The sequence below is a fragment of the Papio anubis genome, chromosome 3 (assembly GCF_008728515.1).
Source record: "Papio anubis isolate 15944 chromosome 3, Panubis1.0, whole genome shotgun sequence".
In the NCBI taxonomy this organism is placed as follows: Eukaryota; Metazoa; Chordata; class Mammalia; order Primates; family Cercopithecidae; genus Papio; species Papio anubis.
The window spans coordinates 22,233,154-23,386,586 of NC_044978.1; the positions used below are offsets into that span (position 1 = coordinate 22,233,154).

The window sequence follows — 1,153,433 nt, forward strand, 5'->3', positions numbered from 1 at the left end:
TTTTTCTTTTTCTTTTCTTTTTTTTTTTTTTTTTTTTGAGACGGAGTCTGGCACTGTTGCCCAGGCTGGCGTTCTGTGATGAGATCTCGGCTCACTGCAATCTCTTCTCCCAGGTTCAAGCAATCCTCTTGCCTCAGCCTCCTGAGCTGGAATTACAGGTGTGCACCACCACACCCGGCTACTTTTTGGATTTTTAGTAGAGATGAGGTTTTACCGTGTTAGTCGTAATGGTCTCGATCTCCTGACCTCGTGATCAGCCCTCTTCGGCCTACCAAAGTGCTGGGATTACAGGCATGAGCCACCGTGCCCAGCCGAACATTAGCATTTTTAACAAAAACTATTTTTAAATTAAAAAAAAAATGTGGCTGAAGTCCTCTAAGAACCCATCCGGTCCTGGTATTTTCTCACCATTCAATACTCCCTAATATCTCACCTCCATTGTTAAAATATTGATAATTTATAAGTTATCTATGAAAATTATTATCTTTGATCATTCTCTTTCTACTGTAATCAATTTTGGTAAACATTATTTTCTTAGAGATTTATTAATTTCACCTAGGTTTTGAATGTATATGTCTACAGTTGTAGAATATACTTTCTTGTGATTTTTTTCAAGTAATATATTTTCTTTACTACAAAAACAATTCACTTTCATTGTAGAACATTTAGAAAACACAGATAATTTAAAAAAAAAAAAAAACCCACTCATCATTTCCCCCACTCCTCTGAACAGCTAAATATTGGCTTCTTCTGGTGTTAATTCTTCTGGACTTCTTCTCCAGGCGTAAATACACTTTAAAATATATGCTTAACAAACCTGGGATCTTACCTGATTATTGCTTTTCAACATTCTTCTTTATCTGATTGTGGTAAATATTGTACAGTATCAATCAATATAAATATTTATAATTTACAATTATAATTTTTAGTAGCTTCTGATATTCTATTCTAAGACCATGCTGTACACTTTTAATTACATATTTATATATATTATATCTACATTTATTTTTTATTTCAATAGTTTTTTTGGGAACAGGTGGTGGTTGGCTACATGAATAAGTTCTTAGTCGTGATTTCTGAGACTTTGGTGCACCCATCACCTGTATCTACCCAGAGGAAAATAAGTCACTATATTGAAAAGATACTTTACTGTGATTTTTGTAAAGTTTCCCTGTTGCATCTTGAAGAACACATTAGATTTATAAAAGCCAAAATGATAAGTGAAATCAGTGTAGAAACAGAAACTACAAATTATTTCTTACCGTATCTGTATTTTTTCTCTTTCTTTTAATTCAATGAGTTAGTCAATATGGTCTTTTTAGTTTTAAGATTTTTGTCTTTATTTGAACTTGAGACAAACCTTTTTAAGATTATGATTATGACGATAATTATTTTATCTATTAAATGGGTAGATTTCTGTTCTAAGCATTTTTCTCTTTTCTGTAATATTTACATCAATTTTCTTTTTGTACTGTTATCTTGCACCTTGCATTTCTTTAATCCGTCAATTATTAAATCAGATACATAGTAGTTTTCTTTTATCCATAGGTCAAAAGATCCAAGTCCCCCAGTGGATGCTTGAAAGTTCAGATAGGCTGAACCCTATAAATTCTATGTCTTTTTGATCTGATAATGAAATGGCTATGAAGTGACTAACTGGCAGGAAGTGTATACAGGGTGGATACACCGGGCAAAGAAAGGCTCCACCACTTGTACAGGACAGACTGGGATGGCCACAAGAACTTTATCATCTGACTCAGAACAGCATGCAATTTAAAACGTATAAACTATAATGTTTCACTTACTGGTTTTGGATGTCCATTGACCACGAGTAACTGAAATCACAGCAAGTGAAACTACAGATGATGTAGGCAACTATACTACTATGTCTTTACAATATCCCATTTAAGACAATTTAACTTCTTAATTTATAGGAATTTTTTTCCTTCATATCAAGTGTCACAACTTATGGATGTAGGAATGTCTAGAGCAGTAATTTTATTTATGTTAAAATCTTCTTTTTGTCAATTTGTTTTCATAAATTCTGTTTCTACAATGTTACTTCTTCAGTTTAGCATGTTTTGTTGCCTCTCACTTATGGTGCTGTTATTCTAGAAAATATTCAATCATTCTGATTGCATTTTCATATTTGTGTGTGTTAACTTCTGTTTACCTTTGCATTCTTTTATTCTGCATATTTATGGCTGTTATTTGTATTAGTTATTTCTTTCTCTGAGTTGTCAATTAGATTTTTGCTTGTTTTTTTTTAAGAATTATTTAAAATGTAAGTGGCACACCATCTTATTTTTTTCCTCTTTCAAGGGGTTTTAGAAGATATATGTGTCTTCAGTCTAACTTCTTGTTTTAGTCTTCCACATTAAATATTAGTTCTTTCTTTTGTCATGAATTATAAATTTTTCTTAAGATGGTTGACATTTTTTAGCTTCCATTTATTTTTAAATGGGAACAAAATATGGCATAAATATTAATTAGGTTTTTTAAACTTTTTCATTATCTCAAGAGTATCATAAAAATCAAAGATTGGCCTACCACAGTGGTTCACGCCTATAATCCCAGCACTTTGGGAGGCCAAGGTGTGTCGATCACCTGAGGTTAGGAGTTCAAAATCAGCCAGGCCAACATGGTAAAACCCTGTCTCTACAAAAATACAAAAATTAGCCGGATGTGGTGGCAGGCACCTGTAATCCTATCTACTCAGGAAGCTGAGGTGGGAGAATGGCTTGAACTTGGGAGATGGAGGTTGCATTGAGCCAAGATCACACCATTGCACTCTAGCTGGGGTGACAGAGTGAGACTCTGTCTCAAAAAATTTAAAAAAAATGAAAAATTAAAAAAAAATCAAAGATTGTAATAGTAAGTTCTTTTCAGTGTTTTTGTCCACAGTTAGTTTACCTGCTATATAATTTTTATAATATTTAATTGTAAATAAAGGTAAAAAATACACAAATGCAATGAAAATATTTGAATTTAGCCTACATTGATGAAGCTTTGAAAAGTAATTAATAGATTTAGAAATAGATTAGAAAAAACATAAAAATTATCCTTTAGTTTACTTTATTAAAGGAGTCTGTTTTCATTAAGTTTAATGAATGAGAAAAGTATATAATAAGGTGCAACATATGAAAATGTTTAAAGAAAGTGATAGTGTTACAACAATATTTGCAAAGTACTACCTGAATTCTCTTTTCTAATTGTAGTCTGTACAAGTAAACTATAACAAATGTTCACTTACATTGTTAGTAATTGTTTTTTCATTACTCTGCATTTTGAAAAATTGCTCTATGAATTAGAGAACAAATATGCAAATTAAATATTTCAGGAAATAAAAACAACATAAAGGCTAATGATAGCAATATAATTTTGAAAATGGCTATATAATTTCAAAACACTCTCTCATTTTTTATTCATGAGGCACTTACACTTTGAGGTTATTGTCAATATCAATAGTAAACTAAAATTACTAAGTAATTGATATTGCTAAATACCTGCAGTATATCAGAGATTAAGTTTCCTTCCATATTGTTGTTCAAGAATGTCTTCTTCAAAATTTAAAAGTTTATACACCAATAATGTTCAAGCTGAGAGCCAAATCAAGAATCCAATCCCATTTACATTGGCCAGGAAAAAAAAAAAAAAAGAAAAAGGAAAAAGGAAAAAATAGTCCTAGGAATGCAGCCAACCAAGAAGGTGAAAAAAACCCTACAAGGAAAACTACAAAACACTGCTGCAAAAAATCAAAGATGACACAAACAAATGGAAAAGCATCCCACACTCACGGATTCAAAGAACCAATATTTTCAAGGTGCCCACCCTGCCCAAAGCAATCCGTAGATTGAGTGCTATTCCTATCAAACTACTAATGTAATTTTTCACAGAATTAGTGAAAAGAAAAACTATGCTAAAATTTACTTGAGATCCAAAAAAGAGCCCAACTAAAAAAAGAACTCAACTAGCCAAAGCAATCCTAAGCAAAAAGAACAAAGCTGGAGGCATCAAATTACCTGACTTCAAATTGTACTACAAGACTATAGTAACCAAAACAGTGTGGTGCTGATACAAAAACAGATACACAGACAACTGAAACAGAATAGAGAACCTAGAAATAAAACCGCATGCTTACAGTCATCTGATATTTGACAAAGTCAACTAAAATAAGCAATGGAGAAAGGACTCTCTATTCAATAAATAGTGCTGAGTACCTGGCTATCCATAGGCAGAAGAATTATAGTGAACCCTTACCTTTCAACATATACAAAAATTAATTCAAGTTGCGTTAAAAAATTAAATGTAAGACTTCAAACTATCAAACTCCCAGAAGGAAACCTAAGAAACACTATTCTGGACATTGGTCTTGGGAAAGAATTTATGACTAAATCCTCAAAAGCAATTGCAACAAAAGTAAAAATTGGCAAGTGGGCCTAATTAAACTAAAGAGTTTCCTTACAGCAAAAAATAAAACCCACAAAACTAAAAACTATCAACAGAATAAACAACCTACTGAATGGGAAAAAACATTCACAAATTATAGATATGGCAAAGGTCTAATATTAAGAATCTATCAGGAACTTAAACAATTCAACAAGCAAAACACAAATATCCCTATTAAAAAGTGGGCAAAAGACATTATAACAGACACTTATCAAAAGACAACATACAAGTGACCAGCAATCACATGAAAAAAATGCTCAACATCACTCATCATCACAGAAATGCAAATCAAAACCACAATGAGATGTTATGTCACACCAGCTAAAATGGCTTTTGGTAAAAAGTCAAAACATAACAGATGTTGGTGAGGTTGCAGAGAAAAGGGAATGCTGACACCCTGTTGGTAGGAATGTCAATTAGCTCAGCCACTGTGAAAAGCAGTTTGGAAAGTTATCAAATAACTTAAAACAGAACTACCATTCAACCTAGAAATCCCATTACTGGTTATATATCCAAAAATAATAAATCATTCTATGAAAAAGACACTTAAGGCTAGTATGTTCATTGCAACACTATTCACCATGGATACATATTCAACCCAGGTACCAAACAACATTAGACTGAATAAAGAAAATGTGGTACATACACACCATGGAATACTATGCAGTCTTAAAAAAGAATAAAATCATGTCATTTGCAGCAAAACGAATGGAGCTATAGGCCATTGTCCTAAGCAAATTAACACAAGAAAGGTAAACAAAACACTGCATGTCCTCACTTTTAAGTAAGAGCTCAATATTGTATACTCATGAACATAAAAATGGCAACAGTAGACACCGGAGACTCCTAGGAGAGGAAAGAAGGCAGGAGATAAGTGTTGAAAACGTAACTCGGGTACTACACTCACTACCTAGATGATAAGACAATTCAGCATACAGTATATTCATTCCACATGCAAAATTCTCATGCAACAAACCTACATATGTACCCTCTGAATCTAAAATAAAAGCTGAAATCCTTTTTTTCAAAAAGTTTGAATTACCACTTGAAAAATATATTAAATTTAGACAAGATAAAATGATAAATTGATAAATGGAGTCAGTATGGAAGCTGACTCGATTTGGTTCCGTGTCCCCACCCAAATCTCATGTTGAATTTTAATTTCTAATTAAATTCTGCTGGGGGAGACATCTAGAGGGAGATAATTGGATCAAGGGGGCAGATTTTCCCCTTGCTATTCTCATAATAGTAAGTGAGTTCTCTTGAGATCTGATGATTTAAAAGTGCATGGCACTTCCCCTTCACTCTCTCTCTCTTCTGTGCCACATGGAGATGTGCTTGCTTCCCCTTCCCGCTTCCGCCACGATTGGAAGTTCCCCGAGGCCTCCCCAGCCATGCCCCCTGTATAGCCTGTGGAACTGTGAGTTAATTAAACCTCTATTCTCTATAAATTACCCAGTTTCAGGTATTTCTTTATAGCAGTGTGAGGACATACTAATACAAAGCAGAAAATACAAGTCACGTTCAGAAAATCACTGGTACATCATTTAGGTGGAGATGAGAGGGTTAATGCAAGAATCATCAGACACTGAAAGCCCTCCTTGGTTCTTCCGGTATCACTTCTTTCTCCCTCTTTTGTTTATTTCTTATTTACTCGTGCATCTCTTGTCTTCTACATCATTTTGAAGGTTGACCCCATGCTCCTAGTCAGTTATTTATACACTGCCTTATACTCTCAAGGCAAACAAAAAGTTGTCTGAATATTTGGAAAGGAGATAGATTAGTGACTGTGTGTGTTATCTGCCCAAAATACTGATAGTTTCTTGTAGATGCTGAGATTCACATTGACAAAATGTGTATTCTGTAGTTATAACATGTTCTTTAAATGTCAAGTAGGTCAGCCAGGCTCGGTGGCTCATGCCAATAATCCCAACACATTGGGAGGCTGAGGTGGGAGGATCACTGGAGCCACGAAGTTTGAAAGCAGCCTGGGAAACATTGAGAAACACCATCTTTAATAATAATAATAATAAATTAAACTAGGTCGGTCAAGTATGATGATGGGTTTTCATAGGGCTCAAAATTCTCAAACGATTTAATTGCAGATTTTTCTATTCCTCCTTTGCATTTTGAAGCCCTCATAGTATGTGAACACGCATTTAGAATCATTAGGTGTTCATAAATTAACTCCTTTATTACTATGTAATACCCCTTTTACAAACGTTTGTAATTTTTCTTGTTCTGAAATGTACTCTCTGATATTAATATAGTGGTGTTTTTTCATCCGTTTAACTTAAATTTATGTCATTATATTTAAAGAATGCATCTTATAGAAACTACATATTTGGAAATGTCCTCTTATCCAGCATGAGAGTCTGCAACTTCAATGTTAAAAAAATTCATATTCACAGTGAATTTTTTTTTTTTTTTTTTTTTTGCTGAGTTTAAAGATACTGTATTGTTGTTTTCTATATGTATTTTTTCTTCCTTCCTTCTTTTGGGTTGATTCTTGTTTATAACTCTATCTCTACTGATGACTTACTAGATATTGCTTTTATGATTGTAGATGTTATATTTCTATTTAAAATACACATATTTTATCATATGTTGTCATCACATAATGTTACAGAGCTTCATGCATAGTGTACAGATGATTCTCAATTTACAATGGGGTTGCATTCAGATAAACTCATCGTAAGTTAAAAATTTATTTAAGACATGCCACCTATTGCACATCCTGGCTTAGACTGGCCTATTTAAAACATACTCAGAACACTTACATTCGCCTGCAGTTGGACCGAATCATCCGGCAACACAGTGCACTCTAAGGCATGGTTGTTTACTCTCGTCATCGTGTGGCTGACTGGGAGCTGCGCCTCACTGCCCTTGCCTAGCATCATAAGAGAATATCAGATTTCAAATTGCTAGCCTGAGAAAAAAATTTGAAGTACAATTTCTACTGAATGCATATCACTTTTACACCATCATAAAATAAAAATACTGTCAATCAAACTAGTCAGGACTATTTGTATCGTTCTTTATTTTAGACAGGGTCTCACTCTGTCACCCAGGCTAGAGTACAGCAGCCCATTCATAGCTCACTGCAGCCTCGACCTCCTGTGTTCAAGGGATCCTGTCACCTCAGCCTTCTGAATAGCTGGGATTACAGGCACATGCCACCGTGTCCTGCCTGTCTGCAGTTCTAATATACCCCTCTTACACTTTGTGCTATTATTGTTACTATATATTCTCCTCTTTTTGTTAGAAAGCCCACAATACATTATTACTTTAGCTTACAGAGAAGCAATTATCATTTACGGTGATTAAAATAAGAAAATGTCTTCCACATTTACCTCATGTACACCATTTTTAATGTAGTTCATTTCTTTCTGTAGATCCTAATTTTCCTCAGGTGTCACTTCCCTTGTGCATGACAAACCTCCTTTAACATTTCATATAGTGCAGATTTTCTAATCTCGCTCTTTATTCAGTACGACTTTTCTGAAAAAGTCTCTTTTATGCTATTAAAATCTGGGATAACAGTTATGATTTCCCTCATACTTTAAAGAGATCCCTTCATTGTCTTCAGGCTTGCACAGCTTCTGATGAGAATCTTTGTGGAATTCTTACATTTGTGTTTATATATTGGATGTTTCTTTAACCTTTGCCCGACTATCAGTAGTTCTTTTTATTTTTGTTCTTCAGGAGTCTGTAATGTGTATAGGTGTGGCTTTCGTGTGTAAGTATGTGAGCATGTATGTGTGTTTCCTGCTTAGGGTCTCTGGGCTTCCTGCATGGGTGGCACGTTGTCTTTCAAAAAATTCAGCAAGTTCTAAGCCAGTAACACTTCTAATAATTCTTCTGCCCAAGTCTCTCTCTTTTCTTCTTCTGGAACACATGTTTCTTTTCTGTAGCATTACTTGATACTGTCTCACGATTACTGGAGGCTGTATTCTGATTTGTGTTTTTTTTTCCTTATGTTTTAATTTGTGCAATCTCTATTGACATATTTGTTTGCTTGTTCTTTCTTCAGCTGTATCTAGCTGCTTCCAATATGAGTCTGCTAGTCAGTAGATCTTTTTTCTTTCTTTCCTTTTTTTTTTTTTTTTTGAGACGGAGCCTTGCTTTGTCGCCAGGCTGCTGGAGTGCAGTGGCATAATCTTGGCTCGCTGCAACCCCCAACTACCTGGTTCAAGCGATTGTCCTTCCTCAGCCTCTCAAGTAGCTGGGATTACAGGCACGTGCCAACATGCCCAGCTAATTTTTCTATTTTTAGTAGAGACGAAGTTTCACCATGTTGGCCAGTCTGGTCTCGATCTCCTGACCTCGTGATCCACCCACCACAGCCTCCTAAAGTGCTGGGATTACAGGCATGAGCCACTGCGCCTGGCCTAATCAGCGGATAGTAAAATAAAATAATATCTTAAATTAGTCAAGTGAGTCTGATATAATCACAACAGTCCTCAACAGTCAAATAAGGAGGCAGGAAAAGGGTCAGGTAACACAGATAAAAACAAAACAAAACGAAACTAAAAAAAACTTAATCAACAATTGAAAGGGGAACATGCGCCAAGAAAAGCAGGCGTTTTAGAAGCTGGAGAAGGAAAGGAAATGGGTTCTCCTCTAGAGCTATGGAAACAATGAAACTTCTGATGCCTTAGTTTTAGTATGGTGAGATCCATTTTGTACTTCTGAGATCCAGATCGTACAGGTAAGGTCATATATGTGTGTTGTTTTAGACCACCACGTGTGTGGTAATTTGTTGCAGGAGCAACAAGAAATTATACATTGGTTTTCTTAACAGTCACAGGGTACTTGCTTGTACTTCTCCTCCAGAAGTAAAGTATCAATTGTCTGTATCCTAAAGCCAGAAATGTTTGCTACTCTTTTCTCAGAGGTGGACAGATTTTGTTTCTGTGTCTTCCCTGGAAGCAATAAATTTTTACCTCAACCCCATTGCCAAGAAGGCTTAATGGCCTCTCCTAGTGGTCTAAGGCTTTGGATTCTTATGAAAGAAGAGTGAGTTGCAATAGGGCAGATCTTTGCTCCTGTCAACAAGCTGCAACCAATCATCTCTTAGACACCTGCTCCGCCAATGGGGCTTCTAGTCTTGTGCCCTGCCACCAACATGTTGCATAAGTATCTGTTGGAAGCCTGGGAAAGGAGCCTGAAAGTCAGTCTCATTTCTTTTTCCATCATATGCTATAAGAATTTTTCAAACACCTTTTTTGCTTTGCAATAAATGTTCACAGGATGGCTCCATGAATTGAAAGGCTTTTGTGAAATATGAGCTATAAGGGAAACACTCTAAAATTTTTATTTTGCACTGTATTTACCACAAACATGTTTTCAGGCAGATCTTCGTATCAACTCAAGTCATGACTGCCTATAAAATTTTCTTTAAACATTTCCCTTCCATTATGCTCAGTCTGCATGTTCTTCTGCCATTTTAACACTAAGATATTATTTAAAAGCACATTGGGGTTACAATTAGCGCTTCATACAGTTGCTTCATAGCCACCCACTTGTACATCACTAACTTAACCTTTTTAAATAGAAGTTAGTTCAATTTGGAGAAAGCCAGATTAAAGTTGGAACAGGGTAGGATGAGAAAAGAGAGAAGGCAAGCCAGGAGTGAGGACAGAAGAGTCAGTGGCTCACGTTGCATAAAGCATACTGGTTGGAAAGCTCATGTGATTTTAACCTGTATCCCAGCAGAGAGAATTTCAACGCTGTCATATCAAACACAGAAGTTCAAGGTAAAAGCCAAGATTATCAAAGGCAACAGCAGATAAATTTTTATGAGGAGACAAAAGGTGTTTGAAAAACACTTGGGATTATTGCCATCTTCTTAGAAGATTCATAATTCTTTACCCATGGTTGGATCATGACCAAGGAGAAAAAGGAAAAGATTTCTTCTAAGTAGAAACCTATGAGTTTCTTCCTTCTAAACAGGAGAGAGACTCTCATAGGTTTCAATCCTTTATTTTTCAATTGTAATGATAGATAAAATTTGTGTTTTACTCTCACATTTTACGGAAAGTGCTGAAGTTACCAATAATCTTTCTTTCAGTTTGCCATTCCCTAAACATCACACCAGTTTTCATTCTTTGACTACTTCATGGCCTTCCCTACTCTTTAAGCCATAATTTTCAGCACAGAACAAAAATTAAGCTATCATTTTACTTCTCTGATTATTTCTCATCAACATCATCATTAATTAATATTAACTTCTGTAATATCAGAATGCAGACTTTGCCCTCATTGTCTTCATAAAAATTTTTAATCATCAGTAACTTGTAGGGGTCCGCATGTTTCCTAAACAAAGGAATGAACACACAAGACAATACAAGACAAGACAAACATGGCGCCGCCTCGAATGGCGCGCTCTGCTTTATTTTATACAGTCGTTTGTGGAATGTTGCCAAGTCACAAGACACATTGTTGTTTTTCTGACCTTTCCCTGACTTTCTGCATTTTCAAGATGTTTACACATAAACAAGACTTTCTGCATTTTCAAGATGTTTACACATAAACAAGCCCCCAACGCCCTGCTTCCTTTGCAAGAGCAGGACTTATCGGGGGACGTCTCCTTTGCGAGCACGTAGTCCTCTACAGTAACTTTAATTGCTTATCTTACTGATACCAACTCCTTTATCTGTCTGTCAAGATTTACCATGCTCTTACACCAATATACATTTTCATTTTTCTTTTTAGTACACATTTACAGTCAAGCAGGAACAGTCTCTTCCCATACTTCACAGTTCTCAATATCTCTAACTTTTAAACTCTTTGCAGGCAAGGAAAGTACATCTTTTCTTGCTTGCACTATATATTTAAGTGCACATTAAATACGTAAAGTGAGAGTTTTGGAGGCAAGGGTGCTGCTGTAGAATAAAGTAGAGTTACTTTTGTATTAGAGAGTTTAGAAAACAATGTCTGAGTGGTTATTTCTAGTTATAGCACAATAAACAAGAAAAATAACATTATCCCCCAAACCCTGGCTTGTTTCTGTTATGGGCCTGGAAAAGGATCCCAGTTCATACCATAGGAATTTATAACCCACCCAGGTAAGGTTATAGATATAGAGTCATGTAAGACTGAGGGAATAAATGTTTAAGCCAAATAAAGTTAAGAACTGAGATTGGATGACCCCTCACTCTGGCTGCAGCACCTGCAGTCCATAAACGGAAAGAGTTTTGTGATTGTGAGAGAGAAAAACCATCCAGGCTAAAATTCAGCCAGTCTGTGTCAAGGCTGGGAGTGGGCATGGAGGTGGGAAAGCATTGCTAAGTGTTTTAAATGAAATTTTAGAAGTAGCTTGATGCAAGTTTTCCTCTAGGGCATCAGTCATCATATAAGAACTTAATATGAATCATTCTGCGATTTTTCATAATCCATATTCCTGATGTCCGAGTCTCCACACCTCACCTCTGGCTCATTCTTGTAAACATTTATCAGAAGACTAAATATCTATATTTAGAGGTTAAAATGTTGAGAACTTTAATACAATTAAATTATCTTTTCAAATTAACAAATGATTTGTGTGTTGACCACAAAGTACTTCACGCTTTGCTAAATGCCTAAAATATAAAGAGGAATGCATGAGGAATCCTCCCCCACGATATTGGAAATAGTGTTTTTTAATAATTAGAATCTAATTATTTGTAATAATTCTTCTAGTTGATATGTAAAAATATTGGGAATGTGTAACAAAGAAGGCAATTAACATTTCATAAGGCAATTCAGGAATGCTTCAGAAAGGTAGTACAATTTGGTCTCAATCACAAAGTATAGATAGAAGTTAATAAAGGAGATAAAAAAGAGAAAGCATAAGAAGCATTCTGGGCATGGCATATTTGGAAAATTCAGCAAACCTGAAACCTTGAATTATAGGTGCATGGTAGAAAGTGCTAGGTGAGAAAGTAAAAATGAACTAGTTTTAAGGGTTTTGTTGAAAATATCATAATTAGGATTTCTGACTTTATATTATAGACAATTGAAATTGTTTTGTCAGGTAGTTGCATAATAAGACACGTGATTTAGAAAGATAATTTTGAATACAATGTAACAATTAAATAGCAGGATACAGAGAGAGAGAGGGAGACCAGTGAGTAGAAGGTTTTGAAACAGAACAGGTAAGAAATGATGTGGGCCTGAATTAGGTCAATAGAAGTGATGATTAAGAAAAGGGGATTGCTTTTCCTAAAATGAACTTGGTCAGATGGTGGGTCCATAGTAAGAGAAGGACAATAGAAAGGAGTGCAGGGGTAAGAGGAGATGTCAGGATAAAGTAGAATGGATAGGAATTATAGAGTTAACAGGTAGCAAGTCGGGTGTGAGCAGGGCAGGAGAGGGCTCCCATTCACACACACAAGGAGTGTCAGGTGAACATCCAGTGATGGTCAGGCAGTTGTTAACTGTCACTCTAAAGTAAAGATTGGTCATAGCCACTGCCAGGGAAAGGCAGTCTCCCAATAGATAGAAGAAAAACCTGAAACTGATGATCAGTAGCTTCCCAATAAGATCTCAGGAGTGGGCTCAAACATGCATATTAGGAGGCAAAATGGTGGAGTTTAACTAGTATGCTAGACTGGTGAGGGAAGAATGCCTCAAGAGAGCATGCGTGCAACTTCTGTAAACACACTGTGCATGCCCCCTCCCATGTGCTAGCAGGCCACTGCACATGCAGACAGTCCACCCCAAGGGAAGAATCAGGGTAAAAGAAATGCAAGACCCTGGAAATATGCCAATGTATAAAACTCCAAGTCAAAAGGCCAAACCACAAACCTGATCTCTCAAGTTACCTGCTTGGCCCTCTTCCAAGTATATTTTACTTCCTTTCACTCCTGCTCTAAAACTTGCTTCAGTCTCTCCTTCTGCTTTATGCCCCTCAGTCAAATTCTTTCTTCTGAGGTGGCAAGAATGAAGGTTGCTGCAGACTTGTACATATTCATTGCCGGTAACAAAACTTGACCTTGGAAAGTTAAAGAGTCTCCAAACATGAATTAGGAATAGGGAAGACAGGCTGGTAGAGCATTGGTTTCAAAAGATACGGTAACAGCCCAATAGATTCATTTTGCCCACTGCCCAGATAGAGCTAATTTATCAAGACAGGGGAATTGCAATAGAGAAAGAGTTCAATTCATGCACAGGGGACTGAACAGGAGACCAGACTTTTATTATTACTCAAATCAGCCACTCTGAAAATTCTGAGGCTAGGGTTTTTCCAGGATAGTTTGGGGTAAGGGGATGACTATAAAATAGGTGTTACTGATTGGCTGGGGGCACAATTATAGGAATGTGGAAAATGGTCTTTGTAAATGTTGAGTCTACTTATGAGTGGGGACACAGGACAAGTTGGCAGGTCCAGGTGGAGTCATCATCTTCAGAAATGCAAAAACCTGAAAATAAATCTCAAAAAGCCAATCTTTGGTTCTACAACAGTGAGGTAGTCTGCAGGAATAATGGGGGATATTCCAAATTTTGTGACCTCTGGAATAATAGCTGGCAATCTTTAGGTCTATGCCTTAGCAGAATTCAGACTCCTCTATCCTCCTAGTATCCTCATTAGCTTCACAGGACAGTGGTGTTTTGGGAAGGGCTATGATCATTTAAACTATAAACTAACATTCTTCCAAAGTTAACTGGGCCCAAGCTCAGGAATGACACAAGAAGGTGTGAAAGTTAAAGGTAAGATGGAGGTTAATTAGATCAGGTCTCTTTCTTATAAAATGCTCACTGTTATAATTTTTGCAAAGGTAGTTCCAATTCTAGGGCCTTGGAGAGTCAAGTGATTTTGGGACATCTGTCCATATATAGGAAATTCAAATTTCAGGCTGGCATCAAGTAAAAAGTTTCTTTCTCAGAAAAATGAAATATGTGTGTTACAGTGAACCTAATTGTACTTGTCCAAAAAAAAAAAAAAAAAAAAAAAAAAGAAGGAAGCTGTATTGTTACAGGGCCTTTCTCTGAGGTGAAGAAAAACAAGGCCCAATAACGAGTTATGAGCCTGGAGGCAATGTTCTAATGAGAGGACAGGATACCAAAAGATGGTAAAAAAATATATATATATAAAATACAATCTTATCTGTCAATTAAAATAAATAAATAAATAAAATAACTTAGTATACAAAACTGTTCACAAAACCAACAGCTACATGACATTTTTAATTTGTATCTGCAATGCTATAATTCCTTTGGGCAAAACTGTATTAAACCAAAAAATTTAATGTTAGTTTTGTATGAGCTGTAACTAGACAATAATGAATGGGATTTGTGACAGTGTTTGGGGAAGAATGGATCAGGGAGCACTTGGGAGTTTGCTATAATAAAAGACACTTTCCAAAAGTGATTGGAGTGAAGCTGAAGTCTACTGGTTAAAACAAGAAGTAATGTAAGCCACAAGGAGATTATGAAAAGACTATAAATAATCTTACTTCTAGAGAATCTTCTGAAATAGTTGGGAACTAAATGTCTCATAATGAATTAGCAGTTGTCAACCCTATAGTCAATGAGGCAATGTGCCTCCAAAAGAGAGCTAATCTCAGAAGGTTCTAATATTTAAGAATATGTTGGAAGTTAAAGTACTTCCAAGTTATAATAACATTGACAGTAAGATAGCTCCAGTGTCTGATTACGTGGTTAGTAAAATCAATCCATAATACCTCCAGGATTTAAACAATTTTGAGTAGTCTTAATCACTCCCTGATCTTCAGAGGGACACATGTACTCTATTGAGGAGATAAGGCACCATTTTTTATAACTGCCTAAATATCTAAATTATTATTTAGGCATTTCTCTAGAAATAAACATATATGGATTTATTATCAAAATGTCTTACTTAATTTGGAAAGAGTGCTATAATTATCCCAAAACTGATCAAATGTTTGAGTTATGAAAATTATTTAATATTATTTATGTTGATGAAGAAAAAATCTGATTTTCTCTCTCTTTCTCTCAACTCTAAACCTAAAAGGCAACATAAGCATTATGCAATCTATTCTACTTTAAGCAGGTTATTGATTAAACTTTTATAATAGTGGCTTATGACTTTGTTTTATGTTTTATGAATCCTAGTTCAACATTATTTTACTTAAACGTATCATATCTCTCTTTTGCACTGTTCATTCTGTCATTGAGGTTTCTCCATTTGAGCTGAGTTGCTGTCTCAGAAACATGAAATAAGTGTGCTTCACCAAACCTAATTGTACTTGTCAAAAAAAATACTGTATTGCCATTACAAAAATTGTCAGGACAAATTAAGTCACAGGGAATGTGATAATTCATTTGGGAAATCATGTTTTACAATTTGTTTCATTTTGTGTGACTTAACACAGTTCTAAAAGAAAGAAATTTTAAAAAAGCACTCTCTTTAGAAAATGTATGAACACCATACAGAAAGACAGTTCTGTGAAAAGCTATCTCTAGCCAAATGATAGATCTACTTCCAGACTTGAAAACAAACAAATGGTGTATTAAAGATTGATATAAAATGTATCCTTGACTGCTATGTAAACATTTTGGTGATGTGATTTCTTTAGAAGGTATGCTTAATCTCTCTGCCAAGAAAGTTTATGAGAAAATATGGTTAAATATCTGACCTCACCTCTCAGTCACAAATTCTACATTCATATTTATTACTATATAGACAATAAAGATAAGGAAAGATGAAAAAGTGACTACTCAGTTTTAATGATTAAATCATGTTTCAATTTCAGTGCTCCAAATCATGCATTAAGAACTGACTGTAATAGCATGGATACCTGACACACACACACACACACACACACACACACACACAAACACACACACAAGAAAAAACCTGCCAGGCTGCGCTTGGTGGCTCACACCTGTAATCCCAGCATTTAGGAGGCTGAGGCGGGCAGATCACCTGAGGTCAGGAGTTTGAGACCAGCCTGACCAACATGGTGAAACCCTGTCTCTATTAAAAATGCGAAAATCAGCCAGGCGTGGAGGCGCCCAGGCTACTCGGGGGGCTGAGGCAGGAGACTTGCTTGAACCCGGGAGGTGGAGGTTGCAGTGAGCTGAGATTGTACCACTGCACTCCAGCCTGGGTGACAGAGCAAGACTCCATCTCAAAAAAAAAAAAAAAAAAAAAAAGGAAAGTTTTTAAGGGTGAAATAAATTACATATTAATACAATTCTTAGTTAATATTATTATTAATAGAAAACATTAGACAAAAACAGCATTAAAAGCTTTCTTTCAAATATTCTACTTTCATGCTGTTCCCAATTGGAATAAGTAGGAAAAGGAGAGTTTAAGGTGGGAGCATAAAAGTGTGATAGAACATAGATTTAAGGATCACAAAAGTTGGATTTGGATTCTGCCTTTACTACTTTCTAAATATACATTAATGCATAGTACGGTATATTGCATATACTACTATATATTAATGCATTAATGGTAACTATCTATTAATGTATCTTACTGTTATGCATTTCAACTTAAACTACTTAAACTACAAGTATCAATATCTTTCTTTGAGTATCTCGGCATGCATGTCAGTATCTAGCCATCCATATTTGTTTACAATGTTCTCCTTTTGCTGCAAAACTCAGAGGCAATTAAATGCACATATCTTAACTGCACACTCATTGAGCTTCTGACAAATAGTCAACAGTCTATCCCAAACCCTACAAAATAGACCATTACTATCTCCCAGAAAGTATAACATTGTTTCTTAATACAAAACACTCCAGTCATCTTATGACTTAAAGTTGAGGAGTTAGGCATTGATTAAAAATCACATTGGTAATATATGAAAAATAAATGAACAAGGCAATTTTGCTATTCTTACCATGACAACTGGAGATGATAGCAAATCGAGACTACTACAAAAAAGGAGAAATGTCCAATGATGAGAGTAGATTAAAAAAAATAATCATTCACTCAAGATCAAAAGAGCAGGACCAAAATGGTACCATAAAGGATATTGTAAGCTTAGGAGTCAGAATTCAAAGAACATGAAGTCTTTGTATGTGTTTGTGTACCAAACGACAAAACGTATATACGTTCAACTGTATTACTCAATAGCTATTTGTTTGATTTTTAAAATGAACATTTTGATAAAATGTATCAAGTAAAAGTAATACTAACATCAGAGATAAATTACACAGCTTCTGTAGTAAATGACAGAACATTACTAAAAAGGAAAAAGTAAATGATTAATTGGAGATGTTGAGCTAAAAAACAATCCGAAAAATAAAAACAAGAGATTTGAGTTTGGTAAACTTTTCTTTTTATCTTTCCCATTTCAGAGTCCTCCGTATCTAACCAATCTTCAAGAAGCATGTGACTATATCTAAATAGCTTTCTAATTCTAAAAACTGCTCATTTTCCAAGTTACTCTGTTGACTTCCTTCTTCCTACTCTTCTATACCTATGACTGTGTCATCCTGAAGTAAACTACAATGTTTAATGTTAGGAAATTCAAAGGCTTGAAAGTTTGATCTTAGTAGGCTAAAATATGTGAAAAGCATAGAAATAATAGTATGCAGAATAGACAAACTAGTTGGAGTACTACTCCTCACTCAACTGCAGATAGGCACTGCTGGAATATTTACCAGGGACAACTGGCTGTAATGAAGCCATGTGGAATTCCAGCATATATCCTTCATAAGATAAATTAGGTCACAACTTGTATAGTTTAGCATAATGGAAGAGAGCCATTCTCCTTTCACCATATACATGATTATCTCTAAATATAGCAAGACCAACAATTTTAAGTGCATAAGTTGATGATAAAAAGTAATCATTACAATAAATGAAATAAGATATCAACTTTTGTTGGAGTAATACATTAAAGTCTTGAGACTCATTAACAAGCTTCAATATAGTCACAGGAATTAAGTCCTGAAGAATAATCCTCCTTCACTCATGAAACATGACCTATGAACACATATTTACACACTTGTATACATACACACACACACACACACACACATATATATATATAATTTTGACTTCGTTGGTTTGAATTATCTATTTTAAATTCATTTATTGGTTTGGCAAAATTTCATCGTTAGCCTACTTAATTTCTACACCTTCCACAGTACTTTGGAAATCAATCTCTTTTTATCGCACTCCAGTTCCTAAGAGGATAACATTCCCCTACCTGTGCCCAAAAGTTCTGTCTATAGTCTGCAGGGAAACTCACTTTTTCCTGCATTCAGAAAATATTGACTTAATTTGCTTCCTACGTGTACTGTATCTATTATTCCCTGAGACCCTCCAAACTAAGTACAGCACCACTATTTTTCATTTTTCCAGCAAGTGAGAAAAAAATATGGACCTTCTCTGAACCCCACACCTAAGGGCTCCATTTTCCCAGACAAAATAATTAATACTTCTGGGAGGGCTCAACTGGAGAGCGTGCAGTTTTGGATGCCGCTGCCTTTAAGCCCAGTTGTTGTTACCTCCTTTTGTGCTCATTGCAGTGTCATTCATTCATGGAAACTTTGATGATTCATACCAGAAAACTGGACTGCAAATCTGGAAGCACTATTCTTAAAAATTTGCAGGCTTTAGGCACCAAAACGTTTGAAATGTCTCTCCACATCAAGTCAAATATATTAAATCATAGGAATATCTTGCTTTAAACAGTTTTCTGGAAGTCTTTAATAAGTTTATATATTAAAATTTTGTTAAATAAATTATTTTGTTCTGTGATATAAATTTATTTTTGCAACATATTGATTTACAGTTTATTGGTGCATGCATTTATTACATTTTCATGAATTTAAATCTTTTAACTTCATAATTTAAAGTAGTATATTTTGTACTTATTTCTGTTTATATGTATGCATATGCATATGTATGTATTTTAAGTCTCAAAAAATGTTCTATGTTTTTGTAAATTGTATAGATCTTGGATGCTAGCTGTTTTTGTTTGTTTGTTTGTTTGTTTTTAGAAAGGATCTCAATCTGTCACCCAGGCTGGAGTGCAGTGGCACAGTCTCGGCTCACTACAACCTCCTCCTCCCGGGTTCAAGAGATTCTCCCACCTCGATCTCCAGATTAGCTAGAACTACAGGCATGTGCCACCGCGCCCAGCTAATTTTTGTATTTTTTGGTAGAGATGGGGTTTCACCATGTTGGTCAGGCTGGTCTCAAACTCCTGAACCTCAAATGATCCACCCACCTCGGCCTCTCAAAGTGCTGGGATTGCAGACATAAGCCACTGTGCCCTGTGTATTCTGGCCTTTCAATGATCACTTTTTAAAAATGCCTTCCCCAAGACCAATACTGACAATACATTATCCTAAACTTGTCTGTAATAACCGCAAACACAAAGACAATCCAGGAAATTGACCCAACTCAACCCATTTACTCCCATTAAATTTATCTATGCCAATATGAATACAAGAAGAAGACTCTTAATGTGTTTCCTCAGCTACCTTTAGTGGTCTCAAAGATATTTCGCAAAACAATCCATTCCTACTTTCCACAACCTCACCTTTCTTACTTTTTTCTACCTGCAAATTCCTCTTTGTCTAAATATAACAAACTATCATACCATTCTGTCCATCTGAAATCCTCTCACTTACCTAATCACTTTATATAAAATTCCTACATGTTTCTTTTTAAAGATACATTTTTTATTATGAAGGAAATATCAAATCATACTAGACATTGCAGAATGTTAGAAGCAAAATTATCTGTAGGTCTTTAATTCATGTTTCAAATTGTTAATATTTGGTGTATTTGCTTTACATATTTTTACATTTCCTTATAGTGTACAAACAATTCTGTATTACTACTTTATAAGTAGTTGCTGCTGATTATAAAATTAACAATTGATCATCACAAACATTTTGAAAAATTTCAATGCAATAATTTTTAATGAAAACACCCAGAATCCCCTTACACACAACTATTGTTAACCTTTTTCTGCATGTCTTTATAATTTTTCTGTGCATATTATTTTATTGATATCATACACTATATGTACCTTTATAAGCACAATTTATTGAAAGAAACAGGCATGGGTGCAAGATAAAGCATGATTAAAGGAAAGAGGTATATTAAAAGCAGCTTCAGGTAACTGTTTCATAGTATTTCTAAATTTAAAAGACATATTGATGTGAATTTTAATGCTGGAGAAAATAATTTCTTAGGTTTTTTAATAGCAGTGCAAACACTTAAACAAAAGATAGCATCTAACATTTAATGAAGACATACTCCAGTCTGGACATTGACAGTTCTTGTGTGTGTGTGTCTCAGTTTAGTAATAACTTATATATAAAATAATATAGATATATAATATTTCATTTTTTGTCTTCGAGTGAAGATAGAGAGGCATAAAGTAGTTACATAATCTCCATTTTTTCATGCATTAACTTTTGAATGCCTATTATACTAGGTCCTGCATTAGTTTATAAAGATAGAACATGAGAAACATCACAAAATCTAGGGTACCCTGACAGTAAGTGTCAGGCCAGAATGTGAAACCAGAGTTGGAATTGCTCCTACTCTAGAGCATAGTTACTTACCTTTACTTCATGGTGTCATTCTGCTGCTTTCTGGTTTTGTCAGAGATACTTTGTTATTTTTCCCAGCAGGGTGTTCTAAATGTATAACTATTTTAGCAATGTTTGCGAGTAATAAGTAGAACAGAACGTGAAACTATTTTATGACCAGTAAATCTGGCAAAGATTCCCTATGAAATGTGAAATGAAGTTAATGCAGCTGATGTCATGATACCATGAAATGAAGAAACAGGGTTACAGAATGGCTTGGCCAAGACGTCTGGCCACAGATCATGCCATTAGGTTTTTTTTTTTTTTTATGATGTCAGACTCTGTAGCCCAGGCAGAAGTGCAGTGGTGCGATCTTGGCTCACTGCAACCTTCATCTCCCAGACTTGAGTGATTCTCCTGCCTCAATCTCCTGAGTAGCTGGGATTATAGGCATGAGCCACCACAACCAGATCATTTTTTGTATTTTGAGTAGAGACGGGGTTTCACTATGTTGGCCAGGCTGGTCTTGAACTCCTAACCTCAGGTAATCTGCCTGCCTCGGCCTCTCAAAGTGCCAAGATTACAGCTGTGGGCCTCCGTGCCCAGTTTACATTTTTTTTTTTTAAGACAGAGTTTCGCTCTTGTCCCCCAGGCTGGAGTGCAATGGCGCGATCTCGGCTCACTGCAACCTCTGCCTCCCCGGTTCAAGCGATTCTTGTACCTCAGCATCCCAAGTTCCCAAGTAACTGGGTTTACAGGTACTTACCACCATGCCTGGCTAATTTTTTTTTTCCTTTTTTTTTTCTTTCTTTTTTTTTCCTTTTTTTTCCTTTCTTTCTTTTCTTTCTTTTGTGTGTGTGTGTGTGTGTGTGTGTGTGTGTATGTGTGTATTTTTAGTAGAGATAGTGTTTCACCATGTTGGCCAGGCTGGTCTGGAACTGTTGACCTCAGGTGATCCGCCCACTTCAGCTTCCCAAAGTGCTGTTTTTACATAACTTTCTTAATTTGAGGCTTGAGTATAAGAAGCTTCACAAAACGGTTGTTCAATAATATCCCTATCTTAAATTTCTTATCCTTTATTCAGTTTTAAGTTGGCTGAAGATTATCTTCAAAATTTACTTAGTGTAATTCTACAGAAAGCTTATCATCTGAATTTTTACATATTATATAATGTATTTTAGTTGACTTCATGTAGTAACATAAATTTAATAATAATATGACATCAGATTTATTTATGTTTGAGGAATTTCACATTACACAGTGGCGTGTTATCATCCAGCATATTTTTTAGATCTCAGTAGATAATATCTGTTCTTTCAGTGCTTTCAACATCTGCATACATTTAGAATTTTTTAAAATCTACGTCATTCCCAATTTTGCTAAAAAATGTCCAAGTTTGTACCTGTAAACTAGAAAGCAATAGTCATATGTGAGCTAAATAATGCCAAATTAAAGATAGGAAGAGTATTTACACATTATATTCTGGATGTGAAATCATCAAAGTTTCCTTCTTCTAGTTCACTCTCCAGAGGAAATTGCATGGGCCTTCCTGAGGAATCTGACTAGTTAGGAAAAAAAAAAAGAAAAAGAAAAAAAAATCAATGCCCAGATAGAATACCCTGCAAAGAAGGCAGCAGTTTACCATTTCTATCCTCATGTTTAGGGTTTGCAGTCAGACTTAATCCCCATAAACAGATAACGAGGTGGTAACTTCAGGTTATTGCAACGTGTAGAAACGTATGAAGAGACTGAGAATTCTGTCTCCAAATACCAAGCATGACACTGAATAAACGGAAGAAAATTCTCAAAAACAACATTTCCTCAGGGTTCTAGAAATTGATGAAAGACGAAGTAAGTCACGGAGTAGCATTTATTCATGAAAAATTGATAAAAGTTTTGGGGATAAAGAGAAGAAGGCAGCAGGCCTTTTTGCTCGTGGCTGCCACCAGTTTAGTCATTACAGCTCATTCACAGTGGGTGTTGTGTTAGGGCAGGACTTAGGAGGAAAACCAGCATCTTCTGAGCTGCAATGCAGACTTGATTCTGGAGACAGGGCAAAATGAATGACTGATGTAATTTTGTAATTTTTAAGCAAGAAGCACATGCAATAGGAAAGGAATGTGGCAAACACACCACCCTGCTGGTGTGAAGAGGCAAACAGTAGTCCAGTCAAAATTTTCACAGAGATCCTGGAAATCAGTGAACCATAGAAGGACTAAGATAAGAGAGCCATAGAAGGGCTAAGATAAGCTGCCCAATAGCTCTTTCTCACTAGAAAACTTAATGAGTCCAGAGAGAGGAACTGTGAAGGCCTGGATGAAAGTGTAAGTCGAGGCAGACTTAAAAACTGGCTGAACTTTGAATGCACTCTCCAAACTATGCATAAATATACCAGCAAAGTGTATATGCTTTATAGAATTGAGGTATCTGAGTATAACTTCTTCCCAAAATATTAGCTGACCACTAAGCTATGCAGTGACACAGGAGATTTCAGTCAGGCTAGAAAATAAAAATAAGATTCAGCAAAACTGTGGAGAATCACAGTGACTGCTCACACTAAGATTCAGCTAAGTCGTGGGGTGAAATCATCAGGATCAAGTATTACTAAAATATGTACTATAAAACATAAAAATGTGCATTTTTCAAAAACAAAAAATCCTAGAGACATTCAAAAAACTGCGACCAATAATCAGGATTAAATACTGTCAGTACAAACTGATGCAAATTGGGCTAAGTTAGGTCTAACAGGAAACATTTTATTCAACTATTATATATACATTCATAGAATTGAAGTATGTTTGATAACAGAAATAAATGATCACAATGACTTAACAAACAAGGAATGTAAATAGATTAATAGCACCTATTTACAAAGTCTGAAATAAAAACTGTAAAGTTGAAAATTAAAATAACCAACATGAAAAATTTACAATATGGATGCAACCACATTTGCAAAGGCAAAAAGTAAAGAGTGCCCAAATGTGAGTCAGTACCCTTGGATTGGGGCCAGCATTTAAACAGCTTTGAAGTCATCACTCTTGTTCTTGCAATAAGGAAAACCTTAGCCAATGAAAAATCAATGGTGTGGATCAATCAGAGAACGGAGTTTGTAGCGCAAACAACCAATCTGAAATCTGGAGACAGGCAAACCCGTCGTCACATCTGAGACCTGCTTACCTGGTGCAGATGCTGCCAGAGCAGTAAACAGGGAGAAACACCCACATTGATAGAAGCTGAGTGTGGACTGGTATGAGAATGAGAAATTACTGGGATCTGCAGTGTTGGAGAACCCAATTTTATAGGTTTTACCTCCAGAAACCGTGCCAGGTTCTTATAGTGAAAAGCAGGAAAGATCCCCGTGTGGCTCTGACAAAGGCAGGGAAAGAAGAACCCCTGTGAGACACTCCTGAACATTCTTTACAACAAAGACTTACTCCGCAGGCAAAGATGTTCTACCACAGCCTTAGTCCACCTGAGGAAAGAACATTTCTCTGACTCCAAGACCCTGCAGCCTTCCAGTCTCGCATAACGGGGAACTGGAAAGCTGTACCGCTGGAGAAACTTGTGAAGGACGCAGGCAAGAGAGATGCATTTGGTGGGCGCTCTGGAGAAACAGCTCATTCTAGAACTGGGCAAGAAATGTAGAAGATAATGCATGTGAAACATCTTGGAGTGTCAGAAAGCAAGGAAGTGCTCAAACACACAGTGACGGGAGTATGTCAGAGGCATAGAGGAGTCAACTGAAAGAACTGCCACTGGCCAAAGCAGGAATAACCTGAGCAATAAAATAAAGTAGTATTAGATTATAAAGCAAAATATAAAATAAATAATCAAGAATCTCTTACTCTTTACTGATGAAAGTGAATGATTGAATAAAGGAAGACATGAAACATCTGTGCATTCCGGGTAACTTATGTAGATGATCGTCTGTCAGGAAGGTGGAATATAACTCCCAACTCTTTAAGTGTGGATTGTTTACATTAAATTGTCACCTAAAAGTACAATTTGGAAAGGCAGGTGAAGGAAGAGTGACTTTAGCATGGGGAAATCAGACAAACACAATCAGCCAAGTGATCAAGGTTAACATCAACAATGAAAAGTCACATTGATAGTTGGTACCCTTGATATGGTAAGATGGCACTTTACCTCTGTGGTCTTCCTCCCAAAACTTCTAAACACAGTCTTAATCATGAAAAAAAAAAAAATCATACAGGTTCCAAAAAAGGGACATTAAAAAAAATCTGACCAGGACTCCTTAAAACAGGATCACAGTCACCAGGGGCCTAAGGAGACATACCTACTAAATATAACGCATTCCTCTCAGTAGGACTCTGGGGCAGACAAAGGACATTAAGCAAAACCTTAACACAGTATATACTTAGTTAATAATAAAATGTATCAATATTGATTCATTAATTATAACACATTTACCCACAGTTAAGTAAGAGGTTAATAATGGGGAAGAAATATTCTGCCTACATAATTTTCCTACAAATTAAAAATTGTACTAAAATTATAAGTTTATTTTTAAAAAGTGTGAGTCATGTTAAAAGACTGAGGGTGCTAATCTGAAGGATTCCCTAATGCCCAAAACTGGAACAATTTGAGCAATAAGATAAATAATACCATAATACATTAAAAGAACTCATATTCATATTAATACAAATAATTAGTGGAAAAAATATATATATATGGGAGAAGAGATAGCTTTCTTTACAGAAGAATTCAAACTAATAAATGCAGAAAGTGCAAGAAATCGGAAAATCTTGGCAACGCAACAATTATTACTGTGACTTTAAAATAGCACAGTAATAATTCTGCATTGTCAAGATTTGATAATGGATGCTAAAATTAGTGAATAAACACTGAAGAGAAAATAAGATATTTGCATAATCTTTTAGTACCTCAACAAAGATATTTATTAGTTACTAAAGGAAAATGTTTATGGTGGGAAACTTTACCAAACACCACCTTCTACAAATGGTTTAGTTTAATATAAACAACAAGATAAATCAACATTACATGTGCTCTCAGATATTATGAATTTAGATAATTCTTACTTTTGTAACATTCATGCCAAAAATAATAATCTCAATCAAATCCTAAGAAAGCATCAAGCAAACCTGAACTGAAAGACTGTTAAAATAACTGGCCAGTCCTATTCAGCAAAGGACATGAACAGACACTCTTCAAAAGAAGATATTTATGTAGTCAACAAACATGAAAAAGAGCTCAACATCACTGATCATTAGAGAAATGCAAATCAAAATGACAAAGAGACACCATTACATACTAGTCAGAATGGCGATTATTAAAAAGTCAAGAAACAAAAAATGCTGGTGAGGTTGTGGAGAAATAGAAATGGTTTTCACTGTTGGTGGGAATGTAAATAAGTTCAACCATTGTGGAAGATAGCATGGTGATTCCTCTAGGATCTAGAACCAGAAATATCATTTGACCCAGCAATCCCATTACTGGGTATATATAACAAAAGTATTATAAATCATTCTATTATAAAGACACATGCACACATATGTTTATTGCAGCACTATTCACAATAGCAAAGACATGGAATCAACCCAAATGCCCATCAGTGATAGACTGGATTAAAAAAATGTGGTACATATACACCATGGAATACCATACAGTCATAAACAGGAATGAGATAATGTCTTCTGCAGGGACATGGATGAAGCTGGAAGCCATCATCCTCAGCAAACACAGGAAAAGAAAACCAAACACCACATGTTCTCATTCATAAGTGGAAGCTGAATAATAATAACACATGGACACAGGGAGGGGAACAACAAACACTGGGGCCTGTCATGGGGGCAGGGCAGGGGAAGGGAGAGCATAGGGATAAATAGCTAATGCATGCAGTGGGGCTGAATACCTAGGTGATGGGTTGATAGTTGCAGCAAACCACCATGGTACAAGTTTACCTATGTAACAAACCTGCACATTCTGCACATGTATCTCGGAACTTAAAATAAAATAATTTTTGTTTAAAAAAAGTGTCAAGACCATCAGACTGGGGAATGCAACTACGGGCCCTAGTGGGAAAATGACAGCTTTCCTCCTAGGACACTAATCCATCAGCGTCATGTTCACAGACCTGCATTCTAACCGTCAGGTGAGCTCAGAATACTTATCATTGCTTGAATGTAAATGCTATATCCTCAAGGATAGTGCACCCTGACAGGGCATTATCTCAACATTAGCTTCTTAGCTGAATTTTACATAATCTATTTCAGTGGTCTATTTCATTGCATCAGGGTAATACGTTAGCTAGGAAGATCAGTGGAGGTCACAAAATTGCCTCGAACAAATCCCTTGTGAAATATCTTGCAATAAATTGGTCATTTGGTAAGATCACTTGGGTAGTGATGAGAAAAGTGGCATTGCAGTAAGGAAAGACAAATCCACATCCAGCATAGGTGTTAATTCCAGCAAAGACTATCAACTCCTCCACAACATCACAGGTTGTGTGATGTCATCAAACAACCAAGTGGCTGACTTGTCTTAAAAGACGGCACCATAGCAAGATCACATCTCCAGTCTCTGCTCCTGATGATTGAATAAGAAGCAGCATGAAAAGCCATGTTAACCTTGCTGATAAGGAAATGTTGAGTCCATTTATAACTTTCATCTCTGACTCTTTTCATACATCTATTGTGCATATACTATGGTATAGATACTCTAAAAATAGTTTTGTGTACATTTTTACATTTCTTAACAAACTTGTTATCAAAATTATTAATAATGTTTCTTAATTATCTTAATATAAAAATCTCTCAAAATAAAAAAATTATTTGTATGATTTAACATCAGAAATGTATTAATATCAGGAATATTTCCTGATGTTTAGAAATTTTTCTTGGGGGGCACATGTACGGTGGCTCACCCCTGTAATCCCAGTGCTTTTGGAGGCCACAGAGGGAGGATAACTTGAAGCCAGGAGTTTGAGACCAGCCTGGGCAATATAGAGAGTCCACCTCTATGATAGATATTTGTTTTTAACTGCCTATTTTAGATAATAAAAAAGACATGATACATTATATTGCACTGATTCATTTCAGAGAGCTCCGAGCTGAATTTAGAAGGCAAATATAGTACCCAAGCCACTTAGGGTTTCTATGTCATCCTCCAATATATTACATGACTGTGGTCACTAACCAACCTTTTAAAATTTCATATACAGAAGAACAGTGTTATATAGAGTAAGCAGCATTGGACTGAGTGGGAATAATAAAACCCAAGAAAAGCTTTACTATGTGATAATTAGTCATAGGTTCTCCTACCTTTGTGAAACCTACAACAGTAAGATATACATGAGGCTTTTGGGAGAATAAAGTAATATATTTCGTTTAAAGCATTTATAAATTAAAAGGAACTGTAATAAATCGAGAGTTCTGTCTAAAAGGCATTAGCAAATGTTTTAAAACTATGTGTACTTGTTTGCATAATTACATACAAATTTATGAAAAAAAATGCTTGTCCAAACCCGAAATAGCCTACTTTTTAAATTGCCAGTAAAATACGTTGACATGTCAAATATATGTTTCAAAATGTTAAATAGTTTTTAAACAAAAATTGTAATATGAAATTTATACAAAGCTATACAAATGAAAACAAAAAACGTATTAATCACTCTCACTTTCCAAAAACAGTGTAACACTTTATATACACTATGACAACTGTGGCTTTTACAAATTTGCTATTTCTAGTTTACATTGTGATTTATATTTTGTAATTTATACTTTAATAACACTATCATAACAGTAGGTGATTGGAAATCATTACATTAGTAAATCAATCAATAGGAGAAACAAAACAAAACTAAAAACCCTTCAATGAAATACTAAATGTGATTTTACCAGGAAAAAAAAAAAAAAGTTTAAAACTTAGTAACTTCTGATGACAAATATTTCTTCAGTAAGATTGTGGAAGTTTCTGAGGCTAATCTAAGGAATATAAAAGATCTCCAATGTTTTATAAATGTGCTTACAGTACTTTATAAGGACTTAATAAATACAAAACATAAAAATTGAAAACTATTAACAAAGGATCAATACAAACTAGTTTTATTCTGTTTTATGAAAATTAGCAAGGAAGCACTGGGTTTAATATTTTAAGTGTAAATGTGGTAATAACTCAGTTTATAAACTATAATAGGAATTATTGTCCACAAACTATTTAGTCTGAGCTTCTGAACATGATCATATCACCATGTTTACAAAAGGACTTCAGTTTTGAAGATAAAGTAATTAATGAACTAAACTATCCAGTTGAAAATTAAATTAATTCTTCAGAAGAAGTGTATTTTAACAAATAGGATCTTAAAACTATTAGAGCAATAAATTGCCTCAGATAATTTTAATCAAATTTTAATAATATTTCAATAAAAATCAAATCATTCTGATTACATTTATGTTAAAGGATGCATGACATGTGCGTGCTTGCATAATTTCCTAATTTGGAAAGCTTTATGTGCTGCAAAAGCACCTGAAAAATAAAAGCCTATACTCAGTCATTTGAGAATATTTTATTCTGCCTGATCTCTATTAATTTCTATATCTCAGTTTACAGAAGTCTCCCAAGAAGAGCAAACGGATTCAAAACTATTAATAAGTAACTCATCAATATCTACCACTTATGTGAATAAAACAATAGGTATAAGTTATTTAATACTTCAACGCATGTTGTTATACAAATATTTATTCATGTTATAAATAATGTTCCCATAGTTGACTCAAAACTATCTGCAGTTAATATTTTCTCTCTTAATTATGTTTACCTTTGCTATTCTTTTGAATTCATATATAATTAAATTACCTTTGAGGCATCCCAGAGAACTAAACTTCTTAGCAACATTTCTATGAAAATTTGTTTGGTGATGCATGATTTAAGTGGCATGGGAATTTTATTCAACTGGATCTAAATATGAGCAAATGGCTCTAAAAAACTCCCTTTACTTGAATTATAATATTATTTGGAAAGCTAGTTATTTTTATATTTAATTAAAACATATGTCATTTGATTAGTAGTCCAGAACATACATTGAAATACACTGCATAAAATAATAATTGATCAATATCAATAAATTGCTTGGTTGTGAAGGATGCTTCTCTGTTAAATTCTAAAGAAATAAGTTAATACTAAAACACTCTACTCTATGAAACCTTCATCGTATGGTTGCCTTAGGGCATCTAAATCTAAGTTGCACGAGAGCAGGGACTTATCTGTCATGTTCTTTGATATATTCCAATTACTTGGAAAAGAGGCTGTAAGGAATTAAATAAATCTCTTCCTCAGAAAACATTCAATGTACAGGCCATCCATGTCTTCCAATCCCCGGGTGTCACACAAGGTCATAAACTTGATTCTGATCATATTTCTTTAGTCTGTAACGATAAATTTGATCATTGAAGTAAATATTAAAAAATGAAATTTCAAAATGTCAAGAATATTTAATGTTTACACATTTCTTTAAAGGAAGTGTGTTCAATAAAAAAGTTGTAGAACAATAAAGCGTCTAAATTTTGAATAAACAAAATCACAATGAAAAATATGTGTGTGTGAGTGTGTGTATTTAAAGAAAGTAGTTGGGTTGTTTGATGAACGTATATACTTTGAAAGAACAAAGTACAATGGAGACACTATAAATAAGATAAAATACAAAATATTAAAATAAAATTATTTTTTCAGAATTATTAAGTTTAGAATATGAAACGTTAAGAACTAAGCACAACATTTTTTTCCGAGTTCTGCTTGAAACATAAAAAAAATCTAAGAAATGGATAGGTCTAGTGGATAATCTATAAGTTAACAGACGGTAGAGAAGGAAAAAAATGTGCTTTTCTATTTCGCTTCTATATTTTTCTAATTATGAAGATAATCTTCAGCCTGAAAGAATAAAACAATAGTTTTGTATGTACAACTCATGGTTAAGCAGGAGTTGGTAAGAGTTCACCACAAGTCTTCAAATAGATCAGGTCCCTAGCCGAGATGAGTTAGACTGAGGTGCAAAGGTTTGCAGAAGTGACTTCAGGTCTAGATACCATTAGCATTTGAAGAATCATGGAAATGAGAGCTTTGACAGAAAAGTTAAGATAGACAAGTATCATGCTTTTTCAAAGAAAAAAGTTGTAAAGGCCAGACATAATTGCTAAGATTTATATCAGTCACATATTTATGTTGTTTTAATTTTTATTAAATTATTTAGATAGTTTGTAAGGTTAGCTAGTGAAGAAAGTCTAACTAGATTCTAAATATCATTCATTCAAGCTATAAAGAAAATTATTTTTCCTTTTCTTTAGGGTTTTTGGATAAAAACATAGAGAAATTTAGTATAAACATACTATATTAAATTTGCTGGTAAGTTTTTGCCTAAAAACAAACAGTTATTATGAATATTTGAAGGTCGGTAGTCACAGATTTATTAAAAGGACATTACCTAGTGACAATAAAAATACTGAAATCAAGGACTCTGTATTTGGCCCTATCTTAATCTATAGTTTAATCAATTACTTAGATCAAGATATAAAATGCAAGTGTACCACAATATTAAATTTGAAATAATAGCTAATATGTTGGATAATGGAACCAGTGGAAGTAAGGTTGAACATGACAGCTAGACTAGACATTAGCTCAATGAATAGAGACACCGTTTATCTTTGTACAGGTCTCTTTTTTAAGATTAGACAAAAATCTATTTAACAAGGAAAGAGATAATATATGTCTATTATCTTCACATGGATGAAGAACTATCTTGTAATTATTACTTAGGGATCAAAATAGCCTATTTATAAAATGATAAAGTTAACAATTTTATTAATAGTAAGGTTCACATGACAAAGGTAGCATTTCTGCAGTTATTTTTTATTTTATTTTTCTTTTTTTAAGACAGAGTTTCGCTCTTGTTGCCCAAGCTGGAGTGCAATGGCACGATCTTGGCTCACTGCAACCTCTACCTCCTGGGTTCAAGTGATTCTCCTGCCTCAACCTCCTGAGTAGCTGGGATTACAGGTGCCTGCCACTACACCCAGTCGATTTTTTTGTATTTTTAGCAGAGACAGGTGTTTCATCATTTTGGCCAGACTGGTCTCGAACTCCTGATCTCAGGTGATCCACCCACCTTGGCCTCCCAAAGTGTTGGAATTACAGGTGTGAGTGATTGTGCCCAGCCCAGCAGATCTTAATGCAATTCAACATAAAGTCAAAGTATGGCATTCAGTTGGAAACATTTATTGTAAACAAAATAACACACTGAGAAGATCAAAAAATTGTTGAGGAACAAGAAGGCAAGTAACAAGTGAAAATATTAAACAGAAAGAAATTACACAGCCAACAAGCATATTTAAAAGTGCTCAACATCACCAATCATTAGAGAAATGCAAATCAAAACTACGATGAGATACCATCTCACGTCAATCAAAATGGCTATTATTAAAAAGTCAAAAAATAGCAGATGCAGGTGAGGTTGTGAAGAAAAGGGAATGCTTACACACTGCTGATAGGAGTGTAAATTAATTCAGCCATCATGGAAGGCAGTTCGGTGGTCTCTCAAAGAGCTTGCGACTACTATTTGACCCAGCAATCCTATTATTAGGTGTATACCCAAAGGAATATAAATCATTCTACAATAAAGATACATGCATGTATATGTTAATTGCAGCACTATTCACAACAGCAAAGACAGGGAATCAACTTAAATGCCCATCAACAGTGGACTGGATAAAGAAAATGTGTTACATATACACCATGGAATACTATGCAGCCATGAAAAGGAACAAGATCACATTATTTGCAACAGCAGCAATATGGATGGAGCTGGAGGCTATTGACCCAAGTGAACTAACACAGGAACATACTGCATGTTTTCACTTGTAAGTGGGAACTAAACATTGAGTATGTGTGTACATAAATAAGGAAACAACAGACACCAGGGCCTACTTGCGGGTTTAGGTGGGAAGGAGGCTGAGGATCAGAAAACTACCTATCAGGTACCATGCTTATCATCTGTGTGACAAAATTATCTGTGCACCCAACACCCATGAGACACAATTTACCTTATAACAAACCTGCACATGTATCCCTGAACCTAATTTTTTTAAAAAAAGAAAAAAAAATGAACTTGAAATATCTAGTCCAGAGAATCAGAGATATCTGGTGAAGTATGAGTTCAAACAAGGGAAATCTAGATTTACATCTTAAAAATAGGAAATCCTTTCTTATCTTTTAATATATGTAAGTCTAGAGGAAGAGTAGGGATAAATATGTAAGTAGCAGAAAAAGGCAGAATGAATTGTAAGTCATAACGAAGAAAATTGCTACAAAATGAGTGGAAAGAACATGAAGTTGTGATAGTGATCCTGGTTGATAAATACAAATCATGAAGTAATAGAAATTAAGTCAAATGGTTATTAGTAAATATGAATAAGTTATGCTATGAATAATCTCCTAGATGAAAAAACAAGCACAGAGAAAACAGAGATGGGAAAGTAAGAAGCTTGCTTAGGATACAGAAAATGGTTCAAATTGATTACAGTTTTGCTAATAAAAGGTAATAATCAAAAATATCTATTTTATTTAGAAAGGTGATATGATTTAATCTATGCTTCATAAGACATAATCTGGTAGTAGTGTTCAAGACAAAATAAGAGCCTATTACAAAGATAGTGTGCAGCAAGACAATAGTACTAGGAATGGTGGTAGTGGTATAATGGTAGTTAAAGACATCACAAGGTAGAGTTAACAGAACTCAGCAACTAAATGACTAAAAATGAAGGCAGTTCAATAATGTACTATTATATTCAAAAAGAGAAGGTCAGCGATGCTGGACGGAGAAGTGGTGATATCATTAATAGAAATATTGTAGAGGAAAGGGCTAACAGGTGAAACAGGAAGCATGACACTTTTGCACACACCAAGTCTGCAGCACCTCTCACATATTAGAGAAGTATCTGTATATCCCAAGGAATATTTCAATTCATACAGACTTCTGTCACCACTTAGTGTACTTCATGTAGCTATGTTTCACTTTATACAATATGCATTTTTCTAAATCAACATAGGTAGTTTTAAAATTACATGTTAATAAGCTTTAGGAAAATTTTCCCAATATTTATTTTAGTGTCATTACCTTTCATTGTATTTTATTTTTAATTTGTTTCTGTCGGTTTAGGGAATACAAGTGCAGTTTTGATACTTGGATATTTCCTGTAGGGGTAAAGTCTGGGTTTTTAGTGTATCCGTCATCCAAATAGTATACGTTGTACCAATTCAGTAAATTCTCATTCCTCACCCCTCCCCCAACTTCCTACCTTTTCAAGATTCCGTTGTTTATTATTCCACTCTCCATGTTTTTATGTACCTTTAGTTTCCACCTATAAGTGCTAACATGCAATATTTCATATTATATTATATATTATATTATTCTATATAATGCTATATATTATATATGTTATATATTATATATGATGTTATATAATATATGTATAATGTTATATGTAATATGTAATGTTATATATTGTATTACATATAATGTTATATATAATAATGTGTTTTATGTATATATAAAACATTGTATTTATTCAATCATCTGTTGATGGGGACTTAGGTTGATTTCATATGTTTGTTACTGCAAATAGTGCTGCAATAAATATATACATGAAAGTATCTTTTTGATACAATTATTTCTTTTGGGTAGACACTCAGTAGTGGGATTGCTGCATTGAACTGTAGTTCTACATTTAACTCCTTTAGAAATCTCCATGCTGTTTTCCATACATGTTGTACCAATTTATGTTCCCAGCAGTGTGTAAGTGTACCTTTTCCGCCACATTTTTGGCAATCTGTATTATTTTTAGCTTTTTAGTAATAGCTCTTCTAACTGGTCTAAGATGCTATATTCCTGTGGTTTTATTTTGTATTTCTCTAGTGATAAGCGATGTTGAACATTTTTCAAACGCTCGTTGGCCACTTGTATGCCTTCTTTTGGAAAGTGTGCATTCATATCCCTTGCCCACTTTTTAATGGGATTATTTGTTTTTCTCTTGTTGAGTTTTGTGAGATCCTTGTAGATTCTGGATATTAGTCCTTTGTCAGATGCATATTTTACAAATATTTTCTTCCATTCTGTAGGTTGTCTGTTCACTCTGTTGATTATTTCTTTTGCCGTGCAGAAGATTTTTAGTTTGAGTCCCCTTTGTCCATTTTTGGTTTTGGGCATTGTTTTGTTTTGTTTTTGAGATGGAGTCTCACTGTGTTGCCCAGACTGGAGTGCGGTGACAACATCTTGGCCCACTGCAACCTCTGCCTCCCTGGTTCAAGCAATTCTCCTGCCTCAGCCTCCCAAGTAGCTGGGATTACAGGTGCAGACCACCACGCCTGGCTAATTTTGTATTTTTTTAGTGGAGACAGAGTTTTGCCGTGTTGGCCAGGCTGGTCTTAGTATCCTGACCTCAAGTGATCTGCCTACTTCAGCCTCCCAAAGTGTTGGGATTATAGGCCTGAGCCACCATGCCAGGACTGATTTGTTCATTTTTTTAATTGTTGCATTTACATTTGAAGTTTTAGTTATCAATGTTTTGTCTAGGCCAATGTAAAGAAGCGTTTTTCCTATAAATAATTTTTATAGATTTTTCTATGAAAGATTTTATAATCTCAGGTCTTATATTTGTCTTTAACCCATCTTGAGTTAATTTTGTATATGGTAGGCGATATTGGCCCAGTTTCATTCTTCTGCATATGGCTATCCAGTTCTTCGAGCATCATTTATAGAACAGTTTGTCCTTTCCAAAGTGTATGTTTTTGTCAACTTTTTCAACAGTCAATTGGTCATAGATATGTGGCTTTATTTCTGGATTCTCTCTTCTGTTCCATTGATCTGTATGTGTATTTTTATACCAGTGAGATACTGCTTTGCTTACCATTGCCTTGTAATATCATTTGAAGTCTGATAATGTAGCATTTCCAGCTTTGTTCCTTTTTCTTAGTATTGCTTTGGTTATTTGAACTTTTTTGGTTTCATATAAATGTTGGGATTGTTTTCTCTAAATCTGTGAAAATTGACATTGGTATTTTGATAGGATTTGCATTAAATGTCTAGATTGCTTTGAACAGTGTGTTCATTTTAATGATATTGTTTCTTTCAATCCATGAGCTTGGGATGTTTTTTCATTTGTTTGTGTCATCTATAATTTGTTTCATCAGTATTTTGTAGTTTTCCTTGTAGAAATCATTCACCTCCTTGATTAAATGTATTTCTGGGTATTTCATTTTGTGTAGTGAATGTGATAAATAGTGGTTACTTCTTGATTTGGTTCTCAGCTTGATTATTATTGGTCTATAAAAATGCTACTGATTTTGTACATGTATTTTGTATTCTAAAACATTGTTGAATTCATTCATCAAATTTAGGAGTCTTTCAGAGCAGTCTTGAGATTTTTTAGGTATAAGTTCATATTATCAGCCACCAGAAATAACTTGACTTCTCATTTCCAATGTGGCTGTATCTTCTTCTTTTTACCTTGCCTATTGCGCTGGCTAAGATTTCCAATACTATGTTACATAGGACTGATGAGAGAGGGCATCCTTGTCTTGTTCCAGTTCTTAGGGGAAATGCTTTTAGCTTTTCCCTCTTCGGTATGACATTAGTTGTGTTTCTTACTTATGTCTCTTATTATTTTGAGGTATGATTTTTTCTATGCCTAACTTGTTGAGAGTTTTTTTTATCATGAAGGGGTGTTGAATGGCAGTAAATGCCTTTTCCACATGTATTGAGATGATTATATTTTTCTTTTAATTTTAATTCTGTTTATGTGGTGAAATGCATTTGTTGATTGCATATGTTGAACACTTCTGGAATTGCATTCTTGGAGTAAAGCACAATTGATTATGGTATATTATCTCTGTTATGAGCTGTTGGATTTAGTTTGCTAGTACTTTATTGAATATTGATCTATAGTTTTCTTTTTTCTGTTGTTGCATTCTTGCCTGGCTTTGTTATCAGCATGACACTGGCTTCATATGATGAGTTATGAAAATTCCCTCATCCTAGATGTTTGGAAATAGTTTTTATAGATCTGGTACAAGTTCTTCTTTATATTTGGCAGAATTTGGCCCTAAATCCATCTCATCTTGGATTTTGTTTTTGTTGAGAGATTTTCTTATTGCTGATTCAATTTCACCAGTCATTATTGGACTTTTCATAATTCTATTTCTTCCTGGTTCAATCTTGGAAGGCTGTATGTTTCCAGGAATGTATCCACTTTCCCTAAGTTTTCTAGTTTGTGAGCATAGAGATGTTCACAGTAGTCTCTGATAATCTTCTGTATTTCTGTGGTATCAATTGTAATGTCTCCTTTTTCATTTGGAATTGTGCTTATTTGAATTTTCTCTCTTCTTTTCTCGGGTGCCTAGCAAGTGGTCTATCCTTTTTTATCTTTTCAAAGAATGAATTTTTCATTTCATTGATTCTTCGGGGATTTTTTGTTTCAATTTAACTTAGCCCTACCTGAACTTTATTATTTCTTTTCTCTGCTATTTTTGGGTTTGGTTTGTTCTTGTTTTTCTAGTTCCTCAAGGTGTGATATTGGGTTTAATTTGTGATTTTTTTGATGTAGGTATTAAACACTATAAAATTCCCTCTTAGCACTATTTTTACTGCATCCCAGAGGTTTTGTTATGTTGTGTCTCCATTTTCATTTGTTTCAAAACCTTTTTAAATTTCTGTACTAATTTTGTCATTGACACAAAGATTGTTCAGAAGCAAGTTGTTTAATTTCCATGTATTTGCAGTCATTTAAGAGTTTGTCTTGGAATTGATTTCTACTTTTATTCAATAATAGCCTGAGAAGACAGTTGATAAGATTTTGTTGGTTGTACATTTAATGACACTTGTTTTGGAACAAAACCTATGGCCTATCTTAGAAAATGTTATATGTGCTTATAAGAATATATATTCCACAGTTGTTTGGTAGAATGTTCTTTAAATGTCAGTTATATTAATTTGGTTTAATGTTCATTTTATTTGCAGTGTTTCTATGTTGATTTTCTCTTCTGATGATCTGTTTTGTGCTTTCAATGGGTGTTGAAGTCCTCCACAGTATTGTATAACTATCTGTCCATTTTCTGAGGTCTAATAGCATTTATTTTATGAAGCTGGGTGCTCTAGTGTTGGGTTCATATATATTTAGGATTATGTCTTCTTGTTGAAATAATCTTTTTATTATTATTAAAAAATGACCTTCATTGCCTTTTTTTAACTGTTGTTGATTTAAAGTTTGTTTTATTTGATATAACTATAGCTATTCCTGCTCACTTTTGTTTCCATTTAGGTGAAATATCTTTCTCTACCTCTTTATTCTGAGTCTACAAGGGTCTTTACCAGTTGGGCTGGTGTTTTGGTTTGCTTTTTTGGTTTGTTTTTGTTTTTGTTTTTCTGTAACCACTGCCTCCAGGGTTCAAGTAATTCTCCTGCCTCAGCCTCCCAAGTAGCTGGGATTACATCCAGCCACTACATCCAGCTAATTTTTGTATTTTTAGTAGAAATGGGGTTTCTCCATGTTGGCAACGCTTGTCTCAGGTGACCTGACCTCAGGTGATCCACCTGCCTTCGGCCTCTCATACTGCTGAGATTGCAGGCATGAGCCCTGTGCCTAGCCAGGGCAATATGTTGTTTTCTGTAAACAACATATTGTTGAGTTGTGTGTGTGTGTGTGTGTGTGTGTGTATGTGTTTTTAATTTATTTCACCAGTCTATATCTTTAAGTAGAGCATTTAATCCATTTACGTTCAAGATTGATATGTGAGGCTTTTGTCCTGTCATAGTATTAATTTTTATCCAGTTGCTTTGCAATCTCATTTGAGAATTATAACACCCATGACTTGTATACTTTTGTGTGTTTTCATGATGGAGAATATCAATCTTTCCTTTCTATGTTTAGTACTCCCTTGAGCATTTCTGGTATGGCAGGTCTAGTAGTGAAAAATTCTCCCAGTGTCTGCCTATCTGGGAAATACTTTATTTCTCCTTTCTTTATGAAGCTTGTTCTGGTAAGATACAAAGTTTAGGACTGAACAGTTTTTGTCCTTAAATACCTTTCAATTCTGTATTGAAAATGTAATTCCAATTTCTTCTGGCTTGTAAGGTTTCTGTTGAGCAGTCTGCTGTTAATTGGATTATAGGTCTCTGTTGAGAAGTCTGCTGGTCCTTTATAGATCACCAGATGTCATGCTTTTGCTTATTTTAGGATTTTCTTCTTCATGTTGATGTTAGTGTGATGACTGTGTGTCACAGTGAGCTCCTTCTTGCAATGTATTTCTCTGGAGTTTGTTGAGATGCTAGTATCTGGATGTTTAGTTCTCTTGCTAAACTAGAGAGGTTTCTCTAAATTATTTTCTCAAAAAAAATTTAAACTTTTTGGATTTTCTTCTCTTTGGGAATACCTATAATTCATAGACTCAGACATTTCACACAGTCCCCTGTTTCTTGTAGACTTTGCTCATTTTTCAATTATTTTTTAAAATTATTTTAAAATTCACTTTCTGTCTGATTAATTCAAAAGTTCTGTCTTACAGTTCTCAGATTCTTTCTTTTTAGTCTACTATATTGTTTAAGTTTTAACTATATTTGGTAATTCCTTTAACATTTTTTTATTTCCAGAAATTCTGTTTGCTTTTTCTTTAAAGTATCTATCTCTTTGACAAATTTCACATTCATATTTTGAATTTCTTTTCTTTCTTTTATTTTTTTTTTTGTATTGGTTTTTGGATTTTCCTTGGATCTCTTTGAACTTCATTACAATGTATATTTTGAATTATTTATCTGGCATTTCCAAATTTTCATTTTGGTTAGGATCCATTGCTAGAGAGCTAGTGTGATCCTTTGAGAGTGTCATTACACCCTGTTTTTTAATACTGCCAGAATTGTTATGGTGGTTCCTTCTCATCTGAAGAAATTTTCACTTCTGATTTTTGAATTTACTTTTGTTTATATGAGACATTTTTTCCTCCTTAAGGGTATGACTGCATTGTATGTTGAGTAGTGTCATTCGACTTTGCTTCTGGGTCCTTTCAAGGGGCCAGGGCTCTGTATGAACTCCTTGCTTATAGACAGCCCTCCTGTGGTGGTCTTGTCAACTGATGGTTGTAGTACCAGTGTAATCAGTGTGTGAGTAGACTCTCAGCTTCCTGCAGAGATGGGGAGGTGGAAGTCTCAAGAAGCTTATCTCATTCCCAGCTCTGTGCACTTATGTCAGCATATTTTTTACTGGGTTACTCGGTTCAACCTCTAGGCCAATAGATGATGCTTGTATGTAAGAGTTGGCTGCAGCCATAGCCATAGGATATATGTTTGATTTTTATTTGCAGAAACTTTCCCATACCTCAGTTCATGAACTGTTCTCTGGAAGGCATAGTGGCCTGGCCTTCTCTCTCATCCTCAGAGAGGGGTGAAATTAGGAAGAGCTGTACTAGGCTGGTCCACTCTCAGATCCCTCAATGACAGGCAGAAGCATCATCCCTGACGAAGGTGGCAGGGGAGTAGCGTAGACTGTGTGAGATTTCCTTGGATTAAATAGCGTTAGTGTCATGGCTGTTTCATATGCCAGCCATAGTAGTAATGAACTAAGTGGGTGAACATGGTTAAGCCTCCTGACTAGCTGGGATGGCGTGGCCAATGGTGGTAGCTGAGGTCGCACAAAACTTTTCACCTTCCTGAACACTGCATAATTGTGTCATCTGATGTTCTAATGGTCTGTACAGGTTGTTCTCCTGGCCAGTAGGTGACACTTGCAGGAGCCAGATGCAATGGTGGCAGTGGGATTTATGCTTGGCCCTTGTTAAACAGGGACTCAAATGTCTCAGGCAATGAGCAGGATAATGAAACTCCCCAGGGTCCCTCTTCAGTGTTCTGCCACCAAGGTAGGTTTCCTGGAAGCCAGTGATGACTGGGTTAGGTAAGCCTAAGTTCAGTCTTCCTAAGAGTAGGCACAAGCAGCAGTCTCAGTGGGGGTCAGAAGGTAGTCAACTTAGGCAGCAGATTTCTGTGAGGTCCCCTTTGAAAACTAGGAATAGCTGTCTTGTCCGAGGACTAGGGACTGGAAGTGCACACAAAGCACTTCCAATGCTGCTTCTTCTCACAGACTCCCCACCATGCACCAAGTCAGATCCAGAACTGGGTAGTGTCCAGGAGACTCCCTGAGGCCTGGATTGCCCAGCTTCTCAGTGGAAAGGTACACCACAGAGAAAGTCTCTCTTCTTTTCCACATGCTGAAGACTAACAGTTTTTTGGCAGGGCCGCAGCCTAGGCTGTTGCCTTCAGCTCCTTTAAAAGTATATAAAGTTTCTACCACATTTTTTTTTAAATCAAGCTCCTGGGTTCCTTCTTGGATAAAAGTTCCATACTTGGATAAAAGTATGAATCTCTACTCACTATTTTGCTCTTTCTAAGTGGGTGAGGCATGAAAACAAAGCCTTTGATCTGCCATCTTGGGGAAAAAACAAAAACAAAAAATTTTGATGTGTAACATACATACATGAAAAGAGTATAAATTCATGCATATATAGTTTGATGAATTCATAATGAATAAACTAATATGTGTAACCAGCACCAAGATTCAGAAATCAAATATCTTCATAACCACATAAGACTCCCTTGAATTGGTTTAAAAACTCCTCTCCTGAGGTGATAATTGATCTGTTCCCATTTCTAATAGCCTGCTTTTGCATGTTATATACATGAACTAATACAGTATTTATTCTTTAATGTCTTCCTCTTGCTCAGATTTATAATATTTATATATTTTGTATAGTTGAAGCATCTTTATTCTTATTACATATAATAGTTTACTTTCTGAGTATACCAAAATTTGTGTATCCAATCTACTCTTGATGGACATTTGATAGACATTTGGAAAGCTTCTATACTTTGTGTTACTAATTATGGTACTGTTAATATTCTTATACATGGCATTTAGTGAGTGGTGTGTGTGTGGGGGGTGTTTGTGTGTACACAATGCACATCTATTGAGTATGTACTTTCTAACTTGAGGAGTTATTTGGTCGAAATTATGCATATGCTTGGTTTTAGCAGATAGTGGCAACTTTCCAAAGTGGTTGTACCATTTATATTCCCACTAGCATTATTAGAGAGTTCCAGTTGCTCCATATTCTCACCAACACCTGAAATTGTCAGAGGCTCATATTTTAGTTATTTCTGGTGGTGATTTTAATTTATGGATCCCTGATGACAAATAAATGTGAGTATTTTATTCAGAATTGGCATTTCTGAGAAAAAAATAAAAAACAAAAAAAAATTAGTATTTTAAATATATTTACTTAACAGTTACATATTCCATTTTATAAAGTGTCTATATAAATCATTGGCCTATTTTTCTACAGGTTTTTCTTTTTACCTAAGATTTGTGTTACTTCTTTATATATTCTGAGTATGAGTCTGTTACCAGATATATGTATTGCAAGTATCTTCACCCATTCTGTGGTTTTCATTTCATTTATTTTTTGTGTCTTTTGAACAGACATTCTTCACAATAATGTACGTTAATTAAAACATTTTTCTTTCTTTATGGTTTGCATTGTTTTATATTCTGTTAAAAAATATACTCCAGGTCATGAAATTGTCTTCCCATAATGTCTTCTATGGACTTTATCATTTACCTTTTATGTTTAGACCAGCAATTAATGCATAACTTGTTTTCTGAATGGTGTGTGGAAACAGTCAATATTGTTTTTAAAAATATGAATACCTCAAAAAAATAGTCATTTGTGAAAAGAGTATATTTTATATATTGTGCTGTGGTGTCACCTTTATCAATCATCTGGTGTCTGTATATACGTAGAACTCCTTTTCAAATCTGTTTTGTTTTACTGATCTATTTTTTATCTTTGTGCCAAGACCATGTTGTTTAATTATTATTGCTTTGATAGATGGCAATATTAATCTTTCAATTTTATTCTTCAAGAATGCCTTGATGTTTCCTGGACATTTGCATTTTTGTATAAATGTTAGAACTAGCTTATCAATTTTCATATACATAAACAAACACACTCACATTCCCACTGATATTCTGATCGAAATTACATTGACTCTATAGAATTGATATTTTTACAATACTGAACCTTTCTATCTATTAACATGGTACTACATTTCTTAAGATATTATTTAATTTCTTTAAATAAATAGTAAAGTTTAAATTTATTTCAATAAACTATCTTATATATTACATTGTGTTAGCTTTATTCCTAGATATTTTCCTGATTTTTTAAAAAAAACTGCTTGGTACAGTAAATATAAAAAATATGTTGTCATTCAATTATTTTATAGTTTTAGATTTTGTATTTTGTTTTTACTCAAGGTAGTGCTCAGTGAGCTGCTACTGTAGATTTTTCTTTAGTTTTCATTTCTTATTTTTAGAAGCTCTTCTTCCTTTGTGGATGTTTTTGGTTCCTTGATATTCTTTTTAGGATTACAAAAGGTTATGAATGCTACTATTCTCATTATACAGTTGGAGTGCAGAATTCTCTAAATGCCATGATGTTAGAAAATCCCTTAGGTAAGCAGTTTCTGTCACAGTAGTCACCCTCAGGAGTGACAATGATGAAGTAAACCACCTGTATGTGTATAGCAAGGTCATGATAGATAACCTTTGTATTTTCTTTCCCCATCAAGCTGTAGCAGCTGTTTGCATAGATAACAGTGACTAGCAGTAATAATACATCCTAGCAAATTCCTTTTTAAATATTAATGCCAGGAAGTAAATAACTTAATAACATATAAACAAAAAATGATGAATGCTATGAGTAATGCAAAAAGTTTCATAGCAATGAATGTTATCTGTTTGATATCTAGCTCTCCCTGAATCATCCATCATGAAAACAAGGGGTATGAACACAGAGTAAGACAACATAGGAGAGTAGAAAAGAGAAAATCAAATAAGGAATCTCAAATGCAGCCTCTACCTTGCCTCCCAACCATTGTGAACACAAATCTCAATGAACATTTTGGTGAATAAGGCAAGTACATTTAATTAATTTTAGTCAAGCAGGCAAGCACAGCTTTTGTTTTGTTTTTGTTTTAGATACTGAAGGCTCGCTATACAGAAAGCAATTGTTCAAGGGATAACTGATTTATAATAATCCCTCAGTGTGCGCATGAAGAATATACAGTGATATAAGTATAGCTAGAAGGTTGTGAATTTCTCACTACTATAACAAGGATTGGTTTAAACTAGGAACACTTACAATCAAACTGTTTGGGCTTAGGTAAGATCAAACGTTATGGAACAGAATTCACTTATTCATTCTTTGATTTATTTTTTCTTGGTTTCCAATATTAATCCAGTACCTAGTCTATGTGAACAGAAAGGGAAAGGAAAAAAGGAAAGAAAGAAAAAAAGGAAATATGTTTCTTGTCCTCAAGGAATTTCCATTTAGTGGGCATTAAACATTCTGATTTATAAATAGTGAGTTGACACTGAGTACAAATACTATCTTCCTAAAATAAGCTATTGGTTAATAACAGTGAGTATATGAGAGCCTGATGTGTCAATTACAGTGGTTAAGATTTGAAAGGATATACTTAGTTGGCATGAAAAAATCTGGGACCTTTTCAATGTAATTGAAGATTCACTGAAAGTGCTCATTTCTGGTATTCTGGAGGCAGTGTTATTGAACATTGGCTTTACAACATTTTAAACGGTAAAATGTAATTTCAAAAAACACGGAGTGCCGGGTTAATAGAGGCATGCACCCTTTTTATACAATTGTTTAACTGCAATGATCCAGAGGCTGAGTAAGGCAGATTATGTTCCTGGATCTATTCAGGGGTCCCCAGGGAGGCCCATCTATGAAAATATATATTTGCTGTTATTTTTGTTAAATATAATTGGGAAGCTAGGGTTCAAAAGAAAATATACAATTGTTTTTTGAGAAAGGATAATATTATAATATCAGATAGATAGAAAGCATTCTGAATTGTAAACTTCAGGTATTCTTTCTTGTATTTCTGCTTTGAAACCAAGGGGAGAAAAGTATAGTTAAGGGCACATGTATTCCTTTGTGTCCTTTCTACATATTGCTGCTTATCTGTAGCTTTACTTCATAAGCTCATGAAGCTGTTGCTTTATGACATGTTATTGAGCTCTTTCTATACTTTGAGTAACTTACTTTCTAAGTTATAACCTAGCCAAACTATATATATATTTTATATTTTATATAAATTCATATATATTTTTAATATATATAATATATGTTTTTATATATTTTAACAGTATTATTCTGATTGAATTTTATTGAATATAATAAAATTCAATAAAATGGAAATGATTTTCATATTTCAATTTAAAATATGTGAAGCTAGAAGAAGAAAATATTCATAGTTCAGAAAGCAAAATCCAATGCTTTTTAAGTAATTGTTCTAAAATTCCTCTCAACTGATCAGTTCTTCATAATCAGAGAGAAGATGCTTTTATTCCTTCTTTTTTTCAAGAACATCACCTTAAAAATATTTATGAAAATCTTTATGAAAAGAAGAACAGAAAGTCCAAGAGAAGAAAATGGAAACCAGCAGAAGGCTCTACACAGTACACTTCCACTACAAAATTATAGGCAGCTTCCGAAGGAAATAAGAAAAGACAATTAAATATTTACCCTTAACCATGTGCCCTTTATTCTGCTTGACAAATGTTTATTTTGAGCAGAAAGTACACTGAACAATTAGTAATGAAGCCTTATGGTATGAAAACAATAACACAAGATTCAGGACAATATATATACCTGAAATCAAACAATTTCTAATTGTAGCATTCACATCAATATATTTGCATTTTAAATATTATGATCTACTAAATAAGTTCTAGCTGCTAATTGTGAGATACGTGATAAAAATTATCACATTGATTGACTTTTCTTAAATTAATATATAAAGCACTTTATATTATTGAAGTAAGTAGACTTTCCTTTTCCTAAAGCATCTCATCCTAGACAAACTATATATATGTTTTAGAAAACTTTTGCAAAAAGAGAAGAGCTTATATAAAAATTTATTTCAACAGTTTGTAATTTTTAACTGAGTAAAATATATTTTAATATAATCTTTGTCAGTTTACAGTTTAAGATATTCTCTAGAATTTCACTGCATATTTAACATAGTAAAACATGTGGGCCATTCATTCCTGTATTTATTTTATAATCAATGATGTCATGAAGAATCTATTCTTAAGGAACTATTGCTTTCCTATTGCTCTGTGGATAGTAAACTTCTCTTCCTAGTGGCTTAAAAATCTTTGAATAAGTTGAGCTAATGTTCTGGTAACTCTTAACCATAGTTTTCTACCCCCATAGGCTTTTGTATAACCAGACTATTAGAGAAATGACCTACTATTAAGCAGAGGTTCTGAGTGTTTGTCTCATTTGTTTTTTATGAGAACAGAAGGTAAATGTGAAGCAAAAGTAAGTATTTCTTTGGATAAGATGGGTATAAGCTACATTTGCTTTTATAGAGAGAAAGAGACAGAGAGCAAGAGAGAGAATAAATAATAAACAAATAAGTAAATAAGTAAATAAATAAATAAATAAACTGGCTTGATGTAATGTTAACCTCTAAGCCATTAGTAATCTATAACCCACATAAATCATCCTCAATATCCAAATATATATGGAAAAAATCGAGTAAGTCTTTTCATGCCAACATCGCTCTTCAGTGCACACTTTAGCGATTACTTTTTCATTTTCCTCTTTACACTCTTCTAGCATATAAATACAAAGAACTTAAAAAATAATATTAACCTGACATTATAAATTTTTTGTGTTTTTTTTTTACTGTTATGCTTAATAGCTTCATTAACCTTTACTCCCAAACACTGTTATTTATATGAAGTTTATACTTTCATTCTGCAAAAAGAATAACATAAAACTAAATTTCATAAGAAAATGAGACAAAATATCTATTTTAAACAAAATGTTCCTTTCATATAAAAAAGCTGGGTAGATGATGTATGTGACACAAAGAGACAGCAAAAGCTTTGCTGGCTGTAGTGGGAGGAATGAGAGGAATGATGGTGTTACCAATGAGTGTTCACTGGGGTGATACTGACCTGTGTCCGTCCTCCTCTTTCTTCCATTCAATACAAAATATGTTTGATCAAAGGATTTTTCTAAGGTAGGCCTTAATAGTTACTTCATTAATGGTCCCCGTTTCAACCAGTGACCCAGAAATGAAACACTACATTTCACAAAACTGCTGGAGAACACTATAAACAAGACTTAAAAAATGTCGTGTCCTTGAAAACATGAAATCCAATATGCTGGTATATGTCTTTTACTCAAAATAGAATTCAAAAATAAAATGTTCCACGGGCCACAGAAGAAGGCTAAGTCTGTGTTTAAAAAGAAATACAAATCTCTTCTCTGTAAGTCAAACATCAGAAAAGCTGAAATGTGAAGCTACTGTGGTACAAGATCAACCCTACAGTTTCTTTCATATACCAGTTGTACCATTTCAATCTCTGAGGAGACTACATAAGTTATTTCACGATTTTTGGAAAGTATTGATTTCAGAAGAGAATGGAGATTTTTCCACACACAAAAAAACTATTAAACCTATTTTGGCACTAACTGATAGCCTAAATTACATCTTTAATTCAAACAATAATTATGCTGACCCAATTCTTAAGAAAAAAAACTTGCTTAGCAATTTATATGTTCAAATAAAATATTAAGGCTTCTTTGAATCTCACAAAATGAAGCACAAATGTAAATCTAACAGATAATCAGTTTAAATATAGTATTTATATATGAAAAATGATTTTCATATCAACCTGCATAGACATTTTCTTGACTATTTATATATAAAACAATTTTAGATCATAATAAGGTTATACTTGTTTATGCAAACATCAAAAGATCTCTCTCTCTCTACCTACCTACCTACCTGCCTACCTACCTACCTACCTTACTATCTATCCTGATATAATAGTAGGGATGTAAAAGACTTAATTCTGTGATTACTGATGATTTAGCACCAGTGACTGCTAAGTAACTTCCATTGAAGTGTTCTCCAAAATGCCCACAACTTTGCATTCACACCAGCAAAACGTGTTCCAGTCATACTGCATTCTCACTAGCATTTGGTATTGTCAGATTTTAATGTTTAAGCATTCTAAATGGCATATAAAGTAAACTTATTTGGTTTCATTTTGTATTTCCCGAATGACTAATGATGTTGAGCTTTTTTATGTTTGGACTAATGTCTCATGTGCACTTGCTCTTTGATAAACTACCTGTTCAATCTATTGTCCATTTATTTCTAGTTAGTTGCTATTATAATTTACTTTTGATCATTTTTAAGGTATTCAATAGATACGTCTTTTATCAGATATATGATTTGCGAATATTTTCTCCCATGTTGCGTTTGGCCTCCCTAATCTCTAAACAATGTCTTTCAATATCCAATTTGTCATTTTTTTCTTGTGAATTATTTTTTTGATATTTTATCAAGGTAATACTTAAACTAAGATAACAATAATTTTTTAATATATTTTATTTTTTAAATTTTATAGTTTGGGGGTTTAAATTTCAGTCTATAATGTATCTGTTGTGTAGTGTTGATTGAGGTTCATGTTTTTGCACGTGGATAGTCAGCTGATCCAGCAGGATTTGCAGAAAAATAGCAAAAACAAAAACAAAAAAATATGCTTAATGCATTGAATTGGCTTTGCACCATTGTTTGCAAACAATTAATGACATACATATCTATTCCAGGATCCTCTTTTTTATTTCCAGTGATCTATATATCTATTCTTATGCCTATACCACGAGTCACCAGATTTTTTTTTTTTCAGTAAAGGGCCGAATAGTACATGTTTTAGGCTTTCCAAGTCTCGTATTTTTCTTTGTATTTTTACTTTCCCAATCTTTAAAAAATACTTGTAAAAGGCCGGATACGGGTGGCTCATGCCTGTAATCCCAGCACTTTGGGAGGCCAAGGCAGGCGGATCACGAAGTCAGGAGGTGGAGACCATCCTGGCCAACAGGGTGAAACCCCATCTCTACTAAAAATACAAAATAATTAGCCGGGCGTGGTGGCGGGCGTCTGTAGTCCCAGCTACTCAAGAGGCTGAGGCAGGAGAATGGTGTAAACCCAGGAGGTGGAGCTTGCAGTGAGCTGAGATCGCACCACTGCACACCAGCCTGGGCGACAGAGCGAGACTCCACCTCAAAAAGCAACAACAACAACAACAACAACAATAAATGTGTAAAAAATAGGCTCACAGTTCATACAAATAGAGACTATGAGCAGAACTTGACCTGTGGGACATATGCTGCATTCCCTTAGCATATACCACACTGTCTTGATTAGTATAGATTTTCAAACATTACTGAAATTAAATAGTGTGAGTTTTTCAATTTTGTTGTCTTATGTCGACTTTTTTTGGCTATAATAGTTTTTTTAATTTTTTTTGCTTTTCTATATACATTTTAGAATTAGCCTGTTAATTTCTATAAAATTTCCTTAGGAGATTTTGAGATTTCAATTGAATTGCATTAATCTTTGATTAGTCTGGGGAAAATTAAAATCTTAATAATATTGATTTTTTCAATTTGTGACTACAAATTACGCCTGATTTATTAGACTCTTTTGTTTTCCTTCATCAATGGATTGTACAATTTTCAATATACAGATGTTGAACATACTTATTAGATTTATATGTATTTTATGGCTTTTATAGTATTATGAATTATAAGATTTTTTAAAATTCAAATTTCCAATTGTTCATTGTCAATAAAGAAAAACCACAACAATATTTTTCTGATTTTTCACATAATATCCTATGAACTTTCTAAACTCACTCAGTTCTAGAAGTTTTATAGTAGTTCTTCTGGACTTTCTATGTAGATAGTGTCATCTGTAAAAAAACTAATTTTATTTATTTATTTCTTTTTTTTTTTTTTTTTTTTCTCTTTTGTGTAGTCTTGCACTGGCTAGGACTTCAAGTACAATATTCTGTAAGAGTGGTGGGAGTGAGGGCTGTTAATGTTTCTGATCTTAGGAGAGAACTTACTCTGAATTTAATCATTAAGTATAATGTTGGTTGTAGTAGTGGTAGTTTCTGCTGCTGTCACTGATCTTTTATCAGATTGAGGATTTTTTCTTCTTTTTGTATATAGCTGACATTTTATCATGACTATTTGTTGAGGTTTATCAAATATTTTTTCTTCGAGTATTTTTCTTCTTCAGTCTGTTGAATTATATTGATAGATCTTCAACTGCTGAACCAGGTTGAAATAAATACCACTCAGAAAATGGCTGACTAGAGATGTCAGATACCAGTTCTCAGAAAGAAGAACCAAAGTTGATTCTTTCACATGGGTAATCCTAACTTGAGCAGAGCATGAAGGGGAAAGTGCTGGAGCCTAGCAGAGCTTCATGGGATGAACTTGGGGCACAGAAAAAGCACAAGCAAGAGGCCCTTAGAGTCTGTTTAGGATCCACGAGGAACTTGTCACTTGGCAGAAAGAGCAGGTGAGAGTGCTTCGGCTCCCCTCACCCTTGCAGCTGACCTCAGATATCCAAACTGTTGGAAAGCTCCTCTGCTCTCATGAACCAAAACAGTGGTGTGGGTAGCGATTTGGGAACTTCTTAAGAACATTTACACCACACCACCAACTCCCGCAGAATCTCTGGCCCTTCCTCCAGACCCAGGAGGCGGTGGTGGGCACCAAACTGGGGGCACAGCCAAGGGGGGACTGCATCCTGCACAGAGAACCTGAACCCTTGCGTCTCCACATCACTGGAGCCCCTGCAGACATTCCCTAGCTTCTTCCACACAGGGCTGGGGGATCCAGGACAACTGAGGGATACCCACAGGTCCAGGTCTCCTCTTGGTACTACTGCTCCTAAGGGAAGGGAGAGTGCAGAGCACCAAGGAAACACCACTTGGGACAAAGGGCACAGGGTATCCAGCTTCATGTCTCCAAGTCTTTCCAAAGTTCTTTATTGTCACAGAGACACTGTCTGTAGCTTTCAAGTGTATCAAGCAAAGATCCTTGCAGTAACCTTGCCTCCCAAGGCCTAGACTCTTAAAAAATACAAAAAAAAATCCATGGCAAATTGTCTCTCAACAATTTTGATTGTTTTTGTTTTTATTTTCCTTAGAGGGAAGACAAAAGACAAAATCATAAGCATTCTGTATCCTAATGTAAGCAACTAATTGTGTACATTTTCTCTTGTCTTGCTTTATGCATCTGCTTCCATTTTTATAATGTCCTTTCCATTAAAATATTTTCTTATTTCCCTTATGATTTTCTCTTGGATGCAACTATGAGTAATATATTGTTTAGTTTCTAATTATTTTAAGATTTTCCATATTTTTTCTGTTATTAATTTTTGACACTTGGTTGCATTATAATAAAGAAATATACATTATTTAATTTCAGTTCTTTAAATTTGTAAAGTTTTTTTCTGGCCCCAAATATCCTCTATCTTGGTGATTACTTCCATGTGCATTTAACAAGAACGTGAGTCCTTCTGAGTATTCCATAAATGCATGTGAGGGTTCCATAAATGTCAATTAGGTCGAGTTGGTTGATAGTGTTGTTCAGGTCTTCTTATACTTCTTAGTTTTCTATTTATTTTTTCAGTTTTTGAGAAAGGATTGTTGAAGTCTCCAATTGTAATCGTGATGTATCCATTGTCCTATCAGCCTTAACTGATTTTGCTTCACATTTTGAAGCTCTATTCTTAAGAGCACATTCTTTTAACATCATTGTAGTTTTAAACATTATGTGATATCTCTACCCCTAACAATTTTGTATTAGGTAATAGCTCTGCTCTTGGAAATTGTTAAATCTGCTTTGACTGATATTAATATTCCATTGCAGTAAAATTTACTTTATCTGCATAATTGGATTATTATTTATGGCTTTTTTCTTCTTTTTAAGCAGCTGTCCTTATTTTACAATACAATATACATCTTCAGTTATAACCGACTACCTTTAATACTATTATGCTGTTATATGTGTAGTATTAGTAACTTACAAAAATATAGCCCCAATACCTCTCTTCCATTTTCTGTGCCGTTATTTTTATGAAATTCATTGCTACTATTTTCTTTCAGACAGCCAGTTCTCTTTTAGACTATTTACAGAAAGAAAAATTACTTTATCTGTGTTTATTCAATTCCATGTTCTCTTTTGTGTATGTGCAGATCTATGTCCTTGCCTAGTGACATATTTGTTCTCTCTGTGGAATTTTCGTTACTATTTCTTCTGGTGGAAATCTACTAGCAAATAATTCTCTCAGTCTGTCTAAAAGATATCTTCACGTTTTCTTTATTGTCAAAAAATATTTTCACTGACTAATTGATTTAGAGATGACTTAAATTTAAATTTTATCAGATCGATGATGGCTGCCCATTTTCTTGTCTACATACTTTCTGACAAGAACTATTCTGTAACTCTTGTTCTTTGTGTGCTGCATTTTTCCCTCCTCGGGCTGCTTTCAAGAGTTTCTCTTTTTATGTTTGTTTTCAGCATTTTTACTACAATCTGTCCATCTTTTTTGTTGTGTTTTGTTTTTCTAGTTTATCCTGCTTTGTTTTCTCTGAACTTGTTGAAATGTCAGTATAATGATTGTCATTTGTTTTGAAAATTAGTCCTTTCTTTTCTTATTTATTTGTTTTGAGATGGAGTCTCACTCCACCTCCCAGCCTGGAGTACAGTGGCACAATCTCTGCTTACTGCAACCTCGGCCCACCAAGTTCAAGCAATTCTCCTGTCTCAGCCTCCGGAGTAGCTGGGATTACAGGAATGTGCCACCACACCCAGCTAATTTTGGTATTTTTTAACAGAGATGGGATTTCACCACGTTGACCAGGCTGGTCTTGAACTCCTAAGCTCACGTCATCCACACCCCTTGGCCTCCCAAAGTGCTGGTATTACAGGTGTAAACCACCGCATCTGACCTAATTAGTCCTTTTCTTGTCAAAATATTTCTTTGATCACTGTCACTCTGTTGTCTCCTTCTTAAATCCCAATTATATGTATGTTAGGTCATTTGATATTTCCCTACAACTCTTGGATACTTTGTTCCTTTTCTTCATTCTGTCCTTCTTCCTTCCATTATTCTGTATGTCTTTCAGTTTGGGTGGTCTGCATAGATGTGTCTTCGAAGTTCACTGATTCTTTTCTCAGCTATGCACTAATGAATGTACAGAAGGGATTCCTTATCTCTGTTACTTATTTTTTTTCTTTTTTAGAATTTCTGTTTGGTTCTTATAGTTCTTATCTATCTGCCAAAACTTCCTATTATTCGTGCTTGTTGCCCACTTTTACCATTAAAACACTTAAGAGGTTCATTATATGGACTGGTTTGCAGTTAAACTTTTTTCTCACTGTGTTCTCTACTTTCCATTTTTGGTCTTCCCTTTGTTGCTGTGTCTCAAAGAATCTCTTTCTATCCAGGCTCAAACTTCTTCTCCAGCAGTCGTCTACCATTATTTGTTAGCCTAGTGGTGGGAGAGATGGTGGGGAAAGAAGTATTCTCTGCTTTCTGGGTCCCCAATCCTAGCTATGTGGTGTTTCCCTGTTTTCAGGAGATGACCCTTCTCAATGATCCTGATATTACCTTGCCTTTGCTTTCTTTTCAATGTTCTGGACCAAGGACGGTTTCCTTCCCCTTCCCCAGAAGTAGAAGATGTTTGTTTGTTTGTCTGTTTTTGATTTTCTTCTCCCAGCAGCAGATCTTCCCTTGTGCCCTGAGAGCGAAAAGTTTTGCTCTTCTAATTCCAAAACTTTTAAGGTTTTGTTCTAGAAGGTAGGAAGATCCAGCTGAAGATCTAGAAGACAGGAAGATCCAGCTGAAGTTTCATGCTTTTCCAGAATGGCTGTTGCTCCTGTGGTCCATGTACTATCAGGGACACTTTGTTTGTTGGTTAGTTTGTTTGTTTTATCTCTTACCCTGACTGCAATCTTTATTTTGAGCACCCAAAGATTTCTATGGGTAAGAGTGCACCAGTGGGTATAATACGTCCTCTTTGTGTCTGCATTTTACAGAGTTTCTATGTTCTCAGACTCACCTACACTCGGCTTTTAACAGTTTGCTAAGAATTTTCAGATGAAAATGCTATTCTTCTTAATAGCATTTATGGTACCCAACACCTACCCTATGCTATGTTCCTTGGAGGCACTTGTCTTTCTTTAGCATATAGACTTGTGAGTTATTCTTCATCCAGCTCTTTCACTGATTCAAAATAATATTGCTTTTATAAATTATATAGCTTTTTCTTGTGATAAGTGCAGAAGCAATGTGTTTTCCAGCATTTTATTTTCTAAGTCAGATACCTGATACATTTGAAAAGCTTGGATGATATTTGAATTGAATTTTATGTGATTTTCATATAGAAAGCAAGAAATCTTAAAAAGCATCATTTTATATACAAACTTTATTGCAAAAATCTAAAGCAATATATTATATATACACATATTTGAAATTATTATTACTTAATGAGATGGGGTCTTACTATGTTGCCCAGGCTAGTCTTGAACTCCTGGGGTCAAACAATTCTCCCACATCAGCCTCCTGGGTAACTAGGATTATAGGTGTGCAACATTACACCTAACATTTTATATACTATATATTATATCTATATAATATATTATGCATTTTATAATACTTTATATCTATAAATGATTCTAAGAACCAGAGTATATTATTTCACCTGTGTCCCAAAGATTATTTGCATATATGATATCACAAATACTGGTTGTATCTAGATTCTGTTGAGTCTCCAAATGGAATATTGCAATTTCTGCAGTATAGTAAATCACTGCACCAGGTAAGCAGCTGCCAGAATGAATGTTCAAAGGGAACTTTGTATCAAATTACTGAGTATATATACTTTTACTTGTTTCAGGTTTAAAATATGGAGAAGTTAAAACCCATAAATAAAATCCCATATAGGTCAGGATGGCAGAAGTGGAATTCAAGTGGTTAAGGTCTTGCATTGTCTAAAACAGCGCTGTCCGATAGAAAATTATACAAAGATGAAAATGAAATAATCATATAATGAAATAATCAAAGTGATAGCAAATTTCCATGAAATATATGTGTGTGTAAATATGTTTGTGTGTTTTAACAAAGATAGATATTCATTCTGTAAAAAGACTAACCAACATAGTTACCAAGAAAAAAGGAAGCATAAATAATAATAATAATGTAGCTAACAAAAAAGTGACATTTATATACATCTTACAGATAAAAAGATATAAGTAGCTTGATGCTAATGAAGTTGATGATTTAGATGAAATAGTCAAAATCTGAGAAATATTTAAGCTTTGGGAATAAGATAAAATAGAGAATCTGAATAGCCTATACCTATTAAAGCAATTGTATCTGTAATTAAAAACAAAAATTAAATACCTTAACACAAAGAAAAATTCCATGCCATAATAGATTCAGCAATGAATTCTACGTAACAACAAAGGAGGAAATATAACTTTTTCAGAAACTAGCAAAAGAGAGACTTCCTCAGCCTTGTCTCTTGCAAGTCATTAAACCTCATATTTAAAAAAGGAGGCCATTAAGAGAAGAGAAAACTAGTTATTCTCATGAACATAAAAGCAAAAATCTGAAATAGTATTTGCACACCAAATCAAGTGAGATGAAAATGAGTAATATTTTATAATTAAGTTGTATTTAACTCAGGAATGCAGAGTTAACCTCTAAAAAAATCAAGTAATGTATTTCCACTAAATAAAACAGAAAAATCATATCATCTCTATAGATGCAGTAGTAAATAAAAATTAATTAATGATAGGCCCGGCACGGTGGCTCACATCTATAATCACAGCACTTTGGGAGGCCGAGGGGGGTGGATCACCTGTGGTCAGAGTTTGAGACCAGCCTGACCAACATGGAGAAACCCCATCTGACCAACGTGGAGAAACCCCATCTGAGGCTGAGGCAAGAGAATTGCTTGAACCCAGGAGGCAGAGGTTTCAGTGAGCCGAGAGCCTGCCATTGTACTCCAGCCTGGGGAACAAGAGTGAAACTCCATCACAAAAATAATAATAGTAATAATTAATGATAAAACCCCATATAAACTAGATATAGGTGAAACAAACTTCCTTAATCTGTCAAAGAGTAACTATAGGCCGAGCATGGTGGCTCACCCCTGTAATCCCAGCACTTTGGGAGGCCAAGGTGGGAGGATCACCTGAGGGCAGGAGTTTGAGACCAGCCTGGTCAACATGGTGAAATCCCATCTCTACTAAAAATACAAAAATTAGCCAAGCATGATGGCTCACAAGCACCTGTAATCCCAGCTACTAGGGAGGCTGAGGCAGGAGAATCACTTGAACAGGGAGGTGGAGGCTGCTGTGAGCCCAGATTATGCCATTGCTCTCCAGCCTGGGTGATAGAACAAGACTCCATCTCAAAAAAAAAAAAAAAAGAAAAAAAAAGTATCTGCAAAATATTTGCAGCAAATGGTGGTAAACAGTGAAATATTGAAAGAATCATCTGAGATTCGGTGGAAGTAAGATGTCTAATATCGTTTCTTCTTTTCCATATTGTACTTGTTCTAGCCAGTGAATTAGACAAGGAAATGAAATAAAAGTTACGAAGACTGAAAAGAATTTCTACTAGGGAGAAAAAGCACAAAATCAGGTATGGCCAAGAACTCAAGCAGGCGTATCATAAGATACGCAAATAGTCAAAACATATGTAAAAAGTGGGCTATTTGATCTGACATCAGTGAAATGGAAATTAAAAGTAATGCAAATTAAAAATAGGATACAACACATACTTTCACCAGTGTCTAAATGAATGACATAACAAATGTAACTGAGAAAATGGAAAAACTGATCTTTTATATACGGGTGATAAAGAGTTTAAATTTCTACAAAATTACTGGAATTACCTAATAATGTTGAATATGGATATATCTTACTAACCAGAAAATCTACTTGTATGTTTGTATTCAATATAAATGTGTCTGTGTCTATGTATGTGTGTGTATGTATTGTTTACCTGTTAAGCTTGATTCAACTGAGTAAACACTCAAGGTACATTTACACATACACATACACACATAAACAGGCACAGACACATTTACATTGAGTAGACACATACACACACACATAGATATATAATTTGCAGTAGCCAATACCTAATAAAAATCTAAATGCTTATCAACAATCCAATGGTGAATAAATAAATCTTCGTTTATTTATGCAATTTAATACTAGAGCAATGAAATGAGTAATAGTACCTTAAACACACAAACATGGATGACTGTCACAATGATAGAAGCGAGAGGCAGCTAAATGCCTAGGCAGATAGGGAAGGGTCCCCAGAGAACCCCTGACCCACCAAGATCATTGTTTACAGGGGGCTTACCTAAACATGCCCATGGTGAAAAATTTCATCACTTAACCCATGCCCAGTAAGGGAAATAAATCATGGCTCGAACTAAGGGCCTGCATGCACCCTGGAAGCATGGGGTGGGCCCACCAAGAATTCATGGCTTATAGTAGGAAGGAGCCTGGCCTCTGCAGCTCCTGTGTGGGAGCCCTGGTATTCAATTGTGAGGTTCAAACCTGTTTGCAGGACCCCTCTTTGCTGAGTGCCTCCCATTTGCTTATCAAATTCTATCCTCACCCTTCAATGTGTCCGCATGACTAATTTTTCCAGCTCGTGAGACCAGAACAGGATTTAGCTGAACTAAGGAGCAAAAATCCTGCATCAACAACATATGGCTGGATGAATAAAGACAGACCTAAAAGTATAAATATATGTATATTTGCATTTATATAAAGTTTTAGAAGAAAACTAAACTCTAGTGTTACTCTAGTGTTGGAAACCAGAAATTTTTTGAGGGAGAGTAAGGGAAGAGTTGATGGATAAAGATAGGATTCTTCTCATACATTAAAAATATTTAAATTCTTGTATTGGGTAGTGGTTACACAAATAATTCTCTTTGAGATAATTCAATGGGTTTCACATGTATTTATATTTGCCTACTTTCCTTCTATATGTGTTTTATTTCAGTATTTTTAAAGCAAAAAGACAAAACAAAAATGACAAAAATCTATTATTTTTAGACAGCATAATTTTTTTTTAAATTCACATCTCCTTGTATTAGTCAAACTTCTTCAAAGAAACGAAACCAGTTGGACATGCATATATAGAGAAAGGGATTATTTTAAGAAATCAGCCCACATAATTATGGTAAATGGGACATCCAAAATTTACTGGTCGGGCCTGTAGGGTGGAGACACAGGGAAAGGCCGATGTTGCAGTTGGAATCCCAAAGACATCCGCTGGCAGAATTCCCTCTTGCTTGGTGTGGGGAATGGGATGGGAGAAGTTAGTGTTTTGTTCTCTTTCGGCCCTCAACTGACAGGATGAGGCTCATCCACATTGCAGTGGGCAATCTGCTTTATTCACAATCTGTTTTATTCAAAGTCTACTGATTTCAATGTTAATCTCATCCAAATTTGTGGTGTTTTGTGGTGCCCACTGAAACACCACAAATAATGTATGGCCACATATCTGGGCCACATATCTGGACACCGTGGCCCAGCCAAGTTAACATAAAATTAATCATTATACTTCTTTTCTGAATCATATTTATAGAAAACTTTTCAAATATTAAACGAAATAAAATTATTCAACAGGCCGGGCACGGTGGCTCAAGCCTGTAATCCCAGCACTTTGGGAGGCCGAGACGGGCGGATCACGAGGTCAGGAGATCGAGACCATCCTGGCGAACACGGTGAAACCCCGTCTCTACTAAAAAATACAAAAAACTAGCCGGGCGAGGCGGCGGGCGCCTGTAGTCCCAGCTACTCGGGAGGCTGAGGCAGGAGAATGGCGTAAACCCGGGAGGCGGAGCTTGCAGTGAGCTGAGATCCGGCCACTGCACTCCAGCCCGGGCGACAGAGCCAGACTCCGTCTCAAAAAAAAAAAAAAAAAAAAAAAAAAATTATTCAACAATATACAAATTGATTAAATGCAAGCCAGAAAGTGAAATACAAAGGACTGAAAGCTATTACTTTCATATTTTAAAGCTCAATCCTCTGTCACATTTTCCCCATATTCCTTATAATGAATTTACACAGACCAATTAAAGTTTAGTATTTAGGCATGACTAACAGAGAGCTGTTAAGTATTAGTAGACTGTAATTTGGGGAAGCATATATAGAAAAAATAATATTTAAGATTGTGTTTTCAATTGTATGTTTCACTTATACATAGAAAAGTTTGTTCTTAGCCAGTATATAATAATTGAATAATGGTTTGATGACTCTATGTTCTAGAATGCTAAAGCTAGATTGTCCAAATTTCTGCTTACAAAGAATTTATTATTTATTTAATGATGACTGATCTCTCTAAGAATATAAAATTTAGAGGCTTTTAAAATATATATATATAATTCTATTAGCAAAATGGGTAGACTTAATAGTAATTTTCCTCCAAGTTGATTATAATTCTAGGGATTTGCATTTTGGTTCAGTTTAATACATTTTTCAGATGGAATCTTAAATTATATAGTAAGCTCTGAAGGCTAAATTCCTTTATAATGGCATTGTTTCAAGATTTATCATGCTGATTAATGCAAATCTCTAAATGCATTCTTATTTGGTTAACTGTAAAGCTTGATTCAATTGAGCAAACACTCGAGGTAAATTGTTTGCATCATTTAGGTAGTCACTTTGCCCTCAAAGATGAACACAGCTCTGTTAGTGTTGTTTGTTTTTAAATTATTGTTGTTGTATTTATGATGTCTAAATTGTATGCTTTTAGATTGAATGAATGACATTAGTATTTCATAGATATGTTACTGGTCATTTTGATAGCATACCCTGTGAAATAACAAAAATGTGACTTATTCATTAGAGATTTGCAAGTAAATTCTATAATTTCATTTTTAATGATTGAGTATAGGGATTAGGTGGGTTTGTCTTGTTTTGTTTTATGCTAGAAAACTAAAAATAGGAATAATTAATGGCTAATTTAAAAATACATTAAAATTTTCTCTAACACTTAGAAGGTACTCAAAGTCACCACGTGGTCTATGATTTCCAACGTTCTCTTGTACTCTGTTCTAAACGTTCATAATCTTTGATCATTAAAAATACACAACAAAAACAAAGTATTCTATTTCTTCACATGCAATCAGATACTTAGTTTTTAAATCTCCTTTTATCTCCCTGCCTTCTCTCCCTCCATGCTTCTCTACTTAAGGTAAAGCTGGTTCATAGAGTTTGCTCTGCCAGGGAGAGAAACAAGAAAATGAGTTTAAGTATACCCCATATTGAGCACTGGAATTTGTAAAATAATTTTGTGTAAAGATAAAGGAATATTTTACTGATGAGAATCTTCAGGGGAATCTGATTAGCATTTTTCCAAATGTAGTCTATAAACACCTGTGTGATAATCACCTGGGTATATTATTTAAATGTAGATTTCTGGACCCTATCCCCAATATCTGAACGTAAGGGTGGATGATTGGGATGGAGTACCAAGAGAGTGATAAACCTTGGATGCTACATCTGTATTAATAATTTTCCTTTACACACTTTTTTAAGAAAAATATCTGTTGTAGGATATTTTACACATTGGTAGAAATGTTTTTAAGTAAAAAAGGAATGGTAATATTTGTAAGCCAAGTTTTTCCTATCACAAACTTCCACTGTCAGCCTGATTTCAAGTGAAGAATTATACAAAGGAGCATACAAAATCTAGCAAGGTAAGGTCTTATAGGTTATTAAAATCTAAAATTCTAAGTCTACCTATTTGGACCAGAAAATTCTTTGTTATTGGGAACTATTCTGTGCATTCTAGGAGGGTTAGCAGCATTTATGGCCTCTACTCATTAGACGCCAGTAACACTTCCACCTTATTGTGACAATCAAAAATGTCTTCAGACAATGCCAAATGTCCCAGGAGGTAAAACTGCTCCACCCCTGTTGAGAAACTCAGGTCTAGGTAAATGTTAACAGGAAACGGATTTCTTTTTCTTTTACTTTCATCTACAAATATTATATTTTTTGAAGACTGTGAAATTTGAATAATCTGAAAAATATCTACCATTGATATAGTTGCCTATATTTTCAACTTTTATTACAAGTAGCCTTAAAAAGTTGGTTTACCTTTGACAAATTGGCTTTAACTGGAAAGGCTAATATTCTTTTTTGCCTCTCTGATCTATCAGTCACCCTTTTATTCTACCAAAACATTATCTTGTCTTTCAATATTATTTTTTGACTAACTAAATTGAGACATATTTTTTTCATGGTTAGAAATGGAGAGTCAAAGGTTATTTCAAACTAAACTATTTTATTACATTTTTTTTTGTCCTTCCAGAGAAGTATGATATTCTGCAGCCTTAATTAGCTACATTGCTAATAAATTATTGACTGAGTGTAAACAGTGGTAAAATTAGCCTAGTAATTTTATATTAAATCCCCAGTCTACCATTAACTTAATTTCACAATTTCTCATTGGTACTGCATGCAGTTTAATGGTACATCGAATGTTCTCCAGTGTTTCAGATATTCATGAGCCACAACTCCCAAAGTCATGACACGTCCAGTCTCAATGTGAGCTTTGCTGTTTCTTCATCTACACAACTCCCTGTTGGTATCCCTGGGAGTTCCATTGAGGACTCAGAGGAACATATGGCCCTATGTATTGTGTCCTAGGTTCATAATGAAGAATAAGCATAAAACATGTCAGAGTTATGCTGCACTGTCAGGAAAATTCCAGTCAATGTAAGCTCCGCAGCTTTATTCTCTAGAAACAGTGCTCTGTCTCTAGAGAGCCACCTACGTGGGCATAAAAATGGAAAACAGCAGCAGTATATGCACTCTGTGAGCTGGCGTCCTAGAATGTTTAGTGGTTTTCTTAAAATTACTTTCTGATAAATCTCCATGAAACACTTTTTTTCTACTTCCAGTAAAATAAATTTAAACTTAAAATAGTTTCATGTGCAAAAATAAAGTGTTGGTTGTATTTTAAAGATGAGAGGAGACTTTTTTTCTTAATTAAAAATTTTTTCCCAAGATTAGTAGACCTCGCTGTTGTATAAGTATTCAGAAATCACAAGGGGGCACTCTTTTACTAAATACATCAGGAAAAAAAGGTAAGATTTCAGTATATGAGTTTTTTAAGTAGTTTTTTTCATAATAGTAGTTCTATTGATATATACAAAATACTATTTTTAATGATAAATTTAGAATATTCTTCACATGTTACTGTGTCTATATAAAATCACAATTCACTAACAATTGCAGCAAAAAGGTTAAATAGTTGAACTCCTTTTAAAATTGTACTACAAAAATAATTTTCTCTTAAGAATGATTAGATATTTCCATTAAGAATAAAAGTTTTGGAATGTATGGAATGACATTTTTTTCTGCTTATACTTAGAAATATATTAATGAATTTTCCATTTGCAATACTTTTTTGGTCAGCTAGTAAACATTTAACATTCCATGAATTTTATATGATTTAAACATTTTAGCAGAAATGCATAATATATTTTGCATTAAAATGAAATTGTATTATTCTCTTTATATGGTGCTAATGTTACTTGGAGTATTTCAAAGTTGCTAATGATATTAGAGGATGAACCAGATAGAGTTTTTACCGTTATGACAATATTAGGACTAGAAATATGAGGTAGTAGGAGTAGTAATAAACTAAGTGTTTGACAAGAGTATAAAGCCAACATTATGCTAAGTCAGAATATAATCTATTCCTCTTATTAATAATCATAAATAAAAATGAAAAATAGATAATAGCTCTTACAATTTTAATTTTAACACTTTTTATGTGAAGAGGCTAAGGGTATTCCAAGATGAACAATATATGACAAGTTTATTGATGTGGTATTACCATTTTAATTTAAGACGATTTGGTTAGATTTCAATTGTTTCAAATGAATGATTTAAATGAAAGTTAAGCCAATCAATGAAATAATTACGAATAATAAATATAATCATGTTTCCAAGGAAGCTACCCATAATATCTAGAGAAGAGCTCAGAGTAGTTAAAAAGTTCTAGGAGTAGTAAAAAGAACCCACAGTAGTTAGAAAAGTTAGGGGGGGCAAGATGGCAGACTAGAAGCGGTGGCAATCGGAGATTTCCCTCCAAAAGAACCATAAAAGTGTGTGAATCTTGCCCCAACAACCAAGGTATCCAGGTTTTCCCATCAGAATTGACTAGGCAGCTGGTATGATCCATGGAAAGGAAGGAAGAGCTATGTGGTACCTTGGCCCATCTGAGAGTCACAGAGGGCAGAAGAGCTCCCACCCCCCAGCCAAGGGAGGCACCTTCTTGAGTGACATCTCCGGGCGTGGGAGCAAACAAGATGAACAGGTCCTGAAGAGACCACCCAGCAAACAACAGCAGCTCTACAGAAGAGGGACCTGATCATTGAAAGATAAATAAACATACAGAAAGCAACAACAACAGTATCAACAACAACAAAAATTCCCCGCAAAAGCCCCATCCAAGGGTCAGCAGCCTCAAAGATAAAAACTAAACTCATGAAGATGAGAAAGAATCAACAACAACAATAAAAAATGCCAAAAATCCAAAAGGCCGGAATGCCTCTTCTCCTCCAAATAATAGCCATGCCCCTCCAGCAAGGGTGCAGAACTGGACAGAGGATGAGATGGAGGACAAATCGATGGAAGTAGGCTTCAGAAGATGGGTAAGAAAAAACTCTGCTGAGCTAAAGGAGTATGTTCTAACATAATGCAAAGAAGCTAAGAACCTTGATAAAAGGGTAGAGGAGCTGCTAACTAGAATAACCAGTTTAGAGAGGAACATAAATGACCTGGTGCAGCTGAAAAACACAGCATGAGAGAGAACTCTGTGAAGCTTTCACAACTATCTATAGCTGAATCGACCAAACAGAAGAAAGGATATAAGAGTATGAAGACCACCTTGCTGAAATAAGACCTAACGACAATATTAGAGAAAAAATAATGAAAAGGAATGAACAAAGCCTTCAAGAAATATGGATCTATGTAAAAAGACCAAACCTAAAATTGATTGGAGTACCTGAAGGAAATGAGGAGAACAGAAACAAGCTGGAAAACACACTTAAGAATGTTATCCAGGAGAACTTCCCCAACCTAGCAAGACAGAGCAACATGCAAATTCAGGAAATACAGAGAACATCACTAAGATGCTCCATAAGAAGATCAACCCCAACACACGTAATCGTCAGATTCTCCAAGGTTGAAGTGAAGGAAAAAAATGCTAAGGGCAGCCAGAGAGAAAAACCAGGTCACCTACAAAGGGAAACCCTTCAGACTAACAGTGGATTTCTCAGCAGAAACCCTATAAACCAGAAGAGATTAGGGGGCCAATATTCAACATTCTTAAAGGAAAGAATTTTCAACCCAGAATTTCATATCCAGCCAAACTAAACTTCATAAGCGGAGGAGAAATAAAACCCTTTCCAGACAAGCAAATGCTGAGGGATTTTATCACCACCAGGCCTGCCTTGCAAGAGCTCCTAAATGGAGCTCCTAAAGGAAGCATTAATTATGAAAAGGAAAAAACGGTACCAGCCACTGCAAAAACACACCAAATATAAAGACCACTGACACTATGAAGAAATTGCATCAAGTAGTGTGCAAAACAACCAGATGGCATCCATGATGACAGGATCAGATTCACCCATAACAATATTCATCTTAAATGTAAATGGGTTAAATGTCCCAATTAAAAGACGCAGACTGGCAAATTGGATAAAGAGTCAAGATCCATTGGTGTTCTGTATTCAGGAGACTCATCTCACGTGCAAAGACACACATAGACTCAAAATAAAGGAATGGAGGAAAATTTACCAAGCAAATGGAAAGAAAAAAAAAAGCAGGGGTTGAATTAGAAAAGCAGGTAGAATTAGAAAAAAACTACTTTAAATTTTATATGGAATCAAAAAGGACCCCGTATAGCCAAGACAATCCTAAGCAAAAAGAACAAAGCTGGGAGCATCATGCTACCTGACTCCAAACTATACTACAAGGCTACAGTAATCAAAACATCATGGTGCTGGTGCCAAAACAGACATATAGACCAATGGAACAGAATAGAGGCCTCAGAAATAACACCACACATCTACAGCCATCTAATCTTCAACAAACATGACAAAAACAAGCTACGGGAAAAGGATCTCCTATTCAATAAATGCTGCTGGGACAACATAGTATACACATGCAGAAAACAATGGACTATACCTTACACACCTTATACAAAGTTAACTCCACAAGATGGATTAAAATTTAAATATAAAACCCAAAACCACAAAACCCGGGAAAACCTAAACAATACCATTTCAGGACATAGGCATGGGCAAAGAACTTTATATATTCTAAAAATGCTCAAAGCAATAGCAACAAAGTCAAAATTCAAGCCAAATGGGATATATAATTAAACTAAAAGGGAGCTTCTATACAATAAAAGAAACTAGCATCAACGTGAACAGGCAACTTACCCACAGAATGGGAGAAAATTTTACAAATCTATCAATCGGCCTGAATCTAATATCCAGAATTTACAAGAGGGCAGACAAATTTACAAGAATAGTAGGCAACCCCATCAAAAACTGGGCAAAGAAAGGATTTGAACAGACACTTCTTCTTCTTTTTAATGAGTAATAACTGCCATTCCGGTTTGGAATGGACAACAAGCTTACTCAGGAGACACAATTTATTTGAGATAATAGGGGCTGCTTCTTTTTAATTTATTTATTATTATTATACTTTGGGATTGTGGGGTACATGTGCATGCAGGTTTGTTACATATGTATACTTATTTTGCCATGTTAGTCTACTTACCACCCCATCTTTCGTCATTTTACATCAGGTATAACTCCCAATGCAATCCTCCCCTCCCCCTCCCCGCTGATGGGCCCGGTGTGGCAGTGTTTCCCCTTCACCTGAGTCCAAGTAGTCTAGATTGATTGGTTCCTCCACCTGGGTGAACATCGGTGTTTGGTTTTCAAACAGACACTTCTTAAAAGAAGATATATATGCAGCCGACAGACATATTAGAAAAAGCTTAACATCACTGATCATTGAAAAATGCAAACCAAAACCACAGTGAGAAACCACCTCCTGCCAGTTAGAACAGTGATTATTAAAAAGTCAAGAAACTATAGATGCTGTTGAGGCTGTGGAGAAATAGAAATGCTTTTGCATCGTTGGTGGAAATGCAAATTAGTTCAACCATTGTGGAAGACAGTATGGCAATTCCTTAAGGATCTAGAACCAGAAACACCATTTGTCCCAGCAATTTTGTTACTGTGTATATACCCAAATGATCATAAATCATTCTATTATAAAGACACATGCACACATATGTTTATTGCAGCACTATTCTCAATAGCAAAGACATTGAATTAACCCAAATGTCCATCTATGATAGACTGGATAAAGAAAACATGGTACATATACAGCATGGAATACTATGTAGCTATAAAAAGGAATGAGATCATGTCCTTTGTAGGGTCATGGATGAAGCTGGAAGCGCTCATCCTCAGCAAACCAACACAGGAACAGAAAACCAAGCACCACATGTTGTCACTCATAAGTGGAAGTTAAACAATGAGAACACATGGACATAGGGAGGGGAACAACACACATCAGGATATGTTGGGGGGTGGGGAGCCAGAGGAGGGAACTTAGAGGATGGGTCAATAGGTGCAGCAAACCACCATGGCACACGTATACCTATATAACAAACATGCACATTCTACACTTGTATCTGGGGACATAAAATTTTTTTAAAGAAAGTTAGATATTCTTCTGGCTCTGCCATTTCATTAGTTGTACACTGTGAGTAGATCAATTAACTCCTGAGGTTCCAATTTCTTCATTTCAAAATGAGAAAAACTATATTAACTTTTAAGTCCCTTCTATTTCTAATATCTATGGTTCTAATAATGATCTTTAATAATAGTTATGCCTCATATAATAAGCAATCATTTGCTGGTCCTTCAAATAATTAAGAATCAGAACAGTTAGTAGAGAAAGACAAACTACTTATTCATGGAGTTCTTAAATGTCAAGTTACATGATGACATGTTCTAAGATTGCAATAACCCTATGTGAAATTTTACAAAGCAATATATAATAATCATTTATATTAAAATATATTTAAGAAATCTATATGGCCTAAATTAACATCCCAGAAAAGTTATGTGACTTTTGAAAATAAATACTGTTGAACCAATGCTAGAGAAATGACCGTCATCATCATAAGTCATCAGGGTGGGGCTTTTAGAATTTCTTCTCATCATACTAAGATTTGCCTTTCAGGATTTATATTTATGCCACATATAATCATATGTTGGTTGCGTCTAGGTATGAATTTTTATTATATTAATTTTTAGAATGACCTGTGTAATTTAAGACAATGCTACTATTAGCAATTACACTGGGCACTCATTTTTACATTGGGTTTAATCATTCAATTTCAACAATACTTGATTAGCTTCTTGTTCACAGAAGCCAAACCATATTTCAAAATCTCACAGCTGGTCTTAGTCACAAGCTTTGAATTGGAACTTAGGTTTCTAACTCAAATCCCAGTGATTTTCTTTCCCACAATGTAAGAACTACCAGAAAATATGTTTTCTGTGTAGTTGACAATTAGTCTGAAGCTTTAGAAACATCTTAAATTTTAAAGTAGTAGATACTTGAAAAAAAAAAAAAACTATGTTTATCATGATTTGCTTGTATTAAAATATAATTGACTTTAATTACATGGATGTTTTAAATAAAACTGCACCCCTGAAAAAGAAAGTCCAAGTTCTCTGTCAACATATTTTCTTAATATTGTCATGCTATATATATCCATATCATGGTCAAAACTGTCGTGAGTTTTGAAAAAATACGATAATATCCCTTAAGGAGAGATGGTAAAAAAGAAAATAGACATGACTGGAGAAGTGTTTAAATGCTACAGGCATGAAAAATCTCTTTTTCATTCAAAAACAAGTTTCATTCGTTTCATTGAAAAACACCTATTGTTTTACAAGATATACTCTATTGACTCAGACCTGAAATTCTGAGTAATGCACATGAACCAGAAATGACAAATCACATTGAGACAAGACAAGTGCATGACTGCATAGTCTTTCTATAATATATCAAGATGTGAGTCTGAGGTATCATTTTCTCTTTTTCTTCCTTTGTTCCCCCTTCTTTTCTTCCTTCCTCCTTCTTTCAGTTTTTCCTTTACTAATTCTTCCTACAAACTATCCTTGACTTTATCCTTCTCTACTTTCTTTTAATAGCATATAATTCCCTAACAATTTTTTTACATCAGTTATCTGCAATATTTCCAAGAATACTTTTTAGACATGCTAGTAGGAAAATGCTGTGTTTCTATTTCCTGTGTTTGTTTTTTACCTAATGATTCACCCAGAAATTAGTGATGGGTTGAGTCAGGCTAGATTTGTATGCCAATAAATGTAATCATCAGCTGAATACTTGCTTTTCCAATATCTTTTATAAAACTAAATGACTCATCATCTTCCTGTAAATTAAAATATGTAGCTAGTTTTCCCCTTCACTCACAATATGCATTATAAAAATACTAAACCATAGAAAATCAGAACAAATACTATTATATTATTATCATCATGCTTACACAATATTATCTTTTTGTTCTATTAGTTTTATCTTCATCTTAATTTTGATCAATTTTGGATCACACTAAAAACAATTTTGTGTTGTTGCTGTTGTTTTTTATGTTTTTTTTTTTTTTTTTCATTTCTCCACATATAATGCCTCATATTCTTTTAAGATCTTTGGCAACACGTTTAATTGCTGTATAATATCCCATTCGTATATAATATCCCATTGGTTAATTATATGATAAAATCATGTTTCCATTGTTTGTTATTATTGTACAGTGAGAAAAAGTCCCTGTACTTTACGTAAAACATAAGTATTGCTTATTGTGTTGACTATATAAGTTTATTTCATTTTGTGGCAGCAATAAATTATACTGTAATAAATACTTTTGAGTGTCATATTTTGTTATTTTTGTTGCTTCTTTATTTACTTTTGGTAGACTCCCACAAATGAAATTATTGACACAAAGGATAATTATAATGTAAAATTTGTAAAAATAAATACCAGTATTGTCCCAAAGATTGTATTACTTTCTTACTAGTTGTATATAAAACAACCCATTTTACCACACTTCTGTTAAACCCTCAGTAATTTTGAATCTTATGATTGAATCTTATGTTAATCCACTATAAGGAACATGAATTTCAAAACTTATCCCAGTGGTCCATTTGATATTTTCCACATAATCTCACATGACATCATGGGAAGCATCCTTTTGTAAACCAAAGTTGACCAGAAGAGATCTCTGTTTTAATTAATTAAGAATCTCTTGGTATTAACATAGGAATCAAGAAATTGTACCCCTAATTTTACTGCTATGTTTTGATGATCTTTACTAGTTAAATGCCTTTTTAAGGTTTGTCTTTTTGATTTAATTATCATGTAACATTTCTAATGTCATCAGAAGATAATTCTAAGAGTATTTTTCTTAGTAATATTGCATCTATTTGTACAAAGTAGAAAGACTTACACAAGGCTGACTTGGTGAGCTGTCTGCATTAAGATTTTCCGATTATGCTGTACCTCATCCTTTAGATATTTTGGCCTTCATACTGTACACTGCAGGCTGACATCCCATATTAAATGGGGGTCCCGAGTAACCTATATCTTTAACTGCGGGTTTGTAAATGTTTTTAAGAAACTGTTTGAGGATGCCCATTCTTTCATGAGGCATCATCATGTTTTTATTTATTGAAGAGATGCACATTTAGCTCCTCAATTAAGAACCAAACACTAATCATAAAAGATATACAAATAATAAAGAATGTCCCTGCCTTCAAGAAGTTTAGATTCCAGAGAGTAATGAGACAGGGAAACAATTAATAAGAAAAACTATTCTTTTATGGATAATGAGCAATTGGAGCATAAGAAAAATAATAACAAAAATTGCCCAGAGAAATTTGGGGCTTTCAGAGGCATTTTAAAGAAGAATTGAGGTTTGAAAGTATGCCGGTGTCATGAAACTGTCTAGGAAGATAAAATGGCATGTGTTGAGGCATGGAAACTTTTCACATGTATTATAAAAATCCAAAGGAGGATAGTGTTGTAAAGAAAAGTGTAGTAAACTGTGAAAACTGCCAGAGAAATGTCAGGAGGAAGACACAACGTTATTTGGACCTTGGGAAATAGTTGCAGCACTGTGGTATGGGCAAAAGCCAGATTGTTTGGAATAGAGTGGTGAATGGGGAGTGAGAGAGTAGAGACAATAAAATGAAAGATACAGACTCATATCTAGGTGGTGGAATAAGATTAAGGGAGGTTGGCTTCATTTCTGTTTTCAGCAGTAACTCATACTTATAGACCGCTTACTCTGCATTGTAAATTGTAAAAATATAGCAGAGGACAAAAGAGAATCTCTGCTATCTGTTACCCATTTTCCATTTGGGGTAAATGTGGGTATAATATGAATATATTATACAAAGTAAATAAAATAATCTTAGGTATGTAGAATCCTTAAAGAAGCCCAACAAGGTACTATGGCACTTAGCCATGGGGCAGACCTGCTTGGACTAGAGGTCACGGAAGATTCTATGTTGAAATCATAGTTCAGCTACAAAATTTATGTGGTAATGAAGACAGTCATGAAAACATCTGGTGGAAGGGGATACTAAAAAAAATAAGTGGAAAGGCATTGAGACTGTTAGGAGCATCACATATTGGAAGGAGGGAACCTCGTGTGTAGCTAATGAAAAAGAAGAGACAACAGATTGGGAGGGGAAGTTGGCAGGCACATTACAGAGGGCCATGTAGGAAAGAAGTAGGCATCCCAGTTTGTATTCCAGTTGTAATGGCGATCTGTCAGAGTCTTAAAGAAGGAAGCAACATAATATATATTTTAGGAAAATTGTTTTGCCTGCTCTATGGACTTTAAAATAGAGGAAAGAGCAGAACAGTAAGAGGAAGCAATGGGAGTTGAGCTTGCTGCTAATTTAAGCTGTTGCATTGGGAGAAAGTTATATTCTTTTGATAATTACCATATTTTCTTGAATATACTATATTTTGTAAATTTCTACAAGCTACTGGAGCCTTGTAAGCCTCAATTTTCTAAGCTACGAAATGGTTTAGTAAAAATAACTTTCCTACTCCTCACTGGTTTGTTGTTTGGATTAAGTAGAGTCATCTCTACGAAAGCTTTAAATAAGCTGTAAAGCATTTAACTTGTGCTATTATGGTCTGCTCTGTTAAATCGGCATTGGCAAGAACATCTGCTTCCTCAGAGTTACTTCTGACATTGAAAGGACTAAAAGGAAATATAACATATAACACTTTTCTTTATGAAACTCAACAAAAAGTAGATACATTTTTGTGAAATATGACTTAATGGTATTGGTTTTGATGCTTAGTGACTGTTGCAAATTCCCACAGTTATTTATTAGTAAACTTGACCTTAGTCAATTTATCATGCTCAGATGTCTAGTCTTCCTTTCAGTATTCAGAGATCAAAGATTAAAATTCCAGCCCAAATAATTTAAAAGAAACAGATTAAGGGGTTATGCTTAATCAAGATTAAAATTATGCTTATTAAGTCAAGAAATATGGTATTTTATTTGTGTATATATAAATATATATATATTTTAATTTTTTAGGTGGTGGTTATCCTGATTGGTTGCAAAAAGACTCAGTGTGACTGAATCACAAACTACAGATGCATTTAGGGGAAAAGGCAAGGCTTTTTATTTTCCCACTAATGTGGTCTCCATGCATTTCTGTCAAATTTCACTTTTAAGTTACATAAGACTCTGAGCTATATGGCCACTATTGGTAAGTATTGGTTTGGTTTCTGATGTGTTGTAGGTACACACTCCTTTCTGGTTACTCCACTCATGGAAACAATGAGTAATCTAACATCAAAATTACACTGCAATTTTGTTTTTTACTTGATATTTTTTATTTGTTTTGTCAATTATGAGCAAATTTGAATATCTGAACCTAGAATTTAGTTGGTTTCTTGACCTGTACATTTTAAATAAATTCTAAATTCTTCAGATTGCTCCATTTCATTTCTAATCAGAATTATTTCCTGTATTGAAATTCCTTAGACCAAAATACTTTTGGATTTGTTGGAGTATCTAAAAATTGAACAACAAACTTATAGCAAAATTACATATTCCATGGCATAAATCTATTATTTTAAAATGAGTCCAACTTGAAACTAATAGTGATTCATTTGTTTGAAAATTATTTATTGAATACCTTCTTTTTAACAGAAGGGCTAAGGCACTGTTCTTAGCACTTGGTACTCATGGATAGGAAAAAAAATCCTGACAAACATAGAAATAAGTTTCTAGCTGTAGGAGACAAATAATAAGCCGTAAACATAATGTTGAATAAAGTATATGATATTAGAAGTAAATGAGCACTAGGAGAAGATTAGAGCAGGGTAAGGATTTGTATATCTATTTCATGTGTTCTTTTTTTGATGACCTACTTTTACAGAATTGGCATCCTCGGCATCAAACTCTGCATTTATAGTTTCATTTTGGTGTTCAGCCCAGACTGGCAGGAATTCTTCAATGCCATTTCCTAATTTCTGTGGGAGAGAATCTGACTGTTCCAGCTTGAGTCAGGGTTATAGTCAATTATGAACCAGGGCCAAAACATGTCTTATGGATCTCCAGTTAGGGGCTTATTTCTGCGTATAGAAGAGAAGTTCTCACAGATGAGGGTGGTGAGCTAGACACCCACAGTGCACTGGCTTTTTGTCTTCCAGTTCATAATTGTAAAATGGCTCATAGAGGATACATTCTTAGAGCACCCACTCAGTGTCCCAATTTGGGGGCAGATTGGTGAGATAGTTTGATGAGAGTTGTATTCATACATCTCTTTTTTTTTTCCCAGGGAAGAATGTCTTCTCCAGACAATCTTCTTCAGACTCTCATATCTCGTTGGTCAAGACCAGGCCACTAGATCAAAAGTTAATATCTGGCAGTTTGATAGGCAGGCCATGCCGGTAAGGAAAAGGTGGTAGGAGAGTCAGGCAACCCATGGAATCAGCTCGTATTGAATTATCAGGTTTTTTGACACTCCATCAATGTATTGATTTAAGTGCATTTTATTTGTCCTTTACTCATTAACCTTTATGGAAGTTAAAAATAAATAAATTTTCTATGACATTTTATTAGAAAAATTAGCCTGGTTAAAATTTTCAAGAAACACTAGGAAGTTTGTTAGTTAAATGTTGTAAATTCCCTTAAACCAATACTTACACAAATAACTTACTGAACATAAGTAATATATGAAAAAGCCAAAGATCTTAAAGATATAATTTAATATATGATTACCAATTCTTTTACTCAGGTGGCTCAATTAAAATATCTAAAGTCATGTTTTCATTAATAAATTTTGGTTTAAAGCAACCAGTGTGTATTTTAAACTAAATTTGTGGCAAACACATAGAATTTAATTATAAGTTAGGATATTTTTGGAGAATGGACTTTGGGGGACATTAAACATAGAGCAAAAACTCAAAAATCATTCCTTTAAGGAAAATGTTTTGTTCTCCCTTCTCTGTGAAACACAGGGACATTCTTCCCATACTGAAGACTAAAGAAGATGGCAAACATGTTATTCTTTCTTTTAATAAATAGGTCTTGACTGATAGTTACTATTCTGAAGCTTAGGGCACAATGTTAAACTATTCATATACTCTTGTTACAGGGAAGGCATTCCAAATGAGACCCCAAGAAAGGGTTCCTGGATCTCACGCAAGAAAGAATTCAGGGTGATTCCATAGAGTAAAGTGAAAGTAAGCTTATTAAGAAAGTAGAGGAATAAAAGAATGTCTACTCCGTAGACAGAGCATCCCCAAAGGCTGCTGGTTGCACATTTTTATGGTTATTTCTTGATGATATGCTAAACAAGGGGTGGATTATTCATGCCACCCCTTTTTAGACTATATAGGGTAACTTCTTGACGTTGCCATGACATTTGTAAACTATCGGAGCCCTAGTAGGAGTGTAGCATCAAGGATGACCAGAGGTCACTTTCATGGCCATCTTGGTTTGGGTGGGTTTTAGGCAGCTTCTTTACTGCAGCCCGTTTTATCAGCAAGGTCTTTATGACCTGTACTTTGTGCTGACCTCCTACGTCATCCTGTGACCCAGAATGGCTAATTGTCTGGGAATGACGCCCAGTAGGTTTCAGCCTCATTTTACCCAGCTCCTATTCAAGATGGAGTTGCTCTGGTTCACGTGCCTCTGACACTCTGGTTTTAGGGGCATTGCTGTCATCTGGTGAAGATACTGACATGAAAAATTTATTAAAATAAAGTATAAAGGCTAAAATAGAAACATGGGAACATGATACAATATTTTCCTGGGAACATGGAGAGGAGTATCTACTAGCATTGCACAGAGAGATAGAAGTTTCCAGAGAAAGGGGACTTCTGAGCTGGTTGAATAAAAATTATTTTGTATCGAAAACAAGTGCCTCCAATGGGGAGGAATCAGCATACACAAAAGCACAGAATTAGGAGAAGGCACCGAGTATTCAAGGAATGCTTAATCCTTGCATCGAGAACAGAAGAGTCAGAGTAAGAAAACAGACAAAGATGGGAATGGAAATATGATCCCATGACACAGTATGTTCTGGGAGCACCGCGAAAGACCCTTTTGTGATGTTGAGGAGAGGGACTTTCTTTTATAAAGCAGCAGGAAGCTACCAAGTCACCAGAGGTCTTGCAAGAAGAGACGGTATGAATTCGTTTAATTTTTAAATTGTCATTCTGACAGCAACAACGAAATACCATTAAACACCCACCGGATGTCAAAAACTAAAAGGACTAATGACATGAAAAGTTGACAAGAATATGGGAGTCGTTGGTGCACTCAAACACTTGTGGGAGTGTAAAATGCACATCACATTAGGAAAGTATTCAGCCCCTTTTTATAATGTTAAACACAAACTTCCCCTATGACCCAGGAATTCTATTCCTACTTATTAACCCAACAGAAATGTAAATAAATATATATACACACACACATTAAATATATATATATTTAAAATATATATATAAATGGCACAAGAATTTTACAGTAGTATTATTTATAATAGACAAAAATTGTATTCAATCCAAATGTCCATTAATAGCAAAGTAGGCAAACATATTGTGATATATGCACACAGTGGAATACTACTTAGTAATAAAAATGAGCAACCTACTTTAAAATGGGACAGCATGAATAAATTTCAGAAACATTATGCTGAGCAAAAAAGCTAGCCACAAAAGAGTATATACTGTGTGAATTCACTTATATGAAGTTAAAGAATAGCCACATTAATCTATTAACATATATATATATATAAAACATAATAATGGATTGTTAAGAGAGATGAAGATTGACCGAAAGTGCCCTTTGGGGGATTTTCTGGAGAGGTTAACATTTTCTAAATATTCACTGGGATCATGACTAGAGGAAGTATGTATTTATTAAAACTCAATAAATATTTCATATGATCTGAATTTAATTTTGCCAATTGAGGCAAGAATTACCACAATTTGTAAACATATGATATCTTTGAAAATAACATAGAGGTAAACTACAAAGCAAAGAGACTGATACCAAGAATAGCTCGAAGGATGACTTATTACAGGTAAAAGGTACGGGTTTGAATGAAGACAGTGCGATGACACATAAGAGAGCAGATTTTATACAATTTCAGAAGAGATGATTGGGTTCACAAGAGTGTGATGTCAATGTTGGTGGGTGAAGATAAAGAGAAGAAAATTAAGAATGGATGTGTTTTGATGTCATTGTTAGAAAAAAATATTGAAGGGCAACAGTCCAAGAATAGCCAAAGTAATAGCCAAAAATAATGAAGGCTGACATTATCAGACTTCAAAACTTACTCTAAAGCTTCAGTAATAATTACAGTGTGGTATTGGTGAAATAATAGGCAAATAGATCAATGGTACAAATAGATAACTAAGAAATTGACCACACAAATATAGTTAACTGGTCTTTTACAAAGGAGCAAGGGCAATCGAATGCAGAAGAGATAGACTTTGCAGTCAATGATGTTGGAACAACTGGACATCCATATGTAAAAAGGTGATAGATTTTATACTTTTCACAACAAATGAACTGAAAATGAATTGTAGACCTAAAGGTAAAATGCAAAACTCTAAAAATCCTATGTTAAAAGGAAAATTTTTGACTAATTAAACAGGGTTTAACTGAGCAAAGAATGATCGGAAAATTGGGGAGCCTCCAAACCAAAATGGGATAAGGTAGACTAGCACGGCCATGTTGTCGAAGAAGATTTACAGACAGAAAAAGGAAAAGAAGGCACAGCAAATGGAAGTGAGGTACACAAATAGCCAGATTAGTTATAGCACAGATTTGCCTTGTTTGAACATGGTCTGAACAGTTGACTGCCATTGACTGACTGAAGCTTGGTGGTTGGTACAAGGGAAGGTTTCAGTCTGTTTACACATTCAGTTAGGTTATTCTTTCTATGTACAGAGAGACCTTCAGGCTGCACTTAAAATATGTAAGAAGGTAGCTTTCAACTAAACTTAATTTAACACCTAAAAGGGTCTTGGGTTTGGCAATGACTTCTTACATATGACATTGAAAGTATGGTCCATGAAAAAAAAATGATAAGTTGAACTTCACTAAAATTTTAAAACTGCTGCCTTGCCAAGAACACTGTTAAGAGAGTAAAAAAACAAGCCAGAGACTGGAAGAAAATATTGACCAAACGCATATCTGATAACAGAGAACTGTCTAAAATATACACAAAATCCTTAAAATCTAACAATAAAAAGAGAAACAGCCTAAAAAATGGTCAAAAGAGATCTGAATAGATACTTCACCAAGAATATATATGGATTGCATATAAGTATATGAAGTGATGGTCTATGTCATATGTCATTAAGGAATTGCAAATTAAAAGAACAATGGAATACCACTACACATCTATCAGAATGACTAAAATATAAAACACCAATGACAGCGAATGCTGGTGAGGATGTGTAGCAACAGCAACTCTCATTTATGGCTTGCGGTAGTGTAAACCGGTATAGCCACTTTGGAAGATAGTTTGGCAGTTCCTTACAAAACCAAACATATTTTACTATATGATGAAGCAATCACACTCTGGTATTTACCCAAATGAGTTGAAAACTAATGTCCACATTAAAAGCCTGCACTGAAATATTTATAGCAGCTTTATTCATAACTGCTAAAACCTGGAAGCAACCAAGAGGTCCTTGAATAGGTGAATGGATATATAAATTGTGGTATATGAAAACAATTGAATATTATTCTGCAAGACAGGAAAATGAATTATTAAGCTATGAAAAACTTGAAAGAATCTTAAATGCATATTGCTATGAAAGAAGCCAACCTGAAAAAACGGCAGACTATATGGTATCACTTACGTGATGTTCTGAAAAGGCAAAACTATGACAACAGTAAAAAAGATCAGTGGTTGCCAGGGTTTTTAGAGTTGGGAAGGAGGGATGAATAGGTATACCTCAGGGCAGTTTGAGGGTGTGAAATTATCTTATATGATACTGTAATGGCAGATACATGTTATTACACATTTTTCAAAACCCACAAAATGTACAACACAAAGAATGAATCCTAATGTAAACTAGGGACTTTAGTTAATAGTAATACATCAATATCAGCTCATCAATTGTAACAAATGTACCACACTGATGAAAAATGTCAATAGGGGAAATTGGGGAGTATTGGGGAGGGAATATATGAAAACTTTCTGTACTTTCTGCTCAGTTTTTCTATAACTTTAAAGCTCTTCAAAGATATTTATTCAGGAAAAATACTGAAGAAAAGATTCAAAATAAAACAACGATTTCAGTTTGATATAGACTATGTAGGCATGTTTGTTATTCAAGTGAAGAAACATAAAAGCAGTGAATATATCTAAGATCCAATAAGAAATGAATGTAAAGATATGTAGAGCAAAAAAAAAAAAAAAAAAAAAATAGTCTACCTTAGAAATCTGAGAAACATCAGCATTTAACATTAAGTTGAAGGCTGGGCATGTGGCTCACACCTGTACTCCTACACTTTGGGAGGCCCAGTCACACAGATCACTTAAGGCCAGGAGTTCAAGACCAGCCTGGCCAAAATGGTGAAACCCCATCTCTACTAAAAATACAAAAATTAGCCAGGCATGGTGGTGCATGTCTGTAATCCAAGAATCGCTTGAACCTGGGAGGCAGAAGTTGTAGTGAGCCAAGATCGCAACACTGCACCCCAGCCTGGGCGGCAGAGGAAGACTCTGTCTCAAAGGAAAAAAAAGAGAGAGAACAAGTTGACAAGCCAGAAAAAGAGAGAGTGAAGGATTCAGTAGGTGCTGAGAAGGAACAGAATGGATTGGTTTTATGTAAGCCAAGAATGAGTAGGTTTTGTTGTGTGAAGTGCTGCAGAAAGATAAAGTAGTTTATAGATAGTGGGAAACAATGTGAAACCTAGGCTACTATTTTTAGTAAAGTGGTAAGGATTTAAGCCAGTCTGTAATGAGTTGAATTTTAAAAAAGGGTTTGAAAATTTAAATTGCAAGAGCAGAGTCGTAATTGAAAAAGTATGATGAAGAGAAAGAAGAAAGGGCAACCACCACTGAGTCATGATTTTTTTTTTTTTTTTTTTTTTTGTGAAATTTCAAGGCAACTTTACTTCACTGGACTTAAAATGGAAAATTCAGGTCGTTGATGAAATTTTGCTGTTGTTGCTATTGTTGACATAGCATATAGCCAGTTAGTGATATTCTAGTGAATTTTGAACTATAACTACAAAATGTGGTAAGTTCATGAAATATTCAATGTGTAAAGGAAATTTCTCCAGAATAAACTTAGCAACAAATGATTAAAGCTTTTTTTCTTTCTTTCTTTCTTTTTTTTTTTTTTTTTGAGACAAGAGCTCCCAGGTACAAGTAATTCTCTGCCTCAGCCTCCCGAGTAGCTGGGATTACATGGGTGCCCGCCACCACGCCTGGCTAATTTTTTTAAATTTTTTATTTTTAGTAGAGATGGGGTTTCACCATGTTGGCCAGACTGGTCTTCAACTCTTGACCTCGTTATGCACCCACCTCACCCTCCCAAAGTGTTGGGATTCCAAGCATGAGTCACAGCGCCCGGCCATGATAGAAGCTTTTAAGAGACACGTGAATGTTTCTACTGGCAATGTTAAAACAGAATCCCCTGGAAAGCTAAAGATATTTTTACATAATTTATCTTTACGTCTAATTTGTATTTTATTATTAAGTTTAACATGAGGTGTCAGACTGAAAAACATAGCTTTTATTTTTAAATGATGTATTGTTACAAGAAAGTATTTGTCTTATGAACCCATTTTCTGTTTAGAAAAAAAAAAAAAGTGGAGCTCACTGCCAGTGCTTATTTAATTTTACATAAACATGCTCTTTGAGGCTAAAGCAAATATGACTGATTTTCAATGTGAAAATAAGACATAAAAACTGTTCCTGGAGTTCTTTAAAAACAAAACTGGTCTCTAATCCTAATGTAACAGAAATGTATATGATATAGGATTAGAGACAGAGTATTATCGGGATAAATGGGAAATGGGTAAATAGTTAATTTCCTAAGATAATCAGGTTGACCATAAAATAATTCAGCAATTAGACAAATTGAATGGTCAATCACATTTGCTTTTGTCAAGTATATTTGTGTTACTCTTAAAAAATGTTTATCAAAATAGTGAGAATAATCATAAAATCACAAAAGTGGTTTTGTTTGTTTGTTTGTTTGTTTTTTGAGACAGAGTCTCGCTCTGTCGCCCAGACAGGAGTGCCGTGGCGCGATCTCGGCTCACTGCAAGCTCTGCCTCCTGGGTTCAAGCCATTCTCCTACCTCAGCCTCCCGAGTAGCTGAGACTACAGGCGCCCACCACCACGCCCAGCTAATTTTTTGTAGAAACGGGGTTTCACCTGTTAGCCAGGAGGTCTCGATCTCCTGACCTTGTGATCCGCCTGCCTCAGCCTCCCAAAGTCACAAAGGTGATTTACTGAATAAATGAGATATAGTGTTTTATAAAGACTCAGAACAACAAACATTTTAATTTTTTTGTTTGTTTGTTTTCTGATGTGCTTTTGGTTGTTAAAACGTAATTCATAGGGCTGGGCCCATGTTCCCAACTTTTATTAGGTTTTTTTTGGCAATACTTTCTTTTAGTCTAAGTAGGTATTTTCTTCATTTTTTTGCTAAACATTTAAAATCTTGGAATATATTGTATGCGGTTTTAAAATAAATCTAAGTTCTGAAATATTCATAGTCTTTAGTTGTCACTGTACATAAACAGTACAGTATGCCAAAAATAGTCTATTTATGTTGATTTCATGTCTTTTGAAGATCAATTACTAAACTTCATCATGTTTCTAGCAACAAACACACACGAGAAGGCCATGACATGGATGAAGCTTTCTACTTGCAGCAATTAAATCAGTCCCATAAGACAATTTTAAGAATTACTAAACATTCTATGATAATCGTGTTTCTATCAATGAAGTGCTTATTAGGTTGCTCTAGTCAATGTAATTAAATTAAGAGCAACAGCTGGCATAAAAAGAGATTGCTACAGGATAATTACTAATAATTGTAGAAAATTCAGAACCTTTTTAGTTTTACCTGGGATAAATAACCATGAAAGTTCAATTTAGTTGTTGATGTAGAAAATACTTGCAACAATGCAAAGATATAATAATGGGAATTAATTTCAAGATAGTACAGTCATATAAAGTAATACTATGAAATCATTTAAAATTATATGTTCAAGACTGTAATGGTATGAAAAATATTAATAGGCCGGGCGCGGTGGCTCAAGCCTGTAATCCCAGCACTTTGGGAGGCCGAGGCGGGTGGATCACGAGGTCAGAAGATCGAGACCATCCTGGCCCGAACACGGTGGAAGCAGTCTCTACTAAAATACAAAAACTAGCCGGGCAGATGGCGGGCGCCTGTAGTCCAGTGCTTGGGAGGCTGAGGCGGGAGGCCGTAAGCCGAGGCCGGAGCTTGCAGTGAGCTGAGATCCGGCCACTGCACTCCAGCCCGGGCGACAGGGCTTGAGACTCCGTCTCAAAAAAAAAAAAAAAAAAAAGAGAAAAATATTAATAATATACTGATAGGGTGAAAAATTCAATTCCAGTGTCTTTTGGCGAAGACTAATTCTTACTCTAACGGGTGATACATCTCATGCAGTTTCTGGAGAACAGTCTCACAGAGAGAGGATGCCAATTCTACAAACTTTCCTTCCAGGCTTGTATTTAAGTTCAGTTCAGATGGGAAAGGAGTTTCCTCACCACGAGGACCAATACTTTGATCCTTAGGTCTCATGCGTTTCCTTAATTTTTATGGTAATAGAGAAAAAACTTATTGTGAAAAAATGGTTCTCAAAGGTGCCTTAAAATAAAATTTGTTACAAATTAAGTCAAAGAATGACAGGTTTGGCAGGACCCTTAGAACTCATCTGGTTTCACCTGTTGTTTTACTGCTAAGGGACATTGAGGAGGTAAACTCTTGACTTAGTTTTGAATTAAAAAGTTGATGGCACATTTGGGGCTAGAATTTGAAACATAAGTATTATGCAAAACTCATCATCGATTTTACGTGTGGAACAAACCTGATGGAAATTTAATAAGAAATTGACAAAAATCACAATTTCTCAGTATCATAACTCTCAGAAAACAACAGATGGCTTAGTAAAATACAAATAAGGATGCAAGGTTTTGGAAAATAAAATTTTCAAACATGATCGTATATAATATATCTATAGAGATATACACATATAACTCTAATTAACAGAAAAAGAAATCTATTATTTTCAAATGAACATTGAACATTCACAGAACATGATCATGTAGTAGGCCACAAAGAAAATCCCATCCAAAATTTGAAATAAGTTATTTCAAGCTACAATCTATGTAATATGAGTCAATACTTAAAGAATATACATGTTCAAGTAAATAATCTACTGGCATGTTTTTTAAAAATGCATACACCTAGATAACTCTTTGAAGAGTAAACAATAAAAATTAAAAATTATTGAGGATTAAATGACAATGTATCTTTATATATAAAAAAATTGTGTGATGTGCTCAAAGTAGTAAACAGAGGGAAAGTTTTTACCTTAAGAGAATGCACTAGAAATCAAAACAAAATAGAATAACTTTATTAGAAAACAAAAATGACTTTAAAAAACACAAAATTATTTCCAAAAAATCACAAGAATAAAATAAATAAAACTAAATATACAAGAAAAAGAAGAATGGATCAATAGACCTCTGGAACATATGATCACTTAGAAAAAGAACTAAAGAACAAAATGAGAAACATTAAAAAAAAAAGACTAAAATATATATTTAGAATACAAACATTCTAGAAGCATATTTTGTACAACTAGGGTTAGATAAATGCAAATGATTAGAAAAATACATAAATTTCTTGGGAAATGTAATTTCATGAATTAGAAACTTGAATCGATCAAAACTCATAAAAGGTATTCTGAAATCTACCATCTGAATAAAAACAAACCAAAATAATATTATGAATTACTTCTATTTAATCTGCCTCAACAATTGGCACTACCAGTTTTCTACCAGTTTACTTAAGAACATGGTACAAAGCAAAAATATTCCCATGTTCAGTCCGTAAGTGAAGAAGAATTCTTATTTAATTTTTTTAAATTTAAGTAGCTTTTGGGGTACCAGTGGTTTTAGGTTACACGGATTAATTATATAGTGGTAGCTCTGAGATTTTACCAATATGTAGCTTTTTGTCTCCAGCTGTTCTCCCACCATCCCCCTTATGAGTCTCTGGAGTTCACTACATCATTCTGTATGTCTTTGCAAGGTCATAGGTTAGCTCCCACTTAAAAGTGAGAACATACGGTTTTTGGTTTTTCATTCCTGAGTTTCTTCACTTAGAATAATGGCCTCCAACTCCATCCAAGTTACTGTAAAAAACATTATTTAATTCCTTCTTATGGCTGAGTAGTATTCCATGGTGTATATATACCACATTTTCTTTATCAACTTGTTGATCAATAACCACCTAATTCGCTTCCATATCTTGCAATTGTGACTTGGACTGCAGTACACATACATGTACATGTATCTTTTTCATATAATAATATTTTTTCCTGTAGGTAGGTACCCAGTAGTGTGATTGCTGGATCGAATGGTAGATTTAGTTTTAATTCTTTAAGGAACCTCCGTACTGTTTTTCACAGAAGTTGTGCTAATTTACATTCCCATCAGCTATGTACAAAGGTTCCTTCATCACCACATCCATGCCAACATCTTTTTTTTTTTTCTTTTTTTTCATAATGGCCATTCTTGCGGGTGTAAGGTAGTATCTCATTGTGGTTTTAATTTACATCTCCCTGATGATTAGTGATATTGAACTTTTTTTTATACATTTGTTGTCTATTTGTGTATCTTCTTTTGAGAAATGCCTATTCATGGAATTTGCCCACTTTTTTATGGGATTATTTGTTTTTTCCTTGTTGATTTGTTTGATACACGTGAAGGAGGATTCTGATTTGAATTCTAAACATGAAAATCCCGGAGAGAAATCTCCCTTGTAGAAATAAAATCTAAAACTAAAATATTAGAAAATAAAATTACATAATACATTAATAAATCATAATCGATCATGGTTTATCCCCATGTGATAAGAAGTCTGTTCATTTAATTTGCCACATGAAAACTTGAGAGAGAAGAGGGAGAATGATGTGAAGCTAAAAAGCTTTTGATAAAAATACGTGAAAATTGTTGTATTTAGATGGAAAACCATGTCAACATAAAAATCAGTTTTCTATAACCATCATTATATTTAATGAAGAAATAGTGAGTACTATATGTCCTCACTGACATATGAATACATCCTCTCCAAAATTTAGGTGTTGCTAATATCAAAATGTTTGTAGAAGTGAATAGACCCTGAGGGGTTTATCCCTCATGAGTGGGATTAAGACCCTATAAACGAGGCTTCATGCGGCATTCTGCTAGCTTGCTTTGTTGCCCTTCTAGCTTCCTCCATGAGGAACAGTGTTTCTTCCCTCAGGAGGATGCAACCCTCACCAGACAAGCAAACCTGCCAGCACCTTGATCTTGAACATTCCAGTCTCAAGAAATCGGAGAAAGGAATTTTCTGCCATGCTTAAACTCAGTCTCAGGTATTCTGTTACAGTAGCAAAAATGTAGTAAGACAACAGATAAATTATCATCACATAATAGAGGAAAAAACACCATAATCTCCTTTCACCAGTATTACTTAGCATTTTGTTAGAGATTCTATCGAAAATTTAAACACATAAAAGCCATGTGAAAGGCGGGCGGTGGCTCAAGCCTGTATCCCAGCACTGGGGAGGCGGGCTGGAGGATCACGAGGTCAGCAGATCAAGACCATCCTGGCTAACCTGATGAAACCCGTCTCTACTAAAGAATACAAAAAAAAACCAGCCGGGCGAGGTGGCGGGCGCCTGTAGTCTAGCTACTCGGGAGGCTGAGGCAAAAGAAGAATGCGTGAGAACCGGAGAAGTGAGGAGCTTCGCGGTGAGCTGAAATGAAGCCACTGCACTTCCAACCTAGGCGACAGAAGCGAGACTCGATCTAAAAAATCATGAAAAAAGTCGTAAAGCACAGCAGGAATAACTTATCAAATGTGAAGAAATAACTGTCATTATTTACAGTTAACTTGTTTGAGTTACTACAGCCATCAACAAGCAATTAGAAACAATATTTGAAACAGGATTAGCAATAACAGTAGCATCACCCTGGACAGCAATACCATACATTTCCAAAAAGTAAGAAAAAAGTACACATTTATAAGAAAATTCTAAAATGGTACAGAAACTTGGTAAAGAAGATTAGTTAGTTGAAAGACACACTAATATCTTCAATAGGTATGTAGATAAACTAATTTCCTCCCTCTCTTTTGAGTTACTGAGCAGTTTATATTATGTCGTATTATAAATGTTAAAGGAACTCTTTAAAAAGTACCCCCATCTTTTGTCTATAGATTTTGCTAACATTTATTGAATGCTTAAAGAGCGTTAATATTTATTTTCTGTTTAACATTTGATGCACTAAGTAAATTTTTTTAACTCACTCAAGTTAGATCTTTTCTATTCTGCACCTATCAATTTAATCTTTTTTTCCATTGAATTGTAAAACATTTTCTTATTTTTCTTGCATAATAAATTAATTGATCCTATGTTGTGTGTATCAAATATATTTTCTCTCAGTTTTTGCTATTATTTTGCCTTTGTTTTAGATGCTTATTTTAATTTGTTTTGTGTAAAATTATTTTCTTTCATTGCTATTGAATTTAACCGTTTTGATGTTTTTGCTTTCTGGGTTTTGGTTATGCTAAACAATGTGTTCCTCATTCTAAGATTACAAAGTCAATAAACATTTTTTAAAGATTCTGTCTCTATAATTTAAATGTTTGATATACCCAAGATGTATTCTGATATGATGAGTGAGGCATTAGATTTTTAAGTCAGTGTTATGCTGACCCCCACAAGATTCCATTCTTTAACTTTCAAATACTTACATAACTTTATAATTATCTGCTTCTAGGAGATTTGAGGAAAATTAATCTATGTAACCACCCCCACCAGGCCATTTTTTTTCAAATTCATTTGTGCCAGTTACCACTTTTAGTATAGATTATAATTTTTTAAATGTTTTTATGGTCAGTAATGGTGATTTATATTTTTATGGAAAATCATTAGTTTCTTCTAAATTATTTAAATTTATTTGCCTACAAAAGGACTAAAGATACTTGTATTACTAACATGTTTTCTTCAGAATATGCAGTTATTTGTATAGTCAGAGGCCAATTTTGGAGCATTATTCCTGTTTGTTTTACGAGATTAAGTTACTTAGATGTTTTCCATTTTTATCCAAACATTTCTAAAGTTTTTTTAATCAATTCTGTGTTTTTAAAATTAATATTTTTGTATTTGCTTTATAGTTTCAATAGGCTTTCCTGGGTTTCTTTTGTTCTTTTTGGGTTCTTTATAAGTTTTTATGAGATAATCACTTCATTCATTCATTATAAAAAATGTGTACTTTTCAAAGTTATATATTTAAGGTCAGTCATATCTTCATCTCTCTCTTTCTCTTTTACTTATACCCATGGAACAACTCCTAATTCTCCCCTCTCACAGCCCTTGTAAACCACTATTGTATTTTCTGCTTCTACTAGTTTGAGCATTATAGATACCTCATGTAAGTGGAAACATTCTATCTATTTTTCTTTCTGTGCCTGGTTTGTTTCTCATTCCATACTGTCCTCTAGGCTTATCCACATTGTAACAAATGACAAGATTTCCTTCTTTTTAAGACTGAATGTTTTTCCATTTTATGTATATGCCACATTTTCTTTATTTATCCATTCATAGAGTTGTACTGTTTCCATGTCTTGACTATTATGAATAATGCTGCTATGAACATGAGAGTGCAGATACCTCCTTAAAATCCTGATGTCAGTTCTTCTGGATGTATACCCAGAAGTGAGATTGCTGAATTATGTGGCTGAATTATGCGAGACTGCTGAATTATGTGGCTGAATTATGCGAGACTGCTGAATTCTGTGGTGAATTATGTGACTTACTATATTTTTAATTTTTTGAGGAAAGTACATTTTTTTTTTGGTAGATGATCCACCATTTTATGTTCCCATCAACAGTGCATAAACAGGGTTTCAATTTTCCACAAACTCCCGAAAACTTATCTTTGTTCTTTTACAATAGATATCCTAACAGGTGTGATGTGACATCTGATTGTAGTTTTGATTTGCATTTCTCTGAAAATTAATGATGTTGAGCACTTTTTCATATACATGTTGGCTATTTGATGTCTTCTTTGAAGAAATGTCTGCTCAAGTCCACTGGCTATTTTTTAATCATTTTTTGAAGATTTTGCTATTGACTTGTAGAAATTCTTTAAATATTTTAGAAATCAACTCCTTATCATATATACCGTTTGTGAATATTGTAGGTTGCCTTTTTATTTGCTGATTGTTCCCATTTTGGTGTGAAATTTTGATCAATAGAACAGAATAGAGAGCCCAGAAATAAACCCACATATATGTAGTCAACAGACCCTTGAAAAGAGATCCAAGAATACACAATGGCAAAAGAATAATCTATTCAACAAATGATATTGGGAAAACAAGATATCCACATATAAGAAAATGAAATTGAGACCCTATTTTATATCATAAACAAAAATCAACTCAAAATTAATTGAAGACTTAAGCACTTCTTGTCTGGGTAGCAAAAAGCAGCCTGTGGTGGTAAGCCCTTAAATTATTCTTCTGGTTCCCTGGCCTTTTCCAGTACGAATATCTGCCCTAGAGTTGTCTAGGGAGGATAAATGACAGTAAAAAACCTGTCAGAACCTTGCAAGAAAACAAGATATTTTCTCCCAGAGAGGAAATATAAATAGGTATATTGAATAATCAAATCAGTTAATCCTTTAGGAAAAAGCTCTAGTGCTGGCAGTTATTGACCAATAAGTTCTGTGCTTTCCTTTTACAGCTGGGAATTTTTATTTGGTTATTCTGTTACTCATCTGTCATTGCACATTGGATGTATGGAGGGAAGATAGTATGTCTATTATTTGATTGCTAGGATATGAGTAGCTATATCTTAGATTGATGGAGAGGATGGCATACTGCTCAGAAAACCCAAATTTAAGCTGATGGAAAAACGTTTGGCTCATTTACGAAGTACTGAGTATTTTGCAAGCATGGAAGAACACATGGACATATAGATACCCAAAGGATAGTTGATCATAGGTAGATAGATGAAACCCAATATCTATTCTCCCTGTCTTAATTAAAACCATCTGGCATTTTGCTAAGCATGTCGCCAAAGCTGAAAGACTACATTCCTCAGCTTTGCTTGCAGTTGGGTGTGGGCCCATGCTTAAGTTTTAACCAATGACCAATGACCATACATGTTCAATGTATACTGAAAAATATACCCTTATTATACCTTTCTTTGTTCCCTCTTCAATTCTATTGTTCGCATATGATGTCTGCACATCCAGCAGTCATCTTGGATAACATGAAGGCCACTACCTTGGGATGGATCAGACAGCTGGAAGAATTTCTAGTTTCCGATTAATGTGACACCGCCTTAAGAGACATGCTTACGTATGGGATTCTATTATGTGCTATTATACTAGCTAGATAAGGACACTGTTAATTTGGGTTTCTATAATATATTCGTTCAAACTTCATCCTAACTAATATATGTTTTGTCAGCTGTTAAATATTTTCTTATTTATCTCTTTCATAGCCTTATATCTTTCCTTCATGATTGGTCAGAGGCTAAGAAATATGAACTAATATTTTAGTATTATTAAAGTTCCACTAATTTCCCACATACTGCCTTTACTCTTTAGTTTACATATTCAATATGATTTGTTGTAATTATGTGCGTATTTCTAACAGTGACTTCGATAACATTAAATATTCCCATCAAGCTATATATAGCTATAGAGTCTTGTCAGGTTATAAAACTTAAAAAAACAATTCTCTATTGAATTTGATCTTATTTGATATTAACATATCAACCCATGCTTTCTTTTCCCTGTAGGTACCTGGTTTTATTCCCATTTTAATTTCAACCTTTTGAATCACTCTTTTTGAAAATGTATTGATATAGTCAATTTGAATCTTACTTATTGATCAAATCTGATAATCTTTTCTTACAAAGATGAATTAATCACACTTAACATGTATTTCATAATCAATTTAGTTGACCTTAAGCCTGTATTCTAATTTTAGTATTATATATTGTTTTATTTTCAAAACTTCCTTGCTTCTTCATTTAGTTTATCTTTTTAATTATGTAATCTTTGTTCATGATTTTGTAATTTGAAAAGAGTGGTTTCTTTAGTTCTTTTAGTTTTTACTATTTTAATATTGAGTAACATAGGTCAACCTTCAATTTGCAACCAGAGAGTTCAGTGGGTCGTGGCGGGGGACCCAGAGTTCAGTATGTTTCTTTTAGTCTTGATGTCATCAGGGAAATCCACAGGAAGCAGATTATGCATAAGAATGTAAATACAGCTTATGATAACTTAATTAATAATTTCAAAATGTTAGGCATATGATATATAGACCTCTATTTATATGTATTCTGGCCCCGGACTCCACAAATTTTAGGGGCAGACATATATTTTAAAAGCCACCATACTGAAATATAATTATTATTAAATATTTGAAGCAACACTAAGTATGTTCAAAAGCTTCTCCCATTCATAAGTCTTAAGATTAAATTAATACACTTAGCATAACTGTGAGCAGTAATACCATGCCTATGAAAGACCCGTTTTCTCTCTTCAGAAGCACAAACCCCGAAACTCCTATTATACTTGAACCTTTCCAGTCTGAATTTACCAGTGGATTCATTTTTACTCACCTACAACATCTGAGAGTGTGAAATATTCTGCACTGTATTGACATATTATGAATTTTTATATAGTAGATATGTATCACTTTGTGTTTGGAAATAATCATGCATACATGGCTTCTATAGTCCCTACTCATTGTTCTTCTATTTCTTTTATCCCTTGAAGCAAATGCAGTTTTCTTCTGATTTGTTTTAATTTAATGAACTATTATTTGTTGATCAAAATATGTGAACTAATTTGAGTTGATTGTCATCTATCTCAATATGTAAAAGAAGTGTGATGAGGCCAGTATGACAGAGCAAGAGAGTTATTTGTGAGGCTGATAAAAATACTGCAAAGCTTACCAGACAGCATGGCAGTGAATAACATCTGCCTGAAGAACTCACACAGTAGAACTTATCTATTTTCTAATCTTATAGTAGTATTGTGATGTCATTTTAATTGATTATTAATATTCAAATTCTCAATATGATTTCCTTTTCCCTATAGTAAGATAAAAGGCATTTTACAGTGGATTTCAAAGGGGGAAGATTCTCCCAATGGCAAAGGATGTTCTATTAAATGTTTCAAGAAGACTCGTTTTACCACTGAAATATTTAATATGAATATTTTGTCTTGTTTTAAGGTGATAAAAGTAAGCTTAACTCAGGGCTCATAATACTCACGTGGCTCTGATGGACAACACTGACCTTCTGCGTGGTTTATGTGAGTTTTTTAATTTGTAAAACTAAACTGAAATTTCATCTTCAGTGTTTCCATCTTGAAACATCAATAGTTTCATAATAATTTCGGAGAATTATATATCATTTTCTCCTCATAAACTAATGAATAGGTGGAACTAATCTAAAAATAGGGACATGATTCAATCTGAAACTCCCCAAGTATTTTATTTTATTAAAAATGATTTCATATTAAAAGAAGACTTCAGGAAATATGGAAAATAGAATACATTTATTAACTTTCACCCTCTCTTAAAAACCACACTAAAATGAAGATAAAGAGATTTTTAAAGGCGCATAAATGAACAAAGGAAGAATAGAACAGGTTACATCAGCTACAAAATGCCGATGATGAACATCAGATGTCGAGAGAAAATAATAAATGACCCCAAACACACAGAGTCCTTAGAAGGTAAACAGGAAAGCAAATTAAACCCTAACAACCCTGAACCATCCCCAGAATACTACAAAACAAACGGCACCCAGTTACTTCTTCATGTGTAAGTGAAGAGAGGGTTAAAATAAAGAGGATTGGCTGAAAATTCACTTAAGAAGCATATTACCAAATCAGATCCCCCTGGGTTAATACTCAGAATGTATAAGCCCCATTATACAGTCAAAATATTGTCAGTATATTAGTTAAAAGAAAGAGTTATCTGAAATATGAGGAAGCATCTGAAATAAAACATAGAAAGTAGATACACAGAAGAAAGTAACATGGAGGAAACAACGTTTGTGAGGATTTTAAATATAATTCAAAAACTATAATTAGCATCCTCGGAAAAACTGGAGAAAATATTGCAACCATCAATCAACAACAGAGTACAGTAAAATTGGGGACTGTCAGAGGAAACAAAGAACTCTTGAACATATATGTGTTCATATATATGTATGTATGTATGTATATCAGAAAGGCATATCTCAACATAATATTCAGGAATTGCCTTTGCAGAGAAAAGGGGAATTATTTTCTCTAAGAGTAGAGAAACTGCAAACAGACACATAAAAGTGGGCCAAAGACTTTTTTTTGAAAAGTTCAAGAGGTTAAAAACACAAATTAAAGGAATTCTAGGAAAGGGGAACCAAGAAAATTGGGATAAAAATCACTAATAAAATATTGCTAATGAAGATTTTAACCACCCTTGCGCACTCATAAGGGGACCTACTGGATGGTCTACTTCATTTGTATTCCCCCAAACAAAGGCAAATTCTGAGAAAGAGGATCGTGTCAGGTATGGGGACCGGAGGTCTGCGGCAGAAGAAAGGCATCAGAACTCAGCAAGGTGATGGTGAAGGTCGATCCCAGGAGGACAACTGTGTGCCAAACCTAGAGACAAAGACAAACCGTCCAGATGGGAGCAGTCCAGTGGCTCCGAATGAGATTTCCTCAGAAAGATAAAAGCTGGCAAAACAGTTTTCTCTGTACATTTTCGAAGAGGATTTAGAGAATTGGTAAAAAGCTAAAACATGTTAAAAATGGAAAAGATCTAAAAAGAAAGTTAACATCAACAGTAAAAAATTTGCAAGAAAGAAAAAGAAGTTACAACTTATTACACAGTTCAACTCTGAAAAGCATTTACTTCATGAGATAAAGGCAAAAGCCATATATATGTATTATCAAAGTGCTAATACACTGGTGCTGGGATGATGGGGGTGTGTGGGCCATTGGTAAGGAGTAGAGAAGAGAAGGAGGCAAGGAGAATCAATAAAGGAATACCGAACAATAGAAAAATAAAAAGTAGTAACAAATGTATAATGGAGAGATATGGAAGTGAAAGGTAAAATTAACAAAAAGCTCAAAAAGATAAAGAAGTGGGAGAAAAGGGAATGCTGTTATTTCAATGCTATGTATGTAGAATGATTTATCTTACATTGGGAGGCTGAGGTGGGCAGATCACTTCAGGTCAGGAATTTGAGACCAGCATATCCAACATGGTAAAACCCTGTCTCTACTCAAAATACAAAAATTAGCCTGGCCTGGTGGTGCGTACCTGTAATTCCAGCTACATCAAGTTGCATGTCAAGCTCATTAGTGAGCTCTGAAATGCATTTAGTTGCTTACACTCCCAACCACTTTAACCAAATGAGCACAATTGGAAGTAACAATATAGAAAATATCAAGGCAATAAGAATGTTGTTATCAATGTAGTAAGGGTGAGTTGTTTTGGTGAAACTTGTGTCTGGGTGTATATGAGTTTTTGTGCTTTGTGTTAGTGTGACTAAAATAAAATGTATTTATGCACTTCTAACTTGAAAATCCATTGTTTAGTTAGTCTAATTCTCTAGTTATAAAGAGGGAAAGAGTGCCAAGTTGGTGCTGACTTTTACACATAAGCAGACAACTGGGAAAAAAAGTCCTCTAACATGAGGGTTATTTACAGTAAAACATCTAATGCAATGGAGTGTTCATAGCCTGTAAAATCAAAAGGCCCTGGGTGATACTCCAGCCCTACCATTTAATTGATTTACAAATAATGTTGACCCCCACAGTTTTCTGTCATCTCTTCTCCTGCTCTTTTTGTCTATGGCATTTATAATATTTGTATTGTTTTATCATTTTAGAGGTTTCCTAAGGAGACAGAGATAAATGCCTATGTTTGATCCCCCAGGTTTAGCTACAGTCTGCTATCCTTCTTCTATTATGCCATGATTAGGAAAATGTGCTACCTGAGGAACTGTATTGCTTACTAACTTTATAGTTTGTGGTAACATTTATTCTCTGGCCTTCAACTTCTTTGTTCATAAAACAATGAGGCTGGACTTGTGTCCTGTCTCTACAAACTCCACTTCAAAAATTGAAGTAGTTCCTTTATGTTATGGCCTATTCCTTTCCAACTCCCATTTTTAGAATTTTTAAATAGAAATCTTCCAATTTGAATAGTTAACAGTAAGTCTCATAATTTCATGAGGAATTCTTTCTCCCTTTTTCAGAAAGGTTACACAAAATAGAAGGCAAAGCTTACCAAGTTACTAGGATCAAGTCACTATTGTTAATAATATGAAATGAGTTTTCACTTTGGTATTTAAAAATGTTCCCTGGACCAGATACCAAAATGAAATTTGTTTGACTAAGAAAATCAAGTGTTTATTTGACTTTATGTGTTTGTCTGTGTCTCTGTGCCCATGCGGATAGATACTTGGACATCGGTTTGTCTTTGGGGTTTGACACCATCACTAAAAGAAGTTCTAACAAAAAAAGTTAGTAGAGTTGGTGGATGAATTACTTCTTTGTGGCTGAGATATTCTAATAAGATGCCTAGGCAGATTAAAAACTATATAGATTCAGAAGTTCTAGTTTAGAAGATACTTTACATTTGTTGCTATCCATTCAACTGAGCCAGAAATTTCCTTACAGATATTTCTTACACCAAGTATTTCTCCAGCTTCTACCTAACGTTATGTAATGACTGAAAATTTGTCAAATCATCACTCTGAATGTAATCTCTAAGGCAGTATTTTTCGATTATTGTAACTGTGGTGGATATTTGCTATATTTTGTGGCATCTTTTGAAGAATCTTCTGTTTAAGGAGCTTTCTTACAGGCCCAGCCAATCCAAGACAGAAGTTAGAAGCTTGTTTATACAGTCTTGTTGAAGTCACGCTCTATGGATCAGACACTATTACATTCCAAAATGTCATGCAGCATGCATAACTCAGAACACATTTTTCTGGCAATGATGGTGGAAGTGACTAGAATGATAGAATCTTCACAGGAACAGTTCTGGGTAGGTCAGTGTTTTTCAAAGTTTAGTCTTCAAGAATGCTTTTCTGGCTCTCCTGGATACTTCATGAGTTTCCCCAATCTTTTTTATTAAGCATGTTCTATTTAACCTCAGCTGTCTGGATTCTGTAGAAAGAAAGTCACCATAAGACTGAGATTTTTTTTCATGTCTACTCATATTAGGTGAAGAACTAGGGTAGAGTCAAAAAGTATTAAAAAGGAAAACTACATATGATGTAATCAATAAGATAACCTTTTCAAAATTTAATTCAGTCTCTCTTATCTCTAGTCACAGATTTGCTCACTCATTATGTTGAACACCTATTTTGGGCCCAAGGCATGCAGAGCTCGTTAAACAAGCTCTCCTCGAACAGGAATATACAGCGTAGTGGGAATATAACAAATGGACAAAATTTTAGGGCACTCTTTTAATAAGTACTAGAACATAGATATGCACAGAGAAAAACAGAGAGAGCAGAGAGTAGCCAGTCAAGATCAAGGGAATCAAGGAAGGCTTCCTAGAGGAAGGGCTATTTAGGTTCAAGAGACACGTCTCTTTCTATGACTTACAAATCTCTTAATCCTTATCCTAAAGTTAGAAAAAAAATACATTGGCAAAGCATGGTGGTTCAAGCCTCTATTCCCAGCATTTTGGGAAGCCAAGGCGAGCAGATCACCTGAGGTCAGGAGTTCGAGACCAGCCTGACTAACATGGTAAAACCTTGTCTCTACTAAAAATACAAAAATTAGCCAGGCATAGTGGCAGAGGCCTGTAATCCCAACTACTTAGGGGGTGAGTCAGGAGAATAGCTTGAACGCAGAGGTGGTGGTTGTAGTGAGCCAATCACAGCATTGCACTCCAGCCTGGGTGACAGAGTGAGACTGTTACTCAAAAAAGAGAAAAAAGAAAAAGAAAAAAAGGTATGTTGTCTTGTGTAAGGGGGTAGTTCATGAAGAGGAATGAACCAAAAAAGCTTGCCTTAGGAAATCGTAAAACAGCATGTGTAAATGACTTAAATGGGACTGTGTGTCACACATTTCTCCATCTCCTTTTACAGGAAATGTCTAATCCCACCCTCCTCTGATACCTTTCTCCCCTAGCTGTTCAATTGGAATATGTAACCTATTTTCTTTTTAGCAGAAAAGACTTAGGCCCTCCCTGAGAATGGATATAGTACATGGGAGTATTGATGGCTCCATATCATATCATTCATTGATGTGGAGGATGTTGCCTATGGTTAAAGAAAATTAGGTTGATGTGTAGAGAGAAACTGAAAGATGTGGCATAGTCATGGTGGCTCGCAGCCTCAGATCATTACTTTTGAAGCCCAATTACATCCTAGTGCTCCTTGCAGTGTTTTCATCCCCTCCTTCAATTAAGTCCATCAGTCCCGATTGAGTTCAGAAGCCTATTACAACATGCAACACAAACACACACACACACACACACACACACACCACAAAATAAGTGACTTAACACGATAGACTTTGTATTACTCATCTATTGCTGCATAACAAATTATCTCCAAAACTTAGTGTTTTAAAACAATAAGTATTAGGCGGGGTGCAGCGGCTTGCACCTGTAATCCCGGCACTTTGGGAGGCCAAGGCGGGTGGATCACGAGGTCAGGAGTTTGAGACCAGCCTGGCCAACATGACAAAACCCCATCTCTACTAAAAATACAAAAATTAGCCGGGTGTAGGGGCGAACACCTGTAATCCCAGCTACTCAGGAGGCTGAGGCAGGGGAATCACTTGAACCTGGGAGGTGGAGGTTGCAGTGAGCTGAGATAGTGCCATCGCACTCCAGCCTGAGAGACAAGAGCAAGACTCTGTCTCAAACAAAACAAAACAAAAAAACCCACTAAGTATTTATCACTTCTCACAGTTTCTGTGGGTCAGGAATTCAGGAGGAGCAGTTGACTGGTCATTTCCAGTTCAGAGGCCCTCATAAGGTTGCAGTCAAAATTTTGACCAGAGCTACTGTCATTCAAAATCTTAACTGTGCACGGAAGATGTGCTTCTCAGGGGGGCTCACTCAGGTGTCTGGCTGGCTGGTAGCAGCTATTTGTGAATAGTCTCAGATCTTTTCTATTCATGTCTCTTGGGTGTTAGTACAACATGGTGGCTAGCTTTTCTAGAGCAAGCAGTATGATAAAGAGAGACACACACAGAACCAGGTGAAAATTATTATTTTTATTACCCAGCCTCGGAGGTCACATAGCATTATTCCTGCCATATTTGATTTGTAAGACATGAGTCACTAAATTTAAAGTATTTGCAGACATGTTTTAAAAACATCCCACATTTATGAGTTTCTTTCTTTCTTTCTTTTTTGAGATGGAGTTTTACTCTTGTCACTGAGGCTGGAGTGCAATGGCGCGATCTCGGCTCACTGCAACCTCTGCCTACCAGATTCAAGTGATTCTCCTGCCTCAGACTCCTGAGTAGCTGGGATTACAGGCACCTGCCACCACTCCTGGCTAATTTTTGTATTTTTAGTAGTGACGGGGTTTCACCACGTTGGCCAGGTTGGTCTCGAACTCCTGATTTCAGGTGTTCCAACGTCCTTGGCCTCCCCAAATGCTGGGATTACAGGTGTGAGCCACCGTACCCAGCTGAGTTTATTTCTTTCTATCTGAAATGGTTACCCAATATTATCAGGGACTCATGTCCCTATTATGCTGTTCTGACATCTTCAATAATTGGCTTGAATTATAGACATGACAAGATGGTTGGCAGAGTTCTAGCCATCTAGGCCTTTATCCCAGAAGTGGGAAGAAGAAAACTGATAGCACCCTTACCTTGTAAAGACATTTCAAGAAAGTATTAATGAATTCTATTTAAACTTAATTGGCTAGTACTATGTTGCTCCCTTAGCTACAAAGAAGGCTGAGAACTATTGTCTTTTATTATCAGCCAAACTCTGGGGTTCTGTTTCAAAGAGGGAAGGTGAAAGCAGATATCAGGGTAGAGTTGATGAATTAATTATTTAAAAGCAGTCAAGAACGTCCAGGTGCAGTGGCTAATGTCTGCAATCTCAGTACTTTGAGTGGATGAGTTAGAAGGATTGCCTGAGACCAAAAGCTCAAAACAGAGCGAGACCACCATCTCTACAGAAAATAACAACAGCAACAACACCAACAACAAACTTAGCCATGCATGGTGATGGGTACCTGTAGTCCCAGCTACTTGGGATGTTGAGGTAGAAGTATCACTTGAGCCCAGGCATTCAAGGTTGTACTGGGATATGGTTGCACCACTGCACTCCAGCCTGGGAAACAGAGTAAGACCCTGACTCTACAAAGCAAATCAAAACAAACAACAAACAAACAAACAAAAAACTGTCAAGAGATTGCTGGTTTTGGTGAAAATGACGGAGTAGCCCATTTTGCCCAGAACCTCCTTCTTACAACAGAAAAAGAGAAAAAAAAAACCTGAACACAATTCAAAAAATCAGTATAGAAAGACTCTGAAAGATTGGAAAGAAGGAAATGAACTGCTTAGGAACCTCACAACGTGAGAAACAACGGGAAGGTGAGTACCCTGGGCTCCTTATTCTTACCCATATATCCCAGACAAGGTAATGCAGAAGGCTCCAACCTGGAAGTGGCAAGGGGAACAGACAAAAATCCTCAGAGAAAAAGCTGGTTTTCTTTAGTAAAGGACTTGGAAAAGGGTGGCCTTACAATGAAACCTGTTTTTGGCAATAACCACTCTACTCCAGCCAAATGTCAATGAATAAACTGCAATTTCAATGTGGAGCTGAGCCTCCACCCTTACTAGTCATTGAGAGATTGAATAAGGCAGTGTGAGTCTCAGATAATCAGCACTCCACTTTTTCCCAGTTATTAGTGTTACTGGAGTCCAATGGGGAGTCAAACTCTCATACTCACCAGTTATTAACAAGGGTTACTGAGGTATTGAGAGTAAAAGCTAGTTGGCGTTTCTGCCTCCATCCCATTCTTTAATGTCAGGTGGCTCCAGAGTAGTTTAGGTTTTCCCCTCGTGCTAAGCAACAAAGATGTGTGGGTCACTCTTCTAATTCCCAGCTCCCAGATGCCATTATGGCTAAGTAGGGAGCTCCATTCCCTGCCTTGCACCCCAACTCAAAAGCAAGGAGGTATCCCACTTTTGCTGGGAAGATGTTGGCAGTAGCTGAAAGTCCATCTCAAGCATCTTCCAAAGGCAGTATGATGTTCCACTTTTGCCAGCAGTAGGGTTGGCAGGACCCAGTTGGAAAGCTGAACTTACCCACCCACCTCTGTTTGTATAATTCAATAAGGGGTACATACTAAAAAAAAGATTAAACATAATCCAGTCATAACCGAATATCCAAAACGAGAAAGGCAATTGACACACATCAATACTAAGGTGAAATCAGTTGTTTGAATTAGCTGACAAAAGTTATTGAAGCGTTAAAATGCTTCTTCAACAAACAGTTACAAATTCTCCTTAATAATGAAAAAGAGTAAGAAATATTAGCGAACAAATAGAAAAATATAAAAAGAACCAGGTGGAAATATGGAAATTATAGAACTGAAAAATATAATAACTGAAATAAAAACCTCACTAAATGGTAGGGTAAAGTTGACCGGGCATAGAATCTGTGAACTTGAAAATCAGTAAACACATCAACTGAATTTACTTAAAAAGTACAGAATCTCAGTGACCTGTGAACCAACAACAAAAGAACTAACATTCATTTATTGGTGTCAAAGAAGAGGACTCAGAAAAAAATGCTGACAAGGTACCTGGAAAAATATAATGGGTAAATACTCCCCAAATACTGTGAGACACAGAACTACTAATTCAGGAAATGAATTAACACCAAATGAATACACTACCCACATATTCTAAGCTTCTGAAAACTAAGAATAAAGCAAAACATCTTGAACTTGTCTGGAGAGAGAGATTGTGTTACACAGGGAATAACAATTCACATGACAGTGGATTTCACATTTGAAACAGAAACCATGGCGCATAAAAGAAAAGAGTGCATCATTTTCCAAGTGTTAAAATAAAAGTACTGTCACCCATGAATTATATATCTGGCGAAACTATCATTCAGGAATGAAGAAGAAATATAGACAGTCTCGGATGAAAGAAAACTAAAAGCAGGAATCACTGGCAAACTTACTTTTGAAGTATGGCTAAAGGAAGTTTTCTAAAGAAAAAGAAAATGATAACCAAAAAAAGTCTTAGACCCTTCCTAAAGGAAATAAGAACATTAACATGGGTACAAAGTTGGGTAAATAAAATAGTATTTTTCTTATAAGTTAAATGATATTTGATGGTTGAAGCAAAAATTATAACGCCATTTAAATTTGGTGCCTCATGTATGTAGAGAAAATATTCAAGGTAACGAATGAAGGTAAGGTCTTTTAAGCTTTGTTCAAAGAGGTAAAACCTCAATATGCGAAGTTAAGCACGTATATTTTCTTGTCTAAAATAACTAAGATCTTTGGTCATAAGATAAATCTCAACCAATTTAAAGGAATTGAATCATACTGAATATGTTCTCTGACCATTTGGAAAAAAACTAGAAAGTAATAATAAAAAAAATACAAATCTCCAAACATTTGGAAATTGAACAACACATTTCTAAACAGCCTATATGTCAAAGAAGAATTCTGAAAGAAAACCAAAAATACATTGAACTGAATAAAAATGAACACGAAATACATAAAAATATGTCAGGTGAAACTAAAGCAGTACAGAGGGAAAATTTATTCCATAAAATGCTTATAATTAGGAAAAAAAATTTCAAAATTAGTAATCTAATTTCCTACCTTAAGACATTAAGAAAAAGAGAGCAAAATAACCCCAGACAAGCAGAAGGAAGAAAATAATAAAGACTTTTTTAATCTAATAAAATTGAAACCAGGAATGTAGTAGGTTGATGCAAAAGAAATCAGGTTTTTGTCATTAAACGTCATTAAAGGCAATGGGAAAAACTGCAGTCACTTTTGCCCCAAGGTACTAATAGAGAAAATCAATAAAACAAAAAGTTAATTTTTCAAAAAAATTACAAAAATCATAAACCTCTAGCAAGACCAACAAAAGTGGAATGAAGAAACAAATCACCAATATTGGTAATAAAACAGGCGCTATTACTACAGATCCTGCAACCACAAGAAAGATATGAAGAGAATGGTACAAATAACTTTACACTCGTAAGTTCAAAGACTTGAAAGAAATGAATCAGTTCCTCTAAATCCACCCACTACCAAGTCAAGATGAAATATATAATCTGAATAGTTCCTATACCAAGTAAAAAATTAAATTTGTTATTAAAAACTCCTTTAAAAAGTCAAGAAAAATACCTCGATTCAGAGTACAACCTGAGCTAAATTGAGCTGTGTCATTCTTGATTGCAACCCAGAGCTTGATTAGAAGAGTAAATCTTTTAAATTATTGCTGCTTGTTTAAAAATTTTTGAGTAAAAATATTTTACTTATATATATAAAAAAAGAAGAGCTTGCATTATTGATCTGTGTTATCCCATGCGTATTTACTTCTAAAAAGTAAGAAGAATTTGCTTGATTCTCAGGGGAATTCTCTGAGCATCAATGAGCACTGGAAAGTTTTTCATGCAGCTAAGTGAGGCATATTAGATGGAAAAACACTGCAAAAAATATATTTTAAGAGAGATTTTCTTTTTGCCTCGAATTTTCACTTAGTGTTATACACTCTATATGTGTCTATATGTTAATGTTTTAGGTAAGGAAAAACAATATTATTGTGAACATCATGTTATTTCACATCTCTCTGATTTTACCTACTTTCCTCCCTCCACAACACATGTTATTTTTACCACTCTTTTCCTATTAAGTCTTATTTTTCAAGGTTCACGTCTTGTCTCTTAAATGACCCCTTTCTTTGCTCCCACAGTATCCCCTGCAGGTCTCTGGCAGAAATCTATTACATTTGCCATCTTTGATCCTACCACTGGTGAACCAATGCTCTAATCTTCTGTTCTTTGAAGAACTAGTCCCTCTCAGACTTACAAATCATATATTTGGTAGAGACTGCTTCCTATCACTGCTTGAGTGTTGGGTAATCACTGTCCACTTCTCATCGTCTTTGCCACCAGGGATTAGTTTAGGGTTGGACTTGTAACCAGATGAAAACCAATAGGATACAAGGTCAGAACTGTTAAAGCTTCCAAGGTGAAGGAACTCTTATTTTCTTACGAATGAATTTTGGAAAAATAATCTCTCCCTTTTCCATAATGTGAGATTTGTAAGTGCTGTGCCATTGTTTAAGGGACCTGAATTTGGAGGGTTGAAATTTCATGTTATAAAGTCCATTGATTGAACTGGCATATGATGGAGCAGCTCACTAGCTTTGTTTGAGCTGTTTGAGGTCAAGCCTACCTCTCAACTTTTTATTTATATATGACAGTACATTCAGATTTCAGTGCCCTCATTAATTCAGGAAGAAACCTGCTCCATATATTATCTATCTTCACTCATCATACGCCAATTAAATTATTAACTTATGTGTTTTTGCTCACAAGTGTGAGAGATCATGTAGCAACTTAGCCACATTTTTTATCCCTACTTTGAAGCTTATTGTGTAACATTTAGAGACAATCAATAGACATATTCAAAAATTGTTTCATATTTTAGTTTAATTTTTAAATTAAAATTAAACTAATGCCTGTTAAAGCCTGTTAACATCCTATTCCTTCTTTACTTTCACTTATCTTGTAGAAAACAGGATGCTTGGCATGTTACATATGGACAGTAATCATAATCTTATACTCCTTCACATTAAGGGAACTCTCCATTTACCCAAGAGGACAGAAATAAGTGGCATGAATTTGCAATAGCACTTGGGATAGTTTTTATCCTCTGAAAATAGTTAACCCATGATAATTTAACAGAGAATGATATATAATGCCCGTTTTGCACTAGTCAGCTAAAAATAAACAAACAACAACAACTTACAAAGATAAACATAATAGGTTCTTTGTAGATCTTGACTATAGAAACTCTATGGCCATTTTAGAACAATATACCTTACTCGACCAAGCAGAATTCTGAGTCAGAGAATAAACTGGCTCCACATATATTTTATATTAAGATCATTAAATTAATAAATATGCAGTTTTAACAAAATTTTAAGAACACATTGGTATAAATCTCAAGAACTGAGGTATTTTTAGAAATCTTTTCACCTGCAAATTTTTAAATTTAATAGCCTTAATATAAGAATGTGTGTCTTTCTGTGCATGGGCATACAGTGAAATTATTTTTAAAATATTCTTAAACATTTTATTTTATCCTTTTTTGTGTCAGTGCCTCATAGCCCTCATGAAAATTTAAGTATTTATAATTAATGCTCATTGAAATTTTCAACAAGTCTTTATTTTACAAAGTCAAAACATATATCTCAATTGAAAGAAAACACAAATTTTAATTGCCTTATTGGTCACTTTACTATCATCTCCTTAGTAATCAATTAATTCAATCAGATTCACCCTATGGTTTAAATGTTGAAAAATACCTTTTTAAGAATTATAGTAATTGAACTACTACAGCTGTTAAAGTCTGTTTATCTACGGAACGTTTTAGATAAAGTTAAATCACAAGAGGACCTGTTTATCAAATTAGGCACCTAATATCTTCCAAGTTTGCTTCAGTGGGTTCATCTCTAAAAACAAAGAAACAAACAAACAACAGCAAAAGTCTGTTAACATCCTATTCTAGAAATTTCTTTCTGGTTTTGTTTGTTTGTTTTTTATTTCCTCAATGCAAATATTAGTAATGCTGCTACTTTCTATTAAATTAAGAACACATGATTTTTAAGACTTACACAGCTTCAGTAAATACAATTCCAAAACGAAGACATAGAGTGTTCCTTCTTGACCTCATTTTATGATGTGTTTAATTTACTCCTGAGTTTTTAATACCCAGGGGTTTTGCTTCATTTTTTTTCCCTTTTTCTATGCTTAATTTAAGCTCATAGATGGATTTGGTATAAGGTGCCACTCTAGATGGTTGACTTTTACAAATCAGGTATTGTTTCCCTAGCCTTATAATGAAATGTTTCAGAAATGGCCAAATTTTGTTTTTAGGTTAACTTATATATATCATTAAACTACAGCTTTGGGTGAAGTCAGACACTTGGAATTCCCTTAATGCACATGTCTCCTTACCTTCCACCAGCTGGGAAGGTAATGGGAAGCATGTATTCCCCCAGGGAAGACAAACAACATTTGCTTGATTGGCAAACACTTTTGCAATAAGGAGAGAGAGGCAGTCTTGGTTAATTCCCTTCTCAGCCAACCAGTCGGATTGCCTGCTGGGCTACTGGCTTGATGCTGCTGAGATGAAAGATTCTAGTGGACAGGGTCATCATTTGAGTCAGGGACTAGGGTGTTCATTATACAAGTGGAGCTGCTTCTGCCTAGCTTAGCAAGCTCCCCGATGTTGCCATTCTCTCTTTTCCTGCCTTTAATTATAGATGAGTTCTAGCTCTTACTGAAATAGAGATAGATAAATAAATATGCAACAGGTGGAGAAGGAAAGATATGGGGGCAGAAGAATTAAAGAACATAAACAGAAGATGATTCAGAGATATTTCTACATAAAGAAAAAATACCTAGAAACAATGTAGCTTGATCATTTTCCAGAACTTTCCTTTGCACTTACTAGCTTTGGGATCTTAGGCAGGTAGTGAAGGCTAAAAGGTGTCATGCATGTAAATTGCCTGGCTCTGTGTCTGGCACATGGAAGATGTGCAATAAATTGGACCTTTCCTGCATATCCTTGTGTTGGTTACAGATAACGGAGTAGCATGCTTTTGTAATTGTTGGGAAAAAAATAACCTATGAAAGACAACTCTGTGTGTGTGTGCACGTTCGTGCACATGCTTGTATGTGCATGCATTTAAAAAAATGGAGTTATATGAAGGTCTTAATAGATCCAACCTCAAAGCCGGTTAGAAATGGACCAGCTGTCATTATATATGCTTAGCATTTTTCTTTCTAGAGCTGTGGCATGTCTAAAAATGAGGTTAAGGAAACCTACACAAGAAATAAATTTAATTAAAATAATAGCTATCAAAAACGTTGTTTACATCTTTGATGATAGATATTTGTGGATTGATTTACTGAATGTTTAGTAGAGAAAGAACTAAAGGGACAAGTACACAAATATGAAGGCAAAGTTCAATCCAGCAGTGGCCCCAGCATTGGCTCTTCATAATGTATCTAAACTATGATTCTGCATCGGGGGCAGAGTGACAACAAAAGGGAATGCTGGGAATCTGAAGACCTGTGTCTTGCTCTGAGTTCCAATTTGGTAAATCATGATCAGAAAAATAAAATCAAGTCCCAGTCCCTGGCACCAGTGTCTCACTTTACCCACCTCATATACTGCACCCCACTTTCTGCTGTTTTGGCTTCCCCAGTTTCTTAGACTGGCTCTCCATCAAACTGGGAAGCAGTCAGTGAAGTATTTCCTGTCTACTCACCTATCTTGACTTGCAAGGCTCCTGACTACTCTTCCAATATCTTACCTCCCTCCTAATCCTCTTCCCTGATGATTCTCTGCTGTGTTTTGCTCTCAGCAAGTTTTCAATGAATCCCCACTGAGGTGATAACTGATAACCAAGGTGTTAACTGAAGTGTGAATTCTCCTAGGATTATTTAAACCTTGAAAGCAGACTGTTTGACGACCAAAATGTTGATATATAGAGAAATTGACAGAAAGCTTTCCCTGTGATTAGTAACATCACAACATCACACCTACTAGACTTTGACTCTCACTACTAACATGCCCACTTAGCCTAGACAATGGCAATGGCTTGGAAAGAGAAGCTTAAGGAGCTCTAGGAGGAGTGAGGGTCACTGGACCACACCAGGTCAACACAAATACACCATAGACAGGCTCATTCTGCCTCTTTCGACTTTAGAATTTGAAACTTGCAATTTGCCAGTAAATCCTACTCTATCTTGAGATCTGGAGTTTAAAACCCTATCAAAGGCATTTCTCCCAAGATGCATTCAACTATCATTGTTTGTTTTTCAACAAATTTCACAACTTGGAGACACCCCTGTGGAGCTGCAGTATGGGAAGCTGCCAGTGAAAGCTAGATGTGAAAACATGCTATGAACATTGGTGAGTCAGCCACAAAATTTCCTGCAGGGGGGCGGGAAATGCGGTATAAACGTACTATATGTGCTTCCATAAATCTAAAGGTGACCATGTTGGCCTTACATGGTAGCAATTATTGAGCTAAAATGTACAGCAGATGCTAAAGGGTATGAGTGTTACAGCATCATTCCTCATCAAATATTTTGTAGCTAATAGCAACAATCTTTTTTAAAGGTAAGTTACAAAGGTTAGAAGGTCATGTTAACTCTTAAAATTACTGACTTCTGCCAAGTATCAGTTTCTTGTAAGAAACAATTTCTGTGCTTTCCCTATTAGACTTAAATTTAGAAATAATGAGGTTTTAAAACATGATGAGAAATTCTTATTAAGAAGAAAGTATTTCTTCAAATTTTGAGGTAGAGAGCTAAGGATGAGAGTGTGGGAGGTCTAAGGACCAGGGGTCAGGAAAAGGTGACAGTGGAGAAAGGACCACCTACTATTGTCTTAATAAATTTACCAAACAGGAATTTAAATATGTAAACTACATGGTAATAACCCTCTGAACAGGCGAAAATAAATATCTTTGAAGAATTAGCACACATCTATATTCTTAAAGTTTCCTGACATTTGTTTGTGTCAATTAGGGCTCCCATGAATTGCAGTAGTAAGTTCTGTGTTTTTTTCTCCACTAATTTCATTCATCACTGTAGAAATGGGGGGAATTGAGAAAAATATTTTTTTCTGAGTTAAAAATAGTAGTAGAAATTTCTTGCCTATATAAATATTACACATCTATTTCCTACCATACATATTATACCTTTATTTTGAAATATACATTAAAAAATAGCAATTAGTATTAATCGTTGAGTTTGGTTGTGTTTTAATATAGATTGCAAAATGTTAGACAAGATTGATATGGAATATGTGTACTGCTGCTATGTGAAAAGCTTCTGAAGTTTTGGAGGCTACAAGAAATTTTCAAAGGTCGTAGCTTTGGGAGATGTAGTTTTCGCTGAAATCTCTAATAATTCAAATAGAGATTCATAATGTTATTGCAGTCTATTGGCTTGCAGATATTTCTTGATTTATGTGTAATATTCACTTCACCTAAATTCTCTAAGTATGAGAGATTCTCTGTATCAGATTTTCTCTACAGGGGGCTAATTGCCGATTTCCTTCCAGTTTATTTAGAATATGTAGAAAAGACATGGAAAGCCAAGTATTTTGTCATAAATGGAAGTTCGGAATACAAAACTGGTAAATTGGTGTTCAGGCTTCAAAACTCTCTTCTTATTTTGCAGGAGGGAGACAGTAGGCTTTTGAAGTTTCTGATTCAGGTTCTACGTTCTAAAATACAGTTGCCAGGGAGTTTTTATAAAGGGAAAAATGCAGCTAGAGTATGTGGGAGATATAGGTGTTCTCAAACGCCCTACCTGGTTATGCTGCTTCTAAAAAAAAAAAAAAAAAAGAAGAAGAAAAAAAGAAAGAAACTGCAACCTTTAACATTAAAGTTTGTTTTCAGTAATAATCCGAAAGCTCACAGCAAACTTTAAATTTTCTGAAATTAAACAGATCTCCCAAGACCTTGTGGATAGATGGCCTTTCTTTAGGGAGGAGCTGAGTCCAGGAGCTTTACAGGGTAGGAAGTCCAGGTATTCTTATTTGTGGATGCATAAAGTTGTCCTCAGATCTCATTTCTCACGTCTGCCTGACAACCCTGGAAATTGTGGAGCAGAGGCAACTGCGAGAGATAGTACCCTTTGTGTTAAATCCAGGAGCAGAGAATGAGCAGGCTCTCTCGCGAACATGAGAACCTCTTCTGGAGGGGAGAGGTTACAAAGCAGATAAGGATTCCTAAGCTAGGAGCTAACTCGTCCTCTGGCTCCAGCCAAGCGTCGTATCCGGAGCCAACTGCAGCTGGAGGTGGAAGAGGAAAAAAAACGGAGGTCGAGGAGGGAGGGGGAACGGAGGGGAGTAAGCTGGAGATCCGCGCGCGAAGGGAGGGTGGAGATGGGGGGAGCGCGCCGGGCGCAGGGAGCTGAGTGGACGGCTCGAGACGGCGGCGCGTGCAGCAGCTCCAGAAAGCAGCGAGTTGGCAGAGCAGGGCTGCATTTCCAGCAGGAGCTGCGAGCACAGTGCTGGCTCACAACAAGGTGATGTGCCAGGAAGCGGTTTTTTTGCCCGCTCGGGCTGCTGCGGCTGGGGCTTGCTTCCTTATACCCACCTCTTCTCCTCTGGGTCTGCGTGTGTGTGAGTGCCCGGCTTTTGGGGGTAAAGCCTGCGGGGAGGGGACACGCTTGCCTCTGCTTGTCTCCTCCTCCCTCTACCCCCGTCGTTGCTAATGCATGTTTTCCAGGGTCGCCCCTGGCTTCGTACCCCTTATTTGACACTGACATCCCCCCCACCCCCGTTGTGTCTCCTCTCCCAGATGCTCAAGGTGTCAGCCGTACTGTGTGTGTGTGCAGCCGCTTGGTGCAGTCAGTCTCTCGCAGCTGCCGCGGCGGTGGCTGCAGCCGGGGGGCGGTCGGACGGCGGTAATTTTCTGGATGATAAACAATGGCTCACCACAATCTCTCAGTATGACAAGGAAGTCGGACAGTGGAACAAATTCCGAGACGTAAGTGCCGCGCACCCCCATCCCCGGGCACACGCGCGCGCTGCTCCGTGGCGGGGGCCGCGGTGGCCGGGTGTGGGTGGGGAGTGGGCTCCGTTTTCTGAGGAGAGGGATTTAGGGAAGTGCGGCGGCGCAGGGCTGCTGGAGAAGTTCACAGTTCCGCTGCCCCCTCCCAGCTGGTTCAAGGGCTTGCTTCTTGGATGCACAGGAGTTCAGGTCTCACAAGGTTCCCACTCTTCCTCCCCCACCCTGCTCTCCCCTGTGCCCCCTCCCGGCCCACAAAGGTTAGAAAGTGCTGGCTCTACCCTCTCAACTTTTGAATGGTGTTTCTGGCACGGGTAAACACAGCAGATGTGCCTTTGCGATGTATCGCTACTAAAGTAACTAGGATCGATCCCGTCGCTAATGGTCCATTAAGGAATTTGAGGGAGGAGGTAGGAAGATGTAAGATTTATAAATGCCCGCTCTCCAAGAGTGGGAGGATGTTTGGCGGCACCAGTAGGGACTCGTTGAACTGCTCCCGATTACATAAAATTGTCGATCAGATTTGTGCTTCAACATGACTTTAATCCAGAACATGTTTGCAATGTATTTGATTACGTTTTATTCCAAAATGAATCACTGCCTTGAAATCTGCGGGAAGGGGATGCGAGGGCGGGAGGGTTGCAGGTGACAGCGATGAAAGGGTTAAACCATAGACTCCCCTGGGGAGTTTTCAAAAGGGTTATTAAGAGGGAGCCAGGTTTAGACACTTGAAGCCAGTGGCCATGACTTGCCAGTCTTTTTTTCTCACCTGATCTGAATGGAGCCCAGTAAGAGCTGCTCACGTACAGAGCGCGATATGACTGGAAGCCTTGAACTCAGTTGTCCCAGTGAGGAGGCCGCCCAGATGGCTGAATAACCACCACCCCAGCCCACCCTTTAAAGCACGGAACGCATGAACTGGAGCAAGCGTGATTCCCAGACACATTGCCAATACTTACCGTGACATTTGAGAGAATTTCTCGTGGAGTACATCTGCACTGCACTACGTGGAGATGAGTTAACTTCTTTCATCAGCTCTGACTCGGTCACCATTTGGGAAAATAAATGGGAGCCTAGGCTAGATTTCATCCTGCCTCCTCTAACTCATTCTTTCAACCTCTCCATGAAGTAGCTGACAAGCCAAACCTAGCAGAGGGATTCCTGAAGGAACACAAATTTTTACTTTAAAATTAGGTTTAGTCATTTGATTGAGAATATTTAATGGAGAACTTTGCCTACATACTTTATGAACAAAGTTTAAGCATATAAGGGGTATGCCCTTATAAAAACATACCCCTTGCATTTACACTAATATTGAGTACAAGCAAAAACGATAGCAAGTGAGATATTCCTAAACCTAAAGAGAATTTGTTTATCACGCCCTCATTTGGCAAAAAAAAAAAAAAAAAAATTGAACATTTTATCAGTATTTGAACAGTGTTTGACATTATGACATTTCATTATTTAATGGCTGCTTTAAAATCTTTTAGAAATGAATTTTTGAAAGACCTCTCAACAATGGGATATGTTTAGTAGATAATACTGGTTGCATGCTGTTTTGTATTTGTTTTGGGGTGTGTTTTTTAGTTCTGCTGGATAGTGATAAAATCAACTACACAAGATTCCTTGCTGGCAGAATTGTAAGAGTATTACTATCTTCAACGAGAGCAGAGATAAAAGCTTTCTTCTCTAAAATGTATTTTAATTGTTGAATAACTTGGTCTTCTCTTTATTCAAATTACTTTATTGAATTATTGAGTGGCTTAGGCAGTTTGTGAATGTGTTTGATTTAAACTATTGAGACAAGCTGAGTTGCCTACTAGAGGCTGAGTTGCCTACTAAATATGCTAGAATTTATGGAGTCAATTTCTATAGAGACAGAATATTTTATTGCTATATCATTTTCAGGTATTGCTCTATGATCTCAAGGAAAAAGTTCATCAAAATTGTACATAAATTTTTCAAAGGATTTACTGATACATTTTACGCAAATATCTGTTTTGAAGTATATGCAATACCTAAAAATATAATACTGATTTATTGGAAAAACTTTCGTCAGGTTTTAGTGTTACCATTTTAGTAAGACAGTTACGGTTATGTAAAGATGACTTCTGTAGGGAATGGAGCAGATAAATGCTATCATTTTTTAATCCTTGAACCACCTGTTGCTTATTATTAACATGATAAAATGTATGCTGACAGTGTGGTTTCTCAAATAATAATTCCGAATGCATAATATAGAATCCTTATCTGCACCATCCACCCCACTGCTATTTATGCATATTCTTTCCCTTTTGGGGAATCATTAGCTTAATAATCTTTTCTGTAGCTCTCAGGATGTTATTTTTCAGTTGGTTTTCAGCTAGAAGCACGTGGCGATAAGACATTACTTGAAATAATACTACACTGCATGAATCTACCTTTAAATGTTCTGCAGGAGCATTCATATCGCAAATAATGATTTATGTACTCACTTTATATGAGGGCAAAGAAACATGGAATTCTGAACCTCTTATTTGAGAAACAATTTAACTGAAGTACTTTTGTTTTGTGCTTTTTTCCCATAAAATATAATTAATTTTATTTATAAAAAAGCCTTGGGAAGCACCAGCATAATTATTGCTTGGATTAATCCTTATGATTATTTTTTTCCTCCTGACTGTTTTACATAATCAGCACTGTTTTACAAGTAACTCCTTAATGAAAGTTTGAACTGTTCCTTCTTTTGAAATACATTTGAAAACTATCTTAAATAATATTTAAAAATACAATTTAACATTATATTTTAATTGAATAATTTTAAAAATAAATGCTACTCTTTATATATTTTATTTGTAATATAAATATGTAAATATAATTGATTTACAATAAAGCTTTAGGAACAAAGAGAGTGGATAGAGTTACGTGAGAGTAGGTGAGCATAAGAAGTACTGCCATTGAGGCTCATTATCTCAGTTTCCTCAATATAAATGCTAGAGAAGCAATGAAAGCAAAGACAAGCTTACAATGAATAGGTATTAACACAGGAGAAACAAGCTTATAATGAGTAGGTATTAACATAGGAGAAACCTCCAGTATTTTTGACTACCCTATGCTAGCAATGTCTGTTGAATAAAGTACCTTTGTTGTCCTTTTGAAGGACTCTTGGAGTGTAGGACCCTTAACGCTATAGGCATAAAGAGCTTTCACTGTTTTGAAAATTATTAATTTATGTGGTTATTAGTATACAAATTCTGATAAAGATTTTAATATCTATGTTTTAAGAAAGCATAAAAGTTTCACTTAATCTAAAGATATAGAAAACACATTTAAACATAAGTACAGTAGATAGAACCAGCATGCTTTACTTAGGTTATACTTATGGGATTTTAAAATAAAATAGAATAAAAACTCTCTCGACAATAGTATATATTTATATATTCAGTAGATATACTGGTTACATGCTTTTTTTTTTTTTTTTTGGTGGGGGGCTCTGTTGTTAGTGACAAAATTAAGTATACAAGATTCCTCGGTGGAAAAATTGTGGGGCTACCATTACTTTCTCCCAGAGCAGGAGTAAAGGATTCATACATCCCATTCTTGTGAATATATTAGGAGAATTGGAAATCAGGATCATTATGAGAAAACTGAATTATTAGCTCAAGTGGCTTATGTATTGCATATTTTAAATATTTGTATTTTATAGTTTAATTAAACCATACCCTTTATCATGTAATAAATGAGTATGGAATTTGGAACCAGTGAATTAATTAGTAATGCATGGTATAATAACATTATCAAAATTATTATTGATTTCATTGAAATACATGCAGTAATTAGGAATGATAGAAAAAGATAAAATATGAGAAGCCCTCAGATATTGTATTTAGGAATCAATATAATAAAAACTTAGAAAAAAGAGGAATGATGGCCATGCTAATTTTTAAGTAACTCATATAATAAAAACAGGATTATACCCTTTAATGGAAATTCAAATAGTTCTAGATTAAATTAAATTTGTTTTTCAATAAAAATACCTGGGGCTCATTTTGAACTTTTTGTTTTAAGGAATGGTTACCATTAGTGTTATAGAAACCATAATCAACTTCAGTTTACATTTATTCCTTAAGTGATGTTTAATATCCTTCAGATATATTTAATGCAATAAGAAAGTTCTACAATTTAACTTTACAAATTTAACCTTAATGTAAGCTAAAGGACATGTAGAATATTGAGAAAATATAAAATACAGGCTGACATGTCTCAGAGGCACTCAAATTATAAGTTAACTTTTAAAAAATACCTGATTTGCGGGTGTTGAATAGTAGGTAGAACATTCTTAATTTGTTTTTTCTTTTTATTTGCCTTTTTCATCAAAGGTGAGGTTCTTAAGTGCACAGATTATTTAAGAGATAATGGATGATGGTGAGGGATATTTCCTGGCACTTAGTGGGCTACAGAGGAGTAAAGATTTCCGAGGGTCTATCAACTTCTGCTGTTGTTAGAAAGTAAATACAACCATTTGTTTCTATGTCTACTCCAAATAAAGTATTCTATGGCTGTACAGGTCATTAAAATTCAAACAATGAGAATCTTTAAGGAATGCTCTCTCAGTACTTTGTTTAGGTTTATGATGTGCCCTGGTTATATTTCTTGAGTTACAGGCATACTCTTACCGTTGAGGGATCCTCCTTTCTGGCAACAAAGTTTAACCATTATACTTTTCAACAATATGTATCAAAAATAAAGTTAAAGATTTATTAATAATTTGGACATATTTAATAAAGTGAACTACTATTCTCTCTGTTTAAGAATGCTTTCTCTATAATGAATATCCAATTCTTATGAAAATGTACATTTTCAGTGTTTCTCACTATGAAGCAACATTTGTAACTGTGGTAATAATTACCTACATTTCACTATAGTTGAGAACATAGGCATTTCTTGAGAATTCTTCGCAGTTAATTGAGTGCATTATCATGAGTGTTTCTCTCTCTTTCTTTTGCTTTTTTTGGTGATTATGAACACTGTGTTTAGTTCTTAAAAGCTTGTGAATATAGTGTATATACATTTGCAGATCAGAGCTGGTGAAGACTGTAGCACGCGATAGTATTTTTGTTGGACTGTTGTTAATATTGTTTAAATCATGGGGAGATTTAATGGAGAGAGGCAATTGACCTCTTAAGAGAAGCAATAAGCAATCTTGGGCAATTCTGGGGCCAGTAACTACAGCAGCAAGAGGCTAGGCTCTGGCAGCATCCTGACTCTTGTTTTTGTCATCAGGATCCCTAGTTAAGCCATGATCATAGTACAAACTCCACACTCCTATTTTTTTTTAAACCTGCTACTACAACCACTACCCTGCTTGCGAGTCAGGATTTAAGTTTGGTTTTGTCATCAGGTATCACATGATGGAGGAAGGCAGGTCAGAGAATGTCCGCTGATCTGCTTGTTTCTGGAGGGAATCTTAGCTAGAGCTGGTATCACATTATCAGATTCTCTCAGGAGGTATGAACTGATCACAAAACTTTAGTCAATTTTCCATGGATTCATCCTAACAGAAATTATAGAGAAGCAAGCCATACTTTTAACTCTCTGGCTCTCAAAACTTCCAATCAATGACGAAAAGTGTAACTAAGTGTAAAAGTGAAAGTAAGAGAAACAAATGACTCTGTCTTTGTATGTTGTCTATGTTTATATGTATTTATGTGTGTAGATTCATGCATAAATGTATATCTACATATATGTGTTATATGTGTGCATGTCAAATTGATAACAGGTTAAATAATCTGAATACAGAGGCAATTATATATTGTGCTATAGGTTTTTTGTATGCACCATATATGTCTATAGTTATTACACATAACATGTTGAGTAGAAAGCCAACATCCATCTACCCACCCCCAAAATGTTAAGACATGTTAGGTTTCTTTATTTTTTTTTTCTTTTCCTGGTTAGGTTTTCTGCATCTTATAACTTGAGATGATTTCATTTACTGTTACATGTGTGGACACAGTGTGCTTTTCGGTTTCTTACAGCTTGTTTGGGATTATATATTTAAACTTTTTAGCTAGATATACAAAAGGAACATCGTGTACTGCTATAGAGCATTTATTTTGCTACTCTGACAGTAAGACTTTGGGGTTGGATGCTTTTAGATCTTATGATTGTGACTCAGAGTGACATTGTATGTTCTTATACAACTTTACTTTTCAGGATCTGGGTCATAATTTTATTTCATTTTATGTACTTATTTTTAAAGACTGATCTTTGACTTCTATAAATACTATCCAAGTTCTATAAGCTCCTGGAGTATTTATATGTCTTTTTTCATTTATGAAAATCATTTCATCTTTTCTACTCTTTCTACTTCTTCTAGTTTACAGATTTGGACACCCCATTACACTGTGAACTCCCTATAGCTACAGATTGTAGTCTCCCTTCCTCTCCACAATCCTACAATTCACCTAGCATTACCACAATAATTGTCTCAGAGTTATCACTAGAAAATACGTATTAAATGAGATGACATTATATTCAAAATACATTGCCAACTGAAAAATCCTTACCTAAAGGTTTTTTAGAGCTGTGTTGCCTTTTATTGGCCAGTTCAATTTCTGACCACTTCAAGCCCAGTTTTGTAATTTAAGTAAAAATTCAATTTTTATAAAATATAAAGTTGTAAGTATTAAACCACATTAGTCCTATAAGTTCCAAAACATGCCAAAATAGAAATGCCATGTCCAAGCTGTCGTGTCCAGTTTTAGAATGGTCAATAGCAGATGACAATGACATGCATCATGGTGCTCCCTCAGCCAGTTGGTTCAATTCTTTTTTCCATAGTTTCTCTTTGACAACATAATTGTGTTGCTCTAACATCTTTAAATATTTTTGCTGCCTAATAGTTAATATCAAGCACTAGTGTCTTCCCTTTCTTCTTCAACTACTGAACTTCAATTAATGGTTGTATAGGTAAATCCAGATACTTTACCGACAGTTCAGATTTATTTCTTTCTCTTCCACCTCACTTACAACTGCCAATGCATTGGTTAGAGAGAGGTTAAGTTCCTGCAGAAAGGAGACCCTGAATCAGAGTACTCGAGTAATGATAGAATTCTGTTTCGCAAGCATGAGACCGTCAAGAAGTGGGTGTCCAGGCCTGGGCTTTCAGGGTTACTCCCTCAAGCAAGCTTCTCTATTAATGGCCATTTCCTATCTAACAGGAGGCGTTTAAGAGAAAATCTAGGACAATCACCTTGTGCCAGAATCCACCTGAAAGTCATCACACATTACTTCTACTTGTATCTCACAGGCCTGAACTTAGTTACATGTCAACACCTAGCTACAAGGGATACTGGGAAATTTAGTCTTTAATAGGAATCATCAACACTAAAAGCAAGCAAACAATACTCAGTACTCAGAGAAAATTTTGGTAACTATGGTATCTGATTATGCTCTTTCAATCATCTAAACATCTCTTGAAAATATTCTCAGTCTCCACCCCTGTGTCCTCTGATGGGAATTTTGTTTTATCATTGCCTGTCTGTTGTTTTCCTCCCTAATCAATCTTTCTTCCAAATTCCATATTATCCCACTATCCTCTTAGCCGTGATGGACATGCTTGAGTCGTGCTTGCTTGGTCAAAACTACAACACCTAGTCCTACTGTTCTAGTTGTAGGAGTTTGGTGGTAAGTAGTAGTGTGCTAATTTCTAAAAGGAAATTTCGAAGGTCAAAACCAAAGCAGAGTATCCAAAAAGCTATCATGTTAAGGGGAGCCTGAATCTACATACCAAGACTGTTTTCCTTTAGTGAAATCATTTAGCATGACTTCTGCGAAATATTTTTTGAGCTGTAGATCTTTGGTCATGGGTCTGGAATTCCCTGTGTTAAGGCATTAATGGTGATTGGTGGGCAAGAATCAGAATTTACTTCTCACATCTCTTAAAGAACAGGATACTCTCTTGCTGTTACTGGTGTATTTCCTTGGATGCAGAAAAAGGAAAATACCACTAATACAAACAACGTTTTGCTGAAATAATACTAGCAGTGACACCCTTGCCAGGTTCATGCAGCTCTTAGGCTTGAAAGCAAAGAAAACAATCTTTTTGGTTCTACTATCTCTGAGACAGTTAGGAAACTAAAACTGCAGCAAATTGGATTTGCCAGAATTCCCATATAGGCTTTACTCTTTAGATTTTTTTTTTTTTTTTCTTGACATAGGAGATTACTGGCAATTAGAATGCCTGAGCTTCTTAACTGAATCATAAACAGAGATGGTGAATTGCACTTTCTATCAGGTTTTGTGTTTTGGAGAGATCCTTGATTTTTCCATCTTCATACTTGCTAAAGAAAAACGTTCATATTTATTTATCATTTTTCATATATATTCGTGGCATGATTATATTGTAAGGGATGATTATATAATTTTGCTTAATATGTTACCCACACATAATTAAATTAATAATAGTAATAATATGGTATACACATATGTAACGTAAAAGGGTAGGTAAAAAATCTTCATACAGTTATTTTCCCCTTATAGTCATGTCATTTCTCCCAAAGGATTGATGCTTTCCCTAATATTCTTCCACCAGAAGTCATCTGGCCTTCAATTTTCTGCTCGCAAGCTCTTTCCTTTATCGAGGAAATAATGGTCTGAATCAGAAATGTTGTCTCCGACCTCCAAATATATATTGCAGATTTTTCTATTTAGAATTTAAGAATAATGGCCTAATAAAAATTTTTATTCCCTCCTTCAGGAATAGCACCGTTATATTTCATTAGTTCATTTATTGGTTTTAAAAGCATCATGTTGAATAAGTAATAATAATCTTAAGAATCTGTATGAGGTAGATTCTTTCTGTTTTTATATGTGGCTTGTATGTTTTGGATACTGTTAAGCCATATTATCACTCTTATTGTAAAACAGAGATAATTAAATTCAGTATTCTGTTTTCATAGCTGTTTGATTAGAAAAGTTATTGATTATTTAAATTATGCTATTTCAATATAGAAAAGACAGTTTTGGACAGGTGTGGTGGCTCATGCCTCTAATCCCGGCACTTTAAGAGGCCGAGGCAGGTGGATCTTGAGGTCAGGAGATCGAGTCCATCCTAGCCAACAAGGTGAAACCCTGTCTCTTCTAAATACACAAAAATTAGCTGAGTGTGATGATACGTGCCTGTAATCCCAGCTACTCCAGAGTCTGAGGCAAGGGAATCGCTTGAACCAGGGAGTCAGAGGTTGCAGTGAGCTGAGATCATGCCCCTGCACTCCAGCCTAGCAATAGAGCAAGACTAGGTCTCAAAAAAAAAGAAAGGAAGTTTAAATACCATTTTTATTGCATCTATCTGTAAAATATGTGTGTGTGTGTATATATATATTTTGTTAGATTTGAACATTTGTTAGCTTGGTTTACTATTGACATAATTAGGAAAGGAACTTACATTTGGTATACATGGCTATTTGATACATCAAATAGCAAGTGGCGTATACAAAAATTGCTTCTTTTTCCACAACATTCTCTTAAGCTTTTTTTATGTGGATTTAGAATGAACTATATGCTAATGTTTCTATTTTCAGATTGTTATAGCATTTCATCAATAAAATCATCCCACATCTTTATCTACAGTTTTGAATACTCAAGGAAAAATAAACTCTATTTTAACTTTACATACTATTTTATGATGGATTCCTTTTTTTGTCTTATTTTATTATCTGAAAATTCCAACTAACCATGGTAATTAAGTTTAAACACAATGTCTTTAATAGTGCGCTAAACATGTATATGGTAAGCAAGATGGCAAAGATAATGAAAATAAAAAAATATGTGTTAGAAAACTATGGTGTCAGAATTTATAAAGTAAATACAACTTTACTAGATATTTGATGGCAATAATTTTAAAAGATTTTAATTTAATTAATGACTGTTTTTCTAACCAAATTACCTTTAAAAATAAGCTAAATCCACAAATAGTCTATATTATATGTGAATAGGATACTCAAAATTTGACTCGCTATGGCTATAGAGAATGATGATGGCAAAAATGCACTCACCCAAAATATCAAGTGAGGTTAAGTGCTAAAAATTTTATAATAAAAATATAATGACAGACTCTTCCTTGTCTAGAAACTGATAATAATGTAATAATAACAAGCACTTTAATATGGCATATCACATGCAAGGATTATTATAAGTTCACTTTTAATTTAATTTTTTAGGAATAGGGACTGGCTATATTGCCCAAGCTGGTCTCGAAATCCTAGGCTCAAGTGATCTTCCTACCTTGGCCTCCCAAAGTGCTGGGATTACAGGCATGATCCACTGTGCCTGACTAGTTTTAAAAAATGTATTAATTAGTAATATCCTCATATGAAATGTGCAACTGTTAATCCATTGTGTAGCTGAGGAAACTCAGGGCCAAGATCACACAGCTAGTAAGTATCAGTCAGGGCTGTCTCCAGTAGTAGAATTTTGGCTCCAAAGACTTTATCCTTAAACCTAGAAGAGTAATGCTTTCTCATCTGTTAATGCTGTTTTGGGTCTCTGTTATATGCTAGACACTTTAAATATATTATCCCACTTAATATATATCTCTCTCTATATATAATATAATATCTCTCTATATATAATATGATATCTCTCTATATATAAATATATATTTACATATAAACATAATATATATTTATATATAATACATATATGTTATATATTCATATATAAATATATCATATATTCATATATAGATATATCATATATTCATATGTAGATATATTCATATATAGATATGTTATATATTATATATTCATATATAAATGTATTATATATTCATATATGTAATATATGAATATACATTTATATATTTATATATCATATACAATATATGTTTATATAAAAATATATATGTTTATATATAAATATATATATAATTTTTAATTGTAGTAAGAAGCACATGACATAAAATTTACTATATTAGCCATTTTTAAGTGTACAATTCAGTGGTGTCAAGTATATTCACATTGTTTTGCAACCAACCTCCAGAAACTTTATACTGAAACTTTATACTCATTTAACCACATCGCATTTCACCCTTCCTCCAGCCCCTGGTAACAACCATTCTACTTTTCATTTCTACAAATTTGACTACTTTAGATATATAAGTGGAACAATAGTATTTGTTTGTTTGTGACTGGCTTTTGTTAGCATAACGTTCTCAAGTTTCATCCATGTTATGGCATGTGATAGGGTTTCCTTTTTCTTAAAGACTAAACAATATTCCATTGTATGTATATTTTACATTTATCCACTTATCTGTCAATATAAACCTTGGATTACTTCTACCTCTTTGCCATTGTAAATAATGCTGCTATGAACATAGGTATGCAAATATTTCTTGAAGATCCTGCTTTCAGTTCTTTGGATATATACTCAGAAGTGGAATTGCTGGATCATCTGATAATTCTATTTTTAATTTTTTTTAGGAACTGCCATACTATTTTCCATGGTGATTACACTGTTTTACAGTCCTACTCACAATGGATAAGCGTTCCAATTTTTTCGCACCCTTGCTAACACTTGTTAATTGACATTTTGTTGTTGTTGTTGTTAGTAGCCATCTGAATGGGTGTGAGTTGATATTGTGGTTTTGATTTACATTGCCCTAATGATTAGTAATGTTGAGCATGTTTTCATATACTTGTTAGCCACTTGTACATCATTTCTGAAGAAATGTCTGCTCAAGTCCTTTGCCCGTTTTTAATTGGGTTATGTGTTTTTCTTTTTGGTAAAATCTTTTAACAATCAAAAAAGTAGATTATTAATCTTCTTTCACAAATAAAGTGACTCAGTATCACCAAGCTTAATCAACCTGCTCAATATCAGTGAAGTTTGAAATGATTTTCTAACTCTAAAGACCATGTTTTTTAAAATTAACAGTTGACCACTTTAAATCAGTTACTACAGACAGCTCAAATTGCTTTTTTTGTTGTATTGTATTGTATCATATTATATTATTTATTTTTAAGAGACAGCAGTTTGCTCTGTTGCCCAGGCTTCAGTGCAGTGGTGCCATCATAGCCCACTGCAGCCTGAAACTCCTGGGCTCAAGAGATCTTCCCACTTTAGCTTCTCAAGTAGCTGGGACTACAGGCATATGCCACTATGTGTGACTAATTTTTTAAAAAAAATTTTTTTTTGTAGAGACTGGGGTTTCACTTTGTTGCCTAGGTTGGTCTCAAACTCCTAGACTCAAGCCATCCTCCCGCCTCAGCTTCCCAAAGTGTTGAGATTACGGGCGTGGCACATTGCACGTGGCTTGTTTTTCTATCTTTTGACATATAGTTTGGTCCTTCTAAATGGTCACATTGACTGTCTATTTTCTTACCTACTAGACCAAGAAATTGATTAAGGTTTGTAATTTGTATTAGAATTTATTGTCCTTTATGCAAAATCACCATGATCTTGCTATAATTTGATCAGCATATCTTGAGGCTGCAGTAGGAAACTTCTAGTTGCCTGTCCTTCATTAGTCTTACAAATGTCAGTAGTTTCAAATCACATACTGTTCAAATAGTAATGTTTATCCCTATAGAGGTACTATATTTGGCAACAGCATATTACTGGCATTTTTATTACTGACCTTTTTTTGATATCAAAGTACAGGTCTGAATATCTTATGTGGTCAGAAATAGCTGTTGAAAGAAATACTAGGCTGGGTGGGATGGCTCACACCTGTAATTCCAGAACTTCCAGAGGCCAAGGTGGGAGGATTACTTGTGGCCGGGAGTTTGAAACCAGCCTAAGTAACAGAGCTAGACCTCATCTCAGCAAAAATTCAAAAAAACAAAAAACAAATAGCTGGATGTGGTGGCACATGCCTATGGTCCCAGCTATTCGAGAAGCTGAGGTGGGAGGATTGCTTGATCCGGGAGGTAGAGGCTGCAGTGAGCCGTGATCACACCACTGCACTACAGCCTAGATGGCAGAGTGAGATCCTGTCTCAAAAAAAAAAAAAAAAAAAAAAAAAGTTCTTACAGTATCTGTTGGTTGGATTAGAAGTTTAACATCTTCGGAAGCTGTTTTTTAAGTGTTACTGTGCCTAATTTTTAATTTCTACAGTTGTGCCATCGCCCCCTCCTTTTCTTCGCTGAAGAGAATTTGACTTCTTCCTGTTATCAAATTAGGTAAATTGGAGAAAGGAATTATTTTCTTTAATTAAATTTCAGGATTCACAACTTATCATCATAGGTAATCAACACATACAACATAAGTATAACAATTGCTGAATGGGTTCTGAGAAAACGTAGCAATCTCTGTCCTAGTAGAAAATATAGTTTTCTGTTTGCCATGTTGAATATCAAAGAGAGATGTAATGTTATTGACTTACAAAAATGAAATCCTATCATATATAAGATAGGTTGGAATATATGTAAGTTTTAAAGCATATTTTGTTGTCTACATATATTTTGAAGTCCTCTACATCTAGAATTTCATTTAAGGTATTATGAACAATAACACTGAACATGGGTTCTGTTTTGAAGTTTTTTAGCAAAAAAGAAAAATTAATCTCCTGCTACACTGAAGAAAATATAGAGTACATTTGAGTAAATTAAAATTATATGATTTCTGTAATTTATTTTTAAGTTACAGAGAACTTAATGCTAAATTTTATACTAAGTATTTATGTGAAATAAATGGTTATATGGAATATTCTCTGATGAAAATTAAAATGAATCTTTCAGTCAACTTGAAATCTTTATGTTGAGTGGTCTAGATAATTTTGTGAGTTCTTCATTCTTAGCAAAAGTAGAAGCTCATTTAGCAGGAATGAGGGAGGTACCAAAAATGCCACAACTCAATCTAATTAATTGTCGTCTGATGTATAAAACATTGCATGGCATTGTGTGCCTGAATACTGGTAAAATATTAGATATACCTCCTAAAAGTAGTAATTTGATAGTCCCTTAATCACAGTTCACTTTTACTTTTCTATTACCAAGCTACTTTGTGACTTTCAAAATATTTACATAGGGTACTATAGGCAAGATACTCTGAAATACTAGCTTGCTAATTGCATTGGCACATGGTATTAGCATCTGCTGAGAATCAGTTTTAGAATATCAGGACAATATTTATAGCCTTTCATGGCATACAGTATAGTGTTAAATTATAGACAACCTCCTAGTCTTCCAGTAAGGCTGCCTAAGGTGCCCTTGGCAACATCTGATACTCTTCTCAGATGTCCCTAAGGCAGTCAGATTCATCTAAAATGAACAATTCCTGAGGCAAAACTTTTCTAGAACATTGTATCAACAGCATTAACCTAGTATTACCTGAGACATTTTTCCTTGACATAAAATATACTTTTTTGGAGTTGAGATGTTATACACTTTATAGTTTTAAAGAACCATTGTACTTACTGAAACTGTGAATTAAAGGCACACTCCAAACTGATAACTAGGGAAATGCTAGTTTGGAAGCTGTGAAATTTGACAGTAACACTAAGCAAAGGAGTATTTGTACACAGACCACACGTTTAGTACATTACCCTTGGTATTTCTTATTGATTAAGTATACTAACTTTCTTTGCTAATGTTATTGTCATTTAAAATTGTTTATTTCAGAATTAAGTTTTTTTGTCTTTAGTCTACATATTTTTCTGGATAAAAAAATTTTTAAATCGGAAGGTTGTCTATGGGAATGACATGTTTAATTCAGATAACAAATTAGTAGTCAATATAGGAAAAATATCCCACTTTTTTAGGGAATAAAATATATTAAAAATTTTTTAAATGTATACTGTGAACCAAGTTTTGAATATGTTTGAGAAGCATAGGCAGTTTTTAGGTCAGTGAAGGAGATCTGGACATCTAATTTCAGAACTGCTTTGTTTGCTTTGAGTAGTTGAAAGCTACCTGGCTTTGCTACAAGAAGTCTTATGTTTATTCTTGGAAGGAGTGCCTCTTTATTGAATATGCTGTTTGCTCTGATGTGTGGATTCTAGAGGAACCTTGGCGTCAGCCTCAGAGGTGACAAAAGCACCCCTGGTGCCATTTGCTACTCTTGGAACTAGGATCAGAAGTCAAGTAAAACGTCAAAACATCATCTGAGGCCAAGTTAATGTTTACTGGGGATCTCAGACACTTACTTTGCTATTATCACATGATTATTTTTGAGCTAAGGGCAGTTCCCTGATTTCTGATTGTTCAGCCTATGTGCCCCTGAATAGCTTGTAAGTGCTATTCAGAAATGTGCCGTGTTAGAAACATAAGAAAGCTCATGTTCTTGTAGTAGTAGTTCTTGTAAGTGGTAGGTAGTTGTATGATTTAGGAGTTGTAATTTTAAAAAGTTTGTTATTAGTTATTGGACTTTGATAACTTAGTTTTCACCTTTTTATTTTTGGACTATACTGTGATGTTTCTGATTTGGGTTTGTTGTTTGCTAAAATCCTTTTGGTTTGTGGGTTTAACTTTTTTTTTACTTTAATGAAACTGTATATTTAAATAACTTTCTCCTAGATGGTATGATAAAAAATCCATAGTTTAATTTTTATAGCAATGTTGCAATATCTATATCATGTATTACCATTCAGTATGTGAAAATATGTATTTCAGATTGATTTTTAAATTGGGCACAAGTTATATATCCGCCACCAAGTTTCTTTTTAAATAAATATTGGCTAAATCACCTAGTAATCAAAATAAGCTGTGTAAAGAACATATGAATAGAATTTCATATGTTATACAAATTTGCAGTAGCATATTTTTTAGGTTTTTGATATATTTTCATATAGAGTCTTCTGTCAGTATCCATGGGGAACTGGTTCCAGGACACCTCCACAATGAGAGATACCAAAATCCATGGATCTTCAAGTCCCTTGTATAACACAGTATAGTATTTGCATGTAACCTACATTCAGTCTCCCATATACTTTAAATTACCTCTAGATTACTTATAATACCTTATACAATATAAATGCTATGTAAATAATTGCTTTACTCTATTTTTAAGAAAAAATACCAAGAAGAAAAAAAATCTCTACATGTTCAATAGAGAGGCAAACATCCATTCTTTTTTTCCTGGGTATTTTCAGCCTGTTCAGTAGAGAGGCAAACATCCATTCTTTTTTTCCTGGGTATTTTCAGCCTGTGGTTGGTTAACTGCATGGATGTGATATTCCTGTATACAGAAAGTCAACTGTATTATAATTTTTAACTGAAAAAACCTTGTAAATAAAATTGTCCGACTTGTTAAGGATATTCAAATTATTATTTAACAAACTTTTGTTTTCTTTTTAAAGTTTACATTCATTAATAAAAGGCAAACAACGTAGCCATATAAATTTTTTTTCACAGTGTTTAACAAATTGTTTTTTGTTCTTTAACAAAGCCATTGGATAAGGCAATTTGTACATGTGTTTAGTTTGGCAAAGTCATTTATCTCTATTCTCTGATCTTATTTATATTTATTTTAGGATTTCCCTATACTATTGTTATTCAATTATGAGTGTTTACTTTTGCAACCTAATTAATAAAGTGTTTCTACATGTATTAAACTGATGCTTTTTCAAAGCTAATTTTCTGGGCCAAAAATCCTTAATTATTTTGGGGTACAGAAACTCAGAGTTTGAGGATATCTATGGTCACACTTTTTCAGAAAATACTTAGATATACAAAAAATTATGTATAATATTCAGAGAATTCACAGTTCTCAGCTGTGATTATTTAAAATGTAGGGAAAAGTGAGCTCTGCAATGCCATCATTTCTACAGAACAGATCCCTTAAAGTTATGCAAAAAAAAATTTAAATGATTTTGCAATTACAGGAAGTTTATTATTGGTGATATCTTGGACTCTTGTCTTCCTCCTCAGTGTTCCCTATCAAATCACTTACATATCCTGTCAGGGTCTTCTCTGCAGTATTTTTCAAATCCAAGACTGTTTACTCTTGTTTGGGCCAGATCCTCATTATCCATCCCTTAGGCTAGTGTTGTAGAACACCTTCATGTTTTCAGGCTTCTCCCTGCCTGCAAGCACCTATAATGCTTTTATGATCAATTATTTTTTCCCACATCATAGTTCAGATCTTGTTCTTCTGTTTGAAAACTTCCATTCATCCTTTAATTTATTATAGGATTGCATGTAGCTGCAACTATAAGTTGCCTTCCAAAAATCTGTGAACGGTATTGTTTTCGGTGGGATAAACTGCAAACTCCACATAATGGATCAGTTCATATATACATATAGTTATGTTAGAGGGAGATCATGTGATTCCTAAGTCTACTGGAGACTCTTCAAATATTGTAACATATACTTGGAGGGAGGCTGTTCACCAGAAGGAGGCTGAAGTGAGACAGAGAAAGATCATTTACTCAGGCAAGCTTTGCCAGGGCTAAGAAAAGAGAGTGGTCATTTCTAACGTTACTCTGATGCTCTACAACATGTACAGGTCAAAGTTTTTCCTTTCTTCAATTCCATGCTCACCCAGCAAATTTCTGATTTTAATGTAGTTCAGCCTCAGGGAGCAAATGTACCAGTCTTCCCGACACATGTTTTCTGCTGACAGAACAAGGTTTCTGAGGCTTTAGGGCTGAAGGCCAGATCATGGATGGTGGGAAATTCATCAAGGTAATACTGCAGTGTGAGCTCTTTCACAGGTAGCCAGGATGTTCCTGATGATAGACAGGTCTCACCAAGAGCTTTCTATTCAAACATCAACACCCAACAACATCCAACTTTCCCATTCCCAAATCCAAAACTCTTCACTACCTGCCTCCAAACCATATTCGCTTTCTTATCCTTACCCCTCTTTCATGCATTCTTTACACAAATCAGGTATCACCTATCTTCATGCCACATTTGCTGCTCTTTCTTTTTTTGTGTCTTCCTCACAGTGAGTTGTTCATCTAGAAAAGGCGGCCTTTACCCTCTTATTTATCTCATTCTCATTTTTCATGACTTATTTTTATGTTTTCCTTTTTCCATGACCTCTTCCATGATTACTATAGTCACATGCAACCTGTCTTTTCCATGAGTCCCTGAAGCACTTTTTGAAAGGCAGTGTCAGCAGTGGAAAGAGCCATGTTCCTTAAGAGTTCTGTACCTTGCACTCCAGAAGTGCAGAAGGAATAGTCATAAAACATTCAAATATGGGCAGGTGAAGCAAACTGTAACCCATTCTTTGCAGACCAAGTATAGGAGTTAGTAGTTAGTATAAATACCCCAACCCAGGTTAATATTATTAGTTGATAACACAACATTTTATCTTACTTCTGTAGAAATTTTTTATTGAACCTGGCAGTTATGGAGCACATGTTCATTTTTAATTTCTAGACAGTCTTTCCTAAATTTTGATTTTTGCATTTAAACTCTCATTTACTTTACAAGAACACTGTAACTTTTTACTATCGTGTTTGAACTATGGTAAATATATATAGTGAATAAATATATATATACAGTAAAATATATATATTTATAATATATAAACAAACCCTTGTTTGTTATATATATGTTATATATATTATATATTATATATGTTATATATATAACATATATAAAACACACATATATAATATATATTAACAAGGGTTTGCCATGTCATACGCAACATGTTTTTGCTCTTCCAAGCAGCCAACTCCTGATCTCTAATTACTATGAAAATGTCAACAGTAGGCTGCTGGATTTCTGCCATAAGTCATCACAGAAATGTGCTGCCCCAAGGTAAACTTTCAAACCTAGAGAAAGGATTTTCACTGCATCTTGTCTGAACTCAAACTTTCTAAAAATGAGAAACATTTTAGGTAAGAAGAAACACTGGTGAACTGCTATTAAGACTCAAGTGGTTCATTCTGAGATTCACCCTAAGATTCGTTCTCTGTGTGTAAAATTACAGAAAAGAATTTGTAGACTTTATTTTTTTTCTGGAAGAGCATGTATTTTAAGATAACTTTTAAACCTGATTTTATAATAAAAATATAATGTTAAGAACAATCACTTGGGAAAAACCAAATGATTGTTATTGAGAAGACAAATAATCTGATGTATATTAAGTAACTTGAAGTTTTATTCATGAATTTAAAAATGATAGTGTTTTTAGTACCCCAAACAAAATTGCAATCATAATTACTCACAAAACTTTTTTTTCTATTTTGCTAATCTTGTTATAGTGTTATGCATTCAACTCTGGAGAATCTAAAATACTAATAAGAGACAACTGGATTCATAATCTATGCTATAAAGTTACTTTAAAAAGATAACCACAAATGTTATTTATAGATATTTTATTCTTTAAACTACATAAAAACTGTAGTAACAGCAAATACAATACTGAAACCATTACAGCTACTACCTATTGGGTGGTTTCATGATGTTATGCTTTGCTATATTCTTAAAACCTTTTCTAAATTTACATCTTGGAAGACATCCTCAACCAATTCAATAAAGGTTGTAGCTACACTCATAAAATCAAAAGCAGAAATGAGGCCTTTGAGAACATAATTTGGTATCAAATCATGTACTCCAATTGCTTGAATATTACCATAGCATTTTGTAGTGTAGGATTATAGTGTTTCAATTTTCATCATAATAAAAAGAAAAATATTTAAATCAAGCAGTCTTGTGACAGTGCAATAGATTAACTCATCTGTGTGATGAAATGCCACCTTGACGTTTACAATTTTTTATGGTGACTGCTTATTGGTATTGTGATGTGATATATTATCTATTTTGTGCTGTTTTGTAAAATTTCTAAAGATTCGAGATTCACCATGTGTCATATTTTAGGATTTCATTAGCAAACACTGGTAATATAAGGTAGTTGAATGTTTTTATATGGAAGCCACGATGTTTTGATTTATAATTGGTGTTGAAATTGATCATGGGGGAAAAAGAGATTTCTATTTCCTCCATTATATTTAAGTGAATTTTTCTGGCAAGAGTGTTTAGTTTCAAACTCTAGCTCCATTTTATCTATAAAGTAGCAGATGATACTGGTGAAAAGACAAAATGAAAGACTACAATAAAAGAAAAATTTTCTTGTTAAATATTTAACTTTTCTCAGTTATGGGGAGAGTGAATTTTGTAATATCACATAACTTTTTTTATACTGTTATCATTAATGCAGTTTTTGCCCAGAAAAAAGCAAGAATATTTAATATCATCAAATAGCAGAAAAGATTTAAAAATAGTTACAATTTTTAATAAACTGTGACATATCTCTATGGCATTCTGACTCCATGTGATACAGAATTGCATCTGCTTTTGCACAAACACAGGAAGGAATTGCACATGTACACAGTTTTATTCCATGGACAAAAATAAAACATTAAGTTGATTTTCCCTAGCAAGGAACTGAGGCCTAGGAGAGCAACTTTGCCATTTACTTTGCCATCAATGAGCATAGGCTGACACCAGGCCATCTATGCTAAACTTAAACAATTCAATCACATGCTGCGGAGTGACAGTATTAACATTTTTGTAAGTAAACATCTGGAAAATGCATACGTGTAGATTGTGCTCTAACATCTTCATTACAGACAGGGGTAGTGGCCAAACGAAATGTTCTAAGGTAGTTCTTAAAGGCATGTGGATGAATGCTCTAGGTTTCATTTGTTTTGTATTTTGTGATGTAGCTTGAAAAAATTCAAAAATCACTCCAATTTTCTAAATACCTTGACCATATCACACTATTTCTGATACCCTAGAGTATAATTTTCTAGTGACATTACGTAAGCAAATTGGAAAAAAATGTACTTTATCAATTTTGGAATGACTCTAAATGTATTTTGAATTGAATTTGATTTCTGGTCTCTATTATGATGTAGTGGGTGGAGAAATGTGTCCCTTGGCTGTTGGTTCTCTGAATTACATTAAATAGTTTACGGAGACAGATACAACTTGTGGTATTATCAAAGCAATAGGAATAGAAAAAAATGTTTAGGTTAAAATCATCAAAATTTTCTTGAGTCCAGATTTCTGTCTATATTCAGAGGTATAAGAGTAAATCTTTGGCTGGGTGCAGTGGCTCCCACCTGTAATCCCAGCACTTTGGGAGGCCGAGGCAGGTGGATCATGAGGTCAGGAGTTCAAGATCAGTCCTGGCCAACATGGTAAAACCACGACTCTACAAAAAATACAAAAAGTAGTCAGGCATGGGGCTGGGTGCCTATAATCCCAGGTACTCAGGAGGCTGAGGCAGGAAAATCGCTTGAAACTGGAAGGCAGAGGTTGCAGTGAGCTGAGATCATGACATTGTACTCCAGCCTGGGCAACAAGAGCGAAACTCTGTCTCAAAAAAGAAAAAGTAAATCTTTTTAAAAAAGTCAAATAGACAAAACAAAAACTACTAAAATATCTAAAATGAACATTACCCAGAGTGTAGTGCCTTGGTTAGTAAAGGCATATATTAGAACTGGTTTTATCATTTATTATGTGTTTGTTTATATTAATAACAACCCTGTATTGGAGGTATTATTGTCGTTATTTTCCAGAAAGCCAGAATAAACAGATGAACAGATAATAGTGGTCAGAGATTTGCCTAATGATGCTGGAGTCAGTATGTTTACACTGCCCATAGTATAGCAATATGAACAATTTGGTAAATAGTAATGCAAATAGATCTTGAAGTTTCTGTTTTATATCTTCATAGCTCAGCAAAGGAAAATTGCTTCACTAAAACAATTGATTAAAAGTATGCCATTATCTGTTGTTAAAATGAAAAGTACCATATTTACTATATTCCAGTATGTACATATATTAGTCCTTTTTCATGCTGCCAATGAAGACATACTTAAGACTGGGCAATTAACAAAAGAAAGAGGTTTAATGAGCTTAGAGTTCCATGTACCTGGGAGGCCTCACAATCATGGCAGAAGGTGAAAGGCATGTCACATGGTGGCCAACAAGAGAAGAGAGCTTGTACAAGGAAACTCCCCTTTTTAAAACCATCAGATCTCATGAGACTTATACAATATCACGAGAATAGCACTGGAAAGGCCTGCCCCCATGATTCAATTACCTCCTAGAGGTAATGGAATTCACATATCACATGGGAATTCAAGATGAGATTTGGGTGGGGACACAGCCAAACCATGTCATTCCACCCCTGGCCCCTCCCAAATCTCATGTCCTTATGTTTCAAAACCAATCATACCTTCCCTACAGTTCCCCAAAGTGTTAACTTATATCAGCATTAACTCAAAAGTCTACAGTCCAAAATCTCATCCAAAATAAGCAAGTTCCCTTCCTCCTATGAGCCTGTAAAATCAAATGCAAGTTAGTTACTTCCTAGTTACAACAGGGGTACAGGGATTGGGTAAATACACACATTCCAAATAGGAGAAATTGGCCAAAACAAAGGGGCTACAGGCCCCATGCAAGTCCGAAATCCAGGGGGCAGTCAAAACTTAAAGCTCCAAAATGGTCTCCTTTAATCCTATATCTCACATCCAGGTCATGCTGATGCAACTATGTATATTAAGTACATAATACATGCTAATCATTATTTCTGTCATTATCAATTACATAATTTATAACTTAAGTTGAACTTAAAAAATCATTCATTGTTTAGCAATTAAACTTAGATTAAGCATGTTTTCCCAAATATGGAGGATCTATCATTTTCCAATAAATCAGAAGTGTCTATGCAATAACTGAAATATGTGGTCAGATATTAAATTAAAAATTTATATATATATATATATAGAGAGAGAGAGAGCCTTCTGTACTTACCTATTTTGCTCTCCAGTTAGTCATATATTTGTATGACTCAGCCTTTAAAAATGAGAATGATGTTTGTTTTTTCAGGAAATGAGAGGATTATTATGAATATCAGATAATCAAATGTATGAGAAAACACTTTGGAAAATAAATTGCTAAAATATGATATTTCAAAACCAAATATTATTCATCTATATAAAATTAGAGTCCTTCTTTGCTAAATACATATATTTATCTTTTAATATTTATAGAATTTATAATAAATAATCATTGAGATTGAAAACATATCAATCAAGAGGAAAAGACCTCTTTGTTTTTAAATAATCATGTATGCCACTTTTAGTCCACTACGCAAGACATACCATCTCCTCCCTGAAGAATCCTTGTAATAGTTGAAGAGATTGACATGTTGAATAATGATTCAATGCACTGTGACAACGGAAGTCAGATAAGTACATGCAAATTACATCTGTAGGGGAGGTGATTCAATGAAGGCCTCACGGAGTCCATGACACTTAATCTGTTTTTTGATGAATGAGCAGAGTTTGCTCTTTGGACAAGTGGAAGAAAGCATACCTGACAGGGATCTACATGTGCAAAGTTATAGAGGTATAAAAGACCGCGTGGCATGTTCCATAAGTATAAGAAATTAAGTGTGCATAAACAAATTGTGAATGATAGGGAGTCAAGATAGAGGAGACTGAAAATTATTAGGACTAGGATCTGAAGTTATTTCCAAAACCTGCTAAGCTGATGATTTTCATAAACAAAGGAGCGTTCCTACGGTTGCCTCCTTGACAGATTTTGATGGATATCCACAAGGTCAGAGAAAGACCTTTGCAGGTGCTGCTACCTGAATAGCTTGTGATGCCCCCCTTCACTGCCCATATGCAATTCAAAATAGAAAGCAGAGTGAGAAATTAATATAAGGAATTCCAATGAAGTTCTGCTTTTTTTCCCTATGATGTCTACTTTACATTATTTTAGAAAAGTTATAAATACAAAATTCACTAAAGTTTAAAATTTTTTTTTTTTTTTTTTTTTTTTTTTTTTTTTCGACGGAGTTTTTTTCTGTCGCCCAGGCTGGAGTGCAGTGGCCGGATCTCAGCTCACTGCAAGCTCCGCCTCCCGGGTTTATGCCATTCTCCTGCCTCAGCCTCCCGAGTAGCTGGGACTACAGGCGCCCACCACCTCGCCCAGCTAGTTTTTTGTATTTTTTAGTAGAGACGGGGTTTCACTGTGTTAGCCAGGATGGTCTCGATCTCCTGACCTCGTGATCCACCCGTCTCGGCCTCCCAAAGTGCTAGGATTACAGGCTTGAGCCACCGCGCCCGGCCAAAAATTTTTTTATATTGTAATTGTCTGAATGTCCCCAGTTGTCTGAGTGTCCCCAATTTGCTAGTGTTCTAAGCACATGCTCCTGCATTCTCAGGTAATGCAGTACAAAATTATTGATCTTCTATGTAATGGATGGCGAATCCATCCACATTTTATAACCTGACTATTTAAGTGAGAAAATGAGAACTGAGGAAAATTTGTATTCTAAATAGGGCAACAGGAACTCTTTAAAGTGGGGATTTTTTGAACATAGGATGTATAAAGACATGAAAGATTTTCTTCTAGCCTCCAAACACAGAAAACAGATTCATTTCCATACCATATCAAGTTGAAAAATTCTTCAGTGTTGGCATTGTGAAATATCTTCGAAATATCATTTTTATTTAAAATTCATAGGCCTTTTGCATTTTGTTCCATTCTAGTACTTAGTGAAAAATTCTACTTATCCATCAAAACCTAGGTTAAGAATCAAAAAACATATTTGCTTTAATTTAAAAATAATATTTTTAAATATTACTTAGAAAATTGGTATGTTGGAAGTTCAGGAAACTATGTTTCCAGTAACATGGAACATTCCATGTCATGTCACCCAATAAATGAACCCCAGTCTGAGAAGCACAATATTAACAAAAGCCATTTTACCTTTCCTTTGGCTTATTGAAACTAAATTGCAGATGCCCTTCTGTCTTTAGTGGTGACTCTAGTAGTTGTGATTGTTGTACAGCAAACAAGACAATAATTGAATTATAATATATTCATCCACTTCATTTGTAGATTAAAATGCCAAAGAAGAAATTATTAGTGATGTGCAAAATACAAATAAATAATTAGCTAGCATATGCAATTTTTGAAAAGAGTGATTGTGAGCAAATATAACTCGAAGCTGTTAACAAGATTTTAATGTTTTCTTTATCAAAATATTGTTTTAAGATTCTCACTAGTTGTAACCTTTATAGGAAAGTTTCCTTGCTAAATATTAATAAAATAATCACTATTCCTTTTCACAGATAAAATCATGCTAAATTTACAGAAATATTTTCTCATATTTTTAGCAGCTCTACATGTATAAACAAAAATCTAAATCAAATGTCATTCAGTTTACTATTCTCAAGTGGTTAAATATGTTATCAAAAATGTGCTTAGTTCAACAAGGAGTAATGAGATAAAAAAGAAAAAAAACGTAAAGACCAGTTAAATTTGGAATATTAGATTGAGAATTTAAGATGTTTGCCCAAGATAACATAGCTAGTAAGTCTTAGAGATGGCCTGTTTGACTCTGAAGCCAAAGATCTTTGTCAGTGTTCTCTACTGATTTCTTAAATTGCAAAGAATTTTCCTAAAAGTAAGTGACTTGAGTCTATAACTATTTGGAGAGAAATAATGCTCCAAAATAAAATAAACCAACTACATTTCCTATTACATCTCTGCTCCCAGAGGGAACAACTATGAATAAAATATCTAACTACAAATAATTGAAACAAATGTTACCTCTGTTGTTGTTGTGCTTAGCACCATTTTTTTTTTTTTTCCGAGATGGAGTCTTGCTCTGTCGCCCAGGCTTCCAGGTGCCCGGTGTGTGATCTCCACTCACTGCAAGCTCCGCCTCCCGGGTTCACGCCATTCTCTACCTCAGCCTCCTGAGTAGCTGGGACTACAGGTGCCCGCCACCACTCCCAGCTAATTTTTGTATTTTTCGTAGAGACGGGATTTCACCGTGTTAGCCAGGATGGTCTCAATCTCCTGACCTCGTGATCCACCCGTCTCGGCCTCCCAAAGTGTTGGGATTACAGGCGTGAGCCACCGCACTGGGCCTATACCATTTTAATTTTACTTATCATTAAATAAAACTCTTAGAAATTTCCCCCTGACCAGTTTATTTTTTTTCCACTTTTCGGCAATGGTGATTCAAAGACAAATGTTTTAAGGGACCTGTCTTCATCTTTTCAGTTGGAAAATTTCTCATAGAAGCGGTTTCATTGGCACAAGTATTGAGGAATGAAAACGTGTTTGCCAAATACTTAGGGATCTGGGACTAGGGGTGGTCTTCACATCAGACAGAGCATTGAGTAAAAGCATCAAGAACCTGGAAAACTCAGAAGGCCATTTACACATCAGGCTTCCTTGGCTTAGCATTAAAATGTGTTTCCATGAAATGAAAAACATTGTGGCTCAATTCTTGGTTAGCAGAGACAATCTGAAACTGAATGTTTTATATAGTTCAGAAAATCAGTGATCCAAAACTTGTAATTGCATATTAACTTATTGAAATAGGTTTACATTTATATTAACTATTACTCAAAAATTGTCTAACATGCTCCACAAGATTTAAAATGAGATATTAAAAGAAATATTTTAAATAGGGCCACAGACGGTGGGTTTGTAGGCAATAAATGAATAACCAACATTGTTTTACATTTTGCTATTTGTTGTTTAGAATAAAGATTCATATTTTAAAAATATACAACTATAGTGATTTTACACCAAATACGTGACATATGATGTAGTAATTGAAAATATTAATTTTATTTTCTACATTTATTTTTTAGTTTTTGTTATTAGAAAATAAGACAGTATTCTGTTAATACATAATTTTTTCTAAAATAAGTCTTTCTAAAGTCATAATGCTAGGACTCTGAGAGTGATAGTATTTGAATGTTCATTTACCTCTATAAGCAGGTCTTTATTTTGTCAAAGTAATAGTTTACTGTTAGAGAGTTTAAATAAATCACAATATTATATAAACAGTAAATCAACAAATCTGTTAATGCTTATTGCCTATGCATTCTCATGTAATTTTATTTCAAATAAAAACGACTTAAAGACAAAATCCATAGTTTATTTTTATAAAATTTAATTTAATTTTTATAGTTAACACATAATAATAGTACATGTTTATAGGGTACACAGTCTTGTTTAAATACATACAATACATAGTGATAAGATCAGAGTAATTAGCATATCCATCATCTCAAACATTTATCGTTTTTTTGTGTTGGGAACATTCCATATCCTTCTAGCTATACAGTCATCCTACAGCGCTGTAGAACACTAGAAGCTGTTCTCCTATCTAGTTGTAACTTTGTATCCTATAACAGATTTTTTTTTTCTATGGAGTATTTTCAAATTGGCAGGTGGCCTCTTAGTCATTTAGTTTTGATCATATTCAGCAACTTAAGTTTTTCATTACACTAAACATCTCCAAGTCCAGGACCATCACAAAACAAAAGATACTGTGACAAAACAGAAAAAAAACAAAAAGTTGGTATATGTTAACATATAGCAGATTTTTTTCTATGGAGTATTTTCAACTTGGCAGGTGGCCTCTTAGTCATTTAGTTTTGATAGTTTTCAGCAACATAAGTTTGTCATCACACTAAAAACCTCCAAGAAGTCCAGGACCATCACTAAAACAAAACAATAAAGAGAAAAAAATTGGTATCTGTTAACAGAATTACTTGAGTCTTAAGATGGAGTTTTATTGTGTTCAGTTGATATGTTTCATTTGAACTTAATATCTCACATTTCACTGGAAATATTTATTTTTCCTCAAGACTCATTAGCTACCAAAGCAAACATACATTTGTTGAGAAAAGTGACACAAGTCATTCTTGCTGATGAACTTTTTAAACAACATAGTAGTTTTATCTTTTTATGTAATGCTTATATATTTTGAATCAGCTGTTGTTTAATAAAAATAATTCATTAAATTTTGTTTGAAGATTATATATATTTATATATACACATACATATATGTATATATGTTATTTTCTCTTCAGGATTTAAGAGTTCAATTTGTATATGCAACATACGTAAACATGCTTCTTTTTTTTTTTTCGAGATGGAGTTCCACTTTAGTCGCCCAGGCTGTAGTGCAATGGCAAGATCTCAGCTCATTGCAACATCCCACTCCTGGGTTAGCGATTCTCCTGACTCAGCCTCCCAGGTAGCTGGGATTACAGGCACACGCCACCATGGCCAGCTAATTTTTGTATTTTTACTAGAGACAGAATTTCACCACATTGGCCAGGCTCATCTCAATCTCCTGACCTCAGGTGATCTGCCCACCTCGTGCCTCCCAAAGTTCATAAGCATACTTCTTTAAAAAATCTAAAATTATAGGAATGTAATAGGAATGTACAGGCAGTTACATTAAATAAGTTGAAAAATCAAAATTTTTTTCTAAGCTATTTCAACAAATTTAAACTGAAAATAAAAACCTAAACAGTTTTCCTATTGAAAAATTATTTTTGGGCTGGGTACGGTGGCTCATGCCTGTAATCCCAGCACTTTGAAAGGCCGAGGTGTGCAGATCATGAGGTCAGGAGTTTGAGACTAGGCTGGCCAACATGGTGAAACCCCATCTCTACTAAAAATGCATAAATTAGCAGGCATGGTGGCATGCCTGTAATCCCAGCTACTCTGGAGGCTGAGGCAGGAGAATTGCTTAAACAGAGGGGACAGAGGTTGCAGTGAGTTGAGATCATGCCACTGCACTCCAGCCTGGGTGACAGAGCAACTCCATCTCAGGGAAAAGGCATGGAGGTTCATGCCTGTAATCCCAGCCCATTGGGGCACAGAGGTGGGAAGATCACTTGGAGACAGGAGCTCAAGACCTGCTTGGGCAACATAGCAAGACCCCTTCTCTGCCAAAAAAGAAAAAAAAAATTAGCTGGGCATGGTTTTGTGCACGGCCCCCAACACCCATAGACCTAGCTACCTGGGAGGCTGATGCAGGAGGATTGCTTGATCCCAGGAGTTGAAAGGTGCAGTGAGCTGTGATAGTAACACTACACTTAAGTCTGGGGTGACAGAGCAAGACCCAATTTCTAATAAATAAATAATAAATAAATATTATTTTCATTAGGATAAAGGCTGTTACTATAACAAAGACCTGTCGCCCCACAAAAAAAACAAAAACAAAAAAAACAAAACAAAACAACAACAACAAAAAAACGGACTTTAAAAGGTTAGAAGATGATTTTTTTCTCATGTAGCAACTCAAACCTAATTAACCAAAGAGAGTTCTGATAGTGGCACAGTGTAGGAGTGACATGGTCGGGCTCTGTGTCTCCACCCAAATCTCATCTTGAATAGTAATTCGAATTGTAATCCCCACATGTTGGGTGAAGGATCTATGGAAGGTGATTAGATCATGGGGGTGGTCCCCGCACGGTGTTCTCTTGATAGTGGGTGAGGACTCATGAGATCTGATGGTTACATAAGTATCCAGCATTTCCCCTGGTGACACTCATTCTCTCTCCTGCCACCCTGTGAAAAGGTGCCTTCCTCCATGCCTGTAAGTTTCCTGAGACCTCCTCAGCTAAGTGGAACTGTGAGTCAATTAAACCTCTTTTCTTTATGAATTACTCAGTCTCAGTTATTTCTTCATAGCAGCGTGAGAACGGACTAGTACAGGGGGATGCAAGTTTTTTCTTTGTTGTTTTGTTCTACCCTTGTCTCCAGAGAGTTTCTATCCAGTGCCTTATGATAGCCACTCTCCTTGTGCCAGGACATCTATATTCCAGCTACGGGAAGGGGAGGGAAGGAGGAAGAGCAGGATTACTTTACAGGGCTCAACCTACGAAGTTGTATACAACAATTTCACTCATATCTGTTTTGCTAGGATTTAGTGACATGCGTTCACATAGTTACAGAGGGATCAGGAAGTCAAATCTTATAGCTGTGTGTACATCTAAAACTGGAGGTTCTATTACTGTCACAAGGAAAGAATGGATATTAGATGAAAACAAGCAGTTTCTGCTACAGAAATGTTAGAATATATTATTTTAGAAATTTTACAGAGAAACAGTCCTTGCCTTAAATAGTAGTGTATCATTTAGAATATTTCCAGCTGCAAGTATTAGGCAATGCTGCTAAAAGTGGTTTGAACTATAAGAATATTTTTTATCTCATATGGATAGAGCTGTGACAGGATTGGTTATTTCATTTCTCAGGGATTTTATCAAGAACTACACTCTTTTTCTTTATTTTTACTCCACATCTTCAGCAAGATTGTCATGCATAGTTTTTTCTACAAGGTCCTAATTGGCCGTTGTAGCTCCAAGGCATCGCATTCCCAGAAAGCCATATGCAAATGCAGGGAGGGCGGTTCCTCATTGCTTTACCTGTCTTTTCTGTCTTTTTTTTTTTTTTTTAATCAGACAGAAATATCTTTTCTGTAATCTAAGCAGTCTCATCTTAGGTTTCAGTGACAAATATTAGGTCATATAATCTTTGCCTTGGTTTCAGGGAGTATTAATACTTGATATTTTTAGCACTTTAACAGAAAAGAAGGTATTAGGGAAATCTTCTGTGATGGCATCGGAGAGTCTCTACCACAATTAAATAATGTAACTTAAAATATGTATATAGGTAAGATGTTTGCTTATTTACTAAGAAAACCCTAGAAAGTTTATGTGGAAGCTATTATACAAAATGGAAGTGGTTTGCTTCTTTAACATTGGATTTCTAATACATACAATTTTTCATGACCTTATATTACTGTAGTAATGCTATTCATAAACCTTACTAAAAAAATCAGTAAGTAATATTTTCACATTATAACAATAAACACAAAATACAGAAATTCATTAATAGCTGAAAAGAATTTTGGAGTTTCAAGTCATTACTTAATCTAATATTTTATAATTTACTCACACATTAGGAATAATCATATTTTAATTGTGTATGCATCAATACAAATATCAAAATGACATGATTATTATTTTATAATATTCACCTTTTAAAAAACCAAATAAAAGAAACATAAAAATGACAAAAGAATGTTTAAGAGGAGAGAAAAAGTACTATTAAACATCTTTAAATATAGGTCAAGTGGTTTAGTATTCCCCTTTATCTACATCTTAATATTGCTGACATCTGGTTTTGAGCTAAGAATGCTTGAATAGGGGGGGAAAAAAGCAATCTCCATGGTTTTTTTTCATTGAATACATGTAAGTTTATTTTGGGAACAGTTCGTTTATCAAAAGTATAAAGAGATCCTTATTTCGTGGGTGGAAGGTGATGCAGTCATATCTCTGCCCTTCACAGTTGAGATTGGCAATATGGTTTATAAGAGAAGTATTAAAAAATCAGAGGGAGAATTATAACAGTTAATTTCATTGCAAATAGTGACAATTGGGTTATTTAAAGTGGTTGTGGCACAAATGCTAGGATGCATGTGGTAATCCCAAATACCCCAATGCCATGTATAGCAAGTGTGTTTTAATGATACCTGCTAACTAGTTAAAATGGTGACTTTCACAAAGCTGACTATATTTTACACACTTTGCATAAACTGTCATATACACAATCTGTTTTTTTCTTTCTCTCACATCTATATAAACCTTTATAAAGACTATGAAGTGATTCTGTATATACTACTGTAATCAAACTTCCTATGTGATTTGCATAAATAATATATTGCAGTTGCTGTTATGAGACTGCTGACATAGAACTGCATAATTGGAACAAATTTGATGAAAAGTACATTGTTTCAAGTGTGCAGGCAGGACATGGCATCTAAAAGTAAAGTTTAACATTTAATGCAATGATATATTTGCATTAGGTGAAGAAGCTGGTTCTAATAGTGGTTGTAAAATTATAAAACAACATTTTCTACACTGTTATTGAATAAATTACATTTAATTTTTGAAGCCAAAATGTATTCAGTTGACCAAACAACCAATAAATTCTGGTCTATAAATTTCATGAAGGTGAACAAAGGTGAAGAAGAGTAATTATATTTTCATGAGTTTATAACAATATATAAAACTGAAAAATTGCTCCAAAAACATCATACATAAATCATACCATCAGTTTGGTTTATTCTGGAAAGGTCTGCAGGTACAACTCTAAATTTCTTTAGTTAGGATCCTTAGAAGATTTCACTAGTTTAAATTTCATTCTCCTACAATACTGCTAACTTTAGGTACATCACATAACTACCAAATGCAGTGTTTGGTTTAGAAATTATCCCACATTAGTAGTCATTAAAGAAGAAAAAAAAAAGGTGATTTCTTCTGCTATAATTCAGTAAATGTGTTTTTAATATGCATATTAAATATATTTAATATTTAATGGGAATATATTTTTGCATCTTGATAATTACATAACTTTATACAAGTATTTTATTAATTAGACAGTGTTACTCTTGCAAAAGCAGGCATGCATTTATTTTGAGATATTTATTTCCAATAGTAATAAATAGGATTTCAATTTAAGAAGTACATTAGATACATTAAGGATGATATGACAATTTCTGTGCTCATAGCCTTCATATTTTTGTCTTCCCAATTCTCATATATTTTGTAGAACTTTGGGATGTGGATTGTGTGTTCTACATTATTGCTTTTAATGACTGAGAAAAATGCCATCATCAATCATCATCATGATTTGAAATAACTTTTAACCCATTATAATTTTATAAGAATATACAGTAATCATATTTGTTACTACTGTTGAAAAGAGATAATAAATACAGTATAGTTTTGGTTTTCAAATTTTTTATGTTCTTACCTAATTCTTAAAGGAATGCATATTTATTTTTCTTCTCTTGAATTTTCTCTTCTTAGAACTTGAATTCTCTCTCTTCTCTTTCCATCTCTGTCCCTGTTTTTCTATCCATCACGCCACCAAAGAGAAATTGCCAGTATCTTAAGGAAGAAATTTTACTCAGCTCAATTGTTTTAAAGTGTGATAAGAAGCTTTAATAACCTATGTAGCAAGAGTTAAAATTAAGTCGTTTAATTATAGCTGGTGTGCCTGCACATACAACAGTGGGTGGCTTCTGCTGAACGGTTGTGTTTGGGATGAATTGCTATAAAGAATGCCATACCAAGAGGATACACTTTCTTTCTTTGCCAACCAAAATTTCCAGATACTTTTGTTTTTAATACAATAAATAGTGTTTTAATCTCCTACATTTACAATAAAGTGACGTAACTCAACAATTTCCAACTTGTTTTCTCAACTTCCAAGGTTAGAAATTGATAGTTAATCTTGTGCGAGCCCTGGTAATGGTGAAATCAGCAACTCTGGGGAGGCAGTTTACATCATTTGACCTTCTCCTGCTCCTTAGTATCTGCTCATTATCTGATGACTTTCCTATTCATAGCTGTTATCAGTTGTAACATTATATGTATGTTATTAGAGTAAAATGCTTAGGTATGAAATATATGAAAAAGTTGTTTGCTGAGAGCATTTTATGGTGTATCTAGTGACTGATGGAGCCAATTGCCTTTTCAATATAGTATTCATTGCCATACTTTGTAATTTCAACCTATAAATTTAGTTAATGAAATCTAACGTGGCATCCTTAAACAACATAAAGGGCATATTTCATAATAGTATTGTACCTGTGTCAGTGAAATAGACTAGATTTTCATTTCTACACTAGTCTTATGTGTTTAACAATAGATGCTATTGTGTTTCTTTGAATACATAGAAATATCTAAGGTGATCATCTGTTTAAGCAGGATTTCAATCCATCAAATAAATGAATCCCCTTCATATTTTATCTTTTGTATCCTGAATTTTCCTACAAGCAGTGATTATTGAAAAATACTTGATTTTATTTTTAGTAATATCTATGGAACAGATTTCATATGCTGCTACTGAGTTTCCCTTCTAGAGAAATCCAGAAATTTAAAAAAGTACTTTCTTGTCTATATAGTAATTATGCCAACTTTGAAAGCATCTATTATGTCTTCTGTTTTCTCAGTCAAACATTTACTGTTAAATAGATTACATATTATTCATGGGCTTTTGTCATTTTTAGTAATTACATTTTGTTTTCATTTATTTGTAGAATTTTTCTAAAGAAAGATTATTTTTTAAAAATTTGTCAAGATACTCAGAGTTTAGAATAGTACATATGATAAGTACAGAAAAGTGCAGAAAATTTTTTCTATGATTTCATTACCCAGAGATAATCACAGATATCTGTATTGTCTCTTAAAGTTATTATTATTTATTTCACACATTATAATTTGGGTTTCCCAGAAAACCGTCTTTCAGATTTGAATGCAAGAGGTTTCCTGGGGTCTGTTCTTTCAAACATCTGTGAGAGGACAAGGCGAGAGAACTGAGTAGAGGAAGAAGCTGACCTCGAATGAATTCACAGCAGCTGCTGTAACCAGTCACATGAAGAACTGCGGAGCTGAAATGACTCTTAAAAATTCAATCACTTGAGGCAAGGGGCCAGTCTTTGTTCTTGCACATTGATTAGTATTTGGGTATGGGTTACTCAGGGATGGAGTGTACCTTTGGGTTAGGCAGCTGCCATTGGCAGAAGGCAATACCTGGAGAATATCTCAACTATAAGCCATCAGCAGCCAATGCACCTCACAGCTGGGGAATCAGATACCTGAAGAGGTGTCTTGGGAACACTTCCTTGAAATTTTTTATGTGATTTCTGTGACTAACAATGATTTCTGTGACTTTATGTATTAGAAATTTCAGGCAACAATCAGTGCCATGCTGCTTTCTAGTAACTTGAATGCAGTTTAACTTTTCTGATTTGTTTTTCTGATGAGTCTATACAAATGGTGATCACTTTATTATGTACACAAAAATATACTTATGGCCAATACAATATGAATAATAGGATACTTTCCATAAAAATGATGGGCAGTTTTAGCTACTACCTAATATGTTTTCTAGAGCTTCTTAAATTAATAAATAAACTTTAGAATCATATATTATAGGTCTGATTAAATAGGATTTAAATCTATTACTTTTGCTCCAACCTATTACATTAGAGACAAATTTATTGAGTTTAATTTTGTAATCTAAGTAGGTTGCTGTAAAAGTCTGCCTTTGAGTGAACTGAAATCTATTATCAGATTTGAACTATCATTCTCAGAAACTGAGCTGGGCAAAGAGACGAGGTAGGATTCAAAGCATGGACACTAAGAGGTCTGAAACAGGGTTACAAAATAAATGAAAAACACAAAAACTAACAGAAAAGTATGTTCTTTCCTAATTTTTTTTTTAAATTATTATGAGCAGTATCCTAATTGTAGATTGTATATACTGGCCTTGTATCAACCAAATGCAGATTTTGTTACTTCTACATCTAATTGACATTTGGTCATTTTAGATGTATGTGTGGGCTTATTTGCATAGACATAGGATTCATTAATTCTTACTCTTTAGCGAAGCTATAGCCTCAACAAGGTGGGAGTTCTCTATTTTCCTCCAGAAAGCTCTGAGACATCTATAACCAAACTATCATATAGGGATGTCACCTAGCAGGGCCATAGCCATTCCAGATACTCTAGTCTGGCTTTGGGGGTTGTGACAGGAACCTCCACAGAAAGACTTTTTTGTTTTTTGTTTTGTTTTGTTTTTCTTTTTCTTTTTGTTTTTAATACTAAGCAACAAGAAGTTTATGATAGCATTAATAACACCAAATGGGTCTCATTCATCATAGCTCCATTTTGACCTTCTTATTTTCAAGAGGAAAATATATTTTCAAGACCCATGTTACTATGGTTGGCTAAAATTATGTGTAATCTGATTCCAGCTATATTCTGTTTTAGGGAATTAAATACAGCCATGGACATAGATTCTTTATATATCATAAAGATGGACCAAACACAAATAAATAGAAGGCACACTCTTTAGTGAGACAAGCTACATCAGCAACTTAGTGGAATTGTTGTCAAGAATGTTGCAAAGCCACACACTGGTTGGTCTTTTTGGAATCCGGGAGAATGAGGTGCCTTCTGTAGGCTTGCATTACACAGTTTGGATCTGCCCTTTATGAATGGTAATGAGGAAAATAATGTTTTTTGTAAGGATCAAGATACTTTTTTGCAAAGGCCATTTGGGGATTCACTTCATTTTTCATGCTTACTTTTTGAACACAAACTTAAAACATAACATCAGATGAGCGTGGAAGTGGAAATAGCTAATTGGGGCAACACCTTATTTTTGTCCTGTTTCTTAATTATTTTAACTTTATCTAAATTACTTTCACAGGTTTATTCCCACTTTTGTGTGATGTTTCTTTTTTTCTGATTGAAGGCAATAAAGGCATTAGAGTGCAATCTTAAAATAATATTAAAGAAACTTAACTTTTGAGCATTTATGTACAAATTTAGAATTAATGAACTGCAAATTTCTCACACTTAAATTTCCATTAGTTTATTTTCACTTTTGTTGTAATTTCATCTACCTTATAAGTAATAGCCTAAATTTCACACATCATAAAATAAAATGTGTAAATTTAAAATAATTTCTAATTTTTATAGATGCTTAACCCATCTGTTTTGCATTTGTATCATTTTTGAATAGCTCAGAATGTGTCCTTAATCTATATTATTGAAATTGGTAAATTTATATAACTGTGCACAGTTCTGCATTTCAGATAGATTTGAAACTTAATTTGACCTTGGATAAAGGCAAATTGATAGCACCCATGAAAGATTTAACAAAACTTTGTGTAATAATCCACCCCAAGGCTAGATTCAAGGTTGGATAAATTATCATGGCTACATAGAGTAGACCCAAGCCTGGTAGATGCACCCTAAGGTAGCCCTTAATGAGTCACACCCTCACACCCTTGTATTAACCTCTATCCCTAAGTGTAGGTGGAAACTGTTATATGCTTCTCAACAGTAAACCTTGATAAAGGTAATAGGATGTAATTCCCATGATTAGCATTTGTTATATGGCAAAAATAATGTTATATGGCAAAAATAAATCATGTAGACTATGATAATGCCATAGTATATAAAATTCCATTTTAGCAGACTGTGGGAAGAGATTCTCCTGCTGGCCTTGAGAAAGCAAGCTGCCAGTGTATGAGAGGGCCCATGCGAGGACCATCTGACAACTGTGAGTGGCTTCTAGGAGTCAAAAGTGGACCCTGATAATATGAAAAATGAGGTGTTCACTCCTACAATAGCAAAGACATGAATTTTTGTCAACAGTCATCAAAGCTCGGAAGAGGACCCTGAACTCTAGAAAAGAATGCAGCTGGTTGACACCTTGATTACAGCCATTTGAAACCCTGAGTTAAGGACCTAGTGAAGTTGTGTCCAGACTACTGACACATGGATAGTGTGAGATTCATGAATGAGTGTTATTTTAAGCTCTTATATTTGTGGATAATGTGTTACATGGCAATAGATAACTAATACAACAAACATGTTAATGCTCGCAGTTCTGTGTAGTTTAAAAATGAAAATAACACCCCAAAATACAAGCAAGTACAACAAAAAATAAGGAATATTTTGGTATATTTATATACCAGGGTGCTCAGGCATTACAAATGATATAGTAGCTTTTGGTATATTTTTAAACGATTAAAAATTGGTTGCAAACTATACTCTTTTCCAGCATTCTGAGTATACAGAGGGTATGCTCTGTATGATACAATTTTTTTCTTAAAAATTAGTAGATATAAATGCATTACAAAAGAACTGATAGAATATATACTAAATTAAATATGGAAAAGAGGATTATGATAATCTAAAATTTCTTTGAGAGTGACATCAGCAATACGGCAGAATGGGAGGCTCTCCACTGGGTATTTCCCTACAGCAATAGTAACTTGGCAGCCATTCACAAATAAAAGTACCTTTGTAAAAGTTTTGAGACTCAGGTATTCGGTTGTGACACCCCACTGTGTCTTGGAGGTCCATTTTGAGAAGGAAGGTCTGTACCCAGGTGGCAGACCTTCCTTGACCATGGTCTCTGCCACAGACACAGAACAATCCCATCCTCCTGTGGACACATCTGCAATGCTGTTTAGCCTTGGTCCTGCCACCAGAACCATCTACCAAGGGACCTGAAAAGAGTCATACCGACGCACACTTTGGGTAATAGGCCTGCTGATGTTGGTTTAGCAGTAAATACTAAAACAACTCTAAACTTGGCTCTAGCCTGTCTCAGTCCCAGTCTAGGAGAGGTCCTTCCCAGCTAGGGACTCACCCAGTGGCATGCCTGTCTGTGCCCTCAGATGCAGGCCCACTCACCCGATCCCACAGCAGATCCTGAAATGGCCTGTAACTTGGTTCTAGCCTCTCTCAACAGTTCTGTACTCCTAATTACCTTCTTGGAAACACATCCATGGTGACCCTGCAGGCAGGCATGCTTACTCTAGTCTGACTTTGGATCTTGAAATGGCCTTGTAACTCATCCTCAGTCCCTCTTAGTCATGGTCTGAACATAGGACAAGGGGTAACCCAAAGAGAGACTCACTTGAAGCAGGTCTGTACTTTGGCTCCAGCTCCTCTCAGCTACAGTCTGAGAACAATCTTGCCTGCCTAAGAACCCAATGAGTGAGACACCCATCTATGTCCCTTGGTCTGACTGCAGATCCTGAAGCAGCCATGTGACCTGTCTCCAACTCTGCTTACTCATGGTCTGGGGCAGTCCTGCCCACCCTGGGACCCAGCAGGAGGCATGCCCATCCATGTCACTAGAGGTAGGCCTGCAGACCTCAGTATCAGCTCTGGACCCTGAAGCAGGCCTGGCTCAGTTTTAGACCCCCTCAGTTGTGGTTTGGGGGCTAGTATCTTTCCAGGGACCCAGTGGGAGACCTCCCAGATACCCAGTGGTAACAGGCCCCATGTCTTTGGACCCTACTGTGGAACCTGAAGTGGTGTATCCTTGTCCCAGCACTAGCCCTACTGGCCAAGGTCCTGGAGACAATCCAGTCTTCTCAGGGAAACGACAGGATCCACAACTACCTAAGTCCCCGAAACAGGCCTGCCAGCCAGGGACCTGATGTTGGACCCTGCAGCAACACTGAGACCTGGTTTCAATACTAATAAGCTACAGTCTTAATGGCAATCGTATTAGCCAAGGCACTAAAACCGGAAAAGGTCTTTACCTGCCGACACTAGTCTGTACACTCGGAGAGGCATTAACTCCTTCAGATGCACAAACACCAATGAAAGGCTACATGAATCACAAGGAATTAGAAAACATGACACCACAAAAGTAAACTAATAAAGTTCTGGTAGCAAGCCTGAAGGAAATAGAGATCTATAAGCTGACTGATATAAATAAATTAATCTTTAAGATCTTTCATCTCAATGAGATGCAAGAGAATGCATGTAGACAACTAAACAAAATCAAGAACACAAAAATGAGAAGTTGAACAAAATAAGAAGTTTCATACAAAAATAGAAAGTGTAAGAAAGAACCAAACAGAAATTCTATAATTGAAAAATACAATGACAGAGTGAAATATTCATAGAGAATTTTAAAACCTGACTTAGTAATGCAAATAAAAGAATCAGTGAACTCAAAAACAGGGTGTTTAAAGTGAGACAAACAGAGGAACAAACTGAAAAGAAAATGAAAAACAGTGAAGAAAGCAGAGGAACAAACAATAGAGAATGAAAAACAGTGTAGAAAACATACTGGACCTATGGGATAACAAAAAGCAAATTAATATACGCATTATGTAATTTTCAGAAGGAGAAGACTGGGAGAAAGTGGTAGAAGGCATATTTAAATTAACAATGGCTGAAGCATCCCAAATCTTGAGATATGGACATCTAGATTTGTGAAACTCAAAGAACCCCAGGCAAAGTCAATCCAAAGAAGATAACCATGAGATATGTTATAATCAAATTATCAAAGGTCAGACAGAAAAAATTAAAAGCAGCATGAGGGAAGTGGTTTGTCACCTATAAGAGAACTCTCATAAGATTATCTTTTGGTTTCTCAGCAGAAACATTTCAGGACTGAAGGGAATGGATTAGTATATTTAAAATGTTGAAACAAAAATAACTTCCAATTAAGAATACTATATATGGTAAAACTAAACATTGAAAAACTCATTAATAAAGACAAATCTGTAGTGAAATTGGAATATTCTGATACTGTAATGGTGATGTGTAAATGGTGCTGCATCACTTTTAACTTTATTAAAAAGTTAAAAAACAAAAGTATTAAACTAACTATAGCTATAATAACTTATTGATGCATGATATAAAAATATGTAAAGTATAACCTCAATCATATAAAATGTATGAGAAGGAAACTAAATGTGTGGGGTTTTTATGCGATTGAAGTTAGTTATAATTTTAAAATATACTGTTATATTATAGCAAAGGTATTTTATGTAAACCTCATGGTGCTAACAAAGCACAAACCTCTAACAGATATATTAAATATAAAGAGAAGGAATAAAACCATACTACTACAAAGAAAATCAACAAGTTAAATAAGAGACAGCAAGAGAAAAAGAAAGAGACAAACGTGCTCTAGAGCAACCAGAAAACAACAAAATGGCAAAGTAAGTCCTTGCAAATTAATAATAACTTTAAATGTAAATGAATGGACCCAACAGGCACTTAATGAAGACTTCACCCAGCAGCAACAGAATACACATTCTTCTCAAGCTCACACAGAACATTTTCCAAGATAGATCATATGTTGGGTCAAAAAATGAGTGCTAATAAATTTAAGAAGATTGAGATTATTTCAAGTGTGTTATTCCACCACAATAGTATAAAACTAGAAATCAATAACAACAGAAAATTGGTAAATTCACAAATACAAGGAAATTAAACAAGACGTGCCTGAACAACCAATGGGTCAAAGAAGAAATCAAAAGAGAAATAAAAAAGTATCTTGAAACAAATGAAAATTGAAATGCAACATATCAAAAGTTGTGGGAGGCAGCAGAATAAGTTTGAAGAGGAAAGCTTATAGTGATAAATACCTACACTGAAAAAAAAAAATTCAAGCAAATAACTGTACATGTTGAGATGTTAGAAAAAACACACTAAGCTAAAAGCTAACAGAAGGAAAGAAACAATACAAATTATAACAGAAATAAATGAGACACAAACTAGGGAGACGACAGAAAATAATGCTAAAGGTAAGAATGTTTTTCTTAAAAGACAAACAAAATAGAAAAATTTTTAGAACATGCAACCTACCAACAATGAATCAAGAAGAAATAGAAAATTTAAACAAGTCAATAACAAGGGTGAAGACTGACACAGTAATAAAACAAGTCTCTTAACAAATAGAAACCTAGGAACAGATGGCTTCCTGAGGTGAATTACACTAAGCATTTAAAAAAGACTTCATTCCAATTCATATCAAACTCTGCCAAAAAATTGGACAGGAGAGAACACTTCCAAATTCATATTATGGGGTTGGAATATTATGAGGTCTAATACCAAAGCCAGAAGAGGAAATTACAAGAAAATAAAATTAAAAGCCAATATCCCTGAAGAATTTAAGTGTCAAAATATTCAAAAAAAACTATCAAACCAAATAAATTCAACAGTGAATTAAAAGGCCCATATACTATGAACAAATAAGGTTTATCTTTGGAATGCAAAAATTGTTCAACATAAAAAAATCAATAACTATGATATAGTAAGTTAACAGAATGAATGGCAGAAATCAAATGATCATCTCAATCAATGCAGAAAGACTATATGGAAAAAATTAATATAATTTTATAATAAAAACTCTCAAAAAATTAGGTAAAGAAGTAATGTACTTCAACTTAATGAAGATCATATATGAGAAGCTCGTGACCAACCTTATATTAAATGGTGAAAACTGAAGGCTTTTTTTCTAAGATCAAGAACAAGACAGGTTCACCATTCTTACCACTTCTATCAACATATTACTGAAAGGCTTAGCCAGAGCATTAGACAAAAAAAAAAAAAAAAAAAAAAGAAAAGAAAAGAAAAGAAATGTAAAACATTCAAACATGAACTGAAGAATTTAAATGGTCTTTGTTTGCAGATGACATGATCTTGTATATAGAAACATCTAAGGACTTCACAAAAAAACTGTCAGAACTAAGACATGAATTCAGTATAATTGTATCATACAAAGCAATATACAAAATTATTTGCATTTCAATCTACTACCAAGTATCTGAAAAAGAAAGTAAGCAATCCTATTTACATTAGCATCAAAAAGAATAAAATGCTTAGTAATAAATTTAACCAAGGAATTGAAAAATCCATACACTGAAAACTCTAAGATACTGATGAAAGAATTTGAAAAAGACAGAAATAAATGAAAAGACAACCCATGGGTATATTTATAGATTGGAAGATTTCATGTTGTTAAAATGTCTATACAATTGGCTCTTGAGGGACTTGCTTGAGCCCAGCCTCACTATATTGAGTGTACTTTCATTTCAATAAATCTGTGTTTTTTGCTTCATTCTTTTCTGGCTTTGTTTGTGCATTTTGTTCAATTTCTGTACAATAATAAAAAAATTTAAGATATCCATATAATCAATGTTAACTATAGATTTAATGCAATCCGTGTAAAATTTCCAATGGCATTTCCCACAGAAATAGAAAATAAAAAACAATCCTAAACTGTGTATGAAACCACAAAAGACCCTGAATAGTCAAAATAGCGATTAGAAAGAAGAACAAAGCTGGAAGCATTACACTTTCCGATTTCAAAATATACTACAAAGCTATAGTAATTGAAACAGCATGTTCTGGCATACAAACAGACACTTAGACAAATAGAGCAGACTAAAGAGATCAGAAGTCAATTAATGCACTTCATGGTAGACAAACCTTTGTCAAAGGGGTCAAGAATACACAATGAGAAAAGGATATTGGATATTCTCTACTATAAATGGTAGTAGTAAAACTGGATATACAAATGCAACAGAATGAAATTGGACTCTTATATCATATACAAAACTTAACTTAAAATGGATTAATGATATAAAAGTAAAATCTGAAACAAACCTCTAGGAAATAAACATAGGAACAACGCTCCTTGACATTTGTTTTGGCAATGATCTTTTGTATATGATACCAAAAGCACAGGCAACAAAAGCAAAAATAAACAAGTGAGACTGCATCAAAATAAAAAGCTTCTTCACAGCAAAGCAAATAATCAACACAATGAAAACACAACCTAGGTAATGGGAGAAACTATTTGTGAACCATAAATCAGATAAGGGCTTAATATCCAAAAATATGTAAGGAATGCATGCAACTCAATATGCCAAAACAAATAAAATACAATTCAAAAAGGATCAAAGGACATGAATAGACTTTTTTTTTCCAAAGAGGATATATGAATGTCCAATAGGTATGTGAAAAGATGCTCAGCATCACTAATAATCAGGAAAATGCAAATCAAAATCACAATGAGATATCACCTTACCTGGCTAAAAAGGGTATTACCAAAAAGATCAGAGATGAATGTTGGTGAGGGTGTCAAAAAGGGAAACCTTATACACTGTTGTTGGAACTGGAAATTAATACAGCCATCATGGCTGTGTAGTATAGACTTTCCACAAAAAATTAAAAATAGAGTTACAATACAACCTAGCAATCTTACTCTGCATATATTTCCAAAGGAAATAAAATCAACAATACAGAGATATCTGTATCTGCATATTTATTGCAGCATTATTCACAGTAGATGAAATATGAAGACAATCTAAGTGTCCATCGTGAATTAATAAAAAGTGATATATATGTACAATGGAATATTATTCAGCCAAAAAGATGAAATATTTTCATTGATGACAACATGAATGAAACTGGAGGACAGATTTCACCTATATTGAGTAAAGTAAGCCAAACTCAGAAAGACAAATATTGTAGGATATCACCTATATATGGAATCTTAAAAGGGTGAACTCGTAAAAGCAGAGAGTAGAACAGTGTTTAGCAGAGACTGGGTGGTGGAAGAAATGAGATGTTGGTCAAGGATACAAACTTTCAATTATGAGGTGAAAAAGTTCTGGGAATTTAATGTACAGTGTGTGATTGTGACTGTAGTTAATATTGTATTATATACTTCAGTGTTTTTAGAAAGTAGATCTTAAGTGTAATCATCACACACACACAATGGTAGCTATTTGAGGTGTGAGGGATGTGTTAATTAACTTGATTTTGGCATATCAGGTTTCACAATGTGTATGTAATCATCACATTGTATACCTTGAAATATATAATTTTTATTTATTATGCCTCAATAAAGCTGGAAAAAATGATAAAATTTCTGGACTGATTAATGTCTTTAAAAGTTTATAAAATCAGTTTGTTTCTTGGTTAAATACTTAGGAATGGCATTATTGGCTCATATGGTAAGTATATTATTAATTTTATTTGTAATGAGCTGACAAACTGTTTCTAAATATGTTATGGAATATTAATTGATTTCTAATGTAGAAGCAGTCTTAAACATTTTGCATATTAAGTGAACTTCAAATTTGACTTTGTCTAGTGTACTTTTCTTATTATATATTGTTGGATGTTATTTGCTAACATTTGTAAGGGTTTTTAATTTTTTCCCCTTTGTCTAGACTTATGAGAATACTCATCTGTAGTTTTCTTGTAATGTGTGTAGTTTTGATTTTGGGGTGAGGTTAACTTCATAAAATGAGTTGGAAAATGCTTCCTTCTTTTCTTTATTTGAGAATAATTTATGTAGGGTTGTTACTATGCATTCTGAAATGTTTGACAGACTTCAACAGTGAAGCCTGGAGTTTTCTCTATGAGAAGAATTTTAAATGCAAATTCAATTTCTTTAATATATCTAGGGCTATTCAGGTTACCTTTTTTCTTGTCTGAACTTTGGAAGTTGGTATCTTTTAATGATTTTGTCAATTTCATTTAAACTGTTGCATCTATTGGCAAATACTTCTAATATTCCCTTATCAATTAAATGTCATAAGATCTACAGTAATACTCCCTCTGGCTTTCTTTATATTAGCAACTGTGGCTTTTGAAAAATAAATCTGTTGGATGTTTAGCAAGTACAATGATATTTTCAAAGAACCAGGTTGTTTTGATTGATTTTTACTTTTTTCTGCTCTTCTCTTTATTATTTATTTTTTCTGCTTATTTGGGGCTCAAATTTATCTCCACTTTCCATGTTTATTGATTTTAGGCTTTTTATTTTGGCATTTTAATTATTTTAATCTTATTACTGTCAGTGTGCTCTTAAAGTTCCCCATCTTTCATATATTGTCCACTTTTTTCTGTTATATCATAACATATTAATGATAAATTTTAAAGACCTTTTTCTTATAGTTCCAATATTTGGGCTATTTCTAGTTCTGTTCACTATTTCATTTATCAATAGTGACGTCTTTTCCTCTTTTGTATTCCCTGTAATTTTTATAGAATGCCTGATTTTGTGATAAATGTATACATGAACAATAGAAAGTGAGTTAAATAATATTTACTCCCCAAAAGGGACCTCTGTCTTTCTCGTCAGGTCTTCAGTGTGGGAGTCATAATCAATACAGAGGGCTGTTGAGCTGAGTTCGGGTTTGATTGCTGCCACATATACCTTTCGTATATGAGTCTTCAAATTCTTTCAGTTGTGAACCTCCACTACTTTGTACTATCTGGATTATCGTGAGATTTTTCTCAATATTCTTTCTCTATCCTCAGCTTTTAGCAGCAGACTCTTTTATGAAACTCAGAACTGTAGATTTCTCAGTATTCCTATCACTCATCTGGTGACAAACAACCTCTGTCTCCCACTCAGGTCAGGGTATAGTGGGACGTCTTTTTTCTTCCCCTTACCTTTGCATGGCAGCCCAGATCCACTTCATATTTGTACATTATGTAAGGCACAATAAAGTGTCCTTCATGACTTTGCATAGCAAATGTCCTCTGTAATTAATGGTGTCAGAATTATGTTTACTAAAGTAGCACTGTACGTAACTCATACTCATTTTAATTGAAGAATCATTTGATAATAAAGGAGTTTTTCTAAATTGTTGATCATAAGATAATATATATATAAATGCAAGTTCCTAATCAAAAAATTTTAAGTGAAAATTTAATATAATAGTATTTATAGTGTCTTAGTGACCAAGAAACAAATTAAACAGCATAAGAGGATGAATCATAGCACTTTACAACAGGAAAAAAAGACTAGGGCAAAAAATACCTCTAATGCCCGGCAGTAGTTCATTTATTAAAGAACTTGTGGAATCAAAAGTGGATGGTTATAAATGAGTGAGAAAAAATTATAATGTGTAGGGTGTTATATTATGGAGAAAGTAGAGACCATGTTGGATTCATAATTAGGGAAGTGATAAAATGAGAAAAAAATGTAAGAAAGAGTAGTCTGAAAATTAATTATTGCTGATAAATAGGAAGAAAGAGTACAATGAGGGAGATCATCTGGCAAATTGTTATTGAGAGTGGGGAAAAAAAAAAAAGAACTGGAACCCTAAATTTGCTTCTAGAACAGGAGGCAAAGTTTTGTGCGAATGAAACATAAAAGATGAAGCAGAAATTACAGCATGACATCCTGAAAGAATGGTAAGCTCACCATGAAAAATGAGATGGTACATGACTGATGCTTTAGGGGAATATGATCCTTGCAACTCTATTAACTGTATATGTTTTTAAAATTAACCAATATAAAATTAATCTAAAATTATAATGTCTGACCTCTTAATGAGATATTTTATATCTAGCAAGTGGACTGCTGTCTTTTTTTTTTTTTTTTTTTTTTTTTTTGAGGGAGAGTCTTGCTCTGTCACCCAGGCTGGAGTGCAGTGGCGTGATCTTGGCTCACTGCAACCTCTGCCTCCTAGGTTCAAGCGATTCTCCTGCCTCAGCCTCCCAAGTAGGTAGGACTGCAGGCATATGCCACCGTACCCAGCTAATATTTGTATTTTTAGTAGAGATGGGGTCTTACCATATTGGCCAGGCTGGTCTTGAACTCCTGACCTCATATTATCCACCTGCCTCAGCCTCCCAAAGTACAGTGATTACAGGTGTGAGCTGCTACACCTGACTGGACTGCTGTCTTGAATACAGGTTTGTTTTTGTTTGTTTGTTGTTTTTGAGACAGAGTTTTGCTCTTTTGTCCAGGCTGGAGTGCAACGGTATGATCTCGGCTCACTGCAACATCTGCCTCCTGGGTTCAAACGATTCTCCTGCCTCAGCCTCCCAAGTAGCTGGGATTACAGGCACATGCCACCACACTGAGCTAATTTTTGTATTTTCAGTAGAGACGGAGTTTCACCATGTTGGCCAGGCTGGTCTCAATTTCCTGACTTTGTGATCTGCCCACCTCGGCCTCCCAAAGTGCTGGGATTAACAGGTGTGAACCACCACACTTGGCCTAGGGATTTGTTTTAAATGTGAACAAGTATTTATGAAATGAGAAAAATGTAAAGCTGGAATATGTATTTTTAAACATAAAATAAATTTTAGATTTTTATCTTTGCATTTCGAATCTTATTCTAATTTTGCACTTAAGGTTTCTAGTTGAGTTGTAATATCCAGGTATAACATTTTATAATTAATTGTTTAATTTGATTTTGTTTTTCTGAAAAACATTCATCCTAAAGACAAACTCTACATGCTATGGGAGTCTTCTAAATTATTCTTCCATCTCTGTCCTCTTTCCAATATCAGTATCATCTACTTTTATATCTTTAGAGCTCTATTGTAAAATAAATCTCAGCCAATGGTAGGAATATGGGGCATATGTTATATTTGAGGGTACATATGCAGTTTGGAAAGAGTACAAAGCATTTTACTATCCCCTTTCTGTAATACAGTAGTGTTTGTCAAAGTATGTAGGTTATCGGAATCTGGGATAAGGGTGAAGGAAAGAAATGAAATAATATTTGCATTTTTATTTTAGAAACTCGATGGTTAAAAAAAAAAAAAATCCTACCATTGTGTTGTCAGGATCTACCTTCTAATTTTTGTAAAAGGGCAGCTGTTACTAGAGAGGAATGCCCCGCCCACGCTCTTGGTTTACGCTAAAATATGGCGAAGTCCAATCTTTCTGGTTTTTCATGTTTCTTCTCATAGATACGACTTCACCAACGACTGTATTTTCCTAATCAGCTCAATTTTTTGTTGGAGAAGGACCCACACAGCAGATGGCATTTATACAGGGAACCCTGACTTGTGGCCATGGCAGAGCTTTGGATGATTTAGGGTTGGTTCTCTGGTGGAGAAAGGAAAAAGAAAGGGAAGAAGGCAGAGGAATGAGAAAAAAAAAAAGTTAAGATTAAAGAGCAGACAGAAAGCTTCACTGACTGTTAAGTGTTTAGGCACAGGATGAGGCACCTGCTCTTGGAAGTATGGATAACGTTGGAGGTCAGGATAAGATGGCTGCCGACTTATCAATGGTGGGAATATTACAGTAAAAGATAAATGTATGGCATGATGTCAACTGGGTTTAATCACTGTTTTAATATTTAGTTAAAAGTGATTCCAAATCCCCCCATATTCCATGCCCTGATGAGAGTCCAATACTTTAAAACATTTTAAAGATTTCTGTGAATTTTTAAGAACCTAAGATTGTTATGATTACTATCACATTTTATGTTTTGCTTTCACCCAGTTAATTTAATCTGTTAACCCAGAGGTAGAACCCAGACTCTTGATTTACAAACATCCACAACACATAATGCAAACAAAATATAATTCATATAAGGCAGATAAAACGTAACCAACTTGTCTGTTTGAAATAGGGAGGGGTAGGGGGTTTTATATTACATATTCAAACAACTTACAATTGAATATCAGACATCTCTGTTCTTAATAAGAGTTTCTACTTCCTTTTCTACTACATGAATGTCTGGACTTACCCCAGCTCACTCTTCAACACCGATTGCCTTCCATTTCATATTTAAAGGAAGCTAATGATAATTTTGTTTTCTTCCCTAGAATACTACAGATAGCTAATTCTCTCAGAGCCTCAGCTTCCAAACTAAGAAATCTTAAAGGTATTTTAAAATCAGACTGTTCTTATACTAAGAGGAAATCTGGTGATAAGTGTTTTATTTTCCAGTTTTTAAGAGTTGTGATATAATGGATAAGAGACTCAGTCAGCCTGAAATAGTACACTGGTTCCATCTCAGGTTAGCAAATCTATTCCTTACTTCTCTAATCTATGAAATGGAGATGACAATATAATCTATTTTATAGGTTAGTGATGAGACTTAAAGGAATTACTTCTGGTAAAGTGCCTGCAGTGGTGCCTGGCTCAGTGTGAATGCTCAGTAAAAGTTATCTCCTACTAAATCTTGCATAAATGAGTTTTTTGCTGGATATGACAGAGTACCAATTATCATCGAAAAGAATGATATATAGTAAATTAGGAGCATTTAAGACATACATAACCAAGTGTCCATGCTATTTGCCTTCTGGATTCCTATGAGTTGAAACAAGCCACCTAAAACTGAATTGGCTGTTTCTTGATTAAATTTAGTGATATATTCTCTTGTCAGACTAAAGGAATAGTTAATGCCAAGATACGTGTATGGTGATTCTTTTGGGAAAATAGGCATAAGAGTGAAAGGGGATTAATTTCAAAGTCCCTCAATATTGAAGCCTCACTTTTAAGAAATATGTTCAATGTGCACATAAAGAGAACAATTTCTTTCAGTGTATATACGTTTAACAAGAACAAATGGGAAGTTAAACAAATTACCTTCACAACCATTTTGATTTATTAGCATCTTGGTAACTCATGAACCATTTGGGCTTCAAATAAATGATCCTGGCATGATATTCAAAAAGGTTTTGCAATCAATGTTTTATGACCATCTCTAATAAAAGTTTCTATGTCTAGATATTTCTTCTACATCTTCCTTTAATGGGCCCTAAGGGTAATGTTAGGTTGATTCTGGTAAGCTCTCATGGCTGAAAACTATTTGCTGTCATTGTTCTCATAGGCTTTTAGACAATCTCTTATTTACAGTCTGATAAATTGTAGGCTTCTCTTCATTCTATTTTTCAAAGGGTAGCTTTTATTATTCTGGGAATTCATTTCTTTTAGGCAAACTATAATTTTATGTGGCTATTGTACATAAGATTCTTTTTGGAATAGTAAAATGCTAATATCAATGAATATCACAAGGCTTTTATTCTCTTTATTCCTATTTTGTTTTGTTCAGACTTTTTTTTTTATCATGAAAGCACTTCAGAATTACATTTTATTCATATGCCTTTAAGAAGATAATTCATTAGAAATTCCTTCTATGCATTTTGTTTTAAAGAAGTGTCATTTTTTTCATGCTGAATATTTCAACCTAAATTCTGATTAGAAGTCATTTTTTTATTTTTGTACTTGAACTTTTTTCTGACTTATGAAAAAAATACTTTAAGTAAGTGTAAAAGGTATTTTGGAAAGAAGATTATATTGGTTTTATGATGTGCATAATAAGCTACCTAAAAACTCAGTGGCTTAAAACAATGATCATTTATTATCCTTCAAATGTCTGTGGCTGGTCTGGGCTGGAGTGGGCTGGGCTGAATGCTTTCATCAGGGTTTTCTGGCTGGGAGTCTCTGCTTGTTACTGCAGTTCTGTGGGTTAGTTGGAGTTACTCTGTTCCATATTCTCTAATTGTTTTAGGACCAGGAGGGCCTGCTGTAATCATTGTAATGCTCAAGAAACAAGAACAATCAGGAACTTGCACAGCCTCCTCAACTCTGTGCTCAGAATGGGCACACTGCCATTTCTGCCTTCAAAGCAAATCACATGGCAGGATGCCAAGTTAAGGGATATGCTTTGTCAATAATGATGCCACAGACAGGATATGAGTACAAAGACATGTAAAAGATTGAGGTCAGTGTTACAATCTGTCAAAAGATAAGTAAGAAAGAAAATGGGCTGGGCACAGTGGCTCATGCCTGTAATCCCAGCACTTTAGGAGGCTGAGGTGGGCAGATCTTGAGGTGAGGAGTTCAAGACCAACCTGACCAATATGGTGAAACCCCATGTCTACTAATAATACAAAAATTGGCCAGGCATGGTGGCACACGCCTGTCATCCTAGCTACTCAGGAGGCTGAGGCAAGAGAATCGCTTGAACCAGGAGGCAGAGGTTGCAGAAAGCTAAGATCGCACCACTACACTCTAGCCTGGGCAATACAGCAAGACTCCATCTCAAAAAAAAAAAAAAAAAAGAAAAACGAAAGAAAGAAACAAAAAAGAAAATGAGAACTGCTTTGTGAATACTTGTCAGGTATGTTTTTATGATTGCATATATATTTTTTTTCCATTGACTTCTGACTTCTTCCAAATATCTTTCTTTGAGCATAAGACTCAGGAGTAGATCTTTTTCTTGTCTTTCTTTCGTTTTCAAGGAACTCCTTCTAGAATCCTTGTATTCATATATAAATGTGAAAGGGTTAGGTGGAATCAGATTGGGGAGGTCATGTTAGTTCTGGCTAAGTATGCATACTTTCTTTTCTGCTGGAAAACTAGACAGATATTGCAGTCTGTGGTTGTACTTTGAGGACTAGAAAACTAAGCATTGTTTAAATTTTGATAACCAAGGGGAAAAAAAAGTTGCCAGATTAGGCACCATGCATTCTCTAATATTTTGTTGTAAACAGAAAAATTGCTAGAATTTTACAAATTATAACTCTGTTCAATGAGTTATTTAGAAAGTCGTTAAAGGGTAGATTAAAAGACAATAGTTTAAAAATCATGAAATTCTAATTTTTCTGCTCTTATTTAATTTATCCAATAGCATCTTATTGGGTATCTTACTGAACATCTTATTGAGCATCTTATCACATGTGCTGGGTGGGGATATTACAGGGGACTTCATGGTACTTTTGTTTTTAGTGGTAGAAGACACATATGAACAAAAATGAGTGTTACTGGGGTGACTATTGAAATGAAGAAAAATATAGCAGATAAAATTAGTGAGAAGAAGCAAACATGTCTTAATGTACTGGGGGGTCAAAAAAGACCTCTGCAAATGCAACTACTGAGTATAGCTTGAAACAAAAGGAAGGTAGGAATCATATGATTATTTAATTAAAGAGCTTTCCAGTTAGAAGACAAAGGAAGTGAAAAGATCCTGGGTTGGGAGTATGGGAATTTGAGTTATACCAAGGAGGTCTTTATGACTGGAATGAAGGAAGTGGCGGGGAAATACAGAAGATAAAGTCAGAGTGCTAGTAAAAAGCAAGATCATAAAACAATGTTTTAGGCCAAGACTAACCATCATAATTTTAGACAGATAAACAGTTATCGGAAGGTTTTAAACAAGCAATAACTTGATCACATTATCTGGAGAATAAACCAAGGGTAGAAACACGGAACCAAGTTAGGAAATTCGTCCAACAGTCTTGCAGATGACCTGTGGCAACAGAGACAGTGAGAAGTGGCCAGACTGGAGATACATTTTGAAGGAGGAGACCACAGAATTTGCTAATGAATCCTTGGAAAGAGGAGTCAGGGATGACTCAAGGCTTTTTGTCCTATGCATTTTAAGATTAGAATTGCCTTTTAACAAGATGGGGAAGATTACTCAAGGAGGATGTTCACAGAGAAATTCAGGAGCTTTTTAGGGAGAATGTTAAGTTTAAGGTCAGTAGAGATATAGATTTCAGAGTCTGGAGGATTAAGGAAAAAATGGGAACAGAGGTATACATTTGGAAGTCATTAACCTGTAGTTTATATGTAAAGCAATGGAACCAGTTGAGGTCCTCTTTAATTAATGAAATAATTATGAATCAGTGCCATGGATTGGTCATGTTCAATATAGTCCAAGTTAATGTAAACATTTAAATAACACCCAAATAATTTTAATGTAAATGACTTCTATATTTATAAATTTTATGTAATGGTTCCATATCTACTTACTGTCACCTCATCAGGCTGAAAATTTGTCTGTAACATATGCTTTAAAAACAAAATATTTTCTCTTACATGGACGTTCTTATTCTAAAAATGTTAGGCCATGTCTTCCTGATTTAAATCTAGCCTTTCTTAAGTACCTGGATTATTGGACTCACAGTCATAATCTTAGTTGTTTTTCTGGTGCCTATAAAATATAAATAGGTCAGGCACAAAATGAACCACCAACCGGGTTATTGATTCTAAAATATAAATGCTACAATATCACTGTGATTCATCGTTGTGCGCATAAAAATGAGACCACCTTATAGGCCTCAATATTTCTTGCTTATTAGAACCTATTTACATATTTATAGAAACGTAACCTCTCTTTCAAGGTTCTCTTAATTTTATACTTTCTCCTCATGGGTAATGAAACTTGAGCCCGTGGTTGCAGCTTAACACTAACTCTCAGGCTGCTGCTCATATGGTAATGTCCCTGTTCGGGCCTGACCATGACAGCCTCTGCTTTGGGAGGCATTCCTCAATGTTCAGGTGTTCCTGCTGCTAAGTACAACTTTGTATGAGTGGAATCATTCTCGATTCTGCCTCTCAGCCTTCTGGGCATATGTCCTTCTCCTCTGATATCTGTGTCAGAAACATTCCAGAGCAGGGTTTTTTTTTTAAGACCTTGAGTGATTACTTTTTTTCCAAATTTTACTTGGCTCTTTTCTACCACAGTGCTCCCAAGGAAGGTTGAGTTCACTTGAAACAGCAGTGCCACAATTTTACTCAAAAGTACTGCTTCTGTCAGACCCTCAGGCTCTGTCATTGAGTCCAGCTTGTAAACTACAACCCTTTCACTGAAATGGAGTCCCTCCCTGGAAAGCCACATTCCCCTCTTGCAGTATACCTTCTTTGGGGCATTAACCTTGCTCTTCTGTCCATCCTGTACTAATCCTGGCATATTAGCCATTCTGTGAGTTATTTAATTCTCACCATTATAGTTTGAGTTTTATTCTAGAAAACGCACAAGCCTCCAAGTCAATCAATTGACACAAATAAATTTTAAGTGCAAGGTGAAAGATTTCTTCTTAGTTCTCCTAAGAGACATGCCTAAAATTCAGTTCTGACATAGTTGAGACCCCTGCCTCTTACACACTGTGAATGAATAGATCCCTATTAATATAATGCACTATCATTCTGACATGCATACAACAAAATGTGCAAAGTCTACTTCTTTAGAAGGTTAAAGTGTAGAAGGTAAAATCAATATAGATTGTCATGGCTGTTCATTAAATTTTTATATTAAGATTGTAAGAAACCCATACATAATAAATTAGATAGAGAAAATAGAACATCTATGAATGAATAAAAGTTACTTGATTATAAAAAATATTTCCTGTGGGAAATCATGTTAGCAACTTAAAGAGTTTTGTGGAACCGACACTGTTCAGGGAAAGAATGGGAAGTAGATTAATAAGTAGATTTATGTGTCTGTGCCTGCCATGGTACATTGGTAGGGATTGTCTATGGTATTTCTTGGTTTTGTTTTAAAGACTGTGAGCTGGACACAGGTTCTGCAGCAGAGCGTGTGGCTCATTGGCTGTGGCTAGCATGGACATGTAAAATGGAGACTTTCATCCTAGAAATTTTCTACTTTGGCCAATAAGGAAGAAACTAAGGAAAATGCAGTTTTATATCAATGGAATGAAACATTAGAATATCTAATCAAGGCCTATATCCAGTATAAACCTTACCCTCGCCACCTTGGGTTCCATTTTGCAGACTCTCCAGGACTCTGATAAAAATAAACTGTCTTGTGCAAATAGCAGTGTTACAAATCAGTCATCTTTACAAATTTGACTCAGGAAATCCCAAAAATAATTCTGGAAAAGAAGTAACTGCTTGCAAAATTTTTAAATTGACATTGAACGTTTTTCATCAAATTTAATTTGATAGGACATAATTTCAAACATACTATAAAAACTGGCATTTTAAAAACAAACAATTCTCTTTAAGTACCCAACAGGGTATAAAAATACAACATTTTGTAATACCATGTATTTTATTTTAATTGTGTGTGTATTTTATATTTACATCATCTTTTATTTTTATGAAATCATGGTTCTTATCCCCTTTCTTAAATTGTATGAATTTCCTAAATTACACTATAAATTTTTGAAAATCTTTTGCTCAATATGTTATTATCATATCTCTTTGAATAAAAGTAAAAAGTTATTGAAATTTTGTCTCACATCATGTGTCTTTAAATGTTAAAAATGTCTATAGGATCAAGTTATATAACAACTAATATTAATATATGTTGATCAAACAAAGGGCATATATTACAAACATATTCCAATAGTTAACATAAAATGTTAGGAAGGAGGTGAAATTGGGACTTTCAGTGAGAGAAATGGGGAAGTTTTGTGACTTGATTAAAGGTAATTTCATGGACAACAGTATTTTAAATTGCCTTAGTGATTTTCACTTAGGAGGTTTTCTCATCTTGGGGTAATGCTCAATGTATAGTAAGAGTCTGCCTAAGTGAAAATGGTTATTTATATGGAAGAATGTTAAATTATTTAAACAATGGCAAAAGATTGAATGTAAATGTTGAGATGTGAAACCCTCACCACTGGCACTCGTTCAGGCAGAGTAGTTTTAAAAATAGAAGTTTACAGTCACAGAAATTGAATCCTGTGAAAGCATTCACAGCCTCATACCTCTTAGAAGATCTTTGTGGTGAGCTCTGGGCTGGGAAATGTGGCATTATGTTTGTCACTACAGCTGCTGCTAGTTGCTGATAATATAGCACAATGGCCAAAGGCTTAGAATCTGGAACTCAATTACCTGGGTTCAATTCCTGCTTTGCACATAGCTGAGTGACCTTTGGTGAGTTACTGAAACTTCCTGAGCCTCTGCTTCTCTATAGATAAGACAGAGACAGAGAAAGAGGAAAGCAGCCCTGATGTTTGGAAAAAGAGCTTGAAATCTTACAGCTAGGTCTTAGTGTTGGTAGGAGCTGGCCTGGCAATCACAGCAAAGCCTTGGTGTTCTCCTATGAGGCATAAAGAAATCTCACAGAACATCAACATCAGACAAGACTATTCTGTGACCTGTAGAAAGATAAAGAGAGGCAAGCTGACAATTTTGACTAAGTGCAGATAAAAAGGTCACTGTAAAAACCACAAAATGTCTGCTGATATGAGTGACTGCTGCTTTGTTGCTTTCCTATAGTCTGCCCTCCATTTAGAAAATATTTATTAATATGCCTAATTATAGAATTATTCCTATCTCTTCACAGTACCCAGTCCAGTCTGCTTTCTGGAGTCCTCTTCCAAAATCACCTTGCCTAAGCCCGAATCCCATAATAAGTCCTTCCAATCACTCTCTGAGGTGCCCCATGATGCTCCATGTACATCCCTCACTGCCACAAATATTAAATCCAACTCATGGAACTCTAGGCATTCCCTTTGTGGTCCTTGCTTGGAAGGCGTGTCAGTGGTGATGATGATAATAGTGGCATCTTCCTTATAAGGTTTTCGTGATGATAGAATTAATTAGTGTGTGAAAAGTGCTCAGAACATGCCTGACTGAAAAAAAAAAAAAAAAGTGCTGTCAGTTGCCCCTCTGTCCCTGCTTCCTTGGCCTTTTGAGCTGTGCTCTTCTCGGTTCTTCTCCTGAAGACTTGCCATCCTCTACCATGCCCCTGCTCTCAGGTTACTCAGGCCACAGATCAATAACTCAGTTGTCTGCTCATGTCAGGGAGAGCCCATGATAACTAGTGCCTCACCAAATAATTGCCCTTCTAGTTTCTTGAACTTGGCAAACACTTTCACCTATTTGGTAGAGGTTAGTGGAATATTGCCTTGTTAATGATAAAATTGGGGCAATCTTGAAAAAATAACCCTGTCTCTCATCTTCATCAGCTGATTTACTTAGCAATCAACAATGCTGTGGATATAGGGTTGAACAAACATAGTCCTTGCACTTAGTACTGCTATGATCTCATGCTGCGCTTTTGTGCTGAGTAGCTATGTTTGCAATGTTTGACAGGTCTGTCTCTGCCCCCATGTACCATTTGACCTTATCTCCATATGGAGCAGTTCTTACTACATGCTTGTAAATGCTGAGGATTTCCCTGCCATGTTATGAACAGTTTTATTTCTACCCTATCCAGTTCCAATCCCTTTCTTTGTATCACACTCATTATCTAGGTTCTACATGTTTAGTAGACTAGACTGAATGGGATATAGCGATTTGATACTCAAGAATTGAAAGAGATGGAAGCACTTACCTTTACGCAAAAAATTAGTTAAATATACAGACTGTGAAGATATATTGACAACAAAAAATGGCATTTAATTATATAATTTAGAAAGGTTTAGACTAGAGCGCTTCATTAGAAAAACATACAATTTGAAATCCTCAGGTAAAATGAACATCCTTATAGAATGTACGTTATAAAGTGGTTGGGAAGATGAAGATGAAGTAGTTGGTAAGAAATTAAGGTAAAGTGCTTAGCTGGTTGCTTCTGTGTGCTAATCACTCAATATATCTGTGATAGGTAGAAAAATGGTTCCCCAAAGTTGGTCATGTCCTGATCCCTGTAATCTGCATATGTTACTTTATATAGCAGAAGGGATTTGGCAGATGTGATTAAGTATTTGAGATTGGAAGATTATCTTGAATTATCTTGTGGCCCAATGTAATCACAAGGGTCATGATAAAAGGGAGGCAAGAGGGTAAGAGTCAGATAAAGAGATTTAGTCATAGAAGCAAAGGTCAGAATGACTGGGCTATGAACCAAGGAATGCAGGCAACCTCTGGAAACTAAAAAAAGCAAGGATAGCATTCTATAGAACTTCTAGAAGGAATGCAGCCCTGATTACACCTTGATTTTAGTCCAGTGAAACTTCTGACTTCTGGAAATATAAGATATTAATTTGCATTGCTTAAATCATTGTGTGTGGTAAGTTGTTACAGCAGCAATAGGAAATTAATATGATACGCTAAATAGATTTTGTATTATTATTGATAGTATTGTATTAGTTTGCTAGGGCTAAAATAACACAGTACCAGAGTGGCATAAATAGCAGAAATCTATTTTCTCACAGTTCTGAAAGCTAGAAGTCTAAGAGCAAGGTGTGAACAGGGCTGGTGTTTTCTAAGGACTCTGAGGGAAAGATCTGTTCCAGGCCTCTGTTTAGCTCATAGATGACTGTTTTTGCCAAGCCTCCACAGCATTTCCCCCTCTGTGCATGTTTCTGTGTTCAAATTTCCCCATATTATAAGGACCCCAGTTATATTGTATATAGGCCCACTCTAATGAATTCACTTTAACTTGATTACATCCGTAAAGATCCTGGCTTCAAATAAGGTCACACTCTGAGGTACTGGGGCTTAGGCTTTCAATGTATAAATTTTGAAGGAAACAAAAAAATCCATAATCATCGTTTTGTGCCTCTAAAGCAAATCCTAAAATTTTAGAGCAATGACTATATTCTCAGAAACAAAAAGTATCTAAGAATTATTTTGGTCGTAACTTTGATTTGACAAAAGTGATTCTTTTAAAGGACACCATAATTGGGAATGTACTGTATTGCACAGGGACCATGATTTATTGGCTTAATAAGAAGTAGTATCATTGATTCTACCACTGGGATACAACCTCAATTACGGGAAATGGCAATTTAACAGTTCTAAAAACAATTCTCTTTTATAATTATAGAGAATTTCCTTTAGTGGCATTAGAAGTTCTTGAAGTCACTCGTGTTCTCCCATGAGGTCCCCATAAGTTTGCAGGTACTACATCATTTTGAGCATCTCTGATAATTCTGCAGGTAGTAGGTAAAAATAGCTTGTCTAATATAGAATGTGGCAGATGTATCCTACTACAGAAGAAGCAAGTCAAATCATAATTAACAAAAATCTGACTTTCATTAGATTTGTCCTGGATCAGTAGGGCTTAAAACTTCAAGGACTCCTTTGAGAATGCATATTACAAAAGAAAAAAAAAAAAAAGATTAGTTTCTCATTAGAAGAGTTTGTGTGCATGCCTATGTGTATACGTGTGTGTGTGCGCACGCGTGTGCACGTGCTTAAGTTTGCATTACTTTCAAACAATTTGAAGAACTTTTAAAGCTTATTTATGGAGCCCCCAAGGTCCCATAACCTTTTATCTGAAGCAGTTTTTCCTCAAGGTCTCTTGTTTGCGTTAGCCACCTCTCAAGATGTCCCATCTTTATTGGCTTCTAGAGCCTTCATTCTCATCCGATAGGCTCTGGGCTCATCTCTTGATTCCAAGCCAGTAACTGCTACCTAGTGTTTGACCTGACTGGTCCTTTAAAACTTCTCTGAATGCTGCACTTCATCAGCTGCCTCCTCCTTGTTTCAACCCCAGGAACTGTAAATCCGTATATATTTTTGGTCACCTCTGTTTACTTTAGTGGAGTGATTTTATCTTTTTCAAAATTTTAGAGTTTAATCTGTAGTTCATGTGTAACTAGTAGTCTTGGTTATATCTTCTTTCCCTGAAACATAAAATGCACCCTTAAGATGCATTTTTATAAGAAAGATCATATATTTCAAATTGCATAGATTTTATTATCCTTTAAAAATACAATATGATTTTAAAAATTTTTTAATAAAATTGCTATTTGCTTTATGAGTTCCAATATTTCTTGTATTGGAAAAGTCATACACTAATATAATATCATATGACTGCTGTTTACATCAATATTATATAGTTGTATGTTTTATTTGGATGGATATTCCATTGTGTTCTTGTATAAAGAAGTAAGGAATAAAATGTTATCATTTCATTTCTGAAGCCATTAAAAAACAACAATAGTAACCAAATATTGAAAATCATGAGGAAAATGTAGCAAAGAACTTAACTTGGAATGAATTATGTTGTATGTTACCTTTGCTCTAGCTATTCCTCTGCCTGGAATGTCTAGTTTATCTTTGCTTTCTTCAAGTTAAAACTCCATCAATGAAGCATTTCCTGAAACCCTCAGGCCTATGGGGCCCTATGAATCCAGAGATACTCTGTTTCAGCAATGACCACATAAGGCTAGACTCACTAATTTCTTCTTCGTCTACTCCTAGTCTTGATCGTCGTCCTCCTCGTTCTTTTTGTCAGTTTTTCTCACTAAACCCTGAGATTCTTGAAGTCAAATTTGGTTACTGTTTGAAACCCCAGCATTTAGCACAGTACCAGTTATTCACTAGGCATTCAAATATGCCTGTCCGATTAAGAAAAGGAAGCTCAAGTCAATAAAGAAATGATTGGGGAGGGGAGTTGGAATATTCTTTATAACAAATTTTTCTTGTCATTGTCACTATGAAATAATTTTAGAAGGCCATATGAAGAAATTTACTAGCAGGATGTAATAAACATCCTTCAGATTTAGAGCACTGGTTAAATAGATATAGTGGGGAAAAAGACAAACACTTCTTTCAGGAAATTTACGAAGTAGTTGGAAATACAGGCTCAAAGTATGAGAAAGGAAAGTTACAAAATTCAAAGGAACTTAAAAATATGTAAGGCAATATTGTGCAGGCAATTTACATATATATTGAGAACCTGTAATAAAGGTGATTGTATTCACTGTAATAGAAGGAGCAGAAAATAATGAAAAGTAAAAATACAGAGATATTTCACTTTGTGTTGCAACATCAAATAAAGTGCCACTTCTGCATAGATAAACAGAGTGCTTATGAGCATGTATTTCCCACCTTTCATCCTGACGAATGAAAGTGGGAAGTCATAAAAACATAACTCAAGGCAAGTGAAACGTAAATATGGACTACTGTCCTGGACTGCAAATGCCTCGTGCTAATGAATGATAGAGATGAAAGGAAAACATTTGATTGGCATATGGCTCTATACATGTCCAGCCTAATTAATATAGAGAGTATGAAAGAGAAATAAGACAAAGATTTATTTCTGTGATCAATTTTCTAAGATTTTGTAAATAATTTGTACCTGCAATATTATTTAAAGTAACATGCACCTGAAAAAGCATAAACTCTGAAGTCTTGCCAAATTCCCTGAAAACTTTGGTGAATTGTCAACCAGATGTGTCTTTCCAAAATGAAATACTTGCATATATACATAAACACATATGTTTATAAACACACGTATATATATACATACAGATGTATACATATATATGCACATATATGTAGATTTTTCTATGAAAAATGTTTATTATAAGTCATAAACAATTTATAAAAAATATGTCCCTAGATATACCTTGCCTATAATAAAACCTAACTGATTTAACTCATTTGGACAAATTAAGGAAAACTAGTTTGAAGTTGCTTATGTATTTTAGGAAATATGCTTTCATTTATATCTATATATACTAATGTTAACTATCAAAAGGAAGAAATAATTATTAGGAATCCCATTTCAATAAATAAATAAATATGAATGGTGGGTTGTCAGTTTATATATATAAACATTGGATTGGTCAGCTTTTGCCTTCATTATGTGCTGTTTTAGAAAATGAGTGACTTTCTGTTGGGTATGAAAAATGGTATTTGATTATTGACTTCCAAACTGCCAAACTAAAAATTGGTATAGTCCCAGTATAAAGAGAGATATTAAGTCAAAGAAGTTTATAACAATTGCCTTGTGAAGAAATTTGGATTATGAACTTTGGTTCTGATTTGTCATGAGCAATACTGGACTTGCAGGCACAGCAAATGTTGTACCCTGCCCCTTGCTATGTCTGGCTCTCTCTGTTAGTCTCTTGGTGCCTGTCTCTAGTGCCCACTGCTGAGAGATTCCAGGCTGGACTGCACAGACTGCTCTGCCTAGAGATTCGCCAGAAGCAGCTGACTTTTGCTGTCCTTCCCATTAGGTTCTTTTATTTCTTAAAACCCAGTTAAGTTCATCTCCTTCCATATCTTTTTACCTTTATGCAGTATCCTCTTTAGTTCTGTTTCTGTACTTCAGCCTTTTCTATTGCTTTTTTCATTATGTGGGGGAGTGGGGGATGGTAATCTTCTTCTTTTTCTTTTCTTTTTTTTTTTTTAAATTTACTTTTTATCTTCCTATTTATTCCTGTCTTGTCCCACGTACAAGAGAATATAAATAGATGAAATCATGGTAGTGATGCCTTTATTGACAGAAATGCCTTTATGTTAAGGAAAATTATGCCATAAAGTTTAATGCAAAGTTAGATATAATCAAAATATAGTGTCATTAACTTTTAAAATATTCTTATATCCCTAGGGTCTGTTTTTGGATTGTCCTACCTGCCTCATAATTTTCTTCTAATTAAGTTTATGTTGTTTTCTCAAACAAACATTTAAGAGGAAATATAAAATTTGGTCATTTGGTTAATAAGTACATTATCATATTATTATCTAATTTTTATAAATATTAATACTTCAGCTAAAATAAGGCATGATTAAGCAATTGATTAGCATGAGAACTTAAGTACCTTTTATATATTTTTCTGCATTGGAAAATGGGTTACATGCTTTAGACAAGTACTTAAACACATACTCTTGGAAGTTAACCTGCTTTGCATTTGGAGATGTCTGAATCATATTAAATTTCTGACAATGAACTGAATACCTCATACCTTTTAATAGATATAACCAAACAAAACTGCATAATTTCAGTTCATACCAACCTGTGCACATTCTATACCTTTAATGTGTAGCTGGTTAGTTTGAATAATCAAAATAAATCATTTGTCAAATAAATAAACCCCTCCTTCCCCTTTTATTGGTTTAATAAGTCAAATGTTTATTTGTCAAAAATGTGTTTTAACTGAAAAACTTGGGGAATTGGGTGCTTTAGTCTTTCAAGTCATCTGTTCTTTCTATAGGTAAGGTAAAATACTTGAAACTCACTCTCCTCTTGATAATTTCTGCTTCTTTGTTGCTTGCAAATTTCTCCCCATTTTTTCCATCCTCTTCTCCTTGCCCCATTTGCTTTTCTTTTGAAATCATGAACCTTTAGAACTGATTTGATTTTTTTCATCTATAACTCAGGGCCCCTGTACTGTCTGTAAATAGAATAATCCAAAGTTTGAATTTTGAAAAGTTGGAACACTTGAACTCTGACTCTTCTCCACCTTGGGGCTCTAACAACTCCACATTCTGAAACATAATGTTCTTTCTGAAGTATTTTCAGGTTTTCGATAATTGTTTATTTTTTTTAATCAAGTTTTCTTAAGAAAAGGTAAACTTAAAAACTTGATAGAGACTAACAGCTTAAATCTTGGGCTCAAAGATAAATTGCTGGATTCAAAGGTAAGTTCTCCCACTTTCCGGCTATGTGACTTTGGCAAAATATTATGACTCGTGTGTGCTTTGGTCTTCTCGTTAGTAAAACTGGAATGATTAGAGAATTGTCATGGGGATTTAATGAGTTAATACAAGTAAAGTATCTAGATTAGTGCCTTTTCCATTGAAATTGCTCAATACATGTTAGCTCTCATCATTATCTCTGCTTAGAAAAGTGTATAGTTGATGATGGCCATATAGCAAATATTATTGAATGAATGATGTATTGCCTTTATGTACTGTCAGCACCTGGTGCATTTTTAGGACTTTTAAGTTGAGTTGCTTAAAGGTATCAGACATTCAAAAACAGTCTTAAAGTAGATAAAGTTTAGGTTACTTTTTCTCCTAGCATTTTATATAGAACAAATCAAATAGACATCCCTTATTTGTATTTACAACAGTCAAACAGTAGCTTTCCTAAATGGTGACCCTGGGCATAAACATAAGAAATAACTAGTCTTTTGAATTGAATTTCAGCAATTTTAATACTATTCTACCATTATGAAATATACTATTTGTATTAGTCTATCCTCAGCTGCTAATAAAGAGATACCTGAGACTGTGTAATTTATAAAGGAAAGAGGTTTAATGAACTCACAGTCCCACGTGACTGAAGAGGACTCACAATCATGACAGAAGGAGAATGAAAAGCAAAGTCACATCTTACATGGTGGCAGGCAAGAGAGCTTGTGCAGGGGAACTCCCATTTATAAAACCATCAGATCTTGTGAGACTCATTCATTACCACGAGAATAGTATGGGGGGAAACCACCTCATGATCTGATTATTCCACCTGACTCCACCCTTGACACTTGGGGATTATTACAATTCAATGTTAGATTTGGGTGAGGACACAACTAAACCATATTATACCTTCCCTGGACCCTCCAAAAATCTCATGTCCTCACATTTCAAAATCAATTCTGCCTTCCAACAGTCCCCCAAATTCTTAACTAATTTCGGTATTAACTCAAAAGTCCACAGTCCAAATTTTCATCTGAGACAATGCAAGTCCCTTCCTCCTAAAATCCTGTAAAATCAAAAGCAAGTTAGTTACTTCCTAGATACAATGGAGGTACAGGCATAGGATACACCCACTCCAAATGGAAGAAATTGGCCAAAAGGAAGGGGCTACAGGCCCCATGCAAGTCCGAAATCCAACAGGGCAGTCAAATCTTAAAGTTCCAAAATGATCTCCTTTGACTTCATGTCACACATCCAGGTCACGCTGATGCAAAGGTAGCCACCCACAGACTAGGGCAGCTCCACCCCTGTGGCTTTACAGGGTACATCTCCCTCTTAGCTGCTTTCACAGTCTGGCATTGAATGCCCATGGCTTTTCCAAGCACACATTGCAAGCTGTCAGTGGATCTGCTATTCGGGGGTCTGGAGGATAGTGGCCGTCTTCTCACAGCTCCACTAGGCAGTGCCCCAGTGGGGCTTCAACCCCACCTTTCCCTTCTGCACTGCCCTAGTAGAGGTTCGCCATGAGGGTCCTGCCCTTGCAGCAAACTTCTTCGTGGGCACCCAGGCATTTCCACATATCCTCTGATATCTAGGCAGAGGTTTCCAAACCTCATTCTTGACTTTTGTGCATCTGCAGGCTCAACACCACATGGAAGCTGCCAAGGCTTGGGGCTTGCACTCTCTGAAGCCATGGCTTCAGAGTTGCACCTTGGATCCTTTTATCCATGGCTAGAGCAGCTGGGACTTAGGGCACCAAGTCCCTAGGCTACACATAGTGGGGGGGCTGTGCGCCTGGCCCACAAGACCATCTTTTCCTCCTATTCCTCTGGGCCTGTGATGGGAGGGGCTGCTGTGAAGGTCTGTGTCATGCCCTGCCAAGACATTTTTCCCATTGTCTTGGTGATTAACATTTGGCTCCTTGTTACTTATGCAAATTTCTGCAGCTGCTGGAATTTCTCTCCAGAAAAATGGGTTTTTCTTTTCTACTGCATTGTCAGGCTGCAAATTTTCCAAATTTTTATGCTCTGCTTCTTCTGTAACACTAAGTTCTGATTTCAGATTGTCTCTCTCAAGTTTAAAATTCCACAGATCTCTAGGGCAGGGGCAAAATGCTGCCAGTCTCTTTGCACAGATAGAGTAACATTTACTCTAGTTCCCAAAAAGTTCCTCATCTCCATCTGATACAATCTCAACCCGGACCTTATTGTCCATATCACTATCAGCATTTTGGCCAAAGCCATTCAACAAGTCTCTAAGAAGTTCCAAATTTTGCCACATCTTCCTGCCTTCTGACCCCTCCAAGTCTCTAGGAAGTTCCAAACTTTCCCACATTTTCCTATCTTCTTCTGAGACCTCCAAACAGTTCCAACCTCTGCCTGCTGCCCAGTTCCAAAGTTGCTTCCACATTTTTGGGTATCTTTACAGCAGCACCACACTCTACCAGTACCAATTTACTGTATTATCTCCTTTCTTCTGCTGCTAGTAAAGGCATACCCAAGACTGGATAATTTATAAAGGAAAGAGGTTTAATGGACTCACAGGTCCACATGACTGGGGAGGCCTCACAATCATGGCTGAAGATGAAGGAAGAGCAAAGTCACATCTTACATGGCAGCAGGCAAGAGAGCTTGTGCAGGGGAACTCCCATTTATAAAACCATCAGATCTCATGAGACTTATTCACTACCATGAGAACAGTACAAGGGGAAATCACCCCCATGGTTCAGTTTTCTCTACCTGGCCTCAACCTCAACACTTGGGAGTTATTGCAATTCAAGGTGAGAGATGGGTGGGGACACCGCCAAACCATATGATTACTATTCATACATATGTTAAAGGAACTGATATGAATAGTACCCTGAATTTTCAATGCCTGCAGTGGTATTTTTATTAATACATATACAGAATTATAAGTATATATTGATAAATTAAATAAGGTCTTCTCAACTACTTGATATTGGAGCAAACATTCCCTGTCTACCTTTGACTCAATTTAATCGTGGTGTACCTTCTCACTATACAGATCCTCTATCACGGAAAGTGTGGTTTTGTATTTCTTAGGATGAATTGTTTCACAAAAGATACTAATTAATTTTCCTTCATGCTCTCCTCTTCATATTAGTGAGAAATACCATACACTTTGATGATTTTTTTTTACAATTTTCCAAAAGTATTTTAATAGGCAGATGGAGTTTGACTCAAGTTAATTACATTGAATTTCAAGGCACTTGCAGAAAGAAATCCCAACTCTTAAATTGTGTCTCATAATTAGGAATTGCCAAAGGCAGTTGGTGAAAGAGGAATCTTGGTAAAAATAACCCCCATTCTCACCAAAAAAAGCTTTCACAATGGCAAAGGAATTACACTTCTTACATTCTCCTCCATTTGAAACTATTTTTTTAAAGTTCAAGTATCAATACTGTGAATATTATTTTTTGTATGCTTGTTCCTTGGATTATTGATGATCTCATTCTTTGTAATCAAAATGCATCATTTTTTTTTTTTTTTTGAGGCGGAGTCTCGCTCTGTCACCCAGGTTGGAGTGCAGTGCCGCCATCTCGGCTCACTGCACAAAATGCGTCATTCTTAAGAAAGATACAGAAAAGAGTACCAAATATCAAGGTGAAATTTGCATCTGGAAAGACAGGAAAGTTACTTAACGAGTTCAGCTTGCCCCAGCAAGAGTAAAAATAAAATAAAATGCAACATCATATGTGGGCATTTGAGTTGGAAGTGTCCTATAAACTCCTAGAAATATACAGAAACTTAATTTATTCCTGGTTCTTTAAAAATAGGGCATGGGACTCCACTATAAGTGTAATTCATTATGAAAAGACTCAGTTTCTTTCTTAAGACTAAAATCTTTGAGAAATACTCAGAATAGATTCACTTAATATTTTATTCCACTATAGAATCATGATACAAAAAGGCTCTTTGATATTTTAAAACCATTGCCATTTTCAAAATCCCATGCAAACATTTTTAACAGTTTTCAAAAGAAATATGTAAACTGCTATTCTTCCACTAAGGAGTGAAATTAATGATTGGTGGGCCACATTTCAACGGAACATTTACCTTCCATTGTCATAAATATTAGCTGTCTGACAGGACACTATTAACCAGTCCCCAGGAAACTAATTGCTGAAAAGCCTTACAGGTGCTATTATAACCAGAGTTATAAAAATGCAGAAAACTCTTAACAGCAAGAGCACGTGAACTCTTGACAGTCTAGTAAGAAATTCAACATTTTCCTGCTCTTGAGAGATGGATTGTAGTACCAGTGTCACTGACAGATCAGTTTACCTTTTAGTACAGTACAATGAGAGAGGGTTGTAGACTGTCAACTACTTCAGGAAGTAGGAAAAAAAAATGGTATGTAGCCTTGAGGGACAGTTGAAAAGAATTATGCCTACTGGATTCTGTCAAACACTCAGTTATGTTTTAATTTCTTGGAATAGTAGGTATTGACTTCTTATTTTTAAAAAGATTTATTTTTCTGCAATGTTCTAGTTTTGTCCAGGGAATATTAAAATAGTGTAAAATTTCTAGTTCTCTACAATATCAAAGCAAATAGCTATATTGTATTTGATAAAATACAAGCTTTATAACAGTAATAATTTTCCAAATTTTTGCTATAGAATTTCATTGAATGTGGGTTATGAGTTTCTCATTGTTGTCTATAATTGTCTGTTTTGAGCAGTAATTTGTCATCTTAGAGTTTATTGCCATTTCATTAAGATGTTGTTTAAACCATACAAAATTTCATAAGTCAGTTTCATGAATAAAGATTTTCTTTTTTTATGAATAAATATTTTCTTAATCCATCCCAAAGAGATCACATTTCTTTAGTTCACATATGTCCTCTCAGGGTGATGTCATATCTATCAATTTACATTTGGATTTTTCTTTAATCTCTGATAACTCCCTCTTGTGTGCAATTGCAATATTGTGTGATGTATAATACTTTGGTGTGCTCAACAGGCCTCTCTCACACCACATGCTCCGTTTGAAAGTCATTTCTTATGGCATTTATATATAGTTTTAACCATTATATTTTTGGTTTATGTATATTTTTCAGTACATATATGTTTTCAGGTATTGCTTCTAATTTCTAGGAATTAAACCAAATTTAACATCGGAAGAGGTTTTACCTTGTTTCTTGTTTAGAATTTGTGATCCTGACTTTTAATAATTACCATTCTGACTGGCGTGAGATGGTATCTCATTGTGGCTTTGATTTGCATTTTTCTAATGACCAGTGATGATGAGCTTTATTTTCATATATTTGTTGGCTGCATAAATGTCTTATTTTGAGAAGTGTCTGTTTATATCCTTTGCCCACTTTCTGATGGGGTTGTTTTTTTCTTGTATGTTTATTTAACTTTCTTGTAGATTCTGGATATTAGACCTTTGTCAGATGAGTAGATTTAAAAACTTTTCTCACATTCTTACGTTGCCTTTTCACTCTGATGTTAGTTTATTTTGCTGTGCAGAAACTCTCTAGTTTAATTAGAACCCATTTGTCAATTTTGGCTTTTGTTGCAACTGCTTTCAGTGTTTTAGTCATGAAGTCTTTGCCCATGCCTATGTCCTAAATGATATTGCTTAGGAAAACGTTAGAAAACAATAGATGCTGGCAAGGTTGTGGAGAAATATGAACAACTTTTACACTGTTGGTCAGAGTGTAAATTAGTTAAATCACTGAGGAAGATAGTGTGAAGATTCCTCACTGATCTAGAACCAGAAATATTATTTGACCCAGCAATCCCATTACTGGGTATATACCCAAAGGATTATAAATCATTCTACTATAAAGACACATGCACACTTATGTTTATTGCAGCACTATTTACACCAGCAAAGACTTGAAACCAATTCAAATGCCCATCAATGATAGACTGGATAAAGAAAATGTGGCACATACACACCATGGAATACTATGTAGCCATAAAAAAGGATGAGATCATGTCCTTTGCAAGAACATGGATGAAGCTGGAAGCCATCATTCTCAGCAAACTAACACAGGAACAGAAAACCAAACACTGAACATTCTTACTCATAAGTGGGAGTTTGACAATAAGAAGATATGGACACAAGGAGGGGAACATCACACACCAGGGTCTGTGTGGGGGTTGGGGGATAGAGGAGGGAGAGCATTAGAACAAATACCTAATGCATGTGGGGCTTAAAACCTAGATGACAGGTTGAAAGGTGCAGCAAACCACCATGGCACATGTATACCTATGTAACAAAGTGCATGTTCTGCACATGTATACTGAACTTAAAGTAAAATTTAAAAAAATAATTTGTGATCCCTATAAATCCCACTTAATATCATTTTTTTGATTCATGTTTTTATCAAATTCATATATACTGACTTAGAACAAATAGATAATTTTACATTTCAGAGCAATATAATCACATTAATTGTAAAACTTCATATGATTTTGGTATATATGTGAATATGCTGAAATATTTTCTTAGCTAGAATGTTACTTATTTTGAGTGATGCAAAAATGAATAGAGGGTGGTAGAATTAGTTTGTTATCAAAATACGTTGATCACGACTTCCTAGTCCAACTGAAGCTTGGTTAGTTCTTGTCTGGACAAGTCTAAATAGTCTTGTTTTTTCTGGGTTTAGTATTTTAAAGAAAATGAGATCTGGAAATTTTAACCTTAAATCCTAGGATTGTATTTTTTGTTCCATGTTCTCAAATAAAATTTCTAAGATTTCCTCATATGTCTAGATTTTATAGAGTAAATGACTTTTCTTCTAATAGACTATAATTGATAAGCTATAAAACCAATTATATCACATGAAAATATCATAACTCTTGTCTAAAGACATAATTTATCTTCACATTTAAGGTCAGGATTTTTTTCTGGATCATACTAACTTGAATCATATTCATTGTTCACTTGAGTGATTATCAGCTAATTTGCTGCTTAAGAAAATCTGGTATAAAGAACACATGTTCTGAATGAAACTGGAGGACATTATGTTAAGTGAAATAAGTCAGGCATGAAAAGATAAACTTCACGTGTTCTTACTTATTTGTAGGAGCTTAAAATTAAAACAATTGAACTCATGGAGATAAGCAGCAGAATGACGGTTACTAGAGGTTGGGAAGGGTGGTGGGGGTGGGGGGTGGGGAAAGTGGGGAGAGTTAATGGGTACCAAAATATAGTTAGATGAATAAAATCTAGTGTTTGATAGCACAACAGGCTGACTATAATCAATGATAATTTATTTTACATTTAGAAATAAAAGTCTAAGTGGAAGTTTTGTAACACAAAAAAATGATAAATACTTGAGGTGATGGGTGCCCCATTTCCCCAGATTAGATTATTACCTGCTGTGTGCCTAAGCCAAAATATCACATGTACTCCATAAACATATACAACTACTATGTACCCATAAAAATTAAAAATTAAATAAAATTTTCATGTAAAAAACAAATAAATGTTTTAAAAAAGGAACACATGTTCATGTAGTGGCATTTTCTCATATTTAACATGATTAAGGTTACCTAAAATTTAGGTTTGGCGAAAAAAAAATCCCCCCACAAAAAAACCCTGCGTTTTAATTGTTGCATTCAAGTAGTACAAAAATTGTATTTAAATAAAAATTATAATAAGAGCTAAGAAAAATTTTAAATAACACTTTACTGTAATTCAAACAGGTTTTAGTAACAAATATGTGTCATAAAACATGGATGATGTATAAATTAATATTTATATTGTATTTAATAATTATAAATAGAAAACTAACCACCCAGAGAATAAAAATAAGCTGTCATTGCCACTGCTGAATTCGCCTGTAGATCCCTTCTGATAGTTTAATTTTTCGACTATAATTTTGCATGCTAAACTTAATTTAGTATGATTATTGTATGAACACTGCATATCTTCATATTTGGTGGTAAAAATTACCCTCACATTTAAAATCATATAAGAAAAAGCTGGCATTTGCTGAACATTTGCCATGATAGGGGAGGCAGAATTATGCAATGGAGGCAGAGCGCCATAATTATATCTCAGCTGCAGCCCTTTCTGTAACTCTCTTTCCTCTTCTGTAGTATTAAAAGGTGATTGGTAAGTGTACCTTTGAACAGCACTGTCCAGTGGGCCTTTCTATGGTGATGGCATTGTCTGTGTTCTGTGCTGTCTAACACAGCAGTCATCAGGCACATGTGCCAGTTGAAGTGAAAAACTAAGTTTTACTTTTGATAATTTAAACTTAAGTAAGTACATGGGTCCAGTGTCAACTGTATTGGACAGCACAGATTTGGAAGAGTGTTGTTCAAGTGTTAAATGAGAAAATTCACAGATAGTGCTTAAAAGAATGCCCAGGGTAGGGAGAAGAATATTTCTTTTTCTCACCCATTGCTGGGTTTGGGACTAAAAAGGCAGATTAACAAAAGTAATGCATACAGATTTATTTAAGTGTAGTGTAACACAAAAGCCTTCCAAAATAAAGACCTCAAAGAAACATAAACTGGTGTATTTTTTGTGCTAGGTTTGGTGAAGAGGTAGATAGTCAGGGAGAGGTATGATTAGACAAAAGCGTATGATCTAATGTTCACAAACAGGTGGGGAGTGGTTTAGCAAGACCTGTTTGTCCAGAGTGTTCTCTGTGTCTTCTAAGAGAAGGATGTTCCTTTCCTTTGGTTATAGGGAGGCCATCTCAGGAATGAGGATATTATGACCTGCTTTATGAGAGAAGGGCAAATGGAAAGTGAGAGAGAAATTTCTGCTTCTGATATTTTCTTAAGTGCAAGATGCCATATTTTGGGCAGTTGTTCTGAACCCTATCACAAGCGTATATTAATTATTATAATAATCACGATGGTACATACTGGGATAAATGTTAAAAAGACCTTTTTTTTTCTTTTAATATTTAGTGTAGTTATGTGAGATTTTATTACTTTTTAGATGAGAAAATAAAAGCTTAATTAGGTTAAACAACATACCTCAGATTATAAAGGATTCACAACAAGGACAGATGGATAATTAAACATCTGTTCTTGCTAGTTCTCGTGCTTTGCTGATATATATCATTGTATATGTTTGAGGTTTGAGGTTTGAGCCCAAGCAAGATGTTTGCTTTTGAAATTTTTGTTCTAACTATGTATACATGAGCACTTTTCTGGTTAAATAGCTCTGCCTTCCTTCCAGTTTGCATGAGTAGATATTTTACTGTTACTGAGATCTTTCCATGGAAAAAAAAAAAAAAACAAAAAACAAAAAACAGACAATAAACAAAGTAAAAATATTTTGATGAACATTTACCTCAGTTACAGTTCTTTAAAGATGCCAGGTGATATCTATTGTAAAGATTTCAATTATAAATTCAGGTAAAAAGTTTAGATAATATGTGTGGATTTAATTTTATTACCCATTTTATTTCTCCTACACTATTTCAAGGAAATGGAGTTTATTTGAATTGAACTATGTGAAAACTGTAATAATCTTAGGCTTTTACTAATAACTATTACACATCACACTCCGAAAGAAAACCACTCGAGGGTTGGTTCATATCTTAGAAACTCTCAAAGGTTATTTACTTGGTTCTAGAGAGGATGGTGTTCTGGTAAGGAGAATGATCTTCTGTGTATAGTAACAAATCCTGACAAAACTCCACTATACTTCAGAATGAAAACAAGATGTGTGATAGATTGTTGCTGGCAAGCTGGTGATGACATCCACTGCATTTCATACACATGTGTATATGTATTCACATTTGGTGGCCAGGTGTGACATTTTAATATCTTTTTCAATTATTATTTAAAAAATTATGTTTAAAACCCCAACAGAGACCATTCTTGGGGATGATTCAAATGAGGGCTGCATTATCTCTGTGACTTATTACAAAAGACTATAGTGTATATCCTATTTCTATTTAAAAACACCTCATTTAAGGATAGAGATTAAAATTACTATGAACTACAACTGAATAGGCTTAGATTTGCTTTCTTTTATATGTATATTTATTTTCTCTATCCTCCTCGGACTATGAACATTCATCTTCAGCTTCAAATATCTATGTTACTATTAGTAAGTAAAATGCTGTAAAGATACAGTTATTTTTACACTTGATCTATAGAAGCACTCAAGCATATTTGCCATTTAAAAATAAAAATTGGAGGCTGGGCACGGTGGCTCACGCCTATAATCCCAGCACTTTAGAGGCCAAGGCAGGCAGATCACAAGGTCAGGAGATCGAGACCATCCTGGCTAACACCGTGAAATCCCGTCTCTACTAAAAATATAAAAAAATTGGCCGGGAGTGGTGGCGGGCGCCTGTAGTCCCAGCTACTCGGGAGGCTGAGGCAGGAGAATGGTGTGAACCCAGGAGGCGGAGCTTGCAGTGAACCGAGATCAGGCCACTGCACTCCAGCCTGGACGACAGAGCGAGACTCCGTCTCAAAAATAAATAAATAAATAAATAAATAAATAAATAAATAAAATTGAAAAGAATATAAAGAAGACCTTTGGATTATTATCTAAGCAAAAATCCACAATGACTTGCATATAGGGCTTATCACAAACCCTTTTACTTCCGTTACTTTCAGTGAAGTGGAATGGATGTGGCACAAAAGAAATACAAGCGTAATGGGTGGCAGATTTCCATAGATGGGGAGAAATATCTGAGAAACCAAAACTAGGTTTGGGTGTGTGTTTTCCTTTAAACAATAATAACAATTGCACTAGGGTAGCATTTCCAGAAGTGTGCTTTTCAGAGCTCTGGATTGGTAATATGTTCACTAATATTACATTAAAAAATTTTTTTAAAAAAGAGTTTTTAAACGATGATTTATTGTGGAATAATTTTTTAAAGAACCTTTCCTATCTGAAAATGCTTGGTAAATGTCTGAGAGAAGAAATATAATATGTGACATTTTTCCAGATGTTTTTAATGCCAGAAACTCCCACCCCAACTCCCGCCTCCCTCATTTTTTTCTGTTAATTTTGCTGTATATGTAAATCCACAAAGTCATTTTGCTGTATATGTAAATCCACAAGGTTATTCAAATTTAAAAATTTTATATATAGTCAAGAACATTTCTAATAATGTTATGCAAGCGTTGTTTTATTGCTTTGCATGAGTACAATTTAAACCAAAAAAATATAAATTGCTTTAAATTATTATATGCTTCAGCTTTTAATTTCTTATCTTCCCAAGTCATGATATAATATTATACTTAGACCGTGTCAGAGCTTGGGAGATCAACCTTACAACCTTTGTAGAGCTGGTTGTTCTCAAAAACATAACAGCTAACAAACTAAGCTTTATAATTTTGAATTTTCTCCCAGTTTCTCCCTCGATTATTTTTTTAATTCATAATATGTTTCATAAATTGTTAAAACAGAACTTGGGTAAAACCATAGGTTTTGAAGGAGTTATTCTGAATATTATATTTTCTGTACTTCCACTTCCTCTCCCAGAATAATGCAGTGACAGATTTTGTTGGCAAAACTTAATGCAAGGATCCAGCATTTACTGTCAGAATTTCAGATCAAGTTTCAGTGTCATGATATTTGTTAAAAATTACAGAATATTTTCAATGAGCCCTTTGGTAGAAATCCATTGTTTGGCCTAATTCCAGTTTGAGTAATTGTTTTTCTTTAAATCTTGTCCTGTAACTTCTATTCTTGAATTGTGGAGAAGTCTTAATAATTCCATTTTCAGCTCTTCAGATGTTTTGGATGGGAAGCTCTGGATGCTGTCAGTGCTTACAATGGGATTGGCATAGCTGATCATGCTTTAGGGCTCATTTTGAAGAGGCTATTTTACATGAAATGGGGAAATTATGCACACATCAGTAAATTACAGAATTTCTTTTTCTAATTATTTGCTTTATGTTTTTACTTTTAAGTAAATCCTGTAATTTACATCCTTTATAATGAAAAGAAAACTCATTTATGTCTTAGAGTTTTTGTCCATGGAGTAGCTGTTGTTTATCTTTTCACATGCCTGAACTACAAAAAGGAGACTAAAGTACTGAAAGATTAACACTCATACTCGAATCGTTGCTCATGGTGCAGATAGATTAAGTTATACTTGTGTACATACATGTGTGGACATTTCTTCAGTTGTTACAAGATAATTGGGAGGTTATTTGGAAGAGTTCTAAGTTATTGCATCCCTCGTGTTTTTATGGATTGAAGTTGAAAGAGTTATGAAACAGAATTATCATTGCACCCTTATTCCCATTAACTATATCTCTATATCTGCACTGGCCCTTATTCCCATTAACTATGTCTCTATATCTGCACTGGTCCATAGGGTCGCTATGAAGCGCTTGGAATATGTATAGTACAAGTTAAGATTTTGCTGTGTATGTAAAACAGAACACACAGTTGTGAAGACTTAGTGTTAAAAATAATGTAAAATATCTCAACTCATATTGACTAAATGTTGTGATACTATTTTGAATTGTATTAAGTCAAACATATTGTTAAAGTTTATTTTATCTGTTTTGTTTTACTTTTCTATGTGGCTACTAGAAAAACATTTTTTTTTTTTTTTTTACTTTAAGTTCTGGGATACATGTGCTGAACATGCAGGTTTGTTACATAGGTATGCATGTGCCATGGTGGTTTGCTGCACCTATCAACCTGTCATCTAGGTTTTAAGCTCTGCATGCATTAGGTATTTGTCCTAATGCTCTCCTTGCCCTTTGACTACTAGATTTTAAATTTCATATGTAGTTCAGGTAGTATTTCTATTAGATATAGCTGCATTATCTCTTTGCAGTTAATATTTTTCTCCCTGCTATTTTCATGTAACTTCTTTGACCTTTTCAAGCCTTTCTATATTTTCTTGTTAACAAAGTCTACATTTAATACCCTCTGCCCAGTGATTTCAGATTTATTCCATGAAAGTTTTAAAACTCAAATGAATTAAAACTGTATTCAATCTTTAATGAGTTGAAAAGTATTAGATTTTGAACTGCTATACACAGCAATTTTACTGTATCTCATGTGTTGTTTTCTTTCTTTCACGTGTTTGTCATAACTTTAGTTAAAACACTTGGGAATATTGTTTGGTTCCGTTTTCTGGATTTAAAAATATTAAATTAGATATTAGTAGATATTCCTGGCGTGGTGGCTTACACCTGTAATTCCAGCTCTTTGGGAAGCCGAGGTGGGTGGATCATTTGAGGTCAGGAGTTCAAGACCAGCCTGTCCAAGATGGTGAAACCCCATCTCTAACAAAAATACAAAATATTAGCTGGGCGTAGTGGTGGGGTGCCTGTAATCCCAGCTACTCAGGAGGCTGAGGCAAGAGAATCGCTTTAAACTGGGAGGTGGAGCTTGCAGTGAGCTGAGATAGCACTAGTCTTCGACAGAGAAGGACTCCAACAACAACAACAACAAAAAATCACGAAATTTTGGAATAAATTATAATACATTTCCGGATATACTATATAACTTCCTGTTATGAGGGCAATAAAAACTTACTTGGATGAATGATTTAACACAGGGATTAGGTTAAAATAATTTCAAGGCAAAACATTAGGATGAGTGAATACTGCTTTTCCTCTCATCATCACAATTACCAAGCACCAAGAAAGCAGGAGAGACTGGAAAGTGCAGCATTATTGTCACTGCTTTGCTAGATGCTGGCAATTTCATGTAAGGTTCCTGTGATCAGATTTTGGAGATGCTATTCTACAGGGCTTCTATTTCTCAACCATGGACTCCAATAAAGATGACATACTGTAATGATGCCCTGAAAATCTGTCATTCTGTAATGCAAAGATTCATTTATAACAAGATCACAGAAATGATAGAAATTTTCAATTTTTATTGAATTTCTAGTAATCATAGGCAGGGGGATTTCTGAACAGGTTATGGGAGGATCATACTGGAAATGAATGTTGAAGAAAGTTCTTTGCCCCCAACTTCTATTGAGGTAATTTATTTCTTTAGCTCAGTTGTTTAAATCTATGACAGCTGCATAGGAACTGAGAACTAAAATAATGTTTTAGCATGGAAGCCAGCTATTATTTTTCTTTCCCCTCACCTTCTCATATTGGAAAATTAACCTCATTTTTTCTTAGTGCTGACCCATACTTTCTACACATATGGTTTGTACTGGGGCCTCTGAGTGTCCCTAGGGCCATAATCCTGGTCCCAAAACAGGCACGGAAATTGAGATACTCCAACCCTTTTCTGGGAATTTTGGAGTTTAGGCTGGAGGGAATATAATCTTACTCTCTTCCTAGATGCAGTGTTCATAAACATTGTATGTGTGTGTGTGTGTGCACATGCACGTGTGTGTGTATGACAAGGATCACTTTGGTGAAGTCTATTGGAATTCCAGGAAATCGTTCTTGGAATAATGTTTTTATATGAATATAATAACATACTTAGGATTATAAAGGATACCATTTTTATTAAAATTTATCAAAATATAACAGAAAAACTAAATATGTGATCAATGTTGTATGTGATTCTAAACAGAGAGAACAAAAACTAGTATTGGGGGCTTGAGGCAGAAATGAAAATCAAACAGGTGTGTAGAGAAAGCAGAGAGGAGAATGGAAAGGAAGGCTCTGACAGTGATTAAAGCCCTGGCTCTAGATTTTCCCTGAAACCTACCTATGTCTCGTCATTTTTTCCCGGCTTAAACTAATTTGAAGTCAGTAACTGTCACTTGTAATCAGAATATCACTAAGTAATATAATTGTATTTGTTAGCTGATGACTTAAAAACTCCTTGTGTTTTGTTGCTTTGTGTCATTTGAATGCTAATGCTGTATTTACTGTGGTTTTTTTTTTTTTTTTTTGAGACGGAGTCTCGCTCTGTCCCCCAGGCTAGAGTGCAGTGGCACGATCTCAGCTCACTACAAGCTCCGCCTCCCAGGTTCACGCCATTCTCCTGCCTCAGCCTCCTGAGTAGCTGGGACTACAGGCGCCCGCCACCGAGCCCGGCTAATTTTTTTTTTTTTTTGTATTTTTAGTAGAGACGAGGTTTCACCATGGTCTCGATCTCCTGACCTTGTGATCCGCCCGCCTCGGTCTCCCAAAGTGCTGGGATTACAGGCGTGAGCCTCCGCGCCCGGCTCTACTGTGTTTTATAGACATCTAACATGCTAGGAAAAATCCTGCTAAAATTTAAAGCCACAAAGTGAAATATACAACTTTCTGTCTCTTAAGATTTTTAAGGTAATGGTATAGAGTGTTGTCCAGTAAAACTTTCTATGGTAATAAAAATGATCTATATTTGCGTTATACAATACCATAGCCACTAGTGCTGTGTGGTTATGGATCACTGGAAATGTGGCGCGACTTTCTGAGGAGGTGAATTTTTTAAATTTAATTTAATTTTAATGATTTTGATTTAGGTTCAAATAGTCACATATGGGACAGCAACCCTATAAAGCAATCTTCTTTGATTGATATAATCTAACAGTTTTCTAACAAAGAATGTCTAGAATTGATGCCAAAAGTTGCTCTGCTTTACTGTCCCATGGACACCCCATTTATTCCCATGGTTTTTTGCTTTGTTTTGTTTTTGTTGTTTGAGAGTGATCGCTAAGTGCATGGCAGGAAGATAGCCTCGTGGAGTGCAAAGAGCATTAGAAGACAGGCAGACGATGTGCAATTCAGTCAAACCCTGATCACGCACACTAACCATATGTGGTGGTAACCTTACGCAAGTTATCTTACCTTACTGAACCTCAGTTTTATCATCTGTAGAATGGCAAAAGTAATCTCTCTCTCATGCTGTTGTTAGAATAAAATTAAATACCTTTTAAGAGCTTAGCGTGCTATCTAACACTATTGTTAATCAATAAATGATAGATATGATTGGATTTCTTTACATTGGGTAATTGGTAAAATATCCAAATAGATAAGTTCACTTTCATGCACGATAAACAAATAAATAGATAGGCTAAGCAAATAAAACATTTCATCTTAGGAAAATAATTAATTTTTATCTCAATATATTTGGAGCAAATTTTTAAAAACATATTTTGATAAATACTCTGGTCAATATATTAAGGTAGATATTAGAGTGTATTACTACTTTGGAAGCAAGTGATGCTTCGTTTATTTGTTTTGCTGAACTTTTCCTACTTTTTAGAAGTATGATTTATCCTCTTGAAGTGGGAAATCTGCTCTCAGCCATCAACAACCACTCATAATTAAATTTTACTCATATTTAAGTGCACAGTGATTATTTAAAAAGTTGGAATTTCAGTTTCTATTTCTATTCTTAGTCATTTGGCTGCTCTCCTCATCCTTGTGTAGTTATTGGTGGATTATCTGATCTGTGTACACTGAAACTTTTAGTTAGGTAACAATTGTTCCACAGTTTCCTGGAACATTTGTGTTAACGATATATTTGAGCTTGGAATCTTAAGTTGTAAAATTATGTATGGATATTCCCATAACTAATGGCCGCTTTAGCACGCATGGTGTTATTTTTTACAACGATGTAAGCTACTTATATTTGTATCTCAAAATACCTTATCTCACTCTTTAGAACTGTTGTTGCTTCTCTTTATTAATTTGCCTTGGGGTTTCATTACATATTTTAAATTTTAAGTAAAAATTTCAGAGACTCATTATTGTGTATTCTATGAACAAAAAAGTTTTGTTAATAGGACTCATCTCTACTGTACAGTCTGACACTAAAAATGCAGTAGGTCATTAGCTGTGAGATGGCTTACTTAGCAGAGCATAGCAGTGAAACCATACAGCTGATGAATATGGCAATATTTTCACAGTTAGAGGAAATATATTTAAGGTCTTATTTCACACTCTTTAATTTCCTCCCTTCTTTTTCTCTTTATCCTTCTATGACATTGAAATCAAGAATGCGGAAAGTGAGAAAACACTAACAATAAAAAGTTAGCCTGAGCAGCCTTTGGGTGGGCAGGCTTGCACCCAGTGCTGCCACACCCTCTGTCTTTAGCTCTTGCTAGCCTATGTCATCCTTTCCAAAGTGAGGATGCTATGCAAAACCTTAGAGCCTCATTTCCTCAATTTAGAGTAAGGAATTGTAAACTTGACTACACATTGCAATGACCCCAAAAGCACTAAAAGTTGTTGATGCCTGAGGCCCACCCCAGAGACCCTAATTTAACTCATCTTGGGTGTAGTCTGGGCATGACATTTCTTAAAAACTGTCAACAGATTCTAATTTGCAGCACAGCTTCAGAACCAACGCAGTAAACATCAACATCCTTGTCATGCTTCACCAGATGATGGGCTCCGATGCAATGTTATCTTCAATTACCTCAATCAAAAAGGTAAATAAGGCAATCAATGCTCTTAAAGTTTATACTCTGATCATATATATTTTTAAATAAAGAACGTGCTTATCATTCACAGTAATTTGGTCATCCATATTGGTCACTCTCTGGATTACTTGGTTGTCTTGATACAATGAATTTCCCAATATTGACTGTGGGTATCAGCTGCCATCCTTAAGACTACCTAGGAAAACTCTACCTCTGCAAACACCAAGTCAGTATGTTCACACTGACACAATCAGATAAGCCCTTGCAGCCTTATTCTCTCACTTTGTGGATGAAAAATAATGTCCTTACTTCTTCAATAATATCAAATACTCATCTCCATTACACACATACCGCTATAGTGACTTATCACAACCATAAAAGTCTATGGGTTTTCCATTCCTACTGTATTTAGCCATTTATTTTTCAGTACTGTCTAAACTGGTTTGCACTCCCCAGACAGTTTAATATTTGGCTGTCTTCTTCCACTCATTCCACCCTCTTTCAGGATATCTCTTCCTCTGATCACTTCTGATTTCAACCTCGCCTTTCCCTACCTCTCCTGGATGTACACAAAATTTCCTTTGAAAATCTACATCTGTTCTTTCTTTTTCACTTAAATATATCTATTTCTTCAGTAACTTTTCTGCCAAATTCCTCTAGTATTTAAAGTGTATTCATTTTACATTTTAAAAAAATCAGTAGTCTTTATAGTCTACACACTGACCTTCAGACAAACCATGCTTCTAATAATTCTCTGTAAAAAAAATTTAATAGGGTCTTTATTGCCAAATTCAAGGATAGCATTTGAGGCCCTAAATGCTATAGGAAAACAGATTAAAAGCCCTTATTCCATTCATACATTACTTTGAACAGTTATAGAATATCTACCATGTAGGTGACCCTTGAAAAATAAAATTAGTTACACATCAAGAGAACAATTCAGCTGTTTATTGAGCTGTTATTGTCCATCAGATGCTTTCCCCCAAATCACCCCACTTCATCCTCATGACAGCCATTTAAATGAAATACCTGAAGCTTAGAGAAGTAACTTGCCCAATGTCACAAAGCAAGTAAATGGCTGAGTTCAAATTCAAACTCATATCTTTGCATTTATACTTTTAGTATATGTGTGTGTGTATATATATGTATGTGTGTGTATATATACACGCACTATATAAAGTGCACCCACTATATATAGTGCACCAAGTGCATGTATATATATATATATCTCAAATGTGGAAGGTTCTCTACAATTAAGGAACCCACACATTAGTAATAATAGTATTTAATATTTTGTTAGCAGCTTAAAGAAATCCTGATATACGGACCTTAAGACTCCAAAATGAGAGAAAGCAATGTCATGCAATAGTAATAGCCATGTGTTCATGTGCAAACACCAATAGGCCTAATCAACAGATTTTGACTTGATTTCAAAATTTAGTGTATAAATTAACAATGTAAAATTATGAAGTTGTGAGCAATATCAAGGAATAGAAGAATCTATATTTTCTTCGAGGCATAATTGTAGCCCCGGGTATATCAGTTTATAGTATCCCATTGACATACTTCTTTTGGCAGATATTTCCCTCATGAAGACTTCACAGGAATCTTTGTTTGCAAATGAACAGTTTTTAGCCAGAAGCACCCTTCTGTATAGCAAATAGGGATTGCTTAGGAAAAAAAATAAAATAAAATGAGTAAGTCAATCATGAGTAAGTAAATCAGCATGAGAACAAAGATTATGCCTAACTTTTTTTCTGTTGTTTTCTCAGTACATAGGAAATTTTTTTTATCATAGTAGACCATGTATATTTGCTGTGCAGAAGAAAGAATTGAGAACTACTGAAAGAACTGAATGATATACAATTGTAATTGTTTTCAAATATCCTTTAGACCAAAAGCAGTTATTGCTCTTGTGGTCACATGGCTTAGAGTTCTTTTTGATTTACTTTCGTATATGCATTATTAATGCTCAATGAATTTAGTTCAACAGACATGCCCAAATTTTCCTTTTTGATATGATAGATATTCAAAAGAATTACTCAAATTAATACATCCTTCAAAGTGAAACAAAATATTCAATCTATTATGTAGCACATCTTAATTTTGTTTAGATGTTGTTTGATTCTAAAATAATGTTCCAAATAATTTTTTAGCTTTTCAGAACAAATGTATTCACCTTGTTCACTTTGCCTTGCAATTTTTTTTTGATTTGTATGAACAGCTTTATGGAATTAATTTATTCAGTTTTGGTTTCAAGGAAGGCACTATATTCAAAGAAAAAAACAATTTGTTAAATAATTTCAAAATCTGAAATTAAATTTAAAAAATTGCATATGTTCCTAAGGGCTTTTGGTTTGTATATACACATGAATGTATATATGTGAGACTATACACGGTTGTATTTATAGGATGCTTAGAGAGAGATCAGTTTTAACAGAAATCTGTAGTTAGAGAATGACTTACTTTTATAGAAATAATTATATTGCCCTCATTTTAATGATGACAAAACAGTTAAGTGGTAGTAGAGTAAAAGTTTAACATGATTTGTTGAAGCCAATTAGTTATAGTATTTTATAATACTTAAGCCACTATGCCTCATTTGTGAACTCTGAGAGTCTTTGTTTCTCTGAAGGACCAGGTGATAAAAGAAAATTCTTTTATAGAAAGGTTTTTCATTCTTACCACCACTGACATATTTGTCCGAATATTTCTTTGTTGTGAAGTAGAGGCTCTCCTGTTTGTATTAGGACATTAGCAGCATCTCTGGTCTCTACCCACGAGATACCAGTAGCAACTCCCCAAACACCTAAGTTGTGATGATAAAAAATGTCTACTGATATTGACAAAGATCCCCTAGCAGACAAATTCACTGGTTCTCAAGAACACTGTTGAGCGTGATGAAATATGGAAATGAGGCCATATCTCCATTATTCCACTGGAACTCCTAATTTCAAAATCACCCGTGAACTGCTGGTTACAGAGGTCATTTTTTGGATCTCAACTTATTGCTTTATCTGCAGCATTTTTCAGTTGATCTTTCTTTCTTTTTATTATACCTTAAGTTCTGGGGTACATGTGCAGAATGTGCAGGTTTGTGACATAGGTGTACACGTGCCATGGAGGTTTGCTGCACCCATCCACCCGTCATACACATTAGATATTTCTCCTACTGCTATCCCTCCCCCAGTCCCAACACTATGACAGGCCCCAGTGTATGATGTTCCCCACACTGTGTCCATGTGTTCTCATTGTTCAACTCTCTCTTATGAGTGAGATCATGCGATGTTTGGTTTTCTGTTTTTGCGATAGTTTGCTGAGAATGATGGTTTCCAGCTTCATCCATGTCCCTGAAAAGGACGTGAACTCATCCATTTTATGGTTGCGTAGCATTCCATGGTGCGTATGTGCCACATTTTTTTTATCCAGTTTATCATTGATGGACATTTGGATTGGTTCCAAGTCTTCATTATTGCAAACTGTGCTGTAATAAACATACGTGTGCATGTGTCTTCATAGTAGAATGATTTATAATCCTGTGGGTATATACCCAGTAATGGGATTGCTGGGTCAAATGGTATTTCTAGTTCTATACCCTTGAGGAATCACCACACTGTCTTCCACAATGGCTGAACTACTTTACACTCCCACCAACATTGTAAAAGCGTTCCTATTTCTCCACATCCTCTCCAACATCTATTATTTCCTGACCTTTTAATGATCACCATTCTAACTGGCATGAGATGATATCTCAGTGTGGTTTTGATTTGCATTTCTCTAATGACCAGTGATGATGAGCTTTTTTTCATAGCTTTGTTTGCTGCATAAATGTCTTATTTTGAGAAGTGTCTGTTCATATCCTTTGCCCACTTTATGATTTTTTTTCTTGTAAATTTGTTTAAGTTCCTTGTGTATTCTGGATATTAGCCCTTTGTCAGATGGATAGATTGCAAAAATTTTCTCTCATTCTGCACATTGCCTGTTCACTCTGATGATAGTCTGCTGTGCAGAACTCTTTAGTTTAATTAGATCCCATTTGTTTATGTTGGCTTTTTTTTGCCGTTGCTTTTAGTGTTTTAGTCATGAAGTCTTTGCGCCTGCCTCTGTCCTGAATGGCATTGCCTAGGTTTTCTTCTAGGGTTTTTAAGGTTTTAGGTCTTATGTTTAAGTCTTTAATCCATCTTGAGTTATTTTTGGATAAGGTGTAAAGAAGGAATCCAGTTTCAGCTTTCTGCACATGGCTAGCCAGTTGTCCCAACACCATTTATTAAATAGGGAATCCTTTCCCCATTGCCTGTTTTTGTCAGCTTTGTCAAAGATAAGATGGTTGTAGATGTGTGGCATTATTTCTGAGGCCTCTGTTCTGTTCCATTGGTCTATATGTCTGCTTTTCTACCAGAACCATGCTATTTTTGTTACTATAGCCTTGCAGTATACTTTGAAGTAAGGTAGTGTGATGCCTCCAGCTTTGTTCTTTTTGCCTAGAATTGTCTTGGCTATGCGGGTTCTTTTTTTTTTTTTTTTTTTTGAGACGAAGTCTCGCTCTGTCGCCTAGGCTGGAGTGCAGTGGCCGGATCTCAGCTCACTGTAAGCCCCACCTCCCGGGTTTACGCCATTCTCCTGCCTCAGCCTCCCGAGTAGCTGGGACTACAGGCGCCCGCCACCTCGCCCGGCTAATTTTTTTTTTTTTTTTGTATTTTAGTAGAGACGGGGTTTCACCGTGTTAGCCAGGATGGTCTCGATCTCCTGACCTTGTGATCTGCCCGTCTCGGCCTCCCAAAGTGCTGGGATTACAGGCTTGAGCCACCATGCCCAGCCACGGGTTCTTTTTTGACTTCATATGAAATTTAAAGTAGTTTTTTTTCCAATTATGTAAAGAAAGTCAATGGTAGCTTGATGGTGATAGCATTGAATCTATAAATTACTTTGGGCAGTGTGGCCTCATGATATTGATTCTTTCTGTCCATGATCATGGAAAGTTTTCCCATTTGTTTGTGTCTTCTCTGATTTCCTTGAGAACTGGTTTGTAGTTCTCCTTGAAGAGGTCCTTCATATCCCGTGCAATTTGTATTCCTAGGTATTTTATTCTCTTTGTAGCAATTGTGAATGGGAGTTCACTCATGATTTGGCTCTCTGTCTGTTATTGGTGTATAGGAATGCTTGTGATTTTTGCACATTGATTTTGTATCCTGAGACTTTGCTGAAGTTGCTTATCAGCTTAAGGAGATTTTGGGCTGAGACGATGGGGTTTTCTAAATATACAATCATGTCATATGCAAACAGAGACAATTAGACTTCCTCTTTTCCTAATTGAATACCCTTTATTTCTTTCTCTTGCTGATTGCCCTGGCCAGAACTTCCAATACTACGCTGAATAGGAGTGGTGAGAGACTACATCCTTGTCTTGTGCCAGTTTTCAAAGGGACTGCTTCCAGTTTTTGCCCATTCAGTATAATATTGGCTGTGGGTTTGTCATAAATAGCTCATATTATTTTGAGATACATTCCATCAATAGCTAGTTTATTGAGAGTTTTTAGCATGAAAGGCTGTTGAATTTTGTCGAAGGCCTTTTCTGCATCTATTGAGATAATCATGTGGTTTTTGTCATTAGTTCTGTTTATATGATGGATTACGTTTATTGATTTGTGTATGTTGAATCAGCTTTGCATCCCAGGGATGAAGCTGACTTGATCGTGGTGGGTAAGCTTTTTGATGTCCTGCTGGATTCGGTTTGCCAGTATTTTACTGAGGATTTTTGCATCAATGTTCATCAGGGATATTCACCTGAAATTTTCTTTTTTTATTGTGTCTCTGCCAGGTTTTGGTATCAGGATGATGCTGGCCTCATAAAATGACTTAGGGAGGATTCCCCTCTTTTTCTGTTGTTTGGAATAGTTTCAGAAGGAATGGCACTAGCTCCTTTTTGTACCTCTAGTAGAATTTGGCTGTGAGTCCAACTGGTCCTGGACTTTCTTTGCTTGGTAGGCCATTAATTGCTGCCTCAATTTCAGAACTTGTTATTGGTCTGTTCAGGGATTCAACTTCCTCCTGGTTTAGTCTTAGGAGGGTGTATGTGTCCATGAACTTATGCATTTCTTACAGATTTTCTAGTTTATTTGCATAGATGTGTTATAATATTATCTGATGGTGGTTAGTATTTCTGTGGAATCAGTGGTCATCTCCCCTTTATCATTTTTTATTGCATCTATTTGATTCTTCTCTCTTTTCTTCTTCATTAGTCTGGCTAGTTGTCTATTTATTTTGTTGATCTTTTAAAAAAAACAACTCCTGTATTCACTGATTTTTTGAAGGGTTTTTCGTGTCTCTATCTCCTTTAGTTCTGTTCTGATCTTAGTTATTTCTTGTCTTCTGTTAGCTTTTAAATTTGCTTGCTCTTGCTTTTCTAGTTCTTTTAATTTTGATGTTAAGGTGTCAATTTTAGATCTTTCCTGCATTCTCTTGTGGACATTTAGTGCTATAAATTTCCCTCTACACACTGCTTTAAATGTGTCCCAGAAATTCTGGTACATTGTGTCTTTGTTCTCATTGGTTTCAAAGAACACCTTTATTTCTGCATTCATGTCATTATTTACCCAGTAGTCATTCAGGAGCAGTTTTTCAGTTTCCATGTAGTTGAGCGGTTTGAGGGAGTTTCTTAATCCTGAGTTCTAATTTGATTGCACTGTGGTCTGAGAGACAGTTTGTTATTATTTCCATTCTTTTGTATTTGCCGAGGAGTGTTTTACTTCCAATTATGTGGTCAATTTTAGAATAAGTGCGATGTGGTGCTGAGAAGAATGTATATTCTGTTGAGTTGGGGTGGAGAGTTCTGTAGATGTCTATTAGGTCCGCTTGGTCCAGAGCTGAGTTCAACTCCTGGATATCCTTGTTAATTTTCTGTCTCGTTAGCTGTCTAATATTGACAGTGAGGTGCTAAAGTCTCTCACTATTCTTGTGTGGGAGTCTAAGTGTCTTTGTAGGTCTCTAAGAACTTGCTTTATGAATCTGCTTTCTCCTGTATTGGGTGCATATATATTTACGATAATTAGCTCTTTTTGTTGCATTGATCCCTTTACCATTATGTAATGCCCTTCTTTGTCTCTTTTGATCTTTGTTGGTTTAAAGTCTGTTTTATCAGAGACTAGGATTGCAACCCCTGCTTTTTTTGCTTTCCATTTGCTTGGTGAATATTCCTCCATCCCTTTATTTTGAGCCTATCTGTGTGTTTGCACATGAGATGAGTCTCCTGAATACAGACCACTGATGGGTCTTGACTCTTTATCCAATTTGCCAGTCTGTGTCTTTAATTGGAGCATTTAGCCCATTTACATTTAAGGTCAATATTGTTATGTGTGAATTTGATCCTGCCATTATGATGCTAGCTGATTATTTTGCCCATTAGTTGATGCAGTTTCTCCGTAGCATCTATGGTCTTTATAATTTGGTATGTTTTTGCAGTGGCTGGTACCGGTTGTTCCTTTCTATGTTTAGTGCTTCCTTCAGGAGCTCTTGTAAGTCAGGCCTGCTGGAGCAAAAATATCTCAGCATTTGTTTGTCTGTAAAGGATTTTATTTCTCCTTCGCTTATGAAGCTTAGTTTGGCTGGATATGAAATTCTGGGTTGAAAATTCTTTTCTTTAAGAATGTTGAATATTGGCTCCCAGATCTTTCTTTTTACATTGAAATAGCCTCTTCATTTGGCTTCTGAGAAACCACACTCTTGATTTTTCTCATTCCTCACTGGGATCTCCATCTCAGCTGTTTTTCTTGGATCCTTTTCATTTCCTTGGCCTTTAAATTAGGGTGACACACAACTTTACTCATGACAACTTTTTTCATAAATTTCCTTGGTGACCCTGATCAGCTGACCCTATTCAGTCCTATGACTTAAAAAAATTGTATGCTTCCCATGTTTATATCTTCAGATATCACTACTAATATATCTAACAGCTTAATGATATTTCCACTTGATTATGTAATAGGTTTCTTTAAGTTCATATGTCCAAAGCAGAAAAACTGGTCTTCCCTCCTGCCCAGCTACTTCTTCCACAGCCTCCCATGTCAGTAAATGGCAATCCTGTTCTTTCACTTTATTCAAACAAAACAAACAAAACAAACAAAATAATCCTTGACTTCACTCTTAATAATGGTGCATGTTCAATCTATCAGTAAATCGTGATGACTGTATCTCAAATAAATCCAGAATCAGTTTCTCCCCAACTCCAGCATGACCACCCTAGATATATTATGATTTATCACTGGGATTAATTTAATATCTCCCAATTTACTGTGATGCAGTTTTTTTCTGAACAGCATTTCAGGTGGTCCTTTTGAAAATAAAATGAGCTTGTATCAACACTATTAATTTTGAGATGCCTATGACAAAGCTATGTTAAACCCTCCAGTGGTTCTCTGTCTCATTAGGGTCTTTGCTCAACATTTGTTTGCTCTCTGGCTTTCTGCTAACTCTGACCTCTTTTCCACTCTCTTCTCCAGCTTCCTGTTCTCCAACATGTGATATGTTGCTTCCACATCAGGATTAATTGCACTTGTGTTTCCTTTTCCCTAAAGTTTTTTTTTTTTAACCCCCCTAGATATCAGCATGGTTCTGTCCTTCACATTTCTTTCAGTGAGACCCGTCCTGTTTAAAATCACAACCTTCCACTTTTCTCTTATTTATCTTTCCTACTTTCTCCCTTCTCCATATCATTTATTACCTGTCACAATCTGACACTCTTCACTGATATTCTTTTTCCTCTGCTTTTATATTTTATGGAGTCCTTGTTAAGCCCAAAACCTAGGGCTATGACTGGCTAATAGTAGAAGCTTACTAAAATGCAAACTGAGCAAATGAATGTATGAAATGTAAACAGCATTGAGCAGCTACTTTTTTTTTTTCAAGTAGACATTAAGTACTTGAAATTATTTTAAGAAGTTAGTGTGTAATTTTACACAGCATATTTTCTTATGTTTGGGTAATTGACTGTACATTATAAATAAGGGATATTTTTAGTATAGTTGAGAAGTTATTTCTAATAAAGCACAAACATAATTGTTAGGGTGCTTTTCGCAACTTATTTATAGAAAAAAGTAAAGAAAGTAGACTGTCTATGATAGTTCCACAGACTTTTAGGTTGAGTTTATATCACCAAGAGAAGAGGAAAAGCATAAAATAGGAAAAGGGGAAGGCTAAAAACAGGAAAAATATGTGAAGCAAGTAATAGCAAATAATGTTCTGAAGAGCATGTACTCGTTTGACTCAGTTGTATTCTGGTGACTTCTTCCATGCCTGGAGCATAACATGTGCTGTGTAGTGTTAGTTGTGTGAAGGAATTGTGAATAATTATATCCAGTGACTTTTAAACCACCTGCTCTCTCACCCATCTGGCTGGCCCCATGTTAACTCCCATGCCACTTTCCAATCCTTGGTCTCATCTGTTATTTTGTTGGCTAAGTACCTCATTCATTAATAGAATTTTACGTATAAGCTAAATGTTTATTTAAAGTTATTTGGCCTGTTTCACATTGAAGTTTTGCCTTTTGGGGCAGTGAGGTGGTGAACAGTGCCTGAGCTCAGGATTTTCCATTTGGAAAATGAGTTCTTTTAGTTTTTTATTGTTTAAACTATATATATATATATATATATATATATATATGTTTGTATAAGATGCTATTATAAACCAGCACAATTTCAGGGATAAAAAATGTAAAAAAAATGGCAGCTGGCAATTTTAAGACACAGTTGGTTATCCTCAACTCAACAAAGTGAAAGGTATGTATCTTTGAGTCAATAAAATACAGTAGTTGGCTTTTCTACTGCCTGCATTATGTTATCAAGGATGAGAGGGAACTAAAAATAATGATCACTTACTGTTTGCTATGTATGTATTAAGAGCTTAACTTTTCTGTTATTTGATTTCTAATAAAAATATTATCACACTTGGAGATAGAAGACAAATCAGAAATTCAGGAAGTGTAATCCAAATCCATGTTTCTCTGAATCCATAACCCACAATCTTTCCACTTTACAAGTTACATGAAGATACCTGAAGGACAAAAGTATATTTGGCACCTCTTTCAGTTTGCCTCTGATTCTGTAAGAATGTGGGAAGGATGCATAGTCTATTGGACAGAACCGATGAATTTGTTGACTTTTATGCATTAATTGTTAAGTTATCTGAGTAGCATATGCACCTAGTTTTAAAGACTTGAATAGTGCTCCAAGGACATAATAATATAATATAAGTCTCTATCTCTATTTACTCTCTTTTGATGCAACCATGATCTGTTTTTAAACCATTATTCTGACTTTTGCACGTCTCTGTATTTCTAAATACATGGGAAAGTTGCTAACTATTACTTCTTCAGCTAGTGGCATAATATTGTGTATTGACTTCCTATTATCATCATGAAGCCCTGGTTGTTTTGCCACATCCACACCTTTGTTGCCTTGCTCCCTCCTCCAATTTATTTAGTTAATATTTTCACTAAATCAAAAATAATAAAAAATAATTTATATTAGTACAACTTTGTCCCTTTTGTTCATTTTTGAGCATTATTGTGTGCTCTGATCCATTTTCCATTCTTAACCTATTTCCTAAAATTAATAATTATGCAATTAGTTTTCATCTGCTTAATCACCTTTACATCTATTGCTTTTCCTCACACCTTCCAATAAAACTTTAGTTTAGTTTTCAATGAGATCAACAGAAGGTGTGATTTCTTTATTCACATTATTTTCTTCCATTGTTTGGTTCAAAGCATTCCTCCTAAAATAACTATATCCTTTCTATCTGTGTTGCTGTTATGTGACTCTCATTCTAAGACACTCTTTGTCATATTATAATTCATTTGCTTATTTATATTAATGGATTTTTTTTTTTTTTTCTCATAGCTGCCTCTTTTTGGATTTACTACTTTAATAGGAAAGAATAGCTTCCAGTAGTTTCATTAGCATGAAAGTATGGTGATAGCATGCCTGCTAATTAAGTCTTACTGCATCAACCTATTATGCCTTAGTGTGGTTGCCAGCCTGGGTTCTCATCTCACCACCATTTTGGAGACATCCTTGACTATTCTTTTGACTGGGTCTTCAGTTTTCTCTATTTTGTGGCTGCTATTTACTTGCTCATATTGCTTGGGGACCTTTTCCAGCAGCTCCCTGTAGAAGAGTCTATTAAACACAAAAGTTTTGAGACTTTTCTTATCTAAAAATGCTTTATTCTTCTCACATACTTAATTGATGTTTCAATAAAGTATATTCTAGATTTTGGCAGGGTAAAAAAAACTTTAAATTGGAAATAATTTTCCTTTAGAAGCCATTGACATCTTCCTCCCAGTGTTGCTGTTGAGAAAGCCAAAGCTATTTGATTTCTTTCTTTTGCAAATAAGCTCATTTGCTTTCTGAAAGAGAGTCAGATCTTTTCTTTGTTCTAATTACAATATTTTGCCTTATTATAGTTTTTAATCTGTTGTGCTGGGTTCTAGGTAGCCCTTTTCAATCTGGGAACTGATATACTTCCATTATGATTATTTAGTTTATAATTTGTTGCCTTCGTTATCTCAGTGGAATGTGTCCTGTACTTTTATTCAGAAGTTGGACTTCTGGATTTGCCCTCTAATTTGCCTATCTTTTCTTTCCTATTTTCCATTGCTATCTTTTTGCTCTACTTTCTGGAGGTGTAATAAAATTTATCTGCCACCTGTGTTGTGCAAGCAAAGACCGATGGACAAGCGCACACACAGCAGACCTATTGAATCAGCTGCCATTGGGGAAAATGCAGCGGCAGAATAAAAGCAAGTATGGAGATTCCCATTTATGACTGCATTCTAAGGCTGAATTGGACACCTGATTTTGGAGAGGGTCCCTGATTTTAGAGCTGCAATGCTTTTAAATGTAATGGTTGGAAAAGCACTAGGTCCTCCCCTATTGTGATTAGAGATTAGGATAAACTAGAAATGTGGTGTCATGGAACATTTGCTCTATTTATAACCTTTCAAGTCAACTCTGTTGGTGAGAGATGAGCACTAGGACATCTGGAAAAATTAGGAGGCTGAGGTCCAAGACTTTTTTTTATGACTATACAACATCTCATATGAGCTTCCAGATTTGCCACACCGGCATTTTGGTATGGGAAAATATAAAATATCCATTCTTTTCCTGGTATCATTAGGGCTGAGGTCCAAATCCGTGAGCTGATCAGGGCTTGCCACCTTAAGCAACGAGCTAAAACTGCTTTCCATAGAGCTCCTCAGGAGGCCAACTCCTCTGGGGTCAGCCTGATGGGATTGCAGGGGCCAAGAGAAGTTTTCCTCCCCCTCTGAAGGTTAGAATTTAGAAGTTCCACAGCTAAGTTAGAGTACTCATCTGAGAGATGAAAGATATAAGCTATAATGGAGACGTTCTTTAAATTTCTTTTTACCTTGAATGGAAATGGTTTTATAAAATGAAATTCAGGGAAATTACTGAAATTTCGACTAATAAAATTCTTGTGAAAATATGAGCCATTGCTGATTATGTTAACAAAACCTCAATCATTTTGTTTGGAAGATTCTTGTAGCCACATCCTCCAATTTTCCATTTGAAGAGAAATAAAAGCACTTTATATATTGAAAATATATCAAGAAATCAACTATTAATTATTACCCAACATGTCAGCTCTATTAGTTGATATGTTTCTATTTCATACTAGCATAACCTTCAGATTGGCAATAATTTTAAATCTAGTTTTTCTAGAATTACTTTCCATATTTTCTACCAGAAATTATTATTTCTCACAGAAATTTGGGCCATATTTATAAACACATCTAACATGGATATTTTTGAATATTTCTTTTTTTAGTGTAGTTCGTTAATTTATATGTATCAGCTGAGTAAATAACATTCAGTGATGGACACATAAATTATTTTCTAAATGTCTTCTGAAAAGTTGCTTGATGCAATTATATGTTCACATTTGCACGCTCAGCTTCTTATCTGCTTTCTTACATGATTTTAAATGGATCATCGACTAAATGAATCTATTATATGGGTTTACAGATGAAACATGGATGTAGAATTGAAGGGCTTCTGCTCGAGTCCCTTCATATTACAGAGAAAAGTAACCTAGTAATAAGGTCTTCTAAAATTGATCCTATTATGTGAAATTTTTCACTGCCCTTGTCTTCCAACAAATTTTTTGACACTGCAGTGTTTAACATTTTATTGCTGTTAAAATTTTAATGAATTAATTTAATTATAAATCATACTAACTGAAGATCATGGAACTGCATTAATTTATTCTAGTCTTATGATTTTTTTCCTTTTCAAATGATTCCTGTAAATGTTTAGAGGATAAAAATGTCTCAAATAAGAGCTTCCCTCTAATATATTTCCTTTTATCCACTTTTCCATTTGTTCTTTTCTTTTTTGAAAACACAGTGACATTTTTAATGGTATCTTTCCCAAAGCAAATTGGCTTTTTCTTAAGACAACTCTTCCTTATCAGTGAGAATGCAGCAAGGAGCAAGGTCTCACTTCTCCTTTCTCCCAATCTTATGTGTTCTTGATATGAGCTTATTTATATTTTTATTTACAGGATCCAAAAGATAGGTTTTCTCTTTAAACTCTTAAAGTAGATGGAAAATGAACAGAGTAATTCTAGGCTATGAAGTATAAGCAGCTCTTCCTTCTTCCAAGGCTGGAAGAAGACAGAAATGAAATCCTGTATCTAATTATTGTTTTTCATTCACCTCTAAAAGTCTCTGTATATATCTCTCTCAATGACAATATAAATATCCAATAAATGATACTATATGTGTATATAAACAATTATGAAATTATAAGAATAATCTTTTTCAGTGACAGAAATTCAGTAAATAGGACTAAACATTGAAGGAAAAATAGTGGAGATAATAGAGATGGTCTGAAGTTAATACGTAATGTTTTCATGGTTTTCATGATACCCTATTCCAGAACCTTCTTCCTTCATCATGTCTGATCCTATTAGGTCTGTACATACTATGAAAAATAAAGAAATGATCTGAAAGGTGCTTGTATTCTAGTTATTTAACATCACTGAATAAAAGTGACTTTTTAATAAAGTGGTGCTCGGGTAATTGGTCATTAAGGAAAATATAAATTTGAAATATTATTAGAGTTAAAACCAACACTAAAATAAAGATTATTTAAAATGTTAGATATTAAAATGGGGCATCATTAATATCTTAGTAGAAAAATATGGGTATTTGATTTTTAGATCTCCTAATAGAGAAGGACCACCTTAGCTTAAAACCAATAGAAGAGTCACATTAGAACAGCTGAATACATTTGAATACATACACAGGTATTAGATTTTTGGCATCAAAACTTAGGCATATTTTAAAATGCAATAGTTTGAAAAATAAACACACTTAAGCCCAAGTATTTTAGTAAATATTTTTGTGATTTTGGTGTTTTAAAAACTTTTATACCCTATCCTTTTTCTGTATTCTGACTATTACCCACAATGGGCAGGAGTTGGTTGTATAGTCAGAAAATAAATACAAAGTGGTACCCCTTTATGAAAGAATCAATGATATATAGAAATGAGGTCAGGCTAAAGTGTCATTAAGTTGATAACTGAGATAAATTAAAAATTTATTTTAGATTTTAAACAGCATGTATGCAAAAATCAAATTTCGTCCAAAGGATTAATCAGTAAAAGTAATAGGATTTTCAATTTTTAAATAATAATAATGGATTTTAAAATTTATTCTATCCTCCTTCATATTGAATTTTTTAAAAGATGCAAAACTAAGTTTGAAACGTAACCACACTTATTTTATATGATATTTGATTAACTCAGGTTCTTTGTTTTCCACTGGATCCCATGGATGAGAAACACTTAGGAAAAAATGACTGTATTTATGATTTTTGTTTTCACTGAGCATTTTTATTAGCAATTTATCTACTTATTTATGTATTGCCTCAAGATATTTCAGAGGAGATGCAATTTTTCTCCCTGCTCAGTCCATATTTGCTTTAGAGAAGTGCTCACATAAGGAGGAGAAAGGGAAATAAGAGGCTGCATTTATGACCAATACAGTATTTTACATAAAAATTGCCTATATTTAGTATTTGGCAAAGTGGTTTACCTATTACCAGAATTATAATGCTGGATTTTTCCATAATCAAATATGTTAATTTTATGGGTGAGTGAACTGAGATGCCACAGGATTAGATGACTTAATCAAGGTCTTTCATCAAACAACTACTAACCACTCCCTGAGCCATCTTCTCAGCAATGGAAATCCTAGAGATTTGCATTTTCATCAAGATTCCAAGTGATGCTGACACTGCTTGTCTTGGAGTTCACACTTTGAGAACCACTGCCTTAGAGGGGAAAAAAATGAAAATAAGCATATTTGGACATTAGCTAAAAGGTGGGATATTCTTTGTATCCCTTCATTGTTTGTTGCTTTGGGAGGGTTTTTATATGTACTTTTAAAAAATGGTCTATTCTTCGTAGGACATTGAAAGGATATGGTTGCCTTTTTAGCTCATTGACAGATCAAATCAGAAGTGGAATGACACTTATAGCAGCATTATGCACACTGGAGAATGGATGTGTTTTCATTCAATCATTCCATTGACAAGTGCTTTATTCAGCGGTCAATCATTAAAACTTTTGTTTTAGTTTCTGGTGGATTAAAACAGCCTAACAATTTTATACACACACACACACACACACACACACACATTTTATATAGGACAATAAATAATATATCTAGATTGAAAAAAATGGTGAAACATTGTGTATTTGCTGGGATTTTGATCTGCCGTGAATTTCCAGTACGTTTCCAATATGACTCATATAGTACCTTGGTGGTCAGAGTGTTCATAGGCTGCTAAGACAGGTGAACTCACTCCAGTGAGATGCTGAACAGTGAGAAAGATTACAACTACTTGTGATTGAATCTGGTTAAAACTATTATCTTCCACTGATGACAATCCCAAATTATTCTTTTAGATCTGTGCACTTTCTATTACAAATGGTAAGACTGGGAATTACTTTTTTCCTCCCATGTGTGCTACATTTTAAAATTGAACATTGTCATCTCTTAAAACTTTCCAAATCTTTTGTATATTTTGAATGCTAGTGGATATAAAGGCTTAAAACAGGACATTTTCTATGTGTGCATTTTTAGACTTTGAAGATAAATGACAAGACAAACGGTCTTTTTACTTTTCATCTAGACATAATATTATGTTCAGGAAAATTTAAATCAGTCACTAATTATGTATAAAAATATATAATTATTAATGTAATATTTAATATGTTAAACACATATTTTGTATATATTTATATGTAAGCCAACAACAGCATCTTAAAAGTATTTTCTTAAGTTGTACTTGAAGTAAAAAGTCAAGATCAGTGTTGGGATCAATCTTTTTCACTTCATGGATCTGGAAACTCTAAATAGAACTGGGAATAAGGTATTGAATAATGCTGACCAATGCACTAAGAAAAAGTCAATAAAATGAAACTGAGAAATAATCCAAGCTAGGAAGGTAAACTTGCTAAATAGTTATATCTTTTTACATGACTTTTAAGGAAATCTCCTATAATAGAGCAATGTGGGGAATATAATAACGACTGAAGAACTATATGCAACGATGTAATAGGATATTCTAAGTAATGGTAAATATGACTTTTGAAGGCCTTTGAATATTTTTGATAACCTTCAGAATATAACTTTAAAAAGAAAATTAAAGTTTGTGATGCCTCAATAAAACAGGCAGAAAACAATCATATTTGGTAAAGCCATAATCTGAATAACTACCCAGACAATTTTCATGCTATTAAAATGATACTGAAATGGAAAAATAATAGCAAATAAAAATTAAATTGAGAAACTAGTTTATTAATATCAGTACTCCTTGCCATTTGCCCCCCACTAACAATGCTTCTACCCCCAAATATCTAGCTTTTGCTTCAGGAAAATTTAAATAAAAGGTGTACGAGTTAGCAAACACTAGACAGGGTGGCTCATGCCTGTAATCCCAGCATTTTGGGATTCCGAGGCGGGCAGATCACCTGAAGTCAGGAGTTCAAGACCAGCCTGGCCAAAATGGCAAAACCCCATCTCTACAAAGATTACAAAAAAAAAAAAACTAGCCAGGCTTAGTGACGCATGCCTGTAGTTCCAGCTACTTGGGAGGCTGAGACAGAAGAATCACTTGAACCAAGGAAGTGGAGGTTGCAGTGAGCCAAAATCATGCCATTGCACTTCAGCCTGGGCAGCAGAGCAAGACTCTGTCTCAAAAAAAAAAAAAAAAAAAAAAAAAAAAGAAAAGGAAAGGAAAGGAAAAAAAGGTGTAAAAGTTATAAAAGTTATAAGGCAAAGCATAATAAATATAGCATGCCTACACCAACATATTAATTTTTATATTAGTCGACTGTGCTTATTTTGAAGAACAGCAGATTCTGTTTGAAATTTATTGACTGCCTAATACTCTCAAGTGATATTTATAGCAATTTATTTTATAGTTTTAAACAGAGATAGAAAATGTTGGACACAACCTTACTAATAGGGGAAAGACTTCTTAGAATGTCCCTTGAAATGCTGTGTCCATTCATTACCTGTCCTCTTGCCGCATGAATCACAGGCATCATTTAGAAGCCAAGGGAAAGCAAAACAAGTTTCTAATTACTCATTATGTTAGAATTAAACCTAAGTTAAGTAAGATAACTCGTGTGATTAAAAATAAAATAGATTTTCCTTCACTATTCTCTGTTAGGTAGCCCCAACTATCTATCTGACCACAATAATCAGGCTGTGTTCTTAAAGACATCTACTACTGGTTATCTGCTTTACAAAAGAATGCTGAACAGTGCATTGGCTTCCTATTACTCTGTAACATACTCAGATGTCATGGCTTAAAACGCATAAATTTATTATGTTACAGTTCTGGCAGCAGAAGTCTACAGCTGGTCTGATGAGTCTAAACTCAAGTGCTGTGTTACATCCAGGGACCTGCAGAAGAAACCCTTGCCTTGCCTTGTCCAGTTTCTAGGTGCTACTGGCATCCCTTGGATCCAAGTTCCACCACTCTGACCTCTGCTGCCATCCTTACATCTTTCATGCTGGCCCTCCGGCCTTCCTCCTAAAAGGATCCTCATGATTACATTGGACCCACCTGAATAACCCAAATACTCTTTCTATCTCAAGATCCTTATTTTAACCAGTTTGGCAAAATCCCATTTGCATTGTAATGTAACATATTCCTGGAATTAGGATATGGACATATGGGAGAGGTCATTATTTTGCCTACTATAGACAATAATGAAAATGTTTATATAATGATAATGTTTAGTCTCTTGAGTGGATTGAATGGTAGTCCCCAAAAAGATACGTCCATGTCAAATACCTCAAACCTGGGATGTTATCTTGATTGGAAGAAAGGATTTTAGCAGATGGCATTAAGGACCTTGAGAAGAGGAGGCCATCCTTGATTATCCAAATCCAGTGGCATATGTATATATAAGAGACACACAGAGGAGGAACACGGGAGAAGGAGAAAGCGTGAAGATGGAGGCAGAGATTGAAGTGAAGTGGTCACAAGCCAAGGAATGCCAGGGTTTACTGGCAGCTATCTGAAGCTAAGAGAGAGGTAAAGAATGGATCTCTTCCCCTAGCTTCTGCCAACACTTTGATTTCTGACTTCTGGCCTCCACTACTGAATAAGAATACATCTCTAGTTTCAAGCCACCTAGGGCCTTTGGTAATTTATTACAGTAGTCAAATGAAAGTAATATAGTCTCTAAATTTCAACGTTCAGAAATATCCTTCAAATGCTAAGGACTTTTTAAAGGAGATTAAAGTAAATAACTTTTGATAGTTATCTATTTCATAAACTGTAACTGTATAATCTTAAAGATCTTAACATGCTAAGACATGTCTTTAAAAAACTATACAGAACTGTCATCTCTAGAGACATGATTTGTCATTTATGATAATATTTGGCTTGTCTTCTGTGATAACAATTGAAAGATAAATGCTTGGTCTCTGATATGAAATGCTTTAGAGGTTGAATGATTTTCTACAGCATTAAAAAGAGTTGACTGTAGTTCTGCTATTGATGGTTTAAGCAAAGTAAATTTATAAATCTCTTGTGTTCATATTGGTTGAATTCAAATGATTTTTAAGAGAAGGGATAGAGTGGATATGCCATCATTTATCCTAGGTGAAAAATACAAAACTTACAAAAAAAATCACGGAAAATGTGTCTTTAAAAGAATACTTAATAAGGGAGTTAGGTAATTATTTATTGGTGTTGGTATTTGTCAGTTTTTACAAATTTTCTTGGAGAGATGCTAGATAAAAAAGTAATGTTCAGATGTAAATACCTGGGCTTCTCTAACACTTTCCAGGGAAACAATCATATACTTACAGATGTCCTAAAATATTATAGAACTACAAATATGGAACACATTTTTCTTAGGTTTTGAGATTCTTAGTACTTTTACTTTATGGGTTGGTTTGTTCTGTTTCTCATAATTTCTCTTGTGGCGTTAAAAAAATTCTATTCAAGCTTTTGAAAATGTTTAAATTGCTTTCAAATGAAGAGTGGCATGGTGAAAATGACCGAGAAAACCATACACAAAGACTTTAAAACAGGGTGGTTTAGTTATTAGAGAAGTGAAGGGATTAGGACTATTATCTGTATACTCCCAGGTTTTTGTTTCTTTGTTTGTTTTTGTTTGTGTGTGTGTGTGTGTGTTTTGTTTTTTTTTTTTTTTTTTTTTTTTTTGAGGGGGAAGGAGTCTTGCTCTGTTGCCCAGGCTGGAGTGCAATGGCACGATCTAGGCCCACTGCAATCTCCACCTCCCAGGTTCTAGCAATTCTCCTGCTTCAGCCTCCCAAGTAGCTGGGATTACAGGCGTGCACCACCACGCCCAGCTAATTTTTGTATTTTTAGTAGAGATGGGGTTTTACCATGTTGGCCAGGCTGGTCTCGAACTCCTGACTTCAGTTGATCCACCCACCTCAACCTCCCACAATGCTTGGATTCTAGGTGTCAGTCGCCACGCCCAGCCTTACTCCTAGTTTTTGATGTCATAGTGTAGCGCATTTTATCTTTGGTTGAGTTCATTTTTTAAAAGTTTATTTTTAATAATTTAATTATTAATGTAATGTAGAAAGTGGCAAAACTTTAGCTACGGGTAATTAAAATAAAGTAATCCTGGCTATGTCACTTACCATGAGATCTTGTTCATGTCTCAGTGTATTTGCACAATTAATTTTAGTAATATTTTAAAAACCCTGAACTTTAGATTTATTCAACTAACATACATTTAGAATAAGGTCTATTAAGGTTTGTTAATTTTTGATCACCATTAGATCTACAGTCTTGTACTCTACCTAACAATATAATTGCTTAACAGAGATATGAATGACATCTACAAGCTACTTATTAGTAATATTTCCCTCTGGATTTAAGACATCTTGTAAATAAAGATCATATTTTAGTATCTTGAAGCATATTTTAATCTAAATTTTTCTAGTGACATGTTTATAATACAGTATTTTATGATTCAGTCCTTTGCTTGTAATTCTTGTATTCTGATTGACTGTAAGACGAAACTGATTTTATGTAGCATTTTAGGTGGAGAAATTGTTAGACATACCTTGTAAATGTCTAACTGTCTTACTTGGACTGGTTTTTTTTTTTTTTTAACTGTCATTTTTTGATAATTATATTGATTTTGATAATTATATTGATAATTATATTGGTGTTTAGTTGCAAACTGCTGGTGGAAAGATGTTTACATTAAGTACAAAAACATCTAAATTAAATACTTTTTTTTTTTTAAAGTTTCACAAATTATACATTAGGTTAAAATACAGGTAATGAGTGTGAACCATCAGAAACTTTTAGGCATTATATCTAATGGCTTGACATCTTCGTTTTCTCTATATTGACTTTGCCTCTTATTCTAGTTATGTTACCCACTAGTTATGTAAAGTATGCTTTTTTCCAGTAAATAAAAAAAGCACCAAATTGTTATATCTAATTTAAATATATTTAACTTTGATAATTAAAAATTAAAACAATCTATTATTTTAGAATATTTAAATCTGGCTGGGTACAGTAGCTCAAGCCTGTCATCCCAGTGTTTTGGGAGGCTGAGGCAGGAGGATTGCTTGAGGCTGGGAGTTTGAGACCAGGTTGGGCAACATAATGAAACCCTCTCTCTGCAAAAACTAGGAAGCTGAGCGGGGAAGATGGCTTGAGCCCAGGAATTGAAGGCAGCAGTAATCTATGATTATGCCACTGCACTCCAGCCTGGATGACAGAGCAAGACCCTATCTCAAAAAAATTTTTTTAAAATTAAACTTATTTTTGGAAAGCATATTTGGAAATATGTTTTTGCCTTAGAGCGTTAAATATAGATGTCACTGAAACACCCTCTCATGACAAGACAGCTTCTAGATTTTCACTGTGGAAGCCCTGTGGAGATGAAATAAGAAACTGTGCAAGTTGAACATAAGAAATTTTAGTGCAACTTTAAATAATATATATCTCACCCTTTTATGCAGTTTCAAAACTGACAGTTTTTCTCCTTCCATTATGACAAATTTATATTTTATTTTTATCTAGATTCTTTCATACTGAAATACAAGCTTCTAAATTTATGTATTTTCAACTCTATAGGTTTAAGTGCATTTGCTGACTACATGTTTTATGATTCTACATAGCAGTCTGTGCTTTAATTATAATATTTTTAAAAATATCATTATATTTGGAGTGACAAGGAAATGAAGAAATATTGTATTGTAAATGAAGAAACAGAATGTCTGAAATTACAAGTGGAATAGACCAAAAGTATACAAGAAAGAGATTGTTCAAGCACTAAACAGAATGGGATAAAACAAATGAAATAGTGCATTAGCAAGGAGAAACTCCAGTGTCCTGTGCCTGCCTCAGTAAATAGATGATTCTGGAGACAGGGCACCAGATAAGAGTGTGTTTCCAGTAATATTCCCCAAGGCTGTTTTTAGTGAGTCCAGAGCTAGCACACTGGCACTTAAGCCAGGTATCTGATACTCTACAGCTGTATTTCTCAAACTTGGGCCTCCATCTGATTCATGTAATGGGATGCTTAAAATGCGGTTTGCTGAGCCCTATCTTCACAGCACTTATACGGTAGATATGGGGCGGGACTTGAGAATCGGCATTTGTGACATCTTTGTGGGTGATGCTGATGAATCTTTTACATGACTCAAAGACAGTACATTGAGAACCACTACTCTCTGTTGTACCTCTCCTGGTGTGTTTGTCTTAGGAGATGGTGACAGTGGCCAGCAGCCCCTGAATCATGGGTATGGAGCAGGGACACATTATGCTCTCGGGGTCATTTCTCATCAGTGCATTTCACCCCTTAGTCTGGCAGGGTTTGGAAATGGCCCAGGTGCCCACGAGGCGACAATAAAGCCCACCCATCACCCTGGAATCCTCCATTCAGGGTGGGTCAGGAGGAAGGCTGTTGGGAGTCCATGCTCTTGGTAAACCTAACAGAAAAGACAAACTGAGCAGGCAGAGTGGACTTTAAATTGCTTCATGTGGAGGGATTGTTAGGAAGAGGAGAACAAATGGTAATACGGGCTTCCAACCCTTTGAATGAGGACTTTTTTGCTTATCTGCGGCGGCAAGTATTACGAACATTTTGCACAGACCTTTTGTTTAGCTCATCAGCTCTCATTAGTGTTAGTGTATTTTACGTGTGGCCCAAGACAATTCTTCTTCTTCGGATGTGGCCTAGTTGAACACTGTTTGGCTTCCCTGGGCCACATCTGAAGAAGAAGAATTGTCTTGGGCCACACATAAAAAACAGTTGAATACTGTTTAGCTTCTCTGGGCCACAGCATATGAACACCTCCATATATTATATGGGAATGGGCAGTAGGCACAACAATTAAGAGATAGGGAGATAAATACTGAGAAGAAGATGAAGACCACTACTTTTTCTACACAAAGTAGTAAATGATGGTGTACCCAAAATTCATGTGGAGAAGACTAAGAAGAGAGGTAAGTGATCTACAGTGTTGGATGTTACAGAGAGGTCCAATAAGATGAAGGGTAAAAAACCCTTTGTTTGGCAATAAAAGAACTAACTTGGGTGTAATCCCAGCACTTTGGGAGGCCGAGGTGGACGGATCACAAGGTCAGGAGATCGAGACCATCCTGGCTAACATAGTGAAACCCTATTTCTACTAAAAAATATAAAAAATTAGTCAGGCGTGGTGGCAGGTGCCTGCAGTGCCAGCTACTCCGGAGGCTGAGGCAGGAGAATGGCGTGAACCTGGGAGGGGGAGCTTGCAGGGACCCGAGATCACACCACTGCACTCCAGCCTGGGCAACAGAGCGAAGACTCCTCTCAAACAAACGAACAATAAAACCTAACTTCGGGAGGAGTTTGGTGAAGTGGTCCTAGTAGAAGCAAGGTGGTTTTGGGCTTAGGAATGAATGAGAAGAGGTGTAAGGAAAGAGCTTTTCAATATGCTTCAGCATTCAGGGAAAAAGTTACAAGGTCTTTCTAAATAATTTTGCAATTTATGCATAGAAAAGAAGTTTGAACAATTTTATTTGCTGAAAGCAAAATCTAGTAAAGGGAGAGTTTGAAGAACAAGAAGGAAAGAGGTAATTAATTATTGGAGAAGTAGATGATAATTGATTCTGCAAGTTCTTTTGGGAAGTGGGAGGGGCCCAGTGTCTAGAGCACCAAGGGGGCCATTAAATGTCTAATACTGTTTCAAAGGTCTTCCTTGGACTATTGTCACAAATGTATGGTAATTTATTTTGATAAGTTTGAAGAAGTTTAGGAAAATTTATTTTCTTCTCAATTTTTTCAGGTCTTTGCTATTTATCATCACTCTATTTTTGTCCACTTCTATAAATGAATGATTGGTTATCAATTAAGAAATTTTCCAGGCTGTGCTAGGTGGCTCACTCCTGTAATCCCAGCACTTTGGGAGGCAGAGGTGAGTGGATCTCCTGAGGTCAGGAGTTCAAGACCAGCCTGGCCAACATGGTGAAACCCTGACTCTACTAAAAATACAAAAATTAGCTGGGCATGGTGGCAGGTGCCTGTAATCCCAGCTACTTGGGAGGCTGAGGCAGGAGAATCTCTTGAACCTGGGAGCCAGAGGTTGCAGTGAGCCAAGATCGCACCATTGCACTCCAGCCTGGGAGACAGAGTGAGACACCATCTCCAAAATAAAAAAAAGAAAAGAAAAGAAAGGAAAAAATAAAATTTCCACCAATCTTTTCCCCAACAAACTTCTAGGTGGCTTATTACTATTATTTTTTTGTAATTATAAAAAAGTAGTCTTGGCAATACAACTAAGTACAGAAGAAATCAGTTCGACTTGTTTGCGTATATGTGTGTATTTTTGGTGCATTTTGGCATCCTGTATTTGTCAAAGCAAATTAGTATCTGTTAACACATATGAGGCAAAGTAAAGTACTAATACTTGATTTTGAGTCAAATCTTGCTACTATCATTCAGAAATGCTTTATTGGAAACCTTTATAACTCATCTCCTTTTAAGCTTAGTTTTCCCTCCTAAAATATCAATCAATCAATCAATTCTCTTCACCCAATTGTCTACTCTATAGATGGTTCATAATAGTCCAAGCCATTCATCACCAGGATATATCCTGGCTGTACTTTGCAATATGATGGTAAAGTCGTCAGAAGAAGAGAGAGGGGAATATATAGGCCCAGGCACAGGGCAGGTTACTTTGTGTTTGTCTTCTACCAAAATCAGTATGAGATTTTTGTGAGTAAGGAAAAGTGAGGGGTGGAAGAGGAACCAGAGGCTGAAGCAGCCCGAAACGCCCAGCCACGTTCAAATTGGGCCAGATTTGCTGGCGCGGTGCCACGGGCGCAGTTCCCGTGCGGGATAAGTTACATGCTAATTAGGAGTTGATCAGGCAGCCATTAAATATCAAATGACGAGGTGAGCTCAGAGGTATAAAAGGGTCTTATAGCGAGAGCATCATTGTCTATCTTAGTTGACTTTTTTTTGTAGCATTGTAGGAGTTTGAAATCTTGTTAGGCATATAAGTCATCAACGCTGGCGTTTGAACTCTTTTTGATGAGTCACCTCGGTCACGAAGCTGTATGCAAATGGCATGACATTACTCACTCGCAACCTTTTGTCTCCTAAGCAACAATTGTCCTGCATCAGCCTCCCAAGTAGCTGGGATTTCAGGCACGCACCACCACGCCCAGCTTTTTTTTTTTTTTTTTTTTTTTTTTGTATTTTAGTACAGACAGGATTTTGCCAAGTTGGCCAGGCTGGTCTCGAACTCCTGACCTCAGGTGACCCGCCCACCTTGGCCTCCCAAAATGCTGGGATTACATGCGTGAGCCACAGTGCCTGGCCTACAATGAACTTATTGTGAGGTTTATTTACAGACTTGTCCAGTCAGATTGTGGACTGACTTACCTTACCTTAGGTGTCAACCATTGTGCTTGATGTAGGGTTAGGAGTTAAGAGTTTGGGCAGACTGTTGCCTCTTTTAATCCAATAACAATTTTCACCGTTTTCTTTTTTAAGCTGGGTATATAGTAACCTAGAATAAGTTTATATTTTCAAGCCTCTCTTGTGGTTAGGTGTATTTTGTGCCTGTTATTTCCAATAGGACATGAGTAAACATAAAGTGTGTAACTTCTGGATTGTGCTCTTGAAGAGAAAGGAGGTCATGCCCTCCATTTCCCTTTTCCTTTCTTCCCTGCAACTGTAAATCAGAAATAATAATTGTGAGAGTATCTTAGAACATGAAATGAAGCCAAGATGTTGAAGGTGATAGAGCAATCAGAAACAGCATCAGTCACCAACTGTCAAACTGAACTAGTATTTCTGTATCCTCTGAGTGATCTTCTACATGAAAGAAAGAAATGGACGTTTTTTTTTTTTTGTTTTTTGTTTTTTTTTTTTGAGAAGGAGTCTCGCTCTGTCGCCCAGGCTGGAGTGCAGTGGGGTGATCTTGGCTCAATGCAAGCTCCACCTCCTGGGTTCATGCGATTCTCCTGCCTCAGACTCCGGAGTAGCTGGGACTACAGGCGCCCGCCACCACACCAGACTAATTCTTCTGTATTTTTTTAGTAGAGATGGGGTTTCACCATGTTAGCCAGGATGGTCTTGATCTCCTGACCTCGTGATCCACCTGCCATGGCCTCCCAAAGTGCTGAGATTACAGGCATGAGCCACCGCGCCCGGCCGGAGGTGGTTTTTTTTTCTTTAAACACCATTTTATTTTTGTCTTTTGTTTCAGCAGTCTGTGTCCTAACTAATATACTTGTTAAGATCTCTCATCAATTTATTCAATAAATGTTTATAGAGTGCTATATGCCTGGCACTTTTCTAGATTCTAGTAATAGTGAACAGCAGTCCTCTACCCTAGCCAAATATATATATACACATATATTTGGTGTATATATATATATACACCCCCATACAAAGAACATTCTAATGGAGGAGCTACCCCATAAGAAGGATAAATACATGAAAATATATAACTTCTTAATTAGTGCTATGGATAAAATATAGTAAGGAAGGGAGGAAAATAAATTTTAAGTGATAAGTAAACTTTAAGATAGCATGACCACAAAAGACTTCACTGAGATAGTGACTTTAGAATTAAACAGTGAAATAAGCAAGGAAAGCAGCCGTGCAGATATTGGACTGAGGGAGGACATTCAAGCCGAGGCCCAATGAAAGCCAAGACCACAAGACCTTATTGTGCTGTAGCAAGGAGATAATACAATTGGAGGTAAGTGAAGGGGAAGAGAGTTTTAAAAGATGAGATCAGTGTGATAAAGGGACCATATATTGAGAGTCATGGTAACTATTATGGCTATTCCACAGATGAACTGTGAAGACAATTGACAGCTTCTATCTGATGACATAATTCAATTTACATTTCAAAAGAGGCATTCAGTTTAATTTGTAGAAAATCAACTGAAAGTCTCAAGGAAAAAAAAAAGAAAAGAGATGAAAAGAAAAGAAGGCAAACTTAGTAGGAAGCTATTGCATCATTTAGATGAGAGACGATGGTAAATGGGTTACGCTGTTGACAAGATATATTTTGAAGGTAGAGCTGACCAAATGGAAGGTGTGAGGGAGAGAGGGGCATCAAAGATTTCATCAAAGATGTGGCATGAGGAACTAGAAGAACAGACTTTCTGTTAACTGAGATGAAAATATCTGACCGCATGAAAACCTGATGCTGGCTGTGGGGAACAAGAAATAAGAGGGGTTTTAGACATTCTGAATTTGTGGTTCCTATTAGATATCTGAGTGGAGATATTGAATAGAGATGATATACATCTCTGAAGTGTAGGGGAGAATCTTAGTAGGAGAAATAATTTAAGAAGTCTTACCATCTAGACTATATTTTAATCATAAGCCCAGATGAAGTCCCTGGGGAATGACAGGTAAAAAAGACGACAAACTCAAGGACTAGTCTGTAACCTTGGGCCATTCAACATTTAGAAGTCAGGAATATTAGGAGGAAGCCACAAAAGATAATAGGTGGGAGGAAAACATGTGGGGGTGGTATCCAGAATTCTTAGTGAAGAAAACATACCATACAAATGTCTTTTGGGGGCAGAGTGTAGTGGCTCTCACCTGTAATCCCAGCACTTTGGGAGGCCGAGGCAGGCAGATCAGGAGGTCAGGAGTTCGAGACCAGCCTGGCCAACATGGTGAACCCTCATCTCTACTAAAAATACAAAAATTAGCCGGGCTTGGTTGCATGAGCCTATAATACCAGCTTCTTGGGAGGCTGAGGCAGGAGAATCTCTTGAACCCGGGAGGCGGGAGGTTGCAACGAGTGGAGATCCCGCTGTTGCACTCCAGCATGGGTGACAGAGCAAGACTCTGTTCCCCCCCCCCCCAAAAAAAAAAGTCTTGTTGGAGCTGTCTTTTCTGGGCTCTGGGAAGAGCAGAAAATATGACTGACTGCCTACTATAGTCTGTAGACACGCCATGTGTTAATTGGACTGTCAATCTGGCAGGGAGTGGCAGAGGTAGATGGAACAGTATACAATCAAACCTAGAACCATGGAACATCTTGGTACAGACAGATAATTGGCTACTGTAAACTATGACTGAATCCAGCCAGGAGTGTAGGTTATCTGAATCGCTGCAGATCTAGACGTTTTTACACTTAGCACAACTACCAATATATTTGACGCTTTTTAAAAGAAATTTGCAGTGCCTAGTCTGGATAGCTCATGAAATAGAAAGCCACAACACCATCTTCAGGAGACAAGCTGTGAAAGAGAATCTTAAGGTATAATACTTTTCCTTACAAAAGGATGCTGGACTTCTAATGATATATAGCTGCTGCTGATATCATTCATTTATTATTATTCATTAACTTGCAAATTCCTATATCATTCATATATAAAAATCATTTATAATAGGCTCCTTTGTATCATTATATTGAAATATACTTTATCACTTTAAACATTCAACTTTTCTACATTCTTGTAATTTTATTTGCCTCACTCAATGTTATGCTTCTTGAAGACTAAAATGACGCTTTTTAACTGTCTTTATTCTGCCCTCTCTACTTATTCTACCTTTTTTTTCCCCTTCCACAACACTAGTATTATTGAGGACATGATTTTTATTTTTTTTTAAATAATCTCTTTAGCTCTGAAAACTCTCCATATTTTTTTATTTATTTGATAACACAATGTTTAATGCTAGTTACCATTATTCTAAGGCTGGCACTACTATTAGTTTGAATAAAAGATAAAGATGTTTGGTAAAGATTGCAATGGTGGGTAAATTTTATTGAGTTGATTATTGTTCTTTAGCACCACTCATGCGAAAGTACCAAAAATTTATTTTATAATTTAGTGTTCTCCAGAAGGCGTAAATGAGTTTGCAGTAATTATACATTTTATTAATATTCATATATCTTTTTATTATATTTACTTCTGCCTTCAAATGCCAGCTCTAAGAAATGAAGGAAGAATAACGGATATGTATAAACATATGTTTGTGTTGTATTATATTCATCAGATTGGGTGATGACTTCACAAGTACAATGTGACAATGTTTTCACACTACATTCTAGTTGTATCATGTTCACTGAGGTATTGTATCCCTAAAGGAAGTAAAACGACTTTTCCTCCCTATCTATAGGAATGACAAAGGTAACTTATGACCCTTTACAATTTGTATTGCATAGTACAATATAATAGCAAAACAAATGCACAATTAAAAATTATTAATGGGAGGCTGAAGTGGGTGGATCACTTGAACTCAGGAGTTCTAGACCAGCTTGGGCAACATGGCAAAACCCTGTCTCCACAGATCAAAAATTAGCCAGGCATGGTGGCTCACGCCTGTCCCAGCTACTTGGGAGGCCGAGGTGGGAGGATTACTTGAGCCCAGGGAAGCTGAATCTGTAGGCTTTAGTGAGATGTGGTTGCACCACTATATTCTAGACCCTGTCTCAAGAAAGAGAGAGAGAGAGAGAGAGAGAGAGAGAGAGAGAGAGAGAGAGAGAATGAGAAAAGTAAAAGAAAAGAAAACAAAAGAGAAAAGAGTAAAGAAAGGAAAGAAAAGAAAAGAAAGGAGGGATGGAGGGAAGGAAGGAAGAAAGGGAGGGAGGGAGGGAAGGTTATTAATGAAAAACTTGAAATTATGGTTTGTCATGGGTAAATTGACAGGTTTTCAGGCCACTTTGCAGTTAATTCTAATATGAACATTGTACATTTTATTCATGATTTTTATGTCTAACATTTATAATAGTTATATTAAGTATAGTATTAATTAATATGTTAAAATTACCTGAATTATTATTTCACAGGGGATGGCTTCTTAGTGCCCCCAAACTGCGAGGAGTTTCAAAGCAATCATATTTTGACAAAAATGTTTGGAACATCAGGCTATCACTGCTATGTGGTTGTTCTCTAAGGGTGAGTGTTGTTTGGAGATGAACATGAAACCACGATGCAACATTTTTCCAAGATTAGAAATGTCTAAATAGTATGTACCTTGTTATGCAGTCACATAATAATATGATCTTTATCAGATAAAATTTTGCCCTCTACTATCCCTTTCAATATTTTCCTCTTATCTTCCCTGTTAAGCCCCAAATACTTCCATTTTACCTTTGTATATGCGGAAAATTAACTCGTCCACATTCACTTCTTTTTATTTGAAACCAGAAAAGAACTCTCTACATGAGGTGCTAATGGATTCTGACATCTCTCATCTAACACTATAACACAAAACTCAAGGGAAAATACAATCGGTTTGCTGACAGGAAGAGAGATGAGAACTGGCTAAGAGAAAAATCTTTATGAGGGATTTATTATTGTTATCCATCCTCTGATCTGGAAAAATATGAGCCATGTCCAAGAAAAGAATAAACTTCTTTAACCTGGAGAAGTCCTGTGTGCTAAATGTCAATATCCTAGAACTGCTCTGTCCATTTGCATATGAATTTATATAAATTGTATGTTAAAATATATATTAGATTTAGACATGGCTATCATTTTTTCATGATTAATTTTAAATTGATTTAAAAAACCCCCAGGTTAGATTTTTGAACTTTTCAGTGCCATTGAATGGTTTCCTCGGGCCCAGAATGACTATCAAACCCAATGAACATATGAGCAACAGAACCAAAGTGAGCTAGACATTTTAATATGTAGAAAATAGGATGTTTTGGCAATTATAAACATAAATACTCAATCTCATTCAAACCTACATGCCACCAATGTTGGAACTAATTTAAATGGTAACATTGGGAAGAACAGATCTTTACCCAGGCTATAGGATTTTAAAGTAACTCTTCAAAGCAAACTTTTTTATTCATGCAAAAATAACCATTTTTGATGTTTAAAACCTATTTTAAAATGCACTTGTGCGAAGCATTTAAATGTTTTCATAATCATGTAAAGTTGTATTTCCTATTATATTAAAGGGTAATATTTGTTAAAATGTGCAGTTAGCAAATTCAGCCACAAATCCTAAATTCAAGGACAAACAAAAAAAATCCTCTTCATTATTTCTTGATAACGTATGCTAACAGAAATTACTAACTATAATACTAAATACAAACACTGAGTGATTGAATTATTTATTTTGCCAAAGCATTTTTATAATCAATGCTAGATTGTCAAGTCGTTACTACTTTATCATGATAGCCAGAAGCATCAATATTGTTCTTGTTTACATGAATGTTCTTTGAACATAAGTATAATAATAACTATAATATCTAAAATTTATAATATCTAAAATTTTGACAACCTTACTATGTACCAGGTACTGTGGTAGGAAATTTATATATATTAGTCCATTTAATCCTCACATCAACCCTCTAGGAGAAAATACTGTCATTTCCACTTTATATATCAGAAAATTGAAAGCACAGTGTTTTTGAAATAACTTGTCCAAAGCTTCATAGCTAGAAAGTGATAGAGAAAGGATCTAAACTAAGGAACCTGGTTCAGTCTAACTTGTTAACCACATAGTTATTGTGCCTCTTGAAATGAGGTGTAATTTTGAAACTTGCATTTAATATACAAAGATATGTATGTGTACATTGTTTATGATCCTTATTTATAGAAACATAAAATCTACCATGTATATAATTTAAGAGACATACTGCTTTAACATAAAATATTTCAGTGGAAACAATTTACCCATTTTAAAATGTAGCTATTTTCATCAGAAAGGGGTTTATTCTTTTTTCTTTCTCTCGTTCTCTCTCTCTTTCTTTCTTTCTCCTTCCTTCCTTCCTTCCTTCCTTCCTTCCTTCCTTCCTTCCTTCCTTCCTTCCTTCCTTCCTTCCTTCCTTCCTTCCTTCTTTTTTTCTTTCTTTGTTGAAACCTTTGGGGCATTAGTAAGAAGAAAAACGATTATTTGACAGGACAATAGTCCTGATCGTACAAGATCACATCCACATGTCTTCTGAGCTCTGTCAGGTAATGAAAATTGTTAAATATAAGTTAATGTGAAATAGTGGGTAGCAGAGTACCCGTTATGTTATAGACATAATATTCTCTATTTAAATACTTCAAATTTGTTGTTTTTCTGATATGCATCAAAAAAACAAGTCTATGACTGATGTCATCCCTCAGCCCTTCACTTGTGGTTTATTTCTGCTGTATAATCAAGTATTTCTCATGATGCTTTAAATGATTTCAACAGATGTTACTTTGGAGATGAGTATTTTGTTAAGAGATGATATCAACCTTTGTTATTCATTCTGAAAACTTTAGTAACCTGTTATTTATTGGCAGAACTTATTTTTAAGGGATATTGTAATAAAAATCATCAAAAGACATTTCTTTATAAGGCTTGGGGATGTCAAATCCTAAAACGACTGCTCTCATATGTGTTTATTGGGAACTATTTCATATCCTCACTCCATCCTTTCACCAAAGTATATATGATTACTCTCTGATCACACCGTGTATGTGAGAGATTGTTGAAATGCTGCTCTTCACCTATCTTAGAGCCTACATTCCACCATAACCAATAGGAATTTTGTTCCTCTTTAATTCTAGAATTGCCGTTACAGATTATTTTTCTTGTTTTCCATGGTTGAAAAGAAATGGTGTTTCCCTCCAACCCTTCTAGTTCAGAATATAAAATTGCAGTGAGCTAGCTTTTGTATATTACAGCTATTTGTGCACCTCCATGTACCTGGGAGCATGATGAACTTCTTGATTCAGCCCTGATTTCTAGGCACGTAGATAAATTGGAAGGGCTGAGATTGGTCACTGAGAGAACAGTGAGAGTCTGAAATAATCAAAGTACAAGTAAGAACGGCTTAAACCAGCAGCAGATAATAGTAGAAGCAGGGATCACAATGGGAAAGTTGATATGGGTTACATAAAATCCCTTCTCATAGATTTGTTATTGACCCCTGAGTATTTAGGAAGAAAGTAACAAAATAGCCAAAAGAAACCAGCATTTGTGCTTCCTGATCAACAAATGCCAAGTTTTCCTTTTTTTTTCCTGTAGAAAAAATATAACATACTTGTAAAACAGGGCATAATGCCACTTTGATGAAGCTTCTTCAAGAATAACTGTACATGAAATATGAGCAATTTGTCTATTTAAGATTTAACTGAGATGGCAGCTGGTATTCAGAAGGATTCATTGACATGAATTTTAAAGTTGAAAATGCTACATAAGCAATCATAAAATATAGACACAGTCAAAATAAATGAGACCATCTCTAAAGATATGAACTATTCACAAGGACATTTTGACTCTATAACGTCACTGCCTTTTAAAAAGATTAATATGGGTATTTCTAGGTATTATTAGGATGAATTTATTTAATTAAGAGTGAACTTTAGAGATAGGCATTCTTTGAAATCTTATGGAGCAGCAACGAAAGAAAAGTAAGGAAATAATTACATTGAATTTATAAGTGATTATGGAGCTCCTCTAGTAAGAAAGCACTTAAATAAGATGTGTGATTCTCATTATGTTCTATAAGCTATAAAATCACTTTAGCTTCCGGATCTAGCTTGTTTACTTTTTGGATTAATTATAATCATACACACACAGAAAGAAACATCACATTCAATACATCATTGCTTAGCAAAACTCAAACAGTCTGGTAAGTAGGAGAGGGTGTTATAATATTGAAAGAACCTTTCAAGGAGGAGATCAGAATTCAAATGTTGGTTTGACCAAAAAGGTCTTGTGCTTCTAATTATGGATCACATAATCCTGCATACCAAACATTTTATGTAAAAGAATAGTAGAAACTGAGGTAGGTGCCATTTCCTCTCACTGTTTTTCTGCTGTGCTACCAAAGTGGAGTCAGAGTCATCCTGATTTGCATTTGTGCTGGGTTTCATGACACAGTCTGTTGAGTCTTATTAAGCTTTGTTGCATTTTAGTAAGACTCAGTTATCCTCTTTTTCAAAAATGCAGAATGAGACTAGGTCTTTCCCTGGAATGTTTGCATTGACTTCCAGAAATCTCTTTATTCCTTGCAGCCTAACCATCAGTTCTCAGGAAAACTGGAGATTGCACTTTGCTCCCCAGAGCCTCCCTGGGATTTTCACCTTCTGGGAGAGCCCTTCCCACACTGCTGCTCTGCCCCTAGACCTCAGTTGCTTGCTGTTTTGTACTTCCTGGAAGCCCAGGGCAAAAACTAAAATGTAGTTGTTAAGAAGTAGGGAAATATGAGACGGTTGCCTTCAAAGGGGCTGCAATGAATATTAACAGCTAACTATTCTCAGCTCAATTTATGAAAGCCAGAAGACACGTGAAAGATGTTAATAACAGAAGTTAATGAATTTAAACATCTTTAAAGTTCTGAAAGAAAATAGCTTCTAGAACAGAAGTCTGTATCCATACACTTCAAATTGCAGAAGAAAAATAAATATCTCCAAATCAACTAAAATAGAGAATTCATCAGCAGTCGGCTCACATCAGAAACGATTACTAAAAGTAGTTCTTCAGGTAGGAGGATATGATAACAGAGAAAAGCACTAACATTCAGTAAGGAATAAAGAGTAATGAAATGGAAAAATATGTAGCTAACCTAAATAAATATTAACTATTAAGGTATTAAGGCATTAATAACATTTCATGGAGTACAAAATATATGTAAATAAAATGCATGACTTTTGCATGCTCTATGTCCCAGAAATTTCACTCCTATAAAAATACCCAAGAGGTATGTGTATGTGTACAGACACATACACACATGCACACATGCATGCGCATACACACACACACACCCCGAAAGTCATGAGTAAGAAAATTCCTTGCAATATTAATTTTCATGGCAGGAAACTGGAAACTTAGTAAGTGTAGCTCCAATTATAGTTAAGATATAGAAAATTATAAAAGACTATTGCTTCCTCTTTGAAATGAAAACAAGTCAAATAAATTACAAAAGTATGTATATATTAAACCCATTATGTGTATATATATACACAATAATATATTTATATAATATATGTGTATGTATGCACACAATATATATATTGTTCTATAAGTTATAAAATCACTTTAGCTTCTGGATCTAGCTTGTTTACTTTTTGGATTAATTATAATCATACACACATAGAAAGAAACATCACATTCAATACTTTATTGCTTAGCAAAATTCAGTCTGGCAAGTAGGAGAGGGTGTTATAATACTGAAATAAATTTTCAAGCAGGAGATCAGAGCTCAAATGTTGGTTTGACCAAAAGGATCTCGTGCTTCTAATTATGGATATATGGAATCATATAATCCTTCATACCAAACATTTTATGTAAAAGAATAGTAGAAACTGAGGTAGGTGCCATTTCCTCTCACTGTTTTTCTGTTGTGCTAACAAAATGGAGTCAGAGTCATCCAATTTGTATTTGTTCTGGGTTTCATAGAGCATATACTATATATATATAGTATTGTATATACAATATACATAGTATTGTATATACAATATACATAGTATTGCATATACAATACACATAGCATTGCATATACTATATATAGTGTTGCATATACTATATATAGTATTGTATATACTATATATAATATGTATAATATATGTATATATACAATATACAATTATATAATATATTGTATAAGAAAATTAGAGGCACTAAATTCCAGATATAGACAAATGCTTCTTGGGACAGAATGACCAATGGTGGCCTTCAACACTGGGGCCGTGGTAAATGCAAGAGAAAAACCGGATTGCTCTCAACACAAAGAAATGATAAATGTTTGAGATGATGGATATTCCAATTATCCAAATTTGATTATTACACAATGTATGCTTGTATAAAAAAATCACATATACCCCATAAATATGTGAAACTATTACATATCCATAAAATTTTTAAAAAGAGGAAAAGGAACATTAGCAGAATATGTAACACAATTTAAACTGCCACTTGTGGACTGGTATGAGGGAGTAGAATTCTGAAGCGACTTAGTCACAAAATGTGTTCTGACCTGCCTACCAGTCTTTTTCCACAGGACCTTTACTTGAGAAAAAGATGCTGAAAATTACATTTAAAGGCTCACTTCTCCATACTGGATTCCTCATGATTTTTTCTGTGCCTGCACTGCTTATAAATGTGTCAGTATTAGAGGGGACACGTGCAGGCCTTCTTATCTTCCCTTTGTTGAGGGAGCTCGTATATTTAATCTTGGCTGTCTTAGGATCCCGGAGTTTCATCTACCAGTCCTAAGAAATGGGAAGAAACTCTGTTCAGATTCTCTGTCTCTTCACAGTCCTTCTACTTAGCTTATCAGCATCTTTTTCTCAACACAGAAAAAGGTATTTTTACCTGTTACTGAGAAGTGGCATAGCTATTAGGTTTTCTTCTGTGAGGCCCTCTTCTCCAGGATCTTGGCTTTTCAAGTACTGGCTCACTTGCTAGCTCTCCGATGCTTTCAAATGGATGTGTGTTTTCTCATTGTTTGTTTGTTGGATTGGCCTCTACCTTCTCTTGTTTGTTTTAGAGGAGAGTTTGGTCTGCTATAAGCTAGTCTGGTATTCCTGGAGCATGAACATTCACCTGTGACTTTTTAGTCTCTTGAATATAATTAAAAAGGGAAGTTTTCCCCTCTTTCTCTCACTTTGTTCTGGTTATTTTCAGCTGGCTATTTCAACTTCGTTCTCTGCATATTTCTTCTCTGCTCTGTGCCTCAGAAGGTCCTATAAACTCCTTTAGCCACACTCCTTTGCTGAATGGCTTCTTATTGGGTTTAGAGAGTGGGAAGCAGCAAATGAAGGAGCAAAGCCCTGCAGCTGAGAGAAACTGAGACATTCATTCCCTCTCTTCATGGAAAAAGATGCTCTTCACCTTTGTCCATAGCGCTTGTGGGGTGGGTGATCTCCCACAGATGCCGCTTCTGCTTGGTGTTGGTACCATGATGTCCTGCTTCTTTCTTGTACCGTAGGCCTGTGGGTAGGTAATGAGGTTTACTGCTGTTGCTTGAAACTTGGTGTGTATCCTGCCTTTGATTGTTCCCTTAATCCTGCCAACTATTCCCTTAATAGACCCTTAGGTAAAGTTTTTATCAGTTAAATCTTTGAATGTGCCATCTATCTGCTCAGACACTGACTGACACTCATTCTTATTCCTATTCTGATAATTAGATGGTGTCTTAAGTCTGAGTGGCTGGGATAGTTTTTTGCTGAAAACTATGGCCTTTTTACTTATGCAGACTTGTGTTTAATTGAGAGCAAAACCTAAAAGATAGCCGATGGTAAAAAAAAAAAAAAAATTCATAAGAAGAACCTTCCCACCATGCAAGTGCATACTCACATAAATTGTATAATCGTAAAGCACAGGATTAAAAAGCAAAATGTTAGGTTACTGTGTAGAAAAAGATTTATAGAGTTGTTCAATATGAATCTAAGTAGGAATGTACTTCAGAAATAACTCAGTAATTAAAATGCAGTGGTTTGGACTAAAGTGAGATTAAAAAAGCTCAGCTGGCTTTAGTTTGTCACTGTCATTGACTTTGAGTATTTTTCATTACTACAACAATTGGCCTAAGATTTGTACTTCTCCTCTTGACATGTTGACCTTTTCACATTGATTCTTCCTACCTGCTGCTAAGATACAAAATCAATATGATCAAGCAAGCAAATCACTTGATACTGAAATAGCCTGATAATAGGGGAGGAAATGTAGTTATCCAGTGTCCTTGGATGTGCTTACACAAGTATACAGACAAGCACACAGGCCTACTTTCATGTAGTTCTTGGTTTATACTTACACATCTAATATATATGATTTTATTTTTAAAAGAGCAGTTTCAAACAGAGTCCTTGGAGCATATATTTCAGGGAAATTTTTGATGGAGTCTCTCCTTGATGACACCCCATGGTATTTCTATGTTTTCATTCAGAGCAATTTTGTGAGGCTTCTTCCAAACCTCATTTCTTTCCTATTTCTGCGTTTCACCTGACATAAAGTTATTTGAAACCAGATCTGTAATGGAACAATTTTAAAGGAGTAATACAAAGGAATGGTGAAGGCTTTACGTTTTTGTACGCTTTCCCATCTTTTTCACCTCCTGTTGGAGACATGCCAATCATTTGAAGTATTAGCAACAGCCCCCTCAATCCCAATGTTTTGCTGCAAGAGTCCTGGATCTTGTTGAGGCAAAGCATGAACCCACTGTCTGTTTCATGTGGGAATAAAGTAGGTAGGCAGACCCTGACAAAATCCCTTAAACCATAGCAAGTCAGTACCTATCTAGTCATAAACATGCTTTAATACACTATTTAAGCAATTTATATTTAAAAAACTGACAGGAGTTGCATACTTGTAACATTTTAGAAAAGTCATTTTTAGAACACTTTGCTCTATTTTTAAAGTGTTTATGGTTACTTACTGTTCTGTCTTCTGTGGAAGACACTCCTCTAGGGGATTCATATGATTTAGATATTTTCAGGAAATTATATTATACTCAGGTGTTTTATGAGCTCATAGTTTTTAAGAGTGATGAAGCATATATACAGATTTAAGATGCCAGCATATTTCCTGTTGAAAGTTTCACCAAACTAAAGCTTCTCAAAAGTTACTTCTAGGCTGAGGGTGGTGGCTCTTCCCTGTAATCCCAGCATTTGAGAGGCCGGGGCGGGAGGACTACTTGAGCCCAGAAGTTCGAGACCAGCCTGGGAAACATAGTGACACCTTATCTTTACAAAAAATAGAAAAAATTAGCCAGGCATCGTGGCTTGCTCATGTAGCCCCAGCTACTTGGGAGGCTGAAGTGAGAGAATTACCTGAGCCTGAGAAATCAAGGCTGCAGTGAGTCGTGATTGTGCACTGCATTCCAGCCTGGGCAACAGTGCAAGATCTTGTCTCAAAAAAAAAAGTGCTACTTTTAAACTAGTGGCATTATCTTTTATAGTCAATTGTTATGAATTCAGTCATCAACTCTGGCAACAGGATGCTTTTCAAAACTTATAACCCACTTTGGCCTTTGTCAGCAGTCTTCCCGTAACTCAACTATGATAATGAAATAGCATATTCTCACGTTAGGATGAATTAATGTTAACTAGAGATAAGCTGAGATATTTACTTTTAGTATCTGATTAGAAACTAGTCTCAAACATTTTTAATTGTTATTTTAAAAATTAAGCAAGTGTTATGTAGAGTAATGACTTTTAATAGTTTATTTAGAGTGAATAGGTCAGATGGGGCTAATTGTGATCATCCTGTCAGTGAGGGCCTCATAATGTTTGGCTGGAATTAGGTCTCATGATTGTAATTTAAAAATACATTCTGACAGCCAGGCGCAGTGACTCATGCCTGTAATCCCAGCACTTTGGGAGGCCGAGGCAAGCAGATCACGACATCAGGAGATCGAGACCATCCTGGCTAATATGGTGAAACCCCATCTCTACTAAAAATACAAAAAATTAACCGGGCGTGGTGGCGGGTGCCTGTAGTCCCAGCTACTCGGGAGGCTGAGGCAGGAGAATGGTGTGAACCTGGGAGGCAGAGCTTGCAGTGAGCCGAGATCATGCCACTGCACTCCAGCCTGGACGACAGAGCAAGACTCCATCTCAAAATAAATAAATAAATAAATTAATTAATTAAAAATTCTTACTAAACACTAGTCATTTATCTCAACTTTCAATGAAAAAAAAAGTGATCGTTTTGAGTGTTCAAATTACAAAAATCTTTCTAGTATTGTGCTGCAATTGGAAAATATATTCTTGAGTCAGCGGGCTTTGTTATCTATCTTAATGACCTTATTTGCATGTTTGCATTTGATGTTTGCTTCAGTTAAGAAATTTCACCAATTTTTGGTTTTAAATTTTTTTCTGTATTTAATAATTATATATAGGGTGTATATATATAGACTATATATATATAAAGTGTATAGTCTGTACATCCACATTTGAAAATATGTCATTTATTTCAAAGAAGGGAAAACATCAATTACTTTATATTAAATTATATTTCCTTTTTTGGCCCTCTAAGTGTCCAGTAGCTTATTATCAAATAAAATATATTAGTATGTCTTTCCAAAATATTGTGATGATAAACATGTAGCAGATCCTTGATGATTATATTTTCAAAAAAATGAAAGAAAATAATAAAATCTCTCAACCAGTATAATAAATTATATGGTGACATTGTTAGCACTGACACACTCATCTTCATTTTAGGAACATTCACTAGTGGTTACTAATCTTATGTTGAAAGGGATTTTTTTTTAGAGTTATTTAACTATATTATTAAACATTTCCTGGAATTTGGGGCTCTATTTTGGAATTTTTCTCCCCCATAAGTGTATTTATTCATTCATCCATAAAATGTTTATTACTTCTTTACACATAATAGGGGTTCAATAGGTATTGTCTTATGGATAAATGATTAAATGGAACACAAATGAAGGTGATATGCATACTTTCTTTAATGAATTCTTCCCTATCACCTTTTTTGTTGTTTGGTTCATTGATCTTTCATTGATTAAGAGTCTGTAATTTATCAGCCCTGACACTGGATTTCACACTAAGAAGTTCTGAGACATGAATCATATAGGTAAGAGTGATAATTATTTCTGCAAATGTATATTTCTTAAATGAAGTAAGAGTTTAAAAGATGTTTTGTACCCAGACCCAATCATCACCTAAAAAGAAATGTACATATGGTGGTGAGAGTTTATTTCTTTTTCTTTCTTTCCTCTGAGAAATAGAGAAAAGGAGGCTATAACCTGAGGAAAGATGGGAGAGGAGATATTTCTGCTTCAAGAAAGAGATGTGGAATGCTCTTGAGGGAATGGAGGAAAGTGAATGCATTACAGGATGAAGGGTGTTGGGTACCATTAAGCTGCCACTTAAGATAAGAGATCACACATGATGTCAAAGCTTTCTTGGCTGAGTGCTTCCCTCCAACTGTATGCAGCTTTGTGATTTCAGACCCCAAGGAGGGTTAGATGTGGCTTACAGAAAAATTATGATTTACCCAAGTAAATGCCCTAGAGAGAGCAAGGCATCAAGGAGTTGTGTGTTTACATGTCTAAAAGAAATTAAAAGAATTTACCATGGAGTTCAGACTAGTAAAACTGGAAAGGAGGACATGAGGGTGGGGTGGTAAGGAACATTGAAAATGCAGTAGGAAAATATGATTTTATGATGGGGTGTACTATGCTGTTTATTTTCTTTTTTCTGAATGGACACTCTGATTGTTCCTTCACTTGGTACTTTGGTTTTTTCTCTCTGTTTTCTTTTTTCTTCTTTAAGGTCTTGTTTTTCATTCTATTTTATTTTTAGAGCAATTTTAGGTTCTTAGCATATACTTTTGTATGCTTCAGGGATTTCTCTTTGTAAAACAAGTAAGACCAAGAGGTATTAGAAGAGTTAAACTTTATTTTTAATTTTTGTGGGTACATAGTATATATACATACATATATATATACATATACATATATATATATATATTTGTGCGGTACATGAGATATTTTGATACAGAAATGCAAAGTACAATAATCACATCAGAGTAAATGGGGTATTCATCACCTCAAACATTTATCCTTTGTGTAACAAACAATCCAGTTATACTCTTTTCATTATTTTTAAAAGTGCAATTAAATTATTTTTTACTACAGTTACTGTGCTAGCAAATACTGTTTTCTAACTATCTTTCTAATTATTGTTCGTACCCATTAACCATCCCCACTGCTTCCCCCACCCCACTATGCTTCCCAGCATCTGGTAACTATCCTACTGTCTCTCTTTCCATAGTTCAATTATTTTAATTTTTATCTCCCACAAATAAGTGAGAACATGTGAAGCTTCATCTTTCTGTGCCTGGCTCATTGCACTTAACCTAATGACTTCCGGTTCCATCCATGCTGTTGCAAATGACAGAATCTCATCCTTTTCATGACTGAATAGTATGCCACTGTGTACATTTACCACATTTTCTTTATCCATTCATCTGTTGATGGACACTTAGATTGCTTCCAAATGTTGGCGATTGTGAATAGTGACACAATAAACATGAGAGTGGAGATATCTCTTCAATACACTGATTTCCTTTCTTTTGGGTTTGTATAGAATTGCTTGACCTCTTTATACATTCTGGTCGTTAATATCTTGTCAGATCGAATCTTTCACTTTTTTTGTTAAATTAATTCCTAGGTATTTAATTTTATCTGTGGCTATTTTAAATGGGGTTACTTTTTTATGTCTTTTTCACATTGCTCACTGTTGGTATATAGAAATGCTACTGATTTTTGTATGTTGATTTTGTATCCTGCAATTTTACTGAATCTGTCCTAATTACTTTTTTGTGATGTCTTTAAGTATTTCCAAATATGAGGTTATATCATCAGCAAACAAGGAATCTGACTTTTCCCCTTACAATCTGGATGTCCTTTATATCTCTCTGTTGTCTGGTGACAGTGGACATACTTACTGTTTTCCCAACGTTAGAGGAAAGGCTTTCAGTTTTTCTTTATTCAGTATGATACTAGCTGTGGGTCTGTCATACATGGCTTCTATTATGTTGAGATATTTTTCTTCTATCACCATGTTTTGCAGGTTTTTATCACCAAGGGATGTCAGATGTTATGAATTGCTTTTTTCTGGCAACAATTGAAATGATCATATGGGTTTTGTCCTTCATTCTCTTGATATAACACATTGATTGATTTGTGTATGTTGAACCATCCTTGCATTACTGGGATAAATCCCACTTGGTCATGACTAATGATCTTTTTAATGTGTTGTTGAATTCTGCTTGCTAATATTTTGTTGAGGATTTCTGCATTAAAATTCATCAGGGATATTGGCTTGTAGTTTTATTTTATTTATGTATCTTTGTCTGGCTTTGGTATCAAGATAAAACTGGCTTAGTAGAATGAATTTGGAAGTATTCCATCCCCCTTTATTTATTGGAATAGTTTGAGTAGGATTTATATTAGTTCTTTAAATCTTTGGCAGAATTCAGCCATGAAGCCAATAAGTCCTGGGCATATCTTTTTATTGGGGACTTTTTTTTATGACTTTGATTTTATTAGTTGTTATTGGTCTGTTCAGGATTTGGGTTCCTCCTTTTTCAATCTTGGTAGGTTGTATTGTCTAGGAATTTATCTATTTCTCCTAGATTTTCCAATTTGTTGGCATAAAGTTACTTGCTCATAGTAGCCACTAATGATCCTTTCAATTTCTGCGGTATCAATTGTAATGTCTCCCTGTTCATCTCTGATTTTATTTATTTGGGTCTTCTATCCCTTTTTTTATTCATTGGTCTGCCTAAAGGTTTATCAATTTCATCTTTTCAAAAAAACAAAAACAAAAACAAAAAAACACAACTTTTTGTTTCATTGATCCTTTGCATTTTTTTTGCATTTTTTCTGTATTTCAATTTTTTTTTCTGCTCTAATCTTTCTTATTTTTTTTTTCTTCTACCAATTTTGGGTTTAGTTTGCTCTTGCTTTTCTAAATAAATGATGCCTTCTTTAAGATGCATCATTACATTATTTATTTGACATTTTTCTTAGTTTTTGATGTAGGCACTTATATTTACAAACTTTCCTGTTAGTACTGCCTTTGCTATATCCCATAGATTTTGGCATATTTTGTTTTCATTATCATTTGCTTCAATAAAGTTTTAAAATTTCCTTCTTAACTTTTTAATTGGACCAATGGTCATTCAGGAGCATATTTGTTTAATTTTCATGTGTTTTCATAGTGTCCAAGATTCCTCTTGTTATTGATTTCTAGTTTTATTGCATTGTGATCAGAGAAGATGTTTGATATTGTTTCAGATTTTTTTTTTTTTTTTTGTGGAATATTTTAAAATTTTTTGTTACCTAACATGGTCTGTTCTTGAGAATGATCTATGTGTTGAAGAGAATAATGTGTATTTCCAAGCTGTTGGATGAAATGTTCTGTATATAACTATAAAGGTCATTGGTTATATAATTCAGATTAAGTCCTATGTTTCTCTGTTGATTTTCTATCTGGGAGATCTGTCCAATGCTGAAAGAGGGGTGTTAAACTCTCCAGCTATTATTGTATTGGGCCTCTTTCTTTAATCTAATAATATTTGCTTTATGTATCTGGGTGCTCCAGTAATGGTTGCATATATATTTACAACTGTTATATCCTCTTGCTGAATTGACCACTTTATCATAATATGATGTACTTCTTTGTTTCTTATAGTTTTTGTCTTACAATCTATTTTGTCTTATATAACTACTCCTGCTCTTTTTTTGGTTTCCATTGGCATGAAATATCTTTTTTCACCCCTTTATCTTCAATCTATGTGTGTCTTTACAGGTAAAATGTGTTCTTTGTAGGCCACAGATCATTGGGTCTTTTTAAAATTTTTTAAATCCATTCAGCCATTCTATATCTTTTAATTGAATAATTTAGTCCATTTACATTCAATGTTATTATTGTTAAATAAGGACTCACTCCTGCCATTTTGTGATTTTTTTTTTTTTTTTTTTTTTTTTTCCTGATTGCTTTGTGGTCTCTCTTCCTTGTTTTCTTCCTTCCTATCTTCCTTTTAGTGAAGGTGATTTTTTCTGGTGGTATGATTCAGTTTATTTTTTTAAATTATTGTGTATTTGTTGTAATTTTTTTAACTTGAGGTTATCACAAGGCTTGTAATTCCTATATTATAAACGATTATTTTAAACTGAAAACGACTTAACACTGATTGCATAAACAAACAACCAAACAGAAAACTAATAAAACCCTACACTTTTAACTTTGCTCCTTCACTATTTAAATTTTCTTGTTTCTATTTTTATCTCATTGTAATTTCTCTGTCTTGAAAAGTTGTTGTAGTTTCTTATTTTTGATTGGTTCTTTGGGTTCAATCCGCTTGGTGTTCTATAACCTTCTTTTACTTGAATATTGATATCTTTTCCTAAGTTTGGGAATTTTCTCTGTTATTATTCCTTTGAATAAACTTTCTACCCCTATCTTTTTCTTTACTTCTCCTTTAAGGGCAACAATTCTTAAATGTGTCCTTTTTAGTCTATTTTCTAGATCTTGTAAGTGTGCTTCATTCTTATTCTTTATTCTTTTGTTTTCTTTGACACCTTATTTTTAAACAGCCTGTCTTAAAGCTCATTGATTCTTTCTTTTACTTGCTCGGTTCTGTTATTGAGAGACTCTGATGCATTGTTCAGTATGCCAATTGCATTTTTTCAACTCCAGAGTTTCTGCTGATTCTTTTTAATTACTTCAATCTCTTTGTTAAATGTACCTGATAGAATTCTGAATTTCTTTTGTGTTCTCTTGTATTTACTTGAATTTCCTCAAAACAGCTATTTTGATTTTTCTGTCAGAACTATCATATATCTCTATTTCTCCAGGATGGGTTTTTGGTGCCTTATTTAGTTCATTTTGTAAGGTCATGTTTTTCTGGCTGATCTTGATGGCTGTTGAAAGGACTTGAATGTTGTGCTCTAAGCCTCATCTGCATCAGGGTACACCAAAAGGCGAGTAATGCCGTGATTCTTCCATATTTACTATGGTACTGCCTTGGTGGTCTTCGGTAAGATCCAAAAAACTTCTCTGGATTACTTGTCCTCTTCCATTATTTTCTCCCAATCAAATGGGGTCTCTGTGGTGACCTGCCTGGAGTTGGGCATGAGGAGACACAAGCAACCCTGTGGCCACAACCAGTGGGACAGCACTGGGTCAGAATTGAAGCTAGCACAGCACTGGGTCTCAACAAATGCCCATGGTAACCACTCCCTGGCTACTGCCTATGTTTGCTCAAGCCCCTAGGGCTCTATTATCTGCAGGTGGTGGAGCCAGCTAGGCTTGTGTCCTTCACTTCAGGGCAGTGAGTTTCCCCAGGCCTCAGGCGGATCCACAGATGCCGTCTGGGAGCCAGGAACTGAAGTCAGAAACCTTAGAAATCTACCTGGTGCTCTATTTTATTGAATGCAAGATGTCGCTGAAACTGCAAGACAAAGTCCTTCCCACTCTTCCCTGTGCTTTTCACAGACAGAGGGGCCTGTCATTTTGGCAGACACACAGGGAGTACTGCCAGGCTACTTCTGATGCTCCCATAGGCTAACAGGCTCATCAGCGAGCTTGTGGTAAATGCTGTCAGGCCTGGGATTCACCCCTCAGGGTAGTGCGCCACCCTCTGGTCCGCGGCAGACCTAGAAATACCATCCAAGAGCTAAGGCCTAGAATCTGAGACCCCAAGAGCCCACTTGGTGCTCTGTCCCACTGTGGCGAAGCTGGTCTCTGAAGCCAGCATTTCACAAAATCTTACTCAAGGTCCATGGTGTATTACATGGGTATTGCTGTTGGTTCTTCAGTGACCAAGGGCTCTTTAGTCAGTAGGTAATTAATTCTTCTAGGACTAGGTCCTTCCCTTTCAGGGAGTAGGTTCCCTTCTGGCCCAGGGTGTTTCCTGATATGTTGTCTGGGAGCTAGTACCTGGAATGGGCACCTCGTGTCCCTACCTTGTTGGTGAGCTTATATTCAAGATGTAAGACAAAGTCCTCTTTACTCTTCCCTCTTCTCTCCTCAAGCAGAAAGAAGGAGTGACTTTTGTTGTTATTATTATTATTATTATTTCTGTAAGCTATATTGCCTGGTGTTGGGGAGGGGCAGTACAAGCACTTCCTTAGTCATCCTGGCTGGTGTCCCACATCCACTGTCTCTGAGCCTAGGATTTGCCTAGCAATTATAGTCCTTATGGCCTAGAATGCCTTTCTAGTTTATTTGGTACCCCAGAGCACTTTAACCTATGGTGGCGAGGCTTGACATAACCCAAGTTTCAACTGCTGGGATGGACAATTCTCCTCTGTCTAGGAGTGGTTTAAATGCTCCCTTTGTGTGTGGGCATTGGCTGAGTTTAGACCAGTTCTGATTTTCACCATGACAGAGCAGTACTGAGTTCAATGCAATGAGTTCAGCAGCACTGGGTTCCACAATCACTGTACGTGTCTCTCCAGAGCACACATATTCTCCATGCCATGGAGGCCACTGCTGGAGTATAGGGGAGACGTAGTTTCAGCAATTCAATACTGTCTTTTTTACCATCTTCAGTGCTTCTTAGTGATATGAAGTAAAACCAGGTAATGTGATTGCTCACCTGATTTTTGGTTCTTATGAAGGTGCTTTTTTTGTGCAGATGTTAAATTGCTGTTCCTGCCGGAGAAGGGAGGAAACTGGTGAAGGCTTCTATTTAGCCATATTGTTCTGCCCCATCTGGAATGTTCTTCAGAATATTTAAAGTTTAGGTTGTTGTCTCCCAAGGCCTGATCTTTGTGCTTTATTTTGAGGTCATTACAAACAACAGCTGAATAAAGAGATGCTACCTATAGTCTGTGTTGTTACCTGTGGTTTCAATCTGATCTCCTCATAAAGCTTCCTCTTCCCAGTCTCCACTTGTCCTCGTTTCAGCTTAGGTATGCAAAATAAAGTGGTTATTTCAACCCACAAGGATACAAGTTATGACACTCTTGCTACTCTTGCTAATTTAGATTTTAGGCTACAAATAAACAAACAAACAAACAAAAGTAAGAGGGCCAGGTGCAGTGGCTCACACCTATAATCCCAGCACTTTGGGAGCCCAAGGTGGGCAGATCACGAGGTCAGGAGATCGAGACTATCCTGGTCAACATGGTGAAACTCCATCTCTACTTAAAAAAAAAAAAAAAATTAGCCAGGCACACCTGTAGTCCCAGCTACTTGGGAGGTTGAGGCAGGGGAATTACTTGAACCTGGGAGGTGGAGGTTACAGTGAGCTAAGATTGCACCACTGTACTCCAATCTGGCAGCCTGGCGACAGAGAAAGACACTGTCTCAAAAAAAAAAAAAAAAAAAAAAAAAAAGAGTAAGAATTATGAATTGAAGATACTGGTGAACCTTAGGCATTTAGAGAATTAGCATATTGAAGGAAACAACCTGGATAGACAAGACCAGTGGTTGGTGAGGAGGATGTTTCAATTGAGTTCTTAAATAAATAGCACTTATTGGTAATTAACAAGCATAGATCATAGCACTTGTTGGTAAATAGCAAGCATAATATGATCATGTGAGTTTCTGAGGTATGTAGAGAGCAATAATATTGAAGAAGAGGACAAATAGCTGAGAGGCCAGGACTGAAAGTCATCAGTGTGGATAATGAAATTACCAAGGATTTTGATGAGAGTGGTTGTGGAGAAATTATCATTAAGTCAGTCTCAGGGAATAAGTAGGGAGACTAATGAGTCTAAAAAAGGTTATAATTAGGGAGAAAGTTAGTGAGTTCAACAAGAAGGATTTAGAGAACCAAAGCCATAAAATTTTGGGGAAATGGGAGGGAGAGAGAGCTTAGAAATGACTAGCAGGCCCTGTCACAGTTCTTGAGAAGTCAAATGGACACCTATCCCATGTCCAGGCCTTTGCCGGAAGAATGTAAAAAAGAAAACAGCCACCACTTAAGAGAACATTAGGGAAAGCAGTATCCTTAGTACAGAGCCAGTTTCAATTAGTGAAAAATATTAATGAAAATGTTGAAACTAAAGACGTAGGAAGTTTCACCAAAACTGACCATGAGTTTCAAAGAATTACCCTGCATGGGTTCCAGGATATATATATATAGGGGTGTTATATAACTGAATGGAAATTTGAGAGTGATGGTAACACATTTGGGGTTTAAATCCTAGAAAGTCATTATGCAAAGATAAGAAGCTAGAAAGATTTATATAACATTCTCTGTTTCACAGAAATATATTCTAGAAGTAAATGCAAGTGATCACTTGTTTGGGAATAATTAGATTTGGGAATATAATGATCTGATGGATGGCATTTTGCTTAACTGAGATCATCTACTCATAAATTAACCAACATTTAAATAATTAGCATATGATAAAATAGAATCATCAAAACTCTTTTCAGAATATTTCAGTCTTTTTTATTCGATGTAAATCCATTGCTTTTCAGTTGGTATTTTATATCCTAATTATTTGTGCACATTTTTAATGCAGAAGGGATAAGATGGGAGGGTGAGGTTGACTCTACATTGATTAATATATCTGAGAAATAATTTTCTGAGAGAGAATGAGGGTTTTGTGTGTGTGTGTGTGTGTGAGAGAGAGAGAGAGAGACAGAGACAGAGACAGACCCAGAAAGGGAAGTGGAAGAGATACCTTCAGGATGTGTTTGATTACTGAGCTAAGCAAGCAGTGAGTCACTTTTAGTAACAGAAAAGAGAAAGCTGGCAGCTACTGAATAGAGTCAGCTGGTTAGAAGAGGTCAGTCAGTCAGAGAAAGAGAGGACATCTAACAATAGCTGCCTATGTTACATGGCATTTGAAATTACTGAGATAAGAGGCCTTGACAAATGACACCTTGGTTGCTTTATTTATTGATGGAAATAAAATATTTGGTAAGAAGTAATTTGATAGTGAGAGTTTGGTATTCATTACTTTTAAAAAGGATAGACATGTCTTAGTGATCCAAGCTTAAATTCATATAAAATGTGAGAATAAATACCTTCTGAACATAATATAAATAAAAAGTGAAGCTTAAGTGATATTAGGTTCTATTTATTGTGATAGCTCAGACCAAACTGTACATAATTGTCATGAAGAAAGAAATTAATGTGTCAAATTATACTTCAATTTTGAAAAGCTCTTCTACGCTTTACCAAGATGCTTTTGAATAGTCACATCAGTTTTTAATGTGAAGTAATAGGTTAATCATTCAAAAAGGGAAACTTCAGCAGAGGAAAAGAAAAATTACAGACAGTGACAGACGTGATTCAAACTGAAGTCCATTAAATGCCAACCCAGTGTTCTTTTAAAATTAAAAAAATATATATAAAAATACAACAAATTTTAAATACTGCTTATGCACCTGGTGGTTTCAGAAGGTAATGAAATGAAGAAATTATGATTAAGAGAAACTTTACATTTATTATGTAAATGTGGAAGATGAGCATAAAGTATAGCTTTGTGTATATGCCACCAATTTCTGAGCCTTTACATAACTTTCTATGTCAAATATGCTTGTTTTTCATTATCTCCAACTTTTGCAGGTATTAAGTTCCAGGTACCTCTGATCTAAGTCATTTCTCATATATACATCTAATTTTCAATAAGAAAAGATTATTTTGATATATCAAAATGATCATTATATGTTTCCTTGTATGTAACAGCCACTTCAGCAGGAAATCAGGAATTATATATGCTGTTAGATCTGCTATATTTAATTCCAATATTTTAAAATATATAGATAAAAATAACTTAAAATCATAAAACTACTAATAAATGAAGAAAATGTTAAAATCTTGCAGTTTTATGCTTTTGATACATTAACCAAGATTCACAAATATAATTGTGTATATTAACTATAAAAAGTATAATAAAAATGAATGGGAAAAATCTCCAGAAAGAATCAAAAGCAACTATTATATTTTTACTCATTTATAACATAACGATTCTACATATCCTGTGTGACAGGCTTACTGTACTTGGTGCCCTGGAGCTTATGAAGATGAATTAGACCCTGATCCCTTCCTTCTAGGTGCATACATTCCAATAAAGTAAATAATTCATAAGATAAACAAACATAAGCTTTTTTCGATAAGGAGCCATACATCAGAAAGTGATAGATCAAATGTTCTGAGCATTTTGAAAGGCATCGTTTCTTCTGGGGAATCTGGAGAGGCTTTCTGGAATATTTGACATGAAGGTGCTTGTCAAAGGTTAGATAGTTTTTGGAGCTGAAGACAGTATCAAAGAGTGAGAGTTAACGCACCAACAAAGAGATGATAAAATGAGTTAATTAAAATGCTGGGAACAGAAAAATAAGCTGAGTGGGAGAATCAGAGATGTGACACAGAGGGGAAAAAAAAAAGCAAGGTTGGAAAATCATTGGACTTTGTTCTGTAGGTGATGAGAAGCTTTGAAGATTTTAAACAAGGCTGTGAGACAATAAGAGTTGTACATCAAGATTAGTTCTGTAAATATGGAATACTTTCCTAAGTGGGGCATTATTTTTGAAAAGTTTAAAAGTAAAAAGAAGGAATTTAAATAAATAATAGATAGATAGATTAGATGGAGAGAGATAGTTTAGATCTCCTTACCTGGAGCAGAAGCCACTGAGTCACAAAGTACTAAGAATACTTAAATATTAATCAAGAAAAATTGTTGGATGGTGAGTGAAGACTAGGCAGAGATTGGGCAAGCCCTATAAATCTGCAGTCTTAGCAGGAAGAAACCACTTCATTCTGTGTTTTACTTCCAGAATTTCCAGCAGGTTCTCATAGTAAAGCTCTGAGAAAGATTTCTTCTTGGTTCTAGCAGCTGGAAGGGAAGAGTAATCATGGTTAAACATACCTAGAATATTCTCTCCAACAAGACTTAGTCTCCGTAGAAAAGACCTTATAAGAGTCACGTTCCAGGTCTGGGATAAAGACACTACTGCCGCTAATAGATACTCTAGTTTTTCTGTCACACCTAAGATAAGGTGTTGGGAAGGAAGCTGTAACACAGGGGACACATTTATGAAGGTCACAGGCTACAGACACAAGCATACTAAAAGATTAAGGTTAATTATGCAATATTTAGTTTGCTGTTTTTGTGTTAATTTGCTTAGAATAATGGGCCCCAGCTGCATCCATGTTGCTGCAAATGACAGGATTTGATTCTTTTTTATGGCCGCATGGTATTCCATGGTGTATATGTATCACATGTTCTTTTTCCATTCTATCATTGATAATCACCTATATTGACTCCATGGCTTTACTGTTGTGAATAGTGTTGTGAAGACATGAATGCATATGTCTTTTTGGTTAAATGATTTGTTTTCCTTTGGGTATATACCCAATAATGGGATTCCTGGGTCGGTAGGCTCACTACCTAGGTAACAGGAACAATTGTACCCCAAGCCTCAGCATCATGCAATATATCAATGTAAGAAATAACAATTCTGCACATGTACCCCTTGAATTAAAAATTAAAGTTGAAATTAAAAAAAAAACTATAAAGTGACAGATTGCTTCCACTCCACACATCTTACCACGACACCCATAAGACTCCAGTAGAATAATAGTAGTAGATTACAGTGAAAGGCAATGTAAGACACTGATTTTTGGAGGAACAGTATTACTGAAGCCTAATGTCAAGAAAAGAGACAAAAAATGAAGTTACTAGAGAAGATGTACTGATATACCAAGACAGGTAATAAAATGAATTGTATAAAATACTAAAAACTTGAGAATATAAGTTCTCAAATAAAACAGGGAAGGCAGAAAACAAGAGGCTTAAGAAAAATGATATACAACAAATAGAAAGCAGTTGTTAAAATGTTAGACTTATTAACCCATGGACCAACTATATGGTGGTTCTTAGAAACTCAAATATAAATATATAGATAGGTTACAAGTAAAGGAATAAAAAATACATGACATGATAACTCTATTGAAAATAAAATAAGAGTAACTATATATTAATTTTAGATAAAGTCACCTTCAGAATAAGTAAAATTATTAGGGATAGAGGGGGCATTACACAACGATAAAGAGATCAATTCTCTAAGAAGACATAACCATACTAAACGTGTTTGTACCACACAACAGTGTCAAAACATGTAAGGCAAAAACTGATGGAACTGAAAAGAAAACTGGATGCATTCATTATTATAGTTGAAGATTTCAACATTCCTCTTTCAGTAATTGATATATCAAGCAGGCAGAAAATCAATGAAAATACAAATGACTGTACAGTAGTATTAATCAATTTGATGTAATTTACGTATTTAGAATACTACATCAAGGAACAGCAAAAAAACACATTATTCTCAAGCTCATATGGAATACTCATGATTACAGACTATACTCTGGACTGAAAAACACAAGTTATACATTTAAAAAATAAAAATAATTGAAAATATGTTCTCAGATTATAACAAAATTTATTATAAATCAGTAACAGACAGATAGTTGGAAAAATCCTCAAATATTGAGAGACTAAAGAACACACTTCTAAATCACACGTGGGTCAAAGGAGAAGTATCAAGATGATCGAAAAATAATTACATCTAAATAAAAAATGAAGTTACAACTTATCCAAATTTGTAGGATGCAGCAAAAGAAATGCTTATAGGGAAAGTGATGATGCTGAATATTTACATCATCAAAGATAATTTTAAATTTAAGAATCTAAGTTTACACCTTAGGAAAATTAGAGAAAGTGTTGTATTCCATTCTCTGACTAATCCTAAAGTAAGCAGTAGAAAAAAATAACAACTGCTTTTAAAATAAAGTTTATTAAAATATAGTTTGCTGGGATTCTGATTTTGATTGCACTGAATCTACAGACAAAAATGAGAATAATTGGCATCTAAATCATATTGAAGCTTCCTATCTATGTACGTGCAATATCTCCCCATTTATTCAGGTCTTTTTATGGCTTTCTTCAGAGATTTATAGTTTTGCACATAGAAAGCCAATAACTATTTTGTTAGATTTACACCTAAGTATTCCATTGGTTGATAATATTGCAAATGGTTTTGTTTCTGTAAAATCAAATTCTTAGTTTTCCTTGAAAGTATGTAAGAAAGCCAGTAACATTTGTATATTATCCTTGTATGCTGTGTTTCCTTGTATTCTTGGTTATTCGTACCAGGAATTTTTATTTTGTTGCATTTACTAACAAAACAATCATGCTAGTTCTTTATTTTTAGAAGGTAATTAACTATTAAAATTAATTAATTATTAAAATAATTATACACACACACACCCAAACACACACACACAAACACACACACACATATATATATATGGTTTTGTAATTTCCCTCATGCAAAATGTTTGGGAGGTTTATGTCATTCACAGAACTGAATCATTTGAACTAAGTTATAAATTCTGTGAGTATAGAGTCCTTCATACTATTTGTTTATTATCCTTTTGATGTCCATGGGTGAGTGGTAATTGATTCCTCTTATATTTTGATATTGGTAACTTGTTCTCTCTCTCTTTAGTTACTGTGACTACAATTTTATTTTTCAAATAACACTTGGTGTGAATTTTATCCACTGTTTCCATTTTGAATTTCATTTTTGCTCTAATTTTTGTTATTTTTTTTCTACTGCTTGCCTTAGGATTAGTCAGAGAATAGAATACAATACTTTCTCTGGTTTTCCTAAGGTGTAAATTTAGATTATTGAATTTAGAATTATCTTTGATGACGTTACTATTATTCAACATCCTACTGGTATAATAAGATAAAATAATAGAATAAAAAAAGAAGTGAAAGTTATATAGATTCACAAGGAACAATTAAAACCATCTGTGATGGTTCATTTTCTGTGTCAACTTGACTGGGTCAGAGGGTTCCCAGATATTTGGTCAATCATTATTCTAGGTGTATCTGTTAGGCTGTTTCTAAATAAGATTAACATTTGCATGATAAACTGAGTAAAGCAGATTACCCTACTCAGTGTGGGTGGGCCTTATCTAGTTTGTTGAATATCTGAATAAAATAAGAATTCTTTCCTCTGCCTGACTGTCTTCGAGCTGACAGTGGTCTTACTCTGCCTTCAAACTTGGCTTCAGACTGGAACTTATACCATTGTCCTACTCAGACTCAAACTGGATCAATATCATTGGGTCTTCTGGGTCTGGACTTCTAAGGTCCATAATCATGTGAGCCAATTCCTTAGAATAATCTCTTTCTCTCTGTGTCTTTCTCTATGTACATTATTCTGGAGAACCCTGAATAATACATTATCTTTGTTCTTCTATGACAGTGTCTTGTATATAGAAAATTTATATTAATCTAATAACAGTAATGAGAGAAGACATAATTTACTTTGTTTCTGATCTTAAAAGGAAAGTGTTTAGTTTCACATCATTAAGTATAGTACCAACTCTAAGGTTTTTGTGGATATTATTTACCAAGTTAAAATATTGACCTCTATTCCTAGTTTGCTCATAGTTACATTATGAATATAATGGCTGGCTTTGTGAAATATGTATTCAGCATTAATTGATATGATTGTAAGATTTTTTTTCTCTTTACTTTTTGATATGGGTGGATTACATGGATTGGTGTATGAATTTTTAACAAGCTTGTATACCCAGAATAAATTTCATTTTGTCAGGGTATATACTTATTTTATATGTTGTTGATTTATACTTGGTAATATTTTGTTGAGTGATTTTACACATAAGTTTATTTGTGTGTGTGTGTGTAAACTTATTTATGCTCACAATGAAAAGAGCTCAACAGTGAGCAGGAATAAAATAATATGCATATATCATATTTTAAAAATATTGTTACATTTTTGCTCATGCAATACCTCAGCTGATAGTCATCCTCTGTTTTTTTATAACTTTCTGAATTATTGTATTTTCAATTTTAATAAATGGTCTCATTTCAAATGTATTGTCACATGTATCATCCTTGATATTAAATACAAAATATTTCCAGGGAGTTTAAATTTACCTCTATTTTATATTTACCAAAAATCTGTTACTGAAGGTTAAGTCACCGTGGCAGATGCAGTTTAAGAAAATTATAGATGTAGTCTAGCCCAAGAATTCTTAGTCTATTTACTCTGTACATGCATGCTATAATATGAGGTAAAGACACATAAGTACCATAAAAATATGGACACTAAATTATCTTGAAGTTTGGAAGAAATCAGCATGGGCTTAATAGAATAGTCACCATTTGACATAGACCAAAGATTGCATATTGAGATTCCTCAAAGATCTAGAACCAGAAATACCATTTGACCCAGCAATCCCATTACTGGGCATATACCCAAAGGATTATAAATCATTCTACTATAAAGACATATGCACACTTATGTTTATTGCAGCACTGTTCACAATAGCGAAGACTTGGAACCAACCCAAATGCCTATAAATGGTAGACTGGAAAAAAAAAAAATGTGGCACATACATACCATGGAATACTATGCAGCCATAAAAAGGCTGAGTTCATGTCCTTTGCAGGAACATGGATGATGCTGAAAACCATCATTCTCAGCAAACTAACACAGGAACAGAAAACCAAACACCATATGTTCTCACTCATAAGTGGGAGTTGAACAATGAGAACATATGAACACAAGGTGGGGGACATCATGCACCAGGGCCTGTCAGGGGATGGGGGAGTTAGGGGACAGAGAGCATTAGGAGACATACCTAATGGAGATGATCGGTTGATGAGTGCAGCAAGCCACCATGGCATATGTATACCTATGTAACAAACCTGCACGTTCTGCACATGTATCCCCAAACTAAAAGTATAATAAAAAAATAGAAAAAATAGTAGTTTTATGTTCACCGCAAAATTGAGTGGAAATTACAGAGAATTGCCATAACTCCCCGTTCCCACACACATGCACAACCTCCCCCACTCAACATCTGCACCAGCATTACATTTGTTACAATTGATGACCCTAGATTAACACATACTGTCACACAAGTCCATACTTTATATTAATGTTCAGTCTTGGTATTGTATGTTCTATGGATTTGGACAGTTGTATAATAACCTGTATCTACCATTATAGCACAATACAGAATAATTTTACTGTCCCAGATATCTCTGTACTCTGCTTATTTGTCTTTTCTCTCCTGCTAAACCCTGGCAAACCACTATCCTTTTACTATCTCCATAGTTTTATCTTTTCCAGAATGTCATTTAGTTGGCATAATACAGTATATAGCCTTTTCAGATTGGCTTCTTTCACTTCTTAATACACATTTATGTTTCATCCATGGCTTGATAGCTCATGTTGAGTAACATTCTATTGTCTAAATGTACATTTTTTAATCTATTCACCAACTGAAGGACATTTTGGATGCTTCTAAGTTTTTGCAGTTATGAATAAAGCTGCGCCTATGTGCGAGTTTTGATATGAACAATGTTTAACTAATTTTGGGTAAATACCAAGGAGAACAATTGCTGGATTATATAGAAAGAATACATTTAGCTTTATTAGAAACTCCCAAGGTATCTTCCAAAGCAGTTTTACCATTGTGCATTCTCACCAGCAGTGAATGGGAGTTCCTGTTGTTCCACATCCTTGTCAGCATTAGGTGTCAGTTTTTTAGATTTTGGTCATTCTAATAGATGTGTAGCAGTATCTTGGTGTTTTAATTTGCAATTTCCTAATGATCTATGATGTTGAGCATCTTTTCATAATGCTTATTTTCCATATTTATTTGTTTGTTGGTAATGCGTCTGTTCAGATCTTTTGCCCTCTGTTTAAATTAGGTTTTTTGTTTCTTTTTCCTTAAGACTTTTTGTAACAAACTTTTATTAGGTTTATTTTTTGCAACTATTTTCTCCCAGACTCTGGCTTATTTTCTCATTCTTTTGAACAAGATATTTTTTAAATACAGAAAAACTGATTCAAAACTTTAGTTTAAAACTTAGTATAGTCGACACAATACTGAAGAAGAAAAACAAAATTGCATAACTCAACCAGATTAGAGGTCTTACCCTATAACTATGGTATTCAAAACAGCATGATACGGGCAAAAGCAATAGACACATAGTCAATGGAACAGGGTAGAAAGCCCCAAAATGGACCAAAACAAATATTGTCAACTGGTCCCCAACAAAGGAGTAAAGTTAATTTAATGAAGAATGGAATAGTATTTTGAACAAATGGTGTTGGAACAACTTGATGTTCAATGGCAAAAGAAAAAATGAATTTAGATACAGACCTTTCATTTTTTACAAACATTGCTCAAACTGGAACACAGACCAACATGTAAAAGACAGAACTATAGTACTTCTTGAAGCATACATATCAGAAAATTTACCCGATCTTGGTTTGTTTGATAAGATTTTAGGTATGACACTAAAAGCATGCTCTGATAAAGAAAAAAGGATAAATTTGGCTTTATTAAAATTAAAAACTTCTGTCTTGTATAAATTACTTTCAAGAGAATGAGAATAATGTACCACAGATTGATAGAATATATTTGCAAAGCACATTTATACTAAGGACTTGTATCCATAATATACAACAGACATTTACAACTGAACCATAAGAAAACAAACACATTTGTAAATGGACACAAGATGTGAACAGACACCTCACCAAAGATGATATAGAGATTTCAAATAAGAATATAAAAAGAAGTTCAATAGCACTTGTCAACCGACAGTTGAAAATTAAATCACCAATGAAATACCATCTATATATCAGTAAGAATGGCACAAATCCAAAAAGCAGACACCACCAATTGCTGGCAACATTGCAGAGCAGTAGGAATTCTCATTCATTGCCATTGGAAATGTAAACTATTACAGCCACTGTGGAAGACAGTATGACATTTTCTTAGTCAGTTAAATGTACACTTATGATAGGCTCTATCGACCATACTCTAAAGTGTTTAGCCAACTGATGAGAAAACTTTCATCTGCATAAGACTTGCACACAAGTGTTTAGAGTAGCTTTATTTATAATCATCAAAAGCTGGAAACAATTAGGATGTCCTTTGACAGATAAATATATAAATGAAGAAGGTACAACATATAATCAAATATTATTCATCAATAGAAATAAATGAGCAATCAAGCTAATGAAAGGCATGAATGATTTTAAAGCCATATTGTTAAGGCAGTGTACAATGTCAGTAAAAGGGGAAAGTATATGTGAGGTGTATGAGAGCAATCTTTACTACCTTCATAATTTTCTGTAATTCTAAACCTGTTCTAAAATTTTGAATTTTTTAAAAAAAATTGTAAGATTTTAAAGACTATCTCAATCTATTTTAGGTGCAGAGTTAGAGCAAACTATCCAAATTCGATACAATAAGTTGTACTATGTTTTTGTCAAAATTGAAATGTAAAGAAGAATGTAAAAAAAATGGATTTAAAGTAATATCCAAATTTCTGTGCTCATTGTGTTATTAAAATTCCCACATTTCCCACCACCCCCAGGCTTATCTGCTAAGTGGCATAGATAAAAGCTCATATGTAGTTACTGATTTCATTTTTCAAAATTCTACATGGTGTCATGATAGCTTATCTTTCTAGCCAGAATTCTGAAAAGCAGAATCATCTTAACCATTGAGGGTTTTTTTATACATATATTTCATAAGATCCACAAAAATTCCCCATTTTCAAATATGTTAAATTGAATTACCCATATATTAATATTACACAGAAGCAATTTAAATACATACCCCGTATTTCTCCATTATGTGAAATAGTTTTATGTAATCTAATATAGACGTATGGATTGGTAGATTTTATTACTTTCATTTCGTGTAATCAAATGGTCCAATGATTTAAGGATGAAGTTAGTCTTAAAAGATTGCTAATTGTTGCTTTTACTCTGTACTCTGTGCTTGCTCACAAACAATAGCTTATCTTGATCCAGTTTGTATACAAGACTTAAATGAATTAAAATGACATAATATTTTGAGTCAGTCATTTAAACTAATTATGACATTACTGTTTACTTTTTAAAATGAATGTTCAAAATGAAGTACTTTAACTTATAAGTAACTGTAAAAATTATTTGTATTTTTTTCTTTTTATTTATTTGCACTAATCTTATAGCTATAGGCTATGGGAATTGACAGAATATTGGAATGGATTTTTTTTTATAATCATTGTGTAAATGTAACTGTTTTGGTTTTTTAAAATGTGTCTTATAAACATTGTCCCTCCAAAAAAGGTGTTCCTTCATGTTGAAAATATTTGAAGAAACATATATTTACAAATCATTTTGTTACTATAAGCCTGAGAGTTGAACTTTAGCCTCCTTGTGAGACATTCTTCACTAACTTCCAAATAATTTTTGTGGAAAGATTTGAAGAGTTATTGAAGAGTGATGATAGTCTTCTGATTAGTCTATCTATAATTACATTAGAACATACATTACAGCACAAGAAATTTATTATAGTTTTTTTTTTTTTTTTTTCCACAAAGGCCATAGATAAAACTGTTACTTATTTTAAGAATATGGTAAAGAGATGTAGGTCATTTTGCTCACGCAAGTGCTCACTTTAAAGTATAATTGATTATGATAATAGCAGGATTAAAGGGTTCCTCCTTTAGGGAAATGTTAATCTCTAGTCTAAGGGATTTCCCCATTAGTATCACAAATATAAACAAATCCTCTTTGATGTGTCTTCTGGTTGTCTCCTGATTTCCTTCTGTAACAAACAGTCCCAACCTGCTCCCTGATCACCTCACATGCTCCTGGCAAGCGTTCTCTTTTTATCTTAGTGCCTTTCTTTGAGTTCTCTCTCCTCTGAATGATTGCATTGATCTGATTTGATAAAATGTATTTGAAACTTGCAGTGATTTGCTTTTGATCTTCCTTTTATTTAGGTAACTCTAAATTCTTTGTAGACATTGAGAATAGTGATAACTTGGAGAATTGAAATTACCAGAATATCCGAAACATGAATTTCAGCCAGATCTTTCCATGTCTTGATCAGTAATTTGTAAACTTTTATTCTGTTCTGCACAGTGGCAAACTGTGTATCCTTTTAACTTAATTTCTCCAGATACTGAGGAAAAGGCTGAGAAGCTGTAAAATGCCCAACAGTGAAGAATAATAGAGAAAATTTTCCATTCAAAGGCTCGAATGAAAAATTAAACAAGCTCCTAAAATTATTACACTCACCAACTCTGAAAATTTCCCTGATGCAAAATGTCATCCACCTTTTTAATTTTTATACTTCCTATAATGTCAAATAAATAATAGCGAATATTTCATTTCATAAATAATAGCGAATGAAACATTCCATTTTTCTTTTTGCCAAATAGTGTGTAAGTTCTATAAAATATTATATAATGAAAATGATAGAGAAATTCTGAATAATTAATGATTAAGTGGTTAATATTAATTCTTTTCAGTCATTTTAATATTTTCTTACTATCAACATCAACCACTTTAATTCGTTAAGTCTTGCAACTTGGAGATGTTGCCTCGATTACAATGCACTACTGCTGTTATTTACTTTTAGTTATTGCACATGACATATTGCACCACAATTACATTACAAATCTTAGAATCCTTTTGTTTGCTTTGGTGAATTACTCAAATTTCCACTGCAAATAATCAATACATATTGATAACCAATTAATAGAATATATCCCTCAATTTTATGAGTCTTTTTTATTTTATGATCTTCCAAAGGCTAAGAAAATGAATATAGAATATAATTGCAGGTTTAAGTGCTATCTGGAAAAGAAAACCAGTCTAAATAAATGAAAAGTGATGGAAAATTTTAGTAAGGGTGAGAGAAAACGAATTTCTGGGGACATCACATTACAGTGTGGCCTAATAAAAGAGTATAAGTCTCTAGAGTAGGAACAATTATGATTTGTTCCTGGATGTCAAGACCTGTGTTGCCAGTGTAGAGGAAGAGAACAGTGAATAGAGATGCCTTCAGAAAGATAGGCAGACGCCAGGGCATTTAGGTCTGTGTACAAGAGACATGGCAAACTCATAGAAACCAATGGACCAATAACATTGGAACAAAAATTCCAGAAATGAGCTCCCAATTCTCACACTGTACCAAGGATAGTGGTTGGTGCATACAGAGAATTTTATAAATTACAAGTTTAGGACTTAACTATACATTAATAAAAGTGAAGAAAATAAGGATAAGTCTTGAGAATCATTTCATAAAATCCCCCACTCCATCAAACTACACATTTAAATTTTTTTATTTTTTTTTTATTTTTACAAGTGAGGAGAGTAAAGCTCCTGAGGTCGTCCTTAATTACTTGCAGGTTCCCAAATTCAGCACACTTTCCAATTATCAAGGACCACAAACTCAAATGGAAATTTATAGTTGGAAAATTAGTTTTAGGTCCTAAACTCATATAATTCTACTGTCCTAAAACCACTCCACGATTCTGTAGATAATCAAATCTTCCAGGAGCAATTTTTATATTCATTTGTATTCTTTTACTAATGTATTATACATATCTTCAGATTTTTCTCCTAACAATGCATTCCAGGCATTGAATTTTCATTGCCTGTTTTAAACATATTGAGTGGTTAGAATAGAATGAAAAAGTTGAATTTCAGATTTATATTGTGCTGTATATATAAAATATACTTATGCTTTTTATATTTTAGATCTCTGAGGACTTTGTCTTAACATATAACAGTGCAGAATTCAAGAACATAAAGAATTTGACTGAAAATTGAAAATAGGTTCTATATCAGTAATCCCAAATCTTATAAGAATGTTTAGATTTTTGTTGCCATTAGGAAAATGGAGTCCTCTCAGAATTCCTGATCCCCCTTGCTTGCTCTGTGTTTTTCACAGAACTCATTACATTCTAACCCCAGATACCCAACACAATACTGTAAATCTACTTAAAATGTGTACAGTCTGTCACATCCCTTAGATAATACAAAGTCTGCAAGGGTAAAATTGTTTTGTCTGTTTTATTCCATGATGTACACCCATTGACAAGAAGTCAGCCTGCCACAGAGTAGTTGCTTAGTAGTTATTTGGTAAACATTTAAAACAAATGCAAATATCCATCGAATTATTGCTTGAGTTTTCAAATAATAATGAAAACAAAGGCAAACTGACATTAAAATGTCAATTATAAATTACATAGATTTTGTTCTCTAACTGGGTAATTGGTAATGAATTCTACATTTTGGTAGAATTCAGACAAAACAAGGTATGTAATTTTAATTTATTGAAGTTGATATTTTTTAATTGTCTAAAACTGCTACATAGTTATTCTTTAATGAATGATTGATGCCAATCTTTTATAAAATATTTCATATAAGAGGGGTAAAATAATATGTAGATGATGTTCAGATAACAAAACAATACCAATGTAAGCAACATCACATTAAGAAATAAAATGTAGTTAAAACTTGTAAATTTCTTTTTGTGATTCAATTGTTCTGCCTCACACAAGGGTAATACCTGTTCTGAAGTTTGTTCTCAGTGCATACATATATTCCCATTATATATTTTTCTTTTTCTATAAATGTCATTGAGTTGGATGCATTGTTTCATATTTTCACATAGCATTGTTTCTGATATATACATGGATATATATGTGTGTGTGTGTATATATATGCATGTGTATACATGTATATGCATGTTGTATATACAATTGCATTTTTTACATTGATGTATAGTGTTTTAGTGAATGGATACTATACATTATTACACTATAGTATAGAATACTATACATCCTAATAATATATTTATTCACTGGAATTATATATTCCCATATGTAATTGGCAGTCCTTGTAAGTGTAAATATATTCTTCTCCCATTGGTGCACACATTTGGATAGGTTCTGTTTTCCTGCTACTACAAACAATGCTTCTGGGAACAACTTTCTTAGAGTCTTCCTCTAAGAGCAGAACTACTGTGTTGTGAAATATGTAAATCATCACATTTAGAAATGCATAGTCTCAGGTGGGCACAGTGGCCCACACCTGTAATCCCAGCACTTTGGGAGGCTGAGGTGGGTGGATGGTGAAGTCAGGAGATAGGGACCATCCTGGCCAACGTGGTGAAACCCTGTCTCTACTAAAAATACAAAAATTAGCTATGTGTGGTGGTGTGTGCCTGTAATCTTAGCTACTTGAGAGGCTGAGGCAGGAGAATCGCTTAAACCAGGGAGTCGGAGGTTGCAGTGAGTCGAGATTGCGCCACAGCACTTCAGCCTGGTGTCAGAGCGAGACTCTGTCTTAAAATAAAACAAAACAAAACAAAACAAAACAAAACAAAACAAATGTCTATCATGATGGGCATTTGGGTTGGTTCCAAATCTTTGCTATTGTGAATAGTGCTGCAATCAACATATGTGTGCATGTGTCTTTATAGTAGAATGATTTATAATCCTTGGGGTATATACCCAGTAATGGGATGGCTGGGTCAAATGGTATTTCTGGTTCTAGATACTTGAGGAATCGCCACACTGTCTTCCACAATGTTTGAACTAATTTACACTCCCATCAACAGTGTAAAAGTGTTCCTATTTCTCCACATCCTCTCCAGCATCTGTTGTTTCCTGACATTTTAATGATCGCCATTCTAACTGTCATGAGATGGTAGCTCATTGTGGTTTTGATTTGCATTTCTTTAATAACCAGTGATGGTGAGCTTGTTTGCATATGTTTGTTGGCCACATAGATGTCTTCTTTTGAGAAGTGTCTGTTCATATCCTTTACCCACTTTTTGATGGGGTTGTTTTTTTCCTGTAAATTTGTTTAAGTTCTTTGTAGATTCTAGATATTAGCCCTTTCTTAGATGGATAGATTGCAAAAAAATTTCTCCCATTCTGTAAGTTGCCTGTTCACTCTGATGATAGTTTCTTTTGCTGTGCAGAAGCTCATTCATTTAATTAGATCCCATTTGTCAATTTTGGCTTTTGTTGTCATTGCTTTTTGTGTTTGGTCTCTTCACATAGTCCCATATTTCCTGAAAGCTTCATTTGTTCCTTTTCATTCTTTTTTTCTTTAATTTTGTCTTCACACTTTGTTTCATTAAATTGATCTTCAATCTCTGATATCCTTTCTGCCACTTGATTGATTCAGCTATTGATACTTGTGTATGCTTCACAAAGTTCTCGTGCTGTTTTCAGCTCCATCAGGTCATTTATGTTTTTCTCTAAACTGGTTATTCTAGTTAGCAATTCCTCTAACCTTTTTTAAGGGTGTTAGCTTCCTTGCATTGGGTTAGAACATGTTCATTTAGCTTGCAGGAGTTTATTATTACCCACCTTCTGATGCCTACTTCTGTCAATTTGTCAAACTCATTCTTCATCCAGTTTTGTTTCCTTGCTGGCGAGGAGCTGTGATCCTTTGGAGGAGAAGAGGCGTTCTGGTTTTTGGAATTTTCAGCCTTTTTGCTTTCGTTTTTCCTTATCTTTGTGGATTTATCTACCTTTTGTCTTTGATGTTGGTGACCTTCGGATGGGGTTTTTGTGTGGACATCCTGTTTGTTGATGTTGATGCTATTTGTTTCTGTTTGTTAGTTTTCTTTCTAGCAGTCAGGTTCCTCTGCTACAGGTCTGCTGAAGGTCTATTCCAGACCCTGTTTGCCTAGGTATCTCCAGCGGAGTCTGCAAAACAGCCAAGATTGCTGCCTGTTCCTTCCTCTGGAAGCTTCATGCCAGAGGGGCACCCACCAGATGCCAGGTGGAGCTCTCCTGTATGAGGCCCGCATCAAGAGGCCCAGGTGTCAGGGACCCACTTGAGGAGGCAGTCTCTCCCTTGGCAGAGCTTGAGCACTGTGCTGGGAAATCTGCTGCTCTTTTCAGAGCCAGCAGGCAGGAACATTTAAGTCTGCTTAATCTATGCCCATAGCCACCCCTTCCCCAAGGTGCTCTGTCTCAGGGCGATGGGGGTTTTATCTATAAGCCCCTGACGGGAGCTGCTGCCTTTCTTTCAGAGATGCCCTGCCCAGAGAGGAGGAATCTAGAGAGGCAGTCTGGCTACAGCATCTTTGCCAAGCTGTGGTGGGTTCTGCCCAGTTCGAACTTCCTGGTAGCTTTGTTTACACTGTGAGGGGAAAACTGCCTACTCAAGCCTCAGTAATGGCAGACGCCCCTCCCCCTGCCAAGTTCGAGCATCCCATATTGACTTCATACTGCTGTGTTGGCAGTGAGAATTTCAAGTCAGTGGATCTTAGCTTGCTGGACTCCATGGGGGTTGGATCTGCTGAGCTAGACTACTTGACTCGATGGCTTCAGCCCCTATTTCCAGGGTAGTGAACGGTTCTGTCTCACTAGCATTCCAGGTGCCACTGGGGTATGAAAACAAAACAAAAACAAACAAACAAAAAAACTGTAGCTATCTCAGTGTCTGTTCAAAAGGCCACTCAGTTTTATGCTTGAAACCGAGGGCCCTGGTGGTGTAGGCACCTGAGGGAATCTCCTGGTCTGCAGGTCGCGAAGACTGGGAAAAGTGTAGTATCTGGGTCAGAATGCACTGTTCCCCATGGCATAGTCCCTCACGGCTTCCCTTGGCTAGGAGAGGGAGTTCCCCGACCCCTTGTGCTTCCTGGGTCAGGTGACACCCCGCCCTCTTCTGCTGGTCCTCTGTGTGCTGCACCCACTGTCTAACCAGTCCCAATGAGATGAGCCGGGTACCTCAGTTGGAAATGCAGAAATCACCCACCTTCTGCATTGATCTTTCTGGGAGCTGCAGACCAGAGCTGTTCCTATTCGGCCATCTTGCCAGCCACCCCCTGGTGGAAGGAGGAGCAGGCACTTTTTTTCACAAGGCAGCAGGAAAGACAGAGCTATTTTTTATTCTTAATGTCCATTTTTTTCACTTACTGCCTTGCAGGGAAAGAAAAACTTACATAACTTCATTTTGAATATTATTTGGCAAAAATATAGATTATAAATTATTGTTCATAGGACATAAGGATTTAGAAAGTGAGTAGAGGGAGAAATGATTCCTGGGGGCTTTGCACTTTCTTTATCCTTTAGGATTGCATTATTTGGCCAAAATATTACAAAAATTAAAGCTTTTCTATTATTTTCCAGGATTCATTAGAATGTACATTTGTTTCTGATGGTGACACGGCATATGACATGCAAAAAGTTGTGTCCACCACTATATTAAATAGATTATATACTAATGAGGGAGCAATGATTTTCACATTTTAAATTATATATGAAGAGATACAATATTAATATTTAAATATCAATATATAATCTACAGAGTGATTTTACATTTTTTTAAAAACCTGTAAAGTAGATATTATCACCATTTGCAAATGAGGAAATTAAGCTTTGAGAGTGAATATAGCCTTGTCACATAATTAGTAATTTATAGTGGCATAATTCCATGCTGATCTTCAAAATCTCTGATCATACATATATTGAATATTTCATTATGATATAATAATGAAGCATGTTATTAGTACTTGTAATCAGTTCATTGTTAATAATATGCTATTTTTGTTATACCATGTAGGTATTTACATATTTCAAAGTCCTTTAAAATAAGTGAAATATGATTTTTTATTTCGTGTCTAAGCCAAAAGATGGTCAGAGAGGCATCCAGGACTAGTTGTTAGGGGACAATTTGCAGCAGTTCAGTGTGAAATGCTTTAAACTATGATGTTTCTGTTGTACTTAGTTATCATTAAGTATTTGGCCAAGTCTGCACTAATAGGATGTAGCCATAGTAATAAAAGTACTTTTATTTGATTATAATGGATCATTTTGATTACTTGTTAAACTTTTAAAGACAGTATGTCCTGATTTCTACTTAGCCCTCTCAATTTGTTAGATCTGCATTATTTGTTGGAACAATGCAATATTAGTTAATGATGGTTAATTTTGTTCTTTAAGCCATTCAACTATACTTGGGGAAAAAAAAAAAAAAAAGATTAGTAAAATAGTTTTCAAAATATCCCTATCAGCCGAGGGCAGTGGCTCACACTTGTAATCTCAGCACTTTGGGAGGGTGAGGTGGGTGGATCACCTGAGGTCGGGAGTTCGAGACCAGTCTGACCAACACGGAGAAACTCCATCTCTACTAAAAATACAAAATTAGCTGGGAATGGTGGTTCATTCCTGTAATCCCATCTACTCGGTAGGCTAAGGCAGAAAAATTGCTTGAACCTGGGAGGCGGAGGTTGTGGTGAGCTGAGATCATGCCATTGCAATCCAGCCTAGGCAACAAGAGCAAAACTCTGTCTCTAAAAAAAAAAAAAAAAAAATCCATATGTACTACTGTTACTTCAGAAATCAAAAATATTACATGCTAAAAATATTTAGAGACTTCACCAAAGAGGGCATAAAAATGTCCAATCAGCATATGAAAAGTTGATCAACATCATTAGTCATTGTGTAAATGCAAATTAAAAACAAAATGAAATACCACTATACATTATTAGAATGACCCCCCCCAAAAAAGGCTGAAAAACAAACAAACAAAAAAGACAATGCCAAGTGCTGATGAGGATGCAGAGCAATTGTAATTTTACACATTGCCCTGGGAATGTAAAATGATACAACTAATTTGGAAAGCAACTTGGCAGTTTCTTACAGTTAAACCTACACATACTGTATGACTCAGCAGTCCTATTCATAAGTATTTATACATAAGAAATAAAAACATATGTCCACACAAAACTTGTTATAAATATGCATAGCACTTTTGTTCATAATTACCCCATACTGAAAGCTACCCAAATGTGCAGCTGCCGAAAGGATACCCAAATTGTTGTATATACAGACAATGGAATATTACTCAGCAATAAAAAACCCAGACTACTACTGAACATTACAACAATATGGCTTAATCCACACTTCGGGAAAGAGCAAGGATTGAAAAGCTATGTACTCCATTATTCCATTTGTATAACATTTGAAAAAGACAAATCTCTGGAGCCAGAAAGCAGATCAGTGTTCACAAACGCCTGAAGATAGAGGACGTACTATAAAGGGATATGAAAGAACTTTCTCAGGTGATGAAACTCTTCTATATCTTGTTTGTGGTGATATCTACAAGACTGTATATATTTGATACAACTCACTGATGTGTACATCTAAAGGAGGAAATATGACATACATAAATTAGACCTCCCATAAAATTGAAATAAATTTAAAACATATATCATTTTTTAAAAGTCTAATTTGTGGGGTTAAAAATTCCTGAATATACTGGATGCGTTTATTTTGGGCTGAAGCTTTCAAGGTCTCAACTTTAGGTTTTGTATAAAAGCCATATAAATTTTTAAAAGTAACCAATCACAGAATAAAGAGTGTATAACTGTCATAGCAGTATATGGGCTAAAAGAATTAGAAAACAGGCCAGGCTTGGTGGCTCACACCTGTAATCCCAGCACTTTAGGAGGCTGAGGAGGGTGGATCACGAGGTCAGGAGATCGAGACTATCCTGGTTAACACAGTGGAACCCTGTCTCTACTAAAAATATGAAAAATTAGCCAGGCGTGGTGGCGGGCACCTGTAGTCCCAGCTACTCGGGAGGCTGAGGCAGGAGAATGGTGTGAACCTGGGAGGCGGAGCTTACAGTGAGCCAAGATGACGCCACTGCATTCCAGTCTGGGAGACACAGCAAGACTCCGTCTCAAAAAAAAAAAAAAAAAAAAAAAGAATTAGAAAACAAACAAAGCAAAAACTGATCTTTTTAAAATTCAAGGAAAAAATTAGAAAATTAAATTTAAAGAGTAAGGTTAACCTAAATTAAAGAGTAACTAACCTAACTCATGCCACTTCCTCTGAGAAGCCATCTCTGGACATACTATGCGAAACTGCAACATCCTAGACATTCTTAGTCTTCTGTATTTTCTTGCAGTCTTTGTTAGTTTGGTCAGTTCTTTTTTTTTTTTTTTTTTTTTTTAACAGTTATATTATCTCAAATGGCATGTGTAAATGCATGTATTTATATATATATACACACACACATATATTTTTAAACTTATTTTTAATCTTTATTGTAACTTACATATCAGGTTTGTCTATTGTTTTTCATTATAGAACACCAGCACCTCGTAACTAAGTGCAATTTCAATATGTATATGCTGATCTCATGAATTGATGAATTATTGGACATAACAAATAAGCTTAGTTTTTGACATATGCAATAACTACGTCTACAAAGAAGAATGATTGATTAGTTCTTTACTGTATGGGAACATATGTGGATGACTAAAAATAAACCAAGTATTTATAACTTGTTTAGTACAATTACAACAATGTAGGATTCATCATCAAATGTAGATACTAGCTACTATAAAAAGGGATTTTTTAAAGTGTAAACAGATTTAATACTTGAATTGACCTTAAAAATGAGCAGCCGGGCACGGTGGCTCACGCCTGTAGTCCCAGTACTTTGGGAGGCCCAGGAGGGCAGATCACTAGGTCAAGGGATCCAGACCATCCTAGCCAATGAGATGAAACCTCATCTCTACTAAAAATAACAAAAATTAGCTGGGCGTGGTGGCTCACACCTGTAGTCTCAGCTACTCTGGAGGCTGAGGCAGGAGAATTGCTCTAACCTGGGAGGCAGTGGTTGTAGTGAACCAAGATCACGCCACAGCACTCCAGCCTGGTGAAAGAGTGAAACTCCATCTCAAAAACAAAAAACAAACAAAAAAAAAACATGATTCATTTTTCATAGGTGTTATTTGCAAGACAACCTATACTTCCTCCATGTTTGGAAACAGAAAGTAATTCAAGACTGGTGGTCTTGCAAACCAGGTTTCTGAGAAAAGATTAAAACCCTAATGCAGTGATTCTCAGTGTGGTACCGGACCACGACGGCATCAGCATCATCTGAAACCTTATTGGAAATGCAAATTCTGAGGTTTAACCCTAGACCAGCTTACTGCACTGCTGAAGGTTGAGCCCAGAAATTTATGTTATAACAAATTTCTAAGTAACCAGAAATCCATGTTATAGCAAGTCCTCCTGGTGATTCTGTTGTAAGCTAAAGTTTGCAAATGCCTTAAGGCATCTATTATATGTTAACTTTCCTCCTACGCATCTAGAATAGTACTTGTTATGTATCATCCTGAGAAAAAATTAAGCAAAGAGCCATCTTTACTTTTGCTTCTAAGATTTTTTTTGGGTGAAATGATTTCTCTTATTTCTGATAGACAAAGCTCATAAACTCTCTTAGTGTCAGTATATTGGTGGTATATGTTATCAGCATTTGCTTATCTACTACTGTCTTTTTCTGGTTCCATAAAAACAACAGCTAAAAAAAATCTATACCTACATCATTGATTTTATTAAGCACAATTCTGATACCTAAAGGCAGAAGGCTTTTATTTAGATTATAAATAAATGATATTTTGAAACAATGTGTACCAGAATTCTATCCTGATAGTCCATTTTAGCTCCCTAGTATGTGGGAAGTAAATGAAACATGAGGAAATGAAATATCTTCCATGTCAATAATGGTGTTTACTTTATATATGATAACTTGAAATAAATTCAATAACTTTAGGTGATTTACTGCAGGAGCAATCTCAGATAGCATGTACTCACCATCAAATAGTTCTAAATGATTCTGAAAGATTCCTAACATCTATCTTATGGTGAAATGTTGTAAGAATTGTTTAAGCACCTAGGAGGAAAAGGAACAGATATGTTCTGGGGATAAGATTTGTGGAAAAGTATGCTCTGTTGTCACTAGTATAAGTAGATTTTCTATCAGTGGTTCTTACTGTAACCTCAATATATTTATTACAAATGTCAGAATAATTGCATTCTGTATTTCAAGAGAGTAGTGATGACATATGTTTTGAAATTCTACTTCATAATATGATAGTTAGGAAAGCAGAAACTGAGGATCCTCTGCCTAGTTTCAAATTCTGACTCTGAAATGTATAAGCTCCATGGTCTCGGGCATGTTATTTATTGAAAAGCTCTTTTTCAATTTTCTCACTTATAGAAAAGAAGTTGTAGTAACACCTGTACCTTATAGATTTGTTATGATTATTAAATAAGTAAAAAAATTTAAGTTACTACAAACACTGCCTAGTACAGAGTAAGCATTATCTAAGAAATAAAATTATTTGCAGACAAATTATTTAGATTATTTTGTTCAAAGAAATATATCTTGTTTATATTCTTATAGATCCAGGTAGGCCAAGTACCGTAGTCTGCTATTTCTACATCGTGATTGCTATCTGGGCGGTCTACTCATTAATATTCATTGTTAAGCCCTAAACTATCTTTACTTATCAATTTCTGAGGTTAGTGAAAAAGTACTATATTTCAAAAGTTTAAGTTTGTAATCTCATTAATTCAGTGATCAAATGTTTCTCAGTCAACTGTTTTGTACATTGAGCTAAAGGTTGTAGAGGCTATATAAAGAATGAGCCTTGGTTGTTTTTAGGGAGCTTTTGGTTCTGTTGAGTAAATTAGATATTTATATAATATAACAGAAGTAGAAAGTGAATATTTTCATTTGAAACAAGGAAAAAAAGCAGTGACAGTTTAATGACACTTCCTCTGGGCTTGAAAGAATAAAAGTGTTGATTGTAGCAAAAATGCTGCAAAATAAACATTATCATTATTACCATTTAACAGTTGTAAACAGAACAAATCTGAAATTTCAAGGTAACAGTCCTCAAGCCACAGAGCCCGTCAGTTAGCAGAACCCAGAACCATGTTCAGGCTGATCTGATTCCAAAGCCAGATCCTTTTTTGTCTACTTCTTAGGTAAAGGGATGGCAGAAATAAGATCTATCTGAACTTCCACTATTGGAATCCTTTTGTTTTGACTTATCTTGTGTTTGAGCTATTGATTGTTGGTGATTGGACAGTATGTTAGTCTCACTTTAGTAAATGGATTTTATTATATGAAACTGTGATGTAATTAAAATATGGTTCATTTTGCAATAACAAAACAGGGGCTAAAATTAATGTCTTCTGATGAACTATTATAGTTAAGTATATTATTTCCCATAGATTTTCAGAAAAATTAAATTCAATAAGCTAAGTAAAATGTCACTATTTTATTATCAAATAATTTTATATTTATGATATTTAAAAAGCTTATTTGTTGAAAAATAGTTAAAACAGATAAAGAACATAAACCCATAAATACATTAGTGAAGAACTGTAAAAAGAAAGTTTCCACCGATAATTTACTTTCTCATAGCCTAATACGTCAAATATCTTATTCTGTTTTCCCTACATCACCATTGTAATCTGGTTAGTTTATTCCAACAATGAATGTTTATTATTAAGTATCCATAATATATAATGTGCTGTGTTTGGCATAAATACCTATATCATAATGAGTTGTCATTTCTGTTCAGGGAACTTAATACAAATATGTATTACTTCTACTTTGAGGTGGTATGGACTTACCATCTTGCCAAATAAGTTGCCATCTGTACAGAGCCTTATAAAAATGGACTGTATTTCCCCAAGTAAAAATGATGAAGGAAAGTTTTAAAGAAACCCAGTATAGCACAGCATGAAAATCCAGTCATTCCTGGAATGTATATTTAGAATGATTTCTTCCCTTTAGGCTATGACACATCCTCCATCATGACGCTAGATTCCTCTTTTCAAAGGATGAATTTCACCACATGGCTCTCCCTCATTAAAAGAAAAATTACCTCCCATTGAAAGGAAGGAAGCAGATATTTCAATTTAGCATTGTTTGATTCCAAAGTCACCAAACTCATGACCTCTTGAAAATGGTCATGGAAAGAACATTGAAACTGGGAATAGAGGTCCTGGAATAAATTTAACTTTCACTGTTTAACAACCAATATGACCTTCTGGGCACCTGCCAGAGTTTGCTCCAATTTGATAAGCAATTTAATTCAAAGGAAAAAAGTCTGTTTGGGCATTTTTTTCTCTCTCTTCATTTTTTCTCTGCTCTATAAAGTCTTTTCCCTTCCAAGATAAGCATCTCAAATTCCTGTAGTCATTCCTCAAAGCACACTTGTTTCATTTTTTTTTTTTTTTTTTCTAGATTCAACTCTCAGGAAAGGAGGAATGAACTAGTGTTATTACTTCCTTTGATCCCGACATTTTGCTTGCCTGCATTAGATGGCATTACAGTTTTTATCCAGATCACTGTTAACTGTGTCAAATGGTTTGCTCATATAAGCTTCCAGTCAAGTGAACCCATCACCCTGGATCCCTTTGGACAAAAGTAGAGGGAGGGAAACAAAAACAGATTCTTCAATTAATAAGCCTCCCACTGTCAAACTGAATTTCCAGGGTCTGTTTGTACCTACAAAACTTTTTATTACATAATGGGTTTCTATTTATGATTGCTCTCATTTTTGATATATGTATAACTTACGTTGTCATCTATTATAACATTTTAATGTGAAACTTAAAAATATTATTTCTTGACGATTATTAATAATCAATGTGTAGTTTATATTCACTTTCATTCTAACTTTCACCAAAGACATCAAGATGTAAATTGAACTCTTAGGAGTGCGGGTACCTTAGATACCTAAACTCCTTTAGTGTGGATCCCTCCAAGACTTCCTGTTTCCTATGAAAGGAAATTTAGAACAATTTCAAGACCGAAGGCAGTACTAGTCATCACTATGTCATTTTTGGCTACACTCCACATACGTAAGGGGTGTTGCAGAAGCAGTTGTCAAGATAATGTTTCTGAACTATGCAAATTCTATCTAGATTTCAATTGGCATCAGTGTATTTGCCTTGGGGCTGTGCAGTGATGTTTAGGATCAATAGTGGACTTATTCTCAGAGAAGAAAAAATACAAAGGAGAGAAACATCAAAAAGAGAAAAATATTGAAGAGAAACTGAACTTAAAAAAAAAAAAAACAGAAAAAATATGCAATAGTTTCTTGTGGTAGAACCAATGCTATTAGGTACATTTCCTGTTTGGAGTTTGACAGAGATTATGATTTCCAGCATATTCAGGCAATTATCAACTATATCATTTTTTTCTTTTTTTTCTGTTTCACACTCTCTCATGATATAACCTATATCTTTTAATAATTTTAATATATAATAACAAATTGAGAGACCTAATATTAGATGCTCTTGTACATGTGAATTAGCAACACATATTCTCATAAACCATGAAATATGAGACCAATTATTATACTGTGCTTATCCTCATAAGTTTCAAATATTGCAAACCAAGGATTATTCTCCATATTTTACATGACCTTGAAAAACATCTGACCTTTTCTGCTAAATAGTCACCCAGGTTACTGACATTTCATATCAATAAAAAGTTTTCAGTTAACCTACCCAGGCATTGTACCATTATTTAACATTTGGTGATCTTGGTAAAAAAAAGTAACATAACAATTTACGTTTAAAAACTCTGAAGCTAAAGAAACTAACTTCTAAGACTTCAGTGTTATAACTGATGTTCAGGAACTATGAACAAAGAAAATTAATGACTTGTATAAGTTTCTATAATCCTCTTTTGTTATCCCTATCCTTCTGAAATTAATGTAAATTTTATCAATGGGTTTCATATCATTCATGTAGATTCAATACTCTGCTGAATGATATAACCTAGTTTGACCACAGCATTTCAAGTAGACAATTATACTAGCTATCGGGGGAACCAGCCCCCAATATTTCAATGTAGGTTCTTTCTATTTTCCCTAAGTGTCAGCTGGTCTGAGAAATAAAGAGAAGGAGTACAAAGAGAGAAATTTTACAGCTGGGCCTCGGGGGGTGTCATCACATATTGCTAGGACCATGATGACAACTCTGAGCCACAAAACCAGCAAGTTTTTATTAGGGATTTTGAAATGGGAGGGGATGTATGAACAGGGAGTAGGTCACAAGGATCACATGCTTCAAAGGGCAATAAAGATCAGAAGGCAAGGCAAAATTAGAATTACTGATGATGGTCTGTGTCCCACTGTGCATGCATTGTCTTGATAAACATCTTAATGGGAAACAGGGTTCGAGAGCAGATAACTGGTCTGACTAGAATTTACCAGGCTGGAATTTCCCAATCCTAGTAAGCCTGAGGGTACTGCAGGTGACCAGGGCATATTTCAATCCTTATCTCAACCATATAAGACAGACACTCCCAGAGCAGCCATCTATAGACCTACCCCCAGGAGTGCATTCCTTCCCCAGGATTATTCCTTGCTGGGAAAATAATTCAGTGATATTTCTCCTACTCACACATCCATCTATAGACTTTCTAAGAGAAGAAAACTATGGCTGTATTCTGCCCGACCCCACAGGCAGTCAGACCTCATGGTTATCTTCCCTTGTTCCCTGAAAATCACCGTTATTCTGTTCTTTTTCAGGGTGCACTGATTTCATATTGTTCAAACACAAATGTTTTACAATCAATTTTTACAATAGTGGTCCTGAGGTGACGTACATTTTCAGCTTACAAAGATAACATGATTTTTTTTTTTTTTTTTTTTTTTTTTTTTTTTGAGATGGAGTCTCACTGTGTCTCCCAGGCTGGAGTGCAGTGGCGTGATCTGGGCTCACTGCAAGCTCCGCCTCCTGGGTTCACGCCATTCTCCCGCCTCAGCCTCCCAAGTAGCTGGGACTACAGGCGCCCGCCACCACGCCCAGCTAGTTTTTTTTTTTTTGTATTTTTAGTAGAGACGGGGTTTCACCATGTTAGCCAGGATAGTCTCGATCTCCTGACCTCGTGATCCACCCGCCTCGGCCTCCCAAAGTGCTGGGATTACCGGCTTGAGCCACCGCGCCTGGCCTAAAGATAACATGATTAAGAGATTAAAGTAAAGACAGCCATAAGAAATTTTAAGAGTATTGATTGAGGAAGTGATAAATGTCCATGAAATCTTCACGATTTATATTCAGAGATTGAAGTAAAGACAGGCATAAGAAATTATACAAGTATTAATTTGGGGAACTGATAAATGTCCTTGAAATCTTCACAATTTATATTCTTTTGCCTTGGCTCCAGCCGGTCCCTCCATTCGGGGTCCCTGACTTCCCACAACACTAGCAGAAGTCCTAAACTAAACCTGCCCCTGAATGTAAGTATAAAATGAACCTGAAATGAAAGGACATACTTAGATGTCTAAACAAAGTGGTAATACAGTCCTTCACACAGCTGAGCAGTCTGCATGCAGATACCAGGTTGTACACTCAGCTATATTGTAGATAGAAGCACTGGGAAAGGAAAGGCCACATTAGCAGACTTCATCCAGTCACAGGAACACTTAGAGTTGAGCAAGTTGAATTCGTTACTCACTGCAGCAAGAGAGAATGCACACAGTGGGGAACTGTGGGGCATCTCAGTAGGAGCAGGTGACAAAGAACCTCACATAGGATTTGGGCCTGGTTTGAGGAATCTTAGGGAAAGTCTGAGGAAGTAGAGGTTTGCTTTGGGTTGGGTGTTGACAGAAATTTTATGGCAATTCTATGACTAGCTATCTCAATACATCTTAGCTGTAGGAAGACCAGCCTAGGGCAACCATAAAGCTGTAATTAGTTAAAGTACTCCTCATTCATTTTGTGAGAGGGGGCTCTTTGGTATTTTGAAGTTTTTACAATGACCTTGTCTGAAGCGAATGTTCTTTAAGATTGTTAATATCCAACAGGAGAACATTATGGCTTATCTGTGAACCCAAGAAGTATCAAATCACATTGGGCCTGAGTTGTGAAGTCAGATCAGTTTCCAGTATCATGGTTGGCCATTCTCTCTCTCTTTTGTTCTCTCTCTCTCTCATACACACACTCTCTATCTTTATTATTCTCTCTCCCCTCCCTTCTTTCCTTCCTTCCGTCCCTCTGTCCCTGCTCTGTACTCCCTTCCTCCCTTCCTCCCTCCTTCAATTCCTCCCTTCCTGGAAGAAAAACCTCCAACATGGCACTCTTTTGGGATTTGTATTACTACTAAGAACTGACCAAAGATCAAGGAAGGCTATAGGTCCCTGCCCAACAACCTCACCAAGACTTGAGAATAAGAAAATCTTAGTCTAAATTCATCCAATTTCATTTTAGTAAACAAGCATAAAACTGTCATATTGCCTGCTCTTATGTGCTTGAATATCTTTCCATTGATATTCCTCATAACTCTTAAACTCTGTTGTGGAAGTCCCCAAAGCAGTCATGAACAATATGTAAACAATTATAATACAACTTTATTTACAGTCAATGGCCAGATTTGGCCTGCCAGCTGTAGTTTACAAAACTGCCATGTAAAGGCAAAACCAACTGATCTTGTGGTCATATTGGGCAACTTCTGTAAAAGATTTGGCATAAAACCAAACAGATCACACAAGGGGTTTGGGGCTCACACTTTTTCTATCCAACCATATGACTAACTTATACTAGTTAATTAACTACCTATCTTGTGCAGATTTCTATGACATGAATGTTGATTCTTGATTAGGGGATTTCAAATGCTAATTAATCAAGTGCTAAGCACCTTTTAAGCATAAGTTGCACACATGTGCTTCAAACTCTTCATACCAAAGTATTTAAAGTAAATTACCACTCAGATGATGTATTTGTGAGATTTGGGTTTGTCAGGACAGAGATTCACTTGGGTACCCTAAGTATTGGATATTGAGTCTGATGATGCAGGTGTTGATAAGAGAGATGCACTGAGAATTCATGGGAGGAGCAAAGCTATACTACACCTTGACATTAGGAAGGCTGGAATGAAATGCCATTCAGGAGATGAGACAGAAGCTAGACAGTTCTTTTGGTTTCCTCCTATATCTTAATAAAATTCAATTCTGCTTTCCCTACTCCTACTGCCTCATCAGTTCTGTATCTATCTATTTTCTCCTTCACAATTTCATATTAGCTGTAGATTTTACTTAGCCATCCTTTTGACTTTCTCCTGTTTTTGGCTCCCTCATTGCCTCTCTCTTTCCCAGGGTATTCCAGCTACTGATGTTGCTACTATATCTTTAGTCATTCACAGAGTTCCCATTTTAATTCTCCAGATGGAGATTTTAATGACAACTTAATCCTGTTGTAAAAGTATTTTTCCATCCTTGGTTTGGCTTTTCCTTTTTTTGTGGGGTTGTGGCAGAAATATCTAAATGGCCGGGCGCGGTGGCTCAAGCCTGTAATCCCAGCACTTTGGGAGGCTGAGACGGGCGGATCACAAGGTCAGGAGATCGAGACCATCCTGGCTAACACGTAAAACCCCCGCCTACTAAACCAGCTGCACAGGTGCGCACCGTGGTCCCAGCTACCCGAGGCTGGAGGCAGGAGAATGGCGAACCCGAGGCAGAGCTTGCAGTGAGCTGAGATCCGGCCACTGCACTCCAGCCTGGGCGACAGAGCCAGACTCAGTCTCAAAAAAAAAAAAAAAGAAATATCTAAATGATGTGTTAGTGTTGTCTTTATTTCATATTAACTACACATGAACATAAATAGTACACTGGAGGAAGGATGAATATATGAATGAGAGCTGACTCTCAGAAGGTTAGAGATTACTGACTTTTTTTTTTTTTCTTTTAACAGATTTTTTAATAGTAGCCAAAGAAAAAAAAAAAAAAAAGAAGACATCAATACTTTATTTACTGAAAGTTTGTTAAATGCCAGAAATTGTGTTTGGTGTATTTATGTGTTCCATGTAGTAATATCTTTAAAGCCCAGCAAAGGTGATACTATTCACAGTTTTTCAGTTGAAGAAATTGAAGCTGAAAGTATATAAGTTTTTCAGTGACCTTCACCAGTTAGTTGTTGAGCTAGAACTTTCACCTGTCTGTATTATTTCTAGATTTTCTGCTATGCCATGCTGCCTCAAAAGCCAGCATAAGAGCAAAAACAGGAATTTATTGGGTGAGCTTCAAAGAAGTATTCTTTGAAGAATATAGGATATCATCATCAAGAATATAGGACATCTGTAATCCCAGCTACTCGGGAGGCTGAGGTAGGAGAATTGCTTGAATCTGGGAGGCAAGCGGAGATTGCAGTGAGCCGAGATCGCACCATTGCACTCCAGCCTGGGCAACAAGAAGAATATAGGACATAATCATCAAGATAAGATAAGAAGTTGGCAGAGAAAACAATAATTTCAAGATCTCCTTTTGACTTCTGGTGGGTGTGCCTCCTTCCAGCCTCCTTGCAAGAGATAATCTAACATGTCATTTGTTTTTCTATCTCAGGTAGGTAGAGGTAGATAGTATGACTACCATCAAAATATGAGTCAAAATTGCATGGCAGCTGTTGTTTTTGTCATTCCGCTTACTCTTCTAAATTTCACTCTTAACCTAATCCCTCAAGCTGCCCTATAGATTTTTAAACATTCTGTTTAGATATCCCTCTTAGAGTTCTGCTTTCCTAAAATGCTATACGATCTTAAATGACTCTTTGTCCTTATATTTCCTTTGGGTGGAGATGAGAGAAAGGCTCATGCCCGTTAATAAGAGTGTAGTACTGCTGAAGATTGCTGTAATTACTTCTTAGGAATGACCGATTGCATGTTCTCAGGGAATGTTTGCAATATAAAAGGAAAGTTAATCAATCAAATAACTAATTGTTGGGACAATTGGAAACTTGTTTGCAAGTGGCATTCCTTAGTGTCAACTGACCTTCTTATGCCTTCTCACTTCCTCAGCCACTAGTGTAACAGAACATAAATCAGACAATACTGACGGCAAATTGTCTCTTCACCTGTAAGGTGAACTAACTTAGAGAGTAAGCAGTTGAATATTAGGGACATATATAGTTCTAAGGCCAAAACCCATGAAAAGTACTCAGGTTTGGAAAATGGTGGGAGTGGAGAACATCTGTTAAAGGCAAATTTGCCATCTATGCATTTTGCAAGAACTGTGCTTGGTGAGAAATTACCTGCTCCCCGCAGATAGCAGATTCTCTCAACTTCTTCATTGTAGGGATTTTAAACTCTACTCACTGCTTTTTCAACTGTCTAAATCCTTTTATCTTTATAGCACATATGGCCTCCCACCCTGAAACTGGTAGGCACAGTTTCTGATCTAATTTAATACCCATATTATAGTACGTTTTAAATATCATATCACCAAGTCCATAAACAACTATGCTAATGTATAAAGTAGCTCAGCACTGCTCAAAACACATTACAGTTGCCAACACCATAAAATCCCATTTACTTTTGCTTAAAAGTGTTTCATATTGAATTTGCTTTCCCCTGAACTGTAATTAACAACGTTCTGAACTGCTTACAAGATTCAATTGACTGCCATTATTAATCACACATTCACAGAGAAGTTGACTATTACATTTGATTTTTTTTCTTTCTTATGTGTTTTTGGCATCTAATCACTGATGAAAACTAAGGAAATGGCCCTTTTCACCATGTTCCATGGACATTTATTTTCTTGATGTATTTAGTCTATAAAGAGTTTTCCCCGTTTCTATTGGATGCTGATTCTAAATTTCTATAGACATGGAATTAAACCAAGAAACAGTATTTCTTGTCAAGAGGAACAGTTTATTACAGCTAATTAAATCCAGGAATGGTAAAAGGAAACACAGCAAGGAGCATAAATTAGAGTCTATCAAGGATATAGGTCGTTCCTCATGAATGAATACTGACAAAACAATTTTGTGGGAAGCTTTGAAAAGTCATTAATAGTTTTGAAAGTTGTGAAGACTAGCACATTTTGAAGAGGAAAGAGATAAGGTTTAGTTCTGTGTTTTCAAAATGTACCTCAGATATTCACAGGTGTTTCAATGTTTCCTTTTCTTATATTTGACAGTATCTTTGAGCCTGCATCTAAGATTTCTGTGCATATACTGTTGTAATCGCTAGAGAGTTCTTCTTTTTTTTTTTTTGATTTGCCCAGATCCCATTTGGAGATGCAAAGAATAAAATGTAAATGCCAAAATAGAATAAATTTAGAAAAACAGATATTCCCAGTGATTGTAGAACTGCTCTCTTATTTATAAAAATTATATAGAACTATATTGAGTACAAAGCCCTAGAGTCAGACTGTAAGCTCCAGGCACACAGGGGGCACTTTACCTTTTGCCTAGAGCTGCAATATAAGAGGACTGTAAGTATTTGCTGAGTAAATCAATAAGCAATAATAATTTAGGTTAGGATTCCTAAATTATTTTCCATAGCAGATTGCTACTTGCACTTGGAAATTAAATAATAAAATTAAACATTAGAAAATTGAAGCATAATAAAATTAACCTCTTATCTGTAAATTCAGGTAATGGATGATACCTGCATCATAGGGTGATTATGGGTTATTATTATTTTTATTCAATAAAAACGTAATACCTGAACTCTCTCTAGGTATTAAGGACTCATGAAAATATATTAATGTGTTGATTTTTCCAGAATGCATACATCAATCTTAAAATACTTAGGCTTGCTTTGAATCTGGAAATAAATAAGAAATATATATCTTGCAAAACCAACTCTGATTATGAGTTTGCCTATTTCACCTCAGACAACTTTATCTTTTGCTATACCTACACCCATCCCCATTCCTTCCCAATACTCCAGATCCCTCTGCACATACACACACACACAAACACACGCACACAGAGTTATGACCTGTGTGATTTTGATACACATAGTCACGTAATAAACATTATGACCTGATAATACAGAGTTTCTGATCTGATAGTGCCTGTAGTTTCTAGATTTCTCATACATTCTTGCATCTCTGCCTTTTTGTTAATACTTCTGCATGAAACATCATACCTAAGCCATGGCTCGCATAGCATGCATTCTGACCCTCATCATGTCAAACTAAGGAAGGTTTAACATTTTGTATTAACATGTAGCTACGTTATGTTGCTACCATGACTCTTTCTATAGAATGTAAATTACATGAGAGCAGAGACTATGTTTATGTATTTCATCTTCCAGTGGTTAGAGGCTACCATGGCATGGCATAAAGGTGTTAAAGGAATAATTTGTTAAACTAAAGTCACGTTTCCTCTTCCTGTTGCCTCCTTTTTTCTTTTCTTCCTTCTTTCCTTCCATCTTTCTTTCCTCTCTTGCATTTATGAATGGACTCACCTGCAAGTACTAAGTGCAATAAATAATGAAATTAAATGTATAAAATACCTTACAATGGTTACCAATAGTAATATTTTCTTCTATAACATTTAAAACTTACTTAACTTTGGGCCATATTAAGGTGCAAATGAGGAGGACAGAGCATCGATAAGACCAATTATTTGTTAAACTTTAGTATTGGGCCACATTAGAAAATCATTCTTTTCCTTTTATTCAAAAGAAGGAACAGGGAAGCAGCATTTTATGTCTTAGATGTTTAAAGCAACTTTCTTTTTTTCTAACTTAAAACATATGTAATATAGCTATTGTCTTTCTGTACACAGGATTATTCTAAAGGGAATCTTGTTCTCTTAAAAATGTTCTGGTAGTTTGAGCTAAGATGCAATTAGATAAGAACATCTTGTGCATTTCCTTGAGTTTCATTTCTACACTTTTCATTTGGGCTATAGCTTTTTTTTGTGTTATAGTTGAGATAACATGAGTGCAAAATAGTAGACAATGCAGGATTATTTGCCTGTAAAGAATTTTGGAGTGAGTGTGTGTGTGTATGTGTGTGTGTATGTAGAATGATTATCCTTTGAAAACTTATCTCTATATTTTATGAAAATTATTATCCTTTTAAAACTGACATTTTCAAATCATAAAATACATACTGAAGGAATCTCATTATTTTAGATGCATATATTATTTAAAGTCACTTAATATAAAATGAAATGAGAAACCTTCTGGTTTATTTCATCTGTACAATTTTTTACTTCTTATTTTGATCTCAATTGGCATATTTTAATGCAATGTCTAAAATATCAATTCAATTCCATGCATAGTTTTGCACATAAGTCTCAGATTGCCAGATATTCATTTTAATCTCATGTGCAGAGTTGACTTAATTATGGTAAATGTATATTTATTCATATGTTTCTAAAAGGATATAAAAATAGCAAACTAAGTTATCAAAAGAATATATAAAATTTAGAATGTTTCTAATTTTTAGTTTTTGATGTCTGAAATCACATCTTTTTGACTTTTTTGTTATACATTATTGTCTATTATATCAGCTAATGCAAAAAATAGTTTCACCTTGCGGCATAAGCCTAATCAATTAGCGGACACCTAAGAAAATAAGCAGTTTGTACAGTTTTAAAAAATTGTTTATTTTGTAGATTATTGTTATAGGGGATATTTGTGAACATACACGGTACAATTTTTATATTGTTTTCCATTGCATAGAGTGTAAGCATTATTTAAAATCTTCTACTGTGTGTAGTTCATTATAATTAGAGATGTAAAATGCAAACTATATAATATTAGCTATGTTATAAACTTTTTCTGAGGCTTATTTTTTAATATACTATACTTTTATTTTTTAGAACAGTTTTAGGTTCCCAGTAATACTGAGCAAGCAGAAGGTACAGAGTTTTCTCATATACTGTCTGCCTCCGGTACTCAGGTCTCCCATGATCACCATCCCTACCAGAGTGATCCCACTTTGTTACAATTAATAAACCTTCTGGACATATCATTAGCCTCCAAAATCTATAGTTTACATTATGGTTCACTGTTGATATTGTTCATTCCACTCGTTTGGACAAAAGTATAATGGCCTGTATCCACCATTATAGTATGGCACTAAATAGTTTCCCTGTTCCCTAAATCCTCTTGGCTCTGCCTCATTCTTCTCCCCACCCAAACCCTGGCAACCATTGATCTTTTCATGCCTCAATAGTTTTACCTTTTCCAGAATGCCATACTGTTGGAATAATACAGTATACAGCCATTGTAGACTGATTTCTTTCACTTAGTAATATGACATTTCCCTCAATGTCTTTCAATGGCTTGGCATCTCTTTTCTTGTTAATGCTGTGATTCATTTTAATGTAAGTTTTTAAATGTGCAAATATATTTATCTTCCATGGCTACATTTGTTGATAGCTGCTTGATGGGCATAGACTAATGCAAGAGAGAAGAACAGATATATGTCCTAAATCACATACAGAATAGAAGTAAAATATTGACCAGGTGTGGTGGTGTGCACTTATAGTCGTAGCTGCTTTCAAGGCTGAGGTAGGAAGATTTCTTGATCCCAGGAATTCAAGACTGCAGGGAGCTGTGGTCATGCTACTGAATTTCGGCCTGGGTACAGAGTAAGACTTCATCCCTAAAAAACAAAAAGAAAGAAGAAAAATATTGTTATTGTGTTTATCTCCCTTTATTATAAACAAAAATGATTTAATTGTACTTTTCCCAGTTATCAAATTAACTGAAATATTCACAGACTTTTGGAGATGTGACATTTTATTATTGGTTGAATTCGTAGATTTTTATCAGAAATTGCAAACTTTGAGGCAGCAAGTCTGGGAGACACATCTCTAACTACATTTCTCTATGTCACAGAGATCAATGTGGCTCAAAGAATCGTCTACAGAGTGATGCTGCTCTGTAACCTGAGTGGGATGGGTGCAGAAATTGAGTGTCAGCATTGGAAAAGCTTTCACAGCAACTTAACAGAAAAAAAAATTATATATTGATTCATTCTAATAGCAATGAATTTACTTTTGTATTTTTCATGTCTTTGTTTTTATTTCAATTTTTAAGTGGTTAATTTTCTTGTATTTTATAAAAGGTTTGTTCTGTAATCGATTGGGGGAAAAAAACTGGTTCTTCATGACAAATAGTTTTAGAAGTGCTGCCAAATAGTACAGGAACACACAGTAAAGTTTACTGAATTTGAAATTAAACAAAATGAGTGCACAATAGGGCAATTTTAGTTAACAATAACTTGTTGTATATTTCAAAGTAAGTAAGAATGGAATTGGAATGTTCCTAAACCAAAAATGATACATGCTTGAGGTGATGGATATTTCAATTTCCCTGATTTGATCATTACACATTGTAAACTTGTATCAAAACATTATAGGTACTCTATAAATATGTATAACTATTATGTATCCATAAAATTTTTTTAAAGGAAATGAGTGAGATTTGACCTCTCTTTCTTTGAAAATCCTGACATAAGAAAAAATGAATCACGATTTTGTCAAATGAGAAAAAGAGTTTCCAGAGATTTTCCAGCAACTTCTTGCCCTCCCTGTGTGGAAGAGAGCCTCTAAGATGGCCGCCATGATCCCGACATTCTGGTATTCATGCTTTTGTGCTCAGATTGGGGCTAGTGACTCACTTCTCCCAAACAGTGCTATAGCGATAGGATGTCATTTTGAAATCATCTTTAAAAAGATCGCATTCCATATTACCCACCCTCTCACGCTCTCTTGGAATTCCCACATTAAGGGAAACCAAGATGTGAGTTGCCCAGTGGAGAGGCCCATGTGGCAAGGAACTTGAACTAAGTCAATGAGAAACTGAAGCCCTCAGTTCAAAACTTAGCCAGGAACAAAATCCTGCCCCCAAATAGGTGAAGTGTTGGAAGACAATTGGTCAAGACTTCAGCGGAGCAGGCAGCCCTGGTTGACACCTTGGTTTCAGCCTCATGGAAGAATTGCAGGCAGCAGCATTCAACTAAATCATGCCCAGATTTCTGATACTCAGAAAGTGTAAGATAAATGTCTGTTGTTCTAAGCTGCTAAATTTTGGCATAATTTATTTTATACCTATAGACAAGTGATAAATCTTTGCTAAAAAAGGGGGACAATCACGTACTGCCACTGCAAACTCAAGTGGATTCCTGGGAACTGTTGTTAGCTGCTATCTTCCACATGATCCTCTGCTGATTATTATAATTCTGTTCTGACTTTCAGGTTGATTATTTGGCAGTATTATCTCAGTGTTTTAAAAAAGGTGAAATCTAAAACCAAATATTTGGACAAACCCCAATATATGCACATACTAAATTTTTGAATAGTACAAAGGGTGTTTTGAAAGTCTTTTGTTTATATAATGTTAAAGAGATAATAAAGAATATAATAGTCACAAAGCAAAGCTTTTAGATAAGAATGGATCATATTTTAGTTCACAGATTTTAGAAACCATAAACTATGAATGTAACACTATTACTACAAATAACAGCAACTATGCATCAGATTCTCAATTTATACATGTAGAAACCAAATGACAACAATGAAATAAATTAAAAATAGCATTTTAAAAACAAAAATAAAAACTCAGTGGGAACAAAACAGCTTTTAGTTTGTGTCTAAAAACAGATATGTTCAAAAAAGATATTCACAGGTATTAATCACAATAAAGAACTCAGAGGGAAATAATTAAAGTTCAGTGATAAACATATCCTCCTTAATCCCTAACCAGTATACAATACAAAATAGCTTATTTTTGCTATTAGAGGTGCTTGACGTTAATTTAGCCTTTGATTTTCACTTTAAATTGAGGATCATAAAAATGTAGAATAGATATTTGCAACCTGTGTCTAAAACTTTTTCTGTATAGTACATCATAAAGCTTTTTATAATCTTATTTTCCTTGGCTTCAGAATATACATCGTGATTTCTGATTCTAAAAATATGATAAATTCATCTGTAGATTGTATCCAAAGCTAGATGAGATACTGATGGTCAGAAAAGAAAAATAAAAGTATTTAGAAAATTTAGAGACATTAAGGTTTTAGAATAGAATTATGCAAATTCTATCAACATTGTTAAAATTAATAATGTTCTTTAAGAACAAGAAATATCTTCTCCATCTCCACAAAAGTTTTTTCTTGTTTCCTGTATGGAAATAGAGAAGTATTCCATTAAATATTGTTTTTTCACTTTTTTAAGCCTTCTTTTGGGGGTGAGGTATAAGATAGTATAAGATAGTTTAGTACAGTGGTCTTTTTCAGTAAAAGACCAGAGAGTGAATATTTTAAGCTTTTCAGGCCTTATGGCCTCAGTCTTAACTATTCATCTCTGCTGTGGTAAGCACTAAAGTAGATATAACCTGTAAAAGAAGGATTGTGGCTAATAAAACTTTATTTACAAAAACAAGTTGTGGGCCTGGCCATCATGGCTGCTGACCTGTGGTATGCTGGAATGGTTTCAAATGCAGGCTTTGGACTACACTTCCGGGATTCAGATTCCAAGAGTACTTCTAAATAGTTGTGTAACCTTTAGCAGATTATGTAATCTCTCTTTGCTTCACTTTCCCATCTGTACAATGGGAGTGATAGAATCACTTACCTCTTGCAGATATTGAGAGTAAAGTGTGCAGAACAGTTCCTGGTAGAGGGTGAGAGAGTAATAAATTCAAACCACTATTTTTCTTAAATGTTTTTGCATGTGTTAATGTCTGTATAGTTACAATGAAGATTCTTAATATTTAAAAGTTCTTACCACAATGAGATACCATCTCACACCGCTTAGAATGGCGATTATTAAAAAGTCAGGAAACAACAGATGCTGGAGAGGATGTGGAGAAATAGGAATGCTTTTATACTGTTGGGAGTGTAAATTAGTTCAACCATTGTGGAAGACAGTGTGGCAATTCCTCAGGGATCTAGAACTAGAAATACCATTTGACCCAGCGATTCCATTACTGGGTATATGCTCAAAGTAGTATAAATCATGCTACTATAAAGACACATGCACAGGTATGTTTATTGTGGCACTATTCACAATAGCAAAGACTTGAAACCCACTCAAATGTCCATCAGTGATAGACTGGATTAGCAAAATATGGCACATATATACCATGGAATACTATGCAGCCATAAAACAGGATGAGTTCATGTCCTTTGCAGGGACATGGATGAAGCTGGAAACCATCATTCTCAGCGAACTATCACAAGGACAGAAAATCAAACACCACATGTTCTCACTCATAGGTGGGAATTGAACAATGAGAACACATGGACACAGGGTAGGGAACATCTCATACCAGGGCCTGTCAGGAGGTGGGGGGCCAGGGGAGAGATAGCATTAGGAGAAATACCTAATGTAAATGACAAGTTGATGGGTGCAGCAAACCAACATAGCACATGTATACATATGTAACAAACCTGCACGTTGTGCACATGTACCCTGGAACTTAAAGTATAATAAAACAAACAAACAAAAAAAGTTCTTAATTTATTCATTGAGGCAAAGTATTTCTTTGTGCCTTTCTCTGAGATAAATGAATCATAAGTTTTGTATATCAATGTAAAATTAACCAGTACATATTCTCTATATATTCAGAGGGATTCTAACCTCAATTTTCAGAGGCTTTCAGAGACAAATGAGGAATTGTCCCAATGGCACTGTCCTTTTGACACAATTTATTTTATTTATGTTTTTAATCTGTGGTGAGTCAGAGAGCGTAAAATGCTCTGTAAAAAATAAAGGGCTCACCAAAGTGTTATAAATGAATTCTTTCAGGATTCTAGTACACAACATGGAAAAATGAGTGCTACCTGGGTAATAAATGTAACACTTGGGGGCTTGAAATAGATAGTTTGTCTCATATAGATAATTCCTCTATACCCAGACAAAGCTTTACCTAATCTATTTTGTGATCAAATCATGTGTTCAGTATTTCTACACAGGAAAGTTTCCTCTTTTGTGAAATGTATTGGCTTAACTATTATGCTAGCCATTCTTCCCATACTAAGATGAGATGTGTAAATGAGATCATATATATGCCATAATATATAACATATTTCCAAAAAGAACAGACTGCCATTGCTATTTTTTTAGCTTTAGAACTAGCAAAGCCTTATGATTTAGCTGATCTATCAAAATAGAGGAAGCAATAAAAGTTAATTATAATAGGAAAATTCTGAAGTTTGGTTTGACAGGGTTTGGGAGATTGTAATCACAAAAAGCAAAAATCATAGAAAATTTCCCTCCCAACTCCTTAGCATAGAGTTACAAAATCATTATATTATTTATATTTCTGTATAGATATATAAAAATTAACAAAGCATTTGTCAATAAGTGGAACAATAGCATATTAAACTTTGCTTTGATTATGGAGACTTTAATGAAAATAAAATGGTTGTAGAAAGGTTAAAAATCAGGGGTCTCCCTGTCATTTATACTTCCCCCAATTATGAATATTTGGCTGGTTGACCTTCTCCTTGGAAAAAAGTAGGACCTTTCAGCGTGGAACTTCTGGCCCAATTTTTTCTTTCCTGGAGAAGACTAGGAGTCCAAAACACTTTCTGTAATTTTTATTGTGTTTGTAATTATGTTCTGTTTGGGTGGAATTTGAGACTAGGACCCATTTTTCCACTTACTGGCTTGTGGACAAAATAATTCAACAGTGATGGTTGTTGCTTTCAAGCAAGACTTAGTAGAAACCAGTAGGTCAAGATTGGGAAGTTAGTCAGGAAAGTAAGTTTGGATTCAGAATAACTGATGGGTAGTAGGGGATTAATGAAAAATCCAGAAGGGAAAATAAACCAGTGGATAAGAAAGAAAATCTCAGAGAAATATGGATGGAATACAGATTAACATTCCTACGCAGAGCCAAGTTACTTCATGATTCCTCAGGATTTTCTCTAAGATTCTTCTACAGGCTTACATAACCATTTTCTAAGGCTAAAGCCAACATTTAGCATCAGATGCTCAGTAGGGGAAGGACACTGGAAGGATTTACATGATTAATTACAGCAAAATCCTGTGAACAAGGGATTGTTTGGAGGTTCTGTATCTGTGTATCTGAAGACGTGGTGTTATGAAAGACACACTTGACCTGACTCAAGATCTTGTATATTTTTTTCATCTTAACCATTGACTAATTGTATAACCTGGAGACCTTCCAGCTATTCATTGTTCTGCAGCAAACCAGTCCACTAAAAACCAGCCCAAAATGTAGTGGCTTAAAACCACAGTTTATTATTTTATCTTACAATATCATATTCTGACTTTACTAGCTGGCTGCTTCTCACTTTGAGTCTCTAAAGTGATGGCAGTAAAATGGATGCCTAGTTTTGAGTCACTTGGAAGTTCAAAACGGTTCTCTCACATGTTTGGTAGTTGATTTTGGATGTCATCTGGTAGCTCTGCAGGGGATATAGACAAATGGCTTCTCTGTGTGGCTTGGGTTTCTCTTATGGTGGTTGGAAGAAAGGTTTCTCATGAACTAGCACTAGAATGTCCTGAATGCCATTCTGCCACATATTATTAGTCACAGTCATAAAAACATATGCTATTCAAGGGGAGGAAGATGAAAACTCATCTTTTGTTATGAGTAAGTAGCAGGACGAATATGCAGTGAGGAAAGCCATTGATAAAAGCCATCTTTGGAGATCATCTATGCCTATACAACAGAAGCTTTGGATTCTTTATCTCTAAATTTAGGAAGAACTAGGTAATACTTCAGATACCTTGGGAAATTAAATTTTTGGGTTCCTATATCCTATATCAACCTGTTTATAAGTTAGGTTCCCCAAGAAGACTTATCACTAGCAACATTTGTGATTCATTGTTTTTCTCTTCTTGCTCCTATCATGCTTTGAATAGGTTTCTCTTTACATACTTAGTCCATTCTGAATGCATCTGGCTTTCACATTAGATTCTGAGCTCCTTGAAGTCACCAGCTATGTACCACTCAATTTTCTTTGTCCTTAGAATCTATTGGAGCACAATAATTATTTATTGGAACAGTTGAAAAAAGTAAAATCCTAAGTCTGATATGACACTGGCAGATTAATAAGGTCATAATTTATGTACATTTGGCATCAGAAGTCAAGGGTCAGGGGTCACAGTGGAATTATAAAAAATCTGCTTTCCAACCACCTATTCCATATCTTATAATCTTCCTAAAATATACCATATATTTTATTCAAAATTTTTATTTTTACATGATATAATTTAATAGATATATTTACTTATAGCATCATAATGATCGGTGACAAATACTAGAAGGTTTTCCTGGCTATAAAAATAATTAATGCCATTTTTTAAATACGTATTGTGAACTAGAACTATATTAATAGTTTATATGCATTAATTTAATATTTACGAAGCTTAACACATTATTAGTCTCAATTTTCAGAAAATAAAATGAAAAGAGTGTAAATATCGGAATAAATGGTAGATATAGGGTTCAAGCCTAGACTTTTCTTGTTCTAAAAGCTTGGTCTTTTCCCTGATGCTCTATTATTCCTTGCTGTTTGCATTCTTCGATATTTATTTTTCATTCTAATATATATTAATTGAAATTATTAAGCTAAAATTTGAAAATTTGTTCTAGGACAAATTCATCCTTAAATCTTCATAATTATTCTTTTTAGCATTTTATTAAATGTTTATTTTTTTCATCCTAATTTAACTGAAATTGGAGCCAATTGTTATGTGAACGAGATCACCCGTAAAACAGTGAGGTATTTATTTTTGGAACAAGAGGAAAAATGACATTTTAAACATTTTAAACAGTGATACATTAATGAAATACAATTAATAACTATTAACATAATAAAATGTAATCCTGAATGACTTAAGAATAAACAATGTCTCTACTAAAAATACAAAAAAACTAGCCAGGCGTAGTGGTGGGCGCCTGTAGTCCCAGCTACTCCGGAGTCTGAGGCAGGAGAATGGCGAGAACCCGGGAGGCGGAGCGTGCAGTGAGCTGAGATCGCGCCATCGCACTCCAGCCTGGGCGACTGAGCAAGACTCCGTCTCTAAAAAAAAAAAAAAAGAAAAAGAGAAAAACATAAAATAAACAATGTAACGTCAGTTGGGACTGTGAATTAAAAAGAAAAAAGTAAGACAGTACTATTGGAAAAGGCTGTCTGCTTTTTGGGTATAGTATAGCATTGATGCTATTACTTTAAGGGAGAATGTATTGCTAAGATGTTCATTTTAATAATAAAATGTTAATAAATATAGTTGGCAGTACCATAGCTGAATCTAACGTTCGTTTGTATGTATTTCAAATGGATGACTCTATACAGAGGTCTTATATGAAATCCTAGTGACATCAGACTTCAGGTAAGAAAGTGAAATACTATAGGAATATTATTAGCTAAACTCTTTTCATATAGATTCACCAGAATATTCTATACCTCACCCAGATCGAGACTGTCATATTTGCTTAGAATATGAGCATACTGTAACAAAAATAGTTACAATTGATAATCATCACTTTGACATTCATTTTATATTTGAAGTGTGCCTTCAAAAGTATTATCCTCTGTGTCTCAGTTTATAATGATGTGATCTTTTTTCTATGGTTTTAAAATACTTTAAAGCAGTTAATATAAATTGCCAAATAGTTGTGAAAATATGCAACAAAATTGTGTTCAGTAGACTTCAATAGTGTCTCTGTTTACTAATATTTAAAAGTGTGATGCTTTGTAAGCATTTTTTTTCAAACATAGATTTCAGAAAGACTTTATTGCCGAAACAGTTCTTCATGCCACTGGGATGGCTTAAATGGCTTAATAATGGCTAACATAATGGCTGAGTGTTACTCTTTTTATGTTCATCTATAGGCATTTATGGAGCTTTTGGGCATCAAGATCTCCTATTCCCAATTGATTCTGTATCAAAATCTATGAGGATGCTTAAGCAATCTCTGACCTAGTTCTGTGCCAATCCAAATTATTCCTTCAGACAATGGGAGAGTTTATGAGTACAGACGTAGCTGTGTGGACACAAATGAGCCAAACAGTTGACCTTTCCATGTAAGCTTATCCTTCCGACCCACTTCACCTGTACAAAGTCTAGTTGTAACCAGTTATTGGAACAGGAAATTAGCTTCTCCATACTGGGTGTGGTGTTTATTTTCACTAATCACCTTTCTGAACTTATAGTTATGTTTTGTATTTATAAGAAAATAGACATTTAGTCAGATATATTTGTATGTTATTTATTATAGCTAAATATGATAAGCAATATAAAGGCATAGGGCATAGACATATGAGAGCTTAGTTAAATAAATGACAGTAAGTCGATACCAAAGGGTATTATATAGCCATTAAATATTTTGGAGAAAAAACTCATACAGTTGTAAAATGTTCTTAATAAAATATTACACAAAAATCTGCATTTAAAATAGAATGTTTAATATGCTTTCAATATTATAAAATATGTGTGCAGAAAATCTGCTACTAGTAGCAGTACTTTGTTGTAAGGTAGTTTGATTCATTTGTCTTTATTTACCAACAACTCTACATCAGCTATCTTCACAAGAGTGATTTTTCTTCCAGAGGATATTTGGCAATAACTTGTTACATTTCCCTTTTGTCACACCTTGAGGGAGTGTCCCCACCAGTATCTCATGAGTAGAAGCAGAGGATGGTACTAAATAGTGATCAATGCACAGAATAGTCTCCCTACCCCTAACCCAACAAAGAATTATCTGGCTCAAACTATCAATAATGCTAAGGATGAGAAACTATGCTCTACAATACATAGATGTATTCAATAAAGTGCACATATATTTTTAATTTGAAATTAGAGAAAAGGACACAGCATTAAAACCACAAGGAAAAAGACAGTTTAAACAATAAAACACCTAAGCCCAATTTTTATGTAGACTTTATTTTGTGGACAACTTGCAATTATTATTTCTATAACTACAAGAAGTTGGCAATGCTTTAATATTAAATTCTAATGGTCTCTGTAATTCACTCCATAAGTTTTTGAACGTGTGTGACAAGAATCCAACTTTGCTTCTTGAAACACTCAGGATTGGTTTCAGTCATTTAAATCCAGAATTTCTCCAATTGAAAGCATCTCTTGTAGTTGTTTTCTAAATCCCTAATTGGCTTATTTTGGATATAAATTGAAGCCTGAGAACAACCAATATTCACACAAAGGTTTTGAAACAAAAGGAATTGTGCCTGAATGAACACTTACGTGAAAATACTTTTATTTCTCATCCTGACAAAAATTCCTAAGATTTAATGAGGTGGAACTGTTTTTTTTTTTTTTTTTTTTTTTTTTTTTTTTTTTTTTTGAGACGGAGTCTCGCTGTGTCTCCCAGGCTGGAGTGCGGTGGCGCGATCTCAGCTCACTGCAAGCTCCGCCTCCTGGGTTCACGCCATTCTCCCACCTCAGCCTCCGAGTAGCTGGGACTACAGGCGCCCGCCACCACGCCCGGCTAGTTTTTTGTATTTTTAGTAGAGACGGGGTTTCACCGTGTTAGCCAGGATGGTCTCGATCTCCTGACCTCGTGATCCGCCCGTCTCGGCCTCCCAAAGTGCTGGGATTACAGGCTTGAGCCACCGCGCCCGGCCTGTTTTTTTTTTTTTAATTAAAAAAAAATGTCTAATTATGTCAGAACACAAAGAATATATCTAAAAATGGCTTAGTAGTGGGGCTACCTTCCTTTTCCATCATATATATGTCTGATCCCCACCATGGTCAGACTTCAAGATTGCCCTTGACATAACCAAGAGAACCAAGTTCATGTTTCACAATTGTGATTATAGATTTTTATATAGCTGTGGTCCCAAACGCACCGAGCTTGACCATATTATTCTGAAGGAAGATCATTAAATGTGGTTGAGGTTAGATTTTAAAATTATATTCTTTTTAAATATACATCCCCCCTAATTCCTGCTCATCTAATCAGGTATTCAGTATTGCAAACACTATGTGTTGTGTGAAACATGCCGCTTTGACATTATGTGACTTCAGTGCTTACAATGTCAGTTCTACAGCTTTTCAAAGCCTTCTTGGACTCTGTGATGTTTATATGAATGGAGTCACTATTACAATAAAAACTTAGCCATGTCTTTTCGGGTGTTGCCACTGGTAGCTGTACCATGTCAGAATAATCTGAGATGACAGCAAAAACATTTTTCTTCTTGCATTTACTATAGCAATAAATGTAGGTATTTAAAAATTTGCTACATTTGACTTTTTTTTTTTTTGAGAGAGCATTGGATTTGAAAATAGGAGGAGGATGAGTTTATGGCTGCTTGTAAGAAATCAGAAAAACAAAGGATTTGGTGAGCAGTAATGACAGCTTGTCCATGGTGTTACCCAAAGACACTGACAGACATAAACTTGACCCTTATGAGTAACTATTAAGATATAGCACCTCCTTTATTCCAGATATGGTGCTGGCATTTTACACAGTTGATAACTAATCCCAATATCTCCCCCTCAAATAGGTAGAGATTATTTTTCCAGCTTTCATCACAGGAATCTGAGGATAGTCTAGGCCATCATCTTTTCTAAAGTGATGCAGCTAATGAGTGGTAGAGCCAGACTTAAAATTCTGGTTTGCCTGTCTCCAAATCCATCACTCACGTGTGCATGTCTAGCTTTCTGTTCTGCTTCAGGAGAGACGTAAAACCATAGCGGCCCAATTCCTCCCCACGCTTGGAATGAATAATAGTCATCATCCTCAAATAGTAAGATACATTTTTAAAAATAAAAGATACTAAATGAGTATGTTATGTTGCTCAGCTCAAGTTTTGAGACGTTTATTGGAGTAATTTAATTTGAAAGTCTAATTTTCTAAGAATTGTATCATGCTATAATTGTATTTAAAAATGTTTTAAAGACAATAAATAATCAGTGTTTGTTTAATTATCTAGTAGCATTATCCTTTCTTAATCTAATCCTAGATTATTTAGTGGAAAATCTATGGGTATAGATTGCTATAATTTGTCTTCCTCTTAATATAACCCTATCTGGACATAAATGTATCAACTACAATGATGTCATTTTTTTCTCTTTGTTTCATTTTTTAAGCAATTTGAAGTTAGTGAAGTGCAATTTCAGAAACTACTGATGAACTGTTTGTCATATTAAAAAAAAACTCCTGAAACTTAATTTAAAATTTTCATAAATAAATTAAAGGATTGTATTTATTTCTATGATTGAAGTCAATGCTGCATTTTCTTCCTTATACAGTGGAGACACTGAAAAAGAGGCTAGAAAGAAGATTCAAAAAAGGAAGATAAGTCATTATATAAAAAGGATAACTGCACTCATATGTTTATCACAGCACTGTTCAGAAGAGTAAATATATTAGATTCAATCGAACTGTCCATCAACATGTGATTGCAAAAAGAAAATGGAATACCATTCAGCCATAAAAAGGGAATGAAATGTCTTTTGCCTCAATATGGGTGGAACTGAAGGCCATTATTTTAAGTGAAACAACTCAGAAAGAGAAAGTCAAACACCTCATGTTCTCACTTATAAGTGGGAGCTAAATAATGTGTACACATTGACATAGAGTGTGAAATAATACACATGAGACACCTGGAAGGGTGGGAGGGTGTGAGGGGTGAGAGCTGAGAAATTTCTTAATGGGAACAATGTACACACTATTCAGGTGATGGTTACGCTAAAAGTTGAGATTTCACCACTATGTGATATTCATATAACAAAACTACATTTGTACCCCTTAAATTTATACAAAGAGAAAGAATCTCTGCTTACCCCTTTTGAATTCTGTAGCTTCTGTAGCTTTCCAATTAACTGACTTGAGTGGGTCTAACAGTTTAGAGCTTGGAAATGTTACAACTTCACCATGATGTGCTACTCTCTTCTGGCAGGTTACCATAGCGACAACAGTGTATTAATTTCAACAGTGACATCTTTTTAATTTATAATAAAATATGATATTAATGAGGAACTTTTATAAGGCTTTTATAGCGGTAAAAACAGTAAATAAATAGACAGTCTATTTGGCCTTACTTTTCAAAATTCTTTCCAGTATGCTTTGCCCTACATTTGTGCTGTACTGTCATATTTACTAAGTATATTGTAAATATATTGCATTGATTCTTTTCCATATTAAAGAATTAAACATTAGGCAGGACTTAATTAGGTGTGCATGTTTTTCAACTTCTAGGTTGCATTTTGATGAACTCCTTAGATATTCGATTAACAAGAGAATGATTTGAATAAAGCATATTTATACTCCATGAGCCATTGCAGAATCACTTGGTATTTTCCCTGCTATATTAATAGTTCCACTTACTGTTGTATTAGGGGACAATGAAGTTGTATAATTGGAAACTGGTAAGATACTTTATAGCTTATTAGCTTAGGGTAATTATCTGCATGTTATATTATGCACTGAATTGTCATTGAAAATATTGCATTGTAATATTTAGGAGAAGTGGCAACCAAAAATAGTTAAATTGTTATATTAACCATTGACTTGCAATGAAAATGAACACATTTATTGGAAGACATTTCTGTAACTTGTAAACAGTGTGTTCCTTTTTGATAACTATTCTTTTTCTCTTGTTTCTTTTTTATTTTTATTTATTTATTTTATAATTTGCTGCTTGCCATTGCAGGAAGTAGAGGTTTGTATACAGCTTCTGTGTTTCATATTTAATTTTAGATTTTATATGAATCCTTGCATTTTAATTACTCATATACACTCAATTCACATTATTTTCCCCCTTAGGATGATTATTTCCGCACTTGGAGTCCGGGAAAACCCTTCGATCAGGGTAAGAGTCTAACTATTTTAAAATAAAAATCTTTACATGTTCATAATCATTGTACTTTTAGAAATGATATTTATTGTGTGGTTAGGCTTGAAAATACTAAATACAAGAGCTTACATGAATGGAAAAATTTATGCAATGATTACTTATATTTCAGCATAATATTTTTAGAAGTAAGCAATTAGTTATCATGATTATGTCAGGATGTCTTTTATTTTTAGATACATGTTTTAGATGACTGATTTGGGCTTCTGAACGTTACCAGGTTTATTTTTATCAGTAGATACAAGTCGCTTCATCCAGTTTTCAAGTGCATTCACTGGGCAATAGATTTATTTGTGCAAACTTTTAAAACAAATGGCTTTTTTTGCCTCTTTTCCAATTAATAAAAGGTTTCCTTTAAGATGAGTAAATTCATAATTAGACTTAGCTGGGGTCTTAACAAGACCCAAAAGGAAAAATGTTACACAAAATTGGGGCTTCCCCACCTCTTTTCAAACAACTTGCAATTCTGATTAACTTACCTTTAAATGGAAAACAGGAAATATGGATGAAAATGGAAATACTTCTACATGTGCAATGAGAATGGACACATCAAACCCTAAGCAATCATAGTTACATAAATAACTAAAGAGATTTGTTTACTAAAGTTCACATTTAAAAAGTATCTTACTTTTAAAGTTTCTTTTTGTAACTTTCTATAGTGTGTGCAAAGTAGGAAAAAAAAATTCTTCTTTACATAGAGTGTATAGTAACTGTGCAAAAGATAATACTCTGTGAGGTAGTCATACTTAAAAATAGAAGTCTTTGTAAGAGTGTTTAGGTAAGTGATTAGATGATGAAGACATAATATGTTATTTAAAAGAGCTTAGAGTATTTTGCTATGTTACCAGATTTTTACTTAATATTTGGGGTGAATGCTACAACACCCATGCTGTATGAGTGAGAAACCACCTGTGTGGACCTAGACATAGACCATCATCAACATTGGTATTAACATGGAGTCTGAAACGGTCATTCAAATCGGGTATCTTCTTAAAATGACTTTTTTTTATTATATATTTCATTTGATTTCACTATCATCCAGTGTGTGTTTGTGGGATCAGCATTTTAAAATTATAAAAGAATTATTTTTGAATTTGTTGCTAATAAGTCAAGCCAATGCTCTAAAACACAGGCAATAAAAAAATAATGACATGCAGACAGAGATGTTATTTGCTGGCTTTCTTGGGAAATGAATTTTTATGATGGAATCATAAACCTTGTAAAATGGGTGTTAGCTATGGAATTTGTCATACTTGGTGCATCCAGTTATAATATAGATGCTTTTATTTTCCTTTATGTGTGCATGACATTGTGTTGAACTGCAATTTATCTCTCTTAAAAAAAGAATGCTATTTTAGAGTCTTCCGAACAATTAATGATACAAGACTGATTTGCTTTACTATTCAGAGAGGGTTTTAACCTACTAACTTAAAAATATTATGTTTATCAGGCAGGAATAAGCTTATGACATGATAATAGCTAATATTTATGAAGAATGTCCTATTTTGAGTGACTACTCCAAGTTTTTGATATATATTATAATTTAGTTGTTATAACCCTGCAAAGTAGATGAGAAAGTTAAAATATTGAAAGAAGTTAAGCTCCTGCCCAGGTTATATTCCCACAGTGTGGCAGAGTGGGGATTTAGATTCAGTCAGTCTGAACCCCCAAACCTATTTCCTAATTGCTACACAATATTACCACTAACTTGAACAAATGTTAGAAATAAAGTTAAAACAATATTTTCTGGACTATTATCAGGGGAACCAGCCCCCAATATTTCAACGTAGGTTCTTTTCTATTTTCCCTAAGTGTTGGCTGGTCTGAGAAATAAATGGAAAGTGTACCAAAGAGAGAAATTTTAAAGCTGGGTGTCTGGGGGAGACATCACATGTCAGCAGGTTCCACAATGCCCCTGAACCTCAAAACCAGCAAGTTTTTATTAGTGATTTTCAAAGGGGAGGGAGGGTACAAATAGGGTGTGGGTCACAGAGATCACATTTCAAAGGCAATAAAATATCACAAGGCAAATGGGCAGGGCAAGGTCACAAGGCCAGGGCGAAACTAGAATTGCTGATGAAGTTTCATGTCCCACTGTGCATGCATTGTCATTGATAAACATCTTAACAGGAAACAGGGTTCAAGAGCAGAGAACGGGTCTGACTAGAATTTGCCAGGCTGGAATTCCCTAATCCTAGCAAGCCTGGGGACACTGCAGGAGACTAGGGCGGGTTTCATCCCTATCTAAAGCTGCATAAGGCAGACACTCCCAGAGCAGCCTTTTTAGAGGCCTCCCCCTGGGAATGCATTCTTTTCCCAGGCTGTTAATTATTAATATTCCTTACTAGGGAAAGAATTCAGCAATATTTATCTTACCTGTTTTCAGCAATAAGAGAAATATGACTCTGTCCTGCCCGGCTCTCAGGCAGTCAGACCTAATGGTTATCTCCCTGGTTCCCTGAACATTGCTGTTATCCTGTTCTTTTTCCAAGGTGCCCAGATTTCATATTGTTCAAACACACATGCTTTATGAACAATTTGTGCAGTTAATGCAATCATCACAGGGTTCTTAGGCAACATACATCCTCAGCTTATGAAGATGACAGGATTAAGAGATTAAAGGCAGGCATAGGAAATCACAAGAGTATTGACTGAGGAAGTGATAAATGTCCATGAAATCGTCACAATTTATGTTCAGAGACTGCAGTAAAGACAGGTGCAAGAAATTATAAAAGTATTAATTTGGGGAACTAATAAATGTCCATGAAATCTCCACAGTTTGTGTTCTTCTGTCACAGCTTCAGCAGGTCCCTCCGTTCGGGGTCCCTGACTTCCCACAACAGACTGTCAGATCTCAAGTTTTGATTTCTTGAACATATATGGTTGATAAACATGTAATAAAGTTTTGTATCAAAAAATAAAAATAGAACAAAAATTAGATTGAGATATGTGTATTTGTTTGTGGCTTTGAGTCAAATTAACCAACCTAGTTGTAGACCACACTGAAGAGTGAGCAAAATAATCCTATTTCCATCTAAATAGTATGCATCATCTAGATAGAAAAGACATGAGATATGTTCATTTCTCATATGTTTCTCACTTTTTGATGACAGACTCTTCCTTCAAGTATTATTTTCAAAAGCTTATTGGTATGTTGAACATAAAGCCATTTAAAATACTTTTTATGAGTATTTTTAGTTTTTAATTTACCATGTTTTTCACTGAATTATGGACATCCATATTATATCAATATAAGTTGATTTTCCCCTATTTCATTTTTAAGAGGTTTGAATGTTTCCTAAAAAAAGTGAAGATAGCTGGGCGCTGTGGCAGGCGCCTGTAGTCCCAGCTATATGGGAGGCTGAGGCAGGAGAATGGCGTGAACCCGGGAAGCGGAGCTTGCAGTGAGTGGAGATCACGCCACTGCAGTCCAGCCTGGGTGACAGAGCAAGACTCCGTCTCAAAAAAAAAGTGAAGAAAAAGTTACCTTGTCATTATATTTTAATACTGGTATTTATACTATTTTAACAATTCATATATCCATTTAAAGTTATCCTTTCTTCAATTTCTATAGAATGCACCATAAAGCATGCAGAAATTAAAGTACCACCAATGAAAATGTTAATTAATATTTTATAATATGAATGGTGTAACTTCTCAGCACAAAACTCTTTTCTACATATGCATACATATGCAGACAAATACATACATACATAAACATATTGATTACATATTTACACATGGACAGACACATTTACACTTGCAAATTTGGTTCCAGGTAAAATCAACTGATTGTTCATATACACCTGATCTACCTTTTGGTTTAACCGTGACATATTTTTCATCTCATTTAAGTTTCTTTTAATCAATCATTTTTCCAGTTTCTTTATTTTTTACCACTAAAACAGTAAGAGTTTTGGGGAAATAAAATGTTTTCAAATAAGCTTAAGTAGAAACTATTTTGATGATGGTAAATCTGCTGCAAAATGAACTAAAGCATGCCAATACCAACAATAAATTGGTCTGGATATCTCCACACTGATTTTTCTGTGATATTATTTCTCTTCATTAGTGCAGTTAATCATGAGTTGACATGACAGAAATTACCTGAAAAATTGTTTTGATGAGGACATATATCTTGAATAAGGCATAAAATGAATATTCTTTGCTATATTTACTACGATAAATAAACTGAAGGGAAAATGCATGTGTGAACCTAGGTGGTAGCATGATGAAGATTTTGAACAATTTAATCAATGTTTAGATAAATATGCTGTAGCTTTCAAAAATAAATATTCACATTTTTCCATTCATTATGTTAAATCTGCCTTGTTTGTAGTCATGGATTAATATTGGTGTGTAAGAGATACATCAGTAAAGTTCCTAGCAGTGAATCCTGACAGTTGCTCAGAGAATCTGCTTGAACTGAGGTACCCCATTTACAAGGATCACCTTTTATTTAAACGTTATTTTCCCCGGCATATGATAAATATCATAAATCTCTAGGTGTCCTAAGGTGAAAGATTTAGAAGGAAAATATGCTTTCTAGGTTTTCCTAACTTTGCTATCCAAAGGAGCTTGGTGTGCCCCTACTTGGTCTCTACCATGGTAGTAAATTATTATGAATAGATTAAAAATGAAGAAGATCAATATAGAGAGATCCAGAGATATAAGAACGAACTCGTTTCATTGTTTGATGTGTTTCTCCTGCTCCTGCACATTTTTGGGGATCTTGAATTAGGGTCAAGAAGTGTAGCTGTGGCTCAGATCAACACCCTTCTGTCTTTTCTCAGCAGTTTCATTGTGTGCTTTCTTCTTAAATCAGAGCCTCTCAGGAAGGGCAGCCTAACTCCTACTGGTTTGTTAGATTGGAATTCTTATTTATTTATTTATTTATTATTGAGATGGAGTCTCACTCTTTCACCCAGGCTAGAGTGCAGTGGCCTGATTTCAGCTCACTGCAACCTCTGTCTCCTGGGTTCAAACAATTCTCCTGCCTCAGCCTCCTGAGTAGCTGGGATTACAGATGCCCTCCACCACGCCTGGCTAATTTTAGTATTTTTAGTAGAGACAGGGTTTCACCATGTTGGCCAGGCTGGTCTCAAACTCCTGAACTCAGGTGATCTGCCCCTCGGCTTCCCAAAGTGCTGGGATTACTTGCGTGAGTCACAGCATGTGGCCAAGATGGCAGATAATTCAATGAAAGTTCCCGAAGAGGAGGTATGTGAGGAAACCGTTCCTAAACTCCAGCAGCTCAGATAATCTAGCCATGAGAGACAGATACATGGCAGCTAAACTTACAACTAGAGGAAGCATTCTGGAAAGGATTAGAGGGTCGGGGGAGGGGGAGTTGTGAGAAAGAAATAACTAGCTCTTTGGAAGGGCAGTCATGTGTTTAGCTATATACTTATCCATTGTATTAATCTCTTCAGAATCATTTCTTAGAACTTTATCTGATTCCCATCATTTTTTCCATCTATTTGCAAAATGTCTCATATATAATAATAGTCACAGCCTGTTATGTCCTTTTGCAATCAGTATTTGGCTACAAAGGACAAGCTGTTGAGATTTCATCTGGAGCTTTTATTCCCTCCAATGAACAGAGCTGTTCATAGTATTATGGGTGTAATTATTTCTGAAACTGAAAAATACTAGTGTTTGAGGAAATGCACCCCTAACTTAGCTTCCTCTTCTTAAAATGCATTATCATGCTTCTTAAGGAATAGGTTATGTAGATTAGACAATGTTGATATTGGCTGTCTCCCAGATGCCTTTAATTTTTACTTGTTTACATGAGTATCATTCATTTTTTATGTTTTCGGATGGCATTTATTGATAGTATTCTGAAACAATAGAAAGGTCTGATCCATCCTTCACAATAGGGGCATGGTGGTATCATAATGCTGCTTTGTTTAAGAGCTTGGGGACTTTTGTCATTTTTCTAGTGGAAAAATTGGTGTTCCCAGTATTGAAATTCAGTGGAGGCAACATACAAGGATGATTACATGATTACAGTATTTTCTGAAAGTGATTTCAGTCATTTAGAAATGTAAATTCTGAGCCTTTATTTGATTGAACCAGTATTTGATTAATTCACATGAATTGATTTAGGAGTTTTGAATATGTTTGGACAAGTTCCCTGTTTAGACATTCAACTTCTAATCGTCTTATCAATGTATATACCCTACTTTGGTTGCATCATCCATATTGGCAACCTTAGATCGTAGAAGTCCTTTGTATCCCTGAGGAAAACCTGCTAAGAAATTATATTCAACCTAGAAACCAACAGTAATGCTCATTTACTCTATGTCAGATTTAGTACCTAAGAACTACATAGGGCTTCTAAATGAGAAATTTATTTCATTATCCAATTCTTACTTCTTTATACAATGATGGTGTTTTATTTGTTTTACACCATAACCCATAAAATGTAGCACCAAAAATCTTAGATTGTTTTGTTCTATGCCAAATGAAGGTACATGTTCCATAAAATAATAAATACTATGTAAAGGTCTGTGTTTTTAATTCGCAAGGTAAAATGAAAATTAGTATATAATACTTGATTTGCTTCATATCACATTAGCCTATATAGGTGTGCAAGAAGGCAAATTATATCTATTTTCCATTTCCTTATGTGTTATTAAGCTGTAATCAAATATAAAGAGCAGGAAATTAATCAAATTAATTTAGAAAGTATTTAGTAATTTAAGAAACAATGTTGTTCAGAAGCTGATCCTGGCTTTTAGAAAGTGAAATGACAATTGCAGAATTTAACTGAAGACCCACAATCTAGGAATGGAACCACTGCTCTTTTGACAGGTGCCACCTCAGTGGCATCACTGGAAAGTCCAGATTGCCTGACACACTGATAATCAATAATTAGGGGTCAGGTGAAAGTCAGGGTTGGCTTGTGAAAAGTTAAACACGCTAAGTGTGAAATGTCAACCCTCACTCTAATCTTTCCCTGTTCAGAGCATCAGATGAAGACTTCATTGGGTTTTACAGTGGTTTTCTGTCTTTTGCTAGTCCATTGAAGAAGGGAGTTTGAAAGTTGTTGTATACTGCTATAGATTGTCTGTCCATGTCCTTCCTGTGATAGCATAATTGTTTATGGAAAGTATCTTTAATAAAGCTGGATAAAAACAAAAGAAAGAAACAATATTATTATCTCAAGCCTTGTTAATCTAGCAGAGCAAGAACTATTGTAAAGATTGAAAAAATTCTGGACATACATAGAAAGTCATACTTTTACCAGGAAGCCTCTACTGGCTAGAGAAGTGATTCTCAGTCCTGGCTGTACAGGAGAATTACTTCACACTCATTTAAAAAGTATAGTTGCCTAGGCTTGATCCCTGAATGTTTTGATTCAATTGATCTCTTGATCCCTGAATGTTTTGATTTAATTAATCTGGGCATTTGGTGTGTGTGCTTAAGCTTTTTTTTTTTTTTTTTTTTTTTTTGTATTTTACTTTTTAAAAAATTGCAGCAAAATATATGTAAGATAAAATTTACCATTTTAACTATTTTAAGGACTATAGTTCTGGGGCATTAGGTACATTCATATCCTTTTGCAATCATTGTTATTATACATCTCCAGGACCCTTTTCATCTTCCCATTAATGACTACCTTCAATGTATTGGGTATGAACTGAAACTATTCATGCATTAGACAATAACTCTCCTTTCTCCCACCCCTTCAGCACTTGACAACCCCAATTTTGTTCTGTTTCTTTGAATTTGACTTTTCCAGACATCTCCTATAGGTGGAATCATACAATCTTTGTCCTTTTGTGATTCACTTATTTCACTTAGTGTAATGTCTTTGAGGCTCAGCCATGTTGTGGCATGTGTCAGAATTTCCCACTTTTTAAGAATCAGTAATATTTCGTTGTATGTCTATCCCACAGTTTGTTTCTCTATTCAACTCTCCATAGACACCTATGTTACATCCACCTTTTGGCTATTGTGAATAATGCTTCTACGAATGTGTGTGTCTAAATATGTTTGGGTCTCTGCTTTCAGTTCTCTTGGTTATATGCCTGGAAATGGAATTGCTGGATCATATGGTAATTGTATTTATTTGGGAAACAACCATATTGTTCTCAATAGCAACTGCATGATTTTATATTCCCACTGGCAATCCATAGTGTTCCAATTTTTCCTTATCCTTGTCAACATTATTTTTTAAAATTAAAATCTATCCTAATGGCTGTGAATGTGATTGTGTTTTAAACTCCAAAATTTGTTATTTTATGCAGGCATAGTAGAGAATCATAGGGTACTAGCAATAGCTTATCAAAATAATTCATTTCTGTCATTTCCTTCAGTAGTACTGAGATTTTTGTGTCAAAAGAGTTCTTCTTATGAAAACAGCCCAAAGTGTCAGAGAATTTTAACTGACCTATTCACTTTTTCAGATCTGGTGTCAGAAGCAGGTACCAAAGGGCTTTGAGAATAAATTGTGGAAAGCAAGGAAACCCCCAAAGAAAAATCATTGTCTCCGTTGAATAAACACCACCTGTATGTCAAGTATTTTATAGAAGACACTTACACTACCTCAAAAAGTAGATATAAAGCTAGTATGTGGTGTAGCGGAGGTTTGGAATTTTGTATTTGTGGTTTTGAAGGACATTTACTCTTTTGTTATGAAATACTGATTTATAATCAGCTTGCCTGGTTTATTTCTCAACTCAGACTGTACCCTTTTCATGAGAAGACATGGTGGGAATGGCACAGCTGAACACAGGCAGCTAAAGGGTCAATCATTTGGCATATGTTGTTGAATCATATTTAGAATTGTTCCACAAGAGAGGATATGAGGTGTTTGTAACTTGTATTCTAATTTTTAGAATCTAGAAATACAGTGTTTTAAACTGACTGCCCTAATGTCTGATTTTTATAAATGATCTTTGGATAAATTGAGCATTCATCTGATAATACATCACTTAATATCTAGATTTTAGAGCATCATTTTCCTGATTCTAATGTATTTTATATCAAATATTATTAAAAAATCATTTCTCAGGTCAAAATACATATATTTGCACTGCTTCTCAAACTGACTCGTGGTCTGTATAAAAAAGAGGTGAAATAATCTGGGTTTGTATTTCAAAATCCTCATTGAGACACCAACGAGTCTAGTGTGTTTGTTTGCTTTCACACAAACCGTCTAAAAGTTCCATGTGTGATCAACCTGCACTTCATTTCCATCCTTTAGACAGTATACTTTGTGTTGTGAAGAAGCTAATATCCTAAAGAATTTGAAATTTGCTAATATTGTACCCACTTTACTTATAAATATTTTCATTAGTAGGAAGGGAAATAACTCAAAGACAATAAAAATCTCAAAGATGTTTGAACTCAGGAGGCAGAGGGTTGCGATGAGGCGAATCACACCATTGTGCCTCAGACTGGGTGACAAGAACCAAAACTCACCAATCTCAAAAAAAAAAAAAAGAAAAAAAAAAAAAAAAAGAAAAAAAGAAAGAAAGAAAAGAAAAAGAAAATTAACTTTGCGTGAAATACTTCGGAGTATACTGTGTTCCTATCTTTGCATATCTGATGATCTCCACAGGTTTAGGATTTAACTTTCATACGGAAAAAAGCTAAGTGATTTTTCAGTTAACATTTCTTACTGGAGAACTAGATAAATTATATTTTTATGGTTCAACCACGAGTAATTCTTAAAAGTGAACAAGCACTTTTACATAAATACCTGTCTCCCACATATGTATCTATCATTATTTATCCATGATGTCAAGATGATTATTGTGTAATTAATTGTGCCAAAATTACAAAGATAAATAAAAATGAATGAAAGATAAATAAAAATACAATGACTACTCAATTCTTCAATCCCAGTTGTACTGGGATTGTATCTAACTGGAGCCTTCCACTTAATCAGAAATGACTTAATATGGCCTTAGATTTAGAAACCCATAAAATTATCTTCACTAAAACAAGTTTCTCTCTATTACATATTTTCCACCATGGAAATATTCTTTCATAATTTATGTGTTAGCTGAAAATATGTTTTTCTAAGGCATTTGTTATGGAAGGAAATACTATTTCTTAGCTGTTGAAGTTTCCAGGTATATTCAGTTTTATACAGTTGTCAGAATCTTCTAGTTTTCCTATCATCTGGATAACAAAATACTATGTAATAATATATATTAGGCATGTCTGGTTTCTTGTGACACTTACTTTAAAACAATATGAAATCATGTGTATAATACTTTCACTTTTGAAATATATCACACACTGCTTTTTTTTCTTTTGTATTTCTGTAAATTACCTAACAATCTAGTATGTAAACTCTAGACTAATGCTTGTTTACATAGTCTTAGATGTCTAAAAAGATGAAAAATTGAACATATTTACTTCTACTAGTGAATACTAGATCTTTCTAGACAGTATAATTAATATATAATTATTTCAGGAAATTGTCTCTTACATGCTTTAATTAAGATAATGTCTAGTATTTTTATACTCTTCTTATAACTTTCTAGGGGAAACCATATATATGGAGCTCAGGAATAGTTCTACTTAACATCTTCTCTTTCTTTTTTTTTCTTCTCGAGACAAAGTCTCACTCGGGAGCATAGTGACATGATCTTGGCTCACTGCAATCTCCACCTCCCTTGTTCAAGGGATTGATTCTCCTGGCTCAGCCTCCCAGGTAGCTGGGATTACAGGTGGACATTACCACACCTGACTAAATTCTGTATTATGTAGAGATGGACTTTTGCCATGTTGGCCAGGCTGGTTTCAAACTCCTGACCTCAAGTTATCTGCTGATCTGGGTCTCCTAAAGTGCTGGGATTACAGGCATGAGCCATAGCACTAGGGTTACTTAACATATTTTCAACCACCACTTAGTCTTCTCATTTAGTTTCAATTGTTATAGAATAGAGAGTAAACATAGTGGAATCCCCACTGAAAACAAATATTAAAATGCCTATAGAAAATCATTGTCTGACTGCCAAAGTTAGAATCTAAATTGCTTTGTAGTGTCTTAAGTTTAGGTCAATAGTGTTAAGTGAGTTGGCAAGCTCCATAAACCAACCAATCCAATACTTCTAACATAAACCATAAATTCATATTATGAATTTTTCTTGGTGCCTTATTTTGGGAAATTCATGCAATGATTTAAAAGTCATAATTTGGCCTTTGCAAAAAGATAGAAAAGTTTATGACTAGTTATCAATCAATATGAACTTATATGTCTTGCCTCATCAAGTTGTTAGAATACATCTTCAGTCAAAAGCGAAACAGTACTTTCTTAATTTTTAAATCTTTAACTTTCTACTTAGTATAACTTCTCTCTCCTCAAATTATTTTTATAGTTACCCTATTTTTAAAATATTCATTAGATGTTACAAGCAGTTACATTTATGACAAGATGTCATCTATCAAACTCAAGCTCTGCTTTCCCTATGAAGATGCCTCTTATGACTGTAAATGCATTCTCTTTTAAGTTCACTATACTTATCTTCAAGAATGCCTGCCTTAGAATTCACCTGGTCTTTGTTTTGTGAGAGTTAATGTGCCTTCTTGATTGAGATCATAAGCTTGTCAAAGCCCTAGCACATAGTTATATCCATATGGCCCCTACAAAGTCCTGCACCGTTACAGATAAATATCATAAACTCTTCACTAGAGTCAAATTTAGACATTTCTCTTTCTCCATTTTGTCTCTGTTTCTGAGTCTTTACTTCGGTCTCCCCCACAACTTCTTTGTTACTTCTAGTTTTAATAATCAGACTTTCTCTTAACACTAGTTTGTATTTCATGCTCATTGTGTACAATTATCTTACAATAAATCAAATTTCAAAATCAATACATAAGAATTTCAGAAAGATGACGGATGTGGTGGCTCATGCCTGTAATCCTAGCACTTTGGGAGGCCGAGGTAGGTGGGTTAAGAGGTAAGAGTTCAAGACCATCCCGGCCGACACAGTGAAACCTCATCTCTGCTAAAAACACAAAAAATTAGCCAGGCGTGGTGGTAGGCACCTGTAGTCCCAGCTACTCGGGAGGCTGAGGCAGGAGAGTCGCTTGAACCCGGGTGGCAGAGGTTGCTGTGAGCTGAGATTGTACCACTGCACTCCAGCTTGGATGACAGAGTGAGACTTTGTCAAAAAAAAAAAAGAATATCAGAAAGAGAAAAAAAAAAGATAATAAAGGAACAGAATAAATGTTTGAAACAATAATGACATAATTTTTCAAAATTTTTGTCGGACAACAAGCACTGATCCAGGAAGCTCAGAGAACACCAAGAGGAATAAATGCAAAAGAAAACCCCCCACATCTAGGCATATTTTCAAGCTGCAGAAAATAAAACAAAAACAAAAATAAAACAAAACTCAAGAGAAGTCGGGCAGGAAAAGGGGAAACACATTTCCTGTAGAGAATCAAACATAAGAATCACATTGATTTTGCCTCAGAAACCATGCAAGCAAAAAGAGTGAGTCAAAAAGTCAACATGCTGAAAGGGGAAAAAAAAACAAATTAGAAGAATATACTTTGATGTACCCTGTTAAATTTTATTGCGAAAGTAAAAGAAATAAAGAGTTGTCCAGACAAAGAAAATCGAGGGAATTTTTTTGCCGTTAGACATACATGCCTTGCAGGAAATAATAAAAGAAGTTCTTCAGAGACAAGGAAATGATATAATTCGGAAACTCAGATCTACATAAAATAGGAAGGCCACTGAGAAAAGAACAAAGAAGTGTAAAATCAATAATTATTTTTTACTTTTAGCTTATTTAATAGATTGTAGTTTGTTCAAAATTATAGTAGCAACAATGTATTCAACTAGTTGTGCTTATATATCCTATTTATGCTTATGTATAGGTGAAATGAATGAGAGCGAAGGTATGAAAAGAAGGAATTATAAATATTTTATTATTATAAGATACTTGCACTACCCATAAAGCGGTAGAGTATTATTTAAAAGTGGACATGGATTACTTACAAACACATGACACAAACTCTAGGGAAACTACTTAAAATAGTATATTTTAAGTAGTAGAAACTACTTAAAGCAGAAGTATACTAAATATTCTATGAAATGAGAAAAATAGAATCCTAAAAAATGCTCCATTAAAATCACAAAAGGCAAAAATATGAAAGAAGATAGAAACAAAGCACAAAGCTAACAAATAGAAAACATTAACACACATGGTAAATATTATTCCAACTATATCAATAATTACTTCAGATAACAATAGCCTAAATGCACCAACTGAAAGACAGAAACTCAGTGGGGCAAATACAAGACCCAACTATATGTTTAAAAGGAACCCACTTTAAATTTAAAGCTACATGTAGATTAAAAGTGAATGGATAGAGAAAGATATACCATGCTCACACTAATAAAAAATAAGCAGAAGTACCTGTATTAATTTCAGAAAACGTAGACATGAGAACAAAGAAAATTATCAGGGACAAAGAGGGACATTACATAACGATTCTCCAAAAAGGTGGTCTTTAACTTGCATGCGCCTAACAAGAGAACAACAAAATATGTGAGGCAAAACCTGAGAGAACTGCAAGGAAAAATAGTTGAATTCACTATTATACTGGAGACAACATCCCTCTAAAAATGCACAGATCTAACAGGCAGAAAATCAGTAAGAACATAGTTGAACTCACAGCACCATCAATCAAATGGATAAAATGGACATCTATAGACTGCTTCATTTAGCAACAGCAGAGTAAACATCCTTTTCAAGCTCACATGGAATATTCACCAATATAGGCCACACATACTGTGACATAAAACACAGCTGAACATATTAAAGTAATAAAAATCATACAATAGCTGCTGACTGCCCATAATAGAATTAAAGTTGAAATCAATAACGGAAAGATAACCAGAAAATTCCAAAATATGTGTTGATTAAGCAACATACTTGTAGATATCACGTGTCAAAGAAGAAATTCCAAGAGAAATTTTAAAATATTTTGAATTAAACAAAATGAAAACAAATTATCAAAATTTGTTTGTGGCATGCAGTGAAAGCAGTGCATACAAAGAAGTTTATACCATTGAATGCATACATGAGAAAATAAGAAAGATCTGAAATCAGTCTTACAGGCTCTTAGTAATCTTGAAAAGGAATTTAAGTCTGAAGTAAAAGGAGAACAAAATAATAATTAGAGCAAAAATCAATTAAGTTTAAAAAAGGAAATCAACAGACAATAAAACCAAAAACTGGTTCTTTGAAAAGGTCGTTAAAATTGACAAAACTCTAGCCAGGCTAAGAAAAAAGAAGGGTCACAAATTCCTATTATCAGAAGTGAAAGAGACAAAATAGCTACAGATTTCATGAACATTAAAAGGTTAATAAGTAAATGTTATGAACAACTCTCTGCCCACAAATTTGATAACTTAGATGAAATGGACCAATTATTTGAAAGACACAATCTGCCAAAACCTGCACAAGAAGAAACAGGCAATTTTAGTAGCCTGATAGCTATTAAAAATATTGAGTCAATAATTAATAACCTGTCAAAACAAAAAATATCAAACTCAGTTGGATTTACTGGTGAATTCAAATAAACCTTTAAAGAAGAAATTAAAACAATTCTCTGCATTTTGTTTTGAAGATAGAAGCAGCAAAGGAAATACTTCCTAATTCATCCTAAAAGACCACCATCACCCTAATACCAAAATCAGACAAACATACTACAAAGAAAAACAAGAACAAAAACAAAAACACTGCAGATTAGGATCTCTCATAACATGGGTGCAAAAATCTTCAAGAAAATATTGGCAAATCTAATCCAACAATGTATTATAAGATTAATGAACTCCAACAAAGTGAGATTTATCTCAAGAATGCAAGGCTGGCTCAATATAATGCAAAAGCAGTTATCCCAACAAATTAAGAGTATAGAAAAGAAAAAAAATGCATAGTCACATAAAGAGCTGGAGAAAAAGCATTTAACAAAATTCAACACCTATTCATGATAAAAACTATGTATAAAGTAGGAATAGATGTTGACTTCCTCAATCTGATAAAGCACATCTATAAAAAACCTATAGCTACCATCATACCTAATGATGAGAAACTCTAAGCTTCAGGAATAAGGCAAGGATGTTTCTTTTCACTACTGCTTTTCAACTTTGTAATTATGAAAAGTCCTAACTAATGCAATGAAACAGAAAAGGAAGCAGTGATATACAGATTGAAAAGGAATAAGTAAAACTGATTTTGTTCCTTGATGACATGATCATTTATGTAGAAAATCGTAAAACAAAACCTCCTGGAATTAACAAAGATTATAACAAGGTTGCAGAATACAAAGCTATCATACAAAAGTCAATTGCCTTCCTATACTTCAGAACAAATGGGATTTTACATTAATGCAATATCCTTTACATTAGTATCCTTTAAAATGAAATACTTAGGTGTAAATCTAACCAACTATGAACAAGATTTCTATTAGAAAAACAGAAAATACTGATGAAAGAATGAGCTATAAAGCCACAGAGGAATGAAAGATGCAGACTACTAAGTGAGAAAAGCCAATCTGAAAAGGCTCCAGACTATATAATGCCACCTAAATGACATTCTGCAAACGACAAAACCGTAGAGACAGAAAAAGTGATGGAGTTGCTAATGAAGAGAGAACCAGTAGTGTGTGCCTCACCAAAAGTCTTAAAAAACAGGATAATCTGCTACCAGTAATAAGTAAACATTAGTGAATAGCAATGACCAGGGGCACACAAATAACTACTCCTTACCCCGCTTATTTGCATGACTTACTTAACCCTTAGGTATCAACCTAAAGCCCTTATAAAGCATTTGGAGATAAACTTGGTTGATTATTCTATTTCATCAAAAAATTATGTGAACATGTTCAGAAGCACTTGATCATTTTTGAAGATATTCTAATGAAAGTCTTTTTAACCTTAAGAGGGATTTATTGTTTTTCCTTTATGTGGTGTGGTGTAAGTACAAAACTGTCCTAAATATGAATTCATATTCAGGTTTCTCTTTTCTTCCATACACTAATTTAAGACATATTTGGTAAATCAGAGTTTTCTGATCAGTCTACTCATGAAACTCAACTAGGTACGACTTTAACGTTCAAGTGTATGAACCCCAGGCCTGCCTACTATATCATTAACTCCATGCCCGGATCTCTGAACTTTATATTTTCACAAACTCCACAACATATATATTTGATCCAGACATGGTTTAAGTTAAAACAATTACATAACATATCCTATTTGTTGTTTCTGTTCCCCTAATGCAGTATTCTATAAGCAGCAATTAAAGTCAGCCCTGCTTATCCATAGGCTCCCCATCCAAGGATTCAACCACACATGGATAGAAAATACCTGCATATGGGTTGAATCCCCTATTCGAAACTCGTAGATAAGGAGGCCTGACTAAAGAACTTGGGCATCTGCAACTTTTGGTGTCTTCTGGAGATCCTGGAATCAATTCTCTGCTAATGCTAAGGGATGACTGTACCTTGTGTTATCTGTTATGTTTGGATAGCTATTGCTACACTTGATATATCTAATGAAAGGACTAAATAAAAGTCTAATAGGAGGGAAAATGGAATTTTGAATATATTTTATTTCATTCAAATCTAAACATGAATTTGTTTAATGCAATGCTTATTATTGAGGAAGTTATTTTAAACCATATTTAACTTATAATTTACATTTTACCATTTTTTCATTTAATTTTTATTTGCAATTAATACAATTGTATATATTTATGAAGTTCAGTGGGATGTTTTAATGCATGTATACATGGTATAATGATCAAATCAGAGTAAATACCATATCCATCACTTTAAGTGCTCACCATTTCTTTGTGGCGGCAGCATTCAAAATATTTACTTCCATCTATCTCAAAACATACAATACATTGTTATTTGCTATAGTCATCCTACAGTATAATAGAATACCAAAGCCGAGTTTCACTTCTTTCTTGTTAGTGATTTTGCTCCTTGTTAGAGCAATTTTCAGAGTATTTTTCACATACATTTTTTAATTTGTTCCTCACAAGGAAAATCTTTCAAAATTTGTAGGGGCGTAGGATTGTTGCTAATTCTAACACAAGAACAAACTGGGAATAATTTCGGGTTTGATTTGCACAGATTACACCAATATTAATAAATGCAGTTGAGATTAGATTTTAGATCTTCTAGATACTAGTTTTGTGGTTTTCAAGATATCATGTAGCGTTTGTTAATTTAATAGTTTAATAATAATGGTTTATTGTTAGAGAATAATTTTCATGAGTGCAAAATTTAATAATATTAGCTGTCATTTGTTGAACACATACTATACACCATTAGCATTTAGCCAATATCTCACTCAAGTCTCACACAAGCTCCCATTTTTGTTGCGTTTATTCTGCTGCCATGTTTATTATTTTATTGCTCCTATTACAAAGAGGAGAGACATTGATATTCAAAGAGGAAAAATAATTTGCCCATGATCCTACCACTATTTACATTAAGAACCAGAATTTTTATCTATTTTATTTTACTCCAGTTTCAGAGCTTCTCCAGTTATACATGCTGTCTGTGAATCATGAGTGAGGTGGGCATTCATGCCAGTGAGCCTGGCTCTATCCATGACCACTCGTTACACCTTCACGTGAGACCTCATGAGAAAGCTGCTGTTGCCACTAAAAAATGGAATGAATTCTTGCCACTCACTGTAACTTTATATAAATCATTTAATCAAACATATTGGGTTTTTAATTTCTGATTTTTTAAATGAGAAAATAATTGCAGAAAATAACTTACAAGGTCTCTTTTTATCCCCTAAGTTTTATCTTTCTAATCTTCTACAAATTCATTGAATAGCATCTTAATTATATCTTTGAATGTAAATATTGACGTTACAACGTTTCATTCTGCCAATAGTTTACACTTATATTTCTTTAAAAAAGAATAGTGATTTTTCACTATTCTCACTTTACAAAAGAATGAATTTTACTTTCAGGAGAAATTTACAAAAAATACGCTGGGGAAGCAAATATTTCATTAAATGTATTTTGAAGCACATTGTTACCATATATATGGCCAGCTAAGCATTAGTTAAGAAAGGCTTCTGTAATATTTTGCAGTTTCTTATACATTCTAATTTGAGGCTAATAGCCTGTTTATATGATTGGGAGAATGATTCTTGCTATTTCCAACTTCATAGTCACTTAATCAAAAAGGTAAGGGGCTTGCCTAAAGTTAAATGAAATAACTATAAAGCTAGTCATTTATATTAAGTGATACATCTAGGACCACAACTCATGTCATGTATCACTGGGTGCTGTGCCTTCCCACTGTCCTATATTCTGAAATAATGACACGCTACTTTTCACCATCATATTAAAGATGAACTAGTTATTGCATTACTGCAGTGGGGTTGCTTGTGTTTCCAGTTAAAATCAGAACTTTTAGAAATTAAAATATTTTTAATGCAAGATAGGAGGCAGTATATTTAAAATTTCTAAGTGACCTTTAATGCAAGACAGGCTGCATAACTTAAGAAAATTTTGTAGGCTTTGGAATCAGATAATACTAGACTTGAGTCTGGGCTTTACAACTTAGTAGCTCTGCAAAACTGGAAAAATTAATTAACTCAAGGCCAAAGGCAACATTTTCAGATTAACATTTAGCTTAAGCCCAAAAGAATTCCAAGAGATAGAAAATAAAAAGGTAGAGAAAGAGGAGAGGTGAGAATATTCAAGCTGTCATTTAGGCTCAAGGTGTCTTAATTGCTTATACAACTTTGTGTGGTATATATACATAACATACATATATTTTTAAAATTTTCCCATATACATTTAAAATATGAACACCTTTTATTCTAAAATATTAAGTATTACCAATTTTCACTTAATTTTGACACTGCAACTTTTCAGCTTTTTTTTTTTTTTTTTTTTTGTAAATGGGGGTGGGAGCCAATGCATACATTTCTATCCTCTACTCATTTGAAATCAAAATATTCTCTACTCATTTCTCTCCTTGACTCATTTTATTTCTTAGGAAGAAAACAGATGTTAGTGCTGTAAAAAATATATATGTATATACACACATATATATACACACACACACACATATATAATGTGCTAGTTGTTAATTATAGAAATAAATTTTTACATTTATTATACTTAATAATTGATTTTAAGTATTTATTGTCTCCTATGAAGTAAGGTAAGATCAGTGTTGCAGATGGAGTTATGTCCCCCCAAAAGATACACATAAATCCTAACCTCCTGTGCTTATGAATGTGACCTTAATTGAAAATAAAGTCATTGTAAGTATAATCAAGTTAAGATGAGGTCATTAAGTGCACCTTAACCAATATGACTAGCGTCTTTCTAAGAAAAGGAGAAAAGACGGATAGACATACAAGGACAAGGCCACACGATGACAGCAGCAGAGATTGGAGTTAAACTGAAGGAAGCAAGGAACACATGGATTGCTGACAAGCCCGGGAAGCTAGGAGGGAAGCATGGACTAGAGCTTCCCTCTGAGCGCTCAAGAAGGACCCAAGTCTGATTCCTTGATTTCAGACTTCTAGCTTCTATAAATGTGAGATAATAAATATCTTTTTGTTTAAGTTCCCTAGTTTGCTGTACTTTGCTACAGTAGTGCCAGGAAATGAACACAATTAATCTTATTAAAATAATTTTAAAATAATTTGTATAATGGCTAAACATATTCCATCACGCAAATGCTAGAGCTGATGTAGAATAAACCTAGACGAATGCCTAGTTTTGATTTTTAATATTAGCAACTGTATATATTAATTGTAACTTTTAATTTCTGAGCTAATTCTATAACTTTATATACAGTGTATGTATTTTAGATGAGTATTTTTGCTCAATTAGCAGCTGTTTTTCTGGCTTTAGCATTCTGACTTTTTTTTGGGTGAGGCTGGGGAATAAGAAAACATGCACCACGCTCTTACTCTTAGACCACAGATTCTCTATAGGTGGATGGCACCCTGGGAGTAGTCATGTGACCCAGATCTGACCAATTAGAGCCTCCCTGCCCCCTGTTCTCACTGAGTAGTTACCATAATCAGGCTGTTAGATTCTGGGACGTGCAGAGTGAATTACAGGAGTGAGAAGCTCTCTTTTTTTCAGGATTAGCTAGAAAATATAAATTTGGAGATAATCAGAGCCACCTTGGCAAGAACACAAAATATAGGAGTGCTGCGTTAAGAGATGAAGAAAGTATGCCATGTCTGAAGTGAGCTGTAAACATAAATTTCTTTACCCTTTCTTTTTTTTTCTTTCCTTAGTCAAACCAGTTTAAATTCTCTTATGTCCAACTGAAAGTGTCCAAATGACATAGACACTAATATCTGGACCTGAGTTGTAAGGAATGCTAAAAGTTTTGAAGTTGAGTGAGCTGAGATGGGGCAGAGGGGATTCCCCATATATAAGAATTGGTATATCATGCTGTATTATAGGAATGCAGTGACTGTTTTGTAGCCTGCTGTCTTTGGGGTCTCATCGCGTGTGCTGCTGAAACTGGTCGTTTTGGGGTCATGCTAGATAAGTGTCCTTCTCCCGAAAATTGCATATGATGATAGTGTATAGAATTGTACTTGTCCCAAAGCTTTCTATTTCTGTGACTGGTCTTGTCGTTATATCAGCAGCTTAAAAACAAAAACAAAAGTATCATCAACAACAACAAAAAAGTTTTTGACTTTCTTAAAAGCTAGACATGTACTTTATCTAATTAGGTGTGCAGACAAGTTCAGGAAAATCCTTCATATAACTATGTTATGTCAAAGTATATATTTGGTATGAACCAGATTTTCTTAAAAGGTTACAACCACCTCCACTTAAGTTAGTTGTTCTAGATGACACATTCATCTGTAGTGACTTCTTTGTTTCTCTTCCATTTGGCCCCAGTAGTGCAGAAGAGTTCAAGTGCCTTCTGGGCTCTCAGACTTTCACAGTGTGCCTGTGGAGCCTGAACTCTGAAAGCAGTGAGCTAATCCGGGCAGTCATGTTGGAGATGCTTTTAGATATTTCAAAAAATCCTTCGTGTGTGAACAGTGTTCCTGTGAAATATTTTTTTTTCTTTTTTTTTTTTTGAGATGAAGTCTGGCTCTGTCGCCCAGGCTGGAGTGCAGTGGCACAATCTCGGCTCACTGCAACCTCCGCCCCCAAGGTTCAAGTGATTTTCCTGCCTCAGCCTCCTGAGTAGCTGGGACTACAGGCGCACCCCACCACGCCCGGCTAATTTTTGTATTTTTAGTAGAGACAGTGTTTCACCATGTTGGCCAGGATGGCCTTGATCTCTTGACCTTGTGTTCTACCCGTCTCGGCCTCCCAACGTGCTGGTATTACAGACGTGAGCTGCCGTGCTTGGCCCCTGTAAAATCTTTTACCTGCATAGTTTATATAAAGCACAAGCAAATATCCTTAATTTCTCCCCTGCTTTTGAGGATGGCAACATTGCCTCAGTGAGTGAAGAGCTGAGCAGCAGTGGTCTCAAACCCTCAACTCCCCAATCTCTTTTGTAAAAAATACGTAATTTGTAAGTGTAAACCTTCAACCTACCTTATCACTTGATACTGGTCAAGATCTTTCAGGCAGTAAGAATAAGATAGGGGTCTAGATCCAAAATCTCACCCAGGGAGAAACACTGTATGTGATCTCGAGTGTAAAATTACAAAATTTTCAAACCATATGGATCTCCCAAAATTTTCTTTTGTTGTTGGTATAACAGCGTTAGAGGGCAGGCATCCATCTGAGCCATCTAAATATTAAAAAAAAAAAATAAGCCATAAAAATCTAGAGTCATATTTATTTTTATCAGAATATAGAATAATACAAAGAATATGTGATGCTATGACTTTGCTTAGCCAGTAGCTGTTTATTTTTGTTTTGATGGATTGTACTTCACAGAGAGGAGTAAAAAGAAAATAGAATTTATGAGTAGACTATTCCATTAAAAAATTTAAATTTAAAAATACACCATATCTTAAAGACATTAGCTGCTCTGATAGAGCAGAAGTCTTTTATTTCAGAGACCACTAAATAACAACCTAAAATGATCCTAAATAACTAAGTCAGCAAGAATATTTTAAAATAGTCTTTTGTGCATTTCTTCTACACCCGGCTTACAGTAGGACTAAAAGTTATTTTTGGTTGAAACTGTGACTGGGCACAAGACTGCAGTTGGGATATAAATAAAGAAATAAGGTCAAGGAAGACAAGAACATCCATGAAGGAGAAGAAACTTTCAAACTTTGGGTGTTTTTTACTTAATATAGAACAGAGAAAAAAAGCAGATAAGGGCACTGTGAAGTCAAATGATCAGTTCTAAATATCCAGGGAAATACATTTTGACACATCACAAAAGCATACCAAACAGAACTCAAAATAGTTGAGCCAATTTGGGTGTCTTGTTAGGAATATTGCCTTCTATCAATGGGTAACTACATGAGTAGGGAGATTCTGATTTAAATATATTTGGGCAAGATAGATTAAATGATTTTTCATAAAACTTTAAAATATGAAGTTAAAAAATGGATTATCTCATTGGGAGCTGCATTCAACAGAAGCTCAAATGTAATCTGTAATGATATTTAAGCTACAGTGAATAATTTAATTTTTCTAAAAGATAGGGGAAATGGTAGTTGTTCAGGTAGAAATAAATTGGAACAGAGTTGCTAATGCAGAATTACATGGAGTCTCAGAAATCAGGAAGAAGTAGTAATTGTGGAACTCGTGATAGTAGGCATGTGAGTTAGCAGGTTGTAGCTGGCTGTTGTATTAATGTTCAAAGACAGGGCATCTAATCCCTTAGGATGAGAATGAAGCTTTGACTAAATAAGGACAGATATAAGTTCAAGCTAGGGTTCTAGGAAATGTTTCCTAGCCAGGATTCAGGTGGGGAAAAAGATGGGGAACCAATTACCAGAACTGTGAAAATTGCAGATTGGGTTGCAGGGTTAGAGAGCAGCCTGGTATCATATGTGAGAGACATGATCAGGGTGGTTTTGCAACGAGTGTAGAACATGGTTAATCCATGGGGATGTGTTAAATTTGGAGCTGTTTAGCTTCCTTCTGTTTAAGGAAAGGTAGCTCCTGCAGGGACTTTTCCTGAGCTGGCCCGTAAGTATATTCAATTTCCTACCCTAGGATACTTTCTTTTATCATCACATCTTATATTACATTATCTGCTTATCTTAACATTTAAACCTGTTCCACTTTCTGTATTGTCCTTCACTGTAAATATGGGATCACACTGAGATGTTCTGGTAATCATATAGAAATAATGTAAGGCATACAGCAAAATTCACAGACAACAGCAACAATAACAACAAAAAAGTAGTGCTACATCAGGTCTCTGAGTCATTCAGTCTACAGAAGAAATAGCTTTTTTTGTCCTTCGACCTTTATCCCCAAACTTTACCCTTGTTTGTATTTTTCTTCTATTTGGAGTTGACCTAAGTATTTATGTTGGCAGAGTTACTCCCTTATTTGCTACTCACTCATCTAGTTTTTTGATTATTTTTGAAACCTACACTGAATAGGTTGCTATAACGGTTTAAACTGATTTATGAAGATGTATATTGTATCAATGGGTAGATGTTAATGTGGGAACTAATACATTACTCAGAATATACTTGAACACAAGTTATTTGTTGGCAAAATGTTTGCTTAACACAGGAAGAGTCTCAAAATGTGAAACTCTGTATGGAGATAAATTACTTTTATATTTATGGACTTTGCCTGGTTTTGTTTTCACCCTGAACAATACATTATTGTTGATTAGCTTAAAATAACTATGTCCTTTCAAATGAATTTAACATTGCTTTAAATGTAGATGTATTAGCCTCCAGAGATTTTTCTAGTTACAGCATTGTTGGCTTAAGTTAAATTGGAATTCTCTCCAGATATAGATCTTGGAAGCCATATTTTATCTGGATTAAGAAGTTTGCTAGTGACAGTACACATGTACAAGCTATAGTTTTAATCATAGAACATGACTTAAGTCTTGCTGAGCTGATAAAAATGAAATCATTCCCATGCTGCCAAGGTAGGTTTCATTTTGCGGTAGTGTTTTTAATTAGATGGTTAAGCTGGTATCAAACTGTGCTTTTAAATCTTATCTCTATCTTTCTATTAAACAAAAGACATTCAGTGTCTCATACTGAAAAATACCGGGATGACCTTGTGTCAGTTGAGTCTCTCCCATACCCAGGATAATTTGTTATTCAGCAGCTTCTTTTTGTTGTTGTTGTATTTTGTTGTTGTATTTTTTTGTTGTTGTATTTTGATACAGCTTGGGTGTATGGAGTCAAATTTTATCTCTAACTTCTAAGTCTAATATCTGGTTTCAGAATGCCTTTTTTGCACATGAAAAATTAGTAAATAGCTTCATAGAATTCACAAGAATTCTGAGGGTTTTAATAATCTGGAAATCTTTTAGTTCCAATAGTCAGATTCTTTCTGAAACTTACTTTTTATTATAAGACATTTCTACAATAAGATAGTGGCTATTTCTGTTAATATTTATTTTCTTATGTTAGATACAATTTCTGTGGGATAGAAGGGGACTCTGAAGTCCAGTAGTACATAAGACATTTGCTAATTTACTTCGTAAAACACTTTTAATGACGTAAGACGGCTTATGAATTTGACATGCAATCATTAGAAGAAAATAAAGAATTTTAATAATTTTATAGAGAACTGCTTTAATCTAGTAAATTCAAATGGAGAGTGCCTTCATCTAGTAAATTCAAATGGAGAAGTAAGACTATTTCCTAGTAACAGCAACCTTAAATTCATCTTAAATTTTTATAAATAGTTTTCGTAACACTAGGGCCCAGGTAGGCAAGGAAGATTCCCTTAGCATCCTAATTCATGTGTTTTGGGAATACTATAGTGTTGTGTTGAGAATCATTCTGCGGTTCACCATGGATTAGGGGTGTGAAGACCTGCATGCCACGTATCTACCAATTCGCCAGAGTGATTCAATTATTGCTTGTTTCTGCCTATTCAATTTAACCTTCACTTTCCTATCTTCAAATATAAAGAAAAATTCTTGTCTCATAAGACTGGTGTGAGAAGTAAACAAGATCAATGAAGCCTTGAGAACTTTACTTTGGCCATATCAAACCCTTAATAGTAATAATAATAATAGTAGATAATTGCATATATTATGGAAATATAACTTCTTGAATTATTATTTAAAGGACCAAATATAAATTGTTTTCTCCCCAGACTTATGCTACCTTTCTTTATTTAAAATATGTTTATAATATATTGATTTGATATATAAGCTCTTAAAGATGCTCAGTGGTGAATTACTTTGGCACTAGGGAAGAATTCTTCTTAGTTTAAAGAAGTCATATAATAATGCTCGGCACTGGTGATTTCCCACTCCTAATTTAGTAATAGTGTTTATGATAATCATGATGTCATGATACCGTGATATTATGGCTAATATGTCCTGCCAGTGGCTCTGAACTAAATTAAATCACAGTGGCAATAATGAGCAATCCTGCTGAGTATCTCTGCTAAGCATGAACAATTAAGAAAAAAAGCCATTCGTTGTAATTGAAGAATTCATGTTTATATGTGGCAGTTTTTCACAGGGAACTAAGAAGATGAATCCAAATCAGCCCCAAATAATAAAATAACCAGTCCTCATTGCCTCATTAGCATCTTAAGAGATAATGACAATTGAGCTCTTTAGTATGTGTTTCAGAACCTAATTAGAAATGTAGCTTATAATTTTTAGAATTGGATACAGAACATGTATTTGTCAAAATGTCATTTAAGTTGAGATCTTCCCTTCTATTCTTTTTATTCTATGATAATTAATGAAATCTAAATTATATCTTCGTAGAATGGAGTATTTTCTTTTTTTATAAAGCTCAGGTATTTTAGTCATAAACACACATGTATGTTCTGCATACTAAGGTCTCAGCAGTCAGTTAGCAAGCATTAACTGGGCATACAGTACCTGCCGAGAGTGACATAAGATACTTTTTATGATCTTAGGAATTGCACAAATCCATTATGTGATTTTACTGATGAAGAAACCAAAATTTGACAGTGTTGTAATCTGTGAAGCTGGTCAACTTCTAGCCCTATGTACCATTCTCTTCAACAGCAGAGTGGCACCAAGCTTCATTCCTTAGTTTATTTTATTTTCTTTGTGATACTCAGTTTGCTATGCCTAGAAATAATTACCACCTCAATTTTTGCCTCTGGAGCTCTAACTGACAACATCTTTCTATCAATGAGCATTGATATTAACTGAGCATCTTTATACTAATTAATTAAATCATATGTAAAAATTGGAAAACTTTGTCTTTGCTTCATATACTACCCCTCTCTGCAAAACAAAATTCTGCCCAAAATCTTGATTTTGTTTAATGATTGTTGCTATTTTGATTTCTCAGGCTTGTAAATTTGGATTTGTTTTTCAGCTTCATCTTCTAAATTCAGATTTTCTGTTTATTTGTTGAAGTAAGTGTACTTGCTGTAGCAAGTTTATGTGAATTTTGGTCTTTTAATGCAAGCAAAATAAACCAGCCCTGGCTAAGTTAAACAAACAGAAAATGACTAACAGAACTCTAGATACTCCAAATAAAGGAATACATAACATTGCTACCACTGTACATGGTCCAGATACAAAACCCTAAAGAACTGAATTTGAATGGCAGCATTTAATGTAATATTCCCTTTATAACTAAAGTTGTGTCATTTCTATCATTGTAACAAACCACATTGGCATGAAGAGGGGCAGATCCCTGAAAGAAAAGAAAGGAGCTGCAACAGAGAAAGGGAAAGATTGCTGGCAGATGCATAAACCCTATTTTTAACTATTTTCCCCCTCCATTCTTATATCATAATACTCTACTTCGTGCCCGGTCTTGTCTCTAGTTTTTCTTTGCTCAGGGTTTTAATCCACTGTAGGCGAGCAGACATCTTTAAACTTTTAGCTCTGTAATCCAAGTGTTTTTCTCTTTTCTGTCCTGTTCACTTAACCGTGTGCCTTTTTCTTGTAAGTGAGCCATTTATCATTATAATAATATTGGAATGTGTTCTTAAATAATTTGATCACGGTAACTGTGCTTTTTAACTCCTTATGTTGTTGTTAGGAAATAAAGTATTTTAGTAAAATGGGGTAATATTTGTGTTTGTAATAGACAATAATATCAAGTAGATTTGTTCTTTTTCCCGTCAGCAAATGTGAATATCCCTTTACTAAAGTAGCTCACATAATAAAACAATTGATAATATTTAGGCTATAACAAATATATGTATTCTATTTACTTTGTCTTATTTCATATCTCTAATAGAGACAGTACCTTTGGCACAGTAAGACTCAATAAGTATAAAACCCTCAATATTAGACCAGGTTTTTATTAATTGGAAGCTATTAATCTGAATATAAAAATATATGAATTTATCTAAACATTAAGCTGAAGATTAAATCCAAATTAACTTTTGGTTGTTTACTCATTAAATGTAATTTATCAATTATCCTTCAAAGATATGAGGCTATATATAAAATATGATGAGAGAAAAAATTTAAAACTCAGCACATGACAGCTATCTCATGGATGAGAAATGGAGCAATGTGCTGGTTCAGGCTGTGGGATTTTTGACTTTAGTCTGACGTCGTAAAGAGATGGCCAAGAGTTCATGCAGCTTGTTGGAGAAACAGGGATTAAAAGTGTCCTTGCTAGAAACTTTATTAAGGAACTAGGATTATTATTTGAAAACATGGGTAAGGTAGTCTTCCTACGTATTGGAGGTTAAGTGCAAGAATTTAGCAACAAAGTCCTATCAACTCCGGTGGCTTATGGTAGAGTCTCTTATTGGGGACATTCACACAGGCGTATTTAAATGACATGTCTATCCTGAACCATGAAATTGAGCCAGTCCTCAACAAAATGAGGTACAAATCATAAAACAATTTATTTTAACCAAACAATGTAAACAGGCTAATATATCATACCCTCCAAAACGCTGATAGGCCCTTTGCTACAGAACGTCATTTTCTTGCCTTTAATTAATACACTTCATTATTTTGGCCAACAGTCAATACCTTGAGGTAAACAAGAAGTCAATCCAGACTAGCTAAAATTAACCTGTGCTTTGCAGCCAAGAAACTAAATCAATTGCTAAGAAATAAATTCAGCACAAGCAACGTGAACAAAATATGGTAATCCGATCTTGATAAAAAATAATGTTTAGCTTGCTCAAAAGGACAATAAAAACAGGTATAAAAAACAAAAGATTAATCAAAAGCAAGTAAAAATGAAATGAGATTCAGTGTATATTAAAATAACTTAATAGAAAACCTAAAAATAAATCACTCTCTGCCTCTTTTCTCTCTCTCAGGCTCTCTTTTTTCTACATGGATGGATAGTTGAGGATTAATAGATGGATGAATATGGATGGATGGATAGATAGATAGGTAGATAGATAGAATGAGCCATTAAAATAACACTAAAAACAAAAATAGAAGCCTTTATGAATAGGTGAAACAATAGAAGAGCTAAGAAAATACTAACATACTATGTGATATTGAAGCACAGACATAGAAAAACAGAAACAGAAAAAAATAAAGTCCAATACAAATAATACGTTTTGAATAATAGAAGGATGATTAACTCAACGTTGGTCTATCATGAGTTCCAGAAGTTAATATTAAGTGAAAACGGAAATAACATGAAAACATTTAAAAATGTAATCATTGAGAATTTCCATATTGAAAGAGCAACATAAAATATATGTGCAACAAATGTCACAAGAGATTGAAAAAATTCATACCTACATCTTTATTGAAGAACAGCAAATATAAAGAAAAATCATAAACATGCCAGAGAGAAAAGACTGATTATCTAAAAGGAAAGCCAATTATGCCTGCAGCATGTATCTTACTGCTAACAATAGATATGGGAGGAAATTGACCCATATCTTTAAAATTGAAGGGAAGTAAATTACAATCTACAATTCTATATTTAGTTAAATTATCATCTGAAAGCAAATGTAAATAATGGTAATTACAGACACTCAGAAAGATAATTTTCACCCTTAGACCCCTTCTAAAAAAACATCTGAAACATATATTTTAAAAGAAGAATAAAATAAAACCTGGGAATAGAGCAAAATGAAAAAAATAATGGTACATTTAGTAAGGTTATCAGAAATTGGTAACACAAGAGGGTAAATTTAATTTTTTATGACTCTAAAAAGGCCAGAGACTAATTTTATAAGCCCAAAATGTTTCAGCCAAAATGTTAAAAATCAATAGTGAATTTGATGTGAGTAGTAGTTGGTGTGATTAATGATTGCTGGAAGTCGTTATCCTCAGCAAACTAACTCAGGAACAGAAAACCAAACACCAAATGTTCTCACTTATAAGTGGGAGCTGCATGATGAGAATACATGGATTCATGGCAGTTAACAACGCACACTGGGGCCTGTCTGTGGGGGCAGGAAGAGCATCAGGAAGAATAGCTAATGGCTGCTGGACTTAATCCTTAGGTGATGCAAACCATCTGTGCAGCAAACCACCATGGCACACGTTTACCTGTGTAACAAACCTGCACATCCTACACATGTACCCCAGAACTTAAAATAAGCATTGAATAAAAAAGATTGCTAAGATCCTAGCATTGTTTGAGAGAATAGGCAATGAAAACTTCAGGATTTGTTAGCAGAGACAAAGAGTTAAGTTAGTTTATGAAGTGTGATATGTTACCACTTAAAAACGGTATCTGTGATCTAGTATTCATGGCAGAAACTGTATGTTGTTCTTATCCTTTTTGAATAGTATTAGAATGTCAAATTTTTGTTGGGCACCTGGCTACCACAGATAAAGAGATTTTTCAATCTCCTTGGAAGCAAAGTGTGGCCAGATGACTAAGTCCAAGTAGAAAGCTTTTGGGAAAGTCATATGTAACTTTGGAAAATTATACATAACTGGAACTCAAGAGATCATGATAGACACAAACGGCAAACTTGGTGCCAAGAATGGTAGAACAACAATATAAGGGGCCCTCAAGTCTGTAGCTCCATACTTGGCCCAGACAGCATCAATTTTTATTAAATCATTATTATTTTTCATTTCAATAGTACACATATAGGATTATTCTTTTTGTCACGCCGGCTGGAGTGCAGTGTTGAGATCATAGCTCACTACAGCCTACAGCCTCAATCTCCTGGGCTCAGATCACCCTCTTGCCTCAGTCTCTCAAGTAGCTATGCATGCACCACCAAGCATGGAATTAAAAAAAAAAAAAAGTAAAGACAGGGTTTTACTCTGTTGCTCTGGCTGGTCTTGAACCTCTGGCCTCAAGTGATCCTCCTGCCTCAGCTTGCCCTTATTCTTAAGTGATACAAATTTTTACTCCATTGAAAAAAAATTAAAAATCAGAAGAACAAGGAACACTGCCAGTCCAACAGAAGATATCAAAGAGAAAAACAGAAGTATGGTAAATAAAACATAAAATAAGGGGACAGGAAGTTCAAACGTAGTGGTCACAATTAAATATAAATATGTGCAACCCATATTTGATTGAAGGAAACAAAAACCAAACTTTAGGTACAGTTGATTCTTCAACAACATGGGTTGAACTGTGTGTGTCCTCTACACATGTTTTCTGCCACCTCTGCCACCCCTGAGACAGCAAGGCCCCCTTCCTCCTCCTCCTCAGCCTACTCAACTTGAAGACAATGAGAATAAAGATTTTTATGATGATTCACGTCCACTTAATGAATAACAAATGTATTTTCTCTTCCTTATGATTTTCTTAAAAACATTTTTCTCTAGCATACTTTATGGTCAAAATATAGAAAATAATGCAAACTATGTGTAATGGGCTGTTAATGGTAAGGCTTCAATCAACAGTAAGCTGTTAATAGTTAAGTTTTGGTAGACTCCACAGTTACACATGGATTTTTGACTGCATGGGGGTTGATTTCCCCACCCCTATGTTTTAAATCAAAAGAACTAAAATAATATAAAAATTTTATAATAGAAGTCTTAATTATATATACTATTAAATAGTGCAAAGAAAATCCCAAAACAAAATGCAAGACAAGGGGCGTTACCTAGTGAGCAAAGGAATGATTCCTCAAGAAAATATGAGTTATGATGAGGATGTATGGACCAAACAACATAGTCTTTAACATGTAAACATTGACAAAATTAATGAGAAAATGGATGAAAAGTGCAAACATGAAACAGAAATTTGGCACAATTTAATCAGAAACATTTTAGAACAAGTAGATAATGTTCTAAATTGTGAAGACTGTATGAAGAAATTTTTCAGGGTGTTATGGTGTCATATTAGAAGAAACCCTGATCTTTTCTGTCTGAAGGAGTTGGAAAAGACTTCCCTGAAGAATGACATTTCAAAAAATGTCAAGGATAAATTAGGAATTAATCAAGGTGAGGGGGTGGTCAAATTCCAGGTAGAGAGAACATGAAAGAAAAGATTTGGGGATTTAATGATTTGATCACAGCTCAGGGAGAAAATTATATGATATGAGGGAAGGATAGAAAATTCTGCACAAACCGTATCATATAAGGTATTCTCTGATCCTCTTCAGTCACCTCAAAATGTCACATTTTAGAAAGGTAGATACATGAGTTCAAAAATGAAAGCCAGACACTTGAGGAGAAAAAAAAGGAAAAAAAAAAAAAAAAAAAAAAACTTCAAATGCCAGAACTTGCTTTGCAACCAATGTGATATATTTTCAAATTAAAATAATTTAACATACACCATGAATTATATTCAAAATGCATACAACATCTAGATGTAAAATAGTGTATTGACATAAGCTATTTTCACTTTATCAATTAATTTGTAGAAATTTTTATGTTTCAGTTCTTTATTATTTTGACTTCAAGCAATAGGAAAGAGCTGATTTAAAATTTAATAATTCAATTACTATTACACAGGGCTCTGCATGCCATGTATTCAACATTAATTGATTTATAGTCACGCACCACACGATATTTCAGTCAACAACAGACCACATAGAGGATGGTGGTTCCATAAGAAAACAATGGAGCTGAAAATTTCCTGTCACCTAGTGATGTCATAGCCATTGTAACATGGCAGCATGACATAATTGCCTTTTCTATGTTTAGATGCACACATTCTTTCCATTGCATTACAAGGGCCTATAGTGTTCAGTGCAGTACCATGCTGTACAGGTTTGTAGCCCAGGAGCAATAGGCTCTACCATGTAGCCTAGGTGAGTAGTAGGCTGTACCATGTAGGTTGTATACGTACACTCTATGATGTTTGCACAAGGATGAAATCACCTAACGGTGCATTCCTCAGAGGGGATCCCCATTGTTAAGCCAGGCATAACTATATTTATGTTATGTAGTGTTTTTAAAATGTAAGAATGATTAAAGAGATAACTATAATTAAAAAACACATGCTTTGGGGGTGATATCTGGTGCATTTTGTTTGTACTAATTTGGGATAACAGACTCTTGGTCTGAAGTTCTTGGTGATAATGACAGTTGCTAAAACTGTCTGTAATCCTGCTTTTGGTTCTCACAGCCCTAAATACCTGACCTGGAAGAGAAACCCGTGGATGATCAAACGGGTCTCTAATTGGGTTAATATTGTTATACATATTGTTTCTAAGTTAAATCCATATTAAAATGTAATTAAACTAAACTTCAGAAAGGCCTTGTACATGTGTTATTTTATTTAAGGCCATAGGTATAGGGTATTTTTATCCTTTCGACTTAAGACACTGCCTGTTTCATTCAGAGAGCCTCATGATGGCTGCTTTCATTGATGAATAGCTTTGGTAGGCTTGGCTTGCTGGTTAATGGGAGAACTTCAGGCTTGAAGTCAGGGTGAAACCATCTGGAGATGGGCAGTTTTTTCTAAGAAAAAAAAAACCTTCAGCGGCCAAAGAATTGTCCACAGCTGCCAAAGATCAGAGAGTGGCCAAGGAACATGAGCAGAAAAAGATAGAACTAGTTTGACAAGAAGGACAAAGATATTTTCAGATGTATTATCTACTCACACCACATCCATTTCTAGAGGACTAGCCATACAGCTCTCCTGCTGCATCTTATCCTCAATGATCCAGTCCAGCCAGATAGCTTTTTACGATACATGGTACAAATCTAAGAAAATGATAATTTACCTTTCTGCCATAGAAATATAAGCACAGTTTCAATAACTTAAGATGCACAAATAATAAAATAAGATATTAGTAGCTACAATACTTTTAAAGGACTCTTTTTACAAATTTTTATTTTTATTTTTCCATAGGTTATTGGGGTACAGGTAGTGTTTGGTTACATGAGTAAGTTCTTTAGTGGTGATGTGTGAGATTTTGGTGCACCCACCACCCGAGCAGTGAGCAGTGTACACTGCAGCCAATGTGTAGTCTTTTATCGCTTGCCCACCTCCCACCCTTTCCCCCAAGTCCCAAAGTCTATTGTATTATTCTTAGGTCTTTGGGACTGCATAATATCTTATTTGAGGGATTATTGACACATACCCTAATGTATTTGTTCAAATTGAAATTGAAGAATATTTTTGTTGATATATTTTGTTTACATCTTGCCCAATGATTATTTCAGGGTTGATTTCTAGAAATATAATTGTAGGGTTAAAATTAACTTTCAGGGCATCTCTTACATAATCTAATAGAATTTATTAGAAGAAATTTGTAAACCATTTAACTTCTAAGAAATTTATAAGTTGAATTTTGACCCTTTTATACTATTTGAGTTCCTGGTCTTACCTATAAGTAAAAAATAAATTTGAAAATAATTCTGACTATTGGAATTAATAATAATATATTTCTAAACTCATTTTCATTTCTTTTTGAGCAAATATTTCATTTCAGCTGGAAAATTTCAGGAAAAATATTGTACAAATCAGTAATTAAAGAGAGTTGAGTAGAAGTTATATGCAAAAGTGTGACCAGGTTAAGGGATCCAAGAAAGGATGACGAAGCACCCAGGATCTAACAACGGAGAAAATTATCATCACTCCTAGGCCTGACAGGATACAGGGAACCCAGGCAATTCTTCCAGGCAAATTGTAACCATGGGAGAGAGATTTGCCATTAATAGCATCTTCGTAGGTGAGGCATGCAGACATGGAGTAGCAGGGAGAGAAAAGGGAGTAATATACATTTTGACTTCTTTCTGCTTCTGTTCACCAATAACTTTGCAGAGGGCAAGGAGGCCAAGATGATAAATTTTAAAGAAGTCAGACTTATAGCACAGAGCAGGATAGAAAACAGTCTGCCTTTGCGTTCGGGGGATATTCAGCATGGCCTACTTTCTTTTCTCCCCGGCATGTGTAATCTTGTCCTTTCTCTAGCCCATTTCGACAAGTGGGAAACATACAAAGTCCTGGTAGTCTCACCATGTCACTGTAAGGGAGTTTCAGTTTTGTCATATTCTTTACAGAACCATGACTGGAGCATTACCAACCACCAGTGCTCTTTAAGTAATGAAGAAGAGAAAAAGGGGGAATAATAGCTCATCAAAGAACTACAGCTGCTAAAGTCACCACTGGTGTCATGAAGGCTAAGTTAGTAATTAATGGTAGTTTCCTACACTGGCATCCATCCCATACCTCTACCCCCTTACTCTTTGCCAATGACTTTTTGCTTGTTGAGTTTTTCTTTTTTTAACCCAGTGTGGTTATCCAAATCTTAATTCCCATAAGATTGATATAATTATGGCATCTTTATTTGATGGTTGCAATATCCAACAGACCAGTACTATTAGACATTTGAGTACTAGAATACACCCAGTTGGATCCTCTGGCTACCAGACATGATACCCATGACTATCAATAAGGCTTTTTTCTGAGTTCATAAAAGTTAATCCAGGGAGATACATTTTGGGTTCCAAGATGCAAAATGGTCCCCTTGAAGAACTGTGCCTTATTGGGACCTCAGCAATGACCTCTGCTCTTGGCAATTTTGGCAAATGTCAGTATCCAGGTAAACTCTGTGAGAGGAAGACCATTAGTTCTCATTGACTAAATGAAAAACCATTTAGCAAAAAAAAAAAAATTTCTGTGCATAGTCTCTATACATGTCACCATAGTCATCGTGTACATGAACTTCTTGAACAAAAACTGGGAAGACTGGAGGAAAGATCTTGGGGACTAGAAAAAGAACTGACTGTTATAAAAGATTTGAGAGCTCTCTCTGGGTGACATTTATATGGAACAAAAAAATCTGCTTCCTCTGAGTGTATTCCTAAAGGATCATCCACATATCTCTCTCACTGACTTCTTGTCCCAATCATTTAGTCTCGTTCTTCCCATGTCCCAACCAACTGACCAGAATGTCAATCCTGGCCATGACTCAGGGTATATTTGTAATTTGTCATGTTGCCTCCCACCTACAGCACATTATGGGATATGCTGCCCTACACTCTAATAGGATTTGCCCTTATCACTATATTTCAGGGTTACCTCTGAAGAGGTCCATAATGCAATGGAATTCATTTCTGACCTGTCCATAAACTTGGGCCATACTTTTGATTGTGTCTTTTTCACCATCTGAGGCCCTACTTGTGGATTGAGGGAAAAGTGGTACAACAATTAGCTCAGCACCGTTGGTATCTAAGTCATTCACTCAGTTTATTTGTCTTATCCAGAACTTCTTGGCCCTGCTCTTATATACACACGTTTTCTTTAATGATTGAATGTTCCTACATATTAGAAATCACTCAGTTTATAATGGGCAAATTGGGCTGCCTAGTTTCTTGGTTTACTCTGGTCAGGCTTTAGAGACAAGATGGATAATATTTTTCAATTGCAGAACAGTTGACGGCAAAAGAGGAATGTGTCTCATGTGAATATTTTAGAGATTTATATTATATTTATCCTACTGGGTCTTGGGTCATAAGGCTCGCATAGCCTGACTGCTTGCATCTCAATCTGGATCTGGTACAGGTCTTTTGCTTGCTCCACGCATAACCTAGGCACACAGTTTTGTGAGTTATTCAGTACTAGATGGGAGCAGCACATCCAAATGATGTGTGAGTATCACACTGTGCTCCAAACTAACAGAGCTCCTAGAAACTTTACCAATGTGACAAATCCCAGAACCTTTGCAGAGTTTATCTTCTGTTCTCTGGCAAGTAAAAGAATTACTAAGTTATAGAGGTAGTATTATGGTACTGCAATTATTATTATTATATAAGTTTAATACACACTGAAGGAGAATTTGGGTCCAAAAACCTTTACTTAAAACGTACATGTTCTATTATTGAGAGATTAAAAAACAACCTGGACATGTCTGTGTGTCTGGTTGAGAACTCCCTGAGTGCATTTGTGCCATCCAAAATTATCTTGATTTGGGTTGCTGTTTGGCGCCACCTGGTGGTGGCCGTTTTGACCTTTTTTTGTATTGATATGGGTCATTCTGGCTCCTGTTGAACCTACTAGGACAGTGACTGTAATTCTAGGAATTTCCTTAAGTTAGTTGGTGCCAGTTTTATCAATCTGATCTGGGGAAATCGACCGGAGAGGGGGGTAGGGATGTGAGAACTCTTCTGATCCCTGGCATTTCCCTGTTTAGCCTTCCTTGCCTAAGTTACAACAGTCTCTAGATAAGAACTTTTGACACCCACTTTTGAGAACGTGACTGGGAAGAAATAAGAACCAGTCACCCGTCACTGTTTATATATCTCCAGTGAGAGAACTGATGGGTGGGCTATCACCAGATTTTAATATATTTATTTTACCTAACAATTTTTTTCCATCAGGACTAACTGGCAAGAAATGACAGCAATAAACAAAATCATCCAAATTTCTGAAGTTTATAAGATTTATATGATTTACAAATTATATAAGATGAGTGAAATAGAAATTTAATGAACCATTTTGTGTTAATATTTTCTGTTTTTTCTATAGTAAATATCTTGGGAAGAAACATTTGATTTTAAACAGTCTGAGCATTTTATCTGACGATTAAGTTTTTTCAAGGTCCAGTATTCTTATAATTTTTATTTAATGAATGACACAGTATAATAATGTTTTATCAATCAGTTTCAATAGGTAACCCAACTTAACAAATGCTTCTTCAATTTCATTCTCAGGAAAAGTCAGTACTTTAATGAATCTAACAGTATATTTCCAATTAGAATTTGGAATTCACTTTTTCCACCTTTCAGTTCTGGCCCTAAGAAACTGATGCGTCTTAATTTACTCCACCCATCTTCTTCAACTTTATCCCAACAATTTTGAAACATGCTGCTTTGATTGTTGTTTTGCTTGTATTAGTGGTTATTAGAGGTGAGCTTTTTCTTTTTTTTTTGTAATGGGAAATAAGGATGTGGTTATTTTATGGAAAAAATGATGCTTCTTTCATGTGTCTTTGTGTTGCTATAACAAAATACCACAAACTGGGCAATTTATAAACAACACGTACATATTTCTCACAGATCTAGAGGCTGGGAAATACAAGATCAGGGCACTGGCATCTGATGAGTGCCCCAACATGGCAGAAGGTGGAAGAACAGAGGAGGTGTATGAACATTGTTCTCACATGGCAGAAGAGTGAGCGTGAACTCACACCCAAAAGCCCTTTACATAAGAGCCCTAGTTCATTCATAAGGGCAGCACCCCCATGATTTAATAACTGCACCAAAGACTCCATCTTTTTTTTTTTCTTTTTTGAGAGGGAGTCTCGCTCTGTCGCCAGGCTGCAGTGCAGTGGCCGGATCTCAGCTCACTGCAAGCTCCGCCTCCCGGGTTTACGACATTTTCCTGCCTCAGCCTCCCTAGTAGCTGGGACTACAGGTGCCCGCCACCTCGCCCGGCTAGTTTTTTGTATTTTTTTAGTAGAGACGGGGTTTCACCGTGTTAGCCAGGATGGTCTCGATCTGCTGACCTCGTGATCCGCCCGTCTCGGCCTCCCAAAGTGCTGGGATTACAGGCTTGAGCCACGCGCCCGCCAAGACTCCATCTTTTAATATGCCAAAATGCAGATTAAGTTTCAACATGAACTTTTAAGGGGATACATTCAATCTATAAGCAATAGAGAAACTTTGAAGAAAAGTTACCCTCTTTGAAAACTGCAAATGCTATTCTAAAAATTTCCCCTGGGGGCCAAATACGCACTTCATCTGCCTTAAAAGTTATATGACTATTTTACAAAATGTTTGATTACTGTATGACATGGGTTTCCATATTTCCAAACTGCTGTGTCTGTTTTCATACTACCTGCTACCTTACCAGTAAGGCAATGCACACATTTTAGCTTTCTTTTTTGTAGGCACTCTGCTGCAAGATAGCAATATCTGCCTCAGTGAGATTTATTAGGCTACAGCAACAAAAGGTCCCAAAGTTCTTTCATTTCAATTAAAGTTTCACTTCTGTAACATCCAATAGTATTTCCAAATTCAGGGGGGCCTGTGCTCCAGTCACTCATAGCAACCCATGCAAATGCAGCTTTTCCCTCTTCAGTACCTGACTTTCCAGTGCCTTGGAGAGCACCATCTCAGCTGAAGTGGAAATATATCCCAGAGGGTGGTGAAGGAGAGATAATTATGGGATGAGTCTAAAATTGGTACACATTGCTCTTATTTATGTTCTGTCAATTAGAATTCAGTCACATGGTTATAATTCTTTAGAAAAGAAGGTCAGAAAATGAAATGTTCAGGAGAAGAAAAAATGACATTTGGAGAATGCTCAGTATTCCCTAACACACATTTTAATTTTCCGTAAATAAATATCTTTAATGTGTACAGGTACAAAATTGAAGAATATATGATTTATTGCTTACTACTTTTATTTTTAAAAACTTAGGATAAAAAACTAAATGCAAATAATTTAAAATTTGCATTTTAACTTGTGTATGTTGTAGTATATATAAAACAAGTAACATGTAAAATATGAAATATATGTATATATTGTATACTATATACTTTTTGTATATTTAACATTATAAATGATATATGATTGTAACTCTAGGTGTCTCTCACATGTATTTAACTATATATATATTTATATATCATACATAAGTGGAAAAATACAGAAACAATAAGTTTGCATCATTTTACCACAACCCTAAAGCTTTTAAGAAAAATTTGGCCTTTTATTTTGAATTATAGGACAGACTAGGTTAAATTATTCTGTGGTTTAGAAGTCACAGTAGAAGCCTCAAAGCCCACAAACAATAAAATGGGTGCCAAAGACACAGAGATTTGAAAGCTTAACTCAAAATGCAAGACCACTTCGTTGAATAGTGCAAAGAGATTGTGAAGCTGGTTTTGTGAACCTCAGCTCTGAGCTTTAAAAGAGTAATTGAAGACTGATCAGAGGGAGGGTTGATATTCCCTTATAAAGAGTTGGTGATGTGCTGTGTGCATCCACTGCCTCTTGGGAAAGGGAAACAGCTGATTTTTTATTGTTTCAAATGGCTTCATCCTGCGCACTTGGAGAGACTTGTGTCCCATTGATCTTGAGGGACTTGAGAACTAGTGGTAATTCTGGTCTGGATATTTTAATGATCAAGATCAGTGGAAATTGCTACTTCTCTTTGCAGCAGAGCAAAACTGAGGTGGCTTCACTGAGAAGGAAAATATCTTCCTTCAAAGATAGGGTTATTGCTTCCATTTGCTTCATACTCTGCTGATAGAAGCCACCATGAAGTTATTCCAAAAGGACCAAACGGACCACCTGAAGGAAAGGTGGAATTCCAACTGAAGGATAGATAATAGAATACTGGATTCTCAAAAGCTGCTGGGTAGTGAAAATTGACTAGCCAGAGGGGAGAAATGATCTATCGAGAAGTTACAGTCAGACATCCTCTAAAGGAGAATCTCCAAAGAAACCAAAATAGCATGCCGGAAGAGGAAGAACCAACAATGACCAATGAGCACTGGTCATTGAGTGCACAAATGCAAGCGGGGCCTGTGTTCTTTTCCACTTTTATTTTGGCCTAATGGCTACAGAATCACAAGCCATATTTAGTGAGTGGAGGGTATGGGAAGAAGACAAGAATTTTATTCATCCCACTCCAGAATTCCAAAACTAAAGTAGGACCCCAGCTGGAGAGTAAATGTAATATGGAGACATTCTAAAATATATAATGATTAAACCAGGCTGGGCATTTCATTATGTAAAGGTGACTAAAAATATTGCCTGAGATTTTATTTGAGAAAAGGAAATATTAGGTGCAAGGAGAAATAGTAGGTGTAAGAAGCAAAACTCATCAGGAGAAGATTGAACACTGCAAATACTTTCTGAGAATTAGATTGTTTTTTATTAATACTTGTACTCAATCAAGATCATTTATTAGACAAGTATTAGACAAGTTATAACTATATATCAGCATAAAAAGCTGAACTTCAATATGTGAAAAAATAGAATATTTTTACTTAGTCTATAGTATTTGGTTTCTTCCCAAGTCCCTAAAAGAGAAAATTCTCTTAATAAGTCCCTTTGTGAGAAAAAAAAAAAAGTACAATATGATTTTTTATTTACCTTAATTTAACAATTAGATAATAATTGAATAAAATAATTCAATCTAATCAATACTGGATGTTTTTAATCAATATCATCCAATATTGGGTTGTAATCAATATCCTGTTTTTAATTTTTTTAAAGACTGAAACAAAGGTTTTAAGTACAGATATGTTTTCTCTGAAAGCTGTGTCAAACATTGCTATCAAAATAGCTAACAGACACATGCATACACACACTCACACACACACATACACACATACACAAATGGTCAGGGTGGGGCTGGGCTGGCAGTGAGGATGGAGATGGTAAGAGAAATGTTCTTAACTCAGGTATCTGAGTGTTAAGATGTTAAGTCTCTCAACTGTCCCCTCATTCACTTTTCCTCTTTCCAAGATAGTGTCTGTCTGGGTGTAAGGTGGGCATGGCTAGTGAAGGGGAGACTTAGCCCTGCTGAGTACAGACTGCAGATTATCTACCATGGCCTCTATCTATCCAGTGGCTCTACTCCACTCTGGAGACAAAGTCACTTCCCTCTGGAGAATGGGCCTCATGCCAAGCCCCAGGGGCTCTTGAATTAGTGACTATGCTGGGTAGGAACTGAGGTGGCCTAAAAAGTGCAAACGAAGATTTCCCTCTGACTGAGCAGTTCTCCTGCCAAGGTTATTAAGATATGTTCGTGTCTGAGATTGTCCCAGGACGGTTTGTGTGGTGGCCTCTGTGTTACTGTACAAACAGTGACAGTAACACAGGGGTGTCAAATGATCCCCTGCCCCACTGTTTGGAGTTTTACTCTCACTCTTCTGAGCCTTGCCCAAAAGTTGAGTTGAAGCCCAAGGAAAGGGAAATGGGAACTCGGGTTCAATTATTTTGTCATCTGCCCTTGTTCATTCTCCATTTTTCCCCTCATTTACTCCAAGATAGAAAATATGAGAAGGCTCTTACATTCTTCGCATGTTTCAAATCTTGTTTTTACTACACCCTAGCCTAATAGAGATCCATACCATTCCACAGGATAATCCTATGATCTTGGTCTTTCAGGCTTACTGTTGATAGCTTAAGTAGGGACAGTAATGGTGTAGTTAGAAATCCGGGAAATACTTTTCCAAAGCTTTGTTCCTCAAAGTAATTAAATTGCAAGTTCAGCGGTGGCTCACACCTGTAATCTCACATTTTGAGAGGCCAAGGCAGGTGGATCAGCTGAGGTCAGGAGTTCAATATCAGCCTGGCCAACGTGGTGAAACCCTGTCTCTAGTAAAAATGCAAAAAATTAGCCTGGCGTGGTAGTAGGTGCCTGTAATCCCAGCTACTCAGGAAACTGAGTCAGAAGAATCGCTCGAACCCAGGAGGCAAAGGTTGCAATGAGCTGAGATCGCGCCACTGCACTCCAGCCTGGCAACAGAGAAAGACCAATTAAAAAAAAAAAAAAGATTTTCTGGGTTCCTTTTGTATCTCTCAGTGACATATCCAGGTTTCTTCATGGGGAAATGATATGCAATAGAGTGAAGTTTCTACATTCTAAAAGTTAATTGTGCAATGCAGATTTACAATTTTCCAAACATTTTATCTAAGTTTTAAAGCTGAACAAAAATATATAGCAGCATTTTATCCTCTTTAACCTTTTTTACTATTGATCAGTCCTGAAATACTTTAGAATCTCATGTTTCAGATTCATTGTTTTCTATGTTGTTTAAAAATATGTTCTTTTTGTTTTCTAATAGCTTAGTCAGAAAAATAAATTTCTAATATTTAGTATCAAAAACTACCTAGACTTAACTGTTTCACCATTTGTGTTGCTTCCATTATTTTTCATATCATCAAGTCACATATTATAATTTCCCTGGCTTTCCTGTCAGTTTCAAAAATTGGATTCTGCTATAATGATTCAATCAGGCCTAATTGGATCCTGTTGAATTGTCGATTTACAACCCGAAGAAAGTGAATATAAATACTTTTTGATATTTCGAATATTTGGATAAATATTTTTTTTGACAAAAAATTCCCAGTGTCTAGATTTTTAAATTAGGCACTTTGGCGAATTAGCTCACCAGATATGGCAAACTATTAATCTGGTAGACCAATGTTAAAGATGCAATTCTTTAGTAAATAACAATTAGGAATTTTCATTTGCACCAGGATGAACTACAGATTAGCATGTCTAACAAAATAAGGTTACTGAAAGGTCTATGAGTGTCAGAAACCACTCTATCATTTGATGCAATTACTTGGATAACTTCTGGGTTTTAATCTAATCACACCTAAGGAGGTGGCAGTCAATGAAAGTTGCATTTAACAACAGTCAGATCATTACTTTACAATGGATTGTTTTTTGTAAGCAGTGATATTAATTGGAAATGACAAACTGAAGACTAAGAAAGATCCATACCCCTTACTTACCTGCCAGGTTGTTTGTTAACATTGCTTAGCTAAAATAGTTTATTATTGTTGCAATTGCAGTTCTATTTAAGCAACATCAATCTCCTGGAAGAAGAAATTATTTTTGAAAAACATTTGCAAAGCTTTAATTTGTAAACTAGGTTCTAAAAATTTCTATGCAAAATTAAAGATAATTCTTAGGTTTAAAGTCTATTAACTTGTTACTTTAGCCAGTATTATTATTGGTTTTACAAAATAGTCTCAGTTTTAAAAGTCTGTGCATATAGAGTATTTAGATTCCAGTAGTGAAATCCAAGTCTTTTATAAATATTGCCAACAGTATTTGAATTTTTGGGAAAATGAGATGCAGTTCTGTGTCTTCTTTCAAGTCATACTTGGTTTCTTAAAATTAGTTTTATCTATCTATAGGGAGCGGTATTTACCTTCTAGAGGAGCACCCTCCATGAATGGGGAAAAACTGAATTATAAATGTAAACTTTAATGTGGAGTTTTTGATGTTTTATTTCTGATTGCATGGTTTTGCTGCCCTGAAATAGTTGATTTAAAAGGCTTTTAATATTCTTATATTACAAAATATTTTTAAAAACAATAATATATTAGAAAAAAGAGTAATTTTCTTTTTCATTGAGGTATAATTTACTAAAATAAAATGAAGTAATTTTAAGTGTAGTTTGAGACATTTTTGTGAATGCAGATACCTGAGTTAAGAACATTTCTATCATCATCTCCATCGTCAGTGCCAGCTCAGCCCCACCCTGACCATTTGTATATGTGTGTATGTGTGTGTGTGTGTGTGAGTGTGTGTATGCATGTGTGTGTTAGCTATTTTGATGGCAATGTTTGACACAGCTTTCAGAGAAAACATATCTGTACTTAAAACCTTTGTTTCAGTCTTTAAAAAAATTAAAAACAGGGTATCTCTCTGTTACCCAGGCTGGAGTATAGTGGCATGATCATAGCTTACTGCACCCTCGAACTCCTGGGCTCAAGTAATCCTCCTGCCTTAACCTCGTGAGTAGCTGAGACTACAGGTGTATGTCACCATGATCAGCTAGATTTTTATTTTATTTCATTTTTTGATGATATGGAGTCTCACTTTGTTGCCCAGGCTAGTCTTGAACTCCAGGCCTCAAGCAATCCTCCTGCCTCTTCCCCCCAAAGTACTGGGATTGCAAGCATGAGCCATCCTTTGCCTGGTCTGTTTTAAGGCTTAGTTTCATTATTCTTTAAAAAGAGTTTACGTGAAAATTGTTATGTTTACTTTAAAATAGACCAGAAAAAAACAAAACAAATAAACAAACAAAAAACAAGAAAAAGTCGAATTTATTCAGGGAAGTGGTGAGTTTAGAGTCAAAAGGATTTTATCGCATGGAGGAAATTCTGTGTCCTAGTAGAGGACTGAGAAAGGCAGATTGTTACTCAAAGTGGGGCAGAGATCCTCCAGGAGGAGCTCAGTAGAAGTGCAGGGCATGTTACAAGAGATGTTATAGGGGTTTCATAACCAATCAACCAAAAGACAAATGCTAATAGCCAAATATAATGCTTTCTATGTGCCTGTAAATACTCTAGGCACCTAACACACATTCATTCAAAGTTACATACACATCTTTTCAACTCAATGTGAATTTTTAAATATATTTCTTATGTGTTTATGTACTACCTCCCAGGCCAGTTAAATCACACAATTATAGGATATTTTATTTTACATTTTAGAATTAATAGCCAATTTTTTCAATTTACAAATGAAAACATTAGGTTTAGGATGGTTAGGGGACATCATCAAGGAACTACAGGTAAACATTTTATCAAGCCAAAGCCAGAATTGCCAATTAGTAGGGGCTTTCTTTTATGATTCTATTTGAGACAGCCTTTTAGTGTTAAGCAAATCATAGATATATTCAGTTCTAACACCGGAAAGGCAATCCCAAATATAAATTCTTAGGATGGGAATTCAGTATCTTCATCTTCATTACATAGCATGTAATAGATTGCAAATGGAAACCAGTAAAAATAATACTTTATGATATTTTATAATATAATTTTATAAATATTATTTATACTCATATTCACTGTATTTAACACATACAGTGATCAATATTCTGAAAGGCACCAATTTTATAAAAGAAATCCTATTAACATTTATTTTATTAAGAAATTTGGAAGACAATATGATGTATTGACAACGAAAACAAATGGTAGAGAACCAAAGATAATGGTATTTTAAAATCTTCCTCAATCCTTTATCTAGAGTAGATCAATAGTAGAATAAATTTCTGCCTTGCAACAGCATTTAGATTTTTCACTAGCTTTGATTTGTCAATGTAGTAGCTATTGCTTTTAATAAACATGTATTAGGATATTATTGAAATAAATATTATCGTATTTTGGTATTTATTTATTATAAAATAAATTAAGCCTGCAATGCATCAAAATCTGCTAATAGGTAGCCTTCCGCATTTCATATTTGCAATGGGGAGAGCAGAGTTAGAGTAGATGGATTTTATACAATTGAAGTAATATTAAGATTGGAAACTAAGAAAGTCAATCCAAAGCCTCACTGTATTTAATCACTTTTAGTACCACAAAATTGGCTGTCAAAAGTCTAATTAACTGTCAAGTATCAGCTCTACTTTCTATGCTGCTCACTTGCAAAGCCTTTCATCATAGCATCTGGCAAGTTTAAAAAGTTCCCAAGAAAACCACTTCTTCCTATAGCTTTACAGCATAGAGTTACAGTGAAAGAAACCGCTATCAGACCAACAAAAACATGTTTAATGCTTTATTGTTAAACTATTGAAACCATTTTAAAATCATGTTAAAGTTACTGGTCACTTCATTTTTTGTGAAAGCACACAAGTAGACTTAAAGAAGCATTTTAGCAAATGGATAGTGGCTATGCACTGATTGCATTATTTTGTGATATGATTTTTCCAAAATTGCCACTAAACTCTGAGTTTTACTATTCATCTGCTTTTAAATCATGATAACTGTCCAACTTAGTCTTAGTTTTCTTGATTTTTTTCCCCAAGTGCTAAAGAGCTATCTCATCACCTAAATATACTTTAAGTTACAACTGAAATTCAAGAAAAGGGTATATTTGCTTATGTGTTTGCTATAATAGTGGCAGATATATGTGCCACAATACAAAATTTTGATGATAAAATATAATACCCAGGAAGTAAAGGCAAACTGAATCTTACATATACAACTTTTTTTTCATCTCATATGAGGAAAGTTACACATTTGCATATATAATAGTAGAAGCTATATAATGCCAATAAATTTTAATCCTTGACAACTTCATTCTAAATGAAGTACATAACTACTTCTACCTTTATTCACTGACATTTGTGTTTGTATACATCTTTCTTTTAGATTTTCATTTTAATTATTAAAACACAGTTCCAAAAAATTACTGGAAAAATCAATTTGAATAGAAGTTGCCTCATTTTTTCAGTTTTTTAAATCTGTTCATCCCAATCTTGAAAAATGTCACTGAATTAAATGTGAAATAAACTGTATTTTTAAAAGAATGAATGGAAAGAAGAAAACTATTTTTATTTAAATTTCACACAAAAATATTTAAAAAGATATAAAATAAAACAATGAGAGGATTATTATACAAAATGTATATCCTAAAATATTTTGTACATTTGTAAAAAGCATACCTCACATTTGGTTCTGAACTTCTTGATGGTTAAATGAAGAATGGAATCTAATTAATATTTACAAGATTAATGGTCTCCAAAAGAGACTGAATTCAATAAAAGCAAAAGGTCTTTTATGTATTTATTTGTTAGAAAGCCACATTTGCTGACGAGTTGATGCTTATATGGCCAACTAATGTATTCATCTCCTTTAAAGCTCAAGGCTTACTATTCTAAGACATACTCAAATTCTTAAGGAAAGGACATAGCATTTAAAGCCACATTTTAGCAACATTGATCCTGAAGGAAACTTTTTGTTTTCGGTATGGTTCTTGTTAATATTTTAAAATTGTTAAAATTATTTTAACATTTGCATATTGAAAAATGTGAAATTGTAATATATAACAAAGATTTGAATTTCGGTGGAGGAAAGTAACAATACAAAGCAGAGGTTTAGGAATATTGGGTCATGAAAACAATGATGACTATAGAATAGAAAAGGAGGCCGGGCGCGGTGGCTCAAGCCTGGAATCCCAGCACTTTGGGAAGCCGAGACGGGCAGATCACGAGGTCAGGAGATGGAGACCATCCTGGCTAACACGGTGAAACCCCGTCTCTACTAAACAATACAAAAAACTAGCCGGGCGAGGTGGCGGGCACCTGTAGTCCCAGCTACTCAGGAGGCTGAGGCAGGAGAATGGCGTGAACCCGGGAGGCGGAGCTTGCAGTGAGCTGAGATCCGGCCACTGCACTCCAGCCTGGGCGACAGAGCCAGACTCCGTCTCAAAATAAATAAATAAATAAATAATAATAGAAAAGGAAAGTACTACAGAGAGGTTGTTTGAATAGGTATGCTTAAGGCAACAACCCCTGAATCAACTGAATACATTTCCGGCTCTCTCCTTCCACGATTTGGGGATTTTTGTGTGATGTAAATATTGCCATAACTGCTTTCCTTTGGATCAGTATTTGCCAGATAAGCTTTTCCCACATTTTTTTTTTTTTTTTTAAATTTCTAACTCAATTTGTATTATATTTTAGGTGCAGCTCTCAAGAACCCTTAAGGGGCTTTTTTTTTTTTTTTTTTTTTTTTTTTTTTTAGTCCAATCTAAGATTCTCTCTCTCTCTCTCTCTTTTTTTTTTTTTTTTTTTTCCTGTTTCATCAATTGTGAGTTTTGATATAATTGAGTTCCTTTTTATCATTTTACTTTGTGCTAGTTTAAAAGTTATGAAAACTCTTGCTCTTCTTTGAGTGATTTATTTTAAATATTTACATGCACAACCAGCAAAATTGGATGAAAGCAACTATATAATAATCTGCTCTATTGTCCTTCTGAAGAGTGCTAGGATCTTAGACCACATTAGCTCCAAATCTTTGACATTCAACTTCCTCATTATTTTTAATGAGTTTCACCTCATTTTAACTCCCCCCTCCACTGCAAATTAGTCATTTTTCTATTAATATTTTTACTACATATCTAATTTTAAATTATCACGTTTTATCAGTTTCTTGCTCATCATCGCTTCTTGTAATTCACTATTCCTTCTGGATCCATTGGTATAATTTCTTTCTATTTGTAGAAGCATATCATTTTGTTCTTTCAACATGAACAAATTGTGCTATACATTTAATAATTTTTTAATTAATGTATCTTTATGAACATATTTTCATAAATGTATCTTTCTTAAAGAATAATTTGGGTGTGTCTGGATTTTTTTTTTTTTTTTTTTTTGAGACAGAGTCTCGCTCTGTTGCCCAGGCTGGAGTGAGTGAAGTGGCGCGATCTCTACTCTCTGCAAGCTCCGCCTCCCGGGTTCACGCCATTCTCCTGCCTCAGCCTCAGGAGTGGCTGGTACTACAGGCCCCCGCCACCACGCCCGGCTAATTTTGTTGTATATTTAGTAGAGACAGGGTTTCACTGTGTTCACTAGGATGGTCTCCATATCCTGACCTCGTAATCCGCCCGCCTCGGCCTCCCAAAGTGCTGGAATTACAGGCGTGAGCCATTTGAGACAGAGTCTCACTGTATCACCCAGACTGGAGTGCAGTGGCGTGACCTTGGCTTACTGCAGCCTCAGCCTCCTCAGCTCAAGTGATTCTCCACATCTCAGCCTTCTGAGTAGCTGGGACTACAGGCACGGGCACCACACCCAGCTAATTTTTGAACTTTTTGTAGAGATGAGTTTTTCCGTATTGCCCAGGGTAGTCTCAAACCCTTGAGCTCAAGCGATCTGCCCACTTCAGCCTCCCAAAGTACTGGGATTACAGGTATGAGCCATCGTGTCTGGCCCGGAATTCTTATTTGATAATTATTTGTTCCTCACCACAATATATGATTTCGCATGTTTTGCCGTGATTTGCCATTAACTCGTAAATTCGCTCTTAGTCTGTGGTTGTTCCCTGAAAACAAACTGCTTTTTCCTTTTGGTTGCTTTCAATTTACTCCCGCCCCCACCCGCTTATTGTTTATTTCTTTTCAGTTTCAACATAATGTGTTTTGGTAGTTAATTTAATTTTAATAATCGTACTCAGAACTCACTATTATTTCCTCTGACGGCTAGGGTTGTTAATCTGCAACTACTTTTTAAATTTTAATTCTTTTTAATTTCTAGAAGGTCTGTTTTAATTTTTTCATGCTATCATGTTGTTTATATATTTCTATATTTATTTTATATCTTTAATCAAATATTTTCTCTTATGCCATGAATTAATATAAACATGCTTAATATTTTGCCCCTTTTTGATTTTACAAGAATATTTTGATTTATTCATATGCTAGTTTTTGAGTGGATTGAATTTGGATTTTTGAATGGTTTGGATTATTTGTTTCCTGGTGTGGTTTGCAATTTTGTGTGTGTGATCCTCTTCATTATATTTATTTTATTATTTTTGTTGTTATTATTTTTGGCATTGTGAGGGTTCTGTATGCACTGGCTTGTGAAAAATTCTGATACTGCAGAAATTGCATTTGTTTCTCTCACAGACTTAGGATTTGTAACTGGTTTCCACCAACATTTTATTAAATTATGAGCTTGAATTTTTTTACACCATGAAAATAATATAAATTAAAACCTCACCACCAATGTGGAAAAGGCTTGGAGTTTTATATCCTTTCATAGTAATTATTTTTTAAACTAGTGTTTGGATACACTTGCAATTTTATGTTTATTTTGGTTAATTGCTTGGCTTTCTTATTTAATTAAAGAAGAAGCTCCTCAGGAATCCAGGCTTTAAAGGGTTCCCAAATCCAGTTCCCATTTTCTTTGCATCACCCAAGAGAACATGTAATGCCCTCGGATACATATTAAAATTGCCAGATCCTAGCCTATGGTTTAGCATTTTTTAAGGTATTTTGTTGTTGTTGGATGTTTATTAGTATTTTTTATCATTTTTATTCATATGGGACAGACTTTATTGAAGGATAACTAGATTATCATGTAAATATGAAGCATATTAGTTAGACAAAAGAAAAAGTAATTGAAGACCTTTTATTTTTAAAAACTTTTTAGGGATATAGTATTCTTTTTAATTGTTATGGATTCTAGGGGGTACACGTGCAGGTTGTTACATGGATGCACTGTGTAATGCTGGGGTTTAGGCATCTAGTGGACCCGTCACTCAAACAGTGACCATAGTACCAAATAGGTAGTTTTTCCAGTCCTTCCCCGCTTCCCTCCCTTCTTGCTTTTGAAGTCCCCACTGTCTATTGTTTCTGTCTTTAGGTCCATGTGTACTCTTTGTTTAGCTCCCACTTGTGAGAACATGTGGTATTTGATTTTCTGTTTCTGTGTTACTTCACTTAGAATAATGGCCTCCAGCTGTATCTATGTTGCGGCAAAGGACATGATTTCATTCTTTCTTATGACTGTATGGTCCTTCATGGTGTACGTGTACTACATTTTACAAAAGACATTTTAAAACAGTAGTCAGCATATAAGCACAAGTTTACTTGGTTAAAGAGAAAAATGTGACTATCTAAAATGAGAATTCATTTTTGAAGAAGGAATTTCTTAAAAAGACTGTGTAACATCATTGTATGGTCCCTAAATATGTAAGACTTACGTATTTAAATCCTCTACCATAGCCTTTTATGCTACAACTTTTATAGCTTCATGCTAATATTACCTCTAGTAATATAGTTTATAGTGTTGCTAAGAAGAATTATAAATGTCCTAATATGACTTAATCATTCTGTATTTGAAAATAAGAATTAAGTATATATTTATATTATAATAGGATCGACATGGAACAACAATCACATATAAAAAATTACAATAGAATATTAATCTTCCTGAAATTCTTTATGATTTAGTACATTTACAAAATTAGGCTTTTAAAAAATGCTGATTTTTAAACCTTCAACTCTGTATATAAAAGGTTATTTTTAGATGTCAAACAATCTTGCTATTATAATAATAATGGACTGCTACTACTGCTCAAGCTCAAAAAATAAATATATTTCTAGTTTTAAAACTTATTTTCATTAAGTGTCTTCTTAGCCTTCCCGATCTGCATGAACCTTGTGCATATTTTATTAGCACTGAATTATCTTGTATTCTTTTTCCTTTTGACACTTAGAAATATGTGAAAAATATATTTCTTTCATAAATCCTCTTGAAACAAAATAAAATTCTGAAATACACTGATATTTAGAAGGTATAATACCTTAGCGTCATTAGACTTTGGCCAATGGTAATATTCGTAATTAAGCACTGCCCTGTCACCTTCACTCACAAAAGGAGGAAAAGCTGTTGACAAAAGCATCATCGGTAAGCTCTTAGAGGTTCTACTGAACACAGGCAGGCTTGTCACAAATTTAAACTTTTTCATTTTAAAGTTATAAAGCCTAGTCAATACTTTTCTTGCCACAGAAGAAGTAAAGGATTTTCTACAGATAAAGGACATTTTAGATTTCCATAGGGTAATGACCTTGTTTTGTGAACAATGTGACTAACTTCTTTCAGCTAGATATTTAAGGTTTTACGGAGATTGCGGTAAGGACTGACTTGTTGCTTAAATCAGATTACAACTGGCCCTCAGAATAAGCAGACTCCACATCCGTGGATTCAAGCAGCCACAGACCAAAAAGATTTGAAAAAAATTAAAATAGCAATATAACAATAAAAATACTAATAAAATAAATACAGTATACCAACTATTTTATAGCATTTACATTGTATTAGGTATGAATAATCTAGAGATTACTTAAACTATACAAGAGGATGTGTGTAGATTATTTGGAAGTACTACACCATTTTATATAAGGGTCTCGAGCATCTGCAGATTTTGGTACCCTCCGGGGTCCTGGAACCAATACTCTACAGATACAAAAGGATGATTGTATATATATTGCATCAGTCATATAAGAATAGAGCCAGAAGCCAGGGTATTAATGTTTCCTTGAGCTCCATTAAATTCACACATTTCTGAGAACTGAAAAATAATGCTTCAAGGTGAATGCAGGGATATATGTACTCCTTGGAAGAAGGCTCTGGTGATGGAGAGCAGGCTTATGAATTCTAGAGATAACAACAACAAAAACTTCCCTTAAGTACATCTCCATGGAAATGAATCTCTATAGAAAAGAATGACAACAATATTTACCCAAAGAATCCTTGGACGTGGCCATGCTGTGATGAAAGAGCAAAGTGGCGCAAGAGAGTTCTGAGTTGAGAGGGATAAAGAGTATGTAAGAGAAGCAGTGCTGTAGAAGCAACAGGTATGAGGAAACAATACCCCTGCCTAGAAATATGCCTGGGAAAAGAGGCAGAGTTAAAATAGAACATATGATGAATATTTTAAAGTAGTGAAAAATCAATGAACAGATCAAATAGTTGAAGGGTTTCCCAAAAAAAGTCTGTATTTTGCATTAAAATGATAGTGCTTTAATGTGAAATGTAAAGATCAGATTAAATAGATGGCTTTAAGGCATTGTTGAATGATTTTCTGGGTAGGCAAATTATCAGAATACAGTATTAGGTTCCAAGCAATTGTATATGGAACTGATTTATTAGAGAGAAAGCAACAAATGTAACCATAAGAATGAACTCTCAGAATCAAAACTAGACAAATACTCTGGTGATAGTCAATCTTACAGTCTTTTCTGTTTGTCTTACTAGATATTATATGTGAATATTATTTCAGCAAAAGTTTTAACTTTTTATTCTGTTATAGAGAATATAAAGGTCAGCTGATCACAGGACATTGTTTCAGCTACTCTGAATCTCACTGCAAGCTCAGGAAACAGGATTCTTCTGTGGCAAATTATTCAGGTTTTATAATTCCAAGGGCTTGTGTTTGAAACTGGTTCTACTAGTTGCTAGTTATACATCCTAGGATAAACATTGTATTTGAGCTATAGTTTTCTGACATCTAAAACTGAGATGCTAACATGATTCAGAAAATGGATTTAAGGATATTTTACACATAAACAAAAAAGAACTGTACTGGCACATAGCAGATACTGAATAAATTGCAATAATTGAATGCTCATACAATATCCCATCCAAATCCTTAGAACAAATGTGTATAGAATTTTGAAATGTGCATACTGTAAAAAATCAATATGATTTGTGTATCATATAATGCATACGACTACATGTATATCCTGTAAAAAAATTATAATTCTGCAGCACACCACACTGCAATTAAAAATAGTAGTCCTTTTGAAGCTAAACACTAAATTGAGTTAAAATCATAAATTAATTTACATTAATTAACAGTATCATTTTATTTATCAAATTTTCACAAGTATTTCACAAGTATCAGATTTTCACAAGTATTTGCAAGTCCCTGGCAACAACAGCAAAAATAAAAAAACAAAGACCTTTCCATTTCCAGAAGTTTTTGGGTGTTTTGATTATAAGTCAGCATTTTAAAGGACATTGAAATTCTAAGGTCTAAGAACTTTCTAGTCATTTTTCGTCCAGAGTAGAAGGTTTGCACAAAGTACATAAAGGGATTCTGACTCCTGTTTTTTGTTTGTTTGCTTGTTTGTTTGTTTTTAATGGTTTCTGCATCCCTGTTCTCAAAATAGTAAGGCGATGGGCGAGAAGCTCATGATTCCAAGAAAATCATTGTCCATTATTCTGGTCTCAGTATGCATAAAACCTGGGAGATGGTGCCTGAGTTCTCAGTTCCAATGCAAAAATGTGCTGTGGAAAGAAGATAAGAGAGTCGGCCATAAAAATAGGTTTTCCATCTTTTTACTTTAAATATGTCATCAAGCTAAGCATCCTAAAAATCGAACTAGATTACAAGACTGATTATGTTTCTATCATACATTCTTTAAGGTGACTACTGGAGGGACATCTTTCCCCTAACTTTTCCTTGGAATACTAGATCCAAATATCTAGGTGACAGCTGAGTATTTGTCTCTGGATGTCACCACAGGCATTTCACTAATATGAAAGATAAGGTCATCACCTTAACTTCTCACAACTAACTCACTATATTTTTTTTCTTGCCACCAGATATCTTATTTATTGTTCAGTGGAGCCACCAAACACCATTTATTTTATTTCTGACCAATTTCTCCCTTCTATTAAATTAATAATTAGACCCTATTGAATCAGTGTCCTTTATGTCTTTGAAATGCATCTCCTCTTCTCCATCTTCACACCCATTTATCTTAGATCAGGTTCTTATTCGTTCTCTCTCATACAGCTGGTTAATATCCCTGTCTTAATCACATACACTTCAGACTATCTCCAAATTCTTGTGTGTGGTCTTTCTGTAATACATAATCATGCCACTCTTCTACTTAAAATCATGCCAGGCCATGACATTACCAAAATGATAAAACTCTGGAAGGCTAAGAAGCTTCCATCTCCCTGTTCAGTGTTTTCCACAATGCTCACAGGTGATACGAGCATTTTATAGGTCATTGGTCCTGAATTATTTGCCATTCCATGAGTAGGGCATCCTTTTTCTATGTTTTTGCTGTTTATTCTATCTACTTACACTGGGGTTTCCTTTCATTTTGTGCACTTGGTGGGCCCTATATATCTTTTAAAACTTACCCAAGGTGTCACTTATTCTAGTTTTCTTCCATTCACCGTCATGTGATCTCTCTGTCTCTCTCTCTCTGTGTATATTGTATATATTTTTGTAGGTTCCACTTAACAATGTATTCTAATTATTAATAACTATTTATACATCTCTGCTAATAAAAATGTTGAGTCTGTTGGAGACAAGATGCAATTCTTGTATGATATCTGGTGCCAAAACTGTATGCTAGAATGTAATCCACTTTTAGAGCAGAATATGATTTTAGAGATCATGTGGTTCAAATTCTTTGGTATGTAGATGACCTTAACAGATTCGAGATTATTTGTTTATACTAGTCTGGTCTTTCACAAATCTGAGTCAATATTAGTGGGGTTAAGTTCCTATTATATCTAAGAAATTTTTATCTGGAATTGGCCAAGCTGAGGTGTACTGTTTCTCCTTAAGTTTACCAAGCATTATATACAGCATGATTTAAGAGTAATTTTGCTTAGAATTATTAGGATTTAATCTAAAATACAGACTTGTGAACAAACTCAGCTAAGATCTGGAGAAGAATTTGTGCAGATTAAAAGTTTCAGCCTTCCATGTTAAAATTAATTTCAATTATTAATACTAACATTAATGTCATTTTTTTGCACCTTAATGATGTGACTGCCTTTTCCTACGCCACATGCACTAAATATGAATATCAATACGAATTTTTCTTCTCCTACCTGTAAATTATCACCCATGTTTGTTTTCCTGACCTGTTACCTGCATTGTGCATCTTTACTTTCTTGTTCCCTTCACATTAGGACTTCTCATGAATTACATTTCTTTTTTACTGACATGCAGGGCTTCATTCACATTTGTTTCTGGTATCACCTACCCTTGCTGCCTCAGGCATTCCCACCATTATGGGCTGGATAAGGCCTGATTCTTCCTAGTTTATGCTCGTCTGGAAGTAACTAAGAAAAATTCTGGACTAAAAAACAAGTATTCTGGCAAAAGATTGAGGGAAATACTACATTGCAAATGTAATGACGCTCAAAGGATACATTATGTGGCAGTTGTTTAAAATACAAATGCTATTTTCTGAAACACAACCAAAGAAAAACTTGTCAGGTACCCAGGTTAGTTTACACTGACCAGAAAGTTTATTAGAGATTAGGATGAAGAAAAGAACATAGCCAAGTGAAGTCAAATGCAGTTGCTGAAATCTTTGTAGAGGTAGTTTGACTGGTTGCTGGAGAGAAGACTAAATACAATCATGCAGAACAGAAGAGGAGATGTTAAATGGAAAACAAGACGGAAAGAAGAACACAACAGAGGGAGATGATGAATTTATGCCAGGTCTCTTTAAGGCACAGGATTGATTCTAATCCATGGACTTCAGCCAAGAGAAATTTGTTGTGTTATTGTTGTGATTTCAAGAATAAAATCTTAGGCATCTGTATTTACAGTGTGTAATGTTTTGTATTTTTTAAGCTGCCAACAATGTGAGTTCTACTAAAAAATACAGATGGTTAAAATCTCACGCACAGAAAGTGGTCTTTTTGTTATTGTACATGCTATGTATCTGATTCTTTATATTCACTTTCTCCTATATTTTCCACCTCCTGACAAATACTGCTCCTCTCTTATTTGGTCATATACATAGAATCTTATGTAAAACTAATTACATTATTTTTCATGTGTTAAATTTGTTCTGTTTTCACTGTATGCCAATTTTTGAGTTCTATTTTCTTGAGCATGTATGACAAAACTGTGTCATAGAACTTTTGGAAATCATCGAATGTATATTTTATAAGGTAAAGAAAAAATACCTATAATCATACCAGTCTGCATTCAAATAATAACTAGATTAATCATAATTTTATATATACTATAGTGTTTTATTTCAAAATGAAAACACTCCTTTTTCAGAACATAAGTCCAAGATTAAGTATACTCAAAAGGAGTATATGACATATGTACATGTAGTGCAGAGGCAGGTAACAATGACATTATTTAATTGTTAGGCAGAATTGTTTAATGAATTTTAAAAATGTTATTTTAATAATTAGAAATCAACATAGACTAAACATTAGAAATAGCTCAAAACACTTTTGATGCCTTCTAAGTTATTGTATGGTTTTTTCTTTTATGTTGTCCAACAAGAAGTCACACCCTTTTGTAGTGCAATACTTTGAAGACAATATTTTTTACCTAATGATGATTCAAACTGTGATAGTCTGAAAAGAATGTTGTAGCAATTTATATTTGCATAGTGAACAGAGTATATTTATCATTTTATAGACAATGAAAAAGTAATATAGTTTATTTTCATTATTAAAGCTACTGACCAAATAGGGAAAGCTATAATTAATCTATCATTACTCATTAAAAAATTCTCTTAGTATGAAGAAAATTGAAACATTTGTGTTCCAAATAGATGCATTTAATGTCTTGACCACTTTAGCATGGAATAATACAAAATGTCTGTTAGTTAATATTTCACCAATGATATGTGTTAACATTATTTTAAATCTCATGGTTATGTCAAATCTCTAACAAGAGTTTTGCAGAAATATACTTTATATATTGAAATCAGTAAGACATATGTGCATATGTATTACAGCTTATGTCTGTATTTTATTAAATTCATCGATTTTCAGGCCGAGAGCAGTGGCTCACCACTGTAATCCCAGCACTTTGGGATGCTAAGGTGGGTGGATCATTTGGGGTCAGGAGTTTGAGAGCAGCCTGGCCAACGTGGTGAAACCCCGTCTCTACTAAAAATACACAAATTAGCTGGGCGTGGTGGCACGTGCCTGTAGTCCCAGCTCCTTGAGAGGCTGAGGCAGGAGAATCACTTAAGCCTGTGAGGCAGAGGTTGCAGTGAGCCGAGATCGCGCCACTGAACTCTAGTCAGGGTGTCAAAGACAGACTGTCTCAAAAATAAAATAAAATATAATAAAATAAATAAAATGCATTGATTATCAAAATATATTCACTTTATTTAGGCTATTGACTAAATATGCTTAAGAATCAGCTTGAGTTACCCTCAAAGATTGTCTCAAATCCACATTTTATGTCCACTGGTCAGCCTGGAGCCTTTCCAAATACTTCTGCATATTCCAAATGCACCTTTTTCTGGTTTTATTTCTCTTTGTGCACTAGAACTTTTTGTTTACCTTATTTCGTTGTTTCTTTCTCTCAATTTTGGCATGTACCAAATCTGGACACTCAGTGCCTTTTGTTTATTTTTACCAACTCCTCCTCTGGTCTGCCTCCAACAATAAATTACAAAAAAAGTGTCACTGGGATTAATCATGAATGATCACTAATATCAGTATTATTTACAATAGCCAAAAAGTAGAAACAGTCAAAATGCATATCTACTAGTGAATAAATAAAATGTGGTATATCTGTAAAATGGCATAATATTCAGCAATATAAAGGAATGAAGTCGTGATTCATGGTACAACATGATTGAACTTCAGAAACATTATTCAAGTGAAAGAAGCTAGGCACGAAGCACCACAAATTTTATCATTCAATTTATATAAAATGTCCAGAATAGGAAAATCTCTAGAGATGGAAATTAAATGAGTGGTTGCCTAATACTAGTTGGAGGGGAGAGGGAAGGGGATGATAACAAGAGGATATGTTTGGGTATTTTTGGTGATTAAATTATTCTAATATTGATTGTGATGATAGTTTTACAATTGCAAACATACTGAAAAACATTGGTTGTAAACTTAACTGCCCGAATGGTGTAGTATGTGAATTACATATAAATAAAGCTGTTATAAAATGAAACCGTCAACATTTCACATAGTCTTTTTGTTGGTAGCCATCAAGACAGAGGTTTGTTTGAAGAAATGGTGGTCCAAATGTTATGCACAAATGATGTAAAAATGAAAATGCAGAATCTCAGTTCTTACTATGACACATTCATCCAGTCTCCAAATACAGCTCCAGACTATTTTTGGATAACAAAGATATCCACAAATATTCACTGACATTTTTGTTTGTTTGTTTCATCCCTTTTATTTACCCACCAGCATTTATCTAGGGAAAGCAAGGATATAGATTGTAGTTTTCCACTGTCATAAAATACTTCAGTAACATACTCTAACTTTATTTCACCACCTTTGCTGCTTAGAAGGCAGTAGCAACCACAGAAAGTTTGGGTCTTACAGTTTCTATTTTGATAACACATTGTTTGATCATAGGCGTATGTGCATCTTAGCTTCTGAATAGAGTGGATGAGACTAAACTACAGCTAGCTGTTAAGTCTGAGTTATGTGGGTAGAAGCAGAAGTATCTCTTAACAGAGGAAGAATGTGAAGAAAGTTTACAATTAAGCACTATGTAAATTACCTGATCAGGTTGTGTTTCATGGGATGTGATACCTCCATTTTACAGAAGCTTATTTTAATATTTTCTGTGCAATTTTTTTTTTTTTTTTTTTTTTTTTTTTTTTTTTTTTTTTTTTTTTTAGCTTTAGATCCGGCTAAGGATCCATGCTTAAAGATGAAATGTAGTCGCCATAAAGTATGCATTGCTCAAGATTCTCAGACTGCAGTCTGCATTAGTCACCGGAGGCTTACACACAGGTAAACATTGTTAAATTTAATCCCACTGATTGAACAGCGCTCCTTACCAGAAATAACTGCAGAGTATAAATATTTGGCAGCACCTGCTAATCTTTTATGCAGAGTTTTATTGAAGCAGTTGTATTGGTTAATACAATTATAATTCACTTGGGTTAAACATTGGTATCAATCACCATTACTACAGATTATAGAATTTGAGGCATATATTATTAAATAAAGAAGGTCGTATAAAGATGATATTTAAATGTTATATCTAGATGTTTGTGCTTTTTCAAGTTTAAGGAACAATTAGTTTTGTTCCCTCCGCATATTTTTGTTTGTGGCAATTCAAACATCTTTATTTCCCTCAGGAGAGAGTTAGAAAGTTACAGGAGAGAAACTGATTGATGTTCATAAAAAGAGATTAAAAGTCACGAAATAGGGAATTGGGACTCGAACCCCTCAGGACACCTTCTGTAGGAGTCACTCATATCAGTGGAGTCCTTACATCTATTCCCTGGATGCTGATTCACAATTTCTAAAGAGGAAGGGAGGATTTCAAGTATCTTATAACAACCATCACTGCTTCTGTTAGACGGGCTCTGTTTTGGGAAGGACCAGTAATTTAGAAATAGCCTGTGTAGTTTGGTGCTGTCTTAAACATTTGAACGCGTCAACAATCAAACAAGAATTCATTGGTTAGCTGACTAAAACAAGTGGTGTATTCATTTTCTTTATCATTTTTAAAGTTACTTTTTGAGAATATTCTTTCTTTGATAATAGACTTAATTTATGTATTGCTTTCAAATCAAATGAACAAAGAAAATTTTGCTATTTGTGTATGCTTAGAGAAAAATTGGATTTTTGGCTTTAGTGTACTTGCATATAAATTCTGTTACTCAAACACACCAAGAGTAAGAGGATAATAAGAATATTGGAAAATAAGAATATAAATAACATTTCTAGAAAACAAATATTTGTTACATTGATGTTTCTTATAATGTAAGAGCACATATACATAACACCCTCTTTTACATGCTAAAAGGATTAGAAGTCTTTATTTCACAATGTTAAGTCTATAGTGGCAGATTTCTAGAACCAAGGGAGGTTGATGTAACAAAGGTATGGGGGTTTGGAAATGTGTTCACTTGGGTTAGAATCATGGTATATCAATAACGTACTTGTGGAAGACACAGAGAGAGTAGGAGAAAGAAAACAACGGTTTGGTGATATAAAGAATAAAAGACTTCTTGAAAATCACAATTCTATAAAGTTAGCCTTCTAGGGGAAAGCACAAATGGGTGAAGCAGTTATCAGTAACATATCCCCTGTTAATCCTGACTTTGATGCTAAAAGGGATAACAAAGCTTTGGACCAGAAACTCATTTTTCTATTTATTTCCTTAGGATTCTAAATTTCTTGGCCTTTCTATTAATTAATCAAACAAATTTAAAAATATTAGTATGTGAATGTGTGTATATTGGGGGTGAAATAAAAAAAGAGAAGGGTTTCAAAAGGGATTCATATATGATCTCTCACCTAAGTTACAGAGACTACGTAAGTTCATCTCCCATAAAAGCAAAAGCTGTTTTATCACAAATTCTAGACACCCTGGGAAAGATTTCCATGTGCAGACATTTAACAGCTTTGAAAAGATTCACCTGCCACTTCACCCCTGGCCCCATGAACCCAAGTCAAAGAGCAACCAAAGACCTCCAAGTTAATATCATGTCTGTGGCAGAGACACACTCATTTTGACACTTGCTGGACACTGAAGCTAAGAGAGGTTAAAGTAACTGACTCAAGACTACGAAGCTAGAATTATTCAGAGCTTCAATTCCAATCGGTACTGATTGACCCCAGAGTCTAAGCTTTTTACAACTATGCTGTCTCATTACTTCTCTGACTTATTAAACGACTTAACTACAGGCAAAAATCTTCCTTAACATGATAAAGACTATCAGAAACCAATAGCCAAATATCCCTTAATATATAAAATTGAAAGATCCTTAATAGGGCACTACTGAAGCTTTGCCTTCGGTGTAGTGGTGCAGGGGGTTCAGAGCGGAGACTAATATGCTTTTAGTGGGTGAATTTCAAAATGTTTTATGTAAATAGTATTTAGTCTTGTTCCATTTCTGATAGAGACTATTTATAAATTTCCATTCAATCCACACTCTATTCAATAAATAAATCACTAGTTCCCAACAAATTGATTTTAAGATTAATATTTGATATGCTTTATTTGCTTTGAGGATGTCAGTACATAGTGAATGTTTATACAACACTTAGGGAAGAAGAGCTTTGCCAAGCACTTTATCAATAAAAATGGCTAATATAAATAATCTAGATCTTAGATTTGAGGATTGTGTGTATTTTGGGGATGGGGTAGAGAAAGCAGGGAAAGTAGGCTTAATTAATCAAGTTTTGGCCATTTGCATAGTTTAGAATATATATTGCTACTTTTTTTCCTTTTAAGGAACGACTTATTCTTTTTTCCCTTGATCTCATAAAAGAGAAAGGAAACCTGCCGTTTCTTTCTGCAAGGGGAACACAATTTTTCAAACACATTTTCCAGTCTCCTCTTCCCAATACAATATATCACACTCATTTCTCCATTGCCTTAGAATTTTAAACTTCTCATCTTATAATGCTCACAACATTTGTAATAGTCTGTCTGACATCGATCTCCTTTGACTGACTGAAAGCTCAGTGAAGGTGTCTTATTTACTACTGTGAACCCAGATCTTACATTACTGCTCAGTACATGTTTTCTTTGAGGAGTTTAGGGGCATAGCGGCCATTTGTAAAATATTTAGGAAGAAAATTTTGACGAATAGTTTGATCAATTGAAATGGCCAATCTAGATAATCTAGGTTTAAACATTATTTTCTTAGTGCTTTGTGTATATTTGTTGAAAATGAATTAAGGAGGGTATAGGCATCAATCAACAAATATGTTTTAATTGGAAGAATAAATGAATGCATGATTTATCAAATAAAAGGAAAAGAAGTATTTTTAAAATGTTTATTTTAGTTTAGTTTAAGTTCCGGGATACATGTGCAGAATGTGCAGATTTGTTTTATAGGTAAAGGTGTCCCATGGTGGTTTGCTGCACCTATCAGCCTATCACCTACGTATTAAGCCCCGCATGCATTAGCTATTTATCTTGATGCTCTCTCTCCCCCTTCCCCCCACTGTCAACACACACTGACAGGCCACGGTGTGCGTTGTTCCCCTCCCTGTGTCCACGTGTTCTCATTGTTCAGCTCTCACTTATAAGTGAGAACATGTGGTGTTTGGTTTTCTGTTCCTGTGTTAGTTTACTGGGATGATGGCTTCCAGCTCCATACATATCCCTGAAAGGCACATGATCTTGTTAAAGAAGGATATTTAAATATGAAATGAGGAATGTAAAAGTTAGTTTTAAGAAACTACTAGGTCCTTCACTTGGATTTGTAAATAATTGAAATAATTAGTAAATTTTTCCTTCCTTAGTGTTTTAAATAACAGTAATTGTCCTCTGAAATCAGAAAAATAACATGATTAGGTGAATCACAGTTTTACTCTAGCTTTGACCACCACTGCCAGTGTAGAGGATGGTGTAAACCATCTAAATATGTGATGTTGAAAGTCATATATTTGGATATTGTCTCCAAGTGGCTTTTTTCTGTGAAGAACTGGTCTCAAACCAAGTGATATCTTTGTTATTGCGCTTTCTGTTACCATTGTCATTACCAGTTAAAAGAAAATAGTGGTATGAATAATGAGAAAGAACTTTAGCTGTAGCACGTTTTTCCAATATGGTAACATAACCCATTATTTAGATGCTTTAATATGAAATACATGATGGGTTTCCCAAGCTTTGAATGTGATCCCCTTTTTCTATTGTTACCCTTGGGGAAAGAGCTGCAGATGCTGACAGCTGAGGGTGGTTGTTTCATTGTTTTTGTATATTGTGAGCAAGAAGCCCAGTGTTTTATGCTCCCTTGCTGTCTGTGCAGCTGCAGATAATTAGCACTGTTTCTAGATCAGTGTTGCTGGCACCAATCGATGCTGCTGATATTAAAAGAAAAAGGTTTGACATAATAAGACAGAGTAAGGTTGAAGAAGTTGTTGTAGGACAAAACTAGCCATGTTAATTTCTACTTCATTTACACCGAAGGATAAAAAAAAAAAAAAAAAGAAGAATCAATAAGGAAGTGCTTTTGACCTCCTAAGAAGGCATTACATAGAAAATGATGAAAGTAGTGTAAAATGCTACTTATCAAAAATAATTATCAAAGAAGTGAGTCCTAAAATGTATCTGTTTTAACTGTGCAATCTTGGAATTCATGGTTTATAATGACTATTTTTTTAAAGAAGATCTAAATGCATTTAATTTATCACTGATTGAATAGCTATGGTGTTTGTGTTTCCTTTGTTGAAACATTGAAGGGGCAGAAAGATTTAATCACAAAGCATAAGTTATATAGCATTCCACAAATGTTTGTTGAACTGAATTGAACTTATCATAATCATTTAAAAATAATGCTTCTCATACTTGTGAGACATTTAACTTCTATGGAATATGACTGTATTAATAATGTCTTCAGAGAGAATTAAATCCTGTATTTATTTCATACTTAATATATGCAATACTCTTTACTAAATGCCTTAAATTGATTTAGCTTTTACAATGATACTAATGCTTTATACTAAACACTATTATACCCATAACTGAGGCTCAGAGATTCTGGGTGTTCTGTCTGAGATTAGTTCTATAGAAGCAAAATTGATAGGTATAGTTAGATAGGTAGGTAGATAGATAGGTGATAGATATGAAGTATACATTTCAGATTTGAAATCATGCCTATCTTGTTTATATATACATATATACATTCTTTTTCCATAATTATCAATTTTATGTATATGAACAGATGTTTATAGATACTTAACTTTTCATAAATTTATTTTAGTTAAGATGATGAAGGTTTGCAAAACTTTTAAAAATTAATTACATTTACAAATGGTCATTGTACTTTGGATAGCAAATTAGTATAACATTGTTTGATTCCTCTTTTTAAAACACAGATCATAACTAAATTTCATAGTTTCCTTTATGTCTGGAACTTGATATCTGTATGCGCGCACACACACACACACACACATACATGCGTATATGTGTATAATTCATTTAATCTTACAATAGTTGAAAGTAAGGTGACTTGCAGTTGTTATCCCCATTTTACCTGTGATAAAAGCTGAGACAGATAATTCACTTAATTTGTTCAATTGGTAGACTTGAACACTAAACCTGGTCATTGTGATGCTAGAATTTGTGCTCTTACTATGTTTTATTGTCTTATGTTACTTATAAAGCATGTTATATAAATGAGACATTCTTCTAAACATTGTAGAATTGTTACTTATCTTACCACCACCCTATATGTTTAAAAAAGAAATTTCTCTATCCCTATTGCCTAATGTACTGTTTCTCAGCATGTTTTAGCCCATATTCTTTTTTTTGTTGAATATATACTTTTTAGGTTCTCCAGTTATTCTATTATCGCCCTGAAGGGAGTATAATCTCCCCTAGTTGAGAATTACTTGTAATCAGAAAATTCAACTACTTAGATTGTATACTAGTCAGTCAATATGATTTGGTCAGGCTTTGTGTTAGGTGTTATGCATCACAAAAACAGAAAGTATGTTTCTCATATATGAAAATAAGTCACAGGATTGACTTTATTTTTGGAATACACAACACACCTTATCATTGTTGCGATATATTTCTTCTCCAGTTGAAAATCAGGAACCTGTTGATTAAAGTCCAAAGTCCTCGTGGTCCTTCATAATCTGTCCCAGGTAGCTTTAGAGCCTCCTCTGTATTTTTCTCTCAATGGCACATTGTGGCTTTCTCACAGCAGGAAATTCATTCTGTAGAGAGCATAGGATGTCTGTCAGAGCACAAGGGGTCACAGCCAGAATGCCTGGCTTCACAGTCTAGCCCCACTGTTCTTAGCTTTGTGATCTTGGACGGGTTACTCAAGCTCTGACTGCTTCAGATTTTTCTGCTGTAAAGTAGGTATCATGCAAATGGTACTTTCTGTGATGTTGCTTTAAGGATTAATGACTTAATGTGCAAAAACAATTAGAACTACTTCATCCATGATAGGCATTATGATAGGGTTAGCTATTACTGTTTTTTCCTAAACACGTTGTATATTTTATGATCATGGGTGTTGGTTATGGCTGTGTTTTATTTTCTCGTGAGATGTCCTGCCCATTTGTTCTTTTGTTCTTCTGGCAGACTCCATTTCTGAGAAGGCTTTTAGCATAATGGTTAATGGTATGTAATTTGAAGCTGGACTGACTAGCTTTGAAGTCTGGCTCCATCTCCATTTCTTCAGAATGACTTTGAGCAAATTAAATTATCCCAGACTCAGTTTTCTTGTTTAAAAGATAGAGTTGATAATTATACTATGTATCTCCCTCTGTTTTTGTGAGAATTAATGACATAATTTGTGTAAAGCACTTTTCACAATGAAAGCACTCAATAAACATTAATTATTGAGAAAGGTCTATTCAGTCTCCCCTCCCAACCCAAGGTAGAATTAAATATGCTTGCATCTTTGTGCCCATAGCACATTAGAAATGCTTTTTAACCCACAAATATGATAGTGACTTGTTTGTATATTTAATAGCTAACAGGTGATTGTTGGGTTGCCATTGACAAAGTATTTGAAAATCGATTTACTCCTTGCATGATCATAGGATATGAAATTTAAGATTACCTTATACATTAAATAAAAGCAGGGACATGATTTTGGCAGTTGAGAAGGAAGAGAATGGAAACAATGAGCCCTCATTGTGTTATAAAAAATGTGAGATAGATGCTTAAAGAGAAATAGCATGGGGGTGGGCATACCTTTGGTGGGTTAAAGATTATTAGGGTACTTAATTTCAACAAATTTGCTGCCCTTAATGATTCTCTGCTTCACATCCTTTAGCATTGCCCATCTCCCCATGACCAGAGAATAGGAGCTTTAGACCAGAAATTCCAAAATACAGGAGAAGGATTTACATGTACTGGATGTCTCAAGGAATGCCAACTTTTATGAGTGAGCATAGCTAAATCCTTGCATGTCCTGTCAGAGAGATTTTGTTTCTCCACTGGGCCTAAAGACTCCTTCTGCTTAGCAGGAACTCTCCTTGCGTTTGAAGGATGGAAATTTTGGATCTGTGTAGAGATCTTTCACAGTTCTGTTTGCCGTATGTCCTGGCTTTGAAGTCTGTATAACAGATTTGTAATGAATGTGCCTCTGTGTATACTTCTGAATCTTGTATACCAAGATTTCAGCTGTGAGAACAGGGGTTTAAATTGATGATCAGTAGAAGAGGTCAAATGGAGCAGCTAGCCACAAAAAAGGTGCATTGTGACATAGGGAATAGATGAAGGCCAGTTGATGGTGTAAAGTGAACAGTGAACAGAAGGAATTCCTTCACACATAAGCCGTTACTCTGCCATCCAATTAGTGCTTCATGAATGTCCCCTATACAAGGAAAAGAGTATGAATTGGGGGAAAAAAAAGTACAGCAAAGGAAGATTCAAATATTTTTTGGTTTCTTCTTGTTCCCCAAATAGACAAGAATTTGGTATAAACCTTTGAAGAGAAAAAATTGGATATTCATGAAGGTTACTTTTAAAGACGTATTTTGGATGAACCTTAATCTCTTAATCAAATATCGTTAAGAGATGAAGATTAAAATGCTCAGGTTCAAAGTAAAGTTTAATCAACATTACTTAGGTTTCTGAAATGCAGGAAGGGATATATGTACACAAATATGTAGTAGGTGCTTTTTATATAAAAGAAAAACCCTATTCTTTTGTCTATGAGAAAGAGGAAACTAGCTGCCTGTTAAGAATAATGATTATTCTAGTTCTTCTAAATTGGTCTATTTCTATATTGCTTTATTATTTTGAAAGAATGAAGAAAAATTATGATTGTTTATCAGCTACACAGAAAAGGGTAGAAAATATTATACAAAGGTGGTATAAGTGATAGCAATTTTAAAGCTTCTTTGTTTTTAAAATTTAACACTTATGAAAAAAAGATGTGGATAATGTCTTTTCATATGATAGAAAAGACAGTACAGATTTGATTCCTTCCTCCCCAGACCACTCAGTTCCACTCCTACACTTCCAGGAATTATCTACACACACACCCACACACATTTACACAAACACACGTACTTCCAAATGGGAATATTTTATGCATATTTTTGTGCCTTTTTTAACATAACATGGTTTGAACATTTGCAATTCAGCAAATGGATTTTATCTCATTTCTTTAAATGGCTGTAAAGAAACCCATTACAAGACTATCCCATAATTTACTTAATACTTTATTGATGGACATTAGGGTTAGTTCTAGTTTTTCTTATTATCATGCTTTGTACAACACTCTTCAGCATGTATCTTTATAAACATGTGTGCGAATATTTTTGCCATAAATCCCTAGTAATTGGATTGCTATGTCAAAAAGAAAATATGTTTAAATATTGACATATATTGTCAAACACCCTCCAAAGGGGAGTGTGTCAATTTCTCTACTGTAAACAATATGCCGATGCCTGTTGTTTCACCCCTTTACCAGTAAAGAATACTGTTTAGATATTAGTGATTTTGAGTCTTCAACTGTCATGGTTTATTTTTTATTTAAAATTGGTATGGCCTGGGCACTGGTCGCTCATGCCTGTAATCCCAGCACTTTGGGAGGCTCAGGCAGGAAGGTCACTTGAGGCCACGGGTTTGAGATGAGCCTGGTCAACATGGTGAAACCCTGTGTCTACTAAAAATACAAAAATTATCAGTGTGTTGTCACTCATGCCTGTAATTCCAGCTGCTCAGGAGGTTGAGGCACGAGAAACTACTGAGCCAGGGAGGCACATGTTGCAGTGAGCCGAGATCATGCCATTGTACTCCAGCCTGGGTGACAGAGAGAAACTCTGTCTCAAAACATAAATAAATAAATAAATAAACAAAAAGTCACATTATCTTTTTTCAGTTTCAGGAATAAATGTATGTGTGTGTGCCTTTAATAATGGAAGGGCTATGTACACACTGTTGGTGGTTTGATATCAGCCATTATCCCTAAGTTGTAACATGGTGAATCATGGTAAAAAATAGTGGTGAATTAAAGGAAATTGACTGTACTGATAACATTTTTTGGAACTTAGGCAATTTTTTCAAAGAAGAGGATAGTTTTAGCACAAGATAAAGAAACTTAAAAAAAGAAGCTCAACAGTGGGAAAGAAGTACTGGATCTTCAAGCAGTAACAAAATGTGTGTAATTTATTTACTTTCACTAATATTTAGACCTATTACTTTAATGCAATTAGTGCTTGATGGACAGGTGCTATAATGAACTTAATTAGTGCTTTACATGTTTCTGTTTTTGCTAATCTCTTCATTAAATATTTCTTATTCTAAATATTTCTCTCTCCAGTTAATCAATTATATTTCTTAAAATTTTAGAGTATTTATTATCATTATTAATAATGTGATTTCCAGTGATCATTGGAATGATGATTGCTATGAATTCATTAATAAATTCATTTTATTTTAATCATGACATTTTAAATATTAAATCCAAACTTGCTGTTACTGAATTTTTATTAAATAATTCAACATTTTGGGTAAATTACAGCTAAACCTCCTCCTAGTCAACTGTTGGCAAAGAGACAATTGTATTTCTAGGTAATGGACATTAAGAACTGGAGCATATTGATTTTTAAACTTTGTATAAAATCTTTTTTGTTGTTGCTGACTAATGTAGATAAATAATGAGGAAATTAGTAGTCATTGCTACTATATTTCAGCGTGAATAATCTTTCTATTCCTAAATTCTTGCTTTATTTTACTACTTTCTTTAGATTTCTTTAAAATACATGTAAGAACATTTTTAAAGTTGGGCCTATCTAGTGTCAAAATATGGAGCTCAATTCACTTCTGATTTATTTCTGTCCTCACATTGTGATTTTGAATATGTAATTTGTACTCATTGATATTCAGTTTTGAGCAGAGAGACAGCTAGCCATAGAACAAAGGATGATGTTCCTCTTTCACAGGGTAGACTTGTTTCTGGGAAGTGCCTGACAGGCCAGGTACTAGTTTCCTGCAGCTCTTCCCACTAGCCCTGACATCCTTCTGAGATCATGGGACTACTTCTGGCTTGTCAAAACAGAACAAAAGTAATGCTTATCACTTCAGAGTTTAGATGGTTAAGATATGGGTGTGACTGCTTCCCCCCTCCCTTTCTACTTATAAGATGGAAGCAGATAATTCTGAGATCTAAGGGATGGTATAAACACAAGATATAATGAAATTTAATTCCAGAATCACCATAGGAATGATCATCCAAGAAATAGTCTCATTGGCCTATTATATGAAAGAAAAATAAACTTTTGTGTTAAGACCCTGAAATTTTTAGATGCATGAGAGTAGCTATCGTTATCCTGATTAATAAATCTCTTTGAAATTTACTACAAAAAAACTTAAGAAGTACATTGATGGTGGAAAAATAATAGAGGTGTGTGATGGGATCTTAGTAATTATCTCATCAAATTTTACATTGGTTAAAATCATAGGAGACTGTGTAAGTGTTTTGAAGAACTTGTCTACTGGGGACTATCTGTAGAAATGCCCTAACAATTGCACATAATTCATTTCCAAACATAAACACTTATTTACTCTTACAGACAAAGCTGTAGCACATAAGACACAAAAAATACTGGAATTTCCAGATGATCATAAAAAATTACTCTAGACTATGAGGCTTCACTAAACATAGAGGGATTTTGCCTGTTATAAAGGCTTATATAAAAACAGAATATAAATTATATTAATTTAAGCCTTAGGTCCCAGATACTTAACACATAATTATTTAAGTGAGGAGTAAAGTATATTCGTCTGTAGTGATATAAAGACATCCACACAGGTCTCAGTAATATTGTATGCGATAGAGAAACCTAGATTTTAGTCATAAATATATTAATAAATAGACAACTGTGTGACTCTGGACAAGTCAGTTAACAGGCAACTAACTGTGGTAACAAATAATGGGAGGCTTTCAAATCCAAGAGGTCTACTGGTTTAGTGACAAAATATAAACAGCTAATACATCTGTAGGGGCAGAATACATTCTTTATCATTTTCATAGGTTTCTTTCCTCCAGTTTTAACATGAGGTTGACTGATATGTATCTAGGATTTGCATGTATAGAATAAACTAATTTTGGATCTAGAAAATTCTTTAGAGACATTTAATTTCATTCTGCATTCTAAATACAAGGTAAGGATTATGATTATGAAAATGATAAGGAAGAGAATTAGTTTGAGAATCATAGAAATAACAATACCTGCTTATTGATAAGAGTTTATTAAGAAATTTATAGGTATTTTATATGTATTAATTTATTTTTTAGTTACTATCCTTTTCCTCCTTTTACAGATTAAGACAATGAAACTCAGCTGATGTGAATTGAAAAGGCTATACCAGTATTAACTGCCATAACAAGGAGTTGAATTTAGACCTGTTCAATTTCAAAGCCTCCCATTATCTGCTGCCTATTAACTCTGTTATTAGTTGCCTGTTAAGTGACTTGTCCAGAGTCACACAGCTGTTTATTTATTACTGTATTTAAGACTGAAATCCACATATTATCTTTGAGACCTATGTGGCTGTCTTGATATCACTACTGATGAATATGCTTTATTCCCAACTAGACCATTCACATTTTATTTTACTTGTTCTGTGTCCTGAATCAGTTTATATCTCTTTTTATAAAATGCTATTATAAAACTCTGTTTGCATTAAGCTGCATATATTGCTATCTTCCCTTCTGTTCTCAGTAGGCAAATTCAGCATTTTGTTCACAGATAAAATAGAAAGCATCCTGTGGGGTCTTCTCTGACATTTTGCTAACTTGTGCAGATATCAGTTTAATTAATACTCATGAAACACTCAGGACAGTGGCTTCTATTCTTATTGTTGCTTTTATTACTGTTACTATTATTGTTATCAACCATGACCTTCCTCATCCTCTTTTATATATCCCTAATCTATCAGTTTATGTTCTCGGCTCTAGAACCATCATTTCTTGTGTTTGTATTCCTTGCTCTAACAATTATTGCTTGTGCAATATTTTTAATCTTTCTCTATCTGTTAGCTTGTTGCTTAGGGTATATGAACAAATGCAAATTCTATAATTTTTTTAAAGCAAGCATACAAAAATTCCACTTCTTTTACAACATAGGAGGAGAAAAGAATTCCATATCCTCTCTTTACCTTTAGTTTCTTTCTATTTCATATTGAGCAATTATGCTGCTCTTTGCAGTTAAATCTTTTAGAATAATTTTGTTTTTATTCTCTTGCCTCCCATTTGCTTTTCCACCTACCATCCATTATAAAAATTTCCAACAAGTTATGTAGTCTTTCTGTAAATAGAGACTTTTACCTGATCCAACTTGTGATTACTTAATGTATTAATTTGCAGTGTCTAATCAGCTAAAGCGATGAAATTACTTTTCCACAGGGCATTAATAACTTCTATGTTGCCAAATTTATTGTCTAGTTTTTTGTTCTTACTTGAGATTTCTACTGCATTCATTTACTCAAAATGTGTTTATCATTGAACACACATATTGATCATCATTGTGAGCCAGTATTGCATATAGGCACCTGGGTTATGGTGTTAGAAGGACAAAGAAAGCCTCTAATCTCATTACTTTCACATTTTGGAGTGGAAGACAGACAATAAAGAAATCAAACAATACACAATATAATTTAAGATAGTGATCAATGACAAGGCAGATATAGAGGTGACTGAGGAAAGAGGCAGGGTGACAGAGCAGTTAAGCAAACTTTCTCATTATAGATAATGTTTGAAGAATTACTTGAGTGAAAAGAAAAGAGTCATTTTCAGATATCAGGCAAGAGTGAGCCAGACACAGGGAACAGAGATTGCAAAGATCTTGTAGCAGAACGGACTTGGCGTGTTCCCATAGAACAGTAAAATGGCCAGTGTGGTTATAAAAGAAGTAAGATATCTGGTCCAAAACTGTGCAGTACTCATATCTTATAGGGCTTTGAAGCTGTGTAAGGGAGGTTTTGAATTTTATCATAAATGTAACAGGCAAACAGTGGCAGGGCTTCAGTCAAGATACAAATAAGAAATGAGTTTCCTTTCCAAAGGATCACTGCGTATGCTGTGAGAAGCAACAGTGAAATTCTAGATCCGGTTAGTCAGAGGGCGAGGGCAGTAACTCCTGGGGGAAGATTCTGGTGGTGCAATGGGGTTGGTGAGGGTACAAGTGTACAGAATGCATTTGGACAGTCAAACCAAAGACTCGAGAATGAATTGGATATCTCATTTTGGTGTGTGTGCACGTGTGTGTGTTGTGGAAGAAAGTTGAGAATCTATAATAAATCATTACAAATAGCCTGGTATTTGTTGAAATGGCTATGTAAAATCACTAGAGTAAAGCTGTGTCACTGATAGATCATCCTAGATATATTATTTTACTTCTCTTCTGGGAGATTAGAGTCCCTTTTATTGCTGCCCTAGTTTTCCCACTTCACTTGCTAGTAGTGATCACAAATTGTGAGCCTGCTTTTGTGATGATATACATCACAAGATTCAGCAATTGTTCATTCGTGTGCTGTAAAATTATAAATGGTAAGATGGCTTGGAAACACTGGGGCCTAATCCTGAGAAGGTACAGATTTCCCAGCCAGTCACCTTGGACAGGCTATTGGAGCACTGTGACTAGGCAATCTGTGTGATATGTGTTTCTCTTTAACCAGAATGTTTGACATTATCATTGGAAGTACCATCACGATCATATGGAATTTAAGGACAGTTTCTCCAATTAAGGAAAGAGACTTTTTTTAAAGTGTCTGTGTGTTGGAGTTGGGTAGAATGGGTAACACTCTAGCATCCTTGCTATGAGCGAAAGCTCCTGTGGAAAACATGACAAAAAAAGGAATTTTTAATTATGATTTTAACTTACGATTGACATAATAATGACATACATAAAAAGAAGAAATTCTTCAACAAGTGAAACATGCTAAAATTTGACTTCGAAATGTTTTGTTTTCCAGTATTTTACTTTGTCTTTTAAACATGAAGATCTCTTAAAATAATAGTGTTGTAGATTTGGAGAATTTGGAAGAGTTAAGTTTGAAGTGAAATTATTTCATTTACAGTTTCTGTGATTCAAAATTTTATATATTTTGACATGCTAAAAAGGGGAAAGATATGTTAAACTTTTAGAGCCTAGAGACAGAAAATATAATAATGTCACCTTAACTTTATCTGTTCCTTTTGTTTGAATATACTAAACCAAATTGGAAATGTTGGTATCCTAATATTTGTACGACTGCAATTTTCTATTGAGATATAAGCAGTATCTGCTTATCTACTCTTCCCATTTAGCTTCATAGAATAAATAATCCTCTCTCCATAAATGGCTTTTGTATTTCTTTTAAGGTGAAAACAAAATTGCTTGCCTTCCCAACTAATTATATAATGCTGGTGTTAATCTGAGTGCAAGAAAATATGGTTCATTATTATCATTTTATAGTCACATCCCATATTGAAACTTTGTAGTATTGTAGAACAGGTTCCAAGGATTATGATTATTGGGATACTTTTCAATTTAAGAAATTCTAACATTGAGGACAACATTGAGTCCTGAATGTTTGCTAAAAACAGATAATGAGTACAAAGTGACATGTTTTCTGTGAACAGTTTTTCTTTTAAGGGAGATGTGCACTATAACTAAAAATTGCAAATCCATTTTAAGAAAGTTATCTGATGCAAATATTTCCATTGTAACCTCCATGTGTTCAAAATATTGGGCCTGGAAGATTTGAATTATTGCCTCTTCACTTGGCCGGATTAAGTCTAAACTATAGTCAGCTGATGATTTTTGCAGGCAATTTGAAAAGACCTTTCTATTATTATTTTTATTCCAATGTTGAATTTTCATTGTGGAGGATTTCTTAGGTTCTTGGTTTCAGACAATTCAAAGATACCCGTAAGAAAATAAGCCAGAGTTTCAGTCAATTTCTTCCCCAACTTCTGTAATGATTCAAAAATCTGATAAACATAAAGAATAATGAAATTATCAATGATAAAGAATATTACGCCTTGGGCTTCTCTTCTGGAAGCTAAAGTATCTCAGTGTTTAAATGTAGACACTTCTGGGACCATGTTCTGAATGGCCCTTTGCTAGCAATTTCCCCGTGTTCTTCCATGCCAAACTCACTTTGGTTATAAAGGCCATGTAATGAACTAAAATCATGATCATTAAAGATAAAAGTTAAAGAATTATTATTGCAAAACAAAACGATTAGAAAGGACAAATTGATTTTCAAATTAAACTTTAAAATGGGCACTATATATACATTTCATGGTCTGTAGTTAATTGTATAGAAAAACAACATTGCTGCTGACAGGCAAAAAGGAAGTTCAAAAAACCAAGAATTTTGAACTGTCTTAGAAGAGAGAAGGATTTTATTTTATGCATCATCCAGACCATGTATGCACCTTGAGAATGAACTCTTATCTTGTCCCTGTTTATTCAGTTTCTGCTGTTGTGATAATCTGCAATCTCTCCCTCATATATAGAGAAATCTAACTCTGCTAACACCCTTTATACCAAGAATTTTTTAAATGGTGGAGTGTATCAACAAACAAAAATACAACTTCCAGTATTTTTTTATAAATTTATTACAAATCATGATTCACTTAAAAGATCCAGTGTTAATGTTTGACTGATTCAAAAGCTGATTAAATTTTTCAGCTACAAGAGGAAGAAAAAGCCAACTTTTGTTGAGATAAAAAAGCTACACAGTTTATCAAATTACATATTTGATGTATTGTTTTTAATGTTTTATATCCTAATTCCTAATTCCCCTTGGATCTTAATAGATTCCGGAAAGCCATACAACCTTGCTCTTTAAGCTGATAAATTATCAGTATAAAGATAAATAAACTATTGAGGAAAATATAAAAAATATTGCATAATTTTAAAATAATTTAAGTGCATTCGTGGTGTTAAATTTATAAGAAGTACCCTTCTCTAGGTAGATGTAGAGTTGCTTCAAACAGTTTGTATTGTTCTTTTTAAACATAATGGTCTGAAGAATGATTAGCATATTGATGAAAGTGATATTATTTTTTAGATTTTCTGCAATTTTTCTAAAAGAAGCCACAACTACATTAAAAGTATTTCCGTGATGCATGGTCTTTTCTTTCTCTTGTTTTATTAAGCTGAAGTAAATAGGAAAAATATTTTCAACTCCATACATATTTATTAAGTACCTACTATATGTAAGACATGGTACTACCCATTGTAGAAAATTCAAATTAATAATGAAGGCTACTATAGTCTTGCTTTTCCATCAGCATTAATTCAATAGAGAGATAACTACATAATTCCACATAGGGACAATATACATTTTTCAGGGGCTCTATGATTTGAATCTTTTATTTTATATTTAATTAAGACATTATTATACATATTTCATATCATGGTAAGTAACATATTAATCACTTCAGATTTTATTATTTCTTTGTGTTGAGAGCATTCAAAATCCTCTCTTCTAGCTATTGACAAATATACACTGAATTATTAACTGCAGTCATGCTGTACAGTTATAGAACACTAGAATTTATTTCTCCTATCTAGAGGTAATTTTGTTTCTGTTAAACAACCTCTCCCTTTGAAGAGACAGGGATGAGTCAAGAGGACATTACATTAAGTGAAAAAAGCCAAAGAACAAGAAGGTAAATATGACACGTTATCATTCATATGCAGGAGCTAACAAAGTTGAGGTCATAGAAGAAGAGAGTAGAACTGTGACTATTAAAGGCTGAAAAGATTGGGAGGAGTGAAGATAATATTCATTTAAATATAAATATAAAATAATTGTAAACAAGTAAATAATAAGTTTCAGTTTTATGAAGTCCTATGCTATGCTATGTATCAGAAACAAGCTGAGAAGAAAAAAACAAAAACTGTCAAGATTAAAATTAGTAGGCATTAAAATTGTCTCTTTTCAACTACACCATGGTTCAGTTTTCCTCCTTTGGGTATAGACTCAATACTACTTGGAAAAAGTCTTGAAAGTTAATGATTGCATTATTAAAATGCAAATACATTTTATATAGTATATAGTTGTACATAGTTGTACAATATAGTTGTACAATTCTTCCTTACTAACAAGATCTCTTATATTCATTGAACAATTACCTCAGGAAAGAACTTGGGGAAGAGGGATTGATAAATCACAAATATTGCCCCTTACCCTTATCTATAATTGGCTACTGTCCTAGTTCCTGGGAATGCATTATTTGAGGGCAAGTATGGCCTCAAAATATAGGGCCACTGTGCTCTTAATAAATGGTCTAAAAATAAATATGGCTTGAGTTTTATATGTTATGTTTCTACTCATTTTAACTTTATTCATTCAGTGACTCAAAGGTATAGTTCTTTTCAACATGTATAGAAATATAATCATAATTTAAAAATCCAAAGTACATTTTCTCTGTTTAGTAAAAGTCATAATTTATTTGATTTTATTTATATGGATAACCCTAAAATGTTATTTTCACTTATAGAAGTTATTTATTTTTTATTTATTTCATTTATTTATTTTTGAAACAGAGTCTCGCTCTGTTGCCCAGGCTGGAGTGCAGTGGCATGATCTCAGCTCACTGCAAGCTCTACCTCCTGGGTTTATGCCATTCTCCCACCTCAGCCTCCCAAGTAGCTGGGACAATAGGCACCCATCATCATGTCTATAGGAGTGATTTTTAATGCATTTATTTTTATGTGACATTATAAAATATGTGTTCTGATTTTTCTATGTAAATGATGGATAAAAGGGATACAAAGTCATCAAAAGACAGTTTTGCATTATCAATAAACCCTGTATTGATGGTGTGGTATATCTTCCACTATACTGATGGCAGCAGCAGCCCATCTGAAGCAGCCACTGTGAAGATGCTGGCTGCAACAGGGGAGGCATGGCTGGGGTCACATGCTCCATGGAGCCAATGAGGAGTTAGGAACAGCAGGGTGGGAGCACTGTGCTCCTGGGCACAGCTGCAGCCAGCCAACTGCAGCTCCAGATCCAGGCATTGCTGCACTCTGAGGACCCAGAAGCCCCCCTGTCCCCACAGCCTCGGAAGTGCCTACTCCCACTTCCTGCCCTCTTCCTGCTCTGGCATCTGCTCTGTGGTGGGGCAAAGTTGCCAAGTGTGTGTGAGCTGAGGGCAGTGCTGACACACCGGCCCCCAGCCTCAGCCCCCACCAGAGTTTGGGTGCTGACAAGCATAGGATGGAGGCCGGGGTGCTGAGGTCAGCTCGTGCAGGGCAGCAGGCTCCCCTTGGTGTGGACAGCCAGTATGCCATGGATGACATGATTGATGGATGGCAGGAATCAGACAGGTTCCTGGTCAGAAAGGGGTAGGTCCCTGGTGAAACCCCTCTTTCAAGCCAGGAAAGACCTGAAGCCTGGTAGCCAGGCTGCTAGTTCTGAATGAAGTTGGTGGACAGGAGGGAGAATTATGGTGCTTTTTCCAGGCCTGCCCGTGGCCTCCCATGGACTAATCAGCATGCACTTCCTCCCTTCTGAGCCCATAAAAACCCTGGACTCAGCCAGACTCATACAAACATTGGGACTACCAGTTACAGAAGGAGCTACCCACTTTGGGTCTCTTTAACTTGTTGGGATGACCCACCCAGGTCTACCACTCCAGGTCTCTTACCCTCTGAGAGCTGGACACTCATTGGGATCTCCTGCCTGCAGAAAGGAGCTACTCACTCCAGTTCTCCTCTTGGCTGAGAGCTGGACACTTGTTGGGATGACCTGCCTGTGGATAGGAGCTTCCGTTCTCCTCTCTACTGAGGGCTGCACTCATCAGGACGATCTGCCTGCAGAAAGGAGCTACCCACTATGGGTATTCTATCTGATGAGAGCTGGACAATCACTGGGATGCCCTTCCTGTGGAAAAGAGCTACCCACTACGGGTCTCCTCTGGGCTGAGAGCTGGATACTTATTGGAATGACCTGCCTGCAGAAAGGAGCTACCCACTTCAGGTCTCCTGAGAGCAGTTCTGTTACTCAATAAAGCTCCTGTTTGCCTTGCTCACCCTCCAGTTGTCCATGTACCTCATTCTTCGTGGACCAGGGACAAGAACTTGGGAGCTGCCGAATGGTGGAACTGAAGGAGCTTTACCACAAACAGGGTTGAAACACATTCCTTCCTCCACTCACTATATTATGGGTGACAGGAAGGAGAAAAGACCTGTGGTCATTCTGGGAGCCCAGACATAGGGGCTTCCCAAGCAGGGCTGTGATACCCTTTTTGGAGCTTTGTGGTTTCTAGTGACTCCGAGCTTCTAGTCACCACCACATTCCCCTCAACGAGACACAGGTGCCTACAGCAGATGTTGCTTGTGATACATCTGATCCAGCCATTGGCTTGCATGGAGCCAGTGCCTGTGCCAGAGCCTGGAGCTGCCCACCTTGCTGCAGCTACTGGTCTGCCTAGCTGTTCACAGTGGCCGGACCCCATGCTTGCTTACTCATGCACCCTGCACCACTCTGCTCCTGCCTTGCCCTTGGCAAGTGTGGGATCTTGGCTGGTAGCATGAGCCAAGTGCAGCCTGCTGAGTGGGTGGAATGAGCCCAGTGGGCCTGAGCAAAACTTGGGCAAAGGCACCACCAGCCACAGAGGTTTCGTGCTGGAAAAGTGACACCCAAAGGATCCTGTGACACTTGTGAGCTCTCAGTTGATAGAATCAAGCAATTTTTTCGTAATGGTAATGGAGAAAGATTGAAGAAGATATTATTGTATCTCTTCATTCATTTATTCAACAATGATTTATTATCTGCAATATGCCAGATATTCTAGGCATGCCAGATACGTTAATGAATAAAAGAGATGTACATATTGCTCTCCTGCAGGCTAAAGTCTAATATGTTTTTCTTTTAGTGAAGAATAGATATATAAATACAGTATAAAATCACTGTTGTGAAGTTCCCCATGAAAATGAAGTTGGTATGATATCCAAACTGGCAGAGTTGTCAGGTTTCTGAAGGTATGCCACCAAAGCATGAACATGGAGAACTAAATGGAAGTCTTCAGGCAAAACACAGAAAGAAGAGTGAGTCAGAGAAAAGAGCTTGTGCAAAGGCCCTAAGGAAGGAAAGAATGTGACATGTTTGAGGAACTGAAGGGAAGGGGAGTAAGAATCCAGAGCTCCATTTTGAACATGTTAAATTTAAAAGGCTTATGTGGTAACCAGTAAAAATGTGAAGTAAGGTGGGTGGGAGTTTACAGTTATCACAAGATCTCAGCCTAGAGATAGATTTCAACACATCAATAACATTAAAACTCATGGAAATTGATGAGAACATTTAAGGAGAGATTGAAGACAAAAAAAGAGAATAGATCCCTGGGAAATTCAAACTCTTTAGAGGTAGGCATTGAGGAAGAGTCTACAAAAGAGACTGGGAAGGAACAACTAGTGAAGTGGAAGATGATAAGGAGTCCCTGGTGTAATAAGAGCCAAGTAAAATTTTAAGGCGAAGGAGGTTGTTGGCTGTTGCTGTTCTGCACAGAAGTAAAAAGAGATGATTACAGAAAAAAAATAACGATTGAATTTGGCAATCTGGAACTGGTATTCAAAGCAGAATAGATGGAGGAGTGAAGAGAAAATAAGAAATTAGAAATTAGGTTTTGGGGAAAAAACAATGGCAATGTCTCATTAAAAATCAAGGAGTTTTTGTAGTGTTTTACGTTCTTTTATTGTAGGATTGGAGTTTACCACCAGAGACTGTTTTTCATTGATGGGGAGTTCAGTAAAACAAGACAGGTTTACGGTTCAGGAGAAAGAGGGACAAAGTCTTTGAGACAATGAGAAGAGAGGCACCCTGAATATGGATATGTGCATGGGGGCTTACTCTGGGTGGAAAGAGGAGCTTTCTCAGTCTCAGAAGAAATAAAGAAGACATCTGCAGAGATGCATGTGAATGTGTGGCTCTTAAATTATGAAAGGCATTTTTTTCCAGGAAACTTCTATTCTCTAAAGGCAGTATAAATAGATCATCACAGTTCTTAGAACATAGGAAGTATTTGAAAAACAGAATTATTATGATTGTTCTTATTTTTATTTAAATAAGAATGCATTCACATGTTTCACAATTCAAAATATACTAAGGTATGTACAGAGAAATGTCTCCTTCCCAGACTCTTCCACACTCATATCCCTTTTTTGGAAGCAAAAATGTTTTTGATGTCTTTTGAATATTTTTAGAAATATTGTATTCACATACAAACAAATGCATTTTATTATTTTCTTTTTCCCTTAATTTTCTGTCATCTTCACTTTGTATATGTGTGTGTTGTATATTTATACTCAATAAGCTATTTTGAGATCACACTTAGTAAATAAAACCGTCTTCCTTCTTCTCTTTCTCCCCCTCCTCCTCCTCCCACTCCTCTTCCTCTTTCTCCTTCAGAGTTACATTGCATGCCTTATTACTGTTTTTAAACTGTTAATGCAAGTGGCAATTTATATAAAGTACATCACTCCAAGCTCAGCACATGGTGGGTATACAATAAATGTTCATTTCCTTCCTTTTCTCCATGTATTGGAGATTTTAAGGGACTCCAGACCAAAATAAGCAGCACAAAATAAATTCATCTATGTTTTTAATTCATCTCTGACGTTAAAATTTTATTCCAACAATAGAGATCTTGTACTGTTCCCAAAACCATCTTGTTTGAGTTATTTTATTACTCTCCCTATTTGACTTATAAGGCCTTGCTTTGATTGCTGTTCATTATCCTTTTTCCCTACTTGTACTCAGTCTCTGCTTGCCATTTCCCAGTTTGTCTTAATCAGGGCTCCTGAGTGCAGTAGTTCCCAGGAATTATTTCATGTAACACAGAAAATAAAATAAAATATGAATTGAAAAGAGAAGTAGGAATTATGGAGTATAAGTGCTCAACTGTCTTGTGAAATTGCCAATCCTAATAATACTAATGTGGGCTTGGCCCAACATTAGTGAAAACATGGTTATGATATACTTAATGGCAGACTAAATCAGAACCCATTAATCAGTATCTTCTTCCTCTGTAATAGAAGACTCACTCTTTGTTTTCAAAAAGTCAATGGAGACTCTTAAGCAGATTTGTAGCAATAACTTTGAATCATGGCTAGACTTGGGTCAAAAGCTTGTGTTACTAATAGGAATCTAAAATCTTTGTGTATATGCATTTGCAGTTTTATCAAGAGGGAGAAAATTGATCTAATGCTATACTGATTGAAATCTGATTTCCATCCTTCTTCTTAAAAGAGAAGAGCTTTGGCAACCTTCCCAACTCATGGAAGATTTCCAGAAAAAAGTTTGTGACTATCAGATTCTGGCTTCACTATCAATGGAACAATCATTTAAGAAGCATTAGGTTTAAATGACTTACTCTAGAATGCTCATTCTGACTTGTCTGATACTCGAATCCTCCAAATATCCTTGAAAATATATATTCTGAAATTGAAAACACAAATATTTGTTATCAATCCATATTACATATTACTGTGAAGGTAACACAGAGAAAAACATTTCTGGAATTTCTGCAATTCAAAATGACAGTCATTTTAAAAATTGGCAAGGAAAAGATACAATATTATCAGAGAATGCTATGATTATGAGCTTTTATAAATAGTTCTGTCTTGCCTACTTAATAATTATCATAATGAATATTTTAAAGTATTTGTGAGATTTACAATTCTTTATACGTTTTGGTCTTGATCATTGTGTCTACATTTTCATAACTGAGACTAAGTCTAAATAAGTCTGAATTAGTTGACTCTACAAAACAAAACCTTTAAAAATAATTTAATCAATCCCTAACTTGTACATCTGTATTAAATACAACATGATTATAAAGAAATTATGAACATCATAATGTAAAATAGACAGACTTAATAGAAGATATGTTTTGAATAAAATGTCTAAAAACAGCAAAAAGTAATCCACATTTAATTGCATTAAAGACATATAGAAGAATCACCAGATGCTCTGTTTTTTTGTGACAATAAAAGTTTCAAATACAAGTTTCAAAATAATAAGACTGGCTTACATTTTTGCTCTGCCTCTTATTAACCATGTGTGCTTATTATATAATCTTTCTCAATTTGTTTCTTTGCATATAAAAATTTAATTTTAAATGATAGTTTAATTATTAAAAAATTAAATGGTATAATAAAATAAATACAATTTGATTATATAATATCTGTGAGATTTTTATGGCAAATAAAAGGTGAGTAAAACAAGTGGTGAAAATATTTAGAATTTAATGACTATATTAAATTCTTGAAACTAGAAATAGGATCAGTTGCAATCACCACTTAAGTAAGTATTTATTGAGCAGTTCTTTGTGTCATGTACTTTTCTTTACGCTAGAAGTACAGAAACTTAATTTTAAGGAGAAAAATAAAGAAGGAGGAGAGAGAGTATTGGTAGGATGAAGGGAGAGGATGTTGCAAATCTAATTAGGGTGGCTGCATTGAGTATGAAAGAACCTAAATAAAGAAAGGCAGAAGGAGGTTGAGTCACTTGGATATCTAGGTTCAAATTCAAATATCAAGGGCTAAGTTTGAAAGGAAGAGTGAGTGTTGTTCCAGGAACAACAAAAGTCAAGCTCCTAGTTACATTTAAGCTCTACCTAAACTCTTGGTCTATACTGATATTGGGTTGCAATAAGCAAGGGTATGACCATGGAGATCAATTTCAGTCATTCAGGTGGGAGATGATGATGGCTTAGACTGGGATGATAGCAGTGAAGGAAGTAAAAAATAATTGAGCTTTTGAAATATTTACATTGAAGAGCCAGTAGGGTTTGATAACAAGTTAGAGAGGAGAAGTCAATGATGCCTCCAAAAGTTTGATCTGAGCAACACAAAGGATGAAATGTAAGATAGGAAGAAAGTGGTAGAAACAGATAATTTTTTTTGTTAGTTAATTGGCTGGTTATTATTTGTTTTTTTGTGGTGGGTGCAGAGTGTTGTATGTAGTGGTTGAATAGACCCTCAGTTCAGGGCATATTAAGATCAAGATTTCTATGAATCCCATGCTAGATATATACCCAAAAGAAAGGAAGTCTATTGAAAAGATATCTGCGCTCCCATGCTTATTGCAGCACTAATCACAATAGCCAAGATTTGAAAGCAACTTCAGGGTCCCTGAACAGATGAACAGATAAAGAAAATGTGGTACATATACACAATAGACTACTAGTCAGCCATAAAAAATATACTGAGATCCTGTCATTTCTAAAAACATGGATGGTATTGGAGGACATTATATTAAGTGAAATAAGCCAGGCACAGAACGACAAACTTCACATGTTCTCACTGATTTGAAAGAGCTGAAAAGTACAACAATTGAACTCATGTAGATAGAGAGTAGAAGGATGATTACCAGAGACTGAGAAGGATAGTGGGGAAGTAGGGGATGAGGGCAGTGGGAATGGTTAATGGGTACAAAAAATACAGTTAGATAGAATATATAAAATCTTAAATATTTGATAGCACAACTTGGTGACTACAGTCAACCGTAATTTACTGTATATTTTAAAATAACTAAAATTATAGCTGGAATGTTTGTAACAAAAATAAATGATAAATGCTTGAAGTGATAGATAACCTATTAACCCTGATGTGATTACTACACATGGTATGCCTGTATCAAATACTTCATGTACCCCCATTAATTTATACACCACCTATATACCCATAAAAATTAAACATTAAAAAAATTTTAAAAGATACCTATGTAGTTAGACACATGAATCTGGCATTTTGATAAAGGTATAGCATGATGACTTATATTCTGAATTATACATATTTTCTTAGTCTACTTTCTGTTGCTGTAACTGAATACACCTGAATACATGAGACTGGATAATTTATAATGAAAATATATGTTTTACAGTTACAAAGACCAGGAAGTCAAATGTTAAGCAGCTACATCTGTTCAGCTGCTGTGGAGGGCCTCATGCTGTACCCCGACATGGATAAAGGCATCACAGGACAAGGGGGCGGGGCGAAGGCCCAAACTGGCTGTTTATGACAGACCCACTCTCAGACCCACTCTCACGATAACTAACCCACTCCCATGACAAATTGTTAATTGATTAATCTATGAGAGAATTAATTTATTTATGAGAGCAGATTCCTCATGACCTAATAATTTCTTAAAAGCCCAACCTTTCAATAATGTTACATTCGAGATTAACGTTCAACATAAGTTTTGGAGAGGACAAACATACAAACCATAACACATAAAATATTTGTAACTGAATAATAATAACAAAACCATGTCTATAGACAAAAAAAAATTAGCAAGTACTGAATATTATCAAATGCTACTGAAAGATCAAATCAAGGACTGAGAATTTACCATTTGGCTTTTAGTAATGTGAAAATCATTTGTAAACTTGACAAAAATATTTTTGGTGTAGTGAGTGTTTAAGAAAATTTGGTAGGAGAGAAATTAGAGACAATGAGTATACACACATACAGAGAAATACAGAAAGAGAGAAATTCTGTTGTAAAGAAAAAGAGAGAAATGGTAGATACATATTAAGGATTATTATTTGGTATTAAAATATTTGTTATGAGGATTAATTTGTAAACATTATAATTATTACTAAAATAATATGCACATAGGCATGAATGACTTGACTGTAAATGAATTCAACATGTATTTGAAAATTATTTGAAGTATTATTATGTTATTTTAATATTAATAGATTTTAAAATCTGAAAACTGTTTTTTTGGTTTTTTTTTTTTGAGACGGAGTCTCACTCTGTCTCCCAGGCTGGAGTGCAGTGACCGGATCTCAGCTCACTGCAAGCTCCGCCTCCCGGATTTACGCCATTCTCCTGCCTCAGCCTCCCGAGTAGCTGGGACTACAGGCGCCCACCACCTACCGCTAGCGGTATTTTTAGTAGAGACGGGGTTTCACTGTGTTAGCCAGGATGGTCTCGGATCTCCTAACTCGGGTGGATCCGGGCCTGCCTCGCCTCCCAAAGTGCTGGGATTACAGGCTTGAGCCACCGCACCCGGCCAAAACTTTCAATGTCTACCCCCAGTTCCGAACTCCACAATTTTGATATTCTTAAAAAAAAAACCTTCATAACTAAAAGGTAGACATTGGTGGATACTTGATTATTATTGTCAGAGGATTTTGCATGATGATGTAAAAATAATATTCTATTCACAATATTCACAGTAATCTTACCTATTTAAAAATTTTATTAAAGGATTGCTAGATTTCCTTGAGAATATTAAAAATGACTTTTCAAATTTACCTCATGAAGATTACCTGGTGAACTTTGCCACTGATGTTATTTTTCAGTTTACTCTTTGACCTATGACTATTACTCAGGTAGTAGCTTCATATTTTAAAGAACTTTCAAATTTAGATATATGAATAGGCAATATTTGTTTATCAGATACGTATCTTAGCCATAGCCACCTGATTTCCATAAGTAAAGAGTTTTTAAAAAATGTATACATATATTTATGTATTCCAAAGTCTTGTATCATAACGTTTCTTGGTAAAAGTTGTTTTATTTTCCTTAAAAAATGAAAAGTAACTTGCATTTCCATTCAGGTTATCTTCTGTCAGTCTTGGATCTATCTTTTCTAGCGGCAATTAAATCGACTTGTATTCAGACCACTCACTTTGTCTAGTGGCAGTGTATTTAAGGCAAGTTTATTTTGCATGAAATTTAATCCGGGCATAGTAGACAAATATTTTTCATTTACATTGCATATGAATTATATTTCTTTGTTCTTATATTTCTTATATTTCATACTAATTATATTTCTTTTTATTAAATTAGTTGATAAAGTTTAAGAATTTAATTGGTAAACCTCCTCTGGTTTCAGTGACAATAACCTGTAATGAAGTCAGTACTTTCTATTTAGCTAAGAGGTGAGCCCTCCCCGATTAGCAAATTCTTTACTCTGCACTCTGCTATTATTGAGTATGTTTTGGAGACACTTCTTAACATGGATATTGTATCATGGAAATAACAACATGTATTAATTCACTTTCACACTACAGTAAAGATACTACCTGAGACTGAGTAATTTATAAACAGAAGAGGTTTAATTGACTCACAGCTTTGCATGGCTGGGGAGGCCTCAGAAAACTTACAATCATGGTGGAAGGTGAAGAGGAAGACGACATCTTCTTCCCAAGGCAGTAGGAGAGGTGGGGAGGAGAAACTGCCAAATGCTTTTAAAGCAACAGATCTCATAAGAGCTCACTCATTATCACAAGAACAGCATGAGAGAAACTGCTCCCATGATCCAATCACCTCCCACCAAGTCCCTTCCTCAACATTTGGGGATTACAATTCGGATTACAATTCAAGATGAGATTTGCGTGGGGAAACAGAGCCAAATGGTATCAACATGTACATCTGAATATGCCTAAGCTATTGTTTGTAGTTTAAAATGAGAAAGGCATACTTTATTCCAGCAGAGTTTACCCAAACTACTGAATTACTTTAGTGTGATGAAAATCAAGTGTAATTTGATTGAGTTTTCAACATGTCACACCTGTAGTTATTTTATGTATTGTTAGTCGTTATTTACTTATTGTTATATATTTTGTATTATTTTATATAGTTTAATATATTGCTAAGACTGTAGTATAACTGACTCCATAGTTGATCAACAATTAAGAAAAATAACTTACATGTGCTTGCTTTAAAATAAACATCTTTAAAACAATGTGGACTCACAACTAAGCAAATTTTAGTATTCATTAAATAGGTTTTGAAGTGTTTGACATAGGGTTATAGAGCTTTTCATTTTAATGTGTTTTAATAATCTTAAGAGCTATCGATGTGAAAATCATTGTTTTTGTTGTTTCTTTTTCTCTCTTCTCAGAGTTTTAAAAAGTGGGTGATGTTCTTTTGATTTGTCAGTTTTTCTTTTTGATGTGCTTGTCAAAACAGGGAGCTAACTTGAGACAGTCTGCTGAGGCTGCCAACACGGCTATTTAGAATGTCATCATTTTACATTGTAACACTGCTGAGTGATGAAGACCAGCTGGTGCATTTAAGTTTCTTATTGAAGATTTTCATCTGATTCATTATTGTGATTTGTGGTTTTGTACAGGAACACTTAATCATGCTTATGTAGCAAGTACTTCTGAAGCTGCTGAAGGCTTTCTCTTTCGCTGAGTAATTTGTGCTATCAATCTGCCAGTTTTGAAGAATTTCCAGCTTGTTGTATTATCAATGTTTGTTTGCACAGGAAGTGATGTGCCACAGAAGCTGAATTTATAGTAGTGGTTTGCAAAGGGATAATGAACAACACTGCTTCCTTCATAATGTTATTATTATATAACTTGAATTAGCACAATTATTGTGTATCTATCCAGTTATAATTCTCTCATACCAACTCATGAGCCAGCAGGAATCACTTGTGCTTTTGCAAATCAAAAGTACACTGTACCTTGTGCCTTAGCTGTGTTCCTTCATTCTAAACATACTGGCCCTTAATATTTTGGCATGTTTCCTCAGTAGTAGTAGGATTCTGACACAGATTAATTCTCCATTTGCCATTGCTGAAAATTGCCCTAATATTTGTGTTTAGTTGTAAGCTGAAGCTAATAATGTCTAGTATGTTTCAGGAAAATACATACATAAGAAATATATTACTTTAGTGCATTATTGAAGTATTAGTTGAATTAGAGGAGTTATATCTTAAGCAGTTAGTGTTTTGGTTTATAGCTTCTTTTAGATTCACATCTAATACTTAATATTGGGCAAATAAAATGTATTCACAGAAGATCAAGGTGAAAAATTATTTTTATTAAATACCTTAAATTATCTTTTATTATTAATAGGCAAAAAATACCCTTCTCGTCTTGTGAAAAGAGAAACGTGACTCCATATCAAGTACTCTTCGAATCCTGTTAAAGACTTTTTTCTCCCTTTTCTCATGTTTGCCTTCTAAAAGAGTAAAGCACTTTAAAAAAGAGAACATCTGTTTCGTATTGTAAACAATACGAAAATATATGTGACACATTGGAACGTGGGGGGCAAAATAAAAACACAAAATAGCAAAATTATTTACATGATGGAAAACCTAGGGATACTCTATGTACAAATATTTATGTGTCAGAAAAATTCATGAAGCTTTTACCATTCTCTGTGTCACATATTGCAAACACCTCTAGAACTTTCTTCCGAAGTATGTAAATTATACATTGAAGTTGGGCCAGAAAATATCTATGCCTATGCTTATGATGTGTTTCAACTTGTCTTTCCTAATTTAAAAAGGCAAAGCCAGGTGTGCAGGTATGTGACTATAATCCCAGGCACTCAGGAGGCTGAGGTGAGAGGATCCCTGGAGCACAGGGGTTTGAGGCCAGCCTAGGCAACATAACAAGACTCTGTCTCTTATAAAACAAAAGTAACAAAAATCAAATTTAATAAGTCATATGACTGTGATTGGAGTTGGCAATATACCAAATGGCCTTGATATAGTTCTATTTCATGGGTTTGTGGTTTTTCAATTGTAATTTTATGACACACTACAAGTGATCAAGTCCTGTATTACTCTGTTTTTTGTTTTTGTTTTTTTAATTTTAATTTTTATTTTTTGACAGTGTCTTGCTCTGTCACCCAGGCTGGAGTGTGGTGGTGTAGACTCAGCTCACTGCAGCCTCCACTTCCTGGGTTTAAGTGATTCTCCTGCCTTAACCTCCCAAGTACGTGGGATTACAGGCACCAGCTACCTTGCCTGGCTAATTTTTGTATTTTTAGTAGAGACAGGGATTCACCATGTTGGCCAGGCTGGTCTTGAACTATTGAATTCAGGTGATCCACCCGCCTCAGCCTCCCAAAGTGCTGGGATTACAGGCACAAGCCATCACTCACAGCCACTCTGTTTTTGAAATCTTGTTTTTGGATTTTATAGCTGTCTGTATGCGAAGAAACATAAGAGTGGTGGTACATCAATGTTAGAGTCACAAGGAATTCCAAAGAACTGTAGCCGTTCCATAATAAAGTCCCAAATCTGAACATTATAGGTAAGGAGCTAGTGAGTCAGCCTGGTGTGAAGATCTGTGTAACTAATAAATGACCAAAAAAGAAAACGTTTACATGTAGATGGAAAAGGTCAATGAACTCCTCAGACCAGAATCTAGTAAGATGATAAAGTGGGGGAGTCAGTATACTCAGACTACAGCTACTTTGTCTCTGATAATTGAAGTTATTTATAATTGCATTTTGGCAAAAGAAAGATTAGTGTGTTTCTAAGCCTTGAGATATAATTAGTTGAAGAAAAATGTTTGCATTTGATAGACTGAAATACTTCTAAATTCATGTGGTCATTATTGAAATAATTATTTGTGTGTATATTGACACAGAAAAATCAATAAAACATAATGCATTTTTATCAAGATCAATAATATTTTCATAAGACTACCCGTAAAGCTGCTATAAGACATAATAGGCAATGGCCATAGATATATCCAATTTTTGAATCACCTGAAAAAAAAGAAGGCTTTGATGGAATGACTTGTATTGGATTAGCCTTCTGAATTAGTCTGTTCTCACCCTGCTATAAATGACTACTTGAGACTGGGTAATATATGAAGAAAAGAGGTTTAATTGACTCATGGTTCCACAGGCTGTACAGGAGGCATGGCTGGGGGGCCTCAGGAAACTTACAGTTTTGGCAGAAGGGCAAAGAGGAAGCAAAGACATCTTTCATGGCAGCAGAAGAGAGCGAATGAAGGGAGAAGTGCTAAACACATTTCAACAACTATATCTCATGAGAATTCACTACCTTGAGAACAGCAAGGCTGGAATTCACTTCCATGATCCAGTCACCTCCCACCACGTCCCTCTCTCAACATTTGGAACTACAATTCGACATGAGACTTGGGTGGGGACACAGAACCAAAGTGTATCATTCCATCACTGGTCCCTCCCCAAATTCATGTCCTTCTCACATTTCAAAACACAAGCATGCCTTCCTAACAGTTCTCCAAAGTCTTAACTCATTCCAGCCTTTACTCAAATGTCCAAGTCCAAAGTCTCTTCTGAGACAATGCAAGGCCCTATGATCCTGAAAAATCAAAAACAAGTTAATTACTTCCAAGAGATAATGGAGGTACAGGCATTTGGTAAGTACTCCCATTCTAAAAGGGAGAAATGAGCCAAAAGAAAGGGGCTACAGGCCCCATGCAAGTTTGAAATGCAACAGGGCAGTCATTAAATCTTTAAGCTCTGAAATAATCTCCTTTTACTCCATGTCTCGCAACCTGATGCAAGGAGTGAGCTTTCATGACCTTGGGCAGCTCCACCCCTGCGGCTCTGCAGGGTACAACCTCCTTGGCTTCTTTAATGGGTTGACGTTGAGTGCTTGCAGCTTTTCTAGGTGTGTGGTGAAAGCTGTCAGTGGATCTACCATTGTGAAGTCTGGATAATTGTCCCAGTTCTCATAGATCCACCAGGCACTGCCCCAGTGGGAGCTCTTTGTGTGGGTTCCAACCCCACATTTCCCCTGTGCACTGCCCTAGTAGAGGTTCTCCATGAGGCCTCTGCTTGTGCAGCAGACTTCTGCCTTGACATCCAAGCCTTTTCATAAATCCTCTGAAATCTAGGCAGAGGCTCCCAAACTTTAATTCTTGCCTTCTGTGCACCTGCCTCTCCAACACCACATGGAAGCCACCAAAGCTTGTAGCTTGCAACTGCTGAAGCAACAGCCCGAGCTGTACCTTGGCCTGTTTAGTCATTGCTAGAGCTGGATCAGCTTGGATGTAGGGCATCCTGCTCTGAGGCCACACACGGCAGCAGGGTCCTGGGCCTGCCACCCAAAAAGCATTTTTTCCTCCTAGGCCTTCAGGCCTGTGATGGGAGGGGCTGCCACAAAGGTCTCTGCAATGCCCTGGAGACATTTTCTCCATTGTCTCAGCTATTAAAATTCAACTCTTATTTAATTATGCAAATTTCTGCAGCCTTGATTTGTGCCCCAGAAAATGAGTTTTTCTTTTCTACCACGTGGTCAGGCTGCAAATTTTCCAAATTTTTATGCTGTGCTTCCGTTTAAAATATAAGTTCTAGTTTGAGGTCATTTCTTTGTTTATGTGAATGAGCATAGGCATTTGGAAGTAGCTAGGCCACCTCTTGAACACTTTGCTTCCACCAGCTACCCTAAATCATTCCACCAGCTACCCTAAATCATTCCACCAGCTACCCTAAATTCTTCCGCCAGCTACCCTAAATCATCTTTCTCAAATTCAAAGTTCCACAGATCTCTAGAGGAGGGACACACTGCCATCAGTCTTTCTGCTAAAGCATAGCAAGAGTGATCTTTACTGTAGTTCCCAATAAGTCTCATATCCATCTGAGACCACCTCAGTCTAGAATTCACTGTCCATATCACTATCAGCATTTTGGTCATAACCATTCAATAAGTCTCTAGGAAGTTCCAAACCTTCCCTCAGCTTTCTATCTTTTTTTCTGAGCTCTTCAGATTGTGCCAACCTTTGCCTGTTACCCAGTTCCAAAGTTGCTTCCACATTTTCAGGTATCTTTATAGCAGTACCACATGCCTTTTGCCAATTTTCTGCATTAGTTAGTTCTCAAACTGCAATAAAGAATTATCCAAGAGTGGGTAATTTATGAAGAAAAGAGGTTTAGTTGGCTCACAGTTACATGGACTATACAGTGGGACTGACTAGGGAGGCCTCAGGAAACTTAAAATTGTGGTGGAAGGCTGAAGGAGAAGCAAGCATGTCTTCACATGGTGGCAGGATAGAGAGAACAAAGAAGGAAGTGCTATACACTTTTAAACAACCAGATCTTATGAGAATTCACTATCATGAGAACAACAAGCGTGAAATCTGTCCCCATGATCCAATCACCAGGTCCCTCCCCCAACAAGAGGAATTATAATTTGACATGAGTTTTGGGTTGGTGGACACAGAGCCAAACCATATCACCTTCCCTTCAAAAACCACTATATAAATGGGCACAATGTATGAGACAAACATAATCAGACACTGGATAACCAGCTGTACACTTCTTCAGTCTTTGAGTTAGAGGGAATCAGATTAGGCGGGTGCCAGACAACTATGCAGACAGGTAGAAAGCAGAACATGAACCCTGGTTTCCCAGTTTAGAATTCAGGGTTGCTGACGTGACCAAATTTGCAGATCGAGTTGATAAAGATCAGGGAACTAAGTACTTGGAGGAGGTACTTCATAAATTAACATGGGGTAGTTCTTACATCGTTGACCAAATAGACAAGATTCATACATTCAGGGCAAAATTTAGCTCCTAGGGAGCTGTGAATTCAGTAGCTATCTGGAGGTTGCATGATGCTGGTAGGTATAAGAGTTTCAATGAATCAGAACACAGAAACCTCTTTTTGGAATCTATGGGGCTCATGACACTCTAAATGAGTCAGTCTTTGGGAAATAGAGCTAATTTATCACTATAACAGTATCATCAAAGTGTGATCTATAAACTCCTTGGGATCCCTAAGACTCTTCTAGAGGGTCAGTAAGGTCAAATTTTTAAAATAATAATAATAATATTGTAATAATAATGTGTTTGCATTTTTTCCACTATGTTAAAGTTTGCAACGATGTTACCAAAACACAGTGAATAAACTTTCTAATACTTTAGAACAATTAGGGCAGTGGCAACAAATGATGGTTGTAGTTGTTTTATTCTTCACTGCTCAGAGACCACAGTATAAAATAACAGTTTCACTTCAGAATATCCTTGACAAAGTAGGAAAATGCATTAATTTTATTAGCCTCAACTCTTGAGTATGCTTTTTAATTATCTGTATAAAGAAATCAGAAGGATGCATAAAACATTCTGCTGCAAAATAGAGTAAAATGGTTGTCTGAAGGGAAAGCACTTGTATGATTGAGCTGAAGACAGAACTGACCACATTTTGTCACAGAATAACAATGTTATATAAAATAATGACTGAAAGAAAACTATGGTTACTCAGAATTGGGCTTTTGGAAGATATATTTTCAATAACGAACGAAGTAAATCTATCACTTCAAGGAAACACCTGACAGAAAAAAAAAAAAAAGAGGAAAGGATGGATGAATAAGTGGTGGTCCATCCAACAATGAAGTACTCATTAGCTCTAAAAAGAAATGAGCTGTCCAGCTCTGAAGAGACATGGAGGAAAGTGAAACCCATATTACTAAGTGAAAGAAGCTAAGCTACATACATATTATATGATTCTAACTATATGACATTCTGGAAAAGGCAAAACTATGGAGTCAGTAACAAGATCAGTGGCTGCTAGGGGCTGACAGGAGGAAGGAATGGAAAGGTGGAGCACAGAGGATTTTTAGAGAATTGACACTATTCTTTGTGATACTATAATGGTGAAGACATGTCATTATACATTTACCCAAAACCCATGAAATGTATACCAAGAGTGAACATTAATGTAAACTATAGACTTTGTGTGATTATGATGTGTCAATATAGCTTCACTGATTATGATAAATGTACCACTCTATGGGGATGTCAATAATAGGGGTGTTGATATCCATTTACTGAGGCAGTGAGTATATGAGAAACCTCTGCACCTGCTACTCAATATTGATATGAATCTAAAGCAGCTTTAAAAAATAAACCCAGAGACAAAATGTTTGATTAATGGCAAACATTTTTCAAATTTGATAAAGTAGACAAATTACAGATCCAAGAAGCCAGTGACTGTCCAGAGAAAAATTACACAGTCCGCAAAGGAGAACAATGGTATCAATAATGACTAAGTAGTCATCAGAAACAGTGGAGGCATGATGATAATAGAATGACACATTAAAAGTGCCAAAAGAAGAAAAGATACCAAAACAGAGTCTGCAAAATTAACTTTCAAAATTGAAGGTGGAACAAAGAGATTTTCAGAAAAAAAAAAAAAACAACAACAACAATAATAGAAAATTCTTTGCCAGCAGACCGTTCACTACAAAACCTCTAAAGGCAGAGAGAAAAGGTGAAGGTAAGGGAAAGAAAGAGAGAGATTACGAAAGCCAGCCATGAAAACCATAGTAAAAGGCTGAGTGTTGGCAAATGGAAATGCACTATTACCCAGTTCTAACATTTTACATGCATTGGTAGAATATTGACTCTAAGTAGTCTGCATGAATTTTGGGGTATTTCAAATAATTAATAATAAAAAGCATGTTCTTTCCATAAATAATTACCTTTCCATTTCTACTAAGTTTTCCAGATAAACAGATAATCGTTAGTCCACTAAAACACATTAGAGGCTTCTTCAAAAAAGTTTAAGAGCTCAAAATGGCTTCATTGCCAGGTGCCTAGACATTAGCCTTGTAAACACTGAAAAGTCCCAACACAAGAGAGATTGGTATTTTTGTCTTTACATCTTTACAATTTTTCACATTCCTGGGAATGGAGTCACAAAATAATAGCATTCAAATTATTTTTAGTTAATATATATGTATTAATGATGACAGCTTAAAAATATCCTAGAAAAAAGAAATGTATTCCCTTATTAAAGAGAGGTCCAGTTTATTAACTTCTTTAATTTTAGTTATTTTATTTTTCAAGCTGTTTATTTTATTTTCCTTTAATCTGTCCTGTTCTCTTTTAGAACTGGAATATTTTGGCAAGCCTAGTAGATTTGCATGCCTTCCCTCCATCTCCTCATAGAAATATTATTATATATAATATCAACTATATAGTTACATATGTATATTTAGATGTGAAATATTTGGGGAGTCAAACTCAGCCTGTTGTATACCATATGATGAAACAGAATAAAAATATGTGACAAGGATATTACTTGAGATCCTGTGTTCCCTAATTCTTTAAAATTATTAGTATTTTGTATGCATTTTGAGTTACCATTTTTCTAAGGACCTAGAAAATATTGCATATAAATCAACAATGATATGGTTGAGACTTAGGAGAATACTGTAATATATCTGATGTCTAAATACTTTTAAATCCCATAGCAACATCGGTTAATCTGCTCTTCTTTAGCTTTGTTCCTAATTTTACTTAGTTTTTTTTCTCCCTCCTCTGAACATATGCAGTAATGAATACTGATAGGAAGAAATGAAATGTTTATTCCCAAGTAACACTTCAGGAGAAATTACAGTTATTTTGAAAATAATATCTCTAAAATACAGGACTGTTTATCCTTTAATTAATTTTATGCATTCAAAATTTATTGATCATCCAGTATATATTCAACTCAACACAAGGCAGTAGGTTTGCTCTCAGAGTACGCAATCTTATATAGGATATAAAAAAGTACAAGATAATGGATAATTATTATGAGAAAGTAAGTGCAGATTTTATGAAAACAGATAGGAACAGTACCTGAGTTTAATCCTTGCATCCTGAGACTATAAGACTACAATTTATATTTTAAATAATATTACTAATCAAGGTGTTTGACCCAATGACTCATGATATCTAATATCTGATATAATAATTCTTTGTCTCTCATTTATGCTTTTGAAAGTCAGGAGAAAGTAAAATCTGACATTGGGATAAAAAACAAGTTGCAAATCATGCCAACACTGTATTCATATTCATGTCCTTCCATTGAAAAATAAATAATGTTAGCCAAAGGCTTTGCATAAAAAGGAAGTCAACAACATTTTGTGTGCAGAATATTTAATAGCACATTTTAATTTGTTTTTTTTTTTTTAATTGAATAAAAAAGGAAATAAAGTGTCAGTTTTACATGAATCTTGCCTATTCAGTATCATCCCCTGGGGCTTAAGTTAATGAATGTTAATACCAAAGACTTTTTGGCTGCTTGAAGGCCTCAAAAATCCTCTTAGTGTTATGGTGCTAACACTAAATCATTGAATATATTTCATTATCAACAATGATGATTCAAGAGCAAAATTCTAACTGATAGAAAATAATGTTACTTTCTTATAAAGAGTACAAAACAAGCATCTGTGTCATTCTGTGAGGTTAACATCTCAATAATGTAATGTGTAATGTGTTAACATAACACATTACATTAAATAAAATAAACATCATTGTTCACTCACATTTCCATTTCTCTTTTCAAATCACATGGATTTTTTGCTACCTGTCAAAAACATCAAAAAGATGCTCTTAACGAATTTTAGTAATGGTAGTAAAGTTCAGGACAAAAAGTTTTACAATCAGGGAGAAAGTTATGAGGCCTGATTTCAAGTGACAGAATTAGTAGAGCTGAGGCTTGAAAAAGTCAGGAATTAAGATTTGATGATGCAGGTTCCTAGGACATATACTTGGAGAAACTTGGATTGCAGCAAAGAGAAGGCAAATTGTTGTATATAGAACACAGTGTGTATGAATGACTGCATGACAAAAGGAATGACATTTATTCAATGATGGACCTAAATAAAATAACATACAGCAAATTTTGAACTGACCATGTTGTGGTCCTTGCATGTTGACATTCTCATGATCAAATGAGCTGAAGCTTCTTATTTTAAAATTATTCTGGGATTGTTAGAGTCTGATGAAGTTTCATCTGGTGAATCACCATGATATTTCTCATAGTTGGATTTTGAAAATAATTATTTCTTTGATTGAAAATAGAATAAGTCATTTTCAATAGCTACCTAGGCTTCTCTGTTCCTGAGACCTTGCAGGGTCTATGCAAGTCATGAAAATGGTGACATAAGTAGTTCTCTAATGTTGAAGTGTCATGCACTTAAAGATAATATTCTAGAATTTAGATACAAATTCAAAGAAAATAGGTTTCCGCTATAGCACCTTCTTCTTTCCCTTCCTTTCCTACGTCTGTCCTCCCTAAAATATTTATCATTGCAAATGGCATTCTTGTTAACTATAGAAGGTTCTCTAATGCTGCTGAATATCATGATACAGACACTGAAAATAGTTCTAGTTTAACACAGATGATGGTTTATTACTCACAACAATAGCAGTAGTCAGAGAAGTATCATTTCTACAAGTTCCCTGAGCCCCAGTATCCCCAGAGTGACATAAAAAGGGCCATGTGACACCTTAACACACTGTGGTTTCTATTACTGAGAGGACATCTAAATATCTTAGTAACAGTGTGGTAGACAGAACAATGGCCTCACGAAGATATCCAACATTACCAAACCTGTTGATATCTTACATATCAAAGAGCAATTAAGGTTGCTATTCAGCTGACCTTATGATATGTTAAATTTCATGGATTATTGGAGTAGGCTCATAGTAATCGTAAGTTTCCTTAAATGTGGAAAGGGAGGAAAAATACTCATATTCAGAGTGATGTGAGAAAGACTCTGCCTTCTTTGAAGAAGGAAAAGGGACAGCAGGGAACCCAAGCTAAGGAATGGAGACAGCCTATGGGAGCTAGAAAACACAAGGACTAATTCTTTCCTAGAGCTTCCAGAAGGAAAGCACTGCTATGATGTTTGAACTCCTGTAATGCTCACAGAAACTGGAATAGGAATGACAATGACTGCCATTTCTCTGATGAGGATGCTCAGGTTTAGAGGAGCTGGTAAATGAGGCAGATGACTTTGAACAATCGGTCTTCCTCCAGGGCTTATTGGTTTAACAACTAAAATAGTATTTTTGACTTTTTTGACTTTTTTGGTTTGTTTTAACTTTTGAATTGCAAGGAAAAATGTCCTGGAAACTATCTTTTGAAAGGTTTTGAGAAGACTTTCTTGTATAAGCATTAAGGAATATCTCATAGAACTCAAAGAGCAGAATTGATTCCAGCCTCAGGAATAAACTTGAGTCAGAAGCTTGAATCATATCTGAACACTTGATATGTTTTTTTTTTCTTTCTTTCAATTTTTCTTCTTAAAAGGAAATGACATCTTGGTTTCTTTGCCCATGACTACCAAATTTATATACATCCAAATTCAAGAGACAAGCTGAACAAGTCAAATGAAAAACACATATTTTATTTTTATCACCCCCAATAAATTATCCTCCAAAAGGTTTCTTCAATTAATACTTCAATCCTCAAATTTGAGAGTGCTCAATTATGCATATCCTCTGTTAGATTATATGCTTAAAATGTCTGTACATTTCTATGGGTGCAAATGTGCTCTATGCACTCATGTTTTAAAATTTTGCAGGTTTTTTTTTTTTTATTTCATGGGTGAGACTAGTGTGTTTAAAGGTTTGTCTTTTTTTTTTAATTGACATTTTAAAATGTTACGAATTTCATGGGTATAAATGTGATTAGATTATTTTGTGCTTCACCAAGGTTGACAGTTTTTTGAATGTTTTCTTCTTCTATTGTATGATTATATCATTTGCCTATCTTTCCATACTTATCCATTTTGTTAACATTATGAATACATGTAGTTCAATAAATGTAGAACTCTAAATCTACAACTGCCAGATTATTTAGCCTATTTATATTTATTATTTATAAATAACAGTCATCTCTAATCCAATCTACAAGCTTTGTTGGATTTACTTATCTAATATGTGATAAATTCTCCTCAGCCCTTGATTCTTCCTACAATATCGTATCCCACTTCATTCCAACTACTCAGTTCCCAGTCGCCTGAAAGACTGACCAGACAGGATTTCTTAAAACTTGATCCCTCCCGTGTATGTCCACTGCAAGTGTTTTTCTCCTGCTATTCTTTGCACATAAATATTCTCGTGCATCCTCCACTTATCAGTGTTCATCTTATTCTGGGTACAAGCACGATTTGTCACATTCTGATCCCAAGCATTGATTTAGCTTATCTTACTAAACTGGGTGGGACCTCTCTTGTTTTAACAATTCCAAACCCAATTGTCACACTCAGGGAGGAGGTTGAGATGCCTGAGAAATCCCTTTATTTGTATGGCATTGTTTGAGTAGCTGTCCTCCACTATCAGACTCACTGCCAAAGCTGCTAAGATTGATTATTTTATATTCTGGGGTAATGAATATTCTCAGGTAGCAGACACATATATCCATCCTTCAGAGTAAATTCCAAGTGCTTTATATTCAGTGAATTTTTATGGTGTTCCCCACCTAAAGTTATTTCTCCTTCTATATCTTACAGAAATTTATATCCCTCATTGTGGCCTTACACTATAATATGAGTGACACTTACCATCTGCTAGGGTCTATAAGCCTCCTTGTCTTTTTTTTTTATCTTTGCATTCTCCATATCAGCCTGCAAAAGGCCTTGCTTTGATGTTAAATAACATCAAAATAACAATTTCCAAATTAAGATAAATAAAATTGTTTAAAAAAGTATCTTTGAGTTATCAAGGGATTTTACTTTTCAAATCAAACATTTCCATATTGTCTAATGTTTTTACAATGAGTAATACCACTTTCATAATCAGAAAGATAAAAATATATATGGGAGTTATTAGGTTTATACTCTAGGGGTAACATTATGAAAAAGCTCCAAAAATCATTAAATCTAATTAGAGTAAATTGTTTCAATTATTAGTCTAATATGCTTTTATTGTGCTTCATTTTCAAAATAACCATAAAGAGGAAATGGAAAAATTTTAATTTTTTGTGCCTACTCCCTTAATTAAATTCTATGTTTACTTATTGTGAATATTTCCTTTATTCTTTTGTCATATATTATGTATGGTACACATAAAATAGTCTTAATGTAATTTTAATAGTATTACTGGTCTTTAGAAAGTACTATCTCAACTGTAGCTATACAAGGTTTAAAAATTGTGGTTATATTATTAAGTAAGGATAGTATTTCACATTTTTTCCAGTTATGTTTCTCTCTCTTACTTTTCTAGAGTCCTTGAGAATTCAATCTCTTTTTTTTTTTTTTTTTTTTTTTTTTTTTGAGACGGAGTCTTGCTCTGTTGACCAGGCTGGAGTGCAATGGTGCTATCTCGGCTCACTGCAACCTCCACCTCCTGGGTTCAAGCAATTCTCCTGCCTCAGCCTCCCGAGTAGCTGGAAATACAGGCATGTGCCACCATGCCTGGATAATTTTTGTACTTTTAGTAGAGACGGGGTTTCGCTATGCTGGCCAGGCTGGTCTCAAACTCCTGATGTCGTGATCCACCTGCCTCGGCCTCCCAAAGTGCTGGGATTACAAGCATGAGCCACCACGCCCAGCCGAGAATTCAGTCTTGTAGCCCACCTACCCAGTTAACCTAGTTTTCTCATTTTTCTCATAAGCATTAATTCCTTGAAAAAAGTCATAGGCTGTATTCTCTAACTTACATCTTTCTTGATCACTCCTTATTTCCCTTCCTATGTTTTTTTGCTTCACTAACTTAAGAGGAACCTGGTACGCAATATCAAATGAGCAACCCACATCTGCAATAACAACATTTCATGCATTCTAAAATCATTAACATGTAGTTAATGCTATGCTTATAGCATCAGTTGGATGCTTGTTATCCTTTATAAATAAAAAGTAATCTTTTTGTAACTAGTTTTCATTGAATGTAAAATGTTATCAAAGACATAACGTTTTTTAAACCTGTCACTCTCTTTCCTTCCCCAACACATCTACTGACTTTATGTTCAAAAAAGGAGAGAAGGCTTTCTGTCTTGCTTATCCCTTTCATTTGCCTATGGAGCGTTTGTGGAAGGAATGAAGTTTTCAGTTCTGGTGATACAGTAGTAAACAAAACACACCAAAATGCCTGCCATCACAGACCTTAGATTCTAGTAGAAGGAGACAGACACTAGCAAAATAAAGAAATTTCAACTTAAATAGTACATTCTCAATTTGGACTTTCATAATCACCTGAAGTTTCAACCCTTCCTTATATGTGATACACATTTTCCTCTTTCCTGATTATTCTGCCTATACCTTTATCACCGTCTGTACATTTTATGATGTAGTTAAGGTAATAGGAGAAAAGCATCACTCTAGTTGCTTTTTCTGAGAAAATACTGAGGGGTCAAGGACAAGATTCTAGTCAGGGAGACCTTTGAGGAAGCTGTTGAAATAACACAGATGAGAGATGGCAATGGCTTCATCCAGATTAGTAGCAAAGGGGGTGTATTAGTTTGTTCTCACATTGCTACAAAGAAATGCATGAGATTGCTTAATTATAAGAAAAAAGGTTTAATTGACTCACAGTTCTGCAGACTGTATGGAAGCACAGTGGGGTCTGCTTCTGGGGAGGCCTCAGGAAGCTTCCAATCATGGCAGAAAGCAGAGGGGGAGCAGGCTCGTCACACGGAGAAAGCAGGAGCAAGAGAGCAAAGGTGGAAGATGTCCTACCCTTTTAAACAGCCAGACCTCAAGCTCAAGTGATCCTCCCACCTCAGCCTCCCAGTAGCTGGAACTACATGCTCACTATTGTGAGGACGGCACCCAGGGGGATGGTGTTAAACAATTCATTAGAAATCCACCCCCATGGTCCAATCAACTCCCACCAGGCCCTACCCCCAGCATTGGGGATTACGTTTCAATACGAAATTTTGGCAGAGATATGGATTCAAAGTATATTATTCTGCCTCTGGCCCCCCCAAATCCCATGTCCTTCTCACATTTCTAAATACAATTGTGCCTTCCCAGTAATCCCCACATTCTTCTCCCGTTGCAGCATTAACTCAAATTCCAAAGTCTCATCTGAGACAAAGCTAGTCTCTTCCACCTATGAACCTGTAAAATCAAAAACAAATTGGTTACTTCCAAGACACAATGAGGTTATAGGCATTGGATAAATACTCCCATTCCAAAAGGGAGAAATTGGCCAAAAGAAAGATGCTGTAGGCCCCATGCAAGTCTGAAAACACTGCAGGTTACTCATTAAATCTTAAAGCTTCAAAATAATCTCCTTTGACTCCATGTCCAACATCCAGTGCACACTGATGCAAGAAGTGGGCTCCCAAGGGCTTGGTCACAGCCTATACTAAGTGATGGATTCACAAGATATTTTGAAGAAAGAGCCACCACTTCTGCCTTAGACTGTGAAAATAAAGAGGAGTCAAAGATGGTTCCAGGAGTTTTGCTTTAACAACTAGAATGATGGAGTTGCAGATAAGTGAGATGGAGAAGAATGAAGGAGAGACACATTCAGGGAATGAGGAAGTCGAGAGTTCAGACTGATGCATTATTACTAAAGGGAAGTGTACTTTGAGAGAATGAAGAGTCATCGTTGCAGGAAAATAATGCCTGAGTTCAGGGCCCACTTGAATTTAGTGGTTATTAGTTTAAAATGAGACAAAATAGTCACATCATGTGGGGGTTTTGTTTTTGTGTTTATTATTATTCTCTCTTTTGACATAGGATGTGACTCTGTCACCCATGCGGGGGGGGGGGGGGGGGGAGTACCGATCTTGGCTCACTGTCACTTCTGCCTCCTGAGCTCAAGTGATCCTCCCACCTCAGCCTCCCAGTAGCTGGAACTACATTCACCTGCCACCATGCCTAGCTAACTTTTTGTATTTTTCTTGGAGACAGGGTTTCACCATGTTGGCCATGCTGGTGTCGAAATCCTGGTCTCAAGGGATCTGCTTGTCTCTGCCTCCCCAGTTGTTCGGATTAGAGGTGTAAGCCACCACACCTAGCCAGGTTTTCTTTTAAACATGTACAACTGCATGAGTGCAAGGGAAGACTTGGGACATTGCTAACTGTGTATGATGAAATAAGCGAGAAGCAAGGAAGATGCGAATGTTTGCAGGAGAGTGAGTTTAGTAATAACTTATGGATTCTAAACTGGATAAGTGGAGAAGGGAGAAATAAGCATGGCGAGGGAGACTGAGAAGATTCTGGTAAAGTAGAAGAATTGTGGGAGTTGGGTATGAGAGGGAGTGGGCTTAGATGTGAGAATATGGAGATTCTACAGTTTTTGGTAATATGGTACTCTCTCCTTACCTATGGTTCTGCTTTCTGTGGTTTCAGTTACCCATTTTCAACTGCATTCTAAAAATATTAAATGGAAAATTTCAGAAACAATTTATAAGTGTTAACTGGCTTGCTGCTCTGGGTAGTGTGATGAAGTCTCATGCCTTCTTGCTCTGTGAATGCTCCCTTTGTCCAGGGTTCCTGCACTGTATGTGCTACTTACCCATTTGTTAGTCAGTAGCTGGTTTGGTTACTGGATTGCCTGTCAAGGTATTACAATGAGTGTGTTCAAGCAACCCTTATTATACTTCACAGTGGCCCCAAAGTGCAAGCACAGTGCTGCTGGCATATTGCTATAATTACTCCATTTTAATTATTGTTGTCTGTCTCTTACTGTGCCTAATTCATACATCAAATTTTTATCACACATATGGATCTATAGAAAAAGATCTGTGTGCGTGTGCATGTGTGGGTGTGTGTATGTGTGTGTGTGTGGTTTAATATTATTCATGGTTTCAGGCATCTACTGGGGGGCTTGGCACATAACCCTCAAAATAATGAGGGACTAATGTAACCTGAGCTAATGTATAACCATAGAAGTGAGTGGCTGAATTTGGGTGGAGGAAAAGATCATGGTTATTAAAAGTAATGAACGTATCTTCTGTATGGATACTAAACTCACCAAAGTATCTTCTAAACGGATACTAAACTCACCAACTAACACTGTTGGAGTTAGTGACCATGTACCAGGAACAAAAGCCATTGAGGAATAATGACAGTCTGGATTTTATAGAGGACTGTAAAGAGGAAAGATGGTGAAATTCGATGATGTGAGATTCAAAAGTGAGTGCTTTCCAGGAAAAGTGACAGAAGAGAGATAGAGACATCTATCCTGCTTCTCAGCTCATGATGTGAGTCACATAAGAGGGAAAAATAAAAGTCATTGCTTGAAAGGGCTGAAGAAACAGTGTGTCAAGGGACATACAAGTTGGGTTAGAGCAAAAAAATAAAAGTAATAAATATAGTTATAAATTATATATTTGTAAAATAAAACTTTTTACTAATTTATATTTCTTTGTTTTAGAAAATACTCAAAACTATGCTGATGAGCTACTGACGTGCTGAAACTCATAGAGCCTGTTTAATCTGTGGTAGTCATGGCTTTTGAGGCCTATAGGAATGGCAAATTAGTAACATAGGAGGCAGCTCAAGGGAGTGAGTGAGAATACTTGATTAAAATAAATATAGGTATTATGACAATACAATATTCTTTAAAAATATATTGATACTTTTTCCTAGACGTGGAAACTCATACATTTCTCTGTTTAACCCAGAAATATTAACAAAGGCTTTTGTATGTTTGTACACTATGTAATTTAAAAATAATTTGTGTGAATCATGAATTTACATATCAGTGATTTCACTTAATAGTTTCCTGGATTAATAAAAAATAACAACCTTGAACCAAGAGTTAACATTAGAAAGGATTTCAGTGAACATATAATAGATACTGTACATTTTTGCTGTGAATTAGTAGTAGAGTCAACAAGGATGAGTCTCAGAAAGTTATGCTACATGAAAGAAGACAGTTCCAAAAGATCACATATTGAATGATTTAATTGACATGGGATATACAGGAAGGGCATATCTACAGAGACAGAAAGTAGATGATTGACTGCCTGGACCTGGGGGTGGGGGATGGAGTGTGTTGCCAATAGGTGCTAAGAATCATTTGGGCTAACAGAGAAATTGAATTGAATTTAGATTGTGGTAGAAATTTATTTAAAACCATTGACTTGTAGAGTTAAAAATGAATCCTTTTTAAGGTCCATATTATTATGCCTCAATAGAAACATAGACTAACATAGAATAGAGAGCCCAGAAAAAAATTCACACATATACAGCCAACTGATTTTTGACAAAGGAGCCAAGAACACACAATGGGAAAAGGACAGTTGCTTCAATAAATGATGTTGAGAAAACTGGATATCCACATGCAGAATAATAAAAATAGATGCTTATCTCTCAACATATACAAAAATAAACTTAAATGGAATAAAGACTGAAATGTAAGACCAGAAACTATGAAACTACTAGAAAAAAAATCATGGGGGAAAAGCTCCATGATGTTGGTCTAGGCAAGAATTGTTTTGAATAAGACCTCAAAAGCATAGGCAACAAAGCAAGAATAGACAGATGGGATGCTATCAAACTATAAGCTTCTGTACAGCAAGGAAACAATTAACAAAGTGAATAGACAGCCCACAAAATGGGAGAATATATTTGCAAACTGTGTATCTGGTAAGGGGTTAACATACAAAAATATTAGTTGTGCACCAACCTGTTATAAAAGGAACTCAGATAACTCAATAGAACACAGCCTGATTTAAAAATGGGCAAAATACTTGAATAGATATTTCTCAAGAGAAGACACATTAATGGCCAACAGATATATGAAAAAAAAAAAAGAGCTCAACATACTAATCATCAGGAAATACAAATCAAAACCACAATGAGCTATCATCTTACCACTGTTATAATGGCTGTTGTCTAATAGTCAGAAGATAAAAAAATGTTGGTGAGGAGGGAAGAAAAGGGATCTCCTATATACCATTGCTAGGAATACAAATTAGTACTCCCATTATAGAAAAATAGTACAGAGATTCCTCAAAAAAATATAAAACTTGAATTACCATATGATCCAGCAATCCTACTACTGGGTTATATATTCGAAGGAAATGAAATCAGCAAGTAAAAGTAATATCTTCACTCTCATGTTTATTGCACCACTATTCACAATAGCCAAGATTGGAATCAATCTAGGAGTTCATCAACAGATAAATGGGTAAAGAAAATGTGGTATACATGCACAATGGAGTATTATTCTACCATTAAGAACATCCTGTCATTTGCAACAATAGGGATGAACCTAGAGGACATTTTGTTAAGTGAAATAAGCCAGGCACAGAAAGACAAATTAGTGTGTTCTCACTCGTATGTGGACTTTTAAAAAGTTGAGTCCATAGAAGGAGAGTAGAATAGAGGTTACCAAAGGCTGGGGAAAGTGGTAAGGAGGAAAGAATGGGGAGAGGTTAGACAATAGGTACAAAGTTACAGTTAGTTGGGAGAAATAAGTTCTGATGTTGTAATACCCAGTAGGCTGACTATAGTTAACAATAATGTATTGTATATTTCAGAAAGCTAGAAGAGAGTGATTTGAATGTTCTCACCACTAAAACAAAAAACTAATAAATATTTGGGGAGCTGGACATGCTAATTACCCTTATTTGATCATTAAACAATGTATACATTTATCAAAACATCTGACTGCACCTCATAAATCTGTGCAATTATGACATGTCAATTTAAAATAACATTTTTAGTGGAAATAAAAGAAGTAACATGGAGAATGTTTCAATAAAATATTTAAGCAACCAAACTAGGATCAAAAATTAAATGTAGTGCTGGTGAGTTTTAGCAGAAAAAACGATTATGTTTTTCTTTTTTTTTTTTTTTATTGCCAGTGATATTGTAATCAGAATAGCAACACATTACATTCTTTCTCATTTGTGAGAATGTTTCCTTAGGAAAACTATTTTCAAAGGTGGCAAAAGTTGCATGCAAAACTTTGCTACTATTGGGAAAAATGCTTTGGTAAACAAAGTTCTGTACAGTGTTATAATGAATGAACATTCGGGAAATCATGCGATATTTGTGCTATGGAATTTTTAGAACATGATAACACTCTAAAAGTTTAGAAAATCTGTGTGTAGTAATAAAAAAGGTGACATATTCAGTATGCTAAACTATAAATATATATTCATTGGCCCCAAAATTCAAAAGTTAGAACAAAACATGGGACTGTTGGTTGACTATATAATTACAATGTAATTTCTATGTTAGAGGTAATGCAAAGTAATAGGAGATGAAAAATTTGTGACTTGTTATTTCAGAAGCACAAATAAGTTAATTTTACATGGTAAAATAATGGGTACTTCTAATTTCTTAAAAAAATAGGGCCTGAAATTTGGTCATTATCGGAGGGTATCAGGTAAAATGCTCAGTGGTATTTTAAGATACATTTTAAGGAAACTTGGTGTAGTTAGCTTAGAGATGACAGATTGAGAAAATTATTGTCCATCTTAAATCAAAATATTTTGGGGTTTTTCATAGGTGATGTTGATTGTTTTGTATTTAACACCTTCATTTATTCGTTTTACAATTATGTATTGTTCATCCACAATGTGCCAGATACTGTTATAGGTGCTATCTATGAGAAAACGGAACCAGACACCATTCCTGCCCATGCTGTACTTACATTATAGTGTAAAGAGAAAAACTAAAAGCATTAACAAGTATTCACAAAGTAACTAGGATATTTTTTATGGTCCAAGTGCTATAAAAATGTAGAGTAGGGGAAGAGATTCTGACATGCCAAAGAGACAGGGCGAGGCCAGAATGCAGCGCTGAAGAGGATGATGGTCAGGAAAAGCTTCATTGTGAAGGTGATAGTTAAGCCAAGATCTGAAGTACTGAGGAAGCTAATCGCTTGGCTATCTGGGAAAGAGTATTTTGGGCAGAAAGAAAAGCTAGAGCAAAGGACTTGTGGCAGCACACATTAGCAGGAATATGCTAGCTTGCTCATGGAACAGCAAGGAGGCCAACACACAGGAGCAGACTGAACCTGGGGAAATGAATTAGATGTGCTCTGAAAAATAAGAGAGAGTCCGATTATGTAAGACATTGTATACTTTTGTAAGGCTGTTGGCTTTTACTCTGAATGGAAAGGGGAGCCATTGCAGGGTCTTAAACGAAGGAGTATACGGCCTGAGTTATGTTTTGAGACAATTACTCAGGCAACCGTATCAAGAACTGTAAGATGTGGGGGTTTGGAGAGTAAATTATTACTCTCCAAACTGGGACATTTTTATGAGCAAAACAGAGATAATCAAATAAATTAAGAATGTTCCAGATAAACAAGGCCTATGGTTATCATAGTTATTTGTGGTCGTAGCCAATCAATAATAAAGATATTTTTACAAAATGAAAAAAGTTGTGTAGAGTGGTTAGGGCAGACACCTTATTGAAATGGGGTTAAGAGAGAATAGGAGGTTCTTCCTCTTTTACTACTTCTGAAAAATTAATTCCTGAAGGCTTTAAGTGGAACAGAGTATGGGAGGTTGTCACCCCAGGTGGAGAAGGTGTGAAAGCTCAGAATGAAGTATCAATTCCCATCTAGGGTAAAGAAGGAATACTACACCCGTGTGATCTTGTGGGAGGTTTTGGAGCCTGACCAGTAGAAGCAGGATGTACTTACCCAGGAACACTATGTGAATACTATGAGACATCAACTATGCCCATTGAGTGATGGTCTTGTGCAGAGGATCAGAACCCAACTTGGGATGCCATCTAAGCATGAGATATCGGTGGTCAATTGGAGTGAGGAGGGTAACTGCACAGGACACAGACTGATTAGGAGAGGGTGAGAAAGTTAAGTGGTGATGGCTGTATGTTTATGGGTGGCAGAAACAAGAAGGAAATCAGTGTGAAGCTGTAGGCAGGATCTATATGGGAAACTGATTATGTCAGGAGAATCTGTCTAACAGATAACATATGAAAGAAAATCAGAGACTGGTTTCTTGTTTTAGAACAGAGTTACAAATATGAAAGGGAGGAAGTCATAATAAATCTTGAAGTGTTAGAATCATAATGATTTATAATTTGGAAAACATATAGTTATAAAAATGAATATAGATGTAAATATAGGTGTTTATATGTATATATGGATGTACATAATGAATGTATTTCCTATATCTATTTACTGAGGGTGCCAGGGAGTAATTATATCCCAACTGTAATGAGTACACCTGGCTCATAGCTCTTGGTTTCTAAATATCATCCTCCACCAAAAAAGGCCAAGGCTTCTTGCAGTAATGGTTGAATCCAAACTGAAACAAAGTTAACAACATGAGCCAAGAACATCGTATTGTTCCAGAAAGCAAAGAAGTACTCAAAGATTGATAGTGGTGTATCAAAAGGACATAGAAGTCAGTGTGAAGGGCCTGCAACAGGACATGTGGAAGAATTCAAACACCATAATAATGATGGTACCAAATTACAACCCACTGAATACAATTTGAAATCATATCAGTAATATAAATAAATGAGTGAATAAAATGAAAATTTGATGAGAAATGGGGTATTTACATAGTCTTAAAGTACTTCCACCACAAATACTTTTGAACTACAAAGGGAAATGAATAACTTTACAGTGAGGAATACTGGATGATGCCACCATAATCTAGTGATAGAAGTTATTGTCACTCTGAAAGGAAAAAACAAAATTATGAGCCACATGAAAAGATGTGACAGAAATAATATGTAATTTCTGTGATACTTCTGCCAAAGTTGTATAATCTCAATCTAATCTTTAAGGAACATCAGATAAACCCAAACTGAGAAACCTTCTACAACATAATTGACCTATAATGTTTAGAGGAATAAATGTTACGAAAGCCACTCCTCTCCAAGAAAAACAGAACACTGAAGAACTGTAACTGTTTCAGACTAAAGGGGACATTAAAAAAGCGTCAACTATATACAAAAAGTATGATTCTAAATTACATTCATTTGCTAAAAAGGACATTATCGGGACAATGAGTAGAACTCAAATGAGGGTTAGATGGGAGTAATGTATCAATCTTATGTCCTCATTCAGATGGTCGCCTTGTTGTTATAGAGGAGATATGCCATTGTAAGAAATACAGACATATTGGGGGAATGATAGAATATCATGTCAGCAATGGATATTCATATATCTGTACAATCCCCTCCCTTTGAGGTTAAAAAAAAAAGACACTTCTCTGTTTTGAAGAATATTTTCTGTACTTCTTAAAATTTTTTTATTTTTTCAAAAAAAAAATTTTGTTTTTGAGACAGCCTCACTCTGTCACCCAGGCTGGAGTGAAGTGGCACAATCCCGACTCACTGCAACCTCTGCCTCCCAGGTACAAGTGATTCTCCTGCCTCAGCCTCCTGAGTAACTGGGACTACAGGCATGGGCCACTATACTTGACTAATTTTTGTATTATTAGCAAAGATGGGTTTTCGCCATTGTTGGCCAGGCTGGTCTTGAACTCCTGACCTCAAGTGATCCGCCTGCCTCAGTGTCCCAAAGGGCTGGAATTACAGGCAGGAGTCACCGTGTCCGGCCTATTTTTTAATTAACATAAAATTTCATGTGTTTATCATGTATCACATAATGTTTTAAAGTATATATACATGTGGAAGAGTTACATCTAACTAAAGGACGTGGAGTTTACATGAAAAGCATATGAACACTTTAGTAATTGTCATGGCAAGCCACAAGAAATAAGAATATACTTTTGAGTAATACCCTGAAATATTCCAAAATGATATCTAATGTAAACAAAATAGAAATACATTATGTACTTTTCAGTTTTACTTAAACATTTTTCCCTTCCAATTCATTATGTTTTCACTGAACTGTAAAATATTGAACAACTCCTTGAGGTTTTTAACCTGATGTTTCTGTGTTTTCATGATGTGTCTTCTTTTTGTCAAATTTTAATGTAAACTTTCACTAAATAATGTCATTAAGTTCCAAAGCATTCTCACTTTTAACTATTATGTCTTTTTTTATGTTAAATATTATATCTCTTTTTAACTCACTTTATGCCTGCAGAAGATATGCATGGCTCATGTGTTTTCTCACTGCCTGGGGACTCCCAAAGAAATGCCTATGACCAGTGTCTATGAATATCTGGAAACCAGTGTTTTCCTATGGGTGGACATTAAACAGATATCTGTACTCCAAACACACTGAAATTTGTTTAGAAACTTTACAGAAGCAATTATCAGTTTTTTAAAAAATTTTTAAAATCAGAATTTTTAAAAATTCTCATCACTAGAATTTGAAGTGTGATATAAAATGTTTTCTAATTGGTGTGTTCTTGCACATGTTAAAATAATGCCATTGAAGAACAAGCTGTCAAGAAAATCAAATAGAATTTTTTGAAAATTTTGTTAAAATGACATAAAAACACACAAAAACTATTTACACGGGATGCAATGTTTTCTTCTTTCCTGGTATGGAAGAAACGAAGACAGAATATATGCACACATTTTCTCCCAAACTAACTAATATAAACAACTTCCACATGTCAAAGTTTTACATAATGATTCTAAAATGGCTTAAAATTGCAACAAGTCACTTTCATTAAGCCATGAATATTGAATAGTAATTATTGCTTAATAGACTTTTTATAAGACACTATTTACAGTACAGCTGCTAAGCTGCTATAAATTCTGCTTGAATGTATCATGCAAATATCAACACCTGTGATACTTTCTAAGTGTTATGCCAAATTCTATAGGGTATTCGTAGTCTAATCTTTTCTGCCCCATTGCTTTTGAGTTTTTGACTTATTTACATTCTTTTTTGCGTTTTCTCTCAATAGAATAGTATCCATTTATTGAAATATATATAGTGTTTTATGAAAATTGGAGGTTGTTTTGAGGGAAAGGATTTCTCAATATTTCCAGAGCTCATGTCTCCTTTGCTTTAACCTTTTGTTGTTGTTGTTGTTTTTAATCCACTTTAGGAGGCTGAGGCAGGTAGATCACAAGGTCAGGAGATTGAGACCATCCTGGCCAACATGGTGAAACCCTGTCCCTACTAAAAATACAAAATTTAGCCAGATGTGGTGGTGCGCACCTGCAGTCCCAGCTACTCGGAAGGCTGAGGCAGGAAAATCGCTTGAACCCAGGAGGCAGAAGTTGTAGTGAGCCAAGGTTGTGCTACCGCACTCTAGCCTGGCGACAGAGCAAGACTCCGTCTAAAAAATTAAAAAAATAAACAAATCAAGAAATGGAAACACCGACTGACCTACACTCAACACAGTGCATTTATTAACCATATTTTAATGTCTAGTTATATTTTGTTAGGATGTCTAAGGGAGATATGGTAACATTTAAGTGTTTATAAAATTATGTATTAAAATATCAAATGGCATTATAACAGGTTTTTTTTTTTTTTTCTATATAATAGATTATTGGAAAACTTAGTGGCTTCGAACAGCAAACACTCTTCTCAGTTTCTATGGGTGAGATGTCTGAGTGCAGCTTAGTTGGGTGCCTTTGGCTTAAGGTCTCTCATGAAGTTGTCTTCAAGCTTTGGCTAGGCCAGAGTCATTTCAAGACTCCCTGGGGCTGAGTGATTCACATCCAGGCTCACCACACAGTTCCCTAATGGCTCAATTCTTACTATGCCCCAGGAACTCACCATAGGACTACTCACAACTCTACAGCCTGCTCCTCAGCTCAAGTAATTCAAGAGAGAGCAAGAGAAAGTGAACACCCACTAAGGGAAGCCACAGTCTTCTTGTAACCTAATCATAGACATTTCAACACGATTGTCTTCTGTGTATTAGAAGAAAGTCAATGAGTTTAGCTCACACTCTAGAGGAAGAATCACACAAAGGTGGGAACCAGAGGCAGGGATCACTGAGGACCATCTTAGAGGCCAGCTACCCACAGATACTAAAATTTTGAAAGGACAACACTATATTACAAAAAAAAAAAAAAAAAAAAAAAATCCCCTCTTGCTAGATATTTTAGCTTTCAGACTGTAGCTGGAAGGAATAATACTACAATTGATAAAAAGGGAAACGGTTACAAGACATAGGAAATAAACTCTCTTCTAATGGTTCTCTGTTTCATCCCGGAGTTAATAACCAAGATGTCTTTCTTAAATTCACTTTTTCTAATCCCAAGGACAAAATCATGACGGAAAAGGATCCATTTTTTTTCTGTTTCTCTTGTCCACAGATTCTAATTTTACTTTCTTACGGTTTTAAATTCCCATAGAAATTGACCAGCTTTTTTCTACATTCTTGGGAGGTGTAAATTGACGGGCCTAGCTTCTGCCTGACAGCCCTCCTGAATCTCTTTTAACTGTGACCAAACGTGACTGTGTTGATGGCTAATGTGACACCTCGGTTCTTGACTTCTTGGTTTAAAAGAATGTAAACAAGAGACACACAGCAAAAGAAGTGCGGTATAGAGTAATTTACTGCAAAAGAAAAATAATATTTGGAAAATTAGGTGCAGAATAGACAGTTCACCCTGAAAGACAGGGAATTCAGGATGGGCTGCTCATAAGGATGAGACAGAAAAGATCAGCACTCAGGAGACTTCCTTAACGGGGTCTTACATTCTTCATAAGGAGGTGGGAAGAGGAGTTACTAGTAAGTAAGCACTAGTTGCTAGTAGTAAGCACTAGTAGTAGCAACTAGTGCTTACTTACTAGTAACTCCTCTTCCCACCTCCTTATGAAGAATGTAAGACTCCTGTAAAGGGAATCTCCCGAGTTCTGATCTTTGCTGTTTTATGTTCTGGGTGCTCATGCACAGTAGCTGTACATGTTTGCTCATATTTCACATATCTCATTAGCATCTTAAATCTCTTTCCGGGGGTTTGTTTTTTATTATTATAATGAGCTAAGGGTCAGTTTGAGGACAGGTAAAATCAAAATACACATGCTGACTAGAAGAGAAAGTCACTACTGAAGATAGCTTTGCTTGAATGAACTCAATTACAATGCAAAGGCTGAGGCCTATTGTGTTGATTGTACCATCACCATGGTGTCTGCCTCCCAAGAACATGGTCACTTCCTTGACTCCCTATCCTGCCTCAGCTGCAGAATCCACAGCTGTTTGTATAGAATGGTCAGTGTCTCTGCTGAAACTCAGACCAAATCACCTGGTAATTCTGAGAGAAGAGAGGATGTTGTAATCTAGGCTCACACTCAAAAGGTAATTTCTAGATATTATTATATCATCATAGTCAGAAGGATAACTGAATCACCAGAACAAATATTTCTTCTCTCCTGAGAATCATTCCTAGATTGTTTCAGCAATAGCAGAAAAGATGTCATTGACCAATCTGACTGCTCACCATGTGTGACATATACACTTGGTCATGGCATGTTCATGTCCATTTTCCTCATGTATTTTATTAATCCCATTTTAGATGTCTTTGCTTTAGTACTACAGAAAATGTTAATTTTTGGAATCATTAAATCAAGTTATCTGTTTATTGCCGAATAAAACCTGGAAAAAAAGTAACTCAACTAAAGGAATTTTACTTTATGTGTTTCTAGTTTCTCTTAATTTTATGTTTCTAGTAGCAATGGCCTTAAATAAGAGAAATAAATTCAATTATGTTTACCAATTTTGTTGGAAATATATTCATTGGAACGGCTTTTCCTCTATTAAACAAAAGGATACTGCGATTTATTATTCAGAATATTATGATCAAAAGTCTGGTTTTGAACTATTTTAACAAGACTGAGGTGATTAGATAAGATCAATTTAGAAACCAATTAGTATTCAATGAGCTCCTACTATGGGTTATATGTGATACAGCCTCTTCCTCCCAGGCCAGTCACAAACTTAGACGCATGTTATTTGCCAAATAACTTCTCTTCCTGCAGATCCCAGCTCAGGTATCATTTTCTGCATAGAATCCTGGATCTCCCTCCTTGCACTATGGTAGTCACAATTTTACATCTATTTGGTCTTCTTTAAAATTCACAATTCTTCCCACCCTACTGTTATCTTCATAAGAAGAAAGTTCTTGTGAGATTTGTTTTTATTGCTTTGTTGGCATTCTTTTATGTATGCTGAACTCTTTTATCCCCGTCATCTTGTATAGCTTATTTTGCAGAATAAATACTAAAGTAAATATGCATTGAAAGAATAAATGAAAAAAAGAATGAATCCATGTTATGGGTGTGACATTAACTCTCAACTGCATTCTCCAAGTAAATTTTTGCCATCTATTTTCATTCCCCTCAATTCCATCACCTAGTTTTTAATTATGTTACATTACTAAAATCCATCTTTTCTTTCTGAGGGTCACTTTGGAAAAAGAAAGAATCTATGTTCTACCAAATACTAGCTTCTGGTAGGGCAAGCATGCCATTTAACTGTATAGAGCCTCTATCTTTGCTTTGTAAACATGGATTATAATACATACAAACATATAAACATGTTTTATATGTTTCATAGGATTTAAAGAGAATCTCTGTGTGTGTGTGTGTGTGTGTGTGTGTGTGTGTGTCTTTATCTAATCAAACAATAGATACTCAAAAAAGGTTGGTGTTCTTATTTATAACCACTGATATATTTGTCTTTGCACATTAGCACCTCTTTTCTTGGAACTCTTTTCTTCTTTAGCATCTGTGGTATCACACTATATGACTACCCTTTTTGTTTAACTAGAGTGTGACTGGTGCTATGTTATGTTGTATTTATTTACTGACTAAATGTTGATTATGTTTTTTCTATTGTCTTCATTTTCTTCTCTTTTTTACCTGTCTCCTAAAAGGGTGTGCACAAAATAATATTTTTTATTCTTTTCTCCCACATCCTTTTTTTTCAGGGATTTCATTTGTATCTATAAATTAAAATAATGGCTTCACATTTTTTATCATGAATTCTAAAACTTTGTACTTATATTCTTTTCTGAGTTTGTTATAAACTTGCAATTACCTACTAAACATTTTTTACCAGATTAATCACCAGCATCTGAAATTCAAGATGTCTTTAATTCAAGTAATTATGAATATATACTTCCTGTATTCATATTCATTTTATAGAAATGTAAGTTTACAAATCAAAGCTCCAGAGGAAACTCACTCTTGCACATAATCAATGGTAAAATGACATCAATTTCTCTTCCCAAGCAGTTTTTATGCTTGCTCCTTCCATATCTACCAAAAATCTACCTTTTGTTGTGACCAGGACAAATACTTCGGGTTATAATGCAAATCTCAACTATTTTTTCATACTATGTTCTTACACATAGTGGAATTCAGCTAAAAGTAATCAATTAAAAAATAAATAAGTTCTCAAAGTGTGAATATCGAGGAATATTCTTGTAAATAACCCACTATCAAAGAAAAAGTTACAATTAAGGTTAGCAAATGTTTCAAACTGAATGAAAATAAGATTATCAAACATGAAAATGTGAAGACATTTGGAATATAGATAAATCCATGTTAGTGTGAATCATATAACCTTAAATTTGGTATATTAGAAAATTTTTAGAAAGTTGAGAATTACTTTAAGTATTTAACTCAAGACAGTAAAATAAGAATCAGTCAGTAAAACTAAGAGAATAGAAATAAGGAAATAATAAATGTAAGGTAAATCATTAATCAAATATAAATCAAATACATAGTAGAGAAAATCAGCTCACCTAAAGTTGGTTTTAGGGGGACTAACTAATAAAAAAGATTTACCCCTATCAAGAATTTTCTAGAAAAATAGACAAATCTCCAGTATCAAACATGGGGAAAGGTGTGCCACTGGATAACTAGAGATCCTACAGACATTAAAAAGATCCTAAGTGCTAATTATAGCAACTACTTTACTGTAATAAATTTGGCACTTTTGATTAAACGTACAAACTTCTAGAAAAATTTAACTTATCTCATTCAAAACAGAAATCTCTAGACATAGGTGTTTTCCTCATTAATTGTTTTAAATATTTAATGATGAAAAACAAATATACACACTTCTAATTAATAGATCTGAATTTTTAAAAATTACTTGTGATTAATAATATTAAAATCAGGCAAGAACTTTTAAAAAGTATATGTTAATATTGCTCATGAATACATATGTAAATTCTTTTTTAAAATTAGCATAGTCAAGCCTATGTAAAATGATAATACATCACAGCTCAGTATTGCTTATTCTAAGAAAATAAGCTAATTTGGTTTAAAATCCAAAAAATAGTCAATGTAATTAATATAATAAAAGAAATAAAACTTATCCTCTCATTAGATGCAGATATTTATTAAATTTCAATACCCCTCAATACTAGTTCATGATTAAACCTCTTAGGAAACCAAAAATGGTAGGAAAAATCTGAACTTTCCAAACCTGACCTTTTCATACAAATTCAGTTAATTCTAGCTCAAGCCTTTTAGTAATTCATCATGATCTTTTTTTTTATTGTACACCACATATAACCTTTAGGCAAATCTTGTTATCTCTATCTTCAAAATATATTAGAGTGCAGCCACTTCTCATCACCTCCACTGCTATCACTGTTGTTTATACCAGAATCATGTCTTGCCTGTGTTATTGGAATTACTTCCTAACTATGTGGCTTTCTGCATCATCCTTGTCTTATTGTAGTTTTGTTTCAGTCTACACAGCTGAGAGTGATCTTTTTCACTCCTCACATTAACCCTCATGCTCAAACTCTATAATGATCCTTCTTATCACTCAGGGTAAAAACCAAAATGGTTTTTACATTTACAGTGGTCAACATGACTTTGTCAAGAGCTGTGCAAGTTTTGGGATTTTACCCTACTTGCAAACTAAAAGTTAGCCTGTTACTGTTTCATGAACGCTGGCAGAAAGCATGAGATTCCTGGCTTTGTTAAACTAGAACTTTATTACAGCAAAAGCAGTAGCCAGAGCTTCCTATTTGTGTAGGTTCCCCATGTCCCAAAGTTCCATGGGCACAGTACTGATGCTGAAAGGGATACCATTTCACACACTGGACTGCAATTGAGAAGAAGAACATCAAGCTTGGAACTTTGCCGCTTTTATAGTAAGTGGGAGCAAGCCTGCCCTTTGCTGAGGGAGATATTATCTCAAACTCATGGTTGTTGGATGGAAATCCAACCCCAGGAAACAGTTTGGATAAGGAACAGTCGGGGCCTATTCTTGGCATACCCCACGAGGAAGTACAGGTAGCCAATCCTCATGGTGGACTGACTCCCTTGACAGCCCCATAAGTCTGAGCTTCCATTACATTTCTGACCTTTTCTTCTACCATTTATACTCCTTGCTTATCTGACTTTTCACTGCCCACTTGCTATTCCTCTAACAGGTCAAGCCAACTGTTTTGCTTCTCAGAGTGACTTTACTCACAGTTTCCTCTAATTGGAATTGTCATAGGTTCTTCCTTCACCTCCTTCAGTTTTGTGTTTTGTGTTTTTTTTTTTTCAAATGTTAACATTTCAGCTTTCAGTTTTCTATATAAAACTGCAACACAACCACTTTTGCTTCTTTGTTTGTCTTCAAAGTACTTATTACCATTTAAACTGCCTTTCCGGAAGGCAGTGAAATGGAGCAGGAAGCGTTTCATCTTTGATTTGAAAATTTGCTTCTAGAAATTTATGTGCTAGAAATAATCAGACCAGATCTCATAGAGGTATGGAGAAGGAGTGTTTATCACAACATTGTTTTAATAATCATAAATTATTATTATAAATAAACACATATCTAGATCGTATAGATTATTATAAGTGAACACATATATAGATCATATCTAAATATATATACCAAATATATATAGACAAATATATACCAAAAAACTGTCATGGGATATCTTTGAGTGGTGATATTATGTGTGACTTTTATTTTCTTATGTATGTGGTTGCATAATTTCTTGCTATTCTCTCCTGTTTGGAACTTATTTTTCTCCATCGTTTTCTTTATATTTTGTTATATGGCTCATATTTTTCCTCCTCTTTTTATGCATTATTAAGAACTATGAAGAGTTTGAAATTTTACCCTACCTGTAATCTAACAAAATCTGCCTGTTTTCATTCCATGGATGCTTGTAAAAGACTCCTGGGTCACAGATAAAGGACTTGATTACCTGTGAAACAGAAGGCAACATGGAACGTCAGCATATTTATTAAGTCCTCTTGTTCCTAGTCCGGTGGGGCAACATGGCTGGGCCCAGCCAGATACCAGCACACACCATAGATTGCATTGCAGAAGAAAGATCCTGAACTTAGATAATCAAGACTTTATAACGGTAGTAAGCCTTCCTCTGTTTTACTCTAGAGGGAAACATTATATTTATTATAAAGGACAGTGAAAAATTATGCCCTTTCTCTCAGAGGAAAGCATTATCTCTATGTTCTAAGTCTCTTTGCAATTTACTCTTCCTCAAAAAGATTTGTCTAGCAGAGCAGTTGGTGCCTTGCTTATAAGAGGAGCAGACATGAAAGATTCACATGAATTGTCTCCTAACATTAATAATACATGTTAAATACTAACAATGATGAAAAATTTCCAATTTGGAAAGAGAATTGAGATTTCCCGTGAGAGAGAGGTGAGGGAAAAGCATAACTTTCTGAAAGGAATGTAATCTGTCAGGGAGGGATTCGCTGTGGAACCAGCAGTTGAGCCGAAATTGTGGCTGGGCATTCAGAGCCAGGAGAGCAGAGTGAAGAGAGAGATGGGAAAGTCAGGCAATGCCATAGCCTCCAGGCAAGGTGAAGGTCTTCTTTGTTTATGTAAAGATCAAAAGGAAACCATTAAAATTTTAATTATAGTTCTTTTGTTGTTTGTTTTGTTTTATTATTTTTTAGCAAGATAGTGGCAAAATTAGATTATCATTTGAAAAAGCTCTTCTGATTTTAGCATAGAGTAAAATGGGATTCAGTGAGCCCTTTTAATGTTATTCAATAGTATCATCATTTTAATATTGTATTAATGAAATTTATTCACATTTGAAATTTGAGTAAATTTGGCAATCACATTAAAAAAAATTCCCCAAAATACCTTGTGAGCAAATTTATTAATGCATGGAGTTGTCACTGCTTTTATACTTACTAGGATTCTTATTACAAGTGTATGTGGCTACTTCCATTGATTGTTATATCAACAATCAACCTGTTCAATGAAAATCAGAGGGATACTAGACACACAAAAAATCTTTCTCCTATCAATTAGATAGTTCTTAAAATCAATTTAGTTTGCCAAAAAAGCACTTTACTTTGTAATATCCACAGATAAAGAAGGAGAGTGAATAAATTAAGCAAGTGAATGTTTTAACCTCTCTCTAATTATCTATCTACCTATCTGTGCATCCATCCATAGATCAAATAGATGGCATTCTCATGAAGTTGAATTAAGCAATTAATTTAAATTGTTTTCTTCTAGATTTTGTTTCATCAATTGACATTCACCAAATTGGCATTTTTAGCAACAAAAATCTCCCAACATTACACTTTATTATAAAACATAATACAACTTTCGAGGAATTCACTTGTGGCTGGATTTTCTTAAAGAAAGTTTGTTTAATAACAAGGTTCATATCAAAGATAAATTATCTGTATTGGATTAATTATCATATTGTTGCCTATAGTTTTGGTGTTACCAGGATAAATACTTGGTCTGCATTTGATGGAAAAACGTGATATTATGTGAAAGATATCTGACCACTTGTGTAGGAAAAAGGCTCTTGATAATAGGACTGAAAATTTATATCCAAGAGTACACACTTTAGGAAATTTCTTGATAAAATAAATATGATACTTTACCGTTATTTCCAGAATAAAATAATACTGATTAATAACTCATGTGACATTTTTGGCTGTCTCTTTTATACATTAATTGTGGTCTTACTGAACATTGATGAGTTAAATAATGCAATGAGTTAACATATTTTCAGGCTTATTACTATGGGTCAGGATGTATTATTAAAATATGCATGTTGAATGCATTATTTTGAAAGAAATAATGATAACAAATATGAAATTTGTGTTTCTGTCAATACTTAGAAAACATCACAATTCGTATTTTCTTCCTCTATATTTCTATATTCATGGACTTTAAATGTGTAGACTGTAGAATACAGAAGTATCATGAAAGGAAGAGAATAAAAGACCCAAAATACCAAGAGTAATAGAGAAGATCCAATAGTAATGGAGAGGGCACATCCAATTCCCCAACAATTTTCTTCCTAATGCCTATTGAGATCCTGATACTAGCTGCTCCTTCTCTCTAAAGAAATGTAAAACCTTTAACTATGTCCCTGTTCTAAAATCAGAATTAGAAAATATAACACAAATGATCAATACTTGGGAAATGAACTTTAGAGTGAAAATAAACACAAAATATAAATTGAATGCTCTAAACAATGAAATGGCGGTAGATGACGAATAGATACCAATTATTGTCTATTATTCATGGTTTTTAAAATAAATATTTTTGAGCACTTGTGTATTACAGAGTATTCTAGTCATAAGGCATAGAGCAAATTAAGATATGCATAAATCTCTGTTTAAAAGGAGCTTATATTCTGGGGGAATAAAATTATAAACAAAATTAATATGGAAAGAATATAATATTAAATATTAGGTAAACTAATGCAATGTAAGTTTTTTGTTTTTGTTTTTGTTTTTGTTTTATGTGCACCAGTGGATTGCTTTAAAGCAATATTCTAATGCAGGGCTAAAAGCAACTCAAAGGTTTTCTTGTCACCAACCCCCCCCCCCACACACACACACACACCCCTACAGTAGTGTGTTTGTATGCATATAGAAAATTGTCTCTGGGCCGGGAGAGGTGGCTCATGCTTGTAGTCCCAGAACTTTGAGAGGCTGAGGCGGGCGGATCACTTGAAGTCAAGAGTTGGAGACCAGCCCGGCCAAAATGGTGAAACCCCGTCTCTACTAAAAATGCAAAAATTAGCCAGACGCGGTGGCAGGCACCTGTAATCTCAGCTGCTTGGGAGGCTGAGACAGGAGAATTGCTTGAACCTGGTAAGTGGAGGTTGCAGTGAGCCAAGATTGCACCACTGCATTCTAGCTTGGCGAGAGAGTGAGACTCTGTCAAAAAAAAAAAAAAAAAAGAAAAAAAGGAAAATTGTTTCTGTGTGTAGGCAAATAACTACAAGACGTGTAGAATGAGACATTAATGGAAACCCTAAAATAGCCCATTTACCCATTTTGGCAAATGACAAATTGATACATTTATATGTTTAGTAACAAATCTAATAAGTGACTGTGTCTTATATTTAAAACTTAATTTTAAAAGGTGATATTAGGAATCTTATTAAAAATGTAATATTATGGGACAAAAATAAATTGATCTCATGGACATGTGCTTTATGCGATAATGCATGCTAACATTCCTGTCTATGCTTTGCCTTATGATCACTTGACAGGAAATGCAAATGTTTTCCGTAAGTACCTTCTATGGTAATCTAAGTGTCTGACCTTTTTATAATGTAGTAATTTATTTTTAGTCATTTCTCTTTGATTTATGGTCCTCATGAAAGGTTGTTTTTTTTTTTTTAATCATTTTTATGGTGCCAGCAGAATTATTAAAGAATTGTCTATCGAACTATGACTATCATTGTCTTTTTTTTTTTTTTTACAAGGATAGAATACTAAAAGGATTTATGTCAATTTCATAAGACTAGCTCCTTTCTCCATAAATACACTTGTCGCTTATAATGACAGAGGAAGCTACTATAATCAATGATTATTAAAATGACCTACACACATATAGCACAAATAGTAAAAGAGGTATGTTGACAGCTTTTATGTATGTAAACATTTATTGCTTTGTGTTTATGGCTCAATCTTTACTGCCTTTTTTCTTCCCTTTCATCTCCAATATTTTGAGGGAAAAATATATTTTCTTTGTAATTTTACTAAAACTAGAAAGAAATCTTTTTTTAATAAAGATTAGTCATGCTTCTAGCAAAACATTTTTTATAAACAAAGTCAGTCAATTACATCTAGCAGAAAAAAGGTTAAATTAAAAATAGTATATTGAATTAAGGAGTTAGAGAGTTAAAAGTTTATTAGAAAGTATTCCAAAACAAAACAACTCTACATCATGGTTCCTTTTCCTCATTTGAAACTTTAAGTACATCATTTTTTAAACATTATTTAGATGAATAGTTCTTAACAGACTAAGTAAAGACCACTATATTTTGCTACGATAGTTATTATCGCTCTTTTAATTGATGCAAACATTATATATAGAATCAAATATTTAAAAAATTTTTAATTATGTTCTCACATATATTGGACTAATAATTTGCGTATATTAGACTAATAATTCAAACTAAGTAGGGTGTGGGGAACAGCTAAGAGGAAAAATCATAAAGCTAATGGATATCTGATTTTCCAGTTTAGCAAGGTGGGTAGTATACGTCTTGATTTTGTACTTAAATGAAGCAACACCTCCCAAGAGCACTCAAGAACTAAACAGATAGTTGAGAAGAACGGGTTCTTGAATTTGTGAAGAATCTGCATAAAAATGGAAGATTTCTGATTAAAAAAATTACCAGGATTCACAAAATCACTATAAGGATATTTAAACTACTGAAATCTTGCTCTTTGGAGTTGATCCCCCTGAAATCTTCTAGGAAGAAGATACTGATCCCAAGTTTGAAAAAAAAAAAATAGTTTAATAACATTGATCTATAATCTATTTGCATCTACATTGTGAGCACAATAAAGAAGGAAAAATTCAAAACATTCAGTTTCTGAAGCACTTTGACATCTCTGGAAAGATTTAGAATATGCATTAAAATCTATCAAATTACTTCTGCGGTGGGAAGGAATAGAAAATTACCCCTGAATTGGTATTCTCAGAGCACTAAACCATCAATTCAAACCAGAACACCTCTGCTATGTGTTTTAAACATAAAGCTAACATTCTACCTTTCTTTTAAAATAATTTACTTTGTTAGAGCTGTTTTGTTTCACAGTAATACTGAACAGAGGATGCAAAGATTTCCCATGTACCTACTGCCTCTACACACTGCAGAACCTTCCCTATTATCAACATATTCCTCCAATGTGGTGCATTTGGTACAATCCATAAACCTATATCATTATATCATTATCACTCAAAAGCTTTTTTTCTTTTTTCTTTTTTTTTTTTTTTTTGAGACAGAGTCTCAGAGGTCGCCTTCAGGCTGGAGTGCAGTGGTGCGACCCCAGCTCACTGCAAGCCCGGCCTCCCCGGGTTCATGCCATTCTCCTGCCTCAGCCTCCCGAGTAACTGGGACTACAGGTGCCCGCACCACGCATGGCTATTTTTTTTTTTGTATTTTAGTAGTGATGGGCTTCACCTTAGCAGCCAGTATGGTCTCGATCTCTTGACCTCATGACTTTGCCTCGCCTTCCAAAGTGCTGGGATTACAGGCGCCAGCCACCGCTACTGGCCTTTTTTTTTTTTTTTGTCTGAGACAGAGTCTCACTTCATTCCCGGCTGGAGGTGTGCAGTGGCGTGATCTCAGCTCACTGTAACCCTGCCTCCTGAGTCTGCCGCATTCTCCTGCCTCAGCCTCGCCAAGTAGCTGGGATTACAGGTGCCCCGCCACCACACCTGGCTAATTTTTGTATTTTAGTAAAGACAGAGCTTCTCACCCATGTTGGTCAGACTAGTCTCAAACTGCTGACCTCATGATATGCCCGCCTAGGCCTCACAAAGTGCTGGGATTACAGGTGTGAACCACCGTCCCCGGCCTCAAAGTCCATAGTTTACATGAGAGTTGACTCTTGGTGTTGTACATTCTATGGGTTTGGACAAATTTAAAATGACATGTATCTACCATTATACTGTGATACAGAGTAGTTTCACTAAAAGTCATCTATGATCTGTCTATTCATCCTTTCCTCTCTAATAACCCCTAGCAACCACTGATCTGTTTTGTGTCTCGTAGTTTTGCCCTTTCCAGCATTTCTTGTAGTTAGAATCATACAGTAGGTAGCCTTTCCAGGTTGGCTTCTTCCAGTTAATGCATTAAGATTTCTTTTTAGTGCTGACAAATATTTCATTGTCTGGATATACCACAGTTTATTCAGTCACTTGCTGAAGGACGTGTTGCTTGCTTCCACGTTTTTGGAATTATGAATAAAGCTGCTATAAACATCTGTCTGCAAGCTTTTGTGTGGACATACCTTTTCAAACTTTTTGTGTACACACCAATGAGTACAATTGCTGGATCCTATGGTAAGAGTATGTTTAGTTTGAGAGGAAACTGTCGAACTGTTTCCTAAAGTTGCTTTATCATTTTGCATTCCCACCAGAAATGAGTCCGAGTCTCTAGTGTGCCACATTCTCCCCAGCTTTTGGTGTTGTCAGCGTTCTGAATTTTGGCCATTCTAATAAGTTTATAGTGCTATCCCATGATTTTAATTTGCAAGTCCTGAATAACATATGCTGTAGATCAACTTTCAATATGCGTATTTGCCATATTCATATCATCTTTGGTGAGGTGTCTATCAAGGCTCATTTTTAAATTGGGTTTTTTTTTTCTTATTGTTGAGTTTTTAAAATTATTTTCATATTTTGAATAACAGACTTTTATCAAATATATCTTTGGCAAATATTTTCCCCCAGTCTCTGGCTTGTCTCCTCCTCATTCTCTTGGCACTGTCTTTCACAAAACAAAAATTGTTAATTGTAATGAAATACAGCTTTTCAATTCTGCCTTTCATGGATCATACCCCTTGTGTTGTATCTAAAAAGAATTTCCAAAACCGAGGTGATGTAGATTTTCTTCTCTGTTAAATTCTAGGTTTGCCATAGTTTTGCATTGTACATTTAGGTCTGTGATCCGTTTTGAGTTACATTTTGTGAAGAGTGTGACAACTTTATGGGTGTATTCATCTGTTTTCATGCTTCTGATAAAGACATACCCAAGAGTGGGGAAAAAATAGGTTTAATGGACTCACAGTTCCACGTGGTTGAGGAAGCCTCACAATCATGGTGAAAGGTGGAAGGCACTTCTTACATGGTGGCAGAAAAAGGGAATGAGAGAGAAGCAAAAGTGGAAACCCCTTATAAAATCATCAGGGCTCGTGAGACATATTCCCTACCACAAGAACTGTAGGGAGAAACCACCCCCATGATTCAATTATCCCCCACTGGGTCCCTCCCACAAAACATGGGAATTATGGGAGCCACAATTCAAGAGGACATTTGGGTGGGGACACAGAGTGAAATAATATCAATGGGATACTTTTACTAGTCAGGTTGTAAAGTATTATTATTGAAGAAATTATTTGAAATTATTCTGCATTATATCTTCCAACAATTAAATCCATATTTTCTACCTTAACTTCATGTTAGTAGTTTTTCTGTCATAATTTGCAGCTATTAAATATATATATGTGGATTTTTTAAAGAATTTACAGTCCATTGCTATAAGTCACCTCTCACCTCTTTTTCAGAGATTTAAGCATTATAAAGCTTGAAATTAAATCATTCTGGATTTTTCTTCTTTCACACCTTATGGAAATGTTGAAATGAGAGAGAGAGACTCCTCTCTTGCTTTACTTTGTTCAATACGGCCATTGCCCCTCTAAGTGTATTTCAGAGGGTCCTTTTTGCAGAGTTTGAGGTAACAGGGTATTAGTTACTAACTTGCTGAAATAGAACTCGTGATGATTTTTGTCTAGAAATAATTATGGCATGCATACCTATTGCTAGTTTCTCCTGAGTCTCACATAGAGGAAAAGGAGGTCAGGTGTCATCCGAAAGAGGTAAAAGTTAAAGTATCTCTTACCAGCTCTTGGGTTGCTTGGACATAAAGGCAACATTTTAAAATTCTGTCAAGGAAGCTAAAAACTAAGTTCAAATACTCATCAGGAAAAAAAAAAAAGGCCAGGCACGGTGGCTCAAGCCTGTAATCCCAGCACTTTGGGAGGCCGAGACGAGCGGATCACGAGGTCAGGAGATCGAGACGATCCTGGCTAATACGGTGAAACCCTGTCTCTACTAAAAAATACAAAAAAAAAAAAAACAAAAAAAAACTAGCCGGGCGAGGTGGCAGGCGCCTGTAGTCCCAGCTACTCGGGAGGCTGAGGCAGGAGAATGGCGTAAACCCGGGAGGTGGAGCTTGCAGTGAGCTGAGATCCGGCCACTGCACTCCAGCCTGGGCGACAGAGCGAGACTCCATCTCAAAAAAAAAAGAAAAAACAAAAAACAAAAACACCCAGATATCAAACCTTCCCACAGAATTACTTCAAGTGGGATCTGAATAGCATAGCCTGAAGCAAATACCAAAGGCAGCCATTTTCTGTTAAAAAACATGTATACTGTTCCTCAAATATTTGAGAAAACTGAAGTTCTACAGTTTTGGCCATCCATGGTGCGTGACTATGAGTATGCTGACCCACTCCTAAGGGCCCATAGGATTCACATAATTATTGAATGTGAGACTCCATGAATAATTCATTAACTGCATGATCATTTCTTGTCAGGTTCTATATTTAGTAGAGCTTTACCATTTATTCAACATCTGTGTTTCACTCTGGTCTAAGGGCTTGTAAAATTTAGCTTCACCAAAGGGATTATTATGTCATAATTTATTTTCTCTTGATGACTATGCTATTCAAATAGTAATTTTCCTATAAAAAATTTCTCTAGGCTTTGAAAAAAATCTGTCTAATAATCATTCACTCAAGGGGTTGTGTAAATGTATGAGTGTAAATTTATGTGTGTAACTTAGAGAAGAAGTTTATTTGATTTTCTACTAGAACATAGATATGTTTGCATACTTGTTTAAAGTGAGTTGTTAAACAAAAACTGGAAAATAAGTTTAATGCCTTCATGTGGTTCCATGAGTTTTCTTAAAATTAATTGGATTTTGGAACTCTTTCACTTTGCACGTTGGGAAATTCACAAGCACAGCATTGACTCTGAGGTATATTTTGTTGTATTTTTGCTTTTAAAATTTATTCTCTCAAGTCCAATACCAAGATTCTATGCTTTGAAAGTTAGAATAGTTTGTAAATATTTTTTAAAAAATAAATTTTTATTTGAGTGGTTGAATTGATGTCTCACTAGAAACCAAGAAGGCTAGAAATCATTTTCTATTATTTCATTTTTGACTGTGTTAAAATAATTTGCATTTTAGATATTAATATGTCTAGATGGCTTCAAATATCTACATTATTTATCATAATGCTACAACAAATTTAACCCCAAATTTCAATGGTATCACACAATATAAATGTACTTTTTACATACACGTTAAACTAATAAGGGTATTCTCAGCGTCAGGAAAGGCAGTGAGGTCTCTTTTTTGTTGATTTGGGGAATAAGTTTTTTTTTCTATTTTGTAGCTCTACTATTTCTTAAAGCAGGGTGAAAAACTAGACCTATGTACAAAATCCTTTTGGTAGTCTTTTTATGTAGGACCTGAGAGCTGAGAATGTTTTTTGTATTTTCAAAGAGTTGGGGTAAATAATCAAAAATGTAATATTTAGTGAGATGTTAAGTTATATGAAATTCAATTTCATTGTTCATACAAATGTTGTATTAGAACACAGCTATGGGTACTTGTTTATGTATTGCCTGTTCTATAAACATGCTTGTAGAATTTCCTTCTCTAGCCATGCAATAGTAATATATAAGCATAGATATTTATCTCTCTATATAGCCACTGACACTTGTGGGACAAGATTACTATAAAGTTATGTTTAATCTGTTGCTGGGAAGTGATTAAAGTAACTTAGGGAACCCCAATCCTAAATAATGCAAATGTTACTTTTATCAAATCAATGTTAAAACAAACTTCTAACAAGAAAAACAAATGAAAGTAAAAAAAGCATTATTATTTTATCAAAAGTATATAACAAGTTGCACTAGATTAAGTCGCCTATTTCAGCTTCCCTTCAATATGGTGGGAAGACAGTGGCTAACTCCTTGGCAGCATTTTCCAGGTCAGTTTAATTTAACCGTGGGATCCACACCCTGAGACCCACTAACCTTTTTCTTCAGCCTAGCAATTCCACTTACCAGCCATGTGTTCATCAAACATGATAAGTCATTAGTCATCTTTCTACGCCTTTCAGGCATTGCTACTGAGGGAGTTGGGTAGTGTAGACAATTCTTAGCCTGCAGTATATTTTATGGCCTCCAGTTGGTCAGAAAAAACTCTCTTGTCAGGGGCAAGAGAGACTGTGGTGAGCATTTTTCAAGGGGAAATTAGCATGAGTTTGTAGATTAAATGGATTTTGTTATTCTAAAAAGTCATGTGACAAACCAAACAATGCAGTAAATTAACAATGTTCTGAAAGTTTAAAGTATTTTTTAAAAGCCTATATAAATTACTCTTCCACTTAGAGTTGTGAAGAGCCAAATTTTTAATTTCCTCAATGCTTGCTTCCTAAATGAGTAATGGAAAGCATCCTAAAAATTCTAAAACACAAGGCAGAAAAGAGTCTTTGATAGGCTGAATCTACAGAAAGAAAGAAATTATGTTAAATGCTTTGTCATATTCCTTTATATTATAGCATAAAATAACATTTAGGAAAAAAGACACTTGTTTGAATTCAGTGGCAAGTTTATTATTTTTATTGTGTTCTAACTGACTGACTTTTAACATGGCAAGCTAATGTCAACCTTGGATGTCACAAAGCCTATATCTTCCCCAATTCCGTGACACCTAGCCTCGTACCCACTACTTTCTTTCAGTTTTCCTCCGGTGACCACTACTGTTAAATGTGAAAGAACAAAAAGAAAACCCCATTGTCATTAGTCCCTGCTCTAATAAAGTTTAGGGTCAAATGAGGCATGTTGATATGCCCGACATTTTTAATTTTTAATGCAGAAAAATGGAGTCTATTGTTTTCTACTCTTTACAACTTTAACCCTTATGTAGTGTCTAAAAATCAGTAAAGTGTAAAAAGTAAAAATGATGCTGAAATTCACTGGGAAATTAGATGAATTTAAATATCTTTTGTTTGGGATCCTACAGTTGGTCTTTACTGGCAGAAGAATCAGTTAGAACTGGTTGTGGTTTGTGATTAAGACAAAGCATAGATGGGTACAGTCTTGTGGCTGCTAATGGGCAATGTGTGAGTCCCAAAATATCATCATAGACCATATATTTTTCCATTAGATGTAAAAGAATTGATTAGACAGGGCAGAATATACTGTCTATGTGAATTTATGCGTGGGATTAATTATGACATCTCTCCAAATTAGGGACTCCATTCCTGAAGCTTTTTTGTTATCAGAGAAATAGAATCTCTCTTTTCTGAGTACTCTCCCTGTTGCGAGCTAAATGATGGCCCAAAACATATGACCATATCTTAGTTCCCATAATCTGTGAATATCATGTTATAAAGCATAAGAGTGAATATTACTATATGTGCCAAAAGATATGGTTAAATTAAGGATCTTCAGAGGAAGGATTTATCCTAGATTATCAGGGTGAGACCTAAATGTAATCACATGTATCCTTATAAGAGAGAGACAGGGAGTTTTGACATGGACACAAAGAGCAGAAAGTGATGTGAAGATGGAGTAGAAAGTTGTAGCTGTAAGCCAATAAATGGCAATAGCTACCAGAAACTGGAAGAAGCAAGGCACAGATTATGACCTGAAAACCACCCCTCCCCCTGCCAGGGCGAGTGTGGTCCTGCCAGCACCTTGATTTCAGTCAAGAGATACTGATTTTAGACTTTTAGATTCCTAACTGTGAGAGATTAAATTTCTGTCCTTTAAATCAGCAAGTTTTCGGTAAGTTATTACAGCACACATAGGAAACGAACATCCCCCAATCTTAGAAACTCTATTTCTGAAAGTGTGATCTAACGAAAGGAAAAACAGGCATGAGACTGGGCAAACTGCACAGAGGTCCGAATGCTTGGTATGTTGACTCCAAAGTATGCTGAGATTAAATTCAACTTATATGCAATATCCTACTGTGATTAAAATGACATCTTTCACCGCCCTGCGGCTTCCCGCGTGCTTGTGAGTGGAGTTCAACAGAAGTTAGAAGTATCTGTAGGCTACAGAAAGTGGCCTTTGCTCTAAGTGGGTCCATAATCTCCCAGACTTCAGAGTTAGAGAAACAGCATAAGGAAGGAAAGAGTAGGTATTAGGCACAGATATGTCTCCTAATGTCATGAGAGATGTCATTAGAGCACGAAAGGGACTCAGAATTAGGGGAGTATGAGTATAAGTTGGGTTAAATGAGAAAGATATGGGTGATGATTAGAATTGGCAAGTCATATAAAAGCATACGGGGAGTCAGAAAATATTTACAAAGTAATGGCATCAAAGTCAGGACCCCAAAGAAGAACGTAACTTCATGAGATAGGCTCTATATTGTCCCTATAACTTCCTACTGTACTATGGAAAAATCCTACTCCAAGCTACTCCTATTTTTTTTTTTTTTGTCCAAAAATAAATTCTGATTTCCATGAATGTAATGACTCTGTCCCACTGGTGCCACTAGCGTGTGAAATGGTTCCTGAATATATTTGCAAGGCAGTGGTCTCCATCTTTTTGGCACCAAGGACCGGTTTACAGGGGAGTGGGGGATGGTTTGGGTATGAAACTGCTTCATCTCAGATGATCAGGCACTAGATTCTCATAAGGAGCACAACACCTAGACCCCTCGCGTCCGCTGTTCACAATAGGGTTTGCACTCCTATGAGAATCTAATGCCACCGCTGATCTGACAGGAGGCGTAGCTCTGGGGATAATGCTGGCTTGCTTACTGTTCCTAACAGGCGACAGGTACTGGGCCACTGCCTGGATGTTGGGGACCCTTGTTGTACATTTACGAGCAAATAAATAAACAGTATCTAGAAGGGTGCATAGGTACTATTTGTAGGTTAGAAGATGATAATTTATTGGAAGAGATGGTGATGGAAATTTTAATGGTACCTGATTCAGTTCATAGAATATTTATGTAGCTGTAACTATAAGTAATAATATATAAGTAACAATAATAAAACTGTTTTTGAAAGGCTTTTTTATAGTCTTTAATATATAGTATGAAGTATTGAGATACAATTCCAGGAGAACAGTTCCTTGTCTAGTGAGTCTGCCCCTACTCCTGGTTATACCATAAAGAGTCAACATGGGCCAGGCACAGTGGCTCAAGTCTGTAATCCTAGCATTTTGGGAGGCCAAGGCAGGTGGATCACAAGGTCAAGAGATCAAGACCATCCTGGCCAACATGGTGAAAACCCTGTCTCTACTAAAAATACAAAATTAGCTGGGAGTGGTGGCATGTGCCTGTAGTCCCAGCTACTCAGCAGGCTCAGTCAAGAGAGTTGCTTGAACCCGGGAGGTGGAAGTTGAGCTGAAATCGTGCCACTGCACTCCAGTCTGGCAACAGTGTGAGACTCAGTCTCGGAAAAAAAAAAGAATCAACTCATGCTTGAAAGTATACTTTTCCAGGACAGGAAACAAATACAATCTGATAGGAAAATGCTATAGAATAAAATATTAGGCTATCTTTTAAATTTTATTAATTACTTCTTAACTTGAAAAACTCAGACATGTGATTGGGCAAATTACTGTACTTGAAATATAGCTGTCAGAGCTAATGCAGAGTGGAGGTTTCACCCTCAATCGTTTGTTTTATCCTGTAAAAAAATCAGACTCAAGCAGTTTCTTTCTTCTTTCTTCTTTCTGCAACTTTTCTTTTCCAACAAAGCAGTAGGCTAGGAGAAAGGCAATGACAATGAATTTCACAAAGACCATGTATGAAGGAAAAACTGTGTTTTGTTTCCCTGAACTTTGGATAATCTTTAATGACTGTTTACTTAAATCAAATGCAGCATTTAATTGTTAAATGGCTCTGCTCAAGCTTTCAGATCTATTTTTAAAAGCAGCTAAAACTATTGGCTTCTGTTAATAATTTTTTTTTTAATTTTAATTTTATTATTATTTTTTTTTGAGACGGAGTCTCTCGCTCTATCACCCAGGCTGGAGTGCAGTGGCCGGATCTCAGCTCACTACAAGCTCCGCCTCCCGGGTTTACGCCATTCTCCTGCCTCAGCCTCCTGAGTAACTGGGACTACAGGGGCCCGCCACCTCGCCCGGCTAGTTTTTTGTATTTTTTTTAGTAGAGACGGGGTTTCACCGTGTTTGCCAGGATGGTCTCGATCTCCTGACCTCGTGATCCGCCCATTTCGGCCTCCCAAAGTGCTGGGATTACAGGCTTGAGCCACCGCGCCCTGCCTTTTTTTTTTTTTTAATTAAAAGAATTTTTCACAATCAAGACATTTATATATATATATAAAATGTGTTTTCAAGAGTCAAACAGAATATTTTTCCGTATCTTTTAGGAAATGTTGCACTGTTAGTCATTTTCTTTTGGTAAAATATTTTTCTCATTTTAAGCTGCATATCTGTCACTGTTATTTTTAAAATGTGAATACATTTTTCCAAATATAGAATCTCCTTGATATTTAAGAATCACATATTTTTATGAACTCAAATCTTAGTTCACACTGCTCAGTGCTGACACTATAAGCTAGTTCAGGTTAAAATAGTAGCACAGTTATTGTTTGAAAGCTTACTTTGCTTATGAACATTAATATCTTGAATGAAAATAAATATACCTGTCAACGCAAATTAAATAGAACCAATTCATATCTTAGTTAGTTAATCCTTTTACTAATTCAGAATCTAGATTATGATATTGTGTTACTTAGTTCACTATATATAAATTTCAGATTTAATTAGGCAGGAGGTATACTCTCCAGACACCACCTTGTACTTTGGTGGCGATGAAGATTCTAACTAAAATTTGAGGTAGTGATGCTGTCATTTTTAACCTATTATGTTAACGGGTCTAGAAATTTATGGAATATTGGAATGTGGTTTTCCATTACATTTAAAATTTTATATGTATACTTATAGTAGGAAACATGAATGGCCCAATGAAAAGAATAACCCTGGAAGTTCATATTTATGAATTGTATGCACCAGAGGCTTGATAATTAAGCTCTCTCAATTTACTTCTTCCTAGCCTCACAATTTAAAGGCTAATACACACTGTATAAGATTGTTAAAATGATAAACAATGTAACATATATGTGTGTCACATAAAGCTATCAGCATACGTGTAAATCTAACCTTAGATTTATTTAAATACTTAATTTATTTCCTAAAATACTGCATTTTAATATTTTATTGATTTAAAAGAAAAAATAACTTCCTAACACTTCTTTCAATGAAGATAACTATACATAGCTTTTAATTAGGTAATTAATTTGTCACACATGAGATTATGAATTCTTAATCTGTTGACCTGCATTTTACTGGAAATGGGTTTATAAAGATTTCTGGTCCATTATAACTCCTGGTAATGACTCTTTATATCTTATACAATGAAGATCATTTGCAGTTGAATATAGCTTTTTAAACGAAGAGGTCTTTAGTAATTGAAATAGTGTGGAATTACATCTGTGGAAAAAGTATGGACCTGGATCACTACAATCTGAATTTGACATCATCTACATTTTATACATTTCAAAGCTATTTTACTCATTCAATCTGTTGAGGGTCAGATTGAAAAGGAGATTACAAATATGCAGTCATGTCATTTGTTGTGATGCCTATTGAAATTTTGAAAGAGTTTATTGATGCCTTCAATAATTATGAATATGCTCACCACTTAAAAAATCATTTACTTGACAGCATATATTATTCAAATATGATAATAACTGGATCTGTTCAAAGAAATTGGTGCTCATTATAAATTATCCACTTCTCTTTAAACTCTAAATCCTGATGTTTACTTTAAAAGCTCGGTAAAGCATATACTTTAAATCACTGATTGCTTTGATTTCTTGGTATCTTTTCTGCATCATACTAGTTCGCCTCATAAGCACAGTTCATACTGAAAATTTATTATTACCATAATTCTTTAGATTGTGTCTTAGTTTGTGTTGCTAAATAGGAATACCCCGATACTGGCTTAATTATAAAGAAAAGAGGTTTATTTGTCTAATGGTTCTTCAAGCTGTACAAGAAATAAGGTGACAGCATCTGCTTCTGGTGAGAGCCCCAGAGTGGTTCTACTCATAGCAGAATTTGAAGGGGATCTGGGGTGTGCAGAGATCACATGGCCAGAAAGAAATCAAGACAGAGAGACCAGGCTCTTTATGTAATCAGATCTCACAAGAACTAATAGAGCAAGGACTCACTGATTACCATGAGGAGGGCACCAAACCACTCATGAGGGACCCACCCCTATGACCCAAACACCTTCCCCCAGGCCCCACCTCCAACAATAGGGATCAAAGTTCAACATGACATTTGGAGGGAAAAAACATGCAAACTATATCAGATTGTAGTTAATTTATCTTAGGAATAATTTTTAAAGTTATTTTTTATTAATTACTTCTACCACTGTATTTAAAATATGTCTAAAAATTGTTTTTTGTGTGTGTGAATTTCTGTCCTTCAAAAATATATAGAGCAAATCAGCTTGTTATTCATATTGCAGAATAAGTTATGTCAAATAATTTCTTCTATAACATCCATTTTTAATAGCAACTTTGTTAATAATATTTTCTTTTATAAAGTATTTTAGTCTACAGCCTGAACCTATACCACCCTGAACCTATCTGACCTCTTCTGATCTAGGAAGCTAAGCAGGACTGGGCCTGGTTAGTGTTTGGATAGGAGGCTGACATAATACTTTTTTGTATTCATAGAGTATATACCTTACTTAAAATTTATTTCTTATGTCATTTTCCTTTAATGCTCAAATTCCTGACATACAATATAGAAATCATTTAAAGTAAATAGAGTTCATTGTAAATTTTGTAAGTTCCATGTAGGCCTTTCCAGCTTTTATATAATTTTCTCGCACTGAAAGATAATTTACTGCAGCCAGCTAATAGCATCTGTCCTTTGCTAAGACCCATGGCAAAATGTAATAAAAGTAGCCTTCTTTCCTGAAAAGTTATGACCAATAGGGAAGAGATCATGACTTGTCAGTCATGTCTTAAGAAATAATCCTACCACAACTCTGGCAGAATTTTAAAAAGCAAATGATTTGGGACATGAAACAGGGTACTGAGTATACAGAAGAAATATATCAAGTTACCATCAGTTGAGATATTCCACAGAATATCTCTTCTCACTTGAATGTTGTTTTATCAGATTATAATCAAATCCTTCTGTTAATAATTAAATTAATATCGGTATGTATTAGTTAATTTTCACACTGATATACAGAAATGCCCAAGACTGGGTAATTTGTAAAAGAAAGAGGTTTAATTGACACACAGTCCCACATGGCTAGGGAGGCCTCAGGAAATTAAACAGTCATTGGGGAAGGGGAAGCAAGGCACCTCCTTCACGAGGCAGCAGGAAAGAGAAAAGTGAAGGAGGGACCTTCAAACACATAAAACCATGAGATTTCGTGAGAACTCACCCACTATCACAAGAAGAGCATGGCGGAAACCACCCCCGTAATCCAATCACATCCCTCCCTCAACACGTGGGAATTACAATTTAATATGAGATTTGGGTGAGGATACAGAGCCAAACCATAACTCTCCTAAGGTAAATATATAATGCGCAAGCTGGCATTTTATTCTGCTTGCATATTTAGGACCTTAAGAACTGTGACTTTCTACTATATGATATCAGATTCAAGAACTACAAGGTTTAAGAAAAATATTTATTTAGAGAATCAATATGTTATACCATTTATTTTTACGATTTCTTGTTTCTTGACATTGCAATGCAAATATTATTTGATTCATAGATATGCATTTGTAGAAATTCTGCCTCTTTTCACACAACCACGCTACATTTTATTTCCCTTCATTCATTGCTTATCATATGACAGGGCTCCCTCCATGTCTTTCATTTGCTACCTGAGAGAGCCCAGCATTGCAACTTCAGCATTTCTAGCTCTCTCTTTTAACACCCAACCTCATCCTTCACCCCAAAATGACATATTTTCTTCACTTGTTAACACTAAACCAAATCCTAAAATCATAACATATGGCCAATAAGCGCTATCTACGCTTCTAACTTTTGCTAAGGGTCTTCATATAAGCAATTTTATTAAAGATTTATAGACTCATGGATTACTCAAGATCAAATGATCCATAATAATGAAACCTGTCGTTGCACACGTGAAGAAATTAAGACCGAGGGAGGTAGGTGGCTTGCCAAGGCTGATTAATGAAATGGGCATATGTTAAATTTAAGTCAAGTTAGAATGAGGGGGTATTTTGTGGTTTTTGTTTTTTTGCTCACCATTTTGGTGACATCATTTACCCTCTTTCAGAAATCAATGTAAATCCTGAAACATGGAAGTTTTGTTCAAATTATTTTGTTAAAATGAACAACATGATTAACTTAAACAGAAAACTAAGTAGACCATAAATGAGTAAATGGATGTAACAGCAATTAACTTATAGTTATTAGGAAAATGAGACTATTGAGCTTTCATATGAGACTGATGCTAGAGACATACTGAAGGCTACAGTGAAAGTTAAATCATGAATACAAGATAATAGTTCAGGTGGTAAGAAGATGATATGATTCAAAGGCCTAGAAGTGAGTCATCTAAAAGAACACTAGCAATAGTATGAATTCCTCTTTAGTTATTATTAATTTAATTTTCCAGCTCATAAAAACATAATAATATTTATAATTATATGAAACTAACTTAGGGCCTTGAATCTGGAACCTTTAAAACGAATGATTCTGAGGAAAAAAAAAAAAGAAAACTTGAGTTTGTTTGTTATATGTTATTCAATTTCCTTCATTTCCTTGAGTTCCAAAATACAATTTTTTGCTTCTTAAGGGAAGGGGTGTGACCCTGTATAGGATGCAGTTAGAAACTAAATAAATTTTTAACTCAGATTTTTAGAATTGAATATTTATTTGAAAATATGAGTCTATGGAAGTCATATATTTATTCCAGTGGAGTTGCTGTTGGAAGACCAATTTCTGAAAATGTTCAGAGTTTTTCAGCCAGCTTAGGTTTTGTACTTTGTTAATGGAAACAGGTTGTATCACCCTATTTGTTAATAATTTAAAACAACTAACTGTAAATGACCTTCGGTGTATCAAAAAATTAGATGTAGGCTCAAAGGTTAATCTTTTCTGCACCTAGAATATTCAGAATAATGTGCCTAGTTGTGCTCTTCCCAGATCTAGTTTCTTACATGGGGCATTCCTCTTGCCACAGTTGCCAGACAGCCATTCTCATAGCCTGAGCCAAGTACACCTTTCCCTAACCATGTCGCTTCGCACATCTTCACTTGTACGATGACTACATGAGTTCACTTCTCTCTTAGAAACACGTTGCTCTCTCTTAAATGGGGCCTTCAAAATGTAATTAAAAACCAACCAACAACAGATGATTTCCATGTATATATAATTTATATAAGTTTACATATTATATATCATACATAGGTATTAAATTAAGTGTTAAGTTTTTAATGTTATATCTTCATCTACTTGGCTAATTTTTCTAGGAACAAAACAAAAATTTCAATAGGCTGTGAAGAACACTAATTCCGAGAACAATCTCCGATGTCAAACCAAACACATTCCGAATCATAGGAAACATTTTTATAATTATTATTTTAAGTCCTGGCATACATGTGCAGAATGTACAGGTTTGTTACAGAGGCATATATATACATGTGCTATGTTGCTTTGCTGCACCTATCAACTTGTCATCTAGGATACATTTTTATAAAAGGAGTCTGGAAATGCAAAAATCTCTTCCATGATGAATAGTGATATTACATGTATGTGGAAAGGTGATATCACATAGACTTGGACTTATATAAATTTGTAGAAGTACTTTTGTATTCCCATAAGACTAAGAAATGCATTTGTATATTGTTGGTGATTATATTTCACTCCAGCAAATCCTGACCAGCATCAAAACTAAATAAAAAGTACATTTTTTATTGATATACTTTAGGAATATGAACACATTTATTTAGTGTTCCATATGGTTAAAACTGGAAGGAGTAAGAACAACTAATCTTGTTTTGCTTCAAAATTTATTTTACAAGTACATTACAATGTTACTTTTTGAGCTCATTTCAATGTCACAAATTTCTAATAAATCTTCAATTTTTTTTTTTTTTTTTTTTTTTTTGAGACGAAGCTTCACTCAGGCTGGAGTGCAGTGGTGTGATTTTGACTCACAGCAACCTTTGCCTCCTGGATTCAAGCAATTCTCCTGCCTCAGCCTCCTGAGTCACGGGGATCACAGGCATGCACCACCATGCCTGGCTAATTTTGTATTTTTAGTAGAGACGGGGTTTCTCCGTGTTGGTCAGACTGGTCTCGAACTCCCAACCTCAGGTGATCCACCCACCTTGGCCTCCCAAAGCGCTGGGATTTCAGGCATGAGCCACCATGCCCAGCCAAATCTTCAAATTTTTAAAAAATTTACTTCTAGTTATATTTACTCTTAAAAAGAAATTAAAATATTTTCTAAGTTGTAAATGTTATATTTATAAGAGAAATTTATTAATACAACAATTTTTAGTTTCCAGATCTCATTAGGGTTTTTTAAGTTATATGTGTTAAAAAAGAAGAATGAGATGAAGTATAAAAGAGATACAGAGTTGGGATATAAACCTAAGCATAAAGAACATATACATCCTATTTTTTTTTACTATAATCCCCTTTTGCTCTAATAAAATACTTTTCACTTATTAGAAGCCCAAACTTGCTTATACTTTCTCCTAATGTATCTGAAGAGCAAATAACTTTGCATAATTTCATGTCTTGTTTGATTACACACAGTGAAAGTTCAGTGCAAGTAGAACGTTTTATTTTTTTTTTTAATTTCTCTCTGCTACATTTTTGTAATTTATAAATCTTGAAGTGTTACAGAATAGTCCAAGTTTTTCAATCATTGTTTTATTTCTCGCTAGGATATCGTGCCAATTGTTTTTCAGGAAAAATTTGCATATTAATTTTTTCTCATTGTATCTATTATAAGATGAACTTTGTAGCGAAGCAAGGTTTTAATGTGGTCTTTTGGCAGAATGTACAAAACTGAAATAAAGAGAACATATTTGGAACTATGATAGGCTTCATGAAAATCTTTTCTGAGAGAGAGAAAGAGAGATAAAATAATCAATGTGTAATGCCCAGCTCACCCAAACTCTGGCAAAATTTGAAATACATAGTTCAAACTTCTTTACTTATAGTGAAAGTCCTTAAAATGTGTCTTGATAGTCTTTTGGGACCACTATTTGTAGATTTGACATATTCATGAAAAGAAAACAAAAGGCACAAAGAAAAAATAGTTTCTAGTAAAACATCTATTCTCATCCTGACATAAGGCATCAAATTACTCTCTCCATAAGCAGTTGTAATAAACGAATATTGATTTACTACAGGACTTCTAAATATTAATTTTTTTATGAATTCTCAGTTACTTTTTTTTTCTAGCTTTTAAGCCATTTTCCTGACTCTGTGTAAATTGTTCACACAAATAGGCAAAGGAATAAAGCAATTTAACCAAAGTGGGGAAACAAACAATTGTAAGTGTAGGTAGCAGAAAACAATGGATTTTTTTCAAGTTATTCTATATCAAAGCCGCATAGATCTATTTTAAGACACTTTTACACAACAAAAGGAGATTTGCTGTCACTAACCCTAGTCATTTGGCTTTCTAAATACTGGTAAATGCTGGAAAATTGAAATTCTTTGTTTCTGTTTTCTCTAAAAGTAAGCCACTCTTACTTTTAGGCAACCAGTGAATTAGGTGTCATCTCTTATATATTGTTCCTAATGGAATGTGAGGACGGCTTTTAAGAAGGTGCCAGATGTGTGAGTCCTTTATTGCTGAGCAAGTGTTGCTTCTGTTTCTGAGGCTATGAAAAGGGTTCGCATGAAGAAATACAGCTATCATTTATATGTGACTAGCAGAATATATTTAAGGGACATATTCCTGTTTTATTAGAGGCAAGCCTTGAGAGAGAAATCAAAAGATTATAATGAAAAATATGGCATGAAATAATAAATTAAAAATGAGAATCGTTTGTTGATTCTAATGTATCTTCAGGAGTTGGAATGGCAGTGGAGGAGAGGAATGAGCTAATATAAATGCATGTTCTTAAATAAATATGCTCAATATGCTTGCTTTATTTTTTTAACAGGATGAAAGAAGCAGGAGTAGACCATAGGCAATGGAGGGGTCCCATATTATCCACCTGCAAGCAGTGCCCAATGGTCTATCCCAGCCCTGTTTGTGGTTCAGATGGTCATACCTACTCTTTTCAGGTAAAGACACCTATAGTTGTTTAGTATGAAATAAGTGATGCATACGTATTAGTAAATGATTAAAACTATTGGTTATCTAATGTGATAATTCAAATTACTCATTTACTTTATAAAATAATATGAATAATCTCATTGGTTTGGAATATGATCCAATATGTATTTGTTTTTTCCATATCAGAATTTTTAAGGTTTGAAATACTAAAGCTATGAACCCTCAAATATCAAAGCCAACCTTTCCTTTGCTGCTACTATGAAAGGTGCCAGAAATGTTAGCATGCTATACAATAGCTTTAGTGATCAATATTATTTTGGCAACAATAAATGTGCTACAATCTGTCACTACAATTACTTTTTTTAATCTCATATTTTATCTCCTATATTATCTCATTTAACCCACCAAAAAAAACCTCTTTACCAGATGAAAAAACCGGGATCAGAAAGGCAATTTGACAAGTTTCACATATTTAGTTGACACTGAAGCCAGGATTTGATATAATCTCTGATTCAATGCCTTTGCTCTCTTGTCTACATTATTCTTCCTCCCAATTAAGTGTCCCATATTGTTAAAATATTTTGGGATTTTTACAAACTTTGCCTAAATAAGACATTGATAAATTTCCTTAGCTTATGTAACAGAAAGGAAAGAGTTCAGACTCACTGTCTTTTATCTGAAACCCTAGGGACTGGATACATTTAACAATTTAGATTTAAGAAATATATATTTTAGACAGGGAGTGTAGCATATTATGCAGTGTCCCTAGAAGAAGCTTACCCTATAATTAAATTATTAAGCCAGATGCAGTGGCTTATACCTGTAATCCCAGCACTTGGGAGGCCAAGGGGGGCAAATCACCTGAGTCAGGAATTTGAGACCAGCCTGGCCAACATGGTGAAACCCCATCTCTACTAAAAATACAAAAATGCGTCAGGCATGGTGGTGGGCGTCTGTAATCCCAGCTACTTGGGAGGCTGAGGCAGGAGAATCACTTGAACCAGGGAGGCGGAGGTTGCAGTGAGCTGCGCCATTGCACTCCAGCCTGGACAACAAGAGCAAACCTGTTTCAAAAAACAAAAGCATGTTAATATCCTTTTAAGCAACAATTTGAATATTCTTATTAAAGAGTGTACGTGAGATCTATAAATAACCTTTTCTTAGTTCATATCTGATTGTGCTTACTGCAAAGTTATTTCCAGAATTTTTTTCCCTTTTATTAAAATGCTTTGGTTTTGTGGATACCTGCTTATGAATCACAATTTGACTGAGCAAATATTTCCCCAAAACTTCCACTTGCCTTTTACAATTACAAATCTGGGCAAGTGCACTACAATGCTCTTAATTAATTCAGTCACTGAATACATACATAGTACATACTAGGTGCCAAGTACTGTGTATCCTTAGTGAAGCTGTCTTATGTCTACCTGCTAAACTTTTATAGATGTATATAGAAGCGGAGTTATTGCTAGGAGAGGAGTGTGTCAGGGGTCCTTTCAACATGGTCTTGATCTTGGTGAATTTAACATGGTATAGGTAGGGCCTTGGCTTTGCAAGTTTAGTGAATTCATGTTGTCAGTACAAGGGAGAGTGAATCTATCTCATATTATAAAATCCCACGTGGAAACGATGTATAAATCATTTTACTGATTTGTTGACTTATAATGAAGGATGCAGATTGTAATATTCAAACTGATGGAAAGAGCTACAGAGGAAGCAAATTTTAATTCTAATTTTATCTGGTGATTGTAGATGATTGAACAAATGGAGTCAATGGTAGAGAGATTGGAAATTTTTATTGGCATCCACCTAAGTAGAACTGTGTCTTTCTCAACATTGGAAATATGTGCCAGAAGTTTGTGCCTAGGGTGTCATCATTCCCAAAGAGTGCTAACAGAAGTCTACTGGCTTCTGCTGACATTTTTGGGACTCTTTTTAGGTTGCTCTTAACAGGTGATCCTTCCTTTTCCAATTTAGTTTCATAGGACACCAAGTTACAATTAGAAGTGGAATTCTATTTGATGAGACTTGATGATGTTAGAGTTACTTAGCATGTAAGAAATAGCCCTCAGATTCTCATTCAAGACTAAAAGCACCTATTATACGTAGATTAATTCAGGTATATCTTCAATTTTATGGGGTTTCCTCATTGTTCGCCTTGGGCATGGGGCACACTGTGATACCTTGGCTTATAAATCATCTAATCTTATTAGTATTATCAACACAACCAATCTTATAGATAATTCATATTTGAATTATTATTTTAATATTTATTTGCATAAATGTCACTTTTAGCAAATGCTGTCTTTACATAGAAAGACATTACACAAAGCATGATTCAAGTGAATATAGGTCTCTAATAACCCTAAATCACCATTTTTATTTCTGTTAATTCTAATCTAACTTAGTGAGTTTTCCACTTTGGACCATCCATCCTAATCTTAAACTTTGGCATTGACAGCGATGAGACTGAGCTGTATAAAACAATGAAAACTAAGTAGAACTCTTAACCCAGTAAAAATTTAGGTGAAACTATCCTTACTAATCTTTTCTTAAGAGTTTATTTGATTTGAATCTCAAATTAATGACTTCAACATGTTTGTGATTTTTTGTTTCTCCCTCATAAGAAAGTATTGCCCTAGGCTATTTAGCTACTGGATCAAGAACAAAGACCACAGAGGCCAGTACTTTCTTGTAAATGTCATCTTATTATGTTCCCAACATCTGCTTATGAGAGTTGAAAATAGAATATAGGTAAGAGATCACAAGATCTTTCTTCTGGCTCTTGGATCACTAAATTTTGTCAATAAACTTGCAAATTATGACAGGGCAGATGTAAACACATTCCAACAATAATGATGAGCTCCAAATTCTAAGCTCAGTGGGGTCCATGAAGCTCCTTGCTTGAAGTTGTAAATCCTCCCCTGAGTAGTCCTGATATGTTAAGATAAACCAGAAGACAGATATGGTGAGTCTTGAATGTGGGGCCCTACATTCAGTGTGGAAGTGTGATCTTGCTGTGGAAGCCTTTCCTATTCATCTGCTGAATTGTCGACCCATGCATTGATACAAAGGGGTTTTTTAACACTACAAATAATATTCCTACAAGTTCTATTTTAGACTCACAATGTTTGTTCATTACTTTCAGCTCATTTTATAGAGAGGAGATTATAAATGATATTTCCATTGCACATCCTAACTGGAGGTGAGGTCATTACGAAGTACAATAGGTGCAGGAGCTGGGGGATGTGGTGGGAAAGAGGGCTATCAGAAGGTACACAAAGAAAGACTGTAGCCAAATGACATAACTAAGATATAATTTTGAAAGGTAAATTTCATTATGCAATGTGACCAATTTTGAATAATTATTTTATTTGAGTTCAAGCTTTTAAGTTAATTGGCATTTCTAGAAATCCTCAGCAGAGTATTTTAAAAATGCATACACAAAAAGAAAAATGAACAGATGAGGAACTATGGATAAATAGGCTTACTTGAAAAAATATTGGGACATTTGTGATTTTCATAAAAAGTATTTTTGGAACATTATCTTTTTTCCTATTAAGAAAAATGATTTACTTTCTTTAGAAGCCTATTTAATCTTTATTTTTAAAAGAACCAGTCTTCTCTGAATCCTTTCAAATTCAGCAATGCCAGAAAAATCAAAATATAAGTCTGTTCAAGGTTGTTTGAGAGGTAATCATTCTTGAAATTGACACAAAAGATGAAGGCCTTCATTTCTTTACTTCAGGCAAAGTCTATTTTGATTGTATTGTCAAGCTTCAGTAAGAACTAGGAATTGTTCTTCAATACCGCATTTATGTTAGATCATGGATATATTTCTCACTTTGTTATGTAAAATGTACATTACATTTGCCGTGAGCACAAGTCAATAAATAATACTAATGTTTCAGACTTGAGTAGAACATGTGTAATATAAATTCCCTGAGGACAACAGTGGATGATTTTAAATTCTTTTCTATCATATTTTTAGTGATGCGCTGCTTGACAATTGAACTAAACAATCGTGAATTCCTTAGAAATGAATATTGTTCATAAAATTGTGTGTGCGTGTGTGTGTGTGTGTGTGTGTGTGTGGTTTTGAAGGAAGGCAAATATAAAGCTTACCTATTTTAGACTGCAGTTTTCCAAATCCAGCTGTAAAGATGCTACTTAACTTCATTTGGAATGGGGTCCCATGAATTGGAATTTTTAAAACTTCTCATGTGACTTTTATGTGTAGCCATGGCTGAGAATCATGTGCATCCCTTCAAATTATTGCCTTTGAATACTTAAATAAAAGATAGGGGTGTGTGTGCGTGTGTGTGTGTGAACAATAACATTAGCCTTAAAGGAGAAGGCCTAATTTTTTTATTACTATTCAAAAAATTTCTATTTTCTTTTCTTTTTTTTTTTTTTTTGGAGACGGAGTCTCACTCTGTTGCCCAGGCTGGAGTACCATGGCGCAATCTAGCTCACTGCAAGCTCTGCCTCCCAGCTTCACGCCATTCTCCTACCTCAGCCTCCCAAGTAGCTGGGACCACAGGCGCCCGCTACCACGCCTGGCTAATTTTTTCTTTTTTTTTTTTGTATTTTTAGTAGAGATGGGGTTTCACTGTGTTCGCCAGGATGGTCTCAATCTCCTGACCTCATAATCCACCCACCTCAGCCTCCCAAAGTGCTGGGATTACAGCCGTGAGCCACTGCACCCGGCTCAAAACAATTTCTCTTTTAAGTTTCAACATGCTACTATAATGTTTTAACCTTTCTGTCATTTTTTTTTTTTTTCCCATATTTGAGGCATGTTCTTACTTTCTCTTAATAGTTACTAATTCTAGCAACCATATGCACATTTTGAAAGGTAGATAATTTCTGACTCCTAATCATGAGAAATTTGATATGTTATACTTTTTAGTGTTTAGTTGTTCTATCTTCTTTCCTCTGAATATTTAGAGCTGAGATCATTTGATTTTGGAAGATCCACTATCAAAAATGGATGTGCACTCTTTCCATGTGACTTGCTTTTGCACTTAGATTGGGTTTGACTTTTGGCCAACTCGATCAATATTACACCACCAGAACATTACCATGGTCATTTATGGGGATCAATTCTTATTACAGCACTAAACATTACAGGAAATAATATGAATGAACCTTATCATAAAATTTCAAATTCAAAAGGAACTTAAAAGAACATCTAGGAAAAACTTCTATGCAATAAAGTCCCTGGTATGAAATCATATTCTGCGAGGTAAACCTCTATATTTGAGGAGTGTTCTAATTGTTAAAAAAGTCTTCCTCCCCTTACATTGATTTTGTTTCCAACACTCCCTATCCTTACTCCCTGGAGCCATGTGTTGAAGTGCAAAATACATCTTCTCTGGTCTTCAGTTACTGGGAAAAATGTGAATTTTAAATTTGCCACTTGCAGTGAAGCAAACAGCCAAAAAACACTTGCAAAGCAGCTTCACATGTGGGAAAAGAACTCATTTTTTTTGTTTGTTTTTGCTTTTTCAAATCCCTGATTGGCCATTGACTTGATCAATGACTGGTGCCTTTGAATAGAAGCTTCTAAGAGAACACAGGGTACCTTGCTCCAGAATACCTTCACCCCAGTCCCTTTATTTTTACATACGTTTCTGGATACTAAGTTATTTTCCTAAGGCCCTGATCCGTGTTTCCCACAGCTTGGTGCCAGTGGCCTATCTGTGGGGAAGGTATAATGTAATGAGTCAGAGGCACAGGTGCTTGGTTTTTGTCTACCATTCACAGTAACTTGTGTTTGATCTTGCAATATGGTATCCCATGGCCTTTTCACTACATTAACTTTCATAACCTCATATATACACATGTGTGTGCATATGTATAATGTGCGTGTACATATATAAATGAAACATTTATATAGGCCATATTTTCTGGCAAATACTTCAAATATTTTAAATACGTTAACTGGTTATTATCCCTCCTTTATAGATGAGAACTGTGATGCACAGAGAATTTAAGTCATTTGACCAGTGTTACTCAGCTAAGTCCAGAGCCCATGTTCTTAACTGCCTTTCAATATTTTAATGTAAAATTGAAGCAAATTCATTTTTTAAATTAATTACACTTCATTATTTTTCTATATTGCTACACATAATGTGGTAACTACCTTTATTTGAATCACTAAAAAATAAAATAAAATATATGGCTTTTAAATTTATTGAGTTGTTTCTCACTGGCTTAAAGCCTGTGATATCAGAGTAATAATAAAATATATTTTTAGATATTATGTGCGATAAATAAGCCTAACTCATCAACTTTCTGTGATTATTACTTGTTGCAGAAAACAATCTTCTGTGTCTTCTAGAAGCTTTAAAATTTTAACTTTTAGGTTTAGGACTGTGATACTCATTAGTTTTTGTGTATAGTAGAAGGTAGGGGTTTTTTTGGGGTTTTTTGTTTGTTTGTTTGTTTGTTTGTTTGTTTTTGTTTTTTTTTTAATGTAGCCAACCAGGCCAGGCACAGTGGCCTACGCCTATAATCCCACCCTTTTGAGAAGCAGAGGTAAGAAAATTACTTTAGCTCAGAAGGTCAAGACAAGCCTTGGTAACATGACAAAAACCCGTTTCTACACATTTTTTTTTTTTTTTTTAAGTAGGCAACCAGTTGCAGAATCATTTATAGCATCTTACTTCATTGGATTGCTTTGATGTCTTTGTCAAAAATGAAATGATCCTAAATGTGTGGATCTGTTTCTGTCTTTATTACTATTTGTCCTTAAGCCTGTATCACATGTCTAATTTGTTGTACCTTAATGCTGACTTTTGAATTCCGGTGCAAAGTCCAACTTTGTTATACCTTTTTACTATTGCTTTGGTGTTTACCCTTTGCCTTTCCATATGAATTTCAGAATCAGTCTGTCAGTTTCTATAGAAAACAAGCTGGAGTCATTTTTTAGATATCGTGCAGTGCCAAATCTTCAAATCCACACACTTGGTATATCTCTCCATTTAGTTATATTTCATTAATTAATGTTTGGTAATTTTCAGTATAGGATTTCATAATGCCCTTTATTAAATTTGTTAAGTAGTTTTTTATTAGTACTATTGTAAATTTAATTTTAATTCAATTTTTAACTGTTTGCTGATAGTATATTGTTATATTGTTAATTTTCTATACTGACTTGTATATTGCCACTTTGCTAAATCCACTTATTATTTCTAGTAATGTTTTGTAGATCTCTCCAGATTATTTTACACATAATATCCTTCTCCATGAATAGAGGCAGGTTTATTTCTTCCTTTTTTATCTTTCTATTTCTTGCCTTAGGTTTTAATTAGGACTTCCACTACAAGGTTCAATGCATCTCCTTGCCTTAGTCCCAATTTATAAGAAAAGTGTTCAGTATTTTCAACATTAGGAATGAAGTTACCTATAGATTTTTGTATGTAAAAAAATGAAGTTTTAATAGAGCTTAAGCCCATGTTAATTAAGTTTTCTGTAGCCATCACAGAATAGAACGTATAATATCAGTGTCTTCATCTTGTGCTAAAAAAGGACTAACACCACATATATTCACTTGGGGAATTTTCATGTTAACTTTTATACCTTAGATATCTTGTAGTTAATAAACAGTCCATCTAGTTTGTATATATAAGGAACCCATTTGTCTAAAAAATCCTAAACTATGTAGAACATGTTTAAATATACAAGTTCTTTAAGAGAAACATAATGATAATAATACTAGGCATATACTAGTTGTGGTAATAGAAGTTCTAGTAATATTTGTAGTAATTGCTAAAATAAATGTACAATAATATCAGTTAATATCCTAAATATTTTATGTGTAGTAATTTAATCTTTAAAGAAATCTACAAGACTTTTTTATAATGATCTGCAAACTAAGGATAAAGAAAAGGAAACCCATGTCAGCCATAAAGCTGGTGAATTACAATGCTGGAATTGGAGCCCAGTTAAGCTCACACACAGTTAACCACAGCACTGTACTGTGCAATAAAACTCACAGCAAGACCTTAATTGATGCATTTATCACTTGTGAATTTTACCTTAATGATGTCCTTTGTAACATTAATTATTCATCACTTTGCCAAGGCCAAAAAAAAACATGGGAGGCAATGGGAGAGATATAAAGAAACCATATATATTTCATCTCTTCAAAAAGATTGTAGAAAAGTAAATAGGTTATCCATGTGTATCTGTAAACCAACCTCTCTTTATCCTCCCTATTTTTCTCCCCTTCTCAGACATTAATACCCCCAATTCTACTCTCTACTTCCAGGGGCTCAAAATATTTTTTAACTCCCACATATGAGTGAGAACATGTGGTATTTATCTTTCTGTGCCTGGCTTATTTCAATTAATATAATGTTATTCATCTGTAAAGATAACTATAGCATGTGCCATCCTTACTATGTTACTAGAAGTTATTCCAGCTGAGTTACTCAGAAAGTTTCCAGGTAATTAAGTAAATGTATGTACAGCACCTTTGGAAGAACTCTATATTCCTTTTGTCAAAGGCACCCAACTCATATCAACAAACAAATATTCTTTTAAAAAATTAACATATCATGATTGCATAATGTGTGTTAATCAGTATTATTGTATTAATTAACGTATTAATGAATGACTCAATTAAGCTAATGTGTTAATTTATATATGCATTAATGTCTTAATTTTAGCAATGCTATAAGATATATAACAAACACTAACATACACTAATGTTGTTCCCATTTTAAACATAAGACATTGAAACAGATTTTAAATAAGTTCATAAGGGCATAGAGCTAGTAAAGAGCAGGACTAATACTATGGCTATGTATAAAAATATAGTTGATATAAAAGTAATACTATAATAAAATTACTTTGTATGACATGTAATTAAACATGCTAATTTTATATCAATAACAAATAATACACAGATTATTTTAAAATTAATATGACATTTTTCTAGATAAAGAAAAAAATAGTATGACATATATTGTATCTATATCAGTTTATAATGACTTGAATTATAAAATAAACACAATAGAATGTGGCTGTCATATCCTTTATAGGGTACCTGAGCAAATTATATTTTTTCCCACGATCACACTGGATATACTCTATGAGCACTGTATGTTTCAGTGGCCTTTAACCTCTTCCCACCCTAAACGTACTCCACCAAGAAAATTAGTCTTGTTATGTGAAATGACAGTGGGTTAAGTATGTTTTTGTATCTGAAGTAAGCCAAATAAACAGCCAAATGAAATAGAAGGTAACAATACTAATGTAGAAACAGAAAGGAAAAAAAAAAAAACTGTCAATAAATAGAATCCGAAAATATTAAGATTAATGGCCTGTGAAAGAATGGTAGAGTAGGCTCGATGTGAAAGCATAGTGATGTCGATGAATTAGACAACCCCTCTGAACAGCTGTGCCTCCAGTGAAAAGAAAGTGGGAAATATTTGTCATCAGGCACTAGGAATCTGAAAAGTAATCTACAGGTCCCTGCAGTAGCATGGGGTACTAATATCATTATTACGGTATAGTGTTGATGCTTTTGAGCTGCTCTTGCATGGATCTGGTATTCTGAATTACACTACATCTGAGCAGAGGTCAGGCAAACCCAAAGCTGAGAACATTTAGTAATAATTTGTCTCTAACAATTTTAGAATTTTAAGTATTTAAAATACAAATCTTGTCGTGTTCTTGCTGTTGGCATTGTTCACTCTTGCTCCTGTTAGCTTACCTCATTTTATTAGTTTATTTGTATTGTATTGGTGTGCTCCTTTATTTATAATATTTATTTAATTGCTTGTGAATTTGAGTTGGCAGAACAAACTCTGTGGAATCCTTAGCAGTTTGAATTCATAATAGATTTCTACAGAGAAAGTATATATTGAGGCTTCCAAGTATCGGGAGGATCCCTTAAATGTTCTCAGCTCCTTAACAGACATCAATTGTATAATGTATATTAATGTATGAAGCATTTAAAAATTTAAAAATGATATTGAAATATTCAAGCAATACCAAACATACTTTCAGAAAAAAATACTCAGTTTTTAAAAGAACCAAATAGCATTTATTTAATTAAAATATTATATAATTAAAAATTAAGTCAGTAAACAGATTAGATGAACTTGAAGATAATGAGCTACAACTTATATATATGTGTGTACATGCATATGTATTATGTATGTAACATACAATAATAAACTGTAATATATGTATATATCATATATATTACATATGTGTGTAATATATACAAATATTTTATATATAATATGTGTGTACATGCATACACATACATATTTCTGAAAAATTAACCAAAAAGGTAGAATATATAGACTGTAGAGTAGAATGAAAAAATAGCCAAAGTTTAATATGAAATATAGAAAGAGTAATCCAAAGTAATAACACAGAGAAAATATTAGAAGAGAATTTGGTTGAGAATTTTCCAGAAGTGATGAAATACATGATTCCACAAGTACAGGAAACACAGTGTATACCAAGTAAGATAAATAAGAAGAAACTCAAGTCTAGACACATTACAGTAAAATGAGAGATTACCAAAGTAAAGTCCATCCAGACAGAAAAGCCATATGACCTACCAAAAATACCGTACCATTATACCAACAAAAAGTATTCAGCAAGATTAATGTGATTCAAAAAATGGTGGAAATGTACACTTACAATATTGAAAGAAAATTTTTAAAAGTTCAAAAGCCAATATTTCAGAAGGAAATACCTTCTAAGTCCGTTTGCTACATAAACATCCTTGAAAAGAGTGCACAGAAGCTGTCAGTGCCTCTGATTGCATGATGTGCAAAAATGTGAGTGAACCCAGGACATCTGCCTCCAAACAGTATCTGCCCTTTGTTTCCACATCTTGGCTTCTAGAGAATGTTCCTCTACGTAGGCCACTCCATCAACAGGTATTTGAACCAAATCTGTTCAATTTATCTCATGTAGCCTTTAATTAAGGATATCATGGAGAGAACTCTAAGCAGGAGGATGATACAAACCTGCAAGCAAAAATTTATCTCAGCAGTGTCTCCGACCCCCTACTCCAGGGTCTCAGAGCCAGCCTCCTGGAAACATCACATACATCATCCAGATCTACCTTATATATCCAATGTGACTTTTGCCTTACGTTTTTGTCTTGGCCTTTCTACTTGGCCTATGGAATTAAGTCAGGTACAGCAGGATACACTAGTGATTGCATAGATGTCACTACTTGACCTACAGAGAGGCGTCTTGGACAATTGTGTCATCCAAAATATCTGGTCAGTGGACTGGGACTGACCTGAATGCCTTTCAGAAACAACATCCTGTCATTGCTCACTTCACTTCACAAAATTTGTTAGTTAAACATTTATTATCAACTTTTCTAATGCATACCTCCTCTTACAAAAAGAACTTCTTGCAAGGTGTCCATAAGTAATGAGCCTGGTGTCACACTTGGAAATATGTCACCTGTGATAAATAATTTTAGAGAGAGCTCTTGAGTTAGCTGAGGGCTACGTTATCTACTGGTGCTGTTTCCTAAAGTAGATGAGGGTCTCTAAGACCACCCCTGAAGTGTATGTCACTCTATTTTCAGGACAAAAACAAGTTAATGCCTGGTTTCCTTTCTGGAAGTACAATGCTAATAGTGCATATGGTGCCCCGGAAAGCAATTGTTGTTAAAACTGATGTGACTCTGCAGGTGGGACCTACATTGTTCATGGGACATAGATTGACAGTATATCAAATATGGCTCTCCAGCCTGCTGTCAGATCTCAGGTTTCCCAATTCAGTTAGAATAATAGACTCTACTCCTTGTTTTTGGAGTGATAGCTTGAAGGAAGTGTGCCTAATTTGTCTTGGTTTGTCTAGCAACCAGACTGGTAGCATTCATTCACCCCACAGAATGAGAGGGGAGGTGGGAAAGACGTCTGATGGTGTTGACAGGTGATTTACATGGGAGGTTCAGGAGCTGGTGCCATCTCTTGTTTCTAGACTTCTCTGGTAAGGTTAAGTGAAATGGAAAAAGGAATGTCTGGGGAAGTCAGATCCAGCACGCAGTTAACTTTAAGACACTTGCAACATTTTGGGAGACACACAAGGGCATTTTCCTTGGGGAGCAAAGACGTCAGCGTGGCTTGGAAAAACAAAAGCTCATGAATGTTTCTTGTCCCTCTATTTATTGCAGAGTCTAAGGTGTTCCCTCTCCAGGAATACCTGGTGTTGTTCCCCTTCTATCACCACAAGATTAGTGGGTCCCATTATAGTCACTAAAATTTTTCTTTCTTTCCATCAACTCCTAAACTTTACACAAGAACATTGTGTCCATAAGAGTCTATTCGGAGGGACAGGGGAAGTTTTATAAAGAGAGACCCATTATGTTTTCATCTGTGGCCTGCGTGGACTACTGTCAGTGGAATCAAAGAGCAGTGTGATCCACAATTGAGTTTGAATCCCTAAGGCTCCCTTTGGACAGGCTGCCAACTGGAGGGTGCAGCAACCAAGACAGCCTGCAGTTGCTGTTAGGGGAAGTAAAGAGAACTCCTCAATGTTTAAAATAGGTATATATAACCTCCTTTCATCTTATTCGCTACCCAGGAGCCAGTGAGAGGGTATACTCCTTTTCTGGGGACAGCAAAATTCAGGGACCAAATTGCCTTACTAAGGTGTGTGAACCATGTAGGGGTGAGGGAGGCAAAGACATAAATCTTTTTGAGTTTATTTTTTAAGAGCCAATCCCGATGCCTAACAATATCAGATTCTTGGGATGATCAGGAGCATGGAAAGTGCTTAAATACCTTGCTGGTCAACCCATTACTGAATAGATTTGGTGATAAAAGGTGAACTGTTGTCAGACTGCAAGTAGTCCAAGGAGCTAACATATAACACCTATTAGTTTTAAATAGTACAGTGATGCTGTCAGAGTCAGCTGGTAAAACTGGAACAGCGACAGCATTATCAGAAAAAGTCTCAGTAGAGATTTGTAGCTAAAGGTGCTCATTAGGGTTGTGGAGCCCCACAGGTAGGAGATGTGACACAACTTGCTGGGTGGCTTCCAAATCAGCCTGTTAGTTTAGTTGACTTGTCAAGGACCAAGGAGAATGCCTAAGTGGGGAATATGCTCTCTCCAATACCCAAAGAATGCAATAAGATTTTGGGTCTACATTTTGGTGACAAAAATCAAAGAGATAGTAGTTTTTCTTCACTGTTGGAGAGATCAGCATTGTAAATCCACCCACATAGCCCTAAGAAATATAGTATACAGGGGCCAGTAGCGGTGGCTCATGCCTGTAATTCCAGCATTTTGGGATGCCAAGGTAGGCAGATCATGAGGTTAGGAGTTCGAGACTAGGCTGGCCAACATGGTGAAACCCTATCTCTACTAAAAATAAAAAAAAATTAGATGGGTGTGGTGGTGGGCACCTGTAATCCCAGCTACTCAGGAGGCTAAGGCAGGAGAACTGCTTGAACCTGGGAGGCAGAGGTTGAGGTAAGCCGAAATCATGGCACTCCACTCCTGCCTGGGTGATAGAGCAAGACTCTGTCTCCAAAAAAAAAAAAAAAAAAAAAGAAAGAAAGAAAAGAAATATACTGAACAGATGCCAAACTTTGTTAGGGTTTTTCAGTTATCTCTTCTGACAGAGGTGTAATAATACTGCAGTCAGAGTCATTGAGATTGAGACTTTGGACTTGACAAACAACAGGGTATCATCTGCATAGGAAAAGTTGTAGGCATTTAAGGTTTGTTAGCGTTATCCACAGAATTACAACCCATATATGTATATATCGAGAGAGGGTGAGAGAGATAGAGAGAGAGAGAGAGAGATGAGGAGATTTATTACAGGAATTGAGTCACGTGGTAATGGATGCTGACAAGTACCAAGATCTGTTGTCTACAAGCAGGAAAGTCAGGAAAGCTGATGATGTAATTCAGTCCGTGGCCCAAGGTGTGAGAGTCAAGGGACAGATGGTGTAAGTCCCAGATGTGAGTCCAAAACCCTGAGAGAAATGAGTGCTGATGTCAGAGGACAGAAGATAGATATCTCAAACAGAGAGAGGCAATTTGCACTCCCTCGGCCTTTTTTAATCTATCCAGACTCTCCACCAATAGGATGATGCCCACCCACATTGGTGAGAGGGTCTTCTGTACTCAGTCTACCAATTCAAATGCTCATCTGTTCTGGAAACATCCTCATAGTCATGCCCAGAAATAATGTTTGACCATCTATATGGTATCCCTTAGCCCATTCAGATTGACACATGAAATTAATCATTGTATGAAGTTATATGCACCTATTTGTGGCAAACGATAAAAGGTTTCCACCTCCCACAAGGAAACTTCTTTACACATGGATCTTGGCTCACTCATGGTAAGGAAGAATCTCTTCTACCGTTTACCAGACAAAAAAGTACAAATACATAGCACATCGCTACCTAATGTGAATTCAGATGTGGAAGCAAGAATAGCATGCATTGAATTGGCCCCAAAAGCCTCACATGAAAGTTCATGTTGGCTTACATTCCTTATTACCTTTCACAGTGTAAACCCTGCCCAAACCCTACCAGTTGAAACCTGTGCCACCTTCTCCAACAGAACCAGATATGATAGTGACTTGGGTTGGGTGCCTGCATCCAATACAGTCTTAAAAGCTTGACTCACTCCCTATAGCAAAGTTCTTCAGTATATGTGAATGAGTGTACTGGGCCTTCTGTCTCACTTGGAGAGAGAGAAACCTTGAACCCATTGTCAAGATAACAACCCTTCCTCCCCTTGCCCAGAGATGAGTGAGCAATAACTGACCAAAGTGCCATTGGAACACATTGGAACAGTCTGAACCAAACCTACTGTCCAGACATGAAAAATGTTTTTTCTATGTTAAGAAGAGGGTCTTGCTCTGTCACACAGGCTGGAGTGCACTGATAAAATCAGACCACTGCAGCCTGGAATTCCAGGGCTCAATGATCCTCCTGCTTCAACTTCCTGAGTAGCTTGGACTACAGGTGCACAGTACCAGTCCAGCCACCTTTTTTTTTTTTTAAATTTTTGTGTAGAGATAGGATCCCACTATGTTGCCCAAGCTGGTCACAAACTCCTGGCCTCAAGTTATCCTCCTGCCTTGGGTTCCCAAAGTGCTGGGATTATAGGCATAAGCCATTGCACCCAGACTAGGCTTGAAACTTTTAATAACAGAGAATATGGGTGAGCCTTTCACTACCCTTGTTCATGATTTGGGTGATAGAATTCACTACTGGGTCTTCTAATATGGTCTGTGGGACCTCTGTTCTTTCACTTACAGAAAGTCACTTTTCAGCCAGCATCTCATTGTCATTGCCAAAAACCACTAGAATTGTGAAGGGTCTGAAAATTTTATCCTATTTGCAAGATGCTGCAATTTCTTGGAGGTTGGCAGAAGACATAATACCCTGGGCCAGAAACAAAGGAATATTGTACTTAGACACTATCTCTGTCTTGCAACTGTATTTCCTAAACAAACAAAATTGAATAGATAATACAGAACAAAAGGCTGTCAGTGTCTCTGCTCCCACAAGGTACAGCAATACATTGGGTACTTGTCCCCAACACTACACAATAATAGGGCAGCTCTATTAATATTAGACAAACTAGATTTTCACATAAACACCACAGAAAATGGCAGAGAGAATTATTACATAATGATGAATATGTTAATTTAACTGGAAAATCTGATACAATAGTTCCAATCATGGAAGTATATAATAAAATAGTCTCGAGATATATAAATCAATTTTTACAGGGACAAACTGTCATATCTCATCAGCACATAGTGAGATATTAGTAATCTTAGTCATTGATGGAGCTACAGGGGAAAAAAAAGTTAATCTTTTCCCCTGCCCTCCCTGACTCAAAGTAAATCAGAGGGACCCCCGATTGGTGAAGAGGGGAAGGGTTGAGCTCTCTAATATAGTCCTGATGGTAAACCCACCTGTATTTAAGAACATGGGCCGTGTAGTTGGAAAAGTTCCTAGAATTTTATACTGCAGAAGAAGGCAGCAAGAATGTAAGACAGATTCTATTGCACATTTAAGAAAATTGATTGAACATATAACTAAATGTAAGTTTCTCATTCACGGAGAAAATATTTACAAATATGGAAAAAGGCAAGCGGCAAAGAATGCTGATATGTTGGATTGGCATTGGGGAAGGTAATCTCATGTGCAGTCTTTTGACCCCCACTCATCCACATAAAGATGGGCCATGAGCCTGGAACACTTCCTTACCGAGAGATAGGAAGGCCACACAGCCTGTGCTTGTATTAGCACCTTGTGTGGGAGTATCTCTTCCTGTTTCAAATGTAATGAGTGTTTCTTTGTTCTGCTTAAGCATGCACCTCTGTGGCCCCCAGGCAGGCCCAAAGCTTTCAGGATTTCAGATTCCGTATAAGAGAGGATGGGTCCCTCTACTGCAGCAGGAAACGGGTGGGCATCAGTTGCCTTGTGTCAGCTGCTGGAGGGTCCATTAGCCATGGGTGGGGGCAGGGTCCGAACACATTGAAGCCCATCTTGCTCTGTCTCTTCCCCAAGTGAGTAAAGCATTGTTTCTTCCAGGGCTGCCTTGTGAAAGTTTCTCTTGGTGACTCCCATGTTAAGATGCAATAGACAGAAGTGTGTAGGGTTCTCCCCTGAGATTGATAACCCAGAGTGTGTTCCTCTTGACAAATGGAATTGGAGAGATCAGTATAATCTCATGTTGAGTATATTGTGTGTTTCTTAACAACATAAATACACAAAGTGCCTATAGAAATGGTTCCAGACATGTTTTTGTGCATGCGAATCCTAGAAAGATCGTTATTGTGTTTTACAATATTTAATGTATTTTTAACCTTTGAATGGTTAACTAGTTAATGTATTTTTAACCTTTGAAAGGTTAACTAGTTTGTTTCCACTCTCTCTATTTCATGTTAACCTCATGATTCTTCCTTTTTATAGTCACTTTTCCTATAGAAACTTACTCTTAATGTTTTAACCGCTCTGATTAACAGTTCCTTCCTCTTCACTATGCCACCATTGCCAGGACTTCTCCTTCCCAAATGTGTATTCTGGGCCTTGGTGTCAGATGTACAAATTTTCTTGAAGTGAGTCAACCGAGGGCATTTTAAGGCTCAGGAAATCATGGCTTTTTAGGTTAATCCCTCAGATTTACTCAAGGGGAGACTTTACACAGAGGAAACGCTACGTTTTATGTGTTCGTATAACTGTGTCAAAGCTAAATTCACCAGCTCTTGCCCATCTTTCACATTTAGAAATCCCAAAATGTACTATTGCTACCAGTGCATAAAACGGCTTGGGGACCATTGATCATTTAACATGTATCTTGGTTATAAAAATAGTACGTGTTTTAAAATAAGCCCTTGGTATTTCTTAAGCATAATAAACAAGGAATTTCTGCATGTTTTATGTATTTTAAAGCAGTTAATATAACAATTTAGTTATGTAAACCACATAGACATTGAAATGTATGTACAAGCTATCACACGTCAGTATTTTTATGTTTGGGTAACCATTGAAATCATCTACTGCTTTGAAGTGTTCAAAGTCTTTTCTCTTGTTAGCTAAATTTAACCTTCTGCCCTGAATCTTTCGGCTCCTTACATTTTTTTTTTTTTTTTTTACAGTGCATCCCTTGTTGCTTACTCCCATTCTTTTAAAAATTTGACTCTCATTTATATCTGTAAAATTAATTTCTTCTGAAATGCTATCCTCATGACCTTGTATTCTCATCTTATTTTTTATTATTTTTAACAACACTTGTATCTCTTTGAAAAATCCTTTTAGTTGTTATTTGACAAAGCTCGTATTATGTACTAAGATAAATAATTAAAAAGTAAGGTAAGAGTAAGTAAAAATTATTTTATTAATCATATGTATCATACAAATCATTAAACAACATATTTTTATAGGTTTTATTTTACTTGAAGGTATTTTAATTGAAAGCAACATTAATCCATAATAATTTAAACAAGAATTTTGATTTGAATGACAAAGTTTAATTAAACAAATAAAATCAAATTATTATAAGATAAACCTACTAGCCTTTTGATCTTTCAATTTTTAAAATTTATTACCACATTTTGAAGTTTAGGATCATCCATGTGTCCAGTTGTTTTCTTTTGGGCATTTTCTGATATGCCACTACAGGCTGTTGTGAGCTTTGTGTCAAATGCTAAAGTTTTGCAGAGTATTTTGAGATGTGTTTAGCTTTGGGAGAAAAATAAAATATTCGTACTAATAATTCCTGTTTGGAAAATTAGAGATATACTGGTCCAAAGGATATAGTACATATGAGAGAATGTGTTTAGCAAGCTAAGGGTTAGGTATAGTTTTGTTACTTTTTTTCCTGGCAGTTCTCCTTGGTCGGTTAATCTGGTTACCAACTGGAGCAGTATTTTAACTTGTCCATGACTACATGACAAGGATTGCGCACTTACCAGCCTGGGTTGTAGTGTCCTTACTTCCCTCATCTCAGCTTAGTTAGCTTAAATTCAACTACTCCTTTACAATGCCCAGTTTCTAGATGCTATCTTGAATGCCTAAAGTTTGAAGCATAAGGTATAATGAAAAATTAACTTGCATATCTGTGAGCCTTAGAGACTGCTTGAATTAAGAATTTTAATATTCTCAGGACTCTGTGGGTCCATTTCTCATTTTCAGTTTGCCTAGGAGCACCTATGCTCACATCTCTAGTGTTGCCCTTGCAAGGGGCTTGCCTCTCTTCCCTCTGATTGAATTAAGAAAGCAGGAAAATGACTCTCACCTGCTCTGTGGTACAAGCATTTCTTTCCCTGTGGTGAGGCCAGTATGATATATGATTAATATAACATTTTGTGATATAAAAAGAAGTTTTTTGAAATCAAGTTTCTGGTGAGAAAAGGAAATGCTCCTCCAATGAAGCAGGGTGGTATTCCATGATGAAATGTAGAGTGTTCCACAGAGAGAACAATGGTGTAGTGTCCACTGTGGTGCAGAGGGTTTTTAATGCTGTTACTGGGGTTAACTTCCTGTGTGTGTATGTATGCTACAATTAAGGCATTTCTGTGTAAATGATATATCCTGATTGGATGAACAAATGGATTTAAGGCTGGAGTCTTCATTTCCTCTTGTGGTTATGTTTGAATGGGAAACACCATTCAATAGGGATCAGAAGAATCTTAGTGAATGGTGTTTTCTTGGGAAAGGGTTGGCTGCAGCTGAATATGAGGAATGATGTTTATGAGAGTTCAAAGCATGGCTTTGATATTGGCTATTTACAGCATTAAAAATATAATACATCAGTCCGTCCAAGATAGATTAAAATGGGGAATAAAAAAGTGATACATGACATTCCATATTTTCTGATTGTTTTTCACTTGAATGAAAACTTGTATCGCTACCATAAGAAAAATAACATTGCTGCTATTTCTCTGCTGATTATGTACTTGTTCTACATTAGAACTATAAAATAGTGCTTGAATACCATTTCAGCCATATATTTTTTATCAGTTGCATAAGCTCTCTAAACTTAATTTGAAAAATGTGTTGTAAAAATATGTCTATCTTATTTTTATGATCAAAAGAATAATACATCTAAACTGCTTAACACAGTGTTTGACATATAGTGGTGCCTTAACAAAAGGAGGCCATTGTCAACTGTATATTTTCTTGTTTTAGCTGATTTGTATTTTCTGGTTTCTCTAGATAATTAAGTTGGTTTGTAGAATTGTTATTGGCAGTTGGTTTGTAGAATTATTATTTTATATGGATTACTTTAGTGAATGCCCAAGAAAAAATTCCTAATTCTTAAGGGAAATATGTAAGAGAGGTTGAGAATTGAATTAACCCTTTCATTGCATTACAGTAGACTAATGCCTAATCAAGGCTTCTCAATCTAGGCACTGTTGACATTTGAGGCCAGATAAATCTTTATTCTATCAGTAGGGGCTGTTATGTGCATTGTAAGATGTTTAGCAGCATTCCTGGCTGCTAACTAGTAGATGCCAGAAACAATCACTCTCCCTTCTGCCTCCAGTTGTGACAAACAAAAATGTCTCAAATGTCCCCAAGAAGGCGGGAGCGAAATTATCCCCAGCTGAAAACCTCTGCTCTAATATATCAGGGCCATGATGATTTCATCAGTTTGAAAACTGGTAACAACAACCTGTCCCAGTGTTTGCTGACCCTGAAGGTGGAATCTTTTTCATATGCTGCATTTTTGTCCAATAGTATGATCATATTTTCTTCTTCAATGCTCTTATTAAACAAATGACTATAAAATAACTTTCTGTGACTAGTGTCAAAATCATCTGCAGGCTTGCTTTTCACAAGAACTTATAACTTAAGTGATCTCAATACTCAGGGTCTTAGATAATCAGGAATGCATTAATCATGTCTTTCACTACATTATTTGCATTTTTTGGTAATTATAGACTAATGAGCTTGGCCTTTATGTGATATTTTAGTTCACATATACCTTTATAAATATTTCAGCTTTGTGGTAATTAAGTAAATTGAACATTATTAATTAGAATGCAATCAGTGGGTATAGCTAAAAAATATTTCAAAGTAGCATTTTTAATGTCCTGATATTCTTTCAGTAAAATTCTCCATGGAATTTTTTTCCAAAATAAATTCATAAGTAAGTAAAACTAAGTAGCTTTCTGATAAAAAGTAGCTAAAATCGTATGAGTATATACGAAGGGCATATTTGCTATACATCTGATTCTGTTATTCTTCATAGAAATGCATAGAAAAAAAGTTGTTGAGTAGAATCATTCTGAAATCATTTCACATATGAAGTAACTTTTGTAAAGCTATAATTTTATCATTTCCTGAAAATCATAAAGACAGCTTTGAAATGTTTAAATTGTAATTTTGACAAAGAAAGCTAAAAGGTGAAACATATTTTTATGAAGAATTAACCAAATTTTTGTAAAGATTATGTAATTCTCTTGTAAGTTATTTTTCTAGTGCCTAACGATGTAAAAAATGACTCATCAACTTTTGGGCAGAAAATGTGATTCCTGTTATTAATAAACTAATAGTTGTTGTATGTTTGTTTTTCATTCAAGTATTTGCCAGGCTTTTATGTTCTTTATATTTAAAAAATCACTGCTAAATAAACTACGTTTAAAGCATAAATGAGTGTGGTATAACACATCTATGAAGGGAGATAAACATATATTCAGATGGTAAAATTTAATATTTGCTAAGATTAATATTGACTTTTGGCTTTGTCTGCTCATGTACCACTAACAGTTGCTCCTGAACTTTTCTTAAATTATGTCATGAATCAGAATTATTATATGAGCCAGTTCAGGGTTCTGAAATATTAAGTTAACAGAAGTTACAGTGCAGAATATTAAATTTGAAGTTCCAAACTTTCATATAATTCATTTGGCCTTCATTAAAACATTCATGATTGCTTAACTATTTATGTCTACTTTTGATTAGATATTGGACTTTTTAATTACATTTAAAAATGTGCTGTGATTTTACTGACAAAAACATTTTTTCTCAATTTTTGAAGCATTGAATAATGAAAAATAATGATATCATTGAAAGTGTTTTGTTCTCTTGAAAGCACCAATATGCTACTATAAACATGTTCAAAGTCCTTAATAATTTTTAATCATTTGTCACAAGGCTAGTTAAGAATTTCAACTGTCCATTAAGGAGTTACTTGACAAGAAAAAATAAAAATATTGTAGAGACATGAGTAATCTGATTAGCTATTGGGTGCATTCAGTGCTTCTTGATATCAGCTGAAGCTGAATTAAATTAGTCACTGGTGCATTTGTCGATTGGAGCCAGAAAGTCTACCCTATTTAATTTTAAAATCATTTTCTCTGAGTAAATTATGGCAGTAACCACTAAAGAAGTCATATTACTTTAGTTAGCAAGATCTATTTCTTTTAGAGTAGGAAGATAATTATTGACTCTTAAAAGATGGAGCACACATAGGCTCAAAATAAAGGGATAGAGGAAGATTTACCAAGCAAATGGAAAGCAAAAAAAAAAGAAGGGGTTGCCATCCTAATCTCTGGTAAAACAGATTTTAAATCAACAAAGATCAAAAAAGACAAAGAAGGGCATTACAAAATGGTAAAAAGATCAACGCAACAAGAAGAGTTACTATCCTAAATATATATGCACCCAATACAGGAGCACCCAGATTCATAAAACAAGTTGTTAGAGACCTACAAAGAGACTTAGACTCCCACACAATAATAGCAGGAGACTTTAACACCCCACTGTCAATCTTAGACTGATCAACGAGACAGAAAATTCATAAGGATATTCAGGACTTGAACTCAGCTCTGGACCAAGCAGACCTAATAGACATCTATCTATAGAACTCTCCATCCCAAATCAACAGAATATAAATTCTTCTCAGCAACACATCACACTTATTCTAAAGTTGACCACATAACTGGGAGTATAATTTTTAATCATGTCAAATATGCAGTTATAAAATATTGTCCTAGAAATAAATGAAAGATACTTAGGCTTAAAATTCTACCAGGAGTAATGTTTACAAAAAAAATCAAGCCAAACACAACTAAAACTAAACTAAGAAGTTAGCAAACAAATGAAAATCTCGTGTGTCATAATGTTTTTAATTGTTTAAGAGTATTCAGCTTTTATTAGCATTTACCGAGAGCCTGGTTCATGATAGCCACTGCATGGAGAAAAACTGGCTGTTTGGTTCTTAAAACTCTGGAAATTAGGTATCATTACCCCAGATTTTTAATGGGAAAATTGAGGCTAAAAACATTTGAGCAACCAGCCCTAAATGTCACTTTTAGAAGATGGTATGCAGAAAATTTAGATTCAGGCATTCCTCTCTTCTAGACCACTTATTTATCCTTTTCCATTACATGTGTGGTGGAATCAGAAATGCACTGTCATCACCGTCTTAATTGTTTTCAATCCTATGGTCATACAAGCACCACAGGAGAGAAGAGAGACATGCTATACTGTTTTTTTGTAAAACAAGTGAAATAAAGTCTGGGGCTTGTAGAAACATTCTTAGGTGACAATATCTTATTACAAATGCACATTAATTCCAATGTAAGACCTATGGGAAATTCAGTCTAAAAACCATTTGCACACAAGGATTAGAGAGACACTAAGCACATTATCACACCAAAAGTACATGTGAAATATATATGCACACAGAGTATATTATATAAAGGCTACCTAAATATTTGATTTATTTTGTATGTAAATATATATGTTTGTTCTCTATGTGTATGAATGTTTGAGCTATAGGGCTATGTTTGTGGGAAACCACAAGAAACTATAGAACTATTTGACGAACACATCAATTTACAAATATATATTTTATAATTCTTTGCCTAGGGTGATATAAGATGGGCCATTTGATGCTGTGTAAGCCACTGGCTAAAGACTGATGCATAGAGTCTCTGTAGCCAAAACTGAGAGTTCAATAAGTAAGAGAAGACATGCTTACTTAAGTAACCAAAACCGAGATTACATTTAAGAAGCTCAAGAGATGTACTGTCAAACTCTATGTAATGCCTCTCTCCATTTGATTCTAAAATTTTCTATTCATGTCATGTAATAGATCTGGCAAACTAAGAAGGACTTTTAAAACGACTATATTTCTCGGTGATTGTTCACTAAAATGATACCAAGGCAACTGCATTTCTGCCTTCTTTATGGAGCAGTGATACACTACGTAAGTGTGTAAAACTGCACTTTACTATTGGAGATGTATTAGCTCATGGAAAAATCTCCAAATTATATGCATAAAAATTACCTTTCTTTCTAAACATTTCTTGAGTTTCTACTGATATAACTAAAGCATTTGAATTACTTTTTTTTTCTCTTTTTATACAGTGCAAACTAGAATATCAGGCATGTGTCTTAGGAAAACAGATCTCAGTCAAATGTGAAGGACATTGCCCATGTCCTTCAGATAAGCCCACCAGTACAAGCAGAAATGTTGAGAGAGGTAAGTGACAAAAATATATTTATAATTTTACATTCATCCCTCTCTACTAAAATATTTTGCAATAAATGTTATCATTAAATACACAATGAAGTTTGTTTTTATACAAATGCCTAATATCATTTATATTTTTATTGAAGATATTTTCCTGTTAGCCTCAACTATTATAGCAAAAAATGATTTTCCATAGATTTCTATTTATTTTGATAGTAATAACTAGACACTTCTTTCCTATGTGATCATCATATAGAAGAAATCTAAACCAATGCATTCTGTAAATAGTTGTGTCTAAAACATGTGTTTTAGATCTATATTTTTCTTTTAGAGCAGCAAACTGATTATTGATAAAGCAGTAAGTAATTAAGTTGTTTGATCAGATCTGCAACTGCTCAATTAATACTAACCATTTTAAATAAAGATGTCTGCCCCATGTATACAGTTTGTGTTTCATAATTTCCTGTGTAATAATTTTATAAGTTAAACTTTTTTTTGACCAGATGAAGTCTTTAATCATTGTTTTCATTAGTTTACTATCTAATAAAATAAAAATAAAATACATTTAACCAGATATGTACTATAGTATATAACCTGACTTTTCTTAAGATTATTTATTATAGTGTACATGGTATCATTATTATATTTGAAATATTGTTTATTCCCTTGTAAAAAGTCTCCATGGCTGCTAGCTCCAGTCCTTAGCACCTCTAGATAAAGAAGGAAGTGTGGAGAATAGATACATCTTTAAGTCAAAAGATATTTTAGGGCATTAGAGTACTGTCTTCAACAGTTATCATATAATTTATTACTATTGAACTCTCCTAATAATTATTATTGGGTGCCCTTATTAATGTGGATAAGTAATTTTTCCCCTTTTTTCTTAAAAATGTGAAGAATGGATATTCAAATAGTAAAAATGTATTGAGTATGAAATTTCTTTAATATAAACTTATGTATTTTGTTGAGCATGATATACTTGTTATTCCATATTACAATACCATATAAATATTTTATTACAGATATAACTTCCAAACCTCAGTTGTGCCACTTGTATTGGTCTTAACTCATTAAGTAATATTTAAGATGAAAAAACAAAATGAAACTAAATGTTATCGCATTGCCTTTAAGAGAGACTAGTTAATTTTATTATTCAAAAATAAATTAGTTGATTTGAAAATTAATGGTAAATTAGTGTTCAATCATTAGATCATATGAAGAATGACATCAGTTGGTAGAAGAGAGATGCCACACTGCCTTCCAGGAGCCCTGTTCTTTTTTTTCCATAAGTTATTGGGGCACAGGTAGTATTTGGCTGCATGAGTAAGTTATTTAGTGGTAGTTTGTAAGATCCTGGTGCACCCATCACCCGAGCAGTATACACTGCACCATGTATGTTGCCCAGGAGCCCTGTTCTTTAAGCCTCAACCTTGCTGACTCGCCCCGGTCTAAGTTTGACCACCCAGTGTGGGTCCTTCTGTAGTCCTCAGCCCTCATCTCCTCCAATCCACCGTTTTCAACATGGCACAAATAAAGACTTTCAGTACCAACTTGAATATACTAATTAGCTCCCAGATAATCCAAAAGCTAATTGTGGTTTTATTTTAACTGAAATTCTTTGATGTTTGTGCCTTCCTCATTACCACTCCTGATGGAGTATATTTTCACAATTAAATGGAAGACACAATTGACCACATTTATCTTTGAAAATCGCTTCAGGTTAGAAACAAGTCCTACCAGGTTCACTATCCATGAGCCAATGTTTTCACTGAAGGCTATTAAGCACAACATTTGAAATGTGGTCATAGTAAGTGTATATCTCTAATGTATCACAGCCTTTCAACGAGATTTTACTTCAATGAGGTTTCCTGTATTTAGACTGATTTTTGAAGGAAAAGGTATTTTTGATGTAGTATTAATTTATGATAATCAACCACAAGCTGCAAAAGGAACTCTATGTGCATTAAAGATGGAAGGTAATACATCTGAAAAGAGGATCTCTTGTGAATAAGCAATAATTATTTTTCACATTACTCAAATTTTCTGTAGAGTGTGTATATTAATATATCAAGAAGCAAACTTTTAAAAGTCATATCATCAAGGGATAAGGATCATTTGTGTTCAATTGTGCGTAGAAAGAGAGGCAAGAAGAATTTAAACTAATGCTCTGACAAATTGTCAGGGCAACGCAAGTACAGGATTTTGCTACCTGCTATGGAAAAACAGAGTCAATTTTGAGTGTCATTTCTACACAGTGGCAAAGGCTGAGAGACAGGGGAAATATGAGACTGAGTTTAGTATCATTTCTAATCTTTCAACTGTCATTTACATTAGAAGCATGCCTTAGGTAGATTGTACAGTGCAGGAAATTCTATTTAATATCATCTCTGTTCTAGAAAATGTGAGGAATAAACTACCAGCAATGAGATATTTCTTAAATCTTTCTGACTTCATATATTTGAGGTCAAATTGGCACCATAATATGTTTTCCTATGTTATGATCAGAATCTTTAATTCTACCTGAAATGCATTAAAACTAATAAATGTAGGTTTTCTTCATAAAGTATGAATAAAGTTTTCCTCTATTTCTCTAATGTACTTATTAACAAATGTGCATAAATTGGTCCAAATACATACATTCAAGTATTTTAAATAAATAAAAACACATACATTCCATGATTTAAACCCTAGATTCTGACTTTACATAAATAGATAAGCATACACCCTTCAATAGTAACGTAACTATACACTTTTCTCCTTTTCTAACTCATACATTTAGTATTACAAAGGCCAGTGCTTTGGGGTCGTTTAATGGATTCCCTCCTTTTCTTCCATCTTTTTTTGTTAATTTGTTTTTCAATTGCAAATAAAAAGTATTATTTGTAAAGTAGGTCAAATTCATTCAAATAATATTGATATTTCAGCTGATTTTTAGAGGCCTCTAATATTTTTATGGCTAGGAATATATGAGATTCATAATTGTGAGCATAGTCTATGAATAGACCATCTTCCACAGATTTTATATGTGTGTGTGTGTGTGTGTATAATGCAATCCTAAGAATTAGAAAGGACGTGCAAGACAGAAGTTCACTGAAAAATAACATCAAAAAATATTGTAGAAAGCATTTATTTTTCAGTTGGATTTTTCTACCCTAGACAAATCTTAAGTTGTCTACACAGCAGTGGTACACAAGCACGGTAAACTTTAGACGTATGACATATCTAAAGTGCTCCATTTGGTTATTAATTTCACTGGTTAGAATCAAAAGATCATTTTAATTGATATTTTCTGTTTGTCTCAAATTTGGGTATTCCAAAGTTCAAACTACTTTTCTTATGATTATGAGTTTTATAGTTCTATATATCTAAACTCTTAAAATTTAATTCATTTCAAGTTATATCAGTTTGAATATTTTAACCCCAACATGCATATAAACACATACTCTTTATGCATCTTGATAGTTTGAATTGTTGAGTTTCAGTGAAGCCTGAATAGAGAAGGAAAATAACCTATTTTAAAAAGTAACAGGTGAAGCTGGGTAAAAGTGAAGGAAGTAGAAAAGGAACATGGAACCCTAAAGGCCTTGGGCACCTTCAAGAAAACCATCCCTTTGCTCTAGGATACAGAATAGTTTCAAGGAGGATACAGTGCAAATCGGTCATTGCCAGACATGAAAGCTTTGGAATTAATTTATCTCAGTCAGACATATGAAAATGTTTATGTTCTTGAGCAAAGAGTTAACATTTCCAAAACTGTTTTTCTAAGTTTTACTTGAAAAGAGTTAACGGTTTCTAGTAAATCGTAGAGAAACTTATGTTACTGAGACAATTTTTGCTTGTTTGTTTGAAGTTGGAGTGGGTGGTTATTTTAGAAATAAGGCAACCAAGTCCCAATGAGGATAGTAGATGAAGAAATAACAGGAGAAATTGAATTGGGGTAATATTGTTGAGATGAAATTCACAAGACTTTAATTCCAATTGGATATGACGGACAAGGAAAAAGAATCCCTCTAAGATAATTCTGAATTTAGTAATCTAGGTGATTTATAGAATGCTAACCGAAAGGGCTAGCTTATTTTTCTGGGCCCTTGGTTGATAATTCCTACTAATCTTCATCTGCATTTTAAAAAATACAACTAGAGTTTTCTTTTATTGGGAGCTGGGAATCATGTAACTTATCAAATTTCTCTTTTTGCTTTGTTCATATAATCTGTTATCCTATATACTAGACTTTAATCCTAAGTGTGTATGTGCATGTGCACGTGTGTGTGTGTGTGTGTGTTTAACCAGTTTATGGAATTTCTTTCTGATTTATGCATTGTTATCCTGTGGAGTAGCCTAATTTATTCATTAAGGGTATAAATTTTAGAATTCCAGTCCTTCACTGCTGTGTGGTTCTTAGCTATATAATTAAGTTTACGAGTCTCGTTTCTTCATCTGTAAAATATAAAATATATGAATCATTGGGATTTATGGATATATTTCCTCAAATTTAGCCATCTTTGCATTTATATTTCATTTCGACAGATTATACCTGTAAAATGCTGTTGAATCCTAGTAAATTACATGACTTTTTCATATATTAAATGCCATTTGTAATTTTACTTGTGGTGCTTTTAACATCATATTGGGTGACAAAAATTGAAGAGATTTAATTTTTTCTATAGTTAATAGTATGTATTTGCATATTTTGCAAAATATCTCTACATTGAGAGCTTGAAACAACTCATCAGTAAAAAATTCTTTAGCCTGAAAGTTATTATTGGTCATTTTCTTTGACAAGTCTTTCACATTCTTCTATAGCTACTGGCCATTGCAACATATATTTACAGATACTGAGAGAGGGATATATAGAGATATATGTAGTTATATACTGCTTCTTGATACAATTATTAGGCTTAAATGGACATTGTATTATTTTGTAATTAAAAATAGTTTTTCTAGGTGATCAAAGTCATCAGGAAAGATAACAGTGAACTACCATCTGGACACATTTGTTAATGACTGTACTTTCATTCTTTTATGTTTTGGCAGTTATAATTTTGTGACATTATTTAAATTTTCTTAAATTCTTTATCACTTGATATTTGACAATTTCTATCAGAATGTGTGTCTTAAAATGCAAATTAAGCACTGTTAAAAGAAAGCAGTTTGTAATGATTCATATGCTGTTATCATGAGTTACTAAAAGACATTTTTTTCAAACCTTGGCCCTTGAGGTGAGCCATGCATTTCTAAGTACAATGGGTCCAGCAGTAAAGTACAAAAATCTTGTGCTTGCTTTTATTCTTTCTTGGGACCCACACCAGACACACGTTTGAGAAGGATGTGTAATGAGTCCTCCTCATATCAGAGATCATTGGTATCCATGAAATTTTGGCGTGGGGTCAGAGAGCATTCAACAACCACAACAAACAAAAAGATGCTGTTTATTTAACAAAAGATACTTCATCTGAGACTGATTGTATTACTTGTAGATGGATGTGGGGACAATGAGTATCGGTTTGTAAACTTTAGTTTTCTTTCCATATTAAACTACAAAGCCTGTAGATTTTATTTATAATATGAGAAGGTATGGGACTGAGTTATTCTATAATCTGACACAGTCATTTTTTCCATTATTCATTTCAGTACTCTGAATGCTATGGAACCCTATCAAGAAACAAAATTTATTTCATTATTGTGCTATGATTATAAATTAACTGATTTAAGGAAAAAGTATTATTGATTAAGAATTAATGTATGCCTTTTTCCAAGTGGTGAATAATTTAGTTTTAACATTTAATTTTGTATGATGGAATTTTTTTATATCCTCTGAATTATGGAATTAATTTTCAATGAGAAACAGATGAACATTAGTGTATTAATATACTCTTGCAACATGCATGCTTCTCCATAGCTAATATAGTATATTCATAAATGATAAGTTCTTCTGTAATTTTGTTTAATTGGATCCATGGATAAATAAAATTAAGTGAGTTTATTGGCAAGTGTTGCATAATGATTTATGATAAAAATAAAGTTTTACTTATTTGGATTTTTTGAAATATGTTCTTGGATTAAATTAATGTGTCTGAAAACAGAACAAACCTGAAAGGGGACAGTTTTCAATGTCCTCTCTGAAGACTATTTTCGTGTGAAATAATAAATTTCATATTTTACACAGATATTTTACATTATCTATGAAACTAATGTTGGACTAAATTTTAACTTCCCTATTAATTTTACTTAGAAATTTTGAATTTTGAGTTTATGTGGTTGTATGTTATCAGATATAAAAGTGAGAAATAGCTCTGTATTAATTCTTGTAGCACTAAAGGACATTTATACTTATTCTTTGTTTAACTCCTTTCCAATACATAATATGGCATGTTCTTTTAAGATAACTATTTACAAAATGCAATATAAGCACTCACTTAAAAGCAGTGGTCAGTCCAAATATTTAACAAGTTTGAACTGGGTCCCGACAACTCAGAATTGATGAAAGCCCCATCAGCACCATGGTACAGTGTGGTTTGGCCAGAAGATGAAATCAGAAACTGAGCATTTCTTGGTTTAAAATGGATATGTTGAGATATATTAAGATGTTGATATTGGTGAACTCTTTTCCTGAGATCTATATGTTAAGATGAGTACATTTCTTGAAAAAAGCACATTAAGTTACCCTGGAGGGAGTGATACTGTTTTTCAGACTATCTCTACACTTTAACTTATATCATGCTGACCTTACCTTAAGTGTGCTTTACACATTTTATTTCTAACATAGAAACCACATGCCATTCAAGCTTATTATAAGGAAGGAAATAAATAACAATTATATGCCCACATATAATAGTGCAAAATCAAATATTACTTCCATAATGCACATGGCTGTCATCCCCCTTTCCACTGAGTATGTGTCTTAAAAAGTATGATCTACCACATATTCAACAGCATTTACTTGTACCAATATTAAATATAATGTACGATAGTAAGGAGATGTTTGCTATTACAATTCTACTATAGATTGTATTAGCTTTCCAAATATATAAATGAGGTCAATTGCTTTGTAGTTAGAAGATCTTCTGTGAAATCCTTATGTACATAGAAGAATAATGAAATACATTTGAAGTTTAGCATCACACATTCTGAACAGTCTCCTGAAATGATATTTGAGCTTATAGTTTCTTTATGTAACTTATCAGCTTAAAAAATCTAGGAGGATTTCAGGATCTCATGATAATTTTAAGCCTCAAAATAAGAAAGGAAAGCAAAATGAATGCAGTATTTACAGAGCCACATAAAGAAATTGTTGTTTTGATATTTCAGAAATAGGAAAAAATTCTCAAAGACTGTCAATTTTAGATACAGGACAAATATTATCTATGTTTTGTGGAATGAAAAGAAATAATGAAGCCATATTGAATTAAAAGTAATAAATAAAAATGAATTCTTTTTCTGTAAAATATATTTGATACAAGTAAGTTAGTTGAAGTAAAGACACTGTATATACAATTCTATACTTTTTTATTTTGTAATTATACTTTGAAATTCCTTGGTTAATTACTATTTATCAATTTACTACATTAATTTATCTTAGTAGTAAATAGTTTCTGTTATGGATATATCATTTTCTGTTATTTGCAAATAACAAACTTTAGACATTTTGCAAGTGACTAAATAAGAAAAGGAAAAAAATGCAACTATGTGACTGATGTTTCTATTTACATGTTAATGTAAACTATGCCTGTGAATTTTTTAAATTTCAAAAACATTACAAAAGTAAAATTGTATTACATTTTATTCTATATAACAACTAAGTTAAAAGTATATCTTGAAAGTTGGTATGGTTTTCTGAGTTTTTATTACAATACATCTTTTCAGTATTATATTAGTTTATTTGGAAATTATATTACAAAGTCTATAAATAAATATGGAATAATATAACAAAGAAATAATATATTTAGCAAATTATTGAACATACCAGTCCACAAAGATTTTCAGTGAATTCAACATTCATGAGAAATGTTATATATGGATTTTTAAATACTTAATGAGGGATAGATAAAGGTGAAACATGATGGTTCAAGAATGGAGGAGCATGAGCAGTTAGGAAGTTGGTAAGAATTGAGACTTGAAATGATTGTGATTAAAATATCAGAGATAGGAGGCAGACGGTAGATTCAAGAAATGTTTAGGAAGTTAAATGGTTATGCCTTGTCAATTGACTTTAAGAAAGGAGAGGAGAATTAATGATAACTCCTGAGAAGATTGTGGTGATAAAATCGAGATGGAAAAATTGTTAGAGAATTCAAACGACATGGGAAAGTTGTTAATTTCAATATGGGACATAGTGTTTTTAAGGTGTCAATGGCCAAACCAAGCGTAGACACATTTGCCTTTACCCATCTAAGAGAAGTAGTCTGGGTTCTTCTAAAGTAAATGCTGGAGAATTTACAGGTAATACATCAAATCATGAGAGTGAACAAAATCCACTGAGGAACGGAAAGTGAGAAAAGCAGTGTCTGAGTTCTGGAAAAGACTAGCATGCATGGGTCAGCAAAGGAGAAAGAATCTGTGGAGGACTTAAGGAGAAACAGGAGAGAACAGTGTACCAGAAGCTGAGGAATGATTCTGACTTGAAAGAGATAAAGAGCTTGACTCTTGACTACAGAAGGAATGTTCAGTAATATGACCCCTGAGAAATGACCACAGACTTCAGCAATTAGAATATCAGTAGTAACTATAGAAAAAGCAACTTCAGTCTAGCGGGAGTTCAGTAAAATAAAGTGAACAAATTACTTGACATATATAGTAGGTATCTGTATTAGTCTGTTCTTTCACTCCTATAAATAAATACCTGAGATTGGTAATTTATAAAGAAAAGAAGTTTAATTGGCTCACAGTTCTGCAGACTGTACAGGAAGCATCAGGGTTTCTACTGCTCAGGAAGCCTCAGGAAATTTCCAATCATGGTAGAAGACAAAAGGGAAGCAGGCATGTCTTACGTGGCCAGAACAGGAGGCAGAGAGAGAAGAGGGAGATGGTACACACTTTTAAACAACCAGATCTTATGAGAACTCGGGACAGTACCCAGGGGAAACTGCCCCCATGATCCAGTCACCTCCCACCAGGTCTCACCTCCAACACTGGAGCTTACAATTCAACATGAGATATGAGCTGGGACACAGATCCAAACCATATCAGTATCCAATAAATGTTTCTTCTCCCGCTGCTGTCCCATCCCCCATTCCCGACATATAATTTGTTTCAGTGGAGTTCAGAGAACACAGTACAAATGTAAAATATGAGAGAAAGTGGTGAAAATAACATTTATCTGGCATTTACTATATGCAAGGTAATTTGCCTTTGTCATTTCATTTAGTTCTCAAAATATGTATTTTGTTTTAAATCTTACGCTTTTTTTTTAGAGTCAAAGTCTTGCTATGTTTCCCAGGTTGGTCTCAAAGTCCTGGTCTCAAGTGATCCTCCCACCTCAGCCTCCTGGGTAGCTAGAACTATAAGTGCACGCCACCATACCTGGCTAATTTTTTTTTTAATTTTTGTTTTTGTAGAGACAGAGTCTCACTATATTGCTCAGGCTGGTTTCTAAATCCTGGCCTCAAGCAATCCTCTTACCTCAGGCCCCCAAGCGCTGGGATTACAGGCATGAGCCATCATGATCGTGCCTGGCTGTAACTCTTATTAGTAAACCGCTGGGAACATGAGGAAACTGAAGTTCCAAAGTGAAGAGACATTTCTTTAACTTAAAATAGTTACCAGATAGTCTTTCTGCTTTCACTATCTACGCTCTGCATATTTATGTGTTTTTAATTAAGAGACTGATTTTAACCCAGGTTTGTCACTTTTGTAAACTTTGGTTAAATCTCTTAAATTTGTTGAACATAAATTCATAGCCACTTTAAAGTAAAAGGGCTAAACTAACATCATTTTGCCTTTATTAGTACATGCTGGACACTCCTTTAGCTGCATGTATTATTTAAATGTCTTGTTTCATCTAGTCCTCACAAAGCCCTAGGATGTGGATGCTATTTGTATCCTTTCTTCACGTTACACATGATTAACCTGAGCCACAGAGAAGTTAAGTAACCAGTCTAAAGTCACACAACTGATAAGCACCAAAGCAAGGATTTGAAGAGATGATTGCTGCCTCCTAATTACAGTGTCTTACTAGCCCTTTGGAGTCTCTCTTTCTGTTATGGTCATAGGTTATGTGCTCCTTCAATAACAGTATATAGTTTTGGCGATATGTGTGAAATAACTTAAGAGTATTTGTATTATTTTACCAAGCAGAGATACATAAAGAATTGACATTGTATTTTTAAAATGAACTTACTACAAGCCACGAGTTAAATATACATTTTAAAGAAGCAATGTTAAATCATTTGGGGTTGCTTGTTGCAAGTCTAAAAATTTATTGGCCTATGTTGCCTATGATTTTGGACAACTTCTTCTAAGTGTACATATTTGGGAGCCAAATTTTCATGAAATATTACATAATAAATATTCTGAGATGCCAACAAGTAAACATGCATCATTTATTTTTCTCTCCTTAGAAGTTTTGTTTATATCTTTTTTTAAATTATTTTTTGAGATGTCACCCAGACTGGATTGCAGTGGTGTGATCTCGGCCCACTGCAACCTTCGCCCCCCGGGTTCAAGCAATTCTCCTGCCTCAGCCTCCTGAGTCACTGGGATTCCAGGCATACATCACATTGCCCGGGTAATTTTTGTGTGTTTTTTTTTTTAGTAGAGACGGGGTTTCACCATATTGGCAAGGCTGGTCTCGACTCCTGACCTCAGGTGATCCACCTGCCTCAGTCTCCCAAAATGCTGAGATTACAGGCGAGAGCCACTGTGCCTGGCCGTTTTGTTTACATCTTTCCTGGTAGCGTTTTTCATATTTTCAAGGTGATGCAGGATGATAGTTATGGTAGCAATAGATGATTTACTTAATATATTACTAATTAATCTTTTCTGTGCATTTCTTGTAAAGTATATTTATACCAAATTTCTACTTATTGGCAAAATTATTACTGTTTCTACTATTTTTACATCATTAGTAGCATCAGTTAAATGTAAAATCACTTGTAATGAAGTTATTACTGCAAACAAAAAAATCAGTTCAAGGATTTTAATTTCTTTTCCCCAAATCATCTCTAGGAGTAAAAGTATGGTTTATTGCTGAACAAAAATGACCTGTTAATGAGAACTTTTACATTATAATGTACTCTGAAATGGATTGTGGAACCATTTTACCTCCTGTTCACTGTCCTTTTGAGATTTTCATTCTTTTTTTTTTTTTTTCTATCCCTACCAAAGATCTGGTATTTAATAGCACCTGCTTTAAATCCTGTTACATTTGCCTAAGAATACATTTATATTTATTAGTATTTAGCTTATGTTTTCTGAACGTGAGAGCTCTAATTGCTTTTATTTATTTATTTTTTTCTGTAATGGAACACTTTGCTTAAAATTTGGCAGTTTCAACACCACAAAAGAAATATCTCAACTCTAATGTCAGAATTTACCCAAAGCAAGAGTAATCAAGGAATGTTCAATGATACCAGAGAAAATAGCTGCAGAGAAATCTACTTTTTGAATCGAAATCTACTTTTTGAATCACAATCTACAATAAGTCTAATATGGCTCTGAGAGGTTCAGAATTTCGGTTTCTGTAAGAGAATTTTTGGACACAAAATAATTTGTGTACATGGTAAAATGCTAACTAGCACAAATCAAAATATAATGAGATCAATTGTTCTTGCACAAACCCTTAAAATCCTGTTTTATTGATTAGCGGTAACCACTTTAACCACTAGGGTATTTCATTCTTTTGGTTGTTTCTATTGTAACTTTAATGTGTGTATCCCTTCACTGATAATGCATCAATTAGAGACAACAGTTACTATTTTGAAAAATAAGTATTTATCTTATTTCTCTACCTCAAACTTCCCATAGTGATAGTGAATTATTACTACAGTTATCTCACTGGTAATTTTTAACCTTTCGATAAGTGTATATTTTGTATATTTCTTGTTCCATCAAGTTCAGAAAAGTGTCACCAGCACCCTTAATTTTACAACAACTTCTGCTCATTCATCCCGACTTCCTTCACCTACATATATTTTGTGTTTTTTTACACTTAAATATTATTACTTAACTAAAACAAGTTTTTCGTGATTAGTCTGGAGTTTGACACTAAATGTTAAAAATCAGCAAATACTATTAATATTGTTTGTAAATAATTTTTACTATAATACAGTATATTATGCTACATATACATGTTCATCACCACTATAAAATGCTGTATTGTATGTCCTTGTGCCAATTAAACTAGAATGCCAAGACCGGATGGATCATCTATTCAATATTTTCATTTGCTTAAAATCATGCCAAATTTTAGTTAACATGATCTTTGATATGTTTCTGCTTTTACTTTTATGTGTATTTATTTTATGCTAATTGTTTTCCCCAGGCCATGAGTTTTTGTTTCTTCAGTTTCTTAACTCTCGTCCATGGAGCTTCTAAATAGCTTTCTTTTTCGTCAAGAGGAAAGAACAAAATTCCATTGCCATATTTTCAAAATTCTTTAGTCTGAAATTGTAAGAATATACCAGTCACATTCCCAGCATGTAGGAAATCAATTCTCCACAGTGTGCTCAGAAGTCTTGAACTGTCTTTCCAAGCAAGCATCCGGAAGAATGTTTCCCTTCAAGTTAGTGAGTGGACTTATTGAATTAGACTGTAACAAAGACCCTCACTTCTCTGAGATTTGTTTACTTCCCACGGTAGTAAAGGTAATGCCTTCTTCCAAGGCAACAGCGAGTAAGTTTGCTCCTAATCCCATATAGGTTGTGCTTTTCCTGAGCCCCGTGCTCCTCAGATGTGCCACAGATCTGTGTGCTCCGCCTTCCACTGGGCTGACTCCTGTTGCCTCTGTGGATTTAAGGGGCAATGGGAACTCATGTGAACAAGAAGAAGCTTTTGCTACCTGCTGTGCCATGAGTAGTAAACTGTCTAAATTCTTTCAGAGTTGTTTCAATTACTGACCAAATTTCTGAAAATGTGGCAACATCACAGCTTTCTGCTGCTTAGAAACCACTTGCTCTTCACTTGGCACTTTGTCTGTTCTAGACCTTTCTACACTCTGTTCCAATCCAGACCTGTTCGGTCCTAAACCTGCAGCAAATTCTCATCTGTAATACTTATAATTTGCACTCCTACTCTATGTCAATAATTATTCTAATTTAATATTTTCCATTTTATTATATTGTCTTGTTTGGTTTTCTTGACTACAGCTATATGCCTTAATATTTTCTTTTTTTATTATTAAGATATTAATAATAATAATATTAAGGTATTATTAATAATAATATTTTAATTAAGGTATTAATAATAATATTATTAAGGTATTAATTTGTTATTATTATTTAAGTTCTAGGGTACATGTGCATAACGTGCAGGTTTGTTACATATGTATACTTGTGCCATGTTGGTGTGCTGCACCCATCAACTCATCAGCACCCATCAACTCGTCCTTTACATCAGGTATAACTCCCAATGCAATCCCTCCCCCCTCCCCCTTCCCCATAATAGGCCCCGGTGTGTGATGTTCCCCTTCCCGAGTCCAAGTGATCTCATTGTTCAGCTCCCACCTATGAGTGAGAACATGCGGTGTTTGGTTTTCTGTTCTTGCGATAGTTTGCTGAGAAAGATGGTTTCCAGCTGCATCCATGTCCCTACAAAAGACAAACGCATCCTTTTTTATGGCTACATAGTATTCCATGCTATATATGCCACATTTTCTTAATCCAATCTGTCACTGATGGACATTTGGGTTGATTCCAAGTCTTTGCTATTGTGAATAGTGCCACAATGAACAGGCGTGTGCATGTGTCTTTATAGCAGCATGATTTATAATCCTTTGGGCATATATCCAGTAATGGGACGGCCGGGTCATATGGTACTTCTAGTTCTAGATCCTTGAGGAATCGCCATACTGTTTTCCATAATGGTTGAACTAGTTTACAGTCCCACCAACAGTGTAAAAGTGTTCCTATTTCTCCACTTCCTCTCCAGCACCTGTTGTTTCCTGACTTTTTAATGATCGCCATTCTAACTGGTGTGAGATGGTATCTCATTGTGGTTTTGATTTGCATTTCTCTGATGGCCAGTGATGACGAGCATTTTTTCATGTGTCTGTTGGCTGTATGCATGTCTTCTTTTGAGAAATGTCTGTTCATATCCTTTGCCTACTTTTTGATGGTGTTGTTTGTTTATTTCTTGTAAATTTGTTTGCGTTCTTTGTAGGTTCTGGATATTAGCCCTTTGTCATATGAGTAGATTGCAAAAATTTCTTCCCATTCTGTGGGTTGCCTGTTCACTCTGACGGTAGTTTCTTTTGCTGTGCAGAAGCTCTTTAGTTTAATGAGATCCCATTTGTCAATTTTGGCTTTTGTTGCCATTGCTTTTGGTGTTTTAGACATGAAGTCCTTGCCCATGCCTATGTCCTAAATGGTATTACCTAGGTTTTCTTCTAGGGTTTTTATGGTATTAGGTCTAACATTTAAGTCTCTAATCCATCTTGAATTAATTTTCATATAAGGAGTAAGGAAAGGATCCAGTTTCAGCTTTCTACTTATGGCTAGCCAATTTTCCCAGCACCATTTATTAACTGGGGAATCCTCTCCCCATTTCTTGTTTTTCTCAGGTTTTTCAAAGATCAGATGGCTGTAGATGTGTGGTATTATTTCTGAGGACTTTGTTCTGTTCCATTGTTCTATATCTCTGTTTTGGTACCAGTACCATGCTGTTTTGGTTACTGTAGGCTTGTAGTATAGTTTGGAGTCAGGTAGCATGATGCCTCCAGCTTTGTTCTTTTGACTTAGCATTGTCTTGGCAATACGGGCTCTCTTTTGGTTCCATATGAACTTTAAAACAGTTTTTTTTTTTCCAACTCTGTGAAGAAACTCATTGGTAGCTTGATGGGCATGGCATTGAATCTATAAATTACCTTGGGCAGTATGGCCATTTTCACGATATTGATTCTTCCTATCCATGAGCATGGTATGTTAATATTTTCTTAAAGAGTGTGTGGGTATGGTAAACTTTTTAGGAGCTTCGATATCAGAAAAGTCTTTATTTTGAATATAGAATTGGTAAATAGAATTTAATTCTGGATAAAATAGCATATTCCCTTGGTATGTCAAAGCTTCGATCGTTTGTCTTCTAACTTCTAGTGTTGTAGACAGGAATAATATCCTTTACATTATAGAAAATGCTGTATGAATAACTAAAAGGAATGTCATGATTATTTCACCATTAAAATTAATAATATGGACAAAAATATCACACCTACTAGAAAATCTAAGACTATATAAACTAACTTGGGATTTTTGAACTATTTACTTTTTCTAAAAGTAAATATTTTAACAATACCTAATTTCAGCTTCTTATTTTTAAATATGCAAAAGTGTTGCAGAAAAGTGACACTGATTATAAAAAGTAATAACCAACCTATCATAAATATTTATATGGCATTAGTGATTTACAGATTATAAATATGACAAGTATACCTATATGTCCTTTAAAAAACTTATAGATCACTCACTCTTCTTTCAGATAATTTTCTTAAAGATTTTAGCCATATGTAAGCATAGTGGAAATTAAGGTGCACAGTTATTTGTTTAAGACAAAAATGTCTTACAATTTGGGCAGGTTAGAATAGCTTTCTGATATTCTAGTCTATTTATATAAATAGAAGGTATTGATATAATTACTTAACTAGGTCAGGCAAAAGAGTTATTATTAAGGTTCTACTACTTTAGGGATTACTTTTTCCAGTAAGATATTAAATTTGCATCTGCCCTAATTTCTGTCATTTTGCACATATGTCAGGTACCAAATACAATTCCACAATTTACTTTTGAAAAATTTTGATTATTATAAAGTCCTCTTTTTTAAAACCCGAGTATCCAGGAAGTCACTTGATTCCTGCATTTAAACTCACAGATATTGGGGCCATACATGTGTATGCTTACATGAGTGATACTGCCACTGACCTGAAGTTTGATATTGAGGAGGTTAGTAATTACATGCTAATTCAGTTTCCTCTTCTACAATATATATAAAGTAAAATCCACTGGGTTTGTGAAGATTAAATTGAATACACAGATACAATATTCTTAGCATGGTATATAAATAATCAATTGTGCTTATCAAAGACCTATATTTTTCAAGGATCTGATGCTTTTCCCTACTTGGAAGCTAAACAGCCTTCCTGCCACAATCTCACAGCTGCTAGCAGCATACAGGAGACTTTGAGATCAGAGATATAGGACTTTGTTGTTTACAACAAGAACTTCTTGCTTGCGTTCTTTCTTCTTGGTCACAAGCTCACTGGTGAGATTCGGCTCAGGAGAATGCTTTATACATGGTGGGGTTGAGTCTTAGCTGAGGAATACCGAGCTTAGGTAACCCCCATCCTTATAAGGAAGATAGTAGCAAACTTGTCCAACCTCTACCCCAGAGAAAGACATTATCTCTACTATTCTGGAAAGCAACAGATTTTGTTCTCTCCCCTGCATGGAGACGCTATCTCAGTCTCCCACGATCATTTGCTATACATGCATCTTCAAAATGACAGTCTGGAACAAAAGCTACTACAAGATGTGTGTACACACAAGAGACACTTGGGAAATTGTTCTTAATATTATTATCAAATCCATTCCTTCTTCTGAGTGAATACCCACATGCTTTTGAGATCTTTGATGCCACTTTGCCTTCCTCTTTTTCCTTTAGAATCTGTCCCTTTTGTTTCTATTCAGTTCTATATCCTTCCCCAACTATCAACTTATGTTCTTAGCATCTTGTACAGTGCCTAGTTTAGAGAAAATTATTGTTCAAATTAAATGAGTTGAGTTTATGAATGTATTGGTCAGGAATCAAACTAACTTAGTAGTAGCAGGGAATCTTAAAGAAAGGCCATTAGAATTTATCTACACCATGATTCTCAAAGTCCAATATATGTCTCCTATCAATATTTGAAATGAAAATATTCATTTTTATTAAAATAGACTTTATTTGCAGAGCAGTTTAGGTTCACAACAATATTGAGCAGAAGGTACAGCGATTTAACATATAACCCATATATCCACATGTGTATAGCCTCTTCCATTATCAACATCCCCCATCATACTAGTACATTTGTTGCAATTGATGAAGCTATTGATACATCATTATCACCCAAAGTCCATAGTTTACATTCAGGTTCACTCTTCTTACTGTACATATTATGGGCTTGGAGAAATTTATAATGACAAGTATCAATCATTATGGTATTATACAAAACAGTTCATTGCCATAAAATTACTTTGTGCTCCACCTTTTCCTCCCTCTCTTCTCCAAGCCCTGGAAACCACTGATCTTTTTTTTAACTTCTTAATTGTTCTTCTTTTCCAGAATGTCATTACTATGGTTTGGTTTGTCCCCATCAAAACTCATGTTGAAATTTGATTCCCAGTCTGGTGGTGTTGGGAGATGAGGCCTAGTGGAAAGTATTTGGGTCATAGCAGCAGATCCCTCATGGAGACTAATGCCCTCTGTCAGGAGTGAACGAGCTCTCCCTCTCTCCATGATGGATGCGATCTTGAGAGAGAAGGTTGTTAAAAAGACTCTGGCTTCCCCTGTTTCTCTTTCTTGCTTCCTTTTTCACCAGGTGATTGCTTTACACATGCCAGCTTCCCTTCTGCATTCTACCAGGAATTGAAGCAGCATAAGACCCTCACCAGATACAGATGCCCAATTTTGAACTTTCCAACCACCAGAATCATGAGCCAAATAAAGCTGTTTGTTTAAGTAAACTATCCAATCTCAGGTATTCTGTTAAAGCAACAAAAAAATAACTAAGACAGTCATATAGTTAGAATCATACGCTATGTTTTCAGATTGGCTCCTTTCACTTAGTAATGTTTATTTAAGTTTCTTTGATGTCCTTTTGTGGCTTGATAGCTCATTTCTATTTGGTGGTAGAGAATACTGCTTTGTCTGGATGCCCCACTGTGTGTGTGTACCCATTTACATACGGAAGGATATCTTGGTTTCTTCCAAGTTTTAGCAACTGTGAGTAAATCTTTTATAAACATCCATGTACAGGTTTTTGTGTGGACATAAGTTTATGTGTATATCTGTATGTATAGTTTGTTTTTGTTTTTCCATTTTGAATTTTAGTTTGTCATTGCTAGTGTTTAGGAGGTTCACTTTATATCCTGCAACAATGCTAAATTAGCTTATTACTTTCAGGAGACTTTTGTAGATTCTTTAGCATTTTCTATGTAGCCAGTAATGTTGTTAGTGAATATAGATAATTTTATTTCCCTAAATCCTATATGTACACTTTCCACTTTCTAGTACGTATTCTATTACTCATTCTTGTCTCATTACACTACTAGGACTTTTATTGTACTGTTTAATATGAGTGATGAGAGAGGATATTTTTCTTGTTCTGAACCTTAGGGTAAAATTTTTCAGTTTGTCATAATTAAAATAATTTTATATATATATATGTGTGTGTGTGTGTGTGTGTGTGTGTGTGTATGCATGTGTGTGTGTGTTTGTGTATGTATATGTGTGCCCTTTATTAGATTGAGAAAGTTTTTATTTATACTTTGTCAAGAGTGGGTATTAAACTTTGTTAAATTATTTTTCTGCCTCATTTGGTTTGGTCAATTTATTTTTTCTTGTTTGGTATTCTAATATGTTAAATTGCATTGATTTATGAATGCTGAACCAGGCTTACTTCTTGGAATAAATTCTGCTTACTCTTTTTATAGTATTTTATATATAAATTAATTTATTAATATTTTAAAAGATTGTTTTGCTAAAATATCAGAAGGTATTTTAGTTTGTAATTTTCTTGTAATGTCTTTCTCTGGCATTAGTATTAGGGCAAAGACTGTCTTATATTATTTGTAGTGTTTCTTTCTCTTCTCATTTCTAGACGATTTTGTGTAGAATTGGTAATTGTTTTTTCTAAATATTCCATATAATTCACCACTGAAGTACCTTGGCAGATATTTTCTTTTTTTGCAATGTTTTAACCAAGTATTCAATTTTTAAAATAGATGTAGGGCTATTCAGATTATGTACTGCTCCTTAAAAGAGTTTTGATAGTTTGAATCTGCCAAGGACATGTTTTGTTTTACTAAAATTATCAAATTTATGAGCATATAGCTGTTGATAATACTATCTTGTTATCCTTTTAATGTCTATGAAAGCAGTAGTGACGACCCTTTGGTCTGTCCCAATATTGCTAATTTTGCCCTCTTTTTATTTATTGGTTAATTCATCTCGATGCTTCTCAATTTTATTGATCTCTTCAAAGAATCGTCTTTTGGTTTCATTGATTTTATTTATTGATTTACTGTTTTAGCTACATTGACTTCTGCTTTTTATTATCATTTTCTTCCTTTTACTTGTTTATATTTAATTTGTTCTTCTTTCTTTAATATCTTGAGATGGAATTGTGTTAGTCCATTCTCACACTGCTATAAAGAAATGCCTCAGACTGGATAATTTATACAGGAAAGAGGTTCAATTGACTCATGATTCCACATGGCTGGGGAGGTCTCAGGAAACTTACAATCATGACAGAAGGCAAAGGGGGAGCAAGGACCTTCTTCACATGGTGGCAGGAGAGACAAGTATGAGCAGGGGAAATGCCAGGTGCTTATAAAACCATCAGATCTCATGAAAACTTACTATTCTGAGAAGATCATGGAGGGAACCACCCCCATGATCCAATCACCTTCAACCGCATCCCTCCCTCAACATGTGGGAATTATGGGGACTACAATTCAAGATGAGATTTGAGTGGGGTCACAGTCAAACTATATCAGGAAGATTAGGTTATCTTCTTTTCTAACATATCTATTCAATGCAAGAAATTTCCCTCTAAGCACTTCTTTAAGTTTCAAAATTTTGATGAGTTGTATTTTCATTTAGCTCAAAGTAACTTTTACTTTTTATTGAGACTTCATCTGGACTTGTGGGTTACTTAGAATTATTTTGTTTGATTATAAAATATTAGGGGCTTTTTCAACTATCTTGTTGATTTCTAGTTTAATTCCTTTATGTTCTAAGAATATACTTAACATGATTTTTATTATATTACATTTTTTATGGTGTGTTTTATGACCCAGAATATATTCTGTCTTGGTGAATGTTCCTTGCGCATTTTAGAAGAATATGGGTTTGGGATGGAGTATTCTGTAAATAGCAATTAGACTGAGAAGACTGGTAGCACTATTTAGGTCCCCGATACACTTACTAATTTTTTTGTGCTTTATCAGTTACTGATAAACGTTGAAGTCTTAACTATAATAGTGCCACTATCAACTTATTACTTTGATAGCTTTGGTTCCAACTAAGCTGATCTCAACTGTCTCTCTCTTATGGGAGTAGAACAGAATTCCCATCCCTGAAATGGGATACTGGACCAGCATTGCCTGCTAGTGAAGTCCTTCTCCTAAAGACCAGGGACTCATTAGGGAGAATAGTCTAAGAAGATTTCATGATAACCACACTTCCCTTCCTGCTTCCGGGGCCATGTGGAGGACTTTCTCGATCCCCCCCATGAGGACGTTGTAGGGTTCCTGGAGGACAAACTGTAAAATGTGAGCCTTTGACCGTAGCCCCAGGAACTTCTCAATTGCAAGCTGAACCACACTCAGCCTCCAGCAATTAATCAAAGTTACTGTTTAAGTATTCTACTTGTTTATGGCATTCATCAGCTTATGCTTTAAGTAAAAAATCCCAGGTACTGTATCTCTATGGAATTGCCTGGCTCTCTAGGTTTCTTGTGGTGATCTGCCCTATAATATCAGTTATCTGAAGGGTCCCAAAAGAGTCAGTGTTTTCCAGTTTTTTCAGGTTTTCTTAGTATAAGTATGGGAATGACTTTGAAGCTCCTTACATGTTGTAGGTAAAACTGTAAATCTCAAACACACACACATACACACACACAGAATTGTATTAGTTATAATTACATAATGTATTGGTGTATAATGCTATCAGTTGCCTTTTGAATACAAACATGGCACTGTGACTCAATGTAAACTGTTTTCACTAGACATGGTGCCATTTCTTTCATATAAATATGTAGATGTTATAATATTGTTATCTTCTCACCCAGATTTTCTGGAAACCAAGAGCACAAATATGCCAAAAAGCTGCTCTCCTTGAGGATAAGAAGGGAGAGCCAAAGATCTTAATTTCCCTGGTTTACTTAGATGGCCTTATGCCTACTGCTTTAAGACTTTTGACTGTAGAATTTGGCATATGTTTAACTCTGATTGCTTGAACTGAAAAGACCAAAATATCAGCAATTTACATTTTGTGAAATTAGCAACGCTGTCCTTTTAACTATTCCTGCTGATCCTGCAATATCAGGCACCAGAGAGTCCTCCCAGGCATTTGTCTGTGCTTGTTCAGTTGAGTCAAATGGAGAGCTCTGCTCCATTAGCCTGGGAGCAGCTTTGTAATTTTCTGAATAATTAATGAAAACACCGACAGTTCTCCCATCTAACTAAACATTTGGTTTTAATTGATTTTCTTAGCATACAGTTCTTTAAAACTTTATTTCCAAAAATTAGGCTTGATTATCAAAACTATAAATTTCATGAAAGCCACTAATGTATAAACATAAAATAATGCTAGTACATCATAGCATAGAAAAGAAAGATAATAGAGAAATTTTGTAAATTTTGGCCAGAGACCCTTCCATTTTCTTTAAATAGGCCCTAATTCCAAGTAGTCTGAGGAATGTACACGTAGCTTGTAGCCATTGTTTTATTTTTGCGGGATTAAATGAAGAAAATTATATTGGTATGGTTTGACTTTTTCAAAAATGTTGTCCTTTTCTTCTAATGTTAAATAGATAAAAGTATGCATAAGCTAAATTACTGTTTCTCAGAGAAATGTGAGTTTTCCTGGATTTATTTTATGATCTATGCTAGAATACTATGGTCATCCTCCTGAGATTACCTCGATATAGGTTTTAAGAAAATTTAACTTCATACCTCCAAGTTAGTCCAGGTGACACTCAGTATAAGATTTATACTCATTGTAAGATTTAATTTTTTAGAGACAGAGTCATGCTGTGTTGCCCAGGGTGGAGTTCACTGGCACAATCATAAATCATACCTCACCATAGCCTCTCTTCCTGGGCCCAAGCAATCCTCCCACCCCAGTCTCCTGATGAACTACAGTTGCAGGCCTGTGCCCCCATGCCTAGTTTTTTGTTTGTTTGTTTGTTTGTTTTGTTTTTTGTAGAGAGAGGGCCTTGCTATGTTGCACAGGCTGGTTTCAAACTCCCGGTCTCATGTGATCCTCCCATCTCACCATCTCAGTCCCCCAAATTGTTGCAATTACATGTGCGAGCCACTGCACCTGGGTAATTTTTATATTTTGCTTCCAGAATGTGTAACTACAGCAGCAAGAAAAAACAAAAACTCAAAAATTATATAGTAGTTTGCAGTTAGCTAATTTATTTCCTTAAAATTACAACTGAAATGGAAGTAAAGAAGTTTAAATTCTCAAAACCTATTTTTTAAATAATGCCATTTATTTCTTAATCCAACAAATCAAATGGTATATGTACCATATACATATACTATGTACATATAAAAGTAAATAAATTTAAATTAAATTTAAAACGTAAACTTTTTTTCTGGAACATATATATGTTGGGAGTCAAGAATATTTTTAATTCAACATAATGTGTTTCTCAATTTCAGTTTTTCCTTTCACAAATTAGTATCGGGTACTTAAGATTAAAAACGTCATAATACCTTCATGCCCAAATTTATATGCCTACTATTAATGTCTTGTAACTATGCCTAAATATAATTATTTTATATTACCTTTATATTAGCATATACTACACATTTGCCTAATCTTTAAAACCATTAAATAGTTTTCTTTACCTGTAATTATTTTTACTTATTTAATATAATTCATTAGTCAATCATCATTTAAAATTTAGCCAAATAACTTTTCCAAAATTACGGAATTCATTTCCAGTGTATTATGCTTATAAACCACTCATCAACATGTGATTACTTATTGAATAATAATAATGACTGTTTTATGACAATCATAGTAGCTTAAACACAGACTTCATTTGTACTGAAACCTGTCCATTGTATCCTATAATTTTAAGTAACATTTTCTTTTTCTCACCAGTATGAAACACTCTTCTCTTCTCTATGTCTTTCCCATGCACATTAAAACTCTATGAGTGGAAAATATAAAAATAACTTCCATCACTATACCTGAGAAATTATTATCATTATCATCTTTATAGTTATTATTATTGTGATCTTCATCTGGAATGTCAGAGGAAACAGTAATTTGAAATAAGACTGTAGACTGTTATTCCACAAAATCTCACTAAATCACTTCACTCTGAATTCTGCAAACTGTGCATTAAAATGATGCCTTCATCAGGTGTCTTCTTTACTGTTCTTATATGGGGCTTCTAACTTAGGTTAAGCTTGCAGAGAGGAAGGTTCAGTTTGTTCACTCTTAGTAGCTCCACAGTCATGGTCCAATTTAGTTAGAACTGAAGTATTCATGATTATATTTATTAAGAGCTCAGTTTTGTGTATGATAAATAATTTGTTTTAAGAATCATGTTTTTAATTATATTTATCTTGAAGTATTTCAACCTAGAAATAACACGGACATGCAATATGGAGTTGATGAGGTAATAATGCATTCACAAAGATTAAAAACGATTTCAATAAAGAAACCTATTTTTATTTGCAGGTATTTCACTAGCTCATTTCTGTTTGGAAGTATAATACTTTCCAGGAGTATATCCTTTTGAAATGCTCAGTTTTCATACAAGTTGTCAACCAGACTCATAGTTTGATCATAAGTTAATGCTATATTCCATCTTACTTCTCTTTTGAGAAGTGTCTGTTCATATCCTTTGCCCACTTTTTGATTGAGTCGTTTGCTTTTTTCTTGTAAATTTGTTTGAGTTCCTTGTAGACTCTGGATATTAGACCTTTGTCAGATAGATAGATTGAAAACATTTTCTCCCATTCTGTAGGTTGTCTGTTCACTCTGATGATAGTTTCTTTTGCTGTGCAGAAGCTCTTTAGTTTAATTAGATCCCATTTGTCAATTTTGGCTTTTGCTGCGATTGCTTTTGAGGTTTTAGTCATGAAGTCTTTGCCCATTTCTATGTCCTGAATGGTACTGCTTAGGTTTTCTTCTAGGGTTTTTATGATTTTAGGTTTTACATTTAAGTCTTTAATCTATCTTGAGATAATTTTTGTATAAGGTGTAAGGAAGCAGTCCAGTTTCTGTTTTCTGCATATGGCTAGCCAGTTTTCCCAGCACCATTTATTAAATAGGGAGTCCTTTCCCCATTGCTTGTTTTTGTAAGGTCTGTTGAAGATCAGATGGTTGTAGATGTGTGGTGTTATTTCTGAGATCCCTGTTCTGTTGCATTGGTCTATACATCTGCTTGGTACCAGTACCATGCTGTTTTGGTTACCATAGCCTTGCAGTATTCTTTGAACTCAGGTAGCAATGATGCCTCCAGCTTTGTTATTTTGCTTAGGATTGTCTTGGCTATAAGGGCTCTTTTTCAGTTCTGTATGAAGCTTAAAGTAGTTTTTTCTAATTCTTCAAAGAAAATCAATGGTAGCATGATGGAGATAGCAGTGAATCTGTAAATTACTTTGGGCAGTATGGCCATTCCCATGGTATTGGTTCTTCCTATCCATGAGCATGGAATGTTTTTCCATTTGTTTGAGTCCTCTCTTATTTCCTTGAGCTGTGGTTTGTAGTTCTCCTTGAAGAGGTCCTTTACGTCCCTTGTAAGTTGTATTCCTAGGTATTTTATTCTCTTTGTAGCAATTGTGAATGAGAGTTCACTCATGATTTTAGCTCTCTGTTTGTCTGTTATTGGTGTGTAGGAATGCTTGTGATTTTTGCACATTGGTTTTGTATCCTGAGACTTTGCTGAAGTTGCTTATCAGTTTAAGGAGTTTTTGACCTGAGATGGTGGGGTTTTCTAAATATATAATCAAGTCATCTGCGAACAGAGTCAATTTGACTTCCTCTTTTTCTATTTGAAAAACCTTTATGTCTTTTTCTTGCCTCATTGCCCTGGCCAGAATTTCCAATACTATGTTGAATAGGAGTGATAAGAGAGGGAATCTTTGTCTTGTGCCAGTTTCAAAGGGAATGCTTCCAGCTATTGCCCATTCAGTGTGATTTTGGCTATGGGTTTGTCATAAATAGCTCTTATTATTTTGAAATGTTCCATCAATACCTAATTTATTGAGAGTTTTTAGCATGAAGGGATGCTGAATTTTATCGAAGGCCTTTTTTGCACTATTGATATAATCATGTGGTTTTTGTCATTGGTTCTGTTTATGTGATGTATTACTTTTATTTATTTGCCTATGTTGAACCAGCCTTGCATCCCAGGGATGAAGCAGACTTGATTGTGGTGGATAAGCTTTTTGATGTGCTGCTGGATTTGGTTTGCCTGTGTTTTATTGGGGATTTTTGCATCACTGTTCATTGTTCATTTTTGCATCAATAGAATTTTGTTTTTTTGTTGTGTCTCTGCCAGGTTTTGGTATTAGGATGATGCTGGCCTCATAAAATAAGTTAGGGAGTGGTCCTTCTTTTTCTGTTGTTTGGAAGAGTGTCAGAAGGAATGGAACCAGATCCTCTTTGTACCACTGGTAGAATTTGGCTGTGAATCCATCTGATCCTGGGCTTTTTTTCTGTTGGTAGGCTATTAATTACTGCCTCAATTTCAGAACTTGTTATGGGTCTATTCAGGGATTTGACTTCTTCCTGGTTTTGTCTTGGGAGGTTGTATATGTACAAGAATTTTTTCATTTCTTCAAGACTTTCTTGTTTATTTGTGTAGAGGCATTTATAGCATTATCTGATGGTAGTTTGTATTTCTGTGGGATCAGTGGTGATCTCCCCTTTTTCATTTTTATTGTGTCTGTTTGATTCTTCTCTCTTTTCTTCTTTATTAGTCTTGCTAATGGTCTATGTATTTTGTTAATCTTTTACGAAAACTGGCTCCTGGATTTGTGGATGTTTTGAAGGGTTTCTTTTTTTTTTTTTTTTTTTTGTCTATATCTCCTTCAGTTCTGCCCCGATCTTAGCTATTTTTGGTCTTCTGCTAGCTTTTGAATTTGATTGCTTTTGCTTCTTTAGTTCTTTTAATTGTAATGTCCAGTGTTTCAGTTTCAGATCTTTCAAGGCTGCTGATATGTGCATTTAGTGCTATAAATTTCCGTCTTAACACTGCTTTAGCTGTGTCCCAGAGATTCTGGTACGTTGTCTCTTTGATCTCATTGGTTTCAAAGAACTTCATTATTTCTGCCTTAGTTTTGTTATTTACCCAGCAGTCATTCAGGAGCAGGTTGTTCAGTTTTCGTGTAGTTGTGTGAATTTCTTAATCTTGAGTTCTAATTTGATTGCACTGTGGTCTGAGAGATTGTTACGATTTCCATTCTTTTGCATTTGCTGAGTAGTGTTTTACTTCCAATTGTGTGGTCAGTTTTAGAATATGTGCTATGTGGTCTGAGAAGAATGTACATTCTGTTTATTTGGGGTGGAGAGTTCTATAAATATCTACTAATTCTGCCTGGTCCAGAGCTGAGTTCATATCCTGAATATCCTACTTCATTTTCTGTCCCTTTGATCTGTCTAATATTGACAGTGAGGTGTTAAAGTCTCCCACTGTTATTGTGTAGGAGTCTAAGTCTCTTGGTAGGTCTCTAAGAACTTGCTTTATCAATCTGAGTGCTCCTGTATTGGGTGCATATATATTTAGGATACTTATCTCTTCTTGTTGCATTGATGTCTTTATCATTATGTTCTGCCATTCTTTGTCTTTTTTGATCTTTGTTGGTTTAAAGTCTGTTTTATCAGAGACTTGGATTGCAAACCCTCCTTTTTTTTTTTTTTTTTTTTTTTTCTTGGTAAATATTCCTCCATCACTTTATTTTGAGCCTGTGTGTCTTTGAATGTGAGATGGGTCTCCTGAATACAGCCACTGGTGGATCTTGATTCTTTATCCAATCTGCCAGTCTATATCTTTCAATTGGGGCATTTAGCCCATTTACATTTAGGGTTAATATTTTTTATGTATGAATTTGATCCTGTCATCATGATGCTATCTGGTTATTTTGGACATTCATTGATGCAGTTTCTTCATAGTGTCATTGGTCTTTGTATTTTGGTGTGTTTTTGCAGTGGCTGGTAGTGGCTTTTCCTTTCCATATTTAGTGCCTCCTTCAGGAGCTCTTGTAAGGCAGGCCTGGTGGTACAAAATCCCTCAGCATTTGCTTGTCTGTAAAGGATTTTATTTCTCCTTTGCTTATAAAGCTTAGTTTGGCTGGATGTGAAATTCTGGGTTGAAAATTGTTTTCTTTAAGAACGTTGAATATTGACCCCCACTCTATTTTGGCTTGTAGGCTTTCTGCAGAGAGATCCACTGTTAGTCCAATGGGCTTCACTTTGTAGGTAATGTGACCTTTCTCTCTGGCTGCCCTTAACATTTTTTCCTTAATTTCAACCTTAGAGAATCTGATGATTATGTGTCTGGATGTTGTTCTTCTGGAGGATAATCTTAGTGGTGTTCTCTGTATTTCCTGAATTCGAAGGAACAATTTTAAGTATGTAAAACTTATAATATTTGTGACCACAAATTGTAAATGATAATACAAATGAAAACAATGAGTAAACATAAAAGTCATATGATAAATAGTAAATGCCTGTTGAAAGCTCTTGAAAGAAGAATAATGGTAAAGATCTAGTTCAATCCTCATTTTTGCTTGACTTATCTGCTAGAAAAGGGGAAAAATCAGCACCACCAGCAAATAAAACGATTTGTGTAATATTAACAAAGCATTTTATAGACTTTTTAATGGTTACTCAGGAAGATTAAGTTTTTTTCCCAATATTTATGTATCTAACAAGCATAACAAAGATTTGTAAAAGAGAACACTTAAAATGTTTAAAGTTTAGATGATTTTGTAATGTAAGATTAAAAGTTAAAAGTGATACTAACTCTTAACCAAAATTAGTTATTTTTCTTTTACTCTCTCAATGTTATGTCACTTGTGTATGAGCCCATGAACTTGACAGGTGCATTCTCTATTACTTTCTATTCAATTTGCCACATTCAAGTCTTTTTCATAGTTTTACTTCCTTCCTATTTTTTATGATTTTTCTTTCCAAGGCTCCTAACTTGGTTACCTTCAAATATCCCAAGGCACAAAAGCCATATCAAGTTCATCGAGTAGGAAGCCTACTTCCCACCTGCTTTTTCTAAATTTAATCACTGCACTTATTTTCTAGGCTTCTATTTCTGTCTTTGGATCCAATCTGAACCTACTTGCTGCATGAACTCCTGAATTTATACACACTTAAGCAGGGTTTAAATTGCTGTCCTAAAACCACAGCCAACTAAGAGAGCCAAGGAAAAACTTAATTTGATTAAGCAAAATATCTGTTGAACAAAATGCCATCATTCAGGCTTGCTAGGATATACTGTAAATTTCTAGAGGGGCAGAAGGGAATAAAATATTACCTGGGGATTGCTAAAGTGGAGCTAATGAATCCACAGATGGAAAAGCAAATTATTATAATATGGAAAAGCAAAGGGATGAGCATGAAGAGGAATCCCACACCAGACAAACGTTGAAAAAATTTGCAGCTACTGCCAAACACTCTACTTTGTAGAGACTTTCCTGAAGTTTTCATTGCAATACAGATTGCAATTAAAACACACAATGAGAAAAGGAAATGTCTAATCAGGCTCTCAGGAATCCCAGTATGTTGTGGATGACCAGCATGAGTTCAGAGATCAGTTCTTCAGGGAAGTGCTGCCTATCGGAGCTCCTGGCTGGAGAGAGCCACGCATAAATAGCACAGGAAGGGCAATCAGGATCCTGCACACTACAAAGGAAATTTATTTCACTTTAGTCTTCAACAAACGTATTGCTCAACGCAATCTTGGCGTTATATTTAAACATCTACTGAAATGGGTTATTTTGCCATTTTAAGAAGTGCTGACCTAGAATTTTGAAGTGGAATTCAATAAAGTAGGATTTGCTTTTATTGAAGTATATCTAAGCATAAATGTTTCTAGTATTACTAATAAGAGACTTTGAGAAATACAGAAAGGCAGGAGAGAGAGAAGAGAGAGAGAGAGAGAGATTGACTGGTTGCTACTTTAACCTAAACTACTTGAGGGAAAGACTCTTATTCTTATACAGAGTTGCCTTCAGGACAGGCTCTTATCCGGGTTTTTAATTTTATCAATTATCTTTATGTAATCATATTCTGTGACTTGAAATCAAACTGATAAGATGTGTTGCTTACTGCGTTTGTCATATGGAAAGGCCTGTATGTAGACATTCTCCTAGTGGAGATTGAGTCAGAGTTATGGCTTTTGGATGATCCTGATTGTTTATCATTCTGAGTCGGGAGAACTAATTACCGCAGCTACTTGCCTAGGAAACAAAAACCAATAATTGACAGTTAAGACTCTTCCCATTAAAATATTTATGTGCAATGGTACTCAAAATAATAATTATATTCCAGATTTTATAGTGTTCCCAGTAAAGATTGAGAATCACCAAACCCACATTATAACAAGTATTCTATGAGGTTCACGAAGCAATTAAACATGAAGTTATATTTTCTGCATGTATATACATATATACATATGAATTTGTGTGTGCATGTACACTTATGTTTTCCTGTGTTCTGAGTGAGGAATGTAATGGGAGGTGGTTAAACACCTCTAATCTCTTCCCTTCATCTACTTATTAACCCTTAATAATAAGTAGTGTTGGGAAGTGTATCTATGGTGGGCCTCTTCTATCTTCCTGATTCTTTATTGAATGAGTGTATTTTATATAAACTAGGTTATATCACATATAACCTAGTATATAATAAGAGATATATCATAGATTGCTTGCACTCCTTGATCGTCGATTTTACACAATTTAAGTATGCAACTCAGCATTTCTATTTGCAACACTTAAACACCTATAGTAGTCTCATTAACTATTTAAAGTCTCTCTAGCTCTCTCTCCTCCTTCTTGCTTCCTTTTAAAAATTTGTTTTAAAGCTGTGTTCCTCATTTTTTTCTCATAGTGGTGTAAAAAATTCTATTGCTGCCAAATTTTTCAGTAATAAAAAATTTTCCTGAATAATTACACTTAAAATGTCTCCATCCCAGGTAAGAAGTGATTGACAGTATGATACTTATCAAACAGAAGATTCTAATGCAAACAACACCATCCTGGCTAAATGGGCATCAATGCTAGTGTGATCATTCCAAGCATCATCTTCCCTGGAGCGCCCTAAAAATTCATTGCCAATAGATTTCTTTTATTTGGCTTACAACACTTTAGGTGATGTGACACCTACTTTGCCTGATTTATAAGAACACAGAAAGTCTGTCACTCATTCCTACATAGTTGAGTGGCTTTCAGTTGTATTAGATTATCTTATGTTGTCTTACATTCCAGTGGCAAGATCAATTCTAGTCACTGTGGTTAACCTAAATAGGTTATGGTCTTCTTGATAGATACTGGTAAATATTTGCTCTTGTCACCAATACATTTGTAAACTCTCTTCACAGATTACTTATAAAATATAGGATACTTCTACTATTGTTGACTGTGTAGCATTTTCCTAGAATGTCTTTGGAAACTGTTATTTTCAAATGTGGTGCCCTATTTCTGAAGATGTGTCCTATTTAGTGCAAGAAACCCCCTGGGTGCTAATTATCCTTAAAACATTCCCCTTCTGATCTTTCTTTACAAAGAAAAATTATAGTTTTTCTATGTTCTCAAGGCCTGTTGAGTGAATTATCTGATTCAGAGTAATAATTTCATTCCAGTCGATTATAAGACACGTGAATTTTCTAAGGAAGCTAATATTACTGGCATATGTGCATGATTACAAATATAAAATGCTCTGGCACTAAAAATAGTCACTGTTTATCATATGATGTATCTATTGTGTGTCAAATATTAGCTGAAATATCCAAGACCAGTTTGTTTTCTTTGTAATTTATGATTAAAGAAGAGTGAATACATTTGTGCAATTTTAAACACTTAATAAAATTGCTCCCACAGAATAGATGTGGTTAAGACATAAACCTCTATTAGAAATAATATCAGTGTTTATTTTTTATATGTGTGTATGAATCTAGGCCTTCTATATGTATATGTTTATGTACATTTTTATAATACTTAATAACAGAAATACATTTTGAGAAATGAGTCAGAAATGGCAAACAAGATGGAATGCACTTCCATAAACCTAGACGGCATAGCCCACTGCACATCTAGGCTATATGGTATAACCTATTGCCCTAGGCTACAAACCTGTACAGCATGGTACTACACTGAATACTGTAGACAACTGTAACACAGTGGTAAGTATTTATACTTTTAAATGAATCTAAACATAAAAAATGTAAAGCATTGTGCTATAATGTGGCAGCCTCTACTACATTGCCATGGGATATGAATTTTTCTGCTCTACTCTAATTTTATGGGACCATCATTGAATATGCATCCAGCTGTTGACTGAAATGTTACGTGACTTGTGACTGTGTATGTACATGTAACAAATTGTGTGTGTGCATGTGTATATATATAAATTTATTTATACTCATAATGAAAAGAGCCCAACAGTGAGCAGGAAAATAATAATGTGCTTGTATTTGTTTTATTTTAAAAATATTGTTATATTTCTGCTTATGTAGTACCTCAGCTGGTAGTCCTCCTCTGTCTTCTTATAATTTTTCTGAATTATTCTATTTTCATTTTTAGTAAATGATCTCCATTCCACCTATATGATCACATGTGTTATACTTGATATTAAATACAACATATTTGCAGGGACTTGACGTTTTTACCTCTATTTTATATTTACCAAAAATCTGTTACTGAAAGTTAAGTCACTGTGGCAGATGCAGTTTAAGAAAACTATAGATTTATTCTAGCCCAAGAATTCTTAGTCTCTTTACTCTGTACTTACATGCTATAATATGAAGTAAAGGCAAATAAGTACCATAAAAATATGGAGACAAAATTCTGTTGAAGTTTAAAAAAATCAGAATGGGCTTAATGGAAGAGTCACCATTTGACATAGACTGAAGATTGCATATTGAGATAAAAGCACGGAGAATGTAGGTGAGCAAAGAACACTATGAAATTCACAGCAATAAAATTTCACAAGGAGTTTGGTAAAATAGGGAGCCTTCCAAATTCTCAGTAGAATTATTTATACCTGATGCTGCCAGATACTAACTCTTATGTATGTGGTATTAAATTGGGTCTGAAAAGGTCAGTGAGTATAATGGAAGAAATCACATTCTATTGCAAGAAATCTGTCTAGTATCTTCTATACCCAAGTGCAAGTGCTAAGCTAGGGACTACAGGAATACACATAACCATATATTGTCCATGTTCTACATAATTATGTTACAAAGCCAGCTTTGTTAATGTTAGAATTCAAAATGTTGGCTGAAAGAATTAGCCAGGGTTAGTTTTACTTTTGGACTATAGGTTGAGGAGAATTTATTCCATTGTAATGTTATCCCCAAGATACACAGAAAAGGAGAATACAATTATAAGAAAATAGGAAAATATAGAACATTCCTTTTTGGCAAGGCAAAAGGGCTAAAGGCCTAACCATGTACAAACAGATCCCTGAAGGACTGTGGTTAGCCTATCTGGCAGACAATTCCCATACTACTTCCTCAACATATGAATGAATTACTTGAATGACTTTATATTTGGAGCTGGAAAGACAGACATTTTATCTCTGAAATATCTTCAGAAAAGTTTTTTTCTTAGTGTATTCAAATCACTTATAATAGAAAATTTAAGTTCAACTTTTAAATTTTCTTCCAAGTTTTCCCTCATTTGCAGGAAAGAAGATGACTCTGAAATTCCTATCCCTGGTTATTTCTTGAACAAGTTTGGGTCCGAGGCATACTGGGACCTCCATAATGGATGAAGAGAAGGCCTAGTTCATTTTAGACAAATGAAATATCGAAGCTGGGGCAACAGGACTTTCCAGCTGGCTCATGCAGATTATCTGAAGGTCTCCATCCAGCAGAATCCCCCTTGTGCCCAGCTGTGTCCCTCATTTGGTACAGGTTTCTGCACCCACCAGTGTGAATGCAGTTCAGCTTCCTGCCAGAGGTGGGGTCTGAGCCTTGGGCAGTGACATAGAGGCCACATTCCCTGAGGAGCTCAGTGCAGCTCCTGTTGACCTCTGTGTGAAGACCATGCCACCTGCATGAGTGAGCTGGAAAAACAGAGAGAAACTACCACTTAAAACTCTTAACACTTTAAAAGACAAACTGTCTTCCGTATGTAAATATGATATCATTTACCCATTTTAAAGTCAGAACAAGAAGTCGGTGTCTCTGAGTAACTCATTTTACCCTTGAAACCTGCCTAGATGTGACTTCAGATGATAGTTGGTTAGTGCGGCAGGTGTAGAAATCCAGGCATGGATTTGTAGAATTAGAAAATCAAACTGCCGAAGAAAAATACTGCTTTAGTGTATTCATGATTTCAATTCAGTCAATTTTTATTAACTACTAATAGGTAAGACACTCTTTTTTTCCCAGTCGATAGCATATCTATCTATATAGAGAGAGATATAAATAGATAGATAGATAGATAGATAGAGAGATAGAAAGATTTTTTTTTTTTTTTTTTTGAGACAGTCTTGCTCTGTCACCCAGGCTGGAGTGAAGTGGCACAATCTCGGCTCACTGCAACCTCCGCCTCCCAGGTTCAAGCAATTCTCCTGCCTCAGACCCCTGAGTAGCTGGGTCTATAGGCACACGTCACCATACCCAGATAATTTTTGTATTTTTAGTAGAGACAGGGTTTCACCATGTTGGCCAGGATGGTCTCTATCTCCTGACCTCGTGATCCACCCGCCTTGGCCTTCCAAAGTGCTGGGATTACAGGTGTGAGCAACCATGCCTGGCCTATTGTATATATTTTTATGTTTTTTTAATTAACAAATAACAATTACATATATTTATGGGGTACAATACGATGTACAATGTATCCATTACAGAATGATCAAATCAGGCTAATTAGCATATCCTCAAATTTTATCATTTCTTTGTGGTGAAGCCGTTCAAAATTCTCTTCCTCAGCTATTTTGAAATACACAAAACATAATTATTAACTACAGTCCCCATGCTGTGCAATGGAACATCAGCACTATTTCTCCTATCTAATGGAAATTTTGTACCCATCGAACAACTTCTCCCCTATTCCTACCCACCCCACCTCCTGCTCCTCCTCCTCCTCCCCACCTCAGCCCCTGGTAACTACCATTTCATTCTCTACTTCTGTGAGTTCAGCTTTTTTAGACTCCACATGTAAATGAGATCATACCACATTTGTCTTTCTGTACCTGGTTTGTGTCACTTAACATAATCTCCCCTACATTAATCCATTTAACCTTTGCAGTAGTCTTCCACTAGAATGAAGACTTGATGAGAAAAGATGATTTGTCTTCCTTGCCCTGGTAATCCTACCCCTATAAGAGTGTTTGTCAAAATGTGGTCCCCGGATGAGCAGAATTAGCATCACCTGAGAAAGTGTTAGAAACTTGGTAGAATTAGAAATACAAATCTTCAGGCCCCTCCACACACCTAATGTATCAGAAACTCATGAAACAGGGGTCCAGAAACTTGTGTTTTAATTACCCTCCAGTGATTCTGATGTAACATTTTCCTGGCACACGATGCATAAACTACAAGTTAAAGGAATTAAGTAAGGTTCAATAAGAATGGTAGTAGTGAGAAGACAGTAAGAACCACATTTTTGTTTTGTTTGTTTGTTTTTTCCTGTGCATACAAAATATGGAATAAAGGCATTTATTTTACAGCAAAAATATATTTTCATGTGTATAAAGAGTAGCTGACCCAATTTAGTAAGAAACAGTTTGTACTACATGGAAAAATGTTGGTTAAAATTTCAGAGCAATCAGGAGCTAGTGCTCACCCTGTGTTACCAGTAAAGGTCAGCTGCTTTTAGGGGGAAAAGAAAATAGAGTTGCTTTGTCTCTGTAGGTGGCTATTTCTCTCTGATCTGTTTGGTTTGAATATCACAGGTTGTTGTGAACTTAAACTAAAATTTATTTTGATTTTTTTGTGTGTATGTTTTAAAAATTTATGTTGCATTTCTCAATGAAATGTCAAGATCATAAAAAATCGTGTGAGAAGCGCTGAGTTGATTGTTGCGGGGTCAGGGGAATCTTTTTCTTGGCCCTGTATGATTTGCTGAAAATTCACTGACGGTGAATTTCACTGTTCTCTTTGACAGTAAGTCAGTCTGTTCTGGTGTGGTTACATTCTGGTTTTAAAGGAAAAGGAAAACAATGGCTCGCAGGGATGGTTCTGGATCTTAGGCAGATAAAGGAACATCAACTTCTTTGAGACAGGCTTGGGGGGGGCGGGGTAAAATCAGAAACTTTGAGAATTCTTCAATTCAGCATGTAAATGCGCTAGAGTTCGGAGTATCGGTTTCTGAGTCCCAACATGATACTCTTGGTGATAACAGTGGACAGACCTTTCCTAGCTCTTCATCAACAGAAAAAAATGCACCTACCCCTTAGAAGCTGCTCAGGGATTTTATGTATTTGTGTGTATGTGTGTGTATGAGTTTTGTCAACAGCTCATTAACTTATTAATTACCTCTTCACTATTGGAATTCCAACTGGAAAACAATTTTACTGTATCTGAAACTGTCCAGCCTCTCTCTATCTCCAATTCTCCCCTTCCTATGTAAACAATTGAGTCAACAGTATAATTTTGATTACATATTTTTGGGAATTAAGTTCTTAAGTTATATAAAAATAGCATACATTATTTTAAATATTATGGACAGTGTATAATATGATTGACAGAAATCTTGAAATGAATTATAACTGATGGTGAGGCTGTACATTTTTATAAAGATTTTTTTAACAGAGTCAAAGAATCCAATTCATTGGAACTATCTGGGTATTTCTTAATTATTCTGCTCAGTGAACAAAGATGAACAAACAATAGCAAACATAACCTGTTAGTTAAATCAGGATTTGGACAATTGAAAATAGAATATATTTGTATTTCAAATCAAATCACATATTTGTTCAGAGTTTACTGTATACAGCCTACCATGTTAAAGTGCTGTTGGAAAACAAAATGAATATCAGAATCCTACTCTTACACCAAGAATCTGCACAAAACACGAACACCAATGCAATGAAATTCTAACATTCTAAGGTTTGCTGATGTAGGACAGTACTATTCTTCTTTGCTTAGGGAGGGAGAGTTCATTTATGTAAAAGTTCAATATATCTATAATGGTTAGAATGCCAGCAAGAAATGCAAAATATATTGAGATGAGCTATATGAAATTGCCTTTTTGTAGGTAAAAATCATAGAATATCAGACAATTTCATATTGCTCAAACTAACATTGTTTTAAAAGGCTGATTTACATTTTGTAGAAAATGGTGCTTTGTTTTTGGCTAATTTCATTGTTGATTCTGTCAATGGCTGACTTTGGAGACCACCTTTTTTTTTTTTTTTTTTTTTTTTGACAGAGTCTTGCTCTGTCACCCAGGGTGAAGTGCAGTGATATGATCTCAGCTCACTGCAACCTCCACCTCCTGGGTTCAAGCTATTCTCATGCCTCAGACTCCCAAGTAGCTGAGATTACAGGCTCGTGCCACCATGCCCAGCTAATCTAGTATTTTTAGTAGAGATGACTTTTCACCATGTTGGCCAGGCTGGTCTGGAACTCCTGGCCTCAAGTGATCCACCTACCTCTGCCTCTCTGACTGCTGGGATTACAGGAGTTAGCCACTGTGCCCAGCCCACCATACAACTGCTATTTAGTTCCATTACCCATCCTGTAAAATGCTTTGAAAACTTCTGAATGAAAAATTGAGAGAGAGTTTTAATGCCTTTGTGCACACCAAATTAAAAGATGTTATTGTGACCTTGAATAGTTGTTTCAGTTTCAAAAAAATAAATGGTCCTCTGTGAAAATAATTTATAAAAATAAGAGGAGGTCAACATGTAGGAAAAATTTTATGCTGCTTAATATTTCCATGTTTATGTTATAAAATTGATGCAAACAATTTAGAAAAAAGTCTTCATACTTATTCTTACAATAAAATAACTATTCACCTGTCTTACATTTGACTTTGAATTTTCACCTATTGCCAGTTTTAGTTCCTCTTCTATTACTGTTTTTTTGTATTGAATAAATTTAATAATATGATTTAATTTTTAGAAATACTAGCAACCTATTTCAATATCTACATAGATACAATTTTAAATTTGTCATCAAATTTCAGGTTTTTTCCTTTGAGAATTTATAATTTTGGAGATGATATTAGGTCTTTATTTTATAAAAGAAAAAAAAATCACACCATAAAAGTAAGAAGAAAATAACCAGCCTAGAAATTGAGGTTAAAACTGAAAACTGCTTACATCTAGTGCAAAGATGGTCTCACTAATTCAGACTTTTACAGGCAGTTCATATACTTATTTTCTCATAGTTATGTTAATATTATAATACAAGCAATAAAATGTAACAGTTACCATTTTAACAATATGTTTTGAGACTTTCTTCTACTTTATTCAATTCTGCATAGTGTTTCCATATATTATATGTACCTCTTTCCTTTAAAACCTCTGCTGACTTCTGTCATCTAAAGAATGAAGTTCCTAGACTTGGAAAGGAGAGGTTTATTTCTCGTTAAGGGTTGTAGCATGCAGGGGTCTGTACTGACAGCCTGGGAAGCATAGCCTCTGGTCAGAAGCCAGAAGCAAACACTTTGAGGAAAGAAAGAACAAGAGGGGGATTTATGACTGGACAGAATCCCTCTATGGTTGGTGCTCTCTTACTGGAAAAGAATGCTAGTTGGTTGTTTTATGGAAACCACAGGAGAACAGGGCAGTGTCAGGAGTGGTACAGGTCTTTCCAAAGGGTTCCTTTCTGTTTAACTCTTAGTGAAGAAAGCCTAATGGTGGTTAGGGATGGAGGGGCTTTAATGGGGCCTCCTATCCTATCATGGCAGCAACTCAGTTTTCAAGGTTTCTCTGGAATCCCCTTTGCCAGGAGAAAGTCCGGTTCATTCCACTGACTGGAAAGTTTAGGGTTTTATTTTTCACTTATTTTCCTTAAAATAAAAATGCAAATTTCTTAGCATAACATTCAGAGCACTTCAAAATCCAGAATCCTATTATATCACAAATTTATTGCATAGCACTTTAACTATAGAGATCTTTTATTCTGTTCAAATTTTTTTATTAAAACATAGCAAATGACCCACATTGAGATACACCACCTTAGACACATTTGTATGTCTACTGTCTACTGTCATAAAACGGAAAATAAGTGTTGATAAAGATGCAGAGAAACACTTGTATACAGTTGATGGGAACGTAAAATGATGCAATTGCTATGGGAAACAGTATGGCAGTTCCTAAAGTAGTTAACAATAGAATTACCATATGATCCAGCAATTCCACCTCTGGGATATACCCCCGCAAAAATGAAAGCAGAGTATCAAAGAAAAATGTGTAGAACTGTGTCCATAGTAGCATTCCTTCCATTATCTAAAAGGTGGGAAGCAATCCAGGTATCCATGGAGAGATAAGTGAATAAACAAAATGTGATATATACATAAACAAAATATTATTAATTCTTTAAAAAGTTAGAGAATTCTGGTACATGCTACAATATGGATGAACCTCAGGGCATTATGGTAATGCCAGTCCCAGAAAGACAGGTACTATGATTCCACTTACATGAGGTAGCTAACACAAATTCATTGAGACAGAAAGTAGAATGGCAGTTGCCAGGAACTGGGGAAGAAAGGGTGAATGGAGAGTTGCTGTTTAATGAGTACAGAGTTGCAGTTTCGCATGATGAAAATTACATTGTTGTAATAATACAACAATGTGAATGTACTTAATTCTACAGAAATATATGTATAAAAAATGATGACTCTGGTAAATTTTATGTCATGTTGTATTTTAACACAGTTGAAATAAGATGTTTTATAATAGTAAATGAATCTAGATGCCTTTAAATTTCATGATCTCTTATGAAATCTTCCCTGGCCAAACAAGTATTAAATGATTTTTCTCTAATTGTGCCTATTATTAGTGGTCTCTCTTGTGGGGTGCAGACTCCAGGTTACTTACATTACTTTTAATGACAACAAAACAAACAAACAAACTAACAAAAAAACACACAATTACTTTTGCATCAACCAAATAAACCAATCCACTATAGTACAGAATGAGCAGATTTAAATTTCTTTTTATTTTCGCTAAATGAAGGAATTACCATCTCCTTTATATGTAATATAATGTAATATATGTAATATAATATGTATTATATATGCATACAATATATGTAATATACAGACTGACAGAAATACAAATGCACACACATAAATGATGTGTGTAGAAACAGGAATGAATACAAAAAAATTACTGATCAAGATACCAGTTAGTTACCAGCCCTTTAATATTGCTTGTATACAGTATTTTTCTAACCTATTTGGAGGACTATATGCCTCACTTTCACAAACTATAGTCTCAATGGCAAGGCCTGTGTTTTAGATATTCATATATTTCTAAATTCCCTCAGTATATTCAAGTTGGTAAAATGTTGACTTCTGTACTTAAATGATTTCTTGATTTTCTGAATAAAATGAAGTCTAATGACGCCCATGGTGTTGGTAAATATTGAACAGCAATCCGTGGTGTAGTTTACATCACCTGTCAGAATAAAGTAGTAAACAAAATTATCCATGTGATAATACAGAAAGGGTACAGCATTGCACTTGGAACTAAGGGAGTAACAAAAAAAAAAAAAAAAAAAAAAAAAGAGGAAAGCAGTACCATACAGGAAGAAATTACACCAGGAACTATGCACATGCTCTCCTCAAACACTGGCCGGCATGATGGCTTCCAGAATCTTATCAGTGACCACCTGCACAAGTGCCTCACATTTAAGCTCTGAACCAAAGAGTAGCAAAGGTAGATATAATATATTCTGTTAGTACATACACGAGAGTTCAAATGTTGGCTCACTTTTGTTCATCAGACTGTTTTTGAAGGCAAGTACTTGTTTCATGAGGTATCCAGCCTGGCACACTCAAAGCAGCTGGCAGCACACCACGCATTTCAAATGGGAATCCTTTCCTAGTACATCCAGCAAAAGATACTTATTGACCATTTCTCTACATTGTGTTTTATATCTCAGAGCATTTCAAAACATCACTCTGTAGCAAAAAGAATTCTGTCTGCCTTAAAGCCAACTGATTGGCCACAAGGATGCTGGAAACCCTGACAGAGGTAAACGGCAGGCAAATGTTTTAGTATTTTTTCCCCTTTTCCTCAAATTCAAAGTTTCTGACTCCCTTTTCTAGTCAATAAAAGTACATCTATGCTGTAGTCATTTCAACAGTTCATTGATCAAAGCTCTACTGTACTCCATCAGTTTGTAAGTAATTTGCAATGTGAGCATTTATAAACTTTAATGCAAATAAATACTGAAATTACTATGGAAGCTATAAGGTACTGCTTCAGAACTGAAGTTTTGGTTGTTACAATTTTTTAAAAGTTTCCAGGAGAACACCACCATCCAACATTCTGAATTTTAAGAACGATTGTGTGTAATTTGTAGGAAACTTGATTGTGATTTATTTTGGGTTACAAGCCAGATGGTTCCTAGCTTTGATTTTAGTAGTTTCATGAAATGTTCACAGAATGCAGATGATACAAATCTTTTGCCAGTTTGGCTGCATAACTAGAAGTCTTTGAATTATTACGTGCTTGATATCTGAATTATCAAAACTTTAGTGATCTTGCTTTTGTTTTTCTGTTTATTTCATTGTATGTAGAGCAATTTCTGCCTAATCAGTCTTTTTTAAAGCTGACCTATACCAAGATGCCTGGTGTTGGATTATTAAAATAATCCTGAAAATTGTCACTGCAAGCTGTAAAAAAAGTAAACATGAGTCTTATTAAAAAAACAAAACAAAACAAAACAAAAACTAGGATTTTCCTTTTGAATTGTGGCTTAGTTTTACCCCAAAATGCTCTACTTTCTCCAGATTCTAGGACAGCATGAAGGTAGCTTACTATTGTGTTATGAGCATAATCTCCAGTGCTGATTGTTCTGTCACAACACTGTGTCCAGGTGTAAATATCTGCATATTCCTGAACAAAGAATCAATACTGTTTTCCCTCAGAATTGCAAGTTTAGTGTATTCAGATGCCTTATGATATTAGAAAATATAACATCTTGATATGTTGCATTCCTCAGAAACCTTTAATTTATATAAATAATTGGCCTGAAGGCAGAAATTCAATAAATGTTTAACAAGTCTCCCTATACTACGTATCTGACTGAGTAATGAAATAAAAGGAATTTCCAAAGTTGCTTAACTCCTCCCAAATGGCCTGTAAACTGGTAAATGAAAAACACTTAGCTTGAAAAAGAAACTTACATCTGTCTTATTTAATCTATTATATGACCAGAATTTTGTAATACAGGATGTCATATCAGTCTTCCATTTTGATGTAAATGAATGCTTGATTTTTGTTTTCTTCTTTCTCTCACTTTTTTTTAAAATAGATCTCTTGATGACTAGTGGGATTATTTTGCTTACTCACAGGGTAGCATATACTTTTGTCAAAAGACAACTTTTTGATGAAATTAAGCACAGTCTTTCTTCTTGTTAGATAGATTTGGTTTAATGTACTTTATGATTTAACCACATTTTAGGAACATTTACCTGGGTTGATACTGTTTTGTGTACATTTCTTGGAAAATTAGGAATCAATTTTCTTCTTAAATCTTCTGGTTTGTTTCTTAAATATGTCATTAAAGACTACAATATTCTGTTAGGCTGTTGAAAATTTTTAAATTGCCTTGCAAATTACCAGAGACCTAAGAAATTATACCCAAATCATTAAAATATGAATAAAACATAACACTAGCACAGTACAGTATTAAGCTCCTATTATTTACATAGGGTTTTAGAGTATACCAATTTCAGGTATGTAAAGTAAAGTGAGCTAATGTCCAAAAATAAAAGCAGGCTTTAAAGTATTTTACCAACTGTCTGACAAAAATGTATGACCAATGATGTTTCAGTTTGTGTCTGAAATATTAAACATTAGACATCATTTTTTTTTCACTTGGGATGAATCCCATATTTTTTCAGCCTTGTTTATTCCTATTCACTGTTAGAATGTTTGAACTACAGTATTAGTCCAAATTAATTAAAAGGATAATCTATTAATCTACAATATAATCTAATAATCTAAAATTATATATGATAATATTACTTGCATTTATATCATGTATTTTTTACAATATGAACATATTTTTTACAATATGAATCTGTCACTTAAAAGGCAAATTATAGAAACATACTAAACTTTTTTCGCTATATTCTTATACCTTTAGTATAGTAATAGCATTTCTCTCATTTTCCTTCTTAGCCATAATCCCTGGCAGATCAAAAAAAGTCAGTTGCCACATATCAACGTTTCAGTCAAGGGTGGATGGCGTATATAAAGATGGTCTCATAGGTTATAATGGAGCTGAAATATTCTTATTTCTTAGTGAGGTTGTAGCCCTCATTTAGTCTTAGCTCAAAGCATTGCCTTTTTTATGTTTAGACGTGTTTAGATGCACAAATAGTTCCCATTGTGTTTTAATTGCCTACAGTATTCAGTGCAGGAGCGTGCTGTGCAGGTTTGTAGCCTAGCAGCAATTGCTTTTACCATATAGGGTATACTCTCTAGGCTTAGGTAAGTGTATTCTGTGATGTTCCCAAAAGGACCACGTCACCTCAGGATGCATTTCTCAGAACCTATTCCCATAGTTCAGTGACATGTGACTGTGTACCATTGTATAGCTAATTTTATTGCATCTTAGAGTAATTTTTGTCCCATCGCTTTAAAAATCACCTAGTTAATAACGTGGTGGGAAAAATTCAGAACAGGACATTTTGGATTATGAGTTTGAAGTTGTTGAACTATTGCTTGGTAATTATAAAAGAGATGGTCTGGCCATTTGCGAACTGAGCTCCCAACCCTGTTTTCTACCCTCTGGTAAAGTTGGTTTGTTTGTTCTCCTAGAGACATTGTTTACAAAATAGAAACTACTTCAAAATTCCTTCAATTACTTAAACAGTACTCAGGAAGTATTTTTTTTCTGAAATTCGAGAAAACATGTAAGATTATAAGTTACAGCACAAAGTGAAATATTTAACATAAATTAAAGCCACAATTAGATTTGTCATTTTTTTTGTACAAGGAAGTGTAGTTGTATAGGGCACATGGTTTTTTTGCTAAAATTTCATATGCCCAGTGTCACTTTTTTTAGATTAATAAACATTTATTAAAAGGAAAAATTTATTTTAGTTTACCAATTGTTCTTTTTGCCAAATGATTCAGTCCTAAATTACTAATTAATATATAATTTCAACATTTTAGAATTATAAAATATGATTTCTTGTAGCTAATTTATCCTTATCTATAATGCCAGAAAGATTCATAAATTATTGAACGTGGTATAATATTACTGAATAGTGTGGGTTACAGTAAAATATTTTGTATTTGTTTAACATATTAGACTATAGCAAATTCAATCATGTTTGTGAATTTTCATACTAGGTTACACCTATTCACAAATATTTTACTTTTGATAACAGCACATGCATTTGTATTCTGCCCCAGCAATCCAAATATCAACAAAGAAAAAACCCAAGGACAATAAGATTAGAACCAGATATCACTAAGCACAGAGCTATTTCAGCATATTTTGAGCAACTATAGTCAGGAAAAGTGATGATAGTTACCAGTTGTATATACACTGGTATTAGCCAGGGTTCTCCAAAGAAACAACAAATAGGATCTAGATAGATAGATAGATAGATAGATAGATAGATAGATAGATAGATAGATAGATAGATATGTATAGCTATCTATCTATACATATATCAAGAAAGAGACAGATAGACAGACAGACAGACACTGGCAGGCAAGGCAACCAGAAAAGCACTGCAGTTTGAGTCCAAGGTGATCTACTGGCAAGAAGTCAGCCTTTTGCTTGTATGGTCTTCAGCTGATTGGATGAGACTCAGTCCCACTATGAAGGGTAATTTCTTTTCTCAAAGTTTCCTGATTTAATAGTTAATTGCATCTAAAAAAAATGCCTTCACAGAACCATCTAGAATTATGTTTTATCAAACATCTGGATACCATGGCCTAGCCAGGTTGATTCATAGAATAGACCATGACATAAAGTATATGCTCACACATGTATTACATCAATTTCCTGTAGTCACTACAAAAATACTCTTAGGTAGTCATATCATACCCTACTCAAAGATGGGGAAAAGTGGTTATTACAAGTCAAGTAACTAGTAAAGGACGGTGATAGAATTTGAACTCAGGTAGCCATTTTTGTTTATTTGTTTGTTTTTGACCCAGAGAAACACAAGACATCAGTGGGCTTTTCTAAGTAACTTCCCAAAATTGTAGTGGCTTAGAACCACTTTCAGTCTGGGCTGGCTCAGTCACCCGCTGTTGGCCCACATAGTGGTTATGCTTAGCCGGTTGCTGGGCTGGGGCTGAATTGTCTAAAATGGACACATTCACATACCCGGTCATTAGCTCAATGTAATCTAGGATGATGAGGATAGCTAGGCCATGTCTCTCATCACCTAGCAAACTAGCTCAGCCTTTTCTACGTAAGGATCTCAGAGTATCAAGCCCCATCATTTAGGATGTTTTCAAGCCTCTGTTCATGTCACCTTTGGCAACATCCCATTGACAAACGAAGTTACATTATCAAACTAAATTCAAGGGATAGAGAGAGGGACACGTATTAGTTATTTTCTTATTGCATAGCAAATTATGACTTAGTGGTTTCAAACAACATGCATTTAATACTGTCACTCTTTCTATAGATTCAGAGTCAACTGGATCCTTTGCTTGAGTACTTACAAGGCTGCAATCAAGCATGGACCAGGGCTAGGGTTGTGTGGGAGTCTCAGGGCTGTCTTCCAAGCTCCCAGATGGTTGGCAGAATTTATTTCCTTGAAACTACAAGATTCATGGTGGCTTCTTTTTTCAAGACTAGTAAGATAATTTTTGCTGCTGTATCTTGTCCCTTACTTATATACCATTTTTAAAGGACTCACCTATTAGGTGAGGTCCAAATGTACTGATGTCCTTTTTGACTAACTCACAGTCAACTGATTAGAGGCTTAGTTGTATCTGAAAGATCCCTTCACCTTTGCCAGATAACATAACCTAATCATGGGAGAAATATTTCATCCTAGTCACTGATATTGCTCATACTCAAGAAGGCATGATATAGGCTGTGTAGAGCAGGAGGTAGGAATGGTTGAGATCTTCTTCGAATTCTGCCTTCCACAGACAGAGGGGAGGATTTGTAATATTACTTTGCAATAACATGTATGCAAAAAAAGGGGCACTTATGGACACTATATATTTTTTATTTTTTTATAATTTTCCACACTAAGAAATGAAAACAAATTAAGGAAGGGCATATTTATAAGAACTACTGAAAAGTGATGGACACAAAAATAAGAGCTAGAAAGTACGGGAAAACTAAGTAGGTTTAAATTTTGAAGAAGTAGAGAATGATTCCTTATTTTTTAACAGTGGAAGCCAGAAACATAATATAAAAGAATCTTTATTTTTTCTTACTTTAAGACATTAAAAAAAAAAATTGTAAATTGGCAATTTATAATTGTATAAATTTAAGTGAAATAGTTTTTCTTTTGCTTGAATCTACACTCAATATTCTTATTATTCTATGACATCCTACTGGTATAGCTAACATCTGGCACTCCACAGCCAGAAATGGAAATGACTGAAGAAATTAGGAATTGATAACTGATCTTCAGTTAAATAGCCACAGCTCCATGTTTAAAGCCTTTTTGCACCCAAATTTCTAGCGTGTTTTTATCAGTCTCTAATAATTGAAGAGGTAAACTTCAGACCCACAACACTTAGGCTTGCTTCTTTCCTCTCAAAGAATCACTCTAAAATTAGTTTAAATTTTTTGCTTCTGGAAAGATGAATTAGACATAGTTTTTCCTATTCTTTCTTCTAAGTGCAATTAGAAACTTGAAAATTATGTCTATGAAAAACATGACTCTGAAATGTAGGGAGAAGCTGGCCAACTAGCTAGGGACCTCAGGAACCAAGGAATAGGTAAGTTCCCTGGTTTATTTTATTTTATTTTATCTTTTTTTTTTTTTTTTTTTTTTTGCATTGTATAAACAAGACTTGGAGCTGACAAACTAGAAAATCCAGAAACTAGAAAGCTCAGAAACATTAGATATAATGGGCACAGATAAAATAAACAAACAAAAAAGTCCAATTAAACCCTCTTCTCTTTGTAGCCAAAGGGCAAGGACAAGGTAAATCTAGCAAGAGAGAAAACTTTAGACAATAATTGCTCTCTTGCATCTAAATAATATTTTAAAAATAATGTAGCCAATATTCACCCAAATCAGACAGGGCCGAATAGGGAGCCTGGACTTCCAACATTTTCAAGTGATTGTGAAGCATCCCAACTATGTACCTAAGTACTATGAAAAAATGCTATGTAGGGAGCTGGAATTTTCCTCTCCACTAGGTGGAAATGAGTCTCCCTACACTCAAGTGTCAATACTTAGACTTCACTTCCCCTGGAGATAATGAGACACCACTCCTTTTTCCTACTGAAGATAGTACTGGGAATTCTGCACTGGGATAGACCCTTTAACTGAGGAGGTCAATGGAGCTGAAGCTCTGGACCAGCAATCTCAGTTCTTGTGATAGTGAGCAAAGAATTGCAAACTAACACAAATGCAAGCTCAAAGCAAAGTTTATTGAAGCACAGTAATATACCCTCAGAGGGAGAGTGGACTGATTTTCCTGAAGTGAAATCAGCCCCTCTTTATAAAACCCAGGGGATTTTTATGGGGGTTTTGTGGGGAAGAGTTGAGGTTTGGGCTGTGTCGGAATGACAGGATGATGGCATTTGATTGGCATTTTCTGGTTACATAGCTAAAATTAAACTGTGCACATTCATACCCATAATTGTTAAGAAAAGCTCACAGTCAGGAGGTAAAACCAGATGTAAATTGATTATAATGATGGTAAATGAGCTTGGGGTGAAGTTGAGGACACAGTTCTATGTTACTGGGCCTGTGCCATTTTAGGAGATTTTCCCTAGTTTTTCGTTCTCCATGATGTTCTATCCACAGACTTTACCAGGAACTTCATCCATTAGTGTGGAGTTAGGGCAGTTCTGGGACTCTACTTAGGTGGGCCAGCCACGGGCTGCCTTAGTGACAACCTTTTTTGCTCTCTTCTCTTATGCCTTGCTAATGTCTAACTACCAAACAGAATGGTATAAGAGGAAGCCTAGTGGAAAATCAAGACTTTCACTACCACCTAGTGGTAATGAGACCCCTTCTTCCTGTTGTCAGTGGAGGTTATTTTAGCAACAACAGTGAGACATTCTGTATGAGTGGTGGCCTACCAGGGAATAAGAACTCCCCTGTCACTCATCTGTAACCAGGAAGCACAACTCCTCAGTGTCAACAGTGATGGAACAGTGAAGCAGGCTTCTGACACCACCTGGTAGTAATGAGATGGTGGCCCTCTCACTTCTGCCAGAGTAGTGTCAGAAAAAACCAACTAAAATGAAGTATGAATTAGATCCTACTTACAAAATAGTGCCCCAAATGTCTAGGTTTCAGAAGGAAGCTGCTCATCATTCCAACAACCAGGAAGACAACAGACTGAATGAAAAACATAACGACAGACACTAATCCTCATAAGGCAGATATGTTAGCACTATATGAGAAAGTTTTTTGTTTGTTTGTTTGTTTGTTTGTTTTTTAAGACGCAGTCTCGCTCTGTTGCCCAGGCTGAAGTGCAGTGGCACGATCTCGGCTCGCTGCAACCTCCGCCTCCTGGGTTCAAGCGATTTTCCTGCCTCAGCCTCCCAAGTAGCTGGATTACAGGCATCTGCCACCATGCCTGGCTAATTCTTTGTATTTTTTTTATTGTTGTTGTTAGAAGTGGGGTTTCACTGTGTTAGCCAGGATGGTCTCGATCTCCTGACTTCATGATCTGCCCACCTCAGCCTCCCAAAGTTCTGGGATTATAGGTGTGAGCCACCACATCGTTCTATGACAAAGATTTTAATGTAGCCATGATAAAGATATTTCAGTGACCAAGTATGAACATACTTGAAACAAATAGTTTTTCTAAAGTCCCAACAAATCAATAGAAAGTCTCAGCAAAGAAATGGAAAATGTAAAAAAAAAAAAAAAACCAATGGATATTCTGGGATTAAAAAATATAAAAACCAAAATAAAATGAAAAACTCAGTAGGTTGACTCGGTAGCATGATGTAGAAGACAAAGGAAAAAATAATCAGTGAACTTAAAAATAGAGTAATAAAATTATACAATCTAAACAACACAGAGTAAATAAACCAAAACAAAAAACAACAAAAACACCCAAATCCTTAGGCATCTGTGAGATTACAACAAAAGACCTAAAATTTATGTCATTTGAGCCTTTGCCAGAAAAGGAAAACCAAGTGGAGTTAAAAAACTTTTTGAGAAAATAACAGTGGAAAATGGCACATTTGACAAATGACATAAATTAACTTATTCAAGAAGCTGAGCACACCCAAAACAAGATAAAACTAAAGAAATCCACACCAAGACAAATCAAAGTCAAGCTTCTGCAAAACTAAAGATGAAGAAAGAATCTGGAAAGCAATGAGAGGGAAACAACATTTATCTATAAAGGAAAAACAATTTGTTTGGCAATGGACCTAACATTAGAAACAATGAGGGCAAGAAGAAAGCAACACAATATATATCATGAGATGAAAGAAAAGAACTGTCAACCCAGAATCCTTTGTCAAGTGAAAATATCTTTCAAGAATTAAGGGAACATCAAAACATTTTCAGATGAAGGAAACCTAAAAAAAATTGTAGCAACCACAGCTTCCCTAAAAGAGTAACTATAAGAAAGTCTGGAAAAGGAAAGAAAATGCTAAAGGAACCAATCTTGGAACATCAGAAAGGAAGAAAGGACTTGGTAGGAAAAAGTATGAGTAGATACAATTGACTTTCCTTCTCCTATCTAGTGTTCTAGATTATGTTTCAGGACAGAAGTAATCATTGTAACTGTCTAAAATGATTCTAAATGTCCTCAGGAAAAAAATTACATTATATCTCATATAAGGGAAGGTAAAGTCGTGTAATGGGAAGTACAATTTCTATAGTTCTTTCCAACTAGTGAAATGATAATATCAGTGCAATTTATTGATGCTTTGTATATATAATGTAATGGCTGGAGCAAGCAGTAAAAAGCTATTCAGGCCAGGTGTGGTGGCTCATGCCTTTAATCCCAGTATTTTGGAAAACTGAGGCAGGAGGATCGCTGGAGTCCAGGAGTTTGAGACCAGCCTGGGGAACATGGTGAAACACCATCTCTACCTTAAAATAAAATACAGCTCAAGTCCAGAAAGCATTGGTAGGCTTATTCTGAAATTATTCACAGGGGCATTGAACGTTTAAGGCTAGGTTTAATGGCTAAAGCTGGTGTGTCTAACTTCACACCACTCAGAAAGAAAAGAACTAAAACTTACATATCTAAAGTCAGCCAGGAATCTAAAGACTTCCTAGTCTTTAAAGAAGAATGAACAAAACTCCTGCCAGCTTTTTGTAGATGCAGTAATGAAGGAGAAAGTCCTCTCTGGGCACTTAGTAAAGATGGTGAGGGAGTCTTTATTCAAGAGGTGTCATTGCAACAGGTATAGGAACCATGGCAATGGGGTCTTGCAATGGGAGTGAGATTGAACTCAATTCCAAATACAGTATGTACAAGTGGGAATTGATAGCCAAGTAGCAAGGCTCAATTAATGCATGGAAAATTAATTGAGTAAGGGAGATTTTAGTTTGACTCATCAGAATTATCTCTGAAAGTAGGCCAGGGTAATAAGATATGGATGGTGGTCAGATACCAAGATCGGGGGATTTTTACTAAATTGGTTTAGCAGAATTCTTTCTCAGGCTAAGGTCGAACCTGGTCAGAAAGTACTCAAAGGAGAATTACTAAAGGTTTGATGGAAAGAGTCTTTTCAGGAATGGAGTGCCGTGTTCAACAGAAATCCATAGGGCTCTAGATGAGGCAAAAACAAAAACTGCTCCATAGGGGCCATCTTTACCACCTAGGAAGTGGAACTGCCATAAAAAACAGTCTTCACTGAGGTAAATTCACAGGGCAAAAAATCTCAAGTCACATAAAGAATACGTGTCAGTAGATTCAACTAAAAAAAAAAAGCAACAACAAAATTTCCTCTCAAGCTCTACAAAAAACAATACCTTGTGGCAGTTTTAATATAAGTTCATTGTAGTTGTTTCTTTATGCCATTAGAGAAAGAAAATAAAAGGAATGGCCAACCAAAATATTAGTTATGTGCTATTTTAAAAATATTTCTAAGAAAGCTGAAAAAAATGATAAAATTGTGTTGGGAATTTAATATATGAATCTTTGTTATATTATTCTTGCACTGTTTTGTGCTTTAAGCTTTCAGAAAGTTATTTCAGAAAATAACTCAAAAAACTGAGAAGGCATACTAAAATTAGCTAAAGTACTCAATTTAGGATATAGTGGGTCCTCATTTTATCTATTTATTGGACGCAGACAACTTGAAAGCAGAAAGACCAAAAATAAAAGTTATAATAAAAGTTTACTCTGCTAAGGTTCATATAGCTAATATAACAATACACTTTTTTGAAGACATCTCAAAGGCTTCAATAATAAAACAGATTTATTTATTTATTTATTTATTTATTTATTTATTTTTTGAGACAGAGTTTCACTCTTGTTGCCCAGGATGGAGGAGTACAGTAGCATGATCTTGACTCACCGCAACCTCCACCTCCCAGGTTCAAGCGATTGTCCTGCCTCAGCCTCCTGAGTAGCTGGGATTACAGGCGCGCACCACCATATCCAGCTATTTTATTTTTTATTTTTTATTTTTAGTAGAGACAGGGTTTCTCCATGTTAGTCAGGCTGGTCCTGAACTCCCAATCTCAGGTGATCCGCCCACCTCAGCCTCCCAAAGTTCTGGCGTGAGCCACTGCACTTGGCCAAAACAGAATTTTTTTAGGGAATATTTATATTGTCTCATGAAATTCCTCTGATGATGAAGAAAAATTGTCTACAAAGGATAAACAGTGTTTAAAACCCACAAAAGTATAGCCCACTAAAGGTGGAATACAGAATAACATATAAGATAAATAACAAATTATTCAAGAAATAGTTTGACAGAAAAGGAATAGTGAAGGTTTCATACAGATGTATGAAAAATGAAGGACTAGTTTCACATTAGCTACTCCCTTTCAGCCTTTTTTTTTGAATAGTTTAAGATATAACACAAAAAATTACCTCAGATGTTTAAAAAAATAAAGAATTTGTTTTGTTTCCTTTGGTATCTTCTACTTAAATATTGTTTTTGAACCTTTCTAACAAAATGCTGATGTCGTTGTCAACATTATAATCATTCTTGGCTTTATGAATTCTGTAAATAGACAAAAGTTTTTTTGGACATTATAATAATATTTAATAGATGCTTAAATTGTAGGAAGAAATAATCTCAGTGATGATAATAGTTCTTTACAATCTGATGTGTAAGTCAGTGTAGCCGATTAGTTCAGATATATTTACTATTCTATGATGAATAACAATTTTATAGATAAATGTAAGACATCATTTTTATTAACAGTACTTATATAAAAATCACAGTAAATTAACAGAAGAACATTTTTATTGGTAACTATTTATACTTTGCAAATTCAGATTTTTACATATTAATGGTAAATCTTCGTAGATCGATTTTGGGAAGAGTAAAAACCATCCAAATTTACCTAGGAAGGTGTTGCAATAGTAAACAAAAAAGCAAAGATTTGTTTATATAACTATTATTGAGAAATCAGAGTACAGTAGAAGTACAGATTGATTGAAACATAGTCAAATTTTTCTAATTAAAAGAGAGATAAAGAAGAAGGCAGGAGAAAGAGAGAGGGAAAAATACTTAGAATCCCTCACTCAAAAAAGCTTCTCAAGTAAAATATAGAATTCTGTGGTCATATATATTTTGGAAAACAAGGGATTCATTTCCTAGACTTTTGTGGTGGTGGTGTTCATTTGTTTGTTTTTTTCTCATCTAATTTCCAGAACTATTTAGCAGTTCAGGTATTTTGTGAAATACACTTCAATAAAAGATACCAAAGAAAATGTCCTATTAATTTCACACGAGAAAGAAGACTTGGGCTTCTACTTGGCAGTAGAAAGTCCTAAGAGAACATGGATCCCACTTGAATTTTCTCACCTGACCATAGAGAAGAAGCCTGGTTCTCTCAACATTTATAACCTTCTTGAGCTCATCAGAGAGCTGTGGTAGCGAAGCCATCAAATAAACTGAATTTCAAAGAGGAGCAAGATCTCTCCAATGAAGACAGGTGACATAGGCTGTTTCAGATTTGGCAGAGCATATGAGAAAAACATGGCTGCCTATAAGCAATCAGAAGCTGGGGAATTGGATGAGCTAGCAAATCCCAATTACAGCAAGATGAGTTGGTTTGAGATAGTTGGGGGCCACAGAAACAAAGAGAGTTGCAATCAATGCTACGTTATTTTCCATGGACTTTTATTGGTGCTCAAGAGAAAGATTTGGGACAGGGCAAAAGACCAGAGAAGTGTGCAATAATGTTAAGTCCCTGGGGGAACACATTCTCTCACCCCTCTTCCCCAAAGCAGGAAAAAAGCTCTTGCTTCTTGGGGAGGAGTAGAAGGAAAACGCTTTTGTTCTGGATAAGATATTGGAAACCATCTTAGCAAGTTTCCTTCTAAAGCTGAGGTAGAAGCAAAATCTATCTGGTTGAGGAAAGACAAGACCACCTTTGAGCAGAGGAACAGACCACTCTGGAGCAGAAGAACCATTTTTCCTCCAAGAGAGGGCAGGTGACACAACACGTGCCCAAAGGCAACCACAGATAGAAGACAGAGTTTGGCTACCACTGGGAGGAGACGCAAGAATGCTGAAAGGGACACACCACAGGTCCTAGGTGCACCAGGCAAGACTAAGAGATAGAACTAAGAAGCCATTAGTGGAGAAAAAGTTATATCATAAAAATTCAGTTAATTCAAAAGGCAGAAAAAAAGACAAAAAAAGATTGGGGAATATGTAGGGCAAATAGAATGTAACGAGAATATGTAACTAGTATATGGTAGCTTTAAATCTAACGATATTAAAATTACAATAAATGTAAATGTAATGCCAAATGTGTTTGCACCTAACAACATAATTTTAATGCATACAAAGCAAAAACTGATAGGAACCAAAAGGAAATGCACATATCCACTATTAGAGTTGGAAACTGCAATGTTTGTCTCTTAGTAGCCAATACTACAAAAAGTGAGAAAATCAATAAATGTATAGAAGACCTGAATAACACTATCAACCAACTTAACGAAATTGACATTTATTGAACATATCACCCCCAAAGAGCAAAATACACGTTCTTTTTAAGTGCACACATGATAGTCACCTAGTAACCCATATCTGGATCATTAAACAAACATCAACAGAATTGAAATCATATGATGTATATTATCTGACAAAAATATAATTAAACTAGAAATTATTAAATATTTGGAAATTAAACTTCTAAATAAGCCATGGATTAAAGTGGTAGTCACAAGTGAAATTAAAAAGATACACACAGACACACACACAAACATGCACACATATATATATTTGTTTGCTTTTTAAAAAAAATGATATCAACTTTAATTTTAGATTCAGGGTACATGTGCAGGTTTATTACAAGGGTGTATTGCATGATGCTGAGGTATTTGGTACAATCAATCCTGACACCTAGGCAGTGGGCATAGTACCTAATAGTTAGTTTTTCAATCCTCGTCCTCCTTCCTCCCACCCCACTCTAGTAGGACCCAGAGTTTATTGTTGTCATCTTTATGTCCATGCTTACCCAGTGTTTACCTCCCACTTATAGGTGAGAATATGCCCTATTTGGTTTTCTGTTCCTGCATTAATTTGCTTAGGATAATAGCCCCTAGCTGCAAGGAAATTACTTTGTTCTTTTTCATGACTGCATAGTATTCAATGATGTGTATATACCACATTTTCTTTAATCCACTATCGATTGATATCTAGGTTCATTCCATGTCTTTGCTATTGTGACTAGTATTGCATTGAAAAAACATGTGTCTTTTGGTAGAACAGTTTATTTTCTTTTGAATATATACCAGTATTGAGGTTACTGGGTTGAATGTTAGTTCTGTTTTAAGTTCTTTGGAAAATGTCCAAACTGATTTCCACAGTAGCTGGACTAATTTACATTCCCACCAACAATGTACACATGCTCTCTTTTCTCCTCAGTCTCACCAACATCTGTTGCTGTTTTGACTTTTTAATAATAGCTATTCTGATTGGTGTGGGATGGTGTCTCATTGCTTTGCTTTGCATTTCTCTGATGTTGGGCATTTCATTGCTGGCTAGCCATATTCAGAAGAAAGAAACTGGACTCCTAACTTTCACCATATACAAAAATTGACTGAAGATCGAGTAAAGATTTGAATGTAAGGCCTCAAACTAAGAATCCTAGAAGAAAGCATGGGAAACATCATTCTGGACATTGGCCTTGCAATGTAATTGATAACTAAGTTTTCCAAAGCAATTACAACAAAAGCAAAAATTGAAAAATTGTACCTAATTAAACTAAAGAGCTTCTGCACAGCAAAAGACACTATCAACAGATTAATCAGACAATCTACAGAATGGGAGAAAACATTTGCAAGCTATATATCTGACAAAGATCTAGTACTCAGAATTTATAAGGAACTTAACAAACAAAAAACAAATAATAACCCCATTAAAAAGGAGGCAAGAAACATGAACAGATGAGTCTCAAACGAAGACATGCAAGCAGTCTAAGCTTTTCCCTTAAGAACTTAGAGAAAGAAGAGGAAATTAAGTATAAAGCAAGCAGAGGATAGGGAATATTAAAGATAAGAGCAGAAATAAATGAAATTAAAGAACAAAAATAGAGAACATTGATCAAACCAAAAGGTGTTTTCAAAAAAAGTAGGTCCATATAATAGACAAGACTCTACTCAGATTGGTCAAGAAAATAAAAGAGAAAACACATATGACCATTATCACCATAGATGTTATTTAATAGGATAATGAGAGTATGTTGTGAACAACTAATTTCAATGAATTTTATATGTTAAATGAGATAGACAAATAATTTCAAAAGCATAGATTACCAATGCTTACTCAAGAAGAAATTCATATATTGAATAGTCTTCTATCTTTTTTATCCTATGTATTTTAATAAAATTTAGTTTGTAATTAAAAAGTATCCCACAAAGAAAACTCCAGACACAGATAGCTTCACTGGAAGTTTCTAACAGACATTTAAGAAAAAATTTTAAAAAGTTACCAGTTTTTACCCCAAATTTGCTAGACAATAGAAGAGAAAGGAATATATGCCAGCTCCCCTTATGAGGTTAACATTGTCTTGACACAGCTTACTATATTAAATGAAAACTACAAACATTAATAAGCAAATTCAAAAATGATTTAACAAAGGTAGTCTTTAAATTATCTGCTAACCTTTACATAGTGTAATCTCCAGTTAAACAAAATTACAATGATTTTGGATGTATTGAGCCATGTTAATCTGGTATGTTATGTATACTTTATAATCTATATCAGCAGTGTCTAATCTAATCTATGTCTGTGTTTATGTTTGTCTCTGTCTGTGCAGTGAGGTTACACCATTTCTGTAAAGTTTTTTGGAAACCACTTGCGAAAACCAGGTAGACCCGCTATCGGTTATTATATCATTTAAATTGGCTAATTAAAATCCTCATAAGCAAACATACAATATTTTCAATATTTCAGATAAAATTATTTTTAATAGAGAAACAGTAGATGCATCATCAGTCTTTTCAGTAGAAATATTGCATCTCAGCACATTCCTCTCTATGAAAAGCAAGATACAGTTCTCTTGGGGGGATTCAAGCCTTTTTGGGCAAGCTTGAGTGAAATAAAGATCCATGGTCAAAAGAAATACTTATTTCATTGAAATGTAACATTTGTAAATCCACAGTCACTGTATATGTGATGCCCTATATTCTGTAGACATTTTTGTTCTGAATGTGTTAAAATGAACAAAGAATTGACCCAGATAAATGCTTATTCTGCATTTTCACAATGCAAAACAATCATTTCCTACCACCACAATGTCAAGGAGGAAGCTTTTTATCTTAGAAATGTGGTTAAACTCTATGATAATATCATAATAGTGTGTGTGCCTTGGGAGATAAGTAATATGATACTGTGAGACAACTCTGGGTGTAAAGTAAAAAGTGGGAAAAACTGTTCCCTACATAATATGATAAGCTACACAATGTTATCTAATTCCTAAGTATTGCTGATAATAAATATTTTTCTCCTCTGGAAATAGTCAAATAAAAATGTGTAAATCCAAGCTAAATTACATTTGGAAAAAAATCTAATTTTCTAATTGAATACAAAGGAAATTTTGAAAAATTTGGCTTATAAAAATGTATTATTGAAGTTTGAAATTATAGAACAAATAATATATCATGGTACTAAATTTATAAACTGTGACTAGTTTTTCTCTATATTTTTCCATTTATCAGGAATTAATATTCAGTCTAGTTCTATGGTATTTAAAATATATGTAAGAAGAAATCTATTGGACATATCAACCAAAAAATTTAGGAAAGCTGAAGATATTATACTAAAACTAATTAAGCTTGTAATTATAAAAAAACAAAATAAGGGGAAATGATTAAACCATTGAATGCTGTACTGTTTAAGTATTTTTCTGATGTATTTTCTTTTAAATAACAATTCAGATTAAATGATTTGGAGAAATTTAAATCATATTTATGGGCTGCTAAAAGTTTTTCATTAAAAAGAGAGATGCTCTGTAATATATGAGACATATTTAGCATATGTTCCTCATAATGTGGTCTTAGAATGATTTCCATTCGGTTATATAGTTTTTTTTCCCATGATGAGTAAAATATGTATAAGGGCCATTATTTTCACTCCCAGATTTGAAGTGGGTTTCAGGTGCAAAATGCTGTAATGTGTGGGGAGCACACTTGGTTTCAGCAAACTCTACAAATTTACTGCTAATCAGAGCAAGTAACAGCCAAGTCAAGCTGGCCGGAGTGTACAGTCCTAACATATTTTTCTCACTTAAAATGATGCTGTTGTAGTTGTTTTTGCTGTTGTTTTCTCTAAATACTGACCTGAGCCATTTATTTTTCCCATGGGAAAGCCTAGTGGTAACTGAGGGCAGCTCTGTGTTGCTGTAAACAAAATAAAACTTGCTACTAGAGAATCCAAGTCCATGGCACAGTAAGCGTTGAATAAATGTTTCTCAATTTTAAACTCAGTGAACAATTGTAATGACTGCCATTCTTTGGGTGCTTGTCTCATGCCAGGCAGTGTTCTCAGCTGCTGTACATACCCTTATCTCAGGTAAACAGCAAATCTCTTAATTACCTCTTCTTATCTCCTTTCCAAAAGGCAGGAGGTGGCTCTTAGGAAGGAGATATATAGTAATTAAATCACTTGTGAAAGATTAGGTATTCAAGGAAAACTTCGCTTAGAATTACTTCATATAGTTTGACACTATTGGTTCTTTATCAACAAGTAAGTTAATTCTAATTTTGAGGCTGTACGCTCCAGAAAATGTTGGCAAAGTAATAGCAAAATGAAAAACACCATTAGAAAGATAAAGTTTGATTGAATATAGGGACCACTGACAGAGTCTGTACTTCCTTCAAACTTTGGATTACTAGCTAAACAAACAAAGCAAAATAAAATAAAGTCATGTTTTTATTTTCTTAATGGACCCAGCAAAATGTTTAAGAAGATCTCTAATTATTTCAGTTTTGTCTTATTCTCATTCTTTATCTGGTCTTTGGAGTCAAGTAAGACTGGACAATCTGATTCTCTCCAGGCCATTTGCCCTCTCAAAGGTGAATCAGACCTAACTTCACCTAAAACACGAGATGACTACAAAGGGGACAGTAAGATAGATTTAAAGAAAAGACCAAAAAAGGAATGCCACAAAGACAGAAATCATACTTGTATTAAGGTACTGTGCTCCCAGAAATACGGGATATGTTCATTCCCACATAATCCAAGGTTAGAATGTAAATTGAAAAAAAACATTTATTTATTGACTGTAAAATTATACATACTCTTTGGCCCATTAATTTCATGGCTTGGAAATTATCCTCAATATCCATTTGGAGAATTCTCCACAAAAATGTTAGCCACACCACATGATGTGGAGCCCAGAACAACTAGTTTGGCCATTCTCTTTTTGAAATGATTGCTCGCTCTTGTGATTTGAATGAATGAGTGAATGAATACATAAATTTTGACTTGACAACTTATTAAATTATCATATTCCATTGACTCAGAGGTTAACAGATGATGCACCGTTACTTTATATGCCATTAAGAAGTTGCCCACTTTACTTTTGAAGCACCTCCAGTTGCCAAATTGTAAAACATTTAAGTGAGAAAAACAAATTGCATCTTAGAATTGATGACATACAGTAATACACAATACAAAATACAGCTCAATATTGATGTCTGTTTTGCAGATTATGGAAAAATATATCATTTTTTGCGAGTTATTTTTTAAAATGTTTGTAATCTCTGTACTGCTTTTGTTTATTTGAAATATGAGTACTCTGTGCTTTGTATCTAACCTGTACCCACATCTTGGCTCTTGGATCCTATAACTCTACTATATTACTTTCTTTCTTGAAAAATGTAATAGTTTTTGGGGAACAGGTGGTTTTGGTTACATGAATAAGTTATTTAGTGATGATTTCTGAGATTTTGGTGCACTTGTCACCCAAGCAGTGTACACTGTACTCAATACACAGTCTTTTATTCCTAACTCCTCCCTTCCAACCTTCCTCCCGAGTCCCCAAAGTCCATTCTATCATTCTTATGCCCTTGCATCCTTATAGCTTAGCTTCCACTTGTAAGTGAGAACATACAATATTTGATTTTCCATTCCTGAGTTACTTCACTTAGAATAATGGCCTCCAGCTCCATCCAGTTGTTGCCAAGGCCGTTCTGCAGTTGTTTTATGGCTGAATTGTATTCCATCCCATATATACCACATTTTTTATCCATTCATTGGTTGAAGGGCATTTATGCTGGTTCCATATTTTTGCAATTGTGAATTGTGCTGCTATAAATATGAATGTGCAGGTGTCTTTTTCATGTGGACTTCTTTTCCTATGGATAGATACCTAGTATTGGGATTACTAGATAGAATGGTAGTTTTACTGTTCTTTAAGGAATCTCCATACTGTTTTCCACAGTGGTTGTACCAGTTTACATTCCCACCTGCAGTGTAAAATTGTTTCCTTTAGTTGTGAAAGGTGTTTTTTGACGTCTGTTATATTTCAGATGAGTATAGATAAGCTTTGCAGCAAAATACCTTAACTATACAATAATAGGATATTATTGTAGTAAATTAATGTAACAACAATGTAATCTTAATAGTTTTACTTTTCAGGTCAGAAAATATAAAAGAAAAACACTGGAACCTATGCTAAAATTAGGGCAAGATCAAATCTAATATTACTTGAGACGTAGACCTTCATCAAGTGGATTATTTTCTTAAGTACTTTGTCACATAATAGTGACTATTTTTATTTCCATGGGTCATATGTATTTGAAATCTTTAGATTACTTATGAGTATAAAAACATCATGGACAACATAATGTCTGAATAAATGAAATGTTTCAAGGCCAAATTATTATTCCACAGTTCCATCTAATTAAATGTGATTCCATTCTTACAGGAGACTAATATTGCTAATTTCATGTATTCATCTTCATAGCGCAGGTTTAAATTGCTTTTTTGCCCATTGGCAATACAACTTTAGTAAAATGTATCAATTAGTGTAATTTTCCCTGCAAGGATATGAGAACTCCAGACAATTACTGAATAATTACCTAAAAATAATGGGATTGATGATCTCTCATAGTATGTATAGAGATTGGTGATCTGGGATTGATGAATTTAGTTAACACTGTCATCAAAGGGGAAGGTTCTTTCTATTTTTCTATTCTTGTATCTTTAGTCTTCTCAAGCTAACATGTAACCAAATCCTGGCCCCTGCTAGTTCAGGAATCATGGGAAGAAAGAGCAATGATCAATAAAAGAAAAGGCCTGATTCTTTCTTATGTCTTTATTTCATTTTTTTGTGTTAACCAAAGAAACCTTTCACAGACGCTCCCAGCAGACTTAGTGTTCTGTGTCTTTGGCCAGAACTGAATCACATGCTCATTCAGAAAAGTGACAGTAGCAAATCAACTTAGATCACTCAGATCTTATCATACTAGAGAGAGAAGAAATACTCTGGAATAAGATCTAGGCTCTGTAAGAGTGGAATAAAAGGGAAACAACTTTTGGATGGCAGCAATCAGGGTTGGCTTCAGCAACTCAATGGTCCAAAGGCTCTACTTCTTTGGTTATACATGGGATAATCTATTGGATGTATTGTAGAATACTTCAAGGGATTTGAGGCTGATCAAGGAAAAAGATGTGGTCACTAGAGGTAGTGACAAACAAACTTACTGGGTAGCAATTGAACAGGTTGCATAAGATGAGAAATCCATCACAGCATGAGATAGTTGAGAGGCTACGGCTCCCAGGGGTCACTATCTAGAAGGGAAATCACTGTAGAGGGGCATTGGAAGGGAACTGACCTGTCTTGGTGATGTCACTCAGGAGCAGGACAGGGGACACTGGGTCAGGGAACTCCCTGGAAGCAGCAGCTTAGGGACTTAATACTGCAAGGCCCTATCTCATTAACCGATAACAACTGTTGGGTGAGGTTTGGTAGATTATGCAAACCAGGGAGGTGCTAAAGGCAAAAATTTGTTTGGTTAGACTATTTTTCTAAAATAATTGGATGTTTATAAATTTGAGTTTGGTGCCAGTGGGCTTTGGAGGTAATGAGTCTCAGCCTGCCATCAAGGAATCAATAACCTAGAGGCAAAAAAATAGAAATTATCTTTGGCTTATTTCTATAACACCTATCTCATAATGTCATTGAGTTAGGACCAAATGAAACTAGGGATGTAGACGCAATGCACATTCACAAAGGAAATAATGGATATTCATATTTTAATATTGGTGAGAATTCATTCTTCTCCCTAGTCACTTGCGGCAGGATCACAGTGCTGCTGCTAGTGTTCCCTGACCCTTCAATCGTGTTTGTTGTTGTTGTTGCTTTGGTAAAGAGTGAGTCAGAATTTTCACAGAAATTATAAAATGACTTATGTCAGTCAGCATAAGCTAAGTATTGCAATACGACAATACCTAAATCTCGGCAACTTCACACAATGAAAGTTTGCCTCTTTCTCACATAGCAGTCCAATAGAATGTACATCAGTCAACTTATGTTGTGACTCAGGCACCCAGGATTTTTTTTTTATCTAGTGTCTCTCCTTCAGAGTCCTGTGTCAAGTCCTCTGGATTTGGTCAGAAGATGAAGGAAAATGGTAGAGAAAAGGTAAAGCTATTTTCAATTGTCCCAGCTTGAAAGGGTTTATCACTTTGACTCACGTTCCATTGGTGAAAACACAAGATTGTTTTTGAAAAAAATCAAATGTTTATATTTTCACAATGAAGGTTTTAAATGTGTTGCAAAATTAACAACCTTTTCAGAAAGTCCAAAGAAGAATGTGAGCATCCATCACAATGTGAACTCTTGGAAAGGAATGAGTTGAATTCCTGAGTATCAACTCCAGCCACATATGCATGTGGCTTCCTAACTATACATTTTTGGGTAGTTGTTAGCCAAGATAAATTTATTTTTTGCTAGTTTAACTTAATTGTTTTCTCTTTTTGTACCATTAACAGCAAGAGAAAAAATTTAAGCTTCTCTCACTTTTTAAAAGAAGATATTAAACCAAATGAAAGCTGCTTAATAAACAAGATAAATTCAAATCCTTAACATCTGTACTTTTATATTAACTTTCTCCAGTTAAAGGCCCAGAACTTATTCACATTTTTCTAGATGGACTGAACAGAAGACATATGTACTTAAGGGGAAAAAAGGATGATAAATGACAAGAATAAAAGATTTTTAGGAACCGATTGTTATCAGGATTTCTACTCAATCCTGTTTGAAAAAGACACCTTGGAGTGTATGGAGTGCAATAGTGCCTTTGAAAATGACTGTTATTCGATCCAAGAAACAATCAGCTTAGCTGCCAGTTCTCCACATGAGCGATCAGACATCCTATGAGTGACAAAAAATTTCTCAAAGAAATTATGAAACTGCTTCTATGGCTGACTCTATGCATCCTTAGGGCAGAAAAATCTCTGAGACATTTAAAAATAATAGCCAGAATTTATTGAGGGCTTCTGATGGCCAAAGAGTGTTCAAAGAGGTTTACAGGGGATAGCTCCTATAATTCCAATAATGACTCTGTGTGACAAATACTGATCCACATTTTCAGAGAGAAAATTAAGAGACAGCAACATTAAGCAATTTGCTTGAGTTCATTTCATTAGTCAGTGGGAAAAAAAGGATAAGAAGGTCCAGCATTAAGCTTCAGAGCAAATACAATTCATGACTGTGCTACGTAGACTCTCACTAGGGAAATATGGCAACTTCATTGTGAGATAAGCACTGATATGATTAGTGTGATCATAGAATTCAAAATCAAACTTCAGTGTTGTTTTTATTGTTAGGATCAAAGTAGGTTTAAATAAAGACAGAAATATTTCCAGAATATTCTATCTCAAAAAGCATTTTTAAAATGCTGTTCTATTTAAATGCCTACTCGGTCATTTGTATATATTTTTTTCAAACAGTTGATAGTTAATTGATCTGTCCTAATAAACAATAACACATGTGATTTTTTTTATTATAATTTAAGTTCTAGGGTACATGTGCACAACATGCAGGTTTGTTACATATGTATACATGTGCCATGTTGGTGTGCTGCAATTTTAACAGTTATGTTTAGATAATTGACATACCATAAAGTTCACTCATTTCACATATACAGTTAATTCTAGTAAATTTACAAATGTGTGGAAACTTCACCACCATCTAATTTTAGAACATTTACATTATCCCCAAAGAAACCTCATGCTCATTTGTCGACATTGTTAATTCCCATCTCCATCTCCTGGCAACCAGTAATCTACTTTCTGATCTCTGGTGTCTGGATTCTTCTTGGTGTCACTTGTTTTGAGGTTCATCTGTATGGTAACAGGTTTCAGTACTTTGTTCCTTTTTATTGCTGCATAGTATTTCATTTCATGGATATACTACATTTTGTTTATCCATTTACCAGGAAATGAAAATTGGATAGGTTCCACTTTTGGGTTGTTGTCAATAATACAGCTATGAACGTTTCCATGCAAGTCCTTGTGTTCCCATATGTTTTCATCTCTCTAACAGTGGGATTGCTGAGTCATACAGCAAGTTTACAGTTAAATTTTTAAGGAACTACCAAACTGTTTTTCAAAATGTCTTCACCATTTTACATTTTCACCAGCAGCGTATGAGAGTTCCAGTTGTGACAACACTTATTATACTCCATAACAAATTGTAGCTGTGAAGTTGTATTTCATTTTATTTCTTATTTGCATTTCCCTAGTGACTAATGATGTTGAGCATCTTTTCATGTGCTTATCAGAAATTTACATTTCTTATTTAATAAAATATTCGTTCATATGTTTTATATTTTTAATTCGATTTTTCTATTTTAACTGGATTATTTTAGGTCTCATTGAATTATAATATTTCTTTGTGTTTTCTGGCAGTTCAGTATCAGATATATCATTTGAAAACATTTTGTCTTTCTCTCAAACTGTGACCTATCTTTTCACATTCTCGATAATGTCTTTGATGTGCAGACATTTTTAGTTTTTATGAGGTATGTCAATTATTTCATTTATTATTAGTGTTTTTGGTTTTGTAGCAAAGATGTCATCATCTAACCAAAGGTCACAATGATTTACTTCTTTTTTTTCTGAAGCACTTTATAGTCTTAATTATTTTAAACAAATTTTTGAGACGGATCTCACTCTGTCACTCATACTGGAGTACAGTGGCATGATCTCCACTCCTTGCAGCCTCCACCTTGCAGGCTGCAGTGATCCTCCCATCTCAGCCTCCCAAGTACCTGGAACCACAGGTACACACCAACACACCCGGCTAATTTTTACTTTTTTGTAAAGATGGGGTTTTGCCATGTTGCCCAGGCTAGTCTTAAATTCTTGGGCTCAAGTGATTCACTCACCTTCACCTCCCAAAGTGCTAGGTTTTAACTCTTAAAGCTGGGGATGCATTCACTTCAAGTTAATGTTTAGTGTGAGAGTTGGCATCTTTGTAAAAAAAATCAATTGACCATAAATTTTAAATTTATATGATCCTAAATGTAAGGATTTATATCTAGATTCTCAATTTTCTTCCATTAATCTAAATGTGTATCTGTATAAACCTCTACTGTTGTACTATACCAGTACTACATTGTTTTATTTATTTTAACTTTATTTTTAGTTGATGAATAATAGTTTTATCTATGTATGAAGTACAGTGTTTTGATATATGTATATGGAATGACTAAATCAAACATATTAACATATCCATTGTGTCATCACTTTTTTGTGGTGAGAATATATAAAATGTGTTTTTTATAAATAACTGTCAAAATATATATCATTATTAACTATAGTCACTATGCTGTTCACTGTTTTAATTAGAGTCAATTTGCTTGTTTCTGAAAAAGACTCTCCTGAGAATTTGATAGGCATTGCTTTCCATCTGTACATGAATTTGAAGAGAATCACCATCTTAAAAATTCATTGTCCAGGCTGGGCACAGTGGCTAATACCTGTAATCTCAGTATTTGGAGAGGCTGAGGCAGGAAGGTCACTTGAGGCCAGGAGTTCAAGAATACCCTAGGCAATATAGCCAGACTCTGTCTCTATGAAAAATGATAAATATTAAGCTGAGCATGGTGGTGCATGCCGGTAGTCCCACCTACTTGGAAGGCTGTTGCAGGAGGATTGCTTGAACCCAGGAGTTCAAGGCTGCCACTTCAGCCTGAGTGACACAGTAAGACCTTGTCTCAAAAAAAAAAAGAATCTTCTAATTCATGAATGTGGGTATCTCTCAATTTCTTTAATCTTTAATTTCTTGCAGCAACTTGTGTAGTTTTAGTGTGTACCTGTTAAATTTATTCTTACTGCATTCATTTTGATACTTTTGTGAACAGAATTGTGTTCTTGATTACTTTTTTTGATTGTTCATTGTTAGGAGTATATAATTATATTTGTGTATATTGATTCTGTATCCTGTGACCTTACTGAACTCCTTTATTAGTTCTATTAATTGTGTGCATGTTTATGTGTATTCCTTAGGACTTTCTATACAGATCATGTTGTCTGTAAATGAAGATTGTTTTACTTTCTCCTTTTTAAATTCTGATACCTTATGTTTATTTCCCTTGCCTCCTTTCTCTGACTCAAAGCCTCGTCACTATATTGAGTGTGAGTAGTAAAAACCGATATCTTGCATTGTTCTTTATGTTAGAGGGAAAGCATTTAGTCTTACACCTTCAATTATGATGTTAGTTGTAGGTAATTTTTTGTAGGTGCCCTTTGTCAGATTGAGGAAGCTCCCTCTTATTCCTAGTTTTTGAGCATTTTTCTTGAGAATGAATGAATGGGTATTCAATATGTTGCATGATTTTTCTGCAGCTATTGAGATAATCATGTGATCTTGTTTCCTTAATATGTGCAATTTAAAAATAATGACAAGGATAAGCAAGGATTTGAATTTGCTTAATTGTTTGTCCAAATATTACCAGGAGAGTACTTATATGATATGCTAAAAATCAGTGGTAATTTCACCAGTATACAATGTGTGGGAATAGACTTTTATGTCTCAAATTATTAAAAAGTCTAGAGACTTTTAAAGGTATCTTGTGTTCCTATTAAAGTTTCATGTATTAGTCTCTTTCAGTTATAAAAATAGAAAATTCGCAAGGTTCTGTTTTAAGTCCTGTTGATTGAAAAGCATTTTAAGAGTCTTATCTGTAGTTGCAATAAGACTTAAACTAAGCTGGGATGTTTTAAAATCAAGTTTAGTATGGATATAAGTTATACTTTAACAGAAGAAGTTTTAAAAGAAGTACAAGTCTTAGGTGCAATTTTCAACAACAGCTTTTAGCATTAGTTGTGATAAGTGAAGTATGTGCCTATTTTAATTGTAACAAGAGAGAAAAAGAGAAACAGTAGATATGTTTTAAGTTTATATTGTATAGAAAGCAAGTATAGCTAGTAATGTATGATCCATATAAAATTCCATAAATCAAAAGTAAGTTAAACTTAATCATGCCAAGGGAAGAAAAATTGAAACTGCTTATTTTTAAAAGATTACTGCATAATACTCATCAAAATGTTTTTACTATAATGCTAGTTAAGGTATTGGTGTAGTGTACTAAACAAGAGTTTTGAATCACATAATAAAAGCTAACATTTATTGAACACCTTTATAATTATAGGCACTATACTGAGATATTTAAAAGGATCCTCTTTTATTTTTAGTTGGCACATAATAATACACACACACACCACACACACACCACACACACACACACACACACACACACAGACAATGGAATACCATTCAGCCACCAAAAAATGGATAAAATCCTGTCATTCACAGCAACAGTAATGAGCCTGGGGAATATTATGTTAAGTGACATAGATCAGGAACAGAAAGATAAATATGACATATTTTCACTCATCTATGAGAGAGCTAGCTTCTTTTATTTTCAAAACAGTTATCTGACAAAAGTGATACTTGCATCATCTTGGACATATTATTTAACTCTTTGTATCTTTTTTAATTTTAAGACATGAACATTATAATGGTAACCTAAGTCATATGGTTACTGATATTATTTAAAAAATGGTAATTTTAAAGAGTTGAGAACAAGACCAGACACATTACATGCATTAACTAAATGCCCTTATTTTGTGTTTTAGGGCTGTATAGCTATGTGTGTGTCTGTCAATTACTGTCACAGTTTCTTAATCCACTCTTCCTCCTGAAATCTGCATTATATCTCTCTCTGCCCTTGAAACTATTTTTCTTCTTGTGTTCTCTTTTATTTGATATAAATGTTGTTATCTTGGTTTTCTTTAGATTTTAATTGCCTGTTTTTCTTTTTACATGCCTTAAATTGGATTCTTTCTTAGAGCTCCTCTTTCTCTTGATTTAATGTCTCCGGACTCAGGATGAGGAAATGTTGACCAGGGGACTCTCAGCAGTGGATATTGTGTTTGTATGAAACAAAATCTACTTTTCACCCCATTTTGATTCTTGCTTCACTTGATATTACTCTGTGACCCTGAACTTCTGCTACTATCAGTTGGGATGCAACACTCTATGGGTCCCTCACATTTATGCCCATATTATGAGCAAAGGCACTGTCTGCCCTCATTCTGGAATGCCTTTTCAAGGATGTCTACATGGTGAACAGCCTTAGAAGAAGATGAAAGTGTCTCCCTTGAGACTAAAAGGCAGGTTTGCTTATGTCCTGGAAAATAAGAGGTAATGTTTCTCACCTAGTGAAAAGGGAAGGTTTGTCTACAGCCTATTACAAAAGATACAGGTTTCCTGAGCTCAAGTTTCCTCTCCTGTAGTGAAACACACTCTACAGGCAGGTATCACCTGTCCTTGTTGTGTCATCTGGCCCTTACCACATTGCCCTGTGCATCAGACCTTTGGGAAACAGCAAGAAAATGATTATCCTCTGACTGCTCCTATCGCTATGGGTAATAAACTGACCTTGGTTTCTTGCCCAGAGTCTGGGTCTTCTGCCAATATTCATAAAACTATGTCAGGCTACTGGGTAAGTAGGGTAAACATTCAGACTCATCATGTTCTTGACACTATTCTTCTACCACAAAATGGAAAGAATAATAAAATGGTGCACCCAGTGCAAAGTTAAGATAAAAGGGCATCAAACCCCTCCCACTGCATGGACCCTCAACCTCTAGGCTAAGTTTTTCTGCTTAACACCATACCACAGAGGCCTTCTATCTTCTAGAAGATTTTTAATAGTGTTTCCCTTAATGTTTTTATCTTTATTTATTTCTTACTTCTGTGGTTTCTCTAGCTTTGGGCTCTGGAAGAGAATAAAGATTATGTGCCTTCTCAATATTTTGTCAGACTGCATAGAATTTATGTGGTTTAAAATTAGTTATGCATTCATCTTAACACAAAGTGCTTGACTTGTATACAATATCCTTTCCAATCAGCACAGTGATATTATGTGGCTCCAGAGGAAGCTTGTCCTTGAAGGGAAAAAAACAAAACAAAACAAAACATATTTGGCAGACTGGAAAATTGCATTCTTACGAAACACACAAAATGCTTTATAAAAATGCTACTTGACGGCAATGAAATTAATTAAAAATCCTCAGGGCCAAAATGTACACATACATAAGAATCATTTTGGCATGAATTAGCAGAATGAATAATGCAGTATTTAGCACCAATTACCTAGGATATATAAAGAAGTTTGAGACAGCCTAGAAGGACAGCACATACTAAAAATTACGTAAATATACCCAGTTGAAATAGAATCTACGAACAAAGCCTATTCATTCTTAAAGCTAAAAAAATTTGAAGGGTAACTTAATTTTTAGCAAGACAGGGACTCTTTATATAAAAATAACATTAAATGAATTTGAAATGAATTACTTTCATTTCCAAAGAAGACAGAAAAGCACAAAACGAGCTGCAATTAAAGCAGAAATTATTTAAATTCATTTTCTAGATAATTACTTTATCTTAATAGAGGGATTATTAAACAGTCCCTACCAGATTATGTTGTTAGGTTTTTAACCTCTGTAATTGTAAGAATGCAGTAGCATAATAGTAAGAACAATGTGAGTTGCAAAGTCTTTAATAACAGGATTTGTTACATTGTTATGCAATTTAGCTAGCTGTATAGATTTGAGTTAACTATGCACATAGTCTAAGCCTCAGTTTCCTCATCTTTAAAACAGTGATAATGCTTCTTAGGGTTGATTAATGGGTTAATTATGCTAAAAGTCTATTAGTAGAGGTAACCCTTTTATTTATTTGTTTATTTATTATTTAAGAGATAAGGTCTTGCTCTGTAGCCCAGGCTGGAGTGCAGTGGCACCATCATAGCTCATGTAACCCGGAATTACTGGGCTCAAGTAATCTACCTCAGGCTCCCAGGTTGCTGGGCTTATAGGTGCCCACCACCACGCCCAGATAATTTTTGTTATTTTGGATAGAAGTAGGGTCTCGCTATGTTTCCCACTCCTGGCCTCAAGTGATCTTCCCACCTTCGCCTCCTGAAGTTCTGGGATTATAGTGTGAGCCACCTTGCTTGCCCTACATGTGTTAAATCCTAAAAATATGCACCCCTTTTTAACAGATCATATTCAATGTATGTAGGTGTTTTATGAAAGACATGATTTATTCACAATTTTATAATCACATCAAATAAATGTATAGCTTTCCATTACTAATAATGTCAGTATGGTCAGTATTTAAGCTACATTTAATACCATTATAATTTTTACTCACTTTTTGTAATTATACAGTTTTGTGGTCCTAAGTCTTTTTTTTTTTTTTTAACTAATTAGTTGATGGGCCCACTATCGTCAGTCTGACAATGTGGGGAAAATTCCCAAATACAGAAAGGGTTTCTCCGTACATCAATTAGATCTTAGTCTTGAAAAAGAAAAAAAAATTATCATGAAGTTTTAAAATTAAGCCCTTCCATACTCATTCTAACAGTCATTTTAAGAAATGAATATACATACACAAGGAAACTTCAAAAAGTTCATGGAAAAATGGAATCAAAAGAAAAAATGTAAAAAATATGGATTTTGTTTTTCAACATAAGCTCCATCAAGTTCAAAACACATTTATAGCAATGATATCAGCCATCATTGAGTCCATCCCTAAATAACTGAGGGGGCTCTGGGAATTTACCATGGAGTCTTTTTACATTTTTCACTAGAGAAAAGTGGGTGCTGTATTAGTCAGGGTTCTCTAGAGGGACAGAACTAATAGGATATACATATATAAGAAAGGGAGTTTACGGGGGAGAATTGGCTCACGCAATCACAAGGCGAAATCCCAGCATAGGCCATCTGCAAGCTGGAGAAGAAAGAAGCCAGTAGTGGCTCAGTCCACCCAAATCCTCAAGAGCAGGGAAGCCAACAGTGCAGCCTTCAGTCTGTGGCCAAAGATGTGAGAGCTCCTAACAAACCACTGATGTAAGTCCAAGAGTCCAAAGGTCAAAAAACCTTGAGTCTGATGTCCAAGGGCTGGAGGAACAGAAGGAAACATCCAGCAAGGGAGAAAGCTGAGAGCCAGAAGACTCAGCAAACCAGCTTATCCCACCTTTTCGCACCTGCTTTGTTCTAGCAAAGCTGGCAGCCTATTGGATGATTCCCACCCACCTAATGAGGCTCTTCCTCTCCCAGTCTACTGATTCAAATGTCAAACTCCTCTGGCAATACCCTCACAGACACACCTAAAAACAACACTTTGCCTATCAGCCATCTAGGCATCCTTCAGTCCAATCCAATTGACACCTAACATTAACCGTGAGGGACCCTTTAAGGATTTTTTAAGATTAGAAAACAAAAAAGTCAGAAGGAGCCATATTCGACTCTAAGATGGATGCCTAACGATTTCTCACTAAAACTCTCACAAAATTGCCGTTGTTTGATAAGAAGAATGAGTAGGAACATTTTCATAGTGAAGAAGGACTCACTAGTGAAGATTTTCAGGGTTCTTTTCTGCTAAAACGGAAGGTTATCAATGTGTAAATTGTTGGTTTTAGGGTGGGGGATATTGTTCCTGTAAACTTTTTGTAAGGCATCAGTAATTTCACTGTTCTTTTACCCAAGTTTTACCATCAATTTGATGTTTATTTGCACTTCAGTTTTAGCAGAATTCACGTTGCTCTGATAGGGACTCTTTGAAAACCAATACCTTATCCTCCTTAGTGCCTCAGATTAGAGTCTATTCAGAAATGTTATAACAAGTAGTATCAGTTTATTTATTTGTATTTTATATTTCACTTTTTTAAATACTCTGTCTGAGAATATGAATTTATTTTAGTACAAAAGAATTTTGAAATCTATGCAGTGTTTTTCATAATATGCTATTTCCATAAACTTACTGAAGATTCCTCTATATGCAATTTCAAATACATATATTTTCTCCTTTCCCTCAAATTTAATTGATATATAATTATATTTTACAATATTATATTGTATATGAAGCATATATTATATTATAAAAATATATAGTTGTATCTATTACTCTACTTTTTCCCAATTATATTTTTGGATATTTCTTTTTGTGATAATAATTCCTCACTGAAATGAATTATTATTTGAATGAATAAATATTCGATAATAAACTTCTAGTTGCGATGTAATAATTTTAGAGTTGCTGTTCTTCAATTTGAGTTAAGTGATGCATTGATGTTACTTCAGTTACATTCCTCAGAGCCTGCCTAATCCTTGAGTTTTCATTTCTATCTTCAGGTTTGAATCTCAGGCTGTGACTATGATATGTTATGTGAGAATATGCTGCAAACACTTTCTAAACCTTCCCTGGATATTTATTGCTTATTCGATTGTACAGTTATTTAGCCTTTGTCCTACAGGCCATTAGTGGTCTTCCCAGTTGTGGAGAGACAATCAGATCAGAATTACGTTATGAAAATATGTTTTAATTTAAATCATTTTAAGGTTTATGTTACATTAATCATGGACAGAATGTGTGTATGGAACATTAGTCTGAAGCAGTAAGAATAAGCAGCTGTGTTTCCCTGATAAGATAACTATAGTATTTATGTTAATTATGCAATGAAATGGAATCATTGGAATAGAAAATTCATTATGCTACATTAAAGAGAGAGGAAATAAAAGTGCAAATATTTATTGGTTTTAGAGTAAACTCCCACCAACCCCCCAAAACCCATAATACCTTTGATGATAGCATGTGACCAATGAACTTGGAAGAAATCATAATGTATTGTTACTCTGTATGTATATGTGTGTGAGTATATGTGTGTATGTGTGAACTTTGAAAATATATAACCTTTAAGATTTGTAAATAATAAATTTAATTCATCCCAGTGAAGAATTATGATCCGATGGAAGTATATCCCAAAATAGAAAAGTTCATTCCAATATCATATTGTTGACATATTTTAAATATTTTAGTTGAACTAATACAAATAGAAATACAATGGAAATAGAAGCACTATTTCTAAAAAGTTGTCCAATATCATTCAGTTGGAATCTCTTTCTACATTTAGAGTGAAATGTTTATGACAAATTTGTTATCTTGAGTATGACAATTTATCTTAAGTGAAATCTCTATCATCTGCCTACTTCCCTTAAGGGGAATCACATGTACCACTTTATTCTTATATGAATGAACAATTACTTTGTGTTGACTTTGCCTGTGTTATCTTACTCTATGTTAACTTTAATTCTTATGTTAACTTTACTTTTCACATAAGCCCGATTAGAGTTTAAATTTAAATTAAACAGCATTTATTAGAATATTGAAGACCTAGTTGAAAGTGAGTCAAATATTAAATGGTAATCTCATATATTGGGTCATAGAAAATCATCATTATGGAATAAATACTTGATTAATTTTGTGCATTACTGTGATTTGGGTGAGACACTAAACTCATTAAGAACAGGAGTTAAATTATCAATGAATGTGTTAAATCAAAGATATTGCATAGAATAATGATTAATACAGGAAAATACTGATTGGAAGCACTAACCAGTATTTGAAATGAACATTTCTATATTCTTTAATGTTCCAATTAAATATTTGTTAAAATATGCAACAAAATGAGCAAAACACAGATCTTTAATTTTGAGAGTTGACTATCACTTACTATCTTTAGACAATTTGAAAAAATTAAGAATTAAACATCCTTATTATCCAATCTAGGCAGTCTCAATCTAAATAATAAAATGAAAACATTTTCCTAAAATACTCTTTCCAGGTAGGAAAAAAAAATTACTAAAAGATTATTGAGAACTGGTATATTTGAAAAGTAAAATTTGATTGAGATGTAATAAAGTATAGCTTTGAAAATTAAATGAGGTAATTTTATCACTATGAATAAGTATACCATGTTGCAAATAATAGCAATTCTCTTCCATTATTTTCCTGGGATGGCTGTTTCAACGTTAGCATTACATTCCATATTACTAAATTTAGCAATCACCAATCTCTTATCTTAACTGATCTCTGAGGAGCATTCTATATAAGTAACTTTGCCACTCTCGTATGTGAATCATTCCATAGTCTCTAATCATGGTGCAATTAAACTAGAAATCAATATCAAAGATGATACTAAAATCTCCCACATCATTACACATTAAGGAATATACTACCAAATAATGTACAGGTCAAAGAAGAAATCACAATGGAGTGAAAAAACATGAAACTATAGGATAATAAAAATACTAGGTATCATAGTTTATGGGATAGAGCTAAGACAGTGCTTAGAAAAAAATCTTTGGCCTGCAAACTTTAGATGTAAAAAAAAAGAAAAGCAGAATATCAGTGAGCAAATAATCTATCTTAGGAAGTTAAAAGAAAATAACATTAAACCCAAAAAGAAAGAAAATAATAAAGACAAGAGGACAAATGAATAAAAATGTCAAATAAAAATACAATTCAGAGGACTGCAAAAGAAAAAAGTTAGGTAAAATGATTGATAATGTAAAACAATTGATAATGAGAATATGAAATAGAAGAAATGCACAAATGAATAATATCATTTATAGAGAAGGGGATAACACAATAGAGTCATCAGAAATAAAAATATAATAAAATTTAAAACTTTTGGTCAATACATTTGAATATGAAGTTGAACTAGATAAATACTGAAAAAAAGTCTTACTTAAATTGACAAACAAGAAATGTAAAATTTAAATTATTCAATCCTATTTGTAGAAGTAAAGTTATAAATTTACAGCTTTCTACAAATAAAAACTTAGGCCCAGATTTTTTAAAAAATGTTAGTTTTATTTACACATAAATGATAGAAGATGAAGTGGCACACTCCAGTTTATTTTATTTTATTTTATTTTATTTTTTTAATTTATTTATTATTATTATACTTTAAGTTGTAGGGTACATGTGCATAACATGCAGGTTTGTTACATATGTATACTTGTGCCATGTTAGTCTGCTGCACCCATCAACTCGTCATTTACATCAGGTATAACTCCCAATGCAATCCCTCCCCCCTCCCCCCTCCCCATGATAGGCCCCGGTGTGTGATGTTCCCCTTCCTGAGTCCAAGTGATCTCGTTGTTCAGTTCCCACCTATGAGTGAGAACATGCGGTGTTTGGTTTTCTGTTCTTGTGATAGTTTGCTAAGAATGATGGTTTCCAGCTGCATCCATGTCCCTACAAAGGACGCAAACTCATCCTTTTTTATGGCTGCATAGTATTCCATGGTGTATATGTGCCACATTTTCTTAATCCAATCTGTCACTGATGGACATTTGGGTTGATTCCAAGTCTTTGCTATTGTGAATAGTGCTGCAATAAACATACGTGTGCATGTGTCTTTATAGCAGCATAATTTATAATCCTTTGGGTATATCCCCAGTAATGGGATGGCTGGAGGCATCACGCTACCTGACTTCAAACTATACTACAAGGCTACAGTAACCAAAACAGCATGGTACTGGTACCAAAACAGAGATATAGACCAATGGAACAGAACAGAGTCCTCAGAAATAATACCACACATCTACAGCCATCTGATCTTTGACAAACCTGAGAGAAACAAGAAATGGGGAAAGGATTCCCTATTTAATAAATGGTGCTGGGAAAATTGGCTAGCCATAAGTAGAAAGCTGAAACTGGATCCTTTCCTTACTCCTTATACGAAAATTAATTCAAGATGGATTAGAGACTTAAATGTTAGACCTAATACCATAAAAATCCTAGAGGAAAACCTAGGTAGTACCATTCAGGACATAGGCATGGGCAAAGACTTCATGTCTAAAACACCAAAAGCAACGGCAGCAAAAGCTAAAATTGACAAATGGGATCTAATTAAACTAAAGAGCTTCTGCACAGCAAAAGAAACTACCATCAGAGTGAACAGGCAACCTACAGAATGGGAGAAAATTTTTGCAATCTACTCATCTGACAAAGGGCTAATATCCAGAACCTACAAAGAACTCCAACAAATTTACAAGAAAAAAACAAACAACCCCATCAAAAAGTGGGCAAAGGATATGAACAGACATTTCTCAAAAGAAGACATTCATACAGCCAACAGACATATGAAAAAATGCTCATCATCACTGGCCATCAGAGAAATGCAAATCAAAACCACAATGAGATACCATCTCACACCAGTTAGAATGGCGATCATTCAAAAGTCAGGAAACAACAGGTGCTGGAGAGGATGTGGAGAAATAGGAACACTTTTACACTGTTGGTGGGATTGTAAACTAGTTCAACCATTATGGAAAACAGTATGGCGATTCCTCAAGGATCTAGAACTAGATGTACCATATGACCCAGCCATCCCATTACTGGGGATATATCCAGTTTATTTTATATGCTCAATGTTATTTGGTAACAAAATATAAAAGAAATTAATAGGTCCTTCTCATCCATAACCATAGTTATAAAAACCCTAAACTAATAATAAAAAATAACAATCTAGGAATATATTTTTTAAGAAAGTATATATCACAACAAAGTCGGATGAATTCCAGGATTTGAAGAAAGTTTTAACATTAAAAAATCAGTTTTGTTTATAACAATGAAAAAAATGCATTGTGAATCACATACTTGAAATTATTTAATAAATTTCAATACCCATTGATGGCAAAAAGCTCAAGGAATTAGTAATTAAAAAATGGAAATTCCTTAATCTGAAAATAAATATCTATACAAACGTATATAGCAAATATTTCTATTAATGAGATATTGAAAATACTGTTTTTAAGAATGAGTACAAGGACACACTTTGTAATGTCTTGCATTCAACATTTTATCTAACTGAGTTTGGTATGTGGGGGGAAATTAAATAAAACTAATGTTAGTTATATGTTATTATGCTTTATTTGCTTTATGCACATGTCAGTTCCCTCTAGTTGAAGACTATCAGGGACACACATGGTGTTGAACAAAGGAATGTTGATTGGCTTACTGCAATAAAGGACAAGACACATTTGGATTTGTGATAATGATTTGGGGAAGGGTTCAACAAAGTGGGGCTTGACTCTGGATTGGATATTGGCAGAAGAGAAGATAATTGGATGTTTGGGTTGCTTAATAATTTTTATGGAGAAGCGGGTAGGAATGAAGTAGACCTAAAACTATAATTGATAAATTTGTGATTGTTATTAGTATTAGTCAGGAAAGGTGTTGGAGAGATATATTTGATTAATTTCATGGTATGAAGAAATTTTTGTTTTTGTCTGTGCTCATACATGATTACAGAGTAAACTTAATTTTTGTCTTGATCTATCATGGTCACGGAGTGGCCTTGTCTGATGCTGACGTTCTGAGAAGCACCATGGCTTAGTTGGGAGGCCAGAACAACTTAGGAACACCAAAGCTTCACAATTGGCACCCAGTCATCTCCAGCTATCAGGGGCTGCTTATCTCTTTATCTCATATTCTATCAGTTGATTATTATATCAACATTGCAAAGTAAATGTCATTAGCTTTATCATATTGATGAAGCAAAAACAAAACCTGAAAGAATAATTTGTCTAAATCAAACCCAGAATTTGAACATTGACTCTCTGACTCAAAGTATTATTCTATTGCAACATCTCTTCATTTGGGATCAGAGTTCATAGAATGAATACAAATATGTATCAGAATTGTTTGTTAATATTTAAAATTATCTTCATTTATTCATTAGTCATAGGATGATGTTAATCATTGAACAGAGGAGAATGGCCTAAAGATTTGGAACAAGAATTGAAAAGGGGTATTATTTGGAATAGTATCGCCTAAGCCATAAATGGAAGTGACCCTACAATATATAATCTGTTTAACAAGAGATTTTTGAATTTCCTGACCAACTGTCCACACTGACACTTTATAAGAATAGTAGGGGAATCAAAAAAAGGAAGGAAACTAGGAAGGAATGAAGGATGGAAGGCAAGCAGGAGGATGGGATAAATAACATATATATTTTGAGCACATTAGTCTTCTAATATCTGCTTATTTATTTTTTACTGTTTAAGTTCATTATTAATGAAAGAAGTATGACAGAATCTGCAAACCATGTAATATTTGATCTAACTGTACTTTAATTATCATGTTTTCTTGTAACTCTGGTTTTTATTCTCCAAAGATGTGTAAGAAGCAAATTTATATCCGTTTCCTAGTAAAAGATATTTGTTTAAAAGATCATTGAAATCAGTCTTCTGCAGTACTGATTCTGATTTGAAGTGGGAGCAAAGTGACTTTATTTGAGAAATAATGAGGTTTCCACATCATAAAACAGAAATATTCCTAGTCCATGAGAACCTATCCAATTTTGCCTCTGTTTGTAGATGACGACTTTATAGACAAGACTTAGAAATGCAGGAATCACTCTAGGTGTTTCAAGGTAATATTATATGTTGTCATAACACTGAAAATGTTGGAGAAACAAAAGTCAAGGGTGACAGATAGTGGAATCAGATTTTTACTAGCTTTCAGGAAGTGCATTAGTTAGCTCAGGCTGCCATAGTAAAATACGATAGACTGGATGACAAACGACAGAAGTGTCTTTTCTCACTATTCTAGAGGCTGAAGTCTGAGATCAGAGTGCCACTCAGCATGGGGGAGTCCGGGTGAGGGCTCCTTTCCTGGTTTGCAGATGGCAGCCTTCTTGCTGTGCCCTCACATGGCAGAGAGAGAGAGAGAATTTCTTCTTTGTATGAACCCACAGTCCTATCATATTAGGGCCCCACCTATTTGTCCTCATTTAACTTTAATTACCTCCCAGAGACCCTATTTGCAGATGCAGTCACATTGGCAGTTAGGACTTAAATGTTTGAGTTTGGGAGAGAAATAATTCAGTCCACAGCAGGGAGAGAGATGGTAGATACCAAAATCAGCTACAAAATCAACTAGAGGTCAGTAACTTTTTTGAAAAAATGAGAAAACAGTCAAACAAACAAACAAACAAAAAAGGGGCAGCTGCAAAATTTCACATCTAACAATGCTCATTGGTCTACTTGCTCATACTAGAGTAATAAAAATACTATGACTGCCCTTTTTCTGTGTTTCAAATATAGCTTGAGTCCCTGTTAAGGTAAAATCTGCTCTGGAAATACGCTGCAGGGATCCTGGAAATGTGATTTACAGTTTTGCAGCTTTATAATAGAGAACATAGCAAGATAAAATGGTCCCGAACTAGAAGTAGTTATTATGTCATTGACATGCTATCGAAACATGCTTCTCTATTCTTATAGAGAAGAAAAATCTCAAGAAAACTGTGAACTTCTACAGAAAGAAAACAGGAGCAGAGAAAATATTATATAACTCAAATGCCGTCTGAGATCAATAATTAGAAAGTATATATAATCTAGGAAGGAATACAAATAGTAAGAATTTTTTCCTCTTACGTGATAAATAGAAGAGTTGAAGCAGATGATCATTAAATTTTGATTTCTTTTTTATAGTATGTGTCCTATTCAAACTTTAGCATTGGGAAAAGCAACTGACAGAAACGAGTTTAATCAAAAAGGTATTCTTGAGTACCTCACTCACTCTGCTCAACTGGCAGCAGTGGTCTTGAGTTCACACCGATGAACAAAATAATGAGACAGGTCAGGTTTTAACTAATATACATTTACTTTGCTTTATTAAAGAACACAGGGCAGACAACAACACAACATGCATAGCAACAGCATGGTGAAGCTCTCAGTGCTCCAGGCCTGACTTTGCTAATCAGTCACTCTGCACTTAAACATGTAAGAAACTCCTTAAGTGATGAAGACGAGACAACATGATCCATCATACCTCGAGAATCCACTGACCCTGTTTTGTTTTTTTTTTTTTAAGGCTTTATGCATAGTCACTCAGTCCCACAACTAGCCATACAACTCTTTGAACATTTTATGTCCAGTTTCTATTCTCCAAGCCAGCTGCATCACCTCACTACAGATTGCTTATTACTTGCAAAACTCAACAATAAAGTATATATTCTTGGTCTGGCATACAGTGCTTAGCTAAATTCTCATTTATCTTTTATCTGATATAACTATGAAGTATTCCCCCCCCTTATCTGCAGTTTCACTTTCTGCAGTTTCAGTTACAGTCCTAAAATAGATGAGTACAGTTATAATATGATAAAATATTTTGAGAGATGAAGATCAAATTCAAACAGTTCTTATTAAAGTATATAATATAATTTTATTTTAATATTAGTTATTGTTAACCTTTTACTGTGCCTAATTTGTAAATTAAAGTTGATTACAGGTATGTATGTATACAAAAACACAGTATATATAGGCTTTAGTACTATCCAAGGTTTCAAGTATCTACTGAGGGTCTTTGAATACATCCCACATGAATAAAGTTGAGGGACTACTATACTATTAGAACTTCCTTGAGTTAGTATTTTAAGTATCTGAACCTTAATTATAGGGATGCATACTTTAAGACAAATGTATTAATAGTGTGAAACACTAATAATCCAAACAAGCAATAGTATTTTTCCAAATTTTACTAAAATGTTGTCACCTACTTTACATAATACATTCACATATTTAATATATACATAGGACCAATACTATTTAAGGTTTCTTAAAAATATATTTCATTTTATAAAAAATAATATTTTCATGAGAAGTCATGAAAATAGCCTTTTTAAATGCCATTGTGTAACTTAGTTCATTAACATGCAAAATAGAAGTATCAATTATAGGTTAATTGCCTGAGAAAGAAAGAAACAATCTCCAGGGAGATGACCTTGTTTAAACAAAATTACTCACTTATGGTAAACTGTAAAATAGAATATATAAAAAACGTAGCATTATGTATTTATTGCAATCAAAAAACTTGCATAATTTATTATTGAGGTCTTGCCAAAGACTTGAGCCATGTGAAGTATTTGAGACACTAATAAAGAACCTTTCCTAATTTGTGGATTCAAATTAAAAAGTGACATACATCTAAATGTTTGTATATTGTTTATATACATGAAATTTAAATAGCAATGAGGTGTCAATTAAGAAAAATCTTGTTTTAACAATGTCACATAATTTAAGCGTTTTTTTCAACATTGCTTTTAAATGACATTACTTTCCTACAACTCTTAATTACCTTTGAATCCAGCGTATGAAGTATAAACTCATTAACATCTTGTTGTGCTTTCCCACAAACAGCAACTACACTTGAATGCAGTTTCAGATTAGACCTTTTACTACATGGAAGAAAACTGGCTAAACTATTTAAATAGTATTTATTGTAAACAATTTTCTGAAACATGTACTTATGGTACTTTATGAACTGGAAAATGTGTCTACTTGTTTCAGACTTACATATTTTGTTCTTGCAAAGCCAGTCAGTTTTTATTATGTCAGATGATTGCCAAGTGTACCAACCTTTGAGCTTACGACTTCATTTTTTACCCCACAGTAATTTTCTTAATGGCCACTAGAATTGATTGTAATAGTAGGCATGCCTTCTATCAATATTATGCAGGAGTAAAAGCAGTTCTTGGGAGTTCCTGAATGGAATTCATCTGATTAAATATTCATTTTTTGATTACCGTCTAACCTTCTGCAACCTCTACTGTCTGTCTTTTGCCATTAAAGATTAATCTGCCAGTCTATCAGATAAAATAATAATCTGAATGGATCTGTATGACTTTACCTCATCTATGAAATCGTATCAGACTATTATTTTTACCCATTGTAGATATATGTGACCATTAAATTACCATCAAGTAGGAAAGAAAACCTACTAGAATGTAATGTTTGTTTTATATGTATTATAAAACATATTTTCTGGATATTTAAAATTTGCCAGACCTACAAAAGAAGAATCTCAAGGAATGTTTCTTTTAAAAAGAGTAACATTGTATTTTCCATTGTTTTATTCATCCATCCATCCATTAATTTTAGAGATCTATTTATTATCAGTATACTTCTATTGTGAAAATTAGATATTCATGAAAAATATATAATAGGTGTAGTTCAATTTCCCTTTTGTGAAGTATCATTTGAAAAAAAAGGGCATATGTTACACACACACATATCCATAGAATATTATTGCCCAGAAGAAAATATTGTTCTGTTGTAATTTAAAAAATGAAGTTTTGATGATACTAGATATTACATCAATCTTGGAGATGCATATTATTTGAAAGCATCTTAAATATCTAAATAAATTAGGCACAAATAAATTAGTTTAACACATTTTCAGCTCTGGCATTTTTTAAACTTACTTGACTTTGGAACATTTCCTCATGAAACAACACAATACTCCACAGAATAGTAATTCTTGAGGATGTCTTGGGAAATGCTGTACTAGAACTGGCTGCCTAATCAGTGTATTTTTCTCAGGATGGCTAGAGACAAATGCATTATTTCTAGACATAGCATCATCAGTTACGCTTGGAGACAAAGGAGACAAGTACATTTGGTTTTCCCATCACTTTATTCAGTATGCGAGTATGAGAGATAATTGTCATATTTAAGACATGTAATATTTAAGATTCCACAAGAAACACAAAGATTTCTAAATGTATATGAAGATTTAAAATACATCTAAAAATGTATATTTGAGAAAAAGAGCTTCTTAATGTTCACAATGCAAGTTTTAGATGGTAACAGTCACATCCTGTGACATTGTGATAATGTGCCTCCAGCTCAGGGTTTATCTACTGTTATGGCCTGAATTGTGCCATATGTTGAATCCCTAACCTCTTCTACCTCAGAATTTGGCTGCATTTGGTGATAGGCCCTTTAGGAGGTAAATAGGGTAATCTGAGGTCACATGAGTGGGCCCTAATCCTGTCTGACTCATGACGTGCAAAGAGGGGAAGATTGTCTTCTGCAAGCCAAATAGACACCACAGGACAAAGAAAACCTGCTGACACCTTGATCTGGGACTCTACCCTCCCAAACTGTAAGAAGATACATTTCTGTTATTTATCTTTTACCCAGCCTGTGGTACTTTGTTATGGCAGCCCCAGAATTCCTACTTCTTACAAAACTTATACTTACTAAGAAACCTTACTACTACTCCTAAGCATGAATTGGGCCAAACCAAAAGAAAGGTCACAGTGCAATGCTGCATTCACCCCTTTGCCAATAAAAAAAAAATCTTCAAACCCCCATCATCCCATAGAAGCTGCTAGTGAACCCCTCTTTCTTTCAGTTTTATTTATTACTGCATGTTTCTGTGGTTTCTTTGAGAATATAGGGTAGCTATTAAAGTTGGAGAAAGCTTGTTCCTCTGATGAACAATACAGTTAAATTACATTTAACAAAATAAGAGGAACAATCCTTTGTATGTTCAGATGAATTAGATAAGTACATCTCACTGCTCTTTCCAGAAATACAAATTAGTAATAACTCTAGGCATAGAATTTTAATAGCCTTTTGGTTGCATTATTAAATGTCATAGATAAATTTAAGTTTTAGGGTCATGTTCTACTAGCAGAAAATATCAGCAGATATTTGAAGCCTCAAATAGATTGATTCAAATGTTTTAGATTAAAAAGTATATTGGCACAAGCTAATATTCATTCTGTCGCTATCCTCAGGACATACATTGATTTATCTATGTTTTGCAGGACATTACATATCCCAACAAAGTTTGTCATCTTTAAGATGTTTGCCTGGAATGCCACTTTTTCACTTGGTCTTGTCCCTAGTTACTCCTGATTTTTGAGAGACCTTTTTATAACCTCAAATGCCACTGGCTGTCAGAACATGATGAATCATGTATTGCTACTGCCAAAATGCCTGCTTGGAGACTCATCTATTCAACTTGTACTCTCTAATGTCTGAACAAAATGCCTTCAGAACAGAACAACTCCATCCTTAGGCTGGTCTTCAAAAGGCAAATTATTTATGAATCAAAGTTTCAGAAACACTTGTGAACATCAATATTCTTTACTGGCTACAGAAATTGTACCTCATGTTTTAATAAAACTGCGTGATTTATAACAACGCTGAAGACCCATGGTTTTACTTTCAGAATTTATCACTTAAAAATTTTAGTGTGGCTTTAATACAGAGCACACTCAGACTGAAATAATCCTTGGTAAGGAATAATTCTGAAGACATATGTGCATGTGTGCTCGTGTGTGTGTGCTTTATTTGGCGGAGAGCAATTGGAGACCAAGTTATCTGATTTTCCACTTTTGTGCAACAGAAACACCACTACTGCGGACTCTACTCCAAATCTGTCCCTCTATGACAATTCCTGCAGGAATTTTTAAACTGAGTTTTTTAAGAAAGAACATTTAGAATGGCTCAAATCTGCCCTGGAATGAGGCTTATGTGCAATTTACTCTAAAATCAGGCAATTAGTTGTAAGTTGTATACCCACACATACATATGTGTGGACATATTTTTTTACACGTATATCCTGCTTTGGATTTTCAGTTCCTCTTCATTTACCAGGATAAGCTTCTAGAATAGCGCCAGGGCTGAACATTTGTGTCCCCTTCAAATTCTTGCATTCAAACCCTAATCCCCAAGCCAATGGGACCAGGAGGTGGGACCTGTGGGAGGTGATTATGTCATAAAGGCTGAGCCCATGTGAATTTGATTAGTGCCCTTATAAAGGAGGCCCAAGGGAGCTTGTTAGCCCTTCTGCCATGTGAAAACATAACAACAAAAAAATGCCGTCTAGGAAGGGGGCCCTCACCAGACACTGAACCTGCTAAATCTGCCAGCACTTTGGCACAGCATCTGAACTGGGAGAAATATGTTTCTGTTTATAAACCACTCAGCCAAAACGGCTGTTATTACAGCTGATCAAAAGAATTGCTGTTCATCACGCCAAAGACATGCTGGTCCTTTTCCCTTCATTCATACCTGTTCTTGTCCCTTCAATCTTTTCCTAATGTCTTGAGCCTCTGCTTGTTTATTTTCTCACAAAATCTTTATTCATTGATTTTTACAGACAAAAACTCAAATATACCTGCAAATGTTCAGCATCATTTACTTATTAGCCAGAAAATGTTTGCATATTCTCTAATTTATTTTTTCTCTAATTTATGTGTTCTTGGTGTTTTGTACATGTATTGTCTACCTCAAGGCAAATATATTTTTAAATTTTGCTTTGGGAAAAACTTTCTGACTTGGCTCTGTGTTGAAAACATATCTCACAATTGAACAGAATGTAGAAGCTGACATTTACTTTAAAGCTTCATGAACATCTTCCTGGGGGGATTTCAGGAATCTCTCTGTTTCTGGCTTTCTTTCATTGTTCAGTGTCTGCTATTCTGTGGACTACACATTCTACGTTTATTTTTAGCGAGATTGTCCTAGATTAATATGTAATTCCTACCATTTATGCTGCTTTATACTGGAGGACTTTTTCTAACCTTCATTGAGTTGTTTCAATGGCTTCATACCGATACTACTTCATTTCTCAACAATTCAGTTATAAAAAAATAAATTATAAATAAAACAATGCACATTTGAAATATATTTGAAATATTTTCTGGAAATTAAAGTTTGTATATTACAGAAACAAGTTGACTATATGTACTGAGAGCCGTTACATATTTATATTATTTGATCCAGTAACTGAACTTTTAAGGTTTTTCAAAGAAAACACAGTAATAAGATACAGTAATAATTTGTTGAATAAAAGTTAATCCTAGATCTTTTTAATAAGCTCATAAATGAGGAACTATATTCTTGACACAATATTTATTGTGGAAATTTGTAACACGTTATGATATATTCATATAATGGAATTTTTGTATCTATCAGATGCAGTCATGTGTTGTTTGATGACAGGAATATATTCCCCTTTTTTGGTAGGTAAAGATGTTAATTTAAAATAATAGAAATTGTTTTGAATGAGGAGTACCAGATGTGCTACCAAATACCTGTGATTTGGACAAGGTAACATGAATTCACTAGCTGATAGTGTTAGAAAAGAAGCTAATACTCCAATGTTTGAGTTGATGAATGTGATCAATAATATATTTTATCATTTGTTATTGTGGGAACATCATAGAGCATAGTTAAACCAATCTACATTATGTAACTTCCTAAAAACCTAGGTTACATGGTATAGCCTGTTGCTCCCAGGCTACAAATCTGTACATCACGGCAATGTATTAAATACTGTAGGCAATTGTAACACAATGGTAAGTGTTTGTAAAGCTAAACATATCTAAACATAGAAAAAGTACAGTCAAAATATGGTATAGGCCGGGCGCGGTGGCTCAAGCCTATAATCCCAGCACTTTGGGAGGCCGAGACGGGTGGATCATGAGGTCAGGAGATCGAGACCATCCTGGCTAACACGGTGAAACCCCGTCTCTACTAAAAAATACAAAAAAAAAAAAAACTAGCCGGGTGAGGTGGCGGGCGCCTGTAGTGGGGGGGGAGCGGGAAAATACAATTAAGCAAGGGAGAAAGAGAAAGAAAGCGTAAAAAAAAAAAAAAAAAAAAAAAAAAAATGGTATAAAAGATTAAAAATGATACACGTATATAGGATATTTACCATGAATGAAGCATGTATGATGGGAAGTTGCGCTGGGTGTCATTGAGTGAGTGGTGGTGAATGTGAAGGCCTAAGTCACTACTGTAGACTTTAGAGACACTGCACATTTGGGTTATAGTAAATATTTAAAAATATTTTCTTTCACTCATCAAAATTAACCTTGGCTACTGTAACCATTTTACTTTATACAATTTTACTTGTTTTAACTTTTTGATACCGTATATTTCCTTTAACACACAACACATTGTACACTGTAAACAAATTTCACTTTCATTACATCCTTGTACTATAAATATTTTTCTATTTTTTGTTTTTTACTTTTAAAACATTTTTTTGATAAACCTAAGACACAAACGCACACATTGGCCTAGGCCTACGTAGGGTCAGGATCGTCAATATCACTGTCTTTCACCTCCACATCTTGTCCCACTAGAAGGTCTTCCTGGGCATTGACAGGTATAGAGCTGTCATCTCCTATGATAACAATGCCTTCTTCTGAAATACCTTCTGGTATTCTTCTGGAATACCTCCTGAAGGACCTGACCGAGGCTTTTCTTGAGGAGGTGTCACTCTTTTCAGAAATATGTCTATAGTGGTTTGCTTGGTTTATTTCTTTTCTTTTCTTTCATCATAGATTTGCTTGTAAGCAGATGATGCACCATGAATATTCCTCTTTATTAATAAGGACCTTTCAATGTTGAGGCCCATGTTTTCATACTTTTTTTTTTTTTTTTTGAGATGGAATCTTGCTCTGTCGCCCAGGCTGGAGTGCGGTGGCGCGATCTCGGCTCACTGCAAGCTCCGCCTCCCGGGTTCACGCCTTTCTCCTGCCTCAGCCTCCTGAGTAGCTGGGACTACAGGCACCTGTCACCACGCCCAGCTAATTTTTTTGTATTTTTAGTAGAGACAGGGTTTCACCGTGTTAGCCAGGATGGTCTCAATCTCCTGACCTCGTGATCCGCCCGCCTCGGCCTCCCAAAGTGCTGGGACTATAGGCGTGAGCCATCGCGCCCGGCTGTTTTCATACTTTTTAAGGAACCTGTTGAGGTCTGCAAAGCCTTCTGCTAAATCTTTCACTGTGAACTTTCTTGTCAAGGGGTTCCTCTTCTTTTTCTTCTCAGTTCGCTTTTATTTTGCCTCTTTACCTCTGTGTTTCTGCTTCAGTTACAACAAGTGCCCATTAGTCAATTTCTCAGGAATGACTTCTAGGAGTTCCTCAATGTCATCCTCATCTACACGCAGATTAAAGTTGTTTACCATCTCAACTACAGGCTTGTTGGTTTTTGCAACCTTCTATTCTTGGAAAATTGTTTAAAATCATGGATGAACCTTTTAAGTATCTTCTTCCTGATGCCATTTATACACTCCTTGGCAACATCACCCTATGCCCAAGCAAGGTCCAGGGTAGAGTCACAGATGGCATAATCCTTCCAGAGTAGCATCAGTGTCTTCCGAATGTCTTCCTCAGTTGTAGCAATAGCCTGGGCAAATGTCCTCAGGTAGTCGGGCTTCAAAGCTGCCGTTACTCCTTGATCAATTGGCTGGATGAAAAAGGTGATGTTAGGAAGAAAAAAAACCTCACTTTGATATTGGCATGAAGGTCACCAATAAAAGGAGACTGTACAGGAGCATTATCAACAATAACCCGAATCTTGACAGGCATGCTATTCTTCAAACAGTACTTCCCCATTTTGCTCGTGTACCAACTCCAACGGGCATCTTGGAAGAGGAGCTGGGTCATCCACAAACTATTGCTCCTGTAGTACACAGGGAGTGTGTGTTTATTGATAATAAGCTTGAAAGTCCTGGCATTCTCACTGTGCCAGATCACAAAGGGTTTCAATTTGTAGCCTGTAACATTGCCACCAAATAAGACTCTTATCCCGTCCTTAAAAAATCTTGGCATTAAGTTGGTGTTCGTAGGGATGAAAGTTCTTTCAGGCATTTGTTCCCAGAATAGGGAGTTTTCATCCATATTAAAGATTTGCTCTCGCAAGTATTTTTTCTGCACAACCAGCTTATCTTATTGTGGACTCACACAATCTGATTTTTGGAGGTTCCAAAAATTCCTCAGCTGCTGTCACATCAGCACTTGCATACTCACGACTCACTTTTACATTATATAATGAATAACTATTCATGAATTGTTTAAACCACCCAGAGTTAACAGTAAATGTTAACACATTGTAGTTGGATACTGTCTTTTCTTACAATATTGCAAACAGATTTTGCTTTGGTTATAATTATCATGTGCCAAGAGGGATATGTTTCTGTGTCTGCTCTTTAATCCAGTTCATCAGCAGCTTCTCCATATCCGATATAGGCCATTCTTGAATTTTTGTTAATCTTGTTGCCTCCAAGAAGCAGATTCTCTAACAGATTCTGTCACTTTGTTCTTGTTGTTGATCATAGCTATGGTGGAATGGAATATGCCTGCCTGAAGAGCAATAAGCACCACTGGTTTTCCACCTTCATAGTTCTTAATCACTTTTCATTTAGTCTCCATAACAGTCACTCTAAGGGGCCTCTTATGGGCAGCATTAGCAGTGGCTTTTGCATTGTTAGGGACCATGATGAACAAAACAAGAGAATAAATCCACTGAGGTTACACAGTCAAGGGATGCAGTAAACATGAGATGTGTGAGGCTTCTGTGGGCTTAACACAGCATACTGTCTTAATGGAAACTTTTTGCTTAGTAAGTAGGATTACACTTTAAAGTGCTGATAAAAAGTAGAGTATAATAAATACATAAATCACTAGCATAGTTGTTTATTATAATGATCGGGTATTATATACTGTACATAATTATATGTATCGGATTTTCTTACCACTGCAGCACAGTAGATTAGTTTACAGCAACATCACTACAAACATGAGTGATGTGTTATAGTATGACATTATTAGATAATAGGAATGTTTCAGCTCCATTGTAATCTTGTGGGAGCAACATTGTATATGATGTCCTTTGCACAAAACACTGTTATGCAGCATGTGACTGTATTTTGTTTTCAGATATTTTAACAACCTAAAAATTATCATTTTAAAACAATGAAAAGGTGTAAGAGTAAATATTGTTTATCTAACATTATTCAAGCTATGCAAAATATGTATAGCAGATATACACAATAAATATTTTATAGTAACTACTTATTGATTATAGTGTTAAATATACTGGTTTATTTTTATTATTGTTAATATACATTATAATCTACATTTACAAAATTGGCATCTTTTACTGTGTAGTCAGAAAAAAGTAAGTTTTTAATGCTGTTATAAAAAATGGTAAAATGTTTCCATTGCTTATGTAATGTAGAGTTTACAATTTCTAACAACTAGATGATTCATAAATGACCTTTCAAATGAAAGAAAGAAACCATGATTATGGAAGATTCGAGCCTAGGAAAAGGAAATAGAGACTCTTGGAAGGCTATCATAAACTAAAAGTCACCAAAAATATATAAAAAGCCAAAAGAGTTATTCAAGATTATGTAATTTCTTCTTATTATTTACATATTTGTAGCCAGGTTTATCTGAACATGTATTCAATAAAAAAGATCACATAAAGCAAATAAAGATTTGTTTTAAAAAAAGCACCACTTAGAAATAAAGGTGGAAATCTGTGCCACTTAAATTATAAATATTAATTTATTATATTAAATTAATATTTAATATATTATATTGATATTATATTATACTTATTAATTAATACATACTATATATTAATTGTTTATAAATATTTATTGCCTTCTGTCACAGCGAGGTATAAAAATAGAGCTAATTCAAGAATATAAGATGATCTGTACTTGAATAATTAAGAGTAGAGCCCAACAAGTAATAAATCCTCCTTAGACCGGGAGCAGTGGCTCACACCTGTAATCCCAGCACTTTGGGAGGCCGAGGTGGGCGGATCACGAGGTCAGGAGATCGAGACCATCTTGGCTAACACGGTGAAACCCCATCTCCATAAAAATACAAAATATTAGCCGGGCGTGGTGGCAGGCACCTAGAGTCCCAGCTCCTCGGGAGGCTGAGGCAGGAGAATGGCGTGAACCCGGGAGGCGGATGAAGTGAGCCGAGATCAGCCACTGCACTCCAGCCTGGTGATAGGTGAGCCAGACTCCGGCCTCCCAAAAAAAAAAAAAAAAAAAAAAAAAAAAAAAAAATCCTCCCTCCTTACTCCTCTTCAATCTGAAATAAACATTGTGCCATCAGAGCATTTTGTCTTATATTGTCATTTTCATGTCTCTAGGACATCGTGGCCCTATGTAATAGGAGGATTGGAGTTGACACTGAGAGACATCTTCTTTGGACTTTTCTTTTTGTAGTGGAGATATCTTGAAAGAAAATAATCACTTTGGAACCAAAAGCCTTTTTTGCTTTTAGAGTAGTTGTATTCTGCCAGATTTTAACTGTACTACACTCACATACAAACCAATCCCATCAGGAAGACCGTCAAAATTCCTAAACATTACATTGTTGGAAGGTGGTGGTAGCAAATAGTTTTATTGATGAAGAGTAAGGAATGATGTGTTTCGTTTCTTCACCTCATAGATCAGACTTAGAAAAATCTCTTTACCAGATTTCATAAGGGAAAAAATAATAAATTATGCCTGGTATTTTGTGAACTAAATTTACTAATTTCTTTAAATAACAAATGCCTATACTACTTCATTTCATCATCTGTGACATAAAGTATTATTTGCTAACATTAAGCAAAAATGAATGGTGACCTTAGGAGTGCTTTAAAAAACTTTATGAATCAAGCCTAGTAGAGATAGGAGACAGCTTGTTAAATATAGTATTGGAACAAAACTTACAAAATTCTCTGACAGATAATGCACAATAAAATGTGGACTCTGCCTCTGATTTGAAACTTCCCAGAGCATCCCCTCTGCTTGGACCTCTGTATTTACATCTGAGCTTCCTTATTGTATAACATAATCATAAACAATTAACAACTCATATTGCCAGATATGAGTATATTCATTCTTTAATAAATTCATGTTCTTGATAACTACATATAAGTATGTCATAGTGTGTCTTACTCAATTTAGGCTACTAAGAATAACAGAATGCCACAGGCTTATAAACAACAGATATTTATTTCTCACAATTCTGGAGACTGGAAGTGCAAGATCAGGGCAGCACCAGCAAATTCAGTGTCTGATCAAAGCCCGGGTCCCGGTTCATAGATGGCCTTTCTCTCGCTATGTTCTGACATAGTGGAAGGGGAGAGGGATCTGACTGGATTCCATTTTAAAAGAGCAGTAATACCAATCATGAAGCCTTTGCCCTCAGGGTCTAATCACCTCCCAGAGTCCCTGCCTTCTAATACCATAACACTGGATTAGGTGTTAACATATGAATCTGGGGGAACATAAACATTCAGTTAATACAATTTGAGGGACTGAGGGGACATTTTAAGCAATTTTTGTAATAGGCAGAGAGTTTTGTGCCTATTAAAATGTAAGAACTTATGTAAAAGTTAGAGACCTGAAAAAAATATTTATTAACTCTCAACTACAACATGAAAATAATCATTACTATTAATAGATACTTCATTTAATAATTATAAAATATATCAACTTTGTTAATTTTTAAATTTTATATTTATCAAATTTAATTAATTTCAGGAAGTGTATGGTTTAAACTTTCTAATTTGGCAAGAATCCCCGTTTGGGCCAATGGTTTCAGATAAATTATTGCTAATTTTAAAGTAAATCAGTTAATTGTTGGCAAATGAAAATTAAATTGAAAAATTATTTAAAATGTTTTCAAAAGTTTTATACATAAAGTATTATTTTTAATAATACTCAAAACTAAGATGTCCTGGGCTTATGGAAGTTACTGAAATGTTCCTGAAATCTCTCCATCAATTCTCATTATATATGAACCTTTCTGAATAATAAATACTAAGAATCCGGAATATGACTATACAGTATTCCTGTGCAGATATATTACTGGTATACTGTTTTTTTGGCAGGAAAAGATGTTAATTTGAAACAATAGAAATTGTTTTAAATTAGGAGTACCAGATGTGCTACCAAATACCTATGATTTGGACAAGGTAACATGAATTCACTAGCTGATGGTGTTATAAAAGAAGCTGATACCCCAGTGTTTGAGTTGATGAATATGATCAATAAATGTTCATTGTTTTCTCTCAGATCTCACCTCCATAGTGTACATGATGGAGTGTTATGCTGTTAACAAACTTGCTATTAAAAAAGTGTTGAATACACCACATAGCACAATTTAAATGACTGTGTTTGTATACATGTAGTATACCTGCATGATACATTTTTAAGAAATAGGGGCTGGGCACGGTGGCTCACGGCTGTAATCCTAGCACTTTGGGAGGCCGAGGTGAATCACCTGAGGTCAGGAGTTCGAGACAAGCCTGGCCAACATGGCGAAACCCCGTCTCTACAAAAATACAAAAATTAGCTGGACATGGTGGCGGGGTCTTGTAATTCTAGTTACTCGGGAGGCTGAGACAGGAGAATAGCTTCAACCTGAAAGGCGGAGGTTGCAGTGAACTGAGATTTCACCATCACTGCATCCCAGCTCAAGTATAAGAGCAACCTGTCAAAAAGCTGAAAAGAAGAGAAGAGAAGAGAAGAGAAGAGAAGAGAAGAGAAGAGAAGAGAAGAGAAGAGAAGAGAAGAGAAGAGAAGAGAAAAGAAAAGGGAAGGGAAGGGAAGGGAAGGGAAGGGAAAGGAAAAGAAAAAAGAAAAAGAATTACTGGGTCAAGGGTTAGATGCATTTGTAATTTTTTTTAATTTTAAAATTTTGTTGACTTTTGAATATTAATACAGCTATATAGTACATAATTCAAAAAGAGAAAGAGATGAATGGTAAAATTAAAATTCTCTCACACCAGTTTCTTGCATTAAGCCAGTTCCCTTGGGAGTTATGTCTTTATATAAATCCTTCTAGAGATATGTGATACTTACACAGGCACGTATGAATACGTAGAATTCCTCTTTTTCAAGTAGGTTTTTGTTTTCTTGTGCCTATTCCTTTAAGGGGAGCAGAAGACCCATGTCAAGATGGCTTAAACAGAGACTCCAGGCTACAGTGTAAGCATTCGTATCAACAGTACGCTATTTTTTTGCCTCATCACCTCAGCCTCAGCTGTGGTGGACCTTATCAGCAAAAGTGATGGTTTCTTTGATTTTCACTATAGCTTATTGTTTTCCCTGGATGAAAGGATAGCAATGGATTCTGTACATTGCTCTGTCCCTGGCCAAGAAATCTCAATCTTACTGCCATCTTGCTCTGCACTGGGCACACAGTACACACTCCGTAATTACCCTTCACCAGCTTCCTAGAATGTCCTTCACCTCTCTCTTCCATTAGTTCCTGTGACTCAGACATCCTCTTGCTGATTTTCTCTCTGGTGTATCACATATTGTAGTAGCATCCTGGGCAAAGATTATGTGGATTTTTAGTTTTGCAGACCCTGTTTATGTAAAAATTACTTTACCTTACTTTCCCACCTGATTTCTCTTAGAAATATGAAATAATTTTTATGTTGCTAGGCTGCCTTTCAATGTTATTTAAATATTGGAAGGCATTTCTGATTCCTTATTCTTTGTATGTAACAATTTTAGTTACCCTCCCCCATGGAAGTTTATAAGATCATCATTTTGTCTCCAGTGTTCTAAAATGTCACAATGATTGGCTAATTTGGTCATCCCACCATACCAGGTACTGGGAGATTCCTTTTAATTTAGGAGCTGATTTCCTTTAGAGCAAGTGTGTCCAACTCATGGCCCACAGGCCACATGTGGCCCAGGACAGCTTTGAAGGCGACCCAACACAAATTTGTAAACTTTCTTAAAACATTATGAGATGTTTTTGCAATTTTTTTTTTTTTTTTTTTTTTTAGCTCAGCAGCTATCATTATTGTTAGTGTATTTTATTTGTTGCCTAAGGCAATTCTTCCAATGTGGCCCAGGGAAGCCAAAAGATTGGATACCCCTACTTGAGAACTAGGAAATGGTCTGGGATGGTATTACATCCAATTACATTACATTATGTTATTTATGATACATATAATGCATATGGTATATATTAAATGTAATAAAACATACCATAATTGCATAGTGTTTTAACCAAATGGACAAATGAGTATTAGCATGAATTACTTGTTAGTTGAGGAAATTGCACATTTACAGCATGCACGAAGGATTGGTCTGCAATAACAATGTCCTCTAAACAATGTAAATTGGTGGCTTTTAAAATATATTTTCAAAATATTTTTGCAGTAAATTACTAAATTTGAATACTATATTTTAATGCTAGTCACACACACATAACATATTCTGCTAATAATGATATCTTTAAAAAATAAAGAGGAAGTTATTTTAGTTCCAAATGGCAAGGTTTTCCAGTACAGTCTTTTTACAATAGAAACATTAGAGTACTTTCTTAAATATTTTATAGTTTTTTCCTAATCACAAGTTATATAGCTGTTTCTTTTCTGTGATTAACAAATATATAGCATTAAATCAAATAGGAACAGTATATATTTATAATAGTGCATTCCTACATATACTGAGTATATGAATAAAGAATTATAAATAGTGACATCTTACAATAGGTATGGCCAACAATAAATGTATAATAATCATTTTGGATTTTCAACCCTGTATTTTCTCTGATAACCTATCACCCCAGCATAAAAAAGTATTTATGACAGAAATATTATGGCTCAACTTTTGTGGTGTTATCAATACAAATCCTCCAAGTGTCATATTCTAATGAAGAGTGCAAATAGAATTCCACTAATAATACTTCTTTATTGAATAAAATGTTTTTGTCATATTACATCTTATTTTAAAGCATGTATTTAACTTTGAAAAAGCTGAAACAGAGTCACACCTTTTTCTTTTAGTCGTCGTTACCTTTCAATTTATGGGAATAATGAGAGAAAAAGCACTAACGTGATACTAAGATATTATTCAAGACTTGTGTTGTTTCTCTGTTTTTAGCATGCAGTGACCTGGAGTTCAGGGAAGTGGCAAACAGATTGCGGGACTGGTTCAAGGCCCTTCACGAAAGTGGAAGTCAAAACAAGAAGACAAAAACATTGCTGAGGACTGAGAGAAGCAGTAAGATTTCTCAAGTTGATAATTGCTACTGTATCTGATATGAAGTTTTATTTCCAATGAACCATGTAGAACAAAACACATATTTCAGTATTTATTCACTGCATATATACTGAATAAAAATCAGAACATGATTACTTCCAAGCACACCTGTATTATTTTGCAGGGAAATAAGGCATTTGGGACAACTCTGATTGGAGGAAAAGGGAATGTCTCCTCAGAGGGTGTTTAGCTTTCAGTAGAGCAGAAAGAATGAGAATATTCTTCAGTGTTTTATTAAGGTGGTAAAGAATAGAACACCACAGAAAATAAAAGTAAAAAATTTGGAGTGCTTAGATTTTAAAAGAATACAACGGAACTCCCCCATATGGTAGCCTTTCCGAGATTGCTTTGCTGGTGTCTCTATGTTGACCCTGTGTGAAATGGATCAGTAGACAAGAGAGGATATCTGCAAATTAAATAAGTAAAATGCAGAAGGAATTAAAGAGCATATACCTCTTACAAGTTTTTTTAATTATCAGTATAATTCTCTAAAAGTTTTTTTTTTAATTCCTTGGAAATAAGAAATACAAATTGAAATAGGGTATTTGTTATGAATAATTTTATAAACTTTTCATTTTATATTATTTTCATTTGTATAAAAATTCGTTTATTATTTAATACATATAAAAGGATATGGAAACATGGGCTGAATCTTTCAAAGATTGAAGCATGTGCTCCAAAACACAAGAAAAGGGGGAGAAGTAGCAATTACAAGCCATATCTCTTGGCTGGCAAAGAAGAGCCAGATGTGTGACATTCATCACCTGTCGTGATGTGACCCATCCATTCTCACCTGCTACCCTCAAAGTGCAGTTTCTAACAAAATGATGTCGTAAGATAACACAATCCTCTTTAGATTCCTAAAATGCTTTGTTTTTTTTCACATTAAGGAGTTTTCTACAATTTCAACAAATTGTAGTTATGAATCTAATTTACATAGTGAAATAATTTAATGCAGAAGTGCAATTAAGCCATTACTTTTAGATTAGTAATTGTCTGTGAATGTATACTGACTATCCATATATTTCCTTTTATGAATTTCACGAAAAAATTGTAGTATTTTTCATTTCCTGCAGTAGAGCTCCTCAGACTTATCTCTGGATTTATTGATTAATTTTTTGGCAAATGTAAATATTTTGATGCCTTTTAGCTTGAACTTGCCTAATAGAAATAATGATTCCGTATATTTGCCTCTGTATTTATTGCCTCCCTACTGGAGTGGGGAGAAGGTTTCTTCCACAACCTTACATATTGATTTTTTAAAGATTCATGTTCACAACTGTTTTTAAAATTCATATCCACTCCCAATATTCATAGTTGAACATTTTTATTGCTTTCTCTAAAATTTCTCCTTTAAGCTAAGCTTGAGTTCAGACTGATGTGTCCTTCCAGATACGGAGATAGATAATGGAGAACATTTGCAACACTCAGCAAGGTGCCTGGGTAATTGTACACATTCACAGATATTTTTCTTTCTAGCTTTTTCTGTCAATAAATTCCATGAGACTCTCTAAAGGTAGTAGATTAATTATAAGAAACTTCTTTAGAGTTGAATATCTTTGGACAGGACAGGAAAAAGTGGGCCAAAGGATTACGTATACTGCTTGAAGGAGTCAGAGGCCAGCTAGAAAAAAATTTCCAAAGGGAAGTTATTCATTAGAATAGATATGACAAATCCATAGACAAGAAATGGCTGGCTCCCTCAGCTCCTCAGATCTGTGCACCCTCTGGGTGAATCCTTCTTTGGCTCTATCTTATTTAATTTGTGAACCAATCCTCCAATATCAGACTCCCATCTCCTTTCTATTTTTATTTTCCCTTCTGAGCATTTATCAGTTCTAATATAGTGATAATCTAGTGTTTATTTAATTGTCTCTCTCTCTCTCTCTCTCCCAACCAGACTACTTAAACTCAAAGCAGTAAGAGGTCTTTATTCACCACTGTGTTTCCAGAACCTAGAATAGAGTTTGACATATAGTATTCACTAAATAAAACTGAAAGGAGTTAATGATGAATGAAGCAAAGAAGCAATCAATATACTACATTGTGTACCCATACCATAGTTGAGTCACTCAATTAGTGCCCTAGGAATGATTATTGATAATATTCATTATTTTCATCATAACAGTTCTTACAGTAGTCAATTTGTACGCTTTTATTTCTATGGGAAAGATCACAAGCAGTGGAAGAAATGAGTCAAAATGTGCATGCATTTTAAATTACATAAGATAATAGATATTGCCAGACTGCTTTGTAAAAAGCTTAGGGCATTTTGCATTTTTACCAGCAAGACATGAGAGTTAACTTTTGCCTGCATGCCTAATAGCAAAAACAATTGCCATTCATTTTAACTTTTCCATTCTGATGAATATGCTATTATTTTTCATTGTTAATTAAATTTGTATTTTCCTTATTAGCACTGAATTTGAACATTAAAAAATGGGGGGAGACTAAAAAGCAGTTTTCAACTTATCTGATATTAATGTTATCACCCCTACATTCCATTTTATCACATTTGTTTAATATCTTTGCTAAAAATTTCAATCAACTTTTCTTTATTATATTCATTTAAGTGTCTCTCTTGTGAAACCCATAGTTTGGTTTTGATCTTTTAATATAACAGTGAGCAAACTTGGGGTGTTTTAGTTTTTTTGTTTGTTTGTTTGTTTTGAGATGGAGTTTTGCTTTTGTTGCCCAGGCTATATTGCAATGGAGTGATCTCAGTTCATTGCAACCTCCACCTCCAGTGTTCAGGTGATTCTCCTGCCTTAGCCTCCTGAGTAGCTGGGATCACAGGCATGTGTCACCACGCCCGGGTAATTTTGTATTTTTAGTAGAGACAAGGTTTCTCCATGTTGTTTGGGCTAGTTTTGAACTCCTGACCTCAGGTGATCCGCCTGCCTCGGCCTCCCAAAGTTCTGGGATTACAGGCATGAGCCACCACACCTGGCTACTTTTTGTATTTTTAATAATTAAGAATGTGGTTAAGTCAACATAAGGCAGAGAAAAATATTCTGATAAGGTATAGAATATTTGTCTTCAGGCATTTTATAGTGAAGCCAAATAAAAATATATTCTACAATCTTTTATTTATAGCAAACAAAAAATCCAATAACATTTTGTCATTTTAATAAAGAGAGAAAAATCAAATTTTAGTTTTGCATCAAAATAAAATTTGATGCTATTGTTAAAAATCTTATAAGAAACCTTAAAAATTAGCCAGCATTGACCATGAAAAAATAATGTTTTTCATGAATCTTTTATACTTTTTACATTTTATTCATTTGTTTACACATTTTTCACATTTTTAGGAAGATTAGTCATTTTCTATTAAGATAGCACTATATTTTTTTAAAAAAATGTCTTGTATTTTTTGTTGACAAAGTTGCCTTATGTCATGATTTTTCCTAAGAAAATCATTTATAATTTTTAATTAAATTTTCACTTTATAGCTGTAATTATGAGGTGGATAATTGTAAGGTTTGTCAGCATTTTGTAGTAAATAAGCAGATATTATGAATATAAATTTTATACTTTTTTAATATGCATACACTTCTTTATAGAATATCATTTTAATTTGGCAAGAATGATATGTTTATTAACAGAGCCAAGTATATACAGCTTCTCTAAACTATAAAAATAAGAGTTAAAAGTATATAAATTACAAAGCATGCTTTTGTGTTTTATCTTTTTAAAAATGATCTAGATATTAGATTAGATGTTGATTAAGGAATACCTATTAACTAATTTAATCTAATATACATATAACATTTTAAACTATCAAAAATTCTTGGAGACTTTTTTAAGTTGGTTTTATTAAAAAACACAATTACTGTTGAAATAAAGCTTGTCATCTACGTGATTTAATTTGGTTAAAAACAAATTCCTGGTTTCTTTTTCTTTCCTTTTTTTGAGATAGAGTCTCACTCTGTTGTCTAGGCTGAACTGCAGTGGTGCCATCTCAGCTCACTGCAACCTCCACCTCCTGGATTCAAGCAATTATCCTGCCTCAGCTTCCCAAGTAGCTGGGATTACAGGTGTGTTCCACCACACCAGCTAATTTTTGTATTTTTAGTAGAGATGGGGTTTCACCATGTTGGCCAGACTGGTCTCAAACTCCTGACCTCAGGTGATCCGCCTACCTCAGCCTCCCAAAGTGCTGGGATTACAGGTGTGAGCCACAGCTCCTGGCCAAATTTATGTTTTTTATAATCTCAAACACTTAGTAGATGTAATGCTAACTAATTGCATCAGTATACCTATATAAGTTTAGGAAAAATATATCCAAATAGAATAAAAATGTAAGCTGTGTTATATTTAATGCTGATAACAGTAGAATCATAGCTACATTTTATTAAATAACATTAAACCAGTCATTTTTGCCAATCTTTTTAAAATTATGTGAATTGAATTTTTAAAACATGAGAGTTATTCTTAGTAATCCTATGCCTAACCATTCCATTTTAATATAGAAAACATGACAATGGGCCTGCATAATAATGTATAAAAATGCTTGTTTGTGTTTTTTATTAAAAGTTGTTTATTTTATTATTTACTTAATTTTAAAATTAGTTATTATGGATGCCCAGCAAAGAGAACTATATATTCTTGAATAGTAATTAAAATTTAAAAAATAACCCAATCACCTGTTTCTCCTAATAGCCATCTCTATTTTTATTAGTGATTACTTACAAAGTATTTTGTTCTTGTTTGTATTTAGTGTCAGAATAGTGATATTAGGGGCAAACATGCAAGAGAGGGCCAAATCACACCTTTTTCTGGTTGTGCAAAGAAGAATGCTTAAATGCTAATATATTTTGTTTAATGTGTAGAATATTACCTTTGAGATAGATCTTTGCCTTTTGATGAATCTGTAGCTCCAATTACATTTAAATTATTAATGTAATGTTCATTAAAATGGTCACTTTTTACTCTCTAGAAATACCACAGAGCCTGTTTTCTATAATATTAGAATATGTGTGAATAGAATAATATAGTTTCCTAAAAAAGTAATTCTTAATATTTACATCTGTTTAGTCTAACTTCAGAGACTAATATATAGTTGGAAAGTTAATGAATGACTTTAAGAGGTGCATCTGAGCTGGTGCTGAGCTGCTTGGCACACAGGAGAAGAGAGCAGAAAGGATGCTAGCATGTGTCTGCTTTGTCGATACTTTATCTCCTTAAATAATATGAAAAATTCAGCACTCTGTTTCACCACAAAGTCTTAGATATGTGATCTTTTCCAACCCCAAATATAGAGCAATAAAGGCCATAGGTACAATCCAGAAAAGTTGGCTGGAAATAGTGGCCAAAACAAGGACCAATGCTTTGCCAAACATTGTTGAGCATGAATGCAAATACTAAGTTGAACCTCATGAAATTACCAATTTTGGAACTACAAAACAATAGCTTTTAGAGGTCAACCTGATATAAGTCATCTAAGAATCGACTACTTGTTATATTTAAGTTAGTCTTGAGACTTTAACCTATTTTCTTTCACTGAGTAACACATACCTTTTATTTGTGTTTAATTTCCCAGTTGTGTTATAACGGGTAAGGATACAAATTAACATGATTTTTTTCTCGTTTATCCTAATCTCATGATCCAGGATAATAATCTCATTCTTAGTATTTATATCCTAACTGCATGGTAGCTAATGATCTAGCTAATGGTAGTCTGAGTGCAGAATGAGTAGCATGCTCTCTAACTTCATTTGTTTCCTAATCATAAGCCAGATTGCTAAAAACTGTGAGTACAGATTACTCTTAGGACTAATCATTGCCTACTGACTTCTCTGTGACTTCCAGAAAGTATTATAGAATGTTTGATTAGTATAATTCCTCATAGTAAAGGCACATCCTTCATATTTGCCTTTTACTTGTCCTAGAACACTCTTCCCCCAGGTATCTGTATGGCTCGCTCCCTCTCTTCATCCAGCTTGGTGTCCAAACATTCCTCACTAGGTGCCTTCCCTTCCACCCCATCTAAAATAGCAACGGCACCACAGAGCGTTCACTTCCTCTTTACACTGCTTTATTATTCTTTCTAGCAAATATTGCTACCTGATATACAAATGTTTACTAGTTTATTTTTTATCTCTTCCAAATAAAATATAAGCACTCTAAGGTCAATAGTTTTCCACTATAGAACCTGCAGGCACTATAAAAGGCCTTGGCATATGGTAGGGATTCAATAACAATTTGTTTAATGAATTAACTAAGAAGTCTAATCACAAATTGTTACCTAGACAATGCCCTGACTTCAGAAGAGTGATAAATTAGCCTGTAGCTGCTTGCTTATACTTGCTACATAACATAGGTTCCAAAAGGGCAAGATTCTGATGATAGCAGAATTGGATTAAAAGGGTAAAAGCTTAATGAAATTTAAATGGAAAGATATTTTGCTTTTTCAAAAAAGTCAATGAACCTTGAAAGTGGAATTTAGTTTTATAAAGAAAGGGTGATTTTCTAGCCTCACATACCATCAAATCAACAATGCTATATATTTTGCATTAGTTAATATTTAAAGTATAATGAAATGTAGTCTTTTTTAGTAGCTATTTTAGTAATTGTACTTAACTCTTAAACCCATTATGATAGTAACCTGAGATTTTAATCAACCAAATTGTATTACAGCATTTGCATACAGAATTCCACAGTCATTACTCAAGAATTGTATTTTACTTGAATCTTGGACAGTGTAAATATTTCATAGCTAAATGATTTGAGTTGATAAAATGGTCAAAAATGTCATAGCTTTAAAAAAATGAAGTTTATACACTGTCATTATTTTTTGACAACTGACACCTAATTTTTATTTTATAAACTCAGGCTTCTTGAATATATTTTGTTTGGATTTATTTTAGAGCTATCACTGAAAAACAAAGAAATGATCATAGAAAAGTAACTAAGATGGTAAAAGTCTTAAAATGTGTTTTACGGTAACAAGTTGAAGGAAATGGAGCTATTTAGCCTCTCATCCTATTATTATTAGCATGAAAATGCTTGGTGATGCTTTATCCAATAAGAATATGTTGTGCCCATTATTATCAATATACCTCAATTTTATTATTTAAATCTCCAAAAATTGCATAGCAGAAATACTATACCCAGGCTTTTAAAAATATAGCTGCAATCGAGAATATATAGTTCGTGAAAGTGACATTGTACTAATTTCCCCTTTAACAATTTGGAGAGCATCGAGACATTAGCATCATATGAAAAATCCCCAGATTAGCAGAGTCTGACTCAGATTTAGATAATGTCTTATTTCTGCTTTCCTACATGCCAAATGTTCTCCTCAGTCAGAGAAAATGATAGAATTATTTAAACCTCCAGGGTAAATGCATACATTCTAATATCTTACCCAGATATTGCTCACTTTATGTCATGATGTCTTCACATTAAGAGAAAGATTGAATTTGGAATCAAATGGTTTAAATGCCACATTTTAATGCAATTAGGAGTCTTCTAGGTATAGCAGGAGACTTCATCTTTTGAAAACAAAATATTTGAGAAAATTAGATAAATTTTCTTATTTCAAGTAATAAAATGAGAGATCCAGATCATTGCTTATTTTGGTTCTAATTATTGAGACATCTGGCACTTTCTTCTCTTTTATTCTGTAGATTCTAACTCCCTATGATAAAATTTAATTATATACTTAAGTATTACTAAGGTATTATGTTAAGATTTGTACATTTTAATTTTGCTGAAATTATGTATTTCATATATAGCTAAATTAATGTAATCCCACGCAGCTTAAAAGTATTGCTATAAAATAAAAGTACTAAGTGATTGATGTGCTGCAGTGAAATTATTTTGTTACATTATCATGTCCTGAGAAATTACTGCATTGGATCTACTAGGAACCAAACTTTTGGTCATCCTTTATTCTTTAGGAACTGTATTATTCCAAACAATGGCAATTGCTATCAGCATTGGCTATTTTTTAACATTTCTCACTGGATGAATGAAATGTTGTCAACTTTATTACATTCTGTTTTCAATAATGTAAATATTTAATTTCAAAATAAAGCCATGTAGACTGTTCAAGCAATTTTCACCAGTCATCTGAACTATCAGAACCTATTCAAAATGAAACAACACCCTTCGCAAAAAAAGACAATGAAGAGGTTAAGAAAAGACATCTACAGAAAAATAAAACACACAATTTTATGTTACCACATATATTTAGTCAATTATAATCAATTATAAACATTATTCCTGTTAAACTTTACTCCAATGCCAGTTGAGTAATATATAAATTCTTGAATGTTTGCGAAATAGGTGTCTTGAAAGCATCAAGAAGTGATAGTTAAAACCAACAGAAAAAGTATACAAAAAAACAAGTAAAATAATTTAAAAAAAATTATTTTGGGTTGTTTAATGTGAAAACAAATGACTCTATATACCACTGCAGTCCTTGAACCATATGCTAGCCAATAAAAAAGCCATTAATTTTATGATGATTCCTTTGAGACATTAATGAGTGTTAACTGATTTTCAACATATCACAGCAAGGAAGAGTCCGTATAACATGGTATATTTTCCATTTTATTTATTTTTATATTTTGCATTTTGATTGCATAAGTAATGCATGCTTATTTTTAAAAATAACATATGGAGATATAATTAAGAGAGTATCTTTTCACCAACTCCATTCATTGCCTTTTTCATGAGGTAGAAACTGTTAGCAGCCTGATTTATATGATTTTCCAATACTGCTTTTTTTTTTTTTTTCTTTTTGAGACAGAGTCTCGTTCTGTTGCCCATGCTGAAATGCTGTGGCATGATCTCAGCTCACTGCAACCACCATCTCCTAGGTTCAAGCTATTCTCCTGCCTCAGCCTCCCGAGTAGCTGGGATTACAGGCATGCGCCACCATGCCTGGCTAAATTTTGTGTTTTTAGTAGAGACAGGGTTTTGCCATGTTGGCCAGTCTGGTCTTGAAGTCCTGACCTCAAGTGATGCACTCACATCAGCCTCCCAAAGTTCTGGGATTACAGAAGGGAGCCACCATGCCCCACCAAATGTACTTCATTTTCGTACAAAGATATTTATTTACATAAACAGACCTATTTAAAACAAATAGAAGATCATACTATTCACAGTATGTGCCAGCTCGCTTATTATAACTTTATTTTAACCTTTTAACACTTCATTGTGTTGCAAATATTTTCTCACTACATCCTTTCTATTTTGACTTTAGAATATCTCTTAGTTCATGTTCTTTAAGAAAGTCTTTCTTACAAAAATACTGGTGTGTATATTCTCCTAATGTATATTTTTTTGAACTTAAATCTTTAAACCTATTTACAATTTATTAATGTGAGCTAGGATTCTGGCAATAAATTATGTACCCTTATTGAATTAAAAATAATATCTTTGCAGTTAATTTTTGTTTATTCTTACGTTTGCATTTTCTTTTTAAATGCTACTTATTTTTTCATATTTCTTTATGTTATTGATTTCTACTGTAATTCTGGTTAGTTTTGGTATCAGATTTTGAATGATTTTAGTTCTTTAGATTCGTTGAGGTCTATTTTATGGCCCAGCGTATGTTCCATCTGCACCTAAAAGGAGTATGTATCCTGTTATTATTTGTTGGACTATTCTGCCAATATAAATTATGCCAAGTTTGTTGACAACGATTTTCAGATCTATACCCTTACTGTTTTTCTATCTACTTACTTTAGTGAGTACTTTTAGAACAGCGTTGACGTTTTCAGATATAAATGTCTGTTTCTGTGTTCAGTTCTGTTAGATTTTTTCTCAGGTATTCTGAAGACTCTTTTAAGATACATTATACATTTAGGGTTACTATATCTTCTTATTGAACTCCTTATTATGTGATGTATGTTGGTTAATGCATACAAAAACACAAATAAAATGTAATAAGATCTCATGCTTCATAGCACAGTGGAGGAACTATAGTAAACTATAATTTATTGCATGTTTCAAAATAACTAGAGAAGAGGACTTGGAATGCTCCCAAAACAAAGAAGTGATAAATCTTTGAGATGGCAGATACTCCAGTTACCCTGATTTGGTCATTATTCATTGTATATTTGTATCCAAATATCACATATACCCATAAATGTGTAAATATATTATATATCCATAAAACTTAAAACATATATTCATCTTTCTTTTTTTAAAATATAGTTTCACTGGGTAAAGTATATTGGGTTGAGAGCTTTTTGTTTTGTTTCGTTTTGTTTTGTTTTGCTTCAGCACGTTACCCCTGTCATGCCACTGTTTCTGGCTTGTGGGTTTCAGCTGACAAATCCCCTATTTTCTTTACTATTCTAGTGAAATATGTATCTATTCTAGAGATGCTTCTCCTCATCACTCTTTAAACAGTTTGACTATGGTGCATCTAGATTTCATTTGTATGTCTGTTTATTTGACTGGTTGGTGTTTATTCTGTTTGGCGTTCTCTAAGATTCTTATCTCTATGGTTTGATATATTTCATTAATTTTGGAGAATTCTAAATTAATCATTGAAATATTCTTCAACCCCATTTTTCTCTCTTTCTTCTTCTGATATTTTAATTACTTCTCTCTTAAATTGTTTAATAATAACCACAGCTCTATTATGTTCTGTTGTCCTCCTACGCCTTTTCACCTTCATCTTCTTCCTCCTTTGTCTCCTCCTCTCTTCCTCCTCCTCCTCTGTTTTCTTCTCTTTCACCTTATCTTCCTCTGCCTCCTTCTCCCAAACAATTCTATATGTTTCTCTCCTATAGTTTCCATCTGTAGTTTTAATGCAAGTGTTCACCATTTATACTACAGCCTTTAACCTATTAATCATTGTAATTTTAAATCATTTCTCTGATTATGTGTACATCTGTTATTTCTAATCTGGTTCTATCAAATGCTGTGTATCTTCGCAGTGTTTATTGTTGGTTTATTTTCTTCTTCCTTTAATACATGTCTCTACCTTTTTGGTTAAAATTGGATATATTGTGTAGAGCAGTAGGGATGGATGTAAATAACATTTGTGCCTGGAAATAGTCATGCCTCCTCTTTTGCATGGCTTTTATACAGCAGTTGAGCCAATCTATTCTGATAATTAAACTAAGTTTTGGCTTTGATGTTATTCTTGTTATCCTCAGCGTATCCCAGGCTTCAAGTAACTATAGCATTGCCTTGTGCTTAGCATGAGACTGGCTTGCCACAGTCTTCTTCTCCACTTGTTTCTTAATGATTTTTCCTTTGCAACTGAGCCTCAGAGAAGGTCCCCTTTCTTGATTGTACCCCTCCACCACTGATAGAAGGTTGGCACTTCTTAAGCAACATTTGATACCCTGGTAGTGGGAACATCCTTCATATTTCTGTTAAGCTACAGCTTTAGGAAGATACTGTGTATCTGAATCTCAAAGGTGGGACTTTCTCAGAAATCCTATTGCCACCCTAGTGGAAGACGTTTTTTGATGGTCTGTACTCAGGATATTCTCCTGATCCTTTCCCAGGTACAGCTGTGTTTTTAACTCTTTTCCTTTGATGCAAGGGATCCTCACCTATATCTAGAGAGTGACAGGATATTGGGCTCATTCCCAGGAATTTAAGGTTTTCTTCCATAAGGTATGTAGGGAAAATGGATACAGATGGGAGTTCATACCTTTCCTACAGCAGCTTCTGCTTCTCAGGTGGTTTCTTGGGTCTCTTATCTTGCCCTAAGTCTTCTTTGAGAGCACACACTGAGATCCTGGAGTCATTCTGTCAATGTTTATGAATTCCTCCTCTTTTTGTGGTTTCCAGAGGTTATTTACTGTCATGTTAGCCTACACTCAGCCTTTAGCAATCCACTGAAAATATAAATGGAATTCTTCTTATTAGCTTACATGGCATTTGGTATCTGTCTCAAGTAAGCCAGTGTTCACATTCCATCCTTTCTTGGAGGCACATGTCTCTTTTTAGATTCTGGGTTACTTCATTGCTCTGGGACATAAACTCACTTATGGATTCAAGAAAATTGTGGTTTTGCTAATTACTCAGATTTTCTTATTGTTTATTTGTGAGCAATACTCTTTTCAACTTCTCACATTCTAGGTGAAACCAGTGAGTCCTTGCCTTTAATCCTAAATGATATTTTCATGAATGGAGATTATCGGGTTGAAAGTTTTCCATTATTTTTTTTCTTGACTTAATGATGTTATTCAACTCATTTTTGGTCTCTAAAATTTCTGACGAGGTACCAGACAAATTGAATTATTGTTTACCTCTATGTGGCATATTCTTCCTGCTGCTTTCAAAATTGGCCTTAATCTTTAGCTCTTGAAAGTTTGACTATGATTAGGAATGACCTTTGTGTCATTCTGCTTGAAAAATCCTGCATATCTTTAATTTGTAAATGTAAGCATTTAAGCAAATTTTCTGCCATTATTTCTTCAAATATTTTCTTACATGATTATCTTTATTCTCTCTTCTGGAACTTCAATTGTCTATGTCATAATAGCACTTGATATTACCTAACAGTTCCCTGAGGTTCTATTTAGTTTTTTTCCCTCAATCTTTTTCTTTTTTTTTTCATATTAGATAATTTTGATTGATCTATATTCATGTTTACTTACCTTTTCCTTTGTCAATTTAGTTTAATTTACAAGGTTTTTTGTTGTTGTTGTTACTGTCATTCTTACATTCATATTTAGTTCATTCTTATAATTTCTATTTCTCTACTTTTAGTTTCTATTGTTGCAATTATTATGAGCATGTTTTCTTTTACCTTATTGAATTTAACAGTGTTAGTTGCTTTAAAATAATATCTGCTAATCCCAATAACTGGATCATCTCAAATTTATTCTTAATTGATTATTTTTACTTTTTTTGATAATGAGTTCCATATTTCTGCTTTTAACATGTTTTTAACATGTCTCAAAATTCAGGATGGTGTTCTGGACCTTCTGAATATGGAGTTGTGTGATGCTGCATTGCATTATTTTCCCCAGAGAGTGTTGCTTGACTGATTTAACAGATGATTAACTTGGCTGGTCTCAAAATGGAAACTCACTTTCTTGGGTGTCAGCTTCAATCTCCATTCATTGTTCTAGTCTTTAGCAGAGGTGATTGAAGCCTGTGGAATACATATGTGGCTGATAGATCACCCGAGTTTTGGGTAGGTGGTATTTGGTGATAATTTATCCCATTTTCTTCTTGGATTTCATCCTCTTTCCTCAGCGGCTATACACAACTTTCTGATTCTCCAGGCTAAAAAGTCTGTGTTGTTTTCGTTTGTTTGTTTGTTTGTTTTTTCCAGTGTTATTGCTACCTTGCACCATGAAAACTCTGCCTACCCCCAAGTTAAAAAAACAGCAAAAACTGGAAATTCACTACACATAACTTCCTTCCTCAACATGCAGACTACAACAAGAATCTGCCTACTCTATTAACTCTTCATACCCTTCTTGCTTTAGAGAAAAAAAAACAAAAGTCTGGAATTTAATTATTTATCTGTATCTGTGTTCGTTCTATAAGACCATATTCAACAATTACTGAAAGTGGAATCTAAAATAATTTTTTAAATGACAGTTTGAAGAGAGGAATTTTGTCTTACTTGTCCTTGAATAACCAAGGCCTAGTAGTGTGTATTGAATCTTGTGTGGACCAGAATGGTGCTTTTCTTTGCATTACTTGCTGCTGACCCCTTCCCCTCACCAAATCTGACGGTATTACAGTACTTTAAAAATATTGAACTTTCGTGAGTGAGGACAATTCAGTAATTCAGAATAGGTTTTGAAATGCACATTTACCCAGATTTTGCTTTCATTTGAATGATTTTACTCTGATTTATGTTCATCTCAGCTATGCTATTGATTTACTTGAGGACTAAGCAAGTAAAATTGATAATATAGGCCTGCTAGTTCATAAGATTGGGAACTCTACTCTTTATGTGTCTGCATTCTAGAAGTAAATAACCTCATTTACTACAATAACATAAATAATCAGGAAATGTTGAATTTTTTATTGTAAATATATTTGATAGCTTCTGCTTTTCAGAATTTTTTGAAATATTTTTGAAGAGAAGAGACATTGCTTGACAATTCTTACAAAAGATGACGTGTCTTATGGGGGCTCTGGTGCTTTCCAAGGGATTACAAAGATTGGTGAGTGTGGGAGGATGAGAAGGCAAGACAAGCAAAAGCATTTTCAATATTAATAAGCACACTGTGGTCTGGACCTGGAATTTGTAATCTTTTAATAGTACCGATACTATAGGATTCAGCAATTAAACATAAGTATTTGCCTTATTTCATGTAATCCTTACAATTCTGCAAAGTAGTTATTATTTACTTCACTTTATAGTTGAAATGGTTGAGAGGGAAAACCCAAAGTCACACAGTAAATGGTAGAGCTAGGATTTAACCCCGGGTTTTTTGGGTCTAAGAAATGTAACTTTTATGTATTTATATATTTTTTTGAGATAAGGTCTCACTTTGTGACCTAGGCTAGAGTGCAGTGGTACAATCATAGCTCACTGCAGCTCCAAACTCCTGGGCTCAAGTGATTTTCCTGCCTCAACCTTCTTAGTAGTAGCTGTGACTGTAGGTGCATACTACCACAACTGGCTTAATTTCTTATTCTTTATAAAGACATGGGGTGATCCTCCCACCTTGCCTCACAAAGTGCTGGGATTAATGGCTTGAGCCACCACAATGGGCTTGAAACCTATACTTTCACTAATTATGTAATCTCCCAGTCAATCTCTCAGAATCTAAGTAATAGCCAGTATCAAGTATGTGACTCAGCTAGGTTGCAATAACTGCCTCTGGTATACATGTACATGCTGGCACATATACATGCTTGCACAGAGAATGTTTTCCTATTGCATTTTACCTAGCTTGGGAATGTTTATAAAATATTAATAACAATTATTTTGCTTGTATTATACTGTTTCTCAATGTTTTCGTTCTTTCCATATAAATAAAAAATAACTTAGATTGAGATAGATCAATATATGCATATAAAACTATTAAATGAATTATATTAAAAACCTCAATCAACTCTCTAGAGAAAGATTTTTGTTCATTTAATTATTTCTGTGTTTTGTTTGCTTGCATTTATTATTGGTCTGTGTGTTAACTATTCAAAATTTACAAAATGTTTCTGAGTTTTAGAATCCTGACATTTAATAATTACAAACATGTTTGTAATATTCATATTTTCCACAGTTGAAAATGTTTTCTCAAAGTCCCTCAGTCTTTGTATTTCTGCCTAAAGGAATTATTTTAAATCATTACTTTTAATATAATTATTTACTTATTTTTTATTTCCTTGATAATTTTCTATGCCTTTAAGTGAATTTTCTTATGTTAATGTATTCCGTAAGTCATGACATCTGCATGTAGCAGCAGATTTTTAGGTGGTTGTATTACTTTCTTTTTATAATTAAAGCGTGATCTCTTCTCTTTCTAACATTATTTTCATGATGACATGTAGGATATTGGTTTTTTCCTTAGATTAGTCCTTGAGTGAGTGTTGTTAAGTATTTTCCTTCCTAGATCCCTTTCTTAAGTTGTACCTGCCAGCTAATAATGATGAATTTGTACTGTTTGGGTTGCATTCACTACCTGTAATCTCACTTAGTTTTTAGCATCCAAAGTTGTCAATGTTATCTAAGAAGATGACGAGTTAATGGAATATTTGCTTCCAATCCATATTTCAAAATAATTTTGAAAATGTCCTTTGAATCCCAGCAAAAAGTGTTTTTGTTGTTGTTGTTTTTTGTTTGTTTGTTTTGAGATGGAGTCTCACTCTGTCGCCAGGCTGGAGTGCAGTGGCACAATCTCAGCTGACTGCCACCTCCACTTCCCTGGTTCAAGAGATTCTCCTGCCTCTGCCTCCCAAGTAGCTGGGAACTACAGGCAGGCACTACCACACCCAGCTAATTTTTGTATTTTTAGTAGAGAGGGGGTTTCACCATGTTGGCCAGGATGGTCTCAATCTCTTGACCTCATGATCCGCCCTCCTTGGCCTCCCAAAGTGCTGGGATTGCAGGCATGAGCCACCGCACCCAGCCCAGAAAATGTTTTTTATTTCCTTCCTCCTCTCCTTCTGTCCCTCTGTCAAACTTCTCTCCATCACGAAGTACTCTTACTGGTTTAACTCCTTTTAGATTTTCAAATTTCACCTCATGTGTTTCATCCTTTATTGAGCATTCCTGACACTCTGCACTATTTTCTTTGTTCTCTGTTGTTAAAGTACCTGCTCTACCACTTGTCACTTTGGGTTTGTGGTTGTTGTTTGAGTGCACATTTATATCTGTTCCATATTGTATTCTTCATGCATGTGCCCCACCCTTTACAGTGTTTGGCATATACTTCGCACTTAATTCATTTAATCAGTTTTACAAAATATTTTTAAATTCGTACTATTTGCCAAGCATTGCCCGAGCCATTCAAGATTCCAACAGTGAATAAACAGACCTTTTTTACTTCATGGGCCACCCTCTGAGTCTGCCTTCCTGATTTCTTCTCACCTGTTTGATATCTAAATGTTGGTAGTCCCAAAGACTTCATACTTTTTCTTCTAGCTGTAATCATTACCTTTAAGATGTTGTTCAGTATCCCATTTAGAAAATCAGCTATATACAGATGATCTTCAAATTTATACTTGTAGCTTTGATTCCCAGAATCTTACATTTAACTTTGTGTTCCAATCATCTCTTGAAAGTTCAACAGGCATTTCAGACTTAACATACCCAAAGCCAGATACCCCACACAAACTCACTCTTCTGCTGTCTTTCTCAACTCAGTAAATGTCGAGTCCATTATTTCAGTGGATCAGGTCAATCACCTGAAGCCATCCTTGAGAAAAAGAAGCAGAGAGGAAGATGGGTGATCTCTAGGTAAAAGCTGCATCTTTACTGTGACCTATGTGAGTGAGCAGACCACTCATGCTCTGACCCCATCTCCTGCCACCTTCTCCTCATCCATTCTACTCCAGTCACGCTGGTTCATTTTTTTCCTGCAGCGACATTAGTCATGCTCTGACCATAGATCCGTTACTCTTCCTCTTCCTTCTACCTGGAATGCCCTTCCCTCATTCCCCCGCATTAGTCATAATCTCACTTCCTTTGTATTTCTGCTCAAATTTAGAGACATTGTGGTAGGAAGAATTCTAAAGATGTTCCTCCCAAGATTCCTGACTCTTCGTTATTCAGCCACACAGTAGTCTAGTTACTGCTATGATGTGAAGGTATTTGCAAATGTAAGCAAGTCGCACTTAAACTATTAACATATCTAAAAGGAAAATCTAAAAGAGTCAAGACAGCAAAGGTGGCAACAGAATTTATGAAGAGGGTTTCTTTGGAAAGAGCTATGCTATGATTCCACCATTCCTATAAGGACGGATGAGGGTGATTATAACTTCAAATTTCAACAGAAATTTTCAACAGAGATTTCAACAGAACCACTCAGAGAGCTTTATGTGTGTCCCCAGACAAGCAGACTGTGGCCTGAATTTCACTAGAAAAATCTAAAAGTCAGAGGTAGGCATGATCTGCTTACGTATTTCGTGTCAAAGCAAAGTTGCTGCTGCTTTGAAATTAAAGGTCTGGGCAAGAAATACAGTAATATTTACTGTGGACCAGATTTGAATGCCACGGGTGAGAACAAATGTACATTCTACCCAAGACGACTCTTGGGAATACAGAGTAAACTGCAGTGGAAACATGGATCATAGATACCCAGGGACAAAGAGGCGGTAGCTGCAGAAAAAATTCACATTTGACAAGACATATGCTTGTATGTTTACTCTTCAGACCCCTGGAAGACCAAAAAAGGGATCTAGGAGTATAAAAATAGATGAAGCCTTTAAAACCTGATAGGCCCATACAGCACACAGTCTTCCTAAGACAGTTATCAATTTGGTAAGAAACTCCCTGTCCACTCTTATGTATCTTTCATTCATCCACATAAAAACTGGAGGTGGTCATAAAAAAGATGGAGGAGGAGAGTTAGAAGTAAAAGCAGAGAAGGATTAAGGAAACATCATTTTCTCCTTACCTGACTTTGCACCAGCAAAATATCCAGCTACAGAAAGGAAGAATCACATTTGGAATCGTGATTATTATATAACATTAGACATTTTGCAATGCCAATTATCTTACATTTGTACCTTACAAGGACGATACAACTTTTTGTTACTGAAAGCTGAGATGAACAAATTGTGGGACCTCCTGAGTTTTCTTCCAGAGATAGGAGAAAACCTTTACCAATAAACACATATTTACAGAGTATAAGAGGAGAAAAAAAAGTGTGGTTTTAGATTATATCCTGTAAGCCTTATTTGTTCAATATATGAATATATGTGCATTGTGTGATCAATATACTAGTTAATATAAAACGTGTGTGTGTGCCTGTGGTTGTATACATGTAATGTGAAGCTCAAATGAGGTAGGTGGATTAGAGATAAAGATTGTGAGCTATTGGAATGTTAGCTGAAACAGTGTAATTGAATCAGCACCCGTAAAGAGTTGATGTAGACTAGAAAAAAATCAGCTGAGAAATGAACACTGAGAATGGCAATATTTAAGAACTAAGAAGTAAAAGAATATAGGAAGAAGACTGAAAAAGTGAATACATACGAGAATAGAATGTTGTAAAATGTCTTAAAAATTAAGTATTATCTTCTTATACAATCCCTGGTATAAATTTTTCAACACAATGCGATCTAGCTTTAAACTCTAGAATCCTGGTATTGATTGTCAAACAACATCTAAGTTTAAAAAAAAAAAAAGTTACTTTTATTACACTGCAAAATAAAGTATCAAATTTTTCACACCTTTGTTAGAGTCTCATAACAGAATTAAGATTTTAGCTTAAATATTGAACATCTTTATGATAATTACCTGACTTTTGCAATATAGATAACTTACAAAGGTTTTACTTAAAAATATTTTCTTTTATTTTCTGGTATGATATTTCTTATAAGATTTGAGAGTTGGTTACCTCCATTTAGAAAAATTATTACAAAAGTTTGTGAAAATAATCATAATGAATAGAGGAGATCCTTATAGAAACAATAATTTGAGAAGTAACTTTAATGAAGTCAAGGGATGGCAGAAACCTTAAGGTGAAACTAGGCATGGTGGCTCATGACTGTAGTCCCAGAACTTTGACAGGACAAGGCAGGCAAATCGCTTGAGGCCAGGAGTTCGAGACCAGCATGGGCAACACAGTGAGACTATCTCTACAAAACACAAAAATAAAAAATAAAAAATTAGCCAGGCGTGGTGGCATGTGCCTATAGTCTTATCCTTGGGAAGCTGAGGTGGGAAGACCACTGAGCCCAGGAGGTTGAGACTGCAGTAAGCTATGATTACACCACTACATCCCAGCCTGGGTGACAGAGTAAGACCCTGTCTCAAAAGCAAACACACAAACAAGAAAGAAACCTCAATATGACTGCAGTTAGAGTCATATCTAGCAATCTGAATTCACTCTAAAAGTAATTTTTGCACAACTCTACAGTATGTTGTTTCTGAATTATTTAAAAGTTCATTTTAAGTAATATTCAGACTCCTAAAAACTGCTTGTGAATATTTTGTTGTATCAATTTCCCAATAATATCATATTTCAATTGTATAAATTTAAATTTTCCCCTAGTTTTTTCCTTTCTTCTAATTTGATAGAATAGCAGATTTGATTGTATTAGATGGCTATTAGATAATATTTCATATGTAATTTCTTCACCATTATTATAATTATGTGAATTGTATGTTCCTGGAAATTGGACACAGAGTCTTTTAGGGAAAGTAAAGTTTTCATTGATATACTTACGAGGTCACATTGCAATTCAGACACAATATAGACATATTCAGAATAACATAATAGAAGAAATGAATATGGAATTTCATTCCATATTCCATACAGAATTTCATTCCATATTCCACATGGAATATGGCATTTTTGGAAATACAGCAGATAGCATTGCATACTTTAAACATATATCTTATGTACTTTTTGTTCATTTGACATTCTACTGTATTATTTGTAGTATTTGGTTCACTAGTTCTAAAATCTTAAATGTGAAAAAAGTAAAGATCAATAATAAATTATTACTGTTTATGTTTAACTTTCCTTATATAACATTATCTTCATGGTAGTTTAAAGACTGACTATAAAATAAAATGAGATTATTTATAATAATCCATAAATATACTGATTTTGCATGATTTTCTTCAAAATCTTTAGCTTTATGGAATTTATTTTGAGGCAATTTTGACTGAATATTCTTCATTGCAATTTTACCAAGCATGCTAAGAACTATAAAAATATGATCTATATTTAGGTGAAATATAAGTCCTGAAAATATTACCAGAGATAACAGTGGTTATGGGATTAAGAATTTAAAACAGCTAATATAAATAATTTTATGATGTACCATGTAAACATCCTTGACAGCTTAAATACATTGTTAAGTATTGTTTTTGTCAATATAGTGTGAAAAGAAAGTATACTTAAACTTCCAATAATTGTTTTCACTCTATTTGAGAAAAGCTTATTCCACAATTCACATATCAATATAAAAGAATATTTCTAAACATATGATATGCACAGATATTTAATGACATGACATATTAGAACTCAGAGTTTACCTTTTATATTAAAAATAAATGAAATTCATGTAAGTCTGCATGCTTGGTAAAAAGTCAATTTGATGAAATGTAATAATAATGGTTTGGTGGAGGATGTCTACCTAACTTAGATTCAGGTCACTGGACTGTGTTCTGCCACTACCTTGCTTTGTTTGTTATTAATATACCTAGGCCTTAATGCACACATCTAGATAATGTGGGGATTCTTCAAAATAATCTATTTACCTTGAAATTCAAAGATAGAGCAAGCTTATATTTTTGTTATAGTTTGAATATCTCAATAAATAAAATTGTGTTACAAGAGTCATCAGGATGATGAAGCAATAAATGCTAAGAATAATGTTAGCTATTAAATGATTGTAGTATTGTAAATTATATGTATACCTTTCAAATATGATTCTTTTGATGCTACAAATATAAAATGAAACAAATTTTGGGAAAAAATTTCTTATTCTGAACTTTTTAGACAATAGCTACTATTTGGTGACTTTGAGAGCTCTTGACTAGTGCTATCATTTCATCACTACATAATATAATACAAATATAACATAATATTATATTTATATAATCTATCACATAGTCACTATGTATAATATATTATATATAGCATTGTATACATTGTATTATATGATAAATATTTATAAACAAAATCAATAGACATAAAAAGGAAACTGAAGTTCTAACCTGAAATCTCATTCTTGTCACCACAATGAAAATTAGACTTTTAGTTCATTTTCTGGTGTCTAATTTGTCTTATGTAAACATAGTCATTCCAGCCTTTGTGATTAAATATTTCATTATTTTACTCTTAAGCAGTCTGTATTTTTATATCTAAAATGGGTCTCTTAGAGGCAGTATAGCATTGACTTTGATATTTTTGTCTGGTCTGACAGTCTCTACCTTTTTATGTAAGGGTTAGACCATATTAATTTAATGATTGTCAATACAGTTGTGTTTAGAACTTTCATCTTGTTATTATTTTATTTTCTTGCTGTTATTTTCTTTTTCTTTTTCTCTCATCTTGCCTTATTTTCAATTAGACCTATCAGTTTTATATCTTTTCATGACTCACATTTCAGCTCCACAATTGGTTTAGATGGGAGGCAAAAAATTACTTCTCAAAGATGTTCATATTCTAATCTCTGGACCTGTTATATTACATGGCAAATGGAACTAAGATTGCAGATGGAATTAAAGTTATGAGTCACCTGACTTTTAAATAAGGAGATTATCCTGGATTATCCAGATAGGCCTTATCTAATCATATACGTTCTTAAAAGTGGACATCTTTTCCCACTTGTATTAAAAAAGAAATGAGATGGAAAAGGAAGTGGAAGAAATGGCTTTGAAGATGAGGAAAGAGACCACATACCTAGAAATATGGATGGTGGCTAGGTGGAAATTGTCCTCCAGTGGTAGCCATCAAGGAAATAGGGGCCCCAATACTCTAACTTCAAAGAACTAAATCTTACCAATAACCCACTGAACAAAGAAACATTCTTTGCCACGGCCCCAAAAAAGGAACTGCAGATACCTTGATTTTAGCGTTTTGAGATCTCTGTTGGACGTTTAGCTTACAGAATTATGAAATAATGAATTAATGTTAAGGTATTAAATTTCATGGTCATCTATTACCGCAACAATAACAAACTAACATAGTTAATTAACTATATTTTACTTTCAGGTTTTTGCCCTAGGGTTTACAATGTACATCATTAACTTATCACAATGTACCTTCAAATACTATTGTAGCACTTCACATATGCTGTAAGAAATTTACCAGAATTCACTTCCCTCCCTACCCCAGCACACAGGCATTTCATGCTATTAGTTTCATTCATTTTAATTCTACATATGTTGTACACTCCACAGTACTTTGTTATAGTTTTTGCTCTAAACAACTCATTAGCTTTTAAAGTGATTAAAATGACGTGAAAAAAGTTTTCTATGTTTACCTATATATGTAGCATTTCTGGCCCTCTTCATTTCTAGATGTAGATCCAAATTTCCACGTGGTATTATTACATTATCTGTCAAGAAATTATTTTAACAACCCTTGAAATCTTTCAGCTTTACATTGTGTTTAGAAGACCTTTCTTTTAGCTTAATTTTTGAAAGATGATTTTGCCAGGTATAGCTTTTTTCTTTGTTTAAGCACTTTAGAAATATTCCATTGTCTTCTGGGCTTCATAGCCTCTGAAGAGAAGCTTGCTGCCATTCTCATCTTTGTTTCTCTGTATAAAATTTCTCCTGTTTCGGTATTTGTTCTGGCTGCTTGTAAAGTTTTTGTTTTTCTTTTTGATGCTGGCTTTCACCAGTTTGTTTATGGTGTGCTTTAGTTTCGTTTTCTTTCTTTCTGCTACTTGATGTTAATTGTACTTTGTGTATCTGTGCATTTGTAATAGTTTTCAAATTCAAAAAGTTGTAAGTCATTATTTCTTCATATAATTTTCTGAACCCCCACACTTTGAGTATTATTCTGGGACCCCAATATCTTATATATTAAGGCAAGTGACATAGTCCCACAGTTCAATAAGGCTCATGGTTGGTTTTTCTTTTTCATATTCTTTCTCCTATGTGCTTTATTTTGGATAATGTCTTTCACATGTCTTCAGTTTCAAGGATTTTTTTTCTTCTGCAGTGTCCAATGTGCTTTCAATACCATCCAGCATGGGTTTTGTTTCATTTATTGCATGTTTCATTTCTAGACATTCTAGTTAGAATGTTGCATATAGTCTCCAGACAGAAAACCCTAATTGGCAAATCTCTAGCTCATGCTATTCTGCTCAGTTTCTCTGGGCAGTTCCTTCAACCTACAAAACCCTGTAACACATATCTCATCTACTTCTGCACCCTCCAAACTGAGTCTGGCCTTTCAGAATTGGTTGAATCCCAGAGACGTTTTTGTCTTTCATGTGTTTGGCTGTACCCAACTCTCTTTCCCCAGTGCTCTTTTCCTGCCAGCCATAAGATAGATAACAGATACTCATTTTGGAATGAGACGGCCATTTCTCTATGCAGACCCTTGTATACTTTGGATCAAGGGCACACTAGAAATCTCACACCAAGTTTGCTTTATTCATGTAATCCTTGAGCATTTGGCAACTTCTGGTAATAAGAGTAGTTTAAACCAATATCTCAAAATATGCTGTTTTAAAAATTTGCTTCAAGATAATAGGGACATAATCTACATTTTTAACCTTACATTTCCAGAACCAAGGTAAATGCTTACACAGTAAATAGGAAATAAGGAATTCATATTTACTGTTTGTTTGAGTAGGATAACTCTGTTTTGATTCTATAAACAATTTTACAAAGAGAATTTAAACAACACCAAAAAAATAAAAATAAACACTGCAATTCTTTCTCTAAACTTTTATGAAAATGCCAGAAATACCTCTTTCACCTACGTATTCCCATTTTCTAATATGGTGATTCACAGATAGCATTAAACATCTTCTGAAAAATAATAAAATAAATTCCCAAAAGTTTGTGAAATTGTACATTTTTCAAGCCCCCAAATCTCCAATTTAATTTTTAATCCTAAGTATTTATATTTTCATTTCTATCATTTTTATAACTCAAAGTTTAACAAGAAAAAAACTATCAAAATAGATTTTGTATTACTAGAACATAAAATTAGCCTCAAAATCTGAGAGAATTGCACTCACGAATCTTTAAACTACTCTTCAAACACTGTTGTTGAAGATTACATCTTTTGATACTCTTTTCATAAGTCCCCATGTCTCCAATACATCCTCTCTTCCATGCAAGTAACTGAGTTATTCATTTCCTTTCACTTGTAATGAGTAGGAAAGAGAAAATTAAACAACTAGATGAGCAACATACAAATTAGAGCTCACTGAATCCCTAAAAATAAGAATTGTTAAAAGCAAATTTTTAAAATAGTTCAAAACACTGGCGTTGCATCTGATGCTATTTAGGACACTGAGGTTAGTGAGGTCTGCAGCTTACCAGGGGTTACCCATGTGGAATAGTGTGTAGCTTGAATACAAACCCAGTTCCATCATCTCTCTATACCTGCTCTATCCAGTGCACCATCTGGCCTCCCATAACAACACATTTGCATTTGTAAAATTTCCTTGAGGGAAGCAGGAGACCAAGTAGCTGTGTAAATTACGTGATGACTATTCTTTCTCTGGTCAACAGGTTTATGTGAAATAGCACAGTGACCAACATATAGGGCATTATTAAAGTTATTACTTATTTTGTGTAAAGTATGCTTTTAAGGTATTATTTTCAGTTCTGTGAGTAAATATATATTTTATTTTTTGTTTATAGGATATTTTAAAATACTATTTACATATATCTAATGAGATGTTTATCATGATATACTGTTTATTTAAAGACATTTGATCAGTAAAGTAATATAAATAATATATAATTATAATGGTAACTGCCATTGAATGAATGACTAATTAGTACAAGATGCTTTCTGGTTAATTAATTCTCATAACTATCCTGAAATGTAGAAACTACTATATCCACTTTAATTTGAAACAAATTCCTCATGATGAATTTAATGCTGTACTTCTCTGACTATTCATTAGATATCCTACACTAGCTACCTGCTGTGTTGACTTATTTTGCTTTCTGCTAATGGTGTCTTTCATATTTAACTAATCATTTTCTCGCTTTGCTTTTAGGATTTGATACCAGTATCTTGCCAATTTGCAAGGACTCACTTGGTTGGATGTTTAACAGACTTGATACAAACTATGACCTTCTATTGGACCAGTCAGAGCTCAGAAGCATTTACCTTGATAAGAATGAACAGTGTACCAAGGCATTCTTCAATTCTTGTGACACATACAAGGACAGTTTAATATCTAACAATGAATGGTGCTACTGCTTCCAGAGACAGCAAGGTAAAAGATGAGACCCCTACAGATGCAAATAGTTGACCTGCATGTCAAATTTTACTTATTTTTTATGATAATAAAACAGTACACTATGCTCATTCATTTTATATACATTTTTGTAATTCAAGTGTTTAATAAAAGAGCCAATAAGCAGCTTGTTGAGCAAACAACTCTGCCAGAGATGCAACACATGCTAAATAAGATGAAAAATAGTAATTAATATTTTATATTAATGCACTGCATTATAGTTTCCATTATGAGCCACCAAGAAGCACATGGAGATATAAGAACATAGATATTAAAAGTAATCATTAAAATTAATTTGCTATCTGCTTTGCCCACAATGTAAAATAATGAGTTTTTTATCACTATACTGTGGAGTTTTAATGTTCTATTTTGTGATCGTATTAAATGAATTGAGTGAACCAGAGCATTCACAATAAAGTTATTTTTACTCCTGTGATTTTAAAATGATTTAGTCTTTCAAACTTTTCAAAATAGCTTAGCTTTTATAAAATTCACTAGCAGAAAAAGCATCTCTTAATACTAAGCAGGAGGTCAGGCAAGTGAAAAGTTAGAATGATACCAATTCTTTCTGCATCTTTGTATATTAGGAAATGTAAACATAATGTAAAATTGGAATCACGCTTACGGAATCAATTGATAGTTTATATTAAATATGTATAGGGGAAAAAACAAGAAACTCACATTATTATAAAGTTTTGAGAAACTAAAGAAAAAATGGTAAGTGTAATATTGATGTTAATTTAGGAAAATACCCTGGGAATTAATGTGGTAAATCCTGCCTTGTCAATGCTTTTTAAATTCTTGACACCTAAGAGAAACAACAAGATACTTTACTATATCAATGATTCTTAGTCTTCAATATGGAAAACCAGCACATTATATGGGATATTTTATTATCTCAATTACTTTTCCATATTTAGTAATAGTTCAGTAATTGGGGGTGAAATGAATATGCATAAATTGATTAGTGGTAAGTCAACAGAAGCTTTAGTTGAGTACAGTAACTTAACTGTTTATGAACCACTCTAAAAAAAAGTTTAAAAAATACATTTACTGTATTAAAATATGTATTACACACACAAACACACATTGTTGGCTATATTACATATGTGCTTTCAAGTTAAATACTCTTAAAAGCCTACATCCTAGTATTAATGATAAGTGTGCATTTAAATAATTTAAATAATAAAAAGTAGTAAATCCAGCTAAACTGCCAGAAAAATACATGTAGTCATGTACTATTTTCTTATGATGACAAATGTTATTTTAGTTTTTTATTTTTATTTTTTGGTGTTATAATAGCATATTTTTGGTGTCTATACACAAACATTTAAAATATTCTGAATAACGCTGAATGCTTCGTCTACAGAAACAGAAAAATACTTTTATCTGAGAATATTCTTGGGGTTTGTAGCAATATTTGTAGGATTGATTAAAGGTACCCATAGCAAAGTTTTACTTTAGTATGTTTCATTTAAAGAGCACCATTCTCCGAAAGTGTTTTGTATAGCCATAAGAAGATTTACACTCTGATTCATTTAGTGTGTAGCAGAAATAGTTTAATAAATGGTAACTAAGCTAGTAAAAGAGCTTATACAACTTCTCTAACACTTAGAATGGTTTGGGTAGACTCTTAGCCAACATTTCATTACTTTAATTGCAAGAAGTTACAAAAGTTCTCAGGGTAACTGAGAAGGCGTGCTAGTGATATGATACAACTTTGTTTTTATGTATTCTTTTAGTTCAATAAGTAATTTTATTAAAAAGTAACTATTAATTTATATGGTGATTTTTTCAAAAAGTCTTTACTATTGTGAATAGTGCTGTAATAAACATACGTGTGCATGTATCTTTATAGCAGCATGATTTATAATCCTTTGTGTATATCCCCAGTAATGGGATGGCTGGGTCAAATGGTATTTCTAGTTCTAGATCCTTGAGGAATTGCCACACTGTCTTCCACAATGGTTGAACTAGTTTACAGTCCCACTAAGAATGTAAAAGTGTTCCTATTTCTCCACATCATCTCCAGCACTTGTTTCCTGATTTTTTAATGATCACTATTCTAACTGGTGTGAGATGGTATCTCATTGTGGTTTTGATTTGCATTTCTCTGATGGAGAGTGATGATGAGCATTTTTTCATGTGTCTGTTGGCTGCATAAATGTCTTATTTGGAGAAGTGTCTGTTCATATCCTTCACCCACTTTTTGATGGGGTTGTTTGATTTTTTCTTGTAAATTTCTTTAAGTTCTTTGTGGATTTGGATGTTAGCCCTTTGTCAGATGGGTAGATTGTAAAAATGTTCTCCCATTCTGTAGGTTGCCTGTTCACTCTGATGGTAGTTTCTTTTGCTGTGAAGAAGTTCTGTAGTTTAATTAGATCCCATTTGTCAATTCTGGCTTTTGTTGCCATTGCTTTTGGTGTTTTAGTCATGAAGTCCTTGCCCATGCATATGTCCTGACTGGTATTGCCTAGGTTTTCTTCTAGGGTTTTTATGGTTTTAAGTATTTAATCCACCTTGAATTAATTTTTGTATAAGGAGTAAGGAAGGGATCCAATTTCAGCTTTCTACATATGGCTAGACAGTTTTCCCAGCACCAGTTATTAAATAGGGAATCCTTTCCCTATTTCTTGTTTTTTTTTTTCAGGTTTGTCAAAGATCAGATGGTTGTAGATGTGTGGTATTATTTCTGAGGGCTCTGTTCTGTTCCATTGGTCTGTATCTCTGTTTTGATACCATTACCATGCTGTTTTGGTTACTGTAGTCTTGTAGAATAGTTTGAAGTCAGGTAGCATGATGCCTCCAGCTTTGTTCTGTTGGCTTAGGATTGCCTTGGCAATGTGGGCTCTTTTTTGGTTTCATATGAGTTTTAAAGTAGTATTGTTCCAATTCTGTGAAGAAAGTCATTGGTAGCTTGATGGGAATGACATTGAATCTATAAATTACCTTGGGCAGTATGGCCATTTTCACAATATTGATTCTTCCTATCCATGAGCGTGGAATGTTCTTCCATTTGTTTGTGTCTTCTTTTATTTCATTGAGCAATGGTTTGTAGTGCTCCTTGAAGAGGTCCTTCACAGCCCTTGTAAGTTGGATTCCTAGGTATTTTATTCTCTTTGCAACAATTGTGAGTGGGAGTTCACTCATGATTTGACTCTTTGTTTGTCTGTTATTGGTGTATAAGAATGCCTGTGGTTTTTCCACATTGATTTTGTATCCTGAGACTTTGCTGAAGTTGCTTATCAGCTTAAAGGGATTTTGGGCTGAGATGATTGGGTTTTCTAAAAATACAATCATGTCATCTGCAAACAGATAATTCGACTTCCTTTTTTCCTAACTGAATACCCTTTATTTCTTTCTCCTGCCTGATTGCCCTGGCCAGAACTTCCAATATTATGTTGAATAGGAGTGGTGAGAGAGGGTATCCTTATCTTATGCCAGTTTTCAAAGGGAATACTTCCAGTTTTTGCCCATTCAGTATGATATTGGCTGTGGGTTTGTCATAAATAGCTCTTATTATTTTGAGATTTGTCCCATCAATAGCTAGTTTATTGAGAGTTTTTAACATGAAGGGCTGTTGAATTTTGTCAAAGGCCTTTTCTGCATCTATTGAGATAATCATGTGTGGTTTTTTTTTGTCTTTGGTTCTGTTTATGTGATGGATTACATTTATTGATTTGCATATGTTGAACCAGCCTTGCATCCCAGGGATGAAACCGACTTGATCTTGGTGGATAAGCTTTTTGATATGCTGCTGGATTCAGTTTGCCAGTGTTTTATTGAGGATTTTTGCATCGATGTTCATCAGGTATATTGGTCTAAAATTCTCTTTTTTTGTTGTGTCTCTGCCAGGCTTTGGTGTCAGGATGATGCTGGCCTGAAAAAATGAATTAGGGAGGATTCCGTCTTTTTCTATTGATTGGAATAGTTTTAGAAGGAATGGTACCAGCTCCTCTTTGTTCCTCTGGTAGAATTTGGCTGTGAATCCATCTGGTCCTATATTTTTTTTTGGTTGTTAGGCTATTAATTATTGCCTCAATTTCAGAGCCTGTTATTGGTCTATTCAGGGATTCAACTTCTTCCTGATTTAGTCTTGGGAGGGTGTATGTGTCCAGGAATTTATCCATTTCTTCTAGATTTTCTTTTTTCTTTTCTTTTTTTTTTTTTTTTTGAGATGAAGTCTTGCTCTGTCGCCCAGTCTGGAGTGCAGTGACGCAATCTCGGCTTACTGCAAGCTCCACCTCCCAGGTTCACGCCAATCTTCTGCTTCAGCCTCCAGACTAGCTGGGACTACAGTCGCCCACCACTGTGCCGGACCAATTTTTTCCATTTTTAGTAGAGACCGGGTTTTACCGTGTTAGTCAGGATGGTCTCGATCTCCTGACCTCGAGATCCACCTGCCTTGGCCTCCCAAAGTGCTGGGATTACAGGCGTAAGCCACCGTGCCCAGCCTAGATTTTCTATTTTATTTGTGTAGAGGTGTTTATAGTATTCTCTGATGGTAGTTTGCATTTCTGTGGAATTGGTGGTGATATCCCCTTTATCATTTTTTATTGCTTCTATTTGATTCTTCTCTCTTTTCTTCTTTATTAGTCTTACTAGCAGTCTATTTTGTTGATCTTTTCAAAAAGCCAGCTCCTGGATTCACTGATTTTTTAAAGGATTTTTTGTGTCTCTATCTCCTTCAGTTCTGCTCTGATCTTAGTTATTTCTTACCTTCTGTTAGCTTTTGAATGTGTTTGCTCTTGCTTCTCGAGTTCTTTTAATTGTGATGTTGGGGTGTCAATTTTAGATCTTTCCTGCTTTCTCTTGTGGGCATTTAGTGCTATAAATTTCTCTCTACACACTGCTTTGAATGTCTTCCAGAGATTCTGGTACGTTGTGTCTTTGTTCTCATTGGTTTCAAAGAACATCTTTATTTCTGCCTTCATTTCGTTATGTACCCACTAGTCATTCAGGAGCAGGTTGTTCAGTTTCCATGTAGTTGTGCAGTTTTGAGTGAGTTTCTTAATCCTGAGTTCTAATTTGATTGCACTGTGGTCTGAGAGACATTTTGTTATGATCTATGTTCTTTTACATTCACTGAGGAGTGCTTTACTTCCAAATATGTGGTCAATTTCAGAATAAGTGTGATGTGGTGCTGAGGAGAATGTATATTCTGTTGATTTGGGGTGGAGAGTTCTGTAGATGTCTATTAGGTCCACTTGGTGAAGAGCTGAGTTCAAGTCCTGGATATCCTTGTTAAGTTTCTGTGTCATTGATGTGTCTATTGTTGACAGTGATGTGTTAAAGTCTCCCATTAGTATTGTATGCGAGTCTAAGTCTCTTTGTAGGTCTCTAAGACTTGCTTTATGAATCTGGGTGCTCCTGTATTGGGTGCATATATACTTAGGATAGTTAGCTCTTCTCGTTGAATTGATCCCTTTTACCATTATGTGATGGCCTTCTTTGTCTCTTTTGATCTTTGTTGGTTTAAAGTCTGTTTTATCAGAGACTAGGATTGCAACCCCTGCTTTTTTGTTTTGTTTTGTTTTGTTTTGTTTTCCATTTGCTTAGTAGGTCTGCCTTCATCCCTTTATTTTGAGCCTATATGTGTCTCTGCACAAGAGATGGGTCTCCTGAATACAGCACACTGATGGGTCTTTACTGTTTATCCAATTTGCCAGTCTGTGTCTTTTAATTGGACCATTTAGCCAATTTATATTTAAGGTTAATATTGTTATGTGTGAATTTGAAACTTTCATTATGTTAGCTGGTTATTTTGCCCATTAGTTGGTGCAGTTTCTTCCTAGCATTGATGGTCTTTAAAATTTGGCATGTTTTTGCAGTGGCTGGTACTGGTTTTTCCTTTCCATGTTTAGTGCTTCCTTCAGGAACTCTTGTAAGTCAGGCCTGGTGGTGACAAAATCTCTCAGCATTTGCTTATCTGTAAAGGCTTTTATTTCTCCTTCAGTTATGAAGCTTAGTTTGGCTGGAAATGAAATTCTGGTTTGAAAATTCTTTTCTTTAAGAATGGTGAATATTGGCCCCCACTCTCTTCTGGCTTGTAGAGTTTCTGTCAAGAGATCTGCTGTTAGTCTGATGGGCTTCCCTTTGTGGGTAACCCGACCTTCTCTCTGGCTGCCCTTAACATGTTTTCCTTTATTTTATCCTTGGCGAATCTGACAATTATGTGTCTTGGGGTTGCTCTTCTTGAGGAGTATCTTTGTGGCATTCTCTGTATTTCCTGAATTTGAATGTTGGCCTACCTTGCTAGATTGGGGAAGTTCTCCTGGATAACATCCTGAAGAGTGTTTTCCAACTTGGTTCCATTCTCCCCATCACTTTCAGTACACCAATCAAACGTAGATTTGATCTTTTCACATAGTCCCGTATATCTTGGAGGCTTTGTTCATTTCTTTTTACTCTTTTTCTCTAAACTTCTCTTCTCACTTCATTTCATTTATTTGATCTTTAATCACTGATACCCTTTCTTCCACTTGATCGAATCGGCTACTAAACCTTGTGCATGCATCGCGTAGTTCTTGTGCCATGGTTTTCAGCTCCATCAGGTCATTTTAAGGTTTCCTCTACACTGTTTATTCTAGTAAGCCATTCGTCCAACCTTTTCTCAATTTTTTTAGCTTCCTTGCGGTGGGTTCAAACATTCTCCTTTAGCTCAGAGGAATTTGTTATTACCGATCTTCAGAAGCCTACTTCTGTCAACTCGTCCAAGTCATTCTCCATCCAGCTTTGTTCTGTTGCTGGCGAACTGAGAGAGATCCTTTGGAGGAGAAGAGGCGCTCTGGTTTTTAGAATTTTCAGACTTTCTGCTCTGGTTTCTCCCCATCTTTGTGGTTTTATCTGCCTTTGTTCTTTGATGATGGTGACCTACAGATCAGGGTTTGGTGTGAATGTCCTTTTTGTTGATGTTACTGCTATTCTTTTCTGTTTGTTGGTTTTCCTTCTAACAGTCAGGACCCTCAGCTACAGGTCTGCTGGTGTTTGCTGGAGGTTCACCCCAGACTCTGTTTGCCTGGGTATCATCAGTGGAGACTGCAGAACAGCAAATGTTGCTGCCTGATCCTTCCTATGGAAGCTTCACCTCAGAGGGGCACCTGGCTGTATGAGGTGTCAGTCAGCCCCTACTGGGAGGTGTCTCCCAGTTAGACTACTCGGGGTTCAGGGACCCACTTGAGGAGGCAGTCTCTTTGTTTTCAGATCTCAAACTCCGTGCTGGGAGAACCACTGCTCTCTTCAAAGCTGTCAAAAAGGGACGTTTAAGTCTGCAGAAGTTTCTGCTATGTTTTGTTCAGCTATGCCCCACCCCTAGAGATGGAATCTACAGAGGCAGGCAGGCCTTGTTGAGCTGCAGTTGGCTCCACCCAGTTCAAGCTTCCTGGCCACTTTGTTTACCTAGTCAAGCCTCAGCAATGGTGGACACCCCTCCCCAAGCCTCTCTGCTGCCTCACAGTTCAATCTTGGACTGCTGTGCTAGCAGTGAGCAAGGCTCCTTCAACATGGGACCCGCCAAACCAGGTGCAGGATATAATCTCCTGGTGTGCCATTTGCTAAGATCATTGGAAAAGCACATTATCAGGGTGGGAGTGTCCCAATATTCCAGGTACTGTCTGTCATGACTTCCCATGTCTAGGAAAGGGAATTCTCTGACTCCTTGTGCTTCCTGGTGAGGTGATGCCCTGCCCTGCTTTGGCTCACACTCTGTGGGCAGCACCCACTTTCTGACCAGTCCCAATGAGATGAATGCCGTACCTCAGTTGGGAATGCAGAAATCACCTGCCTTCTGCGTCGCTCACGCTGGGAGCTGTAGACTGGAGCTGTTCCTATTCAGCCATCTTGGAATGATTCTCTTTCTTTCCATTTTAGATTCTGTAAGATGAAAATTTTTTTAGATTTTGCAAGATTAAATTCACATATTAAACTACAAAATATATGTTAAGCACCTATCTCATTCTTTATTCCACTTTTTTACATAAAATTTAATAATTGAATATTTTGAATTCAATGTATTATATACTTTTAAAATCATTTAAATTAATTATAATTTGCCTTTTTACTAAAAAGTTGTACCACAGGACAATAAGAAATGGTATATTATTTTGCAGTTTTAATATTTTATAATGCCACTTTTATATAGCAAGCATTAACAGCAAGTTTTTAGACTATGAATACAAAATGCATTAAACTGCTTTCAGATAAGACTATATATTTTACATATTATGTATGTATATAATTATATGCAGTTATCTCTTGATATCCAAGGGGTATCGATGTCAGGACAATTTGTGAACACTAAAATCAAGTCACTGAAATCCCTTCTATAAAATGGCAAAGTATTGACATATAACCTACACACGTCCTCTTATATACTTTAAATCATCTCTATATTTTTTATTTTTTGAAAATTTCTGATTAGCAGTTGGTTGAATCTATAAGTGCAGAACTCACAGATATGAAGGGCCAATAGTAAATATAAGAGTAACAATATAAGACAAACTATATTGTGACTATTTAGAATTTTACATTTCTCTACAAATGTCCTCCTTCAAGTGGTTAAGTTTGAAAATAGGCAAAGATTATTTCCAAATAGGTTTAAATGTTTTCAGCTTATTTTTAAATAATGCCTTATCAGAAATAATTTTATATTATATCCTGTTCCTAAATTGCATATATGGATGAAACTAAAAAGACCAATATCTCTTAACATTATACAATATTAAAATTTGTAATAAGATCTTTAACATAGCTGGAAAGAAGCGTTAACTTTTTCATACGTTACTTTTGTAACACAAAGTTATTTGTTTATATCATAGAAACTTTTAAACGAGGGGAAAACATAATCAGTTAATTGCTTCAGTAGCAGTCAATTAGTTGAATTCACATTCTGACTTGTTTGACCTTTTAAAAGTAATTAAGTATTTTTCATCATATAAGTATCTTTTATACTTTTAAAAAATCCGATCCAGGCACTCTGAGGAAAACCAAGGTGTTATATATTGACAATTAGGAAAGCAGCATGAGTGCTCTCTCTATATATACAGATAGATATTAGATAGATAGATAGATAGATAGATAGAGAGATAATAGATAGATGATTGATAGATGATAGATAGACACATGTATGTACCTATATGAATATATCTTTATAAGTAAACCAATTAATATGTAATACATATCTTCTGAAGGCACGCAAAGACCAAGTGAAGTTTGATAACATAGAAATTACACTTTCTTTGTTTAACTACAATCCTCTAAGTAACATTTTTAATGTCATTGCAGACCCACCTTGCCAGACGGAGCTCAGCAATATTCAGAAGCGGCAAGGGGTAAAGAAGCTCCTAGGTGAGTAATAGATCATTCTTCTGAAAGCTTTATTGCTTACATAAATAACCCCAGGGAAACAGCAACATAAAATCAATATTAATCCAACAAAGATAGACTGCACTAAATTTCAGCAACAAAATTTATGAACTTTTTGAAAGCCATGAAACTTACTTTTATTACCTTACCTATTGAAAGATATTATGTCTGTTTTATTACCCTAATATAATGTTCATTTTGAAAGTTATTAAGTAAAAAGAGAGATTTAAGCAATGCTAAAGTTAAAACATCAGCAGAAAATTCAGTTCTAATTCTATGGTTAAGATTTAAGAATTGATGGCAAATATATATATATGTATGTGTGCTATTTAAAGCAAGTAGTTTTATAAATTGGGTGAAAAGGTGCTCTGAGTACCTCAGGGAAATTTGAACAGACTTGTTAGTATTTTTCATTAGTATTTTTTACTACTCTACTTTTAATAAATAAATGTATAAGTAGATAGATAGATATTTCAGATTTTATTCAAAGCTTTGAAATATTTAAATGTTTGGATATAAACAGATTATTAAACTATTACATATGAGTGGTTTATTCATATAACCATACAATTTTTAAATAAACTATTTTTGGAATAGTCTTAAATTTATAAAAATGGTGACAAAGGTACATAGCTTCCAAACATTCTTCACCCAGCTTCCTCTAAAATATAACATCTTGCATGTGCCAAATAATGATGGAACATTTGTAAAAATCTAAGAAATTAGCATTGCTATAGTCCTATTAAGTAAGCTTCAGAGTTTATTTGGATATCACCAGTTTTGCCACTGTTCTTCTTTTTCTATTTTGGAATCCAAAGTGTGACACCACATATGCAATATTTATTTTCACATATATTAACATACTTGTGTATTTAGTGGCACATAACTCTAATGTCTCTGGATCTGATTAATCTGTTTTATATTTTGACTTACCATCTTTGTAATTACAATATATTATGTTTAAATAACAGGATTTTTCACATTACTTGCAAATTCTTGTTTCAGTGGCCATTGTACAGAATTTAAAAATTAGTGTTTTGTAATAAAACATTTTTAGGTGTGAAAATTACTAATGATAAATGCTACAATGTGTCATGTTTCTTTTAACCCTGTTACAAGATGCAGGAGATATCACAGCTCACAAATGAAAATAATACATTCTGGCTGGGCACAGTGGCTCACGCCTGTAATCCCAACACTTTGGGAGGCCAGGGTAGGCACATCATCTGAGTTCAGGAGTTTGAGACCACCCTGGCCAATATGGCAAAACCCCACCTCTACTGAAAATACAAAAATTAGCCTGGCATGGTGGTGTGTGCCTGTAATCACAGCTACTCTGGAGTCTGAAGCAGGAGAATCGCGTGAACCAGGGAGGAAGATGTTGCAGTGAGCCAAGATGGTGCCATTGTACTCCAGCCTGGGTAACAGAGCAAGATTCCATCTCAAAAAAATAATAATAATAACAATACGTGCTTATATAGGTTTGTCTTGGCAAATCAAAGTTTAGCCGTGTACTATAAAGAAAGCCATTGAAATTCAACTGAAAAGTATTTTCTACTTAAGGTCTATTAGTAACAAAAATCTGTTAGAATACAGGTTTTTATTATTTGAAGGTATAAAAAAATACTTTGTGCCCATTTGGGAAGAGTTACCTTCATTATTCTTTCATAATATAAATGAAAATTTTTATAGAGAACACTAAAGGCTTTAAGCATTTCTTCTAATTTGGGTGGGGTATTATATGCGTCTGAAATTGATCACTTGTTATATACGAGTATGGTGCCACATGTCCTGATTTAGAGATTCAGTCTTTGAAAGGAAAAGAGAGTACTCTTAAGAATTATGCTAAAACTGCAGACATCAACCAACTTTACTGGCATAACGTATCAACTATGGTCACATTAACTATACATCATAACATGTATATGTCAAGTATGTCAAATCATGGTAGTTGTAAAAGCTGTAGATGTAACAACGTTGAATTTTTTTCTGTAGTTAATGATATTTTGTATATCTCATTGAAAGATTAGCAGTTCATCTGTTTGAATAAATATAGTTTTGTTAACTGTTAATAATTTGCATATAACAATTTTCAAACTTTTTGAGATAGTGAAATTTTGATGCCATATGGTTACAAGACTAAGTAAATTTTGTCTTTTATCCACTTATTTATTTATTTATTTATTTTAATTCACCAATAACTATCATGCTTCTGGTCACAGAAGAAAAAATAGTCAGAAAATAAAATAAAATATTATTATCTCCTAGAACTTAAATTCTGTTTGGAGTACTTATAAAGAACATGATTTCACTTTTAAATTACTAATTAAGCATTTATCATGAGCATTGTGCCATGGAGTATGTTAGATTTTATAGATATAAAAATCAGTCTCTGGTCGGAAACAATGGCTCATGCCTGTAATCCCAGTATTTTGGGAGGTTGAGGTGGAAGGATTGCTTGAAGTCAGGAGTTTGAGGTCAGTCTTGACAACATGGCGAAACCCCATCTCTATTTAAAAACACAAAAATTAGCCCGGTGTGGTGGTGCAAGCCTGTAATCTTAGCCACTCAGGAGTCTGAAGTAGGAGAATCACTTGAACCTGGGAGGCAGAGGTTGCAGTGAGCCAAGATCGTGCCACTGTGCTCCAGCCTGGGCAATGGAGCAAGACTCTGTCTTAATAAAGAAATAAATAAATTTGTCTATCTGTTCTACTATTCCCAATAGACTGTGTTCCCTCTAGACCATGGGTTTGAAATGTTGTTCATACAACAATGAAAATGAAGAGAACCTAAATATTTCTAACTATAGATGATATCACAATATAGTGGTGAAAGTACGCAGGACAGTCAACACACACACACACACACACACACACACACACACACACACACACACACAGAGAACGGAAGAAGTAATCAGGAATCTTTCACTTGAAAAGAAGACTTTAGATTGTGGGTCACATTTAAGTCACATCTTAAAATGGAAGAGAGAAGAGAGAGATTCTAGTTGTCATAAACAATGTGTAAAGAGACAAAACAACATTGAATTTGGGAAAAACAGAGAGCTTGATTTGGAAAGAGCTTGGAATATAGGAATGAACATTTGGGGAAATGAAAGTAGAAAGTTTCCAGTGATGGAGGCAGATGGTGACAGGTCTTCTGCCATGCTAAGTGGTCTGGGTGATTTAATATAAGCATGGCACTAATCAGATGTTAATTCTGTATTGTACCTCTGAAACACTACCCTTTGCACAGTGAGAACTAATGAAATAGTAATTTGCTTAACAAAGGAAATGAATCCTTGAACTATAAGCAGTTCACTGTGGCAATGGCCAGCTCCATGACAGAAAAGACTTCCTTGATTTCGTCTAAGGCATCACTGGTATCTATCCTGGAATACAGTGGATACTTCATATGTGTATGTCTTTAATGCATTAATGCATAATTTGGTGCCTATCAAAAAGGATCACAGCTTATTCATAAACTACATGTGTGTGTTTGTATGCCTGTGGCTTGTTTCAACAGGACAGTATATCCCCCTGTGTGATGAAGATGGTTACTACAAGCCAACACAATGCCATGGCAGTGTTGGACAGTGCTGGTGTGTTGACAGATACGGAAATGAAGTCATGGGATCCAGAATAAATGGTGTTGCAGATTGTGGTAAGGAGAAGGGTTACTTATTTCATAATTTCCCAAGCACAGAATTAAGTGCTTTAGAGCCTCATTCATTTGTTCAAGCATTTAATCAGGACTTACTCTATGCAAAGACTATAGAATATATAGGGTGGAGGAAGTGACAAAAAAACTTACTCCTAGCATGTTAAAAACTTGGATAGATAATAAGTGGTCATTGCATAATTTAGATTTTCTAGAGAGATTAATTAAAAGCTGGGTTCCTTTCCTACTTCAAATTCAGAAAGTGGTTGAGGTACTTCTTTTCCTCTCAGCAGAAGCAGACCTTTTCATTCATCCTACTGCAAGTCAATAAACTCTATTTATTATGTCTTCAGATGACACCCTTTTGTCTGTATACCTCTGGAGATGGTGACTTAGGGAATATGTGGGTTCACCAGCCAAAGAAATACAAATCTTCTTAAAGTAAAAGTTCATAAATTACAGCTATATGAGCATGTTTCCCTGTGCTTGAGTGAGGAAAATGTAATTTGATTGTTTAAAGGGAATTATAGTTAATATTCAAATTCTTTTTATGCATTTTTTATGTATTTATTTATTTATTTTTATTTATTTATTTTTTTTTTTTGAGACAGAGTCTCCCTCTGCTGCCCAGGCTGGAGTGCAGTGGCCAGATCTCAGCTCACTGTAAGCTCTGCCTCCCAGGTTTAGGCCATTCTCCTGCCTCAGCCTCCCGAGTAGCTGGGACTACAGGCGCCCGCCACCACGTCCAGCTAGTTTTTTTTGTATTTTTTAGTAGAGATGGAGTTTCACCGTGTTAGCCAGGATGGTCTCGGTCTCCTGACCTCGTGAACCTCCCGTCTCGGCCTTCCAAAGTGCTGGGATTACAGGCTTGAGCCACCATGCCCGACCTTTGTATATATTTAAAATAGAATGTAACAATTAGTCGAACATAACATACATGCATTTTAAAATTTCCATTGTAGTACCATTTGTACTTCATAAAACATTTTTCTAGAATGCAAATGTCAATTTTGTTTGTATTATAGACAGTTTTCATGACAAAAGCCACTTCATTGTACACACACACACACACACACACACATATGCACCAGGAATTAATTCATTGTGTTTCAATTAATATAAATGATCAAAAATGAAAATAAAGTACTTTTTAGTCTTGCATTTTAGAAAATATTTAGATGTATTCTTCAAGCAAATTTTAGACTAATAAACTAAGACTGTTAAGAAAAAAGATAAACAATAAAAGTAGTCTCATTTAATCTTTAAATTCCTGCTCTGAATCCATTTGTTCATAACATTTTTAATAGCTTAGTTTTGTTTGCTGACCTGGCCAATGCAATTACATTTAAGTAGGAAGAAAGAGGATTCAGTAGCTATCTTACATAAATTTTACATAGAGGGAACACATCTTTGTAATATGTACTGTAAAGTAGTTGCATTATAAATTACTTCAGTTGTCATTGATAACAATGATGGATACATAAGTTTTTTATGTTGTAAGTAAAAATTATATGGAGATGAGTTCCTTAAGTGAACAAGAACATTGTTTTTAGAACGTGGACATCTGAGTTTTCTTAACATTGTATAACTAATACAGCAGATGAAGTTGGAGAATGAAACAATATTTTCTTCAGTTAAGATGGGAATTTTAGTGTGTTGTCTCGTGAGATCAACCAATTTATAAACCTTGAAGTACATCAATTGGATTTGTTATAATTAGATACAAAAGAATTATAAGAATAAAATATTAGAAAGAGTAGAAAATAAATCCACACCAGCATTGGAGGAGTTGAAAAGTCAATATGCGGTGAGTGCTAAGATGTATGTGCATTATTGCCTCCATAAATATTAATAGTTATTTTTAAAATATTTTGTAAAATGTTAGTTTTCTGTTGCTGTAGTAACAAATTCCCCACTTAGTGGCTTAAAACAACAAACGTTTATCCTACAGTTCCGTACCTCAGAAGTTCAACACAGGTCTCACTAAGCTCAACATCAAGATGTCAGCAGGAGGGTGCTCCTCTCTGGAGGCTTTAGGGGAAAATCTATTTCCTTGCCCTTTTCACCTCTTAGAGGCAGCTTGCAACCATTGGTTCATGGACTCTTTCCTCTAATCTTAAGCTGACAACATTGTGTCTCTGATCATTCCTCTGTAGTCCTAGCTCCTTCCCACTCTATCTGGAAAACATTTTCTTATTTTAAGAACCTAAGTGACAATTTGGATCCACCTGGATAATTCAGGATAATCTCTCCAATTCAAATTCCTTTACTTAGCCGTATTTGCAAAGTCACTCTTTCATGTAAGGTAACATATTTATAGGTTCTGGAGATTAGGAAATGGACATATTTGGTGGGGCACTTTTTCTGTCACACTTATAGAAGAAATTTTAAATTAAAATGCACAGTCTGACATGAACTTCTATAAAAACTAGGCTGAGATCAATCTTGCATAACACACCTCAATAATGATTCTGCTTTTAGCACATACATTTTAACAAATGATAGATTTTTAACATGTGATAATTTTCCAGAAAAAGGACATTTCCTTATCTTTGATAAATAAGATAGAAAAGCAATTACGTTTTAAAAAATATTCTTAATTTTCGTAAGGATTTTGTCTTTCAGTAGTTAACACTATTCAGTCAAATAAAGGTAATGTTTATGTTCACTTTTTTTAAGCTATAGATTTTGAGATCTCTGGAGATTTTGCTAGTGGAGATTTCCATGAATGGACTGATGATGAGGATGATGAAGATGATATTATGAATGATGAAGATGAAATTGAAGATGATGATGAAGATGAAGGGGATGATGATGATGGTGGTGATGATCATGATGGATACATTTGATTGATGACAGTTGAAATCAATAAATTCTACATTTCTAATATTTACAAAAATGATAGCCTATTTAAAATTATCTTCTTCCCCAATAACAAAATGATTCTAAACCTCACATATATTTTGTATAATTATTTGAAAAATTGCAGCTAAAGTTATAGAACTTTGTGTTTAAATAAGAATGATTTGCTTTGAGTTTTTATATTCCTTACACAACAAGAAAATACATATGCAGTCTAGTCAGAGAAAATAAAGTTTTGAAGTGCTACTATAATAAATTTTTCATGAGAACAAACTTCGTAAATCTTCCATAAGCAAAATGACAGCCAGTGCTTGGGATCGTACATGTTAATTTTTTGAAAGATAATTCTAAGTGAAATTTAAAATGAATAAATTATTAATGACCTGGGTCCTGAGGATTTAAGAAAAATATGCATGCTTTAATTGCATTTCCAAAGTAGCATCTTGCTAGACCTAGATGAGTCAGGATAACAGAGAGACACCACATGGCAAGAAAAACAAAGTGACAACTGTAGAGTCCTCCATTGTGTTTACATTAATAGTAATGTTTTTAACTATGAAGTTATTCTGGATCTCATAGTACATTTTACAAAATGGCAAGTATGGAAAACCATGGATTCTGAAAGTTAAAAATTTAGTTGTTCTTTCCAATGTGTATTTTAATTTGGATGGCAGTCTCATGCAGATTTTTAAAAATATTCTTTAATAACATGATTTATTTGCCTTTCTAGATTTCTTTATCTTTCAGACCAGCAACTTAGGTTTCAGAGTTTAAATTAGGAAGACAAAGGGAAAGATTGATTTAAACCGTATTGTTACAAAGTTTGTCATTTGCCCCAAGGTCAAATTTTAAATTCTTAATTTTCATTTTATTTCCCATTTTAGATAAAAATTTGCATTTAATCTTATAATTATGTTATTTTTGTTAGTAGTGCCGAAACCTAGAGAACGTATTGTATGGTGCCTTGCAAAAATAGAAATAGAAAGATTTTAGCATGCATACCAATATAGTATATTACGCAATATATAAGCACACCTAATTAACAGATTAATAACAGTAAAGGTACTGCTGCTGGAATGAAGAAAATGGGATATGTTTCTTCCTTTTTTTCTATTGTTACATAATTGCCAAGTGGACTTGTTTATGATTATTGTGTAGAGTAGCATTTAAGATTTAACTGTAGCGAAAATTACTTTAACCGCTGTGTTTAAGTTAGCATGTTAATTAATTGTGTAGACATTTTGGCACACCATCACTTTTAACTATATCAGACCAATGGTTTTGTGCCCATAATAAAAATGGAAAATCCTGTTGAATGTTACATATTGGTATCTTTAATTTCAACAGTGGGTAAACTGGTTTCCCAGTATACAATTCATTGAAAGCAAAATTGATGAATTATTTCAATTTAATTTATACACACTCAATACAAACTTTAATGTTGACTTTATGTAATATTTAAAGTATAATGCATTTTCTTTTTTACTGTTTATGTATAGTTTACAAAATAAAGAATCTTATAACCAAATTGAACTGTTCCTCAATGGTTTTTCCGGAATACACATAGTAGCATGAAGGTTTCTTAATCTAGTCTTTGATTTTTAAAATGAATGCATCACAAACTAGCTAGGGGAGTTTCCTGAAATTTTAGAATTTCAAAATTAGAGCCCTTGGAATCTTGAATATTATTTTTCAATGTATGTTAAAATGTTTTTTTGTTGGTGGTGGTTTGTTTTGTTTCATTTGTCGTAATATTGTAAAATGGATCATATCTTTGTCAAGGCTGTATTTTAAAACCCACTTTTATAGTGTCATACTTAACATATTTGGCTAAATTTCTATAGCAACAGCATTTTGAAGAGTGGTCAGATAGCCTTGTCTATTTAACAAATGTATATAAATATAACTGATTGGGAAGAGACAAAAACAAATTATATACAGAGGTTTAGCAAATGAATGTAACATAACAAATATAGTAATGTTGAAGTTAGGCTGTTTTTCTAAAGAAGTGTCTCTTAGACTCCCAAGAAAGCAATTAAATCAACAGCAAATAGAAAATAAAAAAAAAATTACACTATAAAACTTTATGTAAATTATTTGTATACAATATATATTTGTGCGTGTATAAAAATTCTATTTGTAATATATATTAGGTCTTTTCATCATCATTTAATTAATTTTAAATATTTTGATACAATACAATTATACCTATACATTTATCCCCCCAAAATATAAATATTGGACAGCTACTGTAAATCAGACAGTATTCTACACACTAGATATTGATTAATGAACAAACTATGAAGTGTAAAGACAGGCAATACATTTATTCCTGGCCCATAATACAATATGGCTATAATCTCCATTGGAATAAACCAAAGAAAGTTATTTACTAGATTTAATTTGAATAAGAAACGAGGTATTTTGAACCCCCCAACGAGAGTCCTTGATAGAAACCCCAAATCTTAACATTTTAATTAAAAAGAATCTAAGTATCTCAACAGTTTGTTCTTTCTTAAATTGAAATCTGATTCATAGGTATAAAGTCATACAATACAGTCTATAATAGTGTCTTATCTTTCTCATCTGTGTTATTTAGAAAGCACACATGCGACTCAAAAATTACAAGACATTCGGAATCACACCAAATTGAAAACTGAAACATAGAGGAAATGAGTAGAAGAAACATACAAATAAAATAGCAAGTGTTCCTTTTATGCCAAAATCTAATATGGAAATTAAGATGCTTTATTGTTGTGCCTATCGGGGATGGTAATTCTGCCTAATACTATTGAGGGAAAAATGCTAAGTTTAAAATAAACATGAAACATTTTAATATTGATCAAAATGATATGTGACCTAATTCAAACTCTGTATTTCTGCCAATCATTTAATAGAAAACATCCATCGAACCAAAATATCAAAATTATTAGCAAAAGTGTTCTAACTAATAAAACAGCTGCTAAGAGTACTTTATTCTGTGTATACATTTTTACAGTGTTTTTATTTTACATGAAACTGATTATGTGAAAAGTAACTCATAAGCATTGATCCTTATAGGCTAGTGATAGTTTATTTAGAGCATATTTACAGAATTGCAGGAATAAATACACATTTTGTAACAAACATTTTGATGAATTGTTTTATATAAAATTAATGAAGTGCTGTTGTTAGCTGTATGCAATAGATTATTAAGGCCTCCATACACAATCTACTTTTAGAGATTTCTAATAACTTGGGGGGAAAGTGGAGAATGAGCCACACTGAATACAGCCATCATAAGTAATGTGCTTGTTCTGCCAGACACAAGTGTGCACATATGCACACACAAACACATGTGTGCACACAGATTAGCCCAGTGTTTTCTTTGAATTTAAAATACTCAGTACATTGATTCACATTTATTTCTCTTATATTTTGTTCATGATGAATAAAAAGTACTAGACCATATCATACATTGCTCAGATGAAGTAAAAAAATTTAAAAATCTAGAACATTTAAAGTGGTATGAAGATATAAATAAATGATGATATGAGCTCCTTGTAGCTTATTCTATTTGACATTATTTTAAACCTAATAGCTGATATGAAGGTTAATATAATGACAGGCAACATTTTCACTCTTTCTAGTACACGTTTTTATAGACAATAATATCAACTGTTTAATTCTGTGTTTTAAAAGTATTTCATGAATTATAACTTAGCTTCATGAAACTTTTATTAATGATTAAGTCAATGAACACTTCAAAAAGAACATCTTAAGCTTTTGCTGTATACAATATATATGTCATCCCTCCTGGGACAAGACAAATCAGAATAGTCTTTTTGAATAGTAATTATTTTCTTTCCTCAATTGTATATGCATATCTGTTGTCATTATTCTACTTAATATCTTTACCTAATTTCTATGTCTCAGTTAAAAGCTCAGCAAGTAAAATTAAGATAAATGAATATATGGTCCAACTTGATTTAAAATGGCAAAGCAAACCATTGTAGGTGGAAAGATGTTTTTTAAATTGCAACAACCAATAAACCCCATCACATCCATATTCAACTCTTTCAAAGACATCCTTGGGGAATACATTTTTAATATATTTTAATCATCAACCATCCCATTCATCCTTAAATATACAAATACACATATTTCTAGGTTTGAAGTCTACATGCCTTATCTTTCTTATCTGTCAGATGTAGCTTAATGTATTTATCCTGGAGAATTTATGTGAAGGTTACATGCAACACAAAGTTAAAGCAGGAGCACTGTGTTTATCCTGTAGTAAATGTCCAATAAATGCTGATTTTTTTTTTCAGATCTTTAAAATAGGTTGACAACAACAGTATTACTGAAGTTTTCAAGATGTGCTGTAGAATTATCTTCTCTTTTTACAGCTTTATTCACAGTAATTCAAACAAATGATCCAGTTGATAGTACTCTCATATGCTAAATAGACATAATAAATCGTGCTCACATCATAGAGTTGGTGTGACGATGAAATGAGTTAACACATGGTGTCTGGAACATAGTAAATACCAAATAAATGTAATTATTTTTGTTACTTATAGAAGCTTATGAGGCATAGTAAAAGTCATACGAAGAAATGAAAAAATAAACTTCAAACCCAAGTATCTTAACTAGTTGGCTTCCCTAAGTAATTATGCATTTTTGAATAGATATATTTCAAGAGAAACATGAACTAGAGTTGATGTCAACTTACTATATGTACCATACATTAACTGTCATATACATTAAATTCAAGCAATCAACTAAGAGATGGGTATTATTTTTTCTTATAATAGAGATGAAGTATCCTAGAAATCACTAATACTCATCATTCCTGGTTCCTCTCTCATTTCTAAACACGTTATACCTTCCTTTTTTCTTCACATTTAAATTGAGGTCATGCAACTAGTTCTGGCCAACTGAATATGAGTTGAAGTCACATGTATGACTCTTGACAAGGCAGGTGTTACAGCTGTCAGTTTACAGGCAGTTGGGATGGAACAGTGACACTACTGTATCTTTACCCGTGTCTCTCAGTTCCACTGGTTATTGAACCATGTCATGCTACTTCCACAGTTACATTTGCAACAACTATCCAAAACTAATGCCTTCTTCTTAAACAACATGCAACATGTTTTGAAGCCATCTCAAATCCTTGCAAAGGGAAGCAGAACATAAACAAGTTAATTCTGTTGTTTAATGAAATATATTTGTGTAGCAGTCCAGGAAATGCAATTCCTGGAGTCAAATCTCTGAGCTCAATCTGATGCTGCTTTGTGATGTTGGGCAAATAATGAACTTCGCTGTAACTGGTTTTCTTCATGTGTAAAGTAATAGTAGTGTTAGGATTTAATCCATAAGGCTATAATAATGCTTCAGTGGACATTCTAGTAAAATACCTAACTCAAAAAATTTAGCTACAATAATAATAATAATAATAATGAAAAGACAGTAAGTGTAGTGGTAAAAGCCATGGACAGTATAGTCTACCAGGTCTGAATCCTGGCTCTGGCACTCATGGACTGCGTGACTTTAGGGAAGTTACTTGACATCTCCATGGCTTAGTTTTCTCATCAGTGAGATAGGTATGAGATTAATTCTCACCCTAGCACATGTGGCAGAGGATTACAAACTTTAATACTTATGAAAACACTTAAAACAATGCCTAGCTACATAGTCAGCACTGAATAATAGTTATTATTAAGAAGAGGGAAATGAAGAAAAATAAAATCAATAAACCAGCCACTATTTTAGATCCATTATATTTTTAAGATGAGAATATAGAAATTGTTATTCCTGTTTTCTGTGTTAGGAAACAGTTAGTCCAGAGAAATAAAGTGATCTCTAAAGGTCACCAGGGATATCAATGTAGAAACTAAAGCCCAAACTTAAGAAACATCAGCTCAATGCAGTCCAATATCAACTTGTTCTTGAGCTCTCATAAATGTTCTCTCTTAAAATGCAATTCCTAATTAAGGGCTAACATTTTCAAAACATTGATTATCCACAATGTCTTATCCAAAAGAATGGTTATTAATAGAAAATTCTTAATGTAATTTCACTGTAATTCTTTTTTTTTTTTTTTTTTTTTTTTTGAGAAGGAGTTTCACTCTTGTTGCCCAGGCTGGAGTGCAGTGGTGCCATCTTGGCTCACTGTAGGCTCCACCTCCCGATTTCAAGTGACTCTTCTGCCTCAACCTCCCCAGTAGCTGGGATTACAGGCATCTGTCACCACTCCTGGTTAATTTTTTGTATATTTAGTAGAGACGGGGTTTCACCATATTGGCCAGACTGGTCTTGAACTCCTAACCTCAAGAGATCTGCCCGCCTCAGCTCCCAAAGTGCTGAGATTACAAGTGTGAGCCACCTCACCTGGCCATAATTCTAATTTTTAATGTGTCTTTTTAATTGGTATGTTAAATAGTTCTAAATTTCAATGTTCTTTTTTGCCCCATGGGGGTAAGATGTAGAAGTACCAGAGTGAAAATGAAAACAACAAATAGAGACTATAAGTTTGTTTTAGAGCTTACCAGAGGTTGCATCAAAGTGTAATTTAGAACTTAGTAGATTTAAAAGAAAAAACATAATTTAAAAAAAAAAATTCTTCTAATTTAAAAACTATTTTATAAAAACTTTCTTCTTATACAATTAAACGATAGCAAAATAGATTGTGTATATGTTATATTTGGCGGAAGAAAAAAAATGAATGATTTTGTACAAGGTTGGTTCAGTTGGTCATGTGAATCTCAGACTATTGAGACTCTTTATTTGATTGATTAATGTGTATTTGGTGTCAACCTCATAATTATAAGAGCAATGCGTAACTATGTCAATCTTAGTTTAGTTTCTAAAATTTGAGATAATTTGAATAAATTTTTGTTTCCATGTGAGTCATCTGGCTATTATTTTTTATTGGGCATACCTAGAAGGATTATTATTTGAAATAAAACTGCATGCTGACAGTTTAGAGTGAGGAGAAACAGAAGTCAATAACTATAAGTAAGTTACGTTACATTATATTTTACATTAATTATCACATACACTTGGCATTTAATACACTTAAAGTGTTCCAGTGCCACAAATGCATTTTTAACTTGAATCACTCCTACTCCAAGCAGATGAGAATAAACTGCTCTCTTGGTGCTATGCTTTAAATTTGGTCTGCTTGGCTCTGCCAAGTCTCATGTTGAAATTTGGTCTCCAGTGTTGGTGGTAGGGGATGCTTGGGGGTGTTTGGGTCATGGGGGTGGATCCCTCATCAATGACTTGGTGAGATTCTTGCAGGAGTGACAAGAAGTGGTTGTTGAAAAAAGTCCAGCACCTCCTTCCCTCTCTCTTGTTTCTTCCTTGCCATGTGATTTCTGCCCACACCTCTTTCCTTCTCCCTCCACCACGAGTAGAAGCAATCTGACTTTCTGACCAGGAGATGCTGGCACCATGCTTCTTATATAGCCTGTAGAACATGAGCCAGACAAACCTCTTTCCTTTATAAATTACCCACCCTCAGGTATTCCTTTATAGCAGCACAAACTGACTAAGACAATTGGCTAGTAAGGAAACCTAGCCATTCACCCAGCATCCAATTTCAACATAGCTTTACAAGACCTATCTCTTCCTTTTTTCACTAGTGACAAACTCTTACTTGTGTTTTAATCCCCCGCCCCCCGCCCCCCGACTTTTTTTTTTCTTTTTGGAGACCGAGTCTCACTCTGTCGCCAGGCTGGAGTGCAGTGGCTCAATCTCGGCTCACTGCAACCTCCACCTCCCCAGGTTCAATCGATTCTCCTGCCTCTACCTCCCGAGTAGCTGGGATTACAGGCACACATCACCAGGCCCAGCTAATTTTTGTATTTTTAGTAGAGACAGGGTTACACCATGTTTATCAGGATGGTCTCTATCTCTTGACCTCATGATCTGCCTGCCTTGGCCTCCCAAAGCTCTGAGATTACAGGCGTGAACCACCGTGTCAGGCCTAATCCCATTTTATTTTTATTTTTATTTTTTTTAGGAAAATTGCAGTATAGTTTGCAGTCAGGTAGCATGATGCCTTCAGCTTTGTTCTTTTTGCTTAGGATTGTTGTGGCTATATGGGCTTTTTTTTTGGTTCCATGTGAATTGTAAAGTAGTTTTTCTAATTCTGTAAAGAATGTCAATGGTAGTTTAGTGGCAATAGCATAGAATCTATAAATTACTTTGGGTGGTATGGCATTTTCACAATATCGATTCTTCCCATCTATGAGCATGATTTGTTTTTTCATTTGTTTGTGTCCTCTCTGATTTCTTTGAGCAGTGATTTGTAGTTCTCTTCAAGGAGAACTTCATTACCCTTTTTGGCTGTATTCATAGGTACTTTATTCTCTTTGTTGCAATTGTGAATAGGAGTTCATTCATAATTTGGCTCTCTGTTTGTCTATTGTTGGTGTATAGGAATGCCTTTGATTTCTTCACGTTGATTTTGTATCCTAAGACTTTGCTGAAGTTGTTTATCAACTTAAGGAAATTCTGGGTCAACAAACATGAAAAAAAGTTCAACATCACTGATCACTAGAGAAATGCAAATCAAGACCTCAATGAGATTCCATCTCATGCCAGTCAGAATGATGATCATTAAGAAGTTAAGAAGCAACAGATGCTGGTGAGGCTGCAGAGAAATAGGAAAACTTTTACACTATTGGTGGCAATGTAAGTTAGTTCAACCATTGTGGAAGACGGTGTGGCAATTCCTCAAAGACCTAGAACCAGACATACCATTTGACCCAGCAATCCTATTTCTGAGCATACATCCAAAGAAATATAAATTATTCTATTATAAAGACATATGCATACATATGTTCATTGCAGCACTATTCCCAATAATAAAGATATGGAATCAATCAAAACACCCATCAATGATAGACTAGATAAAGAAAATGTGGTAAATATACACCATGGAATACCATGCAGCCATAAAAAGGAATGAAAGCATGTCCTTTTTAGGGACAAGGTTAAAGTACTAAGTCATTATCCTCAGCAAACAAACACAGGAACAAAAAAATCAAATACCACATGTTCTCACTTTTAAGTGAGAGCTGAACAGTGAAAACATATAGACACAGAGAGACGAACAACACACACTGTGGCCTGTCAGGGAAGGGCAGTGAGAGGGAGAGCATCAGGATGAATAACTAATGCATGTGAGGCTTCATACCTAGGTGATGGGTTGGTAGGTGCAGCAAACCACCATGGCACACATTTCCCTGCATAGCAAACCTGCACATCCTGCACATGTATCCTGAAACTTAAAATAAAATAATTTTTTTTTAAAAAAAAGAAAGATAACTGCAAACCATAGGGTATACAGAAAACTTTGACAAATACCTTTGAAGAATGCTCAGTGTATACCAAACTACCGCCAATAGTTTCTAGTTGTCTTTATAATGATCTCTAACAGGAAATGACTTTATGACTCGTTTTAGCTGGATAATAATAACATACCCTCTGGTGTGATTATAGGAACAGTTGTGCCAGAATCTGGTCCAGAATCTTGCAAGGTGAAAGCACAGTTGACATAGCAGCTCAGTTGTATTCTTCCCAGGGTGGCTACAACCCGAGCCTCTTTAATGCCAGGACAGACATTGTCAAACCTCGCCAAAAGAACCACACTCTGTTCATGTAGTACCTCAGGCAGATTAATTTTAGCCCTGGACTTTGATGGGGCTCCATTCAAAGAGCTGTTCAGTTAAAACATGGTCTAGGACATGCTATAAGGAAGATCTGTTAAACATTTATAAATATCACAGTCTATTTTAATCCTTCATGCTCAAGGAAAAGAATGACAAATAATAAAGCCCAAAATGAAAATTAAATTTATGTAATAGATATAGCATGCTCTTTCTGTAGTACCTAGTTAAAAATATAGCATCTGTATTAATCATTTTCAAAGGGCATTCCTAGGGCATTGCTCATGCATGCATTATTATGGATGCGGCTACACCTGGATGTGTAATGCTCCACGCAATCTTTTGTGTCTCCAATACTGACTTCTGAAAATAAAAATGACATATGAAAGAAGAGAAAACACATCAGTCAATTCAACACTTGTCAGTGCCCAAATGAGCAGAGGGTAATATTAATACATATAATTAATCTAGGGAAGTTATATTGGATTTTCATGACCTTTGTAATTTTTATACCCCAATAGCATATATATCCTAGCAAATGGCCATTATAAATGGAACTCTTTGTGAAAAATACAGGCTATTAGCCAGAAGGTCTTCATGGGGAAAGAGATTGCAAGGAATTCTATGAATAGTGATATCCCTTTAAGAGAAAAAGAAAATAGCTGAGTCCCTAGAGCCAGAGGTGAGCAACAAATGGCTAGTATAATTGTGGCCTGAGTCCAAAAAGTCGTACTCTCCAGACTTAGCAGAAGCAGCTTTGCAGTGTTCTATGGCTACCAAATTAAATAAAGTCAAAGTTGTTTGATTAAAGAACTATGTTCATAGGCCTTCCTTTTTTCCTCTTTCACTTTTAGTCAAAAGTATTGCCCTAGCCACCCTCTAACGGAAGAAGAAAATTGTCTTTCTTTCTTTTTTTTTTTTTTTTTTAAATTGAAAGTGAACTTTTACTTTAGACTTTTAACAATATATGTCGAAGTGCCTTTTGGCAACTATCCCTTAACATCCAGAAAACTAACGAAGTGCGGGGAGGTTACACCTTAGCTTACTAGTCCTTATGGTTATCTCCTTTTCTAAAATGACAGAAGAACTTAAAGAATTAGCTTTGGGACAAAAAAGGAAAATATACTCTGCTCAATAGTCTTCAAGGTAGGCAGCAGTCATGAAAGCAATAAACAATTTAGTTGGTCTTGTATAAGCTACTATCTTACTAATCATGTTTGAAAATCATTCTATTGATTGTAGCTATTGCATATATTTTGAATAAAGCCAATTTAAAATTATTTAATTTGAGAATGACAATTTCTAAATAAGCCAAAAATAATGTAATTATGCTATATTAGCTGCTATTAAAAATATACCATAGTATGTAATTTACATATAAAGTTGAAAGCTCTTTGGTATCCATTTTCCACCTGGGGAATCTGATTATATCTTTTTTTTTTCTTTTCTATTTTTTTTTAATTTATTTTTTATTATTATTATACTTTAAGTTCTAATGGTGATCATTAAAAAGTCAGGAAACAACAGGTGCTGGAGAGGATGTGGAGAAATAGGAACACTTTTACACTGTTGGTGGGATTGTAAACTAGTTCAACCATTATGGAAAACAGTACAGCGATTCCTCAAGGATCTAGAACTAGATGTACCATATGACCCAGCCATCCCATTACTGGGGATATACCCAAAGGATTATAAATCATGCTGCTATAAAGACACATGCACACATATGTTTATTGCAGCACTATTCACAATAGCAAAGACTTGGAATCAACCCAAATGCCCATCAGTGACAGACTGGATTAAGAAAATGTGGCACATATACACCATGGAATACTATGCAGCCATAAACAAGGATGAGTTCATGTCCTTTGTAGGGACATGGATGCAGCTGGAAACCATCATTCTTAGCAAACTATCACAAGAACAGAAAACCAAACACCGCATGTTCTCACTCATAGGTGGGAACTGAACAATGAGATCACTTGGACTCAGGAAGGGGAATATCACACACCGGGACCTATCATGGGGAGGGGGGAGGGGGGAGGGGGAGGGATTGCATTGGGAGTTATACCTGATGTAAATGACGAGTTGATGGGTGCTGACGAGTTGATGGGTGCAGCACAGCAACATGGCACAAGTATACATATGTAACAAACCTGCACGTATGCACATGTACCCTAGAAAATTGTCTTTCTTAAGCATGTTTCATGTCAAGCACACAGTTTTATCCTGATAGTAATTATATGACACTTGACATATGCAATTGAAACAAAGTTGTGAAAACTTATTTTTAATTGATCCCCTCCTTTATCTTGTCAATTCCCTATAGCAGCATGTTGGCTAATGAACAGTTCATCAGATTTGCTGACCAGGTGAGGCCTTGATTTAAAACTTTCTATCACTCCAACAATTCATTTGTGTTTCTTTTCATCAAAAAACAAAAAGAATGACTAAATATCATCTTGCTTAATGGTAGTATATGTTGTTAATATTTCCACATGGATATTTATAACTGGCTGCAAAATAATTGATTATGCTATGCCATACTCCCTCAAACTTCTGTTAAACATGATGATTCATTATTTTCCTTCAAGTTCTAGCTATCTCAGAAATGGCTGAAGGTTGTTACCTCTCTTTTCTACTTCTCTCTTCTTGCGAAGTGTTAGAAATTATGAGTCAGTTTCCAAAGCACATGTGTGACATTGCACACATACACACACGCAGAGACACAGTTTCCTACACCCATGCACAATAAAGATAAAGAAAATACCCAAACATTTATTTTCATATAATCAGAGAACTTACTTTGAAACATTTTGAAGTTTTTATTCTTCCTTCCAAAGCACATGCAATGAGCACATATATAGAATATAATGACACTTAGAAAGTTGTTTATCAATTTCAATATGTTGAAAACTAATTATGCTGAAGGTTCTATCAAAGTTGTGCTGGTATTGATGGAGCCTGTAATGATGTCTTCCTTGCATGAAAAGGCCATAAACAAATTGCTGTTGCCTTACAAGCACATTAATTTCTCATTGTAGGAGGAAGTTTCTTTTTGACAGACTGAGCGTGCAGTCCAAGCATTACCACCTGCTTAATCATAAAAGCATATGCTGTAATATAATTGAGTTCTAAGTTAACTCCTTCATAAAATTCATGAGGAAACAAGTGATTGGGTACTAAAGTAAAATACTGAGTGATTATTTTATATTCTTTCTATTTATTCATTTATTTTGAGATTGAGTCTCGCTCTGTCTCCCAGGCTGGAGTGCAGTGACGCGATCTCGGCTCACTGTGAGCTCCGCCTCCTGGGTTTACGCCATTCCCCTGCCTCAGCCTCCCGAGTAGCTGGTACTATAGGTGCCCACCACCATGCCTGACTAATATTTTTTTTTTTACTTTTTAGTACAGAGGGCATTTCACCGTGTTAGCCAGGATGGTCTCGATTTCCTGACCTCGTGATCCACCTGCCTTGGCCTCCCAAAGTCCTGGGATTACAGGCGTGAACCACAGTGCCTGGCTCATTATTTTACATTCTTATATAAATGCCTATCACTACCAATAGTAATAGTAATAGTAATTCCAATAGTAAAACTATTAGTAAATAATCTACCAAGCCTACGTAACAATAGTTCTAGTATAATAATGTGAATTATCTGACTTCTTTAATTGTTTTTTAAAAACACAACTTGGACAACGTAGTGAAACTTTGTTTCTACAAAAAATTTTTTCTTTTCTTTTTAATTAGCTGGGCATGATGTCATGTACCTATAGTCCCAACTACTTCGGAGGCTGTGGTGGGAGGATTGCTTGAACTCAGGATTTGGAGGCTGCAGTGAGCTATGATCATGCCACTGCATTCCAGCCTGATAAAGAATAAAACTCTATTCCTAAAAATAATAATAATAACAATTTCATAAAAGCAAGTGCTTAACTGAAGTACTCAATATACTTAACTACAAAGCAAAAGTGATCTTGATATATAATTTCATAGAGAAAAGCATTTGGCAAATTTATGAACCAAAATATTTAATCTATTTTTATTTTACAAAAAATTGGAAGCCCCAGATATGGCAAGAAAGGAGAAAATTTTCAAGCAAATAGAAAATTAAACCTCCACTCAAGTCTCATGTTAGCCATGAAGCCTTTCCCATAAACTACTACCCCTTTTTAGACAGGTATTCTGCTCCTTCGCTGTATTTTCACAGTAAGCTATAACACCTTTCACCCCTTTCTCATGGAACTCACCCCACTCTCATGGAATGCTGGAATGTAGCTATCATTTGCATACCAATTTCATGGACATGAGAATGGCTTACTCTTTTAAATCGCAGCAATAAACACCACCGCTAGATATAGCTGATGCTGAACACGTGTTAAGAAATGAAATTATTAGGCAGAAAGCAAACAGCTCCTAATGCTAAAGGGACACCATAATGCAAGGTAGGATGACAGTAAGCTAGAGCTTGAGATGGGGAAGAGAAGCTGGCAATTGAACCAATTAGGAAAAGTTAAGTCTGCTAGTTGCTGAGTTCTAGAAATACTTTAATAGAGAGCTGTGTAAGAATTTATTTCTAAAAGATTTCTAGAACAAGAGTTAAAGGAAAGACTATTAAAAACATTTTACCAGTGAGTCTTATACTTTTATATATTTTCAATCTCCTATGTATGAACATTTATTATATTGTTTCCAACATTTTGCAATTACAAATAATGTGTGCATATGTACTTTTGGATTTTTAAATGGTATTTTCAGGGAAGATTCTTAGAAGTGGGATTGTTGGTTAAACAGTAAGTAGATGTGTAGGTATTTGTTAGGATTTAAAAATTTACTGCCAAAAGGTTGTACCACTTTGCAGTCCCACCAGCAATGTGTTGAAGTGCATGTTTTTTCACAGCCCCAATAATAGATTGTGTTTCTTTTTATAGACTTTAAATCAGGGTAGACAATTCAAAGCCATTTTGAATCCATAAAGGCAAGAGTCAAAAAGGCGGGTCAAGAGAGTGGTGGAATTAACCTACAGCATATCCATGTAATGAAGTATATTGCGGGTTTGAAAAAACAAATGAGGAAGACTTCTTTGAAGTTAAGTGAATTAATTTTCAGGATACAGTTTTTAAGTGAGCAAAAGCAAAGGATATGTACACAGAATATCTCTCACAAGGTACTTATTTTAATTGCATAGAAAAAAATTAACTTTATATTGGACAAACAGAGCAGACACCATGTTAACAATGAAGTCACGGCTAATACTCTTAAAAATAAGACATATCTACAATCTATGTCTCCTGATATGCACTACAATAAAAAAGGTACAATATCATTTCTGTGACCTTCTTGCAAAACTTCATGATGCCAATTTAATCTTAAGAAAACATCAGATAGTGCTTGCTGAGACTGACATCAGCAACATGGTAGAAATAGGAAGCTCCTGACTTCCTCCACATATGGATACACCAGAAAGATCCACATAAAGAGATATTATAATCAAATTACTAAAAATTAGACTAAGTTGAAAGCAGCAAGGAGAAAATGAATTATTACATATAAGGGAATGTCCATAAGACTATCAAAGAATTTTTCAGTAGAAACCTTGAAGGCCAAAAGGTAATAGAATAGTAAATTCAACATCCTGAAATTAAAAAAAAAAAAAAAAAAAAAAAGTGCCAATCAAAAATATCATACCAAGAATTCTTATCCTTCAAAAATAAATAGGTAATAAAGACTTTCTTAGACAAACAAAGGCTGAGACAGTTTATCACCACTAGGCCAGCCCTACACAAAATGCTAAAGGTTACTCTTCAGGTTGAAGGAAGAGGACATTAGCTGTAACATGAAAACATACAAAAGTATAAGACTCACTGGTAAAGTAAGTGCATTGTCAATTCCAAAACACTCTAATACCATAAAGGAAGTAGGTAAATCAATTATATTTCTAGAATAAGAGTTAAAGGAAAAACTATTAAAAACAATTAAAGCTACAATAACTTGTTATGAGGTGCAAATTACAAAAAGATGTAAAATGTGACATCAAAACCATAAAATGTGGGAGGAGGAAGAGTACAAGCGTGCAGTTTATATATGCAATTAAAATTAACCTATCAACTTAAAATAGTCTACTGTAATATAAAATATTTTATGCAAGTCTTAGGGCAACCAATAAATGAAAACCTATAATAGATACACAAAAGATAAAAAGAAAATATTTAAAGCATACCACTAAGAGTCATCAAATCACGAAGAAAGAAAACAAGAGAGGAGGAAAGGAACAAAAAGTTTTTAAAACTATCAGAAAACAATTAAAAATAGCACCAGTAAGTTCCTTACCTATCACCAATTACTTTAAATGTAAATGGAATAAATTATTCTGTCAAAAAACATAGAGTGGCCAAAATGGATATATATGCAAACTCATACAAACTGTCATGCACATCCATATGAAGAGACCACCAACATTGTGGTAACATTGTGGGGCTGTTAGAAGGAGTATTTGTCATATGGAATGATTGGTGATGGCCTGGATGTGGTTTTGTATGAATTGAAAAACTAAACGGAAGACACAAGGTCCAAATAAGAGAAGGAGTAAAACAAGTATTAGAGGATTAAGAATGGGGAGGAGCCAGGACATCCAATTAAAAAGTGCCCAGGGAGATTTAGCATAATTATTTGCCTGGTTGGTGAGATTTTGGGCTCAATCTTTGAGCTTTTTATGTTGTCATATACCAGGCCAGACTGATTTAGGTAAAAACAACACTCTTCATTTAAAAATATACAGAGTCCTACTTTTTCAGCAGTGAGTAAGTTGAGGCCTATTCCTGTGATCTTATATTAATACGAAAAATAAAACAAAATAGTGATGAAGTGTTGGTGTCATGAGGGGAACAGGAAGCTGTTTGGTCCTATTTGCAAATAGATTTTGGGGAGTAAGGAAAACTGGTGTACATATGCCTGTCCAATTAATAAGCAGACACACATAGATGTAGGAGTCACAGAAGAAGAAGAGACCTTTGTCAGGCAAAACTTCTCCTTCTAACAACCCCACAATGTTACCCCTTACCACAAAATCTTTCTTCAGTTTAATCTCTCCCACTTTAGGTTCCTCACACCACCCCTAATCCCACTCAAAGCAGTCCTGAGAAACATCGCCCATTATCTCTCCATACTAGCCACCAAAATTTTCAATGCTCCAACACTTCTCTATTTTGTTTTGTTTTTCTTATTAATATAAGAAGACAGGAATGTCAGGCCTCTAAGCCCAAGTTAAGCCATCATAACCCCTGTGACCTGCATATATACATCCAGATGGCCTGGAGTGACTGAAGAACCACAAAAGATGACATTCCACTATTGTGATTTGTTTCTGCCCCACCCTAACTAATGAATCGCCCTGTGACATTTCCCCCTCAGACAATGAGTCTCATGATCTCCCCACCCTGCACCTTGTGATACCCACCCCTGCCTGCAAGAGATAACCACCCTTAACTGTAGTTCTCCACTACCTACCCAAATCCTATAAAACTGCCCCACCTCTAGCTCCCTTTGCTGACTCTCTTTTGGGACTCAGCCCACTTGCACCCAAGTGAAATAGTCTTGTTGCTCACACAAAGCCTGTTGGTGGTCTCTTCACACAGAATCCCATGACACAGACACACACAGACCCAGGTACATTCTGCCTACAGAAGACTCACTTAACCTTAGAGGATAGTGATAGACTGAAAGTGAAGGGTTGGAAAAATATATTTTATGCAAATGGATAGAAAAAGAGAGCAAGTGTAGCTATGATTATTTCAAACAAAATAAACTTTAGGGCAAAAGAGACAAAATAAAGGTCATTATATGGTGATAAAGAAGTCAATCCATCAAGAGACGTAATTGTAAATATATATATGTGAGTGTATACTGTATATGTATACACACACGCACACCACATCAGAGCATCTTTATATATTTATAAGTATATAAAGCAAGCATTAAAAGATCTGAAAGTAAACATAGACTGACTGGAACACAATTATAATTGGGTATTTCAAACCTCACTTTCAACATAGAACAGGTCATCCAGACAGAAAACTGATAAGGAAACATTGAACTTCAAACACACTTTAGATCAAATGGACCTCCACAGATATGCCAAACATTGTACTAACAACAGAAAACATATTTTCCTCGAGTACATATAAACACATTTTCCTCAAGTACATGTAAAACATTCTCAAGAATATTTAGACCACAAAACAAGTCTTAACAATTTTAAGAAGATTGAAATCATATCTTTCAAGTATATTTTCTAAGACTATATGAAACTAGAAACTAATAAGTGAGTAAATTATGGGAAATTAACAAATAAGTAAAAATTGGGCAATATGCTTGATATTGAACAACTATTGGTCAAAGAAGAAATTAAAGGAGAAAATGTCTTAAGACAAATGAAAATGAAAATACAAACTGCCAAAACTAGAATTCATCAAAAACAGTTCTAAGTGGATAGTTCATTGCAATAAATACATCAAAAAAGAACAACCTCAAATAACTAGACAACTTTAGAATACAACTCAAGAAACTTTTAAAATGAGCCCAAAATTAGTAGAAGGATGGAAATAACAAATAACGGAGCAGAAAAAGTAGAAATAAAGACTAGAAAAAAAACAGAAAAGATAAACAGAAATTAAATTTGTTTTTCTGAAAAGCTAAGAACAATTGACAAACCCTTAGTGACACTAAGAAAAAAAGAGAAAAAAAATTCAAATAAAATAAAATATGAAACATGAGATGTTACAACTGATAGCACACAAAAAACCCAAATGATTATAGCAGACACTATGGAAAAAAATGGGCAACTTAAAAGAAATAGATAAATTTCTAAAAACATACAACTTACCTAGAGTGAACAAAGAATAACTTGGAAATCTGAACAGACCAATAACGAGTAAGCAAGTTGAATTAGTAATTTAAAATCTTGCATCAAAGAAAAGCTTAGGGTTTCACAGAAGAATTCTACAAAAAACTTATAAAAGAACTAATACCAATCCTTCTCAAACTCCTTCAAAAATTGAAGAAGTGGGAATATTTCCAAACTTATGAGGCCAGTATCACCTTGACACCAAAATCAGACAACAACCCTGTAAGAAAACCACTGACCAATATCACTGATGAACATAGATGCACATATCAATGTAATATTAGCAAACTGTATTCAACAGTATATTAAAAGGATTAATCATCATGATGTTGTGGGATATATCCCAGGAATGCAAGGTTGATTCAACACATGCAAATCAGTACGTATGCTTCACCATATTAGCAGAAATAAGAAGAAAAAAAAAAAAATACCATGGTCCCAATAGGTGCAGAAAAAACATTTGACAAAATTCAACACCACTCATGATTAAAACTCTCACAAAATTAGGCATGGAAAGAATGTTGTATTAGGGTTCTCTAGAGTGACAGAAGTAATAGGATAGATGTACAGACAGAGACAAGTTTATTAAAGAGTCCTCAAAATGTCTGATTATTTTCCTTTCCTCAATGCACAGTTACCCTGGTAAAAGGCTGGAGGTCTCCGCGGGAAAAGATAGGAGAAAGATTAACAGCATATTTTGTAGGTAGTATAGTGGGGCCTTCCTCAAGGGGAGCTGGTCTCCTCTTCATTCAAAGGGTTCTGTGTCTGTAAACTGGTTCAAATCTGAAAATTGATTGAGGGGTTATGATTCTCTGTTTTTTTGTTTTGTTTTGTTTTGTTGTTGTTTCTTTTGTTTTGTTTTGTTTTTTTGTAACGGAGTTTCACTCTTGTCGCCCAGGCTGCAGTGCAGTAGTGCGATCTCAGCTCACCACAATCTCCTGCCTCCCAGGTTCAAGCTATTCTCCTGTCTCAATCTCCCGAGTAGCTGGGATTCAGGTGCCCACCACCACGCCTGGCTAATTTCTTGTATTTGTAGTAGAGATGGAATTTCACCATGTTGGGCAGGCTGGTCTCTAACTCCTGACCTCAGGTGATCTGCCGGCCTTGACCTCCAAAAGTGCTGGGATTACAGGCATGAGCCACCGCGCCCGAAGATTATGTTTTTATAATTTAAATTAGTCTTTTGTCCACTCGACCTGGAAGCTTACTGCTTATATAAATTAAGTTAGAATGCAGTAGGCTTCCTAACGTCTTCACTTCTGGGAATTCTGTGATTCATTAGCCAGTGCTAGGGTTCTACATGAGTCACACTATTCTGATTGCCACTTTGCCTCTGCTGTTCATTAGGGTAGCTACACCCACCTTACTTTTGATGGTTGAGTGCCGTCACTTGGCCTCTGCCACCTAGGGATCCCATTGTATTTAAATTTTGCAGTTGAGTGAAAAGAAGTGTCTGTTATATGAGAGAAGAGCAATTACATAACTCTTCAAGGATGCAGGTGCTGCCCTCACAAATCTGTTTCACAAAGTATTGGTCAAGGGTCTATCTTCTGGACTCTCCCAGCTGGGATGATTAGGTCTAAAGTGACTAATCCACTCCAACCTCCCAATTTCCCTAACCCTTTGGATCCCCTCCTCTACTTTAAACCAAGGGCAATTAGGCATTTCCAGCTCACTCACAGTGGGCCATCTTTTAATTCGTATTTCAGATAACCAAGAAAATAAAGGTTCTATTATAACTTTTTAAAGCTCTATTAATAATTTAAAGAAATTATCAAAACTCAATTTCTTTAATATAAGTGAGTGAAAGATAAGTTCCTATCACTTCCAAGTAAACATCTTGGGAGTGATGAGTATAACCAATGTTAGTTTAGAAAATAGTAAATATCTGGACATGTTCTATTTTACATTAAATGTTCCCATAAAGCTACTCTCATGAAAATACTGTAATCCCTTCAATACAAAATTTTTAAAAAGAACCAAAAGACATAAAAATAAAAATAAAATGTATTTGTTAGGCACAGTGGCTTACACATGTAATCCCAGCACTTTGGGAGGCTGAGGGAGGAGGACTGATTAAGCACAAGATTTTGAGATTTTGAAGTTGCAGTGAGCTATGATTGCACCACTGCACTCCAGCCTCTCAGAGTGCAAGAGCCTGCATAGAGAGATATATCTATATCTACAGTATCTATTTACATATCATACACATATATGATATGGAAAATTAGTACAGCAATAATTCATAAGTCAAGTAGCATAATTAGTAAGTCTCCTGGAAAAAATATATAATTCACACCTTAAGTCACATGTATAAAAAATAAATTAATAAATGTTTGATTATTAAATATAAAAATTAATAAATGATTAACTTTTAAAATGAACCTATAAAAGTTCTAAAGGAAAAATATAAGTGACTACTTATGGGACCTCTGCATAGAATAAGACCTTCTAATATTTCCAAAATCAGAGACTCTAAAAGAAAGATAGGTAGATATCATTATATTAAAATATTAAAATAATGCAACTGTTTTAATATTATATGAAACAAAATACTGTAAACCTTTTTTAAACTCAACATATTTGACAAAGAGTTGTAGCAATGACATACACAGAGGGCTAATATTCTATTAACAACTATCCCTTGATGACATAAATAATATATTTTAATGACTACATTTCTAAGACAAAATACACATACACACCCCTCTGATAACAATAGACTCAGGTATAGTAATGTTCCTATACTGTAAAGATGGGATAAAAAATTGAGAATAATATGGAAAACTTCATCTAAAGTCTTAAATACATATCAATAAAATCATGTAAATGTTTGTGAAGAATTTATCTGCAATATGAGCAACGTTGTGCTATTTGTAATACAGATAATCAAAAACAAGCTGAATGTCCTAATGCCAGCAAAATGGTAAATCAGTGTCGGTGCACATCAAACAAACAAACAAAAGAAGGAATATCATGCAGTCCATAAACTGAAGACTTGAGGAAAATACTTGATGACATGTATAATTGTTCACAGTATAGTAAATAAAATGAATATATATCTGTATATATAAACAGTACTATTTTTACACATATAAAGACCATATAATATTCATATAGATTTTTAAACAATTTATATATACACATAAAAAGAATACATATAAATTTTCTATGTATAGACGATGTATAATTATTCACATATAAAACAAGATATATTGAAATATATACACATACATTTTGATTTAGTTTGGATGTGTGTCCCTGCCCAAATCTCATGTTCAAATGTAATCCCCAATGTTTAAGGTGGGACCTGGTGGGAAGTGTTTGGATCATGGGGTCGGATTTCTCATGAAGAACTTAGCACCCTTGGTGCTGGTGCTGTCCTCATGACAATGAGTGCGTTCATGTGAGATCTAGTCATTTAAAAGTGTGGGGCACCTCCCACCTCTCTCTTGCTCCTGCTTTTGCCATGTGATGTGCCTGCTCCCCCTTTGCCTTCCACCATTATTGTAAGTTTCCTGAGACCTCTAGAAAAGCAGAAGCCACTAAGCTTCCTGTATGGCCTGCAGAACTGTAAGCCAATTAAACTTTCTTTCTTATAAATTGCCCAGTCTCCTCAGTTTTATATATATATATTTTATATATATAAAATATATGTTATATATAATATATGTATATATATATAATATATACGTGTGTGTGTGTATATATAGTTTTATTTTGTTTTAAGTTCCAGGATACATGTGCAGGATGTGCAGGTTTGTTACATAGTTAAACATTGCCATGGTGGTTTACTGCACCTATCAATCCATCACCTAGGTATTAAGCTCCACATGCATTAGCTATTTATGCTGATGTGCTCCCTCTCTCCACCCCCCTACCCAACATGCCCCAGTGTGTGTTGTTCCCCTCCCTGTGTCCATGTGTTCTCATCATTTAGTTCCCACTTATAAATGAGAACATGCAATGTTTGGTTTCCTGTTCCTGTGTTAGTTTGCTGAGGATAATGGCTGCCAGCTTCATCCATGTCCCTGCAAGGAACATAATCTTGTTCCTTTTTATGACTGCATAGTATTTCATGGTGTATATTTACCACATTTTCTTTATCCAGTCTATCATAGATGGGCATTTGGATTAATTCCATGTCTTTGCTATTGTGAGTAGTGCTTCAATGAGCACATGTGTGCATATGTCTTTATAATAGAATAATTTATATTTCTTTGAGTATATGCCCAGTAATGGGATTGCTGGGTCAAATGGTATGTCTGGTTCTAGGTGTTTGAGGAATTGCCACACTGTCTTCCACAATGGTTGAACTCACTTACATTCCCACCAACAGTGTAAAAGCATTCCTATTTCTCCACAGCCTCACTACCATCTATTGTTTCTTGGCTTTTTAATAATCGCCATTCTGACTGGTGTGAGATGGTATCTCACTATAGTTTTGATTTTCATTTCTCTAATGCTCAATTATGTTAAGCTTTTTTTCATAAGTTTGTTGGCTGCATAAATGTCTTCTTTTAAGAAGTGTCTTTTCATGTCCTTTGCCCAATTTTTGGTAAGGTTGTTTGTTTTTTCTTGTAAATTTGTTTAAGTTATTTGTAGATTCTGGATATTAGACCTTTGTCACATAGATACTGCAAAAATTTCCTCCCATTCCATAGGTTATCTGTTCACTCTGATGATAGTTTCTTTTGCTGTGCAGAAGTTCTTTAGTTAATTAGGTCTCAGTTGTCAATTTTTGCTTCTGTTACAATTGCTTTTGATGTTTTTGTCATGAATTCATTTCCCATGCCTGTGTCCTGAATAGTATTGCTTAGATTTTCTTCTAGGGGTTTTCATAGTTTGGCGTTTTACATTTAAGTCTTCTTTTTTTTTTTTTTTTTTTTTTTTTTTGGCAGAGTTTTGCTCTGTCACCCAGGCTGGAGTGTAGTGACACGATCTCAGCTCACTGAAACCACTGCCTCCTGGGTTCAAGCAATTCTCCTGCCTCAGCCTCCTGAGACATTTAAGTCTTTAACACAACTTGTGTTGGTTTTGGCATTCCTATAAAACAATAGACAAGCAGAGAGCCAAATCATGAATTAACTTCCATTCACAATTGCTGCAAAGAGAATAAAATACCTAGCAATACCGCTAACAAGGGATGTGAAAGACTTCTTCAAGAACTACAAACCATTGCTCAAGGAAATCAGAGAGGACACAAACAAATGGAAAAACATTCTATGCTTGTGGATAGGAGGAATCAATATAGTGAAAATGCCCATACTGCCAAAGTAATTTATAGATTTGATGCTATTCCCATCAAAGAACTGATATTCTTCACAAAATCAGAAAAAAAATACCTTAAAACCCATATGGAACCAAAACAGAGCCCATATAGCCAAGACAAACCTAAGCAAAAAGAACAAAGTTGAAGGCATCATGCTACCCAACTTCAAACTATATTACAAGGCTACAGAAACTAAAACAGCATGGTACTGGTACTAAAACGGATACATAGACCAATGGAACAGAATATAGACCTCAGAAATAAGACCATACATCTACAACTATCTGATCTTCGACAAACCTTACAAAAACAAGCAATGGGGAAAGAATTTCCTAGTTAATCAATGGTGCTTGGAAAATTGGCTAGCCATATGCAGAAAATTGAAACTGGACCACGTCCTTACACCTTATATAGTCTCAGGTATTTCTTTATAGTGACACAAAAATGGACTAATATACATAGTTACACAATTATATATACACACATATATACACATATAAATACCTAAGAATGTTTATCATAAATAAAATAGTATGTTTATATATGGATATACATATGTATTATATATATACTTATATCTGTAAGAGAGAATCACTATATTTCACTTACCATATTGAACAATTACATGTGCATTTTTAGTGGTGAAATTTTAAACGAGTTTTCTTTTATTTTTATGCTATTTTGTACTCTTCAATAGATTCTAAACTTTATATAAAGTTTTTGAAATGTACTGCAGTGTCTCTAATTTTGTAATCTTGGATTGGTTGGGGAACTGAATATGACGAATTCTATATTTTCCACTTTACTATAGTTGGCTAGGTCTTTCAATAGTTATTGTGTAAATGAAACAATTTTTTGTTGAGTGCTTCTACAGAGGAACAGGAGGTGCTTTTTTAAAAACCATATTTCCTTTTCACTTTTAAAGTGTCAATTTTTCACCACATAAAAGATAGTTCGTTGCATGGAAGATAAGTTTTCCCCCCGCGATTTCTCATGACTGCCCCTCTGCCTCTTGATTTTTCACCATGCTGACTCATAATTCCTCCTAGTTCCATGCCTCAATCAGACTCTTGTTCTGATTGACTTGATTCGTCTTTCTGCTTCCTTTGACCCTCAGGTTCACTTGTTCCTTTGATACTACTCTCCCTATCTTTACACTTTGGTAATAAGCTCTATTAGACAAACCAAGCTACTCTTAGCTTTTTGCAAGGAGCAGGCTAACCAGAATATTTTAAAAATCGAAAGTATATTTCAAATACTTGCTTTAATAACATAACAAAAAATAATATGTTTTTACTTCCCTATTTTCATTTAGTTATATCAGCTATGCTATAAAAATATTTATCAAAAGATTTTCAAACCAACTAAAATTGCACATCTTGTTGAATAGATGATGATAGTATTCCTTCTAAAAAAGTTTATTTTATGACACTGGTCCCTGATGCTAATTTATCCAGAGATTTTATAAAGCACACTAATATATGTGAGGATATAGAAAACATCTTAAAAGAGAGTTTGCATGAGCAGTTTTTAGTTTATAGGGTTGGAAGAGAAAACTTATCATATATTATTACTTAATTTACCAAAATTTACAAAGACATCTAATACATTGGCCACATTCAAGATTTCTGGATTCTGGATTAAAATATAGCAATTAAAGTAACTATTTATGTACTTAAAACTCTCTTAACTGTTATCCCCAGAAGCTGTGAATAGCACTCTAATTTTTAAATTTCCTTTGAAAAATCAAAACACCTAGATATGCTAAAGGTGTGAAACCTAGAATACCAAAACAAGATTGAGAATAGAAATGGCAACCCTTAAAACAATTCCAAACTCACTGTGATTAGGTGCCAGTAAAGTTTTGTAAGAGTTTCCTAGAGTAACTTCTCTTTTTTGTTTTAGATAAAACTCTTAAACACACGAATGGAGATGTTATTTCTGTAACCTTACTATCCAAGATCTAGGGAAAAGAATATTAAGATAACTTTGGCCATCTCTCTCCTCATTATTTTTCAAGACTACAGTCTCTCATGTTTCATTATAGATTAAAATGATACAATGATTGTGTAGGACAATTAAGAATGATAATGTATGACATATATGTCAACAAGAGTAATTTGCTATAAAAACAAAAGTTACAACGACCTTTTTTCCAAAGTTTTAGTTTGTCTCAGTTGAAGAATTTCTTCTATGTTCTGAAATAGGAAACTTGCCATTATATTGAAGGTAAATTAGTTGAACCTACTCATAAGGTACCGAATAAAATTGAAGCAGCATAAGAAAACAGACCTTTCTTGTTGCCCTCCTCTCTACTGTTCACTTTTTTTTTTACGAAGATTGCTGTAATTGTCTTCTAACAGATCACTATTTTTTCCAGATTCTCCTAACTCCAACTTCCATTAACATCTTCTTCAAATGACTGCAGCTATTTTTACTAAAATGTGCACCGGTTTATTCTCTCAGCTTGGATTATTTAATGATTTTCAGTCACTTCCAAACCCTTAGCATGGCCCCTCCAATCTACGCAGACATATGTGTGTCCCTGCATTGTATACTTTGGTTAGCCAGAATAGTATGTCCTGCTGTCATTTGCCTTTGTGTCCTGGCATTTTGTTACGAATAGTACTCTTTCTTCTCCCTCTATATAACTCCAACTCATTTTTCAAGACTCAGTACAAGTCAAGACAGGATTCAGTTCACCCATGTTCGATGCTTCTCCTTGGGATGCTTATCCTTGTGGGAGGAAGGTACAGGCCCAGCCTGCTTGACTAAACTGAAATTGTGACTTGCTTTGCCTAATTACATGAATGCAGACTTGGCGAGAACTTACAGAGTCAGAATAAGCATAATACTCCGTGACCCTTTTCCTATACTATGAGATGGAGGACAATACAAATAGTGGCTGTTCCATCACTTTATGTATCCGAGTGAAGATGATACAGACCAGGATAATAACTGACCTGTAATAGGTAGTACAGAAGCCACTGAGATTTTCTCAGTGCTTTGTTGCTACAGCATGAACTAAACTGCCATGACTGATGCATTATCTATTTCAGCATTGTAATTGATAGCTTTATTGTTGTTTTTCATTATGTCTCTCCACTGGCCTTTGGAGTCTGAAGAAAGAAACTGCAATTTTCAACTCTTTTTTTTTTAAAATAGCAAATAGTACAATGCATCAAGCATTAAAGGAAGGAAATAAATGTTGAAAGAAAAATGAGAATAAAGATTTGTTGTAGAAATTTAAATCAGCTCTTCTAGCAACTCTGGGATGCAGATAAAACTTCAATAATTTTTCACTTACACGATAAATCAACATTTTGATTCCCTGCAACTAGTTTGTTTAGATTTAATAGAGACTAGGTAGACAGATTTAAGCACATGCATTTGTTTTCATTTCTTCAACAATCAATTATTGGTGTCTCTCGTTTACCAAGCACATGGTAGGCATTGTTGTAGATGGATGGAAACCCTGCAGTCAAGGAGTGCATTGAGCAGTGCTAGGAGAAAAAATGGGCTAGTGTAATGAGTATTTAATGTAGAATATGATCACCACAATGAAGAAAATCATCAAAAGAACATTCAAGAGTTAGTACGACTTATTCAGGTACAAAGAGCAGGTCAGGCATTTTAGTTAGAAGAAGCAGCGGGCATAAAGGCCCAGAATCAAGGGAAAGCAGAGACTATGAAGTAGAACATGGAACTGATGAGTAAGATGTGAGGCATGAGTGGTCAGCATGGGGCTGGAGTAGTAATCAGACCACATCACCGCACACTAATGTGCCACATTCAGTGCATTTATCACAAATGCACTGAGGAAAGCATTGAACATTTTTCATTAGAAAGTTATGAGACCAAATTTTTGATATAGGAGTTGCATTCTATTGGTATGTGGAGAATAGATGCAGATGGTGAGGACAGTGAAACTAAAGACATAAACAAGATTTTAAAAGGTGGCCTTGTGTTTAAAAAAAGATGAGCTGGGGCATGCATATCTTCTTTCTTAAGAATTTCAAAAGTGGTAAGAAATTTTCAACTACAGTTGAAGCAGATGATGTGAGGTGGTGATGGTAATCAAATTTACCAGGAGACAAACTCAGTGAAGGGTAGCGACAAATATATATTTGCTGGAGTGACTGATAACGGCTGGGTGGAAATGGGCGATTCATGTCTGTTGCGGGACACTTGCAAACTTGCTGCCTAGGTCCCTTCATGTGTCTTTCCTCCACCTCCTGCTTGCATGAGCTCCATCTCGACCATGGCTTCTTCACTCCTTCAAGCAACATACCTGTCTCCTACATTGCTTCCTATGTCTTTAAAATAATACATCCATTCTGAGACATGAGATTGTTTCTGCTCTTCATTAAAAAAGATCTTAAAACAGATGGTACATTGATAGCAATATGTGATCAATAACTCACATAAACTTCATACAAGCAGTCATTTCAGGAGGAAGCAATTATACAGGAGGAATGGGAAGACAAGATATAGAGCTTGACAGAAAAGGTGAGAAGATCTTAAAGGACAAGAATTTTTTTAAAAAAATTTACATGTTCTAAAAAAAATATATTCTTCCGCTACTGAGAAATTAATCAATATGTCCCTGTTTTTTAATATAGCAAAGTAATTCAAATAGCGCATCTTGCAAAAGCACCTTAGGGTATTTCCAGATAAGAGATATTGTCATAATATAAAAGGCTATTTTTCACTCTTTGGTATTACATATTTCTCTTTTAATAAGTTTGTCTGCTTCAGGATAATAACATTTTGTTACGTGTGGCAGAGTGTTTTGATGTGTATCAAGATTCCTGTTTACCACTTTATCTTCTTTGAGATCCTGTTGCACACAGCTATTTGGGGCCTGAGGGAAAAGGGATCTAGGTGACAGAATGACAAATTGAAATGTTTGACAATCTTCTTGCAGTTTTTGGTCCCATTGGGATCTGATGTGAGTAAAATTGTGATGATACGACTTATGGCACAGTAAACTGCATTGGCAGAACAGCCTTAGGTCACTTGGAAAGAGTAGTTGCAAGTCAGTGACATATTAGAATTTTTTTTAAATATTTACTATAATAACATGGGTTGAAGGATTTATAAAGGCATGAAGGGTAAAAGGTAGGGATTCTTTCTGCAAAGTTTTATGATCTAGGTTACATTGTGTGCAGTCACAGTGGCTGTTTTCCCCAAAGGACAATGTCGTGCAGAGATTAAGCACTAAAATAGAAATAAGAACATCCGTTCACACACTGGTCTCACCATTTGCCCTTTATTTCTTTATCTTTTAAGGAAGCCATAGCTCCTCTTTTCTATTTTGGAAAGTGTTATGACTATAACTGAAGCAAATACACATAATACTTAAGAGTTAGTAAGTGGAAGGTTATTGTTATAAGTGTGTAAAACTCTGAATTAATAGGGCACCATTTCTCTCAGGCATATTTGACAGGATATGCAAGACCTAAATTATGAAATACTTATTTGAAGTTACTTGCTATTACTTCAAGTGAGAACTTGTCAACAAAATGTTTTAAAAAATAAATAAAAATATAAAAACTGTAACTGTATAGTAATGATTGAGTATTTAGACATCCTAAAAAGGGACATATGTATAGATATGTATGTACCTCATTGAAATGATAAAAAGGATATTTTAATCAGTGCTGTATTGATTTTAATGGATCATTTTATTATAAATCCTGGAAAATATTTGTAGATCTAAGTTAGAAGTGCCATAGGAGGTACTTGAAAAGGACACTGCTCACATTTGACTGTCACACTCTTTAGAATGATTATTCTTTTAATACTTTTAGCAAAAAGACTGTGATCATCCTTGTCCCATTGGAGGAGGATGTCTGTCTTCGAATCTAGGGCACATACATTGCAAATTCTATTGTTTTTAACATGCCTTAAGTGAAATGTCATTCAAACAACCCAAGAAAATTCTTGGCTTAAAATTTTATAAACTTAGAATACCTTGTTACTGTGCCTATTTTGTGCCTATTTTGTGGTTTGTTCTAAAATCTGTGCAGTCTTATAGGGTGATTTGTCCTAAGATCTGTACAGTCTGATACAGTCATCGCTAGCCGATGTTGCTGTTGAGGACTTGAAAGGAGACTGGTACATCTGAGGAACAACTAAATTTTTTTATTTTGATTAAGTTTTAATACGAAGGCAGTGTGTGATTATTAATTTTATGTGTTAACTTGTCTGAATTAAGAAATACCTGGAAAACTGAGAAAACACTATTTTTGGGTGTGTCTTTGTGAGAGTCTTTGCAGAGGGCATGAGCAAGTGAGTCTGAGAGGGCTAGGTTGGGAAGATACATCCTAAAGGTGTACAGGTTCCATCCAATTTGCTGGTGATCTGCAGAGAAAAAAAGAAACACGTGAAAAACACAAAGGTGAATGTGTTGATCTCTTTGCTTAAACTCCTCAGCCTATGCATTTCAGGACACACAACAGCAGGCCCTTGGATTGCCAGGTCTTTGGCCTCAGACTGAGACAGTTACATCAGCTTCCCTGGTTCTTTGGACTTGAACTGAGCCAACTACCAGCATCTAGGGTCTCCAGCTTGTAGACTGTCATGTGACTTCCAAGCCTCTATAAATGCATGAGATAATCTCCCTAATAAATCTCCTCTCATGTATATTATATATTACAAATATATAGCTCCTATATATATGAAATATATATAGCTACTATACTTAGGAGCTATAGATATAGCTCCTATATATAGGATATATATACAACTTCTATATACATTATATAACTATATCTATATCTATTTATCTATATCTATATCTATATATATATCTCCTATTGATCTTGTCTCTCCTGAAAACCATGACTAGTATATTGTAAAAAAAAATTCATCTGTTAAACATAGTTTTGTTGTTTTCCTGGACTGTATGTCATTTTAAACTTGCATTGCATAAGACATTTTGGTGCATTGTAGCATGTTTAGGACATATATCATTTCTAGTACTACACTTATGGAAACACATAGATTCAGCTTGATAATTAAGTGGTGCAGGAAACTGTTTTATTTTAAACATATGAGTGATTCTGAGGCAAAGATCAATGAAGATGCAAAAGCTAGAACCGTTACCAGAACAGTTGAGAGAGAGAAAGAGCACTTTGCCCATTTCAGGATTAAAGATAATTATAACCTGGTACAGTAGAGCAAAAATAGAAAAGCTGTGTGTTGTGTGAAACAAATAGGCTAAATTTGACAAAGAGGAAAATATTAAAAGACATTTTTGGCACATAGATAAAAATTTGATGAAGAATTTTCTCCCAACCTTCCAAAACTATTAACAAACTAGTTGTCTAAAATCACAATAAAGTGAGCAACAAAAAATACTGATGGTTTAAAATTGTAGGTCATCAGCCTATAATTTTGGCCAGTTAAAATGTGGTTGAGTTCTTGCACAAAACTCCACCACATTTTTAGGTGAAGAGATGGTAAAAGAAAAAAAAAAATTATTTTAGTTATAATTTTTTTAAGAAAATTATGATGAAAAAACTAAAAATGATATTTTACGAAATTGAAGCATCTTCAGTGAAGCCATCAAATAATTTTCCATAGAATATAAAACCATTCTAGTAATATCAAAGTTTAATGGATTCAAATTCTGAAAACTTGAAAATAGTTAACCTTAGATGTGTCATACGAGAGACCATCTAGTTAACATACTGGTATGCTTTGTCTGAAAGGGCTTCTAAATATACAAAGAAATGTTGTTATTTTGCAGACTAAATAATTAATATCCTTGCAAAGATATTTTCAATCTTTTATATATGTTAAAGAATAGCTTTAACCAGAAAATTTTTTCACTTATGTGCACAGTGCTCCAGCTCTATTAGATCAAAGATCCAGAATTATTGGAATTTTTAAATATGAGACAACTTCAAAGACAAATCAAGTTTCCTAAAAAGTATGAACCAGGTTTGTTAGTGTATATGCAAATAATAAAAAAAAATGTGTTTGAACTTATTATGGGAAAAGTTTTAAGTATGGTTGCAAAACCATGGGTACGTGAGTCTTACTTTTCAACTGTAAATTTCAGGAAATCTAAATAAAGATTATTTTTTAAGACAAATTTACATCAAATTGGGATATACTGTAAGAGTAAAATACCCATCAGGTTTTAAGTTTTGAGTAGGAAACAATTAAATATTTTTAAATGTTTACATTAATTACATGTTAAAATGATAATATTTGGGGTATGCTTTATTATATAACATATTATGAAAATTCACTTCCCCCACTCTTTTTTAACTTTAAAAAAATTGGCTACTAAAATATTTAAAATACATGTATGGGTTACATCCTATTTGCATTGGGCAAAACTGGCTGTTTAGAAATGTTATTGATCAAAATCTTTGTTGTTATTATTGTATATTTAGATCCTCCTTCTAAATTGTAAACTCTTCTAAAATTGTAAACCATTTCCTCTATGCCATAGATTAGCCTTTCAACATATTATATAATATTAACAAAACATTTTTCGTTTGTAATTCATTATAATTATTTCATTCGTGAATTAAAAAGTATGTATAACAATTGGCATGCTTTATTGGTGAAATCGTTATCTGACAAGAGAAAACAAATGTACTTAAAGTATCAATAAAATATCACAATAAACAAAGTTTGTAAAAAGGTAAGCTCCATATTTTGGATAGCAGATAAATCATAGTTAACATGCTAATGTTTAATAATATTATTCATATAAAAGTGGCCAGAACTCCAATTCTCTTTAATAATTCTAGAGTGCTCCATATTTAAAGATTTCTGAATATTCCATAATATCTGAATGTTGGATAATATTTTCCAGTTTTGTATTGAGAAAATTGATGTATAAACATAAATGAATTGAAGTTTCGATGGTTATTAGGATGACAACAAGAAGTATGTTGATACCTATATCTGCATAGTCATAGGTCATCAAGTTTGCTTGTTTCCTAAGATTTACACCTTTTTTAAATTGCAAAATGGTAATGTGTCTTCTAACAATTTATGTGGTGCTTGAAATTTTTAGCAGAAGAAAAATCAAATTACATTTTTAATTTGTTTACTAGTTTATTTTATTCTTAGTAAGCCTGTGAATGTATTCATTAATTCAAAATGATTTGCAAATTCTTTTTTTTTTTTAATTCACCAAATCTCTTACCAACTTTGAACTCAGTGATATCAATATAGATGTCAGAGTTTAGTTGGTCATAGTTGGAATATTATGCCATCATTATGGAAAACATTACAAATCAAGGCTTATTTTTGATTTTTTTCCCTTTGAGAGTTGATTGTAAATCATATTACCAATATGCTATAGTGAAAACGTCAATTTTACTGAGTACTACTTTGTACAAATGCTAAGAATGACTTGAAAATACTTGAAAATGAAACAAGTTCAGTGAGTTTTAGTAATTTAAGAAAAAACTGCCCAAATTCAGGAGAGTAACACAAGACTGACTTTCAGCCTTTTCTTTAGTCCCTTTTACCATACTTTTATTGGATTAAAAAGCATGGATATAAATAGAAATGGATAGATTGTGATTCTTGGGAACCGAATGACTAAAATAATCTTTGTGCATTTTTCAAAGGGAACTCGGAGTACAGCTAGATTAGTAAATCAGGAAGCAGGCTCAAGAAGAAAATGACTCTGCTAGAAAGACCTGTCTCTTGGGGTTGAAGACTGAGGTGTGTCCACAGTGACAAGCTGAGGGTTGGCTTAGAAGAGATCATGAACCGTCCTTGAAAAACTCTTCATCCTCACATCTGGTGACATCTCTCTTCTGGAGCATTAAGATATTCTCAACCTATTAACTTCCTATCTTCATGCTGAAACTCTTTCCCACTTTGGAAATGCACTCCTCTCCTTCCACTTTTCAGTTGCTACTTTGTACTCCTTCATGCTTCCTGATTCAGCTCAAGTCTAGAGTGGAGTGAAGGCTTTTCCTGTCTTCCAGGGCACTCCTAGCTTACCCATATCATGTAAGTTACCATGCTGTTCAATAGGATATGTTTATTTCTCTGCCTTCTCCACAAGACAGTAAGGTCTTGGACAGCCAAAACGTGTCTTTTCCAATTTTATATTCCCACTGACTAGCATATTGGGTAGCACAAGCTGGACCCTCAGTAAATGTTTGCTGAAGTATTAAACTGCCAAGTAAAGTTCTGGATTTGGGCAGTTTGTTTAAACAAGTCCATATGCATATGATGTTTAGGCTTATGTAAATTCTAAGGACTGCCTCCATGTCCCAGCTTTCACTGAAAATAATTCCAGTAAGATTATTGTAGTCAGTTTTCAACCATATAAATGGCAGAATGCCAAAAGTGACATATTCAGTCCATTAGCTGACAATTTGGTACCAAGTTTAAGGCTGATCTGTTTCCATTTAGGAATATTTCTCTAAATGCCTTGATATGAAATCTAAAATCATCTAATCAACTACAGAATAGGCTTATATATATTATAGGCTTATAATATTATAAGTGTCTGATAAAAATATAAACATATAATCAAGAATACCAATATTACCATTGCCAGCATGAAAGTCATTTCAGACTTAGCTTTCTAAAATAAAATAATGAGAAACTGCCTATATGAGACTTATTTCCTTCAAACTAAATATACACTTGCCGTAGTAATGAAAGTTTTAGGAATTTTGGGATCAACACCATCACTACATTTGTAATGCATTTTAAAACAGATTATTCTTGTTCAAAGGATAAGTGAATGTCTTTAACATCCACAAGAGAAATTAATTCTTAATTCCTTAATGGCTTCTAGACAAAGATACTGTTGATTCTTAGGGCTTTTCACCTGTTTTGCAGTGAAAAATGACAAATTAATGAAAGTCATCTCATGAGGTATTTCCACCAAGCACTGTGTAGACTAAGCAAGTTAGTTAATTTCTTTGTGTTGCCTTAAGACAGAAGTTAGGACAATTCGCAAACTATACAGACACAGCAAGAAGGACTGCTTTTGAATATTAACAAGCAGTAGGGTAGACTTGTCAGGAGGAACTTATCTTTGGGAAGGCATATGTTCAGTAATGTAGAGGAGGGAAAAGCTGGTTATTAAGGATAGGATGTTGCATATAGTGCTATAAGAATAATCAAAGTATCCAAGATCTAACTGAATCTTCACATATTTTCATGATTTCCTGCAGACTGCTATGTCCATAATGGCTTTCAACTTTGGGATAAACCTGAAGTATTCTGATTTGATTGCACAGATCATGAGCTACCAGCTGGTGTTTATGTACAGGTAATCACCAAACCACCAGACGTGGGTGCTGGCGTCAATGTCCCCATCCACATCTGTTTCTTCACATGCTAATTTCACTATTTTGAAATTTGTTTCTTTCCAATTTCTTTTCTCTTTTCATTCATAATAAATATTTTTCAAAATATTTATTGAGTACTTACCATGGGCCAAGTATCTCTCTAAGTAATGGAAATATAAAGGTGACCAAAATCAGTTTTATCTTTGCATTCACAGAGCTGAGGGTCTTGTGGCTCAAGTAGATATTAAGCAGATGATTCCTTATATAAGGAATAACTATAAAATGAGATAAGACTTACAAAAGAGAGATAAAAATGTTGTAAAGATTTAAAGTCTGAGAAAGTGATTCCACTCTAGAGTCTAGAAAATGTCTTTCCTAAGAGGCATTTTGTCTGAGATTTAAAAGACAAGTGAAGCACAGGTGAAAAACCAGCATGTGGAATGACTGAAGTAGTTTGTAGAGCATGAAAGAGACAATAGTGCAATTTAGGGCTGGAAAGGTAAGTAGAACTCACTCTCATGTCCTTGTAAACTCTAGACTCTAGAAGTGTACATGGCCTTATGGAAAAATATAAATATGTGTGTATATATACATCTATATTTACACATATAAATAGAGAGAATGCACTTTGTACACCACACTAAAGATATGTGTATTTAATTTATTAGCAGTGGAAAGATAGTAAATGTCTTAAGGGTAAGGGATTCTCACAATAGAACATTTACCTTTTTAAAGAGACTATCATCATTGTAGCTTGGAGAATGGATTGGAAAACTGTTGAGTACATGTGGGAAAACCAATAAAGGATTGTCCTTAACTTAAACATGGTGATAAATTGATACCCTTTAGTTGTATTTAAGAAATAAATTCAAGGAGTAGATTATATGTAGGGGGTGCAATCTAAAAAAAGATATCAAATTGAAACATTTATTCATAATAATACAATATTATGTATAATAATATGTATTTTTCTAGTGCTATAGAGTGGTCTAATAAAAAGCAAAAGCAGGAATATTGTAATAGATGGATTAGAATTAAGATCCACCAAAATAACAAGAAAAAAGAAATGCATTCCATCATTTAAAAAAAATTATGAAAATATTATAGAGAAAAGATTGCAACTATTGATGGCAAAATAATTGATGGCAAAATGTAGTTAAGCTCACTATTTATAAAATAAATATATTTGGTATTTTATTTGATGAAAGTTCTTTTTCATTCAAACAAAAATTCAATCTGGAAAGAATATAATGAATACACATTTGAGGACTTATTTGAGCATCTATATATGTTTTATAAAATATAATATGTAGTATGACTTTGATGAGATTCAAGCAAATCATGGTGTAATCCTCCTCAAAGGAAGCTGTGCTTTGACATGTCAATTGATAGTCTCGGCATTAATCTCAACAATGTTGGATAGACTGTAGACAGATTTATTAGGCTGAGAGACTTTTATTTAAGGCCAGAGATGAATAGATTACAGAGAGAACAGTGCATTAGATGTCTGTATCAAGATCTCCACATAAGCATAGAATTTAAATGTACTAATCAAGTTTCCCTTATATCTTTTTATGCAGCAGATAAGGTTTATCAAAAGCACAATTATGAAAGAACTAGAACAAAGGCAGAATTAGTGCTTGTCCTTCTTGTCTTATACCTGAGAAACAAAAAGAAAGAGAAAGAAAAGTGTGAGGCCTATCATTTGGTACTAAGGCTGTTTGTCATTGATGAAAGGAGAAAAAATAACAGTTCCAGCAGCAACTAGTTCAAGGATTCCTGAGGATGTAGCAAGGACAATTTGAATATATAGAAAAAAATACCTATGAGGTTTTGTTGAAAATAATTTTCAATCCATTTAGGTGAATATTCTATGCAGAAAAAAAATTACAAGTATCAGAACCTCTGCCAATGCTGGTGTTCAATGCTTAACATCAATACTGACCTAAGAATATATCCTATCCCACTTCTATACTCTTAGTTTCCAACTGGATCAGGTAGCTATTACTTAATACCGTAGCTAACTCTACTCAGAAACTTCAGTTTTAATTCAATACTTCAACTAGGGCAGACTTTTGGCTAAGAGTACTCTGCCCTCCTTAGTGATTGTGAAAGTGATCTGAAATTTGAACTTCAAATATGCACAAGTACAGTACTCCAGAACATGTTTATGGGGATCGGGGTCATATACTGAGGAATAATATTGGGAGAACAAAAACTTACTGCTAAATGATGTGGCTAGTTAGAGAAAGAGACCACCAGTGAGTTTTTGTTCTCCCAATATTATTCCTCAGTATATGACCCCGATCCCCATAAACATGATACCCCAAAATGTATGTTATAGATAGGGTCAACATTTTTAAGATAGATACTGCTCGAATGACTTATATTCAGCACTTGAAACTGTGGGTTATTTTGTATGATGGCACTTGCCCAATTCCACATAATTTGTAGTACGTCAATCATGGCTACTAGCATCTCACAGAGTCACAGAGTCATACAAATCCCCAGAGAAAATGACATTCTTATTGAAATGGACTATTACCTGCTGAATCAACTGCCTGCTTCCAAGGAGTTGTTGTTTATGCATAAGGCATACCATTTTTATTTAAATATATGAAGCATGAAATTAGCCATAGTTTTTATTATCACTTATTTAATTTTTTTTCTTCACTTTAGATTTATATATGTTATTCTTCAAGGCTGATAGGGAGGAACCTAAATGATAAATGAATGATTTGGCATTCATTAAGAGAGAAGAGAGAGATCTGCTTCCGTCTGGGCAACCTTGAAGTGACACAATGAGGGTTTTTTAAGTTTGATAAAGAAAACGTGTGGCCGGGCGCGGTGGCTCATATCCCAGTAATCCCAGCACTTTGGGAGGACATATCGTCCACTTTGGGAGGACGATATGTATTTGGGATTACATATCGCCTGTAATCCCAGCACTTTGGGAGGCCGAGGTGGGTGGATCACGAGGTCAGGAGACCGAGACCATCCTGGCTAACATGGTGAAACTCCGTCTCTACTAAAAATACAAAAAAATTAGCCGGGCGTGGAGGCAGGCGCCTGTAATCCCAGCTACTGGGGAGGCTGAGGCAGGAGAATGGCGCTTGCAGTGAGCCGAGATCAGGCCACGGCACTCCAGGTTGGGTGACAGTGGGTGACTCAGTCTCAAAAAAAAAAAGAAAAGAAAAGAAAAAAAAGAAACCGTGTGTGTATGTGTGTATGTGTGTGTGTGTGTGTTATGCTAACTATAAATGAATTCATATTTTAAGCAAATTTCTATCCATTTGTATCCTCAATTATATAAATGGATAACGTCTCTGTATGATTGCAACCACACAGACACATAGGGTAGCACAGGCAGCTTTTTCAAGCAAAATGATGGCTGGTTTAAAGCTGTGTGTCTCTTGGAAAAAGTTCAGTATAATTTTGGTCAGACAGTAGCGAGACTGGATTAAATTACAAGCATTACGCTTATGATCTCATGTCGTTCACAATCAAGTAAATTTGTCTAGCTATCTGTACATGCATTTATATGGATACTGAAATGAGAGAATTGGATTGGACTAAGTCCATTAACATGATTGTGTATGCCTTCTGTATCTTTAAAAGTTTTTCATTTTTGATGCTGTGTGTGTGTGTACTTGTGTCTGTGGGTAGGAGAGGATTAGACAGTGAGGGACAAGGGAGAGGGACAGAAACAGAAAGATACAGAGAGATTGAGAGAGAGAACATTGTTGAGGGAAAAGACAAGTATACAAAATGCATGACTAATGAAAAGAATATAAATTACGAATCATTGTACATCCACTATGCGCAAAAATTGTTGGTTGCTTTCTCCTATGCTGCCTTATTTTACCCCCATCACAATCTACTTATTGGTTATTATTGTGAACATTTTACAGATGAGGAAACAGGTTACTACAGTTATCTTTCTAGATACAGAATGCATAGTGAAATAGGATTAAATTCACATTTGCCAGTCTGCCAAATTCCAAACCCATTAAATTCCCACTGTATTATGTCACTAGTTTTAAGAAAATGAGGAAAGCTATAGTTTATTACCTTGGGATAATATCTCAAAACTTAATAACGGTTTTTGTTGATAATAATAAACGTTATATGTCAGATGAATCTTTGAAAGAAAAGACAAAAGATCAGTTAACAGGCTTTTTCAGGGAGAATAAAGAAAACTATGTTGTAAGAAAAAATATTTTCTTTTGAGCAGTTTATAGGCTATTTGGGTCGATAATTCTTTCAAGAATTTTTTAATGTGGTTTTTCATTCATAAAATAATGAATTTAGCACAATTAGGAGGATCTAGTTTAAAATGGCATCTTGTTTCTACCAAGACATCCTGAACACAAATAGAACAAATCAGACGTTAAAGTTCAGGATGCTTACTTTTATGGATATTTTAATTTTGCAAATAATAACTAATATTCTTGCAAAAATGAAGAATGAATTTTTATTCTGAAAAGGAATGTGCTTTTCCAGGATCCCAAAGAGAGGTAAATAATAAAATATGCCCGTGTAAATTTTGGGTTATTACAACTTTATTGAATGGAACTAAAACATGGAGGTATGTGAGATTTATATCACCATGAAAACATTTAAGTGCAGTTAAATTTTTTAAAAGTATTTCTGTCATTTGTACAAGAATATGATCATTCAGTCTAGAGCAATACAAAGCAAACAAGACTACAGTTTTGAGGGCAATAACTTTGAAAAATAGTGCAAATTTAATTTAAAATAATGGTGCTATATTTCTTATTGACATTATTTTATAAGCTTCCAAAGTGAGTGATCCTTCTTCCAAGTCCTATGCTGGCCATTGACCTTCTGTTATGTTCATATGTTTATATCTTGCTACCAAAGAAGATGGTAAATTTGCCATGAGATATAAGGAAAATTGACATTGAAAGTCACCACCGTGTTTTGTAAAAAATGAAAAAATATGCCAACCCATCAGTGACCTATGCTTTTCAAACTATTACATCTTTGAGGTATATAAAATAGAAACACATTGATTTGTTTGAAGACTATGTACATAAAAGACATAACTATTTTAACACTCCAACAAAGTTATCTGGAATTAAAGAACCAAGGAGATTTCTATGTCTATGGATCATTTTAAAAAGCCCTCATGAGTCAGACAGCGTAAATCTAGAAGAGCAACCCAAGGTTCAAACAGCTGAAACACAAAAAGTCTGCAGAGACCAGAGAGTCGAGGGTAGAACTGAGGTCAGGACTCAGTGTTTGAAGTATTTGAAGCTAAGTCCAGAGAAACCCAAGTTTTGCAAATGCACGATCAGCTGGGCACTAGGTAAAAGGTGGTGGGAGGATGGGCTGAGATCTCTGGGAAAGGTTCAAAGAGCGACGCATTTTGGTTTAGGCTTTCTTGGACTAAGGCCTTATGGGATTGTGTTTAAAGAGCTATGGACAAGACTGAAAAGCATTTTGATAAATGAGACTTTTCCCAAATATTGTTGGGAGAAAAGGAATGAGATAGTGGATTAGACAATACTTCTGAATCAAGTCAAAAGTGGGCAATAAATGCAAATCTTGAGCAATATTCTACGAATGTTCAAGATCCCTGGGATTGAAGAAAACACTATTACACTTCTCCGTTCTCTTTTTCTCTCAATCCTTGACTTTTCCCTTTCTGATACTAGGTTTTCTTTTCATTTGTTTGTTATTTGTTTTCTTACTTTTTAATTTTCTTATTTTTTAAGATTCAGGAAATTACCTGAAAAATAACAGGCTACTACATATTCCAGCATAAGGAATCAGAGAAGTATGATTTTCTTTTTCTTCTTACTTCTTTCCTTTCCTTTGACCATACTTCCTTACATTCTTACACATTATTTTTAGTCAAGATTTGTGACAGCTGGGACACTCTGGTGAATTGTGGCTGTAGAGCTGAGAAGTCTCTCAAGTAACCGCATTAAGTCTAAAATTGGAGAGAGGCAAACTTCCACATCAAATCAGAAAACTAAGCTGTTCGGTTTAAGTGGGTTTATTTATTTTTAATTTTTCAGCTCTAATATCTAGATACATATGCCCACTCATCCTAATGTGTTCTTACCTTCTCCTCTGAGGCTGTGACTGCAAGAAAAAAAAGTTTATCTTTCTCATATTTGGTTAAGCTTTTGTTTGTTTTATCATGTGTTTGTGTATGAACTCTTCCCTATGATAGCTATCCATGGACAACATCTAACATAAAACTTCTTATACTGTTTTCTTCATGCTTTCTTGCACTGGATTCCTCCTTTTGGCATGTGATTCCTTGGACAAAACTTGATAGAACTCTAAACTTTTTGACATAGTGTGTAAAGTTTTGTTGGACAATTACATGATGAACATGAACTACTAGTACACTACACTTGGTTTCAAGACACGACACAATTTTAAAAAATTCCACAAATATGGATTTAGTCCTAACAGCCCAGTTGATGAACCATCTAATTTCAGTCATCTGGTGATTGTGCGTCACACTGGTTCCAGTTACACTGCAGAAAACAGAATCCTTAGAAAGGGATTTGTTCCAAGATATTGATGTTTCTGGAATGACTGATAGGGTTACAGATATAGACTCTGGCAGAAATTTTTAATTTGATTCCCTGGGTGGTCTATCAAAGCAGTTACTGTCTTCAAATTGAGAAACTGCTGCTCCATGGCTTTAGAGCCATACCCTGTTGCTCATCAGGAATCCTCCACATTCAGGAAGTTTCTCACTACGTCAAGCCATAAAACCATTATCTTACACATCAGAAAAGTAGATGCATTGCAATAAGTCTCTGCTAACACAGTAGTTGAATGAGTAAATGTCTGTAAGAGTAGGCTTATGTGACAAGTAACAGAAGCTTTGGGAGTACTACTTCTTCCTCAGTTTCTCCTCATCTTACAATGCATCTGATTTAGTACAAATCTGAACCATATTCTGAAATCACTGAGGTCAAGCCAATGTTAATGTTTAGCCTTTCCAGTATGTGGTACAGGAATGAACAAACATTCAAAGAAAGCTGGGATTTTTGCTGCACCTCAATCCCCCATATCCACTTATAACCCCTTCTCCTTTCTTATTGTGCAAAACTTGCACATGATGGGATTTATGAAAAATTGTTAAAGACCTCTGATCAGTTTTCTTATGGTCACTGATGAAATACTAATTTCCAAGACTATTTGGACAGCTCCTCCTTTATGCCACATTTTAGAATCACTTACTCTCAATAAGCTTCTTTGATTTCTGGTGCCAAGTATATCTGCAGCTGCCCTCATCAGTAGACCTGACATCTCAGGTCTTATTCATCAGTACTGGGAAAACAATCAACTGTATTCTGAGTTTCTGAAACCCTAATCCTTTCCATGTGTTTGTCAGAGTCTTCTTTTAATTCAAAGTACAGAATCTCCCCTATTCTCCTCTTCTGAGACAACTTAACTCCATTCCACTTTAAAGACTGGAATAGTTGGAAACCCTGAGCTCAAAAACACAAAACAAAATTCCCTCAAGAGAGAGAAAATATTTACAATCTCGTTTATGATGCTTCTTTTATGATAAATGGAGTGAAGCAAAAAAGAAAGGCAGTAATTAATTTTACAATAACTCATTGTTGAAGTCTATGTGCATTTTCACACCTGTTCAGTGTGGAACAGGTCGAGAATGGCTCATAGTTTTCTTTGGATTACTGAAGGGATCGGTGATTGCAATAGGTTAAAATCACTGCCTTAGATGGTTCCATTCTAAGCTAGGGATGCTCTTTATGGCTCTTTCTCAGCCTATGGGTTCTTCTACAGACATCTCATAAAAGATTGGCACCCCTTCTAAGCTCTGGCACTCATTCTAGATTTAATTTGGCAAACTCTGTTTTATTGTTTTGCCTGTTGGCCATTGCTTATTGGAAACACTTCACTTCACTTAGGGCTTAGCCTCTCTATGTTCCCACTGACTTCAAATTTCTTATTGCTTCAGATTTCTTATTGCTTCCTCAATTCCCTTCCCTGGAAATCAGAGTCTATATCTTCTACTCCTCATACACAACTGCTGTCCTCAGATCCTGGAAGCCCAGACTCAACTGATATCACTTCCTATTGTTAGTGTCATGATTTTCTTCTTGTTTAGATGAGAGAAAAATGTAATCTGCTGTTAAATATATTTTGTGTATAAGACTTTGCAGCATTTAACTTTAGTGCCTACCAAATATAAAAATTAAACTTATTACATAAAATTGATTCAACTTTATTTTATATTTAGGTATGATATATAATATTTTAATATATAATCAAAATTATCACTGTACTATGATACTAGGAAAAGATCCTGACTTTAAAAATCAATTTACATTACTTGAAGAATGTGTGATGTTGCCATACCAGCTGTGAGTGTGAAGGGTAAGTGATAGCACATCCAAGTTTGATTCCTTGCAGATTGGTCACCCAATGAAATGCCCCCATAAATCAACTACAGCAGAGTGGTTAAAGCAATCAGTAGTAACCAAACATAAAGCTTGGAGTTCACTCCCTGATTGCACTAGGGGAGAGGTTTGTCCTTTCACAACCATGAAGTCTCATGCAGCAAACCCTGAGAGTAGTTTCCAATATAATGCAACTGCAACTGGAATGCTCGAGCCCAGATCTTCTGATGATTTCAGATGCAAGACTAGTGGCTCCCTTGAACTATGAACACAGAGCTGGCAGGTTCTGTGATGTCATATTGTTATTATATCCTAGACCTTGATTCCATAAGAGGTTGGATCGGTACCTTTCTAGTCCTAGTGCTAAAAAGTCCTGTAGCTCAAAACCCATGCCTGGAATTGAAAATCTGAACCACTCTAGAAGGCAATTGAAAACATAGGACATAAACACCTACTGATACTATTCCATCTCCATTACTTTTTATCAATAATGCTACTCCAGCAGGTCTAGAGTTGGAGCTGCTGGGCCATTTGCTTCTGTTCTCAGGGTCAAGTTGATGCCAGCAGGGGCAAATGTTTAACTCCAGACTGGTTAAAAAGGGCAAACTGAATAGGACCACATCTATTTCCTTTACCTTTGCAATGCCATATCGAATTTCTGGATCAATATTTCTTGCCATATGGACATTCTGCTAGCTGTTTACTCTTTAGTGAAGGTGCAGATGCATGCACTCAACTGCCAGAGGAGCACGGGAATGGGAGAGTGTTTTGGTGCCTGGATGACTTGTCAGTGTTCACTGGGGTGGTCTTAATGGATATAGTCATATGGAATGAATATTTTTCATGGAAAACTCTTGCTATCAGAAAGGGCATACATGAAGCATACAATGTAAGATAGTAAAGATGCGTGTTGTAGTTTATGTCCTAAAACCTTCTGGGAAAACTGCCAGGCTGCCTTGAATTCCTTGAAGTGTCTCCTTCAGGCAATGGCATTCATCACGAATCTATTATAACACTGACTTGCCATCTTGTACTGGACATGCCTGTGGGGTGACAGGGACCCATTTCAGTGTTTTCTAATTTGCTGTTCTGTTCCTGATGCAGGCAAACCTGAAAATTCCACATAGTTACAGAATCCAGGACCTGGTTCTCAGAAATAGATTTATTGAGATGCTAAGGTAGTTTGAGCTTTGGCTTTACCTCCAAAAGGCCATTGTATCTAATATATATTATAAATATTATTTCCTCAAAGGGCTCTCAAATTTTGTAAGTGTCAGGCCCAAAAAGAATGTGGTTACACAATTGCTGCCAATGGAAATAACTGTCATCAACGAATCCTGTAATGAGTGTGAGCAAGTCAAGCCAGTGTCTGTTCCACTCTCCAGGACTGACACATTTTCCTCTGGCAGAGGAAGAGGTGTGGAAGCAGCACTGTAGGCTCTGGTCAGCTTTCTTTTGAGCTCACAGTTGAGCTGCAGATATAGCCTTTTTGCGCATACCGGACTGGATAATGTGATTCTCTGCGCCATTCTTTCGAAGACTTTTTTTGTCATGTCTACTCATCTTCAACTTGTCTTCAGTAAAAATGTCAGTGACTAGCCTCACAGTCCTTGAAGACTCTTGCATGATGTTTAGAAGCTATGATTTTGCATCGGGGTAGACTGGGAGAAAACTGATTTAAGGCTGATCCTCTGCAGGAAGATTTCCCAGAAAATGCTTATTATTCTTATTCCTAATGTATTATTAGAGCTGTAGTAGACGTAGAAGTCTTTTGGGTTGACAAGGAAAGATCGGAAATGGTACGTCCTCTACTCAACAGAGGATCTCTATTTCCTTTAAATTCCATTAACTGAATGAGACACGTTTTTCATTTCTCTGGATGCATGAGGCTGTTCTTGCATTGTTATAAAGAAATTCCTGAGACTGGGTAATATATAAGAAAAGACGTTTTGACTGACGATTCTGCAGCCTGTACACGAAGCAGAATGCCAGCATCTGTTTTTGGGAGGCCTCAGAGAGCTAACAATCATGGTGAAAGATGTAGGGGGAGCCAGTGTCTCGCTCAGGGGAATGGAAGCAGGAGAGAGACAGTGAGTAGAGAGGTGTAACAAACAACAAGATCTGTTGAGAACTCACTCACTATTGTGAGGACAGTATCAGGCCATGGAAGATCTGACCCCATTAGCCAAACATCTCCTACAAGGCACCACTCCCAACACTGGGGATTAAAATTCAACAAGAGATTTGATGGGGACATATGTTCAAGCTATATCAAAGAGTGAATCAAAACCCTCTATTTTAATATACATTAATATCTCCCCTTTTCAGTCTTGCAATGGCATTGTTGACTTGAATAAAAGTAAGAGAATAAATGATACAAGACAGAAAACCTTCCCCAATACACTTTTGCTTCAAAGTGTGGACATTCTTATTGCTTTACCTGCCTAGAATTCTCTTTCATTCCCCCGAGACTTCACATACATTTGATACATGATACATACACTGCAAAATTCAAAAAGGTATTTTAGTATGCACACTGTGGACTTCTCATCTACTTTATCAACTGGGGTTTGGTTACAGAAAACAAGCTGTATCTCTTATGTCAAGTGAAGGCAAGAGTTTAATCTGAAAGATTTGAAACAAAATCCAATATCAAGAAAATATTTAGCATTAAGTATTATTTGGAATAGGGGTTTGATATTTGGGAGAATAATATTTTATTAAAATTTTCTTACTGTTGATTGACACTAGCCAGATACCATTGTGTGAGTTAATACCAAATTGTTTGATAGAAGAAGGGGTCCTACTAAAAATATTTCAATGAGTGAGTTGGAATTATGTGGCTTTGCTCACTTTTTTCTGCATAGCAGCACCAAGTTAAATCAAATCATGGTCTGATGATGTTGCTTGTTTACTGTGCCCTCACAGGAGTGCCTTTGAACATTTGCCACTTTAAAAAAGAAAGCTGTCAATCCATCTTGATTTGTAGGTCTCTTTGGGAAATGAACATTTCTTTGTTGTTGAAAGGCTCAAAAAACAAACAATCCAGATGGCTGCTATCTGCACTACACATCATTCCTTCCCTTCAGGTTTTTATCTGCAGTATATTTATTACAACTGCATTGTTTTCTCTCAGTTGATATTTTGCCATTATTGGCTTAAACTGATAGAAATCTTAGCCTTATTCCTTTTCTTCCTTTTTTTTTTTTTTTTTTTTTTGCATTTAGAACAACAGGGGATTAAAAGATACAAACTAATAGTGTGTTAAGTAGACTGCCTTTGTAGCAAAGCAGAAAGATTTTAAATAAGCTGAATTTGAAGCGTTACCATTTAAGCCTTATTTTCAAAAATTATTTGACTTAATTCTTTATATATTTATACATATATATAATTTAGATACATATATTTACATACATTTAAAAATCAGCTTTACTGAGATATACTTTACATTTAACAAAATGAACTGCATTGACTATATATTTTGATGAGATCTGAAAAATTCATATACCTGTGTAACCACTAGAAAAAATAATACACGTAATATTTATATTAACCTCAACTTTCTTTACAGCACTTCCCAGACAACTGTACACATGTCTGACCCCGAAAAACTACTGGACTGCTTTTTGTCACTAAAGATTACTTTGTCGTTTTTAGAGTTTCATATGGAATCATACTGTGTGTATTCTTTTGTGCGTGAAGTCTGTCTCTCAGTTGAATGGGTTTCAGCTTCATCTCCTTGTTATTATTTGATCAGTAGTTCATTTATTTTTATTGGTGAATAGTCATCCAAGGTAATGCTATGCCTTTTCTTGTTAAATCTAATTTATCAACCTCTTGTGGTTACTGCTCTTTGAATTATAATTAGGAAATTTGTACAAATCCTAAGATCAGGAGGATATTCTTCAATGCAATATATTAGAAACATTATGGCTTGGACATTTACATTTACATTTAAAATCTATTTGAAATTGATATTATATACCAGATTAAAGGCAAGGTTATTGTCTGCATATGGGTATCAGTTCACTTAGCACCATGTATCAATATAATAATCCTGTAATTACTCTTACCACAATATTCTTTGTTGTTAAGCAGGTGAAAAAATACATAAATATTTGTTCTGAGACTCATTTATATTTCATTCATGTATCTATTATTGAAATATTACTATATAGTTTAAATTACTATAACTTTGTAGTAAGTTATATTATCTAAAATGGTAAATCCTTCATGGTGTTCTACTTCTTGAAGACTGCGCTGGATGTTCTGAACACTTTGAATTTCCATGTATATTTTAGATCAACTTGTAAATAGCCACCAAAAACATGCAGGATTTCTTTTTTGTGCAATTTTCTTGAAACTATACTTTGGGAAAAATTAAACTTTCAATATATTAAGCCTAACAATCATAAATGGCTAATTTTATAATCATTAAAGCCGTCTTTAATTTTTAAAATAATTTTAATATTTTGACATATTTTGACCACACACTGCGGTTCACATCTGTTATCCCACCATTTTGAGAGGCTGAGGCTGGAGAATTGCTTAAGCCCAGGAGTTTGACATCAGCCTGGGCAACATAGCAAATCCCTGTCTCTACAAAAAATACAAAAATTAGCTGAGCATGGTGGTGCATGCCTTTAGTCCCAGCTACTCAGGAGGCTAAGGCAGGAAGATTGCTTGAACCCTGGAGGTCAAGGCTGCAGTGAGCCATGATTGCACCATGGTACTCCAGCCAAGGCAACAGAGAGAGATTGTGTCCCCACGCTCCCCCCAAAATTGACATATTGAGTGGAATGTTTGCTAAACATTTTCTTAGATTGTGTATATATTAAATGTGCTATTTTTTGTTGCGATTATATACAGATTTGAGTTTTATATTGACACTAAATCCAACAGATTTGGTTAATTTACTTAATAATAATATTAATTTATACAACATTTATTACTTTCTATTTAAACAATGTTGCCATATTCAAATTGTATGTAGTACTGTGTAGACACACATACACATGAACTTACATGTTTTACATATTTACAAACACACACACACACACACAAATATACATATAAACAAATGTCTATTGTCCAGGTTAGGCACTCTAGTATACGTTTAATAGAAATAGTGAAAGTAGATTGTCTGACTGATTTTTCAATATAGAACAAGAACTTTCAATATTTCACTATTAGTTATGAGGTTAATTGCAGGTTTTTGGTAGACACGTTACACCAAGGTAAGGAAATGTTATTTATATTTATAAGGAAAGATTATTTCTGCTGAATATAAAAATCTAGTTTCATCTAGTGTTTTGATAATGTCAAATTGTTGTCTTCTGTTGCCCATAATTATTGATAGGAAGTCATTTGTCAGTCCTATTGTTGCTACCCTAAAGGTGATATGACATTTTTCCTTCAATTGCTTTACAGATTTTTCTTTTTATCTTTCTTTTTCAGCAATTTAACAGAATGCTTATTGGTGTGGTTTTCTTGATGTATGTCTTCCTTTGAGCTCATTGATAATTTTGGATCTCAGGTTTGATGTCTTTCATAGGTTTTAAAAAATTTTTAGTCAGTAGCTCTTAAATATTGCTTCTGACCCATTTCCTTTCTCCTTTCCTTCTGTTATTCTAATTACATGGATGTCAGATCTATTGGCACTGTCTCTTATGTTTATTTTATTCCTTATTCCAAGTACTTTTTTCTCTCTTTCAGTTTGGATCAATAATCTTCTATTCCAATGTTAATGATCTGCAGTTAAACTCAAAAATGAGTTCTTAGTTTGAGTTACTGCATTTTCTGTTCTTGATTCTTGATTTTCTTTGTAGATTACAATTTACTAGTGAAATTCTCCGTCTTTTTATTGACTTCCTTAAAAATAATTATTTTAATCTTTCCAAAGTTTATGTCTAATTATTTTAAACTCTGGACTACTTTTAGGTCTGTTTCATTTTTAGTATGGATTTTGTTAATGATCCAGACAGTATATTTTAAGACAATCTCCAGATTTTTTGATACTATTCTCATCAAGTGGTGATATATCTCCCATTGGAACTATCACACCTTAGTGACTCACTTATATTCCATAAAATACAGTGGAAATGACACTATATAGAAGTCGAACCTATGTTAGAAATGGCGATAGAGTTTCCACCTGGATTCCTCAGAATAATAACTTATCTTGAAGCCTTTGATCACCATAGATTATGTCATGTATCCTAAGACCACCATACTCCCAAGAATGCCAAATTAAGTCACATAGAACTATAATACATTGTGAGCTCTAAGTCAGAGTTTGGACACGGGAAAAGAGGCAAAAGAGATGCCTAGAGCAAATTACAAACAATTAAGAAAATATTCACTGTTAAAGTCTTGCAAGTGAAGACTTTTTATATAAAGAAAAAAAAAGGAATGTGCTTTTGAGTTTTATACTGTACACTCTCTCTCGGGGCCTTGGAAGTGCCACACCTGCACTTTCATGACCCTCAGCGGGAATGCTTCCTTAAATTTTGCATCCTAAGCACCTCTCTTGTGCCACTCTAGGCCAAGTTCTTCTCTGAGTTTATGCGGAGAGGGAGATACTCAGCTATTCCCCAACTGCTGCAGCCCACACTAGAGGCTTCCTCAACAGTCTGACCACAACTATGTAAAAGGCCTTTTGCCAGAAATGCCCGGCCAATCCCTACACCAGTTGCTGATGCACAGAAACATTCTGGATAAAAAAATATTTGTTGTTGTTTTAGATGGAAAAACCACCAAATTTTTAGATTACCTGCTATGTAATAGTTGATAACCAAAACAGTGCTATTATTTTATGCATGGTAATTTCTGGTTGAATGTTATACATTGTGTGTGAAAACTTTCAGGATCTGAAGATCGTATTTCCTTCTTCCAGAGAAAATTTAATTTCTCTGGAAGACAGATTAACTGATTAAAAGAGTAATGAAGGTGATCTGAAGCTTAATTTTCAGAGGGTTTATTCTAGTTTGCAAGTAGTTTAAGGTTTTTTTCTTTCTCTGGTTTTAATTGTAAAGTGAAGTGATTTCTCTTTCTTGTAACATTCTAAGGTACATTTGTGTGTGTGTGTGTGTGTGTGTGTGTGTGTGTGTGTTCTTGGGTCTGTGAGATGAACAAAAGCTTAGGCTTCTTGTTTAACCTTTTAACAGCAGGTTTCTACTAAGCTTCTTCCCTTTTTGACCTGAGCATCTCAAGATTCACCAAATAACATTGAGAACAAACCTGGGCAGAATGTCCAGTTCACTCCTCCAGTAATCCAGTTAGTCAAGCATTTTGTCCAAGTTCTGTCTTCTTAGTACTTATACGTTTTAATTTTTGCCTTCCGTGCCAGCAAGACTGCCAACAACTCTGGACCACAATTTCAGCTAAACTTCAATGGCCTCAGACAGGTAATGGGAAATGCCCCGGTGGAAAAGTGACAGTTAATGTGAATCTCACATAAATGAGTTTCTGTCATTTCTTGGATCTTGCTTTCTTCCCTCACTCCATGTCTTAGCGGCTGCATTTACTTAACAATGAAACTAAAGAGATGTTTTTATTTTCATCCTGTTTTACACTTTTTGGTCAGTTATAGATATAGGTCTTTCCAAGCTTTTTTGCAGTTTGATACAATGGGAAATTTATTTCTATCTGATATTTTCTGCTACATTTTAATTCATTTCAAATATATTTATATATTTATATTTATATATTTTGAATACACACTATGTAACTTTTATTTTTATAACATTGGTCAAAATGTGTTTTCTTTCTTCAAAGACTTTAAACTCTAGTGATGGTTTTGGATCAAATTGATAAGAAACTCAAATCACATGTAGAGTAATATATATTGAAAAATATTTATAATAGTTTTGATATTGTTGGTGCTATATGTCTTTTAGTTTTACTGCCTGGTCTAAGAGCCATCTCATTCATATATTCTAACTATTAAAATCCTATATTCATCTGTTTTGTAACCTGTGTCTGAGTGAGGCAACCATGCTGCCATCTGTTATATTTCTTGTATGATGGCTGTTGCCCTCATTATAGGTTATTGCGAGTCTCCAAGGGCTAGAATCTCTTTGCCTTTGAGCCATTTTCCAACAAAATAAAAATGGCTTGCATTTCCTCTTGTCACTACACTAGCTGTATTGTAAAGATTGCCTCAATTATAGCATCACTTATGTTATCTTAAGCAGAATTGATTTTGTTTTCATTTTGTGGGAATGAAAGTTGGCTCAGTAAAAGCTTTTCTAAGTACCATGTTGCTGTATTTCATGTACCTCAATCTTCACATCATGCTGCTTTTGCATAATAATAGTGACATTATTTAGTATTTATTCTGGATATTTAGACAGAAAAGCATTCTGAGATACAATCTACCATATGTGTACTAGAGGAAGAAGACATTCTTTAGAGTTCATTATCACAAAATTAAAACAACTGGGTAGTTCTTTCAATTTAGCATTAAGACACTAGTGTCAAGTATCTTCTATTATTCTGGCCAAAGCCAGTAATTTTTATAGGAGAACAGAATGGATCTTGTCACTAAGCTTTTGTACTCTGTTAGATAATATGAGAGGCATATTATCTGTGTCTGAGCATTTTTCAATTCATCTTTCTATTTTTTCATAAAGATACAGCTAAAATATTTTTTAACTTGCTGAAAGCCAAATGCTAAATCCTAAATACCTTTAGGATCTGATAACACTACCATGCACCATTTCCATCAGCCTCAGTTCTTGATTTTTCTGTTCAGATATTTCTGTATTCACTTGAATTGAGTATAGGTGCTTTTTCATCACTTTTAGTAAAAAATGGCACTTAATCTGAAGTAGGAAGAAACACAAAGTAAATCATAGCATATGCAGTAGGACAAAACTGAGATCCAAGAGAACTGGGCTCTACTTTTGTTACCATAATTTAATGTACGATCATGGAAAGTAACTTGATTTGGCATATCTTCACTTACAATGTAGGTGGAATATATTTAATAAGCTTTAAGTTTTCTTTCCATGAACCAAGTGAGAATTTTATGACAGTTAGCATAGTCCTAGTCACATGGAAACCATCCCAGAAAAAATGCTTAGTAATCCTATTATTTATTAATTCAGCTTCAGAGAGTACATTTTTTTCTGAAATGCTTGAACAGTTTTTAAAAAATATTTTTATACATTTGTAAATTTTAATTTTCTTTTACTAGGCTTAATGTCAATGAACTTTTTACATTAGGGTCTATTTTCCAAACCTTTTATAATATTTGTTACTTGTCTCTTAATATGTATAATACTCTGAATTCTTTGAGATGTCACCATCTCTCAACCTTCTTGTATCTTTAGCAAATTCCATCTTACACTAGAGTATAATCACTAATTGATACAGCTTATCCTCTGTGAAAATGTAGATCAAATTTAATGTTTAGAAAACAAAACCCAAGCTTCGAACCATCGCCATGCTAGACATTGAATATATATATCACAGAGGCTTTTGAGAAGTATCTTATTTCATTTTAGAATAGATTGTAAGCAGAATAAAATCAATTAAAACCATGTAATAGTAATATTATTTCTTTTTATACAAAACTAAACATTATGTAGACTTTATATTGTAGTCATTGATATAAAACTGATGTTGTACATAAATGGTGATATTTTTGGTCAGTATGATAAATCTAAATGCCAAAAATGCTTTTAGACTGAGAATTACACTAATAATTCAAGATATTTTCATGTTAACTTTTAGAAATCTTAAAATATGTATGGAAAATGTCTGCATTATGTTATCATATCTAAGTTCATATTAAACATATTATCAGACTCACAATGTGCTATTCTTTCTGGTTCCATAATCCTAAAAAACACAGAGACACCAAATAGAATCATTCTGAAAACAAGTGATGTGACAAAATTTTAAAACATTTTTATGTTGTTCTATTAACCCTGAAACTACTTTCAAGTAAAAAGCATCACCCATGTTCTAACCATTTATGAAGCACACACACTCTCTCTCTATTTAAAATACTGACTTCCACTTATCCCTACCACAAATCATATAGTCAAACATCCACACACACTTTTTCCTACCGCCCAACTTGGCAAAAGTTACTTCATAATTTTCTCCTAATAGTACTCATATACTAATCATCCACTAAGTTGTCAGATTTTCTGATTTTAAATCTACTTTTCTTACATACTAGATATATGACATTGCCCATTAATTTATGTATTGAAAATTATGCTCCTAACTGGTAATATTTGCACCAACCTTATGGAGTTTAATTAAGGATCTAAAGAGAGACATATGCCAAATTCTAATTATAATACCTCCTTTTTCTCTTTTCTCTTAGCTCAACTAATACTGTTGAATACAGTGTTGATTGTTGGAAGCTTGCCCTTGTAGTATCTTTTGTGTGAAGCACATGTTTCATATAATAATCAACCATTTCCCAATTTTGAAATATTGTTTTCCAATATTGTTCTACTCCAAATTATGCTTTATTGCATGCTTGCTTGCATATGTTTGCATGTTTGTCTTATTTAAACTTTAATAACTATTTTCAAATTGTTCTCTAAAATGATTATAACAAGTTAAATTCTTACCAAGAATACAATTGTCTTTCCCAGCACTAAACGTCTCAATCTTTTAAAAATATCTTCTAATCAGTAAAATGAAATATCATTAGTGTTTTTACATTTTGTTGATCATTCTGAAAGATAATAATCCTGTAATTTTCATATGCATTTATCAGTTGAGTTGAATATCTTTAAAATTTTATTTTATAGGAGCTCTTTGGACTTTAGGGATATTAGCTCCTGTTTTTTTTTTTTTCCCCCCCCACATGGTAAATGTTTTCTCCGTTTTTTAATTTTTATTTTGAATATATTTATGATCTATTTTTGAAGATTTAAATTTAACTTTAGGTAATCTGTTCTGCCTTCATTTTTGTTGGTTTTGTTCTTTATGGTTTCTGAGTTCTGCTTACAAAAGCACCCTCCTGGTAAGGATGTATAAAAGTTCTAGTGTCCTGCATGTCTCTTCAATGTTCTATAACAATAAAACCAATATTCTCTAAGTGTCTAGTAAACCAGGACTACACTTTCCCCTCAGGCTTCCACTGTGACTGTGTACGGAATTGGACATTTCTGCAATAATGGTCAACCTTTGACAAAGGTAGAGAGTAAATACAACAGTAATGGCTTCGTAAGAACAAATTCTTTTCTAAAAATTATCATTTTAAAAAAGAAAACACACATATTGAAGGGCAAGAGAGGTCTGTTTCAATGCATTTTATAAGGATGATTTTCAAGATTTAACCTCTCTTCAAATCACATGAGCCTGGGAATTTGGCAGTTAATCTATTTTGAAATAATTCGATCTTTATCTCAATCTAATCTTAAGTCCTACCTAGTCTTAACTCATGTGTTAATTTATATTTTTACAATGTTTTTCACTTTTGACTTTCCCTTCCATAAAGTTAATGGGAAGAGAAATATGTGTATAAATTTTTGACCACATTTCCCATAAATATTTCAAAATGCATAAACTGTGTGTGTATATGTGTTTCAAAAACAGTGTGGGAAGAGTTAGATAGCAATAGCAATCAAAGAAATTCAAATCATTAGGCATTTCTTACTCAGTATCTCACTTCATGACTTTCAGATACAGACTAGTGCTGGAATCATCTTTCTGTTTGCGCATATGTCTGGCACCTCAGGTTCAGTGTCTCAAAGAGTTGAGGAATGGAATAGCTGAGTTTCCTCAGCCAACCCCTTTATCTGTGTGTGGCCTCTTTCTGTGATATCTCCAGCAAGGTAGCTTCCTAGGTGCCTGACTCTTACAGAGGGAAAGAGAGAGAGGGAGAGAGAGAGGAAACCACGTGGAAATTATATTACCTTCCTCAATGTAGCCTTGATAATCACTCAGCGTCATTTCCATCTTAATCTTTCCACACAGACAATAACAAGGATATTTCAATATTGAAGAAGAAGACATAGAGACTCTACATTTCTATGAGAAGTATGGTAAGTAACTTGTACAAGTGTAAAAACACAATTATGATGTCAAAACATAAGAAATTCTTTAAATTATTTCAGATACAAAAGTACCATAGAATGCCATATAACATGAAACTGATGATAAACTTCTCTAAATATTAAGAAGGAAAGATCTTTAATACATTTAATTTTGAAATATTTTCGTTTTTAATATATTGAGATATATCATCACACATGTGTGTTATTTGACTCCTAAAATGTTTAACAGGTTGAAATATAACAATCTCATTGTTTTAGTTGTATTTCATTTTTCATGTGGTTAACAATAATACAGAGAGTTTGGGGTGAACATTTATGATCCAAAAGACTTTTGTTCCTCACAGTTTAGCTGAATATACTACTTGAAGTAACTAGAATATGTATTTGTTATACTGATCTGGAGAATTTGGTGTTCATTTTATCACATCTCTGAATGTTTTATAACAGCAGAAGTTATGTTCTTTAATGTGAACATTCTTATCTTTATCTATATGTGGTGAAACTATAGACAAATAAGACAGATAAAACTGTATTTTTTCAGGTTTGTGCTAGTAAAAGAACCAGGAGTCAGTTTTAAGGTTTAATTTATAACTAAATCTTCTCTCTCCATAAACTTTTAGGAACTACAGTGAATCTGGACAACTCAATTTGAAAATCAGTGCAATGATAATCTCCATTCTCTCTTTTATCAATAAAACATTCATGTATGAATAGCTCAAATTTATTTTTCTGGTTTAAACATAAAAAGGTTTATACCCAGTCTCTTTTACGGAAATACTAATAGTCATGTTTAGATGTATTTGCTCACTATTTTATCCACTAATATCCAGTCACTTTCTGCTTCTCATCAAAATTTCTCAAAAAAATAAGTATATAATTGATATTTCTCCTTCACTTCTTAGTGAACTTTATTATTCACATTTAACTTCCTGAAACTCAGCAGTCAATATAATTAACAATAGCATTCAAATAGTATAATTTGGTGGGTATTTTCTAATCCTTTCCACTTAATGTCACCATGTATAGAATTCCTTGAACCACTTTAATCTCTACATTTTTTTTCTGTACTTGCATTGTCTATGTTATGTAGCTCTTATAGCTTTATTCTTTTATTCATTTGCTCAACATAGACATACTTTCTACTTTTTTTTGGAATAAATAGTTTGGTGGAAGACACATAGAAGTGCACAGGAAACTACCATACAGTGTTATTATCATTATTGTAAAGTTCATGATGTTGTGCAGATATATGGGAGAGATGCCTATTTCAAGCTCATGAATTATAGAAAGCTTCTTGGAGACGGTGGGCTCTCAACTTACTCCAGAGGACAAGTAGGAATTATTCAACAGAAGAATTACTTAGAAGTGGGAAGTTATTCCAAACAGGAAGTAGTATTAAGAAGGGGTCTGAGATACGAGAGTGTATGGGGAAATTGAAAGCTCAGTCTGGTTGACTTTTGTGAGGTGGAATGTGTTAAGAGTTGAAACTGAAGGGATAAATCTGGGCCAAATTTGCCAGGATATATTATTTCAGCCCTATACAAACTATAAACCAGTGAGTAGTTTACAGTTATAAAGTGTATGCTCAGTTTGGTTTATTTTATCCACTCTGTTTTATACCTGTTTCTCTTTTATGAATGTATGCTCTATTTCCATTTGTTCCTCTCTCCTACTCTCTTTGAGTTTACCTAGATACATCTTTATAAAATTCACATATGTTTAGCTTACCAATTTTAAGGCTTTGTTTTCTTTTCATTATACATTTACTGCCTTAATTTTTCTCTAAGAATAAATTTAGTTGCACAAAGAAAGAACTGATATATCTTTTCATTATCCTTATTTTTTAAATACTTTTCAATTTGTATTATGGTTCATTATTTCATCAATGGGTTAGTTTAACATCTATATTATAATTTCTAAATTTATGGGCATTTCTTTTTATAAAATTGTATTGATTTTTAGCTTATTTGCAGTGGGGTCAGCAATCATATCTTATAGGATTTCAGCTCCTCAAAATTTGTTGATACTTGTTTTTTGACTAAAGTACCCATATAAATTATATCCAAACAAGCACACTTTAAAGGGTGAAAGGGGGAAATAATAATTAATGTTGAAACAACAGAAAAGAACCAAAAGTATCTCAGGCAAACTGGATGTATTGTTACTGTATTTATAGCTCAATATGTAGCCAATATTTGTAAATTATCTATGTGTTCTTGAAAATAATACATTATTTGAAAGTCTTGGGTGTAGTGTCATAGTTAGGGGTCTCTTAGGTGAGTTTTATTAATTTTTATAACGTTTGTATTCTTCTTGAAGTTTTATTTGATTGTTTCATTCGTTACTGAGAGATTTATGTTAAAATCTCCAATATGATTTAGACTGATTTCATCTTTCAATTTTACAACTTTTGTCTTAACTCTTTGAGACCATGGAATTGCGTGCGTATGAATAACAATTCTCAGTTTGAACCCAGGAAGTGGAGGTTGCAGTGAGCCAAGATCGTACCACTGTACTGAAGCCTGGGTGACAGAGCAAGACTCTGTCTCAAAAAATAAAAATAATTAAAAATAAAAATAAATAAATAAATATATAATTATTTCGTATTATTAGTTAATTGAACATTTTATTAGGAAATCATTAATTTTTCCTATGAATGCTTTTTTGTCTCAACATCTAATTTGCCTGACATTAACAACATTACTATCATTATTTGATAATTTTTATTGTATATCTTTTTATTGGTTCATTTTAAAAGAAATGGAAAGTCATTATTTCCTCAAATATTATTTCTGCATATTCCATGTATTTTCTCTTAGTAGGACTATAATTGAACTTTTTTAGTATTTCTCACTATATTTTCTATATATTTATGCATATATGTGTTATAATGTTTGTTATCAACAAACTGATTGTTTTACAATGAGCAGTAATTGTTGTTCTTTAATTTGTGTTTATTCTATTTACATTTAATGTACTTATTCCCTTTTCATTTAATGTATTTAATGACATATTTATATTTGAATTTACCATCTTTCTGTAGTCTTTCTGTTGGTTCAGCTATTCAGTTCTATATCTGTTTTCCCTTCTCATATATTACTCTTCTTCACTTTAGCAAGGTATTTTTAAATTTTCTCTTTACTTGTTGTATTTTGATAACTATTCACCTTTAATATTTTAATATGTGGTTAATATAAATTCTTGTAACATTTTAAGTATGTATTCTTATATTGAATATATACTAATGTATATATCAATATATAATATATACGAATTCTAACACATATTTTATATATATATGTGTGTGTATACACACACACACACACACACACACGTGTCTTACTCTACCCTTACAAGTTTTATTCTCTACTAATAAAGGTATCATGATAATAGGAATTTTATACTCCTTTTGGAAAAGAAGAAAGCAAATAAATTAGAATACTTTAACTTCATGACTTACATGCTATTTTTCTTATGTTTTCTGATTATATATATGTATATATAGAAAGACAGATTATATAGATTCTGTTGACTAAATTTATTCAAACACCTATTTACATGTATCACCAATATCTAATAGTTTTATATTTTTATTCCTTTATGCATCTCCAACAATGCTTCTGAGAATCTCATTCTCTAGTTAAGGATATCTTCATAATTTCCTGTTTTTCTTTTTTAGAACATGATTTTTATTTACTATTGTTTTGTAAAGATTCTGGAGAAAGTGTTGATTTTTAAGACAGAAGATACATTCAGTTAAGACATTGAATACCTTTCTTATTACATGTGCTTGGCTCTTACAAAACATATTGAGAAATATTTTTATGAGATTTTAAATTATTTTGTTGTTACAGATATGGTTTTTTTTTTAATTTTTATTTTTTGATTTAGGGGTTTTGCTGTCTTACTACAGTTTTTTAAAGCTTTACTTTCATTCATCTTGCTTGTGTTTCATTAAACATCTTGAATTTTTGGATTACTGGCCTTCATTGGTTTTTGAAAAGCTTAGTCATTATTTCTTCAAATATTACTTCTCCTATTTTCTATATTTTTTGCTAGTAGGGCTATAATTGAACGTTATTTTTAGTACTTCTCACTATGTTCTCTATATCTTTTATCTTCTCTTGTTTTATTGTTTTGAACCTCTCTTCTTTATTCCAGATGGATTACTGTGAGTTCTCTCCTGTGTTGGTAATTATCTCTTCAGTTTGCAAACGTTGTATTATTTTTCTGGGACTGTCATGCCACAAACTGGGTATTTAGACAAACAGGTAGCCTCAGGTATTTCTTGGCTTATAGATGACTGTCTTCTCCTGTGCTTTACATTGTTTTCCATGTATGGTTGTCTTTGTGTCCAAATCTTTCTTTTTTAAGGAATCCATTAACATGTATCAGGGCCCATTTTAATGAGCACATTTTAACTTGAATGCCTTTGAAATGATACTATTTTCATTTAATATCTCATTCTGAATACTGAGGAATAAGACTTCAATATTTCTTTTTTTGGAGGTTACAATGCATCTTAAAACATCATTCACTGAGTTCTTAATTTTGGTTAATTTTTTTTTTTTTTTTTTTTTTTGGCCAGAGTTTCAATTCAGTTCTAAAAAAAAAAAAAAAGTGTCATTTCCTTTCTACAGTTTCCAGTTCTCAGCCAAAATTATTCATTTTTAATGGTTATTTTCCTGAACTTTTAAAGCATATTTACTTTACAGTGTTAACAACAACAACAACAACAAAAAACACAAACAGGAGATTTGTGGAGGAGTTTGTGAAAAATTATGTATATTTTTGAGGAAGTTAAGCACTTGTGTTACCGCTAAACATGTGTAGCATACATTCTCCCTTCACTTTGCGGTGGGATTTCAATATTAAAATTAGGGAGATTTTGGCTCAACATGTCATATGGTGAACTACTGGGCACAAAGGAGGTTTTTGCATATCCTCTATAAGCCAGAGGAAACTGGCTGGAGGTTTGTAGCAGTTTATCAGGAAAGAACGTTTGTAAGGCTTATCCTTAGTCTATTGAGAGTTGTGGCAGGACTGCAAAGCGGGAGAAAGTATCAGAAGGGTAAGGAGAAAAGCCTGCATTGGGTAGTCTTGAAGCAGGAAGCTACACGTTTTTTAATTAGCAGGTTCCAGGTGGTCAGTCCGTCACCACCAAGTGTTCTGTCTGAGGTCAGCTGGGAAATCTTTCAGCCATAGCTGTTTTGACATGTTTTTGAGAAGTTGGTTCTGCTTAATTATAGGAATAAAAACCTTGTGACAGGTAGTGACATGTATTTTATTTGTGAGCCCGGGGATACGTGACCAGCCTCTCACTCTGCCATGACCATTTGGTTCTGTTTTGTAGTTTTACTATGTCTGTTTTTAGCCAGAGAGTTCATTGTGTTTGTCTCTTGAGGTGTATTTTAACAATAGTCAGTATACTAATTTCTTTTTTTTATACTCTTTTTTTTTCTTTTTTATTATACTTTAAGTTCTAGGGTACATGTGCACAACGTGCAGGTTTGTTACATATGTATACTTGTGCCATGTTGGTGTGCTGCACCCATCAACTCGTCAGCACCCATGAACTCCTCATTTACATCAGGTGTAACTCCCAATGCCATCTCTCCCCGCTCCCCACTCCCCGTAATAGGCCCCGGGTGTGATGTTCCCCTAATTTCAATCCCAAGAGTCACTTTAGGTTAGTTTTCACTGACTTTCCTTTTTGATTGTTTTCATTTATATTCAATTTTGTCTTATCTTTGGTTAACATTGTTTTTGCCTAAATAATTTCGGAAACTAGGCTAACATTTTCTTTTTCCGGAGGGAATTTTTGCATGATTATATAAGGTATTTATTGGCACAAGCAATCAAGTGGGTGTATCTCTGTAAATACAAAACAAAAAGTAGACTATAAGAAAAAATACATCATTATTAGATATAGGGAATACCACTAACTAATTTTAAAAGCATTAGTGAGACAAAAGATTTAACAATTTAAGACACATGAATTTCTGATAGTACATGGAATAAAAATTAATAAAACTAGAGAGAGCAACTGATAATAGTTGGATGTTTTACCATAACTCTTTCCATATGATGAGACCCTGTCTATATCCCCAAAACAAATAAATATATAATAATTTTAAAAAGAGACAAAAATCAATGGTTATAGAATATTTGGACATAATAAACATGCTTAATCTAATGAACATATAAAATATCAGTGGAGCTTATTAGAAAGTACATGTTCTTCTCAAGGAAATCTAGAACATTTACAAAAATTAATCATGCACTAGACCACTAAGAAAATCCCAACAAAGTTCAAAGAACAGTTTCATACAGATAGAGGTAATATTCAAAATATTTATCAACTGTTACACCATGGGACTGATAAATTGAAAAAGATGCCTGGCAAGTTAGATGAATACTTGATTAACAATCATAAAGTAATACAGTCAGCTCTTCCATAATTGTGGCTTTCCCACCACAAATTTAACCAACCATAGACAGAAATTGGACTACAGGCGCCCGCCTCCTCGCCCGGTTATTTTTTTTTTTTTTTTTTTTTTTTAGTAGAGATAGGGTTTCACCGTGTTAACCAGGATGGTCTCGATCTCCTAACCTCGTGATCCGCCCATCTCCCTCCCAAAGTGCTGGGATTACAGGCTTGAGCCACCGCACCCGGCCGACAGAAAATATTTTAAAAAATAATTACAATATATAGTTTAACAATTATTTTCACATCATTTACATTGTATTAGATATAAATAATCTAGAGATGATTTAAAGTATATGGGAGGATGTGTGTAAGTTATATGCAAATACGGTGCCGTTATATGAGGGATTTGAGCATCCATGGATTTCGGTATCTGAGGGGGTCCTGGAACCAATTCCTCAGATGCTGAGGGATGACTATACATCCTGTCATGTGATACTGGCTGAACATCAGCCCTGAATATAGGCTATGTTTTTTATTATTAGACATTTAAGATAAAAATAATTTTAAAAATCATGTATATTTGGAAACTGACAAACATGCTTCTAAATAACTCATGAGTCAAAGAAAAAAAAGAGACTTAGAAATTACTTAGAACTGAAAGATAAAGTTTCTATATTAAAATTAGGTATTTAGAGGACATCTACTGTTGTTTGTGGTGGAATGGTAGGTGGTAGACACAATGATCTCTCTCCTTTTTCAAACTATTTCTTCACTTAGTTTCTGACAAAACATTCTCAGGTTTCTTTTTTACTGCTGTTGCTGCTTTAGCAGTCTTACTTGCCAGATCTTTCACTGTATTGTCTAAATATTGGAGTTCCCCACAGCTCAGTTCTTAAATCTCATCTATTTTCCCTCACTATACTCTCCCCGTTGGTTATTTCATCCAGCCTCAAGATACTAAGTGTAATCTATGCGCTCAAGGCCACCAAATATATACCACTAGGCAGCTCTTCTCCCCTGAACATCAGGACAGAATATCAACTGCCCACTTGGTACCTTTGCATGAGTTGACTAACTAGAATTGTTTAAAACTACTACTTCTAAAATCTAACATTTCCTAAAATGAGCTTGCCAACTCTGTTACTCTTACAGTTTTTCAAACTCATTAAATGACAACAACATTCAACCTGTAGCTCAGACCGAAATACGGAATGTTCTTCTGATCTGCTCTCTTTCTTGCCATATTCTGTGTGTTTTATCGTCAAAATCTGTCCAGAATCCAATTTATTTTTTCAACCCCCACTGCTACTACTCTTCTCTAATCTATCATTCCATGTATTGTAGATGACTGGAAGGGCTCCATATCTATTCTCCCTAACTTCTACTATTATCCCTTTTCATTTATCTTCAATTTAGCAGCTAAAGTGATCTGGTTAATCCTAGCTAAATAAACGTGTTTTTTTCCTTGAAGTCATGCAATAATTGTCTAGTTAACTTGTTGAAAGCCAATATTGGCTGGGGGTGGTGGCTCATGCCTCTAATCCTAGCACTTTAGGAGGCTAAGGCAGGCAGATCACTTAAGTCCAAGACCTTGAGATCAGCCCGGGCAACATGATGAAACTCGGTCTCTACAAAAACTACAAAAATTAGCCAAGCATGGTAGCTCACGTCTGTAATCCTAGCTACTTGGGATGCTGAGGCAGGAAGCTCACTTGAGTCTGGGAGGTTGAGGTTGAGGCTGCAGTGAGTAATGATTGTATCATTGCACTCCTGCCTGGGTGACAGAGCAAGACCCTCTCTTAAAATAAAATAAAATAATATAAAATAAAATAAAATAAAATAAAATGAATGTTTCAAATGAATAGCTCACCCTCTCATCTTTTTAGGTCTTCATTCAAATATCAACCCAAAAGTTGGCTGTCTATCTACAATATTTAAAATAGCATTTCTTCCCTTATCATGACATCACCTTTGGCCTTCCTTGCTCTAGTTTTCTCATGAGCCCTTAAACAAGATTGCTATTTCTATTATTTAATCCTTTTTACTGACTATTTTTAGTAAGTAATAAATCCCACAAGGATAGAGATTTCTATCTGTAGCATTCTACAATGTATTTACAGACTGTTGAACTGTACCTGACCATATTAAATATTCAATATTATTCAATATATATTTGTTGAGTTAATGAATGACTGTATAAGTGACTAATACACTACAGAATGAAGAAATATGATTGCAGCAATAATATCTGAGATATACATATAAATATGAGCATAGAAATTGGAAAAATTTTGGTAAAATAAAGAGCCATATCCTGGGTAGAGGAGTAATAATTACATTAATTAAAGTTTTATTTCAAAATGTGCATAAGTAGATTAACTGAGCTATTATATTTTCTTTCAATTAATACACTATTTAATGATATTAAAACCTTTTCATGTGAAATATATGTTTGAATTTTTATATGCAATTTTATTTGATTGGATAATTTATTTCCATAATAACTTGGGTTAGTGTGCTGGGCCTTAGCCTTAAAAAGTTTACATACTGCTTAATTAATATTTGAGTCTATTTCACACATCTTTTGTCAGTGCTGTTTTAAAATCTCCCACAGAGACAATTAGTGATTCTGTGGGCATGAAAGAACCATATAGTTTGAAACATGCTTCAAAGAATGGTAAGTTCATACCTACAATATTTATTTAGGAAATTAATAGATATCCTCCAACTTCAACTTTCGATTACACACCAGTACAGCTTCACACAAACAAGTGAAGCAGAAAGCCAAGGTTTGTCACACTGACAACCATTCTAATAGCTCTAAAAGTGCGGAACAAGACAACTGACTGAAATCCCTGTTGGCGTTTCACATTCTCAATTTGAGTCTACTTTTGTTAAATGGTATATCTTAGGCTCATCCTTTCAGAGAAAGAACTTAGAGAAATATGAAAATATTAAAATCTCAATACCACAAGGATCAACTATAAATGATTTCTGCCTCAAGTTATTTCAGGTCAAAAAATCAACCACATGACAGTTCACAAATACATGAGAAGGCCATTTGCTTCCACAAACCTGAAAAAAAAAAAAATCACCTACTAAGTCATAGTTTTAGTTTTAAGAAATATTATCTGGAACTTACTTATTCATCTGTCCTCATTGCTTCTTAGTTTGCATATACTCTTTTAAGTTTTTGACAGTATTATAAATTCTTATTACTCAAAGCTATCTTCTAGACATTAACCATCTTTACTTGCAATTGATCATCTGCAGGCGGTAAAGAAAATCTTCATATAACCCTTGTGAATTAGCCTTAGGCCATAAAATAGCTTAATTCAGGCAAAGTCAGGTTTATTTGCTATCAACTTTTATTTTCCTTTGACTCAGTCACATAGTAAAATAGAGGCACGATATAAGCATTTATATCCAGATTATCACTGTTTTACATTGGGTGCTCCAGAGGCAAAGCCTGATACTGGGTTTCAAGGGAACATGATTTATTGGAGAAGTACTATTCAGGGGAAAAAAATCTGTTAAGGGAGTGAACAAAGTAAGAGGAGGAAGTCAAGAAGCTAAGCAAGAATGTGGCCTCAGTTCTAGTATTGGCCTTATCCAAAGCATAGAGATTGGATTCTAAAGCCTATATTACAACAGAGACTTGGCCCCTATTTCATTGAGGGCTTTGAGTTTTGTATCCCTTTATTAGTCAGACAGTGGCTACTCTTCTGGTGAAAGGTGTAACCTCCCAGGTCTTCCTGGTGCTGTTAATCCCCATCAGCCAAGGAATTCCTTTCAAGAAGGTCATAGGCGTAAACCATTAGCCACGACACTTGCAACCACTAAGGAATGGGCATGCTAACTGGAAAATAAGAACTGGAAAGAATGTCAGCATCATCTACATCAGTCTATTCCTTGCACTCACATTACATTTACTACATTAGAAAAACATCTATACAAGAGTCCAGTTAGTCAGAATTTCATTTTGGAAGAAGTTGCTTTAGTGGGATAAACTACAGCCCCAAATGTTACCACTAATCCTAAAACCGTAGGATATATTCATCACATCCCTCCTTTACCACTTATTTTATTTTCCTCTCATCCTTGGGTAGCCCTTCCACTGTTGAAGTGGCTTCCCTGGTGGGGTGATTCAGACCCACATCATTGAGAGATCTGAGCCTGTTTTTTTCTGCTTTTATCTGGCTATGGCTGCTATACTTGAATATTTCCATTTAACACTGTACATAAGAATAGCAAAAGATGTTCAGCAGATTATATGAATGCCAAATATTCCTTCCTGACCCTATTAAGAAGGAGTCGTCCTACAGTCTTAGGATATTCAGCTTCAATTACTCCTGCTTGTATTGTAACTCATTTTTGAGACTGCTGGCCTACTGGAATGAAGAGCTCAGATTCCTGATATAAAATTGTTGAGATTCTGACCATATCCCTTGATACATTTGCCTCCTCTCTGGAAACCAGGCCATCTAGTTATATAGAGTTTAAGAAGCTGTGGGATAAATACAACTACCCTCAATGGGTTTTTAAAAGTGAAGATCACTTTTATTTCTACCCCTTTTTTCCCAGACTCATGTAGTCTGTCAATGGAGGGCAAATAAAGATATAATAGCAATTTGTTTAAGGTATATTACCTATCCTGAAGGGTGGCACCTTATGCTATGAGGTATCATCTCCAAGCTGGTTTCTCTGCTATGTTTTCAAGAATCTTTTCTACTACTCTATTAAATCAGTCATTTCTGGGTGGGTCATATTGTAATAGAACCATTCAATCCTATGGTTTTGTGGCCACCAACAAATCATTGCTGTGATGTTATGTGGGCTCCCATGTCAGTAGTACATACTCTGTGAGCCCTTGAATAGTGATGTTGGCTGAGGCATTGCAGGTTAGATATGCATATTTATATCCAGAGTAAATACCAGTCCTGATCAGAATAATCATTGCTATTGCTTGGCTGGAAAATATGCCATGTAATTCAGTTGCCATCAGAAAGCTTATTGATCTCTTTGAGACATGGTACCATATCGGAGATTCAACCTCAGTATCTTCTCATGACAGATCAAAATTCAGCAGAGGCAGTGACTAGATTGCAATTTGTGAGAAAAATCCAAGGTGTTGGCCCCATGGATAGCCTCCATCTCTGCCACACGGCTATTCCATTCATGAGTCTATTGTATTAATACTGTGGAGCGTGAGGATAGAAACTGATACCTATTGGCCAAGTCATCCTATCCACCTGGTTGTTTAGTGCTCTTCTATAATGGATAGTTGCTGGTGGGCATTAACAATTCTCCAAATATAAGGAGCTTCCCATTATGCATCCAGTTCTATAGATCTATCCAGACATCTCTTTCCTAGACCTCCATGTAAGAGATCGGTCAGGGTGGTGGGAGAAACTACAGGAAAATGAGTAGGCATTCTGAAAGGTCAGAAGGCTCTGCATAGCTTTTGGGGATAATAAGCTGAAGGCAGCTCTTCTCTTACCCTGAGGCAGAGGGCAAGGAATGGGTACAAGAGAGTGTAGGGGAATTTATCTTAAATAGGCTTGTTAACTTATGTTGTCTGGAAACTGACTTTTGATCATCCACACCCAAGACTGCTCCCTGAATGGAGGAACAATCATGTTGTTTGATTGTGTTGACTCCAGGATTTCGGCATTACATCCGTACTGAATAAAAGCAAGCAGCTCCAGCTGTTCGAGACTGCTCACTCTCCATCCCTTAAGCGCCCAGCAGTCCCCTGGCTGCTCTTACACGGCATACCTGTGTCTGAGTACTCCTTTCATCTGTCACTCCGCCAGGGTCTGCAGGACAGAGCCGGTACCTCCAGGCTCTACTGATTTTAAAAATCTCACTCTTTTTAGGCCATCTAAATTATCTTCTACTGCTCATAAGTGCCTCACTTCCTTCCTCCCTCTCTCTCTCTTTCTCTCTTTTTATCCATATATATGTGTGTATCTATATTTGTATGTGTATATATATAAAATTGCATATATTTCTCAAGTGAGAAAAGTTGCATTTGTATACACATGTATATGTGTACACACACCCCTCAGGTGATTTCTATTGCTCACAAACTGCATGATGATCTACACTACCCTATTGGCATCATTTCCCCACTAATTTTTCCCTAGAGGCTGCTGTGTAGACAAATTTTACCCAAACACAGTTTGGGGTTTTATCTGATGCTATAAGTGGTCATTCTGGTTTTACCAGGTGATGTCCTTCTATGTTGAGTTCTCACAACTCTATCATTCCCCCATGGCATTTTTTTCCAAGTTTATCAGTCTAGATTTTGTGTGTCTATAAATCTCTGTAGATTTGCTACTTGTTTTTGATCTGTAAGAAAGTGTTTTTTAGGTACTTTATTTGGAACAGCCAAAGATAAAAATTTGCTAAAGGATTTTCTAAAGTATGTATATATGTTAATATAGTATTTCTACAGTATGTCTACACTCTTCACAGTATAAGACACTAGATCCTATAATAAGTTATTTACCATGAGAATCTACCTTTATGACAATTTTTTATGGAAGAATCAAGGTATCAAGTAATTCATTTTTTTTTAAATTTTTAAATGGTACCTGAGGAGTCTGACGAAATATTTTTGTTTCTATATAATTTCAGATAAGTGAATTATCCCAAAATTATACCTACCACTAATATATAGATCTATTGTATTTAGGTAATTTGATGTGCCCTAGAAAACGTAACAGTTCTGTCAATTGAACTTCTGGTGAGGAAGTGGATTCTACAGGAATGACTATACTATGTATTTTAATGAATCCTGATATTTTCCTTTACATATTTAATATAAAAGCCACCTATTCAAAAACATTAAGTCACATTTGGGTTTTGGGATTTACAAAAAATCTGTTGTGAGCATGAACAATTCCTTAATTACAGATATACAACTGTGTAATTTTCCGTCATTGGTGTTACAGATTTGGTGTATTAGGAATGCTACATCAGGAGACAGTAAGATGAGAAAGAGAAAGTCACAGTAATCAATCATTTGTTAGTTAGTAGAAATATATTGAGTGTTTTTTTAGGAACATAAAATTTCGCTAATTATAGTAACCTCAGGTTTACAAGTGATCCTGTTACAAAATCTAAAGATGCTTTAATTAATGTAATTACAACCTGAATTTTTTGGAGGCAAGCAAGTTAAACCTTGGCTACTGGATCAAAGTTAGTTTCTTATTTTTTTAGGGTTGGGTCATTTTTATTGATACATAATAATTACACATATTTATGGAGTAGCAGGGAGGGAGGATGAAAATAGTTTGGCTAATTAGTACAAAAATGCAGGTTAGATAGACGAAATGACAGATGAGTTTTTATTTGACTTTATTTTCTATTCTATTTTTTATTTTAATTTTTGTGGGCACATAGTATTTGTGTATATTTATTGAACATATGAGATGTTTTCATATAGGCATGCAATGCATAGTAATCACATCATGTAAAATGGGGTATCCATCACCTCAAGCATTTAGTTCGGATGGGTTTTTGACGTGTATCAAGTTGTTGAGATAACAGTTCTTGTAGATGCCCTAATCTCTTCATGTTTGCTCAACAGATTTTTGATAATCTGAATTTTTATATGCTCTACTTTAGTTAATCTGTCTAGACCTGTAGTGTTGTAGTGTTTTATCCTTAGGATTCTGGGACTATAGCTAATTTTCTGGTAATTAATCAAGTCATGAATACTATAGGTATAATGATGCCTAGATCCATTTTAATCTAATCATGACTTGGGATTGAAGCATATTTTTTATGAAAAGAGATATTACCTATTATATTTATAGTAATGTGTTACCGCAAATAAGGACGTATTCTTATAATGAAGCCAGAATATCAGAATTAGGAACTTTGGAAAGGACATAGGATGGTGAAAAATACTCAATACTTAAATGGCTCTAGCAAATTGAAGTAAATGAATGAAATGAAGTTCATTTTTCCTCTCGCTATGTATAATCTACTGGATTACAAGTATACCTTTTATTATCTTCTTTCATAATCTGTCACCAGTGATTTTTTTTCTTTAGTCAAAACTTCTTTTTCTATCACTTACTACCAGTCAATGTGTCCTCTAGCTTTTCAGGTCTGTATTTTACTCTAAGGGATCTGATATATAGAGCTGGGATGAATGGTTGATTATGGTGGCATACATAGCAACGAGAAAGGTGTATTGTCCATATATAGTTATCAACAAATTCTCCTTGGAAATTTAGATAAAGGTCATGGAATTTTTGGGTGCTTATGTTTCCCTAGAAGCAATATCATTGGACAGATTTTGGACAGTTCTCTTTGTGTTTCTTTGCCATCATGGAAAATTGGTTTCTTTAATGGCTTTTTGTTCATGGTATGTACTGGTTTCCATATGTCACAGTTCCCATTTCACACAGATAATCTTTTTTTTTTTTTTTTTTTCCTGGAGTGGAGAGTTATTTTGTTTAAAGAGCCAAAAGTTTTGCCAATTATCAATTTGTTTACTTTCTAAATTTCTGAAAATGTCCATCCACACACTGGAAATTCAAGGATTTTACTTTATTTTTTAAAACCCCTAATTCAGGTTTACGAAGAAAGAAGAAATAACATTTTTACTCCAGTTGCTAGGTCCTACCCTGTAATACTGAAACTTTTAATGTTTGAAAGCTTTCTGGCATCTAGTTTTAGTTTACAACTTTGAGTTTTTGTCTAGTCTAACCTTAAAATGTTCTCAAATTGCTTTACGTGGTGTATTTTATTTTTATTAGCCTGTAAAGGGAATTATTTTAAAATTTAATACAAATGGATTATTTAAATTTTAATCTTAACTTATTTTTAAGCATTTCTTAAATGCTTAAAAATTTTGTTTTTTAAATGCTTAAAAAATAGAGCAACAGTTAATGGGACTAATTGATGTAGACCTTTAGGCCAGCACAATTAGTATCTAACAAAATTATTAATTCTGTAACAAATTTCAGCCCGTATCTCCAAAGGTTAGAAAAAAATTCCATTATGGAGACACTTTTGTTCTAGATCATGGCTTTAATTCAGCTCCTCTAGGTCTGCTTCTGGTCTAGAAATTTTAAAATGTGATTATTATTTTCCTTTGAAAATCCTAAAGAAAGGGTGACATTTGGAAGGTCAGGTAAAGGAACAGATAGAATAGAAAAAAAAAATGAATGGGTTGCTCAGATACAGTGAGTACGAGAGAGAGAGATGTGAGTTGAATGGATTTAAAAAGAGATAGAGTCACTGAAGGGGACTCTCGTAGAGTTTGAATTTTGTTTTCAAACGTTAGCATGCTGCCCACATGTTAACTATTAAATGTTTATTGTTTTCATTCCTACTATTTTTAGGATTTCTCTTAAATACATCCATTCATTGATTTTGACATAAGAAAATTGCCCCATAATAGACATCGATATTATAAATCAGAATAAGTTTGCTGTTTAGTAAGGAAAGAGTGAGACTTCGGGTCACAGTGTGATTTATATAGGAAATAGTTCTAGGAGGAGTTGAGACTTTGGCATAGACTCCCTGTCATAGAAACACAAATGGCAAATGAAACAGGTGACCATGGGGTTGTCATGATTATTGAAAAGTAAACTGTTGCGGATAGTGGCAAACATTTTGAGACCAAGCTGAAGCAAGGGAGAGCTGTAAATCAATGACTCAACAGTAAATCACTCTAAGTAATGTGAGCTTCTTTCACAAATTGACAAGTCCCCCTTATGATGGTCATGACAGAAAGGCAAAAATTGACAAGTTGTTATTTCAAGATAAAATTATTTAAAATGTCAAGACAGAAACCGAAAAGCATTACACCCTAAGTGTATGGTCTTTCTTAGCACAGACCCCGCTAAATATCTGTACTAAAATATAATTGATAAAAATGTTAGGCCAGACATGGTGACTCATGTCTGTAATCCCAGCACTTTGGGAGGCTGAGGAGGGAGAATTGCTAGAGACCAGGAGATGGAAACCAGCCTGGGCAACATAATGATACACTGTCTCTACAAAAAAAAAAAAAAAAAAAAAAAAAAAATTAATGTATACCTAGGTGTGGTAGCATGCACCTGTAGCCCTAGCTACTTGGAAAGCTGAGGCAGAAGGTTCATTTGAGCCTGGGAGGTCAAGGCTGCAGTGAGTTATGGTCATACTACTGCACTCCTGGGCAGCCTGGGTGACAGCGAAATACCCTGTCTCAACAAACAAACAAACAAACAAACAATCAAAAACTATTACATTATGTTTTAAATGATTAGTGACCTTATATTGGTATTAACAGGGGTATGTAGTCAAATATTTTGAATTGAGTTACAGACATATTTTTTTTTCCAGAAAAGGAGGAAACTTTATAAAAGGCATATTGCAACAGAAAAAAAAAGTTACTCATTTTCATGACATGTAAATTTATTTCCTCTTTTTTAATAGAATTTCTCCAAAAGCGTTTTTCCCATTAAAATAATTCTTACCTCCATCTTACCTTAGTTGAAATGAAACATAAAAATTTGAACTGATTTTATTAAACAAAAATTTATTTACTATAGCACTGTAAATTGATACACAGTGTATAAATTTACAAAACATTTTTGGAGATATTATCTCTTATCTATTTATATTCGAAATGCATGGTATCTCTAGATTAGGTTGTTCTCAACATAAGATAAATCCACTAACCTTCTCTCACATATTTAAGAAATAAAAAGTCAACTATTTTTATAAAATTAGATTATGAATTAAGTGCTATGACTCTGACTAGAATTTTTAATAATGACAGATGGAATCATATTATTGAGATTGTGCTAGTATTGAAACACTGAGGAGTAATAACTTTTTAATTGTCTTGCCATTTAGATATAAGCAAATGCTCTGTTATTATATATAATTACTGAGAATTGTTGCATGTAAGCTGTAAGTCAAAAATATTAAAAATTGCCCTATGTGAAAACCACTATAATTAAAGATGGCATTCACCTTAGCTAAAATTAGTTTATATGTTTAACTTCCACAGGTATATCATTATTATTTTTTAAATGATTTTTAATACATAAATGAACCATTAACATTGTATTTCTTCATGTGTTTTTCACTATGTGACCTTGTTCTCACTGTCACCTGAGTTAGAGTTTTAATGTCATTTTTAGCTCAGTGCCTGAAACATAGGAAATAAATTTAATGATAATTATGGATATTTATAAGACCAAGTATCAAATTTAAATGGAAGAATATCTGACTAAATTAGTTGATGTTATAATAATGTCAACATTTTAATGAAACTTTATAATTTCCAAAGTGCTTTTTTGTATATTATCATTATTTTAAGAATGATTTTGAGCATTATGTGTCAAGTCTCATTCTAGACACTGATGACAGTATTAATGAATCAAACAGAAAAATAAATCTGCATTGATGCAATGTCTGCTTACATTATAATAACAGGAAATACTGTCAATACAAATAAATACTGCAGAATACAAAAATATATATTTTTGTGTCATATAATGATAAGTATAATGAGGAAAACAAAAAAAAATTAGTTATAATGTTTTAAACATTAAAGGGAGGGAGATGAGGAGTGTGGAAATGGTTGCAATTTTAAGCATTGTGATCATAAAAGACCTCCATAGAGAGCAATTTATAATCAAGGTCTTGATGGAAAAGAGGAAGTCCTGATCTCTAGGTGAACAGCATCTAGGCAATGGGCAATGCAAGTTCAAAGAACCTGAGGTGAGATTAAACCTGGATACAGTGTAGAATACGTCATGGAGAGATGTGTGTAGTGCCAAATCATGTCAATCCACCATAAGAGATCTGTCTTTCTTTAGGTCTGAGTGGGAAACCACTGGGGGAATTTGAGTTGTTAACTAGTCCAAATGAGTTAGAATTTTATGTGATATAGAAAAGAAAAAGGGTGATGACGTGAATAAAAGCAGTGTAGGTAGAGCTAGTGACATGTTTTATTTACTTATTTGTCTATTTATCTATTTATTTTTGAGACAGAGTCCCTCTTTGTCACCCAGGCTGAGTGCAGTGGTATGACCTTGGCTCACTGCAACCTCTGCCTCCCGGGTTCAAGTGATTCTTCTGCCTCAGCTCCTGAGTAGCTGGGATTACAGGCACGTGCCACCATGCCCAGCTAATTTTTGTATTTTTAGTAGAGGTGGGGTTTCACCACATTAGCCAGACTGCTCTCGAACTCCTGACTTAATGATCTGCCTACCTCAGCCTGTCAAAGTAGGATTACAGACGTGAGCCACTGCACCTGGCTGTGATATATTTTAAAAGAATTGACTCCTGTATTTGTTATGGGGTATGAAAGAAAGAGATTAATCAAGAGTGAGTCTTGGTGAGTTAGATCAACTTGAAGATTGGATTTGGCCATGAACTGCAATAGGGAAGACTGCAGGAGGTATATGTCTTGAGAGAAAGATAAGGAATTTATTTCTGAATGCTTCAAGTTTGAGAGATCAAATACAGATGGAAATTGATATTTTAAAACCATGGACATACATGTTTGCCTGGAGTTCTGTGGAGGTGATTAGGTTAGAAGTATAATTTGGCAACTATGAACATATAAGTAGCATTTAAAGGTTTAGGTAGGCACAGAAATACAAACAACCCTCAGAAAATACTATAAAAACCTCTATGCAAATAAACCAGAAAATGTAGAAGAAATGAATAAATTCTTGGACACATACAGCCTTCTACGGTTGAACCAGAAAAAAAGCTGAATCCCTGAATAAACCAGTAACAAGTTCTGAAATTGAGGCAGTAAATACACTACCAATCAAAAAAAATAAATAAATAAAAAATAAAGTCCAGGACCAGACAGTCTGATAGCTGAATTCTATGAAAGTTACAAAAAGGAGCTGGTACCATTTCTTCTGAAACTATTCCAAACAAATGAAAAGGAGGGACTTCTCCCTAACTCACTTTATGAGGCCAGCATCATCCTGATACCAAAACCTCACAAAGATACAACAACAACAACAAAAAAGAAAACTTTAGGCCAATATCCATGGTGGAAATCAGTGCAAAAATCCTCAATAAAATACTGACAGACCAAATCCAGCAGCACATCAAAAAGCTTATGCACCACAATAAAGTCATCTTCATCCCTGGGATGCAAGACTGGTTCAACATATGCAACTAAATATATGTAATTCATCACATAAACCAAACTAAAGACAAAAACCACAATTATCTCAATAGACACAGAAAAGGCCCTCAATAAAATTAAACAGCCTTTCATGTTAAAAACTATCAATAAACTAGATATTGACAGAACATAACTCAAAATAATAAGAGCCATTTATGACAAACTCACATCAAATATCAAACTGAATAAGCAAAAGCAAGAAGCATCCCCCTGAAATCTGGCACAAAACAAGGATGCCCCCTCTCATCACTCTTATTCAACATAGTATTGGAAGTTCTAGTCAGGGTAATTGGCAAGAGAAAGAAATAAAGGTATTCAAATAGAAAGAAAGGAAGCCAAATTCTCTTTGTTTACAGATGACATTATCATATATCTAGAAAACCTCATTGTCTCAGTCCAAAAGCTTCTTAAGCTGATAAGCAACTTCAGCAGTCTCAGGATACAAAGTCAACGTGCAAACATCACAAGCATTCCTATACACCAACAATAGACAAGCAGAGAGTCAAATCATGAATGAGCTTCTATTCACAATTGCCACAAAGATAATAAAATACCTAGGAACCTAGGAATACAGTTAACAACAGAAGTGAAGAACCTCTTCAAGGAGAATTACAAACCACTGCTCAAGGAAATCAGAGAGGGCACAAACAAATGGAAAAACATTCTATGCCCATAGAAAGAATCAATGTCGTGGAAATGGCCATGCTGCGTATGGCTAGCCATACGCAGAAAATTAAAACTAGATCCCTTCCTTACACCTTATACAAAAATTAACTCAACATGGATTAAAGAGTTAAATGTAAAACCCAAAACTCTAAAAACCCTTGAAGAAAATCTAGGCAATCTCATTCAGGGCATAGGCATGGGCAAATATTTCATGACAAAACGTCTAAAGCAATTGCAACAGAAGCAAAAGTTGGCAAATGGTATATCTAATTAAACTAAAGAACTTCTGCACAGCACAAGAAACTATCATGAGAGTGAACACACAGCCTACAGAATGGGGGAAATTTTCTGCAATGTATCTACCTGACAAAGGTCTAATATCCAGAATCTACAAGGAACTTAAATTTACACCTACACACACACACACACGCACACAAACTTTAGAAAGTGGGCAAAGGACATGAACAGACACTTCTCAAAAGAAGACATTTATGCAGCCAATGAACATATGCAAAAAAGCTCAGCATTACTGATCTTTATAGAAAGGCAAATCAAAACCACAATCAGATGCCATCTCACACCAGTCAGAATGGCGAGTATTAAAAAGTCAAGAACCAACAGATGCTGGTGAGGCTGTGGAGAAATAAGAACACCTTGACACTGTCGGTGGGAATTTAAATTAGTTCAACCATTGTGGAAGACAGTGTGACAATTCCTCAAAGACCTAGAACCAGAACTACCATTTGACTTAGCAATTCCATTACTGGGTATATACCCAAAGGAATATAAATCAGTCTATTATAAAGATACATGCATGTGTATGTCCATTTCAGCACTATTCACAATAGCCAAGCCACGGAATCAACCCAAATGCCCACCAATGATAGAGTGGATAAAGAAAATGTGGTACGTATACACCATGAAATACTATACAGCCTTTAAAAAGAATGAGGTCATGTCCTTTGCAGGGACATGAATGGAACTGGAAGCCATTATCCTCAGCAAACTAACACAGGAACAGAAAATCAAATACCGCATGTTCTCACTTCTAAATAGGAGCTGAACAATGAGAACACATGGACTCAGGGAGGGGAACAACACACTGGAACCTGTCAGAGGAGAGGGGGAGGGAAGGCTTCAAGACAAACAGCTAATGCATGTGGGACTTAATACTTAGGTGATAGGTTGATAGGTGCAGCAAACCAGCATGGCACATGTTTACCTATGTAACATACCTGCACGTCCTGCACATGTAATACAGAACTTAAAATCAAATTAAATTAAATTGAAAAAAAAGATTTGACATACATGGGGGGGAAAAAAAAAAAAGCTTTGGGTAAGAGTGGATTACTACAGAAGGGAAATTGGGTAGAGAAATATAGAGATCTGAGAAATGAGCCTTGGGACATATCCATGCTAGTGCATTGAGGAAGAACAAGCAAAAAGAGCTGAGAATGAGGGGTCGTGTAACAGGAGCAATAAAGAGAATAAATTTCTTGGAATCAGTGTGAGAAAAATAGTTCAAGAAGGAAGAAATAATCAAATATAAGAATGTCAATAAAGGTTCGAGTAATTTGAGAATGAATCATTTCATTTACCAATGTGAAAATTGTCGGTGATTTTGCAAGAGCCAATTCAGCAGCAATATCCAGGAAAAGGTTCAAGAGTAAATTTAGGGGGAGGAAGTAACTGGAATCAGTGAGTAATAACAACTATTTTAGGAAAGGGAGGAGAAAAAGGACAATGGTAGAAAAGGATGCGAAGTTTTAGTAGATAGCAATGGAATTGGAGGCAGGTCATGTGGGCACAGGTGCTCGTAGAAGTGTGGATGCAATGGTGGAAGGTTGTGGGAATGTCTTCTATTGTATTTTATGAGTCAACCGGATTTCAGGTTATCTCCTAAGAGTGAAGATAGGACTGGAAATCTTAGGGTTTTGAGAAGAGGAACATGTAAAATCATCATCCATGAGAGGAGGAGAGTGAGTGAACTACATAGAGGCTTGTACTAAAATTACAGGAAAGCAATAATGGCCAATTTGAAGTTAGATGTCCTACATTTGAAGCACGATAGTCAGCATGCCTGCTGTGGCTCAGATATGGTTTATTTGGCCCCACTAAATTTCATGTGAACTTTGATCCCAAGTGCTGAAGTTGGGACCTGGTGGGAGGTTTTTGAATCATGGGGTGGATATCTCCTGAATGGCTCTCTGCCATTCCTACTGGAGTGATTGAGTTCTTACACTTAGTTACTGTGAGAACAGGTTGTTGAAAAGAGCCTGGAACCTCTTCGTCTGTCTTCTTTCCTCCATCGCCATGCGATGCCTGCTCCCTTTCACCTTCCGCTGCGAATGAAAGCTTCCTAATGCCATCACCAGAAGATGTTGGTGTCATGCTTCCTGTACAGCCTGCACAATCATGAGCCAAATAAACCTATTTTCTTTATAAATTGCCGAGCTTCAGGTATTCCTTTAGAGCAAAACAAATGGACTAAGATGATGGCTGTGTATTTTTCTCCTATCATATTTGAATGCACAGGTGTAGTTATAGGCTAGGAGGAGATGAGATCACGTTTCAAATGAAGATTTGTCCAGCATCTATGTATTCAACAGGGAACCTAAGGCAAAAGTGAGGTTTTGGAATTTCAGCTATTTATAGAGAGGAGTGAGACAATAAGGAAGCAATGAAAATACGTCAGGATCGATGACTTGTATATACTAGCGGGGTGTAAAACTCATAAATAATAATCCATATGTGAGAAGCAATGAAAATATGTTAGGATTGATGACTTGTACATACTAGTGGAGTCTAAAACTCATAAATAATAATCCATATGTGAGAAGCAATGAAAATATGTTAGGATCGATGACTTGTACATACTAGTGGGGTCTAAAACTCATACATACTAATCCATATATGAAGCCGTATATGTAATTTCCATTTTCAAATGGCAAAAAAATCCAGTCTCAGAAATTTTAGATGAGATGTCTGTTCCAAAATTGAACACATTGACACAGTTTATGTCACTCCCCAAATTGTAGACATTTTCTGACCCCGCACTTACTGTTTTTCCACAAGGTTAAACTCAATCCCTCCACAGTAGTAACGGAAAATGCCTCTCTAAAATAGTTGACTTTTAAAAGATAATCACTTTGTCATTTTCCACAGTGATAACCCCAGGAATTATTTTAGTAAGTATCTACTTTTGAGCAGACATCTCTCAATTTGATAATCTCTCAGCTGAGTGGCTTTGTCCTCAATCTTAAATATCTATGAACTTTTTCCTTCAGTTCTATAGCTTAGTTGAAAAAAAATATAAAAGTATTAGACTTATTTAAATGTGACCCTTGTTTGGCTTTATATTGAGCATGTTACCAATGCCTCGTGCCAACTGAAACTTCCGTACTAACTTCATGTTCCTCTTTAATCATCTGGTCATTTAAAAATTCAGATTTATCACCAGTTAAATGCAACACTGATTTATTGTTATTCATGAACATTTGTCAAGCTTATATTTACCCAATCCCACAAATTCAAAACTAATTGAGAGTAAGGACTTGGAAATAAGGATTTGTTAGCTAAAATAGAATTCGCTTCTCATGTTATCTATTCCTTGCCCAGTGGCCAGGGACTGACTGGTCTAGAGGGGAAAGGGGCACGCATCCAGCGAAACTAATTGGAAAATGGGACAGCAGCAAAGGAAAAAATGTAATCATTTAAAGTAGTTCTGCGTGGTGGTTTTTGTAAAAACCTCTGCTCCAGGAGACTCTTCATGTTTTAGGCCTGCAGCCTGGCACGACAGCATCTGTGATTAACCATGGGGAAACTTCACTCCCAGCGTGTCCTCAACATAATAATTTGACATAATATTCATCAATTTATCACAATTGTAAAAATGAATTACGCTTTCCAATAGCATTTTTTGCAATATTCTATAGTAAAAAATATACCACCTGAGGTTATATAGCTAAGTTTTAGGTGTGGCTTTCAATCTAAGAGTTTTGATTCTTTGGGTAAGTCATTTTACTTCTGAGCCTCAATTTACTCATCTGCACAATACATTTTTTTTTTAGATTGGCAAACTTTTTAAATTTCTATGCCTCAAATTTGACAATCTGAATTAATTCATTTTGCTATGAGATATATGGTAATTAGAACGATCACCTATTGTCCCACATCTCTTCCCTTTATCTTCTGGTTTTTCTGTTTTGTTTTGCTATTATTGTTTTGTTTTATATTATTTTTATATAAATATATATTATATATAATATTGTTTTATTTTATATTTGTTTCATATTATTATACATGGGCATGGTTTATAATATTTACAGTCTGTTAGGGATGATAATTTCCAGTTTCTTAGGTTCAATCTCACATCTGAATGGACCACCAGACCTTGTATCATGGCTTCTCCATTTTTTAATTCATATTAATTGATTTCTTAATTGGCTACACAACAAAATTTTAATGATAGTAGGAACTATCTCACAAGAATGTTTTAATGGAGAGGATGTGGAGAAATAGGAACACTTTTACACTGTTGGTGGGATTGTCAACTAGTTCAACCATTATGGAAAACAGTATGGCGATTCCTCAAGGATCTAGAACTAGATGTACCATATGACCCAGCCATCCCATTACTGGGTATATACCCAAAGGATTATAAATCATGCTGCTATAAAGACACATGCACACGTATGTTTATTGAGGCACTATTCACAATAGCAAAGACTTGGAATCAACCCAAATGTCCATCAGTGACAGATTGGATTAAGAAAATGTGGCACATATACACCATGGAATACTATGCAGCCATAAAAAAGGATGAGTTTGTGCCCTTTGTAGGGACATGGATGCAGCTGGAAACCATCATTCTTAGCAAACTATCACAAGAACAGAAAACCGAACACCGCATGTTCTCACTCATAGGTGGGAACTGAACAATGAGATCACTTGGACTCGGGAAGGGGAACATCACACACCGGGGCCTATCATGGGGAGGGGGGAGGGGGAAGGGATTGCACTGGGAGTTATACCTGATGTAAATGACGAGTTGATGGGTGCTGACGAGTTGATGGGTGCAGCACAGCAACATGGCACAAGTATACATATGTAACAAACCTGCACGTTATGCACATGTACCCTAGAACTTAAAGTATAATAATAATAAAAAAAAAATTTTAAAAAAAGAATAAAATTAAGTAAATCATAAGTAAGACAATTTTAGGGAATCAATATTCAGTGAGCCATGACTCATGTTAGGCACATTACATATACATGCCTTCAAGGGCAAATTATCTCCATTTCTTTAGATGCAGAAATTAAAACTCGCTGGTGATAATTAGTGGGTCAAAGATAACAGGATAATGATGAAAGATAGTGACAACGCTCAAAGCCGGGTCTGTCTGGTGAAATCGTGGGCATTTTCCACTGCAGTTTGTAAACTATACAGACATACTAGTGACAGCTTTACTTCTATGGAAGATGTGCTTTCACACTGGGATGCATTCTGTCTGTGATTCATCCCCTGGTGTATAAAATTTAGACTTTTGCAGGGCATGCTTGGAGCAAGAGGTAAATTGCTTAGGATATAACTGGAAGGACCACTAGTGGTGTCCAAAAGGTCGAGTATTTAAGCTTCAGAAGCAGAACTAGGATTCCTATATAACTGTAAGAATGCATTTAAAGTAATGAATACCCAGCAAAAAGATGAAGAAGATAAATCAATTATATGAGCATTCTAGGTTATTCAAATGTTCATTTTGAAGTTTAAATTAAAGCCTTTAAACTAGGCAATATGAAAATGTGTGCCTTACCTCCTTTTATGTTAAGTAGAAATAAAAGCAATGACGTTTTCATTACGCATGTTCTTGTTTCTCTTTCTTATAATTTATGAAGGTCATAGTAAGATCCCACATTAGACAACATAACTTAAAATTGTTTCTTCCAATTAATAAATAAAAGTACATGAAAAAGTTAAAGTGATACTAATTTGACTATTTCTCAGTATCCAAGACATCTTTATTTATTATGCTTTATAATTCCACCTATTATTTTCTTCACTTCAACATAAAATAAATTGAAAAATTATGTCTTCCAATTTTTTTTTTGCCATATCATATGTCATAAGTTTACTTACATCTGTATATCTAAACAATTCCAGTTGCTGGTATGTTTCAGGAGGAAGTAATGAGTGTATACTATTTTTATTTATATTTAAACTTATACTTGCAGCATAATTTTCAATAGTCTTTTACCAGAGGCCAGAAAAGGAGGAGGATGAAGGAAAAAATACATAAATATATTTGTTGTTGCTGAAATGTACACTTAAAAATGAAAAAGATGGTAAATAATATAAATATATTTTACCTCAATAAAAATAGCTTTAATAAAATTGTGGCAATATGAATGCCTCTAAGTAGAAATTTCATATAGTAGAATGCTATAGAGTTATGTATCTATACACACACACACACACACACACACACTCTCTCTACAGATATTAGTAGAGTCCTTTACTCTGGGTGGTACAATCAGAGGAAATCTTAAAGATTTCTGTGTACCTTGCAGTAAGTTATAAATTTCTTTCAAATTTATATGACTTTTATAATTTAAAAGATTACTTATTTAAAAAATATAAAAACTGTGTGTTTTCTATAAAATAGCACTTGCAAAATAAAATAGCACCCCCCAGATTTTTTTTTTTTTTTTTTTTTTTTAACAACATTTCATCATTCAAACCTTAGAATAGAACATTAAGTACAAGGCCATTTCCTAAGACCTATTGGAAGAAAAGTATATTTAACAAAATTACTGTCATTCCAAGTAATCATACAAGCAAAAGAAAAGAAACTTTGTTTGACTTCCTATCATCACAAGCTTAAATTAAATTCTTTCTTCTTTTTGTTTCTTTGTTTTCAAATCTGTTTTGTTTCTGTGTAGCTTAGAAAAGGATCATTTTGTGTGAATTCCTCATCTCTATAGGAACTCTAAGAAAATAGAGAAAGAACTGGCGAAGTTGGAACAAACACAAGCGATGAAATTTGAGTTTTTTGGCTCTTTTGTTGTTGGTGATTGTCCAGCCATCTATACTTTTTATTGTTCGTATGCTGAAATTCTTCACCTGCCCATTTGGTATTGCCTCTGCTGCCCGTGGAACGGATTGTTCTTCCAGGCCCTCATTGTGAGGAGGAAAGGACTGGCTATCATAGATAATAGCATCAGCAGGAAAGTTGTTTTCATCTTTGCCAATGTGTTTGGGAATCTGAGGTAAAGGAAATGAGTGCTTTCTTGTTATAAGGCTTTGCTCTATTTCTTTTCATTCTCCTTGATTGAAACGAACGTTTTATAAATGGCTACTTAGTAAAAGGATTTAGCCTTTCTTTCCTATTGAAGCTAAAATGAAAGCCTTTAAAAGTGTAACTTTTCTCTGAAGGTAATGTATCACCAATGTGTATGAGTGTGTGTGTGTATGTATGGTGTGTGCATGTAACATACATATATATATGTGTAGCTATATGTACACACACACACACGCACACCCCAAAGATGGATTTTAATCACAAAAATCTCAAGATGAAATTATTTAATGAGCTGTTTTCCAAAATACACAGCGTAAAGATTAGTTACACAGGAAGATGTAGTTGTTTTAGAGAAAAGATTTCAAGCAAAGAACAATAAAAAATAAAAATTGAGAAACAATAGAAAATAAAAACAATAGAAAATAAAATTAAACCATGTTTTTTATCAAAATTTCTTAAAGCTTTATATACTTATGTGTATTGTAAACTTTATAAAGTAAATAATATAACCTGTTCTTATCTTATTTGACAATAAAATTCTTTCCTTATAAGGCAGTTTTCATGATTACTGTTAGGTACAATATCTGCTGAGTGACTCCTAGGGCTTAAGGGGTTGTGATAATAATTGAAAATATCTATTGACAAAAAATAGATATTATACAAGACATCAACAAGGTGATGAATATAAATTCAATATATAAAAAGAAAAACAGAATAAAACAGTACAATAGCAACAAAACCAAATAGAACACCCAAGATCATATTAAAAAGGCAGACTTATTTGGATAATATATATATGTATATGTATATGTACACACACACACATGCTTCTCTTGAACATACATATATGCTCAAGATTTATATATATTATATATGAAATGTATCTTATATATATTATAAAATAAGGCCAGGCGCGGTGGCTCAAGCCTGTAATCCCAGCACTTTGGGAGGCCGAGACGGGTGGATCACGAGGTCAGGAGATCCAGACCATCCTGGCTAACACGATGAAACCCCGTCTCTACTAAAAAATACAAAAAACTAGCCGGGCGCCTGTAGTCCCAGCTACTCAGGAGGTTGAGGCAGGAGAATGGCGTAAACCCAGGAGGCGGAGCTTGCAGTGAGCTGAGATCCGGCCACTGCACTCCAGCCTGGGCGACAGAGCGAGACTACGTCTCAAAAAAAAAAAAAAAAAAATGTGTGTATATATAGTCTTGTATATGTTATATTATATTCCCTATATTAGTATGTAAGATTTATATTTCATATATATACACATATATGTTCAACATTTGCACAATGTTTACTGCAGCATTCTACATTAAAATAAGTAATAAATTGTTCATCAAATTAGCAACAGCTTTAATGAATCAGATTTTTTCATGCAACCAATAGCCATAAACAGATAATTCTCTATGGTTTTCTCATATTTCTTCATGTTTCTGAGAAAAGACACTGACTGCCACTGATTCGTATTATTTTTTCAAGGATTTTTGTGCAGTGAACAGTCTTAGAAGATAGAAAAATGTTTTGCATGATTACTGTCCATTTGAAAGCACTCAGGTTCCCTATAATTCAGTGTTTCTCTCCTGTAACACAATTCTCTGCATGCCTGGGAGTCACCTGGACCTCTTTGAATTTTCCCATGAGTATTGGGGCTTCAGGCAAAAGAAAATGTATTAGATACTCTGACCTCTCCTACTGTTGAGAAAATTAATATCCTTTGTCTCTGACCCAAGAGTGTTATGTCTTCAACAACTATAAAACTCTAGCAGGCTGACTTGCAAGCTAGCAAATATTATTAAATCTCAGACTTCTTCTAATTCTTGAAAAAAGAAAACAAAATGAAAATTAGAGCCACATATATTAATATCAGCAAATCTATAAAATATAATGTAAAATGAAACAAGTCAATTACGCACAATATAATTGCTTACATAAGATTTTAAAATGTGCAAAAATGTTACTATATATATTTTTTATGGGTACATACATATATAGAGAGATATAATATTACTCCTCTTGTATGGTAAACACTTGAAATGAACTGCATGTTTGTGTTCCCCTAAATTTATATATCAAAAACTTAAATCCCAATGTGATGGCTTTAGGAGGTGATTAAGAAACTGAAGGAAACTGGGTGGAGTCCTCATGAATGACAGTAGTGCCCTTATTTAAAAAAAAACCAAAAAAACTGGAAGGTTTTCTCATCCTTGTTATCTCATGTCAGGATATAGGAAAAGACTGTCTGAAACTCAGAAGAGGGTTCTAACCAGAACCAAATCATCCTGGCACCCTGATCTCAGACTTTTAGCCTCCAGAACTATGAGAAATAAATGTCTAATGTTTAGTTCCATAGTCTATGGTAGTTTGTCATAACAATTTGAACTCACTAACACAGAAATTGGTACCTAAAAGTGGGGATGCTACTGTGACAAATACCTAAAAACTTAGAAGTAACTTTAGAATTGGGTAAGGGGTAAAAACTGAATGAGTTTGGAAGTGCATGCTAGGAAAAGCCTAGATTGTCATAAATGAATTTTAAACACAATTCTGTTGAGAACTCGGAAAGAAAAGAGGAGAGCTACAGATAATGCCTCTGTCTTCTCAGGGCATACCTGAGTAATCATGAAGAGAATATAGGTCGAAATAAGAATGGTATAGACCACTCTGATGATGTGTCAGATGAAAATGTAGAACACGTTATTGGAAACTGGAGGAAAGACTATCCATGCCATAAACTGGCAAAGAACACGGCTGAATCATGTTTATGTGCTAGTGTTTTGTGGAAGGTAAACTTGTGAGTGATGAAATTGTATATTTAGCCAAGGACACTTCTAAGCAATGTGTTAAAGGAGTGGCTTGATTTCTCCTGATGGCTTATCATAAAATGTAAGAAAAAGAAAGATAAATTGAAGATGTTATTGATCATCAAAAAAAGAACCAGAACTTGAAGACTTAGATAATTATTTGCCTGTACATATTACAAAAATTGAGAAACAGTGTTCAGAAGAGAACACTACCAGTGTGAACCACAGACTTGGTCAACCATCTCAGCGAAAGCCAGGAATAGAGATTGGATTACAACAGCAGAAGCATTGACAGCGGGAACTAAAGAAAATAGAGAAAACAGGACAAAATGGAGGAAGACTGTCAGACTTCTTAGACCCCAGGACCAGACCATAGAGCTGTTCAGCTGCAAACACATGTTATCATTGAAAAAACAAGGGAAGACGGCCCCAAATGCATAGTCATAGGGAGCAGGACACCTCCACCTGGACTTCAAAGGACAAGAACGATATCCAGAAGAGCCCTGGGGGTGCTACCTTTTCCCTGACAGAGAATCATGGCATGGGTGGGGCCACCCCAAAGAGCTGTGGCATGGGTGAAGTCACTACAGAAAGAGATAACATGGGCAGTGCCCCACTGAACTGTGGGAGTGACGTTGCCACGTCAGTGGCTCCGGAAGGCACGACCTCTGCCCCAGTTTATCTGAAGGTGGAACTGCCATTCCAGTGGGGCTGGTAGGCAGGGTATGGAGCCAAAGCAGATTATTCTCAAACTTTAAGATCTCACGGAGTTTGCCTTGCTTGGGTTAGTACTTACTTAGAACCTCTTACCCTTTCATTGTTCCCTATTCTGCCTTTTGGAATAAGGATGTAACCAACACTGTATTTTGGAAGGATGTCACTCTCTTTTGGAGAAAAATTTTGCCTCAGGATAAATTATACCTTGAGTCTCACCCATTTATTAAATCACCATTTATTTAGATGATGTTTAGGTAAGATTTGGACTTTAGACTTTAGGGTTGATGCTAGAATGAGTTAAAACTTTTAGAACTGTTGGAATGGAATGAATATATTTTGCATGTGAGAAGGACATGAATTTTGAAAGGTCAGGGGCAGAAAGTATTTGACTGAATGTTGTGTCCTCTCAAAATGTATATGTTGAAATCCTAGTCCCTGAGGTGATATTAGAGGAAGAGTCTTGGGAAGGTAATTAGATTTGGGTACAGTCTCCCAGATCATGAGAGTGAAGCCCTATTGAATGGGAATAGTGCTGTCATAAAAGGGACACCAGAGACATTCTCACTCTCTGCCACCAAAGACATAAGAAGGTAGCAGGCTGCAACTCAGAAAAGGGCCCCCACTATTTCCTGATGATGCTTGGAAACTTGATCTCAGACTTTCAGCCTCCAGAACTGTAAGAAATTAATTCATGTCACTTAAATCTCCCAGGTTATGGTAATTTTTTATATCAGCCAGAACTAAGGCGATACCTAAGGCTAGAGCTGGAATGAAATCATTCGTAACAGATTTTTTTTTAAAAGAAATCTGGAGAACTCTGGAGTCTTATATGACATATAAAGAGCTGAGAAGCCATCATTTCTGCCTTTACAACAGCAAAAAAAAAAAAAAAAAGGCTGAGCAAATTGAAAATCAACAACTCTGTTTAGATCTATCAGAAAACTGAGGTCACGAGCACACTGCTGCCATAAATTGGAGAGACAGGTAAACAGCGAAAAATCACAACTAAATTGAAACCAAAACCCAGCAGCAGAAACTTGCCACTGGATCCAGTGCTGGAAGGAACACTCGAACTGCAATGGAGGAATTGCTGGACTCTCAGTGTGCATGAGCTGACAGTTAAAAATTGAGGGGCCCGGTCTTGGGGGGACTCAAAATGTCATGATTTTTACCTCCAGGAGTCCCACCAGTTTCTCCTGTGAAGGTCAGTGAAAAGTCCCCTCAAGCTTCCAGTAGCTGGAATTTCAAAATAAGTCCAGAACATTCTCTTCTCCTTAACAGAAGCCTGTCTTCAAATAAAACTACTTTACCAGAGCCTACGCAATGTGGGTTTTCCAGAACCTAACTGGGAGAAGGTGGAAACCCAAATCAAACACCCTCTAGCATCTCTAGGGATTAAAAAAACAAAAACAAAAACACCTCAGAAGCACTTGTGAAGCTCACATATCTGGTGCACAGTCTCCCGGAAAGACTGAAATTGAATTACAGGACTGTAGACTGCTTCTCTTAACTCACATTTTATACCACATAACTCATGCTCCTGTATAAGGGATTATAATGGAAAGAAAGTCAAGACTCAGGTCCTATTTCAAATGAGTCCCTAAAGAGACCCAAAGACATCAAGGAAAACAAAAACAAGGACACTAGAGGACATGATAACCTTTTACACACACAGCTACTATAAAGAGTAGACACTTCTGACTAGTAAACATAAAACCTCACACTAAGGCCTATTTATTGCAGTTTCTTGTCATGCTCCCCAGTCACAAAATGAGAAAAAAATTAAAAGGCATGTGGCAAGACAAAAAATGCAGTCTCGAGATAAAAAGTAAACATCTGAACCAGACACTGATATGGCTGGAGTTTTGGAATTATCAGACTAGGACTTTAAAATAATTCTAATTAATATGTCAAGAGCTCTAATGTATAAGGTGCACAACATGCAAGATCACATGTCAGCTGAGAGATGAGCATTTGAAGAAAATATTATGAGGACATTGTTGAGTCAAACAAAAAACAACTGTAACACAAATGCAGAATGTATTATATGCTTATCAGTAGATTAGATATGGACAAGGAAATAATTCACATGCTTGAAAATGAAACTTCCTAAACTGAAAAGGAAAAAAAAAAAAAGAAAAAATCAAACAAAATATTCAAAAACTATAGAACAATTGCAAAAGGTGTATCATATGTTTAATGAATGGAAATACTAGAAGCATAAAATAAAAAGGAGCAAAATATATATTTGAAGTAATAATGGCTGAAAAATTTTCAAAATTAATGACAGACACCAAACCACAGATCCAAGAATCTCGGAAAACACAAAGCAGGACAAATGCCAAAAAGTCTACACCTAGGCACATTGTATCAAACTGCAGAAAATCAAAATGAAAGAAAAATATTAAAAGCAGCTGAGGCAAGGGTTATGGGCAAGGGCAGATAACTCTACTTATAGAGGAACAATAATAAGAATTAAATGAAAATTCTGTTTAGAAAACATGCAAGCAAGAAGAAAGTAGTGTGAAATAGTGAAAGTGTTGAAAGAAAAATAAAATACTAACCTAGAATGCTGAACCCATTGGAATTTTCCTTCAAAAGTGAAGGAGAAATAAAAACTTTCTCAGGCAAACAAAAATGTATTGCCAATAGACCTGCCTTTCAAGAATTATCAAAAGTAGTACTTCAGAGAGAGGGAAAGTGATATAGCTCAGAAACTCAAACCTACATAAAAAAAGGAAAAGTATGGCAAAATAAAATACTTGATGGCAAAATAAATGGCATTTTTAAAAATTAAAATTGATCTAATTGATACCAATGTCTTCAAAATAATGATATCAACAATGTATTCAGTGATTAAAACTGACAGATAAGTGTAATGAATGACAGATATGTTAAGGAACAGGAAGAAAGTATTAGGAGCACTCTCATATAAGCTATTTGCAGTATCTATGATGTAGTATAGTGTTATTTCAAAGCAGACTTCAATTAGTCAGAAATAAATATTGCAAAGACTACAGCAACCATTAAAATGCAAAATAATGATTATAACTGATATATTTAGAGAGGAGAAAAATTGGAATCATACAAAATGCTTAATTTAAATTAGAAGAAACAGAATACATGGAAAACAAAAATAAAAACAAAGAATCAGAGCAATAAGTAGAAAATCGCAATAAATATTGTAGATAGTAATCCGATTATATTAACTATTTATTGAAATGTTAGTGATTTTAGTACACCAATACACAGAGATTGTCAGAACAGAAAAAAAAAAAAGGACTAACTATATATTGTCTACAAGAAAATCAGCTTAAATATAAAGACATGGACAGATTAAAAGTAAAGGGATGGAAAAAGACACACCAACCTAACACGAATCAAAAGAAAACTACAGTAACTATATTAATTTCAGATGAAGTGCACTTCAGAATGACAAAATGTATCACAGATAAAGGGGACTATTACGTGATGATAAAGGCGTGAATACTCCAAGAAGTAAGAACAATTCTTAAGGTGTATTAAGCTAACCACATAGCATCAAAACACATGAGGCAAAATGTACAAGAACTTCAGGGAGAAATGAATGATTAATTGTTAGAGATTTCAACCCCTCTTAATCAGTAATTGACAGAAAATCAGTAAGGTCATAGTTGAACAGAAGAGCATCCTCTATCAACTGGGTCCAACTTTCATTTATGGAACATGTTATCCAACAATGGCAGAACACACATTCTTCTAAAGCTCACATGGAACATCCACCAAGACAGACCACTTTCTGGACCATGAATAAGAAAACTTAATAAATTTACAAGAATAGAAATCTATATAAACTATGTCCTCAGACAATCATATAATTGAATTAAAAATCAATAATTAAAAGATAGCTGGAAAATTCAAAAAATACTTGAGATTTAACAGCACACTTCTAAATAACACATGGATCAAAGAAGTCTCAAAATAAATTAAAAATGTTTGAAAGAAAAATATATATAATATAAAAATGTATGGAAGGCAGTAAAAGCAATGCTTAGAGAAAAATTTACAGAAGTGATACATATATTAGAAAAGAAGAAAAATCTGAAAGTATTAATCTAAGCTTCTTTACGAAACTAGAAAAAAACGTAAAATTCAATCACAAATTTAAAAAATTTAAAACAGAAAATCAACAGAAAAAATCAAAATCAGACCCTGTTTTTTTATATATAAAATTGATAATGGACTAGCCCAGCTAAGTAAGGAAAAAGAAAAGAAACATATTACTAATTTTGAAATTAAAGAGAGGCATCACTACTAATCCCATGAAAATTAAAAGGATAGTAAAGAATATTATGTAAAACTCTATGCTCATAAATTTGATAACCTAGAAAAAATGGATCAATTCCTTGACAGACACAATCTTCCAAAACACACGAGGAGAAACAGAACTCTATATTTAAGAAATTGAGTCAATAATTAATAATTTTTCAAGATGTCTTCTCTAGTGCAGGGGTCCCCAACCCCCAGGCCATGGACCAGTACTGGTCCCTGGCCTATTAGGAAGCAAGTCACACAGCAGGTGACTGGCAAGCAAGCAAGCATTACTATCTGAGTTCTGCCTCCTGTCAGAGGCAGCAGCATTAGATTCTCACAGGATTATGAACTCTACTGTGAACTGCACATGCAAGGGATCTAGGTTGTATGCTTCTTATAAGACTCTAATGCTTGATGTTCTGAGGCAGAACAGTTTCATCCTGAAACCATCCTCCCTCTCGCCCCATCTTTGGAAAAATTGTTTTCCACAAAACTGATTTCTGGTGCCAAAAAGATTGCTGACTGTGACTCCAGTAAATTTAACCAATTGTATTTTATTTTATTTATTTATTTATTTATTTATTTATTTATTTATTTATTTATTTGATGGAGTCTTGCTCTGTCGCCCAGGCTAGAGTGCAGTGGCACGATCTTGGATCTTGGCACACTGCAAGCTCCGCCTCCCGGGTTCATGCCATTCTCCTTGAGTAGCTGGGACTACAGGCGCCCGCCACCACACCAGGCTACTTTTTGTGTTTTTATTAGAGACAGGGTTTCACTGTGTTAGCCAGGATGGTCTCGATCTTCTGACCTCGTGATCCGCCCGTCTCGGCCTCCCAAAGTGCTGGGATTACAGGCGTGAGCCACTGTACCCGGCCCCAAATTTGTTTAAAAGACATTATACCAAGGACCTACATTTTCTTCCAGACAATAGAAGTTGTGGTAATACTTTCTAACTAATTTTATGAGTCCAGTGTTACACTAATACCAAAAGCAGATAAAAATATTACAAGAAAGGAAAGCTACATAACAATCTCTCTCATGAACATAAGCGCAAAGATCCTCAGCAGAATATTAGCACATCAAATCCAGCAGTGTCTAAAAAAATACGCACCACAATGAAGTTGGATTTATTACAACTTTGCAAGACTCACTCAACAGTTGAAAATCAACTAAGGTAATCCATAACATCAAAAATCTAAATAAAGGAAATTGCATTATATTAATAGATGCAGAAAACACATTATATCAAATTCAACACACATTCATGATAAAACTCTCAGAAAACTGGGGCTTCATTTAAATTGAAAACTTCCATGTGAAAGACACTGTTAAGAAAATGAAAAGAAGGACAAAAAATAGGAAAAAATATTTGCAAAACACATATCTGGCAAACGTCATGTATCAAAAATATGCAAAGAACTCTTAAAATTTAGCAATAGGAAAACAAGCAACCCAATTAAAAATGGGCCAAAGGTATGAATAGACACTTCACAAAAGAAGATATACACATAATTAAGCTTATGAAAAGATGCTCAACATCATATATAATTAGGGAATTGAATATTAAGTAAGTACTACTTCATGGCAGTAGAATTGGTAAAACTCAAAACAGATCCCATCAAATGTTGAAGAGGATGTAGAGCAACAGAAACTTTCATTTATTGCTTGTGAGAATGCAAAATTGTACAGCCAATCTGGAAGGTAATCTGGCAGTGCTTATACAGCTAAACATAATCTTACCATACAATCCAGCAATCATGCCCTTTAGTATTTATGCAAATTAGTTGAAAACTTATGTCCACAAAGAAAAAAAAAACTTCTGCATGAATGTTTACAGCAACTTTATTCATAATTACCAAAATTGGAAGCAATCTAGATGTTCTTTAATATTGAATAAACAGGGTGACCCATAAAATAGAAAAAAATGACCTATCAAGTTATGAAAAGATATGGAGGAATCTTAAGTGAATATTGCTAAGTAGTCAGTCATTCTGAAAAAAATACATACTGTATGATCCCAAATACTGTGAAATATAAGTATTATGACTATGATATATAAGGAACATATATATTAATATATTTGTCTGTGCCCCTGGTTCCTGGCACAGAACTACTAAAATCTCTGCAATCTCCTGAGCAATAGGAATGCTAGAAGAATATTTTGTTCCCCAGTATTAGGTTACTTTCCTAGTTCCTGAGACAGAGCTCCTAAGTAAGACCTTTGTAATTTCCTGAGTGATAGGAGCACCTTCTCTTCTAATGAGGCTACTCTTGGTGGGTTCCTGGATAGGGGCTGTTCACCAGAAAAATCAAGCCATGAGTAGAAGCTTGAAGCTTTCAGCCTTGGAAACCCAATTCTCCAGAGAGGGGAGAGGGGACTAGAAATACAGTGAATAATTAGTCACGTCTACTGATAACGCTTCCACAAAAATCCCCGAACTAGGGAATTTGAGGAGCTTCCTGTTTGGTGAATGCACCTACCTGTCAGGAGAGTGGCGCACTCCAGCTCCACAAAGGACAGAAGCTCCTGCACGCAGAGCCCTTCCAGACCTTGCCTACGTATCTCTCCCTCTGACTCTTCATCTGTATTCTTAATTGCATTCTTTAGTAACAAACCTGTAAACTAAGTGAAGTGCTTCCCTGAGTTCTGTGAGCCTTTCTAGCAAATTAATGGAACCCTAGGAGGGGGTCGTGGGAACCCTGATTTATAGCCAGCGGGTCAAAAGTATAGCTAACAGCCTACTACTTACAACTGAAAAATTAAATGGGAGGCAGTCTTATAAGACTGAGTCCTCAGCCTGTAAGATTTGACAGTATCTCCAGGTAAGTAGTATCAGAATTCAGTTAACTTATAGGACACTGAGCTGATGGCTGCTGGAGAGTTACCTGGTATGTGGGGAAAACTCCCCACACATCTGTTGTCAGAAGTATTGTGTTGTGAGTGTGTGTAGTAGCAGAAGAAGTTCTACTACATATATATCAAACAATAACATTCTGGAAAAGGTAAAAGTATGGAGAGGATAAAAAGATTAGTCATTACTAAGGATTCAGCAGAAGAAAAGGAAGATGGAATAGGTGGAGCAAGGGGATCTTTAGGGCAGTGAAACTATTCTGTTTGATGCTGTAATGATGGATTTATGACGTTTTTACATTCGTCAAAATGCACAGAACTGCCTATCACAAAGAGTGAATCCTGATGTAAACTATGGACTTAAATTAATTATCGTATATTAATACTGGTTTATCAGTTGTAACAAATGTACCACACTAATGAAAGATGTTGCTAAACTATTTGGGGTTCAGAGGGTACATGGAAACTCTACTTCTGTTCAATTTTCCTGTAATCCTAAAACTCCTCTAAAAATTAAAGTCTATTACTTAAAAAAAAAATTGAAGCAATCAAGGCAAATTCATAGAATTTGATACAGCTAGCTATGGGTACTAGTATTTGGTATACTTCAAAAATCGTTCTTGTATATATCACTTATTTGTGCTGAAACAAATACACATATTACCTAATTACTTTGGTCATCTTTATTCTAAAAAATGCTCTGATTTCTTTTTTGTCACCTCTATCAAGGCAACCTTAAAGAAAAACCACTTCACATTCTGGTCTATTCATTCTGCTGTTGCTTTTATTTAACTTGACATCCTTTGTTTACCATTCCAAGTATTGCATTTACATTCTTGTCCTACTCTGCCTTAGGACAGTTATTCTACTGTAGCAGAACACCTGAGAATGGGTAATTTAAAAGGAACATAAATGTATCTGCTCATCGTTTTGGAGGCCGGGAAGTCCAAGATCAAGTTACCAGCATCTGGTGAAGGCTTTCTTCACACGGCAGAAGACAGAAGAGCAAGAGCTCAAGAGAGCTAACCCCACACTCACAGACCCTTCTCTAATGGCATTATACACCTCCCCCTAGGCCTCACCCTCCAGCAGTGTTGCATTGGAGATTCAGTTTCTAACACATGAATTCCAGGGACACATTCAGACCATAGTGTATTGCATCTCTCTGTTTTCTTTATCCAATGTGAGAAATCAGAAACAGCTAGCAATATTTTTTCATGGACCTCAGTGATTCAAACTTGCAAATGTTTCCCTTCAGTTTCTAAGCTCTGTTTGTGCATCTTCTTGAGACAAGGTTTTTAAGAGACAAACGCATGCTAATGACTGGGTATCTGCAGAAAATATCTTCATATAATATGTGTCTTATGGTGAGCTCCCAAGTCTCTGCATGGAGATTTGTGTGTCATGTCAAAAATTTATTGGATAGTTCCCTTGGGAACAATACCTGTGAGGGAGTGATTGGAACAAGCTTGGCATAAGTAGATGTGGGACTCAGCTGCAGTCACAGCAGAAGCCTTAGCTGATCCTCTGAAGAGCTCTGGAGCTGCTATAGCTCTTAAGTGTTATCCCCAACTAGGGCCAGAGGAACAGGAATTTGGACCTCTGCATTCACCAGTTGTAGGATGCAGGCTATCCCAAGGGAAAGGTTCATCTGTAAAATGTCTGCAGCCAACACTCCAAGAAGCAAGTGCCTCAGTTCAAAACATGATATCTGTGTGGCACCCTATGACATCTACTGCAATTCATCACTTGTGCTACTCAGATCTATTTTAGTATAATAATTTTATCCTACCTTGAAAGAATTTCTGGAATCTGTTTTCATTTCCTGAAGAAGACTGAAAAAGAGGCTGAGTGTGGTTGTTCATGTCTATAAATGCAGCACTTTGGGAGGCTAAGGTGGGAGGATCGCTTGAACCCAGGAGTTGGAGACCAGTCTGGGCAACATAGCAAGAACTCATCTCTACTAAAAAATTAGCCAGGCAAGATGATGTGTGCCTGTAGTCCTGTCTATTCAGGAGACTGAGGGGGGGGATCATTTGAGCCCAGGAATTTGAGGCTTCAGTGAGCTATGATCATGCCACTTGCCACTGTGCTCCACCCTGGGCGACAGAGTAAGACTCTGTCTCTTAAAAAAAAAAAAAAAATGGTTGGTTAGTAGGATAAACTATAGTCCCTGTAGCTGCAGTATCTACTCTATACATCCTTCAACCTTGGTTAGAAATTCTGGATCTGAAGGGTCTACATCTTTGGCCTCTCTATACTTACCAAGTCATAGCTGCTATACCAGCCCATTTGCCAACAAGATTGGGCAAAGGAGTACCAGAGATACCCAACTGTACTTGAAACCCAGTATGTTCTTCCCAATGCTTATGGTAAAGTAAGAGTCCTTTTTCTCATGGAAAATAATCAATGGTGACTCCTTTCATGTCAATTTCCTGGCATCTACAGCTTAAACTTTTGTGGAAATCTTGCTGCTTCCCACAGTTGAAGAAGTCTACCCTAAACACTCAGATAACAGGTTAAAAGGGAAATGAAGCACCAACAGTGGTTGTGTATGAGTTTCTATTGCTACATAAAAATTATCACAAATTTAGCAGCTTAAAATAACCCCCATTTATTATCTCCTAGTTGCTGTAGGCCATCTCTGCTCAGATCTCAAACAGCTGAAATCTAGGTGTCATCTGGAGCTTCTCTCTTGTTTGAGGCTCAGGATTCTCTTTTGAGTTTATTCAAGTTATTTGTAGAATTGTGATTAAAGTGCTGAAATCCTCTTTTCCTTGCTGGCTTTCAGCTCTGTGTCACTCTCTACTCCTAGAGACTACTCAGGTTTCTTGTTGCTTTGCAAAGACAGAAGCAGAGAATTTCTGGACTGTGGAATCTCCCTCATATTGAGTTTCTTGTTCAGGAAGAGCATCATTGCATTTAAGAGCTCACCTGGTTAGAGCAGACTCACCAAGGTAAATCTCGCTTTCTTAAAGTCAGCTGGTCCATATACCGTAACCTAATCATGCCAATGACTATATTTTTATACTTACAGATTCTGCCCACACACAAGGAGAAACTATTATACAATGGTGAGGCAAATTTTAGAATTCTTCCTATACTGAAGGTAAGGAGGACCATATCTACTTCCACACCTTAGTTCTCAGACTCGTATTCTATCAGTTGGAGATTTCACCGTATAAAGATTCATGATTTATAGCAGGGAGCAGCAAGGAGTTTGGTTCTTCTTAAAGTAGTAGATAATATTTTTAGGTTTTTTTGTACATATGGCCTCTGCCATAGCCACTCGCCTCTACTGTGGCAAAGCAGCTGAAGGAAGTATGTAAAGGCATGAGTATGTCAATATTCCAACAACATCTTACTTACAAAAACAGAGTGCAAAGCTGGATTTGGCATGTGGGCCAAAGTTTGCTAACCTCTGATTTACAATGTACACTGTAGCCTAGAGAATGTGAACGCATTTTCACAAATCTCTGCATCTGAATTTTTGTTCTAGCAGGGACTTCAACAGGCTGTTCTGTTGCTCTATCTGGCTGGCGGTGTCTGAATAGCGTGTTATGCTGTAGGACCAGAAGATCGCATGGTCAATTGCCCACTTCCTCAGCAGACTTGCTATAAAGTGGAGGCTTTATTTTGACGCAATGCAGTATGTGATTTGTATCAGTAGAAAACAACTCTGTCAACTCTCAGCTAGAGGTTGCAGTTGAGGCCCTACAGGCAGGAAAGGCAAATTTATATCCAGAATATGTGTCTGTTCTTATCTAAGTGAGTTGCTATTCCATAGAATGAACTGATCACCAATAAGTGATTGGTCTCCTCAAGGACTGGAGTACTATCAGGAGATTTATGTTTCCGGGTGAATAGAATACACTGGCAAAACCAAAGATCACATACCATGTACCCTAGGCCATAAGAATCATCTCCAGATAGGACAACATATCTGGTACAGCAGCTGAAAATGAAGCTTAAGCTTCCTTGAATTTGCTCTAATTCGCTTTCATCCTCCAGTATCTGTTGCACTTTTGGAAAACCATGTTACTAAAGTAAATGGGAATATTATGGAGATAACACTTATGTTGTTCAGGTATTTAAGAGTGGTGCCGTTCTCTACCATTCCCACTTAGATATGATAGTATTTTGGTTTGCTTTCTTGGTTGATTGTGTGGAGTTTCAAAAGCTCCTACTTACTCTTTTTCACTGATAAGCTAATCCCCCTACAAGCCAAGGAACCAATGTCCAATATATGGTATATGCCCATTGCAATTACACAGTAGGTGACTAGAGAAAGGTCCATGGAATGTTGGTACACCCAGCAGACCCACTGCAGCCTGGACCTGGGCCTAGAATTCTGCCTATTCCTTGTGTCTCTTTTGTACTTCCCTAGCATAGAGGCCATAATGATACACTGGATCTCTGGAAATCAGTGTTAATTCATGACTGTTTCCAGAAGTTCTCACAGTGCCTGAATGTCACCCTATTCTTATTGTGCTAATATTCAGAAATGACTGTTGGATTCTTCAAGAAAGACTGGAGGAATCATTGCTGAACAAATTTGTCATGGTGTTGCAGTCTCCTTCCTCCTAGGGGACTGCTTTGCCTTCAGTCATTGGGTTCTAGGTCTGAGAAGTAGCTAAGATCTGGGAACTAGGCAATAATTTTCAAACATCTTTAGCCTCCTGATCATTCTTCTTGCTTTCATTTTCATTGTGCAGATAGATCAGTACTCTTGCTCAATGCATATTTACCTTACTGCCAACAAGGCCATCCTCTCTGTTAAATATCTTCATAGTTCTCTGTGGTCTAGCCCTCTAGTTGCCATTGCAAACTTACTCCTCATTTATTTAATTCTACTCACTTTTAATTAAGAAGTTTATGTGATACTTCTACTTGGGATTCTGTTATCTCTATTGCTCTTAGGTGGCGTAGATACAAATGCAACCAAATCTGACCACGAAGACAGCCACCACATAGAAATGTATATTATACATGTGTACTGTATACTGAGTATATCTAATCTTTCATTAGAAACTCTCTCTCTATATATATACACAAACACACACACACATATATATACACACACATACATATACCACAGCAGCCATTACAATGTACTTTCTTCATTTAAGAGGGGCTTTAGAACAACAGAAAAAAGATCTTTAACTTGTATTCAACATGAAAAACACAGCTTAATGTATGTATATTGCCAAGGAGATCTTCACTGTTTTATTTTTCTCCAGGGCATCAATTGCACTCTTCAACACCCTATCTTATTCCATTGTCCTTATAATTATAACTTTCCCAACACGTTCCATACGCCTGAGATAGATATATAGATATATCGATATATCTATATATATATATGCCATAGTATATCTGCTCTTACATGCCCACTATTATAAACCCTTTGGTCCTTTTCACTATGGCAGTTCTGGCATTTTTACTTCACTTAGTGTCGGCCATGGCCCTCTGTTATCTTCCAAGAGCCATCCTAGAATCTTTTTTGCACCAGCTTTCAGGGTACATTCTAAGCCTCTAAATGCAGCTTATTTGCATCTTTATGGGAGTATGCTCCTACGATTAGTTTCTATATCTATAGCTCCTAAAGAGACGAACTCTCCCTTATGCAGTTTTATGTCTCCCAGCTTGAACTGAGGAATTTCAGGATCCAGTCCTTCACATCTTCTCTCAGCTTATGCTCTGTAGTACATGTTGACTAGATACTGGAGTTACTATGGGGTATAGGCCCTTTCCTTTCTGAGCAGTCCCAGCACGACTCTGTTATGAATTAAAACTAGTCATTGCTCTGGCACTCAGAAGAAGTAGAATGAATCCTGGAGGCAGTGGCCATGAGTTACCTTGCAAGGTAAATCCTTGCTAGCTTTCAACAGAGAGGAAAGGACCACTTCTTCAAACTCAAGAATTTCAGGGTATCTAGGCTTTCGAGATTATCAGTGCATTAACTCTCATGTGTCCATCAGAAAATTCCAGGTCCTACCCCTTTTCATCAGGGCCTTAACCTTGAAAAAAAAAATCACCAGGGTTGTGATTTTCTCTTCCTATATAAAGTGGATCTTCAGATTTTCTTTTTCTCTGCAGCTGCAGTAAATTAGTTTCTTTTTATATGTTGCCAAGGAGACCTTCGCGATTTTTCTCTAGGGCGTCAGTCGCCCTCCTCAACACCCTATCTGATTCCATTGTCCTTATAATGATGACTTTCTCAGCACCTTCCATAAGCCTGAGTTATATCTTCTAGGGCATTTGCTCAGCCAGTGTTTTCTTCCAGTTCAACATTTCTACAGATTTAACATCTGTGCTTCTACCACATGCCAGATATTATCATACTCCACTGAGAGTGGAGCGAGGGTGATGATTGCTCCGTGTTCGCAGGCGGGACGGTTGTCCACCTCCAAATCTCATTTAGAGTATGCTTCCTCAGACCACCTTTGACCAACTCTTTGAGTTTAGATTCTGCAGAAAATAAGCTCTGGGTGTAAAATGTGTGTGCAGGATTTTAATTTGTGTGTGCTTTTGGAAAGAACACCTGTGAGGGGATGATGGAAGGAGAAGCTGACCTGTGATGTGTTACAAACTGAGGCCTCAGGAGCTGGAATGTCTCTTCTCAGTTGTTTTAAACTAAGCCAAAGGAGTTGGGTTTTGGACATCCAGAGTGACAAGTATTGGACGCAGGCAGCCTCTGAGAAGTTATCTAATTTGGGGCCAGGCAATGTCTTTCAATCACTGGTGATTTCAAGGTGGGACTCAGTTGTGAGCTCTTAGCACCCTGCATTTCTAGCAGCTGGAGTGTAAGTGCTTAGGCAAATCTGGGAGGCAAACCACAGCAGCCATTAGAATGTACTTTCTTCATTTAAGAGAGGCTTTAGAACAGTAGAAAAAAGATCTTTAACTTGTATTCAACATGAAAAACACAGCTTAATACATATGTAATACTTTCGCTCATTTAACAGGTATTTATTGATCATGATAGGCATTGCGTTACACAATTTATGTTGAAATCAATGTTCACTGTGGGTATTACCACTATTCTAGTTACAGTAGAGCTTAATTTGAGATAAAAGAGCTTTTAAAATGAAACAAAAATGTCCTACATATCCTGATGACACTTCTTTGCTTCATATTAATAAAAAGACAAGAAGATAATTAGCATGAGAATTTTCTAGTGATTATATTAATCACTTTATAGCTTTATATTCATGCATTCTAAAGGTCATCATTTTATTTTAAAAAATCACATGTTCTTTCTAAGCAAGTTTTAACTCATCTCTTTTCTTTGTTGTTAATTGGGACATGTTGACATTATAGATTTTTATTCTTAAAAATAAGTAGATGAGACATTATAGGCAGCTCAGTTTGTAAGTCATTACTTTTAGGAATCAAACCTTGCTGTGGCAACAAATCCTTTCTTTTTTATTGTACTTGAATACCTGGCTGGGTTTCTCCTCCACTTGGTGATGTGATATAACATCCTGCTGGTTTTGATGTAGCTATTACTGCATAATAAGAGAGCAATTGTGCATTCAATCTCAGTGTGTTCAATTGCGTACTCGATATATCCTCAGTCAGGGCAACTTAAAGATACACTCTGGAGCCCTGGATTTGGAAATTTAAAAAGGCTTATTTTATGTTTTCATGTAATACCAACCGATTTATTTAACTTTCCTTGATGTTGCCACAGGTTTAAAATGATTTCATTTAATTTGTTTGGCTTATTGTGAACTAACAATATCAAATAAGGAGAAATACATTTCTAGAGTCATTTTATGTAGACTAATAGATATATTTATTCTGAAACTGCTACTCCTTAGGGATGATGGAACTCTGCTTTTAAAACATTCTGGTAGAAGTGATTGACTCTTTTAAAAATAAGATTGTAATAGTCCAGAAAACATAAAGTTGAGAGATTTTCTTCTCTTTTTTCCTTTCTTTTTTAATTTATTTTTATTTATTTTTTATATTTTTATTTTTATTTATTTATATTTTTTTTGAGACAGGATCTCATTGTGCCACCCAGGCTGGAGTGCGGTGGAGGGATCATGGCTCACTGCAGCACTGACCTCCTAGGCTCAAGCAATCCTTGTACCTCAACCTCCTGAGTAGCTGGGACTATAGGCACATGCCAGCACACCCTGATAAATTTGTAGTTTTTGTAGAGACAGTGTTTCACCATGTTGCCCAGGCTGGTTTCTAACTCCCGAGCTCAAGCAATCCACCCATCTTTGCCTCCCAAAGTACTGCGATTATAGGCATGAGCTACCACCCCCAGCCTGAGATTTGATTGTATCTATGTATATGGTGGCAAACAAGAGTCACTCTTTAGGTTGTCTATGCAAAGTGATGGGCATAGCATAAAGAATTTAGCTCGAATCACTCAAAGATTCATTATTACAACTAATGTTAATAATACTGAATGTACAATCTTCAAACTACATAAAAATACACGGTAAAGAGAAAACGTCCTAATACCACCTCAACCATCTCTAGGGGTATTCATTATCAAAAATTTGGTCGTATTAATATACAACATCTTATGATATATAAATATCTTCATGTTTGGCAATATGTTTTCTGATTTAGAATGGAATATATAATTTTCTTCTTCAACTTGAAAATTTTATGCTATATTATCTTGTGGACTTATATCTACCTTCTTTTAAATGATTGCATGATTTTTTTATGGTTATATGGTGGTTTGTACCTTCCTTATCAGTTGCTTCTTCATTTATTCAATAAGTATATACTACTTTATGCTCAGCACTGCAAATATAATTGTAAACATGACAGAATACTTTTTCTACCTTCACAGATTTTCTATAAAGAGGAGATATGTCATAAATAACAAAATATTTGTTTATTTATGGATGTGAATATTATTAGCTGTGTTTTATTACAAATAATGCTACTGTGCATAACATTATCCATTTCATTTCCACATGTATGTAAATATCTGTAAGATAAATTCCTATAAGTAGAATCACTGGCTTAAAAAATACCTAAAATTCCAAATAGTTCAAATTGCCCACTGTAAATGTCCTCAATAGTTTTTTAAATTTACCAATACTCTATGAATGTAATCATTTCCCAACTTATTTTCTAGTATTGAATGTTATAAAATATTTCATTATCAGCCAATCTTATAAGTGACAAATTGTGTCTCATTAATGTTTTATTTTGCTTTAAGTATGACTTATATTTTGGTAATATTATTAATCTTATCTATTTTTATAAATAAAGTTTGTTCTATTTTCAAATCATGTTTATATTGATTGATTTAAAAGTTCCCTTGCATATTAGAGATTGTTATTGTTTGCTAGATATGTTAGTTAAATGATTCTACTTTATCATTTATTCTTTCATTTGCTTATGTAAACTTTGCCATATATTTTTAAAGAAATGAATTTTAATTCATTCCTTTAAATGAAATTTAATGAAATTACATGACTAGTTATTCATGCATAGGCTATGTCTTTCTGTGGAAGACTTTTTCTATAGCGATATTTTAAAATATTAACTAAGAGTACCTCTGGATCCAGACAAGATGGAATACATGCATTCTAATCTATTCCTCCTGCTAGTTGCAACTAATACTCTGAGCAAAATACATAAAAAGTAACGATCAGAAGACTCTGAAAATAACAACTCAAAACAAATAAGACAAACCTAGTAGGGATCTTAGATTCACTGCAATCTGAATTAAAATCCCAAATATTTTTGAAAGTAGCATCAACTTTCAAAACTTACATGAAAATGTAAAAGGCTAAGAATAGTCAAGATTTGACAAAAAGACATAAAAAAGAAAGATGTAATCTAACCTCTATCAACGTATTTATAAACCTGCAGTAAATAAGATAATGTACTGTGAGCTCAAGGATAGTCACTTGCACTTATTGTGGATAAGTGTTGTTTCAGAGATTGGCTAATGCAAATAATGCATGTTCTTCTATATATGGCTGAGACCACTGACTTGTATTGCACAAATATATGCAGTCTTATAATATAGAATTTGTTTGTAATAATATCTTACAAATATGCTGTTTAAAGATGAAATGCTTTTTCAGATAGCGAATAACATGTTTGTTAATGCATTTTACAAGTATTTTTTAAAGTTTATGCCCTTAAAGTAATTCTCTTGATTTTATTATGTTTGGTGGCACACTGGTTTCTTGGAAGCACTTTTTCCCACTGGGATAATAGTCAAGTGAGAATATTCTTCACGCTTTTAAATGATAAATAAATATGAAAGGAAATGTAATACTTCAAAATATTTTAATGTAAAGTTCAGTGATTTCACTCGGCATTAATCCATGCAATTTAGCCTAAAAAGGGGTAGAAAATAGTACATTTCGAAGATGAAAGTGCTGTAAGATTTAGCAATGCATATCAAGGATGTTTCCAGAGTAAACAGCTCATTAGCAACTTTATCCACAAGGAGGACACAATCTAGTTATAATGTTTACTTATTCCTTAAATCAAAATTGATACTTTCTTAGATTACACAAAAGATCTGAATTACTTACAATAAAGCCAACAGGATAGTATCAATACTTTGCAATTTTTAGGGTACCAAAAAAGACAACTATAAATATATTTTTAATAGTAAAACTTGAAGAATGAGTGGTAATTTTCTATTGGGAGACAGAGGGTGTGAGAAAAATCATTGATTATTCTCCCAATGCTTTCCCACTGGTCTGAACCTAAAATTCCCCTTTCACTGTATGGCTTTTATTCAGTGATATATTGAAGGCTTTGTGTTTAGCTACCCACGTATTATGTAATATGCAGATGTTTCTACTACATTGTAGATCATATAAAATGTATCAGGTCATTTTCAGGACTGTTTTTGATAAGTGGAAATGCAATATTACATTTCCTTTCTGGAGGCTCTGAAGATAATTTGTTTACTGGCTATTTACTATTTCTTGCCACTAACCACATTCACTTCCTCATGACCCCCTTCTGCCAGCTTCAGATAATGTAATGGTGAGCCTTTCTTTCTCACATTATATAAACTTTCCCTCCCCTCCCTCTTAAGGATCTCTGTCATAACATTAGGTCCATGTGCATAATTTAGGATAATCATGCTTTCTTAACCATATTAGTAATCTTAATTATATCTGCAACATTAATTCCCCTTGGCATACACGGTAAAATATTCATAGGTTCGAGGGATTCGACTGTGGACCTCACTGGTGGGACATTATTCTCATTATTCTGCCTACCACATAAATAAATGTCTTCATAATCATTTAAGATCAAGAAGCAGTGACAGAAAAGTACTGTAGGAACAAACATATGAGTGACTATTTAAAAATACTTAATTACTTCATTAAACATTTATTTTACTCTTGTCATTCATTATTTATCTTTTTATATTTTTTGATCATCTAGATGAAGTGATGTTATCATTGAAAAAAACTGTGAGTCCTGGCTACTGACAATTTTCTTTTTCTCAAGGCAGTTTCAGGGAGTTACAAAAAACACACTTTCCAGTGGATTAAAGATAGAGCTCAAATTCCAGCAATGCAAAATCTTTATTTGTGCTCTAGTTTCTTTCTCTTTCTTAAAACCAAGATTTCAACTTAATAAGCTTAACACAATATTAGACTTAGAGTTTCACACCATATGAATAAAAATACCCTCAGATGCTGAATTTTAGTCTCTCTATATAATAAATAAATTATATTCCATGATTCTGTTATGGTCATTAAAAAATTTTTTTTACATAAAATGTCTTTCTAAATAAAGTGTTTTCTACAAATGTAGTTGAAGCTCGCTTATTTTGATAGTATATCTTGTGCAAGCTACGTAGCTGTATATTAATGAGAGGTCAAATCTCCAAGGAACTTTGTTTTATCATATGTGAAGGAAAGGTGGATGCCCCTAAAATCCGCAATGTTTTGGCATTTATATTTTTTTCCCAATATTCTGAGACAATCAGCAATGTTACCATGTTAATTTTTCCATATTTCCTTCAGACATACAATAGTGTAGAGTGACACTGATCCCAACTACTAGATTATTGAGATTAAAAAGTTTAAAATCTTAACATGAAAGAAAATAATTAAATAGGAATACTTATAAAAATAAACTGAAAATTATATAATAATGGGTAACTTCTAGTTATTACTGATTATCATTTTCTAAAACAGACAGTATCATATTTAGATTTGTAATAAAAGTCCTAAAATATTAAAATTGATATCTGTTAGCCAAATATAAACTCACATTTTCAACGCTTTGTAGATTATAGATCAAATACAAAACCACATAAAAATAGGAGTTTATTAAATCACTTATTCACTCAAAAGCACATTTATTTTGTATTCCAAGCACTGGAAATAGAGTACTGACAACAGTATTATCATTCATGGAGCTTAAATTCTAATAAATGATTAATTTTAAAGTTTTACACAATATTACAAAATGATATGTCAAGAAAATAAGCAATTATTGCTATTATTTATCTGTAGTATTTCCAAAACTATTTGAAAGTAAAGTGTATCAAGGATCCAATTTTTTTAAGTTACATTATTTCTTGCAGTGACATATTTGTTCTTATGGGACAAACTCCCTCAGATAACAGCTATGACCTGTAAAATAATGATTTTAAAAATCAACTTTTGGAAAACGTTTAGGATTTGGCCAAGGTATCTCATATAGGACCAATAACATTGGATGGAGATTTCATCTGACATTCACATCACAGAAAAAAAATACTTTGGAGTTTGAAATAACCCAAGTTAACAGTCTGCTAAAACAAACAAACAAACAAAAGATTGGCACCAAATAAAACAAGAAACAAAATTTCTTTACAGGAACATAACAGGATCAAAAGCCTCTATAATAGCACATCATGTATAATGTGCAGAATAGAATGCAAATTTAGACATAAAAAGAAACAGGAAAAAGTAAATGATACATGTTTACATTTTTGAAATGTCGATCAATCGAAACTGACCGTTACTGACGATGATGCTTGAGATAGTTTGAGTATTTATCCCCCCCAAATCTTATACTGAAATGTGATCCCCAGTGTTGGCGACGGGGTCTGAGGGGAGGTGTTTTGGTCATGGGAGAGGATCCCCCATGAATGCTTGGTGCCCTCCTCAGTAATGAAAACACAGAAGCTCTGGTCGTTGAAGAGTCTGAGACATCTCTGCTCCCACTCCCTCTCTTGCCATGTAACATAGCTCCTCCCTCTTGGCCTTCTGACTTGAGGAAAAGCTTCCTGAGGCCCCACCAGAAGAAGAAGTCAGTGCCATGCTTGAATAACCTGCAGAACCATGAGCTAAATACATTTGTTTTCTTCATATATTACTCAGCCTCAGGCATTCCTTTATAGCAATGCAAAACAGATTAACACAGTATTGAACTTAAAGCACCTATAATAATTATGCTCCAGAATGAACTGTAGTCCCCCCACTTACCTGCAATTTCACTTTCTACAGCTTTGTTTACCCATAGTAAATCACAATATGAAAATATTAAGTGGAAATCTCAGAAATAAAGAATTGATAAGTTCTACATTGTATGCCATTCTGAGTAGTGAGATGAACTCTTGCACTGCACTGCACCATACCACCTAGGACATGAATCATCCCTTTGCCAATGTAAATCAAAGGAATTTTATTTTCAGATCTACAATAATAACAAATCTTCTGTCCGTGAGATCATAAGCAGTATATTGTTATAATTGCTCTATGTTATTATTAGGTATTGTTGATAAACTTTTACTTTGCCAAAAAATTAAACTTTATTATAGGTATGAATGTATAAGAAAAAAAATCTCAGAAGTATTTCCGAATAAAAATTGTATGGTATTCCGTGGTATTTAATGAAGTTTGGGGGTAAAAAAATAATGTAATTTAAATGAAAGATTAAATTTTTGATACTATTGTGGGTCAAACAATTGCTGGCAAAAATTATAATTTGTCAGTCTCGGTATCAGCTCAGATTCTCAGACAACATGGGAACCTATGGATTAACATAAAAGCAAAAAACCAAATATATGTGTCTGTCCATCAACAGCTAGACAGCAGCCATGATTCAGAGCCATAAAACCATGCTATGCCTTGATTCCTAGCACTCTATCATAATAAATATTTGTTGTTTTAAGCTAAAAACTGCTGGGGCAATGTGTTTCATGCCATATAATACATAAATCTATTTTTATTATGAAATACACCAAAAATATTAGGCTATTATAAAGTGGAAAGTAAAAGGACGGTGTGGAAAATCCATTTAATATAATTTTCCAGATCCGTTTAACAACGGGTTTACTGCTTTATGTTGCTGATGGCTCTCTAGGAACATCATGTGGCACTAACTACATGCTGTAGGCCACAGAGGGGTGATTCGATCTTAACAATTTTTTAATGAGTTTTCGTTTGTCATAGTTTTATACATCTTAACATTAGATTTCTTTTATTATTTTGCTCCATTTATTATGACATTTTGATTTACAATCTCATTTTGCAGAAAAAGATTCATTTTCACTTGTTGAAATTTTGTGGTTTTGATGTTGGCTGCCCTTGCCTTTATTCCCACATTCCGACATGAATCAGTTGGGGAATATCTCAGAGCTGCGTATGATCTTATTAGACAGTTTGTTTTGTTTCTGCTCCCTCCCTAGATTCTATATGCATTTTTTCACCCGTCTAAATCATTTTTTGCTGTAAGCTATACCTTAAGAAACTATCAACAACAACTTCAACTTTTTTTCCAGACTTCTTCACAACGGGGAAAGTCCTCCCTGAGTGCTTAAGGTTAAGAAGTGAGCCTGGATCCAATCTCCTGTTTCTCATGAAGCACTTTCTCTGCCTCACGGGAACTGATTTCTCCACAAATATTGCAGCTTCCAATGTCCATATAATTTATCAATTAAATCAGAGTGAAAAGGGAAAATATTAATAATTGTGGATAAAAAACAACTGTAGACTTAGACTGTCTCAAGCGAATCAGAGCCTACGGACAAACATGAATACCACATGGTCGCAGGTCCTCTCGGCAATGTTTTCAGTTTTAGTTTTTGTGTTTTTTGGTTTAAAAAAAACCTGATTTTCCCAGCTACTTGGGAGGCTGAGGCAGGAGAATGGCGTAAACCCGGGAGGCGGAGCTTGCAGTGAGCCGAGATCGCGCCACTGCACTCCAGCCTGGGCGACAGCGCGAGACTCCGTCTCAAAAAAAAAAAAACAAAAACAAAAACAAAAAAAAAACCTGATTTTCCCTCATCTCTATATTTAGAAATTGAAGAGGGCATATCAAACTTGATTTGAGGTTAAATGATTGCTCAGTTTTACCTCTTAGCTTCAAATTTTATTTGTTTTCTATTACTACACTAATTCAATCTGAGTTTCGCATAGTGCCATGTGCATTTCTTATGCTGTTCCATGTAATAAAAGGTTTTATTATTTGTTTTAACTTTTGAACATTCTCTACTACTCTAAATCACATTGGAATACTAGTAAAAAGAATTGTACACAAAGGATAGATAATTTTTGAGCAATTTTCCATAAAAACATGTGCAGGAGGGAAATAACTCGCAGGTTACTGTTGCTCAAACCCTGCGCATTACAAATGAAGCCTTGACTTCAGAATAGGCCTTGGTCAGCTCCTGGGAGATATCTTCCAAGCCGTTAGAATATTGTGCCTGATAAAAATGTTTTGTTTGCCTAAGGCTTTGTAACATGCATTACTAATTTGATCAGATAGTCATGGGTCCTGGAAATCATTCTTGGAGAAACGAGGAAATACAGGACATGAGGACATGCAGTCAAGCAATACAATAGAAGGATTGGAAATCTGATAGGATTAAAAACGGCCAGAATGATAATGTAGAGGAAATAAATAGAAAAATGAAAAGTGTAGGTTAGGCTGTGATATTGGAGATTAAGATTTTGGAAGTGGTGGATTTTCTGGCAATGAAGGATTCTAGAATATGACTGGGGTAATGATTAGTTAAGAAAGGAGTAAGGACAACATTATTATACAGGATATATAGTTACTGATACACAGGATATATAGTCTAGTTACTGAATGGCCAGAGTGTCAGATGATGTGTAGATGTACATGCTGAGCACAAGTTATTCAAGAGTAAAGGTACATTTACCTTGTATCCCCCTCAGCCCCATTACTGCACATGCTTCAAGGAAAGCGATGTTCTTTCAGTTTTCCACCATTTTCAATATGTGGTTTAATACATATAACATAAATTATACTATCTTAACCATTTTAATTATATAGCTCAGTGATAATAAATACATTTATAAGGAGCAGCCATTACTACCATCTATCTCCAGATATCTTCATCTTGTAAAATTAAAAGTCTATATTCATTAAACAATAACTCCTCATTTGCCCCTCCTCCCAACTCTTGGAATCTACCATTCTACTTTCTGTCTCTATGATTTTGAATATTGTACATACCTTATAGAAGTGGAAGAAAACAGTATTCATTTTTGTGTATGCTTGTGTGTTCCTGGCTTATTTCACTTAGCATAATGCTCTCAAGTGTATTCTATGTTGTAGTGCATGTTAGAATTTCCTTCTCATTAACGCTGATTAATTTTCCATTGTATGTATCTATCACATTTTCTTATTTATTCAGTGATTAACATTTGAGCTGCTTCCATGTTTTAATTATTGTAAATCATGCTGCTATTGATATGAGGGTAAAAATATATCATTGGGATGCTGGTTTCAATCCTTTGGGGCATATATCCAGAAGTAGAATTATTGGACCATAGGATAATTTTATTTTTAATTTTTTGAGTAACCACCATACTCTTTCTACAGTGGCTGTATCATGTTTCATTTCTACCAACAATGTGCAAAGGTTACAATTACTCCATATCCTCCCCAACACTTGTTATTTTATGTTTTTGATAGTATCTATCCTATGTGTGTGAGGTGGTATCTCAATGTAGTTTTGCTTTGCATTTTACTAATGTTGAACATCTTTTAGTGTGTTTATTGGCCATTTGTACTCATTTGTGTAACTTCTTTAGAGAAACGGCTGCTCACATCCATTTCTCATTATTGAATTGGCTTGGGTTTGTTGTTCAGTTAGGAGTTCTTTATGTATTCTGGATATTAATCTCCTAGATTTATATGATTTTGAAATATTTTCTCCCAATTTGTGCATTGCCTTTTTACTCTGTGGATAGTGTCTTTTGATGCACAAAATTTAAAATGTTAACGAAGTTCTGTTTTTCTAGCTCTTTTTTTTGTCACCTGTGCCTTTGGTATTATATTCTGAAATTATTGTCCAATCCAATGTCATAAACTGTTTGCCCTATGTTTTCTTCTAAGAGTTTTTAGTTTCGGGCCTATAATAGGTCTTTGATACATTGTAAACTAATTTTTGTGTATGATATTAGGTAAGGGTCTAAATTTGCTATTTCACATGGGGGTTATTGATTCATTTCCAATTCAGATGCCCCCCACCTTTTTTTTTCCTTGACTAATTGCTCTGGCTAGAACTTCCAGTATTATGTTGAATAGAAGTAGAGAAAGTCGGCATCCTTTTCTTGTTCCTGAGGCTAGAGCATAAGTTTTTAGTCTGTGACCACTGAGTGTGATGTTCACTGTGGGTGTATTGTTGTTGTTGTTGTTGTTGTTGCTGCTGCTGCTTTTATCTGGCCCTTTTATGTTGGAGAAATTTTTGCTATTTCTAGTTTATTAAGTGCTTTCACCACTAAAAAACTCCTTTGCTTTTATTTAAAAAAAAAAAAAGGTCATGAATTTTGTCATATGCCTTTTCTTTTTTTATTATTATTATTATACTTTAAGTTCTAGGGTACATGTGCACAATGTGCAGGTTTCTTACATTTGTATACTTGTGCCATGTTGGCGTGCTGCACCCATCAACTCGTCATTTACATCAGGTATAACTCCCAATGCAATCCCTCCCTCCTCTCCCCTCCCCATGATAGGCCCTGGTGTGTGGTGTTCCCCTTCCCAAGTCCAAGTGATCTCATTGCCCAGTTCTCAACTATGAGTGAGAACATGCGGTGTTTGGTTTTCTATTCTTGCAATAGTTTGCTGAGAATGATGGTTTCCAGCTGCATCCATGTCCCTACAAAAGACATGAACTCATCCTTTTTTATGGCTGCATAGTATTCCATGGTGTATACGTGCCACATTTTCTTAATCCAGTCTGTCACTGCTGGACATTTGGGTTGATTCCAAGTCTTTGCTATTGTGAATAGTGCTGCAATAAACATACATGTGCATGTGTCTTTATAGCAGCATGATTTATAATCCTTTGGGTATATACCCAGTAATGGGATGGCTGGGTGATATGGTACTTCTAGTTCTAGATCCTTGAGGAATCGCCATACTGTTTTCCATAATGGTTGAACTAGTTGACAATCCCACCAACAGTGTAAAAGTGTTCCTATTTCTCCACATCCTCTCCAGCACCTGTTGTTTCCTGACTTTTTAATGATTGCCATGCTAACTGGTGTGAGATGGTATCTCATTGTGGTTTTGATTTGCATTTCTCTGATGGCCAGTGATGATGAGCATTTTTTCATGTGTCTGTTGGCTGTATGCATGTCTTCTTTTGAGAAGTGTCTGTTCATATCCTTTGCCCACTTTTTGATGGGGTTGTTTGTTTTTTTCTTGTAAATTTGTTTGAGTTCTTTGTAGGTTCTGGATATTAGCCCTTTGTCAGATGAGTAGATTGCAAAAATTTCTTCCCATTCTGTGGGTTGCCTGTTCATTCTGATGGTAGTTTCTTTTGCTGTGCAGAAGCTCTTTAGTTTAATGAGATCCCATTTGTCAATTTTGGCTTTTGTTGCCGTTGCTTTTGGTGTTTTAGACATGAAGTCCTTGCCCATGCCTATGTCCTGAATGGTATTACCTAGGTTTTCTTCTAGGGTTTTTATGGTATTAGGTCTAACATTTAAGTCTCTAATCCATCTTGAATTAATTTTCATATAAGGAGTAAGGAAAGGATCCAGTTTCAGCTTTCTACTTATGGCTAGCCAATTTTCCCAGCACCATTTATTAAATAGGGAATCTTTTCTCCTTTTCTTGTTTCTCTCAGGTTTGTCAAAGATCAGATGGCTGTAGATGTGTGGTATTATTTCTGAGGACTCTGTTCTGTTCCATTGGTCTATATCTCTGTTTTGGTACCAGTACTATGCTGTTTTGGTTACTGTAGCCTTGTAGTTTGGTTACTGTAGCCTTGTAGTATAGTTTGAAGTCAGGTAGTGTGATGCCTCTAGCTTTGTTCTTTTGACTTAAGATTGTCTTGGCAATGCGGGCTCTTTTTTGGTGTCATATGTCTTTTCTACATCAATTGAGATCACCATCCTTCAGTATATTAATATAGTATATTACATTGATTTTTTTTTGAATATTGGATTACCCTTACATTACAGAGTAAATCTCACTTGCTCATAGTGTATAATCACTTTAATATTCTGTTGAATTCAGTTTGCTAGTGTTTTGTTGAGGTTTTTTTTTTTTTTTTTTTTTTTTTGAGACGGAGTCTCGCTCTGTCGCCCAGGCTGGAGTGCAGTGGCTGGATCTCAGCTCACTGCAAGCTCCGCCTCCCAGGTTTTTACGCCATTCTCCTGCTTCAGCCTCCTGAGTAGCTATGACTACAGGTGCCCGGCACCTCACCCAGCTAGTTTTTTGTATTTTTTAGTAGAGACGGGGTTTCACGGTGTTAGCCAGGATGGTCTGGATCTCCTGACCTCGTGATCCACCTGTCTTGGCCTCCCAAAGTGCTGGGATTACAGGCTTGAGCCACCACCCCTGGCCGAGGATTTTTGTATCAATATTCATAATGAATATTGGCCTGCAGTTTTCTTTCCTTGTAGTATCTTTGTCTGGCTTTAATATCCAGTTAATGAGTAGCCTCCTAGAAGGAGTTAGGAAGTATTCCATCTTTTTCAATTTTTTGGAAAAGTTAGAGAAAGATTAGCATTAGTTCTTTAAATGTTTGGTAGAATTCACCAGAGAAGCCACCAGGGACATGGCCTTTATTTGTCAGGGAATTTTTATTTACTGATTTAATCTAGTTTACTAGTTGTAGGTCTATAGCTTTTATTTAATATTAATAGTTTTATTCTGATTTTCTATTTATTTGTGATTTAGTCTTTATAGTTTTTGTGTTTCTAGGAATTTTTCCATATAAATCTAGGTTATCCAATCAGTTGATATGCAGTTTTTCATAGTACTGTCTTATAACCCTTTTAATGCCTGTAGAATTGGGAGTAATGCCCCTACTTTCCTTTCTGAGTTTAGTAATTTGAATTTTCTCTCTTTTTTAGTCCATCTAGTTAAAGGTTTATTTTTTTTTTGATTGCTTTAAAGAAATAACTTTTTATTTCATTGATTTTTCTTTTTATTTTTTTTCCAGTATCTATTTCATTTATCTCTGCTCTTTTTTAAATTACTTCTTTGCTTCTGTCAGCTTTGGTTTTAGTTTGTTCTTCTTTTCGTAGGTCCTTAAGTTGTAAAGCCAGATTGTTGATTTGAAATATTTCTTATTTTTTAATGTGCTTATAGCTATAAATTCCCTTTTAGTATTGCTTTCTCTGCACCCTTAAGTTTTAGTATGCTGTGTTTTTATTTTCATTCTTCTCTAAGTATAAAGAGAAAAATGAAGATGGGAAAAGAGAGCGCCAGTCATCTAATTCACCTAGAAGGGACTTGTGCTAGAATGAGGAGGCTTGGAATAATGGATGGAGGTGCAACAACAATGGCCACTCATTTCTTAATCTGTACCTCTATCATTAGAAACAGCAGTCAGCAATCAGAGCACAAATCCCCAAGATTGGTAGGGCAGGCAGAATTGCTTTTGCCCACCCTGCTTGTGCAAGTTGAGTGCAAGCTGCTCCAAGAACGTGCTGCCTGCCATGGTACTGAAGGATGGGGAACCATAGTTATTGTGTTAAGAGCTGAAATTGACTGAAAATTACTACAATTTACCATCCAAGCCTTCCCCTGGAAATCACAAGCCCTCGATAGTCTCTATGGTTCCAAATATGGTCACATATCACTTAACAAAGCAGATACATTTTAGGAAATGCATTCTTAGGCAATTTTGTCATTGTAAGAACATCATGGAGTGTACTTACACAAAGCTAAATCGTATAGTCTACTATACATCTAAGCTATATGGTATAACCATTGCTACTAAGGTACAAACCTGTACAGCATGTTACTTTACTGAATACCAGAGGTAGTTGTAGCACAATGGCAAGTATTTGTGCATCTAAACATATTTAAATGAAGAAAAGATGCAGTGAAAACACCCTATTATAACCTTATGGTACCACTGCCATATATGCAGTCTCTCATTGACTAAAACACCATTATGTACACATGAGTTTAGTTACCTTAGACAGATTCCACCACTGCAATTTTGATCCAGGTGTGGGTACAGATAACTGGTACTTCTCACTCTGCCATTTTCCCAGAATGCTCTGCCTCTTTCATTTATTCTTTACACCATCAAGTTCCTGATACAGACTTTGCATCTAAAATGAAAATCATAATATGTATTGAAGGAATTGACATTTTATATGACAGCAAATCGAGTATTTTTTTTTAATCCTATTAAGATTTCCCTTTCAGGAAAATTGGAAGACCCACTGCTCCTGGTCTTTATAATTTTTTTTCTCATAATTTAAACTACTGTTGCTATTCTTCCAAATACATGAATTTTTACATCAAAAGGCCCCTCATAAATATAAAAATATACTTCTAATAGATGAAATCTCTACTTCTTTCCTTTCTCTCTCCATGTCTCTTTCTTTTACTATTACACACACACACACACACTCACTCACTCACTCACATAATCCCCAGTAATGCTTTGATTCTTCCAAGTCAAGGAGGTGGTAACTGTATAGGGTAGAAGTAGGCAAAAGATTTTAAGGCCAGATAGTAAATATTTTAGGCTTGTGAACTACCAGCTCTGTTGCAGCTACTCCTCAGTTTTAAGGAAAAATCAACCGTAGACAATACTCAAATCAATGAGTATGGCTGTGTATCAATATATCTTTATATACAAAACTAGGTGAAAAGTTTGAAGGCCTATGTTTGGTGATTCTTGCCCTAGTGCATTAAGAATTAAAAAGACAAAAGGGGTTAAGTCTTTAAATCACTGTTTAGAGTGCTAAAGTGTACATATTCAGTAGCATTTGCCTATGGTGATATCTTCTTGTTTCTAGTTTCACATTTGTTAAAATTTGAATTTTTTCATGGTACTTTAAAAAAAATTCCTATCAGTTTGGATTTCAAGGATCTAAGTCAAGAATTGATTCTCATTAAATTCTGTGTCTGTTTTACTTTATTAATATTTCATATGATTAGTGTTTATTATCGTATAATGCAACTGCTTTTATATTATCATGGAATTATTGTTATATGTCTTTATATAGCTACATATAACTATACCTACATCTCTCTATTTTGAGAAGTGATATCTGTCAGCTTTGCATAAGATGTTCAAGGCCATTAACGATACATTATTTTTAAAATTTCCTCCACAGAGCTTTTGAATTTCAGATATTTTAAGAGATTAATAAAGGGAAACAAATAATTGTTTATAATTATTTAAAATAAATTAATAATGTCTTAGGTTTATATTATGGTCATCTGTTGATCCTCTTTTGGAAAATAGCATTACAAATTTTCTCTCAAAAATATTAAGTAAGACTTCAGGGTGTATACAAGATTTTAAGTAATGACTAAAGTCTTTATTTTTTGTAAAGTCTAGGTTTTCTGTAACTTCCATAAGAATTAATGCTGATATTTTGGCAGGAGGTTGACAACTTGCATATTCGTTAAATCAAGTAAAGATCATTTCTTCCCATTTTAATTAATCCAATTCTTCCTGCTGATAGAACACAAGTCAGGGATCTTCACTTGCTTTCCTGTCTCTTGTATCTTTCAGTCATAAAAATTAACAGAGGGGCAGAAAATAGCAGGATGTTTTGTAAGGTTCTTGATTCTCACCAAATGAGAATTTCTAGCAAAATATTTGTTTTAGATAAAACTGAAAGATATTAAAAGTGAAATTATGAATAAAGGAGCAGAAGAGATTCTGATGAAGAAATTGCTGAGTTATTTTGCCAATCTCAGTGAGAGAGCACTAAATGTTTAATGGCATTATAATGATGATAAGCTTAGAATTAGCTTGCTTCAGCAGTGTTCATGCCCAGAGAGAATATTTGATGCACTTTAAAATGTCATTTAAATAGGATTTGCATAGATAGGGATAGTTAGATATACATATAGATATCAACTAACATTTGTTTTGCTTTGACAGTTGTTTATTACTGCAATCTATGACAGGACACATAAGAATATATTAAAACATTTTGCACAGCCATTAATAAAGGCAAATTAGTCAGTTGCCATGGGATTTTCAATTAAAAAAATGATGACCAAATCCAGGCATACTAATATTTTAAATTATTATTTTTCTAGATTAGACAATTTTATAGTCCAGAGTGTTGACCACTAAATGATACATCCAGCGAATATTAGATAATTTTAATAAATTGAGGATATAAATGAAAAGAAGCAGATCTTCCATTGCTTGTGATTGCATAAAATAATATTCAGATGTTAGATATCTAAGTCAGATAAGGCTCTATCCCTAGAAAAACAAGTAACAGAGAAGTCTGTTCCTTTGTTCACATGGAGCCTCACAATTTCATATAACTCAAGTTTAATTTTATTCTTTTGCTATGAGTATCAGGTCTCTGAATTAGCTAGTAGTAATAACATCCAGAATCCTGGTTAAACATGTTTTATCTAGAAAATTACTATCAATACCCACATATTTTTATGCAGCAATAAATCATTCAATACAAAGCACAAACTCTTGATCATTTAATAAACTATTGATAATGAACTTTTTAGTGTTTCAGGCTACCTTTCTTATCAGACCTAATATAACTTCAAATAAGCCAGTTGAATTCAGATAAATCTAGAAAGAAAATATATTTTCCCAGCTCTAATGGAGCTCTAGATAATAGTAATTGACAGAGAAACATTATTTCTTAACTGTGTTACCATAGCTAATTGCAGTTTTCTTTTATCTTTCATGCATTTATAGACATCTAATCATTTAGCATTTTTTTTTCCTTTTTTAGACTAAGTTTTATACAGAACATAACAGTTATTTCATACTGTGAGGTCCTGGAGCTGAGCTGGATATTCAGTGTATTAAAATGATCATATCACAAAACTAGCAAAGTCCTTCATATTCCAGCCTTACCCGCTCCTCATCAAGAGTACATGTTTTTAATAATGCAAGACTCCAGATAAAACGAAGTGCAAACTCACAGCTCACTTTGATTTGAAGAATTTATTATCAAAACAGCATTTTAAATATTTAAGAAGGAATGGCAAAACCACTGAAACCCTCTAAGTCTTCTGGGCTGTAACTGTCAATTTTTGCTGGTTAGTTTTATTTTTTAGCAGTGGTTTGCAAACAATATTTCAGAACGGATATGTTTGTCTATTGGAGAGAACTAATTATCTGAATAATGCCTGAGACAGGATCCAGGTGACTCTTCTGTTATTGACACCATGAAAAATAAAACAAAAAGCTAACAAAGCATTTCTTGGATGGTGGCTTGTTCTTAGTCTGTGGATTGATCAGATCTATATTTACATGGAAATTGCTGGGGATGAATGTTTGTGACTTTATTGCATGACAAAGCCAGGATAGCAGTGCTCTCCATTCAATTTTCCCAAGGAATGTCAGGGCGCGGTGGCTCACGTCTGTAATCCCAGCACTTTGGGAGGCCGAGGCGGGCGGATCAAGAGGTCTGTCTTCATAATTAGAGTGCATTTCTTATAAATGACATATAGTTGGGTCTTTCCTTTTTGGATCCACTCTGGCAGTCTATCTTTCAATTGGTGTATTTAGTCTATTTATGTTAATAGTGAATATTGATATAATTGCAGTACTCTCTATCATAGTTGTTTCGTTTTCTAGCCTTTGCTCTTATTTTGTGTTTCTTTTGTCGTTCACTGTTTTTCAGTTGTATTTGTTTTCATTTGAGCATTTCTTATGGTTCTATTTTCTATTTTCTTAGTATATCAATTATATTTATTTTCCCTTCATTACTGGTTGCCCTAGAGTTTGTAATATGCATTTAAAACTAATCCAAGTCCATTTTCAAATAACACTTTACTCATTCAGTGATCCTAATTCTTGCTTCTTGTTATTTTTATCATTGCTGCCATATACTTCAATTATCCTTATGCTATAATCATGCAATACATTGTGCTATATTTTGAAAAAACTGTTATATATTAGATCATTTGGGTATCAGAAAAATAAAAGATTTTATTTTACTTTCTTTTATTTTTTCTGTAGTTTTTAAAAATATACAAATTTATCATCTTTATCATTTTTTTCTCTGTTAACTTTTGTAAAAGTTCTTGTAAGACAGATCCACTGGTAACAAAGTTCCTTAATATTTGCCTATCAGAGAAAGACTTTTTTAATTTCCCAGGGGTAATTTTGCTAGTTACAGTATTCTATGTTATTTCTTTTGACGCTATAAACATTTTCTCCATTCTCTTGATTGCATTGTTTTTGAAGATGAATGTAATTCTTATTCTTGGTCCTCATTAGATAATGTACATTTTTCCTCTGCCTTCTTTCAAGATCTTCTGCAGTGAATATGATACAGAATGATATGCTATGCACGTGAACATGACTATGATAGAAATGTAGATTTTTTTGGTCTTTATCCTACTTGATATTTTCTGGGCTTCTTAGATTTGTAGTTTGGTCTCGGACATTAATTTGGGAAAAATTATCAGTCATTAGTTCTTCAAACATTTCTTCTGTTCTTTTCTCTCTTCTCTCTCTGTTATTACTGTTACGTACATTATACTTTTTTATGTGTCCCACAATATTTAGATAATCAGGTTTCTTTATTTTTTTCTTCTTGTTCTTTAGGCTTTTTTTCTCTGCTTTTTAGTTTTGGAAGTTTCCTTTGACATGCCCTTAATTTGATTGATTCTTTCCTCAGTCATGCCCAGTCTACTAATGGGTCCACCAAAGGTATTCTTCATTTATGTTAGTGTTTTTGCTTTTAGTATTTAATTCAATTCTTCCTTAGAATTTTCATCTCTGCCTATATTACTCATCTGTTCATGTATGTTGTCTATTTTATCGAATGGATATTAATGGATAAACTTTGATATGCCTTGGCATGTTAATCATTGTTTTTGTTTTAATTCCAAGCCTGCTAATTTCAAAATCCTAACCATATCTGAGTCTGGTTCTTATGCTTGGTCTGTCTTAAAACTGTGCTTTATTTGCTTTTTTTTTCTTCTTCTTCTTTTTAATGTGATTTATAATCTTAGTTGAAAAGAGGCATGATATATATTCAGTAATAGAAGCTGTGGTAAATAGGCATTTAGGGATGTGGAGGTAATGAGTTGGGGAAATAGAGAAGAACTAAAAGTCGAAGAACTAATCAGGAGACTACAGAATACCTTCTTTGCATTCTATTGTTCTTAGACTTTTAATGAACAAACATACCTAGGTTATGACCTTCACAAGTCCTTGTCAGTTTACCCATTGCTTTCAGGAAGGACAGATGGCTAGAGGTAGCTGGAGTTGGATATTTCTCGTCCCCCATGTGGAAGGCTAGAATAGGGTAGAATTGAGTATTTTTCTTACTCTAGGTCAGGTAGGCCCTGGCATAACTCAGTTTACTCTATGGTGAGTGGTTTCTCATGAGAGAAGGCATTATTAAAAACAGAATGTTTTGGGTATATTTTAATGTGTCTACTTTACCCCTCCCTCTGCTGGAAGAAAGAGTTGTTTTTTCTCCTATCTTCACTGTGAGAATTTGTAGGACTCTAGAAAGTAAAATTCACAAAAGTGTGTAGTTTTCTCTATGATCCCTGGATTTACCAGCTCTCAAACTTGTCCACACTGAGTCTCTAGAATTCATTACTTACAGTTTAGGTGTTCCCACCCTAGTACTAGTTCTCACAGCAGTTTCTACTCATGGATTTTTGCTCTTTCTCTGTATCTTCCTGCCTGTATGCCTAATTCTGGAAGCAGAAGTGTGCTCTGTGAACGGAAGATTGGAAAGGAGAATGTTAGATTCTAGGAGAAGTTCCAAGTTTCTCCTCAAAACCCTTCTTTAGGCTTCCCAGTTAAATCAATATTGTCCTTGAGCTTAAGAAGCTCATCTATATTTGGCTATTGTCTGTCTCCTTTGATTGTAATAAAAACACCCATTCAATATCTACTTCTATTTGGGAACCAGATCTGAGGGATGTTTCCGCACCTGAGGCCCATGGTCTCCTGATGACTGTTATTTTCAGTTCAGTTAGTCTTACTATAATGATAAACCTTTCTTTTTAAGTCTGAAGGACATTCTTAACTCTTGCTTTAAAATTATGAAGCTTTCTAAGTGTTTATGTTTAGTTTTCCAGATGTTCATATAGTTTTTGAGATCCATGGATGGCTTTTAGAGCAGTTTTTCAGGCAGTTTTACGCACAGGTTTTGTCTTCTTGAGTCCCCAGATTTTAATATAATCAAATAATATTCCACTGTCAACATATTGACACAGAAACTTTTTCATGCTGCTTTGTCAGCTAGAGACCTCTGCAGCTGGCAACGACCCTGCGTGGGCCTCGCTTAGCTCTGGGCTCTCCACAGGAGACACCCCACCCACTTGGTCATTCAGGCTGCACTTAACTTGCACCTCAGCCTGAATCCCTGCTCGCTGCAGGATCCACACTCAGCCTGTGGCTGGGCCATGCATGCTTCAGCCTCTCCATGCTACAACTTGTTCAGTTCTGCTGCCCTGCTCTAGCCCATGGCTCCAGGGCTGGTCCAGTCCCACTGCTGCTTCCTGTTGTGTGGGGTGGCTGCCTGGCATCAGTAGAGGGGTGGATGGCTAGAGTGTTACAGCCTTTTTCATATCGACATTCAACAGGTCCCGAGTTCTTGTCTCACATGCAAGAAGAATAAGGTCACACTGACAAAGGAAGGGTAAGAAGGATGGAGAAGAGTTTTATTAAGCAATAGAACTTCTTTCAGTAAAGAGGGGACTTGAAGTTGGTGGACCCCAACCCAAAGGCAACTATTTTCCCCAATCCAAAAGTCAAAAGACTCAGAGTGTGGCTGAGTCTGGGACTTTTATGAACTCAGAATGGGGGAGTGCGTGCTGATTGGTTTGTAAGTACACAAAAAAGGCTTTAAAAAGGCACCACTCAGAAGTGGGCATGACAGTGCAAAAAACCAATTAGGGAAGTGTAGGCATATGTAAAATAGGTGAGGGGTAGCAATCAATCAGAGGAAAGTACATGAAATGGTAAGAGAGGATCTCAATTCAGTCCGTGGATTTATCCAAGACTTGGAGCTAGGCTTTCTCACTTTAAACTGTCCTGGTTTGAAGCTGGAGTTTCACTGAGGACCCACCCCTTTCTGTCTAGGATTTGTCTGCCTCCTGCCACTAACAATACTTTCTAACAATGCTGAGATCTAGAAAATTGCCCTTGCTCTTCAAAATATTAAATAGTTGTGACAATAAACTCAGCTGTTCTAATTCATAATGGATCATGAAAGTAGCACTATGAAACACTGACATTCCGAAAGAAAAAGCTCAATCGACCAGTCTCAAGTCCATCTCCCAGACTGACTAAAAGTAGGGGTTTATATAGCAGTGAAGAGATGTAAGCATGTGTGGGAAGACAGTAACTCAGTAAAGGTAAGGAAGCAGTCATGATGAATGAGCAACCTGGCATCTCATTGTCTGGATGAGAGGATCTAGGAAGTTTCAGTTCTTTCATGCTTTCTGAGAGGCTGAACATCCTTTCCTGAGGAAGGAACTCAGAAAAAAACAAATATTAGTTTCAACTTTTAAGACCAGAAAGGTCAATTTGTATATTTATACAAAAAAGCTGTCTATTGGACTATGGGGTCAGTTTCAACATTAGATTTTGACTTGACTTACTGATCATTTTTGCTTATTATATTCTCTATATATAGTTGACCTGGACTTTTTCACTGGCAATTTCATAACTTTTAAGGCTTTAAAGTATAGTTATACTTAGAGTTAGATTTGACTTTATCCTCATGCAAAAACTGTATATAGTAAGTAAAAGCCAAGTGTAAATCTCTACACATAATCCAGGGAACCTTGAAAAGCTAACTATGTAGGCAAGATGTTATCAACTCGATGGTAGACAAAGTATATATTACTGACTAGTTGTCTTGGAGATGAGATATTCAGGAATACAATTCAAACCTATCCCTTAGCAAGGTCTTGTGAACAATACCATTCTGAAGTGATATAGACCTGTAAAACACCAGTCTACTGATAAGAACTGTGAGTTCCTATTTATTGAATTTTGTTTATGTAATCGATTTTGTCTCAGGATCTTGAACCACCCTGAAATTTTAATATGGTGCTTTCATTCAGCATAGAAATTGAAGAATGTTATTGTGAGCATGCCTAGAAGAAAAAAAAATGTGTATTTTAAAATGTTACTAGAGTGAAAAAAACTTCTATTTTTACCTGATTCATTCTTAAAGTTATTAATATTTGTACAGTAGGGTGTAAATAGTGAACTAAGATGAGAATGTTTTAAAAAATACTCTTCTCTTAGCCATTATTACACTTAGGCATTAACATTGATAATGTTTTTTTCATAAATCTAAGTTACTTTTACTGTGAGTAGAGAAAATTAATGTTGCTTAAATATTTCCTAAATTATTTTATTTCACATTATTATGTCTCAGGAGGTATATAAAACTCTAGCCTATGGCAATAAGAGAAGATAACATTTTAAAATTTCGTTTTAGAGTTTTAATATGTGCATATAAACAGAAATATGCATAAATAGTCCATTTCTATCTCATTGAGTTTTCATAAAATGAACACTGTCCCTCTAGCACCCAGACCAAGAAACATATAACCAGAAACTTACCCCTGGCTGTCTGTCTATCTGTATTCCTCACTTAGGTAACTACAATCCTGACTTTAAATATACTAGAATAGATAACCTTGTGTGTGAATTTAATGTAAATGAAATCATACAATATGCATTGTTTTGCGTTTGGCTTTTCTCAGCATTATGTTTGTGACATCCATCCATAATACCCCCACACTCTCATGCTTCATAATGTTCCATATTATGCATTTTATTTTATTTAAGCATTTGTTCTTTGCATTAATTCTGATTTTTGTTTTTTTATTATTTATCCATTCTCTAGTTGATAGGCATGTGGTTGTTCTGGATTTTGGCTATTATAAATAGTATTGTTGTGATTTTGTATAGATTTTGGCTATTATAAATAGCATTACCTTTGTTTCAGTAGGGGTTAAGAGGTATGACAAAGAAGAGTTCACTTTATAGAGTCAAAAGAGGCAACACTGAAAGAGTGTCTGATTGGCAGGTGTTCAATTAAGGTGGGACTTTGGGAAGTGGGAGATGTCTAATGCATCTTCAGGCACATTTGATAGTCCCTGATGGGGCGCAAGGGAGTCTTTCAAAAGAAAAAGTGCTTTTCATTGCTTGAATGGAGAATTTTCCATGGCTGGGCCTACTCCTGGAACGAGTGGGGGTGCTTTTACAGAAGTCAAACTGTCATGATGGTTTTTATGCACCAGAGGTAGGGAAGTATTTGGCCGGAGAAAGAGGTTTCTCAGGGCATTATTTTATAATTTTTCATGGGGAGATTAAAGTATTCATGTGTAGGGTTCTAGTCTGATTTATGGCCATGAAGGGTAACACAAATATTTTCTCTTTGGCCAAGCTCTAGTCAGGCTCCTTTAAGACCTCTAGGTGTAGATCTTCAGTGCCTGTTCTGCTCCTGTCAAGTTGCATTACCAGTTTTGGCAAGAATTCTGCTAAGTTTATTTAGAACAAACCCCTCCTTGATGTCTGATCATCCTCATCTGATAATTTTTTTTTTTTTTTTTTTTTTTTCTGAGATGGAGTTTCATTTTTATTGCCCAGGCTGCAGTGCAACGGCATGATCTAGGCTCACTGCAGCCTCTGCCTTCCAGGTTCAAGCAATTCTCTTTCCTTGGCCTCCCAAGTAGCTGGGATTACAGGAGTGTGCCGCCATGCCAAACTAATTTTGTATTTTTAGTAGAGAGTGGGTTTCATCATGTTAGTCAGCCTGGTTTCAAACTTGTATCCCCTTCCACCATCCTGCAGATGATGTCTGCTCACCCTGGTCTGCCTTCAGCAAGAATCCTGTTAGGTCAACTTAACCAGAATCTCCCTTTATCCCTGAATTTTGTTCTTAGTAAATTTTCATTCACTGAGCTCCACCCACAATACAAACTATTCCTTGGCTATGAACACACACTTTTATTGTTGTATTTCAAATTGAGTTTGGTTTATACTGGAGTCTCTTGTCCTCTATTGCGAGAGTTCTTGATTAAGATCTGCTTTACCACTCAAGCCATTATCCAGCTCTGCTTTTCTTTAACAGAGAAATAAATAAAATTAAATAAAACAAAAAATACAGACAACAAATGACATTAACTCTGGCTAATGAATCTCAAATAAAATATCAGGTGTATATTAACACATTAGTCTGGTTGCAAGGTGCCAAAATAAGCCATAGTTCCTTTTCAATCTTTTCTCCATAGTGCTGAGAAGGATATTGACATGGATGATCCTCCTGAAAGGCTCTTGGGAGTTCTGACCAAGCAAAGTGCTAGGTAGACAATGGTGTGTAACCCAGAAGCCCCAACTTCTCTGCCAAACAACAATTAATTCACTGATATAGAAGAGCAGCTTTCCACTAAAGACAATATAAACTGCAAAGCCTAAGTTCAATTTATATTACACTAACAAAGCTCCAGCATTTACTCCTAAATAGAATACTCAATAATGCCATCTGAAGCAGGCATGCTTTCTTTCAGTGAATTTAGATAACATCCAAGAAAAATGAGTAGGTAGTTATTTTATATGTGTATAACTAAAAGGCACATTTAAATATGACACTTAATCTCACATAGGAGATCTCTGCTTCCCAAAGCCAATTGACTTTTGCCCTTTTAGAAGAATTGAAAAATGTAACATTCCTAACAAATTTAAAATATCTGTTTTCTAAACTAATGAATAAAACAAAGAGCAAATCTCATAACACCTATTCACCACTATGCTGCTGTTTATCCTTGAATATTTAAATTTTGCATTCTGTCTTACTCTGAAATGGTCAAGTTGAAAAAAAATGCACAATCTTTATTTTTCAAATTATTAATTTTAAATTATATGTATTAGGCCCTTCCTGCATTCCGGTCAAGAAATACCTTAGCCTGGATAATTTATAAGAAGAGAATTTAATTGGCTCATTCTTCTACAGGCTGTACAGGAAGCATAACACTGACATTTACTTCTAGAGAGGTCTCAGGAAGGTTTTTGTCATGGTCAAAGCAAAGGGGAGTAGTCACAGCTCATGGCCGGAGCAGGAACAAGATAGAAATACCACAGGGAGGAGATACCACACACTTTTAAATGACCATATCTCATGAGAATACACTCACTATCACAAAGACAGCACCAAGCCATGAGGGATCTGCTCTTGTGATCCAAACACTTCCCACCAGGCCCCATCTCTGGTCTGGGGAATTATAACTCAACATGAGATTTCAACATGGGCAAAAATCCAAACTATATTATTCTTTCCCTGGCCTCTCCCAAATCACATGTCCTTCTTACATTGCATAATATAATCATGCCTTCCCAACAGTCCCCCAAAGACTTAACTCATTCCAGCATTAACTAGTTATTAGTCCAAATTTGGACTAATTTATTAGTCCAAAGTCTAATCTGAAAGAAGGCAAATGCCTTCTACTTATGAACCTATAAAATTAGAAAACAAAAACAAACAACAACAAAAAAAAACATTGTTTACTCCCAAGGTACAATGGAAGTATAGGCATTGTGTAATCATTCCCATTCCAAAAGAAATCAGCCAAATGAAAAGGGCAAGTTCAGAACACAGCAAGGCAGTCATTAAATCTTAGATCTCCAAAATAATCCCTTTTACTTCATGGCCCACCTCCAGGGCACATTGGTGGAAGGGGTGGGCTTCTAATGCCTTGGACAGCTCCACCTTTGCAACTTTGCAGGTTCCAGCTCCTAGGGCTGTTCTCATAGGCTCGATTTGACCTGTTGCTTTTCCAGGTGCAGGGTGCAAGCTGCTGGTGGTTCTACCATTCTCAAATCTGGAGGATGGTGGGACCCTCGCCACAGCTCCACTAGGCAGTGACCCAGTGGGAACTCTCTGTTGGGTCTCCAATGCTATATCTCCCCTCCACAATAGAAGGGCTTCTGTGAAGGCTAGTAGGGCTTCCGTGAGGGCTTCACCACTGAAGAAGGCTTCTGCCTGGATGTCCAGGCTTTTCCTTACATTCTCTGAAATCTAGGCGGAGGCTGCCAAGAATCCATGACTCTTGCACGCTATACACCTGCAGACTGAATGCTATGTGGAAGCCACCAGGCTTATAGTTTGCATTCTCCAAAGTGGCAGCCTGAGTTGTATCTGGGCCCCTTTAAGCCACAGGTAGAGCTGGAGCAGCCAAGATGTGGGAAGCAGTGTCCTGAGGCTGTGCAGGGCAGTGGGGCCCTGAGTCTGACCCATTAAATCATTCTTCCCTTTTAGGCCTCTGTACCTGTTATGGGAGGGGCTGCTAGGAAGGTCTCTGAAATGCCCTCAAGGCCTTTTCCCCCATTGTCTTGGATATTAGCACTTGGCTCCCTTTTAGTTATGCAAATATTTCCAGCAAGTGATTGTTCCACAGCCTGCTTGAATTTCTCTTCCAAAAAAGCTTTTTCTTTCTCTGTCACATGGCCAGGACTGCAAATCTTCCAATCTTTTATGCTCTGCTTTCCTTTAAAATATGTTTCAACTATAAGTCATTTATTTTCTCTGGCACCTAAGAATAGGTTGTTAGAAGCAGCCACACCATTTCTTGAAAACTTTCCTCTTAAGATACTTCTTCCACCAGATACTTTAGGTCATCACTCTCAAATTAACTTCCACAGATCTTTAGAGCATGAACACAATGCAGTCAAATCTTTTGCTAAGGCATAACACGCATGACCTTTGCTCCAGTTCCCAATAACTTTCTGATTTCCATTTGAGACCTTGTCAGCCTGAATTTGCTGTTAATGTTACTATCAGCATTTTCATCACAACAATTTAACTGGTCTTTAAGAAGTTGTGGCCAGTCATAGTGGCTCACCCCATAATCCCAGCACTTTGGGAAGCTGACATGGGCAGATCACCTGAGGTCAAGAGTTCAAGACCAGTCTGGCCAACATGGTGAAACTCCCTCTCTACTAAAAATACAGAAAAAGAAAACAATTAGCGGTGGTGGTGGTGTGTGATTGTAGTCCCAGCTACTCTGGAGGCTGACACAGAAGAACCACTTGAACTCAGGAGGCGGAGGTTGCAGTGAGCTGATATCATGACACTGCACTCTAGCCTGGGCAACAAAAGCAAAACTCTGTCTCAAAAAAAAAGAAGAAGTTTCTTACTTTCCCTCATCTACCTGTCTTCTTCTGAGCCCTCCAAACTCTTCCAAACCCTGTCATTACCCAGTTTCAAAGCCGCTTCCACATTTTCAGGTATCTTTATAACAACTCCCCACTCCTTAGTACCAATTTTCTGTGTTAGTCCATTCTTGCATTGCTATAAATAACTACCTGAATATGGGTAATTTATAAGCAAAGAGGTTTAATTGGCTCACATTTCTTCAGGCTGTACAGGAAACATAGCACTGGCATTTGCTTCTGGTGAGACTTCAGGAAGATTTCACTCATGGCAGAAAGTGAAGCAGGAGCAGGCACATCACATGGCCAGAGCAAGAGCAAGAGAGAGAAAGTTTGTGCAGCTGAGAAGTATATACTTGTAAATGACTGGATCGCACAAGAACTTTCTCACTATTGCAAAGACGATGGCACCAAGTCATGAGGGATCTGTTTACCCCCATGATCCAAACATCTCCAACTAAGACCCACTTCCGGCATTGGTAATTTTATTTCAACATGATATTAAGGCAGTGATAAATATCAAAACTATATCATTATATGTATTTCTTATGTACAACATCATGTTTTGAAATATGCATATACTTTCTGGAATTGTTAAATCTAGCTAATTAACAATGACTTATCTCACATAAATTTTTATGGTAAGAACACTCAAAATCTCATCTCAGCATTTCTCAAAAATACAATATATTGTCATTATTTATAGTCAGCCATGCTATACAATAGATCTCTTGAGTTTATTTCTCCTTTACTACCATAATAATGTAGCCTTTGACCAGCAACTCCCCAATGCTCCCCTCACTCTCTAACCACTGCAGCCTCTGGTAACCATCATTCTACTCCCAAATTATATGAGATCAACTTTTTAACATTCTACCTGTTATTGGAAATACCAATATAGATGTGACTTTATCAACTAAGATAAACTCTAAGCTTAGGAAAACCAAGTTACTATGGGTGGAGGGTTCAGAGCCCAGCTGGCATGGAAAATGTCTAAATTCCTATGGGTATAAGTTCTAGTAATAGGAACTATCAAGCAAATTATTAAAACTCTGATTTACAACCCAGATCACTACAACTCTGGTTGGATAGAGAAACGTCCTTACAAACATTATCTTCTGATAAGCTACTGTGGAATTCAAGACAGTTTCAACCAACTTACAGAGCCTGCACACAAATTATCTTCGAGTTCCATAGTTCACTTTTTGACCTAAAGTGCCAGATTCTACCTCATTTTAATCCGAAAATCCCACACCAAAGTGAACATGGAATGTATGTTACATATGTTTACCCACTGCACATGTGCTTGACTCCCCTCAAAAATATGTATAGCTTTTCTGCTCCATCCTGATGATTATGTAAGACTTTATTGCATGATACCAACTTTGTGGGGTGTAAAACCTAACCTGTCCTTCTCCTCTTCAAGGAGAGAGCACCTTTCTCAATGCTGGGGATATTTTCTTCCTAGCTCAGAAACCAATATTGTCAATAAGACTCTCTTTTCTATTACTGAGCCATCCTGTTGGTCTTTTGAAAAACACACATATGAGTGAAATCATGTGACTTTTGTATTTCTGTGCCTGGCTTATTTTGCTTCATCTAATTTCTTCCAGGTTTATCCATGTTGTTGAAAATGTCAGGATTCACTTTTCTATTGCTAAATGATATCTCATTGTGTATGTTTACTAAATTTTTTATTCACTCACCCATTGAGGGACATTTAGGTTGATTGTACTATGTTTTACAGTCAGGTAGTGTTATGTCTCTAGCTTTTTCCTTTTTGCTCAAGATTGCTTTTGTAATTGGAAGTTGTTTGCTATTCCATGGATATTTTAAGATGTTTAAAATTTCTGTAAAGAACGTCATTGATATTTTGATGATGATTACATTGAATCTATAGATAACTTTGGATAGTGTGAATGTTTTAACAATCTTAATACTTCTAGTATGTAAACATGGCATATCTTTCAATTTATTCATGTCTTCTTCCATATCTACCATCAGTGTTTCATAATTTTTAGTGTAGAGATATTTCATCTCTTGGTTAAATTTATTCCTAAATACTTTTTGTAGCTGTTATAAATGACATTGTTTTCTTGTTTTCTTTTTCTTTTTTAGATGTTCGCTGTTACTGTATAGAAGTGCTACTGATTTTTGTATGCTGACTTTATCTTTCAACTTTACAAAATTTGTTTATCAGTCCTAACAGTTTTTTTCATAGAGTCTTTAGAGTTTTTTATATAAAAGATAATGTAATCTACAATTGAGAACAATTTAACTTTTTCTTTCCTAATTTGGATTTTTTTTTTTTTTTCTCACCTAATTTCTCAGGCAAGGACTTCTAGCACCATGTGGAAGAGAAGTGGTAGGAGTGGTCATCCTTGTTTTGTTTCAGTTCTTAGAGGAAAATTTTTCAACTTCTCCTCATTCAATTTAATGTTAGGCCTTTGTTGTGTTGACAGAAATTCCTTTTATATCTAATTTGTTGAGAGTTTTTTATGATGAAGAAATGTTGAATTTTGTCCAATATTCATCTATTGAAATTGTTTTTCCCTATATTCTATTAATGTGATGTATATATTTATTGATTTATGCATGTTGAGCCATCCTTGCATATCTAGGATGAGCCTTAATTATGGTGGATGATTTTTCAAAGGTCTGTTAAATCCAGTTTAATAGTATTTTGCTAAGAATTTTGCATCTATGTGGATTGGAGATATTGACCTGTATTTTTGTTTTGGTTTTTATTGTGATGTTGTCTGATTTTGTTATCAAGGTATTGCTGGCATTGTTAAATAAATTAGGAAGTATCCTTTCCTTTTCAATTTTTTTCAAGAGTTTGAGAAGAATTGGTTTTTCTTTAAATGTTTTCTAGAATTTAATTGTGAAACCTTCAGGTTCTGAGAATTTTGTTTGATGGAAAACATTTATTACTAATTCAATCTTCTTATTTATTATTGTTTTGTACAAATTTTCTTTACAATTTAATCTTGAGAAGTTGTATATGTTCAGACACATTCATCTCTTTTTTCTAGGTAACTAAATTTGTTGGCATATAATTGTTTTAACTGTGTCTTCTGGTCTTGTGTATATCTATGATGTCAGTTGTAATGTCTCCTGTGGGCCATTCTCACATGGCCATTAAAAAATATCTGAGACTTGGTAATTTATAAAGAAAAGAGGCTTAATTAGTTCATAGTTCCCCAGGCTGTACAGGAAGCATATTAGCTTTTGCTTCTGGAGAGGCCTCAGGAAACTTACAATCATGACAGAAGGCAAAGGGGAAGCAGGCGTGTCTTACACGGCCTAAGACAATTAAAGACAATTAAACAATTGTCAGAAAAGATACTTGACACAATTACTACTCATTTGAATTTGCAAAGACTTTTTTGTTGACTATTTTATTTTCTATCCCGGAGAATGTTCTGTTTGCAGGTGAGAAGAATGTGTATTCTGCAATTAGTGGGTAGAAATATTCTATATATGTCTGTTAGTTCCATTTGATTTCTAGTGTAGTTTAAATCCCATGTTTCCTTGTTGGCTATCTCTATAGATAGTCTGTCGATTGCTGGAAGTGTGGTTAAAAATCTGATACTATTATTGTATTGTAGTCTAATTTCACCTTCAGATCTATTAACGTTTGCTTTATATATTTAGGTGATCTAATATTGGGTGCATTTTGGTTTATAGTTGTGATATTCCCTTGCTAAACTGACCCTTTCTTTATCGTTATATGATACCTCATTTGTCTTCTTTTTACAGTTTTAAATTTATAGTTTATTTTATCTAAATATAGCTATTCTGCTCTTTTTAAATTTCCAGTTTCATGGGATATCTTTTTCTGTCCCATCATTTCATTCTGTGTTTCCTTGAAGGTGAAGTAGGCTTTTTTTTTTTAATCCATTGCACCATACTATGCCTTTTATTAAGCAAATTTAATCAATTTACACTTAAAGTAATTATTGATAGGTAAAAAATTTTGTTATTTGTTCTCTAGTTTTGCAGATACTTTCTTTGCCTCTTTCTATCTTTTTTTTTGCTTAAGTGATTTTTCTTTAGCAGTATGTTTTGATTTCTTGTTTTTATTTTGGGTGTGTAAGATTTTGCTTTGCAGTTACCTTGAGGCTTAGAGAAAACATTATATAGTTTTAACTGTATAACAATATAAGCTAATAACAATTTAATATTGATTACAAATAAAACCCTCTACACTTTACTTGCTTTCCTCCATTTTGAATTTTTGTTGTCACAATTTACACTGCCTCACATTGCATATTCCTTTAAATTATTGTAATTATTATTGCTTTTAACATTTTGTCTTTTAACCCTCATACTAAAGATATAAACAATTCATATACCACCAACAGAGAATTAAAGGTTTCTGACTCTGTGCACTTACTTTTCCCAGTGGATTTTGTACTTCCAATGTTTTTGTGTTACCCATTAACATTTTTTGTTTGTTTTAGCTTGAAGAACTCTCTTTAGCATTTCTTGTAAGGTAGGTCTTGAGGTAATGAACTCCCTCAGCTTTTATTTATCTGAGAAAGTCTTATCTCTTCTTAGTTTCTGAAGGGAGCTTTGCTGGGTGCTATTTTCTTAATTGTCAGTTTTCTTTTGTTTTGTTTTGTTTTGTTTTCATTCGGCACCTTGAATATATCATCCTACTGTCTCCTGACCTGTAAGATTTCTGCTGAGAAATTTGCTGTTAGGTGTATTGGAACTCCCTTACATGTTATTTGTTTCTTTCTCTTGCTACTGTCAGAATGCTTTCTTTGTCTTTAATTTCCAAAGTTTGACTACGTTATGTCATGGGGTAGTCTTAATTGAATTGAATCTGAGTAGAGACTCTTGACCTTCCTGTTCTTGGATATTTATATCCTTCTACAGGGTTGGAAAGGGTTTTTTTTGCCATTATTTATTTAAATACACTACCTCCTTTATCTTTCTTTACTCTCTCGACACCAATAACTCAAACATTTGCCTTTGTAATGGTGTTCCATAAGTCCAGTAAGTTTTCTTCATTACTTTTCATTATTTTTTCTCCTTTCTCTTCTAGCAACATATTTTCAAATAACCTGTCTTGAAGTCACAGATTCTTCCTGTCTGCTGTTGATGCTATGTTATTTTTTCATTTTGCTCATTGTATTTCCGGAGTCAGAATTTCCACTTGTTTTTTTTTTTATTATTATTTCAATCTCTCTGTTAAATTTCTCTAAATTTCTGATGTATTACTCTATATTTTATTTGTTTGCTGAGTTTTCTTTAAAGAGCTATTTTAATTTCTTTAGAATGCAGTTAATTCATCCCTTTTACTTTTGGGTCAGTCACCGGCAGCTTATTATGTCTGTTTGGTGATATAATATTTCCCTGATTGTTCTTGGTCCTTTTGGTCATGCATCAATGTCTATTCATTTAAGGATTATGTATTTATTGAAGATTTTGCAGTCTGGCTTTGACTGAGAATGTCCTCAACTGTAAACCTGTCCAAAAATTCTGAGCAGGTTGTAGTCCCTAAACCCATGACCACTGCAGCTGTTGTAGCACTAGAGGGCACACTAAGTCCAGGACTGTTGCAGCTGGCACCACCCTGGCTGAAGCCTTTTGGCTTTAATGGTTGGCACAGTGGCTGGCTAAAATTAACCTGGGGAACACTCAATGAGGGCTCCTGGGCTGCATTGGGAAGCCATCCAGAGATTTAAGCCTAGAAGACCCACTGACCATGTTTTCTGTTGTGTAATGTGGAAAACTGCTGGTAGGTAGTTTTCTTCATTGGCTAAAATGCAGAGCAACCACCAAGATCTACATGCTTGTTGCTGTGAGCCCCATCCCTGTTCTTGGTTTCTAACTGACCCCAGATGGTTTAGTTTGTCGATATAACCAAGGTTTCCTGTGAAATGAATCAAGTGTGAGCCTCCTGTGACGGATCCCAGAAGCTGAATGTTCACTTCCAACCCACTTTTCCCACTATAAACACTCAAAGTGTTGGGAAATTCTGTGTGCGTGGTGCTATGCTGTCGTGGAGAAGTAGTGACACAGTCAAAGAGAGCCATTCCTCTTACCATTTGATCAAGACTTTTCTGGGTTTTGTGGTCCAAGAGGCTATCTTAGCTTCACTTCCAAGTTCTGGTATAGTCACAGTGGTATTCTTGTCTGTGGATAGCTACTAGTTGAATTTCTGTGGAGAGGAATAAAACAAAAGAACTCCTATTTTGTCATCTTATAGTGTCACCACTTTAATTTTTTAGATTATCATATTGTGATCCAGAAGTTTGGGTAAATGAAAAATAAATGTAAAAGCTCTGCTTGATGTGAAGGCAAAAGTTCAAGAGAATTCTGTTGGATTTTAATCACAGGACTTTAACAGGGAAGCCATTTATCTGTGGTTGTACTGCAACATGCTTTCTATGCTATAGTAAGATACTCTTTAAAATTAGTTGACTTTTTGGCTCAGAAATAACGAATGATGGGAATACTTTTTGGGTATAAAAAATAAACAATGAAAAGAATATTGTATGGTACATATATTGATTTATCCTTTGGGTGGGTCTTCATTACTCATCTCTGCTATTTTATTCTATCCTAATTCATTTTACAACCATATTTATGTGCAATTTGGAAGTTCTGTCTTTCTGCTATCCATCTGCTAGCCAGTTATCTAACATAAAATTAGCATGTTCCGAAATGTTAATGGCAGTAAAATGATCTAATATGCCTTTGCTTCCATAGAGACTAAAAGAACATTTATCCACCTATCTCTATGTGCACATTATAAAACTTAAAAGCTATCTATGAGATCTCTACAAATCTGGTGTTTTGGCACAAGATTTATAATAGTAATGAGTGTAGGATTTGCACATTATCTCTGAAAATAGTATCCAATTTTTATTAAAATTTCTAGTTACTTTAAATCTTTTGGATAGTGAGAAGTTTCCAGTGAATATTTCCATAAAGCTTTTGGTAACACAGAAGATTACAATGGTATTAAAATCAATATTCCACCACTGGTAACTAAAAAAAAACCCTCAAAATTAAAAAAAAATAGCAAGAAGTACTCTAAATTTAATTGAAATATAACTATATAACAATAAATAAACTGCATGGTACTTTTAAATAATAAAATTTGGAGTGTTATATTCTTAAAAGATTAAATGAGTTCTCCCCAAAATTTAACAAAATTCTTTCCTAATGAAGTAAAAATAATAGAAGACATTTTAATACATATGAATGTACTTCTATGTCAAATTAAATATATTATTAATGACAATACATATAATATTCTCATTAAAGTTAAGAAAAAAATGATTCTGCTTTTGCCATTACTAATTATTTTTTATCCATATCTGCCCAATATGGTCAGTCAGACATGGAATATAAATTAGTTTTAATTAAGAATAAAAAATAGGCCAGGCATGGTGGCTCACACCTGTAATCCCAGCACTTTGGGAGGCTGAGGCAGGAGGATCACTTGAGGTCAGGAGTTTGAGGCCAGCCTGGCCAACATGGTGAAACCCTGTCTCTGCTAAAAATACAAAAATTATCTGGGTGTGGTGGCAGGAACCTGTAATCCCAGCTACTCAGGAGGCTGAGGCAGGAGAATCACTTGAACCCGGAAAGCAGAGGTTGCAGTGAGCTGAGATTGCGCCACTGCACTGCAACCTGGGCAACAGAACAAGACTCCATCTCAAAAAAAAAAAAAAAAAAAAAAAAAGCTAAAAGAAAGAGAGAAAGGAAGAAAACATTATGACATTATGAACTTGTGACTTGAATGATATCTAAAAAGTACAAAAGATTATATTGAAATTTATACTGGATTTACCAGAAAATAAAGATTAGGTGTTAGGTTCTTACTTTTCCCAGGCAGCATAAGGTTTCTTCACATTTTCAACACTAAAATCTATGGGCTGGTTATTTTTTATTTAATTTACATGCCCATGTTGCAGATCAGTGGAATTTATAAAGAAACTTTGTGTTAATATTTGTAAAGAAAGTGAGTTCTACAAAAAATAATAAACTACAAGAGAGTTATTCCATTAATATATCAGTGTCCCATATAAAACATGTATTTCTCCAAATTTTTAGCCATCTTGTAGGTCATGGGCACTAACAAATGGAAGCAAAGCTAGACGGGGGTCCTTCAGCCCCTTCTGCACCAAGTTTGGGGACATCCATGAGTCCATGGGGAGGGTCCATGGTGTCTGGGTGGAACAATTGAGTCATGATAAAGCCAATCTAGTGAGTGCCTTTCAAAGCGGAGAATGCATAGTTTTTTCTGACTTTGAAACATTCACTTTGTCTGAAAATGAAGAATTTCAGAAAACTGCTTACGAAAGTGCTCTTTTTTGAAATGGAGTCTGTTGTCCAGGCTGGAGTGCAGTGGCTATTCATAGGCGAGGTCATCGTGCACTGCAGGCTTAAACTTCTAGGCTCAAGCAATCATCCTGCCTCATCCCTCTGAGTAATTAGTCCTACAAGTGTACACTACAGTAAGTGCCTGGCCCAAGGTGCCCTCTTTTGATACAAAAAAAAGTGTAATAAAATCTTGATAAAGAATTAGTTCTTCTAAATCAGGTAAATTTGTTCATTTCGCAACATCTCTCCATAGTATTATAGGAAAAATAGTCAACTATATAGAAAGAGTACAAACTTATTCACAGGATTTCGGTAATACCTAAATCTTCAGTGAGAGGGTAGATTTTCTAAATATTTTATGTAATAAGATACAGAAAACTGAATTAGTTGACATAGTAAAACATGGAAATTGTATATTATTAATATGTAATTCTGCATAAGAAACCTTCACTTTATTTGTAAGAAGATTTTCAAATTAGTCATATTTTATTTATAGTAACTAAGTCTATTTTCCTTTATTTGAAGATGGCAGTCAATTTAATTGATCTTGTTTAGCAAGCTGTTAAAATAGACTTGCAATTATCTATGATGATGTAAAGTAATACTCTTCAGGACTCATTCTCATTACAGAAATGGTTGAACAGATTTTACTTAGATACTCCAAGAGAGTAAATTTTTATATCATTATTATATATGGCTTAAATGTTCCAAAAATTAGCATTAAAGATAACTCTTTTAAATTTACGGGAAAAAAAAAACATAATAATGAAATGACACTGAGTAAAATACCTAACAATTTTATGTCATTGTTTAGCATTAACACATCATTCATTAAGAATAGCAAAAATATCTGCTTTTGAGTCCTAGCCCATTGGTGGAAAATTTAAACCTTTTTCTCTCAAAACTTAAATACTTGCAATTAACTTAAAGTAGAAATATAAATCTGAGTATATATCATGTTAGTCTTTACCAGTTTTTAATCACACAGAGCTAAGTTACTTTCCTTTAAATAGTTTATAGTTGTCTGGCCTGTTTACATAGTTTTTTATATATATATATATATATATATATATATATATATGTTTTTATAGTTATATGAATTCATACTCATTTATCTGATTCAAATCCAACAGTACAGGTTTCATTCTAGCTTTCCTCTATTGCTTATTTGTAACTTCTCTCTGACAATTGATTTACTTATTTTTACTACTCCAACATATAAATAAAGTAGTATCAAAAGTGTTATCCTGTACCTTTGTGAAAAATTTACCAAATAGATAAGTGTGTACTGACATTTCTTTTTGTCTTTTGCTTATAGGAACCACTGAAAACATTGCTTTCCAAAATTACTTAGGTCAGCTAACTTTTCTCCTACTCCCTTCCATGATATTATATCATACATTTGTAATGCAGCTAAATTCCTCTTTTATACTCTGCATTCCATTATGGGAATTCCCAATTTCCATGCAGTACATTTTATGGTATATAGTTTGTGGGTTTTGAGAAATGCTTAGCGATGTATCTACCATCCAAGTACCATATTGTTACCTGAATAAAAACCTCTTCCTTTTTATTACAGATAATATGTTGTTGTATGGATATGCCAGTTTGTTTATATTTATCTGTCGAAGAACACCTTGGTCCTTTCCAAATTTTGCCAAATTTTTCATAAAACTGAAATATATATATACACACACATATGTATATACACACACATATATACATTCATATTTTCCATATTTTGTATATACATTTATATTTCATATTTTATGTTAACATAAGTTTTCAATTTATTGGGATAAATACCTAGGACTAGGATGTCATTTTGATTTTAATTTGTATTTCTCTAATAACTGATAATGTTGGACATCTTTTATATGTTTATTTTCCATCTTTATATCTCCTTTGTAACGTTTCCATTCAGATCATTTGCTTTTTTAAAACTGTTTATTTTCTTATTGTTGAATTTTAAGAGTCTATATGTATTTTGGAAACACATCTTTTATCAGATATTGGACTGGCAAGTAAATTATTTCCATGTATGGCTCATCAAGGTTAACTCTACAACCTTTGGTCTAAGTCACTAAGGGGTTGAAATTGCCATTATAAAGTAGATAGAAGAAAAATAATAAAGAATTGAGCAGGTGTGTGATGGAAGATGTACAGTTCAGTTTATGGCAAGTAAATTTTGAGATTTCTATTAGATATACAGAAGGTGATGCCCAGTAGACCTTTGGATATGTAAGTCTGGATTTGAGGAGGAAAATCTAGGCTGCAAAAAAAAACCTTAGTAGTTATCAGACATATTTGGTAAAGTCATGAGACTAAATGAAACCACCAAGGGAGTGAGTACAATTACATAGAAAAATAGGGTCAAGGAGGCCTAGGAAACTGCAATTTTAGGCAGTCAGAAGAAGAGGAGAAAATGACAAAAGAGAGTGTGATAGAGAAATAAATGCGCAAGGTGGAGAACAATAAGAGGATAGTATCTGAAAGCCAAGAGAAAGAATTCCATAAATTTTAAGACAGAGGAAGTGATCTATGTTGGCAGCTGTTGCTGATACATAAAGTACTGAGACTGAGAGATGACAAATGGATTGTCATTTAACAATGTGAAGATATCCTAGATGGGGAACACATGATGCAGAAAGGAGAGGAGAGATTTGCTAAAGCATGTGCTCCTGTGATAAAAGGGGAAGGGAGCTGGGGCACAAATTGACACACTGGGCTTTTCTCACAGTAATAAGAGGTAAAGGGAGTATATTGGATCAGACAAAGGTAGATTGGAAGAAGTTGAGGAACTTTATGGAAGTTGTCTTCTTATGTCTAGTATTTTCTCAAAGAATTAAGAGTCAAAGTCGGTATCTGAGAGTAAGGAGATGGGAGAAGTGGTTGGAAATTTGAGGAGAGAGAAGCTATGACATTCTTGTCTGGGAGAGGCTGCATATTTATAATAATTTCTTTAAAAGACTGCTTAGTAAAAATCAGCATTTTAAGATATACCATTTTCTATGTGTTTTCCTACTTTTTGACCTAAGTGTATATTTTTAATTGTATCTTTTACTTAAGAAATATACGCTGACAATATATTCTTCACTATAATATTTGGATTTTAAATTTGGAAAATATTGGTTTTTGTTGAGCTATCCTTTGTCAGCTACTTAGTAGAATTCTCAGAAACAAGCATCACTCTTGTGAGCACTACAGAAAGATTAAATTTTTTGTAGAATTAATTAATGAAAGCACCGAGACCAATTAGTTCAAAAGATCAGAAACAGGTTATGGTTACTTTCACAATTAGAGAGGAAAAGATCATTTTTGTTTATTTTTTCATTCCAGAGATATCAATTATCATAAGTAATTTACCTGCTACATACAACACTTGGAAATTTAAATACAGCTTATTTGTCACCGAGAGAAAGCAAAGATGGGCTAATGTATTAAAATAAAAATATGATTAGCAAATTCATTAATTGGTGACCTGTTTACTGCCTAATCATCATCTTTTTTTATCCTAGAAACATGTTTACACAGAGTTTCTAGGAGACTTTAGTTTGGTGAAAATATCTTCGCCTTCGTTTCTGCAACCACTTTGCAATTTTTAAATCTTTATTGCAAAAAAATTAACATATTTATTAATATGCCCTATATTTTTATTATTTCTTTTAATATATTTAAACGTTTAACAGAGAACAAATTATTTATATAGTTTATTTTCATTATTTCTTTAAAAATGTTTAAGAGTGTAAGAGAAAACAAACTATGTAGTTTTCTCCTGTTTGAATTTTTGTTTTACATTGTTTTGTTTTTCTTAAGAGAGCATAGTGATATAACAACTCTTTATAATCTATGGGGATTATATTTTTGAACCTATTGATTAAAAAATTACCTGAGATTTTTTTTCTCCCCTCAAGAGCTCATAAGATTAAGTCCCAAGGAATACTAAAGCAAATTTCATTAGCAACCGTGCAACTGCCACAGGCTAGGTTATTGAAAGTAGTTCAGTATGGTTATGTGTGTGTATGGATATGTGTGTGTGTGTGTGTGTGTGTGTGTGTGTGTGTGTGTACACCATCCATATACACATAAAATTTTCAAAAGCAGGCAAAACTCTTCTATGGTAGTAGAAGACAGATAGTGTCTATCTTTGGAGGCAGAAGTAGGGGTCAGTAAATAACTGGCAAGGGCTACAAGGTTGCTTCTGGTCATGATGCATTTATTTGTGTGCCGATTATGCAAGCATTTTTGTGAAAAATCTGTGAGCTATGCATACACATTTATGATATTTCTATATTCAGGTTATACATTTCCATGAGAAAACTACCAAAAATGGGAAACCGGGGCTTCCTTTTCTGTTGATACCATGGAATACTCTTGAACTTCCTCTCACAACCCAACTGTAGGATGTGTACAATTTCCCCCAGTCATGTGCTCACAGTATGAGGGAGTCATGGCAGTTCGGGACCTAAGAGGTCTCCACACTTCGAGGTCTTCCACTATCACAGTCAGAAGGAAAAGCTGCAAACAATGCGATTGGCTTCTATACAACTGCAAATATGCGGCTGGCTTCTGAAGGTTATATTCATGTGGAACAATATACTCAAGAGAAGAAATTTAACACTAATTTTGAACTGATTCTAAAACATTATGTAAATAAAGAGAAACAAAATTACAATTTTAATTTGTGATCAATACACGAAGGTAAATTATCTAGTCTTCTAAGTATTTTCTGTTTAATAATTTATCCTAAGTGTGGCACAAGAATAAGTATCCACAGCACTTGAACAACTTTCATGGAAATATCGATGTAACAGACATGCATGACATACACAGTTTTACACTATCAGCTACAGCATTAGCCTTTTCCTTTCTGCTGTACTTAGCTTGCATGTCCTTATCACTGAGAAAAATCTTTGATTTTTTTATGCTTTTGTTTCAAGATCTTGAAATATTTTGAGAAAAAGGAACAAAAGATAGACAACTCATGCTTATACAAGTTTTCTATTGTGGTTGCAACAAATTACCACAAACTTAGTGACTTAAGAAATACAAATGTATCATCTTAAGTTCTGTAGGGTTGAAGTCCGAGAAAGTTCTCACCGGGCAAAAATCAAGGTGTCAGCAAGGTGTTTTCCTTTCTGGAGACTTTCTGAAGAGATACATTTCCTTGCCTTTCCCACTTTTTAAAGGTTGCCACATTTTTTGTTTGTAGCATCTTTAGTCATCTTTAGTCTTCAGAGTCATTCTGCCACAGTTACATCTCCTGGTGACTCAACCTGGGAAAGATTTTTCTGCTTTTCAGAACCCAAGAGATTTCAGTATAACCATCAGGATAATCCAAGATCATCTTTCCATCTCAAGGTCATCTTGGTTTAATTTAATCACATTTGTAAAGCCACTTTGCCATGGGAAGTAACAGTCACAAGTTGCAGGGGTTAGGACTTGGATCACGATACTCGAGAACCATCTTAGAGTCTCCTGAGCATTTAACAATTTGTAATCTCTAACTGACTCATGCATTATTTACTCTGATTCATAACGCATTCCTTCTGATTCCTTAGCATTTTTTCATCAGGTATCTCAAGACTACAATTTTATCACAATTTATGCGTATGGCAGAACTAAGTAACACTAGGTCTTAAGTCTTTTTGTTTTGAGTTCAATATTTCTATATAACTTCTCAATCTCAATAAAACTGCATAACTTCCAATATTTTCTTTCCATTTTCTTTTCAGTTTAGAGTCTGCCTTGTTCTGATGCCATCTTACTACTGTAAGGATCTTGTCTAATTGTTATTTGTCCCACTTACCTTTTAAAATTTATTTTCCACCATCCACTGGCCTCTTCCCTGGAGCTATAAATATTCAAGTTTTCCCAGTATTAAGCTAAGTATACTAAAGAGAAGGAGAGAGAGAGAGAGAGAGAGAGAGAGAGGGAGAGAGAGGAAAAAATAAAGTTATCAACATGTAATTTTACTTGTAAAACTTTCTGTAATTAGAATATTACTTGTAAAATTTCTATAATTAGAATTTTAAACGTAAAATTCTAATTAAAGCATTTTTTTCCGTTTTCTTTATATTAACATTTTAAAGAGTATTTAGACAGAAAATGAGTAACAAAAGTCCAACTGAGACATTCATCAGTAAACAAAAGGAAGAGGCACCTTAGTAAAAATCATACTTCAGTTCTAGAAGATAGTCCACTTAGATCAATATAAAAGAACTCTGCTCATTGGTTTCATACTTAGTAGATTAATATTTTTAATCATATAGTAATAGGAAATTTTTGCTATTTATTGACCATAAAATATTGTTCTGCAGTTTTTGTTTATACTTTAGAAGGAATCAATTAAGTACATTTTCAATAATATGCAAAATATATAAAAAATAATAAATATTTTTATTACTTTGTATGGTAATGAAACAATTGAGTTTGAGTAAAAGTCTTTGTACTTTTACAAGAAGAAAAGTTATACTCTTAGAGCTTTGCAAGTATTATTTTAGATGGGCAAATGAGATTTATATTCAAAAGAGTTTACATTATATTCATAATATGTGGAAATTTTATTGAACAAATTAGTTTTTGTATTAAAAATAACTATCTTGTCTTTGATTTATAACAGAGGGGAAAAAGATGTTAGGATACATTATACTTGGCAGAAGACCTGCACTTAATTCTCATAATTCATACTGTTTACATCTCTAGCATATTTCTATGGGCCCATAATTCTATGGTAAATTATTTCCAGAAATTGCTTAAATCTTAAAATATAAAGTTGTGCTTAATGAAATTATAGTTTAATATGTTATCTCTTTTAAATGATATAAATGGTTCAAAGGGTTTATTATTATGACATCTCAGAATCCTGCAAATCATTGAAAAATGTTTTCTTGGCTTAAATTACAATTTTAAGATTTTGATCAATGTAAAGACCCTGGACACGTAATTAAATTTAAATAAATAGTTTTTAGAAATCTGTAAAATTTCTATATTAAAAATAAAGATGTATTATTAACTAAAGTTTAAATTAGCATTTTAAATTTTGTATAGAAAAATAACTCCATTAACAAAGTATGTGTTCATGTATATACACATGTAATCACCTGAAAATGTGTCAGTTATATAAAACATATTCTGTGGAGAAAAAGAGTAAAATAGATAGTTCTTTGTTTCTGTCTTTAGTTTTATCTTGTATACAAACAAAATTCTAGCAAATATTCCCAAGTAGATAATTATTTTAAATGATATGAGAAATAAAATGCAAATCAGAGATAACAAACAAGGGTTTTCTTAAGGGAATTTTTACATGCATAAAGTTTTATTTTACATAATAATACATATGTTAAACAATTCCAAAATGACAATCTAGACTTAATGTTATCATTTGCATAATTCAATGCTAAAATTAAAATGTTTATTTTTTATTCATGTGTCCACTAACATTAATTAATTTTAAACATTTATAAAGAATTTCAAAATGAAATAGAAGACAAATTTGAGACCGCACTAAAAATGTAAAAGATCTGAAAGGTAAGCTTGTAGCTCTGATTTGATGATGTCTATGAATTGTGAATTTAGAAAAAAAAATGTGTATTTTGTTTAAGTTTGTTAAGTGTCAATATTAAGGGTTTTATTCATGAAGAAGAAGACTTATGAATAATTTACCAACCACTGTTGTATGGGAGATATATAAAAACAAAATTAGAATTAGTGTTCTCTTTCTGTAAAGTGACAATATTTTTCTGTATCTAGATATAATTTGCATTATCAAAATATTTACCTAATTAATTGAAATTTTTGAAATAATCCTGAATCATTTTGACAAAATGTCCTTATTTTTGAAAAAGAATTAAGTTCTTAATATTCAGTGATATGTATTGCTGTGTATTTTCAAAGTATTTTTATAACCACTTCCTTATTTATATACCATTATTTTCTTACTATTTGTCTCTTCTTATGACCCCTCTCAGTATTTTTTTGTCTTTCCCCAATTCAGATTCTAAATTTCAAAGCAAACTACACTTTGAAAAAGCCTTATAAACTTTAACTTGTGCAGAGAGGGGTTTCTTGGAACAATCACCAGGTAACATAAAGTTTTGCTCTTTCTCTATATAAAATGAAGTTTATAGAAATAATTAGGATTCTCTGGCATTATTTAAATTTTAATTAACCCAATACTCCTACTAAAGCTCTTTAGTTGATTAAATTTAGGCTAAAAATCCTGACCAAAAAAATAAATTTCAATTGTCATAATTATGTATAAATTACAAACACCAATATATTTAAATAACTGTGTACTTCTTAAGGACATATTTGTTTTTATAGTCAAAGATTGTTTAAAGAAACTTCCTACCAAAAGATATATTCCTAAATTACTATGTTCTAATTTCCTTGTTAGTCAGGGATAATCATAACATAATTTAAGATATAAGCCAAGAAACCCTGAAGATTTTCAGTACTCTCATTTTATACAGCATTATTTACCCCTGGAGTATAATTAAACACATCATTATACACAAATTTTGCGCTGCATCTCAAGAAGTGATTTCACGCTTATAATTCTGATTCTGGTACAGGAAATTTAATCTTCTGGGTGAGACATCAAAGAACATGTGTAGTTGAGCCTCAAGGAAAATGATTACTAGAAGTTGTCAACAGCTACAGCAACAATAAAACTCTACAACTTTGAGACTTAGCTTTCTATCTCACAATTGAAGAGATCTAAGCCATCTTCAAATCATGAAAATCTATATTAGCTTAAAACCTTAGGCCAAGGCCCTTTAGAAGCTTTTAGTCAATTTTTGAGAGGATATAACCTTTTATCAAGAACGTTGATCAAGGTGATAAGTACGGAGACAGTTTCTACACATGATCCAGAAAACAAACTCCAAAGGATTAAAGGCACAGCTTGCCATGTTTTAATCTGCTTACATTTGTTCTCTCATAGTTATATTCTTCCCTCTTCATATATTCATTGCCTAGATTATTAACAGATTCCTTAACCTCTTATTTATGATATCCATATATATTTTATTCTTAATTTTGTTTTTGGATCCTTTGGTCACCCCTTTTTGTGTATTCAATACCTGTCTTTAGATTAAAATGAACTTCCTATATAATTACTGTGTTTATAGTTCCATTCATTTGGATGGCAGCTAATTTCTTCTGACACTAGTTCCATGTAATAAACTCCATTATTGGACTCAAGCACCAAATGACCCTTTAGATGACCATAAAATGCTGGATCCGATGGTCAGAAATATATATGAAAAAAACTATTAAATCATGCCTCGATATGGAAGTATCTGTCTTAACAATAACAACACTCAGCAACCATTCCTTGGAGTTTGTCTCTGTGGCCCAACACGCACAGGAATAGAGTTTCTGTACTATTATCTTCTGTTTAAAACATGACTACAAACCGTGAATTACATCCTTCTCTTACTTATTTTGTGCTATAGTGTCTGAACGTGTCATCTCCACAGTGTGGAAGATTGCTGCATAGACATTGTTCTATCAAGTGATCCAACAAATGACCTTCAAATAAAAAGAACAAAAAAAATCTGGTACCGATAAACGTTGGAAAGACTACCAGCAGAGCCTTTTCGTATATCCACGATACAGCAGAAAAACAGTGAAGATTTAAATGGCTTATGTTAACAGACTGTGATGTAATCTCCATGGTGGGCAGACCAGTGACTAAAGAGGGAAAGGTCTGAGAACTGAGAACTTTAACCAATGTAGTTTTCCCCCGGTGGTAAAAAAAAAAAAAAAAAAGAAGAAGAAGAAAAAGAAAAAAAAAAAAGACAATTACCTGAATACTTTTTTGTGACTGTATTATTAAGACTGAGGGAAATAAAAGATATATTAGACTGCGGTTCTATGAAATATTTATGCTCTGAAAATACCATGTGAATTAACAAAAACACAAAACGTCTGAATTACCAAGTCTAGAAGCGTGTTGACCTCATTTTGGTGGAAGACGTCATCTCACCATGCCCATGAGTCTACAGTTATTGTGTCATACACACTGCCCAATCTCAAGTAGTTCCCAACTTTGCAAGGCTTGTCTTAAATTCAGTTATTCACTCCAGGCTCCAAAACTTCATTCTTCTCTTCTTTCCCTTTTTGAGGTGCTGATAAGTATCTAACAACATCCAGCAGGGAGGAGTGGTTCACACTTGTAATCCCAGCACTTTGAGAGGCAGAAGCCCGAGGATCGCTTCAGTTCAGGAGTTCGAGATCAGCATGGACAACGTGGTGAAACCTCGTCCTTACAAAAAATACAAAGATTAGCTGGGTATGGTGGCACATGCCTGTAGTCCCAGTTACTCCAGAGGCTGAGGTGGGAGGATCCTTGAGCCCAGGAGGCAGAGGCTACAGTGAGCCAAGATCGTGCCACTGCACTCTAGCCCAGGCAACATTTCAAGACCTCATCTCAGAAAAAAAAAAAAAAGAATCAACCAAAGATATATATTTTTCAATTCAGTAATTCTGTTTATCCAATAGTATTTTCTGATAGTGCTTTGCTAAACTGAAAGTTGACAAAAGCTATAAATAAACAAATCAATAGTTTATCTCTGGGATAGCAAGATATGCCAGAAGTTGAATTGGGAATAAATTTGTTCCACAATAGATGCAATAACAATAAAACACCAAGAAACAATGCCCACCAGAAAGGTACAGGATCTACATAAATAACGCAATAAAATCGTATCAGAAGACAAAGAAAATCTCAACAACGGAAAAGTATGCCACATACTTGGAATGAAAATATTTCATAAATTTGAAAAACAGTATTCATTTCTCCCAAATTATTATAGAAGTTATACAATTTTAGAAGGGCACAATATTTTTGTTTTCTTTTTAATTCATTAAATCTGGCTGGAAATTAGTATTAAAAACATGAAAACCAAAAACCATGAGATACATTTGTCCTACTTAGATCAGCATCTTCTCTAATGACACTGTAATTAAATCTAGCTCTATTGTGCTGGATATGAGAAAAAGAATAATCTCGCAAATCATTGGTGGATGCATATATTGTCACAGCCTATTTGGAAAGCAATGTAGTAATAGCTATTAAAATTAAAAATACATATACATTTTGACTTCACAATCTTACTCCTTCCTGGGAATTTTTCTCACAGAAATAAAAGCATAATGGACACAAAAACATACTTATTGCAGAAATTCTTATAGTGGCAAAGACTAGAAAACCAAGGAAATGTGCAAATGAGAAATGCTTAAATAAATGAAGTCAAATCCACACCAAGAACACCATGCAATCAATAAAAATAATATGCTAGTACAGCACTTCTCAAAGCTTTATTTATAAAATCCTGTATATATATATTATATATGAATATATGAATATATACATACATATTCATTTATATACATATATGTATATAAACTATATATACTAAAAATCTAAAGATACATATGTTACATAATTCTGTAAAACAATGGCTGGGTGCAGTGGCTCAGGCCTGTAATCCCAGCACTTTGGGAGGCCGAGGCAGGTGGATCACCTGAGGTCAGAGGTTCGAGACCAGCCTGGCCAACATGGTGAAACCACGTCTCTACTAAAAATACAAAATTTGCCAGGCATGATCGTGGGCACCTATAATCCCAGCTACTCAGGAGGTTGAGGCAGGAGAATTGCTTGAACCCAGGAGGCGGAGGTTGTCGTGAGCCAAGATTGTGCCATTGCACTCCAGCCTGGGCAATAGAGCAAGATCCTATCTCAAAAAAATTATATATATATACACACACACATATATATGAAATAGTAAGATACATATAAGTCTCTAAAATAATTGCCAAAATAAATGTGGCAATATGTGTTTAATGCATGCATATATACAAATATGTATCTGTATAGTTATAGGAGAATTGATAAAAATACATAGGGTTTTCGTATGGGTTTGTGGTTATGGTAACAGTTTGAAACTGTTGTGTATGGAGGTGAAGAATAAAGAGAAAAGAGAAGTAAGGCACAAAAAAACCAGCAGAAAATTAAAAATTTGTGTATTTTTGATAATTTATATATGTGAATGTGTGTCCAATATTTATACAAACAGATTAAAATATTCCCCAAACTGAGAGAAAGGCAAAGAAAACATATATTAAGAAAGCATTTTGGATCTACGTCTGCCCCCACCCCACCCCTGAACTCACAGGTAAAGAAGGCTATTTGGGAGCTTGCTCTCTCTAGGTGAGTTTGTTTGTTTGCTTGTTTGTTTTGTGAGCTTGGCTTCAGGACTGTATTTTTGGATGGAGCAGGAAATTGACATCTGGCTTCTGGATATGATTTGTTGGAAGTTTGGGGAATGGGGGAGGGATGCTAATTATGAGGTCAGATCTGAATTAATAAAAATAAAAGCAAATCCTACCAAAATAATACCAGGCTTTGAAATCTTAAGATAGACATTGGCATAGACAGTTGACGTGCACTGGTATAAAGTAAGCTCCTTTACATTTCCCAGTACCCATTACAAACATTTTGGAGCCATGCAATGAGTTCAGTCAACGAATAGTATGCAGATAACAATATGTGTCTCTTAGGAGTTGAGATGGTTTGTCTGCTTTATGTGTCTCTACCATAGTGACCTTGGAGGCTGTATGTTTCAGATGGCACAGATACACGACAGAAAATGACCATGCAAATCAAACTGGACTTTGCCTAGACTTACTAAGGTAGAAATTTTGCTACCTTGAAATGGGTTGCTGCTATAAGAAATTCAAATGTATGGCAGAGTTTTAGGGGCAGTAAATAGTTAAAAAAAAAAAAAAGCTGAAGTTGGAGGATAGAAAATGAAACAGCAAACACTTTAAGAAAATTATCAGCCAAAATATGTATGAAAGTTGATATGAGGAACAACTTGAAAAATATAAGATTAGTAATGAAATTTAACACCCCTTGTCTATGTTTGGTATGTGATTACAAGAAAGAAGACAATTTAAGAAGAAATTAAAATTGTGTTTTGTTGTGGTTTTGATTTTTTAAAATGTTAGATGCAAAGATTAACAGAAAAATTAAAAATGGTCAATAAAATGACTCAATTGCATTCAAAGAAAAATGAGATTTAAGGTGTGGCAGATACCAAACTCTCAGTTGGATCAAGTGACTCAGAGGAAAGGTTGATGAAGTGGTTGACCTTCCCCAAGTAAAGCTAATGGCTTCAAGGAAGCCAGCATTAGAGTAACACAGATGCGCATGGGGCAAGGAAGCAAAGGAATCACACTTAAGCCTGTCACCAGAAAGGAACTTGACTGCATTTAATGGGAGATGGAAGTGACTGGAAATCGTGGACAAAAGCTTACAATCGTCTTGAATAATTCAGTTGCCAAAGAAATCACAAATACATATTTTACAAAATTTTTAACTTTATCAGCCTTAAAACATTGTTTAGACATTTATACTTTTCACAAGGAAAAGGCTATGAAAGCCGAACAGCACTCAAGGATGTAGTCTTTCAAACCCTCTTCATACACACAAAAAAAGTAGATAAAGACAAAAGGGCTTCTCTGGAGAAAGGATTCAAGTTCTCCTTAAAGAATTCCTCTACACCCTAAAGATAGCAGGCTTTACTAATGCCTGACCAATGGGACTTTAGAATTGCTAAGGACCAGTGATCGTTATGTCTTCTCATCTTTCCTCTTTCTTAATAAAGTGATTATTGCAGTTTTCCAGTTCATATTTCACCGCTTTATTTTAAGCACGTGGTGTGTGAAGGTGGAAGTGATTTGCATTTATGTATCCCTTTTGACTGAAGAAAGAAAATTCCACAGGTGATGAAGAGGGTACTGCATCATTTAGCCATCTTAGATGTTTACATGGATACGTTAACAAGAGGGGACTTTGTGTGGATTCTTAGAGAAGTCAGGAACTGTTGTGATGGAAAGAACAAACCAAGGGATACTTGGTAAACAGAAAGATTGCCTGAATTATTTCTTAGTGGTTATCTATGAGTCTTTTTGCATACTGCATCATACCTTAAGAGTTAGGAATGGTGCTAGTTTCGGCCAATGGATTGAAGGTAAATGACAGAGTCAATTCTGGGTTAGAACAAACAATCATCAGCATGTCACTTTCATCTCTTCCTTCCTCCTCTGCAGTAGCCATGGAACCATGCATTCCAGATGAGGTTAGTTCAAGGTGGATGAAGGATGTCTATCTTGCATCACAGTTTGGGTGAGTATTTTCTTTGTGTAAAGCCATTGAGATATCGGACTGTTCTTATTATAGCAGGCAGTTTAAAATATACTGACTGGTACACTGAACACACTGACCTAGTCCAGGGCTTGAGAAAAGCTTTCTGGGAAATTAATATTTGAATGAGCTCTGACACATATGTAGGCATTTACAATGCATGATGTTTCTATGGAGAGGGAAAATGTACGACATATGAAGACTTTATGATCCTTGGTACTGTGAAACAGACACTCTGAATATTACAAATGCAAGCAAAATAAATTTAATAAAGAATGTGCAGGCTCAGAAGTAGCACTCAAGATACAGATTTGCACTGGTACGGCGCAGCCCATAACCTCAAGTAATCATCCTCACCACTGTCATTAGTGGCCCAGGAAAACTCCACAATTCGTTCCTCATATGCTTGAAACACAAGGTGACTATGTCTGAATGCTGTGAGGGTTTATAGATTTTCCCACTGCCAATGTCAGAATTAGACATAGGTTTATAGCGCAGTGAAGATTTGATCAGTGGGAGCTGTTAGGTAAGTAAAAAGACACATTTATTAACTGTCAAATTCTTCTTCTCAGATAGCAAGAACTTAATCAATTCTTACGTAAAGAATTCTTCTTTCCTAGCAGTGCTGACAGTCTTTTTTCTTGTTTCTTTTCACATTCCATTGTGAGGAACTAAAGTACTCGTGAATTAACGCTGCATTCACATGATGGCAAAGAGAGTTGAAGAGCACTTTACAGTATTAAAATTTCATAGCATTCTTAAATTTATAATTTTAGATTAAATATTAGTGAAGTACTACATCAGTTATTTATTTTGGCAACAAAATTGAAGTTAAATATAGCATTCATTTTTATAAAGATATATACTGTTTTGCAACATTTTCAGTGTTTAAATTCAGTTTAACTTAAGTAACTTTGATTTGTATTTTTATTTTTTCATTATTTATAATTTGCCTTTTACATTTAATAATAATTTTGAAGAATTTAATTATCATTGAATACCAAGGTGTTTTGTTGAAAAAACAGGGATGGAAATTCTGTTAAAACATCATGTATATTTTGTTACCCTTCATTTTAACAAAATCACTACTTTTAGTTACTTAGGTGCATAAATATCAATCTCTCTTCAACAAAACCCTGAAACTTGTACAATCATAAATTTAGTAGTTTTTAACATTTTTGTCATAATTTCAGTCAGATAAAAATCTGAACTTTATATACATTTCTAAGTTTTATTTTTATTAAGATAAATATTTTATTTGATAGTTTATTAGATTTATTAGCTCTTATAATTATACAATTAACATTTTAAATCCATGGTAGTTATCTCCATGAGCCTACTCCTGCTCTAAGTTCACAGAGATTAGGAGGAGAATGCAGCACAGTAAAAGTAGTAAATATGTGAGAAAGTATGGACATTCCAAGAACCAAACCAAGTTTACTCATTATGCTCATTGAGGCTGCAGAGGTGGGCAGGGACACTGTAGGTCCTCAAAGGTTATAGATAGAAGTCTGGCGTTTACCAGAAGTATGAAGAAACTATTTAGGAATATGATCACATTATTGACTCATTCATTCATTTTGGTAATTATTAAGAAATTATTTTTATAGAGTCATACAAATTTCTAGCTCATGGAGATAAGAATCAAGTATAAATACAAATACATGCTAATGGGAACACATTTTTTTTTCTGAAAAGGCAAGGGATAAAAGACTACAAATTTGGTACAGTATCTACTGCTCGGGTGATGAGAGCACCAAAATCTCAGAAATCACCACTAAATAACTTATTTAGCCGGACGCAGTGGCTCTCGCCTGTAATCTCAGCACTTTGGGAGGCTGAGGCGGAGGATTACCTGAGGTCAGGAATTTGAGGCCAGCCTGGCCAACATGGTGAAACCCCGTCTCTATTAAAAACACAAAAAAGTTAGCCAGGCATGATTGTGGGTGCCTGTAATCCCAGCTACTCAGGAAGCTGAGGCACGAGAATTGCTTGAACCCGGGAGGTGGAGGTTGCAGTGAGCCGAGACCACGCCCATTGCACTCCAGCCTGGGTAACCAGAGCAAAACTCCGTCTAAAAAAAAAAAAAAACAAAAAAACTTATTCATGTAACCAACCACCACCTGTTCCCCAAAAACCTATGGAAAAAAAATGATACCATAAATAATGAGCCTGGGAAAACTACTAATGTCTCAATCTAACAAAGTAAAACCTTAAAAGCAGTTGCCTTATCTGACTTCCTGACTCCCTCCATTTCGTGTTGATAGCTAGAAGTTACTGGAAACCTTACTGAACTTCTTTCTCTCTTTTGGATCTTATTTCTGAGCGACAGAGAGGCTCTTCCAAAGTTACCCTCTTTATAGATAAAGAAGTAGTCCTTTCCATGCAGACTTCCTTTTGAGAACTTGGGTGAGGCTTTATAATCTTTTTCTATCTTATCACAAAATAGCTGACATTACCCACAACAGGTATTAAGTTACTCACATTTATATAGACCACAGAGCACCTTTAAAGGACAGAAAACCTAAGTTTAAAACAAAAGAATAGATCTTGAAAATGTAGTTGTGAGGCCTATTGGGTACAGAAAGCAATACCCCAAAATATGACACTTTAGCATGTGACTGCTTGGAATTAAAGAAAATTGAAGGATCTTAGAAACAAGCCCCAGAACCAAGGTCTTTCTGTGACCTTTCCCCTCCCCCCGTCTCTCTGATCTTTTCTCTTTGTGAAGAAAAAAAGGACTTTCTCTAGAATTTCCTTTTCTGACTAAGAAAGCTGCTTTCCAAAAGAAATGCAATTATTTTCAAAATCCCCTTCCTAAGAATCACATCAAATAACCAGAAAAGATTAACCACCAGAGAAAGAGACTGAGAATCATCACCACACCTAGACAGACCTCTCATCTATTCTTCTGGGGGCAGCTCCAAGAGAGGACCTGGGAAACTTTATCTGGATAAAAAGACTACCTTTGTTCACAGGGATGCTCTGCCACTTGCCTTCTCACCATCTCCCTCAGAGTTCAAAGAAACTTTATTTACTCCTTGCTCTATAAAGAAGGGTATATAAGCATCTGGACCTCATTGGGTTATTGCATAATCATTTTCCTGTGATTCCCCTTGCTTATGTACATTAAATAAATTTTGTATGCCTTTTTCTCCAATTAAAAATAAATAAACAAATAGAAAACATATGTACCTATTACCATATGTTGTTTGTTTAATGAATTATTCATCAAATAATATATTTCATTAAAAAATACAAATACAAATAACATGTTTATATTTAATAATATAAGTTATGTTATATAAATAATATATAATATGATTTTTATAAGCTGTTTATATTTAATTTATTATTCATCAAATGTATTTAATTAAAATATAAACAAATACAAATAAGATGTTTATATTTAAGTTATATTACATATAAATAATATATAATATAATAATTATTATAAGTTATTTATATTTAATTTATATTTAAAAACTCAAACTTTTCCTGAAGAAAAAGGGGGGTAATAAAGAATAGAGTGATGAAAAGAATGGTTGGGGTTAATTAAATCTTTACTAGTTTCTATTGAAAAGATTATATCTGCTGTATTATAAAGATTGATGAAGGCCCAGAGTATACATGGAGAATCTGTTTGGATGGTACTTTAATGACTCAAGAAAAAAATTGTTAGCTTTGACTAACATGGGTCAGCAGAAATAGAATTGAATGAAGATAATTTAAAAATAAACACCGAGAGAAGGGGGAGATTGTGTCAAAGATGAATATTAGGTTTCTGGCATACAAAGATGAATCAATGCTGTTACCATTAAGCAAGATCGGAAGTGCTGAAAGTGAAACAATTATAAAGCAGAGACTACGAATTTAGCTTTTTGCACGTGTATTTTGAAGTGCTTTTGTAGCCTCCAAGTGTATCTGTATACATATATACAAGTATGTACTATATACATATACAGTATACAGATACACTTGGAGGCTACAAAAGTACTTATCTAGTACATATATACATATTATCTGAGATAAATATGGACTTAAGTTTGAGCTCTGAACATATTTAATTAAGTATTCTGATAAAAATTTAGTTTACAGGTGCTGACTCAATAGAAGAGATTAAAAATCACAGGCTTTTTCTGGGGAGACAGCCACAGGGATTGTTCTCAGAAGTAAATTAACAACTCTTCAAGTGTAAAATCAAAGGACGTGAGAATTTCGACAGTTGGTAGGTTTTTATATTGGTAGTCGATGCTAATCAATTTTTCCCAAAGGAATCTATTGTCTCATGTTCTTTTGCATTTATGATATAAATGCATTACTAAAAATGGTGGAAGAAATATTAAAATTTTGAGTATTTTTGGAGAAATGTAAAAGTAGTCATTGCAGAGGATAGGAGAGTGAGTTAATCTGGTTAAACTGTGGGGTAGTTGATTTTTATTGGAATCAATCTGCCTTGCTGTGTGACTTCTCAACACTTCTGCTCTGGTTTATCTAGAAAACACATAGATATGCTTCTGCAAGTTTGAATTGACAGTCTCAATGAATAGATAAAGGAGAAAGAATTTATAATATAAAGAGTTGTATAAAGTGACATACCAGGTAATCCAATGAGGGAATTAAGAAAATGAGATCTCAGATGTATTAGAAACCAACTGAGCTGTCTATGGATGCCAGTCCTGGTTGGATTAGCGATAGTTAAACAAGGTACTCAGGTTGGGCATCTTCTGGTGAGAGGAGAAGCACAGCAGTTCTGACTGGCAGAATGGTTCAGAGTATGTGACTAGGGAACTGGTCGGCTACAGAGCATTATAGGAAAGAGCCTCTCCAACATGGCAGCCTGCTTCATCAACACATGTAAGTCAAGAAAACAGTAAAAAGATTCTGCTGCCAATAATTCATTTTTATAACCTAATCACAGAAGTGATAAACTTTTGTAAACTGTTCACAGAAGTGACATCCCCCTGTTTTTCCAAATTCTATTGGTTAGAAACAAATCGCTAAATTTAGCCCACCCTCCGGAGGAGAGGATTATACACAGGCGTGAATACTGGGATGTAGGAATTATTGGCATCATAGAAGTCTACCTATCACATCTGCCTATCTGTTTATCTATCTGTCTATCTATCTATCTATCTATCTATCTATTTATCATCTATGTATCATCTATTAATCAATCATCGTGTGTATGCTATCATTGTGTGTATGCTATCACTAAATTATACACGTTTGATACAATGTTAAGTATGTATGCTGAATACATTTAAAATTCAAATATAACTTTTGATTTTATAAAAACCATATCAAACATATAAAGTTTCCTATTTTCCAAGAAACACTGATGGTCTATCATACTTCTTTTGAAATAAACAATATGGCAGACTTTAGGTATAAATTTGTTAAAAAAAATCAGAAGCGTAACTTAAAAATATCAGAAATAGCTGATGATTAAATGGCACAAAAGATAGTTCTAGCATTCCCTTATCCTCATATTTCCACATTATTTTGGCATTATGTGGTCCACCATTGTTAAGGTATCACTGTATAGCAAAATACCTCAAGATTTAGTTATTTAAGCAATAACCATTTATTTAGGTCCTCATTCGTCTAATCTCAGCTAAATGATTCTTCTGGTTCCTCATGTGTCTCACTCCCTCATGTGTCTATGGTAACTCATGGGTCAGTTAGGTGACTCTGTTATGGTGGTTGGCTGGAAGCTGCCTGAGGAACCTAAGTTGTCCCCAAAATGGTCTCCCATCCCCCAGCAAACTAGCATGGGTTGTTGGCATAGCATGACCTGGGTTCCAGACAGGGAGCATGAATTTACCTGGCCCCTTGAAGGATAGGCTGAGAATTGGCACACCACTGCTTCTGCTACATTCTATTAACCAAAGCAAGTCACCAGGCCCAGGCCAGTCAGATCCAACAAGTAAGGAAATAGACACCAGCTCTTGATGGAAAGTGCTGTAAACTCCTATTACACAATGGTGTAGATACAGTGAATGGTAAGAAATTGTAGCCATTTATTTCTGGTCTTATTTTCTTGAAAAGATGACTCTGGGTTGAAACTATTCTCAAATTATGTTCAGAGAAGTTTACATTTTTTCTAATTCAGATAAAAGACCGTGTAGTCAAATGTATTTTGGAGGTGAAGTGGCAAGTAAAAGTCACTGCATTCCAGTTCATTGTTCTGTAAGGAAAAAGGGGTTGGAAATAATCCTAGCCAACGTCTCATGTTTTCATGTAAAACATGAACCTATTTCTCATGTCAAAACATGCACACACACACACACACACACACATATTTGGCCCTCTCTGTATAATAATTAAATAACAAGTGTATAAATAATCAATTACACAAGCCAGATTTTTTTTAATTAGGTCTCAGGGTTCTAGCTATAAATTATAACTTTGTATCCATCAATACCCTCATCTCAAATCATTAACAGCTGGCAATCGTGCTCAGTTATTAGCTCATTAATCTCCTCTGTCTCAGTTCCCTTCATGACACATGGCTCTAGGGTGTTGTTCAGTTACCATATGTGGTTGTGCTGGATGTTCCCACCAAATTGGGCCCAAATATCTCGCTGAAGAGGTGAGTGGATCTGAAATGCACCCTGTTTTCCAAGAGAGTGTGCTTTGCAGTAGAGCACTTCGGCCCAGAGGGAGGGATGTCCAGAAAAATTGGTGAATGGACTTGAGGGCATTCTGAAAGATTGCCCATCAAAACCCAAAACATATCATTGTAATTTGATTAGTGATGCCTGTCAAATGTTTTAATACTTTGTTATGGAAAACGAAAACATATGACAAAGGTAGAGATTGTGCCTGAGGCTGTTACTGGGTTGCTGTGTCTTGTTATGTACCAATGGCTTCGACACCATTGATAGCTCTGAGGTGGTGCACTGCCTGCACAGCACACGATTCCCTGTGCTTTCACCTTCCATTTTTACAAAAAAATTAAAAGGAAGTGTGTAAACACATAAATGCTTAAATTTTTTCAACAATATCACAGAATATCAGGTACTAATGACTATGGAGCATTTCAGGAAATTGAACAGAGCTTTTAAGCCATTAAGAAAAACAAAGATTGAAATAATTTGCTTGGTTGGTTTTGTTCTATTATAATGATAATTGAAAGAAATGGAAGGGCCATTCCCCTCCATATTAGATAAGACAATTTTTTATAGGCCCTGGTTGTTATTCTGTGTGAGTAATTTCAATAGAAAACAGATGATAATATTATTTAATTATACAATAGACATGTATACTTTTATTTAAAGTCAAGCAAATCAGGAGTATAGAATCAAATACGAAAATTCCTATGCTCAAAATACCTCCCACTCTCTGCACTTCAAATTGAGTCCTGTAGTTGTAATTGTTCTTAATCGTTAACATGTATATTTCTTCATATTTTTCTACATATGCATGAATACACATATATACATACACACACACATATACATTCATTCCAGAAAAATTATTTTAGAATAAAGAGCCTTTATTAATTTAATTTTGTTTTATTTAATAACACACTATGGACATCTCTCATAGAGTAAATAGGAATCTACCAGAGTTTTAAAATGTACTATTCTACATTATATATTTAATATAATATACAGTCTTTCATTAATCAATGTTTCAGTTGATTTCAATTATTTACTAATATGTAACACTTTAATTAATTCTTTACTCATGTATTGTTATGAATACAAATATTCCTGGATATTTAATTGGGAAATTGAAAAGTATGTGGTAGGCAGAATGAATGCTCTCTCTCTCTTGCCTTCAAAGTGTCTATGTTCTAATCTGCAGAACTGTGAATGTTATCTTATGTGGCAAAAAGGAATTTGCAGGTGTCATGAAGTTAAGGATCTTGAGATAGGAAGACTAGGCTGGATTCTCCAGGTGGACTCTAACTGTAATTACAGTATAGGTCAAAGATGGGAGAAGATGATGTGGGGAGGGAAGCAAAACTCAGATAGATAAATAGCTGAAAGATAAATAGAAAAAAAAAATACAGACCTATGTGTATACGGTGTTTTGTATATATACATATATTTCCTTGCTCTGTTGGCTGAGAGGGCATAGTGCCACTGACACTTCAGTAACTTATATCTTGATTTGTAAATATTATTCTCTACGAAAAGATAACTGGGTTTCTTGGAGAAATGACTGATTCCTAGGTTGGGGCCAGAAAATGATAAGATGACCCTGCAGGGGGTGTGTGTGTGTGTGTGTGTGTGTGTGTGTGTGCGCACAAAAAGTAAGGAAGTACTGAAAGAAACTAAGAAAAAATAAGAGAATAGAGCATGTCAACAGGGCACACAAGTCTATCTGAAACAGTCCTAATAGCTAAAGCTGAAATAATTTAAGCAACAAAATAAATAATAATGATACAGAATTCTAACCTAAGATTTTTATAAGGTCTAAATAAATGGGGGAAGAGGCAAATCTTCTTTATAGATGAGTTCTAAATGTGACACAGAAACTTACTACTCTAGGATTAGAGGTTAATTTATTTCTTCTTGAATGTGAGCTGGATTTAGTGACTTCTAATAATTTGAGTATGAAAAAGATAACACAGTAATTTTAAGGCAGAAAAACTTGAAACTATGGTGGCCAAGTGCTGTGATTTGAATGTGTGTCCCCTTCAAAATTCATGTTACAACTTAATTCCCATTGTGATGGTATGAAGAAGTGAGGCCTTTGGGAAAGTGATTAAGTTATGAGAGCCCTGCACTCTTGAATGGCTTAGTACCTTATTCAAAGGCTGGGGGGATTTTGTTTAGGCCCCTCTTGCTGTTCTTTCATGTAAGCATGCAACCTTTATTTATCCTCTTTTTGCCCTTTCATCCCTTCCACCTTTTAAAGAAATCTAGAGGGCACCATATATAAGGAATATGCCTTCCCCCAGACCCCGGACCTTCTAGTACCTTGATCTCAGACTTCTCAGCTTCCAGAACTGTGAACAAAGAAAGTCCTGTTTTTTCATAAGTTATTCATTCTCAGGCAAAAATCAGGTATTTTGTGATAGCCGCACAAATGGACTAAGACACCAAGTGATCAAAGTTGACATCACCAGGGATGTGTAATATTCTCATGCATCCTTCATATAATTAGAAGACAACAGCACTTCACCTGCATGTTATTCTTCTACTGAACCTATAATGCAGCCTAATGGTGAGAAAACATCAAACAAGCCCAAATTTAGGGACATTCTGTGAAATATTTCGGCAGTACTCTTCAAAATTATTAAGGTCCTGAAAAGCAAGGAAAAACTGACAAACTTACAGATTTGGCAATGAATAAGTAGATATGATAACAACTGGAATTGATCTCAGATTTTAAAAAAATCAGTGGAAAACCTGATAAAATCCAAATAAAGGCTGTAGTTTAGTTAACAGTATACCAATATTAATTTTCTAGTTGAGACAAGTATACTATATAAAACAACTATATGAAATGCTAATCTTTGGGGAAGCTAGCTGAAGAGGATATGGAAACCTTTTGTACTATTTTGCAATTTTTTGATAATCTAAAAGCATTTTAAATAAAATGATAAAAAATAAAAGAAATTATTTAGCACTTAAATATATAACCAGAAAAAATTCACCCAGCTCCAAAAGCAGTGGAAAAAATACTATGAAACATTTAATAATATCAAACCTTTTACTCAACAAGGTAGCCAAATAGTCACAGAGCTTTAGTCATTTGTTTTTTACACGTCATCTTAATTACTGACTTTCTAGAATTATTTAGGAAAATATTTTTGAGAGCATGAAATACAAAGATCATATCATTATTGAAACAAATACAAAAGTGTTCCCTTTTTTAAAACAAATTTTTTTTCAGATAACAGCCAAACCTACTTCTTTATATAAAAATACTCACCACATTAATTTACTTACAACTGGTTTAAACATTTTTTCTTTATAAAGTTTTACTTTTAAAAGCTCATTTTAGACTCTGTGAATCCCGCTGAGATTAGTTTAGTGAATATTAAATTTTTCTCCATGATTGAAAGAACATACAGTTACCCAAATGCAAGGTACTATTAAGTGTTCTATGCTGGAGCATGTGAATTTTCCCCAAAATAGCTTAGCCTAATAGCAAAGCAAAATTTGTTCATATTGTCACAGATTTACAAAGTGAACTCATGTAAGCAATCCCTGATTTTTTCATTCACTTGAAAGCTGAACACAATACCATTGAAAAGAATCTTAATAGAATTAAGGACCCCCTGGACTAAAATGCATGATTACTGCCATTATAACCTGTAGGAGAAAAGAAAAATATCAAAATATTGCCCACCATAGAGGAAGCATTTAAAATACTGAACTTTAAAGATTCTGTAGCTTTCTTTAAAATGGATCCCTAAACTAGATTGCAGATAAGCCTTAGAATTTTACCCTTTTTCTAGCCTGAAGAGCTCAATCTGGATTTGGGTTTCTCTCCAAACTTACCAGGCACCCTGCCCCACTCTGGTCCTTATTTTGGTCGTAAGTATCCTCTTCTGTCTCTTTCTTTGTTCTGATATTGATAGGTGGTCTGGATCTCAAAAAGTAATTTAGCTCATAATATATCTTCCTTCTCTGTCTCATTTAGTAATTTTTTTTTTTTTTTTTTTTCTCAGACCAGAATGTCACTCTGTTTCCCAGGCTGGAGTGCAGTGGTGCAATCACAGCTCACTGCAGCCTCAACTTCCAAGGCTCAAGAGATCCTCCCACCTCAGCCTCCTGAGTTGTTAGGAATCCAGGCATGTGCACCAGGCCTACTTAATTTTTTATTTTATGTAGAGACAGGGTTTCACTCTTTGGCCCCATCTGGTCTTGAGCTCCTGGACTCAAGTAATCCTCCTGCCTCTGTTTCCCAAAGTATTGGAATTACAGGTGTGAGCCACCACACCAAACCTTTTAGTAATTTTTATGAACCAAAATGTTGGCAATACTTTTAAAGTCTTTTGCTGACCAATTCTGACAGTTGTACAATTGGTTTAATAATGACCAGCTATTTAATATAAAAGAAAGTAAATACAAAATGTCTATTTTTTTTTTTTTTTTTTGCCACACATGTATGTGGACAGTATATTGCCAACTAAATGTTTCATCCCTCTCTAGTTGGTTGCTACACATGATACTAAGACTACAAAATCTGTCTATGCAAGTCACTTATTGTCATCATCTTTTACATTTTTGTAACTAAAGATTTATTGAGAATGCTCTAGGAAACTAGCAATGCAGATAAACAAAAAGGTTGTTACTGGCCACAAGGAGCTTATAGCCTCAAGATTTTAAGTTTGCAATTTACTCATATATTATTAATAGTGGTCACAGAACATTTTCATAACTTTATATTAAAACGTTAATGTGCAACTTGCTTAAAAGAAAGATAAAATAAATATTGGCATTTAAAAATAAATAGAATCTATAATTTTTTGTTTATTATTTAATTGAATACTTAGACAACAATAACAGATTATCATCAACTGCTACCTATAGGTTAGGTGCTAGGTAGCTATCTAAATTAGGTTATTTACTACTGACTAGTGTTCTAAAGGGAAATTTCTATTCATTTTAATGTGAGTTGAGGCACAATAACTAGAACCAAAGTCACACAGCTAGTAAGTGGGGAATTTAAAGGTAAACCAAATTATGTCTAGCTGGTTGTAAAGCTTATGAACCTATGTACAGTGCAACATGATTTTTCTCTGTCATGTTTTAAAACATAAAATTGTAAACATAAAAAGGATTTAAATGGAACTGCAACTTTGCTGCTACTTTAAAGATATTGTTCTATAGGTAATAGCTGTGGAAATCCCATTAGGAGCCACGTACTCTTCTAGGCATTGTGCATGTATTTATTTCTATAATCTTAAAAACAACCCTGTAAAGTTAGTATAATAATTGTTTTCCCCATTTTATGGCTAAGAAAACTTTAACCTCAATGAGATTAAAGAATTTTCCCAAGATCAGAAAGTTAACCAGAGGGGAGATCCAGGATTACTCAGGAGGTCTATCTTCAGATACAGCACGTTTCACTGGTTGACTGTATGCATCGTAAAAATATTCTACAATACAAAATAAAACAAATTGATCATATGCTTTTTCCATTTATTAGCATTCTTAATGCATAATTATTATTATGTCTTTGAATCTTATAATTTGTGATAATGTCATGCTCATAAGAATCGAAATTGTATACTGAACCTTTTAAAGATGTTTCTTGGTTAGATACCCACATTGCAATGTCACATATAAATGCTTTATAATAATGTTATTCTAAAAATTTCATGGCATTTAAAAAATGCTCATGTCAATGTCTTCACTATAAAATTGATGGAAAATCTGAGAATAATAGAAAACTGGATGTTTGTATTATATAATACTTGAAATTGGGGATATTTTATATCCTAAAAGTAAAAATTAGATTTTCAAACATTAAAGTAACTTGTTAGACCAATAATATCATTTTGTGTTGGATGAAGTAAAATTCGACAAATAAACTGGACCTAAAATAACTCAGATATATTTTTGGAGATATTGAAAACAATAAAATTTCAAAAGAGACAATAATAATTGACTAGATGGAATGTAGCAATATTTTGAACACTGTGGGGGTTGAAACACTTTCCCTTGACATGTTTTCAATAGAGGCTGTTGTAGATCAATTTGATTTGTCTGAGTCAACAGAGTGAGATGTGTGGGGAAAAAAAAGCGTAAGTTTTGATCTTCTGAAGCTGCTATGGAAGCCTTACAAATAGATTTTGGAGTACAGAGATTTCCCCACACACAGTGCTAGGTCAACAATTTCCCGTAAACTAGAAAATATCTTTTACTTCCATCAAACCATGATGTGATGAGGTAGAACCACATATATCTAAGTGTGGAAACTATTTTTTGAATTATCAAACTTAATCCTATAATAAATGAGCCTCATGGATTAACAAATGACAATCTTAATTTGTATTTATAAACCTAATAACAATAACTAATCTTAGTTATGTGTACCAAGCATTAGTAGGCACTTTAAATACATTACCTAATTTTCTACATGATTTTTACAAAACAGACACACTGGATATTTACATTTAATATTCTATTTTCAGCTAAATTGCCTAGGACTATATGAAGAATGGAAGAATATTGCCCTTTCAGTAGGTATCTCTATGAGTCTGCAAGAACCACAGCATTACTGGGCTGGGGGTGCTTCATAAAGCAGAAGCAGCTCAAAAAACAACACTCAAGTCCTTTCAAATAACTAGAAATCCTTTCCAAGGATGGCTACAATTAAGCCCAGACAATACAGACTATAATAAATATCTAATACCTTAAATGCCCAGGCACCAAAGAATATCTACTAGCATCAACACTATCAGAAAAACATGAACTTAGTTAATGATCTAAATAAGGCACCAGGGACCAATCCGAGAGATATGTGACCTTTCAGACAAAGAATTCAAAATAACTGTGTTAAGGAAACCCAAAGAAATTCAAGATAACACGGAAAGGAATTCAGAGTTCTATCAGATAAATTTGACAAATTTGAAATAATTTTTAAAAATCAAGTAGAATTTTTTTAATTGAAAAGTGCGGTTAATATACTGAGGAATGCATCAGAGTCCTTTGATAGAAGAATTGACCAAGTAGAAGAGAGAATTAGTGAGCTTGAATTCGAGCTATTTGAAAATACACAGTCTGAGGAGACAAAAGAGAAAAAAATAATGAAGCATGCCTACCAAGATCTTAAAAATAGCCTCAAAATGGCAAATCTACTGGCTTCAGAGGGAGGTCAGTAGGCTACTCTTGCTGGAACTGCATCAAAGCATTCTTTTCTCAGGGGAAATCAACAAGTCACAGATCAGTTCCAGTAAGGGACCTGGCCAGGTGAGGACCATCCTGGAGCCAAGGGATGCCCTGACAGACCCCGGGCCTCCTCCGAGCTTCACAGAGTGGCTCGCAGCATGGCCCCCTTTAACTCCAAGCACCACGACACAGATGCACATAATTGTGTCTGGAAACTTCTCTTTTATGCAGGGTGAGCAGTGCCTGTGCCTCAAAAAGGAAGTGGAGAAAGAGATAGGAGTACAAAGTTTATTCAAAGGAATGATATCAGAGAACTTCCCAAACCTATAAGAAGATGTAAATATACAAGTACAAGAACCCTACGGAACACCAAGAAGATTTAAACCAAACAAGACTACCTCAAAGCACTTAATAATTGTGATAGTTAATATTAGGTGCCAACTTCATGAGATTTAAGGATGCCTAGATAGCTGGTAAAGTATTATTTCTTGGTTTTTCTGTGAGGGTGTTGCCAGAGGAGATTGACATTTGAGTCAGTGGACTGGGAGAGCAAGACCATCTTCATTATGGGTGGACACCATACAATAAGCTACCAGCATGGCTAGTAAACAGCAGGCAGAAGAAGGTGGGATATACTGGCTTTCTGAGTCTTCTGCCTCTCATCTTTCTCCCATGTTGGATGCTTTCTTCTATTCCTCCTGTCCTTGGACATCAGACTCCAGATGCTTCTGCACTTGGACTCTTGAACTTACACCAGTGGTGTAGGGTCTCCCAGGTCTTCAGTCACAGACTAAAGGTGGCACTGTTGGCTTCCCTGCTTTTGAGGCTTTTGGACTTGGACTGAGCCACTACTGGCTTCTCTCTTCCCCAGCTTGCAAATGGCATATCGTTGGACTTTGCCTTGTGTGAGCCAATACTTCCTAAAAAATTCCCTTTCATATATACATATATCCTATTAGTTCTGTCCTTCTGGAGAATGCTGACTAATAAAATAATTAACTCCAAAAGATCAAGTATAAAGAAATAATTCTAAAAGCAATAAGAGATAAACAAATAACATACATTGAAGCTTCAATACATTCGGCATCAGACTTTTCAGTGGAAACCTTACAGGTCAGGAAAGAGTGGCATAACATATTTAAAGAGCTGAAGAAAATAAAAAACATTTTTCCCTAGAATAGTATATCTGGCGAAAATATTCTTTAAACATAAAGAAGAATTAAAGACTTTTCTAGACAACAAAAGCTGAGGGATTTCGTCAAGACCATACCCATCCACAAGAAATGCTAAAGGGAGTACTTCAAACAGAAAGAAAAGAACATTAATGAGCAATAATCACCTGAAGGTACAAAGCTTACTGGTAATAGTAAGTATACAGAAAAACACAGAATATGATCACACTGAAATTGTGGTGTGTAGACTACTCTTATCCTAAGTACAAAGACTAAAAAATAAGCCCATGAAAACAATAACTGCAACAACTTTTCAAGGCATAGTACAATAAGATAAAAATAGAAACAAAATGAAAAGTTAAAAAGTGAGGATGAAGTTAGGCAAGTTTTCATTACTTTTCTCTTTTCTTGTTTGTTTATCCAAATAATGTTAAATTATGATCAGGTAAAATAATGGGTTATAAGATAATATTTGCAAGCCTCGTGGTAACCTCTAACCAAATAATTTACAATGGATACACAAAAATTAAAAACCAAGAAACTAAAGCACATCAACAGAGAAAATTACCTTCTCTAGAGGAAGATAGAAATCAAAGAAATAATGAATAAGAGATCACAAAACAACCAGAAAACAAATAACAAGATGACAAGAATAAGTTCTTACTTATCAATAATAGCATTGAATAAAAATGGACCAAACACTCTGTATTAGTCTGTTCTCATGTGGCTAATAAAGACATACTTGAGTCTGGTTAATTTATAAAGGAAAAAGCTTTAATGGATTCACAGTTCCGTATGGCTGAGGAGGCCTCACATCATGGCAGGAGACAAGTGAGGAGCAAAGTCACCTCTTACATGGTGGCAGGCAAGACAGCTTGTGCAGGGGAACTTCCATTTATAAAACCATCAGATCTTAGGAAACGTACTCACTACCATGAGGACAGTATGGGGAAAACCACCCCATGATTCAATTATCTCCACTTAGTCCTGCCCTTGACACATGGGAATTATTACAACTCAAGGTGATGTTTGGGTAGGGACAGAGCCGAACCATATCATTCTACTCCTGACACCTTCCAAATCTCATGTCCTCACATTTCAAAACCAACCACATCTTTCCAACACTCCCCCAAAGTTTTAACTCATTTCAGCATTAACTCGAGAGTCCACAGTCGAAATTATCATCTGAGACAAGGCAAGTTCCTTCTGCCTATGAGTGTAAAATCAAAAGCAAGTTAGTTACTTTCTTGATACAATGGGAGTACAGACATTGGCTAAATACAACCATTCCAAATGGGAGAAATTGGCCAAAGCAAAGGAACTACAGGCCCCATGCAAGTCTAAAATCCAACCAGGCAGCCAAATATTAAAGTTTCAGTATGATCTCCTTGAACTCCATGTCTCACATCCAGGTCATGCTGATGAAGGAGGTGGGTTCCCATGGCCTTCAGCAGTGCCAATCCTATGACTTTGTAGGGTAGACCCCCCCTCCCAGATGTTTTCATGGGCTGGCATTGAGTGTCTATGGTTTTTTTTCAGGTACACAGTGCAGACTATCAATGGATCTACCATTTTGAGGTCTAGAGGACAGTGGCCCTCTTCTCACAGCTCCACTAGGAAGTGCCCCAGTAGGGACACTGTGTGGGAGTTCCCATCCCATGTTTTCCTTCCACATTACCCTAGCAGAGGTTCTCCATGAGGGCTCTGCCTCTGCAGCACACGTCTGCCTGGACATCCAGGCATTTCCAAACATCCTCTGAAATCTAGGCAGAGGATCCCAAACCTCAATTCTTGACCCCTGTTCACTCACAGGTCCAACACCACATGTAAGCCACCAAATCTTGGAGCTTACACCCTCTGAAGCAACAGCCTGAGCTATACATTGGCCCCTTTTAGACATGACTGGGATGTAGTACACTAAGTCCCAAGACTACACAAAGCATAAACCCTGGTTCCAACCCACAAAATTACTTGTTCTTCCTAGGCCTCTAGGCCTGTGATGGGAGAGGCTGCTGTGAAGACCTCTGGCATGCCCTGGAGACATTTTCTCTATTGTCTTGGTGATGAACATTTGGCTCCTCATTACTTATGCAAATTTCTGCAGCTGGCTTAAATTTCTTCTCAGAAAATGGGTGTTTCACTTCCATTGTATCATCAGGCTTCAAATTTTCCGAACTTGTATGGTCTGCTTGCCTTTTAAATGTAAATTCCAATTCCAAACCATAACTTTGTGAATAGATAAAACCGAATGCTCTTAATAGCACCCAAATCACCTCTTGAACACTTTGGTGCTTACAAATTTCTTCTCCCAGATGTCCTAAATCATCCCTCTCAAGTTCAAAGTTGCACAAATCTCTAGGGCAGCTAGTCCCTTTGTTAAAACATAGAAAGTGTCGATTTTTTTTCAGTTTCCAACAAGTTTCTTATCTCCATCTGAAACCACCCAAACCTGGACTTCATTGTCCATATCACTAGAGCATTTTGGTTAAAGCCATTCAACAAGTCTCTAGGAAGTTCCAAACTTTTCCACATTTTCCTTTTTTCTTCTGAGCCCTCAAACTGCTCCAGCCTCTGTCTGTTAGCCAGCTCCAAAGTCAAGTCCACATTTTCTGTCATCTTTACAGCAGCACCCCACTCTCCCGGTACCAATTTACTGTATGAGTCTGTTCTCATACTGCTAATAAAGACATGCCTAAAAGTGGGCAATTTATAAAGGAAAGAGGTTAATGGACTCTGAGTTACACATGGTTGAGGAGGTCTCACAATCATGGCAGAAGATGCATGAGAATCAAAATCACCTCTTACATGGTGTCAGGCAGGATAGCTTGTACAGAGAAACTCCCATTTATAAAACCATCAGATTTCATGAGTCTTATTCACTACCACGAGAACAGTATGGGGGAAACTGCCCCCATGATTCAATTATCTCCACCTGGCCACACCCTTGACACATGAGGATTATTACAATTCAAGATGAAATTTGGGTAGGGATACAACCAAACTATATCATTCTTCAATCAGAAGACATAGGTGGGTGCATGATGAAAACACAAGACCCACTGAACTGTTGCCTACAAGGAACAAGCTTTACCTATAAAGACAAAGATAGATAAAAATAAAGGGTAATAAAAAGATATTCCATTCCAGTGGAACCAAAAAGTAGCAGGAGTTGCTGTAGTTATATCAATCAAAATAGATTTAAAGACAAAGACTATAAAAAGAGAAAGAGAAGGTCACTGTGTAATGATAAACAGACTCAACAAGACAATATAACAATTTTAAATAGATATGCACCCCCACACTGTCACTTCCAGATATATAAAGTAAATAATATTAGAACTAAAGAGAGATAGACCCCAATACAATAATAGCTAGAGACTTCCACAACCCACTTTCAACTTGAGATAGATCATCCAGACAGAAAATAAGCAAAAAAAAAAAAAAAAAATACACTTAATCTTCACTATAGGCCAAGTAGATCTAATGAATATTTAAAGAATATTTTATTCAAGAGCTGCAGAATACACATTCTTTTCCTCAGCACAGGGGTTATTCTCAAGGATAAACTATATGTTAGGTCATAAAACAAGTCTTAAAATATTAGAAGATTTAAATAATATCAAGCATCTTCTCTGACCACAATGAAATAAAACTAGAAATTAATAACAAAAGGAATTTTGGAAACCATACAAATACATGAAAATCAAATAATATGCTTCCGAATGACCAGGGGGAAAAATAAATTAAGAAAGAAATTGAGAAATGTATTGAAACAAGTGATAATGGAAACACAACATACCAAAACCTGTGTCGTACAGTAAAAGCAGTACTAAGATGGAGTTTTATTGCTCTAAGTGCCCACATCAAAAAAGTGAAAGAAACATCACATAAACAATCTAATGATGCATCTTAAAAAACTAGAAAAGCAAGGGCAAACCAAACCTGAAATTAGAAGAAAAGAAATAAAAATCAGAACATAAATAAATAAAACTGAAATAAAAAAATACAAGAGATCAATGAAACAAATAGTTGTTTTTTTTTAAGTTAAACAAAATGGATTAATCTTTAGCCTGACCAAGGAAAAAAGAGAGAAGATCAATGTAAATAAAATCAGAAATGAAAACGAAGACATTACAATTGATATTGCAGAAATTCAAATGATCATTAGTGACTACTATGTGCAACTGTATGCCAGTAAATTGAACAATCTAGAAGAAATGAACAAATTCCTAGATACATACAATCTACCAAGATTGAACCAAGAAGAAATCCCAAACCTGAACAAACCAATAACAAGGTATGAGATTGAAGCCTTAATAAAAATTATTCTAGTAAAGAAAAGCCCAGGATCTGATGGGTGTATTTCTGAATTTTAACAAACATTTAAAGAAAAAAAATCAATCCTACTCAAACTATTCCAAAAAATAGAAGAAGAGGGAACACTTTCAAACTCATTCTATGAGACCAATATTACCCTGATACCAAAATCAGACAAAGACACATCAAAAAAGAAAACTGCAGGTCAATATCTCTGATTAATATTGATGCAAAACTCTTCAACAAAATAATAGCAAAGTGAATCCAACAATACATTAGAAAGATTATTAATCAAATGATAAGTGGGATTTATCCCTGAGATGCAAGGATGGTTTGGCATATGCAAATCAATCAGTGTGATACATGATATCAACAGAATGATGGAGAAAAACCATATGATTATTTTAATTGATGTTGAAAAGTATTTGATAAAATTCAACATTCTCTCATGATGAAAACTCTAAAAAACTGCATATAGAAGGAACATACCTCAACATAATAAAAGCCATTTATGACAGACTCATAGTTAGTGTAATACTGAATGGAGAAAGACTGAAAGCCTTTCTTCAAAGATATGGAACATGGCAAGGATGCCCACTTTCACCACTGTTACTCAACATAGTACTGAAAGTCCTATCTAGGGCAATAAGACAAAAGAAAGATATAAAAGACATCCAAGTTGGAAAGGAAGAAGTCAAATTATCCTTGTTTGCTGATGACATGATCTTATATTTGGAAAAACCTAAAGACTCCACAAGAAAACTAGTAGAATTGATTAACAAATTCAGTAAAGTTGCAGGATACAGAATATACATACAAAAATCAGTAACATTTCTATATGCCAACAATGAACAATGTGAAAAAGAAATTAAGAAGTAATTACATTTAAAATAGTCACACATAAGTAGAATACCTAGGAGTTAACCAAAGAAGGGAAAGATCTCTATAATGAAAACTGTAAAACACTGAAGAAGGAAATTTAAGAGGACACTAAAAAAATGGAAAAATATTCCACATTCAAAATTGGAAGAATCAATATTGTTAAAATGTTCATAATACCCAAAGCAACATGCAGATTCAATGCAATCCCTATCAAAATGCAAAAGACATTCTTCACAGAAATAGAAAAAACAATCCTAAAATTTATATAGAACTTCAAAAGACCCAGAAGACACAAAGCTACCCTAAGCAAAGAAGAACGAAACTGGAAGAATCACATTACCTGACTTGAAATTACACTATAGAGCTATAGTAACCCAAACAGTATGGTATTGGCATAAAAATAGACATGTAGACCAATAACACAGAATAGAGAATCTAGAAACAAATACACAGACCTACAGTAAACTCATTTTTGACAAAAGATGCCAACAACATGCAGTGGGGGAAAGGACAATCTCTTCAATAAATCTCTTCAATAAATGGTGCTTGGAGAGGCTGATGTCATATGCCAGTTAATGAAAGTAGACCCCTGTCTCTCACCAAAAAGCAAATCAAAATGGATTAAAGACTTAAGTCTAATATGTCAAACTATAAAACTACTACAAGAAAACTTTGCGGAAAATCTCCAGAATGTGGGTCTGGACAAAGATATCTTGAGTAATACCCCACAAGCACAGGCAAGTGAAGCAAATACAGACAAATGGGATTACATCAAGTTAAAAAGCTTCAGCACAGCAAAAGATACAAGCAACAAAGTAAAGATATGATCCATAGAATGGGAGAAAATATTTGTAAACTGTCCATCTGACAAGGGATTTACACCAGAACATATAAGGAGCTCAAACATCTTTACAGGAACAAAATATAATAATGTGATTAAAAAATGGGGAAAATATTTAAATAGCCGTTCCTCAAAAGAAGACATACAAATGGCAAATGGGCATATGAAAAGATGCTCAACATCATTTATCATCAGAGAAAGGCAAATCAAAACTGTAAGTAGATATCACTTCACCCCAGTTAAAATCCAAAAAACAAATAACAAATGCTGGCAAGAATACGGAGAAAAGGGAACACTTGTACACTGTTGGTGGAAATGTAAGTTAGTACAACTGCTATTGAAAACACTTTGGAGATTCCTCCAAAACTAAAAATTGAGCTTCTCTGTAATGCAACAATCCCACTGCTGCATTTATAGCAAAAAGAAAGGAATTTAATGTGTCAAAGAGATATCTACACTCCTATGTTTGTTGCAGCATTGTTTACAATAGCTAAGGTTTGGAAGCAACCCAAGCATCCATCAACAGATGAATGGATAAAGCAAACGTGGTATTTATACATGATGGAATACTATTCAGCCATAAAAAATAATGAGATTCAGTCATTTGCAACAACGTGGATGGAACTGGAGAATCATTAGGTTAAGTGAAATAAGCTGGGAACAGAAAGACAAACATTGGGTGTTCTCACTTACTTGTGGGATCTAAAATCGAAACAATTAAACTCACTGTCACAGAAAGAAGAAGGATGATAACCACAGGCTGGAAAGGGTAGTGGGCTGTTGGGAGGGAGGTGAGGATGATTAATTGATAAAAAGTAGCAAGAATGAATAAGACTTATTATTTGAGAGCATAATAGGATGACTATAGTCAATAATAACTGTATGTTTTTAAATAACTTAAAAAATGTAATTGGATTGTTTGTAACTCAAAGGATAAATGTTTCAGGGAATGAATACCACGTTCCCCGTGATATGTTTATTTCACTTTGCATGCCGGTATCAAAATATCTCATATACCCTATAAATATACACACCTACTATGTACCCACAAAACTTCCAAAATATAATACATTTTTAAATTAATTCAGTTGATGAGTGCAGCTCCTTGTTTTTAGATAACCTAAGAGTGAAATTGTGACATATTCTATATACAATGTTTGAACTTCAAATGAATTTTTGTTTTGAGTCTCTTTAGCAGTGACAACCAAAAAAGTCCATTAAGGGCAAACTCTGCGAAGACATCTGTTTGAAAGGGAAAACGTACCCTTTGCTTTACTGTGCACCTGCCAGTCTTGAATATTTCTAGCTCCATTCTCCTGAAAACCTAATAAGGGTAAGAATGTCTACTGCTTCTAAAGAAAGCTATTTGTAAATCAAGTGACCCCTGATTGGTGTAGCACATCTGTATGAGGATAAACAAATAATGAATTATTAATACTTGATTGGAACCAGTGGTTTTGGGTTTCTCTGAGGGCTGTCACTCTTGTAACAGCTTTGTTTCTTGCGGGACACTGAAGGACAGGCTTGTCTCTTGTTACAAGAGAACACTAGCTACTGCATGATACGTGGCTTCTGAGACATTGTGGACTCTACAGTCACCCACATGGATCTTACCTTCTGAAACCTGGGCTGTTATCAGGGGAGAACCTAAATCCTAGAAGTCTGCATTACATTCCACAAAGGATTCCGCTGAAATAAACCTTTGTGCTGCTCCTCTGGTAGGCAGTGATTTTTGATTCCTGCCCCATATTCTTCAGAGTAGATGGGGCCACCTATGGCCTGGGACAGCCTTGGAAATCAGAATATCTAGTTGGCAAAAAAGACCTCCAGCTGGGCAGAGTGACCTTATATGCCACAAAACAGCAATATAGTAAAAAGTCATAAATTTGTTTTATTTTTCTGGCTTACATATTAATCCTTTATTTTCCCAAAGAATGCGAGTAGAAGCCTCACAAACTATGGCAAAATATATTAGAAAAAACAACAACAACAAGTATTTGAGAAGTATAAAAACATCACAGCAAATTTATAGGTGCTTATGGTACTGTCCAGATCCAATAACTCAATCACTTGATGAAATTTTTACTTTCCTTTCAGTTACAGGCACTTTCTTAATGACCAAGATTTTGCCATTGATAACTTTTATAGAGACTGAATATTTTAAATTATTATATTATAATTCAGAAATGCAAGTGAATAAATATGCATGTGTATTTGTATATTCATTAACATCGTTATTTGAATTTTTATTTAAATGTTTAAGGGTCAATAGGAAGTGAATATACTATTTTTTGCTTTTGCTCTAAGGAAGATTTTTTTCTGTTTTCAGTATCAAATGTCTACAATTATTGTGCTTATTTGAGCTGAAGAATGATATCATGGATTTAGAATATAATTGTATTCTTAAAAGGAATAGTCATGGCTATTGTTTATCATAGTGAAAGGGTATATAACAGGATAAGTACAGTTTCTGGAGAGAGGACCACACAGAACATATTTCTTTCCCCAGCAATGGCTATGATTTATAGGGACTAATTTCAGTATTTTTCAATTAAGGAAACAATAGTTCAAAGCAACAGGGCAAGCATAAAGCTATCTTTAAAATTACATGTAAGAGAAGAAATATCTCATAAAATTAACATAAGTAACTACATTAGTAATTAGACCTTGATTAAAGTTATATTACATTAAAAAGTGTTCACACAAGATTTTAGGAAGAGAGAAAAAGTAATAACAATACATCTGAATGTTATTTTCCTTTTTCAAAGTTGCAGTGCCTTTTAAAAATTCTTGTTTTTATCTGTATGTTAGGATCACTTCTCAAGAAGATTTTAAAATCATTAACCAATATCAAAGTAATGGAAATGAATTCTTTCTAAAATACACTCATTTTAACCATTTACGTCTTCTTTCACATCTTTTAATTACAATGAAACAAAATCCTATCATCCTTTTTCCTCACTGTCAGTTATCTTTGAAATCTACATATATTTCGGGATTTTTTGAGACAAGAAGATCTTAAAGAAGAGTCAGGTAAATAAGTAATTGTACTGCTTTCTATGTTGTGTATTTGTGAGTTGACAGTGATTTCTGTTTTTTTTTTTTTTTTTTTCCCGTAACGTGAGTTTAATTTTCCCTTAGTGAATTTTTATTTACATCTTTAATATATGCTGAGTTTTATCACAGAAAATATTGCTTCTAAGTAAAATCCAACCTCTTTGAGGACTCTCAGAAATGTTTGGCCTTGCGTGACCAGAAGAAGAACAGAAACCCTGTAGAATGGTTCTGAAACTATAACATTTGAGTTGTGTAACTCCACAAAGAAAGAAATAGGTGTTTTAGAGCCAAAATAATAATATAATGCAAATAAAACTGTGGGTCACAAAAGAATCAAATAAGAAAATTAGAATAAATAGTTTAGTATAAGTAAACAATATAATCGAGCTCTACATAATCCAAATGTGTGTGTTCAAATAAATTATTTAGCACACTTTGAATATGAAATAAATATTACTTTGTTTAAAAAGTGTCACGTTTCTATTTAGGCAAACATCTTGATGTTAAGTATAAATGGAAGATATCAAAAATTATGCCCTATATTATAAATGCACAATCATAATATGATATCCATAATTTGAACAATTCTGAGTTTGTGTACAGCCTGCATCAAAACATTCACTGGAAGTCCAGAGGTAAAACTAAATTTTTTGTGATTAGTCAATGGTGTTTAAGGGTAAAAAGGAAAAGTCCAATGTATCAATCAGCAATGATGGACTATTTTAAAATATATACAAGTTTAAACAATTTTGGCTGAATATGCCACTTTTTGCATAAACGAATATTAAATTGTTGCTTACAACTATGAGAAAAACAACACAAAAAAGCCATCCAAATCATCAGCTCAATGTCCATTTTCTAACATTAAAAAAGGAAAAGAAAGACAAAAGCAAAAGAAAAAACAAAAACACTATATTGAAGAAAAGACTAGAAGTATGTAGATTTTTGTTTTAAAGAGCATATTGATTTCTTATTTATCTAGTTATTATGGTCAGCCTTTTAAATGGTTTCATCTACCACTAATAACCCTATTTTCTCTTTAATGTCAAGACTATGTCACATGAATTGGGTTTCAGCTTTTTTTTTTTTTTTTTTTGAGATGGAGTCTCGCTCTGTCACCCAGGCTGGAGCGCAGTGGCATGATCTTGACTCACTGCAACCTTTGCCTCCTAGGTTCAAGCAATTCTCCTGCCTCAGCCTCCTGAGTAGTTGGGATTACAGGCATGCACCACCCACCCGGCTAATTTTTGTATTTTCAGTGGAGACAGGGTTTCACCATGTTGATCAGACTGGTCTCGAACTCCCGACCTCATGATTCACCCACCTCAACCTCCCAAAGTGCTGAGATTACAGAGGTGAGACACCGCACTGGGCCAGGTTTTGGCATTTTACCAGTAGGACTTTCTACCATGAATTTCAGTGTTTTGAACTGTGAAAAAAAATGGAATACAAGAAGATATAACAGATAATTATATGGCCTCAGGCAAAATATTATTCATTTTTAGGATAAGCATGAATAATTTAAGATGATAATACTGGTTAAGAGCTCAAATTAGAAAATGTGAATTTGAGGGTAGATATTATTAAATGAAAAAAGATAATATATTAGTCTCAATATGAAATTAACCCTCAGCCCTTCCTACTCCCTTAACATCCCTCAACAGTGCATAGTGAACTAGTAGGATAATTTTTAATCCCAAACAAGAACAAAAAAAACTAATGCTGTGCTTTCTGCTCCTCCTACAGCATTTCTTCATGTACCTCGAATAACTAAAATTTCACCTCTAGAATTCTATCCCAGTAGAAATGCCACTTAAAAGAAACACTTAGAAGCACTCTGGGCCCCACCTGCTCGCACTCGCCCAAAAAATAGAATGCAAAGTCAAAGGGGTAATAGAGTTTAATGCGAGGCCATTTGCAAGGATAGGTCTAGATGGGTTTAAGGAAAAAGAGCCATAGACACTTCCACAGCTCTACCTGTGGGTGTAGTGACCCTAAAAAGAGTGGCTACCCTCAAACTGTGTCCAGGCAGGTGGAAGAATAAATATCCTAATGTCCCTCTCCTTCTGGCCTCTGATCTGTTCAACTCAAGTGGAAGCCATGGGGTAAGGGAGCCTGTGCAAGCCATGGGATAAGGGAGCCTGAGTAATGTAGTGCACAGAGATCTGCCTCTGCTGAAAATAGTGGAACCGAAATTAGTGGAGTGAGGAAGACAGAGAGAAAAAGAGGATTCAATATGATTAGATGTGAATGTGGTTCTACCACTCAGGAATGACTAGAAATTTTCAGTCTCTAGCCTTCAAAAAAATCTTGTCAAAATTAAAATAATTGCTATGGTAGTAACTGTATTTAATATGACAATTCTTAACTATTTCTAAGTTTGTTTTTTCTCTCAAGTAGTAACTCGATTGCTGCTTGAATAGTACCTAACATGATATACTTAATAAATAACGACTGGGCAGAATAATAGGAAACCAGCTAAAGACCGGGAACAGAGGTTCCGAACAGAACCAGAATCAGCTGCTTTTACCACCAGGCAATAAAATACACAAAGGAAAGTTTGAGACACTCACATATACACATCTAATTTGATTTTTATTTTCACAATCTAATTTGTCATTCTATTGGTCTCTATTCTTCGACAGAGTTTATGATGCTCATTCTAGAAAAAATTAATAAGTGTGTTTCTGGCCTGTGTCAAAGGCTTTTTTTATATTATGTCATTTAATCTTACAACAACCCTGTAAGGTATGTTCTGTTTTTCTGTTTTTTCACAGGAGAAAGGAAAACTCAAACTATTTTGTTAACTATCCAAGATCACATAGCAAATACAATTTGTTTATTTTAACCAAGTCTTCCTGAATCCAAGGTCCGCGTTCCTGATCATCTTACAATATTAGCGTCTTTTCATAACCAGAAATATAAAGAAATATAATTTTAAGCATTTTCTTCTTATACATGTTCAAATATACACACCCCAAAACAAAAAGAACTTCCTTTATTGTATTAGTTGTAGGCATAGGTTTAGTCTTGAAAATCAGCATTATATCTCAGGATATACTTATCACTGCTTTCCTTAAGCCATTTGTTAACATCTCTCATCCTACCAGGATTCTGTCTCCTGAAATCTTCTCTGCTGTGTTCTTTGTTTTGTCACATCCTTCCTTCTTAGGAAATTAAAATAAATCTTTGTCCACATTGACCTTATCTGCTTCGCTATGGCCCTTAGACATAACTTTTTATTTGATAAGTACAGAAATTAGGTCTTCCTCTGACTTTTCTGTGTTGTTATTCAAATTTATTTTCTTCTAAATTCAAATCTATGCTATTCCCCCTTTCTGTCCTATAGCATTTGCATATTCTGCTCTTCGCGCTTCTCAACACAGAAGTACATTCTGATTTCTTTCTCATTTTATCTGCGCTCTGTTTCTGATTAGCTCTTTGAGTAGGGCCCTTTCTGTCAATATTTTTTCAATACCTTCTCACTATTTACATTTATTAAATCTCACATTATATTCCTCTGCCATTTGATATTTTCTTGAGCTGTTAACAAGTAGAACTTTTTGATATTATGTATTTTAAATACAGTATGTTTCTCAAGATCGTGGAAGAAAAAAGTAAGCTTAATTCAAATGGTTAATATTCAATCACCCAACAAATGTTTATTAAGCACTGATTACACACTCGGCACTCCTGTAGGATCTAGGCATGTGAGAAATGAATAAGCAATCAAAATCTCTATCCTCACAGAGATCAAATTCTAGTCAGGAGAAAGAGAATAACAGAGAATTAATAAGCATATAAATAAACTCTATATCATACAACGGGTGCTATGAATAAAATAAGCCAGAAAAAGGTATACGGAGGGTGAGGGTGATGATACAGCCTTATAAAAGGTGGCAGAGACATCTTTGAGAGGATAACGTTTGAATAATGGTCTGAGAATGGTGACGCTGTGTGTGTTAAGAGAAAGAGAGAATATAATCCTGGGAAGGGTGCTCTTAGAAGAGGGAAGAACAAGTACAAAGACCCTTAGGTAGAAGCAGGCTGCTGAGTGCTTACATAGCACATCAAGGAAGCCTGCATGGCTAAAGACAAGTGGGTTGAAAGGGATAATAACTTGCATCCTCCTAGGTAATTGTAAGGACTGTGGCTAGTACACTGAATGACAGAGGAAGGCTTGGAAGGGTTGGGAAAGAGCACCAATATCTCATTTAATATGACTAGTCTTTAGAATTATATTTAGCATTCAATTCTATTAGACGTGGATTTTGTTATGAGTCTCTAACAGAGTCTTAAAGCCAAGTGTTTAGTATTGTAAGAAAGTGACATGCTAAATTATAAATATTGTAAATATTTTGATTAACTTTACTGTAGACTGTGCTGATCTTAAAGTGTTTACCCAATATCAAGTTCTTGCCTTTGGGGTACTGTTATGTTTAAACTATTTATTCAGCAAGATGATTAAATATGGTTCTGTGTTACTGTATTGCTGCGTGTGGTGTGCCTCTTATAAGTGTAAGGATGTGTACATTCTGTTCATAACCATATTGCCAGGAGCCAATACACATTACTATAGTGCTTGTAAAACCAACTGGATAGGAATTTTACACAGACTAATGGCAATCTGGTAATTCATTAAAGAGAAAGCAGCTCAAATAAATAAAACATTGGCAATGCCCAGAGGTACAGTGGCTACTGCAGAATGAGATTTGTATGTGTCTCATGAATGTAAAAACACATTAGAAAGTGATGATCCACATTTGCTCCATTATTTTCTTAAGTGGAGAAATCTTTCTATAGCCATGTTGCTCTCAAAAGGCAGTTTTCCCATTTTACAATTTCACATATGTATTTTTTTCTGCTGTAAATAACCAAATTTAATAACATTTTGTTGATTATTATCAGAAAATATTTTATTCAATGGAAAGTTGTTCCGGAAAAACAGATAAAGATTAACCAAAAATAATTAAACTCATTCATTTACAACCTTCCTTGGGGCAGTTAACTGCAATAGATACAGTTACTTATGTATTCTTTTCAGAATAGTCATAATTTTGCTATTTAATACTGTATTATAACATGTACCACTTGCCCATCTTAATATTTTGGCAATATACCCCTAGATTTTGGCATGTTGTTTTTAACTTCACAAATGTTTCACTTTTAAACCTCTGTTAGTCTATGATTTAGGGCTCATAACTTTCATGGTATGTAATAGAGTGGGGGAGAGTCTTTACTTTTGACAATACCACTCCCCTTAAGGCATTTTCAGGATGATTGCTGTGTATGACAAATGGACATACTCCATTTGGTTCCTGAATTAAACAGAGAACATCAATCCAGGGATGGGAAATGGGGGATTTACAGGCAGGTTATTTCAATACTGCTTAATGTATGTACATGGCCCAACTGAAGTGGAAACTCTTAATATTTTCATAAAAAGGAAATAGACTTAGTAATCTGAGTGCAGGGACATAGCATGATGAGGCACTGACATCTTTCATTGTTCACCTCATGCCCTTGGTCCCAGTGCTGGGTAATCTGACAGCTTCATGTCCTTCTGGAAATGTAAAGGACTGGTGATGGATGGTGGTAATGTTAATGCTTCCATTTGTCCTATAGTCTCTTGGTTGCCTGCTCAATAAGAGGAAAGTAAGTGAGTGGGAGTTAGGCCCACCCAAGCATTTAGATAAATCATATGCTCCCTCTTTAGTCCAGTCCTGCTAATGCTTGCTCGTTCATCAGAAAAGGCATTCTCTGGTCTATCCCTCTGCCAAGAATATTACGTTAGAAATAAAGACTTAATTATCATGAATTTATTTACTTCTGAAAGCCTATCATTAGAAGTGAGGTCTAACTATTATTGACTCAAACATATTGTTTTGCTACTTAATACTATTTTGTAGTGAACCATACAGGTATTGAGACATTTCTAGAATCTGCAGATGCTTAATGAGCACAAATTTTCATTTGCTTTTGCTATTAGTTTTAAGTACAAAAATCTAATCTTTGCTTGTTTCTTGACATACTTGGTCAAACTGATAGCAGCAGGAGGCAGACAAATGTCTAGGCAGATAGGGGCAGGTCCTTGGTAAAACTCCATCTTCAAGCCAAAAACATCCTGAAGGCTGAAAGGCAGGACTACTGGTTCCAGATGAAACCTGCACCCTGGAGTGAGAACTGTTTCTGTTAGTCTGCCCTTTCCTGATTGGTTCTTTCTAAATAATGCTTTTCAATTATTTGACTGTTGCCTTTTCCAGTGCTACCTATGGTCCACCCTTCCCCATTCTGTGCCAATAAAAACCCCAGACTCAGCCACACTGGGAGAGATGACCTGACTTCAGGTGAGAGACCACCCTCCTATCCTGTCTCCTTGGAGAGCTTTTTAGTTGCTCAAGAAAATTCTCTGTTGTCATCACCCTTCAATTGCCAGTGTGACCTCATTCTTCTTGGATGCAGGACAAGAGCTTGGGATCCACCAAATGGTAGGTATTCAGAAGGCTGCAACACCATGGCCCTCTGCCCTCCACTGGTGTAAAGCAGGCACCCCATGTAACAGGAAGCAGTGGCAGGGTTGAGCCAGCCGTGGAGCACAGGCCAGAGCAGGGCAAGAGGCTGACTGAGCTGTTAACATGCCAATGTCCATAGGGCTGCAGATAGTGGAACTAAAAGAGCTAATTGGCATGGCATAACACCCCCTTTGGGGACTCAGGGTCAAGGGCACCCCTGCCTGGGTGCCCCTGCATTCCCCTTGGGGTGCCACACCTGGTCCAGCCACAAGCCCTGCACAAAGTACACCCCTGTGCCAGCATTTGGAATGACCAACTGGACCCCGCACTTGCTTGCTTACACACCCCCTCCCACCAAAGACTGAGTGCACAGTCGTGGTGGCTGCAGGATCTGCACCTGAGCGCAAGCCAGAAACGACCTAGCAGGCTAAGTAGATGGTGTGTCTCCTGCCACAAGCCTGGCAAAGGGGCAGAGAAAAATTCTGCATCAAAACAATCAGAAATTCTTTTGGCAAGTCATAAGAAATTATAAATTGTTTAAAATGTGCTTGACACTTTGTGATTTAAAATGATAATAATAGAAATACAGCCATTATTTGTTTCCAATGAAACTGTAACAGTGAATACATAGGTGATTCTTCTAGAATTCTGGAATTCTCTGGAGGAAACACTCCCAACAATATATACTAATATATCTCTATTTTAGATACTAGTATATTGCATTTTAAAAGGATAGATAATCTAAGTTTGGTGAGGTTGCTGAAATAAATATTCAGGTTTTTAGCAGTCAAATAATATATTTTCACTTGATTTGGAAAAATAAGGAGACCCTGGGAGGTTGTCTGAAATCAAGTCAGCTAGCTGCAAACCTCTTGGAAACATTTTTGTGGAACTCATTAGTTGGGTAAAAATAACACCAAAACAAAAAAAGCAAATTATATAAGGAAAAGAGCTGCTTTTGTCAGCCATAGCACATACAGTGTGTTTGCAATAAAATAATAGTTATATACCTTGTTTACCTGAAGTGTGTAAATGTTTTAATAATATTAGGTTTTTCTCCTGGCATATTTCAACAGCACCATCTTGTTATGTTTGTTTGCAAGTATATAGCAACATATAAATATTAATCAATATTTAGTAACAATCAGACCCAATATTTTCAGTTCATCTAGTTATTACTGTTCATCCTTGCTGTGTTTATTTGGCCTTGTGCCTGAGTGCTTATTATTTGAAATAAATAAATTCATTGCATAAACTGTGGTCTCATTTTTCACATGCTTTTGCTCCATTGCAACAGGATATCTTTCAGTTCTAACCATCTTCCTTTATATTTTAAATTTCAGTAGTATTTGGTATACAGGTGATTTTTGGTTACATGGATGAGTTCTTTAGTGTTGAATTCTGAGATTTTAGTGCAGTCATCACCCTAGCAGTATACACTGCACCCAGTGCGTAGTCTTTAGTCCTCATCCCCACCCCCAATTTCCCCTCCTGAATCCCCAAAGTCCATTATATCCCACTGTATGTTTTGGCATCCTCATAGCTTAGTTCCCACTTAGAGGTGAGACCATATATTATTCGATTTTCCATTCCTGAGTTACTTCACTTAGAATAATGGCTTTTGGCTCCATCCAAATGTCTTCAAAACACATTATTTCCTTCTTTCAAAGGCTGAGTAATATTCTGTGGTGTACATCTAGCACACTTTTTTTAGCCACTCGTTGGTTAATGGACACTTACGTTGATTCCAAATTTTTGCACTTGTGAACTGTACTGCTATACACATGCATGTGCATACATCTTTTTTATATAATGACTTTTTCCTTTGGGTAGATATCCAGTAGTGTAATTGCTGGATCTACTGGTAGATCTACTTTTAGGTTTTTAAGGAATATCCATAATGTTTTCAGTATTGGTTGCGCTAATTTACATTCCCACCAGCAGTATAAAAGTGTTCCCTGTTTATCACATCCATGGCAATATCTATTGTTTTTCGACTCTTAATTATGGCCATTATTGCAGGAGTAAGGTGGTATCTCATTGTGGTTTTGACTTGCATTTCCCTGATGATTAGTGATGTTCAGCATCTTTTCATGTTTGTTAGTCATTTGTATATCTTCTTTTGATAAATTTCTACTCATGTCTTTTGCCCACTATATGAAGAGGTGTGGTTTTTTTTTTTTTTTTTTTTTTTTTTTTTCCCTGCTGATTTGTTTGAGTTCCTTTTAGATTCTGTATACTAGTTCTTTTTCTTCCTATTCTTTGGGTTGTCTGTTTACTCATGATTATTTGTTTTGCTGTATAGAAGCTTTTTAGTTTAATTAGGTCCCATTTATTTATTTTTGTTTTGTTGCATTTGCTTTTAGTGATTTAGCAATGAATGCTTTGCCTAAGCCAATGTTCAGAAGAGTTTTTCCGGTGTTATCTTCTAGAATTATTATAGTTTCAGGTCTTAGATTTAAGTCTTTGATCCATCTTGAATTTATTTTTGTATAAGGTAAGAGATGGGGATCCAGTTTCATTCTTCTACATGTGGCTTGCCAGTATTCCCAGCACTATTTATTCAATAGGGTGTCCATTCCCCAATATATGTTTCTGTATGCTTTGTCAAAAATCAGTTGGCTTATTTGGCTTTATTTTGAGTTCTTTATTCTGGGACTTGCATTGAATCTATAAATTGTTTGGAATGTATGGTCATTTTCACAATATTGATTCTTCCCATCCTTGAGCACAAGATATGTTTCCGTTTGTGTCATCTATGACACTTTCAGCAGTGTTTGTAATTTTTCTTGCAGAGATGTTTCACTTCCTTGGTTACATATATTTCTAAGCATTTTACTTTTGCAGCCATTGTAAAGGAACGAAGTTCTTGAATTGATTCTCAGCTTGATTATTTTTGATGTATAGCAGTGCTACTGATTTGTATACATTGATTTTGTATCCTGAGATCTTACTGAATTGTTTATCAGATCTAGGAACTTTTTACATAAGTCTTCAGAGTTTTCTAGGTATATAATCACATCATTAGTGAACAGTGAAAGTTTGACTTCCTCTTTTTCGATTTGGATACCCCTCATTTCTTTCTCTTATCTGATTGCTCTGGCTAGATACTGAAAGTTTTAGCCAGAATTCATATTTATATTATAACTTTAATTTATATCAAATAGAAGTGGTGAAAGTGGATATTAAATGAAAGTGGTGAAAGTGGCTATCCTTGTCTTGTTCCAGTTCTCACGGAGAATGCTTTCAACTTTTCCCCACTCAGTATAATATTGGCTGTGGGCTTGTCACATACGGCTTTTATTACTTTGAGGTAAGCCCCTTCTACGCCTATTTTGTTGAGGGTTTTTGTTACAAAGAGATGCTGGAATTTATCAACTGCTTTTTCTGTATCTATTGAGATGATCGTATGTTTCTTGTTTTAATTTGTTTTTATATGATGTATCACATTTATTGACTTGCATATGTTAACCCATCCGTGCATCCCTGGTATAAAACCCACTTGATGGTGATATACTATATTCTTGATGTGCAGTTTTATTTAGTTAACTGGTATTTTGTTGAGGACTTTTACATCTATGCTCATCTGGGATAGTGGTCTGCAGTTTTTTGTTGTTGCTGTTTTTTTTTTGTTGTTGTTGTTATGTCCTTTCCCGGTTTTGATATTAGACCAAGGAAGATTTCCTCAATTACTTGTTCAAATAAGTTTTCCAAACTTTTAGCCTTGTCTTCTCCCTCAAGAAGGCCAACCATTTTTAGGTTTGGCTTTTCCACATAATCTCATATTTCTTAAAGACTTTGTTCACTTCTTTTGATTATTTTTCTTTATCTTTGTCTAATCGGATTAATTTGAAAGCCTTGTCTTTGAGCTCTGAAATTCTTTCTTCTACTTGTTCTAGTGTATTATTTAAACTTTCCACCGCATTTTGTATTTCCCTACTTGTGTTTTCCATTTCACTTTCATTTTCTGGTTTTTCTTTATGCTCTCTATATCTCTGAAAAATTTGTTATTAATATCCTGAATTGTTTCCTTAATTTCTTTATGTCGATTTTCACTTTTCTCTGGTATCTCCTTAAGTAACTTAATAATCAACCTTCTGAATTCTTTATTGGCTATTTCAAAGATTTCTTACTGGTTTGGAGTCATTGCTGGAGAGCTAGTGTAATATTTTGGAGGTGTTTATAGAACCTTGTTTTGTCATTTTATCAGAATTACTTTTGTGGTTCCTCCTCATTTCGATAGATTATTTCTTCAAATTGTCTTGCCACACTACAGTGATTGATATTGCTCTTCTGGGTCTAGCCAGATAGGGTTGCCACACTCCAGGCACTCCAGGCTAATGCTGGGGAGTATCTTCAAGGTGTCTGGTGATGTGACCTGTCTTCAAGCTTTCCAGGAGTGGGTACCAGTATAAGCACTGATGGAGGTGGCAAGGGAGTGACATAGACTCTGTGAGGTTCCTTGGTTGTAGATAGGCTTAGTGTGCTGGTTTTCTCAAATGCTGGTTATGACTGTAGTGAACCTGTCATGCAGGCAGACTCAGGATCTCTAGTTAGTGAAGGCACTGTATGCAATGGTGATAGCTGAGGTTATGTATTAATTGTTTCCTTCCTGGGTGCAGTGTTATTCTACCTGGAGACATGAGAATAGACTGTCAGTCTCCAGCCAGAAGGTGGTGCTTGCAAGAGAGCACCAGCTGTAGTAGTAGTAGTGGGAATTGAGCTTGCCCCAAATTGCCCAGGGGGAAGTAATCTGGTTTCACAGGCAACGGGCAGAGCTACAAAAGCTCCCAAAAGTTTATGTCTTTTTTGTTAAGCTATCAGGGCAGTTGGCAGAGTACAACAAGGTTGGGGCAGAGTTAGCCATGACAATCTGCTTTTAAATCTTGGATTTTTTTTGTATTAAATAGTGAGTGATAAAATATATGTGGAGTTAAGTAACACCATCAAATCAGTTTATCAAAACAGAAATTTAGAAATTATTCTTTACTCTTCCTTCTTTCAACTAGTCATTACATCCTGTGGAGAGAGAGTTGATTAAATAGAGACTTACTACTTTACTTCAAACCACTATTGGCTTTTACTGGGGCTATTGAGATGACCCCCATTAAGTCCCCGGCCTTCAGCATGGTTTTCTTCTAAATATCAATCTCGTGCTTCAAATCTTTCAGAGTTTTTTGTTTTTCTTTTTCTTTTTTGGACACGTGTAAAATTCAGTCTTTGAAATGCCACAAAGAATCTTAATAATCGGTATCTTGTGAATCTCACTTGTTCCATTCTTCTTACACAAACATTTCTTTGCTCTGATATGCAAAACCATTTATAATTCTATATTTGCACACATTATTCTCTCTTGATTGCCTGATCTCTACCAATACCCTTCAAGAGTTAACCCAAGTGTTAACTTTGTTAGGAGGACTTCTTTGACTCAAGAGTAGTTTTCAGCAATACATTTTGAACATCTCCTTTCAAAAGTATTGCACTAGGCTGCTGAGATAAATATTGAATGAGATAATTACCTTGCCTTTGAAAATGCCACAGGTTATTATTGACCAACTATATTCCCTTCTCTTTAGTTTCATAGTATCTCACATGAACTGTGAATATTACTGGTATCATAATATACCACAGTGGCTAACTTATGTGTCAGCCTCTCTCTTTCCAAAAACATAAATGTCATTGGTTTAATGATAATGTCTTATTCATCAATGTCTCCAAATTCTGTGAATGTCTTTACTAAATATTTATAAATGAATACAAAATGGTCCTATTCTTGGCATAACTTATTTCTAGTACTTAGGAATGGAGATCCACTAATTTTTGTAAAGTAAAAAAGTCATATTTTCTGCTTTGTCAACACCGTGATTGTAAGCTGCTTAAGTTTTAGAGCCATAACTTCTATTTCTTTTTAATCTCCTTAAATTGTCTTTGAGCTCTCCATTTACTGGATTCTCAACATGTGTTCTTAATGGATTAAAGATAACCATAATTTGAAGACACTGGTGAAAAATAAAAGGCATACATAAAAAACAACAGACAATTTTTCCAGGTTGTAAAATATATTAACATTTTATTATTGCATGAGGACTGACATTGTCACAGTGAGGGACATTTTATGTTCATTAAAAACAAATGCATAGCATTTGGAAGTTCTTTGATTTCATTTAAGTTTGAAATAAAAAGAAAAATCTAATATAATGTAATAAAGATTCAAATTTCAAATATTAAAAATTAAACCACTAAAGAAACAGAGGAAGAATATTATTGTATTTTATTATTGAAGACTTAATTTTATATATTACCAGAGACTATTGTTTTTGATACTTTTTTCTTTAGGAATTTATGTTTTGAAAACATAAACTCATATAAGACACAGACTCATCAACATTAAAATTAAATTTTCTTAATATTATACAGCAAACATAGACTTGACTAGTGTGTCATTTGTTTCAGATAATTACTCCACATTTGATGCATTTTGCTTAAACATTAGTGTCATTGATTTTCAAATTTTTTAATGCCATGGAAATGTGTCTTTACCTATGAATTTACAGGGAATACAAGGTGTTAGATAGATAAAATTACCTGAAGACTTGATGGAGGTTTTTGATCGCTATCTGCTCTATCCTCTTTTCCCACTTAATTTCCTAGGATGCCTAAGTGCTCTGCAGAGAAAGCTGTAAGGGAAATGATTGGCATATTTTAATTGTGTAAGTGCCAGAAATTTATCTTGTCTTCAAATTCTTATACCCTACCCCAGTCACACTGGATTGCTCTGGTGAATGGTGAATGTTTGCTTCAGAGGAATTGAAACATACATAGTATTTAATTTCTTTCTTGCTACTACGGTCTTGTTCTTGAGGTTTGGATTCTTTGATTGGACTTTGCCATCCGATCACCACATTACCACTGTTGGCTTGACTAAAAGTTTTCCTTAGTCCCCTTGCCTACGTTTGTAATATCCGATATCTGACCACACAGACTTTTAACCTATGACCTAGGTCTTATTTGGCATTTATCTTGCTTGTGTAGAACTGACTTCTAAATCTTTATCACTGCTCTAACAATGAGCTACCAGCAATGCCGCTCTTAGACCTGAGCTAAGGGAGGCCTTCTTCCTCTGCCCCATACCTGAAGGAATCCTAATTTTGGAGTATCTTTAAAGTAAGCTCCCTTCAGTGACTAGGACTGGCCATGCAGGCAGGTGTTCTCATCTCTAATTCAGCCCCATGTGGGTCCCAATGGCCAGAGCATCTACTTGAAATTTTCTGACCCCCTTCCAATGTCTGACGCTAGCAGTGGCTGGCAGTACCCTGGACTGTTTCTCTTATTCAGCAACGAGAGGCTATGTGACTTGTCAGGTCAGTACAAACAAAAAAAAAAATAGTGCAGTTTTTATCTGGTGTCTTGCAGTGTTGCTCTTAACTGCTTCTCAGAATGTTCATTCTCTGCACCCAGACACCACGCTGTAAATATCCTGATCTAAAGGAGAAAGACATGTGGAGATCTGCTGAACCCATACTGTGAGTCATGTCAGACCAGGCACAAGGAATAAGAAGAGGAAAGAAGTCTGCAAATTACTCCAGCCCCCAGCAGATTGATCAGTCCTAGAGTTTCAGTCACTTCAGCTGAGACCCAAGGTATCCTGATGAAAAGAACATACCATCTCCTTTCTGGATTCCTGACCCCTGAAGATACGGAACTAAATTGTGGGACAATTTGTTACTCAGACACGGTTAGTCAGGAGAGAATGTGGTTCCTGGAAAAAGATTATTTTCATGGTAATACCTGAAATATGTGGCTTTGGTTTGGGGATCAGGTAGTAAATAGAAACCTGATAAGCCTCAAGGAATATAGGGGTGAAGACTTACAGGAAAAGCTTACTGGTAGCTAGAGGAAAGGGGATACATTTCGTGTAGTGGAGTGTTGCTGCTTGTAGAGATATGGATTATGCAAAATGCACCTAATGAGTTGCATGATATAGCTAAAGAGGCTTAAGGGCACAGTGCTAAAGGTACTGACTGGCTTTTTCTATTTGCTTACAATAAATTACGAGAGGAGAGAGATGAACTAAAAAAATAAACTAGTCAGGTTTAAAGTAGAATTTTAAGAAAATATTGATGACTTCAGGAATGTGTTTTCACAACAGCAATGTATTCTCAAAAAAAGAGCCTCAGAGAAAAGATCAAGTCTTGGGTGCTGTCAGGAGAACCTGGTATCATGGTAAAGACTAAGACAAAGGTATGATTGTCAAATTCCTTATTTTCCTTGTAGATTGATTTAAATTGGTATATCATAGCACTTCTCAGTTACACAAAAAGTTTTATGCGTTTTAAGAATGTGCCTCAGAGATTAAAAAAAAAATGGACTTTTAGGAATCTTCTCTTTTTCTTTGGCAGTAATATTCTGTTGTTCTCCTAAAATTTTAGAAGTGTTTGTTCAAAACATGCATAAGCAGCTTTGTTTCCTATTCCCATTCATTAATTTAACATGCTATTTTATGTGTGCATCTTTATTGTAATATAATTCATCAGTAAAGCTGTTTTTCATAGAGTCCACAATTTGATTAGTTTTAACACATGTATGCAACTGTAACATTAACAAATTCAACAGAAGGAACAAGCCCATGCCTCTTATCCCCTCCTCAATCTCTAGGCAAACACTGATCAGTTTTCATTTTTTAAATAACACATAAATGTAATCACACATTGTGTATACTGTTTTGTTCATCATTTCTCATTCCAGATCAATTTTTTGAGTTTCATCCATGTTGTGGCATTTATCACTCATTCATTACTTTTTCCTGCTAAGTAGTATTATATTGTATAGATATGCCACCCTTTGTTTATTCGTTCCCCTCTAGATAGACTTTTGAGTTGTTTCTGGGGTTTTGCTATTATCTGGGTTTTAGCTACTATAAACATTTGAATTTGAGTGTCTGGGATGATCTATGCTTTTATTTCTCTGGTGTGAAAGACCTGCAAGTGGAATGTCCAGATCATAGAGTTGACAGGTGTAGTTCAAACTTTTTTTTTTTTTTTTTTTTTTTTTTGAGGCAGAGTCTCGCTCTGTCGCCCAGGCTGGAGTGCAGTGGCCGGATCTCAGCTCACTGCAAGCTCCGCCTCCCGGGTTCAAGCCATTCTCCTGCCTCAGCCTCCCAAGTAGCTGGGACTACAGGCGCCTGCCACCTCGCCCGGCTAGTTTTTTGTATTTTTAGTAGAGATGGGGTTTCACCGGGTTAGCCAGGATGGTCTGGATATCCTGACCTCGTGATCCACCCGCCTCGGTCTCCCAAAGTGCTGGGATTACAGGCTTGAGCCACCGTGCCCCGCGAGCTCAAACTTTTTAAGAAACTGCCAGCCAGGCGCCGTGGCTCACTCCTGTAATCTCAGCACTTTGGGAGGCCGAGGCAGGCAGATGAGGAGGTCAGGAGATCGAGATCATTCTGGCTAACACGGTGAAACTCCGTCTCTACTAAAAATACCAAAAAAAAAAAAAAAAAAAAAATTAGCCGGGCGTGGTGGCGGCGCCTGTAGTCCCAGCTACTCAGGAGGCTGAGGCAGGAGAACGGCGAGAACCCGGGAGACGGAGCTTGCAGTGAGCTGAGATCGCGCCACCGCACTCCAGCCTGGGAGACAGGGCGAGACCCGTCTCAATTAAAAAAAAAAAAAAAAAAAGGAAAGAAACTGCCAAACTGTTTTCTAAGTTGGTATCATTTCACCTCATTGCAGCACTGTAAGAGAGCTCCAGTTATTTCATATCCATGTCAATACCTGGTATATTCTTTAAAAAAAAATGGCCATTCTAGTGAAATGTACAGTGATATCTCATTGTGATTTTATTTGCATTTTCCTAATGAATAGTAATGTTGAGTATCATTTCACATTCTTATTTCAAAAGGTATATCTTCTTTGGAGAAGTGCCTATGTTTCTCCCGGTTATGGGTCATCTTTTGTTAGAATAGGCAGATAGCAAGACATAATAAGCAGGAGGCGGAGACCCTGAGAAAAGGCGGTCAGGAAAATTTCATGCTCCGGAGACTACTTGAAACAGTCATTCCAAATACCGGCAGAGAGGAGAGGAAACACTTATGCAGAAAGGAACCCCCCTTTAAGATATCCAGTAATCACACACTCTGCAGTTAACCTGTCAGAATGTAACTAGCTGCATGCTGATAAGGAAGGAAGGAGGGCAAAGGAGAACTTCCTAAGAGACAAGCAGCACAATAAGCATAGATTTAATCACTATACAACCTTCCTGGGGTTGCAGTAATGAGCAATGCTGCAATTAGGTAGAATTTGTATCCAACACTCAGCCCGCACTAGCACATCAACTGACAGAGAGTAAGGGAGAATCCCACAAACCTGGGGCAGAAACTAGGTGGGGAAAAGGCAGGCACTTAAGGCAGAATTGGGAAACTAGACAAAGACAAAGGCAGAGACTTGAGACAGAGGCAGAACAGTCTCACATAATAAAAACCACAGTGCAGAATTCTCAGGACTGCTGGCTCATTCTCTCTCTCTCTCTCTCTCTCTCTCTCGTTTTGTTTTTTGTTTGTTTTGTTTTTTGTTTGTTTGTTTGTTTTTTGAGAGGGTATCTCACTCTGTTTCTCAGGCTGAAGTGCAGTGGCTCTGTCTCGGCTCACTGCAACCTCTGCCTCCCAGGTTCAATCTATTCTCCTGCCTCAGCCTCCCAAGTAGTTGGGACTACAGGTACCCACCACCACGCTTGGCTGTTTTTTATTTTTTGTTTTTTTTGTTTTTTGTATTTTTAGTAGAGACAGGTCTTCACCAAGTTGGCCAGTCTGGTCTTGAACTCCTGACTTCATGTGATCCTCCCACCTTGGCCTCCAAAGTTCATTCTCTTTTGAGCAGCCTGCTCTGCCTCCTCTTTCAGAATATACCATCTCTCCTACTACTTAACCCTTGCTGCTACTACTGCTGTTTTCCCGGGCAGACCAGCCTGGAGTTGTTTTCTGTCTCTATCAGTCTGCTCCTCTCTTGGGGTGTATTCTTTCAATACATTATTTGCCTTTTATTTTTCTTCAACAAACCTTTGCTTACTTTACTAAGTCTCTTCGCCAAATTCTTTGTCATGAATAAGATAAGAACCAAGTACTCCTGCACTTCTTGGTAACAATCTTTTCCTGCTTCGTGGCATGTATGATAATTATAGATTGGAAATCAGACATTAAGAATTTTACATTGTAGGATGCTGAGTTTATTTCTTTAATATAGTTGGATTTTTTCTAGTATGCAGCTACTTTACTTAGGTTTAATTTGATTCTGTCTTTTCTTTAAAATTTCTTTTGGAAATTTTAATTTCTTATTTGGATATTTAATGGCAATTCTTTTAACTTTTAAGGGTTGTTCTAGAATTTTAATATGCATTATTAATTAATCACAGTATATTTAAAGTTAATTTTGTACCATTTCACTTTGAATGCAATTATCTTCGGACAGTGAAGTTCCATGTAACCCCTTCTTTTGTGCTATATTAAAATATATATCTATTTACATTATGAAATCCACAATATATAGTTAAAATTCTTTTTACCAAAAATATGTTTTTAAGGAAACTAAGATATTAAAAATTATCATTTTATTTATCTACGTATATGCCATTTCTGGTGCTGTTCATTCGTTCCTGTAGATCTGAGTTTCTAAGTGACATTATTCAGCCAGAATAATATCTGAAATTTCTTGTAATTCAGGTGCGACTTCAAACAATTCTTTGAGTTCTCATTTATCTGGAAATGAAGAATTATTTTTGAAGAATATTTTCATTAGATATAAAATTTTGGTTTTACATTTTTTTCCCTTTCAACACTTCAAATATGTAACTTCATGATCTTTTGTCTGTCATTGTTTTTGATGAGAAATGAGCCATTGTATCATTGTTTCTGTACATAATAGCTTATTTTTTTTCACTGACTATATTTAAGATTTTCTTCTTCATTTTGTTTTTAGTATTATAGTTATTCTATGCCTACTTTTCTTTATATTTATTTTCTATAAATGTGCTTTTCTATGTATTTATTCCTCTTGGGTTTCACCATAATATTAGTTGATTTTTAAAATCAAATGAAAATTTTTCATATGTTAGTTCTTATAGTATGTTTTCTCCATCATTCACTTTATCGTCTCATTCCGAGATTCCAGTCACACACTATGAGAACATTGTGTGTTATTCCACAGGTGATTCATGATCAATTCATACATTTTAATTATTTTTCTTCTCTGTTTCAGTTTGTATAGATTTTATTTCTATGATTTCAAGGTCATAGTATTTATTCTGCACTCTGTAATTTGTGCTTAAGTCCAGGCCCAGGCATACCAAAAATAATGACCTCAGGTATTGCAGAATGCGTTGCACAAAAACATCAATGGATAATGTAAAGCACAGTTGCGTTTATAATTATGGCTTAATGGAAGCTCATTTATGCTAAAACAAGATAAAATACTCCAAATTCCTGCTGTTATCTGCTAATGAAGTAATAGAATAACTAAAGGGAGGAAAATAATCTGTAAAGTATTAACTGAATCCACAGTTTCTACTCTGGAATGGGCATTTACTGATGCAAAAATCATGTTGAACACTTACCTTTATGATGAACAAACAGAAATGGTTTTCTCACAGCTCTTATAACATTGGCAACTATTGTCCAGTGGAATATTTAGAATCAAGGGCTTATTAAATTCTATATATACTGCAAAAATAGTTGATTTGTTTAATATTTAAAGGAATTATATTTTCCTATAAAAATATTTTTATTGCTAAGATTTGACAACATAGCAAATTTCTTTACTTGTAAGACCAATAATAGTTTTAAAATGCTAATAGCTAAGATTTAATGAACACCTTTGTTGTGATAGATACTGCTTCAATCTAAAGAGGTGTTTCTGAAAATAACCCACTTAATTTAGCGTGATACTTGTGGCTTGAACATGGGGCAAAAACAGTAGCCAGCAGCTCTAAAACAGTGACTCTGATGAAGGTGTTCAGAAATATATTAGCTGGCCAGTTATAAGATGATTGCCCCGCAATGTGTCTTTGCCTGCCTGCTGCTGCCCAGAGTATCCTAGGAAAATTAACTTTCTCAGGAGTCTTTTTATGTCTTGAATTTTTTCTAGGGTATTGATGATGATGGGTGGCAATTCCATGCAGAGCCTCCATTCCCAAAACCATGGTCACTGTCAAGAGCTTATTAAGCAAGCACAGGGCGGTGTATTAGTATGTTTTCATGCTGCTGATAAAGACATACCCAAGACTGGGTAATTTATAAAGACACAGAGGTTTAATGGACTCACAGCTCCACATCGCTCCGGAGGCCTCACAATCATGGAGGAAGGCGAAAGACAAGAGAGAACTTGTGCAAGGAAACTCCCCCTTATAAAACCATCAGATCCTGTGAGACTTATTCACTATCACGAGAGCAGCATGGGCAAGGTCTGCCCCCATGATTCAATTGCCTCTCACTGGCTTCCTCCCACAATACATGGGAATTGTGGGAGCTACCATTTAAGAGGAGATTTGGGCGAAGATACAGCCAAACCATATCAGGCAGCTAGGAACAGAAGTTAACTAATATGCAGTAGGCTTACCCAGATGATTGATAATAATGTTCTACTTTCTGGATGCCATTGGTGATAATTTGCTTAAGATATTTACGTGACTATAGTCTCATATTATTTGAGTGTTCCAAAAATATAATTCTTTTCAACACTTCCTAGCTATGATTCTTCACAGTCTTTATCTTGATAAGAGCCATGACCATGGAGTAGAAGAGTGGAACACAATTTAAAATTCCAGAAATGGCACTTGCTTTTGGGAAAACATTAGTATTTAACCATGTTGACATTTTAAACCAAGGAGAAAATAAATACATAAACATATGATGTGATATCTACCTTAAATTTTGACTGCAAAAATCATATCCCTACTTACTACTTCAGCAAAACAAAGTAGAAGTAGCTTAATGAATTAAATATGAAAGGAAAAGTATAATATGACTAGATTTTAATGGAAGCAGATACATAAATAGCTTTTTAGTGAGAAATATTTTCATACATTTAATAAATTTGTTAAATATATATGATATAGCTAGAACTGTAAAACTCTTGGCACCTGACAATGAATGGCACAGATATAATCTCTGCCCTTGTAGAGATAACATTCAACAAATATAGCTAAGTTCTTTTAAAAGAATGAAATTATTATGAATTAAAATGAGCTCTATAAAGAAAAAAAAAAGAGTCAAAGAAGATGATTATGTTGTTGCAGAATTCTCCACTTTAGAAATAATGAGCAGTGAACATTGATGTGAGATAATTTCTGAGCTGAGACATAAATGATGAGGTTTGCCCACACAAACTTAACAGGAAAGCATGATATATGAGTGGCAGTAGAATGCGCAAATCTCGCAAAGTGTACCCAAAGGAGATAGGATGACCAGTGCCTAGAAGAGCTAGGGAGATGATACAGAAGTTGGAAAATAATAGGATTGTTAACAACTTTCATTTAGAAAAATGTAACCAAACTAAAAACCAGAGAGGAGTCTAGAATAAATTATTTACCAGTGACTATGTCAGAATAATGTCCTTCATTTATGTTTTTAAAGTAAGTCGAAAGGAAAACTTAATACCATGAGAGAAAAATGGACTAAGGACATAAACTTACAAATCATGATTTAGATATCCATATAACCAACAAAGGTAAAACAATAAATGTGTTTAAACTCACAAAAGACTTAAATGAACTTAGCATAGATTAAATTTTTATTAATTATAAAATCAAATGTTCTCTTGCATTTAGTGAAAAAAAATTGTATTGTTTTAGAGGTAAGGTTATCTGCATTATTGAAATATTAAGTATGTAGTTTTAAAAAATGTAGTGCTAATATTGTGATTATTTTTCATAACTTAGATACAATAGTCTTCCTTTGATACTTAATCTTATAACAAGATATTATTTTCTTTAGTTATTCCAAATGTAAGAAAGAAGATATTTTTCCAAAAGTAATTTTTTTTCTTCTTTCTTGTAGCAATAGCCATCTAAGAGACTTTCATTATTATATACTAAATTTCACTCAATTGTAAAAACAGTGTTAAAAATAATTCGTCTGTCTTTTTCCTTAATGGAAAAAATAATCACTTAGTGTTCTTTTAAGTGAACTTGCTACTCTTCAGGTCATATGTAACTATATTTTTAAATAGAAAAATAAAATGTAATTTTATATATTCAAATCTTTTATATTTTTTCTCAACTTCAAAATTTTAAGCCTTTTAAAAATACATTTATATTGTATCAAGCACTTATTTTTTAAAAATTGCCATTAAGCTTTTCATTTTAGAGAATAAAACATTAGTTGTCATGGTGTTACTCTTGACTCATTTAAAAATACAGTTCTCGCTACAGGGTTGAATTAACAAAGGAACCTGTAGGGACTGAAAACTAAAATCCTATAAAAATGTGAGTAAGGTCACTGCAGTTTTTTTAAATATAATATCATAAAAGCCTATGACCTTGCATGGTTTCTTCAAACTGTGAAAGTTCTCATGTGATATGCATAACTATCACACAAAAAATAATTAAACATGGTCCCTTTGTATTCCCCATGATCTAATTATCTTCATAAAGAATTTTGCTGAGTTTTTAATTGTATTAATGAAAAGTGCACTTTTGACCTTCATCTTACCTGATATAACATTAGACAGTTTGCCATTTCCTTTTGCTGAAGCACTTTCTTCACTAAATAAGGCAGATTGCAAAGAATTCTCACACATTTCTTGTGACTCTTTGCAAAGCAGTTTTAATTTCCAATGCCCTTTTTTCTGAACTGTACTTGTTACCATCTTTGACCAACAGCATATGATAGACATGTTCTTGCGGAGTTCTGAGCATAAACCTCAGGAAACACTGCAGAGTTTGTACTCTCTGTATTGGAAACCTTCCTCCATGGAAACAATGCAAAGTTAGCCTCCAGAAGGATGGGAGACCTTGTGAGCGGAGGCCTCAGCTATGCCACTGTTACCAGATGAGGTCCAGAGGTATAAAGGAGCCCAGGTGATTACATGGAGTAGAAAGAAGCCACTCCTGCAGAGCCCAGCCTAAAACATCAACCCAGACAACCATGAACAATAAGCAAACACTGGTTTGCTATTAAGCCAATACCTTTTACAGCAGTTTGTTATAGGCCAATAGATATTTAAGGCACTTGTCTTTCAGGACACCAAATCTTGGTTTTCCTCATACCTCTGTAGCCATTGCTTCTGAGTCTGTTTTGTTGATCATTCCCTTTCTGTTTCTCTCTTTTGGATGAAATAGAGTTCTCTCCTTTATCGCTGTCTTTATAATCAGATTTATAAAGACAAATGGCTTAAAGTCAAATGGCTTCAAATACCATCGTCACGCTGACAACTACTAAATTGATATATTTAGAACTCTTGCCTAAACTCTACATTTATATGTCCAAATACCTATTTATTTCCATTTATATATCTACTAGGCATCCAAACTTCATATCTCCAAAACCTTACTCCTGGTTTTCCTCTCTAAGTTTGCTCTTCCAAGGCTTGCTCATCTCAATGATTGACAAGTCTATTATACTAATTCCTTAGACCAACATCCTTAGTGTGATTCTTGCCTGCTTCTTGTGTCTCACACCCCACATCCAATCCATGAAAAAACCCTTTGTCTCCACCATAAAATTATCATACAGTATCTTGTCACTTCTCATCACTTCCAACCTACCATCTTGGTTCAAGCCACCATTATCTCTCACCTGGATTGTTGCTATGACCCTCTAGATGATCTCTTAACTTACTTCCTTTTTTTTTTTTTTTTTTTTTTTTGAGGAATATTTGATTTATTTAATCCTTTGCAGAACGTAGGACTAAGTGATTCTTTTTTATCATTGACAATAATTTATTTTTTTTCTTCTTCAAAGTCAGAATCTTTACATTTTTTTTTTATTATTATACTTTAAGTTCTAGGGTACATGTGCACAACGTGCAGGTTTCTTACATATGTATACTTGTGCCATGTTGGTGTGCTGCACCCATCAACTCGTCAGCACTCATCAACTCGTCCTTTAAATCAGGTATAACTCCCAGTGCCATTCCTCCCCCCTCCCCCCTCCCCATAATAGGCCCTGGTGTGTGACGTTCCCCTTCCCGAGTCCAGATGATCTCATTGTTCACTTCCCACCTATGAGTGAGAACATGCAGTGTTTGGTTTTCTGTTCTTGTGATAGTTTGCTGAGAAAGATGGTTTCCAGCTGCATCCATGTCCTACAAAGGACACAAATTCATCTTTTTTATGGCTGCATAGTATTCCATGGTATATATGTGCCACATTTTCTTAATCCAGTCTGTCACTGATGGACATTTGGGTTGATTCCAAATCTTTGCTATTGTGAATAGTGCCGCAATAAACATACGTGTGCATGTGTCTTTATAGCAGCATGATTTATAATCCTTTGGGTATATACCCAGTAATGGGATGGCTGGGTCATATGGTATTTCTAGTTCTAGATCCTTGAGGAATCGCCATACTGTTTTCCATAATGGTTGAACTAGTTTACAATCCCGCCAACAGTGTAAAAGTGTTCCTATTTCTCCACATCCTCTCCAGCACCTGTTGTTTCCTGACTTTTTAATGATTGCCATTCTAACTGGTGTGAGATGGTATCTCATTGTGGTTTTGATTTGCATTTCTCTGATGGCGAGTGATGACAAGCATTTTTTCATGTGTCTGTTGGCTGTATGCATGTCTTCTTTTGAGAAATGTCTGTTCTTATCCTTTGTCCACTTTTTGATGGGGTTATTTGTTTCTTGTAAATTTGTTTGAGTTCTTTGTAGGTTCTGGATATTAGCCCTTTGTCAGATGAGTAGATTGCAAAAATTTTCTCCCATTCTGTAGGTTGCCTGTTCACTCTGATGGTAGTTTCTTTTGCTGTGCAGAAGCTCTTCAGTTTAATGAGATCCCATTTGTCAATTTTGGCTTTTGTTGCTGTTGCTTTTGGTGTTTTAGACATGAAGTCCTTGCCCATGCCTATGTCCTGAATGGTATTACCTAGATTTTCTTCTAGGGTTTTTATGGTATTAGGTCTAACATTTAAGTCTCTAATCCATCTTGAATTAATTTTTGTATGAGGAGTAAGGAAAGGATCCAGTTTCAGCTTTCTACTTATGGCTAGCCAATTTTCCCAGCACCATTTATTAAATAGGGAATCCTTTCCCCATTTCTTGTTTTTCTCAGGTTTGTCAAAGATCAGATGGCTGTAGATGTGTGATATTATTTCTGAGGACTCTGTTCTGTTCCATTGGTCTGTATCTCTGTTTTGGTACCAGTACCATGCTGTTTTGGTTACTGTAGCCTTGTAGTATAGTTTGAAGTCAGGTAGCATGATGCCTCCAGCTTTGTTCTTTGACTTAGGATTGTCTTAGCAATGTGGGCTGTTTTTTGGTTCTATATGAACTTTCAAGCAGTTTTTTCCAATTCTGTGAAGAAAGTCATTGGTAGCTTGATGGGGATGGCATTGAATCTATAAATTATCTTGGGCAGTGTGGCCATTTTCATGATATTGATTCTTCTTATCCATGAACATGGTATGTTCTTCCATTTGTTTGTGTCCTCTTCTATTTCACTGACCAGTGGTTTGTGGTTCTCCTTGAAGAGGTCCTTTACATCCCTTGTAAGTTGGAGTCCTAGGTATTTTATTCTCTTTGAAGCAATTGTGAATGGAAGTTCATTCATGATTTGGCTCTCTGTTTGTCTGTTACTGGTGTATAAGAATGCTTGTGATTTTTGCACATTAATTTACTGACAAACCAAATTCAGCAGCACATCAAAAAGCTTATCCACCATGATCAAGTGGGCTTCATCCCTGGGATGCAAGGCTGGTTCATCATATGCAAATCAATAAACATAATCTAGCATATAAACAGAACCAAAGACAAAAACCACATGATTATCTCAATAGACACAGAAAAGGCCTTTGACAAAATCCAACAGCCCTTCATGCTAAAAACTCTCAATAAATTCGGTATTGATGGAATGTATCTCAAAATAATAAGAGCTATTTATCACAAACCCACAGCCAATATCATACTGAATGGGCAAAAACTGGAAGCATTCCCTTTGAAAACTGGCACAAGACAGGGATGCCCTCTCTCACCACTCCTATTCAACATAGTGTTGGAAGTTCTGGCTAAGGCAATCAGGCAAGAGAAAGAAATCAAGGGTATTCAGTTAGGAAAAGAAGAAGTCAAATTGTCCCTGTTTGCAGATGACATGATTGTATATTTAGAAAACCCCATCATCTCAGCCCAAAATCTCCTTAAGCTGATAAGCAACTTCAGCAAAGTCTCAGGATACAAACTTACTTTCTTGACACACAATCTCCTTTGTTACTGTATTCTTCAACCGATTCAACAGACAATTCAGTATTATTCGATTAAATCATAAGTCAGATTGTATTATAGATCTCCTTAAAACCTTCCACTAGATTATGTACATCATCAATTTTCTCTCATCACTTTTTAATATAACCTCTTATTTCTCTTATTTTCCCTGGATATACTCCATTTCACTGTTCTTTTTTATTCTCCTAGAAATAGCTAGAAACAAATTCAGTTTGTTTTTTTTCTGCTGGAAACTTATTTCTCCTACTGTAATCATGAATCACAGGCTCACTTCCTTCCAATCTTTGTTTAAATGTTATTGTCTCAGTGGCGTTTCTCCTGACCACTTTATCTGAAATTACATTGCATTCCCCATTCAACCCTCTGGTATCTATTCTTTCTACGTTATTTATTTTTATGCCACTTATTACTTTCTAATCTAGTGTATGTGCATGCACGCCTGTGTGTGTGTCTGTGTGTGTGAGAGAGAGAGAGAGAGACAGAAGGTATGCTATCAATTTTTTTTTCTTGTTTCCCTGGCTAGAATGTAAGTTCTATGAAAACAGAAAGTTTTGTCTTTTTCATTCACCATCCTATTTCTAGTGCTTGGAACAGCAACTGACTTTTAATAGTTGTCCTGTATTTTTTTCAAATGTATTAGTTTGGTAATTGATCGAATAGCTATAAAACTCAGTTTCTTAATATGTAAAATAGGAACGATAATGCATTTACTTCAAAGAGTTACTATGAGGATTAAATGAAATGCTCTCCTTCATTTTTTATTTTTGTAATTATTGTTTTCTCGTTTTTCCTAAGTCTGTGTAGTTAATAATTTATCAATTTTGATAATCTTTTCAAAAAACCAACTTTTGATTTTATTAATTTTATTGTTGTTTTATTTCATTGACTTCTGCTCTGATCTTTACCATTTCCTTTGACTATGTTTGTAATAGCTGCTTTCAAACCTTTGTCACTAAATCCAGCTTCAAGGTCCATTTAAAGCAAGTTTAAATTGACTGTATTTCATCCTTAATACTAGTAAGAATTTCCTGTTTCTTTGCATATCTGGGACTGTTTTATTATGAAAGCTAGACATTTAGACAGTATTTTAACAACTATGGATCCTGTTTTATTTTTCTTTCTCAGTGTACAGCCACTGATGTCTCTGCTAGTTTTTTATTCTTATTTTAGTTTTCGGTCTGCATCCCCCATGTCAACCCTTTGCATAGTTTAGTCATCAATTACCGCTGTGGATGGAGGTTATGCTCAAACACCACAAGCCCACAAGGCTTTCGTCTGCTAATTGGACAGGATGCGCGCTGGAATGCATGTAATACTGTAGCCTGTTCCGAAATCTCCTTTGGAGCTCATGATTTGCAGGACTCTCTTTGATCTCTCTCACACAAGCAGAGTTTCTGTCAGCCTGGAGACTGTGGAGAACTTACCTCACTCCTTGTATCTGTGGTTCCCTCAGTTTTCAGAATCTCCCCAATAAATTTCTGGCTGGGCCGTTTCTTGCCCTGAACCAGGATGACAAACTCAATTTTTCCTGATTGTTTGCAACAAAATCTGCCACTTGTAGTTAGCAAAGCCGTAGGTGTTTACATCTCTGGTTTTGGATTGAATTTTCTATGTTGGGTACCAAAGCTGCTGTTTTATGTATTTATTTATTTATTTATTTTTATTTATTTATTTTGGCCAGATCCAATTTGATGAAACTAAAAGTGTACACCTGTAAATGGGGTGGGAGGGTGGAGATAGGGGGTAATGGGATAATCTCCATCAGGAAGACCACCGACTCCAGTTTTTCTCAGTTTTTCCAGGATAATCACACCTCAATTTATTTTCTAATTTTGGTTAATTTCCAGTGTACTTGAAATGTTTCTGACAATTTTTTCCTGATTTTATACTTTATTTCTTCCGAGAGGGATTATCCAAATTGGCAATCTCTTCAGGTTGCTCTTACCAGGAATGCCTCTTATTATTTCATTATAAATAACTCAAATATACTACATTTTCAAGAATAAGCTCTAAATTATGTGCCTGAAGTTTTACATTTACATGGTAAACACAAATATGGATAATATCCAAGATTTTCAGGTGTGCAGTTATCTATAATAATAGGGTCGAATGAAATTTTAAAAAAATAGGTGGCAATCTGCCATAGTGTCACAGGACTTGACTAAAGAATCTAAGAGCAGGAATTATTCTTAACAAATCCATTTTCCTACTGATTTGAATTAAGCATATGCCTCTGTGAAACACATCTTTAATCATAAAAGCATTTATGAAAATTAGTGTTTCAAAATGTGAAGCATCAGAGTATATGTCTCTATTTGAAGAGCATGTAACTATGTGACAGGGATTGTCAGATTTCTCTCTCTTTCTTTCTTTCTTCTTTCTTTCTTTCTTTCTTTCTTTCTTTCTTTCTTTCTTTCTTTCTTTCTTTCTTTCCTTCCGTCTTTCCTTCCTTTTTTTTTTTCTTTTTTTTTTTTGAGATGGAGCTTTTGTTGCCCAGGTTGGAGTGCAATGGTGTGATCTCGGCTCACTGAAACCTCCACCTCCCAGCTTCAAGTGATTCTCCTACCTCAGCCTCCTGAGTAGCTGGGATTACAGATACCTGCCACCATGCCCAGCTAGTTTTTTGAATTTTTAGTAGAGATGGGGTTTCACTATGTTGGCCAGGCTGGTCTTGAACTCCTGACCTCAGGCAATCCTCTCACCTTGGCCTCCAAAAGTGCCATTAGTGTCTAATCCTCTATGATTAGAGGTGTGAGCTACCGCCCAGGCCCTGTATTGTCAAATTTCTGCTGAATTGCTTCCTCCTTGTTTGACTATTCCTCTGGCACTTTGTTCCAACTGAATAATACAGGGTAGAAAAAGCAAAGACTAAAAATTACTGACCGCTTGTCTGAGCCAGAAATAATTTTAAGAATTGAAGTGAATGAATTTGCAGAACTCAATGATTCTTAACCATTCTCTCCTTCCCTACATCTTTCCATCTCTTCAGTTCCCAGGAACAGAAAACAAAGAAATAACTAAAAACAACGGGTGGAATCCTAGCTCTGTCCATATGGCTTTTCCACTGCTGTTTAGTCACACCTGGGCTTTACTTCCATGAGCAGACATTGAAGTGGCCACCAACTGGTGCTCCGGAAGTTTGGTGAAACTATGGAAGCAGTTGCCACACAGGTGTTGCCTCTTCTGATCATGAGCTGATTTCTTTTCAGGAGTTCACCCAGAAAAAAAAAGCATTATGAAATCATCTCTTTGGGTCATCTTAAGTAATTTATAAAGCTGTGTTTGACTAGTAATACTTCTGGGATTTTAATAAAGTGGATAAATTCAGTGAAAAGTCAGAAGTCAGTGAGCAGAAAGGTATACTTTTCCCCCAAAGAGGTTGCCAAGGAATGCTTTTCCATGGAGTAAGAAATGATGACCTTTCAATGTTTGTCTTTCCCACCGATGCTTCTCACCATGTTACCGATTTGAAAGACTAAGTTTTTTTCTGTTTTTAGTTTTTCTTATAAAAGAAAAGAAAGAATCAGGTTTTACCTTCAATAAGTAAGAAAACCTCTATCTCATTACTTTCTACTTTTCAGTAAGTCCCTAAAATGGTGATGGCTTTTCAAATTTCTCTAAGAAAGTATTTTTTATGCTGTTCTTTACTCTTCACCAATCCTTTGACTTTACCCCTTAACATCTAGCCAACTGGACACCTTAGGACTGTGAAACTTGGTAAAATTACAGTGAGCTCATAAGGCTGATTTCGTTTTCTCAACAATGATCTGAAGTCACTTGTAAATATGCTAGCTCTTCCTAATGAGTCACTTTTTTTCAAATTTCCAACATTTAAGTAAGCCCAACGTGCAAATTGAAACTGTATTGATTTTAAAATGTGAATACTAAACTCTCTTTTCCTTTTATTTAAATTATAGAAAAATCGTGCCACAAAGAAAGAGCCAATTATGCATTTGATGGGAGTTATCATTTGAAATCAATTTAGTTTGTCTGTCATGCACACCCCTTCCGCATACTCACTACTTTATCATCTTAGGAAAAATTATCTTTCTCTTTTGTCTAAATAGAAAAATAATGGTGTTGATTCACATCACAGGATAAATTTCATTTCCAAGTAAATAATGTGCAATAATTACAATGCACATATAGATTTTTTTGGTCTGAGCCAAGACATACTGAGAACAGGAAATCATATCATTTATCACTTTGTGATATGAAAGATTGTTTTCTCCCTGTGGCTGCTGCTTGTTTACAGTTAGTAACAGCAGGTGGGGAGGAAGAAGCAACTCACTGCTTGCTTTGCTTCAAAGTGATTTATACAATTCTTAGCGATACAGACAATATATATGATGGATGTGCTGTTTAATTAGACTGTTGTAAAAGCTGTAATTACATCTACTAAGTGCACTTTTATGTCTGTGTACATAAGCAATTTCAAGGAATGTCATTTGTACTCCACCAGGCATTGTCTGGGCTTTTGGCATTGGTTTTGGGGTATACGTGTGTGTCTTCTGGGTTTTTATTTCATAATCAATACGGACTTCTAAATAAAAGGATCTATTCAGAAATACCCTTTGAAAATATGAAGGATAAGAAAACTATAAGAGATCTTTAGTATGAACTTTTGGGACACAAATATTATCAGTTCTACAATTTAAATTAAGCCACTTAAAACTTTCCATCTTGAACATTAAAAAAAAGTCTGATAATCCAATCTGTTGAACAGCTTATACAGGCATTAGCAGTGAAGTCTACAGAAGTAATAGTGTTTGCCATATTCAATTTAGACGAACATTTGTGTCATGTTCATACCCTCTTTGTGATCCATTAGTAAAATGGCTTTGCCTTATTACGTGGTGTAAAAGTGATTTATTTTAAGGGTGCTATTAGACTTTGGACTCATGCTGCAACTTCAGCTGTTAGAGAGCTATTGTAGCCAATACAAATGCATTCTACATCTGAAGTTGATGAAAAACATTTGCCAAAAGGCAAAAGAAAATCGACTTGAACAGCTCAGAGATTCTATGTAAATGAGCTGCTGTTATTTTATTGTTTTTGTTTTCAATTTTTCCTTTTTATTACAATCTATTAAATAGCACAGGTAGGCAAATTATATGTGCAGTATTTTCAAACTTTATTCTCAGAAAATTATAAATTTACTACTTGAACATAAATTATTTTTAAATGGAAACATTGTTATTTAATAGGGCTAAATAATCTTATTTACTTAAAAAAATACACAAATGAAATATTCTAAAAAAGTGAACCCCTTCAGTGCAAACCTAACTTATATCACCTATATTATTAACTCTTTTATGTCAGTCTCTGTCTCCATTCCACGTCCCTTCCTCCCCAAGTCTTTGCACCCTATGTTGTAAACCATGCCTGGTCTACATTAGACTTTTTTGAAACCCCCAGTGAGGAAGAGTTAAAGTCAATATTTTGGCAATTGCTATGTGATCAGGAACATAAGAACAAAGTTTTGAAATGCCAGTAGATCAACCTGATTTACTATGTTATGCGTGTGAATAATTGTTGAAGTTGTAAAAATTGATTGCGGCTCCCTCCTCTCTAATTCATATTTTACTAAGTTTAAGTTTCTTCACTCTAAACATTATTAAAAGTAGAACAGTTGGATAGTAAAACAGACGAAGTAGATGAACTTAACAAACTTCATTCTTCCATGTTCCAGGACTCGGCCACCATCATTCCTCATAGGTACTGAAGTCCAGGTGGAGAAATGATCAGCTGCATTGACAAAATGCTTTAAATAACTAATAAATACATATTTCTTTCTCATACCTTAATTTGATTTTGTGAGATTGCTTCATACACAGAAGCTTGAGTTTGGAATAGCTTTATGAAAATTAAAACCACATCCAAATATGTTCTTAAAATGCAATGACTTTTGAAAACTAGAAGATAGCTTATTGTTTGAGATATGTTTTCTTATTTCCTAAGTATTTTCTTAAGAATCAAATAATCATAACTAAGACATTTTTGGATGTATATACCACAAGATACAAATTTTCAACAATTAACAATAAAACATTTATAAATTTGCTTATTTACATTTAGTTCATAAGCTCATAGTCAGTATGTGTAACAAAGCAGCATGACTTAATGGTTAAGAAGGTGGATTTTGGAGCCAAATTTCCTCGGCTCAAATTTTTATTCTGAGACTTATTACCTGTGTGACCTTGAGCAACTTGAGCTTCCTAAGATTCTATTTCAATTTAAGAAATGTGCATTAAAAAGATCTATTTAATACATTCATATATGAGTCATAGTACACATTTTATAAATGATGTATTACCTTACAAGAAGGAATTCTATTATCAGACATACAATTCTCAAAATGATATTCACATCTTTGCTCTCTTGTAATTTCCAACTTTAAGGGCTTTGGACTGCTTTAGACGATACTTCTAGTATTTGTTGAATGTCTGTTTTGAGCCAGGCAGTGTCATATGTGGGAAGAAAGCACAGTAACTGAAATAGAAAAATAATTTCTTTTTGATGAGTTAATGACTACAATGACTCATGTACTAGTTGACAGCTGAGGATAAGTTGAGGGAAGCTATCATTTCTCTCAGGTCTCATAGCAGGAGCCAAATTGCTTAGCAGAGAAACTTCCGCCTAGTAAGTGTTCATAAGGATTAGCTGTTGTTATTTACTGTACATCTCTTCTGAGTCTTATTTAAAGACGACATTTCTGTAATTCGGAGTAAACGTCCTAGCTATACTAACCTAGCTATACTGGCTATAACCTAGTAACGCAGACATACTGAAGTCAGACTTCGATTTTTTTTTCTTTTTAGTCTGATATGTAAAATAGTGATATAAATGTGACCTTTCTTCCCTTTCTCCCTCAAGTTGCCTGTATTTGTCTGCTTTTTTTTTTTTTTTTTTCCTGAGACAGAGTGTTGCTCTGTCGCCCAGGCTGGAGTGCAGTGGCGAGATCTTGGCTCACTGCAAGCTCCTCCTTCTGGGTTCATGCCATTCTCCTGCCTCAGCCTCCTGAGTAGCTGGGACTACAGGCACCCACCACCACGCCTGGCTAATTTTTTGTATTTTTATTTGAGACGGGGTTTCACTGTGTTAGCCAGGATGGTCTTGATCTCCTGACCTTGTGATTTGCCCGCCTCAGCCTCCCAAAGTACTGGGATTACAGGTGCGTGCCACCGTGCTCAGTTGCCTGTATTTCTTCTTTTTAAAATTCCGTCTTCCCCCAGAGTGAACCTTTAATAAGATGAGCCTCAACAAACTTAAGAGAATTATTTGACACAGATGACTGGTTTGCAGAAGAAATAATAGACATCTAGACATGGTGTAGAATATTTAGCACTGACTTCTCTATTAAAATTAACATTATTTATGTTGTTCTACTGAAGTAGAACACAGAAACAAAACTATGATTCCAGAAATGTCATAGGAACTCAATCACAATCTTCATATACTAGGCCAGGATATATTATGAGGCTTATCATAATTTTTGGTACTTATGCAGCAACATGTCCATGACTTATTTCTTGAAAGGCAAAAACGTCTGTCTTACATTTTACAAATAACTCTCAGTAAGTCAGAAGACCATGAACTTATTATTGGCTGTGACTGTGAACATGTGTGAGAACAAGGGTGATGGGAAACTAGCCGGGGCACATGTGAACAGATGTGAAGGACTCTTAAGTAGCCTGGTTTATCTTCTTTCCAGTGTACTCCTTACTCTAAAGTAGAACTCATTACAAAATAACCGAAAGACACAGAAGACTTTGGAGTATGATTTACGTTGTCTTAATTTTCTATGAAATTTAGAAGATTGCTGATATTTTTGAGAGGGTTGGAGCTAAGCATCAGAAGTAGTCTTCTTCTTGATATAATAATAAGAAATAGAGAAAAGAAATGAAACATTTTTAACTTGAAACATCAGTTTACATTCAAATGAGCTTTTCTAGGATGTATATGAGAGAAAGATATATTTGTTTTCATTAAACCACCTATTTAAGAATATAGTTGACCCTTGATTTTTGACTGCACCTGGTGCTGGTGCCTCAAGCCCCTCATTGTTCAAGGGTCAACTGTATAGTCACAGTACAATTCATTCTACACGTCTTCCACACACCATCAAAAACGACCCTGAAAAAGTTAGGACATCATTTCTCATAGCAGAAAGAGGACCCAACTTATCTTGAGAAACAGAGAGAGATTAGCAGATGTCAGTTCTCATAAGTGAGTTAGTTCTTAGATTATTCATGTCCAAAGCAGGAAATAAATAAAGAAGTCACTTTAATTGGATACTTACTATGTACCAGGAACTATGCTAGCTGCATTTATAACCTTATTACCTTAATGGAAGTATATGATTAAATTTTTTCTCAGCATTGTGTCAATTATCTCAAGGGTCCACTCTTGTCATTTACATTTGCCATAAAAATCTATGGAATAAGCAGTATAAATGCAGTCCATGCTTTCAGGGAGTGGAGAAGCCAATGGAAATTTTAATCTATATTCAGTAACATACCTTCAAGAGGGGCCAAAGTCTTTAATCAAAGATAGATGACTACGTCTGTGTGTTCTGGCTCTAAGAACTGCCTGATCTCTAAATCCCTTTTTGGCATCTGCCATATGGAACAATGTTTTCAGAGATTTACAGAGCAGAAAGCAAATATCAGATTTTTTGAAAAACTGTCTGTAATTCAACTTTTCATCTTGATTTCTAACATGATTACTCTGAACTGCAGGTGATTTCATCTGTGTTCTTGGAATAAAAATAATATGAAAAATTTAGAAATTTAAATCCAAAATAAAATATCACAATTTTTTTGGAATTAATGCATACTTTCTATTTAAGAAGAATGACTTTGATCAAGCCTGAACTCTGGTCAATCTTTCATTTTTATGTTACAATAGAAAATTTCAAAACTTTTTGTTATTATTTAAATATTCTCTAAGAAACTAAACAGAGGGCTTTTTCCTATGTTTTCAATAAGTGACACCAAAGCTTCTTTATTGTGACAAATGCTGTCCAACATTGAGAACATGGATGTCACAAAACATAGCAGTATGGTATCTCCTCCTCTGACATCTAAAAGGATGGTTATCTTTTTAATTTTCAGATATACAATATGTTGTTATAAACTATAATCACTGTGATGTTTATGAGATTTCTTGAACTTATTTCTCCTATCTAACTAAAATTTTGTATACCTTCACCAACATATTCCCAACTCTCTCACCCTCAGCTTCTGGCAGCCACTATTCTATTCTCTGCTTCTGTGAGTTTGACTTTTTAAATTTTCAAATATAAATGAGATCATGTGGCATTTGTCTTTTTGTTCCTGTCTTATTTCTCTGAACATATGCCACTCAAGTTCAGCCATGTTGTCACAATTGACAGGATTTTCTTCTGTTTCAAGGCTGAATAGTATCTAATAGTATCACATTTCTTTATTCATTCATTTTTTGATGAACACTCAAGTAAACTCCACATTTTGGTTATTATGAGTAATACTGCAATGAACATGGTAGTACAGATAACTCTTTGCCATAGTGGTTTTACTTCCTTTTTATATATAACCAGTGGTAGGATTACTAGATTGTATGGCAGCTCTATTTTTAATTTTCTGACAAATCTCCACACTATTTTCCATAAGAACTGTACTCATTTCCATTCACATTAGCGGTGTACAAAAGTTCTCTTTTTTTCCACATCCTCACCAACACTTGTTATCTTTTGTCTTTTTTGTAATAGCCATTGTAACAGGAATAGGCTGATATTTTCTCGTGGTTTTTATTTGCATTTATCTGATGATTAGTGATGTTGAGCATTTTTCCATATACCTGCCAGTCATTTGTATGTCTTCTTTTGAAAAATGTCTATACTGGTCCTTTATTATTGAGTATTAATTCCTTCCTTAGGTTTTGGCAGTTAGAGGAAAGGGAACTTTGTTAAAAAGACCCAAGTTTTCTTGAAATAATCTAGGACAATTTGTCTCATCAGTAAGTGAGGCTTATATTTACTCTTGTTGGAATAACAATACACTTTATAAGCAAATAAGGATTTACTGGTGTACATGCATATCATCTAGCATAATCTTACATCAACCGGAAAGACAAGCATTTTAGTAACTGTGACAGGAAATGTCTTCACCTCTTGCTGATTGTGAATCCCTGTAACACTCTGAACACTTTATTTAAATGAGATTTTTTGTGTTCCTCTCATCCTACTTTCTTGGTGATTGACAGTGATCTATCGCTCACAAAGCAGAAGCTCTGATAGAATAATGAAAAGCTGATCGCTTTCCTCTTCCAACACAGTGTCTTTTCATCTCTTTCTCTAATCTCTGCTTATTGTTCATCTTTGGCATTGTCAGTCACCAAGTTGTACAGTTTACAAATACAGGTGTGACAAGGGAGAAAAAATAGTCAATCCAATAATGTGAAGTCTATCAAGTACCTGCCTGGCTGCAGTTTGAAACTCCTTCTCCAAGCTCCTATAGAAACCAGATCAGGGCTTAGATAACTGTCTTTCTTTTAAAAAGCAAATAGATTTTCCCCCTTCTTTCTGAAGAGCTACTCTGAGTGACTGAGTGAGATGGCTTATTCAAGGACCCAGTCTTCTTTTGTTGGACAGAAACTGGTCAAATTTTGGAAAGCAATGAAAAGAGAGCCAGTGACACCTGGGTTTCTCTTTGTTAGAGAAAATACATGCATGGTATATAGAAAAGAAAAACTCATATAAATACTTGGCTTTCAGACAAATACAGTTTAATGCCTATTACTATGCTTGAAATGAAAATAAACTCATTGCAAAATTTCTTATTAACCAGAACTTGCAGATTTTGGTTCACAGAGCTGAATATACTCATTGCAACAGTAATAAACTCTCACTGTTTAAAAAATGTCTTTCATTTATGTAATTTATCTATTTGTATCTTAAAAGTAAATTCAATTTTGATTGAAATTAAGTTTAATTGGTTATTCAGAAAACTTAATGTATTATTTATGTAGATATTTTCACTTAAAATTAAATAATATAATTTTAAATATAGAAATAATGCCCAACATTTTTCATAATTGTTGTACCAAGTAAATAAGGTAACAGAAGAATGTGACCTTACCCAGAGCCTAGCAATTTATGGGTCTTCAATTAATAATGGCTATTGTAATTATGATTTTCTTCTTCTTATACTAAAAATTCAAAGATATGAAGAAATCTACCAAGGAGTAACTAAAATTGGAAAATATAATGCATTACACTTAGTTTGAATCAAAAGCACACGTCACAAGACCTGATTGAAACTGATCTGTCATCACCATATTCAGTGTAATAAAGCTATTGCACATTATATTCTGAACTGGCCTGACTTCATGTGAGATATTGTGTAGTATTCTGGGTAAACTTTCTTTAGACATACACACAGAATGTTCTCCCACTTACATATATACAAGAAAGTTTTCTAAGCTGGAATGTTTGGAAGTCATACCATATAACAAAAACCTAAAATTTAGTCTGGAAAAGAAGATTCTTAGCGAGGAAATCTTGATTTTCTTCAAATATTAATTACACCATGTTCAATGAGATTAGACATAGTTATGTGAAGTATCAAAGAACAAAATTAGAACCAATAACTGTGATAAGAATTTGGATTTAATATTAAAGAAAAACATTTTAAAGTTAAAGTTATGGGAGACTTTGCTGCTGATAAGGTATAAGGTTCTATTTGATCAACCCTCTGGTATAAAACAACTTTAAATTCTGCATAAATTATAAGATCAACTATCTGAAGACACTGCAGAGTGAGCAAAAATAGAATGAACCAAAGAAGATGGAACTTACACACGATTCACTAAAGAAGACAGCATCCCAACTTGCCTGGGGCAGACTCTAGGCTTCCCAAGCAGAGGCACTCAGATGGAAAACTCACAGTTCTACTGGCTTGAAAAACTAGAAACTGGGTATGTTAGCCTTCTGTTATTATCACAACAAATTACCAAAAGCTTAGTGGATTAAAGTAATGAAAACATATCTTATTACAGTGCTTTAGGTCTGAAACTTGATGTGACTTCACCGGGCTGACATCAAGGTGTTGGCAGGGCTATGTTTCTTTCTTGAGGTTCTGGGGGAGGATCCATTTCCTTGCCTTTTTCAATTCTAGAGGCCATTCCCATTCCTTCGCTCATGGATGCTTCCCGTACCTACAAAACTAGCAATGCATTAATTCTCTGACCCTTTATTAAATCTGTCTCTGACCAAAGCCAAAATAGTTTTCTGGTTCTAAGGATTCACATGATTAGACCAAGCCTACTCAGAAAATCCAGAATAATCTCTCCATGTCAAGATCCATAACCTTTATCACATCTTTGAAGTCCCTTTCGCCATGTAGTTAACATATACAGGTTCTGGGGATCAGGACCTAGAGGTCTTTGGTGGGGAAAGTCATTGTTCTGCTTACCACAGTGGGGACTGGGGAAACTGCAGTTTGTAGAAAAGGAGAGAAGTGGAATTCCAGACTAGAAAATGCCAGAAAAGGGTACTGTCAAATTGTATGGATAAGTTTTGTCCAGTTATCTGAAGCACCAGTGCATGACACAGATTCCAAACAGTCCGGCAAAGGCTATATAAAAGACCTGTGGTAAAGTGTAAGCTCCTGTCCACTATAGGGGAAGAGAGGTTTTCGGTTTTAGTGTAGCTAAGCAAACTGCGCGCTTACATTGCAATAATAATAGTAGTAATCATTAAAGGTGTCAGATAGCTTGAAAAAGCCTCCAAAATGAATTCCTTATCAAGGAAATGTCCGAATAGACCCTGGCTGGCGGTCTTTAGAAAACATTACATTGCATGGAAGGTTGAGCTACCCAGGATTCAAAGTACTTTTTAAATCTAAAATTTTTTGATCATGATATTTGTTCCATGAGAAATAGGTTTACATTTTTTGAAAGGCTATGTCTTTAAAGTTTTCAGGCAGTTAAGCTTAAATCGTTTTGGTATTCCAGGATTCCTAGAGGAACTTAGAAGAGTGTTAAACTATTGGATTGGCATGATTACGAATAACTATCAAAAGCCCAAGGTTAGTTTATTATGTTTAGCTGAAACCCTGAAGAGGAAAATAAACTATTATTTATTTAATTAATCTTACGTGTCAGAAAATTGACTCAGTAATTTTGATATACTAGTCATTTACTTTGCAAAAATTCTTTTGAAGAATAAATTATTCTTATTTTCAGAGGAAGATACTGAGGATAAGAAGTTGAGTAGCTCCTCAGAAGTCGCAGATTTGGTAAGTGGTAGACCCCTATGGCCATTTAAATGCCAGCTGAGTTACATCTTCTGCTGTCCTACTGGGAAACTCACTTGGGGAACTTCTGTTGCCACAACCTTGAGAACATAATGGCAATAAGAGTAATTAAAATCTTCTAGTATAATAACAACAAAATTAAGTGAGAAGTTAGATCATGGCTGTATTGGTGTTGTTTTCTGATATTTATATATATATATATAGACATAAGAACAAATACATTTATTTTCTTTAGTTGAAAAGGTAATAGTAGTCTTTAACATTCCTTTCTTTTCTAGCTTATCTTTAAGATTTATTTCTCCTTATAATTCATGCATATTCTCTTTTTAAAGTTTTCCTCATCATGAAATATTTCACTTATTTAATAACAGTCCTCCATATGCCTGTCATATTGCCGAAAAGTTCACTGTGATTTTATCTGATGCTTCACTTCTCCTGGTGCCTTTACCTGATAAATTACAAAGCTTCTGTTCACAGACAGTGGAAAGAGGGAGAACATGGCACACCTATTTCTCAACAAGAGATGAAACCTCATGGAAAGGTTGGTAATTTAATTGTGCCATTAAAAGTACCCAGCAATAACTTAATACTGAGATAAGTAAAGGACAAAGAAGAAAAGGGGTTAAAACAAACTATTTTATCTAAAGGGGAGAAATCCAAATGCTAACAATCTTAATTTTGGGGTACAAATAAAAATCTATCACGAGGAGGCAAGGAGAAATATATTACCCTGTATCAAAGAAGAAACAGATAAACATATATTGCTATCCCAGTAGGAAAATTTCCATTTAAACATAAGAATACCTCACAATGTATATGGACTTTTAAATTTTCCCATAGATTAAGAGTTGCATAATTGCAATATTTGAAAGCTTGGGCAGTAAAATAAAATAAGATTTATAATCTCCAATATCAAGTGGAACTTAATGCTAACCCACAATCTCTCCATTTTCCTTGGCCAGTTCACTTTCCCAGGGATTATTTAAAATATCCTTTACTTTTTTAAAACATCAACTCTATATTCCACAGTAAATGACCTCTTACCCAGGTGTCATAGATAATATTAGATAGCATCTTACTTTTCAATCACAAAATTGGTTAAAACAACATTTCATAGACAAATTTATCAGAAACATTTATCAAATTGTATTAACTTGCAGCAGAGAAATCAAAATCATGAAAAAAAATTTACCATTTCTGAGAGTATGAAAAATAGGGTACCATTTCAGAGAGGGTAAGAAACATTTCACTTTTATAAATGGCTAGTTTTGTTTTTCAGAAATAAAGTTTTGTTTTAGTTTCAAGATTAAAGAATGTGTGTGCGTGTGTATGAGAAAGAGAGAACATATTTTATATACCCATAAAAGTTGTTGAAAAGAAAGACTGGTAACATGGTTCAAGATGACATTGATATCTTCTGTCAGAATAATAACAGCATATAGAAAAAACAAATGTTAAAGATACATGTGTATATTAAGTTAGAATTTAATAATTTCACACCTTAGCATTAGTGCACAATACGGTCAACTAGCAGGGAAGCATAAATTGGGATCAGACAGAAAACAGAGGTAGAGGACCAAGCAATAATATAGTTCTAATTTTAAACATACCACTATTAAAGATTGTTTTAGGCTGCAAAGGTGCAGGATACAAAATATACTCATTTGTTAAGCTTGGGCCAAAACTTTTCCTTTGACAAATCTGTCAATTTACCTGGCCCATAGATTTCCTCTTCCCTGTCATTAACTGTAGTGGAAGTCAGTTTCCATCTTTTTTAAAAAAGCAAATCCTTCTGCCCTTCCTAGTGACTTACTGTATTCACTATCCCTGAGCCCTCTTGAATCTTCGATTGCTTTTCTGTACTGAATGATAATAATCAGTATTTACACACATTCAAGGAACTCTCTTCTGAATCAAATACAGTACACACAACCCTCTAGACTTTGATCCTTCCAACCTTCGGTTTGCTAATCTTTCTCAATTCATAACCAATGATTGAGATGATTTTTTCTGACCTTACAAATGCAAATACCTTTTCCAATATCACCATTGCTCATTCTCTTTTGTTAAATTCAATGTACACTTCTATACATACTTGTCTAGACACACCTATATATTTATATATAATTTCAGCCATTTTATTACTTAATGATTTATTGGCATTGACATTTCATATGGTTTGGCTCTGTCTCTCCACCTAAATCTCATTTCAATTTATAATCTCCATAAGCCCCACGTGTCAAGTGAGGATCAGGTGGGAGGTGCTTAGATCATGAGAGCCGTTTCCCCCATGCTCTTCTCATGATAGTGAGTGAGTTCTCACAAGATCTGATGGTTTTATAAGGGGATCTTCCCCTTTCATTCTCACACGCATTCTCCCACCTAATAAACAAGATTTTTAACATCATGTACTAAAATCTCTACAGTCTGATCTCTGCTACCATCCCTGCCTCTTTATGGGTCATGGCTTCCTACCCTTGCCCACTCAAGCCACAGTGTCCTGTTAAAAATTTCAAGTAGTTGCTATAATCCTTTCTATCACAAAACTGTTTTTCACTTGATATCCCCTCTTTGGGACATGTTTTTCCTCATCCTTTTATTACCATAACAACACCAACTCATCCTTTAAAGCGCAGCTGAAGGTCTATTCTTTCCAGATCCTGCCTGGACCTCCCTATTATCCCTCTTATTATGTATGTATCTCTTCATGGTGCTTTTCGTATTATGATTTTGCAAGCACTTCTGTTATGAGTATTTGATTTCTATTAATTTTACCACTTTTATATTCACTGTGTCTAGTGAAGTGCTAAGCATTATAAATAAGTGAATGGATAACTAATATCAATGCTCACCACTGTAAAAATAAACATTTTGGTATTTCATTTTCATGTGTTATGTCCAGTTACATAGTGTAAGTAGATCGGTTCTCTTACAAATGTATCAATTCATACCAGCTACAAATGAATTATCCATTACAAAAAGCTGAAATTTGAAAGGGAGAGGAAGGATAAAATATCAACTATTAAAAATTGAAATAACCACTTTGATTAAAGTGGATACCAAGATTTATAGTTGATTGTGTTCCCCAGATCAACAGTTATTTCAACATTTTTTAGACACCTTCATAGTTGAAAGTATTTCTTCATGAAATGTGTAAAATGGCTTCACAAAACACTTGCAGAAACTCTCTCTTACACATTTCAAAGTGAAGGGAGTAAAACTGCCTATAAAACTCCCATTAATGTCAATGAGAATCACTGACAAATTCCCAAGCAATACTTTGAAAACATCTTCATTGTTGCCTTGGGGCTATTGCTAATGCTGTGCACAAATAAGATTTAGCTCTTAAAGAGACAATTGCTTTTATGCTGCTGAGCCTGTAGCTTCATTGATGCTAAACAGAGATGGCAACACAAGAATGCACCATTCTTGTTACTTATCTGAAAGGCATTATTACACTCTTTCTCTTCTGTGTCCTAATTTAAAACAAGCAAAGCAAATCTTTCTCAAAATAAAGCTGCAATATGATTAAATGGAGGTGACTTCATTTTTTTCTTTTTTTCCAAATATGTAGACATAAAACTCTATTTATCCACTCTATTTATGAACCAGTTGCTGAAATTTCCCCTCAGATACATAAAATAATAATGATCAATTAAATTTGATTTATTATACTCATAATTTAAGACAATATCAATTATCTTTGATTTTGATCCAAACATTAGATTGCAAAACTTAGAAGACCAAAAAAGAAAGACTATTTTTATGTACTCTCTAGGACTCTGTTCTTTAGTGTGATATTTTAAGGAGACACTTTATACATTGGTCAAAACAAGTTTTCAAATTCTAGACCCCAGGTTTTTGAGAACATGTGTACGAAGCATTTAAATGAGAAAGAAGCAATTGAAAATGGATCTTCAGGAAAACTTTAAATAGCATGAGTGACTATTGCATTTCACTCTGCCACTTCTTCCATAATTGTTTTCTAGGTTTTCAATTTACCATAGGGAAATGAAGATTTTGAAAATAAGCAGACTTGCCTTTTCTAACTGAATAAATGGAGTGGAAAGCAAGAAAGAAGGAATACTCATAAACAGAAATCAATGGAAATCCTCAGTAGCGTCAAAATTGTGTTAGCCTTTTTATTTGTTGAAAGAAGTAATTGTTTTTATATTTGTTAACATTTGCACGATTATATTTCTTATTTATTTATTTATTTATTTATTTATTGAGATGGAGTTTCGCTCTGTCACCCAGGCTGGAGTGCAATGGTGCCATCTCACCTCACTGCAACCTCCGGCTCCCAGGTTCACGTGATTCTCCTGCCTCACACTCCTGAGTAGCCAGGATCACAGGTGTCTGCCACCATGCCCAGCTAATTTTTGTATTTTTAGTAGAGATGGAGTTTCACCATGTTGGCCAGGCTGGTCTGGAACTCCTGACCTCAGGTAATCCACCCTCCTCAGTCTCTCAAAGTGCTGGTATTATAGGTGTGAGCCACCACGTGCAGCCAAATTATTTAATGTCTTAGTTTGCCATTCGTTCATTTTTATTTGTAGATGGCACCTTACTCTGTAGTGGCCATTGGTTTTGAGAATCGCTATATGTTAAAGCCAAAAGATAAACGAATTCCATTATTTTCTTACTGTGAAAAAATGTTTAAGTTCTGTAGTATTGGCATCTTGAGCAGCCCTGGCTTGGTTTGCATCTCCTTTCCTGAAAATAAATTCCATAACCTGGTGTGTAAATCATGTTGAGAAGAACCTCATTTTCTACATTTTGCTTGTGATTATCAGAAGTTGCCCCAAACTTAAAACCCTGCTGGGCCTAAAGGAAAATTTCAATGGTGGAGTTAGTTTCATTTTAGTACCTGAGGAGAAGAAAGGATGATAACTCACACAGTAAGTCCTAGAGGCAGAAAGAAATCCGCTGTATTCTTCAGTACAAAGTTAATGGATCGTCAATTCTTCTACAGCAGGTTTCAATATCAGAAAATTTAGTATGTTCTACTTGTTCTTGTCTGCCTCTATTCTAGAGAGTCTAATAGCTTTATCTGTAGAGGTTTGAGAGGAACACAAAACCATGAATAAGTAAAGAAACGTAAATCACTGAAGGAAGCTCAATAAGCAAATTGTAGAACACTAAACTGATTATGCAACATAGATTTTTTCCAAATTGCAAGTATTCAACGAAAGAAGATTACTTCAACAATTAAGTCACGAAATTTCTGTTTGTTCCATGAACTACATTCCATGGACTACATAACCGAAAAACACTCTCACTAAAAAATACTTTAAAATACTCAAAAAATTATGTCTTTAAATGTATAGATGAGTTTAGAAGAAAATAAGATAAATCTCAAGAAATCAACTGCAAAGTCATGTCTGTGTGAAATTGCAAATGAGTCTTCTATATAAAACTGGATACCTCCTCAGTAACAGTTGTTCCAGAAAAATAAATAAACAAATAAATAAATAAGTGTCTTAGAAGAGGTAGATGTAATGGAAATATGTCTTTCTTGACTTGGGATCCTTAACACTTCAGAATCACAGTTATGCCCTCAATCAGTCTGTGATGTAAATGCATGTTATTGAGTAGCTCAGGGCCCTACACTGAATAAATAACACATTAGGCAGTCCTAAGGCAGAGAGAGCCTTGGACACTTGGCAAAAGCAAATGCCAAATTGGTGTGGACAGTTACACCCTCAGTCCAGGTCACATAAGATTAAAAAACAGGATGATTTGAAATAAAAAAAAAAAACAAACTAAAAATAATCTCCCATAAAAAAAATGCATCACATATAATGAACTAATCTAAATTTCAGGTAACAGAAAAATTAAATGAACATTAGAAAATAATGATATTTATGATGATAAAAACAAAATTGTAAAAATGGAAGATTAAAGGAGAGGATGACAGTATTTTTAAAAGGACAGATTTGAAAAATAAAATCTTGATACTAACAAGAGCCATTGAAATGATAACATAAGTGGATGGTTTAAATGACAGTTTAGGTAAGGCAAAGAAAAGAATAAATGTCCCCTAGAACTGATTCTTTGTTGAGAATGAAACACAGAGTGTGATCAAAATGGAATATATGGAAAAGGGATTGAGAGATGGACAATAGAATAATAATGTCCAGTGTATATGCAATATAAGTTATAGAAAGAATAAAAACAAAGGGTACAGAGAACTTTCAAAGAAATACTGAGTGAACATTTTTCAGACCTGACAAAAGACATGGCATTCATAATGGACATCACCAGTCCAGAATACTTAACGCGACTCCTGTACCCATTCGCATTGTGAGACCATAAAATTCCAACAACATAGAAGACTGTTTTTCAAGATGTCTGACTAGACCCATGGATTGCCAGTTGTCTCCATGAAGAAGATAAATGTTAGTGGTGAATGGACACGTTCCAAATGGAAAACTGAGGGAAGAAAGCCAGGGCCTGTTGGAGTGCCTATGGGAAAAGCTGGGATGCAGAAAAGGAAAGCTGCAGGAGTCTGCAGAGATTGACTCCCAAGGAACTCAGAGCCCCGTGGAAAGAGTTGGTAGGAGTGCCTCTCTGCTGCTCCCCTCACCTCTGCGACAATCCGCTGACTGCTACACTGTGGGGAAGCCCCTCTGCCCTCATAACCCAAGGCAATGCTATCTGTGACGATTTGGGAACTCCTGGGAGATGCAGAACCACGTGGCCAGTTCATGCGGGCATGCTGTACTCCCCACCAGCCTGAACCCAGATGGCAGGCGCCATACTGGTGGTGCACTCATGGTGGGCCACTGCTCTGCGCAGGGTTCTTCTGCCCTTGAGTCACCGCACCACCAGATCCCTCCCAAACACACCCCACAACTCAGTCTGCCTTTGGCATGCACAGGGGACTAGCGGGTCACTGAGTAATACAACCCTGGGTGTGGACCACCCCTCAGGGAGAAGGGAACAAAGCCTGAGAGAATCCCTCTTGGGACAAAGAAAACGTGGGTGCAGCGCCAATCACTGAAGGGGGCAGCACTGATGCCTGGGAACAGACCTGGAGAAAGGGTGCTCTCCTGCCCCACCCCCATCCTCTGTTGTGGTTGCAGCAGTGGCTCTTTATCCTGGGGTCTGGCGCATATGCACCCAGAGAGTTCTCCACTTTTCGTAGCTGCACCATGCCCTCTGAAAGCGAGCCTTTATATAAAGGTTTGAGCCCAACTTCCCCTTCCCACACAGAGCAGCAGCAATGCAGGACAGACAAGTCGCAGAGTCTGGACCTATCAGCACTGTGACTGGGAAACAAAGGACAAAGTCTTTATGAACTGAGGGTCATGAGTCCTGCAACAGGGGCATTATAGGGAAGCCGACCGCGTTCCTGACAGCTCAGGATGAGGAACGGGTGCTACCCCTTAAGCTCCCCTTCCCGCGAGGCCTCAGTGCACACCTCAACAGAATCTTACCCTGCCATTTCCTGCATCACCTAGTATGCTTCACTAGTCATCAGCCTACCTGAGGGTGAGCCGGCTATGGCTCTTAAGCGCCACCTATTGGACTGCAGTAGAAGGCACATAAGCGCAAACGAGGAGAGGAATTAGATTCTATTTCTGCAAAGAAAGGGTATCAAACAGTTTGTGAACATAGTTTATTTTTCAATATCTCGGTATATTATTCTATGTTATATACTGTTATTCCAAAGAACATTGAATAGATTGGCCACAATTGCTGACTTTGTCTTTTGTCTCTTTATCCCTTTAAATCCTCAACCTAAAAACAGATTCTAAAAACGCTGCTTCTCAGAAGCTCCTCATGCCAGTCAACCCAAACCACATTGTCATCACTAAGGCTAACGTGACCTTTCAAAGCCATAACTTATTTAAGAGGATCCCAGCATTGGGCACTACTGGCATTTCTGCTTCCTTAAAATACCATCCTTCATCGTTTCTGTGGCACCACGCTCTCATGGTTTTCTCTTCTCCTTCTAATTCTTACCCACTTTTTTATGTTCCATTTTATCAACCTATTATGAAAGTGTGAACGTTCTTCAGAGTGGTGCCCTAAAAACTATCCTGTCCTTTCCCCTTGGTTCCTTTTTTGGGGGGTCTTTTTCCAGATCATATGCAATTCATATTTATTTTTCTTAGCAATCTCTTGGAAGGGCATGAACTCTTTGTTTTTTCTTCCACTCCCTATGCATTCATATGGGGAATGAGTTTACATGTCTGTATTTTTTTCCTGGGTCCGGCAGCATTAGAGTTCAAGGTGCCTATGTAAACTCTCCCTGGGCAACCACAGTTACTCTTTCGACTTGAGTTATTATCTACATGTTGCCCATTCCCAAATCTCTACCCTCAGCAGGGACATCTCTGCGGAGCTCTTGACCCATATATTCAACTGACTCTGAGACCCTCCTCTCAAATGCCGCCGGCACTTCTGCTTCTGCATCTAAAACTGAACTTCTCTTTGTCTCCAAATGTACTTCTCTTAATAGCTTTCCAGAGTAGTATTATCTTTGTATCATCTTCTCTATTCCCGAATATATAACCTTTGATGTGATTCTTTATTCCTCCATCTCTCCCATTCAAAAACACTCCTACAGCCCTAGCATTTCTACCTCTTAATATTAGGTGTATACACTCCCTTCCTTCTCCACTGTCCCTGCATAAACACAAGCATTCCTCAACTCAGCTGCCTCCTAATGACCTTCATCTCTCCAATATCATTCCATTATGGATGCTAGCCCCAAAGAGATGCTTTCAAAATTCACACCTCATTGTGTCTTTCCCCAGCTTAACAATTTTCAGCTATTTGGCATTCTGTGTGGAATAATGTGTAAAAACTGTAGCGTGGTCTCCAAGGCGTCTCATGAGATAATCCCTGCTTGCTTCAGGCTTCACCACCACTGCCGCTCCCCCCCCCCCATCTACTACATTTCAACATGTTTAATTACATTCTTCATTATAGAGATTACCAATATCTAAAGCAGACTTCCTCCCTTTGTCTTTTGCCTACAATGGTTTGAATGGCTCCTCTTTTTTCCTTCCCTGAGTACTGAGTAAAAAAAAATAAAATCAAAAATTTCTTTAAAGAAGTGTGTCTGCAGAATTATTTGTCAGCTCTGCAAATAAGGTTGTAGAAAAAACTATTAATTGCAAGATTTTGATGTTTTGCTTAAAGATACGTGCTGTCAAAGTTTCAGTGTTTATGAAAGACAGCTGAAGTTCATAACATGCATGTGAAGGGGTGGCCTGTCCCTCCACACCTGTGAGTGTTTCTCGTCAGGTGGGACGAGAGACTGAGAAAAGAAATAAGACACAGAGACAAAGTATAGAGAAAGAAAAGTGATCCCAGGGGACCCGTGCTCAGCATAGGGAGGACCTGCACTGGCACTAGTTTCTGAGTTCCCTCAGTATTTATTGATCATTAATTCTACCATCTCAGAGAGGGGGATGTGGCGGAACAATAGGGTAATAGTGTGGAGAGGGTCAGCAGGAAGACATGCGAACAAAGGTCTATGTGTCATAAACAAGTTTAAGGAAAGGCTGTGCCTTAATGTGGACATATACAAACATCTCAGTGCATTAAAGAGCAGCATTGCCGCTAGCACGTCTCACCTCCAGCCTTCAGGCGGTTTTCTCCTATCTCCTATCTCAGTAAATAGAACATACAATCGGGTATTACACCGAGACATTCCATTGCCCAGGGAGGAGCAGGAGACAGATGCCTTCCTCTTATCTCAACTGCAAAAAGGCCTTCCTCTTTCACTAACCCTCCTCAGCACAGACCCTTTACAGGTGTCAGGCTGGGGGATGGTCAGGTCTTTCCCTTCCCTCCAGGTCATATCTCAGGCTATCACATGGGGAGAAACCTTGGACAATACCCGGCTTTCCTAGGCAGAGGTCCCTGCAGCCACAGTGTATTGTCTCCCTGGGTGCTTAGAGAATGAAGATGACTTTTAACAAGCATACTGCCCTTCAAGCACTTTTTAAACAAAGCACATCCTGCATAGCCCTAAATCCATTAAACCTTGAGTCAACACAGCACATGTCTCTGGGAGCACAGGGTTGGGGCTAGGGTTACAGATTAACAGCATCTCAAGGCAGAAGAATTTCTCTTAGTACAGAACAAAATGGAGTCTCTTATGTCTACTTCTTTCTACATAGACACAGTAACAGTCTGATCTCTCTTTTCCCCACAGCATGGAGTAAACAAATAAAATGTCTGGCTATAGACCACCAGGAACATATCCACAGTGCAACAATGAAGGCCTCTGCAAACAGAATTAAGTGGGAATTGTTAAAGGATTATGGCTTGTTATGAATGATTTTTTCAAGGGCTGTAGGAAGCAGAGGTTTTCTCTGAACTGGGTATTCTCAGAAAGAGGTAATAATTCTATAATTGGGTATCTTGGATTTTTCGGTTTTGTTGTTGTTGTTTTCATTGAGAAAGGAGGAGTAACAGTTGGAGCCATGATTGGTAAATAAGCAGCATTCACTGAGGCGAGATGCGAGGGAGGGAAATCGGTCACATTTGTGGTTTGCACAGTTTCTTGTTTTTATCTGTACCCAGTGAAAGTTAGAAAGGTGTCAGCTTGCATCACGATCACAGAGTGCCTCCTCAGATGTCATTTTTCCTGAAATTGTGTACGTTTAAAAGAAAAAAGCTATGGCCTAGCTCTTAATGTCATAACAAATGAAAACTCTCAAGGCTATTTTTTTCTTTCTCAAAAAGAGGGAATTGGAGACCACACAAGACAAAAAAAAAAAGATTGTAAGCCTCCCTAAAAGCAATCACTTCAGCCTTATCTTCTATGTCAAATAGAGGGAAGGGATTGCAGTAAGTGATGGAGAGGGATGGGAGATGAGAAGTGATTTTGGATAATATTTTAATGCTCACAGAATCTTTGTGAAACTATTCCTATGAATGGGGTTTCATTTGGGATACTGCTAACTCCCATGGTGTGGAAGCTGCTATGATGATAATCATTTCTCTTAGGATTCTGTTTCCTGTTGGATTCTGTGATCATAGAAGCTACAGTTACAGTGTGTGGAATGAATATTGCGTAGATGTTGTATGTATCCTGATTATCCATAAAATATACATTGATTAAATTTGTATCTGGTTTCATGAGCATGACAGTCTTGGAGCTTTTGCCCAGAATCCTTCTTACCTTTAACAGTCTTCTCCCCACTTCTCTATCTGCTAAACCCTACTTACATTTTAGGCTTTAGATGAAAATTCTCTTCCTTGTGTAACCTTCCCCTTGGCCATTGTGATTATTTTTATGCCTTCGTCAGGATACTGAACTTTGCTTATCAGACACTTGGCATGATTTATTGTAACTATTTCTTTCACTATCTGTCTCTCCACTGCTGGACTCTAAGTTCAGTAGAGAAAGGAACCATACTTGTCTTGTTAAGAGTTATGTCTCCTACAACTAGCGATATATTAAATTAAATCAAAATTTATTTTTGCTATTAAAGTTGCAAAAAAATGCTTGGTTTGTGGTAGGTACTTGATAAACAATTATTGAATTAAGTTATTAATAAAACTTGTGGGGAAACACTTCAAACATCTTTAGTAAACTGAAATATTTGTTTTCTTCTCTTTTTCTTGTATGTGTTCTTTAATGCGTCAGCAGCATTCATTCACGTTTATTTCTTTCAACAATGTTTACAAAGGCATACTGTGTGCCATATATTTTGTTAGACATTTGGATATGGTGATAAACCCTGACTCAAGCAGGGCTTTGTTGCCACAGAGATCTGTTGGCTACAGAAGAGCAATGTAACAGTAGAGTACTTATGTAATAAACATTCGCCCGGAGAAAATTCAGGTTGTTATAGAAACACACAGGAATATGTTGAGGCAGACTTGTTCGTGAGAAGAAAAGCACACTTAAACTAGCACAAGCAAAGGCGTATTTACTATACAGATACACATGACATGGTAAGGGATCCTGAAATGCAAATACAGGAATGGTAAATGGATGTCAATACATTATAGCCAAAGTTCAGAGTTCAGGCTCTCAAAGGAGACTGCAAAGATTAGTCTTTGGGAGGCATCATTTGCTCACTCTATGGCCTTAAGAAAAAGTTATTTAACTTCTCTGTGCCTTGGTGTTCCCATACGTAGAGTGGTAATAACTGTGGTCCCAACCTCTTAAAGTAGTTGGGAAGATAAAACGAGTTAATCCTTGTGAACCATTTGGAATACTACCTGACACAGGATTCATTTGCAGTAAGTGTTAATTTTTGATTTTAATGCAATAGGGCTTTTTTGAGATGGAGTGTTGCGAGTGGTTCTATATGTAAGACATATCTGGGAGCTAAAAATGTCTTGGATCCTGGCTCTCACTTCTACTTTGCACACCCAAATTTTCTTGCTTACCACTATTTAGCTTCTTTATCTCATTTTTAGGTCAGTCTCCCAAGGATGACTATGCAGTCTGAACACTAGCAATGATCTCTTAACTGCAGCTTCTAACAATTATTGCCTAATTATTTTTGTGTTTCTTATTTTATGTTTCCAGGGGAAAGAATAAGATTGGCTCATCCTATCTGCATCATAGGCCAGAGAGGTCCTCAGCTTTCCTTTAGTCCATATGTGCTACCTATAGCCCAGCCACTGTTGTTTAGAGAGGATGCATCTGATATAAATCAGAAAATAATGTAAGTTGAACAATGTCGAAAATATGCCAATTCTAACATTTTATTATACATTCCTAAGAAGAAGGTTAACATTTCTAGGGAAAACAATACTGATGAAGTAAAATGAATGTGTTGCAAAGTAAATTTAATTCTATATATAATAATAAAAGTAAACCTATAGATTTCTTTCCAGCTTCATTGAGCTATGATTTGAAAATAGAAATTGTCTATATTTAAGGTATATGACGTGATGTTTTGACATATGTATATATTGTCAAATGTACCACAATCAAGTGAATTATTATATCCATCACTTCACAGAGTTACCATATTTTGTATATAGGGTGAGAATATTTAAGATCTTTTTCAGCAAATTACAAATATGTAATACAATATTCTAAACTACAGTCACCATGCTTTACATTAAATCTCCAGAACTTATTTATTCTGCATAAGGGAAACGTCATAAAAAGTATATTTTTCAATGTGTTTCTGAGCTAAAAAGAATGTAAAGAAAATTATTATATGCCAAATATATGAATGAAAGCAGAAATCCATAGAGGGAAAAAACTCAAAAGCCTGTGAGTCCCTGAAAGTCCATGCCAATCTTTGCTGACTTTGAGCTTCCGTTTTAATGTCTGTGAAGTATGTGGGAATCAAGGGAAAAGTTCAGTGTTCTCTTGGAGAGATCACATTAGAAAGTTAGCAGAAGAGCCAGCGAGGCACTAGGTGTTGGGAAAAATTCTATCTCACATGAAAATGGATAAAAGCTTTCTGTAAAGTTGTGACACTGTATGTATTTGGGACCTACCTGGGTAGTATCCAAAAACATCAAGTGGATAGATGTTTATTGCAAAGTGTTCCCCGGTATGTAGAGCCTGCAGACATCAAATACAAATGCCTCACGGAAGAAAGTAACACATACAGGATAGCATACTTAGGAGCAATGACAATATTCATAATCGAATGATTTGGATACCTCAGTGATTACTGAGATTACTGAGAAGTATTTTATAACTCTTTATAGATACTTATATTTTTATTTGTAGTCATATTTGTATCCATATTCATAATATTTATTTAGAGTGAAGTTTTTCTTATTTAATTTCAATATTCACTGCTACTTTTATAATAACATCCCTAATCATAAATTATTTACTTGATTCCTCTCTCAAATTCCATTGACCAAATTTCACTTTATATATTATAGAGATGTCTGTATATCTGAGTTATTATATATCAAAGCAAGTTCTTCTGTTTCATAAACATATGAAATACAATATCATAAAGAGTATGTTATATTGAATCACAACATTTTTCCCTAAAAACATCTGCCATTGTTTTAGAATTTCAGTACTCATTGTTCTTGAGTAAAGAATGACTTTCCTTGTTTTATAGGATACCTTATATTTTCTTCCCCCGTGTTCCAGAGATCTTTCATCCCTTAAATTCAAAATTGTGTCAGACCAATTCTAGAGGTTTTTTATTGTTATCATTTCAGATTTTAACTGGATGATTGATTGAAAGTAACAGTCCTTGATTATTTTCTTATGAGAAAGAGATTTATTCCAGGATATCGACGACATTTTTCTACAGCCAGAAGCACTGAAAGAAGTACTGCAACTCCCAAAGTGCACTGCTTCCTTAGCTCTTCCTGGACCAAACCCGTTTCATTACTGCCTTTACATACCCAGAAGTAAACCATTCATTTAGATTCACATAGATGCATCATGGAAGATGTTGATCAGCGTATGAAATAATCTACATCATACTACCTATTAAAATAATATATGCAAAGATATTCTCTTTCTTACATCAAATGCTGTTATTCCACCTTCTGCAATATCTAGTTCATCTCTTACACATTTGTGTATTGTGGTCTACTATGAATTGATAAAGAAAGAAGCTGATTAAATTCAAGATAAATTTATCTTTTAGGTACTATTAATTATTTCCAAAAGAACACATAGTGTGAATAGATATATTATAATTCTTATTATAAATACTCTGCATGTTAATACTTAAACATTCATTGTTCCTGAAATCCCAGCTCCAACATGCTTTAGGCAGAAGAATTTAGTTGAAGAAAGAAAGAGTGGAGTAAAGGGGGTTGAGAGGGACAATCTTAGAGACTGGGGGTAGTTCACTAAGAATAGAATAGTTCACTAAGAATACACGTGACTAAGAGCTGTCAGTACTTTAGCTCCATTTGGACAAGATGAACTACAGAGCAAAATTAAATGCAGGACATGCCTTCAACAACATTCCAACACTTTTGTCTTTGTAGAAATTATTTATTCTGTACATTAAATAAAATTCAAGTTCAGAAGAATAAATACAAAACTTTAGATATTAATTACAATTTCTATCTTTTTTTCTGGAAACAAGTAAAATAAAGTTGCAAGAACTCACTTCTCATAAAAATGATCTTACCTATTGGTACTTCCCCTTTGTGTATGAGGTTCCTTTCTACCTCTCCAGTACACAACATAATGCATTATTCCTTTTATTATCAATATTAATTTTTTAGATATAGTTTATCACAGTATAATGATTGAAAAAGAGCTTGTTTGCCTCTTATCTTTATAGGAAACCGTTCCAGCTCCAATGAACCATTAGCTGTCTTAGAGAAGAATAGTTTAATGTTTACATTTTGTGTAATCTTCTTAAAATAAGAAAATGAGCTTGGTAAATGTCATTGCTGAGTTAGCTAAGTATTTAGCTAATACTGTGATCAATGCTTAATCTTTTCCTCATTAATGATTTTACTAAACTTGTAATGGCATCCAGTTGAGGTCAAACATTTCTTGTCAGTTCTATGTAGAATTCATTTAACACTTTGAAATTATGCTTTGAGAAAAACAGATATTTAGTCTCACTCACAAATGAACTTTATAAATCCATCATTTTTGGATAGAGCTGACATCTGGCATGGCTTAAACGAGCTTAAACAATAGCCATAAGAGTCTCTTACAAAGTCAGTGAACATCAGCTCATGGTTTTTCCCAAGGATTTATCATGACTCTATTTGGATAGTCTTGAAAAGTTTCATCTTGTCTTCTCTCGTTTGCTACTAGTTTTATAGTTTCATCATAGACTAATCTAAAAACTCTTTGTTCACCTCTTGCATACTGTTTTCCATCTGACCTTGTTCTCCTATGACAGGGACCATTAATTAGGAGTGTGTTAATGAGAACAAATGCCAAGATAAAAAGGATAACAGAATCTTTATTTTATTGCCTTTTCCCTGTCAAACTGTCAAATTGTGTAAAATACTTGAAGAGCTTTATTCTGAGCCAAATATGAGTGACCATGACCTCTGACACAGCCATTAGGAGGTCCTGAGAACATGTGGCCAACGCAGTCTGGGTGCAGCTTGGTTTTATACATTTTAGGGAGGCACGAGACATCAATCAAATACACTTAAGAAATACATTGGTTTGGTCCAGAAAGTGGAGAAAGTGGGGGCTTCAAGCTTATGGGTAGATTTTAAAACTTTCTGGTTGACAATTGGTTGAGTTTATTTAAAGATCTGGGATCAACAGAATGGAATCTCTGGGTTAAGATAGAGGATTGTAGAGACCAAATTTCTTATTTGCACAGGAAGCCCTAAGGTAATAGGCTTCAGAGAGAATAGGTTGTAAAATGTTTTTTATCAGACTTGAAGTCCCTGTCCATGTTAATGCCTGAGAGGTATAAGGAAGCATGTCTGACCTCCACTTCCCATCATGGCCTGAAGCAGTCCCACAGGTTAAATTTTAAGAGTCCTGAGTGAGCAGTAAGTCCATTCAGATGATTGAGGGGAGGTGCTTAGAATTTTATTTTTGGTTTACATCCCGATAGTTACCAAGAATTTACTTCTCTGTGAGTCAAGGTTCCATTCATTTGATTGATCGGTCTTCTGCTGTAGCTTCATACTGCAAAACTGCCTATTAGTTGTAGAGAAAACTGAGAATGTTAAGTCGCCAATGGTACTTAATACAAGTATTTAGATGAAATGAGGAAGAAGAACCAACACATTTAGGGTGACAATTGGTTTTACTAAAGTCCTGCAACTTAATTTAAAAAATGCAAAATCCTTGTGGAATAGAATGACCACCTGGTAGAAGTGAAGAATAGAATCTTTAAAATAAAATATAGTGAATTAAAAATAATTGAACCATGAATCTTAGTAATATTGCTATTAAAATACTCTTAGAGGATACCATTCTATCATATGTTGAAATGTATAATCAAAAGTGATAAATAGTACAGATTAGCCTAATGGTTTTCAAACCAGTTGGTCTCAGATTGTGACTGAACTATTAAAATATTTTGGGAATGAAAAGGACTTTTTGTTCATACATGTGCACTATATTATTAACTGCATTAGAAACTAAAAGAGATGCTTAAAATATTTATGTATTTAGTAATAAAAATAATCTATTATGTAACATAAACAATATTTAAATAATATAGTTATGTTTTGCCAAATACAAAGATGAGAGAGAAGTGACATTGTGTTTAACTTATCAAATATGTTAATATCTGGCTCAATAGAAGAGATCTAGATTACTATATCTGATTCTACATTCAGTCTGTTGTGATATCACCCATGAGGTAGCTTCCGGAAAACATCACTGTATACACTTGAAAAAGACAAATATCATCTTAGTATTATTAGGAAAATAATTTTATCCAAAAAATCCTTTAAAATGGCCTCTGGAGACTCCTAAAGGGGTCTCCAGAGACCTTCAGGTTATGGTTTGATACTGCTGGAGTCATAGTTAAGAAAATGGATTTCAGAGTTGGACTGGCTAGGCATGAGTCCTCTTCACCACATGCTAGTTATTTTTATTGGAAAACATTGCTTAACCCTTGTAAATATCCCATCTACAAAATAGACTTAATAATAATAACTATTTAACAAAATTGTTTTGAGATTTAAAATATACATTTGTCAAATGTAACTCACTAATACTAAAAAAAATAAATAATTGTTTGTTCTTATTAAACAACGCAAGTATCTATCAAAGTGGACTTCTAGAAATCAAATTGTAATGGTTATATATTTTTTTAAATTATTCGTTTGAACTGTTCGTGACCATTCAACATGTTTGGAAAGTTTTTAAAGAGTTTTTGACTTGTACAACCATAAAACTAACTGAACCATGGGGCTCTCTTTATTGTCAACAGGATACAGGATTCCCTGTGTATGTGGAAAATTATGAATCCCAACCTCTTTTAAAGCAAACAAACAAAAACAAAAAAAGGTCTAAAGAATAAAATTAAGAAAAAAGGAGAGAGGTGACTGAAGCCGAGTGATTAGACATAGACAGTGACTTGCTTCAAGATGGCAGTCTGTGTAATACATAATCTCAATTGCTTTTTTAAACATATATTTTTGACAATTCTAGGTAGGAAAAATCTAACCAACTGAGGTAGTGATGACGTGGTTAGGCATAAGTTTGAAATATTTATTTATAGAAACATTGTGAAAGCATGTAAGACATATCATAATGAACACTTTATTTTTTAAGACGGGGTAAGACTAAAGCTGTAAATTGCAAAAGTTAAAGATGTAACTATTGCATTTATTATTATAATTAAATAAAATTTACAAAAGAGCCAAGCTGATACATAGGCAAGGGATTCTTAATGATTACTGTGTAGAACATTAATTAGGCAGAGTGAATTTTCTTAAATTCTGATTCCACAAATATGAACCCAAGTATTATATGTTTAATGCTTAATTTAAATCTGTAAACTTAAATAATTTAAATAAATGCTTGGTTTTCATCTTTATTGGTTTATTTTACCATCTATAAGTAGTATTTCATCAGTAATTGCTTTTTGTAAATTATTATAAGTACAGTTAGAACATACCTAAAATCATGCTAATAGACAAATGGATTCCTAACAGTCAAAATGAACAGGATGCCCCGTTTATTTCCTCCTGTGTCCTTTCTCATAACTTTCATGTGAAGGTTCTTGTTTAACATGTTCTGTTCCTATTGTCAGTCCTCACCTTACACCGCTACCCCCATCTGAACAATTCACTTCAGGTGCCCGGAATGCCACAAACCATGAGGTAGTAGAAGTAATGCCTCACAAATCTACGCAGGACTGAGGACAAGGGTGGTGTCTGCCCAGGATCTTCATGTAATCATCTCCTTACTGATCATAGATGACAGAAAGAATATAATGAAAACAGGAAGACTTCAGACAGACTTTAAGCCAGACTCTTGGCGAAAGTAAAATACCTGTATTTGAAATTATAGGTAGACACTAAACATCAAAGTGGCATCAGAGAAAAAGCTAATAAAAGACAAACAGAGAAAATTATGAAATCTATTTCTGATTAGAATTCCAAGATTCTTTTTCATCTGGAAATTTTCTCCCCTATCTCAGAACATTCAAGAAATATTCTTTAGCAGTCATATCATAGGAAAACTCATTCCAAGTTCCTTTACAACCCCAAGTGAGTAAGTTTTTTGGGAGACTGGAGAATAGGGAGAAGTAGATGAAGACACAATAATCTCTTTTCTAGACATTGTAAATGGATTGTCTCAGTCTTTGCTTCTAGTTTAGACTTACGAGTAGGCTGCTGCTTGATACCCTGCAGGAGTTTCAGGAAACCTCACATGCCTCAAATTATACTTTCTTCATTTACTTGCTGACCCTTGAAATTATTTTAACACAGGCCATTGATTTTACTTCTATAATTAAAACATAAAAGATTAAATGATAATAGCCTAGCCATAAAAGAAAAAGCACAGTGCTTGTAAACACTTTTAAGTGCCTTAAATCTTTCTTGAAAATTAATCCTGTCTGAGTAGAAAGAAAGAGATAATGCAATAAGACTATATGAGGGAAATATAGGTACATAGAAACATAGAAAGATAAGGTTCAGAGTAGAGAAGACAAAAATCATGTATTTCACATCAAATAGATTTATTTAACATTAGTAAATATATATATATATATATATATATAAACATAATATGAATTCCTGGGTTGCCTTAGAATAGAATAAATATATACAGAAATATATATAACATAATGTAAGTTCCTGGGTTGCCTTAGAATAAATTCCCAGTTGCCTTAGAAAACTGGAATTCTTTCTTGTGTCTTAAAAAAAAAAAAAGCCTGAAATCAATGAAGGAGAGCAAATAAAAACACATATAACTTAGTCCTTTAGCATAATTAGAAAACAGAGTACCATGAACACAAATTTGTTTGTAAATAGAGAAATAACCATCAAGCTGATATCATATGACTGTTCAGAGAGGGAAGTGGAAGGCTTAAAACCAATAAGCCAGTGTAACATCAACATCCAAGAAAGTTCTACACCAAGTGAGAAATACCGAGAACATTTCTGACACCTGATAGATGAAAGCACTCTTACAGGGAATGCATAAGAACTTATCCAAAATTTGATAATAAGGCAAAAAAGATACAATTAATTTTATAATTAAAATATGTGAAGTTGTTGTCATGTAGGATGTTTAGCATGTTTTTATTAAACTATTCAATTTATTTCAGCATTTATCGGTATGTGTGTTTCATTGAACATACACACACATATATACATACATAAGTATTTATATCTTCTTTGTTATCCTATAATACTATTGGTTTCCTTCTGTTAATGTGGTAAATAAACAAACATTGATATGGGATCATTTCATATTTATATTCTAATTATGGTTTTAATATTTTGAAAATTATACTTGATAGATCTGAGATTTAGTCTTGAGAAGACATTGGTTCCAGCAGGGAAGGTGGTGACTAGGAAGGTAGACAATCTTGGAAATTTGGTGATCGAAGAGGTTTATTTCAAGGAACTGGGTACTTGATTGTGGGGCTTGGAAAGTCTAAAATCTGTAGGGTAGGTCAACAGGCAGGAAACCCTTGGGCAGTAGTTAAAGTTGTAGTCTTGAGGTAGACTTATTCTTCAGGGAAACCTCAGCTTTGGAGGTCAGGAGTTCAAGACAAGCCTAGCCAACATGGCAAAACCACAACTCTACTGAAAGTACAAAATTTAACTGGATGTAGGGGTGGGCGCCTGTAATCCCAGCTGTTTGGAAGGCTGAGGCATGAGAATTGCTTGAACCCAGGAGGCAGAGGTTGCAGTGAGCCGAGATCGTGCCACCCTGGGTGACAGAGTGAGACTCCATCTCAATAAATAAATAGATAAATAAATAAATAGTTATCTCTTTTAGTCATTTTATTTTATATCAGATAGAAAAATAAAGAAGTTATGAATAGAAATCTCTTCATACTGTCTTCCACATTACCTATTAGTTAACTTTACTGATGTTCTTCATTTATTTTCATAATAATTAGTATCCTTCCATTTAACCCTGAAGTTCTTCCTTCAGGAAGATGTATTTTGTGTATGGCAGTTCTTCTAGTAACAAATTCTCTCAGTTTTTGTTTATCAAGGAATATCTTGATTCATCTTTTTTGATATATATTTGTATATAATTGCTCTCATTTTATTGCACTGTGTCCTCTTTTTATAGTATATCTGACACATGCATTAAATAACTACAGAGAGAACTTTTCTGCTTTTTAAAAAAGTGTTGCTAGATGTAGAATTTTTGCTTGAAAATCTTTTTTTCCTGCACTTTGAATTTTGTATTCTGTTGCCTTCTGGCCTCCATAGGTTCTGACAAGAATTTAAATGTTAGTCTTACTGAAGTTTTCTGTATATAATAAATTGCTATTCACTTGCTCCTTTTAATAATCTTTTTGTCTTTTGCTTTAAATTACGTGATTATATTGTGCTTGCAAGTATAACTTTTTAGTTTATCCTACTTAGATTTAATTGACCTTCTTGGAAATGTGCTTTCAAGTTTGTCATCAAATTTGGCAAGTTGTTAGCCATTGTTTTTTTTCAATATTCTTTCTGCTCCCTCATTGCTCTCCTTTCTTTCTGGAACTCCCATTGTGCATATACTGGTACTTGATGATGCTCCACAAGTTGCTAAATATCTGTTAATTTCTTGTTATTATTTTTTTCCTTTTTGTTCCTCAGACTAGATATCATTTGACCTATATTCAAGAGTTCATTGTTTCTTAATTGTGCCAGTTCAAAATGTTGCTGAGTTTTTCTATATTTTAAAATTTCAGTTACTGTATTTTTCATCTCCAGAATTTCCATTTGGTTCTCTTTTTAAAAATAGTTTCTATTTCTTTATTAATATATTCTATTTGATAAGATTTACTTTTTACACTTCTTTAATTGTTTAGACATGGTTTCCTTTATTTAGTTAAACATGTTTGTAAAGGCTGATTTAAAGTCTTTGTCTAGTAAATCTTGTGTCTGGACTTTCTTAAGACTATTTCTTTTTCTTCCTATGGGTCATAAATTGCTTTTTTTTTTTTTTGCATACCTTACAACTTCTCATTGGAAACTGCACATTGAGAAAGACAATATTAAATGAGAATATTTGTATATTTAATATTTGTATTTTCTCTATTACTTAAGTATTTTTTCATCATAGTATATCATTTTATTAGATTTCTTCTTTAAAATATTCAAGATTTTCCCTTTGGGTGAAATATAATATTTTATTTTTAATGTATTTATATTTATAGATATAACTATAAATCACGTTTTCATTTTTGCATTTAGTTGAAGAAGTTTTCATAGCTCAATAAAATAAACAGAATAAATCACTTTATTATATATTTTATTAGAGCTAAGTGCTCTTATAAAACTGTAACTGTAACTCATTGACTGAAATGATGTTGAAATGAAAAATAAACACAATTGTCAAACACAATTGTCAAACACAAACTCTCTGTGATCTACACTTCTGTGCTTTATACTTTGACTTATCTGAAAAGGTGATGAAGAAAATTATCTGTTTTATTGACAGAGGTGGTACAATATCCTGGAAAATGACATGACTTGTAATGGAATTTTTGGATTTTAATCCAGTTGTACCTGTACCAACTGCTTGCTTATAAAATGAGTTACTTATTTTTCTGAGTCACATTTCTTCATGATTTTACATGAAAAGGAAACAATACTTGCTATACAAGTATTATAAGTAAAAGCTGCTTATACAAGTAACTATTAACTAATACAGTTAGCAATAGCTAACTGTAAGGACTAAATTAGATAATTTATTTGACAGTATTTTGTAGGCCACTTAAAGTGCAGTGTAAGTATAAGCAATTATTCTTTGTTCATCATGGTTCATCATGTTTGTTCATTCACAAATAGTTCTATTCTTTTAGGGAGTTATCTGCATCAAGTCTGCATGCATTTGCAATTAATTTTATACTTGAAAAATATTTCATCTTGCTCATACATTTTATTAAGGATTAGAGGAGTTTTACAACAATATCAAACTCAAACATTTTGCTTACAAAGTGTTGATATGAACATTAGGCATCAGATTACAGGCTACTTTAGGGGAATTTTTAGCATGATAATATATGCATCTCAATCAGATACTATACCATAGCATAATATTATTGAAAAATATCTCTGAGTTTTTAAGATAAATTAAAAGTACCTATTATACTCAGTCCAATGTCAGAAAGGTTATAAACAAAACTTTTCAAATATTTATTAAAGTTTGCTGGCCAGACTCTGCAATGATCAGTTTCAGTATGAATATATAACTAAATCATCTCACATTTTTGAAAAAAATAAGTTTTATAATGCCACAAAAAAAATTAACTTTCATAATTTATTTCCAACTTAATACTTCCTAGGAGGTATTCTCACATTGAAAAAAATCAATCTGCTAAATAAATCTCATTCAAATATCTACTTAGGTACTATGTTGAAGTAATAATCAATAGAAATATTTTATACAACACATATTGAAGCCTAACAAGCTAAGATTTGCTTTCAGACAATCAATTGATATTTTCGTCCACATTTAGAAATTTCCCCTGTGTGAGCTACACGTTTTCTTGCTCATATAGTGTGAGAATTCCCCTGAATGGGGAATCTAAGTGTAATACCAGAATAGACAGTTCAAATTATGAGGTCTTTGGAGCAAATGGTGAACTATTTCCCTGCTTTTGAATTTGCAGATAATTGTCACATACAATGCTTTTTCTCTCATTGTGCAATTGTGCTGGTATTTTTGCCTATACCCTTTCAAGTGTAGGATAGCCTACATTAAATTAGACTGAATGAGGAAAATTAGTTTAATCTGGACAAGTGTTGAATGTTTTACAGATTGGCAAGTGTCAAATCCCATCAGACAATTAATATGTACCTTTGAGTGCTGTATGGCAAACACTGGTTCTTAAATAGGCCATCTTGTTCTAAACAGATTCATGTAAGAACAACAGAATCAGACCTCTCAGGATGACTTCTCATGTGTTTCTTGGTCATTACATTATCTTCTAGTTTTTATTTTGTCTTCTCACTTTGGACATAGGTTTTAGCTATAGTATTTTTACTTACTAGTTACTTTCTTTTAAGGCCTTGATTATTCACGGTATCTCAGGTCACAGATTGAACCTGCCACCTTCTTATGATTAACAAGTGCTGTCACTGTGAACATTCATTTTACCTTCTGTCTAGCTCTATACCACTTTAGAGAGTATATTACCTCTGTCAGCGTCCAACACACAAGAATTCATCCACCATTGGTATATACTATTTTTCTGCATTTTGGAGAAGGGATATGGTAAAACTAAAGTAACAGAAAGCCAGAAGGTAGCTTTTGAGAATTTTAAGGAGTAGAAGCAAAACTTTAGATACTGCTATTAAAATAACGTCTATTTATGTTATCTACTTTATTAATTTGCTCAACAGATAACAAATAACTTATTTTCATAAATGTATAGTTTTGCTGGTAGTTGTGGTTCTTCTAATTTCTAAGTTTGGCAGAATGTGTTTTTATATATCTATGTATATTCTTTAATTCTATCATGTAAATCACTGGCAGTTTGCAATCTGTCTTTCTCTGCTTGACTTAATGCATTACATTTTCTACCAATTTTTAGTAGCAAGGGAAATGCTCCATATTACTACAACTCCTAAATAGAGCTTTGTATTTGAGAAATTTTATAGTCTGGTTAATATAATAGTAAAGAAGACTATGGTTAAGGAAACGAATGATGAATTTAAAATAAAAGCTCCAAATAGAAAAGAAAAATGCTAAGAGGTATAAGTATTTATTTTTTCGTTTGAGCTGTTTTTTTTTTTTTTTTGATGGACAACTCTAGGTAACATGATCCATAAATGTGGCAAATATACTTTTCTTGAGGAATACTGAAACCTGATACAATTTTATGAAAGGAAACTGATATTGAGCGAAGGAAGATCTTCCTATAATCAGTGAGGAAGGAGTGGTAGGTCAGACAGACTAGATAATTAAGTCTTGAAACTGAGGTTCAAGACTCTCTCAGCATTATTCTTTATTTTTCTCTGTTAATTCAGCTTTTCTGGTAGTGTTGAAAATCAGAAGTTAAGATTAAGTTACGTCTACCAGCCTTCAACACACAAGTCAAACTAAGATAATTCAATTCTATCATAGTTATACCACAACAGCATTCTCATCACCTAAAATTTAGCATGTCTGACTTATTGATTTTTCTCTGCATTTGTTTAACAATATATTCTAGAATGCAACATAATTCTTCCATTTTTGGTATATGTTTCCATAAACTCTTTGCCATCACCACAATCAAGATATAGGTTCAAATATTTACAATTCATGTCTTTCTCTGGCTCTCTGAAACCATTAATTTTTTTTTTTAAACTGTGGGTCTCATTTTCTAGAATTTCATGTCAATAAAAGTATAAATATTACACTATAGTCTCCATATTAGACTAATATTTTGAGATTCATCTAGGTTGTTTTACTGTAACAATATTTTGTACTACAATTGTTTATCCATTTATCAGATTAAAAACATTTGTGTTTTTCCAAGTTTGGGTTTATTCTGAAAAAAATTTTTTGGAAGAGTTTTGTCAGATACACATTTTGTAATTTGTCCTCCAGTCTGTGGCTTAACTTTCTCATTTTCTTATGAAGAAAAGAATTACAAAAGACACTAACTTTTTGAAGTCTGCTTTACCGATTTTTTTGTATGTTTCAGTTTTTTGTCTTGTTTAAGGAATCTTTTCCTAACTCAATGTCACAAAGGTTTCCCTCTTTGTTTTCTTATAGAAATTGTAGAATTTTAGCTCAGAGAATGATAAAGAGATAGAAAGGTACATTTTGATACATTTTATGTGAGGCACAGGTTTATTTCATTTTATTTTCATACAAATATTCAGTCTTTTTAATACCACTTATTGAAAATATTATTATTCGTTATTGAATTACCCTGGCATCTTTGCAAAAAAAATCAATGAAACAAATAGGTGTTTGGAATCTATATTTGGTCCCATTAATCATGTATCTATTAAATGTTAGCCTCTCTTGATTATTGTAGTTACTATAGTAAACATTTGAATAAAGCAGTATGAGTTATCTACTCTTGTTCTTTTTCAAAATTCAATACACTATTCTAGATGATTTTCATTTTCAAATAATCTTTGGACTTGTTTTTCTTCTTTCCAAACATATTTTCTAGGATTCTAATAGATATTACATTGACTTTAGGATCTTCTTTTACATAATTATGATGCATGTAAATAAATACAATGTTCCATGTTGTACTCCGGTATACATTACTGTTATTTATTTTTCCAGCCTTAATGCACTGACTAGACTCTCCAGTAAAGAGTTACATAGAATTTGTGAGAGATACCCTTATTTTGTCCTGATCTTAAGTAGAAAGCCTTGAGACTTTTATCATTTATTTTATATTAGCTGTCAGTTTTTCTTAGATACATTCTATTACACTGGGGGGAATTCATTTCTATTTATAGCTTGCTGAAATTTTAAAAAATTACTACTACTATTACTTATTATAATTATTATTAGAGACAGGCTCTTTCTCTGTCACCCAGGCCGGAGTGCTGTGGCAGGATCATAGCTCGCTCTAACTTCAAACTCCTGAGCTCAAGTGATCCTCTCACCTTAGCCTCCCAACTAGCTAGGACTACAGGTATGCACCATCATACCTGGTTAACATTTTATGTCATTTTTTTTAAACGGACAGGGTCCTGCTATGTTGCCCAGGCTGGTCTCAAACTCCAGGTCTCAAGTAATCCTCCTTCCTTGGCCTCCCAAAACACTGGAATTGCAGGTGAGAGTCACCATGCTGGGCCCTGAAAATTTTTAACATGAATCGATGTTAAATTTTTTTCAAGATCTTTTTTGATATCCTAATTAGGTACTCTTTACATAATTTTTCTTCCTTTTAGTATTAACATGATTAATTTACAGTAATGGATTTTCAGACGTTAAAATTGTATTACATTTCCATGATAACTTCCACTTATTCATGATGCATGATCCTTTTGATAAATGACTGAATTCAATTTGCTAAAATTTTGTTAAAGATCTTGCATCTATTTTCATAAGAAATTTTACTCTGTGGTTCTCTCGTCTTGTGATTTTCACAATATTTGGAAAAAATATTGAGGTCAGTGCAATACTGGAATCCTAAATTCAGTTGAAATATTATCCCTCCCTACTTTATTTTCTGACATAATTTATAAGAGATCATTAAAATGTCTTTCTAGAATATTTGAAATAATTCAGCAGTGAGAACATTTGAGCTTTAGCTTTTCTTTGAAGGTAGGGTTTTCAATTATAAATTCAATTCCTTTATTTAATATAGGTCTTTTCAAGTTTTCTACATTTTCTCAGAGAGTTGTAGCATTTTTATACTTCAGTAAATTTGTCCACTTCATCTAAGTTGCCAAATTTATTGCATAAAATTATTAATTCTATTCTATTATTATCCTGTTAATGTCCATAGGGCCTTTAGTGACATCTCCTCTTTCTATCTTGATATTGGTCATTTGCAATTTCTCTATTTCTTTATCTGTTTGTGTACCATTTTACCAATTTTGTAGATTTTTTTCAAAGAATTAGCATTTGATTTTATTGACTTCTCCTCTGCTTATTTTATGTATAATCAACTTTTGCTCTTAGGCATTTATCTCTATCTGCTTTGGGTTTATTTTTCGATTACTAGTTTCTTAAGTTGGAAACATTGATTTTAGATCTTTCTATATTTCTAATGTATGCATTAAAAGCTATGAATTTTTAGTAAGCATTGCTTTACTTACTTTTCTCGTATATTGATATGTTTTATTTTATGTAGTTGGCAATATTTTCTATTTACCTAGTGATTTCACTTTTGAATAGTGCTATGTAAAATTATATTGTTTAAAATTGTATTTTATGTTAAATTTAAATATTTGTTTTACCTAGTTGTCTTATACTTGCTAATTTTTAATGTAATTCAAAATTTTCTGATACATAAACTCTGTTTGATTACAATTTTTAAATTTAAGGAAAATTTTTGGGCCCAGTAAATGGTCTATTCTAGTGGATAATTTCAAGTATTCATATGAATATTTGAAGAAAATGTGTTCTACACATATCAACTAGGTCAACACAGTTCATAGTATTGTTCAGATTTTCTGTATATTTGGTAAAATTTTTTGTCAATTTATTTTGACAATTGCTAAGAAATGATGTTAAAATCACTAAATGTGTCTTCATAATTGTGTATTTTTTAAATGTATTTTGAAGCCCTGCTATTAGGCAAAACATTTTTTGTAATTATTTTTTCTTTCTGATAAGTTGACCCCTTAAAAAAATTAAACACTATTTTTATCTTTAATGATAGATTATTTTTAATAAAATATTTTTCTGATACTGATTTAGTCATCTCATCCCTTTTCTGCTATTTGTGTAGTGTAACATTTTCCATGAATTTTCTTTCAAACATTTATGTTTATAGTACATATCTTGAAGACAGCAAATAAGTAGATCTTGCTTATTTAATCCAATCTGACAAATCCTTTCTATTTAATTGCACATTTAGTGTAATTATTAATACAGTTGAGTTGAGTTACTATTTTGTTATTAGGTTTCATTTGTCCCACTTTTTTTTCTTTAATATTTCTTCTTTTTTGAGTATTTTACTGTACTAAAAACTCATACTTTTATGATTCATTGTTTGTGTTTGTTCAGGGGATTACAATATACATCCTTAGTTTTCCCAATTGTTGCTGTTATTATGATACTACTACAAATTAAATATAGAAACTTTGCAGCCATGAGATCATTGCCCCTACCCTATATTTTATGTGCTAGTTTTAGTATTTTATTTATATGTTCTGTAACCCTACAAAATAATGCTACAAACTTAGCTTTAAACAAATTTATGAATTACATAGTAATTAAGAAGAAGATGACAAAATGCTTTTTCATATTTACCTAATATTTACAATTTCCATGCTTGTTATTTCTTTCTGTGTACCCCTCCTCCACCGATGGTGATGCAAACTCCCTATAAGTATTTAATTGCATTAGTTCTGTCTTTAGTGCCTTCATGTAGTGGCTTGTTTACTATGTCCACCTTTTACAGTTATTTTCTGCTGACAGGGTTGGGAGTCTATGCAGTAGTATCTTACACAATCGTTAGCAGGAATTTGACTCCACAAATTTTAAACTTTCTTCATATTACTACATTTTATGACCCTGGGATTATAGTTCTCTTCCTGGGATATCATACTTTATAAATAGCAGTGGTTAGAGAAGGATTAAAATTCAAGTACACAAAATTTAAGACAATGCCTCTTGTATTGAAACAAATTAACATTTCTCTAAAACAGTGTATTCTCAAAGCATTATCTGGTTTGTAACTAACAACATTATATAATTTTAAATTAGCAGCAAATCTGTGGATAAGTATTTATAATCCAGATTTTACCATCAGGACAAACTGAGGTGTATTAACATGACTAGCTTCACAACCGTGAGCCTTCAAGCCCTGTGCTTTTCCCAGTACACTGTGCTGCAGCTACTGGTGACGGGGAACCTTGTGAATAGAAAAACAACTGGACGTGGTTGCTCAGGCCTGTAGTCCCAGCACTTTGGGAGGCCGAAGTGGGCAGAATGCTTTAGCTCAGGAGTTTCAGACCAGCCTGGGCAAAATGGTGAAATCTGTTTGTATTAAAAAATAATAATGATTAAAGAAAAGAAAAACAGATAAGAAGTCACAAGTAAAGATCATACCTTTTCTATCCTGATTCAGGACAAGTATTATCCATTGTCTGTGAATTTCTTTTTGAAACAAATAAAGGAGTTCATCCAGTGTTTCAAATTATAATTTATTTAACAGATCTTGCCAGTTCACTTACACAGAATTGTTTCTAAGGTTGAAAGCCTGAATACTAGAAATTAGTTTTAATGAAATGTAAGTTTTTCCAAATGCAGGACACGGACTACATAAAGTGATTTGAAGAGGTCCAAAGTATATTGATTTCCAAGATTTTAGGCCTAGACTGCCTGACATAGTAGGTATAGAATAGGTTCTGCCAATTGTATTTCTAAATATTTCCCCAAGGGATTCTGGTAAGTATTGAATTCAGTAAACCATATGAATGGTGAATCTTGAAATGTAGGCTATAATGAAGAAGGAGAGGATTTTTGTCTTGTTTTGTTTTTATAATAAATAAACCACACATTCCTGACAGTGACGTGTTGTTCTCATTTTTACAATTGAGAGTCTGATTCCAGAGGAGGATGCTAAATTTCTGAAATTGTAGTAATTTGGGGAATTGGTATAAACAATTATATAGCTGAGCAAGCCTGTATCTTAACCTTACCTTGAGTCTATTACAGAATCTACCTTTATAGTAGAAAAAATAAAAGCCTACTGCATACTGTAGCTTTTATTTAGTTCTTGTACCATTTCTTTGTTTGTTTAAGTATGAGGCAAAGTATAACCTGAGGTCGTCTCTGAGACGCAGTGAAGTGAGAGACTGTACTGTGGCCTGGGTGCACTTGAGGCTGCTGCTACATAGTGGTGACTTAGGAAGCCTATCGGTGCTGTAAGCTTCTGCTAGAAAAAAATGACCAAAAAAAATCATTCTTTATCCTATTCTTCTCAATAACAAACCTTCATGGATAAGGTTTCTCTTCCCTTTATGAGCTGCCAGGTGGTCCTTTTGTTAATTTCTAGAGTTTGAAAAGAAGCCATTGGTATTTCACTTGATTTATCCTGTGTTAAAACGCTCAAATCAATGAGACTGAATAAAACCCTATAAGCATCTCTAAACTTCAAATTATTTTAGTTAAGGTCTTGAAGTCTATTGTCATATGAAACAATGTAATAAAAATATATACCTAGAAATGACTTACAAAGAGAATCAGTAAAATGTAGAATACTATTCACTTCTCCTGCTAACAAGCACTTGAGAGTTAAACCTGTTCTATAGACAAGGCCACATGTTTTAATATGATTTAATTCAAATAAAATAAATAGAAATAAAAAACTTAGAAATTTTCACTTATTGGCAAAAACTTTATAGTCAGAAATTTAACAGTCAGGTAAGTATGTGCCTCATTGGCAGAACACGGCACTGGGAATCTTAGGCAAACATAGAAGTTGAAGATATGATTCATAAGTTTAATCACTCATAATCTAGTTGGAGAACAACAAGCAAATAAAGTTTTGGAAAATTATTACTTAAAAACAGAACAGAAAAAGTCATTAATAATTCTCTTTCAAAGGAAGCTACTGAGTAGTGGAGATCTGGACTACCCTATAACTTGCTGATGTCAGGTAATTTCATTTAACATACATGAAGTCACTCCACTAAAATCGAGACTTCATAAAGATTATTTAGAATATTTCAAATAATTTTACACCCAGAACATAATTCTTAGTAGACATAAATGTTATTTATCTTCCTTTCTTTATAACCATGTGAGAGGCATTATATTCAAAGGAAAAAAAAAAAAAAAAAGCAATGAACTAGAAATCAGGATGTCTGCCCCTTAGGTTCTCTTTGGCTATTTACTAGCTCTGGTTTTTTGCAATCACTAGACACTCTTTATTCTTCATTCCTGTTGAATAGACTTCATGCCAATTGTTCTAACTACCACTTACGTTTGCTTTTAAAAATCCTAAAACACCATCCAAATATGCTATTATTAGTAAATGGAAAGCTGAAGAGGGAAAACAAGATATTTTGATGTCAAAAGGAAGAAAAATACCTTGTGTTTTAGTCTCAATGATCCAGACTCAGTGCCTAACTTGATCATATTTGCCAGGAATGAAATGCTCTGTATTTCCACTCCACGTTGCTGGTGTAAGTAAAGCCATACAGTTCAGATGTGAAGAAAGGAGCATGAGGTATGACAAGGAATATGTTAGAATCTCTTGGAGAATACAAATATATGTGTCTGTATGTGTAAGCTCTGAGCTAGATTTCTATTCCTTTGTGAAGTTGCTTTTTATATTCAGTTAATACAGATTGTAACAATGAGCATTTTCTCTGCGTTACAGATACAATGTAAGAACCTCTGGTTTTACTTTCATTGAAGATCATTTTGGATTATGAATTTCATGACATAAAAGCCTGGCAATGAAATATACATTTGGAATACTGCAGAAGGGCTTTGCTTCTTTTTTTAAAGATGATATTGAATAGAAAATTTCTGCTAAACACTCTGTGCCCAGACAGGTACCATATAAAAGATATAACTCATAATCATATGCACACTTTTCTTAGGACTTCGATAATTTCAACAATATGAACTGCATGTAGGGAGCATATGATATTACATAAAATATTAATTTCAATCTAAAGAAAGTTGAATGCAGTAATAAATAATCAGTTGGAATTTACTAAAATACCTGGTCTACTACTATGTCCTTTCAATGACTCCTTTTTTTAATTTAAGACTTTATTGCAGGTTGTGTAGGAAACACAAAAATAAATACAAGATGAATACAAACACCACCGTACCCAATATTAAAAACTGAGAGTGGAGTTAGGGAGACACATATGTATACACCTGATAGTAAACTCAAGGATGCCCAAGTGCAGTGAAATTTCAGAAAATGAAGGAGAGATAGCAGGTTTCTGAGAACAGTGGACAGTTTCAGAGGAATGTGGTATTTAAGCTCCCCTTGGAAGATGATATTTAAGCTCCCCATGGGAGGATGGCTAACGCTGGCAAATAGAGACTATCCCTTTAACATGTGGACAGTTATGTAAATGGTACTCAAGATGGGTAATAAACCAACATTAAGCAGTTCCATCGTGATTTTTGTTTCCAATTTCTTGCCATAGAGAGGAATGTAATGCAGGTGAACCAGAATTAGTTGTATCTATTCATGCATGCTCTCTGAAGATAAGACATAAATAAATGAAAGTAAAGATTATAAGGGTATGTGTCTACAGTACTGATTTGGGGTAGAGGCTGACCTGGTCCCAGTCTGACACAAACAAATACATAAGGACAGGTATTGTGTCTCTTTTCCTGCATTCTCACATTTCTAGGAATTATGACTTTCTTTGGGTTTTCAAGTGTCCTAGATGTTTAAAACCAAGTTATTTATGTTATAGGACATATTGACATTCACAATGTAAGATACTTGGAGACCAAGCAGGTTCTTGGAGCTTAGGTGGGTGCCATTCCTGTTGGATGGCTAATAAGCAATGATGTGCTGGCTGCTCTAAAAGAGAGGATGTCACTGGGTCACACCAAGGACAGCTAACATGGCTTCTGGACTTAGCAGATGCACAGAGGAAAGGACACCAAACAGGTTGAGCATTGACATGGCTCTGAGGTGCAGGTCCCAGGGGTGAATCCCCAGTCTGGTGGGGAATAGATGACTTCTATTTTTCTGACCTAGTTCTGCCAAATAGATATGCTATTAGATGCCTAGTAGATACTTAGTAGCCATCTAAGCCAAACCTCAGTGCTATCTCCCCTGTCATCCCTCTAGTCCTGGGAACCTACCTGATCATGGCTGAGAGAAACTTTACTCTGACTCATCAAGCCTTTCCATACTCTGAGTTCCCTCAAGAGTTAGCCTTCTAAATCTCAAAAACCTTTGTGTGTTTTACCAAAGTGTAGTCATAATCTGCTGCATATATTAGCTAAGGCCACAAATGGCAGGGAGCGGCAGGATGAAGGAAAGATCAGAAATCTCAAAACAAAAGACAAAGGAAACACAAAACAGCTAGGAGAGAAAAGCTTCCATTTCCATTGCCTGCAATATCTTTCCATTGCAGTTTTCTCTAAGTTGCCCTTGTTAACCTAAACATTGCAGGGAAGTGAACCAAACAATTTCTTTTATTTTGTTTATTTTTATGACAAATTTCAAATTCTGAGAAAAAATAGAAAAAGAAGTTCGGGGATGGAGATTGTACATTTCACACATACCATTAGATACTTTGCTTTTAACCACTCTCTTTCTCAGAAAGCAATGGGAATCACTTCTGGTGCACACTTTGCTCTTAATCTTAAAGCCATGGTATCAAAGTGAAATAATTGATGGTATAAAACAGATAAGTTTGAAGAACTTGTAGAGCACAGGAGAAAGAAAAATACGAAGTCCTCTGGAGTCGTGATGGAGGCCCTAAATGTATAGGCTCTGTGAAAGCACACTTGGCCAGTATTAAAATGATAAGATATGTATTTTTGGTGTTTCTGATTATGGCTTCTGAATTCCAATACCCTAATTTTGACATACTTCAATTAAGTCAAGGTAAACTGAAGCTGTTTTGGAAATAAATTAAACTTTAAGGTGAGAAAGACTTAAGAACATCCAAATCATAACCACTGGAAATGAGTGATAAAATTGTATCTAATGAAATAAAATAATGGATTAATTATGTATAGTAATATTACTTCTTGCTTGTATCTTTTCATAAATAACAAATCTAAAATTTAACATTTATTTTCTAAGATTTTAGTTTTTGACATCTGGGAATGAGGGTTTGTCAGTATGGCAGTGATTTATGTCTGCATTTATACATCTGTATTAAAATTTTGACATTAGCGTTAACTAGTATAATTTTTGCCATGTTTCCACAAATTCAGTTTTGATTCTAATACATGTCCTACCCATTACTAGTGAAATTCTAATTTTCTGATGTAATATTTATAATAGCTTCTCTAGATAGCCTGAAATGTGGGCCTGATGTGAGTCAAATGCAGCAAAACTTTGGTATGTGAAAGATCTGCAAAAAGTACTTGAAATAAGAATATTTATGGTAACTCTGATTTCTGCATTCAGAATGCCAAAAATATGGCTATTCATACCTAGGAAGTATCTTTACCTATATGTCCCTTTTGACAGTCATTATTCAAAACCACAGACTTCATAACCCAATTTTCTTATCCTTTAAACTATAAAGCAAGCAAATTATCTGAATTAATGCAGTCACAGTCGTGAGGGAAATAAATCACAACGAATGGCAGTAATAGCTGCTTTGACTTTAAACAGGAGGTCAACTTTTGCAGGTCGGAATATTTATTATTGGAAAACTCACTGTTTTATATAATATGATTCTTCTGCTGCTTTAATATAAATAGAGCAATGCCCCCAAATGCCCTTTTCTTCTTAAGTACAGCAAAGAAATCAGGTGCTGAAATGATTGGGTCTGATAAGTTTTATTTCAGCAAGGAATAAAATCAATCAAGGATGCTCAATGGAAACAACAAAGAAAAGAGGATTAATGCATTATTTAGACAAAAGATGTCTTCTCTACTTGAAGTTTATGCCACAGTGTGGGTATAACGAATGGTTGCCCAAAGCCAGTGGTTATTTGCATTCTTTTTTCACTCAGGTTATTTGTCATTAAAGAAATTCCCAGGGGGTTTATTTTAGCATTAACTGGTTTTTTAAAAACGACACAAAGGAATTTCTCATCCACACTGATTTTAGGAAAAGTGTGTCTCTGCTCATTCTCAGAATGGATATCAAGCTTAAGTGCATATGACTTTTATATGATATAAAAATTATGGTTGCATGAAGTTTTTTCTCAATATATTCATTTCAGAAAGTTTTCTCTACAATACAGTAACATTTAGGACTATCTGGAGATTATTTTATCTACCTCAAATTATTTTTTAAAAATAAGCAGTGCATTGATATCTTTACATGTCACTTGTAATGTAAGCTTACCTGAACATATTAGGATGGCCCAAAATTGGTTTCCCTACAGCTTACTCTATTGTTTGTATTAGACATATATGCTAAAAAGCTACGTTTGCATATCATCTGACTTTGTGTACACAGTAACGCTTTGTGCTGTATTGGAAACCCTTTTCTTATTTTGCTAAAAACGTGGTAAAAACCAACTACTTTTCATGTTTGAATATTTTTACCAACTTCTTCCAAAGTTACATGTATTACTTGAACATATTTCATTTCAGTAGTTAATTATTTAGTTCTGTTGGTTTTCTGCTATCATTTAATTCATTCATCATATTTCTACTGGTTACCTACTACACTCTGGCCCCAGTAAGAGGCATTAATAAACATATCATGGATCCTACCCTCAAAAAACATAGTTTAATAACAGATTTTGAAATGCAAAATATTTTCATAACATGTGTTAAGGGATTAAAATATGTAAAATTTACAACTATGACAAAATGGGGGAAATTACCAATTCTGTTTTTGAGAAGGGAGAGTTGAAGGCTTTTTTGAACGAGGGGTATTTCGGCTATGCCTGTAAAAGTAAGCCTTGTAAAGGCAAGCAGCAGTACATGTATTAAGATATACAGGTTGAGGCAGCATGATTTATTCAAATATTTGAAATAATTTCTCTATGTGCATAAATTTAAACCAAAAAAATAGTTTGTATAAACATGAAAAAGTATGCTGGAATCAGATTATGATTGACTATATTTGTGTGTCTATTGTTTATCTTCTTTGTCCAGCAGAGTTTCTCTCCTAGATATTCATGCTTCTAATGATTGTTTAGGTTTAATCTTTGTTGACTATTAACACAAATGCCATACTCAAGTAAGTTTCTAAAATTATCTATGCTTATGGGAAATGAAATTTAACAAGTGTATTAGTTCATTTTCACACTACTGATAAAGACATACCTGAGACTGCGCAATTTACAAAAGAAAAAAATTTAATGGACTTACAGTTCCACGTTGGTGGGGAGGCCTCACAATCATGGCAGAAAGCAATGAGGAGCAAGTCATGTCTTACATGGATAGCAGCAGGCAAAGAGAGACAGCTTGTACAGGAAACTCTTATTTTTAAAACCTTCAGATCTCATGAGACTTATTCACTATCATGAGAACAGCATGGGAAAGAACCACCCCCATGATTCAATTACCTTCCACCAGGTCCCTCCCACAACATGAGGGAATTCAGGATGAGATTTAGGTGGGGACACAGCCAAACTATATCATTCGTTGCCTGGCCCCTCCCAAATCTCATGTCCTTACATTTCAAAACAAATCATGCCTTTCTAACAGTCTCCTAAAGTCTTAACTCATTTCAGCATTAACTCAAAAGTCCACAGTTCAAATTCTCATCTGAGACAAGGAAAGTCCCTTATGCCTATGAACCTGTAAAATCAAAAGCAAGGTAGTTTATTCCTAGATACTATGAGGGTACAGGCATTGGGTAAACACAGTCATTCCAAATGGGAGAAACTGGCCAAAACAAAGGGGCTACAGGACCCATGCAAGTCTGAAATCTAGCGGGACAGTCAAATCTTAAAGTTCCAAAATAATCTTTTTGACTCCATATCTCACATCCAGGTTATGCTGATGCAAGAGGTGGATTCCCATGGTCTTGGACCACTCTGACTCTGTGACTTTGCAGGGTCCAGCCTCCCTCCTGGCTGCTTTCATGAGCAGGTGTTGAGTGTCTGTGGCTTTTCCAGGTGCATGGTGCAAGCTGTTGGTGTATCTGTCATTCTGGGGTCTGGAGGATGGTGGTCCTCTTCTCACAGTTCCACTAGGCAGTGCCCCAATAGAGATTCTGTTTGGGGGCTCCAACCCCACATTTCCCTTCTTCACTACCTTAGCAGAGATTCTCCATGAGGACCCTGCCCCTATAGCAAACTTTTACCTGGGCATCCAGGCATTTCCATATATCTTCTGTAATCTAGGCAGAAGTTCCCAAACCTCAGTTTTTGACTTCTGTGCACTTGCAGGCTCACCACCACATAGAAGCTGCCAAGGGTTGGGGCTTACACCCTCTGAAGCCATGGCTTAAGTGCTATATTGACCCATTTCAGCCATGGCTGTAGTGACTGGGATGCAAGGCTCCAAGTCTCTAGGCTGCACATAGCACATGGACCCTGGACCCAGCCCACAAAACCACTATTTCTCCTAGGCCTCTGGGCCTGTGATGGGAGAGGCTGCTGTGAAGGCCTCTGACATGCCCTGGAGACATTTTGCCCTCCTTTCTCTTGGGGATTAACATTTGGCTCATCATTGCTTATGCAAATTTCTGCAGCCAGCTTGAATTTCTCCTCAGAAAATGGGATTTTCTTTTTTTTTTTTAAATTTTTTATTTATTTATTTATTTATTTTTATACTTTATGTTCTAGGGTACATGTGGATAACGTGCAGGTTTGTTACACATGTATACTTGTGACATGTTGGTGTGCTGCACCCATCAACTCGTCAGCACCCATCAACTCATCATTTACATCAGGTATAACTCCCAATGCAATCCCTCCCCCCTCTCCCCTCCCCATGATAGCTCCTGGTGTGTGATGTTCCCCTTCCCGAGTCCAAGTGATCTCATTGTTCAGTTCCCACCTATGAGTGAGAACATGCGGTGTTTGGTTTTCTGTTCTTGTGATAGTTTGCTAAGAATGATGGTTTCCAGCTGCATCCATGTCCCTACAAAGGACACAAACTCATCCTTTATGGCTGCATAGTATTCCATGGTGTATACGCAAGCACATTTTCTTAATCCAGTCTGTCACTGCTGGACATTTGCTGATTCCAAGTTCGAATAGTGGCCACAATAAACATACGCGGTGCATGTGTCTTTATAGCAGCATGATTTATAATCCTTTGGGTATATACCCAGTAATGGGATGGCTGGGTCATATGGTACTTCTAATTCTAGATCCTTGAGGAATCGCCATACTGTTTTCCATAATGGTTGAACTACAATCCCACCAACAGTGTAAAAGTGTTCCTATTTCTCCACATCCTCCACCTGTTGTTTCCTGATGATTGCCATATCTAACTGGTGTGAGATGGTATCTTGTGGTTTTGATTTGCATTTCTCTGATGGCCAGTAGATAATATATTTTTTCATGTGTCTGTTGGCTGTATGAATGTCTTCTTTTGAGAGAAGTGTCTGTTCATATCCTTTGGGTTCAATTTTTGGATGGGGTTGTTTGTTTTTTCTGTAAATTTGTTTGAGTTCTTTTAGGTTCTTGATAGTAGCCCTTTGTCAGATGAGAGATTGCAAAATTTTCTCCCATTCTGTAGGCTGCCTGTTCACTCTTGATGGTAGTTTTCTATACCTGCAGAAGCTCTCTTATTTAATTAGATCCCATTTGTCAATTTTACTTTGTTGCCATTGCTTTGGTAGCGACATGAAGTCCTGTCTATGCCTATGTCCTGAATGGTATTACCTAGGTTTTCTTCTAGGGTTTTATGGTATTAGGTCTAACATTTAAGTCTCTAATCCATCTTGAATTAATTTTCGTATAAGGAGTAAGGAAAGCGATCCAGTTTCAGCTTTCTCATTTTATGGTTAGCCAATTTTCCCAGCAATTTATTAAATAGGAATCCTTTCTCATTTCTTTGTTTTCTCAGGTTTGTCAAAGATCAGATGGCTGTAGATGTGTGTGGCATTATTTCTGGAGGACTTGTTCTGTTCCATTGGTCTATATATCTCTGTTTTGGTACCAGTACCATGCTGTTTTGTTACTGTAGCCTTGTAGTATAGCGTTTGAAGTCAGGTAGCATGATGCCTCCAGCTTTGTTCTTTTGACTTAGGATTGTCTGGCAATATACTTTTTGGTTCCATATGAACTTTAAAGCAGTTTTTTTCCAATTCTGTATTGAAACCACTGGTAGCTTGATGGGGATGGCATTGAATCTATAAATTACCTTGGGCAGTATGGCCATTTTCACCATATTGATTCTTCCTATCCATGAGCATTGTATGTTCTTCCATTTGTTTGTGTCCTCTTTTATTTCACTGAGCAGTGGCTTGTAGTTCTCCTTGAAGAGGTCCTTTACATCCCTTGTAAGTTGGATTCCTAGGTATTTCATTCTCTTTGAAGCAATTGTGAATGGAAGTTCATTCATGATTTGGCTCTCTGTTTGTCTGTTACTGGTGTATAAGAATGCTTGTGATTTTTGCACATTGATTTTGTATCCTGAGACTTTGTAATCCAGCATATAAACAGAACCAAAGACAAAAACCACAAGATTGTCTCAATAGATGCAGAAAAGGCCTTTGACAAAATTCAACAGCCCTTCATGCTAAAAACGCTCAATAAATTCGGTATTGATGGAGCATATCTCAAAATAATAAGAGCTATTTATGACAAACCCACAGCCAATATCATACTGAATGGGCAAAAACTGGAAAAATTCCCTTTGAAAACTGGCACAAGACAGGGATGCCCTCTCTCACCACTCCTATTCAACATAGTGTTGGAAGTTCTGGCTAGGGCAATCAGGCAAGAGAAAGAAATAAAGGGTATTCAGTCAGGAAAAGAAGAAGTCAAATTGTCTCTGTTTGCAGATGACATGATTGTATATTTAGAAAACCCCATTGTCTCAGCCCAAAATCTCCTTAAGCTGATAAGAAACTTCAGCAAAGTCTCGGAATTTTCTTTTTTATCACATTGTCAGGCTGCAAATTTTCCAAATTTTCCAAATTTTTGTACTCTGCTTCCCATATAAAACTGAATGCTTTTAACAGCACTCAAGTCACCTCTTGAATGCTTTGCTGCTTAGAAATTTCTTCTAGCACATACCCTAAATCTTCCTTTGCTCCAGTTCCCAACAAGTACCTCATCTCCATCTGAGACCACCTCAACGTGGATTTCATTGTCCATATCACTATCAGCATTTTGAGCAAAGCCATTCAATAAGTCTCTAGGAAGTTCCAAACTTTCCCACATTTTCCTTTCTTTTTCTGAGCCCTCCAAACTGTTCCAACCCCTGCCTGTTTCCTAGTTTCAAAGTCACTTCCACATTCTCAGATATCTCTTCAGCAGTGCCCTACTCTACTAGTACGCATTTGCTGTACTAGTCTGTTTCTATGCTGCTGATAAAGACATACCCAAGACTGGGAAACTTACAAAAGAAAGAGGTCTAATGGACTTACAGTTCCATGTAGCTGGGGAGGCCTCACAATCATGGCAGTAGGCAAGGAGAACATTTCATGTCTTACATGGATGACAGCAGGTAAAGAGAGTGTGCTTGTGCAGGAAACTCTCATTTTTAAAACCATCAGATCTCGTGAGATGTATTCACTATCACAAGAACAGCATCAGAAAGACCCATCTCTATGATTCAGTTACCTCCCACCAGGTCCCTCCCACAGCACATGGGAATTCAGGATGAGATTTGTGTGGAGACACAGCCAAACAATATCAATGAAGAAGACTACAAGTTTTCTAAAAGAAATAAAATTTATCAAATATAACATTATGAAAATAATGGAGTTTTCAATTTCACAGATAAGTGACTTAATTAGAACAATAAAACATATAATCATCAATCTATATTACATATAATAAACAATACATATGCCATATTAATATCTGTATTGTTGTATATATTGAGCATGTTATTATTTTCTAGAATTTTGTTGTAACATTAAAATAAGATGTCCATAAAACAATTTCTCACTTAATCATGTATTTTACACAGATTGTTTCCCCGAACTATAATTGAAATTATAATGTATCATTTACTGTTGTTGTATATCAAAACAGTCCAAAATTTAAAGACTTAACAATTTGTTTCTTATAATACAGTGGATTGACTGGACAGTTCTTCAGCTGGTCTCATCTCACCTGGGTCACTTGCATCTGCACTGAGCTAGTGTTTGTCTAGGGTTTTTGACCAAGTTGCCTTGACTGCCTTCTACATAGCGTCTCTACATGGCTTTAGGTTGGACTTCATCAGAGCATGGTGGCTCGGGGCTCTGAGAGTATAATAAGGTAACTGTCAGACTTCTTCAAGCTTGATCTGGAAATGGCATTGTGCTGATTCTTTCCCCTTCTATTGGGCAAACAAGTCACTAAATCAGCTTAGACTTAAGAGGAGGTAAAATAGTCTCCAGTACTTACAGGAGAAAAAGCATTTCCAAATAAAAATTAAGACATTTTTATTGGACACTTTTGGAGTTCACACACTGTGATGAACTTAACTACCTTGCTCATTTCTTTATTGAGTAACTTGGTTACAAAATGATATGTACAAAATACAATGTTGTAAAAAGTGATCAAATTGACATACTCAACCTAAATTTATTACTTTCAATTCTATAATGCTGAAAGAACTCTTCAATATCAGAAAATAAGAAAATATTTTTTCTTCTTTTTTTAAGTTTTTTTTTTTATGAGAACATTCTATTTTTTATTTCTAATTTAGTTTCACTGTGATAAGAGATTAACAAAGTATTGGAGGACTGATATGCATTTAAATTCATTGATTTCTGTTTTGTTTTGTTTTGTTTTTAAAGACAGGTTCTTGCTCTGTCATTCAGGCTTGGATACTGTGGCATGATAATAGGTCACTGCAATCTTTAACTCCGGGGCTCAAACCACACCTGATTGAGCTTCCCATGTAGCTAGGACTATAGGCACACACCACCACACCTGGAAAATTTTTTTCTTTTAATTTTTTTTGTAGAGACAAGGTCTTGCAATGTTGCCCAGGCTGGTCTCAAACCTCTAGCCTCAAGAAAACCTCCTGTTTTGGACTCTCAAAAAATGGATGAGTTTTATTGTTTATTTGTTTGTTTGTCCCAGAATGTGTTTCATCTTGCTGATTTCTTTGTGCGTGTACCTTAAAAGAATTTGTACTCTCTGCCCTCAGTGGAGTGTTCGATGAATGTTATTTAGATCAAGTTGGTAGACTATATTGTTCATGTCTTCTGCATAATTACTAATTTGTGTCTACTTGTTTTATCAACTATTAAGAGTGGTGCTGAACTCTGTGAATATACTTGTTGATTTGTCTACATCTTCTTGCAATTCTATTAGTTTTTGCTTCATTTATTTTGGAGTTCTATCAGGCAATTAAACATTGATGGATTGATCTATCACTATGAAACGACCCATATTATCCCTGACAATACATAGTATATATATGTATATATACACACGCCCTGAAACCAATAATCCATGGATACTGGAGGGACAACTGTATGTTAAAAAAATCAAAGGATGAAAAAGAATGTACCATTCTAAAGTTAATCTGAAGGTAGCTTGAGTGACTATACTAGCATTAGAAAAAGTAGATTCCAGGGCATATATGTGTATAGATTGTCTATTATACCTAATAAAACGTGTGTGCTATATAATAGTTGTTGCACTGTATTGTTTATGGAATAATGACCCCAAAAATGCTCTGTACCTGTTAAGCACAGATGCAATTTTTTCTGAAATATTTTCAATTCAAATTGGTTCTTGTTGTTTTTTCCGTTTTTCTCTTACTTCAAGGGTAAGTGTCATACTTCTATGATATGGTCCTGGGGTATCAGCTGAGAGCATGGAATATTTACCAAGCCTACTAATTTGGTTAACTATTGAAATACTTGTTCAGTGCTTTTACACAGTCTAAACTCCCGCTTTTGGTTAGGCTTCTTAGAGCTTTCCCTGTACACCTTGAGAGATGAAAAAGTCTAAAATAAAAATGGAATACAGATTTTGGGGTTCAGTTATATGCATTCCTTGAGATTTTTGTCCCCTCAAATCACAACTGCTGTGACTATACTTAAATCCAATGTTTCCTCAGCCCAGGGAGACTTTGGCTTTCTTCTCTGAATCTATTCCACACAGTAAGCTGAAAATACCCGAAAGGAGAAATGTTGCCATAAATATGCGTTCTATTGATTCCTTTAATCTCTCGGGGATTATAACCCTTAAAGAACTATGAATGGTGGTCACTTTCAAATGCCTTCAAATGATTTCCGTATGTTGTTTGTCCAGCTGTTATACTTTGTTGGAAGGATTAGGCTGCTAGAAGTGAATCAAAGATACCTGAGCCGGGGAATCATCAATAAAGAATCTAGACAGAAAAAGATAACAATAGAAGCTTGGACATTTAAGAAAATCACATAAACGCTAAAATAAGATATATAAATTAGTACCTTCAGTAAGTGTATTCCTTAAATGGGGAGACATAGATTAATTCTGGAAGATAAAATAACAGAATTATCACAAAAACTAGAATAAAAATACATGGATTTAGAAATTATAAGCCTAGAAAGACACTGTTGCTAAATTCAGAATATTTAACACATGAATATTAGAAGTTTTAAAATGAATTCAGAGAATTTCCATAAAAAACATATAGTGTTGTAAATAATAAAGATAAATTATAGAATGAATTGTTATGATATAAACTTAATGCGTATTTAGGTAAGATAATTAAATTCCGTGGATAAAGATAAATTAATATAAATTTTGAAACAAGAAAATCGAGTTATCCTTAAAGCTAGATTGGCAATGATCTTTGTATCTATGCCAATGAAAGCTAAAAGTCAGAGGAATAACACAAACTATTGAGACAAAAATAAGAAATCCAAGAAAATTATAATTTTGCTATACAGTATTCAGATGTTGTGGTTAAAAATATATAGATACACAAGCAAATATGTAGAGTATATCATCCCAGCATATATCATAGAAGAAAAATAACTGGGAGTGGGTGTGGAGGAACACTGAAACACTTCCTGATCCAGGAGAGTTTTCACAATGGGGGATGATAAAGAAGAGAAGCAGGGAACACGTAGTTGTAATAAGAGTAAAAAATAAATATATTAAACAACTTAATAGTAATTTTTTTTTTTTTTTTGATGGACTCTCGCTCTGTTGCTCAGGCTGGAGTGCGGTGGCGCGATCTCGGCTCACTGCAAGCTCCGCCTCCCGGGTTTACGCCATTCTCCTGCCTCAGCCTCCCCAGTGACTGGGACTACAGGCGCCCGCCACCACGCCCGGCTAATTTTTTTGCATGTTTAGTAGAGACGGGGTTTCACCGTGTTAGCCAGGATGGTCTGGAGCTCCTGACCTCGTGATTCGCCCGCCTCAGCCTCCCAAAGTGATGGGATTACAGGCGTGAGCCACCGTGCCCGGCCTTTAATAGTAATTTAATAGTAATTGCAGCAATACTCCAAAATTTAAGTAATGACTATATTAGTAAAACCTAGGAGCGTGACACAATAAGAAGAAGAGATAAAGACAGGCCAGGGGACTTATCTAAAGTGGAAGGACAGTGAAATGAAGGGGAAAATATAAAGGAATTGTTATAAAATTATTTTGAATGTCTGCTTATTTGTGTGGCATGCGGTAAGGAAAACAGGCACGAAGACAAAGTGAAGCGCATCATTGTGGAACAAGCATTAATCTCGTCTTTCTTAGTAGGTAAATAGTCCATTTGAGCATTGCTATTTTAGTAAGGAATGATGTATTTCCTCTGGGTGTTTAAATATGTGTTATCAAGGTTCACCTTTTCATGGTATATTCTTTTATAGTTACTTTAAACCTTCTCTAATCTCTGGTTCGAACTCTAATCTTTTTCCTATATTGTCTGCTTTTTCTTCATTCTTAAAAAATTACTCAGGCTTTCGTGACATTTATCGGTGTTAAAACATTTTAGATGTATTAATACTTCTTACTATTTGTTTTTTATTAAATAATATCACTTTTATCTTTATTAATAACTTCTCCTTTGTTTTGTGTTTCATATTGTTATTCCTATTTCTTAATCTAAGCACTTTATTCATTTTTCATATTTCTTCTTAAAAATATTTTCAATTGTAAGTATTCTTTGGAGAAGTTTTATGGTGACAAACACTTTGGTATTAGTACATTCTATCTTATTGTTGCCTTTCTAGTATCTAGACAGAAGCATTTCGTGTCTTTTTAAGTCTTTGATCAAAGATTTATCTAGTGTGAATTTCTTGTCAAGCGATTTTTTTTTTCTGTGAATTTGGTATTACATATTTTCATTTCATCATATGTTGATCTGATAATTTATCTTGCTGTCTACTTTTGAATTAGTTAATTTTAAAAATTATGGCCTGGTACATATTTTTGATTAATGCCCCAAGTATGTGTATGTATACATGTATGTGTGTATATATACATATATATGTGTGTATATATATGTGTATATATGTATGTGTACATATACAAATATGTATGTTCTACTTAGATGTATGAGGCTAGTTCTATAAACAAATTACTAATTCAGCTTGATTAGCATTTAGTTTTTCTTGTGTCTTTTTTATCTTTTGTTTATTTTTATATGTTCAATTCTTAAAGAAGCATATTAAGTCTCCCACTATATGTGAATTGTTTTATCTGGTTTCTTTATGATCAAGTAGTTTTTTACTTTATGCACTTAGCTGCTGTGTTTTATACATGTAGATTTATAATGGTTACTTATTGTTTTATCATACCTTTTATTATTACCTAATATCTGTTGGTATTATGTTTATTGATTTTAGCTGATGTCTGTGTATAATCTCTGTGCTAAATATTTTTTCAATCTTTTTTTTTTCATTTTAAGTGTTTTTGTTACTTAGCAATGTTATCAAGCTTTGCATTTTAACGGAAGTTTTTTAGTACATACACATTTAATATATGACATATATATCTTGCTTTTACATTTATTATGCAGCTGATAGTTTTCTTCATTTTTAAAAACAATTATGATATGACCAAGGTATGTTTTTTTCTTTATATTTTCCTTCTGAGTATGTTTATAAGATGTACTATTTTTCTGTATTTCTTTTATCTTGACTTTCCCAATCACACTTGTTTGCATAATTCATTTCTACTTAAAATAATTCATAACTGGAAACTTAGGAGGAAAATCATGCATTGGAGACTTTAGTCATGCTTCCTCTTGAATGGATGGCATTTATAGAATCTAAAGGAAAATGTGAACAATTCTTTCTCAACCAGGATGCACCTTACCAGATTCCCATTTTTCATGGGAAGGGATGAAAGATTAATTTAGGCTCTTGAAGTATCATCCTGAAATAATGATTACCATCAGCCTTTACAACACAATGTGCCTACATGGTAGATTTATAGGAAATGTCCTACCTCTATGCTTTAGCTGTCACTGACTTCAGCCTTTTTCACAGGCCAAAAAATAAAGAGCCTGTAATTTGTTAGAAGACATGTACCTCTCTTAAACTCTGAGTAGACAATGTTGACAAATTACATGTTGACCTATTTTAAAAGTCCTCATTTAAAGCTGAATCACATTTAAAGGTTTCAGAGGACCTGCCCTATATCTTTTCAGGTCAGAATAGCTGTAAAAGTAGGGGTTCTCTTGATGGATGGGCTAATTTTTGTATTTCACTAAAGCACAGGTATAAATAGATACTAATGATTTTTTAGAATCCTTGATGGCTTCTAGCATGCTCTACATATTAATTATCTAATCATTCTAAGTTCTTTGATTTTTCTCAGGAGGAGGTTGCTGCAGGATGTCAAAGATTTTACAGCTTGAGTCTGTGGACGCATTAAATAGATACGAAGCATGGATCACATGTGAGAAGCAAAGTTGTCACAATGGTGTATAATGATTATGCTAGCCATACTCATTAATCCAGATTCCTTAGAAATTTAATATAAATAATATATATCACACAATCGTATTGCCATTCCAGAAATTTGTACTAATGGATGTAGTAAAGGATGCTACAAGTTTTTGAGACATAATATATTAATAAGGATAAACCAGATTATGCCACAGCAACAAGAAATCCCTGAATCTAAGTGCCTTCAAATAGTAAATATTCTTCCTTTTTTCTCACATAATTTGTCCAGTGCAAGTTACTCAAGCATAATGGATATTATGGTAATTTGAAACACCAGTCTGGTTTAATAATCACTATGTTAAATACTGCCTGTTGCTCTGTCAGAGAGAAGAGAAATAAGTGCTAGGAACTCTCAACTAAATGCTCTTCTCAGATCACTATCATACCCATTTACAACTCATTGTGAAGAAATGGCCGTGTAACCCTATGCACCCAAAAGTGGACTGTGAAGTGTAGGACTGACTACCTCACAGTATAAGGGCACAAACTATGTTTTCTTTATATTTCAGTCGTGAATATACAAAATTCAATTTTGGATATGTCCAATCAGTATTACATTCTGTTCTCATGGAGACTGTGTAGCAGGTGGCCTGTCAAATTCCATCAAGTTAATCACGCAGAGCATATGGTGAGCATGGAATGATTTCTGAGACTTACCTGCGGAAAATTATTTCTGTTTTATTACTACATGACAAAGATCTTTGGGTCTGATCTTTGGGTCTTTATGAGAAACAAGCTTTTGATATTAAAAAAATATTGACTGAAGTATAAATAAATGTAATAAAATAAAAATAAACATATTCTGTGTATGTTCTAATTTCATGTTAATAAAATATGTAATAAGTGAATAATATTCTAGTGAAGTCATGCACCCTAATAATTTGTTACAATTTTGCTATTTTGAAGCATTTAGGTTTCATATTTTCAAGTCATAAAGAACATTAAAATGGACAAATAATTGTAAAACATTTTTCTAAATGTTTAGGTTATTTACACAAACAAATAGAAAAGAAATTATTGAGACAGATATTAGTATGCTCAAAATTCTTTGCCAAATGTCTTAGCTGTTGAATTATATTTATATTCAATATGTTTATAGAACAAATGCTATGTGCTAACCACTTTCCTAAGTGACCACATACTCATAAAACACACACACCACACACCAAAGAACAATCTAGGGTATTATGAAGTTTACATTACTGTGGCATGAAACTAATAATAAAAAGTAAATTAATAAGATAATTTCAGACTGCCAAAAGTGCCATGATACAGCACATAGGGATATTATGATAGAGATTTGAAGCCTCTTTAGGAACTAGAAGGAGGAATCTCTTTACGGAAGGTTTATCTGAGCTGATAACTAAATTATGTGAGGGAAAAAAAAACAATCTAGGTGAATGCTTTGTGTGAGATTTTCATCAATAAGTGAATGACTGTTATACGGCATATGGGCAGTATTCTCAGTTGTTTACATAGGTAGATCTCATAGATGAAAATTTGTGTTTTTGGAACCATTGTAGAAAACTGACCATAAATGAGTGGATAGATTTATAGGCTCTTGGTTCTGTTCCATTGGTCCATATGTCTGTTTTTATGGTGGTAACATGCAGGTTTTATTACTATAGGTCTGTAATATATTTTGATGTCAGGTAGTATAATGTCACCAGCTTTTTTTTCTTCATTTTGCTCAAAATTGCTTTGGTTATTTGGGGTCTTTTCTGTTGAATTTTTAGATTGCTTATTCTATTTCTGTGAAAATTATCAGCAGAATTTGATTAAGATTACACTGAATCTACTGATTACCTTGAGACATTTTCACATTATTTATTCTTCCAATCCAAGAACATGGAAAGTCTTTCCATTTATTTGGCTCTTTTCCAATTTCTTTCATCAATGTTTGCTTGTTTGTTTGTTTGTTTGCTTTTGAGATGGAGTCTCGTTCTGTCACCCAGGCCAGAGTGGAGTGGCACAATCTTGGCTCACTACAACCTCAACCTCCCGGGTTCAAACAATACTCCTGCCTCAGCCTCCCGAGTAGCTGGGACTACAGGCATGCACCACCATGCCCAATAATTTTTGTGTTTATTTCAGTAGAGATGGGGTTTCGCCATGTTGGGCAGGCTAGTCTGGAACTCCTGACCTCAAATGATCCGCCCGCCTTGGTCTCTCAAAGTTCTGGGATTACAGGCGTGAGTCACTGTGCCTGGCTTCATCAATGTTTTATAGTCTTTAGTATACAGATCTTTTACTTCATTCATTAAATTTATTCCTAAGTATTTTGCTTTTTAATGCTATTATAAGTAGGATTATTTTCTTGATTTTTTGTATAGTTCTTTGTTAGTGTACAATAATGCTACTGATTTTTGTATATTGATTTTTTCTTCTGTTACTTTAGCAAATTTGTTTATTCCAATAGTCTTTTGGTGGAGCATTTAGAATTTTATATTTATAAGATCATGCCATGTTAGCTTGCTTTAACTTATTTTATTATTTAGAAGTCTTTGATTTCTTTCTCTTGCTTAATTGTACTCACTAAGAGTTTCAGTACTATATTGAATCCAAGTGACTTTTGTCTTTTTGTTCCTGATCTTAGAAGTTTGTAAATTTTTACTACTGAATGTCATGGATATTAGCTGTGGGCTTGTGATATATGGTTATTATTGTTGAGGCAAATTCCTTGTATACCTAATTTGCAGAGAGTCTTACGAAGAAATAATTTTGAATTTTGTCAAATGTTTTTACTGCATCTATTGGTATGATCATAGGTTTTTTGTTCTTTACTTTGCTAATGTGATATATCTCATTCATTCATTGACCTAAATTGAATCATCCTTGCATCCCAGAAATAAATCTTACTTCACCATGGTGAATGATCTTTGTAATGTGTGTTGGATTTGGGTTTGCTAGTATTTTGTTGAGGCTTTTGTGGCTATGTTCAACAAGGATATTAGCTTCAAATTTTCTTTTCTGATAGTGCCTTTGGATAGCTTTGGTATCAAGGTAATTTTGGTCTCAAAAAATGAATTTGGAAGTGTTCTTACTGTTCAGTTTTTTTGGATGAGTTGAGGAAGAATTGATATTAGTTCTTTCAGTGACGGTGAAATTCAGGCATAAATCCATCAGAACTTGCACTTTCCTTTTGATGGGAATATTTTTCTTAATTAATCTACTTGCTTGTTATTGGGTTGTTCAGATTTTTACAATTTCTTTGTGATTCAGCCTTGGAAGGTTGTATCTTACTAGGAATTTACCCGTTTATTCTAGGTTATTCAATTTGTTAGAATATAATTGCTCATAGTAGTCTCTTACGATCCTTTTACTTCTCTGGTATCAGTTGCAGTGTTTCTTATTTCAGTTCTTCTTTTATTATTTGTGCCTTCTTTTTTTCTCAGTGAAACCAAATATTTGTCAATGCTGCTTATAATTTCAAAGAAACCTCTTATTTTTTTCTGTTGTTTATTTAGTCTCTATTTTATTTATTTCTACTCTAATTTTTGTTATTTTCTTTCTTCTGCTAATTTTGGGCTTTTCATTTCTTTTTTTTAGTTCTTTGAAAAATAATTTCAGGTTGTTTATTTGAGATATTTCTTTTTTTAGTGTAGGAATCTATCACTATAAAATTTCCTCTTAGAACTGCTCTTGGTTTTTGGTGCATCTCATAGGTTTTAGTATGCTGTATTTCCATTTTTGTTTGTCTCAAGACATTTTTAGTTATCTCTTTTAGGTACAGTCTCTTCAATAAGTGGTGGTCGGAAAACTGGATATTCACATGCAGAAGAATGAAATTAGACCCTTACTAGCACCATAGAGATAAATGAACCCAAAATATAATAAAAACTTAAATAAGTAAGAAACTTTAAAGGTACTAGAAGAAAATACAGAGTTAAAAACTTCTTGACATTTGTCTAGGCAATGATATTTTTGATACGGCTCCAAAAGGACAGGCAACAAAAATAGACAAATGGGATTATATCAAACTAAAATACTTCTGCACAGCCAAGGAATCAATCAACAGAGTGAAGAACTACATTTTTGGAGAATGTGCCTCAGATTGGAAGAAAATATTTGTAAGCCATGCATCTAATAAAAGGTTAATATCTAAAATATATAAGGAACTCAAACAACTTAATACCAAGACAACAATCCAACTAACATATGGGCAAAGAACCTGAATAGATATTTCTGAAGAGTACATACAAAATGCTAACAGGTATATAAAAAGGAGCTTAACATCACTAACCATCAGGAAAATGCAAACTAGAGCCACAATGTGATGTTATTTCACCTCGGTAATAGTGACATTTTATCAAAAAGAAAAAGATAACAAGTGTTAGTGAGAATGTGGTGATAAGTGAACACTTGTACACTGTTGGTAGGAATGTAAGTTAGTGTAGCCATTATGGAATACAGTATGGAGGTTCCTCAAAATTTAAAAAAAGAACTAGTATATGATTCAGCAATCCCACTGATGGGTATATATTCAAAGAGAATAAAATCAGTATGTGAAAGAAAAAGCTTTTCATAAAGTCCAACATCCTTCATAATAATAATGCTCAAGAAACTAGGCATCAAAGGAACATACTTCAAAATAATAACAATCATCTATGACAAAGCCACAGCCCACATCCTACTGAATGAGAAAAACCAGAAAGCATTTATCTTGAAACCTGGAATAGAACAAGGGTGTCCACTCTCTTCACTCCTATTCAAAACATTATTGAGAAGTCCTTGCCAATGCAATCAGGCAAGATAAAGAAATAAAGGGCAACCAAATAGGAAAAGAAGAAAAAATATCTATCTTTGCTGACAATATGATTCTACATAGAGAAAATCCTAAAGACTCTGCCAAAATGCTCCTAGAACTGCTGAATGATTTCAGTAAAGTTTCAGAATATAAAATCAATATACAAAAATTATTAGCATTTTCTATACACCAGTAATATTCAAGCTGAGACCTAAATCAAGAAAGTAACCCCATTTACAGTAGCTTTGAAAACAAAATAAAATATCAAGGATTACCTCTAACCACGGAAGTGAAAGATCTCTAGAAGAAGAGCTACAAAACTGTTGAAAAATAATGTCAGGTTGTTAATTTGAGACATTTCTTTTTTAAAATGTAGGAATCTATCACTATAAAATTTCCTCTTAGAACTGCTTTTGGCTTTTGGTGCATCTCATAGGTTTTAGTATGTTGTGTTTCCATTTCTGCTTGTCTCAAGATATTTTTAATTATCTTGAGAAATCAGATATTGAAAGAAATCAGAGATGACACAAACAAATGGGAAAACGTTCTATGGTCATGGATTGGAAGAATCAATATCATTAAAATGGCCCTACTGCCCCAAACAATCTACATATTCAATGTTATTCCTATCAAGTTACCAATGTCATTTTTCACAGAGCTAGAAAAATATACTCTAATACTCATATTGAAACCACAAAGAACCTGAATAGCCAAAATGATTCCTAAACAAAAAGAACAAAGCTAGATGCATTGCATTACTTGACTTCAAACTATACTATAAGGCTACAGTAACCAAGACAGTATGATACTGGTACAAAACAGACATATAGACCAATGGAACAGAACAGAATACCCAGGAAATAAAGCAGCACACCTACATCCATTTGATCTTTGACAAAGTCAACAAAAGGAAGCAATGGGGAAAGGACTCCCTATTCAATAAATGTTTCTGGAATAGCTGGCTATCCATATTCAGAAGAATGAAACTGGACCCCTACCTTCACTTATATACAAAAATTAACTCAAGATGAATTAAAGCCTTGAATGTAAGACCTTGAACTGTAACAGTCCTTTAAGAAAACCTAGGAAACAACATTCTGGACATCTGCCTTGGGAAAGAATTTATGACTAAGCCCTCAAAAACAATTGCAACAAAAACAAAAACTAAGAAGTAGGACCTAACTAAATTAAAGAGCTCTGCACAGCAAATAAACTCTACACAGAGTAAACACACAACCTACAGAATGGGAGAAAATATTTGCAAACTGTGCAACCAACAAAAGTCTAATATCCAGAATCTAAAAGGAATTTAAATTTTTCAACAAGTAAAAAGCAAATAACTCCATTAAAAATGGACAATCCCAGCACTTTGGGAGACCGAAATGGGCAGATCACGAGGTCAGGAGATCGAGACCATCCTGGCTAACACGGTGAAATCCCGTCTCTACTAAAAAAAAAATACAAAAAACTAGCCAGGCGTGGTGGCGGGCGCCTGTAGTCCCAGCTACTCGGGAGGCTGAGGCAGGAGAATGGCATAAACCCGGGAGACGGAGCTTGCAGTGAGCTGAGATCTGGCCGCTGCACTCCAGCCTGGGCGACTGAGCGAGACTCCGTCGCAAAAAAAAAGTAAATTTTGAGGTCAGGTGCAGTGGCTCACACCTGTAATCCCAGCACTTTGGGAGGCCGAGACGGGCGGATCACAAGGTCGGGAGATCAAGACCATCCTGGCTAACACGGTGAAACACCGTTTCTACTAAAAAATAAAAAATAAAAAAAACTAGCCAGGCGAGGTGGCGGGTGCCTGTAGTCCCAGCTACTCGGGAGGCTGAGGCAGGAGAATGGCATAAACCCGGGAGACGGAGCTTGCAGTGAGCTGAGATCTGGCCACTGCACTCCAGCCTGGGTGACAGAGCAACACTCCGTCTCAAAAAAAAAAAAAAAAAAAAAAAAATGGACAAACAACATGAAAAGACATTCTGCAAAGGAAGACATACAAGCAGCCAATGAACATTAAGAAATTATCAACATCACTAATCATCAGAGAGATGCAAATCAAAACCACAATAGGATACCATCTTGCACCAGTCAGAACGACTATTATTAAAAGGTAAAAAAAACACCAGTTGCCAAGGTCGTGGATAAAAGAGAACACTCACATACTGTGTTCTCTTTTACCTGAGGGAATGTAAACTAGTTAAGCCACTGCAAAACCAGTTTGGAGATTTTTCAAAGAACTTAAAACAGCACTACCATTTGAGCCAGCAATCCCAATCCCATTACTGGGTATATAGCAAAAAAAAAAAAAAAAAAAAAGGTTATTTTACCAAAAAGACACTTCTACTTGTGTGTTCAGTGTGTTCATCACAGCAGTATTCACAACAGCATAATCATGAACTCAGCTAAAGAACTCATCAATGGTGGATTGGATAAAGAAAATGTGGTACATAGACACCATGAAATACTGTGCAGCCATAAGTAGGAATGAAGTCATGTCCTTTGAAGCAACATGATTGCAGCTGAAGGACATTGTCCTAAGTGATTTAACACAGGAACAGAAAACCAAATACCACATGTTCTCACTTATAAGTGAGAGCTAAACATTGGATACAAATGGACATAAAGGTAGCAACAATAGACACTGGGAACTACTAGAGGAGAGGAAAGAAGAAGGGAGGAAGGGTTGAGAAATTAACTATTGAGTATTATGTTCTGTACCTGGGTGACAGGATCAATCTTACTCCAAACCTCAGCATCACACAAGATACCCAGGTAACAAGCCCACACATGTACACTTGAATCTAAAATAAAAGTTCAAATTATAAGAAAAAAGAAAGAAGTCAGTATGGCAAAGATACATCTGCACTCTCATGTTCTTTTGAGCATTATTCACAATAGCCACATTATTCACGATAGCCAAGCTATGGAATCAACACACACTCATCACACTCATCAACAGATGAATGGATAGAGTGTGAGAATATATATATATATATGTATGTATATATATCTCAATGGAATACTATTCAGCCCTAAAGAAATAAGTAAATTTTATCATTTGCAGCTACAGAGATGAACCTGGAGGACATTATGCTAAGTGAAATATGCCAGACACAGAATGACAAATATTATGTGATCTCAATTGTATGTGGAACCTAAAAATTTAAATTCATAGAACCAGAAAGTAAAATGATGATTGTCACAGCCATGATTGTCAGAGCCTGGGGCATTTGGAGGATACAGAGACGATTGTCAAATTTCAGTTAGGCAGGCTGGATAAATTTTGGAGACGTAATGTATAGCATGGTGACTATAGTTAATAAGAATGTGTTGTATATATGAAAATTAAGAGAGTAATCTTAAATGTTCTCAATAAACCCACAAAATAGATAAATATGTGAAGTGGTGATATTTGAATTATCGTGATTTAATCACATCACAATGTATCAAAACATCACATTATATGCTACAAATATGTACAATGTTTACTGGCCAGTTATACCTTAGAAAAGCTAAAGAAAAAGAAAATTTATGTGGGACATGTTCACATTTGAAATGTAAATAGTCCTACAGGGGAGAGTAAATTCAATAATCCATCATTAACACCTAATGTGTAACTGATATACCAAGTCCTGGAGTGAAGGAAGGTGAACTGGGATTCTGAGAGCAGAGAGATAAGATTGGGAATCTCTGGTATTGAGCTAAAAAAAGGGCAGGTGGGGAGTTATAGGCTAATGGAAAAAGCTCTGAACCATCGCAAAGAGTGGCTATAAAGATTGGTGAATAAGCAATAATCGTTAAGTCTCTATATTTCAGCCAAAGAGAAGCCTGGTTACATCACCTGCTTCTTTTATTCTTTGTCAATTGTCTTTCTGCTTATTTCTCATTATCTATCCATCTCATTTTATTGCTATTACTTTTTTTTTTACTTTCGTAAGAAAGCATTAAAAATACATTACTCCACTCTGATTATGAAATGATTTTGCCAAAAGTCCTTAAACATCCACCAAGGTAATTGTTGCTAGTTGAATAAGCACTGATATTCTGAGACTAGAAATTCAATATAGGATTCATTTAAGCGTCAAAATGGCTTCTGGGTGTCCTTTTTACTCATTATCTTAAGTTGTCTGGAAGCCTGATTTAAACATAAAACTTTTTTTCTCCCCATGTGCACAGTATAATGAAACAAAATAACTTGGTAAAATTAAGCCAATATTTATTATTTGGAGAAAACATCCATCATTTTTCCAGAGAGGACATATTCATCACATTCCAGAACTCTAAACAAAAGTGTTTACATACTGTGGCACTACCCATGGATACATATAATAGACTTTTCATTACTCAAAAAGACATTCTGAGCTGACCGAGAACATATATAAATTTCCTGTGTGTATCACAGAAACAGGGCTTTTACTGTCATAATTAGCATTAAGCATCAGAAGCCCATCCTCCAACTTAAGATCCATATTCACTGCCCTCTCCAAATGAAAAACATTAGCAAGGTTATAATACTGCCTAACATGATGCAAACATCTTGTATAGAACTGAAAATGCACTAACACCTCCCTCAAAACACAAGGACCTTGAGTGATGTTTACTATTCTACTGATATGCTGTAACTTAGATACTACAATATAAAATAAGCAATACTAATATTATGTATATTTTTATATATACTATTATATAAAGTCCATATACATTCTATGTTACATGATAAGGGAATAAGAGATAGGAGATACACAGATATTTGATATATATGCAAACACACAAACATATTCATAACAAAATAAGGAGGAACACTCATGCCAGTTACATTCTTCATTTCTGCAACTGGTTACATCCTGTAATTGGTATTTATAATTATATTTTTTCACTATCCATTCTGTATTCTCTTTACCTTCAGCAGGTATCTGAGCTGATCATGGTTTCTACCAAGTGGGGTGATGCAAAAGTTTATTCCTAAAGGATCTGAGTCATGCATGGTCCTGCTGGATTGGGTTGTTGTCATTTTCCAATGACCCTAATAACAGGACATAGTAGCACAAAGAAACTCTCTAAGGGAGATCCCATATTCCAAGCACACTCTTCTTTACCTCCCTTGTGAAGTAGTTGCCCAATTTCCACTCAGTAATCAGGAACAATCACCCCAGTCACCATAATAACTCTTTGTTTGCCTGTTGAGTAAGAGACATAAAGAGTTCAAAGTGGCTAAGCAAGAGTTTTAATTTCAAATTTAATGCAATTGCTGTTGTGTCTCCCGGTGGATGGATTTCTCTCTTTGGAACTGTGACTTCTAGGTCAGCAGAACATAAAAGTTTTGGGAGCAGAAATCAAAAATGTTGCCAGTAAGACACTGGGCATAACAATGAGTGTTCCTACTCCCATATCCAATTCTTAGTTTCTAGACTCATGAATCCTGGTTGTGGGAGGAACAGCACTGTGCATTGCATGCTGATTCAGAGCATATATAGCCTTCTGGGTAATTTTGTACCAGTCCTATAAGGTATTACTCCCTAGCTGGCACTGTAAATAATGACATATTTCCTCTTTAGGATGTGGGGAACATGATAAGACCAGTAAATTCCATGAGCATGGGCTGATTACTGCACTTCTTTTGCTATGAAGTGAGCTACTTGAACAGATGCTATGTGTGGAATGTCTTGACATTAGAAAAGGCATTCTGTCAGTCCACAGATGGTAGTCTTGGCAGAAGCATGGCATCATACAGGGAAAGCGAATCCATATCTGGAGTTAGTGCCTTTTCCAGTAAGAGCAACATCCTATTCTTATAAGATAGAGGTGGTCGATTGTCATCAACCTTCAACCACGTAGCTGTCTGATAACTTCAGGAAATGGTGCCAGATTGGAAACTCAGAATTGGTTTCTGATGCTGGCAGATTGGACATTCAGAGGTGGCCATAGCTAGGTTAGTCTTGGCGAGTGGAAATCTACTTGCTTATTCAACATATAACTTCATCCTAGTGACTATGGTCACTTTGTTCACAATCCCACTGAGTCTTAATAGGAGTGGCTGAGGAAAGAGACCAATGGATATCCATAGAATGGGTCAACGTGTACATTTGAATAGTAAAATCCTCCTCTGGTTAGAGGTGAACATTCACATGGGACACAAATATTCTCATAGGTTTTTTTGGTCCATTCATAGAGGTTTATCTATACATCTCTTCCCAAGATTTCCTTGTCACACATTTTCCAATTATGTTCTTTCCAAGTATTTGACCATATAGTTAAATCATTGGCCACAGTCCATGAATCAGTATATAATCACACATCTGACCATTTATTCTTCCAAGCAAATAAAACCTGTTCTAAATTCTGCCTACTTGGGAGAATTTCCTTCACCACTGTCCTATAGAAATATCCCAGAAAGGGGCAGTAGAAATATCCCAGAAAGTTGTCACGTAGTCTGGCAGGTAATCTCTGCATATAGCACAGAACCATCTGTAATCCATGTTTGTCTTCTCTTGCTCTGGCAAATGACCAGAGAAAACTCCCATGAGGTGCAGGATGGAGGAAAGAGGGCTGTATAGCAAGAGTGGGGACTATGGATATTTGGACTGTTTCACGTAATTTATTTAGGACTTGCTCAGGACAGATTACATATTTTCCATGTTCATTTGATGATGAAGTCTTGCTGTGCATGTGCGATTTTATGGCTTTGTGGGTCAGATAAAGCCCAGCATGCTGGGCTGCTCAGGTCACATGGTAACTTAGTGGACCATGGTCTGTAAGCCATAGTAGGAAGCCATTCCTGTTTCTCAAAATGAGAGAAGTTATCTGCAGAGAATGGCAGGGCTTTGCTTCAAAATCCTAAAGGCTTACACTGTATTCATTTACAGGAGACTGCCAAAGGCTTTAAACAACATCCCTATCTGCTGTTGACATGTCAATAAATATTGGATCTGCTGGATCATATTCCCCAAGTTGCAGACCAGTGTACACAGCAGCCTGAACTTGTTTCAGAACCTTTATTTGTTCTGTGCCCCGACTCAAAGCAAATGGCTTTTGAATCACTTAGTAAATAGGTGAGAGTGACATCCAAATAAAGAATATGATACTTCCACAACCCCAAGAGGCCCACTAAGATACTGTGCTTCTTTTATGGTTGTGAGGGAAAATAGTTACAACAACTTGTCCTTCATAAAACAAATCTTAACAAGTATAAAATAATTAAATCTTACAAAAATATATTCTCTGATCATAATGGAATAAAACTCGTAACCAAAGAAAGAAAGATAAGAAAATCTCCAAAATATGAAAATTAAACTACATACTTTTGAATAATTCATTGTCAAACCAGTAGTCTCAAGATAAATTAGGAAACATTAGGAATTAAACAAAAAGGGAAGTATAACAAAATTTGTGGGATACAGCTAAAGCAGTACTTAAAAGAAATAAAAAGTAGGAAAAAAAAAGCCACACATGAACGATACAAATTTATCTTAGTCAAACTAGAAAGTACAATATAAACTCAAACCAAGGATAAGAAAGAAACAATAAGGTAAAATAAAAAAACCAGTGACATTGAAAACAGGAAAACAATAGAGAACAATCAAGGAAACCAAAAGTAATCTCCTTGAAAAGGATGATAAAATTGATATACCTCAAGCAATATTTACAAAGACGGAAAGAAAATATATATTACCAGCATTGGGGACAAATGAGGATATAATTTTATCCCCTGCAGATATGAAAAGGATAGTAAAGTAATAATGAAAAATTATAAACACACAACTATGAAAGCCTAGATGAAATGTGCCATTTTCTTGAAAACTGCAAACTACCAAAACTTACACATGGTAAAATAAATAGCTAAACTTCTTTATATCTATTAAAGAAATTTATGTCATAGGTCAAAACATACTGTAAAAGAAATCTCTGAGAAAATCTTTGAAACATTTAAAGAAGCCATAACACCAATTATCCAGAATCTCCTCCAGAAAATAAAGGAGATAATATATTCAAACTCATTTTATGAGGTCAGAATTACCGTGAAATTAACAGAGTAAAACAAAAAGACTACAAACTGATATCTTTCATGGAAAGAGGTGAAAAAGTAAATTTCAACAAAATATTAGCAAATAAAATCTGGGGATATATACAAATAAAACTTCACTACAACCAAATGAGGTTAGTCACAGGATGGCAAAGCTGACTCAACATTCAAAAATCAATGTGACGCCTCTATCAACTACTATTCTAAAGCAGAAGTTGCCCAAGTCTGGTCCCTGGGTAAAATGTAGCCAGTGAACTATTTTGATGTGGATCACATTCTGAAAATAATGTTTACCTTTTAAACATTGTCTAAAAGAAAAATGTCAGATGCAACAGAAACCATATGGCCCACAAAATCTAAAATACTTGGTTCTTTACTAGAAAAGTTTCTTAACCCTTGATCTAAAGAAGTAAACCACATTATTGTTCAATTTAGGCACAAAAGTATTTGACAAAATCCAACACTCATTTGTGATAAAAATCCCAAGCATACTAGATAGAGAAAGAAATTGCTCAACTTGATAAAGGGCATCTACAAAATGCTGCAGTTGACATCATACTTTAGAAAGACTGAATAGTTCTACATAGGATTAGGAGCAAAGCAAATATGTCCACTATCATCATTGCAACTGGACATCTTACTGAGTCCTAGTCTGTGTAATAAGTTAAAATATAATACAATTTAAAAAGAAATGAAATACATTTAACTTAAATAAAATAAAATACATTAAATTAAAAAAAAAAAAGGCATTTATCTCTGAAAAGATTTGAAAGGAAGAAATAAAATTACCCCTATCTGTGGCCAACATAATTGTTTGTGTAGAAAATCCCAATAAACTGACCAAAAAAAACACAAAACAAACAGAAAACAATAATTTAAAAACTCTAATAAATGAGTTTATCAAGGTTATAGGATATGATGTCATCCTACAAAAAAAGTCAGTCGTTTTTCTATATATTAGTCGTGGCATTTGGAAACAGAAATTTCAAAATGAGTAGGGGAAATCTGGCAATTATTGAGTTCCCTTAGGAGACTAGAGTTTTCCCCTTTTTATATTATCACTCCTCGCATTGGTTTTAACAAGATTGACAACAGTAAGAAGTGCAAGTGAAAAGATGTGAAGTGTCAAGAAGTAACAGAAACAAAACATAATAAGCAAAATGTAGGTAAATTTAGCCCATAGTCCATATTTTTTAGAGTTAAGGCTACACAGTGGTGACGTGAAACTATTGCCTTATTATTCCATGCTTAAGAGATGGGTGAGGAGCCTAGGGTTTTACCTAAAGCTAACTTTGGCTTTGGAGTGGGGAGTAAAGATTTCTGACAATTCTGATACAGGCTTCGTGTCCCTTTTGTTGTAACCATTTAAAGCCTTTATGAAAACGGTATTAAATCAAAACAAAACAGAGCAGGTATCTCTATTTTGTCTAAGGAATGCCTGACTTCTTTTGTTTAGTACCCACCACTTGTTAATTTCCTTAATTCTCCCTCAATGTTTAATATCTATTTTTTAACATATGAAGCATTCCTGTCCTTTGGCATGGTAAAGCCCCTGTAATCGACACTCTAAGGCTTTCACTTAATGTGAAACAAAAGTGAAGCAATCAAACAGATCCAGATAACCAAAAGTCAGTTTTATTAAAGATAAATGCATCAATACTATCCATATTCTTACCCATACTTCTGTGGAATTAGGAAGCACAGAAGTATAGAGTTTTCCTTTATAGATAATCAAGGAAAAAGCATGAAGTGTTCATTTCTCTTGAAACGGAGTAAGTTCCTACATAGTAAAAGGTACATGGGATTTGGATTCGGACAGACACTTATTTAAATTTGAACTTTGCCTTTTACTTGCTGTATGAATTTGGGAAACTACTTAACTCCTTGAGTCTCGGTAGCCTCATAGCAATACCATAACAATAGCCAAATTGCAGAGCTTATGTGAGGATTAAGAAGGTGTCCAAAATTTGTAGAATACAGTAGCTACTGCCTTGGGATCTCTTTTTAGGCCTGATATAAGTGGTCTGACACCCAGTAGCACCCCATCACCTTTGGCTGAGTTAAAACTTGCCCTCCCAGTTTGCTTGTTTGTGATATAGCCCACCTGTTTATCTACTAACCCCAAACCTAACACATCTCAGAGCTGCTAACTATGATAGAATCTTGCAAATAAGTTCCATCTTCTCATGTGTTTTCTTTAAAAGAGCCCATCCACAGTCTCTCTTGAGAAAGCCTAAGGGGTAACCCCCATGAACTTAAAGGCGTTATCCCACACTGTCCCTCTTTCTCTCTCTTTTGTTCTCACGCTCTCACTTCCTCTCTCTTTCCCTTCCAGCTGGTAGTGGTGCTGCACCCATCAGCATCCCTAACCTCTCTGGGGCTTGTGCTTAATAAGTGTCTCCTGTTTCATGCATTTTAGTTTCATCTCCTCATTGTGTTTCACCTGACACACACACCCAAACCTAACTTTCCCCTCTTCAGGGCTCTCCTAGAGTATGGCTATGTTGGCTTAATGGCCATTCTCAAGAGAGAGAGCTTTTAAGACCAAATTAGAGAGGAACCATAACAGTAAATGTTATGATGTAAAGATAATAACTTCAGTCATGAACTGGGAAGCGTTTGAAAGCCAGATAAGTTGAAAGTGTTGTAATTAGTTTTTTCCTATGGCATTTGTGAAGCCCTTATTCAAAACTGGCATACTGTTGTATTGATATATGTGCTATATTTTATTTTGTGTAAACAAATTATCTTGCCTCCATACATTTATATGAAAGTATATTGGACTACACTAGTTATATCACTTATTATCGATTAGGCTATTATAGAAAATCCCATAAAATTTTAGCAACTTATGAGAGAAAGAAGGAATAGAAATGTTCAGGCATCTACATAAGCTAATTATTTTGCAAAATTGTACATTTAGTCTAAAATTATTGCTGTGTGTTATGTAGTGTTCCATTTGACAGTCTTGGCTTTCTGTGTGATGAATTCAATTGTGTCTAAAGTTTATTTTTAAAATAAATTATATTTATAATTTATTTAATGGTATTTACTATAGAATAGAGGAAACTTTACAGTAGAGACAGGGAAAACATACAGTTAGTAATTATGGAAATTATATTATTGGATGGGTTGAAGAATTCAAATATTAATCAGGTTCTGTCATAATGCCCAATTAAGGGCCTCTTATTGCTCTTAGTGTTATTGTTCTGATAATATGGGTAAGATATCAGGTATTTAACTTTTTTATTTTTTTTGTTTGCACACAAAGATAACTAGATTTACAATTCTCACAAGAGGTCAAACTACTGAGAAGAACATGTAAAATACAGTATAGGAAATAAAGTTACTGTACTTCATGCAACCATAACTAATACTAATTAGCATTTACTGCACATTTAGTTCTGTACAAAGAGTTTAATATACATTTAAAAATGCAATTTTTGCAATAATCTAATGAGAGTTATTGTTATTATTTACCTTTCACAAACTTTTACAGGGTCTTACAAATACTAACAACAGAGCTGGAGCCTTGAGACCAGAGTTAGCTGGTGTCACATCTGGGCTTAAACAAAGAGAATGCAGCCATATACTTGCCCTCCCACTTCGGTTGTTTATCATATAGCCCACCTTCTTTACGCTTTCCAATTCCAGAAGTGTAGTTACTTACCTTAAAAGCTAGATATGCTCTATCATTTTACAAATCTCCACTGCTTGTATAAAATTTCCTGTTCATTTGTACACTGTTAATGCGTGTTGCTTTGCTTTTTCTAAAATTATTTATCAATTTGAGCAGTTCTTCAGGGTAGAGTAAGATGTTTCAGGGAGAATCATTCATGCACTGAGAGAACTGTCTCAGTGTGAGTACTATGTACAATTTAGTGGAAAACCATTATACTTTAAAAAAATTTGTATGGTGTAAAAAACTATACGTTAGATATAGCTACAAAGACAAATTACTCCAGTTATAAACTATATATCACAAAAAATAGCAGTAATCTGGCTTCAATAGATAGGGATAGCTTCTCTTGCCATCTTTTCTTGTACTTATCTTTTCCTCTTTCAAGGCCCATCACTATAACTCAACTGTGCTGTAACGTTCCCCATTCCTATCATTCCCTTGGGATTTGGGAAGTTTATAATGTGTGGGTTGGGACAGTTCTATTCCAGAGTCATGGGCATCGTGTACCTTTTAGTTACAGTTTATAGATAGAACGCTAATTATTTGCCTCTATATATGGCATAGCTAAAACATTCTATGTTCTGCATAATGAGCTGATCCAGGGTGACACCCAGGAAAGCTCTCAACTTTTCTTGTTGTTGTTGACTAACTTTCTATCTTAATGCAAAGATATCAGGTGATACTGAATTATAGTGGAAGTGATTTATGCGATGATTTTGTCAACAGCACTCTTTACATTTAAATAGTACACTGTGGTTGGAATAAGAAGTATAAAATGATGGCCCCAGACTGCAAGAAGTTCATTCATGCAATTGCATTTTGTGCAGAAATTGCAAAAAAGCATTTTGTGCAGAAATTGCAAAAAAAAAAAAAAAAGGAAATAAATACAGTAGAATAATAACTGTTTAATGAAGGTATACAAATGCTATATGCCATAGAGAAGGGAAAGAAAATTACCATATTACTGGAAGGTGGAGTGGAGGAAGAGGGAGAGAAGGGAAGGGTAAAGCAATCTATTAGGTACTGTACTTGCTACCTGGGTGATGGGATCATTCATATATCAAACCTCAGTGACACAAAATTTACCCATGTAACAAGCTTGCACATGTACCCCAAACCCAAAAGTTGAAAAAAACCTACCATACATCTGACTAAAAACTCTGCTTGTGAAACATGGGATTTAACTAAATGTTAAAATATCTAGCAAAAGCTGCTAGTAAAATGGTTGTATGTATGTTGAAAAATTTCTTGGATAATTGAGTCTACCTGGTCAGAAGTCTTTTTTTGTTTTGTTTTGTTATTATTTGGTATCATGACACAACGCTCTCTCCTTTTTTGGTCTACATTATCTGGAATATTTGACAAGGAGGACGGAATATGGCCTTCTCCACAGATTGAGCAAAGTAAACTCAGACTATCTTCTTCCTACCATTTTCAGCAGGGCAACATAGCAGATACTTGACAATTTTACATTTTTGATTATCTGAAAATTTGCACTCTTCAACACTGCCCTGAAAAAAATTCTTGAAATACAAAGAAATAAGCTGATAGTTCAATGGAAGAATTATTTAGATACAATATATCAAGTCCCACACAGACACTGAAGGAAATAGTATCAGATACCATATGGCATTTGCAAACTGAATGAATAAAAAAATACCACTACATATATCTTTTATCAAAATATGGAAAAATTACTAATTACAACAGTTTTTTTTTTCTCTCCATTCTTCGCTCAATATTTTTATTACTTATTTACTAAATAAACTATTCTTAAAAACTTTTTCTCCACTTTTGGGGGTACATATTTTCAAAAGGCTCATAGGATGGGAGGTGAGATTCTCTATGAGGCATGCTTTCAAGTAAAATCATGTAATTTCTACACTAAATTCTGGAGAACATAGGGCTAGTCACACTCAGAGCTTTGGTCTCTTGAGTGGGTATCCTTGTTCTGAGAGAAATGAATCAATCGGAGCTGCAGAAAGATTTTTCTTTGGGGCAATGTCTTCTCAAAAGAAATTCTGAATAGCAGAGAAAAGCAATCCTTCAGCTGAGAGAAGCTTGGAAAGACACATCTACAGATTCATATTTAAAATTTAAAATGTAGTATGTTTTGTGGGTAAATCATCCTCCGGTCTATCCTAAAGAATATTCAGTACATTTTTCTTTCATGCTCTTTTGGTATAGATTTGCTTCTGGTAATAAGGAAAAGATTGAATCCTGCTTTAGGGCACAGCCTGAGTTTTACATTTGCTACCAGAAGCTGCCCACAGGAGGCTCTTCACATTTAAGTTATGTAAAGTATATAATGCTCGGTGATAATTAAAGTATCCTACTTACTGCTGGGTTTGGAGAAATAAAGGGAAAAAATGTGTTTATTTTATTGAGGTAAACCTTAACTTAATACTTCACATATTTCCTTAGGTTATCTTTTTTGTAAAATAGCTTAATACTTGTAAACCATTTCAAACAAAACTGAAATTTGATGGGGAAAGCTAGATTGAAACCCCAAAATAGTTAGATGTATCAGATTAAGCATGAAACATACAGCCTGTATAACAAAATAGTTCTTTTTATATGCTAAGAAATAGAAAATTTGAGAAAAATATTTCCTTCTCTAAAAGTAAGAATTTAACAATTATATAATAAGCAAACAGGCCATTTACAAAGTACCCTTAAAAATAATCAAATTTTTCAGCCTAAATGATGGTAATTAATAATTTACAGAACTTACACTCCTAACTTTTCATTACTATTTTCACAAATGGCATTTTATGAAAGTATGATTTCATATATATTTATAATAAATAACTAAAATCAATAATAAAATTTATATTCAATAAACAATTCCTTGAATTGGTTCTAAAAGAAGTCATATATCACACCTACATGCAGTTCTTTCTTCTGAGTCCATTTTATGTCACATATTAAGGAAACATTATTTATGGCATATGACTATTCTGGTGATAATTTGTCAGTGGATTATAAAGCTTCCATTAATTCTCCAAATGTCTAAAATGTAACAAATTAGCAACTATTAAAGTGTAAATGGATTTGTTCCATTTAACAAATCAATTGTTTAGAACCATAGCTGACATATTCAATGTGCAATTTGGAATAATAAATGAGTTTATGGCTTTATTATATCCCAATGCATATGCAGTGGCCCTGTGGAAAAAAATAATTTCAAGAACACAACTTTTCCTTTCAAACAGCAGCATTGTTTAGAAAAGCCCTAAAGAGTTGAAGTCAGTTAAAATTAATACCAGAGGTCAGTATAAAAGCAATGTTTCAGAGCCATTATAAAGGACAAAATACTCTGATGCAAGAACTTTAAGCTAACTCTCCTTTGGGGAAAAGCTTCAGAAACATCCATGGGTGTTTTCACAGCAAATAAGCATTAACTATTCACTGTTAAATAAGAACAAATAATAAACTTTAGAGTAAGAAGAATTAAAGTCTAGTTTTAGTCTGAAGAATTGCAGAAATAAGGCAATGCATTCTAGAAACATTTGGGGACCACCAAAATTGTTTATTTCCATACAGTATTTGCAATCTATTAAACCCTAGGATGTTTTAGATTTTGTCTGAGAATAGTTCTTTGATAATTTGCATAAGTAACTGAGCAGCACCTACTTGTAAATAGCAAAAACTGCCTCAGAATGAACTGTGGAACATATGTTCTTTTGAGAACTTGCCCTTAAAACCTCTATTGCATGCACAGATATTTAAGTTTTAAAGTAGATTAGTTTTCTGGATGTTCCCATTTTTGAGGGGGGGGTTGGAGAGGGATGAGGGTTGGATGATGAAGATAGAATAATGTTGCTCTTATATTTTTTATAGAAAATAAAGATGCACCACATAATTATGAGCAACTCTCTAATAAGTGAATGAGTTTCTTTTACTTAAACGATTTTTTTTTTTTGCCGAAGAGTAAACATTGTCCATAAGAGTGACCTTTAGAAGTTTCGTTTCTGTTGTTTTTGTTGTTATTGTTTGTCCTAGCAGAGAATTGAGTAACAGTATGCCTGTGATGGTAAAAATAACTCTCCAGCCTCAAGAAATCCAGTTAAATCTGTTGTAAGCAGTGCAGCTCTGCACAGTCTCCGTGAGACCCAGTGATTTAACGTTGGCTCATCAAGCACATTAGCACAGCCTGAATTAGGAACCAGAGAGAATAGACCTACTTTTATTCTGATTGGAATACATATTAAGGTTTATTCAGTTCCTTGATTAGTACTTACTCTTTCTCACCATCCTTTTCCCTGCTCTCCTGAACAAATATATTGGGATTCAAATCTCAGCTTAGATATTACTTCCTTCTCTTGCAGCTTTCCTGGGCTCCAAAATTGTGTTACATACTTAATTTATGTTCCCACATCCCCCAGTAAATATCATACTGGCTTACACTTTCCTGTTTCTCTGTCTATAGCACCCACCAAACCACAAACTCAAGTTAACTCCTAGACACTTAGGATACTCAACATGAATGAAGCACTCAACCTGGTATTACGATATTCAATTTTTGTTGAAGAGATCACTTGAAGGGATTTATAATGATTTGTATTCATTTAAGGAAATGGAATAAATGAATTATGTGGGTTAGAAGAGTTTATGTTATCTTTGCTATATTATACTGGCTTATTTCTTAATAATTGTTTGCCTCACCCACAACATGTTGCATTCCCAGCACCAAGTATGTGATTGATGCATATTACCTGCTCTAAGTGTTATTGGATTTACATATAAACAAACAATGCATGATGCTGGCTAGGCAGCTAAAAGAAATACACTGCTATGGTACAAATGAATCTCAAATTCTTCTGTTGGATATTTAACCTCCAATGCAACAGTGTTGGGTGGTGGGACCTGATGACAGATATTTAGGTAATGAGGGTTCCACCCTCACAAATGAATTAATGCTGCTATTAAAAGGGCTTGTGGGAGTGGATTTGCTCTTTTTTGTTGTTCTGCTATTGTGAAGAACAGTGTGTCTCTCTTTCAGAAGAAGCAATGTTCAAGGCACCATCTTAGAATCAGTGGCTACTTCTAAGATGGTGCCTTGAACATTTGGTGCTTACTAAACCTGCTAGCACCTTGATCTTGAACTTCCCCAGCCTCCATAACTATGAGAAATAATTTTCTGTTTCTTTATAAATTATTCAGTGCGTGATATGTTACAGCAGCACAAATGAACTAAGAAACACATATGTTCTTTTTGTACTCCTGTTGCTTATTTGCCAGAAAAGTTTGTATATGGTATAGAAACTTACGAATTTATGCCTAAGGAAACATTCAGAAAGAGGCAATTTTCTTTTTGGAAATAACAGCTAGTTTTTTTTTTTTTTAATATGATATCTCCTTGGTTCAACATTTCTTTTTCCCCAGCCATATCTTTTTCTTGATATTTTACAAAGACAATCAAAATATATACTGAAACTAATTCTGAACATTAGATGAGCAATCTACACAGCTAACAATATATATTTTAAAATACATTGTCATTTGTTTATAGATATATAACAATATATTTAGAAAATAAATTTGTATATTGTTATAAACATATAAACTCTGCTAGGAATTGTCAGTTTCTCTTGAGTAGTTCCTCTTGGTGAATCATCTGGCATGGTACTATGAGGAAACTGCATTCTTTTGATTCTTCAGTTTCTGGTTCTGTGTGGTTAATTTCAGGATGGTCACTTCCTTCTATCAGGTATAAATTACAACCCTGGGTTTTGGGATTCTGAGGAGGATATGGTTTTGCAAGGATGAATCAAGTTAATGCACATATATAAAGAGTAGAAATCAGGTCTATGAACAAATGAACAAAACTGTGAGAGAATCAAGTGTAAGCATAGTGGACGGTCTAAGGCCAGAATTCAAGGAATGCAAAAGCCAAGGGAAAGGTCAAAAATGGCTGCTCTGGTGAGCACGTGCAATGTATAATTTCATTCAATACTCTCTTGCATGTGGGCTTTTAAACAGAGCATCCAGAATCTCTCAGGAAATCCACACCTCTAAAGATTCTTCTGTACTTTAGTATAGGGATTACAGCTGCCTTTTATTATAAATAGTGGCATATGGATGTCTTTTCTCTCCTATCTGGCAATTTCCAAAGAACATGGTCAGTGTGTAGAACAGTTTTGAAGAATCTGTATTTCATTTCTCCAGTTTTTGAATTCTTTGGAATGGCAGACACTATGCTGGATTAAAACTCATTCTTGCTCTTTAACAATGGCCTACTGTGTTTTTACAGATTTGTCTTATCGCAAATCTCTAGCCCCTTGGCCCTAAACACATCTTCTAAGTTCAACCTATCTGTTTCTCCAGAAGAGGAATCAGCAAACTAAGGTATCAGTTTAAATCTAAATGACCACCTGTTGTGAAAATAAAGTTTAATTGTAATTCTTTTGTGCTCATTCCTTTTTGTATTTTCTATGGCTTTTTTACCAAAAGCACAAATGAGTAGTTTTGATAGAATATTTTAGGTATACAAAACCTAAAATAATTGGCTTTGAACCTTTACAGAAAAAGTTTGTAAACTCCTGTTCTTGCTGTAGCCTCTATCTCAAGTTGAATTTAGATTACAAAAAAATTCTACTGAATATAACCTCTTTATTTTTTCTCAATTGGCCTTTATCTGCTACTCTGCAAAGTATAAGATAGGAACTGAGCACATTCAGCTGATACTAATGCACACATGCCTGACTAATGGGTCCATTATTAACAACAGATTATTCACAATGTTCAATTTGTAGTTTCCTTTATCTGAAACAGAACTCTATCTTGTAAGTAATGCAAGATTATAAAATAATTTTTATATAATAAATTATATATATATAAGTCTGTTGCTGACTGCATCAGTAACAGATTTCTAAAAACAATTTTTGTTCTATTTTTAAGCAACTTACAAATTCAAACTTTATTCAGTTACATATGGGCAATTAACAGTTAACAGCTGTCAGATAAGGTCAGACAAAATGACTCGTTAATGTCATGGTTTAGAAAAGTCTGACCAACTGTTTTGATTTCTATAGTTAGTTACTGACTAACCATTTTGGCAAGAATTTCCTGTCCTTTAGTCTCATGGGTTCAGAGGGAACTACCCAGGTGAAATAAGTTCAGCCATATTGGAAAAATGTTTAGCATTAATACTGGAGAAATTTTTAGCATCCCAGGTAAAATTAAGTATAATTTAATTGATTACATAATTGTGTGTGTGTATTTGTGGAGGGTGGGCAAACTACACACATGATTTTATCAACTTTGAACTAAAAAATTTTGATTGCAACATTTAGTTGCTTTTCATCCAGTTTAGTTAACTTTATTTACGAATTGTGTATCAATTAATTAAATAAACAAATGGGAAACTTTTAATACTGTGGGTAGCTAGCCTGCTCGTTTAAGCAGAACCCTGATCCACTCCTCCTCATGGGGCAGGACCTCCCAGCTGGAGCCTCCAGCCACACTCACCTGTGTTCTACAGCCAACAGAGTTCCAATTTCTGCCAGGGAGGAAGTGCCTGGAAGGTGGGACAGGCCACCCCCTTTGCAATTCAGGTATCTCAGCTAGTCCAGCCTGTAGACTTTGGAGACCCCAAACAAATTGAGGGCTAAAGGGATTGGCAACACAGCTCAGCTGCTCTACCAAAAAGCAGCCAGATTGTTTTGTTAAGAGGATCCCTAACCCAATTTCTCCTGACTGGGCAAGACCTCCCAACCAGGGTCTCTAACCACCTTCTGCAGGTAGTTGGAGCTGGCAACAGGTCAGTACCCCCCCAGGACAGAGCTTGCAAAGAAAGGGAGCTCCAGAGCTTGTCATCTTTGCTGTTTCACAAACTTCACTGGTGATACCTAGAGGTATGGGAAAAACTGAGATGACTAGGATTTGAAGCAGACTCCCAGAAAACCTCAGAAGCCCTATGGAAGAGTGTACTGACTGGTAAAAGAAGAACAAACAGAAAACAACAACAACAAAACCCCCAAAAAACACATCCGTAGGTCAACAATCTCAAAGAGCGAAGGTAGATAAGCCCGCAAAAATGAGAAAGAATTAATGCAAAAATGTTGAAATCTCAAAAAGTCAGAGTGCCCTTTTTTCTCCAAATAATGGCAACACCTCTCCACCTATCTGGGCTGAGGCTGAGATAGCTGAAATGACAGAAGCAGGCCTAGGAATGTAGATAAAAATTAACATTGCTGAGGTGAAGGAGCATGTGACCAAATGCAAAGAAACTAAGAATCATAATAAAACAATGCAGGAGCTGACAGCAAAATTAGCTGGTTCAGAGAGGAACATAACCAATCTTATAGAGGTGAAAAACACACTACAAGAACTTCACAATGCAATGATAAATATTAATAGAAGAATAGACCAAGTGGAGGAAAGAACTTCAGAGCTTGAAGACTCCCTCTCTGAAATGAGAAATGCAGACGAGGATAGAGGTTGCTCCCTCTCACTGCTATTCAAAATAGTATTGGAAGTTCTAGCCAGGGCAATCAGGGAAGAGGAAGAAATAAAGGTATTTGAATAGAAAGAGTGGAAGTCAAACTATCTTTGTTTGCAGATGATGTAATCCTATATCTAGAAAACCCCATTGTCTCAATCCAAAAGCTTCTTAAGCTGATAAGCAATTTCAGCAAAGTCTCAGGATACAAAATCAATGTGCAAAAATTGCCAACTTTCCTATACACCAACAACAGGCAAGCCGAGAGCCAAATTACAAATGAACTTCCATTCATAATAGCCACAAAAAGAATAAAAGACCTAGGAGTACAACTATTAAAAGAAGTGAAGGACATCTTCAAGGAGAACTATAAACCACTGTTAAGAAGTCAGAGATGACATGAACACATGAGAAAACATTCTATGCTCATGTATAGGAAGAATCAATATGAAAATGGCCATACTGCCCAAAGCAATTGATGTAGTCAATGCTCTTCCCATTAAATGACCATTGATATTCTTCACAGAATTAGAAAAAGAAACTTTTAAAAAATTCATGTAGAACCAAAAAAGACTCCAAATAGCCAAGGCAATCCTAAGCAAAAAGAACAAAGCTGGAGACATCATGCTACCTGCCTTCAAACTATGCTACAAGGCTGCAGTAATCAAAACAGCATGATACTGGTACAATAACAGACACATAAACCGATACAACATAATAGAGAACCCAGAAATAAAACCACATACCTATAACCATCTGACCTTCAACAAACCTGAAGAAAACAAGCAATGGGGAAAGACTCCCTATTTAATAAATGGTGCTGGGAGAACTGGTCAGCCAACTCATATGCAGAAAATTTAAAGTGAACCATAGAACAAAAATCAACTCACTATACATTACACCATAGACAAAAATTAACACAAGACGGATTAAAGACTTACATGTAAAACCCAAAACTACAGAAATTCTGGAAGAAAACCTAGGTGATACCATTCAGGACACTGGCACCAGCAAAGATTTCATAACAAAGATGCCAAAAGCAATTGCAATGAAAGCAAAAATTGAAAAATGGGAGCTAATTAAAGAGCTTCTGCACAGCAAAATAAAATATCATCAGAGTAAACAGACAACCTACAGAATAGCAAAAATTTTTGCAAACTATTCATCTGACAGTGGTCTAATATCCAACATCTTTAAGGAACTTAAACAAATTTACAAGGAAGAAAAACAACCCTGTTAAAAAGTGATCAAAGGACACAAACTGACACTTCTCAAAAGAAGATAGATGTGTGGCCAACAAGTATATGAAAAAAAGCTCAACATCACTGATCATTAGGAAAATGCAAATCAAAACCACAATGAGATACCATCTCACAGCAGTTGGAATGGTTGTTATTAAAAAGTCAAAAATAACAGATGCTGGCAAGGTTGTGAAGAAAAGGGAATGCTTTTACACTGTTGGTGGGAGTATAAATTGGTTCAACCATTGTGGAAGACAATGTGGAGATTTCTCATAGACCCAAAAGCAGAAATACCATTCAACCCAGCAATCCCATCACTGAGTATATACCCAAAGGAATGTAAATTGTTTTATTATAAAGACACATGCATGTTTATGTTCATTGCAGCACTATTCACAATAGCAAAGACATGGGATCAACCTGAATGCCCATCAATGATAGACTGGATAAAGAAAATGTGGTACATATACACCATGGAATACCATGGAGCTGTAAAAAGAAACAAGATAATTTCCTTTGTCAGGGCATAGATAGAGCTGGAGGCCATTATCTTTAGCAAACTAACGCAGGAACAGAAAACCAAATACCGCATGCTCTCACTTATCAATGGGAGCTGAATGATGAGAACACATAGGCACATGATGAGAACAACACACACTAGGGCCTATCAGAGAGTGGGGAGTGGGAGGAGGGAGAGCATCAGGAAGAATAGCTAATAGATGCTGGGCTTAATACCTGGATGATGGGATGATCTGTGCAGCAAACCACCATGGAACACACTTACCTATGTAACAAACATGCATATCCTGCACATGTACCCCAAACTTAAAATATAAGCTGGAAATAAAAATATATAAAATAAAAAATCCTGAAGATTAATATCCCCAGAGAGAAAAGAGATATATTTGATCCATTGAAAAAGAATCCTATTTAAAAAGTAGTATCAAAGAACAAGATAGAACTCTTGGAAGTTAAATATCTGATAACTGTACTTAAACATTCAATATCAGGGTTGGAAGAGAAATAGAGAAAAAAATACGAAGAAAAGGAAAGATAATTAGAAAATCAATCAGGAGATCTAATTGTCTCATATGGGGTTCCAGATATAAAGGACAGAGAAAATAAAGGTAAGAAAATTACCAGAGGAAGATTGTCAAAGACATACCCCAGAATTGAAGGATATTATTTCCTATTGTTATTTTAAAAGATCACCAAATTGCAGAGAAAAAAAAGAAAGTAAAAAATGGATAGAAAATGAAAGAAAAGAAAAATAGTTAACATTACATTTTATGAGTCATTAAAGATTGTAAATTATTCTCAAGAGAAAGAAAAAAAGTTCACATATAAAGAATCAAGTATCCGTATTCTAGTTTTGTTGCTTTATAAACTCACTTAGTGGTTTAAAGTAACAACAATTTATTCATCTTATGAGGTGGCTGGCGGATTCACTTCCAAGATGGTTCCCCTACGTGGCTGGCAAGTTGATGTTAGTTGTCAGGTGGTGGCTCAGCTGGAATTGAGGACCAGAGACCTGAATTCCTCTCCTTGTGGGTCTCTTCATGAGCCTGCTTGGGCTGCCTCACAGCATGGTTGTGTTTCCAAAGCAAGTATCCCAAGAGATATGAAGTGGGAGCTGGAATTTTCTTCTAACATAATTGTCAATTCTGCCACATTCTAGTAGTCAAGAAATCAGTGACCAGATTCAAGGGGAGGAGACAGAGATTCCACCTCTCAATAGGAATGCTGGTGAGGAATTTAGGGGCTATGTTTTAATGTTGCCAAAAATGTTCTATGTCCACACCTGTGAACAATGGCTCCCATTCATTGTCACATGAGAAATCGTAATATGGTTGGGTGCTTGTCCCTGCCAAATCTCATGATGATATATGACTCCCAATATTGGAGATGGGGACTAGTGGGAGGCGATTGGATCATGGGGATGGATCTCTCATGAATGGTTTAGCATCATCCTCTTGGTGATAAGTGAGTTTTTGCTCATTTAGTTCACATGAGATCTAGTTGTTTAAAACTCTAGGACGGCCCTCTCCTTCTTATTCCCTCTCTTACCATGTGATATGCCTGCTTCTTCCTAACCTTCCACCATGATCGTAAGCTTCCTGAGGCCCTCACTAGAAGCTGAGCAGATGTTGGTGCCGTCCTTGTATGGCCTAGAACCATGAGCCAATGAAACCTCTTAGCTTTATGAAAGAAAGAGAAGGAAGGAAGGAAGGAAGGAAGGAAGGAAGGAAGGAAGGAAGGAAGGAAGGAAGGAAGGAAGGAAGGAAAGAAAGAAAAAAGGTATCCTTGTTTGCAGATGATATGATCTTATATTTGGAAAAACCTAAAACTCCATCATAAAACGATCAGAACTGGCAAATTCAATAAAGTTGCAGGATATAATATCAATATACAAAAATTAGTAGTATTTCTATATGCCAACAGCAAACAATCTGAAAAAAAAATCAAGAAACTAATTTCATACACAATAGCTACAAGTAAAACAAAATACCTAGGAATTAACTCAACCAAAGAAGTGAACGTTCTCTAAAAAGAAAATTATAAAACATTGATAAAAGAAATTGAAAAGGGCACAATAAAATGGAAAGATATTCCATGTTCATGTATTAGAAGGATAAATATAAAATGTCCATAGTATGTAAAGCAATCCACAGATTCAATGCAATCTCTATCAAAATACCAATGACATGCTTCAAGTAAATGTTAAAAAAAATTCGAAAATTTATATGGAGCCACGAAAGACCCAGAGTAGCCAAAGCTATTCTAAGCAAAAATAGTAAAACTGGAGGAATCACATTACCTGACTTCAAATTATACCACAAATATGTAGTAACCAAAACAGCATGGTACAGGCATAAAATCAGATCAGTGGAACTGAATAGCAAATCAAGAAGCAAATCCATAATTTTACAGTGAGCTCATTTTTTTAAAAAATTACCAAGAACATACATTGGAAAATGGACAGTGTCTTCTATAAATGGGGCTAGGAAAACTGGATATCCACCAGGCATGGTGACTCACGCCCGTAATCCCAGAACTTTGGGAGGCCGAGGCGGGCGGATCATGAGGTCAGGAGATCGAGACCATCCTGTCTAACACGGTGAAACCCCATCTCTACTAAAAAAAATAAAATAAAATACAAAAAATTAGCCAGGCGTGGTAGCGGGTGCCTGTAGTCCCAGCTACTTGGGAGGCTGAGGCAGGAAAATGGTGTGAACTTGGGAGATGGAGCTTGCAGTGAGCTGAGATGTGCCACTGCACTACAGCCTGGGAGACAGAGCGAGACTCCATCTCAAAAAAAACCAAACAAACAAACAAACAAACAAAAACTGGATATCTGAACACAGAAAAATGAAACTAGACCCACATCTCTCACCATATACAAAAATCAAATCAGGATGGAATAAAGACTTTAACATAGACCTCAAACTATGAAACTACTAAAATAAAACATTGAGGAAACTCTTCAGTTCATTAGACTAGGCAAAGTTGTTTTGGGTAATACCCCACAATCACAGGCAACCAATGGATCACATCAAGTTAAAACGCTTTTATATAGCAAAGGAAACAATCAACAAAGTGAAGAGAAAACCTACAGAATGGAGAAAATATTTGCAAACTATCCATCTGACAAAGGATTAGTAAGGAGAATATATAAGGAACTCAAACAACTCTATAGGAAAAAGTCTAATCATTGATTAAAAAATGTGCAAAACATCTGAGTAGACATTTCTCAAAATAAGACATACCATTAGTCTACCTTTTTCTTAATTACATGCCCTTAACATTAATAACAGCTTGCAGTTTAGAGCATAGACATTTATTTAATTTTTTAATTGGAAGAAGGACAGTCTCTTCTATAAATGGTGCTGGGAAAACTGGATATCCATATGCAGAAGAATGAAACTAGACCCCTACCTCCTAGCATACAAAAATCAAATAAGAATGGATTGAAGACAAATCTGCCACATTTTTTAATTGCTAGTGTCCCTGTATTAGTCTTCTAACACTGCAATAACAAAATATTATAGACTAGATGGCTTAAACCACAGAAATTTATTTCCTCAGTTCTCAAAGCTACAAGATTAAGATCAAGGTGTCCATCTATTTGATATCCCGTGAGAACTCCATCCTGGCTTGTAGACCATGTGCACAGAGAAAAAGAGAGCAAGCTCTTTGGCATTTCTTCTGATAAGGACATCAGTCCTATTGGATCAAGTCCCACTTCTATGAGCTCATTTCAACTTAACTTCTTCCTTAGGAGCCCCATCTTCAAATACAGCCACAGCTGGGAGATTAGGATATCAAGTTGTAACTTTGAAGGGGACACAAACATTCAATTCATAACAATTCTGTGTAAGAGTTTGTTTCATTCAATGTGTTCTGCATAATTGGAGTTATCCGCTTCATTTTCTAAAATAATTTATTTTATTTTATTGCTCTGGTCTTTACTAAGGATTTGCTATTCAGCCCCTTTGCAGATGCTCTATGTCTAGGATCAAAGTTTTCATGCATTTATAGCAATAGAAAATCCATCTGAAACATTCATAGGCAAGAATAAGTCTTGACTGAAGTATAGGCTGAAAACAGATATTCCACCGAAAAACACTATGTTACTTCCTGGGTGTATTATAAAAGCCCCTATTGGAATCACTGTCTTAGCTTACTAGTGAAAGAATCAGACGAGAAAATAACTAAATTTTAAGTGTTCACCTTGGTCACCAGAAACCAGTGCTGTGTGATTGAGAAGATGAAAACAGTGCTTTTACATTTCTAAGGTCAAATTGCACATGGCTCCAATGAAGGATCTCAAAGACCTTCAATTGCATAAGTGGCACTACGATTGAAAAACAGTAGTCAATTCCATGACTATCTGAAGAATTTCGTACAAATCATTTGACCTAAGCCATATTGTCACCTGAAAAAGTAGGAATAATAATATCTAACTTAAGGTGGTATAAGTAAAGACAAATAAGTAATGTCTAAGCATATTGTGAATTGTAAAGCTCTAAGAAACTCTAAATGAACTCATATTATTAATATTCTCTGAATCAGAATAAATATTTAGTAGCTTCTAATCTCTTGGCCATAATTCACAATAAGAAGAATTGTTATTCTTCCCTTTAAATCTGTCAATTGGTTGTTAACCTAGGGAATAAGAACTTCCTTGAATAATACTCTCTTATTTTATATAAGAAAATGAAAAGAAACTAAAATTTTAAATTGATTTCTCAATTAAAATAGAGGAAATGAATTAGAGTATACATTTTCAAGCATGAGAATCTCTTCCAAACCACATATAAAGATGGACTTCTTATGCTTTGAAATATACATTTTTTCAGAAAGAATAAGAAACTAAGAAAAATATGCTTTTTATTCTTTTTGTAAATATTCAACTTTGTAAACTAAGATGGAAACATGTGAAAGTTGAATCAAAAGTGAGCCTAGAAGTAAATACAGTTGAAAGTAATTCTGCTCAACAGACGAAACATACTTTACCTCAGTGACAAATACGTCTGTTAAATGTGTATTCTCAGATTTGCGAATCAAAAGACACATCCAAATTTGTATGATGATTGCAGAATTAGCTCATTTTGATATTCTAATTTGAGGTTAAGAAAAGAGAAAAACTGTATTCTTATTAAAAGTAGGAATTATTTCCTGTTTACTAGCCTAATAATTATTTTGACTGATTTTCACCCATAACATCTAAAGGGAGTTAGAGAATTTTTACAAATTCAAAGTAAACTGTATTTCAGGGAAAGGGAAATGAGGAAATATGTGAATAAACTTCAAATATTAAAAAACTTAATAGTTATAATTTTTTTCATGACTCACTTGCCATAAATTGTATAAGAAATACTAAATGTACTAGTGGAAAAAACACATCATCTACATATTTTATGCATAGAGTCTGTGGAGAAACACCGAGAACATCTATTTCTATAAGAAACATCAAGGAAACAATGTTAAGCATTAAAAAAATACTCTCAGAGGCACTTTACACTGTTTCTATACAATAGCCAAAATGTGAATTAAGTCAACATAGTAGGACATTGACTTGTAACTTTTAGCTTTTTTTTGGGGGGAGGCGGGGGGACGTAGTCGCTCTGTCACCCAGGCTGGAGTTCAGTGGCATGATCTTGGCTCACTGCAAACTCTGCCTCCCAGGTTCAAGCAATTCTTCTGCAAGTAGCTGGGATTACAGACATGCACCACCATGCCTGGCTAAGTTTTGTATATTTAGTATAGACGGGGTTTCACCATGTTGGTCAGGCTGGTCTCTTAACTCCTGACCTTGTGATCTGCCTGCCTCGGCCTCCCAAAGTGCTGGGATTACATGCGTGAGTCACCGCTCCCAGCCAAACTTTGACTATTTTAAGTGTTCAAGTAGTGAGTTTATAAAAAAAAATTGTGTAGTTAATTTAGCTTTTTTGTTAAATTAATGTTTCAGAAAACTTCCCATGAGGATAATTTAGAAAGTTAGCCTGAAATATCTTTTTACTTACTCTCACCTTTCATTACCATGTTTTGTGAAGAAATACATGACTCTATCCATAGTAAAATGGTTGCTTTTGAAGCCATCAATGAATCATAGTAAAAATAAACATTTTAAAATTGCCCTCTTTATGAAGGGAAGAGAATGGAAGAGTACAATTCATGTTCATTTTCCTTTGAAGTTTGCTATGTGCTATATATTGAACATATGTGTGTAGAATGCTCTGGGGTAAATCTGAAAGCAGAAACAAATCATGACATTTATAACCATTTGCTAACACTTGGCTAGATTATTTTAGGCTGTCATAAATTTGTAGTGGGTTACCATCTGTGTCTCTTTAAAATTTATAACAAGGAAGGAAGGAGACTATGTCTCAAGACTGAGAGTTTACTCTCTGGGCATGAATTTAAGCCATCTATTTTTTGCCCTAAATCAAGGGACTGTGTGTACTAGTGATTTTTCTTACATTCATGGCAGTTACTACTGAATACTAATGCAGCTATGTTTTCTACTGCAGAATCCATTTTTACATATAGTCTCTATTAGACAATCAAGAAATTCTCCTACTTGTTATTTTATTGTTCTGTTCATGTGAATATAGTTCTTGTTCCTCTCCTGAACTGTATGATTATTACTAAAATTAATTGCAACTAGTTAGTAAAATGTACTCTGTGGGTGTTATAACCCATCTGATGTGACTAATATACTTTTTAGTTCTCACTTCTTTAAAAAATTTGTTCTATCGTATATGAAAGTTTTAAGTCACCCAAATTAGAAATGACAGTGATAATAACTTGACATTTAATTCAATTTTAGCCATCAACTTCAGTACATGAATTAAAAATATAGACACAGAGAAGGAAACGAAAATTTTTATTTCCTTTTAAACAGCATATCCTTCTTAGATTGCTTTTTGAATACTCCTATTACATGTGAAGTACTTGTGAAGTGAAAATATCTCCTCTGAAATGGGCAAAGTGATTATGTACTGATTTCTGTGCTACAGTAATTAGCTTTTCAAAGGTTAGCAATTTTAGTTTAGCATTTGAGGGCTCAGTACTTTATCCTGTATTTTTGTATTTCTGTATAATTTTATTACTGGAATAATTTAAGGGCAGTCACATTCTACAATGCCTATGAACATGGCACTTTACTTCCATCTTATGGATCAGTTGCTTAGCAACTATGTGGATGATGATCAGATCTGATATCTCTCTCCAGAAAATGTCAACAACTAAATGGAATAGGTTAGAGGTTTCACAATATTTTAGCAGTTTACCATATATGAAGGATTAGTAAGTAGATTCATTTTCCAATATATTTTATTTTTGTTCCTAAAACCTAAGCCTCCTTTAGAATTACATTATTTGGAGGTTAAATATAACTTTTTACTCGATCTTCAAGTTACTCCTGATAGTTGAAGATTTGTGTCACGTATTAGTTTTTAGATTAATCAAAGTTTTGTAACCAACCAAAAATATTATTTTAACTGAACACCTGTTATTTTCAAAATTGGTTTTTACCTCCACTCAATGTTTTTACTCCACAAAACATTGACAATCCTAGTCAATGTTTTATAAGTGACCAAAGGTTTAGAAGGTAAAGGAGTTAAGGGAAAGAGATAACAATAATATCCTTTGGTGTGATTTAAGAAAGGAAAATTATGATAGGTTTATTGGATACTATGGATACATAAGATGATGAAAAACTTTCTAGATATAATTAAGCTTCCCTGAATGCCTCTTAAATATATAGAGTAAATAAAAATGACATTTGTAAAGGCACTTAACATTTTTTTCTTAAATCATTTTAATGCAATTAGTATATAATTTAAAATGGAACTGCTACCTCTAGCAATAGCTGCTATGAATGGTTTACCACATCAAATAATACATGGAAGAGACATCTCCAGGGAAAAAACTGACTATGTTACATTTAGAGATGTAGATTTGTTCTACAAAGACATTGTGACAATTTACATTTTGATTTAAACTATTGTATTCATTCAGTTAACAAATACTTATTGAGTATGTACCAGATACAGAAATGGATGCAGGCTATGAAGAAGTGGGAAGGCAGAAAGTACAACAATGTATACAATATATTTTAATACTCTCAAGTAGTTAAGAGTTATGAATTTAGCTTTAAGATTTTCACTGAGTTCATCAGCAAAGGTAATAGCTTATCTAAATAAAGTGATTTTATGTAATAGCTCAAATTAAATTATCTACAGGAATATTTAGAGAATTTTTAGAAATAGTTCCACATGTAAATTATAATAGACTCATAATGCACTGTATATATAGACAATAGTAAAATTAATAGCTTTTTAAAAATTAGGTATTTTAAAAGACACCAAAGAGAAAACATAAAGGATACCAACATAAATTTTGGCCACGAATTGTAATTCCGGTAGATTTTTAGAATAGATATTATGTTGATGAATAAATTTTCTATATAGGGAAGAAGCAGAAGTAGTTTTTTCATTGAAAAGTACTGATTGCAATGCAGATCAAAATCACATGAGCAAAGATTATTAATATTTTTTTGGCGAGAATTAAAATGTGAGACTAGTCAAATCCAGGGCCTGTGTGCTTGTAGCAGTATTCCCACGTTCCTAAACAGTCTGTGTTCTATTAGTCAATTAGTATATTGATCAAATAGTGACAGCTGGTGCCAAGAGCCTTTGAAGTTCAAGAGAATTATAAAAATTATACACTAGTTTCTAAATTTTAGTGAATATGTTAAATCCTTTTACAACACAATGACTAAAATCAATCTGTCAATATATCTTTATTATCGTAGTGAACCATAAGCATTGACTCATTCAATGGTTTTGTTTTACATTTTTGAAATTATTCTATTTAAAACATATTTTAGACTTATTAAAATGATGATTTGTCATAATGTGCTAAGATGTGATTTGCTTTGAATTAAATAAATACTTTTCTAACTTTATTTGTCCTTATGTTAGTCACGTATTCTATGGGTTACCTTTAGAATTAAACATGGTTTCTTCCCTTATTAGAATCTAATGAAGATTATTGTTTTTAAAACCTTAACTCTATTTGTTCCATGTCATTTTTGCATTATTGTTTTCATGAATTTTACTTCTGTCTTATTTTAACTCCATAAGGCATTACTATCATTGCATTGTCAGTAAATAATAATTTATAAATATTCACATTTTTACTCTTTCTAGCACTCTTTATTCCTACTTACATTTACATATTTCCTTCCTGATCATTTTTCTTCTTCCTGTATAGATCATTTTTCTTCTTCCTGTATAACTCCATTTAACACTTAGCACTTCTTTTATAGGAGGTCTTCTGATAGTAAACGGACAGGTTTATTTGTCTGAAAACATGTTTCTGCCTTCTTCATTTCTAAAGAATACTTTTACTAGGTTAATAGTTATTTGCTTTTAGCACTTACAATATTTTATTCCATTTTCTTCTTAGGAAGTCCACTTTAAAGTCAATATACATGTTCTCTTTGGCATTAGAACTGCTTTAAGAGTCTGACTGGATGCATACAGTGGCTCATGCCTGTAATCCCAACACTTTGGGAGGCTGAGGTGGGTGGATCACGTGAGGTTGGGAGTTCGAGTCCAGTCTGGCCAACATGAGGAAACCCCATCTCTACTAAAAATACAAAAATTAGTCAGTTGTATGGTGCACCCCTGTAATCCCAGCTACTCAGGAGAATTGCTTGAACCCGGGAGGTGGAAATTGCTGTGAGTCAAGATTCCACCACTGCACTCCAGCCTGGGCGACAGAGCAAGACTCTGTTAAAAAAAAAAAAAAAAAAAAAAAAAAAAAGAAAGAAAGACAGACAGAAAGAAAGAAAGAAAAAGAAAAAAAGAAAAATTATCTTGTTTCTCATTTTCCACAGTATGACTGATATTTGCTGGGATGTTTGTTTGTTTGTTTTGTTTATTACTTATTTATTTTTTCTGTTGGAGTTATCTGAGCTTCTTGAATCTGTAGATCTATAGGTTAATGTCTTTCATCAGTTAAGGAAAACCTTTGGCCAGTGTCTCTGAATATTCCTAACCTGGTCTCTCCTGACATGTTGGAGATACAGATATAGATATATAGACATAGATAAATATGAAAAGAGAAACTAGATCGATATATATGGACATTTGAGCATAGCTTGCATAATCTTTAGAGCTTATTTTTTCCTGTTTGTTTTAAATACCTTCGTAAGTACAGAGGAATCTTGCAGATGGAGTGGGGAAACTGTGGTATTTTCTGGGAACACCTGGAAGACTGGTACTCACCCTTGATTAATACAAGAATGAGATATGCTAACTAGTGATTTATAATGTATTTGTAAAGTTTTACATTTCCCTGGAGGCATCTAAAACTGCGTATCAACATCATTTAGGAATACATGGATCATTGGTTTGCATGTGCCGTAAACAGTTACATAGCCTGATTTTAGTAGTAGGACTAGCAGAACAAAAAAAGGTCTCTCAGTAAATACAGTTACATAGCCTGATTTTAGTAGTAGGACTAGCAGAACAAAAAAAGGTCTCTCAGTAAACTTGTGACTGCACGTCCCTGACACAAAGTTACCATCCACATATCTTGATAATTCATAATCCAATGGAGTAAATCCTGTGCCATTTAGAAAGGAACCTTTAAGGGCTTCACTTGTAAATTTGCAAAATGATCAATAGCTGTCTGTCATTTAATTATCCTGCTGTACTATCAGCGTTACCTTTATGTGAGTACACTACGTAGAAAAAGTTGAGTTCTTTTAATCATCCAACCCTAAGTAATTGTGGTAATCTCTGCTTCAGTTTATATATTTTCTATTTACCTGTTTTAAAGTTTAATTAACTAATCCTACATTCTCTTCTGTCTAATCTACTTTTATGCCTAGCCATTGTATTTTTGATTTCGGATCGCATATATTTTAGATTTTGAATGACTTTTAATTATTTACAAAGATTTCATTTTTCATTTTGTATGTCTTATCTTCTACGTGCCAAGACATGTTAATTGTTTTAAAATTCTTGCCTTCTAAGACCAATATGTATATTGTTGGGGAGTTTGTTCCCTTTTTATGTTTTCTTTCTTTTAGTCATATCATGTTGCTGCTTCACGTGTCTAGACATTTTGATTGAATGCCAGATGCTTTGTAAACACATACACTCTCTCTCTCTCAAGTTAGAATCCTCCAATGATATTTCTCCCTTAAGAGCTGGTTGCCTCTTGCCTTTATTTGGCATGCAGAGCAATCACAGATCCCGATGCCCTTCAACAAATCAGTACAATCAGGGACTGAGCTGAGGCCTAGGTTGCAGTTGGGTAAGACTTATTCTATATCAATCTTGACCCTATTCCTAGGGCATGGTCCTCCAGTGTTTCTTCTCCTCTGCTTTCTCTGAATTTATACTGCTACTTCTGGACTTTTTATTGTTTTATTGCCCTGTCAAGCTAGTTGTTTACCGATATTGCAGTGTTTTAATTGTAAATGCTGAAGAGTATATTTGAACATCTGATTGGACTAGGTGCTCCCCATTGCTCTCCTTTGTAGGAGATGCCTTCTTTACCATTTACCCTTAATATAATTTTATAAATAATTGTTTAGCACCCCCCGAAAAAGGTGCTATTATTCCATTTAGTTAATATATTAATAAGAAAATAAAGGCACCTTTATGATGTTGATTTTTCCTTTCAAAGAGGTGGTGTTCTATTTGTTCTATTATAACTTTTGTTTGGGAGTGTTTAAGTATTTGTCACATACATTTCCCACATCGCTTGCTTATATTTATGCTTATATATTTTGTTTTAGTGTTACTAACAGAAGAAATTTTAGTTTCAATTATATCTTATGAATTGTTACTGTTTGTATGTATGAAGACTATTAAAATTTATTTATTTGATGCTAATTTTATATCTTGTTAACTTCCTGAGTTTTGTTGTTATTTAGATTTGCATTTTGTTTTTCTAATATAGTATATTATTATCTATAATAATCTTACATTTTCTTTCAAACTATTGTACATCTCTTTTCCTTTGACTGATTGCATCACTAGACTGGCTAATAAAACATTAACTAGCAAGTGAAAAATAATAATCATTCTCTTTTTCCTGTCCCAAGGGTTTTACCATGCTAACAGTATACTCTGCAATTTCTATTTCAAGTGATTTTTATCAGTAAAGTATGTTGGTTTTGTCAGATGGCTTTTTAGCATTGTAAAGAGATAATTGTTTGATTTTTTTCTCCTAAGAAATATCAATTGTATTAATCATTGTATTACTGTTGGCTTGATTACTATTTATTTAAAATAATTGAAACTTTACAATATGTTAAAATAGTAAAATAACATATTAAAATACCATATAACATATTGAAAATATCAATACCAAAAATACCATAGCATGCTGTACTATTTTTGGATACGCTGCTGGATTTTTTGCTAACAGTTTTACCTAGAATCACTCAATCAATAATCATAAGTGAGACTTTTTTCTTATGATTTCTTTATCTGATTTAGAAATCAATGTTACGCTTCCTTAATAAAAACAATTTGGAAATTTTCTCACTTTATCTATAATCTGGAATCATTTAAGAAGTATTAAGATTTCTGGAGTTTTAAATTTTGGTATAACTCTTCTGTGAAAGCATCCATGCATGACACCTTTATTGGTGTGGGGGATAAGAAAAAGGCAGTGAGAAATTTCATGATTTTATTTTAGTTCTATGGCGATTTTTCTGTTTGCAATGTCTTTCTATGCTTTTGTTATTTGTTTAATATACATTATAAAGTTTATTTGAAGTTAGTTGCACAAATTTCTGTTTCAAGAATTATTTCTTCTCTTTGTGATTATTTTGTATATTTGTGTTATTTTATTCTTTTGTGATTTCTTAACTTCCATACCTGTGCTGTCTTTTTATGTTTTACTGGGCTAATAGTTTATTTTGTCTATTTTCTTTTTTAAGATCTGATCTTTTGTAAAATTTTAATATTAGCTCTATTAGTCCTACATTTATTCATTTAATTTTTTAACCATATTAAAATATGTTTTTGTATTTTCCATTACAGTACTTTTAGTCCTTTTTGGGAGTGGGGGAAGTAGTATTGTCATGTTTTTATTTATTTTTCTAGTTTCAAGAGTTAATAATTTATCTTCCTTTTTTCATTTTAATTAATATAACTAAGCTTTTCATTTTTCAATGATCATTGCTGTAATTATGTTTCATAGATTATGATATTGGCATATTTATTATCATTTTTCATTAAACAGTCTACAATTTTGCTTCTTCTCTGGGCCCAAGCATTATTTAGTGTAATAACACTGATTTTCTCTAGGAGGAATATTTTAGTTTTTATTTTGCTCTTATTTTTAGTTTTTATTATATTCTAATTAAAATAGTATTTGTCTTACTGCTACCTTATGTAGCTTATAGTGTTTTTACCTAATGCATAATGAACTTTTATAAATGCACTATGATTACTTAAGAATATGGTACATTTTCCTTTATCAAGCTCTAAATAGCAAACTATACCCTGTAGCTCTATATTAATAATTACACTAATAAGTAATGTTCTTACATTTGCTATTTTATTTTAAAATTTTGTCCATTTGACTTAGTCTTTGACTGAGAATAGTTTTTTATCACTTAATTTTTATAATTTCTATTTCTACTTATTTATTCCCCAATTTTCTGTAGTTCCTGCTTTACAAAGGAGATTTTTACCTTATTTCACTTGACAAATATAACTTCTTGCATGTTTTTCCTGTAATCTATGATCTTTAGATTATATAATGTATTGCTCTTTCTGTGTCAGTAGAAAATTTTATCTTGAATTCTATTATGTCTTTTATTAGAGTTATACCTTGTGTGAACAAAAAGGGTTGAACTATTGAATGAAACACACGCAAATAACAAATCTTACCATAACCAGGCATTTTTAATGATTCAAACAATACAGGTAATCACAGGCTGCAGGCTAAGCATTCTTTTCTTGGAGAAGTCCTATAGTACCCATTAATTCCCTTTTTTCTCCTCTAATAGGATGTATTGTGGCTTCAGCTTTCACAGAGATTTGCTATGATTGATGAATGTGGAAAATTGCATACAGGGAGCCACTTTATTCTGGAGCCTCCCCATTTTATTACGAAGTATAATTAGTATCAATTATACTCTTTGTGTGGCTATATCCTTTCTCCAGACAAGGGTGCCTCATGCATCCACAAAATTCAGTTCTGTTAACTATAAACAATACAGACAGACCAGAAATATCCACTCTAATAATTATGCACAGCAGTTTAAGCTCTTATATCACAAATGAATAATAAAATCTGATGAGTATTTCAATTAGGAAGGATGATCATTTTTAGACTGCATAAGTGCTCAAGAAGTTCTGAAATAATTTATTTATGAAGACATTGATTGAGAACAGAATCTTATTAGGGCTTTTTAAAATACAGAATTCAGACATGCTTAAAAATATAAGCACGTTGTTGGACACCAAAGATAATAATAATTAATGTAGACAGGGAAATTGAACTTTAGAGAACATAGATATTTTTGTTGGTACCAAATTTTTGTATCTGAATGTACCTAAGAACAATTAATACATTTATTTATTTTAAAAATGTGAGCTTAACTTTATTTTGTGCTACAACCTTGTTGTCTTTTAAGGGGAGGGAATATTTACCATCTTTCACTTTTCAAGTACTACAACACACACAAGTTTCAAAATAGCAATGAGTATTTAATATATATTATTTTAAAAAAAGTATTCCAGGGAGAGTTAATGGTATATAAGTTTGTAAAACTCTTAAGAAGCCTAATATAAACTCACTCCAAAACTCTTAGATTCTTTTTCTGATGCACAAGTCATTAAATTTTAAATTAAAACCCACCTCTTCATTTTTGTTATTAATACTAATATTACAAAATATAATATTTTGAGTACTATATTTTTCTAATGAGGGGGAACAGTTTTATTTTTCCTCACATATACTAAATATATAATTTCCTTAGAATATTAGGAATTCAATATCAATTAAAAGTTTGTGATCATATTGCTATTTAAAAATTTTTAATTGTGATAAAATACATAGAACATAAAATTTACCACCTTAACTATCTTCAAATGTAAATTTCAGTGACATTAAGTACATTCACATTGTTTTGCTATCATCACTACCATTCATCCACAGAACTCTTTACCTTGGAAAAATTTAACTTTGTACCTATTAAACAACAACTTCCCATCCTTCTGTCTCTCTAGCCCCTGGCCACCAGCATTCTACTTTTTGCCTCTATTAATTTAACTACTGAAGTACTGCATATAAGTGGAATTATACAGCATTTATATCTTTATGACTGGCTTATTTCACTTAGCACAATGTCCTTAAAATTCATGCATATTGTAGTATGTATCAAAATTTCTTTTATTTTTAAGACTGAATAATATCCCATTGAACATATATACCAAATTTTGTTTACCTACACCTATTGATGGACACTTGGATTGTGAATAATGTTATCATGCACAAGTGTTTATAAATCTCTTTCTGTCCTTATTTTCACCCCTTTTGGATATATATCCAGAAGTAAAAGTGCCTGAACATATGATAATTCTATTTTTAATTATTTAAGGAACTTCCTTTTACTTTTCCTATAGAGACTACACAGTTTTTCATTTCCACCAACAGTGCACAAAGGGCCCAGTTTCTCCACTTCCCACCAACAATTATTTTCTGGGCTTGTTTGTTTGTTTGCTTACTTGATTTCCTTTTGGTGTTTTTCGTTGGTTCCTCTGTTTAGAGTAACTATTCTAATGGGTGTGAGGTCATATCTCATTGTGGTTTCAATTAGCATTTTGCTAATGATTAGTAATATTGAGCATCTTCTCGTGTGTTTATTGGTGATCTGCTTATCTTCTTTAGACAAATATCTATTCAAGTTCTTTACCCATTTTTTTAAAAATTGTATTGTTCATTCATTTTTATTGTTTTTAAATTGCAGCTCGTTATATACTCTCAATATTAACCCATTGTCAGATGCGTCATTTGGAAATATTTTCTCACATTCTTTGGGTTGCTTTTTCACTCTGTTGACGGTGCCCTTAGATGTATGGAAATTTTAATTTTTCTGTAGTTCAATTTGTTAATTTTCTTGCTTTGATGCCTGTGCTTTTGGTGTCAAGTTTAAGACATTATTGTCAAATTCAGTGTCTTAAACTTTTATCCTACGTTTTCTTCTAAGAGTTTATAGTCTTAGTTCTTACATTTACCCTTTAATTTTGATTTAATTTTGAGTGTGGGGTAAGTAAAGGTCCAACTTTATTCATTTACATGTAGCTATTCAGTTTTCCAGCACCACTTGTTACAAAGACTGTCTTTTCCTTCATTGAATGGTCTTGGCACCCAAGTTTAAAATCACTTGACCATGTATGTGAGGGTATATTTCTGGAATATCTATTCTATTTCATTGGTCTATATGGCTGCCTTTATGCCTGCCCCACTGCTCTGTTTTGATTGCTGTAGATTTGCAGTAAGTTTTGAAATCAGGAAATGTGAAACCTCCAAATTTATTCTTATTTTTCATAATCGTGTGTGTGATACCTCCAATTTAATTCTTCTTTTTCAAGATTGTTTTAGGTATTTGGTGTTTCTTGAGATTTCAGGTGAATTTTAGGATGCATTTTTCTGTTTCTGCAAACACACAGACACACATTATTTGGTAGAGATTATATTGAATATGTAGATCACTTTGATTAGTATTGACATCTTAACATATTCAGTTTTCTAAATCATGAATGTGAAATGTCTTCTTATTTATTGGTGTCTTCTTTAATTACTTCGGCCAAAATTTTGGAATTTTCAGCATGTGTCTTTCCCTTTCTTGGTTAGATTTATTCCTAAGAATTTGTATTATCTATCTGTCTGTCTGTCTATCTATCTATCTATCTATCTATCTATCTATCTATCTATCTATTTTTGAGAGGTGTTCTTGCTCTGTCGCCCAGGCCAGAGTGCAGTGGCGAGATCGCGGCTCACTGCAAGCTCCGCCTCCCGGGTTCCCACCATTCTTTCGCCTCAGCCTCCAAAATAGTTGGGACTACGGGCACCTGCCACCACGCCAGGCTAATTTTTTGTTTTTTTGGTGTGTGATTTTAGTAGAGACGGGGTTTCACCGTGTTAGCCAGGACGGTCTTAATCTCCTGACATCGTGATCTGCCTGCCTCGGCTTCCAAGGTGCTGGGATTACAGGCGTGAGCCACCACGCCCGGCCAGAATTTTTATTATTTTTGATGTTACTGTAAATGAAATTGTTTTCTTAGCTTCTTAATTTTATTTTTGAAATGTTCATGTTAGTTTATACAAACACAACTGATTTCTATACACTGATTTTGTATTCTGTGACTTAGCTAAATTTGTTTACTAAATAGTAATTTAATTTACTAAATTATTTAGTTTTTGTGTGGAATCTTTAAAATTTTTTACATATAAGATCATGTTATCTATGAGTAGATTTAATTGCATTTCTCCCTTTCCAATTTGAATGCTTTGATGAAATTCTTTTAATTTAAATATCATTAAAGTAGCAAGTCCTTTAATTTCTTTTTAGAATTCAATTTAAGATAACCACAAGGCAACAAAACAGAAGAACCTTTTATCTAGACTTAACATCCACTTTGAAAAAATTATCATAATCCCATGAGTTTAGTTCCTAAAATCATTAATTTATCATTTAAAAAATCTCTGCTTTTACTGGTATATGTGAAATGTTCATAGCTGCCCTCTGGCCCACACATAAACATTGAAACTGAAACATTGCTCAATATTTATGATGGTTTATACTCTAAATGAGCTACCTAGCCTAAGTTACGTTAACTTTCTTTATATATTTTTTAAAGATGTGGAAAAGACTATGAGTGCAATACTTTGCAAAGTGGATGATTTTTTTCCTGCTCCAATTTGGGTCAGGTTTTCTCCAAAAAAATAAATATTTAGGACTCAAGCAAGGCCATTATCACTTCTCAGCCTTTTGCCCAAGATCAAGTAAAGTAAAGCACTTGCCAATGGTGACCCCCAAATGAACCTATATTTTCTACATTTGCTTCATCAAGGAATACAGTAGTGCTTCTCTGTCATCTCTAAAAATATATACTATTTTTATCAAGGCTATTTTATGGCAATTTTATCAAATAATACACATTTGTATATGAGATGTATGCCTTTGAAGTGTGAGAAGGACATGGTAAACAGTGAATTTATACCTGCAAACAGTTTGCATGAATCCTTTTTAATATGTGTGAGAAACTGATACATAGAACAGGATGAATTAACTATACGAATTAATTCAATCCATATTTATTTTAGTTTTTCACTAATATGACTATCAAGAATTTTTCCTACGGATACATTAGCACGAGCATGCAAAGGTATATACAATACACGTCTATGTGCACAAAGAATATTTCTGCAGTTCTGTTGAAGATACCAATGTTTTGAAACAGCTCAATAAGTAAATAATAATCATCAATAAATTAATAAATCTCTATAAAAAGGAAAATGTGTGAGATAACTCTTCATTTCAGAAAATATGCATTGAATGAGTGCATTTTCTAAAAATATTTATGTGTTCTTGTCCACCTAAATGTTACCTATTTGTATATGAGCATCAATATGATATTGCTTTAAGAAACAAAAGTCTTAGATGCATAAAAGCTTTTGATATTGCTACCACTGAGGAAGAGTTTTGGTGTGAAAATATTTAGAAAAAGTTATGGTAATTTAGATAACTTAAAGTATATAAAACTTTAACAATTTAAAATATAGCTTTGTAATATATTTTCTTTCTGCTGTTGCTGATGCTAGGTATGAGGACAAGACCTACATATACACAGGTATGAGTGTAAATCCACTTGAAATGAATTTTAAAGCACTTATTATACAATTCTGGTAAAGTTTATGAATAAGCTTAACGTAAAAAATACATTCTCAGGCAAATAGCCATGACATTTTTTAAAGAGAAAACATTACAAAAACAAATGTACCATGAGTAAGTTTGTATCGGGTATCTGTTCTATCCTGGATTTAAAAGGATCATTAACTTCACTGCAGAATTTAAGCAGGTGGTGTGTAGAAAGAACCCCATCTATCAAGAATAAACATTTTTAAATATATGAGTCCATTGAGGTTCCTTGTGTAAACATTATGTTCAAGGAGCTAGAAGAGTAAATTTAGTTATTTGATTTGTGTTTGCAGCTAACCAGGTGGTGCAGCTAGACTTTTGTCCTGAAAGAACAGTTTCCTGCTTCTGTCTTATTTGCAACATATGCAAGCTAAAGTAACAGACAGCCTGACGATTTCTGCCTGTGGATCAGCCCTGATCAGCTTCAGATCCTCACTCCTTCATGGCTCTAAGAAAACTTCTAAACCCTGTACTCTACTTTGAGGACTATCATTTAGCTGTACTTTTGCTACATTTAAGCAGTGGTATGCTACAGGGAAAAAGAGACCCCAGCCAGCCCTGATTTGTAGAGTTGCCGTGTAAGTGCTCCCACCCTGGCTGGTTTCAAGCTACCAATGTGCTGTCTCTGGATAAATATGGAGTTGGGAAGATGTGTCAATAATCAGCTCTCGTAAGCCTTTGCAAGCTGGCTCCAGCACATCACTGATTTAAGATGCATTAAGTCTCCGTTTGCTTATTTATACAACATGAAACTACAATTTTGTTATATTCTTAAAACAATTTTTTATTACATACATTACACATGCACACACACCCATAGAAGTTTGTGTATCTGTGTGTGTATATTTGCATATGTGTGTGTATCTGTCTCTCCATATATATACACACACACACATATATATATATGTATGTATAGATGCATTTTTCTATCCCTTTCTTATTCTACAATGATATAATGTCTGGTGATATTCTAGGAAGAGGTTGATGAGAAAAGCTTGGTCCCAAAATGAAGATGACCTGCAGCAGGGCCACAGCTGAGTTACAGTGGACTGTGTTCTGTGGTACGAGCAATACAAGCCTTTGTTGTTGCAAGCAACTGGTTTTGGGGAGTCATATGTTACCCCTCCATAATTTACCACACCATATGTAAGATACAGCCTCTACGACCTAATGGAGATGGCCTGGGGAAGCGTGAGAGCCTGGCAATAAAAGAAATTCAGGTTAAAATATACTAGTTGGAGGAAATAATCTTTTCAAAATTGGTTCAGAAAATGTCTGGCAGTGTAGTCCCTTATATTTTGAATTATACCTTTCTCCTAGTTACATAACTGGGAATTCAAAATAACAGTGACAGCTTACAATGCATTTTTAGGTATGTAAGAAGTTATTCTCACAAAGGACTTTACATTGCGATTCCAGCTCAAGTAAACATTTATGAACAAATCGTCTAACCTTGGTCTTCTTTCTAAAGCACCTCTGAATGAGGTATGATATGCAATCTTTACTTAAGTCATCATAATCCCTTTTACAATGAGAAGTCTAATGCATACAACAGACTTAAGTGTACTGCTGATGTTTCATCAAGATGAGCTTTAAAATAATTACCCTAATGTCAATGCTTTCTCTTATAAAAACCTAAAATCAGTCTTCCATTGCCTGCCATTCCTTGTTTTAGCCTAGCCCTTTGCACCTTTTAAATGATTGGGGTAGGAAAGGTATTGCAGACGTTGCTACATTTCAAAAGGAATCACCAAAGCTTCCTAAAGTGCCTCGCAATTCCTGTCGTAAATATGACATGATACATACAGGCATATTGAACATGGCTCTCCTCCCAGCTTCACTCATTTGGCTCCCGTCCTAGAGTCTTTGTCAGTCCCTTATGCTATCTCCCCATTTTGGTTTCACTAATGTCTAGTGCATTTAAAACAAACAAACAAACAAAACTTCATTAAAACATTTTTTAAAGAATTTTTTCCTTGGTTCTACCAAATCTGTAGTTCAATTGTTGTAAAAGCAGTGAGGGACAGTGAAACTTACCTGGGGATCTTTATCCAATTACACAAATCTTTAAATTCTTCCCAAATTTCTGAAGTGATATCACTATATTACACAGAGAGTTACTAGGTGTAGATGAAGAATCAGATGAAATTAGGAAAAAACTTCCCAGGTGATTTTGGTAGGCCCATTTTTCACATCACTCCACCCCTCACTGCCATCGTCCTTTGGGAATCACGAGTGTTTTAATTCTGTATTTCCCAAACTTGGTTGCATAAAAATCACATGAAGAGATGAAAAACAACAGCAACAACAAAATCAAAAACTCAAAACAATGTTTAGGCTCACTGTGATGTACTAAATTTCAGTCTCTGGAGTTGAGGCTGGAAACCTGGACTGTGAATAGCTTACAACTAATTCTGATGTAGATTCACTACTTTTAATGAGGCCTGTCCCCCCAGGAAAACAGCTGGGTAAAATTCTCACTCTGCCATCTTTGGCTGAAGGTCCTGAGGTCTCAATTTCAGAGCTGTGGTGGGAATCACTTCTAACTAAGTCTTTTATCATATCTTCCTCCCTGACTGTGACTCTTTCACTTTTAAGAATTTGTGATTTCATTGGATCCTCTTGAATAATCCATGATAATCTCACTGTTTTCAAGTCAGCCGATTAGCAAATTAATTTCCATCTGCAAACTTAATTCTCCTTTGCCATGTAACCTATTTACAGGTTCTGGTGACTAGGACATGGAAACCTTTGATGTCCACTATTCTTCCTATCACACTCCTTATAAAATGGATAAAAATTATTTTGAAAATTTCGTTATGGGTGTGTGTTCCAATGTGTGTCTGTGTGTGTGTGTAGGGGGGCGGTGTGTCCATGTCCTGATACAAAACATAATTTTTACTATGGGTACAAAACAAAACCAAACTACCGCAAATACGTCTATTGATCCACCGGCCTATCTGTCTGTCATTTACCTTTCTATTTTTCTGTCTTTCTGTATATATAGAAAACCACTAGGGTATTATTTTAACCTTTTGCTTTCTTTCTTCACATCTAGGTTTTTTCTGAAGAAAAAAAAATATGTGAATTCAATTTCAGTAGTAGTCTGAAATAATACAGACAGTCTTCTTTAATATGATAGTCTCTATATAGTAAAACTTGTCTATTATATGTAATTTACAAAACTCTCTTTGTAAATAGAGTACAAATAGTTCTTAAACTGATTTACCCTTGAATTTGGAAATTAAAAGTAAAACAAATTTACTTTCAGATTGATTTGAGGTTGTATGTAATGTGAAATCATTTGAAAACATCAGAATTAATATTTCAATGGGAAGAAATAAATACATTTAATATCACATACGTATTAGCTAATAAAAATGTGTTTTCCAGTGATGAAGACAAAATTAAAACCATCAAGATCACAAGTTTTATTATTTACTACAGGGAAACATTCCATTTTTATTTTATTATGTATCACTAGATTCAAAAGAAAGTTACTATGTGGATAAATACAAAGGGAAACATAATTTATGTAACATGATGAACAAATTTTCGGCACTTATCAAAAAATACCCAAATTTGATATTTTCAAGTAAATATTATTTTGTAAACTCTGAATAAAATTAAAGTTATAAACAATGGAATATTGACATTCAACTGGTATGCCAGGTTGCTCTGGTAAACGTCAAACCCTTCACAGGTTTCTTTTCAAAGAGATCCATATGGGAAAGTTAGTTTTGATATAATTAAGTTTATATACTCTTAGAGTTTAACTGATCATAGAAAATATGAACCATGCTGTGATATTAAAAGGTGTACAGTTTGCTGCTGACAACAGTTGGCAGAACTTATATCTTAAAATGATTGAACACTTACTGAAAGCTTAAGAATATTTGTCATTCATGTGCTTAAACTTAAGCATTTTCTCACAAAGAGCAACAAAAAGGCAAATAATGTTTAAAGAAAAACTGTGAACTGAACACAAATTAATATAGATTTAACTTAATCATAATTGCTAACTTGTTTAACTTGTTTAACTCTGTTTCTTCCTTGAATTCTCTTCAGTGTGCCACCAGAGAGTCTTACTTATTTGGGAAAAAGAATGTGTTGCAGATAGCAAGTGGTGGGAAATCAAAGGCAGAAATGCTAACATTCAATTCAGAGAATGGGGAAATGTCATATGCAGAAGTATGTTTCTATCTACGATCTGTAAGTCGTATCATTGACTTGAATATAAGGCCAGCAATTAGGACAGTAATAAAATTCTCTTTTTCATTCTGGCTGAGATTTAACTATTTTAGTTAACTTTGGAAGCACAGCCATTCCATGGCTGGAATATCTGTTGAATTACCAGTGTTGTTGCTTTATGCTGTTGAGTCTAATAAACCCATAAGCCAAAGTGAAACTGTGCACAAATGCCAATTTGACATCTATCGCAAGAATTTAGGGCCAAATACGTTAAGGGCTGCCCATTTAGTAGTAGCTCGCGTTTATTTGGAAATTGCTTTGCCAAGATCTATGTGAGGTGATTAATGTACGTTGTCATTTAATTTTCACAGAACTATTTTTACTAGCATTTCAGAGATGAGAGAAAAGGAAAAAAAATATATATTTTTCTTTTTATATACTCATAATAAAGGCTGGACCAAGATTTGAAAACAAGAACTGAAAAAAAAATTGTTACATTTTGATCATTACGCTCTTCTAAAAGTGTAAAGCAAGTATGCTAAAAATAAAGTACAAATAGTTCTTAAATCTGCTTTACCTTTGAATTCAGGTATTGAATGGATGTAATTGTCTTTCTTTTTTTATTTTCCAGCTTTATTGAAATATAATTCGCAAATAAAATTGTGTATTTTACAGTGCATGACGTAATCTTTTGTTATACATATACGTTTTGAAATAATTACAATCAAACTTGTTAACATAACTATCATCTCACATTGTTACCTTGTGTGTGTGGTGAGAGTACTTAAAATGGACTCTCTCACCAACTTCCAAGTATACAATACAGTACTATTAACTGTAGTCATCATGCTGTACTTATTCCTGAACTTACTCATCATTTTTTTTCAATTCAAGTTTTATTTAGATACATATGCAGGTTTATTACATGAGTATATCGCATTCAGGTAGTGAGCATAGTAGCCAATAGGTAGTTTTTCAACCTATACCCTCTGGTCTCGCTTCCCCCTCTAATAGTCTGCAATATCTGTTGTCCCCAAGTTTATGTCCATGTGTGCTCAATGTTTTGCCTCTACTTATAAGACAGACCTGCATGTTGAACATAAGTCAATATAGTATTTGGTTTTCTGTTCCTGCATTAGTTCACTTAGGATTATGGCCTCCAGCTCCATCCATGTTACTGTAAATGATATGATTTCATTCTTTTTAATTGCTGTATGGTGTTCTGTGGTGTACATGTACCACATTTTCCTTATTCAATCCACCATTAATGGGTACCAAGGTTGATTCCATGTCTTTTCTATTGTAAACAGCATGGCAATCACCTTACTTATTACTGCAACTTTCTACCCTTTGGCCAATACCTCCCCATTCCCTCTACTACAGTCCCTGGTTGCCACACGTGTACACACAGAAAGAGAGACAGAAAAACCCTCATATATATGTAAGGAGTCTATACAGTTGATTAGCTGGCTGCTGATCTGTCCATGTTGTAAGGAAACTATATGGAATACAAAAAAAACAAAAAAGTTACTGCCGGAAAGTAGGTGGAAAATTCTCAAGAGCTCCCACAGACTTATTGACTTTTTATGTTCTCATCAGTAAGGTGGAAAGACCTCCTACTACATGGAGTATCAAGCAGAAGTAGGGTCCTCAAAGAGTATTGCCTTCATAGTGAGGGGAAATTAGCCTCAAGCTAAAGACCCCTCTGGATTCACCCTAACAAAGTTTAAAAGTAAGCTTTAAGGTTCCAAACTGAGTCCAAGTAACTCAAGTACATTGCAGTAAAAGCCTCATACTCTTTGAAGAAATACAAATATATCATCTAAAAATATAAATCACAAAATCTGACATCTAAGAAAAGTGATCAGGCATGCAAATATACTAAATATAATCCATAATCAAGATAATATTAATTAGTAGATACATAAGAATAAGTGACAGAATTGTCAGATAAAGACATTGAAAGAGCAATTATAAATACCACATATTCAAAATATAGGGAAAAGCATGAACATAATTAAGCAAGTAAGGGAAGTTATAGAAAGATCCAAATTAAACTCCTGGAGATGAAAAACATAATATCTGATAAAAATACACTGGGTGGAGTTAACTGCAGATTTAGCATCAATGAAGAAAAGATTTAAAAAAAATACATTTGAAGATATACAATAAACCAGTCCAAATTAAAACGCAGAGAGAAACACGTCTGAAGAAAAACTGAACAAAGTATTATGTGAGGAAAAAATCAAGCAGTTTACTTTAGATGTATCTGGTGTCCCAAAAGGAAAGGAGAAATGGGTTTGGGTGAGGAAGGGGAAGCAAAATATTTGAAAAGCTAATAGCTGAAAAGTTTCCAAATTTGATGAAAAGTATAAATTTATAGTTTCATGAAATATAATGGACCACAAGCAAATATGCATAAAAAACACTATAAAAGTACACCATAATCACAGCAACGGAGCCAAAGAAGTATGCCTAAATGTGGTATTTGATTCTTTCATATACGAGCACAGTATATCTTTCATAATGGTAGAGTGTACAGGGGACCACCCAAATTATCTTTCATATTTGAATCAGTATTTCAGGTATCAGAACACTGAATCCTAAGAAACTCTATTCAAGCAAGAGGCCACTTTTTGCCATATACGTACCCCATCTAGATACATACAGATATCTGCTGTTTTCTATTCGCTAACTTCAGTAAACATGATATCACCAATGCATTGAACCAACATGATGTTCTATGGCATGATGAAATGATCAGTTTCTCTCAGGAGAGTTGATATATACTTGAGAAAAACAGAAACGAGATCTGCTGTCCCCGTCTACTGAAAGCAGAATTATTCTATTCATTTGTTTGAAGTAAAAATTATTCTCCAGTTAATACCTGTGTACCATTTTGTCCTGTGTAAATACCATATTCAATTGGAGGCATTATCTAATGTTTAATTAACTTACATTAATTTTTCAAGGAATAAATATCTTTTTTCACAGACAAAACAACTGAATGAAAGGATCTTGTAATAAGTTTCACCAACTTTTCTTTTATTTAAGATTTTATTTAGGCAGTAATCTTTGTGATATACCTGGAGATTTGGTATTGTTTCAGGCAAGCCTCTTTAAACAGAAAATTAGGAACTATTTCTGTTGGCATAGAAATGAAATATTTTGTTTGCAGTATAGTCAGAATTATTGAAAATTTTGTAAAATTTTACAATTAAAATTGTAAAATGTCAGCTTTACAATTCACAAGTGAATGTCTTAACTATTTCATGAAATGCTTTGTAGTCATTCTACATTTACTTCAGAAACTTGTTGGATCAAACTCTAGGTCTTAATTTTGTCTGTATGAGCCCTGGAGCTTAAAAGTTTAAGAGATTCTCTTCATGAAATCGTAACAAATCTCTGGATCAGTCACTATCCCTGGAGATAATTTAAAGTGTATAACCTGGTATTTTATTTCTGTTTTGCACAGGACAGCCTACCTTGTATCTACCATACCTATCATATTTTACTATGTCATTTGTCGTTCTACCTATTCAAGTTGTTTTCAAAGGGCAATTTATTCTAGCTGAACACAAATGATAATGTCAGTAATCAGGGTTTAGCTCTATGTAGCATATGGAACAACAGCTTCCTGTCCTATAACGTCAATCAGATTCTCACTGACTTCAATAAAACAGATTACATTCCCATCCAAAAACATCTATTACATAGACGTACTTTTGGTACCAAACACAATATGAGTTGCAGGCAACAAAAACTACACTTTAGCTATTTTAAATAAAAATGGCTTTAATATAAGGTGTCAGATACTTAACAAATAATGAGATGGGCTGCCAGAGCAAGGCCTGAACTGAAACCAGCAATGACTCCCCCACAAATATGCACTTTGGCCCCTGAGGACACTGCTATATCTGTTAATAAATCATGATGCTCATTTCTAAACTGTTAGCTCCAAAGTTAGCCACTTTCATCAAAACCTGGGAATGACGAATGGATCTCTACAACAGCTGGTTGTGGGAACATAATGCCCTACATGGAATTTGGGAATTGGGAAGTTGGGTCTGTTAACTTCGGTTATAGGAAAATGCTACTTTAGCTGTGATATGGGGGCAGAAACTTCCTACCAAAACAATCTGCTTCAGTAGATCCTTCATTGCTCCAATAAATCCTGTTAATACAACACTGCCTAGTGTACTTAGACAATGCTGCTTCTCAAATCTAGGAAAAGCACCCAGATCTACCAAGGGTACTTCTGATTCAATGATTTCAGTGAAATCCTGGATTTTATTTCTAGGATTTTATTTTTAATTCTGTTGTTTTACATGTTTATATAAATAGAAACCATTTACCCACAGCAGTTTTTAAAAAATATGTCCATCCATAGAGAGCATTTATGAAGAGTCTGGATGCAAATAACTGGATTGTCTTCTCCATCCGTGAAGACAACTTTGTGCATATTTATGTTCTGTAGTTTATACCATTTAATATATTTTTGTTTATTTTCCAAATATATCGTTCATAAAGTACTTTAACAATACTAAATGTTCTCTTATAAATCACATAATAATCTCACACCATGCACTCACCAAGTTTAGATATACATACCTCAAGGTGGAATAGTCCTTCTAGTTGACAATCACCATCACATTTACTTCAACTCAATTCTGTCCACTCTCCTCAAATGAGCCATATTTTTATTATTCCTAAATCCTTACCTCTTTTCACAACCCCTTTCACTAATTCCAGATAAACGCTTAAAGCTTCTTATTACAAATATCTGTTAGAAAAATCACAGTAGCTCATCAAAATCAAAATGTGTCATCTGAATGTGTCTTAGTTTAAAAAGTCAGCTACTGTTGTAGCATTCTTTCATCTTGATTAATGAAATAACTATAGATTATATTTAAACAAAATCCTGACAGCCATATTTGCCTTTAATTCTCCTTGTCTCTTTGTTCTTCTATTAGATTTTAAAGTCCTTATTTAAAAAGATATATTTATTTATTATATGCCATATTCACTACATTTTATTGTAATTATATGTTGCTGTGTCTCTATTTCCAACTGGACTGTGACGGTTGATTATTTCCAAACAGAAGCATTGGTTCAATATTATGGTTTATTTATATTTATATCACCAGGATTCATTTATTGAGTGCCCAACATAATGTTCTAAATAAATAAACCAACCAATACAAACACACATTTTTCTTTTATACATACACATGCATAAATGGAGTCTTAGAATAAAGTAGGTGGAAAACAGAATTTCATGCAGTACATTGAATTTAAGTAGAAAGTGAATACATTTCACGTGTGTTTTAAGTTAATTCTGCCATTTTTTAAAAGAGAAATTGAGTAAGACATTAAATAACAACAAAAATTTTAGGAATTATAACATAAAACCTTTTGTGTTTTGCTCACTACAGGTTTTGTCACTAAAGAACTAAATGTAAGTAGGTATATGTACACAGTACAATGATAGTATCTACTCAAAACTGTATTTGGTAATGGACATATTGCTCTCTTGAGCAACAATTTTAGCCATGCCTAACAACACTAATTTGCCAGAACCATACTAAAGATCGACTAAAAGTATCAAAACATTTGGAGTCTAGTTGATATATGTGATTATGAGTCCATTTAAACTATCATAGAATAACAACACTGTTTTTTAACAATACAAATAAGGCAAAAATGTACACAACAACATTTTATAAACCAAAATCAAAGTGGTGATCTAATTTGGTGTGGCCTATGTCAAAGTTTCATTCAGGACTCCAAAGAGGGAAAATATTTGGTATCATTCTAAGAAACCAGGCACTATATACTTGAGAGGAATAAAACCTGGAAAGCAGGCAGAGAACCAACTTATTTATTCAATTATTTATCCAATAAATGCCTATTAAATAACTTCTTCGTTCTTGGGAAACATTTAAATATCAAACTGATCAATAAGACACACAAAAACTCCTATCCTTTGGAGTGCAAATGCTACTGAGGGGACTGCCCAAAAACTGGGAACAGAATTAATATTAAATTAAATAGTATGATAGAAGGTGATGTGAGCAATGCAAAAACTAGAGAAAAGTAACAGGGATTAAAAGTGTCAGGTAGGTGTGTGCCGAAACTTTTGCAATGTGGCAATTTAAATAGAAGTTCCAGAGAACAGTTCACTGGGAGGGCAACATTTGAGTAAAGATTTGAAGACACTACGATGGTTAACCGTGTGAATATATGGAGGAATGGTATTCCAGGGAGAGGGAGAATGGAATACAGAAGTCATGAAAACAAAATTACATAAGAAAGCACTGTAAGGAGGACACTAGCTAGAAAGGGATGGACAGGTGGGAGTAGTAGAGGAGGTCAGAGGAAACAGAAGGGATAGTGTGAAATAATTGTCTAAATAAGGAAGTATAGGCTGTGCAGGGGCTCACGCCTATAATCCCAGTACTTTGGGAGGCTGAGGCGGGCAGATCACTTGAGGCCAGGAGTTCGAGACCAGCCTGGACAACATGGCAAAACCCCATCTCTACTAAAAATACAAAAACTAGCCAGGCACAGTGGCACATGCCTGTAGTCTAAGTTACTTGGGAGGCTGAGGCAGGAGAATTGCTGGAATCTGGGAGGTGGAGGCTGCAGTGAGCTGCGATTGTGCCATTGCAATCCAGCCTGGGCGATAAAGCAGGACTCCATTAAAAAAAAAAAAAGAAAAAAAAAAGGGGAAGTAGTAGCATTGTCAGACAATATTAATGCTCAGTCAATATTCATAGTCATAAATTTAGAATGTGGCTAATCAGTATCATCTTGTATTTGTCCCAAGCCACATTCAGCCGGGCAGGTGAAGATGTGCAATAGATGAAGAGCTAGATTTCATCAGGGTTGCAGTTACTACACAGTCAGATCCATAATACATAGAATACAGCCTACTCAGTGGCATTCCCCTTTCTGACCCAATTTTATAACTCACTTATTTGAGCACAAGACAAATGAAAATCTATTTGAGAATAGCAAGTGCCTTCAATATAGCAAGAAACAAATATCTTAGAAGCAATAAAAAAGGTATTTCCCTGTGAGCTAAGCTACATACTTTCAAAATCCACTGAGCTGAAAGTTACAGAAATTGGATTACTATTGAAAATTGACAAAAATAATATAGTATTCCGAAGGCACTATACAGTTCAGAATTATATAATTTCAACAAAGTGTTTGAGATGAATAGAACTTTCCCCCAAGAGTTTATTTTGCTGCATTGAAATTTTATTAAACAGATGATCAGCCATAACATAAAGCTATAAAATATATTCTATGAAAGGAATATACATAGCACTTCCTTGTGAATTTTCTTTAAATGGCCAAATAATTTATTATTATTAGTTCAAGTGATGAGGGATTGTAATCAAATGTTACAGAAGTGGATAACACAAAATCTGTAACTTTTCTTTCCCTACCTTTCCTTACTAATAATGTGTCATACGTTTGAATCCTATTTTCTTCCCATTATGTCTACAGTTAAAAAAAAACCCTCTTCTGTAAATGAGCATTATGATTCTCTTCTGAACTTCTTAAACTTAAGCCCATCTATGATGCTTCCAAGTTAACAGCATCATGCCCTTCCAAAGCCATAGAAACGGTGGATAGTTACAACCACCCAACTGCATTTTTGCATAGAATATATTGTTACCATGGCAACAGAGGACAACAGCAAACAGCAGCACACTGGTAAGTTCCCTGAACTTTAATAAATGGCTCTCTTTTATTTAGTGCTACATTCATTGCCTATACAAGATTTAAAAATCAACAGGATGCTAAAATCTGCAATGCCCATATAAAATTATTTAAAAAGGCCATTTCTTGCTTCCACAATTTTGTATATGCCTTGCAAATTAGTGCTTTTCAGTATTTACATGACTTATCACTCTACAAAAACATGACTGGCTGAAATAGAAGAGTAGTAAATAGAAGGCAATTTAACATGAGTTAGTGTCTCACTATTTCACATTTAGTTTTGTTAAGTATATATGTGTGGGCACACCTCTCTCTCTCTCTGTAATTCTTATCTCTAGGATCTGACTCCATCAGACAAAATTATTTTTTTCTTTTAAACTCATTTTTAATGAGATTTCTACCTCCATTGAAAATGAAACCACATTACCTAAGGCAAGTGCTCAGTATCATTGTGCTTGATTAGTCATCAAAGTCATATAGTTTGTATTTATAAAACCAGTAATTAACACTTAAAATACCTGACTCATTTCACTCATGGAAAATATGAGTTATTCACATTTTTAGTGAAAACATCAAAATAAAAGACTACCATTCTCTCAGACTTCAGTGTTTTAAAATTCTGTCATTTAAAATTGTCTAACAACTCTTTTTTCTACCCCTCACATCCCTCTAGTCTTTATCAGGATGTTTTTATTTATTTATGTATTTATTTATTGATGTGTTCCACTTCTAATTTTAACCAATAATAGGCTTTATTTGTGCTGGAATAATGACTTCCTGTCTTGACATGGTAGGTCTTGATCTTTGATTCTCAGGAACAAGTTGACAAGCCTGGTATGATTTTGTATCTCTTCTTTGTTCTCTAACTCCTGGCTGTCCAAAACACATGACACGTATTATTTCAGACTGTGGTGAGTCTGTAATCATGTTTTATTTTTCTGGCTTTAAAAAAGGCAGATCTTGAAGTTCACAAAAATATTTTTTAGATAATAAGTTTTATAGGCTGGGCGTGGTGGGTCACGCCTGTAATCCGAGCACTTTGAGAGGCCAAGTTCAGGAGTTTGAGACCAGCCTGATCAACATGGCGAAACCCCATCTCTACTGAAAATACAAAAATTCCCTGGGTGTGGTGGCGTGCAACTGTAGTCCCAGCTACTCAGGAAGCTGAGGCAAGAGAATCACTTGAACCCGGGAGGCAGAGGTTGCAGTGAGCTGAGATTGCACCGCTGCACTCCAGCCTGGGCAACAGAGTGAGACTCTGTCTTAAAAATAAAAATAAAAAGTTTTGTTAAGATAATAATTTACATACCATGCAATTCACCCACTTATATGTACAATTCACTGATTTTAGTATATTTACAGGTTTGTGTAACTATCACCACAGTCAGTTTTAGAACATACTTATCATCTTAAAAATAAATATGAATATAAATCCATATTTAGGAAGTTACGGGTGGTTGGCCACTATGAATGATCTTTAACTTTGTTGTAATAGCTGCTTTGCAACATGACTCTGCAGAAGTGTACTTTATATAATCAATTTTCAATTGAACTATATTATTTATAATTGTATTTACTCTCGTTATGTTAATTAGATGTGTCAAAATTGCAGATTTTAGTCTATTTTTTCTTTTGATTTCCTAATGACTAGTTTCAAACTAAATTTTATTAATCAATTTTGCTTCTTTTTTTTTTTTTTTTTTTTTTTTGAGAGGGAGTTTCCCTCTTGTTGCCCAGACTGATGTGCAATGGCATGATCTCTGCAACATCCACCTCCTGGGTTCAAGCGATGTTCCTGCCTCAGCCCCCTGAGTAGCTGGGATGACAGGCGCCCACCACCATGCCTGGCTGTTTTTTGTATTTTTAGTAGAGACTAGGTTTCGCCATGTTGGCCAGGCTGCTGTCGAACTCCTGACCTCAGGTGATCCAACCACCTCGACCTCCCAAAGTGCTGGGATTACAGGTGTGAGCCACCACACCTGGCCAATTTTGTTATTCTTTGTATTCAACTTCTTAAGTTGAATCAGTCTATTTATTTTCTTCTTTCCATAATAATCTACTTTATAATATTTAATTCTAAATTGTTGCACAGTGTTCAACCAAATTGCTATAATTACCCTCATTTCTTAATGTAGGCCATTTATACAGTTTATAATGTTATGATTTTATAATAGATACTTCTGTGCACATTCTCAAAGAAAATGCTAAGCGTTTATTACATCATCCCTGGAAACCATATATTCCAGAGGGCTCACTACAAGATGGATAAGGAATATCTGACCCACATTCGCATTCATTATGTGCATTCACTACCATAATCCAGTTTTAGGGCATTTTTCATCACCAAATAAAATCCTTTGGGCCCATTTACAATCCCCATTCCCACTCACAGTCCCAGGTAGCCAGTAGTATATTTTGTATCTCTTTTGGGCATTTCTCATAAATAGAGTTATACAACAAGTATTTGTATGTGTTTGAGTTCTTTAATTTAGCATTATCTGTTCATGTTTGAAAAGAAACACCTCAATTTGGTTGGGAGAGGGGATAATTTTAAGTTTAGTAAGACAAATCAAAGGCTCTATTTTGAGGATCTAGACAGCTCCCATTAACATATAAAATACTTCTATTGTCATAGAGTTATATTTCTGCAGATTATGTTTCTTTTTAGAGTAAGTGTGTGTTCGGTGGTTTTTGCTTTGTTTTGCCCCTATGGGGGAGGTCTATCAGTCTCTGGATTGCTTCCTATTATGTCCTTCCTGAGCCATTTGTACTTAGGTAATTTGATTAAAACTTTACATGTTTAGTGAAAACTCCAGCATCCTACCCAATTACTACAGATATCCTGGGGAAGACATACTTAATGTTCTTGTTTCATTTAAATATACATATTGCACTCTTTTGATGTTGGTCAAACTCCCTATTTTGTTTTTTTTTTTTTTTTTTTTTTTTTTTTGGTGAAGTTTCCCTCTTGTTCCCCAGGCTGGAGTGCAATGGCACGATTTCGGCTCACTACAACCTCTGCCTCTCAGGTTCAAGTGATTCTCCTGCCTCAGCCCTCTGAGTAGCTGGGATTACAGGTGCCCACCAACACACCCAGTTAAATTTTGTATTTTTAGTAGAGACGGGGTTTCACTGTGTTGGCCAAGCTAGTCTCGAACTCCTGACCTCAGGTGATCCACCCGCCTCAGCCCGCCAAAGTGCTGGGATTACAGGCGTGAGCACTGCACCCAGCCCAAACTCTGTTTCTTCAAGTTAAAATGAATTAACCACTAGAGGTGAGGTAGCTTTATCTGATTGGGGAGAAAAATAAAAGTGGTTCCATGGCTATGCATCACATTCGAAAACTAAATGTTAAATGTTGTGTATCCAAATTATTAAAATACATTGGTCCTTATCTCCTCCAGGGAATATTGCCTTTAACCATGTTAATGGGACTATTCTACCTTAATAAATAATTTTCATCTCTGCTTCTTTTAAGATTTTATTTTGTTGTGCTAAGAAGAGCTAGTTACATATTAAGTGCTGAATTTATATTAGCATTTGCCATAGTTCTTTGATGGTTTTTACTCATTCCTGTCATGATTTGGTGCAATTATGTCGATAGCAAAAAAAATGTCTTACCATGAGAGAAATTCTGATGTCATCTCTTAAGATACTTGTCTCCTACTTCCTGGCTCTCTCCTTCACACTCACTCACTCCCTCTTGCTCTCCCTTTCCCTGCTCACAAGTCCGATGATAACTTAGACTATAGTTGTTGCTATATGGATTAAACCCATATTCAGAATTTTCTGTAGTGAAATACGTTGCTTTTAGAATCAGAATGCTATGTTTACCTACTTGTGTCAAATGAGGATATATAAAACAAAAATTTCTAAAAGTTACCAATTTAAAAATCTTCAATTAAAAAAAAAATGACATGAACTTCTCCTGCCTCTTCAAAACAGGTATTCTTGAGTCAGAGTTTCCATCTGAATGGAGTAAGCACAGAAGATCTCGGTCTACTTTTTTGCTGGTCATAGCAATATCATCTTGCAGACTAATTGCCTCTGGTCAGTGGAAATTAGGTTGAGGCCCTTAGGATCCTTCCCCACAGCATTCTTGTTCTAAAATTCTGCTGAACCCTCCCTTGTTTCCCAGGAGCTACTGACATTCATTCTTGACCTTATTTCACAGGTTTAAACAACTTACATGAAGTTTCAGTTCATGCAAATACAAAAGATGTTTCAGAATTAATGTGGCTTGTAAAAGGTTTGAAAATTATTATGACTTAGATTTGAATGAAGCAATCTAATGTAAAAATTAAAGCAGAAAACAGGTCAAAGAGGCCATGTGAGTGTAACATTACTAACATACATTACAATGGGGAAATAATAACTTTGAGTTGATGCTGAAGTACCGTAGAAGCACAGATCAACTGAGAAACACAATTGATTTGGATCATGATGTTTTAAATTATAATCCTTTTATTTTCATCAAGGAAGATTTTGGATTAGAAACAAAAATTTTATATAACATTAATTGTTGTTGGAGGAAAGTAGTGAGATGTATGTTTTTGTCATATTGGTAAGTTTCACCATTATAGCAAATATTATATTTTAACATAATACTAACATACAACATTTGTGAATATATGTGAGATACTAATGAACATGCATGCCTTTTTCATCATTCCATGCTTATTTCAAACACCATGTTAAAGTCAAGTGATGCCAAAATCTGTTTCCCTACATTTTTCTATGTCCTTTGAAAAGCTTGGCAATTCTCATTTTCAAGAAGAAAATTTAACCTTACCAAATATAAATTAGGCATTGTATTTTCTCTGAGAAATTACTTCAGAAAGTTTCTCAATGTAATTAAATGAATTCTAGAAGTCAGGTTATGTTATTCAAGACTTTAAAAAATATCTCTTATGTAAATACATATAAATGCACTCTTTAAAATACAGTTGGCCCTCCGTATCCCTAGAGGATTGTTTCTAGGACCCCCCTGTAAATACCGAAATCCAGGAATGATCAAGTTTCTTATGTAAGGTGGCATAGGATTTTTATATAATCTCGTTTTCTCACATATACTTTAAATATCTCTAAATTACTCATAATACCTATAACAATGTAAATGTTATATAAATAGTTGTTATGCTATATTGCTTAGGGAATGATGACAAGAAAAAAAATTCCTCGTATTTGTTCAATGTAGACACAATCATCCAATTTGTTTTCCAAATATTTTTGATCTGCAATTGACTGAATTCACAGATGTGGAATCCGTGAATATGTGGCACGGACTGTATATAATTGCATTATCCTTTTAAAAGTGTGAAATGTGGGTAAAACAATTAGCTAAGATATTTCTTGTGTTTACATGAAGATCAATACTTCAAAAGTTATTACAGTTTATAATAGTTATTTGAGAAGATTTGACTTGAATTTAGGAAAGGTGTATGTTAAGCTTAGATCTGAAAGTCTTATTTTAACTTCAAAATTAAAACATTATCCTCTTCCAAAGTAATGAAATCATAGCCTTTCATCATCAGCAAAGACCTGAGAGATTTTCTCGGAGAAAATTTAGCTACCAAATGTCCTTACAGAGTTGACATTCATGGTGATAATCTCTGTATTACAGTTGCATTCTTGGTACTGCCTTCCTTTAGGTTTAGGTATTAACCATATACTTATTTCATAATTAAGCTACTTTTATTTTCCATGATCTGGAGTAATCTATGGAATGTTTGAAAAATCTGATATTTGATAGTTTTGCAAAGTTCCCTGTTCCTTCATTCTATGCTTTCTTGAGCTAAATTTATGGTTCCTTACTCTGTTAATTCTGTCAAGAAAACATTATATTAATTTTCCATTTGGATTTACTCTTTCTCTATTTATTACTTAAAAAGTTTTTATGTTCATTTTTGTTGTTTTCTTTATTATGTTATTTTTATTTCCCTAGTTTTTGAGCTAGCCATTTAGTTAACTTATATTAATTCTTTCATTTTATTGATAAAATTGTTTAAGCATATAAATTTTCTCAGATTACTGTTTTAAATGTATCTCGTAAGATTATATATAATGTGTGTGTGTATGTATATATATATATTTACTTATTTATAGTTTCTATTAACATATTTTATAAATGCTGACATTTTAGTTTATAATTAATCTGCCACCCAAGACTTACTTAACAGAAAGTTTTGAATTTTCAGGTGGATGAACTTTTTTTCTATATTAGTATGTGTGTGTGTGAGAGAGAGAGAGAGAAAGAGAGCGACAGATGTGCTTCAGAGAGGAGGTAACATGTTAAAAGAAAACAATTCAAATAAAAATACAATTTAAAATATCATTGGCTGTGTTATTTAATTTTACTAACAATATATTGTTTAAAGACCATGACAATGTTCTTAAGATTCTTTTCACAATAAATACTGCATAATATCATTCTAGTTCCCACTGTTACAAAATATTTTGAATAAAACTTCTCATAGCATCAGGAAATGTAATAAATACTCTACTACAACAAAGAGATGGCATCACAGAATCAGAAGTATTAGAATACAAATGTTACTGAATTTAAGTTCTGGCAAGATGTCACACTTAAATACTTGAACAAACTTTTTGGTATACCCAGAATAACTGAACAAAAAAATTGTATGGATTATTGAGGCCAAAAATGTCAAGAAAATGCTCATTTGTCAGGGTAAGCCACTCTTGCAGACAGCATTTACCTGTGGCATCATTGTCACCTGATACTCCACAGCCAGAATGTTAACACGCCATATGCCAGAAGGAAGACTAGAGTGGAAAATCATACTAGAGATGTCTGCATTAAGCTCCAATTTGTGACAGGTTACATCTTAATGGTTAAACTAAGAAGAAAGTAATTCCTGTTCTGAAGACAAAAATAATTGACAATAATTGTCATTTTCTTCCTTGAATCTGCAAAATAGAAAGAAAAAAGATAAGACTATTCCTTGAGACTTTCTTATCATGAACTTGTATTTGCATTTATGTTGGGCTATAATTCACACTACTCGTATATATTGGAAAACCACATGCCTCTATGTGGTCTTTGAAATAATAAAAAAATAATAAATATTTGTTTGAGACATCCCTGAGTTAGTAATGATTGCACCTGCCAGCAGAAGCAAAGGAAATACTACCTGAAGAAATGCACTTAAATCCAGTCATCGAAGTATGTGCTTAACAAATACTCTCAGTAATTCTGAACTTATAATTAAAGAAAAAAAAGGAAAAGAGCATAAGAGAAAACAAGTCACCATGAGAAAGAGTTAGAAGAAACATATAACAAGAGAAGCAATTATCTAATATTTTGGAAAGATAATAGATATCAGCATAAACTTACAAGGAACGTAAAACAAGAAAGTGTAATGCAATTAAATAAATAAAGGAAAAATAAAAAGTATAATGAAGGAATAAAATATTAATATTACCAATATTCACCAGGCAAAGGCTTTCCCCTGTGGTTCTAGTCATCAGGCTGGCACACAAGTACCAAGCCTCTAGGCCAACCCCAGTGCCAACCTGCAAACCCAGGCTTTAGATCTCTGCAGGGACCAGGCATGTCTCACCACCAGCCTGGCCCCACTAGTCTCATCCTCCACACCACCCTCAATACAATTTTGGACTCTATGGACTCAGCCTCCAGCCCCTCCCCAGTGTCAGGCTTGTACTCATCAACCCCAGCTCCAGAATGGTCCTTGCTCGCTCAGGACCCAATCTGCACCAGTGTCAGGCCAGGTTCCACAGCCTCAAACTTGAAAGTAACACCTACAGCCAGCTCCAGATTCACTCCAGCACCAGGCTAGCCTCAGTGGCTTCAAGCTTCAGAAGAATCCTAACACCAGACTGAACCCCGGACCCCAGGCTGGAGCCCACAGACCCAGAATTCTGGCCTGTCTAACACCAGGCCAGCCTCTGCAGCCCCATGCTCCAACAGACCCAGGATCTGAAGACCAAGAGCTCACACTCATTGCAGTAGACCCCAGCATAAGGCCAGCAGGCATAGATGCAGACTCCAAGGCTGTCTCTGAGACCCAGGTTCCTAGTTGGTCCTCAAAGTCCCAGGACCCAAGCCTCTCCCTAAATATTCAGCATATAGGTCTAACTCAGAGCCATTCCAGCTCCTGGGGCACCAGGCTCCAGGACTGTCTCTGTGTAATCCGTCACTGGGCCCATCCCTGCAAATGGCTGGCAATTCCACATTCAGGCTTATGAAATAACCTAGTGCCATGAAAACTCTTGTCAATCCGGAATTTAGGATGGCCCCAATGAATACAGGATCCAAGCCTGCTTCTGCAGACGCAGTCAAAAGGTCCACCCCAGTGGCTGCTGGGATGAGACCAGACTCTATGAACCAATAATCTATGTCCATCATGGCAGGCTCAAGTTTTATGTCCACCTGCAATAAACTCAGGGTCCAGGGCCAACACAGCGGATCTAGGAGCTAAGTCTGCCCACCTGTTAACCCAGGCTCCAGACTAACCTGCATAAGAATTCCAGCAGCAAATTTCCCATAGACCATGACAGATAGGCTGCCCAGAATCTTGGAATGAGCTGACTGGTAAGTGACATTCCCAGCCAAAGCCAATATGCAAAGACTGGAATAAGTCCCTATTTATTCAAATGCATTGACAACAACACCACAGCCACAAGAACATGAACAATCAGGAAATCATGGCACAATTAAAAGAACAAAATAAAGTATGAGTCATGAATCCAAAATAAATAAATATTGATGATCTACTTGAAAAAATTGATGTAGTCATCTTAAAGAGGATCCCTGAGTTGCAAGAAAATATAGCTAGACAACTAAATGAAATCGGAAAAAAAAAAAAAAAAAAATAGCCAAACAAATGAGTTCAGCAAAGAGATAGACAAGATTTTTTAAAAAACAAAACAAAACAAATGGAAACTCTGGAGCTAAAGAACACCATAACCAAACCTAAAGTTTCCACAGAGAGCTTCTAAAGAGGACTTGATCAAACAGATGAAACAATCGGTGAGGTCACAAACAGGTCATTCGATATTACCCAGTCAGAGTAACAAAGAAAGGAAAAGAAAAGAAAAGAAAAGAAAAGAAAAGAAAAGAAAAGAAAAGAAAGAAAAGAAAAGAAAGGAAAGGAAAGGAAAGGAAAAGAAAAGAAAAGAAAAGAAAGGAAAAGAAAAGAAAGTGAAGTTTCCATGAAAATAATGGGACACAATCAAACAACCCAATTTACACATTATGGATATCTAAGAAGAAGCAAAGAAAGAGAAAAGGGAAGAAAACTGACTTTTAAAACGTTTTAGAAAGCTTTCCAAACTTGGGGAAAGAGTTAAATATCCAGGAACAGGAAGCTTAAAAGCTTCCCTAAGACTCAATCCAAACAAGACTGCACCAAGACATTTTAAAATCAAACTGTAAAAATCATGAAAGGAGATCCTGGTAGCTGTAAAAGAAAAGAAGCATCTTACACACAAGGGAATTCTAATATGACTATCAGTAGATTTGTCATCAGAAACCACACAAACCAGGAGATAATACAATAACATATTTAAAGTGCTGAAAGAAAACAAACAAATGAACAAAAAAATCTGTCACCCAGAATCCTTTATCAGCAAAGATCTTCAAAAATGAAGAAGAGATGAAGACTTTATCAGACTAACAAAAGTTGAGGGAGTTTATCACAAAAGTCCTACCTTACAAGAAATACTAAAAGGAGTTAGCTGAAAGAAAATGATACTAAGTAGTAACATGAAAGAAAACATATGGATGTATAAAACTCACTGGGAAAAATGAAAACATAGTCAAATTCAGAATACTATAATACTATAATGTTATTGTGTGAATCACTTACATATTTAGTATGAAGATTAAAAGTTAAAACTATTAAAAAATAGCGATAATAATTTGTTAAGGGATAGATCATATAAAAATGTGAATTGTGACAACAACATAAAATTGAGGACTTGAAAAGTACAGGTATTTTGTATACAATTGAAGTTAAGTATTTATCAACTTTAGCATATAACCTAGTATAACAAAACAACAACAAAAAAGCCCTATAATAGATACACAAAAGATAAAGAGAAAGAAATCAAAGCATACCACTGGAGAAAACCATCAAATCACAAAGACAGCAAGGGAGATAGACAAGAACAAAGGACCTACAAAATAGTGAGAAAACAATTAACAAAATGTCAGAAATAAGTCCTTACCTGTTGCTAATTACCTAGAATGCAAATGAATTAAATTATCCAATCAAAAGACACAGAATGGCTGAATAAACAAAAGCAAAACAAACAAACAAATGAAATCAAGGCCTAACTATATGCTGCTCACAAGAAAAGATTCACTTCTCCTTTAAGAACACACAGAGACTTAAAGTGCAGGAATGGAAAAGGATTCGTGTGAATAGAATGCAAAAGAGAGTATAGGTAGCTATATATTTATCAGATAAAACAGACTTTAAGCCAATAACTATAAAAACAGACACAGAAGAACATTATATGACTAAAACAAATAAATATATCAAGAGGATATAACAATTATAAATATATACGTACCCAACATTAGAGTGCCAAATATATATGTAAAGTAAATATTAATGGATCTGAAGAGAAAAATTGACTGATAAATAGTAACAGTAGGGGACTTTAATACCTTACTTACAGCAATGGATATATCATTCAGACAGAAAATCAATAAGGAAACTCTGCACTTTCTCACAAAATACTTTAATATAGTTGTGTCAGTAACCATTTTGAGGCCTGACATAACTTGATGGAAACCCAGTGTACTGTGTCACCTTTGTCCTGGTTATATCAACATCCCTCCTTGTGTGTTGTCTACGATATAACCCACTTTTTCCCCATCTCACTGACCCCAAAGTCAACACAACCTACAGCTATGGACAACAATGAAACCTAATGGTCAACACCAGTTGATGTAAAAAATTTCCTCTCTTTGTGTGTGTTATCTTTAAACTAGCCAATCCACAACCCCCATGGAAAAATCTAAGGGATAATGCCCATGAACCTTAATAAAGGTATAGTTCCATGGGGCCTCTCTTGCACTCCCCACCTGCTGGTTGAACTTCTTGCCACCTTCAGACTACCCATTGTCCTCCCTTTAACACTCCAACTTCTCTTGTACTTGTGCATAATAAATTTCTTTTGTTCATGCATTTTGGATTTACTTCCTATTTGTGTTTTACCTGACACACCTGAACCCAATTTTCTCTCTGGTGAGTTCTTCTAAAGAATGACTATTTTGGCTTATAGTCACTCTGAAGAAAGAAACCTGAAGACCAAAATAGAGAAAAATATCCTAATAGAATTACAACAAACTTGAACTACACGTTAGATAAAATAGGCCTAACAGAAACACATCCAACAGTAGTAGAATATACATTTTCCTCAAGAACACACAGAACAGTCTCCAGAATAGATCATATCTTAGGCTACAAAACAAACATTAACAAATTTAAGAAAATTGAAACATATCAAGTGTCTTTTCAATCACATTATCTGAAACTAGAAAAAAAAAACACAAAAATATTAGAAAATGCACAAACATATAAAAATTAAATAATATGGGAAGTCCATTCCAAGATGTCCAAATAGGAATAGCTCTGTTCTGCAGCTCCCAGCATGATCGATGCAGAAGTCACATGATTTCTGCATTTCCAACTGAGGTACCTGGTTCATACCATTGGGACTGGTCAGAAAGTGGGTGCAGCCCATGGAGGGAAAGCCGAAGTACGGTGGGGCATCGCCTCACCTGGGAAGTGCAGGGGGTTGGGGAATTTTCCTTTCCTAGCCAAGGGAAGCCTTGACAGACTGTACTGGGAAAATCAGGACACTGCCACCTAAACACTGTGCTTTTCCAATGGACTTAGCAAACAGCACACCAGGAGATTATATCCCATGCTTGGCTCAGTGTGTCCCACGTGCATGGAGCCTTGCTCACTGCTAGTCCAAGATCAAACTGCGAGGTGGCAAGTCGGGCTGGGGGAGGAGTGTCTGCCATTGTTGAGGCTTGAGTAGGTACACAAAGTGGCCAAGAAGCTTAAACTGGGTGGAGTCCACTGCAATTCAACGCAGCCCACCTGCCTCTGTAGACTCCACCTCTGGGGACAGGGCATAGCTGAACAAAAGGCAGCAGAAACTTCTGCAGATGTAAATGTCCCTGTCTGACAGCTCTGAGGAGAGCAGTGGTTCTCCCAGCACAGTGTTTGAGCTCTTAGAACAGACAGACCACCTTCTCATGTGGGTCCCCGACCCTATGTAGCCTAACTTGGAGACACCTCCCAGTAGGGGCCGACTGATATCTCCTATAGCCGGCTGCCCCTCTGAGACAAAGCTTCCAGAGGAAGGATCAGATAGCAATATTTGCTGTTCTGCAATATTTGCTGTTCTGCAGCCTCTGCTGGTGATACCCGGGCAAACAGGGTCTGGAGTGGACCTCCCTCCAACAGGCCTGCAACTGAGAGACCAGACTGTGAGAAGGAAAACTAACGAACAGAATGGAATAGCATCAATATCAACAAAAAGGACATCCACACCAAAATCCCATCTGCAGGTCAACATCATCAAAGACCAAAGGTAGATAAAATCACAAAGATTGGGAGAAACCAGAGCAAAAAGTTGAAAATTCTGAAAACCAAAGCATCCCTTCCCCCAAAAAATATCGCAGCTCCTTGCCAGCAATGGAACAAAGCAGGACAGAGGATGACGTCGATGAACTGACAGAAGTAGGCTTCAGAAAGTCGGTAATAACAAACTTCTCTGAGCTAAAGGAGAATGTTTGAACCCATCGCAAGGAAGATAAAAACCTTGAAAAAAAATTAGATGAATGGCTAACTAGAAAAAAACAGTGTAGAGAAGAACTTAAATGACCTGATGGAGCTGAAAAACATGGCACAAGAACTATGTGATGTTTGCACAAGCTTTAGTAGCTGATTCAATCAAGTGGAAGAAAGGGTATCAGTGATTGAAGATCAAATTAATGAAATGAAGCAAGAAGAGAAGTTTAGAGAAAAAAGAGTAAAAAGATATGAACAAAGGCTCCAAGACATATGAGACTATGTGAAAAGACCAAATCTACATTTGGTTGGTGTACCTGAAAGTGATGGATAGAATGGAACCAAGTTGGAAAACACTCTTCAGGATATTATCCAGAAGAACTTCCCCAATCTAGCAAGGCAGGCCAACATTCAAATTCAGGAAACACAGAGAATGCCACAAAGATACTCCTCGAGAAGAGCAACCCCAAGACACATAATTGTCAGATTCACCAAGGTTGAAATGAAGGAAAAAATGCTAAGGGCAGCCAGAGACAAAGTTCAGGTTACCCACAAAGGGCAGTCCATCAGACTAACAGTGGATCTCTCAGCAGAAACCCTACAAGCCAGAAGATAGGAACACTTTTACACTGTTGGTGGGACTATAAACTAGTTCAAGCATTGTGGAAGACAGTGTGGCAATTCCTCAAGGATCTAGAACTAGAAATACCATTTGACCCAGCCATCCCATTACTGGGTATATACCCAAAGGATTATAAATCATGCTATTATAAAGACACATGCACACATATGTTTATAGAGGCACTATTCACAATAGCAAAGACCCAAATGTCCATCAATGATAGACTGGATTAAGAAAATGTGGCACATATACACCATGGAATACTATGCAGCCATAAAAAAGGATGAGTTCATGTCCTTTGTAGGGACATGGATGAAGCTGGAAACCATCATTCTGAGCAAACTATCGCAAGGACAGACAACCAAACACTGCATGTTCTCACTCATAGGTGGGAATTGAACAATGAGAACACTTGGACACAGGGCGGGGAACATCACACACCAGGGCCTGTCATAGGGTGGGAGGATCCGGGAGGGATGGCATTAGGAGAAATATCTCATGTAAATAACGAATTAATGGGTGCAGTAAACCAACACAGCACATTTATACATATGTAACAAAGCTGCACATTGTGCACATGCACCCTAGAACTTAAAGTATATTAAAAAATAAATAAATAAAATAAAAAAATAAAACATTAAATAATATGCTCCTTGTTAACCAATATGTCATAAAAGAAATTTAAATTTTTAAAAAAATATATTGAGACAATTAGAAATGAAAATACAATATGCCAAAAGTTATACTGTAGCAAAAGCAGTTTGAGATGGAGTTTGTAGCAATAAATGCCTGAATAAATAAGAACAATTTCAAATGAAGAAGCTAGTATTTCACCTCTAGGAATTAGAAAAAGAAGAACAAACTAAGTCCAAAATTATAGAAGACATGAAATAATAATGAAATAGAAGCTAGAAATAAATTTAAAAAATCAATGAAGCTAAGAGTTGTTTTTTTTTAAAGAAAACCAATATTAACAAACTTTTAGCCAGACTAAGATGAGAGAAGACTCAAATAAATAAAATCAGGAATGAAGGAGACGACATTATAAGAGATACATACAAACACTCATAAGAAACTATTGTGAACAATTATATGCCTTCAAATGGGTTAACCTAGAAGCAGTGAATACATTCTGGGAAACATGCAACCTTCCAAGACTGAATCATAAAACAAAAGTCTGGACAGACTAATAACAGAGAAGAAGATTGAATGAGAAATAGAACATCTCCCATCAAAGAAGAGCTGAGGACCTGATTAACTTCATGATGAATTCTACCAAACATCCAAAGAACTAATACAAGACTTTTTGAAATCTCCAAAAAGATTGAAAAGTAGGAAATACTTGCAAACTCATTTTACAAGCATTATCAAAGGCAAACAAAGACACTCCAAAAAAATAAAATGATAGTCACTATCTCTAATGAGTATACATATGATAATGCTCAACAAAACATTAGCAAACTGAATTCAATGGAGCATTTAAAGGATCATTCAGCATCATCACATAGGATTTATCCCTGTTGCAAGGATGGTTCAACATACACAAATCGATAAATATGATATAAAACATTAACAGAATGAAAGATAAAAATCATAAAATTATCTAAATAAATGCAGAAAAAGCTTTGACAAACTTCAACATTCTTTTAAAATAAAAACACACAGCAAATTACATATAGAACAAATGCACGTCAACACAATAAAAACAATATATGACAAGCACAAAGCTAACATTATACTCAAAGGTGAAAAATTGGAAGCTTTTCCTATGAAATCAAGAACAAGACATGGATGCCCACTCTCAGTGCTTCTGTTTAATTTAGTGTTAAAATTCCTAGCCTGAGCAATTATGCAAGACCGAGAAATAAAAATCATCTGAATCAGAAAGGAAGTTCTTTGTTTGAAGGTATGTGATCTTACATATAAAAAACCCATTGCAGCCTTGAACTCCTGCTCTCAAACAGTCCTTCCACCTCAGCCTCCAAAACTGTTGGAATTATAGGCTTGAAGTGAGCCACCATGACAAAATGAAAATTAATACAGTTAAAATGTCCATATTACCCAAAATTCCAGTTACAATTTTCACAGAAATAGAAAAAAGTTATCCTAAAATTATATGGAATTACAAAAGACTCCCGATAGCCAATGCAATCTTGAACAAAAAGAACAAAGTAGGAGACATCATAAAATCTGATTTTAAAATATATTACAAAGCTACAGTGATCAAACCACATGATATTGGCATAAAAACAGACACATAGACCAAGAGAATAGAACAGAAAGCTTAGAAATAAATTTCCTTATTTATAGTCAAATGACTTTCAACAAAGGTGCCAAGAACAGGGAATGGGGAAAGGAATAGTCTCTTCAATAAATGGTGCTAGGAAAACTGGATATCCACATGCAGACCGAAATTGGACCCTTATTTTACACTTTGCACAAAAATTTAATCAAAATGGATTGACAACATTAACATAAGTCCTGAAACCATAAGACTACCAGAAGAGAGCACAGGGGAAAATTTTCATTACACTGGTCTGGGCAATGCTTTTTTTTTCAAAATGACACCAAAAGCACAGACAACAAAGCAAAATAGACAAATGAGATTACCTCAAACAAAAGCTTCTGCACAGCAAAGAAAAAAAAAATCAACAGAGTGAAGAGCCAACCTGTGAATAAGAGACAATATTTGCAGACCATACAACTTAATATATCCAAAATATATAAAGAGTTCAAACACCTCAATAGCAAGAAAACAAACAACCCAGTTAAAAACCTGGCAAACGAGCTGAAAAGATAATTTCTCAAAAGAAGACATACAAATGGCCAACAGGTACAGGAAAACATGCTCAATATTTAACTACATTTTTAAAATGCTGAATAGTCTTCTATTGTGTGTGTGTGTATGTGAGTGTGTGTGTGTATAGGATATATAGGATATTATCTTTATTCATTCATCCTCTAATAGACATTTAGATTGAGTCCATGTTTTGGCTATTGTAAATAATGAGGCAAAGAACATGGATGTGTAGATAACTCTTCCACATACTAACTTCATTTTCTTTAGATACATGCTTAGTATTTGGATGGCTGGATCATATGGTAGTTCTGTTTTTAATTGTTTGAGACATTTCTGTATTTTTTTCCAAAATAGTTGTATTAATTTAGATTTCCACTGACAGTATGCAAGAGTTCCCTTTTCTCCAAATCCTAGCCAACACTAATTCTATTTTTTTTTTTTTTAATGTTTCATTCTTGTTGCTCAGGCTGGAGTACAATGACACAATCTCAGTTCACTGCAACCTCCACCTCCTGGATTCAAGCGATTCTCCTGCCTCAGCCTCCCAAGTAGCTGGGATTACAGGTGCCTGCCACCAGGCACAGCTAATTTTTTTGTATTTTTAGTAGAGATGGGGGTTTCACCATGTTGACCAGGCTGGTCTTGAACTCCTGACATCAGGCGATCCACCTGCCTCGGCCTCCCAAAGTGCTGGGATTGCAGGAATGAGCCACCGTGCCCAGTCCCAACACTAATTCTAATAGTTATGAGTTAATATCTCATTGTGGTTTTAATTTCTATTTCCCTGATGATATGTGATGCTGAGCATTTAGGTTACTATTTTTTTTAATTTTAGGATCGGGATCCCAGTGCAGGTTTGTTACATAGGTAAACTTATGTCAAGTGTGTTGGTTGTACAGATAATTTTGTCACTCAGGTACTAAGTCTAGAACTCAGTAATTAATTTTTGTGCTCCTCTCCCTCCTTTCACTCTCTACCCCTTTCACTCTCTAATTTAAAACAAAATTATCTCTACCCTCAAGGAGGCCCCAATGTCTGTTTTTCACTTCTTTATGTTCATAAGTTCTCATCATTTAGCTCCCACTTATAAAAGAGAGCATGCGGTATTTGGTTTTATGTTCCTGCATTAATTTGCTAAAGATAATGGCCTTCAGCTCCATCCATGTTCCTGCAAAAGACACAGATCTTATTCTTTTTTATGGCTGCATCATGTCCTATGGTGTATATGTACGACAGTTTCTTTATCCAATCTCTCACTGATGGGCATTTAGGTTGATTCTGTCTTTGCTATTGTGAATAATGCTGAGGTTGGGTTCCTCCAGGCTGGAGGATTAGGGTGATACTGAGCATAGTTCTGATGACAGCTCACCATGGTCTAAAGGCAAAACTATATTAAAATGACTGTTTTTTCTTATCTGAGCACAAGGGAAGTTTTATAAGGCTTTAGGGCATTAACTCATGCCTTATTATTTAGGGACATAATCCATTCTGTAATTGTAAAACATGGAAAATAATAGTACCATATCACATAGTCTGTATGTCATTCAAATGAGAATACATATGATGATATAGTCACAGTGTTTGATATGTAGTAAGTGCTCAACTAAAGTTGGTTGTTCTATGGTTGACACTATTTCTGACAGCATGCTTTTTAAGTTCGTTTGTTATTACATCCAAATAATAAATTTATAGATAAACATTACTACAGCAAAAGAAAAAATAATTTTAAAGCTTATTCTATATTTGGCTAAATGGCCATGCTGTGGTAATTTGTGACTTACATTCTCTTTTAATGACTCATTATGTTTTTTGAGCTAATCTTACTGAAATCTGCCTGGCAACTTTTTGCAAGAATACTTTTTCCTTTTCTTTGAAAATATTTTTGTCTAGACTGTTTCTTTAGCAAGACTCACGGAAAGAAGTCAGAAAGCAGAAGTTATTAGATAGTAGAAATGACAAATTCTAGAGAAGACATTTAAAACAAAATTATTTCAAGTGATGGAAACAGTAGATGTGAAAACCCAGAGTAGCCATAGCAGTATAATGGTGGGGCACTGGAGAAGGGGAGAATCAGGGCCTGCTGTGAACATAGCTGGCCCATAAAAAGAAGCAGAGCTACAGATGCTCTACATTCTGAAATGTATCGCACTCTCTGCGAGGCCTGGTTATTCCATGCTCAGATTGTTTTTTGTCTCTCTCGCCTTCACTAAAAACCATCTTCTATTATGTAATGTTACCCAATTGTGTTTCCATTTCCTGACACTTGAAAGAATCCTAACTGTGCCAGGATGTGTAAAGTGGCAGCAGGAGATTAGCCAGGCTGATGATAAATAAGTATGAGTGGCCTTCCATCAACACTATGACTATGAGCCACATTCTGCAGACATTGGGAAGGCATGGTACTTTAAACAGGAGACAGAAGCTGTGGACTGATGGGGTCAAATAAGTGGCTTTGCCTCTTTTGTTATTGTTGTTCTATAATAATACAGAAGCAGTAAAAGGTAGAAAACCAAAGTGAGGTGGATACAATCAGAGTTAGAAAGAAAGAAATGTTAAGAAATGGATCCATCAGAGAGAAATTGAAGAATTAGAATGACCCAAAGCTTTAGATTAACATCAAAATTAATCCTTAGATTTTAGGTATGAATTATAATGAAATAAACTATAATTGAAGATGAAGGAGAGAAGTGGTAGACTCATGGCTTACAGATGAATTATGATTTAAAAAAGAGAAGATTCGACTGTGGACATACTAAATGTGAGGTGCTTTAGGGACACACTGGTGTAAATATCTTCTAGAAAGTGGGATATTCAGGTTTGAATCACAGTAAGTGGGTCTTTCTCAAAATAACAGATTGAGTACTGTCAGTCTTTAAGCATGAAAAAGAAGCTGTGTGCCTCTTTCACTGAGAAGCTACTATATTTACAGCAGAAACATAGGCCACAGATTGCCTCCAAGTCATGCTCACAGAATCAAATCCATCACTAGAAGACATTCTAGAAAAGGAAAAACTCCACAACATTTATAAGAAGGAAGAACAAATCTTGACCATATTTTACATTACTGCAATCTAAAATAGATATTTTAAAAAATATTTGTTTTCTGAATCTTAGAAAATGACATAACAGAAATTTCACAAATGGTCTGTCCCTAATTTAAAAAGTTGATTTTAATTATAATTGTAGCTATAGAGTACATTTTCTCTTAATAGCAAAACAAATATTTGCATTTTTAGATAAGAAAAGTCAACTATCAAAAGAATTATAAAATTAAATAATATTTATCAATTCACTAATTTTATTAATATAATTTCTTAGTTATTTTTGTGTATTTCATTCCTCGCACCTTTGGTTTTATAAAAGTGAAGTGTTTATTAAAAGAGATTACTTCTATAATTAACGAAATACTATTCATTCTAATAAAAGTTTTGTATCTTTGTTTATCTTATTCTAAGAGACTGTTGCTGACCAAATGAACTGCATATACCAGGGGTATATAACATATGCTATAGAAAATACTGGAAAGATCATCAAAGGATCCCAAAGAGTAAGTGTGTTTTTTCAAGAATCCAGGAAACTAAAGGAATATCTAAGCAACAAGATAAAACCAAGACAACAAAAATCATCTTTTTGTCTAATTAACTATAGAATGTAATATTTGTAGCAAAATACGGCTGAAATGGAACACATGTAAAAGCTTAAACTGTCTGTAATTCTCATAGAAACAAAATAAGTGATTCATGACTAAATTTTGCTGAGATTGGCAGAGATTAAATTTAGTTAAATGTATCTGACCCAAGCCACTCTAATTTTCACATTGTATTTACTTGAAAATGGCTTTATTTAAATAACAAATGCTCCTCTTGGTTATCATAAATGTCCATCTTCTATCATAACCAAATCAAAATATAATAGTAATAAACAAGAATAAGATATGATGAGCTATTTTGCACAGTATTAACTTTAATCCTAAAATATGATTTCAAATAAATTATATTAAGCCTCAGATTCCTGAAAATGCTATTTTCTTTTATGATAGACAAATGACTATGCCATAAGTATAGTGGAAAGACACCATTTGCAGACCACAATGTTAGGAACAATGATAAACCCTCCACTCACTGTGCTGATTTTCCAGGGCCTATGATTATGCAGAAAAAGGACTCTTTATTCTTTGTGTGTAGTCAAATTATAAAAAAACAAAAATTTATCACCACCTAAACACAATTTTAGAGCAATGAGGATAAATAGAGAAAAAATACCAAATTAATGAAAGAAAAACAAATGCACAAGAATTCAAATGAAGTAATTTAACAGAGGTTAAACTTTGTGGAGAATACAAGAAGCATTTCCACCAAGATCAGGAACAAAACAAAGATACCCACTACGCCCATCGTTATTCACCATTTTACTAGAGGCATTAACCAGTACAATTTGAAAGTGAAATCAGTCAAAGGCATTGCAAAATGAGGAAGTAAAACAATCTGTAGTTGCAGATGATATGATATTATATCTAGAAAATCTCAGATAATCAATGATAACACAAAGTCATAAACAATTCAGTGAAGTAGTAAGGTAAAGTTTAGTGTACAAAATAAATTGTGTTATATACAAAAAAAGTAAACTAGAGAACATAAGGGTTGAGAAAACCACATTTATAATAGCATCAGAGAAGATTTAATATGTAGGAAAAGATTTAAAAAAGCAATGTGCAAACCCAGTACAAAGAAACATTTTTTAAAAATTGTATGCTAATAGCTTTTATGAGTGTTCTCTTTCTCTTTCTCTGCTAGTTTTCCATCTAAAACTCCGAACCCATGTAGAATTACACTTCACTGTGAGAAACTCTGTCTTTGTGCATGCCAAAAGATAATTTTGTCTTTTCGGCTCTGTGGCTTTGATAGGTTTACTTGAAAGCAGTTAATATTCACAGGACAAAATATCAGCCTTATAATCTGTACTTTAATAGTGTAAAGTATCGAATTCTAACAAGAGTTTTTCATTAATAAAACTATATAAACACAATGTACTTTTTGGATTCTTCCTTGAATGAAGGCAAATATGTGTATGCATTCTGGGAGGAAATATTTTTTGTATATCGAAGGTATATCAAAAATCAGGGAAAATTTGGAAAACATCTAATTTGAAACTGTTCTGGCATTCAAAAATATACTAAATGCAAATGATCTCTAAACCAGTCTATGAAGGCTCAGTAAATAGCTTTCATACTTCAAAGAGAATGTCAGAAGTGTACAATGGTTTGCTGGACTGAAGTTACCTAAATTAAGTAAGAAAGGCTAATTCTGTCCTCCATGTCAGAGCTTTACCAAAGCTTCAGGTCTAAAGAGAAGAACTTAAGTTTTTGTTTGTTTTTTTTGTTTTGTTTTGTTTTGTTTCTATTTGTTATTTTAAAGTCTTTATTTGAGGTTATCTTTTTTTGAGAAGCAGCCCCACATTTCTTCCATAGCAAGTAAAGACTTCGGGAAAAAATATGCTTAGTGTATCCCTGGGATTAACAGACACAATTGAGAAATTTGGCAGAAAAATGAACATTATAATAATATTTTCTGAAATATTATTTTCTTATCTCAACTCAGATTCAAACAAGAAGCCCAGTATCTGGTAAGCTTTTGTGAATTTTGTCATGACCATATCCTACACTGGGGAATCTTAATATCCAATAGGTTGCCCTGAAGAAAATGACGTTGCTGTCCTACTTTGTAACAATCATATAGTTACCACAAAACACAAAATTGGGAGAGTGGTCCTATCATAGTTTAAATCATGCAAAATTTTTCTTAAAAGTTTCTAGATATGACGTTATAATATTTTTTCTTATAAAAGTGGATAAAGGGAGTTTTCTGGGAATTATACAACATATCTAAGAATAACTCATAAAGATATTGAAAATTTTCTATGTATGGATGTATGTATGTATCTGGTTAGAATAGAAGCAACCCAGAGAATAAAGTGAATGTATTAAAAGGCACTAATAATTTTAATATAATATAGCTTAATTTTGACAAAAAGGATTTACTCTATTTATACAATAGACTTTTAAGGTGAGAAAAGAACACTAAAACTGTCATCAAAAATTTTATTCAAAAAATACAACATAGGAGGTAAATTGTATTCAAAATTTCGTAAGACTTCTGTTTGCTCATCTTGTCTGTCACTATTGTTAGTAAACTGTTTGTAATTCTTTCTGAGAAGGGAGGTATTTTGCACTTCAGTTTTGAATAGAAGTTAGGGTTTGGTTTTATTTCCAGGGAGTAGATTCACAAATGATGACATAGGAGGATTTTCTGCACCTCCATTCTTTGGTACCAATTTATAAGATTTGATTCAAGAGCCAAAAAGAGGGACGAAAGGGATGAATACTCTATTTAGTGGCCAAATTTGAATTTTAGTTCTTGTTGAGTTACAGGATATATAACAGAGTACATCATACACTAGAAAAGGGGAAGAGAGCATTGCTAACCTTCAGTAAAAATAAAGTTCAAATTGAAATACCAGCATGGGTTTTGCCTTCTTGAAGCTTGTACTTTTGCTGTGGTCTGAATGTTTGTCCCCTTCCCCCTGCCCCGCCACCTCCCCCCAAAAAGAAAAAAAATGATCTGTTGAAATTTTTGGGAAAAAGTTGGAATTTGGCATTTGGGTATGCTAGAGGGGCTGATAACTGGGGAAAGGAGTCTGTGGTGTGGTATCTCAGCCCTTCTAATCCCTGACTGATTCCTAAACCATAAATATGTGGTACTAGCATACAAATAGCTTGGAGAAGTACAAGAACCGGAAGTCTAAAAATTTTCAGCAGAAATTTCTGATGCTGTTGAACAAAAGGACATAGATGGAGTTGGAGAGGATTAGTTAAAAACCCCTGAGTATCTGCTGAAATCTCGGTCAGCACCACACTCTAGAAAGGAACACATGACTGGACTTAGGGCTATGCTCCTGGCCTAAGAACAAAAATAAAATAACAAAGCTTAAAAACAATACTGCACAAGATCAACTCTGCTACATGATAAAAAAATAAAAAAAGGTGGGGGGGAGAGGGCCAACACTCTCAAATAAAGATGACAGAATCCTTGGCCTCTGTAACACTTCATCTCAATGTGCAAGATGCAACTTAAAAATTACTAGACATGGAAAACCAAACATAATTTGACTTGAAGCCTAGAGAAAAATCAGCCAGTAGACATAGATCCAGGAATGAAATATTTATTAGAATCCAGGAAAACACATGGTGATTCATGCCTGTAATCTCAACACTTTGGGAGGCTGAGGTGAAAGGACTGCCCAGAAGTTTAGGACTATCCTGGGCTATATAGGGAGACCCCATCACTACAAACAATTTAATAAATTAGCCAGGTGTGGTGGCACGTGCCCATGGTCCCTGCTCCTTGGGAGGCTGAGGCCGGTTCATTGCTTGTGTGCATGATGTTCAGGCTGCAGTGAACCATGTTTCTCCCACTGCACTCCAGCCTGGGCAACAGATAAGACCTTGTCTCAAAATATTAACATAAATAAAATAAAAGAAGGAAAATAAATACATCAAAGATTTCACAGAAAATTATACATATAACAGGTGAACATATTAACTTTTATAACAGACGTTAAATATTAGAAAAGAACTAAATCAAAATATAAAACTAAAAAAAATTGAATGTCTAAATTTTAAAAATCTATTGCAATTAACAACATATTAGACACAAAATTATAAAGCATCCATGCAGTTAAAGACTGGTGAATAGAAATTACCCAAACATAAACACAAGAAAAAATAATACTGATCACCAAATGATCAGAGTTTCAAAGAGATAGCACATTGCCTACTGCCTACAGAGCAGGGAGAGTAACAATGAATGTTGACTTCTCATCAGAAAGAATAGAGGCCAAGAGAGAGTAAAATGACAGCTTTAAAGTGCGGAGAGTATAAAAACAAAAGAAAACAAACTAAACTGTGCAAGGAGAGAGGACAACTGCTTCTTTTCCCTGACATGGTATATCAGGAACTAAATTAAAGAACTAGAATACCAGACAATTTTTGAAACAATATGTTCTAGACATTGTGATAGCAGCAAGAGGTAGTCAAATGCCTATGCAAACAGGGGCAGGTCCTCAGTGAAACCACACCTTCACGCCAAGGCAGTTTAAAGCCTGAAAGCCAAGCTACAAGTCAAATCCATGCACCAGATTGAGGACCTCTCTTCCCGGTGGTGCTCCTTCCTCTGACTGAGCCTCACCCTCCACCTCTTTTACATATACCTACCCTTCCCTAATTGTTTTTTGTACACTGTCATGCCCACCTTTGAGCGGTGTCTTTATTTTAGCTTTTTTGCATACTCACAAACAAATCAGCATGCACTCTCCCATCCTGAGCTCATAAAAGCCCCGGACACAGCCATCCTGGGTGAAAAACCACCGACTTTGGGTGGACCACCCTCGCATCCCCTCTGAACAGAGAGCTGTTCTGTCACTCAACAAAATTCTTCTCCACCCTTCAATTGTCAGTGTAACCTCGCTCTTCTTGGACATGCAACAAGAACCTGGGACCCACTGAGCAGCAGGGGCAAAAGGAACTGAAAGCTGTGGCCCTCCCATCCTTCACTGGTACTAAGCAGCTGCACCACTTGAAAGTTGGTGGCAGCAGGGCTGGACCAGCCTAGGAGCCCTGGCCCAGAATGCGGTGATGGAAACACTACCTAGAAGGTACTATACTTATTACCTGGGTATTGAAAAAATCGGTACACCAAACCCCCGTGACACAGAATTTACCTGTATAACAAACCTGCACATGTATGTACCCCTGAGCCTAAAATAAAAGTTAACAACTAAGAAGAAACAGAATTGGAGGAAGGAAACAAAGCAATAAAGAGAAAATAACTTGTTAAGTTAACAAATAAGAGAGAGGGAGAAAAAAGAGAAGGGACTGCAGTTTGGACAGGTGGGTAGAATATGCCAGGTAGGGAACTAGAAAGGAGGCAGAAATCTACCTGTTTGTGTGACCTACTAATCTGCAGAAGGGTCCATTTGAGTATTTGACAGAGCCTTAATATGTGAGTGAGTGCAAGGGTACTACCTAAGACCTAGGAAATAATGGCTCTTAAATAGTAATAGTGATAATTACTCCTTTTATTGTTTAATGATTATATTTTATGAAAGAGTCAGCAATGTCATGAAATACAACTAAAACAAAAAATCATAATAAACTGGTCTTTCACAACAGGCTACCCAATAAAATAACATGACTGTTTAGTCCTTCTTGTGAAGAAACTGCTTAAATTAACTTAAGTTGTTTGAGGGCCTACTGTGTGCAAGGCATTAGACATTTGCTCCTCACATCATCCTGCTGCAGTCGGTGATGGGGAAGCTGGTATTCAGAGAAGAAGCGTATTTATTTGACTGGAGCAAATGAATCCTGTGTTCTAACTCTTTGGAAACAAAGCATGGGAAACGAGTAACTCAGACACCATAGAGGATAGTATTGTCTATAAATATATGTATGAGAGCAGTTCTAGATAGCAAATATGGTACAATAACACCTGGAAAAATAGCTCTAATATTTATGTTGATTTTCTTGAGTTTTCTTTAAATTGAATTATTTTTCTCAGTATCTCCACATAATTCTAAACTTTCCTTGTTACTGGAAGGAAGTGTTTCAGAATATGCTCTGGGCAAAGTGATAGTGATGCTTTTTAATGTTAGACTGTTGCATCCACAGGCATAAACACTGACACATGTCAACAATGACACAGTCCTGATTTTCAAGACATAGCAGTTATCCAGTTTTTGATTGGGTTCCTCATACTTTACCACACTATTTATTCCTTGAAATAAACAGGCAGAAGAAAATGTTTCCCCTGACTAACATGTTCTAGTACAGTTTCGAATACATTTCTTCTTCTAACCTGATATATCTCAATATGACCCCATTATGGGGATGTGATTTAAATAAAATAACAAATGTAAATACTAATTCATTCAATCTAGGCCACTGTGTATGTAACTTCTGATAATGGGTTTTCATTTTAGAGACTTGTATATGCATGACATCTTGGGATATTTAGAAACAAATAAAGATGTTAATCTAAATTTGTTTTCAGTCTGGAGGTAAGGTGTTTCAAAACAAAGGCATACTTCATTTGATTGCACTTTGTTTTATTGCACTTTGTAGACACTTCATTTTTTACAAATGAAAGGATTGTAGCAACCCTTCATCAAGCATGCGTGATGGTGCCATTTTTTTCCAACAGCCTGTGCTTGTATTGTGCATTTGTGTCACATTTTGGTAATTCTCATAATATTTTAAACTTTTTCATCATTATTATACATGTTATGGTGATCTGTGATCAGTGATCTTTTATGTAACTAATGTAATTGCTTTGGGGTGACATGGACTCCACCCATGCAAAGATAGCAAACTTAAGCAGTAAATGTTGTGTGTATTCTGACTGCTGCACCGACTAGCCATTTCCCCATCTTTTTCCCTTGCCTCAGACCTCTCTATTTTCTGAGACATGACAATATTATAATTAGGCCAAGAAATAATCTTACAGTGACCTCTAAGTGTTCAAGTGAAATGAAGACTCATACATCTCTCACTTTAAATCAAAAGCTAGAAATGATTAAGCTTAGTGAGGAAGGCATGTTGAAATCCAAGACAGGTCAGAAGCTAGGCCTCTCATGCCAGTCAGCCAACTTGTAAATGCAAAGGAAGAGTTCTTGAAAGAAATTAAAAGTGCTACTTCAGTGAATGTTACACATGAATAAGTAAAACAGTCTTATGGCTGATATGGAGAAAGTTTGAGAGGTCTGCATAAAAAGCAAACAAGCCACAACATTCCCTTAGCCCAAATCCCAACAATCTCTCAACCTTCTTCAATTCTATGAAGGCTGAGAGAGGTGAAGAAGTTGTAAAGGAAGAGTTGGAAGCTAGCAGAGATTGGCTTATGAGGTTTAAGCAAAGAAGCTGTATCTATAGAATAAAAATGCAAGATGAAGCAGCAAGTGCTGAGTGGAAACTGCAGCAAGTTATCTAGAAGATCTAGCTGAGGTCATAGATTTAAGTGGATACACTACAAAACAGATTTTCAATGTAGACAAAACAGCCTTTCATTGGAAGATGATGCAATGTAGAACCTTCACAGCTAGAGAGAAGTCAATACCTAGCTTCGAGGATTTTTTTTAAAAAGACTAATTTTCTTGTTAGGGGCTAATGCAGCAGGCAATTTGAACTTAAAGCCAATGCTCATTGACCATTCTGAAAATCCTGGGCTCCCATGCTAAATCCACTCTGCCTGTGCTTTATAAATGAAACAACAAAGCCTAATGACAGCATGTCTGTCTACAGCATGGGTTACTGAATATTTTAAGCCCATTGTTAAGACCTATGGCTCAGAAAAAAAAAGAAGGATTCATTTAAAAATATTTCTGTTCATTGAAAATGCATCTGGTCACCCAAGAGCTCTGATAAAGATGTACAAAGTGATCAGTGTTTCTATGCCTGCTAATGCAAAAGTATTATAGATCAAGGAAAGGATTCACCATTCCAGATTCCATTAACAACATTTGAGATTCAAGGGATGAGGTAAAAATATCAACATTAACAGGAGTGTGGAAGAAGTTGACTCCAACCCTCATGGATGACTTTGAGGGGTTCAAGACTTCAGAGGAGGAAGTAACTGCACATGTGGTGGAAATGGCAAGAGAACTAGAATTAGAAGTAGAACCTGAAAATGTAACTGGATTACTGCAATCTCATGATAAAGCTCAAGTGGATAAGAAGTTGTTTCTTATGAATGAACAAAGAAAGTGGTTTCTTGAGATGAAACCTACTCTTGGTGAAGATGCTGTAAACATTGTTGAAATGACAATGAAGGATTTAGAATATTTCATAACCTTGGTTAATAAAGCAGCATCAGAGTTTGAGAGGATTGACTCCAATTTTGAAAGATGTTCTACTATGTGTAAATGCTATCAAACAGCATTGCATACTACAGAGAAATATTTTGTGAAAGGGAGAATCAATAAATGTGGCAAATTTAATTGTTGTCTTATTTTTGAAAATTTTCACAACCACCTTGCTGTCTTAATGTTTGAAAATTTCCACAGCCACCCTAACCTTCGGTAACCACCACCCTGATTGAGCAGCAGCCACGAATGCCAACGGAAGACCTTCTACAAGTAAAAAGATTATGATTCACTGAGGTATCAGATGACTGTTAGCATTTTTTAGCAATAAAGTATTTTTAAATTAAGGTTTGTACACTTTTTTTAGACATAATGCTATTGCGGACTTAAAAGATTACAACATAGTGTAAATATAAATTTTATAGGCACCAGGAAACTAAAAAATCTGTGTGACTTACACTATTGCAGTATGTGCTTTATTATAGTGGTCTGGAATTGAACCCACAGTATCTATGAGGTATAGCTGTACCATATAGGTCTCATAATATGCATTTTAACACATGGTAACATTCCTCACATACCAAACATGAGGCCGGATGTGGTGACATGCACCTATAGTACCAGTTACTCAGGAGGCTGAGGTGGGAGGATCACTTGAGGCCAGGAGTTCAAAGCTATAATGTGCACTGATCATGCCTGTGAATACCCACCACACTCCAGCCTGGACAACACAGCAAGACCCTGTCTTAAAACATACAAAAGTATATTTTTGACAAAGCTAATAGCCCAGTTAAATGATGTAATATATACATGGTGAGATGGGTTCTTTTTCTTTTTTTCTTTTTTTTTTTTTGTTTTTGAGGCAGAGTCTCACTGTGTCACCCAGGCTAGAGTGTAGTGGCATGATCTTGGCTCACTGCAACCTCCACCTCCCGGATTCAAGCAATTCTCCTGCCTCAGCCTCCCGAGTAGCTGGGATTACAGGCGCCTGCCACCGTGCCCAACTAATTTTTGTATTTTTAGTAGAGACGGGATTTCACCATGCTGGTCAGGTTGGTGTCGAACTCCTGATCTCAAATGATCCACCTGCTTTGGCCTCCCAACGTGCTGGGATTACAAGTGTGAGCCACCGCGCCTGGCTGACAGGTTCATTTTCTATGCAGAGTTATTTCTGTAATAATAGTTATACTACATACTTTTGGATTTATCCCACTGAAATGGATTTTTCTTTGAAGTTGCACTGCGTTGGATGATTTGTTTTCAAAAATGCTTCCTGATAGAAGATAAAAAGATACTGTTCTTCACTGTATATTTTCTTGGTGAACAGCTATTTTTCTCTTGTTGCATGTATTTTTAAAGAACTTGGAAAGCTCAACTGTGATGTCCCTTTAAAAATGAAATATGTTAAAGACACAGATTCTTCTAAGTATATATATGCTTTTAATGTCTAGGTAAAATGTTGTCGATCCATTAGCAAAGCTAGAGTGTGTCTTCATCATTAGGTAAAGGCAAATTGTTTTTGTCATACCTGATAGATCTATTTAATAAGGTATATTTGACAAAGTGGTAAGAAAATTTTTAACTGTGGACTACTGAGTTGGTAAATGCTTTACTAACTAGTAACATTTATATGTGCATATGCCAATAAACATGTATACATAGATGAATACACAGATAAGTGAACTCACTCCATCCTACATGTACATACACAGCAGTACTTTTACTTTGTTTTAAAATATTTACATTCATTAAAAGCATACTTTGTTTAAAGTCCAATTTATATTAATAAAATAAAGCCCTTTAGAAATAAAATCTAATCATAGACTAAAAATCACTTTTACTGATACACAATTTTATCAAATAATTTTGAACACCGTGATGCAATGTGTAACTCCCTAGGGCAATACGTGTTACCCAATTTGACCGAGTTGGTGGTTCAGGTTATGGCAGGAGAATGCAGAAGTTTCATTTTCAACCCTTCTTCCCCCTTCTTCTACTAAAAACCAGATAAAACGACTAGGACACCTAAATTAAAACGAACAGCAAACTTGGATGACATCTTCAAATGTTGTCATAGAAACTCCACCTGAAAACATGGCTTGAAAGTAGCAAGTCACTCCCAAAGATGGCAGGAGCAGAGGGTTTTTAAGTCAAGGGAACAGGAGTGGTAATGATGGATCCTACAATCACAGAAGTCAGAAATAACAAACATGCCTGGCAGAAACATCATGGCTCTACCCTGAATACGGTGATTGGGTCTGCAGTAGAGCAGTGAAACTGAGTCATTCAGAGGAAAATTCTTTGCAGACTCCAATTTGAGTGTAAGTGTCATCAAAGGACGGACCTCACAGGGAGTAGCTAACGACCTCAGGAAGACCAAAAAGTTCTGAGGTGATATACACAAAGATTTCAGAACTATCCAGCAAATATTTGCAGATAGTGCATTCAGACTGCTCAGGGCAGCAGAGCTAAGATAACGTGGAGAGAATGGGATTGGATAGTAGAGAGAAAGTGTTCCAGAGAAGGGAAATATCAACAAGTATCAATAAAATAGAGTTTTAAAGGTCAGAGTTTGGCCGGGCGCAGTGGCTCACGCCTGTAATCCCAGCACTTTGGTAGGCCAAGGTGGGTGGATCATTTGAAGTCAGGAGTTCGAGATCAGTCTGGCTAACATGGTGAAACCCTGTCTCTACCAAAAATACAAAAAAAAAAAAAAGAACTTGGCATGGTAGCTCATGACTGTAGTACCAGCTACTAGGGAGGCTGAGACAGGAGAATTGCTTGAACAAGGGAGGCAAGGTTGCAGTGAGCTGACATCATGCCACTGCACTCCAGCCTAGGCAACAGAGTGAGACTCTGTCTCAAAAAAAAAAAAAAAAATTCAGAGCTTATCTGTGAAACGAAGGTTTGGGTTGCCCTGAGACCAAGATATCTCACACATATCTTGATGTGTAACAATCTAAAGACAAAGTTATTCTATGTGATGAGAAAGAGCCCTGGGATCTGTACCTGAAAGTTTGCAGACATTGCTATGGTTGACTACAATTCTTTTTCCTGCTGTACTATATCTTTACCTTTCTCAAAGCTTTATCATAGAATTTTCTCTGGAGTTTTGTGAGTTATCTTTTAATCTTCTGAGTCCTTTCAATAATCTGGCTATGTGTTATTGCCACATGAACTTTCATGAAGAATAAGATTGTATTGATTGCTAGGACTTCACTGAGTTTACAGATCAGATTGTATCAACTGGATTGTGTCTGCTAAAATCTGTATTATGCTTGCTAATATACTACTTGTTAATCTACTGATGACCTGCCAAACCTGTATCCAAATCCCAAATCACTTTCTGGGGATAAAATAGTTTTACCTAACACCTAAATTAGGATGGCTTAAGTGACTCTCACTTTCAATATATCTAAAATTGAACTTATAAACTCTTCCCTTGGATATACACTCCTCTGACTCTCAGTTTCTATTGTTTCCTTGAAGTGGGATCTAGAAGTGTCCAGGTTTGGCCCATAATTTTACCCAGAGATTCAACTACTTTTCAATTCTCCATTCCCTCTCCACATTCAGACACCCTCATTTCAGGTCCTTAAACACAGAAAAACTGATTACTTTGTCTGCCTAGACTATTGTTCAGTTTGATTGCTTCCAAGTGAGCTAAGGCCACAGAAGCAAGGGGCGTTTTTTATATAAAGAGTTCTGGTAGCTTTTTAAAAATAACCCACAAACACTGAAGCATGATTACCATCCAACTCTGACAAAGCAGCGTGATTACTTACGAAGCATTCACAATATAAATTCCTTCCATGTCTCTGGGGAGATATGTCCTCTCTGGTACACGTCTCCCTAGATCAGGAAAAAAACAACTTTAATCTCTAGTAGAGCATCTCTTCTTTTTAGGGAAATAAGGCTCTAGAGTCAGACCAACTGGCTCCACCACTTTATCTCTGACAATTTACATCATCTTTAAAGGCCTGTTTCTCATTCATAAAAGTGAATAAAATGATAGAAAATGTCTAATGAAGTTATTGTGAAGATAAAATGATTTTCTAAGGATAAATAAATGGATAATAGTAATTTCATGATAAATTACATATGAATGTATTATAATTATTATTTCAAAAAATATTCATTTCTACTTGAATGGGCTACTCAAAGTTTTCTAAATATATGAGTCTCATATATATGCGTATATATGTTTGGTTACATATAGGATATAAAATGATTTTCTAAGAATAAATAAATAGGTAATGGTAATTTCATGAAAATTATATATGAATGTATTGTAACTATTATTTCAGAAAATATTTGGCCAGGCACGGTGGCTCACGCTTGTAATCCCAGCACTTTGAGAGGCTGAGTCGGGTGCATCACCTGAGGTCAGAAGTTCAAGACCAGCCTGGCCAACATGGCGAAACCCTGTCTCTACTAAAAATACAAAAAAAAAAAAAAAAAATTAGCTGGGCATGGTGGCGGGCACCTGTAATCTTAGCTACTCAGGAGGCTGAGGCAGGAGAATTTCTGGAACCCAGGAGGTAGGGATTGCAGTGAGCCGAGATCGCGCCATTGCACTCCAGTCTGGATGACAAGAATGAAATTCCGCCTCAAAAAAAAAAAAAAGTATTTATACCTGAACAGACTACTGAAAGTTTTCTAAATACGTCTGAGTCTCTAATGTGATCTTCCAAACCATCTTATTTTGCATTCACATTTAGGATAACTTCAATCCTACTCAGTAAAATCAATTTGAACTTGATGCTCTCCTCAAATATTAGAGTGTAACAACCTCTTCTTCCCCTCTAAACCAAAAAGCACTTATTCATATATTACATCTGGCATCATATTGTAATTTAACTTTCCAAAAATTATATATATACACATATATATATATACACACACACACACATATATATATACACACACATATATATATATTCAGGGTCTCTTTCACCCAGGCTGGAGTACCGTAGCATGATCACAAACATAGCTCATTGCATACTTAAACTCACTTAGCTTTCCCAAATATTAATACTTTATAAAATCATAATGCAATTGTGAAAACACAAAATTAATGTTGGGACAGTAGTATTAACTAATCTGCAAACTTTATTCAACCTACAGGTTATACTACTAATGTCCTTTTTCAGGTGCAGTCCCACAATGCATTTTGCTTCATGTCTCCTTAATCGCCTCCAATCCGGAAGAGATTTGTCTTCCATAATTTTGACACGTTTAAACGATACTGTCCAGTTATTCTGTAGATGTCTCTAAATTTGAGTTTGGTTTTTATTGTGAATAAATTCCGATTGTGCAGATACCACACGTATAACATCATGTTCTTCTCAGTGCACAATATCAAGCAAGGTATCATATTAATATTTCCGCAGTAAATTTAACATCGATCATTTGGTTAAGGTGGAATCTGACAAGTTTCTCCAGTATGATTTTTTCCTTTGTAATTAATGCATATTTTCTTGGGAGATTATTTGAAACTATGCAATTAACCTATTTTTAATCATACTTCTATTCATTAAGCTTAGCATCTACTGATAATTCTTGCCTACAGCAAATAATAGGGTAATGTTCACAAAGTGTTGATTTTATATTTTCATCATTTCTTTTTCATTTTTGATCAGAATTCTACTGCAGGGAAGAACAATTCTTTCACTCCCATTTATTTATTCATTCAATTATTTATATATATCAGCACAGACTTATGAATATTTATTTTTTCCATGGTTACAATCTATTACTATTTTTGTTGCTCAATTATTTTTCAGATTTGGCCATTGGAAGCTTCTTCAAACTAGCTCCACATAATTTTGACATGCCCCTATCATGTATTGAGCATTTTGTTTATTACTAATAAGTTTGAATAATTTTATGTATGTATTCTTCACAGTTTTTCTCATTTTACATAGTATGCATTTATATTGTTAATACAATCTGCCTAAAAATGAACAATTTTTAAAATAATGTATACACATATAGTATATTATGAGATGATTCATAGTTAATTTTTTTATCTTGAATCTGTGTTTCCAGAATTTCAAGAATGCTATAATTTCAAATACTAATAGTTCTGTTATTCTACTTTCTTCTGAGGATTGTCTTTATATGCTTGGTGCACGAAAATAATCAGATACACTACATTTTCTGAAATGCTCATAATATAATTAGAATAAATAACAATTCAATATATTGTAATTTGGCTTCCTCATCTATATATTCTAAATTAATGCTGCCTCAATAATTTTTTACTTTGAAAAATTTTTCTCTAATGTACAATTTTTAAAAGATTAGCCACTTGTAATGATTAGATTTATTCCTCCGTGATGCTAAACAAATTTTGTTCAAAAATATTTTTTATTAAAATGTTTATATAATAATCTTAATAGGCTAAAGCTATTGTAAAATATAATTAATAGAAGGATGGAAGAAATTACCACAAGTAAACACATAAAAAAGGAAAATATCTGTATATCTTAATTTTCAATAATTTTGAAGAGTATGTAGAGACCTAATTAATATATTATTTTTATTCTACTTTTCCTTTACCTCAAATATTTTACGTTTTCTTGAAGCAAATTATTTTAGGTGTTTCTGTCATCCTCTTCATATCCTTTATTGAACAATTTGGTGAGAGGACAAAATTAACAAATGTAGTGCCAGATGGATATTGAATGTTTGCTATTCTTTCATCAATCTATTTTCTTTATATAAGAATATTTTGATATGTCATAAATTTTTCACATTTATAACATGACTTAGAAAACAATTTGTATTAAAATCCTGGCTGGTGCAGATTTTGATTTATAATTAAAAATATAAAATATTTTAAACAAATTATTACAATAAGTTTTCTACCATGTTTTTATATAAGGATAATTACTAATTATCAATCAAATATAGTAAATGACAATAAATAGAAATAAGTTGTAAAATAGTTCACTTTCTGTGTTTTCCTTTTGTTTTTGTTTTGCTTTGTTTTGTTTTGTTTTTTGAGACAGAGTTTAGCTCTTGTCACCCAGGCTTGAGTGCAATGATGCGATCACTGCAACCTCTGCCTCCTGAGTTCAAGGAATTCTCGTGTCTCAGCCTCCCAAATAGCTGGGATCACAGGCGCCCACCACCACGTCTGGCTAGTTTTTTTGTATTTTTAGTAGAGACGAGGTTTCACTATGTTTGTCAGGCTGGTCTCAAACTCCTGACCTCAGGGGATCCCCGCTTCCTTGGCCTCACGCAGTGCTGGGATTACATGCACGAGCCACTGTGTCCGGCCACTTTCTGTGTGATCTTATTTCTCTTCATTATCTGCCAGCAATGGGAAAGGCTTGCATTTTGCCCTTCCTCCAGTCACCATTTCTGGATTCCCTTTCTGACATTTGACACACTCTTCTTCTTTCTCATCCGGATGTAAATATTTTCTATACCCAAAGTTTCCTACCCACTTTTTCTGTCATTTTTATAACTCTACAATAGATCCAATATATTTTTAAATGTATTTTTTAACTTCCTCTTTTTCACTTTAATAAATTTTATTTTTTTAAAGCACTTTTAGGTTCACAGGAAAACTGACCAGAAGGTACAAAGATTTCTTACATACATACAGACTCCCCCGTATCAGTGCCCTCCACCAGAGTGGCACATTTTTTTCAACTGATGAACCTACATTGACAGACACATCATTAGCATTCCGAGTCCATCATTTACATTAGGGCTCACTCTTGGTGGTGTACTTTCTATGAGTTTGAACAAATTGATAATGACATTTATCTACAATTGTAATATTATACATTTTCGCTTCTCTAAAAAATGTTCTATTCTCTGCCCATTCCTCCCCTTCTCCCCCAATCTCTGGTAACCCTTGATCATTTTAATGTCACCCTGGTTTTGCCTTTTCTAGAATGTCATATTACGGGAAGCATACAGCATGTAGCCTTTGCAGATTAGCTTATTTTACTTAATAATATGCATTTATAATCCCTCCATATCACTTAATGGCTTGATAGCTCATTTCTTTTTAGCACTGAAAAATAACCATTGTCTGGCTGTACCACAGTTTATTTACCTTTCACCTACTGAAGGACATGATCATTGCTTCCGAGATAGACAATGATGAATAAAGCTGCTGTAAACATTCATGTGCAGGCTCTGGGTGGATATAAATTTTCAACTCCTTTGAGTAAATACCAAGAAGCATGATTGCTGTTATTATATGGTAGGAATATGTTTAGTTTTGTAAGAAACCACCAAACCATATTTCAAAGTGGCTCTACCATTTTTCATTCCCAACAGTAATGGTTAAATTTCTGTTGTTCCACATCCTCACCAGCACTGGTGTCAGTGTTCTGGGTTTTGGCCTTTCTAAGAGGTGTGTAGTGATGCCTCAGTGTGTTTTAATTTGCATTTCCCAGAAGAAAGATGATGTGGAACATTGTCATACGTACTTATTTGACATCTGTATATCTTGTTTGGTGAGGTGTCTATTAAGGTTTTGGCTAATTATTTAAGCATATTTTTTCATTAATAAAAAGTAGCAATTTATGTTAAGAAACAATTATATTTAGAGCAGAAAAATATTTTAGAAATATCTATATTTGAGTTCAAAGCATGACTAAGCAAAGTGATTGAATTCACATTCTATAAATTAGCTCAAGATGTGAAAAACAAAATTAAATTTAAATCTTCAATTGAATCTATTTCCAGCACCTGAAGGATTTTCCCATGTTATCTGCATTAAGTTAATTTTTTAATGTGATATGGAGGAATTTCAGAGAAAGACATGATTGTGGAACAAAACTAGAAAATGAGAAGCTCCACCTAAAATCTCAAAGATCCAACCAAGGCATTGTTAAATTGAACTTACTCTTTAACTACAATTAAAAAAAAAAATCAAGGCCAGGCACAGTGGCTCACGCCTATAATCCCAGCACTTCGGGAGGCCGAGGCAGGTGGATCACCCAAAGTTGGGAGCTTGAGATGAGCCTGACCAACATGGAGAAATCCCTTCTCTACTAAAAATATAAAATTAGCTGGGCGTGGCGGTGCATGCCTGTAATCCCAGTTACTTGGGAGGCTGAGGCAAGAGAATCACTTGAACCCAGGAGGTAGAGGTTGCGGTGAGCCAAGATTGTGCCATTGCACTCCAGCCTGGGCAACAAGAGCAAATCTCCATCTGAAAAAAAAAAAGAAGAAGAAAACAAAGACATGAGGGGATTTAATGAAAGTAAAATAATATACATATAATAATTGTACAGTCTGAACTTAACATTGTTGCCATTTCTCTGCAGCTTTCAAATTTTTCATTTACCAGTTTCAAAATATACTTGAATATCTGTTTCATAAATGATGATAAATTAGAAAACATTTATAAAAAATACAATAAGAAAATTGCCATTAATAATAGGTAACTTAGCATATTTATTATAAGCATGCTATAGTGATTAAGTGCTCAGATCTTGAGTGAGACAGACTGTTATGGGAAGTCAGGGACCTTGAACTGAAGGACCGGCTGGAACCAAGGCAAAAGGCCATAAATTGTGAAGATTTCATTGACATCTATCAGTTCCCAAAATAAATACTTCTATAATTTCTTACGCCTGTCTTTACTGCAATCTCTTAACAAAAATTGTGAATATTTCATGGACATTTATCACTTTCCTAATAATACTCTTATGATTTCTTATGCCTGTCTTTAATCTCTTAATCCCGTTATCTTCGTACGCTGAGAATGTACGTCACCAAAGGACCACTATTGTACAAATTGATTGTAAAACATGTGTGTTTGAACAATATGAAATCAGTGCACCTTGAAAAGAACACATTAACAGTGATTTTCAGGGAATAAGGGAAGATAACCATAAAGTCTCACTGCCTGCAGGGTCAGGCAGAATAGAGCCATAGTTTTCTTCTTGCAGAGAGCCTATAAACGGATGTGCAAGTAGGAGAGATATTGCAGAATTCTTTCCCCAGCAAGGAATACCCTGGGGAAGGAACGCATTCTTGGGGGGAGGTCTGTAAATGGCTGCTCTGAGATTGTCTGTCTTATGCGGTTGAAATAAGAACTGAAATATACCGTGGTCTCCTGCAGTACCCTCAGGCTTACTAGGATTGGGAAATTCCAGCCTGGTAAATTTTGGTCAGACTGGTTCTCTGCTCTCAAATCTTGTTTTCTGTTAAGATGTCTATGAAGACAATATGTGCACAGCGGGACATAGACCCTCATTGGCAATTCTGATTTTGTCCTTTGCCTTGTGATCTTTATTACCCTTTGAATCATGTGGTCTTTGTGACTTACTCCCTGTTCATACACCCCCTCCCCTTTTAAAATCCCTAATAAAAACTTGCTAGTTTTGTAGCTCAGGGAGCATTATGGACCTACTGATATGTGATGTCATCCCTGGTAGCCCAGCTGTAAAATACCTCTCTTTGTACTCTTTCTCTTTATTTCTCAGACAGGCTGACAGGGAAAATAGAAAGAACCCACGTTGAAACATTGGGGGCTGGTTCCCCCCATAACAGACTCACTCAAAGCCTTTCCTACCACTTAGCTGTGAAATGTTGAGTGTGTTTTTAAATTCTCTGTCCTTCTTCCTTGTCTACAAAACCGGGATAATACCAATACCAAATTTATAGATTTGCTAGGAAGATTAAAGGACATAATATATATTGTTGTAATTATTTGTCATTATTATAACCAAGCATGTTAAAATGCAGCCATAAATTTCTAACAGACCTCTCTCCCTTTAAAAAAATGACTTAAGTAAGACAAAAGTTTAACTTTTCCTTCAGCTCCCAAAATAAATATGGATAAAGTAATCATCAGTTTGACCGGAATAAAAAGCTGTGTCAAAAGCATATATATATGTATACATATTTCAAAACCAAAGTGAATGGACAAATGACACCTGAGTCACATCCATTTCTGGCATGGAAACTTATGGTAAGCACTTGGATCTAGTGTGCCACTGAGTGGAAGACCTATATTGGAACTTAATAAATGTTTGATTAAAGGACCTGACTATTTTTCATTTCCAACATTTATATCTAGAATTTTATGTTCTTTCATTTCAGCTTTAGGCACTTATTTCCACCTTCTGCATACATACGAAGTTTTAAAAATGCAAGAATTGGCAGTAGCTAGTTCAAGAATGGTATGATCAAAACGCTTTAAAGAAAACACAGATATAAAGAAAATTTCAACACATGAAAAAGCCACACAACACATATGGATGACATTCAAGCATGGGGAATATTACAGACATTCTGTGTTGTGAAATAAACACTTTAAAAGAAATAGAAATATGCATTCAACACCAAAGTTAATATTTATGATTTATATGTTATTATTAAGGACTACATATGGAATTTTCATCCTATCCTATTCAAGCTGTTTGTGTTTTAAAGGAAAATGTAAAACTTCCTATATCTAAGCTTCTAATAAATTTTATACCTAAGGGAAGTTCCAGAACTGAAGAAAATAGCTGGCACAGGTTATACCCAAATAACTTGTTTTAATTTATTTTTGGTGACTTCAAAATGAGAGCCTTCACTCACCAATTTATTCATTAAAGGTAACTGTTATTTGACTGGTTATTTTGTGCTAAGATATGGACCTAAGTTAGTATATAACAGTTAAAACCTAACTTTTCAAACCTCCAATAGGTCCTGCTTTCCCCCAGATTGATGCTGAAATCTCATCTACAGTAGGGTCCATGGATGTTCTACTTCCGCTTGAACACTTTTAGTGATGAAAATTTAGTTTTGACTGGAAATTAGTGACCACAGATTTTGGTCAAAACGAACTCTTTTGAAATGAAATCTTTTTGAGACATTTTGAAAGTATGTAGAACCAAACTTAAAAAAACTAGAAACCTAATTTTACCTAAATCAGACCATTTTAATTACTTTAATCTCTGTAATAATTAGAAGTCATGTATTTTTTCTCCTTTTTATTTTAACAGGGCAGAAGCTCAGACACATCTGGACTGAGTAACAATAACAAAAAAATAGAAGATGTAGCAATTATTTTTAATTGCTAGGTTTAGTGTAGAACAATCTAAAATTACTAAAGCTTCCATTTTTTTCTGGCACTTTAATTTGGAACTCAGTCAATTAATTGTCTACTATGGCAATCTAAATTATATTAAGTCAACTTACAAATGGACTATTTTACGAATCATAGATGAGGGAAAAAGCCATTAAAGTAAATAAAAATGGATGTAGAAGAACATTAAAGGATAACTACTCTGAACTGAGACCAAGGTTGTAATCGTATTTTTCAACATATGAGATAGAAGGAGAAAAATCTTATATAAACTCTAATCTTTAGTAGTTAAACCATATTCTGATACTCATGTTCATATTAGGTGTTGTAATTTAAGAGTTGTTGCCAATCTAAAGCACATAAAAAGGAAAATATGTTGGATCATTAAAAAGATTCAGAGTGGTTCACATGTAAAATAGCTGAAGTGACTGGAGTTATTTAGATAAGAAAATATCAAGAAAGAAATGGCAACTTTGTAAAAAGTTCTAGAATACCTGATATAGAATAGGGATGTTTGTAAATTTCTGTGGGAATGTAGACTAAACTAGAACTGAAAAATGAAAGTGACCAAAGGGTGCTTTTGTAATTAATTTGAAAAATAATTTTCTATCAATTCAATATGGACAGACATAATTAAAATTAGTGATTTTCATCACCAAAATGTCACTTGTGAAGTGTAGAAGATTAAGTTTTAGGGAGGATGTAAAGAGAATATATGTTTCAAGTAGAATGTTAGATTAGATATATGACAATATTATAACTTGCCTAATATAAGAGCCATAAATGTAACCACCCAATGGGTTCTTCTTGCCTGCTGCCCACATAGAGATGAATTATCAAGGCAACGGAATTGCAATAGAGAATTTAATACATGTGGAGCCAGCTAAACAGGAGACAGGAGTTTTATTACTGTAATCCGTCTCTCAGAAAATTTGGAGTCTAGGGTTTTTCTAGGTTTTTTGTTTGTTTGTTTGTTTGTTTGTTTTGAGATGGTGTCTCACTCTGTCACCCAGGCTGGAGTGCAATGGTGCGATCTCAGCTCACTGCAACCTCCACCTCCCATGTTCAAGCGATTCTCCTGCCTCAGCCTCCCAAGTAGCTGGGATTACAGGCATGCACAACCACACCTGGCTAATTGTTGTATTTTTGGTAGAGAAGGGGTTTCTCCATGTTGGTCAGACTGGTCTTGAGGTCCCAACCTCAGGTAATCCTCCTGCCTCAGTCTCCCAAAGAGCTGGGATTACAGGCATGAGTCACTGTGCCCGGCCTGAGTCTAGGGTTTTAAAGATAGTTTGGCACTGGTCCATCAGAAGACAGGGCCTGAAAAATACCTCAAACACCAATCTTAGGTTTTACAATAGTGATGTTATCCATAGGAGCAATTGGGGAGGTTAGGAATCTTGTAGCCTCTGGCTGCTTGATTCCTGAACCGTAATTGTTAACCTTTTGGCTTAGTTGTTAGTTTTACAAAGGTGGTCAGGTCCTTAGGAAAGGAGGGGTTTGTTTCAGGAAAGGGTTGTTAACTTTGTTTCAGTTACACTATAAATTAAATTCCTCCTATAGTTAAGTCAGCCTATGCCCTACCTAAGGACAATTTGAAGGTCAAAGGCAAGATGGAGTCACTTAGGTAACATCTATTTCAATGTCATAATTTTTCTCACTGTTACAATTTTTGCAAAGGTAGTTTCATAAATGGAGACTCAGATGCCAGAAATTCAATTTATTTTGTCTTCTTATAATAGATTGACATGTAGTCTTTTGTTTTATAGAAAGTTACAATTAATATGTGGGATCATTTTCTCTAAATTCAAAGCCAAATCTGAAATTTGAGTCAAATATTAGAAAAACAATCCCTTATTTCTTATCACTGCATATTCCTCCATTAAGAAAACATAAAATTAAACTTACCAACATGCCTGAGCAAAGACTAAAATAATTTCTCTATAGCAAACTGTCTTTCTGAAATATTTTCAATTGAAATAAGCTCAATATCAGAAATAAGTCAATATTTGCCTCATGTCTTGTGTATGGTTTGAAATGTCCAATGTAAGTAAGAAATTTCTTTTAAATGGCCGGACACGGTGGCTCATGCCTATATCAGCATTTTGGGAGGCCAAGGTGGGTGGATCACAAGGTCAGGAGTTCCAGACCAGCCTTGCCAATATTGTGAAACCCTGTCTCTATTAAAAATATAAAAATTAGCCAGGCATGGTGTCACGCTCCTGTTGTCTCAGTTACTCGGGAGGTGGAGGCAGGAGAATCACTTGAATCTGGGAGGCAGAGGTTGCAGTGAACCAAGATCACGCCACTGCATTCCAATCTAAGCGACAGAGTAAGACTCTGTTTCAAAAAAAAAAAAAAAAAAAATTCTTTTAAAGTCTCACTATGGGTTTTTAAAATGCATTTGAATGTTTTATTCTAGTAAAGTAAAATTGAGAAACATTTAATATAAACTTTTCCCAAATTTTTTTTGTGTAAAATTGATGCTTTCAGAAAATGTACCACGTTTATCCAGTAATTTGGTACACCTAAACTTGCAGGAAATCCTAGTCCTCAGGTGGAGAAGGACAACATTAAAATGTCAAATATATAGTATAAGAAATCTGTGCTTATTTAAAATTAAAATGCATTATCGACATTCCAATGAACTGTTGCCATATTTCAAAATAATTATAAGCACAACCTTTATTCAGCTAACAAATAAAAATTTAAAAATACATAATTGTAGGAGAGTTATGAACATGAAAGAATATTTGCAAGCTTCTTTCTTAACGGAATAGTTAAAATCATTTTGTATACAGCAGTTTTACCATTTATTTGCATTTGGAAAATGTAAAACACTTCCATTTCAATTACATTAAATTAGTATAAAAGCTTTATAAAATTAAGCCGTTATAGTTTAGACCATTGGTCGAAAGAGCTACTTGAAGATATGAAATGAAAAGTAAGACTATGACAAATATATTTCATAACTGCTCACTGCCTGAGCCACCAAGTGGAAGATGTACTTTCAATACAATATGATTAGATTATATGAGGGACAGAGAGACAGAGTTCTCCATCAAGTAGGCTGAACCCTAACAGTTGCCTCACAGTCATCATGCTTAAATATTAAAGTAAATCACTGAATTAAAAACTAGAAAAGTGTGGAGAGGGTAAGCACTCTGTTTCTGAAACATGACAAAGAGAATAGAAAGGGGATGATCCTGAAGAGCTTTGTGTTGTCGTCCTTAACAATTTTTGTTTCTTAATGTACTAAAGAACTCTAAAAATGAGATTAACATGATCAATTGCTTGTTTTAGAAAAATTAACTTACTAGATCTTTCAAATAAGAACAGGGTGGAAGGATTGGAGATAGACAATATGAAAGTTTTTAGGTAAAAGATAATGAAAACTTAAAGTCAGGCAGTGACATATAGAGAGTAGGAATGGTATTTACTTGACATTAAATAAAATATAAGTGAAAAGATCTGGTACTCATTTTAATGCAGGGAGGTCAAAGAGATGAAGAAATTCATGAAAAATTCTGGGTGGCTAGCGTGACCACATGAAAAGGGAATCATTTTTTTTGAGATAGATACTGTAGGGGAAAGACCAGTGCGTCATACTGCAGAGAAGGGGAGATTAAATAAATAAAGCAATTGGATATGAACCTATTGAATTTAAAGTGCATATGGGACATTGATGGAAGTTGTTTAGGACAGGATTATAAATAGGAATCTGAAGCTCACTAAAGAGATTTGAGTTGGAGATGAGAATTTGTATATGCATCATGAGTTTTAGATGAGATCTGAGTCAAGACACCTGGAAAATATTGTGCAGGTTAGTAGGTAGACTAGTAGTCCAAGGATAAAAAATATATTTTAAAAGCCCTCCAGCATTAAAGAATATCTCACAAAGAGGATAGGAAAGTCTGTTAGAAAAAGAGTATAAAGTGAAAGCACTATAATCAAAATAGGAAATGAGAAAGCTTTAAAAATACTGATATCTTTTTACACTAGTAAAAACACTCAAATAAGTTTTCTATAGGACTCGGTAACTAGAAGGCTTTTGGGTTTTATATCTGCATTGGAGAATGAAAACCAGATTTCTTAAAATGATGTAGTACTGAATTCCATGTTGACTCCTCTTTCAAAAAATTTAGTGATAAAATGAAATATTAAGATAGGACCACATTATTTCAAGAGAAATATAGAATGTACAGAGGACTTTATTAGAAAGAAGAGCCTGTAAGATGTTTATAACTATAGGAGAGTCATTTTATATGTACAAATTAAAACACAGGAAATAAAATGTAAAGATCATAGATAAGACCTTTATAAGATTTGAAGAAGCTAACAGGGAGTAAGTGGAGAAATTAGGAGGAAAGAAAATCTTTCCCAATATCACAGGAATGCCAACAAAATTATTTATAATCTGGCATGATCTGGTATCAGTTAATTAGCCCTTTTGTCTTCTGTTATGGAAACTGAAGGCCTCAGATGTTTCTTTGCATTTCTCTGAGTTTCTATGGTTAGACGTATCTATGTACAGGGAGATGCCAACACAAAGTTCATACTCCTCCTTTAAGTGTGGTGTAAGAAGGAAACCAGAGGCAGACCACAAACCCTGGTATTAAAAGATAGAATTGGACCTGCCCATTTTCAGATCTTAAGTCCACTGTGGGCCAGGCATGGTGGCTCTCGCCTGTAATCCCAGCACTTTGGGAGGTCGAGGTGGACAGATCACGAGGTCAGGGGATCAAGACCATGCTGGCCAGCATGGTGAAAGCCCGTCTCTACTATAAAAAAAAAATACAAAAAATTAGCTGGGTATGGTGGCATGCACCTGTAGTCCCAGGTACTTGGGAGGCTGAGGCAGGAGAATGACATGAACCCAGGAGGCGGAGCCTGCAGTGAGCAGAGATAGCACCACAGACCTCCAGCATGGGCAACAAAGCGAGACTCTGTCTCAAAAAAAAAAAGAAAAAGAAAAAGAAAAATGAAAAAACAAAGAAAGAAAGAAAAAATAAGAAAAGTCTACTGTGGAGGAGAGAATGCTCAGCTCAGCAAAACTATTGGTCTCCCTAAAACTCTCCCTAAAACTGATATTTGTTCACCCTGTTTATTCACAGAGTCACCTTGATTTTGTTTCCACACTCTGTCAGCACCAGGGTGCTGATTGCTATTTCATGGTTTTTCCCCAAAACAGCAGGCAAATGATGTTTCAGCAGGCAATGCTTTTCCCAATGCATGCTTGGGAAAATGCTTTTACTAAAATCTTCTTGTACACAATGTTTTTCACTGTGACATTTCACCCTCTTTTGCTTTTTGACTCAATTTCTTCCCTTACGTGTGACCCAACTACCTCTTGTTAACCGAGTAATTCTCAGAGATTGTATGCCAGGTTTTTCAGCCCTTGTCAGGTTTCAACATGAGCTGGGGTAGAACAAATGCTGGTGGATGGTGGCAGGTAGGTGAAAGAATGCTCAAGGAACCATAGGCAGTTGCAACATGGCTTTATTCTCTTCCCCCACTACAGAGTCAGCAGTGCAGTTATATCACTCACAGACAATAATGGCTCAAAGCCAGATATGAGCTCACATAAGCAGTTTACATTAAATGGCTACATAAATATGATTACATAATGCATGGGGTTGTGCGCCTGCACTCCAAATCTGCTGTGTCTTGCTGTACTGGATGTCAGCCTCAGTATACTCCTGACTGAAACACAATCGTTTTCCTTACACTCTACCCACTAGCCCAAGGGAGTCCTCCTAGTGGGGAGACGTGCCCACAGGGCAGAACCCTGGACCCATAGGCCATAGCAGCAACACAGAGAGCAACAATTCACTACTAATATTCCCTGCTATGCTGCCCATAATTATTAGGCTCTGGCCTATACTCTTCAGTAAGGTTCTCAATTGTCTTGATTTCCTGGGAAACTTCCTGCAAAGCTGCTGTTAATGTTTTGTTGATTGTCAGAGATGAAGGTACAACATTGCATCCCCAAAAGAGCACAGATGCCACCTTGGGCAGCAGTTAATATGTCTAGGACCATCTGGGTCTGCAGTACCACCCTCCTGGTTTGATCAACCTCATCTGTCAATAGAAGGAGGGCAACTCAGGTGTAATTCAGCGCTCAAGCAGTGTGCTCCCCAAGTGCTGTAACTTGCATTTCTACAGTTATGATACCTGCTGCAGAGATATGTAATGCTAAGGGGTAGAGCCACCAGGGAGCTCATTGCACTCACAGAAACGAGGAAGGTAGCACCTCCCAGTTATGTATGCTTCTAGGCAATGTGGGCATAACAGTGGCAGGAACATAAGGCCATTCCCAGGTACAGCAGCCAGTCCAGTTAGCTGGCAAATATGACCATCCCATGTCTCCACTGACCCACATACTCCCAGGGGGCACAAAATCCATTGGGGTCCAGCTTGATGAGGCTGCCTATTTCATCATACATTTGGTGTGGTGACATATGTTATATTTATGCAGGCTACGCCAGGCAACCACCACACAGTGATGTTACCCCAGTGATGCTTTATACATTGTGGTACCTGTGGTGGGGGCATCATGTGTTTTCCCACCAACCAGCCCCATCCATTATAGAGTTAGGAGTTAGCCAGGGAGTGGGCATGCCATGGGTTTTGTGGCAACCCCTATCCAAAGCTTGCCATGTCATTTTCCATACTTCAGCCATGGGACCCCAAGTCTCTAACCATGTCCAGTTTTCCACAGAAGCTGGATATATGTGCCAGGGTACACTGTCTGCAGCTGCTACTGAAAGAACGGTGCAGATCCAACAGTTGGAAACATTGGTCACCTCAATATAGGTGTGGGCTCATTCCACAGTGCTGTTGGAGCATGTCAACCTACGATCAAAACTGCAGAGCAGGCACAGGTACTATCAAGGGTAAATCATGCCCCTCAGGCAAAATACAAGCCCTCTCTTCATCTCTGGATAACAATGCAGCCCCCAAGGGCTTCTGCACTGGGCGATGGTACCACGCCTTCTCAACTCCCATGGTTCCTTAGGGTCTTGTATCCATGCTAAAGTCACTGAGGAGCTCATAATAAGTCACACAGACAATACATATGTCCCCAGAAGGAACATATCAGAGGCCATATATTAAATACAAAAAGAGTGACATGTAAATCATACTGGAGGTCCTCTTCCCAGGGGGTTACAATAGACAACCATCAGCAATGGGGGACTTGAAGGGTCCACAGCCAAAACCAGCTTTTTTGCTCCCTGTCTATAGTGGCATAGGGGCAGGCAACAACAGATTACCATTCATCCGCATACCTGGTCAGAGGAGGTCATCCTTGGTGTGTATCTGTAACTGGATGGGGGCAATGGCTTGGTTTAGCAATGCCTCCATTGGGGCCACGCTGCCTTTCTGTGGCTGTTCATTCAGTTTGGAGCATCAGGTCCAACCTTGAACTCTACCCTGCAAAGACAGGGAAGTAACAGGCAAGCATAACCTGTTTTCAGGAGTCCATTATATCGCTCAATCATACCAGCAGCTTGTGGGTTATATGGAACATGGAACTTCCACTGTATGTCAATCCATTGTGCCCACTGTTGTACCTGCTGTCCAGCAAAATGTGTTCCCCTATCACTTTCAATGGTCAGGGGATGACAGTATAGGGCACACAAGTTTTGCAGGGCCTGAATGGTATGTTGTTAGTCAGTCATCCTGCAAGGGTAGGCAAACAACAGACCAGTGGCTCTGTCTACAGCCGTCAGCACATGCGTATGCCCCTGTGACCTTGACAGCAGCCCCATGTAGTTTGTTTGCCATCTAGTCAAGAGCATCTGCCCTACCATCACTTGTGTAACACTGGGCAGCTGTCTCTATCTGGGGTATGCCTGTGCGCAGGCTGGGCGCTTCTAGTAGGCCTCCTAGATATCTTGCATGGGCAAGGATAGACCCCAGCTCTTACTGACATGTTGCATTAATTTACTCCTTGCATGACCCAATATTCGATGCAGCCATAGGGCTACATCTTATGTAGGTGCTGACTCCATCCATCGAACCCTGGCCAAGGCATCTGCCTCATCATTGCTGGGGGCAGCCAAAAGCACATGGCCTGACACATGATAAATAGTTACATCTTTTTGGAGGTCCATTTCCCATAGGTCTTGCACATGACCTGGCCCCAAATGGGCGGGTGGACAACTAGCCAATTTTGTAACTTCCAGGTAGTTAACCACAAGGTCAGGCCTCTATAATCAGTGCAGATTACCATAGGTGTTTCCTCCTTGGTGATCACTGTCCACACTTCCCTGAGTTCAACCCCTTTGTCCACACCCAGTATCAAATCATATGGTATCAGTACTAGGTTGGACCGTAACAGCGGCCCAGGCAGCAGTAACACCTCAGGTGGACCCTTCCATATACCATGCCTTATCGGGAATATGGGGGCAACCTTCTTTGGATGTTGATGGCTCAGGATTTAAGGGTACCTCAGGCTGACTCATGGCCTTATCTTACATCAGTACTACAGATCCCAAGACTTCTCATAATTCTGCTGCTAAGGAGCTCACACTCATGGCACTCCGCTGTTCTAAGTAGGCACCCAACTCTGCTAACGTGGATGTCTGTGCCGTCCCAGTCCAGGGGGTCGTTATCTATGAATGTACCCCCTCCATTGGGTAAGTCTTCCACACAACTACTGTAGCCCATTCCATCACACTCTCACTCACAAGCCTGAAGGGTGGCATATGCAGCTGCTAATTACTCCTCTGTCAATGAATATCAGAGCTCAGCTCCCCTCCAAACTTGGGACCTAAAGCCTACTGGTGTTCTAAAGTGCTCTGTGTGCTGCCATAGGTCCCAGCCAAAACCATCTGTAGTTACATGCACACTGAGTTCAAATGGGCATCCTGGGTCAATGACTCATGGGACCGGCACTTGCTATGTGGCCCACTTGGCTGTAGAAAAGCCATCTCAGCCTCATTGTCTCAATCCCAGGTAGTTCCCTTTTTTGTCAACTGATAAAATAGTTTTATCATCTGAGCCAAATGGGGCAAAAATGCCCACCAATATCCCAAGAGGCCCACAAAAGTATGTAGCTGGCTCACCGTGGTTGGGCCAGAAACATGCCTGAATTTTGTGGATGATGGCCTCTGATATGGCCTTGGTCTTACCTGATCAGATAACTTCCTAGAATTTAACAGACAATCCAGGTCCTTGGACCTTGGATTCATTGACGGCCCAACTGCATGCTGCCAAATGTTGTCATAAAAGGGGTGCTGCCACTTCTAAATTTTCAAGAGAATCAGAAGTTAACATAATATCAATATAATGGAATACACGGACCCCCTTTGGACATTTCCAGGAGGCTAAATCCATGGCAACGAGATGATGACATATGGTGGGACTATGCATATAGCCCTGTGACACAACTGTGAAAGTCCATTGTCGCCCTCGCCATGCAAAGGCAAATTGTTCGTGGCTCTCTGGAGCAATGTTGATTGAGAAGCATGCAATGGCATAGTCCACTACATAGTGGTACTGTCACAATTCCATCATCAATCAGTCCATCAAATCCATAATAGATGGTACAGCTGCGTGTAAAGAAGGTATTGCTTTACTTAGTTCTTGATAATCCACCATCATTCACCAAGTTACAGCAGGCTTCCTGACCAGCCATCCTGGAGAATTGTAGGGGCTGTGGGAGCTACACACTATCTGCACCTCCTGTAACTTCTTAATAGTCTCAGTTCTCTCCATATGCCCACCTGGGAAGCAGCATTGACGAGTGGAAGTAACCCATCGGGGTGGTGGGAGGACCTGGGCCCAGGGATGCATATGTCCACCCACAGAATGTATTCAGGTATAGGAAAGACATACACAGTGTATAAGCAGGAAGCCAAGCAGCCAATGCCAAGGTGCAAAGATACAGGTTTCACTTTCACTGACCATTCTCCATAGCTGTCTATGCATGCAGCCCTGCCTGGAAACTTACCCACTTTCCCACAAATGAGGCTATAATCTATGCCAGTGTCTACCAGTGCCAGCAGCCACTGTACATTGGTGGGGGACCAGTGGATTGCCAATTCCACAAGTGGCCTCCGGTCGTCTGGTGTCCCCCAAAGCCAGGGACCTTGGCCAGTTCCCTAATCAAGCACAAAAGGCTCTGTAACTCCACCTGTCTGCAAGTAGTCCTTGAGCTGGAGCATCCAGGTGGGATGGGGTCGAGCAGCATCGCCCTTCTCCCTCTTGGGCATTTTCCAGAATTGTTGCTCCAGGGACAATTGCCTCCACAAAGCTAACAGCACTTCACTGGGTTGCTTAACGATTTTCTCTCAGTCAACCCCAGCCAAAATCAAATCAATCCACATTTGCCCACATCTCTGCTGGGGCCCCTTTTTGTCCCATTGGGTCGTCCGCTGTTGAAGGGGTACCTTCCTCTTTTTTGTGACACAGGCTCCTTGTTCCTGCCTATGGCCCTCTGCTTCCCCAAGGGCCACCATGGCAGTAGTCACCTCATGTATGTGGCGCCCCACATATAGAGTGAGGACATTGGCCAGAGAGCCAAAGGCACTTGTCAGCACAGAGCCCAACACAAGGTCCCTCATGTGGGAGGTAAAGCATTCATCATCTGGCCCTCAGGTACTCAGATTAAACATAGCCTGCTGGATACCCATCTCTTGAATTACTTGCACCAAATCTGTACACAATTGCCATTTACTCACAATTTTTGGTATTTCTCTGGCATCATTCCGTACTGTTTGTATGGCTGCCATCAGCCGTTCAATTAGCATGTAGTTGCCTTGCCCCTGTGCTAACCTCCTGTTCACCTGCAATCATTGATGGAGGGAGGAATGGATGATAATGGAGGCCAACTTTTCCATTTCACAGGCATACAATACTGTTGCTCCCTCATCCCAAAGATGAAGCATCGAATCTGGCACTGCCAACACTGTTTACCTAATTCCTGCAACTCAACTGGGGTATAGGCAGTGTACGACATGTGCCCTGTCATAGTAGCGGGTCCCTGAGCCTGCCCATGGGTCCCCAATGGCTGTCCATGCTCTATTTTCTGATGGTCCACTGGGCAAACCCACAACAGAGGTTCTTCCTCCTAGGTATCAGACCTAGCAGGGGTCTCTGACCAGGATGGCGGTCCCAGGCCTGCACTAATGGCAGCCCCTAATTCACATTCCAAGCTGTGTAGCTGGAATGTGCCCTACCTCTAGCTGGGAGAAGACTCTGGTAAGTCTTTTTACTAGAGAGAGAATAGGTTTTTGTTTTAGCGAATGCTCAGTATGACTCCAGTGACTGTTCCAGATAAGGTCTCAGCTATGGCTGTCTGGATTTGCCCATCAGTCTAGATTTCAGAATGGTGGTTTGCCTTGGGATCTCAGTTCTCAGATGGGTCCAAGAAAAATAATTAATTTTCAGTGTTTCACCTTTTACTTATTATAAGGTTGTGAATGATGGCTTTCCATTTTTTACAGGCCAGAACTGTATTTTGTTGTTGAATGTTTTGTCTCTTTATAATGCTAAAAACTAAATGCTTGAGATCAAACCAGAAAAAATGAATTAAAATTACAACAACAACAGAAAACATTGGTTATTCTCAATGCACATGCTATCCTATTTTCCTTTCTGTTTTGGCAAGTCATATTTTGTTCCTGAATTAATCATACTGTTTCTGATTCATGCTTCTCCAGAGGCTACCAAGTACCTCATAGAAATATATTTGTGAGGAAGCCATCCTTGCCTCCCCTCACACATCTGAAGCACTTTAGACTAAGGCAGGATACATATATGTAGATTGGCTAATAAAAAATTGATAATCACACTTGTTATGAAAAAATAGAAAATATTTGAAACTTTGCTTTAAAACTTAGTTTAAATTATGCATATTCTATTATGTGATGTTTTAAAGCAGTTTTTCAAATTTTGTACATTTAAATAACAGTAATGTCCAAAGAATGACATTTGAAAATAGGAGATTAAATGCCAGCAAAACTAAACATCTCCCAACAGAGCTATGATATTTGACAGTTGTGAAATCTCTGAAGACATTTCAGTTTTATTTATTAGGTAAAGCTGTCACAGTTTATACACACCATGAAACTCCAAAGCGACTATTATCAAATGACAGTACAGCTTGACATACGTGAAGGTAGTTACAAGAGCATATAAGAATTGATAAATCGTATTTAAAAGAAGAAAAATGAATATGAAATTATGGTCAGTAAAGAAACTCTGAAAACACTGGGAAGAGTAATTATATTTTGGGGGCACAATGTGGAAACATTCTCATCATCATATTACATTAAACAAATTGTCTATTAAACAATTGTCTCACCCTCTATATATTGATAAGGGAGTCAATTGTTGAAAAGATGGTGTAGTAAGTTTCCACTAATTAGATATTTTTTTTAAAAAACAGCCTATTTTTAAAAATTCTCTCTACATGAATGCCCCTGTAAGGGATAAAGCCAGGGTTAGGAGTACAGAGAGCTTTTCTTAAGGGTACTATCCATCTCTTCTTGTTTATTTGTGATCACTGCACTCCAAGGTCCTCAAACTGCCAGGTATTCCTATCAATTTCAGTTCCTGAAACGTGCGTACATTCACTTCCTTAAACATGCGTAAATTCACTTCCTTTGCTTTGCTTATTCACGAAGCTTCCTTCATTAAATAACATTTCTGCCATTTTTTACCCGACCAACTCCTAGTCTTTTCTCAAACTCAACTCATACACCATCTTTTGTAGAACATCTTCTCTACTGACTTCATTGTTCACTTAATAATTCCCTCACCATACTGTTTGTTATCTTACTATATATGAAGCTATGTAAAAAATAGTAACTGCTCAAATGTAAGAGCATATGATGGGACAACTGGGTATTCACATGCAAAAAAGAGTAAAGTTGTACTTCAGGATGGTTAATACTGAGTGTCAACTTGATTGGATTGTAGCATACAAAGTATTGATCCTGGCTGTGTCTGTGAGGGTATTGCCAAAGGAGATTAACATTTAAATTAGTGGGCTGGAAAAGGCAACCCATCCCTTAATCTGGGTGGGCACCATCTCATCAGCTGCCAGTGTGGCTAGAATATAAGCAGCAGGCAGAAAAATGTGAAAAGAGAGACTGACCTAGCCTCCCAGCCTTCATCTTTCTCCCGTGCTGGATGCTTCCTGCCCTCAAACATCGGACTCCAAATTCTTCAGTTTGGGAACTTGGACTGGTTCTCCTTGCTCCTCAGCCTACAGATGGCCTATTGTGGAACTTTGTGATCATGTGAGTTAATACTTAATAAACTCCCTTTATATATATGTATATGTTCTATTAGTTCTGTCCCTCTAGAGAATCCTAATACATACCTTTACCTCACGCTGTATACAAAATTAACTCAAAAAGGACCAAAGACCCAAATGCAAGACCTAAAGTATGGACCTCTTAGAAAAAAACACAGAAGTACATCTTTGTCTCTTTGGATTTTCCAATGGTTTCTTAGTTAATTCACAAAAGCACAAGCAACAAAAGAAAAAATAGAAACATTAGGCTTCATCAAATTAAAAAAATTATTTTGTGTTGAAAATTATACCATCAAAAAAGTGAAAAAACAGACCTAGAATCAGAGAAAATATTTGCAAATCGAATGTATGATAAATCTCTAGATTAAATAAAGAGCTATTACAACTCCTTAATTTAAAATTTCAATTATAAAATGGACAAAAGTTTCTAATACACATTTCTGTAAAGTAAGCATATGAAAAGATGTGTAACATCTGTATTAGTTTCCTATTGCTGCTGTGGCAAACCATCACTAATTTAGTGGTTTAAAACTACATGAATTAATTAGCTTATAGGTCTAAAGTTAAGCAGTCCAAAATAGTTCTCATAAGGCTATGCTTCTTCTGGAGTAACGCTTCTGGGAAAACATCTATTTTATTGATTTCCAGCTTCTAGAGGCTGCCTGCATTCCTTGGCTCATGTCCCTTTCTTCTGTCACCAAAGGGAGTCTCATACTATTAATGTTGGTGCAAAAGTCATTACTGTTTTGCCATTAAAAGTAATGGCAAAAATTACGTAAATATGTAACAGTTTATACACACCATGAAAAGAAATGGCAAAAACAGAAATTACTTTTGCACCAAGCTAATATCTTCAAATTTCTCTCTCTCTCTCCCTCTCTTTTGACTTTCATCTGACTCCTTCTTTCACATTTATAGGACCCATGTGATTACAGTAGGTCCATCCAGGTAATCTAGCATAACCTCCTTACTGTAAGGTCAACTGATTAGCAATATTGATTCTTTCTGCAACCTTAATTCTCCCTTGCCATGTAAAATAACACATTCATAGATTCCAGGGATTAGGACTTGGGCATTGTTGAGGGCCATTATTCTGTCTATCATTGAGGACCATTATTCTATCTATCACATCATAATTAGTTTTTAGGGACATGTGAATTAAAACCACAATGAGATATCACATTATACCCATTAGGATGCCATTATCAAAGAGACAGACAATAACAAGTAATTACAGTGATTTGGAGAAATTAGAACCTGAATGTTTTGCTGATGGAAATGTAAAATGGTACAGCCACTTCCAATTTGACAGTTTCTCAAATGTCTAAATACAGATTTACTACAGGACCTCAAAAACTATACTCCTAGGTGTTTATTCAAGAGAGTTGAAATATATATTCACCCCCCAAAAAAGTGTACACAATTCATCATAGAATAATTAGTCCTGATATATGAAAAGTGAAAATATATCAAATGCCTGTTCGTTACTGAATGGATAGGTAACATAGAATACATTTATACATTGGAATGTTACTCAACCATGAAAAGGAATGAAGTACTGATACATACCATAACATGGATGAACTTTTAAAACTTGCCAAGTGCAATAAATCAGACATGAAAGACCATCTATGATATAATTCCCTTTGTATGAAATGTCTACAAAACACAAATCTATAGATAAAAAAAGTAGATTAGTGGTTGCCAGAGGCCAGAGGTAGAAGAGATTAGAGGGTGACTACTGAGAGACACGGGGTTTTTTGGGGCAGAATGATGAAAATATTCTGAAATTTGAGAGTAATCATGATTGCACAACTTTGTGACTATATTAAAACCACTGAATTTTACACTTTCAAATGATACATTTTATGGTATGTGAATTTTATCTTAATTTGAAAAATATTGAAAAGCTCATGACACACATACCAAGCCCTGTGCTAAGGTGTTAAGTACTTTTCTTATACCCTAGCTACTTATTTAACTCTGACAACTACCTTTTGACGTGATTGTTACTGTTATTGCTATCACTTTCAGGCAAGAAACCATGGGCAAAGTGAAAGTAAGTGACTTTTCCAAGGGCGAATAGCAAATAGGTAGCAGAAGAAAGAGGTGAGCCCTGGGATCTGGCTCCACAGCTCACTCCCTGAGTTGCACAGCTGTCCAGCTTCACTGTCAGTGCACAGGGGTTGTCTTACCAAACAAACTTTAGGTTTCTTGTTGCCAAAAGTGGGATGAGATTTTGTGATCTCCAGTGTCCAGCATATGGGCAGTGATGTAACATGGACTCTGAAAGAGAGGAGTAAGATAGTGTTATGACTATGATGGTGTGCCTGAGTTGATTACTCACTGTATGATTTTGAAAACCTGAGTCACATCTCTAACTAGCATAGTTACTTTGAATTGTTTTAACTGAGAAAATAACAGTAACTAGCTCACAAAGCTGTTGTAAGTATTAAATGAGGTATACATAAAGAAACTGTTACAGTGTTTGAGACTCATTCATATATTCATTCATTATTTCAGCAAATATTTATTGTGTGCCTACTCTTTGTGTCAGACACTCTTTTAAGTGCTAATGCTGTATCATTAAGCAAACGTAAGAATCCTTGCTGCTATTGTACTTACATTCTGGATGGAGACATAAAGAATATAATAAACATATAAACTATATTGTATGCTACTATATGGCAGGAGATTAGAAGTTCTGTAGAAAAATGAAATAAAGTGAGCAATGAAGATGCAGCATAATGAGTATGTAGAAAGGCTGCGATTCAACTGAGACGACATTTGAACAAAAACTTGAAAGAGATAAAGGGCACATACGTCTGGGTAGAGGAACAGCGGGTGTATAGGTTTTGAAGAGGGAATGTATCCAGCACGGATTTGAAAATATAAGGCTGGTATGGCTGGAATTGGGTGAGTAAGAAAGAGATGAAGAGTAAATAAGAGATTCAGTCTGGAAGGTCACAGGGAGGTCAGAGCTTGTAGATGAGTGTAGATTTATAGGCTAGGCTTTATGGATCAAGCAAATAATTTTGGATTTGATTTTGAGTTCAACAAAGAGCCATTGGAGAGTTTTGTTTTGTTTTTTATTAAAAGAGTGAATAACTTTCATTTTGGAAAGACTACCATAACTGCTATATTGAGAACAGACCATAGAGAGAAGACCGTAAGAATAGAAGAGAGGGTAGTTAGGAAACTACTGCTCATCCAGGAGAGTTAATGTGACTCAGCTGAGGAAGAGATTTGAGGAGGTGGTGACACATTGTCTGATGTTAGGCTATTTTCACAATACAGCCAACAGAATTGGCTGATATTTTGGATGGTTAGTGTGAGAATTATGAAAGGATCCAAGAATGCCTCTAGTGTTTTTAGCCTGAGATGGGGAAGGATAGTGTTGGAATTAAGTGAGAAAGAAGAACTAAGAATACAGCCAGTTAGGAAGAGAGATTAGGAGTTCATTTTTTGAAAATCTTAATGAAATTTTACATTTTTGAACACATAAAGGAAGAACTTAAAAAGAACATCAAAGTCATTAGAATTATCTATCTGGTATTTTATAAACCTTAGGTAAATAAGTAAATATTTAACCATGATATTTCTTCCACCTAAGTAACCACTTAGCTTGGTAATACTTTCATAAGAAGAGAGTAGTCATTTCATTTGAAGATAGAAAGCTGAGTTTATTAAAGCTTCTGAAGATCCTTTATTGTTTTTCTCCTACAAATATTAAAGTTTAATCCCACATACAAGAAGTTATGTTGAAGATGGATAAATAAGGTATGTATTATTCCTCAAGCTAGCATGTATTACTAGAACTTTTTCTTAGCACAAGTCATTTTGTAATGTAGCTATGGCAAGATTACTGCAGCTTATATTATATAACTTGAAAGTTACCTAAAAATTACTAATTTAATTAAAGTAGAACTATGTTCGTGAAAGAGAAAGACAGGAAAATTAATTGTTTTCATTTGTCTTAGTTTCTCATAACATAATGACGAAGTTAGAGAAATGTTCTAGTAAGAGGCCACTCTTTCCTTGCCCAGGAAAATGCTATTATTGATTTAGCTTTCATGGAATGTGCAAATTAATGTAAAATGTCATTGCCAGAAACACCTGTACACTGTAATTGCTTCTGTATTATTTATAAACTACACAGTAAAATATGAAGGAAATAAACTGGAAACCATAAAGCTATGGTGTGTAATAGAAGACTAGCAGACAGAATTATTTGATATGAGAGGCATTTATTCATTCAACAAATACTGATGAGTGCCTATTATTTGCCAGGTAATATTATAGATAAATGAAATTAAGGGATGCAAAACAGTCCTACTGATAAAATGACATAGAGAAACAATTATTTTATCTCATGTTTTTGTTGTATCAGTAGCAGCTATAAATCATTTTTTGAGTCAGATTTCTCCAATAATTAAACAACTTAATGGAACAAATTCAGAAAGCAAATTCACCATCCTGATGTCTTCAACCTTTCTTAGAATAAGAGAGTTGAAAAATAACTCAAAGTTTCTTTGGGGATTAGCCTTTTGTCCATTAAAATTAACATCAAAACCCAATGCAATTCCAATGTAATTGGCAAAACCACAAACATTTCCTAAACAGGCCTTCAGGGAACTGAATGATTCCTGAAGTGATACCTGGTTTATTCTTCTAATGTCTTTAGGAGATTCTGATTAAAAATCAGTTGCAATAGTGAAATTATTATTAACACATTATAATAATAAAAGCTCCATTTACTGAATTTCAGCTTCACATAGACAGTTGGAAGGATATCTGGCATGTATAAACATCTGGGCTTCGATGCTGTACTCTTGTACTTTTTTCTGTGACTGTTTTTGATCAAACAATTACTGTTGATTAAAGAGGCAAATCCAAAACCTCAACCTTTGAAAAGTGTTTTTATTCTATCTTAAGCTCTTCTTCCTAGCAAAATTTTATTTTCCTTTTTCATTTAAAAATTTAGTAAGCAAAAGAATATTTTCCACATCTTTCTCCAAACTTCTCTTAGCCTCACATCTCTCTAACTTTATAATACATATGACTCTATACCAAAACATTTCTGTACTCTATTCTACAAAGCCAATTTCTTATTTTTTTCTCTAGATCTCAATCCCCATATCTTAGATTTTGACCACTCCCTTTCCAGAGTTTTCCACCATGATGCCCCTATTGGACAATTCTCTTCTGCCTTTCCATGTGCATGGGTATCCTTAGTATTTCTTTCTTGCCAGTTTGCCTTTGAAATATATGATGTGACTGCCGTTTTCATTTTCTTAGTATCCAATCTTCCTATCTCTTTCTATTTAACATCGATCAAATACTAAACAGAGAAACTAGGTTTTGTTGTTCTGTTTTATCAAATTCTTGAATACTGTTCTCAACTTTTATTCAGATGGTACATATGACAGAGATTGTGAGTATAGGAGGACAGCCTTCATGTGGATGAAACCCTGACGATAAGGATGTGGTTAACATTAGATGTAGAATTAGAAAACTCAAGATGAACTCATAATCTTGACAGTATACATCCTCCCACTTTATGATGGTAGAAGTGTCCCAAAAGTACCAGCACTACTACTAGTGTGTATCCACCAGTGCACATGTATATCCACTATGCAGATCATGGTTTATATCACTATTCAGCCAAAGCCAACTGGACTCCTTGCAAGGTAACCCTTTCCATGACTTGAGTCAGGAACCAGTTTTTATACATGTTAATGAAATACTGTGCTCAATAGTGTATTTCAAGATAACACATTAGCTCACTGTCCTAATGAGTGGGAGTAAAGGCACAATATAGGTCCTTATCTCCCAGGACATGCTTGATATTAACAAGGCATTGGTAATTTTTTGAAATAATGGTAATAAATCAGGAAAGTACATTAGGTTGACAAGGAAATGAGTTATGCTTATTAAAAATAAAACATTTAGTGAGAGAAAGAGAGAGGGAGGGACAAGATCACGTGATAACCTGAGGTTTAAATGAAAGGATTAGGTTTAAGAGTCTCACTTATCAAACAAGTAATGTGTACTCTGGTGGTCCCCAACCTTTTTGGCACCAGGGACCGGTTTTGTGGAAGATAATTTTTTCCACAGGTAGAGGGGAGAATGGTTTTGGGATGACACTCTTCCACCTCAGATCATCAGGCATTAGAATCTTATAAGGAGCCCACAACTTAGATCCCTCACATGCACAGTTCACAATAGGGTTCGTGCTCCTGTGTCAATCGAGTGCCACTGCTGATCTGACAGGAGGTGCAGCTCAGGCATTAATGCTCACTCTCCCACCACTCACCGCCTGCTGTGCAGCCCAGTTCCTAACAGGACACAGATCGCTACTGGTCCACGGCCTGAGGGTTGGGGACCGGTGCTCTGGAAAGAAAGCTGACCTAGGAAACATGAATCAGATATAAAATATTTAGGATCAGTGATAAAAGTTTTTGATAATTCATATAAATAATATGATCTGACCTGAGAGGGTCTTTTTTCTCAGTGGGGGAGGGGTTATTTAAGATTACCTGGAAAGTGTCATAGTAAGAAGGTTCTAAGTTCCAAGGAGGTATAAAATTGAACAGAGAAAAAGACAACATGGATTAAACCAATAGTATTATAGTTTAGAACAGATTTTTGTTTAAATATTTTTCACATCATGTGGGTTTATGATTGTAAAAAATATTAGGGAAATTTAAAAATCAGACAAAATAAGTGTCACTGCAAAATTAAGTTTTAAGAAATTAAATTTGTGATTAGTATTAAATGTTAAAAATAGTTTTATTAGAACAAGTTTTGGCTGTAAAATATACAAATTTAGCACATTAAGCATAAAAAATAGTAAGCAGAAAATGTGTATATGCACACTCAAAAGGCCCTGGTGCATTAACAAATATATTCAACCTAATGATGCATAAAATATACTGATTTCCTTTTATCCTTTTTATTTTATTTATATTGGCATTTTCTTTTACCGTAACTCATTTTTTTTTTTTACTTTTCACATATGTTCAGCTAACTACAGAACATTTCCATTTCAACTCAGTGTGCATAAAAATAAACACACCATTTTCTCCAAGAAAAAATGTTATCTCTGCATATATGCTTTTGGTAACCAATTTCTAGGCCCTAAAAATGCAAATCTTTAGGCGATTTTAGCTCATGTCTGTACTTTAGTCTTAATATCCTATCAGGCATGACATATTTCTTAAAAATAACTCTAGCATCTGTTCTTTCCTTAATATTTCCATTGTTCCCATCATATAAAAAGCTTCTACCACTGAAAATGATTTCCTAACTTGTAGCTTTCATTTTAATTGTTCATATCTAATAATCTTTGTGCACACCTATGATACAGTTCATTTTTTCTTTCAGGATTTTATCATGTCTTAGCTTCAAACATATTGCCTACAAAGAAAACACTCATGTTTGCTGCTGGTTTTCAAGAACACACACACACACACACACACACACACACTCCCTCTCTCTCTGAAGCACACACACTCACACACACATGCATGCCATGACATTTTATCAGACCTACTTCCTATCTTCCCACTCTCCATCTTGAATTAACCACACAAGTCAATATGGTCTCACAACTAGCCTTTGGGTTTAACATTGTACTAACAGAGACTAACTAACTCAAGCCCTAGAACATACTCTGGACTCAGTCCAAGTTTATTACACGGAGCTCCATGTGCTTCTCAAATGCCATGCTTAGGGAACCTCTATACATCTTTACCCTTAGAATGAACTCATTTTACATCCTGCTTGCCTAAATTCTACTCAGCTTTTAAAGCTCACTAATTTTCAACTTATCTCTAACACTTTTGCATACTGTTACACACAGCTATCTTTTCTTTTTTTCTACAATATTTTGGCATTTAGAATATAGTATCATGATCTTTAGTTGTTTCTAGAAGTAGATTATAACCTTCCTAAAAAAGATAACTTCTCATTTTTTGATGTATTTACCATAATGTCTAGCAGAGTGTTAAGCATATAACAGGTAATTAATAAAATATGCAATTATATCCTAACAGATGATTTTATATACTAATTGTCAGGCCTCTGAGCCCAAGCCAAGCCATCGCATCCCCTGTGACTTGCACCTATAGGCCCAGATGGCCTGAAGTAACTGAAGAATCACAAAAGAAGTGCAAATGCCCTGCCTCGCCTTAACTGATGACATTCCACCACAAAAGAAGTGAAAATGGCCGGTCCTTGCCTTAAGCGATGATATTATCTTGTGAAATTCCTTTTCCTGGCTCATCTTGGCTCAAAAATCTCCCTCACTGAGCACCATGTGACCCCCACTCCTGCCCACCAGAGAACAATCCCCCTTTGACTGTAATTTTCCTTTATCTACCCAAATCCTATAAAACGATCCCACCCTTATCTCCCTTCACTGACTCTCTTTTTGGACTCAGCCCGCCTGCACCCAGGTGAAATAAACAGCCATGTTGCTCACACAAATCCTGTTTGGTGCTCTCTTCACACGGACGCACATGACACTAATTACTTTAGCAAAAATGTATTGGATAACTTTTCTATGATATATATGCTGGACATTGAGCATACAGTGAAAAATTATCATTCCTTTTATAGTCCCTCAAACATTTTGCAATGAGAAAAACAAATAAAAGCTATGTCAACAGAGTAGGAGAAATACCACATGAAAAAGGAATGGAATTTTCAGGAAGGGGGTACCGTATATACAGAATATTAAGAAAATAATGTGATATGTATATATATATATACACACACACACACATATGGACTTGAGCACTGTAATCTTTTATTTTGTTTTACGTGGTTGATTACTTGCTTATTACCAGTTTCCCAAAGTAAAATTAAGTTCTATGAGAAAACAAACCCTCTCTAGCTAACTCTTGATTACATACTCTCTGACTAGCATATTGTCTAGAATATGTTAATAATATTAGAAATAAATTACTAAATAAAGTAATAAATATTTACTTAATTATGAATACAAGACATTCACAATGGCTTGGTTAATAGTCATTTAAGTTTGTTCGTGGTTTGGCAGAGGCTGGTGGGTGGGGGATGAGGAGTTAGAAAGTTTTAAAGGAGTTACTTATAATACAAAGATTTTGTAAAAGATCCACAGAAAGAGAGAAAGCAAGACAAGATACCAGAATACATGCTTTGCAAAGATCACTCTGGCACTGGTATGGAAATGAATCTGAAGAGATAAGATAGCATATAGAAAACTAACTTGGAGGGTATTGCCTATGTAATTCAGGACCTAAACAAAGTTAACAGCAGTGGAATAAAAACAAGAGTATAGATTCTAGAAATATTTAAGAAATAGAAATGTAAATTGATAGAGCCATTGTGAAGAATATTCTGGTACATTTGTAGACCAGAAAATATACACTTAGGTATATATCACATAGAGAAGCTTAACTGCATAATGTACCAGGATATTGTCACAGCTTTACATCTGGCAGGAAGGCATTCTAGTCAACGTAGCTGCTCCTGTTTGGCAGAATAGATAGATTAAATTTGGTGCACGTACACTGTGGAGTATTATGCAACAGTTATAAACAACACATTCGATGTATACAAATAATTATATGACTTGAACTTAAAAATATAGTGCTTAGTTTAAAAAGTAAGATTAGGCTGGGCACCAGTGGCTCACGCCTGTAAACCCAGCACTTCGGGACGCCAAGGCAGGCGGATCACGAGGTCAGCAGATCTAGACCATCCTGGCTAACACGGTGAAACCCTATCTCCACTAAAAATACAAAATATTAGCTGGGCATGGTGGCGGGCACCTGTAGTCCCAACTACTCAAGAGGCTGAGGCAGCAGAATGGCGTGAACCCGGGAGGCCGAGGTTGCTGTGAGCCGAGATTGCGCCACTGCACTCCAGCCTGGGTGACGAAGCGAGAGTCTGTCTAAAAAAAAAAAAAGTATGATTTAAAAAAGTAAGATTAGGAATATAATAGCTAAGATATTTACATTTACATAATAAAACAGATGCAGGCTGGTCCGAGTGCAGTGATATTTACAACAAATTGATCAGAAGTTAACAGATTTATTTGTTCCTCTTCCGCTTCTACTGTTTCACTTGACTAGCCTTTAAAAATAAATAATTACATGCATACGAAACAATAACATCCTCTTCCGCAATAAATAAAATATGCATACTAAATACAAGAAGATCAACCTCTCTTATTTCAGGAAAAAATGGTTTTTTTATTGGTATTGCAGCAAATCTATAGATTTTCTTTAGTAGAATTAACATTATGTTGAACTTTCTTAATCAAAAACAGTAAAACGTAATTCATTTGTTCAAATGGTTTCATTTGTTCTAATCTTGTCTTAAAGGTAAAAATTTAAAGGCAACAAAAAAGGAGGCATAGAAAAATGATGTTTCAGGGAGAGTTTATTTGAACAAATATCTTCCTGCCCTTATAGTGAGAACTACAGGAATACCGATATCCTGGCTTGCTAATTTGCTGTTATAAACTTGCCAAATAACTAACTAGAAAGATGATGAATAAAATTGTTTCCACTTCTTGCTCTGTATTCCGAAAAGAAGAAAGGGTTTTGGGAAGGGCCTTCCCTGTGCCTTATGCATGCCTGCACTTAGATGTCTTTAAGTCTTGTTCCAAAAGTCACCTTTGAATACATTCCTGTAGCCCACAATCAAAGACTATACCAGGCATTCCTGAGCAATCTCATAAATCTTTGACATTCAGTGGCAGCGTTACACATTAATAAAGTTTAAATAACTTAAATACATTAAGAGGACCAGGTCTCATTTTGAAGGAGTTTTTAAAACTATAATTTATGCCTAGAAATCATTTTTCACAATTGTTAGCACTTCCCTAAGTGAAATTGCTGATGCGGATCTAGGCTCTTTGCTTCCCCCATATCATTATCTCAGAGATAAAATTGACAATCACTGTAATCACTCAGGTTAAGTGTCTCCTATTGTGATTATGCTCCAGCTCCCTGTCTCTATTGATTATTGATTGAGTCATCATTTTAAAGATGAAATTTTTTTCACTCAAAAGCCTTCTCCAACGATGAGTGTATCCTTCTGGTGACCCTTGAGGAAGTTCATCCCTGGCAGGATGTGGCATTGCACAAATAATTGCTAAAGTGTTGCACACTCTGGTCTTTATGGGACGACTCAACTCTCTAAGCCAAGTGAAAATGAGCTTCCATTTACTGAGTTATTCTTTGTTTTTAATTCGTTCTGAAAAGATTCATAGAAATTTGCTTTCAAAAGCCTAACAGAATTGTCAAATTATTTCTCTGACAAAGTTTCCATTTGTTTTATTGCATGTCGGCATAAAGGAAAATTATAAAATTGGTCTGCTTCCTAAAATACTATCATTTTCTTTTCTTTGAAAAATTAGAGAAAACTCTTCACACATTAATTTCCCTGAGTTCAAGTTCCTGAGGGGCAAGATACAAGTTCCTAAAAGGCAAGTTCCTGAAAGGCAAGGCAATGAGACAACTGAGCTGGATTTTAGCTCTGCCCCCTCTAGCTATGAGACGTGGGTCAAGTTAAATCCCACGAATATCCATTTTCTCCTACGTAAATGAGAATAATACTGTCTACCTCACAGAACCGTTGTGTGAATTAGCAACCGTAAACAGAAGGTGTTTGGCCACGGTAGGCGTGTAATAATTGAGAGCGATGGTTATAATTATTTAGACATGCAAAGATGGAGTAAAAATAAAGGTCAGGGATTTCAGAGCCTGTCACAGATAGATTAAAATCTTAGCTTTCAGTTACATCAGCCAGAAGTTTCACTCTACTGGGACACATTTCCTTCTCAGTATTCCCTGATTTGTGTGTGTGCTTTGTTGAAAGGGATTTGTTTCTATGTCTTTGTTAATAATTGTGATTGGAAAAAAAGGGGAAAGTCCAAGTTAAGATGCATTGCTTTTCTAGTTTTTATTTAATATTTTAATTATTTAGGGGTACATAGCAGCTGTATGTATTTATGGGGTACATGTGTTTTGATACAGGCATACCATATGTAATAATCACATCAGGATAAATGGGGGATACATCACCTCAAATATTTAACTTTTTTTTGTGTTAGGAACATTCTAATTCCATTCTTTTAGTTATTTTAAAATAACTAAATTATTGTTGACTGTTCTCACTCTGTCATGCTATCAATTACTAGATTTTATTTATTCTATGTTTTTGCATCTTTTTCCAATCACAAATATTAAGACATAGAAATAAATCTCTTTTAACAAAGCACACACAGAATATCTCATCATCTGACTGATTGACCACTAACGTTAATGACTAAGCTTGTTTATAATTTTTACCATCTCTTCTAAAAGGAGTAGCTGGGGTGAAGGTCTTTCTTAATTCCATTTTAATTTCTCATCTTGGAGATTCTTGCAGGTCTTATTCTAATAGACACTACTCACGGATTATCAATATATGTTTCAGGTCTATCTAAGCACAAAAGTATCCATTATGCATCCTCTTTCAAGGTTATCAAAATCTTACCTTTGCTTGTGGCTGTGATGTTTTTAATTTCCCATTCCATTGCTTGTGAGTAGGAAGTCAACGGCACTTTGAAATACGTACTTTAAAATTATTTTCAGAACTACTTACAATTTTCCAAATATGGTGGCCAAACCATTCTGATTGGCAGTACATTTACATCATAGAATAACAATATACCCAACAATTTTTACTAAGTATTACAAAAATTACTTAGTAAAAGAAGTATTGTATCTGCCTCCTGTAACAACTAACACTGGCAAAAGATGGGTATAACAAATGATTTCTGAGGTATAATAAAGAAAAAGAAAATATGATTATCTCTAGATTTCAGTCAGGTCATTTCAGCCAAGATGGATACAAATTTACTACTTTTGTGAATGAATTTGATCAAATTTTGGAATTTCAGATTCAGTCCTATTTTGCACTTGAAAAATACAGTACACATTACCTAATTGTTTAACATTAATTTAAAGTAAATTTTATGATAACAATATATAAAAAGGTCATATTTGTGTAGTGAAAAATTTGTGGTTTAGAGCAGATATATGAATATGACATGGCCGTAAATTAATGTACGTTACAAGCAAATACGTCAGAAGGAGGAAGTCAAGCAAGCTCTCTTCACCACCTACGTTATCGTCTCAAAGGTAGACTTTACACCGATGTCCTCAACTTATCAGCTAGTGGCTCCTTTCTAGATCTATCTAAATGTGATGTCTTTTTTCCTTAACTTTTTTGCCCAGCTTTTTTCAATGTATATCTTCAACCTGGCTGAATCATGACTAACAAAGTAGGATTTTCTGACAGAGGCCAGCGAGTGTTAATGTGTTTATCGTAGCTGGGCACATTAAACCTCGTAATGGCCAAAAGAAGTCTCTTTACCCAGCACTGTGCATTTCTATCCAAATGCATTCTCCAAGCTTTTAAGTGAATAAATTCACTCAGTGACCTTGTGGATATCGATGGTCATTTTGGACTTAAAATATTTGAAATTGCTTATTTAACTTCAGTTCAAACAACTCCTCAAGCTCAACAACCAATTAAAGCTCATCAAAAATTCTACTTCTATTAGTCACCTCCTGGTTGGGAATACTTTCAAGTCTCAGACCACTTAGTAAAATTATCCATGGTAATTATAATGTCGATGGGCTAAAGAAGATAAATTATTTTAAAGAATATTTTTTCATTGCATCTAAGGTGTACATAGGCTGGATGATACATTAGGGTATTTTATAGTTTATATGGTACTTGCCTACCCTAGGCTTTAGTGAAAGGAAAATTCCTCTATTAATATCTGCTTCAAATATAGAATGTACATTTTATTGACATTTTATTTAAAGAAAACTTGTAGCAACTCCATGAAGGACAAACATTTCGGCATAAACAGATTGACAGATATGACCTTTGACTCAACATCAACATTCAGCTCTCAGTTGCCCTGCTTATTAACAAACTATTCATTAACAAGCAATCTGTCACTAGACAGCTCCAGAGAGTTTATCTGTCATGATGATGATCTATGGTGTGTTTACCCAAAAGCGTTATTGCTTAGTGTTCCTCAGGGGGACTCCCATTGAAGGCTCTAGTTGCTTTATGGTTGATGCTCCCTTATGGGCTGTCATTGCCCTTGTAATCATGGAGAGCTTTTCTTACTGAAGAATAAGCTTCTAGTGATCCTGCCATCACAAGCTCGGCAGGGCTCTCACATGTTCAGCTCGGCCTGTCAGCGTCATGCTCGTCCTGGTACTTTTTAATTAGTTTCTGACATGTCCAAGCAGCTGTCTTCTGGAAGCATTTCAACCACCTACAGTTTTCGCCTTGGCTGACTGAGAGTAACTCAATGCCATGATAAGTATTATAACATATATTAACTATGTCTGATGGTTGTAAGTCTTGCTCCAACCTCCGTAATATTTTTAGCAGCCATGTAAATCTGAGCCAATCACATTTCTCTGGAGAGGATTTCCTAGACTTTGCTCATAGTCGTTAATTTAAGTAATTGTCTTCACATACATATAGCAACATTAATATTTGCACAGTCAAAAGTTAATAGTTGTTCCTCAGTGACTTTTATATTTGATTTTTTTCAGTATTCAAAAATATTGCTATAAAGAAAATGATAAAACAAAATATAAGGGATCAAAACAACCAACTAGAATATAAAAATCAGTTATGAAATTGATCAATGTAGCCATTTCTTGCTATTCCTGTCATTAACTGTCCACTGCTTTTTTCTTTACGGTTTTACTTGTGCTTATGGAGTGAAATGAGCTAAGGAGAAAGCTCAACTCCAAACCCCTTTTAGCAACATTATTAGATAACTTTATTCAGTTGGGAATGATGTTTAATAGATGGATACTCTAAAAGCCCTAACTTGACTACTATGCAATCTATTCATGTAACAAAATTGTTGTTGTACCCTGCAAATTTATATGAAAATAAATAAATAAATGAATAAATAAATAAATAAATAAATGGTATATATTTTTAAAAGTACTAAATCAGATAACGTTAGAATTAAAAGGGAAAGAGTTTGGCTCGTTGGGCATATCCTGTGAAAGAATTAGGAGAAACAATTTTTTCAATAAGGAAAGCAGAGCTCTGCAAGATTCCTCTTTTACTCAGGGTATTGGTATTTAGGAAGAAATGAAGGGTGTGTAATAGAAAAAGACGAGTGCACGTAGGCAGGAAAACTAATATGAATGAGTAAATATCTAGCTAAACAAATTTTCTAGAGAAAATTCAGTTGAAACTATTGTCAATTTATATGTTTGATGACATAGAAAGATTACAAAGCTGAAGTATAAGTATGATGAAAACTCTCAGCAAAATTGGCATAGAAGGATCATACCTCAAGGTAATAATATGGCAAAACCCCTTCGCTACTAAAAATACAAAAATTAGCCGGACACGATGGTGCACACCTATGGTCTCAACTACTCGGGAGGCTGAGGCATGAGAATCTCTTCAACCCAGGAGGCGGAGGTTGCAGGGAGCAGAGATTGTGCCACTGGACTCCAGTCTGGGCAACAGAGGAAGACTTTGCCAAAAAAAAAAAAAAAAAAAAAAATGTTTACTAAACTTTGTATTTCTATAAGTTTGTCTTTCATTTCAAGATAGTGTGATTTTTTTTTTTTTTCTTTATGGTATCTATTTTTCTGGAGAACTTTTATCTATATCCTGTATTGTTTTTAAAATTTCTTTAAGTTGTTTTTTTTTTTTTTTTTTTTGCCTTTCTCTGCTATCTCCTTGAGTAGCTTAATATTCAACCTTCTGAATTATTTATCTGGCAATTCAGATATTTCTGCTTGATTTGGATCCATTGCTGGGGAGCTGGTGTGATCTTTTGGGGATGTTATAGAAACTTGCTTTATCATATTACCAGAATTACTTTTCTGGTTCCTTCTAATTTGGGTAGACTAACTCAGTGGAGAGGTCTGAAACTCAAGAGATGCTATTCACATTCTCAGGTCCCATGGGGTGATCCCTTGATCCAGGCCATGAACTATCCGTGCTGAGAAAGCAAGCATGGCTTTTGGCTTTTAGACCTCACCTTTTTCCGTCTGCCCTCTCTGTCAGAGGCAGCTTCTGAGCTCCGGTACTAGCTAGCTCATATCCATAGCAGCTCCCACTTGTCCCCCAGACTCTGCTCAAGAAAATTGAAGCCTGGTCAAAAGCACTACCAGTTTTACTTGGGAGCTACCTTTGCCCAGCAACCCCTCCGCAATTCCACTGGCTGCCTTCCTCCAGGGCCCTTGGGAGATACGGTCAGAGGTTGCTTCCCACAGCTCAAGCTGGAGACTGGCAATGTATTCAAGGCACTTCCCACTGCTACTTTAACTTTTATATTTCCTGGGACTCCCTAAACCCATTTCATCTCTAGGCAAGGTTAAATCTTTCTTTTGTGATCTGGATTTTCAGATTCCCCAGTGCAGACGTATGTTCCGAGGTATGTTTTCCCCTTCTCACACTTCAGAAACTTGCAATTTTTTACCCGTCACACATAATTTGCAGTAGTGTGCTGCTTCTTTCAAAGGATCTGTGAATTCTTTTGGTTTTCCTGGTACGTCCCTGTAGTGGTTCTTGGAGCAAAATATCATGGTGTGAGTCTCCACGTGCCGTTCTGTTCATCCATGTGGGAGCTACATGTTTGCCCTGTCTCCTATCCATCATCTCCCCTCATTCCTTTTAAACATTTTATATAGTGCTGATAGCATTACATTATATATGAGTAACTAAGGGGTAAAGATATAAAATGAATTTAACATAGTATTCTAAGTGTTAAAAGCCAAAATAAGATTACAGCTGCTGGATTTCTCACTTTGAAATGCAAAATAGTAGAGGTTATGCAGGTTACCAAGAAATATAGGGTTTAGCCCAGAGATCTAAATATGAAGTCAAGTTAAATTTTCTGTTTCAAATACTGTTCAGATCTGTCCTGCAGGGAGTTCCTTTATTTAATTTTTGCTTTGTAATCAACACATTTTAACTTTTAGCCATATCTCACCTATATACTATGTGCATTCTTAACAGGAAAAGGTTGTTGTATATTAAATAATCAAGCTTTAACAGCTATTTGGAAAACTTAATATAAATTCATGTTTCACTTGAGGGTTTATAGTGAAACTAAAATTCATTTTGGTGTTTTGGTAATTTCTATCCCAAAATTTGTTTATGGCATAGTAGTTTTCCTCCTGTATACAAAGAATATTTAATATTTGGATTTTAATACATTTATAATAAAGCATTTGGAAAATAAAAAAGAAGAAAATATAAAGCTCTATGACCCCAACAAAACATAAATACTACCATCAACTTTGTGACAGATATTGCACAAGTCTTTTTCTACACTCACCTGACTTTATTATGATATGCATAACATATAGACACATCTCTACTTGTACTGAAGCATGATGAAACAACATTTTGTAATTATCTTCACATTTAGCAGTTTGTCAACATACCATGCATATTTCCTTTATTATTAATTATAATTACTTTATTATCATTGTCATTAATTATATTTATATTTTAATAAGCTATGTACAATATAATTAAATGTTATTATGTATTATGTATTAATCTACCACCAATATGTTTGTGGCTGCCAATTCCCTGTCACATGTATTTATTCATTCAATCTCCTGGTTAACATTTTTCACAATATACGCAATACTATTATAAGCAGTCTATATAAAGGAAAGAAGTATGTAAGATTATATTTTTCAATAATGAATTATTAGAAATGAAATGTGTGGGTCAAATTGCACACATTTTTAAATGGAATGGAATACATTTCTCCGTTGAAATGATTTACAGATTTATTATGCCACCAGTAGTGTAATAGGGGAACAATTTTCCCAACATTTGTGATGATAGCGCCCAAACATTTTATTCCCTCTCCTTATTTCATTACACAGAGAGCAGGTAATTCTCTTTTTGGATGACAGTGACAGAACCGAAAATAAATAAGTATTTATTCAGAACATTCCAGTATTATTGGATCCTGAGGCCACGGGTATATTGGAAATGATCAAAAACTTTATAATATTTAATTTTCAAAATATAATTATATATATACAGTTTTGATCATAGAAAAATAAGTGATATGACTGTATGCCATATTATTAACAAAAAGGGTTTGTGTCTTGTGTTTTGTTCTTGGTTTTTTTTTCATTCATCCATTTGAAAGGCAGGGCACTCAGGTCACTGGGTTTTTGACATGTTTTACAAATAGTCATTGCATGCCTTGTTTATTCCGAGGGTTCCCTCAGGAAATATAAAATTCAACTTTTGGTCACTTCAGTTTCTGATTCCTTTACAGACTGAATGCAAACAATATTAGCATGCATATTACAGTTAAATTCATCTGAGCTGATTTATTTGTGTTTCCTCAAATACATTGAAGTTATTAAATATAAAAGTCACAGAATGAAAGCTAAACTCAGCTCTCTATTTTTATTAATATACTTTTATATATTCAGAAAGCTGCACCAATATTTCAAGAACTCATATCTATTTAGTACATAAAAAACAATAACATGAGAGAAAGTAATGAGTGATAAAGACAATTTTTTCATAACAAATTCTTGTTTTGAAATGGTATGTTAAAACGGATGAATCAGTAGGGAATTTTATTAATTCACTCTATTGTAAAGTTATATCTTAATTTTATTCCTTTTTTCTTTTCTCTATTTTTTTCCTTTCTTTTTAACATTTGACTTTTGCAATAGAATAATGATTTAATTAAGTATTCCTTGGAATAAATAATAGCTCCTCTCCTTCATCCCATAAGCTCATAATAAATATTGTTAAGTGAATGAATGAATAATAAAATTGATATTTCCTTTATTTTATTTAATTCATGCCATTAATGACAGTTTACAGACAGGATTTAAACTACTTGAGAAAACATAGAATATTAATTTCATATAAAATAGAAGTATGAAATATAACTTCAGGTGATAGAGAAAAAATGGTTTCCACATTATTATATAAAATACTATCTTATTTCATAGAATCACAAGGGAACTTGTTTCTCAACAATATGAAAGAAATTTTTCTACAAAATTAATCAAAGTAAAAGAAAGTGCCAAGGAAGAAATCATTACAGGTTAAAATAAAAGAATCGCAAATGATTGGAAAGCTATAGCATGTAGATTATTGCCAAAGATTTGCCAACAAATCAGATAATCCTTGAAGAAAGTAAAAATAACTTTTTTCACGTTCAGATTAAAAAAGACAGAATATTTACTAAACAATCACTAATATATTTAAGTTAAATATCTGATTAATGTCAAAATTAAACATGTTTTATTTAAAAAGTCATTATTAGCTAGATAAAGTAACTTTTTAAACATAAGCATCCTTGAGTTATACAGAATAATAGATTAGTTAAAGATACAAGGTAAAATATTTATAACATAGGTTGAAATTGCAAAATTGCTGCCTTGGATAACATTTTAATATTGCAAGATAACATCTTGATGTTTAGTTATAGAATGAACACTCTTTTATTGTCACTCCACAGTTCATAGTTTAGTGATTTTTACATTCTGTGTGGAAAACAGAAAACCGTAAGTGAAAAATCCTAGGGGCAGAAGTGTACTAATTCAAACAATACAGTAGCAGAAGAAACTGTATGCTTTGTAAACAGGGCTAGCTTCATGAGCATATGACAGGCTCAAAATAGCCAGTACTTGGCTCGATGTGCTTCTGTAGCTTTCTCGAGATCATTGTTTTATGTTTGAATCTGTGCCTTGTGTATATGAAATTTGGTGGGACAATTGAGCATGTACCCATGTGAGAAGAGGAGCTTTGTGTAATGCCCATGTATGCCATTCCTTGCCACCCTTCTCACATAGGGTTTGCCATGTCTCCCGAGCATAGAATCCTGATGGACCTATGATGTGTTCCCAACTGACTTCAACAAGACTCAAAGCAAGCCCAAGGTAAATATCGTTCGGTCTATGACTGAAGTTCTGGTTGCTGATAGTCCCAAGGGACCAAATTTTCCACTGGACTCAGAACTTGAACTCAGAAAGATGGTGGCATTTTGAGAAATATCAATGACCAAGGAATCCTATGATATGCTTTTTTACTTGTGATACTTCCCTGAAATAGCCAACCTCTTAAAACAAATTCATGACGTATATGGAACACCCCATAGTACCTTTACCTTTTGGTCCTTCATTACTCACCAGTAAGGTAAAGGTAGAAAATTTTGGAAAAATGTACACATATCAGGAAGTAGAACAAAATCAATTCAGTTAAATTTGTGTGAGACTTTCACTCTTCTAATAAGAATGGAATACAACGGATACCTGAGCTACAAAATATGAATTATAATAATTTAGTAATTCCACAAATTAGGTAAATGACCTTATGTTTGCATTAGACACTGACATTGCAAAAGAGAAAGCTAAGTGATCAAATTAACGTTAACAATTTAAAGCTGTATGTTTTTAACTTATGTCATTAGTTTGAATGTTACAAATGCCATGACAAGTGAGAGAGACAGCAGCCATGGAAAATAGAAAAAAGTCATTTTACATTTTAGTACACTTTAAAATATTTGATATCTGATTTTGAAACAAGGGGTCCACATTCTTTATTTTGCTGGATTTGAACTAGTTAGCCAGTCATGCTCTTAGACTAAGACTTAAACTGATTATTCTACTTGTGTTAGTCATGGCATCTGAAATCCTATGTGTCATTCAAACTGATGGTTCTGTCAATGACACACACGGAAAGAAGACACTGAAATAGTAAAGGCTATAATTATTAAGAATGGGGACTAAAATAAAAAGCAATAGATTTTGTTGTGAACAGACAAAATATCAAGAAATATGAGGGAAATCTGTAAAGTTACAAAGATTATGGAGCATCAAATGCAAGCAAAATTAAAAAAAAAATAAAAAAAAAAACTTCAGAAATAATGGAATGGACTGGGCACGGTGGCTCACACCTGTAATCCCAGAATTTTGGGAGCCTAGGCCGGTGGATTCCCTGAGGTCAGAAGTTTGAGACCAGCCTGGCCAACATAGTGAAATCCTGTCTCTACTAAAAATATTTTAAAAAGTAGCCAGATGTGGTGGCATGTGCCTGTAGTCCCAGCTACTAAGGAGCCTGAGGCAGGAGAATTGCTTGAACCAGACAGGCAGAGGTTGCAGTGAGCTGAGATCGAGCCACTGCACTCCAGCCTGGGCGACAGAGTGAGAGTCTGTCTCAAAATAAATAAATAAATAGAGGTAATGTACTATTCTTGGAAGACAGGACGTTATAAATTGAGGACAAAATAAAAGTAAACTAATAAAAGTAAATTGATTTAAAACATTGGAAGTCAGTAATTTGCTTTGAATATTATAGCATTGTTCAATGGTTACAGGTTGGGGCTTTCAGATTCCAACAACAACCCCTATTGCATTGCCCCCTCTCTGTCAATCCATGCATATGGTGTTCTGGGGAGTTGCTTATAGCCAACTATCTGTCCGGAGGCAGAAAGCTTCAGCCTAATTTGCATGAGTATACATGATATCATGGTGCTACCCAGAAGAGAAGAGCTAGAGCTTTGCAGTATGAGCCTTCCATAATCCTGAAGAACCCTAGTGAGGGAAAATACTCCAGTGTGTGGAGCTTCAAGCAGTGTATTTGGTGTTTCCCTTCATCTGGAGAAGAGATGGGCAGAAGTACAGAACTATACTGGTTCACGGGCAGCTGCTAACAGTTTGAGTGGATGTTCATGATTTGGGAGGAGTAGGATTGGAAGATTGGTGATGAGGAAATCTAGGCAAGAGTTATGTGGATGAACCTCTCAGATTGGAAGAGACTGGGAAGATATTTGTGTTACTGGTGAATGCATACCGAAGGGTTTCCAGTGCAAAGAAGGCTCTTACTAATCAAAGAGAATAAATGATGCACTTTGTGGATGCTAGTCAGATTCTTTCCCCAGCCATAGCTCAGTGGGCCCATGAACAAAGTATCTGTTCTGGCAAGAATAGAATTTATGCCTGCTTTCAAAAAATTAAAAGATTTTAAGAGGGTGGATTTTAAAGATTCTCACTACAAAAAATTAACAAGTATGTGAGGTAATAGATATTTTTATTAGCCTGGTTTAGCCATTCCACAATGTATACAAACATCAAAACATCATGATGTGTGCCATAAATATATAAAATTTTGTCAATTAAAAAAATATATTTTTAGCCGGGCGAGGTGGCTCAAGCCTGTAATCCCAGCACTTTGGGAGGCCGAGACTGGCGGATCACGAGGTCAGGAGATCGAGACCATCCTGGCTAACACGGTGAAACCCCGTCTCTATTAAAAAATACAAAAAACTAGCCGGGCGAGGTGGCGGGCGCCTGTAGTCCCAGCTACTCGGGAGGCTGAGGCAGGAGAATGGCGTAAACCCGGGAGGCGGAGCTTGCAGTGAGCTGAGATCCGGCCACTGCACTCCAGCCTGGGCGACGGAGCGAGACTCCGTCTCAAAAAAAAAACAAAACAAAACAAACAAACAAACAAACAAAAAATATATATATATATATATTTTTAAAAACAAGTAAAATTTTTAAAAGACAGTATAGGCCAGCATCCACCTCATTTATGGATATTCAGTAAACTGGCAAAATAATTTCTCTTCAATTCCTAATTGTTAAACTGTTTTATCGTGCCAAACTTTAAATTTTATTGAATGATGTCTTATGCGTGTACTAAGAGAAACATGACTTTTAAATTAATCTGCTAGTGTGGGTAATTATATTAAATTTTTTTACATTTTATACTAGCTTATATTTTGGGAAAATACATACAAACGCATATGTGCTCAAGTATACTGTTCGAGAAGTTTGAGGAAATAAATATCACCACTCCACTCAATATATAGAACATTTTCATAACCACAAAACCTTTTTACATACTCCTCTATCAATACACCTTTTCACACAAAAGGTTCTTGAGTTTTATCAGTATAGGGTAATTTTGTCTATGTGAGAAGTTCATTTAGATGGCATCATACAGTATATATATTTCATAAATGGCCTTTTTCCCCCCACTGGGCATAACAGTTTTGTTATTCATTCATGTCGTGGGTGTTAGAAGTAACTAGAAATGTGTTCTTCTTTATTGAAAGGCAGTATTCCATGGTGGAATGGTACCACAGTTTGTCTATCTATTCTCTATTGATGAACATAGGATTGATTTTACTTTAGGGCTTGTATGAATTAAACCACCATAAACATTTTTTATAAGTCTTCCTTGCTAACATTGTTGACTGAAAAAGAGTCACAATGTCCGTACATTTTAAAAAGAACTTTATTTCTAAGGAGGCTGTGTCCTGCAGGCAGGAAGCCAGGCTCCAGCCAAGATCTTAAAGCTTCAAAGGGGAGAAAGAAGAGGTCGGTATATATACTAAAAGGAGAAGCAGGATGTACGTATTCAAAAGGATGGAGGAGGAGTTTATGAATATTCATGAAGATGTGTGAGGCATACACATGAATCATAGAGAAACATCTGACCTATGTTCACTTTGGTGTACAAACTTATCATTTAAATACATTATAATTAAGTCCTACAAGTTAAAAGGTGAAATGTAGGGCACAAGTCCTGTGCATCCTCAGGAGACTGTCCAAAACTAGTTCCAGGCCTGCAGTCAGTTATCGAGAAGAAAATCTTTGTGAGGTACAGTGGCTGATGCTGGTCATCCCAGCACTTTGGGAGGCCGAGAATGGAGGATCACTTGAGATCAGGAGTTTGAAACCAGCCTGGGTAACATAGTGAGACCTCATCTCAACAAAAAATACAAAAATAAGCCAAGCATGGTGGTGCACATCTGTAGTCTCAGTTACTCGTGAAACTAAGGCAGGAAGATCACTTGATCCTAGGAGTTTGAGGCTACCATGATCATACCACTGTACTGCAGCCTGGGTAACAGAACAGCAACCTGTCTCTTCAAACAAACAAACAAACAAACAAATGTGGTCCAGAATAGCTGTCATGTCAGAACCATAAAAACAGGAGGAAGGCACCAAGTGGTCCAGGTCTTGGGCCTTTTGTTCTTCCAAGCCAACCTTTTGACAAAATCTAATCACAATTATTAAAAGGAAAGAGGATGGCAGTAAATGTGATGTGGACAGTCTCTGTCCTGCCGTGGCAGGGATGTTAAAATTTTAGCTAAAGGAGAGTCTGTTAGTTTGCTGGAAGGGGTTAGGACTTCTATTTCAGTCCTCAAAATATATTTTCATTTCTCTAGAGTATGTACCTAGGAGTTGATTTGCTGAATCCAAAAATAAGTGTACATTTTCACTGTATAAATAAATTTGCCAAGCCCTAGTGATTGAGCCATTTTATACTACCACAAAATATATGACAGATCATTTTTCTTTATTCCAACATTTGTTTTCAGTCTTTAAACATTTTAATGGAACCTCATTATGGTTTTTATTTGCATTTCCCTTAATCACGATGATCACATTTTCATGTGCTTATTCATATTATCTCCCTTTGTGACCACTCATTTTTATTTATATTTATCGTGAATTTATATAATTAGTTATTTAAATAGTTTTATGTGCCAACTTGGCTAGACTATAATACCGAGTTTTTAAGCAAACACTAATCTAGGGGATGCTGTGAAAGTATTTTATAGACCCAGTAACATCTACAACTAGTTGACCTTTAAGTAAATTACCGTCAACAACATGGGTAGGCCTCATCTAGTCAGTTGAAGGTCTTAAGCTCAAAAAACCAAAGATTTTGTACGGTAGAAGACATTTTGCCTCAAGGCTGAAAAATCAGCTCCTGCCTGAGTTTCTAGCCTGCCAGCCTGCTCCACAGATTTTAAATTTGTCACAATTGTATGAACTAATTCCTCAAAATAAATCTCTCTCTCTATATATATATATGTATATATATATAAACATGCACAATTTTCATATTTACATACATGTATACACATATATACATATGTAGGCATGTGTATATATATATAAAATATACAACATGCATATATGTGTATATATAAACATGTGTAACAATTTTCTCACAATCTTTTTGTTTATGAAATTTTAAAAATATTTTATTTATCTCTTTGTATAGAACCAATTTTTAATTACACTTGCCCTACATTTGGATTCCTATTTTCTACTTCATTAGTTTCTGCTCTTATTTTTTACGCTTCCTATTACATTTCAGGTATGCTGTTTTACAAACTTTATGATTTGCCTGATTAGCTAAGATGCAACCTTCCTTCTTCTCCAATATATCTTCTTCAAGCCTCTCTTTCCCCTAATGTTACGGATTCCGCACTCAAGTTTTTATGTTTTTATTATTTTTAACAAACACAACACCAACTATATTTATCTTAACATAATTTTTATTTAAATAGAATTTTAAGTATATATTCCCTCAGTGTGAAAAACTTCACAAAATAACCTACAGGTTATTTTGAAGGATGTTTCCAAACTCGCAAACTATTGGGTGTTCTTTATTTACAGTGAGTTCTAATTTAATTTCATTCTGATCAAAGAATTTAGTTTATGTGATAATTATTTTAATATGTTCTCAGAATTGCTTTATTAACTAATATATCATCAACTTTGTAAATGTTTAATCAGTTCTTGAAAATAATGTATATTCCTTTTATCTTGAGATCGAGGTGTTCACCAGAGTATATCAGTTAGTTCGTTGTTACGTTGTTTAGTTAACTCTTCTCCCATCATGGTGGCAAGACACAAAATTTGCCCTTGCAATTTTGCAGTACTTGCCTTATGTATTTTGAAGCTATGTTATCAGATGCACACAAATTCTAATTATTCTGTCGCTTTATTTTATCACTTTAGCAAATACATCATTGATAATATGAGGTGATTTTTCTTTTTCTCTTTTAGTCTACTTAATCTGATATTTGTATAGCTGCCATAATATACAGTTTTTTCTTTTGGTCTTTCTGCATCCTCAAGTTTTGAAATTGATTTTTATGGTATAGATTAAACCAAACTACAATTTAATAATATCTCTCATCAATGTTTGAACAGTACAAATAACTCTGTGAAGTTCTTTGGAACTCATAACTAGTTTCTGGTCTTTGTTATCCAAAATTGTAGTACTCCTTGTTATTATGCTTCCAGAATGATTTATTAGTATTTCATTATCATTGTAACTATCATCACTCTTATTATTTGTTATACTATCGATCTTTGTTAGAGTTACCCGTAGGCACATCAGTCTCTACACTGACTAATTCTTTTGGGATTTTACCCTTACTTTCTGGGTTCATTTTCATATTTTGTGAAGTTAGTGGTCTACTTTCTTTCAGCAAGGGATTTTTCCCCTTTCTATGTGTGTCTGTAAACATTTTTATTTCACCCTTTTTGCATGATGGCACATTTAGACATGCAATTCTATATTGACAGTTATTTTAACTCACCCCTTAGAAGACATTTTTCTATCTTATAGTTTAGTCTCTTTCAGGTGAGAAATCAGGCCTAATTCTCATGATCATTAACTTCTAAGTAGTCCATCCTTTTCCCTCTTACTGCTTTTAAAATATTGTCCTTGCTGTTGAGTTTTGTTATTTCAGTACAACATGCCAAGGTATGCATATATTTTTTATCTTGCTCAAGACTCATTATAACTCTTCATACCGAGGATCTATTTATTTTATGAATTCATAAAAATTCAGTGGCAGTTTGTTTAAATTGTATTGCTTCCCTATTCTCTATCTGCTTTTTCTGAAATACCTTGATGATTAGTGCAATCCTTGATCCATGCTCAGTGACTTAAATTCTATTCCTTATTTTTCATCTTTTTATCTCTCTGTGTTGTATTAGAGACATTGTTAAGACCTATTTTTTTTCCAATTGTGTGCAATTTACTTGTTAATCTATTCATTGAGGGTTTTGTCTATTTTAAATGAATAATGATTTTTATTTATAAAAATTTGAGTTAATTCTCTTTCAAAGCTGCTTTTTTACTTTTCAGAGCCTCTAATACTTTTATGCACTCGAGTTCTTTATATCCTTAGCAATACCAAACATTTAATTTAGAGTCTAAATTATCTGGTATGTGAGGCTTGGGAGGAGGGGTGGATTTGAATATTGTGACTTTTTTGCTACTGACTCATTTGTGATGGATTTTCCTGTTTGTTATATTTTGTGATTTTGACTTATGAACTCATATTCAGCTGAGCTTTATCTATATAAATAGCATATGACCTGGATCAAGTCACATCTATCCAGAGATAGACGTGGTTTGCTAGTGATAACAAATCCAGTGGGACTTGCCATAAACAGACAAATTTTTTCATTAATACCTTTCACTGAAGATTCCTAATGTCATGAATAGTAAAAACTCAATCCAAAACATCAGCGCATACAGGCCCATAGATATGGATAATAGTGATTATTCTGATTTGGAATTCAAGCCAAGACAGACAAGCTTGTCTCATGTCTCTCTGTAATCATGAGTAGAATTTTTTACATTACAGCTTTTCCTCAGAAGAGAGCCTTTTGAGATCTCATCTTTATTCATGAATCTTAATTTCATTATCCAGCTTCAAACGGAGCAAGATTTCACCTTCTGTCTCTACCTGATGTTAATGCTTTGGGTTCCAAGTCCCTGTTCACTTTTTAGCACCTGAGGATTTCACTACTTTCCTGTAAATCAACCAAGCATTTTGATAATGGAGGTTCTTTTAATATTTCATTCTGGAAGTCTATAATACTGAAAACTTTTGAGATGATCTAGTGTATTGGCAAAAATGGAAATCTGCAAATCAATTTTGGATCCAGGATATTAATCACCTATTCTTCACTAAAAACTTTATATTTATCAGAACACTTATATATAACTAGGTTTTTATCTACCCCATATCACTAGAATATAAGTTATTTAGGGGTAACACATTGTGTCTCTGGTTCACTATTGTACCCTCAGCTCATTCAAGAGCGACTGACACATACTAATAGATGCTTAATACTAATTTGTTGAGTAAATGTATAATGTATAAATGAATTCATAAAATTGTCATTAATCTAACAATTCCCACATTCTGAAATAATTATTAAATGATAGGCTATAGGTTAGCCCCACCTTTCACACCTGTGAGTTAAACACAAGTTTTATGATATAGACTAGTGATCATTTTTTTTCTACTTATTAATACCACATTAACCTTTCTGCAGATAGATAGATGTGCAATCATGCTTATGATCATCCTTCCTTTGATACCGATATTTAATATCAAAATATATTAAATTTTTAAATATTCAATTATAAAACTCATGAAAGTTTGCCCCAAACCTCAGTAAAATAGCATTATAATAATCTATAGGACTATAAGGAAAGTATGGAGAGGGCAAATTATCTTACTAGTTTAATTACTCATTTCCCCATGACAGAGGCATATCCTGCTAGACATTCTTTTGGTACACTTTCACTTTCCTCCTCAATTATTGATTATTTACATCTGCCACAATCTATTTTCTCCATGGTAACTCTTTCTAATTAACTTAATTTTGCAACCTTGCCAAACATATGAAAATCTTATTCTTTAAGCCAAGTTCATAGAAAGAAAAAGAAAAGCGCTGATGATTATGTCCAGCTTTTGAACTGGATTTTATTCTAGGCTGAAACACTGGACTTTACATAAAGAATTCAGAGCTTTATTAGTAAGAATATAGGAAAAATATAGATAGTAGATAGATAGATGATTGATAGATATTCCATCTGAAGATGTAATCTTTATTGCTGGTATCAATTTTTTACAACATTTAAATCTGATGAAATTTCCACTTGGCTCTCTTTGATTTAGGTTATAACGGAATGCTAGATATGTAATTTCCCCAGTAGTCATATTCCTCTCTAAAGAAAATAAGGGGAAAGTCCCCTAAATGACCCTACCAGGGTATCTGGAAAGTATTCTGAATCTTTCATATTAAGGTGGCTGAATACAATACAGCAACAAACTGCCAAGTCTCGATCTGCAAACCAGCTCTCTGTGTGCTTTATACCTGTGTATCTAACTGCCTACTGTGCGTCTCTGATAACATGCACAGTAGGCTACAATATGCTCAGCAGGCTCGCTGTTTATTACTCTTCCTCTTTCCCACAACATACAAAATACCTGATCTTCTTCTTATATTCCCCATCTCAATTTCCTTCCTTGCCACTATGTATGGGATGCATCTGATTCCCAAGTTCCTAACCCCTATATATCCTATTATCTCTTGATTACTTCAATTCATTGTGATCCCTGATGCCACGCTTGGTTTAACTGGGTCTTGCCTGGTTTAACTGGGTTCCAGCCTCTAGTTTGTTTTCCCATATTTCTTTCCCTATATGTAGGCAGAGTGATTTCTTAAAGCCAAAAGATCAATGTCATTCCCCTGCTTAACACTTCACTGTCAGATTCTGAAGGTCCTTCTTGCTCCAGACCTAATTGGATCATTTACTATATGCATTAAGCTCCAACAATGCTGAACCCTGTTCAGATGGCCAGAACTGGCATACATCAAATTATTATCTTGATACATTCTTCTTCCTGTAACTCGAGGCTTTTTCTTCAATCTATAGAAAGACAGTCCCGATTTCCCTCAAACCAAGACCAAGTCATACATTCTTCCTAAGTACTTTCATCAATTTCTGAAATTAAACCCATAGTAGTTATTGCCACATTGCTGCAATTGACTACTGTTTCTCCTACTTCGCTTCCTCTTTAGCAATCAACAACAAAACTGGGACATTATTAGCAACATAAATTCTGTTATATTATCTGGAAATTACAATAATTTTTTAAAGGACCTATATGTATATTTCTGAAACTTCTTAGAAGAAATGACTAGAAAATATTTTCTATTATGGTATCCCTTCATGGGGATTGACAGTAAGAATGGCTGCCATTTTCTGGTATGATAAATAAATTAATTTATATATGTGTGTGTGTGTGTGTGTGTGTATCTATCTATATATGTATCTATTCTTATCTCTTATAGAAAGCAAGTTGATTGTCCACTGTATTAATATTTATCAACTAGAGCTCTATTGAAATTTTGGTTGAGACAATACTTTGTTGTATGAGACTGGCTTTATTTCAAGATGTTTAAAATTTATGGGTACTCCATCCTGATTATATGCCAGTAACACTGCCAGTGATTGTGAAAACCCAATCACACAGATTTCCAAATGCCCACTGGAGAAAAAAGAGGCAGTAGCACTCTTAGTTAGGAAGCACTGCTCTGTAAATACGTGCTATTCTTTTGCTCAGTAGCTTGAGGCTGTATTTGCATTTGCATCAGCTTTGGATCTTCAACTTGGATGGAAATGCAAAAGGATTACATAAATCAATTTTAACACCAAGGACATATTTTGTTGCTATTTTTATTGGTAACATTCTATTACAGCCCTTATTTCAATGTACTACTTTAATGAGTCTCCATACAATTTATCCCTTGGTTTTCTTTGTTTTTGTTTGTTTGTTTGTTTGTTTGTATTTTTAGGTCAAACTACCTGCAGTGAGCAGGGAATATGACTTTAGTTGCCCAGCTCTGTGAGAGAATGTTGGGACCTCTGCCTCAATATTAGACTCAGGAACTAAAAACCCAAATTCATCAGAAATACTATTGCTATAGCACATTCATATTGATCCAGACTTACTGACTGTATTTATTTTTAGAAAGTATTAACAAACTTTGGTAAGAACTAAACTCTAAACATGCTGGTCTCTGTGGTGGCTTTAAAACACAGCCACGCATTGATACCCTTCCCTTTGAGAAATGAAGTCCGTTTTGCTTGTCCTTGAATCTTGTGACTGTTTTGACAAGCAGAGCATGGCATAAACACTATTAGGTGCCTTTTGTAGCTATGCTGTAAAGGCCTTATTCACTGAAATATCCATTCACGGACCCCTGAACCTCTACGCAAAAAGTGCAGTAACCCAGAGATTGTCATGTTTGGAGAAAGCCTGATCTATATGGAGAGGCAATGAGAAGACAATCTGATCAACGAGTTGAAGTCCATCCCAGGCACCAGACATGTGAATTAAAAATATCCAGATAACTCCAGCCCCCAGATGTTCAAGTCACCCCAGGCATTTGAAACTTTCAATCCAAGATCCCATTCATCATGGAATAAAGGCATACATTAATGAGGCCAGAATCTCTGAGCATAATACAATAATTTTTGTTTTATACCACTAGTTTTTGCGGTAGCTTTACACATAGCATTAGCTAAATGAAGTGTGTGTGTATACATAAAAATATTGATATGATTTGGATCTGTGTTCCCGCCAAATCTCTTATTGACTTGTAATGTGCAATGTTGGAGGTGAGGCCTGGTGGGAGGTTATTGAATCATGAGGGCAGATTTCTTATGAATGGCATGGCACCATCCCTTTGGTACTGTCCTCCTTATAGTAATTCTCATGAGATCTGGTTGTTTAAGTGCAGCACCTTCCCCATAGCTCTCTCTAGTTTCTGTCCCTGCCATGTAAGACACCTGCTTCCTCTTTGTCTTCTGCCATGATTGGAAGCTTCCTGAGGCCTCCCCAAAAGCAGAACCTGCTATGCTCCTTTTACAGCCTGCAGAACCATGAGTCAATTAAACCTCTTTTCTTCGTAAATTACCCAGTCTCATGTACTTTTATGGCATTGTGAGAATGGGCTAATACATATATTAATACATAAATGCATTTGTGTAAATAAATACATATATGTGTATATTTAAATATGCCTATACACACATATACACAGCCAAGTATAAAGTAATATTAACAAATGATATAAGGTGAGAGTAAGGTGATCTAGATGGTAGTTTTAGTAGTAGTTAGTCCTCATTGTGAGTCAACCTCTTAATATCAAGTTTCACATTTTTAAAGTAGGGAAAACAACGTTTTTGCAAAGGTCCTATGCTATCAGCATCAAAACATATGATATATACATAAGCACTTTGCACTTTGTAAATGGAAATATTGGTTTTAAGATAAATTATTTCCATGCTAAGGAGACAAGTAATTTTTTTAAGTCTTGGAATAATCAGACAGATGTGACATTAATGCCCAAGTGATAATCATTTCTATAGATTTGATACCATTATTTGCAATGTAGCTTTTGCAGATTAAGAAATGCATGTACTGTCATGGATTATGTTTACAATTTGCTGCTCAAATTCACTGCCAGGCACTATAAAGCACTAACCAAGTTTATAAGTTTCTGGTGACTAAATGGAAACAATTGAGAACTAGAACTCTTTGAAACCTTTATAAAAAATACTATTGGGAAATATAAACACTCTGCTTTTTCCAAAATATTTTTTCGAGGGAAAGTCCTACATGCTTACTATAAACCTATCGCTACTCTATAGCTTCAATTCTCATCTACAGACATCAAGAGAGACTGAAATATCACCCCTTCTTATCTTAAAACATTGTCTTCTCACCACTGTCTTCCTTAAGACCAACAATACAAAATCTCCCCCTAATTAATCTTCCTGCAGTCCTCCTTGTCTCACTTAATGGAAAAATTCTTCTTTCAATTTGTATGGGCCCACATTTTGAAATCATCCATGAGTCTCTTCTTTCTCTCATAAATCACAACCCACATTTTGTCCTTCAGCAAATCCTATTGATGCCACCTGCTAACAAATTCAGGGGCTGAACACATCTCACTAACTCCATTGATATCACTTTGCCCCAAGCCACCATCTTCTGCATTTTGAAATACCCAACTGACAATTCTTAGGAATTTCATGCTTATCTCTAGTGTTGTCTAAGCAACACAGCCATGGTGATGCTTCTAAAAGTCAAATTGGATTACCTTTTCTCTGCTGAACCTCTCCAATGACTTCCCATCTTACTCACGGTGAAATTCTTACAATGACCTACACAGTCTGGCTCCTTTATGATGTCATCTCCTAATATTCCCAATTTCTCTCATTCCACTCTAGCAACACTTACCTTCTTACTATTTCTAGAACCTTCCAGGCATGCTATGATTTCAACAGCTTGTAATTGCTATTCCTGCACCTGAATCTTACACTTTCCCATCTGGCTCTTTAATGTTATCTTCCTGGGGAAATTATTGTGAACCCCGTTTTTATTAACTAAATATGAACACTCATAAACATTTTCAAAAGCAGAGAGAGCAGTATTATGAATCCCCATACATATATCATCTATCTATCTATCTATCTATATATATATATATATATATATATATCTCATCTAGATTAAAAAAAAAATCATCTCATGGTTGAATTTCATCCATGGTCCTTTCTATTTATCTACATTGGACCATAGATTATTTTCAAGAAAATGCCAGACATGATATTATTTCATTCATAAATATGGTGACGCTTATTGAATGTATACTTCTCACCTTGGGCAACACCCTTTTCCTTTACTTGGTTTATTTTTCTTCATACCACTTACTATTATCTAACATTTTGTATCAGCTCCTTCTTTGATTTACTTTCTCTCTTCAACCTCCATTAGAATGTAATCTCCGTAAGAGTAAAGAGTTTTACATAGTTTGTTCACTGATACATTTACATTGATTATTATGACAATATACTAGTACTGGTCACGTAAGTGTTCAATAAACATTTGATGACTATGAAAACATATTACTTGGTGCTCAAAACTATAATATTTATGTCGCTTGCCTTTACTAAATATGCATTGTTCCTCCTAGCTATATATGAAAAGAAGCATACTCCCAAATGCTGAATCTAGAGTTTCACATATAAAGCTATATGCTGGTGAGAAATGGCTTTTATTTTGCATTATCCTTGCAAAAGGGATGAATCACACAACGTTCACTTCCTAGCATACTCAGAAGGTGGACTAAAATGCTTTTAAAACATTCAATTTGCATTTCTGTAAAAGAAACAATCACATATTCAATCTAACAATATTTGCATGCACCTGCCAACAGACAAACACATTCATTAAGCCTATAGAAGAATGTATGCATGTGGAAACAATACTGCATTCACATGACAAGAAAAGGAAAATAACTGTATAAATGTGCCCACTGGTATTAGTGCTGAATACTAATAACGTGTCGGTACCCTGAAGTGACTAAATATATGCCAAAGCGTGCTTGCCGTTTCCATCATTTCAAATAATTTCAACAAATAAAAGTATTTTGGAATTCATCTTTCATCCAGAGAGCGATTCTGCACAGTCTCCTCTGGGATTCATTTAAGGCCAGCTTTTATCTATTATACTTTGTGCATAGCCTTGGGCTTATTGTGAATTTCCATGGTTGATTTTATTTTATATGAATGCCAGGATCATATACTTTCATTTCAAGTCATTATTTCTGGCCTTAGCATGACCTTTAGGTTTTATTTTTATTGCCCTTTTCTCAACCATCAACAATCCTGGTTTTATTGCAATAGAGCAATAATGTTACATACTTTGGAAAATAAGGTAATTGAGACTTACTTTAGTTTCAACATGTGTTCTTTGAACCACAAAGTCAGTGCATTTTTCAAAGCATTTAGAGTGTCCAATCATCATGTATAAAAATGAGCATGTGAAATGACATAGGTTTGCAATACAAAAGTATAGATATTTCCCTTGGCCTCTGTTTCTGTTGGAAACAGAAGGCATCTTTGACTCTCTCCATTCTGTAATCAACAGCATTTGGGGGTCCTGGAACTCCATGGTCCCAAAGCAGAAGATGTGAATCAAAACTTTGAGCATCTTTTTAATAAATATTTGTATGTAGTGGTTGAATTACCTTTTGATCTTGGTCATAGATATTATTATTGCTCTGGAAAACAGAGCTGCATTTAATAACTTTTTTTCATTTTCCACCATAAGGAAGTAACAGAAGCAAAACTCTTTGAGAGAAAGAGACAATAATAATCTAAAAAGGCATCTTGGCCAGGTGTGGTGGCTCACACCTGTAATCCTAGACCTTTGGGAGGCCAGGGCAGGTGGATCACAAGATCAGGAGATCGATACCATCCTGGCCAACACAGTGAAATCCCATCTCTACTAAAAAAAAAAAAAAAAATCCCAAAAAAATTAGCTGCAAGTGGTAGTGAGTACCTGTAGTCCCAGCTACTTGGGAGGCTGGGGCAGGAAAGTCGCTTGAACCCAGGATGCGGAGGTTGCAATAAGCCAAGATCACACCACTGTACTCCAGCCTGGTAACAGAGCGAGACTCAGTCTCAAAAAAAAAAAGTCATTTTAGTACAATTTGCAAAGAGATTAATCAAGAGAACTCAAAAATAAATTAAATAAAAATATACATTTGGATTGCAATATAAAATTTCATTGTGTTTTAAAATAATACATTGTCTAAATGATCTGAAAAGCCAACAAAAAGCTGACTATTTTTAGTCTTAGGCATTTGTGTAGACATCAGGCAAAACCCTAAATGACAAATGAAAGAGATATAATTTTGTCAAATAGATAACATTAATATTTTATCAAGTTATGTATCCAATATTTAGCATACTATTACTCAAATAATAGATTTTAATTTATTATATATACTTTATGCATATGAATTCAACCCATGTAGCAAAGCAGAAACTTGAAAAAAACATAGCTAAACGAACAAAAGTAGAATCCATCAATATCTGTAACAGCAACAGTTGAATTAAAACTTTTCACTAAACGGTACTCAGCTAAATAAATTGCAATGTATTAATTCAACAAGTATTTGTTAAGCATATTAAAATAAGCCCAACATAGTAGTAAGTGGTAGGAATCTAGTAAATTAGAAATAAGGTCACTTTTCCTCCACATTATTCCAATGGGAGAACATAACTGAAACTAAGAATTTGCAATAAAATGTGGCAAGAGAAGTAATGGAAGAACACCAGAAATGGTGAATGACATTGGTGAAAACAGTTAAAATCTTCAAGAAAACATAAAAGATTTAAAATGTAAGTTTAAGCAGAGTCCATTATGCTGTTTGAAAGCACAGGAGCATTCACTTCATAAAGAGACGCATGAATAGAAAGTCCAGAAGGATTAATGTTACGCAAACATTTAGATTGTAACTTTTTCCTTTTATGAGTAATACAGCCAAAAAGTATTTGCGGCTCCATTGTATTATTGGCTAAAAGCAGAATACTGATTTAAAGACTACGAGTTTCCTAAAAATAAGGCTTATTACCATTATACTTATTACCATTGGTAGTTCATATTGTTTTTCATAACCATTGAATTATAGTCCTTTGTGCAATAATATTTAGGTGGCACTTTTTTGTGTAGATGTCAGCATTACAAATGAAGCATTGTTAACATAATTATTTTTCCTTTTTCAGAAGTCTGCTCTTTTTATGTGGAAACTTGTAAAACTTTCTGCTTATCTTTTATGGTTAGTCATATATGTTGATTTATGTATTTTCTTTGTATTCCTCAAGACTTGGGAGATAGTTTACACAAAGATTTACATGCTGCAGTTCAAAGAAATTTTAAAACTATTTATTGAATTATTACTTCTCCACTCTTTAATTTGTATCTTTTTCAGACTTCTTATACTTAAGTTACTGTTTTCTGGGGTTTGTCCTTGAAATCAGTAGTTGTTTTTTCACTTTTAATTTAGATTGCATTCCATTTTTTCTCCAAGCTATGACGCATTTCTTTCAAAAGACTGTTTGCTTTTGTTTTGCTATTTTTGTCTTATGTAACCTTTTGGGCTATAATCAAAAATCCTTGGAAATCTGTTTTGTTTCTTGTTAAAATTTCCTTCTTTGAGTTTCATCATTGCTGATTCCACAGGATCTTTCTCTACTAATTTTTAATTTGTTTCTACTCATCCCCTTACTGAATCTCTACTTTCTACATGTCCACGCATGCTTTTCCTCAAACGTCATCAAACACTCATTCAAGTCTCACCTTTGGCATCTCTTGTTCTGTGACAGATTAGCTACATAGAAATGTATTGCTATTTCTGATTTTGTGGACACAAAATTTTAATCGGTTACTACTATCTGATGGGGATTGAGTTTGAGGTTTCTATTTCTAGAGTTCTCAATGCAAAACTAAAGCCCTCTGCCACTGTAAAATAGGGGAGCATCTTGATCCGCCAATGGAGATTCCTATGCTCTTCCTAACTTGGCAAGATTTAAATTCACTCCCATTGCTCATCTGGAGTAAAGAGTCTTTTTTATGGCTTCCCTTTTGCAGGGGTTTCTCTTATCATTTGGTGTCAGCAATAATGACTTTTTACACCCATTATTGGATTTAAAGATTCTGTGAGGACAGAATGTACCTTCTCAGATGTACCTTCAAGCTCCATTATTATCACTTCTATTTGTTGCACTATTGCAAAGGGTGAGTTGGGAAGCACCAAAGCAAAGACTAGAGTTTTTAAATGGTAGAATACACATTTAGTTATTACAGGTTTTAATTCATTTTGTTTTCCCCTTTGCTATGGGATTAAGAACAATTAAGCATGTGTGAGTTCTCCTGAGGAAGCATTCTTACATAGTGGGTCTAAAGGCTTAGATAAAATGAATCACTCCATCAGTGGTTATTCCCTGGGGAGTTCAGTTGCCTATAATGATAAGTAAAGTGGGGGTAGAGCTAAGTCATCAAATACCTTTCTGAGTTTTGTAAGAGAATTGCTCATTAATATAATTAATGGCAGCTGTTATAAAACAAATAAAACCAAAATGTCAATTTTAATTTGCAGTAATGACAACAAATGAAACCTAATATGAATCCAATATTTTTATTTCCCATTGCTGCAAGTTATTGCTTGTTACAATTTGTCCTCAAGTTATTACTTGTTGCAATTTGTTGGTTATTAGTATTATAACCATCTTTTGTATTCAGATTCGACAATAAGAATTCATATAGGAATGCACAATTACTTCATTTAGCTAGAAATAAAACTAAAATGATTTCATAACTAGAATAATAGTTGAAATGAAAACTACCACCAAAATGAGAATGACGTATTAGAACAAACACAAACTAAAATGTAAACTAGTTTACTACAACTTACAACACTCTGGTTATAATCAGTCATGAAAGAAAAATAATCATGGGTCCTTATTTCAACAAGATTGATTAACTTCCAAATATTTGTTACCACTTATCGAACAGTGTAAACATTCACATACATATCTGTTAGTATTTTGGTAATTTAATCCTTACAAAATCCATAGACAAATGTACTAACATTATCTTCATTTCGCAGATGAAGAAATTAAAGCAGTTGGAAGTTAAGTAACTTTTTCTGAGTCATGTAGCTATGATTTGAATATAGACATCGGACTCCAGAAACTGGGCTCTTACCTTACTCTGATGCTGTCTAGACAGAGTGAAACAGATGTCAACTGTATATTGTAGAAGAAAAAAATTTATATATAATACTTCTTACTGAAAAGTGGGGAAAATTTACATACAGAATTCCCTGCTCTGTGGACATAAAAACACATTTAATTATATAGTCTACCTATTATATATATATTCTACATTATGCATATATGCATATATGTGTGTGTGTATATATATAAAATATATAAATTCCATAAGTTATTTTTGGTTTACAATGGTATTAAATTTAAACTATAATTCTTTTAAATGTGCTCTTACATTGGACACTATGAAATGAGGTCTTAAAAAGTGGCAAATGTTACTAAGCAACAAAATACATGGTTAAAAATAAAAGAGATAAAGAACTCTTACCTACATATCTCCAACTCTTCCAGCTTTGAGGTCATTTCTTCCTTTAATACACAAAGGAAATACTCTAGGAGCTGTGGGAATTTCAGTCTGCATCCTCCTGCATTCTTATTTCCTCAATAACTACCTTCTGCTTGTCTGTCTGTCAAGAAACAGCTTTTCTCTGGTTTACCTCTGAGCCAGCCTACATTGCAGTCAATTTCTTGATGATTACCTAGTAACAAACCATTTTTTCTTTCCTGGAACCCTTGCCCTCTTTCTGTACCACTGTCTCAACACTGGATACCAAACCACTTCTTTTACTCTTTACACTTTCAGTAATGAGATTACCGTGTGTGGTAGACTTTAACTGAAGGTTTCATCTAAATGAGAATAATTTGAAACAGGAAAATGTTATAAAACTGGATGCTACTTCTACCTTGCTTTTCACTCTGAAAATCTACCCTCTCTGGAGATCTCATTTTTGCTAGTTGTCAGATGTCTCATCTGATTTTACTCAGACTACCAGTCCCAAATTCTCAAACCCCAAATTCCTGTTACGTATTATACACAGTAAGTTATTTTGTCTAAACTTCTCTAGACTACTATGCTTACTTTTCCCCCTTCCTGCATAACCCAAAAAGATTAATCAATATATTTCCCAAATAGTAGAATCATGGCTAAAATAAATGATACCCTATGGCTTAGAATGCAGAGACAGAAATTTCTATGTTGAATGGGCTATATTTTTCCTACCTAATACAATTCCTTGGGGAAAGACAGAGTATGATAATGAGGTGTACTTCTGTGTGCTTTGGACAAATAAAGGATCAAATAAGATTGCTGAATGTTGAAAAATAAACTTTATTATGAAAAAAAAAAAGTATGGTGCTACCTAATCCCAAACACCTTAATATTAGGAAATAACACAGAAGCACATAATTTTCTTAATTATTAATGTGCTTGTATTCATTAAGTTAAGGTGAGCTATGCCAGAGAATCAACCTGGAATCTTATTAAACTCAGATTTATGACTGGCCCACTTAAGATTCCATTGTGGGTCAGGAGACCCTCCTTTACAGCTTTCCACTCACTCTGGAGTCCAGACTGCATTTCTACAGAAACTGTAGCACCTCAGAACACTTCACTTCAAGCCACAAGAGAGAAAGGGTATGCTAAAATCTCACACCAACTCTTAACTGACAAGGACCTGGTCACATGATCCCATCTTAACCAAAGGGAGGCTGGTAAAAATCTTGTGTGTGTACCCAGGACACGAGCCAGAAAGTGGCACCAGCTCTGTGACAATTCCTATTCCTAACAAATGAATGTCCCCCCAAATATGAAGTGTTATGGTATTTCAATTGTTTAACTCTTTGACACTTTACTTAACATGAAGTTTTGAAGCACTAACGTGCAAGATTTAAGCTAAATATCTTCTATAGCTAAGAAACAAAATTTGAGTTGATCTCAAACCTGAAAGGTATTGTTAATTCTGACCAGTGAGTGTGAGACTGTATAAACAGAACATTACTCCATCACTGGACATTTCATGGTATTTAAAGTACTTATCAAAGATATCCATACTAACTGTAAATTTCAGAGTTGCTAAAAGTTGATGCAATTATTCTTTTTACTCATCAGCAATTTGTATACATCTGATATTAAAGTCAACTGCAGCATATTGCATTTATATAGGTTTCAGCAGCTGAATCATCTCATTAAATTAATCTTCTAAGCATTTTTATATTTGATTATTCTCTGTAGGTTTACAAAAATCTTCTTTGCCTACCAGACTGTTTACATTATTTATGATAACTAGAATAGTCCTACTTTCAGGGAATTTTCTTTGTCAAAAACAGCCATTTTTTTTTTTTTTTTTTTTTTTTTTTTTTTTTTTTGCTGTTGTTTGATCTACCATAGCTTTTTGTCTTTAAAAAATAATATGTATTCCCTCTATAACAAAATATAATTCGTGCTCCCTTTAGAAAACACAGACCAGGAGAAGAAAACAATCATTAACTAAGAGTTCTCACACCAGAAATATTCAGTATTATCGCTTTATCCATATACTACCAAGTCACATAAACGTGTGGGTCTATGAATACATACACATTCCTGGAATACACACACATTCTTTGTCATTCATTTTTGGTTTTGCAAAAATTTGATAGCATACTTCCAAAGGCCTTTCTTTAAAACTTAACTTTCAAAACACAAAATACCCAATGAAAAAGGAAGAAGCATGAAGACAGTGATTAATTTAAATAGCATTCAAATAAATCTACCCTCAGTCCAATGTATGCAGACAATATTCTTTAGGAATAAATCATGTAACACAGGAAACATTTAAATTTAGTTATACATTTTATACACTAGAGATTGAAGGCAATACTCAAAATCCAGGAATTAAAAACCACTTGCAATTTTCAATGAATGTATTAATTTTTATCAGAAAATGTTTACCTAACTTAATTTGCAAACATCAAGACCTCTTTGGGTTCTTGTCACCACAATCAGCACCCTGTAAAACACTTGACAAAAAAAAGTTAATGTATTCTTTACTAATGAACGTTCCGGGAAATGACAGAAAAAACAGTATCATAATCTTGTTTGTACCTCTTTGACTTTGTGGGTATGTTAATTGTATGTTTTGAAATTCTTAAGAAATTGCGTCAAATATATAGTGAGAATTTTGTTTTTAAATCCCATTGCTACTCAAATATTGTCACAAACTTACAAAATTATAGCCTATTATATTCTTCATTTTGTTGTACACATATGTAATGACTATATAACAACATATTATATATGTCATATGTTATCTGTTTTATGTTACATGTGCATGTGTATATATATCTAAATAGACATATATACAAATGCATGTCTTATATAGTTACTATCTATCCAACTAATAGTGAAGGTGTCTAAGTAAAGCATAAAACGTCAGAATACTTGGAATTCAAATTCTAGTTCCTCAACCAACACGCTTTGTATACCTCCACAAATCACTTTGGATTTTGCCAAAGTTTTAATTAACTTACATTTCTGAGATATTGTCTTGAGCTACAAGAGATATTTTTATTTTATTCTTTGAATTTGTAAGTTAATACTTTGTGTAATCTTGATATTGTTTACAGTGCAGTTGGATTGAAGACTATAGAAATTTATGCATTTTCTATCTCTACTTGCTGTGGGAAATGCCTGCTCCAAATAAGACTATTACAAATTCTACCATGAACTGAAATCATTCTGCTTTATTCATGCCCCTCTGAGATAGTAATTATTCACAAATTGTATCACCCACTGTGTTTTACAAGATTCTCATTTCTGTTATATAAGTTCAAGTGTGTCCATGTAAGTCATATTGTCATCTATTTTATTATTTCAGTAATCTCAACTCATCATTTGATATTTTCAGGATCTCTTTATGGTAACCAATTAAGAAAACAGTGCAATCATCTTCATAAATGAATGTTTAGTATTTTTCAATTCTTACTTCATATAAATTACTTTGATTCAAGAGACACTCCTCTTTTTGCAGAAAAAAAAAATGTGGGCATTGGTTATCTGAAAGCCATTGTGAAGAATATTATTAACATATAGTTTCTTTTCCTCTCTAACATCCTTATTACTCTCTAAATGTGCAAAACTTATTTTTTCTTATGTTTCTATAACTTTTCTAAAAGAAAAAAGACAAGACATTCTCACTTTGGTTGTGTTTACAACGTATTCAACACAGAACATAAGAAATAGAAAGCTTTAAAGTAGGATAATTTCTACATAAACAGATTATATGAAAATCTTGAAAGTTGATTTGTTTCAGATCTAAATGGAATTAACATATTATGAGTTTTTATTGACTGAAAAAGTCAGTCATCACAGACAACCTGAGCCATTCATTCATCTTCACTTGATTAGTAGACAATTATTGTTTATGTTCAAAAACTATTTTGAGTGTTATCACTGAGTATTTTAGAGTAATTGGTCTGAAAATTTTCCATAGTAGGAAAAGGACATGTGAATATTTGTATCACATTTTAATTTCTCAACCTTGCCAATTATTTACTTATTCTTCCTGTAATTTTATTATTAGACCTCTATCATTTCAGTGTACAAGTGGCAATACATTGGAAATATTTTAAGATTAATAAGTTGTAGATATCTGATACATTTAATTAGACAAAATTATCTTAGAAAGAATCAGCTAAATACTTCTTTACTAATAAAAATAACAGATGGTCCAGAAACAAAGTAAAGTACACATATGTTTGATTACCCAAACATTCTCAGGTAAGCATTTCCATATTCAAATTGTAACACAATTTTAACCTTGAATTTTTAGTAACAAGAACCTTACTTTAGAGATCAATTTTTTTCAACCCACTTACTCATTGCTAAAGAGATAAGATTAATAATCAATCATCTGTATAACTTTTATTGTAAAACACTGTGACGTCCAATCATTTTTCGTTCACTTCCTTATTTTTATCTCCTAAATTCACTCAGAAACTATTTTGCCCTCATTCCCTCAATTCCAACAGCATCCTCTCTCTTTGTTGACTTTTAAATATCAGTTAATTTAATGTACTAGGTAACCAAATCTCTCTCTTTTACTCCAGAATAACGCCTGACTCTGATGACAATCTTTCTGATATTTCATTTCTTTTCTATTTTCATACCTGCTTCCTTAGCCCCTAGTTACACTGACCATGCATCTATTGCATCACCATGTCTGTTTTCCTAACAAAGTCTCCTTCAAAGTCCATTTATCCCGTGTATAAAGCAAGATGATCAGGTTTTATTTGTGAAATATTGCAATTAATTGCATCACTCTTTTGAAAATAATATGAAATATAAAAATTTGAGTAGACTTTCTAAGAAGAAATTATCATCTCTAACGATTACCCTGGTGGCTAATTCCATATTTTTAAAAAGACGCTACTCCTAAGCCTCTGAGGTCTTTCTTTCACATCTTAGAATCTGTGCCAAGCCCCTCCACCACACGCACATTATGCTTCAGGCTGCGTGACGCTCTTTGTATGTTCTTCAGTGTACCTGCTGCTTTGCACAAACCTGTTGGGGAAACCAGCCTGGCAGCACACAGCGGATACCCGGAATCCGGTGGAGACAAAGGAGTTAGAAAGAGACAGAATAAGCATTTAAAAGGCGGGTTCCGGCCGGGCGCGGTGACTCAAGCCTGTAATCCCAGCACTTTGGAAGGCCGAGACGGGCAGATCACGAGGTCAGGAGGTCGAGACCATTCTTGCTAACAAGGTGAAACCCTGTCTCTACTAAAAATACAAAAAACTAGCCAGGCGAGGTGGCGGGCGCCTGTAGTCCCAGCTACTCGGGAGGCTGAGGCAGGAGAATGGCGTGAACCCGGGAGGCGGAGCTTGCAGTGAGCTGAGATCCGGCCACTGCACTCCAGCCTGGACGACACAGCGAGACTCCGGCTCAAAAAAAAAAAAAAAAAAAAAAAAAGCGGGTCCGGAGGGGTCGGGAGCTCGGAGACTTGCTCAGGACCAGAGCTCTCCGGCTCCGCCCAATTTATTGGTTTACAAGCTCTTTGTTCTTAGGGCAGATGGGAGGGGGAGGAAGGGATGAGGAAAAGGATTAATCAGAGAAGGAGAATTCGTGAGTCATTCGGTAAGATGTATAGCAGGGGCGGTTTCTGTGAATTTCCTTGAGCAAAAGCATGTGTCTAAACTACTTAAAACGGGTGGGAGCGGGTTTCAGGAGGAGCCAAGATGTTTGATTATACTCCACTGCTTCAAGGGAGTGTTACCTCCCTGAGCAACCTGTGGAAGGCCGCTGAGCGGTTATGCTTTCGGGGCATAAAGACATGAAGGCAATAAGGAGACTTTTCTCCTCAGAGGCTGCCCATGGATCCGGATGGGTATCTCACACAGGGGAGACCAACTCAGCTGGCACCCCAGAAATTCTCTTTCCCACAGAAACCACTTCTCTTTTGGATCCTTTCTTCCTCCTCCTTGTCTTGACTGACTCCTGTGCATCCTTGAAGACCCAGTTTACATCACCTGGGACTCTTCCCTGACTCCTGGATTCTGTGTTTTAGAGTTCTTTCAATTCCCCACAAAGCAGCAATTCTCCATCTGCCTCCTCCAGTAGACATGGGGCCTAACTTTCTTCACGACCATTTTTTCAAAGACTGCATAACATAGTGCGTGATACATATTTGATACTCAATGTGTTTAAATATATTATAACAAATGAATTATTATTCAGAATAAGCTACTCCCGCCTTCACAGTGAACCCGTCTGGACTTTTTCATCAGTACCCACACTTTGCCAGCTTCTGGATCAATTTATTGCATTTTATCAGTGCTCATAAAGTAATCTTCCTTCTCCACATTGCTTAGTTTCTTCCTAGGCTGGTTTTGTGTGCTTTGCTTTTGTATTCATATGAAAACATTTTCACTCATTAAAACAATTTTCTTCTCCTATGTTCAAAATGAACCCAATTTAACCAACCAACAAGATCATGATAACCAAATCTTAGCACCTGATGTAACTTAAATTTTTCTCAGCGGGAGCTTAGAAAACTATATTGCAGAACCCACAGTGGGACACCTTAAAAGAGGATAGGGCTCTTAAAAAAGAGGATAGAGGAATGCGCACTATGGGTTTTCATTATTTTAGTAGTTTTCTTGTGTATTCCAAGTCATTTTTATGGGCATGCTATGAAGTTTTCTATGCAAATAAAATTGGTTTGGTTTTAAAGAAAGAACTTTTAATACAAAAACAACTAAGTAAATAATCACAGAGGTGACATGCAGACGTGGTGAGAGTTGTGTCAATATTATATTAATGATGTTTGAATACTTTTATTTTTTGAGACGAAGTCTCACACTGTCGCCCAGGCTGGAGTGCAGTGGCGTGATCTCGGTTCACTGCAACCTCCGCTTGGAGGGTTCAAGCGATTCTCATGCTTCAGCTTCCCAAGCAGCTGGAATTACAGGCGCCCGTCACCACACCCGGGTAATTTTTTTTTATTTTTAATGGAGATGGGGTTTCACCATGTTGGCCAGGCTGGTATCAACCTGCCTTGCTCTCTCAAAATGCTGGGATTACAGGCATAAGCCACCACACCTGGCCTGAATACTTTTATAATAAAAAGACTAGTAGTAGGTTTTACAGTAAATATATTGATCCCAAAAAGAGAAACAATTTTTACATATGAGCAAATCAGCAAAGTTTTGGTGAGTAAAACACACTGTTTTTATCACATACACTTCTATTTGCAAGGACTCTAGAGGATGGCGTGTTCCATTTATCAAAAACTGTTTCCGTTTTCTTCATCACTATAATAGAGAATTTGATTTACTTTGTTGACAAATTTGAAAAAGCATGCCATAACATGCTTCCAAATTGGGATTTATTGTAATTTTTAAATTTTTTTGAATGGATAATGATAAGCATTCTTGATTAGAAGAAATGTTTCGGCCTGGCATAGTTGCTCATGCCTGTAATTCTAGTACTTTGGGAGGCCGAGGCAAGTGGATTACCTGAGGTCAGGAGTTGGAGACCAGCCTGGCCAACATGGTGAAACCCTATCTCTATTAAAAATACAAAAAATTAGCTGTGCATGATGGTGGGTGCCTGTAATCCCAGCTACTCTGGAGGTTGAGGCAAGAGAATCATATGAACCCAGGAGGCAGAGGTTGCAGTGAGCCAAGATCACACCATTGCACTCCAGCCTGGGCAATAGGATGAAATTCCGTCTCAAAAAAAAAAAGAAGAAGAAGAAATATTTCACTTTTGTAAATCATAATTTAGTCATGACATCTTATAATGATTGGTGCATAAGAAGATCTTAATTCTTCGAAATAGTAAAGGAAATGGAGATGATAAAAAACTGGATTTTTAATGCTTTAAGTTGATGTAAAAAGACATTTTCTACATCAACATATTCATCTATTTAAAAAAAAAAAACATGACCTGCAGCTAGAATTAAGCTTTAAGACTCTGCTTGCTCTGCCTGACTGCAATTTTTAGAAATAATCCAGTCCATCATGCAAAAATATATGACTTATGGCCAAGAAATCAGTCATTTAGAAAAGATCTAGCAATTACCAAATGAGAACTTAAAAATATATATTTATGTTAATCAACAAATAACTGAAGCTAAAGGAAATGAGTCATAATGTTATTTTTGGAAAAACTAGTATGTGCTATAGGGAATGTATTACGCCTTGTTTTAATGGTGCTGGCTTTTTTGTTTAAAAATTTGTTCATTTACAATTCAGATGTTCTCAAGGACAATTCTTTTGCTATTATTTTTCTTTCAGAATTAAAAGTCTTAGCAATAAGTCTTAAATAAATTGGCATACAAATATCCAGATAGGAGCATCGCACTGCAATAAAGGAGTATTCCCTAAAAAGTATTTTTACTTTATATTAAATCAAATGATTTTGTCCATTATATTGCCAGTAGATTTTATAAAGAATAAGTTATAAAGAAGAATAAGAAGAAGAAAACGGAAACGGTTTTTGATAAATGGAACACGCCATCCTCTAGAGTCCTTGCAAATACAAGTGTATGTGATAAAACAGTGTGTTTTACTCACCAAAACTTTGCTGATTTGCTCATATGTAAAAATGGTTTCTCTTTTTGGGATCAATACATTTACTGTAAAACCTAGTAGTCTTTTTATTATGTTATAAAGAATAAGTCAGCCAAAGATGTTATGTGAAACAGTTTAAATAAATTAGTTCTTATTCATAGTGCTTCTTTCATACCTGGAAATTGATAACGCTGTTTCTTCATCTTGCTCCCACACTCTCAACTTTAGAAATCTCTGTATACAAAGGAGTAGAGATTATTAATGTAAATAACAGACATGAAAGAACAAGAATGATGTGTATATAGAAATTAGAAATTATAAAAATGGTTCCATAATGAATGAATAAAGAAAATGTGGTATATATTTATACTATGGAAAGCTATTCATCCATAAAAAGAATGAAAGCAAGTCATGTGCAGCAACATGGATGAACCTGGAGGGTATTACATTGAGTAAAATAAGCCAGGCACAGAATACAAACACTGCACGTTCTCACTCATTTGTGAGAGCTAAAAAAAAAGAAAAAAGAAAAAAATGTATGTCATGTGGAAGTAGAAAGTAGAGTAGTAGTTACCAGAAACTGGAGATGGTAGGGAGGAGAGTAAGATGGGGAAAAGTTGTTAATAAGTGCAAAGTTACAATTAGAACTAAGAAAGAATAAGTTCTGGTGTCCTATTGCACAGTAGGGTGACTGTCAACAATAAATTATTGAATATCTCAAAATTGCTGGAAGAGAGAATTTTCTATCTTCCCAACACAAAGAAAATGATTTGCAGTAATGGATATTCTACTTACCCTGAATTCAACATTACATATTGTATACATTTATCAAAACATCACTTAGTGCCCCATAAATATGTACAATTATTATGTGACAATAAGAAAAAGATTACAGATCTAAAAGAATGAAAGGAGTCAGCACTTATTCCTTGATTGTTCTCAGTTAACTGACGAGTAGGTGATTTAAAGTGGCATTATCTAATATGATATTTGTAATAGCTCATAGGGATGGTTACAAATGCTGACATTTTACATTTATGGAAAGATATCATTAATAGATACTATTGTCTTCACTACGTTGCATAACTAGTAAGTGGTAAATCAGAAATTTGAGATTGAATCATATGGTTCCGATTTCTGTGTACATTTTGTTAGTTATATTTCTTTATTTTGCATTCCTATTTTTTTCTGTTTATATGTTGACTATGATGTTCTTCCTTGGAGGGTGTTATGTACTACTAATCAAACAATATAAAAAGTATCATTTAGCACAGTTCTAGCTGAAGGAAGATTGAATGCAGAATAAGAAAATAATAAATCAACAATCAAGGAGAAGTCAAGGTGAGTGGTTTCAAAAACCATTTCATCATATTGTCCAGTTGAAATTAGAACTTGAATTAAACAATATTCTCATATCAGAAGGCTAAATATGTAGGAGAAACATCTGACTTCTGTTATATTTGAATGGAGAGCCTATCTTGAGGCTCAAATTCTACAGTTCTTCCCAGAGGGTCTCAGGATAGGCTTATGCAAATAGCTGTTGAAATTCCTTGGCTTTAGTGGACTGAAGTTGCTCCCACAAAACTTGTTTTCCATTGACCCCTGAACCATAAGTATCTGGTCTCACTGAATTGTTTTATATTTCCAAACAGGTATGAAGATCATGGATATGAAATAGATGTTTCAAGCTAATGCGGTGATTGGCATGCACATGAGTTTTCCACTTGTTTTTTTACAACAGGTTAGAAACCGTCCTTGTTTGAGGCACCAAAAAGCAGTCTAGTAAGTCCTCATCAAGCAGTTTATATTTCGATTGCCTGAGACTCTCTTATTATCTAACCTTTCTCCCATCTAATGAACACATGAAATAGAAGACCTAGAATCTAAACACAATGCAAAATTCCACTTTTATTGAAGTGAAGCTAGAAGCTTCCCTACCAAGATTTGATTCAGAGTGCACAAGTGGAGTCTGGAAGAAGCTAAGAAAATGTAGCAGGAAGGCATAGAAGTAAGTCCTCAACTAGATAGCTGGGCCTCTACATCAGCTCAATCCGAGGTTGCAGATTGTCTCTATGAGCCCCAGCATTCCTCCAAATTTTACTCTCCATTCCTGTTCATACCCAGTGGGCCTTGCAATTCTGCTTCCTTCCCTTTGATCTCATGGGAATGGTCTAGTTGAAATCAGATTATTGATTATCACCTCAAGTTCACAATGTTCACTCCAACATTCACCAGGTAACATCAGCATGGCATCTCCATCAATATTTCCTCTCTGTATTTTGTAATTTCCAGGAAGTGCCTCTAGATAATTTGGTATCTTAGCTTCTTACAGCTGAAGGCCATCTGCTACGTTCATCCAAGTTTTATGTTAAATCAACATTATTTTAGAATATATTTTCTCTGTGTATTGGTAATGACCCATTACTACTGATTTACTTTCAATCATCAAACATGTTTCCCATTTGCCTCTAAAATGCATTTTGGAAGGAACAAACTCATGCTCGGAAGTTGGACTCTTTTTCAATTCAGAGTATTATCCTCTTTTGCCATTGGTCTAGAAAAGTTTTCGTCTTTACAATATCATCCTCTGTTGCCATTAGTCTAGAAAAGTTTAGTTTTTACCATTGCCATAGTTGTCCCCAAATTAACAGCCCTGCACAGTGAACTCTTCTCAACCTCAGGAGTTGTATATCTAAAAATATTGCATAGTTGAGAAAAAACCCTGACAAAGGATATAAAAGTATCATAAAAATTATGTTTAGAAGATAATGTAGTCATTAAAGATAATGTAGTAAGGGACTTCCTTTAAATAATGTTAGTGGGTCATACATGTGTTTATAACCACTCTTCCAAAGCCCAGCCCAACATGGTGTGCACATTGTCAGTCAAAGAAGTAAGGAGAGAGGACAGCAGCACCAATATTTTGGAAGCTGAAAGCAGCCATACCTAACTTAGCATGGAGATAGCACTAAAACATGTGCTGGCATTGCATGAAATCCGGAAGCAAGCTGGTTGGTGCTGAGATCACCTACGGCCTCAGAGTCCAGAAACCTCAAGTGCTTCTCCAAAACAGAGACAGCTGGGGTTGACCTGCCTTCCTCCAAAATTCTCTTTTCTTTCCCATGCAGCTGGATAACTCCCACTCCAACAATCCTGGGAGAAGAGTCAAAGCTTTACCTTTGAGAGAGTTGGAACCACAGTCCCTCTAAACTCTGCAACAGTGAGTGTCATTGCAAGTGGTGGCACTTGAGCTGAAGTTGGGAATTAAGTGAAAAGTCTGCGCATGGAACAGTGTGGTTTCCACCCTCAAACCTTCACTTGGCTCAAAAAAAGTTTGGCAGCCATTTTTATAACTTACATCCAGGAATTAGAAAATTTCTCACTAGTAAAATTTGCTAATGCAAGAGAGGAAACTCAGAGACATTGATAATGAGATTTCCCACACACACGCACACAAAATATTTCAACCTGGGCACATTGCAGTGCAGTTCACCGACAGACATGTAGCACACATAAAATCTGAGGTGATGATAGTTAATGTATTTGCAAGTAAGTACAGTTCCTAGGAAAAGAAATTGTTGTCAACTATTGTTTCTTTTCCACCTTGAGTGAAACACAAATAGAGACTATAAAGGGTAATGTAAAAAGAGAAGAAAAATAAAATATAATCACATATTTTATTTTTGTATGTATGGATAAAACATGGTATTTGAAATTCACATTTGGCAAAACTGGCATGAGAGTTTAACTCTCTATGTTAAGTGCAAGTAGTTTTTCTTTCCATTATTTTGTTTTTCTTAACCACTAATCTCTGTGTGTTGATTGTCATTTCAAAATGATAGGAAACTTTTCTTGGGAAAAATATTAGCATCATCAGGAAAGTTCACTAATATTCAAATTAGTATAATCCAACCAGTCATTTTAACAAGTCACACAAAACTAATGTCTCAAAACGGCAGGATTATTACAAATAAATTCAATAATTAGATTCCTTTGATAAAAATCAAGGGTTTAATATAGTAGCTTTTTATTGGATACAAATTGTTTATTGACTTTTACTCTACTTTCAATAAATCTGTGTGCTTTATGTTCCATTTAGTCATTCCAAAATGAGAAGAAAATACAACACAAACCTAATGAAGTAAAGATACTGACCTTTATTATTCTTTGACCCAGAAAGTAAAGAACAATTTTGACTTTGGGTACCTCTACAGATATCATTGTGTTCTTAGGATTCACTCCTGAATATTTATTAATAAATTTTTATTTGAAAAATGAAGTATCATGTTTCCTCCCTCTCTTACCATGTCTGAACCAACTATACCATTTTATAAGTTGTTGATTTGGAATATTTCTGAAATTCTTGGCTGCACATTTATGATTTGATTCACAGACTTACTTTCTTTGAAAGTGGTTTTGTTACTGAGAACATTTAATATTCTTTTATAGCTAAGGTAAAAGAAAAAAGAGACTAACTCTACTTCTGAAATGTAAACACAAATGAACACAATAAATGAAACTTTAAGCACTTTTCAGTGAAAAGACATTTTACAAAAAATATAAAAGCTAAATTCCTTCTTTTTGGTGACATGTTTTTTTTTTCCTGATATAAAATTCATATTTCCAAATAGTTGTCTGAACACCATTACACTTTTCTGCTAACCCACCATATCTTTTCCTTTCTCCACACTAAACTTTGTTCATCCTAATAACTAAAATGAGACTTTACTTTTCAGGTGATCACCAACTGTAATACTTAACGACAAAAATTTTTAAAAATTGCAGACTTTTGCCATGAAATAATTATTTCCAATAAATCCTATACTACTTAAAATATACACACACCCCACATATACACACACATATATATACACACACATATATATGCGCACACGTGTGCACACACACACACACACACACATATATGTATCTATCTGTATTTTCTGGTTCCTTTAAACAACAGAACTTGGATTCCAGAAATAATATCATCATTCTGAGGTGAACAGGCAATTGTTCAGTGTTTTATTCCTTAGGAGAATTTCTTAGGATCGGGATTAGCCCAGCAGAGGGATTTTGCTAGGAGGAAAGAAAACCAGCATATATTTTTGCAGTTATATTTAGCAGGACTGGCATTATGAATTAGAAAGTTGAAGACTCACACACATACATCTGATTTTCCCCATTGGCTATTTACTGAATTCTAAGACGACATATGAAGCTGGAGTGCTGAGCCGAAGCTGAAGAGGAAGGTGAACAACCTTCACATTTTATGGAACCTAGGAGAAGACCATTAGAGGGACGGAGTCTAACATAAACACAAGACTAGGATCACCCTCAAAGCATTTGCCATATTATGAAGCAATGCGAGATTTTGCTCTTTGAGTTTCTCTTTAGACAGAAACTCAAAACTTCTGAAGGATATAACTGAATCTGCCACATCATAGCCTAATAGGACAGAAGGAACACATGCTTGACAGATCCCCCAGCAAGCTCAGGAGATGAATAGAGGAACTCTCCCTCGCCTTTCCCGCCACGTGTCCTTGATTAACAGTACCTATTTTGGCTCCCAAAACAAATTTTGGCAGCCAGTTTTTCAACTTATATTCAGGAACTGGAAACTATTGCTCCTGCAAAATTTGTTAACCCAAGAGAAGAAGCTCAGAGATATTGAAAGTGAGATATCCACAAAGAAAGCAGTTCAGCCTGGGCACACTGCAGAGCAGCCCACCAAGAGACATGCAGCATTGATTAAATGGTACCTACAACTAGAATAAGACAGAGTGCTGCATGAATTGTATATTTTTTATTTTATAAGATGTAATTGCTGGGGTACACTGTCCATAAAGATAAGTGGAACAGAATGGAAACTTATTTTATGCTATTGTCACACAATTATTTGATCCCTTTAATTTGAAAATAAAAATAGGGATTCGATACCAAGTGACATTTTTGTGATCTGTCAGCTGCCAGCTTTTTTACAGTCCCTTTTCATCTTCTGGAAAAAAATTGGAAGTCACTAAGTTTAATATCTAGTTATTAAAGTTAGACGTTTCTGAATTACTATAGCAATATTTCATATTGTTGCTCCATAAGGGGACTCAGATGTATTTCTACCCAGGTAACGTGGTATATAGTAAAATTAGCACTGGGTAATAGGGATGCCATTCCTTGTAAAAAAATGGAAAGAAACTACGAAGGATTACCCTAGCTCAGAGGGTAGTTCTCATGAATATAAATTTTAGATACTAGTGCCATGGAAATCTAAAATCTTCAAATTGAGTCATTAAAACTATACTTGTCCCACTGTCCTTGTAAAATCTTTCTGTGCTCCTAGATGGTATCTGCATAGCATTTTCAATTGCTCATAAAGGACACCAGCATTTGGAAGATGGGCAGATGAGGAGGAACTGAGAAAGTAAAGCTGGAAGGAAAATCAGTAAAGTGCAGTCCCGGAATGAAAGGTTGATGATAAAATAATGTGATGAAGAAGTCAAGTAAAATAAGGAGCAAAATGTCCCTTCCCAAGTCCCCACCTGGTGTGGTTCTCTTCCCCTGTTGGCAACTCTCCCTCTGCTCACTGAGCTCCAGTCCTGAATCCAAGAAAACATCAGGTTCCTCGTCTTAGGATCTATTCACTGGCTCAACTCCCTGCCAGGAATGATATTTCTTGGCCCTGTTCAATCTCTCAGCTCTTTCCTGCCCAATTTGCAATCAGGCTTCAAGTCTCAATATCACATTCCTGTGACAGCTTCCCAAACTCACATATTTGGTTACATCCTTCCATTCTGGAGTTTACCACTAGTCACAATTATTGTGTGTTTATTGGTTTAATGTCGCTGTCTCTTGCTGAACTTTGTAAGTTCGGAAGCTGTAGGGGCTACTGTCAAACTTGGACACTGGTATATCACTAACAACTGCTGTGAAATTCTCCATTAATTCATTTTTATCATAAATATGTGATGTAAAAACTACACATATATCTATATAATATGCATATAAACATGATAAATTTTTTAAAAAGTGAACACGTGTGTTCACCTTGCAACCTTCAAGTATAAGTAATAAAACATTAATCAATTAGGAAATCAAAAACATATTTGTAAAGGGTATATGGTTGACCACATTCAAATTCTCACAGGATGGGGCAACAGTGGGTAAGAGAAAACAAGAAAGAAAAAAGTAAATATCAAGAAAACATGTAAGACAGAATTGGCCTCAAACACAAGGAATCTGCCTCTTCTAAAGTAGTAAGAGGGAGAGTAGATATAGGTGGGTGAAAAATGTGTAGGTCTTGTGGCTGGAAGTTGATTAATTTTTCTCCAATGGCCTCTGTTGTTGTTGTTGTTGTTGTTATTATTATTATTATTTTTAGTGAAGTGTGAGTAAAAATAGTTGTTTTTTTTTTTTAGGACAAGAATCACATTGTCTTGTTCATAGGGTAAATGTTCAAGAAATGTACTTTGAAGTAATGAAAGATTATTAGAGATGTTTAGAGATCATGCACTTTTACAAGCATCAACTTGGGAGTTACATGTATACCTACAATGCTTTTAAATCTTTCTGCTATCAAAAAAAACAATGAATCCCGCATAAGTATATTCCTCCCCGTTTATACGTCATATGTTTATGTTGGAAAGAATTTGGTCTCTGGTCCTATTTGCTCCCATCATTGCACTTCAGGAAACTCAAAAGTCAGCCTTCTGGGACTCCAGAACACACACCACAACCATCGTGAAAAGTGCTGCCTCGGGATGGGCAATTTGTCATCAGACGACTACACTGAATAGTTGGGGGCCCAGGAGAGCTGCCTTTGGAAGAAAAGCTGTCTGCAGTGTCTAACACTGCCTCCAAGAATGACGTCAGTGTCTGCAACTTGGTAGCTGGGGCCAGGTTGTTTGCACATGTTGCTTGTATAGAGCTGGGCCTTGGCGTCACACTTCTCTCAGAAAGGAGGATGCCTTCCCTCAATGTAGTGCTCTTATTCCACTGAGAGGGAGCTGTGGGAAAGGAGGTGCTCATGAACGAGAACTCCTTGGGAGGCACCCACAGCACTGCCCTAGTGCAGACAAGAGCCTCTGGAATTTGAGAGGTTACGGGTTCTGAACCCTAAGCTGCCATTTTCTATACGGCCCTTGGGGTCATTAGCTTGAGCCCTGGAGGAGGAGTGGGAATTTGGGGACAAGGGCACGAGAAATGGGAGCAGGAGCAGTGCTCTGATCAGAAGTCTGGATTTAATGGCCCGGTAATGCAATGCCTTATATACACTTGGAGGGAAGGGGTTGGGCCAGAAGCGGAGGCCAGTCTCATCGGGCGGAGGGTGTAGCTAGAGTAGGTGATATTAGTTTCTCTGGTCAGTTGTCATGTGTGCGCCTGCGCTGTCAGTTAATGTAGTACAAAGGCATGGGATGGTGCTGCGCTACAAAAGTAACAATTTTTGCAGCGGGGGAAAAACAGGTGAAGAAAAACAGGAAATGCATACTTTTATGAGGTATTGATACAAAAGAGAAACAACAAATCTAGGGAGGAAATTGAGAAGGTGGAAAGGAATAGAGCTCGGGCGTTTAATCATTAATTATTATTTGCTATATGGCGGTAGCTCTGACTCGGACAGGTCCCCTTTATTATTTTACTTGTTAGAAATGACCCCTCGGGAACCTAAGCCTGTCTTAGGTTGGGTCATCTCATCCCATCTTCTAAGAGCGTCATGGGATTGAAGCGGCAACAAGGGCGGCCCCTCCTGTCTTGGGGCTCCGATGGGGATAGTGTCCTCTTACCGTCATTGACTCCAGTTCCATACACAGAGGTGGTCCTATTAAGGCAAATAAAGACTCACCATTTCCAGTCATCTCAAAGTGATGATAATGGACCTGTATAGGCTTGGCCTGGAAGGAAGGCCTCGATTTTATTGTCTAACAAACGCGCAGCTTATTAAGGATTATAGGCCCGAGAGTGAGAAAGAGTAGAAGAGTAAGTAAAGGACCAAGGAATGGCAGGAGATAGGGGAGAAGTCCATCGAGTCCAGTCCACAAGGGATTGGCGGCCAGGCCTTTTCTGCGCTTTTCTAGTTCTTCTTGTAACGTTTTTATCTTATCTCTGACGATTCCGGATTTGTTGGCGTAAAAACAGCACTTTTCCTGTAAAGCCAAACACATCCCTCCCTGTTCTGCCGTTAGCAAATCTAGACCTCTTCTATTTTGGAGAACTACTTCTGCTAATGAATCTACTTGATCTTGTAAATCTTGTATAGTACTGGATAAGGTCTGTACATCTGAAATTAATTGATTGGATAATTTGGTATATTGGGTTAGTGAGACTCCTAGGCCTGTGGCTCCTCTAGTAAAAGCAGTGGTGATTCCTAGTCCGGCCAACAAGGGAATAAATTGTATGGCTCGTTTCAGTCTATAAATAAAATGTTCGATAGTGGGGATGGGGATAGGTTTATCTCCAGGGATGATATCAATGTCGGGGAGAAGAGTGGCCAGAACACAAAGCCCTGTCCAATTTGTAGGTAGATAAGTATATGCCATGTTGTTTCCACAGACGAAAACCGAGCCATTTACAGCACACAAAGGGTTAGTGGCATTGATTATGGAGGCACAGTTGTCAAACACAACATAGCCTAGATCAATTTCTTTCGTGTTATTATATGACAGTGAAAAGAGACAAGAGGAATTAGAAAACGTCATCGGTTGAACTAAGAGGGGAGAAATAATAGGACAGGAATTATTTACCAAGGATTCATTTGAGTAATTGACATAGGACGACAAAAGGTTAGGTATAGCTAGAGGAATAGGGGGGCCCATTTTAAGACAAAGCCAACAATCGTGGGCTAGGCTTGTATTGGACATTTGAAGTAAATTGTAAGTAGCATTGAGGATATCAAAAGTTTGAGCATCGAGCCTAAAATTATCTCTAATCTCAGGCAGGGCTAAGGGGTGATATTGAAGTTCAGGATATAGAGCTTTATGAATCTCTTCTAATTTTCTCTGGACGGTTTTAATTCTTGCAATATCTAATGGGCCTCCTCCATCAGAAATATGAATGGGAGCGGTAATGCTCCAACAAACAGGCTTTCCTTTTTGGCCGTTACAAGGAGATTGCACAAGTTTATTAGTGGATCCTAATACTTGTACGTCATTGGTACCTCCAGTTTGTGTTTTTAGTAACGTGGCCGTATAGTATGTCTTATTGCCTGATTTGCATTGTTGATAGGAGGTATAACAGGAACTATGTATAGAAGATTGAAAAGAGCTACAAGGGCATTCTAGGAGCGGCCCGCTAGGTGAGGTGTCTCTTGGGGTAGACTTACATTTCCATAACTGGTTTGGCATTAGGTAAGCTGTCTTGCCTGAGCAAGTCACCTGGGTGATTCTGTCTGATGGAGATTCAGATATTTGTCCCCCGCTGCAGTCACAAGGCTGGCCGTATCGTTTTCGTATTAATTCTCTCAATTGGGTATTTTTTTGGTTTGTTTTCGTGTGGCATTTCTTTATCTGTTACTGAAGGAGACTTAATTTCCTCATGATCACTTTCGAGGGAAATGAGATCCTCCTCCGTATCTTGCGGAGGCTTTGCGAGGTTAGAGCGGGAGCTAACCTTTAAAATATGCTCTGTCTGAGCGACCGCAGCCATGACTTGCGGATCGGCCTCTTTCTTATCTATTAAATCTCTAATGAGGTTCCAATAAGAGAAGGCGGTCACAGGAATTTTTTCTGGCCCAAAAGTATTATAATAGTCCTGAAAACAATCCCCTACTCTACGCCATCTTTTAATATCAATAGTTCCTTCCTGTGGGAACCAAGGGCAAGTGTCTTTTACAAAATCAAAAAACTTAAACAAATCATTACCTTTAACCTTTACTCCTCGTATCTTTAAAGCCTCTTTTAATTGTCCTACATAGATCTGATGCTGACTTAATTCTTGTCCCATTTCGGACGCGCCACTTACCTTCGATTCAGACGCGGCAGGTTCCCGCGGTGATCAGAAGAGTTTTACTCCTTTTGTCTGGGTTAGCGGTCGACCGTCCTTTGGCGTCCTCTTCCTCACGGAGTCCCTCGTTTCCAGGTCCCTGTTCGGGCGCCACGTATCCCGGCCCGCGGGATCGTCGAAGCAGGCCCTGGAGGAGGGAGTGGGAATTTGGGGGACAAGAGACACGAGAAATGGAGACAAGACAGTGCTCTGATCAAGTCTCGTTTAATGGCGGTAATGCAATGCCTTATATACACTTGGAGGGGAAGGGGTTGGGCCAGAGGCGGAGATGATCTCATCGCGGAGGGTGTGGCTAGGTAGGTATTGGTTTCTCTGGTCGGACGTCATGTTGCGCCTGCGCTGTCAGTTGGTAATTTTCCCGGGCGCAGGATGGTGCCTGCGCTACAAAGTAACAATTTTTGCAGCGCGGGGGGAAAAACAGGTGAAGAAAAAACAGGAAGAGCGCCATCTTTTATGAGGTATTGATACAAAAGAGAAACAACAAATCTAGGGAGGAGGTAGAAGGTGGAAAGGAATAGAGCTCGGGCGTTTAATCATTAATTATTATTTGCTATGGCCGGGGCGCGCAGCTCCGGACAGGTCCCCCTTTTTATTATTTTATGATAAGAAATGACCCCTCGGGAACTGCGCCTGTCTTAGGTTGGGTCATCTCATCCCCATCTTCTAGGCCCGTCATGGGATAAGGCAGCAGCAAGGGCGGCCCTCCTGTCTTAGGCTCCGATGGGGATAGTGTCCTCTTACCCGTCATTGACTGTCCAGTTCAGCACACAGGGGAGGTGGTCCTATTAAGGCAAATAAGACTCACCATTTTCAGTCATCTCAAGGCGATGATAATGGACCTGTATAGGCTTGGCCTGGAAGGCCTCGATTTGTTGTCTAACAAACGCCATAAGCTTATTAAGGATTATAGGCCCGAGAGTGAGAAAGAGTAGAAGAGTAAGTAAAGGACCAAGGAATGGCAGGAGATAGGGGAGAAGTCCATCGAGTCCAGTCCACAAGGGATTGGCGGCCAGGCCTTTTCTGCGCTTTTCTAGTTCTTCTTGTAACGTTTTTATCTTATCTCTGACGATTCCGGATTTGTTGGCGTAAAAACAGCACTTTTCCTGTAAAGCCAAACACATCCCTCCCTGTTCTGCCGTTAGCAAATCTAGACCTCTTCTATTTTGGAGAACTACTTCTGCTAATGAATCTACTTGATCTTGTAAATCTTGTATAGTACTGGATAAGGTCTGTACATCTGAAATTAATTGATTGGATAATTTGGTATATTGGGTTAGTGAGACTCCTAGGCCTGTGGCTCCTGTAGTAAAAGCAGTGGTGATTCCTAGTCCGGCCAACAAGGGAATAAATTGTATGGCTCGTTTCAGTCTATAAATAAAATGTTCGATAGTGGGGATGGGGATAGGTTTATCTCCAGGGATGATATCAATGTCGGGGAGAAGAGTGGCCAGAACACAAAGCCCTGTCCAATTTGTAGGTAGATAAGTATATGCCATGTTGTTTCCACAGACGAAAACCGAGCCATTTACAGCACACAAAGGGTTAGTGGCATTGATTATGGAGGCACAGTTGTCAAACACAACATAGCCTAGATCAATTTCTTTCGTGTTATTATATGACAGTGAAAAGAGACAAGAGGAATTAGAAAACGTCATCGGTTGAACTAAGAGGGGAGAAATAATAGGACAGGAATTATTTACCAAGGATTCATTTGAGTAATTGACATAGGACGACAAAAGGTTAGGTATAGCTAGAGGAATAGGGGGGCCCATTTTAAGACAAAGCCAACAATCGTGGGCTAGGCTTGTATTGGACATTTGAAGTAAATTGTAAGTAGCATTGAGGATATCAAAAGTTTGAGCATCGAGCCTAAAATTATCTCTAATCTCAGGCAGGGCTAAGGGGTGATATTGAAGTTCAGGATATAGAGCTTTATGAATCTCTTCTAATTTTCTCTGGACGGTTTTAATTCTTGCAATATCTAATGGGCCTCCTCCATCAGAAATATGAATGGGAGCGGTAATGCTCCAACAAACAGGCTTTCCTTTTTGGCCGTTACAAGGAGATTGCACAAGTTTATTAGTGGATCCTAATACTTGTACGTCATTGGTACCTCCAGTTTGTGTTTTTAGTAACGTGGCCGTATAGTATGTCTTATTGCCTGATTTGCATTGTTGATAGGAGGTATAACAGGAACTATGTATAGAAGATTGAAAAGAGCTACAAGGGCATTCTAGGAGCGGCCCGCTAGGTGAGGTGTCTCTTGGGGTAGACTTACATTTCCATAACTGGTTTGGCATTAGGTAAGCTGTCTTGCCTGAGCAAGTCACCTGGGTGATTCTGTCTGATGGAGATTCAGATATTTGTCCCCCGCTGCAGTCACAAGGCTGGCCGTATCGTTTTCGTATTAATTCTCTCAATTGGGTATTTTTTTGGTTTGTTTTCGTGTGGCATTTCTTTATCTGTTACTGAAGGAGACTTAATTTCCTCATGATCACTTTCGAGGGAAATGAGATCCTCCTCCGTATCTTGTGGAGGCTTTGCGAGGTTAGAGCGGGAGCTAACCTTTAAAATATGCTCTGTCTGAGCGACCGCAGCCATGACTTGCGGATCGGCCTCTTTCTTATCTATTAAATCTCTAATGAGGTTCCAATAAGAGAAGGCGGTCACAGGAATTTTTTCTGGCCCAAAAGTATTATAATAGTCCTGAAAACAATCCCCTACTCTACGCCATCTTTTAATATCAATAGTTCCTTCCTGTGGGAACCAAGGGCAAGTGTCTTTTACAAAATCAAAAAACTTAAACAAATCATTACCTTTAACCTTTACTCCTCGTATCTTTAAAGCCTCTTTTAATTGTCCTACATAGATCTGATGCTGACTTAATTCTTGTCCCATTTCGGACGCGCCACTTACCTTCGATTCAGACGCGGCAGGTTCCCGCGGTGATCGGAAGAGTTTTACTCCTTTTGTCTGGGTTAGCGGTCGACCGTCCTTTGGCGTCCTCTTCCTCACGGAGTCCCTCGTTTCCAGGTCCCTGTTCGGGCGCCACGTATCCCGGCCCGCGGGGATCGTCCCGAGCAGGCCCTGGAGGAGGGAGTGGGAATTTGGGGGACAGAGACCACGAGAAATGGAGAACAAAGACAATTCTCTGATCAAGTCTCGTTTAATGGCCGGTAATGCACAATGCCTTATATACACTTGGAGGGAAGGGGTTGGGCCAGAGAAGCGGAGATGATCTCATGTGAGGAGGTGTGGCTAGGTAGGTATTGGTTTCTCTGTGGTGAGATGTCATGTGCGCCTGCGGCACAATAAGTTGAAGTAATTTTTCCCGGAAGCAGGATGGTGCCTGTACAAAGTAACAATTTTGCAGGCAGCGGGGGAAAAACAGGTGAAGAAAAACAGGAGAAGAGCGCCATCTTTTTTATGGGTATTGATACAAAGAGAAACAACAAAATCTAGGGAGGTGAAGGTGGAAAGGAATGAGAGCTCGGGCGTTTAATCATTGGTATTATTTGCTATGGCGGAGACACTCTTCAGCTCTGGACAATTTTCCTTCCTCAATAATCTTTAAAATTCTTTACAAGTGACTGAATGTTTAATCAGTTTCAACACGAAGAACAAGATTTCTTATACTACAACTTGCCCATCCCTAAAGTATTAAGTTTAAGGCGTGTGGTGGTTAGTTGGAATGCGTTTCTAAGAAGAGTATGAGGATCTTTTTCAGAGAATCATGCTTTGTCATTGATGTCTTATTTCAGAGAATTATGCTTTGTAATTGATGTCTAATTAAAGTTTCATATATATGCATAAAAATGCATGCATCGTAGTGGTACAGTGAAATGAATTTTCACAGTGATCGTATCTGTGTACATGCCACCCAGAGCGTTGCCAAACACCGAGAAGCAACCAGTCAAGTAAATACTATTGTTACTACTTACACCATAAATATGTTTTGCTTGGTTTTGAAATTTCTATAAATAAAATCAGTAGTCCATACTCCTGTGTATTTCATCCTTTTATTTAACTCAGCCTTTGTGAAAATTACAAGTTGCAGCAATACTTCATTAATTTTCATTACTTTTTGGTATCCTGTTATATGGATATTCTGTATTTATCCAATGTGTCCTTGACAAATTTGGTGGCTTCCGTTTAAGGATTACTGACAAGTTATTATGCTTTCAACTCTTTTTTACGTATCTTTTGTTGTACATAGGTAAATATTCCTTTTGGGTAGACACCTAGCAGTGGATATGTTTCAACTTTAGTAGGTACTGCCAAATGATTATTCAAAGCATCTATCTATTCAAAACTCCTACAAGCAATAGATGAAATTTCCAAAGTATGGACACCCTCTCATTGTGTTTGTTATACTTGAACCAGTGCTAATTAGTCAATATCAAAGGAGCAGAGACTGACCCTGAAGCTTTGATAGGGCAAGTTTTCTTAAGAAAGCCAGGCAGCCACTGGGTTCCAATTCAATTCAGCAGACTGCTTCTATCCTAGGTGATGAGCAATTGGCCTTTATTAGAATCAACACCTAGTCCAGATATTGGATGGTCACCCCAGCAACTAACCAAGGGCTTATGGTAATCTAATGACTTGCATATGATGCTGTGATGACAGACTGCACTTACCAACGCTCCCTTTCCCCTACTTGTAAAATGTACCCTGCATGAGCCTGCATACTTAAACTCTGCTGGTGCTCAGAGAAACACCATTCTACCAGAGATCACGATAAGATTTCCACTGGACATGAAGATGCAATTACCAGTCACTTTCGTCTCCTCTACTCAAGAGACCACCAGGCAAATACAGAAGCCATAGTACAGACAGAGGTAATCAAGTCTGATTTCCAGGAGAAGCTGCAGTTACTGCTCAGTTATCAGAAAAGAATAGAGCTTATTTGAAAGCCTGGAGATTCATTGAGCCATCTTTGGTATTCGAGATCCAGTGATAATAATATTATTAATTGCTACAATAATATTATAGAATTGTTTTATTAGTTGTGAGACATCTTGCTTCCCAAGTAGTCTAGAGTGCTGCTTTGGGCCTGGAGGTTGGCCTTGTTCACGATTTGGGTTCTAAGCCCACCCTCCCATGGGGTGCAAGGCTAGAGAGGTTTTTCTGGGTTTTTTTTGTTGTTGTTGTTATTGTTTTAAGTTTTGTTGTTATTGTTTCCTAAGTAAAATCAGGATCCTCCAGGATAGGAACTGGATTAGTGAAACTAACTTCTGGCCAGTGTTTAGTATGAATGATCCTAGGGTCGTGTTTTGAAGAAACTCTGTCTATATTTCTGGAGAACATTCAGGGAAATTTGCAAATGAACAGGAATTAGATGGATTATTATTTTGCTAATGCAATTTTTAGCTTTTTGTGTCCACCTAGGAGTTATGCTTGTTTAGTCTCTTTCAACTAGAACAGCCCTTGCTCTTTCAATTGTTCTTTTTACTGTTGCCTTTCATGTCATGAACTCTTCCGTTAAAGAGCTTGGCCAGTCATATTGTACAATGTCTCATTCTCTGGATTACTCTTATTTTTCCCACAGTATTTAGGTCTAGTTAAAAATTTTTAATAAGAAAACTTCATAACCGAAAAAAAAGAATACTGCATAAGTGGTTTTGAAAGTTATCTTTGCTTGCTTCTAGAGACAAGTTGTACATATTCTGAAAATTATTTGAGTTAGTATTTTGATTACTCTATGAAATAGTTCATTATTACATATTAAATAACAGGTCTTAAAAATTGTACCTCATTCTCCAAAAAAAGGCTCAGGGCATTTAAAGGAAACAATGGAGTCAGGTTCCGTATCAGTTACTAAAATAAAATGAGGAAGAAAGACCACAGTCAAATACATAGGATAAGCCTTTATAAAAGTCTTCGTATCAAGACTTAAACCAAGATAGGAAGTGTTTTAAAAGGGACTCAAAAGCAAATCTAGAGAATTGTATAAATCTGTATAAACCAATACTCCTAATCATTATGGGTCCTTTACTAATTGAAATTGTTGTATTAAATTGGTTTTGAAAGACATCTACATGTATCTTCTTTCTGATCTTATTATGGTGTGGCATGTAATGTAAACATAACATTTTGTTCATTCAGGACTTCTGTTCATTATTGACAAAGATCTTAATGAATTAAAATTCATTAAGAATTTCTTAGATTCCTTATAATTGTCTTAAGTCAGATAAATGATGACTTACACCAAAAATTATGAGATTGCACAAATATAAAATTCATATATAACAAAATATAATGTATAATGATATAGTGTAAAATATACTAACTTTGATCCACATTTAAAAGCAAGATTTGTTCATATATTTGTTACATAATGCTACAAACTGTGGTCTAAAGTTCTCTACTAAGTCACCTGAGAAAGATGGTATCATGAAAAGGACAAAGGTATTTTACACACCAGAACCAGCTTTGGTGCTGCTTAGATGACCACCAGGTGGCATCAAGGGCTTGCTTCCTTATATCTTTAATTAAGGCTTTCCACTGAAATGGGGGGATATAGGGATGCTGCAGTAATTAGGCATTATTGCTATGTCCCATGTTTTCTTAATTAGCTTAAAAATAAGGTACTCTGTTTATTAGGTTTACCATATGGAGATATTTCATGGGGGTGTTGTCAAAATAAAAAGAAAGGATTCAATCTGTCATGAAACTGATTTACTTTCCTATAATGAAGACACACTGCACACCTTTTAGGAATGCATAGAATCACATTCACGTTTATTATAAATGCTGACATTATCAAAAATATTTCTCCTAAGATGACTTTTTTCCCACATTTAAAATATCCTTGACAATTAGAGGTGTTATGACACAAAGTTTACAGGATAAATGTTAATACCCTATTATAGTTACACCAATCCCTTCAATGTCCACAATGCAGTCTTTACTTCCTATCAATCATTGACCAAATCCATATTAAGTAATTATGGGTGGGTTCTTTTGCTTATGTATTGCATTCTGATAGGAAATTCCACTCTCCTCCATTTTGGTATTTTTAAATAATTTAGCCAAAGCCATTTAGTTTTGTCAACACGTGGCTTGCTTTGCTTTACAATTTGCTTGAAGACCCCCTTCTAAAAACCACATTTTTCTACATGAAGCACCAAGAGGTCACTTTCAGAATCTCAGTGAAAACAAGTATCAGGTACAATTGATACAGGTTGGAACTGTGTGCCCCCTACCACTCCTTATATGCAGGAATTTTTTCACACAAACTTAATCAAAAATACGGTATTCACAGGATTCAATATCCGTATTTGGAGGGCCGACTTTTCCTGTTTTCCAGTTCTGCAAAGGAGACTGAAGAACTTGAGTACAGGTAGATTTCAGGGTATGCCGCGTCCTGGAACCAATCCCCCATGTATACGGAAGGAGAACTGTACTTTTTTCTGTTGACACTACCAGTTAATTCAGTTCTAAGGATTCTATTTTAAGTTGACATAATTACTGTGAGATTTCACCAAAGCTTTTAAAATTTAAGATTCCTTGGAATATTTTAGTCCAAAAAAATGCATTATAGAAATAGACTTTAATTCAAGATCAGCAGAATAAGAAGCTAATTAAGAGAAAAGTAATTATGATTATTAATCATGAAATTATTTTTAAGGATCTATTTTTAGACAAAGAGCCTTTTTCTTCCTTCTGCCTCTACTTATAACTCTAACTTGAGAAGGAATGAACTCCTTCTCTAAACATCTATTAAGAAACTATCAGCCTAAATTTCCATAATTGCCAAGTTAAAATGAAATCTTTCCTGAATTTTTTTATTGTTAAGCTCTTATCTCAAAAGTAATGATAATATTAATAACACTGGGTAACCATCTGATGCGATGAGGGAGTGAGAGAATGAACTCTTCATAATACTTTACCCAATGAATCGATGCCATCAGAACCCACAAATGCATGAAATTTCTTGTATTGTCTGACTAAGAAAACAGAACGTTTTCATGTGGAATACTTGCTTATAATGAATGATGAATTTCCATGTACTTTTAAAGGGCAATTAATTCTCATTGAATTTCAAAGGAGAGATTTAAAATGTGTAATCCTTCATAAAAATCATACCTACCTTTTTTAATAGACATGAAGTCAAATTTTACTGATTCTAACTCTCTTAAACATAAGAACAATCAAAACATGAATAATGTTGTGGCAGAGACTATGTACGTTCTGTAAAGAAAAGTGACGTATATGAGTTGTCTTAAGCTGCAAAATTATTGAAAATGGTCACATACTATGTAAAATTCCTTTATTGAGACTTCATTTTTTCTTTACTTTTTTTTTTTTTTTTTACTTTAAGTTCTGGGATACATGTACAGAACATGCAGGTTTGTTACATGGGTATACATGTTACGGTGGTTTGCTGCACCTATCAACCCATCATCTAGGTTTTAAGCCCCACATGCCTGCCCCCACCACCTCCCACTGACAGGCCCCGGTGAGTGATGTTCCCCTCCCTGTGTCCTTGTGTCCTCTTTGTTCAACTCCCACTTATGAGTGAGAACATGCAGTATTTTAAGACAATGTACCTGTTTGGATAAGCTCATTACAATTGTGTCTCCCTCATAGAAGAATATGTTTGGGTGAGAAACCATGATCACATTTTTCATTTAAAGATACATTTTATTTAATCTGATGTCATAAGTTCATTATGAGGAACCAATATGTTGTAGAAACAGAGCATACAAAAGCCTATAAAGAAATTAGCACAGTATCTGTTCTATCTCCTACTACACCCCAGTTTCATAGGCATTTAAGAATATCTCTCTCTGGCAGAACAAGAAATTGGAGGAACTCAGAGATTCTCAGAAAGAGAAATGCCACGTGGCTAAAGGTACTGCAGATGAAATCAACTGAAATAAAGTGAATCAAGGTTGGTTCCTGCTCTCCAGGTAGGTGTGGGCAGTTAAAAATATTTCTGGTATTGCAGAAGTGATAGAATAAATGATCCTTAAGGTCATGTAATTAAATTCTCTGGTCTTAATGGTTCATTTATATCATGTTACACTGAGTTTGTTGCCTGTATAACCAGAAAGTTTAAGAGTGTATAAATAATATCTGTTCTTATACTAACGTGAAAAACCATCTGAAATTTTGTGTCTATCTCAAATGTATGGTGCAATTCCACTAGTAGACTCACTAAAATTTTTACTAGTTTTAAAAAAAATTAATGGGAAAAGATTAACAGTTTTGTAGACAAAAGAAAATATTTGGTTAAAAGATACCTGACTCTTGACCTGTAGGCTGCAATAATCAATTGGTGGGGTGGGTAACATGTTTCTCAAATTATGTCTTGCTTGAGCATTTTATCAGCAATGTTTTTCCCTCAAAAATGAGGTTGTGAATTATATAATTCAGTAAGATTTCATCCTCAACCAGATTTGGGACAATAGTACTTTTAAAATCTCTCCTTTAGAGCAATGCAATATTTCAAGATCTGTGTTAGGAAAATATACTTCTCCTTGGGTATTTGTGCCCTCCACTCAAATTAAATTGTCTTAAAATTTTTAACATATAATCCATTTTCAAGACGTTAGATAACATTTATTATGGAATGAAAATAGGAATTTAAGAAACCTTCAACAGAGTGAAGAATGATGTATAGCATCTGACTTGAAAAAAATTACTCATGTGTTTTACACATGAATGTTGGCGAATATAGCTATGATATATTCATTTATGATATATTCATTTTAGTTTATTTAAATGTTTAGGTTAATATTTATAATATCTGGTAATTTCATTATTTGCAACTGAATCTGTGATAACAAATGTTTAGATAAATTAAATATAAAATGTGTGAAATATTTATTCAAAATTATTGTAGGGTAATTTTTAACATTTTTTCTGCTCATTACACACGTTTACTGTAGATGAGCTCATCTCATCTATGGATTAAAGTAGCCCTCTGCTCATGATTCCTATAAACCTGGCCCAGGTTTTTTCCTGAATTTTACATTCATTCATTTAATAATTCAAAAAATGTTTTGTGCTCACTAAAGTTACTTCTTTAGGTTATGGATGTTAGTTCTCATATAATTGAGGAAGAACCAACACACTCGTAGGGGAAGCAGTCAATAATTAAAGGACAATTTAGTACTTTATTCTGCACTATCCAATGTGTCGGCCACTAACCAGAGATGACAACTAAGAAATGGAAATATAGCTAATCTAAATTGAGATTTCGCACAAAAAGCAAAAAGTAAAATATCTTATTAATAATTTTACATGTATATATTGAAATATTTTAGACAGATTAGATCAGATGACATATATTAATAAGATTAGTATTGTCGACTTCTTTTAGTTTTTCATGGGTCCATTAGAAAATTAAAAATTACATATGTGTGTGTCACATTATATTCTGTTAGACAACTCTGATGAATAATATAATAAATATAATATGATATGATAGGATATAAGTGCTATTGAGAAAAGGAGGCCGTGGCCCACTGTTTTACAGCAGGCTGTCAGAAAAAAAACCCCTCTAAGGATGTGGAAATCTGCAGGACATGAGAAAGCAAGCACTGTGACTACCTGGGGGAAACTTGTTCCAGGCCGAGGAAACGTCAAGAACAAATCCCAGAGATAAGCGTGTAGGTTCAACAGCATGACTTAGGGCATCTTTCTCACCATTATTCTAGTCCTTCTGCTTTGTTCCAAAATTGTGGATCTTCTATTGCCCGCCTATTTTTTTTTAATCCATCAGTCTGTCAGCCTTCCTTCACTCTTCCACATTCCGACAGTTACAAATCCTATTTATTCACTTCCTATCTGCCAAACCTGTTTATTTCTCTTCATTCCCATCTCTACTGCCCGAGTCCAGGTCATCGACATTCTATGCCTTGGTTACTAGCATAGTCTTTTAACAGATCTCCAAGCATCTTGCCCACCTCTATTTTAGTGGGGTCTTACATCTTACTAACTTAGGTGTTGCAACTGCCCCATATCTTAGTGTCTTACAAGTCAGATTTATGTCTTTCTTACATTCTTCTCCCTCACAGGTCAGCTTTGTCTTTGTTTTATGACTTCTTCATTTGGTATGCAAGCTTAAAAAGTGTCTTCTGTCTGAAATTGAGGTAAAAGAAAGATAATATAACCCCATAATGGCACATATAGCTTCTGCTCGGAAGCCACACATTCACTGCTTCTCCTTAATTAAGTGGCTGAGTCCGATGTCACTGTTCATTAGGTTTAATTCTCCTCCTGGGCCTGCACCAGAAGAGAGGGCTAGCAAATATTTTGAAAATAAAATGATCTACGAAAATTCCACTGCCAATGTCACTGAAATTTATTCAGAATGTTTCTAAAGTATACATCTAACTATTTTACTATTCTAAATCAAGTTTTGCTTTTCCATTATTATTATTGGAAAAATATTAAATTTCTTAAGGTGATTAGAAATCTTTTCAAAATTGGTATCCTGTGTACCATTCTACATCCATCTCTTTGTCATTTTTCCTCTCTCGATACTTCTAGCCTATATTCTCTGATAAAACTCTGTCTCTCCCAGAGTGGCTCCTGTTATTAAATAGTCTTCAACGCAGATGTCACTTTATGTAGAAAAAAATGCCATTAGAACCTTCCATTACCTCCTCCTACCTTAAGGAAGTTATAGATCTCATGTATGGATTTTTTGGCACTGAGGTTTATCCTTTTAAACTCTACTTAATATATATTTTAAACTATTGTGTTACTTGTTCAATTATTTGTGCCTCAACCCCCATATTTAAATTTTAATAAGAAAAGGGAAAGTTTCTGCCTAGGGTCTGACACATCGTAAATAGTGTTTGCTGAATAAATGAAGTGATTTTATAACAAGAACATTTCAAAAAACTAAATTCATATAAATTATCAAGATATTTATTGTCCATTCAGCATAGTGGAGAATACAAAGTAAATACTATTTTTATTTAAATAAAGAGGAAAATTGCATAAAACATCTCAATGTACTTCCTCAAAATTAACTCAGCTAGCTGTAATACACAGAAGTTAGTTTAAAACAAACAAACCAAAAAAAAACCAAAAAAAACCAATTTTGTCTGCTAGAAGTTACTTAGGGACTTTCAATTAACAAATCACGAAGTGTTTTGAAGCAGATGGCTAAGATTTTGATACTTTCTCAAAGGTAATTGTATATAATTAAGATATTTGAACATTCCAGTCAATTATAAGAAACATGAGAGTTTATTAGATTTATCTTTCACTGTTGCTCTTTGAAACCTGTTCTGTTGTTGCCACATAAAAATCGTTCTTCTGTAAAGTCCACAGTGACAAAACCATTGAGTACAGATTAATTGATAGTGTAGATTGTTCATTTGTGCTTCATGAGTTTAGCAGTTTTTTTAAATGCACAATTTAAAAAGACATTTAAGAACTTATTCCTAAGAGTGTGAAGAAAAATGTATAGTTTAACCATGCTATTATTGGGTATTTTGTGGTAGAAATATTTTGAAAGGCTTTTGATGTGCTTTAAACATCTTTATTGCGGACTCAGTGAATTAATAGATTATGTTGCTGTGAATGTATCTCCTTAAGTTCATTTGTTGTTTGCCTTGCTTATAAAATAAATGTATGCTTTTTATGCCACCAGCCAGACTACCAGAAATACTTCTGAAGGGAAACAGAATTGCATATTGCTTGATTTGGTTGGGATCATTGCATTTTTAAATAGTTATAGGAATTTAAAATATTTAGGCTCAAAGTTAATCTTTCTTTCTCTTTCCCAAGTAGATACTCAGAGACATTGCACATATACACATATTTTCCCCATAATAGTGAATATGCTGTTTTTCCTTTAACACAGATCTATGCACAACTCACTGTTTGCACCGACTGGTATGTATCACTCAGACAATGAGCAGATTAACCCACTCTTTTTAAAGCAATTAGATTAACAGTTGAATAAACATGTTAAATATTAAAGTTAAATAGTCAACTTTATATTTAAATAGTATTATACAAATATTTTCAAAACAGGTCTCATCATCAAAGTTATAGACCATATTTCCTAGAGAGAGAATTCAATTATACTATAAATGGATTTCTGAAACACAAGTTTGTGAAAAAAGCATTTGTTAGATTTCTAGTAAAATGACAAAGCATTATGATTTGCAAAATGGAGTATTATTCACATATATGCCCTAATCATCAGAAAAGGAAGTAATGTTATTTTCTTTACTGTTGTTTGTTTACAGAAAGGATCACATTAATACTGAATAATATGGCACTCCTGAAATCAAATAACAACAAATGCAGGGAAAAATAATGTACTATTTTGGTGTGAAAGGTTTCTTTTCAAATGAATTGTTTTATGTAGAACAAAAAATAATATCGTTAAAGAATACATGTTCTCCAAAAGGAAAACAAAGTCAGAGTTGGTTTTTTTTCCCTCTGAAATGTCTTCCCCATCAACCTCTTTATTTTTCTTGGAGCTTCTGGAAATAGTAATTCTGAATCCCATAGTTTAATGTTTCAGTGTTGTACCTGATGCAGATAATTGTGATTTTGTTGTGGCAGCAAGAAATGAAATCCCAAATTTACAATTAGATATACAGTCTCACAAAGTAGGGTTTGTTTTTAGAATTCCATCCATATATACATCCATATCTACGTCCATCCATCCATATGTCCACAATCCTGCCTGCCCATATGATACAGTTGAAATATTTATCAGCCTGTTGTTCTTCCCTTTCCTCCCTCCCCAAGTAATCCCATAGCTGCTACATTATGGGAAGTACCAAGCATTCGGAGGGATAGGTTTGGGTGACCAAAGCAGCAGGAAAACACACAGGGAACTAAGTAGTCTGTTAACAACCAGTATACCTAGACATCAATATGTTAATAACTCTTACGGCTGTATCAGTGCAAACCAACTGAATATTTACCCTTCCTGTCTAATCAGTAAACACTTTTTCTGCCCTTTTTATGTGCTGTGCTTCTGGCCACTCCTAACATTCTTACCTTGCAGTGGTGAAAATAAGATAAGTAATTCTATTGCAATGCCATCAGTTTTAATAAATGAATGAATAAAGTGTTCTTGGAGTAATGCTATTATTAGTGTATAGAAACAAACCTAATTTGTGTATGTTGACTTTATGTGCTGCAACTTTGCTGAATTTGTTTTTTAGTTCTTACAAGTATTTTGTGGACTCTTCAGAGTTCTATATATATATATATAATCATGTCATCTGCAAACAGAGACAATTTTACTTCATTTCTGATTCTAATGTCTTTTATTTCCTTTTCTTGTCTAATTGCCTCACTAGAACTTCCAGTCCTATGTTTAATAGAAATGGTGAGAGTGGGCATCCTTGTCTTGCTCATGACATAAATACTTTTGGCTTTTCACTGATAAGTATGATATCAGCTCTGGGCTTATTACATATAGCTTTTATTATGAAATTATAGAAAGAATGAAAGTACATTCTTTCTATACCAACTATACTTCTATAGCAATAAGCATGTACTTTATTTTTTCTATACCTAAATTATTGGGTGTTTTTATATCATGCATGATTGTCAAATTTTGTCAAAAGTTTTTTCTGCATTTAGTGAAATGATCACGCTTTTTATCTTTTATTCTGTTAAAATGGGGTGTCATATTTATTGATTTGCATCAGGTGTTGAACCATCCTGGCTTTCTAGGGATAAATCCCACTTGATCCTGGTGTGTAGTGGTTAATACTGTCAATTTCATTGGATTGAAGGATGCAAATTATTGTTCCTGGGTGTGTCTGTGATGGTGTTGACAAAGATGATTAACATCCTTTGTTAATCAATGGACTGGAAGAAGCAGACTCACCCTCAAACTGGCTGGGTGCCATCTAATCAGTTGCCAGTGTGGCTGGAATAAAATCAGGCAGAAGAAATTGAAAGGACTAGACTGCCTGAGTCTTCCAGCTTAGAACTTTCTCCTGTGCTGCATGCTTCCTGCCCTGAAACATCGGACTCCAAGTTCTTCAGTTTTTGGATTCTTAGAACTACACTAGTGGTTTGCCAGGGGCTCTTGGGCCTTCAGCCGTAGAATGAAGGCTGCGCTGTTGGCTTCCCAATATTTGAAGCTTTGGGACTTGGACTGGCTTCTTTGCTCCTCAGTTGGCAGATGTCCTATTGTGGACTTCACCTCACCTTCACTGATGTGAGTCAATATGCCTTAAAAAACTCTCATATATACATCCATCCTATTTGTCCTGTGCCTCTGGAGAGTCCTGACTAATACATGGTGTATGACACTTTTAATGTGCTGATTCATTTATTTGGTAATGTTTTGTTGAGAATTTTGGCATATATGTTCATGAAGAATATTGGCCTGTGATTTTCTTTTCTTGCAGCATCTCTGTCTGGCTTTGGCATTAAGGTAATGTTCAGTTTGGAAGCGTTCTTTCTTCAGTTTTTTGAAAGAGTTTGAGGAGACACAAATAAATGAAAAGACATCCCATACTTATAGTTTAGAATGATTAATACAGTTAAAATATCAATACTATGCAAATCTATCTACAGATTCAATATGATCTCAATTAAAATTCCAATGGCATTTTCTATAAAAACAGAAAATATGTCTTAAAATTTATATGAAATCACAAAAGGTCCCAAATAGGCAAAGCAATCTTCAGACAGAACAAAGCTGAATGCATCATGCTTCATGCTTCATGCTTTCAAAATATGTTGCAAAGCTATGATTATTAAAACAGTATGGTACTGCTATATAGACAGACCAATATATAAACGGAACAGAATAGAGAGTCCAGAAATAAACCCACACATATATAATCAACTGATCTTGAACAAGAATGTCAATGATACACAGTAGAGAAAGGATAGTCTATTCAACAAATGGTGTTGGGAAAACTGGGTATTCACATACAAAAGAATAAAATTAGACCCCCATCTTACACTATACACAAAAATCAACTCAAACGGCATAAGACTTGAACATGAGACTTAAAACTGTAAAACTCCTCAAATCATGGGGAAACCTTTGCTGAAATTGGTCTTGGCAATGATTTCTTGGATTTCACACCAAAAGCATAGGCAACAAAACCAAAAATAGACATATGGGACTACAGTAAATTAAAAAATTGATGCATAGCAAAGACAAGACTCATCAGAGTGAAAACATAACCTAAGGAATATATGAATATATTTGCAAACTACCTATATGACAAGTGATTAATGTCCAAAATATATAAGTAGTTCCTAAGTAAAATAAATTATACATTTATAATTTATATAAAATAAATTAAGTAATTTAAATTATACATAGTAAACAAAAATACCCATAAAAGAAAAAAAAAAAAAGGCAAAGGACTTAAGTAGACATTGCTCCAAAGAAGACATTCAAATGACCATCAGGTATACTACAGGGAGCTCAAAACCACTAATTATCAGGGAAATGCATGTAAAACACAATGAGATATCACCTCACAACTGTTAGCGTGGCTACTATCAAAAATAAAAACAAAATGTAACAAATGTTTCCAAGGATGTGAAGATAAGGAAATCTTAATACATATTTTTTTTTATTATTATACTTTAAGTTCTAGAGTACATGTGCACAACATGCAGGTTTGTTACATATGTATACATGTGCCATGTTGGTGTGCTGCACACATTAACTCGTCATTTACATTAGGTGTATCTCCTAATGCTATCCCTTCCTCCTCCCCCCACCTCATGACAAGTCCTGGTGTGTGATGTTCCCCTTCCTGTGTCCAAGTGTTCTCATTGTTCAATTCCCACCTATGAGCGAGAACATGTGGTGTTTGGTTTTCTGTCCTGGCAATAGTTTGCTGAGGATGATGGTTTCCAGCTTCATCCATGTCCCTACAAAGGACATGAACTCATCCTTTTTTATGGCTGCATAGTATTCCATGGTGTATATGCCACATTTTCTTAATCCAGTCTATTACTGATGAACATTTGAGTGGGTTCCAAGTCTTTGCTATTGTGAATAATGCCTCAATAAACATATGTGTGCATGTGTCTTTAAAGCGGCATGATTTATGATCCTTTGGCTATATACCCAGTAATGGGATGACTGGGTCAGATGGTATTTCTAGTTCTAGAAACCTTAAAACATTATTAGTGGAAATGTAAATGGTGCAGCCACTCTAGGAAATAATATCGAGCTTTCTCAAAAAATTAAAACTTGAACTACTTTATCATCTGGTAAAAATAATTTTTCTGCTTTAGTTATTTTACATATTGAAATCATTAATGTAAAAAAGTTTTTCTAATTTGCTGTACTCTACAAAATTTTATTACAATTTTCTAAAGAATTTTATATTTTTGAAAATAATTTAGAATATATCAATTTTAAGGGTCTTACTATAACATAAAACCAATTTAAATATTTCTATCAATTATTTTTTATCTCTTCTTTTTCTCTCAATATTTTATTTTCATATTCTTTTAGAAGATAAATTATATACTGACCCCAGCCTTATAAACCATGAACTTCATTTGAATTTATTACATCTGGAAGTTCATGCTGCTTCCATAGGCTGTTTCTTTTTTCCTTCTGCCTCCTTGGAATTGGCATATCATGGCACACAAATATTAGCATTCAAGAGGCCCTTTAAGTTTAAAAAAAAACAAAACTCAATTTACAAACGGAGAACTGAGTGTATAGTAAAGCAAATGATGTACCAGGGTCAGAAAGGTTTCTACTGTCAGACTAGACATAACACACAGGAGTTTCTTCTCTCTACTATTTGTCTTTTCTTTTGAATGGTGCTTTATTATTATGATTATACGGGTATAACAAATGCATTTGGAATGAAATTCAAAAGGATATGGTGGTGGAAGTAAACATATCTCTCTTCGAAAGCCACACCCTACTGTCCAAATGTAAACAATGTTAGGATCTGATTTTAATATAGATCCCTTTAACTAAAAGATAAATGAGTGTAAATTTGCAATACATCCCAGAAGAGGTATCCCCGTTTTGTTTTGTTTTGTTTTGTTTTGTTTGCCCAGCTCAAATCAATTTTCTTTGATGTGGATAGTAGGGAAGGGCACAGACACAGAGCAACTGAACAGAAAGAAGGAGCAGATCCTGGGCTTTCAGAGGAATGACCAGATGCCTTCTCCAGTGGCCCCTCATTCCAGCCTGAAGCAGCCTCACACAAGGTACTGGCATAAGAGAGTCTGAGCTGACTTTTGGACCCACTTCACAGAAAATGCCTTTATATTAAACACCTCTGTACAGAGTACAAAATGCATCTGCATAGGTTGAGGCCAAGAGGAGAGACTATTTTTGATGAGTGTGTAAAGGAGGGGTTCTTTTTGGAATATACCACACAGCAAATGCCACCTAGCAAATGATCTTCCAAATGACACACTGTACAGTTGCTGTTAACAGCCCTAATGGCCCAAAGTACTGGCCATGATCCTGTTTACTCTTTTCATCCTCTCTTTTTTCTTACTTCCTTTTCCTCCTCACTGTTTCTTCCTCTCTTCCTTCTTTCCTCTCTTTCTAGTCTTCTTTTTTTTGAAGGAGAAGGGACAGTCATGTAATTTCCTTTTTGACACTAATTTCTTAACAAACACAATGAATAACAAAACTCTATCAACTGGAAATCTTAAATGGGATAAATCAAACGGGGAAAAAAAAAAATGTGTGCCTTGATCTTGGACTTCCCAGCCTCCAGAACTGTGAGAAATAAATTTCCACTGTTGCAGCTCAAATGCACTGACACGTCACCTATGCAACATTTAGCCATTAACATGTTGGAGTCAGGAGAGAAGGAATCAAGTGAATTGTATTAGTAAATGATTAGTTATGCCTAAGATAAAATTAACCTGTTTTCTACAGCCTAGCATTAGTTAGATACAGAGTTCAAATTAACTCATAAATTTTAAAATGATGAGCTGAAGAAAAGGGTACTACTTGTGTAACCCATCTTGAAGTAAGGCTAACACAAAAACTGCAGCTAAAGTGCTGCTAGTCTACTGTGGAAACTGTTCATGTAGAGCACCTATGAGATCTGCATTAGGACACATTTCCTGCATGAGAGCAGATAATCCATCTACACCTACTATTAATGCTAATTATAAATATTTCCTTTACCTATAAATTAACACTTTACTCAAATGTTGCTATTAGAATTTCTAACATATTAGTCAAAAAATTAAAACAAAAAATTACATTTATTCTAGGTGTCTTCAATAAAAACATTTTATAGTATGTTTTCTGCAATTTCCTCTATCAAAATGCCCTTCATATAGAAATTTCCCAGTGACTCCTTTTTAAAAAAATGACCAAGTGAATTATTTGCTCAGATATTTTCTTAAATATGTTTTTTCTATTATTTTTATTTAATAATAAGTAGCAGAAATTGTTTCTTACTGACAATACATTTTTAATTTAACAAGCATATATAATAATTTTTCCCCATGTTGGAAAGAGTTCATCAGAGCTCAGGAATGCATAACCTTTATGCTTATGATCCATAACTAAATTTGTGATGAAAAAAGCTAAAATATATACTACCTTTAAAAAGAGAGTGAAAATATATTAATATCTGCATGACCTTTGGAATGGCCAGACTAAGTTAATGAAAGTTTTAAATTATTATTTATTTCATAATGTTTTGAAATAAGTTCAATTTCAATTACATTTGCTGAATAGGTTTAACAAAATGCAAATACTGACGAATAAATAAATACACATTTTTGAACATAGATAATTAAAATTCCTTGGGGGACAGACTTCTTTATTTATAGAGTGGAAGATACCTACATTATAATCCCATTATTTAACTCCTGCATGTCCATTTACATTCTGTGAAACAAAGAAGCTAAAGTCAACGATACATTAAGTTTTTTCTCTTTATTTTCAACTTTTACTGCATATATAAGGAGTACATATGCAGGTTTGTTACATGGGCGTATTGTACCCAGATAGTGAGCATGTACCCAGTGGGTAGATTTCACTCTATGTCCCCCTACTACTCTCGCCCTCTAGTAGTCTCCACAGTGTCTGTTGTTCCCATATTATGTCCACAGGTGGTGGATGCTTAGCTCCCACTTATACTTGAGGACATGTGGTATTTGGTTTTCTATTCTTGTGTGAATTCATTTAGAATAATTACCTCCAGCTTCATTCACATTGTTGCAAAAGATATGATTTTATTGCTTTTTATGGTTAGCAGAAAATTTTAAACCAAGCTTGCACAGATATATATATTTTAAAATGTTTCGAGTATCTTAGCCTCAAGTATTCTACTGTATTGCTATACAATCAAGAAAATGTATGGCTTTTAGGAAGCTAATTATTTTGATTAGTTCATAATATATGACATGCATCAAAAGTTACTGAGACAATTTGGAAATATTTGCATAGTCTGCAATTTTCTTTTCATGAGTTTTTATTAATGAGTGAAAAAATATTTCCTTAGTTCTTCTATGAAGAGAGATAAACATTTTATTTTTCTGAATTTTGAAATGTTTTACCATTGGGCTCTTAGCTTTTTAATAATCAATTATTATTTTGTGTTACTTTATTTTGAGTTTTCAATATGCCTTTTAAGATTGTTTAAAATATGGTGGTCTCATTTAAAATACAGTGCTTTTTTCACTTTCTATCTTGACTTCTGGTGATGAATTTTTGTTTTGTTAGATTTGAGTCCCAACTGTTTTTCAATATCAGCTCATCAACTGGTTATTAATTTAAATCCCACTGAATATTGCTGGAAGCTGACCAGTATATGCACAACGTGACACTGAAACAGATCAAAACAATGCATATTGCAATAATTCTAGTAACTGATGTCCACAGGCAACAACTGTAATTATTCTTCACACTAACAGTTATTTCCCCCTCTCTAGAGAAAATTATTAACATATGCATTTTAATTGGCTTTAAGAAATGGTATAATGATGTAGAAATTGGCAATGGAGTTTAGAACACTGGGCAACTGAATGCATCTGCAGCCGTATTGGCCACTGTTTTCAGTTGAAAGTGAACTAATGGTGTTTAATGAATCAGGCTTAATCCATTATTGATGACTAACATAGAAATAACAAGTAGATTAATTAAAACTACCATCAGAAATCATTTAAAGATCTAACATCCTCCTTAACAATAATATAAAACAAATACCATACTAAGGAGTATTCAACATAAAGTTATTTATTTCAACAATGTAGTACATAGGTATATTTTTTCAATAAGTAAACATCAAAACTTTGATTTCATCAACTACAGATGGTCTCCAACTTATTATTTTACTTAACAATTTTTTGAGTTTATGATGGTGCAAAAACAATACATGTTCAGTAAAAACCATTCTGTTTTTCATTTTCAGTACAGTATTCAATAAATTACATGAGATATTCAACACTTCATTATAAAGTAGTATTTGTATATGATGATTATGCCCAAGTGTAGGCTAACATAAATGTTCTGAACACATTTAAGGTAGGCTAAGTGATGATGTTTATTAAGGTAAGCGTATTAAATCCATTTTGACTTAAAATATTTTCAGCATACATGGATCTATAAGGGCACGACGCCATCGTAAAGTCAAGGAACATTTCTACAATTTTTTTTTTTTTTTACTTTCTCGGGTATGTTCCTCAGATGATTCACAGAAAGTAGTTCATCTCCTGATTATCATGCTAAATGAAATTCTAGAAACGATATAATCTGTGTAACTACTTTTTAAAAAGTTACCTATTTCTAAACTCTCTAACACATTCGAAAAAATCATTTCAAATTGGTGAACTGCATGTTCTTTCTCCATCCCCTCTCTGTGTCCTCATATATTGCATCTTTGACCTATGACTATTTGTTCAATTTCTGTAATCTATATTATCTTGTGATTTAAATTTGGCTTAATCATAGAACTGACATGAATAAAACTTTGTTCAATTTATTCTCCAGACTATTTACAAATTAATTTATAAGAGTAATTGTGGAATGAAATAATTTGGCCCCTTTAAGGAACTTGTAGGCATTAGTCAATACCTGGGGATGGCAAATATTTAGGAAAAGGGTCTTCAAAGTCATTTTATGTCAATTTATGAAGCTGACCAAGAAGATTTTAGTAATGTTAGGACTGTTTTGGGGACAAGTAGTAATACTGGCTCATCCTCAATTTGGGATTTCTCACAGTTTCCAAAAACATAGCATAACATAAGAATCACAGATGCTCCTTGATTTATGATGGCATTATCTCCCAATAAACCCATATTAAAGTCAAAATGTCGTAAGTCAAACCATTGTAAGTTGGAGACCATGTGGATAGGAAACTAAAGGAACTCAATTCTGGAGGCACAAACCACAAAAATGAAGCAAAAACTCTTTTTTTTTTTTTTGAGACAGAGTCTCACTCTGTCACCCAAGCTGGAGTGCAGTGGTGCAATCTCTGTTCACTGCAGCCTCTGCCTCCCACATTCCAGTGATTCTCCTGCCTCAGCCTCCTGGGTACCTGGGATTACAGGCACCCAACAACATGCCCAGCTAAGTTTTGTATTTTTTTTAATAGAGAAGGGGTTTTACCATGTTGGCCAGGCTGGTCTTGAACTCCTAACTTCCAGTGATTCACCCGCTTCAGCCTCCCAAAGTGCTAAGATTACAGGTGTGAGCTACCACGCCTTTTACCCACTGAGCTTTACCAGTGTCTTGAGTCAAAAATTGTTCTAGAGCCCGGGATTTCAGCCCTGTCTCTCTTCCCTAATCCCTTATCAACCTGGCAGAGTTCTCTCTGATTCCAGAACCTGACCTTTAACTCCTTGCACACCTAAGATGAAAACTGGATTCTTATGTTGATTTTGTCTCTAAACTTTAACCTTCTCTTGCTTCTGCAATTATTTCTTCAGGGTGGTAAGCAGAAAATAACTGGTCATAAAGTCTTGAATTCCTCATGTGTTATGCAAACTTCATTTAAAATCATTCTAGAAAAGCCATCCACATGCCACCTACCCAGCAGTACTCTTTATTCTCTAGGGAAAAAAAAAAGAGAGGCCTGTTTGTGGTGCCTTGAATCCATATTGTTTTATACATTTATTTCTTGGTACACATTGTTCATGTTGTTTATCAAAGTCCTGCCTTTTGTCATAAGAGTTTCTTCATGAATGAATGCAGGTGTTCCTGGAGAAAATATAAATATTGATAGATAATGTCATGTTCTGGCTGCACTTAAAGGCCAAGAGATGTTTATGAAGCCAAAACAGGTAGGAAAAAACATACTCCTTTAAAATATTATTTTCCTCTTTCTTTAGAGATATAAGCTCGACTTATTCCAGTGGGAGTATTTAGTGGTCTAAATGAGAACAACTTTGATAGAAGTAGAGCTAGAACTGCAATCATTTTCCTGTCTAAGCATGGCACTTTACACAAGAAAAAAAAAAGACTCGCAAGCATGAGACTAAATTTAATACCATCTTATATCCTTTCCCAACCAAGTAGAGAACAAAAGGCATTTCTCTAAAGGGAAAAAAAGCATATAGGATTTCAATCTTTCATCCTTCTAGACAGTGTAAGGTTGCACATTTAATGTAGAAAGGAAACTTGTATGTGTCAGTGGTGAGGAGTTGCTGTATAAGCCTAAAAACTTTTCTGAGTCCTCTGAGTCCTTTTTGCAAAGAATTGAGCCTGAGGGCACTCTTGGGAACACTCAACGAAGTAAAATACCTTTCAATGTTTAGATTGTTTTTACCCTCTACAAATAACTTTAATTCACTGCCTGAATCACACCTCATGCAAATCTCAGATAGTCATTGTATTATTTTGGTGCAAAAGTATTGTGGTTTTGTCATTACCTTTAAAGGCATTACATAATATATGAATTGCTTCATGAAATAGAGGAGATGTATTCATTTTCAAACTTATTTCAGCCATAAGGCAATATATTCAACCAATAAAAGCAGAACTGCTCTAATGGAGAGGGGGAAAGTTGACAAGGAAAGCCCTCCACTTTCTGGGCAGTAGCTGCTGAAGCATCTGTAAAGAGGTCAGTAAGTCTTATTTTGAAAGTCAATGATGTTACGCTGTCAATTTTAGATCTTTCCTGTTTTCTCTAGTAGGCATTTAGTGCTACAAATTTCCCTCTACACACTGCTTTAAATGTGTCCCAGAGACTGATATGTTTGGTCTCTGTTCTCATTGGTTTCAAAGAATATCTTTATTTCTGCCTTCATTTCCTTATGTACCCAGTAGTCATTCAGGAGCAGGCTGTTCAGTTTCCATGTAGTTGAGCAGTTTTGATTGAGTTTCTTAATGCTGAGTTCTAGTTTGATTGCACTGTGGTCTGAGAGACAGTTTGTTATCATTTCTGTGCTTTTACATTTGCTGAGGAGTGCTTTACTTCCAACTATGTGGTCAATTTTGGAATAAGTGTGATGTGGTGCTGAGAAGAAGGTATATTCTGTTGATCTGGGGCGGAGAGTTTTGTAGATTTCTATTAAGTCTGCTTGGTGCAGAACTAAGTTCAATTCCTGGATATCCTTTTTAACTTTCTGTCTCATTGATCTGTCTAATGTTGACAGTGGGGTCTTAAAGCCTCCCATTATTATTGTGTGGGAGTCTAAGTCTCTTTGTAGGTCTCTAAGGACTCGCATTATGAATCTGGGTGCTCCTGTATTGAGTGCATAGATATTTAGGATAGTTAGCTTTTCTTGTTGAATCGATTCCTTTACTATTATGTAATGGCCTTCTTTGTCTCTTTTGATCTTTGTTGGTTTAAAGTCTGTTTTATCAGAGACAAGGATTGCAACCCCTGCATTTTGTGGTTTTCCATTTGCTTGGTAGATCTAAAACTGACACCCTAACATCACAATTAAAAGAACTAGAGAAGCAAGAGCAAACACATTCAAAAGCTAGCAAAAGGCAAGAAATAACTAAGATCAGAGCAGAACTGAAGGAGATAAAGACACAAAAACCCTTCAAAAAATCAATGAATCCAGGAGCTGGTTTTTTGAAAAGATCAACAAAATTGATAGACTGCTAGCAAGACTAATGAAGAAGAAAAGAGAGAAGAATCAAATAGGTGCAATAAAAAATGATAAAGGGGATATCATCACTGATCCCACAGAAATACAAACTACCATCAGAGAATACTATAAACACCACTATGCAAATAAACTAGAAAATCTAGAAGAAATGGATAAATTCCTGGACACATACACCCTCTCAAGACTAAACCAGGAAGAAGTTGAATCCCTGAATAGACTAATAACAAGCTCTGAAATTGAGGCAATAATTAATAGGCTACCAACCAAAAAAAAGTCCAGGACCAGACGGAGTCACAGCCAAATTCTACAAGAGGTACAAGGAAGAGCTGAAACTATTCCAATCAATAGAAAAAGAGAGAATCCTCCCTAACTCATTTTATCAGACTAGCATCATTCTGATACCAGTGCCTAGCAGAGACACAACAAAAAAAGAGAAGTTTAGACCAATACCCCTGATCAACATCGATGCAAAAATCCTCAATAAAATACTGGCAAACAGAATTCAGCAGCACATCAAAAAGCTTATCCACCATGATCAAGTGGGCTTCATCCCTGGGATGCAAGGCTGGATCAACATACGCAAATCAAAAAACGTAATCCAGCATATAAACAGAATCAAAGACAAGAACCACATGATTATCTCAATAGATGCACAAAAGGCCTTTGAAAAAATTCAACAGCCCTTCATGTTAAAAACTCTCAATAAATTAGATATTGATGGGACGTATCTCAAAATAATAAGAGCTATTTATGACAAACCCACAGTCAGTATCATACTGAATGGGCAAAAACTGGAAGCATTCCCTTTGGAAACTGGCACAAGACAGGGATGCCCTCTCTCACCACTCCTGTTCAACATAGTGTCAGAAGTTCTGGCCAGGGCAATCAGGCAGGAGAAAGAAATAAAGGGTATTCAGTTAGGAAAAGAGGAAGTCAAATTGTCCCTGTTTGCAGACGACATGATTGTATATTTAGAACACCCCATAATCTCAGCCTAAAATCTCCTTAAGCTGATAAGCAACTTCAGCAAAGTCTCAGGATACAAAAGCAGTGTGCAAAAATCACAGGCATTCTTACACACCAATAACAAACAGAGAGCCAAATCAAGAGTGAACTCCCATTCACAATTGCTAAAAAGAGAATAAAATACCTAGGAATCCAACTTACAAGGCATGTGAAGGACCTCTTCAAGGAGAACTACTAACTACTGCTCAACGAAATAAAAGAGGACACAAACAAATGGAAGAACATTCCATGCTCATGGATAGGAAGAATCAATATGGTGAAAATGGCCATACTGCCAAAGGTAATTTATAGATTCAATGCCATCCCCATCAAGCTACCAAAGACTTTCTTCACAGAATTAGAAAATCTACTTTAAAATTCATATGGAAGCGAAAAAGAGCCTGCATTGCCAAGACAATCCTAAGCCAAAAGAACAAAGCTAGAAACATCACGCTGCCTGACTTCAAACTATACTACAAGGCTACAGTAACCAAAAGAGCATGATACTGGTACCAAAACAGAGATATAGACCAATGGAACAGAGTCCTCAGAAATAATATCACACATCTAAAACCATCTGATCTTTGACAAACCTGACAAAAACAAGAAATGGGGAAAGGATTTCCTATTTAATAAATGGTGCTGGGAAAACTGGCTAGCCATATGTAGAAAGCTGAAACAGGATCCCTTCCTTACACCTTATACAAAAATTAATTCAAGATGGATTAAAAACGTAAATGCTCAACCGAAAACCATAAAAACCCTAGAAGAAAACCTAGGCAATGCCATTCAGGACATAGGCATGGACAAGGACTTCCTGTCTAAAACACCAAAAGCAATGGCAACGAAAGCCAAAATTGACAAATGGAATCTAATTAAACGAAAGAACTTCTACACAGCAAAAGAAACTACCATCAGAGTGAACAGGCAACCTACAGAATGGGCGAAAATTTTTGCAATATACTCATCTGACAAAGGGCTAATATACAGAACCTACAAAGAATTCAAACAAATTTACAAGAAAAAAATGAGCAACCCCATCAAAAGGTGTGTGAAGGATATGAACACACACTTCTCAAAAGAAGACATTTATGCAGCCAACAGACACCTGAAAAAATGTTCATTAACACTGGCCATCAGAGAAATGCAAATCAAAACCACAATGAGATACCATCTCACACCAGTTAGAACGGCAATCATTAAAAAGTCAGGAAACAACATGCGCTGGAGAGGATGTGGAGAAATAGGAACACTTTTACACTGTTGATGAGACTGTAAACTAGTTCAACCATTGTGGAAGACAGTGTGGCAATTCCTCAAGGATCTAGAACTAGAAATACCATTTCACCCAGACATCCCATTACTGGGTATATACCCAAAGGATTATAAATCATGCTGCTATAAAGACATATGCACATGTATGTTTATTGTGGCACTATTCACAATAGCAGAGACTTGGAACAAATCCAAATGTCCATTAATGATAGACTGGATTAAGAAAATGTGGCGCATATATACCATGGAATACTATGCAGCCACAAAAAGGATGAGTTCATGCCCTTCGTAGGGACATGAATGAAGCTGGAAACCATCATTCTCAGCAAACTATCGCCAGGACAGAAAACCAAACACCGGATGTTCTCACTCATAGGTGGGAATTGAACAATGAGAACACTTGGACACAGGAAGGGGAACATCACACACTGGGGCCTGTCGTGGGGTGGGGGAAGCGGGGAGGGATAGCATTAGGAGATATACCTAATGTAAATGACAAGTTAAAGGGTGCCCCACACCAACATGGCACATGTATACATACGTGACAAACCTTCACATTGTGCACATGTACCCTAAAACTTAAAATATAATAAAAATTAAAAAAAAAGAAAGTCACTGAAAGGTTTGAAAATGACTTTACACATCAAACCAAGATATTGGAGTGTTTGTGCATAAGTTTATGTAACCGATGAAAAATACCATAAAACTACATGCCATTTCAACTGTAACTAGTGGAATTGTATCTGTGAACTACATATAAATGATGCAGAAATCCAGAGGATTGTTGAGGTTGAAAAAACCCCTACATGAAAAAAGTATCTCCATAAAAATTGTTTCTTTACCGATAACTTCCAAAATTGAAAGTAAAGTTCATAAAATAACCAAGTCATAAGTAAAAGAAAACCATTAAAATGTTTTGAATTCACAAAAACCAGATCTCCATCAATAAAACTTCTTACCCTGGTGTGAAGCAATTTTGATTTACCCAATGGATGTGATAACATCTTCAAGTACTACAATGGGAAGAGTCCCTTTGCAATATAAATATTGAGACTTAAAAACTCCAGGTACTATAAAAGTAATGACGCAACTCTGATAACATCCCCCTTGGTTATAAATGTGGTCACATTTTCTAGAAATAAAACTGAAAACCAACGATATTCTGTAATAGATTCAGTTTATTGTGTGTGCCTCAGGAAAAATGTATCAGAATATGTTCATGCGTTAGTGAAATATTTTAGAGAAAAAAAATTGTCACTTTTTCTCCCATAACTGATGCTGAAATAATTTTATAAATCATTCATTGTGTTAAGATGGACTAGAAATAAATTTATCTCATGCCATACATGCCATGCAATACAACTCACTCTATGCAGTACAAATCAGATTTGCAAAGATATTTATGAATAGATGTAATCAACCCCACCCTTTCCTAGAACTCTCAGTTTAAGATACTATAGAGGAAAACAATAATTTGTGGACAGACTATTAACTTAGAAAAGTTTCCACGGTTAAAACTGTTTTAAAATTTTTTAATTCCTCAAACTTTATAAAACTAAAGCAAGAAAAAAGAAACACTATATTAAGAAATGTACAGAACGTTTTATCCCAATAATTTGGTTCTAGTTTTGTTAAGCAATCTTGCATCCACACATTTCTGGAGATAGAAAAATAAAACAGTTGCTGCCCTTGTGGAATTAATACTCATCTAATTTTATCTTAACATGATTAATATTTTAAAACTTATATATAAAGTTGGTATATCTGTAGATTGCTTCCATAAGTAGAAAAATAAGTAGATATCATTTTATAAAGGATAAGGGAGACACTTTGTCTAAGGGTAAAATTATTAGATGAGAAACACTTTCTGTACAATTCAAGCAAATAAGACCTCCTTTGCTAGAATGCCTGAAGTAACCATATGTTAGAGAGCTTCCCAACAATGATTCATATTTTTAAAACAATTTTCTTATGCAATTCTGCCTCTGAATGCTTTGCTTACATCATCCTGTACTTCTCATAAAGATAGTATTACTCGGAGAAAAAAAGCAGTAGCTTCATGGAACAGAATTCAGATGAATGAAAACAATAGGAATGGTAAAGACAACTCAGAGCTTGTGTAACCATTTCTTCAGTCTGGGTCTTCACAACTTTCTCAAACCAGTTTTATGTTGTCTCCTGAGGCTGCAAAACACTGTCTTTAAATAGTAAAGTTCTGTGTAAAGTTAATAATATATTTAAGCACTCTCATTCAGAAGGAAAAAGCCTTAGAGAAACTAAATTTAGTATAAAAGCAGATAATCTTTTTGAAATTAAAAAAAAAAAATCCTGATTCTTAGTGTAACTCTGTATGGAAGTTTTCTCATTGAAAAGTAATATTTTAGTCTCCATTGAAAAGTAATATTTGAGACTCCATCTCAAAAAAAAAACGAAACAAAAGTAATATTTTATATTCCATGTTTTTGCTTCATAAAATTCAGGAAGGTAGTCAAAACAAAATAAAAATGTCAAACATTTCAAATTATGTCTTTCTTTAAGAGGCATATATTATCTCATTTTTTTCTTCAAGATAATATGTAGTCATAAACATTGGAGCTAGTACGAAGATGCTTTCCAATAATTGGATGATAAACGAAAAGCAAGACATTCCAAAAATACAAGTTTAAATAAAAGACCTCATTGCTTAAAACACACACGTTTTAGTTGAAGACTTCTTTACATAAACCATATAGCAAAGAAAGACAAATGCAAGAATTTTAAAAATCAAATTTACTTGCTGAAGCAATTCAACTTTCCAAAGAAACAGGAAGTTAGAAAACATACAGGCCAGGTGCAGTGGCTCACACCTATAATCCCAGCACTTTGGGAGGCTGAATAACAAGATCAGGAGTTCAAGACCAGCCTGGCCAACATAGTGAAACCCTGTCTCTACTAAAAATGCAAAAAATTAGCTGGGTATAGTGGCGGGTGGCTGTAATCCAAGCTACTCGGGAGGCTGAGTCAGAAGAATCACTTGAACCTGGGAGGCAGAGGTTGCAGTCAGCCAAGATAACACTGTACTCCAGCCTGGGTGACAGAGCAAAAGCCCAACTAATAAATAAATAAATAAATAAATAAAACATGTGGTAATGCATGTATATGTTGGGTGTAATTTAGAACTTTTATTATTCTAAAAACGGTACAAGAGCACTTAAAGCCATGGCTTCTCAAATTGGCATGTCCAACCCTTTTACTGTCTCCTACTCCCTCCAGAGTATCAGATGCTTCATACAAAAACCGTCATTTTGGTATACATGCTCCCTGAGACAGGGCGGCTTGTGGTTCTACCTCTTTGACCAGTTATTTTATATTTATTTTTAAATGTGCATACTTATTTGAGAGCTGAATTGTGTATACTCAGTATTTTTTATTGATGAGGCTGAGGAAAGGGTAGGGAACAGTGAAGGCACTATTCCATGAACATTGTCCAAGAGTACCTGTAAGACTAAAGAAACCTAGTGGCTATCAGCAAGTGAGTTAAAAGGAATTTCTTATTGGCACTGATCCCAACCTGACAAGAAGTAATCATAAGATACTGAGGTGTACGGGGAAAAGGAAAAAGAATATCATTAATGTTCTAAGATAATGTCTTGGGGATAAGTACTTAATAGCTCTGTTCTATACCTAATAAACGTTTCCTTTTTATTTTTAAATAATATTAATAGTACATTAACATGATCAAATACAAAAAGTATATATAGTTTTTTGAGATGGAGCATCTCTCTGTCACCTAGGCTAGGCTGAAGTGCAGTGGCACAGTCTCAGCTCACTGCAACCTCTGCCTCCTGAGTTTAAGCAATTCTCACTTCCCAGTTTCCTAAGCAGCTAGGATTATAGGCATCCCCCATCATGCTTGGCTAATTTTTATATTTTTAGTAGAGATGTTGTTTCACTGTGTTGGCCAGGCTGGTCTCAAACTCCTGGACTCAAGTGATCTGCCCACTGTGGCCTCCCAAAGTACAGGGATTACAAGCATGAGTCACCGTGCCCAGCTGGAAAGCATTTTCTAATGTTGACATTGCTTAATTTCTAGGTCACTATTTGGTTGCAAAATATTTATTTCAATATCATACTGAGTATAAAATGTTAATCTAGTTTAGAATTGTTACGACTTTATTCTTGGTGAAAATAATCTATGAATCTTGTTATTATGTCAAATTTTATTATTAAAGTTATATTTCATGCTAAGTTACTTTACCTGTCTTCTTGAGAAAACAAACACAACAAAGGATTCTATTACCCATTGTTTGATTCTTTGCTCTCTAGGTACAATCGTAAGTTCAGTATCGAAAAGTTAGAATAAAGAATATCATTGACACCATACAAGATACCATCAAATTATTTAAAAGTGTTCAGTAATCATTTTCTCCCTTTTACTCAAGTAAAAAATCTTATTACTGAAGTAATTACATATTGTATAACCTCAGAGATAAAATTATGCATCACATAATTAAGCTTATTATCATTCAAGACATGTGATACTTTCATATATTTCCTAGTCACTAACTGAGTTTGTATCACTAAAAAAAATCTTGGATTAAAAAAAGAGTTTAGTATTGACAGAGGATTCTTAGAGTGACACTTCACCAGCAGGAAACCTCTGTGTTTGATGCTACCCGTGCTTAAGCTTTGCTTACCACCTCTAGCCTCGTTCTGCCCACTGGACCCAAGCTGGCTGAGCTTGGCTTGCACCACTGGCCCAGATCCCATGCCTGCCAAAGGCATGCCAGGCACCGAGAGGCAAGGGGTGTGTGAGCAAGCAAGCGCAGGGTCCAGCCACTGCACACAGCCAGGAATACTGGCTGCTGTGGTGGGTTGGGGGGTCCCAGGCACCAGCACCCATGCTGGCTGGCTCTGTGCAAGGATATAACTGGATTACATGTACTGCAAGCAGGTTCCACTGTGGGTACCCACATCCAGACAAGGGGAACGCAGTGGCACCTGGCAGCTTGGAGACACTAGGAACTGCAGAGCCCCGAAGAGGATGTCATAGTCCTGGCTTGGGGAACCCCTAGGCCTGGGCTCCCTGAAGGGCCACAGCTCTTCTCTCCTTCTCCTCACTAGCAACATGGCAAGCAGGGGAGGAGCGTGTTTCAGCCATTTGTGTTACAGCTTTTTCAGTCCCTCCATTCAGCAGGTCCCAAGTTCTTGTCCCATGTCTGAGAAGAATGAGGTACATGGACAACTGGAGAGTAAGCAAGGTGGAGAGGAACGTCATTGAGCAACAGAAGAGCTCTCAGAAGACCCAAAGTCAGTAGCTCCTTTCCACAGGCAGGATGTCCCAATAAGTGTCCAGCTCTCAGTGGAGAGAAGACTCCTAGTGGGTAGCTCCTTTCCTCAGGCAGGTCATCCCAACATGTGTGTGAGTCTGGCTGAGTCTGGGGGTTTTATATGCTCAGAATTGAGGAAGTGCATGTTGACTGGTCCATGAGTGGCCATGAGCAAGACTGGAAAAAGTACCATTCAATTGGCCAAATGGTCATCAATGAAATTCTTACTCTGGGCTGCAGACTTTGCCTGGAACTAATAACCTGGCCCCCAGCCTTCAGGCCATCCCTGGATTGAAGGTGGGGTTTTACCAGGGATCCACCCCTTCCTGCCTGGGAACCTGTCTGCCTTTAGCATGCAATCCATGGCATCCAGGCTGTCTGCACCAGGAAGCACCCGCAGGCCCATACCAAGCCACCCTCAGCATCCCCAGCCCCTCTGCCATGCTCATTGGTGCCCAAAGTCCAGAGGCAGCCAACGTAGCAGGGTGCTGGCATGTCAGCGCCACCCTCGGTGCACACACACCCAGCCAGGTTGTGACAATCACAACTTTGCTCTGCCCTGAAGTGGGTGCTGGGAGCAGGGAGAGTCAGGGAGCAAGAGCAGGCACTTTCAAGCCTGCAGGGGGCTTCCTGGGCCCCCAGGAGCTCAGGGAAGCTGGGGTGGCTGTGGCTGTGCCAGGGAGCACAGGGAGCACAGGCCCCTGTCCCGCCAACTCAGTAGGAGGCGGGGCTCTCACCTGTTCCCAGCTCCCACTGGTTCCACAGAGTACACAGCCCCAGTTGTACCTCCCCCACTGCAGCCAGTAGCCTCACAGTGGCCGCTCCATATGGACCGCTGTCATCAGCACTATTGTTGAAATTCATGAATATACAATTCTTGAAAAAAGTAATTGTAGTTTTGACATTTGCATTAACTTTTTGAACTAGATAAAATGTGAATTAAGAAGGTGTTATGATTTGAATGTCCCCTCCAAATTCCAGCTCACGTTGAAATGTAATTGTCATTGTAGCAGTATTAAGAAGTGGGACCTTTAAGAGGTGATTAGGCCAGGAGGGCTGTGCCCTCCCAGTGTGGTATTAAAGCCATCATAAAAGGGTGAGTTCACCTGCTCCTGCTCTGTCACCCTTTTGTGTTTGCCAGGCATGTAATGACATTGAAAGAAGGCCCTGACCAGATGCCAACATCCAGATATTGGACCTACCAGTGCAAACTGTGAGACCAAAATACATGCCCCTTCATCAGGTCAGATGGACACTAAGGTTATGGAAACAAAGTTATCTATTAGTTGAAGATTCAAGGCATCCAGCATGGTAGCTCCCTAAACTCCAATGGCTAAACTCCCCAAAAATAGAGACTATCAAGCCCTTTCTTACTCTGATTTACAACCCAGAGCAGACAGCTCTGATCAGACAGTGGACCGGCCTAAAAACATTCTTTTCTGATAAGCTACTGCAGACCTAAGCCAGTTTCAGCCAGCTTATAGAGGCTGTACACAAACCGTCTTCATGTTCTGTAGTTCACTTTTTTGACGTAGAGTCAAATTCTACCCAGGAGGCGGAGCTTGCAATGAGCTGAGATCATGCCACTGCACTCCAGCCTGGGCAACAGAGCAAGACTCCGTCTCAAAAAAAAAAAAAAGAGTCAAATTCTACCTCATTTTATTGCTAAAACTCCAACCCAAAGTGAATATGGGATGTAGGTTTATATATGTGTGTGTGTGTGTGTGCGCGCGTGTGTGTGTGTGTATATACAAACATAAATATATATACACATAAATATATAATATATACATAAATAAACATAATACATAAACATAAATACATAAACATAAATATATATTTATATATTCTATATAAATTTATATATTTATATATTATATATATTTATATATATATTTATGAGGGTGGCTGAACAAATATTCAATGGGTGTAGCATATATATATGTGGAATGCTGTGCTCATAAATATGTGCAGCTTTTGCCTCAAGCCTATTGAATATGTATGAGTCTATTGTGTGATACAGTCCCTGTGATGCACAAAACCAAGCTGCTCTTCACCTCATCAAAGAGAGAGCACCTTTGGCACGTATTGAAGACTGTTTCTTCCCCATTTGCAAACTAATATCACCAATAAAACTTGCCTTTTTACAACTGAGCCATCCTGGTGGTCTTTTGGATGGCGTCAGCCTCCAGAACTGTGAGCCAATAAATTTCTGTTTATTATAAATTACTCCATCTGTGGTATTCTGTTACAACAGCACGAAATGTATTAAGACAGAAATTGATACCAGAGAAGTGGAGTGTGATATAATAAATACCTGAAAATGCAGGAGTGGCTGTGAAACTGGGTAGTGAGTAGACACTGGAGAAAACAAACAAACCTGTATTTCCATGAATGAAGCATGTAGGGTAATTCTGTTCAGGGCTCAAAAGAGGAGAGGTGCAGGAAAGGTCTCAAACTTCTTAGAAATTACATTACTGGTTAATATCAAAAAGTTGATAGAAATATGAACATTGAAGAACATTCTGATGGAGTCTTAGAAACGAGGAATATCTTATTGGAAACTGGATAAAGGGTCACCCTGTTACAAAGTGTCGAGGAAATTGGCTTTCTTGTGTTCCTGCCCAAAAGCTTTATGGAAGATAGAATTGAAGAGCAGTGAACTAGGATATCTGATGGAAGAAATCTGCAAGCAGCAAAGCTTTCAGGGTGCTGTGTGACTCCTTTTAATTGCATATAGTAAAATGTGAGAAGAGAGAAATGATTTAAAGATGGAATTTATAATTAAAAGTAAAATAGAATATAAAGATACAGAAAATTTCCAGCCTGGCTATGTAAAGAATGAAAAGGCTTGCTTAGGAGAGAAAACCAAGGGTATGACCAAGCAGCCTGTGATAAGATTAGTTTGAATAGAAGAAAGTCAGGTGCTATTCATCAAAACAATGGAGGAATGACCCCAGAGATATTTCAGAAATCTTCAGAGCTGACCCTCCCAACATAAGCCTGGAATGCTAGTATATTGAGAGCAGAAATGTTTCAAAGGAGAAGTTTAGCATGTCCATGGAAGCTTAGCATTCACTGCCCTATACTACCTCAAGTAACTGCTTAACAGCGTTCCTCAGCCATCCCAGCCACGGCTCCAGCCATCCCAGGGTGGCTCCACCTGTTGCTCTGGCAGGTACAGATGATGAACCTCACCAGTGTCCACATGGTTTTAATTCTGTGGGCACACAGAGTTCATGAGCTGGGGAGTAGCAGATGATTACACCTAAATTTCAAAGGATGCTATGGAGACCAGAAACAAGGGTGGAGCTGCCCTAGAAAGCCTACAGGGGTGGGGGTTAGGGGTTGCACCACATCTGAGACCCAGAATTATAGAAACACTAAACTTCAACACCAGCCTGGGAGAGCTATAGGCAACCTATTAGAGCTACTGCATGGGCTGAGCCTAGCAAAGCCTAGAGGCAGTATTGCCTAAGGCCTTGGGAACCCAACCCCCACCCAAAAGAGCCCAGAAGATAGGACAGGAAATCTACAGGCTAAAGATTTAATGTTGTTTACACTATTGGGTTTTGGACTTACTTAGAACCTCTTTGCTCTTTTTTTTTTTTTTTTTTTTTTTTTTTTTTTTGCGTAATTCTCCCTTTTAGATTGGGAATATTTATTCTGTGTCTGTCCCATCATTGCATTTTGGAAGTAGGTAACTAATATGCTTGATTTCACAGTCTCACAGCTAGAGGGGAATTTGGCTCAGGATGAATTGCTCCTTGAGTCTCATCCTTGTCTGATTTAGATGAGACTTTGAACTTGGACATCTGAGTTGATGCTGGAACAAGGTAAAACTTGTGGGGCTATTAGGATGGAATCAATGTATTTCATATATAAGAAGATGAGTTTTGAAGGGTCAGGGACAAAATGCTATGGTTTGAATGTTTGTCTCCTTTAAAACTTGTGTTGAAATTTAATTGCCATTGTAACAGTATTAAGAGGTAGGACTTTTAAGAGGTGATCAGACTGAGGACTCTGCCCTTATGGGTGTAATGCCATAAGAAAAAGGTGAATTTAGCCCCTCCCACTCTCTCATCACCTCACCTTATGCCATGTAATGACATTGGAAGAAGGTCCTCACCAGATGCTTTTACCTTGATGCTAGATTTCCCAGCCTCCAGAAGTGTCAACCAATACATTTTCATCCATTATATGTTACCCAATCATCTGTGACTTTCTGTTATAGCAGCACAAAATGGACAAATACAGAAGAGAATCAATATTTGCCTAAATATATATGTTTAACCCCTTCCTAAATTTCATACTGAAATGACTAAATCAATATAGAAAAGATACATACCTGTTTAAATCCAGAAACCATTTTACAAATGTATCCAGAACTTTAAGTTACCATCACGATGGTACTGGTAGAGCAATTTGGATGAAAGGTTCAACCCTCTCAACATCTTAGTGGTCTCCGCTCTCATTGAGAAAACCACCTGCTGTGAACTGATACATGTGACAAAGCCCTATGCCCACCAGCTCCAGGAGCACACTTGCAGAAAAGTTCTTCTACCTAGTGCAGTTGAACTTACAAGAGAATATTCAGCAGTACAAGATGTATGAGGAGGATAAACATCTCGAAAGACGGAAGCCAAACGGAGCACCAGTCATAATAACTAACAGTAACTGAGTGCTTATAATGTGCCAGGGATTCTACTACATGCATTTAAATATATTATTTCATGTAATCTTTGCAAGAAGTCCAATTAACAAGTGAGTTTAAATAACTTGCCCAATGTCACCAGGCAAATGAGACATTTAGCTGGGATTTGAATTCATGCAGTCTGACTCCATCCAGAATCTTGGCTCCTAACGGCAGAGCTGGCTGGTCTCATCTCTAATGCATATTATAATTACCAGGGATAGCAGTTAAAAAAAAAGAATCATTACCATTTAATTTAAAAGAAAACCTTATCCCCAATTTTAGACCATTCAGATAGGAACTTTTTAAAGCTTCTAAGTTAATTCTAATGTGAAGCCAATGAGAATTACTGTACTCATGGCTATATTGTGAAGATCAAATAAATTTTTATTGAATAAGAATGATTGTTAGAAACAAAAAAAAATAAATTATTTTTTATTTTATTTTCATTGACAGTCAAAGAAGACACTGAGGCAATAGATGTTTGCTGATTTTGTCTGCCTGGAATTTATGCTCTCTTCTTATAACAGCATTATAATTATGTTTTGGAGAAACACTTTTCATCTAATCAGGTGATGAGTGTTCCACTATAAAGGATGGCATTCTCCTCCCTAGCCAAAGAGTGAATACCCATTCAGAAATAATTCAATTTGGCACTCACTTCCAGAAATTTGTATCTTGAAAAATGAAACAACAAGATAAAAAGGTTGAGGTTAATTTATCTTAACATTGGTGTCCTAAAGCGTCCTTCTTTGAGCATAAATCTGCAGGGATTATTTGTTTTTATGTTCTCATTAAGTAATTTTTATAATATTTCCTTACATATACACAAGCATACACATTATGTGTATATAATATGTATGTATGTATCTACATATACATATGCATATGTTTTCTCTTGTACATTGTTCTGAGTCAATTTCTCTTTCTTAAAAAAAAAAAAAGATGAACTTTAGCTATAACACATGTTTGTGCCAGAGCAGACTTCAGGCAATAAATCTTTAGAGAAATTAATAATTTAATTAGCTATGTCACAATAGAATATCAGGGTAGAATGTGATATTAATTTATAAACACGAAGTATGAGCAAAGGTTTATTTCTGTTTGCTTTGAGTCAGCCATGTATCCACTTAAAAATAGAGATTTTGTTAAATGATCAGAAATCTCAAACTATGCGTCATGTTTATTACGGTTATAGCATTGTATAAATCAAAGAAAAATTTTTAAAAGAGCAAAGTGCCTATATTCTAGTTTGAAAGTAGATAATGGAAGTTTCTCATCATGTTACAGTAGTCTCTTATTAATATGCCCTTAGAGCTGAGGTCACCAAAATACAAGTATTATGGTTGAATCTAACTAAGTGCTGCTAAATTACAGAATCCATGATTTAACAGTCTTACCAAGTTATGTAAAAGCTTTATATTTAAGATACTATGTACTTTATCAAATAGATCGGATCCTAACAATTGGAAAAGGTATATCTGAGGTGATTCGCTATAATGCAATTGAAATAATTAATAAATATTTTCCAATTTATTTTTTAACCCAAAACTTATTGAGAAAACTTCCATGAAAGAACACTGAACATTAGAACGGATGACTATTCAAAAAAGATGATGAGAGAGCAGAGGGTATGAAATGAGATTTGAGCAAAGACAGAGAAAGGAAAAGAAAGACCATATAAAACCATCTCAAATACAAGGTGATATTAGAAATACTAAATGAAAGAATAGAATTAGGGGAAATCATCAGAAGATATATACAAAACAATATAACAATTGAAAAAGTTATGAGAAAAGAGTTAACATAAGTTAAAGACAAAATAAGAATATTGAAGTTAGATAGAATAGATCCAACATGCACCTAGTTAATTTCCCATGGAAAATAAATAATAATGGAGTAGAGCAACTATTTTAAAATTATAATTTAAGAGAGCCTTCTAAAATGAAGTAGACATGTAAGTTCACATTGAAGAAAATTCAGGAAAAAGTTACCCAGAACATTCAACACTAATATTGCTGGTCCTAAAAGATAAATAATCTTACAGACAGTGAAGAAAATTGATCAGTTAATTATTAGGAGGAAAAGCCAATCCAACTTCAATTTTCTCAGAGCCACATTTATCACCATTAGGCAATAAAGGGCACTTAACAAACACACAAGGAGAAAAAATACATAAGTCAAGGATTTGCTGCCTAGCCAAACTCTCAAGTATGAAGACCAGTTACAAATAGTTTTGAAGTTGGAAAATCTCATGAATTGCTTTATTCCTATGGGTACTTATTGGAAAAACTACTGGAGATTTCATTTTGGACAACCAACTAGTGACTGAATAACTTACTACAAAAGCAATCAGAGTGAGCATTGAATATATTTAACCGTCCAACTCACACTAAGAAAAATGTGGTTTATTTAACACATAAAAGTGAGGATTACATAAATAAAACAAAATAAAAATTTTTCATGCAATGTTAATACTGAAATAGATTCAAAAAATTGGAAGACAAAGAAGAAATTTAGAACGCTTGTGGCCACATTTGTAAAAGAGGGAAGTCAAAGTTACCATATCAAGCTGACAAATTATGAAATACCAATAATGGCAATTTATCAGCTATAGTTGGATCTAACTGAAATACATGAAAGTCACTAATTTTAAAAGTACAATTTGATGAGATATGACAAGTGCAGGGTCATGCAACTACCACCATAATCAACAGAAATAGATTAAATGAAGCATAGAAATATCAACATTAAAATAATCATTTAAAACTGTTTAATGTGCTTTCATGCACATGCACTTGAAAAGATGGATAAATATAAAATTTTATAGAAAAATATAATTTAAGAAAACTAGATGAGAGAAGACAAAAACGTTCAATTTGGAGAAATGGAAAAAGCTATAAAATTATAATTTCCCACAAAGTTCAGTGCCTATGTGATTTTATAAAGAAATTCTAACAAATTACATAGAGCAAATAATTCTAGAAAAACACTAAAAAGTTATTTTTTAGAATTAACTGTAATACTCATAAAATTGAGGAAAGATTGGTCAAATTTAATAGTAAAAAAATCAAATATATAGAATATAGCAGATTATATAACATGTACAAACCCACTACACTGAAAATATTTTTTGAAATTCACAAAGACCATATTATTTTTTGTCAAAAACTGAGACTCCATGTTTTCAAAATTATAACACCACAAAAATGCCAATCCTCCATAAGCTAATTTATAAATTCATAGTAAACCCTAAAATTAATATACATTTTATTGTCAAAACAATGAAGTCTAAATTTTATTTGACAAAAACAAATATTTCTTTTAAAAAGTCAGTGGATGAGTACTCACTTTATTAGATGTTAGAACATACGAAAAAGTTTCAGTAATTAAAATATTGAAGGAAGAGAGAAAAATAGAGGTTGAGGCTGTCGCTGGAACAAAACAAAGAATTCTCCCTGACTACCGAGGAAAAAATATTTCATCTAAAAATTTTCCATTTTATGACTGATTTTTAATTAAATAAGTTTATTAAGTGAGGAAAACGTGAATCAATGTTAGATGTATTGTTGTCTTCCAGTTTTGCGTTTTTCATTTATTCAGATTTAAAAAATATTTTACTAAAGTTTTATACTTTCCTAATAAAGACCTTGAGCACATCTTATATTTATTCCTAATTATTTAATGTTTCCTCCTTTGTTTGAGTTTGATATTTTTCCATTGCATTTTTAGTGGTTTGTTGGAAAGATAAAAAATCCACTATTGTTACATAGGTATGTTATATCTGGTCAACTTAAAGAAACAAACTTAGGTTATTTAATGCCATTTTAATCTTCCCAATCTAAAGTCTGAACTGGTTGAAAATTACTAGAGTATCACTTCTAGTTAAGCCTACAGAAGGAAGGACTCAACACATATCCTTAAATATTTTTCTATTCTATTTATCTAAAGAATTTACCTGGAGCAATGTCACATCCCCAAGGAGATTCTGGGATGGATGAGAAAGGGATCCTTGAAAACTTTTCTTGTCTGAATTTTACATCTTGAACCCTCATGAAATCAGAGATCTGCAACACTTTATAAAGGGAATATTTGCCTCTCTCCTGTCTGTACTTCAAAAATCGTACGTAAAACTTTAAAGTCAGTTAACATCTTTCATATAAGAATGTTTCTCCTGGAGAATCCTTTCAACTTAAGAAGGTGTGAAGCTGTAGAAAACCATTACCTCCAGAGTTACAGTTTTCAGTTCAATTGTTAGTACTGATAAAGAATAGTTGTCCAGGAGTCAGTGAATTACATTCGTTCACAAACAAGAATATCGTATCTCAGCCAATACAGCAATAGGAAATAATTTCCTCGAAGGAGTTATATAAATTTATAAGTAAGAAGTACATTCAAGATCAAAATCTTTTGGCATGTCATTAGAAAAGTTTTTTTAATTCAAGTAAAAATATTAGCTTGAAGAGAATTTTCAGGTTGAGTTACAAGCTGTTGCCACATATATGTAGAACTATGAAGATTTACCCCCAACATTATAATCTTGAAAGGAAAAGTTTTCTCTTGAGTCCGTGTCAAAGGACTGGTATATATACCGATTTTTATATATATATAGGTATATATATACACACACACACACATAGGTGTATATATATATCGGTATATATATATACATATCGGTATATATGTAGTATTTAAAATGTGAAATTTGTATCACAATGTGCTAAATCTCAGTATTTATGTATTCATGTTACAGGAACATCTTAATACATAACCTCAGGGTATGTATATGTGGGTAAGTGCTACTCCATCAATATGTTCATTATTCCTAGAGAGGCAAAGCAGGGCGAAAAATAGACCAAAGTCCCCAAATTAATGGTAAACATTTGTCAAATATTTTGCAAGCTACTGACCAATAAATGTCATATTCAAAACCATGCCTTCTAAGAATATACATATGTCTGTATTTATATATATGCAAATATATATGTTCTTAGAGTATATCCAAGATTTTTAAAAATTTTATTTTAATTTTATTTTATTTTACCCTACCAAAACTTACTGTCTTTTGGTCAAAATGTCATTTTCTACTAAAAAATACAGTTTGTTTCCCTTTGGCATTCTTTCAGTCTGCACATATTTATCAAAAATAGCAAAGTAGAATGCATTTTATAAGGTTAAAATATTTTACCTTGAAGAAACTTAGCAATTATGATTCTACATCAAGACACTATCTATTATTAAGTAAATAGAAAGATAGCACGACAAGAGAAAAACAAAGAATAAAATGATGTAAAATAATCTATCTACATTTCTCCTCTTCAATCTGTAATAACCTGTAAATATAAAGAAAAAATACTAAATGAATAAATGATTATTTTAATACAACTGAAGTTTATTTTTAGAATTTTTTGAGGAAAAAGACTGGAGAGTTTTACATTTTATTGTTCCTATTTCATACAGAGAGGGGAAGTGGGGGTTTTTGAAGCTAATGAGCTAAGAATTTATTCAAATCTGAAAATGATTAACAAAATGCAAACCAAAATTATGAAGAATATGGAAGACTATATGAAAAACTAGCATATATAAAACAAACAAACAAACAAACAAAAAACCCAGAACTCAGTTCTGGATAATAATAATTAAATTATTTGAGAATAACTTCAAATAAAATATACAATAGGAAGAGAAATATAGATTTTCTTACTCCATCTTATAATTACCAAAGTAAGAGTCAGCCTAAAATCAAAATTAATCGAAAATATTATTTTATCAAATGGGTATAATAGGTATTAAACTAACTTCCCATAAGAGATTTAGCAGGTAGAAAAGAACTGAGACAAATAACGTACCCTTAGAGTTATTCTAAAATATATCCTTCAAATTTTAAGATAATTTACTTATAGCTCTCACTAAATGGTACTTGGTGCCACTGGCAGATATTATATTGTGATTTCTGATGCAAGCAAATGGTAGACCACGGTAGTGCAGAAAGCCTCCTATTAAGAATACATAGTGGCTGGGATTGTTGGCTCACGCCTGTAATTCCAGCACTTTGGGAGGCATAGGTGGGAGGATCACTTAAGGTCAGGAGTTCGAGATCTGCCTGGCCATGATGGTGAAACCTCATCTCTACTAAAAATACAAAAATTAGCCAGGCGTAGTTGTGGGCATCTGTTAATCCCTGCAATTTGGGAGGATAAGGCCAGGGAATCACTTGAACCCACGAGACAGAGGTTGCAGTAAGCTGAAATCGCATAACTGCACTCCAGCAATACTAGATACAACCTGAAATATAATAATAATAAGTAAATGTTTAACATAAAAATAAAAAATGTAAATTATCTTCAGATGTTTAAAAAGAAAGTTTTCCTCTAAAGTCCAAATTATCTGTGAAAATATAAAGGAAAATACTAATTAAATGAATGTTTTAATAAAGCTTATTTATTATTTAGATTTTTTCAAAATATTTGAAATTGTAATAACATAAAATAGCAAAAATTACACTTAATATTTTATATTTATGTTTATAGTATTTTATATTTTCATACAAATATACTATTCAGAAATCTAGCATTAATGTCCCTCTCAGTTTTTGATTACAAATAGATAAGGGTAATGATGTACATATATACAGAATATATTAAATAGAAATATAGTAATATATTTACAAAATGTTAGAGAGATGGGGGAAATATACATATATATATATGCACACAAACACACACATTATTTATTTGCAGGACATATGAGTTGTTTCAAATTTAAATTGTTCTTAAGAGGTAGGAGCAATTTTTGGGTAAACAGAGTCAATCCGAAAATATCGTTAGACAGTCCTACTGAAACACAAAGAAAACAAGGACATGTTGCTTTGTATAACTGGGAAATATTTCAGACTTCAAGAATTACTGCATGGATTAAGCAATGTATATAAGTAAGCTCTATAAAGCATGTGACTCAAAACAGGCTTCTTTCTTGTCCAGGAGCAAGGGTGGAAATGGTAATGGGGAGAAAGAAATGGAAATTCGTTCTTGAGAGATACTTCAATAACTCATCTTTCTATTTCAGGCTCCAGTGAAAGAGAAAGGTGGGTATTAAATATAAGATCCCATACATGTAAAACATTATAAACACATATAACGGGCCATTAAAATAGACGTTTTAAGTACAATTATAGTAGATGTAAAATTAACTGAGAAAGATTCTTAAGTGTATAATTTACTATACAAATGTCTATCCAACTAGATCAAGAACATATAGAGGTTAGACTGTGATGAAGGAATAGAATCTGTGAAGAGATTTTGTTGGAGATTCTTTGCCAAGCAATGAGACCTGCTTACTGTATAGGAGAAATAGAGAACATTCAGTAAATTAAGTTATAAGAAAGCAATTTCAAAAATAATATAAAATAAAATGCTTAAAATAGTTGAGGAAATTGTTATGAATACATAGATATAAGGAATAAATAAGTGAGTGAAAAAATAAAGCATAACATTAGGATACATATCATGTTTTAAGAAAACATAAACATTCAAAGATCTACAATTAGCTGTTTTAAATTAGATTAAATGGCAAATAGGTTGATATATTAACTTCCTAATTAGGTAACAACCATTGTTCAAATGCACATACCTTATCACGAAGAGAAGGTATAGAGAAAAATGAAGAAAATAAAACGTTTTTAATAGAGGAACTTTGTCGCAAACATTCAAAAGAAAGATCATATTAAGTACCCAAAACTTGTGGCATAGAAGATATGAGTGATATGACTTCTTTTATTTTTTAATTTTTTTCTTGCAATTCATTAGTAATGCAACTAATGTTCATGTAGATTGAAGGTAGGCATATATAATTTAAATGTATTTCTAAGTGCATACTAATTCTAATGAGCCTTATCTATAAACTTTATTATCTACCAAAGTTCACTGTTAACAATGTTAGCCCTGGTCTCAGGAGACATCTAAAGTTGAATTGTGCAAAACTTACATATTCATTGCTTCCTCAACTTGACAGGTTCCAACTATCCTGAAAAAGCAATGACTTTTGGCAGATTGTTCTGGCTATTAGCTTTATATACTCTTTTCTGTATGTTAACTTGAAAGCAGTTTTATGTCAGTTGCATAAATCACAGCCATTTCTAAAGTGAAGAAAATAAACCACCTGACTGCACTACAAAAGCAATTGTAGATCTTCAGAAATACTATCAAATACCTCACAAATATAACCAAGTAAGACATGCATAAATCTAAGCTATCTCAGTTTCCTCAGGGAAAATGTAAAAAGATAAGACTCGGAATTGTGCATAAACAGCTTGATTTCATTTTAAAGAGTTCTTTTTAAGATCAACTGACTGATGCACTGTCAGGAAAATAGTTATAATAAATTTGAGGACCAGTTTGAAAGTTTTTCACAAAATGTAGAATTCTTATTAACCTGCTTTGGTATTCACTAACAAAATGAATAGAGCCAAATATAAACTGACAATTAAAACTTAACTGCAGACCAAATATTTAAAAATAAAAAAGGAACTATTAAGAAAAGCATGAAGCCTTCTATATTTTAACAGAAGATCAATTTTTAATAGTAGTTTTACTCCAACATACAGTTTTAAAAAGATGTCCAAGTAAAGTTAAATATACAGTGATTTAAAATTGGGACTTTTTTTCAGTAATGGGTTTTGTGGAACACATGTACCACGTGATTGTTTGTGAAAAACTATTTGGAGTCATGTATGTTTAGAACTTACAAACTGAGAGGGAAATTAATGGTTAGAAGGGTAGGTTCTAGAATGAATTGTCTGGATTATAATTTTAGTTCTGCCACTTTCTAGTTCCTAACCCTTGCATAATTTAAATATTGATGTGTCTAAGTTTCCTCATCTTTAAAATTGAAATAAAAATAGTGCATTTCTTAGATAAGTATTGTTAATATTAAATGAATTAATATGTGAGCAACTATAACAAACACCTGGTACAACACCTAATTCATAGTAATGTTGGTGATATAGCTGGGCTGTGTCCCCACCCAAATCTCATTTTGAATTGTAGTTTCCATAATCCTCATGTGTAAAGGGAGGGACCTAGTGGAGGTAATTGGATCTTGGACGTGGTTTCTCCCATGCTGTTCTCATGATAGTGAGTGAGCCTCACGAGATCAGATGGCTTTTATAAGCATCTGCCATTTTCCCTGCTTGCACCCATTCTCTCTACTGCCATCCTGTGAAGAGGTACCCTCTCATTATGGTAAATTTCTTGAGGCCTCCCCGGACATGTGGACTGTGAGTCAGTTAAACCACTTTTCTTTATAAATTACCCAGTCTCAGGTATTTCTTCATAGCAGCATGAGAACAGACGAATACAGTACATTGGTACCAGGTGTAGTGGAGCCCTGCAGTAACGATACCTGAAAATGTGAACACAACTTTGGAATTCGGAAACAGGCAGAGGTTGGAACACTTTGGAGGGTGCAAAAGAAGACAGAAAGAGGTGAGAAAGTTTGGAACTTCCTAGAGACTTGTTGGATGGCTTTGACTAAAATGCTGATAGTGATAAGGACAATGAAGTCCAGGCTGAGGTGGTCTCAGATGGAGATGAGGAACTTGTTGGGAACTGGAGCAAAGGTGACTCTTGCTATGTTTTAGCAAAGAAATTGGTGGCATTTTGACCCTGCCCTAGAGATCTGTGAAACTTTGAACTTAAGAAAAATAATTTAGGGGATCTGGCAGAAGAAATTTCTAAGCAATAAAGCATTCAAAATGTGACATGGGTACTCTTAAAAACATTCATTTTTTTATACATTCACAAAGATATGGTCTGGAATTGGAACTTTAAAAGGGAAGCAAAGCATAGAGGTCTAGAAAATTTACAGCCTGATGATGCAGTAGAAAAGAAAAACCCATTTTCTGAGGAGAAATTCAAGCCAGCTGCAGAAATTTGCATAGGTAATGAATAGCCAAATGTTAATCTCCAAGACAATGTGGAAAATGTCTCCAGGACATGTCAAAGGTCTTCACAGCAGCCACTTGCATCACAGGCCCAGAGGCCTAGGATGAAAAAATTACTAGGTGGGCTGGGCCCAGGGCCTTGCTGCCTTGTGCAGACTCAGGACTTGGTACACTAGGTCCCAGCCATGGCTAAAAGGATCTAATGTACAGTGCAGGCCATTGCTTCAGAAGGTGCAAGCCCCAAGCCTTGGTGCCTTACATGTGGTGTTAGGCCTGCTGGTTCACAGAAGTCAAGAATTGAGGTTTGGAAACCTCCCCCTAGATCACAGAGGATCTACAGAAATGCCTAGATGTCCAGGCAGATGTTTGCTGCAGGTTTGGAGTCCTCATGGTGAACCTCTGCTAGGACAGTGCAGAAGGGAAATGTGGGGTCAGAGTCCCCACACAGAGTCCTCACTGCGGCACTTCCTAGTGGAGCTGTGAGAAGAGGGGCACTGTCCTTCAGACTCCAAAATGTTATATCCACCAACACCTTACACTGTGCACCTGGGAAAATGGGAGCTGCTCAATGCCAGCTCATGAAAGCAGTCAAGAATGGGACTGTATCTTGCAAAACCACAGGGGCGGAGCTGCCCAAGGCTGTGGGAGCCCAACTCTTGCATCAGTAAGACCTGAATGTGAGACATGGAGCCAACGAGATTATTTTGGAACTTTAAGGTTTAATGACTACCCTATTGGAGTTTGGACTTGCATTGGGCCTGAAGCCCCCCTGATTTGGCCAATTTTTCCCATTTGGAATAGTAAATATACCCAACGCCTATACCCCCTTTGTGTCTAGGAAGTAACTAACTTGCTTTTGGTTTTATGGGTTCATGGGCAAAAGGGATTGCCTTTTCTCAGATGAGACTTTGGACTTGAACTTTTGGGTTAATGTTGGAATGTGCTAAGACTGTGGGGGACTGTTGGAAAGGCATGATTATGTTTTCAAACATGAGGACATGAGATGTGGTAGGGGCCACTCGTGTAATTATATAATTTGACTGTGTCTCTACCCAAATCTCATTTAGAGTTGTAGTTCCCAGAATCCACATGTGTCATTGGAGGAACCAGGTGGAAGTAATTGGATCATGGGGGCAGTTTCTCCCATGCTTTTCTTTACAAGTTCCCCAGTGATATGGTTTGACTGTGCCCCCATTCAAATCTCAACTTGAATTGTATCTCCCAGCATTCCCACATGTCGTGGGAGGAACCCAAGAGGAGGTGATCAAACATGGGGGCAAGTCTTCCCAGTGCTATTCTCATAATAGTGAATAAGTCTCATGAGATCAGATGGGTTTATCAGGGGTTTCTGCTTTTACTTCTTCCTCATTTTCTCTTGTTGCCACAATGTAAGAAATGTCTCTTGCCTCTCTCATGATTCTGAGACCTCCGCAGCCATGAAGAACGGTAAGTCCAATTAAACCTCTTTCTTTTCCCAGTCTCAGGTATGTCTTTATCAACAGTGTGAAAATGGACTAATAGAATAAATTGGTACCAGGAGTGTGGTGTTGCTGAAGATACCTGAAAATGTGGAAGCGATGTTAGAACTGAGTAACAGGCAGAGATTGCAATAGTTTGGAGTGTTCAAAAGAAGACAGGAAAATGTGGGAAAGTTTGGAACTTCCTAGAGGCTTATTGAATGGCTTTGACAAAAATGCCAATACTGATATGAACAATAAGGTCCAGGCTGAGGTGGCCTCAGATGGAGATGAGAAACTTGCTGGGAACTGGAGCAAAGGTAACTCTTCCTATGTTTTAGCAAAGAGATTGGCAGCATTTGGTCCCTACTCTAGAGATCTGTGGAACTTTGAACTTGAGAGAGATGATTTAGGGTATCTGGCAGAAGAAATTTCTAAGTAGGAAAGCATTCAAGAGGATACATGGGTACTGTTAAAAGCATTCCATTTTAAAAAGGAAACAGAGCATAAAAGTTCAGAAAATTTGCATCCTAATGATGCAGTAGAAAAGAAAATCCCATTTTCTGGAAGAAATTCAAGGTGGCTGCAGAAATGTGCATGAGTAGCAAGGAGCCTAATATTAATGCCCAAGATGGAGAAATGTCTCCAGACCATGGCAGAGACCCTTGTGGCAGCCCCTCCCATCACTGGCCCAGAGGCCCAGGAGGAAAAAGTGGTTTTGTGGGCTGGGTCCAGGGTCCCCATGCTGTGTGCTGCCTAGAGATTTGGTGCGCTGTATCCCAGCCACTCCAGCCATGGCTGAAAGGGGCCAATGTACAGCTTGGGCTGTGGCTTCAGAGGGTGGAAGCCACACGCCTTGACAGTTTCCACATGATATTGAGCCTGCAGGTCCACAGAAGTCAAGAACTGAGGTTTGGGAACCTCCTCCTATATTTCAGAAAATGTATGGCAATGCCTGGATGCCCAGGCAAAAGTTTGCTACAGGGTTGGGGCCCTCATGAGCCCCTGCTAGGGCAGTGCAGGAGGGAAATGTGAGGTCAGAGAACCCCACACAGAGTCTCTACTGGGGCACTGCCTAATGGAGTTGTAAGAAGAGGGCCACCAGCCTCCAAACCCCAGAATAGTAGCTCCACTGTCAGTGTGTACTGTGCACCTGGAAAAACTGCAGGTACTCAATGCCAGACCATGAAAGCAGTCAGGAGGGAGGCTGCACCTTGCAAAGCCAGAAGCAGAGCTGCCCAGACCATAGGAACCCACCTCTTGCATCAGCATTATCTGGATGTGAGACCTGGAGTCAAAGGAGATTATTTTAAAGTTTTAAAATTTGACTGCCCCATTGGATTTTGGACTTGCATGGGCCCTGTAACCACCTTATTTTGGCCAATTTCTCCCATTTGGAACAGCTGTACTTTCCCAATGCCTGTAACCGCATTGTATCTAGGAAGTAACTAGCTTGCTTTGATTTTACAGGCTCATAGGTAATAGGGTCTTACATCTTCACAGTCGAGACAATGGACTGTGGACTTTGGGGTTGATGCTGAAATGAGTTAAGACTTTGGGGAACTGTTGGGAAGGTATGATTTGTTTTGAAATGTGAAGACAGGGGGGAGGCAGGGGCAGAATGATATGGCTTGACTGTGTCTCCATTCAAATCTCAACTTGAACTGTATCTCCCAGAATTCCCCTGTGTTGTGGGAGAGACCTCTGGGGAGGTGATTGAATCATAGGGGCCATCCTTCCCTGTGGTATCCTCGTGATAGTTAATAAGTCTCATGAAATCTGATGGGTTTATCAGAGGTTTCCATTTCTGCTTCTTCCTCATTTTATCTTGCTGCCACCTTATAATAAGTACCTTTCACTTCCTACTATGATTCTGACACTTCCCCAGCCATGTGGAAGTGTAAGTTTAGTTAAACTTCTTCCTCTTCCCAGTCTTGGTATCTCTTTATGAGCAGCATAAAAACAGACTAATATACCCAGTCTTGGATATTTCTTCACAGCAGCATGAGAATGGACTAATGCAGTTTGTAATCTATTGTGTAATGCTTAAAACATGCTTCTAAACTTCCAAGAGAAAGCAATATAGATAGACCCTGACTTACAAGGGTTCACTTACAATTTTTGCATTTATGATGGTAAGAAAGAGATACACATTTGGAAAAACATGTACTTCAAGGGTTTGTGAGGATGTAACCCCATCCTAAGTCAAGCAGCATCTGTATTTTCATCCATTCTCAGATGAGGAATGGATATCAGAATTCTTCCTATATTTCAAAGGTTGGGTATTGTATTCAACATGGCTTGAAAATTTTTAGTGATGAAGACGAGCTGTGAAAAACTAAGAAATTATCTTGTTACTCAATTACTGTTCCAGAGATAAATTTTAATTAAATTTTTATCTGCAAAAATAGCATCTAGACACCCAAATAAAGATTCTATGACATAATTTTCAGCCAAAAAAAACTCGTCTGGGCACTGTGGCTAATGCCTGTAATCCCAGAAATTTGGGAGGCCAAGGCGGGCAGATCACGCAGGAGTTTGAGACCAGCCTGGCCAACATGGTGAGACCCCATCTCTACTAAAAATACAACAAATTAGCTGGGTGTAGTGGCGGGAGCCTGTAATCCCAGCTACTTGGGAGGTTGAGGCAGGAGAATCGCTTGAACCTGGGAGGCAGAGGTTGCAGTAAGCCAAGATCGTACCGCTGTACTCCAGCACAGGCAAAAGAGTGAGACTCCATCTCAAAACAAAAACAAAAACAAAAAACAACAACAAAAAAAACTCTACATAGTTTTACTTTAAGCAAAAATCAGTGATAGATTTCGAACAAATATTCTTAACTTTGTAAAAAGAATTCTATCACTTGATAAATTATCTGGTAGTTAATTCCCTTAAGTAGATTATAATGGGATCAAATATATTGAAATGTTATGTTCAATATTTTACATCGGGCGTGCAAACTGTAGACTCAGGATGTTAAAGCAGAAAGGGATCTAGAAAAGCATGTAGGTCACCCTTCCCAAGTGGCTTATCCATGGCCATGGCCATATGACATGCTAATGACAAGGTCTGAATCCCCATTTTACTTCTTTCCAAAAAACTGAATGACATACCTGCTGATGATGATTCACTAAGTTAAGTAGATTACATGTAGCAAAATTTTCTTAAAATTTACCAAGAACAATGTGTTTTGGATCAAGAGCAAATTTCCTGAAAGAGTAGTGTTCACTTTTTCAGCTTATGCTGTAAAAGATAATTATTTTACGGTATCTAATATAAAACAGTTACCCCTGGAAAGGGCCATATAATTTCCACACACCTTTATTTAAGTACATCAGGCAGTCAAGAAATATAGGTTGAATAAAGAACATTTGTACCTGAAGTATAATCAACAGTATTTTCTTTAAATTTTTCTTAAGATTTTTGCCTATTATCTTTTGGTACTAAGGAATTTATTCTTGTACATTGCATATTTAAATATATTATTTTAGGATGACTAAATTTAAAATTCACTGCATTCAGCACAATTACTACCTACATCTTCCACAATACTGAACTATTTATTTGAACAAGAGCATTTAAAGATGTTCAATTTTGTTCATTGTATCTTGAGGTGTAATTATGCAAGCCACTGAATTTTATAGTTTGTCTGTTTTACAGTAAGACTCAATGGTCTGGCAAAAACACTGATATAAAAGGCTATCATTTATTTTCTATATTAGGAACTGCATTTCTAGTGTTCAGGGAATTAACCACAAAGTGTCAGAACTCACTGGGTTTTGATTTTTATGTTGAATAAAGATGATCATTTAAGAGGCTGATCTATCTTAAGAATTAAGTCTTCAAATAAGAGATGAGAGAAAATATGACCTTTGAGAAAATCATTCATGAGAAGAAGAATTAAACAAAATAACTGGGTATGTAATTTCTTATTTCTATTAAAACTAAAAATAAGTGTTTTGAATATAGTTAGCTTTGATCGCACTGGTCAGCTTTCCAAAGAATAATATTCTTACTGATTTTAATATTAATATTTATAAATTGGTCTGAAAGACTATAAATTACTAAGCTGATATAACCATTGTTAAGGAGACAGTATAGATACCAATTCCAACCTTTGTTGGATTCATGATCAAAATATCCATTGCGCTGGTAAGCAAGATATACTTCAAAGTCAGCAAATACTATAAACATCTTAATTTCAACAATTAAAATGATTTCAAAGTAATATGATATATTTAATATTTAAATTATGTCAATAATATTTAAATGATCAGACTTTAACAATCAAAAATTGAATATAAACAAATAAAAGGAGTTAAGCTGTCTTTTAAAAATCGATATGGTTATAGGTAGATATCTGTTTACATATAACTAAAATCTCTTCTACTGTCCTTTATTTAGTGTTACAGGGAAGTTAAGGAAGAATCTTCTCCATTGAACTGACTTTTTCAGATGAAATGGGACTATAACTATTAATACTTTTTCTTCCTATTTTTAGAATTTTAAAGATTAATACATTTTACTACTCTTTATGCCCTTAAAATATGGCACAAGAGGACTCCATAGGGCAGGTTGTTTTTTAATGGCCCCGAAATGGCATTCTCTAACACAATATCATGCCCTATCTTAACTCACAATCTCATTATTACTTATTCTTCTGTTCATTTTCCTCCTTTTTCTCACTATTTTTCTGAATATTTTTTTCTCCAGCCTCTCTCCCTATTAACACCTACTTTTTCCATTCACCTTGAGTTGCCCTTCAAATACAGGACACTAATGAAGAGTATGGCTGGTAGTTAGGAGTATAACTCTTTTACTTTGGATATGTATTTCAATAACTTTGCAACTGAGTTTATTTATTCCTAAACTAGAGATCCCATTTTAAAAATTTTGTGAGTATTAAATATGTGTGTGAAGTGTGCACAATGCACAATGTAGACAGCCAGTTATAAACACAAAAATGACAGGTATTATGACCACTGTCAATAATAACGGAGTAGTGTTAGTAGAATAATAGCTAATGCTTCCTACTTCCTTACTTCCTAAGTCATATTCTAAATGCTTTGCATGTATAAACTAAGTGATTCCATGATAACTGTATGAGGTATATGTTATTGATACCTCCAATTTACACATAATAAAAACTGAGTCCAGAGAGGTTACAGGTATTGATCATGTCATAACTGTTGGTAGGATTTTGAACCCAAGCACTTTTGCTAGGAGAACAAGAACTTTAACACCACACTAAATGTACAGTAACAAACATTATTTTATCCAACATGATATATTATCTTTTGTTTCTGTTTTGCTTATTGTTTTGCTGTTTGAATTTTCCAGAATGATTTTGTTATTTTTATTGGCTAACATCTGGTATGATTATTTAATATATACATATATAATAATTATATGTATATACATGTACTTTGAAATATAGAGCACTGATGAAGAGCTTTTGTATATATAATAAGAAATTCTGGAAAGCTTTTCTCAGTAGAGGCAAACAAAACCAAAAGTTTTTCTTTTGTATTGTGATAATCTATGATTTAGGCCAACAGCGCCTCCAACTAGCTGATGAGCAAAATGCTTCACCTCTCTGAGGGAGTGCTCTGTTTCATAACTCATAAATTGATATGTAGACAGCCTAAAATATTCTTCCTGGTTTCAAAATACATGTACAATTATTTAGGAATATAATAAATACTACATATTTTCATGTAAATGCAGACAGCAGTCAACATTATGTCTAGAAACAAAATTTATATTAAAGTAAAACAGGATTATGAGTAAATTTATCTGTAATATTTAAAAAAACTAAATGTTTTGAAGTATTTAAAACAAGTAGAAAACTGTATGACTGTTTTTTGCTGGATTTTAAATTATAAATTTTAACCTGATGCTTACATGTAAATAAATATAAGTATATGCAGATATACATTGTTTCTCAGACATGGGGGAAAATTATAGAATGAAAAATATGAAACAGAAAGAGAGAGAGAAGAAGGAGAAAGATCTTATCCACATTAATTAAAATAATAGCTAAAAGGTTTTCATACTGAGTAAAAAAGTAAAATTGTCTATGAATATAGGAATTTTAGAGGTTCTTTTTGCTTGTTACTTTTGTTTTGTTCTTAAGTAACCAAACTAGACCTGATAAAGCCACCTTTGGGGGCAAAATTTAGAAGACATGTTGCAAAAAGTGATATATTCAAGGTGAGACACTGATGTTTATGGCGCAACTACTGTGTGGCAGGGCCTGTACCAATCATTTTGACATACTTTACACGTTTTCATAAGAACACTGCACTGTATTTCAGTGACACACAGAATATTTGACACCTGGAGCAAATTCTTTTAACAACCCTTCCTCAGTATGGCATTATTTCAGCCTTACTGTCTTATTGGCTGAATGTGTTTATATGGAACTTGAGTCCATTATTTGTTATTCCAAGAACCAATTATGGCAGACCCCACTGGTAGTTTACCCAGTAAATTTTTCTATTTCACTTTTTTTCTTGCCTGTCTCTCACTAAAAAGGCTAAATGTAAGAGAGGTATTTTATTCCCCAATCTCCTCTAGGGCTAAAGCTAGACATGTGACTCAGTTTTTGGCCTTGATAAGAGTCAGAAAGTCTACTGGAGTACTATGGAAAAGATGTTTCCCTTTGATAAATTAAAGAAATGGAGAACAAGGGAGGAAGGAATAGGGAGAGACAGAGAAACCTTTTTTCATGTTTTTGTATTTTACATGGTTGTGAGAAGACATGATGCAGATTGCTCTGGCAGTCCAGTTGTGACCGTGAGACAAAAAGTCAATAGAATCCATCTAGGGCCAGGTGCGGTGGTTCACACCTGTAATCCCAACAGTTTGGGAGGCTGAGGTGAGCGGATCGTGAGGTCAGGAGATCCAGACCATCCTGCCTAACACCGTGAAACCCCGTCTCTACGAAAAATACAAAAAATTAGCTGTAGCGTGGTGGTGTGAGCCTATAGTCCCAGCTACTCCAGAGGCTGAGGCAGGAGAAGCGCTTGAACAGGGGAGGCAGAGGTTGCAGTGAGACAAGATCATGCCACTGCACTCCAGCCTGGGAGACAGGAAAGACTCCGTCTCAAAAATAAAAAATAAAAAATAAAAATTAAAAAAAAAAAAAACAGAATCCATCTAAATGCCAATGCTGCAACCAGACCCCACTGAGACACTGAAACAACCCAGGAACTGATTATTTTGTTAATACTGATAATTAAATCTTTTGTAATGTAAACTCCTACTAGATGGGTATATGCTACTTTCAATAGCTTTTTACTTGATATATGAAAATGACATCCAATTATGTAATTTTTTTCATCAAAGTTAAATGGTAAGAAAATATTGGAAAATTAGATAAAAGAAAAGCTCAATTCTATCACTAAAACAAAACAAAATGAAAACTCCACACACACACACACACACAAATACAGATACACGTGATTTTTAAGGCCTAAAAGTAATCATTTGGAAAAAATATGGTACAACATTAATAAAGCCTGGAAAAAAAGTGGAACCCAGTTAAAATATTTGTTGAATGAATTAATGTAACTAGAAATTAATTCTTAGTAAAAACACCATTTTTAAAAAATATCTAGCACGAGATGCTTTGTTCCATCTTAAATTTAATACCCAATGCAGAGAGCAACCTTAAAAAAAAAAAAAAGCTTTATTCATTTTATTGGTGGATTTTTTTATGTATTATTTTATTTTCATTAAAAACTGTTGTTCTAATATTTAGAGTGTTTAAAGTAACATTTATTAATAGTCAGTGAGCAACCAGTTTCACTCAGCAAGGAATACCAGCAACTCAGGTAAGTATTTATACTAGAAACACATGTGCCTAAGGAAAAGAAGCAATCTTATCATTAACAATTAAAAAAATACTTTTTTATATATAGTATTTTATAACAGTGTGATTTCATGTCAAAGAATTTTTACACCTAAAAACGAAGGATTCCTCCACCCTTCAATATAGCCTATTCTTAAATAATAAGAAATTTGGCAATGTTTGAAAAAATTATGATTTTATCAGAAAACAAAAAAAGTATAAACCACAATTTCAGAAAATAACAAGGAGGAGAATTTGATATTGTGAACTGGCTAAAGAGACAGGTATCTGAAGACTAAAAATGGAAACTGCAACAGGGATAAATATTTCAAGTATTAAGTGCAGGAAGAGCTATTACCCCTGGTGCTGGTGTTGCAGGACTTTTCCTTAGTTCAGCTAAAGGTGGGGTTCTTTGTCCCTCAGCCATGAAAATTCAGGCTTGGAGACAATTTGAAGAGCAAGACAGGATTTTATTGGATGAAAGGGAACAAAAGAGGGAAACAGGGACTCTCGCAAGACCAGAGTCCCTGCCAGGGCACTTCTGCCAGGCTGCTCAAATCCCAGGTTCCACACAGGAGGAGGAGGGCCAGGCTCCACCATGCTGCAAACGTCATGAGTTTCCCAAGTCTCCACCCCAGTGTGCAGGCAGGTTGGACTTTCTCCAGGGACCTCCTCCCATCTGGCTGTCTCATTGCCCCTCTAAGGAAGTCATCTAACTGCTGTTAGATTAAGGGTAAGGACAAAGACCAATCTTAACTGCTTCCTGCTGACAGGGGGTGCTGTTTGGGGAAAATAGCAGTCAGATCTCCCTCAGAGGCCTATCTAAAGGTTCCCAGCAGAAGGAGCCATCATCAGAGGCTCTGGTTGCGACTGTTTGGAGTCTGATGAACCGAAGGCGAGAAAAGACAAACTGGGTTATTGGAAAATGTGTAACAAAACAAAACAAGGGGAGGGGTAAGGACAGCTCAAAAATCCCGAGGGCTTTTACCAGTTTGCAAAGGGAGAGGGAACACAAAAGCCTAACTGGTTAAGAAAAACATTACCCTTTTGCTGGCATATGAGGCTTCTGGTTTTCTTCCTAGAGCCCAATCCTAAACCAACTAGTTTAAGGTTTGGGAAATTAACTCTTTCCAGTTTGGAGGATGCATCTGAGGGGAGGGTCCCATAGTAGCGAGACACAATTAAATCAGTAAAGAGAGAACCAAGGAGGAGGGAGGAAAAAGGACGGCACCTTTTAAAGGAGTCCCAAGGGTTAAGGATGCATTTGAAAGGGATAAGGACTGAAGATGAATGGCTACCCATCTAGAAACAGGGGAGCAGGTGTTCCTGGTTCCCTTCTCTTCCTAGCAGATAACCAGGGTAAATGGGGGTAGAGAAGGAAGAGTGTCCTCTTTCCCTTCTTCCATCCTTGGATCCCCAAGTCCCGGTGACCTTGGCAAGGGCTGCCATGAGTGTAAATGCGGCTTGCACCCGTGAAGCAGGGAGAGGCTTAGAGAACAGAAATTATCTGCTCTCACCTAGGCTTCCCTTTCCCCTATCGTCAGTAGCCTTGGAGTTCCTTAGACCTCATTTATGCCATGGATATTAACGTGGCCTTTATCCATGGAAAGGAAGCTTGGCTTGGCTTAATTGGCAAGAATCAGCCATGCTCACCTGCGCTGTGCCTTTTAACCTCTCTTGTGGTCTGCCTCTGGATACCTCAGATCCAGTTTTCCTTCCTGGGGCTTTGACCCAAAGCTTGGAATTGAGTCTGGGACAAAAATGTGTCTCAGGAGGTTGCACGGACTCCTCATCATAAGCTGAATGCTAAGGGGGAACTGTGGAACTGAGTTCCCCTCCAACAAGGGAGAGGAAAGGTTGCCTTGTGACACACCCAGGTAACTGGTGGCTATACTCATGCTTGCTAGGATTCGGGTGCATGGTGTTGGCTTTGGTTAGCTCCCTTGATCTTATTTTTCCCAAAGGAAACCTCTGGGTGATGGACACCCTATGTATTCCCTATGTATTCCACCACCTGGCAGGATTTGCAGGATAATTGCTCAGAACTAGAATATTGACCCAGATTTTTACATTACCCGTCCCTTTTGTTCTTTCTGAGCTGCAACCAGATACTGCTGGTTGTTTCACAGGAACACGCAAGGTTAGTCTAAAATGTAGGCGAAAACTTAATAACAACTAATGAGTTTAGAATTTAATGACAAATGTATAAGTTTTGAAACATGATTTCTCTCTCCCCAGTCTTCATTTTTGTTAAAAAACCGTCATAGGACTGAGCTGGAAAAAGTAGACTTTAGTTTTATACTTGGCCTGATTATTTGCATAAAGTACAGCAAGAATAATTATTTCTATGTAGGTCTTTTGGATTGGCTTTGATGAAAGTTTGTTCCATGCGGAATCTCAGATAAGACCTTCTAAAGCCAAGCTCACCCATGGGTATGTATCCTCAAATACCTGTGAGTTGGGTGATCCTCCCCTCTTAATGGTCCCAAGATAAACTTGGAGTTCCTGGACCTGTTAGAAAGTGACATTCTTTACTGATCACAGGTCAGGGACCCTGTACAGGGACTGTGTTGATTAGAGTATGAAGCCAGTCTCCCATGGGGCTTTTATCAGCTCTATAAGTCAAGTCTGACTCTTTAAATGGAAGCATACACTTCCAGTCAAAACCTTGGTAAAATGACCAGTTTTCCAATTGTGTCCAGTGCAAAATAAAAATGGATTCTTATTGCACTGATGCAGACAATTATATTGCCATGACAATACTCACAGATAGTTTCCAAATTCTAGAGGAACAGGCAGAGAGAAACAAACATGTTCCAAATTTTGATCATAGGAGTATACCTTACTCAATTATTAAAGGCTGTACATAGCTCAAAATAAGTTTCCTGGACTCTGAGAAACAAAACAAGGATCAGCAATAGTCCAACAAAAAGTCGAAAAGATTGGCTTCAACTTTCTGAGCTTAGTCCATTTAGTTAACTCTGGTTTTGCTCGATATTCGTGAACATTTCAGCTCTTTATGAGCTCTATACATTTTCCTTTATTCCAATGTCACAATCTCCAAAGCTATCAGAAACCTTATTGTCTCAAATACAATCAGAAATTGTATTTGAGAGTACCTGTCAGAGCTCTGTAGCTCATTATAAACCATCTTCAAAAAGGATTAAAACAAGACAACAATTGTCTGTGAATAGCAAAATGTCCGAGTTAGGAACAGGATTGACAAAGAAGTTTGGTTATCTCCATGGTTTACAATAACTTAACATAAAAGTTGTAGTTATGATTGATAGCATATACTTAGACTTTCCTGACACCTGGCTTTTCGGATAGTTCAAAGGGCCCCTGGAATGTCCAGAAAAAAGAGGTAAATAGGATTATTTGCCATGTTTAGGTACATAGGATTGCCAAAATAATGTTAACCTTCTTTAGGTTAAATCTTGGTAAATAATGCTAATATATGTTCCAAAATTGTGTGAGATTTCTAAAATTTTAAAGTCTAAAGAGTCTTTAGACACTGCCTCTTGGTATTAACAAAGCACAAACAGACTGCCTCTGAGAGTGGAAAAAAAAAAAAGCACTGAAAATTGAATCCAGTTTCACTACCAGGATGAAGAGCCATTGGCTGCGATGGCACTGAGTGGCGGACCAACCAAATAGAATGGCTCCTACACCACAGTGCACAGGATAGGAAGATAGATTTAGAGTTGAGAAACAATTAAGAATTGGCACAGTCCATTCTTTCAGTTACTTCACTACACAAATTTGAACATAGCAATGATAATAATCTTACATTGTCACTTAATAATAAGCAATTATGTTTCATACACATGACTGTTTTCTCACTTCCAAAATCAGTAGGAAACACAAAGTCCCAATAACAATGGTGTGCATCTATGGGCAACAGGGTAGTATCCATGACTAGATAATACCCTCTCCTCAAATTGGATGGAGGTCCTACCTGAATATTTCATTGCATAAAGACTACATTGTGAATTTAGCAGCCAATAAAAATACTTACATAATCAGAAGAAGAAGAGAAGCAATAAGATATAAATTTACATATATATTCAATTTATAAATATGTAACAATTTAGAAAGAGAATATGCACAGCTGTCAGTTCTCACAGTTATTGTTCAGGTAATTAGTCATAAGGCCCTGGTTGAGATGCATAATTTTTTTCTTCCTAATGCGGTGCCTATTTCCTTTAGTCATGCTTTTTGAAAGCATGTTTCTATAGAAAGACAGGTTGTCTGTTTCTGATTCACTATGAACTTCGAGCTTCTATTTTCAAATACTTTCCTTATGAGTTAATTGATGTCCCAAAAGACTTCCATATATTTTATAGGCATAATAAAAAGAATATTTCCATGGAAATCCAAAATAAGTTATCTATGCATGAACATACTAACTTCAACATTGTATCACACTGTATTCTGTTAAAAATCAAGGCAACATCGATGCAAAAATCCTCAATGAAATACTGGCAAACCGGATTCAGCAACACATCAAAAAGCTTATCCACCATAATCAAGTGGGCTTCATCCCTGGGATGCAAGGCTGGTTCAACATCCGCAAATTAATAAACGTAATCCAGCATATAAACAGAACCAAAGACAAGAACCACATGATTATCTCAATAGTTGCAGAAAAGGCTTTTGACAAAATTCAACAGCCCTTCATGCTAAAAACGCTCAATAAATTCGGTATTGATGGAACGTACCTCAAAATAATAAGAGCTATTTATGACAAACCCACAGCCAATATCATACTGAATGGACAAAAACTGGAAAAATTCCCTTTGAAAACTGGCACAAGACAGGGATGCCCTCTCTCACCACTCCTATTCAACATAGTGTTGGAAGTTCTGGCTAGGGCAATCAGGCAAGAGAAAGAAATCAAGGGTATTCAATTAGGAAAAGAAGAAGTCAAATTGTCCCTGTTTGCAGATGACATGATTGTATATTTAGAAAACCCCATCATCTCAGCCCAAAATCTCCTTAAGCTGATAAGCAACTTCAGCAAAGTCTCAGGATACAAAATTAATGTGCAAAAATCACAAGCATTCATATACACCAGTAACAGACAAAGAGAAAGCCAAATCATGAATGAACCTCCATTCACAATTGCTTCAAAGAGAATAAAATACCTAGGAATCCAACTTACAAGGGATATAAAGGACCTCTTCAAGGAGAACTACAAACCACTGCTCAGTGAAATAAAAGAGGACACAAACAAATGGAAGAACATACCATGCTCATGGATAGGAAGAATCAATATCGTGAAAATGGCCATACTGCCCAAGGTTATTTATAGATTCAATGCCATCCCCATCAAGCTACCAATGAGTTTCTTCACAGAATTGGAAAAAACTGCTTGAAAGTTCATATGGAACCAAAAAAGAGCCCGCATCTCCAAGACAATCCTAAGTCAAAAGAACAAAGCTGGAGGCATCACACTACCTGACTTCAAACTATACTAGAAGGCTACAGTAACAAAAACAGCATGGTACTGGTACCAAAACAGAGATATAGACCAATGGAACAGAACAGAGTCCTCAGAAATAATACCACACATCTACAGCCATCTGATTTTTGACAAACCTGAGAGAAACAAGAAATGGGGAAAGGATTCCCTATTTAATAAATGGTGCTGGGAAAATTGGCTAGCCATAAATAGAAAGCTGAAACTGGATCCTTTCCTTACTCCTTATACGAAAATTAATTCAAGATGGATTAGAGACTTAAATGTTAGACCTAATACCATAAAAACCCTAGAGGAAAACCTAGGTAGTACCATTCAGGACATAGGCATGGGCAAAGACTTCATGTCTAAAACATCAAAAGCAACAGCAGCAAAAGCCAAAATTGACAAATGGGATCTCATTAAACTAAAGAGCTTCTGCACAGCAAAAGAAATTGCCATCAGAGTGAACAGGCAACCTACAGAATGGGAGAAGATTTTTGCAATCTACTCATCTGACAAAGGGCTAATATCCAGAACCTACAAAGAACTCAAACAAATTTACAAGAAAAAAACAAACAACCCCATCAAAAAGTGGGCAAAGGATATGAACAGACATTTCTCAAAAGAAGACATGCATACAGCCAACAGACACATGAAAAAATGCTCATCATCACTGGCCATCAGAGAAATGCAAATCAAAACCACAATGAGATACCGTCTCACACCAGTTAGAATGGCCATCATTAAAAAGTCAGGAAACAACAGGTGCTGGAGAGGATGTGGAGAAATAGGAACACTTTTACACTGTTGGTGGGATTGTCAACTAGTTCAATCATTATGGAAAACAGTATGGCGATTCCTCAAGGATCTAGAACTAGAAATACCATATGACCCAGCCATCCCATTACTGGGTATATACCCAAAGGATTATAAATCATGCTGCTATAAAGACACATGCACACGTATGTTTATTGCAGCACTATTCACAATAGTAAAGACTTGGAATCAACCCAAATGTCCATCAGTGACAGACTGGATTAAGAAAATGTGGCACATATACACCATGGAATACTATGCAGCCATAAAAAAGGATGAGTTTGTGTCTTTTGTAGGGACATGGATGCAGCTGGAAACCATCATTCTTAGCAAACTATCACAAGAACAGAAAACCAAACACCGCATGTTCTCACTCATAGGTGGGAACTGAACAATGAGATCACTTGGACTCGGGAAGGGGAACATCACACACTGGGGCCTATCATGGGGAGGGGGGAGAGGGGAGGGATTGCATCCCTCTGACTAGCCACAACCATCTTGAAAAAGTTGGAATATTCACAGTTTCCTATTTGAAAACGTACCTCAGTATACAAGATAGTGTCATATTGGGCATAAGGATAGACACACCAATCAATGGGATTGCAGTAAAAATCCAGATGTAAATCCTATAATCAATTGATATTCGACAAAGTTGCCAAAGCATTCAATGATGAAATATTAGTCTTTTCAACAATTGGTTCAGGAATAACTTAATATCCACGTGCAAAGAAATAAAGTTAGATCTATATTTCACCCCGTGTAAAAAATTAGCACAAAATGGAATATAGACTTAAGTGTAAGAGCTAAAACTGTAGAACTCTTAGAAAAATAGCATAGTAATAAATGTTTCCTAGAAAAGACACCAGAAGCACATACCCACAAAATGTATAAATTGTATTTCACCAATAATAAAATATTTTGGAATTCAAAGGACACTGTCAAGAAAATGAAAAGAAAATTCAGAATGGAAGAAAATATTTGCAAATTATATATCTGATAAGGGACTTATATCAGAATATGTAAAGTAGTCTTACAACTCAGCTATTAAAAGACAAATCACCCAGTTAAAAAAAAAAAAAAACTGTAAAAGGCAGGTATAAAAATTCAGTTGTAGATGAACAATAAGTTCTAGAGGTCTGCACTACAACATGGCACCTGTAATAAATGAAATTGTATTGTACACTTCAAATTTTGTTAATAACATCCAGGCATGGTGGCTCATGCCTATAATCCCAGCACTTTGGGAGGCCAAAACAGGAGGATTGCTTGAACCCAGAAGTTCAAGACCCACCTGGGCAACATGGCAAACCCCTATCTCTAGAAAAATTACCTAGGCATAGTGATGACTGCCTGCAGTCCCAGCTTCTTAGAAGGCTGAAGCAGGAGGATCACCTGAAACTTGGGAGGTCGAAGCTTCAGTAAGCCCTGATAGCACCACTGTACTCCAACCTGGGCAGCAGAATAAAACTCGGTATTGGAACAAAAAAATGTTAACAGGGCAGATTGCATATTAAATGTTCTTGCCTCAATTAAAAAAAAAAGTGACTGACAGAATTTTTTTTTAAATATTGGCAAAAGATTTGAATAGACCTTTCTTCAAAGAGGTTACACAAATGACCAATAACCACAGGCAAAATGTTCAGCACCATTAGTCACTAAAGACATGCAAATCAAAACCAAAATGAAATATCTCTTCACATTTACTGGTGTTGCTGAAATTTTTTTAAAATCAGATAATAACAAGCATTGACAAAGATTTACAGAAATTGAAACTTCCAACACTGCTGGGGAACATGCAACATGATGCCACCACTTTAAACGCAGCTTGGCTTTTCCTCAAACTATTAAATGTACAATTACCATATGGCCCCAAAAGTTCACTCTCAGGTGTATAACCAAGAAATAAAAATGTAAGCTTCAAACAGAACAAAACAAGAAACACATGAATAGCAGCATTATTCATAATAGCCAAAGGAAAAATCAACCAAATGCCCATCAATTCATGAATGGATAAACAAAATAGGTGTATTCATACAATGGAATCCTTTCTGGCAATAAACAAAGGAATAAAGTACTGATATTTGAATAAATCTTGAAATCGTTATGTTAAATAAATGCAGCCAGACATAAAAGATGACATTGTATCATTCCGTTTAAATGAATTACACAGAATAGACAAAGAAAGACAAGAAGTAAGTTTGTAGTTTTAAGATAGATGGAGAGTGACTATTAAGAGTATGTAGTTTCCTTTTTGAGTGATAAAAATATTTTCAAATTAATTAGCGGTGAGAGTTGCACAACTCCAAGAATATACAACAAAAACAACAAAAACTCTACCAAATTCTACAGTTTAAAACGGTGACTGTTACAGTATGTGAATTATATCCCAACAAAGCGGTTAAGATTTTTTTCTAATCATCTACTGCAGCCCAGTTGTGAATAAATTCCTGGGCAGGAAGCTAAAGGAACCTCTACCACCTCTCGCTCATTTGGCTATAGAGTTTGTAAAAGATATAGGATGCCTTTCATCTCCAATCGACTGCTCTGCCAAAAATGAGGTACTGAACTTATATCATGTGCTATCAGAAGAGAAGGAGTCTTGAGTTTAACTTTGAAATTTTGTTTAGACAAAAAAGTATTATTTATCCAGTTCATGAGATATTTAATTCCTATCCACCTTGTCAAGTAGCAAAACCCGGTCACATTTCTCCCACTAACCAGTGTTAATGGAAGCAAGTAATGATTTTATTGCATTTCATTATCTATGCCACTTCATTAACGTGTAAAGGAGACAATGGTAGTTGTAAATGTACCATTTTAATAGCTTTGAGGAATGAAAACAGTTTGCAACATTAAGTTTTTACATTAGGATTTGCTATATGATTTCATTATGATCAGATTCAATGCTTTTTAAGGAAGCAATTGCATCTATAAAACACTCTTAAAACTAGAAATACAGTGTATCTTCCTTATTAAAACTTCAAGAACCAGCTCTGTTTAAATGAAAAAAAAGCAGATATAAAGTTGTATAGGTTTTCAATGAATTTAGTTAACATAAACTGCATAAACACGTTCAGAACTTATGTTGTTTAGTTAGTTGATGGTTAGTTGTTACTGAATTATTTGAACAGTAAACTTATTTCTTTATGGAGAGACAGACACAATAGATAGAAATAGTAATCAACGTCTATTTTGAAATTATCGTCCAATTTTTTTCAAGACAATATAAAAAATTGAAAAAATAATGATAGTGTTAGAAAATGTTAAATACATTGTTTGTGTCTGTTTCATTATTTCAAGCCAAAGTGGTTCAATGTGCTCTTTTAATAATTTAGCATTCTTAACAGCTATAATAGACTATAATAGACTCTCCTTCAAAAGTCTCATTTAAAAAATCAATACAAATTAAAAACTGATTGTCTTAATAAAATAGACAATAATATAGAATTCCATATGCATTTTTTTAATATCTTGCAGTATTTGGAAACTTTATTAACTTTGCCACTCTACTATCATCATCCCTCACCCATTCAATTATATTTTGCAATAGAAGACACAATGACCTCAATGACTTCCTGTGTGTTTATATTCAATGAACAACATTCTATGCACATATATGCTGTAAATTAATTGTGTTGTATTTTAAAATATACAATGACAAAATAATGTAATATATTTATGCTTCTTTATATGTTCATTTTAACAATATCTTTGAAATATGCTTGTATCCATACACAAAGACCCTTATTGTAATAGCATTATTATTTTATGTATTGATGTACAAGAATTGATTTTAAATGTTCCTCTTAATAAACATTCTGCATCCTACATTTCCATATGTAAATGAAAGTATTTTACAAATATAAAAATGAATATAAAGAATAAATTGTTAAAAGGAAGATTATCAGGTAAAAGTATATTTGACCCAAAAATGTCTTTAATAGTTTTTATGTTGTCAGTTATCTTCTTTTTTTATAAAATTGAGACATTCACAACTTCCTTCAAATTGTATCAGTTTACATTCCAATAAAAAATGAATACCTACTGTCCTATAACTTTTTAATATAAGTAAATTTTTTATCTGCTATGATAGTTCATTTTCACACTGCTGATGAAGGCATACCTGAGACTGGGCAATTTACAAAAGAAACAGGTTTAATGGACTTACATTTCCACGTGGCTGGAGAAGCCTCACAATCATGGTGGAAGACAAGGAGGAGCAAGTCATGTCTTACATGAATGGCAGCAGGAAAAGAGAGAGACGGTGCAGGGAAACTTGCCCTTATAGAACCATCAGATCCTGTGAGACTTATTCACTATCATGAGAACAGCATGGGAAAGACCTGCCTACATGATTAAATTATCTCCCACTTGGTCCCTCGCACAACACACGGGAATTCAAGATGAGATTTGGGTGAGGACACAGGCAAACACTAACATTTGACCCCCGACCCCTCCCAAATCTCATGTTCTCACATTTCAAAACCAATCATGCCTTCCCAACACCCCCGCAAAGTCTAATTTCAGCATTAACTCAAAAGTCCACAGTCCAAAGCCTCATCTGAGACAAGGCAAGTGTCTTTCATCTAAGAGCCTGTAAAATCAAAAGCAAGTTAGTCACGTCCTAGATACAATGGGGTGCAGGCATTGGGTAAATACAGCTGCTCCAAATGGGAGAAATTGGCCATAACAAAGAGGCTACAGGCCCCCTGCAAGTCTGAAATCCAGCAGGGCAGTGAAATCTTAAAGTTCCAAAATGATCTCCTGTGACTCCAGGTCTCACGTCCAGATCACGCTGAGCAAGAGGTGGGTTCCCATGGTCTCAGGCAGCCTGCCCCTGTGGCTTTGCAGGTTGCAGTTTCCCTCCTGGCTGCTCTCATGGGCTGGCATTGAGTATCTCTGGCTTTTCCAGGGGCATGGTGCTAGCTGTCAGTGGATCTAATATCCTTGGCTCAGGAGGATGGTGGCCCTCTTTTCACAGCTCCACTAGGCAGTGTTCCAGTAGGGACTCTGTGTGGGGGCTCTGATCCCACATTTCTCTTCTGCACTGCCCTAGTAGAGGTTCTCCATGAGGACAACACCTCTGCAGGAAACTTCTGCCTTGACCCCCAGGCATTTCCAAACATCTTCTGAAATGTAGGCATAGGTTTCCAAACCTCCATTCTTGACTTTTGTGCACTCACAGGCTCAACACCTTGTGGAAGTTACCAAGGCTTGAGGCTTGCACCATCTGAAGCCATGGCCTGAGCTGTACCTTGGCCCCTTTTAGCCATGGCTAGAGCAGCTGAAACACAGGGCATCAAGTCCCTAGGCTGCACACAGCATGGGGACCCTGGACCCAGCCAACAAAACCATCTTTTTCTCATCAGTTCCCCTATAATGGGAGGGGCTGCCTTAAAGGCCTCTGGAATGCTCTGGAGACATTTTCTCCATTGTCTTGGTGATTAACATTAGGTCCTTCATTACTTATGCAAATTTCTGCAGCTGGCTTGAATTTCTCCCAGAAAATGGGATTTTCTTTTTTATTGCATTGTCAGGCTGCAAATTTTCCAAACTTTTATGGTCTGCTTCCCGTATAAAACTGAATGCCTTTAACAGCACCCAAGTCACATCCTGAATGCTTTCCTGCTTAGAAATGTCTTCTGCTAGATACTCTAAATCATCTATCTCAAGTCCAATGTTCCACAAATCTCGACGGCAGGGGTAAAATGCCTCCAGTCTCTTTGCTAAAACATAACAAAAGTCACCTTTGCTCCAGTTCCAACAAGTTCCTCGTCTTCATCTGAGACCACCTCAGCCTGGATTTCATTGTTCATATCATTGTCAGCATTTTGGTCAGTCATTCAACAGGTATCTAGGAAGTTTCTCATATTTTCCTGTCTTCTTCTGAGCCCTCCAAACTTTTCCAACCCCTGCTTGTTACCCAGTTCCAAAGTTGCCTCCACATTTTTGGATATTTTTTAAGCAGCACTCCACTTTACTGGTACCAATTTGCTGTATTAGTTCCTTTTCCACTGCTGATAAAGAGATACCTGAGACTGGGCAATTTACAAAAGAAAGAGGTTTAAAGGACTTACAGTTCCACATGGCTGGGGAGACCTCACAATAATGGTGGAAGGCAAGGAAGAGCAAGTCACGTCTTACATGAATGGCAGCAGGCAAGGAGAGAGTCTATGCAGGGAAACGCCCCCTTATAGAACCATTAGATCCTGTGAGACTTACTCACTATCACAAGAACAGCACAAGAAAGTTCTGCCCACGTAATTCAATTACCTCCCACAGTGTCCCTCCTATAACACATGGGAATTCAACATGAGATTTGGGTGGGCATACAACAAATCATGTCATCAACCAAATTAATAAATAAAAATGGCATGGAATGATAATATAAAAAATCATTAACAATGCTTTAATGCCCTACAATCTTTTGCCATCACCTCTTTTTTTGCCTGTCTCCCGTTCATGATGTGAGACCTTGGGGAAAGATCAGCGGGTCTTATGCCTATTTCCTAAAACACAGTGTTGCCTAAGGAGCATGAGAAATGGTAATAGGTACACTGAGCAAATACTACATGAGGGTGTTGTGATGAAAAGGAGTTGTGTTGTCATTGTCCTGCCTGGAACCTGTGGCCTGGAAGAGAGACAATGTTAGACTACAGGCTATTCAATAATAAACTTCGGTAATTTATATTTAAATAACATAACACCCAGTGAAAAATTCTTCAGTGACAATTGTATGCCTGGTTTTTGTTAGATGCTGAAGATAAAGATGAAAAGACAGTCCCCACCGTCAAGGGGATCACTGCTCCAGAAGTAAGCCTGTCCTGACTTTTATTGTCGTCTTCTGTGTTTTGCTTTATAGTTTCACCACACACATATGGGATAGCAACAGGAGACAGACAAATTCTTAGGTAGACAGGGATGGGTCCGTAGTGAAACTTGACTTTCAGGCTAAAGACAGCCTGAAGCCTGAAAATTGAAATGCTGGTTTCAGATAGAGTCCATGACCAGAATGAGAACTTCCACTTCCATCCCTGCCTTACCCACTGTCTCTCAACGGTTTTTTTTTTTTTTGGAATGATGCCATTTAACCAATTGAATAGTGCTTTTTCCAAGACCACCTATGCACAAATCAGCATGCACTCCCCCATTCTAAGCCCATAAAAACCCTGAACTCAGCCTCACAGATGGCTACTTCTTTCAGGGTCCCCTCCTGAAGCTGAGAGTTTTCCTTCTGTCAGTCAATAAAATTCTTCTCTGCCTTACACACTCTTGGTGTCTTTGTACCTTATTCCTCTAGGTTGTAGGACAAGAACTTGGAACTTGGCAAGCTTCAGGCAACAGGAATACAGGAGCTGTAACCCTCTTGCTCACTGAGCTGTGTGCAGTGGGAATAAAATAACTGTAGCCCTCCCTCCTGCTCACTGAACAATGGGAGAGAAGAAGCCACTGGGTGCCACTCCCTTCTGCTCACTGAACTATGGGAGTGAACGAGCCACAGGGCACCACTTCCACTCATTTGCCAAGCTACAGGAATAAAGGAGTGAAAAGGCTGCTGGGCGCCACTCCCTCCCACTTGCAAAACTACTGGAGCTGCAACGTATGCACTCATAATTTACTTTTGCCTAGGTTTGAAATTGTATACTAATGAAATGGTATCACATAATCAGTCCTTCCTGTCTGGCTTCTTTCACTCAACACTGTTTGCGAGATTCATACATGTTGTTAAGTGTATGGCTGTAATTTGTTCACTTCCACCATTTTCTTATATTCCATTGAATGAAGATGTCACAAATTATTTATTCCTTCTACTATGTTTGACAATTGGGCTGTTTCTAATTAGGAACTATTACAAATAATACTTCATTAAACACTTGTATACATATCTCCTGGTCCACATGTGTAAGAGTTTCTCTGTTGGGTCACTGGATGTAGATCTTAAATTTTACTATGTAATGGTTTGACAAAGAATGGTAGCAATTTTCATCCCATCAATATTTTAAGATGGTTTGCATTGCTCTAGATTCTCACTAACATTTGATAAAATTGTATTTTTAACAACCTGGTTATTATAAATCTTATTATAAATTAATATGAGTCTATATATATATTCATGATATAATACTAGACCTTAGCATCCTTAGAAGTAGTATCACTTCAGCTTCTTTAATATAAACATCTAGTTGTGGCTTCTGTTGTTACTCTCTTTAAGGTATTAGATGAATATATACTTCTAATGTCACGTTACCACTCTTATAATTCTTTCCCCTTTGGTTTAGTAAGTCTTATGTATTGTTTTTAAAAACACTCCTCTCCCCAGGTTACAAAGATTTTTCCTAAACAATCGTCTAAAGACTGTATAGTTTTGCCTTTTTTTTTTTTTCTTTTGAGATGGAGTCTTCCTCTGTCACCCAGGGTAGAGTGCAATGGCTTGATCTCAGCTCACTGAAACCTCTGCCTCCTAGGTTCAAGGTATTTTCCTGCCTCAATCTCTAGAGTAATTAGGATAATTAGATCACTTTCCTTTCATGCAGGCTTTTTATGCACTTGGAATTGGTGTGAGATACTTTTTAATTTTTATTTGTATTTTTCTTCCTATATGAGAGCTTTAACATCTTATTACATAGAGTTATCATATGACTTTTTTCATTATGTACTTTCTTCATTTTTGTACTTGATATATTTCTTAATTTTTACAAATTCTAAATTAATAGATTGATGGATTAACTTGCTGCCTGTGATGAGCTGAAAGTGTATTGTTCCAGTGTGTTTCTTGTGTTCTATGTTTATTGTATTTTCTGCCAAATGGAAAATTGTATTTTTATGAAGTAAAATTCATTATGCTTTGTGGTTACTGGGTGTGGCTTTAAACTTAGAAACGCTTTTCCATACTGAGGTTTTATAAAATTATGAAAATATTGTTCATACATATTTATTAATTGATCAAAACTCATTTGTATTAGATATGAGATATATATCTAAGCTAATATTTTTCTTGTGATTGTTATAATCCATATTTGATGATAGTGTGAAGACACATATTTTACATATAGCAAATTATCACATGGATTTGATTTTATAGCTGGACTTTCCAATTTGTTCTATTGTATCTTAAGGAACCAGTAATGTAAATTACCACAGAGCTGTTTTTACTATAGAATTTTCACCAAGACGGAGACAAGACCCCAGGTTAAAGAAAAATAAAAGCAGAAAGAGGGTAGCATAGGTGAGAGGGCTAAATGTAGCTCTAGATTATGTTTCTACTGTGTAGCTCAGAGCAATGAGGCATAGCCATACTGTTGACTCCTCTACATACACACATGCCTAACCACACACATAAACACACTGCTAACCACTAGAAAAGATTGTATTATTTTCACTTGGTCTACAAAAAATGAAAGAGATATTTCTATGGAGAATTTTCCATTATTAATATTGAATATATATGCCAGAATAAAGAGAAAATAAAGATTGATTTCTTTTTTTTTTTTTTTTTGAGGCGGAGTCTCGCTCTGTCGCCCAGGCTGGAGTGCGGTGGCGCGATCTAGGCTCACTGCAAGCTCCGCCTCCCGGGTTTACGCCATTCTCCTGCCTCAGCCTCCCGAGTAGCTGGGACTACAGGCACCGCCACCACGCCCGGCTAATTTTTTGTATTTTTAGTAGAGACGGGGTTTCACTGTGTTAGCCAGGATGGTCTCGATCTCCTGACCTCGTGATCCGCCCGTCTCGGCCTCCCAAAAAGATTGATTTCTTTATATCTACTGTTTTAATACCGAATACAATGTAATATTTACGTTTTTAAGTGTACAGCAAGTAAAAAAGAATAGGATGTAGAAAAGGTTGGAAGATAAACATTTGGGGGCAAGAATCTAGAATATGGTAAATAAAGTAAGAAAAAATGGGAAAATTTCAGAACAAAATAAAAATAAAAAATAACAGGAAAATGTATACTTTTGGTCTTTTACACAGAAAGTGAACGTAATATTACTTTTAAGACTGAACATTTAACTTCTAAAGAATTAATGCAAAATTTGGATAAATGGGGATATTTACCTCCATGCTCAATACTGCTTTTATTTTTATATGATTCCTTAAATTTGAAATTCTTTTATTCCACAATTCCATTTATACACTCCTTTCCTGGTTTGTCTTCATCTTGAAATACACCTCAGTTGTATTTTGGGGATTCATCCTTTATCATTCTCCTTTAAATATTGGAGTTCTCTGAAGTTTTATATTTTTATCACTTTGCTCAATTTACACATTTGCATAGCTCCAACTACGACTTAAATGTTAACAACATATATTTACGAGTGGGTACATGTTTGCTGGTGTGTGCATGTATTTTAGGTCAGTGCTTCCCAAAATTAAACATGTATTTAAATCGTAAGGATCAGATTTAACTGAAGATTCTGATTCTGTGGATTTGAGTTAGGTCCTGACATTCTGTATTTCTAATAATATTTCAGGTGGTGCCAATGCTATTTTTCCAAAGACCATGCTTTGATTAGCGAAGATTTAGACACTTCTTTGGAGTGCCAGATCTTTACATCCAACTATCTATTGGAGATTCCCACAGGATTGCTCCATCGTCACTCAAACCATGTACAAACTGATTTTACCCATATATCTTCCCAAACTTTATCCTTCTATATTCTCTATCTCAGTGCATAAAACATTCAAATAAGAAATTTCCCAAATGAGAAACACAGGAATTGTCACTGATTTCTCCCTATTCTTCAGTGTACAACTTTCAATCAATTCTTAAATTCCACTAATTCTTCTCAGACACGTCTCTTATTACTAAACCCTGTCAGCTTTTGCTTTATTTCCGAATCATACCAAATTTTGCTCTGATTACTCCAACAACCTCAGAAGCGATCTTTCTCCCTCTAATCTTCATGCTTCAATTATACTCTAAATTTAGTGAATTTCTAAATTATATAGCTGATGATGTCACTCTCATACATAAGAGCTTCTGATAGATTTAAAGACATAATCTGAAGATCTTAGCACACTTCAAATTGTTACTTACCTGTGAAGTCTAATATCACCTTTCTCTAAATCATAGATCATACTTCAGTTGTATAGGACACATAGGGTTTCCTTGTCATTGTGCCTTTGCATAGAATTTTATTTCTGCCCAGACTGACCACACTGCATTTTTCATGCAATGAAGAGCTTTCCATTTTTTACAAATGATGTGAGACTTACTATCTAAACACCACCAACAAGCCCTAGTTTGAGAAAAGTTCCTATTTGGTGATCATCTTCCATAAACGTGCATTGGAGCCCTTGCCACACTGTCCTATAACCATCAGTATGCTTCTCTCTCCCCATTATCTTATACACTCCTTAAGAACAGAAAATGGGTCTCATGATTCTATATATACTCAAAGCCTTGCACAGTGTCTAGGATATAATTGATTCACCAAATTACCTGTTAATATATTTTTTAAGTGATGAACAAGTCTTTAATATCCTTAATATCTTCTGAATGGGTAAAAAATTTGAAATTATTAACAACATGCTTTTAATAGCTCACATATATTACTGTACTTTATTTTAAAATTATTTAACATATTGAATATTATTAATGTCAACTCAAATCCTCTTACACAATGATCTTGATTTGCCACCAATTATGTATAATCTGTCTTCCTGAAATACTTCTCTAATTTAGTTTTCATTTCCCATGTTTTACTTCAACTCAAACTATACAAGTTTACCATATTAATCTTCTTAGGGTATGCAAAATATCATTTCCTCTTTCAAAAACCTTTGGTTTTTCTTTATTGTATTAGATACAATTATCACATTCTTATCAATGGTCTTAGTCTATTTAGGCTGCTATAACAAAATGCCATAGACTGGGTGGCTTATGAACAATAAAAATTTATTTCTCACAGTTCTGGAGCCTGGGAAGTCCATAATCAAGGTGCTAATATATTCAGTGTTTGGTGAAGGCCCACTACCTTGTTCCTAGGCTGCTTTCTTCTCACTGTAACCTGACATGGTAGAAGAGGTGAGGGAGTTATTTGGGACATTTTTGTAAATAAGGGCATTACATTATTCTCTTCTCAGGCTGCTTTGAAGAAATACACAAGGCTGGATAATTTATAAGGAAAAGAGGTTTAATTGATTCACAGTTCCACATGGCTTGGAGGCCTAAGCACACTTACAATCACGGTGGAAGAAGAAACATGTTCTTCTTCACAAGGCAGCAGGAGAGAGAGAAGGGTTGAGCGAAGGGGTAAAAGCGACTTCTAAAACCATCAGATCTCTTGAGAACTTGCTATCACAAAAACAGCAGCATGGGGATAACCACCTCCATCCATTCATGAGGGCTCCACCATCATTACTTAATCACCTCCCTAGGTTCCCACCTAGTAATACTATCACACTGGACATTATGATTTCAGCATATGAATTTTGGGGAAACATGAACTTTCAGTCCATTATATTGAGATCTTTCACCTTCTAGTCTCGTCATAGCTTTTATAATTTTCTCACTAACTTTTTTCTATTATGTAACCTACTCTGCACCTCAGATTAGTTTTCTGTAAACATTTTCTATTTCTGTACCTTAGCTCATACATTCCCCTCATGAGGGCATATGTTCAAATCTTTCAAAGCTCTATTTAAATCCTACCTCTCTGGGAAAACCCCCTTTCTCCAAATTTAAGCAAATTATCCATCTGTCAATTTCTACAGCCCCTTATAATGTAGTCTTCTAAGGCATGTATTAATTTCCACATTCTGTTATTACTGGTTAAAAGTGTGTCTCGTTTTCTCTGCTGAACGGGAAGCTACTATTGTACAGAATTAATGTCTAACTTTTTTCTGCATTTAATACTTTCTATGACTCCAAGGCAATAGACAAAACAGGGAAAAGAACAAAGGCCTCTGAGATAGAAAGAGATAGCAGAGCTATGACACTGCACATTCATTTCTAGATACATAGGCAAAGAGGCAGCTGATGATGTTCAGATTTACTGGAGGGAAACAAAGTCTCCTTAACATTAAAATTATAAAGTTGGGAACTTTTCTGTAGAGTGATAAATTGTTTCCTGCAAACAAGTGAGAAAATCTTGGTACATACTGAATAGGACCCACTGATTATACTTAAAATCAAGATCTATATTTCTAAATAAATGTGTACTACAGACCAAAAAATAAACTAATTTTAACCATATCCAGCTTTTGTTTTTAGAAAATAATTGCTTAGAAATCCGTTTGAAGGATGAGATAGGTGCAAAAAGGGCACACTGGACATAAATGTCAGTATGCTATTACAAAGCACCTGTAGTTTGCTGTATGCGAATTATATTAAACTAAGCATAAAGCAAAATTCACATGCTTCTCAATGCATATTTAGGATTAGTCATTCTCTACAAATCCATTTGTCCTGTTCATAAAAGCCCAAGTAAAGAACTCCCAGGTATTTTTTGCTGGAAAGAATAAGTTATTTGTATTCAAGTCAAGATTTTAGTTTGCAAAAAAGCAAAAATCAAATGAGCAATACTTCTAATGGAATGTTGTTAAAATAAGATATATTTCTGCCTGCGTGCTATTTATCATATATACATATATATACACATATATATATTTTTTTAGTTGATAATATTCCAAATTGTGAACCTACATGTAAGTATGTATATAAAATCAATGATTAATTTTAATTTTAAATATTTCACCTTTAATATACAATGTGTTTTATTTCAGATCAAAAAGTATTTTACTCATTTTTTAAAACACACACATATGTCAATTTTAAGACAACATGCATTTTATGAAATGCAAAGCTACAACATTTAACAGTATAGGGCATATATAGTAATTTAAGGAAGAAAGTTTGAAACAAAATATGATTCAACAGGAACTTAGAAGTGGAAACTAAAACAGCTAATTTTAATACATAAGAAAAGTTGACAATTTTATGGTTCTTAAAAATACGCTGCCACCAGAAAACCTCTATACACCAAGAGCTAATTTAATTTCTTGTGCAAGGTTTGCATTTCCAAATCTCACATATCCCCTATTTTCATAGCCTGTTGCCTTATACACGAATTATTACAAAATGACAAAATAAAAAAGGAAAGCTGCTATATCGTAAATTGGCAATTGTCACTCTAAAATGCTCACAATCTCAGGCTTGGTACGTTCTTATGCTTTGCCAATAAAATCTAACTAAAATTTATATGGTTTATTTTCCTGCTCTTTTTAAGTGGCAGTTATTCTTCTGCCTCATATGGTTTGCTTTATCTGATTGACAAAGAAGTTAGCTACTTCAATGACCTAAGGCAAGATCTAATTTCCAGGAAGTTTTAATAAATCAGAGCCTCTAGGCATTAAGAAGAGTCTGAGGCAGACATTCTGTCTAATATGATTGTGCTAATAACGTTTCCCAAGTACAATTTTTAAACCTTCTCATATGTATATATCACCATTCTAATATTCTTATTATATTTCATCTTTTCTTTACTTAATACTAAAGTTCTACTTCCTCTGAAAAGCTTTTTATCATATACCTGCATTCTCTAAGGTTTCAGAAAATTCCAGAATCCTACTGTGCCCTCTCTCAACACAAATTTCCATTGGTTTTAGCTGATTCTGAAAGCACATTCACTTTTAAACATGAGATATTTCAACATCACGTTTCTTCAATATCATTGCCATGGATATATGTTAAAAGATGCATTTCTTTATAACTAGATCTTATTTTTAATACAATCATTATATGTTTATGATATATCGATTAGATATATGCAGGAGTGATTGGAAATATATATGTATATATATAATTTTGTCTATTCCAACCATTTCCTACAGGAAAGACAGCATAAGATTCATCCTCAGAAACATTATCTTGAAATTGCTTCATAATAAGCTGTGACATAGTTAAATCTCTTCTTCAAACCATATTTTGGTAATTTCTGCTGTCTTCATCTTTCTACTTTAAATACAGCTGAGAAAGTCGATTGGGTGGGAGTTGACTCATGTAAACACCATCTGGTTCCTTAGTTAGAAGTTTGGTAATGCAGCACTTTCGCAGACCCATATCATTTTTACCAACCCTACTGACTTCCTTCAGAATTCCCTGGAATCAAGAAGGGTGCCTTTCAGAGTACTACCGTAAATTATGAGATCAAACTGCCTTCCATTTTGGATTTTTTTTTAAATAAAAATAAATTGTCAAACAGTGTAAAGTTCCACAAACAGAAGGATCTCATTCTTTAGAAATATGTCACCACATGGTACCTTTGATTCTAAGCAGCAGCATCTCAGGCAAGCAATTTCCAACTGTCCTTAGAAATGGGTTTCCTCAGTTCGTAAGATTCTTATTTCATGGATATTACAACCTGCTGTGTTGTTGCAAACGATGTAACCTGAGGGGAAATAGTAAGCTTGAACATGTGGGGATAAACTTTCCTTGGTTTATCTTTACCAAAGTTTTGCGAATTATCATTATGATGCTTTTAAGGTAACTACAAAGGATGAATTACAAAGTAACAACCTAGTAGACCGAAAAGAAAAGGAAAAGAAATCTTCTGATCTTTGGCTCTTGTCTGTGCACTCCATGAGATAAGAAATAGACTGTCCAACTGCCTGAAATGAGGTATTTTTCAGATGCTGCTAACCTGCAGCTAAGTGGAAGTAGGAATGGGGGAAAAATGATTTTAATTCACTGAAGCTAGTTATTGTTCAAAATAATTGCCAGTGTAGAATAATACATTTTGGAGGTTCATGTTTGTGTGGAGGGGGAGATAGCTGCTAGTTTCTCACTAGGAATACAATTTCCTATCTTGTCCATTTCAGTGACAGAGGCAAAATAGCCTACTACACAGATCCAGATCACGAAAGCAACACAGAAAAGGAAGTAATTGGAAAACAAAGAAGCAACCAAATGCTGTGAAAAGAAATCTAAACTAAAATCATATCATAATATTCTGTGGGGCGTCTTTTATTTCCTTTAAACACAAAGATGGTTTTCTTCACGCCTGTCTCTATATTCCAAAAATTCTGAGAGTTTCATTTTGTACCTGATCACACAAAAAAAGCCACAACCATACACAAATATAATGATAACTTCCCACATCCCAAAGTAATGATTTCCACAGCCACGAGATGCTGTTTTTATTCATTTTAATAACATTTTCTCATTGAACATGTTTAACCAGTCTCAATGGTATCCTAACTTGAACCTCCTTCCTTCTACCAAAACATGCCTGCCACATTCTTCAACCACACTCCTAGGCAGAGCACAAAGCTAGTCGACTCCCTGGTGCCTTTGTTTTTAATTTTTTTTGGCGGGGGTTGGGGGAGACGGAGTCTCACTCTGTTACCCAGAGTAGAATGCAGTGGCATGATCCCGGCTCACTACAACCATCGCCTGACAGGTTCAAGCAATTCTCCTGCCTCAACCTACTAAGTAGAAGTGAGTACAGGCATGCGCCACCATGCCTGGCTAATTGTCTTCTTCTTCTTTTTTTTTTTTTTTTTTTTTTTGGTAAAGATGGGGTTTCACCATGTTGGCCAAGCTGATCTGGAACTCCTGACCTCGAGTGATCTGCCCACCTCTGTCTCCCAAAGTGCTGGGTTTACAGGCGCAAGCCACTGCACGGGCCCCTAGTACCTCTCTCCGTCAGCTTAGCTACCACAGTTAGTGACAAGGAAGCCTAAGAAGGTCACCCTGTGAGCAAACTACAACCAGTTTTGATGGCTATTCTCACCAATTAATTTGAGAATGACTTATAATAATAAATGCATAGCAATTGAAGTTATTAAAAAGACCAAAATCCTTTCATTGTTTGTGGTCATTTACAGACACGTCAGCAGCACTAGAAACTGGAAGTTAGGCAATCAGCAGAGACAATCAGGAGAAAACGACCACTCTAACATAGCTCTGAAGGTCGCTCAGTGGCGAGTAGCTAAAATTTAAAGTAACAGGTTTAAATTCATCCCTGTGGATTAGTAGAGACTGGGTAATAGATGTCACTGGGTATGTTTTCAGTAATTTTCTCTGCTTGCTATTCTTACATGGGTTATTTGTTCAAATAATGGATATTGATTTAGTTTTGATCTGAAGGTCCAGAGAACATTTTATAAGTGCATGCAGACTTCAAATAACAAAGTTTATTTAATGTCATGTTTTTATAAATTATAGATTTTATTGTATTTGTTGATCATAACATACTACAATTTGAGAATCAGTTATAAATTGCCTGTAGAAATTCTTATATATTGGACTATTTACTTTTTGAAATATGTAAAGCATATGTTATATCTTTGTTAAACCAATAACAATCTTTGCAGACACAACTCCATATCCAATTGTACTTTTATTCCTCTATGAAATAACTACATTATTAATTAACTTAACTTGTAACTAAACTAATAATGATAGCAGCTAATGCATATGAGTGTTTCTCATGCGGCAGATACTCTTTTAAGTGTATTTTGCATGTGTAACTTATTTATTACTTACAGATCTATGAGATGGGTACTATTATAGTCTCCATTCTTCCAAAGAAAACAATTCAGGTACTGAGAAATAAAGTAACAAACCCAAGGTCACCTAAATGATAAGGAATAAAGCTACTATTCAAACCCTGGAAAGCCTGGGTTTAGGGTCCAGACTCTACCCCTTCCTTAAAATGTATATTTGCCTTACTGCTTTTCCAAATTAACTTCCTCAATCCAAAAGAAGGGGAAACACAAGTATAAAAGTCTACCACACTTAACAGCATTTCTGCATCAGTCCGCGTCGTATTTCTAGGTGATGAGACGTGCATGCACCCAAACATACTATCCATACTATCCACTGAAATTGTGTTAGATATATCCAAACATCTTTACCCTGCTGATTTCTCTTCATTTGTACTAACTGAAGGCTACTCAGTCTAATGTGCCCTTTTAAAATGGGAACATTTTCAAATGGGTAATCTGTTGGTGTCTGGGATTTCATCCAAAAATACTTGAAGGCTAAGGGGTAGTCAACAGCTTCTGGCTAATATCCTGGGGTGATGTCTTCACTCATATGTCTGCCGATTAATACTACTGTTGTCTGGGAACTTAGGCAAGGTCAGCTGATTATTAGCACTGGGTCTGCGGGGATGCCATCTATACAGTTGCACAGGGCCCTAAGTACAGAAGGACTTCATGCTTGGTTTGGTGCTCTGCTGTTGCCATCTTAAAATTCTAAACACTTTTGTCTTTAAGTTTGTGTTTTCTGGTACTAATGGGTCAACAGAGCATGCATGTGAGCGACACAGATATGTGCAAGACACATGTCCACCATTCCTTTCTCCCCATTCACATATAATGTTTGCGATACCTCGTGAGCACAGAATTTCCATGGACCAGGATGTGTGGCTGTTTGGTGACACTTGAAGCCCATAAAGGAAAAGCATTTACATCTACTATTGAGTAAGTGAGGTGGAGAGGTTGCTGACAGCTCCAAGAGGACACATTTTCCTTTGAACCATAATTTGCCTCCAAAACAACAGGAAGACAATGACTTTCTGGGAACTATGTGTGAGCAAGAAACTTAATCATGTCCATTCTTACTCATATTATATATATTAGCCAATCATTAACACTAAAAATGGTGATATCGAAAAAAGGGAAAGATGGAGAAATTCATAGCATTTTTTTCTTTCAGTTCCTCCTTGCTTATAAGCAAGCTGGAGTTGGAGAGTGTTCATAGAACATGTGTGTATGAAGAAGTAAAAACTGAGAGTCTGGGAGTAGTGGGCTTATGCCTATAATCCCAGCTCTGTGGGAGGCCGAGGCAGGTGGATCACTTGATCCAAGAAGTTGGAGACCAGCCTAGGAAACATAGCGAGACCTGTCTCTACAAAAAAATAAAAATGAAAATAAAATTATCTGGGTGTGGTGTGCCACACCTGTAGTCCTAGCTATTGGAGATGCTGTGGTCGGAGTATTGCTTGAGCCCAGGAGCTCCAGGCTGCAATGAGCCATGATTGTAGCACTCCACTCCAGCCTGGGCCACAGAGCAAGACCCTGTCTAAAAAGAATAGAAATTTAAAAAATTGTTTTTAAAGAAACTACTGAATCTTGCATCATGCTTCTATTCTTCTAACAGGAATAAAATATTTATGCATGTATGAGCTATGAAATATGAATTATGTAATTTTGGTGATTGTTTACATGAGTTAAATATTCTTATATTTGCATTTAAAACTGAAACTTCACAATATAAAGATGCTCAGTAAAAGTCATCGAAATAACTTTACATTTTAATTTTCCCTACTTAAAACATGAAATAACATACAAAAACACAAGAAACTGAAAGACAGTTTGCAGAAGAAAAATCTTTATAGTTCAGTGTTTTAATCTTATTTTTTTCTGCTGTATGAACAAGGAGTCCCATGTTTTCATTTTTGTGCTGGGTCATGCAAATTGTGTAACGGCCTCTCACACCTGCACCTGATCTCTCTATTACACTGAATTTTAGGAAATATTTTTTAGCACGTTGTACACTCAAGTCATTTGTTTCTTTCTTTTGATAATATAATGAATTATGTTACAGAGTAGTACAGTGCAGTGAGGGAAAGCATTGCTTCCCCTTCCTTAGTAGTTCTTCTCATTTTCTCCAGGCTGAGAAATTTTCTTCTAGTCTGTTCTAGGAAGCAAATAGTCAATGGGAGCTGACAGCAGATGGAGAAGAAATAACCTACCAGTTTCAAGTGCTCTGCCCTCAAACATTTTGTTAATTTTAAGACCTCTACCCACTGTCCTCTCTATGACTTTGGTTTTTATGAACCAAAGGCAGGAATCTTTTTTTCACCCTGTTTTCAGATAACCACATTTTGCACTGATGTAAGATTACAGAAAGATTCCGATGCTTGTCTGGAAGAAGAAGCAATGGCAACAGAAAGTCAGCAACAAATGTAAATGAAGACCCCAAAAATACCATCTTGCCACACCATAATAAAGTTACGTGCCTTGTTTTCAGTTGATTGAATCTTTTAAAACTACAAACGTCTCCATTCTCTAAGACAAGCTACTATATAAGCATACAAGGTTTTTGAAAGTTGCTGTCCTTTTTTTTAGGGGTCTGTGTTTTGCCTTTGCCACAAATCATAACCACACAATGATTTGAATACAATTTTTAAGACTACACTTCCTATGCGGATTTTCTTTTCTAATGCCATTTTATTATCATTGTTAGCATACAGGTTGTTAATGAATTGTCATTATTTGATAGTATCTTAAAAATTCCACTAAAATCTTTAAAATTCACTTCCTTTTGTACGTGTAATATATTGCAAAGTGAAATGTTTCTTGTCACCCCCAAATGAGCACATGGGGCTCAAACCAGCAGGAAGAAAATTTCTAAAGAAAGTCTCCAGCAATTATGACCAGACAATGCCTGCAGGACTTAAAGACAGATGGCCAGTGTAGTTCAGTAATAATCATCCCAGCAGATCCCAGCGGCACATCCCAAGCCTATCTGATACACAATCCTTTCATGTGTTAAAATGTCTGAAATCAAGTGTTCTTATGTTCAATACCATTGTAGAGTTACTTAGGACTGGCGGAAGTTCAGATATAGTTACCACTGCTGTTCATATGATACAATGAGTACAAAAGAGTCAGCACACAAATGCATAACGTGTACTACTGTTCTGGAAGAAGATCCTGGAGACAATTGGGGAACACTGTTAACCCTGGAAACCAAAGTTTGTACAGGACAGGCATATACAGAAGTCAATCATAGAGACATTTTCAAGGGAGAATCTATAGTTCCCTAGATATGTATAATCACGAAACCCACCTAAGAGCACAGGACACTGGCTGTTGGGTTGTTTATGGATTCTATCAAAAAAACACCTCATCCCTACAACTCCTGATGACACAAAGTACATAATAAATGAACAACATGGACATTGATGACTATAATCCTGTTATGAGACAGTTCTAGAAATATATTAACCAATGTATGGCACACATTCTTGTCCCATTGTGGCACAGTTCAGTTGGCAGTATTGATGCTCACTTAATTAGTGACAACATAAGATAATGCTGCATCCTACGATTGATAGTATTTTTTAAAAAAAGAAAAAAGGAAAGGGAGAGAAAAATGAAAACCTTAAAGTTTCTACTAAAGTAATATCCATGGAGAAGAAGCTCGCACCCAAGTCCTGTAAAGTCAAGTGAAGAGAACTTAAGAACAAATCTCATAAAAGTTAGGAGTGACTCAACAGGAAATGACCATCTCTCAGGAAAGGCCAAATGCCTACTTGTACAATGCATTTGTTAGTCTTCTCGGAATATGTGTAAATAACGAACAGGAGAAATGAGAGGACAGCTATAGAAAAGTCTGCATGTTCACCATTTGTGTTTGCAAGGGTTTGTTTGTTTCACAGAAGGAATGCCTCAGCTTAGAAAGAAACCAGATTTGCTCCCTTTTGCTCTTGCCCCACACAAGAGCTTGACTCCCCATGTAAGGTAATCAAACTTCAAAAGGTGAAAGTTTGTGTCATTGATAAAGAGCTGAAGTAAATGGGTAGAAAAGACTTAATCAGAATTGGCTTTCCCAAGTCAGGAACTTGGGCACTGGGGCAGACCCAAAGGCCCTGCATAAAAGAGCCATCACCCAGGTGCCTGCCTCACGGAAGACATTCTTACTCAGAAACAGTGCCGGCCAGTGAAGCAGCAGTAACATGGGATATAATCACATGCACCATTATGCAAGAAGGCTTTCGCCCATCCACCCTAATGCCTGCCTGTCTCCACAGTGGCTAGAATTCAATCAAAAAAAGGGAGATGGTGTTTTGTAAAGCAGACGCTTCTTCATACAGGTCCTTTTAGTAAAGAGTTAAGCCGTTGCTTGAGGATAGAAGAGACAAAATTGGAGTTTTCAACTGGATAGAACTTAAGATAACTGGAAATGAAAGGAAGGCTCTGAGGTCTGCCTGGAACGCTGTTAAGGGGCTTTAAATGAGAGATTTGACAGAGCACAGTGGAAGGATGTGATTGGAAAAGATAAAAGTTCAGACTGCTCCATTATCCAGTTACATTTATGTGACAAGCATTTTAAAATGTAATATATCTTCCTCATATTCACCTGCCTGAACACACCATACAAAAACAAACACAGAGAGATTCACAGTCTATACTGTCATCCAGTTGAACTCTATAGAGATTTTACATAATCTCAGCCTCCAAAGTAATTCATCAAGCACTTCGGATATAATGCTAGAATTTTTTTCTGGGCTTCATTTTTAGACAATGCTACTATTTTTTGTAACAGCCCACTAGTCTACAATTCTAGTTATAATGTCAATAGTACAACTCTTAATAATCTTTTTGCCAATAGTTTATACTTCTTTATTAGCTTACTTCAAATGATGCTAAAATGCATTTTCATTGTCAGATTTTAATTTTGTTTACATAAAGTTTTATCAATATCATATTATGCAGTTCAGTTTATGCTGAAAGAAGTTGAAAACTGTATGTGTTTATTCAACCTGATTAGTTTTAATTTGCTGTGACAATTTTAGGTACCTGACTACATATCAATCATTAGGTTCACCTTAATTTTACAAAATGATTCTAACCAGTCTTGACCTAATTCTCATAGACTAATTTTTCATGTGTGTTTGCCTTCCATTAGCTAAAAGTATAAAACTAAAACCATCAAATATTCTGTTTTTCCTTAGAATGAGTACTTTGTTAGCAAAATATGTAGATAAAATCCTTGGAACATGCATTCCAAAGATTGTATGGCTCAGAAAAGGAAAAGAGAGTAAGAGAAGTAGTAACAGAAAAGTGTAAAATACTTTTGCAGAATATTTTTAAAACTTTCTTCACTGGATTTTTAAATATTGGAAATAAATTAATGGGTGAATCTGTTTGTCTATGTAACCATTTTAATAGAATCTATTTTCTGAGTCTTGCCCCTTCTACAACTCTTCACTAGTGTTACCTAAAGGATGATATGATTGGTAATAACTGTCATAATATTTTCTTGCCTTTGAATGACTTTTGTGCGTTCTTGACATCTGATTCTCAAATAATAAGCAGCTGTAACTGTGATTAACACTATTGAAGATTCAGTAGCTGCCTGAATTTTATGGCTTTTATTCGTGTTGCCTTGTATCAACCTCATTCATTGGCAAGTTTTGAAAATTTCTGCTTTTAAATTGAAGGGGAAATTATCATACATTACATAAACATTTTTTAACCTAAGTTGTATAGGGCATATTAAGACCTAAGAGTTAACAACAAGCTTTTAATATAGGGGGAAAAGATGAATACTATCCCAATAGACTATAAGGTGGGTCTCACACCTGCTCCTTACTGCACAAATGACTTTACACAGGCACAAGAGTGTGACCCAAAGAGTTGAGTCATAGCCTTTCCCGGTAGTTAATTGAATCATGGGCAACTATAAAATGTACATGAGTGTGTATTCACCGATATAATTTCTTAAAGATAAAAGTAGAATATAAGAATTCAAAAGTATGAACAAAACTGGCACGAGAGAATTTAAGGTGTGCAAGAAACCAAATGATTCGATGTGAAGTATTATTTGTAAGTGAAGTATAAAGATTTGTAGAATTAAAAACTTCATACCTAGCAGTATGGCAGCTTAATAGTCTAAAGGGCTCTCACTCTACAACAAAACAGATAGTCTCTTATGTGTGTTGTTATTGCATTCTTGGGCTCAGGCTTTTAGGGAGTGAGACTGAAAGGAAACATGAATTGGAACTTGAAGTGAACTTGAGCTGTAAACCTAAAGGGGAAATAAATCTTCCCTGAGAAAGGAAGGCCAGTTTTTGGGCAAGAAGCAATATGAAGGAACCTATTCTTAGCCTAAAAAAGACCAAAATCACACCAGGTTAGTAGCTTCTCCTTACAAGCAAAAGCACACACAAATTTTATGTAGAAAAGCATTATAAATTTACGTCCTCAGGTTTTCCACTAAAAGCCATCTGTAAAAGTTCTGGCCTGGCGTGGTGGCTCACGCCTGTAATCCCAGCACTTTGGGAGGCCGAGGCAGGCAGATCACGAGGTCAGGAGATTGAGACCATCTTGGCTAACATGGTGAAACCCCGTCTCTACTAAAATTACAAAAAAATTTGCCAGGTGTGGTGGTGGGCACTTGTAGTCCCAGCTACTTGGGAGGCTGAGCCAGGAGAATGGTGTGAACCCAGGAGGCAGAGCTCACAGTGAGCCGAGATCACACCACTGCACTCCAGTCTAGGCGACAGAGTGAGACTCCATCTCAAAAAAACAAACAAACAAACAAAAAAAGAGTTCCAACTCCAGCAGTAGAGATTATTGCATAACAAAAAATGAACTTTCTTACATATAATAATTATGAATTCTGAACAAAACACCAAACAATTTTCTGAAGCAATTGTTAAGGGACAAAAGTCATGCAGAAACTGGAAGGGAGTCAACACTAGAAGAAAGGTCCAGCACTTTCTTCCTTTTAAGGCTCTTTGATTCTGAATCAGGCTCTAGCCTTACTGGCTTAAAGAGTCAGAGGACAGAAGTCAATGCTACCATAATAGCTGGAAATAGAGAAGAGATGTGACAAATGATAGAGATCCAGAGAGGAAGGCCAACTGTGCAAATACAATCTAGCCAAATTTCAGAGTGACCCCTGAATTATAAATGTACAAAGTAGACTTCAAGCAGTCCAGTGAAGCTCAAAATAGATGAACAGATATTTCAGCAGTTCTGACTGCAGGGAAGACAAAGCATGGATTTTTAGTTCAGCCAAGTTAACCAATTGCTGTAAAAAAAAAAAAAAAAACACCCTTAAGAAGAACATAACAGAATCCATAGTCAGAAGAGACAACATTGAAATGTTCAGAATATAGTTCAAAATTACTATTTACAATACAAAATCAGAAAATGACACCCATTCTCAAGGGACAAATAAATTAATAGAGATCAAATCTAAGATAACTCAGTTGCTAAAATTAGTAGACAAGGACTTTAAGGAAACTATTATATCCATGCTTGAAGGACATAAAATAAAATATGTTCATAATGAATAAACATACAGTAAATATCAGCACAAAAAACAATATATCTAAAAATGGAAATTCAAGAGCTAGAAATACTAATATTTCAAGTAAAAGTTGTATTCAATGGGATTAAGAGCAAATTAGATACAAGAGGAAGAAGAGTTAGTGAATTTAAAGATAGGTCAATAAAAATTATACAATCGAAAGAGAGGATACAAGGTTAAAAAATAAAATAACTGGCAGATATTTCACTATTGGACAAGACTAGCTCTTTCAATACAAAGCGAGATTTGGATAAACCCACCTAGACTAGTGAGCAAATAAAGGAGCTGGGTAGTATTCACATCTCCTCCAGGTATCTCAACCCTGTGACTGCTTCATTTTATTAAAATATTATTACTTAACACATCAGTTTACTACTTAACAGATTATGAGCAAATATAAAAGATGTATTCCAAAGTCAAACAGAACTGTTGATATTATCTGTATTGCTCTGAAAACCATATCAAGTATGAATTTCAAAATTTATTTGACAAATAATAATATGTCATATGGGAAAGAACAGTGATGTGGGGCTTTCAAAGTTCTCATCTTAGTGATCTACAGGTATTACCTTTGAAGAGGTCACTCTTCACCAAATGTAAGATTGAATTAATCTTTCAGTATAGTATGTACAACCTTTCCCTAAAGCCTAGTGTTTTTCAGTAATTTATGATCTTATCAGGTGTATTTAGTCCTGGTATTTACAATGACCGAGACTTACACTTGGGCCAATTTTCTACATATTTCTTTCATTTTAAATACCGTAATAGATAGCTTTCTACAATTAATGTTTTTTCTCCTATCTCTGTAGAATTGAAAGAGTATAGAGGATTTGTAAAATCCTCTGACTGATGTTTGCCTCCTGTCCTGGAATGCTCATGCCATTGCAATAAGAGTAATAAATTAAACAAATTACAATCTAGTTTAAATGGGGGAAGCTTTCTTAAATTTGACAATCCTTTGAAGAACTTATTTATAGAGAAAATTTAAATAATAAAAAGAAACATTCAAAGTCTTTCCAAGCAACATATCTGAAATATAGACACTAAAGCATAAAGTTTTGTTAATTTAATAAAATACAGTAACTACTATTTGACAATTCTTGTTTGATGTGATTTACAAAAATTAACCCATACAATTTTCACTTTTACATGAGGTAACTGAAGTCCAGAGTGGTTTAGTAACCTGCCCGAGATGACACAGCTAACAAGGGCCAGAACCAGGATTTGAACTTAATATAGTTTCAGAGTTTGAGTTAATTCCCAGCCTAATAGGATCCTTTCAGTACTGATGTGTGAAAATATGACACCTGACAACAATCACAAAAATGTTATTCATATACATATTTCCTCCAAAAAAAAAAAAAAATCAAAAGTCACCATGTGCTCTTCTAGATTTCCTGAACAGGAATCTGAATCTTATGTATGCTACTTTCATCTAGATTGCTCTGGCTTTTAGACAGATGTCTGCTGAGATCTCTGGCAAAACACAAAATTTTTTAACTTTCTCTTTCTCTAAGAAACTTGTCAACATACTTTTCTGTTTGAACTAGTTGTAAAATTCATAGCTTTTACCAAGAATTTTATCCTGGAAAGATCCTTGGAGGAAAACACATAGATTATTATAAACTTAACACAGAACAAAGATCAGTTGTAAGGAAACACATAGATTATTATAAACTTAACACGGAGCAAAAATCAGTTGTGATTAAAAAGAAGACATTACCATAATATTCACAGAAATATATTTTTTTATGTATTACATTGTCCCTTCCAGTAATTGAGCTTTGTGGCAATCTTGAAGATAATAAATTAAATAAGGGAATTTGAGGAAAATCAACTAGAACAGTATAGTTTAAATCTGGGAGTGGGGGATGCTTACACATTTATGCTCTATTTTTATTATGTCTTGATACTAGATTTGTTTTTCATAGCATGCTTTATTTCTTATCCTTTGTAAATGATATGGGCAGATGAATTTTTTCTCTTATCTTTCACCTTGCCTGTTACCTGGAAAATAGAGAATAAAAAAATACAGCACTAAAAGGAAATTAAGGTTAAAAAAAATAATAATAATAATGAACCGGGTGCAGTGGCTCATACCTGTAATCCCAGCATGTTGGGAGGCCAGGGCAGGCAGATCACCTGAGGTTGGGAGTTCGAGACCAGCCTGACCACGATGGAGAAACCCCATATCTACTAAAAATACAAAAAATTAGCCAAGCATGGTGGTGCATGCCAGTATTCCCAGATACTCGGAAAGCTGAGGTAGGAGAATCGCTTGAACCCTGGAGGCGGAGGCTGCAGTGAGCCAAGATCTCACCATTGCACTCCAGCCTGGGCAACAAGACAGAAACTCCGTTTCAAAAAAAAAAAAAAGTTGAAAAAAATAATCCCACACTTCTCTGTGTCTTTCATTTTATAACCAAGTCTCTCCAGCCTCCAATAGTGTACACGAGGCTGAACACTCACCACAGTGAACTACAGTGCCCCTAAGAGGAGCAACATAAAAGTGAAACAGGGTATGAGGACAGAAACAGCCATACATTTTCATCCTATACATTCTGAGTGAATTTTATTTGGATTATTATGAGTCTACAGAAGATCTTGGAATTAACTTATAGGATGCAGATTCAGTCAATAAAAAGATATGTGAGAAAAATTTGAGAACCTGGTAATTTACAACAGCAACTAATTAAAATAATTTTGTTTGTCTTTGGACTATATTTTTATGTTTGTATTTGCACCTACATGCTGATAAGTTGTAAATTCACATTTTAAACAAAATGAAGTCAGAAACCCTCAAAGAACCAATAGAAGGAGGCATAAAGAACAGCCATCTTCTCTATCTCAAAACTTCTAGTCTACCTCAAACTCATTCTTTTCCCTCTGCCTGTTGAACAGGGATGTCTCTTTCAAAAGAACGAGGTTGCAAAACTTTGGAATGACACTTGGTATTTTCTGTACCATCTCTCTCTGGCCTCACTCAGCCCCTTTTATACCACAATCTCATATCACTGAAGAAAATTAAGTGGAGATAATCTAGAGCTAGAAAATCTAGAGCTAGAAAAGATCTCAGAGAATAGTTGGATCTGGATATTCCATTAAAAATACATTCCCACCGACAGGTGATACAGGTGGCTGTTGCTGTGTAACTGTGGAAATAGAGTTCGTGCTCCTTCTGGAGGTCCATTCATTGTCTAGGTGACCACCTGGCTCACTGAATACAAGTTCAATAGTGTTTCATATTCAGATGTTAAAATTCAAACCATAAATCTACAATCGTATATGAGTTATTTCAATTTCAGGTGTTTTAAACAACTTCATTCCAACAACAGCAATGACAACAACATTGTCTAATGAAAGGTCTAGTGGAAACACATATCTTTCCACTAGGGAAAATAGTGGAAAATTTTCCACTAGGGGAAATATCACTGTCCTCAGGATTGCCAACTTGTGAACTCTAGTCCACATCTTTACACTTATTTTAGAGTTGAGGAAACCGACATCTGAAGAGGCAAAGAGATATTCTAAGTCCAAAAAGCAAATTAGAGGGAGAGCTAAAATGTGAATCTCAGTATTACTCACCTGCTATTTTAGTGTCTTTTTTTAATACCTTATGGTATCACCTCCTTTATGCTACAGCAAAGTAGTAGATATATGACACATGCATAAAGAATTAGAAAAAAATGTTCATTGCTTACAATCACTTAACAGTTGAGAGAACAGGCTCTAGAGCCAAAATGATTTAATATGTATGCCAGTTGCACCAGCTTCTACTAGTTCCTGTGAATGTAAACTCTCTATTACCCATTTTTCTTCCCTCCAAAGTAGGAAAAATACTGTCCCTGTCTTTGGGTTGTTGTAAAAATTAAATGATTTAATAATGTATGTAAAGTGTTTATAAAACCACGTGGCATATATTATTCTTAATAAATGTTAACTGCCATTATCATCTCCATCATCATCATCGTTGTAGATTCCATGGCCTCAATCCTGCTATGTTCTCAAACTGACCTTTTGCAATCTCATTTCAGTTTATAACATTTATACTACCAGGGCCTCCTCAAATACAGCAAGTTTACTTCTACTTCAGTGTTCTTATACTTGCTGATCCCCACCTTGTAATTCATGACTCCACTGCCTCACTTAGTGCAGGTCTAGGCTCAATTGATGGTTCAGGCCGGGTGTGGTGGCTCATGCTTGTAATCCCAGCACTTTGGAAGGCTGAGGCGGGTCGATCACTTGAGGCCAGGAGTTTAGAACCAGCCTGGCCAACATGGTGAAACCCCGTCTCTACTAAAAATACAAAAATTGGCCGGGCGTGGTGGTGGGCACCTGACATCCCAGCTACTCAGGAGGCTGAGGCAGGAGAATTGCTTGAACCCGGGAGGCAGAAGTTGCAGTGAGCCAAGATCGCGCCATTGCACTCCAGCCTGGGCAACAAGAGCAAAACTCCATCTCAAACAATAATAATAACAAATAAATGTCACCCTCACCATGTATGTCTTCCAGGACTACTCTTGTGAAACTAATTATGCTATGTGATGTCCCAATTATACTATGTCATGTCCCATAATTCTTCATTGTTTTTCTTAATGGAACTTAACATTTGTGGGATTATATAATGTACTTACTTGTATCCTTTTTTGTCAGTCTCTGCCTCCTACCTCTAAATGTGATTTCCACGAAGATGATAATACAGTTTTTGTTCAGTAGCCCCATTGCGTAGAGCACCATATAGCATACAGCATAGAGTAGGTATTCAATACGATTTGCTGAATGAAATAAAGACTGGCATGAATAAATGAGTGCCAAATGAAACTTTCTGATAGAAGCAAGTGGACGGTAAAAACCCTGAGTAACAAGTAGCCCCTAAAGAAGATTTTATATGCTAATATAAAAATCTGAGTTTGCCAACTGACAATGACCATGTGACTTTAGATACAAAGGTGTTTGGAGGATTTTGTCTCAAGATATTCTGTTGTTGATTTTTGTTTTCTGGCAAAGACAAAATGCTTAAATATTGCTTTCTAACACACTTTTTAAAGATGCATAATTCAAATGAGACAATGTAAACAAATTATATATAGTTTTGAAAATATTTGGTAGTTTCCCTTCTTGAATGCTATTACTTCTATTATATCTTCTGCTATTCATCCACCAAGTTCTCAAAGATGTTTGCAATTTACCTTTATCCAAATGTGATTAGTGGCGGCTGCATTTTATAAAAATGTTACTATTAAAAAGGCCTTGACAAATACCATTTTTTTCTTTTCTTTTTTTTTTTTTTTTTTGAGACGGAGTCTCACTCTGTCGCCCAGGCTAGAGTGCAGTGTCCGGATTTCACTGCAAGCTCGGCCTCCTGGGTTCACGCCATTCTCCTGCCTCAGCCTCCTGAGTAGCTGGGACTACAGGCGCCCGCCACCTCGCCCGGCTAGTTTTTTGAATTTTTTAGTAGAGACGGGGTTTCACCATGTTAGCCAGGATGGTCTCGATCTCCTGACCTCGTAATCCGCCCGTCTCGGCCTCCCAGAGTGCTGGGATTACAGGCTTGAGCCACCGCGCATTTTTTTCTATTATTTTGATTCTACCTTTAATTTTTTCATAAAAATACTGCTCTTTGCAGAAGAGAAATGATAATGTTTCCTTAAAACAACATGAACCATATCATAGATAGCCAGAGAGTATATGGTTCGGATTATTTCAGTAAAACATTCTGAGCTGAAAATTTTTCTGTGTGTACAATGTTTTGTCTGAAAGACCAAGCAGGCTATGACATCATTCACTAAGCGCATTGGTTTGGAAGAAAAAGAGCAATACTGACATCTAGTGTTCATGAGTTATAAGACAGGGATGATGTTTTCCTTTAAAAGCATGCATTCTAACGAAGAGCATGCATCACATTGAGGGAATGAATAGGCAGAGACCCCCTTGCAGACAAGTAAAATAATCAGCGTCAATTCATGACACAACCTCTGATTCATCCACCAAAGTGTTTATATTCGTGAAAAAAACAAGCGTTTGAAACAACTGTTACTGCTGACAAAAATAAAAATAAAAAAACTAGATGTCCATAGTCAGTTTATGTGGGCTCAGACTTTTGCCCCCACCAAGTGAAGACAGCTAGTACTGGGAAAACAGAAAGAGAAGCTAAGACCATGGTAGAGGTTGTGACATAGCATTCATTTAAAATCCCGGGAGTGGTAGGCATCCCTGAGATGCCAACTGCTGAAGCTACTGCAGTTAAAATAGTATAACAGGTGTTCTCATTGTGGGACTCCCACGTACAAGTGAGAACATGCGGCATTTGGTTTTCTGTTCCTATGTTAGTGTTCTGAGAATGATGGCTTCCAGATTTATCCATGTTCCTACAAAGGACATGAACTCATTCTTTTTTATGTCTGCATAGTATTCCATGGTGTATATGTGCCACATTTTCTTTAGTCTATCATTGATGGGCATTTGGGTTGGTTCCATGTCTTTGCTATTGTGAATAGTGCTGCAATAAACATACGGAACACATGGACGCAGGGAGGGGAACATCACACACCTGGGCCTGTCAGGGGTTGCAGGCAAAGGGAGGGAGAGCATTAGGACAAATACCTAATGCATGCAGGGTTTAAAACCTAGATGACAGGTTGATAGGTGCAGCAAACCACCATGGCACATGTATACCTATGTAACAAGCCTGCACGTTCTGCGCACGTATCCCAAACTTAAAGTAAAATTTTAAAAACTAGTACAACAGCCCACAAATACCAACTCTGAGGACTCATCTATTCACTTCAGCCAGCTCCAAACTCTGTTCCCTCAAAGGATCAAGTAATTCCGCTGCCTTAAGAGTAATGCTTGCTATGGAAAAGACCTTAAGTGGAAATTTACCCTGCCTTCTAGGCATTATTCCATAGCAGCGCTTTCCTGCATACTCCAGAACTCTTCAATAGGCATTTGAATGATTTCATCTGCTGTCACTGTTTAGGAAAGGCATCAGAAATAAGCTACTAGCCAGGTTATCATTTAAATGAGGCCACGAGGAAGCACGATCTGGATACACAGTGATTTCCATTTCACCCATTTGCAATTTTCCTAGAGACATCTACAGAAAATTAGTATGATTCAAGAACAACATGTCCACATTTATTTTCTCTGGCTCTGGTTTTATTGAGGTATATGCCTGCACTGGATATCATTAAGTGTGCCAGAAGGAAACTTGAGAACCAGAACTCTCCTTTCCTGCCTCCAAAACAGTCCTAAATCCCCATGTTGGGCTATACTACCTTGGAAAGTTATACAGTCAAGTTTCCACCCTAACAGAGGCAGCTAGAAACAAAATGACAAATGTGAACTATCTACTGAAATCAAACACATACATGAAACTGCTCTGTAGTAGGGACAGTTGTATATGTTTTCTTAATCACTGTATTTTATTTACCTCTTCATAATGAACATAGGTAATTCTCAGATCTCACAGACGTTTCTCTTTCTTGAGTTTAGATGTGTCTCCCATGGTTACAATCTGATAATTAAACAGAATAACTATTATATTCTGAATCAGATTACATTTGGAAGGTGATCACCACTTGCTCACAAAAGATCTATTAAAGAATTCCTCTTGTTTGGCGAGGCCCAGAGGGCTCTGAATCAAAAGAACCACCTAACGACAGTCCTTTATATATAGGGTGTCTCTATAAATGTTATCTAATACATTTGCTCCATTTTTAAAAACAAATATCTGGCACAAATATTGTTGTGAACAGATGCTAATAGTCATTATTTCAGGGACCTTCCCTTGTTATTAAAATACAAGCAAACACAATGATGATGTGTTTTTAAGGGAAAGGGGCACAAAAATAGGAAACTTCCAAGGGAAGTGAGTAAAAATCATAATTATGATCCTGATGGTAGAAGAACAAGATGCTGCTGCTCTACCAATGAAGCCTTGGAAAGAAGGTATTTATTATCTTAATCAAAGACGGAGGTCTGTCTAATTTATTCTTTCATAGAATAATGTAAGGTGTGAGGGACAGTATATAAGCATCTGGAACAATCAACTCAAGATAAAAGCAGCCTACTAGACAAGAGACAGCTTGGGCAGTTCATCCTATACAGCACATTATCTTTTTCTTTTCTCTCTCTCTCTGTTTTTTGTTTTATTTTATTTTATTTTTTGACTTTTACAGGTTCTGGCTGGTCTCAAACTCCTGGCCTTAAGCAATTCTCCCACCTCAGCCTCCCAGAGTGTTGGGATTACAGTCATGAGCCACTGCACCCAGCCTCTGGCCCACATTTTAGGAGCAAGAAGATGTTGAGAAAATTTCAAAGATAGGGAAATCTCACATACACACACACACACACACACACACGCACACACACACTCCAAGTATAGAGTGCATTTGGCATTTGCAACCACCCTTTTGCAAATGTATGTTAAGTAAATTTAAAGTGGGGATGTAGGGAAATAAATTCTTAAAAATATGCAAATGGCAAAGGGCAGAAAATCTTGAGACTAAAAATACCCAAAATGTAAAAATTAAGGTGAAATATGTGTTTAGGACTCAAGAGACACATAACTTTAAAAGCCTGCATTGAATTTACATGTATGTACAATTCACAAGCAAACTCAGAGATGTTTTAAAAAATGGAATTTAAGGCAAGTAAAAGACATGGGCTGAATTGTGTGTTAAGTACAAAGCTCAGGTTTTCTCTGTAAAAATCCACTGAAACCTCTTTGCCTACCTCATTAAGGTGAAACTAACCACAAAACACACAATGAAGTATAATGGCTAAATCCTGTATGCACAGGGTCAAAGTTTCTGTTTTGAAATGTGTGCTATCTGATTACCTGAGAGTTGACAGAATTAAATAAGAAATTAATGAAGAGCTCAGGCTGAGTCTCCTTATTTATGCTGAACAATGTCTGGTATCTTTTCTGACAAAATTAACTACTTAATAGTATTTGATAACAAATACAAAGACAATGGGCAATTCTATCTCTAGTAATAAATCTAGTTTATTAAATCTCTAGTAATATCTAAAGTAATCTAGTAATAAATCTCTAGTAATATCTAAAGTAATAAATTCTGCAATAAACTTTTTTAAAAAAGCTTAAAGCCTTAAGAAATGAAATTTTATGTTCAAATAAAGATGGAAATTGCCTATTGTAATTTTTATGCCTGGAAGTAAGAACAGTTCCACATTTCATTTTCAATTTTAAATCAGACACCTACCCATTTTTATAAACTCCAGGAATACAAGGTTTTGAAAAAATGATAATATGTTAGGTAACAGCACTCTTACGCCGAGAGCAGCTAAAGGAGCAAGATGTAGATTTCCATTAGGATAACTTGTCAAGCAAATCCAAATGGTGTGTGAAATATTGCCAGTGATGAGTGACATTTAGTGACAAGATCAAAGTTCAGTGCAAGTCATCGATGTCTCTGATAGATATCATTTAGTTCACTCAACCCAGGTGTTCGTTAAGTGGATAGGACTTGCAGTTTTCAAAGTTTTTGTTTGCAGTACATTCAGATAATTATTTGCGAACCTTAGTTAGCATTGATTTTATGCATTTTACTTTCATGTAGTAAATCTGAGGGAAGAAAAATCTAAAACAGTGACAGTATATTCTCATGTGTGAATAATAACTAAGCATTTATTGAATTTTTGCTATGGGATATTATTTTTCCACAAGCCAAGCTTTGTTCACATAATTTAATTTAATTCTCTCAACAAGCCTAGAAGCTAGTTTTACTAACATTATTTTTATTTTCCTGAGGGCACACTGAAGTACTGAAAATTCAAATAAAATGTTCAAGGTGGTGCAGCTAACAAGCCCAGAGGTGGGATTTGAGCATAGTCCAGGAGAGCCAGGGCTTGTAACACCTTTGTCACTTTGTTCCTTACTTGGAAACAATTTTATGTAAGCCTGGGGTCCAGTCACTTACTATAAACTGTAAATCATATCAGTGAAACAGAAAAAGGCCAGTGTGTCTGTTTTTTATTCTAGATCTGAAAGAGAGTTGAAAACTTGAAAAAAAAGAAAAAAGTAAGGAAATCTCTTTGACTTTTGTATCGAAAAATTACTGTAAGGAAAAGCTAAATGACTTACATATCTAAGTACATTGTATAACTCTTGTTTGGTGTCCAACACTTCTACCTGCCAGCCATGGATAAAGACAGGGCTGCATTTGAATACTGGATCTCAGCAGTAATTATATTAATTTAATTAATTATACCTCAGTTTTTCATTTATAAAACGGGGAAAATGAAACCTACCATGAGGTATTGTTACAGATCTATGCTATAAATGAAAAACATGAAGTATGCTGCACAGCACATACTACATACCCAACAAATTATGGTGTTAATTATGGTGCTGCAGAATTGCTACTCATGGCACTAACAATTTTTTTGAGAATAATAATACATAATTCCATAATTAGTTCAATCAAAAGAGAAATACACAGTAGAAGAATGAAGACAGTAGAAAGAATTAGAAAGTGATAACTATTTCAGCCCCTTGAATAAATCAGCATATTCATACAAATGTCATATTTTATACTTATTTGGGTAAAAATAATATATATGTATATATTTAGTAGGTACTTCATCTCACTCTTATTTTGTTCTTCAGTTTTTTCTTCATTTTACCCTACCATCTTTTATCCCCAAAATTAAATAGAAAAATAGAATCTACATACTTTCAAGACAGTAATATTTTGGGCAATATTTGGACATAATATTTCCTTTGTACATAGAGATTTATGTTTTTCACGATATAATGTCTATAATATAGCACTACAGGTGATTAAGATCCTCAGACCATTTTGTTTGATCTTTGGCAAAAAATGAAAAAGAAATCACATGTATAGCAACTGTTTTCATAATCACCAAGAACTACAAATCATCATTCACCAACAGATGAATGGATGGAAGACTGCTTAGCAATAGAAAGCAATGAACTATTATTAAATGCAACAATGTGTAGGATATCAATCTCAAAGACGTTATGCTAAGTGAAAGAAGCTATGCTCAAAAAGCTGCTGTGTGATTTCATTCCTTCTGCAAAAGGCAAAATCGTATGGGTGCAAAACAAATCAATGTTTGCCAGATGTTGAACAGAGGAGGAGATCATATGCAAAGAGACATGATGAAACTTTTGGGGGGAATGGAACGATATGTCATGTTGTTGTGGTTTCCAAGGCTAGCACAAGAATGAAAACATGGAACTCCTTGTTCATACAACAGAAAAAAATATACGATTAAAGTATTAGTTTGGTGCAAAAGTAATTGCAGTTTTTGTCATTAGGAATAATTAGGGAAAAAATTAGGAAGACGCAATGGATGCATCTTCATAAAGATTCCTAAGTTGTCTCCTTTTTTGAGATGATCTTAATAATCTTTGATAGCTACCTTATTATTTGGTATAGTAAGTTGCTCCAGTTTCATCTTGTCCATTTCCTGCCTAGGTCTCCAACCCAAATCAGCTATTTCTCCAAGAATTCTTGGTTTCTTTTAACAATAAATGGAATTTAAAGTTCACATTTTTTCATACCAAGGATGCCATTTAAACATTATTTCTAGGTCATTGGAATGGACAGAATTAGAAAATAACTTATGAAATCATAGTCTAATTTCCAATTTAAGTTAGCACTACAACATGTAGAAGTAACAGTAGATATACTGTTAACATTTTCTACCACTTAACATTTTCTGTATGACATTGATAACTTCTTTTTTCACACCAAGGGTCCTTGTTATTAAGGGCAAAGGAAATGACAGAACTAGAGCATTCCATGTAGACCAATTTGCTTTAAACTGTAATAAATGTAGAACAGTAAGAATAACAGTTCTCATTTCTAACATGATTCATTTTGATTAATAAAAATGATTATTTTTGTCCATTCCACCCTTTTTAGTGTTTATTCTGTATCCCCATTGTTACATATATTGTTATTATGTCCCATAATCTGTCCCTTTCTCCCTTAGTCATTCTTAATTCTGTAAGTAACTACATAGTCAAGCAATGCTAACCACCAGTCATTTTTTGATGACTCTGTTGTCATTTTGGTTGTGTGAAGCTCATTTTTAGTAGATTCCTTTAAAAAATCCCATTAAAATATTTTGAGTTAGTGCATGTTAAGAGTTACTGCATGTCAATAACACTTTCTTTTTTAGATGGGGGTCAGTTTTGCTGGATATAAAATTGTTTGCTTCCAATGTTTTTCCTTGAGACTCTTAAATATATTACTCCATTTTTTTTCATAAAATATTGCTATTGAACAGTCTGATGCTAAATTGCATTTTCCTTATAAATTACATATTCGTTTTACTCAGACACCTAAAGAATCTTTTGACTTTTTCTTTAAAGTCCAGTAATTTTACTAGGTTAAGTGCTGGTATTAGTCTTCCCATTTGCTCTTCTAATATGTTTTGTTAAATCTTTTCCTTTATTTTAGGACAAATTTTGTTTACTATATAATGAACATTTACAGTATTTTGTTGTCCTTATTGTTCCCTTACTTTGATTTTCTTCCTTAAAGATTGACTTTCTCTGTATCTTGAAACTTCTTCAGCTATTTTCAATATTTGTCACTTCTTCTGAAATCTTTTTTAGCATTTTCTTTAAAGTTCTCCTTTTTATCTACTTAAAGACTTTTTTTTTGCTCTTGTATTTCTTCTATTGAAGTCTTAATTTTTTAAATATTTTTTCTTTTCTTTCTAATTCTTCTGCGGGTTTTATCATTTCATTTCAGAGTTTTTGCAATTCTGATTTATGGTGTTCTTTCATAATTTATATCATTTTAAATATCTCTGCTTTTCTGAATTGTTTTGAGATTGTGTTTTTGAAGCTTGTACTTTGTGTAAGAAGGTGATTCTTCTCTTTAATATTTTTAATATACTAACATTAATTGGATTTTGTTCTTTCTTAAATATTTCCTGTTGTTCATTTTTATGCAAATTTCTTTTTCTGAATTTTAGAGTGAAGTTTAAGACAGCTTTTCTAACTTCACAAAGCTTCCTCCTCTGTTATATTTAAGTAGTGCTAAAAAATGTAAAGTCTCGCCTTCTGAGATTCCGTCACTTTGTAATCTGTTCCTACTTTTATCTGGACCTTCTTCTTCGTTTGTTCTGCTGCTGTTACACTCTGCTCAGTGAGGACGCCTCACTCTAAAATAAATGTCTCGTGGTTCAGCTTCCCAAGTTCAGGGCAGCTAGACTGCTCCAGCGACTTTAGTTCTTACTAAAAAATACCTGCATTTACCCACTAGCACAGTGGGCAAATTTCCACCTGGTTTCATCAGCTCTTCTAAAATTTGCACCTCTTTTATTTCAGTGAATATCCATTAGAAATTCGGGGATTCTCCTTTTCTCAGGCCTGTCAAATTCTCTTTGCTTTCTCTAGAACAGATGATAAAAATATAGGTCGTGTGGTTGATGGTGCATTTCCCCTCCCATTAGTAGTTTTGGAATGTCTTGTCCCTAGCTTTATGGTAAATATTCTCCATATGCATTTGTGTTTTCACCTCTAGTCTCTCTGTGTGTTTTAACAGAAGGATTCAGAAAGATCAAAAATTATGCTGCCAGTGTCACTGTACTCTTAGCCGTTTCTCTCAAATTTGCTTTTAACAGTGTTAATTCTTTTTTGTGCACCAAATCCTTTTTGGTTTGTCTGTTTAATTCTACTCCATCTGAGTGTTTATGCAGAGGTTAAAGAATGTTTGACAGACTTTGCACTTAGGCAGTTTACTAAGATACTGAATTCTGCATAACTGTGGGGGAGCTCAGATTCTATCTCCTGCTAAACATTTTTACTTTTTAAATTTCTGGTTGTGAATTTACTACATTATGTAACCTCTCTTAACATCAGAGTGATCATCATTAAATATGTAAAGTCTCCTTGCTTCCCTGTATTCCTTTCCTATGATTTGGAATGCAATTGTTGATATCAAAAAAAGTCAAGTCCCTTTCAGACATTTTTTTTTAATCTTTTATTGGATCATCTTCCAGGTTTCAGCAAGCTTAGTCTTTAAAAGAAAGTGTTGTTATATGGCTTAAACATGACTGACTTTTTCATTTTCATATTTATCTGTCACAGTAAAACTGTCATTGTAAAGCATAAAATATAAAAAGCAAAAAAAGATAAAGAAATAAAGAAGGACAAAGCAGATTGGCATTAAAATGAAAAGATAAAGGAAGAGAACAAGAACAATATAAGAATAAGATTTTAAATTTTTTATTTTATTAGTAAGATATGGATATCAACCTGATAATCGTTAATCCTGTTTTTGCACAAACTGTACTATTCCCTGAAAAAGATGCATCCATAAATATTTAATAGTTGCTTGTGGTGAAGTATAGCTTATTAGGTCAGCTGATAAATTTAGGATGAAATTTCCTCAAGGGGAAAACTATCCCTAATGTGATATTTCATCTGTGCTGACCTAGAAAAGCTCTAAAAACTCAGTGGGGTTTCTAATTTGTGCAAACATCTGTGATGGCTGTCATATGTTTTCTTTATTACTTTTTGATTTTCACATCATGTACTTTTTTTGGCTCTTCTTGTTTTCACTCACTTCCTTCCTACTAAATGCACTGTGTATGTATGGATCCTTAAGAGCATAAGATCTAGAAAAAAGTTTACGATTTTGACAACTATTAAATTTTCCCACACATGTACTAACAAAATCTCCAAAGTAAAACTCTAAAGTCTCAGAGATTTAGGGGATTGGAAAGTTTTGAGCTCTACTGGCACCTGCCTTTTTTTTTTTTTTTTTTTTTTTTTTGAGATGGAGTCTTGCTCTGTTGCCCATGCTGGGGTGCAGTGGCATGATCACGGCTCACTGCAACCTCTGCCTCCCAGGTTCAAGCGATTCTTCTGCTTCAGCCGCCTGAGTAGCTGGTACTACAGGCGTGTATCACCACACCCAGCTAATTTTTGTATTTTTAGTAGAGATGGGGTTTCATCATATTGGCCACGCTGGTCTCGAACTCCTGACCTCATGATCCACCCACCTCGGCCTTCCAAAGTGCTGGGATTACAGGGGTGAGCCACTGCACCTGGCCGGCACCTGCATTTATTATAAGCATTCGTTTGCAAATCTTTTACCTCTTCTACTTGTCTGTGATCATTTCCTCTTGTTTCAGTAATTAGTACCTTTGTGCATTCCCCTAAGATTTACTATGCATCCCAACGGCTTCATTGATTCCTTGCAAAATTCTGTGTGTTTTACTTTTTATTATAACTTATCTTACTGGGAGAAGCATGAATGCATCTGATTTCCAGGAGAGATAAGCAGTGTACAAATTATAAGACAAATTTACAAAAAGCTGAAGACTTCCAAGTGTTAAGTAAAATCTAAATTTGGAAACATGTTTAAATAAAATTCTCCAGATCGCTACATAATGCAGGGTTATTCAATTATCTTTTTGTTTTATGTTTTACATAGTTGGATTTGTTTGGGTAAATTAGATCCATGTTTATTTATAGTTCTAAGTTAATAATGTTTTGCTTTCCTTATTTAAATTTTTCCAGGTGTATCAAAATAAACGCACAGTATTTTGGCAGAGCTAAGATGTTCCTGTTTTTCCTATTATCTCATTCAGTTAGAAGTGTCAGGCCAGCTAATACTTTAAATGTTCAAGATGCTAGATCATGATTATCCCACATCTACCAACTGCTTGAGAGGTCAAATTGAGAAGGAGACAATAATTAGAAAATACTTCTGAAAATAATATTAGAATAACCTCACCACAAGTTATAAAGCTGATTACCACAGACACTGATGGAAGACTTCCATTTCTTCCATAACCACTAGGATTCTTCTGCCCACGTAATGGTGATGCAATTTCCTCACACATCCAACATTTCCACTGAACGGTGTTGACTCTGAGTTGGCTGTCAGCAAAATATTCAACATCCTCAAGGTACTCTGAATATTCACTTTATTGAACTGCTCTATCGGCAATCAGACTACTCTCTGAAGGCATAACTTAACCTGCAGGACTATCAAGATTGGACACATCATTTTCCTCTGATACTCCTTTTAACTATTGAAAGTGGTTAATAGCCAACTTATTGAACAATCACCAGTATTAGGCTTAACTCACTTAATCCCTAAAATAATCCTATGAGATAGAAAATGTCCTTCTCAATTTATCAGTGAGGAAGGTGATATCCTGAGAATTTAAGTAACTTACCCAAGATCACCACACTGACTGAGTGACATAAGTTAATTTGATTCCAAGCTCATCCTTGAAAAAAATCACTGTGATTTAATACTTCCCAAAGGCAGTAGGTAACCTCATTAAACTTTACTGCATATTCCAGAACATTTCTTTTCCTTGAAAAAGCATAACCCCCTGAAGTTCAAATTACCAGATAACATCACTGACATTTCTGTGTTAAAGAGGTCAACTACTGACCTCTTTGTTATCCTCCCTCATTTACTGCAGTACTAAATTATACGATTTCCACAAATAGTCATGTTATCATTCTGAGTGGCTTTTATATCTGTTCAAAAAGTAACTACTGAACTCATTCAATGGCCATTCTGTAGTTTTGTCATTTTTTATTGCTGCATGGCTCCCACTCTCTGGTGGCGACCTCCCCGATCTTCCTAGCTAACCTACTCTAGCAGTTAGAGCATTTCCCTGATACTATGAGCATCTCTAATCCATTAGCCCAATCTTTCTGATTCCTCACTATCTGAATCTCTAACTTTAGTACTAACTATCCCTACCAGATTTTCCTAGTCAATTCACCCTTTCATTCTTCAGGATGATCATTTCATTATTACCCTCTCCATTTAAATTTTCAACATCCACTCTTCTTTCTCTCTTCAATTTCATGATTTTGCTTCTTATTTTACTGGGGAAATAAAATCACTCCAAAGAGATTTTCTCATCTTCTCACCACCTCATCTATGAACCAGTCAGCACAAATGCATTTATATGCATGTATTCTCACTTCCCACATGTTAAAAAAATAGATTATACATCCACCCTACTCTCATCTAGAGCCAACTCCTTCGCTTGTGCACAAGACCCTCCTCTCTCCTCTTAGCCACTACATTAAGGCCTCCGGCCCCTCCAGTCTGATTCACGGAATCTGCTTTTACTAAGTTCCACTGATTTCTATTTTACCAGTTCCAATGGTCAACTTTTAGTCCCCATATTTTGATTCTACCTCTTTGTAGCCCTGGGCAGAGTAACCAATCCTTTGTTAAAGCACTTCACTTCCCAAACACTCCACTCTGCTAATTTTCCCCTTTTCTCAAGCCTTCCCAGTCTCCTTTTCTGGATTTTAATGTAAACCGTCATATTACGAAGAAAGGTGGAAGAATCAGAAAGTATTTCAAAAATCTTATAAATAATACATGCTCACATTTGGTTCACTGTTTAGCAAGACATTTATTTTCCAAAGGCTGAAACTAGAGATGAGCATTTTTTGCTAAAATGCCATATATGCCAAAATGTCATATGTACGAAAATGAGGGAAAGTTTCCCCATTGTTAGTATTCAATTTACACATCACTCATGAACCAATTTATATATAAATTTTCCCAAAGATTTCACTGAACTGTTGTCATACATATAATATTCTGGTTTCAGAATGTGTGGAGGAAAAACAAAATGCCATTACTCTTTAGACAACCATAGAAAATTATGTGATTTCATAAACTTAACCTTCCAAGAATTTAAGTTAAAGTCTGTGGGAAATATGCAGTGTCTGTATGTGAGAAAGGCCTAGAAGAAATGCAAAAGAGATGGAGAGCGTTTATTTTAAGATACTTCCATCTTAGTTGAAAGGTATTCCTTGTTGAAAACTTCATTTAAAATACTCTGTGTTTCTGAGATCCATTACTAAAGATTCCTTTCAAATACCCAGATAAAAACCTGTGTTCCTAAGGCCGTGCCATTTCCATTTAAGAAAGTGTTTGCTAGTAAACTGGCATGTACCGTTTAAAAATTAGATTTGATTTGAACAGTGATGAACATAAAAGACATTCTTCATTTTCCCCTCATCTTCTTTGAACTTGGCGGATTTCTCATGGGAGCTGGCCTCACACTGAAAAACCCTGGTAGGGTGGGGTGAGGTTATGTCAGCAGCTTTGTTTGCAGCCCACACACTGACACAGTGTGGCTGTGTATTAAATCCAAGTTTAATAACTCGTTCCCATGACAGACTTGTGAGCCAAACCAACAGAGGAGGAGCACATATTCATGTTGTAAATAGCTTTAGGCAGATTGCTCTTGAGTAAAGCATCAAGGTCAGTTCGTCATTGCTAACTTTGTTTTCCATTTTCCAGGAAAAATTCACTGAGATACTAATTTCTTTTTAAATTACCTGAAGAGCTGTCCAACCATTGAGATCAGAATTGTACCTGCTCAAATTATCTTCCAAGAGCTGGTACAAGGCCACAGTGTTTTCCATTTTCATTTAGAACTTAAAAATTAGAGGCAACTATTGCATCCGACTGTAATGACAGATGCATTGTCTACACTGACCTATTTGAACTGATATGACAACTGCTTGGCAACTGCAGCATTCTTTGTTTTATGCCAAGAATATCCTTTGCTCCATCCTCTCTTGTCCCCCTACAAACATCCCCATGCAGGTTCAGCGAATTAGATTAGCACCATTGTTCCAGGAACCTTTAAGCTTTACATCCATCTATAAAATTCTATTAAATAGTCTCTATAAAATAGTTTCATCCATCTAGTGAAGAGAGGGAAGGTCATTTTAGATGTGTCTGTGTATCTATGTTATGTGTCTTATACCACTGGATATATCTCTTGACATGGGAAGAAATGAGGTTCCCCTCCAGCATACCTTCTTTAAAGTATGTTATGCTTGCTCTTCCCAATCCTGAGTATTTAAAAAGGAAAAACTAATGTAAAAATTAATAGCTGTATTTATCAGTGAGAATCTATACTCAAATCAGTTAATCTTCAATAAATTATTTTTCCTAAACAAGTTTGCTAAAAAAAATTTATATAATCTCTTTAACACTAATACATTTTATACAAGAGGGACATTTCTTTAATGTAAAGAGCATATTATGTAAAAACAAACTCAATATTTTTAAAGGTTCCATTTTTTATACCATCTGGCACTTTAAAAAAACATTTTAATGCAATTTTTAAAACTATTTTGTGAAACACTAAAATACTGTGAGAGGATAAGAGATTCTAAGAAATTTTGCACGATTAAACAATATGGGAAAATTTTCCCATAAGTTTCCTACAGATTCACAATGCGTATAAGTAAAATAAATGCTCTGATTTGATCTATAGAAAGGAAACAAATTAACTAGCGATAAAGCAATTGACTAGAGAACTTTTTCTTAGAAAACCCATTATTGAAATACGATTTGGCAAACACTCCAATAAGATAGGAATATTAGCTGTATATTTCTTTTGTTCTTTTAAAATAAATAAAAGAATAATTAATTTCTAATAACCTAGCAGTAACTTGAGAGGGCTTAAAGGAAGCTATTTCTACAAACTCCAATAATCAATTTTTTTTAATCCCAAAGTATTTTAAAAGGCCTGTAGAAGTAGATTAGTCATTAGATAACTGACTAATCCTTCCACCAGTAAAGACCATCTTGTATAAAATAGAAAAAAGTTTTAAAAAGGTGCTCCCAAAGATCATAATATGATTACCTCTTACTCATTTCTTTTACATACCAAATAATTTTAGTTTCTTTAACAATTCATGCATATACCAATCATTTAGTACAATATATTGGAGATAAAGCCACTACCATGATATTTCTTAAAAATGAGATCTGCTTTCCAGGAGTCAGGAGTTTCACAAGGCATGTTATCATGGGTCTCCTAGGCTAGAATCCTACATGCTGGCAGTGACAACTTTTCTCTAACAGTCAGAACTCTCTTTGCTTGGGGCCAGTTCAAGTAGTGTTCAAGCTTCACTTGGCACATCTCATGCTGTGGTCTGAATGTCTACCCTTCAAACTTCAGGTGTTGAAACTTAATGGCCAATGTGGTGGCATTGAGAGGTGGGAGCTTTAAGGCATGATTAGTTCATGAGGGCTCCTCCCTCCTGAGTGGGATTGAGGCTTTTATATCAAAGGCATCACAGAGCATTAGGGCCTCTTGCCTTTTTGCCTTTTTGCCTTCTGCCGTGTAAGGACACGGCATACCTGTCTTACCAGACAACTGAACCTGCTGGTGCCTTGATCTTGGACTTCTCAGCCTCCAGAACTGTGAGATAAATTTCTAACTTCATCAGAATGCCTTGTGACATTCTGTTACATCAGCACAAAATGAACTAAGACACCCTATTCCTTACATCTAGTGAAAGTGAGGCCTACCACAGAATTTTTATATTTTGAAGACACAGATCAGATCAAGTCTTGCACTTTATAAACTATCCCACTCTCCTCTACTTCTTCTTTTTCTTATTCATCTTCTTTTCCTTCTTCAACTTCTTTGCCTTCTTCATCTTCTTTGCCTTCTTCTTCTTTAGCCCCAGGGAGCATTAATGGTGTTGCTCTGAAGATTCTTTCCCCTAATACCCTTGTTGGGGTATTCGTCCTCTTATAATGTCACCTCCTATGTCCATCTCATGGTGGACAGCCAATCCTAATTTTAACACAAAAACCAAATTGCTTTATAATGTTTTTTTGTTCTTTGTGTCATTTGACTGAAATTTGGAAGAGGGTAAGAGATAAACACATATGCCCATAGCCTTTTGAGCTAGAAATGTGTCCCATATAATAGCTGCTTTCATTCATTTTGGTTTTACAAATGAATGGTTTAGATACATTTATATCCAGGAAGTTAAAATATTCACAAATACCAACACTTTGCATCTGTGGGCAATAAAACCAAAAAGTATAGTCAGATTCCTACTATGACTATTAAAAGCTAATGTATGAATCACCTCAAAAATATGTAAATGTTTTACAGTGTGTAGATTTTGAACTTACAAAATACTACATGATTATCTTAACAAATCTGACTCAGAAATGTATGATATATATCTCACTGTTCTTCTTTCTCTCCTGTTCCTATTTATACTAAACTACAACTGCTCGACAGCTTAGTGAGTATTACTCAAGTTTTTTTCTGTTTCTCACATCTATTCATTTATCACAGATTTTTCTGTTCAGTTTTTAAAATTTTATTCTATTCTACATATAGCTAGCTATAACATAGAACACTACGAAAAGCTTTCTATCATTTAAACCTTGTTTGTTCATGCAAAAATTTCAAGGTTGATTCACCCTGGTAGTAAATATAAGCATTCTTTATTATTTAGATTGTTGCGTACCTTTTATTTTTTTGGAAAAATTCACTTTGTCTATTCATAGATGGTTAACTTATTTTCAATCATTTATTTATAATATTTCTGCAAGAAATATTCTCTTTTACCTTTGGAAGAGTATCATGGTTAGATAAAATAACAGAAGTAAAATTGTTGGTTATTTGGCACACTAATTGTTGGTTATTTTGTATTTTTACACAAGTAGTTAAATTGTTTCCAAAAGAATGTACCAATGTGTTAGTTCATTCTCATGCTGCTGTGAAAGACTGCCCGTGACTGGGTAATTTGTAAAGGAAAGAGGTTTAATTGACTCACAGTTCCACATGGCTGGGGAGGCTATTCTCTGAAATCTAGACGGAGGTTCCCAAATCTCAATTCTTGATTTCTGTGCACCTGCAGGCTCAATACCACATAGAAACTCCCAGCACTTGAGGCTTGCACCCTCTGAAGCCATGACCCAAGCTGTACTTGGGCCCATTTTAGCCATGGCTAGAGTGGCTGGGACATAGGATACCAACTCCCTAGGCTGCACACAACAGAGGGGCCCTGCGGCCAGTCCAGTAAACCATTTTTCCCTCTAAGGCCTCTGGGTCTGTCATGGGAGAGTCTGCCCTGAAGGTCTCTGACATGCCCTGGAGACATTTCCCACCATTGTCTTGGTGATTAAGATTTGGCTCCTTGTTACTTATGCAAATTTCTGTAGCAGGCTTAAATTTCTCCCCAGAAAATGAGATTTTCTTTTCTATCACATCGTCAGTCTGCAAATTTTCCAAATGTTTATGCTCCGCTTCCCTTTTAACTGTAAGTTCCAATTCCAAATCATATGTTGTGAATACATAAAACTGAATCCTTTTAACAAAACCCAATCACCTCTTGAATATTTGCTGCTTAGAAATTTCTTCCTCCAGATACCCTAAATCATCCCTCTCAAGTTCAAAGTTCCACAGATCTCTAGAGCAAGGGCAAAATGCTACCAGTCTCCTTGCTAAAACATAGCAAGAATTACTTTTATTCCAGTTCCCAATTAGTTCCTCATCTCCATCTGAGACCACGTCAGGATGGACTTCATTGTCCATATCACTATCAGCATTTTGGTCAAAGCCATTCAGCAAGTTTCTAGGAAGTTCCAAACTTTCCCACTTCATCCTGTCTTCTTCTGAGCCCTCCAAACTGTTTGAATCTCTGCCTGTTACCCAGTTCCAAAGTCACTTACACACTTTTGGGTATCTTTGCAGCAGTGCCCTACTACTTGGTACCAGTCTACTATATCAGCCCATTCTCATGCTGCTATAAAGGACTGCCTGAAACTGGGTAATTTATAAAATAAAGAGGTTTAACTGACTAACAGTTCTGCATGGCTGGGGAGGCCTCAGGAAACTTACAATCATAGCAGAAGGGAAAGCAAACACATCCTTCTTCACATGATGGCAGGGAGTAGAAGTGCCAAACAAAAGCAGAAAAAGCCCCTATAAAACCATCAGGTCTCCTGAGAACTTACTATCATGAGAACAGAGGCATGGGGGTAACCACCCCCATGATTCACTTACCTCCCATCACGTCCCTCCCATGACATGTGTGAATTGTGGGAACTGCAATTCAAGACGATATTTGGGTGGGGACATAGCTAAATCACATCAAGCAACGTACACTCCCACAATTGGTGCCCATTTCTTCATATAGCCACCCACACAAGATATTACCAATTGATTTTACTGTTTGCATCAGTCAAGATAGTGGTACCTTGGCATAGAACGTTACATAAATATGTAATCCCCAAATCCCAATGGTTTAACAAAATCTAAATTTCATGTATTTATCACCAAAGTTTTCTCTCCTCCTAACCTTGTCGCTAAGCCATCTGGAGCCAACATTTCTGAAATTTGCTGCAGAAGTCTGGAAGAGAGATGATGTTTAAATGTCCAGGCACAGCAGTGATGAATACTGCTTCCTCTTGCCAGGCTTGGCACCCATCACCTGCCCCATCTAATTGCAAACGGATAGGAAAACATAATTTTCTTATGTGCCATGAAGGAGGGGAGCAATGGTTATGAGTGAATACTGGAAGTTACTACCTCACTCTTACTAATATAATGTGTGAAAAATGTTATCTCATTATGCTTTTAGTTTATATTTCTCTCTGGTGATCTTTCTACTGTGTTTTTGCTTTTTAAATTAAGCACTTTTTAATTTTTATCATTGATTTATAGAATATCATAACGTGCTATGCATAATAACTTTTCTTTCTGTATATTGCAAATGTCTCGCAGGCTTTCTGCTGTTAATTACAATCATAACATTTTAAATAAGTGGACGTCCTTGAGAAAAGCATAAGATGCCACACAATACAGGTTGGCGTCTTTTATGTACATTAACCAAACTTTGAGGTTATGAGGCTAAAAAGACACACACTCAAAAGGGCCATATTTCAGGTGTCAAAGTGAAGATAGTCATGCTGCATCACCTCAGCCTAGTTTCTGGTTTATTTTTCTCATCTTCACATCTGTAATTTTATTTTAACCAAAGCTCAGAATTTTTGAGAGGCTGTCCATGATGGAGGACTGTCATTTCAAGCTATAAATAGCAAACAAGAGACCCAATCAAATAAACAAGGCCTAAAAGCCTGGTGAACAAGGATGGCATGGTGTATGTTACAGTTCTGAACAAACTGTAATGGGCTGTCAACAGAATCACATTAATCACTTTAAAACATACACAAATAATACAAACACTTGTGCCCAAAATTTGAATAATTAACAAAAGGAGCAGGTAAACAACGAGAATGTAAATCATTAAATCAGACGCAGAGTCCAGGAAATCAATGTATAAATGTTAGTACCAAGCAGATTGCACAGATTGCAAGGGAAGGCCTACCTGTTTGTTGCCCTGGTTTTAAGCTCCCTGCTGAGAGTTCAGTACAAAGCTTGTCCATAGGCTGATATTTGATGGGTTAGGCTGACCTCTAAGCACAAGATGTCCAAAACTACCCATTTTCTCTATTTGCTTTTCCTTTTTGTAACCTTCGGAAAAATCTTTCTGTAAAGCAAGAAATAATGGTTGCCCTTCCAAACGAGCGTTTCTGATCTTTTGAAAGCAAGCATGGTCGTTAGAGAAGGTTCTGAAAGGAAAATTTCTTATCACAGCTCCCACGGCAGATGCCAACACAGCAATTCTTTCCCCAGGAAATGTGTAACAAAGCATCATGCAGGTATGTCCACTCCCCTCATGCAATCTGAAACAGACATCCTATCAGAGACCACAAATGATGACAAATATAATAGGACGGTGAATGCACTTTGCACGCCACTGTAACCGTGGCTGTGTTATCATCACTTCTGCCGTAAAACACATTTCTGCAGACTCTAAATCACATTAGCCATAAGCTGTGTTCCAGGCTGGAAGTGGGACTACAGAGCCATAACTGAAAGCAACATTGTTAAGCTGAATGTCAAAAGAATTGAGGTTACACAGTTGTAAACAAAACAGAAATTCAGCAGGATTTAGGATTAAGGTAATAATTTGATTCCATAAGAGTTTTCTATTTTTAAACTGTTTTTCAAGGCATGAATCCAGGACATGGAATTTATAATCTCTGCCTTATTTAATGCATTGTCCCTCATATTGCCTGTTGCCAAAACTGTCCTGACATAAGGAGGAGAACCTAAATATAAACGATTGAATCAAAACATTACTGAAATGACAACCATATCAAAATGTAATTTAAAATACGATATTTTCCACAAATTCAAGTTCTCTTCTCCAGGAACATTCCAAGCCCATAGTTAGTGTTGAAGGATGATTTTTTATCCTTGCACATACCAGTGCCTCATAAGTATAAACCGAGTGGCCTGGGAGTTTCTGAGAACAGATGTATGGTCCAGAAGGAGGCAAGGAAGGTCTTTGAGATGCAGCCCCTGTCATTTCCCACCCTACCACATCATCACACCACTGCAGTGAGCTATAAGTACCAAATTGCATTACCTGCTTGTGTTATACTCTACTAGGGTCACAGATTCTATTTACTTCAGGAGTCATCAAGGTGACATTCCTAAGTGCAAAGGAGCAGATTAAATACAACGGGAGTGCTTAGGTGTAAGATAAACTATACCGCAACATGCCTGTGCTGACTAAAGACATTCACATTTTTAAAGAAATTAATTAGAGTTGTCAGTTAACATTAACCAAATGCACATACATGTTTCTGAATCGATTCTGTTAAAATGAGCACTTCTCCAAGGTGATGCTAAGTTATAATGTGCCGGTCCATCCGCCAAGGCTAAAGCAGTATCTAATATTAAGAGTTTTGTGACTACCGTTTTCATAGTTGAACTGAAGGAATGCTCTTAAAAGAGTTGTGATCAGACAGACATTCAAGCTCCCATCTTATTTCCTTCAATGACTCTGAAGGCAGATGGGGGCAATGGGCAGATGTAAAGAGCCATCAGACAAGTAGAACACATAGACAATGCCACGCCATTGAAGAAGAAAAGCAGACCATGAGAAAAACTGTACCCCTCCCTCTAAGCTGTCAGAATTTTCCCTAGGGTTCGCTCCTGGGGGTATCTCTTCCTTAATCAGTGCCCTGCAATTGCTCCATCAAGAATATCAATGGACATTTGTATTTTAAATGAATAACTTCTTAATCCAAAATAAATGTGCTACTAATGGAATTTCAACAAGTGATTTAGGGGTGTGAGAAGTGGAAAATACTACCAGGATTATTAAAATCATGCTATTGAGATGAACTACTACATAAACTATGTGTAAACGGAGATGTGGTCAAGCCTGGTCGCTCACACCTGTAATCCCAGCATTTTGAGAGGCTGAAGCAGGCCGATCACTTGAGCCCTGGAGTTCGAGACTGGCTTGGGCGATAAAGTGAGGCCCTTTCTCTACAAAACATTTTCAAAATTCAAAAGTTTAAAAAATTAGCCAGGCATGCTGGTGGATGCCTGTGGTTCCAGCTACTCAGGGTGCTGAGGTGGGAGGCTCACTTAAGCCCAGGAGGTCCAGGCTGCAGAAAGCTGTGATAGCGTCACTGCACTCCAGCCTGGGCAACAGAGTGAGACCCTGTCTCAAAAAAATAAAACATACATAAAATACTTAGAATAAGACAAGTATTCCTAGAATTCTGTTGGAATACAGTCAGAAAATAATGTAGAGACTATTAGTCCTATCGTATTCTTTTACAGATAGAATGACTGAGACCCAAAAGAGTGATGTTCTATGCACAAGATAGTTTTATGATAATTATTACCCTCTTAGACCTCTATAACAGAACCCGAGCTGGAATTCAAGTAGTTGGATTCCTAATCCAATCCTGGTTCCTTCTACCACAGCATATGTTCTCCTTGTCAAAGCCTATCTATCTCAGTAGATTGTTTCATTTCCACCATGACAGATAGACTGGGAAGAAAAAAAAGCCAAGGAGAAAGGAAAGATCACCCTCCTCATGTAGCTTTCGCGTGGGCGCGGGGAGCGGGGGCGGGGGCGGGTCGGGGGACAAGCGAGCGAGGGCGGAGCGGGGGACGTGGGGACGGTGGGGGACGAGGGGGAGGGGGCGGGGGCGGGGACGGGGAGGTCGGTGGCACCAGGGTAGGGTAGAGAAATTTTCCTGTGCTGTTGTGGAGTATAAAACAAAGTTTGAATGAGTCAGGATATAGCAAGTCCATAATAAATTTTGCACTCCTAAAAAGAACAAATCTAGCAATTCAAACAGAGGGGAAAAAACTATAAATTGCAGAAAATCTACCTTCTTTATCAAAATTACAAACTGAGCTATATGATTCACTCAAGTTAGCATTTTCAAAAATTCACAAAAATCCACACTGGTAGAAGTATTAAGAGTAGGTAAAAAAAAGTAATAATTGAGAGGTTGATAGCTTTTGTACAGAGGGAGCAAAATTCTGTACATTTCCACTAGAACACTTAGTTTTTATAAAGATCTTTTATTTAACATAAATGCTAGCAACTATTTTCCTCATTTTGAAAATGTTTTTATACTTTTGCTTACACTCTGTGTTTTCTATCCTGCCTGGGATGTGATTGTGAAATACACAGATGCTCCTCAACTTACAGTGAGGTTATGTCCAGATAAACCCATCATAAACTAAAAATAGAGTTGAAAATGCACTTAGCACACTTAACCTACCAACATCATAACTTAGCCGAGCCTGCCTGAAATATTTTCAGAACACTTACAATAGCCCACAGCTGGGCAAAATCATCTAATAAAAAGCCTGTTTTACACTAAAGTGTTGAATGTTTCATGCAATTTATTGAATACTGTACTGACAGTGAAAACCAGAATGGCTGCATGGGTACTTAGAGTAGGGTTCTTACTAAATGCTTGTAACTTTCGTAACATTGTAAGTCTGAAAAATTGTAACTCAAATCCTTGTGAGTTGGGGACCATCTGTATATATAAATACATAGTCAATATTTGGTCTTCATGGGCCCTGCATCAGCAGATTCAACCTGGATCAAAAATATTTGGGAATCTTGGGGTATCCTTAAGTTAAAACAAAACAAAAAAGCAAAGCAAATTTGGAAAAATAAATAAATAGCAATACAACAATAATAATACAAATTTTTAAAATACAGTATAACAACTATTTACATACGTTTACATTGTATTGGGTGTTATAAGTAATCTAAAGATGATTTAAAGTGTAATGGAGGATGTTTATAGGTTTTATGCAAATGCTACACCATTTTATATAAAGGGACATGAGCATTCTCAGATTTTGGTATCCACGGGGGTCCTGAAACCAATCCACCAAGGATACCAATGGATGACTGTACATGTATGTAAAATCTCCTCTTGAAAATACTTTCATTTAATTGCTTGATTTCCTGCCTATACCAAAAGCAGCCCACAGGACACTGGCATTAAAAACCCAGCTCCACGTCATCAAGTTGAGTTTCTTGCCCGTTTAAATAGCGGAGAACAGACTGAGATCATTTCAGCCTCAAGACAAGCTCTAATCACTTCCTTTGCCAGATAAAACTGTGTGGTTGAGGTGAGTACCACAGATATTCTGGGGGAAACACTAGAGGAGCAAGCTACTGGCTGATTCAATCAGTCTTTCTTTATCCCCTACAAGGAGCTGAGATGACAGGTTTGTGTCAGGATCTGTAGGAATCTCCAGGTGAAGAGCCCTTTGGCATCGCCCTTCCCAGGCACAACTTCTATCTCTTGGATCCTGTTCTGCCTCCACACAAGATGTGTGCATTGGGCTGGAGATGCCTCCAGATCTCACCTTGGACAGGAACTTCCACCTAGGCAATGAACTGAATGTTTCTGTGTCCCTCCAAAAGTACTGTATTGAACCCCCATTCACAGTGTGATGGTATTGGGCGGTGGGGTCTGTGGGAGGTAATTAGGACATGAGGATGTAGCCCTCGTGAATATGATTAGCACTCTTATGAAAAGAAGCTACAGAGTTAATTTGTTCGCTTTCCATCCTGGGAGAATACAATGAGAAGTCGCCTATCTGCAACCCTGAAGAGGTTCATCAGAACCCAACCATGCTGGCAACCTCGGCTCAGACTTCCAGCCCCAGAACTATGAGAAATAATTGTATGTATTTTATAAGTCTCCCAGTCTATGGTAATTTGTTAGAGCAGCTTGAGCTAAGACAACCCTTATTGCTCCATGGCCTTCTGAGCAGCTTTTGCTCATTTCTCAGGAGTCACTGACTCCCGCTTTCAGTTGCTGTTCACATGGGACCCAGTCTTCCGCCTTCAAAGTTCTCATTTGAATATTGGCTACTGCCACCAAGATCTGCACCTGCACCTGTGATAGTGGCCTTCCTACTTATAGGGACTTGGGAAGAATGGGAGTTGTTCTGTTCCCTCTCTTCTAGGGCATCCCCTATCTCCATGGCCAGGAATGGGTCCAAAGTTCCTATTCTATTTGCAGAAACACACTTCACCTTCCGCATTAGCTAAGTTGGTTGCTCTATTCTCCCTGTGGATAAATATTTATTGAATGCTTTTATGTGTCAATCATTGCTTAGTCTGGAAACATGATTGTCTCTTCCCTCAAGGAGTTCATTGTCTCAGAAGGAACTCCTCTTATCTTCCCAAGACTGAGAATTTTAACAACTTCCTGTCCTTCATCTAACATTTAGTTTATCATCAAGTTGTTCTAATTCTATTACTTTCTAACCTATTTCCCCTAAACGGGAGAAGCCATTCATTTTCTCAGTCTGTAACTTACTTACCGAAACAATATTTCCCACCTTAGCGAAATTGCCTAGCTTATTCTCCATTAAGAACAACCCTGTGGCGGGGGAAAAAAGCAACCCACCTCACTATTCCAATAAAACTGGAACAGGGTTAAACACTAATAAAGCTTATACTAATAATAACGCTTATACTAATAAAATTTTCATGCCTGGGAATTTGGCAAGCAGAGAAAGCTAATCCAAAAAGAGACTCAAGAGAGAAGACGAGAGCATACAAAAAGACACAGGTAACCATGCAGAGACATTCAAGCAGAGTGATGGTTTCCTACACCTTGCAAGCATGTAAGTTCTGAAAGATCAAGCTACTTTTTATAAGAATTCTCTTATAGTTCCACTAATCATTTTTCCTGCCACCAAATGACTTTTATTTAAAATACTTAATTTCCATGCTCAAAATCACCACCAATCATAGGCAACCTTCATGTCTTACTGGGTGTACTGTAACAGAACTCTTAGTAGTTTCAGGTTTAATACATTCCCTTTCTTAATTTTAAAATATTTCATTAACAAATAACAATCATATATATTTAAGGAATACAATGCGATGGCCTGATATAGATTGTGTAATGATTATTATAGTAAAATTAATTAACACAACCAGCACCACCCACACTGTACATCAGATCCCCAAACTTATAACTCATAAGTTATAAGTGTTATAAGTTATTGTGTTCATCTTATAACTGAAATTTTGTACCCTTTCATCAGCATCTCCCAATTTTCCCCACTTCTCAGTCCCTGGCAACCACCATTCTACTCTGTTTCCATTAGTTCAACTTCTCCAGATTCCAGCAATAAGTGATATCATACAGTATGTGTCTCTCTGTGTCTGGGTTATTTGTCTTAGCATAATTTCTAATACATTCTTAACATGGACTACAGTGCTACCAGCTAAAATAGATACCATTCATGGCATACTTTGCTGCAACCTTTAAAATGTCCCCATTGTCTACAAAATGATGTCTGCATACCTTAGCATAGCATTCCAGGACGTGTATAATCTGCACTCTCCGTAGCTAGGCTGTCTTTTCCACACACACACACACACACACACACACACACAGAGAGAGAGAGAGAAACACTTCTCAGTGGTATACTGAGCATTCTCCTGAACCCACATTAATCGATGCATACTCTTCTTTCCTCATATTTTATCTTCTCTGAACTCTCTTCTCTCCACAGGCAATCGCCTAAGTCTATTCATCCTTCACAGTCTAACCCAACTGGCATTTTCTTGATGAAGACTTCCACAATTAACATTTCTGTACCATTCTTCGTGCCTCCATGAGACTAGAAATTGATATTTTAATTTCACAACGTCCAATAAAGTTTAATCAACCCTGCAAAACTCAATGAAATTATTATATTTATAATCATACAGTGTCCAATCACAAAGTTAGCATTCAAGCAAGATCAGATTCCAGTATGTTTGCCCTTCTCACTACAATAATTTTCTCGTTATTATAAAGTTTTTCTTTGTTGGGTCAATAATTCTCACATTATGACTTGAATAATTTATTTGTATATACAGATAGACTAAAGAGATGGTTGATTGTTATAACAGGCTTGCAAAGAAAGCTTTATTGTTCAAAAGTCATTTCTTTTTCAATATTCATTTTTAACCCTAAGAAGAGAACATTAATTTTAGGATCGAAACACATAGTAACATAAGTTTTTGTTAATATAATCCAATTGCCTTTGACACTAAATGCAAATATTTTCTTAGAAAAACTTCTAGTTTATGGCTTAATATTTTACTCAAAACCATAAAAAATATAAAATTTCAAGCCTAAAGTAATGCCATTAAATGCTATAATTATAATTCAACTCCATATCAAATTTTACATTATTCAAAGGCAGTCTTTTTAAAGAATTAAGCAAACTGATGGAATTATATACTGGGTAAACCTGGACATAAAATTGGTTCAGAAAAATGTAGGTATTAATTCCCTATGACTTGCCTTTGAAATTTGAAGCCAGTTGTATGGTTCTAAGTCAGGAAAACTGATGAGAAAATGTTTATTTGAAGCTTTTTTAAATGACAAAATTGGGTATAAAGAGAGTATCATCTGCTAAAGTGTCTTATATCCTGTGATATTTAATCTTCGAATTTTCATTTATCCTAATATGAAATTCAGAATTTGCATTGATGAACTTTTCTTAAAGTATGTTCTGAAGAACAGTCATAAGTAAATGTAAAATCGTTACTTAATATAACTCTCTCTTGAAGACTTAGAATATAGAAATTATAATAAGCTCTGTGGATCATTACAATGTAGTAAACTATTTACTCTTACATAATTTGTCATTAACTAACCTCTTTTGAACACAGGAACTATTATTTTATGATACTGTAAACACATAATGGTGCGAGTTTCCCTTTGGGAATTTCTGTCTTGTGTGGAGGGCATCTCTGTGACTTTTCTGAGGCCATGTGATAAAGCACAGAAGATCACCCTGTGGAAGCTTTTCAACTTTCCACATTAGAGAGTTCCCCAAATGGAAGGCATAGAATTCCTGAAGGAGGACCCACCTGGTCCTCTCTGAAGAGGTCTTCAGTGAATAAGTGGGCTAGAGGGAAGCAGAACAAGAGCAAGGTCCCAAGAAAACCGTACATGTCACTGACCAGGAGATCACCATTTCTACAGGGCTACTAGGATCCAACTGGAGCAATTGGAAGCAGAGTGAGGACATGGACACCTGTCAATGACTGGCATAACCTCCACACCCACCTATATACTTTCATTCTCAAAAGCCTGAACCCAAATGTGGGAAGCGTAGAAGAGATGACACAGAGGCACACAGGGAGGCCTCTCTTCAAACCACAGGTGACAAATTGATCCATTGGTTGACGGATGTGAGAAACAAAAATTCAAAATCATCTGAGATTAAATTTGTAATTTGGGTATTTTAAAACAAAGTTATCCGAAAATTTTAAAATTTTTTCTCATGTTGTCTTTATGAATTGAAAGAGATTTTGCATAGCATAATGGGACTCACTAATTAGAAAAAAAAGAGAGAAATTTTATATTTGTATCACTGATTTGAGAATTCTTATGAAAAAATCTATGACTTTCTCACTGCTCCTTGAACGAAGATATTGTAAGTCCTTTATATTTTATCTCAGCATGAAGCAGACAGTAGATGCTCAAACTGTGAAAGTTGAATGAATGAGCAACTGCAGAGATATTAGTAAAGCAGTGTAAAACCCAGACTCTCCATATCTAAAAGCACTCATATTCAAACAATTCTCCTCTGTATGCATACTTTTAATATTTCTTCAGGTTTAAGAATGATATGTGTATATTACAGAAAGAGAAAATCTTGGTTATGGTTTTAAAGATGGATCTAAATGAATTTCCAACATGACTGGATAGAAGATACGTAGGAACAGTTTTTTAATCATAATTTTTCTTGTAGCCAGAGCTACAGATTTTTACAGTTTTTCAGTATGACAATATCCATATAACTGAGCAATATATTTTCCATCTATTAAGTTTTCAAATACACGCATAACTCAGCTGTGCTTTGGGAAGAGGCAAACATAAACATAGATATATCTGTGATGGTAAATGGTGAGACTTTAAACAAATGAAAAGAAAGGATGATGAGAGAAGTGAATTTCATGTGAAAGCCACAAGTGTTACTAGATGTTTGCCTTAAAATATATGTTTTATTCGGTAATGCATTACTTTTTACTTGAGTAGTCACTTTTTAGAGGTGGGGCAGGTTGCACCTGAAGTCTAATCTGGAGAAATAAGAAATGATCTTATTAACATACTACAACATAGATATAGAAAGAGAAGTTTTCATGGAAAAGACTTCTAATAATCTTAGAAAAACTAAAGCTATAGGAAAAGGTCCTCATGAAGGATCATGTCTAGTAGCTTGATATTTACTCTGCAGAAAATGGAGATCAATTACTAAAAGAGTTTAATGGTCAGATTTTTGTTTCAGATTAGCCCCTTTTAAAAAAATTCATAAGTTGAGGGTACATGTGAAGGTTTGTTACATAGGTAAAAACATGTTATGGGGGTTTGTTGTACATATTATTTCATCATCCAGGTATTAAGCCCAGTACCCAATAATTATATTTTCTGCTCCTCTCCCTCCTCCCAGCTTCCCTACTCAAGTAGACCTCAGTGTCTTTGTCTGTTGTTTACTCCTTCATGTTAATAAGTTCTTATCATTCAGCTCTCACTTATAAGTGAGAACATCTGACATTTGGTTTACCGTTCCTGCATTAGTTTGCTAATGATAATAGCCTCCAGCTCCATCCATGTTCCCACAAAAAAACATGATCTAGTTCTTTTTATGGCTGCCTAGTATTCCACGGTGTATACGTACCACATTTTCTTTATCCAATCTGTCATTGATGGGCATTTAGGCTAATTCCATGTCTTTGCTATCCAGAATAGTGCTTCAGTGAACATTCGCATGCATGTGTCTTTATGGTAGAATGATTTATGTTCCTCTGGGTATATACCCAGTAATAGGGTTGCTGGGTTGAATGGTAGTTCTACTTTTAGCTTTGTGAGGACTCATCAGACTATAGATTAACCCCTTCAGCAGCTCTGAGGGGAGTGAAATCTAGAATCTCGATGCAGGGAGACTTTGCAATAATGCAGACAAAGGATGATGAGAGTCTACACCAGAGTTCTTTTAGCAGGAATACAAAATTAGGGACTGATTCAAAAACTGTTTATGGAATTAAATAAGCAGTACACAGTAATTTGATTAAACATTAAATGTAAGAATAGGATACGAAGGAAAGAGAATGCCTAGGTTTGTAGCTTCGGTGACTGGATGAAGGTGAATGGGATTAAGTGTGTTGGAGCACAGAGGAAACATGGGGTTCAGGAAGAAGAGGATAATCATGTATCTTTGAGTGAAAAAAATTGACAGCTTTTACGGGACACAAGGCATCATTTAAAACCTGAAGACATAATTTCTGTAACTTGACAATTGTGTGCCTTCAAATTAAAGTACGTTTCAATGATAGTACAAATTAGTTCTATGTTCCTCAGCTGTTCAGAGAAAATGAAATGAAGGAGTTCAACAAATCACTCACACTGATTCAAAGTAGCTCTGATATTCAATGATAATATAAACAACTAATCTGTTTTTGTTTTTCCATTGGCAATTTTAGTGGATGCTGGCATGATATATAGATAGAGCTAGAGAGACAGAGAGAGAGCGCGCCAAAATCTCCAGTAAGTATAATTGCTTGCTCTGCTTTTCAGTCAATGTCAGGTGTTAGAACTAGCTTTGAGTATAACAGATGTTATAACTTCAGGTTTTCATGGGTTAAAAGACTAATGACTAAATGACTGTTAGTATATCAAGAAAGCTAGTAGGGAGCTGTAAATCCAATTTGTATATCAACACTTTCTCCAGCGATGACCTGGTGGCTCCAAGCCCTCAGGAGCTCTGATAGCATGAGAATGAATTGGGAGGTGGTAGCAAACCCAAGCAGGAGATAGGGAAAATAATCTGAATACTGCCCCTGGTAACCAATAATTTTAACACATAATTGTAACAGTTTCCTAACTCACTTAACTTTGAAGCACTTGAGAACATCTTGTTTCTTCTAATAGGAACAGATGGGTGTATCATAGATGATCACAGTCTAAACACTTCACGCAGTGGCCTCCTTATTCCCTCATTCCCACGTGGTTTGCACATTTTTTTGCTATTTGTTAATATATTTTATAAAATGTCCAAAAGAAAACACCACCAAATATTGAGTTGCCTCAGGGAAAGGTCATTCATTCTACCTGCTTCTTAATATCACAAAGCCTCTAGGCTCCATTCCCTGTGCTCTTCAGAATAAACAAATGTTCCATTACTGTCTGCTGAAAACATGCTTGGATAACTTTTTAGGTTATTTTTTCAATTCATTTGAATTCAAACCTGCAATGTTACATCAACCGATAGTGCTTAAATATATACCTTTTTCTTCTTTATGAATAAAACCAATGTACTTCAAAGCTGTCTATTCAAATCAAGTTTAACAGATTAGTAATTCTTAGAAATTCACTTTTGTGACTTTTAATATATTCTCAAAAATACATCAGCCTATCTTTAAGTTATTGTTTTTGAATCTCATCCTATTTTTTAGAATAGCACAGAGTGTTTTAGAGTGGTTTTTTTTTTCCAAACTAATATGACTTTAACTGCCTCTTTCCCAGAGCATAAGCTACCTGATGTCCTCGTGAAGAAGACCTGTTTATCATACTCACAAATCTCTATTTCTTGAGGAAGATTCTGCTATCAAACACAACTTCCAAAAATAAGATTTCAGTGAGGTATGTTGACGAGGTGGTACTCTGTATTCACCCATTGTGCTTGTAACTGTCAGTTCTCACCAAAAACCCAAATATGTAGTTTTGATTATTTGCTTGTCTATGGTCCATTAAGTATTGTTTCATTTTTGTGTTTTGGATGTTTGGTTTTGAGTTTGTTTTGTTTTGTCTCAGCTACAGAAGGAAAGAAAAATCATTGTAAGGCCCAGGCAGCAGAATTGGCTGTTCATTGGTTTTCTGAATTGCCACAGTCTTCCCAATTCATTCCATGTACTCAACTCAGAGCTTGCAATTGCTTGTCTTCCTTCTGGCTCTTACTCCTGCTCATGGGGTAACAAGACTTTGTTAGCCAAAAATGGCAAGAATACTTAGCAAGATGCTTTCCTCTCCATCTGCCAGGTGTTTCTGGCTTTCATTACCTGTTTATCCTCTATCAAACTTGTTTAAAATATTCAATGAACAACATAGCATCATTATCCAGTACTTATGTCCTTGTTTTAGAAAAATGCACACCTACAAGTAACTTAGTCTGCATATTGAATCTAGAAGCACCAGAAAAAAATATGTGTCATAAGGTGTCCCACATTATATTACTTCCAAGGATCCTAGTTATGTAATTGCTGGAAATAGCACCTGGAAAGATGGACTGATCCATGCATCCACCAAGGATCTTGAAAATATCGAATAGGAGCAGGAGCCAAGATGGCCAATTAGAAGCAGCTCTGCTGAGATCCGGCCACTGCACTCCAGCCTGGGCGACAGAGCGAGACTCCGTCTCCAAAAAAAAAAAAAAAAAGAAGCAGCTCTGGGCTGGGTGCAGTGGCTGGCTCATGCCTGTAATTCCAGCACCTTGGGAGGCCGAGGCAGGCATTTCACGAGGTCAGGAGATCGAGACCATCCTGGCTAACACGGTGAAACCCCGTCTCTACTAAAAATACAAAAAATTAGCTGGTCGTGGTGGTACATGCCTGTAGTCCCAGCTACTCGGGAGGCTGAGGCAGGAGAACTGCTTGAAGCCGGGAGCTGGAGGTTGCAGGGAGCCGGGATTGTGCCACTGCACTCCAGCCTGGGCTACAGAGTGAGACTCCAGGAAAAAAAAAAAAAAAAAAAAAGGGAAAAAAAAGCAGCTCAGGTCTGTGGCTGCCACGGAGAAGAATGAAAACAACTAGTGAATCCTCCACCTTCAGCTAAGGTATCCAGGTTCTCTGATTGGAACTTACCAGGCATTTGGCGTCACCAATGCAAAGCAAAGCAAAGCAGGGTGGAGTAATGACCCAGGAACCGCATGGGATAAGGGGAACTCCCACACCCAGCCAAGCAGCCAAGGGAGGTGGGGAGTGACTGTGCTACCCCACCCAGGAAACCATGCTTTTTCCACAGATCTGTGCACCCTGTGGATCAAGGATCCCCTCTTGAGCCCATGCCACCAGGGCCTTGGATCTCAAGCACGGAGCTGTGCAACCCCCTTGAGTTGCTGCGAGCAGCAACAGACTGGACACTGCCTAAGACAACTGAGTTCCTGGAGCAGGGGCAGCCACCATCACTGCAACTCCACTCAGTCATTTTCCCCTGCTGTTGTCAGGGAGACTGGGCCGTTTGGTCCAACAGGAATTCCCCACAGCACAGCACAGTAGCAGATAATGGGCACACTACTTTTTTAGGCATTACCTGGATCCATCCCTCCTCACTGGGTGATGCCTTGCTGCAGGAATTGCAGCAAATCCAGTCAAGAGTTTATGGACAAAACCCTTATATCCCTGGGAAGGAGCCACTGGGGAGAGGAGCAGCCATGGTCTGACGTTCAGAGGACCTAGTTTTTCCTGCCACTGTCTCTGAAGAGGCCAGGAAGTCTGGACAAGCGTGATTCCCCCCAGCGCAGCACTCCAGCTCCACCAAGGAGCAGCCAGGCTATTTCTTTAAGTGGGCCCGATCTCACGCTGCCTGAGTGAAACCTCCTAACGGGTTGCCAGGCACCACATACAGTAGCGTTATGGCGAGCATCAGCTCCATGGCTCTCTGGGATGGAGCTCCCAGAGAAGGAGGAGCAGGCAGCCATCTTTGTTGTTCTGCAGCCTCCCCTGGTGATACCTTCAGGTGCAGGAGGGACCCAGGTGAATCGGGTCTGGAGTGGTCTCCCAGTAAACTGCAGCAGCCTTACAGAAGAAGGGGCTGACTATTAAAAGAAAAACAAACAGTAATAAACAACAACAACAACATCAACAAAACCCACAAAAACCCCATCCAAAGGTTACCAGCCTCAAAGATTGGAGGTTGAAAAACCCACAAAGTTGAGAAAGAACCAATGCAAAAATGCTGAAAATTCAAAAAGTCAGAGTGCCTCTTCTCCTCCAAATGATTGCAACACCTCTCCAGCCAGGGCACAGAACTGTGCAGAGGGTGAGATGGATAAATTGTTAGAAGTAGGCTTCAGAAAATAATGAACTTTGCTGAGCTAAAGGAGTATGTTCTAATCCAATGCAAAAAGGCTAAGAACAATGATAAAACAATACAGGAGGTGTTAACCAGAATAACCAGTTTAGAGAGGAACATAAATGATCTGATGCAGCTGAAAAACACAATATGAGAACTTCACAACACAACCACAAGTATCAATAGCTGAATAGACCAAAAGGAGGAAAGGATCTCAGAGATTGAAGACTATCTTGCTGAAATAAGATGGGCAGACAAGGTTATAGAAAAAAGAAAGAAAACGAATGAACAAAACTTCCAAAAACTATGGGATTATGTAAAAAAACCAAACCAACGACTGATTGGGGTACCTGGAAGAGACAGGGAGAGTGGAAACGAGTTGGAAAACATACTTCACCATACCATCCAAAATAAATTCCCCAACCTAGCAAGGCTGGCTAACATTCAAGGAAATCAAAAGAACTCCAGGAAGATATCCCACGAAAAGATGAACCCCAAGACACATAATCGTCAGATTCTCCAAGGTAGAAATGAAGGAAAAAATGTTAAGGGCAGCCAGAGAGAAAGGCCAGGTCACCTAAAAGGGAAGCACATTAGACTAACAGTGGACTTCTCAGAGGAAATCCTACAAACCAGAAGAGATTGGAGGTCAATATTCAACATTCTTAAAGAAAAGAATTTCCAACTGAGAATTTCATATCTGGCCAAACTAATCTTCATAAGTGAAGGAGAAGTTAAATCCTTTTCAGACAAGAAAATGCTGAGGGAATTCATTACCACGAGTCTTGTCTTGCAAAAGCTCCTGAAGAAAGTACTAAATATGGAAAGAAAAAAACTGTTACCAGTCACTACAAAACCACACTGAAGTACACAGATCAATGACACTATGAAGCAACTGCATTAACAAGTCTGAAAAATAACCAGCCAGCATCGTGATTACGGTACCAAAGTCATGCACAACAATATTAACCTTAAATGTAAATGAGCTAAGTGCCCCAATGCAAAAACACAGAATGGCAAGCTGAATAAACAGACAAGACCCATCGGTGTGCTTTATTCAAGAGACTCATCTCATGTGCAAAGACACACATAGGTTCAAAATAAGGGATGATGGAAGATTTACTAAGCAAATAAAAAGCAGGAGTTGCAATCCTAGTTTCTGGCAAAACAAACTTGAAACCAACAAAGATTTTTTAAAAAGGCAAAGAAGGACATTACATAATGGTAAAGGGTTCAATTCAGCCAGAAGAGCTAACTATCCTAAATATATATGCACCCAATAGAGGAGCACCCAGTTTCATAAAACAAGCTCTTAGAACAATAGTGGGAGACTTTAAAATCCCACTGTCAATATTAGACAGATCATCGACACAAAAAATTAACAAAGATATTAAGGAAGTGAACTCAGCTCTGTATCAAGTGGACCTGATAGATAACTACAGAATTCACCATCCAAAGACAACAGCATGTACTTTCTTCTCAGCACCACATGACACTTACTCTAAAATTGATGACAAAATCAGAAGTAAAACATTCCTCAGCAAATGCAGAGGAGCTGAAATCATGACAAACAGTCTCTCAGACTACAGCACAATCAAATCAGAACTCAAGATTAAGAAATTCACTCAAAACCACAAAACTGCATGGAAATTGAACAACCTACTTCTAAATGACTCCTAGGTAAATAATGAAATTAAGGCATAAATCAAGAATTTCTTTGAAACTAATGAGAACAAAGAGACAACACACCAGAATCTCTGGGATGCAGCTAAAGCAGTATTAAGGGAGAAACTTATAGCACTAAGTGCCCACATCCAAAAGCTGGAAAGATCTTAAATTGACATCCTAACATCACAACTAAAAGAATGAAAGAACCAAGAACAAACACACCGCAAAGCTAGCAGAAGGCAAGAAACAACCAAGATCAGAGAAGAACTGAACAAGATAGGAACTCAAAAAACCTTTCAAAACAAAAGAATCCAAGAGTGGTTTTTTTGAAAAAATTAACAAAAGAGAGCAACCACTAGCTAGACTAATAAAGAAGAAAATAGAGAAGAATCAGATAGACACAATAAAAAATGATAAAGGGGATATCACCACTGACCTCACAGAAATACAAACAACCGCCAGAGAATGCTATAAACAACTCTCTGCAAATAAACTAGAAAATCAAGAAGAAATGGGTAAATTCCTGGACACTTATACCCTCACAAGACTGAATCAGTAAGAAATTGAATCAGTCCCTGAATAGACCAATAACGAGTTCTGAAATTCAGGCAGTAATAAATAACCTACCAACCAAAAAAAATAAAAGCCCAGGACTAGACAGATTTACAGCTGATTTCTACCACAGGTACAAAGAAAAGCTGTTACCATTTCTTCTGAAACTATTCTGTACAATTAAAAAGAAGGGACTCCTCCTTAACATATTGTATGATGTGAGCATTAACCTGATACTGAAACCTGGCAGAGATATAACAAAAAAGGAAAACTTCAGGCCAATATCTCTGCAAAAATTCTCAATAAAATACTGGCAAACCAAATCAGGCAGGACATAAAAAAGCTTACCTGCCACAACCAAGTTGGCTTCATCCCTGGGATTCAAGGCTAGTTATTGATATGCAAATCAATAAACATAATCACATAAACAGAAATAAAGACAAAAACCACGTGATCATCTCAATAGATGCAGAAAAGGTCTTTGATAAAATTCAACATTCCTTCATGTTAAAAACTATCAATAAACTAGATATTAATATCTTAAAATAATAAGAGCCATTTATCTAGATCCTATTTCTAGAACCCTACTGTCTCAGCCCAAAAGCTTCTTAAACTGATAAGCAACTTCAGCAAAGTCTCAGGATACAAAGTCAGTGTGCAAAAGTCATAAGCATTCCTATACACCGACAACAGACAGCAGAGAGCAAAATCATGAATGAACTCCCATTCACAATTGCTACAAAGAGGACAAAATACCTGGCAATACAGCTAAGAAGGGAAGAGAAGGAATTCTTCAAAGAGAACTACAAATCACTGCTCAAGGAAATCAGAGAGGACACAAACAAATGGAAAAACATTCCATGCTCATAGATATGAAGAACCAATACCATGAAAATGGCAATACTGCCCAAAGCAATTTATAGATTCAATGTTATTCGCATTAAACTACCATTGGCATTCTTCACAGAATTAGAAAAAAATATTTTATAATTGGTATGGAACCAAAAATCAGCCCACATAGCCAAGACAATCCTAAGCAAAAAGAACAAAGATGGAGACATCACATTACCCAACTTCGAACTATACTACAAGGCTATAGTAACCAAAACAGCATGGTCCTGATACAAAAACAGACACATAGAACAATGAAACAGAGTAGAGAATTCAGAAATAAGACTGCACATCTATACAACCATCTGATCTTTGACAAACCTGACAAAAACAAGCAATGAGGAAAGGATTCCCTATTTAATAAATGGGGTGCTGGGAAAATTGGATTGCTATATGAAGAAAATTGAAATTAGACCCCTTCCTTACACCGTATACACAAATTAACTCAAGATGGATTAAAGACTTAAATGTAAAACCCAAGAAGAAAATCTACACAATACCATTGAAGACATAGGCATGGCCAAAGATGTCATGACAAAATGACAAAAGCAATTGCAACAAAAGCAAAAATTGGCAAATGGGAACTAATTAAACTAGAGCTTCTGCACAGCAAAAGAAATTATCATCAGAGTGATCAAACAACCTATAGAATGGGAGAAAATTTTTGCAACCTATCCATTTGACAAAGGTCTAATCGCAGAATCTACAAGGAATTTAAATTTATAAGATAAAACAAACAACACCATTAAAACTGGGCAAAGGACACAAACAGACACTTTACAAAAGAAGACATTCATGTGGCCAACAGACATGAAAAAAGCTCAACATCACTGATCATCAGAAAAATGTAAATCAAAACCACAATGAGATACCATCTCCTGCCAGTCAGAATGGCAAAAATCAAGAAACAACAGATGCTGGTGAGGCTACAGACAGATAGGAATGCTTTTGCACTGTTGGTGGGAATGTAAATTAGTTCAAACATTGTCAAAGACAGTGTGGCAATTCCTCAAAGGCCTAGAACCAGAAATACTATTTGACCGAGCAATCCCATTACTGGGTATGTACCCAGGGGAATAGAAATTCTATTATAAAGATACATGCACACATATCTTTGTTGCAGCACTATTCACGATAGCAAAGACATGGAATCAACCCAAAAGCCCATCAATGATAGACTGGATAAAGAAAATATGGTACATATACACAATGAATACTCTGCAGTCATAGAAAGGAATGAGATCATGTCCTTTGCAGGAACATGGATGGAGCTAGAAGCCATTATCCTCAGCACTTATAAGTGGGTTCTCACTTATAAGTGGGAACTGAACAATGAAAACATATGGACACAGAGAGGGGAACAGCACATGCTGAGGTCTATAGTGGGGTGGTGGGGAGAGGGAGAGAATCAGGAAAAATAGCTAGTGCATGCTGCACTTAATACTTAAGTGATTGGTTAATAGGTGCAGCAAACCACCATGGCACACATTTACCTATGTAACAAATCTACACATCATGCACACGTATCATTGTTCTGAAAATTAAATTAAATTAAAAAAAGAAAATGTTGAATAACTCCTCCAAAGCACTTTTTTAAAACAACCGTAGGTAACCAAGCATATTACGAAGAGTTTAAAGTGTATCTTCTCTGAAGCAAGAAACAAATATGTGCCAGGAGCACAGAGTACTTAAATCAGACTGTGACAAATAGAATTGTGTCCAAAGCAGACTCTGTGAGTTTTCCCGTCTTCAGGAGTAGAGAATAGGAAGAATCTAATCAATGCTATAGAACCAACTTGGGTGACTCCTATGTTATTCCATGAAGCCTTTCCTGTAGAGCTTATTTTATCTGGGAACAATTCCAGAGGTGTGGCTACTGATCATGTTTCTTCCTCGAATCCTACAAACTGTTACTAACAGAGAAAACCTAGTGATTCGTAAATCAATTTGCTGTGCCAAAAATGAAATGAAGTGGGCATGTTGCAAAACACTGTATCATCTTTCATAGTCGTTAGTTTGTAGGAAGCCCTTCCGTTGATAAATGATCATTTTCCTGGTTATTTGACCACCAAACATATCTTCATATCTAGAAAAAAAATAGATTAAATTAATTTACTTAGTGCTTGAAACATTGAAACATCTATAAATTGCTTACTACTGAAATCTGCGAGTGTGTAATCTTATGTTGGAGAGTAGGCCCTGCTCTGAATTAAAACCAGGTTTCTAACCTCTGGAGAAGAAATATATACCAAACTCATTGTAAAAACGCATGCAAATATAAGCCTGATTTGTATTTGTAATAATTTTTCACCTAGATTTATAAGCCAACTGACAGAGGGGAATAGCAACATTACAAGTATTTTAATTGAAAGTATTCAGTTGTCTCATCCATTAATGGAGTAGCTATAAATACATGATATACTCTGCTTAATAATTGTTTAAAACTTCAAACTCTGAAGAAAATCAACTTTAATATGTACTTTAAAAAATAATGTGTAGCTCTGGGACAATTTAATATTCTCAAGCAGAGTTAGAAAGAAATACCAAGTTTGGCCCAGCCTGCCAGCCACTGCCTCACAAAAGCTTTCCAACCCATGCAATTTCCCTCTTTTCCTTCATGTCTTTCTTCACTGTCTTCTCTTGAATAATAGCCTAGTATCTAACCTCAGCACTTTGGATCATAATGTTCCATTCTTTTGGAATGCCTCTCTTCTACTTAGGAACCTATTCAATTCCTTTTTATAATTTAAAACTTGCTCAAAACCCCATGAACACCCAAGGCAGAAAAGATTGTTCCTTTCTCTCTAATCTTACCTCATTTATTATCCATATACCAGGCAGCAACAGCAACCCCACACTCGTTGTTTCTTCCTCTTTTGTTGCATATAATCAGTTACAATAAATAGCACATAAAATGCTAGAATCTTCAGTCCTGTTTCTAAATAACAAAACTGAAATTTAAGTAGTAGAGCTGGATTTCATTGCAGATTGTCTGACTCTACAGCACTTGTTCCCAGGCATCAAGTTCTAGGCAAGAATTACAGTGTTATTTTCATTAGGAGTTAAAAAATGGGCCGGGTGCAGTGGCTCACGCCTGTAATCCTAGCGTTTTGGGAGGCCGAGCTCGGCAGATCACCTGAGGTCAGGTGTTCGAGACCAGCCTGGCCAATGTAATGAAACCCCATCTCTACTAAAAATACAAAAATTAGCGAGACCGGTGGTGCATGCCTATAATCCCAACTACTCGGGAGGCTGAGGCAGGAGAAATGCTTGATCCCAGGAGGTGGAAGTGACAGTGAGCCGAGATCGTGCCACTGCACTCCAGCCTGGGAGACAGAGCAAGATTTCGTCTCAAAAAAAGAAAGTAGCTATGCAGCCATAAAAAGGGGATGAGTTCATTTCAGTTTAGGGACATGGATGAAGCTGGAAACCATCATTCTGAAGCGAACTACTCATAGGACAGAAAATCAAACATGGTATGTTCTCACTCATAGGTGGGAATTGAACAATGAGAACACTTGGACACAGGAAGGGGAACATCACACACCAGGGCCTGTTGTGGGGTGCAGGGAGGGAGAAAGGATAGCGTTAGGAGATATACCTAATGTAAATGATGAGTTAATGGGTGCAGTACACCAACATGGCACATGTATACATATGTAGCAAACCTGCACATTGTGCACATGTACCCTAGAACTTCAAGTATAATAATAATAAAAAGTTACAAAAGATAATTAAGGTTACATTTATAAAGTAATTCAGGAGCTAGGATTAACACTGTATTAATATTGTAATATGCTTTTTATTGTTTTAGCTACTTAGTATATTTTTGTTCAATTTAAAACAGTTCTGTATTTTCTTTCAACGTCTTACCTAATGAGATGGAATTTAATGATAATGAAGTGTTTCACTCATGAAATTAATACTTACTGTAGTCATTATGGTTTTCCTTTGGTCACAAAACATTTTATTTTACTGATGAAACATGATTCCTAATCACCGCCTCTCAGTGGAATTATACATTAGCAATTGTTTACAGACAGAAAAACTGCAAAGAGTAACTGAGTGGCATGTTCAGTATGAGTAGAAAAGGTGAGTCCTAAGTTTCAAACCGTCATTGATATTAAAGGGGGATCTGCAAAAAAGAATAGACCACACACATTTACCCACAGTCTGCATCACTTTCGTACTGCATGAGAATCCACAAGAATTAAGTCATTGTCCCCTAATCTAGAACAAAAATAGATAAATATGATGTTGTGTTTTCTTACTTCTTAAAGTTTAAAGAACTCACTCTCTTATTTTAAAAAAGATGTTGAAATCTATTCAAATTTAATTTATAAGTAATTTAAAGTAACACTATTATTAATGTAATAATAGTGGTCAATACACTGGATTAGACTCTTCTTGTTCACATATGAGATCTTAACTTCAGATTCAATAAAAGTTAGAACAAAATTTCCTTACACTCCCCCAAGATTAAAATAATACATTTGTCTTACACTTACTAACCCATATTTTTGTTTATCAGCATTTTGCTCTGCTGTTTCTCTTTGCATGCAGAATGGGCCAAGAAGCTTATATTTTGGAAAGCTACCCACTGTTAGAAAAGTGTTCTTACCACAATATTAATAATAGGCACAATTTTGTACACAGAGCACGTGTCTTCTTCTTTTTTCTTTCATATCCACTATGGATTTTTTTTTTTTTTAAAGAACGTTGATTTAAGGCAGAGTCCAGGAAATTTATTGTTTGTGTAAACAAAGTCTTGAGGATAGGTTCTGAAATTTGGCAGATTGTTCAGAAGAGTTCAAATGAGTAGGTATATAACTACACATACCCAAGCATCAGAGGGGAAAGTGAGAAGCTGGTGTTTAGAGAATTAAAGTCCCTTTAGACTTTCATGTTGAAAGTAAACACTCAAATAAAATGTTTCCATTTGAAATATTTTGAAATGATTGAAATGTTGTATGCTATAATACCTTAACATTTGAGAAGAACAATAAAGCAAGGAGTTAAAATAGAATGAAAAGAACTTTCGCTGGAGAGTTGTGGGACCTTGGGCAGCTCACTTAGAAACATAGATTACTGCATCATTTCTCTTAAATGAAATGGTTGGACTGCATTATCCGTGATGTCTCGCCTACACATCTAAACTGATATAAGTTCAAAAATAAATACACTTCTGAAAAATTATTTCTGATATAAGTAGTTTTGCATACAAAATATTTATCTTATAATTCTAAGAGGTGACAGATAAAAATTGTAGGAAAATAAAGTTGTAAATAAGGAGTAATTTCTTAAATATGAAGATCATAGTTGATAGTAACAACCAAAATAAAAGCTGGCTTCTTGAAATATTTAGTAATAAATCTTATCACTAGTTTTGAAATAATTATTTCTTATAATAAAACGTTTATTGTATAATAATGCAGTAACTAAAATAAAATATCATTTATTCAATAAATATCTGTTCAACCAATATTATAAACAACTACTTTGCCACAAGGTAGGTGATAGTGTATTGCTGTAGGTGCTGGAAATATACTAGTGAAAAGATAAAAACCCCTGCCATTATGAATCTCACATTCTAACTACACACACACCCACCCACACATACACACTCAAATATACAGTTGGGGCACAGTATGACTAAGTTTCAGGAAGACGCTGCATTTAAAGAAGACATTTCAAAACAACAAATATTGACTAATGCTGATATTTACTTTCAGATCTCCCATAATATTTTATGAAAATTCCCTTTCTCTTTTTTCTAGTTTCTTCAGCACTGTTCTTATTTCTCATTCTATAAAACGTTCACTCTTGGTCCTGTATTCCAACTCATTCCATTTTCTAGCCCTGGTGAGTATTAATTTCATTCCTCTCTTAGGCTCTTCTAGCTTTTCTGTGGGGACAATGAATGTATTATTTTGTAAAAGTATTGCAGTATCAGCCTTTCTTCATTCTCAAACTTCTTGTTTTGATTCAACTATTGCTTGACTGGACTTTTTCCAAGAATATTTACTGGGAGGTACATTTTCTGAGTTGTTTCATGTTTCAGAATGTGCCTTTATATTTGAGTGAGAAGCTGACTGCCTATAAAATACGATAACCACTCCCTGTTCCTCATGAATGTATATCATTCATTTAATAAGTATTTACTGAGCGTGATCTATATGCTGTGGATTGCTACAGGTGCTGTGTGAATAACAGTGAATAAGTCAGATCTGGTTCCTGCTTTCTTGGATATTATCTAGATGATACCTGCAGACACATTTCCATTCTCTTTTGGCATTGATGAGTATTGTGAAGATTTCTGAGCCCAAGTAGATTTTTCCTTTTTCATGCTTCTTGCTTTAATGA

General features: G+C 35.0%; 1 protein-coding gene and 2 long non-coding RNA genes across 5 annotated transcripts; 1 reads left to right on the top strand and 2 right to left on the bottom strand.

The window, feature by feature from the left end:
- The first annotated feature begins 107,092 nt into the window (after window positions 1-107,092).
- Window positions 107,093-588,594, top strand: SPOCK3 (SPARC (osteonectin), cwcv and kazal like domains proteoglycan 3). Of its 3 annotated transcripts, XM_021938931.1 has the most exons (12): window positions 107,110-107,245; window positions 107,521-107,709; window positions 264,600-264,608; window positions 285,480-285,525; window positions 344,556-344,670; window positions 426,283-426,406; window positions 450,258-450,372; window positions 545,508-545,627; window positions 570,939-571,160; window positions 580,464-580,526; window positions 584,070-584,207; window positions 586,884-588,594. In XM_021938931.1, the coding sequence occupies exons 2-12, from the start codon at window positions 107,521-107,523 to the stop codon at window positions 587,051-587,053; spliced, it is 1,311 nt and encodes a 436-aa protein (XP_021794623.1). In that variant the 5' UTR covers window positions 107,110-107,245; the 3' UTR covers window positions 587,054-588,594. The 3 variants fall into 3 exon arrangements, with proteins under 3 accessions (XP_021794624.1, XP_021794623.1, XP_021794625.1); XM_021938932.1 differs by lacking the exon at window positions 264,600-264,608 and having other exon boundaries at window positions 107,093-107,245; XM_021938933.1 differs by lacking the exons at window positions 107,110-107,245; window positions 107,521-107,709; window positions 264,600-264,608 and adding an exon at window positions 285,358-285,375.
- Window positions 350,510-372,008, bottom strand: LOC103884756. Its single transcript, XR_004182619.1, has 3 exons — window positions 371,946-372,008; window positions 367,197-367,261; window positions 350,510-350,568 (listed from the first exon to the last, which is right to left on the bottom strand). It is a non-coding gene; the product is annotated as an uncharacterized LOC103884756 (long non-coding RNA).
- A 346,726-nt stretch (window positions 588,595-935,320) lies between the features above and the next one.
- LOC103884754 lies at window positions 935,321-941,279 on the bottom strand. The gene is made up of 3 exons (XR_004182620.1): window positions 940,823-941,279; window positions 938,044-938,110; window positions 935,321-935,644 (listed from the first exon to the last, which is right to left on the bottom strand). It is a non-coding gene; the product is annotated as an uncharacterized LOC103884754 (long non-coding RNA).
- Window positions 941,280-1,153,433: the final 212,154 nt, after the last annotated feature.

What these genes read in the sequence shown, in the direction of transcription:
- SPOCK3 (XM_021938931.1), top strand. Translation starts at nt 107,521, where the DNA reads ATGCTCAAGGTGTCAGCCGTACTGTGTGTGTGTGCAGCCGCTTGGTGC. An exon ending in CACCGGAGGCTTACACACAG is followed by an intron (nt 344,671 to 426,282) that starts GTAAACATTGTT and finishes TTTTTTTAACAG; the next exon opens with GATGAAAGAAGCAGGAGTAG. An exon ending in GTCATACCTACTCTTTTCAG is followed by an intron (nt 426,407 to 450,257) that starts GTAAAGACACCT and finishes CTTTTTATACAG; the next exon opens with TGCAAACTAGAATATCAGGC.